General features: G+C 46.8%; 5 protein-coding genes across 9 annotated transcripts; 2 read left to right on the forward strand and 3 right to left on the reverse strand.

The window, feature by feature from the left end:
* Nucleotides 1-7,096: 7,096 nt before the first annotated feature.
* HIP1R (huntingtin interacting protein 1 related) lies at nucleotides 7,097-520,257 on the reverse strand. The gene is made up of 32 exons (XM_085635911.1): nucleotides 519,927-520,257; nucleotides 328,855-328,918; nucleotides 325,550-325,692; nucleotides 321,624-321,680; nucleotides 319,187-319,267; nucleotides 317,221-317,297; nucleotides 302,170-302,231; nucleotides 294,113-294,253; nucleotides 261,886-261,943; nucleotides 261,713-261,788; nucleotides 257,176-257,322; nucleotides 242,112-242,173; nucleotides 241,953-242,025; nucleotides 235,307-235,490; nucleotides 233,850-233,938; nucleotides 220,838-220,954; nucleotides 208,442-208,543; nucleotides 166,981-167,175; nucleotides 165,919-166,066; nucleotides 158,612-158,698; nucleotides 151,067-151,174; nucleotides 136,942-137,078; nucleotides 132,672-132,782; nucleotides 124,306-124,364; nucleotides 108,800-108,830; nucleotides 105,515-105,577; nucleotides 104,354-104,454; nucleotides 101,261-101,366; nucleotides 89,210-89,333; nucleotides 34,324-34,385; nucleotides 15,670-15,867; nucleotides 7,097-9,736 (listed from the first exon to the last, which is right to left on the reverse strand). The coding sequence occupies exons 1-32, from the start codon at nucleotides 520,023-520,025 to the stop codon at nucleotides 9,689-9,691; spliced, it is 3,210 nt and encodes a 1,069-aa protein (XP_085492037.1). The 5' UTR covers nucleotides 520,026-520,257; the 3' UTR covers nucleotides 7,097-9,688.
* Nucleotides 59,520-63,741, forward strand: LOC146783784 (zinc finger MYM-type protein 1-like). The gene is made up of 2 exons (XM_085632952.1): nucleotides 59,520-61,540; nucleotides 63,663-63,741. The coding sequence occupies exon 1, from the start codon at nucleotides 59,651-59,653 to the stop codon at nucleotides 61,499-61,501; it is 1,851 nt and encodes a 616-aa protein (XP_085489078.1). The 5' UTR covers nucleotides 59,520-59,650; the 3' UTR covers nucleotides 61,502-61,540; nucleotides 63,663-63,741.
* A 110,304-nt stretch (nucleotides 520,258-630,561) lies between the features above and the next one.
* Nucleotides 630,562-769,902, reverse strand: CCDC62 (coiled-coil domain containing 62). Of its 5 annotated transcripts, none has more exons than XM_085633600.1 (13): nucleotides 769,765-769,902; nucleotides 751,064-751,233; nucleotides 749,899-750,091; nucleotides 745,216-745,382; nucleotides 743,721-743,822; nucleotides 742,932-743,082; nucleotides 739,428-739,529; nucleotides 729,228-729,316; nucleotides 724,069-724,169; nucleotides 700,366-700,549; nucleotides 664,282-664,416; nucleotides 655,121-655,200; nucleotides 630,562-631,202 (listed from the first exon to the last, which is right to left on the reverse strand). In XM_085633600.1, exons 2-12 carry the CDS (start codon nucleotides 751,097-751,099, stop codon nucleotides 655,123-655,125), a joined length of 1,338 nt encoding a protein of 445 aa, XP_085489726.1. In that variant the 5' UTR covers nucleotides 751,100-751,233; nucleotides 769,765-769,902; the 3' UTR covers nucleotides 630,562-631,202; nucleotides 655,121-655,122. The 5 variants fall into 5 exon arrangements, with proteins under 5 accessions (XP_085489726.1, XP_085489724.1, XP_085489725.1 ...); XM_085633598.1 differs by having other exon boundaries at nucleotides 742,911-743,082; XM_085633599.1 differs by having other exon boundaries at nucleotides 655,117-655,200; nucleotides 742,911-743,082.
* A 66,248-nt stretch (nucleotides 769,903-836,150) lies between these two features.
* DENR (density regulated re-initiation and release factor) lies at nucleotides 836,151-941,827 on the reverse strand. Its single transcript, XM_085633581.1, has 8 exons — nucleotides 941,585-941,827; nucleotides 896,564-896,684; nucleotides 882,182-882,201; nucleotides 881,097-881,181; nucleotides 855,472-855,555; nucleotides 838,049-838,165; nucleotides 836,530-836,669; nucleotides 836,151-836,439 (listed from the first exon to the last, which is right to left on the reverse strand). The coding sequence occupies exons 2-8, from the start codon at nucleotides 896,682-896,684 to the stop codon at nucleotides 836,395-836,397; spliced, it is 612 nt and encodes a 203-aa protein (XP_085489707.1). The 5' UTR covers nucleotides 941,585-941,827; the 3' UTR covers nucleotides 836,151-836,394.
* Nucleotides 941,828-1,061,135: 119,308 nt separating this feature from the next.
* Nucleotides 1,061,136-1,064,660, forward strand: LOC146783787 (hydroxycarboxylic acid receptor 1-like). The gene has a single exon (XM_085634043.1). It carries the CDS (start codon nucleotides 1,062,160-1,062,162, stop codon nucleotides 1,063,141-1,063,143), a length of 984 nt encoding a protein of 327 aa, XP_085490169.1. The 5' UTR covers nucleotides 1,061,136-1,062,159; the 3' UTR covers nucleotides 1,063,144-1,064,660.
* The last annotated feature ends 88,773 nt before the right edge of the window (nucleotides 1,064,661-1,153,433 follow it).

Genomic DNA, 1,153,433 nt, shown 5'->3' on the forward strand with positions numbered 1-1,153,433 from the left:
AGCCCACAACATCATTTCCGGAGGGGAACGGCAACCGTTCAGAGCCACAAAGTGCCCCCTTCAGGCATGCCGAGGTAGTGCTGAAAAGTTTCCAGATCCAGTCTGACGTATGAGGAGTATTCAAAAGGTGAAGATACTGCAGCTAGAAGTCTCCATCAGAAAGAACATGTTCATATTAATCACCTATTGTATTAACTGCTAAACTATAGGCTGAGCACGATCTTCATGTGTATAAAAAATGTTGTTATATTCCACTTATACAATAATAACCAATATTCTATGCAATGTCCTGACTTAGCAGTATGTTGCATAATAAATTGTTAAATACTCCGCTGAAAGTTCAATAAACAAAATCAATTGTATGACGAGGACACACTTGCTCTAATTGCCACAATGAAAATCTTCACCTCATGTAATGGGCTGTAATCAGGGTTTATTTGAAGCAATTTGGTTGCATTAACTCATACTGGTTACCTGTAATGTAAACAGTCTAAAAGCTAATAAATGGTTGCTGCATTGTTTTATATTGTGTGTGTAATATATATTTATATATATATATGAATTCCAACCCGATATGACAAGTGCCGGATTAAACCCTGTGTAGGCCCCAAGGCAATCGAATTTTCAGGGACCCCCTCGCAAATTATCTCCTAATAAGTTTTTAATTTTACCAACCAACAATTTTAATAAACCAATTTTATTACACAAAACTAAACATTAGCAATTAATGTTATTAAACTAACAAGTATTGGAAATAATTTAAGAAAGCTGGACTGTAATTTTCTTTTTCACGGGGCTCCTGAAAGGAGTGGGGCCCATAGGCTGGTACCTACTTTGCCTATTTGCTAATCCGTAATTAGATTCAACTTGCCGGTAACCTCACAGTATTAAGATTGTGAGGAGCTGCTTCTCCTCCACTGTAAACTTCTCACTCGATCATGCGAGCACCAATTACATGTTAATTACATGGTAACACGTTGCATTGTGTTTTGTGGGACTCAAAGCAGAAATATATCAGTGTTTCTTTAAAGATCTATCACCTATAGTCTCTTTACTTTTCATTGTAGTGTAAAAAAACACATTTCTATCTGCCCATCTTGTATCAAGCTATACTCTCTCTATGACCAAGAGGCACTAGTTCTGTTGGGCACATATACCATTTGTGAGATGTTGCCTCCTGCATTATATCATTCACTTATGTAACCAACAGTGTCTTAACCAGATTCTCAAGAAAATGTTTTGTTACCCATAATTTGTGTTTGTCGTAGGGAATATAAGATAGCCCTGGCCAAACGTAAGGGAGCCCTGAAAGATGACGACTGGAAGGAGCTGATTGACTCTAGTACTCTGAGGAACAGCTCGCGGTTTTGGAGTGTTGTAAATGGGCTGTTTCTCATGGAAGGGGGGGGGGGGGGGGGGAGGGCCTTGAGGCTCATATCACAGAGGAAGAGTGGGTGACTCATTTTTAAAACCATGTTTGACTGCCTGCTCGAGCCTACTCGTAGTGAACCGCTGAACAGGAAGGAAGCTGTGATATGTTTTGACGGGAGTGAGATCTTGGCAGGGATTCTAGGGTTAACTATCAACAAAGCTCCGGGCCCAGATGGGATCCCCCCGGACCTATTTAAGTCAGACCCCTTGTTCTGGGCCCCGATTCTAGAGTCCCTATTTAATGCGGCGGCCAAAAAGGGGTGTCCTCAGTCCTGAGCTTCGTCAACCATAGTCCCAGTTTTCAAAAAGGGCAATAGGAATAGTACTTACTGCTATAGACCAATCTCGCTTATTGATTCAGTGATCAAAGTGGTGGGCCGTGTCTTTTTACAGAGATTACCAACTTGGGCAGACGAGAATAGGATTTTGTCTGAAGTCCAGTATGGCTTCCGGCCGGGGCACTCTACTATTGCACAGTGTCTTAATTTATTTATGATATTGAATAAATACACCTTGCCTTCATGGATCTGTCATCTGCTTTTGACTGTGTAAATAGGGCAAGGCTATGGCAGTCCATGAGGGTTGGGGGGGTGGATAATAGTATTGTTAATTTTCTTGAGGACCTGCACTTATTGACCAAAGCTAACGTCAGGTTCGCTCAGAATCTGCAGGTATCCAGGGACTTTGAGATTAAGAAGGGTGTCCGGCAAGGTTGCATCTTGGCGCCATTTTTATTTAATTTTTATATTAATGAATTAGACAGTGTGTTGAGGGCAACTGCCGCTGATTTCCCCTATGTAGGACGGCGGGGCATCCCCGTTCTGCTTTACGCGGATGACGCCGTTCTAATATCCAGAACCGAACTGGGCTTACAAACCCTTTTAACTGCATTTTCTGGATTCATGACAGATCGGGATTTAGCCATTAATAATTCAAAGTCCTATGTCATGAAAGTAGGGAAAGATACGAAAAAGAGTTTCCAGTTTAGATCTGGCCAGGACAAGATTCCCCGCACAAAGGTTTTTTCTTATTTAGGTGTCTTATTTGATGATCAACTTGGGTGGGATGCCTTAATCAAATGAAAAAAAGGGGAACTGGTGCAGGTCAATGGTGCAATTTTTAATTTTGCCTCTAAAGTGGGAAAGAAACCGACAGGAGCTATGCTTCAAGTCTATCAAGCAAAAAGCTTAGCTACAGCAACTTATGGCAGTGAGATCTGGGGCTATACGACAACGGAACCCCTCCAGGTAGTGGAAAATGGGTTTTTAAAAAGGTTATTATGTGTCCCGAGAGGAACTGCAAACATGGCGGTACATGAGGAATTGGGGGTCTCCTACCTAAGTGATACACTTGCTCTGTTTCCCTTGATTTTTTGGCTAACGTGTTGGTTAAACGAAGAGCTATTCCTCACTCAATTGATCCTAAGAGAGTGTTTGTCTTTAGATAATATGGCTCGTATTCCCTGGCTTAACTATATTAAAAGAGGATTTGAATTGATTGGGCGGGGAGTTATATTTTTTAAACCAGATGTTATTGTACAAGAGGATGTGGAATTAACCAAGACAGCCTTCTTGAGCAGGAGGCAAGCAGATCGGGATGCGGAAGAGGTACGGAAACCGAGTGTTCGGGCATATTTATTGCTTAAATCGACGCCACTGTCTGAACCATACCTTATGGGGTCCTTAACATCACATGAAAGATTTATTTTAACCAGGTTCCGGATGAATCTTTTCCATCTCCTGTTAGCAAGACCCAAGGGGGCTTCTAGAGGTCAAGTGCTAGCTCCCTGTGGCTGCGTCGGAAAGTCTCCTCAGGACTTGCTGCACTTTATGTTCTTTTGCAAACTGTATGAAGTCCCCAGGAGGCATTGTTTAGTTCCTATTTTAAAGAAATTGAATTTTAAACAGGTTAGACCTGCATTAATGCATCTCCAACTGTTGAAGGATGATTGTATTATTTTTATTGTAGAGTTTTTAAAGGCAACTATGAAATCTAGGCACTTTATGGACATGTAGAGTCTTTATCTAGACTTGTTTTCAGATGAATCCTTGTGTGGCAATGGAGCCTGTTTTTAGAATATGTCACAACTTATTGTTTGTATTGTATCTGTGTAACTTTTATGGTTTTAATAACAAAACCCGAATAAAATGTATTGACTGACTGACAACTAACAAGTATTGGAAATAATTTAAGAAAGCTGGACTGTAATTTTCTTTTTCACGGGGCTCCTGAAAGGAGTGGGGCCCATAGGCTGGTACCTACTTTGCCTATTTGCTAATCCGGAATTAGATTCAACTTGCCAGTAACCTCACAGTATTAAGATTGTGAGGAGCTCTCTCCCAACCTCATCCATTATCTTTCAGACTCCTTCACCCCAAGGAAAACCTCTCACTATCTGGAGAATACCAACTATGTGGTAATGAACTAAACTCTGGTTTCCTTAATGATATGTCATCTACAATCTTTCTTTGCTTTCCCTTATCATTTCTACAATACGCTGCAATCTATACCACCTTTAATAAGCTACACCCTTGCTCTTACATCTGTAAAAGTTCTCCTTCATGCTGCCTCTCCTCCACTGTAAACTTCTCACTCGATCATGCGAGCACCAATTACATGTTAATTACATGGTAACACGTTGCATTGTGTTTTGTGGGACTCAAAGCAGAAATATATCAGTGTTTCTTTAAAGATCTATCATCTATAGTCTCTTTACTTTTCATTGTAGTGTAAAAACACTAATTTCTATCTGCCCATCTCGCATCAAGCTCTACTCTCTCTGTGACCAAGAGGCACTAGTTCTGTTGGGCACATGTACCATTTGTGAGATGTTGCCTCCTGCATTATATCATTCACTTATGTAACCAACAGTGTCTTAACCAGATTCTCAAGAAAATGTTTTGTTACACATACTTTTTCCGTATTTTCAATTGTAGATTACTGATTACAAAGATTCAGCTGCTCTATGATGCAGTTCCTGTATATGATAAAAATCATCCACCATACTGGTCACGTGCTAATAAAAATTATACAATTATGCAACTTGTGCCAGTTAACCAAAGTTGAAATGCATCTCTGTATGATTCTGTCAACCAAAGTCTTTCTGAAAGTTCCCCAATATGTGGTTATTAGTGTTAGATGCAGACTGTGTAAACTTCTAAACTATCCATCCAATTCACTGCAGTTGCAACATATTCTAAACAATTCTATATATGGTCGTGTTAGGCCAATGAACGCGGTCACTAAAGATAACTTGACTCTTGTCCGTCACATAATTATATAAGCATCATTTAAACTCAGTAACAAATATTTATTGTATTCAGACTTGGTTGTAAGATTGTCTTGAAAATCAGACACTAGCTTCGTCAGCAACAAAAGGCTCACAAGCAACTTGGCTGAGCTTGCGGGCCCTGGCAGTGGCCACCAGGAACACTTTGTTCAAGATCAAGCAACATACGAGGCAACTGGGAAGCAGCACATAGGGCTTGGTCATAAGGAATGTCAGGCCTGGACTCCCACTGTTTAACAATGAAAGGCATGAGAGAAAACATGGCAATCTCTTTGGAAACCACCAAGGACGGCCTGAAAAGATCAGGCGGATCAGGAATGCAGATACCATGGGTCAAGAAGCTCTTAATGGTAGTTGCGGCCAGACCCGAAAGGCAGCATTGCAAGCTGGTGATGCCGTAAACCCACCGCCAAGCAGAGATGCACCTGAGAACTTTCAGGTCTAGGATGTGAACATGAGGGACAAAAGGACCTGGCTCAAGGACAGCAACCTGAACTTGTTCTGTTTGAGAAAAATACATGAGAATCTTCAAATCCATGGGCCTGAGGGCTGCTATCTTTCTGGGGTTCAGGAAATGAAAGGGGTAGAGGTTTGTAGCCCCTCTCTGCCAGAGCAACAGCTTCTGTCTCCCTTCTGAGGCCAGGCAAGAGCTTCTGCCTCCAAAACCGTGGAGAGATCTGATGAGTAAGTCTGACGGGAGAAAGGGAGGGCTCTTTACAGGGGACATAAAGGGTGTGTGCATCCCTAGCAAATGAACCGAATCACCCATTGACTTGTGGCGATGATCCTCTACCGGTCCAGCAAAGAGATCCTTCCCCAGGCTGAAAGCTCCAGGGTGTGGTGTTAAAGCGGTTTTGGGGTTGTGGATTCTGCGGGTGGGGTCTGTTGCTGCCGCTGAATGAAGGAACTGCTACGCTGAATGCACTGGATGAGCCAGAAGCCTCAGTCTTGAAGGCCGAGGCCTTGAGCAGCCAAGTAAACGGCAATACTACCGGTAGAACAATCTGACTGGCGGGGCTAAGGGGGGTCATCCCCAGGGATTGTGCAATCGCACAGCTTTGCTCAATGCACTTAAAGCTGTAGTCCATCTCAAACAAACTTTCTCAGTCAGATGGCTTGTCCGTGAGGGCAACCTAGATGCCCCAAAAGAAGTCCTTAGAATACATCCATGAATGCCAGCATCTACCGATCACTTTGACCAGAGTGTGTCATGATATCAGCCAAGTCTAGGCCACCATTCACAATTTGTTTGGCTGCATTGAGCACATCCCAGATTTGTCGCGAGAATGGTCCGTTCATGTGTTTACAAAGGCTAATCGTAACCCATCTGGCCATCTCTCGGAGGGCATGGACATATTTTCCCACGTGGCATTTGTTGTATGCAGAGTGAAGTTCTGAGGCACAAAGAACACCCATCCCATGGCATTCAAACACCTGGACTCATGGTCTAGCAATGGGATGTGGAAAGCAATGGGGTTCAGCTTTGCTGACAATGTCTGTACAAAGCTCTCCGGTCAGGCTGTGAAGAAGCTACCCGGGTCCCACCACAGGGTTGGAGGAAATGGATGCACACGGTGCGGATGAGATGCAGGGACCAAGTTTTACTGCCCTACAGTGGCAAGGGGACTCCCATAACAGCTAGGAGTTTATGGTGAACACAAGCTGGGAGGTACGGAAACACTGCACTACACGGGTAAGGCTCGCGGTTACTGGAGCCTGGGCAGCTGAGCTCCATGGGGTGTACTAGAAGACAGTCATGAAAGCACCTGCCACGGAAACTAGCCATGTATAGGGTGGGGGAGGGGGCTTCCTGTGGGAGCCCATTGCATCTATGAGCACACCCCTCGGGGACACCTGTACGGAGCCTTGTTTACATGTTGCCTGCTAGACAAAGTCAATTTCATCCTACCGCCCCCATCCAAAATGAGTTTGTAGGGGTACAAAAGCTGAGGAGTAGGGTACAAGCATTAGAGACTGTAAACCCTTTGACGTCACTGGAATGTGCCCTTTGCCATCCTATGCCTCTAATATGCTGATTTGGGCGTAGCCAAAGGGCAAAAAGTGGAAACTACTGGAACCTGGGCTTTTGAAATCCATTAACTTTCTGGTCCTGCTGGTGCTATCTTACCTACAACCAATGACCACCATTCAGAAAGACAACACTCATACCCAAAGTATGCTAACAAAGTCACACATACATGACCCTTTCGGGACACAACAAACCTCGCTTGAATGGAATTTGGAAGGGACCTTCAGCCACACATTTTCCTAATTTGGTGTTGAAGAGAAGGTATGTTTATTGATCAACCCAGAACAGACATTTTTTTGCTTTTGCTCTCTCATGCCCAGTGACACATCATTACACAGACCCCAAAAGTCTTTCAGAAACCTTTATTGCTCATTTGACATTTACAAATTAATACAAAACCAGAAGATTTCCATTATTAAAATATTACAAAAAAAACTCGGTCACTAGGAAGCTTCCCACAATCCCTTGTGCTCCAGTTTCTATGTACAATACAGTCCTTTGTGTACCCAGATAAAAGCTTTGCAAGTAAAAACCACATGTAACATACAATCTAACTGGCAGCCGGACAGTGCTTCATTTTGTACAGCCTGCGATGGAGGACCAGTCTTAAAATCAAAGTGCGCGTTAATTAAATCCCTGGGACCAGACAGATTGCGTTTCAAAGTTGAAGGGAGCGTTCAATAAGAGTAATTTCCCAATCTGTAATTTCCATGGAGACCATCACAACAGCATACACAACTGTGCAGCTGATAAAAAAGATGATGCTCCTTGTGAACCGTAGAGGTGTTTATTTTTCCCTTGAAATCCATTCTTACAAGCCAAATCAGAAAAACTCACTACAAGTAAGTTGGTTCCAGAGAACCACCCACCATGTCCAACAGGATTCACTGTTTACCGAAAGCAATGGCCATGGCCAACAGAATCAGCTGGATTGGCTCTCCCCCAGCACCGAGATAAGCTGTAAATAAGAGCACTGTGCCCGGCACAGCCGACTTGGTTCATGAAACACTTTGGCCCCACCCAATTAAAACCAACACGGATTGGGTAGAGTGCTGACCATGCACAACATACTCATGCCCAATAGCAAAGAAATATAAAGGCCATGCCCAACAAAACCAACTTTGTTAGCTGAAAGCAAAGGCCATGCCCAACAGACCCAATGTTTGTTGGTGTCAAGCCTTGACCAAGCCCAATAGAATAAACTTTATCCGTCATGTCTAGTAAAACAAACTTTGTTGGCTCAAAGAATTGGCCATGCCCATTATAATCATCTTTGCCACTCAAAGTACTCTGCATGCTCATTATGACCCACATGGTTTACTCGTAGCACTGGCAATGCTTAAAAGCACCAATTCCATTGGCTTGGAGCAAAGACTAAGTCCAGTATACCAACTCCCGCTGGATTTGCCAGCCTCTCAATTAATCACAATTGTACAGAAGCTAAGGCAAAGGTGTTCCAAGATGCATGGTGTATACCGGGGCCACAACTTCAACAATCTGCCTATGCGATGGGATTTATGGAGCGCATGGCGACCCGGAGGCATCCCTGCGCTAATTGAGAGATGAAGCATGAGCGTAGGCCATCATAAAAAGATCATACCGAGCTGCTTACGGCATTTAGTGTTAACCCAGTGTTTCTGACATGAACAATTTGGTACAAAACACTAACAAGAAGACTACATTTCAAACGCTATTCCCTGGTGAAGATAATGAATGAATCCCACCACCAATTCTAAATCTTCAGCAGCATGCTTATCGGTGATTCGCAGATTACAAGTGTATGATCTCATGTTTTGATTTTGAGCTACAGTCTTATGTGGTCAAATAGATTTCTGAAAATTGCTCTAACTTTTTGAGTTACAGTGACTACCAGTGTTAAATAAACATTTCCACACACAGCAAGACTTGCTATCGACCCAATATATTACTTCATAAAAATAGATCTCTATAATGATCACTTTCTTTTTTATAAATAAGGTGTGCTTTAGTTTCCTTAGACATGTATTTCCTTAGGCTAATAAGTATTTCTCGATTTATCTAGCAGTTAGTATTAGGACTATGACATTGTATTTATTCTACAAGACCCTTCTTCAATATGCCCATTTACAGTTAGGAAATTGTGTGTATACATTGTCATGATAAAAGAGTCTTAAATTCCTATATGATATCATTGTACAAGTAGCACCATAGAGTGAAGAAGTCCGGACAGCTTAACCTGCTCAAACCATGGATACAAAGACAATGATATGGGGGCATTAGCGAATGATTATTGCATTTTTAATGCTTAACGAAGTATCCTTTTCTGAGTATTATCAACCACTGACCAATAACCAGCAATGTTTATAGGTAAACATTCTTTAAGAAAATATACCATGTTCCAAATTCTACAAAACACAACTATTTTTCCTTTCCTTTTTGTTTTAACAGTTCGCTAATAAAATGTATCAATAAAATAATTTGTACGTTAAAAAAAAAAAACCCATCCTGGAAGAAGGCGGTAATAACATTAAAGCCGCTTAACGCAGATAAACTCATTTTTGTTATATCTAGGAGGACTGGTGCATGAAGAGGAGGCGCGAGGCAAAATTAAAAAGTGCATTTTTTCCCAGATGCAGATATGAAAATAGTCCAAACTTTATTGCTAGAACTGAGAATGAAGACGGGAAGCCGAGCAGCCATTCATCCACTTCAATAGCGACTCCCTCAGTGTGAAACTCGGTCGTGTGAGCCCAGGCAGTCCTCCGAAGGCAACTCAAGGAGGGCTCAGGCCGCATCCACCGACGATATGAAGGGAAGGCCGATGGACTACGTGATATGCGCTTGTATGAGGCAACCAGGGTATAAGATGCTTAGCCACTACGATTGTTGCGATGTGCTGGGTACTTCAGGTACCAGGAAAAATACTGAAGTACTGGCACCTTTCCAGGTCTCGCCTCACTTTAATAGTTCACAAACTGCGCCAGGTAAACACCATCATCTTGATCGAGCTGAAAGGAAAAAAGGGCAATAATTTAGAAGCAATACCATACAGATATGCGATAACTGAATATATTACAGAAAATCTGAGATAGCCAATGACTTACACAGGGAGAGAATGGAGGAGGTTAGGCAAAGGCCAAAACAGCAACCCGCTCGAAATTACATGTTGTCATGTATGAGACATACATAAGTCTTTGGACCTTTAAACCAGTCGCTTTCAAACACTTTGGCATTTGGCACAAAGAGTAAAACATGCTACTCACCACAGTGACTGAACCATTCTTACTCCTTCGTCTTCTTCAGACTTATGTGAGGGGCATTGTGTTTTCTGAGACAGGAACAGGGGTCCTTGCTCTCCCAGAGAGGTCAGAAACTAGGCTCAGTCTGACAGTGGGCAATTCTAGCCTCTCCCAGACTACACCTCACTCCACTCCTCCTGGTTCCAACCACACAGTCGCTTTTCTTCATCTGACAGTAGAAACAATTTCATGGCCAGAAGAAGTAGAGGAACTAAAGGACTTTCAGTTAGATCAAAGCTAAGACCGCACAACTTACTTTTGGGAAGTTTCCCAAGAATTCATTAAACGAAGATCTAATGCCATGCGTGGACGTGGCCTAGCCCATAATGTTAACAGAAAGGGTGAAGAGTAGCCAAGGTGGCAGCCTTGAAGACTGCATTAACTGGAACACATCTATGCGAGGTCATAGAGGGTACATGCACTCTCCTCACTTTTCAGGGATACCTTTAGGAGAGGCCATGCCCGAAAGGGAGTGACTCGCTAAAATACGAGAAACTATCTGGCTCACGATGGAAGCTTATCCCGCTTCTTGCTCTCCAGAACCTGAACTCACACCAGCAACAACATCTTTGAAAACCACAGTATGCTTTTGACTAAATTAGAATGAAAACTTTTCTAACATTAATATTGCGAAAAGTTTGTGCTTATAAACGATGACTTGAAAACAAAACTCTTAAATTACTTTTGGTATAAAGGATGGATGTGATCTTAAAACTCCTCACGCATAAAATCCATGTAAAGCTCCCCACCAGAGATAGAGCGTGACTCCCATAATGTCCGAGCTGAAGTGATCGCTACTATGAAGGCGGCTTTCCTTGCGACTTATTTAACATTGAACGTTGCCATGGGTTGAAACTGTTTGGTATGCAAGATATTCACTACTGCATTAAGATTTCAGATCTCCAGGTATAGAAATAAATAATGGCCTTTGAAGAGCCTTCAACCACCTTGATTTGTTAAGAAAAGCCTTTACCTGGAGTATTCTTGTAGGCTCGTCCAGCAGGCAACAAAGCCTTAAAATGGGGACCTATTACTAAATGTAAAAGATACACCGCTGCAAAGTATGTTTTTGTCATCTATTGTATGCACTACAGAAAGTTTCACTAATGTAATGATTGTCAACATGTATATTAAAATGCCAATAAAATATTTTAATTTAAATTTTTTTTAAAAAGCCTTAAAAGACTGCATGAATTCCCATATAACCTGTACGAATTATGTAAACAAGGACGTTTCCTGCTACACTGCGCTGTGGCAGATGCCTTTCAGGCCTTTTGGATAATCACCTGGTTTTCCTTACAGAATCTTGGATGATAGCTCTGGCTTTGAGGTACCAGACACTGGTTTTGTCGCAGAGAGGACAAACTGAAGTTCTGGCTGACCTCCTCTTATGAAGAGCATCTCCGGAAGACTATCAGACAACACTATTGCAAGCTTGACCAAATACTTGAAGCAGATTTCTGCGATGGAGCAATAAGGCTTGAGCTGTACGGGGGGTCAGGGGGGTCCAGTGAACACGATTGCAAGCTTGACCAAATACTTGAAGCAGATTTCTGCGATGGGGCAATAAGGCTTGAGCTGTACGGGGGGTCAGGGGGGTCCAGTGAAACGAGATGTCCTGATAAGCGTGTCAGGCAGCAATGGAGCAGATCCTCTTTTCACTAAAGGTGAAAGGAAGCCCGTCTCAGATACTGGCAATGGTCAAGTCTTCAGAACTCTTTACCCAATATTTTAATGGGATGGCGCAGGCTAGAGAAAGGCTGATTATTTCCCACTATCCTTGGCATTTTTTTTTATGGCGTGTCATGAGGTCTAGTTTCAGAGGGCTGAAGTCGACTCCCTATGGTCACCATGCATGTAGTACTCCCAATGAAGGCTGGTACTGAGGTCAGGCATTGCTCTGCTAGCAAGATGCATGCTTCAGTATTCACATCAAAACACTACAGGAGAGTTTGGGCTTTTAAAGGAGTAAATAAAACAAAATGGAGAAAGGACAATGGCTTACAGAGGGTGTTTTTCAAATTACTATACAAGATAATTGTCACGAGGGTTCAGAGCTGCTTTGGGCACCAGTTGTATACACCAACACGACACGTATACATATATGAACACAGGCTGGCTAGTGCAGGCTCAACCAAACCTTTTTGAAGTTCTATAGCACCAATCTAGCTCCAAGGAGCAGGGGGGGGGGGCTTTACTGAAAACAGCTTTATTGAAGGAAGAGCAATTTAAACACAAGTACTGTACAGAACAGTCGTGTGACTTTGATGTATGTTGACATCGGATTACAGAAACCTAGATTTTGTGAGGAGGTGGTTGAAATATGTGTCTATGGCAGTACTAGGTGGCACACAGATTTACAACACAAAGATTCACAATTTGAGTCACTGGGACATAACGCGATATGCCCAAATACACATAGTCCTTGAGCAAGTGCCGAACCCTGGAATAAAACCCAAATTTGACCGATGGAAGGTAAGGAACTAAATCACCAGAGGAAATCTCCTTGCTATGAAAGGCTGTGGCCGAGAGCTAGAGTCTTATCTCACACTATAGCCCAAGGACAGAACAATTCTAGTTTTACAGCTGAGGAAAAATAAAAACACAATTACGGGGGGATTATGAAGCTGGACTAAAAAAGGCATTTAACCTTTGTGTGCGATTGATCCAAGTCATTTTATACACGTCCCACCGTTCTAAGGTGGTAAATAGAGACCACAGAGTGACGCGTGACTTGGAGTTATGGGAATGGTGTTGGGTTGGTTTTGATAAAACTAGAACTTCAGCCTTGAATAAGATCAAGATATCTTCACTGTGTTGCCGCATTCCGTATTAGACAATTTCTCCAACTAGCCATTACAGGCTGGTGTCAGAGGAGAATGGCGGGGAGAAGGGGGGTCGGGGGTGTGGGGGGTGTAGGGACTGGAAAGGAGAAGGCAATGAAAATACGGAGGAGAAAAGACCTTGCCTGCCGCCTGCAGTCCGCCACATTGCCGGTCTTCTGCTCCTTTCGTGGCTCCACTGCAGGCACAGGCTCCCAGACTCCCCCTGCAACCAATCGCAAAGCTGCTCTCATGCATGAGGGCAGCTTCAGGATTGACCCGAGCGCCCTCGATGTGCGCTCCCAGGGAGACCGGGAGTCTGTGCCTTGCTGTCGTCTCTCAACCAGCTGGGTTGGAGACAGCTTCAGTGCGCATGACAGATTGGCCAGCCAAACCTTCATGCGTACTGATAGTAGTGCGCACCACTCCCCGTTGGTGCCAGTTAATAAACCTGGGTTTATTACAATTTCTTTTCACGCTGCTGGTGGGGAGAGGGGCCAACTCTCCTCTGCCAAAGTGGAGGAGCCGCCGCGGCAGGTAGCTGCCTATTTCCTCTGTCAGGACTGTATAGTGGCAAACTCACTGACAAAGCAAAAAAACAAACCGGTTATGATGCACAATGTTTTGATTGCTGTGTGCCCAGTTGCACCGTTTGTTGATGGCTCTAGCACCCAGCTGCAAATTCTTTATTCTGAAGGCCAGTGTTGCGAGAAAAACCTACCTAGCTCAATTTTTGGATCTGTCGCATTGAGGATTTTCTTTGACTAGAACTTAAGCCTAGTCAATTTATTCTTCACATTAATTAATTAATTATTAGTTGAATTGCTTGTATGTGATACTGTGTTGGAAGTAATCCTTGTGGAAGTGCAGAGATAGCATCTTTGAGAGATTATATATGTAGCTACACCATAAGGTTTTTAGTTACATTAATCGTTGACGACAAGTCAGGCGTGTAATCCACTTCCTCCTCCCTCCCCTACAAGGCTGGTGATACCCATTACCTCAGCCCCATTAATATGGCAGCTTCATCAACCAGGAGGCTGAAAAGATTGTGGTCTTTCTGGGCAGCAAACCGACAATCTGTTTTTAAGGTAATCATGAGCGTTTCCATGAATAAAGGTATGGAGCAAAGCAGGTTTTCCTTGTTTGTTCCGATCAATAGCTCATTGCACTAGTGCTACTCGTGCACTTAGATTGTGTACCCAACGGTGATTTCGTTCAATTCAGTCAGCAATATGTGGACTCTCCCCAACACCTGCGCACGGTAGGTAGCTTACGGCGGAGAATATGGCACTGGCTGACCATGGACCGAAGTAGGAGAGTCCAAATTAACAGCTAGGGTCTTAACCTCTTCCTTGGATTTTATTTTGGCCTTCCATATGGTGAAGGCGGGATTGCCGAATTCAATCTTATTTAGGGTTGTTTTTAGAGACAATAAGTAACGTTTCTGCTTTTTCTCATTAAGATTCCGCCTGTCATCCATCCTTCCTTTGTTTTATAAAACCAAACGTATCAATCAACATCTTTCAGCCCCTCTCCAAGAGGTGAACGATCCGAGTGCCAATCAAACTGTTATATTCATTTTTATGAGACAAGGGGCCTTTTCCCCGGGTGCTGGGCCCGTCAGAGATTGTTTGTCTATATCATGGGTGAGTACTGTCATTTACCAATACAACTATCATGTTTCTTGGGTCAATGTAACAATTTTTCGCCTATGAAAAATTGTATTGTGGACTAAAGTTCCATATTTCTCCAGACAATAATTCAATAAGGCCACCACATCATAATTGACCTTCGACTGCTCACCTGAAAGCTTAACCCTTTTCCTACTTAATATTGCTAAAACAGGATCATGCATTTCAATCGATCCACTGTTCGGGCAGGGAACCAGTAAAAAAGCTCCTCTCCACAGCACTTTTCCCCTCTTGAACACTTAATTACTGTTACACTGACCCAAGGGTCTTGACAACGCGATGGTATTCAATGGATAGGTTGGTTGTTCTCCTTACCTTCTTCAAGCTTTTGCAAAGTGACTGTGACTAACAATAATTGAAATGGGCATTCATACATCACATTTAAGGATGACTTTCAAGATCTCTTATAAGTCACAGTAGTTGGACTCTGCTCCATTAAACTAATGTAGCAATACAGCAACAATGGACATAACCATATTACAGTCACTTGTGATTTTATTGAGGGATATCACCATCTTATTGAAGTGATCTACTCGTACAGTGTGCAAGTTTATAGATATGCGAGTATCTAGTTAGACAGCAACACTAAATGTGGGTGATTTCAATTGTAATGCACTATTTGCAGTTTGACATTCATTTGCTCTTTATACACTGTACGTTTCCTTCAAAATTAAAATGATTGTTCAAATAGTTACACTTTTTTATACAAACGTGTGTATTTGTGCAGTGTTAATTTGTGTATTGTTACTATTGTAATACATAACTAATATTAAAACTAAGTGTATAAGATTATTGGTCTAAACCATTTTTATTCGCAAATGATCCTGAAAATAGCTCAATGTGCCACATGAACTGAAAAGCATTGCTTACAATATTTATTTGACCAGCTACAGGTGTGCATAACAACATTATTTATGTGGTACATTGGACAGCACTTTTTCATTTTGCTCTTGTGCCATTCTATTTGACGGATAATACTGCAGACACAATGTATGTTTGTATGGACAAGCAGCTCTGTGCAGCTGGTCTCAGTGCAACCGTGGAGAGGAGAGTGAGGGATACAGTGTACTGTGGACCCATAGTAGCAGCACAAGAAAAGGGCTCTATGTTACTTATAACAAGGTACCTTGTTTTCCTGTTTGGGAAGGAAGTTGGGCTTCTGGGGCAGCTGTGGCTTCTTTAAAATACCTCTCTGGGCAGGCACTGGTTTGGCCTCCTCCACGATCTCTTCTAAGACCCCTGCCAAAGCATAATGTTTCCGCCTCACTTCTCCAAGGCGGAGCCTTTCGTTCTGCAGTTTGCTCTCCAGCTCCAAGACTTTAACCTGCACAGAGGAAGGAGAGGTTCATCACAGAGTGAAAGGGCCAGAGACAGCATGAAACACAGGAAGGTTTGGGCCACTCTCTCACACTTCTACTCACAGCAAAACATAGAAAAGAGAGTTCTTTGACCACAGATACAATCATTTAGTTGATTACACCCCAAGGAAGCATTCACGCAAATTTAGGTTTTGGTCTAACAACTGTGAGCCTCAGATATCAGGTAAATAGCTAAATTTACACAGGTCCGTGACTTGCGAGCTAAAACACGCTGTTCTTAGAAAGCAGGAGTAGCAAAACATTTTCAGCATTTGACACTCTTCAGGCAGTGTAATCCATTCGGCTATTTGTGACGCCAAGTGTGCAAAGCGCAACCAATGAGATTAAGGAAGTAATCGCAAGCAACGAGCTACTATTTCTGCCACACCTAAAATTGAACTTCAGTTTTACTGGAATCGGAGTACGGTGCAGATGGTGGAAGAGCAACCAGGGGACGAAAAACTCTTCCCCTGCGCAGGGAGTCTACGGAGAGCAGGATGTCACGCTGCATTTATTTATTTCACAGTTTTATATAGCATGACTCTACCCCAGTCAGATTTCAATAAACTTCACAGATCTGACAAAAGGTAGACACCTCCTCCCATAGACAGTGAGCAGTGAACCAGAATTGCACTTTAATCTGTATCCAAGATGTGCATGAAGCAACCAGCCAAGCAGGGGACTTTGCTAGAAAGATGAGTGAAGGCAAATGGTAAGGGCGCAACAATTAACTTTGAAGGAGAAAGGCATTTCGGAAAAGAGGGAAATACCACTGATAAGGAAGGAGGAGATGCAAAACAGAGTAGAAGGCAGGTAAAAAGGGGGAGCGGAGGAGAATAGGACAGGCATAACAAAGGAGAGAGAGAAGACTGAGGCTAGGAGTGTGAGTGTAAGTTAAGAGGTGACAAAAGGAGCAGGCAGCAAGATCAAGGCAGTGGGGAAAGTAAGGGAGGAAGAATTAACAAAAGAGAAAGGAAAAGGAGTTAAGTTGGGAAGAGTTAATCAGAGGAAGAAGTTGGAATAAAAGTAATAAATGAACAGACAGTCCAAGCAGGCAGATATGTTTTTTAATGGAATTGTAGGACTTCTTCTGGTCAATGGAGGTCCTCAAGTACAGAGTTCCAAGGAGAGGAGCCTGCACCCAACAAAGACTAGGGGGCCAATTACAATGTCTGTCGGAGGCATTCCGACCGACGCGGTCAGGTTGCGGTCCGACCGCCCAATTACAATGTCGGTGGTTGGAACGTAAAGCAGCCAGTCATTCTGACTAGGTTCTGACCGGCTTGGAGTCTTCCAATCTGCTTCCCACAGCCTTTCCATGCCGACCTAACATAGAAAGGCTGTCAGAAAACGAATTTGGGGGCCTCTAGCAGGGTCCCCTTCACCCTGCTGCCTACGATTGGTGGTCGAGGGAGTACCTAGAGTACCCCCCTGTAAAACCTGCACTGTGTGGCAGGGGCCATTGGGAGCCTGCCACAGGGTATAGGCTTTTACACCACCCATTTATCTATAGGAGCCTGTATTACGGACGGTTTACGGCCATGACACAGGCTCCCATAGAGAAAAGTGAGTATCAGACGGAACAGTGTTCGGTTGCATCGTAATCAGGCGGTTGGAACCGCTGACCTGAGTTCGATGGGTTCCGAGACTGTGTCGGTTGGAGGCAACTCCAAACAACATCGTAATAAGCCCATAGGTTGGAAGCGAACTGTAGCCTGAACTTGTTTGTTTTGATTCTGAAAACCTCTTGGCTCTTGAGACTCTTACATTCCTCTGAGATTTTTAAGGCAGATGGAAGAAGGGCTGTTTTGCAACACTGGCAGGTCAGTAGTTTATTCCGGCTTCAGCAGGGAGTCAGTGTAAATCACCACAGATCAGGGTGATGTGGTCATATTTATTAGCATCAGAAACTAGTCCGCTGCTGGAATACATCAGTGCTTGGACTTAGATTTATGGAACCTGGTCCAACTGGAATTAGCTCAATCTAATCATTATAGGGTAAGAGTCTGGCCGACCAGGTTAAAGTCTTGCTTGAAACAGAGGTTTACATGTTTTCACAGACAGCAAAGTTGTGTTTGTCGGTTTTACTGGGGGCTTGATTTACAAGGACATGGAGAAATGTGGATCGCATCAGTTATCCTGAGGCTTGACCTGAGAGATGAGGGTCGGGGAGAAGTCGACAAGGTGGAGTTCACCTAGTAGGGTGTGCTCAAATTTGGATCTATGTTGGAGATTAAATAAAAATGTAAAAGATGCATTTAGTCGTAGGCCTATATATTCTGGAAACCTTGAAATAAAAATGGGGTTCGGTTTGATATTTTTGGGAGTACAACTGCATAAGTTTGGTGCGCCACACTTATTCGCTGTATAGAAATGTTCATGGAAAAAGTTATCGGTTGGCTACGACACTAAAATATTGAAAGCGTCACTGATGAAGAAAGCAGAGCTTTGAATTTAGATATGGCCAACAATGATACATTTCCAGTGCCACCAGTGGAGTTGTAAGGCATTGTAGACCATGTATAGTGAGCTGGTCTTATACTGTAATTTTTGTTCTCACAGGTGTTGTGTTAGAGGAAACACTGTGCTTAATTTGAGCTGGTGGTTTCCAGTTTTCGGCAGTAGCACTCAAATCTTAGAACCGGTGCTTATGACGGTCTGCCACATGGTGGCGCTGTCTGCCAAATTTGCGTAGGAGCAAAACAACAGCTGTTTATCAATTTAATATGCATTATTAACACCAATGCGTGCCACTCAAGCCATTATCATAGCTTTGGGAGCCTTGAATAGTATGAATTGTCCCACTTGTAGGAGTGTGATGGTTAATAGTTGAGTTGGTACTGCAAGTGGCAAAGCTGGCAGGGGCAACGGATGGTGCAAGCTGCAGTGACCTCTTGACGAGAGCCCTGGCACTTATTGTTTTACCAATAAACTACTGGTTTCACCCTGCTTCTTGACTGGTTAAGTGCATCCTTCTGCTACTGATGGCAGGGAAGTATATTTTGGAGCCATTTGAGCTTCAGCATTTGATAGGGGAGCTTGTCCTACCCTACCCCCTCAGTCTTTCCTCACACCCCCCACCCACACCATTCGCGTCTCCAGCCTCCTCCACTTCCTCCATATTGCTTTCTTCCCGTCCCTGTGACACAGAGTGCTGCTGTGGCTTGATTTTTTTTCTTTCTTTTTCCTGATAATCGATATGGAAAGTTATCAATACATTACAAGCATTTCATTTCATTTCATTTGATCTTTATTTCGACATTTTTTCAGTCATTAAAGATTACAGTTAACCTCTTCAGTGCCCATGACGAGATGGTCTCGTCATGGAGCACGGTTGCGCTGTGCCCATGACGAGACTACCTCGTCATGAACCCCACCCACTAGTGCAACGCCCGGCACAGGAGGGGGAAAGGGCGTGGCACTGAAGGGGTTAAAACAGTTAAAACATATATAAAACCACAGGAGATAAATAAACATTTCATAAAATCAGATTATCAAGCAGGGTATGCAATCATGATATACAATCATGATATACAATCACCCCTGAATGCCGCTATAATTAGAGAACATCTCTTGGACCACATAGCTAGCAGGAACTTTGAGAGTGCGAAAACTATGTGCGGTGAAGTGTCAGTTTTAAAGACTCTCATTGCAACAAGACATTTGTCAAAGCCCATGTTCTTGCACAAGGGTACCAACCAGTACTTTCTGGCTTTACTGTAAGCAGGGCAAAAAAAGAGCATGTGTAGTTCATCTTCCTTAATCGCACCGCATCCAGGGCAAGAATTGCTCGTTGGTGTAGACCACTTACTTGTGAATGCCCTTAGTGGTAGTGTTGCGAATCTCCATTGGATATATAACTTCCTAGCTCCAACTGGGTAAATAAAATTCAAAAACTCCTCAAAAACATATGAATGTTTAAGTGTTAAAAAGGTCGTTGTCAGAGGGCCAGCTTTGGAGTCATGCAGCCATATATTTTGTTTGTAGTCCATAAAGGACTTCGCAAGCATTTTGCCAGAAACCCCCCTGCATGCCTGTTCTGGCTCATACCAAAGGTCCGATAGTCCCATTTTCCCCAGTTCCTTACAAGCATATCTGTGGGTCAGTGTTGCCTATGAGTGACGGCATGTATGGGTGTCGAATGATATTTGGGTTTTTCATTCCCCTTCGTTCAGTCACCAATCAACTAAGCCACAGCTACAAAATAACCAAGATTTTTCCTTAAAAAGCCATGCCTATTGCCTTTGTTGATCCTGGTTTATAAATGCCTCTTCATAAATGTGTTTAAACCTGTTTCTAGGTGAAGTAGGTGGCTCGTGCTATTTGGAGCTGCACGAGCCTCCTTTGTGGATAACGGCCCGGGAGGTTTCATCACCTGAGTTAGTGCCTGCCGACGAGCTCCAGTGGAACCTTGGGCCCATGAGGTGTCTGTTGGTGGGTTCTCAGAAAGATGGGCCAAGGATAGTCCCCAACTGACTGAGACTTGATGTGGACTACCAGCCACTGCTTGCTGTGTCAAGACTTTATCCTTCTGACGAAATTATTCCAGCCTACAAAAAAACTACATATCCTCTAATGCTGCAGAATTTACCCACAGAGGAGAATCAAATATTTTGGACTCAAAGGTACACTTTTATGCCATTCATTGACGCTGTTCTGTAACTAATGCGGTGCAGTTCAATACAAAATCACGGAAGGTGTCGTCCTATGATAAAAGCATTCACACACCAACAAGACCTTTTGCTTCATTTCCTTTAAAGGAAATGATGGATATTTCAAATTAGGAAATATGTGGCACTCTTTTTCAGATGAAAGCTGGAGTAAACATTTCATCTGCGCAAAGCTGCCACAGCCTTTTATCTTTTCTAGGTAAATAAAATCAACCAATCAATCAGTATTTGTAAAGTGCAGCTAATCACCTGTGAAGGTCTCTGGATGGTAGGTGGAAGTTCAGGTGATTGTTCATGTATGCTGGTGCTTAGTCGTGGTGGGCTTTGTAGGCGTGCATTAATATCTTGAAATTGCATTTTTTCTGGATGGGGAGCCAGTGGAGGTTCCCAAGGTGTGGGGGGTGATGTGGGGCCAATACATTCAGTGTATCAAATGTGTGAGGTGTGGGTCAGAAGTCCATTACTGGTGACTCTACCGAGTGGGTGGGCGTCGCAGGCCAGGTGAGTGTTCATCAGGAGCAGTAAGGCCATGGCAGAGGTGTCTCTGCAGGGGATCAAGGGTTAGGGCATTTAGACATGGACTAGGGTTCACGTAGATTCTTGCGGCATAGGAGGTGACAAGAGCACCTGAGTGGGGGAGGGTATCGATAGTCGCTATCCTTTGGGGGAATGCGGAAAATGGGGGGGCGCATGGATGTCGATTGGGGCAGCCAGGGGTCGGAGCATCTACCCTGGATTATGCATCGATACTCCGGGGACCTCTGGCCTAGGAGTCATGAAGGCAATGAAAGTGGCCGGAAGTAAAGAGAGACCTGGCAGCTTTGATGACTTTATATAATGTTCAATTTACCCTCAGCAGCAAATAGAGGTCTGTTAGTGTGCTAAGTGGAAGAGGGGAGGGGGGGATGCAATGGCCTATCCCAATAATGTCGTTATAAGGACTCAGTGCGTAATTTCAGCCAGTAATTAGAGACCGACACGTATTTTATATTCAGTCTCTGACCCAGAACAAGAGATAAAAGCACAAAAGTGAGAAAGTTATAGAAAGATGTAAAAAAAAAAAAAAAAAAAAGTGACCGCGATAAAGCAGAGATGAAAAGGAGCACGCAGTAGTGAGTCGCGGGGAATGTCTGGGGAGGGATTATAGATGCATGAGGGGTGGAGTAGGCAGCCCGGTATTCGGAACTAAGCCTTCCTGCAGCACGGCGGCACCTTCTGAGCGAAGTTCGGGCCCCAGCACGTATTTTTCAAATGAAGCACAGTGCAGTTTTGTGAAAATAAACCTCTGACCTTTCTGTACATTGTATTTTCCTGCAAAGTGCACAAGCCAGTTTCTAAACACTAAACAAGTGGGCGGATTTAATCTCACCAGACAGATCAATATGGCGCTTTGCTCACGACACAGCCAACACAACAAAAGAAAACATTCTTGAACACACCAGCTTATACTGTAGGCCACCTGCACCAGCATGAAATTAAGTAACACCCTTTTCCTCGCAGATGGAAATGTACAACTTATCCAGTTACATAAGAGAAACAGCACAGCCAATCACAACGGTGAAAACCGTGGCAGCCCACTGCACGTTTAGTCGACGGCTGAACCTCCACCTATGACTAATGAGCGGAAAAAGAAACGTGCTGCTGCTGACGTGGAGCGCGCGCAGACGCCGGAACGGCAGGTGGGAGAGTAGGTTCCTAGGTCTCTGCTTCTCGAAGGTCATTTCCTCATAACTTGTGTACACTCAGGCCCAGCATGCTAAATAGATTTCATGTGTCTGGTACACAAAATAAATATTTGCAGTTCTCACGCTGGGTGTATTCTGACGGAAGCTGACCATCTTATCACATCCGGCTCCCTAACAAACACAACTTGCAAAGTAAGATTCTATTACAGGACCGGAGGCTTCGGATTATGCTTTCTCCTTCTTTACTGTATCAACTCACAGCAGCCAAACATACAATTAGTAACACAACTACATTGTCCATGTGACTTTGCGTCAGCCACGCCTCCTTAGCCCTCCATAAGAGCCCTGGTCACTGTCCCAGCCTCCTCTTTCTTTGCTGCTCACAGCATGAGATAAGTACCCCTCGTTTTCATTATTTTATATGAGCCGATTTAGTCGCAATATTGCTTCAGCGCGCTGCGCTTTGCCAGGTGTCATTGCTTACTTGTAATGGTTGGTAGCGAAGTTTGTTCATACGCGATTTCAGCGTTGGTGGATGGGCGCACTGCGCCGCTAGCGGGGGATCGATGGTAATCCTTTCCCGATGTAGATTGCAGCATTAAGGAGCGCGAGCTTCACACGCTTGTACCGCGCCGCTGGGCGGCATAATTTCAGGCCGTTTAAGGCCCAGCGCGTTCAGCGCGGTGTCGAGGGCTTCCCTCATCGCCCGAGGACACGCAGAGCAGGATGGTTACCGGCCGACGTGTGCTGCTCACGCGAAGCCCATTTGGGCTGGTTTTCAGTAGGATTTGGGCTTGCGTTGGGCTGCACACGCCGATCTCGGCTTCCGGGGGGTTTCAGGAGCGCATTTTCGCTCCGTGTTTGTGACGCCTGACTGGCTGGAAGAATAGTCGCCCTAGGAGTGAGCACACACTCCAGAAAATAATTAAAATTGGCTCTGACGCCTGGAAAGGCAGTAAGAATATTGAATACAGCATCTGCTGAGGGGGCTAGGTACAAGATTGATTGTGTGCACCTGGGCTGGCCCCCCCCATTACTCCTCCAGGAATATATAATTATTGGCTCTTCTACCGCTGGTGGATTGGTTCAGTTCCTCCACCTTGCAAGCATGAATGAGTGGGTACGGTACGAAGAGGATGAGGAGGATGTCTATTATGAGGGACAGCAGGAGACTGTCCTTGAGGAAGATATTGTAGAGGCTCTGGACACTTCGGTCCAATCCTCTGTCAACAGGGCCCTGGAGACTACAGTTCCTTCAACTGTACATCAAGCATTGGCTGCTGCTTTGAAACCGATCACCAAGCAGCTGGAGAGTTTTGCTAAACGCCATGGTTTCACCAAAGGGAAACACGAGGGTCGCTCGAGCACAGAGCTGGCCAAGGCGCGACGCTGGCCACATGCCACGACTCTGGACACTCTTCCCCCACCCGCGGGTGGCGACCACGCGTATTCGTCTGGCGGAAAGGCCAAAAGCAAGCAGAGAGTCTATGAGGACACTGATTCCACCACCACTGATACCGATACCAATACCACGGACGAGGAGTCTCCCCCTAAGAAGAGGGCTAAGAAGGGGGTTCCGGCTCCTTCGGAGACGGCGTCCACTACTCCTTTCACTTTCAACCCTAGCGAGATAGTGCACCCGAGGTCTACTGACTGGGCACCAGCACCGGAGGTGATCGACTACCTACATGAGAATATTCGCAAAGGGTTTGACAAGGAGGTCAGGAATCGACTTCGGTCGGAATGCCCTCGGCCGGATCTTCCGGATAAGGTAGCGGAGACACCGGAGATAGACGCAAGTTTGCTTACGTTTTTGAAAAAGTTCGCAAGAGACCCCAAGAAGGGGATAGACCGAGCCTGGAGAGGGTGTCAGGATAAGCTGCTTGACGTCGTGGGTCCCCTCGCGAAGATTCTAGAAATGGCTTTGGTGGCCAAAGAGTCGGCAGCTCCAGTGGATCCGGATATCTTAGCCGGGTGGACTCAGAGGGCAATCTGCCTTCTGGGTAATGCCAACTGTGCCATTTCAACAGAAAGGCGCAAGTCCCTGCTCATGCGCATGGACACTAATCTCACTGATTTGGCCGCGGCTGAGCCAGGCCCGCTTGCGGAGGGCAATTTGTTCGGAGACCGTTTCGTGAAGGACGTGTCAAAGTATGTAGGGACTTTCACGTCGCTGGACAAGGCCCAATCAGGGATAAAGAGGGTGTTTACCCAGGGCCTTTTCAATAGGGCCGGACGAGGTAGGGGACGCTCGTCAGGCCGCTTCTCCAACCAAGGTCCCCCAAGAGGTGATTTCGGACGCGGAAGAGGTGACTGGGATTCTACCAGAGGGGGTACCTTCTACCCCACCCGCCGCCGCTTCAACAAGCGCAGATTCCAAAGTGGCGGGAACAGAGCAAGCTTCCACGCACAAAGTTCCACAGGTGAGTGTAACAGATTTGTCTCTTCTGCCATTGGGGGGTCGCACTCCGTATTATCTACACAATTGGCGCACTCTGACCCAGGATGCGTGGGGGCTCCAGACGGTTCAGGGATTCCATCTGGAATTTTACGAGCCTCCCTGTCAGGACACATGGCCCAGGCCTCTCCATTTTTCCCAACACGAATGCAATTTTATAGACGAGGAAATAGAGGCCTTGCTGCAAAAGCACGCAATAGCTTTGTGCGATCACAAACCTCACGGCTTTTGCAGCAACGTGTTTCTGGTCCAGAAAAAGGGAGGTGGATACAGACTAGTCTTGAACTTGAGGGATTTCAACCATTTTCTAGTTTACAAACACTTCAAGATGGAAGGGATACACCTTTTGGCAGACCTCTTGAAACCGAGAGATTGGCTGGTCAGGCTGGATCTAAAAGATGCTTACCTGTCCATCCCTATTTTTCCCCCACACCGCCGTTTCCTACAATTTCAGTGGAAAGGTCGGTGGTTTGAGTATTTGGCCCTTCCTTTTCGGACTTTCCTCGGCTCCCTGGTGCTTCACCAAGATGATGAAGCCGGTGGTCGCGCATTTGAGAGAGCAGGGGATTCGCATGATCATTTACCTGGACGATATCCTGATCATGGCTAACAGCCCGACCCTAGTTTTGCAGCACTTGCAAATGACAATGTCTCTCTTACAGAGTCTAGGATTTGTAATCAATCAGACCAAATCTGCTCTCATTCCGTCCACCAACACCGAATTCCTGGGGTTTGTGATAGACTCCAAGAAGGCGCAATTGCACCTTCCCAAAGCGAAACTCAAGGATCTCAGGAAAGAGATAGTAGCCATGTTAGACAGGCAGATGGTGTCCCTCAGGACCATAGCCAGAATAGTGGGCTTATTGGCATCCTCCATACAAGCAATATTTCCGGGACCACTGCATTACAGGGCATTGCAGAGACTGAAAATTCAGCACCTTCAGAAGGGTCTAGCTTATTCGGACCTGGTACCGATCTCTCAGGAGGTTCGGGACGAGATGCAATGGTGGCTGGGGCACGTAGAAGCTTGGAACGGCAGGGCCATCTTCGGCTCCTTACCGGAAGTAGTCATCGAGTCCGACGCCAGTCGTTGGGGCTGGGGAGCGCGTTGTGGCGACATCTCCACAGGCGGAAGATGGTCTCCCCAGGAGTTAGAGTTGCACATAAATTGTCTGGAGCTCCTAGCGGGCTCCTTTGCAATTCGGACGCTGTCGCCCAAACAGACAGCTTGCTGCATTCTGTTACGAATGGACAACGTGTCAGCCGTGAGATACATAAACAAGCTGGGGGGGAACGAGATCGCCCCTGTTAGTGGAGATTGCCAAGGATTTTTGGCACTACTGCCTGCGCCACCAAATAACGGTAATAGCGGAGTATATTCCAGGGCAGTCCAACCTCATAGCGGATTGGAATTCCAGACATCTGAGGGATTACAGCGACTGGAAGTTGATGCCGAGCATGTTTCACTGGCTGCAGAGGCTTTGGGGGCCGTGTCAAACGGACCTGTTTGCCTCCAGGTTGAATCGACAGATTCCCCACTTCTTCAGCTGGAGACCGGATCCAGTGGCGAAAGCCACAGACGCGTTTCTCCAGGATTGGTCGGGAGCAGTGAATTATGCCTTCCCGCCATTCCTCCTCATTCCGAGAGTAACTTCTCATGTTCTCAGGCAGCAGGCGGAGGTGATCTTAGTGACACCACGTGGACATCGCAACCTTGGTTCCCGATTCTGCTGGAAATGAGCTGCGATCTTCCCAGGAGACTCCCTTGGTCGGAGTCTCTCCTCCTGGGACCTCTCGGGGAGCAACATCCTCTGATCACATCGGAGAGGTTGTCGCTGATGGCATGGAGAATTTCCGGCAACAGTGGGAAATGCCGGGAATTTCGGAGGCAGCTTCAGGCTTCATCAGGCAAGCGTGGGCTCCTTCCACCAGGAAGCGATACTCATCAGCCTGGACAAGCTGGATGGGTTGGTGCGTGGAACGGAGTCTGGATCCCGTGGGGACCGGACTATCCGATATTGTGAATTTTCTTTCGGAAAAGGCTGCGAGTGGCCTTGCCTATCGCTCTGTAAATAATTTCCGATCAGCCATTTCGGCGGGGCACGCACCGGTGGATGGAAAACCGGTGGGCATGCATCCTATGGTATGTAAGCTTCTTAAGGGTATTCGGATGGCAAATCCTCCCAAGCCCAAATATTCGGGCTTATGGGATGTGTCCTTAGTCATTTCTTTGTTCAACAGTTGGCCGGTGAATAGTCAGTTGTCAAGAAAACAGCTTTTCGCAAAATTGGCGATGTTATTGTGCCTATCGGCTTGTAGACGTTCATCGGATGTGCGGGCATTGGATATTACAGGTAGAGTATTTACTCCAGAGGGAGTTTCCTTTACTATCACGAGTCGTACTAAAACACTGTCTAGACACATTGAGTATAATGCTTTTCCGAGTAACGAAAAATTGTGTGGTCCAATGCTTGAAAACCTATGAGGAATGTACCCGACCTTTGAGGTCTGAGGGTTCTACGCAGCTCTTGCTTGCAATACAAAAACCTTTTAAACCAGTGACTGCTGCAACTATAGCCAGATGGGTGCGTTATGTTATGAAAGAAGCAGGTGTTGATGTTCAAATGTTTGGCGCACATTCTGTGCGAGGTGCAATGGCTTCAAAGTCATTTATGCTAGGTTCTAGTATTAAGGACATTATGCATTGTGCGGATTGGTCTTCAGAGTCAACATTCAAACCGTTTTATTATAAGCCGGTGGGAGATATAACATCTGTGGTATTTAATAAGCGTTAAACTAGCATAATCCGAAGCCTCCGGTCCTGTAATAGAATCAAAAATTAGCTAGCATTCGCGCCAAGAATTTTCAATTCTATTAAGGACACGGAGGCGAGGATTATCCCACCCGGCTATGTACAATATGATTGTTCATGTTTACCCACCCGTTGATGATTATATGAACCTTTGTGGTAAATGGAGTTTACGGGTTGTTCATGTTTGGTTTTTCCTAGGTGCAGACAAGAAGTCTGAATGAAGAGGCCTTCACATTGAAGCTTTTTGAAAGGAAGTTGTGTTCCGGTTAATCGTTCAGATCAGACGGAAGGTCTGGAAGCGGATATCTTCACGTTGAAGACTGCGCGGAGGACTTGGGTTCCTGTTAAAGTTCCAGGTTGGAAGAGGTTGTGAAAGTTGTGGATTATTAGACTTTACACAGTTCGAGCAAAGAAAGAGGAGGCTGGGACAGTGACCAGGGCTCTTATGGAGGGCTAAGGAGGCGTGGCTGACGCAAAGTCACATGGACAATGTAGTTGTGTTACTAATTGTATGTTTATTGGCTGCTGTGAGTTGATACAGTAAAGAAGGAGAAAGCATAATCCTCGCCTCCGTGTCCTTAATAGAATTGAAAATTCTTGGCGCGAATGCTAGCTAATTTTTGATTTAGTGTCTGACTTGATTACAAGGCGTAATGGCTTAGAATGAAATGGGGACACGTCAAATAAGGTAGACCCAATCACAAGTAATGTGGCCTACAATATCCAATCATGGGGCGTTCTGGTGGGTTCATGTCTGTCGGATAGCGAAGCGACTGCGTCGGCTTTATGATTAAAAAAAAATCTTTAAAAAGTAAGGTGGAACCTCGTATGCGACTTCTCTTTCCAGCCCCACCATCCTTTCGGGCGCACTGGCCTGCTGCTGGGCAGCTCGAGTTTTTTTTTTCTGTAGGAGTGGTCACTGGAATTTGGCAACCACACACCCATTAGAAATTGGTCGCTTCATTGAGTGCTTATTTTGCTGTTTTCCACAAGGTATTTTCTTCTACAAATGCTGAGTGTTTAGTGCGGCTCAGACACTACAGGAAGTTGGCGGCAAACATTTCAACCTTTGAGTACTTCATTCAGATTCCAAGGTGATCAGAATCTCTCCCACAATATGTTAACATGTCTAACGTAGCTACAGGCGGAGCTGGATGGTGGTTCCAAAAGAGCATTCTCAAGTTAACAATTCCTTTTGTGTAAAAGGACTAAAAACAAATACTTCCACGCCCATACTGAGAGCAAACACATTAAAGAAGTGAAGAAAAGGGCAGTGTGTAAGTGAAATCCTGCCCAGGTAAATACACCCAACTTTCAAACGAATGGACTAGCCAACCATTGTTTTTTTAGGTTACTCCTTAGCGATACACACACAAAGTATATATAACAGCATACGATTCTGCAGGACATTTACTTGGCTTTCAAAGGCCTCACAGTGTGAAAACAAACGCCTCCACAAGAGGCGTTTTAAAAAAAAAAACAGATAGCTGGCACTGCAAGAAGAGAAGTGTTCCTTTTATTTATACATTTTTAGGGGTCTTAGAGCATTATATGTTGTTGCCAAGCCGTTTACAAGCACTAGCGCAGAAACCCTGATGCCCATGTGGGTGCGTACATGTTATTTTTAAGGCTACTGCCATGGAGCACTGAAAATACGCTGAAGCCTCCTTGGTGGATCTGACAACCAGAGACCCTTTGACATCCACTGACACAAAGAACGGGGTTGGGCGGGGGAATAAGAGGCAGATCACCATATGGGGTCATATCCATACGCAAATAACTCAACTTGACTCTTCAAGCTTATACCAGAAACGGTTTATAAGACCCATTTGTGTGGATTTCTGTACTTCTGATGCGTGAACTCATATTAGGGAGGGTGGTATAAAGGGTGCCCCACTGTTGCAACAGATCAGATCGCATACTGCGGCTGGCTGTGTACTACCCATCCTATGGGCTGATCCCTGTGATACTCATTAAACCCAACTCCCCACCAGACTCTGTAGTGCCGCTCCACCTCTGAGAAGGACTGCAAATGAAATCAGTTCTCAGGGGCACATGAACAGACAGGTGACCCCACTTCTTAACCCTTTATAAACTGTATAAAGGAAAGGATCCTCAAAAAGCGCATAAGTCACACTGGACTTCTTTCCTTTGGACAGTGGCCTGGTGCTACCTATGGCACCGGTAACGGACGAGCACTGACTGAGCAGGGAGTCGTTTAACTCATTCTATCATGGTAAGCACGGCGGCAGTGGAGGGAGTTGGAGGATTCAAATGGCTTCAGTTCTAGGCCTTTTAATTGGCACATGTACAAAAACCGGATGTGCAGTGCAAAAATCATGCAACTTCCAAGAAGCGATAAAGCACAAAGCTTGTGCAAAAATAATTTAGCCATTTAAATGTGAGGGTGTGTGGAGTACATACAAGGTAACCTATCAATCAATCAGGGGTTTATAAAGTGCGCTACTCACCCGTGAGGGTCTCAAGGCGAGGGGGGGTGAGCGCTCCGGATCAGTCGAAGGGCCAGGTCTTGAGGCTCTTCCTGAAAGTGTGCAGAGTGGGGAAGCATCTGATGTTGACTGGGAGGTCATTCCAGGTCTTTGCTGCGACGTAGGAGAAGGCTCTTCCACCTGCTCTGGTTCTGCGGATGTATGGGGACTCTGCCAGGGCGAGGTCGGCAGAGCGAACGTTCCTTTTGGGTACGTGGAAGGAGACTCTTTTGTTGAGGTATTTGGGTCTGATGTGGATGGATTTGAGGTGTGGGTGAGGAGCTTGAAGGATACTCTCTTCTCGATGGGGGGGCAGTGGAGGTCTTGTAGGTTGCTGGATCATGTGCTCGTGTCATGGGGTTCCGAGATGGAGTCTGGCTGAGGTGTTCTGGATGGTTTGGAGCTTGTGTAGCAGGGTTTTGTTGATTCCGGTGTACAGGGCGTTGCCGTAGTCCAGTCTGCTGGTTATGAGTGCTTGGGTGACTGTCTTTCTGCATTCGGGGGGGGGATCCACTTGAAGGTCTTGCCGAGGGAGTTGAAGCAGGTGGAGGTGACAGCATTGATCTGGCAGGTCAAGGTGAGAGAGGAATCTAGAATGATGCCGAGGTTCCGGGCGTGGTCGGTCAGGGTGGGTGGGATTCCAAGGGCAGGGGTCCACCAGAAGCTGTCCCATGGAGTGGGGGAGGGTCAGAGGACGAGGACTTCTGTCTTCAAGTTCAGTTTTAGGCAGCTGTCGCTCATCCAGGCTGCGACGTCTTTCATTCCTTCTTGGAAGCCGAGTCTGGTGTCTTCGGGGTTCTTCGTGAGAGGATGAGCTGGGTGTCGTTGGCCTAAGATACTATGCTGAGCCCATGCTGTCAGACGATGGCGGCGAGGGTGGCCATGTAGATGTTGAAGAGCGTGGGGCTGATCGAGGATCCTTGGTGTACTCCACAGTTGATCTCTGTAGGTTCGGAGAGGAAGGTAGGTAGTCTGATCCTTTGGGTTCTTCCACAGAGAAAGGATCCGATCCAGTCGAGGGTGGTTCCTCGTATACCGGCATCGTAGAGTCTGGCAGCGAGAGTGCGGTGTGAGATGGTGTCGAAGGCTGCGGCGGGGTCTAGTACGATAAGGGCCGCAGTGTGGCCCTGGTGGAGTAGCATGAGGATGTCATCGATGGCGGTGAGGAGGGCGGTCTCGGTACTGTGGTTGCTGCGAAATCCGGACTGGGAGGAGTAGAGGATGGCGTTCTCTTCAATGAAGGTAGTCAACTGGGCGTTGAGAAATCTCTTGGTGACTTTGGCTACGAAGGGAAGGAGAGAGATGGGCGGGTAGTTTTTCAGGTCTGTTGGGTCGGCCGAGGGTTTCTTGAGGAGGGGCTTGACCTCTGGTCCGCTTCCAGTCGTCGGGGAAGGTGCCGGATCTGAGGGAGGTGTTGATGGTCCGGCCTAGTTCGGGTGCTATGGCGGCGGCGGCTCTGTGGTAGATGTGCGGTCAGCAGGGGTCAGTGGGGGCTCCTCAGTGGGTGTTCTTCATGGTCGTGGTGGTGACTTCAGTGATGGCGGGTTTCCAGACGGGGATGGTCGGCTGGTTGTCGGTGGTGGAGAGGGGGGTGGTGCCCAGAGTCTGTTCGCTGAAGTTGTCGTAGAGGGCCTTGATTTTCAGGTGGAAGTAGGAGCTGAGCTTGTTGCAGAGGTCCTGAGATGGTGAGACGTCCATGGCTTCGCTGGGGGGTTTAGTGAACTACTGTATGACGTTGAAGAGTTCTTTTGCGTTACTTGTGTTGGTGTGGATTTTGTTCTTGAGAAAGGTGCGCTTGGTGGCTCTTATGCGCTGGTAATATGCATTCATGGTGTTCCTGCAGTTGTTCTGGTCTTCGGTGGATTTCCTGCTCCGCCAGAGTTTATCGAGGCATCTGCAGGAGCGCCTAGCTTCTTGGAGGTCGGTGGTAAACTAGGCGGCCTTCAGGGGGCGTTGTTTGACAGGGTGGTGGAGGGGTGCGAGCTTGTCAGCGCAGCCGATGATCCAGCGGTGTAGTTCTTTGGCTGCGGAGTTAGTGTTGGTCGTGGGGGGGGGGGGGGGTCGAGGAGGAGGGTGGTGTTCTTCTGTGATCTTACTCCAGTTCCTTCGTGGTGGACGTTTGGGTGCGGTGGTGGTGGTGAAGGTGAAATGTACGCAGTGGTGGTGTGTCCAGAAAGGCTGCGTGGTGTGGCTGAAGTGGATGTTTGTCCTTCCTGTGAAGATGGGGTAGAGGGCGTGTCCGGCTATGTGGGTGGAGTGGTGATTAACTGCTTCAGTCCGAGGTTGTCAAGGAGGGTGGTGGAGTCAGGGTCACTGCGGTTGTTAAGGTTGAAGTTCAGGTCTCCAATGAGAATGTAGTCCATGGAAGCGATGGCGTGGGCTGCGACGAGGTCGGCAATGGTGGTGGCGGAAGAGGCGCGAGGGCCGGGGGTCTGTAGACTAGGGTCCCGCGCAGCGTAGTTCTGGGTGTGGTTTGGATCTGGAAGTGGAGGTGCTCCGTGTTGGAGAGGGGGGGGGGGGGTCGCTCGTGCTGGAGGTGGAGAGTCGGAGGGAGCTCTTGTGTGCAATGGAGAGTCCTCCTCCTGGGCAGTGGGGGCGGTGGGGGCGGTCCTTTCTTTGGATCTTATATGCGTCTGGGATGGCGGTTGCGAGGTCGGGGCGTAGGTGGCGTTGGTCCAAGTTTCTGCGAATAAGGCGACGTCTGGCGAGAGGGTGTCGGGGAGGTCCCAGATCTCCGTGGCGTGTCTGTGGAGGAGCGCACGTTGAGGAGGATGCACGTCAGGGCTTCGGTGGTGCGTGAGTCCGGCGTGGGTTCAGTGGTCGTGGAGGGGCAGTTGATGGTGAAGGATTGTCAGCAGTGTAGGCATGAGAACTGGCCGTGGGTGGTGTTTGGTGTCGATCTCTGGCAGTTGTTGTTTGTTCTAGGGTTGAGTGCGAGGAGGTCGGCGGAGTTGTATCGGTGGGGGGTCGTAGATCCAGGGTTCCTGGCGCTGGCTGCGGTCGGCGTAGACGGGCTTGCCTTTGGCGTGCCCGCTGCGCGGCTGCCATTAAGTAAGGGAGGAGGAGGGAAGTGCAGCTGCGAGGCGGGAACTGGCAGGGGGGTTGCGGGGGCAGCAGCGGGGGGGGAAGGGCACAGAGGAAGAAAACGGGCACAAGAGACAGAAGAACAGAAAATGGCACAAGAGAGACAGAAAAAACATAAAGGGGCACAGAGACATACACGGGCGCAAGCGAGACAGAAAAAAACACAATAAAACAGCAAAGTGGCACAAGGCCAGACACGGGCACAAAGACAGACAGCAAAGTGGCCCAAAGACAGACAGACAACAGCGGCCAGCAGAAGAGCAAGGCTCTCCCACTGGACCACCAGGGATGAGGCGCAGGCAGGAGCCTGCGGGTGGAGGAGGGCCTCAACACCAAACTGAGCAGCAGCGCCCAGAGCACAGTGCCGGAGTGGTGGCACTGGACAGCGGAGCCGTGGGGGTGGCGGGAGAGTAGGTCTCAGACCAGGAGGTCAAGGGTCTTGCTTGCAGTCCCTCGCAGCGGCCACCATTAAGTAGGGGAGGGGGGTAGGGAAGTGCAGCTGGGAGGCGGGTAGCGGGAACCGGGGCCGCAGGGGCAGCAGCGGCGGGAAGGGCACAGAGGCAGAAAACAGGCACAAGAGAGACAGAAGAACAGAAAAAGGCACAAAGCAGACACGGGCACAAGAGACAGAAAAAAAACAATAAAACGGCAAAGTGGCACAAAGACAGACACGGGCACAAAGACAGACACAGGCACAAAGACAGACAGCAAAGTGGCACAAGGACAGACAGAGAGAACAGCGGCCAGCAGAAGAGCAAGGCTCTCCAACTGGACCACCAGGGATGAGGCGCAGACAGGAGCCTGCGGGTGGAGGAGGGCCTCAACACCTACCTGGGCAGCAGCGCCCAGAGCACAGTGCCGGAGCGGTGGCACTTGACAGTGGAATTGCGGGGGGGGGAGGGGGGGGGGGTAGAAGAGCAGGTCTCAGACCAGGAGGTCAGGGGTCTTGCTCCTATAGGTAGTTGTATTACACCGTGAAAACAGGTAATTGCCAAATGGCTTGAAAAGCATTTAGTTGACTGCTCTTGAAAAGGCGGGGTTACTGCCTCTCCGCATGGTGCTAGCCATGATCAGTGGCACTACAATGGCACCGTGGTCCCGCCCACAGGCTTGCACAGTCAAATACAGACATCATTTGGGTGCAGTGATCCCCATCACTCCTTGGCCCGGGTGCCATTGCACCTGCTGCACTACTGCTACCCCTGCGCCGGAGCGTGATCTTACCTGCGCCTCCATCTCTTCCTTCTTTAGCTTGATCAGCGACATCCCGGAGAAATCCATCGCGTCTGTTTAAAGAGAGGGGGGGGGGGGACATTGTAAGGTTAATTTGGAGAATTTAGCATTCGCACCGACATTAGCGTCTAAGCAAAACCAAGAATATACAGAAAAACACAAACGGGCGTTACAAGTCTACATTTCAAATGCTTTATATGTGTTAATGTCGAAAATCAATGCCTTTCACACTACACAAAAGCATGAGAAACGCGCACTCCAGCAAAAATGAAGGCTGGTCGGCTCTTCGTGAAAATCTCTTGCCTTTTTTGCTTAAGAAGAGGCCGGCGGGGGCGGTTTATAAAATATGTAAAATGCTGAGAAGTACTTGAAAATAACCTGGAGGAGTGAGTACAGTCACGCGCGCCTTTATTTAAAAAAAAAAAAAAAAAAGTATTTTGCATGTGGTGCAAATAACCAGTTGCTGGAGAATGCAGACCATCTAACATTATGTAAGATTGGCTCACTTGTACTTTCAGTGGTCTCTCTAAGCTCACGTGATCTCTGGTGTAAAGTGCTCTGTGACGTCGAGCACTAGAGTTCTACTGCCCCCATCATTGCTTTCGGAAGCAGGAATGCTTGAGATCACACAATGAGGATGCAAGCTTTGTTAGAAAGGGGATTTCAGTGGACGCTATTTTATGCACCATCAACTGCCAATAAACTGTGGTACCCGATTCTTCAAAAACAGACAACTGTCTCGGTTTGATCCTCAGCGCATTGCACACAAGGTGCCAGGTGTGCATACCCGCTTGTTGTACAGATTGCACACTGACCCTGCACCCCCCCTGCTTGCGCGACCGAGGAGCAGGGCACATTATGGAAACAACGTTCGAGTCTACGCTTCACGCCGGAACAGATGCTGCACATTTTCGCCTCAGTGTGTTCGCCCTTCTTGGCAAGCAGGGCCGCCCTGTGGGTTCGGAGTGGCTTTCTCAGCTCGCTCACCGTGCTGGCACAAACGAGGCCGACATTCCAGAGGGTAAAGCTCCCGGCTTAGAGCCGAGGACGGGCTGCCCGGCGCGGCTTGGCCCGCGGGCCTCTAAGCCGCTGGGCCCTGCAGGGATTCCCCCTGCCGAGTCTACTTTCATGACCAACTGCGCGTGCGCACTGAGTGCCAGGACCTCCCAGGGGCGAATCTGTGGGCCTCTGGCGCCGACCCGAGGGGCATTATTACTGCGAGGCCAGATACCAGCATGGGCGACATCTATTGGAGTACGCTGAAAGAGGCAACAACGCGTGCCCACGAGACTGCAGGAGGGATGCGAACGCCACCGCAGACGAATGCACCAAGTGTAGCGGTCTAGTTGTTGTCACGTCACGTTGACGTGACGCAGGCGGCCATGTTGGCGCCGGGGTGCGCGCGCAGGATTAGCGCGCCGAGCATCCCAGAGAGCAGAGTGCCGGCCGGCGCTCCTCGGTACAATTACAACTGTATGCTAAATAAATATAGCGGTAAATCTACAACGTGCCTCGAGTGGTTATTGAGCGACATCACAGTGGCGACGAGGTCGGGACAGAGACCAGACCGACGCGGGAGCACAGGAGAGGGCAACACTCCACGTGGCCCCCGCGAGGCAAAGGAAGACACGCAAGCAGGTCACCAGGCCCAAAACGGAACACCAGACAGGCCTGCCTGGAGCGGTGGAGTCACGGAAAACGTCCTAGTCAACCACGTTGGACGATCCGAGGTACGGAGCAACCGAGGAGCGTGGCAGTGCCACAGTACAGCACACGAGCTGCATATAGGCCACAGGGACGACGCTATCCACAAACGGCCAAGAGCACACGTGCCACCTTCACACATAACCACGTACAGGGAGCGCTGCGCTGGCTACCAAAGAGGAGGAAGTGGGGTCTAGTAACAAGAGCCCCCAGAGAATCAAGCACACAGGGCACAACAACAACACCCCAGGCAGCCCCCCGAGCAAAGCCACCGACGGAACGAACGCCAAGGAAGTGAAGATGAGTACCCCGGCAGGGTATGCGATTGCACCCGTGCAATTCCTACCGAAACCCGGAGACCCACTGATGAAATGGGAGGACTGGAAGGAATATATAGACAATTTCATAGGGGTCCTGGAGGACGAAAATGAAGAGAAATTCACTCCTCAGAGAAAAAAACGCATCCTGCTACTAAATCTGGGCCCAGAAGGACTGAGAATATACAAGAGTCTAGTACCAAAGAAGAGAGAAGACACAGACGACGATGTGTATGCGCATGCAGTGGAGGACCTAGATGAGCGATACCGCCCCACCATCTGTGTTTCAGTGGATAGATATAACTTCCAGCAAAGGAAACAAAAGGTGGGGGAAACCATCGAAGAGTATGTAGCAGCGTTGAGAAAGCTAGCAGCCCCGTGTAAGTACGCACTGTGGGAAGACGAATTCATAAAAGACCAGGTGGTCATGCACACCACTAGTGCAAACGTACAAGACAAGCTGTGGGCGAGTGGGGACACCACACTCAAAGAAGTACTGGTCATAGTGAAGAGGGCAGAACTCGCGAAGAGGTGCGCTAATGCTACCAAAAAAGAGGCGGTCACCCCAACCATGGTGAACAGGATACAGGAGGAAGATCACCGCAAGGACCAGAAAAACAAACAACCCATAGCCAAAGGGACTAGCAGATGGCAAGGGAAACAAGCGAACAGTGAGAACAAGAAAACGTGCTACAGGTGTGGAAGTTGGTCCCACGAAGCCCACGAAAGACGTTGCCCGGCATTCCGAGCCAAATGCCTGCACTGCGGTATCATAGGTCACTACGAGAAGGTGTGTCGGAAGAAACAACAGAAAGGAGTGGTGAAATATGTTGACCAAAGCGAAGAAGACCTGGAGGAAGCCACAGAGGAAGAAGTGGTCACCGTCTTATGTATATACGATCAGGTATTGAGCGTAGACGACAAGAGATCAACCAAACCAGTCCTAGAGATGTCCATGGGCGGCATCACCATTTCAGTAGTGGCAGACACCGGATCCCCATTTACCATTATACAGAGAGCAGTGTGGGAAGGAAAGTTCCAAACCAAGTTGGGCCCTGATCTGGAGAAACTAGACATACGACCAGTTACCTATAATGGGGATCGCATTCCCATGCTAGGCTTCCGACGTCTACTGTTTGAGTTCAGAGGCCGATCAGCGTGGTGCAAACTATATGTGGCCGAGAAAGGACCCTCCGTCCTAGGATGGTTAGACCAGGGCGACCTAGGCATAAAACTCGACCCAGGAGGGAAGGAACAAATTCTGCTCACGGAACAGGAGGAATGGCCGGACATGAACAGATGGAAGAAGAACTACCCAAAAGTGTTTGGGGGCACTGTAGGGAAAATGGAGAAATTTCAACATAAAATAGTGCTTAAGGAAGGAGCCACACCAGTAGCACATAAAGTGAGGAATGTGCCCATTGCAGTAAGGGATGCCGTCCAGACAGAACTCCAAGATCTGGAGAAGAAGGGCATCATAGAACCCATTACCTGCGCCGAATGGCTGGCGCCCTTGGTGGTCGTGATGAAACCCAACGGGAAGGTCAGGCTCTGTGTGGACCTGAGAGAACTCAATAAAAACATAGTGGTGGAGAAATTTCCCCTTCCCAAGATAGAGGAGATGTTGGCAAAAACCAGAGGAGTTCAGTGGTACTCCACCATTGACCTTACATCAGCTTACCACCAGGTAGCTCTACACCCGGACAGCAAAAGCCTGACATCGTTCATCACCCCGTTTGGGTGCTACAGATTTTGTCGCATGCCGTTCGGACTAGCCTCGGCGGCAGCCGTCTTTCAGAAGATGATGCACCAATTGTTCAGAGACTGCAAAGACGTACAGTACTTCCAGGACGATATCCTAGTGATGGGGAGAGATAGGAGAGATCATGACCGGAAACTAAAAAAAGTACTACAAACACTGGAAGCCAAAGGTCTCACGGCAGAATGGTCGAAATGTCGGTTGGGACTGCAATCGGTAACCTACTTAGGCCATGAAATAGGGCGACAGGGGATCACACCCAAGACGGAGAACGTGAAAGCCATCGCTGAAGCACCGCCCCCCAAGAACAAGGAGGAAGTCAGGTCGTTCCTGGGGATGGCGGAGTACTATAGCAAGTTCGTGGTACATTTCGCATCCAAGACTTACAACATGAGGATGCTGACCAGAGAGAGCACGGTGTTTCAGTGGACACCGGAAGCCCAAGCGGAATTTGAAGTCATCAAAAAGGGAATCCTGGAAGCCATACCACTCAAGGGGTACGACCCACAAGGCGCCACCATACTCATCACCGACGCCAGCGACAAGGGGTTAGGCGCTGTACTCATGCAAGACCGAGGAAGAGGGGACATGGAGACAATCAGCTTCGCCTCCAGAGCACTGACGGAGACAGAAGGCAAGTACAGCGTCATCGAGAAGGAGATGTTAGCGGTAGTGTGGGCCATGACGAGGTTCCGGCAGTTCCTATGGGGTACCCGATTTCTGCTCAAGACGGACCACAAGCCGTTAGTGAAGGTATTAACATCGTGCGGGCACGCCAGCGCCACACCCCGGATATCGAAGATGTCCTTAAAACTGTTGGAATTCAGATACGATGTGGAGTACATCCCTGGAAACAAGAATCGAGTGGCGGACTACTTGAGTCGAGCGGCGGCCATGGAGCCGGGAGAAGAAGACCCGGCGGACAGAGGAGAGATGGTAGCTCTCATAGAGGACCAAGAGAAGATAATCAGCATACAAGAGTGGACTGAAGCCTATGAAGAAGATTCTGACCTTAAGGAAGTAAGAGCGCATATCACACAAGGGTGGCCTGATAAGAAAAAGGTGAGAACTAACCTCAAACCATTTTATGACGTGAAAGAAGAACTGACAGTAGGAGACAAGGGCATATTCATCTACCGGGGAGACAGAGTAATTCCCCCCACGAATCTCATCAACAAGCTGCTGGACTTATTACACGAAGGCCACCTTGGCATAGGGAAACTCAAGGCCAGATCGAAACAGAACTACTGGTGGCCAGGTATGGACGTAAGAGCAGAGAGGCATGTCAGAGAGTGTCCCCAATGTCAAGGGGCCGACAAAACATTGAGACCACTACGTCCAGCCCTTGGAAAATTTGACAATCCCTCAAACCCGTGGGAAGAGTTGTCAATAGACATTCTAGGACCGGTGCTGGATGACCAGAGCATACAGAAATACGTGTGTGTCCTCATCGACCGTTATTCCAAATGGCCAGAAATAAAAGTGAGCGAATCCATGGACACGGAGAACATCCTGGAGTTTCTATCGGAAACATTCACCCGAGAAGGAATTCCCAAGTCCATCTTAAGTGACAATGGACCACAGTTCACGTCGGAAAGATGGAAACAATTCATGGGGAGAAATGGCATCTCTGTAAAGCACACGGCCATATACCATCCGGCAGGCAACGGTCTGGTGGAGCGATTTAACAGAGTGGTGATGGGGGCCATACAAGCGGCCATCACCTGTAACAAAGACTGGAAGAAAGCGTTGGAGAACATGGTATGGGCCTACAGAATAACGCCCACAAGCACGGGGTACAGCCCGTTTCAAATATTGAGAGGACGTGAACCCTTCACGCACGACAACAGAATCTGGAAGGAGAAGGTGGTGACCAGCGAATGGTTTCCGGCGGTAGTAAGAGCAAACCTGGAGAGAGCACAAGCCATCTACACCAACAACTACAATAAGAGGAGGAATGTGAAGGACACTCATTTAGAGAGAGGAGAATGGGTGAGAGTAAAGCTGGCTACCCTACAAAGAAAGGGAGACAGCAAGTACAGCAAGCCGATGCAGGTTAAGGAAGTTTATGATCGAGCGGCCCTGCTCAGTGATGGGAACGTGTGGTCGCAGGACCGCATGGCCCGGTGCAACAAGATATTGAGATGGGAACAGTGGTGTCCGGAAGGTGAAGACATGGAAGACGTGGACGAAGAGAACAAGATGGGCGGAAGTGAAAAAATGGAAGAAGCAGGTGCAGGAGAGGAGCAAGAAGGCGAGTTAGGGGGTGAGACTCCAGTGGTAGAGATGGACAGGCCGAGAGGCAATATGAACAGCGAAGGAGCAATGAGTGGAGGAACAGAAATCGAGGAAACGCAGAGCCAAGGGGCTCGAGGGAACATTGGTAAGGTGACCAGGAGCGGAAGACAAGTTGTAAGGCCTTCCAGGTTCCAAGACTTTGAACTAAACTGCGAACTGTAAGTGACTGATCTTTGGTTTGGTAAAAGGGGGAGATATGTAGCGGTCTAGTTGTTGTCACGTCACGTTGACGTGACGCAGGCGGCCATGTTGGCGCCGGGGTGCGCGCGCAGGATTAGCGCGCCGAGCATCCCAGAGAGCAGAGTGCCGGCCGGCGCTCCTCGGTACAATTACAACTGTATGCTAAATAAATATAGCGGTAAATCTACAACGTGCCTCGAGTGGTTATTGAGCGACATCACACCAAGACCACCCTGAAAGATGGACTTCCGCTTGAATTCAAAGGGACTTGGAGGGTGAATAAAGCAGGTGACAGGTCTGGGCGGGCGCATGAACACTACAAGGAGACTGAACTTTAACTGAAGGACACTGGGGAGAAACAAACCAGTCCTGAAAACATACATAGGAGAGGCGCGTGATTACCGGCCTGAGCCTTACTGACCTTACAGTATTCCTGGATGTGGCAATCTTTATTGGGGCTCTTCAAGGACTCCCTCATTATCACCCTCCAGCAGTGTCTCATCCAGTGCTTAATTTGTAAAAATAAATAAATAAGTGCCAGGGCCTCGTCAAGAAGCCACGGAAGCTTGCAGCACGCATTGCCCCTCAAAGCACTGCTGATGACAATACCTATACAGCTACTAACCATCACAATCACACGTGTGAGGATTCAGACTATTCCAGGCCCCCAAAGCTAGAAGAATTACTTGGGCAGCAGATATTAGTAATGTGTAATGTATATTGAATGGAAAAACAACTCTTGTTTGCTCATCTCTAAATTTAGAGGAACAGTGACACAATGTGGCAGACTGTCATAAGTGCCAGTGTTGACAATTAAGTGCCGGTGCCGACCACTGGAAACCACCGACTCAAATTAAGCACTGCTCTCATTCCTCCTTAGTCCCTCCCACTGGCTCAAATTAAGCACTGCTCTCATCTCTCCTTAGCCCCTCCCACCGGCTCAAATTAAGTACTGCTCTCATCTCTCCTTTGCCCCTCTCACATGCATTTCATTTGTTTTAAAGCACCTCATAATATGTGTAAGATGTCAGAGCATTTTACATTACACACACACAGACAAATAATGTGTGTAAATCAGAGTATAGAAAATGTTACATAAGATAAAGGGCACTACAAGATGAACATGTTACTTACCTTCGGTAACGATATATCTTTAAGAAACATAGGTTAGTTATAGATTCCATACCTTGGAATTTCCCCCAGGCCTCAGACTGGATACGGAAAGTTTTTCATCAGCAGTACCCCCTGCGAGTTGGAAGGTGGCGTCGGTCGACTCTGCATCCGTCGTCGTGGTCGTCGGGATGACGTCGCGGTAGCTACATAGACGCCGCCCTCGTGCGCTGATGTTAGTTCTGTACACAACATTCCACGCCAGAAGCGCAGAGCCATGCAAGACACTGACCGCTGGTGCACAAAACTAGGGCCCTGAAAGGATGTCCTTAACCCTAGAAGTCAGTTCACAGAACGGGGAGGATGGGTGGGGCGGTATGGAATCTATAACTAACCTATGTTTCTTACAGATATATCATTACAGAAGGTAAGTTATTTGTTCATCTGAAAGAAACAGTTAGTTCTAGATTCCTTACCTTAGAGTAGATAACCCAATACCAACCCCGGAGGTGGGTCTGCAAACTATGTTCACACCAAAAAGTCCTGGAGAACAGAACAGCCAAAGAAGCCGTCTCGCCGGACTTGACTGTCCAGACAGTATTGTTTGGTGAATGTGTGCAATGATGTCTACGTAGCAGCCTGATGGATGTCATTAAGAGGGACTCCCTATCCCAAAGCAGTGGTAGCTGCCGTCGCCCTGGAGGAATGGGCACGCAGTCCCACTGGAGGCTCCTTCTTTGCCAAAGAGTAGCAAGCTTTGATGCACAAAACGACCCACCTGGAGATGGTCCGTTTGTTCATGGCCCGCCCTTTCTTAGCGCCCACGTACCTAACAAAGAGCTGGACGTCCACTCGGAATTGCTTTGTGCGATCCAGATAGGACAGCGCACGTTTTGGATCCACACGGAGCCGCTCTTCCTCTTTTGAAGGATGCAGAGGCAGGAAGAAGGTGGGCAAAGTGATGATTTGTCAAAATGAAGAAGCAACCCCACCCATGTGGGGTGTCTCCCTGGGCACTGGTCTGTAGCTGAGTTAGCTTATTTTGGTTATAAGTAAATATGTTACTCGTTTGCTTGCTTAATGTTCGAAATTGTTTTTATTTTCACGATCATATCCTCAATATTCCGGGAAGAACTTCATTTCCCAAAATGCAACATTGGTGTTTACTTCAAAGCATCGTGTTGTTCAGCGTTCCAATGCATTTCGGCGTATAGCCTTCGTCAGGGAACATCTAAAATGAAAATGTATCTATGTATAATAATACAAGAACGAATTACATGATGCACAGTTATAATCGCATACGGTTAAACAGAAAGGTGGTTGTGTTTGTGATGTAAACTATACGTTAACGGGTATATTTAGAGATGTGAAGTGTGGTTTAAATATGCGGGGCATATTAATGATGTTTATAGCGGTGTGATGTTCAAGGGAGAATTGCCGTCGTGCTTAAATATACAATAAAAACTCTAAAGTGCCCAACTTATATGGTGGCTTGCATTATCAAGGTTGTATCGGCGCTTAAAACCGGCGAGGTGAAGCAGTGGTTCTAAGTTACGATAACAGTCTAGAGTGCTGTCGTGCTTAAATGTTCAATGGAGACTCTAAAGTGCCCAACTTATACGATGGCTTGCGTTATCAAGGTTGTATCGGTGCTCGAAACCGGCGGGGTAAAGCGGTGGTTCCGAGTTACGATAACAGTCTAACGTGCCCAACTTATACGGATACTAGCTTTATCAAAGTCTTACCGCTGTTTGCAAACTGGCGTGTCTGTGCGTTGGAGAGTCTACCGTCGGTGAGGTGATGGCTTTGGGTTACCGCGTTGTGTGAAATTTAACGTGACTGACGTCCTTACGTGTGTTAACTAAGTGTAGAAAGAGGACTGTCCGGGTCTGTTGCGTGAATGGATAAAGAACGGATTGAAACAACATAAAAAAATAAAAAATATCAATTTTTTTTTTTTTAACGAGGATTCTCGATGTTAAACGTAACAACAGAGTGCTTAAGTGTGTATGGTGTGTGTGATATAATACATATGTTAGAGCTACGATGAGACATAGCGAATTTACAGCATGCTTTGTGTTCACAATTAATCAACGAGATCACGCTGGCCGTCCGAGATGGTACCCAAGGGCAGTCTTATGGGTGGATGAGCCAGGTTGAAGAGATGTCCATGTGCTTCGTATGGTTTAGAGATAGCATGAGAATTCCACCCTGTCATTCATCCCATGCGGTTGTAATGAGTTTAAGTGGTATATCCAAAAGTTTTCTCTTTGCAACAATGATCTGTGATTGTCTTTCCCTTCTTGTTTTTCCACTATCTCTAAGACGCAAGCTTTTAATTGGCTGTTGTGATGTTGAGCCTCCGTGAAATGATGAGCAACCATGGATTTCATTTGTTTAGTCCTGATGTTGCTTTTGTGTTCTTTCAGCCGGACTTTTAGTTTTCGCTCTGTTTGACCAACATAAGCTTTGCCACACGGACATTTCAGTAAGTATATTATGTTTGATGTGTCACATGTGGCTGTAACATGAAGTTTGATTTTGTGGCCTTTCATGGGATGCGTGATGTAAGTGCCCTTGATGATGTTGTGACAATTACTGCAATTTAAACAAGGAACAGTGCCTTTATGGGTAGCTTGGGATTTCTTCGTTGTTGGGTGTTTGATGAGTTCGCCTATGTTTTTACCACGGGTGCAAGCAAATATTGGTTCCTCGATGAAAATGTTTTTGAAATCCTGTTCCAATTGTAGTAGCGTCCAGTGTTTCTTGACAGATTTCTTCAGATGTTGACTCATGGTAGAGTATTTACTTACACATGTTATTCTTTCGGTCATGGTCTTGGATTGTGGCGAAAGTAGTTGTTGTCTGATGATTTGGCCAATGTGGAAAGAAGTAACCACCTTGGGAAGAAAGGAAGGTCTAGTTCTTAGGACTACTTTTTACGGATGGACAGCCAGAAAGGGAGGCTTGGAAGAAAGCTTGCAGCTCACTCACTCTGCGCGAAGGGGTGATGGCCACCAGAAAGGCAGTTTTTAAAGTCAGAACCCTGAGAGGATAGTTATGTAGCGGCTCAAAGGGAGCGAACATAAGATAGGTAAGCACCAAGTTCAAGTCCCACTGGAGCATTATGAAGGGAACAGGAGGAAAAAGCTGAGTAATGCCCTTAAGGAATCTATTTACAACAGGGGACTTGAAAAGAGAAGGCTGATCAGGAAGCCTAAGGCAGCCGCGGTGCGTCCATTGGGGCGTAGGGGCGTAGCCCCACCAGCCCTGCTGCTTGGACCCGCGGCTGCCCTACGGTTAAATAATTAAAGTAAATGATTTTTAAAACTTTTACTACTTACTTACTTGCGAGTGCAGCACCAAAATTATTCCGGCAGCACCCGACTTTATCGGGAGTGTGCAGGGGGGGGGGGGGGGGGCGGGCTGGCTGGTGATTGAATGATTGACAGGTCTTTGCCCCGCATGTATGCTTCGGGCAGCAACTTGCCCGAGCATGCGCACCCAGGCCGGCCCCATTAGCTAGCTAGTAGGGGGGGGTGTTGTAAATTGAAACAACGATGTGATTAAGCATTTACTAAAGACATTAATTCCCTTACTTTAGATCATGTTTTCTCTGTTATGTTGACCGAAGTTCGGACTCCATTTTGTATTGTCATGCTTCCACGTGTTCCCCACGAGAAGAGTCCAACCTCTGTGTTAGTTGCTCTTGTAATCTGCCTAGTAACAGTCTATAAATAGCTCCTTTGTCCATCTGGCGCATGCCCAGACTTGACCACATCTGTTATCACTTAACCCTGCTTGACCATGTTTTCGCGGGCTCAAGGAGTGTGTTAGCTCCGCCCACATATTGATTCAGTATCAAAAATGACCATAAATGGTAATGTTCTTCGGCCTCATGTTGTATCCACCCACTTATGAGCCCCTCTATTGTGTATAAAAGGGGACCATGTACGTAAGTTCTTTGTGCTACTCTATGCAATACTGAAGAGTGTTGTGTGGATTGTAGGACCACCCTTAAGGGTTAATAAATGCTGTCTTTGTACTTTGCAGTTTCCGTGCCAACTTCCTTATAGATTCCATTACAGGAGAGCGAACCCTTGTGTCCTGCGGGCCTAGCTGGGGCCTGTATTCATCAATTGGCGCCCGTCACGTGGGGCTCATCGGCGACTCGGATGCTCGAAGGACTGGTCGCGACGAAGGTGAGGAATTTGGCCAGGGACGTGATCACTGCCAGCGGCGTCTTAGCCCTGGCATCCCGAGGTTTTTTTCTTCCTTCCCTTCCGAGCTGACCGTCTGGGTGGCGCCGGTCCTCGACTGAGACCTCTTCTGTCGGTCCTGCCGTGAAAGCCGTTTGGGCGATTTTGGAGCTTGGCAGTTGGAATCTGGACTCTTGATTGGTAAGAACCGGTGTACGGTACTTGCTCCGAGTTTTTGAAGCCTGGTCCGGCTATTTGAGTTTGATTTGTGATGACTAGTCATATTTTGTATTTGTCTTTGTGAAAATATATGCGTTGCAACACATATAGGCAGGTAATGTGGAGAGATTTCTCCGGAACTGTGTAACCTTGAACGGCGCAACGATTAAGTGCCATTTTCTTTATAATATTGCATATTTTGCATTATTTCTGAGCATGCCTGCTTTTAGCGCACTCCGTAAGTGGTGTTGCTGCTTTGGAAACCGGTTGAACCTCGAGGAATCTGCTCCGGCTCCCCCAGAGGGGACTCCCAATAGGGATATGTATGTGAAGCATGGTCTTTCTTCCATAATGTACAGCACAGTATGGAGGAAATATACTAAAAAATATCCTGAGTTGCGATGGCCTTTGTATGGATCGTTTGATATACGTAAGATTGAGTATGTGGAACAGTGTATGTGTAAACGGCGTGCTCGGCAGGATATGTTTGAGTGTGTGCGGTTGTGGGTGAAGGAAGTGCGTGAGCGAGAGAAGCGTGAGAAAGCGCTGTTTGATAAAGAACAACGGAAGAATGATCATGTGCGAGCACAGGAAGCGAGGCGTCGGGAGGACAAAGACCAAACGGAGAGGCAAGAGAAAGAGCGTAGGCTGCAAGTCTCGGGTCAATATGCTGTTCGGCAGCCACTTTATCCTGTCCTTAATAATCTCGATGATGATTTTTATTTACTAGATCGCTCTCCGCCCCCTTATGTGGGCGCATCTGCTCCGAGGCCACAAGATTCTGACCCGGTTCCGGGTAAGGTAGATACGCGGTCCATGCTGTCGGCTGAGCAAATGGCTGAGCTTCGGCAAGTTTCCTTCCGTGCACTTAAGGGCAAGGTGTCCCTGGATGAATTGTTCCATACTTGGGGGCCGTGGCAGGAGAGAGAGAAATTGTATTTTTTGGGTCACTTTGCTGATGAAGTGACTGCTGCTTACCGGAAATACTCCAGTGTTTTTGAGCCTGATGATGTGACATTGGATGCTAAAGCATTGCATAATGGTGTTTTCTCTCCCCCTAAGGCTCCTGACACGGCTCGGCGGCTGTTCGCTTTGCGGGACGCGGTGCTGGCCCTTAAAGGAAAAGCGCGCCAACAAGCAGGGGAGGTGAAGCAGTCGGATCCGTGTACAGCAGAAGGCCACTCATCCACCTCCCAGTCAGATAAGGATGGCATAGTGCATGTTAAACCAATGCGAGAGGCGGCGCCTTTGTATGTTCCTCCTAAAGGAGCGGGGACTAGCTCGGACATTACCTCCGCCGATGCTAAAGGATATTTTGTGTATAATTGGGTTTATACTCCTTGGCATAGAGCTGATGTTATGGCCTTAAAGAATGCGTTGCCTGATCCCCGCAAGAATCCAGCGGCCTTCTACGAAGAAGTCGAGGGGGCCTTGAATTCTTGCGTTATGACCTTAGCAGATATAGACCTGTTCTTTGGCCTTATTCTACCACCGGATATGTGGCGATCTGTCCGAAAGGTAGATGATATAGTTGCCTTTAAGGCTCGGTGGTCTGACCTTGAGGATGAGGATAGGGAACGGAAGCCCGCACAGAAACCACCCCAGAGTATCTTAGACCTCCCTGCTGCTATTCTGACTAAGTTGAAGACAATTATCCCCCCTAAAAAGATTGACTGGAATATGTTAGCTTCATGTAAACAGAAAGTTGACGAGTCAGTTGCGGACTTCTTTACGCGTTTTGAGGAGACGTTTCATGATTTTAGTGGCCAGTCGCTTACTGAGGATACGGGTCGCCACCTTTTCGCGGATAAATATGTAGCTAATCTGCTGCCGGCAGTTGCGGCCCGTTTAAAAGCGAGTGAAAGTTCTTGGTCTTCCGCAACACCGACGGCCCTCCTGACTATCGCCCAGTATTATGAGCGTCAGGAGCAAGAAGCAAAGGGCCAGAAGGAAAAGAAATCGAAAGATTTAAAAACAAAGGTGATGTTGGCACAAGTATATGGCCCGCCCCGACGGGGTAGTAATAGAGGTAGGGGAGGATCTTATGGTCCTCCCTCGGGCCGCTCTGATTTGAATAGGAACCAATGTGCGTATTGTAAGCAATCGGGTCATTGGGCTAGGGACTGCCCGGTGTTGCATGCTTCGCGTCAGGGGCATACTCAGGGTGGCCCGCGAGGTAGAGGGGGTTTCTCGAACTTTAGAGGGAATTCTAACGAACAGGCTCGTTTTGACTCTGCTGGGCAGCACCGAGATAGATCAAATGTTTTCGATCGCCAGCATCAGTATCAAGTGTCGGGGATTGACCGATCGGGGTACCATGACTCTCAGCATGCATAGGAATGCGTTGGATGGGGGGTTAGAATCAGTTGAGGTGCCGGTCGATCAGAAGGGTCCTTATGTATCGGCTGAGGTTTTGGGCTCTACTGATCAGTTCCTAGTGGATACAGGAGCGACACGTAGTGCGCTGTCTAAGCAATTGGTTCCGGGGGCTCCCCCATCCGGCTTAATGGTCACATCGGTAGGGTTTGACGGTACACTCTCCCGAAGCCCTCTTTCGCAGCCCCTCATGTTTAAGGTTGATTCTTTTTCTGCACCCTGTCCGTTTCTGCTTGCCCCGTACACACCGGACAACATTATGGGCCTTGATATGTTAAAGCATTTTAGGGCTACGATCCGCTGCTCCCCTGCTGGTGTGCGGGTAATATTGAATGACAATTACCCCCGGTCTGAACGGATGTGTGCGATGTCAGAGGATGCGCTGTTAGCTACCCTCCCTCGTGCTTTGTGGGCAACTTCGGATACCGATGTGGGACAAATGGTGATTCCACCGGTCCACATTAGTGTCCAGGAGGGGGCAGTGTTACCACGCCTCCCACAGTACCGTATTTCCCAGGAGGGCGAGGAGGCTCTCATACAGATAGTGCAGGATTTGATTGCGGTAGGGGTAGTGGAGGAAGTCCCCTACAACATTTGTAACAGTCCGATTCTTCCCATACTGAAAAAGGATACGGATGCCAGAGTTTATCGATTTATAATTGATTTGAGAGAAGTAAACAAGATCGTGATACCTCAGTACCCAGTGGTTTCCGATATCACGACGTTGCTTACTTTGGTCCCGCCTACGGCGACTATGTTCTCAGTGATCGATTTGAAGAATGCCTTCTTTTCCATTCCCATTCACCCTGATAGCCGATATCTTTTTGGGTTTACATTAAATAATAGATCCTATCGTTTTTGTAGGATCCCCCAGGGCTACACAGAAAGCCCTAGCATTTACAGTCAGGCTTTGAAAAGACAATTGGATTCCTTTGTTCTGCTCGAGGGGGTCGCCCTCATTCAATATGTCGATGACATCTTGCTGGCGGCTGACACCCTGGAGTTGTGTGAAAAAAGTACGTTATCCTTACTTTCCTTTTTAGCATCCCACAATCATAAGGTATCTAGGAAGAAATTGCAATTCTGTAGACCAAAGGTGACTTATTTGGGTCACCTTTTGTCTAAGGAGGGACGTGCACTCACACCGGATCGTATCCAAGTAATTTTGGACACACCGAGACCGTCCACGCAGAAGGATGTGCGTGCATTTTTGGGTCTTGTTTCTTTTTGTAGACAGTGGATATTGGGGTTTTCACACATAGCTAAGCCATTGTTAGCCCTCTTGACAAAGGACACGCCTATCCCAATCCCTTGGTCAGATGAGTGTGATACTGCTTTTCAGCAACTACGACAGGCCCTTTGTTCAGCACCAGTGTTAGGGACCCCTGATTATGCAAAACCCTTTTCGTTGTATGTGCATGAGAAAGATGGATGTGCATTGTCAGTTTTAGTGCAGATGCACGGCGACAAGCAGCGCCCTTGTGCATACTTTTTGGCTGTACTTGATCCTGTCGCCCGAGCATTACCAGGGTGTTTTCGCTCGGTTGCGGCGACAGCTGTGTCAATACGCCAAAGTGAGGGAATTGTGTTATCTCATAAGTTGTTGGTATTAGTCCCCCATGCTGTCGATGCCCTGCTTAATCAAACAAAGACGCAGCATTTGACCAGTGCCCGCTTAACGGGATATGAGTTGACGCTTTTGGCTCCTCATATTACGTTGAAAAGGTGCGTAACGTTAAACCCGGCAACATTGTTGCCATACCCCGAAACCCAGCCTGAGGCGCGGAAAGCACATGATTGTATTCTCGTGACTGAGGAACAAACAAAGGGTCGTATTGATCTCCAGGATACGCCCTTTCCAGATGTAGATGGAGAACTGTGGGTGGACGGATCATGTCTGAAGCTACCAGATGGTACGACTTCAGCAGCGTATGCAATTACCACGTTGCAAACGATAGTGGAGACTGCACGCATACCACAGAAATCAGCTCAAGCAGCGGAACTGATAGCATTAACAATAGCATGTGAGCTCAGTACAGGATTATGTGTGAATGTTTATACAGATAGCCGCTATGCCTTCGGAGTAGCGCATGACTTCGGCCTACTCTGGAAGGAGAGAGGGTTTTTAACGTCACATGGAGTACAGATAATGCATGGAGAGTTAGTTCACAATCTTTTAACTGCATTGACATACCCAAAGAAAATTGCCATCGTTAAGTGTAGCGCCCATAGGAAAGTAGTTGACAAAGTTGGAGAAGGGAATGCGTTAGCAGATCGAGTAGCACGGGAGACTGCGATGCAGCCCGGTGCTACTGCCATGTATGTGGTAAAGTCACAGGTGGAAAGATGGCGTGATGCGAAGGAGGAAGTGCGGGAAATGCAAAGGACCGCTTCTGACAAAGAGAGGGAACAATGGGCTAGTGAGGGAGAGCTGGATGATGAGGGCTGCTGGAGAAATAAGCAGATGGATAGATGGAAATTACCCACGGCTTTTGTACAACCTATGGTTCAGATGGCACATGGGCTAGCACATGTTGGAGCTTCCGCAATTGTGAAATTGCTTACCCAAGTCTGGGAGCATCCAGAGATTGCTAGCACGGCAAAGAGGGTGGTGCAGACTTGTATGATCTGCTTGAGGTATAACCCAGGAAAGGGTACTCGAACTCCAGCAGGAGGATTTGTGACACCTACGCACCCTTCGAGGTTTTGCAGATGGATTACATCCAGCTTGAGCGCTGTAACAATTTGAAGTATGTTCTAGTAGTGGTTTGCGCCTTCAGTAAATGGGTTGAAGCGTACCCTACGAAAGACAATACTGCAATGACTACTGCGAAGCTGCTGCTGAAAGAGTTCTTCCCTCGATATGGCGTCTGTAGACTTCTGTGGAGTGATAATGGGCCTCACTTTGTAGCGGATGTTATAAAGTACGTCTTGAAGGGCCTGGGCATCACCCAGAAGTTACACGCGGTATTCCACCCTCAGTCTGCAGGACTAGTCGAGAAGTATAATGGTACACTGAAGCTCAAGATCGCTAAAATTCAAGCTTCGACGTCTTTGACTTGGCCAGATGCTCTACCGCTGGCGTTATTGTCAATTAGATCGGTACCACACTCTCGAACTGGCCTTACACCGTATGAGATTGTCTTTGGCCGCCCAATGAATATTTGGGGTCCACCAAAACCTAAAACTGTGTATGATGTACCTTGTGTAATGATGAACGATTATCTGGCACAGTTAACGGATAACTTGGTTTCTATTCATCAACAGGTCCGAGAGGCGCTCCCTGATCGGTCCACCGGTGAAGGACATGGTCTCCGACCTGGTGACCACGTGATGGTAAAAATCTTTGACAGAACAAACAGCTTGGAACCGAGATGGGTGGGTCCTGAGCAGGTCCTCCTCGCAACGAGGACGGCTGTGCGAGTCTCCAACAGAAAGAATTGGATCCATTCCCTGCACTGTAGGAAGGTGCCGCCCGGATTGGTGGAACCTGCCGTGTTGACCGATCAACGAGAAATCTTGGCTGCAGAGACAGGCCGTGCTGCGGAGCCAAACGCCACTGAGGAGCTCTTTCCGGACCACGCGACTCCTGGAGGAAGGCGATATCATCTTCGACCAAGGAAGTGAGTTCTCCAGTACCGGGACATACTGTCAGAACGGCCCTTGGGTTAGTGAAACGGAGAGCCGATGAGGCAAGGGGGGGGGGGGATCAGCCCTGCATTAGTGTAGCGACACCCGTCTTGGCCCGCTGGTGAAGAAATCGACCGCTGCTCAAGGGGAAGAGTTCTGACAGACTTTCAGTTTCAGGAAGATATTGTTTTATTTTTTATTTTTTGACATGGAGAAAAAGAAAATCCTTTGTGCATTAGGGTTCATGTTGACAGTAGCCATTGTTGGGATAACCACATGGTTTGTGGAGGATGTAACTCCCGCTCGGAAAATACTTGTGTTGACAACTCCGGTGCCTGAGGAGCACTACTTTTATACATTACCGTATCAAGAGTTGAAGCATCGACAGTCTTATTTGAATAATACTTTCATCCAGATGCTGCATCATACCCACGTTGCTACGAACGCTACGAACTGTTGGATATGTGGGATGATGCCAGCCCATCAGAAGAAAGGAGGAACGCCATTTATACCACTTCCTTTCTCTCATAATGGCTCTTGTAGAGCATGGTACACTTTGCTTTTTGCCACTCGGAAACCGACAGTGGGACGATTGCTCTTCAGACTCAATAAAGAATGCCACCAAGATAAAAATGGGTATCCGCAAGCGAATGGGACAATTTGGGAGTGGGAAGAGTACCGACCAGACAATGAATCCATTCCCTACATCTTCACGAACACAAGAGACACTGTGGGAAAGGACAAATTTGTGATTCAAGTAGCACAAGCTCAAGCGGACCTGTGTGTCCAGAGTGTGGGTTTTATTCCTGTTGGTGTTAGTGATTGTATTACTGTTTTGAACATTGATGGGTTGAATAGTACCTTTTTAGCCTCCCATAATACGTACTTTGTATGTGGAAATAAAGGTTATTACCGTCTGCCGGCTGGGTGGTCTGGGGTATGCTATGTATCCTTTCTATTACCTCCTGTATTCCTAGCACCCGCATCGTATCATAAGGATCTGAAATTATTGAATAATGTGACTGTAAATAGGTATAAACGTACTTTATCAATTGATGATGTAGATCAGACTGATACCAGTCTGCAGCAGTATATTGATTTTAACTTAGGACTGTTTTTCTTTGTTGGAGCTGCCCTGAACAGTAGGAAGATCCGAAGATTAACAAGAGTGGTAGAGGCTGTGACAAATCAGACTGCTGCTGCTCTTGGAAATCTTACGGAGGAATTGCAAATTACTAGAATCGTTGCATTGCAGAATCGTATGGTATTAGACGTTATGCTAGCTGATAGAGGAGGAGCATGTAAAATTATTGGAAGTAGCTGTTGTGTGTTTATCCCTGATCATACGCCATCAGTTTATAATGCCATCAATAAACTACATAAAATTGCAGCTGAAATCCATACAGAAAACGGCACTTGGTCCTTTTCTGGATGGTTTTGGGCATTAATTACTGCCTGGGGATGGAAAGTTTTAACTGGTCTCTGTATTATTGTAGCAGTTCTGTTTTCGTGCTGTATCTGTGTTCAATGTGGTCCCTTGCTCTGCTCCTTATGCGTATCATTCTGTATCCCCGATAAGAAAGCTATTGCCAATGTCACTTATCAGAAATGTTTAGCTAAGGAAGTAGAAGAAATGATGATAATCGATATATATGATGATTATCCTAACAAACCGGATGTCTTCAGTAAATGCTGAAAGGGTCGTCTGTTGTAAATTGAAACAACGATGTGATTAAGCATTTACTAAAGACATTAATTCCCTTACTTTAGATCATGTTTTCTCTGTTATGTTGACCGAAGTTCGGACTCCATTTTGTATTGTCATGCTTCCACGTGTTCCCCACGAGAAGAGTCCAACCTCTGTGTTAGTTGCTCTTGTAATCTGCCTAGTAACAGTCTATAAATAGCTCCTTTGTCCATCTGGCGCATGCCCAGACTTGACCACATCTGTTATCACTTAACCCTGCTTGACCATGTTTTCGCGGGCTCAAGGAGTGTGTTAGCTCCGCCCACATATTGATTCAGTATCAAAAATGACCATAAATGGTAATGTTCTTCGGCCTCATGTTGTATCCACCCACTTATGAGCCCCTCTATTGTGTATAAAAGGGGACCATGTACGTAAGTTCTTTGTGCTACTCTATGCAATACTGAAGAGTGTTGTGTGGATTGTAGGACCACCCTTAAGGGTTAATAAATGCTGTCTTTGTACTTTGCAGTTTCCGTGCCAACTTCCTTATAGATTCCATTACAGGAGAGCGAACCCTTGTGTCCTGCGGGCCTAGCTGGGGCCTGTATTCATCAGGGGGGTGCAGGACCTGCTGGCGGCAGCGCTGGCAGCAAAAGGGCGACAGGGCGAGCAGTCACTGTGCCCTCCAAGCCAATCCTGGCGCTGCATGCAGCGCCAGTATTGGCCGGTCACCGCGCAGCACAGCAGGGGCAATCCATATTGGATGCCGAGCGTGGGTGGTTCAGCCGCCCTGCACAATGGCCAATCACTGTCTCTGACTTAATGTAGTCATGCAGTGATTGGCCATTTTGCAGCGCGCGGCGCTGCAGCAGTGTCGTAAGGCTTAAGCGTGCGTCACTCGGATCCAGTAACGGTTCACTTCACTCGCGTGACACTGACGTCGCCTGAGCCTCGTGGTCGTGGACTCACTGCGTGGGAATTATCGAGGACTTCAGCTTATATAAAGGTAGGTCAGCGTGTATTAAGTTGTTACAGTGCAGTGCATGAGTTTTATGGAGGAGTACCGTCCAAAAGCATATTATAAAGTAGGTAATGCTTCCTCAGCTAGCAGGCATAACAGTACAGAACAGGTGAAATAGGTCAGAGGTTAGCAAGTGAGACAGGATTTATCTGTGTGGAGGGAATAGGACCTGGAAGGCTCGTATTCTGAGTAGAAATACAACCTCACAGGAAATAAGTAGATAGTGTGAAGCCACCGTTTGCATGGGACAGCCGCCCGCGGGACTTAAGAGTAATAAAAAAGACTCGATTACAAATTAACAGGAAACCAGTAAAGTTCCTGTCCCAGTCCCCATCAATGCAGCTCGAGCTCGGGAGTGCCAGAGAGAATGTGTGCGGGCTGAGGGCACGGGACGGAAAGCAGGGGCTCCTGTTGAACCTGTTCAGCTAAGCATTCTCGTGTAAGCAGTGAATGGGTGTCACTTAACTTCCCACTCTCAGGGGTGGTAGGTGCTGCCAGGTTCAGTCCATTTGAAAGGGCTCGGGTTGCGCCTCATTTGCATAGCGTTTTTTGACACTGGAAAGCAAGGGCAAGAGAGGCGGGAAAGTGGGGAATTCAGTTCCCGTATTTCCAGAGAGACTCGCCAGGCTCTCTAGAACAACTGGGGAAGCCAACACAGGTATGTGTGTGTGTGTATAAGGCCCCCTCCTTCGTGCTGTTCAATGGATTAACCTATGCTTGCGGCTGGCTCAATAGTATCGACAGAGGGTACATTTACATCAGCGTTGACTCTTTCTACTACATCCAGAAAGGCTTTGTGTTTGAGTATCTGTGATTGCATATGACAGCTACAATAACACCGAAAGGGCTGAGACCATCTTGTAACGGTAAATGAAAAAAACATGACGGCTGAATCATGCGTACTGTAATTTAAAATGTTACAAGCTGCTGCGTTTATGAGTTCTCGTCTTCACTGGAAAAGAAATCAATTCCACGGTCATAGGTACTGAATGATCACAAAGAAACTATGGCTCCTTGCTGGAAGAGAACACTCCTTTAAAGGACAGTGCGTTGGCATCTTCGAGCATTTGCGTTAGTATATAACTCCAAACAATTATCTGCCAACATGGTGGGCTCACCTAATGGGGTGGTCGACAAAAAACAAGCAGCGCATCTCGAAGTGGGTGGGACACCTTCAGAAAACCATTAACGTTCCCCTGAAATGCCCCGAGGGTGCCAGACATGTTTTTTTGGTCACAGATGATAGTTTGCTAAGTGTGTTCAGGACGTTGCTGCCCACTGCCAGTATGTTCTACATAAATTATCTCATACCGTTGTAATTAATGTTGATTACAGGGTGCTTTAAAAAATACTCATTTATCTGGGCAGACATGTGCTAGTCATTTGTTAAATGTATTGAATCTCTTTGTTTACATTTAAAAGAAATCAAATAAGCCAAGAGCGGTATTTTAATTATTGCCAGTTCCATTTTCTGCTTGACATACTACCCAGCTTCTATTGATGTTGTAATAAAACGTGAACATTTCGGGAAGACCGCTGACTGAGGCCATACAGAGACTCGGGGTGGTTCCCTTCACCTGTCGGCCATCTGTTGTGATGTAGCCCAGCACACGGCTGACTAAAATGTGTCTTTTCAGCTCTAGGCGTAGGTTCTCAGAGTGAGACCTGCACAAAAGGGCTGCCATAGGACTAAGTGGCAAAGAAAGATGGGGGCCAGTAATTGCATTGTAATGCAGATACATGGGGGGGGGGGGGGGGGGGGACACGCGTGATCAGGTGTTGACGAATTCTACGGGTATGTGTTAGCTGAAACGGGACCAAAGACACACTTGTCAAACTGCTTTCTAGATTACTCATTATGAACCTGGACAACAAACGACGTGCACACCCTTCAGCTAATAATTACATTTCTATATAGCTTAACACCGAGCGCTTCTACCTTTCATCAGAAGCGTTTATTGCGGAATGTTGTGATCGTCAGCTTCATTAGGAAAGCATTTAACAATCACAGGAGATGATTTTTATAAACCTGCTGTGCCTGTTCTGCTGACTGGGGGATAGCACTATCACAGCACAATTAAGTTTCAAATGGGCTTTGAGCACCGATGGCTAATATAATTCAGCCCCGGCAGTAGACTGTTGCATTATAGAATCATTTATCATTTGAGCGGGAATTCTGACAGTGCTCAAATGTTGAGGCCTCGATTAAACTGTCTGCTCTAACATAGTCTTCTGGAAACAAGTGCACTCTTCTCCAGGCGATGTCTGAGGGAGAAGTTAAGACAAAAACAATTGGGCGCTGCAGAAGTTTAATCAATGTATTAAATGAGCCCTGTGCAGGGAGATATTTTTCTTATATAGTATATGTCTATCATAGCTGTCACCAGTGACAGTGCAAATGCCTGCCTACTTTATAGCAAATACATCGCCACTTTTTGTTCCTGAGCCTAGCGCCATATATGAATATAAATCTGCAGTCCAATGCAGCCAGCGGTCTGTTTTCCCACCTGAAATAATTTATATTCAGAAGAGCACATGCCGGACTGATTTCCTGCTAACATTACAAAGTGGTTGTGTTATTTCATATTGCTGAAATTTGTATTACTCCTTTCTACATAAGAGAAGTCTTTTGATCTGCATTTATTAAGGAGAAAGAGATGCACAGGCTTAACGCAATCTGACATAAATGCTGCAATATGTTCATTTTCTCCCACTACAAATTCAATCCATTCATATTCAGAATCCTTTATCTAATAGCGTTTATTAGATTGTTTTGGCTACAGCTGCAAAGCAATATATCACTGAAAAATAATAGGTTTGTCTTTTGCAGGTGATGATGATGTGATTTGCTTTAGCTACACTAGCATGAAATCTGGGCTATTTATTAATAAAAGTCTCTGTTAGATGAACTAACCTGCCTGCAGTTCAGAGAACAAACAAATACTGTTTCTTGTGTTTGTAAGATTCACTTCTGGGTTACACCGAGCTTCATAGAACTAAATTCTTTCGCAAGGGCGATTCTCTCTGGGTATGGGCATGTTTAACAACTGCAATATATTTAGGAATATGCATCTAAATACAAAACACAGATTCCAGTCCACAAAGGCACATAGCCGGACTTAAATGTGTGTTGGTCCAGCTGTCTTAAGCACAGACCTCCGCACACGCTGTTTTCAGTGGCGGCCAGGGTTTGAGGGTATTATAGGGTTGTCATGATATCACACACACAATAGGACCCAAGTCACTTATTAGCTTTCTTTGCGTGGTTATCAGACATCTTGCCTGTGTTTGTCTTTCACCGTGGTCTTCAAGCACTGCAATGAGGTGAATTTGTTTTCCTCTGATTGGCAATCCTGCTCAGAGGCATTTACCAGATGTGCTCTTGGTTTGTGTCCAGTTGTTTCACAACTTTCTTGGTCGGGTGACTGAGTGCTTCTTGATTTTTCGTCACTTTTTATGTGTTTTATGTGTTTTGAAAACAAACCTGAAAGCGGTGAGTAAATAAGCACTTTGTACTTGTAGTCCTTGCTTACGACAAGCAAGTCTGGCAGTAAACGAGGCGCAGTTACTGTCAGCCTTGGTTCTCGTAAGCAACGACGAAAAGTAGAAAAGTGCGTGTTTACAACCACTTGCAAGTTTTTACAACACATACATAAAATACATGCCCGATCCGATGTCTCGGGTCTACTTCGCTATATAAAACAAATAGAAACATCAGTTGTTGACCTATATATGTAGGAGCGTTGGCAGTCTGCCAGACTAGTATGTTTGTGGTCCCACCGTCCCAGTAGTGAACTAGCAGCAGGCGGCAGCGCAGAAGCTTAATGTGCCTGCTGCAAAGAACATATATACCTGATGCAGATCACAAAATGCATATGATGTAAATAGGTCAGTGAGGCACTGCTTTTGTCAGAGATCCTTTTGATACTTGCAGTTTCTAAGTTAAAATCCTAACCTACAACGGACTCTCAGAGAGCTAATAACTGTCATCTAAGAGCTGGATACAAACTGCAAGGAAAAATTGGAGCGTTATGTTTTTTCCCCACAGTCTTTGTTTCATTACCCTACTGTTTCAAAAATAAATTGTTATCTTTTCATTTTCAGCACCTGACAACCTGAAACATTACCGCATTTTGGGGCAATTTTCCAGCAAACAACAAGAGGACCCCAACCTCCTTTGCTGCTCTCTCACCCGACCCCGGCTACAACCCAGCAAACACCAGTGTTAAAGGTAAGGCAACTGATGCTATATATTTTTTTACATCGTAGTTGGAGCTATGCATGTCATGTGGTCACTCTCAAGGCCCTCAAGCAGTGTCTTTCAGTGCCTCCAGCAACCACTATGGCACAGAGAGGCAGGAGGCAGTACGGCTCTATTTTTAGCAGTCATTTGAGATGTTTTAGGATATTGCACAAGATATATGTATAATGTATTTATACTGAAATTTGATATTATTGCACTGCACCTTATACGTTGTACTTTGATTATTGACAGGTTTCTTTAATATATATATATATATTGGTAAGGCCAGCAACACCCGACACCCCATCATGAATACAGTACAAGAGCTGATTACAAAGTCATTCCAGTCACGGCCACTTGAACAAAAACTGAAGTTAAAACAATTGGGACCTCATCAGCCTGAAATAAACCTACAGCAAACTACCAAGGACAGAGGAAAAATGTCAAAACGTACATTCTCAAATGCCTGGTACACAAAAGCTGATTGGCTTACAGGCTGCCCTATACGCAATTCTCTGTTCTGCTTCCCCTGCTTGCTGTTTGGCGGTGACTTTTCTTGGACACGGCAAGGAATGGTCGACCTGAAGCACATCGCTGAAAAAATAAAGAAGCATGCGCTCACAAGAAATCATCTGGAAAACCTGACAAGACTGGGAATGTTGGGGGAAGACGCACCAATTGAGCAGCAGATAAATGATGCGTATCGCAAATCCATTCAAAAACACAATGAAGCTGTGGATAAGAACAGACAAAATCTATCCAAGATCATTGATTGCATTCGTTTCTGTGGTGCTTTCGAACTGGCATTGCGAGGCCATGATGAATCGGAAACTTCCTCAAAACCTGGGATCTTCCGAGGCCTAGTGGATTTAATGTCAACCATAGACCAGGATTTGGAAAGACATTTAGCACATGCTACAGTCTTTAAGGGCACCTCTAATACAATACAAAATGAACTCCTTGACTGTATGCTCGAAATTATAAGAAGCCATATTGTGCAAGAGTTGCGAAACACAGACTTTGTGGCTATTCAGGCTGATGACACCACTGATGTGTCCACTCAAACACAGTCCGTGTTAGTGTTTCGGTACCTTGACAGTGACAGAAACATTGTGGAAAGATTTTATGGCTTCACGCATTTAAGTGACTCTAGTGCAGCAACCATCACTGAAGCAATACTGTGTCAACTGGACTTAATTTTCCCGGACCTGCCTCAAAAACAAAAACTTATCGCACAAAGCTATGACGGTGCATCCGTAATGAGTGGGAGCCTTAGTGGAGTTCAGAAGAGAATTCGAGATGTGTACCCTAATGCTCATTTTGTGCACTGTTACGCCCACCAACTCAATCTTATTATGCAACAGGCGGTATCAAAGATCAGAGAGACACGAGTTTTCTTTCAGGATATCGGAGGCATAGCAGCATTCTTCACACGTTCCCCCAAAAGAACAGAAGCCCTTCATGAGATTGTGGACAAAAGCGTACCAAGGGGATCCTCAACTCGTTGGAACTTTCACATTCGTACAGTCAACTTAATCTTTGAACAGAGGGAGGGCCTTGAGAAATGTTTTGTCGCCATAGCATCCAGAGCAGACTTTGATCACACAAGTCAGAATGAAGCCCATGGCTTTATTAGAACACTACAAGACAAAGAGTTTCAGTTCTTACTGTTTTTATTTCATGACATAATGATTCCTGTTGATGTGTTATACGATCAGTTGCAAAGAAAAGACCTAGATACTGTCTCTGTGAAAGCCAATACATCTGCATTTGTACAACAGATTATGAAAGTGAGAGATGGGGTTGAAGATTTAGAGAGCAAACTGCCGGAGCATTCTGTTTTTGCAAACCGCAGACAAAACATCACCTCTCTGGTTCGAATTGGAAAGGAGATATGTGACATTGTAATTGTGCAGGCGAAAGAACGATTTTCGTTCTCAAAACATTTGGTGAGTGCGACTTTATTGCAAAGTAAAGAGTTTGCACAATATGATGAATCCTTCCCTGAGCGTGCTCTGAATCAGGCTGTGGAAGCATATCCTATGCTCAAAAAAGAGCAGCTGAGAACTGAGTTAACTGTACTCTACGGAATGCCTGTGTACCGGAAGGCCACAAGCGCCTTGACTTTGCTGAGTTTAATTCATAAACTGCATATGGAAAACTCACTTACAGAGACAGTGACTTTACTAAAAATTGTGATTACGACTCCAATGACAACAGTAGAAGCTGAACGATGTTTTTCAGCCTTAAAGCGCATAAAGACATTCCTCAGGAACACCATGCTAGAGGAAAGACTAAATGCTTTGGCGATGCTATCTGTAGAGAGCAAGCTAGTCCAAAAGATACCGGACTTCAACATGAAAGTAATTGACAAGTTTGCTACACTGAAAGAGAGACGTGCGGATTTCATCTACAAAAAGTGAATGCTGCTACTTGTTTGAATACAAAAAATTCTGATTGAGGTAAGAAATGCATTGTTATCTCTGTTTTTAAAAGTTTTGTAGTGTTTGTTCTATTTGGAGACTACACAGATTTGCTCACCTTTGTTCACTGGCCGGACCTGTCTCCCGCAGGGTGAACGATTCTTTGCTTGTGTTGCCTATCAAACCTTTCCCCTTGGCAAATTGCGAAAACCTTTATACCAGTGGTTCCCAAACTGTTTACTCCTGAGGACCCCAATTGAGTCACCACTGGAAGCCGGGGACCCCCAAGCAATTTGTATGACTTAAATTTCAAACATTAAAACAGTAATTCGAAAACAATAAACACACGTGTGCACACAAAACGGATACTCGAATTACTAAGGATTTTAGTATTTTATATTGAAAGAATTTGCAAAAAACAGGAGGGTTAGCGCTGCATCTCCATGACTAACTTTTAAATGGTTGGTTTTATTTCGCAGTATGAGACTCCTGCCAGGGCCAGACTGGAAACCCAAAGCAGCCCTGGCAAATGTTTTCAGACCAGTCCCCATACAGTGCACACCTAGTGCAGTGAGTGCGCCTGACCACTACAAAGGGGGCTTTGGGAGGCTCTCCCCCCAAGACAATTTAGGAAACAATGGTGCAGTCTACAACAAATTTATCATTATATATTGAATTGTATCAGCTTTTAAAGAGTAGTAAATGATGACCTTACTATGCACCAGGATATGACAATCTTTGTTGGGGTTATTCAATGATTCCCATATTATCCTCCTCCAACAGTGCCTCTCATCTCTCCATAGCCCCTCTGTCACATGTATTTAATTTGTTTTATAACATCTCTCATACCATTGAAGGATGTCAGAGCACCTTAAATCACACACATATAGGGGCAGATTTACAAGCCCCTTGCGCCACAGGTGCGTCACAAAAAGTGATGCACCGGTGACGCATTTTAGTGCCCCATATTTCCAAGGCAGGAAAAGCAACCCTGCGTGACTTTTCATGGTCTTGTAAATATGGCCCAATTGCACACAGCACTTTACGTGAAAGGGACGTTCCATGAGTGTTGCTGTGGGTGTTCCCACGCATAACCCATGGAACCAGACACATTTCCAGATTTGCGAGGAATCGTAAATCTGGAAATGTGTCTGAATGCTACGCCACCCCAGGGGAGGCGTAGGGAGGGGCAACTTGGAGAAATGTATTAATTTCTCCTCTTTCTATGCATGTTGCATTCTGCAGCACGCATAGAAACAGGATATTACCTCTGGTGATTGTTTATGTACAGGAAGGTGTCCCTTCCTGCACATAAACAATCAGTAAAACAATGACGTTTTGCAAGTTCTATGTGTGCTAATGCAGCACACTTAGAAGTTGAAAAACGCCATTTCTGATTGTTTATGTGCAGGAAGGAACCCTTCCTGCATGTAAACAATCTCCCCACGACACAGGCATCCTTGCACCATGGTGCAAATGTGCCTGTGCAGGCGCATGGCAGCAGTTTGTGCGCCAGCACAGGGGGAAGCAAAGAGATGCAACATATTGTTGTAAATATGTCGCATCCCTGTGCTTCGAAAGTGACTCAGTGCGGCGCAGCCAAATGGCTTGCGACACACACAGTCAATTTCCTTGCAAATCTGCCCCATGGAGACAATGATTCATACGTGTAAATCAGTGTATAGAAAATGTTACATAAGGCAAATGCGACTACAGGGTGTAGGATTCACATGTTATTCATACTGGTAGGCATTTTTAAAGAGTGCTTGGTCTGGAGAAGCACAAACTCAGGATTCAGAACATAACAGTGGTTAGCATTGACTTTAACAATAAAAATGTATTGCCACCCAAATAAACCTTTTTAGCAGGATTAGGATAATGAAAGACTGAAACAAACATATGTTTCTAACTTGTATCATGCAGCTTGCAAGCAGCTCTTTGATGACAGTTTATAGGTCACTGTGCTATATTACTATTGTCACTTATGAACTGCACAGTAACAAAAGAATCTGTGACTAAAGCAGTAACCCACTAACCTAGGCACATAAAAAATGTTTTTCAAAATGCATGGTACACGTTCTTTGCAGTAGGCAAATTAACCCTCTGTGCTACATTAGATAAGTCAAAGCTGCCACTTGACACAACTCTCATCTCTCTCCAGCAGGTACATTAATCACCGACGTAATCTTGACACTTTTATTGTTGCTGGAAAACTGCTGATTCTACAAGGAACTTTTTTGTGCTTTTAAAATTACTGCCTGAGGACCCCCTTGGAATGTGTCACGGACCCCTGGGGGTCCGCGGACCACAGTTTGGGAAACACTGCTTTATACCATTTATATTTGGGGTACTTGCGTGGACCTATGTGAAGTGTGTGTACAAAGTTCAGCTCAACCAGAATCACGGTAACAGCGCATTGCGCTGCCTCTTTTATATTCAGTATATTGTAAGACTGTTTTTCTTCCCCCGCCTTTCCTTGTTTTGTTTCCCTGTTTTCCCCTTGCTTGCCATTCGTTACTCTAGAGTCTAATATTCAGTATGTTGTCAGACTGTTTTTCTTCCCCCGCCTTTCCTTGTTTTGTTTCCCTGTTTTCCCCTTGCGTGCCATTCGTTACTCTAGAGTCTAATAGAGTCGGAAGGCCGTAGGGGAAGACTGTGGACTTTTCTTCAAGTTCCTGACGCTCCTGCGGAACGAGCCTGGCAACCATTACACTGCTGTGCAACTTCTTCTACTCTTAGAGCTGAGATTTCCATGAGTCTTATAGTCTGAATTCAGCACCTGAGCATAATGGGACAGAATGTATGAAGCTCTGTGGTAATACTGAATAAGCAGCTACCTATGTTATGCCATCTATTAATGTAATAACTGCACTTTCACAATTGCTTTATTAACCTTCCTGCTTTCTCAAATTTGCTTGAAAATGCACGATTTTTCTTCTTTTTTTTCAAAATTTACTTGGGGGGGGGGGGGGTAACCCCCCAAACCCCCCTTTTGGGGTTCGGCCTCGCTCGCTACGCTCGCTCGCTACGGTGCTGTATGCTAATTCGTTTGCGCCCCACCACTTTAAAATCTCACCCACCGCCCCTGGCCTAAGGGAGGCTGAAATGGCCGAGAGGTAGCCTTTTTGGATTGCCCAGAGAAGAGCCCTGCTGGCAGTGGCGTCACTAGGGTTGGTGTCGCCTGGTGCGGGTAACTCATGGTGTCACCCCCTCACGACTTACCGCATGGACCTCCTCCGCTCCGAGTCCGCCAGTGGACACAGTTGGCAAATAACGGGACCATACAGAATCCTTAGTAACGTTTGTAAATGTAGGTCCTATATTTACAAAATGTGCCTGGCAACTATAGTGTGATAATGACTCAATCAGGTTGTACAGTGGGCTACCTGCTGGTCAACAGTTTATTGGAATTTATAATATCATAGGTATGGTACTTTTTACTGGTGTGGTGTTCCCACTATCCAGAAACACAATATATCAGTGGTCGAAGTGGGGAAAAAAAGTAGGGGAACTGTGGGCGGAGAATCAGAGGGCGGGACTAACCCAAGGATTGGATCAGTGGGCAGAGCCAGAGGCGTGGCCAGAATGCGCAAACATCCCAATTTTTTGTATTTGTTTGGTTTCACTGCCCAGTTTTATCAACCAATGGATACACATGATTATTTAAGATTATAATGAGTTATTGACAGTAAAATGTATTCACAAAGTGGGATATGCTTCTAATCACATAATGTCCCCAAATACGATAAAATGTGGAAGCCCAAGCCATTTGTCTCCGAGCCATGGAGTTTGTCATCAGCACTTCTCCCTTTTCCAAAACAGCAGTTCAAACATGAATGGCTAAAAATCCTAGTTTGCAAATGTTTTCTAAATAATAATGGCTCTGCCATATTTGCCTCATAATGCAAGATCTGCAGCATGATCTGACCATTTAAACTAATACATTGTTTGTAGCTCAAACGTATCAAAAGTTAATAAAAAATGTGACTTGTGTTGCTGCGGAGTAGATGACAGTTAATAGCTCACTGTTCTATGTTAGGATTTTAACTTATAAACTGCAAGTAACAATAGGGTCTCTCTGACAAAAGAAGTAGCCCACTGGCCTATTTACATTATGTGCACTTTGTGATCTGCATGGTACATGTTCTTTGCAGCAGGTACATTAACCCACTGAGCTACCTTTCCATGAGTCAAATCTTCCATTAGACAATATTCCGATCTCTCTCTAGGAAGAACATTAATCACCAGTCATCATGACATTTTTATTGTTACCGTAAATTACTGGAGGCATGGAAGGAGGCAGCAAGCGCTTTTAAAACCATAATATACTTGCAAAAATGATGCCTCAACCTAAAGTCAGCACCTGGTGTGGTCACACCGGTTGCACCGCCCTAGAGCTGACCCTTCTCAAGGGTCCTGTAATCTCAGTGACAAGGTCACTGTTGTTCTAGGGTGTACTGCTTCATAGGCCTGCCCACAAGACTGGAGGTGAACTTCAGTATGAATAGTGGTGGACAAGCCTTGTAGATTAACTTACACTTGTCATGCTAGGGTCCACCTGCTGGTGCTACGACACCAGGGATTCTAATGTCTTGCGAAGCCTTCTAAGGTCTAGCATGAGATAGTGCTCTCTCAGGAGAGTGGTCTGGTGGACTGGTTATTAAGTCTGAACCTGGGTCCCCAGTTCCAAATTCAGCAGCTCTGGCCATAGTGCCACATCCTCTCCCCACTGAACACCATACTGCCCCACTGAGAAAAACTCAGACTGCCTTCAACTACAACCCAATTGTTGCCAGCAATAAACACCTGGCTGCAGCTCAATTTAAATTACGCACTGGGCAAGAGCAATATGTGGCCTACAAAAAAAAGTGACAGCATCCTGTAAAAAGCAAACAATCATAGGGAATACAAAATTTTGCAAACCATGTGAAATGTAAGCAGAAACAACATGGTTACCTTAACGCTTTTACACTCACTGTTCAGAAATCAGTGAGTGCTTTTGCCTGAAGAGTTAAGGACATGACAACAGGGCCCTGAATGGACCCATTTCAATGGCCATTGCTTATATCCTTACAAAACGAAAGCAGTATGGTATAAAAAGACCACATCCCTAGATACAGAGCAGCAGTACAAATTTTGTTTTTTAATCCTCACATTGCAGTACCTCCAGGATTGGTGCACTAGATCCAAGCCCAGGGAAAACAAAGCCAAGACAACAAAAATAGCGCTTCACTGGCAAACTGTAAAAGTGGCGCCAATGTGTTTGGGTGTGAATAAAATCAATCTGGCCAGTTTGCTACCACTCTGTCTTACTTTCTGAGGCGAGTGAAATGATCTGGAATTGGAGGGGTGGGGCAGTGGAAGTGGTAAATATCCCAGTAATACTGGGTCCGGTCTGTTATTCCTCCTACTTGTAGTGGACAGTAAATGAGCCCAGCATTACCCCCTCATTTTATCGACCAACTCGTAATTGGGTCCAATGTGGTTAGACTCAACCCGGCTCTCCAGCTGCGAAGTCGGCAGCTCTGACCATTACGTCACCCCCCCAACCCTTTCATGTCATGGTTAGTAGTTGGTTCTATATTAGGCGGCGCTAACAGGAGAAATGCGCTGGCGCAAGCTGCCTCCTGAAGCGAGCCCCGGCACTTTTTTTTTTTTGTGTGCAAATTACCCACTAATAGTAAATCCTCCTTTCCTCGAATATTTGAGGTATTCCTATGCCTCTTCTCCGAGGTAGGGCGAGGCTTTGACGTACAGGCACTGTCCGGGGGGAGGGAGGAGCACGGGCGGAAGGGAAGGGGAGCTCGAATGGTTCGACAATTGGCTGCGGTGTTTACTTGCTGTGGGTGGGGAAGCTGATGGCTTTCGCTGGCAGTAAGTAATCTTCACTTACCTGTGAGACAGGAGCGAGTAGTTATGGACTTAAGCAGGCAACCTGGAGCTGTGTGCGGTTTCAGGAAGGTCAGGTGTTCTAAGCGCGCGCATTGTTGTGCTCTGGGCGCGGTGAGGCCGGCGCAGCCGCGCAGGGGATTGTTACGGTGGCCTCTTCTCACGTGGGTGGGCATGTCTTCATCCTTTGAAACCCCCCACCACTCTGCTAGAGTTTGGATTGGTGAATCACGTTCCCCCCCTCCAGGCCTAAAGGAAGTCAGTGGCTGAGCTCCAATTCGAAAGCATGCCCCCAGTACCCCGATGGTGTCACGGTGCCGGGTGTCACCCCATGTGATGGTGTCACCCGGTGCGGTCCGCACCCCCCTAGTGACGCCACTGCCTGCTGGGCCAAAGAAAGGAGGAACAAGAGATCCTCAGAAAGAGGGGAGGAAAGGGGATCCACAGCCTTTGCTGTGCACCATGCCACAAATTTGTTCCATCTGCAGGCGTATACCGTTTTAGTGGAGGGACACCTGGCTGCATCGCAGACTTTGGGAGGCAGGTCAAACGACATCAACTGCTGCTGCTCAATCTCCACGCAAGGAGGTGGAGGCTGGACAGGTTCGGATGGAGGACCGTCCACTGCTGCTGCACCAGAAGATCCTCCCAAAGAGGCAGTCTGATCGTAGGATCGATGGACATGTTGAGCAGCTGGGGATAACAGACTCTTCATGCCCAATCCGGGGCCACAAGAATTATTTGTGCCCGGTCGTGCTTGATCTTCTTCAGCACTCTGGGCAGAAGTGGTATAGGCGGAAAGGCGTATAGAAGACCACAACTCCACTCTCAAATGAAAAGCGCTGCCTGGCGAGTGCTGCCTTGGAAATTCCAACGTGCAGAACTGCTGACATTGCGCGTTCTCTTTGGTGGCGAATAGATCTAACCAAGGCTCGCCCCACTGCTGAAAGAGACCTTTCACCACCTCCGAGTGAAGACGCCGTTCGTGATCCATCATGCACCTGCGGCTGATTTAGTCCGCCCTGGCGTTCAGGGAACACAGTATGGGAGGGAAGCAAGATGGCGGCTTGCTAACAGCCGTTGCGGAGAGAGCAGTGAGGGCTTGGATGGACGAGGCTGACCGCGAGTAGTTTCGGCGGATTTTTTTCCCCTGGAGTCAGAGGAGTCCCCTGTATTCAATGTTTTTTACCTGCCTGATTGTTCGAGGCTCCGGGAGGCAGATCGTTCGGACTGTTCTGTCCGTGGCTCTCGCATCGGGAGGTGGACGCTGCGGACGCTGTAGCAGACGCGGACACACAGGAGGGCGGAGCCCGGACGCAAAGCCGCGAAGCAGGGCAGGAGTCAGACGGAGCACAGCGGGCTCTCGCTTCGGACAAGAGGCAGTGGGCTTCGAAGATATGGGTCCTAAGGCTGCATCGGGGGCGAAATCTGCTACCCAAAGGAAAAAGGGTCTACGCGACGATAATGGCAGTGCCTTACCCTCTAATGATGACTCCCATACGAAATGCTCCACCGTTCTGGGGAAAAAAAAGCAGCATACCGGGAGATCTCTTCAGGCTGCCTCGATCGCTGATATCTTCACTAAAACGGGTAAGGAGAGCGAGGCTGTGAAGGCAAAGGCCCTGGAGGTGGACACTATTCAAAAGGCTGAAATTGAGGGTGATAAGCCTATTGTCTCTGAAAGCCCACTGCAGGCAATGCCTATAGTATTAAAATCATCAAATAAGGCAAACCCTGATGCCGTTTTTATCGGAGGTGAAGAGCTTAAGGGGATGCATATGGTGGAAAACAGGTTACCCCTTGAAGCCTCAATTGGCGAAACAGGCCCCCTTGTGCAGGACTCAGTTATGGCTCATACTGGTCTTCAATCACAGCTAGACCACCTGAATCATGGAGCGGGCTTAGGTTCTGGCCCTGGTATCACTCCCGTCGAAAAAGAAAAAGATTCTAGCGAGTGTTTCTTCTCTGTCTCTGAAGGGGTAGAATGGTCAGAAGACGATGACGAGCGCAGCTCCTTTCTAGATTCAGAGAGCGATTTAGAAACAAATCCATTGGCAATTACATCCAGACCCCCAGTAGGCCCAACCGTAAGAATCCTGGCCAACTCTGAACGTGAACTTAGCTGGGATCATTCTTCGGAGTTGGCTCTGCAGGGGTCTCCCAATGTAGATTCTACCCATTTAACCATATTGGAAACTATCCACAAGGAGATAATCTTACATAGAGAGGAGACCCGTCAGGACAATCGAAAGGCTCAGGCTGCCATGAGGAAGATTCAGGGTGTGGTCAGGAAACTTTCAAAAGTATGTACAAATACTGCGGACCGAGTCTCTAATTTGGAGGAAAGAGTTGTCGCGGCGGAGACTGAGGTAGCTGCAGCAACTAGTCAGGTGAATTCTCATTATGCGCAGGTGACAGATATGCAGTGGAAAATGGAGGAGATGGAGAACAGGCTACGTCGGAACAATCTGAGGGTTCTGGGTATCCCTGAGGGAGTCGAGGGCTCCGATATCAAAACCTTTATCATCAAACTTTTCGAGCAAGCATTCCCAGAGCTCTCAAGCTGGAATTGGCCTACTGAAATTCAACGGGTTCACCGCACTCCCTATAAACTCCGCAAGAGTACCAAGGAAGGCGATTAACACTGCCCTAGGTTTATCTTTTTTGGTAACTTCATCTTAAGACAATCCATTGCAGAAAAAGCCAGACCTGACGCTAAAAGGAGTGGTGAAGGGTTTTCTTTCTTTGTGCGCCCGGACTTCTGCCATGCGACAGTCGAGCGCAGATGGCGGCTGAGGGAGCTGATCAAACCTTTTCAAGAAAAAAAGATCCAAGCCTTTCTGATAAACCCTGCCCAGCTGAAAATAATCAATGAAGGCAGAACTGTATTCTTTGCCTCAGAAATCAAGGCAAAAGAATACTTGGACTCTTTAGGCAAATAACTCTAATTGTTAGAAGCTTGGCGTTGTGTTCACTTTCGTCTCTCTTTATGGCCATATTAGAGGACTGAATTGTTAAGGGGAATTGAGTATCCAATGTTATTTTGGTTAGGAAGTATGGTTCGGCCACGCCAAATAGGGTTAAGATAATCTGTTTTCTTTTTTTAGATTGTCCTCACTGCAATCTCTGCTTTCCATCACACGCACAGACCAGGTCTGAGCGCTTTCCAGAGGGGGATTGGTGTGTGGTGTTGGTGGGGTGGGGGATGGGGTGCCGGCTTCAGGGACCTGAGGCCGGTAGGACCATGGGGGGGTGGGTTCACTGGGGGGGTGCAGGGGGGGGGTAATCAAACAAAAAATTTGCAGTTGGAAAAATTGGAAGAGGGTTTTCTGCGTAGGCAGGGTATGATTTTTTTAAGAGGTAATCGGTTTAAGGTACAGGTGATCTTGGATGTACAGACGGACCCTTGGGATGGCATGTATTAAAATATGTTCAGTCAACATAGGAGGGTTGAACGATTGGAGGAAGCGCAATAAAATGGCACAATATGTGAAATATAATAATTTCGACGTCTTATGCCTTCAAGAAACCCATCTCCCCTGGGCTAGAAGGAGCCTTATGTCCCTAAATGGTTTCGAGTTGTTATCATCTACAACCCAATCATCGACTATTAGGGGGGTCGCTGTGTTAGCCAGAATTTCCATGGGTGGAGCTAGGCGAACTAAAGCTGACAGTAGTGGGAGATGGCTTCTGGTCGAGATGAGAAAGGGTTTTACGTTATGTGTGGTATATGGTTCAAATAGCGATGATCCAGAGATTTTTGATTTTCTAGAAATGGAGTTGGTAAACTGGATCACCCCTATAATATTTTGTGGAGATTTGAATATCTCCTTTGATTGGTGCAGGGAGTCAGCCTATTTGGGACGGAAACCGAGAGTTTTTAGGGCTATTAAGGCTCTTATAAACTCACATGGATTGGTAGATGTTTGGGGAGCCAAGGAACCTGCTAAATCTGGTTTTACATATTTTTCAAACCCTTTTCAAAAATATTCAAAACTTGATTATTTTCTGGTATCATCTTCCGCAATCAATAGGGTGGCAATTACGAAACTTCCAAAGCTGTTGTCGGACCATAATCCCCTAGTACTAACGTATCAAATTGCAGTGCAAGGAAAGGCCCGGTCAAGGTGGACCTTTGAAAGGAGTCTATTGTCGGATAATCGATTTATCGAACACATAAGGAAATGGGTGGTGGATTTTTTTAATGCCAATCGATATAGCACATCACGAAACGGGGTATGGGAGACTTTTAAGGCTGCTTTCAGGGGCGAATCAATAAGCTACGCAACAAAGCTGAGAAGGGAAGATAGAAGTAGGATCGAAATACTTGGTAGGAATTTGTCTGTTGCGGAGGAACAACACACTTTTGATATTGTACAAGGAGGGGATAGCAATGAGAGCTACAAGATATTGTTGGCAGCTAGGGCAGAATTACAGAAGCTGGTGATGCAGAGGTCTATGTCTGAATATCAAACAACCAGGGCTAAACGGTATGAGACGAGCGAACAGGCAGGCAGAATTCTTGCTCTACAAATTAAGCAAGGGAAATCTAAAAATATTATCTTCAAGATCGAAGAAAGTGGGGTAGAGTACTCTGATGCCAAAGATATTTTACAGGTCTTTAAGAATTTTTATCAAAAACTCTACACTGACGAGAAGCTAAATGACGCTCAAAATCCAAAAGTTAGTGATAAAGGTCCTCGCATCTTGGACTCACTAAGGGAGGAGCTGGAGAGGGATATTAATCGGGATGAGATTTTGGCTGCCCTGCATGACTCAGCCTTGGGTAAGGCAGCGGGCCCCGACGGAATTCCTCTCGAGGTGTATAAATGCCTGGAAGCTGAGATCACCCCGCTTCTAATCGATCTTTTCAATGGTGTAATCTGCACAGGAAAGGTCCCGCAGTCATGGAAGGAGACCAATATAGTTGTTTTTCACAAAAAAGGGAAACCTCCTGAGAAACCTGGGTCTTATCGTCCCATTTCATTGATCAATGCCGACACGAAGCTCTACTCTAAAATCTGGGCTAGGAGGTTGGGCAGGATCATTGGCGATCTTGTCTCCCCATGGCAGCACAGATTTGTGCCTGGGCGAGGTACTACAGATCATATTAGGAGGGCAATAGCCTTATTCGATGCCCAGGCTGTCATGGGGGGGTGAGATGGCCATGATCCTGCTCGACGCTGAGAAAGCCTTTGATCGCGTAGCTTGGGCGTACCTTTGGCAGATCTTAAGGGGAAGAGGCTTTGGTGAGAAATGTATCCAAGCGATCAGGGCAATGTATGTTGACCCAGTTGCACGGATTGTCGTTATGGGGGAGTGCTCGGAGAAAATCTTTATTAACAGAGGCACGCGTCAAGGCTGCCCCTGTTCCCCAATTCTTTTTGCCCTCTATATCGACCCACTTATTCGGCAGATATTAGAGAGCCCTTTGATAAGTCCTGTGGTCTGTAATGGTTATGAAAACAAGATTATGGCATATGCAGATGATTTGGCGGTGATAACTACTAACCCCCAACAGGCCCTGGTGGCCGTGGCCCAACTGGCAAGAATATTTGGGTGTCAATCTCGGTATTTGCTAAATGAATCTAAAACCCAAATTATATGTACAAGAAACATTGTTAAATCAGACTCCAGATTTATGGACTCTGCAAATTATTTGGGTGTTAGGATCAATGCATCAGTCGATAAAATTATAGAGGAGAATTTTATTCCATTAGGTAAATCTATTGAGGCTGATCTAAAAAGAATTGATGTCTTACACCTGTCACTGATTGGTAGAGTTAATGTTCTTAAAATGACTATGTTTCCTAAGATACTTTATTTGTTTCGTGCTTTCCCCCTCTTAGTCGAGGAGAAAGTCATTAAAAACTTGGAATCAATTTTTATAAGGTTTATTTGGCAGTATGGAAAAATCAGGCGCTCTACGAGCTTACTCTCTCTTCCGAGGGAGAGGGGGGGGCTCGCATTACCCAGGTTAGGGCTTTATCACTGGTCATGTTTGTTAACCCAAATGTCTATTCTTTTTCAGTCAAGGCCATCTCATAACTCTGTAAACATTGACATCCAGAAACCACTCTCAATTTATGAGTTGTTAGTGGGCAGGAAAGCATTAGGTCTCTTGATGTGTGAAGTCGATCGGAGATATTATAAAAGGGCCCGCTTCAAGATTCTGGAAGGAGTATGGGGGCTCTGGAGGGCTATTTCCAGGTTATGTAAAATTCCTAAGATCCATTCGTATCTCCATCTCTGTAACTCTAGCTTATTTTTGAAGCTGGGTCTAGAAAGGAACCTCCAGGCCTGGAAAGTGCAGGGAATTAAGACAGTAGGGGATATACTGGGTGTAGATGGGATTGAGGGGTTTGATGTCCTCCAACGTAGAGCCGCTATCCCTTCATGTCACTGGCTCTCTTATGTTCAACTAGTCAGCTCATTTAAGACTTTAAGGCCCAAGATCCCATTTTTGTCAAAATTTCCTTTGATTGATTTGTTGTTGAAAGGGGGTCAGAGTATTAAAACTATTTATTTGTCTTTATTGGGTGAAATACAAGATGATCTGGAGAAAACGGAAAATACCCTTGCAGCTAAATTAGGGAACCCTGATATTGATTTGGATATCGCATTATATATGAATAAAAAAATATTTCGTTCTACGAATCTGAGGGCACAGCACTACAAGACAGTATTTGATCTGTATCATACTCCCGCTAAGCTTTTCGCTTGGGGGGTCAGGGAAGATGATTCTTGCCCCAGATGTAATATGGGACCTGCTGATTTATTACATATGTTTTATAATTGTGGTTCTTTAACTGCTGTTCAGGGAGAAATTGTCAAATTCTGGGAGGAAGTATTAGGTTTAAGAATCGATTTATCTCCCTCTCTGATGCTGTTAGGTTTAGACAATAGATTAAATCTTGGAAAGGCCGAGGAAGCTCTGGTCTTCGTTTCTGTAGCTGTTCTTCGGATTTTAATTTCCTCAGGTTGGAAGGACACAAATGCTCCCTCATTTCAATTATGGTTATCAAGATTATTGGGCATTTATAATATTGAGCTATTATTGTATGCTCAGAAAGGGAAGAAAAGTAGGGATTTTGGGGAGTCTATCTGGTCCCCCATATCCGAATGGATTGCTGTGAGACCAGGGGAGGGAGAAGATCTGGCATTGTGAATGAATATCTACTTCTCCTTTTGTTTTATTTTCTTTTCTGTTGGCCAAACTTATGTCCAGGTTAAGAATGTTTGTTGCTTTCTGTCCTTCTGTTCCTTCTGATTGTATCCAACTGCATAATAAAAATATTTAAAAAAAAAAAAAAAAAAAAAAAAAAAGAAACCCCCCACCACTCTGCTAGAGTTTGGATTGGTGAATCACGTTCCCCCCCCTCCAGGCCTAAAGGAAGTCAGTGGCTGAGCTCCAATTCGAAAGCATGCCCCCAGTACCCCGATGGTGTCACGGTGCCGGGTGTCACCCCATGTGATGGTGTCACCCGGTGCGGTCCGCACCCCCCTAGTGACGCCACTGCCTGCTGGGCCAAAGAAAGGAGGAACAAGAGATCCTCAGAAAGAGGGGAGGAAAGGGGATCCACAGCCTTTGCTGTGCACCATGCCACAAATTTGTTCCATCTGCAGGCGTATACCGTTTTAGTGGAGGGACACCTGGCTGCATCGCAGACTTTGGGAGGCAGGTCAAACGACATCAACTGCTGCTGCTCAATCTCCACGCAAGGAGGTGGAGGCTGGACAGGTTCGGATGGAGGACCGTCCACTGCTGCTGCACCAGAAGATCCTCCCAAAGAGGCAGTCTGATCGTAGGATCGATGGACATGTTGAGCAGCTGGGGATAACAGACTCTTCATGCCCAATCCGGGGCCACAAGAATTATTTGTGCCCGGTCGTGCTTGATCTTCTTCAGCACTCTGGGCAGAAGTGGTATAGGCGGAAAGGCGTATAGAAGACCACAACTCCACTCTCAATGAAAAGCGCTGCCTGGCGAGTGCTGCCTTGGAAATTCCAACGTGCAGAACTGCTGACATTGCGCGTTCTCTTTGGTGGCGAATAGATCTAACCAAGGCTCTCCCCACTGCTGAAAGAGACCTTTCACCACCTCCGAGTGAAGACGCCGTTCGTGATCCATCATGCACCTGCGGCTGATTTAGTCCGCCCTGGCGTTCAGGGAACCTGCCAGATGTTGAACCACCAGGGATATGCCCTGATGTTCCAGCCATGTCCAGAGGTGGATGGCCTCCTGACATAGGGTCCACGACCCAACCCGGCCTTGTTTGTTGCAGTACCACATGGCGGTGGTGTTGTCCTTGAACACCTGCACTACTCTTCCCCGGACAGAGGGAAGGCATGCTTTGAGTGCAAGAACGAATTGCCCGAAGCTCCAGAAGGTTGATGTGGAGCTCGGACTCAGCCGGAAACCAGAGGCCTCTGATATCTGCCTCCCCCAGTTGGCCACCCCATCCCAGAAGTGATGGACCGGTCATCACTGTGAACTCTGGTTGAAAAAGGGAGAGGGATCTGCCGTCGACCGAATCCTGGTTCGTGAGCCACCACTGCAACTGGTGTGCAGTGCCCTCCGAGATCTGGATGCAATCGGACATATTCCCCTGATGTTGTGCCCACTGGAACTTCAGGTCCCACTGCAGAGCCCACATATGCCATCTGGCATGGTCCACCAGCACAATGCAGGAGGTCATCTGACCCAGCAGTCAGAGGGTCATCGTGACCGAAACCCGGGATAAGAGGCCGAAAGATAAGATCATAGCCGGAACATCCCAGACTCGCTGTTTGGGAGGAGAAACCCGAAACTGCATTGTGTCCATAACCGCTCTGATGAAGAGGAACTTTTGAGAGGGGATCAGGTGTGACTTCAGGACGTTGATGGAGAACCCCAGCGAATGCAGGAGGTCGGCAGTAGTCTGGAGGTGGTGGACGACAGCCTGGGGAGAGCCCGCCTTCAACAGCCAGTCGTCGAGATAGGGGAAGACTGGAGCCCCTAATCTGCGCAGATGAGCTGCGACCACCGCCAACACTTTCGTGAACACCCGAGGGTCGTTGGTAAGACCAAAGGGAAGCACAGTGAACTGAAAGTGCCCTTGGCCTACCGTGAACCGTAGGTAACGCCTGTGGGCCGGCAGGGCGGGGATGTGGAAATAGGCGTCCTGCTAGTCCAACGCTAACATCCAGTCTCCAGGGTCGAGGGCAGACAAGAACTGAGCGAGCGTCAACATTTTGAACATCTCCTTCCGGAGGATGCAGTTGACGTCCCAGAGATCCAAGATAGGACGTAGGCCTTTGTCCTTCTTGGGCACCAGAAAGTAGTGGAAATAGCAACCACAACCTACTTCTGGGGCAGGAACGTGCCGATGGCTTCCTTGGCCAAGAGTGCCCTCCTGTTGGAGATGGGCCAGATGATCCTCGGACATGCGATGGTACTGAGGTGGCATGGATGGAGGGGTAGTCTCGAAGGGGAGGGAGTAGCCCCTTCGGACTATTTGCAAAATCCACCTGTCCGACGTGATGGTGCGCCAGTGGGGAATGTGATGGCGGATCTTGCCGCCCACTGGTGTTTGGTGGCCCTGAAATGTCAGACTAGGAGGGCTTGGAGGCTGCTGCAGAGGGGGCTGTGGTGGGCCGGCCCGCCCACTGGCCCCCAGAACCACGGCACAGGTTTCCACATCCCCAGCCGTGCTGAGGCTGAACAGCTTGTGCCGGCCTTTGGTCCTGGGCGGGACGTGGCGGGCACCCCTTCCGTAGCCACGAAAGGGGCGAAAGGCAGACTGCGCAGGGCGGGTGGTGGAGAGGCCCAAGGACCTGGCCGTAGCCCGAGATTCTGCCTTGAAAAGGCGACAGCCATCAAAGGGCATGTCCATAAGAGTGGATTGGACATCCCCGGAAAAACCAGTTGAACGCAATCAGGCGTAGCGTCGAAGGGCTACTGACTTGGAAATTGTCTTGCCAAATGCGTCGACGGTATCCAGCCCACAGTGGACGGTAAACTTTGCTGCATCTCTCCCCTCGGCAACTAAACGGGAGAGCACGGCCCGGGCATTCTCCGGGCACTGAGGCAGCACCTGCGCAACCGTGTCCCACATGGAGTGGGTGTAACGGCACAAAAAAAGAAGAAAACATCTTCTCCCCAAGATGGTCCAGCTTTTTGGATTCCCCATCAGGTGGAGCGGTAGGGAATGCGCCCTTGGAGGTAGGGGCTTGGACCACCAAGCTCTCAGGGGTGTGGTGTTGGGAGAGGAAAGTGGGGTCTTCCGGTACCAGGCAGTGGCGTTGGGCAATCATCCTGTCCAGAGGAGCCCCTGTGTTGGGCCTGGACCAGGTGCCCAAAAGGATGTCCGTGAGAGCTTCATTAAAAGGGAGCAGGAGCTCCTAAGAGCTCGCTGCCGGTGGAAGCACCTCTGTCTGGAGGTTAGTCCTGACTGCCACTGTAGGAAGCGCGAGGTTGAGAGCCTCGGCCGCCCTACGCAACACCACTGCGTATGACGCTCCCTCCTCCGTAGCCTCGGTAGGAGGAGACAACACGCCAAGGTCTGGTGAGGTATCCAGACCACTGGATTCCCCCAGTTCCTCTCTCCAGTCCTGTTCACAAACTAACTGGTCATAGAAGGTCCCCAGACCCCTCACCCTCCCCTGGCTGCCAATCTGATCTCAAAGAGCTAGGGTAGAACAGGGGCACAAAAGTACCAGTCGGCGGTGGATCCGGCATCGGTCCATGCCGGGTCGACTCGGTGTCCTCCGTGTACCTCGAGGTGGAGGCCGGGGTCGACGTCGGCTGGGGACACAGCAGACGCCGTGGGCGTACGTGGTGCCGGTGGAATCTGCGCCGGGGGAGGCGTAACAAGGTCGACTGGCACTGATCCGGATGAAGGCCTGGATCCAAGGGGATACTGCGGCGCCGAGGGCCCCCAGCTGAGTCTGCAGGGCCCAGAGGCACGCTGGCGGAGCCGGGCCGCCCAAAGATGGCATGCCAGGGGTGTGGAATTTAATAAAATATCTACTTGTCCATGGGGCAGGTTGCTTCATAAATCGACTTGTCCTGTAACAGAATCCACTTGTCCTTTCTGTGCCATGTAATGTAGTGACAAATTATGGGATCAATCTCATTATATAAGAGCTCTGAAATAGCCTCTTTGAATATGCCAAGGCTCCTTCCATATTAGGGTTTGAATACTAGCAATTCCCTTATGTTGCCACGTTTCTGCAGATCTACATACTGCGGATGAATGTAATGGTAAGTAACAGTTTCAGGGTTGGAATGCCCCTTGAGTCTGTGCAAACCTACTAACTTGCATGTTTTAAGGGTTTTCACCAACTTTTTTCTAATCTTTTCCCATACTGAGAAAGGTTGGCCATTTACTCCTGACCATGGCAGACATACAACTTATTCTGGGGTTGGGAAAAAAAGTGGTTGAGGGAATATCTTGCAAACACTAAGATTTTCGCATGAGGAAATCTCTATACCTGCATCTTTGTTCAGGCTAAAATGCTGTTTTTTTTCTTGCCCTACTTCGGTTAAGGCTTATGGATTCACAAAAGTCATATCTACACTTAAACCAAGGACATGGGTGCACTTTCTTTATTAATTAGGTCGCTAATTAGGTCTGGCGTTAACCATGACTTTTTGTGTTTATTAAAAGTTTTGTCTCTCTCTGTCTGACTGTCTAACGGCAAGCTTCACTGTGAATGACAACATTCTGTTCTTTCACAAGGAGCATATCGATACACAGTCATTTTGTTCAGTGCCAGGAACTACGGTGCAGTATGTGCTTTTTGAGGCCAAAACAATATTTGCTTTTGCCAAGGTTTGTTATAGTGGTGAGGGCCTGGCAGCTCCCACACCAATAAGGTTTTACAAAAACCATGCCAAAACAAGTCATGTATTGACAAAACCAAAAGTTTGAAACCATTTCAGACCTGGCTTTACCATTGCTTGTTTATTTGTACGTTTCCCATATTTTTATTAAAACTGGTTACATTGATTTTCCATTATGAATATTTTTTTACAAATACTAGTGTAAATCAACACATTTTACTAAATGATGCTGCAAAAAACATGGTACCTACATTTTTTCAGTAGTTTAGCTAAATGTTTTTTGCATTTTTTGTGTGAACATTTTATTTTGAAAGCAAAGAATCATCAATCTTGCTTTCAAGCTTCTGCAAATATTTGCATCTAATCAGAAAGCATTCTGGGAGCAGTATGCATAACCTCATATTGCTAAACATTGAAAACGTGTGTACACATTTTTATACTCTAACCACTGTCAGTAGTGCAGTCTGAGCTTACATTTAGTTAGAGCGCCCACCCTAATAATAAAATCTTTGCATTAATGAGCCATAAATACAAGTTTGAACAGCATTAACACATGGTTACAAATAATACCTTGACTGCAGGCAATGCCTCTCCCTGATCTATAATGTGGTACTGTAAAATGGCAGCCAAAGGGTTTATACTGTAGGGGGTTGGGCCTACTTGTCCCAAGGACAAAATTCTAATGAGAACTTTTGCCCTTGACCCCAAACAATATGTCCCGAGCGTCGGGCTATAGGAATTCCACATCCCTGCATGCATTGCCTCGTAAAATTAACCAAGCTGGGTGGGGGTCGCTCCGGGTCCCGGGAAGAGAGGGAAACCCGGAGTCAGCCCTACTGGCTCTGCACACGGAGCCGTGGGAGGGCACCACCCGCATCCCTCGTCGCGTCGGCCAACGGGGAGAAGTCGAAGAGCGAAAGTGCTTCTTCGACTTCTTCTTGAGCTTCGACTTACCTGACCCCGAGTGCGAAGGCTTAGATGAGGAATGGTTTTGGCTCCACAACCGGTCCCTCGACCACCTACACAACTGGGACCTCGAACGATGCGGAGCTGACTGGTGGGCCTCGAGGAGCTTTCGGGACCACACCCACAAAGACTTCGGGCCATGGTCCGGCAGTCGGAGCACGTCTTGGGGTCGTGGTCGCGCTCCAGGCAGTAGAGGCACATGCGATGCGGATCCATCACAGACATCAGTCGGTTACAGGAACTGCAGGCCTTGAAGCCGGGCATCCCTCGTGCACCAGGAGTTAATACTCAAGAAATTAAGTCGACAAAAGTCGAGAAAAAGTCAGTCAAAAAGTGACTGGGGGTACTGCTCTCTCTAGATCTGCGCTTGCTGGAGCAGAAAAAGAAAAAACTAACTTCAGCGCGCGAGGGCGGCGTCTATGTAGCTACCGCGACGTCATCCCGGCGACCACGACGACGGACGCGGAGTCGACCGACTACCTTCTGACGCTCAGGGGTACTGCTGACGAAAAACTTTCCGGATCCAGTCTGATGCCTGGGGATCATTCTAAGGTAAGGACTCCATAACTGTTTTTTTCAGTAGTAGGAGTCACGTTATCCATTCATTCATTTTTTGAGTGCCTGGTCTGAAGAAGCACAAACTCAGGATTCAGAACCTAACAGTTCTTTCTGAATCCTGTTCAGTAGGGCTGACTTTACTAATAAGAATTTATTTCTACCCAAACAAACCCTTTTTAGCAAAATTAGGATAATGAAAGACTGGGACAAAAATACTTAACTTTCTAACCTAGATTACGATTGTAACTTATGAACTGCACAGTGACAATATGATCTCTGTGACAAAAGCAGTAACCCACGAGCTATGCACATAACATACTGTACTGCAGTGGCGGCCCCTCCGCCATGGCGGAGGAACATCACCCCACTGCTTTCAAGTAGTGTGAGAAAAGGAATTATAAAATGATATTAACTAAGTTATTATAATTTTGTTTATGTTGCTTTGCAGACGGGTGGGCAGGGCTGCTCTGCTCTTGGAGCAGGGTAGGGGAGGAGTGGTTTGCCCACTCCTAAATGCGCAATGACTGTTTGGTCGCCCTCTTGGCCCGCCCAAACCAGTCATGCACACTTTCCCTGTTCTTAATGCAGCCTGCATGGAGAACATGCCAGGATCCCATTTCCTGGCTGAGCGTCAAACCAGGACGCACAAAACCAATCACAATGCTGCACTGCAGCATTGTGTTTGGTCAGGGGTGCCTACCAATCTCAACGCTGCATTACAGCGTTGTGATTGGTCAGTGGGGCCTGACTATGCTTCATGTTCCTCGAGGAGAGCAGAGACGTGGAACCCGGCAGTAAGGTAAGTTAATTTTTTTAATTTTTACTATGCACACCCTCGTTCGCCACCCGCTAGCCATGCCGACCGCCACTGCTGTTCTGTGATCTGCATAGTACACTATTTTTGCAGCAGGCACATTAATCCTCTGCGCTACCTAAGATGACTCAAAACTGTCACTAGACAATACTCCGATCTCTCTCGAACAGGTACATTAATCACCAGACTTATCTTGCCACTTTTTTTTTTAAAGTTCTTTTTATTAACCATAACACATTCGACATTACATTTGAAGATTGTGTATTACTTGAGACAACACAATTTTGTTGTCAGGACATTATTGAGCATTTCCAATGAGACATATTAAACTACAATAGTTAGGTTGTGAGCGGTTCACCAACTGGGGGGAGACCAGGAGGAGCACATATCACCCCTAAATGCGTTCCATTTGCCCCATATACCTGTCCATTTTTGGGGGCAGCCATGGGCAACATACACAGTCTTCTTCCTTACCATTCACCAGTCCATATCCGCTTTCCAGGCTTCAATCTTCGGTGACCCCCTCCGCCCCCCACAACTGCAATATTTCTGTTGGCCAACATTAAACCCAGTGTGACCCATAGTTTATCTTTACTGTTCAGGTCGGCGGGTTCCCACACGTTTAATAGAGATCGTTTTGCCTCCAGCTCAATCACTTCTCCCATACAATCATGAATTTTCCTCCAGTAATTTTGTACACACCTACATTCCCACAGAATGTGCATTAAAGGTGCCCATCAAGCCACATCGTCTACTGCACTGCCGGTCAGCCACCCTCCCCATCTGTGCTACTCTGGGCCCTGAGGCAGACTCGGTGCAGGATTTTAAGTTGGACTAGGCACAGTCTGGAGGAGATCGCTAGTTCCCTAGGGGAGGCAACCGCCTCCTGCCAATCCTCATCGTCTAGTACTAGTCCGTCTGCTTCCCAATGTTCCAGTGCCTTTCCAAGGGGTTCGCCCGAGTTGTTTATTAGCTTTTTGTAGGTCAGGGAGATTGCTTTGTCTGGGAGGTAGCCATCAAGTAGCCTGTCTTCTAGTGGAGAGTATTCGGGGGGTGGAGCCCTCTGGCAGGTGTAACTTTAGTGCATGATGTACCTGGAAGTATCTGAAATACTCAGTGTCGGCTAGCTCGTGCTGGAGTGTGTCAAACGACACCACCTCATCCTTAACCCAAAGGTCCCCGTTCTTATAGATCCCGATGAGATCCCTTTTGTCAAACCCCTTTGTTCTCCCCAACTCACCCAACTGTTCAAAGTCCCATAAGGGAGTGGCCAGCGCGAGTTTCTGTTCCCACCCCAAACTCAGATTCGTTTTGTGCCAGACACAAACTGAGTGATTAGTTGGTCCTGTTAAGGGTATCGCCGGGGTCTGGAGTAAATTGCCCTGTTGTAATTTCCGCCTGGGAGTAGCCATTTGTCCATTCTATACCCGGGATCGTCCCCGCTTCGATATGTGCAATGATTTATGGCTGCCAGCTGGGCGGCCCAATAGTACTTTTTAATGTCCGGAAGTCCAATCCCCCGTCATACCAGCTGAGTACAAGTTTGTGTAATGCTATTCGAGGTCGGCTGTCCCACAGCAGTTCCATCTCCAAGCCCTCAATCTCCTTGAAATATCTCGCCGGGACCGGGTCTGGAAAATTCTGTAAGGCATAGAGGAAGCGTGGGAGTGCCATCATCTTAAAAAGTGCCGCCCGTCCTAGCAAAGAAAGGGGCAGTGCCTTCCAGTTTGCAACATCTCGCTTCAGTCTCTGCAATGGAGGAAGGAGGTTGCTTTCATAACGGAGTTTGGGGTCTGAGGTGATGTATATACCCAGGTATTGGAATCCCGCCTTTGCAACTTGTATCGGACAGCCCTGGGGGGGGGGGGGGGAGGGACTTGCTCCAGTTAATGGTGTACCCTGAGATCCTCCCAAAATTTGTAAAAATGTCAAATACTACATGGAGCGACGTCGTGGGGGAGGCGAGATCTAGCAGGATGTCATCCGCATATAGGGATATACGGTCCTCTTATCCCTCTGTCCACCTTAGCCCTCTTATCATTGGATCCCTACGGATCCATGCCGCTAACGGCTCCAGTGAGAGGGCAAAGAGTAAGGGCGAAAGCGGTGAGCCCTGGCGAGTCCCACGGCCCAACTCAAATATTTCCGATTTCTTATTGTTGACCACTACTTGCTCCAATGGGGCTGAATAGAGCAGCCTCTCCCATCTAATGAAGCCGGGTCCAAAGCCCATCTTGGCCAAGACTGCGAAGAGGTATGGCCATTCAATGGTGTCAAACACCATCGTGGCATCTAGCGCCACCACCACTGCGTCTTTCTGTACCATATCTAGTCTGCCCAGCCCGCCAAGAAATCTTGGCACTTTTATTGTTGCCTGAAAACTGTTGTATATACAAGGAACTCTTCAGAGCTTTGAAAACTGCTGCATTGCTACAAAACTGCCCCCACTAAAAAAAGCAGCCACCCCCCTTCCAGACTCCCGGTAAAATACCTGATGCCCAGTATGGCCAGTTCGGCCTTGCTCAACCGGAAGTGAGGCTGCTGCCGTGGTTTTAACACAGTGCGTGACCCAATGACGACTTCCTGTTCAAGAGACCTGCAGAGTGCATGGGTTCTACCCAGTCAACATAAGGAAGCAGTTGTGAAGAGCAACAATACACTCATCTCCGCTCCCAGGAAGGTGCCCACTTTTAGACTGGTTTCAAAGTAAATGATGGGGTGCGCCATCCAAGATTGCAACAAAAAGCGTGTTCTCATTCCTAGTCACCCGTAAAGTAGGGAGTTAAGAGAGTCACGTGGCTTAATTCCACTCTGTTTTTAGGTCTCGCCTGAGCCAGCGCTTTAGCGCTGCTCTCGCGAGAGCTTTTGTAAAAGGGGGATTTGGAAGTGCAAACCAGTGCTTTCAGGCCCCCAACTACAGTGCATGTGCGCCGCCAACTACAGTGCATGTGCGCCGGGCGCGCGCACCATTTGGCAGCCTGCTGATCACTTTCGCGGCCGCTTTGATGTTCTCAGTGAGCCGCGGGGCCACTGAGAACATCAAAGCGGCCGTGAAAGTGCACACCATTTGCCACCCCCTCCCTTATCCCACTTCCTGCTTGTTATCACATCCTTGTTTTTATTCCTTCCCTCATACTAGTCTCTATTGCCTGCCCTCCTTCCTGGTGCGCTTGCCCACGTGCCTCTCGCCACCCGTGCTCTCTGTGCTTGTTCCGCATACCTCACCCTCTACCCCATATTATGTCTTTTTTGTTGCAGTTTCATAGCGCAGCCTCTATCCAAAGGTATTGGAGCGCTTTGCATGACTACTAGTTACGCTACACAAGGAAACTTTTTTTTTTTGGGCACGGTGATTTGCCCACAATCACAGGCTTACAAAGTCGGCAGCTCTGGCCGTAACACATCCTCTCCCAGAGTTGCTTACACGTTTGTCCCCACACCCTCTATCATGTTGCTTCTGCATCCTCCACCCCGCCTCCCAACCCCTATAACTCCCGTCCACTGTTACCCCCTTCACCCCACATTGCTCCAGGAACAATGAATTGCTGTCTGAAACGAACATTGTAAATAATTGAAGTTAAGTTGGTCCATCGTAAACTTCTCGCGGCAAGGCATCGCGTTAATCCTTTAAAGTAAGCTGCAGCGAAATTGTAACTTAAAATGTATGCGCATCCTCCAAATAAAAAGTCACATGGCATGTATGTTTTAACTTTATTTCTCTCGCTGTCTGAAATAGTTACTGTGCTTCCGGGAACTACAACCCTAATACCGGTTTTGTTACGTTCTGTCTACGCTCCCTACTGCTGGAGGTTCCCGGGAAACACCACAGCCTGCGCAAACTCTGCCAGCAGCATGAAGCACTTTTATTACAGTTTTTGAAGCTACTCTGGCAGCTGAAATGTGACGTGGGTAGTACAATTTAGACAGGAGAGATGGAGTGCGACAGATTTGTGATGTGTGCACGTTTCGTAGGCTGAACCGGTGAGGCTGCCCTCTCCTACTCAATGGCACCCATTTCCGCCTCCTGCTTTGATTGTTCTCACAGCCTCCTGCAGTAACCTCTTAGCTCGTTCACGCTATGTCAAGTGGCTTTGTAATGGATTTAATAGTTTGTTGATGTAGTTGTGTTTTAGGAGCCAGGACATAACTTCGATGCAAAAGTAGGACATAAAACCGTCGTTCACAATTTGCCAGGAAGGACTTCGCAAGTGCTTAACCAAGTTGAGTCCTGTAGTCATTCTGGCCCCGGCATAAGCAGGACGAAGAAAAGGCTACGCAATCAAACACTGGATTTCCCTTGGCATGCACCACTCCTGGAATAATGCAAAGATGTGTTTAGCAACACAAACAAGCATTTGCAATGCATTAGGTCTCGCATTTACGCGAGTTTGAGCTATTGACATTGCAAATAATGCCTATTGGCATTGTCATTTACAATGCCAATAGCTTTAACTCGTGTAACTGCGAGACCTATTGCATTGCAAATGCTTGTTTATATCAGGAGCATCGTGACACCCACTGCCCGTCTGCTTTTGCAGCTACAGCAGGGGTGGGGTTCTCTTTGAGCCCATTCTGTCATTCAAAAGCTCATAATTAATGATATGAGGATGAAATAAACATGGGCTCTTAGATCAGGGAAAGAGGGGCAGGAGCTTGGAAGGAAGGCTTAAATAATGTAGGAAGGGTGCTAGGAAGCATTGATGATGAGTGGGTGGATAGAAGAGTGGGTGGATGGAAGAGTAGGTGGATGGAAGAGTAGGTGGATGGAAGAGTGGGGGGGAAAGGATGAGTGAATGAATAGGTGGATGAATTGATGAAAGGATAAAGAGAAATCTGAAAGGATGGATGGATGGTTTATTGATGGATGGGTAACTCAGAGGATGGCTGTATGGGTAGATGGATGTATGGATGAAGGCATGCATAGATGACTGATGTCTGCACGGATGGATGGAATAGCCGATGGATGGAATAGTGAAAGACTGAGTGATGAATAAAAGAATGAATGACAGAATGTAACATTGAAACAGTGCATATCAGCAGGTAGGTGGAAGAATGAATGGATAGATTCTTGGATGGCAGGAAAAAGGGTCCTCTTCTAGGAAGTATCAGGCTCACTTGCTTTGCTTTTGTACAAAAGTACAAAGTGGGGGTATTTGAATTTTCTGGCTACTCCCTTGGTTTATATGATACAGCAGAATGCATTTCATTAACTGCAGGCGCACATAGGTATACTTCATACTCTGAATAAACGTAAAACTGATATTGCCTCGCCAGAGGTACCCAGACACCCGCCTCTGGGAGTGAGGTGTTCCAAGACACCCGCCTCTGGGAGTGAGGTGTTCCAAGACACCCGCCTCTGGGAGTGAGGTGTTCCAAGACACCCGCCTCTGGGAGTGAGGTGTTCCAAGACACCCGCCTCTGGGAGTGAGGTGTTCCAAGACACCCGCCTCTGGGAGTGAGGTGTTCCAAGACACCCGCCTCTGGGAGTGAGGTGTTCCAAGACACCCGCCTCTGGGAGTGAGGTGTTCCAAGACACCCGCCTCTGGGAGTGAGGTGTTCCAAGACACCCGCCTCTGGGAGTGAGGTGTTCCAAGACACCCGCCTCTGGGAGTGAGGTGTTCCAAGACACCCGCCTCTGGGAGGGAGGTGTTCCAAGACACCCGCCTCTGGGAGGGAGGTGTTCCAAGACACCCGCCTCTGGGAGGGAGGTGTTCCAAGACACCCGCCTCTGGGAGGGAGGTGTTCCAAGACACCCGCCTCTGGGAGGGAGGTGTTCCAAGACACCCGCCTCTGGGAGGGAGGTGTTCCAAGACACCCGCCTCTGGGAGGGAGGTGTTCCAAGACACCCGCCTCTGGGAGGGAGGTGTTCCAAGACACCCGCCTCTGGGAGGGAGGTGTTCCAAGACACCCGCCTCTGGGAGGGAGGTGTTCCAAGACACCCGCCTCTGGGAGGGAGGTGTTCCAAGACACCCGCCTCTGGGAGGGAGGTGTTCCAAGACACCCGCCTCTGGGAGGGAGGTGTTCCAAGACACCCGCCTCTGGGAGGGAGGTGTTCCAAGACACCCGCCTCTGGGAGGGAGGTGTTCCAAGACACCCGCCTCTGGGAGGGAGGTGTTCCAAGACACCCGCCTCTGGGAGTGAGGTGTTCCAAGACACCCGCCTCTGGGAGTGAGGTGTTCCAAGACACCCGCCTCTGGGAGTGAGGTGTTCCAAGACACCCGCCTCTGGGAGTGAGGTGTTCCAAGACACCCGCCTCTGGGAGTGAGGTGTTCCAAGACACCCGCCTCTGGGAGTGAGGTGTTCCAAGACACCCGCCTCTGGGAGTGAGGTGTTCCAAGACACCCGCCTCTGGGAGTGAGGTGTTCCAAGACACCCGCCTCTGGGAGTGAGGTGTTCCAAGACACCCGCCTCTGGGAGTGAGGTGTTCCAAGACACCCGCCTCTGGGAGTGAGGTGTTCCAAGACACCCGCCTCTGGGAGTGAGGTGTTCCAAGACACCCGCCTCTGGGAGTGAGGTGTTCCAAGACACCCGCCTCTGGGAGTGAGGTGTTCCAAGACACCCGCCTCTGGGAGTGAGGTGTTCCAAGACACCCGCCTCTGGGAGTGAGGTGTTCCAAGACACCCGCCTCTGGGAGTGAGGTGTTCCAAGACACCCGCCTCTGGGAGTGAGGTGTTCCAAGACACCCGCCTCTGGGAGTGAGGTGTTCCAAGACACCCGCCTCTGGGAGTGAGGTGTTCCAAGACACCCGCCTCTGGGAGTGCGGTGTTCCAAGACACCCGCCTCTGGGAGTGCGGTGTTCCAAGACACCCGCCTCTGGGAGTGAGGTGTTCCAAGACACCCGCCTCTGGGAGTGAGGTGTTCCAAGACACCCGCCTCTGGGAGTGAGGTGTCCCAAGACACCCGCCTCTGGGAGTGAGGTGTTCCAAGACACCCGCTTCTGGGAGTGAGGTGTTCCAAGACACCCGCCTCTGGGAGTGAGGTGTTCCAAGACACCCGCCTCTGGGAGTGAGGTGTTCCAAGACACCCGCCTCTGGGAGGGAGGTGTTCCAAGACACCCGCCTCTGGGAGTGAGGTGTTCCAAGACACCCGCCTCTGGGAGTGAGGTGTTCCAAGACACCCGCCTCTGGGAGTGAGGTGTTCCAAGACACCCGCCTCTGGGAGTGAGGTGTTCCAAGACACCCGCCTCTGGGAGTGAGGTGTTCCAAGACACCCGCCTCTGGGAGTGAGGTGTTCCAAGACACCCGCCTCTGGGAGTGAGGTGTTCCAAGACACCCGCCTCTGGGAGTGAGGTGTACCAAGACACCCGCCTCTGGGAGTGAGGTGTACCAAGACACCCGCCTCCGGGCGTGAGGTTTATCAAGACACCCGCCTCCCGGCGTGAGGTGTAACAAGACACCCGCCTCCCGGCATGAGGTGTACCAAGACACCCGCCTCCTGGCGTGAGGTGTACCAAGACACCCGCCTCCTGGCGTGAGGTGTACCAAGACATCTGCCTCCTGGCGTGAGGTGTACCAAGACATCTGCCTCCTGGCGTGAGGTGTACCAAGACACCCGCCTCCGGGAGTGAGGTTTACCAAGACACCTGCCTCTGGGAGTGAGGTCTCTCAAATGTACAGACAAGAACTGTCATAATATAAAGAAAACTCCTGCTTACCTTTCTCTTCCACTTGCTCTTGCCCAGACTTCGTCGATGCTACGACATTGGCAGCCATCTCGTTCACATTACGTGAACACTGCTGTAACTTGGTCAGGTTTTTACTGTTTTTGTCAGCCTTTACCTACAAACACATAGAAGACAAATGTTATCAGTAACCTTGAAGCACACAAGACGCAACAAATCCTGCATGCCAATTTGTGAGACAATGGTAGATTCGCTCGCATAAACATTCGTCTGAGAATCCCAAAACATTTTCGTCTGGTCGATGAGAGGAAGGGAACCCTTTTATTTTTGTTAGGTTTCATTATTATAACTTTTATGTACTTTGTTAAATGTTTACACTTTCATGACCCCTTTAGTAGCAGTAAACTCTCACGTTTCCCAGTTAATATTTTGTTATGGAACCAGTTGATACATTCGCCCTGACAGCTCATTTAAGATTCATGTTGTCTGTATAGATAATGCTTTTTGTTCTTGCTTTCGATTTTAAACTTAACACTTTTCATGCTCCTTATAAATAATGTGTTTTTGCTTTCTACTGCCACTTATCAATTTCTAATCTTTCCTAAAGTATGCTTTTCATTGTCACTGCCATGGCTCCTATTGTTACTTGACACTTTCCATCCCCTCTACAGATATCCCTTTTCATTGTCCCGTTAGTTCATTCTTTCTATTATTACTGGACAGCTTCCATCATGGTCTCTGTAGTTCAGGCTTTCTAGTATTACTTGTCACTTTCCATCCCCTCTACAGATAATGCTTTTCATTGTCTCTGTAGTTCAGGCTTTCTATTGTTACTGGACACTTTCCATCCCCTCTACAGATAATGCTTTTCATTGTCCTGTCAGTTCATGCTTTCTATTGTTACTTGACACTTTCCATCGTCCCTACAGATATCTCTTTTCATTGTCTCTGTAGTTCAGGCTTTCTATTGTTACTTGACACTTTCCACCCCCTCTACAGATAACGCTTTTCATTGTCCTGTTAGTTTGTGCTTTCTATTGTTACTTTTTTTTTTTTTAAACTTTATTTGTTGATCATTTTTGCACAACCTATCAGTGTAATCGTAGGTGCTCACTGTGCGACATTGCGATCAAGAAAGATACAGTAACATACATGGTACAGTATAAAATCTAGCATGGCTCAAAATAAAATGGTGAACAGTAGCAGCCAGGTATGTATAAATTCAATGGACAATACAATCGCTAATGTGCCCCCTGATTCTCAGCACATAGCCAGTCGCTTTCTAATGGCATGTGACGTGTGCCCACCTAGCCTCAACCCCTGCGTGGGCGGTCCCAAGAAAGGAGGAGTCCGTCTTTGCAGGGCATGATACAGTGTAGGAGATCAATCTTGTGTGGATCCTTAACCATCTATCCCATTCCTGTAGGGACTATTCCTGATCCCAACAGTGAGTCAGAAGCATTTTGGAGGGAGTCTACATAGGTCCTATATGTCCTTGGGACGGTAGGAACAGGGCATTGTACTTGAATAGACTTCACTATTGATGTTGCAAAAGGCCAGACTGTACAGCCAGCTTTGCAAGGTGGGGTTTGTCTTACGACCCCAGTGGATAGCGATTTCTTGCTTGGCTAGCAGTTAACTAAGGGATGCGAATTTCTGAACAGGTTTGGGGAACTTTACTGTGTAACCCAGGAGCGCCACTTCCGGTGTGGGGATGAGGGATAACTCAGTCGTGTCGCCTAGCATTTTGTGAAATTTCTCCCAATACAGTTGTAAAGTGGGGCACGTCCAAGTGAGATGGGCAAAATCGGTGTGCGAGGCCCCGCATTTCCGGCAGGTGTGCGGTCTCTCGGGTCTAGTCTATGAGCTTTGGCAGGGGTAATGTAAATTCTGCGCAAGAACTTAAAATGTAGCAGTTTATGCCGACTGTTTAAGGAGATGTCCTTCGTGGCAGCACAGCACGTGGCCACTGGTCGTCTGTGATGGGGCTGCCCTGATCACTCTCCCAATCTCCACAAACCTTCTCATCGATAATCAGGATCATCGTGGAGCAGGCCTTATAGAGTTTGGATATAAGGTGCACCCCGCTCGCGCTTTCTATAATCAGGGAAAGTGGGCTGAACGAGTCCGGTTCCGGGGGGAACCCAGAGAGCGCCGCCTGTAAAGCAGAATACAGCCGCTTAAGTACAAAACTGTCCATGAAAGTGGCGTCGTGAAAAGCCGTCATCTTCGATTGCCGAAAAGATATGCCCGCCGGGATACAGATCACCCAGCGTAGAGACATCAAACTTGGTCAGTGTGCGTGGCACTAGTTTTTCACCAGTTATAGGAAGCCAGCGGGCATTCAGGAGAGGGAGAGCCGAGGAATATAGCACCTGAGTACCAGTGTACCGTTTAAGCTTTTCCCATGCCCAGCTGGTAGTCGAAACAGTCTGTATATCGGTAGGGTCCCTGGGCACACCCCTAGGCAGGACAGTATTCAGTTTGTCAGGAAGAACACTATCCGCCTCCAGGCGAAGGAACGGGATCCTGGCATCAGGGTGATACCATGCAAAAGCGTAGCCACATTGCGCCACGAGATAATACAAGTGTAAATTCGGTACCCCGTACCCGCCCCTCTCATATGGTAAGGTGAGAACCTGCCTGCGGACGCTCGCCTGCTTACCCCCCCAGACTAATCTTATGAGATGTGACCGTAGCTTTAAAAAAACAGCTGTTCGGGAGGGGGATGGGGATATTATTAAAAAGATACAAAAATTTGGGGAGAACAATCATCTTAATAATGGCAACTCTGCCAGCTATGGACAGCGGGAGTCGCAGCCATCTCTCCACCAAGGCCTCAAGTGCCCCTATCGCCTGCCCATAGTTAAGACGGAGAATCTGGTCTGTATCCAAGTGGATGCGGATGCCCAAATATTTGCAGAGTCCGAGCACCATTCAAGAGGGAATTCACAAGTCCAGTGGGTCGTGCTGGGGGTCAAGGTGAAGATAACCAACTTGCGCGAGTTGATGCCCAGACCGGAATGTTGACCAAAGTGAAGAATCTCCCTGATGAGTGGCTCTAAGTTTACCTGGGGTTCGCGGACGTATAAAATAGTATCATTGGAATATAATGAAACCAGGAGGCGGCCAGTGTTAAACTGAAGACCTCTTTGCAGATGTATCTCCTGGAAATGTCGAATTAAAGGATCCATAGCAAGAATAAATAAGAGGGGGGCTAGAGGATGATGGAGCAGGTAAAGCAAAATTTTGTATACCTTCTCTTTTGTATGAAAATACTAATTACGTAATCGATTTATATTATAATTTGAATTATATGGGTGCTGTTATACTAACCAACAACTTGCATTTTGATAAACACAAATTACATGTGGGACTCCTTGCTATTTGCATGGCAGAATAACTAATAACTAATTGTGGTACGCCTATTAACAGTAATATGTGTGGCGATAGAATATTTCATGATTTATGTTGCTTTGGTGACGTTTGCGTTCCTAATAGGACCGAATGGTGAGTTTTATCGCTTTAAATGTCGCTATGAGCTAGGAAAATACTAATACATAAAGGGATTAGCGAGGGTTTAAAATTAAAATCTTAATTTCCGCATATTAATTACTCTTTTGTGTTTGTTTTGCTTAAGTTGGCATTCGGGCCTACCAAGCCATGACATTCAAAATGGAGTTCGGAAGTGGCCACCGTCTTGTGAGCTCGATGTCTACTGCGCAGACTCGGATGGCTGCGTAGATCTCCAGGCATCCTCAATTCAGAGCAGTGTTCCTGGTCAAGGATAGGAACATGGAGGACTGCCAAACTTCAGTCAGTGAAAATCAACGGAGGAAACAATGATCTTCCACAACCAGGAAACAACAATGTTGCATGATTATGACATAAACTGAGGAAGTGACCCAGCACTTCTCTGAGAACCAAAGTTACTGGGAAAGTCGGATGATATTACAAATTTCATCAAATGGACCAATCAAAATTCATTATTGCCCAAGAAATGTTTCATGTTACCCAAAATGTTATTATAAAAAGGATAGTAGAATAGGGAGGAGACACACCCCCCTTTTACCCCACAGGCGATGACGGATGAGCCAAATGCTTGCACGATTTTTTGGGTCCTTTGGAGATCATTGGGACTGTGTTGTGCTGAGCAAAGAACTTTCCTGGACTTTTGAGTCTTGGCCTGCTTTCTATTGGGACAAATGAGCAGAGAATTTGGTTTATGCAGAGCCAATTGAATTAGAAAAGACCCCCGATAGCAAGAATAGGTAAATATAAAATGTCATGCGATTTGTGTTGGACTAAAATTCTAATTTGATTGACCGAAATGCTAATTATATAATTGAAAACAAGATTTTAGATAAACAAAAATTTGATTAACAGAAATTATGAGTTTGTGGTTTTCCATTAGGTTACTGAAGGATTCTGAAGCTTTAAGGTGTTTTAGCTGGTTCTAAATCACCATCAGCCAGTCCAACTAATTGGTCCGTCGACCAAGTGGTGCAGTGCCTTGAGGCTAAGGTTAGGATCCTATAGGTGGTGATGTAAATATGTATATTCTGTAATATAATTTTCCTTCCCTATAGGTAATAAGGTACCCCCCCCACATGTCCAGCGGGATACATCAATTCCTCCTGTGCGCAGACTCGTGAGAGAAAACGTATGTGTGTTGGTGTTATGGGCCCCACCAATGAATGCGTATGTGAATGAGTAAGCGTGATGACGGGTCTGTGAGGCAGGGTGGATATGTAAATTTGACCCCTTTCGCGCTGGATCAGTTTTTCTGGTAGCAGATTGATGGTTTTATTGCATTGGTTTGGTGATTATTGCTTATGGATTTTGATTTCTGATTATTGATTGCAGATGTTTGATTGATCATTGATTTATGTTCTAACATTCAATGTTGAGTCGCGTTGCGTTCTATGTTGTTTCTGACGACTTCTGGGATGTAGGAAGTTGGATGCCCTGTAGGTACACGGGGAAAACGTGTGGCAAGTGAAGTCGCACGGTGTATTGTCTTGTTGCCCTGTAGGTACACGGGGAAAACGTGTGACGATTGGAGTCGCACAACGCATTGTCTGGGTTCGAATTGGTAACATCGTCGTGTGTTATCGGTAGGGATTTCTGTGTGAAAGAGGTGTATGGGTAGCGAAGGCCACCTGTGAAATTTCGGTCTTAAGTAACAGGAGTCAATTGTGAGCTCTGATTACGCTTATCACTGGAAAGGTAATAGGTCTCCCCTAAGCTTGTAAGAAGGGTAAAGTAGAGGGAAGTGCTACTTTATCAACCAATGAAATAATTCTGTGGAAGGGCAGAGGTGAGCGCTGCTCTCGAGAAATACAGGATTCTTGTGTAAATGGACTACATTTTGCGTATGAATGTGTGTAAGTGAAACACAAAGAAAGGCCATTCCAATGTGTCAAAGGCCTTTTCTGTATCGAGAAGAATCGCTGGGGCAGGAACCTCTGGGTTAATCCTGTGGAGGACCGAAAACAATGTTCTAAGATTTAAAGATGTAGAGCGATGAGGGACGAAGCCAGATTGCGCAGGGGAAATAATGGATTCAATCAACTGTGATAAGCGAGAGGCAATAATTTTAGCGAGTATTTTATAATCTAAATGGAGTAGGGACAGAGACCTATATGACCCGCAGTGGGTCGGTCTTTGAATGGTTTGGGGAGAAGAATGATAACTGCTTCGCGGAGTGTGGGGTGAAGGATCTGTTTCTCCAGGGCCTCAGCGTGCACCTCGATCAGCTGCGGTGCCAATAGGCATTATAGAACTCCCCAGTGAAGCCATCCAACCCAGGGGCAGAGGAACCACGGACAGCGTCAAAGGCTCCAAGGACATCTGCCTCAGAGATTGGTTCCTTAAGAAAGTCCTGCATGTCTTTTTCTTGGTAAACTAGTGCGATTTCGGAAAGATAGGCTTCTTGCGCTGTATGGTCCCGCCCCAGTTTGAAGGTGTAGAGATGAAAAATAAGTCCGGAATTTGTTGTGTATATCTGCGATGGAGGTAAGTACCACATCAGCGGAAGAGTATCTCAGTGACGTATGCTTTACTGTAGGGGGGGGGCTGAAGCATCTGCGCCAGTGCTCTGCCCGGATGTTCACCCTCGCCATAACGGCGAGCGGTTTGATATTTGCCCAAAAAGAGGATCTCGCGATCAGCCGTGTCTCTGTACTCGGTGAGGAGGGCCAGACGCTGGCCCGGCGAGCCCGAGGCGTGGGTGTGTCGTGCCTCGTTGTCAAGGTCCGCGAGTTCCTGTTCTAATCGTGTCAGCGTGGTGCGAAGAGCCTTGAGCACTCGTGCGTGTTTAGAGATGCACACACCTCTTATGTATGCCTTAAATCCCTCCCACAAAACCGCCCAAGTGTCAATGGAACCAGTGTTAATGGCAAAATAGTCTTCAATGGCCTCGTAGATCTCATGGAGGAAAAGATCATCATGGAGGGCGCGACAGGAAAGCGCCATTGCCTCTCAACCCAATCAGGTCGTGGAACCTGGAGAAAGTGCTGGACCGGGGAATGATCGGAGTCGGTCCCAGGGAGCGTCATCAGTGAGTGATACCAGGAGGAAACTCCAGGAGAGATAAACCAATAATCAAGTCTGATCCATGTATTGTGTTGACCCGAATAGTGTGTGAAATCAGTAAGGGAGGGATTACGTCTGCGCCAAATATTGAGACGAGAGAAGTGGTCGGAGAGGTCAAGGAGAGCACGGCGCACTTGAGGTTTAGTGTCAAGGGAGTTGGCAGTGCTGTCCAAGTCGGGGTTTTGAAGGAGATTAAAGTCCCCACCTACCAGCAACACAGTGGGCTCTAGTTTGGAGAGCTGGGCGTGTAAGGAATGGCTTTCTATTACTTGACACTTTCCGTCCCCTCTACAGATATCGCTTTTCATTGTGTCTGTAGTTCAGGCTTTCTATTGTTACTGGACAGCTTCCATCATTGTCTCTGTAGTTCGTGCTTTCTAATATTACTTTATGCTTTCTATTGTTCCTCCAATGAGTGCATTTTCCTGTGCCACTGGCGCGCTTGGGTCGCCATGGTGCTCACTCCCAGGTATCAAAACAAACAACCTTTCCATTGTTGCAGGCGCGTCCACTTTCATATGCTGTTCGTATGTTTTTCAAGCCGAACCTGGTTGCCATGGTTGAAATCCCCGACTTATTACATCTCTGAAAGACGCGAGTTACTGGTACATGCTGTTTGACGATGCCAGGCTTCGAATGCACTAAGCAAATGCCCACGTGTTCTCTGATATCTCCACATCCCACATGTAGAGATGAGAAAATGTACAGTTACAACTACTGCCATAAAAGCGAGGCAGGTAAAGTCAGAGGTGAGGAGGTTTGTTTGCCATTAGTTGATGTTTTCTCGCATTTGGTTCCTCTGGGAACCCGCCTGGCAAACATTCTCTTCGACTCCCAGGAGCACGAGGGCTAGAGCAGGTAGCAGATTATAAATAGCTTCTATGAAGGCAGACGCAATCTGGGCGTTTTTGCAGCATGACCTGGAGGTAGCAGAAAGTCCTCTCACGCCAAGAACCTCGTGGTTTCTTGCTTCGGTGCTGGGAGTGAGGATAAGGGAGGAACAGTTCATACTAAGACACGCCAATTTACAGCTGAATTCGAGTGGGATTTGTGGCCTCTTCTGCGGTGATTCCTATGGGCTGGTAACAGAACCGGTGCGACAACCAGTTTCCAGCTCTGAATGCCAGTGTGGCAGGCTGGAGAGGGGCGAGAGGCGTGTGGTGTTCAAGGTGGGCGGAGTCTGCAAGTGGCGGTTGTTGTGGGTTATCCAGGGATAAGGTGGGAGTAAATCAGATAGTGCATATGAGGCTTGCAGACTTTTAGGAAGGTAGGAAATATGCAGCAAGGGTCTCTAAACTGGATTATGGCTTTTTATATAACCAGTGCTTTAAATGGGCCAGTACTGTCCGGTACGGAGTACCAGCACTTTTCTATTTTGAGAGGGAGAGTACTTGCACTTGTCAAGAGTGACGTAATACTTTTAATTGGAGAGTGCCGGCACTTAGAAAGAAGCAGGTACTCTGCTACAGAGAACCCGTACTTCTATTTTTCCATTTCAAGCAATGCATAGAACCAGAAACATCCATCTTCTCGAGCTGGTACTGGGCCGGGAGGACAGTGTTTACGTCAGTTAGACCCCAGGGTCCCAGACCAAGGCTTGTCCCTCTGATCTTCTGAACCCTTTGCTTGAGACAAGCTCCCGCCCGTCTGCCAATCACAGGGCAGTGAATCACACTCATGGGACCCGACGGCTCTCAAACCATCGCATGCAGAAGCATTTTAAATGTACCCCGGCTCCTTGCCCTTTCTACTTAAAAGAATCCAGGGGCGGCTCCTCCATCAGGGTGGAGGAGCGTCGCCCCACTGCCTTCGCGCAGTGCGAGAAGCAGAAACATAACGCACTGCGAGAAAGCAGAAGGGTATGCCTGGTTGGGGGCGGGCGGGTCGGTGAGGAGTGGCTTGCCCAATGCCGTGGGCCCTGACTGTTTGGTCAGCCCTCTGGGACCGACCAAACCAGTCATGCGCACTCTGCATTTTCTCTATCCTACGTAGAGAAAACGGCCTTCCCATAGGCACCTGGCTGGGGGCCGTCCCCACCAATCACAACGCTGCCATTGCAGTGTTGTGATTGGCTTAGGGGAGGTAGGCTTCCTGTTCCTGCCGGAGGGACCCAGCCAAGAGCAGAGGCGGCGCGGGACCTGGTAAGGTATGTTTTTGTTTTATTTTTAAATCCCCCCCCCCACATGCGAACCCCCGCGTGACCCCCACCCCTCCCTCGAGTCATGCCGGCCGCGACTGGAAATAACTTTTGCTTGTTTATTACTTGGTCAGGCATTTGGGGCTCAGACACAATGCCAAGATATCTGTGATGCGATGGGAATTCTAGAGCGGGGGGGGAGGGAGGGGGGAGCCTGCTGCTCTACAGTTTCTGTCAGAAGGGGAGGCAGGACGGAGACGGACAAGGAGGAAGGAACAAAAGTACACATTATCCTTGCTGCAGGTTACCTTTATATTCACAAGGTATGCAAGGGGTGTACTTAGACCTCTTATCTGTACATTTATCCGAACTTCACATGAATAGCACTTAAGCAAGACAATCCTGACTTGCAGAGCTATGCAAATGTGTATATATATAAAACTTCTCATTAAAAATCCGTTCTGCCGATTTTTAGAAGGCACCTTTTTCGATTGTTGCAGTTTGGACTTTAGTTTCCATTGACTTCCACTGACTTCCACTGAAGTGAATGCAATTCGAGGCGGGAGACAGCTAAAACAAATACATGTTTGGCTTTAAAAATCGTGAGCCTCCTGCCTGAATCAGGTGTGTTGGCATGTATGCTATCACCTAGTGCTCATTACACTCTGGGTTTTGTAATCTGGTTCTTACTGGATCCCACACACACTACATACTGTTGAACGTACAGCACTTCGAGTTTGAGATCCCACCCTCCCACATACAAAGGTTCTCCTTAAGAATTAGGGTTACATTACATAAAATACCTAAAACAGTGTAAACCTGTAACCTTGTGGTTGGATACATTTGTGCAGCACGTGCATTAAGCCAAGCAGTGGTTTCAGTGTACTGAAAGTTATAGACAGACTCCTGCAGCAGACGCTGAACCTGCTCAGCTACCCCATCGGGCCTGTAATGTCTATGAGCTGCAGGAGACAGATTTTATAACCTGCTCAACAGCTCACCGATCTACTGACCGCCTTCCCCGAGCTCGTTCTATACCACACTTCAATGTGGCCTTAAAGAATGTAATTTACTTTTCTGAATGTTGGCCTCCGTCTGACTGCCACCCCCTGTACAAACGCTTGTCGGCTCTGAACCATCCACCATCTTTGTTACTTGGGTACAGAAAGGTGATCGTAAGCTTCTCTGCTGAGCACCAATGAAGACCCCACCGAGATAATTTATATTTTTTCAAGAGCACTGGACTCACTTCTGATAGCGGGTTTCTGCAACACCGCTAGGCGGCGCCACAGTGTTTGAGAGCACACATTTGACTCGGTCAGATCTGAGTTAGAGAGATGGTTGTCACATTGCCAAAGGAGGACGCCCGTCCAAACTATGCAAATAAGCAAAACACCAGCGATGTCTTCTACACATCTGAGCCAGCAAAACTGCCCAGTTGGTTTGTTACCTTCTGCACAGATGTGAGTGAAACCATTATCTAGTCACAATATGGGTGACTCGGCCTGTTATCCAGATGCAGAAATTAAAAATGCCTTGCATTGAGCTGGGCAATTACTTATTGTGATGTGTGTAATAAGTAAGTAGTCAATATTATTGCCTTGTGTGCTTATGGAATATTTGCACATTCGCTCTTTAAAAGTCAGTGCACTGATCCACGGCTGAGTAGGCGCCTTCAGTCCACTCCATTTAGAGGCCCAGGCGGACTTTGCGGATTTACTTCACTGAACTGTAACGCACCGTAGACGGCGCAGGCACTGTCGGGAGAGCTACAATAGAACACATTCGGAGCACATGATGTCATTTCCTGTCACTCTAGCTGAAAGGGTCTATTCTAAGGCAGTGGTTCTTAACCTGTGGGCTGGGGACTCCTGGGGGTCTGCAAAGCCTACTCAGGGGGTTCGCGACAGCTTAGAAAATTAAATAATATTAGCAGATTAATAAAGCTCATATAAATGAAGTCAAATGTGAAATTGAAATTTTTAATGTGTTTTGCAAATGCGAAAGAATTAGAAATTGGAGGCTAAATATTAAGTTAGTTTCCTCCGATTGATTTGTGGGACTAGTGGAAGTGCGTGAAACACACCATAGTATGGCGGATGAGTGACCACAATTGAATTTAGAAAAGCTCCAGTCTTCCCAGTAAAAGTAAAATGTGGTTTTTATATTTGTCAATGTCAATTAAATAAAATATTTAAATATTTGTGTATTTGTTTGATGGGTACTTACTTCTGTATCTTCTGTGTATTGTTTTGCGGTTCAGATCATCGAAAATGCAGAGGCCGGGGTCCCGGGCTGCCTAGAACGACTCAGTGGGGGGTCCTCGGGGTCCAGTAATAATTAAGTGGGGGCCCACAAGAGTCAGGTTAAGAAGCGCTGTTCTAAGTTATGCCGCTAAAAACGCTCTTCTGCGCATCTAATGCACATGTAGATATCGCATACGTGCAGGTCCGTGGAAGGCAGTAGCGCCTGCTATGGAATAGTGGCAATCAATACTGGCAGCGCCGACTGCTGCAGCCTGGGTTCAGTGGCAGTGAAATGAAGTGCCTAGAGGCAGCAGAGTTTACATTTGCCTATTCTGCCTATGATAAGGAGTGAGGTGATAATGGCATTACTGGGCACATGCTGTTGAGTGGTAAGAGCGGTTAATGGCCCTTTCCCTCATTATGCCTGCTCGCCATCCCCACAAGCCCATAACTAGGGTCTGGCATGTAATGCCCATTGCTGTGAACAATCTCCACTGTTAACAATCCAAGAAGGGCAATAAAGCTCCAATCCACATGGCAATGTTTGGGTCTTCACTGAAGACGAAGCTGGAACAGACCTTTTGCTTCAATGTTCCAACACTTGTCTTGCTGTTTCTACCGGTTTCATTTAGAACACTGTATCCTCCCTGGGTGGAATGTTCTAAAGCCCTGTAGCCCTTCGTGTTCTGTGGTTCGGGCTTATAACGAAGGCGAAGTGTCTTTAACGACTGATATAGCCATCGCCGGCATGCTATAATTAAGCACAGGTCTTTTTACAAGCTCCTTTGCATACAATAAAATGGCAGGCAGCACATAATAAAAGGTATAGGTCTACTGCCTAAGCATTCCAAAATATGTCTTAGTTTACATTTTATCCTCAATTGATTGGATATTCTAAAAGAACAAAAAATGTGTTGCACCAGCGTAGCGTGGGTTGCCAGGGCAAGACAAATAATGCACCCCCAAACCCGGGGACCGTTAGCACGTCTTCAATGATGCTAGACACATTTTTTTGCTTTTCAAATTATACAGCTTTGAGGAAGTTTGCGCCCGGGGCAACCGCCCCTGTGGCCCCGCCCACGCTGCTCCACTGATGTGTTGTACCTTCGATGCAGCCACCAGTTGTGCGGTGCTGGCAGCGATCTCATGCGAGCCGACAATCAGCTCCTCGTATTTCCCAGTGTGCAGGACCACTTTGTCAGCAGATTCCCTGAAAAGAAAACCAGAATAAGGCCTCATCACAAGACTGGTCAAGTACTGCAATGGCTCAGAGACTCTGTGCCATAAAATATAGATTTAAAAAAAGCTCATGCAGTAACAGGCAATATGGCGCCCATGATAAAGACTGGAACTGCACGCACAGGATCCTCAGCACTGGGTGGAGGCAGAGGATTTTTTCAGAAAGCCTAGAACAAGAGAGAAGAAATAGCAAAACAAGGGATGATGCTAACGAAGAGTGGGGGAGATAAGGAAGAGGACTGAGAGGTTGAAGGGAAAGAAAAGTTGAAGAGTAGCGCAGTTCAAGAAAAGGAAGACACAAATGCAAAGATTCCTCAGTGGTGGACAGCAGTAATGCGAGAGGATACACCAGAGGAAAAATCTGGGACCTGAAATGAAAATATTCAGAAGGATTCTAAGTTTTTCCGAATAGAAGAGACCAATATTAATCAAAGTACAATGACCAGTTCCAGAGACAATCTGAGTTGAGATTGTGGTATTGGGAATTTGTAAGAAACAGTCTTGGTGTACATTTGGCACTAGCCACTGCTCAACACGTCACTCTGGAGCCCGAGCCAGAATCCTGACATCGGAAAGGAGCGTGGTACAACTGTCTCATATCACATTTCTGGCTCAAGCTCCCCCTCAGTTCAAAAAGGCACTCAAGTTCCAGCACGGTCTCCATGCAATTTGATCAATGATAACGACAAAAAGGGTCAACTTTCAGAGGTTCGGAGTCTCGCCTCCGTAGTCCCTGCAATGCAGATACCCAACCTTACTGCCCCAGATCAGAGTAAGAGGGCCATGCATGAGACTGTATCTGCACTATGTTTTCTCAACATGTAGCCTAAGCAACTTAATGATAATCAAACTAGGTGGTGAAACCCAGGGGCACAAGATTCCCTATAAGCTGGCCCACCTTGCTCTGCTATTGGCCAAAAGGCGAGTGGCCATTGGATGAATGGGCACCCGGGTACCGTTAGTTTCCTCATGGTAGCGGGATCTCCGTGAATAAGGGGGCTGAGAAAATGCATACGCGTATTGACCGTACCACACCGATTAGGGTGCATCAGATTCAATCCTGTTATGGGGGTATCTTCTCAGATTTGTAGTTGAGAATGTCTCTGGCTTGGAAAACGGCTCTAACGGGAGGGGTGTTGTGTGGGGTGTTGTGTGCGCTCTTGGTACCGTGGTATTGTGATTATGGCAGCCAAACTTGTAGAAATGTACCATTTACTGTATAACTGGCTTGCTGACTTGGCTTCGATGTGCTGTTGTCCTCTAGTTGTAATATGCATCTTGTGTTCAAGTTAAGCCGGGTTTACTGTTATTTTTTCAATGTATTGTCTGCCTGAGATTTTTCCTCCTTTTAGAGTAGGGCCATGCACAGTTGGTGTGTTCTCGGATTTTGTTGCACACAATCAATACAAAGTTTAGAAACATTTAAATGATAATCAAAAAAGGCTCTCGTATTTATCTCATCCCACACACTTTTAGAAAAACCTGAGAATGAGGAACACTAACTCATGATCCTGCTGCGGAACAACACTGCCAACCAAACCTTGACACCGGTAGCTTTTCACAACTAATTTGCTCCTGAAACCCCAACAATTCTGCCACTATCACCTCTGCAGCATACAGAATGCAAAGACCACAACAGAAGAAGCAAATTCTCTCTTTAGATGTAAAGTGATTTTAGCTTCTAGTTCTATTATTCGGAAAGCCACTCGAGTCAGGGGAAAAAAAGTGAGCAGCCAACAACTTATGGTGTGCAGGCTCTTCCAACACCACTGATGCATTATCGAGGTGCCCTAATTTACCACAGTGAGGTGCATGGTCACAGTGGTCAAGGCCTGCATTATGTTTTAAAATCTACAAGACAATCTGGAGATCGCACCCGCTGTTGTGGACTTCATTTGCGGAACACCAGATCCGAGCTTTGGCAGGAACTTGCTTAGACTGCGAGAATACTCTTTATGCAAAGGTGTTTCCCATGGGTCTGTCCACGTGGTTCCAACCAGCGTACAATATGTAGGTTGAGATGATGATTCTGTCTGGCCTTGAACACAATTCACCCACTACGTGGAGTCCAATGGTTACCTGTGATCTTCACCAGCTTGTTGCCACCAGGAGAGTTGCCTGAATCAAAGATTCTTAAAATTAATAAAGGGCTTTACACTCCGCTGCAAATGGTGTGCATTTGAGTGTGGAATTGGAGGTGAGGAATTTTCTCCTTCATGAAATAAGATGCACTGTCAATCTTCTCTTGTGTCGGGCTCAGTCCAAAGCATAACTCTGCTGTTTGGTCTTTGCTTTCTAAGAATCCAAACCACCCATTAGTTATTTTTTGCAATCCGTCACAAAATTTGCTGACATCTTTGTGACTTATTTTTTAATGCATTGTTACTCAGAGTGGACATGCACCTATTCAAGTTTATGTAGAACATTTTCCTGATATGCAACTAGATCAATCTCACCTCAATAACGGATGAGCCTGTAAAAACAACATAGCCAACCCTTGAAGGGCTGGAAAAATGCATGCAACAAGAAGTACATTTCAATAAAATGTATATGAGCGAAAATTCAAGCAAAGTGTTAACTAACGATTTAGGGTATTGAGGAAAAAAGTATATAAACTAGAAGACATTTTAGAAACCTAAATGAATGGATGGCTCAGTTTGTGGAATGGTCAATTTATTGCGCCACTAAAAGAAAATCAATACCTTTACTGTATACTCCAAGTGGGAAAACCAGTAAATGATTTATTAGATTTTTATTACGTGGATATTCGCTTATTTGTGGAATAACAGAGGTACTAATCAGGCAAAAAAAACCTTTAGGGCACTTTCCTAAATAATCTGTACTCATTCATAGGTCAATAACTTTGGTCCCATCATCATATTGCAGCAGGGCTTTAAGTTGCTTACATCCGTTAAATACTATTTTTCTGAAAGGGCTGCTCGCATTGCAGATACCTACACCAGTTGGGTGGCTCCCCATCCAACAGCTTTGGACGCAGAGATCAGCCCTTCCGTCCACCTGGAGTTCTTTGCGTAGAAGTCTTGAGGTGTCGCTGCACCCTAATATCCAAGAGAGAAGAGGAAAGACACCAAAACATGAAGTTATCAACTCAACCCCACATGAGTCTTTCAAACAATGCAGCTCTAACATACACACTGACAGGGAAACCGCGTCAACAACTTGCAATTAAAAGTGAGCGGGGATTCCACGCTTTGGATCATCATGCGCACAGTGTCTGCTCCAGGACAGCTGCCCGTGGAGCAGCAGATGGGCTGTTGCCATAGAAATGTAGCCATTGTTGGCAGGAAAGGCCACCCTTCTAATCTGTTCATTTCCAATCAGCTGTTCTACCAAAGACAGTGCCTGCTCAAACAACCCCCTTCACTCCAGTGAATACGGTTCTGCTCTCAGACCCACGTCTTGTTATGTTCTGCTGCAGCTCCTAAAACTGGTGCCTTTTTTCCTCCAAATAGGTGCCTCTTCCAAATTATCTGATGAGCGTTGCAGGGGGGTAATGAGGGGGGCATTGCATACTTGAGATACTCAAATAGCCCACTAACAGAGGAAGTAAAGTGTGCTGTAGGACAGAACACATGCTAATAAAGCTGCAACTGAGGCTAAAAGTAGAAAGATTCCTGCACATTAAATGTGTAACATGAAAGGCAGAAATATGCAGATGTCAGTCTATAACATGCTTCCATACTACCATCCCTCATACGCGCTTGTAAGCCTTTTGCTCGAACCAGTAGCCGCACCCCTTTTAATTCACTTTGCACGGCATGCACCACTACAAGGGATTCGGCTCAAGCTTTCATTAGGACAAACCAGGGTTACAGAATTTGGTCTGGTTTAATAAAAAAATTAAGTGGTGAGGGAAGGGAGGCTTCTACTGAATGGGCATTTGCATTTACGTTTCAAGCAGTAATTTATCACAGATTCGGACTCGGTGAGTAACCTAAAAACTATATGGTTAAATTACAGGAAGATTCAGACATTTCATTTCTGCAATAAAATAACCAGGTGATGCTCCACATAGCCCATAATGCCCTTAGAACATTTCCGTTAATACACAAGATTAGCTGTGAAAGAGAAAGAACCAGAGGTATAATGTCATCTCACCCTTCCGCTCTCTACAATCTCTTTTTGTAGATCGGTCGACGTTATTACAAGCAGCTTTATGGCCTGAAATAGAAACCAATAGAAACACGTTTCTAAGATACATAGCCAATAACAGCACTGTTGTAAAAAATAATTAAACCGCATCAGTAACCCTCCCTTGGTTAGTAGTACTCTTGGTGGAAATGGCCCTTTCTAGGGTGATTTCCCTCGACTTTTTGCTTTTGTCCCTCCTGGTTTTCCGCTGATCTATGTGCTAGCCTTAGGACTTTGAGCTCTTCTGACACCGACATTCAGTACTAGAGCGCTGTGCTGGTCATATACATATGGGTGATTGGTGTATACATGATTGACTGATTTGAGTAAGCTGCAAGTCTCTTGTCTAGGGGTAAGACATATACCTAGGGCATGTAACTCAAATGCTCCTCCATGGGCCTGCAGCACTGTCTGTGCCACCCACGGAGGTAGCTCTTCAAACATGCCACATGTTTGCCCTGGCGGGGTCTGTATGTGCAGGTTACTGTTACTCGGCTTGGCATTTAAAAAGCTACTAGCCAAGGTTCTGCATGTCTCTCACTACATCGGAGTATCCCCAGAGGGGTGGGGGAGGGCAGTGTCAGGAAGAGGCAGGGCATGGGGATGGTGTATTTGGTACGGTAGGGCCTGCTTCTCACATTAACATGGGTGACGAGCGAAAAGGCTATTGAGCAGTATTTCCTACTTTCAGTAGAGTAGCAGTATAGTGTTTGATATCGATGACTTAGTAATAGCAAATCCTCTCAGGTCGTACGAGTGGATTCAACATTACTAATGGGGAAATGCCAATTTGGGAAAGTGGGCATTTCTGTGCTTGTGGCTCTGAGTGCTTGTTAGCCGGTCTCCAATTCACATCTGTGTGCTGGGGGGGGGGGGCAGCTACATCTGTGCATTCCTGATAGAAGGCCATAAACTAGGGGCTCAAGGGAAACTGCAGACCTCCGACTCGGATGGGCCTTCCTGGAACGGATATGAGGGGGTGGCATTGGCACCTGCATTCCAAGGGGCAGGGTCTTGGCCTTGCTCAAGCCTCCAAGGGTAGGATGGCAGCATGACACAATTTAGAGAGGGCCTGTACATTTCAAATGTGGCCTTTTGAACTGATCTCTTCTTCGAAGGCCACTGTGGGTACATCTACTGGGGCTCTGCCCTCAGGAGTTAGAGATGATTTTGGGATTAGAACCATAATATGCTGGTTCGATGCTGGGACATCGGCAGGAGGAACTATGGGGCAGGAGAGACTGCAACTGGATTATCCAGAGACCTGTGGTACCCTGGGACCTGTTGTGCTTCAGGAAAAGAACTATCACTTGGTGGATTTTGCCTGGATGTTGCTGGCCTGCAGCTAATTGGCAACTGTCGTGGCACGCATCCCTAAACACTCTCCAAGGGCAGTTGGCTGGCCTCCAGTCCACGAGATCCCAGGGACAGAAAGGATCTCCCAGTATCCACACGATCAGTAAGGACCGCACAGGGTGCAGTGTTAATAGATGGAAGTGATTGTCGGTCGGGACTAGGACTGCCCTGAAGTACACTGTAATCACACTGTCCAGAGGAGTGTGCTCGTAAAGATCAGCGGCCCACCAGCCGTGCCAGAACGTGAGGAATCGAGGAGTGCTGGGAAAGTTTGCCGAGCCTGAGGGACCCATGCTTGCACCTGGAAACCTGTGGTAGCTCACACTCCGTAGCATGTGGTGTCCGAGGGGTGTTGGAGGATGTTTGCAGAGTCCCCGGGACCAGAGCTGGAGGCCTAGACTACCTCGCCACAAGGTACTCTGTTGTTAAGAATATTGTAACTGGATCAGAGGTGTTTCGTTGTGCCTTGTGTGCACCTATGGCTGGCTGCCTGGAGCAACTGTAGCTCGCACCTCCGCCTGAGGGAAAACATTTCCCTGATTTGGAAGTGCTCTAGCTTCCAGTGGCACAGTCTTTTGCCTATGGGGGAGGTGATAGTGATTCCCCATACTGCATTCGTGAAGGTGTCGCTGGGTGCCTGAAGGCTTAATCTGGAGGGACAAAACCAAGTAACTGGTAGCTGTTTGCTTCTGCTTTAGGTGGTTCCGACAATCTAATCAAAGTGTTGCCAGCGGGTGCAACGTGTATCATTGGCTGGTGTAGTCTGAATGGCTGAGGGGCTGGGTCACGAGGGATAGTCAAAACCTGTGATTTCTTGACCATTAAAACTGTGTGGGGTATGCGATATTGGGAATGTTATGTTTTATGCTAACATGTTAGCAGGAAAGTGGAATACCTCTGGACAGCCTGCATGTTTGTCACTTTTGATGTAGGAGGATGGCTTGGATCGTGAACACCTCAGGGAAGTACGCACATGGGTTTATGTTCCTTACGAGGCTAAAGGGATACCGGGGCAAGTGAATACCTGTGACTAGTATATATATGTTCATGCCGTTTTGCTGCTAATGGGAGAGTTCGACAATTGCATACATCTGTAAAGTATACATCCAATGTGTATGTTGTTTTGTAGTGTACTCCGTGTGTTGCGAGGGAGGTGTGGTGCCAGTACTTTACACTTTGACCATGAGGACAAGCCTGACTCCTCTGTGCCAAGCTACCCAAGGGTGAGCACAGGTTATCGGACAAGTGTATAATACTCATCCTATCTAGGATGGTGGATTCGGTCTGGCTTCAATGTGTCCCAGGCAGCCAGAAACTGCTCGGTCTAACAACTGCGTATAAGCAAAATCATTCTAGGATTCACACAACTGTATAAAAGTTTGTATATATTCTAAAAAAGTAAATTAAGTTTATATTTGGACCTTATTTTAATTTGTCCATCTTTCAATTTTTTGTCAACTAAAAGTGGGGTTTTGACATGCTTCAGGAATCTACATGCAACTCTGCATTTTATAGATAGTTAACACTGCCATATGCAAGAAGTATACGGAAGATTCTGCCTGTAATTTTGACAACATCTTTGAGATCTTGGTAATGGCAGTGACAGAGGAGCAGCTCCACTAAATTACAGCCCCGGGGACTCAATTACCACATTCCAAGGGCTCTCTTTTGTTGCCAAGGTAATGGTAAGGCTAGAAAATGTCATGGTAGACGAAAGCTATTGCTCCAGTCTTTTGTAAGAACGGCAGGTATGAAATCAGGACCGCTATTCTGCATGACTATCTTGACGCTTGCCATACATTCTAGGTTTCCAGCATTGACCAAAGTGCGATATGATAAACACTGCTTAAAAAAGAAACTATTAATCAATTAACCACAAAAGAAACAATTGCTCACCTTCATGAGGGCGGTGCATGAATTCAGGATCCTGTTAAAATAAAGAATAGTAGGTTTAAAGGCACACGCACAGAGTGCAATACGGGCTTCAACTGGATACTGAATTGTGCTAGAGTTGGGCTCATTACAGACAATGGTAAATTCTGGATTTGCAATATGGTGCATTGATGTAACCTGCTGCTTTCTTTTGTTTGGGATTGAAGTATTAGAATTAATAGGAATATACAAATATCCCGGCAAGAATCATGCAACTTTGCCATAGTTAAAATCAGTGTATTTGTGTGTGCAGGGCGTGATCATTGATCACAAACCTATTCAATGACATTGGCAATCTTTGATCAACCTGAGTGCAGAACTTTGGGTGGAGGAAACAAGCAGCATTTTCTAGGAAAGGATTGTCTTCAAGATAAGATGGTTTCCTAGACATCCATTGATAACATTTTACAGATGGCATTGGATTTATTTATTTAACTATAAATCTTTTTTCTAATTTATGATAATTTCTTTTTCGCATCTTTCCATATGCTGTAGGGTACTTTTACAGTAGTGTCGTATTTTGAGTAGTATGTTTATGTGCACTCGGTTTTCTAATTGGCTTGTAATAGGATGTGTGTGCCCATATTTCCCCACACAAATGGACTCTAGGCCCCTCGAGTGGCATTAGTCACTATGAGGATCTGATCTGTCGCTACCTGTACAGGAGCAGTAACTGTTCCTTGTCTGCGTGCTTGAACACTACAGGTACTTGACATGATCTATGTATGTAAATTCAAGCGACTTTATTCTGCTATAGAAGCTCAAAAAACACCTTTGTGTATCCCCAGATGGAACACACTCACGGTGGTTGTGTGTCATACCCAGAAATGTTTATTTACAGTACATCCGGTCACAGCATGGTGAGGTATTAAAGAGCATAATCACGGCTGTCTGGCATGCACTCAAAGGCGGTACATACAGGCGGTCATACCGGTCTTCCTTCCTCATGCCCTGGTAGTAATTGGCCTCCTTTTCCTCCACCTCAGGCAAGAACCCCTCAACACTCCCTGAGCAGTAGCTCTCCCAGAAGAGCCCCTAGTGAGCAGTAAACAGTGACACTCAACTTGCCATGCGAGTAGGAGTGGAAAGGGTTTCCACCAATGTCCCTCTTGCGTCCACTTAAGTACGGACTGCCCACAATAATCTTTATGAAGTGCAAAGCTTGGGGCAATGAATGAGGGCCAACGTCTTTGGGAGGGAACCCCAATTTTCAGGTCTGCATTCCTCAAGTGCACATTAGCTCATCAAAGTGGTATGTTGCGCTTAGTTGTGTCTCACTGCATATCGCCAACTTACTGCCCACCAAAGAAACGCACCTTCAGGTCCATCAGCACCATCCTCCTATTCCCGTACCTGCTAAAAACAGGATCTTTGACCCAGAAGGCCTCTGGGAACCTGCTCACCCTTGGCTCTACCAGAACTAACACCTAAACCCCGCTCTTCCACAGAGACTCTGCAGCACCCCACAGAAGGTCAGGTCCTTTCTGTCAGGTGAGGGAGCCCCGGCCTCATAGGCTTATCCCACCTCCTGGATCATGTCAGACCCCTTCCATTCATGGTATGCTTGGGTGATGCTTTACAAGGCTGTCCCCTTTTGTCAACGCATTGTGAGCATGACTTTGCTCTCCTCAAAAGACTTACTCCAACACTAGTCGAAAAGTGCAATCTAATACATTCATGCATATGGAGTAAGCCAATCAGGCAACATGAATTCTTCCATATACAGGAACAAACCCATTACATCACTGGTTCTTAAATCAGCTACCTGCCCTCCAAGAGGTACTTTAAAAATGAAAAAAGAAAATGTTTTATTGAACGTAGAAAACAATCATATTACAGAAATATTTGCAGACTCTCCAATAACATATAATAGACACTAAGTTTACCAAATTTCATAATCCATTAATATACTATAAATATGATACACAAAATATACTAAGAGACAAAGAAGATAAAACCTATTGCATATTGAGACTCCCACTTAAAATGTACAGTGAAATATGACGTAAATTCATGCCCCATTTTACATGATGTACAATACCAATATTCTAAACATCAAATTTGTGATAGCATATGACCCCTAGCTTGATAACCTGTATGATTACAGTCTTCACCTGGAAATTCCCCATAAATAAGTCACATAGCATCATTTATGTGTGTGATTGCAACATAGCACTTCCACGTCATCCCAAATCTCTTCACTGCCCCTATCCTCTTCACGTAGGCCTCCTCAAATTTGTAAGTCCTCTCCAACTTGTGTAGCCACCGGGACATTGTGGGTATTTTCTGAGATCTCCAATTCCATAGAATTAAAGATCTGGCTACTGCTATGGTTAGGGAAACGAAAAATTGCTTGTATAATGAGAGTTGATCAATTACATAGGAGAAGCCAAATAGCGCCAACGATGCACATGGAAGGATATCTAATAAAACACATTTACTAACAAACCTAAAAACCTCCTCCCAAAAGTGTTGTAATCTCGGACAAGTGAAAAATATAAGTGTCCAGTCCCCTGCCTCTGGCAGATTGCATCTGAAACAATTATTCGGTAGCATGGGGAACCATTTATGGAGCCCGGAGGGAGTGTAATAGGCCACCCATCTAGAAAGGAAAGACATTCTTTGAAAATTGGCTGCTCTCAATGCCATGTGGCCAAGCTCACAGACTCGTAGCCATTCCTGTCTACTAAACCTACAGTTAGTTTCCTAAGCAATTTTTGGGAGCATTAATTCAATGAGGTTCTTGTTCTTCTCCTGACGCAATTCCTTATACCAGTTGCCAATGCTCAATAAGTTTGACTCAAAGGCAGCTTTTAAAATTACTCTAGTACTCTCAGTAATTCCTCTTAAATTAGTCTGGAGAAAGTATGAAACCTGCCTAAAACTTAGCCAGAGGTCACAGCTCTGCATTTCAAAATTTGTTACAAAAGCCTCCCACGTCATTTGATTATTACAATTATAAAAGTCGCCCAATTTACAAAAACCCAACAGAATATAAGTCTGTACCCCCTTTTGTGGGAGTTTGAGGTCCCATACCTCACAGTCGTAAAGAGAGGAATATGCATGGCATGATGGAATATTATAATTTTTGTTGAATTGCCGAATACGACTTATTATATTCACAACCTTCCATCTTGTTCTTTTTTTGTAACTTTGCAGTGCGCAAGAATGCTGGTAACTTAATAGCACTCTCCCTTAGCATACGATTATTATTATTTTTTTTTAATCAAACTTCGAAAAAGGGGACAGAAGCTGAGTTGTTAAGCTAAATAATGCAGCTTGGTAATAAGTAGCTAAATGAGGTGCTGCAAGCCCTCCCTGCTCTACATCCAAATGTAAAATAGATAGCTTCGTTCGAGATTGATTCTTGGCCCAGATAAACTCCCAAAACACCTTATCGACTTCATTAAAGTACGAGATTGGAATCTTTAAAGGAAGATTTAAAAATAAAAACAACAACAAAGGAAGAATCGACATTTTTATCAGAGAGACTCGACCTATTCTTGACAAGAGCAATAAGGCCCATCTTTCTAACAGACTTTATTTTGTCAGGTGTTCTACCATAATTCAGGTGAAAAAGTTGGAGGAAGTCCACTGTCGCATACAGGCCCAGATATCTAATGGGTTTAAGAGGCAAAAATTCCAGCCCTTCTGGCAGCTCTATTCCTGGTGCATTATATAGAAGAAGCTCCGTTTTAGATTGATTGACCCTGTAAGGAGTAGTTTCTTTTCTGTAACTCCAGTTCTGCAGTAGGGGTACCTCTGTTATAGTCATAATCTAGTGAATAGTCCCGCCCATGTGCGTGGACCCCGGAGCAATAAAAATTATCTCTTAAGTTGTCAAGCCATGCAGACCTGCATCTACACTTTAGAGAGAATTCAAAGACAGATAATGCAGCCTATATCCACAGGCTACACTGTCCAGTACTTCAACTAGAAAATTCCACCAACATCCACAAACAGCACTGCCTGCCCAGCTTTTTCCACAGAGAAAAACCTGCCTCCACCAGCAAAAGCCTCTGGAATGATAGACAGGGAGGAATGGACAGACAAGCCCCATAGGCTGCCATTATGTGGCTCACAACAGGATACTGTGCCTTTAAGAAAACTTTCCAGAACTTTTCCAGTATCCCAGAATGCACAGCAGGTCCCTTTTACTTTCAGTTCTTTTTGAAGGCGTAGCACGCCAGACCTGTAGCATTCCTTACATTAACATTTATCTCTCCCCCGGGGAGGAGGGCGGGCGCTTATGACTATAACAGATACCCCTACTACAGAACTGGAGTTACAGAAAAGAAACTACTCCTTCTGTAGTAGGGGATCTCTGTGTATAGTCATAATCTAGTGAATAGAATGGCAAGCCCATCCCCACACCAAAACGGCGGTGGAGAAGACTACAAAATAATACCACTACTGTGCGAACAAATTTCGCAGCGAAGCCTGCCCAACCTGAGCATCTGCCCTGGCATCTGTGTCCAGACAGTAATGCTCAGCAAAGGTATGGACCGACCTCCAAGTGGCCGCCTTGCAGATTTCTGCAATCGGAACATTACGCAGCAAAGCAGTCGTGGCAGCTTTGCCCCTGGTGGAATGAGCCTTAGGTTTTCCCCCTAAGGTCTTATTATTCTTTTGATAACACAATTGTATACAGGACACAATCCACCGAGAGCTGGACTGTTTGGAGGTAGCAAGACCGGTCCTGACTGATCCATAATTGATAAACAATTGGTCTGACCTACGAATATCTTTGGTCTTATCAAGATAAAACTTCAACACCCTCCTAACGTCCAGGGAATGTAGAGACCTTTCCGCTGGCGAAGAGGGATTCTGAAAAAACGTAGGTAAAGTTATGGTCTGGTTGACATGAAAATCAGATATAACCTTAGGAAGAAATTTAGGGCGAGTACGCAGAACAACCTTAGCAGCGTGAAATACAGTATAAGGTTCTTGACAACATAATGCCTGAAGTTCACTCACCCTGCGGGCCGGTGTAATGGCCACTAGGAACGCCGCCTTCCAGGATAGGTGCTGCAACGAAGCCTTGTGAATGGGTTCAAAAGGCTCCTTCATCAGTCTGGACAGCACCACATTCAAGTCCCAGGAAGGCGAGGGAAGTCTGACAGGAGGAAACACTTTCTTCAAGCCTTCCAAAAAATCCTTGATCACAGGGATCTGAAAAAAGGAAGTCTGTGAAAGGCATTTCCTGTAAGCAGTCAAAGCAGCGAGATGAACCATAATGGAATGGAAATTAAGGACAGACTGCGCCAAATGCAAAAGGTACGGAAGGATGACATCTTCCTTACATGTCGTCGGGTCAAAGTTCTTGCACTTGCACCAGATGCAGAATCTCTTCCACTTGTAAGCATAGGACGTCCTAGTGGAAGGTCGCTTAGCCTCCTTCAGTATATCCATACAATCTGCTGGTTGATTCAAATGGCCATATTGCACTATCTCAGGAGCCATGCCGCCAAACTCAAAGACGAGAGGTTGGGGTGCACCAACTGCCCCCCGAACTTCGTGAGAAGGTCCGGCCTGCATGGCAGCCGTATGTGAGGAAGGAGAGACCGGTGAAGCAGGTCCGTGAACCACCACTGTCTGGGCCATTCCGGGGCAATCAGGATCATCCGCACCCCGGACTGGGACAGCTTGATGAGCACCGCTGGAATCAGGGGAATGGGTGGAAAAGCATACAGAAAGCTGTTCGACCAGTCTATCCATAGTGCATTCCCCAGCATCCCCCGCTGGTAGTACCTGGATGCGAAGTCTCGGCATTTGCTGTTTTCGGCGGTGGCGAACAGATCTACGTCTGGAGTCCCCCACCTTGCGAAGACGTCCCCTAGTACTTCGTTGTTTATGACCCATTCGTGGTTTTCCTGAATCAGTCTGCTCAGTGCGTCCGCCTGAACATTCTGCACACCTGGCAGATGCGTGGCCGTAATCGTCAGTCCTCGGGCCAGAAGCCAGTGCCAGATCGACTGCGCCTCCTGCGACAGAGTGCGTGATCTCGACCCCCCCTGCTTGTTGAGGTAATACATCGTGGTTGTATTGTCCGTCTGTACCAGCAGCGAGTTGGTCTGGAAGGACGGATGGAAGGCCTTCAATGCCAAGTAAACGGCTGAGTTCCAGGAAATTGATGTGGTACGTCGACTCCAACGGGGACCACTTTCCTTGTATCTGTAAGTCTCCGGAATGCGCTCCCCAGCCTTGGAGAGACGCATCCGTCACGATCCTCTTCGTGGGAATGTCCTTGTGGAAGGGAACTCCCCTGAGGAGATTTTCCGCCGACCACCACCACTTCAGCGACTGAAGAGCATGCAGAGACAGCCGTATCTTGTTGTCCCAAGAACCTGTCCTCTGATCCCACTGATCCTCCAAGCACTCCTGCAGTGGTCTCATGTGCAGCCGTGCGTGAGGCATGAGGAAGATACAGGAGGCCATCGATCCCAGCAGCGAAGACACCTCCCTCACTGTCGTCGATGGGGCGGTCATAAGAGCCTGAGCCTTCCGAAGGAGTGATAACCGTCTCTCCTCCGAAGGAGACACGCTTGCTGACAGCGTATTGATGGAGGCCCCCCAAGTACTGTATGCACTGGACCGGAATCGGGACAGACTTGGACATGTTGACGTGCAACCCCAGCTTGTTCAAGAGAACGCACGTCTTCTGGAAGTGCGCTTGTGCTTCCGAGAGGGAGCCGGCCTTGATCAACCAATCGTCCAGGTACGGGTAGACAAACACCTTGTTCCTCCGCAGGTGTGCAGCTACCACCGCCATGCACTTCGAGAAGTCCTGGGCGCAGACTTTAGCCCAAATGGCAGTACTGTGTATTGATAATGATTGGCGCAGACTTGGAATCGCAGGAACTTCCTGTGCTTCCGTGCAATGGGCACATGGAAGTACGCATCCTGTAGGTCTTTGGCACAGAGCCAGTCTCCCCGTTGCAGCTGAGGGTAAATCAGATGCAACGATAGCATGCGGAATATCTCTCTGCGAATCCATTGGTTTGCTTGCCGCAAATCCAGAATGGGCCTGAACTCGTTCTTGTCCTTCTTGCAAACAAGGAAGAACCGAGAGTACAGACCTCTTCTCCTTTGAGACAGAGGTACGTCTTCCAAAACCTTTTTCCTCAACAGGATGTCTGCCTCCGCCTGGAGCTCTCGCAGTTGATACTGTGAGCTTACCGGCAGAATCGCTGGAGGCGGGCTGATGAACCGAAGACTGTATCCATTGCAAACAATATTCAGCACCCACTTGTCCTGAGTAATTTTTCTCCACTCTGCCAGAAAAGATTGAACACTTCCCCCCCCCACTGGAGTGGGTAACGGTTGCAGGGGAAGTAGTCGCTCAGGGCCGAGACCCAGCCGGGCCCTTGGTCGCTGTAGCGGACTGCTGGCCTCCTCTACCCTTCTGGCACTTCTGGAAGGGTTTCCGGAACTGCTGCTGCTGCTGTTGCTGCTGTCCCGAGGCCTGCCCACGCCCTCTGCCTGCAGCCCCGAACCGTCTCTGGAACGGGCGCTTTTTCCTCTCAGGCTTCTCTAACCTGACAGCCGTCAGGGTCTCTGCCTCCGTCTTCATGCGGGCCATTTCGTCGTCCGCATGCTTGCCGAACAGGGTCTCCCCCGAGAAAGGCAGGTTGGCCACTCTTTGTTGTGCCTCCGGTTTGAGTGAGGTAAGGCGAAGCCAAGCGTGACGCCGTTGGTTGATGCCATGACAATAGCCATGTGCCGCTAACAGAGACACATCCGCCGCCGCGCTGATAATCTGATTCGACACCAGCATCCCCTCACGCAAAGTCTCTAGAAAGTCCTCCTTGTCGTGAGGCAGCAGCTCCGCGTACTGCTGGAGAGACTCCCACAGGAACCGGTCATAGCGCCCCAACAGAGCCCCGGCACTTGCCGCCTTCATGGTGGTAGAAGCCGTCCCACAGACCTTTCTGCCCGCCGAGTCTAGCCAACGGCTATCCTCATCAGGCGGCACTGTCGAGGAAGGAGTGGTAGCATGCTGCTTCCTTGCCGCCGTCACAATGACCAAGTCCGGTTTCGGGTCCATCCTCAGAAAGGTCGGGTCCGATTCCGGCACCAGATACTTCTTCAGGAGCCTAGAGGGGACTGGTTTCGTCACCGCCGGAGTGAGGAACAACTTCGTAGCGGGCTCCACCAATCCCGGCACTAGTGCAGCAGGGGGCGAGACAGGTGCTTCTTGTGCAGCGTCTCGAAGATCACGGATGTCGTAGGTGTTGGCACCGTCACCGTGATCCCTAGCTTGGCCGCACCCCTCAGTAGCACCTCCTGGAAGGAAACTATCGTCGACCGGCGAAACTCCCGTCCTTGGCGAGTCCGACAGCGTCGGCGAGTAGTCCCTGGCAGACGATTGGGTGCGGGATCTGGCGCTGCGCCTCCTGCGGCGTCGCCCAGATGTCGATGATGCCCGTCCATGACTCTGTGACCTCCCTCTCCGTCTGGAGCGGGAGCGCGATCTGCTCGGCTTCGGCCGCGTCGGATACCTAGACAACGACACCGACTGTGGCGGGGCCACAGGAGGGCGCGGCGGCGGCGGCGGCGGCGGCGGCGGCGGCGGCGTAGGGGTCCGCGGTGAGGGCTCCCTTGGCAAAGGAGGAAAGGGTGGCGACCTCGGCTTAGGAGGTGTATACACCACTGAGTACACCGAGCCCGGTGACTCCGTTCTCTTCCTTCGTGACCCCGAGGAACTCCTGGCGTCAGGACTCCTCCTGCGCTGCCTCGGTGTCGATGAACGCCTCCTCGACGGCGAACGCCTCCTCGACCTGTGGGTCCGACTTGGCCTTCTTTCTCTCGCACTCTGGGCATCTGTCAAACAGGCCAGGCATGTTGACCACACAGAGCACACACAAGAAGGAAGGCAACAAGGTACTTAATATAGCACTTGAAAAGTGAACAAATCCAAATAAACCCTTGAAAAGGGAGAGCTCAATGCTCCAGGGTCCTGCTAGCAGGAGCCGGAAAAAATAACTGAAAGTAAAAGGGACCTGCTGTGCATTCTGGGATACTGGAAAAGTTCCGGAAAGTTCTCTTAAAGGCACAGTATCCTGTTCTGAGCCACATAATGGCAGCCTATGGGGCTTGTCTGTCCATTCCTCCCTCTCTATCATTCCAGAGGCTTTTGCTGGTGGAGGCAGGTTTTTCTCTGTGGAAAAAGCTGGACAGGCAGTGCGGTTTGTGGATGTTGGTGGAATTTTCTAGTTGACGTACTGGACAGTGTAGCCTGTGGATATAGGCTGAATTATCTGTCTTTGAATTCTCTCTTAAGTGTAGATGCAGGTCTGCATGGCTTGACAGCTTAAGAGATCATTTTTATTGCTCCGGGGTCCACGCACATGGGCGGGACTATTCACTAGATTATGACTATACACAGATTCCCTACTACAGAACCCCCTAATACTGTAAACGCCTGGATTTCTCCTGATGCTCTCTGAATGTTTGATTTCTCTGGATTCATGTACAGGATCAGATCATCAGCAAACAGCTTTATTTTGGCCATTTCTAATAGGGGGGCTTGGATTAGTATGTTAGAACGGATTTTTATCTCTAATGGCTCAATAAAGAGTGAGAACAGAAGGGGGAGAGGGGGCATCCCTGCCTAGTACCCCGCCTTATTACTACATCTCCCGCCACCTCAGAGTTTATAATCATTTTTGCGATGGCTTCCCCTATAGATTCTCTCCAGCATCTCGATCAGATGGCATGGAAAGCCAAACTCTCCCAAAATAAAGAAGAGGGCCTGCCAATCCACCAGGTTGAATGCTTTTTCTGCGTCCATCATTAAAATGGCCGCAGTCTCCGCTGTAGCAGAAAAATAGTCGATGGCTTGAATCAGATAAAAAGTATTCACAGCCATAGATCTCCCAGGCAAAAACCCTGTTTGATCTGCATGTACCAAGTACTGCGTGCAGCCCGAAATTCTATTTGCCCAGATTTTCATGAGAAGCTTATAGTCTGCATTTAGTAGACTTATTGGGCGATAAGAACTTGGATCTATAGGGTCCGTATCCTTCTTTAGAATTGAGATAGTCACTGATTCCTTAAATCTGTCTGAAACTACCATTCCAGCCAAAACTTGGTTGAAAAGTGATACCATGAAAGTGGAGAGTTCATTTAAAAATAGTTTATAAACTTCAATAGGGATCCCATCATTGCCACTCGCCTTCCCATTTGCTTAACGATTTCACTTAGTTCTGTGATTGTAATCGGTTCACTCAAAAGCATACAGTCCTCCTCGCTGACTTTAGGCAGGTGAACTATCATAAAATAATCCGCAAGAGTTTGAGGGTCAATAGTCTGGACTTCCGCATATATCTTGCTGAAATGTGATATAAAAATTTCGGCAATTCCGTCTTTATCATTCACCTTGTACTCTGATTTCTAATTTGTAGAATGGACTGTTTGCTCTGTTGTGTTTTTGTGGACCAAGCTAAAAATGTCCCGATATGCTGGCTTTCCTTGTACACCTTTTGACAAACAGCTTTACTTCCAGCTATTTCCCCAAGCAGAAAAAAAACTTTTCAGCTCCTCCTTACCCCTTAATAGTTCCAGCTGAAGTACCTCTTCCTCCAGTTCCCCAGTTAACCTCCCCGAAAGTTCTCTCCTAGCCTGCTCCACCGCATCCTGGAGTCCAGCAATCTTAAGTTTCCTTAACTTATAAAGATTAGCTCTGTATGCCACCACCGCCCCCTAAACGTGGCCTTTAAAGCCTCCCACACCATTAAACCTGGCACCGTATTCACATTTTCCTAGAAGACCCACCCTATAAAATCGCTGGTTTCATCGATCCATTTTGGATCTAACAGTGCTTTATCAAAATGCCACCTATTACTCTTCCTCCTGGGGGCGGGCAAGTGTAATATTAAGGATACTAAAGAGTGATCCGAAAATGGATTAGTGAGAACCATGGATTCCCCCCCCTCTGTGAACAGATTACTTATCAAGAAGAAATCCAAACGGGCTGCTGTTTTAAACTCAGTGGCACCTGGATGGTCTACCCTCCATGGGTCCAATAAGGCGAGATCCTCTTTAATAATTTAAGTACCTGTCTGTTTTAGGTTTTAATTGCTTTTTTCCATTGTTGGAGGTATCGAAACGTAGATCTTGTATTAAGATAAAATCACCCCCCATAATTATAAGCCCCTGCGCATCCACCAGCAGGTCATATATCAGTTCCGGGGCCGCACAGTTGTCGCCAGTTAGGCCATGATAATTAAGCAGGACGACAACTATTCCATTAACTAAGACTTCTATCCACAACCATCTAGCTCTCTCATCCCAAATCACCTTACCCACCTCCCAATCCAACTCCGAAGATAAAAGAATACCCACTCCTTGCACTGCCGCCTGGGCCGAGGCAAAGTATGCTTGAGCATATTTCTTGGGGAGAGTAAAGTTGGGGGAGTTAGATTTGAGATGCGTCTCCTGCAAGAAAATCACCTGAGGGGAGAAAGATTCTAGCCATTTTAACATTGCTCCTCTTTTTTGTGCGTTCAAGAAGCCATTCACATTACATGAAATTACCTTCAACAATTGTGTCATCCCTTAGACCAAACACAGCATTTTACAAAAAGACTATTATATTCTCTCGTCCAACTATCTTCCATTTGTGCCAGCTCTCTCAATATAATCAAGTAGAGCCCCTAGGTAACAGAGACACTGCCAATTTCAACTGGGCCTCCAAGTTCAATCGTGTTGCCCAACGGCCCAAAATTCCTAAATTGCCTGCTAACTAACGCTAGGCCTGGGCAAAATTTCCGTTCCGTTTGCAGAATTTGCGATAATTTGGCATTTCCGCGTTCCGCGGAGAGCGCGGAAATGTCAAAATTTCCGCATTCCGCAGCTTTGCGATAATTTGGTTCTTGCTCGAGCTGTAAAATAATACATTCTCGCGATCGCCTTACCTGAATCCCCGCGTTCGCCGACAAGTTTTCCCGATCCGGTCGCGTTCTCCATGAGATGTTGTATTGTTTTAGCCATTTGCGCTGTCTCGCGACAGTTCGCGCCCGCAGTGACGTCATGCGTCGCGCGATCACGTCTTTCTTCTCGCGATCATGCACTGCGAGAAGAGTGAAAATAAGATGGCCGCGCCCGCAAGCAACCGCATGGGTAAGTTGGCGAGCCGCGAACACGCAGAAAATACCGCGAACGGGCGGGAAAAAAACTTCCCCATCTTCGCGATATTTCCGCGTGTTTGCGGAGATTTTAAACATTTTCGCGATAATTTGCGAAAGTCGCTTTCGCAAATTCCGCCCACCCCTAACTAACGCTCATTTTTTAAAAATGCTACACCACTCTTCTCCCTCCCCTCTGCCCACCCCAAACTGTCTGTGGAGTGAGGCACACACCACCACAGCCTCCCTCAAACAAGGTGCCTTGACTTGGCACCCGGGAGCACATCCTCCCCCCCCCCCCCCCCCCCTTCACCTCTATAAAAAAGAAATATCAATTATATTAACCCCAGGATATTTAAAGTATATAACTTGCCTCCGGGATCCTGTAACTTACTTTCATAGTAACTAATACCAGAGGTACTTTTGTATGCTTGTCTCCAGGTCTGCAAAAAAATTGTCTTGTCTGGTGCTCACCAGCAAGATACCTCCAGTAGCCCTCACACAGTGGAACACACTTCCAGATAGATCAGTAAGGTGGGAGCCTTACATGTGTAAACAAAATATGCAACAATAAAATAATGAACATAACAAGACAGCAGTAACAGGGTGACCAATATGGATGGTATCCATCTCACCTGCACAGTGTCCTCAATGCCAGAGGTAGTCACCTTCAAAGTGTGTCTATAACATACTTTCTGTGTGGTAGGAACAATGCTGCGTACCGGAAAGGATCACCCTCGCCATGCTGGAAGGTTCACAAAGACGAAGATTTGGAATGTAAAGAAAGCTAAAGGGACAGGCCTGCAGGAGAACTGCACACATGTGCCAGGCAAGTTGTCATTTCTTTATCCCGCCTATGAATACAAGAAATGCAACTATAAACCTCCAGTGGAACCGGTCCCGTTATCCGCAGAGCCACATCAACTGGCTGCCATTCCCTGTAGAACCCCATGACGTCATTAAAGTATGAAGTACATCAATGCAATGTGTCGAATATTAGCAACTTGTTCTATCACACCAAAACAAGATGTCCACACAGATGCTGAAAGCGGTCATCTGAAGGATGGGGAGTAGGGACCAAAAAATATCTGAAAAATGGGAAGGGTGGGAAAACCACCGACCGATTTCACGAAAGCAGTGAAAACTGAAAAGGCAGGGGACAGGCCTCTTTTTAGGTCTCGTCTGACCCAGCGCATGCGCTGGTCTGGCGAGACTTATTGAGAGGGCTCCAAAAAGTGCTACCAGGCCAGCCTAGAGCTACAGTGCATGTGCGCGGGCGCGCGCGCCGCGCTTTACCGCGATTACTTTCACTTTCGCGGCCCCACGGCCGCTTTGATGTTTGATCGCGATCACTTTCACTTTCGCGGCCGCACGGCCGCTTTGCATAGCCAATAGGTCTCGCTTTTGGGACCTTATAAGTATTTTGTTATGCAACTGTTGCATAGCTAAACACTTATAAGGTCCCAAAGGCGAGACCTATTGGCTATGCCAATGCTTGTTTGGTGTGCAAGTGGGGAAAGAGCTGTCTCAGATCCTCTGAAGGCGGTTGCACATTTTGGATCAATTTACTACTTCTCAGATTCCCGAATCACTTTACTTCAGCAAAACAAGCGAAACCTTAGTTATACCACTCAATTGAATCCTCCTCTTGGATATTTAGTAAGTCATCAAAACATGAATGATCATCCCCAATTATTGCTGGTTTGTGTAGCTTGTTAGTGACAAAGTTGGCTCCATGAAGCAAAATGACTTTCCAAATGATTGTTTTCAAATATTTAGCAAGTAGGACAACATGTCGTGTCACTAATGAAAGACTGAAACATTTGCCTCATTTTCAACTGCTGCTAAAGCTTACTTAATGCAGGGAAAATACATATTTGGAATAATCTGCATATTTTTCTCCAACTTGCATTTGTATGCAGTGGTTAGCAGTGTTACCGGATGCCCATTTGCTTATCCTCACATTTAGCTCTTGACACTGCTCTGCGGTTGAACATCTTTGATAAAGTGTGGATCGCTGAGAATGTGTTCTTACTGCATGTTAAACTGAACTGTGTGACATTTTCTTTCACTCCCTATCATCCGAACATTTGTTTATTCTGCCCAAATACAGCCAGTATTTGCCCTTTTGATTTAATACACACACCCTCTCCTCTCTCTCCAGATAAACACCTAGCCAGGGGAATCGGTGATTTAAAAAACAGAAAGTGGCTCTTCTTGTTTTAAGCCAAGGTCTCATCCTACACTTGGGCACCAAGCCGCTGATCCCATCTCAGAGAGCAGAGACTTAAAAAAAATACAAACAAAAACAGGCATTGGCAAAGCCAATAGGGTTTGCTTATACGAGATCAATTGGCTTTGTCAATTTTTTTTAAGACATGTTGCACAGCAGCACTTGCTGCTCTGTAACATGGCTTAAAGTATAGAAAAAAGTACCTAATTTGCAAAAGAATAAGTGCTGGGGCCTAAAGTTTTGCACAGAAGCCCGAGGACAGCACTATCGAATGTTGGTGTGCCGAATACCAAGACTGTGTAGTCTCGATTCCACTTCATGCACCTTTCATCCACCATCCTACACTCCCTGCCCATTTATCTCATTCTTGCAGGTTTCTCATTCATCCAAACTTTGTCACTGTTTTTCCGTCTCTCCCTTCCTCCTCCTTTACCCCTTTTTTCCGTTTTTCTCTCATGTTCTGGGTCAAAGTACAGGCTCAAATTAAGCACTGTGTGAGGCCCGGGTAGATGAATGGCTCTACAGCGGGCTGTCGTGGGGCCAGGATGGAAGTGGTCCGGAGCAGTTCACCACCACCTTCCAACCTGGATGGCTCCTGCTCAAAACACTTTAAAAAATGTTCACATTTTAAGTGGAGTTTTGCTGGAGTGGGACAGTCTCATTGTACATAGTCAGGGTTCATTCAGGCAGCCACTTAAAAAAAAAAAAAGGGTCAACGTTTTGTAAAAGTCTCTGAAAATACCTCCATGGCCAAACATTTTGTATTTAAACTTTTAAATAAAGTATTTTAAAGAAAATAACGTTTACCGTGATTGGTGTGTTTCTGTCCACACTAAATAGGCTCAGGAGTGTGAAACAGGCACAGGCTTTTCAAGATAAAGATTTATAAGGTACAGCGAATATGCAACTTTCATCAGGACGCACCCGCTTTCAGCTTTGATGTCTCCAAACAATGTTTAGTCACAATTCAAAAGCAGTCTCAATTTAGACGTGGATTCATCAGTCAAAAGGGAGAAACCACTCAAAGACATCCAACAATCAGAGCCACTGTAGGACATTCAAGCATATCACCACACTTGGGGGCTGGTAGTGGTGTTTTATTGACTTACCTCTCATTTACTTCAAGTTTCACCCCCGAGCTGTCCTTTCTTGCCTGGTTCATCATTTCCTAGTGATCACAACAAAAGGGTGTTAGTACTGTTTGATCATCATGGCTGCGCAAAGCGTGAAGGCAAGAACTTTGATCTGCCATTAGAGCGGTAAACGCCATCCGTGGCAGCAGATTCATATATATTTGCACACAGTAAAAGTTTCATCTTGACAATGATATTTCAAATGCTGTAAACCCAAGTGTGATCCCATCGTTGTCATGCATCTGACGATATCAAGGGTTCGTATATTTTTAACACAATTCAAAAAAACACACTGACCCTGTTAAGGGGAGGAGCAAAGGACGACTAGCGGCACACCAGTACTTAGGACCTACTACATTGGTTTATCATTACATAGATGCCTCTATATTGAAATTACCACTACTAGGAACACCACTACAGACTACCACAATATAGAATGGAAAAAGAGACAAAGGTACATTTTATTAAGGTTAGAGCAATAAATGGGTAATGTTACATTTAGAGTAATGGACAGTGCCAGGTTTTGGGAATTGGGTGGATTAGAGCTTGGATTCGATTTGACTTTATGGTGGGTGCAGGTTTAGCAGCATGCTTAGGACAAAGTTAACGGGTAGTATTACGTTTAGGTTTGAGTGTAAGATTACAGTTTGGCTTTGGATTAAGTTTTGTCTTACATTTAGCTTTAGGTTTTGAGTTTGGGAAAGATATAAGGTGAAGTTTAGTGACTGAACTACGGCAAGGGTATGGTTTAGGTTTAGAGTTAGATTAAGGGTTAGGATAAGGTTGAAATAAGTTACTTACCTTTATTCATTCTAGATGGTGATTTCTCACTTCTTGAAGCCCTCCAGAAGCCAGACTGGAGCTGGAACCTGTGCAACACCTCTCCTGCTCCAGTAGGTGGCCCCACAACTCCATCTTGGCTTCAGAATTCATCCCAGACATGTCATGGTGTTGTGCTAGACGTCACTGTGGTACACGGACGTCAGTATCTCCGCTACCAACAGCACTTTTGTGACTACTCGAGGTGCAGATGTTCATCCAGACGGTAGGACCACGAATTGGCAGTTGGCGGAACAAACCACAACGTGCAGGCACCTCTTATGTGACCACAGGACCGATATGTGAAGATAAAGTCATGCAAGTTGAGGGTCGCCCATCAGTCTTCCAATTACAAAGCCAAGAACACCTCCTCCAGACACAGTATTTTGAACTTCGTGCAGAGGAATGCGCTCTGTAGGTAAAGGTCTAGAATGAGACTGAGGTTCCAGCCTTTCTTGGGAACAAGAAAAAAATGGGATTAGCATCCCTGCCGTATCCCGCTCTCTTGAACCAACTCCATGCATGACCTCTTTGCTCAGAAGAGCCAGGACCTCCTGCAGCAAAACTACAAGCAAGGTGACTAAAGGGACCTGGAGGATGGGAGAAGGAGAGCCCTGGAACAGAGGGGTGTAGCCTTGCCTGTCAATCTGCAGCATCTAGTGGTCTAAAGTGATGGGACTGCCATATCTCCCCAAAGGCTGCACTTGTGAACTTCAATTCTGTTTTAAAGTGGTTTCATTTGGAAGGGGTGAGGAGGAAGAGGAAAAGGACTTCTTTACAGTTCCTCCTGGCTCCTGGAACCGCCACACTCCTGTAACCCAGAAAGAGCTTGATGCGTTGCTACACAGGCTGCAAAGTATGACGCTGCTTTGGGGGAGACCACAGGACTAACCCCTGAATTTGTGGCTCTGTTGGTGGAACCAGCATTCGGGGAAACCCTGTCCCAAGCATTCGGATAAAGTGGCCTGGCTTCATCATTGCAGGGCAGAGTCTGATTTTTCACCAGAAAGGAAAGCACTGTTGAGGGGAATGACTAACAGTTGCTTGGATGTCACCAAGAATCTGGTGAAGCGCATCCACGCTTGGTGGTGAATGACAGTGGAGGATCCCAACAACCATGTCGCTGAATCCAGCATATCCAATCCAGAGCACAGGATTGGTTTTCAGCATCCTGCCATTCTTGCAAACCTCTGCAAAATGGTCACAAAGGCGAGCAGGAAAATTGGATATGACCAATTACGTCACTTTCCACAGGGCAAGGAGTTGCGTGCTAGAAGGGAAGTCACATTAGTGGAGCAAAGGCCAAGCCCCCCGGAGAAAATACCTTATTCCCCATGGTCTAAATTCAAATTTTCTGTCAGGAGAGGAACTGGAAAAGAAGTCAGTTTACACTTGGTGGACAGGGATGCCTAAACGTCAAGGCTTTCAGGGGTGGGGCAAGTCTTCGGAAGCTTTGACTCCCTAAGTGCACAAAATAGAATCATGCAACCCGGTATTTCACCGCTAGGGCAGAAGCTAGCTTATTCTATGCCACAAAGATATGGTTCATCAAAGCCTTACTTCAATGGGAGCAACCGCAGAAGAAGTAGGTTCTAAACCTATGGTGAGCAAGTCGACTTTTTTCTCTTCTACAGGTAATGGTAGGTAGAGGACCACTGTGGTCCGGTGCAGGCCTGCCATGACTGTAGCAAGTTCACCAGTGGGAGTCCGAAGGGGCACTTAAGGTCCCCCTCTGGAGAGGTGTCCTGGCCACTAGCATTCTGTACAGCCAAGTCATCACTGTCATCTGTGCCAGGAGGAAGAGATGGCCCACCTCACGGCAGTCACTGTGATAGATGGTATTCTAATAGGATCCAAAGTAAATCGCTCCACAGGCCTGACCGTACATTTGTCGCGAGACAAAGGCCTTGAAGGAGCCTCCTCCAATGATTGTTGTGCCGTGTTTGGACCTGTTTAAACGGTCCTTAGTCTTTGGAGTTTGTCAGCATGTACAATGAATTCAATTATAGTATCAGTGCTAATGGTGTGAAGACCAGCAATGCCTTTGGTGGAGGGAACGGTTCAGCCAGCTCAAGAAAGGCACCATGGAAAATAGGAGGAAGGTCAGTGATGCCAGGTTCGGGGCCCGAAATGCTGCCTGGGACTCGGATGCGCACAAGAGGACACTGGGGTGGAGCTCCTTACAAGGAAGGGAAGCATGACCTGTGTGAAGGCCGTGATATGAGCGGTCAGTGCCAGGGGTCGAAATCTAAAAGCAGATCAGAAAGCCAGAGCTGGGACCGAAATCTGGCTCTGGTACCTCCATTAAGTCCACCATCGAAGTCGACGCTGAAGGTCGGAATTGGGTAACAGAACTGAGGACTTCGAGACCTACCCCTGGTATCGGGAAAGCAAGCACAGTTGAAGGGCATCACCTCAAAATTGTGCCTTAAACGTTTTAGCTCCCTGCTGCTTGATGGCCAGCCCTTGCATGTGCAGGCCCTTATTACATGGCCTGGAGTCATGCTTAGGTCCCAAGCACCACAAACAACCAACATGTAAGTTCAGGGGCAGTAACACTTAGTCTGACAACTTTGGAGGAGACATTTACCCATTTCAACACTGGTAAATATTTTGTTTCTGTTGGAAAGCTCTTAGGAAAACAACTCTGGGTCTATGCTGAAGGGCGTGGAAAAAACCCCAGAACTGACGCTGGTGAGCAGTGTGGTGCCTTGTGTGACTCCATGATAACATGTCTGGGGTGCTTTCCAGAGCAAAGCGGGAGTTGCAATGCTCCTAACGGTGCAGAAAAGCTATTACAAGTTTCCAGTTTCCAGATCCAGTCCAGTGCCTGGGAATATTCAAAAGGTGAAGAATCTGCAGGCAGAGTATCCATCAGAATGTTAGGATCAGGCTTAAGGTTAGGGTAAGATTCAGGGTGAAACTTAGTGGTGGGGGAGGGATATAGGAGGTTTACCTTTTAGCCCAGGCTTAAGTTTAGGACATGCAGCCTTGTAGTCTGTATATACAGTGTAGAATTCACAGAGGAGGTACTCTCAGCAGAGGTCATTTTGATGTAATGGATACTATGTAGAGGTCATTTAGATGTGGTTGTATTCTATGTAGTGCCATACAACTGAACTAGCTTAGCAGTACATGTTGTGACAGGCCGGTGCCTCCGACAGGCTGGTAGATTAAGAATGAGTGAGTTACATGTAAGGTAGAACCCAATATTGTCACCGTCCTCCCATCTTTGCAGAGTATGAGGCTTCTGTGTTATTACTTTAAACTGGTGGATGAGTCACCACAACCATTGACACAAGTCCCTCTACAGTACCGAGCATCTTCCAGGAAAGCAGTCCGAAGCGCTAGAAAGCTCCTCGAAACTCCATGTAAAGGAACATGTGTATGCAACGGGCATGACGGAGAACACGCAAACTCTGAGTGAGGCTTCAGGCACACTACATGATCTGGGGCATTCTTAGGACACAAGCCTTGTCAGTAATAACACCGGTTCATTCTAGCACATGTCAATGTGTGATATTTATCATGAGGGATCATTTTGTCTGTTATTTATCACATGGGAAGTCTGCTCAGCATATTGTTTGTCTGATAATTATCAAACAGGCAACTTTTCAGCACAGTTTTATTATTTATTGCCCATACAGTCTTTCCTGCCCAATTCTATATTTGTGCATTAGTACTAAGGGTGTGCGGTAAACTCCGCTCCACCAGCGGAATTCATCGCGTTTTTGGAACTCCGCACTCCGCTTGGAGAGGGAAGTTCGGCAAAAAAACTCCGTCAACCGCTACCCTTATAATTGCATGCTGCCTCATTCGACTGCCGCACCTCCTCATGCCAGCAGGGCTCTACTGGGGGAGAGGGTGGGCGATGGTGGATCAGTCAGCTGCTTCGCGCTCAGTTGAACAACCGTTTCTGGTGAAAAGAAACGAGAATGCATGGTAATTTAACTTGATAGTAATACGTAAAGAGATGCCGATTGCAGCTTTCCCTTTAAGAGGCTGAACCTCCTGCCCTCTCCTCTACTCTTTTGTGTAGCGAAGAGGTGGGGAAACATGCTGGAGCTGTGCTACTGCTGGGGAGCGAGGAGAGCGATAACGAGGCGCCTCTGCCATGGAGGCAGAGTGGCTGGATGCGGAGGCCGCAAGAAGAGGGAAAAGAAATTCTTGACATGGATTCTGCAGGCAGCAATACTTGGGGTCACATGCATCTAATGTTGCCATTGGAGGAGAAGAAGCCTGTCTGCATGGAGTGGAGAACACCTCACGCATTTGGGGTAGGCTTGAATCTTTTAGCGGGAGAGATCTTCACAGAGCAAGACAGTGCTGCTGGCAATTTGTCGTCCCTTATGCACGAGGCTTGCTGGTAACGCTAGCTCTTTATGAAGTTCTGAACATAATTTCATGAAGCTGGTCTCTGTAACAATAGTTGCTTTGTTTTTGCTTGTTCTCAGTGGCGTGTGTTGTGATTCATCTCCCTCTGCCATTGGGTGCCACTGTCTTCACTGGCAGGTTAAAGGCAGACAACAGTTTTTTTTGGGGCGGGTCTTGAAGCAGCGCCATAGTACCCCCAGGGGCACCCCGCTGTCCCCCCTCCCCCATAATAGGTTACCCAAATGACACACACAAGACAGTTGGTGTTGGGTAACAATGCTGCAGGTTTATTACATAATTCCAGAATATGTAATGGGTGGGTTATCTTACGGGCGATCCAAGGGAAGGCAACCAACTGGGTCGCCAGCCCGCCTGATGAGCCGGGCAGCGCGGGAGCGATGCCCGCCGTTGCTGCCCTCCAGGTGATTCTTTCTACGATCACGTGCCGTTGGTAATACTACTCATGCCCCCCCTCTCGGGGCGGAGCGTCGCATAGCAAGCCCCCGGTTGTTCAGGCCCACAACCGCCCGCAGGACTAGCGGGGCACCGACACGGCTTCCGGTACCTCCCTTGAGGTGGGCGACAAAGAGGTCGCCAGGAGGGTGGGGGAAGGCTAAATAGCCTCCCCCTCACACCAGGCCAGGAAGTGACACGCATTGTGCGTCACTTCCGGCCAGCCAGAGGAGGGGGGCTCTGGTCTGCGTCCCCGCCCCCCCCAGTGGGAGGGGGTGTGGAGGGGTGACCGGTGCCCCGGGGGCACTAAGGCGCCATCTGCCGAGTGACCCCCTGCGGGGGCCGCGGTCAGCGGCATAGACGGTGCAGATATTTCACCTCACAAGAGGGGCCGGTACCGGGTGACGAAGGGAGTAAATAGAGAAGCACGACACAGAACACAAGAGGCGTAATAGCCATTGCTTGCCGACGCTTTTGTTAATGAAGCTATTTTGGAATGCTTCATGAAGCGGCAACTGTGTGTGCCCACGGACTGCTGCAGAAAGTGGAATGGTTTAATTGGGGTTTATCTAGGCGTTCATGGCGGCAGGTCTACGTTTGCCTTGGGAGCTCTTTGAAAACACACAGTGTGTATGGAGCCGGCATTAACTCCGCCTACACATGGAACTCCGCGGAATTTGCAGCGTTCTACAGGAACTCCGCCCAGGGTTAATTAGTACATGAGGATCCTTCAGGCATACTAGGTCAATTAATTATCACATTGGGCATCATTCTGTTGCTGGTCTCTATGTCAATTATCACACGGGAACTCTTCATCAGAGTTTTATATACTAATTGTTAGGAAGGGAGTACTTTAGGAATGACCTATGACTTTGTTAGATATGTAAACTTTTCAGCATAGTCGTTTTGTTTATTGCATAGGAAATGTTTACTGCACATCCTTATGTAAGGTAATTTATAAATGGAAAACCACTTTTGCACAGTTCCAGGTTACTGACAGTCACTTACTAGGACAGCGGTTAATTCGCACATATTTCGGCGCGTGTCCACAATAGTTAATTATCAAGTGGCGTACCTCAGGAACAATTCTAATTCTGTTAATCACATGGAAAATTAGGACAGCAATGTGACAATTGGTAACCACGTGCCAGACATTACTAATTACTATTTTAGTTATTGCAAGGCACAGACCCCCAGCAGTTAATTTTATTTGTGGATCTTCATGGCAGAGGGCAGTTGTTTTAAACAGTCAACAGTTGAGGAGCCCTCTCGACATACTTGTTAATTATCCCATGTTTTACTTGGCCAGGCCTATGTTATTCAGCACACACGAAGAGTGTTTTGCGTAACCACGCCATTCATTACTTTGGGAATCTTTCTGGTGTGGCTCCATGCGCGCCTTCAAATGGGGTCTTTTAAACTCTCGCTCTATGTTTGCTAGCACACGAGGAATCTTTCTGGATCACCAGGTTTCTTTCTACAGTGGTTTGCTTCTAGTTATCCCACATTTTCAATTGGCAGTTACAGATTAAGAATACCACATAAGGGCATTTTGGGAAAGTCCATTGTCAACGAAAGCACGCAATCACTCTAAGATAGCTCTACGCTGATGATCTAGTGAATGCAAAATGTATCATCTCGGATAAGCAGAAAAGTCCTTTGCTTTGTGCATACATCCTTCACCATCTGCAATGACGACCTGTGATCTTCTTTTAAGTGTGAGATGGAGACTGCGCCCTTTAAAGCCGACAAGACCTAGCATAGGATCGGTTTTATTATACTTAGGTTTATTTTATGTGGGTGTTGACAAAATCTTTCACAAATCTGACCAACACTGGAGCAGCCTCAGGTAAGTTATAAGGATGGCCTCTATTTTCCCTGAAATACAATTATAAGAGCACCCAAGCCATTTCTTATAATTTCAATTGAACCTAAAAAACGTTTTTAGGCATTAGAGGATCATTTATCATGACCAACGTTTTGCAATTTAATTTACTAAAGTTCAAACTAAAAAAAAAGTATGCATGAGAAATTGAACCCACAGTACCCTGGGAGGATACAACCATCTTATTAAGAGCTTTGTGTTCCCAACAACAAAAATACAAAATTTGTCATTGCTTAACGTGCCGTAAAATGTTAAATATATGGCAAAAAAGTTAACGGTTTAGCTAGGTAACCCTTACAACAGCCTCTTTAATTATTCTAATAGCCAAAGCAACGGTTGTTTCAGTTATTTGACTTCAGCTCCTCTAGTGTCTTCATGATGCAATAAATAAAAATAAAAAAATCAACTATCTGTAAATACTAGCTGTCAGCTGAGCCTAAAAAGCACATGAATACAAACAATCATGGTGTGTGGAAAAATCTTGAAGTCCAAAAAATGATGGAATCACAGCCACTAAATCCCACAGAAGAACCTGACTGAATCCAGGCACCCTGTAAATCTGCAAAGGATTTAGGAATTTGACATTTAGATAATAACACATAATTTCCTATTAAAATAAAGAGAAAGGCACAGTCAACTCGGTCACCTGTGGATGAATTTACTGGCTTGCTTGCATGACTGACAGCAACTATAGTAAAATATACCAAACATAATGTGCAAGTGTGATGTGATGAACCAATGTACCATCTCCACTTCTTGCAACAGTAGTTTACACTTTTTATTTTCGGAAAGGATACTATACGCCTCTTACCTCGATTCTTCGAACAGCGTCTTCAATGGCCGCAGATGTGGCAGCCATTTCCTTGTCAACCATGTCACCAAGTTCTTCCTGCTTGATGTCTAAACTTTTGGGCCTCAGGTCCTGAGGATTATAAAAAAAAGAAATATTTAGAGAGGGTACAAAAGCAAGACTTGCACAGGTACAAAAGCAAGACTTGCAGTTGCACAGAAAACCACTAAACTAATTGCAGTCTTGTTAATGTTTATAAAAGGGTCCACAAACCACAGCAGGTATGCAGCCATGTACAACTCAGTTCTGAATCTAAAAGCAAGGGTGGTGGTATATTTAGGTAAACCAACCCACAGCCTTCCGCAGTCCCAAGATTGCTTAAGCACAGTCCACCAAAGGGATATTTTGCCCATCATCAGGAACTGGATACTGTGATAAGTCTAGAAAGCCAGTTGAGTCAAGAGCTCAAGACAGAGGCAACTATAGCTTATGGCGGGAGGAGGATTGTACACATTCACATACAGCGTGGCCTGCAAGAATACTTGACTCAATGTATAGTCAAGTGCCGGAAGGCATTCGTTGTTTTCTACTGACTTGAGTTGTGATCTTGTACCTGATGTTGTCAGCAGTTATGAAAGACTGCGACTCTGATGCTTGTAAACAAGAACCCATGAAGCTGGGGGGTGGGTAAGGAAGGCATGAGGCCTCATCCATGTGGATGAACCAATGAGAACACAGGATAACAGGTAGAATGAAGTAGTTAGAATAGTGGACATTTGGTTAATATCCGAGTAAGCCTATGCAGGACGTTTATGGTATGCTAAGGGGCATTATCAGATCTGCGGACCACGTCATGCACAAGTTACTAGAGACAATAGCAAGCTTTACATTTTACAATCTGTTCTCAAAAGTAATAAGAAGGGGCTCTGCAAGTCACATTTGAAACCAGGAAACATAGCACTGTTGATCTGCTGCCAATGGGAAGTGGAAATTGACCATCTTCATCCTTTCTGCAAGTCGTGCAGTACAGTGCTTTGGAAACTAAAGAAACCAGGAAAGGCTCCTTTCCATTAAGGGCCAGCTCAGGGGCTCCTGTGCCTGTCCGTCATCAGAACCGCATCCCAATGCACCTCGTTCGCTAGTCGAGGTCTCTGGCAACATTGCACCCTAGAAGGGTCAGATATTCATCAGCTTCTGGGTGAGCCAGGCCTAAACAGCATAGCATTAGGAACGGACACTGTAGATAGAATTAATGAATAAAGCATCACAGCCCGCTCATCTGGCCAATGTCCATCCAATCTAACAAAGCATTCTCCCTCACCACAGCCCATGATCTCAGATGGCATCACCTTCTTCAATGAAAACACCATCCCTTGCAAGGTGTCATTTGCATAGGACATGCTCTATCTCCACCAATTAATAATGCACGTGGCAAGGGGCCAATGTAATTGGCTACTATGAAACATATGTACAATAAGCACGTTATGTACAGAGATACTCCGCACACAACATAAAAACCAAAGGAGAATGATAGGTGGGTAAATTTGCTTTAATTGATGTTACAAAAATTACCATATTGCCCCCATAGGCATCCGGGCCAGGAGCCTGAATCAGAACCGAGAGACCATTATTTTTCTATACATAAAATTGTCGCCAAATCATTGAAAGTTTCTGGCCTTCTTCTTTACTTATCCCCAAGTAACTAACTGGCTCAGGCAGCACAGGCTCCGAGCCAATGCCTCTGGCCAGCATGTACCCAGGAACACCCTACATGTATTTTTTATTTAGTGCATTTTTATAAAGCGTGGAGTAAAGTGTTAGACAATAGAACAATACAAAGATAAATATGAGACTTAAAAGGACGGGTACACAAACACATAATCCAACCCAGCACGCAAGGGAGAGGAATGTACAGGAAAAAATACCAATTTTCAATGATGAGCAAACTTCCTAGAGGGCCTGAGAATTAAAGTATTAGTTCTCAAAGTGTTTTTGGAAGAGAAGAGATTTGAGATCTGCTTTGAAGATCCGGGTAGAGGAGGTGGCACGGAGCAATGGGGGAAACGAGTTCCAGATTCTCACAGCATTGCCTGGGAAGGATTGCGCCATTGATCTTTCCCTTTTGAAGGAGGGGGCTCAAGCAGAAGCTTTTCCGCATTGCGAGAAGGTTGAGATTCTCAGGACAATTTAAATTTATTCGCCAGGTGGGGAGGAAGTGTGCAAGGCTTTGTGTGTGAGGCAGGCAGTTTTGTAAATAGATCTTGCCTCGATCGGAAGCCATCGAAGAGAGGACAGGATAGGAGTGACGTGGTCGCTTCGTTTAGACCCTGTAATGAAGCGAGCTGCTGAATGGAGGATGGATTTGAGAGGGTAGAGGTGGGATTTGGGTAGGCCCATCAGAAGAGAATTGCAATAATCCAGTCTAGAGAGAACCAGCGATTGTACCAAGGTTTTTAAGTCTTTTTCTGGGAAGAACCGACGAATCCCCCACAGAAGGCGCAACTGGTAACGTGCGTTCTTAGCAATGGAGTTGATGTGGGAGATTAGATTAAGTCTTTTGTGAAGTATGACACCTAGGGATTTAGCGCTGTCGACAATGATGGGTTTGTTGTTGAGTAAGTTCAGCTGATCCATCCAAAATTGAACAGGAGGAGGGAGAGAGAGAGGTAGAGAGGAGGAGGAATTCAGTTCTGGCGGGATTTAGAATGAGTTGGTGAGTTAACATCCAGTTGTGAATAGAGGAGAGTGGAGTCGAGTAGTGAGATCGTGTGCGGAAGACACCTTGAGGTAGATTTGAGTGTCAGCCGCATAAAGATGGTAATGGATCCCAGATTTACTTAGGAGGTTCCCTAATGGTTCCAGGTAGAGATTAAACAAAGTGGGTGCAAGGATAGAGCCTTGAGGGACGCCTTGACCTACAGCCAATGGAGACGAAAGACTGTTTGCTATCTTGATCATTTGGGATCTGTCCGAGAGGAATGAGGCAAACCATTTAAGCACTGTGCCATCCAATACCATTCTCTGATGAAGAGTGTTGAGGAGGGTGTTATGATTAACAGTGTCAAAGGCTGCAGAGAGGTCTAGAAGAGTCAGAAGACACGATTCCCCGGAGTCGAGTATATGCAGCGCATCATCAATCACTTGCAGCAGGGCTGTTTCCGTGCTGCAATTTTGGATGAAGCCAGACTGCAAAACGTCGAGGAGATTGTTTTTATTGAGATTATTATGTACTGGTCATACACCATGACCTTTGACTATTCACTGTGCCCAGTGTGCCTTTACTCTGATTTTTGTGACTGCATCTGCTTTTCTACAACATCAACACAACAGTGGCTCCTGGATGTCTTCATGGAGATTATAAAGAAACAAAAGGCTGCATTTTCACTGGGCAGAGGCCCTAGAAATTAAAACATGTAGTACTTCTGTCAACCACAAGATGGCATCACAGGCAGCCTATATATTGAACATCTGCAGCTACACTGAACATGTGGTCTTAGATAGAATGCATGAAGATTAAAGCAAGCAGTATGGCTCTTGACAACTAGATGTCCTCACCCAGACTACACAGAGATGGTCAAACTCAACAGTAACGGCTCTGGACCAACTTTTAATGGAGAGGTACGGCAGCTGTTCCATTTTCAGCAACAGGATGCTCCATACAGAATAGAGAGAAAAAAAAAGTTCTAAATATCCCCTCAGACGTTGAATACAATTGTAAAGTCACCTTCGATACCAAGAAGTCCTCACTGCTAAGCTCTCCTTGTGCCAACATAGCCAGTTAAATGTATGTTTTTTAATGAAGATTGGGAAAAGAAGCTGGTTTGTAAATTGTGAATGACTATCAGAGCTAAAAGGTGACCAGCTCTTCTCAGCCAGTCAGCTCCCGCCCCTGTAATGATTATGCATGCAGGTGCACAAAATGCAGTAAGCTATATCTTACCATTATTGAGAGGTGAGAGGGGCGGTGCCTGCCGAGAGCCGAAGCTCCCCCTTACTGATGTATTATTACAGTTGTTGCAAATATGGTGTTTTATTGGCCCAGTGCACAATTACTTTTATTGGTCTGGCACCCCAAAGAGAGGCAGTGTCACAAAAACACACAACTGTAAACCTTGTGCATTCATTCTTCCTTCATCTCACGTGCATCTGAGATGGTTTTACACATATAGAAGGAGCACAGTAGCAGCCACGCATACAACACAAATGTAACACGTGTTACATGACAAGACTGCATAGGTTCCCACTGCAATGTTAAAAGTAAAATCACAACCAGTAGGATGCCATGCTTTACCTGTCCCAGGTGAAGGATGCTTTGCAGGGTCCTCCTCACACTGGCAGGATCCGCGTTCTTCAATGACAGCTTATCCTTCAGGTCGTGCAGGTACTGTAGGGTCTGGTTACCACAGTCCCTGCAACTGTCCGTCAGTCCTGAACAGGCAACAGAAGACATTAAAGAGCAAATACGGCACACAATGTACACCCTGCCAAGTTAAATGCATGAATGCAGCATTCTTAAGAAAGCACCCTTTCCTAAAATGTTCACAAACTACTAATCCTTAAAGACATGAGTACTGGAAAAAAAAAGTCACGGGAACAGGGATAAGGAATATGCTACTTACCAGTATGCATCTGTTCTTGGCATGTAGAGCTGCAGAGTTGTACACTTTGCATAGATCGCCATCTGGTGTTGGACCCGGATGTTTGCAGTTTGTTTTTCTTCTTGGACAGTCTTTGGAAGTCACAAGTTCGGTGACTCCTCCTTCGGTCCGTACTGCGCATGGGCTTCGGCTCCATCCTCAGATTGTTTTTCGCCAGCAGGGAAATGATGGAGCGTAGTAATAACAGTGAGAAACCCATGTGTGTTGTATCTAAATAAGAGAGACTGGAACGGATACAGGTAGCCGGGGAGGCGGGTGGGCGTGTACAACTCTGCAGCTCTACATGCCAAGAACAGATGCATACTGGTAAGTAGCATATTCCGTTCGAGGCATATGAGCTGCAGATTGTACACTTTGCATAGATTATATAGCAGTACCCAACCTTAGCAGCGACCACCGGTATCCGTTGCAGCGGTTTGAAATAGTGTCTTTAGTACAGCCTGGCCCACACTAGCTTGTTGCTTGGAGTGCACGTCTACACAGTAATGTTTTGTGAAGGTGTGCGGTGTTGACCATGTGGCTGCTTTGCAGATGTCATCTAAGGGTATGTTCCCTAGAAAAGCCATGGAAGCCCCTAACTTTCTAGTAGAGTGGGCTTTAGGTGGAACAGAGAATGTTCTTTTTGCCTTTTGATAGCAAATTTGTATGCACTTTACAATCCACCTAGCTATCCCTGATTTAGAGATGGGGTTGCCTTTATGCGGTGGAGAGAAGGAAACAAACAATTGTTTAGTTTTCCTGAAAGGTTGTGTTCTCTGTATGTAGTACAGTAAAGCCCTCTTAACATCAAGTGTATGTAGAGCCCTTTCCGCAACAGATTGAGGTTGCGAGAAAAAAACAGGTAATTCCACCGATTGATTGAGATGGAAGGGGGAAATGACCTTGGGCAGAAACTTTGGATTTGTACGAAGTATCACTTTGCTGTGATGTATTTGTAAGAAGGGTTCCTGTATAGTGAACGCTTGTATTTCACTCACCCTTCTAAGGGAAGTGATGGCCACTAGAAAAGCTGTTTTCCAGGTGAGGAACTGTAGCTCGCATTTCTGCAGTGGTTCGAAGGGCGGACCCATTAGCCTTGTAAGAACTACATTTAGATTCCATACAGGAGAAGGCGGTGCCCTGGGTGGAATTATGCGTTTAAGGCCTTCCATAAAGGCTTTAATAGCAGGCACCCTGAACAGTGATAAATGCTGTCTGTTTTGCAGGTAAGCAGCAATCGCTGCTAGGTGTAAGCGTATGGAAGAGTATGCCAGGTTACACCTTTGAAGATGGAACAGATAGCATATAATGTGTTGTATGGATGCATCTAAAGGGTTGATTGTATTGTTACGGCAGTAAACAACAAATCTCTTCCACTTTGCGGCATAGCATGCTCGAGTGGTAGGACGTCCGGCTTCCTTGATAATATTCATGCAGTCAGGGGGAAGGTTAAGGTACCCAAATTCTAAGATTTCAGGAGCCAGATCGCAAGGTTGAGCTGCGCTGGGTCCGGGTGTCTGATTTCTCCATGGTTCTGAGTTAGGAGGCATGGGGACAGGTGCAGTTTTTGGTGTGGTACCACTGATAGTTGTAATAGTGTGGTGTACCACGGCTGCCTGGCCCATGTTGGGGCTACCAGAATGAGCGTGAGGGAGTGCTGTTGCAGTTTCCTGACCACTAATGGAATTAGTGGGAGAGGTGGAAAGGCGTATGCAAATCTGCCTGACCAGTTCATCCATATCGCATTGCCTTTGGACCATGGGTGTGGGTATCTGGCGGCGAAGCTTGGGCATTTTTTGTTTTCGTGGGTGGCGAAGAGGTCTATCTGAGGATGCCCCCACTTGTGGAAGAATGGGCGAAGAACTTGTGGATGCAGTTCCCATTCGTGTAGTTGTTGCGTTTGTCTGCTGAGCAGATCTGCCATGGTGTTTTGTATGCCTGGGACGTGCTGTGCCAGGAGAAAGATGTTTTGTGGAATTGCCCATCTCCATATGCTCTGGGCTAAGCGGGAGAGCTGGGGAGAGTGTGTCCCCCCCTGTTTTTGAATATAATACATTGCAGTCATATTGTCTGTGCGAATGAGGACTGCTTTGGCTGAAATCTGCTTTTGAAAGGATTTTAGGGCTAGAAAGATCGCCAAGAGCTCCAGATGGTTGATGTGGAGCGACTTTTGCTGTGGTGTCCATAGACCTTGCATTGTGAGGTGGAGGAGGTGCGCTCCCCAGCCGGAGAGCGATGCGTCCGCTGTTAGAATTATCTGAGGAACCGGGTCCAGGAACGGCCGCCCTTTGGAAAGGTTTGTGGTGTTCCACCACTGCAGAGAGTGATGGGTGCGGCCGTCCACCAACACCAGATCCGTCAGCTGTCCCTGGGCCTGGTTCCACTGTTGCGCTAGGCACTCTTGGAGTGGACGCATGTGGAGTCTTGCATGGGGCACTATGAAAATGCAAGATGCCATCATCCCTATTAGCTTCATAAACACTCTCGCTGGGAGAGAGTGCTGAGCAATGAACGTTTGGCGCAAGGCTTGTATGCTTGCGATCCTGGCTGCGTTGGGATAGGCTATACCTTTTGAGGTGTCTATAGTGGCCCCGAGATATTGCTTTATGTGAGACGGTACGAGGTGGGACTTTTGGTAGTTCACCGTGAAGCCTAGCTGGTGGAGCAGTTGGATGGTGCTGTCTGAATGTTGCACACATTGGTCGTAGGACGCGGCTTTTATCAGCCAGTCGTCTAAGTAAGGGAAGACGTGAATATGCTGACGTCTGAGGTGTGCTGCTACTACCGCTAGGCATTTGGTAAACACCCGTGGCGCGGTGGTGACCCCGAAGGGGAGAACTGTGAATTGGTAATGCTGACCGTCCACCACAAACCTGAGGTACTTTCTGTGAGAAGGGTGTATTGGAATGTGAAAGTATGCGTCTTTCAGATCCAAGGTAGTGAGAAAGTCTCCCTGACAGAGGAGCGGGAGGACTTGTTGTAGGGTGACCATGTGGAAATGGTCTGAATGTATGTATGCATTTAGAGGCCGGAGGTCCAGAATGGGCCTCAGGGTCCCGTCTTTTTTCGGTATTAGAAAATACAGGGAGTAGACCCCTAGATTTTGCTGATTGACGGGGACCTGCTCTATAGCGTGTTTTTGGAGGAGGGAGAGCACCTCCTGTTTGAGTAGTGTGGAATGTTCCTGAGACATTGGACGGTGCCTTGGTGGGATATTGGGTGGGGTAGATGTTAGCTCGAGACAGTACCCTGACCGAATAATTTGGGTCACCCATTTGTCCGATGTTATGGACTCCCAGGCGTGGATAAAGTGTCGCAGTCTGCCCCCGACCGGAGTGGGATGGTCTGGGGGGAGCGGAGGGAAGTCATTGTGCGGGCGGGGTGGCAGAATGGGTGGTGTTAGTTTTGCCCCTGCCCTTATTGTTGTTGCCCCTGTATCCACCCCTTTGGTAGCCCTTTGAGAAGGTATTTTGAGGAGGGGACTTGTAGGAGGTAGAGGCGCTATCGGTGGAGTAGCCTCTGCCTGTGCTACGAAAGGACGAACGCCGAAAGGAGCGTTTAGGGGTCTGTGATTGTAATGCCCCCATAGACTTTGCTGTGTCCGTGTCCTTTTTCATTTTTTCCAATGCTTCGTCTACCTTTGGCCCAAAGAGATTTTGTTGGTCAAAGGGGTGATTTAGTATGGATCCGTGGACTTCTGGCTTGAACCCTGAGATCCTGAGCCAGGCATGACGACGAAGCAGGACACTAGTATTTATGGCTCTAGAAGCAGTGTCCGCTGCATCGAGGGCACATTTAATGGAGGTGTTAGTAATGAGCTTTCCCTCCTGTATTAGGTCATGAGCTTTACATTTGTGTTTTTCCGGGAGGTGCTGCATAAGAGCCTCAAGCTCATCGTAGTGTGCTCTGTCATAACGCGCAAGCAGCGCTTGTGTATTCGCAATGCGCCAGATGTTCGCGGCTTGCGAGGCAGTGCGTTTACCAGACGCATCTAGGAGTTTTGATTCCTTATCTGGCGGTGGGGCCTCACCTGAGGACTGGGAGTTAGACCGCTTTCTAGGCATGGACACAACTAAGGAATCTAAGGGAGCAGGGCCCTTAATGTATGTAGGGTCTGTGGGTGCTGCTTTGTACTTTTTTTCAATTCTGTGGTTTAAGACCCTGGCCCTGACAGGGTCTTTGAACACCTCTGCAGCATGTTTGGTGACACCCTTAAGCATTGGCAGGATGGCTGTGGACTTATCCTGAATATCAAAGGTATCCAGTAAGAAGTCGTCTTCCACTGGTTCGCTATGTAGTTCCACCCCGTGGTAGTGTGCTGCTCTCTGCACTAAGTGGTGAAACCCTAGTGAGTCCTCTGGGGGAGATGGCCTGGATGGGTATAGGTCATCTTGAGGCACATCTGGTATGTCAGGGTTTTGGTAATCTTCCCATGGGTCTGGGGTCCCCGGTGGTGTGGGGTCCATTGGGGCGTCCGCCGGGTCATAATCTGGATCCCCGTAATCCGGATCTGGGGACGGGGTCGGGGAATGATGAGGCAAGGGTGGCGGAGACCTGGGAGGGAGAGGAGGTGGAAGAGGTGGAGGAGGAGGAGGTGGTGTAGGAGGTGGTGGGGAGGGCACTCTGAGAGGAGATGTGGCAGAGTCCTTCCGCTTGGGTGGTGGAGGAGGAGCTGGTGTGTCAAGATGTCTTTTCTTGACAGTCAAAGTCAATAGCCCAGTCTTTGGATCCTTAGATAAGGTTTTTTGATAAGGATCGGGTGTTAAAAGGTCCGGTGGCGCCGAATCGTCCGCCGGCGCCAATGGTTTCGGAGCCGAGGATTTGGGTGGTTTCTCTGCGCCATGTTTTTTGGGAACCTCAGTTTTTTTCGGCGTCGAGGTAGGCTTCGGCGCCAGGGCGTCGGTGCCGAGGGATTTGTGCTCGTGTTTCGTCTGCACCGAAAGTCCAGGCTTCGGCACCGGTGGCTTTGGAGTCGAGCTGGGCGGCACTTTCTTCGGTGCCGAACGGTGTTTATCGGCACCAGGAGTCGGCTGGCTCGAGCCCGAGCTGCCGTGAGACTTGTGAGGCTTCGACACCGGGCCCGAAGGTGGGGTGATAGAAGCTGCGTGTTTGGTTTTCCCCAGGCCCAAAGGCGAAGGTGTAACCGGAGTCTCTTTGGATTTGGGCGCGGGGGTGGGAGGGGGTAGAGTACTCACGACCCTCTGCGCCGGTGTGATGTCCTCCAGGTCGGAGTCGTCGGCCTCGGAAGCGCTGACGATGTCTTCCTCCTGCTCGGTGTGGTGTTGCCCCGAAGCTTCGGTGTCGTCTCCGAAGATGTCCGGTGGAGCCGCGGTCGATGAGTGCGCCATGGTGCGTCGAGCTCTTCGATCCCGGATGGTCTTTTTGGATCGAAAAGACTTACAGGCGGGGCAGTCTCTAGCCTCGTGTTCTGGAGAGAGGCAAAGGTTACACACCTGATGGAGGTCGGTGTGGGAAAATTTAGACCCACATTTTGGGCACTTTTTGAACGGAGTCCTTTCCATCGGCCGGGACCGGGGTCGAGGAGGGCCCGAAGGCCGGTGCCGATGTGTGGAATCGAGAAAAGTGCCTCTTCGAGAGATGAAGATAGATGAAGAAACTCTATGAACGAGGATTTTCCGTCGAGGCTGGAACCGTAGAAGTTCGAAGCCGGAGCACGAAGTATCACATCCGAGCCCGATGGCGGAAAAAAACAATCTGAGGATGGAGCCGAAGCCCATGCGCAGTACGGACCGAAGGAGGAGTCACCGAACTCGTGACTTCCAAAGACTGTCCAAGAAGAAAAACAAACTGCAAACATCCGGGCCCAACACCAGATGGCGATCTATGTAAAGTGTACAATCTGCAGCTCATATGCCTCGAACTTAATGTTATTATGCTGGCCCACGTCATCAGGGACCCTTATTCCAGTCAAGTCTTTCGTTACAAACTATTGTATTGTGGGTATTTAGTCCAACAGAAGTGAACCAGGACTACTACTCCCAGAATGCACCGGGTAGTCAAATGTAAGCCCAAGAGAGTTTCCCTTGTGATATGAAATTGATCGGACAACTTTAGGGTGAGCAGCTGCTACCCCTGGCTGCCCACTGGTATCCCTAGCACTGCCACCGCTGCTACTCCTTTCAGAGATCATGAAGTCAGTGGTAAACAGGACTCCCGAACCTTCTCGAGTTTCTCTAGTTTTTACTCATTACCAGGGCATTAAGTAGGGGGGTTGGAGAGGGGGGGGGGGGGGGGGAGTCTGTGCACCGGCAGTTTTTAGGGGGGGGGCCTCGAAAGGGGTCTCTATTTTCAGGCCTCAAAGGTAGTCCGTTTTTAGGTCTCGCCTGACCCAGCGCATGCGCTGGTCTGTCGAGACTTATTGAGAGGGCTCCAAAAAGTGCTACCAGGCCAGCCTAGAGCCACAGTGCATGTGCGCGGGTGCTGCTTTTACCGCGATTACCTTCACTTTCATGTTTGATCGCGATCACTTTCACGGCCGCTTGGCATAGCCAATAGGTCTCGCTTTTGGGACCTTAAAAGTGTTTAGTTATGCAACTGTTGCATGGCTAAACACTTATAAGGTCCCAAAGGCGAGACCTATTGGGTATGCCAATGCTTGTTTTTCTTCTCCCTGGACTGCCGTGAGAACATGCACATCCGCTCATGTTTATTTTCCTCACTGAGTAGTGGTCACGGCATGACGTCCACGGCACGACGGCATGACGTCATGCCAGGTGAGCATTGTTGGAAAAAGGGAAATCCTTTAAGAGAGCCATTTTCTCTCAGGATTTCCCTTCTCTGTTTGCACCGCAGGAGCAACGTCGTCGTGGTGCCAGCCTTGGAAGTGAAGTCATCGTGGGGTGATTAAAAACTGAAGAGGCAGACGACCACAGGCAGCCTGCTCCAGCATGACCTACACTTAATGATTTGCATGCCGTGTTTCCGAAGATAGAATAATTGGAGGGGTTGGGGAAATTGGTTGCAGCATTTCTCACCTGTGGAACCGCATCTTGATAGGTAAGTGCAGGCCCCCTCCTCTCTCCCCTCCCCCTGCTGCCGCGCGAGGCGCGCGCTTGTGTTTTTTCAGCTTTATACAGTGCAAATGCGATCCGAAGGTATAGGTCTGCTTTACATGAGCACCAATTACCATTGAATAGGGTCGCGCTCACTTTTGCCGAGTGTATTGCAAACTTAAGTTCTATTTTGGTGTAGTTGCTTTCAAACCTTCCCACCCTTCCATGGTTGTTTTTAAAACCCCCCGCCCCACATCTTCTTGTCACAACTTTCAGATCTCCGCCACACTCCGGTCCTTGCTTTCAATTCACCTCCAATCTATTTTAATTCCCCAAATCCTCCCATTGTTACTTTCAAACCTGTCTCCCCCCTCGCCAGAAAAAGAGCATTGGCAAACCTTTGGTAATGCTTTTTTTTATTTTTTATATTTTTGGCAGCTTTATATAGCGCCAATCAAACACGAAGGTATGGAACCGCTATAAATGAGTGCCTGTATTACTAGCTCTATTAGTTTTTCCACCTAAAAAGCGCTGGTCGCTCTACAGTGCTTTTCTTTTTTTTTAAATCATCCCCTTATCCAACTCCAACACCCCACCCCTCTCACACTTGCTAACCCCACCCCATTGCCAAAGCCAATAGCTTGCCCATGTTCGAGACCTATTGGCTTTGCCAACGCTTCTTCTGAAAGTAGTCAGAAGGGTGCCCACAGATGCTGGATTTGTCAAGATAGGCGACAAGTAAAATTATTTTCCATGTGGAAAGGATATAAAAAGGTTAGTTTGAAATTTCACTTTTGCCCCCACGCTATGAGATTACTACCCGTTCCTCCTCAATATGAACAACGCTACACAGATTAAAAGAACACAAAAGGAGTACACTCTAACAAGTTTACGAAAATCAAAATCACAAGCGTATGCCTCCGACTTCTGTAGGTAACAAAAAGGTTGTGAATCAAAGCTATGCTTTAGTTTGAAGAGTGTTAAATGTTGAAAACGAGTGCACAACTGAGAAATTCCACATTACGCTGGCCCTTTAGCGATAAAGCACGGTCTTGCTTGATTCCAAATTATCACCAATAAAATGTGACTAAGGTGTGCTTCAAACGCACTCGATGGAGTGTCAACGTACTGTGTGTACAGTCTAGCAGAACAAATTCCCCTTTTCAAAATGACTTTCCAACAGATGCTTCAGGACACCAGATATTCAATAAACTATGTTTGAAAAAGGAAAGTTACTCGGTCATACTAAACAGTGCTCTAAGGATAAAAGATACATTTTGATGAATCAACTGGTTTTAAATATACCATATTGGCTGTAGCTAAGAAGCTCCATTACTTTCAAAGAAGAGCAAAGCAAAACATCAGAGTCCGAAAACATGCGCTCATTTTTGTAGTAAAGGATCTCAAAATATTGGTATTGCAGCAGCACAGGCTGGATTATCCAGGCATTAAGACATCTCAATGCTCAGTGGAAACAGAAGTTCTCAATGCAAGTGCAGGGTGAGCAGAAGTAGTTTACTGAACACCAGCATATATGCTATACGTTCACGACTGATGAAGTCACTATACCAGCATATTTTACTACCAATAAAGGTATACTCGTGTGAATTTCCAAAAGATAAGTGCAACGCACCACAGTGAGATTTCGCTTTATTAACTGAATTTCAAGGTCCCTGCTGAGTGACTTTAGCAGCAAAACAAGAACTGTTGGCGATGTGGAAAAAGACAACAATTCCAACTACAGGAGCATAGTGGATTAATATTTGATCAATACTGGGGATTAAAAAATTAGCATACAGCATTCAGGAGCGGGAGAGGATATTTGCGAATGCATGGGGTCCAACAGTGTCAGATAGCTAGAGACCTTGTGGAGCTGAACAGTCTGAAACGATGAGGAGTCTTCCATATTACTGAAACGGATGCCGTTGGGGATTCGGAGACACAGACCAAAAAAGAATCCTTGAAGAAATAGAAAGGGCAGCACTCTAGGGAAGAGAGATTGACCATTATTTAGCAGAGGTTAGCTGAGGGGTCTCTTTGGTATCTGACCAGGCGATAATGTCTGTCTTGCACTATTCACTAAATTCAAATATTGAAATTTAGATTCATGTCTAGTAATGTAAATAATTTTTACATGTTTTTTTAAAGTGTTTGGTACTTTTATGGCTTATACTTAATAAATATACCTTTTTGCCTATTTTATTATCCTTTGCTGGATGTGACATGATTTTCTTAAGCACACAATGCTAATTATCTTGATTTAGACCACGCACCTATTCGGATAGGCCACACCCCTTTAAGAGATTTGCCACGCCCCTTTTAGAGCACCCTGTTTTTTTTTCCCACTTAAAGCCCTGCTCCTTACCCATTCCTTAGCCAGTATTACTAGTTTTTTTGCCCCGAGCTGCGCCCTCAGGCAGCACTTTCTACCATTCGAAATTACTACATTTCAACGACTTCTAAAATTACTTGGGGGATTTATAACTTTCCCCAAAGTATTCCAGGACTGGAGTTGAAATACTGAATAAGACTCCTGGACTATTTGAGGGAAAATTGCTCTTTCACCAAATACTTTGCGACTGGAGTTAAAATAGTAATTTTGACCTTCTAGTGTCCACCACGCTCATTGCTGACCTTCGGGGCAGTTCAAAGTCTCCTAACAGCCAATAGGAGGAAGCGTTGCTGTGGATCAAATAGCACACGATGCACTTTCGCTACTTGCAGCATTTTGGTGAAGTGACGTCAATGCACGTGAGGAAAGTGCAGACAGATCCAAAACCTGTCATTCATTTCTTTTAGAATTAACTTAATTTTCATACAGTGGCGTAGCTAGGCCTTTGGCCGCCCGTGGCGGTCCCTGCGTTTGTCGCCCTGCGACAGATGCAGGTGGGGGAGGGGGGGTGCTGGTGATCCCTCGCAACAGCCGCAGGTAGGAGCGGGGGACAGGGAGAGTGAGTGGGGGGCGGTGCTGGCGATCTCTGCGTTTGCTGTGACGGTCGCGGGTAGAGCAGGGGGTGTTGCCCACAGAACTCATGCCGATTGGGACGGACTGCCTCCCCCCCCCCTTGCTACCTCACTGTTTTTATAACACACACACACACACACACACACCTGCCTGCATCCCAGGGGTGCGCGGTAGGATAAATGTTATGAAAAAAGAGCATGCAGGAAATCGCACCCATCCTCGCTCAAGGTTCTATTTAGACCCAACATAACCCATACATTTCATTTAAAGGCGCCAGGCCGACTGTTCTGTGAGAACATTCAAGTTTAATCCGATTGTTCGGATGGTCTGGCAGAGAGCAGCGCATCCAGGGTGAGGCGGTCTGCTTCTAACCGACTCTGCCCATCCACCCGGCCTATCAAACGTGGTCTGAAGATCTTCCAATTACCCAGTGGACCTGTCTTCTCTTCCAATTAACAATCACAATACTGAATGCTGTGTAAACACCAGGGCTTCACAAAGGCCTCGGCGCTTTGTTTAACGCAATCAAGACTATCCGATTTCACAGGCCTGAAAGCATGGCAAATAAACAGCCTGTGCCGAGCATGTTCTGTAAACCTCAACCATTCGCCTGAGCACAGAAAATGAAGGTGGCATCTGTGAAACCAAGCTGTGGAGACATTATTTACACTGCTAATATTCACTTGGCACTGCAAAACCTCAACATGCAAGAAGGTCACCCAGACCCCAGTGTTCTATATGCTGAAATAATAGTGCAAACACTACACATCTCCTACCTTCGAGGGAGATCTCTCCGCTTGCACCTTTCACGTGCTAGGGCGGTGTTTCCCAAACCGTGGGTCACGAAAGTCAAGACAAATAAATAACCCTGCCTTTTAACTCTATCTTTAACTTGTCACACTTGCCAGTGATTCAAAGACCGAGGTCAAATGTCAGGCTGCTTTATTCTTTTTACATGGGGTGTTCTCTTTTCTTTCTATGACTGCAAAGTGAGAGGTTTCTAAAGAGAATTCTGTGACAGTGCAGGGTGTTGGTTTTTGCAACAGAATGTAAATACCTGTAAATCAATTGTAAGCATCTAGCAGTTACAAAAGCAAAAATTAAGCACTTTTTTTTGCAATTTTGAAGTGGACTGGAAACAGAATTCAACAGGATAAAAACAAATCAAGACACTTGGTGATGCACACATGATAAATGTTCACAAAAACCCAAATTCCACACATTATCATTTGTGTGCTATATAGGTTTATCTAGAAAACCGTATGTCTGTGCAAATTCACTGCCCATTCCTATAGAAAATGTGATGCCTGTAAATGACAATTTGCTAACACACGATGCTGTAGTTGCATTCAAATATCGCCCTGCGTCATGTCCATTAAAGATAGGTGGGTCACAAAATGTTGTTGTTCTAAAACATTTGGGAACCACTGTGCTAGGGCATATGTTATACAATTATCTGCTGCAATGCCTACAAAGATGATAGCGCCACCCACCATACAAACGTCTGAAAACATTCGGATAGCTGGAAAGATAGCTTAGCTAGTTAATCACTCCCTACGGTGTGCAAGCTGAACAGGATAGCTTTGAGTAAGTGTCGGTCCGGCTTGCCTTTTATCTTTCAGAGGTCAATAAAATGAGTACCACTGAACTGCTGTTTGCAGTTCTACTAAATGGGAAACAGTACAGTAAAGAGTTCTACAAAAAAAAAAAGTCATTAGTTTTAGGCTATTTTTAACATAAAACTTATTAATCCTAATTTCTTCCAATTGGGTAATTCTTAAAATGGACAATACTATTGCCCAAATATAAAGTGTAATGCTGCCATGCAACCCTGGCATCCGTTTAACATCCAATGGTAGTGATTGTGACTGCTAACTGTTGGCATTGCCCAACTCTACAAGGAGTCTGGTTCAGGTTATTGATCGTCTAAAATTGGGATTAAAGCTAATTTGGCTGACTGGATCGTCAAAACAAATATTTTAGGCAGACTTTGACAATCCTATTCGGCCTGCAAAAATTGGTATGGTGGACGTTGGTTTTCAGGAAATGGTTTCTTCTCAGCTTTATTTTTCTTCTTTATATTCATGATTTTACAGATTTTTATGTTTAAACAAAATGAACTAATTGGTAAAGCTTTTTAGGTCTCTCCCGAGCCAGCGTATGCGCTGCTCTGGCGAGACTTTTAGTAAGTGGGCTTCAAAAATCCAACCACATGCTTTTTGTGTGGCCTAATGAGTGCGGTTATGCGCACGGCTACGCGCACAGGCTCCATCTGGCTTTCCTCTCTGGTCATGGCTCATTAAGCGCATTGCTCGCGGGCACCCTTACACTCTTGGGACGCTGCAGCTGCTTTCACTTTTGCTGCCGCGTGCGCACACAACTCCCGGGCTTGTTAAACTGTGTGACTTGTCCTGCGACACAATAAGAGCGCTGTTCTAATTAGCGCTGTGCACAAAAAAAGCTTGTTTCTGGCTGCAACCATCACTTGCCACGGAATGGGTGCTGCATACTCAGTGCACATTTCCCCTTCGTATTTGGCCTCCCTGATTCGTCCTGAGCAGGCTCTCTCTGACTGCATTACACGAGGGAATGCAAATGGGTCAGTCGGAAGGACGCCCGTGGCAGCACACAAACAAGGTTGGTTTTAGACTACGAGTTTCTAAGAAAAAATTTAACTGCCGTATTTTGACATTATTAAGAACTGCGATTTCATCATTTTGATGATCCAATCAGAGCATCGGCTTCCGCCGCAGCCATTCCGCTGCTGAATGTGCTCGTTACCGTGTTTACGATAAGGCTTGGAGAGTTGCCTAGCACTGGGGTACACACAATCACACTGCATTCTTCCAAGCCGGCTTTCAAGTCCGCAGCCCTCTTCAGAATAACCGCTGCCCTCCCCACCGCCACTCTTGGAATGTTCAACATAAACAGGAACTGGGCACATTTACTGGTAACTCTACACCAGGAGCGAAGCCAGTTCTCACAGTGGGTCTCACTGTTTGACTCTCTTAGGCCGGTTTTCCTGCTGGGAAACAGCCTTTGAAGCACAGAAAATGCATCATAGGAGTGAATTGCTAATGTACAATAATCTTCTGTTAAGTTTTCACTGATGGTCTTGTTTTTGTATGTTCGGTAGCAACCACACTCCCACAACCGATCCTCGCCTGCGAGTCAGAATGTATGCACCATGATTTTAATCAATATCTCACACTGTTCATACGTTCAATGACTTCACCCTAATTATCACTGTGGACATCAGAACGCATAAATGCAGAGTGAATCTCTGGTTTTAACAGGGATCATCTGATAGCATTTACGCGAATTTAAGCTATTTGCATTGTAAATAACAATGCCTTTTATTTATGTTTTAAAAACGGAAACAAAAATAAAAGGCATTGTCATTTGCAATGACAATAGCTCAAACTCACGTAAATGCGAGACCTATTGCATTGCAAATACTTGTTTAATTATAGCAAGCATTTAGCTAAAATTCTGGTTGGACTGGACATCAACTAAAACCGACAAGGGTTCATGGCAAGATGGTTGAATGATCCTGTCGGTTTCCACAGTGCTGCAATGTTTTAATGTACACGCCCAATTTCAACTGCATAGATCACCTTTAACCTGAAGGGTCATGTCCCTTTGCCCAGGAGTGCGAAAGTAACAGACCTCTGCACGGGACTAACACCGTTGCTTTGATCACAGCACGAGACAACGGAAAGACAAGGACTCCATGTGTTGAATGAACGGAAGTAAGGTACAGAGGAAAGGACATGCAAGGGTGACACACTGAAGACTTACTGTCGGCGTGGTCCGTTGGAGCCATATGTGATGTGGCGCTGCCGTTAACGATGGTGTCAGCTGTCAAGTGGGAGAACTGCGCAAGAGCCGCTACCAGACCAGTAGCATCTTCAACATGTGAAAAAAAGAGAATTAAAACTTTCAAACAACAAGAGCAATAAAAGGCAAAACATAAGATCACTCAGTACACCAAGAGCAACGTGATGTCACAAACCCCAAGCCTGACCAGTACCGCCCCATGATCACTACACAAATAGCGATAAGGCCTCTTAAATGTGAAATGGCTCCTGCAGAACAGAGAGACCAGATTTTCACTGGGAACCATTATTTCGATCCGCCAGACAAAACTGTTTTTAACAAATTATTCCCATATTTGTGCATCAATTTTTAAGCAAACCCTAGGGAGTGTTTCTCTTTACAGCCTCCCGATCACAAAATACATTCCGACCCTCATTTTGGTACATGGCCAAAAAACGACAAATGCTTTTGTGTACAGATACCTTTGAGTACACTTCCCGCTCATGAAACTTAGGGTAACTTCTCAGAATGTTACTCTTACTCCTGAGTCCTAATAAATACTGGTGAGATTGCGCATCTTCAAACTAGGAATTTCTACAACACATCAAATCCGAACGTTCATGGCCAATATTCTCATGGTCGGTGGGATTTTGAAAATTATCTTTGCCTAAAGATCGAGAGATCCATGTTTTGACATAATTCCAAATATGGCTTTAAGTAAAGCGACTTCAGAGGTTTTCAAATCCTGAAATCTATGATATTTCTTCACCCTCTAACATCTTTCATACAGTATACAAGCTTCCATCTCTGCACGCAATTTTATTCTTAGTGCATGCAATCATATCAATTACACTATGCCACCACAAAAACGCTGATAATTAGCCTTCTGACCTCTTAAATTTATCCGAACCAACTTCTTTGTTTTGGAAATACCGATGGGTAAATAGATCTTGAACACAAAAATGACTACAATACTTGGCCAAGGGCTTCTCAACCCTAGCAGCTGTGCTTTAGTGCATGTCTAGCAAGTTGCAGAAGATGAACGCAAATCGCATGAAGAAGATCTGACCATTATCCAATCCTTCGGCTCTAGTGCAGAAGCTTCTTGTCTTTTTAATCTATACAACAAGTTACTTACCTTTGGTAACACGTTTCTGGCGGATGCTCTAACTGCAGATTGTTCACTTTGCGAATACCCCCAAGCCCCGGACCGGATCTGGAAAACTCAAAATGTAGTGCCCCTCGGTGCCGTGAGACTCCGCATTGACTTCGTTCCACTCCAGAAGTGAAGATTAGAGCCACATACAAGCACCACCCATGCGCGTTGATGTCAGTTTCTTTACCTAACACTGTTCATGTCACCCATGCATTGCTGACGTCAGTTTCATTTCTTAATACTGTCAGCTCCCTCAGATTCGGAGCCATTTGGAATTGGAAAAACACAGGGGCAGATTCTTAAACTGGGACCTTTTAGACGGATAGGTGATGGACGCAAGGTCATTCCACAGGGGCACGGGGTGGGTGCTGAGGAATCTGCGGTTAAATATCATCCAGAAAGATTTATAGTAACTTGCACTTCTGATGGATACTTCTAACTGCAGAATCCGCACCTTGTGTATAGTTACATAAACAGTGCCTCCCAAGGTGGGGAACCTGCAGAATGGCACAGACTAAAATTACTTGCCGGACTTAATGGTCAAAATGCCAAATCTTATTGTCAAGGCAGTAGTGCTTCATGAACATGTGCAGTGATGCCAAAGTAGCTGCCTCATAGATCTTGAGACCAGGCACCTCACATGTCAAAGAACTGGTAGCAGCTTTGGCCCTTGTGGAATAAGCCCTTAGAGCTTCTAAAGGCTGCTTCTTAGCCAATGTATAGAAAGTAAATATTAATACAGAGGACGATTCATTGTGAGATGGTTCTTTTCTGCACCGTCTTGCCCTTCATCGCCCCAGAGAACCCCAAAATCAGCTGATCGTCCACCCAATGTTCCTTAGTTCAATCGTGGTTAAAGTGCATCTCTCTCTTGGGGTTCAGTTGATGGAGCCTCTAGTCATCTTTCGAGGGATGAGGCCGGAGCAAAGAAAGTCACGAGGGTGATGACTTCAACATGAAAAGCTATCAAAACCTTCAGTAGTTCCTAACACCAATTTGTCTGGAAACAAAAGTGGTGAATGGAGGATGGACTGAAAGGGCCTTAAGTTCCCTCCCTCAGCATGCTGATGTTATTGAAGACCGTTTTAAAGGGGAGCAGGCACAATGACAAACTGCGTACTGGTTCAAAAGGGGTACACATTAGAAAAGTGAAAACAAGATCGCACTGTGGCATCACAAAGGACTTGAGTGGAAATAAATGTTGTAAACCTTTTAAGAAACGCATCACAACCGGTGATTTGAATACGGATTTTGGTTTGGTAAACGTAAACGGCAGGGAGATCTGAGATAACCCTTAACCTTGCTGTGCCAAGAACAAAGCAAACAACAACACATCTGATCGCTTTGCCTGCAAAGGGTCCAACCAGCAGGTATCGCATCAAGCTAGAAACGTATCCCAATACCCTGCATACACAAGTTTTGTGGAAGGGGGCCTGGCAGCCAGGACACCATCAACCAGCTCAGGAGGAAGATCAAAGCAGATCAATTGTGGCCGCTGAATCTCCATGCTTGGAGATGCTTGTTGCACAGACCCAGGTGCAAGACCCTGCTCTCTTGCTGCGACAGAAGGTCCTTTTGAAAAGGCAGCCTAATCGGGGAAAAGATGCCAAAGCCCAGATGTTGCAGGTACCATGCTTCAGAGCTACCAGGATGACTTGAGCCCAGCCATTCATGATCTCCAGAACTCCGGCTGGAGAGGTGCTGTCAGGAAGGCACACAGGAGCCCTGTGCTCTACCCTAGGTGGAATGTGTCAGACACAGCCTTCTTGCAAACTCCAGCGTACACAATTGCTGAAATTGGGTGTTGGTGAAAAGATCGAGCCAGGGTTCTCCCCATTGTTGAAAGATGCCCTGTGACACTTCTGGCTGTAACTGCCAGTAGCGATCTGCTAGGTGCCGCCAGCTGAATTGGTCTGCCCTGGCATTTAAAGATCCTGCCAGTTGGTGTACAAGGGAGATCTGCTGACAAGTCAGCCAGCTCCAAAGGCACAGGTCATCTTGGCACAGGGCACAGGGCCCCGGACCCCACATACCCTAGTTGTTGCAGTACCACAAGGCAGTGATGTTGTACATGGGAACCCGCATCAGACTCCCCTTGGTGGTTGGCAGAAAGGCGTTTAATGCCAAACATATCGCCCGCAACTTGATGCGGAGGCCACCAGAGTCCACTTATCTCCACCTCTCCCAGACGGCCCCCCCCAATTCAGCGCACATCAGTCAACACCGAAAACTGGGTGCGGCAGGGAAAAGGATCTTCCGCTGATCTAACTGCAGTCGAGTAGCCACCACTGCAGATCTTTTAGAATCTGACAGGTTCCCCTGGTGCTGGGCTGGAGACTTCATAGTTCCCACTGCAAATGTCACAAGTACCATCTGGCATGGACGACAAGCAGGAGGCTAATAGGCCAAGAAGCCTTGGAACCATACTCACTGAGACCCAAGACAGAAGCTAAAACATTGTGATCATACCCGGAATGTCCTAGACTCACTGGTTTGGAGAGCAAACTCAAAGCGCACATATTCAGGATGGTTCTGATGAAGGGGAGGCTCTGTGAAGGAGTCAGTGTGGCTTTGGCAGGTCGATTGAGAACCTCAATGATGTCAAGAGGTTCGTTGTCATCTGGAGGTGGTCTGCAACTACCTGTGGCAAGCCTGCCTCCAACAGCCAGTCATCTATTTAGGGGGATGACTTGCACCCCCAACCTCACCAAATGGCTGTGACCACTTCTGTCACTTCTGAACATTTGAGGAGCACTGGTGAGGCCATAAGGGAGCATAGCAAACTGAAAGTGATTGTGGCCAACCTTGGCTGAAGGCAGCACCTGTGGGCCTTCAGAATGGGGATGTGAAAACTGTCCTGCAGGTCCATGCCTACCATCCAGTCTCCAGGATAGATAGAACCTGAGCCAAGCTGAGCATCTAGAATTTTTCTTTGTTCAGGAAGGCATTGAGGAGACTCTGAGCTAAGATAGGATAGGATTGAGGCCTCCTTTCTTCTTTGGCACAATGAAGTAGTAAGAATTACACCCAGTCCTCACATCCGAGGACATTATCCAGTCTATTACTTCTTTGGCCAAAAGAGCCAGCATGTCCTGCATAAGACGGACAGTTAGTCCTCTGAAAGTTGCTCCGGTGTAGGTAGCAGGTTTAATGGGTCAAAAAGGAATGGTAGGGCGTATTCAGTTTGGAATGGGATGTATTCAGTTTGGAATGGGATGTATGCTGCCTCTGATGGTCAGGTTGCTGTTTGTTGGACCCATGACCCGACATAGAAAGAATGCCCCTGGTATATTCCATAAACCAAAATTGCAGTGGGGTTGCAGGGCACAAGCTGAAAGGATCAAAGATGGTGCCTTTGTTCACCTTTTCACCAAACAGGTGGACGCCATTGAAAGGCATGTCCATTAAGGATGCCTGGATTTCCCCGGATAAGCCTAAGGATCTCATCCATGTATGGCGCTTGAGCAACACACTTGTTCCCATAGGCCTACCTCTACAATCCATGGTGTCTAGGCCAGAGTGGATGGCCATTCTGGCTGCGTGCCGATCATCTTGAATGGTTTAGGGAAATGAAGCACTTACGTCGTAGTGGGCCACAGTGAACATCTCACCGACTATGTCCCAAAGTGCATGGGTGTAGCGTCCAAATAAACAGCTTGTACTGAATGACCTCAAGGCAAGGCTGACCAATGATAACATTCCCTTTTCAAACATATCCACATGTTTTGGCTCCCTGTGGAGATGGGATGGTCGGAAAGGAGTTAGGCATTACTCTGCTGATGGACATCTGAACACCAAACTTTCAGGGGTTGGGTGCAGAGGTTAGAATCCGGGTCACATGGAGCAGGTATATGGCGACGAGTGACTTGTTGGTTGTCAGAGGAGTCCAGAGAATGGTTTAGCCCAAGTATCCAAGTGTCAAGTAAGGGCCTCACTGAAAGGCAAAAGAGGTTAGGTCGGTGCATTTCAGGCTGCAGGACCTCTGTCAGTACATTGTTTTACCCCCACAGTAGAAAGGAGAAAGCCAAGGACCAAAGCTGCCCTCCTTACTCACAGTTGCGAAATACGTACTTTCTTCTGTCGCTGGGCCAAGGGAAAACAAATCCAGTATTAGGTAATATGTCCAACTCATTGGCATCCTGTAAGTCCAATTGTCTTCATCATAGGGTGAGGTAAACTTTTCCCCATCATTGCTGTCCCCATACGGCTAGCTCTGGTCAAAGTTTGATCTAAAAGGCTGATGTAGTGTCTGTGTATGACTGCATGTTAGAGGAATAGTGTCAAAGTCTGGTGGATCTAGATGTGGTCTTGGATGAGACAATGGCAGCCCGGAGTCTGATACCACAAAGGGTTGCAGTTCCATTTTTGGTGCAGATGGAGTCCGTGCTGATGTCAACATTCAAGGGGCCAGTGTGGATTTTGGTACTGGGCCCGAAGCTGGCATTGATGCCGGTAGGGAACCCAAAGCCGGTTCAAGGGACTCCGACAACACCGAGGGTAAACCCACTGGTGGTAACTCAACTGGAGGTCCCAGCGGATCACTGGGAACTGAAGGCAAGCAAGAAGGAGCCAGAAGCTTGCAAAAGATAAAAATGATCTCTCAAAACGCTGCAACTTTGCTGATGAACCCGGGAACTCAGGGTGCATTGGGATCAATGATGGCATCAACTCCTCAGTGGAAGGGGAGTGAGACTTAGAGGCAAGGTGAAGCCCTCATGCCTTCTCTGGAAAACGTGAATGGCAGGAAGGTGTTAAATCCCACTTGGATTTCTTGTGTTTCTTCTTTGATGTGCCTGATGACTTATCACAAAGAAGATCGGCCACGGGAACAACTTTGGAAGCAGGTCCATGCTCTCGTCTTTGATCTAGAGCAGAACTGGTGTGGAGCTTTGTTGCTTCGTCACAAACAGCTTTGTGTTCTTGAGTGGCCTTTGGTTTATCTAGGTGCAGTTTTTGCAGCTCTTGGAGTCATGCTTAAAACACAAGCACAACTTGTGAGGATCCGTCACAGACACCTGTTAGTGACAGCCCTACAAGGCATAAACCCTGTCTTTTTGAGGGGGCAACATGTTCCCTTGTACACTGGAAGATTTGAAGCAGAATCTCTTCACAGAGTGAAGAAAGGAGGAACAGAGGCCCGGATCTGCGTCTGAAAGCGTGGATTGAAATTTAAAATCACGTTAGTGCGCATGTGTGGTGCTTGTTTGCGACTCCACTCGTCACTTCCGGATTGGGGCAGAATTGACACAGTCACACAACACCACCTACTAGTGAGCAGGAGCACTTCTTTCTGAGTTTTCGCGATCCAGTCTAGTGTTTGGGGATATTTACAGGGGGAACAATCTGGGGTTAGAAGTCTCCATTCGAAATCATATTTTCAGAAAGTTGAACTATCAGATTTAAATTTTTACTGTCAAGGGAGTTGGTGAAAACAGGGACAGCCCCCCCCGCTCCCCATCCCTACTCACTGCATCACAGTTTAGCGGAATGGAATGGAACTCCTACAGGGTCTCCTATAATGTTATGGAGACCATAGTCGCCCACCCAAAAAAAAGCATCAATCCAAAAGTGATCCTCTTGAGTGACTAATTCACCTCTCATCTGGGCTACAGCATGAATTTGGTGGTTAACCTCCCAGTCAAGCGGAGAGCGACATTGCAGGCAGTTCAGAATGGGGAGGAATGCTTTACACCAGGAAGCAAGGAAAAACATGCATACTTTCTTGGCCGATCGTAAATGTACATCACTGACCGCAGTGTTTGAACAATTTCTGGGACATCCAATGTCCAAGCCCACGCCCTTCTTTTGTCTTATATATTTATCCGCTGGATCCTCACATCAGCCACTGCGGCAATTCACTAAGGGTGGCGCGGACTTGTAGCGCCAGCTGCACATCAGAGGAACAATCTCCTGGAGACAATGCAATGCCAACCAAACCTGGTACTCAAACAATGCTTGTTCTATGCACACAGCACGCATGGCTTACAACATTCAACCGCACTGCAGTGTTTCTGGTACCATGCAACTTTCGAGGGAGAGCCGTGTCCACAGGTCCACAAAGCCACAAGAAGCTTTACACTTTGAGTCAAGTTCAAGGTTTCCACTTTTCTATAATAATGTCAACAAACATCACCAAATACTACTCATGGCTTCAATGTCTTGTGATCAGATCCAAAAAACATGCAAAGGGGACAAGCAGAATAAACATAAGACTGACTGTTTTATAACAGCAATAATAAACATAATGCCAATTAACATCCTATCAGCGTATGACACGTTCGCCTCAGTATCCCTCACAGCGCATGTCTCCTTCACTGTATAAATCATGTTCCCATCTAAACAATTCAACACTAATTGCTGATGCCACTTACCGGTCATGTTTTTGACGTAGCCGGCGTGACCTTTCTCTAAGGCGTTGACAGAATCCAGGGCGCTCTCCGCTCTGCTGATGAGGTAATCTGAAGGATCCAAAATGGCAGTCATAGTGAGGACCGGAAATTGTTCACTTTTTCATGATGCACTAAATTTAGCTAGATTAGAAGGCTGAGATCTCACTCAAAACATTAACCAAGAAACTTTCATGCACTGCTTGAAAATACCTTTAAAAATTAATCCATGTGCTCCAGGTTTCCAGCGCCACACATGTAAAAGGCTTACATTAGCTCATAAAACAGTCCCAGAACTTTGGATACAAACCTGTTAGGGAAAATAAATCCCTTAGTGGTGAGATTGCTTAGCAAGCAAAGCCAGTGAGTAAGCTCAGTGAGTAAGAAACTCACTGCTTAGACCTACAAGTGCAAGTCCGAGCAGGCTTCAGGCAGTACGCCATTCTCAGAGCATGACAAAACGAGTACCAGCGACAACTGTGCACTTTCAATAAATGCACAATTACAACTACCTGATCTACGTCTCAGACAAAGTGGGAAGAAAGAGGCGCTGTGTTCACCAGCATCTAAAAACGCGTGCACAGCATTTCATCAAGGTTTGAGATAACTCCATCCATTTCAATCTTTGGTTTAGTCGATATAGCAGACGACGGCTTGGGCTCGCATAAACTACTACTCCTCAATAAACGTGATCACATACATAAAGGCCCTCTTCAGAGAAGAGGGAGACACTCATCACGCAGTGACAACCACACATACCTCGGAGCACGTCTAGGTTACAAATACTTTGTCTTAATAGCAATGACAGAGATCCACAGCTGAGCAGGCAGCTACTCAGGTTCCGCTTTTGCGTCGAATATGAAATATGAAAAGAGCCTGTGTAGAGTCCTGGAACACTATACTGCTTCAAAAACACAGGAACTGACAGACCATAAAACCGTTCCTGCTAGAACTGACTCAGACCAATGCCTTTCCATAGTTCGATGTAAATTCGGTCAGTAGTTTTTAAAATATTTGAATCTAAAAATAGTGTGGGACAGGTGAGCTTTGCAGATTACTGGATCCCAGAGATCTGATTTACTGAAATGTTTTGTTGTGGCAACCAGTACAGGATGCATAGATGCCAAGTTTACAGTTCACTTAGGTTTGATATTTCAATTGCTGGAGTCTGCTTATTTCATTTCATTGGTTGTGTGACACCGAATGACATTATCGCACGTCAAATTAGCTGTGCCTGTGTAATAATGTTAATTTTAGAATGCCCTGAGCAACCCTGGAAGAGTGGAGCGAAGGTGAGCGTAGGTAGGCATGTGCTTGTTTCCTGCAAAAGGGACATATTATGGTGAGTGTTGAACGTGTCCCAGGCTAACATATAAAAAATATAAGAAAATAACCAAAAAGACCAGGCTGGCTACACTGTGATTTTGCCAGGGTATTGCTGTCTATAGCAAGCACTGGTGTCACCATGTGCTAATTTCTGCCATACGTAGCTGCAGTAAAGAAATCACTGCAAGGCTGAGACTGTAACAGCTAGGAGATGGTAAGACTAGGACATTCTGCTTTAAGGCAGTACTTTATTTTTTGTGGCCGGTGTTCCAATATCCACCTACTAGCATTTCTCATTTACAAATGAACTGTTTGTTTTAATAATGAAGACTCATTTGACGCAATGCAGTCAAATACATAAGAGTAGTCCTGTAAGTAACTTCCTATCCACATTCTGGCTGCTTTCCCACCACGTACTGGAAGTCATCCACCGCTATCCAGATCTGGGCTCCCCCTACTTCCAACCCCTTTCTCCTCCAGCGAGCAGTGTCCCGGCATTTCGGATCGAGAGCTTTGGTGTGGGAGTCCGTGTTTTTGCCATATGAACAAAGTAAATAAACATTTGCTTCATGCCTCTAAGTTGATTGGGAGAGACAGAGCCAAAGGGTCAGAGACAAAGCAGAAATCCTCCATGGTGGGCTAAATTCCTACCTTGAGTGATTTATATTCCTCATCCTTTCACTATTGTTTCTTGTTACCCCGATGAACACAAACTTTCAACAAAATGGGGACCAAAATCTAGGAGTAATTGGGGTACAGTGGTTCCATCACAAGCATTTGCCCCGGTGCCACCGATTATAGCTATGTCCCGTTCCTCCTGCAGTACCCAGGGTACTGGCCTGTTTGCTGGCAATGCACGTGCTAATTGGCAACACCAAGAGAACCCTCACCTCCTGATCTTGAAAATCTTCTCCCACTCCAGGCCATATATCGCGGAGTTCCTGTCCATTCCATGGGCACTCTTTGACTCACACGGATATGCAATAATTAAATGGAAAGATTAAGCAAAACATCTAGGAGTTTCGCTCAAAATTAAATAGCCCAGAATTGTCCGTATTGTGTTTGTGAAATGGGTCACACAAATGTATTTTGTGGTGGTCCTCTATGTCACAGCCTCAGTAGTTGACAGGATATATCTATTAGGCGTCATTGATCAAAATTATCACTAGTAGCCACGTGCAGCCCCACTCCAACCCCACACCTGTATTAACACCCGTTGGAGTTTACATATACATTTTGCAGAATCTATGTTTTCCCAAAGGCATGGACTTGATTTATTGTTCTGAGTGTTGGATGATCTGCGTTCATCTGACAGGCTTTTCACAGATTTTGAGGGTGGTCGTCTCTTTTGTGTGCAGATAAAGAACCTTTAACTTTTCACCAAACACAATTTACTGGCCATCCCATGAACATTTGCCAGTTGCCTTTTCAAGAACGTTTCACACGTGAAAATAAAAACAGTTCAATAAAAAAAGTTGTGTAATATTGTAGGGGGTGGCTGTCTTGGAAGAGGGTGGGAAGCTGAGAAGTGTTTCTCTTGCAAATTTCTCTATAATCCTGAGAAAACTATTATTAGTACCCTTAGTACGAATTGTATTTGTATGTGGGTTTTCAAGTTAAAATAGGACATTTTGTGCACCAATTAAGTTGCTTAACTGAAAAGTAGATCGGCAAAATTCATCCACATGTAAATCATCTTCATTTTCAGTTTTAACTACAACTTTACAAGAAATGTTTCCAGTTTGTGGGTAAAACAACGACAATAAACGTTAATGAAAACAAAGAAACCTCTAGAAGACCAAATAGGCCAAAAATGCGCATCTACGCGAGACTTCGCTCATGTAATTAAGAAAATGCACTATCCCTGCTCTGATGTGCCTGACCAAGAGACCACGTATTCGGACACACAATAAATACTCAGTCTGCACACAAGACAATTTAGTTTCAGGCATTGGTTTACTTGAAATTTTACAGTGTATTCTGCCGCTGATTTTCAGCAGAGAAAATCAGTGGCAGAATAGAATAGACTGTCAAAAAACGGATATTTTGGCGCAAATAAAAAAAAAAAAAGGAACTTAACACTACAGCAATGTAGGACAAAGACTGATACAGTGAGCAATGAGGACTACGGGGTTGGTTCGCAGTTAAGCTGTCCTATTTTCAGTATTTCTTTTTTGTCTATTTCAGTGGTGTTTTCTCAGTATTTTCCAAACCTTTTGAAATTGGTTCTTATCAGTGTTTATACAGGTGCCTACCCCTAATATGGATACAAAAACTGTTTTTCCGGTGTTTACAAAACATGTTAGTTTTTGTGCTGATTGTTATAAAGCACATATTTAAGTTAAGGGAGAGGTAATGCAGAGTATGTCATGTCTTCCCATTGGCAGTGTGTCCAATGGACTCATGGTAGACTGTCTTAAACATAGAAAGTCTGTGTACTGCACTCCCACACTCACTCACATCTCATTACCTCCACACTAACAACGTCAGGTTTACCAAACTATTGATGGATTAAAAGAGTAAAAGAGATATATTCAAAGTAAAAAAAACACATTTCTGGACACAGTTAGGGGTCATTAACCTACTCCATACTGAATATGTTTACATTAAAATGGTGGTCAGCCCTGCCAAGAGCATAGTACCTTGTGAAACTAACAATTTTGAATTACACAAGATTAGTTTGTAGCCCTGTATTCTAAGGCACCTGAAAGGTAATGCTTCAAACATGCCCACCACTGCTTTTCTGCATTCATTTCCTGACTACATTGAAGTGGTGCTGCTGTTGTGTAGATATTCATGGTTGGCAAGTGTCCCCATAACAAACGTCTCACTCTACGTCAGCCCTGACCTTTTAATATAAATCACATTGTATTCTGGGACTTGAAAGTTTGTTGTTAACATTGTAACTATGGGCTCAAAAACGCCAACAGTACAGTGCAGTTTGGTAAAAAGCCAGGATTAGCTGAAAGTATCACACATTACAATGGGACACCTTACAGCTATGACTTTTGATGTTATTTGGAAAGTGTTGTGTCATGTTTTCACCATGATCCTATGTGCATGATGATAGCACTCTTTTCACAGGTTTCCTTCGCTACATCTTGCATTGAGTGTTTAAAGCCTGGAGCGTCTAGTTGTTGACCTGCTATGAATACTGACAGGAAGCTGAAGGGAAGCTTCCCTCATCCGTGTTAACATATAAACAGTGATAACTACCTGCACAACCACAACTAAAATGGCATTCAAAGAAAGGAAAGTGAGACGACAAGTAATTATTGTATAAATTGTAAAGAATCTGGGAATTTAACAATCATATTTGATTTTTTGTCACCGATTGGTGAAGTGGCCGGCTCATAAGAATCTTGACCAATATGTATTATCACATCAACCCACAGCCACAGAAGGGGTGAAACCCTTTGATACACCAGCCCCCATTTCTAGTGGGTTATAAATTAAATTATTATAGGGATAAACCTAAAACAGGATAGCCTACACAGCCCAGTTCCTGTGCTCTCAGCATGAAGTGCATTTCAAATATCTGGGATAGCTGGTTCAGTGCTACCCAGGCAGAGCTGCCAAGTTTTCAGTTTGACATTTCTATGGTTTCAGAGTACTTATGAGTGACAGTCAACAGCCAAATGCATGACACTTAGACACTTTCTCACGGGTAAACCCACACAATGAAGTGCGTGTAAATAGATAAATATCCAAAATTACACCCTTTTTCAGCAATGAGAACCTCTAAAAGATGTTTTAACTGATGCAAAACCCTAAAATGGAAACCCTACTGTCCCTTTCTGAGATGATCATATTGCAACACTGGCCCGATAGCACTCTTGAGTTTGAGTGCAGCTCTGTTGGACTCACCCACTGTAACAAGAAGCTGAGTGCCACCGGGCTGCAGACTGTGGTGCATCGTGGAGTGCAGACTCAAGGCAGGTTGAGCCTGGCGCCTGCCAAACAAGGCTGCCCTTGGTCGAGCATGGGCACTCTCGCAGTTTTGTCACTGACTGTTCAGCTCCAGTTCTCTCTCTAGCTCTGCTCTCTGTGCTCGGCTGCTCACTTGCTGCTGCTGGCATTGTTGCACTGGCAAACGGGCAACTTCTAACTGGGAACAGGAGTCCTCCTCCTGGCAGCTGATCTGAGTAGACCGGGAAGAAGGGCAGAGACTGGCTTGCTGAAAGCTTTGTGCACTCTGCATCCACCAAGACCCAGACCCACCTAGGACCCTCCCTCTTTCAACTCGTGACCAGAGGGCAGGTGAGTAGTTGATTTTGCCAATAAAATATATCTATTAATCATGTTCCCTTCCTGGGGCAGCTGAAAATACATCTGGCCTGAGGGACAGCTGATGTGTGAGCTAGCAGAACTCGAGAGATGGTCCAGGGAAAACAACATCCTGCTAGCACAACCTCCTCCACAGCACAGAGCACTGTGATGGTTATGCAGGGGAGTCGCTACTATTCTGCTCTGAAAGTGTGTGCAGCAAGGACAAAAATAAAGCTGTCACCGCTGCCTCTGCCTTCCTGGGCCACTCATCTGGTATTTGTTTTCATCATAGGGGTGCCTTGCAGTAAAACAGGCCAGGCGCTGCAACTGGATCCGGTGAGGGCTACAGAGAGACAGTACCGTCTAGATAATCATGATCCGACTGTTTATGCTCACACCCACACTATGCATTTCTGAGACAGACCATGTGGTCGTCTTACAGAGACTCAGAGGTTGAGCTTAATTCAGATTGATCAGAAGAAACCCAGCCCGACTTTAATATTTCTATTCTGTAAAAAAAAACACGTTAGCGCTCACCCCACCCAGCCCTGTGAACAAATGAGACAGCAGCCAGAGGCTCTGGCCAGCAGCAGCACAGGCATTGCCAGAGCAGGCCGAATTTAACATGCAGGATGCTTTAGTTAAATGCAGCCTCATTGAGTGTGCCTTGTTATACTCACGTGGTCCAAGGGGGCGCTATTATGCATGAATAATGCATTTTAGTGGAATGAGGTGGACACCAGCACTAAAATGTATTGGTCTAACCCATGATGCATGGTACTTGGCAGAAAGGCAGAGGCCAGCTGAAGGATCAGCGTTAGGCTAAATCATACGCCCAGGGCATAGCCTAACACATGCATGTCTGCTATTGCATCACGTTTTTGGGTTAATGTTCAGTGGAAGTCAACCCCTGTACAAGGCCGCAGTTGCTCAGGTATTTGGGCTCAGGGCTTGGCCACAGGCCAGACCCTGTGTAAAATTACTGTGCGAATGCCCAATGGCCTTGCACAGTGCAGCGGGGTTGGCCTCACGATAGACTGGGTGTGGCCAACCTTTGCTTCAGAGGACAGTAGGTCATCTGCAGCATAAGCGGCCGCTCAATTGATTGAGGACAGGGTGTAGCCAAAGTCTGCGTACAACATGGCTGGTTATATAGGAGATGAAGGTGGTACATCAAAAAATATAATTAATGAAACAACTTTGTTAAGGATAAGTTATAGTTTCCCTTGCTCATAACACAAGGCAAACTTCCTGAAATATGTCACTTACGGTTAGCTAATTAAACCATAACGTACACCGCGGCACTGCTCATGACCTCTCTAATGACATATCAAGTTCCCACATAGATCTCACTGGTGAGATCACATGGGACATCCTCAATTATATCAATGAAGATATGTGGGAAAGTGTACTAAAGTGTGCAGTTTTCTCAAGGTTTGTGACGAATAAAAAATTGTAGTATTAAAAACAAACAATCGATTTCCCTATTTCTAGGGCTGCATGCTTAGGGTTAGGAAAACAGGTGTAACCCACACTCACATGTGCACTAGACACTGCACGTACATGCATATGTAGGATAGTAATGCATGCAAAGACCCGGGAACACTGAAATCACAGCCTTCATATCTTAATGTACACGCCATTTGCATATCCTTTGTAAATAAACCTTTTCATGGTTCACCCCTGGAACTCTTTACCTGGAGAGCTTGTGCAGCGGATGTGCAAGGGGTCATCCAGCTTGGCGATGGCGTCCTGTATAATATTCTCCGCCTCGTTCACTGTTCCCTGGATAATGCTGAACTGGTCATCGAGGAGCTTCTGATGCAGATTCCGCTCCTGAGTTTTCTGTTCAGAAATGAATTCCAGGTTGCAAACGTTATTTTTATGATACGCGCTCTTCTCTCTCTCCCCATTTGTACACTATGACACTCAACACTATTTGCATCTTCAGATTCACATCTCATCCTTCAGACAGAAACAACTGGGGACCGATAAATAATACAATGTCCAGGACTCTGCAGGGATGACCTTTTAGGCAAACGTTAACGTTTTAACAAACAAATATGTGTTTGTCCAGAATGAGGCTTTAAAGAAAAAAGGCCTAATGACCGACCCGAGAACAAGGTGTGAGTCTCACACCAAATGAGTGGGGCTGCAAGAGTTTGCATAAGGATGATACTTTACATGTAAAGGAAGAGTACATAAAAAAACACTCTAATGGCTGCTGTAAACATGGATGGCCCTTCCTTACATTCGACTCACTGTAATATGGGCGCATGAGATGGGATCAATCAGTGTTTGGAGGTTAGCACATAAATAAAATGTACAAATATTGACAACTAAAACAAGTAACAAGTTCAATGATCAGCATGACATGGGCACTCTAAATCGTCTACAAAACAAATACTTCTCAGAAATAGTTATTTTAGACCATATATGATTTCTCGCACTGGAGGGGACAGTCCACATTTCAAATGATTTTGTATCAGGATTACTGATGATTCAGATGAGCAATTTGCATAGAAACACTTAAGGTACATACATGGCATTGGGGTTATGTCCACATAAAGGGTTTTCCTACACCGGTTAGCTTTTATTATTCTTTTGAAAGCTGGCATATGTCCACTGTGAATGATTGAGATATGTACTCTTGGAGTGCATAGGTGAGAATTCAAGTGTTTTTGTAACAGTTCACAACTTGAATGCAACCTGGGACTTGTGAAGGCCTTTGAATAGAAAGGTGCTGTGATGACATTTACCTGCTCTTCAATCCTCCTCTGCAGCTCCTTCACTTCCTGCTCTTTCTTGTCCTTCTCCTGGCTCACTATGGTTTCTTGCTCCTGCATGGCCTTCTTCAAACTCAGAAGCTCAGCATCCTTGCCGGATACGGTGCTTCTTAGCGAATCCTTCTCTGCTTGGAGAGCTTCAACTCTGGTGTTTAACTGGGAGCCAGTCTGAAACATGATAAAACAATCATAAGGAACTAATAGTGCACCACCATTAATTCAACCCACTCACAGCAACCATCATTAAAAACTGCCTCCATACCACCATCCTTAGCAACCTTTTATTGGTGTCATAATTGCCACACCACAAACACTGCAGACCAGCACCCTTTTGCCATCCCAATAACATACATCATATACTATTAGAGGCATGAAGACAATTCGGAAAAAAACATCACTACAAAGGAATCACCTGCCCCTAGAGAGCTCCAACCCATTCCTGCACCTTCCATCATAATTAAAAATCCCCATTTCAAAACAGGCTGACAGTAAAACTAGGTTTACAGAGATAGACAGGCTTCGGTTTAATGGGACAAAGGGCATATCTTTAAAACCACGAAGGCAGTTGGCTCTATAACTATTAGTATTTTGATAAAAGACTACATTTTGTAGTAGACATTAATGGGACAGGCTTAGGCAACAGGAAACCTGCACACTACCACTCGGTTACATCACCCAAAGCTCCAATGTACTGTTCGCTCATTCTCCACCCATTACACATTTAAACTAAAAGTTTCGGCTACAGCAAAAACTATTAGATTGATTTAGAGGATTTGTTTGAACTCAGTCTTCTCAATTGAAAGGCAAAGAAACAAACCACAGACATTAGACAACTTGTGCATAAGTGTTCCTTTGACCAAGCCCTAAATATTTAAAAAGAATGTATATCAACCATTTGAGAGCCATGCTTCTTGTTGCTTACCCAAATCATCAGGAAGTATAATTGTTTCTCTTTCAAAGGAGGCTACAAATTACTCTGGTTAGAAATTCCCAAGATTCCTCTAAAACTCTTCCATAACCGACACTATCTCAGAATAAGATTTAGAATCTATGTAGGTTAAGCCACTTAACCATACAAACACCATTATTCACCACAACAAGGAACAGACAAACTAAAGGTTATTTCCCTCATAGTATGAGTGCCATAACTAAATATGCAAGTTATTAATAATTACCCAATTCAATTAATGTTCACCGAAAAGCTTCATAACATTTAAAGGATTAAAAAAACAATGGTATTAAGAATTTGGAAATGCCTACTAAAAGTATATACAGCAGCGTTCAATTATGAAGATCTGGAGGCAAAATTATATATTTTTTCATCTCAATACACAAAAAACATGTAGAATAATTTCTGTCAAAACAGTATAAATCGTGGAGTTCTAAGATCTGGAGTCTATGTGTCAACCATTTGTGAGTAGGGATAGTCGCCAAGTCATGCACCAATCCTAGTTGACTACTGAGGTCTTCCATTTTCTCAAAATACATATTTCAGCAATGGAAAGGGAAGTGGAGAACCATCTCCTGCCATGTATCTGACAGGTCATGTACCAATGGTATTTCATCTGCACAAGTTTCGAAACAACGTCCCCAGTTTCTTTTAACTGATTAGTCTTGGGACCAGTACGATCAATGTACACATAACAAAAGTATATGGACTATATTGTATTCATTTTGTTTGCATATCTCCAACAGAGGGACTTGGGCTACGCCTTGCTGAAAGAGGTCTAGCTAATGACAAATAGTTTATGTGCAAAATAGCGGTCCTGAAGGTGTGCATCCTCCAATCTCCTATCATGATGCAGGTGTATGTCATTCCTCCCAAAAGTGTTTCCACGTTGGTTTACAAAACCATTAGTCACAATCAAGTCATATAATCTCTTGAATCAACACCAGATTCACATGTAAATAAGAGATAGGCAAGTCTGACGTGGATGCTCCAAGAATGCCTTTCAGCCAATGGTTTAGTTGAAGGAATCTCCAAAGCTGGTTGACCTGAAGGCGGAACTTAATTTGAAGTACAGCAAAAAGAATATGAACTGCCTTCAAGAATAAGGTAATTGAGGCACATAATTCCCCAACAGAGACATTCGCTTGGATATATTGTGTGGTCTCCAATGCACATATTATTTTACTATTCCGATTGGGGGCTCCACATGAAATCTGCTGCAGACTCCCAAACGTTTGTAAATTAGGAGCCATGCATTTGGCATGGAGTGTATGATCTGTTTGTCCTTTCCAATACTGTCACAGTAGCGCGAGTCATTGCCATGTTAGAACTATTAACAATGTTAGTTAAAAATACAGCGGAGATTCAGTTGGAACAGAAACATCAAAAGAGGCCAAAAATAAAACACAATCCCGCTAGGACTACACAGGATCCTAACTACTTCAAAGTTTAATTTAGCTTATCTTCTGGAAATTATAAATATGGAGCACTTCTGTCAGCATTGAAAGAAACCTTTCCAAAACCCTGTTGCAGCTGGTCCGGAATACAAGACAAGAGATTTTCAGCAAATTCATATTTAGTAAAATTGTAGTAGGTCTTTGCGTTAACTGAATAAATATCAGGACAACTATTCTGGGGTGGTTGGCATGGATGTGGCCTAGAGCAGACCAGTTATGTCTTCAAAGGCAACCAGTGGCGGCCATACAACAGAGAAGTGTCCTAAAAGAGCTGTACAGAGCTGTCCCCATTATTAAGAGCCTAAATAGAGACTATGAAGGTGCCAGGGCAAGGTCACAGGCAAGTGTTTTCAGAACTCGTGAGTGATAAATTTACTACCGGTCAGACATGGATAGTAAGAAAGTCTGAAAACAAGCTTTCTTTGCCATGCCCTCTTGAGCATGGTAAGTAACCCACTGAGTCGATTGCCTGCTGCAGAAATCTTTGCATCACTGGTATGCCACAAGATCAAATCTCAACTGGGCCCAGATCTGCTGGGTAGACTCAGTTCTCCTTCAAGCGTTGTAAAGTGCATGAACAAGCCAGTGAGAGGTATCCTACAGCTTGAGCTACAGTGGATCCCAGGCGAACAGCACCACACCGGCGTTGGTGGGCAAAAAGAGCACTGCAGGCAGTGCCAGCTTAAGAAGACAATATTTATACAGACCATGAAAACCAAGTTAATCAAAACTATATTTAGTAATGCTACCAGCAGCACTAAAAAGGATTTGTGGCTGTGTTCAACTTGATTCGCCAGTGGCTGGAGACCGGACGCAACTGCATCTGAAAAAGATTTCAAAATCAAAAGTGCACAAAAAGCAGCAAAATGCCATTTTCTTTGCAGGTTGCGATTCCATGTAATGGAAGTGCCTAATGACATAAAACGGTGCTTCACATTGGCATCCCAGGTATGTGGGTGCCTTCACCAGAGTTCTCTTCACAGAGAAGGGGCTTATCCCCTGATCTACTCTACAACCTTAGACTGAATAAGCGATCTTGGTGTAAACTATAGGTCAAAGGCAGGGTCAACTGAATCTTCCATCCGGCCATCATAGTCAAACACAAGGACCATCAAGTTCGTACATAATGACACCAGACACCCAGGAGGACACAAACGTTATTACCCAGTAACCATCTGTTTGTAGCTTCTCGTACTGTAGATTCACATGCTCTGCATACTCCTGCATCTAGTGCTGGGCACAGACAATTGCAAGTGGTTTTTCTTCAAAGATGTTTTGAGTCACAAGATACCTCGGGACTCCTCCCTTAGCTCACAATGCACCAGGACAAAGACTCCAACTCAGATTGTTTTTCCCACCAGCAGGTGAGTAATGTTACTGGAATGGAGTGGAATGAATAAGACGAAGTATATGTTGTGTGCATTGTGAAGACACAAAAAGTGAAAAACGTATTGGATCATCACTTGCTTCAGAAGCGGGAGCTACGAATAGATGGTTACAGGGTAATATTTTCCGTTCATACCATGAGCTGTAGTAGATAGACATGCTATGCACAGACTGGAAAGCAGTACCCTCCTGTAAGCGGTGTCTAGAAAGGGGATGATTCAGATTTTGACACAAGACGTTTAAACAGGTTTGGCCAAATAAAGCCTCTTGGCAGGGATCGATGTCCACGCTGTATTTGGCAATTGTGTGCGGTGATAATAAGGTAGCAACTTTATACATGTCTGCCTTGGGAATGTTCCCTCAAAAGACCACAGTTGCTGCCTTCTTGAGGGTGGAATGTTTGAGGCATTACACAAAATGTATGCTTAGCCTCAAGCAAAGCAAGTTTGTTTGCATCTTTCAATCCATATGGTGATACCACACTTAAAAGCCGGATTGTCGGTATTAGGTTTTGCAAAAGTGACAAAGTGTTGCTTTGTCTTAAGTACAGTTTTGGCTGTCCGTGTAGTAGATCAGGGCTTGCTTGCCCATAACTATAGTAATTACTGTAATGAACACGTACAAACGTGGGTCCAGAGATGGCCTTACCAGTAACTAGTTCTTGTAGTTCCCCCACATGAGAGTACATTGAGTCCTGGGTTGAACCATTAACCCCTCTGCTAGTCACCGTTGCCTCGCTAGGCACTCCTGCCGTGAACACATAAGTAGCCTTGCATGCGGAACTATTGAACTGCATGAACTCATCACAAACAGTGTCATTCCCATCATTATCGTAGGAGGATGTGGTTTCTGGAAAAACAGGCTAGAGCCTCTGGAATGTGATGACCCTCTCTTGCTTTGAGTAGGCTTTACCTGTGACTGCATTTAGCACAGAATTTAGATAGGGCTGGATCGGCTGTGGCTGAAGATGGGAATTTGATGCAGACAGTGAAACCTAGCCTGTGCAACAGTGACACTGTGTTCTGAGGGAGTGCTAGGGAATGCTCTAAGCAGCCGCTTTTTATCAGCAACTCGTCTAGGAAAGGAAAGACATGAATGGTGTTTGTTATGTATAACCTTGAATTTGTAGTATTTGCCACTTGCAACAAAGCCAGGGGTGTGGCTTCCATTGGTGCAGCAGGTGCAGTGCCACTGGGTCTCCGAGAGGCCCACTGAACCCTGACAATGCTGTGTTTTAGTACCCGATTAGCAGTGTAAGGGACCATGGTCCCTGCTTGCACCAGGGCCCACGGCATCCGTGATAATTTAGTATGGGAATGCCAAAGAAAGCATTTTTGAGATAGAGGGTCGCCATGTGAGCCCCTTGGGCAGAGCAGTGGAATGACATTCTCCAGGGTGGTCATATGGAAGTGTTCCGACAGGATGTAGAGATTTAGATACTTGAGGTCTAGGACAGGCTGCAGAGTTCCATCTTTCTTAGGGGTCAGGACGTACAGGCAGTAGACCCTGCTGGTGAGGGGGCACCAGCTCAATGGCACCTTTGGCGAAGAGTGCTTGTACTTCATTCTGCAACAGTTATAGATCTCTACTCATTACATGGCGATGAGATGGCATATTTGGACACATGGTGTAGCGCTTCAGGAAGTGCCACTGCTGTGCCACTCAGAGCACTCATTTGCCTGAATTATTTCCTTCTGCTGTGGAAGGAATAACCTCACTCTTTCGTCATAGGTGTTGTGTGTTCTGGGGGAATGATAGGCGAGTCAATGCTTGGAGGTAGAGGTGTCCTTGTTGAAGCCACCTCTACTCTTGCTGTTGCCAGGATAGCCACCTCTGCTGAAGGATTTGGATCATGAATTTCCCAAAAGGACTGCAGTGGGTGACATCCCTGCTTTTGAGTAGAAGCAGATGGTTTAGTACCTGCTGTTCACAGAAAACAGACCTGAAGTCTCAGTCTATAGAGCGCTCATGGTCCTTTTCTCAAGCACTGTGTCAACCAGCTCTCCATCAAATGGGTGACCGATGAAGCTAAATTCCGAGACTCTTAGCTGAGTAGCACACCTGAACAGGATGCTAGTGTTGGTCTCCCTGGAGGTTGTGTCAACGGAGTCCAGGTCATATGTATGTTTGCATTTTAGATGACCTTCCCTTAAGCAACCAATTCTTGCCCCATCTTGCTGCCTCGCCATCTCTTCAATCATCTCCCAGTGATGGCGATCATACCTAGACAGCAGTTCAACTTAATTGGCAACCCTTCACTGAGTGGCTGCCTCCATGGATAACATGCTTCTTAGCCACATCAATTTTCTTGCTCTCCTTATCTGGAGAAGGAGCATCCCTTTTGCCTGAGCTTAGGCTTTCTGCCTAGTTGCATGCACAACTAGAGAATCAGACTGGACTAGGCCACTGATGGAAAGAGTCGCTGGGACACCTCATTTTTTTTCTCAACCTGTGGGGTGACAACCCCAACTTTATCTATACTATGTTAAAATATGATTTTTAATATGGGCATAGATAAGACAAACCTCTTGGTTAAAGAGATTGTCAACTACAAAGTGATGTCATCTGGGGTGGAGGAATGGCACGGCAGGTCTCTGGGTCAGGACAGTCGTAGGGGTCAACACGGTAGTCCTTGTAAGGGTGATTATTATCCCCAGGAGAGACAGTATGGTCTAAGGTTTGCAAGGATCATAAGGGCTCCCTTGGTTTCAGTCAGTGTGGACTGCCTGTGGTGACTGATGGAATGGCGGTGCGTGAGGCCAAATAAATACTGGTGGCCTTGTTCCTAACCCCATTATCAATTGTAAAGGAATGTAGCCTCTGGATATTTCTTCTTCGAAGGTGAGCATCCTCTTTTTGGGTAAGCAAGATTTATGAGGCGGGTCCTGCTGGGTTGATCACACTAATTTTCTCTGAGGAGGGGTGAATGCCGTTCTTTCACGGCCTGACATCGGGTACCTCAGGGAATGTGAATGGGAGTTTGTACAGTTTTAGAAAACAGCTGAAAACATACCTAATCTAATCGCTAGGCAGGCATGCAGCACCATTCAGCAGAAGTTTATTATCCGAGCTGGGAGGCCCGTTGGGTAGCCAAGTGCAATAAAAATTACAAAGAATAGAATAGTCTAATTTCGGCATCAAGCTCTGCTTCAGAACCATTCATGGGATGGGTCTAAGCATGGTGGAATGTAGGCTCTTACATGTTTGCTGCCAGCTACAATGAGGAGCATTTCTTTTGCAGTCAATGACCAAGTCAGAGACTACTGGCCAAGCAGGAGCTGTGGTTGAGTATGCCAAGATTCAATAGTTGGCCTAGATGAAATGAGTGTCTTGGTCAAACTAAGAGAAGCTAAAATGAATAGCTTGAAAATGTTAAAGGTAGCCAAACAAGTGGTTTGGAAACCATATAATAGGCCAAAATGAGTGTGTTTGTTGCAACATTTGTGGCATTCACTCATTCAAAAAAAAAAAAAATAATAATAATAATTCAAACCAAGTCGTTATTGTGAAAGTGTCTTTATAGGATATAAAGGTTGGCATCAGGTTGTTGCATAAAATGAAGGAAAATGAGCAAGATTTCGTTCTGTAAACTCTTTCATGGGACCTGTACTCTGGCGCAAAGCAAATTTCTCTTCAGGTTCAGATCAAAAGCCCCTTGGCTTTACTCTCTGTGCCAGCGCATAATTGAAGGGCCTGGTACTTGTTGCATCTTGTGGTAGAGGTTAGCCATTTCAAGACCGCCTTATTCTTTTTAAGCCCCATGGGATGAGCAGGTTAAGTCTTGGATAAGGGCACATGCATATCCAACAGAGAACAAAACTTCCAAGGGTTAAGCCCATATTCAATTATGCCAATCGTCACCAAGCGAAAAATACCCCCAAGCACTACGATCAATATGCATCATATAAACCTCCTACATCTGAATAGTGACTACCTAGGTCTGTGCTGTGTCATCTTTAATGGTTCTGAATCACGAGAAGCAGAAACACCCAACTTAGCAATGCATCAACCTTAAAACAACTTCTCTGAAGATTGGTTGCCTCTCCCAATATAACTCTTCCCATCTTTCGCTACCTCTCCTAGGCTTTGAAGCCCAACCTTGCTATAAACATGATATATTTCCAGTCATTATTAGCTACACAAGTTTCAGGAAAGTGGTGCTCAGACAAATATGATACAGCAAAGTTAAATTAAACAAGTTTAAAGTTAAAGGAAATATTACAGGTATGGTGCATTCCTCTAATGCAGTTTCTTACAGCAGTAATGTTTCTCTTAATTTCAGAACTGGTCATTGACACTGTCGGCCAGCGAACACAGTTTGTGCATGAGTATGGAAGCAGAGAAAAGTCATGCCAAAGGGAAAGTTGACCTAAGTTTCAGAAATGAAGGCATGCTTCCGAAAGCAAATTACGGGCTAGAAAAAAACCAGCATTACATGTTTGCTGCCAGCTACAATGAGGAGCATTTGTTTTGCAGTCAATGACCAAGTCAGAGACTACTGGCCAAGCAGGAGCCGTGGTTGAGTATGCCAAGATTCAATAGTTGGCCTAGATGAAATGAGTGGCTTGGTCAAACTAAGAGAAGCCAAAATGAATAGCTTGAAAATGTTAAAGGTAGCCAAACAAGTGGTTTGGAAACCATATAATAGGCCAAAATGAGTGTGTTTGTTGCAACATTTGTGGCATTCACTCATTCAAAAAAAAAAAATAATTCAAACCAAGTCGTTATTGTGAAAGTGTCTTTAAGGGATATAAAGGTTGGCATCAGGTTGTTGCATAAAATGAAGGAAAATGAGCAAGATTTTGTTCTGTAAACTCCTGATCACTACTTAACAAGCAGCAGCGAGGCAATGCATAAGTGCTGTAACCACCCCCCTCCCCCCCTTGGCTGAATGTCTGACTTTGCTTAGGTATGCAGCGGTATGATCCTTTCTCTGTGTGCCTACTACCTTGGGCCGCGGGTGCTGGCAGCTCTCGGATCCGCTAGGCCGCCCCTGGCGAACATAGAGGGTCAGAGGCGAGGGACTGGCCCGGGCAGAAGATGATGAGCGGCGAGACCCTAGACTGCGAGGGGACTAGTGACAAAATTGGCTCAACGCACATGGTGAGCCCTTGACGGGGCTCTGTGAGACCAGGCCCTGGAGACTGACTTTTTCAGCGCCGGCTCTGTTCTTGTGCGGTGTCCAGTGGTGTGGAGAGTGCTCATGGGGGCGAGGGCTTCCACTATTTGAGCACCTGGGAAGCGTGAGCCACGGCGGCACGGCCAAGACTGATGTGGCTGAAACTTGAAGAAATGGGCCCACTAGCATGGAACATCTGGGGATGCCGGTAAGGAGCTCAGCCCTGGGGGTGTGGAGAGGGCTGCACTGCCGGTGTAGCACATCACATTGGAGACACTGCGGCTGGGAGGTGAGATTATCTGACGCCCTCCTTCGCACTACCTTCCCTCAGCAGCAAAGCCCCCGCCCCCCGGCCAGCCTTGAGGGGTCAAACTTTACTTAGCCTCTGCAGCCCCGTACTACCTTCTCCTCCTCCTCCTTACTCTACGGGGTGTATGGCTGAAGTAGGCCCTGGTGGTCAAACACTATGGGAGACTGCTGCTTGAGGCCGGGGAGACTTGCCTGATTCACTTCCCCACTCTTCGCCAACCCCTGTTTCGGAGCCTATGGGGGGCTGCTTTGACTGCGGTGTGGAGACTTAGTTGGGGGGGGTCATGTTTCCAGCCCCTCGTGCCCTCAGTATTGAGACCTTGGGACTCGAACTATGGACATACCAACCATCCTTAATCTAGGGGCTTGTCGCCCCCCCACCCCCTTTTTCTCCACTATCTCCTGCTGTAGTACAGGGCTGAGGCAGTGGCGGCTACAGTGAGTCTGGTTTGACTTTTCATAATACGCGGCAGCCAGGTTCATCACCGGAGCAAAAATAAATAATCACATCTCCCCTGACCTGAAATCATTAAACTGGCTCCAGTATGAAGCACAAATGCATCTAAAAATCGTTTGCGTGACCCACAAATCTTTACATTTCAATACCCCCAAGTTACCTTGCTCAAAAATTGGAACCATCGGGCGGTAGTAGGACATCGTATAGCAACAGCTAGATGCTGCTGAAACCACAGATTTTCCGCAAGAAAAAAATGTGCTATAGAGCTTTCTCTGGCATCGCACCAAAAATCTGGAATTCTCTGCCGAAGGAAATCCGTCTGATTCACTCTTCTGCCTCCTTGAAATAAGAAGTGAAATCATTCCTAATGTCTAAGTGGTTAGACTAAAAGCCGTCTCCACTTGAGCTATTGACTGAACTTACTTGTTGAACTCTTTTCGCTGTTCACGACCTCCCCCGTCTGGTTGTTGAAAGAGTTAGCGCTCCAGATTTGATACTCTTCTATGTTTATATCCTATGTTCTTAAATACACTTTATTAATGTCTTTCACCGATGTGTCCTCTCCACCCCTCTCCCCCCCTGTAAAGCGCTCTGATACCCTCACAGGTCTAGTTCGCGCTATATAAAACTTTATAAATAAATACATAAATAATGGCAAGAGATAAGGATCCTAAGCCGCCTTGCCCAAGCAAAATTGACATATACAAAGGTTATTGATGCTACCGCTGATGACTCTGCTGCTTCCTCAATGCCCGATAACGCAGCTCTACTAGTGGCGATTCAAACATCCAGAACGGCCCTGGAATCCAGGATTGGTGAAGCCCGATCCGAGGTGTCACTCCTATAGCAAGATCTCCGTAATGTTGCAGACCGTGTGACAGCCGCAGAGGAAAGGGTGTCTGAGCTTGAAGATAAAACGCATCCATTTGAAAAAGACCTGGCGGAGGTGAAGGCGATCACTAAAGACCAAGTTTGGAAGGTCGACGATGCTGAGAATCAAGCTCGGTAACAACTTGAGACTGGTCGGATGTTTGAAGGGGGTCAAGAGGTTTAATATGGTTGATTTCCTGGGTCAGTGGTTCCGCTCCACCTTCACGGTTGATAACTTCTCCACCCGCTTAGGTATCAAGCGGGCTCACAGGGCGCTCGCTGGTCAGCGACCGCCTGGTGCCGCCCACCTCCCCCACCACACCGAGAGAGATTATTGCAAGATTTTTTAATTTTCAGGATCAGGATGTGATCCTTCGAGACGCAAGGCAGAAAGGGGAGATCAAATACGACTCGTCCATCACCATGTTGTTTCCCTGAATACTCTAAGGAAGGAGCAGAAGCAGAGGAAGACAGTACATGTTGCTTTTCCCTGCCATATTGAAAGTACTATTCCAGGACAAAGCCCATTTCTTCCTAATGCCAGAAGATCCCTGGCACTGGCTAGAAGCCTCGACCAACACAGGGGCAGCAGCATGAAACTGTTGGCCATGGAGTGCTTAGGGCCAGACCTAGACTCTTGTCCTCGATAAGTAAGAGGAGAGTCAGGACTGGGAGCGTTGGGGGCAGACCACCAGGAGGCGTTGCTGGTGGTCAAGCTGGTGGCTAGAGATAGACTGACTCAGAGGAAGAGGTGCTTCTGCAGTAGAGCCAGCCTTCCCGGACAGGTGGAGATGATGTGACTGCCCGGCAGGCAAAGGAAGACTATCTGGGCTGCGTCTCGGATGGTGCAGCATCTCACCCTGAACTGGAACACAGAAACCTTGATGATCCTGTGAACTCTTTGTTAATGGGATCAGGTAGGGGCCTAGGGGCCGACTTCTTAAGAGCTAATTGAGCTGTTCTGTCTCGTGTGGGCTATGGCGGGCTAGACGAGGACCCCTGCCGACCTTGTTCAGTGTGTAGTGTGTGTTGGGTGAGCTGGGTGAGATAAGAATGTGATTGTGGGATATAAGTTGAGTTTGGAGAGTGTGTTTTGGGAAGGAGGGTGGGCGACAGGCCTCTTAGTCTGCGAGTAGTTAGGTTTGCGTTGTTGCTCGTGATGACTGGTGGGAGGAGAGGAGGGGGAATGGTGGTGTTTGTGTTGGGATCGGTTTCATTTTTGTTTTCTTCATTAAGTGCAACACTTGCAACAATGTTGCGTGCAGTCATAGCGTGCGGCATCCATCTGACTATAGTACCAATGCACTCCATGATGCAGGGTAGTTCCTTGAGTGATGCATATTTTTCTGTTCTGGAATGTCAATGGTTTGGGTAGCAAGGTCAGTGGGGGGTGGGGGGAGGACTAGTAACACAATGGATACGCATACTCCAGCCTGATGTGGTATTACTCCAAGAAACGCATATGAGAGGCCCATTCCTTAGCAGAGGAGCGTACATAACTTAGTCACATGTGGGCTTTACTTCTGGATATAGAGGGTTGGAAGTCCTGGTAAGGCAGTCCCCTCCGTTTAAGGTTACCCGAAGGTGGGACTAATCCTATTAGCACCAATGTTGGGGATCAAAGTTTGTGGGGGGAAGGACTGATATCACCCTAGTTAGTGTATATGTGCCCCCCCACCCGCAGGCTCTCACGTTGGATAAGGAACCCACCATACTTTTGGAGACATCCTCATCGGTGCATATTGTAGGGAGATATTTCAATTACATCATGGGCCCCGACTTCGATCGTTCAAGGCAGGTAGAGACATGGACCAGAGAAACACCTTTGGCACATATTGTGGATAAATTAGGGCTTTCTGACCTTTATCAACATGGTCACCCTAGTGAGAGGGGGTATCCGTGTTTTTCCATTATGCATGGAGTCTTTTCTATACTGGACTACGTCTTCGCTCCGGCTGGCGATGTGGGGTGGTAACTAGAAAAGCAGAATATCTGGCTCGGGATGATCATGACTATTTTACGCTCTGGGTCTCCATGGGGGAAGAGGAGACACGTAGGATCCACGGGCTGGAATTTGAACGCCTGGGACCTGCAGGATTTGGATGTGGCACAGGAATTACAAATTGACACAGACCTGTACTTTCCTGAAAATGTGGAGTCCACCCTAACACACGGGGAGGCCTATTAAGTGGTTCTTCGGGACCGAGCTCAGAATATCCATGCACGTAAAAAGAGGCGTGAGGGGGAACAGATTGAGGCACTTGAACACAGGTTACAAGTAGCGCACTGGAGTAATCCTACATTATAGATTTTGCTGCAACTTGAGGTGCCGCGAACAGAAGACCGGGACTTAGCCCAGGGAAAGGCACAGAGTTCTCAACTAGCCACTCACCACAGGCTGTATGATACTGGTGATAAAGCGAGCAAGCTGCTGGCATGGCTCAGCAGAAAGGAAGCAGAGGCGCACTGGGCCAGCACCATCACAGCCAGCACAGGTAAGTCCTATACAACTGACTCCCTAATAGTGAGGGAATTTGTCCATTATTATGCAGTTTTACAGGGCCCATTCGCTGCAGGGAGCTGACCAAATCTGGGATTTTCTTGTTTTGTGGTCACGCCGGTTCTCTCTGCGAAGTGTAGTGAAGATTACTATCTCCCTATGTACAATGCTAAGTTAGCACAACCGCGTAAATGTTAGAAAGCCATCTTGCTGCTTTTGCTGCTTTTGCACACGACACTGCAGTTACATGTTATTATTTGAGAAATGCTTACTCGGCTTTGCTTCACATGAGAACTGTCTGTTGTTAACGTCCTTAACAGTGAGCAGCGACCTTGGTCTGTACATTGTGTAAAGAAACAGTCTGGGTCACTAGACGGTGCATGTTTTGAGGTACAGGTTGATCGTCCCACTATTTAGCCATAACACGCACGCAGCTGCAGATACCTGGAAGACGAGTGCTTTCTAATATTGCAGTGCAGCATGTTTTAGATTCATTCAGAAGAGCATTCCCAGGAGAGAGCCTTGCTGATCCTGTGATGTGATTCCACTAAGCTGATCCTTTCGGTATGGGGTTCCCCATTCAAGCCTAGAGACCTTTTATTAGCATAATAATAATAATATTAGTTTGCTAGAGAAAAGAAGGTGGCTGATTGCCCCTGTCATTTTATTATGATTGCTCCTTTCATTTTCTATGGTATTGTGACAATGCTGATGGTTCTGATCTTGACCATTTGTCTGCTTGTGTTAGCCAAAGTACTGCATCTTAGAACGCGAGGTTTATAAAATAAACTCTTTAAACTTTTACCGCGTCTCTGTTTATTCTGTTGTGGACTGATGTAAGAATAATTACGAAAATGTATTTCTGATCCCCACCACTCCTGAGAAATATTCTAAGTCGCTTGTTCTGGGTTGTCTATACATTGGGACCGCCGAGCTAGATCTCGGATAACGAATGGGACACTGATGCTGGCCGGATAGGGGTTCTGAGGTGAGTTTTTGGTATACCACAATTCACTGATGTCCTGGGTTCCTGCGCATAGTTCTGCGCATAAGCAGAATCCCTGCAACAGGAGGACTATGTGGAGCTTGAGGAGAAACTAGATCTCTCAGAGGTACAGGCTGCCATTGTGAAGCTTAAACCAGGGAAAACCCCTGGATCCAACAGTCTCCTGGCTCAATTTTACAAAAGGTACGCTGCACACTAGGACCCCCATCTCCTGAATACGTTTTGTGAGGAGAGGGACAGGGGGGGGGGGGGGTAAAGAAGGAGACTCTGGGGGGAGGGTGGCGCGGCCAAGTATATATCCAATGTGTGACTAGAACAGCAATTTACAAAGAAGGCAAGCCTAGAACCAGCTGCAAATTGAATCACCCCATTTTGATCTTAAATATAGAAGCTAAGGTATTGGCCACGATCCTGGCGACTAAGCGGGTTAAACTTCTAGCCATGTTGATACTTGGAGACAAATCACATATATAATTAGCTTGCAGAGGTATGTAGTAGGAAGCCACCCCATGTCTTTCTCTTGTTGGAAGAAAGAATCCAATGATATACAATGGCCATATCTGCGTCAAATATTGGAGAAATTTGGTTTTGGTCCTAGATTTAGGAATTGGTTGGCATCACTATACCAAGCCCTGACAGCTGCAATGCGAGTGAATGGATTCCTCCCGACTGAGATCCCGATTGTGAGAGGGAGGAGGAAGGGGCACTCATTCTGATATTCGGGGATTCCGGGTCTCGGAATCCAGCCCACTGGAGAAGATCTCTCTCTAGGAGGAGGATATCCTTCTTTATGTCACAGAACCCCTTGATCGCGGTAATTGTTCAGACTATAGAGTCATTTGGTGGTCACCATAGACACCAAATAAATTAGAGGGAAATCTATACCTTTCCAACCATAGGGCCCTCTGACGTTGTGGCATTGACGGGTAGGCTACGAGTAGAAACAGTGACGTTTAAATACTTAGGCATTCAGGTCATGCCGGATAGAGATCCCTGTTTGGCTGCAAAGCTTGGTAGGTTGTATCCTACCTGTAAGGGGGGGGGGGGTGGATGCGGACCACTGGCGTGGTCTGCCACAGACTATTCTGGGGAAGGCCGCCATTTTTTAAATGATTGCACTTCCCAATTTACTGTATAGACTCCAAGATATGTTCTATTCTATCCCGGAGGAGATGTTCAATAAAATAGGTAGAGGTGAGGATTTTACTCTGAAGTGGGAGGCACCCCAGGGTGGCACTGCAGATGTTACAGTGAAACTACATCAGTGAGGTAGGATCGGGGGGACGAGGAGGAGGATCTCACTTTTGGATAGCCAGGCTTACTACTAGGCTGCATATCCGATACTAGGCTGTTTGCACCGAAGAGCCACCCCACTTACATGTTGGAGAAGACGCAGTTACTGCTGCGCTACCCTCTGCATTATATCTATGGTGGTGCTGGCTTGGGGAGATTATTGCCCATGATACAGGTGATAATGGGAGTATGACGCACAGCCTCCAAGACTATAGGACGGGCGTTCAAGGTGACCAAGAAAACACCACAGTGTGACGAGTGTATGATGAGGGAACTGGGAAAACTGTGGGGAGTTTGAGCCCTGGAACAATTGGTATCTCCAAGATAGGCGATGTATTGGAAGATGGGGCCCTCATGCCTTTCCCCTCTTTGAGGAGGGAATACCGTCTACACTAGAATCAGTATCTGAAATTTGCTCAACTCTCATGTCTGGGTAGCTGAGTGGGTAGATGTGGTTGACATTCCCAAATATTCCACACCTGAGGTTAGGCTGCTTATGGAGGAGCTTGGGAGTAAGGCCGTCTCATACCCACAAAGCCACCAACAAAAATATTCCTCACACATTGGGTACACTGTGAGAGAGATGGGTGACCTATGTTGGGGAGACTGATGACACTGATTGGGTGGCGGCCTTGATGCACCCTGGGAAGTTGGAATACATTCTTAGCTTCGACTAATACAGTTTAAGCTGCTCCACCGGGTTTATTATGACCATGTCAGGCTGCGTGGGATGGGAAGGGCAGCCTACCTGGAGTGTTTGAGATAAATGTGGTCCAGATGTATGGGGGTATTTTTTGCAGCACACACTTTAGGGTTGTCCCATCCTCCAGAATTATAGGACTGAGGTAATCATTAACTCCAGCCTATCTTCGTGGTAGACGTCACACTTTAACCGAAATACGTCCTCCAGGGAATCCTAACAGAGATTTATGTCCTGAAGGCTCAACTCTTATTCTGTAATTTGGGTTTGTTCGTAGCGTAACAAGATGTGGCCAAATACTGGGGTGTGAGGGAGGTTCCTCATTTTGTGAAATGAAGGCAGGTATGCTTATGTACATGGCCGCTGAGCAAGTCCCTGCAAATTGAGCAAAGTATAGGGTGCCTGGCTATGCTATTATGACCTGGAGCCTGAGGAGGGCGTGAATGGCAATTTGGTCTAGGAGATATGGAAGCTGAGTCAGAGGTGTCTGGTTAGTGCTACCCCTGGGGTTGACTGCCCTGTGATGCTTTATTTGTCTTGTTGTCAAACGCTCTGTGGCGTGGTCACTGCCGGATGGCTTTCCCGGGAGGATTTTTCCTCCCTCCTTCTATTGTATTGGATATAATGGTTACTGCACACTCGCTGCTGTGGACTTGTGTATCCTTTTAGGAATCATTGCTCTAGATGCTCTATGATGTTTTCTTATTTTGTTGTTTATCAAAATCCAATAAACATGTAAAAAAAAGAATTATGGCAATGCCTCATTTTGTAGCTTGCCTAAGCCGTTCCAGAAGCGTGCCAAAGTGATGCAAGTATTGGTTCCCAAAAAGAAGTGCCATGCCCACCACAACCTTCACAAATTAGGCATAGGATGTAATAAACGTACATGGGCGTACAAGCAAATCTTATCGAGGTGATGCAGGGTCAACCAGTTGCAATTTAAGTGCTTGCTTTTTTGGAGACACTTCACATGTAGTGATCTTCCTCTTTTACATCAGTAAAGATAGAGGAGGTCTTCTTAAGGACTTTGTCCTGTTCTGGAAACATCTTTGAACATAGACACCATCTAAAATATTATCGGTTCCTTCCCGCTACATCCTGTTGCAGATCTTCTATCTATGAATCATAGAAAATGCTAGAGAGAACGAAAATATAACCGATCGCTTTCAGGGACGGCTAATGCTATGAGAATCATGATGAACCTTTTAGACTACACAATGTTGTGAATATAAATTATGACTTTCTTTAAAGTGCCTCTATGAAAAGATCAGTTTCAAATCACTACAATGAGGTTAACTAAGAAGTGTGCCTGTTGCTTAAAAGCTTTTGCCCACAGTGGATGCAGCTTCAATGAACCCGCATCAAAACGCATGGAAGGTAAAAGACTGGACTCAAAAGACCAAGGTTAACTGTTCTTTGTCCCCTTCTCCCTGGTGCATTTCCATGGATACTTTCACCCCTTTCATCGAGTAGGTACAACATGATCCTCCCCTAGTTGGTGATATCACCCACCATTAATCATCGTGCCTTAGTTGCCAAAGAAAGCAGCTGATAAAGTTTGGCAAAGAACACAATATGAGTTAACTCCTCTGTCGAGAGTTAGCTGCATAAGCTTTAACGCTAATGCAACCAAATGGTCGCAGTCTAAAAGGAAAAGTTTAGATATCACAAGAGAATAGCCAGGATATGCTTCACAGGGCAACAAAAGGCATCCACGTGCCTTTCTGAACGCCATCTTGACCAGACAGCCCAAGCCAAGAACAGGTAAGTATCTGTGCCCCAGGAGTTTGACAAACTCTGCTATCATGTCTTCCAACTTTGGCTAGATGACCAGTGTCCGGTATCCGCCCACGATCAGTGGATGAAGGGGCTCTATTTGATCTTGTGAGACGAGGCATCACCATGGAGGTAGTATTCTGGATCAACAAGTACACGGAGAACCAAACTTACACAGTTCAAAATGGCATGAGCCATGTGAAAGATCACTTGGGCCAGACTACATGGACTGACCAAGAATGGAAGACAGGGGTAACTCGCTCTGTAATCCAGAACCCAAGCTTCACCTTAGCCCGCACTTTAACACTAATGCAATCTGTTGAATTCATATTAAACAAATCTGTCTCTGTATTTGTTTTATGAGTGGTTGTCTGTCTATTTGGATAGAAGTTCATGCAATCTGAAGCAAACATTTCTATCTAGTCCCACTAACACAAATTTAGTATTTTGCATTCTATTCAGCTTTGTGGACACACACGGTAAGTAACACAATAACTCAATTTATTCACAGGCAGCATGGAACCAATGTTCATTCTGCTATTCAATGATCCATCTGAGGAAACCAGAGCACTAACTCCATCCTGATTTCTGGTTTCAGAACTATACCGTAGTATGACAAACCCTCCCATAGTGCTGCCTCTAGAAGGTCCTGAAGATGGGGAAATATTGCCTTTATTATATGGGAAAAGCAAGTTCATCACCTTGGCCATTGGTTCAAACTGGATCACTATTTACGGACCGCAATCATGTCAGCTCCCTCTTGGTGCATCATATCTTTTTCTTTCAAACTTTATCTGCCACAGACAGCATCAAACAGTGAAAAGCCTCATCGGACTAGAATGGGAGTCAGCACACACATTGACAATGAAAATTAAGCACTGAGAAATATGTGAGACAATCTTCACCTCTTTCAAAAGTTGTACTTTGTCTTGGAGTGTGATCAAGATTTGAGCAATAGACACATAGTTCTCATCCCTGTTAAGGAGAGAATCCTTTGTAAAATGGACTGTTTTATGTTCAAACTTATAAATTCTGGTCGCAGTCTACTGCTCCAATAGACCCACCTTCTACCGCTCAGCCTGGGATCTAAGGAGCCATCTTTGTATTCCCGGTTTTAACGTAAAGTTAAACGTAGCAGGGCTTTTCAGTGCTCAGCATGTCATTTGTAAATTCCATACCAAAAAGGCTCTCTAACCCCACAAATACCAGGTAATTTTCAAAGGTAAGCACCAAGAGACCTCACAATAGCGTAGGAGTAAAATAAATGCCCTAAACCAACGAATCTCATCTGTGCCAAAACATGCTTCAGAACTTTTAACTAAATACCATAGAAACACATATAGGCTGAAAAGTAGGAAGAAGAATTCACAAACCTCCCCATCTCAACTAAACAGGAGCCTTTAGACATGGTCCAGGTGTAAAAGTGCATGAAAGATAAACATCTTCAAATCGACCTTGACCGACAAGTCCCATACCTTGTAAGATGTCTCAAAGGAAGGACTATGGGAAAACAGGAAATGCAAATGCTAACAGAGATAGGACTGCAAGGGCCAAGCTTCAGTACCTTCACTGAATTTGTGGTGGATGGGTTCATGTTGAAGTGCGCTTCGACAGAGACCCTTCTGATTTCTTCTTTTTTGCCCCCCTACCCTACAAAAGGAATGGAGGGGGGCAACAAAAAGAGAGCAGGTGGGGGTACAGGATAGAGGCGCAGTCAGCCGTCCTAACTAGGTGGTAAGGGAGGGCATGGCCAAGATGGCAGTCAAGTAGGAGCGTTCCTTCTGTGCTCTGCTGCACGACCACCAAGAATTGTGGCTGACAATTCCCTCTCCCCTTTCCTGTGGACACCCGTGGGGTGGCATCCCAGACTCAGCAGCAAATGGGCCAGTTTGTTCAAAATCATGGAGCGGTGAGGAACGAGTAGCCAACGCCTGTGGCACAAAGACAACATGGTGGCCGTTGCTAAGCAGCTATCCTAGTAAACCAGAGCGGGACGCTACTTGGCTTCTCTCGTCAGGGCTGGTGCAGATCCTTATTGGCGAGCAAGGAGCCGTGACAGCGCCTTTCGTAGTTAATTAGAGCACCACCTCCTGCATGCGTATGAACTGCGACTGCTGTCTCGACCCAGCTTGGTCCTACCACCGCCTAATATCGCACCCCCCTCGCTGCAGGAGAGCCCCTGCTGCTGGATGGAACACCGGAAGGGACCCTAGCAGGAGGCAAAACTGACCCTTTGTGGGGACTAGACCCTAAAGGCACCTCTGAATCTAAAGAGCCAAAAAGTGTGGTCGGACACTCATCCGCCCGTAACTACAGGAACAAGCTTCCCTATTGCTTTGGACCTGAATGGGCTGGCAGACCTGAGCTGAGAAGGGCCAGACTACACACCAGCTGCGAACTCTCGGACGGGCGAACACCCACTCTGTCAATTACACTCAACAGTGCACCTGTCCCTCCTGCCCAGAAGTCGCCTCCCGCATGTGATGTATACACACCGAGCTAAAAATAATGCCTACCTCAGGGACCTGCTCCTCAAGGCATCAGCTAAGAAACCTGACACGGGAGAAAACACACCTGCGGAGCCAGAGAACATCGAGGTGCAGAACCCCGGGTCCGAGTGGACAGACGCGGAAGGGCCTCTCACTCGCAGATATATGGAGGCAAAATTTGGCAGCATCCGAGAAGGCATTACGGCACTCTGGAATAAGATCACTATAGAAATCAAAGAGGTGAAGCACGACGTGGCAGTACTGGGCCACCAAAATATCATGGAACAAAGCAGCAACGTTAAAGAAGAATTCAACACTTTCAGGGGGGAGCTGGTGGAGCTCCAAGCTCAAAATATGGACCTGCAGCTACACCTGGAGGACCCAGAAAACAGATCCTACTGCAACATCACGACCAGAGGAGTTCCCTTTCTGGCGGATTCTGGTGACCTGGAAGGATGTCATTCACTTCTTCCTTCACATCTTCCCTGAACTGAAGGACAAATAACTTGTGCTGCACTGCACCCACACAGCTGGCCATCCATCCACAGCCACCAGGACCACCTAAGACATGCTCACTTGTGTCCACCATTACAAGCATAAAATGCCCACCATGATGGTAGTACACAACCAGGGTCCAATCCTTTATCAGCCCTCACTCTCCAGAGAAACCGCTGGATCAAAGCAGCCACTACTTTCTTGGACGAAAGGGGATTAAAGGATAAATGAGGCCACCCTTTCTGTCTCATTTTCATATGGAACAATCAAACAAAGGTGGTCCACACTATGAAAGAAGCCCAAACAAACCTGGGGTTGGAAGACCCCTCAAATGGGGCAGCTCATCTGGGCCCGAGACCTCCCATCACAGAGACAAGGCAACAGAAGGGACTGCGGGCCTCCAATAATAATAATATTATAATAATAATCCACATCTGTTTAGCGCGAACAATCACCCGTAAGGGTCTCTAGGCGCTGAGGGCTGTCGGCAAGCTATTTCCCAGAGTCACAAGGTGCTGGGCTAATCTGCTGCCGGCGCCGGGGATCGAACCGTGATCCCCAGATTCCGGAGTCAGTCGCCCTGGCCGCGGCACCACACCTCTTCCTAGAGAAACACACACAAACTAACACAAACCAACTGCAGATGAAAGCCAGGAAGAATACTTGGAACTGCTTCAAAGCATTCTGAACAGTGACTAAACTTGACCTGAGGCACCCACGTCTTTGCCAGTCTTCAGAAAACAACGTACGGATGATACAATACAATAATTATCTGGCCCACATCACTTCTGACACCACAATTGCCACCATTGGAGGATAGCGGCTGCAGTTTCACCATAACCACCTCTGCGTCAGGCCGGCAGAGGCCCAGTAACTGCCCAGGACCCATCCTACTTTGATGCATGTCTCCACAAGCCTCAATCACACCATGTTTTGGGCCCCCATGGAGGGAGCAATTGACTCCCATTACCCTTCTAGTTTGTTTCCCCGCCCCACCCAGGGTCACACACCTCGTTCAGCACCATACCCTCGGCCCCAAGGTCGCAGAGACCTTACCTAGGCAACCCCCTTCCTTCCCATCCCATGGGTTAGAGTGACCACCCTCTTGCACTGCCTATGGTTAAACTACTTAGCCTCAGCGTCTGAGGACTGAACGCGCCCCCGAAATGACTAGCCATGCTATCCATGCTTAGAAACTCAGGGTGTGACATATGCCTTTTACAAGAGACGCACCTATTGAGGAAAGACCAGTGAAGACTGAGGTCTTGCTGGTTCGACAGACAATATTTTTCTTCTGGGCCTAGTAAACATGCTGGAGTAGCAATACTACTAGCATGAAATTCCAGGAGCAAGTTACACAAATTCAAGCAGAGCTCCCTGGGAGACTTCTCTCCCGGAGGATCACCCTCAGCACCTACTCTCTCACTCTCGCCACAATTTAAGCACCCAATGACAGGCAGGAACAATTTATCAAGAACGCCCTGGGCAAGGAGGAGCCTAGCACGCATCCAAGATGGTCGCGTGAGCACAGGGCTCCCCGGACCCTCGCTGCTCCTCGGAACTTATCCTGACTTTATCCTGACTTGGTTGACGGATTCTGGAAGATGAACTCTAAACTCTTTTCAGAAACCAAATCGGACATGGGAGACCTGATCTATGGCGGTTTGAACTTTTGAGGCCCAACCGATGGCTGGGCCCGGTGCGAAGGTGAACAGTGGAGCCGGGGCATAGTTGAACAACAACGGCATCGGGGCTGTGCCAGCGGCCGTCTCATCACTTTCGGATCTCTGAGTGGCTGGACAGTGGAGTTGCTTTGTGCGGCTGGGTTTTCACTCGGCCTTCGCTTCGTGCCTCTGCCTCCGCCTGAAACCAGTGTGCCCATTGACTTTGATCCTCTCGCACCGCCACATTGCGGTCCCTGGTACGGCTCGTATCGGCTTCGCCTGTGCCACTTTGACGCTTGCTCGGTGGTCCCCTTCGGCGAGCGTGGTTCCACATGGGAGGCAGAGGGGATCCCGAGAGGCGTAAGACCAAGACATCCCTACGTGGGGGACCGGTCCAGACCAACAACATGGACCGCTACACTCATGGTAAAGGGTCCCCTGGGACGGCCAGTGTTCTCCCGGATGACGCTGGGGGTGTTCCGTCCGCCCCTCCGGATTTGTCACTGCAGGACATCATGGGCGCCATTAACAGCATCAAGGAGACCATCGCTCAGCAGTACGAGGCCTTGGCCCGTAAAATCGACACGGTGGCCATTGATGTTACGCTAATTCGGGCGGATCTCTCTAAGACCAATGAGAGGGTTCAATCGCTGGATTTGCGGACGTCCACCCTTGGTACGGAGGTGTCGGACCTGCAGACTGCTCTCGGCGACCTCAAGTCGGCCAACGACCTGATGGCCCGGCGGCTGGAGGACTTCGAGGGACGGGCTCGACGCAATAACATCCGCGTCATAGGTGTTCCGGAGCCCTCCGACAATCGCCCGGTGGATCTTATGGTTGAGGAACTCATCCTCAAACAGCTTGCCCCCGCTGGCCTGAGTAAGTTCTTTGCCGTGGAGCGGGCCCATCGAGTCCCAGGCGGTCGGCCGCGACCGGGAGCTCCCCCGAGGCCTATTGTCGCAAAACTTTTTCACTACAGAGACCGAGATGCGATTCTGCAGGCCTCACGGGTGCATGGCCCGGTCCGATATGAGAACTCATCCGTTAACTTTCTCCCGGACTTCACCCAACTTGTCCAGAAACAGCGGATGGGTTTCCAGGGGGTGAAGCGCCGTCTCCGGGACCTGGGTCTTAAGTACTCGATGCTTTTTCCTGCTAGGCTCCGAGTGGAATACGAAGACCGGACTACCTTTTTTTGCCTGTCCTGAGACTGTGAGTGACTGGCTGGATTCTCTGCCGGACCGGGGGGACCGGCCTGGGCCTTCTGGTGGTACCGAGGGTGGCGGGCCTCCTTCGGAGTGACTTTTGGTCCTTGACTTTGACATTCTGTTTTGTTCGGCTGGGTTCTACTTCTTTTGTACATTTTGTTTAATTATGATCTGCGTCGGGGGCGGGCAGGGACGGGTCCCTTTCCTCCTCCGGGGTCTTTTCGTAGAATGGGGTTTGTAGGGCGACAGGCACACTGCAAGTTGGGGTGGTTTTCTGGACCGCAGGGGTGCAGGGTGGGGGGGGGGGGGGGAGTTGAATTTGGGGGGGGGGGGTTGGTGGGTGGGAGGGAGGGGTTGTTTGGATTTGTGTTTTTTGTTTTCAAGGAGAGGTATTGGCTCTGCTTCAGTTTCAGGTGTCGCGCTATTTGCTGGGGGACCCTTGATCTACTGGAGGGGATGGGGGGGGGGACGGGTTGAGATTGATGTCTTGGAACGTCAACGGATTGGGGGATCGTATCAAACGGGGTGTTGTGCTGCAGTATTTGCGTCGTTTGACTCCTGATGTGGTATTCTTACAGGAGACGCATCTGGTTGGTAATGTTTGTCATGCCATGAACAGGGGGGGGGGGGATACCGACTCGTGGCCCATTCCGGTTTCACCACTGGCTCTAGAGGGGTGGGCATTCTCCTACGATCTTCACTTCCGCTAGAGATCACCAGGGTTGTCCTAGACGATAGAGGGCGCTATGTGGCTCTGACTGGGAGGTGGGAGGGACAGTCCCTTTCCTTGGTTTCGGTTTATGTTCCCCCAGGCCTCCAGAACTCCACTTTCTCAGACTTGGGTCGTATGCTGCTTGAGCTTCCTGACAGTCTTTTGCTTATGGGTGGGGATTTTAATTCGGTTGTTTCGGGTGATTTGGATCGCCACCCGCCCAGGGCCCTCCCGGCTGCCCAGGCGTGGCTCGGCGGACTCTTGGATACCTTCTGTCTGGTGGATTGTTGGAGGTTGATGCATCCGACACAGTGTCAGTACACATTCCACTCTGGGGCCCATGGGAGTCTCTCCAGATTGGATTATTTTCTTATGCCCGCGGCCCAGACTGCCCGGATTCGAGAAATGAAGCACTTGGCCCGGGGTATCTCTGATCATTCCCCACTGTGGTTGCTTTTCGACACCGGGATGCGGTCCGCTGGGCGGATCGCCCCTATTAACCCTTGGTACTTGCGAGACTCCAAGATTCGTGATAGCCTTGTTAAGTCGATTGATCAATATTTTCTCGAGAATGAGGGGTCGGTGTTGTCCTCAGTGTCCCTGTGGGAAGCCTTCAAAACAGTGCTCCGCGGGCATGCCCTATCCCAGATAGTGGAGGCTAAGAGGGTTAAGAATGAGGCGGTGGTGAAGCTGGAGACTGAAATATCGGGGCTGGAGGCAGCTTTGGAGACGGGTGTCACTCAGGAGGGGCTTCATGCCCTCAGCTTGAAGCAGTTTGAATATAAGTCTCTTGTCACTGACGCTGCCAAGATCATGTATAGGGAGCAACAGGGTAGGTTGTATGATGCCGGGGACAAGGCGGGTAAACGGATTGCTTGGTTGGATAAGAAGGAGAGAGTGAATCGTGTGGTCCCGGAGCTTCGGGTTTCGGATGGAGTGTGTGTGACTGACCCTGGTGAGATTGTGGAATGTTTTGCTGACCACCTCCGGGCGGTGTACTCCCCGGTGTCTGATGGAGATGAGGATGACTCTCGTCTTACTGCGGGATATTGCCTTGCCCGGCCTATCCGTCGAGGACCGTGAGCAGATGGATGCCTCCCTGTCTGTCGACGAGATTGCTACCACGATTCGTTCCCTTCGCTCGGGCAAGGCTATGGGCCCCAACGGTCTGCCGATTGAACTGTATAAACTACGCCCGGATAAAATCGCGCCCTTCCTCCGTCGTATGTTTCTGGAGTCGCTCGAGCGGGGTTCCCTTCCCGACGACCAGCGTCTGGCTACTATAGTTGTTATTCCCAAGGACGGTAAGCCACGAGACCGCTGTGCCTCATATAGGCCTATTTCCCTACTAAATGCCGAACCGAAAATCCTTGCCAAGGTCCTCGCTAATCGCTTGCTGAGAGTCATATGTGATTTGATACATCCGGATCAATGCGGCTTTATCCCTCATCGTAATACCGCTCTCAACTTGCGGCGTCTACATGGCGTCCTCGCCAGGGCGGAGTACTTCTCTGAACCGGCCATATTGGTTTCCTTAGACGCCACGATGGCCTTTGATACCATCGAGTGGCCATTCCTTTGGGCCGTATTGGCGAAGTTTGGCTTTGGGGAGGGATTTATTAGTTGGGTGAAGCTCCTCTATGCTGGTCCAACGGCTCAGGTTATTGTCAATGGGCGGGTTTCTCGGCCCTTCGCTCTCGGGAGGGGTACTAGGCAGGGGTGCCCGTTGTCCCCTCTGCTCTTTGCTCTCGCCTTGGAACCGCTCGCTGCCTGGCTCCGCTGGGAGCCCTCGATCAGAGGGATCCGGTGGGCCCCGGGCTTCGAGGATCGGGTCTCGTTGTACGCGGATGATATTCTTCTGTACCTCACCTCGCCGCGGGAGTCGCTCAATGTGCTTTTTGATGTCCTTACTTCCTTCGGGAGAAATTCGGGTTTGATAATTAACTGGTCCAAATCTTGCGTGTATCCTATCTCCGGTGGCCTTCCTCTCTTGCCGCCTCGGCTTCCGATCCAAGTATCTCAATCCGGCTTTAAATACTTGGGGGTATACGTTTCGTTGGATCCGGCGGTCCGCTACGAGCAGAATCTCCTGTCCCCCCTCCGGCGCTTGAGGGCGGATACGGCTCGGTGGTGTAAGTTGCCCTTGTCGCCACTTGGTCGCGCAGCACTGTTTAAAATGATGTCCCTTCCCAGATTTCTTTACGCACTCCAGAACTCCTTCGATATCATTCCGGCGGCCTACTTTAGGGAAGTGGAGAGTTTGCAGAGGAGACTGGTTTGGGACGGTCGTGCGCGTATCGCTTTGGCAAAGCTGACTCTTCCCTGGTATGACGGGGGCATCGCGCTTCCTGACATTAGAAGGTACTATTGGGCCTCCCAGCTGTCTGCCATCAACCATGCTACGTACGCTCCTGGCTCGAACCCGGCATATGAGATGGATAAATTCCTGCTTCCCGGCGGTAACTATAACAGAGCGCTTTACTCTCGATCTGCCGGAAGGACCCTCACGGGCCCTACTAGGATTGCGGTACGTGTGTGGAAGGCGGCGAACGTAGCTGTGGGCTGGAGTGAGCGGTTAACGTGTGCTACTCCTCTATTCGCCTCAGAGCGCTTGGGAAGCCTCTGGACAACGAAAGGCTTTGAACACTGGGATACGATCGGCATTAGCAGAGTGGGGGACCTATGGGTTAAAGGCGCGGGTAAATCCTTCGCGGCGCTTCAGAGCGAGTACGAGCTCAGTGAAAGGGAGTTCTTCCGCTATGCCCAGGTTCGGCACGCCCTACTCTCGGTCTTTGGGGAGGGGACCACGGTCCCTGTTTCTTCGCCTCTCGAGGACCGTATACTCGACGGACACGTCCCCGACAGTACTATCTCCCTGATTTATAAAAAACGAATAAATAATCGGGCTGATCTCTTGGTGCGTCTTCGGGAGGCATGGACGGGAGATGGGGTTGAGTTGGACGACGAGGACTGGCAGTCTGCGCTGTCATCCCCTAAGGAGGTTGCCGTCCCGGCCCGTCTCCGTCTGGTCCAGCTTAAGATTCTCCATCGTGTCTATGTGACGAGTCCCCGCTTGGTCTCGATGGGGTTTTCTGACGACGGGCTCTGTAAGCGTGGCTGCGGGCTCAGTGCCACCTTTCTCCACATCCTCTGGGAGTGCCGCGAGGTGGCGGAATATTGGCGCCAGGTGCATGATGTTATAAAACGAGTCACTGGGGTCGCTCTGCTGCCGGAGGTGCGCCGATGTGTTCTGAATGTGTGGGAGCCCAATGACTATAATGCGGCCCAGGCTCGGTGGGCGGCCCTTGGGAACATGATCGCAAAGAGAGATATTGCGCAGCTTTGGGGTTCCCAACGGCCTCCCACCGTGTCCGTATGGAAGGAGAACTTGGACTGGTGCATGTTCAGGGAGAAGACGGTGTATGTGGCTCGTGGTAAACCGGGGGTGTGGGGTAGAATCTGGGGTCAGTGAAATGTGTATCGCGGGACTATCTGTTCACCCCCCCCCTGGTGGATACGTCTGAGGTTGTCTTGTCCCGCTGATCCTTGAGGGTTCCTTGCTTAATTTGTTCATCTGAGTATAGATTTGGTCTTCCCGTGGCCCCCCCCTCCCTCTCAGACCCCCTTTTTATTGACCACCCTAGGGTGGTCCTATGTGGAGTTCCTCTGCTGTGGTTAGACGCCCTTTCAATGTTTTTCGCCTTGCTTTTTGTTTTTCGTTACTTTTGTTGATCTTTATGTAAAAAGGGTGTATCCTGACTTCCCTTATGTGCAGCCTGATCTCCTGTCATTTAGCGGAGCCCCTGCGGGCCAGCCATTGTTTTTGCACTGCTTGATCATTTCTGAATACTGGCGGCCGGCCCAGGTGGTTGTAGGCCCGTGCTTGTACCCTTTTTTTCTCTGCACAATAAAATTAAAAAAAAAAAAGAACGCCCTGGGCCTGGTCACAACCTCTGCCAACACAGATTTCATCGTAGAGGGATAATTCAACATTGTCCCCAATACAGTTTGACAGATCAGCCCAGAGGGTGGGACATACGGGGGGTTTTATTCGAGAGGGCCTGCAATGGCTGCAAGATGTGGGCTTTACTGACGTGTGGCAGAGTCAACACCACTCATTATGGGACCACAAATTCTTCTTCGCCATCCATATTCCTGTAAAGATTACTTCCTAGGTACTCCTCACGTCTTGGCAGCCACTAAACACTCTGAAATAGGAGTGCTGGCACTCTCCGACCACTCCCTGGTATCTCTTTCCCTTCATGCCTCCGGGCTGACCGCCCGTGGCAAATGGTGGCTTAACACCATCCTATCACACAAATCCACACTCCAGGAGGTTAGAGATACCATCCAATATTTCCTCCAGACTAATGACACGTTTACCACCCCTATCTCCCTCCTGTGGGAAACTCTGAAGACCATCATCAGAGGGACATTTACAGTAATCTCTGCCAGGCTTAAGCTTAGAAAGACCAAATGCTCCACATTAGAGGAACAGGTAGTACTCTTGAACTCGCCCACAAACAGTCAGGATCCTTCAGAGTGCGGAGTGACTGAGACTGGGCCGTAAGCAGCTCAAGGATCTGGACACAGAGGAATATGTCCTCCTCTGACTAAAAAAAAAAACTACAGGGGCGGGAATAGGGCAGGGCAGCTCCTTCCTTATAAGCTTAGAGCTTGCGCCCATAAGACTAGAGTTGCAGAGATCCACACACACAATCAGGGCGGGCCCTACTTACAGAGGCTGAGATTGCACAGGCCTTTGAAGGCTTAAATGCCGACCTCTACACTGCTGATATGGTAGATCCTTCAGACAGAAATGATTAACTTGCTGACACTCATGTAACGCAATTCCCCAGAGACCGAAGCATGAACCCTAGAGGGGGATATCCGCCTTGATAAGGTCCTTTTGACTACTGCCCGCATCCAACCCAGGAAAGTCCTGTGGCTGGATGGCTATACCCCAAACCGTTGCTGCCCAGCTGAGCCCACTCCTTTACACGCCTCTAAGATTTCTGTGCTGACACATGGTTCATCACCGACATTAGGCATTAACCACTGTGATACCCAAACCTGAGAAAGACCCAAAGCAGTGCTCCTCCTACCGCCCCATATCCCTCTTGAATACAGGTGCCAAATTATTCCCTGGCACTTCTCGTGTTACTTGACTCCGAAAAGGTGTTTGACCGAGTACACTGGTCATTCTTATGGCGATACTCGGCCTGGGCATGCGTTTTCGCACATGGGTGAAATTTTACCAGCCCCATGGTACGAATGAGAGTTAACGGCTTGACCTCACACGCTCACCCTATCATCAGAGGTGTGAGGCAGGGATGGACATTTTCCCCACTCATTTTCGAGCTCTACATGGACCCACTCGCGGACAGGATTTGGATAACCCTACAGATTAAAGGCATCACCTTCGGACGCAAGGAACACAAGATAGAACTGTACGCTGATATCATAGTGAGCCTTACACAACCCGTCTCAGTGCTGCCTGCACTGTTGAGGAAGCTGGAGAGCTCGGCTCAGTGGCTGGATTTAAAATACACATTCAGAAGTCACAGACTCTCCGTCTTACGATCCCACAGACTGGCTCCACCTGGAAACGCCACTTCTCCTTTACGTGAAATGGCTCCTGGGTTCCCTACTTGGGGCTTAAAATCTGCGCCTCCCTGGGTGCATAGGTAGAATGCAATTATGCTGGCCTAACTTGATTATGGCATGGCCTGATCTACAGTCCTGGATGTATGGCACCGAATAGCCGCTGTAAAAATGACCATTTTCCCCAAGATCCTGTATGTTATGCAGACTTCTGCTCACCCACCACCACACTACCCCAGTAGACTAGAACAGATGATAGTGACCTACATATTGGGGTGAGGACACACATGGACCATAGGAGAGCCTACCTGCCTATGGCGGAAGGAGGCCTGTGACCGCATTCATTACTACCACACGGCACAGCTACGCTACAAGATAGAATGGTTTAGAACGCTCTCGGAGAAGCACTGGTGTGTTATTGATCAGAGTATGGCTGGGATCCACATCTAGAAGGTTCCCTGACTTCTGTAAAAACACCGACCTCCCGGAGTGTACATTTACCTATTCACCCGAGAGAGACTGGGGGCATGGGACCGAGTCATGAAGCTTAAGGGCTTGTCATCACCCACCTGCCCCCTCACACCCATTATAGGGAGCCCAGAATACCCTCCAGCAGCAGCCCCGGGGACAGGCCTTCTAGGCAAGGCAAGAAGCAAACTGCAAAAGGGTAGGTGACCTCTTTGACCAAATAGGCCTTATGGACTTTCCCCCAACTCCAGCAGGGATACGACCTACCGCCTGCAGAGGCCTGGTGCTACACGGCGACCAAGCACTGGATCACCCAACCTAAGACTAAACCCCAAGCAGGCAGATGCCTGACCCCATTTGAAAAATGTTTGATCACCAAGCAGGATGATGAGAGCCTCCTCTCGGACATTTGTGCCTTCCTGAACCAAACAGTCAACCCCATGAAGTCTCCAGCCCAAAAGAGATGGCAAGTAAAGCTGGAACACTCATTAACTCCACAGACTCCTACAAAGAGCACAAACCTACTCCCGCAGCGCAGCAGGACAGGAAGCCCTACTTAAGGTCATCCACTATTGGTATTATACCCCAGCACGGGTCGCTAAACGGAAAACTGGCAGTTCAGGCACCTGTTGGCACAACTGCAATCAAACAGCTGTCTTGACACACCTTCTGTGGTGCTGCTCCAAACTTAAACAGTACTGGAAAGAGGTGCTAAAGGATATTCATAAAATGTTTGACACAGATACCAACCCTGCCCAGCTACATACTACTAAGATTGCCAAACGCACTGGCATACCCCCATAACTCCAGTAAAGGCAAAGCAATCACAATGGCTCTCCACAGCTAAACAAGCCATCACCTCCAAATAGGACACAGACTATCTTCCCACCCAGACAGACAGACTTGCTGCACAAACTATGGGAGGATACTGGAATGGAAAAAATCAACGCCTCACTGGAAACCAGGTAGCGTCAATTTGGCAAGATTTGGGGTAACATGTATCTGCTTCCTGGCATACAAATTCCGCAAACTCTATTGTCCGATATACATCTGAATTCTCCATCTCACACAAGGTGCCCAAGCGAATCTTCCAGGGGCAGAAGACAACAGCGCTGCCGGAGAGACCACTACATAACGCAGAGCCCTGCCAAACCAGACACCAGTAGAAGTGAAGTGGCCTCACTCTTCCGTATGGACACTACTTGTTTTCCTCTTCCACGCTACCATAATTGAGAAAGCTAAGAAGGAAAACAATATAGTACACTCAAGTGGCAAAATGTTTTTAAAATTAAAAAAAGTAATGCAAAATGAATAATTAATTAAGAAAGAGTTAGGGTTAAAATCAAAGCTAGATTAAGGGTTACAAACAGTGTTAGTTGGGACTAAGGTTGGAGGTGTGGTTAAAAAATACTACGGTTTAGAATAACTTTACGGATAAGGTAAAGGAATTATGATTATGGTTTGTGTTGGGGTCAGAGATAAGGTTATAATGAGCTAAAGGACCCATGGGCTAGCTACAATTAAAGCTGATGCAATATTTATGATATACTGGCTTTATTTATACTGGTTTCTTCATTACGTTTAACCTAATGCAAAATGAAGAACATTATTGTAAGGTACTTTATTAAGCAGTTCTTCATTATAGCATACTTTATTTGCACGCCCAGAGAGAGGGAGGAGCTATATAAAAGACTGTGCATGTAAAGGAAGCGCAGGCACTAGGCCTCACCCCAGCCTTTGCAAGGAAAATAATGTGAAATATGATTTTGACAAAGTATCCTGCATACCTAAAACACTGGTCTCCAAATGGACATCCTCAAAACTACACAACTCTCCTACAATCCTTACAGAAACACGTTTAAAACTCAAAGCTCAATAATGTGTTCCCTGTCACTGTTGCAAGCTGGAAAAGAAAAGCGAACCACTTGCTAAACAGGTCTTCATTTGCTTATACAGAAAAAAGTGTCAGCCAGCCACTCAGTGCACAATGGGCATTGTCTTCTGGAAGGTTTGCCTGATTTGTTTCCCTTTTGAGATTGGCTATTAAAACTTATGTGCTGTATCAACAAAAGGAAGGATGCAACATATTAAAGTCTCCATGAAGAGCTGTAAAGCTATGGTCTGCGAGGCATTATTCTAATCCCTCGGGTCAACAATGAAGAAACCTGCTTCTATCCAGCTTCTTCATCCTACACAAAAGACAGACAATAGCAGAAAGTAGGGCCGTGAACTTCTATTCTTTGCTGACACGAATGTTCTATTAAAGGTCTTGTAATGTGAACCTCATTTCTATTTATTTATGGTTTTATATATTCAGTACCAAACCAAAAAGGTGTAAGAGCACTTTACACAAGAAAAGAGGAATTAAGTAGGTTGAAATACTGAGAGGTTATGGAGAAAGCAGGTCTATATATTGCATTTGCAGTAGTCCATTGTAATGTAAGTATAACATGACCCAATATTATGTAGGGCATCAATTATATTATCTATGGCACGCTCCCTCATTCAAAATAATGTAGTACACTTATGTATTATGCAGATTTCTCATGAAGCCATGTTAATGACTAGGTATTTGTTCCTTGTATTCATAGCTGAATATCCTTGGTCATGCATTTAAGGTATTTTCTCCTGTTTTGCTTCCTTTTGTGTTTTCTCTATTAAATATAATGCAATTATTGGAAGATCCAACCTGCTACAACACCTCTCGACATGTATTTGTTTCTGCTTATGTTTTGAAGATGTTTAAAATGTCAACAAAAATTATAATCATTAAAGCAATTTCCTGGTATATACCACTCTCACAACATGTAAAGCTACAACATATGTTAGAGGTTACATTTTAAGATGATTACAGAACACAATATTTCCACACAAGACAGTTTCTTAATAAATCCAATTAAGTGCCTTGAACAATAAAACCTTTGTTCACAAGGCCCTTGGACAAGCAGACATTCATTAAGTATCACTTTCATTTGAAAGTAAAGTACTGCTCTTACTAAAGGAAGTGCCAAAATGCCGGGCAGGTAAAAACTAGGATGTAATATAGTGTAATTAAAAACTGTAAAATACTGCTGTAAGAAAGAACAATACATCAGAAGGCTTAGGCACAACATTTCAAATTTTAGGAATACCTATTCAGACAAGGTCTCTGGGGGAATAATGGTTAAATTCTAAGCATGCAAGAAGATCAGAATCAAATGGTAAGTCTGAGGTTGGATGAGCAAACATTTTCCTGAGGACTGAAAAGATTAATGGTCATTTACTTCCGCTCAACAAGTCTGAAAATAGCATTATCCTATTCTCAGCTTTTCAAGGGCAACCTGCTGCAACATTCCACACACCCAACAAATGAAGTTCAAGTTGGAGCTCTGCACGAAGGCCGTACAAGACTTGATTTAACCAGGATCTTTAAGAAAGACTCTGTAGGACTCGAGGCCTTGGACAATAAATCTTTAGAGCACAAAAAAATGTAAGAATCTGTGCCTGCAACAAATGAACATTAATATATAGGCCACAAACAATGAAATCTTAGTACAGTACTAGGCTTTTGATAATAAAATCAGGGGACTTGTATCTTCAGAAATTAAAATCTTAGTCAAAAGGACAGAATTCCGAGCTGAAAGGTTAAGCAGCTAAAATTCCAAGATAATTCTTTTGCATGTTTAGAAAGTTGCCGATAAGTGATTTTAGCGGCCACCACTAGTGAAGAACATGTCATTCTAGAGGATCTCAAAGGTCCACTGCAATGTTCGGTGCTAGATCGCCATAGTGGGTGCTGAAGACACTGCCCCTTCCTACAAAAATGGCTAGAAGGAGGAAATATATTGTATCTGTAGCACAATGCATGCAATTATATCCAAGAAGTAAATGAGGGGAAGGCAAATAACCTAAAATACCCAGCGGTACAGTGGAATGTTCAAACCCTCAACAGCTGAGAGATAGAACAAGAAGCAAGCTTGGGGAAGAAGCTTGGTGACCCCGCTTTGAGAGTTACAGTGTTTCAATAGTGAGAAATTGGATGACAATGTGTGACTGTTTCCCCAGGGTAATGAAGAGCAGACTGAGATCAGGTCCTGGGGTCAACGATTCATGGAAAAAGAATCTTTAAGGAACATATTTATGCATTTGGCAAACACTACAAAGCAAATTGTATATAGATGCCAAGCTATGCTTTAAACAATCATATTTACAAATTACCATGCATTAATAAAGATATGCCTACATGAAGTAAAGGTTTAACAGCTGAACAAGAACGTTTTGACTGCTTTTCCAAAGCTTTACTGAGTGGGCTTATGTTTAGTCTCCTTGGGAAGGGAATATTATATATGTGAACCAAGGACAACAAACATGCAGCTACCTTTCCAAGGAAGATACTTTTTGGTATCTTCATAAGGACCTGGCTGGCTGATTTCAGCAACCGTGCTGGTGGGTTCTTTGGCAATTTCCCCCACGACTAGATTAGGGCATATTGACTTGAAATAGGATAATGTTTGTTTTAGTTTTCTTAGGCAAAGTAAAAATAAGTAGAACACTGCCTTGTTTATGCTTCAACATTTTAAAGTGAAGTATACCAAAATGTGATGGATGGAATGCTTGAATTAATCTCAGCCACTTGTAATGACTCTGGGCCACATCCCAGCCCATCGTTATTTTGCACACTTTCCCACCTCAGTTTGGTCCCAGCCATATGTAAATCAGTCTCTAACTTGCTTCAATGGGAACAGTCCAGCCCCTTCTTTTCGTATTCTTCAGAATTTAATGGGGCATCTAATACCACCTCTAGATTTTTTGCTTTTTTCAAGAAGATTCCTCTTGTTCTCGGTGTGACGCAGGGTTAGATTATTTCCTTATCAAGCCCCTCAGTAATCAAAACTCTCCAAGGAAAGCACAGGCCATGTCCCATGGCCATTTGAAACATCACTGAATATATGGCTGAGCTCCAGAGGAAGTAGGAGCACAGCACCAATATAAGATAAGTACAGGGAGTGACATTTAATCACACACGGGGATATTGTGACTCCCAAAAGCTGAGCCTGTGCCAATCATTAAAAGGCAAGGTAAGGATCTAGAGAAGACATGTGACTCTCTTGGCTGGGACTACCTGTTCAGAGTCTAAACTAATTTTGGCTTTGGTCCCGCACGATTAAACTGGTCCGACTGTTATACTCAGCCCTTGCGGTCTGGGTCCACTTCGGGGTCCCATCTCTGGGGAGTTTTTAGTAAGGAGAAGCACCAGACAAGGCTGCCCTTTCTCTCCCATCCTTTACACATTGGCAATGGAGCACCTGACGGCCAATGCACACCTTCATGGAAAGGACTATGGTATCCCCTTAGCAGACCGGACTCATGCAATATCTCTATATGCCGATAATGTCCTGTTTCATCTTAAAGACATATGCTCCGATCACTCCAGTCGCCCACATCTTGGCTACATATGGAGCACTTTTGGGCTTATAAGTCAGTTGAAATAAATCCTGCCTTTTCCCCAATCCCCAATGCTGCCCTGGCGAAGCTGGACCTTGGTGAAGGGCCAGTGAGATGGGAAACGAGGTCATTCGGATAGCTGGGAATTCGCAAATTCCATACGGACCAAGATCTCTTAGAAGGTAACCTTACCACCGCAGTGGCATCCGTTTTGGGCACAGGCCGCCTTTTGGAGATCCCCCCCCGCTTATCCGTAATGAGCTGCATCGCTATCTTGAAGATGGTGACGCTTCAGCAGCTTCTTTACTATTTTGCCACTCTCACAATAATTCCCCATCAGAAATTCCTCCGGCACCTTGATACATTACTTGGAGACCTTGTCTAGCACAACTGCAGCTGCCGAATAGCCTTATTCCAATTACAGCTTCCCAGGATCATAGTGGACTGGATTCTCCAAACTGAGTTCTATATTCTGGCAGCTCAGCTGCAATGGCTATCCTGCTAGCTATCAAACCACTTTTTAAAAGACTCTTCCGTTCTTGATTCCCGCCTGGATCAAACTTCTATTTTGGTCCCGACTGCTCTGGGAGATTCCCCTGTGAGAAATCATCCCCGCTTGCTTCAAGTGGCTACAAAATGCCTGACCAGAGACTTCAGGCTCACTAGGAGCCTCCCTCCTTATGCCGCTGCAGTACCCAGGCAAGGCCAACCCAGAAGGCCTGGTCCCCTCACCAGGCATAATCTTCGGCCCTGGGACCAGATCAGACTTTCCACTGTGAGAGACCTATTCCATTTTTTTTTTTTTTTGAGAACTTTTATTAACCATAGTTGCATCAATTGGCAATGTACAATTCTGCGACATAGCATCAGGTCAGCAATGTTCGAGTACATAACGTCAAATGTTTAAACACAGCCATTTAGCCGACAACCCGGAGGTCCGGCGGCGGAGCTCAGTTGTACCTAGATAGAGGAGTCAGGTGTGTACATTGCGTGTAAGCGAGTCGGTGGTGCTTTTCTGATAGGTGTCGCGGTATTTCTCAGCTAAAAGCGCATTGTCCGCGTGTGAGGGGGGCACTTCGTGTCCGCCCGCTGCGCAGCATTGTCAGCTAGCTCCTGGGCTCACAGAAGGATGTGTGCTGGGTGCTGGGTTGTCCGTCAAGCGCCCTGGTTTGTGGGCATCGGAGTCCCTGTGGCCCGCATGTAGCGTAGGGTGGAGCGCGTCAAGGAGGGTGCAGCGTAGTCCGCAAGGGTGCGCGTGGCGACCGTTGCTATGATGGAACACATGCTCTACTAGGGAGCGTAGCCAGTCGCCGAATTGTGTCCCGGGTGTGCAACGTAAACTTTAGGGATCAAGGTCAGGGTCGAGAACTCGGGTAGGGGCCAGAAGAAGGAGGGCGAGGGGGGGGGGGGAGAGTGGAGATCCGCATGCAGCAATGTGTGAGGAGATAGGGGCTGTCCAGCAGGGCCTAGCCGGCCGTCCGGGGAGCGCGTCGAGTGGCTGGTCGTGAGGGGGGGGGGGGGGGGGGAGGAGAAGAGGGGGGGGGGTCGTCAGTGTGCGTGCCTTCTCGGGTAGCAGCGGCGGTAAGTCCCGCGCGTGTGCCAGAGCACAGCGCAAGAAGTATCCGACAGTAGTAGCCTGCCGCGTGGTACGTGAGACGTGTCTGGGGAATATGCAGGTCGGGGGGGCCAGGAGCTAACCGCTCCAGGGTCTCAGACATGTCGCCAGCGATCTAGCAGTATATCAGTGTCCGCCTGGCGTTTAGGTTATCCCACGGGTTCGGCAGGTCGTCTGAAAGGTGGCGAGGAGGCCATCCCAAAGGTGAGCGATGGGGTACTGCCGGAGTCCCGCAGTTTCCTCACGGAGGAGCACTGCACTTTCCGCCTGTGTCCAGTTGACGAAGGATGCCCTCCAGTGCCTGATGTGCGGAGGGGCCGTCGCCTTCCAGTGCTTGGTGAGCAAGCGTTTGGCTGTAACAAGCCCCATGTCCCAAAAGCGCGCCTGTACTCTATTCGCTTTTGTGCGCTTGTACAGGCCCAAGATACACGCTTCCCACGTGCGTGGCAGCCGTCCATCCGCGCCGCGCTCGATCAGTGACAGCACGCCGCTCCAATACGTCTGCACGTCCGCACAGTGCCAGAGCATATGCAAAAGGTCCGCTCCTGGTGACGAGCACCGTGGGCAGGCGGCATCCGTCCGCAGGAAATATTTATTGATCTTCTCCGGAGTGAGATACGCTCGCTGCAATATATAATATTGTATGAGCTTGAAGCGGGGGTTGCGTGGAACGTTAACCGGGCCGGCCAGTATCATCGCCCATTCTTTATCTGTCCAGTCTCTGCCCCTGTCCGTTGCCCAGCGTTCCCTTAATGCTGAGGTGGTCAGTCGTGAGTGTGCGAGGAGTGCCTGCACTAGCCAGTGTATGACATGGGCGCCATTGCCCATAATATGCAGATATTGGATGAAGGTATGCGTCGGTAGCTCCGTCGTCATGTCGCCCCAAGAGGCCGAGAGCGTCTGCATGAGGGAGGCATGCAGGAGAAACTGTCCTGCCGGGAGCGCCGTGCCGTCCGTCAGGGTGGCAAACGTCAGCAAGTCGCCGTCCTCATACAGGTCACCCAGCGTATCTACACCTGCCTGTTCCCACCCTGCCAAATGGGCCTCCGTGAGGGGTCCCGTCGGGCTAGGCATGCCCAGTAATGGTAACTCCGGAGCGTACGGTGTGTGAGAGACCTATTCCATGGTGGCAATCTCTTGGAACAATATGACTTTCGCTATGGTCAGTTCCTCATTTATGGGCTCCTTTGGTCCATTCACTGAGATATACGGTGTGCTGGATGACTCAAGCCTACCACCCACAACCTTATATATTCTTTACACACCCTGGGAAATGGTAGATGGCTTGTTCCATTGTTAATTAAGGCTTTGGTCACTCATGCGCAAATCTCCCTACATTACTTACAGGACACCAGAGAGGCCAATTTTGGCAGGGCCGTACAAAATGGGAAATGAGTGAGAGCCCCGGAGTACCCCCGGACGATTTCCCGCAAAGCATGTCTAAAGCTTATACAGTTCTATCTCCTACACATGGCCTACCTCTCCTCCAAAAGACTAAAGAATTTTCCCAGGCGCCCAGGACACTTGTGTCCAGTGTGCCAATTCCGCTGCGGAACCTCAGTCATGTGATATTGGACTTCTCGTCCCTACGTTCATACTGAGCTGAGGTGATGCAGGCACTGGCCTACAGACTGGCCTACAGGCAGCAATCTCCTGGGAGGCTGGGGCACTCGGCATCTATAAATGACCTAAGAATCGCAAGACGACTGTCTGCTTCCTGGACCGGTCTCATCCATGTGAAGCGCACAATCACACAAAAATAGAAACATCCATCGCCACTTACTGGTGCGGCCTGGCGACAGATGCTAAGGTTACGGGCAGGGGCCGTGGCTTTACACAGAGGAGGCCAAGGGCCTCTGCCGTACCCCAATCGCTCACAAGTTGGACCGGTTCCTGTTGGATTTTGTGGCTATTCAGGCTCAGAGCACTTCTTCACCATGCATACTCTGCCCCCTCCCAGATGACTGTCCCTCCTACCCCGAAATTCAATACCAGTGTCTATGTTATTACCCTCCTACCCGCCACAGTATACTGGGCTACAGAGACTATCTTATAATGCCCTTCTCCCCATGCTGTACCCCCCCCCCCCAGATTATCAAACTCACATTTTGGTCTCTACCACAGAGCTGCCCCTCTCACCGCATATTGTGGCCCACGCTTCCTACTTCAGGGTCTTCCCCGATATTCAGTACCCTTAGCCCTTCGACTGAAGGGGGATCCTTAGCCCTCTGCCCCCAGGGTAACCCTCCGCACCATCCCCCTTGTCCAGTTTGTTCAATTTCTATTTTCACCTACGAATGAGAAAGTTTATAGCCTTGCATGTAACAGTAGATGTCTGTCCTGTGGTGGTCCTAGTAATGTTCGTCAACAACCACTTTCATGAGGGAATAAATATTGAATGTATGATCCAACCCATACTTGTGGATGCTCATTTGTTTCACGTATATGTCCTTCTTCCAGCTCCAGAAGTCACATTGCTTGTCAAATTTTGAGTTATTGCTGTTAACACTAAACTCAATAAAAAGGTTAAAAAAAGGTATTGCAAGGCAAGCATTAGGAGAGGTCTCATCCAATACGGTGCAAAACAGGGTCTGATATTCATTTATTTCTGATTGGTAGCAGAAAAAGGTGAATTGTTGTGGTCCTGATGCAGGGGAAGAATCCCTGAGATGATTACTACTGTAATAAAGACAATATGAACTGCTACACATCTTCAGAGTGGGACATTGCTGGACAATAAGTAAATTGCTGTCTTGGGATGGTATTATCTTATCAGCCAAAGAACGTTTATACATCGGAATGCAGTTCCACAAAGAAAAGAAACACTAAAGTGGGAATGAGCTGTCTTTTCTTGTAATGCAAGTTGATTAAATATGTAGCAGAGTTATATGGGACGCCTTGAATGACTTTGGTAGGATTGAGTCTGGAAGATGGCCCCACTCACATCTAAGAGAGGACCTTCCATATGCTTTGCTCCCTTAAATAGTCTTTCAAGTGTGTCACTGGAGTAATTTCTCAAGAGAAAAAGACTAAATGTGAAGTGGATTTGCAATACTAGGAACAGTGTAAGGGAAACAACAGATTGTGATCCCGTTGGGCCAGAGAGAGGTCCCAAGGCATGACATGAAGAAAACGCATGCTAGAGTGGGCTCTAGCAGAGGAACAGCACACATTAGATTCATAAAGAAAGATGAGAGGGTGGCTAACGACCTTGCAAACTAGGCAGAAATGCTGAGGAGCTGACTGATCCTCCGTACGCAAGACCGGCGTTAATAAGACATAAGGGTCAAATTGCACAGAACTATACAAGGGGAAGTGATGAGTAGGATAGAAGAGTTAATACAACTTAATGCCTGCACTTGCGAAGGGGAGGAGGGCAGGGGGGGCATGGATTAAGCTTACCTGGTTGGGACGAACAGGCTTAATGGAAGACGACGAGGACACAGGCAGACAAAATCAGTACAACTCTTACTGCAGAAGTTGGACACTGTGAATAAGCATCACAACAGCAGACTTGGGGTTTTTAATTCAGAGGTGTCATTTGATGCACAGTGTTTAACAGTCCGAGACGTTGCTGCAAACTTACTATTTTGAGATGCATATAATGCACAGCTTGTTAAAACCAAATAAACAGATGAATTAAAGAAAAAATAGCCTTTCAAATTCAGTACATGCTTAGTAAAGGAACTGGCAGTCTTAGTTTCTGGGACGTCCACCACTCAGCAGCAAGCGCAGAATGCCTCCAAACGGTGTGTACCAGCTCAGAGCATGCTCATGGAAGCATGCACAAGCCTGTCTCTCTGACAAACATACCCTCAGCAAACAACACTGACTGCCTCCCTGGTGTCATGGTCAGAGAAGTATCCACCAGTAGTGTCCCTGGGACCTGCAGTCTCAGCAGGCAATACAGATAGCGCCCAGCGTGTTGTGTACCTGCTCCGAACTGTTCAGCGTCTCCTGGATCCGAGTCAGCTCGGCCACCTTGGACTCCAGGTCTCGTTTCAGCTGCTCCAACTGAAAACTCTGATCCTCCAGCTGTGCAATCAGACAAACACAATGGATGAAAAGGAAAATCAAACGGGAATGAATATGATACAAGGCAATGCAGGATAATCCTGGAAAAACAGCAGCCCTGTAAAACTCTGAAGATTGTATTTAGCAGCACTGCAGCCATGTAACATGAGAGAGATGAGCCCTGGATGTCTGCTTTGATGAGTGGTACAAAGCTCATCTTTCTTAGGTGATTACGATCGCTGTTCAATGAATGATCTGATGCACTCAACAACGAATGGGGAGCATATTGCTTGTTGAATGCTTAGCTCAACCGAACCCCTCGACAAATGATGATTGACTGTTTTGAGGAGTAGGCCTCTCCCGCATATTTTACATGAATAATGTTAATTAGCATTTGGTGAATGAACTATGTTAAGTGAATGAGAGAGACGAAATATGAACATTGTGATGGACGCACACATGAACAAGACAGGTGTTGGGCACATATTTGAAGCACTGAGAGCGCAAATCAGTTTTACATAGAAAGTTGGATGGAGGAGGCAAGAATGTTTTGCTGTATACTTTAATACAAATAAAAAAAGTCTGCTTTGGGTTGCATGCTCCCCCTCTGTATCTTAAATGAATGAATGAGAAAGCAACACAACAGCAAAGCTCTAAGCACGATTTGTAGCTATTTGGATACATGTCTAGGTGAACTAACAGAATGAGATGCATCTCTTGCTATCAAATTGGAGAAAAGGATTCTAAAGTTCAGTCAACTAGATCATAGCAATTAGGTATACCATGGAGCATGGTTCAATTCAGTTACTGTGGCGACTGCTACATCCCTTCTATGAAGAGACCTCGCGGGAATGACCGATGCGTACACAAATGTGTCATTGGTATGATATCTCTTTGCTGGGACCCTACCAGTGGTCAAGTTGGAGACAGTTCAGAGTAGTTGCGACAGTTCATGGTGCTGTGTTCTGCAGGTAGGAAAGTCCTTCTCCACTGCCCCTCTTGCTATAAACTTGCAAACTGAATGTGGGAACGGTGCTATCTCCACGTGCCTATGAGCATCCTCAAAGTTTATGTTTATCTTTAGTAAAGCGCATGGTTCCCCATAGGATTCTCCGTGCTGGTGAGTACTGTGCTGAGAGTAGGGCCTCTGGTACATTGATGGGGAAACAGCCATGTCTTAAGTTTCTTCCTGAAAGGAAGTTCATTTTCCAGTGCTCTGAGACTGGGTGAAAGATCGTTCCACAACTTCGGTACTACGTGTGCAAACAATCTTCCTCCCCATGGCATCCTTTTTACCCTGGTTGTACTGAGGAAATGAAGATGCGAGGATCTCAGGTGTCTAGTTGGAATATAAGTGGTTACCAGCTCTCCGAGCTTTACTGGGCCCCTTGTTATTTATAGCCCTACGAGCAATACAGAGGGATTTAAACTTAATCCTTGCCTCGGTTGGGAGCCAATGCAGCTGTTTGAGGGGTTCTCTTGCAGAGACATAACTAGGAACCTTTAGAAGGAGCCTTCCTGACACATTTTGCACAGTCTGAGGTCTCTTTATTACGTATTTGGGTTAACACTAAATTCGTTAATGAACAGTTAACGTGTCTAAGGAACACTCTTTGGCTTTAATGATTGTGTATCCAAGCACACGTTAAAACATGGTACATGGGTGTCCCTGAGCTATAGTGGAGTCAGCATGTTTCAACATGGGGGTTAATTATACTGCTTGGGTATGCGGACAGATTCTTCACAGCCTAAGCACCCGTTTATATACAGGGACAAAGCAAGTCCATGGGTACTTGCTTTGTCTTGAACAAAAGCAAACTCTCAGATTTCTTAATATTGTGTTGAAAGCTTTACGTAAGAGCTTAAAACAAACATGTGTCCCTGTTCTAGATTGATTAATCCAAGTTTAAAAGTGTCTTGCAGGGAATGGATCATTTTCTTGTAAATACCCAAGTTCCTCTAACAATATACATTTACAATTTCAGCTCTTTTCTATATTCAGTCCTTTACCACTCCAATATGGTGCAGAGAGTCATTCGAATGTGTCAATTTTATGATCCTGTTTTGACGTCTGCAAACAACCACTTCATTTCCACAAATAAGCTCTATTCACTACCCGATCCTTATAAATCCGGAGTCATCAATGCAAAAACAAGGGAAAATGCCCGACGGGCCTCTTGATGCAGGACAAGTAAGGGGAGCTTTGCATTTGCTGCTATTGGTAAGCATCCACGGCTGCACTAGGCCCTCAGACAGAAGCAAGCACGGGGTAACCAAATTAAGACCCATCCGAGCATACATTTTTGTACAAACATGAGTGGATGTTTAACTAATTTATTAAAAACACTTTTTAACACACTTTTCTTGTGCGGACTACAATATCTTTGAATTTCTTTTATTTCCGGCTCCGTTTCAGAGTATCGAGCAAACCCTGGCTATGGCTACAATGTTCACTAAAATCTGTGCTTTCTAATGGTTCAACCAACCGTCCAGAATAGCCTTTGGAAAATGTTTCCGATCACCATATGACAGCAAGATAGGCATTGAGGACACTCTTCTGTATTATTGGGCCTCAAAACTTCTGGTGGCAAACGAGTGGTTTTGTGGTGGTTGACACGACCCAGCATTATACTTGGAAATAGCACGGGTGGGACAGCGCAATATTTTAGGTCCGCTCTCTGCAGACGCTATTCCTCAATTCTTCCTGGACATCACTAAGGTGGTTTTCTAGTCATGGCGCTCTGCACTGAGATGGACTGACTGGAGTCTCTAGGGTGATCCTCCGGTCCCAATGTGGAAAGGCAAGTGGTTACAACGCTCGGCGGTCCCTAGAGGTTTTGAGAAATGGGATGTCATTAGCATCTCCTCACTGGAGGGGAGGGGGGGGGATGTCTTGCAGGTATCCCACCTTAAATCCTTTGAAGAGCTCCAATCCATTGTCTCTTTACACAAATCTCAGTTCTTCCACTACATACAACTACGACATGCGTTCCATTCCCTACCAGCCTTCTTTACAGACATACCTGAATTTAGAGCGCTAAAGGCAAAGCTCCTAATAGGTTCCATGGCTAAGAGGGGCATCTTGCAGGTCTATAAAACTCTTGTCATCAACTCCCTGACCTCCCTCACCACCCTGAACATGGGAAACAAGGCTGGGCCTCCTTGACGAATCAGACTGGAGAGATACCTGCCTGTTTTCAAGAACGCTGGTCATTTCATCCAGACTCAGACTCTCAAAACTCATACCTCCACAGGGCGCATGTCACGCCTATTAGACTATGATGACAACAAACTAGCGGTGTCGCCTGCACTCATTGTCAGGAGGTGAAGGCTTGCTCTCGCTTTTCTCATGTAGTGTGGGAATGCTTCCCCCAGAGGACAGTATTGGTAGAAAACATTTGCATTGCTCACCCAGGTAATTGGGGAACCAGTGGACCGTTCCCCAGGAATTGCTTTATTGGGTATTGTTGTCAACTTTGGGGGATTCACTGGGAGATCGTATCCTACCAGGTATTGCGACAGTGCATGCCAAATGCTGGAATTCTCCATCTTTGGCAAGCGGCGATGGTTTGGAGTACCAAACTTGAAGACATTGTTTACCTATCTACAGGCTGTCCTCAGAAATGCAAGAAGATTTGGGGGAAATGGTGGGCATATTATGGTCTGCATTGAATTTGAACTGTATTCTATTAAATGCTTGATTAATGAAAACCATTTTAAAAACCAAGAGCACAGAGCACTCTATTACAACATCAAAATATTTTCCAAAACGATACAATTTAAAATATGCAGTAAAAAAGCATAAGAAAGCAACTATTTTACCCCTCTTGGCGCAATGGCCCCGTTCCTTCATCTAGGCTAAAGGAACAAGAATGGTATCAAAGTTCTTCTCCGAAACAACAACACTAACAACTTACTATTCAGTGGGCGTAAAAAAGGATTTAGTGAAAAATGTGCATTTCTGGTACATTCCCAGCTACAGCGTTCGGGATTTCCAAGAGGTACTAACTATGGCTGACAAAAGAATGCCCATGCAGTTTGCAATTTAAAGTGCCAATGCGCCTGGTCTCAACTTAGTTGCAATCAGAAAGCTGATAGATACCAAAGAGTGTGCATCTTGCTAGCCTCTATTTGACCTGCCTTGTTCCCACCCATAATAGATTTCAGTTCAATTTCCCTGACTTTTCCCACTGAGATGAAAAAACATACCAGGCTTAGGGAGGTGTCCATTGTACCTCTCGGAGCATAAAACCACCAATGCTTACCCTCGGCTAAAACAAAATGATATATAATGTTTTTTCTTAGTAATACCAACTATGACAGCCTTCAGTTCAATAAAAGTAAAGTGCTTTAGTGCGTTGCGTCTAGCTGAAGCCATTCAAATAGCAGTAAAATGTCCTTGTCGCAAATAGATATTTCTTCAACGGTGGGTTTGTGTATTTTCTGGTGACGTGCTGTGCCTGGTCAGCCAAACCCTTACGATATCTGCGGTATAGAAGAACCTTGCGCCTAGTCTTTTCCTCAACTGGGGTCAGCAGGCAGATTCTGAAAGTGCATTGTGCTACTCGCCCAGGTTCTGCCTTCCCTGCCTCAAGGGTGAAGCCGGTTCCGAAGCCTACATTTCTGCCTTTGCTGTTTCGATAACAGAGCAGACACTTTTTTCTCTGCCTCCAGAAGTTATTTTACCACTGCACAGTACTTCCGGGTTAAAACAGGTTACTGCCGCCTCTAGGCATGATCTTAACCCCTGTTCATTGAATTTTTATCTTAAATTACTTGTCGGTCTTTCAGAGTAACTTTACACAGTCACAGCACATGGACAGGATCTTCAGTCCCCTGATCACAAAGCCTACAGCTAACCTACAGTTTTTACAAGATTTGCAATGGTCTTTACTAATCAAGCAAATAAACAAAAATTCAATACCCTGGAATGGTCTGTACTGAGATACCACTGGCATATTTCTCTGCATGTTGTTACCTGTCGATTGCGTGGCTAACACAATTTAAAACTAATCAAATGTGGTCATCAAAACTCATCAGGAGTCCAGACACCACCTCAGGCTGAACCCCGACTGGGCATAAATTGGTGAAGTTCCAAGGTAGGAGGTTACCTTTTATGATGGAGGTAATTGTTATCATTAATTGTTTTTGGAACAATTGGTACAGCACAAATTGATTGTGATTCATTGATAGCACTAAAAAAATCTAAGAAGTTTCTTTTACTGTACCCCTCAAGGGGCAGAGATGTTCGGGAAAACGCAAGTACCCATGGAGACATTCTATATAAATATCTAAGGGTCCTTAGGTCTTGAAGAATCTGCCAACATTTCCCAGCTGTGAAACACACGGATCCCACTATAAACACAGATCCACTCATGCACCATATCTTTAAGATGTTCCAGCCGACACGTTCATTCAAGAGAAGAGCCTCTCCTGGATAGGATGTTTACTTTTAACTGAGGACTTTAACACTAACTTTGAGGACCTCATTGGCACAAGGGATTAGTGCACGGCAAATATTCAGTTACCAAGTTTATAGCAAAAAGGGGGAGTGCAGAGGCCCTTTCCACCCTCAGTCTGTCAGTGCCATGAACAGTTGGAACTACATAAACTTTCTCCAACTTGACCACAGGTAAAGTCCTAACAAAGAGTGAGCACACAGATGGCAAGTCTGTGTATCCATCAGTCACTCCCATGAGGTGTGTCCTCATACAAGAGACTTATGTAACTGAACTGAACCTTGCTCCCCGACATGCCAAACTGCTATGATCTTGGTGACAGAACTTCGCAATAACGTTCCTCTAGTTAGGTTGTAAGAGACACCTCGCCTTCTGTTTCGTCAACTAGAAATATATCCAAAAAGTTGCCAACAGTGAATATGGCTATGCAATTATTCTACTTTTATTACAGGTATTATACAGGTAGTATATTCCAATCCGCCTTGAACTCCGTCAAATAAACGAAAGTTAGATGTTTGGATAAATATTTGGATTAGTGGGGGTAAGCTGATGCTGGCTTAATACTTACACCATGAATGAGAGCCAGATGGTGGATCAGTGTTTGGATGATTGCAGATCTTTCTCAAATAAGGAATATGCTACTTACCAGTATGCATCTGTTCTTGGCATGTAGAGCTGCAGAGTTGTACACTTAGCATAGATCGCCATCTGGTGTTGGGCCCGGATGTTTGCAGTTTGTTTTTCTTCTTGGACAGTCTTTGGAAGTCACGAGTTTGGTGACTCCTCCTTCGGTCCGTACTGCGCATGGGCTTCGGCTCCATCCTCAGATTGTTTTTCGCCAACAGGGAAATGATGGAGCTTGGTAATCACAGTGAGAAACCCATGTGTGTAGTATCTAAATAAGATGTACTGGAACGGATAGAGGTAGCCGGGGAGGCGGGTGGGAGTGTACAACTCTGCAGCTCTACATGCCAAGAACAGATGCATACTGGTAAGTAGCATATTCCGTTCGAGGCATATGAGCTGCAGATTGTACACTTAGCATAGATCATATAGCAGTACCCAACCCTAGCGGCGACCACCGGTATCCGTTGCAGTGGTTTGAAATAGTGTCTTTAGTGCAGCCTGGCCCACTCTAGCTTGCTGCTTGGAATGCACATCTACACAGTAATGTTTTGTGAAGGTGTGCGGTGTAGACCATGTGGCTGCTTTGCAGATGTCATCTAAGGGTATATTCCCTAGAAAGGCCATAGAAGCCCCTAACTTTCTTGTAGAATGGGCTTTAGGCGGAACAGATAATGTTCTTTTAGCCTTTTGGTAGCAAATCTGTATGCATTTTACAATCCACCTAGCTATCCCTGATTTAGAAATGGGGTTGCCTTTATGTGGTGGAGAGAAGGAGACGAACAATTGTTTAGTCTTCCTGAAGGGTTGCGTTCTTTGTATGTAGTATAGCAAGGCCCTTTTTACATCGAGTGTGTGTAAGGCTCTTTCTGCAACAGATTGAGGTTGCGAGAAGAAGACAGGTAATTCCACCGATTGATTGAGATGGAAGGGGGAAATGACCTTGGGCAGGAACTTCGGATTTGTGCGAAGTATGACCTTGCTGTGATGTATTTGTATGAAGGGTTCCTGTATAGTGAACGCTTGTATTTCACCAACCCTTCTAAGGGAAGTGATAGCTACGAGAAAAGCTGTTTTCCAGGTGAGAAACTGTAGCTCGCATTTATGCATTGGTTCGAAGGGCGGACCCATTAGTCGTGTAAGAACTAAATTTAGATTCCATACAGGGGAAGGTGGTGCCCTGGGAGGAATTACTCGTTTAAGGCCTTCCATGAAGGCTTTAATAGCGGGCACTCTGAAGAGTGATAAATGCTGTAGGTTTTGTAGATAAGCAGCGATCGCTGCTAGGTGTAGGCTTATGGATGAATATGCCAGGTTACACCTGTGAAGATGGAGCAGATAGCATATGATGTGCTGTATGGATGCATCTAAAGGGTTAATTGTATTGTTACGGCAGTAAATAACAAATCTTTTCCACTTTGCGGCATAACATGCTCTAGTGGTAGGACGTCTGGCTTCCATGATGATGTTCATGCAATCAGGGGGAAGGTTAAGGTATCCGAATTCTAGGATTTCAGGAGCCAGATCGCCAGGTTGAGCTGAGCTGGGTCCGGGTGCCTGATTTCTCCATGGTTCTGGGTTAGGAGGCATGGGGATAGGTGCAGTTTTTGGTGTGGTACCACTGATAGTTGTAGTAGCGTGGTGTACCACGGCTGCCTGGCCCACGTCGGAGCTACCAGAATGAGTGTGAGGGAGTGCTGCTGTAGCTTCCTTACCACTAATGGAATTAGCGGGAGAGGTGGAAAGGCGTATGCAAATCTGCCTGACCAGTTCATCCATATCGCATTGCCCTTGGACAATGGGTGTGGGTATCTGGCGGCGAAGCTTGGGCATTTTTTGTTTTCGTGGGTGGCGAAGATGTCTATCTGAGGATGCCCCCACTGTTGGAAGAATGGCTGAAGAACTTGTGGATGCAGTTCCCATTCGTGTAGTTGTTGCGTTTGTCTGCTGAGCAGATCTGCCATGGTGTTTTGTACGCCTGGAACGTGTTGTGCCAGGAGAAAGATGTTTTGGGGAATTGCCCATCTCCATATGCTCTGGGCTAAGCGGGAGAGCTGGGGAGAGTGTGTCCCCCCCTGTTTTTGGATATAATACATTGCAGTCATGTTGTCTGTGCGAATGAGGACTGCTTTGCCCGAAATCTGTTTTTGGAAAGATTTTAGGGCTAGAAAGATCGCCAAGAGCTCCAGATGGTTGATGTGGAGCAATTTTTGCTGTGGCGTCCATAGACCTTGCATTGTGAGGTGTAGGAGGTGCGCTCCCCAGCCGGAGAGCGATGCGTCCGCTGTTAGAATCACCTGAGGAACCGGGTCCAGGAACGGCCGCCCTTTGGAAAGGTTTGTGGTGTTCCACCACTGCAGAGAGTGATGTGTGCGGCCGTCCACCAACACCAGATCCGTTAGCTGACCCTGGGCCTGGTTCCACTGTTGTGCTAGGCACTGTTGAAGTGGACGCATGTGTAGTCTTGCATGGGGCACTATAAAGATGCAAGACGCCATCATTCCTATGAGCTTCATGAACACTCTTGCTGGAAGAGAGTGTTGGGGAAGGAATGTTTTGCGTAAGGCTTGAATGCTTGTGATTCTGGCTGTGTTTGGATAGGCAATACCTTTGGAGGTGTCTATAGTGGCCCCGAGATATTGCTTTGTGTGAGATGGTATGAGATGGGACTTTTGGTAGTTCACCGTGAAGCCTAGCTGGTGGAGCAGTTGGATAGTGCTGTTTGTATGCTGCACGCATTGGCGGTAAGACGCGGCTTTTATCAGCCAGTCGTCTAAGTAAGGGAAGACGTGAATGTGTTGACGTCTGAGGTGTGCTGCTACTACCGCTAGGCATTTGGTAAACACCCGTGGTGCGGTGGTGACCCCGAAGGGGAGAACCGTGAATTGGTAATGTTGCCCTTCCACCACGAACCTGAGGTATTTCCTGTGAGAGGGGTGTATTGGAATGTGAAAGTATGCGTCTTTCAGATCCAAGGTTGTGAGAAAGTCTCCCTGACAGAGGAGCGGGAGGACTTGTTGTAGGGTGACCATATGGAAATGGTCTGAATGTATGTAGGCATTTAGAGGCCGGAGGTCCAGAATGGGCCTGAGGGTACCGTCTTTCTTTGGTATTAGGAAATATAGGGAGTAAACCCCTAGATTTTGCTGATTGATGGGGACCTGCTCTATAGCGTGTTTTTGGAGGAGGGAGAGTACCTCCTGTTTGAGCAGTGTGGAATGTTCTTGAGACATTGGACGGTGCCTTGGTGGGATATTGGGCGGGGTAGATGTTAGCTCGAGACAGTACCCTGACCGAATGATTTGGGTCACCCATTTGTCCGATGTTATGGACTCCCATGCGTGGATAAAGTTTTGTAGTCTGCCCCCGACCGGAGTGGAATGGTCTGGGGGGAGCGGAGGGAAGTCATTGTGTGGGCGGGGTGGCAGAACGGGTGTTGTTAGTTTTGCCCCTGCCCTTATTGTTGTTGCCTCTGTAACCACCTCTTTGGTTGCCCTTTGAAAAGGTATTTTGAGGAGGGGATTTGTAGGAGGTAGAGGTGCTATCGGTGGAGAAGCCTCTGCCTGTGCCACGAAAGGAGGAGCGTCGAAAGGAACGTTTAGAGGCTTGTGTTTGGAGTGCCCCCATAGACTTTGCTGTGCCTGTGTCCTTTTTCATCTTTTCCAACGCTTCGTCTACTTTGGGCCCAAAGAGAGTTTGTTGGTCAAAGGGGTGATTGAGTATGGACGCCTGGACTTCAGGCTTAAACCCTGAGATCCTGAGCCAGGCATGGCGACGAAGCAGGACACTGGTATTTATGGCTCTAGAAGCAGTGTCGGCTGCATCGAGGGCACATTTAATGGAGGTGTTTGTAATGAGTTTACCCTCCTGTATTAGCTCATGAGCCCTACGCTTGTGTTTCTCGGGGAGGTGTTGCATAAGAGCCTCAAGTTCGTCATAGTGTGCTCTGTCATAGCGCGCAAGTAGCGCTTGTGTGTTTGCAATGCGCCACATGTTTGCAGCTTGAGAGGCGGTGCGCTTGCCAGACGCGTCTAGGAGTTTGGATTCCTTGTCTGGCGGTGGGGCTTCTCCTGAGGACTGGGAGTTAGCCCGCTTTCTAGCTGTAGAGACAACTAGGGAATCTAAGGGAGCAGGGCCCTTAATGTATGCAGGGTCTGTGGGTGCCGCCTTATACTTTTTCTCTATTCTAGGGTTTAGTACCCTGGCCCTGACAGGGTCTTTGAACACCTCTGCGGCATGCTTGGTGACACCCTTAAGCATGGGTAAGATAGAGGTGGATTTGTCCTGTATGTCGAATGTATCCAGTAAGAAGTCGTCTTCCACTGGTTCAGTGTGCATGTCCACCCCATGGTAGTGTGCTGCTCTCTGCACTAAATGATGGAACCCTAAGGAGTCCTCTGGAGGAGACGGCCTGGATGGGTATAGGTCGTCCTGAGGAATATCGGGTACATCAGGGTTATTGTAATCCTCCCACGGGTCTGGGGTCCCTGGTGGAGTGGGATCCATTGGGGCGTCCGCCGGATAATTGTCCGGGTCCCCGTCATCCGGATCTGGGGACGGGGCCGGAGAGTAGTGAGGTAAAGGTGGCGGAGACCTGGGAGGGGGGAGGGGGTGGAGGAGGTGGAGGAGGTGGAGGAGGTAGGGGAGGTGTTAGTGGGGAGGGCACTCTGAGAGGAGAAGTAGCAGAGTCCTTCCGTTTGGGTGGTGGAGGAGGAGCCGGAGTATCAAGGCGTCTTTTCTTGATAATTAAAGTCAATAGCCCAGTCTTTGGATCTTTGGACAGAGTCTTCTGTAAAGGGTCTGGTGTAAACAGAGCCAATGGCGCCGAATCGTCCGTCGGCACCGGTGATTTCGGAACCGAGGACTTCGATGGTTTGTGTGCGCCATGCTCTTTTGGGGCCTCCGGTTTTTTCGGCGTCGAAGGAGTTTTCGGCGCCGGAGCGTCGGTGCCGACAGATTTGTGTTTGTGTTTGGTCGGCACCGAGAGTCCAGGCTTCGGCACCGGTGGCTTCGGAGTCGAGCTGGATATTGCTTTCTTCGGTGCCGGATGCTGTTTTTCGGCACCGGGCGTCAGCTGGCTCGATCCCGAGCTGCCGTGAGACTTTGGAGGCTTCGACACCGGGCCCGAAGGTGGGGTGATCGAAGCTTTGGTCTTGGTTTTGCCCAGGCCGGCAGGCGAGGGAGTAACCGGAGTCTCTTTGGTTTTGGGCGCGGGGGTGGGAGGGGGCACAGTACTCACGGCCCGCTGCGCCGGTGTGATGTCCTCCACGTCGGAGTCGTCGGCCTCGGAAGCGCTGACGACGTCTTCTTCCTGCTCGGTGTGTGTTTGCCCCGAAGCTTCGGCGCCGTCTCCGAAGATGTCCGGTGGAGCTGCAGACGATGAGTGCACCATGGTGCGTCGAGCTTTTCGATCCCGGATGGTTTTCTTCGATCGAAAAGACCTACAGGCGGGGCAGTCTCTGGCCTCGTGTTCTGGAGAGAGGCAAAGATTACACACCTGATGGAGGTCGGTGTGGGGAAATTTAGACCCACATTTTGGGCACTTTTTGAACGGAGTCCTTTCCATCGGCCGGGACCGGAGTCGAGGAGGGCCCGAAGGCCGGTGCCGATGTACGGGATGGAGAAAAGTGCCGCTTCGAGAGATGAAGATGATGATGAAGAAACTCGAAGAAACGAGGATTTTCCGTCGAGGCTGGAACCGTAGAAGTTCGAAGCCGGAGCACGAAGTATCACATCCGAGCCCGATGGCGGAAAAAAACAATCTGAGGATGGAGCCGAAGCCCATGCGCAGTACGGACCGAAGGAGGAGTCACCAAACTCGTGACTTCCAAAGACTGTCCAAGAAGAAAAACAAACTGCAAACATCCGGGCCCAACACCAGATGGCGATCTATGCTAAGTGTACAATCTGCAGCTCATATGCCTCGAACATAAGATAATGTGGGTGAACGGTTTGATGAATTAATATATGTATTAAGAACAGATTAAAAAATGGATAGATGTAAGACCACTGGATTACTCTTTTGATGGACACATGACTAGTTAATGGATGCTGACAAATGTTTTGAAGGTTAGAAGAGGAATTAACTCTGAGTGTTCATTAGATGTTTGCTATTAAGTGACTCAAAAGTGATGTGTTGGCATGACAGAACAAAACAAAAAGAGGTTTCTCTCTCTCTCTTTAGAGAGACCTCAATGGATTTCCCCCGTAAATGACCAGGTTTGGAACCCACCTTCATTTCGGATTCCCGCTTCACTTGGTCCATTTGGAGAGCCAGCTGCTCTTTGATCCGAGCCACCTCCTCCTTGTTTTGCTGGGTCACTGTTAGCTGCTTCGATGTATCGGCATTCTATGATAAAGGCAAACAAACGCCTTCAGTAAAGTAAAACACGTAGTTGCTCAAAAAAGAAATTCTATTTAAAGCACACCCATTCTGAAAGGAGATAAGCAGAAGTGAATAACTTTTTCCACTTGCAGCCACACACAAGAGTATTACGTTGACCCCTTAAAGTTAGGGAAGGTAACATTTTAGGAATATTTGTAAGGCTGAATCGAAATGTCGACAGGATGGCATGTGTCACTGTGTAAAAGGACCAGCTAAGTGCACAGTACAAGGAACATTTACTGCATAACAATTCAAAACAACTGTCTAATGCTACATCATTGTGGCATGAGACCGAAGCGTTGAGGCTTGCAAATATAGCATGGAGGGTTGGGAAGCACATTGACAATCATCACAAGTCTATACATTGGTGTCACAGAGCAGCAAAAAAGCACTGCATTCACATCAAAATAGGATCACTCCAACTATGGCCACGTATATTAATTTCAGTCCCATCCTGGCGAAGAGCTAATGACAATGGCTTTTAATGACCCACTATAGGAAAGAGGTGCCTTTCACTCTCTTCGCCCACTCTACCACCATGGGTACCGGAATGTTGATGCCTCCTACTGCATTTAAATCTCAGAGTCTACAACTATGCTTTCCTCCTTCGGTTATTAGACAGTACAACACACACTAGTGGACTGCCTCGCATCCATTTTTCTGGCTGTTGTATACATAGAATGCATGATATTTCACTTTCTCCACAATTATGGTGAGATGTGCATCAGTGTGAAGGGAATGAGTGATACTGTGAATTATTGCATGCCTCAATGGTCATACAAGAAAGCCATACCCTATCAGTATTCAACCTTTACTGAACAATTACAATCACACATGTGTATGTACATATATATAATAGAACATATTCAGAAGTACTGAGTATATGATGCTGCAATTACAATCACACATGTATATGTACATATATATAATAGAACATATTCAGAAGTACTGAGTATATGATGCTACAATTACAATCACATGTTAGAAAAACCCCACTCCAACACCGGAAAGGGTGGTGGTAATGGGGTCTTCCCAGACATACACTGTGGTAGCTTGGCTCGAGTGGTCAGGGGTCAGGCACCGTGTTAAGCATACGACATACCCACACAATAACCATGCGTGCATCCGTTCCAAAAACGACACTACACCTTAAAAATTATACTGAAAATATATCTCTTTATCTTCTTTTCTCTTAGTTGCTGATTAAATAAATAATAATACAATCACAGTACACAAGGCTTTTTCTTAAAAAGAGCAGGTTAAATAAATAATAACACTTTACAGGTGCAATAAATAGGATCAGGTCAAATAAATACTGTGAGGCAATAAATACTGTGCAGGAATAAGTTAGCTCAGGACAATAAATACATCACTGGAATAACTTAGATAAATACAATAAATACAGTACCCTCAATAAATAATATCAGCCAACAATGACATTTGTAAAATCAGATCACATTTAAAATACTATGGGCTGATTTGGCCCAGTCACAGCTTGTGGTTAGATGGATGGCCTGAGGGGTATACTCCCTGGCTTGGACAAGGCTGAGGCCTAAACTGAGGTAGATCAAGGGGGAATCTAGAGATCTGGCTCTCCCACACTACACAACCCCACTGTATTAGTCTCAGCTCACCCCTGGCACAATCAAACTGGTTCCAGCACCTCTCTAGCCCCTAGGATGGTCTCTTAGGGCGTCACAGGGCCTTAGGCGCCCTCTATTCCACTTACTGCCCTTTCTATGAAGTTCCGACGCCGCTGGAGTCGTGTCGACGCCGTGAGGCGGTTCCGGTTCGATGTCGGCGGCCTCGGCGCTATGTCAGTTCTTGACGACGTCGATAGGCGGTTCCGGTTCGATGTCGGCGGCCTCGGCTCGATGTCGACCTCCGGTTCGATGACGTCGGGCAGTCTTGGCTCGATGTCGACTTCGGGCGGCTCCGGTTCGATGACGTCGGGAAGTCTTGGCTCGATGTCGACTTCGGGCGGCTCCGGTTCGATGACGTCGGGCGGCCTTGGCTCGATGTCGACTTCCGGCGGCTCCGGAGTGCGATCTCCACTCCCGACCTCCGGTGCTCCTTTCTTCAGGTTCCGGCGACTCCGGAGTGCGACCTCCACTCCCGACCTCCGGCACACTTCTCTTCAGGTTCCGGCGACTCCGGAGTGCGATCTCCACTCCCGACCTCCGGCACGCTTCACCTCGGTCTCCGGCGACTCCGGAGGGCGGACTTTACTCCCCCGTCGACGCCGCTCACTCGACCTCGGGTGACTTCCTCCTCGACCTCTGGTACTCTCCACGACCTCCGTCGGCGCCCTCTCTCGACCTCTGGCGGCTCCGGGTACGACGTCTGCTTTCCAGTCAGCGCCGCTTCTCCACCTCGGGCTCCAGGTCTCTAGGCTTCTCGACGTCGGACTTCAGGTAGTTACCAGTAACCAGGTCAGGTACTTGCTGTTCTTTACTTTTAAGGCCTGTTCCTGCTGTCCAGGTCCTTAAGGTGGTTTTTCTTGCTTTCTCCCACACAGGGCTCCAGGCTGGGCTCAGTCAGTAGGGACTAGTATCAAGGGTGGGTTTATGGACCCCACTCCAGGCACAAGTTTCCACCCCTGCTGCCTCACTCCTTCCTCCTTCAGGTTTCTGCTGCTCTCCCTTCACCAGTCAGGTGCCAACTGCCAGCTCCAACTGTCAACTCTGGCTTAGCTTCCCAACATTCCAAACCGCCTCCAACTGTCACAGGGTTCCAGAATGTTGCAGAAGGTTCTAGTAGGTTCCAGTGGGTTCTGATGATGTCACAGGTGGCCACCATTTTGTGCTCCAGGCCCTCAGACAGAAGTTCCAGGGGTAGATAAAATGGCTCCCTGAATCTGCATCAATACTAAAAAGTCTGGTGGTTCCCAAAAAGGAAAAATACTAACAGGGTTTGAGGCAAAAGTGGGACAAAATAAATAATGATGAGGAGGGACCACCCAAAGGGCTGACAGGTCTAACACGCGTCCCCCCCAGCTGAAAGTGGGGAGAGCTACCCAACCCCTTGGGAGTTCTCATCACTAAGGCGGAAATACCTTGAGAGACCGTCTGCATTGGCGTGGTCCACTCCAGGCCGATGTTCCACCTGAAAGTCCATTCCCTGTAGGGAAATAGACCACCTCAACAACTTGGGATTCTCCCCCTTCATCTGCATCAGCCAACGAAGGGGTCTGTGGTCGGTCTGAACTAGGAAGTGCGAGCCAAACAGGTATGGCCGCAACTTCTTCAGAGCCCATACCACGGCAAAGGCTTCACGCTCTATGGCACTCCACTTCTGTTCCCTGGGAAGTAGTCTCCGGGATAGGAAGACCACGGGTTGATCCAGACCCTCTTCATTGAGTTGCGATAACACTGCCCCAATGCCATGTTCTGATGCATCTGTCTGGACAATGAACTTCTTGGAAAAGTCTGGGGCCCTTAAGACCGGGGCCTCGCACATGGCTTGCTTCAGCTTCACGAAGGCCTGCTGACAAGCCTCCGTCCAGACTACCCGTCGAGGTTGTTTCTTGGACGTGAGCTCCGTGAGGGGGGCTACGATGGTACCGTACCCCTTCACGAAGCGGCGGTAGTATCCCGTGAGGCCCAGAAAAGCTCGGACCTCAGTCTGTGTCTTGGGGGGTTCCCAGGCCATGATGGCCTCGATCTTCGCCTGGAGGGGTTGCACCGCTCCCCTACCCACCAAGTGTCCAAGGTACACTACCGACCCCTGCCCGATCTGGCACTTGCTGGCCTTGATCGTCAATCCAGCTTGTCTCAGGGCCTGGAGAACAGCTTGCAGGTGACGCAAGTGATCCTCCCAGCTGTTACTGAAGACGGCTATGTCATCCAGATAAGCAGCAGAGAAACTCTCCATTCCGGTGAGGATCTGGTTTACCAGGCGCTGAAACGTGGCAGGTGCGTTCTTGAGCCCAAAGGGCATCACACAGAACTGGTAGTGGCCATTGGGCGTGGAGAAGGCTGACCTTTCCCTTGCTCCATCAGTCAAAGAGATCTGCCAGTACCCAGAAGTAAGGTCAAAGGTACTTAGATATTGGGCAGCTCCCAGCCGGTCAATCAATTCATCCGCCCTAGGGATCGGATGAGCATCAGTTTTGGTTACTGAATTCAGTCCCCGGTAGTCCACACAGAACCTCAGTTCCGGTTGGCCACCCGGTGGTGCGGCTTTTGGTACTAACACCACCGGACTGGACCAGGGGCTGCTAGAAGGTTCGATCACTCCTAGCTCCAGCATCTTAGTGACTTCACTGTTAATGCTGGCCTTCACCTTGTCTGACATCCGGTAGATCTTGGACTTCACAGGTGGGCTGTCTCCTGTGTCCACATCATGGACGCACAGGTGAGTCCTACCCGGAACAAGGGAGAACAACGAAGAGTACTGTCCCAGGACCTGGCGGCAGTCCTCCTGCTGTTCAGGAGTTAGAGATGGGGAGAGAATCACTCCCTCCACCGACCCATCCTTCTCTTGAGACGCAAACAAATCGGGGAGAGGCTCGCTTTCCACGTCCTCTGCTCCGTCAGTCACCATCATCAAGATGACTTCGGGCCTCTCGTGGTGGGGTTTGAGGCGGTTGGCATGCAGCACCCGTAGGGGCTGATGAGGGGTCTTAAGATCCACCAAGTAGGTAGCCTTACCCTTCTTCTCCAATACCTCAAAGGGTCCTGACCAGCGATCCTGGAGGGCGCTAAGCTCTCCCGGTTCGATCACCCACACCTTCTGGACAGGCTCCAACTCCATCGGGTGAGCGTTGTGGTCATACCACGCCTTCATTACTGCTTGGCTGGCCTCCAAGTTGTCAGAAGCTTGCTTCCACAACTTAGCCATTTGGCTCCGGAAGGCCAGCATGTAGCTCACCACGTCCTGGGGAAGCTTTCTGGGAGTTCTTTCCCATCCGTCTCTCACCAGGTTGAGAGGTCCACGTACAGGGTGCCCATACAAAAGCTCGAAGGGGCTGAAGCCCACTCCCTTCTGTGGCACTTCCCTGTAAGAAAAGAGTAGACAGGGTAGGAGGACGTCCCATTTCCTCCGCAGGCTTTCAGGCAGACTTCTGATCATGCCTTTCAAGGTTTTGTTAAACCTCTCCACCAGACCATTGGTCTGGGGGTGGTAAGGAGTTGTGAACCGGTAGGTCACTCCACACTCCTTCCACATGGCCCGCATGTACGCTGACATGAAGTTGGTCCCCCTGTCGGACACAACCTCCTTGGGAAAACCCACTCGGGTAAAGATTCCCATCAGGGCCCTAGCCACAACAGGTGCTGTTATGGTCCTCAGAGGTATTGCCTCTGGGTACCGTGTGGCATGATCCACCAGAACCAGGATAAACCTGTGACCAGCTGTAGTAGGTGGATCTAACGGACCCACATTGTCGATGCCCACCCTTTCAAAGGGGGTGCTAACGACAGGAAGTGGTTCCAGGGGAGCTTTCAGCTTCACCCCTGTTTTCCCACTGGCTTGGCAAGACACACATGTCCGGCAGTAGGTATCGGACGACACTTTCATTTGAGGCCAATAAAAGTGTGGGACAAGACGGGCGAAGGTCTTGTCTTGCCCCAGGTGTCCTGCCAAGGGGATCTCGTGAGCCAACTCCAGAAGGACGGCTCGATAACGTTGAGGGGCTACCAAGGCTCGTGACGATCCATGTAGGGGTGCCTTGGGTTCACTGTAGAGGAGGCCATCCTCCCAGTAAACACTGTAGTTCCCTTCAACGTTCCTTGCTGCCTGGGCTTCGGCCTGTCGCCTCAGTCCCTCAAGGGTAGGGCACTCCCTCAGGCCCTGGCAGAATTCCTCCCTGGACGGGCCTCCCTCCACGTGCCACTCGGCCGGGATGGGTAGGTCCTCCAGTTTGGTGACATCCCCCACCGCAGACTCCTGGTCCACCACCTCCGGTGGCCTATCCGTCCTACGGGGTGTGGACGCCGAGGCAGGCTCCTCCTGTCCTCGGTTCTTCCCTTGACTGGCAGCTGGCTGGGCCTTTGTTCCAGGCTCCAGTCTGAACGAACTCCCTCTCCGGGTAGTCGCGGACCTTGTGCTCACACAGGCCCAGTCAGGTGTACCCAGCATCTCAGTATGAGTCCGGTATTCCACCTCCTTCCAAGCATTGTGCTCCATGTCATTCCCCAGCAGACAATCAACCGGCACGGCAGGGCTTACGGCAACTCGAAGTGAACCTGCAACCCCCCCCAATTCAAAGGGAACCTCAGCCACTGGATAGTGGCCTGTTCTGCCATCAGCCATCGCGGCTGGGTGGAGTACATCGGGAATTACCTGCTCTGGAGACACCAGTTGGCTACGCACCATAGTCATACTGGCTCCTGTGTCTCTCAGAGCCTCCCCTCTTTGGCCGTTGATGGTGACCCACTGCCCATACTTTACGGTATTTGCGGGCACCTGGATCTTAGGAACCATCTCCCGTTCTCCCAGGGACACTAAAGTGACACCCGCCCACTCCCTTCCCTTAATTAAGGGCATCTCCTCCCCGAGCACTACACTAGCTACTCCGGGGGTCTTTCCTCCAATGGGAGGGGGTGGTCGTTTCGGGCACTTTGCATCTCCCTTGTAGTGTCCAACGCCACCGCACTCGTAGCAATGGACAACCCTTGGCTGCTGACTCTGGCCAGGATTAGGGTTTCTGGGTGGGTTAGTCCTAGGGGTGAATCCTGTTCCCTTCCCTTGGAAGTTATTTTGGGGGCCTTTGGAGAACTCCGTTTTCTTTTCCCCTCCCTCTTTCTTCTGGGGGGCGCCCTGTCCGGCCTTTTGAGTATCCCCTCCAGTCCCCCTTGTGGACACCCGGGTACTAGCCCAAATGTCCGCCTCCTCAGCAAGCTTCCGGGGACTGGTCAGCTTGCTATCCACCAGGTGTTGACGCAGTTCAGGGAAACATTTTTCGAGCAGGTGTTCCTTCAGTACTAAATCAAACAACCCCTCGTAGTTCCTCACTTCACTGCCCTGAATCCAACCCTCTAGTGCCTTCTTTGCATAGTCCAGGAAGTCCACTCAATTCTGGGTGCCCAGTTTGTGATTACCCCGGAACTTCTGTCTGTACTTTTCGGGTGTTAGTCCAAACTTTCTTATGAGCGCCACTTTCATGGTGGGGTAGTGGGTCTGCTCATCCTCCTCTAAGGCCAATAAAGCATCCCTACCAGCTGGAGGCATGTACCTGTACAATCCCCCTCCCCAGTACTTCTCTGGAACCCCATGGGCCCTTAACGAGACCTCATAGGCCGCTAGCCACTTGGCAATATCGTCGCCCACCCCATAGCTAGCCACTATGTCCTTTGGCAGGTAGGGTTTGGGTTCCCTAGTGAACTCTTGGTCTTTGCTGCCACCATTAGGAACAGGGTGTGCCCTAGCTCTTAGGATCTGAAGATCTATCTCTTTCAGCCTTAACTCATGAGCCATCCTCTGTTCCTCCTTCTCTTTCTCCAGCCTTGCTAAGTCCCATGTGAGCTGTCTTTTCTCCCTCCGGTCTGTTAACTCCACTTCAGACAAGCCACCGCTAGAGGCACTGCTGCCCTTCCTAGAAAGTGTCCTGGGCCCCGCTAACAGGTTCCCCACCTCAGGTTGGTACAAACCAGCTCCCTCACTGTCGGGCTCTCTATCCCTGTCCTCCTCCTCAGCCTTGCTTTCTCGTCGTGCCTCCCCCCAAGCCCTTAAGCTGGTTTGGAGTGCACCCTTCTTTGCTCCTGGGGGACAATACACCCCCTCCCGCTGACAAAACTCCCTGAGTTGGGCCACAGTATAGGTTTCCAGGTCTTCTAAAACAAATTCCATTTTGCCCACTCAGGTCAGAGGACAGGTTTTTACAGAAGCAATGCAGGGGGGTACCTTTTATAATACCTCCTCCCACCACCAGAGTAAATTTGGAAAAACAAAAACTCACAATTAGGAAGGCCGCTTTGAGAAAACTCCAGGTGTAGGCCTATGGACTACCCACAGTTATTGTCGAGTATACGTAGGCACAGCTCAATCCCGCCGCTGAACACCAATTATGTTAGAAAAACCCCACTCCCACACCGGAAAGGGTGGTGGTAATGGGGTCTTCCCAGACATACACTGTGGTAGCTTGGCTCGAGTGGTCAGGGGTCAGGCACCGTGTTAAGCATACGACATACCCACACAATAACCATGCGTGCATCCGTTCCAAAAACGACACTACACCTTAAAAATTATACTGAAAATATAACTCTTTATCTTCTTTTCTCTTAGTTGCTGATTAAATAAATAATAATACAATCACAGTACACAAGGCTTTTTCTTAAAAAGTGCAGGTTAAATAAATAATAACACTTTACAGGTGCAATAAATAGGATCAGGTCAAATAAATACTGTGAGGCAATAAATACTGTGCAGGAATAAGTTAGCTCAGGACAATAAATACATCACAGGAATAACTTAGATAAATACAATAAATACAGTACCCTCAATAAATAATATCAGCCAACAATGACATTTGTAAAATCAGATCACATTTAAAATACTATGGGCTGATTTGGCCCAGTCACAGCTTGTGGTTAGATGGATGGCCTGAGGGGTATACTCCCTGGCTTGGACAAAGCTGAGGCCTAAACTGAGGTAGATCAAGGGGGAATCTAGAGATCTGGCTCTCCCACACTACACAACCCCTCTGTATTAGTCTCAGCTCACCCCTGGCACAATCAAGCTGGTTCCAGCACCTCTCTAGCCCCTAGGATGGTCTCTTAGGGCGTCACAGGGCCTTAGGCGCCCTCTATTCCACTTACTGCCCTTTCTATGAAGTTCCGACGCCGCTGGAGTCGTGTCGACGCCGTGAGGCGGTTCCGGTTCGATGTCGGCGGCCTCGGCGCTATGTCAGTTCTTGACGACGTCGATAGGCGGTTCCGGTTCGATGTCGGCGGCCTCGGCTCGATGTCGACCTCCGGTTCGATGACGTCGGGCAGTCTTGGCTCGATGTCGACTTCGGGCGGCTCCGGAGTGCGACCTCCACTCCCGACCTCCGGTGCTCCTTTCTTCAGGTTCCGGCGACTCCGGAGTGCGACCTCCACTCCCGACCTCCGGCACACTTCTCTTCAGGTTCCGGCGACTCCGGAGTGCGATCTCCATTCCCGACCTCCGGCACGCTTCACCTCGGTCTCCGGCGACTCCGGAGGGCGGACTTCACTCCCCCGTCGACGCCGCTCACTCGACCTCGGGTGACTTCCTCCTCGACCTCTGGTACTCTCCACGACCTCCGTCGGCGCCCTCTCTCGACCTCTGGCGGCTCCGGGTACGACGTCTGCTTTCCAGTCAGCGCCGCTCTCCACCTCGGGCTCCAGGTCTCTAGGCTTCTCGACGTCGGACTTCAGGTAGTTACCAGTAACCAGGTCAGGTACTTGCTGTTCTTTACTTTTAAGGCCTGTTCCTGCTGTCCAGGTCCTTAAGGTGGTTTTTCTTGCTTTCTCCCACACAGGGCTCCAGGCTGGGCTCAGTCAGTAGGGACTAGTATCAAGGGTGGGTTTATGGACCCCACTCCAGGCACAAGTTTCCACCCCTGCTGCCTCACTCCTTCCTCCTTCAGGTTTCTGCTGCTCTCCCTTCACCAGTCAGGTGCCAACTGCCAGCTCCAACTGTCAACTCTGGCTTAGCTTCCCAACATTCCAAACCGCCTCCAACTGTCACAGGGTTCCAGAATGTTGCAGAAGGTTCTAGTAGGTTCCAGTGGGTTCTGATGATGTCACAGGTGGCCACCATTTTGTGCTCCAGGCCCTCAGACAGAAGTTCCAGGGGTAGATAAAATGGCTCCCTGAATCTGCATCAATACTAAAGTCTGGTGGTTCCCAAAAAGGAAAAATACTAACAGGGTTTGAGGCAAAAGTGGGACAAAATGAATAATGATGAGGAGGGACCACCCAAAGGGCTGACAGGTCTAATTAATATATATATATATATATATATATATATATATATATATATATATATATATATATATATATAATACCTACTGGCGGTCGCCAGTAGGTAGTTATAGTTAGGACCACGTTTCCATAGGAAATCCGCAACATTCTATTTTGAATAACTTTGGCGCCGGTCGACGAATCCTTGCGAATTGTTCAAAATAGGTGGGGCGCTACGCTCCGCTCCTACCCTGAAAGTCTCGGGGGGATTCGTCAAGCGGGGGCTGAGATAAAAGGGGGGTCCCAAAACGCGTTTTTCCCATGCATTTTTCCATAGGACCTTTAGACACAGCTACAGCCCGAACGGCTGAACAGAATTACTTGAAATTTGGCAGAGAGGTAGTCCTCAGGTCAAGGAAGTGCCTTTTGTAGGTTTGGTGTAAATCTGTTGAGTAGATTCTGAGAAAATAGCCTTTAAATCAATATATATATCTGAGCCAGCTTACGGTGCGCTTACGGTGCGCTTACCGTACGCGTACGGTGGCGTGCGCGAGCGCGATTCTGATTGGCCCTTAGATCTTAGTAAACATTCGAATCGGTCGAAACCAGGAAGCGGCGGCCGCCATTTTCTCTCTCGCACTCTGAGGGGGGAGCTGATAAACAAATGCCAAAAACATATAAAGGGGCTGTTTAGACAGCGCCCATGCACATAACCATGTTAGTTGAGTCTTCAAAGATCCCCCAAGGCAAAAAACGGTATTTTATTTTTCGAAAATTTCGCCCATTACGCTTACCGTACGCTTACCGTGCGCCGAAGGCCACCATTTGTGCATGGCATATAAGAGCACAGCATTTCCCCAAAAAATTTCAACAGATTACCTATCACAAGGAAGCGCATAATATGTCCTCCATGTGCGCACGGTGCGCGAAGCGCATCGTGCGTACATGGCCCATCTAGCGTAGCGCACCGCGTGCCCACCGTGCGTGCACAGCGCTAACTGCGTAAAGTGGGCGCGCGGTGCGCGAAGCGCACCGCGTGCTCACTGTGCGCGCACGGTGCGCGAAGCGCACCGTGCGCGCACGGAACGAACTGCGTTAAGTGGGCGCGCACGCCACGAATGGCGTAAAGTAACTTAGCATTTAAAAAAACGTACAAATTCACTGGAAAAAACCATAGGTTTCACACACGTTATAGTTGGGAATTAGCATTTAAAAAACCTTGCAAATTCACTGAAAAAACACACGTTATAGTTAGCGGAAATTTTACTGATAAAAAACCAATGAAATTCCCCCGTTATAGTTAGTGCAGAAACTATAACTCACGCGACCGCAATCTTCTGCTGATGACATATGTGTCTTTATGAAAAAAAAATATTTGTAATATATGTATAGCTAAAAATTTATGGAAGAAGACATGGGCAAATAAGTGTCTAAATACAGTATTAGCATCAGCAGAGGATTGCGGTCGCGTGAGTTATAGTTTCCTGCACTAACTATAACGGGGGAATTTCATTGGTTTCTTATCAGTAAAATTTCCGCTAACTATAACATGTGTGAAACCTATGGTTTTTTCAGTGAATTTGCAAGGTTTTTTAAATGCTAATTCCTAACTATAACGTGTGTGAAACCTATGGTTTTTTCAGTGAATATATATATATATATATAAATAATAGGACATATTCAGAAGTACGGAGTATAATATGATGCTACGATTGTTGAGTGGGGCAGGTGCCATCGCAACAGGTGAAGCCCCGAGTGGGTCATAATGCCCCTTCTTCAACAATGGTCAGAAATAACACATTACACGCTGAGCATCTATCTGCATGGACAGTTGACAGCAAGCTGTTTCTTTCATGTGTGGTAGATGTAAACGGCAAGTAACCGTGTGAAGACAACAAAGGGTTAAATGCGGCTAGTGAGATAAAACAAGAAGGAGTTGGCTTGTGGGTGTGGCCTCTGTTTTCTTTCATAATGTTATTGTAGAATGGAATCCGTTAGCCATTAAGCATTGTTTTCTTAATTTATTTCCACCACACTGTGGTAAAAGGTCCATGAATCTGTGTTTATTGCACTTGTTCCAAATAAAATGCTTTATTGAACCACGTTTATTTGCAGTGGCATAGCCTAGAATAGTTGATTTGGTAATGGTTTGGATGTCCTCATACCCACAGTTCTTAACTTTGTTGGGGTGAGCAAGAGAAGTCCAATCACTGCAGCGGCTAGTCAGACAACGTAACAGTAAGGATCATTACTACTCGAACAAGGAACTAGTAATAAGTAACTTTTGTCCGAATTCAACAGCGTGCTATGTTCCAAACTGCAGCATGACAACGCTAGGAAAGATGTTTAAAGATCAGAACCTTGCAGTAGGGTTTGAGTAATATTCATGAAAGCAACAGAGTCTTTTTAAAGTAATCTTAAGAGGAGACTTGGTAGAATTAAAAATAATATATTATTAGAATCCTGCAGTCTGTCAACTGGCTAATCAAAAGGCCCACAGTGAGGGCTCTAATTGGTAATAAAGGTCTGGCTTGCAAACCTCTGCAGCCTTTCAAATACTAATGTTCCACCAGCCAATCAGAATGTGCTGTGTGCTTTTTCAATTTCTGCATGATCCTTCTCCAGGCAATGTTCAGGAAGGCACAGAATTTTGTTTCGTCTGTGGGGATAGTTTATTTGATTGAATTATTGCTGCTCCAGGCATGCATGTCCTAAAAGGCATAAATGAGCATTCGGAGGCTCTGCATTGAGTCATTGCGCGTCACCTTCAGTAAAAGAGCAGGGCACAGGGTCCAGCAGATGAGTGACAGCAAATGACATCATGATAATGCCCTCTACAACATTCACTAAAACCATGATAGAATTGGACATTTAAGCCCACAATCTGCTGTGAATGTGAAAGTATCAAGCAAGGGTCAGATTTCACTACAGATAAACTTAGTAGATATTAAAAAGGACGCTTTGCGTGGCCAGTGAGGCACACCACATACCTTCCTCAGGAGATCAGCGTGGGTCTTGATCAGGTCACTGTGCTTCTCTTTAAGTTTGGTGTATCGCACGTCTGTGGATTGTGCTTTCTCTGTCAGGAGACATCAAGAAAACTCAACATTGGAGGACACCACTCTTTCCCATTCATGTCACCTCACCAAAAGCAAATACGTATAAAACAAAAAGCACTGCTGGAGATTACGCGTGAATCAAAACAAATGCCAATCCTCTTGTCAGACAAGGAGATCTTACTTATGTGAATAAGAGCATGCTGGAAGAATCAAAACAAATGCCAATCCTCTTGTCAGACAAGAAGATCTTACTTAGGTGAATAAGTACATGCTGGAAGAATCAAAACAAATGCAATGCCTTTTACCAAACAGAGAACATTTAATGTAATGATAAAGTGGATGATCGAGATTACATCAATTCCAATTAAACTGACCTAAATCCCTCAGCACGCACGACCCTAATCAGAGTGGTGAAAATATGTGGTTACTGGATAAATATCTGATTTGTAGAGCGCGGTTTATCACCTGTGAGGGTATCCAGGTGCTATCCATAGGCACAGGGGGATAATGGGCCTGATTAGATCTTGGTGGACGGGTTACTCCATCACAACAGTCACAGATATCCCGTCCGCAAAAATATAAATCTCTTTATATCCTATGGGATTTATATTTCAGCGGATGGGATATTCGTCACTGTTGTGACGGAGGAACCAGTCTGTCAAGATCTAAATCCGGCCCTGTGTGATTTGCACAGAATCACAGGCTGTTGAGCTGACGCCAAGACTCAAACCTGGATCCCCCGCTTCAAAGTCGGCAGCACTGGCCGCCATTTGATCATTTCTGCTGATGTTCAGCAGTTGCCAAAGTACTTCATTGTAACTGTGACCATTATTACAAGCAAAACGCTGGTGCTACACCGCAAAGGAGACATGCAAAGGACTCGCTAGTTTACACTCGTCTTTATTGATTTATTACGTTTGTTATGATCTGTTATGTTGGTTTCTTCTTCTGGTTGTGCTATGGTTTCCACTGCATTGTACCTTCTTAACTGCCAAACTGTAAAGCGCTCTGATACCCATATGTGGTCTTGTTCGCGCTATATGAAACTTTTAACATAAATAAATAAATAAAAATGCAGAATAAGGCAGTAGTAACCTTTTTTCCAAACCATCGCTATGTTTTGCAATGTAACCTAAATACAGAAGCAGTTCTATGTTGTAATGGAATTACTATTGCAGGTATTAATGCTTTAATGCTTTATGTAGCCACCCCAAAAACACAGCTGTGTTCTGACTACCACCTCTATGGCCCTCTAGTGGCGAGGGACGGCATTAAGCCACAAAGCCTCTGGGAGCCTATGGGAGAGTGACCCATGTGTTGGCTGGACTACTGAATATAACGGAGGGGTTTAAACAGGCACAGAAGCGGTAGATTCTTGTGCTGCCTACTTTCTGCCTCCGCGCAGAGAGCCTGGGTCTTCTCATTCTCAAGCCGCAGTTTCTTCAGGTTCTCCAGCTCGTCGCGCAGTTGCTCGTTGTCCACCAGAGCCTTCTGTTTCTGTTTGCGCTGCTCCTCCAGCTCTGCCTCCAGGCTGTTAATCTGGCTCTTTAGTTGCGTGATGTACCTCTGGGCCTGCAGGGAAACAGTAGAAGATGTTTGAATCTAGAGGAGCGGGCACGCAACAGGGCAGTTCCATCCAAATCGCAACAAGTCAATTCAAACCTTTGTATGCCTTACATTTCATCAGTCATTTTCAGGAGTGAAACAGCCATGGCTATCTCAAGTCTGGGAAACAAAGGCCTATATAGCCAAATGAATATACCTAAAAAAATCAACTTCTGTAATTTCTTATTCCGCATACATATTCATTCGTCACTCATGACCATACCAGACTTTGATCAACTGCAGACTCTTCATCACAGGCTGGCTTCAGCTTGTTGTAAGAAGCTTTGTAAACCCAATTTTAAATTGAACAAAGACCTTTAAAAATATCTTCTAGAGAGGTCCAAGTTTGTGATCACCATATAAGCTGTTGAATCCTCTCCTCTTCCACTGTTACCATGACCACCGGTCATCCTCATTAACATGTTATTTTCCCCTTTACTGCTCCGTGGAACGTTGTCTGCAAAACGAGAGTCTACACAAGAGTCCTCTACTGCTTAAACTATTTCTTTCACTAATTAGTTGGTCGTTTGGTAACTTTGCTATTAAGAGACTCTTTACCCTATTATCACGTTTTTGGGTCATTTGGGGATCAAGTGGGTTATAATTATTTTTTTATTTGCGATGTGTAGGAAAGTGGATTATTAAGTGGTGCGGTTACGAGACCTCGCCATGTAATAATGCCATAATCTTTATTAAGTCCATTTAGGTTTCTAAAATAAAGTCCTCAACTCAGTCCTGGGTAGCTGTGGTACAGAGCAGTCAGGCTTAATCAGGAGCACAAGAGTAAAGCATTTAGACGAACCACAACAACAGGTTAAAGGAAACATGACACAATAAATATACATCAATTTATAAAAATAAAATGTAATTTTAGCTTAAAAAGGGCACCAAAATGACAAATCTATTGAGGAAAGCGCAGATTTAAATTTTTCAAGGTAAATAAAATTACTTTAATTTAGTCTTTTAGATGCAATAAATTGTTGCAAGAGGTTTGTAGCCAACGGATTAAAATGCCTTTCAGAACTCTCTAGGACTAGCCACGATGGCTTGAGAGCCAGTCACGTGGACCACTCACGTACGGGGGACAGTTACCCGCCATTTTCAGCAGCCTTAGTGTCCTTGGTGCACTTTTCTCCTTTTAACATGGTCCAGCCAAGAAGTGGTCCTCATGCTGGTGATGCAGGATGCTGAAGATGCTGCAGAGATGTACTGAGTGTTCCTGAGGTCACCCTGGTATCCACAAGCGTCAGGGGTCGTCTCTAGGCTCAGATGTGCAGGGGGCGGGAGTCCAATGCAAGTGCCGGTGCCACTGGTGAACTGGTCTCTCGATTTCTTCAGCAGTTGCTTGTAGGTATGTTTTTCCTTCTTGCAGAATTACCCCTGTCCACTTTGACATCCGTCACAGGTTCCACAGACTTGGGTACACCTTGGGTAGGTCAGGACTCTGCCTCCTAGCAGGTACTTCAGTGTCCAGCAGCGGGCAGGTGCTCCTGGGCAGCTGGACTCTGGGAGTGCAGGCTTCTTCCAGCTTTTGTATCCCTGCTGCTGAACATGAGGGTAGCCAACTAGTCCCTAGGATGTCGCAGGTGCAAATTAGTCTTTGGTGAAGCCTCTCTTTGCTGCGTCCAGGAAACAGCAGGGCAGACCGTCTGCTTTTCTTCCAGTCCAGTAGTGATATATGAGGTCTGTGAGTCTGGGGTGCAACTTTTATATCGTTTTCTTGTATGTGGGAGGATAGGACTCACTAGCCAATGAAGCAATAGTTCCCACAAGACAACCTTTACCACTTTATATCACTTCCTGGGGGTTTGGCCACCAAACAATCCCAGGGTACCCTCCTCCATCCAAAATCAAGATGTTCGAACAATTCTGGGGCGGAGCTCTGGGCACACCCCTGTGGTGTACCCAGCATACTGAGAAAACTGGTTTGGCAACAGGGAGGAGATGCCAGCCCATCGGCCTACACAAAGGAGTAGAGAGGTAAAAGTGTGATGGCCATTTGCTTCACTGAGGTAGTAGTCTCTTTGAAGCTGGGTCATCTGTGGCCACTGCCAGGTAGGCCTACAGCTAAAGGAGGTCACACCTCATCCCACTAACAATGTTCTCAGTTCCCTGTTCCTGGGAGCGCTTCACTCTTTCTAGCAGGAGAGGCAGCATGTTTCTGGTGACAACTACTGCAGATAGACAGGACAGGCTAGGAGGACAGGAGGTTTGGGCCGCAAAGTGGTGACCTTCTAAAGTCACCTTTCTATGAAAGGTTACATTAAATCCGATCTCAGCAATATGGCAGGTTTAATGTAATGAATAATTTAATACATTGGAGTAATATCTTTGGTGGTTCCAAATGGAAGTTAGCACTTCGCTCGGTGGCTAGTGACATTCCATGTTGGCCAATAGGACCACAGGTCTTGCTAAAGTGAAAACTGAAATTTCGTGTCTTCACTGTCAGGGGATGTTAAATTAAAAGAATATGCCCTTCTTTTTAATATGAAGCACCCTGCATGGTGAGCTACGAAATTCGTCCTTAGTGCTGGCTTATTAATATTAAAAAAGCAGGGTTTTTACCTGGCAATAGGATTTATTTTGGCATGTAGAGTTGACCGTTTTTATGCTGTCAAACCAGGCTGAAGTGGCAGGCCTATAGTCAAGTTTCCTCCTAGTCACTGCAGTGGTGGCACAATTACGTGCTGTAGTCCACTAGTGCCATTTAACTTACTAGCTCTGGTTACCTCTTGTATCATATACTAGGGACTTCTAAGTTAAATGAGCCAATTAGGTATTAGCCAATTACATACATACTATGGGTCACAGCAGATCCACTGGGGTCTGGACAGCTGGGCCAAGCGCACTATAGAGTCGAAAAACCAGCAGCATCCATCCAAAAACTTGGAGGGTGGGGGGGATGATCAGCAAAAAGCGGTCCTTTCCTACATCGTACAGAATAGAAATCTGGTAGATCCATGCACGCAACATTTAAAACATTGTGTATTCATTCAGTCGATTGTGCTGTTGGAAGACTTCCCTACAGCCCCCTAGAATATTAATCTGTAGAAGCCAGTCACTATTTGGTCTTCGACCCCAAAAAACATGACATTTACTACACACGACTCCATTAATAAATGTGTTGTCTAATGGAGAGGCTGGAAGCCACAGTCCCAAAACATGGTATGCAACTTAATAGGCGAAACAGTTGGAACACCGCGCCTCAGCCATGCTTTCTCCGACTACAAAAGCACTACCACGCTTGCCTTAACCATGCATATGCGTGGTTAAGGCAGTGCGCGGTCTAGCTGCTGGCTGCAGCTCGGCGGAACTCAGAAGCAGGAAGACCTCAGACAAGGGAGCAGAGGACTTGGTAAGTGTGGCATGGGCCAGGGTTTGGGGGGTGGGGGTAGTTTGTATGGGTTTGGGAGTAGTTTTCAGGGTTGGGGTCGTTTTTTGGGGCTGAGGGGGTTGGGGTCGTTTTCAGGGCTGGGGGGGTCGAGTAGTTTTCAGGGCTGGGAAGGGGTCGGGGTAGCTTTCATGGCTGGGTGGGTCAGGGTAGTTTTTTAGGTCTCGCCTGAGCCAGAGCATGCGCTACTCTGGCGAGACTGTTAGTTAGTGGGCTTCAAAAATCCAACAACACGCTTTTTGTGTGGCCTAGAGCGTGCGGTTACGCGCAAGGTGCCATCTGGCTTTCCTCGCCTTCGCTCGCGGGCACCCTTACAGCGCGCGATCACTTTAACGGCTGCGTCACTTTCACGGCCAATGCTTGTTATATCTTTTCCTCCTTCTCGCACTCTGCTGGCTCTCTGCTCTTCTGGAGCGGGTGTTGCACTCTGGTACTGGCCACATCCCACCCAGAAAGGGACAAACCTGCTACCGCCCCCCACCGCCACGAGCAGCAGACAGGTGGTGTGCCCTCAATTTGCCCGAGGGAAGGAGAAAGCCCCATGTATGGCAGGAATATATTTTTTTAAATAAAATAATGTGGTGGGTCTTGCCCATCCAAACATCGGGCCCCACCTACACCCCTAAACCTCAACAGTAGTTCTACTCTTGTGCAGGCTAAAGCATCTCATCCCAATGGCAAACAAGAGGACATTTGAATCTTTTGGGTGTTGTTTTTACATATGGACCAGGAGAGAGTGGCTAATTCCCAATATCGTTCCGCTTGAAATGGTGGATGGCTGCACTTTTTGGGCTTGGGTAGGCTGCCACCTTAAAAAACCTAACCGACGCAGACAGTTCTGTAAACTAGAAATCTGGGGGAGTACAGAGTGATGTGATTGCATACATCAACATTTACTTACCCACAATGCACTGCAAAACTCAAACTTTGACTACAAAAAAACACATTTTCCTCACATTTTTGTGGGGAAGACTTCTGGAATCTGCAGGGGGCAAAGATTTCCTACAGCACAGAATTTCCTCAAGTCTCCTGATAAAAATGGCACCTCACTTGTGTGGGTTGGGCAAGAAACCTTGACACAAATGGCCTCATAGTGCTACCTGGTGACATCAGCAATAGGGGTAGCTGCGAGATTTAGGGCCGTGCTCTGCCGCCACCCATGGAAACTTACCAACCACAGCCATTTTTAAAATCTAGACAACCATGTATTACAGGGTGATGTGCAACTACATGAAGGTCCCACCCTTTGGAGTCAGTCAGGAGCTCTCATGCCAGGGCACTATGTTGAGGGGGTACCCTGGAGCTCAGCCCCCCCCCCCCGCACCACGAGGCCTATACTACGCCATTCACTTTGGCCTGAAATCACGCACTTGCCCAACATTTCTGTGATGGAAACTTCCAGAATCTGCAGGAATCCACAGGATTCCTACCACCCAGAGTTACCCCACTTGCGCCTATAAAAATGCTGCAAAACTTGTGTGGCTGGGCCGAGTGCCTGTGACAGGAACGAATCAAATTAAAGTCAATGGGATTCCTTGCAAGGGAATATTGTATTCCTGAATCATTATCTACTCAAGGGCCCTGGAAATTAGGACAGCACAAAGGACTTCCAAATAACTGTAGGAACCTTTCCCAGCTACACAGACCCTTTTAAAAGGGTAAGTGCATATTACTTCATGTCCGCAATCAAGTCCCAATGGTGCAGATAAGTAACAGGACTTCTGAAAATATCTATGATTTCAAACAGTCTTCTACGTTTTACTTTGGCACGTCACTGCATGTGCAAACCTTGATAGGTATCACTAGAAGTGATTGACCACGATCGGTTCTCAAGGCCCATTCTTAATTTAACTGCTACAAACCACCAATCACCTAGTTGTAAAACCATGATTATTTGGAAAATGTATCTTTATGGCACCATATGTTATGCTGCTCTATGTAGCACAAAGTCCACTCTTGGCATGGTTTACTGTCTCATGACTAGCGATGGTTTGTCTTGACAAGATTCTGGGCGCAAAAATGAGTTTGGCAGTATGGGAGCCGGCTGCCACACCACCGCCCTGCTCCCACGCTGCTAAACCTCACAGCTGGTCGTCCACCAGATTACTTTGTGGTCCGGTGGGCATTCGTTTGCCGTTCCCAGAGTGGTGGCTGTTAAAAAGGCAGCAATGGGAGTGCCAAAGCCCGTTCCTGCATGGCATACACCGTGATGTCCATGCCATGCAGGAAAGGGGGTGCATGCAGACAGGGGGGCACCCATGTGCCCCCCTGCATGCATCCCATGGCCCTGAGGCCCTGTACGGCCCCCTATGTTTCCTGACTGCCACAGTTTTCATGGCGGCCTCACCACCATGAAAACTGTGGCAGCGAGGAAACCACAAATATGCTTGGCGTTGCCGCAGCGGCACCGCCAAGCATATCGTAGCCTCTGACTGTGTGCAACCGCCAGGGATCGCGGATCCATTGCGGTTGCAACAGGCCTCTGGCAGTCCGGCCACCGCAGTTGTATTAAGGCAGTCGGACCGCCTTCCCTGATCGCCACATCACCTCGACAGCGAGTTTGGCGGTCTGATGGTAATTAGGCCCTCTGTTATTATGGACAATCGAGAGTTGGTGTCTCCAGTCTCAATTGTAGCGGTGTATTTATTACCCAGGTTTAATGGGGCTGTCTGAACCGGAGATCCATTTAACCCCCTTAATCTAGAATGTAGTTCCTTAATCCCTAGTGTGGGTCTTCTTGTGTAGAAATATGTACGCATTATCTACGTACTCCCTCTCCTGTGTCTTCTATCTTGTAGTTGTGAGTTATGACCATGTCAGTCTTACTTGAAGTCTGGTCTCGCATCTTTCCCCCCAATCCATTTGAGGGTCCAAAAACAAGGGCACTAGTTTTCTGAGCACCACTGGCCACCATTCGACTTCTCACAAACCAATTATGCCTTGTACATGCTTGATCCTACAATCCATATTTTCTAAGCCTTAACACCAGCCCTTGTTAATTAAACATGCAGACATTTTCTAAAACATGAAAAATGTACCTCCAATTTAATTTTTTCAAGCTCTGCCCGAAGCCTGTCTAATTCACTCTTCAGGTTCTCGATTTGAAAGTCCCTGAAAGTAGAAAGGGATACATGAATCACCAATATCTTGAGGAACACCCGGTTCCTATTCCTAGCAACTTCAGTGATTTTACTTACCGGTCATCCTTCACGAAGCCATTGGGTGGGCCAAAATTTTGGACGAATACCTCTTCCACAACCTACAATAAGTGACAAATACAAAAAAAAAAAATCAATCAACGTGTAAACACTCTAGTAATAGAACCTATGAAACCTAAATAGTGAAGAGTTTCCTGGTGAGATATTGTTTTTTTATATTTTATAAGCAGCACGGTATTCCAAGTGATAACTTTTCACTTTGAGTCAAGCGGAGTTATAATACTGTACACATGCAAGCCTCAGTCTCGCATCCTTTTCCTAGCGCTGCTTTGCTACAGAAGGCTCTGGTTCTCTGTGGATCATTCTGACCCATAATGTATAGATAATGCCGGCAAGATGGATATCGGGTTAAGAGTTTGCCACCGGTTGCTGTGAGTTTAACTCCTGGGCACTGGTAATTCAGCTTACCATCCATAGTAGGTTTATAAACTGAATACCAATAAATTGGGTTATAGTAACTCATGTTACTACCAGTGTTTAGAGACAAGAACGATACTGCAGTATGAGGCATTATTTAAAATATAAGCAAAAAGGAGGGCTATGAAATCTGTAGATTAACGAGAAGCTATATCATTGTTTTTGCTGGTGAAGTAACGGCCACCATACCACCCCTCTACCGGCTCATATTATTACGTACAGAAACCTGGCAAACAAAAAAGGAACAGTTGAAGTCCACATGAGTGTAAATGAGTTACAAGCATAGTCAATTTCAACCTGCCCACAGATTTAACCACTTGTAGCTAAAAGTGAGCACCAAGAACCCCCACAATGGACAGAAGTCAATCGTATGTGGCCTAAATGTGTAGCAAAATTGTAAAAGTAGAGTTTTTCCATTAAGGTAAAGCTTTATTGACATATATGGTATACTTCAACACGTATGCATTCCATCAACACCATCAATGAAGACACCAACACAAGCACTGCATCAGCCCCCTACCACACTCAGTTAATCCCACTCCACAGAAAAGTGCAAAGCCATTAACCTGTTCAGTGAAACAAATCGAGATCAGCACATCCATCAAGCCTGCTTCATCTCTTACGCTCACCCCTATACGCAGAATCCTGCATTGGTCAGCCTTCAAAGCACTATAACTCGCGGATCTCGCAAACATACTCCCTCAAACCCTTGACCTTCATCATAGCTCTCACTGGGGTGCTTTCTCGCCCTGCTCATCATTGTCAATTTCTATTTCTTTATTTGTTAAGCACACGTCCAACAAAATGGCGTTTTGAAGCTAGGAACGTAGTGAGACTAATGGTCAAAATTCTAACAGAAAAAGGTGAGTTTTTAAGGCTTTCCTGAACTTCAAATGGGAAGAGCTAGATTTGATATGAAGAGGGAGGATGTTCCAGAGATGCGGACCAAGACAGGATAAGGTTCGGCCTAGAATTCTGGAGCTTCTAAGCCCTGGAACAGTAAACAGCATGTGGGTATTAGATCAATACTGTCTTTATGTAAACTTCTATTGGAGTGGAGATTTTACTGTGCTGTAATAGACCCTGTGCATAAGGCATAGTGTACTAAATGGAGTACTCTTTCGCTGGAAGTCACTGTAGCCTCTTTTTAGTTTTGATCACAGTCAACTTTTTGTATCCAACAGAATCGCCTTGGGGCAAAGTGGTGGACTCTTTGCAGCTCCTGCATTAAGTGAAGGCATCTCTCAGAAGCTCTCCAGACAGGAAGATCCTCCCACTCCTAAAGAAACCTACACGAGACCCTGACGATCTTGCCAACTACCAGACCATCACTCATCTAGCATTCATTGGTAAGATCAATGCAAGCAAAAAAATAAAACTATGTTCAACTCCAAGATCACATTAATGCAAATGGCACAACTACCCCCCAGGCTACAGACCACGCTGCAGCAGAGATCACTACCTTACATATCGTAGATGAGGAGCCCCTGACCAGAGATAAAGAGGACCTCTGACTCCTAATACTGCATGACCTCTCACCTGCCTTTGAATCGTCTCTTACGCATCCTTGTTCTCAAATGGGTTAATCAGCAATGTCTGTCAGTGGTTCTCCTCCTACCTTTCAAACCGACACAAGATTGTTCACATTGCACCTCCAGGTCCCAAAAGATCGGTTTCATCTGTGGCGTACCGTAGGGTTCCATGCTGTCCGCTGTCATCTTCAAACTCTGCATGGGGCCGATTGGTGCTCTACTCACAGACACCAGTCTCAAGATTCACCAATATACAGCTGATACGCAGCTCTACTTGAAAGTCTCTTCAGACATTCAATGCCTCGAACAAAGCCTGCACATCGTCCTGACCATAAGCAGAGCCTAGCAAACACAAGGTTGGCAGGGTATGTCCAGAGGTGGGTCCAATGCTCACTTTGCCACTGGATTCAAGCTAGCCTGGCTGATGAGGGGTATTACCCCTGAAACCGGTCCTAGGAAGCTTGTTTCCGGTCCATGAAGACCTGGCTTGGCAGTTCGGGCTGGATTGTTCCCATGAGGTGCAGGCTCAAGTCTTATTTGCATATAGCTGGGTTTGAACTGGGGTGGCGAAGTGAGCTAAAGAACGATGATGGATTAAACCCAGATCTGTGACTGGGGGCGAGTGTCTGAAAAGATTCAGCGCTCCGTCCATCATCTTGTGTTTGCTTCGTTCGTTATAAGCAGGCCTACCTGAAGCGCCACCCAACCAACACAGAATTCCTGTTGTTCAATAAGAACAGAAAACAAGAAACAGTATAAATCTGCCTCAATGGCATAACCTTGATGGCTTTGAACCCAAACTCTCACTGAATGCCAAGTCATTTGGATTCACCCTGGACACAAAACTCACCCTCAAGAAACACACTGCCTAAATAACAAAGGCGGTACAAAAGGGGGTGGTGATGGACGGAGCATCAGAACCTAGCAAACACTCACACCCAGTCAACAGATCTGGGTTTGATCCATCACCATTCTTTAGCCCACTCTGCCACCCCAGTTCAGACATGGCCATATGCAAATCAGTCTGACCCTGTGCCTCATGGGAACAGTCAGCCCGAACTGCCAAGCCATGCCTTTCCTGGACCGGAAAAAAGCTTCCTAGGACCGGTTTCTGGCATTTCAGCTGTCTTCAGCCAGGCTTGCTTGAATCCTAGTGGCAAAGTGAGCAAGGGACTCACGTCTGAGCATACCCTGCCAACTGATGGCGAACAAAGCGGTACAAAAGGGGGTGGTGATGGACGGAGCATCAGAACCAATCAAACACTCACACCCAATCAACAGATCCGGGTTTGATCCATCACCGTTCTTTAGCCCACTCTGCCACCCCAGTTCAGACATGGCCATATGCAAGGGGGCTTGGGGGGGGAGGCGACCGCAGGGAGTCCCCACCCCCGGGCAGTTTGGGAGGGGGCGTGTGGAGGGAGGGGTTTGCTGGCCCTGCGCGGCCGTTTTGAATTTGGGCTTGCTGGTAGGGGAAATGTAGCCCAAATGCAGCCCAATTAGAGCCCAAAAGTAGCGGAACGTTGCGCAGGAATAAATACCTTAGGCGCCCGCCCCCGGCCACCATTTTAGGTTTGGTGACCTGGTGGCCGGGAGCTAAGACAGGGTCGTGTTTTTTGTTGAGGTGTCGATTAATTGTGTGTAGGTTGGTCGTGATGTCGTCCCAGGATTACCGAGTGCTGGAGGCTCTTCGGCTGTTATCGGAGGCAGGCAGGATGGATTTGGTGATCGGGGACGTCGCGGGGCCGTCGCGGCCCCCGCGGCAGGCCTCGGCCGGAGTGGCGGCTGCGGTTGCGGCGTGTACTTCGCCGAAGCGTTCGAGGCAGGTTGCGGTGAGTGAGAGGGGGCGCCCGCGTGTGAGAAGGGCGGTCCCCGCTCGTCATGGCCAGTCGGGTCGGGTAACGGTGCCGGGGGAGGCAGGTGTGGTGTCTGCGACGGGGCCTGGGGCGGGTTTGTCGGCGCGCTCTGTGTCATCGCCTGCGATGGTGGGTAAACGCGGGGGCGGGCGCGGCACGAAGCGTCGTTCGTCGTCAGGGCCGGAGGTGGTGTTAGGTAGCGCGCGGGAGGAGGAGGTTTTTCTGAGTGTGGGCGGGCCGGCGGTTGGAGAGCAAGGGGCGGGTTGGGCGCGGGGGTCGGCACTGGCGGCCGGTTCTGCCGGGTTTGACTTCGGAGATTGCTCGTTTGTCGCGGGGAGGCCGGGGGGGGTAAATCCGGGTCCGGAGCTGTCACGTGGCTCAGTGCCAGAGTTGAGGGGCCTGGGGGGGTATGCAGAGGTGGGTGTGGTGGACGAGCGGTGCGGGGGGCATGGCGAAGCAGCGCCTGTCAGCCCCTTATTGTTTTCGCCGGGTTCATCCATAGGGGGCGCGGTTTTTTCGGTGGGGGCGAGTTCGTTGGGGGAGGGAGAATGGGCGCAGGTGGAGGGGTGGTGTCCGGCACAGGAATTGAGGAGGCAGGGGGAGCAGGGGTTTGGGGAGCAGGGGTTTTTGGAGCGGGGGAGTGCAGAGCAACTTCAGGTCCAAGGAAGGGTGGGCTGGCATGCCGTAGATGAGGATCTTGTGGGGGGGGCGGGAGAAGGGGAGTTTAGGGAAGAGGGTTGGTTGGTAGGGGACGGGGAGGCAATTGGGGGGGGTGTTGCGAGCGAGGGCCTGGACATTTTTCCCTCCTGGGCAGAAGGGGTTCGGGGCCTGGGTGGGGAAGGAGCGGCAGGGTGGTCAGGTGCCCTGGGGCAGGTAGCGGTAGGTGGCGACAGGACGAGGGCAGTGTATGGAGTGAGAGGTCGTGCCCGTGCCAGGTCAGTTCGGTCGCTGTCTGGGGGGAGAGGTTATAGCGAGGTTGTGGCGTCGGCGTTGGGTCATGCTAGGTTGGAATGGAGCGAGGATGAGGAGGAGAGGGTGGCGCCGCTGAATGCGGGAGCGGGACGAGTGAGTGCGTCAGGTAGTGGTGTGGCAAGTTCGGGTTGTGGATCGCGGGCAGCTAGTGGTTTTGTTGCTCCTGGCACACCAGTCCAAACTTTTTCTTTCCAGGTTAGGTCAAGTGGCAGAGCAGCGGACTCGGTAGGGCGAGGTGCGGCCCATTATCGCCGAGGAGAAGGGAGGATGAGGCCTTGCGCGGCACATTCCGTACCGGCGGGGGATCCCGTCGCGGTCAGCTCACGAAGGTCAAGCGCGACCTCGCTGGCCCCAACGTCACGGCGTTCAAGGTGGATGGACTTTTCTGATAATATGGATGCTTGTGTTAAGCGTGGTAGAGGGGAGGACCGGCGAGTACAGTCGGCTCCCCCGCAAGGTGGTTATAAGGCCATGGAGGCCGCTGCTGCTAATGTAGGGTCCGGTAAGGCCCGAATGGTGGATTTTGCTGAGGAGGCGCTGATGGTGGAGGAGCCATTACTGCTCGACTATGATGAGGATAGCCCCGAGGAAGGGGAGATACGGGGTGATGAGGTGGGGGGACACACTCATGCTTCTCGTAGTCTGTTTCAGGTTCCGGGTGTGGCACCCATTGCACAGTCTGTGGTGGTGAAGTCGGCAGGAGAGCACGGCCCGTCAGCGAGGGCGCATCCTCCAAGGGATTCTTCGGCACGGGCGGTGAAGCGGTCGGAGTCGGTCCGCACACCCTCCTTAGAGCCAGGTGAGAGCGCGAAAACACAGGCCAAACCTATTATGGTGTCTGTGGGGTCTGGGGAGGAGGGGGGTGGGGGTGTGTCGGAGGGGAGACTATATAGAGGCAAGTATGTGAAGGACACGGGGGTTGGCACGGGGACGGAGGGAACATTGTCGGGGACCAAGGTGGAAAGTGGGTCTCAGGTAGAGGCAGGCGATGGGAAGGAGAAGCCGCAGAGCAAGGAATTGAAGATCAAGAAGCTCCCGTACATGGGGGTGACTAAGCCTCTGGGGGCGCATTTGATGCTGGCTACAAAAGAGCGTATTTGGAAGGGTGAATATGTGGAGATTCTGAAGCTGTTGCACAGGGAGGTGAGGTCCAAGGAGGGTTCGAAAGAGGAGGAATAAGAGTTGGCCAAGCGCCCTAAGGTGCCGCTGACGATAGAGAATTGGACGGCGGCGTTCCTAATTTATGCTAGTGTCTACTGCGAAAAGTTCCCCGAGCGCTGCGTAGCCATATTTAAGTATATGGACGTTATACGAAAGGCTCAACTCACTGGTACTGGGTATGCTTGGGCTCAGTATGACGAAGAATTTCGGGCCCGTATGGCTTGGGATTCTGAAGCTAAATGGGGTGAGCTGGATAATGACTTGTGGCAACATACTATGGGGGCCGCGCCAGGGGGTAAGACGATTTTTACGGCTAGTGGTTTGCCGCTGGTTTACCGGCCCTTTCAGGGAAAGCCCACCCGGCGTGGGGTGGGAGGCTCAGCCGCATCACAGTCTGGGGTCGGGGCTTGTTGGGATTTCAACAAGGGCCTGTGCACGCGGGAGTATTGTAAATTCAGGCACGAGTGTTCTAAATGCGGCAAGCGGCACTCCCTCGTTAACTGCTGGGGAGTTAGGCCGTCAGGAGGGCAGCAAGCAGGTGCAGGAACGTCTGGCGGCGCGCAGCAGTCACAGGGTGGGCGAGGGGGTAGGGGCGCACAGGGTTCTGGGCCCAAGGGCTCCTACACCAATTAAATGGGATCGGCTACAGGATGCATTGGGTGGCTACGGGGACTTGGTGGCAAAGCGGACTCTTTTGGATGGTTTCAGGTGGGGTTTTCATTTGGGGTACCACGGGCCCCGGCAGAGACGGTGGGCGGATAACTTGAAATCCGCCTCAGAGCACAAGCTGGTGGTGAGGGAAAAATTGCGTAAGGAAGTGCATGAGGGGAGGATGGCAGGCCCGTTTGGAGAATGGCCAGTTCCTAATTTAATCATTTCCCCTATTGGTGTGGTGCCCAAGAAGGAGGAAGGGCAGTTTCGGCTGATTCAGCATTTGTCATGGCCTGAAGGGTCGTCAGTCAATGATTTTATCGATGAGGACGCTGCTTCGGTGTCATACTCCTCAGTTGACGTCGCTATGTCACTGGTTGTGGCCGCGGGCGCAGCTGCAGGGATGGCAAAGTGCGATATTAAGTCGGCTTTCCGGCTGCTCCCGGTTCATCCGGACGACTGGCCTTTGTTGGGCATACAATTTGAGGGTGAATGGTATGTGGATAAGGCGCTACCCATGGGTTGCTCGGTGTCATGTGCTCTTTTTGAGCTCTTCAGCACTTTTTTGCAGTGGTTTTTCACACATCGCACTGGTCACAGATGGGTCACACATTATTTGGATGATTTCTTTTTTGTGGGCTCTTCGGGCTCTTCGGAGTGCCGGCGTGCGCTGGAATCGTTTCAGGAGCTTATGGAGGAGTTGGGGGTGCCTTTAGCTCCGGAGAAAACAATGGGGCCGGATACTGTCATTTCTTTCCTGGGCATTGAACTTGACTCAGTTGCGATGCAGGCTCGGTTGCCCGCGGATAAGAAATCCAAAATGTTGGTTTTGCTGGACGAGATGTTGGCTCGATCGAAGGTGACGGTGAAGGAAATACAGGTGTTGCTAGGCCATCTGAACTTTGCTTGTAGGGTGGTTCGGGCGGGGCGGACTTTCTGTCGGCGCCTAGGCCGGGCCTTAGCAGGCCGGCACTTGCCTCATCATCATGTGCGCCTGTCGGCAGGGGTGAAGGAGGATCTGCGGATGTGGTCCTTTTTCTTGCACTCATTTAACGGGGTGCCTTTGGCCAGGGACGAGGATGTACAGTGGGATGTGCAGCTTTTTTCGGATGCAGCGGGCAGTGAAGGTTTTGGCATTTACTGGCAGGGGCATTGGTGTGCAGAGCAGTGGCCTCAGGAGTGGAAGAATGGTGGGCGGAGCATTGCCTTTCTGGAACTTTTCCCACTTTTGGTGGCTTTGACCATTTGGGGCAAAGAGCTGGAACACAAGAGGGTGCTTTTCCGTGTGGACAACATGGCGGTGGTGCAAGTAGTCAATAGACAATCGGCCAGGGATGAGCAGATCTTGAAATTAATGAGGGTGTTTGTACTCGGCTGTTTGCGCTATGACATTTCATTCAGGGCTTTGCACGTACCAGGTGTGGACAATGACATTGCGGATGCTTTGTCTCGTTCACAGTGGGGGAGATTCCATGGGCTGGCCAAAGAGGCGGACAGGACACCGACCCCGATGCCGGAGCACCTCTGGTCGGTCGGCAACGCAGGGTGTTTCAACTGGTGGTAGGTTCTTTGTCGGTTTCCACGCGTACAGCGTACACACTGGCATGGAAGGAATTTTTGGCGTCAGGTGCTAGTAGGAGGGCGGAGCCGGGGCGCAGTTCGGAGGATGTGGTTCATTTTATCCTTGACCTCATTGAGAAGGGTCTGTCACGGGTCACTATTGCGGGGAAGCTGGCTGGGGTTGCTTTTATGGGTAAGCTTTTTTGGGGTTATGCCCCGTCTGCTGGGGAAATAGGTCGCAGGATGCTGGAGGGTTGGGCGAGAGAACGGGGCGGTTCCGGGGTGTCCCGTTTGCCGATTTCCTGGCAGACGCTGGCTCGTTTGCTGGCTGTGTTGCCTGCAGTTTGCACTGATGATTTTGAGGTTGCATTGTTTTCTACCCTTATGGTTTTCATGTTTTTTGGAGCTTTCAGGGTGTCGGAGCTCCTGGGAACCAAGGTGAAGCGGGGTATTTGTTGGCAGGATGTTTTCCTATCGGACACAGGTGTACACGTTTGGTTGGCCAGTTCCAAAACAGATCAGAAGGGGGTTGGAAAAGGGGTTTGGTTGGAAGCAGGATCCCCTAGTTGCACCTGTCCGCTCCGCTTGGCCGGGCAGTGGAAGACGCTCTCAGGGGGGGAGGGGGGCCAGTTAGTTTTTCAACACATAGATGGGGCGCGCGTCTCTGACTATCAGCTGCGTATGGTCCTGCGTAAAGGGTTGCAGCGGTTGGGGTTGGATGGCGCTCAGTTTGGGACACATTCTTTCAGGATTGGGGCAGCGACTGAGGCACATAACCGGGGTTGGTCGCAGGGCGATATAATGCGCTTGGGGCGTTGGTCCTCTTCTTGCTTTCACAAATATGTAAGGGAGGATCCTCCTTCGGCGCCTGCATCTACTGCTTTGGTGTGAGTCTCATATGTGTTTTTCATTTCAGGTTCGGTGGCCGGGCCACACACGAGGGAGTTGACGGTGTGGATTGTGGGGCATTCCTTCGTCAAGTGGGCGCACGTTCAGGCGTCCAAAAGTTATTTTGGGGAAAGTTTGGGTTTTAATAGCAGCCTTTTTAGATTGGTATGGAAGGGTAAGGGGGGGATGCTTTGGAGGGAGCTGATTCCCTGTCTGAATAAAGCCATGGTGAAGGGTCAATGCCCGGATATTCTCGTAATTCACCTGGGGGAGAATGATCTTTGTAGTGTGAAAGGGGTGGTATTGTTGCGAGCCATGAAAAGAGACTTGGAGTTGTTGAAAGAGCATTGGTCGGGTTGTCATGTTCTCTGGACAGAATTGGTCCCGCGGAGGGTGTGGAGAGGGGCTTTGAAGCCCAGGGCGGTTGATAGGTCTCGGAGGAAAGTGAATTTGGAGATCTCCAGGTTTTGTCGAGATTTGGGCTTCGGGAGAGTCACCCACAAAGACATCCGCTTTGAAGCGGTAGAGTTTTTTCGGGGAGATGGGGTACATTTGTCGAGGTTGGGCATGGATCTTTACTTGTTGGAGCTCAGGGAGGTCTTGTCCCGGTGTTTGAGTGGGCAGAATCAGGCTCGTGGTGTATAAAGCCTTTTTTGTTGGGGGGCAGAAAGAGGGGAGGGTAGTTGCACCGCCCCCCTCTTTCTGGGTGGCGGGGGTTATGGTGAATTCTGGTCAGTTTGACCGGAAGTTGGTGGAGTTATTGTGGTTGAGTTGGGGTTATCGACAGGGAAAGGTTAGTTTGGTAAGTTTAGTTCGGTTACACAGTTTGGGGGCCGATAGCTGAAAAGGGGCAGGCAGGGGAGTTTTGGTTAACAGAAGGTTTGGATTTAGAGATTGTTGGGGGGTTATACAGGAGTGTAATGTTTTATAATGTTTTATAATGTTTTTATATTGTTGTAAGGTTGTAATGTACGGGCGGGGGCGGGCTCGAAGGTATTTAGGGGAGGGGGCGGTGGGCGGGGTTAGGCATGTTATATTTAGTGAGGCCTAGTTTTGGAAGGCGTTTTCGGCCAAGGATTTTAATTTGTAATGTGCACCTGTTTCCAATAAAGCGGCCTTTTACACACAATAATTTTGTCAGTGGCCTGCTTCCCCCCTCCACCCCTCCCTCCCAAGGGGGGCTTGGGGGGGGAGGCGACCGCAGGGAGTCCCCACCCCCGGGCAGTTTGGGAGGGGGCGTGTGGAGGGAGGGGTTTGCTGGCCCTGCGCGGCCGTTTTGAATTTGGGCTTGCTGGTAGGGGAAATGTAGCCCAAATGCAGCCCAATTAGAGCCCAAAAGTAGCGGAACGTTGCGCAGGTATAAATACCTTAGGCGCCCGCCCCCGGCCACCATTTTAGGTTTGGTGACCTGGTGGCCGGGAGCTAAGACAGGGTCGTGTTTTTTGTTCCCACCCTTACCCCCCCCTCAAAAAACACGTTTTTGGGGTTTTTTTTGCCCCCGACTATTTTCGTTTCGGGGCTGGGTTTTTCAGTGTACGTTTTTTGCCAGTTTTTTCCCCTTTTGCGTATTTTTCAGGCGTTTTTGTGGGGACAGGTGTGCAAGGGGTTTCGGCTATGTTTGTTCTTTGTCGCTTGGAGCAGGTGCTGTGCGGGGGTTATGGTGAATTCTGGTCAGTTTGACCGGAAGTTGGTGGAGTTATTGTGGTTGAGTTGGGGTTATCGACAGGGAAAGGTTAGTTTGGTAAGTTTAGTTCGGTTACACAGTTTGGGGGCCGATAGCTGAAAAGGGGCAGGCAGGGGAGTTTTGGTTAACAGAAGGTTTGGATTTAGAGATTGTTGGGGGGTTATACAGGAGTGTAATGTTTTATAATGTTTTATAATGTTTTTATATTGTTGTAAGGTTGTAATGTACGGGCGGGGGCGGGCTCGAAGGTATTTAGGGGAGGGGGCGGTGGGCGGGGTTAGGCATGTTATATTTAGTGAGGCCTAGTTTTGGAAGGCGTTTTCGGCCAAGGATTTTAATTTGTAATGTGCACCTGTTTCCAATAAAGCGGCCTTTTACACACAATAATTTTGTCAGTGGCCTGCTTCCCCCCTCCACCCCTCCCTCCCAAATCAGTCTGACCCTGTGCCTCATGGGACCAGTCCAGCCCGAACTGCCAGGGTATGCTCAGACGTGAGTCCCTTGCTCACTTTGCCACTGGATTCAAGCAAGCCTGGCTGAAGACGGCTGAAATGCCAGCAACCGGTCCTAGAAAGCTTGTTTCCGGTCCAGGGAAGGCATGGCTTGGCAGTTCGGGCTGGACTGTTCCCATCCGCGCGCACATCCGGCAGTGGGTGCAGGTACGCATGCGTCGGGCGAGCTTGGGCAAAGTCCAAAGCTTTCAAGACTGGGGGAAGGAAACGCTTCCTGGGAACACTAAAATATGAATACAACACTACAAAATGTAGAGTATCCTGTGGAGACATTCTCACAGCCACAGAGCACCAAGGTGCCTGAACTGGACCAGCCACTCGGGGAGGCTAGGAGGTGATGGAACAAATTAAACCTACAAGAAAGATATGGCTCCAAGCCCTGTGCAGATTTTAATAATACACTAATTAAACGCAACACCAACCTAGTCCAGCAGATGGCAGCCAGAAACACGTTTAGACAAATAACGAACACTTAATGGGTTAGGTCAGAAATGTTGACCTCATGAATAGCTTTTGACATTTCATTACTGTGAAATGTGTGCGCATTCGTTTTGCAAACCACTGCCTTCTGTTTGTTTTTGTCGCTGTTCATTCAATTTGCAGTTTGTTGGAGTGTTTTGTGTCACTCATGAGAACGGATGTTTTGGTTTAGTTTAGTTGTTTATTTTAAATATCTTTTCTCTGAATCTCTATGGTTTCGGGTATTGAAACGCACATACAGAGGGTATCAAAAGCCAGAAGTACACACAAATCCAACAGGAGGGGCGCACATTTAAATAAGGGCTACCGACAGTAAGGAGGAGGGGAAAAAAATCGTTTAAGAGGTCAAAAACAATAAGCAAGAAGACAAAAAGAACAAGATACTAACAAAAAAGAAGACCGTTGAATAAAAAAGTAAAGCCCAGCGTTAATGCAAACACGAAAACTGGATTTTATGAAAACAATATGCAAGATAATGTGCCTGAGTAAATGCTCATTACATTATTGGTTCATGGGCCACAATCTTTTAACATAGTGCATTGCATAAAGGAAGCGGGTCCACGCGTGACTATTTATTCCAGTTTTTTTCTTAAAATTCTGACACTTGCACGCATAGTCGGTGACTAAATGCATTTTTTTAAACTCTCAAAAGAAACACACATTACGTTGAGCACTTACCTACAGGCAGAGTATCTGCTGGGAAAGCCCTGCTAAGTGCACGTGCATGTATTTACCCCGCCATGTGGTAAGATGCCTCGTTATCAGGAACACGCAGTCCTTTGTGCTACAAGGACGCGTTAGCAGCGCTGTAAACAACTCCACAGCCCCCGTTAACTTAAGGGACAAGGAAAGAACAAGGTGTACCTAGGCCGAGGGGGGAAATCAAAGGCACCGGAAGACAGGCACAGAAATCAGGCGGCTACAAAGAAGACAAGGCCATGTCTGTTAAATGGACTTCAGGGCACTACACAGTGAAACGGTTATAGAACGAAGGAGGATTGTTTCTAGTAGTTAAAGTGAACCATCACATGTTGTTCCAGAAATCCCTCAGGGGAGCTGCCGGGCTCATGAAAGCGGATGCCAGAGCTCTCAGCTCCCTAAATTACAGCCGCCGGGTTCCACCTTGAAGAGTGGAAAGCAGCCCGGGCACTTTCTGTCTGTGTTCATTAATATCCTTGGGGTGCACGGTGGAGCGAGCTAGGGTTCATTCATTTTAAAGGGAGCGCGCTAATTCAACGTTCTCTTCACAACACAAAGGTTCTAGGAAGAGCTTGATGTTGTATTGAGGTTTTACATACATCAATGGCTGACTACAAGTTGCATAGGGATCAACCCCAATCAGATGTGGAAAATAAAATGAATATGCGACAAGAAGACCCAACCAAACATTGCTTTGCTCGAAGAGCAAAACAAAAAACAAAGTCATCGAATCTGTAAAACAGATGGTTGAAGTAGTCCATAAGAGTTTAAGAAACTGCCTTTTGCAAGGGCTGAGATGCCCTATGCAAAGGCGGCGGCGGCCATGGCATCAAATACATCAGACGCACCCCCTCCCTGACCCTCAAGACCCGGCTCTTCGGCTAAACAGATCTGCGGACCCCCCCACCCCCCTCAGCGCCTTGAGACCCTCACGGGTGAGTATCATGCTTACAATTCCCTGATTGATTGATTGATTTACTATTTAAGAGACTGCCTGTTACAAGGGCTGAGATGCCCTATGCAAAGAAGGATGCGGCCATGGCATCATACCAGAGCCTATGTGGCTATCTGCAACTATACACACACACACTCCGTACACATTTCATAAACCAAGGAATTACTGAATGTAGGACTTGCCTTATGATACAGCTTGGTTACCAAGACTCTGCCTTTCAGGTGTCTGTGTGTTAAAGTGCTCAAAATCAGGACACACTGCCATGATGATCTAAAGTGCAATGTGCTATACTATGGATTACCACCCACTAGAATATCCAGAATACATCCTCACTTGAAATTCCGTCGAAGTTTCAAACCGTGGCCCTTCTGTACTCAAATATCTGCTGAAAGTAGTCTTAACCTACAAGATTGGTCTGTGGCATAGTTCATCAGCAGCAGGACGTTAACCTTAGGAACTACACGGTGCCTTATGTATGTTCTACATAATAATGATGAATCCCTGGTGGGAGCGATTCATCTTTAAATTTGTGCCTGCGGTCACTGCCTCCAACTTTACAATGAACAAATACTGTTGTAGAATCATCTTTGAAAACAACTCGAAGTGCTTGATAAAGATACTTGTTTGCATTTCTGGCCTAAAGAATGGAAATGAATGTTCATTTTTCAGAATTCATCCGATATCAAGACCCATCAGATCTGTGTACTCCTCACCAAGGAGCGATTTCAGAAAGCCTCTCCTTGCTATCCAGTTAACACCGAACCAACAAAAAATCATACAACTGACTGGATCAAAAATAAAGATTTTGATTACACAGGCACTTCCAACCAAACCAATCGCTCCTCCACCCTCCTGACGAGGCAAGGAAACTACCAACATCAACAAAAACCAAAGTCTTGGGGACAATCAAGACTAGCTTAGACTACCAGGCCGTGTTCAGTCAGAGCCCTGGTTCTCAATAGATTGGATTTCGCGAACCACAAGAAAAGATAATTTAGAAAGGTCATAGCTTGTTTAAGTCTCTGAAAAACAGACCACATCACATCCATATGGTTCCTGGTGAAAACATATGGCATTTTAAGTCCGATCTTACATCCACCAACACCAACTAGAGGTCAAACGCAATTATCTCTCACCTCTTTCCACAAAATACCACAAACCAGCACCTAAAATCTGAAACAAAATTCTCTACAAACAAAAAGATGCACTCCCAACAAGGAGGCAAACTTTGAAGCATGGACCTTAACTCAAGCTAAAAGGGTTAAAAGGGTTAAACGGATGAATGCTTGGACCGATGACTCTACTTGTACAGAGCTTTATATGGGCCTGTGAGATGCACTAACGGGCCCGCGACATTCCTCATCGATTTATCCTTGGACTTCCCTTTCAGCCACTGCATGACCTCAATCTGAGTTGCGACTGCCACCAAAGCTTTTGCTAAAAAAGTGCGCATCTTCAGGTTTACGTTGGAGATTTGTAGGTACAGGACAGTAACTACTTGGTACGGAGTCGTAACAACACACTTGTCGCCTCAGAGTCATGTGTCACCTAAATTATCACCAAAAATAAACACATACATTTTTAATATGTGAGATCTCAGATATGTCCATATGATGTGAAGCTCTGGCGCATGTCATGAAATCAAGACTAGATGAATGTTGACATCCCCCACTCACCGGCTGTTCCACCGGCTGCACCGTGCTGATCTCAATCAAACTCTCCGGCTCCTCATCTTCGGGGGGCTCATGGGCCTCGTTCGGTATAACCACCACAGGCTTGACGTGCTCTGCCAGAGCGGAAGCTCGCAAGAAATTTGGTGGATTCTGTACTCATAGGATCAAAAAGCAAACAAAAATTAGGCTCCATTGAGAAATAATAGATCTCCAACTGCATTCTATTACTTGCAGAAATGATGAACAGTCAAAGAAGAACTTGCAAGATCTGACTTCCAAGGGGCTGTAGAGATCTTGCCACTTTGTGAATGAACAAGCCACTGGTACTCTGTCTCAAAGTCCTATGGCTCACTCTGGCTCCTCAAAGACACAGGCATGTGAAAATGGCATTATTGCATGTTTTACTTAGTAGTGTTGATTTTGGAAGTAAGAGAATTGTATTATGAAATCACTGGACCAAACACCCTGACCTAGAGTAGATTACCCTGTTGATCGGCTCCCTAATAAACACATACTGGGAGTGCTTATAAAAGGGACACCTCATGCATTGACTGATATATTGTGTGTGAGAATTTATACTTGGCAGACTGGTTTGGTTCGGGCATTTCAGTCGCTGACCTTGCGGCCCCAGTTGTTTTTTTGCAAATCTGGTTTGCTTTCACTGGATGAATTTTACATTTTAGGCCTTGCACACTTGCTGACAGTCCAATATGCAAATATCCATGCGTTCAGGGGGAGTTTATGCAATTTGTCTCATGAATATTCATGTTGGAAATGCATAATTTCTAACTTACTCAATAACTCCCTTCGGCCCTCAAGAACAAGCCCAAGTAACTATTTTAGGAAGCAAAACCCAGGATCAGGAGTTGTATTTGGCAAAATAATGTCCTGCATTAATAAGCCGCAATGCCGAAAATCTTCTAAACATGCCATACCTGCTCCTTTGCTAGAGACTTTTCTTTTTCCAAAATTATTCTACACATCCTTAAAAAATGTGCTAAATCATATTTGTGTGTGCACTTTATGTGAGGGAAAAACGACGTAATGTGGCATTCCGCAAACAGTGCCTCATTTTAGGGCCTAGCTGCAGCATTCGTGGTATTTTAATACACTGGATACCTTCAGTATGGCCATTCTTTGTCGGTCTATAAGTAACATCCTTGGGGTCTGTGGAGTATGCAGTTCTGAAACCGCTTGATTGCAGAGTAGCAAATAGGACAACTCAATGATCAATATGCAGGTCCTGAGGACAAATCCTTAAGTGGCCAACTCTGTCTTTCTCCCTTTCAAGGTCAATAAACTGAGTGCCATTAATGTGGGTAAAACAAAATCACACCTGCTTATTTGAAGCATTTGGAAATGGACAAACCTAGGAATAAAGCACTATCCAGTTCTGAGGGTTAGCCAACATTGCATTGCATAATAGGACTAGTAATCCCACTTTTCAATTATACATCTGGCCCATCAAGACTAGCAAAACAAAGCGCACTCTCTTGGCTAAAAAGCCAGGACCTGATGGCATATGGCCAGCTGAAGAAGTCACCAACTGATGGCATGCAGCCAGCTGATGGCATTGGGATGTTCCATGAGGGAAGTCGCGGAAAGCCCAAAATGTTCAATCCTCAATTGTGGATTGGAATGGCCACCGCACACAGCGGAAGAGATTTAACTGGTTGGGAGGAATGATATCCAAGCTTTGCCCAATGTTCGTGGGTGCCACTGCTTCTCAATGGGGCACTATCAACCCATTTTTTATTTATATAGCGTTCTCACATAGCGCAGTATAGTGCTATATTGAGACCAGAACAACTGACGTTACAATAGAACATTCTTTCATTAAAACGCCATGCCATGTCCAGCACACCGGCCTGTTCTGGGTTTAGACCGCCAGCACTTGGTTTGCTTGGAACTGTATGCCCATAACATCTGCCGTAACAGTGAAACTATAAGTCCCAAAATGCGACACATGGTTGGTTAAAAACCTATGAGGGCCTCAAGGTGTTACAAATGACATGATACCATTGGGCAGCAAGTCCTATTTTACGAAATAAAGGAAAATGCATGGCCATAACTTTATCGAAATATCTAACAGAGCTGATTTTTATTCTCAAAACTGCTGCTCTCAAACATCTTCTAACCATGAAAAACGTCTAGTTAAAATGCACAGAACAAAAAACACGCAACCATTGTTACCAATAATGTGACTAATAGGAAAAGCGATTGGGCTGCATTCCATCGCCTTTTGACACTCGCCAAAGCCCTTGCGAGGTAGATCTAACCACACACAAAGACATCGCCAAAGAGCTCTGCAGCTTGAACTGCTCGGCTATGTCTCTCCTACATGAAATAATGATCTAACCCTCAACAAATACATGTTGAACTTTTTACACATTGTGAAACTTGTGCCCATTGTCATGTTGGGTGGGAGGGGGTCAGAACTCAGAAGACATTATGATAGCAGGAGAATAGGTGTTGGGTGCTTTCAAGATTAGTTGGAAAGCTCCGAGTGGGTGCGGACATTCTTTAGCACAGTCTTACAGTGTAAGAGTTAGGAAGGCTTGTATGATACGGTGTGCACGCGGGGACAGCTCGTAGGTGGTTGCCCGAGAGCGGGGACAGCTCATGGGTGGTTGGGCGAGAGCGGGGACAGCTCCAGGGTGGTTGGGCGAGAGCGGGGACAGCTCCAGGGTGGTTGGGCGAGAGCGGGGACAGCTCCAGGGTGGTTGGGCGAGAGCGGGGACAGCTCCAGGGTGGGTGGGCGAGAGCGGGGACAGCTCCAGGGTGGGTGGGCGAGAGCGGGGACAGCTCCAGGGTGGGTGGGCGAGAGCGGGGACAGCTCCAGGGTGGGTGGGCGAGAGCGGGGACAGCTCCAGGGTGGGTGGGCGAGAGCGGGGACAGCTCCAGGGTGGGTGGGCGAGAGCGGGGACAGCTCCAGGGTGGGTGGGCGAGAGCGGGGACAGCTCCAGGGTGGGTGGGCGAGAGCGGGGACAGCTCCAGGGTGGTTGGGCGAGAGCGGGGACAGCTCCAGGGTGGTTGGGCGAGAGCGGGGACAGCTCCAGGGTGGTTGGGCGAGAGCGGGGACAGCTCCAGGGTGGTTGGGCGAGAGCGGGGACAGCTCCAGGGTGGTTGGGCGAGAGCGGGGACAGCTCCAGGGTGGTTGGGCGAGAGCGGGGACAGCTCCAGGGTGGTTGGGCGAGAGCGGGGACACCTCCAGGGTGGTTGGGCGAGAGCGGGGACAGCTCCAGGGTGGTTGGGCGAGAGCGGGGACAGCTCCAGGGTGGTTGGGCGAGAGCGGGGACAGCTCCAGGGTGGTTGGGCGAGAGCGGGGACAGCTCCAGGGTGGTTGGGCGAGAGCGGGGGCGGTTGGGCGAGAGCGGGGGCGGTTGGGCGAGAGCGGGGGCGGTTGGGCGAGAGCGGGGGCGGTTGGGCGAGAGCGGGGGCGGTTGGGCGAGAGCGGGGGCGGTTGGGCGAGAGCGGGGGCGGTTGGGCGAGAGCGGGGGCGGTTGGGCGAGAGCGGGGGCGGTTGGGCGAGAGCGGGGGCGGTTGGGCGAGAGCGGGGACAGCTCATAGGTGGTTGCGCGAGAGCGAGATCAGCTCACAGGCGGTTGCGCGAGAGCGGGATCAGCTCACAGGCGGTTGCGCGAGAGCAGGGACAGCTCGTGGGCGGTTGCGCAAGAGCGGGGACAGCTCAGTGGTTGCTGTGGGAGAGCTGAGATAGCTCGTATGTTGTGGGAAAGATGTGACAGCAAGTAGGTTGCTGTAAAATAGTTGGAACAGCTCAGAGATTGTCGTGGGAGAGGTGGGACAGTGCGCAGGGTGCTGTAGGATAGTTGGAACAGCTTTCGGGTTGTTGTGGGGTGGGGGAGCCTTCTCAGTTTGGTATGGGACAATGGGGTAATCGTGGCAGAATGGGGACAGCTCGTAAGTCGTCATGGAAGTGTGAGGACAGATTGAACATTTTAGGAGAGCTGGGACTGCTCGTAGGCCGTTGTGGAAGAGCAGGGACATCTTGTAGATTGTTGTGGGAGAGTGGGGACAGCATGTAGATTGTTGGGAGAGAATTGGGACACTTCGGAGGTTGTCGGTGGGAGGGTGGAAACACCTCATAGATCGTCATAGGATAATTGTGACAGCTCGTAGGTCATTGTGGAAGACTTGTGACAGCTTGTAGGTTGTCAAGAAGAGTATGATGTTTGAGGGAGTAGGCACAGCTTTTAGGTCATCGTGGGAAAGCTGAGACAGTTTGTAGCTGTTTAGTAGTGTAGGGACAACACGCAGGTCTGCAGGGAGCATTTTCCATTAGAGGGGAGCCAGTAAGCTGAACACCCTGAACCTTGATGCAACACAGAAGGGTTTAGAGTAGTTTTCCAATAAGAATGCATTTCTGCCTTTAAGAGTTTTTGTGGGCGAGATGCAGCTTTTGCTCAAAGGTATGGCAAACGTGGAAGTCCACGCCCAGAGTCAGACTCTATCCTTGGGACAGATAACAATGTCACCATCTTATAACATGCCAAAGTGCAACAGCGAGCACAGCACTTACGTCTGGTAGTCGGGGAATCTGAATCAGTCTTTTGAAGTATAACATCTCCGACGCACGTTTGAAGAAGTTTCTGAGACTACAAAACAGAAAAAGGAGGTAATTTTTAGTTATCGAACGGAATATCCCGGGACATTTTATTTTAGGACTGTCACAACCGACGCAGCACTTGTTACCTGTGGAACTGCTCATGGAATCTGTCCCTGTGACCTTGCAATGTATCTGCTGGCAGACCTAGAACCAAGAAAATAAAACACTTGCTGAAGTCAAAAGTTGCAAAGATGAGGAACTTGTCCGAAAGCACTTTCGCATGGGAGCAAATACGGCACGGGTGCCTGGAAGAGCCCATGAAATGGTCAACCAAGAATGAGATCTGACTCATTTATGAGTATATTGACATAAAACAAACAAACCAACCAACCACTTCCATGTTTGACTTCTTAACCCACGTAAAACTTTTCTACGCATAACAGAAAGCCATAACTACAGAAAATACAGTTTGAAACATAACATCGGACTTAAAAGCATTCAAGAAACTAATCAACAATCTCTGAAAAACAATCATTCACCCAAGTGGTAGTATGTAGTGGTCAAATTCCCCAAGTGATCCCATTACACAAGAAACTACACTGGCGTTCAGTCAAACCAAGACATACATTTTAAAAAACTGCTCTCACCATACGTAAATTTCTACATAGTCACACCTCCACACTATGTCAAAAAGCAACATCTAACACACCAAGCACCACATGCCGCTCCCCATGTACTCAGGTGATTATGGCATCGCTGCAATCTCAAAAACTGGCTGTGGGCGACAGGTGATCCTCGGTCACTTTGGCCATGTCTGGAACACTCTCCTGCTCACCTTCCCAGATCAAATATTGATTGGCCTTTCCAAAACTCTCAAACCCCACTTCTTAAAAAGACAACTGATTGGCCCCAATCCCAGACTCCTCCATCTCCCGTCTCTGGAGACCTGCAGAGCGTTCAGTGTGGAGGATGCACACTATATGTGTAAAGTATACTCCGGTAACTTTGAGCAGTCTTCAAGTAACTTTATTCGCAACTCTGCAAAGCACGTATATTAAGGTACATCTTAACCAAGTAACATTCAAAGGCAACTGTCTCCCCAAGAACTCCCACTCCCCATAGTTGCATCTTACCTCATCGCGATGCAAGATACATTCCAGACATGGAATGCATTAACACCACACATCCCCCTCCTATATATAATGAACAACAGCGAGAGATACAATATACAATGTATATTACAAAAATAAAAGAAGAAAAAAACCAAAATTAACAACACAAAATCTGAATTTGTAAGGAGTGTGAATTACTCTTCCTATTCTACCAAATCTCCTTAAACCAGTTTCCACTTGTTCCTGTATTTCTGCAGATTTGTCTAAAGCTTCCTGCACACCCTCAATGTCTCTTCCTGTTCTATTCCATCTTCAACCTCATCCTCCCACAACCAATCATCAAACATAGGAGATCCACCAACATCCTCCCCTTGTGTCTTTCCAATGTTTTTGCATTATGCAATACGGCTCATGTGCCAAACAAGATTGTCACTTAATCTTGCTGAATTCCTCAAGCACTCTAATACTTTTAGTGGTGCAGAAAACGCACTTTCCCCTTTTGGTACTTTTCCCCATTTCTTCATTTTTACCCAGTCCCCCACTTTTAAATCCTCCTCCTTAGTTGCATTCTTTTTGTCAAAATTTCTTTTGTACACTTGTTGTGCTTTAATGATGTTCTCCTTGACTACTTTAGGCGACCATTCCACATGCCTTGTACTGTCCATCCATCCCATGTTGTCTTTTGTGAATGGTTCTCTTCCTCGCATGAGAACAAAAGGACTAAATCCTGTGAGAGATGGTGTTAAACGATAACTCCACAGCATTTTCTTAACTTCTACTTCCCAATTTTTCCTATTTTCACAAGCAATCTGAATGGTACCTTTGATCACACGATTAAATCGCTCAACCGCACCATTTCCAGAAGGATGATACACTGAAGTTCTGACATGTTGTATACCATTCCTATTCAAAAACTGTTCAACTTTTGATGCTGTAAAGTGTGTACCATTATCACTTAAAATCCTTTTAGACAAACCTTCCTTCAAAAACACATCACTTAAAAACTTAACTACAGTATCTGCATCTGCCTTCTCAACGAACTCTAACTCTACCCATTTACTAAAATAGTCTATTAAAACAATAAAAAATCTATTTTCACCACTCTTCGACTGTACAGGACCAACAAAATCTACAGCCAATAAATCCCAAACCATTTCTGGGCACTCCATGGGTAATAATTGTGGCCTCATAGTTCTTAAACTCTTATCCTAACCCGCACACTCTCTACACTTTCTTACTGCCCTTTCTACTTCAATATCAACTCCCGGCCACCAATAGGAACATTTCACTCTTTTCTTTGTCCTAACAATTCCAAATTGCCCTTCATGACATAAATCCACAACCCTTTACCTCAATCCAACTGGAGGTGCAATTTTTCCACCTCTAACTACAAATCCTGACTCTACACTCAACTCATTTCTCACTTCCCAAAAACTCCTTTCTTCAGCTAGGTCAGGTTTCTTCTCTCCCCATCCTTTCAAAATCCTCTCTTTAATGTTCTTGATTAAATCATCCTTTTCATATTCTGAAATCCAGTCATTTTTCCCAATCGACTTCATGTCATCTTCTTCAACAATTGCAACTTGAGAATCATCCCAAATGTTTCTGGGTATCTCTTTAATAGGTAAAGGAATTCTACTCAATCTGCAATTTTGTTTTGAACACCTAGAACATACTTTATCCTGTAATTATAATCTTGTAACCTCATTGAAAGTCTCGCTATTCTCGCTGATTCTTTCACCATACCACCTGTAGTGAGTAAATTCACCAATGGCTTATGATCTGTCCTCACATCAAATTCAGTTCCCCATAAGAATGCTCTGAAATGTTCCATTCCCCACACACATCCCAGAGTTTCTTTTTCTATTACCGAGTATAACTCCTCTGTGGGTGTATGACATCTAGAAGCAAAACCATTACAACTTCCTAAGTGCCACCTTCATCTTGTGCGAGTACAGCACCCAACCCTTTTCCACTTGCATCCACTGTAAGTACACTTCTTAATTCTGGCTCAAATTTAATAGATATTGCATTACATATTTCCTTTTTTAAAGTTTCAAAATTTTCCTTATATTTTCCATCCCAAACAAATTTACTTCTTTGTTTTAATAACTGTCTCAAATCATAAGATTTCTCTTCAAAATTTCTTACAAATTTGGAGAAATACTCTGCGAGTCCTAAAAAAGAACGAAGTTCCTCTTTGTTCTTGGGTTCAGGTGCCTCTCTAACAGCTTCTTTTAACTCTTTCTTTTGAGAAATACCATATTTTCCAATATTATGCCCCAAATATGCAACTTTGTTCTTAGCAAAACAACATTTTTCATACTCGGCTGTTAACTCTTTTCTTTAACACATTAAAAACTTCCACAAACCTCTGATCATGTACTTCCCTGTTCTCACCCATTATCAAAATATCATCTTGGAAATACAATACCCCAGATATGTCCTTCAGAATTTCGCTCATCAGTCTCTGAAACACTGCTGCCGCCGAAGCAAGCCCAAACGGCATTCTGATATATTGATAACATCCAAAAGGGGTTATGAACGATATTTTCCTGCGCTCTTCATGCAATTGGATCGGATGGTAAAAAGATGATAAATCCACTGTGGAGAACCACTGCATTCCTTTAGTTTTTGTCAGAAGTTCATTGATCTTTGGCAAAGTAAATTGGTCTACTTGAATTTCCTTATTAACACCGCTCAAGTCCACACATAGTCTAATTTTGCCATTAGACTTGCGTGCGACTACAATCGGAGACATCCACTCTGAGGATTCTATGCGTTCAATCACTCTAGCAGTCTCCAACCTATGTAGTTCTTTTTCCAACTTACTCCTCACTACAAATGGAACACTCCTAACTTTAAAATGTACAGGTACTGCATTCTCCTGGAGTTTAATTTTATGCTTAAATCCCTTAAGCATGCCAATTTTTCCCGAGAACACTTCTTTGAAGTCCTCACACATTTTCTTACCTAAATCATCTTCTTCATTCAACAGTAGCACTTGTTCTTTACTGTTTGGGTTGAGAATGATCTTTAAACTTCTTTGATCGGTCCAACCGAAAACACAAGGACCATACTCTGCAACATACATCCTCCCTTCAGCCTTGTGTCCTTTGAATGGAAAAGTAACATCCCTGCATCCCACCATAGGAATACTCTCGCCTGTGAAAACTCGAAGGATTTACATCACACTTATTGGGTTCTTCTCCAATAGCACTCACAAATTGTTCCTTCCACATATCTAAATTTACAATAGTGTAAAAAGACCCAGAGACCGCCACGAACACAACCTGCACCCTAGCCACCATAATCTCACAAGATGGTTTACTTCTTCCTTTGCTCTTTACATCTAAAACAGTATCATTCACTATGATAACATCTTCCTCTACTGAACATTCTTCATCTGTCTCACTTTCTTTATCATTTTCAGTCACACATTTAATTTTAGTTGTATTATCCTTCCTTCTACAAACTCGTGCATAGTGTCCAATTAATCCACAAACTGCACACTTTTGATTTTTTGCCCTACAAGTCCTACTATTTGCCAGATGATCATAACTACCATATCTATAACAAGTTAGATTACCTTGAGTTTCTCTTCTAAACTCTACCCTAACGGGATTAGTTGTTCTTCTTTGTTCCTTAAACTCCTTTACTCTTTCCCTCTCTGGCTTTTTATTAGTCACTTTACTCGTTTTCTTTTCTTTCACTACACAAACTTCCTCTCTCTTTTTCTTTGCCTTCCTCTAAGGCTGCTTTCGCACATCTAACTGAAACTTCTGCCTTCCTCACAACAGCAAGTACTTTATTCAATGTACCGTCCCCCCATGGTCCATAATCTTTCTTGCACTCTTTTGTTGTTAGTGAGCATAATAATCAGATCTCTTATCAATTCTTCTTCTATCTGTCCAAATCTACAACGTTCTGCCATTTTCTTCAAAATACTTAAACATCAATGTTTTCATTTTGTTCTCGTTTCCTTCTAAAGAATTTATATCTATCAATAGCAACACAAACAGTTGGTGCGTAGTACTTTTCTAAATCTTCTAAAGCATTCACGTATACATCTGTCTCTTCCTCACTTCTTTCCTTCTTTTGCATCTGGTGGTATTGTCGAATACCTTCTGGTCATAAAGAATGTAATAAGATCCCTTTTTTTCTCTCTGTTAGGCTTTCATTGTTAATAGTGACCATGTAATTTAAAAAATAAACTTTCCGCTCCTGCCATTTCATGCGTGGCTTCCCTGGTTCTGGCAAGAATGGAATAGGAGAGGCCTAAGTGTAAACGTCTGTGCAGCACACATTTTTCCTTATCTTATTCTAATTATCGTTGACGCTCTTTCCACACTATTTTTTCCTGTAAATATTGTTACTCCTCAATGTGTAGCGTTCTATAATCACAATGTCACTGGTGTGCACATCACCGTAATGAATGCACAAGTAAAACTTTATTTTTTTTCAGTACTTCCTTCCCTTTACTTCAGTTCAACAGGTTTGCATATCACCGATATGCAACTAGACAGTTCCTTTTCCATGTGTTTGCCTTCCTCTTACACACGCCCGTCTTTTGTGTGCACCGACAAATAGTTGTAAACGCTCTTCGTTAATCAAGAAGTGTTTCCGATCCTTACTCGACAAACTTTTTTCTTTTCTTTTAATGGCCGCTGCGTCTGAGGTCACGACGTCACTCTTCACGTTAATAAGGGTTTCATAGACTTCTCCAAAATGGCCCCTTTAACGTCTTGCGTCACGCTTAACGATCGAAATACTTGTGCACTTCGTTCCCTTTTACTGCACGTCACAGCTGCCTCTCGCGCTCGCTGCTCCACCATCACCATGCACTGCACGTCACCGCTCCTCCTCACGCGCCTCTGCTTGTGACCGTAACTTGACAGTTAGTCTTCTTTAATTTCCTTATTTTTAATTAATTCACCGCCACACGCTTTCTTTCTCAATGGCTCGCTCACAGGCTCACCTTGAAAATTCTTCCTTTTAATAATTTCTTTATTTTCTTTTGTTTCTACTTTGTTTTTCCATTTCTTCTTTATTTCTTTTTTTTTTCTTACTTGCGTGGGTTCCTGCAGAGTTGCCTCCTCGTCGCCAGTTTGTAAAGTATACTCCAGTAACTGAGTAGTCTTCAAGTAACTTTATTAGCAACTCAGCGTAGCACGTATATTAAGGTACATCTTAACCAAGTAACATTCAAAGGCAACTGTCTCCCCAAGAACTCCCGCTCCCCATAGTTGCATCTTACCTCATCGTGATGTAAGATACATTCCAGACATGGAATGCATCAACACCACAACATGCCAAGAGGAGTCTTTCCTACACAACGCACGGTGCTGGGGAGGAGGCACCTGGAGGATTAGACAAATCTGGTGGTGTTTTTTAGGTTAGGCAGGCACCAGAGTATTATTTTACAGTTGAAAGGAAATGCTAAGAAAGTTAAGATGGCAGGAGGATTAAACGTGGCACATTCGTGAAAAGGAAGGCCCATCTTCTTAAAAAGGGGGGCTTGGGGGGGGTGGCGACCGCAGGGAGTCCCCGCCCCCGGGCAGTTTGGGAGGGGGCGTGTGGGGGGGCGTGGCTGGCTCCGCGCGGCCTTTTTCGAATTTGGGCTCCTTTTTCTAACTAAACCGGCCCAGGTATAAATTCTTTGGGCGCCCGCTCCCGGCCACCATTTTAGGTTTGGTGACCTGGTGGCTGGGAGCTTGGCTAGTCTTGTGTTTTTTGTCAGGGTTAGTTAGTTTAGTTACTGCTAATTTTTTGCTGTGAATAATGGCAGAAGGTGATTACCGTGTGTTGGAAGCCCTCAGGCTCCTGAGTGAGGCGGGCCGGATGGACCTCGTCGTTGGCGAGGTGGCGGGGCCGTCGCGCCCTATGCGACGGGCCTCGGCCGGCGTGGCGGCGGCGGTGGCGGCGTGTACTTCACCGAAGCGCATGAAGCCCATGGTGGTGAGTGAACGGGGCCGACAGCGTGCTCGGAAGGCGGCAACGGCGAGTGCGCCTGCGCCGGCTGGGGATTTTGGAGGGGCGAGTGAGGAGGGTGGGGAGGACTGGGGCGCGGAAGAGATGGTTGTTAGGGGGCCGGTGTCAGCGGGGCGTTCGTATTCTTCCCCCGCGGTGAGGGGCAGGCGCGGGGGCGGTCGCGTATATGAAAGGCGTTCCTCTTCTTTGCCTGAGGCGCCGGCGCAAGGTAGGCCGGAGGCGGTGACGGGCGCGGAGCGGGTCGAGTGGTTGCGCAGGTGGCGCGTGCCGGGTTTTCTCCTCTGGCGTATACCGTTCGGGAGGGGGGTGCCACAGTCGGCGGTGCGGGGGGCGAGAGGGCCCGGCAGGGGGCCCCGCATGTTTTTCAGGATTCTTTTGTGGAGCGAGATAGCGCGGGGCAGGACATTAGTTTTTTCGGGGGATGTAGAGTTGAAGGGGAGCGAGTTCTGGTGGGGGCATCGGGAGGGGTGAGCCCGCTCCTTTTTTCCCCCCCCTATATCTACAAGGGGGGGGCCGGGGTCGGTAGGGGCGAGTTCGTTGGGGGAAGGGGAGTGGGCCCAGGTGGGGGGGTGGGGCTCTCAGCAGGAGTTCCTTTTTTCGGGGGACGTTGGGGTGTCGCGGGCCCCTAGGTTATCGTGTGGGGGGGGTCTCATTCTCTGGGGGTGCAGGAAGGCAGGAGTGGGGCAGGATTGAGTGTTGGGGAGGGCGAGGAAGAAAGGATGGCGTTTGGGGAGTTGGAGCCAGCCGGGGGGGAGCGGGCTTGGGATGGCCTGGACATTTTTCCTTCCTGGTCTGAGGGGATTCGGGGGTGCGGAGGGGACGCGGCGTCTGGTTCGAGCCAGGTCCGGGAGCGTGGGGGATTTTCGGAGTCGGGGGTAGGGGCTCGGTTTGGTTCGCGTGGTGGCGGTGTTTTGAGGGAGGCGCGTCTGCGGTGGTACAGGCTATGCTGGATTGGAGTGGGGATGAAGAGGGTTTGTCGCCGACGTTTGTAGATGGTAGGGTCCAGGCGGGTTTTTCTGGGAAGCGGCACTCTAGAGAGGTCTTGTCAGGTGAGCGTAGGGCGGGCAGCGCGGTGAGGTCGCAGGGACCCAGCACACCAGTCCAAACTTTTTCTTTGCAGGTCAAGAAGAGTAGCAGTGTAGCAGACTCGGTAGGGCGAGGTGCGGCCCAGTATCGCCGAGGAGAAGGGAGGATGAGGCCTGGCGCGGCACATTCCGTACCGCCGGGGAAGCCCGTCATGGCCAGCTCACGAAGGTCCGGCGCGGCCTCGCTGGCCCCACCTGCACGGCGTTCTAGATGGTCAGATTTTTCATCTGTGGTGGATGGTTATGTTGCTCAAGGCAGAGGGGAGGACCGGCGTGTACAGTCGGCTCCCCCGCAAGCTGTTTTTAAGGCCGCGGAGGCCAGTTGGCATAAATCTGGGTCCGGTAAGGCCCGTGTGGTGGATTTTGCTGCAGAGGATTTGATGGTGGATGAGCCCCTCTTGCTTGATTATGAGGAGGACAGCCCTGAGGAAGGGGAAATAAGGGGCTTTGAGGAGGGGGGGCACCCTAATTCTTCTCGCAGTATCTTACAGGTGTCTGGTGCGGCCCACATTTCACAGCCAGTGGTGGCGAAATCCAAAGGAGTGCACGGCCCGCAGGCGAGGGCGCATCCTCCGAGGGATCATTCTGAGAGGTCGGCGAGGCGGTCGGAGTCGGTCCGCACTCCCTCTTTAGAGCCAGGTGAGAGTTCTAGACCACGGGCCAAACCAATTATTATTATTATTATTATTATTATGTTTCTTATATAGCGCCTGAATCGACCCCCGAAGGGGTATCTCCGCGCTTGCCTTGGGAACCCGTCCTGGCTTTTCCCTGTGGTCTGTGGGGTCGGGGGAAGATGGGGTTGGGGGTTTGTTAGAGGGGAGGTTATACAAAGGCAAATATGTGAAGGATGCGGGTGTTGGTACGGGGTCGGAGGGAGCGGCTCTGGGGGCGAAAGTAGAGGTAGGGTCAAATACGGAGGTAAGTGAGGTTAAGGATAAGCCTCAGAGCAAGGAGTTGAAGATTAAGAAGCTCCCGTATATGGGGGTGACGAAGCCTCTTGGGGCCCATTTGATGTTAGCGACCAAGGAAAGGATATGGAAGGGCGAATATGTGGAACTCCTTAAGCTATTACATAGGGAGGTGAGATCTAAGGAGGGCTCTAAGGAGGAGGAGTATGAATTGGCAAAGCGCCCTAAGGTGCCGCTGACAATTGAGAATTGGACGGCGGCATTTTTGATCTATGCCAGTGTATATTGCGAGAAATTTCCTGAGCGTTGTGTGGCCATATTTAAGTATATGGACGTTATACGAAAAGCTCAGATTACGGGCACTGGGTATGCTTGGGCACAGTATGATGAGGAGTTTCGGGCCCGTATGGCTTGGGACTCGGAGGCAAAGTGGGGTGAGCTTGATAATGATTTATGGCAGCATACTATGGGGGCTGCGCCAGGGGGCAAGACCATCTTCACGGCTAGTGGTTTGCCTCTAGTTTACGGGCCCTTTCAGGGCAAGCCCACCCGGGGAGGGGTGGGAGGCTCAGCCGCGTCACAATCTGGGGTCGGAGCTTGTTGGGATTTCAACAAGGGCTTGTGTACACGGGAGTACTGCAAATATAAGCACGAGTGTTCCAAGTGCGGCAAGCGCCACGCTCTTGTCAATTGCTGGGGTGTGCGGCCATCAGGTGGGCAGCAAGGGCAGCAGACAGGCGCAGGAATGTCCAGCAATGCGCAGCAGTCACAGGGTGGTCGGGGAGGTAGGGGTGCACAGGGTTCTGGGCCAAAGGGCTCCTACGCCAGTTAAATTGGCTCAGCTTGAGAAAGCGTTGCAGGGTTATGGGAATTTGGTGGCAAAGAGCGCGATTATTGATGGTTTCAGGTGGGGTTTTCGTTTGGGGTACCACGGGCCCCGGCAGAGAAGGTGGGCGGATAACTTGAAATCCGCCTCAGAACACGCCCTGGTGGTGCGTGAAAAGCTGTGTAATGAGGTGCAGGAGGGGAGGATGGCTGGCCCGTTTGGTGAGTGGCCGGTGCCTAATCTGATCATTTCCCCGATTGGTGTAGTGCCCAAGAAAGAGGAAGGGCAGTTTCGGCTGATTCAGCATTTGTCATGGCCGGAGGGGTCGTCAGTCAATGATTTTATCGATGAGGACGCTGCTTCGGTGTCATACTCCTCAGTTGACGTCGCCATGTCACTTGTTGTGACCGCGGGCGCAGCTGCAGGCATGGCTAAATGCGATATCAAGTCGGCTTTCAGGCTGCTCCCGGTGCATCCGGACGACTGGCCGTTGTTGGGTATACAGTTTGAGGGGCAATGGTATGTGGACAAGGCCTTACCAATGGGCTGTTCGGTGTCATGTGCTCTGTTTGAAATGTTTAGCACTTTTTTGCAATGGTTTTTCACGCACCGCACTGGTCACAGCTTGGTCACACACTATTTGGATGATTTCTTCTTTGTGGGCTCGCCGGGCTCTTCGGAATGTCAACAGGCTTTGGGGTCGTTCCAGGAGATTATGGAGGAATTGGGGGTGCCTTTGGCACCGGAGAAAACGATGGGACCCGATACTGTTATCTCCTTTTTGGGTATTGAGCTGGATTCAGTGGCGATGCAGGCCCGGCTGCCCGAGGATAAGAAATCTAAAATGTTGGCGTTGTTGGATGTGATGTTGGCTCGGCCGAAGGTGACTGTGAAGGAAATCCAGGTGCTGCTAGGCCACTTGAATTTTGCCTGCAGGGTGGTGCGGGCGGGCCGGACTTTTTGTAGGCGTTTGGGCCGGGCCTTGGCGGGGCGGCATTTGCCTCACCATCACGTGCGTTTGTCAGCAGGTGTGAAGGAAGATTTGCGGATGTGGTCCTTTTTCCTACACTCCTTTAACGGAGTTCCATTGGCACGAGATGAGGATGTGCACTGGGACGTACAAATGTTTTCGGATGCGGCGGGCAGTGATGGTTTTGGCATTTACTGGCAGGGGCGTTGGTGTGCAGAGAAATGGCCGCAGGAGTGGAGGAATGGTGGGCGAAGCATTGCCTTTTTGGAACTCTTTCCTTTGCTGGTGGCCCTGACTGTGTGGGGCAAGGAACTGGAACATTAAAAGGTTCTGTTCCGTGTGGATAACATGGCTGTGGTGCAAATCGTTAACAGACAGTCGGCCAGGGATGAGCAGATATTGAAATTGATGAGAGTGTTTGTGTTGGGCTGTTTGCGTTACGATATTGCATTCAGGGCTTTGCACGTGCCAGGTGTGGACAATGACATCGCGGATGCTTTGTCTCGTTCGCAGTGGGAGAGGTTCCGTGGGCTGGCCAAGGAGGCGGACAGGACACCGACCCCGATGCCGGAGCACCTCTGGTCTGTCGGCAACGTAGGGTATTTCAGCTGGTGGTAGGTTCTTTATCTGCTTCTACTCGTGCGGCGTACGCCCTGGCGTGGAAGGAATTTTTGGCTTCAGGAGCGCGTAGGAGGGAAAAAAGGGGGCGACGTTCAGGGGATGTTGTTCATTTCATCCTGGACCTCATCGATAAGGGTTTGTCTAGAGTCACCATTGCTGGGAAGTTAGCGGGGATTTCCTTTATGGGTAAGCTCTTTTGGGGCTATTCCCCGTCTGCTGGGGAACTCGGACGTAGGATGCTTGAGGGCTGGGCTAGGGAGCGGGGGGGGAACTGTGATGTCCAGGTTACCCATCTCTTGGCAGATGTTAGCGTGTTTGTTGTCAGTCTTGCCTGAAGTTTGCAGAGATGATTTTGAGGCTTCGTTATTCGCCACCCTTATGGTTTTCATGTTTTTTGGGGCTTTTCGGGTTTCCGAGCTGCTAGGGTCTAGGACTAAGAGGGGCATTCGTTGGCAGGACGTGTTCTTCTCGGACACGGGTGTGAACATCTGGTTGGCGAGCTCGAAAACTGATCAGAGAGGGATGGGTACTGGGGTGTGGTTAGAGGCAGGAGCCCCCAGCTGCACGTGTCCGCTGCGTTTGGCACGTCAATGGAAAATATTATCCGGGGGCGATGGGGGTGATTTGGTTTTCAGGCATATGAATGGGGCGCGTGTCACGGACTATCAGCTGCGCATGGTGCTGCGTAAGGGTTTGCAGTGCTTGGGTCTGGACGGGGCCCAGTTTGGGACGCACTCTTTTCGTATTGGGGCGGCAACCGAAGCGCATAATCGGGGCTGGTCTCAGGGCGACATAATGCGCCTAGGGCGCTGGTCATCTGCCTGTTTTAACAAATATGTGCGAGATCCTGCAGCGACAGCGCTTGCGTCCACCTCTTTTTCGTGAAGTTTCATCTTTGTTTTTCTTTTCAGGTTCGGTGGCTGGGCCAAGCACACAGGAGTTGACGGTGTGGATTGTGGGGCATTCCTTCGTAAAGTGGGCCCACGTCCAAGCTTGCAAGAGTTATTTTGGGGGGAGTTTGGGTTTTAACGAGAGTCGGTTTCGATTGATCTGGAAGGGTAAGGGAGGTATGCTTTGGAGGGAGTTGATACCGTGTTTGAACAAAGCTATGGTGAAGGGGCAATGTCCGGATATTCTTCTGTTACATTTGGGGGAGAATGATCTTTGCAGCGTAAAAGGAGTGGTATTATTGCGGGCCATGAAGCGGGACCTGGCTTTGTTGAAGGAGAAATGGTCGGGTTGTCACGTGTTGTGGACGGAATTGGTTCCGCGGAGGGTGTGGAGAGGGGCAAAGAATCCCAGGGCGATTGACAGGTCACGGAGGAAGTTGAATTTGGAAATTTCCAGGTTTTGCAGAGATCTGGGTTTTGGGAGGGTGACGCACAAGGATATTCGTTTTGAGGCGGTGGAATTTTTTCGGGGGGATGGGGTCCATTTGTCACGGTTGGGAATGGATTTGTATTTGTTGGAGCTTCGGGAGGTTTTGTCGCGGTGTTTGACTGGGCGGAATTAGACTCGTGTTTCAAGCCCCTTTTTTTGGGGGGGGGGCAGGGGGAGGGTAGTTGCACCGCCCCCCTCTTTCTGGGTGGCGGGGGTTATGGTCAATTCTCGATAGTTTTACCGGAGGTTGGTTGAGTTATGTTGTTGAGTTGGGTTATCGACAGGGAAAGGATAGGTTTGGTAAGTTTAGTTCGGTTACACAGTTTGGGGGCCGATAGCTGTAAAGGGGCAGGCAGGGGAGTTGGTTTAATCGAAGGTTTGTATTCGGAGATTGTTGGGGGGGGTTATACTGAATTGTAATGTTTGATATTGTTGTAATGTTGTATTGTACGGGTGGGGGCGGGCTCGAAGGAATTTAGGGGAGGGGGTGGGGGGCGGGGTTAGTATGTTATATTTAGTGAGGTTTAGTTTTGGAAGGCGTTTCGGCCAAGGTTGTTAAAATTGTAATGTGCACCTGTCTCCAATAAAAGCGGCCTTTTACACACATATACCTTGTTCAGCGGTCTGCTTTGCCCCCCCCCCCACCCCTCCCTCCCAAGGGGGGCTTGGGGGGGGTGGCGACCGCAGGGAGTCCCCGCCCCCGGGCAGTTTGGGAGGGGGCGTGTGGGGGGGGCGTGGCTGGCTCCGCGCGGCCTTTTCGAATTTGGGCTCCTTTTTCTAACTAAACCGGCCCAGGTATAAATTCTTTGGGCGCCCGCTCCCGGCCACCATTTTAGGTTTGGTGACCTGGTGGCTGGGAGCTTGGCTAGTCTTGTGTTTTTTGTCCCCTCCCTCCCTCCCTCAAAAAACACTTTTATTGGGGTTTTTTCTATGTCCCCCCCCTCTCTTTTTTCCTCGTTTATTTACGGCGTTTTCTGGGGACAGGTGTGCAGGGATTGGTATTCGCTTGTATTCTGTCGCTTGGAGCAGGTGCAGTGCGGGGGTTATGGTCAATTCGATAGTTTTACCGGAGGTTGGTTGAGTTATGTTGTTGAGTTGGGTTATCGACAGGGAAAGGATAGGTTTGGTAAGTTTAGTTCGGTTACACAGTTTGGGGGCCGATAGCTGTAAAGGGGCAGGCAGGGGAGTTGGTTTAATCGAAGGTTTGTATTCGGAGATTGTTGGGGGGGGGTTATACTGAATTGTAATGTTTGATATTGTTGTAATGTTGTATTGTACGGGTGGGGGCGGGCTCGAAGGAATTTAGGGGAGGGGGTGGGGGGCAGGGTTAGTATGTTATATTTAGTGAGGTTTAGTTTTGGAAGGCGTTTCGGCCAAGTTTGTTAAAATTGTAATGTGCACCTGTCTCCAATAAAAGCGGCCTTTTACACACATATACCTTGTTCAGCGGTCTGCTTTGCCCCCCCCACCCCTCCCTCCCAAAGCTCTAGGACGCATGAACAGCATAGTCACTGAGCAGTGCTGGGCCCGGACAGCAACCGAGAGATCAAATGGAGGATTCCTTGTGAAGCTTCCACTGGAGAGGGTCCAAACTAGGAGGGAAAAAGAGACAAGTTGAAGACAAAGCACGCGGTGTGGTATAGTTGTACGTAGGAGTGGGTGGACGCTGCCCTATCCGCAAATCAAAGATGTGGATCACCAGAGGGTACATTATTTTGGGGATCCACTACAGCAGACAAGAAAATGGTAGGCAAATGGGAGACCTAGTTCTGCACTGAGAATCCACTGCGGGTTTGCTGCTGACCCCCACACTCACACCTTAGAAAACCAGCAGTGTAGGAAATAACTGCTATTTTCATTGGGTGCCAAATAGCTAATCAGAAGCAAATAAGCAACTGAACACAGAACCCAACTCTGATTGTTAAAAAAAAAAGCTGCTGGTCAGAATAACACAGATTAGAGTCCGGCTACTCTTCAATCAATCCGAATAGCCCCCTGTGTCCAGACCACTTAAAGTGGCTCACCGATCCTTATCTTCAAGTCATTCGAAGTGGCTACATTGACAATCAGAAGCCAGGAAATGGCCCTTACTTTCCAGAACGCATTTTGTGGCTGCGACAACCGCAGGGTGTTATTGCCATCTGCATGCGAAGTGGTGGCCCATTCCGCCTGCACAACTAGAGGAACGTGGAAATAAGCACAACTGGACGTTTCTGCAGACAGGGTGGGCTGCCAGCTTCAAAGAATACAAGGTCTAGGTCTAGGGATCTGCATCACTTCCCCCTCCCATATCACACAGGGAATCAAACTTCGCATGAGCCAGTAGGAATGTGGTCTAAGACACTGGTGTTAAAGGGCCAGGCATCCACGGAAGGGGGGTCCAAGCGTTCCTAGACAAAATGGCAGCCGCGGTCGGTAGTAGGAGTAACTGCAGGGCGGTGACAGGGGGAGGGGCAGCGTGGGGGGTAGTAAACTATGGATTACGGAGGTTTATAGGTAAATTAATATACATTAATAAAACGAATTTCGTTGCGTGCACTGCATCCCATTTGGGGATGCAGTGCACGCAACGAAATTCGTTTTATTAATGTATATGTTAATTGACCTGTAAACCTCCGTAATCCATAGTTTACTACCCCCCACCCTGCCCCTCCCCCTCCCCACGTCACCGCCCTGCAATTACTCCTACTACCGACCGCGGCTGCAAAATGGTGGACAATTCTGGAATTCATTTAGTACAAAAAGGTTGAGAGGAGAAGCTTTACTCTGATAGGGACTGGAGTTTTAAAACAGCAAGCCTTGTTCCTTAAGCAGGGTACAAAAATGTATCATGAATATCAAATTTGGACTGCATGAAACGGGGATATTGTTGCTGTGCTGGGTGTTGGGTTGGTGAGTTTGCTTCCTTCAAAGCTCCCTTGTTAAGTGACGCTTCCTGTTACTTGTTGGAGAAGCCCCACTGTAGGGTACAGTACAGTGGCAGGCCTGTCTGCCCCTACAGAGCACACTTGTGTGCCAGGCAGCCTCTGCACATGCCATCGGCGAGCAGACATGTGCAGGCCTCCCGTCTCAGATATATGCGAGTGCGCAGCTGGTCTTCGGTCCATCCCTGGCCGATGGTGGTCCTTCAAGCAGCGCACAAGTAGAACAGACCCCCATTCAGGGGGACCAGGCGACAATGCTGCGCAAAAGTGTGCATCTGAAAGCTGCCAAGCCTCCGGATGATCTTGGGTCCAGACATATGACGACCACGACTGAATAGAGTCTGGGTCACACTTATCGAAGAAAATCCCAAAAAATGTCCCACAAGTTTGATCTTTGGTTTGGTGTAAATTTCAAATGTTTTGAAAGTTCGTTTACGTGCACGTTTGGAAAGGGGTGACATTTTCAGAAATACTCAAGGAAACGTTTGCAAATCCCTATTCACGGGTATGCAGTAAGCGCACTGTGTATATTTATGCAGGTGAAATTATATCACATATGTGCAACTGCCCCTTTGCTCCTTGAAGTTTATTTCTCCAAGGACAAAAATATTACTGATACACCTATCACTTTTGTTCCATTCTCTTTCCCACCAGGGTGGGAATAAGTCGTGAAATTTTTGTCAGCACCGACCAACAAGTACATCTGGGGCGGTCTCCAAACTTTCTAACGCATTCCCTCCCTGAAATGGGCACACTCTTCCACCTGCCAGAGAAGATTTATTCACATAAAAAAAAGTATGTGTGAGTACTTAAAAGCGTAAAAGGACACTGTGTGCAGTGCTTAATTTGTGCTGGTGGTTTCCGGTGCCCAGCACTGTTAGCATCGGCTTTAGTGACAGTCCACCACATGGTGGCGCTGTCTTTTGAATTACGAGATGAGCACAACAATCATGTTTATTAAATCAGTGTATTGAAATTGATTAATACCAGACTCTCGTGACATTATTATAGCTTTCTGTGGCCCGAAATAGTCTGAATTGTGGCACTTGCAGGAGTGCAATGGTTCGGTGTTATGTTGGTACCGTCATTGGCAGTGCTGGCTGGGTATGGGTGGGGCAAGCTGCAGTGGCCTTCCGAGAGGGGCCCTGGCAGTTCATTTTTTAGAAATCAAGTACTGACTGCGTGAATCACAAACGAGGCGCTACACTTGGAAAAAAAAAATGCCATTTGCACCTGTAACTTGAAATTGCAAATAAACCGGGCCCTCTATTTTCCCTGCAGTCACATTCATCCATCAACACACTTTCTCAATGAGACAGAATAACCTGACGGGCTCGATTGTTCATTCATTCACTCACACACTGGTTATATTCAGTTTCAGAAAGCACAGACTAGCCATTTGCATACGTAAGAAAAGCAAAACACCAGGACGGGTGCAAAGTCAAGGGAAGCACACGCTTGGGTGTAAAATGGCGGTGGCACATGAACAGAGTTATGTGACAACAGGGGTTAACTTGTACCGGTGCGTGGAGATGGTGGGTACCGACTCTCATTTTGACGACCAGGACTTCTTTATCTTCCTCTTAATCGGAGCCAGAGAGAAAGGCAGAAAAGGGAGAAAGAAGCAGGAAGGTAAAGACAAGGAAAACACTGACGAAGGGAAGGATCAGGGACTAAAAAGAATCTGCAAGGGAGGGATAAAGAGACCGGAAGGGTTGGATGGTGGGGAAAGAGGCGTGAAGAGGAATCGGGACTAGGCAGCCTTGGTGTGGGGGGCATTGGGCCCTGCCAGCAGGGGGCTCCCAAGGAAAGGATGGTCCTCGCGCCCAATTTATGAATACATTAAGCAGTCCGGTATAGAAAACACGGCAGGGCCCCTCCAGGGTCCACACCACGATGGGACGAAGCGTTGGAGAGACGAAGGGAGCAGGAGGAGAAGGTACGGCACGGCACGGCGACTCCGTTTCAGCCCATCCCAATACATCTGAAAATACCTACCGGATAACTGACCCTGATGGAAACGGCAGAGAGGCAGGAAAAAGAAAGGACCCAAGGCGCACAGCGGAGGAGTTTATAGCAGAATGGTTGAATACAGCACTTAATATTACAGTTTAACCACTTCTAAGCGCTATGATTTATGGGGTTACTATTAATAGATGTAATGATACTCAGTTACCGACTTCAGAAGAATGCAAGACTAAAATGGCCCTTTCTGGACCCCAGCAGGTGTCGGCAGGGAGCGCTTAACCCCAGGCCTAGCGTTTTCAGAGGCCATAAAGGAAGCAATTAGAAGCTAATTATTAAGCGCTCCTGGGGGACGGACACCGCCCTTTTAACGCACCAAGGGAGACTCAATGGAGCGTGCAACGGAGGCTTGCGCTCTCAGACGTCACACGCACGGGGTAACACATGGCGTGAGATGCATCGTAGGTTTCTGCAGCCGCTGGAGAGTTAAATGTCCCCAAGGAGGAACCCCTACTACAGCCAAATCAGAGCACCCGTGAGCCTGTTCCTTTCGGTAAACAGGTGAAATATTTGGGGTGAGACACACACAAGAGTTGGCAATGATATCTTTGTAGTTAAGGTTCAATCCATTAAGACATAGGAAGACATCCAATGGGCCACTTAAAATACACACACCCTGGCCCACAAAACATTCCAACAATGTAAGCAGGTTTGATCTTGAAAGCTTTATGCATGCTGGTTGAGGGGGGCAGTAGATGTGAAGCGGGGACCCCTACCCATTGAATACTCTGGGAAGCAAGAAAGTAAACACAGATGGACCCCAAAGGTCACTGCGAACTATTTTGCTTTGTAAAACAAGCATTGGCAAAGCCAATAGGTCTTGCCTATCCAAGAGCTATTGGCTTTGCCAATATGTTTTTGCCACATTGTACACCAAAGTGGCTGCTGTTCAGCAAGGCTAAAAGTTTGTGGGGTAAAGGAGAATGGAGTGTTGTAAAGTGGAGTAGAGTGGAGTGTTATGGAGAGGCATAGAGAGTCGTGGAGTGGCGTAAAAGATGAGTGTTATGGAGTGGTGTAGAGTGTTGTGGAGAGAGTAGAAGGTTGTAGAGTGGAAGGGCATAGAGTGGAATAAAGCTGGAATAGAGTTGAGTGTCGTGGAGTGGCATAGAGTATCATGCAGCGGTAGTAGAACATAGTGGAGTGGGTTAAAGGGTGTTGGGTAGCGGTAGTAGAACATAGTGCGGTGGGTTAAAGGGTGTTGAGTAGTGTGGCGTAGAGCAGAGTAGATTGTCAGAGTGGAATGTCAGAGTGGAATGGCATAGAGTGGAGTAATGTAAGAGATTGGGATGACGTAGAGTGTTGTAGAACTGAGTGGCATAGAAAGGAGCGGCATAGAGTAGAGTACTGGAGCGGAGCGGAGTAGTGTGTTGTAGAACAGAGTGGAGTATAGTGGAATAGAGGGAGCTGCGTAGAGTGGAGTAGTGTCATGGAGCAAAGTAGTGACACTGAGTAGAGTAGAGTTTAATAGAGTACAGCGTCAGGGCGTAGTGTTGCATAGTAAAGTGTCGTAGAGTAGCCTAGAGTGAAGTGGCTTAAAGTACTGTGGTGCAGAGTAGATTGGCGTAGAGTGCATTGGTATTTATTAAAGTCATGTAGAGTGGAGTGACGTACAATAGAGTGGCGTAGAGTCCAGTGGCGTAGAGTGGTGCGGAGTGGTGCATGGTAGAGTACAGTGGCGTAGAATAGAGTTCAGTGGTGTCGAGTAGATTAGAGTGGCATAGAGTACTGGTATAATGTGGAGTGGTGGAAAATAAAGTGCAGAGGCGCAGAGTGGAGTGGCGCAGAATGGAGTAGGGTGGAGTGCACTGGCGTAGAGTGGTGTAGAGTGCAGTGGTGTCGAGTAGATTAGAGTGGCATAGAGTTGACTGGTATAATGTGGAGTGGTGGAAAATAGAGTGCAGAGGTGCAGAGTGGAGTGGCGCAGAATGGAGTAGGGTGGAGTGAAGTGGTGTAGAGTAGAGAGGCGAAGAGAGTAGTGGAGTCGTGCAGAGTAGAGTGCAGTGGAGTGGCATAGTGTAGAGTGGTGCAATGTAGAGTGCGGTGGTGCAGAGTGGAGCATGTATGGTGTGGTAGCGTGCTGCCATTACAGAAAACACATCTTCAATTGAAATGATCATTACACCGGCACAAACATACAATCTTACTGATGAAAGCATACAGCGCATAAACAATGTGTGGAAATATCATCACTTGGTGTTTTGATCGAATCAAAATATTTGTTTCCACCACACTTCAGAATTGCCAAAGCATGTGCTTCATTTGTGCTGTCCTAGTTCCGATATATTCTGAAATATCTACACATTTAATTTACAAACATTCACATTTTGTTGTGTGCTAGAAAATAAATATCACACAGCCTCTTTCTTTGACTGTACAGCCAATGTGACAAGATAACAACAACTGATGATTTAAAGGCCTATTTACAGAAATCTAGTACTGGTGGAGGAATACAGTAAATAGGGTTTGGGTAAGGGAAAGGAAGGGACAAACTCGAGCTGGACAGCCTAAAACAAATAAAGCCAGCAAACAGAAAGCAAGCAATTGTGAGTTATTAACCACAAAACCAATGGTAAGAATTGGGCTGAATGGATTCCCAGGGAAGCTTTACGAATGTCCCCAAGATGTCGTTAGCAAACCAGACAGCTGAGCTGGCCTGTAGACTTCGACCTAAAAAAAAAAAAATCAATCCAGTAGGAGAGAGAGTATCGGGAGGTCATGGGTCATTTAGGGGGTGTGACATTCCTGCAGGTTCTCGAAGGTGGTGCCAGGGCTAGTGCACCGGGATCGAGGGAGGGGCATCACCACCTCACGGATTAATAGTAGGGAGTGTCTTCTGTGTGTCTCTTGTGAGTGAAATGCTCACAGGGAGCTGCCTGGAAGACATAAGGGGGTGAGGAGGTTTCTTTACGGCAGAACAACCTTTCAGGAGCCCTTGCCCCTGAAGGCGGGAGGTGGTCATCTGAAGTCCAAGCAATTAATGGCCAGTACGGTCCATGGCCCCTTGGGTGAGAAGTCTGCAGGTGGGTGGAGGGGCGGGATCCTGCAGGTGCACTCAGTGCCCAGAGCCTCACTGTTCGGCTGCTAACAATTTCCTTCTCCCCCTTATGCTGCAGTGAGATAGTGTACGCCATAAGTGTGCGCAAGTTCTTTGCCATTCCTGTAGAGTACTTCCACTCTTGTAGCTGTGAAGTTAACTTTAGCAGCTCAGACACAAGAGCGTTCTCCTTCTGATGCCAGTCTAGATGCAACCGACCAACCTCCAGCAAGCCTTGGTAACAATATCTTTTAAGAACTACCACCACAGTCTATAATTTGAGAACCATAAAGAGGCTACACTTTCAAGTTGAATTAGTAGGAAGAGCAGAAACCTTTATTATGCTTTCCAGACAGTGGGGTTTAGTGAAGTCTTTCTTGAAATACATTTGTCTTTATTTGGGTTTACATCGGATTCTCCACCATTCAGTTATTAATGGGTTCTGATTACAATTCGAATGGTTACCTTTTGTTTACTTTTCACAGAGAAACAAACCAATCAATGAGCATTGATGAAGCTCAGCGGTGGGCTCGATGCTCTCAATGTTTAAATGCCATGCCATGCTTTTAAGAGTCATCAACTGCTGGGAGAAAAAAACACACTACGAACAGGCACCACCTATCGAATGACAGACGTAATTCAAAAGGAATGGTACAATGCTTGCAGTTTATGGACATAACCCACCCAGGACAAAACGTCATAACGTATTTTAAAATACGTTTTGTTTGAAATAAGCATAGCAAATCTAAAACACACACAAACACCGAAAAAGGAGCAACTGAAGGGATTTTACAGCTACAACCCAAAACCTAAAATTGACTACAATTTGCCGGGTATGATCAGCTACTAAAATAAAATGCTCCTATGCATTGAAATAGACTACACTGCGTATGGCCTTCCTCTTTCTATAAAATGGAAAGAGCACGGCCCATCAGGCTGCATACAAAAAGCAGACCTGTATGTACCAGGCATTTGCCTAAAGGCTTTCAACCAAAGGTTATATTCCTCTCCCAGTTTCTGAGGGGACAGGCTCTCCAATGTATTTATTTAAATCATTTTTAGAGTGCAAACTGTTACCAAAACTGGTATCCTGGTGCTAAGACGCATGTAGGCAGATACAGACTGCCAGCAACCATCAGAGGGGAAAACACAGGGCAAGAATTATTTGGGGAAAAGCCGTGTCTTCAGAGCTTTCCTGAATTGCATCAGATCTATTGCGGATCTAAGCCTAAGGTATGGCCGCAGTTTGTTCCAGAATTAGGCCGCTTTGACTGAGAAGCCTCAAACCCCTTGTCTGGTCTGCCGAAACGTATTAACACAAACTAAGTTTGCGTTGCTGGAGCGGAGATGCTGCTCTGGAGTGCATCTCTTCAGTCTTTGTTGTAGGGTTGCTGGACCAGTGCCTGGTAACGCCCTGAACACGATGCACATGGCGTTAAAGCAGACCCTCTGCTGCAGAGGCAGCCAGGGCAGGTCCATCGGGGCATTAGAGGCTGATGATCTGAGAGGTCTGTTTAAGGCAGGTTCGGCTGCTGCCACTTGAACTCTACATAGTCTATTGAGCAAGTATTAGGGGCCCCAAGTAGCAAAGCATTACAGTGGTTCATTCGACTGAGAATGAGGCAAGCGCTACAAGGGCTTTAGCTCGAGTAGGCAGCAGAGGTAGCACCTTCCTACTAGCTACGTAAAAGTGAAACACATGCGCCCACAACTTTTGTAACATGATGTTCCAGGGAGAACTTGCTATCAAATAGGACTGGCAAGTTCCAAACTGTGCCCGATAGCACCAGCGAGGAAGGGGCCAAAAGTCAGAGGTCAAAGTCATAGGACTCTTACTCGCCTAACAGAGGAATTCAGTTTTGTCCCAGTTTAATTTGAATGAATTTGCATTCATCCAGCATGTCCTATTGAAACGCTGTTGCAGTCTCCTCTTGATTGCTATTGAAGGACGGCATGTAAGATGTAGCATAACGGCTAGGGTGGTCGATCTCAAATCTGGGGAACTGGGGTCAAGTATCGGCAATGACGCTCAACTTCCTGTGATTCTGGGCAAATCCCTAAATCGCACGTGCCTAACAAAAAATGAATGTGTCCTTGTGTAACGCAACTGGTGCTCATGTAAAGCGCTCGGATACCTTCAGGTCAAGTTTGCGCAATATAAAACTACGGAAAAAAAAAAAGAATCAGCCGAGTGTCGTCTGCATAGTTGGCTAACCTAACGTCATGCTCCCTTATCAAAGTAATAAGTGGCCTCATATAAATATTGAGCAAAATTGGGCCGAGTGCCGAGCCCTGCAGCACTCCCCGGCATAGATTTTTAAATCAAAACAGTAGGGAGGCAAGACCGCAGCCGGTCACCTGCTCGATCGGTAAGACTCCATCCACTTTTATGCTGTGCCTCCAACTCCCATTGAGGTTACTCAGGAGGGAAGGATTTTGTAGTCAACCGTGTCAAGGGCAGGTGACAAAATCACGCATGATAAGGACTCTCGACTGCCCACTATCCACCCGCATCCGTAACTCATCCAGAGCTAAGGCCGATTCTGTGCCATGTCCACGTCTAAAACAAAATTGTTCATCCTCAAGGAGAAAGCGAGATTCCAGATATTGCGATAATCGACGAGTGACATATCGTTCCAGAATCTTCACAGGAAAAGATAGGGGCGGGATGGGCCTGGAGCTTCTCAGAACCTATGGGTCAGCTGACAATTTTTTCAAGAGGGGGGTGACAATTGCTTTTTTCCATCTCAAAGGTACCGCAGGCTGGAAGGCACAGGGCATAGCCTTTTCTCATATGCTCAATACTTGTGTTTGCACGGCATATCAAGCAGTCGTGTCCTTCAGGAAGTGACTCCAGGTCAGGGCCAAAGATAATGTCCAGTGATACGTTTCCAGTACCCCTTGCCTTATTTTCTGGACAATCTTAAGAACCCAAATTACGTTTGAGGAACACAGGAGTGTTTATATGCACCCAAAGTATGAAATATTGCTAATAAATGTGCATATCAGTTCAGAGCACACAAATCCCCTTTACCACATCTCGGGGATTTCATCTGGCACCTCCTGGGGGCTGGGTGACTCACCTTGCCCATACACGGTGCTGGCACATTTTTATTATGGCTATAAGGTTCACAAACCAGGTGGACAGCTTAACCACAAACTGGAAATAGAGAACGGCCAACACACAGCAAAGTACAAACCTGCGAAGGATTGTTACTACCTATAGTAATGTCATCAATGACGCCATTTGCGATGTCAAACAGGTCTTGGATCCTAATTATAACAAATCTTCAAAAATGTTCAAGACACAACCTGATTCCTTTCCCACACATTTGTATAAGCAGAACAATGCATTTAACAAAAAAATAATCCAAATAAGCAACCCAGATCAATCGCTGCCCTTCGCTCAGTCAACGTTCTCTTCCGAAGGGCAAACAAAACTTGAAGTCTGGTATTTAATTAGGGACCGCTGTTAAATGATGCATGGAGTGGTGCAGAGACTCGCACAGCCACGGAAAAGGTAAGTCCTCAACATCGCAAACAATGTCAACAGTAAAGGCCCACCTTCTGAAGAACACGTAAACATTGCTCTATTCCTCTTACTACAGACATCTCTTGCTTGAGTAAATGCTCCGAGTCCTAGACTCAGAGGTTATGAATATTGTCAAGCTCATCATTCTACATATCTTTGAAGATGTAGATGTCATTCTTTACGCCGTAGTACTGCTGCACCTGGGGTCAGTGCTAGCACAATGAGACACTGCTTAACGCTGGAGGGACACATCCCCTCCTCCTGCCGTGGGATAGATCTGGGTCATGAAGCCAAGGTATGCCCCACAAAGGCAGGAAAAGTTGGAATCCCTGGAAAGACCCTCTGTTCTTGCCTGATCTACTGGGAACACGATGGCCGAAAGCTCACCCACTTTTACAACTGTATATTTATATTAACATGTATATGCTCCCTTAGAACGGTGTAGGACACCATCTACATTGACATGCAAATATTAATGTAATCCTGTGTTTTGTGAGGATTGTAAAATTGTCACAATGGTGATCGATATGATAAATGGCAAATAAACAAAACAGCCTTGTGGACGGTTATGCCTGCTTTACTGCACAAACATGTTAGGGGGCACTCTGGTAGGATACAACTAAACCCCTCTGAATTTAGCTAGGTATGGTCACCCAGCCCACGCTAACGCACCAGTAACGCACCAGAAGCCTAAGCTACCAAAGCTTGCTCATGCATTATTTTTCGGTGGTGGTCATACTAAATGTGGGCTATTTAAAATGTTTACAGTCATTATGGGTAAATAACGTGCCTTTATATTTTTTTCATAGTGAATTTGAGTGTTTTGAGAAATGGTCCATTGAAAAGATTACAGACATGTTTTTGACCACTCACACAAGAGAGGACCACAAAACATCTGAACCTTCCCTAGCTATAGACTCAACTTGCAGTTTCTTCATTTACATGTGGAAACAGATATCCACCTATTCAAAGGAAGTTTACCCTCACACGAACAACGGTAGCAGGCATCACACGAACAGCGGTAGCCGGCATCACACGAACGAACAACGGTAGCCGGCATCACACGAAAAACGGTAGCCGGCATCACACGAAAAACGGTAGCCGGCATCACACGAAAAACGGTAGCCGGCATCACACGAAAAACGGTAGCCGGCATCACACGAAAAACGGTAGCCGGCATCACACGAAAAACGGTAGCAGGCAGGCATCACATGAACAACGGTAGCCGGCATCACACGAACAACGGTAGCAGGCAGGCATCACATGAACAACGGTAGCCGGCATCACACGAACAACGGTAGCAGGCAGGCATCACACGAACAACGGTAGCAGGCAGGCATCTAATGAACAACGGTAGCCGGCATCACACGAACAACGGTAGCCGGCATCACACGAACAACGGTAGCAGGCAGGCATCACATGAACAACGGTAGCCGGCATCACACGAACAACGGTAGCAGGCAGGCATCACATGAACAACGGTAGCCGGCATCACACGAACAACGGTAGCCGGCATCACACGAACAACGGTAGCCGGCATCACACGAACAACGGTAGCCGGCATCACACAAACAACGGTAGCCGGCATCACACAAACAACGGTAGCCGGCATCACACAAACAACGGTAGCCGGCATCACACAAACAACGGTAGCCGGCATCACACAAACAACGGTAGCCGGCATCACACAAACAACGGTAGCCGGCATCACACAAACAACGGTAGCCGGCATCACACAAACAACGGTAGCCGGCATCACACAAACAACGGTAGCCGACATCACACAAACAACGGTAGCCGACATCACACAAACAACGGTAGTAGCAGGCAGGCATCACACGAACAACGGTAGCCGGCATCACACAAACAACGGTAGCCGGCATCACACAAACAACGGTAGCCGGCATCACACAAACAACGGTAGCCGACATCACACAAACAACGGTAGTAGCAGGCAGGCATCACACGAACAACGGTAGCCGGCATCACACAAACAACGGTAGCCGGCATCACACAAACAACGGTAGCCGGCATCACACAAACAACGGTAGCCGGCATCACACAAACAACGGTAGCCGGCATCACACAAACAACGGTAGCCGGCATCACACAAACAACGGTAGCCGGCATCACACAAACAACGGTAGCCGGCATCACACAAACAACGGTAGCCGGCATCACACAAACAACGGTAGCCGGCATCACACAAACAACGGTAGCCGGCATCACACGAACAACGGTAGCCGGCATCATACGAACAACGGTAGCCGGCATCACACGAACAACGGTAGCCGGCATCACACGAACAACGGTAGCCGGCATCACACAATCAACGGTAGCCGGCATCACACAATCAACGGTAGCCGGCATCACACAAACAACGGTAGTAGCAGGCAGGCATCACACGAACAACGGTAGCCGGCATCACACGAACAACGGTAGCAGGCAGGCATCACATGAACAACGGTAGCCGGCATCACACGAACAACGGTAGCCGGCATCACACGAACAACGGTAGCCGGCATCACACGAACAACGGTAGCAGGCATCACACGAACAACGGTAGCAGGCATCACACGAACAACGGTAGCAGGCATCACACGAACAACGGTAGCCGGCATCACACGAACAACGGTAGCCGGCATCACACGAACAACGGTAGCCGGCATCACACAAACAACGGTAGCCGGCATCACACGAACAACGGTAGCCGGCATCACACGAACAACGGTAGCCGGCATCACACAAACAACGGTAGCCGGCATCACACAAACAACGGTAGCCGGCATCACACAAACGGTAGCCGGCATCACACAAACAACGGTAGCCGGCATCACACAAACAACGGTAGCCGGCATCACACGAACAACGGTAGCCGGCATCACACGAACAACGGTAGCAGGCAGGCATCACATGAACAACGGTAGCCGGCATCACACGAACAACGGTAGCCGGCATCACACGAACAACGGTAGCCGGCATCACACAAACAACGGTAGCCGGCATCACACAAACAACGGTAGCCGGCATCACACAAACAACGGTAGCCGGCATCACACAAACAACGGTAGCCGGCATCACACAAACAACGGTAGCCGACATCACACAAACAACGGTAGTAGCAGGCAGGCATCACACGAACAACGGTAGCCGGCATCACACAAACAACGGTAGCCGGCATCACACAAACAACGGTAGCCGGCATCACACGAACAACGGTAGCCGGCATCACACGAACAACGGTAGCCGGCATCACACGAACAACGGTAGCCGGCATCACACGAACAACGGTAGCCGGCATCACACGAACAACGGTAGCCGGCATCACACGAACAACGGTAGCCGGCATCACACGAACAACGGTAGCCGGCATCACACAATCAACGGTAGCAGGCAGGCATCACATGAACGGTAGCCGGCATCACACAAACAACGGTAGCAGGCAGGCATCACATGAACAACGGTAGCAGGCAGGCATCACATGAACGGTAGCCGGCATCACACAAACAACGGTAGCCGGCATCACACAAACAACGGTAGCCGGCATCACACGAACAACGGTAGCAGGCAGGCATCACATGAACAACGGTAGCAGGCAGGCATCACATGAACAACGGTAGCCGGCATCACACGAACAACGGTAGCAGGCAGGCATCACATGAACAACGGTAGCCGGCATCACACGAACAACGGTAGCCGGCATCACACGAACAACGGTAGCCGGCATCACACGAACAATGGTAGCCGGCATCACACGAACAACGGTAGCCGGCATCACACGAACAATGGTAGCCGGCATCACACGAACAACGGTAGCCGGCATCACACGAACAACGGTAGCCGGCATCACACGAACAACGGTAGCCGGCATCACACGAACAACGGTAGCCGGCATCACACGAACAACGGTAGCCGGCATCACACGAACAACGGTAGCCGGCATCACACGAACAACGGTAGCCGGCATCACACGAACAACGGTAGCCGGCATCACACGAACAACGGTAGCCGGCATCACACGAACAACGGTAGCCGGCATCACACGAACAACGGTAGCCGGCATCACACGAACAACGGTAGCCGGCATCACACAAACAACGGTAGTAGCAGGCAGGCATCACACGAACAACGGTAGCCGGCATCACACAAACAACGGTAGCCGGCATCACACAAACAACGGTAGCCGGCATCACACAAACAACGGTAGCCGGCATCACACGAACAACGGTAGCCGGCATCACACGAACAACGGTAGCCGGCATCACACGAACAACGGTAGCCGGCATCACACGAACAACGGTAGCCGGCATCACACGAACAACGGTAGCCGGCATCACACGAACAACGGTAGCCGGCATCACACGAACAACGGTAGCCGGCATCACACGAACAACGGTAGCAGGCATCACACGAACAACGGTAGCAGGCATCACACGAACAACGGTAGCAGGCATCACACGAACAACGGTAGCCGGCATCACACGAACAACGGTAGCCGGCATCACACGAACAACGGTAGCCGGCATCACACAAACAACGGTAGCCGGCATCACACGAACAACGGTAGCCGGCATCACACGAACAACGGTAGCCGGCATCACACAAACAACGGTAGCCGGCATCACACAAACAACGGTAGCCGGCATCACACAAACGGTAGCCGGCATCACACAAACAACGGTAGCCGGCATCACACAAACAACGGTAGCCGGCATCACACGAACAACGGTAGCCGGCATCACACGAACAACGGTAGCAGGCAGGCATCACATGAACAACGGTAGCCGGCATCACACGAACAACGGTAGCCGGCATCACACGAACAACGGTAGCCGGCATCACACAAACAACGGTAGCCGGCATCACACAAACAACGGTAGCCGGCATCACACAAACAACGGTAGCCGGCATCACACAAACAACGGTAGCCGGCATCACACAAACAACGGTAGCCGACATCACACAAACAACGGTAGTAGCAGGCAGGCATCACACGAACAACGGTAGCCGGCATCACACAAACAACGGTAGCCGGCATCACACAAACAACGGTAGCCGGCATCACACGAACAACGGTAGCCGGCATCACACGAACAACGGTAGCCGGCATCACACGAACAACGGTAGCCGGCATCACACGAACAACGGTAGCCGGCATCACACGAACAACGGTAGCCGGCATCACACGAACAACGGTAGCCGGCATCACACGAACAACGGTAGCCGGCATCACACAATCAACGGTAGCAGGCAGGCATCACATGAACGGTAGCCGGCATCACACAAACAACGGTAGCAGGCAGGCATCACATGAACAACGGTAGCAGGCAGGCATCACATGAACGGTAGCCGGCATCACACAAACAACGGTAGCCGGCATCACACAAACAACGGTAGCCGGCATCACACGAACAACGGTAGCAGGCAGGCATCACATGAACAACGGTAGCAGGCAGGCATCACATGAACAACGGTAGCCGGCATCACACGAACAACGGTAGCAGGCAGGCATCACATGAACAACGGTAGCCGGCATCACACGAACAACGGTAGCCGGCATCACACGAACAACGGTAGCCGGCATCACACGAACAATGGTAGCCGGCATCACACGAACAACGGTAGCCGGCATCACACGAACAATGGTAGCCGGCATCACACGAACAACGGTAGCCGGCATCACACGAACAACGGTAGCCGGCATCACACGAACAACGGTAGCCGGCATCACACGAACAACGGTAGCCGGCATCACACGAACAACGGTAGCCGGCATCACACGAACAACGGTAGCCGGCATCACACGAACAACGGTAGCCGGCATCACACGAACAACGGTAGCCGGCATCACACGAACAACGGTAGCCGGCATCACACGAACAACGGTAGCCGGCATCACACGAACAACGGTAGCCGGCATCACACGAACAACGGTAGCCGGCATCACACAAACAACGGTAGTAGCAGGCAGGCATCACACGAACAACGGTAGCCGGCATCACACAAACAACGGTAGCCGGCATCACACAAACAACGGTAGCCGGCATCACACAAACAACGGTAGCCGGCATCACACGAACAACGGTAGCCGGCATCACACGAACAACGGTAGCCGGCATCACACGAACAACGGTAGCCGGCATCACACGAACAACGGTAGCCGGCATCACACGAACAACGGTAGCCGGCATCACACGAACAACGGTAGCCGGCATCACACAAACAACGGTAGCCGGCATCACACAAACAACGGTAGTAGCAGGCAGGCATCACACGAACAACGGTAGCCGGCATCACACAAACAACGGTAGCCGGCATCACACAAACAACGGTAGCCGGCATCACACAAACAACGGTAGCCGGCATCACACGAACAACGGTAGCCGGCATCATACGAACAACGGTAGCCGGCATCATACGAACAACGGTAGCCGGCATCATACGAACAACGGTAGCGTAGCCGGCATCATACGAACAACGGTAGCCGGCATCATACGAACAACGGTAGCAGGCAGGCATCACACGAACAACGGTAGCCGGCATCATACGAACAACGGTAGCCGGCATCATACGAACAACGGTAGCAGGCAGGCATCACACGAACAACGGTAGCCGGCATCACACAAACAACGGTAGCCGGCATCACACAAACAACGGTAGCCGGCATCACACAAACAACGGTAGCCGGCAGGCATCACATGAACAACGGTAGCAGGCAGGCATCACATGAACAACGGTAGCCGGCATCACACAAACAACGGTAGCCGGCATCACACAAACAACGGTAGCCGGCATCATACAAACAACGGTAGCCGGCATCACACAAACAACGGTAGCCGGCATCACACGAACAACGGTAGCCGGCATCACACGAACAACGGTAGCCGGCATCACACGAACAACGGTAGCCGGCATCACACGAACAACGGTAGCCGGCATCACACGAACAACGGTAGCCGGCATCACACAAACAACGGTAGTAGCAGGCAGGCATCACACGAACAACGGTAGCCGGCATCACACAAACAACGGTAGCCGGCATCACACAAACAACGGTAGCCGGCATCACACAAACAACGGTAGCAGGCATCACACGAACAACGGTAGCAGGCATCACACGAACAACAGTAGCAGGCATCACACGAACAACGGTAACAACGGTAGCAGACATCACACGAACAACGGTAGCAGACATCACACGAACAACGGTAGCCGGCATCACACGAACAACGGTAGCCGGCATCACACGAACAACGGTAGCCGGCATCACACGAACAACGGTAGCCGGCATCACACGAACAACGGTAGCCGGCATCACACGTACAACGGTAGCCGGCATCACACGCACAACGGTAGCCGGCATCACACGCACAACGGTAGCCGGCATCACACGCACAACGGTAGCCGGCATCACACGTACAACGGTAGCCGGCATCACACGTACAACGGTAGCCGGCATCACACGTACAACGGTAGCCGGCATCACACGTACAACGGTAGCCGGCATCACACGTACAACGGTAGCCGGCATCACACGTACAACGGTAGCCGGCATCACACGTACAACGGTAGCCGGCATCACACGAACAACGGTAGCCGGCATCACACGAACAGCGGTAGCCGGCATCACACGAACAGCGGTAGCCGGCATCACACGAACAGCGGTAGCCGGCATCACACGAACAGCGGTAGCAAGCTTCACAAGAACAACGGTAGCAGGCTTCACACGAACAACGGTAGCAGGCATCACACGAACAACGGTAGCAGGCATCACACGAACAACGGTAGCAGGCATCACACGAACAACGGTAGCTGGCATCACAGGAACAACGGTAGCTGGCATCGTTGGCGAGCAGTAGCTACGATTTGATTTCTATTTAGCTCAGATCCCACTCCGAGCACTAGTAACAAATTCCAAGAATATAGAAATATTTATAAAATTCTGTAGGAAGAGATACTCACATGCATGGAGCTTGAACATCAGCTGGACCGTGTAATGGTAGAGGTGGCTGCAGTCCTGAATCACCTGAATCAGCGGCGCCAGCTTGCACTGCCCGGAAGACATCTGCGACACGGCCATGCCGCTATTGAGTTGTCTGGTAACTGCACATACAGACGGGAATACCCAGAAAGTTGTTAGTAAAAGAAAACCACCCAATAACCCAACCACCTACAGAAGCTAGCAACATTAGTTGTCAGACAGACTGAATGACCAGAATTATTTTCATATCACTGGTCCTAAACTGCTAAGTTTTAGGTGGTGCCTTACTGAATCTACACGTTTGTGATGGCCTTGGTATGTGTGTTCATGATAGAACTCAATGTCTCTTCAGTCCCCAAATAAACAAACATTCCGAAGAAGAGAAAAACAACAGCGAAAAAGCGGGCCCTCGAATCCACCCTGGCCGGGGACTACTTTTCTTTCAGTCACAGCTTAATGAATAGCTAAAACCTGCTGGGAAACATTGCATTTCACCCGGGGGAGGGCTTGCGACTTCACAAAACTGATGGTGGTGTCCCAACGAGCCTGTCCACCATCATCAAGGACTATACGAAGCCACCTTAAATCATTTTACTCAATTATAAAATCTACATATTGCAATATTTAGACACCACATACCTCTAACTCGAGCCCTTACAATAGAAAACATCGATTGAGTGCGAGGCTGCCTCACCATCCTCCCAGGCTGGATAATGAAATGCCTACCGCAAACTGAACCCAACTAAAACCCAATTTGTGTCCGCTGCAAACAAAACCACGCAAAGTCAGCTTCAGGAACTGTTTTCCAGCATGAAGCAGGATGGATCGACATTCTGGTCTTCACAGATGATCGGTCATTAGGATTCAACAGGGTTAGCAACCTGTCTGCTAAAAGCATGCATCATCAGTGGTAGGCCTAGAAAGCCTAGTACCAGCTCCCACCGCCACACAGATAAACACCAACACCCAAACCCAGGCTTCTGGACCACAAACCAAGACCCGACCCTCTTCTATCTGAATATTATTAAATTCCAACTCTCTGCCACTCCCTATTCCACACTGTCACAAAGATGAACTCCCATGTCACCACCGGACTCACAGGGCTGAAGAAAGGAGACCATTCACACCTATTCTGATGGACCTGTATCGACTGCCTCTGGTGCCTCTGTAGTCTTCAAAACATGCAGCTTTTCCCACATCAAAGTAACTGGTGCACCAACTCATACTGCTGTAAAGCTAAAGTGAAAACCTCTCTTACGAAGACATTTTTACTGCAGTTTCCGCATTTACTTTGACACTTTTGTGTCCCCTCATTAGTGTGAATAGGAGATCAATTATGACTCCCAATTAGGTTATTGGTAGTAAATATTTTGGCATAGCTAGAATAATGCAAGTAATTAAAAAAAATGTAATACATTTCTGATTGCCTTCAACAGACACCGATGAGGACATCCCAGCAAGCCTAGTTATATGTGGTAATTGGTTTTTTCCAGCAGTGAAATTCAGGTAAAACACAGATTTTCCTGCTAGGAATCCACAATTGGAGAATCATTTCTTTATACAAGTCATTTTAAAAATTGGAAAGCATTTTCCCACATTCCCTTCTGAAAATCACCACGTTATTTCCAAGAATGGGAAGGCACAAATGATAGTTGGGTGTGTTATTCTTTCTTCCAATACATGCAGATTTTCCTCTTAGAATTCGCACCCTGAATATTTCAATAGGGTCTAAATTTGCATGAACCCACCCTGCCTCCACTAGATAATCCATAAAGAGTTTACAAATAAACTTTGTCAAACAAACAATTATTGGACTAACCTTTAACAAACACCCTGTTGTTCGCAAGTAAAATATTTTTACCCTCCAAATTAGCTATGATTAACAATATTAGCACTTAGCTTTGCCCTTTCACACCACCATTATCCAAGGCTCCTTGCAGGATTCATTTTATGGATCATTACTACCACCATAACAACCCCAACACTCTTTCTATCAACTGTGGAGAGATTCAAGACCAAGTTTCACTTACTGGTAGGGATTCACACATTTATTCTCTGGATATGAAACCACCGGTTATATATGAAAACTGGGACTTCAACGTACAGAGGGTCAAGACTGACAAGTTGGGATTTCAGAGTCACTCCACTTCAGTTGTGAACAAGCTGTAGAGACTGAACACATCCTACAGTGATAAATCACAGAACGAGATGCGCTCACTATCAAGAGATTTGGCGGTGTTCATGGATGGAGGCAAGGGACCATTTTTCTATTCTATTACTTCCCTTACTTCTGAATAGCTCAGACCCTGCTTTTCTGGCAACCAGGGCCGCTTTGGCGGCCATCTTGCTCAAAGACCCAGCCATTGCCATCTTCAGCATCTACACGGCTGGCCACGTGCGCCAGCCAAGTACAAATTGATTCATTCATTCACTTGCCAGCTCTTGGCAGAAGGTCAGATTAAGGTGGTGTAAACCCTTCACTTTTACACAGCCTGGTTTCTGGAAATGTTGCATTCGACTGCATTCCTTTCGTTGCAGATTTCTAGGAGAACAGGGGAGCTGTTTTGTACACAAACATAAGCACACTTCAGCTTTACTCCACAACTTTCACAGGAGGTCTTTCAGGAAGGTTGGAATAAGGCCCCGTTCTTCCAAACACCTCCACAAAAAGGCTCTATGGCAGACGACCAGCACGGCTCTCAAAGACCCCAGGGGAAGAATAAGTAAAAACCTGAAATAGAGATTTTTCCCCAACATAACTCGTTCCCCAGGGGGCCTTAGACCTGAAAGGGACTGAGCTGAGCTCTGGTCAGCAATTCACCAGCCAATGCAATGTCGCCTAGAGCCCCATGTGAGAAAGCGGATTGAAAAACAACATTAAACCAACAGCTTCCTCCAAACTTTGCCACTGGTGAAAATGTATATAGTTCTAAATATTTGAGAAGCGCCATTGCTGCGCATTCTGGCGGCAGAAGCTACCAAGGAGCCGAAATACTGGATGGATGCGCAGTTTCTTTCCCCAGAGTTAAGCTGTGAAAAGCGGTGACACTGTCTGCGCTAGGAACAGAACTCGCCCTTTGATCAAAGTTTGGACCTATGTTGACAATGGAATCTTCCCCACATGACGCCTACCCCAAAGCACCCCGAACATGGCCACAGGTAACCCGCTCGACAGTACAGACGGTGCTTAATTTTGTCCAAAACAAAAGTGCAGAGGCCCCACGTTTTACTTAGGAGCTTGCCTTTGGTTTGGCCTTATGCCGGCACTGCTGAAAACAAAGGTTTCTAGTCTTCATTCTCTCTTTCTTCCACCGCCCTACTCTTCCCGCCTCTCTCTCTCGTGTTTGCTATCTTTTTCTTCATTTTACACCTTTCTGTCCTCTTGCTGTTGGTCAAATTCTGATGGTGAAAACAAAATCTTGGTCCCTAAAATGAGCACAGGTGTCCACCACCGGCACAAATTAAGCTCAGTGGGCATTCCATTTCACATATATTGGCCAATACAGTTTTAGGATCTCAACATCAGTTCACCGAACAACTATCCTGAGATTACCAACTCCTGCACAACCACCCACTGACCAGCGACTGATGGAGGATGGTCTGCCCATTTACATTCTATGCATTGTTACCCTTTAGAGCCCTCTTCCGTGTCCCTTTTTCACTAATCATCCTTATCTGCCCTATGAGGATCTTAATAAGCTGCAATGCTTCAGTAAATTATTCGCGTGAAATCTGAATGTCATCCCATGAACACTGAGTTTGTTGTCGGAGGCCTTTGACTATAGATGGGGCGCACCATTTCCTGGCTAACTAGATCATCAGATCTTCATTCAGATTACACAAGGGTACTAACCAGCGGAGCCGCTATGGCAGAGGAGTGTCGCCGCCCCCCTTTCCCCCCCCACGCCAGCAGCAGCAAAACTCGAAACATAAAACGATAACAAACCATGTTTATTATAGTTTTCTTTTTCTCCCACCATGGAGTCTTGGGGGCGGGGCCAGAGGATGACTGGCACTGTGAGGGGAGTGGTGGCCACTGTTACCAGTGAGCATGGCGGTTTGGTCCGCTGACTCAGGCCGGTCAAACCGTCATGCGCACTGACGCTGTCTCCAACCTGAGCTGCGTTGCCGGGTTGGAGACAGCAGGCACAGGCTCCCAGTCTCCCTGGGAGCGCAAATCGAGGGCGCTCAGGCCAATCCGGAGGCTGCTCCCATGCTGTGAGAGCAGCGTCAGGATTGGCCGCAGGGCAGTCTGGGAGCCTGTGTCTGCAGTGAAGACAGAAGAGCGGCGATGCGGAGGGATTCAGGTAAGTTTTTTTTTGTTTTGGTTTATCCCCCGCCCGCCTGTCACTTTGCCCCAACAGCAGGTGCGACTGGTACTAATAGAGATAACCAAAAACTGGTTTGGCTGTTATCCACCCCGGTCTCAGGTTGCTGGCAGGCCAGCAGTTCAGTAATGGCTCCCGGGGACATTTCAAGCTATGGGGGAAATCAAATACTGATCCACTGTGTGCACCGTCACTGTACACAACAATAAGTTGGTCCTCGGCAGCACTTGTTGAACTGAGAAGAGTATAGCTGGGAGATTCCTCTTGACATCTTCAAGGACCTTTTTAGCTCCTTTTTGCAGTGACCCGCAGAGGTGCGAGCCCCGGCAGACGCAGCCTGTGTCCATTCTCTGCAGCCAATCTCCTCTCCACCACTGCAGGGTATAAATCCCAGATCCCTACACACAATACAGATGTGTGGAGATTTACGCCTGCGGGTGGAGCTTACTACTAGGGTAGTTTTAGGCACCACTGTTCACTGATCGCGCCATCTGCTGTGGGCCTTTAACCTTGACTAGCTAGCACAAAGGCAGCCCTACGCAAAAAGAACCAGGGATTAACATCATTTTTACATAACACGTGGTTCCTTTGGTACAATTAGGAGTGTACTTGAATAAACAAGAGCTCAATGGCAAGGTTCAGAACGTGCTAGGATGTGGTCTTCCCAGACTACATCCAACCATGAACCTTGCCATCGTTCGAAAGGGATCACATGTTATGAATAAAAAACATTGGCGTTTAACAGCCACACATGCCAACTCTGGTCAGAATAAGGCCTGCAATATTAATAATTTTCCATTCTCAAACTCTGGGTACAGCTTTACTTTTATCACCTGCTCAATATAAATTCTCTTTTGATGTTAAGACCTGAACACTTCTCACACGGTCCACATGGCTGGCCAAACATTAACTTTTATTTTATTATCCAAGTTGTTACTAATTTGCACATTTCCTAGCCAAGCCAATTATGCCCTTTAAAAAGTAGAGTAATGCGCTTGCTAGCTTTGGCCAAGTCTGTTTTTGACATAGTTTGTTCATAGCTTTCAAGTGGCCCCATAGCACGTTTAAATCTCCAGCCATGAGTGGCTTTTTATCTAGCAGCACTTTGCAAGCTGGGTTTCTAAGACCCATACTATTAATGCAATGTCAAAATTAGGTTTAATTGAAAATGATATGTTCCAAGTTCTCAGATGTAAATGTGTTTGAAACCAGCATGCAATTTTAAGACCAAAACCGGATGGCTGAACACTGCGCTTGAGGGACCTGCAAAACCAAGACATATTGCCCACCTCAAACCCTTAACTTTGACGGAGAGAACAGGTCACCCTATCCACACAGAACACGGCCTTCAAATCCTACTTACCGAATGTACCGCTATAAATTCAGATAAATCCTTGCACAAGACTCCACAAAAGACCATTTCACCAGTGTTTAAGTCTTTGAAATATCTTACAGCCTAATAATGCACCATCTTCCCAGACGTGAGTCGATGACGACCCATTTGATCACTTGTTACCTGGTAGGAAAAGGATCCTGTTTAAAACCTTGACACAGATGCAAAGAACGCACCAACAGTCTGGGCCAGAGTATTTATCCAATAGGGTTCAATTTTATTCTCCCCTTAGAACTCTACGGTCGTCTTCTGGTCATCTTGCTAAGAACACCAAGAGTTAGGCAAGCAAGAACAGGAGGCAGATCCTTTGCCCTACTGGGGTCGCAAGTTTGGAATAGCTTGCCGGCCGACCTCCGGTTAGTAGAGAGTGAGCAGTCTTTTAAAAAAATCAGCTGAAGACTTGGCTTTTTACTCTTCGATTGTTCCCTCTTTCTTCTGCTCTTGCTTGTTCTTTAGCGTCAGCACACACCTGGGAGTAGCTGTGCTCTCTACAAGTCCCACAATTCATTCATTTGCCCTCGAATCACCCAAATTCCTTGGGGAAGAATCAATTGAGCATTCAATCCTACCACGTTTGACCAATGTTACCGCCTCTATGAGCTTACAAATGCACAATTTGCTACTATATTTCAGTGGCGGACGCTACTTAACGAGGGTGGTGGGTCAGTGGGGGGGTGGGGGGGGTTAAATGAATTTTTTTGTTTTTTTAAACACTTGCCTGCAGGCCAGCCGCTGCAGATTCCAGGACCAGGAAGCACACAGGCTCCCAGACCCCCTAGCCAATCACAACGGTGCGTTACAGCAGCATTGTGATTGGTCTGAGCGCTGTGGTTCGGGACTCAGAGAAAAACTAAGTCTGTGCATGTGCTGCTCCTAGGCTGTGCATTACAGTCAGTGGAGAACATACAAAGTACGCATGACTGTTTGGCTGGCCAAACCGTCATGCGGACTTCGAGTGTGCTCATCACTCCTCACTCCGGCCCCTGCTCTGGCCAGCCCCTCCCCTAAACAGGAGCGGAAAAATAACATGATTATAACATTGCGTTATTAACCTTTTCTATTTTTCCTTTTTAAACTGCTCCCAGAGCAGTGGGGCGACGCTCCTCCGCCTTGGCGGATGAGCCGCCGCTGCTATATTGCCATAAATTGCTTGGAGAAGCCCCAAATCTCCCCTGTGTGATATATGGCGCTGCATAAACAAATCTTTTCTTTCGAGACCACTGAATGTCCCTTATTGCCGATTCTAAATCCTGAAAATAACATGCCTTACTATTACCAAATTTAAAGCTAGTCTCTATATATACCTTGGAAGTCTGAAAGGCTGGGCTGGCCCTACTACAATTTAAACTCATGATCTGAAGCTCACACTGCAATGTAAGCAGTGAATCCCTACCTTGCATAACCATCTTACCTGCTTCAAAAGTCTCACCCATTCAAGCGCTAACTCCGCTTCCATCTGCAGCTAGCCAGTTCGATGAAGCTAGCAAAAACCAAGATGGGGGCAGTGTACGGCATTGCACAGAGAAGCGGTGGCACATTACGTACCATGCCTACGTCATCAAAATCCTTAAAATGGCCCTGTTTAGCACCACGAAAATCTGCCAGAGGGTGGGATTTTAGGGGCGAAGATCACTGAAGCTCCCAGTTGAGTGGCTAGGGCAACGAATGGGAAGGCAGGGATGTTTTAAATCTTTCCAGGGGGGCATCACGTAAAGTGAACCTTCTATTAGACCTCGGTCTTGTTTAATTCTCTAAACACCTCTCCACCGATAATTCCACCACTTTTCTTGAACTGCAAAAAGCTGCCAGGGGCAATTTAGATAATTGCCCTGGAGAGGTGTATGGTATTACCAGGTTAGCTTCCGGTATTACCACGCTATCTCCCAGTAACACCAGCCCTCTGTTCATAACAGTGTGGGGAGGAAAAACTATCCAATGACCCAATCACTCGATATTTGTGTCAACTCCGTACTAATCCTGCCATGTTTGCAATGCAGGATTAGACGTTTGGAATGCATGTGGCCGAGTGGCTTCTGGGCACTACATGGCAGCGTAGCCCAGAAAGCGAGGGCTCCAGTACTCCCCGGTCTGATGCAGAGAGGCCGAATAACCTGGTAAAATAACTGCCTGCTTTATAGTGCAGCAGCAGAAAACCCAACGAGCTACTCTAGGTTTTTTTTTTAACTGATTCTCAAATTTTGTAAAATGCAATATTTATATTTGCCTGCAAGTAATAACACTAAACGCACACTTTAATCTCACAGATCGCGTGTAATCCTCTTCATCAAATTAAAAACCATTGCGCGTCTCTGCTTACCGGCGTCCGCCAGCTTGAGCTCAAAATCCATGTAGTCGAACATCTCCACCGTGAGCTGAAATCTAGAAAGAGAAGCAGAAGTCAGCGCTGCATGGGGGCCAGGAAGACATTTTCAAAGCAGGCTGAAGCGCCAATGAAGAGAAAGAGAATCCGAAATTGAAGGAGCTAAAACTTGGCAAAGACACGCTGTTTCTGGTGTGAAAACATTCAACAAAGGGCGGGAAAAAAAAACGCTGGTTTAACTCAATTAAGTCATTCGCTGCCATGATCTCACAGTGGTGAAAAGCAAAAACGTGTTTTCACGGCTGTGACGTCACTCAGGCTGGCCCCCTCCTTTCGCCCTTTCTCAAGGCCTCTAAAGAGCCGGCCTCTCTTGGGTGCCCGCGGACCCGAGGGTGCTGGGCCACGGATGCAACCCCTCCCAGGGGCGAGTCCCCCCTCCCCCACCTGACCATTTTCTGTGTCCCTTTTACCTTTAAATTACACCACTGACCACATGATTTGGTGCCTTCAAAGGTTGCAGTTTATTAAAACATAATATGGTTGTACATTTGCAACTTTATTGGTCTTCCAAACATCCATGTTATTGTATACTTTCATTGCCTTTGTACATTCATTACCATTATGCCTTCCTAGACAGTATGTTTTAGCGGGGGGCCTTTTGGCCAGGCCTCTATGGCTGCGGTTCCAGGCTTCAACTTGCTACCGAATTTGTTGGGTGTCCCTCCGGACCTGACCGGGCTGCTAGTGCCATTCCGCTTGCCCTTGACCCTTTGTTGGCCCCTCGTTCGATCCTCAGGGCCCCTACCGTGTGACAACCCAAGGACCCTGTGTGAGCATTTCATCTAGTCTGCCTGTGTCCTTGTCATTTACCTGCCTCAGTACCCCTGCCGTTAGGCATCCCAAGGGCCCGGTGAGAGCCTCCCATCTATTCTGTCTCTGGCTGTGTGCCGTCATTTGCTCTCTCAGTGCCCCTGCCATGGGGCATCCCAAGGACACTGTGTGAGCCTTCCATCTACCTCTACTAATTTTATCTCTTTTGTATGTCTTTCTTGAGTTTCATCTGCCTCACCTCTACCCTGCGGCTGCGACGCCCGCTTTCTTTGGTTTGGGTGGGTGGTATTCACTTCTCCTGCATACGGGGGGGGGGGGGGGGCGGGGTTGTGCTGATGTCTGCCTCGTGCCCCTATTTAACCCCCCTGCCGCTTACTAACTTGCCCCCTGATTGGGGGGCCGCGAGCTACCTTGGGGCGACCAATCTTGGTGGTCCCTTTTTTCGCGTGCCACCGCAATATGGAGGGCTTCCCGCCTCCGGGTGGCGTTTGTCCCAGGCCCCAATTGGGTCCGGCTGTGTCTTCCCAGCCCGGGGTTCAACAAGACGGTCACTACTCACTAGCAGCCATCTTGCGGTCAGTTGTGCGCGAGCTCTGACCCTCTGCTGATGGATAAGTCGCTCAACAGTAGGGTGAGGGGAAGGAGACTGTCTGAGGGAGTTGGGGGAACAGGGTTGAAGAAAGGCATTTTGTATGGCTCATCTCCCCTGCACAGCGAATTAAGGGGATTTGCTTACATGGGAGTGTTCTTCTGAGGGGCGCCAGGGCAGCTGGGATTATGTGACAGGAAAGGACCAAATTATGCGGCAGGTTGGACTAAAATATGAGGCAATAAGGCACATTATGTAGTGTAATGCGGCACATTTTGTGAAAAGTATTACTTTATTATTTTATCATTTTTGCCCACATTAACACTGCCTTAGCAAAGGTTTCACCTCAGTAGTACCATTAACACCCAAATACAGCAATAATCTACTGAAAGAGGACCAGTCAACCTTTGCAAAGGGCCTTCCACAGATTTTTAATCTAGAAACAATTTATCTTTTAATCTGCAAATTATACAGCAGATGAAGGATTATATGGCAAATACAGCAAATCCATATTTAGACAAAAAATGCCACAGCATCGCATAGTTGCAGTAGCCCTAGGGATACACACTAAAGCTGTGTTTAGGTAGATAATAATTAGTAGTTTCAAGTGACATCAGACAACTCCAGCCTTGCTGACTCTCTGCACCCGCTGGGAAGCGGATAGAGGCCAGCCCTGGACTGACAAGGAGTGGGACGCCGTCCAGGCTGGTGCTTCATACATACAGAGAAGTTCTAAATTCAAACTAATACAAGCGTACATTTTACAGAGGGCGTACCTTTCAATCAACAAAATAAACAGACATTTCAACATTGCCACTTCTGCATGCCCACGCTGTCGGCAGCTTAATGCGGACCTGCTCCACATGCTATGGCCCTGCCCTTCCCTCCAATTTTACTGGCAAGCAGTAGTCACGGCCCTTGCACTCTGCACGGACACATCCCTGCCGCTTACATGGGAAATTTGCATATTAGGGATTTATGCCAGGTCCAAGAAGAACAGTGACGTCACGATTTAGAGTCCTGGGGTTGATAGTTGCGAAGCGCTTAATTACAAAGAGGTGGAAGCATACAGACCCCCCCCCCCCGAGACAATCAGCTGGAAACTATCACTCACGATATGGGCGCAGGCAGAAAGTACAACATTGCATAGGGAGGAAACAGCGGGGCTCCGTAAATACCCTATTGTGAAATACTGGGACACACTACTCAGCCTTCAAAAATGAAGGAGACGGGGAAGAGGATGACGCCCAACCTGCCGATATGCAACTCGTACACTAGGGATCCCGAGCCACAAGGGGTGTGGTATTTGTAGTTAGCAGCGCGAACCATTGTGCAACCTACATACAGCCAGAGCCCGCTGTGGGAGACTCCCCTGGCCCCTGACCATCCACTTACACAGCAATGACTTTCAACACCGACATGAGTCTAAGTCCCACCTAGGCGAGCCACCATATTGTCATGTACAGGATGCACATTTCCATACCCAGTCTTTTTTTAAAATATATTTTTTTATTAATTTTTCAACACAAACAACCCCCCACATATAGGGCATATCCTCAGTTGGAGACATTTCCTTTGTCACATTGCTAGATTTTATATCGTTACTCCATACCCAGTCATGCTATGTTTATTCGAATTGTTATTTTTCGATGGCAGTTTCTTTATTATGTTGTTAGATTTTTGCAGAATAGATAATGTATGTCTTATTGGCACATTCCTTTATCCTCTTCTCTTTCTTTTGCACAATCCCCTCACTGAAGTGCTGAAACAACCATGCATTAATATCTCCTGTGTGCGCTAATGCCTTGCGCGACAGGTACCAATGGAGCGGTTAAAACTGAATGTGTTCGCATGTGGCACCGGCAATTCTGTACAACGATTGGGAAATGCAGTGAAGCAGTGCGAACAGGGAGTGGCACATAATGATTTACCAGTAAATGCCTTCTGGAATAACATGTATGCAACACTGTATATTGTACATCTACCTCTGTAACACATTGTTGATACACACAGTGTTCTTATTGTGTTGTTTTGTATATGTCTGGATTATGTCTCATATACTCCTGTATTGTTATGCAATATAAGAAAAGGAAAAATAAGAAAAGACCAATAAAGATAATTAAACAAAAAAGAACTGACAACTCTAGCTTTAGTCGGGCTATCCATGATGTCATTGGAACCCAAGAGGCACGCTCCTGAAATCTAGATGGGTAACAGAGAACAATGGGTTCCGAGTTACATGGAATAAACAAGAGCAAAACATAAAACTACCTGTGATGTCACTAAGAACCCTGACGTTCTGAGTGACAGATACAAAAAGATAACCACTGGAACAAATTAAAATATGTCCATAAGCTGGTCAAATTTACCCTGGTAACCCCATGCTGTATCCACATAGATCAGCAGCGAGGCTTCTCCGGAGCACATTTTTGTGCAACCCCTTCACATATAAGCGTCTCGAAGATCCAGGTATATTCAGATATACACCACCCAAGTATTTGGGAAAAGGATTTAAGACGGGTACTTGAAATCGAAGATCCTCACAGGTGTCATTCTGAATTCATCGGGGTGAATATTTATAAAGGGGGTGCGGGTGGAGGGTGCTGAATATGCCACACTTCAATTCATATTATTCTCCACGAAACACAGTGACTGGATCCCTTTTTAAGTCCAAAGGGATGCACTTGAATGTGCCCCGGAGAGACCGCTCTGGTGTAAGGATTTTCAGAGCCTTGGGCAGAATGACATTTTGCCGTTCAGGCACTCCGTTTTCTCTAGCAACAAAGTCTTTTTAACACCATTTATTGCAATTTGGCTGCCTCTCTTGGCCATTTGTGATCGGGCAACAACAGCTGGCTGTAGAGGCTTTCATGTAGCACTACAAACAGCAAATATGTAATGGACCAAATCTAAGGCAGCAACTCATGTAGGTTGCGCTCCAGTACACGTGTCCACTCTGTGCAAAAGTACTTAAAGAATGGGAACAACCACCGGCAAACCTATCTTGGCGCCCACGCAACAGAGGCAATGTGGCCTCCACTACCAGGCCACCTCCCTTCTTCATTGAACTTCAAGTGATCCCAGAGATGTTTCAGCCTTGCAGATTCTCAGCGGGGTACAACGAACCACTGGTCCCACATCTGGACATACATTGTGCTGTAGGTAGCTCAATGAGAAAAACAAAACAAGCACTGGCAAGGTCATCAGGTCTAGCGTATAAAAGAAAGTGCCTCCGCTGTCACTGACATTTTTAGGCATTGTGGGGTTCTACAACAGAGTAGACTCCAGGCCGGTCTCATCATCCGCCGGGTTTAATTCAGTATGCACAGAGCAAGCCACCCGCACCCATGATCCTACGGCATGTAGGGCTACGAATCATATTTAAAATATATCATTCCGAATACATACAATACACTCTCATATCACAGGCACTCAATAAGTGATCACACTTTCACTCTGGCACTTACCCTTGCACTCAAGCATCCCTTCTACCCACTGACTCGCTGTTGCAGGCACCGACTTATTGCACAGCCACAAAAACACACAAACTCAACAGCACATGCATGTTAAAAGGATAAATGTATAAAAAAGAAAACAAGCGGCCACCCAAACACAGCAGCAGGAGGTGGCTCTCCTGCCAGGATATTTTGCACAGTGTATCACTGCTCTAAAGTTTCAGCACGGCTGCCACATTTAGAAGCAACAAGATGGCGATCTTGGAATGGAAAACGAGGACGCTCACACTTTGATTCTGTGTATTATCACAAATCTTGAAGATGGTCGGCATTGTTTGTACTAGAATATGTCTCAATGCCAAAAAAGAATTGAAATACTAAAAAATGACATAACACCATTCAATGGTGGTCACCTTGTTTAGAGGCTGTGGCCGAACAGGAGCTGTAAGCAAGTGCCCAATTCGCACAATCTGAGGAGATGTAGTATGAGAAAGAAACAAATGAAGGGGGACCTATACAAGGAGAACATGGAGAACTAAAGGATTGTCCTAACAGCCCTGAAGCACACTCCTTTTCAGGCAGATGTGCACAGGCATTCAGATACACGCCATCACTGACAGGGCAAGACCCAATGGCTGAAGTGGGATGCCCCTTTGTCCCATGCTGTACACTCTGATGGATGGAAGCAGAGGGTAAATGACACTCATACAGACCAATAGCAGAACAGAGCTGACCCAAATCCCCTCTATGTATGTATATAAATAGGATGTGGCTAAACGGCTAGAGCAGCCGACTTTGAAGGTGGGGAACAAGGTTCAAGTCTGACGGGAGGCTCAAACCTCCTGGGATTCTGGGCAAATCACCTAATCTCGCCGTGCCTATAAAAAAAATGAATGTGTCCGTCTGTAATGCAACTGTTGCTCATGTAAAGTGCACGGATACCTTCGGGTTGAGCTTGAGCTATAAAAAACTGCAACAAAAAAAGATGTATAATACACAATGGTGGTCACCACTGTGTTGTTATAGTTAGGTCAGAATTTCCATAGAAAGGTCATTTTTTTGTTTCTCTAATAATTTTGACGCCATTTGAGGCATCTGCACTACACTTTTTTAAAAAAAGTTCATCACCCTTAACTTCTGCATGGAAAGCTTCACACTGATCGGTCAACTAGAGGCCAAGAATAGGTGGGGTCCCATTAGTGCAATCTCTCATGGTAATTCTCATAAGAACTTTGTTCTCTGATACAGAAAAACGGCTGAGCGTAATTTCACCAAATTTGGTAAAAACATGCTTTTTGTTATTTGATAAATTCATGCAGCCATTTTCAAGAAGTGTTTAAAGAGGGGCTTGGCTGGAGTCTGAATGGGTTAACCCTCAGTAAAAGTTGTGTATATACAGACGTTTGGTCCCATGGGCGTCTCACTGGGCTCCCAGGCTACAAATAAAATAAAAAGTCAGCCAATTCTGATTTCCTGAGGGAACATTTTAGCCCTTTGGTAATTTTGGTTCTGCAAGTACCAGTGCAGGTGCAGCAGTACAGAATTATCCAATTGGCCAGAAACAACGATGAAGAAAATGTTACAGCTGCCATTACAGGACTCTGGGACTCAGTCCCCACGTGCTGAGAATAAAAAAATGAAAGACCACACAAGAGGTCAGGTTGGACACACCATGACCCCTCCATGGCCTTGTGTGGAGGTCCTAAAGATACCTCATATTAGGCCAAATTAAAATAAGTAAACTGGGTCGCCGATACCAAGAGCCAGTACAGTGGTACCCAGCAGAGAACCCTCTGTGGTACCAAAATAAAAAAAAAAGTGTCTGATCATAGACCAGCCACTGTGACCAGCCACCATTGCGCAGGCCACGCCCAGTGGGGGTTGGCAGCTTGCAGTGGGTTGGACAGAGGGCCAAACCTCCGCTGCCCTCTGCTGAAGGCTATGAGCAGTGGGGTGTTGGGCACATGGCATGGCCACAGACCAAAAAGCCAGCACTCCCTGTGCACGGCTGAAGCCCATTAGCAGGTGGGGTTGGGTGCTCCCAGGGGCATTGGGTGCATGGCAAAGCCCATGTGCAGCAGAGTTTAGCTGCTCCCAAGGCGGTTGGGCACAGGGCCGGACGGCTGTACGCAGCTGGGGTTGGGCACTACATGGGGATTTGGGCACAGGTTGTGCGCACCTGGCAATAGGCACTCCCAGGGGGTTGGGCACAGGGGCACACTCCGAGGGGCAGTTAGGCCTGGGTCCTGGCTACAGGCCAGACCCTGCAGCCAACCCTCGCATCTCACAGCTGAATGCCGTGTGCAGCCGCTCCCCAGTGGGGTGGACTTATCTTCAACTCAGAAAATGAGAATAAACAAAGACATTCATGGGAAACACAAAGGTTAAAGTGACGTTATTGTTGGGTATGGTAATAACATCTTAACTTATGTCGAAAATAAAACTCAGAAATTCACTGAAACAAACATTGGTTAAAGTGATGCTACCGTTAGAAATAAGAACTAAAATTTAAAACAAAAAACCCCTGAAGTTTGCCAGATATAGTTTAGCGAACTTACTATAATGCACCCCCGTTGTGCACTACATAAAACCTCACATATTACATCACTCATGACATTTTCAGTGATATCAGTGATGACATGACTGATGACATCTCAAATGCAAGATGATCCAAGCAGGAGGGTCTGCGGAGGAGCATGGTGGTGTCGGTCGGTTGCTTAGGATGGTTTCAAAGAATACGATCCCGACTTTGCAGCCTGGCCGAGTGGTGCAGAGCGCATTCTTCTGCACTTCTGGACTGATCAATCAATTCCCGGGACATGCTGAAGATCTCCTCCGTTCAAGCACCCGCAGATGAGCTTGGCGACATGCGTTTTAAGTTCTCTCCTGATGCCTCTGGCATTCTAATACTCGGACAGTTACCTGCACCATGGAAATTCCCCCTTTCAGAACATTATCATCATCTCAGCCATCTCACTATTCTTTCATTTATTACTGGCTTTGGCTTCCTCATTTTGAAAAGGCCCGCTTGCACAGTGCAAGCGAGATATCAGGGTGCGTATTTTTTTTTTAACACGTGCTCCAGATCACAGCTGGCTGCTGACATCACACATGTTCTGTGGTTTCACCAGGATTGTCCTTGAGGAGGGTGCTTGGCAATAGAGCATGCCAAATCTGTGAAGGGGACATTTTTAAAAGGTCCAGTGATATTGGAGATTACAGCAGAATCCTGGATTTCATGAGGTTATGCATAAAACAAGGTCAAAGGTCTGGCCATCTCTGTATTTGGCCTCTAGCCATCTGTTTGAGCCTTAGGGCGACCATGCTTTTGAGTTGGTTAGCTGCAGATTTGTAGTCAAGTTTGTCTACTCACAAGCTGATGTCAACAATTATATGGAGTCTAATGTGAGAAGTTCTGAAGGCCCAATGCCAGTTCTACAACACTGTATATCCTGCTGGCAGCCTGCAGATAACTGCAATAACAAGAGTTGTTCAGATAAAATGAATACCATGTGACCATGCACTTGATGGAAGTATTTGCTGAAACAACCCTTTCAAGGGCAGTTCAAATCTGCTGTTTGAACCAGAGTCACCCCTCCACCACTGCTGACTTCTCTATTTTCATTAATGTTTTGATGCCTTTGAGATCAGGTCACTGAGCAGGCAAGCGGTCTCCAAACCAGGCGTCTGTGAGGCGGCCTATCACAAGGCCTACATTTTCATATATGCGGGGTCACATTTGTCAAGTGTCCTCACCGTATGTTAATCAAGCGCGGCACAAGGTGGAGGGCCAGAGTCAAAGGCCCTCGCTGCAGGGGTTTTCAGGCAGGAGAGACGAAGAGGATGTAACTGGGCAGACAGGAGCCTAGGCAATGTGTGACTGGTAGGCATGGGGCATGAATGGTTTACTTTCCAAGACTTGGGCCCCATTGAATGTATCCATCGCATCGAGGCTCCAGTACCCGCACTACTGGTTGGTGGAAGTGGCGCTAAGCTGGCTTATGATTGTCTCACTGTTCACAAGACCATTTCAAAGGAAACACTTTGGTCATTGCCTTAGCTTACGACTGCCGTTGGAATAAAGTTTTATTGAAGGTTTTCTGTGTGCGACAGTAGGACCCCCCTACTTCAAGTCAAAGACCCTCTTGAATCGTTGATTATTTTGACACGAAGAGATCGGCCATCGATGTTTTTTGCCTAGCTTTGGAGGTGCGAGTGAAGCGGTTATGCACATCACTGAAGGGGAATTCAAGGTGTCCCTTGCACGCGGTGTTGAGATGTCTTTTGTAGCCCTCTTGTATGTGGTAGATCAATACATAACGGAGATGCCTTCTGATTCAGAAGAGAAGCGGATGGTCTCAAGGAGCCTGGTGTGGGAGTTGATAGCACTGCATTTAGTCTAGTTGGAGAAAGACGAGTGTACTTTTCAAGGATTATTTGGCAAAACGCTGGTATAAGGCAGCTGCACCTAGAGCGTGGAGTTTACTCATGTGACGAACTGAAGTGATCATGGCCAAGATTAGTCTTCAGAGTCAGGAAACAGAGGGCAATTATTCATTAGTTCGAAGGGAGTGCACATTAGGAAAGTGAGGACCAAATGTAGATCCTGCTGCTGTGGCATCACAAAGGGTTTGGGAGTAAACATGTCTCAAAATCTTTAGGAGACCTTGTCACAACAGGTGATATGAACAAGGACAGCTGGTCCCGCACACGCAAAAAGCCCCAACAATTAGCATTTAATGGTGCCCATTGCAAGTCCTTGCTTTCCCAAAGATAAAACAAACAACAAGATATCCAAAAGTTTGGTATGTAAAGGTCTGTAGTGCAGGTGCAACATCAGGCCACAAACTTGTTACAGCGCCCCTGGATGGTTTAAGCCAGGTTGGTCCAAAATTCCTCAGGAACTGCTGGCAAGATCTTGCTAACCATGTCCTGCAAAGTTTGAGAATATCTCCCTAGCAAACAGCTGGCATTGAATGCCCGGGGGGCTAGCCGATGAAATCATCCGTTTACAGAATCTTTCTGTTTCCTTCAACTTGGTCTCTGAGGGGTCGTAGGGAATGAAGTGGGAGACCACCCTACTGATGGAAGCTTAAACCACCAGACTTTCTGGCTTAGGCTGCTGTGTCAAGAAGTTAGGGTCACCTGGTGCCGGCCTGTGACACCTGGTTACTTGCCTGTCCACTGGAGGACAGGAACAAGGCTGAGATCAGGCGCTCATGAGGGAGTCAGGCAGGACTTCACTGGAAAGTAGTAAAGGTTCAGATAAAACTTGCAAAGGCTGCAAAACCTCTCATAAAGCTTTGATTTTAACCTCTATAGATGGCAGCTGTAAGTCGAAAACCTCTGCTGTACGTCTTAACCCCATAGCGAAGGAAGCAGTCTCTCCGCTGATGGCCCAGGTGGAGAACACAACCCGGAGTCCGTGGAAGTGTCCAAACCACTAGCCTCCTGAAAATCTATGTATAGGCCGTCGTCGTCATCATCATCATCATCATCATCATAGTGTGGAGGAAAATATTCTCCATCATTTCCATAGTTATTTCTGATAGCTAGTTGACTTTGATCAGAGTCGGAACCGAAAAGTTGTAGGAGTGCTGGGGGCAGATGTGAAGTAAAGGCATGGTTCTGTCTGAGTTGGATTGGACTGGGACCAATTATGTCAGATTGGCTCAAGGAACTGACCTTGTTTGGATAAGAACTACTGGGACACGGTCTCCATCCGGTGGCGTCAGTACCATCTCGATGTTAAAAGGAACAGCGTCAATTTTGGTGCTTGATTTGAAGCATGCTCCGATGTTGGAGTGGAATTGGAGACAGGTTCCGAATGCACACATGGAAACGAGGACAGACCCACCAGGGCTAACCCAACTGGAGGGCTCCGCAGATCCTTGGGGCTCAAAGGCGCACCAAAGGGAACCATAAGATTAGCAACATGGCCTCTTTAAAGGCTTCAATCTATTGCAACATCGCCGATGCCCCCGGAAACTCAAGCTTCAGGTTCAGCTGCATAATCAGGTCCTCGGCGGGGAGATGGAGCAAGATCAAGAGGCATCCTAAAATCATTATGAACTTCTCTGGCAAAGAGTGACAGGACGGAGATAAGTCCCACTTGGCCTCCTTGTGCTTCCGCTTTGACTCCGACTTACTGAAAGACTTGGACCGCAACGAGAACCTATTGCTAAAACGGCCAAAGAGCAGGCATGTGTTTGCACTCTCTACTTCGAGTGGGGCTTCCATTACTTCCTTCGGTGCTCGGCAACTTACATCTTCGCTTAATGTTCCCAGATCACTCTCGGATTCATAAATGCACACTCTTGGCAAAACTATGGGTTGTGCCTCAACTCGAAACACCAGAGGTATACTTATGGGAGTCTGTCAGACATCTGGTTGCAACAAACCCTACAAGGTTTTAAACCTGAAGTTTTATGAGGGACATAGATCCCTTGCACACTGGAAAAAAGAAGAATCTTAGGAAGAAACATGTCAACTAATGAGGAAAAAGAAAGAGCGAGATCTGTGTCCAACCACAAAGCAGTGGAAAGAAAGGAATGGACATTGATGCGGAGGGTGGCGCTTATATTTAGCTCTATCATCGTATCCGGGGAGGAATGAAGTCAACGCAGAGCTGCATAGTTCCACCTATTTGGCATTTGGGGACATTGCAAAAGTGAGGAAGCTGCGCTTATAAGTATTCATCAGAAAAATACCACATACATAAAAGTGCAATGGTGGCTGATTTGGAAAAGAAGAGAACCACATCAGTCTCTTCAGATCATGTTTGTGATGGGCCATATGCTCCTTTAGCAGTCAGATGTTATCTTCAGTGAGGCCCTAGGGCCAGGTGAGGTTATGTCATGTTATGCAGATTTGTACAGCGCAATGTCACCAGAGAAGGTATCCTGGCACTGAGTAGTTGTGAGTCGAGTCACACCTCGGGCTTAGTGGGACTACTTGAAAAGCCAGGTCTGTAGCTTCTTGCGGAATTCAAGTAGTGAGGAGGAGGCTCTTTTTTATAGCAGCAGGTCCTTCCACACTTTAGGAGTGATGTAGAATAAGGCTCGACCACCAGATCGATTTTTGCTTATATGTGGGATTTGTGCAAGTAGGAGTGCGGACGTGGAGTTGTCTGGAAGATTCGTGAAAGCGGATGCGATTGTTGAGGTATGCTGGGCCAATGTTACGCAGTGCCTTGAAAACGTGGGTGAGGAGTCTAAATTGTGCTCATTTGCGAATGGGGAGCCAGTGGAGCTCCTTCAGATGTGGTGTGGTGTGAGTGTCGGAGATTGAGAGTGATTCTCGCGACAGAGTTCTGAATGGTCTGCAGCCTTCTGATGACTTTATATTTCATTCCGGCATAAAGGGCATTCCTGTAGTCCAGCTTGCTTGTGATCAGGGTGTGCATGACTGTTTTACAGGTGCTGACTGGGAGCCATTTGAAAATATTCCTCAGCATCTTTGTGGTACCGTGAGGCGGCAGTGACGGCATTGACTTGGTGGGTCATCTATAGCTTGCTGTCAATGACGAGCCTGAGGTTCTTGCGTGGGTGGGGGTGGGTGTCTGTCCTAGCTCTGTTGGCCACCAAGTGGAGTCCCACAGTGATGTGCTCTTCCTGAAGATAACTATTTCGGTCTGGTCAGTGTTAAGCTTTAGATAGTTGGTCATCATCAAGTGGACTACTTCAGGCATGCAGGTATTGAACTTGATCTGGGACTGGGTGTCTTGTCCATGAGGGAGCAAATGAGTTGCGTGTCCCCAGGGCAGGAGAGGACTTTGATTTTGTGAGAGTGTATAATGCTTGCTAGAGGGCTCATGTACGCGTTGAAGAGGGTCGGGATCCGGGAGGATCCTTGCGGAACTCCACAGAACGCAGGCGCCCGAGACGTACGGTGCCAGGCTGACTGATGGGGTCCATCCACCAAGGAGCAGATCCATTGGAGTGATGGTCCTTGTTTTCCGACGTCGTGTAGGCATTAAATGAGGATGGAGTGGGAGACTGTCAAATGCTGCTGAGAGGTCCAGGAGAATGAGGGCCGCCCTGTCTCCTCTGTCCAGAGTCATGCGGATGTCATGCCTGGCGGCAATGAGGGCAGATTCCATGCTGTGGTTGGGTCTGAAACCAGACTGAGTGTGGTGGAGGAGTTGGTGGTCGTTGAGATATTCAATGGTCTGTCTGTTAACGATCATCTCTAAGACCTTGTCCGGGAATAGTAGCAGGGCAATCGATCTGTATTTGTCGATCTTTGAAGGGTCTGCTGAGGGATTCTCCAGCAGTGGAAGGACAGCTGTGAGTTTCCCAAGCATCTGGGAAAGACACAGAAGAGGAGGAGGCATTCAGTATGGGTGTGAGTATGGCACTGATGGGTTGCAGTCCTCTGGAATTTGCATGGTGGGGGCAAGGGTCCGTTTGGGCCCCAGATGGAAGGACTTCATGGAGACAACTGTTTCTTCTGGGGTGATGATGGGCCATGTAGTTAGCATAGTTTAGATGTATGAGATCGGGAGTTGTTTGGTCAGGTATGTCAGGTCCAGTTGCGGGCTGAAGTTGTTCCAAATGGTGGTGATTTTGTTGCTGAAGTATTGAGATAGAAGGGGGTAATTGAGTTGGAGGCGGCCAATTGTGAGGTGAAATATTTTATAATGGTGAAGATTTCTTTGCTTCTGTTGGTGCTAGCATCGATACAGTCCACAAGAGTGGCGAGTTTGGTGGTCTAGATCATTTAGTGGTAGCGTCTTCAGGGGGATTTTAACGTGCTCCTGTCTGCATTCTCTTAGCTCATTCTCCATTTGCGCTGATAAAGGTTAATAACTGGGTGTGGCACCTCACTTCGTGGTGTGGTGCATCGGGCAGGGGATTGGATGAGATGGGGATGCTGGGACTGAGAGGTGCGTTGTGGGTTCTGTTGCATGAACACTGCGTGGATCTGGTTAACAATGTGGCGGGTTGGAGACCGCAGCAGTCCTGTTGCATTAAGATGTCCCTTCATCAACTGGCATGCAGTTGCAGTGTCCCTTGCAAGCTTTTTGCAAACACAATGGACTACGAGTAACCATGCAATTCGGCAGTGCAAGAGAAGTCTCTATAAAACAATTCCACTAACAGGCGGGGTGTCACTCCACCCCGTGAATGAAATTCTGTACTGTGTGATCCGAACCCCAAAAAAATAAATCATGCAAACAGGCTGACCTGACGCACCCCGACAAAACCATTTTGCCAAAGCCCTCTTTGAGGATGGCATTGTCACAGTACTCAAGATCAGCATTAGCCCAGAAATCGGCGATGATGCAAGAACGGGTACATGAGCAGCAGTAGGTATAAGGTGTTGGAATCATTCCCTGATATCAGTTCTTACACATACAGTACAGTCCATGTCATAAGAGGGCATGTTCGTACTATCGTTACTAGCCATAGTGGCACTTTCAATGCCTCTGCGTTGCACTGCAGGTATTGAATACTGAGCATTAAATATATTGTCCGCATCTGTAATACTTTCTGCTCATTTTAGCAGCTAATAATTTGGTCTGCCCTGTCAAAGTGCTGTAAATAACAGAGGTCGCTACTAATATATATATTTTTTTATAAAGGCCAATGGACTGCTATCTCGGATCAGCGGATAAACAGCCGGAGTGCCTTACTCCTACCGCAATGATTTTGGTGAAATGGCACTGCTGCAACAAGACCTTTTATAGGACACTGGGCGTGTTTACATGCGTATCCCCCAATGGCGATCTCGGTCTCACTGGAGCATGGGCTTGCTGTAAAAAAGCAAAAACAAATGGACATGTTCTCTCTGCTTGGAGGAGCTGGGTCCCACTGCAGTTAGCACAAGTTTACAGAGGTGAGAGGAGAACATCTTTATTGAGAAGAACACTGAATATAACTTTTACAGATATTTAGCTTTTTATTACCTTTATTCATTATTCAATCGATTCCACTCTGGCTTTCTAATTAATATCCACAAATAGTCTGTGTAGCAAAGCCCCCCGACACAAACCCTGTGACACGCAGCACTAAACAGAACCAACAGGTATCCTACTTGTAAACTTTATTTTACACTTGGGTTCGGCATGTTCAAGCGAAGTTGGTGGAAGAACAGTCAATGGACTTTGTAAACAGTTTGTCATCTGAACAAGAGGTGTTGGAGTTTTTGGTTTATTCTCAGAACACTTACATGTTATTCACATCTGTGCCCGCGGCTTTCTCCAGCACCTCATCGGACACTTCCAGGTTTGGTGGAAACTCAGGATGCTAAAAAAAAAAAAAAATGAAATTAAAGCACTCCGCCCAATAGTCAAGTTAGGATTCCACTTGTGAACAACAAAAATTACACCAGCGCCTGATCTTAATCTCGCTCCCTTCTCAGGCAGAATAGTTTAGCTCTAAAGCACTTTTTTCCTTGGAAGGAATGTTTCTGGTGATAATCAAATGGTCGATTGGTTGACTTATGCCAACCCACTGCAGACGTTTACGTATTTATCCCAACTTATCAAAGTACCGGCTGTAAATGAGCAAACGCAAAAATAAAACATTCCCTTTTTATTTAATATTTTTTATATAGTGCTGGCTGCACCAACTGATATTAATGCATGTAACAAGGAATATTTTAGTTACATTAAACAAATCAAAATCCTGTTAGAGTTTTAACAGAGAGGGGATGGCAGAGAGAAGAAAAATAACTCTAAGGGGGATTCGTAGCTCACATCCGATGCGTTCATTACTTCTGGCAAAACGCAGAAGCCGGTGAATTTACTTGAGGTGCAGGCGAAAGAGGAGTGCTGAATTTTTCTGGTTGGCAAAGATCTGGTATTTTTAGGTACAGAGTTCCTGAGCCTGAGGTGAGAGAGTTTATCATGACTAGGCTGGTTTTAGGTGACTCAAGAAGAAAACAGTCCTTCCTCCTCTATCGTCATAGTCTTCCTTAGCCAGTCAACAAATGTTGTAGGTACGAAGGATTCTTCAGATGGATGGTTTTAGATTTCAGACTGTATACTTTATATCTCGACCTTTCTTCCAAGGGTAGCTACTTATATCATATAGGTGTTATGTGGTTTTAAGCGACCAACTTTGCCATTCAGTGAAAGAAGGCTTTTTAACAGAGCAGTGGTTGTTTGAGGAACACCCGCAAGGGTACAGCCCGAGTCCACAAGTTAAATCCCTACTTTGTAGGCAGATTTTAGTTGTGGGTGTGAGAGATGGTTCTTTTTGTTTTTTAGAGAGTGGAGGAAAACGCGTGATGATTTTGTTTACTTGAGAGAAGAGGGATACGTTGTTGTCCTTGGTGAAGGCAGCCAGTTAATTTCAGATGACAAGTCTGAGGAGAAACCATCGAGTTTCAGTCTAGCCAATAACATTGGGTCGAATTTGATATGGTATTTTAGGGATAGCAGAAGGAATTTGATTTTTTGAGAGTTTACCATAAGCACATTTTTAAATATCCATTAGTGGATTGTTCCCTTACTTTCTTGTGAGTGAAAATATTTTCAAACTTCAATATATCCTTTCCCCATAACCCTCTTAAAAACACAACACTTGCCTGCACTCCTGCACCACTTACAACTTTTTTGTTGAACAATTAGTTCAGTACACGTAGGGAATGCACGGACAACGGTTTGTGAATGCCCACAAAGTTATGACTGAACGCATCTGCACTGCCGTCTCTACCAACTCTTGCTTGGAAAAGGCCAATCACCATCCACGCTTGGGGAAAAATCAGCACATCTACTGCATTTCCCATCATCGGAAGTGAAAGCTCCCCGCAGCAATATCTGCAGATCCGGATTGTGTGCATCAGGAATATCTGAGCAGAAATCGTAATCTTTTTCCATGTATAGGGGCACGCATGCAAAAAAAAAAAATTGCCACCATACTCACTTTAATAAAAGTGATCTCCAAGGCTGTGCCCTTTAACCAGCTGGAATGGCAACCCCAGAGGGAGCTGAATGCACATTTCTGCTAGGATAAGACACGGAGCACTAATGCGATTTTTTGGGGGGGAACTACAAGAGAATGAGGACTCTCCCCCTCCCCCCAACACCGTGCATAAATATTCCTCCTTAGGTTTAAAGTGAGCCATCAGTACGCTCAGTAAAACCAACCAATACATTTGGGACTAAAATGGAGAGCAAAGAACTGCTTACCTTTAGGTGAAAATTCATCTTATTGAGCAACAGTTTCACATAGAGGCTCACAAGTTGTCCGTATCGGTCATGTAAATGTCCCTATGGAAAAATAACAGAAGAAAGATTTTACACCAGAATTAATTGTATTATGCAATTCAAAAACTAAGGTCATTTAAGGTATTGACTGAGAGGGTTATTTATGCCAGATAGTAAAGACTGGCTGTAAAGTCTCACACATTCCTGTCGGACCCAAAGATGGCTCTGGGGACAGATAGTCCAAGCCTCTAAAATGTGAGTGAGTGAGACTGGTGCGGCCCAGAGTAAACTGGCGCGTAAGGAATCAGGAGAGCTCCCGACAAGCTTGTGCGACCAAACACTAGCGAGGGCCAGAGCAGTATCGGCTACACGTCATGAACAGTCCAACATGCGGGATCTGTTCTTTCTGGCAGTGGAGTCTCTGGACATCTTCATCGAAGCGAGTAGACTGCACAATATTATGAAATCAATCACGCCTATAGGTAAAACATAAATGCATCATTGCAACTGCTCCCAAATAGCTAATGGACCAACAATCAGGTCCCATCTAAAAACTCTAGATCTGGGGGGCAAATCTTTCTTGAACAACACCGTCTAAAATGGCAACTGCGAAAGAGCACGTTTGCTTGGCCAGCCTCGGATTGTGAAACTTCCTTTCTCATGCCGTTCTCTGAGAACCTCCTCGTGTCTGCTTTGGAGTCTTAATAAAATCTTTCTAGATCAGCCTTTAACTAGCAATTTAATAAGACATGACCATGAGCCTGCCTGCCTTATTTGTGCAATACGGACAAGTTCTTACCTCCACCGCATTTTATATCAGACATGGGACATGTCCCAACCAGCTCACTGATTTCAGCTTCCGCTCTGGCCATCATCTGTCAGGTCCGGTGCTCAGTGACTCTGTTGCTTATAACAGTCCTGTGACTGCACTTCCCTCCTCCCCTACCTCCTGTAAACCTGGACTCCATCATGTCCTGACCCGATTTGTTTTATAAAGGGCTACTACTACCAAACAGATTCATGGTGTGGTGTATCTACTACCTGACAAGAACAGAAAAATATACCTAGGTTTGATTGGAAAACAACTACACTTCAATTGCTTGAGAAACAAACATTTCTAAGAAATCAGAAGTGCGGACGCAAAGTATCAAAGAATAGCGGCATCTACAAGGGCATGGATACACACTAGCAAGGGTCTGGTGGCACAGACAACAAACCTCAGACTAATCTGCGTCATCTTCAAAGCACGTGACGGCCACAACCCAAAATACCTCCAGGCCTTATTTCCACATAAGACACTCAGCCAAAACCTCAAGCTCATGACTACAAACCTGATCACACATGCCTGATAAAACCACAAGACTCATGGAGGCCGATCGAGGCGATGGGTGTACGGCTTCAGAACTCTGTGTGCCCAGATCGTGAGAATCAACCAAACTTGACACCTTTTAGGAAAACGCTGCCACGGAGAGGCTCTGCTAGCACACAGGGCGGAAGGCATCATTGGATGTGTAGCTGAAAGTGGCATGTCTTGACTATGCCACTCACTTCGGTTGTGGAGTGTGTGAAAGGTAGTTGCTGTTCATTAGTTTTATGCAGCACTTTAGGCAGCTGTTTTTATGATTTTAACCAATGTGTTACCATTACCCAGTGTAATTGTATTCAGTTTATCAAACTGAGAAAGATGAAAGGCTAAGTTGGTCTTAGACAGAATCCAGATTTGTAAAAAGGGTATCAAACAGCTACCGGGAGTAAGAGCCCAACTCAGAGAGCCATATGCTCTTCGCTGAGAATACCCAAGTTTCTCACTGTTGCAAAAGACATCAGACCTAAAGCACGCAGACCACAGAAGTTTCTCAACACAAATCAACACTTGACCACCAACTACCTACAGACTTTAGGATGAGTTTAGACTGCAGAGGTGAAAATTAACAGCGCAAAACTAGAAAGAACTTTAACCCAGGAAGGGTACTACTACACATTAAACAATGACAGGATAAGAGAGAAGCCCTGGAGAACCCCATCGGTAACCGGTTGTTCTTCCCAGGGAGAAGAAGGCATGCCACCTTATTGGGAAGGTTAGGCCTGAAAAGATGCAATCCAACACAAGTTCAAGCCTGAGGCCACTAACACAATCGGCGATGATCAGGGTCAAGTGCTGCAGGCAGAACCCACCCAAAGATGGCGCAGATACCACTCCTACCCTCCTAAACTTTGCTATAGCCATCATAGAGCGGTCAATGGTAGTGCGTGTGTGGAGGGCCCATCTATCACTCCGCCTCTCCCCTACGCTGTGCTTAAATCACAGTTTTTCCAACATCTGAACTTGACCCCATTCTTCCACCTAATGTTTGATGGGCTTCCAGAAATGAATCCAACTTGGCCTCGATCTATACATCAAAGAGGATCACTCACTCACCCACAATTCCCCAATCTCACGGATGTTGCCCCGATGCCGTTGACAGTCTTGCAGGACCTGAAGTGAAGATAAACAAGAATTAGTAGGAAATGTGATTCTCATTTCAGCACACAACTTTCTTATGAGATACCTTCTGTGGTGTGAGCTGCAGGGGTACGTCGAGGGCTGGGGACGAGGCTGGTCTCAGGCTTAATCCTGAGTGAACTGGCCTTAAGCACCATCGTGTTGTTTTTTCAGCTTCTGGTGTGAAAGTGACCTTATGGTTCAACTAACTCGTTTTCAACAACAAATTCATTAACTGACTGGAGGGAAGAGGATTCCCTTCCGGATCAGCCCAGACAACACGAAGAGTCTGGAGGCTCCTTTAATGGCAGTGGAAGAGATTAGTGATTTCAAAATTCTAAAAGAAGCAAAGAGCGGATATTGATAAAGGAAAATTCAAGTGAGAGCCATATGCCGTTTGAAAAAGGTGGGTCTTCAGACCTCTGAAGGGAAGGGAGTTCCAGAGAGTGGAGTCTGGGGCGTGGAAGGATCCTCTACCTAGGTAAAAACACACATTTTTTCTGTTCTTCCCTCTCCACGGTAGTGTCCAGTCATGGTTATTAGGAAACATGTGGAGTCATGGTTGTAAGATTCTATTAGGATTAGAATGGAAATGCAGTGAGAGCCCTGCCACTCCACTGAAGGCTCCTCTGGGGAGCTGGTTCAATAAACCTCATTCTACAAAATCCAGGGTACTGGAGTTCCTTCAATGCGCCTGCAGCAAGGGAATCTCAACATCCCCCTCGTGGCAAGGAGTTATTGAAGGGCTTCACTCGTCAGAAAGGTTCAAGCCAAGTAGCAAAGCACGACCAGCTCTAAGCCCCTATGTCTGTGGAAATGTATTCACCACAGGTGTGCGCAGGTTTTCGCTTTTCTCATAAACTATGTAATTTTAGCTTTCAAACCTTTCCCAGCCTAGTAGCCTACTCCAACAGATAAGCGGAAAATCACACCGCTGATGAGGGGGCACATATGAAACACTACATGTTGATTTTGTGAGATACAACTGTGATGCTTGCACCCTCCTACAGCAGATAGGATCTATCCACAGCTTTTGTACTGCGTCCTCCGGTTGGGTTACCTTTTCCTCCTAAACCCTCCTCAAAGAGGATAGCTCTTCAATATATCCTAAGGGGGTGGCATCAGTCACTCATTCATTCATTCATCCATTGAGAGTCTTACTGTCTCACCAAAGAGGCCTTCTGTCTGGAAGGTGATCTTGGGCACCGGTTATCACCAAAATGCGAAGGGATTCTGGAGCTTAACCCTACACATGTCGGCAGCAGCCTCTTGCCCAGCTCAAGTAATGGATGTTTGATCATGAGTGCCATGGGAGGGGTGGCATTTCCTACAAAATGTGGATGAGACGCCCAGGAAATCTCAAAGTGAGACCCTCTAAAGAATCCTGACGGAGCCTGTAGCTCTGTGCCTCCCTTATGACAGAACAATGAGGTGAGCCTCAACATTCTAAAATGGCTCCTACTAGCTGTCCAATCGGCACACAGCTATACTGAACACTAGAATGCTAACAGCTGTCAGTAAACTGCACATTCTTACTGTATACCAAAACCTTGCAATCTGAAATGCAGCATGACAATCACTGGCAAATCTGGCACAGATTAATCCGATTAACAAAGAATATTTGCCAGTATATTCATTGTACACTAGGATTCTCCAAGGTACCGCCATCAAACCATACCATACTATACATCTGCTACAAATACACACCATACACAAATGTATTTCCCTCTTACACATTCAATTCTACATGCAAATATCAGACTAGACAATATTTGGAGCGATACCTCAACAATGCCATCGGGGGCCACAAACCGTATTTTAGATATGGCAAGGGGAAAAAGAAAAGTTTATTTAAGAGCTTTTTCATGGAGAACCACACATGCACGTATGCAGAGCGCTGAACAAATGTTGGGTAAAAAAATTTGAAGCCGTCACAATTTAAGAATCAGAAGATTTCACTGGACCTCCATGTCCCCTCAGGTAAGATTGAACAACAAACAGACTTCCTGCCTGTGAGCTCCTTTACATGAATGGGCAGCCAATAAGTGTATCCTCCCTCCAAAAGCCCCCATGCAGCAGCAACACCCTATGGCCAATGCGCTTGCCTCCAGAACTCTACACCAACGTTTTGAATTTGACATGGACATTCTGGGAAATCTTGAAAAGGCAGTGATTCCGACAGACATTTAGGTCTCATTGCAAATGACCTTTCTGGAAATCAGTGATCTCGCCCCAGAACACCAGGTCTAAGCGTGTGAGGAACACACCCACTTCCATTGTAACTCGCCGCCGACACTGCCCACACAGAGCAATCTAAAGCCGCCCGAAGGCTTCGTCATTGCAACATAACAAAGAAAATCAAACCACGCCACAAAGACAACAAACAGACTCTTCCACACGGAAACACCAAATGGTAACAGACCAGGCTCAGAGCAGTTTTCATTGCATGACCCACTCCAGCCTCTGAATTATCATAACACAAAGACAGCAAGAGCTGACAAAAATCCAGAAACACAGACAGACTCTGGGAGTGGAAGGCAGATCATGTGGAGCTCAAAGGTGACCAATTTGGAAGAAATGCGCAATCTCTTGCACTTAAACTGCAGACATTTTCACAGGACATAGTCGCGTGTACACAGAGCCACTGACAGCAATGGCCTACACTACATACGAGCATGGGGAGACACCATCTAGCAATATTGCATCAAACCGTCACAAACACGACACAAAACTTTCAATTGAATTGGGACTCCCACAACCAAAGGATAGGCCTCTTCCCAGTAAGACGGGCAACAGTGGCAGGAGACATGGAAGGTCCCACTGTATATCCACAGGTATAGGATGTGGTCACGGAGCGACCCAGGCACCATATGATGCGCCATTCTTGGTCGAAATCAACAACCTGCAGAGTTCATGCTGCCACACAGCCTTCCAACACCAATCAACTCTAGGTTCCTCTGCAACAAATTGACCGGCACAGAGCAACCACAGTTCTGCATTAAGCGCACACATGCTCTATCCAATTTATTTCCCTGGTTACCCCTATTTTCTCTCCCAGATCTCCCGTGCCCTTCTCTCCGTTGTGGTACTTACCAAAGATTTTTTTGACAGAACGTTCAGTTGTTGGTTATGTGTGAGCCGCTGACTGAACAGCTGATGTGGCTTGGAGGTTGTTGTTTCTTCTGAGAATGAAGTACCACATTTTCAACCTCTTGTGTTCTCGTTCTTCATAATATAAACCTACATCGAGTGGTTCGTTCTGCCAAATAAGTTAACTGTTGTGACCCGCATGTACTTCCCATCTCATTTGTGTGTCTCCGGCCCGCATGACTGTAGGGAACGCTTAGAATGTAACCAATGCCATCATGGAATGTGGATGGTGTAAGCTTGCGTGAGGACTGTCAGCTGGAAGTGGCTGGAGCCTACCATGGAGGTTACCCTGCTCCGGCTGTTAACTGTACATTTATACTTCAATCATGAAATCCTACTTAACCCATGTACCTGGATTATCTGCGCAAGACATGCCTGCCTCTTTGTCTTGACAACAACCAACCAACACCAACCAAAACATACTTCAACTCCAGGCTCCTCTGCAGCAAACCCACAGGAACAGACAACACACCGTTATGCCTGCTTCTTGCTCTCTTGGTGACACACACAAGTTTATACACAGACGTATGCACACTTGGGGTGTGATGGAGCGCAAGCACCATTACAATAAAAAAAAGTAAGTCAGACCTAAATATACCTTCACGGTGGCAAGCTAGCCTCCAAGTTACTGTGCACCACTTTTATCCATTGATGTTGAAAGAGTCTACTGTAAGTCTGAGCATCTCCCAGACGGAGTAAAATAACCTACTTACTTTCGGATGCCCATCTCGCAGCACCTTGTGGAGAACATGGCAGAACTTCCAGCTGAGGATGGCGCTGCTCGGCAAAGGTAGGCCAATGGCATAGGACCAAAATGTAAATGCTCCCTTTTCTTGATGGGTCCCCAAAATAATTCCTTCATTGAAAGTTAAGGTAAATTAAGCAACAATAATTCTTGAATGGGATGCATAAAATAGTCACACAGTTGCCTCTATGATTCCAGATCATCGGCTTTATCAATAATCAAATTTCACTTCATGCCATTACAATCTAGTTTTAATAGTTAATAATTATGCAAAGTGTCTCATTATTATTCTGTTTTACGGCATTCCATAGTGGGAAGTAACATATAGCTTCCTTTAGTTCTTTACAGTGGAAGAGCCAACCAAGAGACTCGAGTTTTTAATACATTTATCTCCAATTGTAAAACCCTGTAACTCCTAAAAATATTTTGTTGAAACCAAAGTGGTAACATGAATGTTCACGCCCTGGCGAGTGGAAATGAACAAGTTATTTACATTTGGTAAAGCTCTTCCTTGTGGATACTCCAACACCGATTCCTCACCTTTGGATCCGGGAGCTATACTGGATCTGAAGGTGTTCACAGCAGGGCTCCCGCATGCCGCAAACGAAGAAGACGTGGATGAAAAAGAATGAGCAAGAATCGGCTTCAGCATGAAGTGGAGGGTGGTGGAAGAGAGGCATGCGGCAAAACCAAACCCAGGCTGGCTTGGTATCTGGCAGCACTGGTGGCGTGCATATAATAAGAACTCTGGGCCACTGCACTTTTGACATATTAAGCATTTGAAACTACACAAGTGAAGAACCTATCAAGAGCATTCCACGAAGAGCCAGTAAGGCCAGATCCATGCCAGATTTTCAGGACAACCACTATGCATTAGGTTCCATTAAAATTCATTCTATGTAAACTTAACTTATGTTGACACACTGAGTCCAAGAGGGCAAAATCCACGCCAGATGTTCAGAGGGAAAGCCCCTGGCATAGACCACCTGCTGGGGAAGGCACAGGACGCAGCAGCACTATGCTTCTGTTTTGTCAGTCAGTCCCAGGGGTTCTGTTGTGCTCTCAAAGAGGACAGTATATTCACAATTGTGGATCTGCCGAGAGGGCATCACGGGGCAGAAGTACTTTGTTTTCAAAGTGGACAAGAGGAAAGCAGCACCGGGCAGCACAACAAGTAGACAACCCCGTATGGATAATGGCAGAGTTGTATGAGAGGTTTGCCTACGGGAACGTTTCCTGATAGTTGAACTCATGTTGGCCATTAAGCTGCATAAAGGAATGTGTGTGGGTTGTTCAAGCCATAATAAAGTGTCATGAAATGTCCCACAAGACTAATATCAGCAGGCAGGCCTCTAACGACCACAGATCTCTTCACAGATGTAACATGACAAGAACTAATGCTGCCCGTGTGGGTTGGCAGTGGGGGAGGCGGCTGGGGAGTGGGGGCAGGGTCTGGGGAGTGGGGGCAGGGTCTGGGGAGTGGGGGGGAAGGGTCTGGGGAGTGGGTGCGGAAGGGTCTGGGGAGTGGGTGCGGAAGGGTCTGGGGAGTGGGGGGGAAGGGTCTGGAGAGTGGGGGGGGAAGGGTCTGGAGAGTGGGGGGGAAGGGTCTGGAGCAGGGGTCTCCAACGAGTAGCTCGGGAGCTACAGGTAGCTCGCCAGTACCCTGAAAGTAGCTCTCAGAGTTGAAGACAAGCCAAGACAATCTCAGAGAGTCTATGCATATTAAAGAAGGCAGCACCGCTCATCTCAAAACACTTAGTGAAAGTCAACCAAACCAATAGCAGACCCTTTTAATAACACTCAAACACAAACTGAGTTGGGTTACGGGTCTGCCACATGACCGTCTGTAACCACTCTAACTCTAAATCACAAGGAGATTGGCCATGTTATACACGCTGCTCTTTCAGTCCCAGCACATATGTGAACAATGCGCTATCAAAGAATGACAGTAGTAGTCAGGGCTGACCCACCAAAGTGTGGGACTGTAGGAGCCGGAGAGAAAATTTGTTAGGAGCATGATCAACCCAAGAGCTGAGAGGAGCAGTGTACGGATCCAAAGCAAATAAAAAATAATAGCCTGATCTGCATTTATTTATGTGTCGTCTGTTTGACATGGTGTCACTCCCTAATAAACAGTGTTGTTTCCTGGAAGCTACGTCTAGAGTCAAGGACCGTCAAATGTGCATGCTGGCCTGCATCAAAAGGGTTTTATCTTTGGTGCAATTGTTTCCGTTCATGGCATAATAATGGCCATGCTGTAATTATGGTCATCCTTGACTATTACGTGTATTTTTTTAGTGTAGTTTTCCAATACCGGCTGCCATCTGACATATTGACTGGCCTACTTTTAGCCACCCCTGACAAAATGATGATTGTTTCTTGCATAAAAATGGCCATAACTGATATACATTGGGCATCCTGGATGTTATGGCGCCCAGCCTTGGTATGTTGACCCTGGTAAGGGCATTATTTGCATTGCAAAAGCATACTTGGTGCTATGGTGAAAATCTATTACCGATGATTGTAATACCTGGGCACTTTAAGCAGAATCTGTCTTTGTGAGGCATTTTTACATGATTGTATTGATATTTGCGGATTGTGTGTTGTCTAAAATTGAAAACTGATATTTTAATGGCAAATATGTTTTTAGAAAAGATTTTTATTCTGGAAACTGAGTTTGTTTGCCCATAATGGAAAGTGGTATTTGATAGAAAAAAATATGCATATTTTCAATAACTAATATGCTGACAAAGACAAAATATTTTATTTCTAAAACACTTTTAAAGTTGATAGCAGAATGCTAATTCAAGCTGAGTGGAGGTTGGACTTACTGCTCTAGTTCTATCCTCTGTGCCGCAAAGCATTTGATAATTTGAATGTAACTTCATTAGTGAGGGGGTGGCATTTAATAGTGAGAAATGCTTTCCTGCTATTTCTGCTGGTAACCTTATCTTGAATGCTTGGGTGATTATGACCACTCTAAGCAGGATTGTCAGTAGTAATGTAATGTTAACACATGTTGCCAGTACTTTACAGTGATAACATATACTAGTAGCTCAGCAGGACTTTCCTTGAGCAGAAGTAGCTCTCAACACAGAAAATGTTGGAGACCCCTGGTCTGGAGAGTGGGGGAAGGGTCTGGGGGCGGGTATGGCGGCTGAGGAATGGGGGCTGGGCAGAGGGGGAGGGTCAGTCAAATCCATCAACATCAATTCCCGTTTTGAACACAGAGGGTTATGGGGTTACTTTACGGCCATAGAGTGTAAAGGATACGGCGGGCGTGCTTCTCTTTGAGCGGCGCTTCCTGGGTGCTGATCGCTTTGCTGATGCTGATCGACTGTAAACAAGAAAAGAAAACTTGAGTCACATTGAAATCTTCACATTGAGGTCTCTTAGAATCTATTCCGTTACTAGATGTACTTGGCATTTACTTTATTTATGCACTAAAAAAACAGCAAGGTAACTTATGGTTCAGCAAACTCAAAATGTTTGAAGTTTATATTGTGTTGTCAAGACACGGGAGACATTACAAATATTAAATACACAGACCTAAATGAGCATTAAGAATGTGTTGCACACAAGGAATTTTGACAAAGGTTATGGTTTCAAAGGCAAAGTATAGCAAGAGGTGTACGAAGATGGAATACTAACACGTATTTCTAAAAAGATTAATACAATATAAAACAAATGAAATAATAGCTCATTGTAGGCCGTTTGTTTGATTAAGTCCCTCTGAACACAAGACTCAGAAGTTCTCTTTTTTCTTTTTAAGGCTTTTAGGATTGAGTTCCGTGGACTTCTTTCAGCTTTGACTTTGACGCTGTAGTCATTCATGGTCAACGAGATGTCACCTTATTCAGACATGTTGCAGTCACTCACTGAGCTCCTCTGCACTGTCCATTCAAAGCCAGGAGTAACTCTACGGCCCCTGGATCGGACAGGCAGCGCACACTGCCCCCAAGTATGAGAAAGCCCCGAGCTTTGCCGCTGGAAGCCCCTGGGAGCAGCCCCCATTTCAGAGCGGTGGAGAAAGATCCAGGTTCAAACAGATCACGTGCAGGTGTCATCGCAGATGTGTAAGCACAGCGCCTGCAATGCAACCCGGCCGATTCTCTGCGCTTTGTCAGCTGTCCTTTGCAAGGAGGGTGGTGGCAAGAATCAGCAGAAATCCGGCCTCATCAACATCCACGAGTGCGAATGGGGATAAATCCCTGTTATATGAATAATGGGGTGAAAAAACTCATGATAGATCATAGTGGGAAATGCACCTGCACTTTGGGGACCCCCTGTGATATTGTACATATTTTATTTGATTGTACGAAATCTTTAGATGTACGAAAGGAGATTCTATGCCCAATATTTATAAATTACAGAATAATGAGTAGGACGCAAGCTGTTGAACTTCTAATGGAAATGAGGAATTTAGACATAGCTTGCGCCATGGGGAAATTTATGTGCAAGGTCAAAGCGATTCTTAAGGGCACAGAGTAACCTTTGTATGTGTATGGTAACGTCGTTATGAGATGGCGCAACTAAAAGACATCAGTCCTGTAATTGATCTATAGGAAATATTGGATGTAAAGGAATAAACGTAGGAATCACCCGGTTTTACTAATTTTAGAATATTTTGTAATTTTTTTTTAAAAACAGGATATGGATCATTTTAGTTGGGTTGAATATGTGATATATTTTTATATATGCATTTTAAAAGATTAAATAGATGCAATGTACACTTTATGGTTGTAACAAACTAAATAAAGTTAAATTGACTGACTGACTGAGTCAGGATCCCTTCTGCGAATCGTTGCGACCAGGGAGATTCAGGGGTGTGCAAGGGACAGCAGACCGAAGAAGGTACACGCTCACTTGCAAAGCGATGGGCAAAAAATAAAGGGACATGTAGGACAGCTGCCTGCCACTTCTGATGGCCACAGCTGCCATTAGGAAATGGACGCTGCCCCTCACCAACTAGAACCTTCCAAGGCTTTGGGATTTGTAACTTTAATGAGAATAGAAAGGGAGAAAAACTCCCTGGACATCCACTTTTCCTTCAAATTCACAAGGAATCTCAATGTTGACACTGAGCTGCAAAGATATTTATAGCGGGTTAGTCGGTGCATTTTTGTTTTTCCACAGTTGCAGAGTCTGCTGCTTTGCACACTCGCAGGCTTCACGGGGCAGAAAGGATCTCCTAAATCCTCTGGGTGAAGCCAGAGATTGCATAAACTGTGCAAGCGCATCAGTCTGAACGGGTCACTCTCAGGGCCGGACTTGGAACCAAAACCGGCCCTGGCAGAGTGCTCGGCCTGCCCCCCCGGGGCTTGGGGGTGCCACCGAGCTCTTCGCCAGGGCCGGTTTTCGGCCGATTTTGTTACAGGGCCGATTTTGTAGCTATGCTGCAAAAACGACCCTGTAACAAAAACGGCCCCCACCCATGCAGCGCACCGGGGGATTGCCCGGCCCTGGTCAGTCTTAGAAACTCTGACACAGACTGTTAGACACCCACGGGCCCAACAAAATACACAATCGATACTCCAGGGCCGGTACACCAAGCTACTGGCACGCCGAAGCAACACTTCCGGGTGCAGCTTCGCGAATGAGTGCAAATTCAACTTTGTTATTCACAAAACATTAATTTCTGCATGTAAAATGACGTCATCACAGTGTAATTTTACGCATCTGTTCATCTTTCCCACAGGGACAAGTTGTGAGAGTTCCTGGGTGATGTCACCAGCGAAAGGAGCGTGCACCCACAAAACCTCTAAGGTTGTGAGCCTTCAGAAACTTTTGGGGTACTTTCTATACACTATATTCAGCTGCAGACTTTCTTCAGTCAAGGTTATACATAAAACTGTTTTCAGAGTGGGATACGAAGAAAATTCCGTGGTGGGTGTTGGAGGGGACATATTCCCAGTGGAGAAAAAAAGTGATTCAGATCAAATTTACTGATGTGTTATGTTTACGCATAAGGAAATATACTCTTGCTACATTTTCTAGGGGGGGGGGGGGGAAATAATACAGACATGAGCAATCGTAGGATTCCTTGAGAGGTGCAGATGCCCAAACGAATGCCTGGAATTCAGAGTTAAAATAAAATTGAGAAATATACTCCAAATGTAGGTGGAAGGCTACAGGAGTATATTTCGGACCTTTAAGCATTGGCCCTTAAAGAGAAGCAGACATATTTAAGAAGTCAAAGAAGTAAACACTACTGGGTGCTTTAAATAAAGGACACAATTAGACACTCCAACAAAACTATGAAATACTTGAGGGCCAACTCACTTTCACAAATACCTCGATTTAGGAGTACAGGTTCCGAACCTTGTTTACAGAGCAAGGAATCCTGTCAATCAGCACTTAATCCATGGAATTAAGCACAGAGAAATCTCTGCCTGCACAGTGACATTTCCACCCGAGAGGGGCAGTGGCTCTCCAAGTGTACAACCCCGTGAAAAAGTGAACACAAACAAACTCTGTTTATAGGTATACACAAACTTTTAACATGTAGTTTTACTTGTTTTAAAGTCGGGGTGAAGACATTTTCAGGGTCGGTGAATGGAAAAAAACAAAATTGATGGACGTGTAGGGTAAAAAGGTTCTTTACCCAGAAAAAAATATCCATGCGGAGGAAAAAAACAAAAAGGTCCAGCAAATGCTTGCTACCAAAACAATTCCACAAAGTAATGCAGAAATGCACCTCATCACATGCATGAATGGGATGCACGTGAGAGGACTCCAAGAACTCCGTGTCATTTGCAGCACACCAGGAGCACTTAAGGAATTTGTTGAGAATTCCATCAACACTGGAAATATACTCAAAGTGTAGGGGCAATCCTAAGTGTGAGAACATTTCTAACTTTCTCAGGAGGGTTTGTGAACTGTGTTTTAAAATGCCTAGCGATGAATACTGGAAGATTAATGGTTACTACTGGAAATGTATAATCACTGGCCATCAATCGATAATGAAAGACCAATGGTAAGCAATGTAGACCTCAAAATCAATGAAGATTTGGAGTCATTTAAAAAAAGCAACAGATCCTCTCAGACACTAAAAGTGCAACAAAGGCTATTGGGTATTTAAACAAAAATGAGCATCGTTAGACATTCAAAGGTCAGCCTCCAGTACCAGGCACTCAAAGAGATAGAACCGAGTACAAAGACAATGAGAAAAGACTATGAAAAGCCAAGAGGACAGCATATACGTCAATATAAACAGAGACCAGAGACACTAGCGCATCTAATGGGTGCGACTAGATCTATCCAATGAGTGAGCCTGGCCAGAACTGAGCTATAAAAACAACGGATGTAGAGCTTGTGCAATGCACATTGTGAAGGACACGCCAAGAAAGTCTTTGAATTGAATCGTACCCATCACCGCGACGCCGCCCTTCAAGTCACGGTTATTTTACTCAAGTGTTGCAGGGGAGCTGCTTCGTTGTACAGATAAATCAAGCGGCGGTACAACAGCTCCTCAACAAGGATACTGAAATGGTACTCATTAATACACATTACTCGCCGCAGACTGGAGCAGAGCCAGATTTACCCCAAAATAATACCGCGTTCTGGGTAAAGGGCACAACACAAGCGCCAGTGCTACCATGATGGCGTTACTCAAGAGTAGTACCGGCAAGCAGAACCTGAACTGCTAGAATAGCCTGAATATTGGAGAGATCCAAGGTTAGAGTACTCGAAAAGTTTTTGTGCTTCGAACTCTAAATAGGACGTCCCATGTTTGTATGTAAACAAAAAAATAGTTTGCATTACCTGCCCTTCTTGGACTATGGATTTAGGAGTGGAGCCAACCCAAAAACAAACAAACACACATGTATAAAAAGACATACATATCTATACAAAACATACTATATATGATCAATTGTGAGGTGGCTGTACTTCTTGAGGCTTGTTTTTGAGGCAACAACACATGTTCTTTAGATATTTAGTAAGTAGAGCAAACAAACAAAAAACGAAGCAAAATATTAAGCCAAGGACTACTCAAAATAGCTACTATCATGGTCATCAAATCGCGATACAGGACGCATATCCAATAAGAGATTCATGATATGCGGGGGCGTTAGGCTTCCATTTGATGCAAAAATGAGACTGGAGTTACAGAATGATTCAAAATCAACAATGTTTAATTAAAAAAAAGAAGAATTATTAGAATGAAGACTATTGTCAGTGTTAATCTTGACCCTATTATAGATGTACAGGATGTGCACCTCCCGGACAGTAGTACGACGTGCATGTGCTGTTTGCAGAAATCCACCTTTTGTTGGAGTACCTCAAGACAAAGAGCCTGAGGGGGTGTGCGCCCCGCCTGTGATCCAGGGTAAAGCTTCTACTGCTGGTCATTGGATGATGTCTTCTCTTAATATTACTCTTTTGTAAAAAGAGGTAATGTGGTTTAACCGTTAAATTGTTGACTGACTGCCCAACCCTAGGACCTAATCTAGATTAACCCTCTTGACCGATTGGTGTAATCCTCGTAAACTAAAATTGCCTCCCAGTATCTCAGTTCCTTCATCTGCCAAAAATGTGAGTTTTTATCAGCAGCTGATGATAATCACAAAGTCAAACATCTCAGAATTATAATGAAATGGGTCAGTGATCGGTAAAGGAATTTGACGGCTAGATAAAACTGGATGATAAATGTAGGCAGAAAGTGGGACTTCCTGCTTATATCAGAGATTCGCAAACATTTCATTGGCAATGCTGCATTTTGCACTAATAAACCAAGTTCAACAATGTTGTGAACCCGCTCTCCCCACATTTGTTTTGAATTATTATGCAACAATTCATTTTAACATATGTTCTAAACTCTGTGCCATGTGGGTTCTGCCGCACATAATATTACTGTGGGTTAGGACGGACAATGGTATTACCACTGTGATCTATAAGGCAATATGATAGGCCTTGCAGAAGCATGGTTCAGAGACCATATGGGTGAGGTTCGTCTGCAGGCTCATAAAGTGATAGAGAAAAACACACAAACCAAGGATTTGTCTATATACTTACATACATCACTATACACATGCTTTAACTATACCACCACTAAATTCAGACTGCAGCATGCACATCTTTATTTCACAGAAGTCGAATAATTTATACCAGGCTAAGTCAAAAACAAATTCTGGCTAGGCTACTTGAGTCGACATTTCACCTTCATATATAAGGAAATATTACTAATGGGGATTGCAGGGTACAGGGCCTGGTGGAGAATATAGGACTTTAACAAACCAGTTAAAGGACCCCCAGTTGTACCAACCCCATCTTCACAAGAGAGATTAAAGTACGGAAGTTACAAATATTGGCAGAGCACTCAATAACTACTTTCCTTTTCAGGTTGAGCCTGGGCAGCGCATGCGCTGCGAGGCATGCGATATTGGAGTATGGATTTAAAGCCCAGCCCACTCTCTGCCCAGATTTTTCATTGGCTTGTCTCTTTGTTCTTAAACGCTAGCTTCTGATTGGTTGAGGCTGGTTAGTTCCCCCTTAGTACCGCCTTATCTTCATTTGTAACCTCCCATGAGGACTGGCCCTTCTACTTCTGTTGTTGCACGGTAGGTCTTATTTACTCTATAAGCACTATTTTCTTTAATGAGTTTTTCCTATTGCAGGCACCACATGCTTTCCTGCAACAACAGCTGCTCTCTCGCTCCTTGCTACAGCTCCACCCCTTCACACCTCACTGCTTGCTGTCCCAACCAACTCTCCGAGGTCACTTTATTTTTTTCTTTTAAATTCTATTCCCCCAACCCCTACCCCACTTGACCACGCTGTTTTTTTAAATTTTTTTATTTACAGTTGTAGATAAAGTGATCGGATGTTGAGCCGAAGCCGAGGCTCAAACACTGGTCCCCAGGGGGGAGAATGACACTGCACAATTTTATATAGATTTGCTTGTTGAAGCGTTCTGCCGCATTGGGAGTAATAAGGCACGAGGAGTAAGTCCAGATGGAAGGGACATTATTACTGCACGTTACTTTTGTATCTATCAAGGATTTCTGTATAGCGCTATGAGTCGCCTTTCGGCTGCTTCGGAGCGCTGTCATTGGTGCAACAGTGTGCTGCTGCATGGTCTTTTATACGGAAAAAAACATGAGCCCACTGCGTTACATCCATTCAGAGGGGGACAGCCTCGTTGGTTGTTGTTTTCAAGCTCCCATGACGCGCTGTCACATTAATAAAGGTCGTGCCCCTTTCTTTAGACGATCCGTGTCTAAAAAAAGGTCAGCAGCGCTATTAAAGTGAAAGCGTGGTATGGGGCGCTTGTAAACCAAAAATATTTGCAATGCAATAGGTCTCCCTTGTGCGAGAATTTAAGCTATTGTCATTTATAATCAGTGCTTGAAATGGAAAAAAAAAAAAAAGTGCAGGTACTCTGTACCAGAGCACCTGCTTGCTTCTAAGAAGTGCCGGTACTCTCCAATTAAAAGTATTACGTGGCTCTTGAGAAGTCCCGGTACTCTCCCTCTCAAAATAAAAAGGTGCCGGTACTCCGTACCGGGCAGTACCGGCCCATTTAAAGCACTGTTTACAATGCCAATAGCTCAAACTCTCGTAAATGCGAGACCTATTGCATTGCAAATGCTTGTTTTTAACATGTCAAATGCCCCACAGAGGTGGATGTTGAACAGTCAAACAGGTTTGGGCCTACATACTGGTCCAAATTGCACTGGCCAGTGCATTGTGTTGCACAGTTTACAAAGAAAATGGATAAAAATCTCATGGTGTGTACAAAATGCGAAAATATTCAGTCTCTTCAAATTTACATGCACTTCTTTTTCGCTCTTTCATTTTCCCGTCTTCTCCCTTCCACGATGATTACGGATCATAAAATGCGATTGTGAATCTACTCAAAAGGAGAAGGTTGGGAAAAAAACATAAGAGTAAACGTAGATCTCCAAATCTCAGGACTAAAACAGCAGAGCTATCGTTCCAGATGTTAACATTCGGACGGGTCCGGCCTCCGACACCAGCTATATAGAGCAGTGATATAGGCATAACTATGAATATAGATCATGAAACGACCCAACCAAAACCATGACAAACACCAGTGAGAAGTGTACTCTGCAACCAAGGAGGTGATGACGTACCATCAAAAATGGGTGCCCAAATTAATACCTAAAATAACACACTAATTATTGAACAATTGTATTCGGTTTGCCTTTAAAACTCACTTTGTCTCCCGCCCAAAGACTCAGACCCCCAAACAATAGTTTGCGTTTATAATAAATTCATACTGCCCAAAACATCAACTTGTTTTCTGTTCATACAATTATTTTGCCCACTCGCCTTATTTTCATTTTTGTTATATATTTATAAGAGTATATATAAATACATGTGTTTGTATGTCGAGGGTAAATACATTTATTTAGGGAATGTCTACAAATGAACACACTTTCACACCTTCATTACTACACTCTACATACAATGCAGCTGACGCGAGAACACACAGCTTTGTCTCACACAATGCATTTCGCAATGACTTGACGGATAAAAAACAGCACTGCTGGTAGTCACAACGCTTATTCTGTGTGATTGTATCTCAATGCATGGATTTAACCATTTTTACCCTGGTTCTGGCTAAACAACTTTCTTTAGAACTACTATACATGAACAAGCATTTGCAATGCAATAGGGCTCTCATTTGCGTGAGTTTAAGCTATTGGCACTGTGAATGACAATGGTTCTATTGATCTGTTTTGATAATTAACACATAAATAAAAGCCATCGTCATTTGCAATGCCAATAGCTCAAACTCTTATAAATGCCGGACCTACTGCATTTCAAAGCGTCCTTCATTGTCCGGATTGCTTGGAAAGTGAAAGCGCGCATGGCGCACTGAATGTTACTGGGAAGCATGTGTCTGCAGTAGGAGAAACTCATTAAAGAAAATAGGGCCTACAGACTAAAATAAACATACTGTGTAACCACAGAAGTAAAGGGGCCAGTCCTTATGGGAGGTTACAAATGAAGACAAGGTGGCACTAAGGAGGGACCAACAAGCTAATTAACAAATCAGAAGCCAGCATTTACGAAGGACAATGACACAAGCCAATGACAAATATGGGTGGAGAGTGGGCGGGGCTTCACGTCCATATTCTAATACAGCATGCCTCGCAGAGCAGCACATGCGCTGCCCAGGCTTGACCTACTAAACCGCATGGCCTTAACTATGCATACACATCACCTGATTGCAATATGCTATTTCCTATCCCTGTAGAGGGAGGATGGTGGGGCATCATGACCCAGACGAAGCTTCGCCTCTTGTGAATCATGTCCCTTCCCAAAATCAAAAATGGTAATTCATAGCTTATTACACATTAGCATGTGCCCTGGCGCTCCCATTCCCCTCCCCCGCATTCCAGTCAATACAATGATTTTTTGAACGTTCTTTTTATTGGCATTTATGAAGATAAGCATACATACACCACATTCCGTGGAAATGAGCATGTTACATGAGTAACGAATTACACCATTTGCGATATAGAAAGCATGTATGTGTCTTGTTCTGTGTAGATGCGGTCTGTACTGTAGCAGTTCCTTGCCAGTAAAGTAAAAACTGGGGAGGAGAGCCAAACTGGGGAGTGCCATGAAGTTCTGAATGATGTGACCAAGGCTATGTCCGGAGCCCGCCCTTGACCATCCTACAGTATTGCTGCCTCCCACCGAGGGGGGGATGAGCGTGCGCGCAATCTGGTGTGAGGAGCCGATGGGTACGTCAGGGGAGCAGGGAGGGACCCACCTGGCTTAAGGGTGGTGTGGGGGGACAATGGGGGATTAACCCCGTTGTGGGGCCCTGCGTCGTGTGGGGCGACACGGGGTCGGAGGTATGCATGTCGGTGACCGGGGCATCCGGGGCCTCGGACTGTCTGAATTGATGTAGTAGGAGCGCCCATTCTAGAGAGATTGGGGTTTTTCGGGTACCTTTGGCCTCCTCCTCCCGTATAGCGTCCTCCTCGGCTGCAGCCCATTTAAGAACCGCCCCTACCCAAGCCGCGAGCGGGGGACCGGTAGGGGATCGCCAGTGCATGGCTATACAGCGTTTGGCCAGTAGGTGGGCTAGGAAGACGAAACGCATCGGCACCTTGTGTCGCTTCCTCCGCCCCAGTATACCCAGCGCGCATCCCTCCCAGGTAGTCAAGTGGGTCAGCCCAGTAAGATCCCCGAGTGTCGAGTGGATAGATGACCAATAATTCTGTATGTCCGGGCAGGCTCCAGTCAATACAATGATGTAGCTCAATTATCCATAATCCCCACCCACGTGTCCTTTAGCTATGGGGGATGCTTAACATGATTTATACAGCCGGGGCAAAGAGAAGAGGAGGCTTGGCGGGATCTTGGAAGCTCATGCTGCGACCCCAAGCAGTTAATCTGGGAGAAGCTCAAATCTCATCCCACTACGAGAAGATTTTACTTGTTGTTTTTAATCGACCTTATGTTCACTGCCAAATAAAACATTTGTATGATGAACCAACTACCAACAGTTAGCACTTTGGAAAGTTCAACCACTAGGTCCATCAGAGCAGCACTTTGTAGCTAATGACCTGATCCAGGTGGACTCTACTGGGGTATACATAGGAATACCCAAAAATGTTGGTCTCCACTGACACCTGGTGATTGCCTGGATTCACTGTAAAGTGCTACACAACCTGCACAAAGTGCTTTGAAAGAAGGACGGTCTGTAAAGGCCGAACTGACTCGAGCACTTTGTTCCAACTGGAAACCTCCATTAAACCACTACAATGACTTTTGGCGGCAGTGCCTCCGCTTCTTACAAGCTTGCCCCATTTGGTAAGGTCAGGGCTTGTTTGCGTTCTCTTCCTCCTCGGGCAACCGCTCAGATGCCATCTGTATTTTTACTCCTCAGGCCATCGGCCACTGAGCGCCCATCTCTCCATCAGCCCTCTTGCCTTTGCTCTCTATTTGCAGCCCTATCGGTACATGGCACATCACAGCTTCAACAAGGGGGCTCCCTTCTTGGTCTATGCTGCCGCAGACGTGTGCTTGTGCCAGTCTGTCCCTTGTGCTCCGTCTGCGCCTTCTCCTCAACCAGGATCACAGGGAGGGTTGAGGCAAGTGTGTCCCTTCTCTTCCCAGCTCACTAAGTCAAACCCACCCTACAAGGAGGTTTGAGATGGCTTGCGCTCTCAAAATACAGCTCCTCTCAACCTCTTTATGGCCACTGCTCACTTATGTTTTTATGACGCCCAGGTGCCTGGAGAATCTGATTTGGAAAAGTAAATGATTATCCGCTCGAAGCCTTAGGAGCAAAATCCTTTGACCGGACTCGACTATTACTTCCCAGAAGGTGCTGCCCTGCCTCTATCAGGTTGTTTGTGGCAATAATGAGTGCCCTAAATACCCAAGGGCGAGCTCCCATCCATTAGGGGCTTAGACTGATACTGCCAGATTAGGTATACTGCTACCAAAAAAATGCTTTGATCGATTGCAAATCATTCACCCTCACTCTACAGTATGTCAGTCACCCGAGAGCGATGATGTCTTGCATGTTAGAGGAGATTGACAAAGACTTTTGGCAGTACTGCCTGTCCCATAATATTTCAGTTTTGGCACAGCATTTGACATGAAAGGGGGAACAAAATGGTGGACTAAAATTCCCATACCTCAGGGACTTCGGTGAGTGCAAGCTAAAGTCCTCTCTATTTTCCAGGATGTGTAAGAAGTGAGTTCCATTCAGGATGGACCTTTTTGCATCATGTTTGACTTTCCAGCTACCATGATTCTACATTTGAAGATGGAGCCACTGGCAACAGGTGCCTTCTTGCAAGGCTGGTAAGGTCTGAATTATGCATTCCCTCCGCTGTATACCTGTGAATGGCGCTCCAAGTCAAAATGAAGAGAGCGGAACTCATTTGGATCTTTCTGTACTGTTGTTACTTCCTCCGCCCCAGTATACCCAGCGCGCATCCCTCCCAGGTAGTCAAGTGGGTCAGCCCAGTAAGATCCCCGAGTGTCGAGTGGATAGATGACCAATAATTCTGTATGTCCGGGCAGGCTCCAGTCAATACAATGATGTAGCTCAATTATCCATAATCCCCACCCACGTGTCCTTTAGCTATGGGGGATGCTTAACATGATTTATACAGCCGGGGCAAAGAGAAGAGGAGGCTTGGCGGGATCTTGGAAGCTCATGCTGCGACCCCAGGCAGTTAATCTGGGAGAAGCTCAAATCTCATCCCACTACGAGAAGATTTTACTTGTTGTTTTTAATCGACCTAATGTTCACTGCCAAATAAAACATTTGTATGATGAACCAACTACCAACAGTTAGCACTTTGGAAAGTTCAACCACTAGGTCCATCAGAGCAGCACTTTGTAGCTAATGACCTGATCCAGGTGGACTCTACTGGGGTATACATAGGAATACCCAAAAATGTTGGTCTCCACTGACACCTGGTGATTTCCTGGATTCACTGTAAAGTGCTACACAACCTGCACAAAGTGCTTTGAAAGAAGGACGGTCTGTAAAGGCCGAACTGACTCGAGCACTTTGTTCCAACTGGAAACCTCCATTAAACCACTACAATGACCACCAGCCAAGGGGAGGTGGAAAACCAAAACAGGGGGGAGGAGCTTTGGCAGTACAGGAAAATCCCTCCAAAAGAGTGCGCAGAACTATCTGAAAACTGAACGGCTCAGACAACCCTATGACAGAGAAGGGACACACTTGATACAGAAATGAATACCGCTGGATAGACAGACTCCGGTTTACGAGCTACAGTATCCACCCATTACTAGAAGGCCACACACAGTGTACTGATTACCTTCACTCCTATACATTAATTAAACTGTAGTCTAACTTATTTACAATCTCTGGTTTTAGCTAGCAAGTACCTGGACCATGCTAACCCTGCAAGTAGCACATAGCGGCTGAAGCAGATACCTCACTATGCATTGCACCACAGACCTGTAGAAAGGTCGCAAATGTTGGCACAATATTAGGACAAAATGTTAGCATCTTAACAGAGGAAACACATGGCCCCGGTGGGAGATTATGGTGCAGCTAAACCCCCAGGGGATCCCAGCTCACTGGTTACAGAACCTCCTGCGTACGATTATGTTGTGGTGCTGAACATCTCCGCGCTGCGATTAAAGAACATTTGTAGCGCACCGTCGGCTTGCGTCTTGAGCGAAAGCGGAGCCGGTTGCATAGTTCCTAGCAATCAATCTCAGAACTGCACATCACTCACACTGCATACACTCCGGGCCTAGGCTCAATGCAACGCCAATGATGCAGGGAAGCAAACTTTGAGGATTTCACAAGAAATGTACTAACATTCTGTGCCCAGAAAGTAGTGCATATGTTCAAGCTCCTAAAGTCAGAAAAGAGAATCAGGTGAAACTGTAGATTGAAACTGTGACCTACAAAACAACCGGACAGATCTCTTACCAGGCACTGAAAAAGGACTCTGTTGGGTTGCCTGCCCGTATCTGGACCACAAAAAGCGGTCCAGGGAGGGGTGTGCTGCACACGTGTATTCTATGACCGGACTGGAGGCTTTAGATGCAGCAGTCATGTTAGGATAAGTAAAGTACATGCACACATTGTATCTCCACATAAAGCATACAATCCCCAAAAGATATGATAAAAAAACTACAAGTCCCCAAAACTCCCCAACAGTTCATTAACCAATCACGAAAAAGAGAATCATATAAACATCTATGACATCAAAGGAACCCCTTCTTTCTTTCGGGCCATGTTAAGTATCTACGTCATCACTTCTTATAAATGCTTATTGGACGGTGTATGGACTTGCATTCATTGTTATAGTGCGTGAACTTTTGGCGGCAGTGCCTCCGCTTCTTACAAGCTTGCCCCATTTGGTAAGGTCAGTGCTTGTTTGCGTTCTCTTCCTCCTCGGGCAACCGCGAAGATGCCATCTGTATTTTTACTCCTCAGGCCATCGGCCACTGAGCGCCCATCTCTCCATCAGCCCTCTTGCCTTTGCTCTCTATTTGCAGCCCTATCGGTACATGGCACATCACAGCTTCAACAAGAGGGCTCCCTTCTTGGTCTATGCTGCCGCAGACGAGTGCTTGTGCCAGTCTGTCCCTTGTGCTCCGTCTGCGCCTTCTCCTCAACCAGGATCACAGGGAGGGTCGAGGCAAGTTTGTCCCTTCTCTTCCCACCTCACTAAGTCAAACCCACCCTACAAGGAGGTTTGAGATGGCTTGCGCTCTCAACATACAGCTCCTCTCAACCTCTTTATGGCCACTGCTCACTTATGTTTTTATGACGCCCAGGTTCCTTGAGAATCTGGGTTGGAAAAGTAAATGAATATCCGCTCGAAGACTTAGGAGCAAAATCCTTTGACCGGACTCGACTATTACTTCTCAGAAGGTGCTGCCCTGCCTCTATCAGGTTGTTTGTGGCAATAATGAGTGCCCTAAATACCCAAGGGCGAGCTCCCATCCATTAGGGGCTTAGACTGATACTGCCAGATTAGGTATACTGCTACCAAAAAAATGCTTCGATCGATTGCAAATCATTCACCCTCACTCTACAGCATGTCAGTCACCCGAGAGGGATGATGGCTTGCATGTTAGAGGAGATTGACAAAGACTTTTGGCATTACTGCCTGTCCCATAATTTTTCAGTTTTGGCACAGCACCTGACATGAAAGGGGGAACAAAATGGTGGACTAAAATTCCCATACCTCAGGGACTTCGGTGAGTGCAAGCTAAAGTCCTCTCTATTTTCCAGGATGTGCAAGAAGTGAGGTCCATTCAGGATGGACCGTTTTGCATCCTGTTTGACTTTCCAGCTACCATGATTCTACATTTGAAGACGGATCCACTGTAAACAGGTGCCTTCTTGCAAGGCTGGTAAGGTCTGAATTATGCATTCCCTCCGCTGTATACCCGTGAATGGCGCTCCAAGTCAAAATGAAGAGCGCGGAACTCATTTTGATCTTTCTGTTGTGGAAGACTGAAGAGTTGGAACCCAGTTTTCATAGGGTTACCTTGCCAACGACCAATGATCCTTTCATCATTCCTGAAGCTACTCCTCGACCAAGCAGGGCAACGTTAACTGCTGCTAATGCACCATCCGCTACAGCTTGTGACCAGGATACTTTCTGGAGACGCTGACCAGTGCCAAGACTTTCGGAGCAAGCTCGGCCTCATTGACCAGGTCTGCCTGGAGGACGCACAAGAGATACCAATCCGCTTGGAACAGGGGGACATGCTGGTGCACGCAACGGGGTCTGGATCTCGTGGCAGCGAACATCACCTTTGTAGTGAATTTCTTTTCTTTTTTAAATAGGTTCATTATGATTTTCAATACTTAAAATGAAATCTTAACTGTTCACCAATTTCCCCCCCCACCCCGGTTCAGAGAGGAGCAAGTCACAATACAATCTGTTAATAACGGTTAAATTCCAGTGTTAGCCCAATTCAGGAGCTTCAGAAGACATTCTATGCACAATGAGCATCACAAACCGTGGAATAACATTACAGACCGAAGGCCTCACTTCATTGTCATTTGGTTCCGTTACCGGATCATCTAAGGTCTGTTGCAATTGTATCTCCGCTCATTCCCATACCATCTTACCATCCTGACCAATTTGCTCCTCACCCCACATTCAGCCCACACCCAACGCACAACTCACAGAGCCAGTGCTTACTGGTAGGCAGCCTGGGTGTAATCCAACACCTGGCTTTACATCTCTTTGAAATCACTAGTCCTAGCTCAACAATTCTTTCTGAATGTTTAGCAGACTTCGTTTGAGGTACCAAGCCCAGCAGACACATCTGGACAGCACTGCAAGGGAAGGTAAGTCAAATCCTTCAGTGTCTTAACTGCCTCCCAGAAGTCTTGTATCCCTGGACACGCCCACCACATATGTATAAATGTCCCTGTAAAATGCCTACATTTAGGACAATTTTCTAATTTAGACGGGTCTATCATATGTAGCCAACTCAGTGTGACACAATCTCTGTGTATACATTTCTAATGGAATAGTTTGAATCTTGCACAACACAATACTTTCACCTTTATAGTAAATGTCTGAGCTTCTCTGTCAACTGAAGGTCTTTTCTTCAGGACTGTGAACGTGTATCGCTCTGCTATCTCTGCTGGCCACATCCTGGTTGAAGGCCATCCTGGTGGAGAACGTCCCTTGGTTTCCAAGTTATTATGGGGTGTAAAATTCTCCTCCCCTGATGGCTTAGTTATTTATACTCATGGGATGTGTCAGTGGTGCACAAATTTCTTCCATTTTGGTCTGCCAATGACATCCAGTAAACCGTTTTCTTGTACAAAATGGTCAGATGTTTGTGCATTAGACATTGCAGGTATGTACTTTACCCCGGATGGGGTTACTGTCTAGATATCTGAAAGGAAAAAATCTGCACCCAGACAAGTCTCCTTTCCAGCGTCCCACGCGGATCAAAGATTCTATGTGGTTCTTGTCTGTATGAAAGAGTTACAAAGGAGCTCAGATCCTCCTCTTCAGGTCAACTGACGATTCTTCCATTCACACTAACAGACCTGTCTCTCGCCCCACTTTAGCCGGATGGATACGATGGATGCTGGCTGAAGCGGGCATCGATGCTTCCATTCACAGTAACAGACCGGTCTCTCACCCCACATTAGCCGGATGGATACGATGGATGCTGGCTGAAGCGGGCATCGATACTTCCATTTTTGGACCCCATTCAGTAAGAGGCGCAGTGGGTTCAAAATCATTCAAACCGGAAGCACATTATTCGCATGGCAGACTGGTCCACACACTCCATGTTTAAGGAATTCTATTACAACCAAGTTAGTAACCCTTTCTCATGAATATATAACAGCTTCGAAATTGCATAATCCTAAGCTTCAGGTCCTGTCACAGATTCAAAAACTTTGGAGCAAACATGAAAAAGAATTTTTAATTTTCATAAGGACACAGGGGTACGATAATCCGGCCCTCTTATTCTGAATGATTTAAGAAATGTAATTTAAAGTATCTATTATAGCCTCATAGCCTGCTGTAGCGGGCTATACCGGCTATTAAAGGCCCGCTGCAGCGTTAAAGGCCCGAGCCGAAGGCGAGGAACTTTAACAAAGCAGAGGGGCTTTAAAAGCCGGTATAGCCCTGCTACGAAGCTATAAGGCTATTAGAACACTGTGCCACTAGAGGGCAGAATGTTCTAACAAATAAAACAAAGTCTTCAGGGAGCTCAAGGGGATTGAAATCCCCTCAGGCTCCCTGAAGCCTTTGTTCACAGCCAGAGCTGTGAACAAAACACATTGGAATGTTGGAGCTCCGGGCTTATACCAGCCATTACAAGCCCGGAGCACTCCATTGTTTTCAATTGAGCTCCCAACATTCCAATGTTCTAATATAGCCTTATAGCCCGACGTAGCGGGCTATACCGGCTATTAAAGGCCCGCTGAAGCGTTAAAGGCCCGAGCCGAAGGCGAGGGACTTTAACAAGGAAGCTGGACTTTAATATCTGGTATAGCCCTGCTAAGAAGGACTATAAGGCTATTAGAACATTCTGCCACTAGAGGGCAGAATGTTCTAACAAATTAAACAAAGGCTTCTCGAAGCTCCAGGGGATTTAAATCCCCTCGAGCTTCGAGAGGCTTTTGTAAAACATTGGAATGTTGCTCTGCGGGCCTTTACCGGCCCGTAGAAGCATGGAGCACTCCATTGTCTACAATGGAGCTCCCAACATTCCAATGTTCTAATATTTATTACCTTCTTCTCTGAAACAATGAACCAGTAAACAAACTTTTTAGACGGGTATTTGGTATTGTGTTCTGATCATTTTCAGATCAAAAACAGCAGCAATCTTCAGCGTTAGGGTTCAAGATGGCATCTGTTACTCGCAAGAGGGGGCTCCTTGGATGTCATTGATGTTTATATATTCCCCTGTACTGCGATTGGTTAATGAACTGTTGGGGAGTTTTGGACCTTATCGTTTTTTTCTCTCATGAGTTTATGGGGATTGTAGTATTTTTTACAATGTGCTCATACACCTTGTTTAGCCTAACATTTCTGCTGTAATAATTCACATGGATGAGATTGCATTATCCACGCCTTCATGTCCTTAACAGAATTTAAAATTATTGTTCACGTTTGTTATACAATTTTCAATTCTGGTTCATTCCCAACAGCCAATCATAATGGCCTAAACACAAGGACCTTTTCAATCATTAGGAATAGGGCTACCTTTTAGAAGCCTTCTAATTGGCTGCTTGCAGTTACTAACAGCAGGCATTACTTTAACTGTCCATAAACATGTGGGACAGTTATTTTTGCAGCCGTCGGTGGAACACTGCCGAATTACAGCATGTAGTTTGCCCTTCTCGTTTTAGGAGGGCCGAGTACAGTAGTCAGAATACAGTATAGACCAGGGGTTCGTAACTTGACTTCTGTGGGCCCCCAGTTAATCACTACTGGACTCTGGGGACCCCCACCGATTCAATACTGGAATCCGTAGACCCACTGACACATTAATGAAAGCTGGGGACTGTGGCTTAAGCAATTTCGATTTTAACCTCAAAACGATTCACAAAAATACAGAAAATGATTATATATTTCATTTAACTGACAAATATTTTAAAAAAACTATTTTAATTGTAAGGTTGAGGCTGTTCTAAATTCAACTGAAGCCACCAATTTTCCTTAGTATATGCTGTTTGATGCATTTGCATTGCTCCCACTAATTAATCTCAGGACACCAAATTAAATTTTAGCCCCCAATTTCAAATTCCTTCTTATTTACAGCACGGTTTGAAATTTTCAATTTTGCTTATTTACCTATATACACTTTATTAATTTGTGAATATTATTTAATTTTCTAAGCAATCGTGGACATGCCTGTGTAGGCTTTGCGGCCTCCAGGTTAAGAACCACTGGTATAGACAATAGCTTGACTCAATCTAAGGGGCCATAGGTCGGCCACTCTGCACACCGTATCACGATGCTTCACATTTCTCTATGGGAGCTTGTGCTGCGGGCGAAAACTGTCCTTAAGGGATTAAGATTGGTTTCCCACTGGCCGATGGGCTTCTTGAGCCTATAAGAAGCCAGTCGGATTGACCGTCCGGTTTCAAATCCGACTGCCGTCATTGTAATACGGCGGGTGGATTTGAAACTTACGGATGTCGGTCGGAGGCTTTTCGACCGCCATCCTAATTAGGGCCTCGCTGTCAACAAAAAAGAGCATGCATTAGGAGCAAAAAAGACAAAATAATAATATGCTAGGGTTTACCATATCTCGTCATCTTTAAGAATTAAAAAACAAATTTAGAGTGCTCTACTCTACCCATTAAAAGACAAATTCAATGTTTCTCTATCTGATTTTAAATTACATACGATATTTCAGTACTTGTTCGAGTTGATGTTTCTATATTTGTGTATTATGAGGTTCAAATCGTTAGGCCAGGGGTCCTCCGCTTCCAATAATGCCCCTGTAGGGTGTCCCCAGATTCCAGTAAGGATTCAGTGGCGGTCTACAGAAGTCAAAAGGTTAAGAATCACTGCTGTAGGGTATTTAAAAAAAAAAGCAGTAGCCTGCTGCCCAAATCAGTAGGCTTGGCAAGTATTAGATAGCAGTAACATGGAGTGTCCTTTGAACTCAAAGCTGATTGGCCCTATATTTGGAAAAACGCCAGCACCGCTGATGACGCCATTTCGACAAACCAGTTTTGCTTTTAAAAGTGAATAGCTACAGAGCGTGCATCATAAACAGGGGGAGGGGGAAGGCATACATGTCAGCAAAATGCAGCACCGTGGAGGTTTGTGTCGCTATGGAGACCAGCAGGTGATACAGATGACAATCACTGGGGCCTTCTTCCACCAGGTGCCAGTAAAACCAACTTTGAGATTAGGCACTTGACCCATCCAAAGGCTCCTTGTAATCTGTTGCTCAACATCTCTAGAATAAATGCTGTTTGACAAGTTTGTCATTATAAACAGGAGATTGCAAGGAAGGGATGAAATTAAAGGAAGGGAGAGGATGGGGACTAAATGGTGGAAAGTGGAAGGAAATTAGGGCATGGCAGCATGTTCCAAGGAAGGAAGAAGAAAAGAACGGGGAGGTTAAATAGAAGTGGGAGAAAAAAGTAAGAAGAAACATTTAGAACTTAGAAAAAAAGAAGAACAAAAGAGAAACGTTGAAACTCAGCAAGAAAGAGGAAAAGAAGAAAGGAAGGAGGAATGGAAAAAGGAAGGAAGGAGGGAAGATAGAAAGTACAGAGAAAGCAAAAAGAAAGAAAAAGGAAGAGAAAAGTTTGAACGAAAGAGGAATGTTGAGGGAGAAAGAAAATTAACGCGGAAACCAAAAAATAAAAACAATAGGACGTGAGAAAAATAAAAAATAGAAAACGAATGCGAGAAAAAATAAGTACGAGCAAAATGAAAACAAGTGAAACAATTTTAGAATAAACAGAGAAAACAAGAAAATAAATGATTAAAGGCACGCAAGAAGCCTATCAGATGGTCTTATCCTGCTAAAACAAATTGGGGTTTGAAGCTGGCGATGAGAGGCTGGATAGCACAACGCAGACACCTGCACGGGGAACAGGCGGACACAGCCGATAAGGGTAGGCCCAAAGCCCGCACCTGCCACGTCAGGTCACGCCTTCCACATAACTCGTCGGACCTGCCCCAAGGCCTGCCATAAACACGCACGAGGCTTGAACTCCTTTTAAGCGGCCGGGAGGAGGGGAGAAAACAACCGCTTAACAGCAGCCAACAATCCCGAATGGCGAGAAAAAACAACATAGAAGGCGCGCCTCGAGGCCCCTAGACCAAACTCTCACGCCAAGAATGCATTTATTGGGGGGGGTACACCCAAAACACCCTCCAACCCTCAAGCTTCGCCCTACACAAGACTCGACAGGTGAATAATTCTGACCCATTCCAGAAGAAATTCCGGCGGCCCGCATCTTTGGAAGGTCCCAGGGTCGGACTGGGACCGAAAATAGGCCCGGGCACCAAGATGTAAGTCACCCCCCCTCAGTGAAATCAGATAGCTAAAAAAGAGAGTCCCATACTCGCCAATTGGAGCAGTTTTGAACCATGCTCTGCACGGTATGGGAGAGGGCATGCATGTGTGCTTGCTGCTGGCAATGTTTGTGGCAATATCCGGGACATCCATAGTACACATCAGCCCACCGGACTGTAAAACAGGCCCACACAGAGCCAGAAACAGCTCAAACAGTAATCAGTCACACCGGATTGCATTTCTGCCTCTGTTAGATTTCCCCATAGGCCAGTCCGACCGTGGGGGCGCCTATAGATTCATCTCCTTTTACCCTGGACTGTGGCTGACGAGAGAGAGGGGCGTGAGCTCTGTGCATGGCATGTTTTATTTGCAGTTCAGTGTGCGGGGCACTGCCAACTCACCCCTCTCCTTCGTGGACTTACAACGCCAGGCATTCCTTGGCTATGCGATTGTCCTGTGCTGCCACTCCTGATTGGCAGGCGCGTGGGCCCGCATTTCTCACAACTGCATACACTCTCCAGGACCCAAACCAGGGCACAAGTCCTAAACAAGCATTGGCATAGCCAATAGGTCTCGCCTTTGGGACATTATAAGTGCTTAGCCATGCAACAGTTGATGTTGTTGCACCAAGGATTTTGTGCTGGATAACGAAACACTTTTAAGGTCCCAAAAGCGAGACCTATTGATGGAGAAATATTAGACATTTTTTAAGGGAATAATGGACGAGATGAAATCCATAAGTCCAAGAAGTATTCATGGACCGCCTCAGATGTCCCTTGTGGTTTATATATCAGAGGTGATCTTAAGCAGGTACATGAAGCTCACATTTGCAATACCTTGGCAATAATACTCAGTTGATGTTTCCCACTGAGCCTAAATCAAGGCACTGGCTCTAAACAATCCCCCTCACAGCTGCTCTGAAGAGGTCCCCAGAATGTGTGTGCCACTGTCAACACTCAGATACATCAAACAAATCATACTATATTACACAGAGACAGTGGTTTTATTTACAGTACTAAGGAGATGCAAGTAAAGAGAAGCTCACGAAGTAAAAAGAATATTTATTCGCTTACAACTACGTTTTGGTTTGTAGAGACTGAAGCACTTTATTGCATGATTTGTTTCTTGTAAGTATTTGGTTATTTCGTACAGCTATTTGCACATGCCAAGGAAGCAAGAACACATTTGAAAATTATGTACAGTTGTGCCAAGACGGGGTTATGGGAAGAAACTAGTGGCAGTCGAAAGTCTTATGTTTTTTTAAAGTAAGGACGCGTATGTTACTAAAAATTGTGATATTGAACAACCTATCGATCTACAAATGAATTAAACTTAACTTTAGTTAGAGAACGCTTTCGAACTGGGCTTAAGTGAAGCATACTTGGGACATGCAGGACTCTATTGACTGTAAATATTATGGAACCTGCAAAAGTTTATGCAAGGACACATGAAGTGAAGAAATAAATCGTGATGGGCTGATGCATAACCACAAAAGAAGTGCACGCTTGCCCTCCTAACAGAATATGGCCTGCAACAGGTGGCGCTTCTACATCACAGAAAAAGAGGTAGCAGTCTTGTATCCAGCAGATCATAGAACTGTAAAGTTCAGGTCCGCGACCCCTTTGCATCACAACACAAAACTAGTAGCAAAGGCTGCAAACGCACAATTTACAAGCGCTGTATCCTAAAAGATGTGAGTATAGCGCTCAAAAAGAGTAGACAAGAAACTTGCAAATTCACAAGTTGGTTGATTCAAATTATAAAACTAAGCTATGTTCTCTTTTGTCAATAAGAAACAAGAACTAGAAAAACCAATAGATATGTCCCTGCCTGACTGCCTTTTAGCTTTGCCAAGGCTTGTTCCATTTTGTCATTGTTTTTGCAACACGTTATTATAGGAAGAGCTGCCAGACGCTCTCCAATGTAAACAAGCATTGGCCGCACGCGCGCGGCCGTGAGACGCGATATGTGGTGGGTGAAGCGGGAGTTGTGCGCTTAAAGAAAACAAGCATTGGCATAGCCAATAGGTCTCGCCTTTGGGGCCTTATAAGTGTTTAGATCGAGCAATTGGTTTTGTTAACGTTTTTAATAGGAGTTGTAGAGCATTGTTAATGTTGTGCAGCATGTTGAAAATGTATGTTATAATAAAAAAAAGTGTTATAACCATTTTTGTCACCTTTTCTATAACCTAGAAAACATTATATACAACTGAAGTACCCTAATAAAAGCCAGAATTAACAACAAAAATGTGTTCTAGTTTTTTTGTTCATGCAATGCTGTCAATATAAACAACGGAGGGAACGTTTGGGAAATAGTACCTTAATTAGAACAGGAGTAGTGGAGAGTTATTTGGGGAGAATCAAGAGATGCCAGATGTGGATGTCAAACTGAAGTGGTGCGGAGTGATGCTGAGGTGGTTGTGAGCAGTGGCGGAGGTGATGGTCGGGTGATCCTGAATGATAGAGGTGATGCTGAAGTGGTGGTGTGCTGGTTCGGAGGTGATGCTCATGTGATGCGGAGTGATCCTTCGGTGTTACTGAGTGATGCTGAGGTGGTGTTGCAGTGCAGCTTAGGTAGTGCTGAGCTGATGCCGAGTTGGTGCTGCACTGATGAGGAGTTGGTACTGTGCCGATGCGAATATTGTTATGTGCTGATAAGGTGCTCAGGTGGTGCTGAGGTGGTGGTGAGTGATGCAGAGGTGCTGCTTAGTGACGCTGTGGTGGTGCTGAGGTGGTACTGAGTGATACTTGGGTGGTGCTGTGCTGGTGTTTAAGTGATGCCTATTAATGCAAGTCTGGTGCTGCGCTGGTGTGAGGTGATGCTGCACTGGTGATGCGTTTGTGCTGAGTTGCGGCTGAGGTAGTGCTGTGCTGATGCTGTGGTGGGGCTGTGCTGGTGCTGATGAGTTGGCGCTGCACTGATGCGGAGGTAGTGCTGTGCTAAGGGGGTGGTGTTGAGTGATGCTGTGATGGCACTGAGCTGTGCTGATGCAAAGGTAGTGCGGTGGTGTTGAGGTAGTGTTGAGGTGGTCTGTGCTGAGGTCTGAGGTGGTGCTGCGCTTGGGCTGAGGGATGCTGAGGTGGTGGTGCGCTTCTGTTGGTGTTGTGGGAGTGCAGTGGCTGTGCATAGATGACTGGCTTTAAGGCAACTCTGCTTATAAAAAACTGGGGCTATGCAAAGTGGTGCTTTTCTTCTAGGATATACCATTACAAGCTTAAATGTGAATGTAATGAAAAAGGCCTTCACCCAATTGCAATGCACCATGCAAAGTGTTTCATTTTTTTTAAGTCAAAAAATGTTTGCCTTTGGAGCACTCCCCACATACTTAACAAGACCTAGAGGACACCCACACTGGAAGGAAAACGACTAGATGCCTCACCAACCATAGACGAGTAACAGGTTAAGGCGGACGTTTAAAGAGATCCTGGTATGTTATCTGTTTCACAAACCTTTATTTTTCAAAAGACATGTCAAACGTTTGGTGTTTCAAGACGGAGATGCTAAGCCTTTTACACTCAAAATATTTACTTCTTTAAAGAACTATCACACGAATGGCATCATCGTGGAGCTCGTTGCCCTTTAGAGGGGTTAGATCTGATGCAGATGTGGTCTTAGCCAACAGACTAGCAGCGACCTCAACGTCTGTCCTTGCAAGTCTCTGACTTCATAAGATGTTTCAATCAGACCAGATTTCCCAGTGCGCAGGAGCTGATGCTTCAGTGGGCGATGGGTACCCAGTGAGCGTGCTATCACAAGGGAAGGTGTTCCGTTCTGTGAGCTAATCTCCTGACAAGAGGGTAAATTTGAATGGTGGAGCAGATCGCGAGAGAAATGAAAGGTTATTCCACGAAAGAGAAGAGGGGAAAAAAGAATCGGCAGAAAACGTTTGGATGAAATAAGAAGTCTAGAAACATGAAAACAGGGGAGAGAGAGAGAGAGAAAGAAAGAAATCAGGCAAAGTAGCTATGAAAGAACCGCAACAAAAACAAGTCAAGATGACATGTGAGAGCAGATGTTGAAAGCCATAAACACAACCTGGCACGGATTACGGGAAGCGCTATGTCGAGAGGCAAGGTTAGTGGTGACATTCCTTAACAAGCACGCAAGTGGTGCGTGAAAACAAGCCCGGGAGTTGTGTGCGAAAGTGATCGCGATGCACTTAATGACCCGTGACAGGGGGAAAGACAGACGGCGGCTGCGCGCGTGCACGTGAACATGCATGCAAGCTTGAGGCCAGGAAAAGCCTCTGGTAGCACTTTTAAAAGCCCGTTTACAAAATTTCTCGCAGAGCAGCTCATGCGCTGGCTCAGCGAGACCTAAAAAAGGGCGCGCGATGGCTCCTCCGCTCGTGCATGTGCACGTAATCGCACGCTCCATGCCGGCAAAAAGCATGTGGTAGGACTTTTCAAAACCCACTACTAAATGTCTCGCAGAGCAGTGCATGCGCTGGCTCAGGCGAGACCTAAAAAAGAAGTGGGGGTCCTAACCTAGTTAGGCAGTATGCAAGTGACATCAGGGCGCGCGACATCAGGGCGTGCAACATCACACATGCCATCACAGGAATTTACATCATAGAAAGTGCACGACTTTACAGTAAGTGACATCACAAGAATTTACATCTAATCTTAAGTCCTCACATACATGTTTAGCAGGTCTATCATGTGTATGTTTCAGCGCATTGCGAGGATTATAGCACAGTGAGCTATGGAAGATGATAGGACTTCTACACCTTGCAATCCCCCAGTTTTATGCAACACATCCTGTACATTCATTTACAAACGTATATAATGTATTGTACATGTAATATGCATGTGTTGATGTAAAGCATTCTGACACCCTGCATTGAGATGAGTAGGGCTATACAAGAAAAAATAGTGGTACTTAAATTACTTCAACGCCTCCTCAGGGGAAGTAAGCTCCATATAAATGCAATTTGCTTTGTGTAAATACTGGGAATGACCAACACATCTGATATTCTTATAGTGCATGCATATCTCCTAAACAGGGACTGAACAAAGTGAAAAGCTGCCTCTCTTTAGCATGTGTGAAGTGCTAACAAAGTGTGAGCCTTTGTTTTCCCTCCGCTTCATGTGCATCAGGTGTGAGGTGAGGCTCCTGACTGCTCCCAGCCAAAAGACTCCTAACAAAAGGAGGCCTGATGACCCCTCAAATTCGGCCTTTGTAATGGGCCCAGCAGAAGTCTTAAATAAGTAAGTCGTTCACCGTGAAAAATGTATTTAGTGCCTACAGGGGCCTCAGAAACTGGGGCGGGCTTCACGGCGCAGGTACTGCATAAAACGGGCCTGGCACCCATAAGAATGACACTGCAAACTTGTTTAGGGGGAGCTGGTAAGGGGCACTCCGTATTCTAAACAGGCCAAGTCAGACGTGCAGGAATCGGGTTTGGCCTCCAATTATTTGAGTGCTACAAGCTGAGTGACTAGAGAGGTTGTAGGCCATGTTAGTAGAAAATGCGTTTCACACCTACACTGCGGAGTCAAAAAGGAAAGGTGCGCATGCGCGTTTTCGCACGCTGCTGCGACTCTCGCATTTGTTGACTGCAGGCAATGCAAGGCGCTTGCCACTTTTGGCACCACTAATGTCACGGTGGGCAGGGCCACCTTTGGATGGATAGAGGGAGTCAGGAGATAAGCTGTCAGTGCAATTGGAGTGGTCAGGGCTGCACTGGAGAGAGTGGCGCTCGCGCCCACAAACGCCCCCGTCTGTTGGCGTCATCAGTTGCAGCTGAGCGGCACCCGCACATCGACATATTAGCTCCACTGGACCTGCCTTGCTGCCATTATGAGTACCGGGACTGCTGTGGGCAGAGGAGAAGCTGCGGTCCTCAAAGAGAGAACATTATGAAGTGCCAGTACTTCGTACCGGTGAGTCCCGGCACATTTAAAGCACTGGCAAGCGATGGCCCAATTATGCAATAAGGTTGTCTAATATGTGGCAGGAAATTGCATGACGTGGCAAGGAAAGGAGGCAACAGATGCGGTGCTTTATACTATTTTTTTAAAACACTTACTTAGACAAAAAAGTCTAAAGTCAAAAAACCTATGTGGTTCCTATAGCTTATAGGAAACACAAAAGCTATAGGAAACACATAGGTTTCTTAAAGAAAACTACACACTACCAGCAGGTCCTAGGCAATCAGCCCAGTCTTTTACAGAAGCATAGGAAACTCATTCCACCAGTGTCTATCAAAGTAGAATAGTTTGTGCAAAAACACAATAACACGTGCAGCAGAAAACAAGCCTAGCTACGCACAGTCATGCTTTAAAACTTGAAGCAATTTCAGATTTACTCAATACAATAATGCAAAGTGATCCAGTTGGGAAAAGCCAGTTCAGAGGAGAATAAAAAGGCGCCAACCAGGACTCGGCAATTCCGCAACTATGGCGTTTGTGTCGGTCCCCGATGCCCTAGAGGGGCGGGGGCTGGTGACGGCTGCGGTGAAGCGGCCGGCTCCAGCCTCGACCTTTGCCCCTGATTGGTTGAAAGAGGGCATGCCTCGGAAGCACTCAAGTAGTTTGCGGGGCCCGGGAAGAGTGCCCAATCTGGATCCTGCCAGTTCTCGGGTCCCGATCGCGGACTCTGTAGGGGGCTGCGGAGCGGCAGGACGGTCATTTCCTCGCCGATCCGCAGCCGGCCAGTAGATCCGTCTATGCGACAGATTTTTTAATTTCCTGGTCTGCAGTAAGGTCATGATTGGTGGGGCATTTTACGGTCCTTAGTAGGCATCACCATTGCTAATGGGGATGCCGTGGGAGGAAGGGGTGGAGGGGCGGGAGGCAGTGGGCTCTCATGGAACTCCAGTGGGTATTTATGGGTGGTAGGCTGGAGGGTGCGGGGCGTGAAGAAGTTCCACTTCCGGCAGGCCTTTGGTCCAATTCCCGCGCATGGGAGCCAAGTTGGCTTAACAGCACAGCTCCTTGGAGGTTGTATTTGAGGGCATAGGGGGTGCCCAAGGAAGGTAATCTTCTGGGCAACTGGGCCTCCTGTGCAAGGTCACTCCGGTAGGAGAGGTGGACCTAGCACGTAGTTGGACCAGGCATGACCTTACCAGTAGGATCAATTCGGGATACGCAGAAAACAAAATGTACATAATTTAGTTTTAGGTTAGGAATGGATATGTATTAGACAATATGTTAAGGTTAGTCATCCAAAATAATTGTAAAACATTGTATAAGAAATGTGGTTGATGTATGAATATTCTGCACTGATGGACGGGTTTTCTGCTTATGGTAAATATAAAATCTTAAATATATTTTATCATTTAATCAAATACGGCCGGGGTTCCTCCGACCCCTAACCCAAGACAACTGTGTTGACTTATATCTATGCCTCGGAGGAGAGGGGAGGTGGTTTGGGGGGACCCATGGGGTCATGATAAGGAAGGGATATCAACTTGGGGCGGGGGACTCGGCAATACCTTTCCATAGGAGGTAGCGCTTGTCCAAGTCATCCCGCAACCTCGGTTTCAGATTCCAGTGTGTGTGGGGGGGCCTTCATCAGGACAACTAACAATGTATAGACACTCATTAACATATGTGTTTCATGTGTTTTTGGGATGCACATCAATTACTTTCACACTGCCTCTAGGTAGAACAGGTCTGGCATCTTCTGCATCTACCCAAGCTACATCAGCACATGTATACTGGAGGCGGAGAGATACATATTTTTCGATACGGATTTAAAATCAGCTTGGACGCAGGGGCATACTCTCATTGGTTAGGTAATTTCTAAACAAAAATGTATTGCGATTTACACTACTACGGATGCCCTACTCCGTCACACAGCAAAATGGCCACTGATGGGTGTCATTTGTAGAAGGACAGAAAGTAGGTAGTTCCCAAAGGGGATTTGATGGGGTGGGCATGATCGACGAATTTACTAAAGAGCTAATCTTCCACAAAAACAAGAAAAAGTTGAACCTGGAATGTACTAACCTAAAAAGAAATGATTTCAGTTGCACTAGCTGAAGATGCTGAATTTGTCTTGTGGGGAGATAGATACAAGGAGCTAACATGGGCCAAAAATAAAAAGATCAGAATAGAAGTGTTAGCACAAAAAAGGTCCCCTGCCCTGGGTGCCAGACAGCATGGATCTGGTATCCAGACCCTGTTTTTAGGTCTTGGCTAGCGAAGGCTGCGCTTGCGCAGTCTCGCTTGCGAGATTTAATGTTGTTCAGTAGTGGGGCTTGAACCCGCCCCTCTTCTCCATTGGCTGGCCTCTTAAATGCTGGTCAGCCATTGGAGAAGAGCTTTGTCTGTCGAAACAAGCCCCGTCTTTTTCGGATTCGTGGGTGTGTTTTTCCGCTTCTTTCTCTTTTTTAAGCCCCGTCCCTTTTACACTGGTGGGCGTGTTTGTATTTTTTTTTTTTTTACAGGGACGTTCGCGTTTATTCGTGTTTCTTGCTGGGATGTACGGAGCGATTTCCGAACCTCTAAGGTAAGCGATCTTTGTTTATTTACATTTCTTGTTTGCCAATTTATTTTTTGGGGTGTTTGGTTTTGAGGTCTACCCCGGTCAGGTAAGGCATCTTGTCTTTCTTTCTCATCTAATGTTTGTTGTGTTTCATTTTCAGGTCTACCCCGGCCCGTGTTGTCTCCGTGCAGCGTCGTGCAAGGAGTGCTTTTCCCGGTATGTATGCTGCTGGTTGCGTGTCTCAGGTAAGACATCTTGTCTATGTTTCTCATCTAATGCATTTTTCTGTTTGTTTTACAGGTCTACCCCGGCCCGTGTCGTCTCCGTGCAGCGTCATGCATGGAGTGTTTTGGTCGGAATGTATGATGCTGGTTGCGGGTCTTAGGTAAGCCATCTTGTCTTTCTTTCTCATCTAATGTTTTTTTGTGTTTCTTTTTCAGGTCTACCCCGGCCCGTGTCGTCTCTGTGCAGCGTCGTGCATGGAGTGTTTTGGCCGGAATGTATGATGTTGGTTGCGGGTCTTAGGTAAGCCATCTTGTCTTTCTTTCTCATCTAATGTTTTGTTGTGTTTCTGGTTCAGATCTTCCCCAGCCCGTGTTGTCTCCGTGCAGCGTCGTGCAAGGAGTGCTTTGTCCGGTATGTATGCTGCTTGTTGCGTGCCTCGGGTAAGACATCTTGTCTATGTTTCTCATTTAATGCATTTTTCTGTTTCTTTTACAGGTCTACCCCGACCCGTGTCGTGTCCGTGCAGCGTCGTGCGTGGAGTGCTTTGCCCGGCATGTATGATGCTGTTTGCGGGCGTTAGGTAAGCCATCTTGTCTTTCGTTCTCATGTAATGTTTTTTTGTGTTTATTTTTCAGGTCTACCCCGGCCCGTGTTGTCTCCGTGTAGCGTCGTGCAAGGAGTGCTTTGCCCGGTATGTATGCTGCTGGTTGCGTGTCTCAGGTAAGCCATCTTGTCTATGTTTCTGATCTACTGCATTTTTATGTTTCTTTTACAGGTGTATCCCGGCCCGTGTCGTCTCCGTGCAGCGTCGCGCAAGGAGTGCTTTGCCCGGTATGTATGCTGCTGGTTGCGTGTCTCAGGTAAGACATCTTGTCTATGTTTCTCATCTAATGCATTTTTCTGTTGCTTATTGATTATTTACATGGAATAAATATATATTAGTATGTACTTGCATGCATATATATGCAGCACTCTGCAAAGATATTAAGTATGCACATATACATAATATGCAGCATATATGTACAAATATAAATACATATTTATAAATATGTATCACTATACTTTCGAAAGAGTACTACTTCATGTACTCTACTACTAACTCGAATACTCTACCATTTAAAGTCTACAACTCACTCTTTAATACTCTCTTTCACTCTTAATGACTATTAGTCACATGCTAGTACACTATCTAATACTAATACTCACTCTAATAACAATACTACTTATTCTACAACACTATAAAAACACACTATCTCCTACACTACTAGTAATACTAATGTTCAACGCACTCTCTACTACTCACTCTAATACTCACTGTACTACAAATATTAACACTACTAACACTCTACTACTCCACTACTTATTCATTACAAATGACTATGCTAATAACACTCTAGAAATAACACTTTACTACTCACTCTTTAATAATAACTCTAATACAAAATAACTAACTCCACTACGATACAACTCTATAATACTTACAAATCACTATACTACCCACACTATACTACTCTCTTCTCTCTAACTACTACTATCAATAAATACTACTCACTAAAATAATTCTTACAACTGGAGGTGAAGTGCGTGCCACTTCTGCGTTGGCTCCCAAGATCAATGTGTATGTGTCTAGATCTCTGGATGTCTGTGTGGTTCTGGATGTCTGTGTGGTTCTGGATGTCTGTGTGGTTCTGGATGTCTGTGTGGTTCTGGATGTCTGTGTGGTTCTGGATGTCTGTGTGGTTCTGGATGTCTGTGTGGTTCTGGATGTCTGTGTGGTTCTGGATGTCTGTGTGGTTCTGGATGTCTGTGTGGTTCTGGATGTCTGTGTGGTTCTGGATGTCTGTGTGGTTCTGGATGTCTGTGTGGTTCTGGATGTCTGTGTGGTTCTGGATGTCTGTGTGGTTCTGGATGTCTGTGTGGTTCTGGATGTCTGTGTGGTTCTGGATGTCTGTGTGGTTCTGGATGTCTGTGTGGTTCTGGATGTCTGTGTGGTTCTGGATGTCTGTGTGGTTCTGGATGTCTGTGTGGTTCTGGATGTCTGTGTGGTTCTGGATGTCTGTGTGGTTCTGGATGTCTGTGTGGTTCTGGATGTGGCTTTGTGTGTGTGGCTTTGTGTGTGTGGCTTTGTGTGTGTGTGTGTGTAGGTGGCTCTGTGTGTGTGTGGGAGGCTCTATGTGTGTGTGCCTCTGTGTGTGTGGCTCTGTGTGGGTGGCTTTTTTTGTAGGTGCCTCTATGCGTGGGTGGCTCTGTCTCTGTGTGGGTAAATCTGTGTGTGTAGGTGGCTCTGTGTGGGTGGCTGTGTGTGTGTGGGTGGCTTTGTGTGTGTGGCTGTGTGTGGGTGCAAATGCAATAGGTCTCGCATTTGAGAGAGATTAAGCTATTGACATTGTAAATACCATTGCCGTTTCTTTCAATGTTTTAAAAACAAAACCATAAACAACAAGCATTGGCATAGCCAATAGGTCTCGCCTTTGGGACCTTATAAGTGTTTAGACATGCAACAGTTGCTTAACTAAATACTTATAAGGTCCCAAAAGCGAGACCTATTGGCTAAGCCAAGCGGCCGTAAGGCCGCGAAAGTGAAAGTAATCGCGGGCAAGCGGGCGCGCGTGCCCGTGCACTGTAGCTCTAGGCTGGCCTGGTAGCACTTTTTGGAGCCCTCTCAATAAGTCTCGCAAAACCATTGCATGCGCTGGGTCAGGCGAGACATAAAAATAATGTCATGAGCAATGCCAATAGCTCTAACTTTAACAATGCCGAGACCATTGCATTGTAAATGCTTGTTTGACCTGGTTTCATGCAGATGTATTGTAAAGCAGTAGTGGCAGCATAGCGTGGTGTTAGATTAAAAGTCCTGGCCACACTGTTAATTGAGTCTCCTGAATGGAGGCCAACTGGCCCCATTTGTGTAAAATTTAGCTTTCTCCTTGATTACCCAGTCCTTAGTGGTAATATCACGTATGTGTGCGTAGCCTGCGTGGTAAATGCATGGTGTGAGTGTGCGTCAGTGAGCTACAGTAATTAAGGCCAATGGGTACGCCTGGCCTTGCTGAAGATGGAGGTGTGGAATGTGCTCCACAGTGGGGGTGTATTGCCCACATTCGTAAGGGGGAAGGAGGAGAGCTAGACACTGAATTGAGGAGAGTGGAAACAGAACTTCTTTAGATGCTCAAGGAGACATTTTAGATGGCAAGAAGCTTCTGAATAGTCTTCCTGAACACGGCCACTCAGTGGATAGGAGGAGTGAGGGGTGGACTGCAGACTCTGCTGTGAAAGATGAGGAAAGCTTTGGGTGATGCTTGGCCTTTTATCTTTCATATTACTCGGTTGGGCTGAGACAGTCTCAGGTGCAGGACTCTCACATCTCTTTGTGCCTCTGTTATGGGTGCTCCTGGACGGAGACAACCCTCCTGTGACGAGAATCACTCTACGCAAAGGCTGTGTCTGGAGAACAGCCTGGAAAGGACACTTGAAAGGAAAACCACCCTCAACTACTCCTACAATTTCAGACTGTGGATCCACATCTCCGGTCTACCAGTTGTGCATAAAAGTGAGACCCCCACTTGTTGTTCCGGTTCCAAGTCCTCTGAGGCCAAGGAAGGGAGTGCTCTGCCGAGTAGTCATAGTGCTGCTCTACAACAAGGAATTGTGCCTGTCTGACAGCCAGACTCCCATAAGTGAGCAGATATCACCTGAAGTCTGGATTTATTGCTTCGAGAGCTGGATACTTGTCAAGGATCACCTAGAAGCCTCTTTGTCTGCTAAAAGAGACAAGGGCCCTGCCAACCCGGCAGGAGAGAATTTCCAGAAAGAGTCAAGGTGCTGTGTCTCTGGTGGGTCTGTGACTCCGCAAAGAATAGACTGCTGTAGAGCGATCTGGGAGACCTGGGCATCAGAGAGCCCCACAGACTCTCCTTTTGATCCCAGGCAGGAAACGAGACTCTACAACAGTGCAAATGCCGAAGTCTGTTCGGGCTGTAATTGAACGTTGTGATCTGCCCGCACGGGGCTACAACTGCTTCAGCAGTGACCAGTCCGTACTGGGCTGCAGCTACCAAAGTTGTGATCACCCTTCACGCGGCCACACTGCCCGAGTTGTGACCAGCCTCTGTAGTAATACAACTGCTGAAGATGTGACGGGCCAGTGTAGGGGTGCATCAGCAGAATTTCTGATTAGCCACGAGGGGTTGCACCAGCCAAGTATATCCAGGTCTTGTTGACGGCTTAGTTGTGGGCTTATTGCCAGACCAGTGGTTTGGGACAATACTGTTGGGCTAGGTGGGATCACGTTGAATCAGGAATTCTCCCTCCTGCGAATTAAAAGACTCTTTGGCAGGCACCGGAGGCGGGAAGACACTAGACTGCCTGCCAGTGGCTGCTACTCATCAGAATGCGCAGGCATAACCAGAGGTCCAGGGCTAGCCCAGGATGACTGATTGCACTAGTGAGCTGATGAGAGACAAACAAGACAGAGTAGATACTGTTTTGGAGGAAATTTGAACTGGTAACTGCTCCTGTATCAGATTCATACAACTGTTATCCCCTAGAGCTGGAGATGACCACCTAAAACAGAGGACAAAGGCTAAAATAAATAAATCCGGTGTTTGTAAAGCGCAAACTAATCACCCCTAAAGGTCTCAAGGCGCTGGAGGCCGTCGGGAAGATTAAGTGAGCTATTGCCCAGAGTCGCATGATGCTGAGCTATCGCCGGCGATTGAACCGTGAGCCCCTCACTCCGGAGTCAGCTGCTCTGGCCGCTGCGCCACACCTCTCCCATCTGCTCCACACCTCTCCCACTGCCTCTCAAAGGCTGGGGGCAACATGGGCAGTGAGGGAGCATGGTGGGCTCAGCACTTGCCAAGGCAGCATCCAGAGAATCTATATTGTTTCAGCTGGTAGTAATGTGCAGTATTGAGTACTTCTGTGTATTAGAACATTGGAATGTTGGGAGCTCCATTGAAAACAATGGCGCGCTCCGGGCTTATAATGGCTGGCATAAGGCCGGAGCACCAACATTCCAATGTGTCTTTGTTCACAGCTCTGGGCTGGACATTGAGTTTATCGGGTTTGCTGATTGATTATTAAGCTTGAGCACCACCACACTACCTCCATCGGAAGCCTGTGACTGCTCACCCTTGCTACCCTCCCAGTCAACGGGAAAGGGTTGTACTTGGATGCGTCTGCACAGTAAAATGGCCTCCGGAACATCAGAGGCTGAGGTCCCCGCCCCATATTGTTGAGGCCCAATATCCTCTGCTTACCCAGGGGCCCCTTAATGGAGTCTGGAAATGATTTACAACCACAGGTGCCTTGGCCCACTACCTCAGCAATGCCTTGTGCCCTTTCTTAAACATTGTAAACTGTCATCCTGGGGAATTCATAGTAGTTAATACTGAGTCAACAATTTCAATCCATCACATTCACACTCCTCCCCCCCCCCCCCCTCCCCCCCAGTCTAAGGTACGACTCCCTCAATGGCACAAGGACAGCCACCTCCACCACATCTGTGGTTGTGGTTACTGTTCATAAGCTGTCAACCAAAGACAACACCACAATCACAATACCTCCCGGTCCATCACCCAAGATGGAGGAGGAGGCCCCGAGCACCTGCTTATAGGAAACGCTTCTGCTGGATTTAAGAATATCCCGTAAATTCACTTAGTGCAACTAACACTATTACAAAGCATAGCCCCGAGTGTTTTGTGAGGTTGTAAAATTGTGTTTCTCCTTCCAAAATGCCCGGAGGGGACAGGAGGCATAGGGTGAGGTCGGACGAAGCCTACAAAAGCGGAGAGCTTGCTGTGTAGGGTGCATGGGAGAGTGGGGTGTAAAAACACTCGCAGAGCGGGTAAGAAGAGACAAAGGAATGGGTGTAGGGCTTTGAGATTATGGATGGACACGCCGAGTAGAAAAATAATGCTCAGAGGTAAAAACAGAATGAACACAAACCACGATAAACAAAAAAAGTGACTTTTCGAGAAGAAGAAAAAAATCGCATCCTGTGCAAAAGTTGTGCTCAGACCTCTTTAAATCACTTTCACGTGTAACCGATGAAAGCACAAACCACGTAAAATATTAAAGCCCTTTAAAAAGCAGCCTTTCCAGAAGCAGGTTTCGCACACAGCCACGCCTACGTAAGTGACATTAGAGACTGGGGCGTACAGAAGAGAAGTGTTTTAAAGTCTTGTTGAATTTGTTAACACTGCATCAGCTGTGCCCGCTGCCCTCCCTCCATCTCCCAGTCTGCCAGCTTGCAGGAAAGGTCCTCTGTGCTCACAGGGCGTGCCCAGAGCAGCGCACGCGGCCCTCCGCCGAGGAACAAACCCCGGGCTGTGTGCACGCGACAAGCAAATTCAGCCACGGCCCTGCAGGCCGGCCTGCGTCACCGCAGAACACGTGACCCGCTCAGCGCCTAATGAATAAATCAAGCAAGTGCAGGGTCCCCTTTACTCATCGTTTCCGTCCCATCCTTTTCTAACAAAATAATAAATAACGTTTTTTTAAAGGATACTAAGCAGGGCCGGCTTTAGCACTGGTGGCGCCCAGTGCGATAATGTTTTGTGGCGCCACCCCTTCCACCCCCCCCCCCACCACCCCACTACAACCACCCTTTAACAGTCCCCATAACCACGCTCACTCAGATGCATGTTATTAGTTTTATAGTGTCACTCATAAAAGTGAAGGGTGTCAGAGCACTTTACATTACACAAACATTACTCAATCATGTGTGCATAAATCAATGAATAGGAAACGTTACAAAAGAGAGTGGGGTAGGATTTATGTGTTATCCATTAGTAGGCAGTATAGTTTAGGGGGGCTTAGTCTGGAGAAGCACAAACTCAGAATTTAAAATGTAAGACCATGGTTGGGGATTATCTTTAATAATTGGAATTGATTTCTACCCAAATCAACACTTTGTACAACATTAGGATATTGATAGTCTGGGGGGGGGGGGAAATGAATACGCTCTAATCTATACTTGAAGTCTGCATTTCAATTAATAGCTCACAGTTTAGTTTTTTTTTTAGCATTTTAACTTATAAACTGTGAGTAACAAAAGGAAGTCTGATGAAAGCAGTAACCCCCTGACCGATTTGTTATGTTCACTTCGTGATTTGCACGGTACACATTCTCTGCAGCAGGCATATTAACCCTCTGCACTACCTTAAGACTAACCAAAACATCCCCCAGTGAAAACTTCCACTAGACAAAACTTCATTCTCTCTCCAGGAAGAGCATCACTCAATGGAGTAGGCTTGACATTTTAATTGTTGGCTGAAAATTGCTGGAGGTCGGGAACGCTGCAGCGGGTGCTTTTAAAAACAAATACTAGCAAACAGGTACCCGATGCAAAGTCAGCACCCGGTGCACCGGTCGCACCGCCCTAGAGCCGGCCCTGATACTAAGGCTGATGAGGCAGAGTGGGCATACCTTGATTCCACATACGGTTATCACACTGATATTTTCAACATTCATCTGCACATGAAGTGACATCACTGGTTTCCCTTCAAAACCGTGTTTAGAAGCAGCAGCCAATCAAGAGGACTTCATATCCCATTATCCATCTGCACAAGAAGTTACGTCACTGCATTTCCCATCATAGATCTGCACAGGAAGTGACATCACTGGTTTTGTGCCAGAACTTTGTTTAAAAGAAGAAGGTAAGCAAGAGGACTTCATATCCCATCATCCATCTGCACACCGTCCCTTGCACTCCATCCCCCTCCAAGGACCGACTTAATGACAATTGCAGCATGAAAACATAGCATACATGCACACCAAAGGTAAGCGCATCTGTGCCTAGACCGCACCCAGTGTCAGGAACCCTGGCCCTCCCCTACCCACTGCTACCCTGTCGCGCTCTTATGCGCCATCAACGCCAGACGCCGCTCAAAGCACTGCTGGCACACTGCACCACGCAAACATGTTCACATGGTCCTCCTATAAGCTCTCATGCATTCTCAACACCCTACAACCACTACTACTGCAGCAATATCACCCCAATCCCTCACACTCAAACCAGCACCTGTTCACACAGACCAACCAACACCCACGTAACACGCCACACACATGCAAGCTCCATGCACACCAAACATGCAACAGACCTCTGTTGCATGGAAACTACTGTACGACCACTATTCGCACCTTCTATTCCTCATGGAAAGATAGCTAAATCCAACCTCTGCACCGAACACTTGCTACAGACATCCCCCTGGCTAGTAAATCACCAGCACACACACAGAGGCAGAGTCACCATCATATTCAAAGACCCCATCACCTGCACCACCAACATGGACAGCCCCACCACCTACATGGAACACCTCACGTTCTAGATGGTCATCACGGCCAACCTCTCCATGGACAGAACTCTTGCATACAGAGGTCCCCACACCAATTTCACCAGTGGCATCACAGTCTGACGCACCCTTCATCATCAAAGACCTTCACTTTCACATAGAAGACAGCACCGCCTCAAACTTTATGGCCCTACTAGTAATCTGCGACCCTCTCCTGCACGTTACCAATCTCACTCACACTGCCGGACAAATATTGGACTTAATTTTCTCCTCAATCAGAAACATCACAGTTAACATGCCAGCAACTATGACCTGGACAGACCACGCCCTAGTCAGTTTCAGCATACCCATCCTGCACCACCACCAAACCTGCCCGTTGCTGCAAACGCATCACAGAAGAAAACTGGGCTTCAGCCCTCTCCGCACAGCAGTCCGAGCACACCAGTAACTCACTGAACGCCATGAGGAACATCAACAACTGGATCACTGCATATGTCGACGCCCTGGCTCCCCTCAAGCACAACACAACAGCAGAGGTCAGATCATAGGCTTGCTGGTACACAGAGAAACTCAGGCTGACAAAACTCCACTGAAAGCAACTGTAGAACAAGTCAAGGCACCATGGATAAAGACATTCTCAAATCCAATCTAAGATGCTACCACCAACAGATACGAAACGCCAAGCACACAGCCTTGTCAGATTGCACTGACATCTGCACAAAAAGCAGCAAGGAAACCTTCACCATCAAAGATTTCATTGCGCCTCCTGCCATCTCCAGCAACATCACCCCCTCGCAACACCTTTGCAATAAGCTCTAGCAATTCTTCTGTAACAATCACCTCCACATATGGCACCTTTGACCCTCACTAGACCCAGCCAACATCACAACCCAACTTCGGATTATGGCCGAAGAATTAATCCTGGCATCGTGGTCCGCCGTTGTGAGAAAGTGCCATCTTTCTTGCATGGTATGCCCCCACTTTTTGCTGAATTGCTGAATGTACTTTGACTGAGTGTGCCCTGGACTCCCGCCAATCAGGTGCCCAGGGCCTATGGTCCTTCCCTAAAACACAAAACCCAAATTGGCAAACCCTGGCCACATGTCAGCCCCAGGTAAATGGTACCCTAGGTACCCAGGGCCTTGTGACCAGGGAAGGCCTCAAAGGGCTGCAGCACTCATTGTGCCACCCTTAGAGGCCCTGTACCCTAACACACACACACTGCCCTGGCAGGCTGAGTGTCTGGGTACAAGACAAAACAAAGAGTCGACATGGCACACATCACTATGTGCCATGCCCACCACCTACACTGCCATGGCATACATCAGCCACCCCTCTAGCTGGGTGCCCTATGCCAATGGTGTGGGCACAGGATCAGGAGTCCTGTGCCCCTACAGTACCCAGGTCCATTCCTGGGCGTACTGTAAGTGCAGTGCTGCCATTTAAGAGTACATGGTGCTGGGAGCTCGTCAAACACAAACTCCACAGCACCATAATGGCAACACTGAAGACTGAGAAGTTTGGTATCAAACTTCTCAGCACATTAAACCCACACTGATGTCAGTGTGGGATTTATTGTACCAAGCAACCCAGAGGGCATCTTAGAGATGCCCCCTTAAACCGAACCTACAATCCACGTCTGTTCTGAGGCTGCCTAGACTGCCACACAGCAGACATGTTGCTGGACCCCTGGGTAGGAGAGCCCTGCTCTCCTGGGTCTGCAACAATGCACATTATGGGCGAGGTGCTAAATCTCCTCCCCAAGGATGGGCAGGGGGAAGCTTCAAAGGCATTCCGCCTCTGTGAGCTTCCCCAGGCCACTGCAACCCCCCACACTGGCGGGAAGCTTGGCCGGAAACCCCAAGTAAGGACAGGGGATGTGCCAGCCTGCCAACCCCACCCCTCAGGTGGGGGAGGCGAGGTGAAGCACATCTCCGGGCTCTCGCCATCTTGAAGATGGGAAGCCCTGCCCAATCAGGACTAGGCTACTGCCCCCCTCCCCCAGGAGAGAGGCAGGATAGGGGGGTGTACCCACCCCAGGACAGGGACCCATTGGTCCCTGCCCTTCACCTACCTGTAACACCCCTAAATCTAATATTTAGGGGCACCCTGAACCTTCCTTCCCCAGATTCCAAAATCCAAAGAAGAGCTAGAAGAAAGAAGACCTGCCCAGCAGCTGCTAAGAAGAGGAAGACACCAACTGCTTTGGCCCCAGCCCTACCGGCCTGTCGACCCTCAAACCTGCTCCAACCCGGCATCTCTTGTGGCCAGCAACCTCACAAACCCCGGAGGACCTGGCTACCTTTTGACTCCAAGCCCCTGGGACTCCCATGAATAGAGGCTCTACTCAAAAACTACTTCTAATCCCTGGTAGCAGCCCGGAACCGCGAACACAGCACACTCTGCACCCGCCAAGCCTGGCCTGTGCTGGAGTGAACAAAGACCACGAGGACGACCCCACTGTGACCCCGAGTCCGGCACCCAAGGACCTTCCTCGACACTTCTGAAGAAGCCTGCAGCCTCAGAACCAGGTGCCCCCCCAACCGCGTTCAACAGAGGGTAAGATTTCCCGACACCAAAAGGCACCCCTGCACCCGGCACCCCGCGGCCCCCTGTGCCCAATCCTGGGGTACCTACCTATCCTCCAACTACCCAACTTACCTCTCGAAGTGGTGGTGGCACCTGAAGAATCTTCCTCCCCGAGATTGCACTCTTTTTCTAAACCGGAGATTTCCCATTGAAATCAATTGAGCGCCCGAAGGCTCAAAAGCACCCTGCACCCAGCCGCCCGAGTGGCCCTGGCAGTGCAGCCTCTACACCTATCTACTTCCCCACTTGCCCTGAGTAAGTGACCAGGAGCCCAGCTCCCACAGCCGCGTGGACTGCTAGTCAGCAGCCACCAACCAAGGCCCCCCTACCTCTCATAGGATAACATTGGGCCTAACTCTCTCTGCACCCGGCCGCCCTTGTGCGGCTGAGGGTGAACCAACTGTACCTACCTGACCCTGGGAGACCCCCGAGTCTATGCCTAGAACCTTAACTCTGCCAGTCGAGTACTTACCTTTAAACCGGTAACTCAATTTTCTCAATAGGGTAACATTGACTGGCTTTTCCTGAAATTTCTTCAAAGTGTGGACTTTTCAAAACTTAAAATATTCACCAAAAATCAGCCGAGTAACGAAAACGAAAATACTCACCTGCTCTTAGGTGAGCTCCCAGTGCTGGATCTTGGTGCCCAGCACGGACTCTGAAAAATACTTACAACTGTACTTACCAGTAACCCAATTTTCCCCCATAGGAAATCATTGACGGTTTTTCTGTGAAATTTCTTCTAAGTGTCAACTTCTGCAAATGTTAAATATTCTTTAAAAATCGTATAATATCTGAAAACTTAATTACTTACCTGTTTTGGATAAAGGTCCCAGTACTGAGTCTAGGCACCCAGTACTGGATTACAAAAGTAACGAGAACACACTATACCTGCAACTTGAATTTTCTGCCATAAGGAATCATTGACTGTTTTCTATTAAATATTTTCCAAGTGTCAACTTTTAAAATAGCAAAATATTGTCTAAAAATCATCACAGTAATTAAGTCGACTTTTATCACTTGATTCCAAGTATTGACCCAGGACTGAATCTAGGATCCAGTGCTGAAATTCCAAAAGTAATCCTAAAAGTAATCTGTGGCAAATAACTTGGAACTTCCATTTAACTCAATGCATTATTGTGTTTAGAATTGTGTTGCCTATGGCAACCACTTGTAACTTCCTACAAAAGTCAATTGCATATTGCAAAAGGATTTATATAAAGCATCTCATTCTGAGAAAGTATATTTTAATACCCATTGTTGGCTCTAAAATAAAACAAGCATATATTTTGTATATACAAACCATTGGCCTAGAGTTCAGTTATTGAGTGTGTGAGACCATTTGCTGACTGAGTGTGTACAACAAATGCTTTACACTGTCCTCTGATATTGCCTTACTGGCTTGACCAAGCTACCACTTTAGAGAATAAGGTTGTATCTAACTTTAGCCTCTGTCAAACCTCTGGGGACTGTGGACTCTGTACACCCTGTACCTATTGAGGAACAGTATATACAGAGGCACTTTCTCACAGCCGTCACCACCGCCTAAACTGCCTCTACTATGATGATCACCCACTCAAGGGCTCCATTTGACCCTTAACCCACCACGCCTTCACCAAATGACTACTACTAACATCAAAATACTAACACCCATCCTCAACATCTCCATTGGCTTAGCCACATTCCTGGACACCTGGAAACAAGCCACTGTTGAGCCCCTTATCGAGAAGCCACCTGCTGACCCAGTCACGCTTTCCAACCATACCTGGCCAAGGTCTTAGAGAAACTAATCAACCAATGTTTCACCATCACCCAGCTCTGTGACACCACGAAGTCTGGATGATCCTTGACAGAAGAGGCACAGCAGACCTTATTCTCTGGGACCTCTTTGCAGCATTTGACACAGTCTCACAGCCCATCCTCATCAGGTGCCTGGGTGAGATTGGCATGCATGGACCGGCTCTCTGCGGGTTCTGCAGCTTCTTAACTGATAGAGCACAAGCAGTCAGCCTGGCAGATTACTCCTTGGAAGTTCACAAACTCATCTACGAAGATCCTCAATGTTCACCGCTCAGTCCCATCCTCTACAAGCCATACATGATTTCTATGGCCAGCATCATCTGTGCACAGGACATTAACATCCTCTCCTACATCAACATACAACTCATACTCTCCCTGTAGGACAAGACCTTTCAATACGAGAAACAAGTTCACCTCCTGCATGATCAAAGTCGCTAACTGGATGAAAGCCATTTGTCTCAAGCTCAACACCGAAAAGACAAGAACACCTCACCATGGGATTCAAACTAGTGGCGGGCTTAACTCTGACCAGCACCCATCACCCATGCCAGGAACCTCAGAATCATCATCGACAGCAAACTGAACATGGTGCACAAGTCAACACCATGACTACATCCTGCTTCCACACCCCGAAGATGCTCAGGAAGATCTTCAAGGAGCTCCAAAGCAACACCACAAAAACAGTCACTCTACCTAGTCACCAGCAACCTGGACTACTTGAGCACACTCTATGCTGGGATCTCCAAACAACTTACCAGAAGAGTACAAATCATCCAGAACTCTGCAGCTAGATTCATCCTCAACTTCACACGCTCATTTCAAACTTCACATACACTTTCAAGCCATTACACAACTTGGGCTCCCACCTACCTGCATCACATTCCACCCACCACCCAGACACCGCTATTCTGCAGCACTCCCACTCACACTTATCCCACGCATACACAGAACCAGATCAGGAGTGCAAGCGTTCTGTTACATCACCCCTAAAGCATGGAACAGCCTCCCACCACACATCAGAGCTTCCTCCTGCTGTCTTGGATTCCACAAGAAGGTTAAGTCCTGGCTTTTCAATTAACCAACCTACCCTAGGCTGGGCTAGGCATACGCACGTGGTCAGCGCCAGGAGACCCTACGGGTAATAGTGCACTTTACAAATTCACATAACATAACAACCTGGTGAGCAGTCACTTCAGTAAAGTCATAGAATCTGGAGTTCAGGCCCTTTCACTATGGGTGGTTCTAGTTAGTTTTTCTCTGAACTTTGTGGTGCTTAGTTTGTGGTACTGGTGGGAACTAGCAGTCGCTTTTCAGGCACTGGACTTAGTTCTGATTATGAGAATTTAAGCAAGAGCGAAAGGGAGATAAAAGGAGAAATAGAAGGCTGGGAATACAGTGACAGGAGAAGACAACAGGGATGGAAAAAGAACCAACAGTGATAAAGAGACCAGAAGTGTAGGGCGGTGGAAGAAAGAGGTGAACTCTGGAGTACAGAGTAAGCAGCCTATGTATTCACCAAACCCAGCACTTTGCAGAGGAAAAGGAAAACAATGAATTCATGGCCAGAATTCCTCTCTTTACTAATTAAAGGACCACTTACACATTTCTAGCGAACACAGTAACATAGAAACAAACATGGACATGCAAGGGTGTAACACTGGCACCTGTGGCACAGGGCTCCCTATCCTAATGGGTGCTTCCTGTTCAGCCAAAGGTCTTTGTTTATCTGAGAAGGCGGAATTACGACAGTCCTTACCACAATCTGCGTCACGCCCCTGCGAAGACATATGTGGCAATGTTATTTCTAAGTGTGAGGCTCCCTCTCCGACACACCTGTGTTACAAGTCAACGGCAGGTACGACTGGGTGGTTATGGAAGACGGGCTATTATTATACGGTAAGGTGACAATTAGAAACTTCTGCGTCACCACCAAGTTTAGAATGTTTGACAAGCCTAGAAAATACCTAAAAAAAAAAAAATGACATTGCATGTTTACTCAAACCTATGTATATCGTGGTATGTAATGAGGTTGTCTATATACATCTATGCATTAAAGAGGTGTATGTTCTTCAGTGTAGAAGAATCTACATATTTAGAGACATATAGAAAAATATGCATATTTATGTACTACATATATATGTCTAGCCATGTTAAAATATATATATAAGAGGAAGTGAAGCTGATCAAGGAGAAGCAAGGAAATCAGGGTGACAACGAAGCCATCCAATCGTAAGCAATGGGCAGGCTCTAACCCACCTGCAAGTAAACAAAATGTCTTGCAACTGCCAGATCTAATAAAGGGGAGAGGGCGGGACCAGTGCAGAGCTGATGCTGGCAGGGGAGAATTTCCTGCCAAGAATACCCGCATGATAAAAAAAAATACGATTTCTAATTCGGAGTGATAAAGAGTGAGCCATAGTAAAAAATGTAGTTGTTCTGGGATGGACTCAAATTCAACAGCTAAATACTGTAAGGCATTTCTGAGGAGCTTTGTTGCCAGCAGGGTTACAGTGGAGAGCTGCGAAGCACCAGAGGGATTTGGCACAACATTGACCACCTAAACAGAAAGCGTTCCACAGAGACCGAAAATGAATAGCAAGCCTGACAGACGGCAACTGTGGTTGACACAAATTACAATATACTACACACAAGATTGACAGGCGCTGAGAAAGAGAAGGCAGGAACTGTTTAACGGTTAAAGCGCTTAATTTACAGCCATGAGTCCAAGCGGCAGCTCAATACTTCAGCTCCTCAATTAAGAGGGACTTAATTCCGTATTTGGATAGAAAATCATGTTTATGCACAAACGGGTGTTGTAAGGCCCGCGGTATTACCGCTTGTTTTCAAGAGAGAACTCCTCTATGTCAAATGAGAAGATTTTTGTCCACGTAACGAGGCCTGGAACCACTCCCGGTATCAGAAATACCGCATGAAGTTGCACAGTATTCCTACAAACTCTGTACAGGTACTTTTAAGTATCAGAAATACCGCATGAAGTTGTACAGTATTCCTACAAACTCTGTACAAGTACTTTTAAGCATCAGAAATACTGCATGAAGTTGTACAGTATTCCTACAAACTCTGTACAAGTACTTTTAAGTATCAGAAATACTGCATGTAGCTGTACCACATAAGGCTACAGTACACCACACTTTGCAGGAGTACTTTTCGGTATCAGTAATACGGCATCCAGTTGTACCACTTACGGTGTTACCACACGCTTTGGATCAGTACTCTTCGGTAACATCAATGCTGCATGCAGTTGTACCGCATAAGGTAATCCGTCAGGTTTTAAATAAGTACTTTTCAGTATCAGCAATACTGCATGAAGTTGAACAGTATACAGTAATGCCCCAAGCTTTGTAAAAGTACTTTTTAGCATCAGTAACACTGCATGCATTTCTACAGCTTACAGTAATACTGCAGGCTTTGGATAAGTACTTTTCGGCATCAGAAATACTGTACACAGTTGTACCACACCCAGTAAAACCTCAGGCTTTTGTACAAGTACTTTTCAGTATCAGTAATACTACATGCATTTCTATCGCAGGGTTTGTATAAATACTTTTTGGTATCTGTAATATTGCATACAGTTGTACCACATATTGTAATACCGAAAAGTACTTATAAAAAGCCTGGGGTATTACAATATGCGGTACAACTGCATGCAAAATTACGCATACCGAAAAGTATTTTTACAAAGCCTGGGGTATCAGTAATACTGCATGCATTTCTAACTCATACTGTAATACCCCAGGCTTTGTATAAGTACTTTTCGGTATCAGTAACACTGCCTGCAGTTTTATCACATACGGCAATAACGCAAGATTTGCACAGGTACTTTGCACTAACAGTAACACCGCCTGCAGTTCTATTCCATACGGCAACAATGCAAGATTTGCACAGGTACTTTGCGCTAACAGTAACACCGCCTGCAGTTCTATTCCATACGGCAACAATGCAAGATTTGCACAGGTACTTTGCGCTAACAGTAACACCGCCTGCAGTTCTATCCCATACGGCAATAATGCAAGATTTGCACAGGTACTTTTCGGTAACAGTAACACTGCCTTCAGTTCTATCACATAAAGCAATAATGCAAGATTTGCACAGGTACATTTCGGTAACAGTAACACTGCCTGCAGTTCTATCCCATACGGCAATAATGCAAGATTTGCACAGGTACTTTTCGGTAACAGTAATACCGCCTTCAGTTCTATCACATAAAGCAATAATGCAAGATTTGCACAGGTACTTTTCGGTAACAGTAACACTGCCTGCAGTTCTATCCCATACGGCAATAATGCAAGATTTGCACAGGTACTTTTCGGTAACAGTAATACCGCCTGCAGTTCTATCCCATACGGCAATAATGCAAGTTTTGCACAGGTACTTTTCGGTAACAGTAATACCGCCTGCAGTTCTATCCCATACGGCAATAATGCAAGTTTTGCACAGGTACTTTTCGGTAACAGTAATACCGCCTGCAGTTCTATCACATAAAGCAATAATGCAAGTTTTGCACAGGTACTTTTCGGTAACAGTAACACCGCCTGCAGTTCTACCGCATACAGCAATACCACAGGCTTTGTCCCCGTACTTTTCAAAAAGTCATTATCAACCTGCGCACGTTTCGCTGTAGGCTAGTTGTGAGTAAATTAACTTGAAGGCATTATTTTATGTATTTATTTTGTAATAAGTCTTGGCGTAAAAGCTATGCATACTCAGACTGGTCCAGAAGAGGAACTCCTAGTTTGAAATCAAGCTACCAACTGTGCGGAGCTTTCACGGATATTAAGAATCTCACACAATACGTGTGCGCACAATCGCTCCCTCCCTCCCCACATACTTGTCACAATTATCTACCTCATTCACTGATGCAGTGAGAAAAAATACATTGTTCTGTAATAGGCGTGGCTACCACTGGACGCAAGTTAAACTTTAACACCCACTGTTCTTGCTAGGGTCATTTCTGAGCCACAGTAAAGCGCTGCGTTTGTCTTTGCTTCACTAACTTTAGATTTTATTGAAAAACAAAAAGGCGACGGGTATTCTGAGACACTGGAGTTTCGCTGTTAGTGGGGTTCATGAACCTCTCAAGTCTATAAAACATTTCCACAATACGCCCAAGTTAGATCAGTGAACAGTGCCTGCTCAGAGTTGGAAACCTCTTATTGTCAGTGGAAGCGTGCCTGCTCAGAGTTGATCACCTCTTATTGTGAGTGGAAGCGTGCCTGCTCAGAGTTGATCACCTCTTATTGTGAGTGGAAGCGTGCCTGCTCAGAGTTGATCACCTCTTATTGTGAGTGGAAGCGTGCCTGCTCAGAGTTGATCACCTCTTATTGTGAGTGGAAGCGTGCCTGCTCAGAGTTGTCAGTAGGAGTGGGTTTGCTCAGAGTTAATCATCTCTCATTGCAGATAGAAGTGTGCCTGCTCAGAGTTGACCACCTCTAATTGCCAGTGGAAGCGTGCCTGCTCAGAGCTGATCACCTCTCATTGTCATTGAAAGTGTGCCTGCTCAGACTTGATAAACTCTCATAGTCAGTTGAAGCGTGCCTGCTCAGAGTTGATCACCTCTTATTGTGAGTGGAAGAGCGCCTGCTCAGAGTTGAGAGCCTCTCATTGTCAGTGGAAGCATGATTGAGCAGAGTGGATCACCTCTTATTGCCAGTGGAAGCGTGCCTGCTCAGAGTGGATCACCTCATTGTCAGTGGAGCCTCTCACTGTCAGTGGAAGCATGCCTGCTCAGAGGTGATCACGTCATTGTCAATGGAAGCGTGCCTGCTCAGAGTTGATCTCGTCATTGTTAGTGGAAGCATGCCTGCTCAGAGGTGATCATGTCATTGTCAGTGGAAGCGTGCCTGCTCAGAGTGGATCACCTCGCATGGTCAGTGGAAGCGCGCCTGCTCAGACTTGAGAGCCTCTCATTGTCCGTGGAAGCATGCCTGTTCAGAGGTGATCACGTCATTGTCAGTGGAAGCATGCCTGCTCAGATTTGAGAGCCTCTCAGTCAGTGGAAGCGTGTCTGCTCGGAAGTGATCATGTCAGTGTATGTAGAAGCGTACCTGCTCAGGGGTGATCACGTCATTGTCAGTGGAAGCATGCCTGCTCAGAGTTGATCACATAATTTTCAGTGGAAGCGTGCCTGCTCAGAGTGGATCACCTCGCATTGTCAGTGGAAGCATGCCTGCTCAGAGGTGATCATGTCGTTGTCAGTGGAAGTGTGCCTGCTCAGAGGTGATCACGTCATTATCAGTGGAAGCGTGCCTGCTCGGAGTTAAGAGGTTCTCATTGTCAGTAGAAGCGTGTCTGCTCGGAAGTGATCATGTCAGTGTATGTAGAAGCGTGCCTGCTCAGGGGTTTATCACATCATTGTCAGTGGAAGCATGCCTGCTCAGAGTTGATCACATAATTTTCAGTGGAAGCGTGCCTGCTCAGAGTGGATCACCTCGCATTGTCAGTGGAAGCATGCCTGCTCAGAGGTGATCATGTCGTTGTCAGTGGAAGTGTGCCTGCTCAGAGGTGATCACGTCATTATCAGTGGAAGCGTGCCTGCTCGGAGTTAAGAGGTTCTCATTGTCAGTGGAAGCGTGCCTGCTCGGAGTTAAGAGGTTCTCATTGTCAGTAGAAGCGTGTCTGCTCGGAAGTGATCATGTCAGTGTATGTAGAAGCGTGCCTGCTCAGGGGTTTATCACATCATTGTCAGTGGAAGCGTGCCAACTCAGAGTTGATAACCTCGCATGATCAGTGGAAGCGTGCCTGCTCAGAGTGGATCACCTCGCATTGTCAGTGGAAGCGCGCCTGCTCAGACTTGAGAGCCTCTCATTGTCCGTGGAAGCGTGCCTGCTCAGAGTTGAGAGGCTCTCATTGTCAGTGGAAGCGTGCCTGCTCGGAGTGAAGAGGTTCTCATTGTCAGTAGAAGCGTGCCTGCTCGGAAGTGATCACGTCAGTGTCTGTGGAAGCGTACCTGCTCAGGGGTGATCACGTCATTGTCAGTGGAAGCATGCCTGCTCAGAGTTGATCACGTCATGGTCAGTGGAAGCATGCCTGCTCAGAGTTGATCACGTCAGTGTCTGTGGAAGCGTGCCTGCTCAGAGTTGATCACATCATTGTCAGTGGAAGCGTGCCTGCTCAGAGGTGATCACGTAATTTTCAGTGGAAGCGTGCCTACTTAGAGGTGATAACCTTGCATGATCAGTGGAAGCGTGCCTGCTCATAGTTGAGGCTCTCATTGTCAGTGGAAGCGTGCCTGCTCGGAGTTGAGAGGCTCTCATTGTCAGTGGAAGTGTGCCTGCTCAGAGTTGATCACATCATTGTCAGTGGAAGCGTGCCTGCTCAGAGGTGATCACGTAATTTTCAGTGGAAGCGTGCCTACTTAGAGGTGATAACCTTGCATGATCAGTGGAAGCGTGCCTGCTCAGAGTTGAGAGGCTCTCATTGTCAGTGGAAGCGTGCCTGCTCAGAGTTGAGAGGCTCTCATTGTCAGTGGAAGCGTGCCTGCTCAGAGTTGAGAGGCTCTCATTGTCAGTGGAAGCGTGCCTGCTCGGAGTTAAGAGGTTCTCATTGTCAGTAGAAGCGTGCCTGCTCGGAAGTGATCACGTCAGTGTCTGTGGAAGCGTGCCTGCTCAGAGGCGATCACGTAATTTTCAGTGGAAGCGTGCCTACTTAGAGGTGATAACCTTGCATGATCAGTGGAAGCGTGCCTGCTCATAGTTGAGTCTCTCATTGTCAGTGGAAGCGTGCCTGCTCAGAGTTGAGAGGCTCTCATTGTCAGTGGAAGTGTGCCTGCTCAGAGTTGATCACATCATTGTCAGTGGAAGCGTGCCTGCTCAGAGGTGATCACGTAATTTTCAGTGGAAGCGTGCCTACTTAGAGGTGATAACCTTGCATGATCAGTGGAAGCGTGCCTGCTCAGAGTTGAGAGGCTCTCATTGTCAGTGGAAGCGTGCCTGCTCAGAGTTGAGAGGCTCTCATTGTCAGTGGAAGCGTGCCTGCTCAGAGTTGAGAGGCTCTCATTGTCAGTGGAAGCGTGCCTGCTCGGAGTTAAGAGGTTCTCATTGTCAGTAGAAGCGTGCCTGCTCGGAAGTGATCACGTCAGTGTCTGTGGAAGCGTGCCTGCTCAGAGTTGAGAGCCTCTCATTGTCAGTGGAAGTGTGCCTGCTCAGAGTTGAGAGGCTCTCATTGTCAGTGGAAGCGTGCCTGCTGAGAGTTGAGAGGCTCTCATTGTCAGTGGAAGCGTGCCTGCTCAGAAGTGATCACGTCATTGTCAGTGGAATCACGCCTGCTCAGAGTTGAGAGCCTCGCATTGTGTGTGGAAGCGTGCCTGCTCGGAAGTGATCACGTCAGTGTCTGTGGAATCGTGCCTGCTCAGAGTTGAGAGCTTCTCATTGTCAATGGACATGTGCCTGCTCAGAGGTGATCATGTCATTGTCAGTGGAAGAGTTGAGAGCCTCTCATTGTCTGTGGAAGCGCGCCTGCTCAGAGTTGAGAGCCTCTCATAGTAAATGGAAGTGTGCCTGCTCGGAAGTGATCACGTCAGTGTCTGTGGAAGCGTGCCTGCTCAGAGTTGATAACATCTCATTGAACATTATGCTTTAGAAAATCTCTGCATCTATTCCACTTAAGATGACTCCACAACTCTTTGCCTTCCCTAGTTGTGGTACAAAAGGGGGTGGTGATGGACGGAGCATCAGAACCAATCAAACACTCACACCCAGTCAACAGATCTGGGTTTGATCCATCACCGTTCTTTAGCCCACTCTGCCACCCAAGTTCAGACGGCCATATGCAAATCAGTCTGACCCTGTGCCTCATGGGAACAGTCCAGCCCGAACTGCCAAGCCATGCCTTCCCTGGACCGGAAACAAGCTTCCTAGGACCGGTTTCTGGCATTTCAGTCGTCTTCAGCCAGAATCCAGTGGCGCACACAGACAGTGCACAGGGCAGCTATCTGCTGTTTTGAAGATTTTGAATAAGTAACTACTATGTGGCTTGGAGGTTTCTATTTAGAAAGGTGACAGAACAGGTTTGCTTTTAGCGCAGATCGTTTGGGCTATGTGGAATGGGTACAGCACCCACGTATTCTATATATAAAATGTTGGCATTTGGGCTTGTGTCAATGAAACAAAACAAAGAGCACAATACAGGTCACACTAACCGATTCATGAATGAACACTCGCAGCGGGGGACCAATGTCCACATAAAGCGTCAAGAGGCCAAGTCATGAGGAACACCGCACTATACAAATACCCAGTAATATAACAAATCTGGCCCAGGGATCTACAGATAAGGCATTTGTGATTAGGACCAGGGCATCTGTTAATTTCTCTTCATTAATGGCTAGTCAAAGTCAAGATACAGTATAATATTAATAACATTTTTTTTTTTTTTTTTTTTTTTAAAACCTTTATTCGTGCATATTAAAAGAACAAATACGGGCCTACAACCTTCAGGCCGGCCACGATACGGTTAAGCACTGATACAAACATTACGGCCCCTGTGCTTCAACGGTCAAGGTTAGCAACGATTTATGAAACATACACTGGAGAGATCCTTGACCCCAGGGAAAGGAGAAGTGAAGGTTAATTTTAAAGTTTTCAAAATAAGTTTATCAGGGAAATAGTCAGTGAAGAATAAGAACCAAGGAGATTCGAGTCCGCACGATATCTTCACCACACGGGAGAGCAGCAGCATCATTAAAACAGCAATGGAAGTAAAATCGCAGGCAGTGAGGCAATGCAGTTATATAACAGGATAGTCACATGAGCAATTACGCACCCCTCCAGTGCCGCCCCCCCTCAGTCAACCCCCCACCCGGACCCAGAATCGAAACAAGTATAGCGCAGAAACATAAAGAGAAAAAAGGCCCATAGAACTAATTGGAAACAGTAAGTTACCCCCCCCACCCTACACCAATGCGGAGGCTACGGCCTTCCCCCCCCCCCAGCATAGTGCCTGTCGCCCAATAAACCCGAAATATAGACAAGAAAGAGAGTAAGAATAAAGTAAAGAAAGATAAGAAAACAGTACACCCATGTTAAAGGGGGTGAGAAAAGAATAGGACTATTCTAATCTAAACTCCCGAAAAGAAGAAAGTGGGGAGGAGCCTACGTACCATCAGAGCGCCCTAAACCATCGGCCATCTTTGGCTTCCGCACACTGAGAACCCACTACCCCAAAAGCGGTCGTGTGAAAATGAATTGTCACAACAATTTAGATGAAGGAAGACAAATCGCGACGAATGCGCACAAAGTACACATACAGTTCCAGTCCCAGTCCAGCCCCTCCGTGAAACCATGGCGATATTAATCAGTCTAGCCCTGGCCCGATCGCGGGCTTGAGATTAAGCCAGCCCCTACATGAAGGCCCCGCATCCCGTGCAGACAAAGACAATATGGCCGTTTGGGAGGAGATGGTGAAGTAGAATCCCAAAATGGCCGCCGACCATCTGTAGAGGTCCCTTTGTGCACCACAGAAAGTCCAGACATGGCATGTAGAGTACAGGAGTTCCACAGAAAAGAAGCACTAGGCCACCGTGAACGATTCCTCGAGGATGTTAGGTGTTGCTCAGCTGGATACTCTTGCAGACGCGGTGAGGCAGGCAACAATGAAGCAGGCAGCAATGAACGGGGAAACAAAGTATCCGCTGTTAAGCTGGAGAGCAATTGATCCTGGGTGCCGGGAAAGCCAGATGCAGGCACCAGTGTAGCACGATCACACACAGCCGTTGCGTCCCCGCAAGAGGACAAAAGCACTGGCGGACCCACGCCGTGTTGATGACAGACGGAGCGCTCACGGCCCGCAGCCGACCACAGGGAGTCAAACTGCTCACTCAGCGCCTGAAAGCGAGCAAACATTTGTAAACGAAAGTCCCGCAGGACGGCCAGTACGGAGCCGCATGTCAGCGGAAGCTGCACCCTCACATCGGCAGCAATCCGGGACGGCACTGTGGAGCTGGTGTCTGGTGGAGGGAGGGCGAAGCGGGCAGCGGGCAAGACCGGAGTATCACCCCCCGGCCGCGAGCAGGCAAACAACGCCATGTTTTACCGCCTTACGGTACAATGGCCAGGGGGGGGGGGGTCATAGCAAGGAGTCAGTTCCCCTCAGGTCTGCGCCGCAACTGGGAAAGCCAACAGTCGCCTCCCTTCCCTCGGGTTCTCTTTGCAGCCGACTAGGCAATAGAAGAAGGGGGTCGGCAGCCTCCCACAGCGCGGTCCACAGATCGGGCCAGGAGACCCGCCTCACCGGGGCTTACCTTACAGCCCCAGCCCTTCAGGCGCAGGGTGGAGGAGGTGTCTGGCCGTCCCTCCCCAGGCTCATCTGGCGACAGTCCGTGGTGTTAGGTGAGGTCGGGACCGCGGGGCTCGGATTTGCGCTAGCGGGTCCGGGGGCTGCGGAGCCTCCAGGGGGCCGGCAAAGGCCACAATGGAGCAGGGGTCCAGGGCGGAGAACAAAAGCACCAAGAACTCCGGCATCCGGGCGGGCTGAGACTTCGGGGAAGTGGCGGCGTGGACAGCGCGTCGTCGTACACGTTTCACCTCGAGAATCGGCAAGGATAGGAATCAGGATAATAGTCCGGGGCCAAGGGCCGACGGAGCCGGGCGCTCAAGCGTCTGCTCCGGTCGCCATCTTGGCTCCTCCCATTAATAACATTTAAATCACTTTATTAATTTTTATTAAATGTAAGTCTTTCTATAACTGAGATTCAGACCGGTTCATGAAAAGTCTAAGGCTTTCAGTATCAATACTTTCCTGGCAGAATCAGTTAGGGACATGTTAGTCAGAGGTCATAATGACATGTTTCGGCCTAGCAGGGTCTGCTCAGGGAGCTGCAACTGGAGACCAATAGCACAGTGGACAAGGACCCACATCTGGGCATACCCAAGCCACATAGGAAGTTTGATTTCAACTGCACTAAAGTGGTGGTAAGAGTGTTTGAAATAACCTTACCCACAGGAATTACAAGTTACCTCATTGTTTGTTTACCTTATCTTCACCAGGTGTTAAGATACCTTACAATTGGCAGATTGTGATAGATAGATATATAAAATAAGAATGACAGACCAGGACCAACCATATATTTTTTAGTACTGGCCCCAATCCCTATGAATTATGCAGCCCACACTTGTGGGCTGTGTCCATTAGCGGTCTCTTTTGTGGAAGGTTGAAGGCAGAGCTGCAGTTTAGTGCCTGCCTGTAAATGCAAAGAGAGCAAAATAAAAGTGATGGGATAGAATGCATCACAAACAATTACCAGTGGTTAGGAGGACCAATTCAAAATTTTTATCCATCTTATTTTGGTTTCATTAGTGAGTGACTCTACGAGGCATGGCTATGCCGAGATGCAAGACAACTGTTGAGGTCCAGTAAATCTGAATCGTCTATGGTTCCTTGTGCACCCATTCAGACAGAGGCGGCTCCTCCGCTAGGGCGGAGGAGCGTTGCCCCACTGCTACAAAGCAGTGAAAGAAAGAACAAATACAATGAGGATAACTCGAGGTTATCATCATTGTAATGTTCCTGTTGCGCAGCTCCGCGGGGCGGGCAGGGCTGCTCTCGGAGCAGGGCAGGGGAGGTGTGAATTGCCCACTCCAAGTGCGCAATGACTTTTTGACCAGCCCTCTGGGGCCGTCCAAAACAGTCATGCGCACTTAGCACGTTCTCCATGCAGCCTGCAATACGGCCTGCATGGAGAACATGCCCAGGCCTCATTCCCTGCCTGAGCGCCGAACCACGGCGCTCAGACCAATCACAACGCTGCATTGCAACATTGTGATTGGCTATGGGGAGGGAGCCTGGCAGCTTGCTGTTCTGGCCCCGGAGAGGAGAGACTAGGACGACGTGCAGGAGAGCGTCTCTTTTTTACATTTTACATTTTCTTTCTTTTTACAATCAACCCCGTACCCCCCACCAGATCCGTGCTGGCCGCTATTTCAGTCTGATAGTATGAGGACAAAGAATTTCACCCTGGATTGTTCCCTTAGTGGTAAGGACCAGGACTTCGCTGCATGTGGTAGGGGCATATCTCCAAAGGCACAAGTAAGAAAAAAATGATTGATTGGTATACGCCCAAAGTGATTACCAATGCTGCAGGTAGATTAAAACATTTCCATCCATCCATGATAACTGCAGACGGGTACAGTAACCGCAGCACCGTTACCACCACCGAGCCATTCTATATGGCGGATCCTAAACTCTGTACTGTCAGGACTCATACACCCAACGCATCACTTGGAGAGGTGTGGCCCAATACCAGGGATGAAAGCGCAAGATGCATGTCTATACACCTGAACTGCCATGACTCAAGCATCTGTTGGTAACAAGCTAGCCTACAGAGAAGGAAGAGAGAACCCCGACTCCCGCAGGTAAAAGAAGCCCCACTGAAGGGTCTTTTCTAGCGGGGGATTTCCAGCACTCCTGGAAAAACAAAAACATCGGCAGCTCGATCGCTCTTCATACACTGGGGGAAAAAGCAACTTGCATGCATTTTGCAATAGTTTGACGCCACCACAGGATGGCGCTCTATAGTTTCTGGCCTTAACCAGCCTTTTAGAAGGGAGTCCCACCACAGGGGTGTGAGACTGTTGTCCTCCAGAGACAGTCACGCCAAGCTTTAAGGATAACCCAGACTATGTAAATGATTTGGATAAAGACCTCTAATGTAAATGTATTTTGGATGGACACTGACATTAAGTGGTCACTCCCGGATTGAAATGAGACACCAGTTTTATACTCACTCGGACCAGTTAGTCGGATGTACCTCGGCAGGCAAGATGAGATGTTCAGGCGAGTGCTTAATAAGAATAATGTACACGCCCCAAAGTTGTCCCTTGGAACCCGCTGCCGGAAGCCGGGGGTGCTGAACACCAAAGATGCCCAGTCTGGATTCTACCTCATGCCTCTCTCTGCCACCACCCTACACTTCCTGTGTGCCTCTTTGCCTCATTCTTACAGGTTATTTCTCTTCTCTTTCCTTTCTCCCTTTCCTGCTTTTTCTTGGGTCAAAGTGTGATGGTAAAAAATACGTCTTGGTCCCCAAACATGTATGCCAGTACTCACCACCCACAACCACAGGCACAAATTAAGCACTGGTTCTAGCATACTATTCCAGAGTTGGGGAATGTGCAAGCATTTTAATACTTGTGGGAACTTGGACGAGCCGGGGGGGACAAAGGATTGCTACAAGGCTTCACATACCTGCCAACTCACAAGGTGCTGCCGCATGTCACACGGTTTCAGACCCCATCACACGGCTACCCTGTAAAGAACTGGTATCTCGTGCAGGCCCGCCTTAACAGCATTATAGGCCCCCGGGCAAAGCAGTGCACTGGGCCCTGCCTACACAAGCACTCACAGGAATAAAGAGGTTAAAAGGAAAATGTGTTAAATTCTGGTCTGCATGGGGCCCCCATACTCGTAGGGCCCCCGGGCAACTGCCCAGCATGCCCATGCGTTAAGGCGGCACTGATCACATACACAGACAGTAAGGTGAGCTGGAAGCCACAACACACAGGTTTCTAGCTCGGGTGTGCAGGCTGTGCTTTGCAAGCATCCATTTAGGCTTTCAAAATTGCCCAGGACAAGAACAGGAGTTACAGAGGACTGTTTTATGCAGGGGTATAGGGACTGGGCTTTAATATTTCAATGAAAAAGTGGGGTGTCTCTGGTGTGGCTTAAGAAGCACATCTGGTAATCCTTTCCAAGAGGCGTGGCCTATGGAAATAAGTACCTGGCTTAAAATATGCAAACCAAAATCCTGTGCTTTCCATAGCGTGATACCGGACAATTTCGGTGCCTCTATGTGTGCTTTTTGTGATTGTATTCCGACATTAGCACGATAATAGTAATACACCTAAAACAAGCCAGAACTATTGCCTTTGTCAATGCTTTTCAGCTGTATCAGATAAATGAGTAACAATGATTTTACGGTGAATAATTAGAACTGGAAAGGTTTCTAATCTGAAAATATGACACTTGGAATTAAACATTACTGTGCGTGGTCTTCGGAGCATCACTCACTCCTGTCCTTCCCTTCGCACCACTTTCCGCTGCAGACTCTCACAACCTCTCTCTTTCCACATCTTCCTGAATTCACACATCTTTATATCTCACATCTCATCTCTTTCCTCTTTGGCACCCTCTTTTCACTCTCTCCTGCATGTTTTTCCTTTTGTCTTCTTCACTTCACCACACACACAAAGCACCCACGCACCTATTAGCACTGCATTTTCATTTACTTCCGCCCTGTCAATATTTCAGCAGTGTATCTCCTTCACACACTTGAACACAGAACCGGAATTACAACTGCCACACAAGACCATTCCTCTGTGCACTCTGGAGAAAGTCCAAGTATTGGGCCAACATGTATCCGGACCACCTTCATGAACCCACCGACAGGCACCGTGAGGAACCTTCACTGCGTTCAGCATCAACTTCAGGGCGTTCCATGGCGGCCTCTCATATACACCTACCACAACTTGAACTTACACATGCACACCGAGCCCAGGCTCGGTTTACAGTGTGCACCATACCAGAGGAATGTGTTGCATGAACAAACTACAGAAATACAACACCCTGGAAAAAGTAAACACTTATAAGGAATGCAAGATTAAGTAAAGTGTGAAATGTAAACAGGAGCTGCATCACTGACATGGATTAGTGTTGCGGTTTCTATCACTTATGTTTTTACCTGTAAAGTTAAGGACATTGATATAGGGAGCAAAAGTGGCCCATTACAATGTTAGTTTTTAATTACTGCAACACAAAAAGATGATGGACGGAATGTTGAACATCGTCAAACAGTCGCCCCCCACTCACAAATCTGGGTTTTGCCACTCCATTCCAGTTTGGACCCAGCCATATGCAAATTTAGCCTGGACTATGTTCCCCATAAGAACAGTCCAGCCCGAACTGCCGGGCGAGGTCTTCCCTGGACCAGAAAACAAGCACCCCGGGACCGGTTTCAGGGCATCACCCCCCATCAGCCAGGCTAGCTTGAAGCCGGTGGCGTAGCGAGCGTGGGACTCCTGTCTGGGCATACCCTTCCCCCTTAGGGTGCAAATGCAACACTGCCAGGTGTGAGATATGGAGGGGCCCGCACCACTTAAAGCCCTGGAGGGAGGATTAGGATAGTTTTACTGTCTGGCATACAAAGCCTTGCCCCCTCTCCAAGACACCATTCCATCGTTCCCCGTACAATCGCACAGTGGGAATTTTTCCAAATTTGTCGGTTTTATTTTCATATAAACAGGTCTGGTGTTTACAGGGTCTTTTGGGTAAATCAGTCACCTGTAAACATTGACATGGAATGTCAACAGAAGCCCCCCTGCAGCCTTCACATGAAGCTTGAGGGGTACAAGTGATTTAATATAAGATGAGCGCATGGCCACCCAATGCTAGGGAGTCTGGGTGCGCTGCAATCACATGTAACAGGTCACAGTAAGAGCTTAAGGGTGGTCCCCAACAAAGGATCAGGATCATTTTCATAAGGATTTAAAAATGGAGAGGCTTTTCATTTTCACCAGGGGCTAGAATGAATGGTCAATTTGAAAGTTTGGAGGGGGTGAATCTTTTTTTTTTTAAACAAACTTAATTGGGGAACCTCGACATCGTAATAGTACTGAAATTATTACAAAAAGGTCTGTTTTTTCCCGTTTTGAGGCGAGCATAAACAGTACAGTGCATGAAACCATTATACAGTGATACATATAGTGTAGCTGGAGAGGAACTGTAATTACTTATAAATGCAGATAACAGTGTCCGAATACAACGCCGCTTCGGTATTTGAGCATCCATATCATAATGCATACATTTCCTCTTTAACTGAAACAATCAATCCCAACAACATCCTCCCACCCAAACCCTCCCTGGAGGGGGTGAATCTGTTAGAAGAGAAGTCCTCATATGTGGACAACAATGCACTGCAGCCGCTGCCTAGACGTGGAAGAGTTCCACAGCTCGGCTCCAGGTAAAGGCTGACTTTGAGACCGGCTGGATCGGGATCTTGTCACTTCTAAGCAGAGTGAGCTCCTCGGTCAGAGTTCTCGTGATCCACCCAAGATGGTCTTGGTACCTTTTATCAAGAGTTTCTACTCATCCATCTACGAGAGCAGAGAACCAGGAAAACCACTGAATATGTAAATTAATACCTTTTCTATTTAATAAATGTTAAATCATCCACCTGAACCTCCTGAAAATCTCGCATTGATCCAGCCCGCCTGGACAAACATTAATGACTCCTCCATATCGACTCAACAGCACTACTGTGAAGGGCTGAGAATCTACAGTGGAGAATCAACGTCTCTTCTCAAACTGCAAGAACTTCCAAGAACATAATCTGCCTTCATAACCGTACTGTAAATCCTTGAAAATTCAGGACACATACATTTTATTTGGAATATTGCACGTTGCACTTAGCAGTGTCAGCAGATTTTATTGCACACAGAGCTGAGGGCACAAAGCAATGTACAAGGCTGAACATGAACCAACCAACGGGGCTGGGATCAATGATTAACAGACAAGCAGGTACTGTGAGTGGAAAACCATCTCCTGGCATCACGCCTGATACACACAAGAGAACCAGCACAGCACGGAAGCCAGTCTGCCTGGTAGTCTGGGACAGGGGTTCTTAACCTTCTGCCTTCACTGGACCTCAGTGAATCTCCACTGGAAGCCAGGGATCCCCACCTAAGCAATGTATGTAATCTGAACTTGAATACAATACACAAAAATACAGCAACAAGTGTATATCAAACAATTACACAAAGTATGGATTTTTTTAATTAAAAAATAAGAGCACATGCAAAAATCGAAATATTAATTTCAATCATAAGATTGGAGCATTTAAAAATTCTGTTTTATTCAAAAGACGATGCGATATACTAGACACTAGGATATCATCATGTCTTTTTTGCTCCAGATCTTTGTTCGCTTTTGGTCTGCATATACCAGTGCTTCAATTGCGACCGCTAATCGGCCATAGGAGATTCCTTTTGCTGCTCTTCCGCTGCTCCCATGAATCAAGATAAGGATACCAACTTACTTTTTAGCCTACGGTTACAAATACCTTCAAATGTACTTAGCACCATTTAAAAAAGACATTTTCAATTATGGTTAATTATGTATCTATGATGGGCTAATATTTCATTTTCTAGCAGCGGACCTCCTGAGCAGGCATCACAGACCCTAGGGTGTCCACAGACCAAAGATTAAGGTTCACATTCTTCGGCATATGTGGCTCCTAATAGGTGAACAAGGAGGGACGCATGTCTATGCAATATGTGGTAGAGCACAGTGTCTTTCAGAAGCAGAGTATTTTTTTTCCACATTGAAATCTTTTAGCAATTATTTATATATATATTAAAGTAGAAAAGAAGCAGAGATCGCTGGGTAGTTCCCAAGTTTGGGTGGAGAGAAGCTTCTGTATAGCGCACCCTACACCACCAGTGATACTCGGTGTCGCTGGTTGGGGTATACAGGAGCTGCACTCCACCAAAACTTGGGAACTACTCAGAGTTCTCTGCTTCTTTTTTGCATACTTTATCTGGCACTATAAGCCTAAAAGGAGTTTGTTTTGATTTATTAATGAAGTTCTAGATCTACATAAAACTAACATTGGCAAAGTCACGATTTCTGGCCTTGGCAAGCTAGTGCAACGGTTTCATTGTTTGCATATTGTATTGCAAGAACATTCCCCAAAACATGGCCGCTGTATGCTTGCAATACAAGCTTTAAATAAAAAATTATTGAATTGAATTTTGAAACAGTACAGGCAGGTGTACTTAGAACTGGTATAGAAACCCTTTTTAGTTTTAATGCACATCACAGGAAACTAGGATTCTCATATGTGAAAAGAAAAGGTACTATTGGGTTTGAATTGGGAGTAACCTGGAAAAATACATGGGCGAGTCATAAATGGTAAAAAGGAAACAATGTAAACAAAAATTCATTGCCCGAGTAAAGTTTGTCAACCACCCTAGCACTGAAGCACACTCCTTTATAGGTGGGTATGCACATGTCAATAGGCGTATGCCATTACTCACAATGCAAGAAAGCTAGTGGCTGAGGTGGGCGGACTCATGCCCGTTGCTGCATGCAATAGAGGGCTGAAGCAATATGTGAATGGCCGCTGGACAGATCAATGCAAAAACAGGGCTAACCCAAAAAGACGTTTGTACAGATGTGTGTATGGAAACGTTTTATTTTTTAAACGAAGGGGACACTTTGGACGAAGATGTGCACAGGAAACATGTCAATAATCCCAGGAATTAGCAAAGAGTGTGTGTGTATGTATATATATATATCGAAGAAACTTCCCAAAGTGCAATGGCGCACATCTGCAGGAACGGACAACTTCACTCGCCGATGCTTTCAAATCTTGTTTATTTGTATTGCGTGCCTAGTCCATGACGCGTTTCGAGCCACTCGGCCCTTGCTCACATGACGTTACGTGCAATAATATTGTATTTATAGAAAAAACACCAACCACCACCTGAAAGTAATCGAATGGCATTACTAAAGGAAACAGAAGAAATACTGTATCGTATTGGTTCAAAGGAAAGGCCATTAGCTGTCATTTTTCAGGCATGATTTTTTAAAAAAGACATAATTCTTTGCAAAACGTAATCGTTAAATCTAATAAGTTATGCATAATCAGAATTAATCAGAAAAATTTGTCAGTCAAAATGCATATGCCCATACTAGTAGTACAATTGCTAGTCACGTGATCACATACTTTAGGTAATGCTGCAACATTGGATCTGTCCTTAAATAAACAAATATATACAATGTATCAAGTTATCTACAAAAACAACTCATAAAATTTCAATAAGGACAAAATGAGAGAACAATTAAATACAAGGAAAAAGCTCTCAATAGATCTTTAGCAAAACACGATAAAGGTAAATGAAAATTCGCGATACTGGGTACCAATACCCTTATTAACGAACATAGTGGTGACTCAACTGGCTAGTTGATGGATAAAGTGCTATGTGTATTGGGAATAAAGCATCCGGATTTTATTCAACTGAAATGAATCTGGGAACGATATACTGATATATGAATAGTCCTGGATTTATATTATGATCATGTGCCTTAATACTAATGCCAATAATAAGTGCTCAGTGCTGGAGTATGTGAAAGAAGTGGGTAGGAAAAACCCACATATTAAAATATGTCGTCTAGGTATCAGCCTTGTAAGTCCCCAATATCTCGAGTAGAAATGGGCTATGACACAATTTATCACCATACATGGTATAAGTACCCAAGGCTGATGACTAAATGCAGGGATCCCCCTTAAAAACAAACCCATAATGTGGGTTGGACCATACGGAGACACACAGTGAGATAGCTCCTGTAGTACATTGATCAGAGAACACTTTGTGAGTGTAAACTGCACCCAAGTGTAGAATCGTATAGCTCAACATCCTAGTATTGACATGACAGATTGCTATGTCTCTAAGTATAAGCCAGGTAATCATTACAGAAAATGGTGCATATCCTCGCCTGTATTAAGACCTTGGGGATATTTGGTATCGATCTCGATAATATATCGAGATTCCAGTTGTCGTAATCGCTTTTCGCGATTGCCTCCCCTTTTCTGACTTGGTACAGAATCAAGGACACAGTATTTGAGGCAGTTTAAGTTGTTGTCATGTACCATTTTAAAATGTCTGGCCACTGGGTATGCAGGATCAGAGTTAACGATGGCTCGTAAGTGCTGTAATATACGAGCATGAACCGGCAGCTTAGTGCTGCCGATATATTTGAGACCACAGGTGCATTGTAGCATATAGACCGCATATTCCGTTCGGCAGGTGTAATGCCCTTTGATGGGGTAATTTTCCATTGAAAAAGCAGTGGTATAGCTGGTGGTGGTTATCCCAAATTTGCAGGCCCGGCAGGAGCTGCATTTATAGAAACCCTGTTTGGGAGATAACCAACTGCTTTTGGTTGTAACTTCAGGACTAGATCTAACTAAGTCACTGTGCATGGAGTAAGCTTTCCGGAAAGTGATGGTAGGCCTGATGGGAAGGACCTGCTTAAGAGTAGCATCGGTCAAGACAATAGGCCATTGTTTATAAACAATGGTCTTGATGTCTTTGGCTTGTTTGCTGTATGTGGTTATAAGCCTACAAGCAGTTTGATTGCACTGTGTATCAGAAGATAGCAATGGTGTGAGTGTGTTTGAAGACTGTGCAGAGTTACTCAAGAGTAGAAGTCTATTTTTACTATTGGCCTTGTCTTTGGCTGATTTGAGTTTAGTGGGATTATATCCTCTTTCTAAGAACCTCAAAGTGGCGTCTTCCTGATGGCGATCTAAAGCTATTGGGTTGCTGCAAGCCCTGCGTATGCGAATATATTCTCCATACGGGAGACTGGTGATAGTGTGGGCAGGGTGGAAACTATTGGCATGCAAAATGCTGTTGCCAGCTGAGGGCTTGCGATATAAACATGTCTCAATACGATCTTTCTCAATGTAAACTTTGATGTCAAGAAAGTTACAGGTAGAGTTGTCTATGTTTGCAGTAAATTGTAAGTTGATATTGTTCGTATTGATTCTATTGACGAAATCTTCAGCTTCCTCGTGAGAGCCATGCCAGATAACAAAGATGTCGTCAATGTAACGCCACCATTGAACGACATGTTTACTCCACACTTCACCATGCTCTCTCTTGAGGACATGCTCCTCCCACCAGCCCACGTGTAAACACGCGTAGCTGGGGGAGAAGCATGCCCCCATCGCCACTCCCTGCAGTTGTTGAAATAGTAGACCATCAAATGTAAACACATTGTTGAGGAGACACCAGCGAATCATGGACAGCAGCATCTTATTATGGCAATGGAATTCAATAGATCTTTGATTGAGATAGTGTTCAATGGCTTGGATTCCATCATTGTGCCTGATGCTGGTGTATAGTGTGGCGATGTCCAATGTTATGAAACAATACTCTGTTGACCAGGTTTGATTATTGAGTTTGCCCAAGAAATCTTTGCTGTCCCGAAGATATGAAGGTAGTTGTGTAACAAAGTCCTGTAAATAATAATCAATATAACGGGAAGTGTTTTCAAAAATACTGTTGTTCGCAGAGATGATAGGTCTGCCCTGTACTGGATTGGTGCCCTTATGAACCTTGGGTATAAAGTAAATGGTCGGGAGAACAGGATATGAATTGTGCAAAAAATTGAATTCATCTTTACTGATCAAAGTATCTCTTTTCCACATAGTGAGGTCATCTTTGTAATTCTTGTTTATCTTGTTGAATTCTGCAATGTTGGTTCTACGGTAACATTCCTGATTATTCAAATGACGATATGCCTCAATTTTATAATCTTTCTTGTTCCACAGGACGATGTTGCCACCTTTGTCACTTTTATTAATGATGATCTCATGGTTTGTGCTCAACTTTTTCATCAATTGAAAATATGCACGAGGTTGATATTTAGAGTAACCTCCCTTCGTTCTTTGTTTATTCCGTCTCAAATACATTTTTTTGAGTTCTTCAGTGACCCGGTCGTGAAAGATATCAACCGCATCGCGGGGCATGATGGGAACAAATGTGGAAGTTGGTTTAAAGGGACTTTGACCAGGGAGAGAAATATTGATACCTTCTATTTCTGAAAGTTCTTGAGTGTCAATACTTGTAAAATCAGGGTCTTCATGATTTGTGCTCAGAGAATGAAGAGTTTTCATAACTTGAAGATCGCCGGCCACAAGGTTCTCAGATATATTGGTAGCTAGGCTTGTTTGTTCTTGACTGTTCGATGATCTGCAGGTGCTGGTAGTGGTTTGACTCAATGTTAAGACATCTTTTTCTTTATTGTTTTTCACTTTTTCTTTGTTTGCTTCATTAGTGCGAACTTGTTTTTTGATGGAGTAATATTTAGTGAGTTTGAGTTTTCTGATGAATTTGTAAACATCAACTCTGGTGTTGCTATAATTGAAATTGCTCTCGGGGCAAAAGCTAAGACCCAAGGCTAGTAATTGTTTTTCTGCGAGGTTGAGTTCAACATCCGTTAAATTGATGATGGTGTTGTCTACTGATGTTAGCGTTGTTGCCATCTCTTTCTCTGCTGCCCTCTTCCTCTGCCTCTTATTGCATTTGCGCCTCTCTCTTCTGCGGTGATTTCTTTTTTGTTTTGTTGACTCGTGGCATTCCGAGATCTCAACGATTTCTTCCGATCTTCTGCTAAAAAATCTATTTCCTCGGCATATGTTAGGTGGCCAAGATCTTCTCTGTTAGATGATGAGGAATCGCCGCTAGTGTTCGAATCAGTATCACTGACGAGGGCACTGAGATCGGACGTAGAGGCATTTGTATTAGTTGCTGTGGCCTGCGGCGCTTTGTCACTGGATTCCTTGCCACTGTTCCTTGATTTTCTTAGATAGTCATATTTACGCGCGAACGTAAAGACTTGCCCCAGTTCGTAATCTCTTTTGTCGCGCGCAAATTTAAACGCCTTTCTGTTTTTGATGACAGCCTCTTGTTTGGAGAGGCGAGTTTTCATTTCATCAATACCTTTATCAATGGTGTCATTTGTAGATGAGTTGCGGATTTTAGTTAGTTCACAATTCAGGCGTTCAATTTCTTTAAGATTTGCGTCTCTATCTATACGGGCGTACTTGATGAGTAAACATACCAGACGCATAGATGCTTCGAGGTTACTCTCTGCCCATTCTTTCAGTAACAGCGAATTCGGGCTGTCAAAGCTAGGGGCAAGCATAATTCGTAACCCACGCGGTATGCGTCCTACTTCGTGGTACTTTTCCAATGACTTAACCTCCCACCATTTTGTGAGTTCGCTTTTGCTGTTTTTTCCAAGTGCTTTCAATAAAGTTTTTACATCGTCATTACTGTTGTTCGTGTCTTTGTTGGAATTGGGTTTGTTTTTGGCGGGGATTTGAGGAAGGTTGGTGAAAACCTCTTCGGCTGCTTTTTCACGTTCACGTAACGCGTCTTCGGACATGGCAACTGTCAGATAAATCGTGACAAAAGATATGGTACTAAGCGATGAAGGAATCGTCCCTCAAGGCACAAATCAGCAAATATGGCACCTCCCCACCTGCTGTGTTATACCCAGTTACTCACTGCATGTACGATAGAATCTCGAACGGTCCTCCGACTTTCCGACATTCACTTCGATGCAGCTTGCAAGGTATACAGGTTACGCAGGGGGCCGGTCCGTAGAGCTCCTCCAGGAGCAGAATACCACAACGCTTGTAGATACAACCGGCCAACTTCCGGGTGAGGGGTCCGCTGCTTAGGGAACAAGCTGAATCCCTGTCGAAATCTCGAAGAAACTTCCCAAAGTGCAATGGCGCACATCTGCAGGAACGGACAACTTCACTCGCCGATGCTTTCAAATCTTGTTTATTTGTATTGCGTGCCTAGTCCATGACGCGTTTCGAGCCACTCGGCCCTTGCTCACATGACAACGTTACGTGCAATAATATTGTATTTATAGAAAAAACACCAACCACCACCTGAAAGTAATCGAATGGCATTACTAAAGGAAACAGAAGAAATACTGTATCGTATTGGTTCAAAGGAAAGGCCATTAGCTGTCATTTTTCAGGCATGATTTTTTTAAAAAGACATAATTCTTTGCAAAACGTAATCGTTAAATCTAATAAGTTATGCATAATCAGAATTAATCAGAAAAATTTGTCAGTCAAAATGCATATGCCCATACTAGTAGTACAATTGCTAGTCACGTGATCACATACTTTAGGTAATGCTGCAACATTGGATCGGTCCTTAAATAAACAAATATATACAATGTATCAAGTTATCTACAAAAACAACTCATAAAATTTCAATAAGGACAAAATGAGAGAACAATTAAATACAAGGAAAAAGCTCTCAATAGATCTTTAGCAAAACACGATAAAGGTAAATGAAAATTCGCGATACTGGGCTCAAAATGCTCCAGAGCTCAAGGACGCGACTCCACAGCAGGATGATTCACAGAATCTTTATTTTCAAAACCGGCAATCCTTTCCGATTTCTTTGATGTCCCCGACGCGTTTCGGAGCGGCTGCTCCTTCCTCATAGGGCAAAGATCGGCAAAGACGGAAAAGCACTCAACTTTCATTTCCGCTTAATATATGCACTCCCAAGTGAGTGGCATATTGGGAGTTGTAGTGTTTCAATGATACCCATTAGTTGGGATCCGTGTGCTTGCAGTGATTTTTTCACTTTGTTTTCATAACAACCTGGTGAAAAGTAAATACGGGACTGTATGGCTGAAACCTTACAGCTTGGCAACAGCACGGCAGGAGTTTAATTGGGGAACCGGACATTCTTTCTGAGGCCCACTGGAGGGTTCAACATGGTTATGAAAACAAAGTGAAACATTTTTTTTTTTTTTAGAACCTCCCCCTTTCCACACAGTTACTTGATCACAAGTGAACAGTAGTAGTGAGGGACAAGGAAGGGCAAAGGAATGAACTATACCAATAACCTATTCTGGTGACTATATGCAGAATGTGGAAACGTACTGCAACAAACGGCACACATCTCTTGGCGATCATGCATTCGGTTTGTGCCAAATCATGAGCCGACTTGTCCACCCCCAGCAGCTGCTTCACATTGTGCAACCAGAGTCAACCCGGGCGGATCCCTTTCCTTCCACAGCGCAGCAATGAACATCCTGGCAGTACCACCAGCAGCTGGGTAGGAAAGGCTCTTATTCTCCAATGTTGTAATCTTAAACGCCAAGATCTTGAATGCTGGTTCTTAGGGGATGGGGAACCCCATTATTCCCTCTAGAGGAACTAGGGCCGCCTTCTTGAAAATTTGGAGAAACTGAGTATGGCCACCAAAAATAGATAGGTAAGTTAGCAGTCCTATAAGACATCTCCGGCAAGTCTCAGGAGCTCCAAGGAAGATATGGTGCAGATCCAACAGTGTCCTATACCTTTGGTATAGTACCTTATGGGCCGATTCCCTATACAAGCTATTGGGATGTACTGGTCCCCTATACAAGGTTTATGGGGCGCTGCACAAGATCTGACTAGTCCACACCGGCTACACCATGTCTAGTTCTCTTTCTCACCCATGTTGTGTGTGCCATTTTTGCACAGTCCACTTGACTGAAGTATTGCGGAAATCCTAAAGATGATGCCTCTATAGCCCAAGAAAGCCTTGGTCAATTTTTCAAACAGTGGAAATTACCTAATTGTAACTCCCTTTCAGCTGACAATATTGAAACCTCATCTTCTAACATAGTATGCTCCTGCTTGCATTGTTCAAAGGATTTTTATCTGCATCTGGTAGAAGAGTTCAGATAAACTTCTACACTCGCCGCTGATGTTCAAACTCTCCCGCTGAAGCCTATTCCGCTACCAGATCCCATATTTACAGTACCATCTGCATAGGAGCATCCAGGTACACACTGGGTGGGCAGTTCAGCTTTTCTGGCCATGCTGGGTCCCAGAGGGAGTGCCCCACCAGAGCTTCGAATGTAAACATCAACTTGTTTCCACCAGGGAATTGGCCGTCCACTCTAAAGTTATATGCAAATGTGCGGCTGTTAGTACTGTGACTGATTTGGCCAGGCCAGCCATCCCTAGCCTTCCGGGCCATTATTAGAATCTTCTTAGAGGCCCATGCTCTCTTCTCTACCAACTCCAATTCCAAGCGGCTCTGCATAACCAGCATATCGGCCGACTGACTGGGCGATAAAGATTCAGAGAGTTACAGGACCCTCCAAGGCCCAGCAAGGATACGTACAGAGGTCTCCAGAGATTCCGGTGACATATTGGTCTTCAGAGGCTCGGCCTGTTACCTGCCAACTAGTCCTCGAAGTTACTAGTGAAGCTCAGACGTAGACACCAAATCTATGTTGATGCCCAAGACGAGATCGGTTGTAGGTGGAAAGCAACCTCTTTCTGGACTGCTCGGTTCAAAACTATTGACTTTTGCTTAATGGTCTTCAAGCCCAGCACCTTCTTCAATGTGCTGAGCTCTTCTAGGGCTGCTGGAAGACCTGGTCTGCAAACAGGTTGTGTGTGTGTGTGTTCCTCCCCTGCCAAGGGTAGCTCTTTAAATGCTGGCCTTCGGTCAGTGAAGATATGAAAGACATGCCCCTGCTCCAAGTCCAACCACTTACGTTGAAAAAGAAAGTTACCTGGGTTTGCCGGACCCTAAAGCTACTAGGTTACCACAGTGTGCTTCTAGTTGTTAAAAGAAACAGAAGAGATGCAAAAGGCATATCTGCTGATTGCGTGATATATTTAATATTTGTGTCTGTAAAGCATTAGAAGTTCTGGACCTTTACAACATTTGCTCTCTAGGTGCCCTTCACACAGGTCTGGGTAGGCCATCCACCAAACTACAGTGTCCGTCGCTTTATAATGTCGGCTTTGTTAAAGCGTGCTTTCTGGTACTCCACATTCTTCCGCGGCCCGAGGTCAGCGCCAAGATCAGCTGCTAGATAGCAAGGAATACTATTAGAATAAGGCTCCTACTGCCCAGCTACAGGTTGATGGACTACCGCCCACACTCCAATTCAACCATTCAACCATTAGTTGAGCGGGGTAATTACCCAGCTGAAGTAATAATCACAATCCTCGTCTGGGGGATACCCTTAAAGTCACTAAATTACCATGAGCTCAACCCCCTTGGTTGCTGGCAGAAAGGCTTAACTTAAATGCAACATGTAGAGCATTAATGTCATATTTAAACAGTGTTAAAGATGAAATGCAAAACAATAGAAATACCACAATGGAATAGAAAAGTAGACTATAATTGAACAAACAAAATAACACTAAAATTATAAAAATCCAATAAGGGGAATCGCAAATCTGAATTTTTAATGTTTTAAGTAGAAATAGCACCAAGAAGCACAAAGCCCCAAGGATAGTAAATGGTTGCAGTAGAACAGGACCCTAAGCACAATTTGATGTGGTCTGCAATAAAGCACGTGCCGTGTACACTAACCAGGCTCGTCAAGGTCAAAGATTTACCGTCTGATTTTACATCTTTAAGTCCCAGTCCACACCAGGAGTACACTTCTAAAGTACCCCACGACCTCCGGGTAGGCAATTAAAGACTGACAGGGTGTCCGGCAGAACCCAGTACAGGTCCTGTTGGGATTAGTTGGGTAGTTGCAGAAAAGGCCTCTTTAGATATTGTTGCATCCTTTTAGCTTGAACATAACGTCAACCTCAGAGTTTTCTCGTTTGCCTAGGTACAAGAGAGAGTGAAGGTCCAGGGCTCTTCTAAGGTTGCAGACAGCAAGTACAGTTTTCTTTTTATCATCCTCAGGTCCAGAAAGTGTCCGGAAGTGGGTACCTAGAGATGCCACATTTATACCTGGCATGGGGTAGTGGTTGGGAATGATTACACTATTACACTAATGGGGTAAAGTTTCCGGGGGCTAACCTTATCCACTTTGTCCATTTCCAAGATGGCTGAAATCTTGGTTAATACTAAACTTGAACTCTGAGGGGTGGGTGCGTGGCGTGTATTATGGTAATCCTAGCATCCTCCCACATCTAACTCCAAAAACAGACAAGTATTATTTTAGCATCCTTCACCCTTTGAAGTGCACCCCAAATGTTATATATAAACCCAGCAGGTGGTGGCACTGTAATGTCAATAAGAGCTCTAATGTGACTGGGCCCTGACAGGCTGGGGTGACAAAAGAAGGACCCGACCCAATTGTCTACTAACATTTGCCTGTGACAGCGGAGGCTGTTTTTCTAGAGCACCTCAAGTGTCATATGGAAACCCAGACAGATCTGTCAAGCAGAAAGGGACATTCAATCAGGACTTGACACTTTAAGGTTAAAAAGGATTCGCCCCACTGTATTTTGTCAGGCTCAAATGGGTCATCTCTGCCCATTTAGGTCAGCCTATTGTTTGCTCCTGGGAGCAAGTTCACACCTCAATCATGCATATTCGAATGCTAATTACTGGCTGGCAGATGTTGGAGAGCAACATGCAGATTTAATTTCCATAGACTTCAGGTAGGGTAAGAGTACATTTCTAAAAGATACTTTTCCATAATAGCTAGAAAAATAGGACTTCACAATTGAATTTGAATTTTTAATAATTATTAAACATAATGGTTTAATTATTTTTCCTAGCTAGTTCCAGTCCCAAAATAATCTAATATTAGTATTGTTCCCAGTGCTTTCCTATTAAACAGCCAAGCTTGCTACAGTGAAAATAGCTCCGAGGGTCTAGTCACTCACTGTAAGGACTTTCAACATTAAACTTTTACATGTCCAAACAAGACATCGCTGCCGCATGGAAAAATCCAGTAAACCCCCGCCAACCCCACCCCGTTGAGTATAACCAAATAGCGCAAAGGCGTAGATTGGTGGGCAGCACAAGAGAAACCGCTAAATGAAGCCAGGCGTTGTCTGGCCAGACACCAAAGGGTATTGGGCAAAGGTTGGGCCAGTTATGGTAATGGAGTTTGTCCCTTCTTGGACTACACCTGTATATGACAATGTGGTAAGAGGTGGGTTGCAATGTATGTTTGTGCATAGCAGAAATAACAGACGGTTGCTTTCCTCAATTACAATTGCTCAAATGTGCTGTATTGTTCTCCCTGTTTTTCAAAAATCAATAAAATTGATTATCAAAAAAAATTAAACATTTTTACATGTCATACTTTTAAATACCATACACCCTACTTCATGTGCAATAAGGGCTTTAAGGGTGATTTATAAATATCTAAAAAGGTTTAGGCCTGTCAAAAGGGGTTATTTTGACAGGTCAAATTTGCAGTTAGAACCTGCTCAGCCAGACTCACTGTGGTTGGTCTGGATACACGCCTCATGGTGCCACTGCAGATGATGCACAATGAGTGCTGTAGTTCACCGACAGCATTTCGTATACAGGCCCAAGGGTCCCTAGTGTACGATAGACTGGGCATATATAAGAAAATAAAAAAACAATCCGGTTTATACAAATGTTACCGTATTGAAAGAAGGCTTACAAGCACTTTGCAACTGGTTAGCAGGGGTAAAGTGCACAGAGTTCTATAACCAGCAAAATTAGAGTTCAGCAAAATAATCTGGGGTGGCCCTGCTGAAAGGACACATTTCCAGGTCTCACCTATGCACGAGCTATTGGCTTTGCCAATTTGTTTTAGCCATGTTGCACACCAGCTTGGCCAAAAGTTAGTGAGGTAAAGGAGTCTGGTGTGTAGTGGCGTAGAGCGGTGTAGAGTAGATCTGAGTGGCGTGAAGTGTTGTGGAGAAGTGGAGTGTCGTAGAGTGGTAGGGCATAGAGTGACAATGTGTCAGAGTCGAGCGTCGTGGAGTGGTGTAGAGTGGAGTGGCATAGATTGTGTTGCATGGAGTAGAGTAGATTGTCGTACAGTGGAGTGGCTTAGAGTGGAGTAGTGTAGGAGTGGAATGGCAGAGTGGAGTAGGTTGTTATATAATCGAGTGCAGCAGTGAAGAGTGGGGTAGTATTTCAAAGTATAGAGTGGAGTAAAGTGGCATGTAGTGGCATAGATGGAGTTGCTAGAGCATCGTAGAGTAGTGTTGTAGAATCGCATACATTGGAGTAGACCATCAGTGGGCATTATCGTAGAGTGTAGGGAGGTGGAGAGCCTAAAGTGAAGTGGCGTTTTGTACAGTGGTGCAGAGTAGATTGGCGTAGAGTGCACTGGCTTTGAGTAAAGTGGTATAGTGTGCATGGACGTGGAGTGCATTAGTTTGGAGTAAAGTGATATAGAATGCATTGACAGAGTGCAGTGGTGCAGAATAAATTACAGTGGTGTGAACTGGTGCAGAGTGGAGCAGAGCAGAGTAGTTGACGAAGAGTGCAATGATTTAGAGTAAAGTGGCGCCGATTGCATTGGCACACAGTGAAATGGTTTAGAGCAGAGTTGCGCAAAGGGGAGTAGAGTGGTGCAGAGTAGATTGGCACAGCGTAGAATACGGTGGCACTGAGTGGAGTAGTGTGGTGCAGGGTGCAGTGGCGTAGAGTGCAGTGGTACATAGTAGAGTGGGGTAGAGTGCCCTGGCATAGAGTAGAATGGTGTAGAGCAGAAAGGCGCAGACTAATGTGGCGTATAGAGTTGCACCAGATGCCAGCAGTGCTAAAGCCGGCCCTGGTGGTAGGCAGTTGTTTCAGTGGAACATGTTCACCTATTTCATTGCTGACACCACATGCATCCACCAAATAGTATAACAACTATGTTTTGAATTAGGCAAGAAGTTCAAGGCTGTAGTGTAAATACTGTAGTGGGTTTCCCGGCTCCTGTTTGTAGTTTTCAGGGAAACAGTAATCTGTATTGTGTAGGTTTTTATGGCACGGTGCTACTGCACGTGTTGCAATTACAGAGGATATTGCTCTTTAAGTGTAGTCGTGTATGCTACAGCTTTTGGCTTGACAATGCGTGTTACTAATTAAAGGGTTTGGTACTCGGCCCCACTGACGGTCACATTAAGCAAAAGACAACAGTGCTTTGATAGAAGAACCTCAACATGAATACTGGTTTAGTGCGGGCACCTCCTCCCTGAGGCCTGTTTTAAGGGTTATGTTACAGCCTTATAAACTGGAGCGCAGGAGGGGCACGGGCGGGCTCTTGCTTGCCTATAAACACTTTCAAGTCACAGAAAGAAAAGTAAACATCAAGCACCTTAGGAAGACGGAGCCTGACATCTGAACTTAGTGTTTAAATGCACAGCAAATGTGACAAGATAAGTACAAACCAGATTTACAGGCCTGTTCACAGAAAGTGACATCTCGGAAGGATACAGTAAACAAGTAAAAGGACAAACTCAAGCTGGATAACCTAAAACAAATTGAGTCAGCAAATCGTAAGCAAGGAAATGTGAGTTACAAACCACAGAGCCAATGGTAAGCAACGGGCAGAATGCATTCCAAGGGAAGCTTTCTGAATGTCCCCAAGATGTCTTTAGCAAACCAGACAGCTGCACTGCCCGGCAGGCTTCGACCTGAAAACTAATAGTGTTTAGTTTCCCCTTTGACTTCCACTGAAGTAGGTGCAATTATAGATGGAGAAAACTAAAATAAAGCCATTTTTGGATTTAAAACTTGGTAGACTCCCACCTGAATCAGAGATGTTGGCAAGAAGGAACTAAATGTGTCCACTGAACCATTACCTGGCAAAAGCCTCCGGCAGTACCATCACTGCTGAAACCCGCCCTACAAACGCCACCCAACACAGCGCCACAAATAAGAAGTCTATTGAATAAAGTTTTTTATCGATACGATACGAAGTATGGACCGAACTGGCAGCACAAGCAACAGTCATTTCATGACCATTTTTCACAAATTTAAAAGGCTAAAACTGTTACAGCAATTTCACTGTGAGTTTATATAAACATTATTTGTAAGCCGAATTTTTCAGTTTTATATAGCACAGACTCGGCCCAAGGGCACTGAATCACTTTACATTAGTACCAAATTATATTACCCAAAATCTGATTTTTCCCTTTTTTTTTTCCTGGCATAGGAAGATAAATGATGTGCCCAGAATCACAGGATGTTGAGCCAACGCCAGGACTCCAACCTGGTTCCCAAGTCAGCAGCTCATCGGCCACACCCTCGCAACATTTTTTTTTTTTAGCTTAAATTGTATCGAGTTGGATAATTGGGAAGGATCACCCCTGGTTAGATCATAAGCGCAAAGGGCTTTGGCTACACCAACTGCCTTGGGCCCAAGCACGTAGACCGAACACAGGGCTTCATGACCAGCCTTGCCCCGGCTGATTCCGATGCATATCCAACAGACATGATCTACTCAAGAAATCTGGACATGCATTTAGAGGGTCATCTAAATACTGCTAAACTTAGGGGCGCAGCTTCAGGGGGTGTTACACCCCCCTAAAAAAGTATTTTGTAGTAGTAGTAAGTAGTTGGGGACAAGTGTTTTCAGTCAGCTATGGTGAAGTGTCGCAGATATGCACCAGGAAGTTTTACATGCCCACAGGTACAAACACACAGGCACACACACACTTTTGTTTCCGTTTTGAAGGCCTTAAACATTTTGATTAGTTTGAAAAACATTGTGTTTTAAGTACCGCCCACAATCCGCCCCCCACTCTCTTTCCACGTCCTTTTAATTAATTTATTTGTGAGTTTTGCCTCTCCTCCATTGGCTGGCTTCCTAAACGGAGGCCAGCCATTGGAGGAGAGAGCCGTCCCTCCAAATAGGCTCCGTCTTTTTCAGATTCGGGGGCGTGTTCCGTGCTCTTCTTTCCACTTTTTAGCCACGCCCTTTTTTAGGCGTATTTTGCTCTCCTCCAGCCAATGGCAAGAGGAGAGAAAAAGTAACACGCCCCCGAATCCGAAAACGCCACTGGGTTTCTCCGAGGCATTTCTGCTTCGCCTCGGAGAAAGGGGGTGGTGTCTCCTACCTACTTCCCCTTTGAAAGACTCGTTTTTTTTTTTATCTTACACTTTCCTCTTACGAAACGTTGACATTCGTGAAGGCGTTAAATTGTGTTTGGGGCGTGCGACCCCATTGAGATCCAAAGGAGGAATCTCTCTTGCTGGGAGGCTGAAGAGGAGTCCAAACTGGTGCACACCCTGCAAATGAGATGGTTTAGGAGGCACATGTGAGTAAGGCGGGTTTGTGTAATTGATGGTTAGGGGCGCTCGGTGAAAGCACCATAAGGATGTGTGGGTGCTCCAGTGGTTCTTTCCTCGAAGCAGCGTAGAGAGGGCCTGCGAGTTTGTGCAATTGATGGTTAGGGGCGCTCGGTGAAAGCACCATAAGTAGGTGTGGGGGCTCCAGTGGCCTTCACGGGAAGTAGATAACTTCGTCCTCGACTCTGGGCAGTCTGCGGTGGCGCAATAGCGTATGTTTGGGGGAGGGGCTATAGTTCGGTTCAGGGAGGGAGTTTGAGCGCGGACTTTTTCCCTTTGCCTAGGCTGTGACCGCTCCTCCCTCGGTGCCAGGCCTGCGCGCGGGGAACGTTCAAACTCCAGCGCGGGGAATAGGGAATTCCGAGAGCGTTCCCCGCCAACTGGAGCCCCGCCAGTAGCAGGAGAGCGGCGTTGCGGATCACGACTGCGAACGGGAGACGTTCAAGTGGGCGCTACATAAGAGTACCGGCCTACGGGTGAAAAGTAAGACGGGAGCGGAGGGTCGGGTGGCTTAAAAAAAAATCTTAGCAGAGTGGTAGATCGCCATAAGAGCCTGTCAGGTGAGCTCCCAAGGTGCCCCTCAACCTTCTTGTAATAAAGAGCGACGCGCATCTCGGTAAGAGAGGGTCTTCTCCGATAAGTTCTGTACAGGATTTCCAAGCCCTTTACTTTAGCTCTACTGTTCTATTTCGCACAAACGAAAACACTTCTATGGCCAGTCCTCCGGCCGGCTCCACCTACGAGATAGCCACTTATGTCAACAAGTTGACCTTTGAACTGGCGGTTACTTCCGCGCCACTTTATTTAAAAGTACCTCCGATCCCAATCAGTCCAATCTACGTAGCGGAGAGTCCCACACTCTTGTTCGATGATTGGCTGCCGAGGACTACTTCCGGGTACGGGACCCTAGTAAATGTCACTTTATCGTGGCCATTTTGGGAAGGGCAATGCTTTATGAGTTTAATAGCATACTGTCGAACTTTTTCGTTATCAGACAACCTGTTGATCAACTCGTGGTCATATGCCAAAGCAATGCTTTAAACAGTTTATCACAATTTCAGCTGTCCATGAAGCAATTATCAGTTTAATTAATTGTACCGTTTTCCAATTGCATTTCTTAGAGAACGGTTTTGTTACGAGGATGGGCTTGTTTAGGAGGATCTCGTTTCATCAACTGATATCACCAGGTCAATGTTTTCCTGTGAAGCTTTTCTCAATAGGTTAACTGCTACCTTGGTGAATTGTGAAGCTGACTTATTTACTGGGGACCAGTATTTAAATGTGTCAAACGTGAGATTTGGGACCGGTTTCAGGGTAGTACCCCGCATCTGCCACGCTAGCTTGAATCCAGTTGCAAAGCAAGCAAGAGACCGACATCTGGGCATGCCCATTCCACTTAGGGTGAGAGTGCTGCAGACTAGTTTGGCTTGGTGAGCAACAGAACAATGGATTAAACTCAGATCTTTATGACTGGGGGTGAATGCTTGCATTGTTCAGCATTTCATCCATCATTTGTTTCTTTTGAAGTTAATAAGACAAGCATTTTACCTGTTGTGCATCCTGCTTGCCTTCTCGGGCAAAGTGACTTGGAAATGGCACACTAATGGTCACACAAATACTTTCATGCAGTATGAATTCCCCATACCGCAATTGCTATACTGTCCCTTAAAAATGACCACCCAGTCCTCGTGTTGTCTCTGTCAGGTTTGAGGAATTCCGACCAATCCTCATATTTTAATTCTAATTGCTGTGCATTGCAGTACTTAGACGATAAGCAAGACTATCTGATGAATCGAGCTATCATTAAAAGTCCTGACATTTTACTGCAAAAGGAATGTCTTTGCTAAATGTCAAGATCAGCAACGGTGAACATTGAGGAGATAGAGTAAATCAGGGAACCAGATTTGAGAATCTGGAGAAAAGTAAAAAGTCCTGTGATTCTGGCCATTACTATATCATCCTGTACATAACAAAATTAAAATCTGTCCCTGTGTAATGTAATCTGGAACACACAAAAGGCAATTTGAAGGGACCGAGCCATATGCAAATCGGTCATGACTGTGCTCCTCTAGGGAACAGTCCAGCCCTAAACCGGAACACTAGCAACCCAGATCTAGCTTCACCCTAGTTATGGGCTCATTGGCTAGGTACAGCTCTCTATCTACCTCACTCTCTCTCACTACCTCACTCTCTATTTCAATACCTCACTCTCTCTCTCTTCACTCTCTCTATCTCACTACCTCACTCTCTCTCTCAAATACACTAAGTCACTTACACTCACTCTTTCACTACCTCACTACATCACTCTGTTTCCATCTTAATACCTCACAACATACCTCACTCTCTTTCACTACCTCAATCTTTCTCTATCTCACAACATTACTCACTGTTTCTATCTCACTACGTCAGAAAATACCTCACTCACTAACTCACTCTTTCACTACCTCACTCTACCTCACTCTCTCTCACTACCTCACTCTCTATTTCACTACCTCACTCTCTCTCTATCTCACTACCTCACTCTCGCTCTGATAATGCAATAGGTATCACATATGCAAAAAAAAAAACTAATGCCAATAGAAATGACAATGCCATTTATTTAGGGATACAAAAATCAAAAAAATAATGAGCAATACCAATAGCTCTACCTAGAATGTTGCCGAGACCATTGCATTGTAAATGCTTGTTTTTTTTCTGGTATAGGAAGATAAAATGATTTGCCCAGAATCACAGGATGTTGAGCCAACGCCAGGACTCCAACCTGGTTCCCAAGTCAGCAGCTCATCGGCCACACCCTCGCAACATTTTTTAAAATATTTTTTTAGCTTAAATTGTATCGAGTTGGATAATTGGGAAGGATCACCCCTGGTTAGATCGTAAGCGCAGAGGGCTTTGGCTACACCAACTGCCTTGGGCCCAAGCACGCAGACCGAACCCAGGGCTTCATGACCAGCCTTGCCCCGGCTGATTCCGATGCATATCCAACAGACATGATCTACTCAAGAAATCTGGACATGCATTTAGAGGGTCATCTAAATACTGCTAAACTCAGGGGCGCAGCTTCAGGGGGTGTTACACCCCCCCCTAAAAAAGTATTTTGTAGTAGTAGTAAGTAGTTGGGGACAAGTGTTTTCAGTCAGCTATGAATGAATGAATGAATACACACTTATATAGCGCATGGCTACCCAAGGGCATCCCAGCGCTTTGGTGAAGTGTCTCAGATATTACCAGGAATTTTTACATTCCCACCGGGACAAAAACAGTCACACACACACTTTTGTTTCTGTTTTGAAGGCCTTGAACATTTTGATTAGTTTGAAAAACATTGTGTTTTAAGTACCGCCCACAATCCGCCCTCCACTCTCTTTCCACGTCCTTTTAATTAATTTATTTGTGAGTTTTATATAAGGCGGCGGGAGGCCCGTCCCTGCCCGGCTCGCCGGCGCGCAGCCGGGCAGGGTTACCGTTCACAGGCGCTAGGATTTCCATCCACGGGAGGCTGCCAAAAAACCAGAGGCGATGGGACGAGGCCAGGAACTAAGACGCATCGTCGACCTTGGAGACAAGGGGGGTCTTTTTACCCGTCCTCCGCGACTTGCATTCTGCAGCGCCCGAGAAAGAACAGACTGGAATAAATCAATAATAGATTGTAAACCCCCTAAATGAAGCGTGCACGACCAAGGTTTTTATTCTTTAGCCGTGTTTTTACACGTTTTAGTCCTGCCATGTATGATTCAACCAAGTCTTCAGGGTACAGTGATTATGCGCAACAGTACCTTTCCTCCGCACTAAAAAACATTTTTTTCCTGTGATGTGCATTGAAGCTAAAAATTGTTTCAAATTCTAATAACGTCCGCCTACCAGGAAGTATTCCTTACTATTATTTTAAAATTGTACACTTTTTACCACGTTTAGGCAATGACGTTTACTTTTTTTTTATTCGGTTTTATTTTTGTGGCATATCCTTGGCATAAAAAAATAAATAACCACCGCAGTAGCTTGTCGAGGCCAGCTCCACTGGTTTGGCAAATGCTTGTTTTGCCTCCCGTTCATCGATCCACGAGGTGCTGGCACACACACCTGCGGTCATGCTCGGAATTTCCAATATCACCTGACCGCTGCAAAGGGTGTGGTTCAAATACGACAAACTATCCAGGGAACAGAAGAGACAAGCCAATCATTTAACAAACCCTATAGTAGGTAGCAGCGCGGGGCGAGAATCGTCCCTACTGAGGGTTTGTGTAGGGCATTTTACACAGACATCGAGGAGTGCAGGGACTCAAAGTTTAGAGAACCTGTTTGCTCTTGTGAAGTTCCAGTACTCTCATAATAAATGTATTTCAGCCTTGCTGTGAAATGCAGATGTTCTCCCTTTGAAATTAAAGTGCAGGTACTCCGTACCGGCCCATTTAAAACACTGGTGTACTGGATACAGTTCGTCCATATTTTATATGAAACCTCTACATTTTTGCGGTGTCCCAAAGCCACAATCTTCTTTTAAGTCCCTAGAATGAAATGTCTCCAGTTAAATGCTCCATGTGTTTTCATTTGCTGTCTTACGACCCGTGAGGGTGAAAAAGGTACCCCAGATGTGGGAGATAGGCTATGGGCAGTCACTGAAGTGAAAAGAACAAGTGGGAAGGAAAGAAAACAGGCATTGAAAGGAATGCAAAGGGTGAGGAGTAAGAAGGGATGGGAAACCAGAGGGGGCGGGGAGGTAGAGAAAGGCGGACCTAAGGGCAGGGTGTGGGGCTTAAAGAAGATGGACGGGAACAGGAGACGGCCTAGTCGCTTACAGCCCACACATTGGTGAACGGTCTCCAGAGAATGGGGGAATGTGGCGGGGTGATGTGTGATGCACCAGTCTCTCCATGTAGGAAAAATACAATGTTGGACCCACTATCTTATATCATCCGGTATCTCCAACTGGTATCCTCGGCCCACCACATGAAATCCTCCTAGATCCAATAATCGATACTCCATGCTATCTTTATCCACACTGCGCCCATAGCCGGATCACCCTGTCCTACTCCGCGCCACACATTGAAAATCATTCGTACACACCCGATTCAGAGCAGCAAAGCAACCCTGTGGGACCAGACAGAACCCTGAGAACAGGAGGCCCCATTCCATTTCAAGAAATGCACCAGAACATGGTTTTAGAAAAAGCTCTTTATAGTAAGAGCGCCCATAACCGCGCCGGCTCGACATCATGAGAAAAAGGAAAAAAAAGAAGTCTTTGAAAAAAGAAGTTGGTAACAACACCCGAGCCAAACATTCTCGCACCTTGTTTTTGCAAAGACAAACACTGCAGCCCTCGGGAGAAGTCGGCATTCCAAGGGCATCCGGGCGCCCCCGGCGCGGCCACTCCTTGGGTGACGTGTATCTCGTTACACCTGCGCTTCGTACTGTACAGCAGGGAATTCTGGGATACCTCTCTCCCCTCCTGATGCAAGGGAGAAACACGTTTGAAGACCGACGCTGGGGAGTATTGGTCAATTCTGGGCAATTTATAAAGGTGTAGACTTGAATGAAACAGTCCAGACAGCGATCACAAATAGGAGAGTGAATTTTAGTATGGTTTGGTCTCCCCTAGTAGCGCTGGTACTGCGTGGCCAGGCCTTACACCTTCATCTATTGAAGATTGTAGAAAAAGCTACTGGAAGCTACTAACTGGCAAGGTGTTCTCATCGATGCTCAAGGACAGTTTTAAATAACTGACGTCAAATATGGGAAAATGGCTACACGTCTTTAAGTAGAGTTTGTTATTAGCCGGTTTTAACACCTAGGTTGACCCCTAAATCACCATGCTGTGACTCTTGCAAAAACCTAAGCAGTGAACCTGTTCACCCCACATGCTCCTGGCCTTCGAGGCTTTGCTAGTAGCAGCAAGGCGGTGATGGAGAACAACGCAAGGGGAGCAGGCACTGAAGACCAGAGCCAGCATCCATGGTTGGGTACCAGTCAGGAGAAAGGAGCTGGCTTCAGATTCCCCAGGACTCGGGCCTGGCACACGGAGCTGTTCCATAGGCTCGAGGTGACGGAAGGTTGGTTTTTTTTGGGTGGGCCCTCTTGTGGAAGTTGGCCTGGCATATGCTGTCCACTAGTTATAGTGGGCACCTTGTACCAGTCCAAACAACCCTTATTGATGATAGGTTTAAAGACAACCTTTATTGAAAGCCATCCTAGTGGTAGCTATGGAGAGCAGCCTTCAGGCTAAGTCTTGAAGGAGTGTAAAGCAGCTTGGTTTACCAGATTATAACCTCTTGAATTACTAAATGAAAGGAGAACCACACAAGGTATATATAAAATATATGTATTTGTTTCTAAACACTCTCTACTAACCTCCTTATGAAGTTAGAGAGCAAGGCACACAATAATCCATTCTAAAACAACAGTAAATAGCACAATAAACAATGGGCCCTAGGGGCGGACAAAACCCTATATTAAGAAAGTGGTATAAGAACCACGACTTGACTAGACATAGTGCCTAGAGCACGTAGAATCACTGGAACCCCAAGGAACCACCCAAAGTAGGGACACAGGAGACCCACGGGAGATGCGTGCAGTGTGAGAACACAGGCGCGAGCCCCGTACTATTCTATGGGAAATTCGCGGTTGGAATTCTAGAAGTTAAAGACACTTAGGAGAGGACTTTGAGCAAACCCCTTTAGACTTAGGGGGTTCTAGGGCCAGGACCCACGGGAGCACCGGAGTACTCGAGTTACCTCACCCAGGGAAGCCGGGTGTATAGGTGTCAAATGGTGTCTGGAATCGTCGTTGATTTCAATGGTGATCTGCTGCAAAGTGCTGCTGCCGGGAAGGAGAGAAGTGTCTGGTGTGATCCAAGCCTGGATCGAAGATCAGAAGAACCTGAAAGCAGAGGGCACAGAGTCTGGGTCACTTGCCAGTGACCAGGGGCACGATAGACGAATGCCCACCGATGTCGGGTGTTTAAAGTGCGAAGAGGTGAAGCTTGACTCTGCAGCCACGAGGACCAGGAGGCGTCGAGGACGACCAGGAGCTGGATTCGAGCTGTCCCGCGAAGGTTGTCGAGTGCTGCGGTGTCGGTGCCCGGATTGGACCCAACAAGCCTTGGCAACAGCAACCCACACAGGAAGAGGAGAGTTGCTTCGTTGCAGACCAGCAAGGTCCTGGGGACTCCCCAAGCGATGGAGAGTGAGCGCACGTCTGGAGCAACCAGGTAAGCCCAGTTAGAAGTAAAGTTGCCTTCACAGGGACCCACCAGTCGACGGACAAGGGATCGCGAAGGGACCTCGAGAGAAAACACAAAGGGCCAGCTCACGGAACACTCGTGGAGTGTAAGCGGGCAATCTTCAGTGCAAATGCTGCTCGGGGTCAGAGCTACAAGTAACCCAAAGCTCAGCTGCAGGAGTCGCTGGAAAGCTGATGCTTCTGCAAATGGTCGCGGTGTCCAGGGGTTCGGGTTGCACGGTCTTCAACGAGGGATACAGGCCTCAGAATTGCTGAGTGCTCAGATCGACCTCAGAGACCACGGAAACCCACCTCCTGTGTTGCAAAATTCTTCGGAGTCCAGCGGGAGCTTCGGAGATGCAAACCAGACAGATGCATCTTTGGTGCCTGCCAAGCAGGGTGTAACTCCTTTACTCCAAGGGAGATTCTTCAGTCATCTAGTTCAGTGTAGAGCGTCAAAGTTCCAGGATTCAGTATCAGAGTTTCGTCCAGGTGTAATCTAAAGTCCTGTAGTCAGGGGTTCCTTCTTTATACCAAAGGAAGGGGTTGGACATACTCTGGGGACCCACCTATAGGAGGGTCAGGAAAGAGGGGTGGCTACACCCATTTCCTTTGTCCAGTTTCGCACCAGAGCAGGGGCTGGTAGCCCCTGCAACCGGTTTAAACTGGACTATGCACAGGGACACCAAATGTGCCCCCAGTGCTGAACTTCAAAGCACTCTTGGAGTGCACCCACCCAGCCCTAATACACTAAAGCCTGTCTGGGAGGTGGTGACACCTCCCTGCAACAGGAAACCTATTCTCCAGGCCTCCCCTACCAGAGTTTCGGCCCGCAGCAGGAGGGCAGACTCGTGTCTGTGGCTGGCAGCATTCATTTTGTGATGCCAGGGCTCTGTTAGCTGGTACCGGTGCTGTCTTGTTTCTCCCTCTAGAAGGGTGGGATCATACTCCCACACCAGTTACTGGTTTGGGGGTATGATTCCAAGGTGTTTGACACCAAACACGACATGTTTCCGTGCAGCTATCCCAAAGTTAGCATTAACCGTTCGGTTATAATGCACTTAAGAATATATGGTTTGGCTGCATCACAAACAACCCCGGAATAAAGGTTCCGAAGGCTGCAGAGGGGCTCTGCTCTTGCAGGGCACCCTTTCACATAAAACCCAGCACCCTGCCTTCGTGATTGGTAAGGCCTGCCATAGGGGTGACTGAAAGGTTTATATGGAAAAATAATAGTGAACCTATATCTCAGTAAGGGGTACATGGACCACCTTACCCAGGCTGCAGTAGCAGACCGGTGGTGTAATTTTGGAAGGCTTCTCAGGGGTGGCATAATACATGCTGCAGCCCCTGGTAGGCCTCTGGGGTGCCTATGCTGTGGGTACATTGTATACATTAGGGACTTATAAGGGTACCCCAGAATCCAATCTGGAGTGTACCTAAAGTACTGGGAATCATTTTAGAGAGGAAGCAGCTAGGCTGGGGTCCTGATTAGCAGGGCCCCAGCCAGACTAAAGTCGAAAAACAGTGAAACATCAGCAAAAAGTGGGGGTACCCATAAGAGGCAGATCCTACTCTCCTACGCCTCTATCCCACATCTTGGCAAGCGATCACAGAAGACTGCATGTCTGTCCAGCAGCTCTGATCAAGTAGGCAGAATGGACTTGAATATAAGGTGGCGATACATTTCGGTCGTCCTAACATCACACTAATGACACTTCTCTATTTTAGAGGGCACGGTACTTCTTGCCAGAACAGAAAATGACTCACAACAAGCTTTTAACGTTTTATCATCTTTCCAAGATTTGTCTCTAGAAGTAATTGGAGGTTACCTTTGGAAAACAGCAGGGATTTAATGTGGGTAATCACTGCTTGCCAAATAGATCTTTTTAATTAAATAACCTCTGTTTTCCCTAAAAGGGCCTGTTATCTGTGTAAGGATAATTTACGTAACTGCGACAAACCCAGGAGGATTATATTGAGACGACGAGTTCAGGTCTTTCCAGCCCATTTAGAAGCTAAAATAGCTACACCTTCTGCAAGGGCATCGCACGGTGAGGTACTTGGGTACAGGGCGATTTTCGTCACAAAATATGTAATTCCAAAATCTACACGCCTCAAGTTACTAAGGATATGATACCAGCCTTTATCTGGACACGTTTGTTCAATCAGCATTCAAAAAGAACACAAAAGGACACCTGCCTACATTATATAGTCATGGGCCTAATACAAAGGTCCCTAGATATAGAATCACTAACTGGAGCTGAACCAAATACGTATTCAAACCATAAGATCACAACATTATTTAACAAAAAAACATATTTCTTTTTATTAACATAGTTTTACAAAAGGTTATTATACTGACAAAGACATTACATGATAGCATAAAATAGAACATACACAATATTTTTCACTGTCCCACACATCACTATATTCATCCACACATACATTCATTCCAACAACATCACACGTCGGTCCTGATGGAAAGGCTGCCAGATGGTGTTAAATGGAAGGTTTACTCATACGTCATCCTGCTGGAAAATAGGAATAACATAGAAACTTCAAACGCCTAATAACAGAGGGGGATACGCGAAAGTTCAAACGCCAATCAGCATTCAAAACCTATCAGCATATTTTAAAGATCTATTAAAAGCAAACAAACAAACAAAAAGTTGAACGCATACCTTAAATTGTAAATATTAAACTGGTAGGCTTAGAATGAATATTATGTGGTTGAATCGACCATTGTATTTATGATTTTCTACAGAGCTGATTGAAAGTAAATTGTGAAATAATTCACTGAAATCCTCCATGCTGCCTTAGGACCTACTTATTTGGTTAATAAAGTATTTCCTTTTCATGAAGGATGTAATGCCATCTGTCTACGTCGTACCTTTGAACGACTCTGTATATAGGAATGCTCGGTTTGTGATATACCATCTAATGATGTGTGGCCAATACTCATGTCTGTCCATGACATTTGCCCCCAACTGAAGCTCAGCCACGTCATCACACTTATATCTGTATGTCCTTCTTATGACAGTTTGAGAAGATGATGGATAAAACCATGTTTGCACTTTTGATATGTACAAATTCTACAATTATGCACACACAAGTGTATTGGTAATTTTTTGATAAAAGAGCAGAGAAAAATTAATCATGTGACTTGCTTCGATCCGATTGGTTATGTGCTCCTGGATTAGTCAACAAAATCACTTTCATTGGAAACCTCCATGTTTTCTGATATAGATCTAAATGAATATATAAGTAAGGTGCAATTACTGAGCACATGAGGGATATTAGAAGTATAATTACATCTTAAGATGAAGCTTAGGATTTTTATACTCCTGATTATATTTAGTATTTTGATGGAAACATGTTTTTGAATAAAGATGATGATAACAGCCATCTTAGAGCTGGACTGACTATATCCACTACAGTCAATACTCTTCAATTATGCTGGGTGGGGTTTATATTCCAAAAAGTAAAATTCGGGACCCCAAAAATGTATTGGACAAACTCTTACAAATCGTGTAAACCATCTCTTGATGTATACATACCATTTTCTCATCTGCTCTTTGCCTACCCATATCATCACAGCCTCATCCTCGTCTATCATTTCCTTGTTACCAATCTTATGGTTTGTGCATTTGCCTTATGACTTACCTTACATTTTTACAAGTTACTGTTAATTCCCTTATTTCATTTTTTCATGAGGTTACTTTTAACAAACCCAAAACGACCTTAACCCTAAAACTCTTAACCATTCGTTCATAAATCCTTTGCTCCTACATGGTTCTCCATTCCCCAAAAAAAGCTTCACACTTAAGCCCTTCACCCAGAAACCTTTCAGCCCAAACCATCTCAACCCCAAAACCTTTAAGCATAACCCTCCCAAGTCCCCAAACTATTTGTGCATAACCCTTCATGCCTAACCCTCCGTTCATGCCTAAACCACTCTTCACACCTAGCCCTTCATGCCCAACACTACCAGTTCACTAACCTCTCATGCCTAACCCTCCCAAACCCTTCACACATAACCCTGAACCATTCACACTTAACCTTTCTTCCCGACCCTTCAGCCTTAAACACCTCACACTTAACACTTCATGCTTCTACACTTCACCCCTAAACCAGTTACTCTCCAGGACTCACCCCTAAACCTTACAACATTAATTCCCTCATTCTTCACCACTCTATCCTAAATTCTTCATCCGCGACCTGTTAACCCTTCACCAGTTAACTTTCTATTACACCCTCCACACTAAAACCTATCATAAAATAAATATTACCCTTAAATTGTATTGTATAGCGAATTTTTAGAGCGCAACTTTCACCCAACGGGTACCTTGGCGCTAGCGTACGCGACATCAACACCCCCAGATGGAAAGAGGAGGATTTGCGATGAGCGTTCTCCCAACCGCAGGACTAAAATCTGGGAAATAGCCAAGTTTTAACCTTCTTTCTAAACTGCAGGAGGTCCTGAGACGGTCTAATTTCTAATGGAAGTTTATTCCAGAGCCTTGCAGCGGAAGCGCTGAACGCTCTGCCGCCTGACTTCACGCTTCGGAATCTAGAAACTCGCACCAGGTGGGCAGAAGACGAGCGAAGACACCTCGTTGGAATGTACCAGGTGAATTTCTCCTGTAGGGGCTTAGGCCCTGAACCATGAAGTGCTTTGAACACTATGAAAAGGGATTTCAACTGAATTCTTTGTAGTATTGGCAGCCAGTGCAGCTCTGCAAGGGCCAAAGAACCAGATGAGCGACGTGGCTTCAAGGCCACTTTGGCCGCAAAAGTTTGCACTCTTTGAAGACGTTCAATCAGGAACATTGGAGACTCCAATAGTAGGGCATTACAATAATCTATTCTAGCCTACTTAAGATAATGCATCCAACTACCAGGGCTCTGGCCATGACAGGCATCAGCGGGAGCATCTTCCTCAGCACTCTAATGAGAGAAAAGCAACTCCCCACCACTTTATTTACCAGTCCTTCTAGATTCAAATTAGCATCAAGCAAAACTCCCAAATTACGTACTGACTTAACGGGAGCAGGGGCGGGGTTGTTGACGGAGGCCAAAAATTGTCAGGAAATGGGGAGGGGACTTTCCCAGAAGCACAATATAAGACTTCAGTCTTATCCGAATTGAATTGTAGGGAGTTTGCCTTTAACCAGCGTGCAGAATCCTGCATACAAGCACGGAAAGTCTCCAGGGATATGGACTGGCTGCCCTCCACGGAGAAGAAAAGCTGCGTATCATCAGCATAGGTCACCAATTTTACACCATGCATCTTTATAATATCTATCAATGGTCTCATATAGTTATTAAACAATATTGGACTGATTGCCAATCCTTGAGGGACATCATGGTGAACATTTGAGAACTCGGATTGAAATGGAGGGAGCGAGACCGCCTGACCTCTGTCAGATGGGTAAGACCGGAACCAGTCGAGGGCCGTGCCCGAAACTCCAGTCTCTGAGTCTGGTCAGCAGGATTCCATGGTTAACCATGTCAAAAGCGGCGGAGAGGTCAAGCAAAATAAGAATGCCAGAATTTCCCCTGTCCGCTTGCAATCGGAGATCATCCAACACGGTCACCAGTGCAGTCTCAGTTCCATGTCCAGGACAAAAACCAAACTGCACGTCATCTAGCCTGGTGTTTGATTCTAGTAACTGAGACAAAGTCCTGCTGACCAGTCGCTCGATGATCTTAACCGGATAGGGTAAAAGAGAAATAGGTCAGTAGTTACTTGCACAGGTGGGATCAAGTGTCACTTTTTTCAAAAGTGGAGTAACCACAGCCGGTTTCCAACAAGCTGGTACAGATCCGGAAGTCAAGGCGCTATTACAAATCTGCCGGAGAGCGGGGAAAAGTTCAGAACCCAGTTCCTCCCAGATTTTATGTGGGAGAGGGTCTAGAGGGGAGCCAGATGACACACCCAAGGCGATTCGATTAAAAATCTCCTCCGTGGGTGGCTCAAAATGGTTCAAAGAAGTCAGAACACCAGTCTCAGCCCCAGTCCTCAACCTGTCAATTCTGCTGTTAGAACCCTCCTTTCCGGTAGTCTTGTCCACTGACAGTCCATCAATGATCTTATTGATTTTCTTCCTAAAAAAGGAAAGTCGCCAGACCATCACAAAAAGCCTGAGTAGGCATGATCTTAGTTTGCGCACACTCAGGAATAGTAATATCCTTCACTATTTTAAAAATACTTCTAGTACAGTTCTTAGACTTCAGGATAATGCCCGCAAAGTATTCAGATTTCGCCAGGCCGATTCCCCTCCTATAATTCACTATTGTGACTTTCCAGGCAGATTTATCCTCGTCAGAGTATCGCTGCCTCCATTTCCTCTCAGCCTGTCTACAAATCAATTTAAGATGTTCAGTGTACCAACAATCTGAGGATCTGCCAGTCAGCTTACAATTTTTCATAGGCGCGGCCTGATCAAGCCTGGACTTAATCTGATCACAAAATTTTGCATAGTTATCTTCCACATTCTTCCCATTGTTAAAATCTTCTTCAAAGGAGATGATATGGGATGATGCGGTCTTTCCCTTAAGTAGTCCCTTCCAGGCTCTGCTCCTGAAATTCCTTGTCCCCCTCGTACCCGACAGCATCCTCCTGGGAATATCAGCATGAAACTTCACCAGATAGTGGTCAGACCAGCCGACCGTGAGAACTTCAACTACTTTCAAGGATCATTCTTTGGAAAAAAACAAATCCAGTATATTACCCCCCTTTATGGGTAGCCTCTGTAACCCATTGATATAGATTCAGGCTCTCACAGGACTGAATGAGGTTATTATATCCTGAATCCAAATTTCCATTCATCCATAGATTAAAATCGCCCAAAATGAGCAAATTATAGAATGAGTAAGGGCCATGCTACAGACAACATCTATCAGTCCCTGCATATGTAGGGAGCTAATTATTCCCGGAGGTCTATAACAAACTATGCCCGCCAATAGTTGTCCTTTTGGATCTTTGAGTGAGAACCCCAGGAGTTCAAACCCCTCTACCTCCATTAGGGCAAAGTCCCATGACTCCTTGAAAATTATCCCTACCCCACCTCCACATCCTCCAACCCGTGGTTTGTGTAAAACTTTATAGCCTAAAGGACACGCCATTCCTGGTTCAGCATCGGATCCACGATGTGTCCAAGTTTCGGTCATAAAGAGGGCATCTAAACCATAATTCTCCAATAATAGCTGGATCTCTACATAGTGTTTTGGTAAGGATCTTACATTAAGCAGTCCTCCCACCAAAACATCTCCTCTAGCAAAGCTGGACTCTAGTCCAGCAGTGTCCTCAGGTCTAAATAGTCCACCTCATCGCTCACCCTCTTACCCAGTTCATGGAGTACCTCACTGCTGTAGCAGAGCTTCTCGTGAGCTTTTTCTCCCTCATACGAGCAGCATGGCTGGCGCTGAGCGCGGCCTGGGCGCAGACGGGCTTGCTTTAGGCGCACGTGTCAAAAATGTACACATTTTTATTTACTAGTTCGAATGGGAGGCTAAAAATCAAGTTTTGTCCACAGATGGATTAGTGGGACAGTCAAAGTGCATCAAATAGAATATAGCATAGAGGAGGAGTTGCCTTAATTTAGAAAAGCTACAACCTGCCTATTAAAATTTAAATTGTGATTTTTTTGTATTGGTTTGTTAAATAAAATATTTAATTTGTGTATTTGTTTTGTGGTTCAAATCAAAATTGAGTAGATTGGGGTCCCCTGCTTCCAGTAATGACTCAGTAGGGGTCCCCGGATTCCAATAATTATTCAGTGGGTGTCCCCAGAGTCCAGTAATGATTAAATGGAGGTCCACAGCAGTCAAAAGGTTCAGAACCACTGGACTAATGCAAAAAATACCCCATGAACCAAATGGACCATATTATACGTTTAACAACGTTTTTTCAGTGCATTTTAGGTCTCACCTAGGCAGCACTTGCGCGGTCTCCTCGAGAGATGTTGTATTCAGGATATGTGCATAAAGCTCGGCCCACGTTCTGCCCATCTTTTAATTAGCTCCTTTCCCTGTCCTTTGTAAATAGTGGCTTTTCATTGGTCAATAGGCTTCGCAGTCCCTCCTTCGTACCGTCTTGTCTCTTCTTGTAACCTCCCATGAAGACACCCCCGTTACATGTTGATCCTCCCTAGGTTTTTATTACAGCCTCAAAGCACTATTTTCTCAAAAGGCTTCAGGCAAGACACACACTTGGTCTTAAGCTAAACTGCCAGTGGTTACTTCACTCACTAGAACATCTCACATTTATATGAGACGGTCTATAAATTTCCCATTATCAGCTCTACACAGAGTACAACCTAATCCGAAATTAATGTAATAATTCTTTTGTCACATTTCAAAGCAACTAATTATTTACATGGACATAGCTATTTGAATGTACTCGTAGTACTGTCTTGCATGCAATGCATTATGGGTAGGGTGGATTTACCATATCTTCTGCAGGGTGCAGTACCATATGTGACCAAAAGAGGTCCGCAGTGCTGGTTCCTTGCTCACTGGGGACCTCTAGGAGCAGCTTGCGGTACCACACCAAAAAATGCAGTGTTGGTGCCTTGCTCACTAGGGACCTCTAGGAGCAGTTTGCGGTACTGCACGAGACATGCAATGCTGGTGCCTTGCTCACTAGGAACCTCTAGGAGCAGCTTGGGGTGCTGCACCGAGACATACATTGCTGGTGCCTTGCTCACTAGGGACCTCTAGGAGCAGCTTGCAGTACTGCACTAAGACATATACTGCTGGTTCCTGGCTCAGTAAGCAAGCATTTGCAATGCACTAGGTCTCACATTACTGAAAGTATGAGCTACTGGTGTTGCATTATTATTTGCCATGCCAATACCTCAAACTATCAGTAATGCAAGACCTATTGCATTGCAAATGCTTGTTTTTGTTAAGGGCCGACTGCACCCAGGCCCTGTCTCACCCAAACCAACTGCCCATGACCATTAGACACAAGCCGTTCTGGCTCTAGGTGAAGGGACTGGACCACAGCCAGGACTGACCCGTGCCCTGGTTTCAACTAGGCCAGCTTTGCATGGCCTGTGACCATACCAGGCGGACTCGCCTACATCTCCCAAACGAGCTGTGCATGGGCCTGGCCTCTGGGCAGTTGGCACCCAGCTGTTTCTCCACCCACAGCAGCTCTACACAATCTTTCATAGCATGCAGCAGCATTAGGCTGCGTGCAGAGATGTCTGGGCGTAGGTCCTTCATACAGTCCCATACTGCTGAAAGAGCTGCACAGACTTTGGCATAGAACCTTGACATAAGCTAAGCCCTGAAGACAGATCCGATTTCATCAAAATAAGCAATATATGGTGTTTTCAGCAGTGTTCAGCAGACTGGACTAGGTCCCTTCCAGTACAAAATATATTTTTCAAATGTGCTACTCAACACAGCACACATGCAAAGTTGGAAAAACAAGAAGAAATACAAAAATAATTCTGGATATCCCTGCCCCTCGGAGGCATAATATTTCGCCGCACATTCCTCTCTACCAATGTTTGTAGAGAAGGATTTGCAACAAAGCGTATGGGTGGTTGCATGGGTACCCCCGTGCACCATCCACCGAATGACCTCGATACAAAATAACGCAAAGCAGCAAATAGCGCAAATTTGCGTTACTTTTGCGATACTATCCGACGCAAATCCTCGATTGTGATGTTGGGTCATGTGTACGGCCTTCCTGTAAATAAATAAGGGTAGAGGTCATTTGAAGTAATTTCCTATAAGGTCACTGAGGTGAAAGGGTATGTGATGTCAAGCCCACGAAAATAAAGACAATATGCAGTTTATAACTGAGTGCAAAAATATTTTAAGCAGAGTAATGTAAGTTACTTTTAAAAATGGCTGTAGTCCGCCGTATGCGACACCAGGCACATGGATTCCTTTTTTCGTGTAAGGCCTGCAGCACTGCAAGGAATGAGCACAGAGCGGTAAATCCAACCACCTCAGCTGATGGCTGTGAAGTATCAGCAGAAGATAGCCCGGAGGAGGCTGAAACAAAGAGCTGCTCCTTAATCTACTCTAACAGCAGATGTAATTCCCCTCAATTTCCTTATGTTTTAAATGTTTGTAATGATTTTAATTTATCTTGCAATGAATCTGTCATTCATTCATTCATTCGGTCTGGTGTCATTTCACAGCATCTGCTGGTTCCGGTAGGTTGGCGATGTACTTTTCGCATTACAGGTGGCAAGTGAGGTCACATCTAGGCTGTGACAATACATTTAGTGACAAGTTTTTTTTTTTTATGGAATTATTACAGGCTTCCATGTTTCATTAACAAATCATTCTCACTGCAGGGTGCCTTATTAGCATCCTTCATTAAGGGAGCGCCATGCTCTGCAAAAGCCAAGGACCCGTTTAAAACACTAGCACTTAACGGTCTGAAATATGTTCACTTTTCACTCGGGTGTAGCCTTAAAAATGAAAGCCCAAGAGAACAAATACACGTGTGTTAAGACACTTGAAGCAATTACCAGTTGCAATTCTATATTCTCCAAATTCCGATCTCCTGGAACTCCTTCCTTGGGTGAGAAGATACTGCAAGCAGCGACACTCGAGGGTAAAGCCTCCAGTTGCCACCAGGTCCAAGGGAAGGATGCTCAGCCTCATCTTCATGTAACACGTGCAGCAGGAGGCTCGTGGGCCGGTCTCAAAGAGCCTTCAATCATTACTAATGAGGCGGGACCATACTCGTGTGCAAGGCACAAACCTGCACTCCGGGTCCCCAAAAGGAACATAGAACTATCACTAGCAAAGCCAATACAAAGCATTTCTAAAGCACCAGTGCTTAATTTGAGCCGGTGCTTTCCGGTGTTCAGTACCAGCACTTAATTGGTTTCTGGTGCTCGGCACCGGCACCTAATTGTCAACACCAGACTTAGAACAGTCCACCATATGGTGGCGCTGCTCATCTAATTTAGAGATGAGCAGCACAACGGTAGTTTAGGGACACAATACCTGCCTCCCCAGCCATTCCTTTAGCTTTGGGGGCCTGGAATAATATGAACTGTCACATATACATGTGAGAGAGATGGTTAGTAGTTGTTTTGGCAGCGATGACAAGGGCGATGGGTGGTGCAAGCTACAGTGGCCTCCTGGTCAGAGCCCTGGCACTTAATATTTTACAAATTAAGCACTGTAAAGCACACAGCTGCCTAACGAGGCGTCCCGGTGCGAGCAGAGAGGATCGCCACCTCGTCTGAACACGGAACACAAAGTTAGGACGCGGTCAGAGCAAGGAGAAGCGTTTGGAGTCCTTTCCTGCAAACCATTTCATGTTTCTCACTTGAAAACTCCGACCTTGTAGCACCCCCTTCGCCTGCGTTTTTATGTTTCTCCCAATTGTTGGGCACAATTAAAACAATATTGCTCATTACTGTAAATGTTTATTTTGCTGCCTCTACCTTCAAAACACGTTATTCCTTTAATGCACAGGTAAAACATTTTTCGAACTTCACCTTAAAATTCAAATATGTGCTAGATTTTTCAGAAGGAACCCGTTTTTGATTTATGTATGCAAGCGGTCACAACAACTATTTTTTAGAAATACAGAGCGATGGAAGAAGCCCTCAGTCTCACCCCCGTCGATGGCCGTACATCCCAAAAGAGGGTGCCAGCACAATACTTTGAAAACTGATTACAGAAACAGTTCAATTTTATGTATGCTTTTATTTGGAAATGTTATAAACTGAAAATGCTGCCAAAAAGGCCACCATGGCAATGTACATTTTAAGTTTTTTTTTTTCTTTAAATCACATTTTGGTAAATATTTTTTCTTGACCAAACCTGGAAAATTCAGATCCACATTGTTCATTTAATATTAACTCCTGCAAGAGAAGGGGGGAGGTGAGTGAATTACAGTGCTGCCAATTGAAACACGTCAGCCTTCGAAGGAAAGCACTCTGCATTTATTTAATCCACCAGCACCTTTGGTCACCGAGGTCCATCTCCCTCTCCGAATCCCAGCTCCCTCCACCAACATTCCATCACAGAGCATTCTCTCAACATTCCATGTAAGTAAAGCCTACCAACACTCCAATGCCCACATGGGCCTTGTTCACCCTCTACAAAAACTCCGATGAGTAGAGGTGAGCGAGTCAAAGAGGGAGGGCTCTACTCCCTGGCTGCCTGGACAGCAAACAAATGCCCTTCAACACATTTCTTCTCGTTAGTAGGAACAAGGAGTTTAGAAGCGAGAGTGGAGTGAAGTACTAGTGGGATAATAACCTTGGAATGCATCTTGGAGATAACTAGGGCCATGGGGGTAGAAGGCGTGATGGACAAGGCGAGTTTGTTGGCACTAAAGGAATATAAGCAGGGAAATGCCCGATAGCCGGCTGCCTAATCCAATCAAAGTTACAGCAAGAGCTATTTCGCATCCTATTTCAAATGTATCAAGTCCTGATCCATCTTGAGGGGGTGTTGGAAGTTTATTCAACAGTTTTGCTCCCGTCACCTTGAGCGATTGGCCTTCGAAATTACATAGCAGGACATTTGGGTATGGACAGCCATTGCTCTTTGCTATATCAAAGAAATCTCTTAAATTCATCATATATTTTTTAACACAAATTAAAGCGGTCTAGTCTAACTCTTAGCAGCACTAAAACTCTTGCTCAAACACCCTTTGGTATCGAGATTCAAGGTCACCCACTAATTAAGGGAATTTTTTTTACTTTCCTCCAGTGTATGTTTTTACAAATAAATGTGGTGAAGAAACTTGAAAGTTTCCACAATTATCATGTGAAGTAGACATGCTGCAAGGGCTTAGTGGTCATGGTAATCAGCAAATAATGTAAAGCAAGGTGTTGACCTGGATTGCAATCTGTCACACTTAATAACTCTACATCCAACAGGAAGAATAGGCGAGAACAACTCGAGGCATCTGCACGGCTCAGATAAACCATATAATTAGATAACACATCGTTCGCAACTTGACTGGCATCCGCTGGAAAGGAGGGGTGGGGTGGTGGGTCAGCAGCATGGAATCGCTAGAACCGGGCATCGCCCGAGCCCTTTTTAAAAGCCAACCGCTCTCCCGACACCCCTCTCTTGTTCTCACTGAGCTCTCATGTCTGTACCCTTCTGGACAGCCACTTCTCTTGTCCAGTGCAGTGGTTGTGCCCAAGGAGCACACTGTACAGGCTGTGTGCACAAAATGGATGTTCAAATGTGGTCTGCAGAACAAAATAGCCAATTAAGATACCAAGGGATCAATCTTCAAGAGTAACACGAGCGGCAGATGCATCCTCTCCCCTCCCCCACGATGACAGCTGCAGGCTGGGCACATCTCAAGAAGCCAAGGGCACATCTCAAGAAGCCAAGGGCTGCCTAGAGACAGAAGCCAGTGTACCCAGCCCACGCACAGCCTTCCACATATGAGCTCAGCTGAGCAAGGCATGGGATCTTGAAGCTAGGGAGGAGGAGTCCATGACATCACGTGTGCTCTGGACCGCGCTGATCACGCTGCTCAGTAAGGCATGTCTTTTATCCCACTATATTCAGATGGCATCGCCTGTTCCACTCCTGGTCCAACTGAAGGCGGTCTCCTCTAGGGGGCACTGTGGCTTCCTGAGAGTTGGGGGTCCTGCCGCTTGTCATGCTGGAGATTTTCAGATGTTTTCTGGCGTCACCGACCCGCTGCATGTGCTTCACAGTGGCCATGGCAACCAGAAAGTAACGAGGTGGCCCAAGTCACACTGAGAAGAGCCAGTTGCTGGATGCCGCACCCCTCTAGATAGACCAGGAGATGGCTATGTTGGCTCTTCTGTCAGTTATCTCCTGCACACATCATAAACAGGCAATTTGCATACTAATTTACCTAAAAGGCACATATTCAAGCTTATGAAGACCTCTAGCACACGATAAATCAACCAATACATGTAAGTCGTGCCAACAGACCCGACAAATGAACCACCTGTACATAAACGGAATACAGCTAAATGCACCCAAAACTCCAACTCTAGCCTGCGACAGAATCCTCTCAATCATGGTATGAAGGTACCCGAACTCTGCCAGCACTGGGAGGCCAGATTAAAAGCAAAATAATTACTATGTAACTCACACTAACATGACAGAATGTAAAATAACATCAACAGCTTCCACAGAGGTGCTTCCTGTCCAGCTGTACACCATCTTGTCAGCACTGATGGGGTGCAATGCGCAGTAAACATGCCAGGATTAACATTTCTTTGAGCCCTTTCAGAAAAAAGAAGGTCTAAGGATTTAACCCAGAAGGTTTCTCACCATTTTAATTTTCTCTTTTAGCGATTCAAGAGATAGTGTCTTTCCCGCAAACTGAAATTTCTAAGCTTTCACATGATCACACTAGTGTAAAACATCTCACAAAATGAAATTACATTACCAACACATTATTTAAGGGTACACCGCTCTCAAAATAAAAAGATTGACTATTTTTCGTCGTCCCTGAACACAATACCTAGGTGTTGAATGTCACAATTTAAGGGCTTCAGAATTGACCTCTGTGATATTGGACTGTGAAGCAGAACAAAGGGCTATTTTAAGATAAATGGGCACCCTACTGTAGACACTAGTTTAAACAAAGATAGGGTCTATTCAATATTTCACAAACGAGTGGCAAAAGTAAATTCATATCAGTGGCACTATTGTGCTCTGAACTACTTTTCATTAAAAGCCTTCTGGTAGTAACCCACAAGGACATTTCAAAACAAACCTTACAAGTGGAGTCACAGAAAGCAAACATATGTAACTTAATCGGTTCCCTGTGTTTATGGCAAATGGCATTTACTCTGATAATATGCACTCAGGCGAGGCACAGAAAGGTCACTGCCTTCTGAATCAGCAAGTGGGCGTGTACATCTCAAGCTGCAATAATGATCATCAAATGGATTTATTTCGGGAAATGTTTACTAAAATCATTTGAAACAGAACAGTTCAAGATATGCAAAGATTAAAAACATAATAAAAATAAAACAATCTAAGCAAAACATATCGGTTAAAAAAAATGTAAAAGTATTAAAATACTATTTGCTGCAAAAAAATGTATTCCAAAACGCAATATTAAAAAAAATAGTGGCATATATAATTAATGCACATGGAATTTCAGAATTAACTATTTGAAACGGCTGCATAAGATTGTGAGGGTATTCACTCCAGAAGGACTCTGTGGCCCCATGGCATTATGTTGTATACATGAATAGAATAATATACTGTTAAGAAACTGTATTCGATTCATTGTGAATTTTGAAAGTGACAGAGGCATACAACTGTTTTTGCTTGTTCTTGGTGGTATAAGTCTATATACACAAGACACAATGTGATGTACCCCTCCAGGAGGTCAACTGACTTAGAGATTTACTTATACGAAGGATACATGTTTTTGTGACGCTCAAATTCTTGTCGGCCCCAGCAGATGGCCATCCCACAGAGCCTAGAGGGTTAAATAACCAATATATACTCCTCCTTGGCACAGGAAAGTGAACAGAGAGCATGCCAGGGCAGTGCCTGGTTGTCGGCCGTGTTTGACTGGGTGGACGAATGCATGTGAATGGAATATGCCTGGTAAAGGAATGTTCTAGTGAGCCGCTGATGATCAGGAGCCTACAGAAAAGCTGATGGCCAGTGGCTTACAGAACCAACAGAGGAGTTTATGTTGGCTATTTCCCAAAAGAATATGCATTCTTTTTCCACACAGGGAATCAGAACGCGGTCGTTACAATGACCGCGTTGTGATTCTGCATACATTTACTCCGCAAATCGTAACGACTTGCGGAGGGGGGGCACTGGATGTTGGAATAGTATAATTTACTATTCCAACTCCAGTCTGTGAGGACAATAGGGAATGTGTTGGATTTTAAATCCAATCCCCCCCCCCTCCTCCGCAAGTTGTTGTTCCGACTTGCGGAATAATGGTATGCGGAATCACAATGCGGTCGTTGTAATGACCGCGTTGGGATTCCCTGCGGGGAAAGATTTGTGGTAAACGTTTTTTACCTTCCAAAATGGTCTCCCACCCCTAGAAGCAAGACAGGACATGGAGTCAGCCCGAGAACATCAGGGCTATTCTGAGCCACCAGTGTCGGCTCACACGGCCCCCAATGCTCCATTGGACTGCCATGGCCTGCCCCAGGAGACACGAGGCAACAAATACCATAAGGGGGAAAGTAAGTTCAGAACATGGATGCAGCACCACAAAAAGGTTGTCGGTTGGGGTGGCCACTTCCATATCTGCACAGTAAGTGCTGTCCCATTAGGGTTCTATGGTAGGCAAGGCCAAAGCCTAGATAGTCCCATAGGAGGAATACGGACAGCCCATATCTTCATTACAGGCGAGAGACAATGGGATATCCTGAAGATTGGCTGACAGCTCCCGGCATTGTTCCCTAGAGCACAGTACTGTAAACCTCTAAAGCCGATGAAGAGCCCAGCTAGAAAAGATGCTGAACCTAGAGAGGGTCAGACTAAAAGCCAGCGGGACGCTAAAGGAGACTGAAGAAGCACAGGTTTAGATCACGAATATTTCTGGTGAGAGGTCACATGGCGCTGGGATGCTCAAGGGTAACCGTGCGCGTTATAAAACTCCAATAATAATAATAATAATACTGTCACGATGCACCCTAGTGTTGTTGTTTGTGCCTGGGTTTATTTCCAACAGCCGAGACTGATTCAACTGATAAGGGATCCCCTGTATGCTCCCAGCTGGGGTGAAACTTACACGCATAATGCACACCACAATAAAGAAGCTAAGCTCCCAAGGAGATGAAGTCTGCAGGGTCGGACTTGGGCTACAACAGGTCCCAGCACCAACATAAACGCGGCCCCCATTAGTGAATTAGGTAGCTAAACAAAAAGGGGTCCAAGTTGCAAACCGGGGCAGTTTGGAAGTTGAAAAGACACGCTGGATACATGTTTTGCATGGTATGGAAGACTGCATGGATTGGAGCTTCCTGCAAACAATGTTTGTTTTAATATCAGGGACAACAACAATAAAATCCGACCCAGCAAAACTTAATCAGGCCCACAAACAGCCAAAAGTACAGAGTACACAATGATCTGTCCAACCAGCCCATCGGGCACTGCCTCTTTGCCCGGTCGCCCAGTCGGACCCTGGAAGCCGGACGTTATCTGTGGGTGGTGGGGAGTTTTTGTTTTTGAAAACTGTTTTTATTATTTTTATGTTCAAGGCATAGATATTTCTGACATATTTAAGCATATACATATAATCATTACCTTTGTATTGATGAACATTGTGGCACTTGGTGTTATAAAATCTTAAACATTTTCTTAAACTGGTTAGAACCCGGACACCCCCCATCTCGCCCCCGCTCCCCCCATGTAACCACAAAGTAACCTCACTCCTGATGTGGGAAAAAACAGGCCATGTTTAATACAATAAATCTTCACAAACATGACAATCAAATATCATTTGACAATTCTTAGGTCATGAATTTTAAGAACATCACACAATTAAACCAAGTGTTCATATTTCACAACCTAACTATCCTTCTAGACCATAATACCCTCCAGCACCAAGGGGCCTCCAGGCTCGCGTCTCCGCCGTTTGAGAACCATGCAAGGCGCAACCCACCTGCGTCCATGAGTGGTGAGCCCCCAATGCCCTTGATCCTTGTCCGTGTATTACCGGGGGCCCACCCCTCGCCACCAGGCTGTTCAAGGAGGCTCGTGTGACCTGTCGCCCTTGCCTCCCCAACAGCCGGTGTCCCCGTTCTCCCTGCGGAGAGCTTACCATCTCTCCCCTCAATGCTAGGTTCAGGAGTATGCCAACAGGCCTTCCATTGTCTTCAAATCACAACCCTGTGACCTCTATTCCGCCACTAGGGTGACCAGGGGCCATAGGTCCTTCACCCTCCCCACCAAAGAAAAGGTTCTGCACAAAAGACCAAATCCCTTTGATCCATAAGTCCGTGCCGATGTCCGATAAGTGCACCCCATCAGAGTGAAACATCTGCTCACCAGAAATCAGTCTATGAGGGATGTGACATAGACGGCCAGATACTGAGCACAGCCTAGCCAACTCCCCATTCAGGCGTCTCACCGAAACGTTCAGGGCACGGGATCTGACCCCTCCCGACCATACCCGGCGGGGGATCATGCACGACCAAGCAATCCTGGCCTGTGGGAATGTCCTCCCTAGCCAAGCAAATTCCGTCAGTAAGTCCTCTCTGACAGCCATGCGACCCAGATCCACCATGTCGTTGCCACCCACGTGCAAAATGATCAAATCCGGGGACAGAAGTCCCTCGCGTTTCTGAGTCTCCAGAACCAGCTGGCGCAACTGCCGGATCTTCAAGCCACCGACGCCTCGCCACAAAAAGGGATGCCCTCTTCAAACCGGCTGGTTTCACCACTCGCCTCTGCCGCAGCCGAACCGTGGCGCGCCGCACGAATGAATGCCCCAGCACCCAGACTACCTTCGTCGACATACTAATAAATGAGGGGAAAGAAAGCCATGTCAGCATAAGACAATCCTGAATCAAAACAGTCCGTCAGAGCAACTCAGGTCGCACATAGCGTTTGAAGCATGATGATGACCAGCGCCCCACCTTCTTAACTGCCTCAGTCGTTAAACCAGCTCCCGCTGCGAGAGTTGCTGCCCCTATCCTGAAAGAATGCGATGAATAACCCGTGGGTTCCAGCCCCAAAGCGCTCAACGCCTGCTTAAAGACTGCCTTGAACTGAAATTTTGACAAACAGGCGCCCTGCTCATGAATAAACAGCGCCTGCCCAACCCCGCTGGGGCGTATTGACAGATAAGCTTCCATATTGGCGATAGGGCAGGCCACGTCCCCTGAGGCTGGTGATAAATAAATAATGGATCCCTTCCCCAGAGGGTCAGTTTTAGAACGCCTCAGGACCACCTCTAACCTACCAGAGACTAATTTTGTGTCCTGCCATTGCAGTCCCCCTGTCTGATCCTCCTTTGAAGCTCCCACCAACTCCCCTAAGCGGAAGGCCCCATAAAAGGCTAAAGAAAAAACTGCCCTGAACAAAGTGCACTCATACCGTGATGTGCAGACAGTCAGCAGTACTCCCAGGATGTCCCTTAACAACTGTACGTTAAGAGGCCTGCGTGTATCCCTCCTAGACCCCTCAAGTCTGGCCCAACCTGACAATGCCCTCCTTACCATGAAGCTAGCCCCAGGGTCTTGGATCCCTGCCAACTTTGCAAAGAAGCCTATCGCTGTCACGCGCGCCCTGGCATAAGACGCTGCTCTGCCCTGGTTCCTCAATACCATTAAATATTCACAAAGTGTCACAGCTGAAAAAAGGGGGGGGGCGGTTTGGGCTTGCATGCCCCACAAAATTCCTGTAATCCCTGAAATGCTGCTGATAAGTTCGACTCGTGTTTCTGCTCAGAGATGCTCCCACCAGCCCTGCTAATCCGGCACTCCAATCCTCCATAGCGAAGCTGGGAAAGCCGTCATCTGCTCTTCCGCCAGCGGATGGTACTTCCTGAAATCCTGCAACTTGAGGCGAGACAAAGCATCAGCGGCCTGATTACGTACACCAGGAATATGTGCGGCCCTGAACACCAAATTCAATTTCAAACAGGCCAAAACCAGATGCTTCAATAGACGCAACACATGCTTACATGAAGCCCCCTGCCTATTAATGGCTTCCACCACCGCCATATTGTCAGACCAGCAGACCACAGTTTTGTTCCTGAAAAAGGGGGCCCAAATCTCCACCGCCACCACTATCGGGAACAGTTCCAAAAAAGCAATGTTTCTGGCCACCCCGTTCTCATGCCATGCCAATGGCCAATCGCCCCTGCACCACTGGGTCCCCACAATTGCCCCAAAACCAATGCTACCCGCTGAGTCCGTAATTAAGCCCAATTCAGAGCAAGACCGTGCCGGTTCTGGCCATATTACCTTCCCATTGAATCCCTTCAGGAAATCACGCCATACCCTCAGGTCCTCTTTGACATCAGCCCGTAATCTTACATGATGGTATTTCTGCGTGAGCCCAGTCATGGCCCGAGCAATGGACCTTGAGAACGGGCGGCCCATAGGAATAATACGCAGTGCAAAATTCAACTGACCCTCCAAAACCTGGAGTTGATGCAGGGTCACTTTGGGGCCTGCCAAGGCGGCGTCAATGGCCTGAGAGAATGCTCTCACTTTGTCCAACGGCAGTCTGCACTCCCCTGCCACGGTATCTATTTCGATCCCCAGAAAGGACAGGCTAGTCACAGGACCTACAGTCTTCCCCGGGGCCAAGGGCACTCCCATTTCAGTCAACAAAGATACCAGCTGACCCAAAGCCCACCCACAGCTCTCAGACCCTGGAGGGCCCATGATCATGAAATCGTCTAAGTAATGCACTATCTCCCTATGCCCGTTTTTTTCCACAAACAGCCAGTGTAGCATCGTGCTGAACATCTCAAAATATTTGCAAGACACAGCGCACCCCATAGGCATGCATTTATCAAAGTAATAACGGGTGTCAACCTGAAAACCTAATAGGTGATAGTCATCCGGATGCACCGGCAGGAGCCGGAATGCAGACTCAATATCAGTCTTTGCCAACAAAGCGTGTGGCCCCAGGGCCCGCAGTTTCAGTAATGCTGCATCAAAGGAAGCATATGTCACCGAGCACAATGCTGGATCTATTGCATCGTTTACTGATGCCCCCTGCGGGGCTGATCAATTATGAATCATCCTGAACTGCCCAGGCTCTTTTTTAGGTACCACCCCCAGGGGAGAGCACACAAACCCGGGCAAAGGAGGCAATCCAAAGGGGCCCGCCACCCGCCCCAGTGCCAATTCCTTGCTCACCTTACTTGTCACCACATCTGAGTGCATCCGTGCTGACATTAGATTCTTACAGTAACCCACCGGTGGGACCCCTACGGCAGGAATGCGGAAACCCACTGAAAAACCCTCAAACAACATTCTGGCTGCCTTCCTGTCAGGGTACCGATTTAGCCAGAGCATCAGTTTCCCTACGTTGACCGGCGTCGGTAACTCATTGTGCCGTTGGGGGCTTAGCCTCTCTCCCTTTTTCCTTGGACTTTTTGATACATTTGAACTCGGGATGGGAAGGGTGGCCACAGTAACCACATGCATGCTTGAACTTGCATGTCCCTGGAGCCCATGAGCATGTTTTTCTGTTGAACGCCCAACATGTGCCTTTCTTTTCACCCGGGCCTCCTTGGGAAGTCCGAAAGGGCTGCCTCACATGCAACTTGTTCACACTTTCTAGCCACACGTTCACCTCCGTCTGGTCCCACCCCATATCAGGATCTTCAACTTTAGCCCACCTAAAGTCCCTGTCGTAATCTAACCAAGCGACACCCCCGTATGTCACCTGCACCTTCAAGATTTTATTCGCATAACAAATCAATGGCACTGCCAACTCTGGCCTTTTTTCAAGCATTATGATTGAAAACACGTTAAAACCAAACAGCCAGTTGGAGATGGATCCTCCATCTTTGGCTTTCTATCCTTAAAGGAACCCTCCTTCTTGTCCTTCTCTCCAGTGGCCTCATCCCTTCGCTTTGGTCTGATCAGTGAAAATATGTCCACAAAGTCACCCTTCCAAATCTTTTCTTTCACATCCTGTGCCACATGCGCCGCCAAGTTCCCTCTCTTTGACAGCACCGTTTCCACACCCCTTGGCACTTTAGGTTCATTGCCTCCCCCATTAATTGAGCCTTCCACTGCCTTACCTGCAGAGGTCACCTCAGGCACTGCATGCGCGGGGGCCGCTTGACCCACCGCTGGTCCAGGCGCATTCGTCGCTGTCTCCTGAGCCTTACTTAATAGCGCCACCTGTTTGCCCAGCTCTGCCAGAACCGCCCCCCCCCCCGCCTGTGGAACCCATGGGGCAGTCGCTGTATCGGTTGTTGCTGGCGCTCCCAGCTGTGACAACAACATTGCCACGGTTGCCAGAATACTAGAGTGAGCAGTCTGACCGCCTCCCCCGAACGTACTAGGCACTTGCGCCCCCACTACCTCAGCTTGTCTAACTGGTATCACTGCTGGTGGTGAAAACGCCACCGGAACCTCCGGCACAGGGGGGGCCGGGGAACTTGCGGGTGGCGCCAAGGTCTTGAAAGCTCCCCTAATTTCCGCCAAAATCAAACCAATATCATCCCTAGCTAGCCCTGCCCCCTCTTGTGGAGATGGTGGGGCCCCTATGGGCTAAGGAATGACCGGAGGTGGCGCAGGTGGTAGTATAGGAGCCAGTGAGGGTACTACAGGAGCAGGGGGCGCAGGTGCAGGCAGGGGGGCTATAGGAGTAGGGAACATGGCTGGCGCAGGTTCTACCGGCAGCTGCGGCACGTCTGGCTGCAAATCTAGCCTCCCCGGAACAGCCCCATCACTCCCTTTCACCACCTTCCTCCTCTTGCCCCCCTTCGCTTTCTTCACCAATGGCGGAAAGGCCGCCTTCGGTGGTACTATCGCCCTTCGTGGGCGCTCCGGCGCTACTGGCACTGCAACCCCTTCGCTATCTGACTCGGGAGCCTCACCCCCCTCATCTTCCGGTATTTCTGCCTCGCTGTCCTCCTCCCTACTCATCTTTGCTAGCACCAATTTCAACAATTGCGCTATTTCTGAATCCCCCCCTTTCCTCCTCTGATTCCTTTTGGGAGGCATATTGCAGCAAGCGGATCTGGCTGGTTCAACACCCTGGCAGCTCGACGGCGCTCGCCCCCTCACAAGACCCTGAGGATATGGTTGCACAAACAACCGCCCTACCCCAGCACCCTGTAACAAATTTAATGTGTCCTGCCTACACCACCCGTGCTCGCAGTGCCCTTGATCTCACAGCTCCCTTGTTGATACCACCCCCACACTCCTCGTGCGCACGCCGACCAAGGTCTAAAATTCAAACAAGGCCCTCAGATTCACGAACACGCCCACCATACGACGTATCCAGTTCCCTGCCTTCACACCCGGTCACCAGCCCCCGCACCGCCAAAGGCCCTTCCTTACGCGTTTAAAAAAGCAGCTCCCTCCCGATCAGACAGCAGGTGCGGGCAAAACACCACCTATACCCCCCCTCGCCTAGCCAGTGATAATGCAATAACCCGCAGCGCGACCAGAAGCGGAAGCCGGTCAACAATTCTCCCGCCCAGACCACACAACGAGCAATACGGATCGCCCGCGAACTCTTCGCGCCCCAAATTGCCGCAGTTTATCGAGACAGGAAGATGCACCACACTGTAAAGTTAAGCCGAACCTCTCCTCGTACGCTGAACAAACCCACGCGCCTCGATCTGCACCCAGATGCTCAGGGGAGCAGGACCCGCAACACGCCCAGAGCCCCGTGGGAGCAGCAAACAAAATATACGCTGCCACCCGCAGAACCCCTGCGGCCGAGCCAGAGTCCTCACCCCCCAAAGCACCTTACCTGGCAACAGCACCCTCGACCCAACCGCCGAACACCGACACCGTCGTAGCTCCGAGCCCCAACCAGCATGCACCCAGCAGCACGGCAACCGACGAGCAGCAGTCCCAACGACCGACAAAGATCCAGGCCAAGCCCAACGTCTCGCCAACGAACGCCTACGCCGCTGCAAGTAAGAAGATTCCGGAGTCGTCGTTGTCCCCGCAGGAAGAGAGGATGAGTGAAGGTGAGAAGCGGGCCTAAATAGCCCCTACGCCCCACCTCCACTCATCTTGACCGGAAATGTGCGTTCGCCCAACGTTGCTATAACCCGGAAGGACAACCGCTGACCGGCAACCAATCAGGCTGCCGGCCAAGCGGACGCCCCCAAGGGGGTGTGTCGCACGGGGCGGGGGGGGGGGAGCCGGGTCCTAAGGGCGCGCTTCCGGATGGTCGCGCTTGGCAAACTGTCTTCACATTACATTTCCAACTCTCCTCCGTTTTCATTGTCTGAGTCCTCCTCTGCTTCGATGTCGGGGGGTTCACAAATGTATCCCCTGTATTTATTCCATGCCCCCCATATCTTGTTCCATTTCCGGGGACAGCCCCGATTTACAAACACTGCTTTCTCTGCCACCATTGCCAAATCGAGATCTCCACACCAGGCGGCCAGTGACGGTGTTTCTTTCGCTCCCCACTTTTGTGCAATGTTGCGCTTTGCCACCATTATCCCCATTGATACCCACTCCTGTGCTGGGCGTGTGAGGTCATTTGGCTCCCATACATTTAGAATGTATCTTCTAGGCTCTGGCGCCAGCGATCTTTCCACCACTTGCGATATGGTCCTCATCACTTTTACCCAGTATTCCACTAACTTGGGACATTCCCACAAGGTATGGAGGAAAGTGCCCTCCTCCCCACAGCGTCTCAGGCAGTATGGATGTGGTGCCGACCCTATTGTGTGTAGGATACGTCTGGTGTAATAAGTTCTATGTAAGATTTTTAGTTGCACCAGCTTAAATCTGGACGGTATCCCCACCTCCCGCAGCGAGGGTAACGCGTCTCGCCATTCATAGTCGTCGAAATCACCCACATCTCGCGACCATTTTCCCCAGAGCGCCCCGTGAGAGTCCGGGAGGTTGTTCACTAACTTTCTATAGGTGAAAGAAATGGCTCGTATATACATGCAATCTGTCAAAAGCCTATCCTCCAAGGGGGTGGCCTCAGGGACCTCTGTGCCGGGTGGTATGGCCGCCTGTAGCGCATGTCTAATCTGCAGGTACCTAAAGCGCTCAGAGGGCGCCAGGTCGTATTACGCCCTGAGATGCTCGAACGTGGCTATTCCTCCCTTATGCCACATATCACCCACTGTTGATATTCCAATTGTATCCCATTTGTCAAAGCCCTTGCAGTGTCCCAAGCCGCCCAACCGCTGTGTCACCCACAGAGGGGTGAGCTTGTTAACTTTCCTGCCCATCCCATTTTAGCATGTGCTACATGCCAGATGTCAATCGTCTGCCTAGTGGGTCCGAGTAGTATCGGTGTACGCTTTCTGTTATAAAGTGCGGACATCATGCCTTCAGTTCCAAGCCCACATCTATCTGCCTTATAGGCGGGATTCGCCTGTGGAGCATGCACCCATTGATTAATGACTTTCAAATGCGCCGCCCAATAATATAGTTGGATGTCCGGTAGCGCAATGCCCCCATCAAACCGAGTGGTGGGGAGTTTGTTCCTGGACTGAAGGAACCAGACTGTTGGGACGACTGTATCTTCAACTGAGACACTGGGAGTCAAATCTTCCATGATACGCTATAGGCTGGTACACACCTCCTCAGACACAGGGGAGTCTCTCTGTACATTATGCAGCCTGGACCACGTCTGTTTCTGACCAATCGGAAAGAACCAACGCCCTCCCCCATGTGCCTCTTTTCACTCATGAAGCACATGAGTATACCACGGGTTACACATGGGGCCGTGCAGCAAAGTCTGCATGCAATGGGTTAATGAGCGTGAATAACCAGGTCAATTAATGCAATCCTTGGTTGGGTTGGAAAGCCAAGTCTCAAAACAATGGGTTCAAGCCTAAATTTCCAAACAGTACTCACCTATTCTCTGACCAAAGTTGCAAGAAGGAGGCAGAGTTAGTGGCCACAGTTAAAGGCTGTCTCTCATAACTTAAATGCTGTGTGGTACCCAGGTTACAAAATCCTCAAGGCACAAATAAGTATATGGAAGAAGAAAGTTACCATGATTTATACAAAGCCCCTTTACATGTGATCTTCATCTTGCAGCTTCCGTCCGCTGATGGTGGATGGGGCAGTATCCGGATGCAGATCGAGGGATGCATGCATCCTCCACCATTCTTGTCACACCTGATGCAGGTTTGAGGACCGGTGTAGTCAAGACCTTGGCCTACGGTGTAGAACACTCACCAGTTACCAACACCCATCACCCTGAGGTTTCGTGGGATGCTGCTTGTATAGAATGCTTCACCAATTCTTCAATGTTTGATTATATATTTTACTATTTAAACCTGGGTCAGGCTTTTTCTGAACAGCGTTGGGACAGCCTTAAAGATTACACGAAGGGTAGAAAAAGTCGAAACGGGACGACTAAATTAAAGTGGGATCATCTAAAGATCAATGCGCAGGGCGCATGTATTCATCCACCAGTGGTTGGTGTAGACGTTCAATGTGTCCGGATGTCTGAGAAAGTTTGCATGGATCGGATATAAATGAGTGCGGATTTACATATTAGCACCATATACTGTGAAATTCGTAATAGCAACACATTTGACTGACTCTAACGCAATCATACCAGCCTTTGAGCCTATTCGGAAACCTCACCCTTTTCTTATAGACAGACCTGCATAGTGCAAGAGCCCAGTGTGTGTCAGGGTATACAGAAGCAGTACTTCACTTCAAGATACAGAACCGCCCTAGACTCCATCAGCCCCGGGAAGGCATCAATGCCTCTGTGAATGAAGGCACTGTTGGGTTTCTTCACTGCTTGGCACAAGTTCAAAAGGCCCTCTGTAAATCAAGCCACTTCCCAGTATATCAGTTTCCTGCCCGCCTTCCCCTGCCTGAAGATCTCCTTTGTGTGGCCCTTGGAAACACTGGCCTATAGAGAAGAACAGATGTACCCTAGAAGCAGGGCTTCCAGCAGCACCGGCAGGTACCTGCACGCTTCCCTCGCCGACATGGACGCTTTGCAGCACAAATCTCTTGGAAGAAGAAAATCTTGAAATTACTCCTTCTGTAGAGTTTTTAAGCTTAAACATTCGACCACAAAACCTTTCAAAGTGAGAACTGCGGAAGTTAATGAACTTCAAAGAGAGGAGTTTCACTTTACAAAGGCCTCGCTTCTAAGAAGGGTGCACTGCAGGCATGGATCTCAGTGCACCCCAAGCTTGGCTGTAAGGACAACCACAGGGCCCAAGGTAAGAACACTAAGAAGGGTGCACTGCAGGCATGGATCTCTGTGCACCCAAACTGGGCTGCAAGGTCAACCACAGGGCCCAAGGTAAGAACACTAAGAAGGGTGCACTGCAGGCATGGATCTCAGTGCACCCAAACTGGGCTGTAAGGTCAACCACATGGCCCAAGGTATGAACACTAAGAAGGGTGCACTGCAGGCATGGATCTCAGTGCACCCAAGCTGGGCTGCAAGGTCAACCACAGGGCCCAAGGTAAGAACACTAAGAAGGGTGCACTGCAGGCATGGATCTCAGTGCACCCAAACTGGGCTGTAAGGTCAACCACAGGGGCAAAGGTAAGAACACTAAGAAGGGTGCACTGCAGGCATGGATCTCAGTGCACCCAAGCTGGGCTGCAAGGTCAACCACAGGGCCCAAGGTAAGAACACTAAGAAGGGTGCCCTGCAGGCATGGATCTCAGTGCACCCAACTGGGCTGCAAGGTCAACCACAGGGCCCAAGGTAAGAACACTAAGAAGGGTGCACTGCAGGCATGGATCTAAGTGCACCCAAACTGGGCTGCAAGGTCAACCACAGGGCCCAAGGTAAGAACACTAAGAAGGGTGCACTGCAGGCATGGATCTCAGTGCACCCAAACTGGGCTGCAAGGTAAACCACAGGGCCCAAGGTAAGAACACTAAGAAGGGTGCACTGCAGGCATGGATCGAAGTGCACCCAAGCTTGGCTGCAAGGACAACCACAGGGCCCAAGGTAAGAACACTAAGAAGGGTGCACTGCAGGCATGGATCTCAGTGCACCCAAACTGGGCTGCAAGGTCAACCACAGGGCCCAAGGTAAGAACACCAAGAAGGGTGCACTGCAGGCATGGATCTCGGCGCACCCAAACTGGGCTGCAAGGTCAACCACAGGGCCCAAGGTAAGAACACTAAGAAGGGTGCACTGCAGGCATGGATCGAAGTGCACCCAAGCTTGGCTGCAAGGACAACCACAGGGCCCAAGGTAAGAACACTAAGAAGGGTGCACTGCAGGCATGGATCTCAATGCACCCAAACTGGGCTGCAAGGTCAACCACAGGGCCCAAGGTAGGAACACTAAGAAGGGTGCACTGCAGGCATGGATCGAAGTGCACCCAAACTGGGCTGCAAGGACAACCACAGGGCCCAAGGTAAGAACACTAAGAAGGGTGCACTGCAGGCATGGATCTCAGTGCACCCAAACTGGGCTGCAAGGACAACCACAGGGCCCAAGGTAAGAACATAAGAAGGGTGCACTGCAGGCATGGATCTCAGTGCACCCAAACTGGGCTGCAAGGACAACCACAGGGCCCAAGGTAAGAACATAAGAAGGGTGCACTGCAGGCATGGATCTCAGTGCACCCCAAGCTTGGCTGTAAGGTCAACCACAGGGCCCAAGGTAAGAACATTAAGAAGGGTGCACTGCAGGCAAGGATCTCAGTGCACCCCAAGCTTGGCTGTAAGGTCAACCACAGGGCCCAAGGTAAGAACACTAAGAAGGGTGCACTGCAGGCATGGATCTCAGTGCACCCAAACTGGACTGCAAGGAGAACCACAGGGCCCAAGGTAAGAACACTAAGAAGGGTGCACTGCAGGCATGGATCTCAGTGCACCCAAACTGGGCTGCAAAGACAACCAAAGGGCCCAAGGTAAGAACACTAAGAAGGGTGCACTGCAGGCAAGGATCTCGGTGCACCCAAACTGGGCTGTAAGGTCAACCGCAGGGCTCTAGGTAAGAACACTAAGAAGGGTGCCCTGCAGGCATGGATCTCAGTGCACCCAACTGGGCTGCAAGGTCAACCACAGGGCCCAAGGTAAGAACACTAAGAAGGGTGCACTGCAGGCATGGATCTCGGTGCACCCAAACTGGGCTGCAAGATCAACCGCAGGGCCCAAGGTAAGAACACTAAGAAGGGTGCACTGCAGGCATGGATCTAAGTGCACCCAAACTGGGCTGCAAGGACAACCACAGGGCCCAAGGTAAGAACACTAAGAAGGGTGCACTGCAGGCAAGGATCTCGGTGCACCCAAACTGGGCTGTAAGGTCAACCGCAGGGCTCTAGGTAAGAACACTAAGAAGGGTGCCCTGCAGGCATGGATCTCAGTGCACCCAACTGGGCTGCAAGGTCAACCACAGGGCCCAAGGTAAGAACACTAAGAAGGGTGCACTGCAGGCATGGATCTAAGTGCACCCAAACTGGGCTGCAAGGACAACCACAGGGCCCAAGGTAAGAACACTAAGAAGGGTGCACTGCAGGCATGGATCTAAGTGCACCCAAACTGGGCTGCAAGGTCAACCACAGGGCCCGAGGTATAAACACCTTAAGGAAGATTATGAAACATGTTCACAACCTCATGGGTGAAAGAGAACCTTCTGGGTAGTATCCACTTTTGGGGGATCGCTTTAGCTGGACCACCAGCCTCAAGTCAACAAAACAAATGCCTGTGTGCATACACAGAGGGGCTTTGAGTCAGCCCTTTTCAGCTATTGGTCTTTTAATTGTCATTCACATTTTGCTTCCATCCTCTACAGCATTCCATGGCTAGTGGGTCGGCGTTCTTCAGCCACTGGCTCTCTAGAACTATGAGTGACAGCGTTTTACAGATCACATGTGTACCTCTGCCTAAAAAGAAGAGCAGTTCAGTGCCAGGGCTACTTTACCGCATATTTTTCTTTCCATTCATCACCCTTGTGTGTTTTAAGTAGGTCTTCAGGTTACAGTAATTAAAGGCTAATCGTATCATATCATATATTGTATTTTTCTGTAATGTGCATTAAAACTAGAAAGGTGTTCCACACCTGTTCTACAATCAACTATTTTCTAGGAAGGGGCATGACTGTTCTATTGCAGTTTTATGAATAGGGTAATTTTTTTAAAATATATTTTTTATTGAAGCATGTGGCTGCCACTTTTAAGCAGTGGCACCTTGTTCGTTTTTCCTTTCTTTAATCTTTTTTGAGGCATTTGCTTGTATACAAATAAAAATAAATGTAGCCATCACACCAGCTTGCCAAGGTCAGGCTTACTGGCTTTGACGGAGCCCGTTTGATCCAGGGAAGGGCACTCGTCTAAGGTACAACACCACAAAATACAAACTTCTGCATTTTTGTCCAAGACCACCATAACCTTCTTAAATCAGGTGAACTCTAGGATTTTCACTTCCAAACGAATGGAGCAGTTCCATATGTCATACACGTCTAAGATTTCCCAAAAATCTGTTGTCTGACCCTCAATATCGGACATTTACAGGCTACGGTTATGTAAATGTGTACTCCAAAGGGTGAGTACGCAAGAAATTATGTCATGTGGCAGGAAGGATAATCTCAGTTCCGATTGGCTTTTACAAAGAATGTAATTTGTGATATTAAAAAAAAATGAATGGTGTCATATTTGGTAGATAATGACCCATGGCAGAAGAAACATGCACTCTTAGAATACCAGTAAAAACTCAAAATATTGTGTTTGCTGTTTGTATGGTGGGACAGCAGGAGGCATCAAGTGTCAACTATGTAAATGCTAGATACAATAAAATGTGTCTTCTCTTCTGTGGATGATTAATTAATGATGTGCTAAATTCACTTGAAAATGAAATGGATGTCGAGTTTTCCATGCAGCACCTAATTCTAGGGTTCAGCCTGTTTTTAATCTCTCTTTTTCTGCACAGAAAGATAAAGTGATGAGCCCAGGGTAAAAAGCGCAAGATACATGGTGAAGCCGAGATTATTAATCAAGTCTCCTGGTTCCACAGCTCACAGCGTAGACATACATCCTCCCTTGTCACATCTCTAGTGATGTCTTTGCCTGGGGTCAGCTTTCACATCTGTTCTTGGCCATAGTGATATATGCAAATTGCTGAACATGTGTCCCATTTTTAGTGTGCATGGGTGGCCCGAAGACTTTTTTTTGCCTTCTGGTTATTTTAGTGCTAGTTCTACTGTAGGAAAACTAGCAATACCAGAATACACAGCAAACATTGGGACTGGATGAACAAGACTGGTCTAACATGGAGCGTCTTGAGATCTATACATTGGGGAACCACAACCATTCCACCTTGTGTCTACATTGGACAAAAAACATGAGTTGAGGGTTTGGGGTATCAAATGACCCAGGAAATGCAGTATCTTCCGGATATTTCTTTTGGCTTACATAACATAACACAGAGATGGAGTTGAAGACCCTGCAAAGGACGTAAGTTACCCCTTTTGAAGTTTATTGGATGGAGCGGTCCTCTTCTGCATCTTGCCCGAGAGACGGCCCTAAAATGGACTATTGCACATACTTCTTGCTCAAGGCTGATGCAAACTTTGGAAGACGGTAGAAGGGGAAATGGAAGGTCGTAATAAGACATCAACTAATTGCCCGACATCGATTTATACTATTCAGGATTAAATCTCACACTAGCAAATATGCAATAAACATTGATAGGACACAGAAACCGCTACAGGCTGCAGACTAAAGAGAAAGGGCTTTGAAGAGAGATGCCACTTGAATATGGCCAAACACTCATGGACATCTGATAAGGAAGTGTAAATTAACAGTTGTTCGGTTGGACTAGAGGGGGTTCTTTAATCATTCGAGGGTGGATTCCTAAAGGACAGGGTTATGAGGTCCAGGCGAAGGGTGGGGATTTGTGATGAAGGCAAAATAGATGATGTCTGTTCTTGGAAGATGTTCAGCTATTATTGGGGGATAATAAAATGCCTCTTTTGTGGTATACATCTATAAAGATGTAGCAGGCAAAGGAAGGGAACCTTGATAAAGGTGCTCTGTATCACAACCAACAGGCTCTAGATTGGAATACATTCAAGCATGAATGTTAAGAAACATTTTGTGAAAAGCACAAAAACAAAAAATAGAACGTCATATGAGCACCCCTGAAGAACAGGGCAATCTTTGACAGGAAGCTACATACCAGCTTTAATGGTTGAATTCATGGAATTTTCACCTAACTGTGATAAATAGAACAAGTGCTAACAAAGACAACAGGTCTGGGTTTAACGAATACAGCTTAAGCACATGAACGCTAGAAGAAGTGACCAACATGGGCTACAGCTTTAAAGTAGTCCCTGATACAGTTCAGCTTTAAAGTAGTCCCTGATACAGTTCAGTGTAAGCACTAGATTGGTAGCGGAAGGACACAACCAAAGAGCCAACAGCATTAGGGAAGAGATTAATTGTCCACTGGGATGATTCGAATGTTGATCGACAAAGTCTCAAGCCAATGGTTGAAAGAGGCTGGACATAGAAAGCTAATGGTGTAAAGGGCAGTCCCAAAGCACACTTTTTATACTGTAAGCAATAGACCTAAAGATGACACCATCATTTAAATGGCCTAAACACACTAACGCAGATGGACCTTTAGACACGCAAAGATCGAAGGCTTTACCTCTTTAAGACTGATTAATTATAGTCCAAGACCAACAAGGCACCGAGCCAAGAGTTAAAAATAGAGCGGGTGGGCTTGCAAAGCTGAGTTTTAAATATTGTGGCTCTGCTCGGCCAGTGTTTACTTAGCAGGGCTGGTGAGCTGCGCAACTGGCATTTGAAGATCTTTAATTAATGACACAGACGTCTCGCATCTACGCAGGACGATGAGTTCGCGCGCCGGGAATGTTTACTAGAACCTCTCGGCTGCGCGAGAGGGATTTACACGTGCGCGCGTCATGCATTATTCAACGTACAATTAACAAATGGTGGCTCAGGTGATGCACACGCGCCTTATCCGGCGCATGCCTCGTCAGGCCGCACTGGGAGTCCTTCCAAGCCGTCATTCAGAGAAACAGATCGTTTCCTCTTTTTTTTTTTTTTTTAAACGGAGCAAGAGGGGATGGAAAAGTCAAAGTGTCTTATCCAAAAGAAATAATATTAATGAACCTTCGGGATTAGAACAAACATGTGCCTTTGAAGCAAATTATTGTTGCGTTCGATTGTTTTGTGTAATTGTTGTTCAGAAATGTCTCTTGGAACAGCTGACGAATCAAAGTATTCAGTATTCACCGGAACAACTAAACCAGTCTGAGGCGGATTTAAATTTACGCACAAAAGATTCAATCAACTGTAAAGAACCATTTGCTTGAAATGTTTTGCAACGAGAAAGCCCTTCGATAAATCCTTTTGCTCTTGAATGTTTACGCTCATCATCAGTCCCATCACGCTTGATGACGACACTAGTGTACCGGGTTCAAGAAAGGATAAAATGATTTCAGATTATGTAGCGTTTATCAGTGGAAGAAGCTCGCTCTCTTTGTCTAACATCTACAATACCAGTCATCCCTTCTGAACAGGCATAGGCGATAGCTATTAAAAGGTCTGACACTGTCTGCAAGGCATTAGCAGACTTTGGGTTTGTCAATGCTGGTTTTGTTTTTTTAATTTATTTTTTATTTTTAAACATCATTGCTTACATTTCCAAGTCTTTACGGATGTAACAAAAAAAATGCTAAGAAGGAGGGGGGGAAAAAAGCATACATTGCTAAAGGAAGTACTTTGTGTGTGGATGTGCTTTTGCAAAAGGGTATAATGCCCTCACTCGCAGTGAAGTTAGCTAATGAGTTACATAGGTTGACACACTGCCTTGTGTGTGTAGTACTGTGGTAGCAAATGATGGACGGAATGTTTAATGAATCAAACATTCAGCCCCAGTCAAAACATCTGGGTTAAACCCATCCTTCTTGTGCTCACTATACCACCCCAGTTTAGAGCCAGACATCTGCAAATCAATTCTGACCCTGCTCCTCATGGGAACAATCCAGCCCGAAATACCAAGCTAGGGTCCTCCTTGGACCAGAAACAAGCATCCTGGAACTGGTTTCTGCGTAACCGCTCTAATCAACCGGGCTAGCTTGAATCCAGTGGCGCAGAGAGCAATGGACCCACGTCTGGGAATACCCACCCTACTTAGGGCAAAAAGTGCTGCAGCAACAAATGATGGACTGAAGGCTGAACGAATCAAACATTCGCCCCAAATCAAGAGATCTGGGTTAAATCCATCGTTCTTTTGCTCACTACGCCATCCAACTTTGGACCCAGCCATATGCAAATCAGTCTCGACCCTGCTCCTCATGGGAACAGTCCAGCCCGCACTGGATTCATGCTAGCCTGGCTGATGAGGGATGATACCCCGAAACCAGTCCCAGGATGCCGATTTCCGGTCCAGGGATGACCTAGCTTGGCAGTTTGGGCTGGCCTGTTCTCATGAGAAGAGTCAAGACAGATTTCCAAACTGGGGTGGCGTAGTGAGCAAAAGAATGAAGGATTCAACCCAGATCTCAAGGCTGGGGGCGAACGTTTGATTTATTCAGCATTCCGTACATCATTTGTTGCTGCAGCATCACGTATGTAGTGGGCAGAAGAAAAATGCAAATGACAACAACCAGTGGTTTATCTGTGTAGGTGGCTGCAGGTGAAACCCACATGTACTCATTTTGGAGATGAGCCCTTATTTTTGCTCATCAGACTTTGACCCATGCCACAAGATAAAAATGCAAACGGGGAAAAAGAAGGAAAATAGTGTAAGAGGAGAAAGCAGTAAAGAAAATATACCTGAAAGTATGAGATAAAGAGGAAGGGAATGCCCGGTCGTGGATGAAAGAAGCAGGAGGTGGACTCAAGACAAAGCAACCCGGGTATTTAACACCCCGTCATTTCATAGTATCAGCCGCAGGCTCCGAAGCTTAACTTTGGGCCTCAGCACTTGTTCTTTATCAAATTAAGTACCGACAGCAGCAGACCAATGGGTGAAGACTGGCTGAAAATCCCTACGCAAAGTATAAAATATATAAAACAAAAGGGCTTGGCTAATGCAGACCTAAAGTGTCTCTGCACCTTTTCCTTCCAGCATCAATGCCAAATTTTGTTGGCAGATTGAGATCTTGCGCTTAGTTTTGGGATGCAGAATAGTTCAGTCTTCCTGAGTTAGTTTGATGAACTTATAAACATTTTAGAACAAAAAGACAGTCTCACGATTTCTGTATGTATGTTGATGCTGACATGAATTCTTTATTCCTGTATGTATGTTGATGCGGACATGAATTCTTTATTTTACTACTGGTTTGTTCTGAAATATATGTTAAGAAGGTGATACAAACAGTAAGGAGACCAGCATCTTCTTCAGGCAGGCTCACAGAAGCCATCTTGGCTGTGACGAGAAGTCACCGGTGATGCTTCCGCTGGCCTCACCAAACTCTCTCCAGAGGTTAGGGGATGCAGAAGTGTATATTTAGTTAAAACGGTTGTTACTGTTGGTTGCAAAAGGGCTTGAAATTAGCTGCAATGGAAGACCGTTTTTCCCTATTTTCACCACCATGACTGCCCATCATTTTTCTAAGCCGGGGCTAAATTTCTATCACAGCTTGCCCTCACAAATGGCCCTCCTTCCAATAAAAGACTCATTTTTTAAATACTTTGTACCTTCTCTGGAGACTTTAATGGTTCTACATAACTTCTTTTGACCATCGACTTTAATGTTGGAAAAGATAAGGACAATTGTTTTGATCTCAGCTACCAGACAGTGCAAGCTGTCTGTTTACAAAAGACCTATTGTGGGCTTACCAAGAACTTACAGGAGGCTTACATCCTGTCCAGAGCTTACCATTGATTGTCTTTATTGTCACTCATTTGCTTGCTTCTTATTCAATGGCTTGCCTTACTCTTCCTGTGTTTGTCTTGAGTTTGTCCCGCCCCAGGAGCATAGCCTCTTTATCACCCACATGACTGACCGACTTGTATAGTTCTACTTACACATTTAGGGAACTACTTTTTTCTCCTTTTTGGGTAAGCAGTCTATGAAAGTGCATCGGTTATCCAGCTTTCTCCACTTTGTGCTTCCCCCGCTGCCAAATATCCATACTCTGTTGCTCTGTCTCCCAGTGTGCTACATCACACTCTTTCCTGTGTGTTTCTGCCCTGCCAAACGACCCCAGAGCTCTGTGTTGCTCTCAACCAAGTGTGCTTCTCTCCTTGTGTATTGCTTTTCCCTATACTTCCCCACCTTGCTATACTGTTATTTTATTCCTCTCCCACCGACTCCACTTAGATTCTGCCCCCACGGACCTTTAATTTATTTTTAATTGATATATTTGCATTTTTGAGAGCTATGTAGCAAATTGTTGCACACCACTGACCAAAAAAACGAATCGATTTCACGCTCATTTTTAGGTCTCGCCTAGGCAGCGCGCATGCGCTGCACTAGGAGGGCCTTTAGCTATCAGTCTTCACATTTCATGCACTGCACTCATGCTTGTGGCGGCATCCACCTTGTGGGAGCGAGCAGCGACGCACCACAAGCACAAATGCAGTGCTTGAAAAGTGAAGACTGCGCGCGCACGCACGCACCATTCCGGGGTGGTTTTCTGTAGGCAGCATGGCAGCTTGCTCCTCATTGGCTGCAATACGTCGCTGTAGTGCCCGTAGCGGTGATTCGCACTCCCCTTCGCTCCCGCCTGACTGGTAATGATGCAGCAGGACAACCCTGTAAGTTAGGGTTAGTGACTTTGCTGTAGTTCGCTTTAATTATGTCTGCGGGCGGCCGCTCCGATTCAAGCTACTCCGGGCCAATACCGCACTGCTGATGGCCTCAATGTCGTATATTATTCTTTGCGATGCTCGCAGCAGCAGTCCGCTCGCTCCTTTGCCCCAACAGGACCCGCATTAATATCATTGAAGCAGCCGGTTAGTTCAGTAAAGTGTAGCGCTCTCCGCTACACCGCCCATATGCTTAGGCTGCGGGCGGCCGCTTATCACATATCTCCCTGCGCTGACAGGCCGGGTTGCTTGCGTGCGAGCAGCGGCAACACCTTACCGCGTCTCTTCGGGCAGAGGGGGGTGTTCAGGTCCTTCACTTCTTTCAGCTATCAGAGCACCAGACAGAGGCCCTGCCAAGCCCTCAGCAGTGCCTACAGCTCCATGAGATCGTCAGCGCGAGAGTGACTCGCAGGAGCCACGCGCATTTCTCGCTTCTGCCGAAAACTGTTCACAGAGCTATCGGATGGCGATGCATCACCCAGCAATTCGTTTCTCTCTTGTAGAGAAGTCCATATATGATCTTTATACTGCTGGATGGCGGTGGTTATGCAGGATATTTGACGGATTGACGGCGCAATCAATCTGTGCATTTATATTCCAATGTGCACTGCTTACTAAAGGAAGCACATTTGATATATGTTCTGGGCTGGGAGTCACGTTTGATATATGTTCTGGGCAGATCCGCTTATTGTTGACTCATGTATTTATACATGTATACATTTCCTTAATTGTGTGTTTGTTTCTACAACTATGTGCCTCTGCAATGCAGTTACATTGTTGCTCCTGTTGCCTAAGAAACCTTGGAATTCAATGACAGCTTATTAACCATTTTAATACTTAACTTCTCTATAACATGGCTTACAAACATTGGCAAAGCCAATAGAACTACCTAAACACTTATAAGGTCCCAAAGGCGAGACCTATTGGCTATGCCAATGCTTGTTTATTTAGCGATTGGTAAATTTGAAAAAATTAGACCTGCATCATTTCGTAGTGTAGCTTAAATGTCGCTAAGCCGCATGAGCACACCTACAAAATAACACGGGCAGATCATGGTGTGCTTTTTTTTGGTCCAGTGCTGGACAGCATCAGCAACAACAACAAAAATGCTTTTTGGGAGTGCTGGACAGCATCAGCGACATCACAGGCAAAGTCAGTAAGTGCTTAAGGCAAGAGCATGGTTTATCTTATTTATATTTTGTGTCAGCTTGCCAGTCAGTCAGTCAGTCAGAAAGTCTTTATTCGATTTGCATCATAAAAGACATACTACATATTAGACAATTCGACTACAAAACAATTCATGTACAATACAAAAATAGACTGTAAAACCTTTAAAATGGTAAATAAAATAATGAACTAAAAATGATCACATCATGTTAAAAAATACAATAAAATGCAAAGAGAGACGTGCCGTTTATGCCATGGACCAAAGTAGATACTATTGTGTGGCAGCAGGGAACAAAGATTACAGCTTCAGTTTCTTGGCCCTAAGGATCCATGCCCAACTAATAAATTTAGCAACACCTATTACTATAGGAGTGGAAGTATCGGTTTTCAAAATTCTACTAGCGACCTGTGCAGAACGAGTGCTCATTAGTCTGCATGCAGGTCGAAGCCAGATACGTCTGGGAAGTTGATAAGTTGGGCAACAAAAAAAGAAGTGGTCCATGGTTTCAATCTTGTCAACACAGAATGGGCATTTATCACTACCAAGAGGACTCCAACTTTTGGTGAGTCCTCGCAGTGGTAGAGCGCCCACTCTGAACTGGTGATACAACTTACGATCTAGGAACTTCAAGATGGTATCCCAGTAACTTTCAAAGACAGAGTCATCCTTAAAAACTAGAAAAGAAGCAGTCATTGTGGAACCTGTAAGGGAAGCACATCTCCTATTCTTAATGTAATTCCAGTACGCATCCTTAAGCACCTTTTTTGCCGGGAAAACTTCTGTATCAGGGTTAACCCATAGATCACGCATCCCGAGATCATATAACAGGGTTTTGATGCTAGACAACCAGGGAATCCTATGCGACCCCTCCAACCCTTTGATCTCCAGAAGGGCTTTTGCATAGTTAGATAGTTCGGGGGTCGTCCACAAGCGGCGCCAAAACGCCAGGGGTCTATACCCTGCGCAGTCCTCTATAGGCTGAATTCCCAGGTCAAACAAAAGAGGGATGCGTGGAGTGGATTGGGGAAGCCCAATAGCTGACCGGAGGAATTTATTCTGGGCAGTTATCAATTTGGACAAGTTATTAAAGCCCCAGATCTCAGCTCCATATAAAATTGCAGGTAAAATCTTGGAGCCGTAGATCTTCATGAGTGGGGCTATTGGTTTTGTTAAAGAGTGTTTGTGCTCTTTCAACAAAGCTCCTCCCAATTGGGCATGCTTGAGCGCGAGAAGATCCAGCTGGTGAGACCAGCTGCACGTCTCGCTAAAAGTGACTCCAAGATAAGTAAATACTGCCGTTTGGGATAAGTTGACACCACCCAAACACACCTCCGCCTTAACCCGCCGAGGGCCACGAAAAACCATAAACTTGGTCTTCCCAATATTTATTTCCAGCTCATGCTCGCGGCAAAAGGTCTCGAAGCGAGACAGGGCCAACTGCAGTCCCTGTCTCGTCCTCGAGATCAAAAGGGTGTCATCCGCGAACATGAGCAGGGGAATCTTCATTCCTGCCAATGTAGGTGCATCTGTAGGGCAATTTAAGAAGTAGTTTACAACCCCATTGATAAATAAAGAAAACAGGGTGGGTGCGAGTACACACCCTTGTCGTACACCTTTGGATACTTTAAATCTATCGGTCAGTTCCCCGGGTTTACCCCATCGGACACGGGCGTACGTATTTTCATGTATGGTGACCAAAAAAGAAACCAGATCTTTTGGCATGCCCATGTCCAAGAGAACTTTCCATAGCTTGTCCCTCGGCACAAGGTCAAACGCAGACCTTAAGTCTACAAAGGCTGCATACAATTTGCCTCCCCCCAGAAAGACAACCTTCCAATACAGAAGTACTACCCTAAAAACTTGGTCCAGGGTCCCAGTGTGGGACCGAAACCCTGCCTGAAGTGGAGACAGCACGTCAAAGTCAGACATCCAAATTTGGATACGACCAAGTACAAGGCGGGCTATAATTTTTTGTACTGCGTCTATTAGACTAATGGGTCTGTAGTTACCCGGGGCAGAGCGATCGCCTTTCTTATATATCGGCAGTATCTCTGCCCCGAGCCACGAGTCAGGGACTACAGCACCACCCGCAAGGGCGTTAGCCAGGAGGGTCAAATAAGGAATCCATACATCTTGTTCCTGAATAAATAGGTCGGGAGGGATGCAGTCAGGTCCTGGGGCTTTACCACTCTTAATCGAGCGTAGGACTAACTTGGTTTCATCAGGGGAAAATTTTAAAGTATTTTCAACAACTAGAGGACAAGAAAACTGCCTGTCCGTTAAAGCACCAACCTTAAATTGTTCCTCAAAATACGCTACCCATTGTTGTGGTTCTACTTGATTAGAGGGGCGAATATCCGAGGGGGAGTTACCCCATTTAAGGAGATGCCAGAATTGGACCATGTTGCGGTCCTGACAAGCCTGATATAAATCCCTCCAACGCTCCTCATCCCAATTTTGCTTGGCCTTGTGTTGGGCATTTTTGTAAACAAGTCTACACTTTTGGATGATAGAAAGAGAGCCTGATTTAATGGCCTCTTTCAGGGCACTTTGAGCCATTCTGCAGTCCTTGTTGAACCATGTACGTGGTCTCAACTCTTTACCCCTACCGGTGGCGGGTTGGCATTTCACAAAAAAAGTTTTGAGCTCCGTGAAGAGTTTATTGTGGGAATCCCGGATGTTATCCTTAATCAAGTTTTGGGATTCCATTTTATTAAGTGTGACCAGGGTACTGTTGATTGCTTTGTCGTGGCTCTATTAATACAGTTACACTTTACTAAAAACCTTGTGTCGGCCTTACGTATTTTTGTTTTAAAGAATCGCAATTGTGCCAACTGATTTCAAAAACCTTGTCCATCTACTGGTACCTTTGGGAAAACCAAGTCTTTAAGCCAGCCTGCCCTAACATTGGTTAACCAAAGAGTTCTTGGAAGACGCCTTCTATCTTGCCTCCGTCTGTTCTCTCTTGCCTCCGTCTGTTCTCTCTTGCCTCGGTCTGTAAAGCTCGGAATGGGAGGGGTTGCTCCTAAGTGTTCAACTACAATATAGCACACCTCTACTCAGCCAAACACTCTGCACCTGCCCGTCTTGTCCACATTAAAAGATACAAATTTAAACAAAAGTATGAAATGTTATCAAGCACAGCCTTAACTTAGAATTCATAGTAATGTTAACTAAAATCCACGTTGGCTGCCCTCAAGAATCGGACATCAGGTTTCTTTTCTTTCTTTTACACCAATTGAAATGAACAAATATTCACAGTCAATAGGTTTGGGCTTTGCGGCCTACTGGCTTTGCCATTGGTTTTAGCCAAGCATCAGAGATGCTGAGGTGCGTGGCTAAACAACCGAAGGGGGGCTGACACCAGCCACATCACTTTGTAAGCACGTGCACCTCACATGCGCACGCCTTCAAAATAGTATGGCCACTTTTTGTTTTCTTTTTAGTTACCGATCCAAACTGGATAAGTAACTAAAAGGAGGGTGAGAGGGGAGTGAAAGCGTTCACAGGGAAGTGACGCTATGGGATAGAAGCAAAATGAGGGCACTGGAAGCAACACAGGGGAGCAGGCAGGGGATCAAAGAGGCGGCAGTAACTTGGAGCAGGCGGGAAGTAAGCACATGGGCCAGAAGGCGACGGAAAGGGAGTGAAGGAGAAGCACGGAGGTGAGAGGAAGTAACATGTTGCGCGGCTGAGAAGGGGTGAGAAACACACGAAGAAGACAGCAGGAAAACACATGAACTCATTTAGAGTGCTTAAACAAAAAGACAAAATGAAATTGTCTGAAAAAGCAGCCCGTGAAAGAACACGGTATAGCTGAAGATGCAGGATAAACACAAGAAGAGGAAAAAAGGCCCACATGGCTGATGAATAAGAAGCATGCAAATGAGTGACAATGAAGACCCAATGGTAAGCAATGGGTCGGGTCTAAGCCCACTGTAGGCTAACAATAGGTTTTGTACCACAGTGCATGCACTGTTTAGTAGGCTAGACCTAAAATTTTTAAATTTTGCTCACCTAAAGGAAGAGGCTGCAAATGACCAAATGGGACCCGATTTACAAAGAGATGCACCAAAAATGATGAGAACCTGAAATGTTGGGAGCTCTATAAACGACAACGAAGTGCCTCAGGGCTCATAATGCACAGTACAGACAGTCTGCTCCAAAATTCCAATGGTGGAGTTTCTGTTTTTCATTCGTAAAAATCTACCCCCAAGTGGGTAGAATGTTCCAAAAGCCTTATTGTCATTCGGTCTCCGGCTCGAATGATTGCTAAAGGCCCTCGCTCATGTTATAGGGCCTTGCCTGCAACTCGGGCCTATAAATCAGGCTGGGGGCCTTTAACAACCGTATCTGCCCTCAGCCGCGGCCTACAACACTTACGGAGTGGAGTGGAACACCGCAACATACTATTACGGCAGATAACATGATCAACAGTCACTAAGAGGAGAAGGTTTGGAGAGGCGTGGAGAGGGGCTCAAGTGATGTCAACACACTTTGTTTCTGCGAACTCCAAGTAAGACCTGCTGTTCATGTGAACACCACTGATGGAATGCTACTGTCTGCCAGCGCGCTAGGGGCAGCGACAATCTGCAGAGGTATGAGGCGCGTGGGGGCAGTCGGCTCCTAGCCTCCTACTGTGCCTCGAAGGGTGGGAGCTGGGGCAGGTATAAATACCCGTAGGGCCCACAGACACCTGGCAATGATGAGCTATTAATTGCCCTTTACAGCTTAACAAGGCATAGCCTTCGGTTCACACCCATAAATGTGCTGGCAGTGTTACTGCCCTCAATTGTAGTGCATTTCTTACCCCAGGGGATCTCCACGGCCACCCTGGTCTGTAAATATACGTCAGGCAGACAGAGTGCACGCGCATCATACCTCCAGAGGTATGCATTCAGATTGTGGTACTTGTGTTTGTAGTTCCCTTCCCCTGTTTATGTTTCCATATTTTACCTCCTACGAGACTGGCAAATCTGCACTTTTATCTCTACAAGAGACAGAAATAAAATGAAAGGAATCAACGAATTCTGATGGAAGAGATACACGGTCTAGGACTTGCTCGCAATCCCGCCCTACGCAGCAGCGGCATCCCCCCCCCCCCCCCCCGCGCCTCCCCTTCAATGTCCAGGCACGCGGTGTCCACTAACACACTTCACGCGCCAGTCTGTCACAGGCTTGGCAGGGACTCGCTCTGCCACCATTGTGTGCCCTGGCCCGAAGCTGGAGCCATGTCACGGCGGCTGGAACTCCCCACGCAGCAGAATGCCAGCCTGGGCCCGCACACTGCTGATCTTGGCAGAATGGCCAAAGCTGTGCACAATGCCCACAATGGGGTGCCCCCGCGCCCCTCTCTGAGGGGCCTGTTTGTGTCCAAACCGAGAATCCGGGCTGCAGGCTCCTCTTGTGAATAGAGAAGGCCGCTGCCCTGCTCCGGTGGAAAGAGCAAGACGGAACCTAGTTTCACACACACGAGCGGGACTACTGACCTGGGATGGTGGTCAGCTCGATCGCGGATGGGTTCCTTAAAAAGAACTGCTGAATGGACAGCGTTCCTCTCTCGCCGCCCCACCCGCAACCCCACATCTCACCATGTTAAGAAGGAGAAGTTGCTCCTGCTCTGGATTTTCATTTAACAACCCAATGCACTCTGGGGATTGTAGTGCTAGTCTTCAATTGATCTAAAACTAACCAAACTAAAAACAATTTCTTAACGAAAAAGGCCAGGACTGGAATATGGCGTCCTTGGTGACGCAAAGACATGCAGGAACTTTACCCATTACCACTCGCCCTTTCAACCGAGTGACATCAACTTCAAAATGTAGTGCCAGGAAGGGATATATAGTGGTTCATAAAAAGTACATTATGTTGAGTGTGAGCATAATTTTCGTTACCCAGATGTAATTTTGTGTCACAAATGTTATGCAAAATCCCTGAAATTGAGCACCGTTCGCGGCAAAAATGTACGCAAATCCATAGGAGAAAGTGAATGCGCATGAGAGGACCTGTTGTCTGAGGTACTTTTTTGCATTTTAAAGGCAAAATGCATCTTTGCACAAGGGTGCATTCCACCCTGAAATATATAGTGCCAAATGCTGGTTTTGCATTTCACGTAATTACACAGAATTGTTTTCCAAATTTTCCAATATTTGTTTTTGCACATCCTTCCATTATGTGTGAACTAAGCTTAAAAAAAAGAAGGGAGTTCGCCTATGCGTGGCTAGAGATTTCAAACGCTCTTGTGCTCTCCAAAATGAAAATACATTTTCACAGATCAAGTTGATTGGTCAAATCAAGAAAGGGCGGACAAATCAAGACAAGAATACTGTGGCTATCCAATGCCAAGATATGAACTGGTTGAGCTAATCTTAGCATTTTCACCTTTTCCGCTGCGTTTCTAAAACTTGTGGGTCATTTAAAACTGCCAAATTTGATATCATTTGTTGAGTGCAAACTTGCTGTAGGCGGGAGGGTTTTAATGTTGGATAACAATTATGTTTACTCATGCCTTAAGGAAGCGAGAGGCCCCAATTGGATCTGATATATTGGAAGAGTGTTTCTGTCCACAGGCTTCAAGAAAGTTTATGGAGAGCGTAACAGAGACGAACAGGAATGGCCAAGAAGGACACAGATATTGAAGATTTGTGTAACAGGAGGCCAGTGGTGGAAAGTGTCCCACAAGGGGCACCATCCTCCCTGGGGCAATCCCATGGAATAACCCTGCATAGGCGCCCACCAACATATTTATTTATTTATTATATAGCGCTAGAATCGACCCCCGAAGGGGTATCTCTGCGCTTAGAGCGGACTGTGAGGGTGTGAAGCAACTCCAGCAGAAAAGGGTGGTCTTAAGCAACTTCCTGAATTGCGAGTGATCTAGACCCCGTCTCAAGGACAAGGGGAGTTGGTTCCAGTAACGAGGGCCAAGATGGGAAAGAGCTCTTCCTCCTAGTCTTGCCTTACTTACTCGAGGCACCACCAGGCACCCTCCCTCACTCTGGTACTGGAAACGGAAGTACTCGCTGGTGGTGGGGAAGGCTAAGACGGTTGTGTCACGACAGAGAAAAGGCAGTGCTTCCAGTCAATAAGATACAGTGCTAATTCTTAAACACTCTTCAGGAAACATGAAACGTTACATACAAGACACACGACTCGCATCAAAAAAGTCAAAGTTACATTATAAGAACTAAAACCCTCTAGAATAGACTGCATTACAATACATAAAGATTACAATACATAAAGAACATGCTATACATATAATCAAGACAAGAATCAGTTCCAGTAACAAAAGCTGTGGCACCCATCGGCACTGTGCAAGGGGTGCCATATTGTGTATGAGAGAATTGTAAGCCGGGGGACGCCCAACCGCAGTGAGCAAGGAATGCTAATATGTATGTGAGGGCCAGTCATGCCTCACAGCTCAGGCATGCGCAGTACAGTGAGCAAGGGATGCTGTAATGTGTACGAGAGGCAATCATACACAGACAGCCCAGAAACACCCAACCCAGGGACCAAAGGATTTTAGAATGTGTATGAGAGCCAATCATATGCCTGACCGCTCAGACACGCCCATCAGCAGTGAACAATCAGTAAGTCAACACCATGTTAACCTTTATCGTAAGTGAAAGCTAAAGAGTTAGGTGATAGCGAGGGTACGATAAGGGTACGATAAGTGTGTTTATTAACAACACATGGAACAGCAGTGGAGACGAGTAATCATTCCCTCCCTACATTTCTTGTTCTATTACAACATCTTTACAAGAAGGGTTGGATGAAGCACCAGACATCAACTTCGTCCTTGTCACATTTGTCTACTCACAAGTGGTATGGAAAAACAGAGAAAAATGCCCCCAAAGGCAGGGAAGCCTCCACAACAGAAAATGACAGACTCAATAGCTGAGTGAGAGGAACTCAAAAACAAACAAACTGACGGGTTCTTACAGAGACCCAGAGAAGCAAGGACATCAAAAGAAGATGCCAGGACGAGACTGGGAAAATGTTGGACCTTTATCTTTCCAAAGGTGTCTTTGAGGGAACTTTCGGAGAATGCTTGGACTGCCATTTTTCGCTCTACTTGGTGGCCCATAAACTGCTGAGCTGGTCAGCTGTATGCTTCCAAGATTGGTTGGAATTTTTCACTAGGGGACTGATCTATGGCCGAAGACCAAGAATTGTACCCTAGGGAGGAGCCTAGCGCGCATCCAAGATGGTCGCGTGAGCACAGGGCTCCCCGGACCCTCGCTGCTCCTCGGAATTTATCCTGACAATATCCTGATTTGGTTTATGGAATCTGGGAGAGGACGACCAGCTGAGCACGTATCTCTTTTCAGGAATTTAATCGGACCCGGGAATCCTGAAATATCGTTGTTTGAACTTTTGGGACCCACCCGACGGAGGTGCCCGGGGCAAGGTGGGCCGTGGGGCCGTGTCGCAGTTGAACAACAACGGCTGTGGCGCGGTGCCAGGGGCCGCTTGGCCACTTTCGGTTTCACTTTCAGACCTCAGGGGGCTGGCCGGTGGAGCGATTGAGGTGGCGGGGTGTTTCCCTAAACTCTGCACAAAGCTTTGTCTCCACCTGCCACTAGAGTGCCTATCGCCCTGGGTCCCCCCGCACCGCCATATTGTGGCCTCGGGTGAGGCGTTGGTTTCCAGGGCCGGTATCCCAACTACTCTTGATCGGCGGTCCCCCTCGGAGTCCGTGGCCGCATGGGGGGCAAGGGGGGCCCCGAGGGGCGTAAGACTAAATCCTCCCTCCGTGGAGGATCGGTCCAGACCAACAACATGGACCGCTACACTCAGGGCAGAGGCTCTCCTGGAACGGCCGGTCCCCCCTCAGACGTCGCCGGTGGTGGCACATCCGTCTCTTCGGAACTTTCCCTACAGGACATCATGGGCGCCATTGATGGCATCAGGGAGACCATCGCCACGCAATATGAGGCCCTGGCCCGCAAGATCGATACGGTGGCGATTGATGTCACCTTAATACGGGCGGACCTCTCCAAAACAAACGAGAGGGTTCAAACTCTCGATGCACGGACCTCCACCCTGGGTGCGGATGTGTCGGGCCTGCAGGCCGCGCTTGGCGACATCAAGGTGGTCAACGAGCAGATGGCCCGGCGGCTGGAGGACTTCGAGGGACGGGCCCGACGCAACAACATCCGTGTCATCGGCGTACCGGAGTCCACCGACGACCGCCCGGTTGACCTCCTGGTCGAGGAACTCATCCTCCAACAGCTGACCCCTGCGGGCTTGAGTAAATTTTTTGCCGTTGAACGGGCTCATCGAGTTCCGGGCGGTCGGCCACGGCCGGGGGCCCTCCCGAGGCCTATCGTGGCCAAATTGTTTTACTACAGAGACCGGGATGCGATTCTGCAGGCCTCGCGGGTCCATGGCCCGGTTCGACATGAGAACTCATCCATTAACTTTTATCCGGACTTTACTCAACTTGTCCAGAAGCAGCGGATGGGATTCCAGGGGGTGAAACGTCGTCTTCGTGAGCTGGGCCTAAAGTACTCTATGCTCTACCCTGCCAAACTCCGAGTGGAACATGATGATCGGACTGCCTTCTTTGACTCTCCTGTGGCCGTGAGTGACTGGTTGGACTCGCTGCCTGACAGAGGTGGCCGTCCCGGGCCCTCTGCGGGTGCCAACGGTGGCGGGTCCCCTTTGGAGTGACTTTTGGTCCTTGATTTTGCCAATTTGCACTGCTCAGCTGGGTTGTACTTCTTTGGTTCAGTGTGTTTTGCTAGTATGTGTATGGGGGGCGGGCGGGGACGGGTCCCTTTCCTCCTCCGGGGTCTTTTTGTGGACTGGGGTTAGTTGGGCGACAGGCACACTGCAATTTTGGGGTTTTTTTTGGCCCGCAGGGGTGCAGGGTGGGGGGAGTTGGGTGTTGGGGGGGGTGGGGGGGAAGGAGGGGTTGTTTTGTAGTGTGGTTTTTGTTTGCAGGGCGAGGTATTGATTTTCTTCCACTTTTGGGACTTGTGCTGCTTGCGGGGGGACCTCTGATCTATTGGAGGGGATGGGGGGGGACGGGTTGAAGCTGATGTCTTGGAACGTCAATGGGTTGGGGGACCGTATCAAACGGGGTGTAGTTCTGCAGTATTTGCGTCGTCTGACTCCTGACGTGGTGTTTCTCCAGGAGACGCATTTGGTTGGTAATGTCTGCCATGCAATGAACAGGGGGGGATACCGCCTCGTGGCTCACTCTGGTTACACAACTGGCTCCAGGGGGGTGGGCATTCTCCTGCGATCCTCACTTCCGTTGGAGATCACGCGGGTGGTCTCAGATGACAGAGGGCGTTATGTTTGTCTGACTGGGAGGTGGGAGGGGCATCCCCTTGCCCTGGTCTCAATTTACGTCCCGCCGGGCCTCCAGAGCTCCACCTTCGCGGACTTGGGTCGAATGCTGCTTGAACTTCCGGATGGCCTTTTGCTTATGGGCGGGGATTTTAATTCGGTGGTCTCGGGTGACCTGGATCGTCACCCACCCAGGGCCCTCCCCGCTGCCCAGGCTTGGCTAGGTGGTCTGTTGGAGACCTTCGGCCTGGTGGATAGTTGGCGATTAATGCATCCGACCCAATGTCAATACACCTTTCACTCTGGGGCACATGGGAGTCTTTCTAGGTTAGACTATTTCCTTATGCCCGCGACGCAGGCGGGTCGAATTCGAGAGGTCAGGCACCTAGCGAGGGGTATCTCCGATCATTCCCCGCTGTGGCTTCTCTTTGACACCGAGTCGCGGTCTGCAGGGCGGATCGCTCCCATTAACCCGTGGTACCTGCGAGACCCCACGACCCGCGAGAGTCTGGTTAAGGCTATGGACCAATACTTTCTTGAAAACGAGGGGTCTGTGTTGTCTGCAATGTCCCTGTGGGAAGCCTTTAAAACTGTAATCCGCGGACACGCCCTCTCCCAGATAGTGGTGGCTAAGAAGCTCAGGAGTGAGGCGGTGGTGAAGCTGGAGACTGACATCTTGGGGCTGGAGTCGGCCTTGGAGGCGGGTGTCACTCCGGACGGGCTCCATGCCCTTAATCTGAAACAGTTTGAATACAGATCTCTTGTCACCGACGCTGCCAAAACTATGTATAGGGAGCAGCAGGGTCGGTTGTATGATGCCGGGGACAAGGCGGGAAAGCTGATTGCGTGGCTGGATAAGAGGGAGAGAGTGAATCGTGTGGTCCCGGAGTTGCGTGTCTCGGATGGAGTGTGTGTGACGGAGCCTGGTGAGATTGTGGAATGTTTTGCCGACCACCTCCGGACTGTGTACTCCCCGGTGACTGATAGAGATGAGGAAGATTCTCGCCTTCTCCTGAGGGACATTGCTTTGCCTGGCCTTTCTGCCGAGGACCGTGAGCAGCTGGACGCTCCCTTGACGGTAGATGAAATCGCGACTGCGATTCGGTCCCTTCGCTCGGGCAAGGCCATGGGTCCCAACGGTCTACCTATCGAATTATATAAGTTGCGCCCGGATAAACTAGCGCCCTTCCTCCGTCGTATGTTTCTGGAGTCCCTTGAGGCCGGTTCCCTTCCGGTCGACCAGCGACTGGCCACGATAGTCGTGATCCCCAAGGACGGTAAGCCACGGGACCGCTGTGCCTCCTACAGGCCTATCTCACTGCTAAATGCAGAGCCTAAAATCCTGGCTAAAGTCCTTGCCAATCGTTTGTTGAGCGTCATCTGCGATCTGATTCATCCTGATCAATGCGGATTCATCCCACATCGCAACACCGCCCTCAACTTGAGGCGTCTCCATGGCGCCCTCGCCAGGGCGGAGTACCTCTCTGAACCGGCCGTGCTGGTTTCTTTAGATGCCACGATGGCCTTTGACACCATCGAGTGGCCATTCCTCTGGGCTGTTTTGACCAAATTCGGCTTTGGGGAGGGATTTCTTGGCTGGGTGAAGCTTCTCTACACGGGACCCATGGCTCAGGTGGTGGTTAATGGGCGGGTCTCTCGGCCCTTCGCTCTTGGTAGGGGTACGAGGCAGGGGTGCCCGTTGTCCCCTCTGCTCTTTGCTCTCGCCCTGGAGCCACTCGCCGCTTGGCTCCGCTGGGAGCCCTCGATCAGGGGGATCCGGTGGGCCCCGGGCTTTGAGGATCGGGTCTCGTTATATGCTGACGATATCCTCCTGTATCTTACCTCGCCGCGGCAGTCGCTTAACGTTCTCTTCGATGTTCTGACTTCCTACGGGAGAAATTCGGGTCTCACGATTAACTGGTCTAAATCCTGTGTCTATCCTATCTCCGGTGGCCCCCCTCTCCTGCCGCTTCGGCTTCCGATCCAAATATCTCTGTCCGGCTTTAAATACCTGGGGATACACATCTCGTTGGACCCGGTAGCTCGCTATGAGCACAATCTCCTGCTTCCACTTCGACGTTTGAGGGAAGACACGGCTCGGTGGTGTAGGCTGCCCCTGTCCCCACTGGGTCGGGCCGCATTGTTTAAAATGATGTCCCTTCCCAGGTTCCTCTATGCACTTCAGAACTCCTTCGACATCATTCCAGTAGCCTACTTTCGGGAAGTAGAGAGTCTGCAGAGGAGACTGGTGTGGGACGGGCGGGCGCGTATTGCCCTGGCCAAACTTACTCTCCCCTGGTATGACGGGGGCATCGCGCTTCCCGACATTCGCAGGTATTATTGGGCCTCGCAGCTATCAGCCATTAACCACGCCACGTATGCGCCTGGCTTGAATCCGGCGTATGAGATGGATAAATTCCTGCTTCCCGGCGGTAACTATAACAGGGCGCTTTACTCCCGCTCGGCTGGACGGACCCTGACGGGCCCCACTAAGATCGCGGTACGGATTTGGAAGGCGGCCAATGTAGCCATGGGCTGGAGTGAGCGACTAACATGCGCTACTCCTTTATTTGCCTCCGACCGACTGGGAAGCCTCTGGACAACGAAGGGGTTTGACCGTTGGGACACGATTGGCATCAGTAGAGTGGGAGACTTATGGATGAAGGGCGCGGTGAAGACCTTCGCGGCGCTCCAGAGCGAATACGAACTCACGGAAAAGGAGTTTTTCCGATACGCCCAGGTTCGGCACGCCCTGCTCTCTGTCTTTGGGGAGGGGACCAAGATCCCTGCCTCTTCGCCCCTCGAGGACCGCATACTTGATGGTCATGTTCCCGACAGTACTATCTCCTTAATTTATAAAAAACTCATTAACAATCGGGCCGACCTATTGGTGCGCCTTCGGGAGACGTGGACGGGGGACGGGGTGGAATTAGACGACGAGGACTGGCGGTCCGCACTATCGTCCCCCAAGGAAGTTGCCATTCCAGCCCGCCTCCGCCTGGTTCAGCTAAAGATTCTCCACCGTGTGTATGTTACGGGCCCCCGTCTGGTCTCGATGGGATTCTCGGAGGATGGGCTCTGCAGGCGGGGGTGTGGGCTCAGTGCCACCTTTCTCCATATCCTTTGGGAGTGCCGGGAGGTGGCGGAATACTGGCGTCGGGTTCATGGGGTCATGGGGCAAGTCACCGGGGTGGAGCTGCTGCCGGAGGTGCGTCGCTGTGTCTTGAATGTGTGGGAGCCCAATGATTATAACGCGGCGCAGACTCGGTGGGCGGCCCTGGGCTACATGATTGCCAAGAGGGATATAGCGCAGCTTTGGGGCTCCCAGCGGCCACCCACCGTGTCAGTATGGAAGGAAAACATGGACTGGTGTATGTTTAGGGAGAAGACTGTATATGTGGCCCGCGGTAAACCCGGGGCATGGGGTAGAATTTGGGGGCAATGGAACGTATATCGTGGGGGTATCTGTACGCCCCCCCAAGTGGACACCGATATTGCTTTGTCCCCCTGACCCTTGATGGTTCCTCGTAACTGATTGTATAATCGCATATATGGATGTTCCTTTCCCGTTACCCCCCCCCGATCTTTCAATACTCCCTCCTGATGATAGCTAATTGAAGTCTTGGAGTAAAAGTCCCCCGGATGTAGCCTGACCCACGTTTCTGCCTGTATGCCTCGCCTTTTGTTTTTTGTTGTTATTTATGTTAAATGTATGTCTCCTGCTTCTCTCGAGCTATCCTGAGCCATTTACGGGGCTGGGCCCCAGGTGTCGCCTACTGCTTTAACTAATGTACGATCATTTCTGAATCTAGCGGCCGGCCCTGGTGGTTGTAGGCCCATGCTTGTATCTGATTTATTGTTTCAATAAAATTTTGAAAAAAAAAAAAAAAAAAAAAAAAAAAGAATTGTACCCTAAAACTAGCCTCAGAGAGAGCTCTAGTTGGCGCCTGCCTGACATGGCCGCCTTTCCGTGAGGCTCTCGGCGCCGGACCCCTCTAATCCCCCTGGATCCGTGCTGAACCGCCCTGGCCAGCCCGATCCGGGTGCTGCGGCTGGCGGAGCTGCCCTGCTGTCCCGGGCCCGGACCTGGAGGGCCGTTGTCCCCGCGGGGCTGCAGTAGACGCCCCGGAGCTAGAGCGGAGGCGGAGGGCAATGGGAGTGAAGCTGCGGCACGGGCGGCCTCCAAATTGAGCCCGCGGCGCCCACGAGGGGCGTAAGCCCGATCCTGCTGGCGGCGGGGAGAAGACGGGCACACGGCCGCTGCGGGCCCTGAATTGGGCGGAGAGACGGGATTCCGGTCTAGTGGCGGCTCGGGGGGCCCAGGACGCGTGAGGCTGACCCCCGGAGGAGAGACAATGCGGTAGAGCATTCGGTGAGTGCGGCTGCGGGGGAGATATCGCTGGAGCCTGTCGGGGCTGCCGTGGGGGCCGGGTGCGGTGGGGAGACCCCCCCCCATCGGGCCGGGTGTCGGCAGACGGGGCTTGGGCCCCCCTCCTCCTCCCGTCAGCGGTGCTGGCGCTGGACCCGTCTAGCTGAGGCTGCCTGGGTGATCCGGTGGTGTGGGGTCCCCTTCTGGGTTCGGGCTGCGGACCGGCGGTCGGGGGAGGTGTGTGTCCTCCCCCCCCCCCCATCCCCCCCAGTGCTCCACGGTTGGCCTTGCTGGGGACGCAGTGATCGAGACCCCTAGGGAAGGGGTCCAAATTGTGTGGCCGCCTCCTGTGAAGTTGCGCGCCGACCGGGCGGGCGGGCGGGAGGCCCCCGGAGAGAGGTCACTGGCACGCGGACGAACATCCATCGGGGCCTTGGAGGCCTGCCACCTGCGAGGGAGTCAGCGGGTGTTGTATCGGGTGTTGTATCGGCCCGGGGCACTGACCTAAGTTGTGGAGCCTCGCCTTGCCTGGGGAAGGCTGTAGGTGCTGCTGTGGCACTGCGCTCCAGGAGGTGACCGGCTGCCCTGCTGGGGGGCCCGCGGAGGATCGTGCTGGGGGTCTGGAGGGTCCGGGCCTTCTCCCTGCACGGGGTGCCCTGTCTGTGCCTCCTACTGCCCACACTTCGCCTCGCCGGCATCCGTGGACGTCCTGGGGATGCGGTCCCCGCCCGCTGTCCGGCCCCACCGACCTCCGCGATCAGGGTGTCCTCGCCATGGGTAAAGACAAGACAGCCAAGCAGACGCCCATAGCTACCCAAACCAAGATGGACCAATTCACCACCTCCGAGAGGGGGTCAGGCCCTACCGGCGAGCCAGCCCCGGCCCCCGTGGCCGACCTTGCGGCCATCCTGCAGGCCATACATTCGTCCTGCGCCTCTCTGGAGGGCATGGTGGGAAAAGTCAAGGTAGATGTCGCTCTACTCCGGCAAGACTTGCGGAATGCTACCGCCCGCATCTCGGAGGCCGAATCCAGAATATCCACTGCGGAGAATGATATCCGTCAACTGCAAGACCAAGTCCGAGAACTGACCACTCACTCCAAGGAACTACACCGTCGGGTTGAGGATGCCGAAAACCGCGCCCGGCGCAGCAACCTGCGCCTGGTGGGATTCCCGGAAGGGGTCGAATCGGGCCATGCAGACGACTTTATGGAGCGATGTTTCCGATCCTGGATGTCGGTGGACAGCCTGTCTGCCTCGTTCGTGGTGGAGAGAGCCCACCGTTCCCTGGCCCCCAGGGGCCCCCCCCCGGCCATTCATCCTCAAGATCCTCAATTTCCGGGACAGAGATGCCATTCTTCGCGAGGCCCAGCGCACAGACACCCTCAAATACCAAAATCATACGATCATGGTCTACCCGGACTACACTCGTGAAGTCCAGGAACTGCGAAGATCCTATACGGAGGTGAAACAGAAGTTGCGCTCCCTGGGCCTTCAGTACCAGCTGCAGTTCCCGGCCCGCTTTCGGGTCGTCTTCCAAAACAAGATATTATTTTTCGACACTCCACGAGCGGCCTGGTCCTGGCTAACGGAGGAGCACTCCTTGCACCGCTCTGATCGTGGATCACCTGTGGGCGGGCAGGGGGGAGGGGAGTGCCCCGGTCATCAAGGCCCCGCCGGCGGCGCCGCACGCTGCCCCGGGAGCGTACAGCAGGAGAGATGGTCATCACGCGCTCCAGGGGGCGGCCGCGCCGGGGGTCGAGGGCCTCTTCGGCTGCACCCGCCAGCCCTGCGGCGGCCAGGCGGCGGGCCGGGTCGCCCCAGCTGACGGATTCCACGGCCCGGCCTGCCGTGCTTATGGACACTTCGGACCTTTTTCGCAGCCCGACCATTTGACATTCTTCTGTTGTCTGTGTTTGGTGAAGGGGGGGGGGGGGGTTGCTGGTAATCGGGTTGGGCTGGTGTGCTCCGCTGGGTTCGTTGCTCTCGGCCAGGGCGGATGAATCAGGCTTGTTTTCTGCTGTCTCAGGGGTCCACTAGTGCTCAAGCCCGAGCGTTTTAGCTTGGTGGTTGTTCCATCATTTCGTTAGGGCGACAGATGCTTCTGTTCTCGAAGTATAGGGTGGGGGGTGGGGGTTTGGGGTTGGTTTGGGGCTGTTTCTTCCTCCTAGGGAGGGTTTTGTTGGTGGGGGGTGACTCCCGCTTTGTTGTTGTTCCAAGGCATCCTGTAACCTTTGACCTGCTCTCTTGCTCGATGTCCCGCTGTCCCTCCTCTCCGGGAGCTCGCGCAGCCGCGCCTCCATTGACCCTCTCTCCTGTTCACGACCATGGCTGATCTGCCTGTTCCTAAGGCTGCCATGCGCGTACTGTCCTGGAATGTCAACGGTCTGTTAGATCCCTTCAAACGCATGACGGTCCTTAAGTATGCACAACGTGCGGAGATTGATGTGCTCCTTCTCCAGGAGACCCATCTTCTTGGCAATAAATGTCCCTTTCTCACCAGTTATGGCTATGATAGAGTGTGGCACTCTGGTTTTGCGAGGGGATCCCGGGGGGTGGCAATCTTGCTCCGCAGGTCCTTTCCCTTCGTCTTGGCCCAGGTGCACTTGGACCCCCAGGGCATGGTGGTGGCGGTTTGTGGTACTCTCGAGGGGCGACCCCTCACCTTGCTGTCCCTTTATGCGGCACCAACCCTCTTACCGTCGGCCCTCTCTTACACCGCGAGCCTCCTCCCGACACTCCCGGTGGGCTCTCTCATCCTAGGAGGGGACTTCAATGCCGTTTACGCGCCCCACCTGGACTTGACGGGACCGATCTCCACCACCCGTGCCGCTTGCGCGAAGCAGCTGTCGAACTGGGTGGAATCTCAAGGCCTGTGTGATGTCTGGAGGGTTTGGCACCCACAGACCCGTCAATACACTCACATGTCAGCGGCGCACCACTCCCATGCCCGGATCAATCTCATTTTCGTTCCGTCCACCGACTGGGCGGGGGTGCAGGATGCGCGCATCCTCCAGAGAGGCCTCTCGGACCATTCGCCGGTGCTGCTTGCTCTTGGCCCGCCTCCTCTTTCTGCCCGCCCGCTGTGGCGTCTGAACGCTTGGTTCCTTCATGACAAAGCCTTTTGGAAAGTGGTCGGTGGCGAGATCGCTGAGTATTATTCTCATAATGCGGGTTCCGTCTCCTCCTCTGCCATCCTTTGGGAGGCAGGCAAGGCGACCATTAGGGGGGCTGCTAAGGGGCATGTACAATTGCAGCGACGTACGCAAACCCAACGACTCGCGGCTTGCGAAGCCCAAGCTTTGGAGCTCGAACGAAATCAGGGGGTGTTGGAGGACGCCACACGGGCGCGCTGCCTGACTTTTCTGCGGGAAGAGATACGCCTACACTCTCTGGAGGCGGCAAAGACTCTGTGGCGATCCTCAGTGGCCCGGGTCTATGGATGGGGAGATAAGAATGGTGCACTCCTCCACCGGCTGGCCACCTACCCCCAGGCCGGCAGGATCATTCCTGCCATTACAGATCCTGCGGGCGAGACCCACACGGTCTCGGTGGCAATGGCCCAAACTTTTGCTGACTACTACTCTCAGTTATACCGACCCTGGGCGTCTGCGATCTCCCTTGCGGAGTTGCTGGGGGCGGACGGGACGACGCTCGGGCGACTGGGACAGGAGAGTTGTGAGTCCCTCGAACTGCCCATTACGCTGCAGGAAATCGAGGAGGCGATTAGCCGCCTAGCGCCTGGGAAGACCCCGGGACCGGACGGATTCCCACAGGAATACTATGCTCACTATCGTGAGATCCTGGCCCCGAGGCTTCGGGACCTGTTTGCAGAGGTGGTGGTGAAGGGCTCGTTCCTGCCTGAAACGGACACAGCTACCATAGTTGTCCTTCCCAAGATGCAGCCCCCGTCCCAGTCCTACTCCGACTACCGGCCGATATCCCTCATCAATACCGAACTCAAGATCTATGCCACGATTCTTGCGCAGCGGTTACGCCAGTCTCTTGCCTCCCTGGTCCACCCGGACCAATGTGGATTTATGCCCGACCGGGGGACTAGACACTGCCTGCGGCGATTGCACCTTGCCCTGGCACACCGAGGGCGCCTTTCCCCCCATCTGACCCTTCTGCTGGTCGACTTTGAAAAAGCCTTTGAGTCGGTGGGGTGGGCCTACTTGGGTGATGTCTTGGAGCGAATGGGCTTCGGCCCCCGGTTCCGCGCGATGGTCGGCGTCCTGTATGCGAGTCCGCGTGCCCGGGTGTTGGTCAATGGGGCTCTATCCCACCCGTTTCCCATCGGTCGGGGGACGCGACAGGGATGCCCGCTCTCGCCCCTCCTTTTTGCTCTGGCCATGGAGCCACTGGCTGTGATGATCCGGTCGGATCCCATTATCCGTGGGTGGGAGTGGCCCGGTATGATCCCTGACAAAATTGCCCTCTACGCAGACGATGTCCTTCTTTATCTTTCTGATCCGGCGATCTCGGGGCCCCGGGTCCGCCGGGTTCTCCGTTGGTTTGGTCACGCGTCGGGTCTTCATCTGAACCCCAAGAAATCCGTGCTGGTCCCGCTGCACCCGTCGAGGGAGTGTTTCGACTGGCAATCTGACATTCCCCTCCGGCGGCTCTCATTTAAATACCTGGGGATCTGGGTCACCCTCCTTCCGAAACTCTGCTGGGCCCTCAACGTGGCCCCTGTGGTCAACAAGACCAGATCAAATCTGATTCGATGGCAGTCGCTTCCGGTGAACCCGTTGGGGAGGGTCGCCCTCTATAAGATGATGATCCTCCCCAATTTCTTATACATGTTACAAAACACTTCGTGCCCCTTTCCGCGCCCGTGGTTCCGGGAACTGGACAAGATGGCTACCAAATTCCTTTGGGGCGGCAGCAGGCCCCGGTTGGCCTTAGATCGCTGCCGGGTCCCCTCGTACGATGGAGGCCTGAGCATGACTAATCTTTACCTGTACTATTTGGCCACCCAGCTGCTGGTGATTCACGACTGGTTTTCGGCTGGGTGGGAGGATCCGGCCTACAGGCTCGAGGTGCAGCTTACCGGGTTCTCCTCTATCCAAAACATGCTCTATGGGGCGACGGTCTCCCGGTCGCTTCCGGATGTTGTGCGGGCCCCCTTTCTGGCGTCGCGCGCCGCCTTGCGGCATACCCGCTGGTCGGGAAGGACGACGTTGATCACACCACTTTGGCACGGGACTTGCTTGCGGGAGGTGGCGGGGCTTGAAGGATTTCAACGGTGGGACCTACTCGGGATCTCCAGCTTGGGGGATGTCTGGCGGGGGAGCCATATGTGTTCCTTCCAGGAACTTCAGACCCGCTTCTCTTTGCACTCTTCGCAATTTTATAAGTACCTTCAGCTGCATCATGCGATCCAAGTCCATGTCCCTCTGGACTCCAGGTTGCCAGCCCATAGCCCGCCCGAGGCTCAGGTGATGTTGGGGTGTCTGGGGAAGGGGGGTATATCCCGCATCTATAAATCTCTGATCAACAATACCCCGGTGGACTGGAGCGGTCTGAAACAACGATGGGAGACCTGCGTGGGTCCCCTGGATGATGCTGACTGGAGGGATGCCCTTATGGCACCCAGATCACTTACCACCTCCGCTTGGTTGCGGCTCATCCAGCTTTACTACCTCCACGCTGCTTACCTGACCCCGGACCGCTTATATCGTGCCGGCCTCCGCCCGGACGCCTCATGTGCTCGCTGTGGGGTAGATCCGGCAGACTTCTTCCACATGGTATGGTCTTGTTCCCGCTTGGAGAGCTATTGGGCCACGATTGAAGCGGAGTGAACTGAGGTCCTGGGATGGGCGGTCCCCCATGACCCCAGAATGGCTCTGCTGGGCATAACGGATGGGCTAGACGGGTCCCGTAACGACAAGCACTTTCTGACCACTGCCCTAATGGTGGCCAAAAGGGATATCACGGCTGTGTGGAAACAGCCGGACCCGCCCAGGGGTGCTACCTGGAGACGAGGGGTGGATTGGTGTGCCGCTCAGGAGCGGTCTTTGTATGCTGCTCGGGGCTGCCCCAAAAAATTCCGTAAAGTGTGGGGGAAATGGCTTGGGGGTCTGTTTTAAGGGGTGGGAAGTGCGGGGGGTGGGGGACAGGGGTGGAGGGGTGGGTCTTGCAATGGCTGGTCAACGCTTTTGTGACTGGTTTTCTTGATGCCAAGTTAAACAAATTGTTGTATGTCAGCCTTGACTTTGCTTTCTATAAAGAAATAAAAATTTGCTTATCAAAAAAAAAAAAAATAGCCTCAGAACAACCACCTAGAAGACTGGTAACAGAGGAGACAAGGTGGGCAATCAGTGTCTCAGAGTACCCTATTTATGCCAGTGGAGAGTTCATGCCAACGGGGTACAGAAGAAACACTTTGAACACCAAGATCGAAGCACACGTCAGAATGGTTAGACGCGAAGGTCTCGAAGAGCATCAGTACGGTTAGCGTCAGGATCAAGAGACCCTCCAAGGCAACGCCTAGAACCGCCAGCCATGTACTTCAAGATTCAGAATACAATAGAAGCCACTGGAGGATTTCAGTACTCTGCACCCAAACATTGACATCCCCATTGACAATCTGCCAGTACACAGCAGGGTAGTGGTCAGTTCAACCACTCGAGTGTCAAACACACCATCTAATCCTGGAGGGCGACAAGGGATTACCGGACAACCACATTTTCAACAAGATACGAGTCCACAATATGTTCTTTTAAATACCAGAAGTAGACTTTAAAAAAATATCAATTACAATTTTTTCTAAAAAAAAAACAAAAAAAAATCCATGAACACCAACCAACATAGGAGTCATTATCTGGAGCTTTCTGCCCAGATGGCATATATTCTGCCACCACCACACCAGCGGCATCTGTGACAAACCAGTTCCCTCTTGAAGCGAGTAGGTTGGGTTAAATGTAGTCAATTCATCAAAGCAATATGTGCTGAATGATGAGCTGCTGATTGTGCATTAAACCAGTATATATGCCTTACTGAGACCGGGCGGTCTCAGACATCATTAGGTATCCTGTCTGCCCAATGCTCCGTTTCCGTGGCCCACTCAAAGTGCCTACAAAGGTGGAGCAGCCGACAGGTGTGCTGTCAAACAGGCTCCCTCGCATATGCCCGGGAGAATGGCAGTGGAGGTCCCATCTGACATAGGGCGGCACCCCAGACTTGTTTCATGTCTAGGACCACTAGCAGCACCCTGGCTCTCCCAGGCATGAAAAACTCTCAAATGTCCTCCACGTACTGCGAGAAAACCTTCAGCACGCCAGGGACATTGCGGTTTTTGTTTTTCCAAGTACAAAACCCAGCTGTGAGGGGTTTGTACTCAAAAATACAATTTAAAAAAATAATAACTACCAGTCCACCATGCCACCAGAGCCTGGCAGGGCGACCATCAACTTTCCTTCTTTTGCTCAAAGCGCTCTATAGTGTTCAGAAACAGTTTTGGTGAAAAAAAAAAACAACAACACTGTTTGACGGGTGGTGTACGTTGACAGGGCAGGCTGGCCAGCAGACCCATTGCCTCGGCCATCAGGTCGCCTGTCGGCTAGTCTGCCAAGCCCTAAAAGAGAGCAAAGAAACCGAACAGAGGCTCAATCTCGTACTATTTGCCGGACTCGGAGACCAAGATGAAGTTGTTACACTTGGTCTAAGTGCCTGCCAACAGAATGAAGAAAGCACTTTAAGAAAGTGCACACTCGAGGCTGACCGGGCCCTACCTTAACTGCAATAATGCGACAGTGTGTGCATGGACGAGCTTAGTCTTGGGCCATCTCCCAAGACCTCCCTCCAGCACTCTCTTCGAGTATGGGCAATGGGTGGATGCACCTTTAAGAGGGACGGTGGACCCAGAGGACAATCACCTGCCCCCAAGGGCCCCGCTCCGGCCTGCTTTGCTATCTCTCAAATCACACAGAACGGCCCAGGGTTCAAATGCATGCACAATGATGAACTCCAACATAAATGTTGATGTAAAAGTAGGTTACCATGGGAACAGGATGAAGCAAATGACAACTTAAGAGCGCTGATGTTCTGATGGTGCACTTTGAGAACTTGGTCTATCACTGAGGTGCGTAGAACGGGTTAGACACGATCATGATGTTCAACATCTGGGTCAGACCGTCTCTTTTTGGGGCCAATCGCAGACCGTTGGTGCGTGCAGCGACTCACAGCCGCTCGCGGACTCTAGTTTAACCTCACACAGGTCTCCATACATTCAGATCAGACTTTCATATGCACAGGAAAACCTTTTGGAATTTGGGAGAATTAAGGTGTCCGACCAGGACGGTGACATGTCTTCTATAACGATTGTTGGAACGCAAAGAAAACCAATCTGCCTTACTCGTGTCTTTCGTGGGTAAGGACAGGTCTTTGTAGCATCAGGTTTGGCATTCATGGACACATAACTTACGATATTTCCCCCTGCGTTTTCCTCAGATCCCATTCCGGGCTCTGGCCGTTTACTAATACACGTCTTCGAACTACTCAGCCCCTCTCACAAGTTGTTTTACTGGGGCAGTTTACAGACAAAGATGTGGTTAACAAATGACTTCATGTCTACGAGCAATCAGTGTGTCTGCCCTGGGATTTCACGCAGCAACCCAATGCAGTCTGGGAGCCGTAGTCTTACTTCACTGCAGTTCCTCTGAATTGATTTGTAAAAGAAAGGCCCTGGACTAGAGCTCTGTGTACTTGGTAACATGGAGCCGTTTAGTAATCAAAGTCAAACGCAAACTGGTTACTATGGAGAGACAGGGAGTCGTGTCCACCAGGAATCGTCTAGAAACATGAACAGGTAGGTTGTACACCTGAGTGTCTCCTAGCTGCAGACAGCCACCGTGGCAGGCTTATATCACCACCTCTCGCAGCAACAGAGCAAAGGGTAATTGAGCCCCTGAGGATTAAGGCTTCATCAGGGCCTATGGAGCTTATTTTTGTGAAACGTCATTTTTTTTTTTTTTTAACACTTTATTTAGTCTTATATTCAACAAGGAACATTAAAATCACACACTTGGCCATATGCAGAATAGTCTTAGTATCGCCATTATCCTTGACATCTTACATTGGATACCCCCACATAGTTGTAGTATTGTGAAACGTCTTTCGTTCCCTCGTGTCCCTCCTGCAGATGGACATGGTCCAGCGCTGGGATGCTTCCAGGTAGCCATGCGCTTTACAAATGCTTATTCATTCATGTGCACCTCGGGACAGTGCTGGCCAAGGCTGCTCTGCAGGTGAGGCACAGAGCCGCTCATGAACTCACGATGCAGCAGATGTCTCTCTTAAGGAGGTTTTGTTGCTCTCTGTAGGTGATGCAACATAACTCACCATCCCCACGACCACAGGGGATGTCCGAAGTCTTGCATAGCCCGAGGGTAGCCATTAAAGGACAACTAACTGGCCCACATGCAAGTGTCACCTGGATGCCCCAACTCAGCACCCACCGATAGATACAAATACCTTCCGCTATAACCCTCAGTCAGGACCATCAGTCTGCGCGCCATCATCTCGGATACAGATGCTGTGATGGGTGGTGTCTGCCAGCAGGGGAAGTAGGCCATCTGTCTGACTGCAATCTATTCGGCTAGAGATGCTGTGCCGAGTTGCATCTGCCAGCAGGTGGAGTAGGCCATCTGTCTGAGCACAATCAGCTCCACTACAGATGTGATGGGTTGTGTTGGGAATAGGTCGTCTGAGCGCAACCAACTCAGATACAGAAGTTGTGAGGATTTGTGTCTGCCAGCAGGGGGAGTAGGCCATCTGTCTGAGCACCATCAGCTCGGCTATAGATGTGATGGGTTGTGTTGGGAGTAGGCTGTCTGTCTGAGCGCCATCAGCTTGGCTTGAGATGTAGTGATGGGGAGGGTGGGAGAGGTTCAAGAAGTCTCCCGAGTTTATGACAAAGTCCCATATTACTCCATGTTGGGCTCAGTGCAGCTTTACTGCCACCAAGTGAAAATTATTGCAGTGACTTTACATGAAATGGGCTGTAGGGCTGACACTGAGAGATTCCCATACCCTTGCATGCTAACTGGGCAGGTCAACTGCTATACTTGCATGGTGTCTTGTTCTTTGTGTGTAAGCAAGGCGTACTGATCCTTTTCATAAGAATCAATTGTTCACCATCTTGTAAATCGCCGTAAATACATTACTTAACACGAGTGGCGAAGCGGCAGAAGCTCACACCTCAATCACCCTTTTACATTTAGGAACCCCTTGACTCTGGTCAGACGTTATGCTTTTCAGCAGACATAATTTTCCCAAGGCAGAGTAGGACCTCTAAAAAAAGTGAGTTTCCTGTAAGCAGTGTTATCTCAGCCTGACTAAAGACATCTGAAGGGCAGTGTGGTGTTGGTGTGCAGAATGTGTGTGTTTGCATACCTCGGCTTGACCGGAGTGTGTAGATAAACAAAACACCATTCACTGAGGTCCAGATATTTGTTTAACCTTCACCTAGCACTGGCGTCTCCTTCAGCCAGGTACCACAAAGAGCGATCGGCCTATGGGAAAACATCACCATGAATGCGCGACGCAGAATAGGTAAAGCGCAACATAAGCCGGAAACACCTCTTGGCACAGACTGCAGTCCCCGTGTGGTGTGTGAGTCTTGCTCAGTAGTTCTCTTTTACTATATTGAAGCTCAGAGAACTACCTTCCCAAACACCCTTGCATGAGTAGAGCTTGGGTAAAGTGAGCTGTAGTTGGGGGATGGGGGGGATGGGGTGAGGGGGAGGAGGGGTTCCCTACAGTAAAAAAAGAAGGAATAGGTTTGGTAACATTTCCAGAATCAAGGCGGCTGTAGAGAGGAGGTCTCTTGTGGACAGTGGGCCACAAGCTCTGTATGTGGTCATCGCTTTCATTATGGTGGAGCTCCGTGTGGGAGGGGATGAATCTTGGCCCCGTGCCACATATCCTTTTTGGCTGTGTTCTATAATTGTAGCCTCCTTCCCATTTCATGCCACCGCAGTTTGCACTTTGAAGCTTTCCACCACACCCGTATATGTGAGGGTAAAATAAGTGGTTTGTGAACTTCCATACCGTGTAGTCCGATGGCAGTTTGTATCTTGCAACCTTTCCCTATAAGTACATTCGTACATACAGGAATATGTAGACAGGCCACGTTCTCTGTAGTTGTAGCTTGCACACCATGGAGTCTGCATATTGCAAGTTTCCATCACACCTGTTTAAGTGTTAAAAAACGGTCATGAACTCTGAAATTGCAGGTTTCCCCGAAATGTTGTAGCTTTCAACCGTCCCCTGTATCTGTGTATGTAACTGCGAGCCATGTGTACTGTGATGGGGTCTCCTACGCGGGAGTCTATGGGTAGTCCAGCCTAGAGTAATCGAAGAGCCACAGTCCTTGAAGATCTAGAGATTCGCCAGCTTTATTCTCAAAACGTATGCACGTGGGAAATGAAACTTGGATCAAATGGATCGTCACAAATACTTAAAGTATCAAGAAATACACTCACAAATCTGAAAAGAATACTCTGAGAACTCTGGGTAGGACTGCTGTTTTGAAGCAGAAAGCTTGGGATCTGTTCGACTCTATAAAGGAGATTTCAGGGGCATTGCTCTCATTTTAGGCACCCTGGTTTGCCGCCTCCTTTCTCAAAGCTGGTTCTCAACAGGACCGATGATGGAAACACACTCCTAATAGGTCCCCCCCAAAGCTAGATTGGCGCCACTCAAAGGGGTCCTGCATGCAGCCAGCTACAACCAGCTCCACAGATCATACGCCCCAGTCTAAGAGGCCTCCACGGTCTGCCTCTGAAAGGAAAATGTAATTTTTATCTTGCTAATACAGCATACAAAGCTCTTCATTTAAAGCACTTCCAAATATTTGCCATGGAAGAGAAAGACCTCTGTGGGCAACGAACTCCCAGAAGCGAATTTCGGACTAAGACAGGAAATCCCCAAATCCTTAACATGAAAGGAGGCCACAAAACCTTGCTCTGGAGCCGTGACATAACAAACCCCACCACATGCCATGAGGAGTGCTCCTACCCAGAACCTATTCAGGAATAGGCTCAAGAAAGACATCCCAAGTGCAGGACCATCCACCATACTGCTTTTTGCTTTGCCTTAAACAACGTTCTTGGCCAACAAATTTCCATCACTGCACAAAGGCTTGACTGTAATGTATCAACGTCTCCTACGTCATTTTAACGCTGTGACGTTATTTTTCAAGGTCAATGTATGGTTTCTTCTAATTTGTAAAAACACGTACATATCTTTCAATGCTCTTTCGGACTGGTCTGCAATTTACGAAACTTTGTTAATAAATTTTTTAATTAACTTAAACGAATTTGGGACCATTTTATCCACTTTGAAATATCATGAGGTAAGCAATGAACTTCTGGTCACGTAGACATGGTACAATCTTCACACTTTCATTGAGAAAAAACAACAAAAGTGGCAGATGCGAATTCCTGAATTCATCATAAACTCTCATAATTACTCTGGATATGAAGCCATTCATTTTTTCTCTGTCATTAGAACGACAGAACTGGTAGACCGTGCCCTCTCTGAACAGGAGCACAAGTCCTAAATCGAAGGGAAGCCCAGACATGGGACTTACACTAACTGAGGCTTGGGGGCTCAAGCAGCACTGATGAGGCCCAACTTGGCAAAACGCGCCTTTCATTCATTGTGTTCGAATACAAACAAAATGTGGCCTAATAGTGGAGGCTTGACTGCTCCATGACCAAAATAACTTGCATGTGTTTGGTCAGAATCTAGAATGACACCACAAAGTTAAAAAGTGATGCATGCATTGTACCCAAAGTGGATCACCATGGTTTAGACCAGGATTCTCCAAAGTCGGTCCTGGAGGGTCGGATCCATGCCAGATTTTTAGATAAATGTAGTTATCTTAAAAATCTGCCATGGATCCGACTCTTCAAGACAGACTTTGGAGAACCCTGGTTTAGAATGATTCAAGCATTTCCAAACATCTCTTTTGCACTAAGTGAGTTCCACTGCTAGACAGAGGTATGCCCCAAATAGTGTCCTGTGCTCTGTCCAATAGGATCTCAGGCTTCATCTCACAAATGAGACACAACAAAGCCGAAAAGCGATACGACACCCTGCGTCCTCATACAGATAAGACTTGACTTAGCACTTAGGATAACTTTCACATTGAGCGGCTTGGACAAGAATGGCTTGCGTATAACTTATGTGTATAAAAATATGGGAGGGACCCCACTGCCCAAGAGACAGGGTACCACAAATATGTAAAAAGAGAAACTCTCTTGGGAATATATAGCCACCTAGATCACAATCCTTTCAAGCTCTATCAAACCATGTCAACAGACAAACTCAACTAGGGGTCTGAAACACCCAAAACCAATAGCCGCATATATCTCAAAGATAAAGTGAAAAAAAGGGAAGTAAAATTGAAATTTTAGTTTATTAACAACGATATATCCACATATTCGCAGTTATATAGCAGAGTGCATACAGACAATCAATAAGGAATATAAAAACATCAATATCTAAAAAATATAGTTAGAGAGCAAGAGTACAATGTGAAATCGATATATTCATCACAGAATGGTGTAATTCCAGTAAAAATCAATCTGTGTGTGTCACAGGTCTATTCATAGGACAGTAGATCCAAATATGAGACAGTTTCTGGATATTAGACCAATTCTGGGAAGTACAGGCGTCGACGCATTTCGGTGGGAAATTCTAATTGAGATTCCACCTTCATCAGGACAAAGATAAAAAACTCTCCAAATTTTCTATACAATTAAAAACCTATTGGAACAATAAAGAGAAAAGCTCATTTAGACCCAATAGAATGATTTACCATATTTTAAACAATCATCATAGTAGTAGTCATACTAATATCAATCATCTGGATATATTGTTACAAAAAACAAGTTTTAACAATAAAAATAATTTTTTTGTTAGAACAAACAATCCCTATATCATGTATTACATTGGGACATAAAGCCCAATATCATCTTTATCTATGAGTGCATGCGGCTACCAGTAACAAATCTACTAATTCTCCGATTCATCCCCATACCAATCACACAAACTGTCATGCAACCTCATTATAGGTTCCTAATATAAGTACCATGACATATAGATACACAAATGTATCCAAGGTACCCAATGAAACCTAATCACCATTCATACCACCATTTTGTGTTGCATGACGAATAACGATAATACATACCCCTGTTGTGGGTGTAGTCCATTTGAAAGAACAGATATGTAAATATTATCTCTTCCGAGTGTATTCTTAATGAAGTACTTAGAAGTCCCTGTTTGTTGAAACTCAAGGGATCTAATATGGAATATACAAACAAGATACAGAAAGATGATATGGGAAACTTATTAGACTCAGTCCCAATGTCGACAAACTATTTTATAAATAGGGTCATAGGAGGTTTCCCTACTTACCTTAATGCTTGCACATGAGTGCAGAATATGGGGAGCTCAGCTTGATAGAATCCAGCCCCACCCGACTCATTCAAAAAATCTGCACGAATACTGCAGGATTATCAGTGGCCAACGTGCGCTCCTTGCTGGAAATGTGCTTCAAACTTGCACCTATAATATTAATTAATTAGGGTATCTTATAGTAATCATATCGCAAATATCGGTCACGAGCCTCATATAGTCAAAGCTTTTTGAGTCATGTTAAATGTCTCGCTCTAAATATAAGATAGAGATTGCTTACTATCTCTTTTTTCACGGGAATACAGGTTGTATTGCCCATCCTGCCAGTACAAGCGTTTGTGCAAACATATACCGCCTAATGTATTACGAGACTGAGTTTAAGGGCGGAGATCAAATCTAACTAAATAACGAAACAAATCCCTCTCCCGGATCTCACAATAGGTTTTTTCGTCCTATATTTACTTTCATAGAGTAACGGTATTTGTTCGTGGTAAGGCATTATCTGGTTCTCTAAATTATCATGCCGTCTCCCCGTATTACTAATATATTACAAGACCGAATTTCAGGGCGGAGATTAAATCTAACTAAATAACGAAAAAAATCTCTCTCCCGAATCTCGCAATTGGTTTTTTTCGGCCTGTATTTACCTTCATAAAGTGGCGGTTTCTATTCATGGTGAGGCGTTTTCTGGTCCTCTAAATTATCGTGCCGTCTCCCCGTTTTACTCGTACCCGGATCAGTAGCCCATGGATTTGTTGTTAGTTTGTGGCCTCTTTTATATGTCGAGAGCTCAGGTGAAACTATCTGCACCTGAGGTCTACGTAAAAAGTACGCGACTAAATCGGCTCGATTTTCTTAAAGCGGCAACTGCAAAATAAGCGAACGGGGTCCACTTTTTTTGTTAGCGTATTGAGAAATAGTAAAGTTTTACGCTTCACTCATCACCCAAGTGGTGGTACCGATAATCAGTTTGAAGCGACCCCGCTCATTGCATAGACCCACTTAGTTGAACCCTAAAAAGATTCAGAGCCAATGTTTATTTGTAAAAATATGTACAATTTAATTATTCCATATTATGGCATCATGTTAGCCGCCTAACGATATGTACGATTAAGTTATTACATATTGTGGCATTATGGTAACCGTCTAAAGACCGACATTGAATTAATAATAAAGCAAATGGCAGAGTCTTATACTTGTTGGCAGTAGAAAATAGACTCTAGTTTTTCGGTAAACAGTCTATACGGTGACACCCATCACAGAGGACACTGTATGAGCGTTATACATAAATTAAATAAAAAGAAAGAATAAATGCCATATAAATTGATAGATGGTTGACCAATATGTATGTGGGATTGATGCCTTATATTTCATCAATTTTTGTGGACTACCTGGTCCCCTTTGTTGAATTTATGATACACATGGAAGAGTATTGTGTTAATGGACAGTCATAGATTTACCCTAGTCTGTCTATTAGGTGTTTACATGATGACAACCATCCATCAAGACAATGTATGGGTGGTAGGTGTAAATTGAACGAAAGAATGCCTCTTGAATAAACCGATGGCCGGTACATCGGTGAAAGTTCATGGGCAAACCTTAGATCATATTCATACCAACCCTAGGCTCAAATGCAAAAATGTTATCATAATACCTATCAGTTCATTAGTCCATTAGTCTATCAGTCTCATCCAGTCTTCTTTGGTGTTCAACCCTGTTCTAATAGTATCCAAGATGGAAATGTACCATTGTTCACGTTTTTTCCGTTTAAGGGTAAGGTCCCCCGATCTCTTATTACCCTCTATTTTTTCTATGATGAACCAGCTAAAATCCATTTGAGTGTGTCCCTCTTTCACAAAATGATTCACCAGGGGGGCATTTTCCTTCTTGTTTTTTATGGCAGACTTATGTTCTCCCAACCTGGTGCGTAATTCCCGAGATGTCTCACCAACGTATCCCAGATTGCAGGGACATAGGAGTAAATAAACCAGGTTCTTACTTCTGCAATTATTCAAAGATTTGGAGATGAGAGTATGCTTATTATAGACCACTTCTTTGCCCTGTAGGCACTGATCACACATATTGCAACTGTTGCATTTATAGTTGCCAATTGCTTTAGTACCCATCAAGGTACGTTGGTGGATAGAGGGGGTTTCTCTATAAATATGGACTAACTCCCTCCTCAGATTGTTATTACGTCTAAAGGCAAACAGGGGTCTGTCAAGTTTGTTTGCTGTCTGGTCATTGAGAATATTCCAACTTGAGTTGACAATGTTCTTTATCTTACTACTCAAACAGGAATATTGACTCACAAATACCAATTTTTTTGTATCCTTGGTCGTTTCATTCTCTTTATCCTTTCCTTCCAGTATACTTTCGCGATCATAAAATCGCGCTCGTTTTAGGGAATGTGTGATCAATTTTTTAGGGTACCCTCTATTTTTCAGTTTATTGCTAAGGATCTCTGAGTGTTTGTAAAAATCATCAATAGATGAACAATTCCTCCGCAGACGGAGGAACTGTCCGAAGGGGATGTTATCTTTTTGGGCCTTAGGGTGAAAACTCGAGTAATGCAATAATGTGTTCTTGTCTGTAGGTTTAGTGAATAATTCAACCGCTAGTGTGCCCTCAATTTCTTTAATTCTTAAGTCCAGAAAAGTAACACTCACGTTACTATACTCTGACGTAAACCTCAGGTTGGGATCACCCAAGTTCAACCACATAAGGAATTCCTCCAAGATGTCAATGGGGCCTTCCCAAATGAAGAAGACATCATCAATGAATCTACTCCACTTGATGATATTTTCAAAGAATGGAGCAGATTCATTGAAAATGTGAGTCTCCTCGAATTTACCCACATATAGGCAAGCCAAGCTAGGGGCACAAGTAGCCCCCATACTTGTGCCTTTGATTTGGAGATAAAGATCATCCTTGAACAAAAACAAATTATGTTTAAGTACCAATACAGTACAGGCCGAGATAAATTCAGCATTGGCCTCTCTACACTCAACTGGTCCCAGGATGCTGCTGATGACACTTAAAGTAGCATCCTGGGGTATGTTCGTGTAGAGGGCCTCAATGTCTAAGGTGACCAGAAGTTGTGTCTGTTTATTAAATTCAAAACCTTTGATGGTTGTGATCATGTGGGCAGAGTCTTTGATGTAAGATTTCTGTTTTGGAACTAAAGGCTTTATGAAACTATCCACATATTTACTTAGTGGTTCCAAAAGTGAGTTGATACAACTCACAATTGGTCTAAGTGGTGGATTATAGGCATCCTTGTGGATTTTAGGTAATCCATATATGGCAGGGATTACCGGCTTATCATTGTGCATAAAACTATGTTCTTTATCAGAAATCCATCCATTTTCTTTAGCTCTTGTCAGGAGTGTGCTCACCATACCTTTTAACTCATTCCATTTATTCATAGGGACTTTCATGTAATGACCCTGAACATCAAGGAGATTCATCACTCTTCTTTCATAATCCGGGGTGTCAAAAATGACAACCCCCCCACCCTTATCGGCGGGTTTGATTGTAATGCCCAGATCATTTTTTAAATTTGAGATAATGTTCCTTTGTTCTCTACTTATATTGTGGGTGGTAGGGGGTTGAGATCTGCACAACTCTTGTATTCTCATTTCCACCACTTGTTCAAAGATTTCTACTTTTTTGTCCACTTGGCTGATATGTGGAATAAAGGTGGATTTGGGTTTGAGGCCCGAGATATTCATATCTTCTCTCAATTCTTTATCCTCAAAGAACCTAGTTAGTCGAATTTTGCGAAAGAAAGACTTAAGGTCCTTCTCTAAATTGAATTTATTTGCTTGGGTGGATGGAGCAAAACTAAAGCCCTTTGCTAAAACCTCAAGTTCCATTTTTGTCATAGTACGTTTGGATAAATTAATGATCGGAAAATTCTCATTATTTATCTCCAGTATTTGCGATTCCTTGTTTCCAGGAATTCCTCTTGAGGTTGATGCCTCACATATTGTCCTCTCCCATATCCCCGATTGGTTCTTTGTCCTCTCCTTGAGCGCTGATCTAAAAAAAGAGGATGAGGACGGTGGGGTGGCAAAGCCCGAAGTTGGAACAGTATTGATCGTTTGTGCATTTCCTCCATAATCAATTCTTTGATAATTTGCACCTTGATTGCTCCTACCAATCTCATCATCAGAACCAGATCCAGATGATTCTGAGAATGTAATCCGATTTCTACCACCCCTTTGGTAAACTGTTTTTTGTTGATATGGTCTCTATATATATCGATTTCACATTGTACTCTTGCTCTCTAACTATATTTTTTAGATATTGTTGATGTTTTTATATTCCTTATTGATTGTCTGTATGCACTCTGCATTATAACTGCGAATATGTGGATATATCGTTGTTAATAAACTAAAATTTCAATTTTACTTCCCTTTTTTTCACTTTATCTTTGAGATATATGCGGCTATTGTTTTGGGTGTTTCAGACCCCTAGTTGAGTTTGTCTGTTGACATGGTTTGATAGAGCTTGAAAGGATTGCGTATAACTTAGCCACTTTCTGTGCCGACACAGAAAGACCAAACCCTAATTGAGTGGCATTCTCTCAGAGAAATCACCCATGGCTCAGAATCGGTTCAAGCACGTCTATCTCTTTCTTACACGAAGCGTTCCAAGCAGATTTCAGCTCAAAAGCAGCATCTTCACGACTGCAAATTATTCAGAGCACCTCAGTGTCCTAGATACCTTAAATGTAGCGTGGCCTAGTTCTGTCCTCCTCAGATGATACAAAGCGCCAGCAAAGGGAGCTGAACCACCGCAGTACCCGTGACATAAATATACACAGATGCACAACCATACCCCCTTCAAGTCTGAGGAGAAGGTGAACAAACGCCTATTCACTGGCCAGGTTACAGGATGTGGAGCAACTATTTTTCAGAGGAAAAGGGAACTGAAGATTATTATCAGAGGCAAACTGTGAAATTCTTACGGCTACGTCTCGAGCGGATTTGCAGAACACACCGGTAATAGCCCCAGCACTACAGGCATCAACAGAGGCTGCAGTCGGCGAGAGCTCTCCGGCGGCCAGGACAAGGCATCTAATGCTGGTCCACGAGGGCTCATGCTATATTTTCCAGATACCCATCAGCAGAATTTATAAATATAATAAACTAAAATGGGCATTATTAACAGTCACTGGTTATCAAAAACGATGGTATGGCTACAATCTAAACGGTCCAGGTTTTGACATCTTTTGTTTAGAAGACAAGCAGAGCTGCCCCTTAAAATAAAAAAAAATAAAAAAAATAAAAAAAAGGGAAATAAAAAATAGAAAAAAAGTTTCTGGGGCTAAAGAAAACACACATTGCTATAGTAGTTCCTGGCACTGAAGAGAACTTTGTGTGTGGTGAAAGAGGAGAATGCCATCACTCACAATGAAGTCAGCCAATGGTTGAACAGGTTAACCCACTGCCCGCAAGAATGACGTAACAGACTGGTGGATGAATATGGCTGATGAATCTGATATATGTATTTAATTATTAAAATCAAATGATCTTGACCTCATTAGACCTAAGCAGAGACACCAATGCATGGCGGACTATCATTATTATGGTGAGCTGGAATGGTTGTTCAGTACACTACACAAGTAAACCTTCAAGTTCAACTTCACACAGAGGACGAAGACCTATCGCACAACATACACTCATTCACCTTTCTGGCATTGATGGTTCCATCGCGGATATATTTTCACGTGATGGGTATTTGTCCAGCATTAAAACCAACCTAACAAAGCCAAGAGCTAAGTATGGGCGTGACCATTTTTGCCACTTAAGAGATGCAAAAAAACAGAGCACCCAATGAGGTGGATGGATAAGGTTACCTGAGGACGTCATGACACTGGGAACAGAATCCTCCAATCCTGGGCCTTTATTTCACAACCTAATGCTTTCTGGAAGTTGTAGCCTTCCTTTACACGAAGTGAACAAAATTGCACCGAAAGTTTTATGCGCAAACAGTAGGATAAGTAATTACGTCTGAAATAAGGGAGTACAAAACACAATTGTGTCCCTTTTGTTGCTTGAATGTTATTAAAATAAACGATTTCTAAATTACAATAAAACATATATTACGTGGGAAGAGGCATGGAAAAGAAACCGGGGGTAGGAAGTTGCATGACATGAAACATGGCACTTCACTGCTTCAACCTTCACAGTACTGTGTGAATTGTGTTAACGAGTTGTGAGCAAGGGCTGGTCTAAAAGGCCTCTGATGTACTGGGGTTTGCAGAACAAAATGGTTTACTTAACACCACACTTAAGGCACATATTTCCAGCGAGAAGCGTCCAACCTAACATTCCCCACGGCCACGACCGCCACCCGATCCGGTGCTTAATTTGTAAAAAACGTAAGTGCCAGGGCTCTCGTCAGGAGGCCACTGCAGCTTGCACCACACATTGCTCCACCATGTTGTCAATGATAGTAATAACACCACTACTAACCATCACACTGCTACATGTGTGACAATTTTGACTATTTCAGGCAGCCAAATCTATAAGAATGGCTTGGGCAGCAGGTAATAGTCATTTTTAATGTATATTGAATTAATAATTAACTGATGTGCTCAGCTCCAAATTAGCCAGACAATATCAACTTGTGGAAGACTGTCACAAGCCCCGGAGTGGACAATTAAGTGCTGGTGCAGAGCACTGGTAACCACTGGCTCAAATTAAGCACGGCTGCCATCTTGCTTCTATTCTGCGTGTGGTGACAAACCACCATGCCCTGCCAGCACTCTCAACCCGCCCAAAGTGCGCTTCAGAACATGAGTGTCGTGCCAGTAACACAGGGTCTCCTGGTTCCACGGTGTGCCTAGGATCCTCTCCTCTGGTTAAAAAGAGTTTGTCTGTATGGCAGCAGAGCAGCATTAGAAAGTCCCAAAGGACAGAGCCAGGGTAGGCATTTTACTGCTCTAAGGGAAGTGAGACCTTGAGCCACCTCTCCCTTGACAAGAGCCCAACTTGCTGGTTGTCGGAGTTCTGTCTCACCGACTTTTAAATTCATGAAAACACTACGTTTGCTAATCATAAACGTGTTGCAAAAAATAATAACGCCCTGAATGGGCTGTCTTTCATATAAATCAAGAATGTGTACATGTGTTTTGATACACAATTAGGTAAAATAGAATTCTGTATCTACAGCTTTTAAATTCATGAAAGCACAACGTATGTTAGTCATAAATGTGTTGCAAAGAAATAACGCCCTGAAAGTCGGTGAGACAGAACTCTGTTTACTTAATTGTGAATTGAAACACATGTATATATTCCTGATTTACAAAAATTATTTGCCAAAGTTATTTGCCTCTATAATTTGAGAGAAAAGCTTAACGTGGAATCCGTCTGAGAATTATGGTATTACATAGTGTTAAGATGGCCGACACTTCCCACACTGAATACCTGTATATATGTAGTCCGCTTTTTATTCCCATTTTTCTATGATCATGGCAACCAATGAAATGCTTAAATAGATTATGGTAATTGAACACTATTGACATTGACGAAGGCCAGGAGGCTGAAACGCGTTTGTCAGCAGAGCGTTTACAGATCGTGTTTTGCAACGAATTGAAATAAATTACTTTTACTGCATTTGACCAGAGTGCGCAGCAATTTTTGAAAACTGTGGCTGAAAGTGATTTGCGAGTTCCGCCCTCGCGGCTGGTGCACCCGCTGTGCTGGGAGCAGGATAACTGACGGAGTACGTGGAATATATATATATATATCTATATATCTGCAGATTTTATATAGCGCGAACTCGACCCGAAGGTATTGGAACGCTTTACATTTGTCTTGGTGTTGGCTGTCCAACCTAAAACTGTGAAATTGAGATGCCCCATGGGATGAGCAGAGGTGCCACGCTCTCTGGCGTGCTAATGGTTCCTGAGCGCTAGCCGCTCGTCGCACCTACACTGGTCCTCCGCCTCTCCAGAAATCTCATATGCCAGGGACAGCCAACATCAAATTCTGTGTGCATTCATTCTACCTATCCTTTCTGCAAGCTGCTCTGCCGTTAGCTGTTGTCTAACAGTATGCGGATCCAAAATGCCTCCATCCTCTCGAAAAAAGCTGTAGTCCTGTTCATTTCTGCCTAAGTACTTGTTGCTGTTGCCTTTTTAGGTGTGCTCCTTTCTCTTTTGTGTCCTACAGAGTTGTCTTCCCAAAGCATCTGCAGTTGTTAGTTCGGGAATGGTTCCAGGCATGGATTAGGAAGGCATTACGGGTTGGGTGCAGTCGGCTTCACAAAGTCTGCAATCCATCATGGACTATAGTAATTCAAAGAGGAGGGATGCAGGTGAAATGAAGCCCCACAGCCTGTCACTTTGAAGCTGTTCTTTAAGGCCCTGCAAGGGATCCCATGAAAACGGAGGCCTTTGCAGGGTGCACCTGTGTTCATGCTTAGTTCGGTAGCTGGTAGTTCCACCCGAGCGGGCTAAAGGGACACTTTCTTACCCAAGCGCTGGAAAAGGCAAGAAGTTGCACACATTGTGTTTCCTGTCTACTCCCTGCAATAGGAAGACACCGCTTCTCAAGCGTTGACCTCTTCACTTCCAAGTAGCCGATCAGTTGTTTTAGGTTCTTTTTTTCTGCAGTGATGCTGCAACTACCTTTCCTTTAATCGATCACAAATATGTCTATTTCTGCAGATGCTCTTATAAGATGTTATGTTGTCGGTTTGCACCTGTGTTCATCATCTATGGTGTTCAGTTCATATGTTATTACTGGGAGCGCAGAATTTTCACATTTTAGTGCATAGCCTGGTGAGTCCACACAGTGCGGTCGACTCGCCACCATTCATTTTCCTATCTTCAACCCTTCACATCGCTCTCGAGTTTCCCCTAGTCCATACAGGAGTATATCAAGGGCTAGATTTTTTTTTCTTCGCATTCTAGCGCTAGGAGTCCTGTTTACCCCACTATTAATTCAGAGGTACAACGATTGATTTTGCCGATTTTCACAGATATTTTATAATTCCTAAACTCTAGCACCGGGCAAAACACGCATAGGAGGAAGCGACTTACCGAAATGATGCGAACGGTAGGTAGGTCATACGTCACTCCATCCTCTGACCCGGAATACTTCCAATATGGCTACCGTTATGGCCCCGACAACAGCAAACATGCAACTTCCGCTGTGAGCAATGATGTTACGCTCACACCCGTACAAGCCGTCAACGCAGAGTTATTTTGTGGCCGTGTTACTGCCTTGTGAAAAGCGTCGGTGAATCACATTTCGTTGGGAAATTAGTCTGAGTGAATACACCCGTGATTTAAGTGGGAAAAACACAACTAACACTTACCTCATTCACATTCCCTGGAGGTGCCGCCGGTTAGAAAATTCCAGAAACCAAGATCATAATTGAAAAGTGCAAAACTCAGCGTTTTATCTTCCGCTCTTGCCTGCTTTGTTTTTGAGGGATCAGATGGGTTTGGAATGAACGGATCTCACGGAAGCCACGGCTCACCTGCACGATTCATACCGCGAAGTGATGGGTTAAGGAAGGGAGAGGACTGCACTCACTGCCGACGCTGTACTAAGGTACACACCCCTCCAGTTTCAACATACCTCAAAAATGTAATCTGTACTCAAGTTAATGAGACCTACTCCAGAGCACAAGTCTATACTAGAATAGTTGGTTTGCATTTGGATCGTTTTATGAACACTTCATACTGTGGCCGTTTAATAAACCAGTGGAATACTTTGTAAATCAATATTTGCATACATTAAACGTGTGGGGTCTAAAATGGCTTTGCTTACTAACAAGCAGATTAAACATATAAAATGCACCCATTGTGAACCACACAATGTTCAGACACTGTATTTTACAACCTGGTGTTATGTGGATGTGTGGCAATTGGCTTCACCAGTTTTAAGAGAACTCATCAATTAAAAAAGTTTGGATATTGTACATGGGGTTCGGAGAAGGCTTGGAAATGTCAAACCGTAGTGTGCGCTACATTTTTTACACTAAAGCTGCGATGCTTTTTTGTATCCAAGCTATGAACACTTCCACCGTCGATTATTTTATCTCACTGTACCGCCTGCCGAGGGTTGGATAGATGTCTGTAACCATCTAAAGATATTATTCATGTTATCATCTCGATGACAGGTATTATAATACCGAATTATATGTAGAGCCCCAACTCCTTCCTTCTTTTTATTAGAATTACTGAAGTTTAAGTTGATCTACTTTTTAGGTCGAGGACTACCGGTCTGCCGAAAGGCAGAACCGGAAGTCGGAGATTTAATGACTTGGAGAAGAGGGGCTTGAACCAGCCCCTCTTCTCCCCTGTTCTCCATTGGCTGGCCTCGTAAATGCTGGCCAGCCACTGGAGAAGAGGTCAGTCACTCTGATTAGGCCCCGTCCTTTTCGGATCGGGGGGCGTGTTTTTTGCGAGAAGTCTCAAGGAGGACACAACAGCAAAACACGCCCCCGAATCCGAAAAGGACGCTGCCTTTCTCCGAGGCATTTCTGCTCTGCCTCGGAGAAAGGCGGTGGTGTCCAGCATCAGGTTCGTGCAGCTCGCAGCTTCCTCCTTGTTTACTGTGCAAGGACGTCCGACTCGGAGACTCCAGTTTCGCTTTAGACACGCCAGCCGGCCTCCGTGGTTACCAGGGGACAGCATTAATTCTTGGTCATCAAAACGCAAAGTAAAAAAAAAAGCATTTACAATGCAATGGTCTCGGCATTGTTTTATTGGTCTTTGCGTGTGTCTTTCTGGGAAAGACATCACGCAATTGGTCAAAGGCGTGTGCATGTATCCGCCCCTGGCCTAACGCTTGCGGTTATGTGCAGGGGCCATCTGTTCCGACATCTGTTTTTAATTATCGCGGCGTGCACCACGCGCGTGTTTGATATTATTACTTAACTGAGGCACTCTATTTATTTATTTTTTAAAGTTGGCAAGCCTGTGTGTGAGTGAACTTCTATGATGGTCCGTGCATGGGTCCCTCTTTGTTCGGGTGCCTCCGAGGCGTCATGTCTGGTATCTGTGGGTCTAATGGAGGCCGTGTGTTTGTGTCTTTGTGCTGGTCTGTGCCTGCACGTGCATGTTTTTTTTTGCAGATTAATATAGCGCGAACTCGACCCGTAGGCATCGGAGCGCTTTACATGGGCACCAGTCACATTGACACACTGATGTCTCTAGTTTCCAGCTGCCATCCGGACTTTTCAGTCGATGATTTCCTTTGCGACCAAAATTAAGTCACGCGATGTTTTGTTTCCCCTGGTGTTGTGAAGGCACCACGAGAAGGCAAACTAACACGTTTGTTGATGGTTGTTAAACGTCTGACGCAAGTTAGTTGCTGGAGCCACAGTGATTGATTACTTTGTAGGTCCCCACAAAACACCGAACACTTTACCTACCCCTCGAGCCGCAGATTTGTTCTTGCTCTGCCTTTTTGCCTCTCCGCCTTTCATCCCGGATGTTTTAGTTTTCATAAGGACGCAGTTATGTGCAGGAAACCCTCGGGCGGCATTAATTGAAAGAAAGGTGCATTTTACGACCCTTTCATGCACCTGCTTTCATTGAACACATTAGTATTTGTGATGTCTGGTGTCGTTTATGCGCGGATTATGCAGGAGATCTCATGGCGAAGCGCTGCTTGCGTTTGTCACTTCTGTTTGATTTATGTCGGAAGTTGTCCCGAAAATGGTTCAGGTGGCTTCTTGTTTCATGTCCTTTCGACGGATGCCTCGCGCAGGACCCTTTCATGTGTGAACATTAGACCGGGGCAGCCTCGACAGCCGGTTGGGATGCCTTTTATGCCGGAGGTGAGGCGAGTTTTGTGCCCTGGAACTTTGGAGAATGGACAGAAGGTGAGAATGTAAAGACATTACTGAACCGGCGAGAGACGATGTGTGAGGAATGCAGATAGACGACATTGTTGGAATGTTGGGAGGAAAAGGTTGTGTGGAGACCAAGTCGAGGGGAAGAAACAACAAGCATTTACAATGCAATGGTCTCGGCATTGGTAAAGTTAGAGCTATTGGCATTGCTCATGACATTATTTTTGTTGATGTTTTTGTTTTTAAAACATTTAAAGAAACGGCATTGTCATGAGCAATGCCAATAGCTCTAACTTTAACAATGCCGAGACCGTTGCATTGTAAATGCTTGTTCTTTTCTTACAGTGGACGCCCCCTGTAGGAGGAAAGCCCACAGGAAGATTCAGTCTAACAGATTCATCCAATCCCAGCAAAGAAACCCAAATCGCTGCTCTATTAGGATCTGCATCCATACAGCACAACAGCACGTCCTGCATATGAACAGACAACAAACAATTAGCTAAGTAAATAAGAGAAACAAAACTGTTCAATAGTTCTGCTGCAAAACACCCATAGATGTAAAAAAAGAAAAATCAGAGGAATGCAAGTTGCCAGATTCCTGAATTACTTAGTATTGACAACATTTCGCATTGTTTTGACCACTGCTTTCAAGTGAACACACTACAACCCAAACTATTTGCTAAAATGATGGCACATAGTGCATCTACAGAGTGTTAGAAAAAGCATCCGCGCCCCTGAAATTAGAGTAAATAGTAAATTAATGAAGAAACTGGTAAGAATTAATGTATCTATACTTTTCTGAAGCGCAAAACACGTCACTTGACTGGTCGATGGTCGCCTGCCCACAGCGGTTTATTTGGTAGACATATGCACAGATGCATGATAGCTTAAAGCGTGCACACGGTGCACGACAGTCCAATGCCAGTTTACAGTCTCACAGGAGATGGGCCATCTATCTCCCCACTACTTTGAAGTTACTCCGGTAATGCAAGTGGTGGTGAGGCAGAGGAAGGTTGGGAGGTCATTAAGGAACGAAAGAACACCCTAATTTGCTGGTGGAGTGAGGCTCTTAAGTCTATTCGGGTTGCTCAACAAAGCACCGAATCAGCAATTTCCACTAGCTGCCAGCCATGGAGCCTTGCCGGCATTAACAAACTCTGTACCCGACGGTGTTTTTAGGACATTATTTACCTAGAAATGCATGCCCAGATATTTCCCGACAATCCTAATCAAGGCCACGAACAACGCGAACACCACCGCACCCCAAAATACCCATACATGGTGCAGATCCCTAGACCACAAATTCTACAACTAGGTACCATCAAATCACCAAAGTTTAACAGTGATGTTTTGCTTCGTTTTTTTTGCTAATCCTCTGTTAACCTGATTTTTCATAACTATTTCTGGTTAATCAGAATGTCATTTATCAGGTTCAAATTCTTCTAGAACAGGAGCTTTTAGGACGCTGTGCATCAAACATGGATTTTAAGTGTCGTTAATTTTTAGCTACGCGATTTGCTGGGCTTCAGATATATTTTATCGGGATGATGCACATCATTTTGACAGTCTGGCTATGGGCAAATTGCCAGGGATGCTTCAGAGAAAGGCCTTGACTGACCGAATAAAACAATTGACTTAAGGAAAAAAATACTTTTAGGAATTAACAAAATTGGATTATATAAGATGGAACAAGAACAGGTTAGTAACATCCCCTTTTTAGGTCGAGCCTCATCAGCGCGCAAGCGCTGCTTAGGATCTGACCTTTTGGAATCGGTCTGTACTTTTTGGAAAACTCGTGCATGTACTGCACTGTTTCCAATGAGTACTCGTGCATGTAAGCCATCCACATTGCAGGAGCGAGCATCTGTTTGCAATTATCATGCCCGCGCTTTGGAAACAGATGGTGCCGCAGCTCGCTCCCGCAAGGTAAATGCTGTACATGGCCTGAGCCTCGCCCTTCTGAAGCAGCCTGAGGCACTTACATTAGACAAAAGCAGCAAGTTTACTTTACCTCTCGATATTGGTTTGTTGATTTTTAGGGGGGGGGGGGGGTGACAACCGCGGTTCAGCTGACACCATTTTCCCCATGCCGTCTTCTCCGCCGTTGTCTAGCCTCACTTTACTGCTACTCTCAGCGCAGCGGGCGCTTCCTGCTCCCATTCATCACCACCCGGCGCATCTGCGTGAAATCGGACTCTCGGGCGCCATCAGCTACATGTACTCCCTTTCTATTGGGCAAGCGTTTGAAGATATATAAAAGGCACTATTGTTAGCTAATTTACACTTTCGTCTGCTCTTTTAACTTCAAAGTGACACTAGTCTTCCTGTAAAGTGAAGGCTACCGACATTCTCAATGCAGCTCATCTCAGAGTGCGTGGCTTAATGGCTTTGGCGGCCGACTTTGGAGTTGGGGATCAAGGTTCAAGTCTGGCAGGAGTCTCAAACGTCCAGTGATTCTAGGCAAAACACTTTTTTACAGCGTGAACTCCTCCCGAAGGTATCAGCTTTTCACGGGCACCAGTTGAGTTACAGACATTTATTTTTAGGCACATGGACAGTAAGTGATTTGCCCAGAATCACAGGATGTTTGAACCTCTGGCCACACTGCAACCTGGTTCCCCAGCTTCAAAGTCAGCCGCCCTAGCCTTTAAGCCACACCCTGTCCACGTGCCTAAAAACGAATGTATCCTGTAACACAACTGGTGCTCATGTAAAGCGCTCTGATATCTCCAAAAGAAAATATAAAAAATGCAGCCCATAGAATGAGACTTAAACGTACTGGGAAAGTCACCTCGAAACCCAGCTAAGTTAAAGGACTGTAAAAATAAACTTAATACAGCCACGTTTGCATCTCTGTCCGGACCCCCCACAAACTCCCCTTTTCAGGTAGCACCCTCCTCACAGAAAAAGCCGGCTCCATGGCATGAAGCCCAAAACCTTTCACCACTAGGTGCCTTGGCATCCTCCCAACCCGAATTTCGCAGCCACACCCTCATCCCCCTCCCTTCTACTCACACGGCCAAACCTTCCAAAGATAATTGGACCCCTGGTGCCTCCGGCCGCTAAAATTTTAATCCGTGGATCAGCACCAAGGCCCCATAGGACTCCAAAATTGCTCCCCTTTTGCACCCACACACACACACACACGCCCAAAGGGACGGGGCACCTCTTGCTTGCAGCTATTACTCCTCGCAGCAGTGCTAAGCTACCGCCCCCACGGCAGCGGCAGCCCCACTCCCCCAGGGGCCAATGCATCCTTGTTCGCGCACTCCCCAACCTGCCCGCAGTACCTCTCTGCGGCCCCCATGTCAGCCTGGCTCCAGCACACGCTAGGGACCCTACATTAAAAATCCATACTACATAAGACATTCAGTACTAGATGTATTAATTTATTTTTATATTTGTGTTCTCCGGCACCTAAAAGTGACACACTCAAGTTTTATAAATACATTCTTGCCTCTCGTCTAGTACACCTTATATGGCAAAGAGGGTACAAGTTCTTTGTTTAATTGTCCTACTGTTACTCATTAAAGTCCAGGACCCCACCATCGTTTTACCACAGATTCCTCTCTAAACTCCACAGTCTTGTTCTCAGTGGTGAGGGTGAGGAGGAATGAGAAGAGGGGAGGACTAATCCTCCAAGCACAAGCCCACAGGAGATACCCGGCGGGACATCATCTCCCCGATTACATGGCACGCCTTGAATACCCAGCAGCCCTGCCTGAGCGCTCCTGCTCTCTCCCTCTCTTCCTTCTTACTCTCCCTGCACCTCTTGCCCTACTTCTGCCTGCTTTCATTACCCCGCCCTCTTCTTCTTACCCTGGAGAGATCTGATGCCAGCCGGTTGTCTTATGGCACTCCTTTCGTACCTTTTTCCATCTGTGTCTGGCTGGTAACAGGGATGCACTGGTAAACAAGGAGGGCCTGTTGTAATTGTACCTACATTTTTGCGGTATGACGCACCTGTTTCCTCTCCATGCTCTTCCATTCCTATATCTTTAGGTAGGTCAAAGTCTGATGGTGAAAAATAAGTCCTCCAATAAGTCCCCCAAACTGTTGTGATTCATGGTGACAAGCTGTGTGGCACCGAGGACAGGCTGCTGCCACTTCAGACTACAGAGAGTTAATTTGTAGATGGATCGCAGCCTATCGGCTCAGTAGGTGAGCTGCTGCAGAGATCTGTGCGTGCCCGCCCATTCATATCTTGCGCTCTTTCCACTGTCTAAACAAAAGCATGCTTAGTTTGGTGGGTAGAATCCCAACACTTGGCATGTACAGCGCAGCGAAGCTGCAACTCTGTGGAAAGAAGTGCGGTACAAGAATGTATTTATTTTTTAAAATATTTGATTTTCTTTGCCCTGTAAAAATTGTTTCTCTGTAGACTGCGCTCTGATGCCCACATTGGTGCCTTGTCAATTCAGGGAAGGATGGCGAGGCATCTCCACCACTTGTGCATACCACACGCGTGCAGCAGGAAACAACAATTGTGCCATTCAGTGGCAACAAGTGCATGGGATTCATTACCTGTGGAAGTGAGGAGTGTGATTTCAGCATCTATATTGCGAGGTTATCGCGTTACATAAATACATAAACCACCCCATATGCCACCGGAGAGGGCTTACTCTCCCTTAATTCAGAAGGTGCTCCGGCCTCTCTGCTGCTCATTTAACATGCAGAGCCCCCAGCATCCCTAGCAGTGGCCGCTGAGATGTTCAGTTTATGCCTCGTACCACAACTAGCCTTATACTTCACAGGCCTCTCTATCTATTCAGAGTGCCCATCTGCTTCTCTGATGTTCAACATGTCACTTATTCAACACGCAGAGTGCCCAGCATCCACTGCAGCTGCTGTCTGCTATCCAGTTCTCAGTGGTGTAACGAAACTTGAGGCCCCCCCCCCCTGCAAAGCACATGGAGGGCCCCCCCCCCTCCCCCGGCGGCGCGGCCCACCATCTACCACTTTGCCCTACCACCGAGAAATCTAGTATATTTTGATTTGAAACCTCCAACATTTAAATGAAATGCCTCTATATTGACTCTCAAAGTTCTAATGAGAAAGTGGGAAACACTCTTAACATACAAGCTATGCCATTTGTAACAATACGGTCAAAAGCAGATTATTTAACTGAGGCAGCAATCGGAACAATGCCAAGGAGCGATCCTATTGTCTCAGGAACTGCAGCAATCAGAACAATGCCAAGGAGCGATCCTATTGTCTCAGGGACTGCCTATGGCTGAAGAACAAAAGAACTACTATGAAGGGTCTTAAATAGAATTGCCAATACCTTGAAACTTTGAAAGATCAACCCAAACCTGCAATTCCATAAAAACTCGGCTGACAATATACATGAGAAGTAAACAAGCTACAACTCAGTATCCTGCGAAAGTCAAGAGAAATAGACTGGTGAATTATCTGCATGCCACACACACTAGCGACTGTCAAGGGTTGTGCACGATAATAACGTGAACTGAGTAAGCAATTTCAATCATAATGTCTTTATTAGTAAGCATTGCAAAACAGGCAGGCAAACCAGGCTGAGGAAGAAAACTGTTTGGATGCTTCAGAACATTGATGCAGAGGTTTGTCTGTTTTAATGTATCATTTCTGTAGAGTAAACAATGCTAAATACAAGATTTAAGGTACACGTATTACAGACAAGTGCAAGCAACACCATAAACAACACTGCATGTAGAATAAAAACAAACCATATCAGCAAGTACCTAATGACAATCTATACAAACTGTAGTTGGTAAAGCAAGAGAAAAAGTGCAAATACTCTCAAACTGCAAAATAAAGCAATCACCAGTCCAACAATATACAAAAATCAAGCATGTTTTGTAAAACAATACAACTTTCTTCTTGCATCAAGGTGAAAATACTTTCAAAGTGCATGGTAAAAACAAGTCCAGCAGCTTCCCTTACAAGGACTGACTTGAACCACCAGACTGGGCCTTACTTCATAACAAACAGAGGCCTCAGACCTCAGTGTGTCAACACTGGCGGTATTTACAATTTACTAAAAGTATAGACAGGCCTGCTAAATTATAGATTCACAATTGCCTCCAAATGGCTCTATCGTCACGTGTGACACCACCAGCCAGGCCTGGATTTTAAGCCAACAGCGCCTTGCATTCTGGGAGTTGTGCTGTGACCATCTAAGTAAGGGGTTAAACATTCCAGCATGCAAAGTGTTGTTGGATAAAAGCTACCAATGGACACGACATCGTGCCAATGCCACTTGGCAGCTATGTTTTATACAAGCACAAGGGGATGTTTAATTTCCTCAACACAAGCTGCAGAAGTCTGGCGTCAAATAGCAAACACGTTGTGCGGAGAACCCAGAAACGTGCTGTGTTGAGCCCCCCTGTATGGACCGGAGGTGTCATTCTCTAAGAGACCTAGTGGTAAAAGCCCACAGTGGTCTCTAATGCATGTTAGTGCCAGGCAGTGGTCGAAGTGGGGGAAAAAAAAGTAGGGGAACTGTGGGAGGAGAATCCGAGGGCGGGAATAACCAATGGATTGGGTCAGTGGGCGGAGTGAGAGGTGTGGCAGAAAGAGCAACATATCCCAATTTTTAGTAGTCGTTTCCCATTTCACTAACCAGTTACAGCTTATTACATTATTTAATTTAACCAATAGATACACGTTTATTTAAGGTTAAATATGTGTTATTGACATTAAAATACATTCACAAAGTGGGATACATTTCCAATCACAGAATGTCCCAAATATCCTTAAAAGTGGAATCGCAAGCCATTTGTCTCCCAGCCATGGAGTTTGTCATCAGCACGTCTCCCTTTTTCCACAAGAGCAGTTCAAACATGAATGGCAAAATATCCTAGTTTGCAAATGTTTTCCACATAACTATGGCTTTGCCATATTTGCCACATAATACATCATCTGCTGCATAATCTGACGATTTTAACTAATAAATAGTTTTTAGCTCAAACACATCAAAAGTTACTAAAAAATGTGACTTGTACTGCTGTGGAGGGCCCTTTGCAAAGGTTGACTGGTCACCTTTCTCATTGCTGCAGTTGTATGTTCCACTAGTACTAAAATGGAAAAATCTTTGCAGAGACTGTTAGCATGTGTAAAAATGTCAAAATAATAAAGTAACAGAAAACTTACAGCACCACTAATACCAGTGCAGGGTGTCAGAGCACTTTACATCACGCATATTACAAAGACATTCATATGTGTGTAAATCCCTGTGTAGGAAATGTTACGTAAGACAAAGGACTACAGGTGTAGGAATCACATGACTACCATACTAGTAGGCAGCATAGTTTAATAGTGATTGGTCTTCAGAAACACAAACTCAGAATTAAAAACATGATACCATGGTTGGAGGTTCTCTTTAATAATCAGAATTTATTTCTACCCAAATGAACCCTTTTTTGCAACATTAGGATAATCGAGGACTGAGGAAAAAAACATAACGCTCTAATTTATACCTTTCTACTAAGAACATTAATCACTGGAGTTATCAAAACATTTTTATTATTGCCCAAAAATGTTGGAGGCCAGGAAGGAGGCAGCAAGTACTTTTAAAACCATATTCTACTTACAAACACGATGCCCCCACCTGAAGTTATCACCCGGTGCGGTCGCACTGACCTAGAGCCACCCTGCTCAAGGGTCCTGTGACCTCAGTGACAGTCACTGCCACTCGAGGAAGGCGGGGCCGGCATCGGCCCCGCTGCCATTATGGTGGTCGGCCGTGCCCCCGTATCCTTCCCGTTCCGTTGGCCCCCGCGCTGACTGGGGGCCGTGCCCCGGAGGCGACCGGATCGCTTCCGGGTCATGGAAGACTCCACCGCGCCCTGGAAGTGATCGGATCACTTCCGGGGCGCGGGTGATCCCCACACCAGGAACCAGTTTCAACTGGTGGATGTGCGGTAGTATAAAGCCGGGGGAGCGCGAAGAGCAGTCTCTTTGCTCTCCGCTCCCCTCGGCAGCACACCCGTCGCGTGTGCCTCCTCCCTCGGGAGGACCTTTAACCTTTATAAATGCTGGACCTATAAAATATCATATGGAACCTTAGATATAGTGTTTGAATTCTGGAATTTAGTGTAGCTTTAACGATTGCAAATGCAGGACTGCCTCAGGAAGCTAACTAGGCTCGGTCAGCGCATGCAATTAAATACATGGATCTCTGGTAGTCAACATAACTCTGTGTTGAATTCCGGTACCAGCAGCATATATTATGCTGCAGTGGCTGAGAAATATGTTGTGCTCATGTTGCAGGTTTTGGGTTTACGTAAATTGAAAATGACCATGCTATGTGCGTTAAATTAACTCGCAATCTGCAGAAACAATTTTGCATGCGGGCTTGTGATCTTGGTAAAGCTTTGCATGTAAAATTTTCTACGAAATCAGAACTTAGCAAAGTTCTTACTAAAGGGATTATTTAACCTCAGCAGAATGTGTTTGGAGGCGCTGGGGGATGGGAGAGATGTCCCTTTAACCATGCAGTACCGGTCTCAGTGTTTAGTGCTTGACCTGCGGGCTGGGAAGTGACCATGATTTACATGTGTTAACACCGGCGTGATTGCTAATTAACGTAGCCGGGAAGGAAAACTTTGTGTTGTTCATGTGGTGCTTTTCTCTACTGGTTTGTGCTTAGGTAAAGGGAAGGTTTAGTCGCATCATTGTAATAAGGATTACTTTAGAGGGGTAACTATTCAATTGAAGTATCGCTGTAGGGCATCCTATCTGAATATGCATCAGACATCAGTTCTCTGTGTTTCAAGCCCTTCATGCAGTCTAAGGCGATATACATCAGTCCTCAGTTATCTGTTTTACAAGCCACTTATTCCTTCAGCACGGATGGTGACCGACCAACTTGCAAACATAAACCATTTTGGAGCTGCTCTGCAAGGGTGGCCATACAATTAATAGCTGGGGCTTTCACTATTAATTATGGAAGTTGCAGGGGGAATACCAATACTGACGAACGCTCTCCCGTCTCCTTACATAAGTGGAGTTATGGGGGTTTAGTAGGTTGCAGAGCTTGTAGGGTAGGGTCGAGTACAGCGCAATAAGCATATTGATGGCCCCAGATGCCATTGTAAGAAGGATTGAGCTGCTTATGAGCGTAGCTCTTCAATTAAAGGAAAGCCTGATGTTAATAATTTAAACGCGTACAGAGCGGCAACTGGTGGGGTAAGAGAAACGTCCAGTCTTATATAAGTACTTACCTACACCTACTTCCTACATGAGTTAACGGTCTTTTGAATACTGGTGTTGCACCTACGTATTCGCATGCATCACATAGTGGAAAGAAGGTTTTTCACCTGGTTTGCCATGAGTGTCTTTTCTGGGGTCCATCGTTCCTCATATAATTGAACTGGCTCTATGCTAAGTGCTCCCACTTTAAATACCAATTACATGGGTGCAGCGGGTACAACAAAGGGTGCCATAAGTGTTCTAAATTGTAGAGTGGGGCCCGGTGGTTTAGGGGACTATAGTGGCTTGTGTTTGACCTCAGGGCCACAGTTTCAGATCCCTATGGGTCCATCCAGCCTTGTCCCAGACAGAGATGGATAAAGTGAGTTTACAAACGCGGTGATAGGATTAGATCCATCACTTTATCATATTACTGTTATGTTTCGGAGAGAATGCGTTTTTGACGCCAAATACTGGAATACGCTCAGATTCTGGCATTCCATGAGCGGTAGTCATACAAGAACTTTAGTTGAGCACGACCTTTAATACAACTGGTGCTATGCTAAGCACTCTCAGCGGACAGGCTACTGTTAATGCACTTGGGGCTATGCTAGGCCTCATTGAAAAGTATGATTTCAGGGTACTGCACAGTACGTTATTTTCTGAATAGAAAACTAGGAGCAAAAGGTTGGCGCTCCCATGATGGCTTGTGACATCATGCATGGGAAAAGTGTGCTTTGGCCGCGTCACAGGGAAGGCAAGTAGGGATTCGGCATGGGTAGGTTACAATTGAGTCTGGGCCCCTTTCCAAAATGCGAGTGAGAGATGTCGCCACATAGTAGGTAATATCAGTATGTCCCATGCCTTGCTGTCACGCAGTATTGAGTACTTAGGCACGCGTGTGCGGTTACACATACAAGTAGGGGACGGCCGATAAGCTCCCAGACACCCATTGCAACAACACCTATAATTTTGAAACCCATTAGGTCACAAGGAGGGTGCAGCAATATACGCTGTTGGTTGTCACATGGTACTGGTGCACCCATGTGCTCTACCTGTAGGTATGTATACTGCTAGGTTGGGGTGTCATACAATAGCGCTGCACCCAGGTGCCAGCACACTGGTTCATGGGATATCGGTGTTGTGCCACTCGCTACCGGTCCGCTCTATACCTGATCACGCATTAGAGGCCTATGGTTTGTCACGCGGTATCTCTGCACTCGGTTCTGCGATACACTGTACCTACCGCTCGCAGCTTGTGCATTTATAGTGTGTGGGATGCCTATGATATCCTGCATTTGTTTGGTGTCACACTTTGTATCACTATCTTTTACAAGAACACTAATCATCTGTGTTTGATTTTCATTTATGTATGGCAGGACCCATGACGGCTACATGGGAGGCGCTCCACACCACAATGACTGCAAGATGTGGGCAGGCAGGTGGTCCGAAAGATCCAGGACTGGAAGGGCCTGTCACGCAGGAAGGGAGATAGCGACACCTCATCACGAAGAAGACACAACCGCGATGAAAAATCGATTCTCTGGACGCCAAGTTGGAACGTTAGGCGTGTGTTTTCGGCCATTCGTATGTCTCCCGCCTAAGTAACCTTTTATTGCAGGAAATGGGACAGCCCACGCAAAGCGCTTAGGTTTCGGGGGCCCCCTTTTTGGGGCACGAGGGGCTGCGTCTCGACAGGTTCAGGGAGCGGATAGGTCATATGCTTGCTTCCATGGGCACTCCCCCCGACGCTATCAGTTACATTTTGGTGGTAACGACTTGGTGCACCTAAATAGGAGGATCCTGATTGAAACAGTACTGTCAGAGTCAGCATGGCTGGCCAGGTGCGGTTATTGTGTGGTCACACAGGATACCAAGGTTTCAGTGGCGGGAAGGGGGAATCATGGGGGCCCTCAATCACTCGGTTCAGAGGTTCAATAATAAATGGACAAGCTGTTTAGGGCACCGAGATTACAAGTGATTGCTCAGGGGTGCATAAAAGGGGGACGTCTGCTACTGGCGAGATAGGGTTCACCTCTATAGATTGGGGAACAGGATATTCCCGGGCAACATTTTAGCTTGGCTGGACCAATTTCAATGGAGAGTATGACCTTGGGTTTTTGGGGGGGGCCTGATAGTCGGTCAACTATGCAGACAGTGCGGTAAGGTCATCGGTTGGACAGACTAAATTGACTAATCTTTTGGGGCACCTTATTAAGTGGGGCGCCCAGAGGGGAGGGACATGTGGCTCTCACCAGACTCCAGGGGCAGTTACAACCGGTTGGTTGCAACGGTGCAGGGACAAACGGGGGTTACGCTTTCCATTGGCTGGTTGGCCACCCCGCACGCGGGCGTAAGTAAGCTGCGCTGTCTGCATGGCCCCTTTATGGAGTAAGTCTTGAACGTATGGGGGTTGCCTGGAAGGATTTACTTCCGGGTCAGCTGGGCCCACTGCGCATGCGCACCCTGGTTGGGGGGCGCGGGACAAATATGGGGTAAGTCTTGAACATATGGGGGTTGCCTGGAAGGAAGTGCTTCCGGGTCAGCTGGGCCCCCTGCGCATGCGCACTCTGGTTAGGGTGCGCGGGACAATTTGGATTAAAGGGGGAGGGGCCAGCGTGTTGACCTTGCCGTAGGCCCAAAAGGAATACGCAGAAATGTGATCAGCAATATGTTTAGACTAGGATAGGAACATTATGTATTAGAGCTTGGTTAAAGCTAGGAATGAAACAAATGTACCGAATCCTGTCTTGTCATTTCATTTCTGCGTAATTATATATTTGTGTGCAAATATGTGTGTTTGTTAATAAAATACGATCGGGGGTCGACGACCCCCTATTCCAAATAAAATAATTGTATTGGTTTCTGTCACAATAGAAGGGAGGAGGGGGCGGTAGGCCGTACCGGACCATATATGGTGTGCTGCTTCATAGGCCTGTCCCCAAGACCGGAGGTGAACTTCATGGATAGTGGTGGGCAGGCCTTCAAGGTTAATCCACACTTGCCACCACTAGGGTCCACCTGCTGGTGCTAAGACACCAGGCCTTTAAGATCTTACGGCGCCTTCTAAGGTGTAGCACAGGAATGTGCTCCCTCAGCAGAGTGGTCTGGGGGCCTGGTCATTAAGGCTGAACCTGGTTCACCAGTTCCACTTCAGTAGCTCTGACCATAGCGCCACATCCTCTCCCCCACTGAACACCATACTGCCCCACTTAGAGAAACTTGCACTGCACTGACCCGCTATAAACACCTGGATGTGACTCAATTCTAATTACGCACTAGACAAGAGCAATACGCTGCCTAAAAAATAAACAACATCCTAGAAAAAGCAAACCCTCATAGGGAATGCAAGATTAAGTAAAGCATGTGAAATGTAAGCAGGAACAACATGGTTACCTTTTTCCTTTTACACTCATTCTGAAATTAGGGAGTGCTTTTGCATGAAAAGGTAAGGCCATGAATACAGGGCCCGGAAGCGACCCGTTTCAGTGCCCATTGCTTATATCCTTTCAAAACTTAGGCAGTATGGTTTAAAAAGACCACATTCGTAAACACACAGTGGCTGTACACATTTTGTTTTCCAATTCACCCATCAAGCAGGTATTTCAGTACCTCCAGGCAAGGTGCACTTTCCCAGACAGGGAAAACTATGTTGTTCAAAGTGAGAGGAGAAAACAAAAGTAGCGCTTCACTGGCAAACACTGAAAAGTGGCGCTAATGTGTTTAGGTGTGAATAAATCAATCTCGCCACCTTGCAACCACTCTCTCTTGCTTTAATTAGTTATTTTTCACATTTGGAATGTTTTATTTCTCTCCACCCCCCCCCAGGCTGGACTTGTGTCAGAAAAAAGACAACGTTTTCAGCAAAAAAAAATCATTCTTTTTTGGATCCATTTCACAGGGGAGCAAATAAACGAAAGGAGGAAAGGGTAATACCGGTTTCTTGAAGTCTCGGTTTTCACTAACTCAGGAGCAAGACGGAAAGAGAGGGAAGACTCGGAGACTTCGAGGCCGTCACCGTGGTGTGCGCGCACAGTTTAATTTATGAGGACTTGGGGAGGCCGTGCGCGCAGAAGCACCATTTGCAAAGACTGAAGAGGCTTGCTTGCAGGCCGCCGTCTCCCTCCGCTGAGAGTGAGGGGGCCCCTGGAGTGTGGAGCCCCCCGCCCGCACCACGCAGGGCTGCGGGTGCCTCTGTTACGCCCCTGCCAGTTCTTCCTGCTACCACTGCCCTGTGCAGAACTTTACTGCTGCAAGCATTGGGGGGTGTGGGGGGGGGGGGGGGGGGGGAGGGGGGAGGGGGGAGCTATTCAGCAGGCAAAAGGAGCACACACTCTTGAACCTCCTCCCACCATGTCTGCTAGCACTCCTTCACCTCCCACACCCTGCTCAGCCAGCATAAAATGCTCAATATGATCTTTATATTAGAACGTGGATCACTGATCAGAGGCCACCGAAGGTATATATAAAAAAAAAATACATTAATCTATCCATGGAGCTGCAGTAGTGTAGCTTCAACTCCTGTTTCACTGCCCAGCTTCCTACAGAGCGAGTGCCACCGCACAGCCTCTCAGCTCTCCAGCTCGTTACAGTGCTGCAGACAGCGGAACTTCCTTGCTTCTAGTGAGGATTAATGGGTGAAGGTGCAAATCTGAACATGCACTAATGCTCACAAAAGCTCATCCTTGGGTGTGTGTGGCTGTTCACCAGTGACATGTGAAGTAACATTAGATGTTGTAGCATCCAGGATAATATGCTGCATGGCTAAATACTTATAGGGTCCCAAAGGCGAGAGCTATTGGCTATGCCAATGCTTGTTGTTCCTTTAGGTACAGAGCTAGGGTTTGCAAATCGAAAGACATCACACAAAGAACACGTCCTAACACAAGATATAACTCTGTCCCAATAAAGGGGAGCATAGTGGCATACAGTGACCGTTCCATGTGAGGTATGCAGCTTATGTAGTTAATACCTGCAATTCTGAGTTTTCACTCTGAAAATTGGGCATAACGTGGAATTTGGTACTTACCACAAAATTGGGCATCTATCAGTATTAAATGCCTATTTTCTACAGTAAGTTGACCTACCTAAATTTAAATTTTGAAATATTGTGAGGGTGTGTATAGACTACAAAACTCAGAGGATAGTTACTATATATAAATATATATCAGATTTTAACACCTCACTTGTAATCAGGGTGATAGCGCGATGCGTGGACTCTCTCTGCCCCGCAGCATTTGAAACACTGAAGCGGGTACTGACAAGGCTCTTCTGTCCATCAATTTGCAGGAAGCATCAGAAAAGGTACATAGCTCAGGAACATAGATCGCCGCAGTGTGCTAAATGAACCTCAGAGACAACATCACCAGCTATGTGAAGCATTAGAGAAGTGAGGCCCACAAGAGGCTCTCGGTGTCTTAAAAAATAAAAAACCCGGAGAGAGGGAGCACGCAGGGACAGATTAAGGATTCAAAAATTGAATACAACCTTGGATTATTCAGGCATCAAGCAACACTGACAAATGAGATAGCTTTGCAAATTGCGTGAAGATTGCAGGACAGTAGGATCCATGCCAGATTTCCAGGATAACTGCTGACTATGTAAATTAGTTCTGTTTATGTTCATGAAGGTTTGTGGGTGTCATAAAGGATCCGACCGGCCAATCTACCGTGGACAGCTCTGGCCTAAAGAGGCACACAGAAGACAGGGCTGTTTACTGGCAGTAGCAACCAGATGGAGAGATTGGAAACACCATGGTAATACACAGGAACTTCTGACCCAATATACACAGCATAATAAAATAAAAGTAGTTGTCTTTACGTTTTAACCAGCTACAAGCCAGTAACCTAAACATCCATTGGCATTCTGGGCAACCAATAAGTGAGATTTACCTCCCTGGTCTTCTAGCCTATGGTTGTAGGATAATTGCCACCCTTGACGTACAGTCTAACTCGGCCAACTCCCTTTACTGTAAAGAGCTGAAACGTGTCATTAACATGCCGGACTGGTATTTCTTGCTGCCTTCTCAAACAACACAAAGTGGATTACGTCAAGATGTGGTCTGCTTCACTTCTCTCTCATGCATGCAAACATTTTAGAAGAGGTAAATGGGAGATTTAAAATAAATCGGGAGAATGTATTTCCCCCCTTGACTCTTATTGAACCAGAGGCAATTTTAATTTTAAAAAAAAAAAAAAAAAAAAAAAACCTCGCTCAAAGATCTCACGCACGCTTGACAGAACCACACTCTCCTTTGGCAAGCACCATCTGTAATATCTGCAACACGAGCACGTGTTATTTTGGTATCAGACTCAGACGTGCTTTTTAATTTTTTTGCATGATTTTACTTCCACAAAGGTAAACATGTTGTATGAAAAATTGTGCTTAATCAGTGGTTTAAATCACCGAATAGGGAAGTCACCCCCCGAAGTGTAATGGTACTCCCCATGCTTACTTTACCTCACCAGGAGAGCAGGAGAAGAAGGGCGCATGTGTGGGAGCCCCATGAATGACGTACATTTTACTACAACGCAACTATACTTGGTTTAGAAAATACCTGCCCCAGTTAACATGGAGCCCACGAGTTGCACCATTTGTGTCTTCCAAACTGAGGCACATGTGTGAATCCTTCCTTTTACAGTCTGCTGCTAGTATGCATCATTTTGATTAGGGGTTGCTTGAGTTTTGAGGAAGGAGTTACCACTGTGCACAAGACAGCAGGTAATGTAATTGGGAATGCGCCCTTTGTGCAGGCTAGTCTATGGAAGCAATGCATTTTATAAATGTTAAAAATGACTGGACTTTCAAGCTCCCCAACTATTCATCACCACAATAAGGGAAGCACATATTAATAACTTTGGTACGTTCACTAGATATTGCCTGACCTCATCATCAGCAAACAACCAGCACAGACCAAACAGGTCTCAGATGAACAAACAACTAGCTTGAAGGATTTGTACAGATCTCAAGAGAATCAGAACTTGGCCAACTTGAAGACAGTCTCTGAGACAGTTATTTCCTAACCCAGAACACAATCACTTCTGATAAAACTGGGATTGAGGCATCAAAAACATGGATACTTGACGGGATGACTTTTTGCTACTTAGTAGCACAATGGGATACCTTCCGCCATCATGCAAAAAGTGACAGGTATCCCGCCCCGGCAGTGACGTCATGCATTCCCGCCCCGCCTTAATGCATTTTTATCCATGCTAAATTGAAAATACAGCAGTTTCCACTCTTTAACGCTGTCATATACTATTTTCTGTAGTAATGTGATAAGGAAAGAAATTATGACCTTAAAAGGGAGATTTTTGCTATCCCGGAAATCCAATTCCAAGTCTAATTATGACACTCCATATCAAACTGGTGTAACAACCCACAGAAAAGCTGATACAAATGTATTGATTGACTGAAAATCAGAACACCAATCAATATGCAAAATAATAAATATAGGTTGTCCATAATGAAAAATCCACACTGAGCCCATTTAATTACAAAATTAAGCCTTAGTCAGACGCAAATAAAAATCTGTTCTCAGTACTGGAAATCCTAAAATGGGATTAGGCTACTGTGTCACATCAAAGTGAAAATATGTTCAATTACTACACACAGGAACCCCCACTTCCCTCGGTCAACTGACATACAATGCCCAGTTGTGAGGAAAAGTAAACTACATCCCTTCTGCCAATCTCTGCCTAAGTCACTGCCTTGCTTACATCTAAGTCAGCTGAAAGATGCACTCTCAACTTGATCTAAATTGTGTTGTGCATAAACAGCCACCTAAACTCATCTAGCGCAAACATATGCATGCCTACACCCTTCACCTCTGCCCAGGTCACTAGAACCACTCAAACTCCATGCCCCGCTATCCTCCACTGCCTTATTGGGTGACATCAAGGACAAATGGAAGGGGGAGGGGCTAGTGGTTAAACGACGTACCTAACAGGCCAACTGTTTTAACTTGACCTCCCTTAACCAAACGCCTATCTAAATCCCATGACGTCTGAGCAGCATTTGCCTTTTTTTTTTTAATGATTTCTGCATCCCTTTCCACTTTTTTGTACCTGTATTTTGTATGCTCTTTGCTTCACGCCCTTTTGTATCAACACATTTGCCCACAGACACTGGATAGGTAAAACCCTTTCAAAAATCAAACTACTAATGCATGGAAACCTAACCCCTTCTTGACTAATCACAAAAAGTGTCATTATACAAAAAAAATAAGCAAAGTCATGGTACAATTTTGGAATGTGGACGCAAGCGCCCCTTCCGTGGAAGCCTTTTCAATTGATATTTCTGAGGGTGTCTCTTTTGTTTACAGAGAAGTGTCGAGGCAAACTTGCCTAATAGCAGGAATCCAGTTCCACCTCCACGCAGCAGAAAGAATCTGCACTGGCATGTCATGCCCCAGTGAAAAACAAACTTGTTCGTGAAAACAAACAGGTTTTACAACAACAACATTCATAACGTGTTCGAAATGGGAGTGCAAATTAGCCGAGACTCATAAAAGACGCAAAAGGACTGTTGTCATAGTGTCTAAAGCGAAGGCAGTAAGACACCACTGAAGATTACTCTTTACAATCTGCGAGGCACAGGTTTGAGGCACTTTAAGACAGACTCAGCACATACACTTTGAGGACGATAAATCAGGTACCACTGAGATGGAGAACGGTACAAAATGGGTGCCAACAACTTGGGTTACCATATACATGGAGTACAACTGAGTTAAGTAAGAGCGTGCTGGAGTACCGCGAGTCTTGCCACACCACTCTAACTCCAAGGGACCAGTGGGCAAGATTGCACCACATATGTAAAAGGTACTGCTGAGTGACAGCCGCCCAGGTGGCCACAAAAGAGCCAGCTTCAATAAAGATGTAATCCTTTTCTCTTATAGAATTCCAAACAGTCCTATAATGATCATAGGTAGCCAGCGAGGTATCCAAGGATAGTCAGTGTCCCTCAACTCTCTCAGGCCCCATCACAGCTAGTTTCACGGAAACTACAAACCGCATCATCAAATGCCCTGCCTGCTCTAACTCAACAAAGACCTTATAAAGAACCCAAATAGCCTCTTCAAATCCAAACCTGGCTGGGAGCCAACAAATGCTGTCTAAATTAAGACTACTCAGATCCTACACAAAGGCCAGTCAGCCACCTCTGCTTGTTCCTTGCCTTGTAGTTCCAGCCACATCCATAAGGAAATGAGGAGCTCTTGGAGTGGCCTTTAATTCAACGCCCTCCCTAAACAGCCACAATCAGAGCAGTTTTGAAAAGAGTCCAACACCAACAATCTGGACGATCCCACTACTGGGCACCACCACAACAGGTGAACCAGACCTGGAACAGTACAGTCCGAGCTGAAATACTGCCACATCACATGCACCGAGGATGAAATTCAAGAACAGTAATCTTTCCAAAACCCTGCAGACGAGTTTATTTTGTGTCAACAACTCAAAACCGGTTTTCCGCAGACAGTGAATTAAGGTGACACAACACAGTTTACCTACTTAGAGAATTCCAATCTGGGAGCGGGAAATACTTTCAATAGGTCTAAATAGATACCACAATGTCTCTCAAATACCACTGTAATCCGCCTTCCCATGGCGACAACAGCACGTGCCCACCAATGCAACGACCACCAACGTGAGTGCTGAACTCACACCAGCGATGGACACCTAGACGCACTCGCATTGGCGATGCGGTTTGTAGTTTGTCCTCAAACTAGCTGGCTTAGGAAGCACGGGCATTTAAAAAAACTCAGCCAAATGCACAGCATTACTGGTCTTCTTCCCTTAAACTGATGCAATGATCCGCTGTGCGAACAAACACCAAAGAGCCGGCAACAGCCCAAGTCTTCCACAAACTATGCTACACCCAAGTGTGGAAGGAAAAGGATCTCTTTGGAATCAGAAGAGGAGGTCAGACCTCGTCGCTAAGTTAATATTTGTCGAACCAGGAGATCACGGTTCAAACACCAGCTTCCCCACTCGACCAGAGCCGGTGATGCTGCCCAAGTAGTCGCGGAGTCATTACCCTTATCTGCCAAACATGTGAGCTACTGCAAGTAGGTAAATCACAAAATGAGGTGGCAGTCTAGAAAAAAATAACATTACCTGCTACACATTTTCTATGAATCTTTTATCATTACATTGTATTAAATAAGCCATCTGAAAACCATTCGTTATGACTGGACTACAAACAATACTACAATAAGTAAAGGCCCTCAAAAGTAAGGAAGGACCTTCATCAATAACTCCATCTCCTGTGCAATGATGAATCTTAAAAACATGTTTTAGATTCTGCAAAACACGGAGTTAAAACTGCAAATGTTTCAATAACTACATCCTCGGTAGGACGTACAAACCCGTCATAACATTGACATTTAGGCCATTTGCACAATTCATTTTAAAATACCTTTTTAGTCATTTATCTAAGGAGAACGTGATTTTACACCTTCTCTTCTGAAATTAATTGCCACGTTAATTTGCGAGATCGTCCAATTCAGGCGGGTCACAGCAGGTTATTTTGCGGCCAATTCAGAATTGCTGAAGACACGCCGATGTGAGTCACAGCGAGTATATGATAAAGCCAAGACGCAGAATGCACGCATTAAAATGTTCGAAATGTAAAGAGGTGAAAATCATGCACTGCGTTTAGTCATTGCCTCTTCACAAGAGCTCTCCACTTCTTCTCGACCCTCCAAGCACAGTAGCACTGTTACCCCAAAAATCACAGGCGTGAGAGGAAGTGACATCACACAAACTGTCCCGCAAGGTTATTGAGGGGAGGGACATCAGAAACTACGACCACGATGACGTTTTTTTCCTTTTTTCTTTTTAATTGAGCTTGCAAGATATTCAAACACGTAACGGATCTCCTTTTGAAGGTGGAACAGTAATTTTAATTTAACATATTCATTCATCCTTAATGTTGATGCTGCATTACAAGACCTGAAGCTGTTTGTAATTGTATTATAATAAAAAGAAATAGAAAAAAGATTACATTAAGAAAAGCTAAAGTAATACTTACTCTAAACATTAAAATATTGATTTAATTGAGTGGTTGGAAGCAGCAACAAGAAGGTAGAGACTGCTACTTCCTAATGAGAAGGACTCGAGGACAGACCTGGGCGGGCTCAGCCGCCTCGTCTCTTTTCTTAGCCCTTCGGTCTGACGGGCACGCTGAACTTGGCACAGCACATTGCTTTCTGCCCACGGTGACTGAGGCGGAAGCGCTACAGATGACGATGGAGTTAGATAATCTACTGCATGGAAGCAACTTAAATACAACGAAACACATGACCCCCAAGACTGCGTGAAATGCGGGAACTTACAAGGTTTGTGGGTTCGATGTTATGCATTCATGAAGAACATAACTTGGACACACTTCTAACTGTTTTGTTGAAAATAACATTCTGTCAAGCAATGGAAAAGCTGGATAAGTGCAGGGACATAGTTTGAAAAAAAGGTTCTGTATAAGGCATACATCACAGACAACTATGGTGTTCTTCTGTATAACACTATTGCGAGTAGAAAAACCTGCAAAAGGGATATACTTGCAGGACGAAATTGGAAAAAAGCAAGAATTGAATTAAAATATATATATATATATATATATATATATATATATATTATACATACACACACACACACACACTTCTTAATTGCACACGCCTATATTTAATATATTTTTCACAAACAATGTTGTGGGCCCGCAACTTAAGCGGGTCGGGAGTTTTTATCGGGGTATTATTAGAAACTGGATGCTTTGCTTGAAGCAGCCACTCATACTTCTAGAAATGTAGATAATGCTGTTGAGTGTAACGGGGCAGCTAAGAGTTTGCATTATTTGTTTTTATTACGTACCTGCATGTACAGTGGCACAATGCCACCAGCAGTAGAGTAAAGGCACACTAGAAAACAGTTTACCAACGATACAGATTCATTTCACAATTACAATCGAAACCATGACATCAATTCTTGGGAGGGTGAGGGCTACCCATGGGAGTCACAGAGGATCGAGGAGGTCAAGTCACACTTACTCCCACACTCCTTTGCCCAGAGAACTTTTAACCTTAATCACACCCTCCCACAAAGGGCAGCCCCTCCTTTACACAATGCAAGTATGGAAACCGAGATTTTCAATACTTCCACTTAAAAAGGCTTCTTTTTCATAAAGACGACTGGAAATTAGATTTTTAGATATACTTCAAATGGTTTTTTTTTCTGTAAACTGATCAGCTACCTAGAAAAATCTATGCTACAGGGGAAAACGTGTAAACTCACTTCACATGCGCACTCCTGATCACAGAATATTCAATTTTTTCAACTCTGAAAATATCCAATGCCTTCGAGCTCAAGTGGACCAGCATTCAGCTGAAACCATCTGACAAAGCAGCAATTTCTGTTGAGAGTGGGAAGTTCCCAGAGCCTGGCCTCGCCTCACAGAACTGTTCCACCTCACAGGCCTGGTGCAGGCCCGCCACAGTCAGACCCCAGCAGGTCTCTATGGGAGCGAGCCTGTCCCAGTGCAGCCACTGCCTCATAGCCCATCATCCTTGTGTGATTTCATGTACATTACATCAGCATTCAGGCCATCAGTGAGCCTGGAGAGGTTGGGGAAGGAGTCCCACCTCGTGCTATCAGAGGACGGCGCATCGCACCCCCGCAGTCAAGATGGGCTCAGTATCGGCTGCATCCACAGCATCGCTGCGGCAAGTACTTCTCCACCAGGTCGAAGTCCCCTGCAGCAGGAGCTTGTGACCCAAGTAAACAAACCCCTTGGCATGAAACGGTCCTTGACGTATGCATTCCCTGCTGCATTTGTGAGTCCACAAAGTATGCATCTCCGCAAGGTATGCATCCCCCGCATCTGACTTCCACCAGGTATGCATCCCCTGCCGCATCTGCTTCCCCACCATGTATGCATCCCCTGCCGCATCTGCTTCCCCACCAGGTATGCATCCCCTGCCGCATCTGCTTCCCCACCAGGTATGCATCCCCTGCCGCATCTGCTTCCCCACCAGGTATGCATCCCCTGCTGCATCTGCCTTCCCACCAGGTATGCATCTCCTGCCTCATCTGCCTTCCCACCAGGTATACATCCCATACCGCATCTGCCTTCCACCAGGTATGCATCCCCTGCCGCATCTGCCTTTCCACCAGGTATGCATCCCCTGCAGCATCTGCCTTCCCACCAGGTATGCATCCCATACCGCATCTGCCTTCCACCAGGTATGCATCCCCTGCCGCATCTGCCTTCCCACCAGGTATGCATCTCCTGCCTCATCTGCCTTCCCACCAGGTATGCATCCCATACCGCATCAGCTTTCCCACCAGGTATGCATCCCCTGCTGCATCTGCCTTCCCACCAGGTATGCATCTCCTGCCTCATCTGCCTGCCCACCAGGTATGCATCTCCTGCCTCATGTGCCTTCCACCAGGTATGCATCCCCTGCCGCATCTGCCTTCCCACCAGGTATGCATATCCTGCCTCATCTGCCTTCCCACCAGATATACATCCCATACCGCATCTGCCTTCCCACCAGGTATGCATCCCCTGCCGCATCTGCCTTCCCACCAGGTATGCATCCCATACCGCATCTGCCTTCCCACCAGGTATGCATCCCCTGCAGCATCTGCCTTCCACCAGGTATGTATCCCATACCGCATCTGCCTTCCACCAGGTATGTATCCCATACCGCATCTGCCTTCCACCAGGTATGTATCCCTTACTGCATCTGCCTTCCCACCAGGTATGAACCCCAGCCTCATCTGCCTTCCACCAGGTATGAACACCAGCCTCATCTGCCTTCCCACCAGATATGCATCCCCTGCCGCATCTGCCTTCCCACCAGGTATGCATTCCCTGCCGTATCTGCCTTCCCACCAGGTATGCATTCCCTGCCGTATCTGCCTTCCCACCAGGTATGCATCTCCTGCCGCATCTGCCTTCTCACCAGGTATGCATCTCCTGCCGCATATGCCTTCCCACCAGGTATACATCCCCTGCCACATCTGCCTTCCCACCAGGTATGCATCTCCTGCCGCATCTGTCTTCCCACCAGGTATGCATCTCCTGCCGCATCTGCCTCCTCACCAGGTATGCATCTCCTGCCGCATATGCCTTCCCACCAGGTATACATCCCCTGCCGCATCTGCCTTCCCACCAGGTATACATCCCCTGCCGCATCTGCCTTCCCACCAGGTATGCATCTCCTGCCGCATCTGCCTTCCCACCAGGTATGCATCCCATACCGCATCAGCTTTCCCACCAGGTATGCAACCCTTACAGGGATCAACCCCAGCTGCATGTGCTCTTCCACTAGGAATGCATCACAACAATACAAGCCTGTCTACCAGCAATGCATCTCATGCTGCATCCCCATGCCCACCAGGTTTACAACTCCTGCAGTGTGTTTCTGTCGACTAGGTATGCTTTTGAACAATATGTGCCTGTCCACCAGTATACATTCCCCGCAGCATGTACCGGTGCACCGGGTATGCGTGCGATGCAGCGAGTGCCTGTCCACCAATTGTGCAGTCCCAGCAGTATGCTCTGTTCCACCAGGTATACATCTCTTACAACATGCCTATGTCTAGCTAGTATGCACCCCCTGCTGCATGCCGCTGTTCATTAAGCATACATCACCTATATTTTCTGCATATCCACCAGATATGCATAGCCTAACAGCACGCCCTTGTCTGCTTGGCATTCGCCCCTCCAGCTGTACATTTCCTCCACACATCCTGAATCTTTCCATGCTTGTCCGCATCCTTATGGTTCTGCTCCACCCATCAAACCTCGCAGACTGTGGCTGCCTACCATGTGTTCACAGCAGCATGTAGTAAACCTAGCACACCAGTCTCTTGAGAAATCAGCAGAGCCACCGCCGGCCCAAATGTACCTCAATGGATAATCAGCTGCACTCCCAAGGAACCACAATAACCTTCACTCGACCCAGAGAGAATACAACTGGCATCCCCGCCACCTACATCAGACCCCAGATGTTCCCTAGCCCCCTATGAGAGACCACTTGTATCCCCGAACAGCCTATGTCCGACCCCAGATATCCTCAGTCCGTATATCAGATCCAGGACCCGATACGCGAAGCAGTAAGTACTAAATCCAATACAATCTAAACAGTCTATATCTATCTCTAAGGCAGTGTTTCCCCAAACTGTGGGTCTAGACTCACTGGTTGGTCACGAAACTCCAAGTAATAAATAAAGATGCCCTTAAATTCTGTATTTATCCTGTCACATTTCCTGTGCTTCAAAAACAAAAGTCAATGTCAGACTAGGTCTCCTGACCATTTGCTGCTTATGTTTTTTAACAAGGGGATTGGTGTTTACAAACTTCTCACTTTGCAGTCAGTGAAAGGAAAGAAAGTGAATTATGTGACAGTCTTTCTGGGGTAAAGGAAGTGTGAAAGTAAAGGCTGTGGAACTCAATGGTTCTGTAACACAACAAAATGCAAATACCTGTTAATGAACTGTACACATTCAGCAGTTAGGAAAGCAAAAGGGAAGCATGTTTTTGTAGCTCCGAAGTGTGATGGAAACAAAGATTTCAATAGGATCAAATGAAGACTCTTTAGTTGGTGATGTACAAATTATAAATATTCACTGAAAACCGAATCACACATCATTTGTGTGCAATATATTTGTATTAGTAAAACTGATAGTCTGTGCAAATTTTGTGACCATTTCAACAGAAAATGTGCTGCCTATAAATGGCAATGCGCTACCACACAATGCTTCTGTTACATTCGAAGATTGCCCGGCTCATGTCCATTCAAGATAGGTGGGTCGCAAAAGTTCGTCGTTCTAAAAATTGGGTCATGGGTCTTGAAAGTTTGGGAAGCGCTGCTCTAAAGTATCCCTATCAGACTCTATCTGGCCCCAGTTATTCCCATCAAACTATAGCCGCTCATTCTGACCTGCAGTACACCTATAGCCTATATAGGCCCCCAGGTATGGATAGCTGTCTTTACCTAAATGACATGAACATGTACTTGCCCCTCCATGACTAAAAGGCAGTACATACCTGCACCGCAATCTATAGCCAGCAGAATGTACCCTACATATGAGCCACACTGCGACATGCAAGCAATAAGTAAACATCGCAGACATTCCCAAGTTATCTCTTCCTGTTCCTCATGTATTGACAATAGAATGTACCTGCCCCTCGGGTATCCCCATCAGAGTGCACCTGCCCCCAAGTGTACCCATTAGAGAGCCCCCGGGTATCCCGATCAGAGTGCACCTTCCCCCGTCAGGTATCCCCGGCAAAGTGCACCTGCCCCCCTCCCCCCAGGTATCTCCAGCAGAGTGCACCTACCTCTCGGGTATCCCCAGCAGAGTGCACTACCCCTCCCTCAGGTATCCCCAGCAGAGGGCACCTCCCCCCCTCAGGTATCCCCAGCAGAGTGCACCTGCCCTCCCCCCCTCAGGTATCGCCAGCAGAGTGCACATGCCCTCCCCCCCCTCAGGTATCCCCAGCAGAGTGCACCTGCCCCCCCTCAGGTATCCCCAGCAGAGTGCACCTACCTCTCGGGTATCCCCAGCAGAGTGCACCTCCCCCCCCCTCAGGTATCCCCAGCACCTGCCCTCCCCCCCTCAGGTATCCCCAGCAGAGTGCACCTGCCCTCCCCCCCTCAGGTATCCCCAGCAGAGTGCACATGCCCTCCCCCCCCCCTCAGGTATCCCCAGCAGAGTGCACCTGCCCCCCCCTCAGGTATCCCCAGCAGAGTGCACCTGCCCCCCTCCCTCCCTCAGGTATCCCCAGCAGAGTGCACCTGCCCTCCCCCCCCCCTCGGGTATCCCCAGCAGAGCGCACCTGCCCTCCCCGCCCTCGGGTATCCCCAGCAGAGTGCACCTGCCCTCCCCGCCCTCGGGTATCCCCAGCAGAGTGCACCTGCCCCCCCACCCCTCGGGTATCCCCAGCAGAGTGCACCTGCCCTCCCCCCCCTCAGGTATCCCCAGCAGAGTGCACCTGCCCTCCCCCTCCGGTATCCCCAGCAGAGTGCACCTGCCCTCCCCCTCCGGTATCCCCAGCAGAGTGCACCTGCCCTCCCCCTCAGGTATCCCCAGCAGAGTGCACCTGCCCCCCCCCAGGTATCCCCAGCAGAGTGCACCTGCCCCCCCCCAGGTATCCCCAGCAGAGTGCACCTGCCCCCCCAGGTATCCCCAGCAGAGTGCACCTGCCCCCCCCCCCAGGTATCCCCAGCAGAGTGCACCTGCCCCCCCCCAGGTATCCCCAGCAGAGTGCACCCCCCGTATCCCCAGCAGAGTGCACCTGCCCCCCCCCCCCCAGGTATGCCCAGCAGAGTGCACCTGCCCCTCTGGAATCCCCAGCAGAGTGCACCTGCCCCTCGGGAATCCCCAGCAGAGAGCACCTGCCCCTCGGGTATCCCCAGCAGAGTGCACCTGCCCCTCGGGAATCCCCAGCAGAGTGCACCCCCCCATATCCCCAGCAGAGTGCACCTGCCCCCCCCCCAGGTATCCTCAGCAGAGTGCACCCCCCCCCGGTATCCCCAGCAGAGTGCACCTCCCCCCCCCCCCCAGGTATCCCCAGCAGAGTGCACCTGCCCTCCCCCTCCGGTATCCCCAGCAGAGTGCACCTGCCCTCCCCCTCAGGTATCCCCAGCAGAGTGCACCTGCCCCCCCCCAGGTATCCCCAGCAGAGCGCACCTGCCCTCCCCGCCCTCGGGTATCCCCAGCAGAGTGCACCTGCCCTCCCCGCCCTCGGGTATCCCCAGCAGAGTGCACCTGCCCCCCCCTCGGGTATCCCCAGCAGAGTGCACCTGCCCTCCCCCCCCCTCAGGTATCCCCAGCAGAGTGCACCTGCCCTCCCCCTCCGGTATCCCCAGCAGAGTGCACCTGCCCTCCCCCTCAGGTATCCCCAGCAGAGTGCACCTGCCCCCCCCCAGGTATCCCCAGCAGAGTGCACCTGCCCCCCCCCAGGTATCCCCAGCAGAGTGCACCTGCCCCCCCCCCAGGTATCCCCAGCAGAGTGCACCTGCCCCCCCCCAGGTATCCCCAGCAGAGTGCACCCCCCCGTATCCCCAGCAGAGTGCACCTGCCCCCCCCCCCAGGTATGCCCAGCAGAGTGCACCTGCCCCTCTGGAATCCCCAGCAGAGTGCACCTGCCCCTCGGGAATCCCCAGCAGAGAGCACCTGCCCCTCGAGTATCCCCAGCAGAGTGCACCTGCCCCTCGGGAATCCCCAGCAGAGTGCACCCCCCCATATCCCCAGCAGAGTGCACCTGCCCCCCCCCCAGGTATCCTCAGCAGAGTGCACCCCCCCCCCGGTATCCCCAGCAGAGTGCACCTCCCCCCCCCCCAGGTATCCCCAGCAGAGTGCACCTGCCCCCCCCCCCAGGTATCCCCAGCAGAGTGCACCCCCCGTATCCCCAGCAGAGTGCACCTGCCCCCCCCAGGTATGCCCAGCAGAGTGCACCTGCCCCCCCCCAGGTATCCCCAGCAGAGTGCACCTGCCCCCCCCCCAGGTATCCCCAGCAGAGTGCACCTGCCCCCCCCCCAGGTATCCCCAGCAGAGTGCACCTGCCCCCCCCCAGGTATCCCCAGCAGAGTGCACCTGCCCCCCCCCCCAGGTATGCCCAGCAGAGTGCACCTGCCCCCCCCCCCAGGTATGCCCAGCAGAGTGCACCTACCTCTCGGGTATCCCCAGCAGAGTGCACCTCCCCTCCCTCAGGTATCCCCAGCAGAGTGCACCTCCCCCCCTCAGGTATCCCCAGCAGAGTGCACCTGCCCTCCCCCCTCAGGTATCCCCAGCAGAGTGCACATGCCCCCCCTCAGGTATCCCCAGCAGAGTGCACCTACCTCTCGGGTATCCCCAGCAGAGAGCACCTCCCCCCCTCAGGTATCCCCAGCACCTGCCCTCCCCCCCTCAGGTATCCCCAGCAGAGTGCACATGCCCTCCCCCCCCCCTCAGGTATCCCCAGCAGAGTGCACCTGCCCCCCCCTCAGGTATCCCCAGCAGAGTGCACCTGCCCTCCCCCCTCCCTCAGGTATCCCCAGCAGAGTGCACCTGCCCTCCCCCCCCCCCCCCTCGGGTATCCCCAGCAGAGCGCACCTGCCCTCCCCCCCCCCCCTCGGGTATCCCCAGCAGAGCGCACCTGCCCTCCCCGCCCTCGGGTATCCCCAGCAGAGTGCACCTGCCCCCCCCCCCCCTCGGGTATCCCCAGCAGAGTGCACCTGCCCCCCCCCCCCTCGGGTATCCCCAGCAGAGTGCACCTGCCCTCCCCCCCCCTCAGGTATCCCCAGCAGAGTGCACCTGCCCTCCCCCTCCGGTATCCCCAGCAGAGTGCACCTGCCCTCCCCCTCAGGTATCCCCAGCAGAGTGCACCTGCCCTCCCCCTCAGGTATCCCCAGCAGAGTGCACCTGCCCCCCCCAGGTATCCCCAGCAGAGTGCACCTGCCCCCCCCCCCAGGTATCCCCAGCAGAGTGCACCCCCCGTATCCCCAGCAGAGTGCACCTGCCCCCCCCAGGTATGCCCAGCAGAGTGCACCTGCCCCTCGGGAATCCCCAGCAGAGTGCACCCCCCGTATCCCCAGCAGAGTGCACCTCCCCCCCCCCCAGGTATCCCCAGCAGAGTGCACCTGCCCCCCCCCCCAGGTATCCCCAGCAGAGTGCACCTGCCCCCCCCCCCCCAGGTATCCCCAGCAGAGTGCACCTGCCCCCCCCCCCCCCAGGTATCCCCAGCAGAGTGCACCTGCCCCCCCCCCCCAGGTATCCCCAGCAGAGTGCACCTGCCGCCCCCCCCCCCCAGGTATCCCCAGCAGAGTGCACCTGCCCCCCCCCCAGGTATGCCCAGCAGAGTGCACCTGCCCCCCCCCCCCCAAGGTATGCCCAGCAGAGTGCACCTGCCCCTCGGGAATCCCCAGCAGAGTGCACCTGCCCCTCGGGTATCCCCAGCAGAGTGCACCTGCCCCTCGGGTATCCCCAGCAGAGTGCACCTGCCCCCCCTGAATGACTAAGCTGTATGCACCTGCCTCCACCCAGGTATTGTCCTAACTGCAGTCCTTCGACAGCAGAGTCTGTTCATACCCCCAGGCATCATATGTGGTGGGTACATACTTCAGGTATTTCCACCAAAATGTACCTGCCCCTTGGGTACTCACTGCAGTATTTACCAACATCCCATGTATTCCCATGAGTCTTCATCAAACCCCCAGGAGTCCACATTAGTGTGGGCCCCTTACTATGTTTTCCCCATGTACCTCCGGGCCACCGATTCCGCCTGCTTTCCTGATTTCTTGGGGTGCTGGTACCTTCAGCTCAGTTGCTATATCCTAGAGCCAGGTCACCCCTTCTCCCGTGGCATATGCTGGATCCAGGTCGCCCCTGCAGCCCCAGTGCCTCGTATCCTGGTCCAAGGTCACCTCCTCTTTCTTGGTATCGTCTGCCCCCCACCCACCCCCTGGCCCCACGGTATTAAACAGCACCCCCTCCATTCCACTGGTATCTCCCAAACCACAGGCACCTGGCCCCTCCTGGCTGCCCCGCAGGAGCGGTCTATCCTCTTGGTAACGCCTGCCCAGGGGTCCCCCGGGTTTCACCCGGCGCCCCTTCACCTTCCGTGTCTCTCACCTGGTTCTTGTCGAAGGTCTCCCTGTCGGTCTCCAGCCCGAGTCCCGCCCGCCGGCTCATCATGCGAGAGGGCACGTTCTTGATGGTGTTCATGTTCATGGTTCCGAGCGGAGGGCTCCCGTACCCGGCTGCCCCGCTGGCTCTGGCCCCAGCCCCCGGCTCTGGCTCTCAGCCCCCGGCTCTGGCTCTCAGCCCCCAGCTCTGACTCTCAGCCTCTCGCCGCGGCTCTGTCCGAGATCTACAGAGCTGCACCGCCTGCGAGCATGACGGGAAGGAGCGCAGGAGCCCTGCCCATGTACTGTCGGCCCTGCCTGCTCAGCACCGGGAAGCCGCGGCGGCTGGAGGGCTGCCACCTACCGGCCACCTACGCACTCACACACGGTCTGTCCCAGCTGGAGGTCGGCCAAACGACCTGGGACCAACACTGCGCGTGTCCTCCTGTTTCCGGGGTCTTTTCCACAGCCGTGTTAAGTAATAATGGGTCCTTTGGCACAGCCAAGGTAGGATTGGGGCAGAAAATAGGCCCGGGCACCAAATGGAAAGTGTACCAGTCTATTATAACGCTAAAAAACGTGGACTATGCGTGCAAATTGAGGGATGTTTGGTACTTGTAAAGACACACTCGATAATAAGTGTCTTGCGCACAGGTCATTCTCCAGTGAAAAACACACGCAACAACCAGCACAAACATGGTTTGCGCCAGATGTTTTCGCACCTGTTCGGAGAAGGGGGGCACCAGAATATGGCTGTGCCCAAGCTCGGACTGGCCTATAGAGCAATCATGGCTGGGCTGGTCTGACAGGTTAGTGTATGGGCCTTTTTTTTGTCTGATTGTGGGCCTGTTTTATGGTCCGCTGGGTAGGTTTTACTGTTTATTTCCCTGATTATAAAACAAACATTGCCCGCAGCAAGTTCAAATCCATGCAGTTTTCCATACCTCATACACGCCAACAAGAGAGGCAATCTCAAGGGGTAGACAGCCAAAATAAAGCACATTTTGTCTTACAAAATCGTCAGTCTCCCGCCGGATACGGGTCTATTGGCATGTATGATATCTTGCGTGACGTTTATACTGGAGCTTAGTATTTTACTGTTGACTCCAATTTCATTCCTTATTTCGACTTAGTGTTTGACTACAGGGGTTACAGGGCCTCTCTCTATGGGGTTTAGTTGACCCTTAACTTGGGTAAGAATAAGAATAATGTTAAAACCTTCCACTGTGTGACATTGCACTGGTATTGTAAGTGTGTGTGATGCACAAATGCAGTGACACAATCACGCTGCTTATGGTTTTAATATGTATGCTGGAAATCGAGTCCCAATCAGTCTGTCCACCTATAGTTATGTGAAATACAAGTTATACTAATCCCTGACAAGTGACCAGAGGACCTGAGAGCAACAGCAATTGCAAGTAATCTTCTAGATCTAAATGTGTATGCAAGTGGTGTATACTTCAATAGGATCCTGTGCATGTCCTGATGAATGCCGTGGACTCTTAGAAGCCACCCTGGTAGAAACATGTTGACACGTTAGTGGGGTTGGGGTACTAGTTCCCCTATACTTCATGTCCAGTTTTTAGTACGGAGTGGTACCCAGCTAAGTAAAATGCACACCACATTGGTTTTTAACTTGTTTTTTGGATCCTCAGCTTAAAAAGTGCCTTCCTGATCTCATGGTGTAGGCCGCTTTCCATCAAACCAGGATTTTGGGGAGCATGGGGTTCTTCAGTGATGACACATGACACCAGGCAGGTGTGTGAGGACATCCCATCAGCATCTTTTGTCTGTCAAAGAGTGATTAGAGACAGGAAGAAACACATAGATAGTGACTGTGAAACAAGCCAGTTCTAGAGTTCCAGGGTAGTGTTCACAGTTGACGCGGTGGCCTTTTTGTGGAAAGAATAGCGTAGGACGCTGGCCCACCCTTGAGGCCCTAAGGATTTAGTTTCCCACCTTGGATAGTTTTCTTTGATTTTTTGTTTTGGACTACTAGCCCACACAGCCTTTCTTGAGCGGGCTTTGGACTCCTCTGCATCGCTGCCCTGAGAGAGTTCAGCACTGCAATGGGGTCTTTGGTTCCCAGTGGAGGGCGAATGTGGCCCCTAGTTGTGCAGGTCACAAAACGAATGACCCGTTTCATCACACCAACCCAACTCTGGCATTGGTTTCTAATCAGTAGTTTGTATGCACAGTTGCAGTAACATACCAATGATACATGTTATTGCAAATTGCAAGTAGGAGGGACGACCCTTTCACCCCGCTTCCTAATAACAGAACCTCTTTTGTGAGTCAGAAAGACTTTTCTGACTCGCAACAGTGGTTTTGTACATCATAGAATAGTCTTTTACGGTTGCAAACCCCGTGATTTGCGAATTGCAGGGTTACAACCACAAAAGAACAGTCGGTTCCTGCATGGGGTGGAAGGGAGTTGACCCACTGCTTTAATCTGCCACCCACCTGGGCATATATAAAACACATGTTTGGGGAGCTTCATACCGTTATCAACAACCAAGGCCTGACTCAATGGACAGATAACCACGAATTTCAGACACACAGAGGGTCTTTCCTACTAACTCCCCCTATGATGCGGACTAATCTCGCTTAATCAAATGTCCAATTTATATCGTAGTGTCACCATACTGCAGTACCAAAAATCCCACCAAAATTAGAAAAGTTAGAAGAAATTGTGGGAAAAAGTGGAAGAAAAATGTATGAGAAAAATGTGAGAAAGGAGAGAAAGCACCTCACGGTAGCAACACCAAGGGGGGGACGGGCTAGTTGGTACTCGCTAGCTCACCCACTTGTCATCATCGGTTGCTTTCTCACCAGAAAACAGAAATGTGTTCCAAAGTAATTTTTCTCAAAAGTGAAGAAAAGAAACAGTGAAAAGAAATAGAATATGCACTGTAGGTGTGAATATCACAAACGTGCCGAGCTGGTCCCCAAAGGAAGAGAAGCAGAGTTCCAGTTCCCAACTATAAAAATGAGATCCTACTCACTGGCCAGTTAAAGCTTTATTCAGTGCCGTGAACGTCCTCAATTAAAAAAGGGTTCAACTTAGACCATTATTATATCCAAAGTGCCAACATGTTTCGTTGCTACCACTTTGCGCAACTTCATCAGGGCTACGGGGATGCCCAGTCTTTACTTCACTCAAAATTACCACTTGGTCGGGTAGTTGCTATTGTCTCTCGTACCTGCAACCACCTCGATATGTAATACGCGCCAGATGGCCGCATATTCATAGGGTGACCACACGAAGTTATGGCACAGCTACCGATAAATATCGGCATTCAAAAGGCTCCGTCCTTTGTTGGCACTTTGGATATAATAATGGTCTTGAACCATTTTTTACAGGCATCAAAGTATGAGTGCATGTTTATTTGAATACATGTGGAGATATACCATATTACAACTTAATTTATTCACGCAAAACAAAATAAAATGGATAAATACTGATAAGATGGCCAAAAAATAAATATGGATAAATACAGGCGGAAATTGAAAATAAATAAATACCATAAAACCGGGAGCCCTAATTATAATAAACCAGAGTACCAGTTACAATACTTTAATGCGTAGATAATGCACCACTTGACCAGTATTTAAGTGGGTTTAAAATTTCTTACTTTAAATTATGGGAATGACCGGATTATTAACAGGATAATGTGCTGCATGGCTAAATACAAGTTCCAGTGCTTGTTCTATTTGACACCAACATCCCTTGCACATTATGACACTTCAATGCAAGTCTTCAAAAAAGTTTTCTAGCCGTCGCTGCCCCACCCTCCCCCTGATAAACCCATGTGCCGTCCGCTGCCGGGGGACATGAAACACTACCACTCGCTTGTTTTTCTATTTGACACCAACATCCGTTGCACATTATGAAACTTCAATGCAATTCTTTTCCCAAAAAATGTTTTCTAGCCCTATCAACGAATGGGTCAGAACTTGAACGCCCAATGCACAACACCAATCATGTGAAGCTATATTATATTAGTGGGGGAGAAACTATGGTCATTTGGATTGGTCACAGGAACTCATGTCATGGAACTGGCTGCCATGAGTTAATGTGAGTTAACCATAGGCTGCGGGGACTTGGATCTTGTAGCGTAGTTAAAGATACGCTGAAAAACGGTACCCACTTGATGTCAGTAGCCGGAAGATTCTGGTGAAGCATATGAACTGGATTGCTACTGGCAGGTAGATTTCACCAAGGAGGGCTCACTTAAACTCGAACAGGTCTATATCATATTTTATTACTTGCGTATCAACTTGTGTGCTTCCCCAGTATCCGACCCTGGTAGTAATGCAGTACACAGATGTTCATTCACCTCTTCCTCAATGGGTCGGTCTGGAAAGTTGCCTGTGTGCTGCGCTGCATGCCGCAAGAGCAGAAAGTAAAATGTTTTCGACTCTCGCCTTTAAGAAAAGACAACCACCACTACATTTGGACGGCTGACCCACCTGCTCCACACTGTCTCAATTTTTCTAAATGCATGATATTTCTGTTTGCAGGGTTTATGTGTGAAGATTGGTATCAAGTGTAACAATGTCGTTGTCAGACAAGTGGTATATCACTGTATTAGCTAATGCTGGTTTATGTTTTTAAGGAAAAAACGTATATGTACCAGATTGCAATGGAAACATTGACTTTTTTAATTAAGCATTTCATACCACGATTCAGCTGTTTCTAAACGCTATTAATAGCGGGTGTTATTACCTATTTGAATTGTTCTAAGTTTACTGACTTCTGAATGATGAGTCAGGTTTGCGGGTTTCAAACTTGATACTTGCTTATCACTATTTATTTTGCCAGTGAGAGTTTAATGCAGTGGGTCCTGCAGCAGTGCGAAACAGTCGCACAAGACATGGGACAGACATGTTCAAGTTGAAATCACTGACGTTGTCCTGTGACAGGCCCTTGGCTAGTTCTGAAGTGTCGGCTAGATATCGCATGCGCTGTCTCTGCGAGACATGTCATTTTCAATCAGAGGGCTTGCCATTGGTAGGCTTCAGTGCCACTCTCATTTTCTTTGTTTCCATTTGTCATGGTGTTGGAAACCGGGCAACCGGGTTAGCAGTCACCAGGTTCCCAGCACAGTGGTAGCTTGGCTCGAGCGGTTGGGGTCAGGCACCGTGTTAAGCGTACGTCACACCCTCACAATAACCATGCGTTCATCCGTTCCAAAAACGACACTACACCGTAAAAATTATGGAAGACAAGATGAAAATATATATGTCTTTATCTTATTTTCTCTTAGTTGCAGGTTTCATAACATAAATACAATACAATAGGATTTTTCTACAAAAGAGCAGGTCACATAAATAATGCTACTTTGGAATTTCAATAAATAGGTTCAGGTCATCATTAAGCAAAGAATACATAGGGTGCAATAAATACAGACGGCAAATAAATACAGTCAGACAATAAATACAGTGCAAGAATAAATTAGTGGAAGACAATAAATAAAGCACCTTCAATAAATAAGGTAAAGCAATCAATGACAGTTACAGATCAGATCACTTTCATGAGGTAACTTGGTCTTACTTTGCCCATATACAACTTGTGGTCATTTGGGTGGCATGGGGGTGTCCCACTTAGATTGGTCAAGGCTAGGGCTTAAGCTGAGGCAGAACAAGGGTAACCTAATGATCTGGCCCTCCAAACTACACAGCCCCTCACAGATGTCACTGCGCCAGTCTCAGTTCACCCCTGGCACTCCCAGGCTGGTTATAACACCCCTCTAGCCCCTAGAATGGTCTTTTAGGGCTCCTCTTTAAGGCCTGTTCCAAATGTTCAGATCCTTAAGATGGTTCTTCTGGTCTTGGTCCCACACAGGGCTTTAGGCTGGGCTTGGTCAGTAGGGACTAGCATCAAGGGTGGGTTTCTGGACCCCACTCCAAGCACTGGTTTCCACCTCTGCTGCCTTACTCCGACCTCCTTCTATCTCTGTCCTCTCTCCTCTCCAGTCAGATGCCAACTGCCACTCTGAGATGGCCTCCCAACATTCTAAACTGCCTCTCACTATCACTGGATTCTAGAATGTTACAGAAGGTTCTAGAAACCTCCAGTGGGTTCTGGTTATGTCACAGGTGACAATGGATGGCCACCATTTTGTGTCTCAGGCCCTCAGACAGAAGTTCCAGGGGTAGGGAAAATGGCTCCCTGACCCTGCATCAACACTAACAAGTCTGGTGGTTCCCAAAAAGGAAAAATTATAACAGGGTTTGAGGCAGAAGTGGGACAAAATAAATAATGATGAGGAGGGACCACCCAAAGGGCTGACAGGTCTAACACATGGCATGTGGGAGTGATGTACTTTTTTTGTATTTGGCCCTCGCCTAGAGCACGGACCAAGTACTTGTCTCCTTCCACTGCACCCGTTTTTGTGTTTTTTATTTAGTTGTCTTCAAGCTCTCCATTGGAGCACTTATGTTTTCAGCCCATCGCCCCTATTCTTGTTGCTTCTTTTCCCTTTTACCCTTCTGCCCCCGTCCGTTTCTCCTCCCCCCCATTTGTAATCGTATAGCTCTTCTGTCCCTGGCGGCACAGTACCCAGGATAGGTAAACAATGTTTACCACTAATCTTTTTCCCAGCAGGGAATCACAACACGGTCGTTACAACGACCGCGTTGTGATTCTGCATACCATTACTCCGCAAGTCGGAAGAACGACTTGCGGAGGTGTGGGGGAGGTGTTGGATTTAAAAAACAACAGCTTCCCTATTGTCCACACAGACTGGAGTTGGAATAGTAAATTATACTATTCCAACATCCAGCGCCCCCCCTCCGCAAGTCGTTGTTCCGACATGCGTAGTAATGGTATGCGGAATCACAACGCGGTCGTTGTAACGACCGCGTTGTAATTCCCTGCGGGGAAAAAGACTACGGGATAACAACATACATTCGTTATCCTTTGTAAGCACACCTGACATGGAGAAATTTCAGCATTTAAAGCAGAAGGAATGCTGCCTTTTAATAAAGGAGACACATTAAGGTAAAAGTCGACTATTTAGTTGACAGTTGACAAATTGCACACTGTTTATGTTTCCAGTTGGACACACCTACCACATATACACAGTACATGCACAGCACAAGCAGATCTGCAAGAAATTTACATACACAAAATAATGCACATGACAGACACCTGGTCACTTTAAATAGGACAGTCTTGGGCTAGGGGCAAAAGGTTCATCTGTGGAACTAATTTGAAATGAAGATGAGCTGTACATCCTCCATGATTCGAGTGAAGGCAAAATATGTGCACCACTAAACTGTGCTATATTGATTTTCCACACATTATCAGCCTATGAAGCAGCTCTATTTAGATTAAATTCACCTGCATTATTTATGGCACCCAAAATGGACAAGGCTACAGTTTCAATACTATTAATAGTGTCTGTTAGAAAAAGATGCTCTTATTTCCACAGCAGAGGCACCAACCAGATCTTTTATTTTGTAAAAAAGAAATGCTCTGGTCATGCAGAGAGAAGCTGTACCTCCTTTGATAAATATTTTTCTTTTCCAGCATTCCTAAACAAGTTAAATTCTGAAGATCAATGTGATAGGAGGCTCTATTCCCCGAGACAGCAGGAGGATTGTTGTGATAGCCTCTCACACACTTATTCTAAAAAGAGCTGACTCAGGCCTGCATTTTTTGTGGTGTGGTGGAACACCCCTTGAAGTGTGTGTTGAATAGTGGATTTAGCCGTCGAGAGCCACAGAGGGGCTAGGGGTTAACTTAACTGATCCTCCTAAGGGGATAGTGGTGCCCAAGCATTCCAGCACACAATATCATTTGTAATGCGGTGCCTCATACTGCACCTCTAGCGTTTCTAGGTGCTTTAAATAACAATATTACCCAACTGAATGGGACTCAGTTTGTCAACCTCAGAGGGGTGGGAAGCGGAGTCACTTTTGCCACAATTCAAACCTATGTCCTGCCGGTCACCACATATCTCAACAGCGAGCGTTTAACTCACTAAGGCATGCTGTGCAGTAACAGAGATAAAAGGATCCGTTACATTTTTTGAGTTTTTAGTGTTCTGGATAGTGCCATAATGCCACCTTCAGCAATCATGATGTCTTAGGTACTGTTACCATAGAGGGATGGGTGTGAGCTGCAGTCACCTGGGGTGTGCAGCAGTGTGCTCAGCCATCCTCCTCATTTGCATATGTTTATGGACATTGATGGCAAAAGCACTCAAGACCATCACATCTGTGTGTTAGTGTAGCACCCACAACAACCCCACATGGTGTACAGTTTTGGTCCTGCTGCCCCCAACTCTTACTGTATATTGGGAGTCATTGGCTAATCAAGATATTTATAGTTTGCAATCAGGTATGAACTATGTCTGTGACTGTTTTACCTTTAAGTAAGAAGTGTGGCATGTGTGAGCGATGGGCCAGTGCACAGGCCCTTAAAGTCACTTTTACATAAGAAGTATGTAACCCACGTCTTGTTTTTCTGTCCTGCCTTCCCCACGCCCAGAAGTAAATGGATTCACACATTTGTGTAACTAGCTGGGCATCCGACGTCACCATGTAGCTTTCAAGGATGCTGAAGGAAGATACATCCACTTATACTGTGGCTACTCTAAGAAAATATGTATTTTCAGTAGGGATGTTGAGAAAAGAAAAAGGGCAAAAAATGTAAGCCATCTGGCCGACCTATAAGGCAGTCGTCACTGAGCTTCGCAGCTTTTTGCTAGCCCAGCGACGAGAATTCCCTGCTTCCTACTGTGGAGCTGACCGTAATGGCTCTGCACTTTTCTTAACTTTTTTTGTTTTTAACAGTTTTAGCTGCATTTATGAATTGTATTTATGGGGTGCTTTAACGCTTTGGGAGAAAAAACGTACCTTGATCTTGCAGCCTCAGGACTTCAGGACCCTTGTTCCAGCTCCCGGTACCAGTCTCCCCCCGCCGCCGCAGCTTTTGCCACTCTAGCGCGGCCGCAGAGCGGGGGAGACTACATTGCCCAAGAGTCTTTGCGGCAGGAAGCCACAGCCGCACACGCCCATTCCGCGCCCGGAGGCGCTTAAGAACTGTGGAGAGCCCCGGTGGAGCGGGTGCTTTAACGCTTTGGGGGAAAAAACGTACCTTGACCTTGCAGCCTCAGGACTTCAGGACCCTTGTTCCAGCTCCCGGTACCAGTCTCCCCCCGCCGCCGCAGCTTTTGCCACTCTAGCGCGGCCGCAGAGCGGGGGAGACTACATTGCCCAAGAGTCTTTGCGGCAGGAAGCCGCAGCCGCACATGCATATTCCGCGCCCGGAGGCGCTTAAGAACTGTGGAGAGCCCCGGTGGAGCGGGTGCTTTAACGCTTTGGGGGAAAAAACGTACCTTGACCTTGCAGCCTCAGGACTTCAGGACCCTTGTTCCTGCTCCCGGTACCAGTCTCCCCCCTGCCGCCGCAGCTTTTGCCACTCTAGCGCGGCCGCAGAGCGGGGGAGACTACATTGCCCAAGAGTCTTTGCGGCAGGAAGCCGCAGCCGCACATGCATATTCCGCGCCCGGAGGCGCTTAAGAACTGTGGAGAGCCCCGGTGGAGCGGGTGCTTTAACGCTTTGGGGGAAAAAACGTACCTTGACCTTGCAGCCTCAGGACTTCAGGACCCTTGTTCCAGCTCCCGGTACCAGTCTCCCCCCGCCGCCGCAGCTTTTCCCACTTTAGCGCGGCCGCAGAGCGGGGGAGACTACATTGCCCAAGAGTCTTTGCGGCAGGAAGCCGCAGCCGCACACGCCCATTTCGCGCCCAGAGGCGGTTAAGAACTGTGGAGAGCCCCGGTGGAGCGGGTGCTTTAACGCTTTGGGGGAAAAAACATACCTTGACCTTGCAGCCGCTGTACTTCAGGACCCTTGTTCCAGCTCCCGGTACCAGTCTCCCCCCGCCGCCGCAGCTTTTGCCACTCTAGCGCGGCCGCAGAGCGGGGGAGACTACATTGCCCAAGAGTCTTTGCAGCAGGAAGCCGCAGCCGCACATGCCCATTCCGCGCCCGGAGGCGCTTAAGAACTGTGGAGAGCCCCAATGGAGCGGGTGCTTTAACGCTTTGGGGGAAAAAACGTACCTTGACCTTGCAGCCTCAGGACTTCAGGACCCTTGTTCCAGCTCCCGGTACCAGTCTCCCCCCGCCGCCGCAGCTTTTGCCACTCTAGCGCGGCCGCAGAGCGGGGGAGACTACATTGCCCAAGAGTCGTTGCGGCAGGAAGCAGCAGCCGCACACGCCCATTCCGCGCCCGGAGGCTCATAAGAACTGTGGAAAGCCCCCGCGTCGCTAAGCCCGGGCAAAGGGCGGGCCGTCTGTGGCCGTCCGGGGCCAGAGGAGGCCGGGCAGGGCCATCCCACTGATATTTCCGTTCTGAGTATTATATACTAAATTAGTACGTTTGTTAGGATATTACTACATGTGACCTATGACCTCATATGCTAGTTATTGTTGCTGGTTGTTTCTTCTGCTATCTAACATATTCCTTGAGATTACCCAATTATGACTAGACGTCGAGTAAAACCTCCAATGGATAAAACGCATAACTCTATAGATACTTACCTGACCAAAGCGGTTAGTGCCCTGGCGGAAGAAATAGACCGCACAGAAAGACGTATATCAATGGGAACAGGTACAAGGGGTGGGGAACAAGTTAGTTCGATTGTAGAGATCCATACAACCCGGGAGGAAGGACTGACCATTACAGACTGGGTCTCGGACATGACAGCTGACACAGCTATGGCTGACATAGAGAACGTACACGTTTCACGGACCTCAATTACACCAAATTTATCTAATGTATCCCCTTTGCCCCCACTTATAAATCCAATTAAAGGGGGCAAAAGGAGAAATACAGGTCAGGGAAATAGCAGTATATCCAAAGAAAAGCAAATCGTCACAAGAGGGATTTCGATAAAACAGAAATTTGCCTTGAATAATGAGCAATTTAAGTGTACATTCAGTATGGAGGCTCTTACTGAGAAAATAACCGAGTTAATCCGGCCACTATATGAAAAAATTGATAACTTGACAAGAGAGGTACACCAACTTGGTGGGCACATGGATAAACTTAGATTACGAGATCAAATAGCTAATCCAAGAGATCAGACTAATGTGATTACAAATAATGCCCCCTCCAATTCGGCATTGAGTAACCCGCCAATTTTAATGACGGCTGGTCCTAGTACAGGTACGATTTCACCCAGAAATTTAGATAATGGCAAAAACTTAGAGGTGCTAAATAATCCACCATATGAGAAAAGAATTATGCCACCGATAGGTAAAGTAAACCAAAGGAAAGAGACCCTGGAGCAGGCAAGAGGGTCACGTAATACAGATAATCCCAAAATTACTGATATACCAGCAGTTATTAATTTACCACCAGAATGCGGGGCTTATGTCATTGTCCTCTCTAATGTACCCAAATAACGGGAAGGTCAATCAGAAAAATATGAAACTCAAAAAAATAAAACATTGTATTGGTTATCAAAAAATTGTGGCTTTCCCACGATGGGGGTTGATCAGATAATACTTACACAAAGAGTTGGATGGATAGGCCCACTATCAAAAAAATTTGACGGTGACTGTATAAAAATTAACTTCAGGTCACCAGGTTGGGCGTATAAAACCCTACTAAATGCACCTCCCACTTCAAGGTGGGATTTTAATACAACATTATTGACATTGGGCTACTTCTATAGACATTTGTCGACAAGTGATCATGCTGCCAACCAAAAGGCATACCATCCTAATATTATTTCAATGCCCCCATTAGTAGCCCGACCCACATGTTTTTCTATTCCGTTGTATAATAGATTCCAGCTCCTGAGCCCTATGGAGGATAATGATTAACGTGAGAGATATGAGGGTGTATCCCCAAATGATGAATTAGATAGGAGGGTAGTTTATAGACCAACTGAAAGGGGAAATGAAATTAGTAAAGAACAACTTCTATATATAGACCCCAAGCAGGTGGATATAGGTTGTGATAGCACTGGGAGTAGCCACCACATTGTTATAAATAATGCTAATGAGTTAATATCTGGGTTACAGCATGCTGAGACCCCGGTGAATGTTGTCGCAACTACAAATCCTACCACTAGCCAAGGAATACAAGCAATAATACAAAGGGGTTATAGACTCATAACATGGAATATGGCAGGCCTTGGCAAAAAACTAGATACCCCTTTTTGGCAGGATTTTATCTCCTGTGGCAATGATTTTATTTGCCTACAGGAAACATGGAGTACGGTCCCGGTTGTAGTCGAAGGATATTCATCATATTGCCTGAGTGCGATACCTTCTCCAGCTGGAAGAGCTAAGGGAGGATTGCTGTTGCTTATATCAAATAAATTACTTGGGTGTAAAATCATAAGCTACTCATCTATTGATAACCATAGCCAAGTATTGAGAGTTGAGTTTCCAAAGGGTAAGGACTTGGTTTTAATTAATTATTATAATTTTATCTTTACCAACGACAGGGGAGGATCATTAGATGCATTGGAAAAGGAGATAGATAGGGTATTGGCACTCTCTGGTAAACTTGCCATTATTTTATGGGGCGGTGATTTTAACATACAAGTTTGTTCTTTAATACAAACTAATTCATGTGGGTTTATGAAAGCCCACAATAATACTAATGGGAACAATGATGATTTGTTACATTTTCCCCATTGTGGATACGGTATGACTTTAAATACGATAATGGCAAAATTTGACCTCGACTTACTAGATTGCTCCGTGAGAAAGGGCCATATCAAATGCCCAACTTTTACTGGGCGGAATGCTTATAGTAACATAGATCATATTTTAATTTCCAAAAATAGTTTCTATACTGATCTATGGATATTTGAACAGGTGGTCAGTGACCACAATAGCATTTCTATAGTACTTCTAGATTGGGGTAATAAACTAACGAATACTGAGGAATGTATCTTGGACATTCTCCCTGTTAGGCCTAACGGCATGAGAATTAAGTGGGTCGCAGTAGACCCACCCAAAGTTCAAAAGGAAGTGGTCACAAAATTGTAGAAAAGAAATTGACTATTGCCTTAGTGAAGAGGTCCTCCCCGATACTCTATTAGACGCATTTTCTAATATAAATAGATCAATTAAGAGTTTATTAACCAATAGTACTAAAAATTTGGAAAAAGCTGGCTCGAGGTGGTTTGATTCAAAATGCACCCAGGAATTGCAGAAGTTGAAATTGGCGCTGGGGACCAAACCTCGTAACCAATCGCATATTCATGAGTTACGGGTTGAATATAAGCAAGTTACATTGGCCCACAAAAAAGAGCTTTGAGTAGATGCATGGGATAAATTAAGTTTGGCAGCCAATACTAAGAATAGTAAACTTTTTTGGGATATAGTAAATAGTCCCTTTTTAAAAGATAATTGTACTCCAGAATTTTTTTTTTTTTTTTTTTTGAAAACCTTTATTGACAGTTCAATAGAGAACAAGTATGGGCCTACAACCCCCCGGGGCCGGCCGCTAAGCAATCAGGGCAAAAACAGGCAAGTGTAAGCGCAGGCAGCACATCGGGTAGCAGAATCGTGATGCTAATACTGTGAACAGCGTAGGTAGGACACCAGGAGAAAAAGGTTTTCGTTTTATAATGAAACGAGGCAGAAGGATCAGGTGCCAGACAATTTTCAAACAGCAATTACAGGTATGCAGAGTAATAGACGTAAACGATTTACAGCAATCTATTAGGTCAATGGCGCAAACACAAGAACATCAGGATGAGGAAGAGTACTCCAGAATTAACGTCCTATGTGAATTGTACAGAATGGATCGAACATTATTCTAATATTTTTAACCCAGATAGGGTGCTCTCAACTGCATCTTTAAATGACGATTTTACGTGGCCTACATTGCCCATGTTAATTGATGTGGAAGAAGTACAAGAAGGGCTAGTCAATATTAAGGGGGGAAAAGCACCAGGTCCGGATGGGGTCCCGATCGACTTATATAAGAACGAAATGGATCTATGGGCCCCAATCCTTATGAGGGTTTTTAATATTGCGGCTCTAGGGAACTTTCCAATATCTTGGGGTCAATCATTAATTATCCCACTTTATAAAAAGGGTTCTCGCTCTGAAGCCTGTAATTACCGTCCTATATCCTTATTGGATTCCTCAATAAAGGTCATGAGCAGGGTTTTTTTAAAAAGATTGGAAACCTGGGCCTCGGACTGTAAGATTTTATCTCCTGTTCAATACGGATTTAGGAAAGGCCTAGGTACCTTAGAACAATGTGCGAACCTTGATTTGCTAATTAATAAATATACATCAGTGAAAGGGGGTAACTTGTTTTTAGGTTTTGCCGATTTAAGCAGTGCTTTTGGTTTAGTGGACCACTCTCTTTTGTGGACCGTACTGCTTGAATCTGGGGCCCCGAAAAAGATAGTATTCTTTTTGGCACGAGTATATGAGAGACCATCCTGTAGTGTACGTTATGGGCCGACTGGTGAACGAACCCCCTTTTTTGTTGTGAGAAGAGGTATCAGGCAAGGGTGTGTTTTGGCCCCCCTTTTATTTTATTTATTTATTAATCAAATAGCCACGGTTTTAAGTCAGATTTCAGTAGATGCACCAATGATAGATAATAAGGCAGTACCGCTATTATTATATGCCGATGATGCAGTTTTAATATCCCGTACCTCGATAGGCCTTCAACGGCTCATCAATAATTTTACAGATTTTATTAAAGGCAGAAAACTCTTAATCAATAAATCAAAAACATTTACTATGACATGTGGCAAGAAGTCGAACTCATCAAGGTCCTTTTTCTTAGATGGTTTTAAAATACATGCAGTTAAATCTTTTTGTTACCTAGGTATTACTTTTGCGGGAAGTGGTAAATGGACCAGTGAACATGAAAATATCAGATATAAAATGATCAGGAATACGAATGGTATATGTAGGTTTGCAGCTAAATTAGGGGATCGGAGGGTAAAGGACATGGTGACCATATATAACGCAAGATGTGTCTCCTCAGCCCTGTATGGGGCTGGAATATGAGGCCATTGTCCCGCTGACCAACTCCAATCAGACGAAAACAGTTTCCTTAAACGGTTACTGAGTGCACCTGCCTCAGCCTCCACTGAGTTAATTCATTTGGAAACTGGTCTTAATTATATATCTGATTTGGCTGCTTTGCGCCCCCTACTTTTATGGCGCTCCATCTGGTCTAAGAGTGAAACTGAGTTCACACAGTCTATAATTAAGGACTGTTTAAGGCTGGACCACTGCGCCCGTATACCGTGGTTAAGTTACATTAACCACTGGTATAATCTCTTATTTGATTTTAATATCCTTGATGAGTCCGAATATCCAATAACATTATCCAAAAAAGAGATAAAAGATTCCTTTATGTCCTATAAGAGGAGGGAACGAGTAAAATTAATTGGGTTCCAAAAGACATTTTTGTTTTATAGGCAACTTGAACTCAAAAGTGGGCTTCAGCCGTATTTGGTAGATGTGTCAAGATCTTCGCATCGCTTTGTATTAACACGCCTTAGGCTGGGAATTGCCCACCATCTCGTAGCCTTTCCGGTTATGGGAAAAAGCTCCAAAGTGATGTGCCCATGTGATAACATTTCTAAACAGAGTTGTTGCCATTTCTTATTATTTTGTAAATTTTACGTATCGCTTAGGATTTTTTTTTTAAAGCCTATCTTTCTAAAATATAATATCCGACTAACTGCAAATGCTATGAAATTATTATGTACAATTGAGAGCCCAGATATCTGTTTTTATGTAGCAAATTTTATAATGGAATGTAGAGTTGTTAGAAAGTTGATAGTACTATGAAATTTTATTTTAAAATGGAAATTTGCTCTTAAGCATATGTTACTTTATAGCGAATTTGTACAGTTTCATGTACTGTAATAGATAGTTAGACAGATATTTGCATATCTGGATTCTGGCACTTGATATTTTATAGTGTAATGCACTTTGATGTTTGATCCACGAACATGTGTTACAATAATTGTATAAGACGAGGAATATTGACAAATTTGTGTTTATAATAATCACACATGTAAAGGAGTACTGATATTTTAAACTTTGATTTTTAAATATGTTGATATAATAGTCCAGCTTATATGGTTGTGTTATGCAAACCGAATAAAAGCTTTTTGAACTTGAACTTGAATTTGAATTGTATTCAATTGCATTCTATTTATGAACCATGCCATTTGCACTGGTACGCAGCAGCTGAGCCGGGCGGCTGATATGGCTCGTCCTTGAAGTGCATTGTGTTCATGTCGTAGATTGACACTGCACCCGAGCCAGATGAGCTGTCTGACTCGGCATCTGTCCGGTTCATGCATAGACCAAGCCTGCAGCAGGCTCCTAAGCAGGCACTGGTGGTGTGTTGTGTGCACACACCAGTCAGCAGGTCAGCTCAGCTAGACGTGGCATAAAGACACAGTAAAAAGCATTGTGCCCCCAACCAGTGGCGGCTCCTCCGCTATGGCGGAGCAGTGTTTCCCCCCTGCTTTCAAGCAGTGTGAGAAGCAAAAACATAAAATGATAATAACTGTCAGTTATTATCATTTTATGTGTTTTGTGCTGCTTTGCGGGCGGGTGGGTGGTCAGGGCTGCTATACGAACAGGGCAGGGGAGGAGTGGTTTGCCCATTACTACGTGAGTGATGACTGTTTGGTCGGCCCTTTCAGGCCACCCAAACCAGTCATGCACACTTTTCCCGTTCTCCATGCAGGCTGCATTACAGCCTGCGTTGAGAACATGCCCGCCCCTCCAGCCCCTGGCTGAGCACCGTGCCACAACGCTCAGACCATATTGGCTTAGGAGAGGGAGCCTGGCTGCCTACTTCCTGTTACTGTGTTGGAAGCAGGAAACCAGAAGCAGAGATGGGACCCGGCGGCGACAAGGTAAGTGATTTATTGATTTTTCCTCTCTTCCCTCCGCAATTGCGACCTACCGCACGCCCCCCACCCCTTTGACCGCTCCCCCACCCGCGAGCCATGCCGGCCACGACTGCCCAAAGCCATCTGTCTGGCTTTGTATTTACTGCTGATTTCCACATGTAATGTAGGAAAAGGGGCGCTCCGTTGGGCAGAGTACGTCCACTTAAAAGAACCATAGTGCACTTGTTGAGCCCAACCCGTCAGTGTCCCTTTGTTGCTTTCTAAAGCTGAGTGATGCTACTGCAGTAGCGGCTCCTCCGCTAAGGCGGAGGAGTGTCGCCCCACTGCTTTTTGCAGTGTAAAAACCGGAAAAATAAAATGATAATAACTCAAGGTTATTATCATTTTATTTTTGCCTGTTGCGGCGTCTTTGTGGGGCGGCTCTGCTCTCAGAGCAGGGGGAGGAGTAATTGTATGTGAGCATGAGTGATCGGACGGCCCTCTCAAGCCGGCCAAACAGGCATGCGCACATAGCATGTTCTCCATGCAGGCTGCATTACAGCCTGCATAGAGAACATGCCCACCCCTTCAGCCCCTGGCTAAGCGCCGTCTCACGGCGCTCAGACCAATCACAACGCTGCATTGCTTTGTTGTGATTGGCTGCGGAGAGCGTGAGAGCCCTGGTGCTTCCTGCGTCATTTACCCCAAGAAGCCAGGAAGAGGAAGCAGGAGAGGCGGCAGCTGGCTAGCCGGCCATCGGGAGGTAAGTGATTTTTTTTTAACCTGATCCTCCCGCCCTTCCCCCACACCCTGCCCCACTGCTGCTTCTAGGTAGCAGCTGCCACTGTGCTAGCTCACAAACATAACAAAATAATAATAATACTAAATGATGTAAATAAGAATATGGAAAGCAATAAAAATATTCAGATTTTTTTTTTTAATTGGGTGTCCAAAAAGGGACAATCAGAAAATGGCGGAGATGAACAATACAAGAAGTGATGGGACAGAATTTAAGGTGAGAGTTCTGGACATCTCTGCAGCAGTGGCGGCTGTCATGTCCTGAGGGTGATGAGGCAGGTAGGACATTTAAAAAAAGACGTCCTCCTCGATGGTCTTCTCTCTGCGAGGCAGGCAGGCTCCAAACTCCCAAGCCAATCCTGGCGCTGCTCTCACCAGCATGAGAGCGGCGCCAGGATTGGTGGGAGCTGCCTCTATCAGCCTTCAGAAGAGCATTGGAAGCTTTTGCTTTATCTAACCAAGCTATCTTAAGACAGCTGGGTGAGAGAGGTATAAAGTGCGCATGTGTGGCTGGACGTCGCAAGACGGTGGCCAAAAAGACATGCGCACTTTAAACAGAAAGTGCCTTGCTCTTTCTGCTGCTGCCAGTCAGTAGCAGCCCACCCCCATCCAGAAGCTCCATTCGGGACTGGGTGCTGAAAAATAAGATGGCAATGGTTTAAGTTCATTACCATTTTATTTTTAGTTTCTGGGGGCATTTCAGTGGGGTGACGCTTCCCCGCTCAAACGGAACAGTCGCCCCTGCTCTGCAGTGCTTAATTTGTGCCGTTGGTTGCAGGTTGCGAGCATCAATATATTTATTTTTGGATCCGATTATTATATTCTAAGGTCAGACTTTGGTCCAGAGCAAGAAAGTGAAGCAGTGAAGGGAGAAAGGAGTAGAGAAAAGATTGGAAACCAGGGACCAAAGGAAGGAAGCAGGGGTGTAAAAGAACCTGCAAGAGTGAGAAAAAGAGACAGGCAGTGTAAGGTGGTAAAAAATGAGGCATGAGGTGAATTAAAATCTAGGCATCTTTGGTATTCAGCAACCACAGCATTCAACAGGGTAGATGGCGGCACGGAAGAAAAACTTCAAAGCTGTACACTTATTTTTATTATTATTACAGTATGCAAATGGTTGGTTTGAGGGAAAGCCTATGTTCAATACCATAAGCCTCGATGGGTTATGGTGATTTGTCAATGATGGCATTTGTCAGATGCCAAAGGTCTGATCTGTTATGATTAGAAAGTCAGTGGCCTGACTAATTTATTGTGAAAAACATAATTGAAAGTCAATAGTCCTGTAAAGGAGGATTACTATTACACTGTGATAAAACCTGTACACAAGTATTTTCTTACCTCAAATCTCACAGGTTACAGTAATAGACAAGAATTTTGATGTTGATTACCCTCTTTGACAAACCCTTTGGGATGGAAGATTTGTAGAAGATTTACACTGTGAGAAACCCAGTTTGCCCCACTTAGGAAGAGGTGCAAATTGTTTTGCCATGTTATCTGCAGTGGACCCTATCCTACATTGCTACTGCTTCTGAACTGTTGGTCTATTTTGAAAGGTGCTGTCCATAGTATATAATTGTTTTATGTATATAGAAGCAACTTGTCAGCCATCTTGGATTGGTACAACAATTAATCACTATAAACAATATCTTTCCAAAATGGGTGCTTACTGCAATGTTTAATTTTTTACTTATTCTTAATTGCAAGCTCCTGCTTGTCAAGTGTTTCTACTATTATTCTTTTATTTTAACTTGCATATTCCTATTGAGTTTGTGGATGAATGAAAGAATGAGTCGGTGGGTGGATGAATGAATGCATGACTGCCAGGATGAGTCACAGAATACATGTATGATGAGGTATTGAGCACTTTATTTATCCAGTAACCTAAAAGGCACTTTATGTTATAAGACTAGACCGACCGGAATTGCAAATACTTGTTTTGTTCTCTGTTCTCCTTTAAGGCTAGCTCAGTGTTGGTTGATGTCTTTTCATGGTCCTCGATTCGCTCTTCCTGAGTTATTTTGAAATTTTCTTGGGCTGAACTCACCAGCTCTCTCATGCTCGCCTCTATGGTGTCTTCCTTCAGCACTATCATGAGCCCCACAAACAGCTCTAGTAGCAGACTCAGCGCTGATCTCTAGCAAAGGTGGGGGGCTCTGGCTTTTCACCAGTAAGGTAAGGATGGGAGATCACCTCAAGCAGGCATTTAGCGGGCTAGGGAAAAATAGACCTACTTTTCTGCCAGGCTACATAAACATCACTCTGTGGAAATACAGTTATTACGCTGTGTTACGTTGCCTACACTTATCCAATTTGTATTAGTAAAAAAAAGAGCCTATCTTGTTTTGAAGATGTGTGAATGGGTTGTGCACGTACCTACAAAATGACGCGGCTGGCAGCTAATCCTTTTGCAGCCTGATAGCCATATGTATAATGCCTCTAATAAGGTGGTTTTTTGCCGTCTGCTGAAGTTTGGAGTGAGAAAATGGAGCTCTCCAAACCCTCGAGCACACTGGAGGTCCTCCTTTTATTTATGTATTTCTTTTGACATCCCAGCTCTCATGCCAGGTGTCATCCAAATTGTACCCTTGTTGCAAGTATGGCTACTGCCCTCTTTACCCAGGCTATATCAGGCTGATGGTGGTGGCTGCATGATTTCAACTCAGGGGCACAAAACTGTTTAACTGGTCTCCCTGTGGGGAGATTGCCTACCGACTCTTTAAAAGGTCAATGTGGTCTCCTATACCATGTTCTTGACCATCATCATGTCTGCAAAATGCAAGAGGGGTATACGTGTGTGTGCGTAGTTTTACATTGTGTCCATTTTTCCAAGTCTCATCTAGGCAGCACGTGCACTGTCTCTTTCGAGACATGCTGTATCTACAGCGTGGACTTCAAGCACCTCCCATCTTTTCCATTAGTTTCTGTTACTGCTCTTCATAAATGCCTGCTTTTATTTGGTGAATATACTTAATTTGCCCCGACTTTTGGGGTTTGGGACCCTTCCAGGAGACTGCTCCTGTTACATGTGGTCTTACTCTTTTTTGGTTTATGTTCCTTTGTGCGCACTATTTTTTTTTTTTTGCCTCGGTTCCTGTATCAGCACGGCGCCTGCTTCACAGATGCCGCGCCTCATATTTCAGAGGGCATTCTCATTTTCCAACCAGTAACGTGTGTAAAAAAACTGTGCGGCTTTCGTTTTATCAGCACGGCACTTGTTTCACGGATGCTGTGCTTCATGTTTTATTTTTGCTTTACGAGGAGGTAGCATGTGTGCTTCTGAAGTGGAGCTTTCATGTTTCACCATCGTGCCCCTGTTGTCCGTGTTGCCTTTAGCCCCTCCCTCCCCTCCTCATGCTGTCCTTGCTGTAAATTCCCCGCTCCCAACACCTTTTATTGTCCATGATAACCTTCAGCTCAGCCTCCTGTTGTGTGCTGTGTCATGGCCATACACTGGACCCAGCTCCACCCAGATGGGATAGTGTTACCTTATAGTGACCGTACAGGTCGTATGCTGATACGCTGTCTCACAGCAATGATCTGAAACAGAGCCAGTCACATGAGCCTCCTTGGCACAATTCCATGCCCTCTTTGAGGTCATAGAATAGCCACGCCCTCCTCTGTTGTGTCATGTGTATCTTGCTCCTCAGACATGGTGCGCTGCCACAGCATGGAGGGCACTCTGGCTGAGCTCTGGTCTGTCGGGCATTTGCTGTTGGGCAGCCTCTATTTACAGCTGCTCTCCGGGAGTGCTACTGAGTGGAAGCTGAAACTAGTGACCCCCTTGCACACTTGGCAACTTCCTCCTTAGCAATGGGACTAGGCGGTACCTGGGCAAAAACTCCTGTTTAGGATGCACACACAGCTTACTAGTTTCCAGTAGCTATTAGGAATGCTAACCCAAGGTTTAGGCTATTGCGGTCATGTATTCAGCATACACATGACCCGATCAGGCGAGTGCTCAGACACCTTTGTCACAAAGACGGCACAATTTCACTAATAAGAAATCTGCAGTCTAGATCTAACGGTATCATTATTTTTATTGGTGATGCATTAATGTTTTTCAAGCTGCACAAACAAAACAAAAAGGCCATATAGGGTAAATTTTGCACCATTTCACTACAAGGCAGAAACAGGGAGAATTCATTATACATCATTTTAGCTGTATGTATAATCACATATGATTCAAACTTATTTTTTGCTTCACTCTTCAGCTGTGAAATATGGAACTACAACAAGGGCAACATAGTTTGCTCCACCCCCTAACACAAATATCAAATATAGAGGATACATGATTTTTGCTGTTTATGCAATAAGCAAATTGTTTGCACGATATGTTCATTAACCTGTTAACTGACCAAGAAAATCTGTTCATAACTAAATAACTTTTTTTCTCTCCTACAGTGTGATACCGCTAACCCCTCAAGCCCCCCCCCCCAATTCTCACTCAAAAACTATAGGTGTTTTTCAAAAAAGGAACATAAGAAACAAAGGTGCAGTGCTCCTCAAAACTTTGCATTCAAAAGTGACCTCCTCTTTCAAACATATTTTCTCAGGATGTTCCTCAATATATGGACTATCCACCTCACTTATACCAGGTCTGCCCTCTCTCTTTAAATTGTTAAAGCCAGACTAAAAGATCATGTATGAAACTCTTCCTAATCACTGCACTCCCTACATTGGTCACTGATTTTCCTTGCTTCCTCCTCATTTCAGGACCACTGAATACAGCTGAATTATTGTAAATCGTGTTTGCACTACCAGGGCTTTAAGGGGAGTGAAAAAAGGAGGGGGGGTCCCTGAAAGGGGCGTGGCCCATATAATGAAAGACTTGACTTAAACATATACATTAAAATCAAGTGCCACTCTACCCACATATTTGAACAGAATCAGAACTGCAACTGGCACACGTGACCACTCATCTGTGCTGTTTGCAGAGAGGCCAAGGATTGGATGGCCAATCATTCTGATCACCCTTTTGCCCCTGACAGGCACTGTATAGCTCTTCAATCCCTGATAACACAACATCCAGGATAATGTACGCCAAAGCTAAACACTTATAAGGACCCAAAGGCGAGACCTATTGGCTACACCAATTCTTCTTACTGTTTGTCGCCATTATCCCCCTGTGAAATAACTGCTCAAATAAGGCCGTTACCCATCTACCTGAACCAGCCTAAACCAGTCTGAGGGTGGCCAGCAAGGGGGGCAACAAGAATTGGACAGCAGCAGAAGGAAACTACTCCTCTACGATTGGTGGAGCAAATGGAATTTTGAAAACGGCAGACTCCCTGGCTGGTTCAGGTCATACTGCTTTGGCTATCAGAGGGGTATGATGATTGTGTTTTGAGACAGTACTCACGTCAACGTTTTGACTCGGCTCCAAGGAGGTACTATTCAATACCAGGAGAGAAGCAGATGGAAGATTCAGGAGTGTCATCTTCCCTGGTTGTCGTTCAACACTGAACTGGGCCAAAGACCAGTAGAGTATGTGGAGTGGCCCTCTGCTGGACCTTTTGTGAGAATGGAGGAACGTACCTGCCTGCACGAAGAGCTGGACTGCGCATGCTGAAAGGAAAATGTCTGATTCAAAATTAAAGAACCATGGCACAGCTGACTCTGAGGACCTATATGGGGACATCTTGAAGGACAGAGACTGTCCAGAGCCACCAGGTAGCCCCAACCCAGATGACCAGGAAAACCCAAAAGGACTACAAGGGACATAGAGGTGCCCCAACGCAAGTCAAGAAAGATGAGCCTGCTTTCCCCCGAGAGTCCCCGTGGAGTGCCAGTACATACCTCCATTCCCAAATCCATGTTATGCGGAGACTATTGGACTTGACGTTCCAACATGAAGTTTCATTCCATCAGCTACCGGAGGTGGTCTCCAGTCTGGAACCATTTAACCATTGTTCAGTCCTTGTGGATCCCGTGATATTGCAACTGATTTGAGGACTCCTTTCTTTCCAGCTGAACTATCGGGTACTGGTCACAGAGATACAGACTCTGTAAAAGAAAAGGCACATATTGGACAATAGTTAAAAGTGGCTCATTATAACTCCATGTGGCCACCTTGCCACATTTCCAGAGTTTGGAAATCCTTCTGCTTGGGTGGTGGGTTTTGGGATTCCAATATATTAGGCTATAACCTTGAACAATTTTAGGTTTGCCTACTGTATTTTAGATCCTCCGAGTGGCTATAACAAAGAACGACCCGGACGCAGGTATCTCTACCTTCATTCCAAACTCCTATTTCTTGAGAACAAACCCAAGAACTTTTGAATTTTATAGAGACTTCCCAAAGTATCCCCATAGGATCACATTTGCTATAGGGCTCACTGTCAAACTGTTTTCTGGCACCTATAGCAAGGGAGCTATAATAAAGATTAGGGTTGTTTTTGTGGCTCAGATGGTGCTAGGCAATTCTGGATTTCTTTGTTAGTCATACATTAAAGTGTGCTATTTACGTTTCTACTTTTAGTTTTTTTTATTTCTTGATTGTAAAGTACTGACCAGAAATTCAAGTTATTAACTCTCATTAATTGTGTTACACTTCCCTTTAAGTTTCTAAGTCACTGCACCTGCTGAAGTAAGCCTTGATTGCTTGACGTTGTTAACCTCAGAGAGCCAAGTGGTAAAAGAGAGTACTTGCTCATTTCACCGGCCGTGCAACAGCACGGTTGGCCAGGGACAGCAGTGGTAAGCTACCTTAATTCACAAGAGTAAACCTCAGTTATCTCTGACCAGCCCGTGACCCGGAACAAAGGTCTCATAAGATGGAAACAGTGATCCATTCTTTGTCATGCCAATGCTTTATCTCACCGCTGCTGGCAATTAATGCACACAGTGCAATGTTCTCTAAGCAGGACTTATTTCAAGAAGATATGTTACTGACACTACCCCAGCCCTACCGTTCTTTAAGAGGCCATTGCTTTCTGCTAAAGCTCTAATTTTACTAAAGGCCAGTTCTGTTTTTGTACTGTGTGGCGGAACAGTGTTTCTATATGGTGCCCTACAAAGAGCAAAAGCAAACCCTTAGATTATTTTTCATAGAAATTTGGGACTTTCATTGTGGTGCAGGGGGTGCCACTTGGTGGGCACCAGAATTCGTTTTTGGAGGGGGTCAAGAGTCAAGACTTATTTTTCATCATCAGGCTTTTACAAAAAGCAAAGAGGAAAAGGGAAAAAGGTAGGGGGAAGAGAAAGATATGAAGTAACGGAGGCATCAATAATGAAAAATACCCTAGGGTGAGATACAGACAACTGCAGCATTCGGCATTGTCGGCCCTGTTTTGTTTTACAAATTAAGCCCTGGAGACGCCAGGTAAAAGGACCTGCTGCAACAGGATTGTAAAAATTGAGATTCAGTAATCATCGCAAAAAAAACTCCTAAAATGCACTACCATTCCCTTCAGCCTCAACCACAAACCATAACAAACGGCTGGCACAACATTCCAGCAACAACAATGACCTCACGTGTTGTTCATTTACACATTCCTGATGACATGCCTCCTCAGCCGTTGCAAATTGACCAATCAGCACTCGAGAAAGGAAGCGGCCATATTGAATGAACTCGGCCTCGGCGCTCGCCTCACCGCCCTGCGCAGGCCGGCGTCTGGACTGTTTGCTGGGATCTCACTGTGAACAGCGCATATTTATGTGTCAGCAGCTGTCTTCCCAGCAGGCTCCTAGCATTCGCACCAGAGTGTGATTTTCATACTGAGGCACACACAGCTGCCTCCAAGAAATATCGCGGAGCCAAAGTCTTGTGGGAAAGAAAGGTGGATGGAGCAAACAGCCTTCTCTTGTGGAGATGCCTTGGCTCCAGTCCAGGAACTGCCCTGCAGGTAGAATTTGTAGTGAGCATGTGGTATGTACTGTATGTATTATGCCTGAACGCAAACAGACAAGGGACGGCACATAGTACAACACAGTTCATAATACAGCAGGCAGACACCCCTGGAAACATTGCGCTGGTGTAGAGGGGCCAGTTCACAGACATTTGGTGAAGTTAGTATAAATGCAAAACAAAACCTAAATTCACTTATTGTATTTGAATTGTATTTATATAGCGCTTACTACCCCTGATGAGCTGTCAAAGCACTTTTTGAAGAGTAGCACGCTACTCGGGAACCAAAAGTGGAGTAGTGAAGAATTAGTATAGGGAGATATGAAATAAATTTGAGCGGTGGACATGTGATTTTGTTATTTGGGTTGAAAAAGGATAGTGGAGGGATAGAAGAGGTAAGGGTTGGCATTTATGCGCTTGCTACCCCTGATGAGGTGTTGAAGCACTTTTCAACAGGTAGCATGGTACTCCTGAACCCAAACTAAATTAGGTGGGAATTAGTGTAGGGAAATATTACATTAATTTGAGCGGTTGACATGTGAGTCTGTTAGTTGGATTGGAAAGGATAGTGGAGGGATAGAAGAGGGAATGGTCTAGAAAGTGTTTTTTGGGGTGGGATCATAACAGTAGGAGGAGGTATGGGACAGTAAAGGGGAGGTGGGGGAGAGTCCGAGGGAAGGGTTTAGAGAGGCTTGTTTGGGGATCTAAATAGTAAAAGAGGTTCAAGATGCAAGGAGGGGTAGAAAAAGGAAGAGTAGAATGGGTTATTTTGGGGATCATTGTAGTAGAATGGGGTTTGGGATGAGTCAGAGAGTGGATGTAGGTGATATACTGAGAGAGGTATAGGTTGAGAAATAGGGTAGTGCATTGGAGAGAGTAGTAGAATGAGGTTTGGGATGAGTCAGAGAGTGGGGGTAGAGGATATATTGCGAGAGGTATAGGGTGAGATATAGGGCACAGCATTAGAGATGCTGAAATAGAAGTTAAGTAATAAATATAAAGATACATAAGTACATTGAAGGTATATATGTAGGACATTGAGATCTAACTCCCTTGCTAATCCTATGGTGTGAAGAGACCATTGACCTTAATGTTCCATCATGAGGCTACAAATATAAAATGAAGCTTTCAAAATATTCATTTTTAGGTCTTGCCTACAGATCTCTTGTAGCTGTCTGTTTGCAAAATACCTTTTCTGGACCATACCAAAATGTACAGTGGGCTTAGAGCCTGCCCATTGCTTACCATTGGTTGACTTAATTGTCACTCTCAATTATTTTCTTGTTTTTCAATGGCTAGCCTTCCTCTTCCTGGGTTTGTTGCTTTCCTGGAGCATATCCTCTTTACCATCCTTTTCGTTAGTTGACTTATATCCTTCTGCTTCTCACATTTAGGAAACTACTTTTTTCTTTTTCATTAAGCAACCCCATTGGAGTGTTTGTGTATTCTTTCTCTCTCTTTAGGGAGCCACTTCCCTCCATTTAATGCCAGCCCCTCCCAACCTCTCCTCGCCAATCATCCTTTGCTCCTCTACCCCACGCGGTCCTTTAAATAAGATGTTTTATTATATACATTTCTGAGGAGGATCCAGCAGCTGTCATTTGCAGCTGGGCCAATTCACATTCTAAAAAACATGTTCACACATCTCTGTTGCTTCCTTGCCTCGCAGCAACTTCCTGTTGCTTGTCCCACACCCCCTCCGAGAAAGATAGGCTGAGGACCTGGGCTTTGACTCACTAGCTCCTACGTTGCACCCCGCCATGTGCTCCTTTAAAATAAATGTTTACATTGCCCTCCTGGGCAGCTCTGTATTCTAAAAAGCGCATTTTCATTGATACATTTATTTTTTTATTTGCCAATCCAAGAGACGTCTACCATCTTGAAATAATAAATTAAAAATAAGAAAGTGGCACCACATCTTCTAATGTATGCACATATGTCATCACGCATACACACACACACAGAATGACTCCCCCACCAGCCGTCGCAGCCCGTTAACCTTTTATTTTGCACCACATGAAGCATTGACAAAGGAAGTTGGTGACCAAGGTGAGCCCAATTGGCTTTACCAATGCTTGTTCACTAGGTTTACAATAATAACGAATCCATAGAAAATGCCACCGTAATGGTGAAAAATCGCCTTTAACGCCAACCTCTAGGTGTACCCTACCATCAACTTTAATGATACCAGTAAACAATATTGCAACCCTAACCCAACCTTCAGTCCTAAACCTAACCATAATTATAACATACATTTAATCCCAATTTCAGACGTTACCCCTTTTTAATTAATATTGCATTTTTATGTACAGGAAAATTGAAATGTTGCACGGTTTCAATCAATTTTGAGTTTTCGTTATGGTTTCTTTATTTTCACACGATGCACTGTGTTCACGTGGAACGGGAACTAACTTCTATTATATAGGTTTAATGTATGGAGTGCATATACCGTGCATGTGTTAAGATTCAGGAAAGCGGAGTTATCGTTTCATAAATCATAATGTGGCATCCATTCTTACACACATCCTGCAAGCGCTGGACTGATTCGCTTTGCCCCACCTTCAGCAGAACCGAAGTGAGGTCCCTTGTGTGTGAAGTGCGTACTATATTGAATATAGTAATATTGTACTGGAACATTTGCATAGCACTTCACACCCCTGATGAAGATGCAGGCACTAGGGCACGTGCTCCCATACCAGCTGCAAGCGAACGTCTCAGAATGAACCACTTTTAAACTAAGGGGCTTATTTACAAGCCCCTGCCGCCGCCTGTGCTGTGCGTCATTTTTAACATGGGAAAAAGTGAAGTACCGGCGGCGCAAGGGCCTTGTAAATAAGCTCCTATACGTGCCTTGCATGTCCTTGGGCATTCTTCACGAACTATGGGCCTCATTTATGAGGTTTTTTCATTATGAATAGAGACAAAGGCAGAAAAGGGAGTAAGAGACGGCAGAGAAAAATAGAAGTACTGAGACAAGGGGAGAAAGCAGGAATGAAAAAAGAACCTGTACGAGTGAGATAAAGAGACCGGAATTGTAGGTTTGTGGGAGAAAGAGGGGTAAGGTGGAAGCAAGAGGGGGCAGGCTTCGAACTGGGCACCCTGGCATTCAGCAGCGCCAGCAGAAGCCTCATAAGCAAACTTCTGAGTCCCTTCACTTGTTGTAATTAGTGTATTTTGTGTACCAGTGAAGTACTTGAGTGGCACCAGTGTGATTCAGCAGGCCTTGTATAGCCATTCGAGAACATCATGGCCATGGGCGGAACCGCTGAAGAAAGCAAAAGAAAAGCAGAAACAAAGCATGTTCTGTGCTCTGATTTATTGAGTCTTGAATAATTCAGTCCGGCTAACCGTCCTAATGGGTTGCCTGTAGTCATTCGAGTCCTCTGGGGTACAGTGTGGACAAGAAGAGCATGATTAGCTGAAAAGATGTGCCTTCAAGGCCCAGTGAGAGCAGATGCAGCTAAACAGAGAGCAGCAAGCGCTGACAAAGCCACCAGGCGTGGCTTTTGTATAGTGAAAACTCTAGCAGTGTCATTGCAACAATGGGGCTCATCCATATGTAGCCATTGGGCTCTCTGTTCACCCACATTTACCCCAGTGGGCGCCTGACTCCTGTTCTGTAGGTTCGTGATGTAGGCAATCAAGCCTGGAATCACAGGCAGCAGAGTTTCATCCTATTTATAAATCCACCTAAAATGTGGTTTAGGGCCTAGGCCTGGGTCTCGGGCCAAAGAACCAACTTCAGATGCAAAATAATGACTAGACTCTTGGTCTTTGTGCCATTCCCGGGCATGGGTGTCAGTTCACTAAAATGCCAGGGGGTAGCAGAAGGGACATCACACACCATTTGGCCTTCACTTTGACTCACACACACATGCTTTACACAAACACACTCACGCACTCCCTCTCAGATAAACACACTCACCTGCAGCATGCATACAACGTACATATAAAAGCATATTTATGTACCTTAGCTGTCAGATACGGTCATATTCCTGCTCAGTATACTCCATTTTTTATTACACTAATAGTGAACAATATTATTCACTATTAATGTAAACCAGGAAGTTAGAGCTGCAAATGACGTCCATTAGAACGAGCTGCTGCTATGTTCCAGGCACTGATTTATTTGCCACCTCTAAGGCCAGGGGTCGCAAAGGCAGTGCCAGCAGGGTAGCAAGGGGCAGCAGCAGCGACCCCTAAATGACGTCCATGCTCCCGGGTATGATTACAACAAACATGTTCTGCACCAAAAGCTGGAGTCCTCTTGGTAGTGATAAGTGCCCAATCTGTGTAGATAAGATCGAAACCATGGACCACTTCCTCTTTTGTTGCCCAACTTACCAACTTCCTCGACGTGTTTGGCTTCGACCTGTCTGCAGACTAATGAGTACATGTTCTGCACAGGTTGCTAGTAGATTATTGAAAACAGATACCTCAAAACCTATTGTAATAGGTGCTGCCAAATGTATTAGTTGGGCATGGATCCTTAGGGCAAAGAAACTTAAGTCGTGATTTGTGTTTGTTAGCTGCTATTAATTGACATCATATTATGGACTATTAGGTTTCTGGCGTGTCCCTCATTGCATTTTACTGAATTTGACTATGTCGTGATTATTTTTAAACCTACTGTTTCTATGTAACATTTTAAAGGTCTTGGAGTTTTATCTTGTATTAGAAAAATCAATTGCACTATATATGTACTGTTTTAACATTGTAGAATGTCTTTTATGATGTGAATCGAATAAAGACTTTTTGACTGACTGACTGATTACAACAAACAAACTCTGCCTCTTGTAGAGTGGACCATCAAGTTCTGTTTAGCTACAGGGGCATCTGTTATCAGAAGTTTTAGGGCAGACACATAAGCCATGAGGACAACCAAGTTACAGGTAAAGGTCAAATTCATTCAGGAAACACTCATCCTCATCTCTCACTTCTTGTAGTAAGTGTTACCCCCACCCTTTATCCGTGATCCCACTTGAGATTGATCCATCTCCACCCTCCCAAGCAAACTCCTAGGGTGCAAGAGCAGTAAAGCAAGGAAGCAACAATTGGATAGCATGTGAGGATGCAACCACTGTAGGGCCCCTGAGTGAGACCACTGATCAATCAGGCAACACCCAACATCCTTCATCTGCAGGTGGATCAAAACCCTCCCTGTATGCAAGGTAAGGGACTGAATCCACTTTCGGTACCCCACCTCCTCCACCGGGACTGGTGGCACAAACACTCTTGAGCCACCAAGCTTTGCCCTCCTACTGCTTGCAGAACTCTAGACTCTCAGGGGTCTTACTACCTCCAACATCATCACAGGCTGCCAAAAGTGGGAGAGGCCAGACGTGCCTCAATGAATCCGCCTGCCAGAGGCTGAAAACAACTTAGTGCTAGTCCGTCCAGGCTTTGGGTCACAGAGATTGTGTCTCCTCCGTTAAGGTGCCTATGTCAGGCTACGTCCTAGCCCCATTGCCGCAGGGGTAGTTCCACCACGGCGCGCGGCGCCGCGGTGCTCGTGACAAGCCCAGCTCGTCATGAGGCACAGTGGAGCTGTGCTCATGACGAGCTGAGCTCGTCGCGACCCCGCCCACGGATTGATTCTCCCGCACAGGCGGGGAATCAATCGCGCGTGGGCGGGCCGCGACGGGAAGCGGCGTTTACTTAGCATGCGTTACTTCGCATGCCGTTACTACGCGGTCGTTAGTACGACCGCGTTGTTAGTTAGCATACCTTTACTTCGCAATTCGGAACTGCGAATTGCAGTAAGGGGGGGAAGGTGTTGGATTTAAAATCCAACACCTTCCCTAGTGTCCGCATAGACTGAAGTTGGAATAGTAAATTATACTATTCCAACATCCAGCACCCCCCTACTGCAATTCGTAGTTCCGAATTGCGAAGTAAAGGTATGCTAAGTAACAACGCGGTCGTACTAACGACCGCGTAGTAACGGCATGCGAAGTAAACGCATGCGAAGAAAAGTTATATATTCGCCGCAACAGTTATGACGAGCCCAGCTCGTCATGAGCACAGCTCCACTGTGCCTCATGACCAGCCGGGCTCGTCATGAGCACGCAAGGAGCTAGAGGGTGGATCATACCCATGTCACCTCCTAGGAGTAGAAACGGTTGGAGCCCCACTCCTATTGTTCATCAGTCTCGCCACTTCAAGATTCTAGCTTCACATACATACATACATACATACATACATACGCATACATCCAGACACTCCACAGCTTGCATTCAGTTAATCAGTTCCAAGGAGGCACTTCCGCTCAATCCAGACTCCATCACTACGCATGCCCTTCTGCACCCTATGGGCAACCGACAGGGTCAGCGCACTCCTTCAGTCACAGGCAAGTATGGGGACCAGTCTTCAAGTACACTAGAAGCTCCTGTAGAGAGGAAGTCCCCAGTAACTGGTATTATACCATATTATCGTATCCAAAATACCATGCTAGTAATATATCGTAGTCACTTTACACCAACCAAACTACCGTGGTGAGTGAACACCATCCTGTCCTTTCCATTCTGAGGAAAATAAAAATTATGAGGCATGTGTGTCCCCATGTGCCCCCCCAACGCTTATGTGCACATGCATGTAACCTATGCATTTCCTCTCCATGGCCTGTCTATCATGATGCTTATACTATAACGTGGCCTGCCATCATTCAGTCTCCCATGAGAGAAACGACAAATCTGTATCGAGGCCTACACGTTTTTCATCATGTTTTCCTGCACCACATAAAAACCGGTGTTTTGTGGCTCAGCCGGACCCGAGAAGAGGTTTCAGGCCTCAGCTGCAGCTGCGTATCCTTGGCCTTGCACACTTGGGCCTCAGCCAAAGGGGCCCCGACCGAGGTGCCGAGACAGTATTGAGCACGGTTATCTGCTTACTCCTACTGAAACCACATTCCTGCCTGGAGAAGGAGGAATAAAAACACAACCCGTCTGCAAAGGAGAAAGCCTAGCCTTTCTGTCTCTTTTCATGTGATTACAAAGCTCACGTCAGTGAAAAGCCCATAGCCCCCATGTAAGGCCTACGCAGTGAATGAAGAAATAGATGCCACATCGGCTCTTGGTGATGGGCAACCTATGTCACATATCAGTCCCTGCTCCAGACTTTAGATACCAGATAATACAAGATGTGCTGGTCGCCCTGACACTGAAGGTCTCTCTTCCAGACTTCCCGACTGCACAAGCAGCCTTCCCCCAGTCACACGTCAGTTACACGTCATGCTCGAGTTGAGCACAAGTAAGGCAAAGTTCCAGTAAAGTTCCAGCTGATCACGCAACCCCCTCCAGGTATCCACCCACCTATGACAAACTACCTATTATCATCAAGTAAACGCCCACTAGGACGCCCACCTTCACACCTTCTTACACGCCCACATGCTCTTATCTCATTCTCTTTTGCTCTTTTCGCTTACGTACATTATGGAGATGTATATATACTGTACTCTGTGAATAATGTTTTGAGAATACTTTTGAGACCCTTCCAGATCCCTTGTGGTGATGGTAATATTCTCCCTATGACTCGAGTTATTGGAATAAAGCCCTTTTTGAACCTGATACCACAGACTCAGCCTCTTGCTTTATGCATGATCCTATTGATATTCTGAAATTCAGAGAGCGTAATATTTTATTTACGACATAATGGCGCCCGAACAGGGACAATTCTCTTTCCCCACACGCCGGAGATGAAGGTACAGTTTTGCCCCCTTCCACAGCTGTGACGGACTTCAAGTACGTACGTCGCGGGTTTTCCCGCCAACTCCCTCAGGCCAACGAAGGAGACGGACTGCGACCAGGCATCCATACGAGGCGGTGAGGAACGCAGATTGTCCTAACCCAGAGCCCACCTGCGAGAGAGCTGTGTCCGAGGTTTCTGGAGATCCACCTAAGATACGCCATTCCCCGCGCAGCGTCAAGTTTCGGAGGCCTTCGACTTCAAGTTCAAGTTCAAGTTCCGCTTCCCGGTGAGTTTCTCATGGGGGTTGCAATCAAGACGGGTTCTCACTTGTGAGACCTGTATGTTCAAGTGCATGCAGCTAGAGTTATAGGAAATAGAGATCTCAAAGTATTCAAGGTGCACCGATATACCTGTATGAATGTTATTGTCCTAGTCAGGTTCAGTTAGGTTTGAATGTGTCAGGTTTTATGTAAGTTTGTTTTATTATAGTTTTTGTTTTTAAAGCGCTATTGTGATTTTTGTTTTTTGGCTACATTCCAACATGCCGTTATTTTCGAAACTACGTAAAATATGTACCAGAAAAGGTGTACTAGAGGAACCAGTTAACATTCCGCCTAGGGACACACCTGGACATTTCATGTACTGTAAGCATGGTTTAGATGCCGTGTTGTTTTTAGAACTATGGGTAGATTACACGAAGGATTTAGAGACAAAATATAGATGGCCTATCACGGGAACGTGGGATGCGGAAAGCATTATGAAAGTAGAGGAAGAAATATGGAAGAGAAAATCTAGACCTGCTCAGAAGGATGCCATTGAGTTGTGGCGTAAGGAGTCACATAGAAGAACAGAAAAAGAGTTCCACAAAATAGAGAGAAGTAAGGATGAATCTGAAAAAGCCAAAGAAAAGAAATTACGGGAGGAAGGGGAACGAGTAAAAAGAGAGCAGACTGAAAGAGAAATGAATACTGTCGTTGCTGGTATTTACCCCGTCCTTTCAGAGGAAATAGCGAAAGTGACTCCAGTAGAAAGACCCATTAGAGAGCCTCCGCCAGTACCCCGAAAATTAAAAACAGCATCCGACAGGTTTATTGACACCTATCTAGAGGAATCCCCACCAGCCTACGTGGACAGATCTTTCCCTGCACCCCCAACGCCAGAACAGCTCCAGGAGCTCGATGACTGCGGGGAGGGGGGATCCGGGACAGCGTCAGGAGGGGTGTTGACAGTAAAAGTAGACATCCCCAAATGTATATATGATCCAGACCCAGGAAAGGGCAGGATGCTTGTGTTTTCACTACGGCTTAGACGAGCAGTCACAGATCTGGAAAAACTACCAGATATGGATAAACATTTAAAGGAAATGTACACATTCATAAGAACAGGGGAAGGTCCTCAGAGCATAGCAGATGCTATACAAAATAGAAAAGTGGTTGTTAAGAATTACATCCTTCGCTTCCTAGTTAATTGTCTGATCAGAGAAAAAGACGAAGGAAACGGGGATGTAGACCATCGTTATACTGGTTGGAGTGATCGCATAGATGCCGGTTAGCATGATAAATCAGGACAGACTGACAACATGTTGACCAAAATCCGAAAAGCAATAATAGCGTCACACGAAGCAGGACCGCACGATAAAGCTGCTTTATCATCTGATGATGAAGCAGGGGACCAAGATAAAATACAATACGTGGGCCATGCCCGACGATTCGAGAAACCCAAAGGCCTGAATTACCGTAAACAGGGAACGGCTATAAAAAAGAGATTTTCCCTTGAAAATTTGTTCCAAATCACCGACAAAGCGGTGAATGAATGGTTAGGTAATGAACAGCCCTTAACCCCAACCGAACTTGAATTAGCACGATCAGCCACCCTGTGGGTATCCCAATACGATTTATATAATAATGATGTCGTAGCACAGACGTTTTTGAGCCTTCCACCGAATGAACAGCGCTTAGCTGGTGTTTACATGGTCCAACATTTAATAACGTTATATGAAAGTCAGTACTCTGGTCCTGGTATATTGTATAGGTTGCTGGACGACATAATACTAGACATATGGATGAACTTGGGTACTGAACTGATTAATGTCATCTTGGATCAGCGACACAAATATATAGTATATGTAACTAGATCCCTGCTTCCCCTTCCACCCCAGGTTAAGGGGCAGGCATACGACAAACTGAACCCCCTACGAGAGGTACATCCTGTAAAGGATGCAAACAATGAACTACAACGGGTGTATGTCTACACCCCTCTGTCAAAATTAGAGATACTGGAAATGAAAAAGATGTTGCCCTCCCATGACAAAGACCCGGGGGTTTTCACAGGGAATTAAAAGACATTCTCCGCTTAGGGGAATATACATATGCGGACGTTCTAAAGTTAATAAAAGTACTATTGCCTTCTGGTATTTACGAGAAGCTTAAAGAAAAAGACTGGGACGTGGGAGAGAGCAAGATTAGCTGGGATGTGTTGCAAACAGAAGAAAATGCAAGAGGCCCGGGGGTTGGTCTGGGTCCCCGAGCTAAAGAATTACCTGAACTCCTTGTACAAGTTTTGCCAAGATTATTAATTACCAAGAAAGAAGACTGGGATGCTATTTCAGCTTGTAAACAGAAGCCAGACGAGGACACTAGCGATTTTTATTCTAGGTTTGAGAAATGTTTTACTATCAACAGTGGCCTTAAGCCCGGTAGTGATTCATATCCCCATCTTTTTGTGAGCAAATTAGTAGAAAATTCCATACCTGAGGTAAAGTATAGAGTACTGAAGGTTGAGAGTACTTGGCAAGCAAACAGCCCTTCCCAAATGTTACAGATGTTACAGTATCACCAGAACAGAATTAGAGAGGAACATGACCAAGAAAAGAGACGCATGAAAGACACAAAGATGAAGATGCTGGTGGCCCAATCGACACCGGCAAACACAAATGCAAGCACGAACAAGAATAGCACGAAACAAAATAGTGGGACTTGTAATTATTGCAAGAAGCCAGGCCACTTCGTAAATGAGTGTGCAGTGCTGAAAAACAATATAGCGATAGGTAAAACAAAGCCTCGTCAATATCCTCCCAAGGACAGTAACACACATCAGACATCAGACACGTTTCCACCGCCGCCACCGTCATTCCATGCACCTGCACCAGCCCGAGCTACAACACAAATGTATGAGCACGCTCAAAACAACTATCCAGAATACCAAGCATATTCATGAAGCTGCCCAGAGAGGGAATTCGACCTGCCCCTCATTCCAGTTCCTGTGGACCAAGCGGGTCCCTATGTACATGCACGGTTACTGGGACAAAATAAAAAGTTTTTGATTGACACTGGGGCTAGTAGAACTACCATTAGTCATTCCGAGGTGCCCGGGGCACCCCTCTCGGGCTCAAAGAGTGTATCCCTGGGATTTTCGGGTAGACCTATTGTTAATGAGGTTTCAGAACCAGTCTCCTTAGGAGTTGGTCCACTGATACATACTACAGACTTACTACTTACTAAATCATGTCCGGAAAACTTGCCCGGTATAAAAACATTAAAAGAACTAGGAGCAGTAATCTGTTGCTCACCAGAAGGAGTGCGACTGTATTTACGTGATTTCAAGGGACATTTTGTAATGAAAGATATTGACATCAGGCTCCGAGACGTACCACAGCACCTATGGGCACAAGGCCCAACTGACGTAGGTTACATGAACATTACACCACACCAGGTCACCCTAAAGGAAGGTGTAGTGCTACCACGGATTAGACAATACAAAATACCACCCGAGGCTGAAGTGGGTTTACTAAAAATAATAGATGACCTGATTGCACAAGGGGTGGTGATTGAGACTGATTCGAATATATGTAATTCACCGGTCCTTCCTATTCTTAAAAGAACTGACCCCAATATACCACCTGCATATAGATTAGTTGTGGACCTGCGAGAGTTAAACAAATGTGTGGTACCACAGTACCCTGTGGTCCCGGACATCTCTTCGATATTGACTGCCATTGATGCGAATGCTACGTTCTTTACAGTGATAGATCTGAAGAACGCATTTTTCAGTATTCCAATACATCCGGACAGCCAATATCTTTTCGGTTTCAGTTTAAAAGGTCGCAGCTTCAGATTCACGAGAGCACCACAGGGCTTCACGGAAAGTCCTAGCATTTATAGTCAGGCACTGAAAAGACAACTAGACAGTATTCATATGCCTAGCTCTACAGCACTGATACAGTATGTCGATGACATTCTCATCACTGCACGATCGGACCATGATTGTGAAGATGCTTCCCTGATGGTTTTACATTTCCTGGCTGACAAGGGGCACAAAGTGTCCCCTTCGAAGTTGCAATTCTGTGAACAGCAAGTGGCGTACCTTGGGAACTTGCTATCCAAGGAGGGTAGGAGACTGACACCTGAGCGTATACAATTAATTTCAGGTCTTTCACAGCCCACGACACAAAAGGAGGTACGTGCATTCATTGGCCTCACTTCATATTGCAGGCAGTGGATTCCCCAGTATGCTTACATAGCCAAGCCCCTAATACAGTTGACGACACAGGAGGCAGCCTCTACGAAAGTCCTCCCTTGGACACAAGAACACACTGTGGCATTTGAAGAATTAAAGAGAGCTTTATGTCAAGCACCAGTTTTAGCGATCCCTGATTACAACAAATCGTTTATGCTTTTTGTGACAGAGCGGGATGGAACAGCACTATCTGTCCTCACACAAGATCATGCAGGAAAACACAAGCCCTGTGCTTATTTTTCTAGTACATTGGACCCAGTAGCACAGGCTTTGCCTGCGTGCCTAAAATCTGTTGCAGCAACGGCCTTAGCCATAAGACAAAGTGACTCGATAGTGCTGGGCCACCCCCTGACAGTACAAGTCCCGCACGCAGTGGAGGTTCTCTTGAACCGGACACAAACCCAACACCTGACTGTAGCTAGACTGACAGGCTATGAGCTGACGTTATTCCAACCACACATAGAGATCAGACGATGCAACATACTGAATCCCGCTACTCTATTGCCCTCCAGTACAGAAAGCCTTTCCCCACACGACTGTGTTGAAGTAATACATACCGTGACTAAGCCAAGACAAGACTTGACAGACGTTGCACTTCCAGACCCTGACCTAACACTATATGTTGACGGTTCATGCATGAGGACAGGGGCGGGAGAATTAGTGGCAGCATATGCAGTGACTACTGATACTGAAATAATAGAGACTAAAAGAATAGACATATTGTCAGCACAAGCAGCAGAGCTCATCGCCCTAACACAAGCATGCATAAGAGCTGAGCACCTGAAAGTAAACATTTACACCGACTCCCAATATGCATATGGGGTAGTTCATGATTTCGGGGTGCTCTGGCGAGAAAGAGGGTTCTTGACCTCTCATGGGGCCAAGATACAGCATGGCCCCCTTATTCAAGCCCTTCTGGAAGCGATACATTTACCAACAGCCATAGCTATCCTAAAATGCAAAGCACATACTAGAGCCACAGATACCATTTCCCAAGGCAATGATCTGGAAGACCGAACTGCTAAACAGACAGCTCAGACCCCACTAGACATGACAAAGTCACAGGTACCATCAGTGTCCAAAGCCATGACAGTTAGGGATCCTTCCAAGGATGTACAAGACATACAGACACATGCAACTCTAGACGAACTAAAGAAATGGTCGGAACAAGGAGGGGTACTGACTGATCAGGGTTGGATGACTAAGGGCAAATCCACATGGTTTCTTCCTGATTCGATGGTACAAGTGATCATAAATACCGCACATAGTCCTGCACACTTAGGAGAGAAAGCAATGCTAGACAGCCTACAGAATATATGGTTCAACAAGCACCTGCGTGCAGCAGCGAAACAAAAGGTCAGGACATGTATGATCTGTTGCCAATTCAATCCAGGTAAAGGCATTCCGATGGAACAAGGTGGATTCCATCCACCTGACCATCCTTTTGAGGTCCTCCAAATGGATTATATCCAAATGAATAGATGTAGAGGTTACAAATATATCCTGGTAGTAGTATGTTCATTATCAAGGTGGACCGAAGCCTATCCAGTCCCTGATTATACTGCTGTAACTACCGCCAGACAATTGGTACGAGAGTTTTTCCCACGTTATGGATTACCGCATGTCGTATATTCCGACAACGGTCAGCCTTTCTCCTCTGAACTCATGAAACAAGTGTCCCTTCTGTTAGGATATACCTGAAAGTTCCATTGTGTGCGACATCCTGAAGCAGCAGGCCTTGTAGAAAGACACAATCAGACCTTAAAAATAAAACTAGCAAAGATTTGCGCAGACAAAGGTGTAGATTGGATGGTAGCCCTACCGGTTGCCCTCTTTTACATGCGAATGGTAGCCCATTCTAGAACAGGCTTATCTCCCTATGAAGTGGTTTTTGGTAGACCACCGAATATGTGGGGCACTCCAATGCCTAAAAAAAATCACTGATGTTGATAGCAACATTCTGACAGATTACCTGGCTTCCTTGATGTCTGCACTACTCTCTTGTCGTTCGCAGGTTGCCGCCGCTTTCCCTGACAACACCCAGGTCAAAGAATACTCGATCGCTCCTGGCGACTATGTGCTGATCCGGAACTTTGATAGATCAAGCCCTCTTGAGCCGAGGTGGAAGACGCCGCAATTGGTGTTGCTAACCACAAGGACCGCCGTTAAAGTCGAGGGACAGAAAGGATGGATACATCTTCATCATTGTAAACGTTACTTCGGGAATAACTGTACTTTCAAAAAGAACACTGACTGCTCGGACTTTGAGCCCCCTTTACTAGAGGAGACTCCGCAGCAGAAGTATAAAGCTAAACTTAGATCTCATAAGTCAGAACCCGTTTGATCGATTAAGTCCACTAGGTGGTGAAGCGGTTGAACATGCATTCTGGCTTGCATAAGATCTCGAACAAAGCAAACGAGAGAAAGAGCAAGATGAAAAGCAAATACTGTAAAATATTACGTGGCAGATGTATAGTTACTTTGATTTTTCTATCTCTTCTGTGTATCACGATAATATGTATCAGCTTAATACTACATGCTATTTTTCCTCCTATTGCTTCACTCTTACACTCCTCGTCTAATGATACCACAAAACACACATTTAGTGATCTGCCATCCCATGAGTTATTGTATCGACTTGCTCTGCGCAACAATACCTTTATTCAGATGCTGCACCATTCACATCAGACTAGTAACGCTACAGACTGCTGGGTCTGTGGCCGACTTCCCCCGTATCAGAAGGTAAAGGGAGTGTTGCCTCTTTTCCCTTTTCCGTTCTCCTATAATGGTTCTTGCGGAGCATGGTTTGCCTTAATGACATCCATCAACGGTGATGCCAAAGAATGTCAAGAGGAGGATTGTAGGGGCGAGTGGGTATGGGGTAACTTGAATAAAGTCATGAACGAAGCATGTTTCCCAGATGAAGAGGGTCTTCCCCAAATGAAAGGTACAGATCTAGAAACTGAAGAGTATCTGCAAGGAAATGCGACCCTCGATTTCATAGTGTTGAACGTAAAGCCCCTACACATGTCAGGTCCATCTTCAATTACTGTTCTGCCAGTGAAAGGGAACTTGTGTGTCAGAAAAGAAGGCTCAGTACATTTGGGGCACAGTGAGTGTGATACTATAATAGTATTCAAAGACAAAGGAAAGTCCTATTTCAGAGCATCACGACACACCTACTTTATTTGTGGCCAGACAGCCTATGTGCAGCTGCCCTTAGACTGGGGTGGGACTTGCTACATATCATTTCTTCTACCACCCGTTTTCTTGGCCCCATCGAGCTATCATCAAGATCTTCGGCTCACACTTGTCAGACACAGACGAGGGCTCGATGCCTCTGGCATTGACCAAACTGAGACAGCTTGGGAGCAATATACAGATTTCAACAAAGGATTCTTTTTCTTCATAGGTCCCGTCCAGAATAGTAAACTTATCCGAAGGTTAACAAGGATTCTAGAAACAGTTGCTAATGTGACTGCATCGGCCCTGGGGAATCTGACCCAGGAACAGTATGCTATGAGACTGGTCGTTCTTCAGAATCGTCTTGTTCTTGACGTCATCCTGGCAGATAGGGGCGGGGCTTGTAGGGTCATCGGTTCTAGCTGTTGCGTTTTCATACCTAATAACGCACCATCTGTATACAAAGCAATAACGAGGCTCCACAAGATTGCCCAAAGCATACATCAAGACCCAGGCACGTGGACATGGTCCAGTTGCTCTGGGGATTAATATCGGCATGGGGATGGAAAGTGTTGACCGTCTGTGGGTTGGTACTATTAATAATATTCAGTTGTTCCCTATGTCTGCAGTGTGGCCCGGCCATTTGCGGCCTGTGTGCTACTGCATGTGTTCCACATCCCCATTTACAGAGCATTGAAAATGGAACAATAATGCTGCAAGAACAGATCGACTGTCTCATGAAAATAGATGTTACATAAGGGGTTCTCTAGGGAACAAGGAGGGAATGAGGAAAATAAAAATTATGAGGCATGTGCGTCCCCATGTGCCCCCCCAACGCTTATGTGCACATGCATGTAACCTATGCATTTCCTCTCCATGGCCTGTCTATCATGATGCTTATACTATAACGTGGCCTGCCATCATTCAGTCTCCCATGAGAGAAACGACAAATCTGTATCGAGGCCTACACGTTTTTCATCATGTTTTCCTGCACCACATAAAAACCCGTGTTTTGTGGCTCAGCCGGACCCGAGAAGAGGTTTCAGGCCTCAGCTGCAGCTGCGTATCCTTGGCCTTGCACACTTGGGCCTCAGCCAAAGGGGCCCCGACCGAGGTGCCGAGACAGTATTGAGCACGGTTATCTGCTTACTCCTACTGAAACCACATTCCTGCCTGGAGAAGGAGGAATAAAAACACAACCCGTCTGCAAAGGAGAAAGCCTAGCCTTTCTGTCTCTTTTCATGTGATTACAAAGCTCACGTCAGTGAAAAGCCCATAGCCCCCATGTAAGGCCTACGCAGTGAATGAAGAAATAGATGCCACATCGGCTCTTGGTGATGGGCAACCTATGTCACAAATCAGTCCCTGCTCCAGACTTTAGATACCAGATAATACAAGATGTGCTGGTCGCCCTGACACTGAAGGTCTCTCTTCCAGACTTCCCGACTGCACAAGCAGCCTTCCCCCAGTCACACGTCAGTTACACGTCATGCTCGAGTTGAGCACAAGTAAGGCAAAGTTCCAGTAAAGTTCCAGCTGATCATGCAACCCCCTCCAGGTATCCACCCACCTATGACAAACTACCTATTATCATCAAGTAAACGCCCACTAGGACGCCCACCTTCACACCTTCTTACACGCCCACATGCTCTTATCTCATTCTCTTTTGCTCTTTTCGCTTACGTACATTATGGAGATGTATATATACTGTACTCTGTGAATAATGTTTTGAGAATACTTTTGAGACCCTTCCAGATCCCTTGTGGTGATGGTAATATTCTCCCTATGACTCGAGTTATTGGAATAAAGCCCTTTTTGAACCTGATACCACAGACTCAGCCTCTTGCTTTATGCATGATCCTATTGATATTCTGAAATTCAGAGAGCGTAATATTTTATTTACGACAATTCCACACTGAACATGGCACCTGTCATGGATGTCCCCTCTCACTGATTGCTGTTTGGTATAGCTGAGATGGACTTATCCAGGGCTCAGACTGGGGTAACAAAGTAGACGACCATGTTTCCCCTTTACCTTCCGTTTCCTTTATACCGCCGTTGGAAGGACCACAAGGCATACAATGGAGATCTTTGATGTGACCTCCAGACTTGTAGTCAGCTGGGTCAAATCAGTGACATACCCCCTACAGGGTGGATACACAGTAATTGCCTGTTAGTCCATGTTGAAAGTGACAATCAACAGCTTTAAATACTTAGGGCTGTACATTACAGGTAACCCACAACATTGTCTGGAGTTTACTCTAATGTCACTTTTTTTCACAACACATTTTATTGGGTTTTGACAATATAGCCAGGCCAAAGCGGCCCACATACCTAGGTAAATAAGTGTAGGGTGAGTACCCTTGCACAAATGTGAAACAAAACTGGCACAGTCGTTCCCTGTTCCCACCCCAAACCCAACATGCCCCTCATAGAGCCCGCATGTGATGCAGATTTGGGTGTACAAAATCTCCCTACTTCCACGGATAGAGTAATTTCACAGTTACACGCACATACACTCACCATACACTAGGGCCCATTTCACTAACATACACTCAAATACTTTACCAGCACTGAACCTGTGGAAAGAAAACTCCTAAACACCCCACATCTACACTGAGGTCGATAAGACCTAGTTATTGTAATTGTCCTGAGTCATAATCTAAACAATCTATACAACAATAATCAAAAAGAGTACTCAATAATTGACAAGAAATAACCACCAACACCGTATTTAAAATTATGATTCTTTATCTAAAATTAGTCAAAAGAAATTAATCAAAGTAAATCATTTTCTCATAATTACCTATTCTAGCTAAATGTCAGAATGGGTCATCAGGACAAGTCTCTCAGTAGAAGTCTCCCGAGTCACCGTCCTCACAGCATCGATCCTCATCAACGCAGATTTGGGAAGAAATGGCAAAGTGGCCTCCAACCCTCTCTAGCCTAACAATATTTATAAAGAAACTTGCAATATTATAGAAACATAAAATGTTCTACACGTCCGCCGAACCGCTGAGCAGAGCGAGCAGGAAAGGATGTAGCATCGCTACATTTGGAAAATCTCCGCTCAGGAAAAAAATAAAAAAAATAAAAAGACAGAACAGGAACTAAAAAATGTATCTTTCGACATCCACATTTCCTCGGAACTAACATGATGACTTCAGAGTCCATTCAGTTCATTCTTTATGGCTCATTTGTCCTCCAAGGTTATTCGGATGTTTCTTGGTGACTTGCCCAGCACTGCTACTGTCCTCACGGAAAATTTTAACCAGGCGAAGACTGTGGTCAGATGACTTCGACCATATTCAGCAAGGCCCTCTCATCACAAATCTCTCACTCGAGGCCAGGCTGCAAACGGCGGGCATTTTATTCTAGGCCAAAATAGACCATCTTAATTAAAAGAGACAAAAACAACGTTACCACAGCATAGTGATTAAACAGTGTTAACCCCACTAATACCCTTATGTGTATGTAATTATCTAGCCTTTGCAACACAGGAAAGCATTAATTCAAAAGCGTTTCGTGCTTTAAAATAAACAGCACTCAGCAACGTTTATTTAATAAAACATGCACATTTATTAATTAGCAAATGAAAGCATTCCCTCGTGTCGGTTTTCTGCTCATTAGTACATGTTGGTAAGTTTAAACATATACACAAAACAAATAATTAGTAATTAATAATTAATAATTTTAATTATGACAAATAGACAAACCAGAGCTTAAAACCCAATAGATTTTCATCCGAAAATTCTGCTCCAGCACATGCAGATATGTTCTTAGATCCCTCACTGTGCCATCATGTTGTAGCTCCGTATGTTCATATTTTAATATCTATCTGAGCCGCAAGAGTACCCACCGGAGTCAGGACTATGCCTCTATAATCAGCCCAGCACCACCATATTTTAGGATGTTTTTGTGGGCAGCCTCTAGCCTGGAACACTGCAATCTCTAGGCCCATACAATGATCCAACCTTACTTTCATGCCCCTATAGATGGTGGAGAATCCGCATTCCACATTCTGGCTATGTTTCTCTTTGCTAGCTTGAATCTAAGAAATAACAAGTGTCGTTTGTAGCGGTTCCCTCCCCACGCCCTCTGTACAGTGGAGGAGGATCAATTCAAGGTCAAACAGGATCTCCCAGGAGAGGACCTCTGCCAGACTAGATATCAGCCCACAAGTGCTGCAACGTCCCACAAATCCACACTGTGTGGAGGAAGGCATCCTCCTCTCTCCCACACCGAAGGCATGTGGCGGATCCAGTGACACCCATGCGCCACAACCGGTGTCTGGTATAGTGGGGTCTATGTAGATATTTAAATTGAAGCAAGCGGAGTCGGGAGGAAATGACCGCCCCGCAGGAGGCCCCCAGGGCCTCTGTCCAGTCCTCTTTGTTACAGATGTCATCCTGCCATGTCACTCGAAGGGCGTGCAAGGTTGTGGAGCTTCTCGTGACCAATGACTGGTAGATTTGTGTGATCTTATTAGTACCAAAGTTATCCATTAACAGTTTGCCTTCTAGTGGGCTAAACTCTGGTATTAGCTGTGGGTCCCACAATGAAGGTGATATGGCATCGCGGAACTGTAGATATTTATAGAACTGCCTGCAGTGAAGCTGACACTAATTTTGTAATTCATGAAATGATTTTAAAACAGTGCCCCGCATAACATCACCCAATGTGGATATTCCTATGTCGGTCCATCCATAAAACCGAAGCAATGAGGCCACCTGTCTAAGAAAAATGCCCCGCCGTAAGGGAGTCTCCTGTGTCAATCTCCTCCACCACCCTAGCCATTGGAGAGAGGGCCTCCAGACACATATGACTACCTGGGTTGCTGGGGGAAGGAAGCTCAGTCCCCTCCCGCTATATAGGAGGTCAAGGAGAAGGACATCGCTCATTACCCATCTCTCCGTTGCATATGCTGGATCGTCTTGAGCGCAATACCACCAGTCATTAATGACCAATAAATAAAAGGCAAACTAGTAGGGTTGCACATCAGCAACGTCAATGCCCCCGCAATATATTGACAGGTAACATGTCCAGAGGCATCACATGCTGCGCGTCCAGTCTATAAGAAGTGGTTTAAAACTGTGTTTACCTTTCAGAACCAGGATGCTTGTAGAATGTGGGGGTAATTGTGAAGCTGGTAAAGCATACAAGGAAGCGAGACTATTTTGAAAATGGCTGATTGGCCTAGAAGAGATAGTGGCATTGAGGACCATATCTTCACCTCTTCTTTGACACGTGACAAGAGTGGGCCAGTGTTGCAGGCCCACAAGACGGCGGGGTCTAAGGAGATAAACATCCCTGAATATTTGAACTCGATGGTAGCCAGTGTTGACCCGGTGGCCCATATCGCCAACGGCCCTTCCCATGGGGAATATCTCTGATTTCTCGATATTCATATATAGGCCGGAGGTCTCACCAAGGATCTGCATGATCTGTAGGATGCGTGGCCCCGAAGTCTCGAGATTTGTAAGGAAGAATAAGACATTGCCTGCATATAATGCTATCCTATCAGACACCGCAGCTGACTATTCAAAGCCTCTCACCTGGATGTCTACCCTCACCCAAGCAGCTAAGGGCTCCCTGGCAAGGGCAAACAACCGGGGTGGGCAGTGGGCATCCCTGTCTGGTATCCCTATGAATCTCAAAGGGAGCAGAGACCGCGCCAGGCACTTGGACCGAGGCAGTCAAATCAGTATAGAGAAGGCGAATATAGGATACATTTTTCAGCCCAAAAGTAAGATGACGAAGGGGGGCGAATAAATATGTCCAGCTAGCTGAGTTGAAGGCCATGTTTATATCGACCATCAAGACCACCCCGGGCCTCTCCAAATGGCCAGGGCATTACAAACACACCGAATATTGTGGCATTTGGCTCTATGTGGCATAAAGCGTGCGTGGTCTGAGAGGACTAGGTCAGGAATATATTTCATTAATCTGTTGGCCAGTGTTTTAGCGAGGAGTTTCACATTGAGGAGAGGGATAGGGCGATATGAGAAATGGTTTCCACGCAGGTGACCCGGTTTAAGGAAGACCAAAATTTCAGCGTGTCTCCAATCCAGTGGGAGCTCCGATTCCTTGAGCACCGAGTGATTGACTCCCAGTAAATGTTTATGGAGTTGTGGCATATAAGATTTTAGAAATTCGCCTGGGAAACCATTTGGCCTCGGGGCTGTCCCAGTCCGCATCTCTGCTAGGGCCGTGGATAATTCCTCTTTAGTGATCATTTCATCGAATAGGACACAGGCTGAGTCTGATAGGGACTTAGGGGGCAGAGCCTTAATAAACTCTAAAATCTGGTCCATATCTAATGTGTCCCTCTGGGTGCATAATTTGCCTTGGAAAGCAGCAAACCTTTGGGCCACTTTCCTCTGACTCGATAGTAGCTCACCATTGGTGTCACTCACAACCGGAACTGGGGAGGACTGTGTGTGGCCTGACAAAGCCTGTGAAGCATCCTGCTTGATTTGTCCCGCACTGGCATATGCAACTCTGTGCAGTCTGCCATGCCAGTTTAGCGCCATCAAGGAGCAGCTGCTGATACTGCTGCTAAATTAAATGCAGCTGCCGCCGTGTGGCCGTGCCACCCCCTTGGTGGCTTCTCTCTTCCAGGGTATGCATCTGAACCTCAAGGGCCACTAATGCATGAGTCCTGCACTTATGTTTGCCAGCACAAAAGCTAATATCAACACCATGTAATGTTGGTTTGAGGGCTTCCCATAGTACTATTCTGGAGTATGCTATAGGTGTGTTGATGGAGAAGTAGTCTGTAATATACCAATTTAAGAGTGTTTTGTATGACGGGTTCTGCAAATACCATGGCGACATGCACCATCGGAAAGAAGGGTGCGCCGGACCCTCATGATGCCTAAGGGATACTGGGGAATCGTTAGACAACCCCTTCCGCAAAATATCAACATGTGACACACTGTGCGTATAGCCAGTTGGAATCAGTAAGTAGTCGAGCCCAGAAAATGAACCATGGACTGCCGAATAATATGTGAAGCTCGCTTCGGCTGGATGATATGCCCTCCATGAGTCAGTCCAACACAGGGGGGATACCAGCGAGCCCAATCTGGACATCCCCATCTCCACTCTCCCCCCAGTCACCACCCATAACGGAGAGGCCACCTGGCAGTTCTCCCCACAGACCAATAAATGTATCAACAAAAGCCTGTCCTATTGGAGGAGAAGTGTATATACTACCCAGTGTGAGTGGTTCCCCATAAAGTGCACCGGTCACAATGACATATCTACCATAATCATCTGCCCATATTCTATTGAGTTGAAATGGGACACTACGAAGGATTAATATACCGGTTCCCCATGATCCATTTGTGAACCCAGAGTGGAATGTCTGGGTGTATCCTAAGCGAGCCAAGCACTATACTTTGGACCCTAAGAGATGTGTTTCATTTAAAAGGAGAATGTCAGCCCCCAGTCTCTTAAGGTGCTCCAGCATGGCGCCATGTTTGATTTGATCAAGAACACCTTATACATTCCATGTAAGAATCCGTATGTGACCCACAGCGCTGTCACAATCTCTATCTGTCATTAGTAACTATGGTGGGTATCTCCTGGGGCTCTGGCATATGGATTTCCAGGGGTACCTATGCCAGGACTGTGCCGTGTCACAATATAGGAAACAAAAAACCAAACTGGATACCCTTCGTCCCCTCACTCCAATACTCCAGAGAACAAGAAGCATCTGTTGTAGAAGAAACCCCACCCAGACCCCAACGAGGGCCACGGAGAGGTAATCGCCAATGAATCCCATTTGTCCCTTACCCAAGTCAATGCCTGTTCTAGAAAAACTTCAACAGTGCTGCTCTAGGAATGCAGTCTAATGTACATTGCCCATGTTATAGATATATGGAAAAGAGTTACAACTCAGGCATTGCCAAGAAACACCTTCTCATGTGCTATCTTGCTGTCTTTGAGCTGCTAGAGTTCATCAGTTTGACACCGATCTCGCCAGGATGATCGGGAGAGATCATGTCGCTCATTCTGGACTTTTAAAGAGGATGCGTTGCTCACTCAAGGACGAGTCAGTGTCCATGCGTGGCGGAGTATGGGGCTTCATCGACACCCTTGGGCGTATCAAAAAACAGAGTCTGTGAATTGAAGATCTCTCTCAAGCAAGTTGGATATAGCAACATATATAGTATTTTAAGTTCATGTAGTTATTGTTTCGCCGCCACAAAAGATTGGCGTTGCTGCTGTACCATCCTCGTATAGCCCAGAAATATCATCATGTGATGCGATTCGAACAGGATCTTGTCTTGGCTCCGGGCATGTTTGGAATTGTATCCCTATCTAAGTAATTGAGGAGCTTAGCGACAAGCCGTACCTGGACCTAGCCTGACCGCTTCTGCATCCAAGGGACCCACTGCAGCACAGCCTCCTCTGAAGGGAAAATCCACACCGATATATAGCATGTGTCACTGGAGCACCAAACAACAGTTTCACATATAGCCAGTCGTTACTGCGGCTTATTGAGTCATTGCCAGGCCCCAGGAGAGCTCATCTGCCCCTCATCTTGCTCGCAGTTGTAAGTGGTGTTCATATTAAGGAGCACCACAGGGCGGTGTACTCATGTCAGCCGCAATCATCATGGACCAAGGTGCCCCACATTAGCAATTCGGGCCCTCCCAGTAGCCTGGGGCCCCGAGCGGACACCATGTGCCTTATGTTCTTGGGGGGATTGGTCCAGGGAGCACAGACAAAGACAGTCTAGCGGCCAAAATCTGGAAGGCATCGAGGCTCCCCCCACCACTGGGGGTGGGCTCTAACAACTGGGCCTGTGCTCACTCACCCCCCAGGGCCTCCAAGTCCAGGCCCACAGGGACAAAGGCACGCCCTTGGGCCTGTGAACCCCAGACCACCTAACTCACACGGTTCTCAAAATGGGGGTGGGGGGGCCGTCCACACTCCCACTCTCACCACCGTAGGGGATTCAGGCCGAGATATGACGGCAGCAGGCCCCCACCACACCAGAGCCGAGCCCCACCTCTCGCCGGGCAGCTCACCGCGGCATGAGGACCACCACCTCCAACCACCTGGCCTATCAGGAGTATTGCTTCAGAAGGGAGCCAGGCCCTGCAACGTCACTCCCGGGGCAGCCCCCCCAGTCCCTAGGGCCCAACTGCGGGATGCAGCCATGGTCTAGCCTAGGCCCCACCGCGGAGCTCCAGCCTAAGCTGCCATGAGCCGCCGGACGCTGCTATGTCCCAGCGGGCCCGTGCAGCCACCTCTCAGCACTGACGGGTGCTCCTCAATCTACGCTGTGTCCGGGCCGGTGATGGCGATGTTTATAAGTGGATGTGGACAGGATAATGATAGATAACTGTAGCGACTGTCAGGAGTCTCGCTACTAAGCGTCCGCCATGTTCGCCCGCTAGGACACCCCCCCTTTAATGTCACTTTTCAATACTTTATGTAAACTACGTAAATAAATAAATATGTCACTTAATGGGACTCCCTCCCAATTTCTACTCTGAGTAAGATAGCACTTTATGGAATGGTTGCCCTCTCTGTGTACTATATGTCCTGCAGAACTACTGTTGGGATGTCCCGTTAATAAACCGCTTTGGAGGCTAAGGTGCTTCGAAGTATTTTTGCACAACAACCTAAGAAGTGCAGAACCACAAAACCTTCAATGCCAGCATCAGCTCTTAACTGCTCCTACCCCAAGATTCCACACCGGATGGCACTATGCCCATTCTGGAATCCCGCTCACACATTCATACAAACCTAGTCCTGCATACACCAATAGCTGAACCATAGAACCTACCCCTTCACCATTACACATGTGTTTTCTGTTTACTATATATGTCCTGCAGAACTACCCATTCAGCACCCCACATGTTTTCGTAAAAGATGCATGGCTATTTTTGTGCCATTTTTATGGAGGTTCACTGCAGCTAGCCTTCGACAAATCTGAAGTCCACCCAGTTCAAGTACTCTGGGGAAACTGGCTCAGGTGCGATTGGAATTTGGGTTATTCCATCAGTTCCCGGTAAGGATGGCTGCACTTATCAAAATGTAAAGGAACCTGAGATCGGCACAACCTGATTCACTGGCTGCCAAATTTTGCAAGCCTGGATGTTCGACAAACCTGAGCTGGCCTGAAAAACGCACGGATGAATTGTTCTGCACACCTATGCAAAATGGGGCCCACAACCCTACATCATAAACCATATATCTCCATCAATCCAACATTTTCGGCTCCTAATCCGTCTGGGAGTCTTCACATCGAAAGACGAGGTTCCAGCCTGGAAACAAATCTGGACCCTTGTTGTCGTCTATGCTCTGAGGAGACGATAATAGTTGGTGCATCTGCCCCGCCGTCAGCCACCTGAGACGGCAACTGCTTCGACCCGCCCTCTGGGCCCTCCAGATAAGATCCTGTCAACCCGCAGTGATGACACTGCTGAACAGTCTGTCAAAATCAGTGCTGGGAAATCTACATTAGGAACATATAGGCGAAAAACAATAATTATTGGCCCGGACTGACATTCGGACCCTCACCGAGTTCTCCCTGTAACACTGGACATTCGTGAGAGGTTGGTTGGGCCTGCCCTGGATTCCGCGTTCGGGCTGGGCACCATGAACACTTGGGGCCCTTATAGTTGGCCTGGAGAGAGGTGGAATCACTTATGAGATATAGGAGATAGAGAATTACCCCCTCCCCCCACTCGGATTGACCGCCCCTCCTTATGTTACTGGATCCCCCTCGCTCCCTTGAGGCCCACAAAGGAAGTTGGTGAGTGGAAGTCTATGGACATAGTTACCTGCTATGTACTTACACAAGTGTTTTTCTTGTTACTTTGTAGTCATGACCATACCATCAATGGACCTGCAAATATCATGCATTTTGTTGCCTCCTTGTGAGGCATGTGGAACTAGTAACCTTTGCCACCTCCGCTGTTTATGTTGTTGTTTCTATTTTTATTTGGTGGCCTACTGTGGGACAACGAGTTGTACTGATATCATAATGCTATTATGATCACCCACATAATTAACCCAGGTTTTGTTGTGCATCAAACTAATAAAACAAATATACAAAAAAAAACTTTAAAAAAAAAAACCACACACACACACACACACCCTCCACTTCTAAACATTTTAAGCAAACAACACTGCTTTGCAGTCAAGATAGTTGGACAAATTAATTTATGTGGCGCGGTGCAGTGCCTGTTTTCTAGGTCATGGACCTTATCTGCCCCACTCTAGAGACACCACAGGTCATTTCTTGCAATTTGGCGCCCTGTTGTATCATCATAAAGCAACTGTGTGCTTTGGGCCTATTGCAGTGCCAGCCCTGGTGACACCTAATAGCAGGGGTTGAAGTGGGCAGGGGAGCGACTTTCTCAAGCGTTATTAATTTGATCAAAGCAGTTCCATACTTTTTATGCTACTTTTGGTTAATCTGCAAATCTAAAGGCTGCTTGTAAGACAATATAGGCTTTATTTAACAGAATCTGGAATTTGTACTTTTAATGGGAACCTACCAAAAAGGTTTGCACTACGTACTGCGTACAATCAGCGTATTACTACAAACATAACTTTTGAAAGCACTGTAAACATTTAAACAAAATCTTTTTGCACATTTTGTGGCAGCCTATATACAGTGTGCAACGTATCTTCTACTGTGTGTAATATATTTATGAAACTAATTTCTTACTTCTTCACAGTACTTTTTCTCACAATCATGAACCTCTTAGAATAAATGCACGTCACTATTTCTGCAGTGGACGGAGCAGGATTCAAATCATGTTCATTACACCCACAGACAGCCGAAGTATTCGCATTAACCAATAGGGTGACCACCCGTGCATAATTCCCCACAGACTGTCTGTGAATAAACCCTAATGTGCGTTGTCCGAGATGCAGTTTTCAAAGGAGGGCATTTTTCCATAATTTTTGCATTTGTGCTAAAAGACCAATGCTACAGTTTAAATGCCTTGGATGAAGTGGACGGACTCCTGTGCTGTGATCCTGAGGGAGAGACAGACACAAGCAGGAAACCAGCCTTCTCGCCAGGGTGGTGGCTGGCTGAAAAGAAATGTAGATCTGCGCGGTTGGTTAATCTGTAAATGTAAAGGTGTCCGGGAGCCGGGAGAGGAGAGAGGGGGCGCTAATTGATGGAGACACTTTAAGCTCCCTGTAGACAAAGATGTATTCTTTTTGAGAGGTATTCTAGGGGTGTTTCAAGCTGAGGTGTGGAGTGCCTGCTCTTAATGGACTGTTGTAAAACTGTTTGCACTATGTAAAATCTCCATGTTACCAAAATCTACACTTTGAAAACACTATTTTGTCTTTAACCTAAATTTATGTCCACATTGTGTGGCAGCCTTTCTTCTAGTGTGTAATTCAGTTTTGAAATAATGACTTACACATTCACAGCTCTATCTGCGATGGTCAGGGACCGGCTAGCGCTAAAAATACGCAAGTCTCTATTTCCTGCGCACACATGCATCTGCAGTGATCACATTAACCAACAGAGGTTTCATTAAATAAAATAGTATATTTCCCACAGATTTCTTTTAAACTCGTATTTATTTTTCACTTTAGGTGTGCATTATTTTATATGCAATTACCCAATAGTGAAAGATCAAACAGCAATCACAGAACATTTAGTTATTTTTAGCCACACCTTTGATTCTGCCTTTTTTTTAACACGCTTCAACCACTGGGAAACCAGTGATATTAGCTTATGGTGTCCGCAGACCCTCAACTTCACTATGTACCTTTATTTTTAGACATTGTCATATTAACTTTTGATCTGTATTTACTTAACACAGTGTACTATTCATCTGACAGAATTGTACAAAACCACTGTCCTCTGGTGCTAAAAGGGATTGAGAAAAAGAAAGTAATCTAGTAAATTGCTTAATTGCACTATGTGTGACCAGGAAACCTGGGTTCAAATCCCAGCTCACCCACATTACTAAATTGTGTGATTTAAGTCAAATCAAGTTACTTCATGTGCGTAGTTTACTTGATAGTGACATTTGAGAACACATTCAAGTAATTAATTTCAAGATGGATCATGTATAAAAACCTCACTTGCATACGCTTTAATGGCCTGTAACATTCCAACATCCGCAAAAATAATATTGCCCATGAGATAGTGGACACCTGACAATTCTTAAGCTTTGTTCACTTATGCCTTTGTCAGGAGGGAGGGTTAATAAATGTATTAAAGTTCATGTTTAGAAACTTACAATTCAAATAAATGTAACTGCAATGTTGTGATCTAATACACATATCAAAAAGGGGGGGAGAATGGACCACTTGTCCTGTGTACCAGGGTCTCAGTTAACGTGGGAAGTCATCGTTAAAAAACCCTCATATACGTACACAAGCGATGGGCGGTATATGTTGATTCTCCGCCTTCGTGTACCGTAATAGCATGATCATTGGGCTTCTTTTGTCAGTATGCTAACCTCCCCATGGAGGAAGACCAACTGGTTCTGCAGTAGTGGCCAGAGATAAAAAAGAGGGCGTGCTCGTGCTCAAAAATTGTGATGTTAGAGGTAAAATTCCCAATATCAAATCTCGTGTCTTTTATTCTTGAAATGCATGACATCGGAAAATTAAAAGGTTATCGTGCATGTAAAAACCTCGTTATTGGTTTAATGCACTGGTGATGGTCTAGTGATGGTCTACATGTTTCAGCCTCGTGTAGAGTCTAGAGGCTTTCGTCAGGACCGAAGAGTTTAGGAGAGCATCTTTTGGCTCACCTAAGATTGTGTGGGGTGGGTGTTTTGTACTCACCGCCGTTGTGTTCAGGGATCAGATCTGTGGTATCTGTTCCTGTAAAAAGAAATTGTGAACAGTATCACATACTAACAACAAATTAACTGTTAGTCGTTCTTATTAATCTATGCTGGAATGGTTTTTATATATGTTAATCCCCGAAAAAACTAATTCAGGTGGGGGATAATCGTGCGCATTGCTGGCGCCCATATTGCACAAAAAGGACTGAATGGGAGGAAAAGAGGTAAGTGTATGCGTCATATCAGGTTTCTTAAAGATGTTAGTTCATTCTTACAAATAGTATCGTGGGTCTGATGTATCATTGTATCTTTTCTATGTTGTTCGTTACGAAAAATAATGTTCTGAAATATAAAATTCAGTTTTTACAATTATCATTTACAATTGCGAGCATACATTAGTCGTATTGGTGGCGGTATATGCAGAGGTTACTGATGTTAAGGGGAGTGGGATTATAGTCGTCTCGATGCTAGTACATCATTGCCGTGTTGTGATTCTGGAAGGGTGGCCTGATTATGGTAAACAATACGATAGGGGATAATTACCTCTATTATAGTGAAGAAACCATCCTTCAGGGTACTTGTCAGTTGTTGAGAACCTATTGCGGTTGCTCGTACAGACTCGCTTGTTCTGACTCTGACGTTGATCCCTGGGATAACGCGCGCCCGGTTAGGCTCGCGTTACATAGGCCGGTGTTAGTGAAATGAAGGTAGGACTATCTCGTCCTGGTTGGCAGTTTGGTTGGTACCGATTCTAGTAACAATGTGAATGGAGACTATAGAAAGACGCGGAATAGATGACATTAGTTCATGTGGCTATGGGGTTCAATTCTTGTGCTGATCTCAAAGTCGTTGACAGACTCGTGAGTTTGGAGCTTTATATTCACTGAACCTTGTAAATAAATTAAGGTTAGGTGTGTATCCGATGATCAAAACGCGAGTAGTTTTTCTTATTCAGATCATTGAGGATGATTGTTGATGTCATTTTTTTAAGGCAAACCAAGGTATGGTATCATTCAATCCCTCTTTGTCTGTCTTAAGGCCGTGTACCCAGCGATGTTCCTTTTCAAAGAGTACTCGTTCAGCATTGTAGCCTTTGATCAATAGGGTCTCTAGAATTACCCAATTCAGATCTTCTGAGGTGTGATTTGCTTCAATGAAATGTTTGCTCATTTGTGTTGTTGCTTTTTTACATGAGATATTGCTGCGGTGTTCAATGATCCGTTGCTTGATCTTGCGGCACGTCATCCCTATGTATCTCAGGCCACATGGGCAGACAATCATGTACACCACATGGGTGGTGTTGCAATTCGTGTGGTTGCGTAGTTCCCATCTGAGGTTTGGGAGAAGTTGTAAGGTCTTGGTCACCTTTGTCAACTTACACACGGAGCAGGAGCCACAAGGGTAATGTCCTACTACTGGACTCAGGTTCCATGCTGATGTTATGGTTTCTCTTGTGGTCGTGATCCTAGGCCTTGTGTGAACCAAGATGTCTTTGATATTTCTAGTCCTCCTGTTGGCGAATCTCGGTTTAGGCCATTTCAGTGTATTTGATGTTAGTATTCTCCAGTTCTTATTGATGATTTTCTTCACTGCGTTTGATGCAGTATTGTACGTCGTGACACAAGTCAGTAGATCTTTTGGTTCTTCTCGTTGTATGGTTAGCAATAGATTTTCTCTAGGCTGGTTACGAGCTCTTTTTTGACACTTTTTTATTGTCTTGATTGGATAATCTCTTTTCGCAAGTTGATTCTCTAGATCTTTTGCTTGTTGTTTGTAATCCTCCAAATTGCTACAGTTCAGTTTTAGACGTAGGAACTGGCTGTAAGGAAGATTGTCTCTCAAAGGTCGGGGATGGAAGCTATTGTAGGAGAGAATACTGTTCCTCGCTGTAGGTTTATAGTAGGTTTTGGTGTGCAGTGTGTCATTCTGGGTAAAGATGGTTACATCCAGGAAGTCCAATTCTTTTTTGTCTGCTGTGTATGTGAATTTGAGACAATCGTCCCTTGTGTTTATCCAAGTTAGGAAGTCATTCAGTGCTTCATGACTGTCTTCCCATATCATGAACACGTCATCTATGTAACGTCGCCAAAGCTTTGTCCCTCTATAGAAGGGATTGGTAGGGGTTTGTATGTGTTCCTGTTCGAAATTACTCACATACAGCCCTGCCACACTTGGGGCAAATGTGCTGCCCATCGAAGTACCGTGACATTGTCCAAAGAGGGTCCCTTCAAATTCAAAATAGTTCTCAGTGAGAGCTAATCTGCAGCACTCCAGTACAAAATGTCTGGGTGTCCTGTAGGTCCAGTCGTCTGTGAATAAGATGTTCTCTAGGGTATCCAGAGTCTTCTGTTGGGGAAGACTGGTATAGAGACTCTCAACATCTAAACCTACTAGGAGCATGGTGTTTTCATTATAGATCTGTCACGGTACTTCGATGGGCAGCACATTTGCCCCAAGTGTGGAAGGGCTGTATGTGAGTAATTTCGTACAGGAACACATACAAACCCCTACCAATCCCTTCTATAGAGGGATAAAGCTTTGGCGACGTTACATAGATGACGTGTTCATGATATGGGAAGACAGTCATGAAGCACTGAATGACTTCCTAACTTGGATAAACACAAGGGATGATTGTCTCAAATTCACATACACAGCAGACAAAAAAGAATTGGACTTCCTGGATGTAACCATCTTTACCCAGAATGACACACTGCACACCAAAACCTACTATAAACCTACAGCGAGGAACAGTATTCTCTCCTACAATAGCTTCCATCCCCGACCTCTGAGAGACAATCTTCCTTACAGCCAGTTCCTACGTCTAAAACGGAACTGTAGCAATTTGGAGGATTACAAACAACAAGCAAAAGATCTAGAGAATCAACTTGCGAAAAGAGATTATCCAATCAAGACAATAAAAAAGTGTCAAAAAAGAGCTCGTAACCAGCCTAGAGAAAATATATTGCTAACCATACAACGTGAAGAACCAAAAGATCTACTGACTTGTGTCACGACGTACAATACTGCATCAAACGCAGTGAAGAAAATCATCAATAAGAACTGGAGAATACTAACATCAAATACACTGAAATGGCCTAAACCGAGATTCGCCAACAGGAGGACTAGAGATATCAAAGACATCTTGGTTCACACAAGGCCTAGGATCACGACCACAAGAGAAACCATAACATCAGCATGGAACCTGAGTCCAGTAGTAGGACATTACCCTTGTGGCTCCTGCTCCGTGTGTAAGTTGACAAAGGTGACCAAGACCTTACAACTTCTCCCAAACCTCAGATGGGAACTACGCAACCACACGAATTGCAACACCACCCATGTGGTGTACATGATTGTCTGCCCATGTGGCCTGAGATACATAGGGATGACGTGCCGCAAGATCAAGCAACGGATCATTGAACACCGCAGCAATATCTCATGTAAAAAAGCAACAACACAAATGAGCAAACATTTCATTGAAGCAAATCACACCTCAGAAGATCTGAATTGGGTAATTCTAGAGACCCTATTGATCAAAGGCTACAATGCTGAACGAGTACTCTTTGAAAAGGAACAACGCTGGGTCCACCGCCTTAAGACAGACAAAGAGGGATTGAATGATACCATACCTTGGTTTGCCTTAAACAAATGACATCAACAATCATCCTTAATGATCTGAATAAGAAAAACTACTCGCGTTTTGATCATCGGATGCACACCTAACCTTAATTTATTTACAAGTTTCAGTGAATATAAAGCTCCAAACTCACGAGTCTGTCAACGACTTTGAGATCAGCACAAGAATTGAACCCCATAGCCACATGAACTAATGTCATCTATTCCGCGTCTTTCTATAGTCTCCATTCACATTGTTACTAGAATCGGTGCCAACCAAACTGCCAACCAGGACGAGATAGTCCTACCTTCATTTCACTAACACCGGCCTATGTAACGCGAGCCTAACCGGGCGCGCGTTATCCCAGGGATCAACGTCAAGAGTCAGAACAAGCGAGTCTGTACGAGCAACCGCAATAGGTTTTCAACAACTGACAAGTACCCTGAAGGATGGTTTCTTCACTATAATAGAGGTAATTTTCCCCTATCGTATTGTTTACCATAATCAGGCCACCCTTCCAGAATCACAACACGGCAATGATGTACTAGCATCGTGACGACTATAATCCCACTCCCCTTAACATCAGTAACCTCTGCATATACCGCCACCAATACGACTAATGTATGCTCGCAATTGTAAATGATAATTGTAAAAACTGAATTTTATATTTCAGAACATTATTTGTCGTAACGAACAACATAGAAAAGATACAACGATACATCAGACCCACGATACTATTTGTAAGAATGAACTAACATCTTTAAGAAACCTGATATGACGCATACACTTACCTCTTTTCCTCTCATTCAGTCCTTTTTGTGCAATATGGGCGCCAGCAATGCGCACGATTATCCCCCACCTAAATTAGTTTTTTCGGGGATTAACATATATAAAAACCGTTCCAGCATAGATTAATAAGAACGACTAACAGTTAATTTGTTGTTAGTATGTGATACTGTTCACAATTTCTTTTTACAGGAACAGATACCACAGATCTGATCCCTGAACACAAGGGCGGTGAGTACAAAACACCCACCCCACACAATCTTAGTTGAGCCAAAAGATGATCTCCTAAACTCTTCGGTCCTGACGAAAGCCTCTAGATTCTACACGAGGCTGAAACATGTAGACCATCACTAGACCATCACCTGTGCATTAAACCAATAACAAGGTTTTTACATGCACGATAACCTTTTAATTTTCCCATGTCATGCATTTCAAGAATAAAAGACACGAGATTTGATATTGGGAATTTTACCTCTAACATCACAATTTTTTTAGCACGAGCACGCCCTCTTTTTTATCTCTGGCCACTACTGCAGAACCAGTTGGTCTTCCTCCATGGGGAGGTTAGCATACTGACAAAAGAAGCCCAATGATCATGCTATTACGGTACACGAAGGCGGAGAATCAACATATACCGCCCATCGCTTGTGTACGTATATGAGGGTTTTTTAACGATGACTTCCCACGTTAACTGAGACCCTGGTACACAGGACAAGTGGTCCATTCTCCCCCCCTTTTTGATATTTGTACTAACCATTGGAAGCTGAATGGATCACTGCTTCTTTCCCCCCCCCCATTGATTTTTTGAAGTGATCTAATACACTACATTGAAACAGTTCCATGTGTTAAAGGAATACTTCCTACATTTTAAAGTCTCTATCATCTTCTTATATTTAGTTTGTTGTATAATTTGAATTCCAAATATTTTGAAGGGTCTGTATGTTGTTTGGCACTTAGGGATGAGCCAGACCACTGGTTCAGGCTTGGCTCGACTGCAGAGCCATTTTAAGACCTAGACAGAGTGGGCAATTGCCCAGTGTCCAAAATTCCAAGGATCCGTCCCCTATCCACCCTCCACAAGCACCACCAATGGACCATCACACCGGCAGGGTTTGCCAGGGTGGGAGGGTGCTGCTTATTCAACCACCTACCAGTGCCTCCGCTGTTTCTGACCTCTCTGCTGAGACTACTTTCCGGGTGCACAATACTTTACAATGCTCATGGAGGGACTCCCTGATTTTAGCAATTGTCCGCCTTGTTCTTCTCTTTCTTATTTGTCCAGTTATTAGCAATGACCCTTTAAATCTGTTGCTACGGATGTCCCATCTGATCTTGACTTCAGTCTGCTCCACTGGCGTAACAAAACTCGAGGGACCCTCCCTGCAAGGCACGTGGTGGGGCTCCCTCCGGGCTCAAGCAGGAGCTCTGCAGCCTGAATGCTGTGCTGAGGGGGCCCCCTGGAGATTGGGGGCCCCCCGTACTGCGGGGGCTACGGGGGCTTGTGTTACGCCCCTGGTCTGCTCTATAATTCTCTGTCTGGTGGTCGGGCTTCCACTTCTAAGATAACAATAGAGTCCCTGACACACACTCCAATGCAGCAGTTTGGCTTTTGGTGCTGTGACTACTACAAACAAGTTGTGGGCACCTCACATCCTAGCATTTAGTGTGAGACTGTCACCCACACCATCTGCTCCACCTCATTAATTTGTTTTAGGTTTGACATCTAGTGGAGGGTTAGGTGAGCCAGATGTGTTTGTTCAACTTGTCTAAACTAGCAGAAGGTGAGAAAGTCACTTACCTTGATGTTTCCCAAACCGTTTGCCAGGGGTATTGAAATGTTTAGAAACAATCAAAATGTTGTTGTTTCTTTCTCTCTAAGAAAGACTAGGTATATTTGTGTAGAAGTAATGCCCTTGACACCGTGCTCAAGGGTATCAATTTATTATTGAACAAGGACATTATGTGCCATCTTAATGTAGCATATCTAGAGGCAATCTCATACACAGCACAGTGAAAAAATAATGTAATAGAAAATAAATGCATTGATAAACTAGTGAGGTATCGCCGCTCCTCCCTTTTGTCCAGAATTTTGACCCTTTATCCTTAATTATTTACAATCCTGTCCTGAATTTGCCTCCATGCCAGGTGGTCACTCTATTAACTAATGAGCTGTGCTACCAGAACATGCTTTCCAAATAGATTCATTTGAGTCGCATTTATTTTTCATTTGAGGTCAGTTCATTTTATTTTAGATGCAGTACCTGTAGGTGAAAAATCAAGAAAATAGCTACAGAATATTTTTGTTTTTTAGCCACGTCTCTGGCTCCACCCCACACTCGCTGACCACGCCCCCATTGTATTCTGGAATCAATGTTCCCATACTTTTGTTTATGTACTTTGACCACTGCCTCACAGACAGATTGAACGCAGGATACTGTGCACCTTCATGGGCCCATAACACAGTCTATTTGTGTAAGGAGTGCCAAAGAAACCCAAAAGGTGAACCAGTGCAACAGGAGTGCTTGTTTGGCACTATACAAAACACTTGACCGTGAATCGAAAAATGAATCCATGAAGCAGTGTCCTCTTGCAGGGGTCTGGATTGCAAGCCTTTTCTGATGCATCATGCCACCTTCAATGCATGGACATCGACTCACAGAAATGCCAGTGGTAGCGGAAGTGACATCACACACACTTTGACATCCACTTTCACTCACACACATATACTTACACTTACACACAAATTCACACATATGCACTCTCTCACAACTAAACATACTCTCACCGGAAAGCATGCACACAACATACATATAAAAGCATTTTTTACTTACATCAGCTGCCATGGAAGGGCATGCTTATTGTACTCCATTTTGTATTACACGATTAGTGAATAATATATTTTATTTATTCACTTTTCGTGTGATATAAAATTGACAGAAATTGAGAGAATGGAGCCCCAGCTGCCCCTGTTTTCCTGACATTGAATTTGCCCCCTCTGAGGACAGAGGTCGCGAAGGCAGTGCTAGGAGTAGCAAAAGGCGAGCTAGGGGTCGCAGCTGCGACCCCTAAATGACGTCCCTGCTTCCCTGGACACTGAGCAACGTCGTTGCTTGGAGGATCTGGGCGCTTTTGAGAACTGTAAAGTGCATTGATAGGATTATATACAAGCCTGAAAACAGCAGAGACAAAGATCCGGGTGGGAAAACGCAAGCTTTTTAATTAATACAAAGGAGAGAAGGTGTCGAGCTAGTGACAACAAAATAAAAAAGATAATTACCTGCAAATTGGAAACGGCCAACAAAAACAAAAGAGTCTATGAAGATTTGCTAAAAGCATCCAGACTCCAGTTGAAGGAACAAGAGCAAACGATGCACCAGGCCCCAGGGAAGACCGCCCCCATCTGCATTTTATGCATAATGTAAGCATTCTTTCTTGGTACAACAAGCCATCCTCCAAAATCACAGGTCAGAGTTCAAATTAAACTTAACCTGGCCACTCTTCCATAGCGGAGAGGAATTACTGCCTATTGGGGCGCACCGAAATACTGACTACTGATGTGCTTGGGGGGTGGGTGTGGGGGATTGAGCAGAGTTGATGGCATTTTTCTGTGTTTTTTTGTTCATTTTTAGGTTTCGCGCCTAGCGTTGCACTGTGAAACAGTGCTCGCGCAGCAAGAGTCCTATTGTCCGGGGTTCAGAAATGGACCCTGAAATCATACACGCTCGTGCGTGTGTTTTTTCTTCTATTATTGGGCTTTTAGTGTCTGTATTTTTTAGACAGAGCACGCCATAGGCCAAAGGCGGGCGCATCGCTCCGCCCACGGCCTATTGGTGTTTGTTACGCGCACTAAAGCCTATCTGGTTTCAATTATCGTGCCCAGACACAAGCGCGATAATTAAAAGCATATGGCTGTCTGTGGCGCACGCGCGTGCACCATTGGCGGCTGTCTCTGCTTCCAAAAGCGATTGCTTTCGGTTTCGCGATCGCTTTACTTGTGGCTTTGCTTTCAGTTTTGCGATCACTTTACTTGTGGCTTTGCGGCTGCAATACAGTTTGTTGCTTAATTGGGAGGAATGCGTGGCTAATCTTTACGCAGTTACAAGGTAAAATAAATAAAGGCAGTTACAAGGCAAAGTAAATGAAAATGCGCTACAAATATTTACTTCGTTACAAGGTCAAATAAATGAAGGCGGTTACAAGGTAAAAAAAAATGAAAAATGCGCTGCAAATATTTACGCGGTTACAAGGTAAACAATGCGTGCCTAATAATTGCGCTATACTTCTCTTTTTCTAATGTCGTGTCATGCTTACTGAAATAATTGACTGTATCTGCTTAGCTACAAAACAAGGACTCGTTGGGGCTAAGTCATACTTTCTGACTGGACTGAAAACGTGTGATTTTGGATAGAGTTCTTTCTCTTTCCGTTACCCGATTCCCTTAATCTAAAATGGCGCTTGCTTACAAATAGAGTTATAGACATATAGACAGAAATACACAGAGCTAGACCTAGGTACAGGAAAACAGACGTGCACACATATAGAAAAGGAGATTAACAAGCAAAGAGATATACAGAACTAGAGGCACATACACAAAGCTAAAAACTGAAACAGATAGACAAAGAGGAACAGAGGCAGAGATAAAGACAGAAACTTATAAACACTAAAAGGCACATGTAGAGTTTGATACATACACGCAAATACAGTGTACACATAGGTAGACACATATAGCGGAGCATGACGGGCACAGAGGAGCATATACAAAGACAGAGACACACAGATAGACAGAGAGAGATAGAAACGCAGAAACTAAGAGAACGATGAATACACTATGAGAGAAGAAACAGACAGTAAAACAAATACATCTTGTGGCTTTGCTTTCAGTTTTGCGGTCACTTTACTTGTGGCTTTGCAGCTGCAATACAGTTTGTTGCTTAATTGGAATGCGTGGCTACTCTTTACGCGGTTTCAAGGTAAAATAGTGGTTACAAGGCAAAGTAAATGAAAATGCGCGGCAAATATTTACTTCGTTACAAGGTAAAATAAATGAAGGCGGTTACAAGGTAAAAAAAATGAAAATGCGCGGCAAATATTTACGCGGTTACAAGGTAAACAATGCGTGCCTAATAATTGCACTATACTTCTCTTTTTCTAATGTCGCGTCAGGCTTACTGAAATAATTGACTGTATCTGCTTAGCTACAAAACAAGGACTCGTTGGGGCTAAGACATACTTTCTGACTGGACTGAAAACGTGTGATTTTGGATAGAGTTCTTTCTCTTTCCGTTACCTGATTCCCTTAAGTTGGGTGTGGTTGTGTGTGTGTGTGAGGTTGTGTGGGTGGCTTTGTGTGTGGTTGTGGTTGTGTGGGTGGCTGTGTGTGTGTGGTTGTGTGGGTGGTTGTGTGTGTAGTTGTGTGTGTGTGCTTGTGGTTATGTGTGTGTGAGTGTGGTTGGGTGGTTGTGTATGGTTGTGTGTGTGGTTGTGTGTGTGTTGTGTTTGTGGTTGTGTTTGGTTGTGAGTGGTTGTGTGTGGGTGTGTGGTTGTTTGTGTGTGTGTGGTTGTGTGTGTGGGGGTGGTTGTGTGTGGTTGTGTGTGTGTGTGGTTGTATGTGTGGTTGTGTGTGTGTGTGGTTGTATGTGTGGTTGTGGTTGTGTGTGCATGGTTGTGTGGGTGGCTTTGTGTGGGTGGCTGTGTGTGTGTGGTTGTGTCGGTGGTTGTGTGTGTAGTTGTGTGTGTGTGCTTGTGTGTGTGTGAGTGTGGTTGGGTGGCTGTGTGTGGTTGTGTGTGTTGTGTTTGTGGTTGTGTGTGTGGTTGTGTGTGTGGTTGTGTGTGTGTGTGGTTGTGTGTGTGGTTGTGTGTGTGGTTGTGTGTGTGTGTGGTTGTGTGTGTGTGGTTGTGTGGTTGTGTGTGCATGGTTGTGTGTGTGTGGTTGTGTGTGTGTGGTTGTATGTGTGGTTGTGTGTGTGGTTGTATTTGTGGTTGTGTGTGTGTGGTTGTGGTTGTGTGTGGTTGTGGTGGTTATGTGTGTGTGTGGTTGTGTGTGTGGTTGTGGGTGTGTGTGTTGTGTGTGTGGTTGTGGTTGCGTGTGGGTGTGGTTGTGTGTGTGGTTGGGTGTGGTTGTGTGATTACACATCACATAATTACACTGTATTCAATACAACATACATACACTCCACATACCACTCAGTACTACATAATTGCACGTCACATAATTACTCTCTACTTAAAGCAAGATAAATACACTTCACACAATACCACTCTGTGCCACATAATAACACAACACATAATTACACTGTACTCAATGCAACATAAATACAAACCTTTCACAAGTTCATGCTATATAAAAAAAAACTATTGCAATGCAATAGGTCTCACATTACTGAATCTTTGAGCAGCTCTTGGTGTTGCATTATTATTAGCAATGCCAACAGCTCAAACTTTAATAATGCGAGACCTATTGCATTGAAAATGCTTGTTGGGATTGTGCTTATCCATTATGTTAATATTGGATTTATAATGGCACGATTGACAAAATGTGATTTTCCTGATCCTTATGTTGAGCATCCGCAGGTAACTAACTGTCATGTTGTACAGGCTGCTTACATTGAGTGACCCCGTATTGCGGTAATGTACCTCTTGTGGCATGGAAAAAGCATATTACAAGATGCAATAGCAGTGGAGAACCAAGAGATAAAAATCAATAAAGATATTTTTTTTAAAAACCTGACCACTCTTCCTGAACACTCCTCTAAGATAATAGAACACAAACCATTCATCGTAGAACTGCACAGGGTCCAGGTGGGCAAACCGGCAACTTCAAGAAGGTCCCTTGCAGTGGACACAAACCTTACCTCTTAGTCAAGAATACTAAGGGGATGCTAGATTGAAGTTTCCCAACAATCGATGTAGCGTGCCCAAAAGGAGAGTGGGCAGGCAGAGCAATGGTTTGGTTTGGGCAATCAGTTTGCAGGTGGGAAAGGTTAGGAACATTCTTTGTAGCATTAAAAAATACACAGAACCTTAAACTGGCAAAACAACTTCGCTCACCCCTAACCAAGATCTTGCTACAAAGACCAACTGAGTTATAAATACATGCTAGCCAAGCACAGGACACAGTGCCCTTTCAATGCTGTGCAATGCAATACTACAGTCACATGGCATACACAAGCATGTGTTTAATAAACTTTTAGAAATGCAGCAAATACATATGGCACCTTATCTCGGATGCCTGTACATTGTCACACCATCCCCAGTACAGATGCTAAGTACTGAACCAAGCATTCATTCCTACCAAATATTCACCACATAGGTATTTCAGGCTGGACAGTGAACTCTACTCTTGCCTGGACGCAATGGTAGTCCACCTTCAAGATCCCAGTCTGATGGTAGGACGGCCGACCGTCCACCAAGGGCCCCAGCGAAATAGACTGCTTGATGGATGATGTTGGTCACTTCAGGCCAGTTCCTCAGCACAGTCATGAAGATCAGGAGACCATACCTACCATCAGACTAGACCTCACAGCAGCAGACCGGGCTGTGGGAGGGCGAGAGGAGGCTTCTGGACAGCCTACGCCCAGCAGCAGACAGGGATTGGGGCAAGGGGGCGAGAGGGCCAAGGAGATCAGGGAGACCAGGCCCAGGAACAGCAGCGGACAAGGCTGGGTAAAGCAGGAAGATCTTTCAAAGGATAAATGAGGAACTAAAGTTACATATTCTGCTGCTGGCCTTATACCTAGAAGCTTGTAATATAAGGCAACCCAGAATATATAGGCCCTTAAAGGGCACTTGTATATATTTCCGGTACTTTCATGGAGTGCCAAGAAAACCTGTCCATCCACACAAATGTTGCACACACTCGTCCAAAGATAATTTTCGGAAATGGTTTTAACCTCGAAACCTGACCAATGCTGCTGGAAAAATATCCCAGAGATGGACTGGGCTTCTGCCGTCTTCACACAACAGCCCAAACCAACAAACACCCAGGCAGAAGACTTCAAGAACTTTAACAATTACACATCAGTCGGGTGTCCATGGCAGTCAATCACGGATCGATTATCTGTTTACTCATGCCCAAGATATAAACGATTTCACTGAATCCACAAATCTGGCACAAGGTATATCAGACCACTGCCCCGTTTTGGCAGTCTTTAGCGTGCAACCCACTAGGCATCCCGGCCCCATTATGATACAGCCGTGGGCACTAAAGATACCCCACGTTAAGGAAAGCCTCTGGCAAGATACAGATTACTATTTCGACGAAAACGCGGGATCAGTCACGTCGGCGGTTACAATTTGGGGGGCATATGGGGCGGTAATCAAGGGCAGGGCACTGTCCTTGATGGTAGGCCACAGAACTGAGCGTAACAGGAGGGTGGTCGAACTGGAAAGGGACATTTTGCAAATGGAGGGGGCCCTCTCCCAGGATCCTAATCCCGACACCCAACACAGGATCAAAATAAAAAGACAGGACTATAGACAACTTCTGCTGGAGGAGGCTACTATGCACTCCCTAGACACACGTCTTCGGACCGACAAACAGGGCGAGCGTACGGGTAAACTCATGGCCTGGCTGGTACGTAAGGAACAGGCAGCGAGATGGGTGCGAGCAATAACTGGCCCTGGCGGTGTACTGATAACGGACCCCCAGGGGATCGTAGAAGCTTTTGCGTCTTACTTTGAGGAGGTGTATCGGGTCCCGTAGACCTCGCAAGCCTCAATGGCTGCAGACCTCCTTGCCACCATAGATGTAGTGTGCCTCTCGCATCAGGATAGGGAGGTACTGGAAGCGGATTTCTCTGTGGATGAGGTCCAAAAAGCAATACTGGATGTTCGGTCGGGTAAAGCGATGGGTCCCAACGGACTACCTATCGAGCTTCTTAAAGCAATGGCTACGAAGCTAGCGCCCCACTTGTTAAACTTATATAATGAATGCTATGACTCAGGGCCGTTACCGGCTGATATTCACAACGCTGCCATTGTAGTGATACACAAGTCCGGAAGCCAGAGGAGGATTGCAAATCATACCACCCTATCTCGCTGCTTACAGTGAAAGCGAAAATTCTGGCCAAATTCCTGGCCAATCGTCTAGTCCCGTATCTTAATGATTTAATCCATCCAGATCAATCGGGCTTTATGCCCGGAAGAAATACGGCTAGAAATCTGCAACGTGTGCACGGGGTAATGGGACGTCTAGACACTCTAGAGGAGGAAGCGATCTTGCCATCACTTGATGCCACCATGGCATTCAATACTATCGAATGAGAGTATCTTTTTGCTGTCCTGGTTCGTATGGGGTTTGGACCCAAACTAATTGGATGGATCAGGCTATTATATACGCAGCCCACGGCGCACGTCACGGTTAACAATCATCGCACCGCCTCTTTTCCCCTCCGTCGGGGCACGAGGCATGGTTGCCCACTGTCACCGCTCCTCTTTGCTATGGTGTTGGAGCTGCTGGCCGTTTGGATCGGGGGGATCCGGGCATAAGGGGCCTTAAATGGACCAGCGTACATGAGGACCGAATATCGCTCTACGCGGACAATATTTTGCTATATCTGGCCTCTCCAGCACGCTCAATACGATGGGTGCTACACATCTTTCACATCTTTGTCGCGCATTCGGGGTATCAGATAAATTGGTCCAAATCCCAGATGTATGCACTCTGGGGGGAACCCCCATATAGCCCTAGTGGTTATGACATACCAGTGGCAGCATAAGGTTTTCGTTATCTGGGCATTTTTATCACATCCGATGTTAATCTTTTTTATGAGCGGAATCTGAAGGTGCCCCTGCAGCGCTCAAAGTCAGATGCTACGCATTGGAGGTCATTGCCCCTTACTCTTTTGGGACGCGCCTCCCTCTTTAAAATGCTTGCTCTCCCGCGCTTTCTTTATGCTTTGGAAAATGCTTCTAATCCTGTCCCTGACTCCAATTTTCCCAAATTGAGGAGGTGGTGCGGGGGTTGCTGTGGGAGGGTCGACCTCCACAGATTGCCATAAATAAACTCACCATGGAGTGGTATGACGGAGGTATTGGGCTTCCGGATCTGCGCCTCTACCATCAGGCATCACAGTTGACGGCCATTAACAGATGGGTGTTTGGACCACACGATGATCCTAATTTCAGAACGGATCATTGGCTTATGGGGTTACAACAGGGTACTTTATACAAATCACCGGAAGTTACAGTTGACTGGCCCCACGGCTCGTACGGTGGAAGTGTGGCATGGACTCCAGCGTAAGCTAGGGTGGCATAACCGTCTAACTAAGGCGACTCCGTTGTGGGAACCGGATATATTGGGTCGTCTCAGCACATGTCCAGGGTTTGATAAATGGGACATGATCGGGATCTCCAGGGTAGGAGATATGTGGGTGAAAGGGAAAAAGGCCACATTTGCTGATCTTCAAGCTAAATACCACGTTGCACTGTCGGGAGACTTTTAGGTATCTCCAAATTAGCCATGCTATTGACTCGGCCCTCCCTAGGAGGACCCCCCTGCCGGACTCCTCCCCGCTGGAGGACCGACTATTGTTAGATCCAATGGACCGCAAAGCCATCTCCCTAACATAAAAAAATTGTGAATAACCGAGCTGACCCAATGTTGAAACTATGGTCGAGATGGGAACATGTTCTGGGGGAGATTGAAGATGAGGACTGGAGAGAGGCGCTTGCTTCTCCCAGAGAAGTGGCGATTCCTATGCGACTACGACTGGTCAAGCTCAAAGTGCTCTACAGGGCGTATTTCGATGCCAAATTATTGTTTAGGTTGGGCAGGAGACCGGACCCGCTCTGCTTCCGACGATGTAACCAGACCGGCACATTCACCCACATCATCTGGGACTGCCCTCACATACAACAGTGTTGGACAGACGCACCCGGCAACTAGCCAGGGCCTGTGGCAAACCTATTCAACCATCCCCCAAACTATGTCTCCTCAATTTTTGGGAGGCAACTGACCTCTCACAGGCGGAGCAATCGTGGGCCATGATGGGATGGGCCTTAGCCAAGCGCAGTATTGCCCAAAAGTGTGGGTTGGACACGATGCCACGGGTAAGGGACTGGGCGAATAACATGAACTATGCCATGATTGCTGAAAAAACGGTGTTCAAGGGGAGAGGTTGCCCCAAAAAGTGGGACCACAAATGGGGAAAGTGGAACAAATATAGGGGTGATATTTGCATTTCTCCCATGGTGGAATTGAGGAGGGAGAGACGCACATTGATGAACAGGCTGGGAGGGACAGTGGTGACCTCCACACTGGATAGCCAATAATAGGATGTCTCTGTAGTTGGACCAAATACTTGTTTCCTTATATTCTTGACACTGTGATGATGTTGTAAATATAACATACAAGACGATCTCGGGGGTTAGAGGAATTATGTACCCCTGATCCTGAATATGTTGCGAAGCACTGTCATGATCTTGTTTTGCCTTACCAAAGATGTATCTACACTGTCTTGAACCGATGCCTTTTTGTTTTCAATAAAAACTGTTTTAAAAAAAAAAAAGAACTTTAACAATTGGATCACCACCTGGACCGACTCAACAGACCCTCTCAAACATGACAAAATTATAAAAATTTGAAAAAAGCATTCTAGTACACAGAACACCTCAAACCTGTGAAGCAGCACCACAAGAAAATGGAATGCAAGTGGACAGCAAGCCAAAACCCCATGGTCAAAGATGTTCAAATCCACCCTGAGACGCTACCAATAGCAAATCCGGAAAACCAAGTGTAGTGCTGTAGCAGACCACATCAATTCCAGTACTGGCAACAACTGTCATTATTCGATTTCAAGATGCCTGCAGCCACCTCCAACAACATCACCCCTTCTCAAGACTTCTGCAACAACGTATCAGACTATTTTTGCAACAAGATCACATTCATATGCAGCAACTTTGACCCTCAGGTGGACCTCTTGGCCCTTGCAACAAGTCTCCCTGTCTCGGAGGAAGAACAGACTCTGACCATGTGGCCTGCCATGTCCATAAACATAACCGCTAATACCACAAAGGTCATCCACTCTGGAACCCTGTCAGACACATGCCAACACCACACCTTCAACATGAGACTCACCCCCATCATCGAAGTCCTCACCCTGACCCTCAATGCCTCCACCCACTCAGACACCTTCCTGGAAACACCCCACAGTCAACACCATTCTCAAGAAACTCTCGACAGACGCTACCAAGCACACCAATTACAGACTAATCTCCCTCCTACTATGCCCAGCAAATGTTTTGAGAAACTAATCAACATGTGCCTCACCAACCACCCCGTTGACCATCAGGTCCTAGATGCCACTCAGTCTGGATTCAGAGCTAACCACATGATGGAAACAGCACCCATTGCCACCACAGACCACATCCACATGATCCTGGCCATAGAAGAGACCATAGCCTCCATCCACTTGGACTTCTCAGCAGCCTTTGACACGGTCTCCATGCCATACTCATCAGGCACCTTCACAAGATCAGCATTTAAGGACCTGCTCTCCTCTGGTTCTGCTCCTTCCTGACAAAACTCAAACAGTCACCCTCAAACCATATGCCTCAGAAGCCTGTAAACTAATCTGCTGAAGGCCTCAAGGCTCATTCCTCAGCCCCATGGTATTCATTCAACACAAATTATGCACCACTAGCCAACATCATCTGCAACCACAGCATCAACGTCCTCTCATATGCTGACTAAATCCCAACTCATACTGTCCCACTCAGACAAAACCCCCCAAGGCCAAGTAGAGGTTCACTGCCTGCATGAAATTACATCGCCGCCTTAATGAAGTGCAATTGTCTCAAGCTTAACAAAGACTAGACAGAAGTAGTGATCTTCAGAAAAAACATTTCACCATGGAATTCCACCTGGTGGATGGTTCACCTTGTACCCACGCCAACTGTAAGGCCCCACGCCTGAAACCTCGGCATCATCATTTACAAAAAACCAGACCTATACACACAAGTCAGCGCTGTCACAGCCGCATCCTTCTACACCCTGAAACTGCTGAAGATCTTCAAATGGCCCCTGAGCAACACCAGGAAAACTATCACCCACACCACGATCACCAGCAATCTGGACCACGGGAACACCTTGTACACCAGAATCACCAAGCAACTCAGCAGACGTCTACCGACCATTTAGTACGCAGCAGCCAGACTCATCCTGGACCTTCCTTGCAGGGCTCACACCACACCACACCACACCTCAGAGAGCTCCACTGGCTCTCTGTACACAAGAGCATCCAGTTTAACCTCCTCACCCCACATTCAAAGCTCTTCCTGAACAATCAAATCGCATTCCACCAACCAGCTATACACCCCTGCTCAAGTGGACTCCTACTTGCAAGCACCCCACGGATTTACAGAAACAGAGCTGGAGGTCAAGGCTTCTCATTTATTACTTCTAAAGCATGGAACGACTTCCAACAACAGAGCATAGCCTCCTCCTCGAATTCAGCAAGAAGCTGAAGACATGGCCCTTTGAGTAACATGCCCTTGGACACCTGCTAAGCCTCAGGATGCTCTCACAGGAGATAGAGCTCTATACAATTACCCATAACATAATGTCGTTTAGCATAAAAAAAGAGAGCTTTCAATTACTAGATATGGTTTTAATCCAGAAAATAAATCTTAAACATCTAGACCAAGCTAAAAGTGTCCAAGAATCAAGACCCAGCTCCAATCTTATTGCCAGGATCATCAAGCCTTTTAGGATACCCAGTCTTTAAACAAAGACTTTCCAAGGGCTCCCATTTGACTTGTGCATCAATTCAAGTAATTCAGCTCTGTAAATTACTTGGGGTATTAGCTTACCTAATAAAGCTTTTTTTCAGGTGCTCCACTGAGAATCCCTCATACTGGAAGTTAAACCTTTTCAGTGTATTGACGGCTGCAAGGAGGGGCGGTTCTTGGATCCACTACATAATCATCCCATTTTAAATTACTTGAAAATGTAAGACCCACATTTTTATGGTCAGTAACCTGCTCTAAAACAACATTACTTAAATACCATTTGAATTTCCTTGGTCACTTAGACAAAATCTTGGTATTAATCCTTTCAATGTTAACAAGACTCCCAGTAGGAAAGGAGAGGACGAGGTTTACTCTGCAGACCGATTGGAACACACCATTATAAATCATCTGCATACGTAAAACAGTCCACATGAATTTCCCCTATTTTTGGAGAAAATAATTGATTACACCCAATGCTGGCATGAGGTCAGCAATAACAGGGCTTTAAAGGAGTGGTGCTAAAACACACCCCTGCCTTAAGCCGTTCTCCACCAGAATTGTTCCTGAGAGGATTCCTTAGCCGGTTAGGTCAACCTGGACCCAGTTATTAATATGTAATTCTTGTAGCAAAACTGCAGGACTTTCCATTGATGAAACTTTTTCCAAGAGTTAGGCATATTATGGTTAGTCCTGGAGCAACTGCCTGGCAGTGCTACATGGACTGGCATAAGATACAGCTCACAACTTTTTTGTCTACTGTAGATGGAAGTGGACTCCTGAATTAGCAACTCTGCTAATGCCCCGCCCCTAGGATTTTTTCAGGGATTAACTTCTGACTATAAACTTTAAAATAAATGTTGCCCAGCTGATCCAATCATGATACCAAGCTCTTATGTTTTCTGATTACAAACAAGAGTAATTCATCCACTCCAATGTTATTGTGCACTCTGGTACTGGTAGCTCTAAATTTTAAAAGGAAGAAGAGCGATTGCGAGTACCAGAACGCAAAAACAAATAATGTTAAAACCAACGGGCCTGGCTTGGTAATCTGGTGCGATGATTATTGAAAAAATAAAAATATTGCCAGCATAGTGTCTTAATCCTTCTTCCTACCCATACCTGTGAAGCAACTTCTAGAATTCTATGACTTCATTATGGGGAGTTCCAAGAACTGAAGTTCATGCATCGTGTGCGGGAGCCACTTTGTCACATGCTACCTTATCGTGGCAGGCACATGCCTGCAATAAAAAAAAAAAAGTAATAAAAAAATTACAATTGCACTTTATTTTAGTAAAAGTTGCCACATGCAGGCATGTGTATTTAGATTAGATATTGTTATAATGTTCATGCAAAGAATAGACACATAAGGTAAGTGCCTTGAAGAACTTAATTGGATAAGTTCACCCCAACCGATGAAAGCAGCCACACTCCTCTAGTTCCCAACTCCAACTGTCATCCTGGAACCTACCTGACCCATCATTCCAGGATGACATACGCTCTCATAGAACAGATGACATAACAGTATTCTAACTAAAACACAACACATATCCCCTCCCACAACAACATAGACAAAAATATGTTACCGCAATTGAAATGCATAAAAATTAAAACGTAAAACAATACTACTGAAATGTGAAAATATAACGAATAAACTCACATATATAATAGAACAATAACAGTGCAATTGTCAAGAATACACAAATAATTAAATACAAATATTCATAATAAAGAAAACAAAATTCTATAATTACACCAATTGGTATCAAAATGCTACTATTACCACACTGAAATAGGACTAGGATACTATATAATCCTTCCACCACTTGGGTCTGGCAGAAGACCTCATGGTATGTCTGGAAATTGCTTTATTATGTGAAACTCCTTGCCCATAGGTACAAGTACTAGGACTGAGACTTGTCTCCAAATTACATTTAACATTGGTGCTATCCGGATGTGCTTCATTCCATTTCACCAGCCTAGAAATACTCCACACATAGCCAGTGTCCAGCTTAACAACATTCTTCAGGACAGTCCTAATTCTGAAAGAACCCATGTAATTAGATTCACCCTTCCTCATAAATCCTGGTCCCTTCATAAGTACTTTTTCACCCACCATCCACAGTCGAGATTTGGTGCAGTTCTTCTGATCATAGTTTTCTTTGTAATTATTTTGATATCTATTCCTCAAACACTTACTTTCTCTTTTAAGTTCACTCATACCTGCTTCTTCACCATTCTACTTCTTGTACACTTCCACACATTCAGCTTTGTGTTGCCAACCCTAACCCTCAACCAGAAAAAAGGCGACTTAGACTTTACTGAGCTGGGAGTGTTGCGATGATCCCACCATACTTCATTCAAAACCTCCGACAAAGGCCTTCTTGTCTCCAGTGCTCTTTGTACACATGATTTTACCACTCGATTCATGCGCTCAGCAAGACCATATGCTTGTGGTGGATACAACACTGTCTTCAGGTGAACTATAAACAAACCTGCAAAAGACATTTAAACCCTTCTTAGCTGTAATGTACATCACAAGAAAACATGATTCTTATTGGCACAAAAAAGTTACCATTGGCTTTGAATTACTGTAACCTGGAGGCATAGTTTAAACACACAATGTTAACAAAATATATAAAAATATATATATAATTGATTAAGAAAGGGAAGGAAAAGGGATTGCCAAAGTACTGCAGTTCTCTTCGTTTTAGTTAAAAGATTTCATGCAGTCAGGAATTTGTTTTCACTCACATTGCCAGAGAGAAAACAGCTAAAAAGCGTTTACCCATTCCCAATGCTTTATGCAGTGGTGGGCAGAACCACAATATGAATGACAGTTGAACAAACCAGTGGCTGAAGAGGGCTCTTCTACATTTGTATATATGTAGGCATTTAACACTTATGTATTTTTGTCTATATGAGGCTGATGAGACAGCTAAAGCCATGTTTAGGCCTGACCTAAAAACTAGGACTGGATGAAATTCTCACAGATTAGATCAAGTAGTCTGAGAGCTCTGCACCCTAGGAATATCTCTGTCATTTATTTATTTTTAAGCACTAGCTACAGGCAGCTTTAGACATTCCGGCTCCCACGGTGCCACTGAGTCACATGATATCGACTTCATTCACGGGATGAAGTGCCAATATCACATGGTGTGCACACAATTAGCTGGAACCCCCTGCAGGGAGCAGCCTTACAGCTAATTGTTTTGTGGTTCTCCTTAGCCAAGATCCAGTCCAGGCTGTGAAACCTCCACAAGACACATGGCAGTCTCAAAAGCTTTATTTATTTTTTGTTGTTGGAGGGAGGCAGCGAGAAAATGTGCCTAGTGCTGTGCTCGGGACAGAGCACCAGCCCTCCACCACCCTCTCCTCACATGGTTAAAACCTTTCAGAGGTTGACAGGTCTGCTGGTCAAATCTATTTTTTTCCAATACATACTTCAAGTAGACTTTTAATCTGCCCCTTGCTCATGATTGGATGGCTTTGTTGTCTATCTCACTCCCGCCTCTTATTCAATGCCTCTCTTTTCTTGTATCTGTCCCAACCAGGAGTATTTAGGTCTAACATTATTCTGATTGGATGAGATATAGTTCCACTGCTGACGTCAGATATTGCTGTGACTATTTTCTCTCCATCTCTCTCCTTGCTCGCCCTCATCCCCATTCTTCTCTCTTCTCCCCCACCAACTTTCCTTTTGCCCCGTCCACCCTTTTGACATTTTTTGCCACCCGCTGTGCTATTGGTGGTCAAGTGGCTCAGCCATCTTAAAGTGTCTTTTCGACCGTTTCAAGATGGCTGCCCACGTGTGTTTGTGCCCGCATGTCTAACAGACACCTTTGAATAGCTTTGTTTTAATTTAAGAAATCCCATACAAAGATGGGCTTCTATAGATGCACAAGCATCTTCGGGGGTCATCGCTGAACGGGATGTGTTAAAATAAACAAAATGAATTCAAAGATGGCCACCATCGGTACATGTGCATCTGAAGGCTTTAGTAATGTTTTAAAACCTGTTCCAAAATGGTTTCCACAGATGTAGGTTTATGCAGCTACTTGAGCTAAACAAAGCAATCACAAAGCCATAAAGTTCACTGCTGAAACCCTTTGGCGTTGCCAATGCTTATTTTTATTGGTACAGACAAAAGATTTTATAAGAAACAAATTGTGAAGTGAGAGGAAGGGGTTCTGTTGAGGTTAAGAAAATAATAGATACGGATATGGTCTTAGCACCAGCACCAGTAACTTAATGTTGATTAATTTGACAGTCAAACTAAAATCTCCAGCAGGGCTTCTGCAGTCTGCATCCATACACAAAGATAGTGTGATTGGTTATGTTCATTATCTGTATAGTTCCTTATGTCTTCCTAAGTTCGCCACGTCAAACCGCTGAGTGGGGCACTAGAATTTGAAGTTTTGAGTGCAGGCTGTGGTGCTCCACCAATCGAGATTCATAAGCTGGAAACAAGCTCAGCCTGATCGGCGGAGATTGGGGGAGGAAAAGAAGTAATAGAGAAAACACTAGAGGTCTTGGCCTGGTCTCTTAGATCTGTGTAATGACTCCCAGATACTCAATTGGAGAAGACTACAGCAGTGGTAACACTCACCAAGTCTTTGAAGCACATGCGTGTAAAGATCACACAAGTATATAGAGTTGTCTGAATTGAGTTGATGTGGTAATTTGGTCTCACTGATGCTCCAAATACTTGGGCAGTGATGAACCGAGGAAGTGCCAGGAGACCATCCCTTAACTTGGGAGCATCAGGAGATGCTGTTCACTGCAGCGTGGCTATCCCAAGTAGAAGCATATGGTGGAAGGTCCAAGCTTGACACAGGAGAAGTCAACAAAAAGTATGCGTTAGTGAGAGGAAGAAAAATGCAGAAATGGAGAGGGAAAACCAAACGTAGGTAAAGACTCGAAACTTTGAACAAACTGACTGAATTAGGAAACCAACCAAAGCAGTTGCATGACAATGTGTTCCCACTTCTGCTTCTTAAATTGTCCCATAAACAACTTTCCAATTATTCTGATTACTCCATACCTTTTGCCTGACCCAGAAGGTCTTCTCTTAGTGTCTCAGCCCCGGCCACTGTCTGCTCTTCTGCAAGCTCCAGGTACCCCATCTAAGGCTTTGCCCACACATTTTCAAACACCTTTACACTATATAGGAAGAACCTTCCTTACTTTCTGTGGCTCATCTAGGGTTATAACATTGGCTTAAAAAACATTGAAAAAGCAATAAAAAAGTTCAATACTTGAGGCCATACCGTTTAGTTTGGAATAAGTATCAACTGCCACAAGTTTCTTTAACCCTAGTTTGGGTTAAGAAGTGATCTGATGCAATGAGTTAAAGGATGCTAGAAGGAACCTACCATTATAATGGCTTATTGTCCCCAAGTCTTGATCTGCTTCCAGAGTGCTTGACCCTATAAATCCCAAACTTTACAGAGCATTATCAGGCCAGAGTTACTATAGATTTTCACCTGCTCTATAGGAATGTAGAATGTCCTCATGTAATCTCAAGGCCTCATGACTGCTTAGGCATCATTCTTGTGATATTGCCGCCGTCTGTTGGTGCTCCAAAGTGCCTTAAATTTACTTTGTAACTCTGCCTGAAACCAATATATTAAGGGAAACAAGACACCACTCAAGAAAAGAAACAAGTTACAAACAAAAATGTGAAACAAGTATAAACCATAACAAAAAGAAAAGTGGGTGAAATTTGCAGCTCTCGTGCGGCAACAGAGATCTGCTTATGTGTAGATAAACTGACTCCAAAGACCCTTCTCCTCCGAAAGATATTTCATAAGGGGATGGTACCACTCCTCAGACTGCACCAGCGATAGAAATGGGACTACTCTATCACTTTGCAACAATCAATCAGGATTTTTAAAGCGTGGCAAATTACCTGACCGAGTATCCAGGCGCTTGCAGTTCCAGGAGGCTTATTCGAACAGCCAGGTCTTGAAGGCCTTTTGGAATTCCAGAAGTGAGGTGATGGTCCAGATGTGTGTGGGGAGGCAGTTCCAGGTCTTTGCTGTGATGTGGGAGAAGAAGCGTCCTCCATTTCTGCTTTGGTAGATTCGGGGAGTATGGGTCAGGGAAAGGGTAGCCGAGCATTGTCTGCTCGATGGTTGGTGGAAGTTTATGCGGTGGTTAATGTAGGTGGGTCCTTTGTTGTGTAGAGCCGTGTGTGCGTGGGTCAGCAGCTTGAATTGGTATCTATTCGGTATAGGGAGCCAATGGAGTTGCTTGAGGTGGGGAGTGATGTGGGTTCATCGGAGAAGGCCAAGAATGAGACTGGCTGTGGCGTTCTGTATGGCCTGACGTCTCTGTAGTAGGTGTGTGGTGCTTCCTATGTAGACGACTTTGCCGTAGTCCAGTCGGCTGGTGATGCGGGCTTGTGTCACAATGCGTCTCGTGTGTAGGGATTGCCACTTGAAGATCTTACGTAGCATGTGCAGAGTGAGGAAGCAGGCGGAGGAGACTGCGTTGATCTGTGATTTCATGGTGAGCTTGTTGTTAATGATGATTCCGTGGTTAGAGGGAATGACAATGCTTAGTGGTTGCTGGCATGGGGCATGGACACTTACTGGGCATGGGCATTTTGTTTTGAGTAGCAGAGCTTATTTTTCTTCATCATACTTTCACCCAGAACAAGAGATGGACAGGAAGAAAGAAGAAGGAAAGTGAAAGCAGGGATCAAGAAAGCCTGCAGGAGTGAGATAAAAAGACCGTAAATTTAGGATGGTGGAAGAAAGAGGCATGTGGTTGAATCAAGACTAGATAGTCTTGGTATTGGACAGATTCAGCATTTTGGCAGCACCAGAGATGGGCTTCTAAGGAAAGAGGTTCCCTGTGCTTACTTTATAATTTTTTTTAGTTTTTGCAAATGAAGCAAGCAAAAGTAAATTATTGCTGCCTCTAATCTGACCTTGCATGCTAAGTTGTTGCTAACTTCATGATAACATCCAAAGTGGATGAGTGATTTCAAGAATGATACACACTCCGACACAAAAAGTCCCTTATTATCAGGACTTGTGGTATTTCCCCTGGAGCAATAACTCTTGGAGAAATTACCGCCAATGTACCACCCTGCACTCCCCCTCCCCAAGGCCCTCTCACTGACACTTTCTAGCTGCTTAGAGAAGGTGGAAAATGTCAGCGATCTGCACCATGGAACTTCAAAAACTGCTGCCTGGAAAAAGACCCACTATTACCAAAGCCAAACAGTTATTCCCCATTCCAAGGGAAAAAATTGCATTGCTGAAATTTGGTGTGGGAATACCGGATCAAATCATAGATCCCAACCCTGGTATCGCTGCACACAATTCAGCTGTACTCATAATGAGGGCGAAAGAGGTTGTTAGTCCTCAGAACTGGACCATACTCCTGTAAACAATGTAACAAACAATTCAACTATTGGTTTTATTGGAGTCACACTATATGGAAGCCCACTCCAAAGTACAACACAGTCAAAGGAAGTGTGCAAATATCAGGTTTCCTGAAGTTACCAGACAAACAAATTATCTTAAAAGCAACCTGCTGTGCAAGACATTCAGCGAAAAAAGGAAACCAGTCAGCAGGATGATTGTTTCCAAGCAGTGCACAAATACAATGGGTGGGTAAAAATATCACGGCCAGCAAACCAGTAGCTGTAAGGTGAACCAGGGTCTTGTATACAGACTGCCAACTCGAGAAACTGCTCTAAAACCAGTTCCAATAGCATTACCGCTTTGCTGGACCAATTAAGGCAGCGGTGTCTGGATTGTGTAGCAAGAAAAGGCAAATTATTCCGCATATTTTGCAAGAGAGGCAATTTATTCTGCATATTGTGGAACAAGTGTCTACAATACATACTATGCCACTGTATTTTATTTATATAGCGCTACTTTTCACTTTTATTGATTTTACATTTGAAATAAAAAAAACTAGTTTTTGCACTTCTAAAAGGATATGGTGCCTGGAATTTTCTCTGGTGTTCAGGAAAGGCATCGCAGAGAACGCTGCACTGTATTTGAAAGTTCTTTGCCACCTCGTCCCTCTAGCTTTTATTCATAGGATTTAAGATTTCACGGGTCATATTTTGTTTTATAATCCCCATCCTCTGACTAGACCGTGTCTGAATTATTTCTTCAGATAATCTGGTAGTTGACCAAATAGACCTCTATGACGTAAAGTCAGCATCTCAAGTGTAATTTTTATTTTTGTAAAATGTGGATTCTAGGACTGCTTCGTGGTGAACAGCAGCCTGGATTGCAATTTTGAAGAAAATGAAGTTTGCAAACGGTAGTTTTTCACATTCAAAGGTAAGGGCCACTGCAATGATCAAATTTGCCTCAAAATATTGCTCTCGAAAACACAGCTAAATATTACTGTTTCATTAGAAGTTGTAGTCTTATACGTTTTAGATCAGTGGTTCTTAACCTTTTGACTGCTGTGGAACCACACTTAAATCATTACTGGAACAGAGGACCCCCACAGAATCATTATAGGAGTCCGGGGACCCCTCCATTTCTGGAAGCCGCATACCCCCCGTAGCATTTTCGATGATTTGAACCGCAAAACAATACACTAAAAATTCAGGAAGCAATGGCTCTGGCGAAGCGCAACATAGCGCAGCACTGGGGTTCAGGAATATCCCCGACTCATAGAAAGTGGTGTTGCGATATGGATGGCACGATGATAACTGAGAAATCAGTATACATCCACCGGGGCTGCCTCCAAAAATGGGACCGGATATGGGGAAACTGGAATAAATCCCGCGGTAACATCTGCAAACCCCCTCAAGCAGAGCAGATGTCGGATGATAGTGATTAACTAACAAACGAAGGGTCTGACGGAGAATTTATTGCAACACATAGGGAATCTGTAAACACTGAAAGGTCATTGGAAATTATTGATTAATGTAAGAGGTATACCACTGCAAGACATGTCAAAGTTATCAAATGTATGCACCAATAATTACTCCACTTCTGTATTGCTTGATTGTTCATGTATGTCAAATACCAATAACATTTTTATAAACAAAAATTTTAAAAAATAATTCAGGAAGCATTCATCAAAAAAATACACAAATGATGAAATAATTTATTTAATTCACAAATAAATATTTTAAAAAACTAATTTTTAATGAGATTGGAACTTTTCTAAATTTAATTCAGGCCACTTGTTGTCCATACTATATTGCGTTTCTTGCGCGTACACTGCTCCCATGAATCAATCTAAGGATACTAACTGAATTTTTAGCCTCCTATTTTAAATTCCTTTACAGAACGTTTTAAAATTTTCACCTTCACATTATGCTTTTTTATTTATATACATTTTATGAATCTGTAAATATTATTTAATTTTCTAAGCAGCTGTGGATCCCCTGAGTAGGCTTTGCAGAACCCAAAGGGATCCCAGGACCACAGGTTGAGAACTACTGTTTTATATGGTACTTTGTGACTCTAGCTACAGAATTGACACGGTTAGCCATGAACATTCTGTCATCGAAGAAAACTCTTTCACCTTTTCTTTATGGGCTATTAAAGTTGATCCCACCTTAAAACAAGCAGGTGTGCTTAGAACATGCCAAAACACAAAACCAAAGCAAACTATGCAAAGTGGGGAATGTAATAAAGTGGGATAACACTGGAAAGTCAGGTAAACGGGAAAGGCTTTATTATCAACCCCATCCATCAGGGAGTCCGGTCAACTGTCTTCTCTAGAACCTTCATACCAAACCAGCTTCACGTTCCAACATGGAACCAAACTACATCACACTTCTTCCCCTTTACATTTGACATATGTTTCAGGAAACCCCCCACAACCTTTCTTCCCTTAAAACATGAAACATCCCACAAATCATAAAATAACACTTGAGAAACCTACAAGAAAACTCTTTAATTTTTTTTTTTTTTTTTTTAATTACTTTCTCACAAAATCCATAAGAAATGCTGGGCTTCTGCAAACTCTCACACTTCTTCCGATAGGTCTCAAACACCCCAAATGAGATGGAACCCCAGCTGAAGATTCAGTTCCACAAGCAGTCATTCCTTGGCTTTACATGAACCACACGGCTATGATTCCAGATCCGACCATCATTGGTTTTAACAGCATTCTTGAACAATTTCACCACACTCTTCTCACCAGTGAATTTAGACCAGCCTTGACAGCCCACAGGTGCTTTGATCTTGACTTTATCACCAACCTGAAATTCAGCTGTCTTAGCCGATTTACGTGAGTCAAGATAGTCCTTCCTTTTCTGTTGCAAAGCCAACTCCTTTGCCCCTCACTGACCAAAACCATTGTCCTTAAGTCCTTTGTCCAGTATCATCCACCCAGGACACATTTTTGTATTAGGAGATCTATCTTTGAATAACTCAAAAGGAGTCTTTCCCGTGGAGGAATGAGGTGGAAATCTGTAAGCTGTAATCCAGTTTTGCAACTCAATCCTCCAATTCAAACTGTTCACCCTCGCCAACTGTATTCCTTCCTTCAAAGTTTTGTTCAACTTCTCAATGGCTCCATTTGTCTTGGGATGATAAAGAGAAGTTTTCTTGTGCTGGATTCCACACCTTTCCAAATATTCTTTTATCTCACGTGAACAAAACTGTGGACCATTGTCTGATAACATTAAACTAGGAAAACTCTCACGCTTAAAAACTGCATCCAGGAACTTTATCACACATTGTGAAGTAATGTCACGCACAGAACTTACTTCAATCCACCTTGGGTATAAATCTAGAAGTACAAATAAATACGGTGTCTGATGTTCACCATGAAGAGGACCAACAATATCTATGGCTACTTCTTCTCAAGGCCACATGGGTAATTTACTACAGACCATGGGCGATTGTCTTGGCTTGAGTATCTTGCCACTCAAAGAACAAGGAATACAATCACACACTACACATTCCACCATGACATCCAAACACTGCCACCAAAAATCTTGTCTAATGCGTTCTTTGGTTTTAGAAATACCCATGTGCCCTTCGTGAGCCATTTGAATGATGTTGTTCCTCAGACTCGCCGGGGGCACTAACCTTGTCCCTCTAGTTAGAATCTCATTATTAATAGCCAACTCATCACACATCAACGACCAAGGTTTCTCAAGCTTGTCTACTTTATCCTGTAGCATCAATTCCATCACTCTCAACATTTCAGAATCTTTCCTTAACTCCTCCTTCCATTCTTCCTCTTTAATTGCTCCTAAAGTGATTTCACACACCTTCACATCAAAATCGTCCACAACATCGACATCTTCCTTCAAACCCCGAGTCCACACTGTAAACCAAACGCGGTAGATAGCCGAAACATTAGTAGCACCTGGGATATATTCCATAGCAAAATCAAATTCCTGCAGAGAGCTAAACCATCTCCTAATCCTAGTAGAGATAGAGTCCAAACCTTTTTTTTCAGAAATTTATTTCAGGGGCTTGTGATCAGACCTGACAATGAAGGGAGTGCCCCACACAAATTTCTTGAATTTGTTTAAAGCCCAAAAAATTGCAAGAGCCTCTTTCTCGATGACCAAATAATTGATCTCAGCACTTCTTAGACATCTTGAAGCACAGACAACCAAATGTTCGTAACCTTCCCTCTGTTGGACCAGCAAAGCACCCAATCCCTTCTTACTCGCATCTGTTATAATATATGTCAAGTCACCTGGTTTAAAACCTTGTAGATCAGGAGCACCCTTAAGATCCATCTTAACCCATGCAAATTCTGCCTTGTGCACCTCATCACACACAAATTCACCTTTTTGATAACAAGCTTCTGAGAGGATAAGTTTTATCCGCAAATATTCTTACAAATTTGCTGTAAAACTCAGCCATGCCCAAAATGAGGCGAGCTCTTCCTTTGAACATGGATCCTTCAAATTGGCTATGGTATCAACCAACTCTTTTTTCGGCTTAACACCACTGCTTGATATATGGTGACCAAGATAATCAACCTCAGTCACCCCAAATCTACACTTGTCAAGATGTAAATAAAAAAGAAATAAAAAACAAAGAGAAGCTTTTTCAAAGTGACTCTTATGTATATAATTTCCCCATATCTTATATGAATTGCACTTGTATTTGCAGAGAACCCCCTTTGTATAGAATCAAAGAACTGTTTTTATTGGTCCTGAAGAAGGTGATACTAAAGTGTATTTCACCGAAACGTACGTAGACCAGCTACGACACATCTGGGAACTCCTTTCAAGGATCAACTGAACAAAAACTAAGGAGGACATACAAATAGATGTTGCATTTGTTATAGTCGATTTTGGGAAGTCACCAAAGATATGTATCCTATATGATCTTTCCAGATATGTATTTTATTGCTCATTTTTGTGTGTGGTATGTTTGTTAGAATGTATGAATAGTATGCGAGGTGAGAATTCAGAACTATTGGTGTTATTTGGGCGTTTCTCATTTATCCAACAACTGTGGTTTGACAATAATGCTTATAATATTCACATTAATGGTTGTATGTATATAAATGTTTTATGATTAATTGAGCACAAAAAGAGAAAATACAGAAAAGACAAACATGATATGAATTCATAAAAAATTTATAATTTTGGTAAATAAAAAAACAAAAGAAGGAAAAATCTAATTGACGACGAGTTGTTTTTGCTTATGGGGAATTGTTGATGTACATATATAAAAAAAGATTTTTTGTGAGTACTTACCGGTGATAAAAAAGTGATAGGTCGGATAAGAGTTTGAAACCTTTTGTACGATGTAGAGTCAAGCCAGTTTTTAGTAATCTCTCTAAAACATTCACCACTCTGCCATCCTGCTCTTCAATAGTTTTACCATAAATCAATACATCATCCTGGTAACATCGGACACCTGAGATTCAATTGACAACATCATTCATAATCTGCTGAAACACGGAAGCCGCTGGGACCAATCCGAAAGGCATTCTTAAGAACTTAAAAGCCCCCATTGGTGTTATGAACGCAGTCAACTCCTGTGAGCACTTATCCAAAGGCACTTGATGATAGGCAGAAGCTAAGTCCAGAATGCTAAAATAGCAAGCTCCATCCAGGGTCGACACCATTTCATCAATATTGGGAGGTGGAAATTTGTCCACCACAACTTCCCTATTGAGTACCCGAAGATCCACACACAAATAAATTTCATTATTACTCTTCCTTGCCACCCCTGTTAGAGCCAACGACTCTGTTGCTTCAACAGGCTCAATCACTCCAGAATCCACTAAAATGGCAATTTCTTCTTTTACCGCCTCCTGCACACTCAATGGAATCCTCCTCACCTTGGTTGTAATAGGCTTAGCACCCAGTTTCAACTTAATCTGGTGACTATAGCCTTTCAAACGCCTCAATGCATCCTTAAACAACTTCTCAAACATCTTCACAAACTTGTTTTCAGCATTCTGTATTTCTTGTACCAGCATTGGGGGGATTATCATTAGGATTAAGAATGATGCCCAGGCATGCCTGATGTGTCCAACTCAGTAGATTATTGCCTTTGTCAGCCACATACATTTTCGCATCAGCAAATCTCCCATTGCACACCACACAACTTTGGAAATACCCTAGCATTCTTATATGAGTTCCACCATAACCTGTTGGTCTCACATCAGACTTCAATAATTTAACTCTTCCACAAAAATTTCTCTCAAACATTACTTTAGAAATAAAAGCGAGGTGAGCGCAAGAATCAAATTTCATTTTTATCTTAACATCACCTACTTTGACCCACTCTGAAGTGTTCCACACCACACTCATTTACCTGATAAGTGACTTCCTTCACTTCACTTTTGCTGTCCCTTTTGTTACGATTACGACAGTTCATTGAGAAATGACCTCTTTTCCCACAACAGCTGCAAACCACTTGGAGAGCTGGTCAATAATTTGCATTTGCTTTATGTCCAAATTTGCCATAGCGATAACATGTTCCTTGAAACCCCATCACACCTTTTTTCTCTTCCTCCCCACCCTTATTGTTAATAGGGTTGGGCTTTTGTATTACATAACACACCATCTCTTCTACTTTCTCAGCAGAAGCAGTTTGTTTTCCCACCTTGCTCAATTCATTTACACATTTCAACATGCGTGCAACACGTTTGGCAATAACCATCACTTCATCTAAAGGTGGTTCATCTTTTAGCCATAGCTCTTCCCTTATCTTATCACTGCAGCATTTTAACACAAATTGGTCACGTATTCTCTCTTCAACTAATTTGCCAAATTTGCAACTAGACGCTAATTTCCTCAAAGCAGTCACAAACTCCTTAACTGTTTCTTCTTTCCCTTGCTCTCTTAATTCAAAATAATATCTTTCCATGATGGTGCTCACTTTAGGTAGCTAATGCATATCCAACTGTTCGATACACACCTCATATTCATTTAACCCTCTTTAAACTGCAGGACTCAATTGAGGCAAGTTTTCTAACACCTCTTGCCACACCCCACCTAAACAGTGGAGCAAAAGTGCCTGTTTTCTCGGAGCACTCAAATTTGTTCCACAAACCCTGGCATAGTTTTCAAATATTTTTTCCATTTCTGCCACTTCAAAGGGGGTTCCTTTGGACTGGTCATAAAAAATGGGGGAGCAGTTACGTTTTGCATTTTACTTTTTTTTTTTTAAACTAACACCAAAATTAAAATAAAATAAAGGTTATACCCCAACAATTTGTGACTCTTTTTTTAAATATCAACTTATCTTACAGCGTCTTTCAAATAAACACTAAAATGCACAAAACAATACTTAAATGACTAATAGTCACACAAACCGAGATATCGTACTTTGAAAACCAGGCCACAGCACAATGTACCCAAAGGTGTGCTTGTCACCGTGAAGACAGGCGAATAAATTCAAAAGGTTACCAATCCCTCGAAGTTTTATCCATGAATTTCCAAATGTGAGGGTGGTCACAAGAAAACAAGCAAACTCCTTCCTCTTTATCCTAAAAATGGCCACTAAATGTAGCTGCGTAAACATTTATTCCTATTTCGGCATAGATTGGGCTTGTTTTCCTTTGGAAGATGAAATTTAGCCCTCAGCCTCTTTTCTATGGCTGATTGGGCTCACCACAGCCTCACGGTGATGCGCGTCTCCTAACGTGTTGCATGTTGAACCGCAGACGAGCTCTGCGTTCCAGCTGATGGAGCCTTACCCCCGCTGATGCCGCACACAGCTTTCCACTCCTTAATGTCGAGTCGGAGTGCACCACACAACGCTCGCTGCACCTGGACTTCCAGCTGAGCGGTTTTATCTGCTCCACGATGTTCCTCTGCTTCGCTCCTCTTTGATGCTGCTCCAAAGGTCTTTCTCAAAGCCTTAGTGATGTTGGGGTTGAATCAGCTTTCGTTCACACGCGATTGTCGCCAGTGTAAAAAAATGGGATAACACTGGAAATTCAGGTAAGCAGAAAAGGCTTTATTATCAACCTCATCTATCAGGGAGTCCGGTCAACTGTCTCCTCTAGAACCTTCATACCAAACCGGCTTCACGTTCCAACATGGAACCAAGCTACATCACAGAGAACCAGAGGCTTAGGCCCTCAAGGGTGGGCCAGCCTCCAACACAATTCTTTCCACAATAAGGCCACCAAGTCATCTATGAACTCAACCCCGGAACAGTAGAACTGGGTTGTTCCACATTCTTTATCTATTAGTTTCTTCATGTCTATCTAATTACTCTTCGATACACATAAGAAGTTGACGGTAGTCATGCTTCATCACTGGACATCCCCACTCTCTCGAAAACCCCAGTTTCGTGGAGAACAGGTCTACGCCTAGAGATCAGGAAGGCACTATTTAAGTCAAGGATGCATAAAACCTAAAAACTAATATGGTAGCCCGGTGTAAATTTGACTTGGAGTACCACTTGGTATTAAAAACAGGCTGTGAAGTATAGGGGAACTAGTACCCCAACCCCACTAAAGTGTTAACATGTTTCTGCAAAAGCGCCTCTTAAGAGCCCACGGCATTCATCAAGACATGCACAGGCTCGTATTGAAGTATACACCACTCGCATACATTTTTAGATCTAGAAAATTACTTGCAACTGCAGTTGCTCTCAGGCCCTCTGGTCACCTGATGGGTAGATAGTGTAACATGTATTTCACATAGGTATAGATAGATTGGGATTGCCACATGCTATGTGATTGTGTCACTTCACTCGCGTATCTCACACACTTACAATATCCATGCAGTTTCATACAGTGGAAAGTTTAAACATTATGCTCACCCAAGCTAAGGGGCAAATAAACCCCATGGAGAAAAACCACAGGAACCCCTGTAGTCCCACTCCAAGTCGGGATGAGGAATGAAAATTGGAGTCAGCAGTAAAATACTAAGTCCCCAGTAAAAGAATAAATGAACCAGTCGTTAGCCTTTCTTTGTCCCCAATCACGACACCAAGGTGTGTTCCTCTCCACTAGCTGACTGTTCTTAGCTCTTCCTCCCGACGATGGAGCATTCATTTTTCACTGCTGGTATATATTCCCCCACTGGCATCACCAGATTGTGCATTCCTTGGAGTGAAAGCAGTTGTGTACCTCCGTGTGACACGCATCGTCACAATTACATTCAGATCAGCATAAGCTGATACAGTTCTGTGTCTCATGCCCTGAGTGCTGCTTACTCCCAAACCAGAAGTTTGGTCCGTGGCTCATGAGAGATGTAGTTTTGCCCGCACGCATAATGAAGATTTGGCAACCACAATGTCAACGTTCTCTCCCTGCGGGTTCTTTACTATCTGTGGAACCCTAATCCCCTGTATGCCCACATCCAATCTGCACGATGCAAGTAAGGGGAAAATATTTACCCTGTGCGTCCTGTGTTTCATTTTTCTGCTCCAGAACTAGAAGCAGATGTTCATGGTAAATGTAGTTTTCTGCGAGCTAAAATGTATATGAAGGTACATTTCTCTAAGTACCGATCTCTTACATTCTACTAAACACATGTTTGTTTGGATCCCATACTTCAGGCTGGAGTCAAAGCACTATCATTACCATTATAGTGCTAATGGAATAACAGAAGAAGTGTGCCATGGAGTGAAGGATAGCGGTTACTCATCTGTCAACAAACCACACAATTATGCTGCATGTACTGAGTTATAATGTACACTACAATTGCAGGATGTAAGAGATTAAGGACTGTTCCAGCACTCTATCAATATGTTGATAAAGGGAAAACCCACTTTCACTGATCACAGTTGTAGCCATGGTATCCTATCACTGAGACCCACAAAAAAGTTTTTAAATGGTACACCCACCTTTGTGCACGGGTGAACAGTTTATTTGCCACATCTGGTATATTAGTGCCCATTTTTTCCATTAGTACCCATGACAGTCATTTATCAGTGTGGTTGGATCCCAGGTAATGTCCTGTCAGTTTCGTGGTGCTCCTTCTGCACAGTAGTGTGCTACGGTGTTGATTGATTCTTGTCTTTATCTTTCCCATGGTCATCCCTACGTAGAATAGCCCACATGGGCAAGTGATGAGATAGCATGTTCTCACTATTGTAGTTGGTAAGTGATTTTAGTTTCCATGGTTTCCCGGTCTTGATGTTGATGGAGCGTGGTTACCAGCTCAGGTTACTCACACACATACTAAATACTCACCTGGGCCCAAAACATTCACATATAAGCCAGTAAACCCCACTGTCATCAATTTTTGAGTTTTACCTGTAAAGTTATATTCACCTTTACCAAGTCCTACCAACTTGATCTCCTAAACAATTCCTTTACTCAATGAATCAGGTTGCTGAGACAGTTTAAGGTAGAACAATGACATTTAACTTTAAACTTGAAATAACCACAAACTCGAAAGTTTTTAAAACCTTTATCTAAATCAATAATTTTGTGAGTCACAATCAAATACAGTTTAAACACCTTCTCCCAAGAGGAAAGATAAAAATCAATTATAGCAAAGTCATTATAATGATCAATGAGGACGGTACCTGTAAAAGGGACGATAAGAGAGAGAGAGCAGGTACAAAGACAGGATTCACAGTTTATATTTACCTAAAGTGATAGATGAACCCAACTCCTTGAAGATGGGCCAGTTAGAATCTCCCAGGACAGGATGTAGACAGAGGATCAGGCAGATTCAGATCTAGGAAGGTGACCTCTTCTAAAGTGCAACACCAGCGTCGCACCCCTCTCTGGCACTACTCTCCTCGAATGTCCCTCTTCCAAATTCCCCTTCTAGTTGATTAGATTATCGATCAGTATCTCATTTTTTCGGGCAGAGTTTCTGGCATCAGCAGGGTCTGAGACAGCGTCTCGGACAGAATCTGTAGCAGCATACGAGTTGGGTTGGTGACGAGTCGGAATGACGGATCTGACAATAGTCTCTAGCTAACTTACCTCAATTATACTATTCTGTATTCGTGTACCACCCCCAAAGTTTCCATTTTCGTGTTTTCCCCTTGTCTGATTGGTTAGGGCGAGGAGGAGAGTTCATCACACCATATTAACAGTAATATTTTTTCTTCGGATTATTGTTCTATGTTTCTGCCCCTTAATTTACTTTCCCATAGCTTTATTCCCACCCGCATTTTTACGTTATGATCAATACAGTTTTGCAACAATATTTTCTTTTCTTCCTGTGTTCAGGTCAACAGTTCCTTTTCCAAGGCGTCTCGATTCAATGTGACCTTGGCTGGGTTTCAAGTGGTGCTGTCGCTTGCGTGAACATCAAGTGGGTAGGGATTTTCAGTCACCCTCTGAGGCCCAAACATAACTAATAAAAAAGTCAGAAAAAGACACATTAGAACATGGAAACAAATTATTTCACTGTATACCACTTATCTCTACTCTATCCGCATTTACTTATTTTAATCTTTTGCATTAGTGTTTAATAGAACGTACGCGTTTTAGTTCAAGCAGTAGCATATGCGTTAACATGTGAGTTTCAAGCAGCCATATTTAGTGCTATTGCGCAGCTGCAAAGTTTCCCCCCAAGCGAAAGAAGACGTCATACTACGTGGACGCAGTAGACACATGCGCAATAGAAATCCCGCATTTTTGTCGGCCATCTTTGGTCACTCGGGTAACTTGTTAGTAATACACATAGACAAGTGTCCCCTGGATACAGTATAAGGTGTACACTGCGTTATTAGTATTTACAAACAAGTTGGTTATGTTTATTACATGTTATTTGAGAGTACAGCGTCCAACCAAGTTTCTTTTCATGAAACCTTGCTCCATCAATGTCCACCTCTTTAGTTTGTGTGGTAAAAGCACACACCACACAGTTTCCTCATGGGTAGTGTCCGAGAGGGGCTTGGCTACCCCAAAGTGTAGTTTGACGTGGTACTGGTGTATTTCTAGTCTCAGTATGTACCAGCATATCATGTATGTTGGTATTCAATTTATAGGCTAACAAAGGGGGGGGACCATTGTTTGTTGCTGCTGTTAAGTATTCTCCAGTGTTTCGGGACAATGTTCTGTACTTTATTTGAAACAGGGATGTAGGTAGGCACACACACTTTTTTGTCTGTGCTAAATTCCTGTTTTATTTCTCAATTTTCTGCAAAATCATTAACATGTCGCAGATGTTGTCTGTCTGTATTTTTCCAGGAACTGTTAAAGTGTCAAGTCATTTAGATATAGACATGAACAAAACACCTGATGCGACATCATTCGGGAACTAGTGCCTTGCTATCTAAATTTTAAGGACATACAAAGAACAATAGTCAAAATAATGTAGTCTGAATTCTACTTTTACTTTATGTGTATAAATGAATGCATTTTAAACTAGCATATGGACGCCTATTGGCTAAATCAAGCATGTGGTGATATTGTAAATTCCATCTCAGATAAGATATACTATATAAGGACTGCCACTTGACCACCTGTAAGGTCCTTTGCCCCAGATTAACGGAAGCAAGATAATGCAAGACCAGAAGATGATCCTGGCTGCCAGAGATGCTGCCGCCGTATTACACTTTCCACTGAAAGCTGATACCGAGCCCGGGTCGCGTTGATGCTCGAGCTGAACACGTGTTTGCCCTTCGCAGGGAACACAGCTTCCCTGACTCCTGATAATTATAGCATTTGGATAAAAACAAGGTAAGCGGTGCACCCATTATCCCTAGGAAAATCTAGTTGCAAGTTATTCCGCTTTCCATGCTCTCCAAGCGTAGTGAATAGAAGGAGGTTTTAGGGTTAGTAACCCAAATGCATTTCAACTATTTATTGGATGGAGTTTTGCAGGACTACAAAAACCTCCTGTCTCACATTCAAGTGTGATGCATTGAACGAAGTTCACTCGTGTGACCCGTGGGTGTGAAAGCATACCTTGTAGAGCTGAGCCAGAGACTCAGTTTACGCAACAACTTACATGATATATATATATATATATATATAATGTAAAATACTTTTATGCACGGCTGTTTCTTATTAGAATGAGGTGCTTCAAGACACCCATAACGTGGATAAAGTACCAAACCAAAATGGATGGTCTGTTCTAACACAACTCATTGATTTTTGTGTGTGTATATATATATATATATATAGATTACCTACTGGCGGTCGCCAGTAGGTAGTTATAGTTAGGACCCCTTTTCCATAGGAAATCCGCAACATTCTATTTTGAATAACTTTGGCGCCGGTCGACGAATCCTCGCGAATTTTTCAAAATAGGTGAGGCGCTATGCTCCGCTCCTACCCTGAAAGTCTCGGGGGGGATTCGTCAAGCTGGGGCCGAGATAAAAGGGGGGTCCCAAAACGCGTTTTTCCCATGCATTTTTCCATAGGACCTTTAGACAGGGCTACAGCCCGAACGGCTGAACAGATTTACTTGAAATTTGGCAGAGAGGTAGTCCTCAGGTCAAGGAAGTGCCTTTTGTAGGTTTGGTCTAAATCTGTTCGGTAGATTCTGAGAAAATAGCCTTTAAATCAATATATATATCTGAGCCAGCTTACGGTGCGCTTACGGTACGCTTACCGTACGCGTACGGTGGCGTGCGCGAGCGCGATTCTGATTTGCTCTTCGATCTTAGTAAACATTCGAATCGGCCGAAACCCGGATGCGGCGGCCGCCATTTTCTCTCTCGCACTGAGAGTTAGATCGTAAAATAAAGTCAAAAATCATATAAAGGGGCTGTTAAGACAACTCCCACACACATAGCCATGTTGAGGGAGTCCCCAAAGCCCCCCCCCAAACGGAAAAAGTTCAATTTTAATTTTTTCGCTAATTTCGCCGATTACGCTTACCGTACGCGTACGGTAAAAAAATGGAAATAAAAAAAACACTATCCACACTCACCCCACCCCCTGTGCTTTTGGTGGGCGAAGGCCACCAAATGTAGAGGGCTTATTAGTGGATATGACAAAAACTAAATATTGTAAACAAAAATAATAAAAGAAAAAATTATCCACACTCTCTCCACCCCGTGTGCAAATGGTGCCCGAAGGGCACCATTTGTGCATGGCTTATAAAAATTACGAAAAATTAAAATATTACCGTGCACGGAACGAACTGCGTTAAGTGGGCGCGCACACCACGAATGGCGTAAAGTAACTTAGCATGTAAAAAACCGTACAAATTCACTGAAAAAACCATAGGTTTCACACACGTTATAGTTAGGAATTAGCATTTAAAAAACCTTGCAAATTCACTGAAAAAACCATAGGTTTCACACATGTTATAGTTAGCGGAAATTTTACTGATAAAAAACCAGTGAAATTGCCCCGTTATAGTTAGTGCTGGCAACTATAACTCACGCGACCGCAATCTTCTGCTGATGACATATGTGTCTTTATGAAAAAAAAATATTTGTAATATATGTATAGCTAAAAATGTATGGAAGAAGACATGGGCAAATAAGTGTCTAAATACAGTATTAGCATCAGCAGAGGATTGCGGTCGCGTGAGTTATAGTTGCCAGCACTAACTATAACGGGGCAATTTCACTGGTTTTTTATCAGTAAAATTTCCGCTAACTATAACATGTGTGAAACCTATGGTTTTTTCAGTGAATATATATATATATATATATATTACGAAGTATAGTGATTCCATCTATCTCTAGTAATTGGCATTGGCTTTACTGTTGGATTGATTGTGTGTGTGTGTGTGTGTGTGTGTGTGTGTGTGTGTGTATATATATATATATGTTTAACATAGAGATCCTTGAAATGAAAGCGCACTCGTCTGCTGTTGGAAATTCAAATCCCTTTATTCTTGAGAAAACCGGCAACTTGCATCCAGAGATATTGGGACTGCCTTACGCGTTTCGAAGCCAGCAGGCTTCTTGGTCACAGGCTGATGAAAAATGTTTGCAGAGCGCAGGAAACATGATAGCCACAAGCCAATTGCACTTCAAATGCCCTCCGGTGGGCCTCTCAGGTGAGTTTTTCCTTAACTGCATGTTGGGACTTGTAGTGTCCTGCGTGAATCTGCGCCATTTAAAATCATTGAAAATCGAAAATATTTACCCTTCAGTGGGCCTCCAAAAGCATATTGCACAGTTAGTTTTCAGTTCCCTTCAAAGTACAGCAGTCACCGCTTCATGGGTTGGAAAGGTTCTGACCCTGCGGCCCCTCCTTTTGTGTGCTGCCTGCTGGCTTCGAAACGCGTAAGGCAGTCCCAATATCTCTGGATGCAAGTTGCCGGTTTTCTCAAGAATAAAGGGATTTGAATTTCCAACAGCAGACGAGTGCGCTTTCATTTCAAGGATCTCTATGTTAAACATTAATACTGGCTGTCCTGCCAGAGAAAGCTGCACCACCACCAGCACACAAAAGGAGGGGCCGCAGGGTCAGAACCTTTCCAACCCATGAAGCGGTGACTGCTGTACTTTGAAGGGAACTGAAAACTAACTGTGCAATATGCTTTTGGAGGCCCACTGAAGGGTAAATATTTTCGATTTTCAATGATTTTAAATGGCGCAGATTCACGCAGGACACTACAAGTCCCAACATGCAGTTAAGGAAAAACTCACCTGAGAGGCCCACCGGAGGGCATTTGAAGCGCAATTGGCTTGTGGCTATCATGTTTCCTGCGCTCTGCAAACATTTTTCATCAGCCTGTGACCAAGAAGCCTGCTGGCTTCGAAACGCGTAAGGCAGTCCCAATATCTCTGGATGCAAGTTGCCGGTTTTCTCAAGAATAAAGGGATTTGAATTTCCAACAGCAGACGAGTGCGCTTTCATTTCAAGGATCTCTATGTTAAACATATATATATATATATATATATATATACACACACACACAATCCAACAATGGAGCCAATTGTTGGATTGTGTATATATATATATATGTCCTCTATGTCCATGAAACGAGGTGGGAGTGTCTTCACACACGTTTTTGACGCACTAGCACTTTAAAAACTGAAAAAAACTTAATCTCAGTATACCATGTGATCAAGGCCTCCGCGAGGCTGAAACGCGTAATGGCGATGGTGTATGGGCTTGAAATAATAAATCCTTGAAAGAGCACACTAACTTGGGTCTATCTTCGTCTTTTCGAATTGTTTGTCGACGGAGCAATGGAAATATATACCAGCAGTGAATCCGAATCTGAACAACGAGCCAATGCAACGAGTACCACAGCTAAACCACATCCTGGCGAAGAAATAAATTTTTTATGCCAGGAAAGGATGCAATCTTTACGGCCCAGGGTACAAAGGAACTACGGAGAAAACACTCCAACTACAAGCGCAGGCAGAGGTACAGGACGAGGAGGCGGCACCTTCTACAGGAAGAGAGGCAGAGGTCTGTGGACAGCGAAAAATAAGTAATTCCAACAACCAATGATACTACAATCATCAATCTCACGAACATTGAGCTGACCAAAGACGAAGAAGATATATTAAAACTTGGCCTCTCCTATGCACCCCAAACCAATATGAGCTATGTAAACATCAGATTTGACACCTATAAAGCTGTACGCAAGCTCAAACTCCGTAAATTCCATGAAATGAAAAACAAAGATCCACGAGCTCCATTGAAAATTGGACGATCGGATATGATCCTGGATTCGGACTCACTTATATCTAGTGGCATTATCGATCTATGGCTCAATAATGGTATTGATTCCCCAGCTGAAACGCAGACAAAGATTGGCAATACTAGCAATGAAGAAATTAGGAAGCAAATATCACCTATGACACCCTTTAAACCTGTTTCAACATTTGTTCCATTAATGTTACGTGACTCCATTGACATCTTTAATGAAAATGTCACGTCTCAGATCAAGGAGCTTTATAGAAAAAACAGTAACAACAAACAAAACTACGATCTGAGAAACATCAAATATCACTCTCTCATCCAAAAACTCAGTAAAGACAAAAATACCATCATCAGAGGCAGCGACAAAGGAGGCAATATTGTATTAATGACTAGATCATCATATGACAAAGAAGCCTACTTCCAACTTAACAACAGGCAGCATTATGAACGAAGCAATATGGCAATGTTGAAAAATATGCAAGCCGAATACCACAAGAAACTCTCAAGATGGAAAAACAAATCTATGTTGACTGACGATGAATTTACATTTTTAAAAGTGGATTATCCCAAAGTTCCATTCATTTATTTTATTCCCAAAGTACATAAAGATATAATGAACCCCCCTGGCAGACCTATCATTTCAGCCAGAGGTGGTCTCCTGGAAAAAACATCAGTATATATTGATTATTTTTTACAGGGCGCTGTAAGGACATTGGAATCATATATCCAGGACACTGGGGATTTTTTGTTAAAGTTACAAAGAATTGAATGGAAAGATGGATATTGGATGTTAGCATTAGATGTATCATCACTATACACCAGTATACTACATAAGGATGGCATGGCAGCTGTTGAACTTTATTTATCCAGGAGAGAAGAACAGTTTACAGAACACACAACCATGCTCATGGAAATGTTAAAAATATGCCTACATAATAATTTCTTTATGTATAACAATCTGGTGTATCGTCAGTTACAAGGAGTAGCTATGGGGGCCAGTTTTTCTCCAAGCTACGCATGTTTACACATGGGAGCTTGGGAAGAACTGGTCCTCAGAACCGAACATATCCACACAATGAAGTCACATGTAATCACGTGGTATCGATACATTGATGATTTGTTTGTCGTTTGGGAGGGTAGCAAGGAGGAAGCGGAAGATTTTGTCAGGGCCATCAATGTTAATGATTTAAACTTGAGTTTTACAGTTACTATGAGCCAGTCTCATGTCAGTTTCTTAGACACGGAGGTTTATATTTCCAATGGCTCCATTGAAACGAGACTATTTAGAAAAGAAACGTCCGGAAATACCATCTTACATGCGGCCAGTGTCCATCCACAACATCTAATTACTAGTATCCCATATGGAGAGATGTTGCGGCTACGCCGAGTATGTAGTAATGAGGCTGAATTAAATGTGGCCCAAATCTCTAGCAAGAGTAGATTTTTACTAAGAGGATACTCGGAAGCAACTATTGATGGAGCCATCAATAAATCCAGGTCTAAAACCAGACAGGAATTATTGAAAAAATATGAAAATGTGATTAGCTGCAATCCAGGAACCCAAGAAATTCCCAAATTACAAAAAGAATTTCGCATTATCACTGGGTACAACAGACAACATCGAGAATTGTATCGCATTTTTAATCGTAATTGGCCCATTTTAACCAGTGACAGTATATTAGGCCCTACCTTACCTCGTAGAGCAACCCTAACCTTTAGTCGAGCGCCCTCTATGAGAGATTGCCTAGTGAATACCAATCCTGAAATAATGGAAAAAACTAGTTGGCTACAAACCAATGGTGGCTTCTATAAATGCAAAGTATGTAAGGCTTGCACGCATGGCATTAACACCAAATTTTTCAAGGATGGTTTTAGTGACAGGAAACACAAAATTGAGAAACTCTTAACTTGCAAAACAGAGTATGCGGTGTATGTGCTCCAGTGCCCATGTGCACTCAGATACGTAGGAAGCACCAAATTCGAGGTGCATAAACGAATCCTACAACACCTAAGGGCAATCACTAATCAGGACAATACTTATCCTGTCGCCCGTCATTTTAAGGAGATACATCATAGCAATAACAAGGAAATGACGTTCTTTGTTATTGATTCAATACCAGCCAGCAGACGTGGAGGAAACAGGGAAGCCAGGTTGAGACAGATGGAGACAAAATATATACTCTTACTTGATTCCAAATTCCCTGGCGGACTTAATGTCACTGAGGATCTGCATACCATTTTAGGTTAGGAGCACATACCGTATTTCCTTGCATATTATCAGTGGGGTGGAACTGGATACAACACTTAAATATATCTCACTTTGGACATACTTACCTATCTAAATTTTATATTATCTGTTTTATACAATTGATTTTATCAATGAGTTCTTATTATTGTGGAAGAGAATTTTAACCAATTGATATACTATTTATTGTTTTAGATATATCACATCTGATGAAATGTTAAAGATGATGTTTTTGATTGGTATGTAGTGTTCACATTATCTAAAGGTATTGGTACCAGAGGATAATATATGACTAGATGGTATCCAATATCTCACACCCCAGATAACAATAGTATTGTGTTCTGTTGAATTCCTGTCGATTGGATTGGTTACAACAGGTCTATCTCAGTATCCGGTCATCCATTTTGAGATACTTGTGTTTTAAAAAATGATAGATGTAAATCAAAATTTTCCTATATGATTGGCCTTAGTCAGCTTTTTTTACCTGCACTTTGTACCTTTTCGCACTTTTTTGCACTTTCAAAAATTACAAATGTTGTTTACATATTTTTTAACGCAATTGTTTTTATCAATATCGTATGTTTATTGAAACGTTTTACAAAATGACTATTTATTGGCACTTTTGCACTGTAATTTATTTACTCGCGTATTTTGCACAGCTACAGGGATCTGTAGCATAGAAAAATCAGGCATTGATGACAAGACATAGGACTTTATGGGGATTTATCCCGAGATGTGTAAATAGAATAGATGGCTGATGGGCTTATACATATCAAGATGGGTTCTAAAATTATCAGTACATAACTGATATCCATGTAAGCGTTTGAATATTTGAATAATCAGGGGTATTATTTGCCATGATATACGTAATTAAATTTTAAGAATATCTGGCTCCCCGTATTAATAAAACAACACCTACATGCTTATTCATAAGCATTTTTTTGGGCCCAACTAGCAATATTAAGTTCAATATTGTAACTTTAAGGGCGCTTGCCTTACGATGTTAACAGCATTAGGAGCCATCATATGTAGTCTGTCAACTATGTCCATGTCACTGTCTCCAGTATCACGTGCTGAGTATCAAGGGATCCTATTTAAGGAAGTAATGTGAAAGGTCATGTTGTCATGTGAACAAGGCTCAATTGGAGCTGAAACGTTATGGTGACTAACCAGCGAAAAAGCTAATAAACATTTGCACTCAAGGAACTGGTCCGTGTCTGTACTTTCAGGAGCAGGAGCCACGAGAAGGCAGTTCCTACTGAAAAGCGGAATCGAAGGGGACACACACACACAGGGACACACACACAGGGACACACACACACACACACACACAGGGACACACACACACACACACACACACACACACACACACACACACACACACACACACACACACACACACACACACACACACACACACCATTGATAGATGGAGTCACTTTACCTCGTAATTCCAAAAAGCGTATTTGAACAAATACAGGCGTTTGCATCATTGTATGTTTTATACCCATGATTATATTCGGACTGTTAGAAGGAACAGTGTTGAGAACATATGAGACAAATTCATTTGTGTGTTGCTGAAGAACAATACTAATGGGATCTGGGGACAATGTATATTTTGTTTTTCTTAACAAAAATTTGTATTTGGCATAGCAATAGCACCCCTTTTGTACCAACACATGTTAAAATGTCAAAATAACACAGAAAAATAAAGTGCCACATAATAATGCATAATTAGCCTATGCTTGTCACATAATTTAATCAACCCTACCCCATAATTTGGTCCTACACAAGTGCATAATTCCAATGGTCCTGCCCATATCTCCTTAACACTCTGCTGTTGACATATTTCTACTGAGACACACACACACTTGAAATTCTGTCTCAAAAACGAGCTGAACCATTTTTTTCTCCTGAAAATGAGACAAAATGGACCCTCTAATTCTTTATAAATAAACAGATGATTCTCACGAATGAAAACAAACATTCAGTAGATACTATTCAAAATGTTGAGCAGCAACTAAAATTCTTTTTCATATACTAGATTTATCAACCGGACTGTTCTGACAAATTCTGATATCAGCATGTAATATTTATATTAATGCTTTTTCAGCACATGTATCCTTTAATAGGGTAGATCTAGAAGCGAAGGCCTATACTCGCTAGAAAGTACTACAACAATAAAATACAATTAAAGTTAGATAAATAAAGTTGTAGGACTAGTGTGATACAAACTTAATATTTACTTTGCTGTACGAACACGTTTATTAAATGAATTTCCGCTGTCTTATAAGAGATTCGAATACTCTAGAGTAAGAACTGTTTTTATTATCCCCACCTACAGACAATCCACATATACAACTGATTCTGCATGGAAAGGTTCATAGTCTGTTACAGTAGCAGAGAAACAGATGTGTAGATCGGTGGGCAAGGTACTCTTCAACAGAAACAATTTCTGGGACTTAAGACACGGGAAGGGCAGAAATCTACAGTAAAATATTAAAGTTATACTTTCGTTTTGCTCAATAGCATTTCACTACCCTGTATGAACAAAAGGCTAAGCTTAATAATTGGGCACGTGAAAAGACGCTTTGAAATTAATGAAAGACTGTTGATGGATGGATGGATGGAGAGATGTATAAAGTAGCACTTTTATTACAAGACCGGAGGCTTCTATTATGCCTTCTTTTCTTACATTTAATTTGATAGCAGCCAAGGAGAAACTACAGTATACATGAATCAATGTGAAAAGAACTAGAATAAACAACACAATGACAGCAACCAATCTGATAACAGTACACATTATAACTTTCTTGACTGTAAGCAATAAGCCCTCTTTTCTTGCTACTCGCAGTCAAGATAAGTATTATTTATGCTTTTTGTTCAGTATTTAGTCAGGGTTTATTCAATGTTATGAAAGATTTATAAGGATATTCTGTTATATTTTGGTTTCTGAAGCTGCACTTTTGAACGTGTGCTTACCATTTTAATTTTGTGGAATAGTGGGGTCCAACTGACAAGCGCGCCCGTTTTCCCTGAATTTGAGGGCGGGGGGGGAGGCCTCCAAGTCACAAACTGATTTGAAAATTTCTGTTTTACTAGATTTTGCTGGTCTACCTAGGTTTCATCCAAAATCTATGGAAGGGACTCCTTAAATACATGTGTCTCATTATGTTACCCAACAAGTTAAGGCAACCATTTGATAAAATTACTCGGAACAGACTAGGTGCTGAATGTCCACGTCCTTCTGACCCAATATTATAACGGCTACCCCTTCTATAGATCCAAATAGGTTATTGTTTTTCACAAAGTTTGAGAAGGATCTTAAAAATGAGAGTTGATAGGGCATAGACTAATTGCCAGGACAGGCTGTTGGATTTGACTGGTCCTCTGACTGGAATATTGTATTTAGCAGAGGAGGCAAAAAATGAGGGCTTGGAAGTAGATCCAGTAACCTTATCTAAATGGGCCTATAAGGCAATATGTCTTTTGGGAAATGTACATGCATTTATGGCTTAAGAGCGTTGTAAAAGCCTTCTTTCAATAATCAATCCCAAATTAGGAAATTTAGCGACTAAAAAGGCTGCCCAACAAACCAATGGCTTATTATTCAGGGCTGATTTCATTAAAGACTTGAGTAAATATGTGGCTACCTTTGCTTAAATAAGTACGTTGTTTGATTTCTGACCAAACACCTGTGGGAGGTCATCAAACTGTTTCTTCCTGCTTGGCAAACAATAATAGAAGATCCTTGGGTATTACAAACTGTTCAAGGTTATTGCATAGACATTTATGCACTTCCCCATTTCAAAAGTCTGTTCCCACTTCCTCTTTCCTTTGCCGAAGATCAGAAGTCACTAACCACTGGAGAGGTAGATTCCCTATTACAAAAACACGCCATAGATATGTCTCAATACGATCCAAAAGGTTTCGTAAGTATTATATTTTTGGTTCATAAGAAAAACAAGAAATACCGTCCAGCGAGGAATCCAAGGGCTTTCTACAATTATGTGGTGTATATCTATTTCAAAATGGAGACAGGCTATAATTCATCTCAGAGATTCTCTGCAGGAAAAAGATTGGATGGTTTGCTTGGATCTGCAGGACGCATATTTTAACAATTCCAATGCATTATATTAAATGTCTTCAATTCCAATGGGGAGACAATCTTTATCCATTCACAAGCCAACCATTTGGGCGGTCTTCAGCTCCTTGGTGTTTCAACAAAGTGATGAAGCCAATCATTACACATATGAGAGCACAAGGTGTGAGACTAATTTCTTATCTATACGGTTTCCTTCTGGTTCAGGACAGAGATTTGTGGTTATTCATGTCCTTGCTCCAAAACTCTGGGTTTCCTCATAAACAAGGACAAATCTGCTTTACAACCATTGAAGCAAACTGAATTTTTGGGCTTTTTCTCACAAAGAAGAGGATTCTACAAGTTGTAACAAAATCATCCCTGTCTTTCAGACTACTGGCTTGTATTGTAGGTTTACTAGCTTCAACAATTCAAGCAATAGTTCCTGGTCCACATTATTACAGGGTATTACAAAGCCACCTCTGAGAAGGTTCAGCATATTCAGACGTAATTCATCTATACCAGGAGCCTCAGGTAGAGCTTCAATGTTGGCTAGACCACTTAGAGGCATGGAATGGCAGGGCGATTATTTTTCTACTGCCCCAGATCTTGTTTTTGAATCCAATGCAAGTCAGGCTGGTCCAAGATGTGGTCAGTTCTCGACTGACAGCACCTGGTCACAAAATGAGTCCTCACTGCACATCAATTGGTTTGAGATACTGTACAGACCTTTGCAAAGGACAGGCTAAATTGTTCCATACTGCTTTGTGTGGACAATCTTTTTGTGGTGAGATATATAAATAATCTAGGAGGGACAAAGTCAAAACTGTTAACAGGGTAGCAAAAAAGTTTGGGCAATTTTATCTTCTGAAGAAGATCTCGCTTCAGGCAGAATATTTACCTGGGAACTCAAACACAGTAGCAGATTGGTGTTCAATATCTCTTAGAGACAGAAGCGTCTGACAGTTTCATCCTTCAATATTCACAAAGCTTTTTTCCAAATGTGGTCCCTTTTCCATAAACCTCTTTGCACCCAGTCTCAGCAGCCAACTCCCTTGCTACTACAGTTGGAGACCAGATCCACAGGCCAAAGCAACAGATGCTTGCTTTTAAGACTGGTCGCTGCAACTGAATTATGCATTTCCTCCATTTAAAATTTGTTTTTCGAGTGCTGGCACAGTTACGAAATCGCAAAGCAACTTTACTGCTAATATCTACTTTCTGGAGGGGTCACAGCCCTAGTTACCTACAGCTCTAGAACAATCTATTCAACTACCGGTTCTCAATCCCAATCTTTCCCAACTTACATTTGAATCCTCAAGGTCAGTGTCATTAACTTGATCTCAACAAATCTCTCATTCTAGTAGCATGAATGGTTTTGGGTCAGGATGGAAAACCCCAGGAGTTTTGGAAGAAGCTGCCCAACTCGTTCGCCAAGCCTAGACTCCTGGAACAAACAAATCATACAAATCCGTTTGGATGGTCTGGAATAGCTGGTGTCTGGACAGGGGTGCAGATTCCTTTTCAGTAAATATCATTTTGTTAATTTTTGGCATTCATGGCTTCCCAAGAGAAAGCTTACAGAACTATCAACACTTATAGGTCAGCTATTTCAGCGGCTCATACAAGGTGGGAGAACATCCTTTGGTGTGTCGCCTTTAAAATGGAGCAAGATTTACTAAATCTCCTTGTAGGACTTGCCCTTTTTGGCTAAAGTTCCCTCAACTTTTTGCTTTTCCCCTAGACTGTTTTCCTGACAGAGTTGCAGTTTAGATGCTTTGGGTACTTTGCCACTGCTGATCAGTGTCAAAGTACATGTGTTCCCTGTGTAAAGCGTAATGGTAATTGGTTGGCCATGATTGGTATGTTTGCCTTACTAGTAAGGTCCCTAGTGATGTGCACTGTGTGTGCCAGGGCTAGTAATGCAAAGGTGCGCGGAAAAGGGAACTCAGGCCTGCAGTGTAGGGCCTGCGTGCAGTTTGCTAAGTTAGCATGTTGTGTTGTGCAACCACTTGTCAGACCCTTACTTTCCCTTTTGCGTACACAGTGGGCACCCATGTGGTAGGTCCCGGGTAACCCCTGGGCAGGGTGCAGTGTAGGTAAAAGGCAGGACATATACTGAGGTGTGTGCTATGTCCTGACAGTGAAAAACACTTCATTTCATTTTTCACTAGTGAAAGGCCATCCTGGCCATAGGACAGAATGGGGGAGGTTGGGTATTGCGTTTGTTAGCCTAGTTTCCCAGAGGTTTAAAATGGAGAGGTGAAGTTTAGTATGTATGAACTCACAGTGTAATAACACATCTTTCTATGAAAGTGGTTTTGTCACTGTGTGTTCAGAAACCACTCTTTTAGAAAATGGCTGAGTTTTGTGCTTTAAGCATTTCTGGATCTGAGAGAAGCTGGGAGAGGTCTTGACCCAGCGAGGGATTGAGATGGCACCAAGCTACCCTACATCTGGAGAGTAGTGGGAGGAGAAGCCCCGGGAGGTGAAGAGGCCTGGGCTGCTGCTATAAAACAAATGACCCATCTACTGCTGAGTGATTAAGGATCCAGACCCCCAGTATCAAAGGGTGAAAGGTGACACTGGGAGGGAGACACCCAGAACTGATTTAGGCAGGGGTCAGGGACCCCTGAGCACAACGAACTTCAAAGACATTTAGGGGGATAACTATGAGAGCTGAGACCCCTGAATGGTGGAATAGAAATGGATTGAGACTGAAAAGGCTTGGACCCATTTCGTGGTCAGGAGGAACTTCTGCTAAGGAAGGAACAACTAAAGAGACTGCTGGGAAGGACCTGCCCTTGCTTCGTGATCTGGGGCTGGTCTGCAGTTTGCTGTTCTAACCAAGGAAGAGGCGGTTAGGACTGTGCTTTGTGCGCTGGGCACCCCTGCTTGAAGAAGACTGTGCTGTGTCTTGTTACCCCAAGGGCCCGGGATGAGCTGGCTCACTGCTTGGAAACACAGGAACATAAGAGTTTCCAGAGAAGTTCCAAGCAACGCGGTGGGTGCATGTTGTGGCAGCTTGAGACCCTCGGAAGGTGTGCCCTGTGATCTTGGACACACGGAGAAGTGAGACTCAGACGTGGTAGGTGCATGTCGTGGTGCACCGCAGGCGCTGGTGAAGAGCGCCTGGTCAGCGTGTGCATTGGAGGTGAAGAGAGTCTCGGACGCGCACGGTGAGTGTCGTGGTGCACAGGAGGTGTTGGTGAGGAGCGCCTGGCCAACGTGTGCATCGGAAGTAGAGCGAGTCTCGGACGCGCAGGGTGCGTGTCTGGGTGCACCGGAGGCGCTGGTGAGGAGCGCCTGGTCATAGAGTGCACCGGAGAATTGAGGCTCGGACACGGTGAGCGTGGTGCGGCCGAAGGAGTTAGTGAAGAGCGCCTGGATATCGGCACACCGGAGTTGGAGTACGTCTCAGTGAAGCAGTGTGCGTGCTTTGGTGCAACCTGGGACTGTGGAGGTGATGGCTGATCATCGTGTGCACCAGAAGAAAGTGAGTCTCTACAGCGCGGTGTGTGCATCTTGGTGCCAACTGAGGCCGCAGAAAGGAGTGCCTGGTGAACGTGCACTCAGAGTCGACGTGAAGTCCCATCAGCGTTGTGTGTGTGGCTTCGTGCCAGATGAGACCCGGAGGGTGCTGTGGTGAACGTTAACCCAGAGTAACGCAATCTCAGAGGCGTGGGGTATGTGTGCCCTGCGGCCACCTGAGACCTTCCTAACAGTCGCGGCCCGGACCGGCAGCCCTGGAGGAGCCGAGCTGCCAGGCCGAGCCAATGAGGCCCATTGAGAAAGTTCTGCACGGAAGGCCCAGTTGGCTGAAGGAGGAGAGGAGAGTGGGGTTGCGACCCCAGGTAATGTGGATCACTACCAGGGCGGGGTGCGGGCTCGGAGGGACACTCTCTCGGCCTCTCATTCCTTCTGGCGACATGAGCCTTTGCTTCGGCTCAGATTGGGGCCCGTACTGACCAAGGGAGTGGCAGCACTGAGGCCAAAGTGAGAAGCTGTACTTTGTGTCAATGTTGTTACGTATGGGGGGGGCAACTGTTATCGAAGAGGCTGATTGTCGTAATACACATTACCAATATTGCTGCTAACGAACTGCCGGACTGTCTTATGACACCCGACATTATTTCTGCATAACGAAGTACACGATTGTAGCGCTACGCATTACATTATTTGTCCATTGCCAAGTACAGGATTGTAGCGGCCCGAATTGCATTATTCCTTCATTGCACAGTACCTGATTGTAGGTACGCATTGCATTATTCCTTAATTGCAAAGTACATGATTGTAGCGGGCGCATTGCATTATTTCGTCATTGCAAAGTACGTGATTGGGGTGTGACGCATTGCAGTATTCCTTCATTGCGCAGTACATGATTGTAGCGGTACGCATTGCATTATTTCTCCCATTGCAAGGTACCAGGTTGTATCGTTACGCATTGTATTATTTCTCCTTTGCCCAGCACAGGATTGTATCGTTACGCAGTGCACTATTGTTTGTCCATTGCAACGTGTGTGATTCTAGCATTACGACCAGCAAAGCATTTGGAAAGCGGTGGTTGGGATTTGAACCTACTAGCCAGCCAGAACGAATATTACCCTTTATTATATGTTGGTTTTTGTATTGTGTGGTCTGATCGTATATCTTTTTATATAAAGTTTATACTCGTTTTCCCAAACTCGTGTGGAGTCCATTTGTGGTGTCACCAGTGGGTTGCTGTGAGTGTGGTTGCACATACTGAACACTCATGCCTTGGAGATAGCCCTGGCTGCTCGTGCCAAGCTACTAAGGGGGTGAGCAGGGCTATCTCAAACAGTGTCTCTTACTTGGCCTGACGTTGAGTGAGGAGTCCCGGGTCTCTCATTTGGTGACAGTGGTGCGAGATGGGGACTCTAGCTTCCAACACTCCTTTATAAAAGTATAGTCATATGTGAGACGCGAATATTATTCTGAATTTGTTTTTCAGTTGGTCTGAAAACTCCACTCTGTCACTAAAGTATTTATCTGCGAAATTAACTGTCCTCTTTTGTCTGGTTTCTTTAAAACGTCTCTCTGATGTTAAAGCTTTAGATGCTACTTCTGTTCGGTATACTGCATCTGGTGCATGCTTTCCAAACCACAGAAGGGTAAAGACTAATCTAATGCCGGGATTCTATCCCTATTTTTCTCTTTATCCACAATTATGATTAGGGAAAGGCTTTCAAGAATATATGGCTAAAACTAAGGCTTTGAGAACGCCGTTCTCCCCCCAACTCCTGATTTCCTTTATTCCCCATCATAAATCATCATCTATTTCAACCTTGGCTCGATGGGTCAAATGGGTTATGAATTTGGCTGGTATTGACACTTCGGTTTTTCGGGTCCATTCCACTAGAGGCCCTATGGCGTCCAAAGCTTTTTGGCCTGAGGTAGGTTTGAGTGACATTGTGAAATCAGCTGACTGGCCCACTGCATCTACTTTCTATTGCAAACCCATTCCTCAAGTTGCAAATTCTGTCATTGCTATGCTTTGAATGAGCACAATAGGGTCCTCCGGTCTTGTAATAAAATAGAGATTTTCTAAGCTTTAGTGAAGAAAGTCTTGATTTTATTAAAGACACAGAGGCTAGTATTATTCCATCACATGAATTTGCTTCAGTCTTCCCTTTTGCTTTAATAGTGCCTACAGTTTTTGCTAACCAACTGGCTTGAAGACAATTTTCGAAAAGGAACTACTCGTGAGATGATCAATCCAGTCACAAAGGTTTTTACTGTAAAAAAAATGTATTGGATATCTCTGATGGACTCAACATTCCTTTCTTCTAATGGAAGTTATCAAAGACTTTTGCACTTTGTTGTTGGCGTTTTCAATTGAATTATTATACCTATGTTTACAAGTTCTTGAACTGCTATGGAAGAAAAGAGGGCTTGTTGTTCCCAGTCAAGAAAACTATAGTGTGTACTGTTCTCTGATTGGATACGGTCACTGTGATGTTTATTGTAGTTCTTTTCACATTGATTCATGGGCACTATTGTTTCTTCTTGGCTGCTATCAAATTAAAGGCAAGAAAAGAATGCATAATACTCTCCTCCATGCCTTTAATAAAAATAGACCCCATGTCTGAACTGGGGTGGCAGAATGGGCTAAAGAACGGTGATGGATCAAACCCAGATCTGTTGACTGGGTGTGAGTGTTTGATTGGTTCTGATGCTCCGTCCATCACCACCCCCTTTTGTACCGCTTTGTTCGCCATAAGTTGGCAGGGTATGCTCAGACGTGAGTCCCTTGCTCACTTTGCCACTGAATTCAAGCAAGCCTGGCTGAAGACGGCTGAAATGCCAGAAACCGGTCCTAGGAAGCTTGTTTCCAGTCCAGGGAAGGCATGGCTTGGCAGTTCAGGCTGGACTGTTCCCATGAGGCACAGGGTCAGACTGATTTGCATATGGCCATGTCTGAACTGGGGTGGCAGAGTGGGCTAAAGAACGGTGATGGATCAAACCCGGATCTGTTGACTGGGTGTGAGTGTTTGAATGGTTCTGATGCTCCGTCCATCACCACCCCCTTTTGTACCGCTTTGTTCGCCATAAGTTGGCAGGGTATGCTCAGACGTGAGTCCCTTGCTCACTTTGCCACTGGATTCAAGCAAGCCTGGCTGAAGACGGCTGAAATGCCAGAAACCGGTCCTAGGAAGCTTGTTTCCGGTCCAGGGAAGGCATGGCTTGGCAGTTCGGGCTGGACTGTTCCCATGAGGCACAGGGTCAGACTGATTTGCATATGGCCATGTCTGAACTGGGGTGGCAGAGTGGGCTAAAGAACGGTGATGGATCAAACCCTGATCTGTTGACTGGGTGTGAGTGTTTGATTGGTTCTGATGCTTCGTCCATCACCACCCACTTTTGTACCGCTTTGTTCGCCATAAGTTGGCAGGGTATGCTCAGACGTGAGTCCCTTGCTCACTTTGCCACTGGATTCAAGCAAGCCTGGCTGAAGACGGCTGAAATGCCAGAACCCGGTCCTAGGAAGCTTGTTTTTGGTCCAGGGAAGGCATTGCTTGGCAGTTCGGGCTGGATTGTTCCCATGAGGCACAGGGTCAGACTGATTTGCATATGGCCATGTCTGAACTGGGGTGGCAGAGTGGGCTAAAGAACGGTGATGGATCAAACCCGGATCTGTTGACTGGGTGTGAGTGTTTGATTGGTTCTGATGCTCCGTCCATCACCACCCCCTTTTGTACCGGTTTAATAAAATCAAGACTTTTCTTTCACTAAAGCTACGATAATCACCATTATATTACAGAGATTTTAAACTAGCATGACTGACCACAAGTCTATGACCTGCCATAATGTGTGTCCTGGTGGCTTTTGACATTCTCCAAAACGGACACGTGTTCCAGTACTGAAATCCTAGCACTGGAGATGACCAGTGATGTACAGTTGAGCCTGGAGCAGAGTAGAACATGCCAGTGCCTAAAGCACTCTGCTTCATTTAACAGCACAAGACGCAGAGTTCAGACTTCAGCTACATGCCTGTGGTCTTGGACCACATCTGCTAACGGAGAATGAGTCTATAGAAAACAAGGACAGACAATTACACTCATATAAAACATGTTTTTTCGTTTACTGCTATGGATAAATACATATATTTTAAAATATTTCAATTTTTTTTTAGATAAAAATAAATTGTCAAATAATGACACATCCCAGCCATTTTAAAACGTTGCCTATTCAAAATACTGGTATTTGATAGTACGCTCCATGAAACAGTTTTAGTCAGCCTTTCTATAACATTGTTCCCTCGAACATCCGATATAGAAACAGCAGTGCTAAATCCATGATATGTTGAGGCATTATATAATTTGTAGTGATTTACATATAAAAATGTAAGATGTAAAGTAATACGAATATGACAACGTGATAAAAGTAAAAAATACATTCTCAGTGAATAATATTTTCATTAGCTATGTTAAAAAAATAATTGAAGGCCTTAATTCATAAAACATCAGATCATACAATAGCATGCATACATTACACCAGAACCGATGTTCTTTACAAATGTACTTTACAGACAAAGTACTGGATGAATAAATGTCCATTTGGCACTTTTATAGCTTAAAATAAGAGGGCTTGTTTGTAAGCCTAGTTCATCCAGTAGCCAAAGCCGCATTCTAGACTTTTTACGTATAGTTGCCTTCTTAAGAATTCAGTCTCTGGCCCTCTCCATCCAGAATCAAACCAATATCCTGCAAGTAGAAGAGATGAATACAATAAAGAGGTCTGTCTAAATTTCATTGGATAATAGCAGTGTGTTACAATTAAAATGCCATGCAAATAAATCATTCACATCAGTGACAGCTCCAACTGATATGTTAACACAGCAAATTCTAACTACAGAGCAAAACAACAACAGTAGTTATTTGCCCTCATTTAACTGAGACTGCTGCACATGTGATTAGACAAGTAGTGTTACCCTCAAGCAAGGGGATGTTGATGTCTTGCTGGAAGTTCATCTGTTCCTGACCCTTTCCAGCACTACTTCCTGCTATGGTGTGTTGCAAATCTTGGAGGCAGCAGAAGTGTTCAGCCCTCTTTCCTCCTGTAGTCTCTTCCCATGCCAGGGAGGGCCACAGGGTTTGCTGAGGATCTGCTGGTGATTGCTGAGCAACAGATGACAGACAGCCCCAGCCAGGCAAGGGGGCAGAGATCTTGCTCAATCTGGCCACTAGCGAGGATGCTCGACCTTCACTGTGGCCCTAGTAGTTTAAAGGGACTAGATGATCAACACATGCACACAGGTCTCCAACTCTTAAGCATCAGAAATGCTGAGGAACCTCCACCTGAGCTAAAGTTGAGCTCCAGTCACCCTCAATATTCGAAAAACCCTGCTGCCCACCTGGTAATGTCCTGGCTGAGTAATTTTGCTAATTTAAAGCCTGGACTGTGTAGAATTCAGATTAAGGTAGATTGTCTGTTTCTCTTGACATTCATTCTTGGAATTGGAGGGTATAAAGTGTGCCTCTATTCAGGAACGTGTGTTCAGAGTGTTCTAAAGGCACCACTCTCCTTTTGTAGGCAGGTAGAAACAGATTGCTTTCTGTGGACTGCTAACCATGGAACTGCCTTCAGCTTGGAGAAAGACATTCATCTGCCTTCACAATCTGCTCGCGCTGTCTATGCTAGCAAGAATCTAGTAGAAGACCCTCTTTTCTGCCCGCGATGGGCAAGCCACCCCCATAAAGGAAACCACCCATTCACTGACAGTGGACCACTGGGTTAGAGGTACATCTTACTTCAGAAACTTTGTGGCACTTTAGCATATCAACACTGATCTTTTAGAGGGATTATTGCAGCCTATTTTATTGCTGCTTTTCCTGCAGATTTTGCAATGTCTCTGCCACATTCAGATTCAGCTTGTTATCACACAGCAGACAATGTGTGGTTTCTAGCCTGCTCATATCAACAGACTAGGTCTTGCAGCCTTTCATGAGAGTTCGCAGCCCATATTGTCTCACTATCCCCCAGCATCAACAGTGTAGCCTCATCAATCTACTACATTCTACACTGACGGCGTAATGACCTGCATACTACCCTTATCGGCCACAAAGACCTCGCACCATATATGTGCACCACTGTTATACACCAACAGTGTGGCAGTACAGCCCTGAAGAAAAAACGAGCAAGGTATATTATTTGTGCCCAAGACCTACAGTTGGTAAGGCGTGGGGCATGTAGGGCCTTCTTTGGTCCACGAAAAGTCTAACTGCTCTTCACTTTTTAGGTAGCCTGCTGCTGAAATATCAAGAATTTCTCTAGCAAGGAGAAAAACTCGCTGGTGCCTAGCCCCACAGGCAGCCATTAATGGTACTGCAGTCTAAGAGCCGCTCACTGAGCACGTTTCCCATCCAGGACTGTTTCTTTAACTGGAATGAAGGTGTTCATGCTGGGTTTCCTCATACCTTACCTTGCACTGCTTAGACAATGGCTGTCCCTTAGAACCCCAGCTCTCTGCCACTATGATAGTTCCTGTTTCATACATAAGGAACACTGATGCGAGAAACAGATCTGGACATATTGATCCTGAATACTGGTTAGAGCATGGCTACTTTACCATTTTTCTCAGCTGCCCCTTTGTGAAATTCATATCTGGAGTACGGGGGATATTTATGGGGATGGTACTAGTTGTGTATGTCTTTGAAGAATTTTAAAGTTACTGGAGTGGTATTTCCTGACGAATGTGCAGGACATTTGCTGTAAGTTAAGTGATGAAGTTAGTCAACTAATACGGGGTCAGGAATATGAAAAAGTGAGTCTTTAAAAAGACTATAACATTTTTTTATTATGCCATAATTTGCAGGCTACATAAATTGGTGGTAGTCTTCCATTAAATGGCATTCTCGGATATAGGTCTGTTCGATGGTTTAATGTTCAGGCTACTGAACAGGCTATATGAGTGAAGGATTTTAGGCAAAAATATACACAGTACACCTTATGGACAATCTGCTAGTGATAAAATTACACTCACCCCTCTTAGAAAATCAGTGGGTGAAGCCCTAAGTGTCTTTGATAGATTAGCTACATAAGGAGATTTGAGGGGCACATTTTGGAGACGTCTTTGTATCCCCGGAGCGGTGGGTGAGGGATTAGAAATTTTCAATACTAAGGTTCAAAGGGGAGGTGATGATGAATAGCAATGTAAATCCATCCTTTATAGGCATTGGGGTTGTTTTTCAGAATCAATGTTCCGCTATTGTTTGTATTAAATTAAATATGGAGGGTGAATTTAGCACATACTTCTTTCCAGTTAAGTGTGTAGAGACAAATTTCCAGAGGCCAACGTCTGCAAGAACTAGAAGCACCCCATGGTAGCTAGAAGCTCCCTACCAATCTTCTGGATTCCATCACATGTCATACTATGGGAAGGTGCATTCACAGAGACTGCAGAATGCTACTATATCCCATTGAAGCAATCACAACTAGAAATCGCTCTATGACAATGGGTGCAGATGCAGAGTTAGTGATTTATTTTGGGGTGAAACGGACGGTCTCAAAATATGATAATGAGTTCTTTATCTACTTCGGCAAAGCATGTTACCAGAGACGCAGACTGAATAATGCAGTATCATCGTCCACCTGAGAGGTCGCTCTGCAAAATCCTTTGCATTTCTGAAGAATTTAAATCCATGTATCTCCCATTTAATTTTCCCAGCACACTGAGATGTCTATTTTGGAGTGCAGAGCTAATTAAGGAAGTTGTCCTATGCTGCACAACCACCCATCAGCGGAAGTTGAAGAATCTTTCACAGTAAAAAGATCTGTATTGAAGAAACTTTGCAAATGGCTCCCAACAAGAAGGACCATTTCATATAGCCCAATGCAAAGATCAAGGTATGGTTCAGCTACAGCTCGATGAGCAAAGAGCAATCCGGATTGATCTACCTACTTTATTTGTGGGACCAGAGAGAAGGAACTACCTCTTCATCGAAGGGTTAAAAACTCTTCAACAGCAGGTAGATGCTCCCAAGAGTGTCAAATCTTTGACTAAAGCACAGAAGAGCAGAAAAAAGAGGGGATGTGAGAGTGAACCAGAGGTACCCGAAAATACAGAGTGGCCAGAAAGCACTCAATGTTTGATGGATAGCTAAGCAAGGAATAACAGTGCAGTTCAGGCTCTGTTGGGCCTGGAGTAGCATTTCATAGTCCCAGGCCCCAGCTATACAAATCTGATACAGGTGGCAGAGGTTAACCACATACTACTGGTCACTTCCTAAGGGCTTAGCTGTTTAAGTTTTAAAAGAAGTGTTTGGTAAGAATACATTTGTGGTTTATGCCCAAATATGTCTGGACCAGGGCAGAATGATAATATTTATAGAATTCAAAATGAGAGCATTAAAAGGATGCAATATGCTACTTACCAGTATGCATCTGTTCTTGGCATGTAGAGCTGCAGATCTACACACTTGTGCATAGATCGCCATCTGGTGTTGGGCCCGGATGTTTGCAGTTGTTTTTCCTCTTGGAAAGTCTTTGGAAGTCACGAGGTCGGTGACTCCTCCTTTGGATCGTATTGCGCATGGGCTTCGGCTCCATCCTCAGATTGTTTTTCGCCAACAGGGAAAGATGGAGCGTAGTAATAACAGGAAAGATGCCCATGTGTGTTATATCTAAATAAGATCAACTGAAACAGATAAAGGTAGTGGGTGGGCGTGTGTAGATCTGCAGCTCTACATGCCAAGAACAGATGCATACTGGTAAGTAGCATATTCCGTTCGTGGCATATGAGCTGCAGATTACACACTTGTGCATAGATAATATAGCAGTACCCACCCTTAGCGGCGACCACCCGTATCTGTTGCAGTGGTTTGAAATAATGTTTTGAGTACAGCCTGGCCCACACTAGCCTGTTGCTTAGTTTGCACATCTACACAATAGTGTTTAGTGAAAGTGTGCGGTGTTGACCATGTAGCTGCTCTGCAGATATCATCTAATGGGATGTTCCCTAAAAATGCCATTGAAGCCCCTATTTTACGTGTAGAATGGGCTTTAGGGGGAATGGATAGCGTTTGCTTTGCGGTAGCAAATCTGAATGCATTTGACAATCCACCTAGCTATTCCCGACTTGGAGATGGGGTTGCCCTTGTGTGGTGGAGAGAAAGAGACAAACAGCTGTTTGGTCTTACGGAAAGGTTGTGTTCTCTGTATGTAGTAGAGTAAGGCTCTTTTGACATCTAGTGTGTGAAGAGCTCTCTCTGCAACGGTCTGTGGTTGCGAGAAGAATACTGGTAGTTCTACCGCTTGGTTTAGGTGAAAGGGAGAAATGACTTTAGGGAGGAATTTTGGGTTGGTACGGAGAACAACCTTGTTATGGTGCATTTGGAGAAAAGGTTCTTGAATGGTAAGTGCTTGTATCTCACTGACCCTTCTGAGGGAAGTGATGGATACAAGAAAAGCGGTTTTCCATGTTAGGAATTGAAGTTCACATTTGTGCAGAGGTTCGAAGGGAGGCCCCATTAGTCTGGTGAGAATGATGTTTAGGTTCCACACAGGTGAGGGTGGCAATCTGGGGGGAATTATTCTTTTAAGGCCTTCCATGAAGGCTTTAATGGCAGGTACTCTAAAAAGTGATAGCTGCTATGGCTGTGAGGTGCAGTCTAATAGACGTATAGGCTAGATTGCATCTTTGTAGGTGTAGTAAATAGCCTATGATGTGTTGAACGGAGACATCTAGGGGATTGATGGTATTGTTGTGACAATAGACAACAAAACGTTTCCACTTGGCGGCGTAGCACGCTCTAGTGGTGGGTCGCCTAGCTTCTTTGATGACGTTCATACAGTCAGGGGGAAGATTGATGCAACTGAATTCTAGGATTTCAGGAGCCAGATCGCTAGGTTGAGCTGAGCTGGGTCCGGGTGCCTGATCTCTCCATGGTTCTGGGTTAAGAGGTGTGGAGAGAGGTGTAACTTTTGGTGCGGTACTACCGATAGTTCCAGCAGTGTGGTGTACCACGGTTGTCTGGCCCAAGTTGGAGCTACTAGGATGAGAGTGAGGGAGTGTTGTTGTAGTTTGCGCACCACTAATGGAATGAGTGGGAGAGGCAGAAAAGCGTACGCAAATCTGCCTGACCAGTTCATCCATATCGCATTGCCTTTGGACAGTGGGTGTGGATATCTGGCGGCGAAGCTTGGGCATTTGGTGTTTGTGGGTGGCGAAGAGGTCTATCTGTGGATGCCCCCACATTTGAAAGTACGAGTGAAGAACTTGTGGATGTAGTTCCCAATCGTGGATCTGTTGTGTCTGTCTGCTGAGTAGATCACCGTAGTGTTTTGGACTCCTGGGACATGTTGGGCCAGGAGAAAGATTTTCTGGGGTATGGCCCATCTCCATATGCTCTGTGCTAGCTGAGAGAGCTGTGGAGAGTGTGTGCCGCCTTGTTTTTGTATATAGTACATGGCTGTCATGTTGTCTGTGCGGACTAGGACTGCCTTGCCTGAAATCTGTGTTTGAAAAGATTTTAGGGCTAAAAATATGGCTAGTAACTCCAGATGGTTGATGTAGAGTAACTTTTGTTGAGGTGTCCATCTGCCCTGCATGGTGTGATGTAATAGGTGAGCTCCCCAGCCGGAGAGCGATGTGTCCGATGTCAGTACTATCTGAGGAACCGGGTCAAGGAACGGTCGCCCTTTGGAAAGGTTTTTGGTGGTCCACCACTGCAGAGAGCGATGGGTACGACCGTCTACCAACACCAGATCCGTTAACTGACCCTGGGCCTGGTTCCATTGGCGCGCTAAGCACTCTTGGAGAGGACGCATCTGGAGTCTTGCGTGAGGTACTATGAATATGCAAGAGGCCATTATCCCGATTAGTTGCATAAACACTCGAGCTGGAAGCGAGTGTTAGACGTGAATTTTGCGCGTAGAGCCTGTATGCTTGTGATCCTGGCCGGACTGGGGTAGGCTAGCGCTTTTGAGGTGTCTATGGTGGCACCGAGGTATTGTTTTACGTGGAACGGTTGCAGATGGGACTTTGCCTGGTTTACCGTGAAGCCCAGTTGGTGAAGTAGCTGGATAGTGGCATGCGTGTGTTGTACACACTGGTTGTAATAAATGGCTTTTATTAGCCAGTCGTCTAGGTATGGGAAGACATGGATGTGTTGTCTCCTGAGGTGCGCTGCCACAACTGCTAGGCACTTGGTGAATACTCGTGGTGCTGTTGTGACTACGAATGGGAGTACTTTGAATTGATAGTGTTGGTTGTCCACTACAAATCTGAGGAATTTCCTGTGAGCGTTGTGTACAGGAATGTGGAAATAAGCGTCTTTTAGGTCTAAAGTGGTCAGGAAGTCGTTTTGGGAGAGCAGGGGAAGTACCTGCTGAAGTGTTACCATGTGAAAATGGTCTGAGTGTATGTATGTGTTTAGGGGCTGGAGGTCTAAGATGGGCCGTAGAGTCTCGTCCCTTTTTGGTATGAGAAAATATAGGGAGTAAACCCCCAGATTTCTTTGGTTGGTAGGAACGTGTTCTATCGCCCCTTTTTGTAGGAGGGAGATTACCTCCTGCTTTAGTAATGTTAGATGTTCGTGTGACATTGGGCGTTGTCTGGGTGGAATGTTTGGGGGGGTAGATATTAGTTCTAGGCAGTAGCCTGACCGAATCATTTGTGTTACCCGTTTGTCTGAGGTGATGGTAGCCCAGACATGAAGGAAATTTTGGAGTCTGCCCCCGACCGGAGTGGGATGGTCTGGAGGGAGTGGAGGGAAGTCATTGGGTAGGTGTGGAGGCAGAGCGGGCGGTGTTTGTCTTGCCTCTGCCTTTATTATTGTTGCCCCTGTAGCCGCCTCTTTGGTAAGCCCTTGTGAAGGTGGATTGAGTAGGAGCTTTATATGAAGTGGAAACGGTATCAGAGGAGTAGCCTCTGGATGTGCTCCGAAAGGAGGAACGGCGAAAGGAACGCCTGGGAGGGTGTGATTGTAAGGCTCCCATAGATCTGGCCGTGTCCGTGTCTTTTTTAATCTTTTCTAGGGCCTCATCCACTTTTGGGCCAAACAGATGTTCCTGGTCAAAGGGATGATTCAGGATGGAAGCTTGTACTTCTGGTTTAAATCCTGAGATCCTGAGCCAGGCATGGCGACGGAGGAGGATGCTAGTATTGATGGCCCGGGAGGCGGTGTCTGCTGCATCTAGGGCACAATGGATGGAGGTATTAGTGATGGTTTTGCCCTCCTGAATTAACTTGTTTGCCCTATTTTTGTATTTGTCAGGAAGGTGTTGCATTATGGCTTCTAGTTCGTCATAATGGGCCCTGTCATATCGTGCTAGTAGCGCTTGTGTATTGGCAATACGCCATATGTTGGCAGCTTGTGATGCTGTGCTCTTGCCGGATGCGTCCAAGAGTTTTGACTCTTTGTCAGGTGGTGGTGCTTCGCCTGACGCCTAGGAGTTGGCCCTCTTTCGTGCTGTGGACACTACCAGGGAATCTAGTGGTGCTGGCCCTCTGATGTAGGAGAGATCTGTAGGGGCGGCTTTATATTTCTTCTCGATGCGCGGGTTAATGACCCTGGCTCTAACTGGGTCTTTAAAGACCTCTGGCGCATGTTTTATAACGCCTTTGAGCATGGGCAGTATGGAGGTGGCCCTATGCGTAGTGTCGAAAGTATCGAGGAGGAAATCCTCCTCCACGGGGTCGGTATGGAGATCTAACCCGTGATAGTGTACAGCCCTTTGGAGTAAATGGTTGAACCCCAATGAGTCTTCTGGTGGGGATGGTCTCGAAGAATAGAGATCATCTTGTGGGACGTTAGGGATGCCAGGGATGTTATAGTCGTCCCATGGGTCTGGGGAGCCTGTGGGAGTAGGATCCCCTGTGGGTAAGTCATGGGGCATGTCCCCTGTGTCATCATATGTGTCGTCATGATCATCATCATCCGGAGGGGGTGTTGGGGAATGATGAGGAGGGGGTGGAGAAGGAGAAGGTGGAGGGGGTGGAAGAGGTGGGGAAGGTATTCTGAAAGGTGAGGTAGCAGAGTCCTTCCTTTTTGGAGGAAGAGCTGGGGCAGGTTTTTCCAGCTGTCTCTTTTTGATGCCGAGCATCAAATGTCCGGTTTTGGTTATTGTCTTTTGCAAGGGATCCGGTGTAATTAGTTCTTCTGAAGGTGGTTTATCCGTCGGCGCCGAAGGCATCGGGCCGTTGGTTTTCTGGCTTTAGTGTCCTGTTTGGAAGTATGCGGCTTGGAAAGGGCTTTTTGTTTGGTCGGTGCCGAGATGGGTTTCGGCTTCGAGATCTCGGTGCTGGTGGCCTTGTGTGCTTTTGTTGGTTCCGGGGATGGGGTCGGTACTGAGGAGCTGAAACTGGGTTTCGGCACAGAGTGTTTCGGTATGGGGCTCGGTGCCGAAGAGGAGGCCTATTTCTTTTTCGGTGTCGGTGCGGAGGAGTGTTTGTCGGCACCGACGGTGGGCTTGCTCGAGCCCGAGCCACCTGAATGCTTAATCAGCTTCTTTACCGGTCCCGAAGGTGCGGTGTGGGAAGCAGTGTCTTTGGTCTTACCTAGGCCCGGAGGCGAAGGCGTGACCAAAGCCTTTTTCGGTGCCGGCGAGGGCGTGGGGAGGGGGGGGGGGGGGGGGGCAAATTGGTACTCACGACCCTCTGTGCCGGTGTGATGTCCTCCACATCTGAATCATCGGCTTCGGAGGCGCTGACTAGGCCCTCGTCGGTGTGGTGTTCTTCTGGAGCGTCGACGCCCTCTCCGAAGATGTCATCTCGGATTGCCGTCGACGAGTGTGCCATGGTTCTTCTTGCCCTTCGGTCTCGAATCATTTTCTTGGACCGGAAGGACTTGCACGCCGGACAGTCTCGAGCCTCGTGTTCAGGGGAGAGGCAGAGATTACATACTTCGTGGAGATCGGTGTGGGGGAATTTGGACCCCCATCGAGGGCACTTCTTGAAGGGAGTCCTTTCCATTAGCCAGGACCGGAGCATGGGTAGGCCCGGAGGCCGGCGTCGACGACTGGAATCGAAGGTTCTTGATCGATGAGAGCCGCGTCGAGTGTGGGGATCGCGATCGAAACATTACCGCAAATTGGGGTGAGGATTGCGCGTCAATTGAACTGGAAACCTGTTCGGAACCGGAGCGCGAAGATCACATCCGAGCCCGATGGCGGAAAAAAAAAACAATCTGAGGATGGAGCCGAAGCCCATGCGCAATACGATCCAAAGGAGGAGTCACCGACCTCGTGATTTCCAAAGACTTTCCAAGAGGAAAAACAACACAAACATCCGGGCCCAACACCAGATGGCGATCTATGCACAAGTGGGTAATCTGCAGCTCATATGTCTCGAACATATATTTAATTGAGTTCTGGAAGAAGAAAATAAAGTACAATGTAAAATTCCGTGGAGAGAGAACCAGTATGGAGGCAATTTAGATTAAAGATCAGTATAGGTTGGTCGGTCAAAAGGACAAAGCATTAACCAATAATATATATTTTTATCAAAGATTTCACAATCAGTGAAAGTGCCATGCAAAAAAAGTAAACAAGAGGTGAGGGCTTCTGCACACTCACTGGCTGTGTCCAGGGCACTCCAGTGTGCTCTCAGGTTTAAGGCCGATGCTTACTCCTGGCACTTCCCATTCATTAACCCTCGGATCAGGCTTCCGCCCAAGCCTCGGGTCATTGTGTGTGTGTGTGAGGCCTCCAGCCACCAAAGCCAGCCTCTTCAGCATGGATGGACAGGCGACTCAGAGGAGGCCTTTGTGTCAATTAAACTGTCTTGTGTTTCCTTGGGTCTTAGTAGATGTGCCCCCTGGCCATTCTTCACCTCTCTCCCAGATGACCCCATTATGTTCACATAGCTCCTCTCCATCAGGATAGGGCTCACATCCAGTGTTTGCCTCTCCGATGCAACCAGGTGGATGCAATGAGGGTGGTATGGTTGTGAAGGGGTGCTTACCACTATCTATTTATCACTCACCGACTCTTAGCGCCTCTGCAAGGGTTCTCAAGGGAGTCTAACACTCACTTCTTGCTCCAGCCTCAGCCATACACCCATGGAGGGTTTCATGGAGCTGACGCGCTTCTTGATGTCTTGGGGTTCTGTTTTGCATTCCATACACTTCAAAATATGACAAACATGGTCAAGATTTATTTCTATTTTTAAAGAGAGGTAGGGGCGTGATCTACAGTTCTCTGTATCCATTTTTATTTTGCTTACAGCTTTGCCCCCAAACTTCATCTTGACATGACATAGTGACTCCTTGAGGACTAAGGGTCCTGAATAGAAAGATCCTGTTACTTCTCCTCAAACCTTCAGGGAGGCATCTGTTAGCAAAGTCTCTTGTTTTTAAGGTTCTCAACTAGGAAATTTTGTCTGGTGCTCTACACTTTGGTCCACCAATCTCAAGATAGAAGCATATGCCTAAAATCTCAAACTTGTTGTTTCAATTCCCTCGTATCTGTGCCAGCTGGAACTACCAGCACATGTGGAAAGCCCTTATTGTGCAGCTTGGCTTGAGGAATCAGGTAAATGCCAGAGGATAGTGATGATGCCACCTTCTTCACTTTAGTAGTCAGAGTCGATCTGAGATACTGAATCTTACTCTGAAATATCAGACAACTCTCCATAGATGGGGGAAACAGTATCAGAAGACAATGACAAGAGTCTCAGTGTAAAAAATAACAGTCAAGTTTGAGAAAAAGAATGTGACAGATGGAGGCCAGCCCTAGGCATAGTCCAAGAAATATGGAATCTGCGGCCTATGTGGAACAGGCAGAATAGGGACCTCCCATGGCACATTTAGAGATAAGAGTCCATTCTGGGCCTGGTATTAGCCATGGTGCTGGGATATGCGCCACCTTAAAGTGCAGAGCCAAGATAAAATGTTGACTGCCTTTCTCCGATGGCTCTTGATATCATGAGCGGTTCCAATGTCCAGTCTGGTGGAAGGGGATTATTCGAAGGTTCTGAACCTGGGAAGTTTCCGTCATTGGGAAACTGTTTGATTGACCTTTTCAAACAAGTAGTGAGAATTATACATTTAAATGCATTCTGTGCGGTTTATTATACAAATAAGCCCTCTGACAAACTGCCTATTGTCAAGTTATCTACTACCTTTTACAGCTAAACCTCTTCCGTGTTCACCCCCTCTGTCCATGCTCCATGATATCAGTCCTACTTTGTGATGCCGTCAGTCTTGCATTTTCCATTGCCCTTCTCCTCTAAACCAAAATAAAGCAATTGGCAAAAAAATTCTTAACAGATTCATTGCGGTCAATTACGCAAGCAGGCATAATAGCCCATTCAGAGCCCTATGTGCTTATAAACTGTTGTACTATGCCGATTTGAAGAGCACGTTATCACCCGGCAGGGTAACCTGGTCCTGAGCAGGTGTGAGTTTAGGCACACATAGGGCATAGGGTCTAGTGAGACTACTTGAAAAGCCAAGACTTCAGCTTTTTGGGGAAATCAAGAAGTGAGGAGGAGGCTCTTATGTGTAGCGTCAGGTCATTCCACACTTTAGGAGCAATGTAGGAGAACGCTTGCCCACCAAATCTGGTTTTCTGTATGTGCGGGATTTGTGCAAGTTGGAGTCCGGACGAGCGGAGGTGTCTGGAAGGTTTGTGAAAGCAGATGTGGTCATTGAGGTATACTGGGCCAGCGTTATCTAGTGCCTTGAAAGTGCGGGTGAGGTGTTTGAATTGTGCTGGTTTGCGAATCGGGAACCAGTGGAGCTCCTTCAGGGGTGATGCGAGTGCAGCGTGGGAGGTTGAGAATGATTTTAGCCACCGAGTTCTGAATGGTCTGCAGCCTTCTGCTGAGTTTTTTTGCATTCTGCACATATAGTGCCATATGCACACATCCATTCAACGCAAAGGCGAGCGGTGGTGGGGGTTTGGTTCAATTTCCCTGATTATGGATGGTTGTCCTCTGGGTTAGTTTTTTTCCCATAAAAAGAAAGGTCCCCACAGCGATTAACCTAAAACTGCAATACTGGTCACCTTCAGAGTACATCGGTCCCTAAGGTCGAGACCTCTTAACTCAAGTTGGACCAGTTCCGCCTCCTGTTCTTATACAGCACGGCTCCAAACTTCCACTTCCTTCCAAGAAGGCTGCAATGAATCCTAGTTTTAGTCATCAGAAGGTCAGCAGAATTTAACTTAGCTCTATTCATGGGATCTGTAGTCCTGCAGGTATAATGATTTCAAGCTGATGAATTTAGCTAACATCAGAATGTTTCTGTGGAGAAGACGTGTCCAGCAAACAGACTCAATCAGTTAAATGGAGGAGGAAGCCTCTGTGCACATTTTGTGTTGTTGTAGAAATCTGAGGCCACAATTTAGAAAAAGTGCATCGAAATTTGGCAATTTATTATTCAGCTAAGTTTTGCTCTTATCTGTAGACACTGAAAGAGAGTGCGCCCAATCGACAAGCGCATGATTCATCCACTTTGCTCACTCACTATTTATTTGTACACAAGTAATTGAGAAGAAGAAAAAATATCAGGATATGGCTATTTCGGACAGAAGTCTATGCGAAAGAGAAAAGAGGCCAGTTACATTCATGTTCCTTGGAGTCCTAGCAACTAGCTGTTAAGATTGACTGGTAATGGTCTTTTGTTACCTAGATTCGAATGGTGGTTACTAAGTCCTAGCACTACCGACTTGAGATCCTTTGCCGCGCACTGGCATCTTTCACAGTCTGAAGGTAGAAATGGAGCCGCTCTAGTCATCTCTTCAAGGCGCCCCGGTGAGTGCATGCTCAACTGCTTGCAATGCCTACCTAAGGCAACAGCCTTACCAGCCATAGGCAGGCCATCTTCCCAGACTACACTGGCTCTCTCTAAGAGAGAGAGACAACAAGCATTTACTGTTGCACCCAAAACTCTCAGACTAGTTCTGCTCTTCTAGCCACCCTATTTGAGTTTCAAATACCTGTGTGCTTCCTTCACTCTGCCGTAAAAGACTTAATTACAATAAGTACATTTCTTTAAGCATGCATAGGCGGTGGTGCACATGCCATAAGAGTACTTCAGCGTTGCACTCCATTGTGACACTGCGCGGACAGTGGTTGTCACTTCGTGTTCAATAAGATTCAAGACATGGTTACTCTCTGAGTTTTCTTGCTCAATGCAGCACAGAGCAGTTGGTTCTTCTTACACCCAGAACTTATAATTGCTATGCTCGCAGTTCTATCCGTAACAAATATAGAAGGACGCACTTGATGCAGCTCCTGCACCCATGCGTGTCAAATTTGGAAAGGAACAGTGGCTCCTCTGGGGGCAATAAGTGAAAGATACATTTGGGAACAACATAAATAAAAGGTGTGTATATTGACTGCCATTATATCCAATCAACACTCCTGATAATACCTCACTTCAGTGCCAACGTAAGGATATGCGGGGCCCAGTGCGAGGTGTATATTGGGGGCCCCTTGTTTGGAGTAACTTTGAATTTATTGTCCCTTTTAACCACATTCAAGTACTCTTGATGCAAACAATATTAAATGATATGTTAACCGTCACAAACCGGGCACACAAAACAGCCGAAAGCTCATGCTGCCTGGACCCCTCTATCCACATATTATTTATAAAATAGCTTGAACAAGCACTGATCACGCCATTTCATTTTCTATTTGGATCTAGGGCCCTTATGTATTTAAACATTAAACAGTTTTTACTTGCAAATTTTTATACGAAGTTCAGCTTGTTACTCCCACTGTAGGAACAACATATTAAGGGTGACTTATCAGATGTTTAGTGGACTAGCGCACAATATTAAAACAAAAAAAAGCCTACTGCGCATATCACTTGACACTGTAGTTATAGTTGGCGAATATTTGTAGTTTACAAATACGTCCCCTTCACTACTGTCGCTTTTACTGCAATAATGAAAATCAAATCGCTGCTCTGACGAATTTCACCACTCCAGTGGCTAACAGATAAAACTTTGTCCCAATTTCTCTTCCCCTGCCTTGTCCCTCTTCTCTTTTTCAGTGTGCACTTCTCAGGCTAGACAGTGACCTGTTACGGTGCTGAGTTAGATAAACTGGAGGAGCCAGGATACAGGGGATGCACAGAGACCCAAGAGATCAATCTATGAAGAGACTTGAAGCAGAGGGAGGGAGAGAGTTGATATCCATAGATACAAGTGGTAGGGAGACAAGTAAAGTAAATAGAAAAAATTGAGCTAGCCAGAAGAAAAGATAACGAGAGGTAGAAAGTATCGTACGTAGAGAAATAGGTACATTTTTAGAATGCTGGAGAGTGAGAGAGAAACAGAGAGAGAGAAAGAGAGAGATTGGGCGAACGAAAACTAGACAACTGGGGTACAGTACTCAAAGAAGTGAGGATGCAAGGAAGGTTACACAGAGAAAGAGACACACGAGAAAAAGTTAAAAGTAGTGAAAGGTAGACGTAGACAGAGAGACATGAGGAAAATCAAAGAGGCTCAAGGTAGAGAGAGAGCAAAACGATAAGCTGTATAGAAAAACAGGTTAGGTAAAGAGTAATGGGGAAGAGAGAAAGGAAGAAATAGAGGTCAAGGGTAGAGAAGAGAAATGTGGTGTACAGTGAAAAAAGGAAGCCGAGCAGCATACGTAAAATACAGTAAGAAAGGTGAAGTTTGTACAGAGGTAGAGAATTAGGAGATAGAAAAAGAGATAGTGAGGAAGCCATTTAAAAAAAAAAATAATAATAATTGAGAGAGATTGTTAAGATGAAGAGCGAGTTGAGATAGAGAAAGAGGTCAAGAGAAAGATTTGTGTGAGAGAGAGGGGGAGGAGTTGATCGAGAAAAAAAGGGGCAGAAGGACAGCAGTAGGGAGAAAGGGGACAGATATTTAGAGAGGTGAAGGAAAGGAAACAGACATGGAAGTAAAAAGGATAGGTGAGGTAGTAAACAAATGGTGAGATAACGGACAGGAGAGAGAGAGAGAGAGAGAGAGAGAGAGAGAGAGAGAGAGAGAGAGAGAGAGAGAGAGAGAGGGGGGTGGGCTAAAGGTGAGATAGCCAGAGAAATGTGAGGTGGAGAGAAAAACGAGCTAGAAACGTCGGAGGTGAGACGGGGCGAAACTGAAAGACATGTAGGATGAGAGAGAGGGGTGAGGCAAGACAGGGATGAGGCTGTGTGAGAAGTAAAGTAGATGGGAGAGAGATACTGAGAGGTTAGATAGAAAAAGTCAGTGAAGTCAGACCGAGTGATGAGGTGTAGAGAGAGGTGATCACACGATATAGACTTAGAGTGATCATTGATCAAGAGTGACATGAGAGATGAAGTTGAGATGAAGTTGAGTGAGGTATACTGGTTGTTTTGATAGAGGCGAGGAAGACATACGCGAGGTAGAGAGATAGGCAGAATGCAGATACACAGAGGTTATGCGGGAGATTAAGATAGAAGAGATGAGGTGACTCAAGGAGAGAGAAATGACAACGATTTTTTTTCAATACAATTGTCAACTGCCTGGGAGTGGGAGGGTTAAGGCTGGGCAGGGCGGGCCAGCATACTAAGGGGCAGATGTATTCTTTTTTGTGCAATGCAGTGCAGCAACCAAAGCTGCAACACTGTTACACTAGGGGGAGAGAGCAGCGCAGGGTCACAGTTGTTAAGATCTCCTGCGCACTAGCCCTGTGTCTAGCACCACACATGACCTCTGCACCACGTGCAGGTGTGTGTGCATGCTAACACAGGAGTTGTACAGGTCGCACGCCTTCAGTACAAAATCCTATGACAAATTCTGAACCAGTCCACACATTGTGCTGTACAGTGCAGCAGATGTAATTTGTGGAGGATTCAGCGAAATTAAACCATTTCTCCATGTTGGCACCTGCTTCAAGCAGGCAGTGTCCTTTGATGCAAAGCCTGGCTAGCCATCTTAGTAGATGAGGCTTTGTATCAAAACTATGGCCCGAGCAGTAACGCTCCCTAGATGCAAAGTGCTATTTGCACTAGAAAGGGCACATTTCACTCGCAGAATTCCTTCAGTGCTAGAAAGTAGATACCCTTGTAAGCGCTTGTGTCACTTTGCTTGACATTGTTGCAGTGTAAACCCTTAGTAAATCTGGCCCCCTGTTTCTGTTTCGCATGCTCGGCTGTCAAATAAATAAAAAAATGACGGTATTTTCGACTGGCTCACTCATTTTACTTGGTGGTCCAGGGCTGGTTTTAGCACTGGTAGCGCCTGTAGCGATAATCTTTTTGGCACCCTCCCCCATGCCGCCCATCTCTCCATAGCTCCTCTTTCACATACATTTGATTTGTTTTAAAGTGCTGGTAAAGGCTGGCTTTACTAATCCACTCCTCTATCAATAACATACAGATCTTTCTTTGCAGAAGGCATATTAACTGTTTGCGCTAATTCATGGCGAGTCACAACTTCCACTAGACAATTTAAAATAGATTTTTCTTTCTTGCAGGAACATCAATCACAAGATTTATCTTGACATTTATTGCTGCTTGAAATCTGGACGCACTAAGAACTCTGCATCTGGTGCTTTTAAATCGTAAGTTATTGCTAAACACAGCCCCCCCCCCCCCCCCGCGGTCAGTGCATCCCCCCGCCAGGTCAGCGCCCAGTGCAGCCGCACCGTACGCGCCCTCTAAAGCCGGCCCTGTGATGGTCCCTTCGAAGGTGGGGGCCGTAGGCAATTTGTCTGCTATGCCCATGTCTTAAAACACCTCTGCCAGGCTGCAGCACAAGCTGAATATTAGCCTGGTTAGTCTTCCAGGCAGGGAGATGCATTCTGGTCCTATTTCAGTTAGCTCAATGCAACAGGACGCATCTTCTCAAGGCTTCCTGCCCGGATATTTAAAACTCACAGTGAAAGTACTCTGATAATGTGCACCTTGTTAAAACAAGAATGGACGACTTGGGAGGAGGAGCCTAGCGCGCATCCAAGATGGTCGCGTGAGCACAGGGCTCCCCGGACCCTCGCTGCTCCTCGTAATTTATCCTGACTTTATCCTGACTTGGTTGATGGAATCTGGAAGACGAATGTTGGCTGAACACTAAACTCCTTTCGGAAACCAAATCGGACCTGGCAATCCTGAGTTATGGTGGTTTGAACTTTTGAGGCCCAACCGATGGCTGTGCCCGATGCGAAGGTGATCTGTGGAGCCGGGGCGTAGTTGAACAACAACGGCAGCGGGGCTGTGCCAGTGGCCGTCACATCACTTTCGGTTTCACTTTTGGATCTCTGAGGGGCTGGACAGTGGAATTGCTTGGTGCGACTGGGCTTTCACTTTGCCTTCGCTTGATGCCTGTGTCTTCGCCTGCTACCAGTGTGCCCATCGACGGTGGTCCCTTCGCTCCGCCACATTGCGGCCTCTGGTGCGGCCCGCGTCTGCTTGGCCAGTGCCCCCTCGACGCTTCCTCGGTGGTCCCCTTCAGCGAACGTGGTTCTCATGGGAGGCAAGGGAGACCCCGAGAGGCGTAAGACCAAGACATCCCTACGTGGGGGACCGGTCCAGACGAACATGGACCGCTACACTCAGGGTAAAGGATCCCCCGGGACGGCCAGTGTCCCCCCGGATGATGCCAGTGGTGGCCCGTCCATTTCTCCGGATCTGTCCCTGCAGGACATCATGGGCGCCATTAATGGCATCAGGGAGACCATCGCTACGCAGTACGAGGCCTTGGCCCGTAAAATCGACACGGTGGCCATTGATGTTACGCTAATCCGGGCGGATCTCTCTAAGACCAACGAGAGGGTTCAATCGCTGGATGTACGGACGTCCTCCCTTGGTACGGACGTGTCGGACCTGCAGACTACTCTCGGCGATCTCAAGTCGGCCAACGATCTGATGGCCCGGCGGCTGGAGGACTTCGAGGGACGGGCTCGACGCAATAACATCCGCGTCATAGGCGTTCCGGAGACCTCCGACAACCGCCCGGTTGATCTCATGGTTGAGGAGCTCATCCTCGAACAGCTTGCCCCCGCTGGCCTGAGTAAGTTCTTCGCCGTGGAGCGGGCCCATCGAGTTCCAGGTGGTCGGCTGCGACCGGGGCCCCCCCCCCCCCCCGAGGCCTATTGTTGCGAAATTTTTTCATTACAGAGACCGAGATGCGATTCTGCAGGCCTCACGGGTCCATGGCCCGGTCCGATATGAGAACTCGTCCATTAACTTTTTCCCGGACTTCACCCAACTAGTCCAGAAACAGCGGATGGGCTTCCAGGGGGTGAAGCGTCGTCTCCGGGACCTCGGTCTCAAGTACTCTATGCTTTTTCCTGCTAGGCTCCGAGTGGAATATGAAGATCGGACTACCTTTTTTGACTCTCCTGCGACTGTGAGTGACTGGCTGGATTCGCTGCCGGACCGGGGTGACCGGACTGGGCCCTCTGCCGGTACCGAGGGTGGCGGGTCTCCTTCGGAGTGACTTTTGGTCCTTGACTTTGCCATTTTGTATTGTTCGGCTGGGTTCTACTTCTTTTGTGCATTTTGTTTCATTATGATCTGTGTGGGGGGCGGGCGGGGACGGGTCCCTTTCCTCCTCCGGGGTCTTTTCGTAGAATGGGGTTTGTAGGGCGACAGGCACACTGCAAGTTGGGGTGGTTTTTTGGACCGCAGGGGTGCAGGGTGGGGGGTGTTGGATTCGGGGGGGGGTTGGTGGGTGGGTGGGGTTGTTTGGATTTGTGTTTTTTGTTTTCAAGGCGAGGTATTGGCTCTGGTTCAGTTTCGGGTGTTGCGCTATTTGCTAGGGGACCTTTGATCTACTGGAGGGGATGGGGGGGGGACGGGTTGAGATTGATGTCTTGGAACGTCAACGGATTGGGGGACCGTATCAAAGGGGGTGTTGTGCTGCAATATTTGCGTCGTCTGACTCCTGATGTGGTGTTCTTACAGGAGACGCATCTGGTTGGTAATGTTTGTCATGCCATGAACAGGGGGGGATACCGACTCGTGGCCCATTCTGGTTTCACCACTGGTTCTAGAGGGGTAGGCATTCTCCTGCGATCTTCACTTCCGTTAGAGATCACCAGGGTAGTCCTAGACGATAGAGGGCGCTATGTGGCTCTGACTGGGAGGTGGGAGGGGCAGTCCCTTTCCTTGATCTCGGTCTATGTTCCCCCGGGCCTCCAGAACTCCACCTTCTCAGACTTGGGTCGTATGCTGCTTGGGCTTCCTGACAGTCTTTTGCTTATGGGTGGAGACTTTAATTCGGTTGTCTCGGGTGACCTGGATCGCCACCCGCCCAGGGCCCTCCCTGCTGCCCAGGCGTGGCTCGGCGGACTCCTGGAGACCTTCGGTCTGGTGGATTGTTGGAGGTTAATGCATCCGACACAGTGTCAGTACACATTTCACTCTGGGGCCCATGGGAGTCTCTCCAGATTGGATTATTTTCTTATGCCCGCGGCCCAGACTGCCCGGATTCGAGAGGTTAAACACCTGGCCCGGGGTATCTCTGATCATTCCCCACTGTGGTTGCATTTTGACACTGGGACGCGGTCCGCTGGGCGGATCGCTCCTATTAACCCTTGGTACCTGCGAGACCCCAAGATCCGTGATAGCCTGATTAAGTCGATTGATCAATATTTTCTTGAGAATGAGGGGTCGGTGTTGTCCTCAGTGTCCCTGTGGGAAGCTTTTAAAGCAGTGCTCCGCGGGCATGCCCTGTCCCAGATTGTGGAGGCTAAGAGGGTTAAGAGGGAGGCGGTGGTGACGCTGGAGACTGAAATATCGGGGCTGGAGGCAGCCTTGGAGGCGGGTGTCACTCCGGATGGGCTGCATGCCCTCAGCCTGAAGCAGTTTGAATATAAGTCTCTTGTTACTGACGCTGCCAAGACCATGTATAGGGAGCAGCAGGGTAGGTTGTATGATGCTGGAGACAAGGCGGGTAAGCTGATTGCCTGGTTGGACAAGGAGAGAGTGAATCGTGTGGTCCCGGAGCTTTGGGCTTCGGATGGAGTGTGTGTGACTGAACCTGGTGAGATTGTGCAGTGCTTTGCTGACCACCTCCGGGCTGTGTACTCCCCGGTGTCTGATAGAGATGAGGACGACTCTCGTCTTCTGCTGCGGGATATTGCCCTGCCCGGCTTATCCGTCGAGGACCGCGAGCTGATGGATGCCCCTTTGTCTGTCGACGAGATTGCTACTGCGATTCGCTCCCTTCGCTCGGGCAAGGCTATGGGCCCCAACGGCCTGCCGATTGAACTGTATAAATTACGCCCGGATAAAATCGCGCCTTTCCTCCGTCATATGTTTCAGGAGTCGCTCGAGAGGGGTTCCCTTCCCGACGACCAGCGTCTGGCTACTATAGTGGTGATTCCCAAGGATGGTAAGCCACGTGACCGCTGTGCCTCATATAGGCCTATTTCCCTACTAAATGCCGAACCCAAAATCCTTGCTAAGGTCCTCGCTAATCGCTTGCTGAGCGTTATATGTGACTTGATACATCCGGATCAATGCGGCTTCATCCCTCATCGTAATACCGCTCTCAACTTACGGCGTCTGCACGGCGTCCTCGCTAGGGCGGAGTACTTCTCTGAACCGGCCATATTGGTTTCCTTAGACGCCACGATGGCCTTTGATACCATTGAGTGGCCATTCCTTTGGGCCGTCTTGGCGAAGTTTGGCTTTGGGGAGGGATTCCTTAGCTGGGTGAAGCTTCTTTATGCTGGACCAATGGCTCAGGTCGTTGTCAATGGGCGGGTTTCTCGGCCTTTCGCTCTCGGGAGGGGAACTAGGCAGGGGTGCCCGTTGTCCCCGCTGCTCTTTGCTCTCGCCTTGGAACCGCTCGCTGCCTGGCTCCGTTGGGAGCCCTCGATTAGGGGGCTCCGGTGGGCCCCGGGCTTCGAGGATCGGGTCTCATTGTATGCGGATGATATTCTCTTGTATCTCACCTCGCCGCGGAAGTCGCTCAATGTTCTCTTTGATGTCCTTACTTCCTTCGGGAAAAATTCGGGTCTGATAATTAATTGGTCCAAATCTTGTGTGTATCCTATCTCTGGTGGCCTTCCTCTCTTGCCGCCTCGGCTTCCGCTCCAAATATCTCAGTCCGGCTTTAAATACCTGGGGGTGTACGTTTCGTTGGATCCGGCGGTCCGCTATGAGCAGAATCTCCTGTCTCCACTCCGGCGTTTGAGGGCGGATACGGCTCGGTGGTGTAAGCTGCCCTTGTCTCCACTTGGTCGCGCGGCGCTGTTTAAAATGATATCCCTTCCCAGATTTCTTTATGCGCTCCAGAACTCCTTCGATGTCATTCCGGCGGCCTACTTTAGGGAAGTGGAGAGTTTGCAGAGGAGACTGGTTTGGGACGGGCGAGCGCGTATCGCTTTGGCAAAGCTGACTCTCCCCTGGTATGACGGGGGCATCGCGCTTCCTGATATTAGACGGTATTATTGGGCCTCCCAGCTGTCTGCCATTAACCATGCTACGTACGCTCCTGGTTTGAACCCGGCATATGAGATGGATAAATTCCTGCTTCCCGGCGGTAACTATAACAGAGCGCTTTACTCTCGATCCGCTGGTAGGACCCTTACGGGCCCTACTAGGATTGCGGTACGTGTGTGGCAGGCGGCGAACGTAGCGATGGGCTGGAGTGAGCGTTTAACGTGTGCCACTCCTTTATTCGCCTCAGAAAGCTTGGGAAGCCTCTGGACAACGAAAGGCTTCGAGCGCTGGGACACGATCGGCATCAGCAGAGTGGGGGACCTATGGGTTAAAGGTGCAGTTAAATCCTTCGCGGCGCTCCAGAGCGAGCACGAGCTTAGTGAAAGAGAGTTCTTCCGTTATGCGCAGGTTCGGCACGCCCTGCTCTCGGTCTTTGGGGAGGGGACCACGGTCCCTTCTTCTTCGCCTCTCGAGGACCGCATACTCGATGGTCACGTCCCCGACAGTACTATCTCCTTGATTTACAAAAAACTGATAAATAATCGGGCTGACCTCTTGGTGCGTCTTCGGGAGGCATGGACGGGAGATGGGGTGGAGTTGGACGACGAGGACTGGCAGACTGCACTGTCATCCCCTAAGGAGGTGGCCATCCCGGCCCGTCTCCGTCTGGTCCAGCTTAAGATTCTCCATCGTGTTTATGTGACGGGCCCCCGCTTGGTCTCGATGGGGTTCTCTGACGACGGACTCAGTAAGCGTGGCTGCGGGCTCAGTGCCACCTTTCTCCACATTCTATGGGAATGCCGGGAGGTGGCGGAATATTGGCGCCAGGTGCATGATGTTATGAGACGAGTCACCGGGGTCGCTCTGCTGCCGGAGGTGCGTCGCTGTGTTCTGAATGTATGGGAGCCCAATGACTATAATGCGGCTCAGGCTCGGTGGGCGGCCTTGGGGAACATGATCGCAAAGAGAGATATAGCGCAGCTTTGGGGTTCCCAACGGCCTCCCACCGTGTCCGTATGGAAGGAGAACATGGACTGGTGCATGTTCAGGGAGAAAACTGTGTATGTGGCTCGTGGTAAACCGGGGGCATGGGGTAGAGTTTGGGGGCAGTGGAACGCGTATCGCGGGTCTATCTGTGCTCCCCCCTGGGGGATACGTCTGGGGTTGCCTCGTCCCCCTGATCCTTGAGGGTTCCTTGCTTATCTCGTACTTCGGAGTACAGATTTGGTTCTCCCGTGGCCCCCCCCTCCCTCTCAGGCCTCCTTTTATTGACCGCCCTCGGGTGGTCGGGTGTGGACTCCCCCGGCTGTGGTTCGACGCCCATTTCAAGTCGTTTCGCCTTGCTTTTTGTTTTTCTTTATTTTTGTTGTTATTTATATTAAAAGTGTGTATCCTGACTTCCCTTATGTGCAGTCTGATCTACTGTAATATAGCGGAGCCCCTGTGGGCCAGTCATTGTTTTTTGATCTGCTTGACCACTTTAACTACTAGCGGCCGGCCCTGGCGGTTGTAGGCCCGTGCTTGTAACATTTTCTCTGCACAATAAAAAAAAAATTCAAAAAAAAAAAAAAAATCGTACCAACTGTGAAAACGTAATTGTTTACCTGTTTTAGATAGATGTCCCAGTACTGAGCCTAGGAGCCCAGCACTGGATTACAAAAGTAACGAGAACGTACTTTACCCGTAACTTGAATTTTCTTCCATAGGAAACCATTGACTGTTTTTCTGTGAAATTTCTTCTAAGTGTGGATTTTGGAAACATTTAAATATTCCTTAAAAATCGCCTGTATAACTTAAACACAGTTTCTCAACTGCTTACAGGTGGTACAGTAGTGCTGGATCTAGGATCCAACACTGACCTAGAAAAAGTAACCATAACCCCACTTACCTGCTAAGTGAATTTCCTTCCATAGGATAACATTGGTAATTTGATCAGCAAAAGTTTCTAAGTGTCAACTTTTAAAATAGCAAAATATTGCTTAAAAATCACAACAGTAACTAAAACGAATTTACTCACTTGTTTCCAAGAACTGTCCCAGGACTGAATCTAGGATCCAGTCCTGGATTTAGAAAAGTAATCCTGAAAGTAATTAATTGCATATAACTTAAAATTCCCATTGAGCTCAATGTATTATTGTGATTCAAATTGTGTTGCCTATTGCAATAAACTGTAACTATTACCTGCAAAAGTCAATTGCCTATTGCAAAGTATTTAACTAAAGCATCTCATTCTGAGAAAGTATATTTTGATACCGATTGTTGGTTCTAAAATAAAACAACAATATCTTTTTTATGCAAAAAAAAAAAAAAAAAAAAAAAAAAAAAAAAGGACGACTTCACCTACCCACCATCATGTAGAGTACGCTTGAGGCTGGTCATCGGAATGTTCAGCATCTTGTGGATGGGTTTTCAGGGGGACGTCTACAACCTGGAGAAGGAACACAGAACTATGAAGCTGAAGAAAGAAACTAAGAACAGAGGTCTATGTTTAACATGTTACAAGATTGCGGGAGCTGGAGCAACCGGATGAATTTTCTGGTCCTCTACTAATGTCCAAGATCTACTCTGTGCAGTCAAGATTCAGTATTTTACAACATGTATGGTTAAACAGTGCTTCTCAATATTAGACAGGCAGGCTTTGCCTGGACACTTTCCACCTTTTAAATAAAAATTGCAGTCCTAGGTAGATGATATTTGCATATTAAATTAGTGTATATCACCTCTAGAAGCTAGGCCAATCAGAAGCTTTTGTGGTGTTGGGGGGTACGTAGGTTGTTTTGCCGTAGGCACCCTTCATAATCATCCAGTTTGAGCTCAGGAAATTTGCGGAAGGTTTTTAAGTCCTGAACATCCCCCTGTAGTTGTGTGACATCCCCCGCTTGGCTTGTCGTGGCGATTTCTAGTTGTTTGACTTTCCCATTGATTTTGGTGAGGTCTGAACAAATGAGGTTCACCTCAATTGAGATGGAGTCTATGTTATGTTCCAAGGAGGTCTTTACCCTCGTTATAGCTTCCATTACATCTTTCAATGTCAGCTCCTGGCTCTCCCCTCCCGGGTTTTCTGCGGATTTGCCTCTGGCGTGGAGCTCCTGCATCGCATCTTTTGTGAGGGTGTAGCGATCTAGTTTGTTTGTTTGCATAGTTTTGGAGCCCTTTGCCCCCATTACTTTGCTCTTGTCCATGTTTGCTTCTTCGGATGTCTAGGGCACTGCAGCTCAGGTAGTTTCACTGTTTGACCCCAGCGGTGGGTTGCTCGGCGTGGGACCGTACCCATATCTCTGGTTGTCACGCTCCAGACAGACTGTAAGGGGGGAAGTCGGTGGCTCTCTCAAACGGTGGATAGCCCTGTTCACAGCCCTTCACTGTATGTTGTCATGCGTGTTTACTGTGATGCAGTTAGCCCTCTCGCTCGCACCCCCCCACAATGTCTGCCTCCGGGCTACTCAAATCTGTCTGTTTCCCCAATTTGTTCCACAGAGCCCCTCGGTGGTCGCAGGCTTCGTCGCAGAGTGCCTCCACTGTGGGGGGAGGTCAATCTCCTTTCCTCCACCGCTATGGCACGCAGGAAAACCCAGGGAGTAAATAGGGGGGGGGGGGGGGGCTTTGGTGTTTTCAGACCCTCTTCACCGCCTCCCTGGGTGTCCCCCACAGGCCCGGATACCGTCTCAGTTCTTCACAGGCCTTTCTCTCACCGCATTCGGCCTGGCGCTGGCCAGGCATCACTCGTGGCGTACTCCGATTCCAATCAGTCAGCCTACGCAGTGTGTCGCTGGCTCTGGCGATATCAACGCCTCGCGTTTTTGCCAGGACCCGGGGCCTGCAGTTGATTTGGGCCACACCTTCTCACCTCTTCCGCAGCACCAGCTGGTACTTTAGTCCCTGGCTCAGGCGCCATCACAGGCCCCAGACGAACGGGACCTGTAACTCTGGCCGCAAGCTATCTCTGAACTCAGGAGGTTTTGGTAACAGCTCCGCTCGCCTTCCGATTAATTTTCCTCTTCCTAGGGATCGGATTATTGGGTCGAATAGATTAGGGGGAGACAGTATCGACGGAGCCGATAGATTAGGCGGCCATCCCGCTTCGTTGCTTAGCCATGCCCCCTTTGGCCACATTTGATTGCGTCAAGTACTCTTTCTCAGTCGGCAGTTAGATGAGTGCCGGATGCTATATGCTCAGTGTGATTACGTTTACTTTTCATGCTGTGGGTGTTGTTTTCAGGAAGCTTTGGGGGCTACAGTGGTTAATGTAGCTGGTGAGATGCACAGGGATATTGCCAAGACCATCACCAGCTGAACTAAGAATGAGCAGGTGAGATGGTGGACTGACCAGGAGCAAATGAGTGTCATGATTGATGCCCCACATTAACCTTCTCAAATTGGTTTTGAGAAGAGGTGTGAAACTCCGAACTGCCTGAACCTATGCGCCTTAAGAAGCAGGAGAGGATGGCAATATGCAGTGAGTGGGAGCGCTGCTCGGAAGCAGGCTCTGTGTTAAATGTATTGTATTGGAACATTTATATAGTGCTAACAACCCCTATGTGGGGCGCTGAAATGCTTGCCTACATAGGTTGCACCCTACACCATGTGGGTTTGTGTTTAGAAGCGTGTTGTATTTGTTTAGATCCTATGTGAGAAGTGTTTCTATGTCATGCATGATGGCCTTGAGGTGCTGTCATCGTGTTCTAGAACGCAGCGTTTACCAGTGTGTTGAATGAAAAGGTGTGAGAGTGGGGTTAGTTTATGATTTCCAGTAAGCTGGCAGCTTTCAGTAGCTCTGCAGGTCCTTCTTATGACCAGCTGGTAATTTCACTATCTTGCCCATTCGGAGATATTTTGTTTAAAGTTTATGATCCAGTTTATGATCCTGAGCAGGTGTAGTCATCTTGAACTCTTTGGACCTAGTTCACAAACTTCATTTTGTAGTATGTAAAGTAGTATTACAGTTATACTACTCTCTTACAAGAAAATGCGATTCATAAATCAAGTTCAAGTCTCCTCTGCCACCTCACCTATCTTTTGTATGGGGAGATCCTCAAACAGCTAAGTTTACTACATACGGCCAGCATACGATGTCGGACGGGACTGGAGGTCGTACGACTTCGTTTGGGAACTGGAACCGAATGACCTCCTGTCGTTGCTTCCAGCCCAGCAAGTAGGATGCAATCCTATTCTTTACAATGGGAGCATGCATTCCGAATGGAATGCATGCTCTCATTGCAAAGAGCAGAGGTGCAGTTCTCCCTGCACCCCGTGGCAGGCATCTCAAAGTGCCTGCCACCGGGTGCAGGGATCAACAGGGGGGCACCTATGGTGCCCCCTAGGCCGCCATTTGGAGCCCTTGCACCCAAAGGGGGGGCCACAAAGTAGGATTCCCACATCCTTTCTGTGTCTTCCATCGAAATCCCTCAGCCAGAAAGACCCGTCCGAGGGATTGATGGAGGATTTCCACATGGCAGCTTTTGCAAATCTCTTGGCTGTTGCGATAGTTTTCTCTAATGATGGATTTTTCATGCAAAGCAGTTTTTCTTGAGATTGTATAGTCTGTTGATCATTTGATCCCTGATAAGCTCATCTCTTAGATCCTTTAAGTTGCAATTGACTGCAAGTTTCCGTAAGTTGGATACATATTGTTCTATGGATTCATTCTGCTTCTGGGCACGAGAGAAACATTTGTGTCTTTCCACAACTATGCTAATTTTTTTTCCAAACTTTTCTTCTAGAGCTATGTCATAGACATCAACGTCGTTAGCATCACCACTTTCATCTGTTTGCTCTACTATTGCATTCATTTAATCCATTTCAGGCAACTTTTTCAATACATTTCTGCCTTCTTGACCTAAAGAAGGTTTTAAAATGGCTAACTTCCTTTTGGAAACATAATCACCACCACCTATGGCTTCTAAATAAGTCTCAAATGCTTCTTTCCATTCCTCCCATGGAATGTCTGGTTGTCCTGTATTTTGTAGGAATGATGAAGGAGCAGTGATAGTAGTTTGGGACGTCATGTTGAATGGAGGTAGTGGTGGTAATAATAATAGTAAGCTTTAAATGGTGAATTGCTTAAAAATTCCACTAGGGGTTGTGCTTGTATCACTATTGTTCAAGTTGTTCACAATGCTTGACTGATTATTTTATTCTTTTCTTTTAATAAAAATAGCCAAAAACAGAAAATGTGGAATATTAGATCGGTGACTGACTCAACCCTAATAGGAATGTCAAACACATTAGCGTATGTATTTTAAAGTAGAAAACGATGTCGGACGATTTAATTGCTTTCCCAAGTTAAAATGGATGCACGCACGTTGTGCGTGAAACGTAAACAAGCTTGTATGCGGAAGGTGATGCGTCATAAAGAAAGCAGAAGCTTGAGGAGAAGAAGGCTCACGAGCGAAGCTCGCAGCGGACTTACACGCGCATATTAGTGCGGAGCGCGGGGGCGTTGACTAACGGTAAGCTTCAAAGAGAACATATGCTGAAAATCATTAAAATGTAACTCGGGTGTCATATGTTTGACACCTCGCAGTTACTCACCGAGTATGGTGGTTGTGTATTCAAGGGCTGTACAATGAAGCGTCGATCTCAGCAAGTTGGATGCAGTAACGATTTTTCACGTTTTTAGATGATCCCCCGTCGCTTAAGAGATGATCCCAAGCTCGTCGCCAATTTTGCAAAGACGAGTCTTACCAGGAAGCTTCAAATAGATTTCATTCAGTATACAGGAAGCCCTTGATGTTCTGCATGCCGCTCTTCATACAACTGCCCCCGTGTCCCTCCACCTACCAGAATCCCCCCCCCCGTCATACCGTTGCTAGGCAGGCATAGACATTCTGATAGTTACCACTAAGAATCTTTAGAAATCTGAATATAACAGCAGCCAGGCTCTCCGAGCCCGTCAGAGGCCATTCGGAAATCCGGTTCAGATTCCTTTCCGACCGACCCCATCAAAACGGATCTGTCGGAAAGAAATCCGAACGGGGCATTTTGATGTGGTCGGGACGGCTCCAAACGATGGCCGGAGCTTTTTCCGACCGCATCGGAACCAGCCCCTTAGTAGTAAATATCATAGGGACCATGGGGAGTGGCTGGAAAAGAGGGCATCCTTACTACTTAAAGGAATGCACCCACCAAAAGAAGAGAAATCCCCTTGCTATTCACAAACTGCACTTTTGAAGTTACTACAGCCAATAAATACCCAAATAGTTGTAGATGTACTCCAACTCAGAATTGGAAAAATTCCAGCAACACATATGGCTAATCACTGGTACTTCAACACCCTCAGACAGAAAATAATGGAGGTAGAGACTTAAAATAAAACCCCATAGGAAACATTGTTAAATGAAATTATGTAAACTAGTTAAAATATAAATACATTTAATTTAACGTTAAAAGTTTTTTTTTTTTTAAACAAAATCTTTTCTATTTTAAAATATCTTAATAACCTTTTTTGAATTAAAAAAATTAATGTAACATTAACAACGGACACCAATTAGTAATCAGGGAATGGCCTATAAAAAGGTGCACCCACAGAACGGCAGTGTCTCTGCAACTTCATCAGTACCAGTACTAAAACTGATCCTGTTGACCTGTCCTGCTTTCCTGCCTCGACTGCTTAGGTATTTAGACCTTGCACTGACCATGTTTCAGTTCCTGCCTTACTCTACTTCCTATTTTAGGAGGGTTCCCTTAGTTCTTATTTGTCCTTACTTATACCGCTTGCCTGCCGCCTGAAATTTTGACTCATTCCACTTCTAAGGTTACATCTATCTTCAGTCAGCTAAGTGATACAAAAACATAGAGGATGTTGGATTCTACTTATGTGTGCGGCTGGGGCTGATCGAATATACAAACTTATTTTTAATTAGCAGATAGAGATAGAGATAGAGAAATATTAAGAAAACATAATTTGCCAGAAATTTAATTTAGGGATTTTAGCTTCAGAATTTCACTTTTAAAATATGAGGGAGCTATTTTGTGCAGCAAATTATTTTTACAATCTTTTGTTCGAAATTAATTTCTCTAATGTGATAGTTTCATTTGTAGCAAATTGGTCATCTTTGTTTACGAATAATTTTTTTTTCTTTTCTTTTGACATTTTCTATGGACAGAATTAAAGTCACATAATCATTCCTGTGCCATGTTACACTAACATGAATCCAAATTTGGAAAACACAGCGCCTAACAATGTGGAAGTACAAGGATCAGAACCAATCCTCTTGGTGATAGGAGTGTGGGCTTTGAGCACTAAATGTGATGTTGAAACATGTAGTGGCCCTGAAAGCACACCTAAACATGCATGCGTGCGTGCAACAAATCCTAGGGCCTGCTCATGGGTCACTGTTATTTGCACAACAGTGTTTGTTTAACTAATGCACACTCCAGCCAGGCTAGCAAGTTACTGAAATAGAAAAGAGTTAAGAGGAGGAAGGTGGCGAACAGAAAACCGCGCTATGCAGACTGTAAATTGGATCTACAGTTTAAAAACTTCCAATACTCACAAGTAATGAAAGGTACCTTCCCCAGGTGATATTACAGGGCTGAGGAAATGTCATACTTTCGGGAAACGAGCTAGTTAGTCACAGGCACACACATGAAAATCAGAAATGAGCATTTTGCTGCAGATCAGTGCGGGTTGTGAGGGAAGGAAGGTTATGGCCAGGTTTGAGACCAAGGCTCAGCTGAAATAGGTAAATGATAGATCAGTTCATTATAGACAGTCTTTACTACAAGCATCCAACACTGTTTGGATCACACAACTAGGATTCAGATCTCCACACTTATCAAAACACCAAGACTGTGCACCACACTTCCAGTCTTACCTACCTACTGAAGCTAGACGAAACCAGTTCGCCATCATGCACACATGTCTCCAGAGGTATACTCTGTCAAAGGGTGGATGAATTAATGTCACTGTAGCACTCCACACCTACATACACCCTAGAAACATACATATAAATCTGGCATCAATATAACAAAACCTCACATGTATAAAATCTCACAAGACATTGACCTGGACTGCGATGCATATATGGGACCCGCTGACCTTTAACTGAGCAATGGACAACGACCCTCACAATAGAAGAGTAGAAGAGTCCTTCGGCAAGCACACCCACACAAAACACACCACAAACAACTTCCTCAATCCAAATCATTTTACTTTCAGCTTGACTCAGACAAATCAGTTTTAAACTAAACTGGACAAAATGTTCCGCAACTCACACACAACCAGACGGCAGCGATCAGCAAATGAAATTAAATGTGGCATTAATAAAGCGCGAACTGTCGCTCCCAAAGGAGCCTCCTGGCGCTATACAGATGACGAGCTTAATAGTAGAGAGTGAGGACCTAGATAAGGGCAAGATTCACACAAACACAATCAAATGATGGCTTCACGAATCCTGAACATAAGGGGTACGTATGGAAAGCCCTGCTGTATCACAAGGATGGCTGAAAGGGCTATGGGAATGCCAACAACACAACATGTTTGGTACGTGTATTGCGCAGCGCGACCATGCTCCGTCACTGGGATTCCCAAAGGCTACAGTGCACTGCAAAGAAGGAATGAGGAGCCGGAGAGTTCGCCAGTGACACTCATTCATATAGGATAGGCATCATTCAATCATCTGCCCCTTTAGGTCCTGTTTAGGAGTGCAGAGGAACTCCATGAGGGAATCCTGGCCAGTACGAACTATCCTGCCCATCTGGAGTTTCCTCAGGGAGTGAAGTACTGCGCAGACCCAGTTTTATCGGGTGGAATTCCGCTTGTTATTCGCAGTTCCATCTTGAGATGTAAATGTGTGGGGGGAGGGGACGAGAGGGCTGAAATGTAGCAAAGGAGGGGGGGAGAGTAGAAAAAGTCGGAGAGGGAATGGGAAGTCGAGTCATGCAAGAGAAAAGGGGCGACAAGGACTGGGTGTTGGGGCGTGGCTGCTATTGCAGTCACAGCCTCATGCAATTTGACCTGACGGATTTTCCAGCCATGACTGGCTCATAAGTGGGAGCTTAGTGCAAGAAATATTCGTCCACAGCCTGCACATCACACCGACTGCCACTCCTCATCATGTGTGTGGGGATTTCACCTCTGATTTTCTTGATGTACAGGCTCAGCATAGGGTTTCGGCTTAATCAATCAATTAAATGACACTCAACTAAATTCGATTTCAACCTCTCACTTTCATGAAGTACGTTTAGGCACGCGGGTGTGCACTTAGCTCGATCTACGTAAGTTTGATAAAAAAGCATTACAAATGACAGTTCTCTATTACATGCTCACATTTTTCTCTAAATGGAAATTCCATGGTTGATAAATTCAACTTTAGGTTGCTAAAACTGATTATTTTTTTTTTGCTTATTTTTCCTACGGAGGGTCACACATATCCGCTCTTTTCTGCTCCACACTTTACATTTCTCATCCATCATCCTACGCGCTCTGTAACCCTGTCTCTCCTTTTTCATTATGGGGCTTGGGGTGAAATGTGAGAATAGGGAGGAAGAATGGACGATACAAGAATGGGCCAACCCTCCTCTTCCTCATCACTCTGACTTGCCTACCTTTCCACCGTCTCCTCGGTGCTGTCTTTTTCCCCATCGTGGTCTTTTTCTTGTTCTCTGGAATCCAGCTAATATTCCACATCCCTCCCTCCATTCATTCTGTGTGTCTTTTTTCGTCATCATTGCCCTCCTCCCCGAACATCATGGTCTGCCCCGCCTTCCTCCTTGCAGTGCTCTACACATCTTGACCCTCTACTTCATCTGTTCTGCTCTACCCTCCTCTGCTCCCTGTTGTTTGGTCTTATTTACTCCCCTCAGTATTGCCTTTGCTTCCAACTAACAGCAGTTTACTCCTAACCTAGTCACCCCTATTCTGTTTGTTTATTAGTTCCCATGCCACCGCTCTACCCTGAGGTCTTCTCTTGCACCACCCTCACTTCTATTGCTCTGTGCACCGTTCTCCTCATCTTTTTCTTTGTTGCAATCATCTTCTGCCCTTCCCCCGCCATTGCTTCATACAACTTTATTTGCAGCGCTAAAGGAAGAGGCACACCAATGTTTTATAGCATATCCTGTATTCCTCCTCTAGGATGTATTTTTATAAAAATCTAATTTAAACTCCAAAACCTATTATTTATGAAATGTATTCACTTTTTAACTTTTTGTACATAAAAGATGGGGGGGAAAAACAGAGTGAACCTGGCTCCGTCTTTTTTTTTTTTTTTTAACTTTTGTGGAGTTCTCCTACTTCTCTACTTGACAACATGACTTTTCATCAGGGTTGCCTTTTGTGAACTTGCCATTTGCCAAGCTTGCGTTCCACTGTATGCCCATAATTCAATTGAGCTGGCCGAAGTAGAAGTCAATGATTCCAAGAAGTCGACCTGAAAATATTAAGATGCATTTCATGTTTGAAGGTCTATTACGGGTGGTGTATCAGGCTCAGAAAAGTATAAATTACAAATAAACCACATTGTTACCACTGTTGAGCTCTGTGATGCACATATGACCCACAACGCACCAGGTTACTGCTGCTGCTGTTGTGGAGACTCGAGCAGGAGCCAGCAGGGAGCAAGGCGCTCAGCTCCAGATCAGCAACCATCTGTCGAGACTCCGCCAGCAGACGCTGTAGCTTACCAGTTGGTGAACACGACTTCTAGAACGAGAAAAACATAGATTATTAGTTTACCCCATATATCATTCTCCCCTTTTTAAGGTATTAGACTTTTCATGAAAGTAGTTTACCAGCTTTTGCAACTCCTTGAAAAATGTCTTGCTCCACAGTCTTAGTCGACTGGTAACGCCCTATGCTTTAATACATATTGGTCTAGTTTGTCGGGTGAGCCTCACAGGGTCTTTCCTCATAGGCATGCCGTATAGGCCTCCAAGACAACTGCCCCCTTGCCAAACTGAGAAAGAGCTCTATGGATAACCCACAAAGACCTCCATTACCAGTTATGTGCAATTTCTGATTCAGCCAGTAACTATGTGTCCAGTGGATTTGGAAACTGTATGAAATATAGAAATACCAACTACAAACATGTCACCAGCGGCGTCAGGCAGGCCCCTGCGGTGCAAGAGGAGCCACCAAACCGCCAGGGGCGCCGCAGTCCTTCTGGTGGCCCCCATTCAACCGAAGACCAATGAAAATCTGTGAGATTTGGGAGACTCTGGCGTTTTCATCATATTCTGCAGGGGGGGTATGGGGGCAATCATTTTGTGTTACGCCACAGAACAAGTCACAGCTTTTGAAAACTATGCAGTGCATTTCAGTTCCAACCATTACCCTACAACTGACTCCAAGAAAGGTGTGCATATTTTTCAAATGCTTTTCTTAGCAATTGAGTTAGTGTTTTGAACAGAAATTGAAAAAGCAATTGTAAATCCCATTAGGCATATTCAATGACCGTTTTTTTCTACAAAAATCTCCTTGGTACAGACTATGGACGCCTCCTGCTAAATACACTTTAGCCAATGCTTACTTTGTAAAATAAATAAATAAAAAAAAAATAATTTCCAAGGCAGAACTATTTCTCAGGTGCCCACTGCAACCTGCAGAACTAACTGACCGCTACCAAATGAGTACAAAGACAACCTACTAACCATCACGCGCCTAAAAGTGTAAACATTTGGATTATTCCAGGGTGCCCAAATACGTAAGCATGCCTGGAATGTGCTGGTATTATTATTTTTTAATGGTATATTGAAATTTTAAACAACCTTCTAAAGTTTTCAGCTCAAAAGAAAATACGTTTCTTACCTATAACTGTAGTTCTCCAGTATTGGCATCTTTCATAGATTCACATGCTTGAATCATTACTCGTTGGCAAAGTGGGAGTCACACAGTATAATTGGAAAGCAGTGCAAAATGATACATATAGCCTATAATGGCTAGAAACTATTCACTTTAGTAATTTATCCACATCTATCCACATCATTTATTAAGAACTAAACTTTTGGCCAATAGTACCCTCTAGAACACTTCCCACAGAAGCTTCACTCTCTTCACTCTATTAAAGATTCCAATGCTGGAGAACTACAGTTAAAGATAAGTAACTTATGTTCTTCTCCAGTATTGGATCTTTCGCATGCTTGAATCAGAGTAGCTAGCAGTTATAACACATGCACAATCATAATTACGATGACACACTTGCGTATGGTGGGTAACAGAATAGGCCAAGGCTCACCTTATTGGAATAGCCAATGCAACACTACTTGTCCGACAGCTGCATCACTCTGTACGGAGGACTTCTGCTCCTCCATGTTGCCACTCGGCATATTTCCTCAATAGGTACACAAGCAAAAAGAGCAGTAGTTGTAGAGACAGCTCTGGTAGAGTGCACTCTTACTTTGTCCATAAAAGGTCTTCAAGCGTTACTGTGACAAAGATGGATAGCCTCTGCAATTCATCGAGTTATACTCAGTTTTGAAACTGGAAAAACCCTGCGTTACCATATGTGACTAGCAGCTGATCTGATTTTCTGAATTGTCCAGTGAACATAACATTTGCTGCATCTTTTAACATCCAAAGTATAGGATAGTTCAGCAGTACTATGTGGATTCAGGAAGAATGTCTTGAGGACAATTGATTCGTTTACATTTAAATCTGTTGGGACCTTAGGTATACATTTGGGATTGGTTTTAAGACTGATACTATTATTTTTTAACTGCATAAATGATTCTTGAATTGTAAAAGCCTGAATTTCACTAACTCTTCTTGCTCATATCAGAGCATATAAAAGTGCCATTTTCCATGTTAAAAATGTCATATCTGCTTCGTGAATGGGCTCAAATGGAGCATTCATCAGATGCACAAGTACTTTATTGAGTTCCCAAGATGGAGGAGGTTTACTTATTGGTAGAAAGACTCTGAAAAGGCCTTTAACTAATTGTTTGATTGCTTTGCTAGACCATAGGACAGGTAAACCTGTCTATCTTCTAAATCTTGAGATTGCTGCTAAGTGCACTTTAATTAAAGTATGTGCCAACCCTGATTTTGCTAAAAGCAGCAGATAGGGCCGAATTTGCTCCGGTGGTGCTGAAATAGGATACACTTCTGATATTTGGCACCATAAACAGAAATGCTTCCATTTCCGCTTGTATGTCCTAATGTTAGTTTTCGTTCTCGCTTTTTCAAGAATTTCTCTACAATCTTGAGGGATACTCAGGTTTGCGAACTGTTGGAGCCGGCCTCGGGGCGTGGTCCTGTTCCCCCTCGCTAAGCCGCACGAGGTCCCATGCACCTCGGGGCTCCTCCATTTTGGATTATACGTCACTCCACGTGACCACCTACGTGACCCCGCTCCACCCGGCCTCTGTTCCAGCGAGGCCCGACATCGAGGCGCCAACCCCTGGCCCAGGGGATACCACGTGAACCCTTCCCACTCCCGGCGGAGGGCAGTATCGATGGGACCCCCAACCGTCCTTCCACACCTAGGTGCGATCGCCCCACAGCTCTCTGGGGCCTGGCGCCTCTCCTGCTGGGCGTCTGGCCGCTCCCTACTCGGCCTCTCCGCCCCCTCCGGGTGCAAGGGTCCGGACATCAAAGGGCTCCAGTCCTATATCTGGGGCGACCCGACAACAGGACAGTAGTTGTATCCTGGAGTCAAGAGCCCTGCTGATCGGATCGCGGCTGACCCTACGGATGAAGACTCATCCTGAACCTACACTCTGAGCCCTGCTGACGACGTCGCGGCTCCACCGTGCTTAAAGACCTTCACGAACCTTTGGGGTCCTGCTGACGCTGTCGCGGCCCGACCTTGTTGAACCTTACCACCAGAGCCCAGCTGACCTCGTCGCGGCTCGACCGAAGCGGACCTACCACCGGAGCCCTGCTGACTGTGTCGCGGCTCGACCCAAGCGGAACTACCACCCGAGCCCTGCAGACGCCGTCGCGGCTCCCCACGTCCGAGCCGCTCGGAGACCAGCACTCAAGGCCTGGCGCAGAGCCCTCCCGTACCTGGTTGGTACTAAGACTGTCCCGCTACCCTATCCCTCTAAAAGACATTGAGACTCTTACTGGATCCCTCGATCCCCCTGTAAATATTGAACGTACTACTGCTGATAAAGAACCAAGTCAAGCAACTGATATTGAGTCCTGTGTGGTGGTATTACTGGGCCTAGTACGATCATAGGAGAAAGACCTCCCCGAGGGGGCTTCTCAGCGGCGCTCGGCTATAACCTTGCGGTAGGAAGGTACCCCGGAATAGTCTCCCCGACTCCCCGGTGGTCCTCCCTCCAACATTTGATGGCCAGCGACGGGATCCGAGCCAGACGCAATCGTACAGGCAAGTAACGCACCCACTACCTAACCAGACGGAAAAAGAAAAGGGAACCATGGACGGCCAAGAGGCAACCGTGGCCGCAGCCTTCCAGCCGGAAAGGTTGGAAGAATACACTCACAAAGAACTGAAACAATTCTGCAAGGACAAAGGGATCCCAACCACAGGATTGGGCACCAAGGAAGAAATGCAGAAAGCCCTGAAAGCCTGGGCAGAACCCGAGACCACTCCACCCCGAGCCGAAGGGACCTCGGCCCGGGACGGAAACCTGCCGACCCCAACCCCGACAGATGGGGGGCGAAACGTCCCAGAAACCAGCCTTTCCCACGAAGAAATTCGAGAACGGGAGAGGGTCCGGACACACGAAATGGACCTCGCCCGACTCCGGCTGGACGGTGAGCTCCTACTGGCGGAGAAGAAAATAGCCTTGGAGCAACTACGGCTGCAAGAGGAAATCGAGGAAAAGAAACGGCATCGGGAACTAGAGGAGAGACGGCTAACCCTCGAGCACGAGAGGAGCCTCAAGGAACTTGAACTAAAATCTAAAACGGGGGAGACCAGCACCCCCGGAGCCCGGGACGCTCTGCCACTGACCGAGCCAAAGGTTCATATCCCCAAGGATGTCGTCAAGGAGTACTATAAAAATGACGACATCCAGCAATGGTTCCGAGCATACGAAGTAGCCATGACCTCCCATCGGGTACCCCGGAAGGATTGGGGTGGCGGCCTATGGGGGAGGTTCCTCAGCGAGGGCCGAGATACCCTGCTGCAACTCCCCGACGCGGTGATGACATCATGCGACCACATGAAAGAAGCCCTACTCACACGCTATGGACTATCAGCCGAGATGTACCGGCAGCGCTTCCGGGACTGCAAGAAGCTCCCCAGTACCACGTGGGTCGAATATGTGGACTTCTTCAGCCGAGCCTTTGAAGGATGGATAAAAGGGAGCAAGGTCACCTCATACAATGAACTGTTCGACCTCATTGTCTGGGAGCACCTCGCCAACAACTGCTTTGTTGAACTAAGGCAACACCTCCTGGACAGTAAACTGACCGAGCCCCGGAAGCTCGCCGCCGAAGCAGACCGATGGGTCAACACCCGGGTCCCCCGGAATCCCGTGGGGGACTACCAACGGAGTACCACGGGTCCTTCCCGCCAGCGAGGCGGAGGAGGGGGGTCCCACCGCAGTCGAGAATTCCCGGTCGGGCCGCCCAGAAGCCCGCCACGAGGCCAAGCCACCAACCACCCGTCCCCGACCCTGGGCCGAAGGGGGACCCCTATCGCACGGCCTGGACCACGACCGACAGTGACCTGCTTCGGCTGCCAGCAGACCGGCCACTATGCGAGCGACCCGGCCTGCCCCGTGAACCGACGGAACGGGACCGCTGGGCCTCCTCCCCGGCAAATAGCCGCCGCAGCCCTGGGGGAGGGAGAAGACGAGGAGGAAAACCACGACGGCGGGTCCCCCGAGTGGGAACCAGCTGCCATGTCGCTTGTATGCCTGGGCTCCTGAGAAATGGTGCCCCGAGCTGCCATCCCGAGCAACACCCAGAAGTACCAGCAGTGGGTTACCATCAATGGACGACGGGCCGAAGCCCTCCGGGACACTGGGGCCAGTGTGACCGCTGTCCGCTGCCACCTGGTGACACCCGAACAGATCCTGCCACATGTCCTATGCCCTGTCCGGACCGCGGACAACACCGAGAGCATGTGCCAGATGGCCAGGATCCCCTTCGAGTGGGGAGGAGTGTCCGGCACCCTAAAAGTAACTGTCCGCGACGACGCCCCAGTGGACTGCCACCTGGGGAATGACCTAGAGAGCTCCCCCTGGGCCCAGGTGGAACGCCGAGAGCATCTGGGGATGCTAGGACTGCCCGAGTGGGCCTGCGCCACCACCTGGTCCATGACCGCCCAACCAGCCGCTGCCACGGCCCCCGACAAGCCGACGGGCCCCGAACTACCACCCTCCTCCGGCACGGAGGAACCTGACGAGGAAGCCGGGCCGTCCGAACTTTCTCCCGACGAGGCCGCCTCCCTCAGCGAGATCCCCGAGCTGGCCCAGTGGCGCCACGACGGGGGCCCCACCCGCGAACAATTCCAGCAAGAGCAGAAGGCCTGCCCGTCCCTCGAGGGGGCCCGACAGCAGGCGGCCGCCCAGGCCGCGGGGGACCCCACGGGAACCCACTGGGTCTATTGGGACAATGACTTATTGTATAGCGAGCAGAAAGTCGCCGAACTAGGGGCCGGCCGGGTGCTGGTGGTCCCCCTCCGATTTCGAGAGTTCCTCCTGAACCTGGCGCATGACGTGCCCCTCGCCGGACACCTCGGGCGGGACAAAACTTACAGCCGCCTAGTGACTCATTTCTATTGGCCCCGAATGAGAAGAGACGTGGACCATCACTGCCGGTCCTGCCCGACCTGCCAGGCTAGCGGGAAGACTGGTGGTCGACTGAAAGTCCCCCTACAACCATTTCCAGCCGTCCACACCCCGTTCGAACGAGTGGGGATCGACATCGTGGGGCCCCTCGACCCCCGAACCGCCCTGGGACAGTGCTTCATCCTAGTACTGGTCGACCACGCCACCCGATACCCCGAGGCCATCCCACTCCGCACCGTGACAGCTCCAGTGGTGGGCCGGGCACTGATGGGCATCTTCTCCAGGGTGGGGTTCCCCCGAGAAGTGGTGAGTGACAGGGGTACGAACTTTATTTCAAAGTACATGAGATCCCTCTGGCAACAATGTGGGGTCACCTACAAATTCACCACCCCTTACCACCCCCAGGGGAACGGACTGGTCGAGCGGTTCAACAGAACCCTGAAGGGGATGATCAAGGGCCTGGAAGAGCCCCTGAGGAGGAGATGGGATGTCCTGCTGCCCTGCCTCCTGTTCGCCTATCGGGAGGTACCACAGAAATCCCTGGGCTTCAGCCCCTTCGAACTATTGTATGGGCTCCCCGTCCGAGGGCCCCTCAGCCTGGTCAAGGAGGGTTGGGAGGCGCAAGTCCAAGATGCCCCTCCCGACGTCTACCGGTACCTCCTGACCCTGCGGAACCAGACTCGGAAGTTCCAGGCCCTGGCAGAAGCCAACCTCGAAGCCAGCCAAGAAGACATGAAACGCTGGTATGACGAAAATGCCTCAACCATCGAGTTCGAGCCGGGCCAGCAAGTCTGTGTCATGTCACCCGTGGACCCCTGCGCCCTGCAGGACAAGTGGACCGGGCCCTTCAAGGTAGTTGAGAGGAAGAGCCCCGTCACGTACCTGGTCGACATGGAGTCCCCGAGGAACCCCCTCCGGGTCCTGCACGCCAACCGGCTCAAGCCCCACTTTGCCCGAACTGAACTAAGCCTGCTGCTGGCTACCGACGATGGGGGCGAAAGTGACTCCGAGCCCCTACCAGACCTCCTGGGGTCCTCGGGCCAAGACGGCTCCTTGGAGGGCGTCCGCCTCTCCGCCACCCTGACACCAGAACAGCGCCATGACTGCCAGAAGCTGCTGCACCCCTTCGCTGCCCTCTTCTCTCTCACGCCCGGGGTGACCCCCTGGTGCGTCCACGACGTGGATACTGGGGACAGCCCCCCTGTGTGACACCACGCTTACAGAGTACCTGACCGAGTCCGAGCCTGCATACAGACCGAGGTCTCCAAGATGCTCGCCTTCGGAGTCATCGAGCCATCAGACAGCCCGTGGGCCAGCCCGGTAGTCTTGGTGCCAAAGGCCGCCGCCCCCGGCACTGCCCCGGAACTCAGATTTTGTGTCGACTACCGGGGCCTGAACGCAGTCACCAAGACCGATGCCCACCCCTTGCCACGAGCAGACGAGCTGATCGATCGCTTAGGGGCCGCCCGCTACCTAAGCACCTTTGATCTCACCGCTGGGTACTGGCAGATCAAGCTCACTCCCGGCGCCCAGGAACGATCCGCCTTTTCCACCCCCGATGGGCACTACCACTTTCGGGTAATGCCCTTCGGTATGAAGAACGCACCAGCGACCTTTCAGCGGCTAGTGAACAAGGTCCTGGCCGGACTAGAAGCCTTCAGCGCGGCCTACATCGACGACATTGCAGTCTTCAGCAAACACTGGGCCGCGCACCTAGGACACCTCGGGGAAGTCCTGGCCGCTCTCCAAAGAGCGGGGCTCACAATTAAGGCCAGTAAATGCCAGATCGGTCAAGGATCTGTGACCTACCTGGGTCACCAGGTGGGGAGTGGCCAGGTGGCGCCCCTCCAGTTAAAGGTCGACGCCATCCAGGCGTGGGAGCCCCCCGCAACCCAAACCGCTGTCCGGGCCTTCTTAGGCCTCACAGGCTACTACCGACGATTCATTAAGGATTATGGCAGCATTGTGGGCCCCCTTACGGAGCTCACTTCCAAGAAACAGCCCAAGGCGGTGCACTGGACGCCCCGCTGTCAGACCGCTTTTGAGGCCCTCAAGGCGGCCATGTGCGCTGCCCCTGTGCTACAGGCCCCTGACTACAGCAAGGAATTTGTAGTCCAGACCGATGCCTCGGAGTACGGGGTCGGGGCGGTCCTCTCCCAGATGGACGCCGAGGGCCTCGACCGACCTGTGGCCTTTATCAGCCGCCGACTGCTGCCACGAGAACAGAGGTGGAGCACCATCGAGCGGGAGGCCTTCGCCATGGTATGGGCTCTCAAGAAGCTCCGGCCCTACCTTTTCGGCACCCACTTCAGGGTCCAAACTGACCACCGGCCATTGCGGTGGCTCATGCAAATGCGGGGCGAGAACCCCAAGTTGTTGCGATGGTCCATCTCGCTGCAAGGGATGGACTTCACCGTGGAGCACCGGCCCGGCAACGACCACGCCAATGCTGACGGCCTGTCCAGATTCTTCCGCCTCGGCGAGGAGAACCCCCAAGGAGATGGGTGACTCTCCCTGCCTTCAGCTGGGGGGGGACGCGTGTTGGAGCCGGCCTCGTGGCGTGGTCCTGTTCCCCCTCGCTAAGCCGCACTAGGTCCCATGCACCTCGGGGCTCCTCCATTTTGGATTATACGTCACTCCACGTGACCACCTACGTGACCCCGCTCCACCCGGCCTCTGTTCCAGCGAGGCCCGACATCGAGGTGCCAACCCCTGGCCCAGGGGATACCACGTGAACCCTTCCCACTCCCGGCGGAGGGCAGTATCGATGGGACCCCCAACCGTCCTTCCACACCTAGGTGCGATCGCCCCACAGCTCTCTGGGGCCTGGCGCCTCTCCTGCTGGGCGTCTGGCCGCTCCCTACTCGGCCTCTCCGCCCCCTCCGGGTGCAAGGGTCCGGACATCAAAGGGCTCCAGTCCTATATCTGGGGCGACCCGACAACAGGACAGTAGTTGTATCCTGGAGTCAAGAGCCCTGCTGATCGGATCGCGGCTGACCCTACGGAAGAAGACTCATCCTGAACCTACACTCTGAGCCCTGCTGACGACGTCGCGGCTCCACCGTGCTTAAAGACCTTCACGAACCTTTGGGGCCCTGCTGACGCTGTCGCGGCCCGACCTTGTTGAACCTTACCACCAGAGCCCAGCTGACCTCGTCGCGGCTCGACCGAAGCGGACCTACCACCGGAGCCCTGCTGACTGTGTCGCGGCTCGACCCAAGCGGAACTACCACCCGAGCCCTGCAGACGCCGTCGCGGCTCCCCACGTCCGAGCCGCTCTGAGACCAGCACTCAAGGTCTGGCGCAGAGCCCTCCCGTACCTGGTTGGTACTAAGACTGTCCCGCTACCCTATCCCTCTAAAAGACATTGAGACTCTTACTGGATCCCTCGATCCCCCTGTAAATATTGAACGTACTACTGCTGATAAAGAACCAAGTCAAGCAACTGATATTGAGTCCTGTGTGGTGGTATTACTGGGCCTAGTACGATCATAGGAGAAAGACCTCCCCGAGGGGGCTTCTCAGCGGCGCTCGGCTATAACCTTGCGGTAGGAAGGTACCCCAGAATAGTCTCCCCGACTCCCCGGTGGTCCTCCCTCCAACACGAACACATTGTATTCAGGAGCCAGGCAGACTAGTGCAAGGATGTTGGGTTCAGATGAACTAGCTGGTTTTGGCTCATTGTCAGCAGTATAGACTGAGGTTTCAAGCGAATGCGACTCTCCTCCAATAGGAGCAGTAGTTCTGTGAACCAATGCTGTGTGAGCCTTCTCGGGGGCAATGAAAATCATTTGGCACGATTCCCTTTTCATTTTGCTGAGAAGTCTTGGGAGTAAAAGGTTTGGGGGAAAAGTTTAAGCAAAGATTCCTAACCAGTAGATCGAAAACGCTTTTCCCAACAACCCTGGATATGGGTGCCAACTTGCATTTTTGATTTTCCTGTGTCGCAAACAGATCTAAGTTTGGTCTGCCCCAATGATCGAAAATGCTGTCCAGGCCTTCCTGGTTGAGCTCTCATTCGTGAAGGCTGTTGTTGGTTCTGCTCAACGTATCTGCTAGAACATTGATTAATGCTGGAACATGCTCTGCCTTGATTGTTATTTGCTGTTGTTGAGCCCAGTTCCAAATTTCTTGTGACAGAGATGGTGATCTTGTACTCCCTTGTTTATTTATATAATGCATGCTGGTGGTGTCATCTGTACGAACCAATACTGACAAACCTTTTATCCTGAGTAAGAATGACAGCAGACCCAGTGCTATGGCTTTGAGTTCCAGCAGATATACGTGCATTTTCATTTGGCATGGAGTCCATTTTCCACCGATTCTCAAATGCTGTGGGTGAGCGCCCCACCCCTAACAAATTCAGGTATCAGAGGTAGGAAGGTTAATCCTACGGATAGATTGGCATTCTTCGTCCACCAGTGTAAAGACACTTTCATGTTTGGAGTGATTTAAATTACGTAGTCGAATGACCCCTGAATTTGAAGCCATTGTTTGTCCAACTCTTCACATTTGGAGGCGGCAATATGGTACTAGCAAAATGCAAGAGGACATCATCACGAAGAGTGACTTGAATAGGCGAACTGAAACAAAGTCTCTTTTCAGTAATCTCTGTGCTAAGAGCGCGAGTCTTATTCACCTTTCTTGCAACAAAAATGCTTAGTCTTGAATTGTGTCGAGAACTGCTCCCAAGAACCTTATCTTTGTCAAAGGATTGAGAGATGACTTCTGCGGGTTGACTGTAAGGCCGAGGTTGTTGAATAGCGTAAGATAGGGTCTTGTTGCCTTCGTTGCCCGATGAGAAGTTGAAGCTTTTATTAACCAATCGTCGAGATATGTGTCTCCAGATAATGAAACTTTATTGTTCATTTAATGAAAACTTACAATTAAAGCACTAGTTAAAAACAAAACACGTGAATGACCTGTTATTTAAAAATTGCTGTAAAAGTCCAGCTGTAAACAATAATCTCTGTGTTCTTGATCGTTCGCTAGATTAAAGGATTTAATACAATTGAAAACACCATTTAAAAACAGCAAAGCTCAAAGAAACATTATTACTTGGTTAGTGCAAATTTGAAAGTGCTTACTGCATTACCACTGATGGTAAGTGCTACACGATGGTATATACTAAGCCATAGGAGGATCAAAGAGCAAATTTGCTGAAACAAGCGCTGGGTGTGTTAGTAAAGGTGGAAGAGTGAATGGTTGACAAAAGGCGCTGGCTGACAAAAGGCCCTAACTGTGAAAAGTAAGTGCGATTGGCAGGGTTGGTGAGCTGAGGGAGACTGAACAAAAAAACCAGCAGGAGGCAAGTGGGACATGACCATGATTAAGAGGGCACAACAAGCGTAAGACCTTAGGAATGACCATGGTTTAGGGGGCACGCCAAGCATACGAACGTTTAAATGATCAAAGTGCAAACAAGGCGCGTGCGTTAGAATTTTAACCTTTTACTGTAGGACCTGTTTAGCCAGTTTTAATTCCACCAGTCTCATACATTTCTGGAATTGCCTGCAAAGCATTAGATCCTCTCCTTGTAGGCAAGCTATAATTCCCTGACAGCATGTGCGGATTCCGTTCCTTATGAAACGTTTCAGCAGTCCCTTTCGCTATGTCTTCAAAGTGGGGCAAGTACAAGCAATATGACACGTCTTCTTTGGATATCGACAAAGCCGGCATGCGAACTCTGTGGATTTTCTCAGCCAAATGGGCGAGTTGCATCGTATGGGTAAGCAGCCTAGCCGGTGGTACAGCAGGTTAAGTTTTGCCATTAACCCAAACAGTTCCCCAAGGTATGGTTGTGGCTTTAGGAGACCGTATGTGCCTATTGTCACCCCAGCATGTGATCTTATGATATCAGGGCTTTGTTGTTGAGAGGAGACTTTTTTTGCTACTGAATTTATGGCTCTATTAAAAACTGTCTGAGTGAGTGTTAAGGCCCAGAGGGCCTCTACCTGGAACGTTGTTAGAGCCAAGTTTAAATAATCATGTGCCTGGGAGTTTCCTGGATCAGAGATAGCCTTCCACAAGATGCTTCTTAGTGTGACTCCTGACTCGTTTTTTTAACTTGTAGCAGGATTTTAGATAGGCGCCAAAGCTCTTTAAATTCTGCCTCTGTAGGCCAAACTCGAGCCGTATTTGAGCTGGTGAAGCGTGGCGTGTGAGTTTAAACACCTGCCAGTAAGTACCAATTATAGCGTTGTCGATCACTTTGTCTGCTCTCCCCCTGAGGGCCTCGGCACCATACGCTATAGAGAGAACATGTTTTGCAGCCATGACTTGTAGGAGTGGTTGGAGCGACAAGCCTTGCAAAGAATTTCTTAAAGTGCAAAAAGCAGATGTTAGGGAGTTGGCTTACTGAATGCACCTCTTGGGTCAAAGATTACCCCTAGGTACTTCTATTCCGTATCAGATTCCAGGGTTGAGCCATTCTGGTGGAACGTTGGCGGAGAGTTTCTTCTTGTGCTTAGTCGCATAGTCTTTGTTTTATTGAGATTAACTTGAAGCCCATGCTTTGCTGCATACTTTACTGTTGCATTTATTAATCTTTGCAGGCTGACCTTCTCGTGTAGCTGAATAATACAACGTCATCGGCATACAGCATGAGGGAAGCTATAAATCCAGATAATGCAGTGGGATGAGATTTTATGTTCTTGAAGATAGTTGTCAGATGCAGGTTAAACAAGGACAGGGCTAGGACACATCCTTGTTTGAGTCTGTTGCACATGTATATTTTCCTTGAGACAGTTGCTCCTGTACCCAGCCTTACCCTTGTCCATGGGTTGGTGTAAAGTAATTGGATGGCACTGAGGAGTGACGGGGAGATTCCCCAGATTAGTAGCTTGGACCACAAGATGTTACACTTGATCGCGTTAAAGGCAGAACGGAAGTCCACAAAACAAAGGTGTAGATTAAGGGAGCGAAGTCTGGCAAGGTCAATTAGCAAGGTAAGCATTAAGATATTCGTAATTGCGCCTGCATTTTTGACAAACCCTGTTTGGGTCACTGGTACCAGTGAGTCTTCCTCTGCCCAGTCGATCAGTTAGACCAGCAAAAGCTTGATGAAGTATTTTGCCTCTCCGTCTTACAAAGCAATCAGTTAGTAGTTTGATGTTAGTGATTTGTTCCCAGCTTTGTAGACCAGGGGTATGTTCGACCCTCACCAGCTGTAAGGGATAGCCTGGTTGGAAAGAGCATGGTTATACAGGTAGCACAGATGTTTGGCCCAATATTGAGGATTCTCTTTACAGATAGCCTGCGGAAGACCGTTGAGGCCAGGACCGCCATTGTGACGCCCTGAAGCGATTATTTTTTCCACATCATCCGGAAGAATTGGATCGTCAACCTCCAGATTTGGCAACTTTCTTTTGTGGATCCCTTTGAGTCATCTTGGAGCCTCCAAACATTTCTTGGAAGTAGGTAATCCAAGCGACTTCTGAGATAATAGTGGATGCAGGGGGCAGCCGAGGGCTTGAAACATGATTCACCTAACTCCAGAACTCTCTGGCCTCTTTTCTTCTAGTGGCTAATTGAAGTTTGTGTCAATACCAGTACTCTGACTTGGCTGACTCCAATGTGGCTTTTTTATATAAACTGGGGCAGGACCGCCCTCCGTAGAGGGGAGCTTGAACTCATTTGAAGTAACCGCAGTGTGTGATTTAGTTTCTTTTTTTCTATAATGCGTTGGGCAGTAAGCCACCTGGGACAGGCCCCTAGCGAAGCCTTTGGTTTCCCACGTGAGTCCTCCTTCAGCCAGAAGGAGAACCGGGAGTTGGGCCCATTGTTCCAGTGGGTCAGAGGTTGATTTGCATACGAGCTCCAATTTATTCCTTCCTTTTCGTTCGACCAGAGCGATTGATCCTGTTGTCCAGTAAATCCTCCTATAGTTAACTGTGGAGGCAGTACCGGTGTCCGACTGCGCTTGCTCATATGGCGAGTATTGTAAACTAGACAGGATGCTCTGGGGTTGATTGTCACTTTCCAGAGGGCTTCCTATTTCATAGAGGTTAATCATATGAAATGGGGGGGGGGGGTGGTTTTAGGACACAAAAGTATAATCGATGATTGAGTTGATCATTGCCACAATGAATGTCGGCTTAGCAGAAATGTCTGGCTTAATTCGACATTTTTAGGTTCTCAGTCCCAAGTGCTCCATGTCATCGGCAAAGGACCGACTCCCTATTATCCTTTCTTTGTGACCATGGCTGGAACAAGGGGACTTGCTATATCCGACGGCTAGGGTTGTTCAGGCAGAAGAGTCGATGTTTCTTGTTTGCTACTTCCACTCTGTTGAGTTAATGGGGGAGGACCTTGGACAGGGCTATTAGGTGTTAAAAATTGTGGGTAGGCTTCAACCTCAACCCCACTGTGCAAAGACCTTTGAGGTATGAATACCTGACAACCCAGTAGTCTTAAATGAGCTGCAACTGGAGCTAAGCATTTTGCGAAAATACAGGGAGTATATTTCAGTCCAAAAGGGAGAACTTTGAATTGATAATGAGTGCTGGCCACCCTGAATCTTAAGAACTTGCGATGTTTTGGTTGGATTGAGATGTGAAAATTGGCATCCTGGAGATCCAATGTTGACATATAATCCCCATGATTGAGAAAATGCAGGATGTCTTGCAGAGTAACCATGAGAAAGGATTGTTTCTTTAGATATTTGTTTAGCTTCAGCGGATCCAAAATGGGTAGCCACTTTCCTTTTTTCTGATCAAGAGGAATCCAGGAATAAAAATCCATTTCTTTCTGGGTGAGCGGTACTCTTTCTATCGTGCCTTTGCTGATCATGGTTACTATTTTCCGCTAAAGCAGGTGCAAATGAGGAGGGTATGCTCCCTTCGGAGGGGTATTTAGAGGTTTGGAGTGAATTCCAACTTATGACTGTAGGTGGTTAGATCAAAAACACACCTATCAGTTGTTATCAGTTTCCACTGGAATAAGTAATTTGTGATCCCGCCCCCAATACGTTGCCAGGATAAAGCCGGTGTAACCGGTGTAGGAAGCTGGCTCTAAATACGGTGTACCACTAGGTGGGTATACCGTGCACAGAGTCCAGAGATTCCCCAAGAAGTGTACAGTGCTCAAGGCAAACCCATAGTGCTCTATTTGTGGTAGTGTGGGAGAGCAGCCTTAGTACCAACACAGAGGAGTGCATGACATTTATTGCACGCACATGACCAATAACTGAAACGACTCAAAAAGGAGATCCATATCAATTTTACAAAAAAAAAAAAAAGCTTTGTGTTTTATTTTAAGACCAAGGTCTTCACAATAAGGTAAGTATGTTTTTAAATAAAAATACATTTCACTTTCAAAAGTCTGAACAGTTCAATGCTATCCTATGGAGAAAACAACAATGTGGCTATACAGGTAAGTATGCAACCTACAGAACCAGTCTTCGGGGCTAAAGGTCAGCTGGGTACCAAAACTGCACCACCAGTGGCACAGGGGAGGCCAGGTGCAGAGGTCAAAATTGGAGTTCGGCCTAATGTGTTTCAATGGAGTCTGGGGGTGCTCAAAGCCACAATGCTGGCAGGTAGGTAAATCGGTTGCAGAGTCCAAGCTTTGGGGGTTAGAGCAAGCACAGGGGGGACCACAAATCAGCACCAAACGTACACCATCAGCGGCACTGGGGCAGCCAGGTACAGGATGCCCATTCAGCGCCAAGCGCCCAATGCTTTTCAATGGAGAACTTGCTTCGGACAAACAAGCTACAGGCGGCGCACTGGAGGTTACAGGAGGGAGGCCAACGACAGCAGAGGTAAGTAGAGATGTAGGAGGTCGTAGGGGCACCGTCGATTCAACTCACTAAAGCCCAGGGGCTTTGGGGGGCAGGGGTGCCTTTAGATGTCGGAGTCTTCTTACCGGAGCGGGTCACGGTCAGGGAGAGCCTCTGAATTCAGGCTGCAGGCGTCACCGTGGAGTCCAGGAGGGGGTCAGTCAACGCTGGGTTTGACGTCAGGCTAGCTGGGGAACCTGTTCTGGGTCGGTGGGCCACTTTGACTCAGGCCGTAGGTGTCAGATACAGAGTGGTCAGGACTCTCAGTTCCAGCTGGCACCGGGATCCTTGGTGTTGGATTCTTGGGGGGCAGAACCGCCGTCCTCTGGAGTTCTGGTCTTTGTCAAAGTTCAGGCCTTGGGTTCCTGGAAGTCGCTGGCTGCAGGAAAGGCATCGTCTTCTCGCAGGGTCTTTGAAGCTTAAGGCAGGCAGGTAGGGCTGGGGCCATGTCAGTAGTCATCTTCAGGCTTCGCTGCACGGCGTCTTTTCAATCTTTCTTAGGTCACAGGTAACTAGTTTCAAGGTATGAAGGAACCTCCTAAATACTAGATTTAGGGGAGTTTTAAGGGAGTAACAGGTAGGGCCAATGGGCACCTCATCTGGGGTGACTACACCCTCTATTATGCCAACTTCCTGTGCGAGGGGGCATAGTCCTGGCCCTGAATGGAAGAGCCCCCTCATCTTCAAGATGGAGGGGACTGAAAAGTGTGCTTAATATCGCCTCCTCCACCTGAAGGGGGCAGTTAGCAAGGTGGGCACACCTCCTAGTCTTTCTAAGTTCTCCCACCGTTTTTTTTTGCCCAAAGTAGGGGTGTAAGACAGGGGCTGCCATTGGCTGCTAGCAGCAGAGGCTGGGGTTTGCATTACAAATGCAGCAGGCCTTTGAAGCTTCCTCTTCGAGCACTGGCCCGTCCTGGGGGAGGAGGTGACCCATCTCTGCCCAGGATGTGCATTGTTTCTGGTCCCAGAGAGTAGAGGCTCTCCACCCAGGGGTCCAGAAATATGGCTGTGTGTGGTAGGCTGCCTAAAGGCAGTCACTGACCACACTAGGGTCGGTAGCTTTTCAGGGGGCACCTCTGAGGTGCCATCTGAGTACATGGTTTAATAAATCTCACACTGGCATCAGTGGGGATTAATTAAAAGGAGCTCTTTGGTACCAAACACTCCTGGTTTCAGTGAAGCCATCATAGTGCTGTGGAACTCGAGTTGTCGAGTTTCCAGCCCATGCACTCTTTATAGCTTCCCTGGCACTTACAATATTTAAACAATTGGCTTATGTATTGTAGGGGCATATGTACTCCAGCAGATATGCCCCCACTTGTGGTATAGTGCTCTCTGCCTTAGGGCTGCAAGGCCTGTTAGAGGGGTGACTTATTCTATACCTTCAGGCAGTGCTGGCTGGCATGGCACCCAGGCTGAGTCCCATGTTAACCTTGTCATTTTTCACCTCTCAGGGGCATGCTAGCTGCAAGGGCAGTGGCATGGTCCTAGTGAGGGGGCCCCAGGGGAACCTCTTCAGCTTCCCAGCCCTAGGTACTCAGGGTGTCACTTGCTAGGGACTTACATGGGGTACAAGTACCAATTGTGGATAGGTTTTTAAGGAAGAAGCACTGGCACGTGTTGGCAGTGACCCTGTGCACTACAAAACCACCTCAAATACCAGGCAAAATGTGGGGGCTAATCATATCAAAAGCGGCCCCATCAAGTAGTCAATGTTTTCGACCAGTGTCCCTTCCTTGAGAAGGTTGTTTCCTTCTCTGAGCTTTTTGCTGTAACCCGCTGTTGGTGGCTGTCTAAACTGTTGTTGGAGATAATTAGGTTGATACTGCTGTTGAAAGGGCTGATAATGCAGATATCTATATGGTTGATATCCGCCTCTGTAATAGTATAGCCCTCTTCCTCTACGAAAAGGAAGCTTTCCCATTTGTAAAGTACCCAAAGACTTTGTGGTATCCGTGTCTGCTTTAATTGCCTGCAAAGCATCGCCCACGTTCTTGCAAAACAATACTTCTCCATCGTATGGCATGTCTAAGATTTTACTTTGGATTTCTGGTCTGAACGTTGTTGCTTTCAGCCATACCCGTCTCTTGAGAACAGCAGCTCCTGCCAGCTGGCAAAAACCTGTTGACGTCCATTACACAGTCAATCATTTCAGAGGAAGTTCTTTCCCCTTTTGTATGATTTTTTTGCTTTTCCTCTCACATCTTCTGGCAAGAGATCTATGTATGTGGTGATGTCTGATCACATTTGCCTATTATAGGGCCAAGAATAGCCAATGAATTGGGGGCTTGAACAGTAGTCTCCGTCACAGTGGAAAAGTTTTTCGTATGTTATCCAAGTGCTGGCCTTCTCTATCAGGTGGTGGGGAGATGGTGTGGATGGATTTTTGGATCAACGTTGAGCTGCTTGCGTTACTATTGAATACAGTTTTGGATGACAAATTAAGCATGACAGCGAATTTTCTAGTGATTATATTTTTTATCCAGCCTAGGTAACATTGCAGAAACTGTAGCTGGGATTTTCATCACTTTTTATACCTTCTTCCCAAATAAAATCTACAATAGGGAGTGCTTGACTGGTTTTTTCGCAGGTTCCTTAAAGTCGAATAAAAAACAATCCAACTGTTTTATCGTCAGTGGCAATTGAAACCTCTTCGATGCCCTTTCCCTCAAATTATGAACTCTGCCAATGTCGTCCGTAGTATAGTCCACTGGTTGTGGTGCTGGCAGAGATGGTGCTGGAATTAGATAGTCAACCCATTAATTATGTACTGATCGATTGTCAGGAATTTTCCCTTCCTCGCTAGACTTGTCCGAGGGCACTGCATCATCTGTAGGCAACATTGCAATGTTTAAAGTTGGTTTCCTTTTAGGTGTGATAGGCGTAGGTAAAGTTTGCATAGTGGGGGTTTGCATTTGGGGAGGACTATGGTTGTCTTGTTGGTTGTGATGGAGATGCAGTCTTTGTAGGTTCCGGAAACCTTCTGTAATAATCCCGCAACATATTTTGAATGTCATTTACTAGAGTGATTGGCATTTGCACCATGCTCTCTTGAAGCTGATGATGACGATCGTGTTGGCATTGGCCTATATATGGAGCAGGTTTTTCAACATATTGTTGTGGTCCTAAGGAATAATAATCATCTACATAGTATTCCTCGTCATCTTCTTCTCAATATTTAACAAATAGTTCGTAAGGGCTTTATGCTGTTTCAAAAGGTCCTTGGTCCTCTGACTCCTCCTCATCCAATAAGTGGGTCGGTGGGAGAGGAGAGACTTTATATGGGAGGTGTGTTCAGGCTTTAAAATGCCAGACTGCATTTTTCCTCTTGTCGACGGTGTCATTGACAAAGTTGTCGATGATCCAACTGTGATCTTTATAGTCAGCAATGGTTTCTACATCGACGGTGCAGTTGCCGATGTTGTTGTCATTGATGGTGTCGTCCGTGTAAAATTCAACATTGTTGTCAGAGTTAATGTCGATGACGCTGCTGTCGTCAACTACAATAATAAGTGTGGCTTGCCAGTCTCTGCTGTGACAGATGTTTCCGTCAATGGCACGGAGGAGTCTTCTTCAAATGTAATGCCAGACTAGGTGAAGGAGTGAAAGGCTCAGATATTATCTTTCCTGAGGAGACGTTCTCCTTTTCCGGTTTATGAGAGTGTTCTCTTGATGTTCTAAGCTCTCGTGACGACTAATGATCGGTGTTTTTCAATGCCTTGTTAAATGATCCTGAAAGTATTTGCTCATGTGATCTGTCTCTTTTTCGGGACCCCATTTCTGTTGTTGAGGAATCCTGTCCTCCTCAGAAAGTGGAGCCTCTTAAGATATCACTTTTTGGGGATATATAAGAAGCTTCCCCTCTCTATCCTTCAATGTCTTAGAAGAAAAGGTACTACATATTTTAAAGTCCTTTACCTTATGTGGAATATGGAGACAGTATATACACTTCTTGTGTGGTTGTTCTGAATGTAGCCTTTTCCTCCCACATGTGCCACAGGGTCTGAAAAGTCCTTTCTTTGTTTATTCTGACATTTTGAGTAGTCAGATCTTGGCAGCTACAGATTGAATGTTTTTTTTCTCATGAAAAATCTTTATAAAAGGAATACATTTGTAACAAACTGAGCAGAGCTCAGGGAGTCTCCTATCACAGGATGTGCAGTAGAAAATCTGAGTAAGTGAAGCCTCTGGGGGGGAGAGTTCTAGAGGGTGCTGTCGCCTGATTGGCTGAAGTTTGGTTCCTAATAAACCATGTGGATAAGTTACTGAAGTGAACTTTTTCAAGCCATTTTAGGCTATTTGTATCATTGTGTACTGCTTTCTAATTACACTCCCACTTCGACAACTGGACATGTTTAAAGTTCATGAATCTATGAAATATCCAGTACTGCAGAAATAGGCAGACATCGCCGCCACCACCTGTCAGACAGAATCTGGAAGAACATTCTTGTATCTATCACGACCGCCCCAACGTTGTTCCAATTGTCTAAAATTCAGCTTCCTCTCCTATTAGATGGCTACTTTAAGCCTGCCTTTGACAGTTTACAGTGCTTCACTGCCTTTTGGCTAGATTTCTGCTACAGAAATACCATATACTGGGCGGAGCCAGGACGGCTATAGCAAATGAAGGATGAATCCGTACAGACAAAATGAAGAACAACAGTCGGCAGTGAAGGCGCTTTCATGCAAATGTGAACAGTGCCGGGTGGCTCCGGGCATGCAGGTGGTGCACTGGACTTCTTGCAGCGCACAGTCCAAGAAGCAGGTTCACGCGACCCGCATGGAAGGTAAGGGACACGCAAACTGTTGGAAGACGCCGAAACCCTTTGTAGAGGTAAAGGTACACGCACTGCGCCTCGGGCCTATTCAAAAGCCACTTAACGAAAAACACTGCCGGTATAACAACACGGCAAACTCCCCGGCACAACACTTCTCACAATAGTTGACATGTGGGCCAAAACAAACAAACTCACTAACAGTTCACCTGACTCGCAACCAGTCACAGAACCAAGACATTAGCCACCGGTGGTAACCTGCTCTCATGGTGACATCCACGGGTGACATCCGCAAAAGTCATTGCACCCTTTCCATTAGCTTGATGAGCCACAATTAGTTCTATATGTTGAAGGTTGCAAGCTTTGCTGACCACAATTAATTCTTTATGTTGAAGGTTGCAAGCTTTGCTGAAATTCCAACTAACAAATGATGGACGGAATGCTGACAATGCAGACATTCTCCCCCAGTCAAGAGATCTGGGTTAAATCCATCGTTCTTTTGCCCACTACGCCACCCCAGTTCAGACATGGCCATATGCAAATCAGTCTTGACCCTGTGCCTCATGGGAACAGTCCAGCCCGAACTGCCAAGCCATGTCTTCCCTGGACCAGAATCAAGCATCCTAGGACCGGTTTCTGGCTATCAGCCGTCATCAGCCAGGATAGCTTGACTCCAGTGGCGTAGTGAGCACGGGTCCCACGTCTGGGAATACCCATCCCACTTAGGGCGAAAAGCGTTACAACAAACAAATGATGGACGGAATGCTGACAATGCAGACATTCTCCCCCAGTCAAGAGATCTGGGTTAAATCCATCGTTCTTTTGCCCACTACGCCACCCCAGTTCAGACATGGCCATATGCAAATCAGTCTTGACCCTGTGCCTCATGGGAACAGTCCAGCCCGAACTGCCAAGCCATGTCTTCCCTGGACCAGAATCAAGCATCCTAGGACCGGTTTCTGGCTATCAGCCGTCATCAGCCAGGATAGCTTGACTCCAGTGGCGTAGTGAGCACGGGTCCCACGTCTGGGAATACCCATCCCACTTAGGGCGAAAAGCGTTACAACAAACAAATGATGGACGGAATGCTGACAATGCAGACATTCTCCCCCAGTCAAGAGATCTGGGTTAAATCCATCGTTCTTTTGCCCACTACGCCACCCCAGTTCAGACATGGCCATATGCAAATCAGTCTTGACCCTGTGCCTCATGGGAACAGTCCAGCCCGAACTGCCAAGCCATGTCTTCCCTGGACCAGAATCAAGCATCCTAGGACCGGTTTCTGGCTATCAGCCGTCATCAGCCAGGATAGCTTGACTCCAGTGGCGTAGTGAGCACGGGTCCCACGTCTGGGAATACCCATCCCACTTAGGGCGAAAAGCGTTACAACAAACAAATGATGGACGGAATGCTGACAATGCAGACATTCTCCCCCAGTCAAGAGATCTGGGTTAAATCCATCGTTCTTTTGCCCACTACGCCACCCCAGTTCAGACATGGCCATATGCAAATCAGTCTTGACCCTGTGCCTCATGGGAACAGTCCAGCCCGAACTGCCAAGCCATGTCTTCCCTGGACCAGAATCAAGCATCCTAGGACCGGTTTCTGGCTATCAGCCGTCATCAGCCAGGATAGCTTGACTCCAGTGGCGTAGTGAGCACGGGTCCCACGTCTGGGAATACCCATCCCACTTAGGGCGAAAAGCGTTACAACAAACAAATGATGGACGGAATGCTGACAATGCAGACATTCTCCCCCAGTCAAGAGATCTGGGTTAAATCCATCGTTCTTTTGCCCACTACGCCACCCCAGTTCAGACATGGCCATATGCAAATCAGTCTTGACCCTGTGCCTCATGGGAACAGTCCAGCCCGAACTGCCAAGCCATGTCTTCCCTGGACCAGAATCAAGCATCCTAGGACCGGTTTCTGGCTATCAGCCGTCATCAGCCAGGATAGCTTGACTCCAGTGGCGTAGTGAGCACGGGTCCCACGTCTGGGAATACCCATCCCACTTAGGGCGAAAAGCGTTACAACAAACAAATGATGGACGGAATGCTGACAATGCAGACATTCTCCCCCAGTCAAGAGATCTGGGTTAAATCCATCGTTCTTTTGCCCACTACGCCACCCCAGTTCAGACATGGCCATATGCAAATCAGTCTTGACCCTGTGCCTCATGGGAACAGTCCAGCCCGAACTGCCAAGCCATGTCTTCCCTGGACCAGAATCAAGCATCCTAGGACCGGTTTCTGGCTATCAGCCGTCATCAGCCAGGATAGCTTGACTCCAGTGGCGTAGTGAGCACGGGTCCCACGTCTGGGAATACCCATCCCACTTAGGGCGAAAAGCGTTACAACAAACAAATGATGGACGGAATGCTGACAATGCAGACATTCTCCCCCAGTCAAGAGATCTGGGTTAAATCCATCGTTCTTTTGCCCACTACGCCACCCCAGTTCAGACATGGCCATATGCAAATCAGTCTTGACCCTGTGCCTCATGGGAACAGTCCAGCCCGAACTGCCAAGCCATGTCTTCCCTGGACCAGAATCAAGCATCCTAGGACCGGTTTCTGGCTATCAGCCGTCATCAGCCAGGATAGCTTGACTCCAGTGGCGTAGTGAGCACGGGTCCCACGTCTGGGAATACCCATCCCACTTAGGGCGAAAAGCGTTACAACAAACAAATGATGGACGGAATGCTGACAATGCAGACATTCTCCCCCAGTCAAGAGATCTGGGTTAAATCCATCGTTCTTTTGCCCACTACGCCACCCCAGTTCAGACATGGCCATATGCAAATCAGTCTTGACCCTGTGCCTCATGGGAACAGTCCAGCCCGAACTGCCAAGCCATGTCTTCCCTGGACCAGAATCAAGCATCCTAGGACCGGTTTCTGGCTATCAGCCGTCATCAGCCAGGATAGCTTGACTCCAGTGGCGTAGTGAGCACGGGTCCCACGTCTGGGAATACCCATCCCACTTAGGGCGAAAAGCGTTACAACAAACAAATGATGGACGGAATGCTGACAATGCAGACATTCTCCCCCAGTCAAGAGATCTGGGTTAAATCCATCGTTCTTTTGCCCACTACGCCACCCCAGTTCAGACATGGCCATATGCAAATCAGTCTTGACCCTGTGCCTCATGGGAACAGTCCAGCCCGAACTGCCAAGCCATGTCTTCCCTGGACCAGAATCAAGCATCCTAGGACCGGTTTCTGGCTATCAGCCGTCATCAGCCAGGATAGCTTGACTCCAGTGGCGTAGTGAGCACGGGTCCCACGTCTGGGAATACCCATCCCACTTAGGGCGAAAAGCGTTACAACAAACAAATGATGGACGGAATGCTGACAATGCAGACATTCTCCCCCAGTCAAGAGATCTGGGTTAAATCCATCGTTCTTTTGCCCACTACGCCACCCCAGTTCAGACATGGCCATATGCAAATCAGTCTTGACCCTGTGCCTCATGGGAACAGTCCAGCCCGAACTGCCAAGCCATGTCTTCCCTGGACCAGAATCAAGCATCCTAGGACCGGTTTCTGGCTATCAGCCGTCATCAGCCAGGATAGCTTGACTCCAGTGGCGTAGTGAGCACGGGTCCCACGTCTGGGAATACCCATCCCACTTAGGGCGAAAAGCGTTACAACAAACAAATGATGGACGGAATGCTGACAATGCAGACATTCTCCCCCAGTCAAGAGATCTGGGTTAAATCCATCGTTCTTTTGCCCACTACGCCACCCCAGTTCAGACATGGCCATATGCAAATCAGTCTTGACCCTGTGCCTCATGGGAACAGTCCAGCCCGAACTGCCAAGCCATGTCTTCCCTGGACCAGAATCAAGCATCCTAGGACCGGTTTCTGGCTATCAGCCGTCATCAGCCAGGATAGCTTGACTCCAGTGGCGTAGTGAGCACGGGTCCCACGTCTGGGAATACCCATCCCACTTAGGGCGAAAAGCGTTACAACAAACAAATGATGGACGGAATGCTGACAATGCAGACATTCTCCCCCAGTCAAGAGATCTGGGTTAAATCCATCGTTCTTTTGCCCACTACGCCACCCCAGTTCAGACATGGCCATATGCAAATCAGTCTTGACCCTGTGCCTCATGGGAACAGTCCAGCCCGAACTGCCAAGCCATGTCTTCCCTGGACCAGAATCAAGCATCCTAGGACCGGTTTCTGGCTATCAGCCGTCATCAGCCAGGATAGCTTGACTCCAGTGGCGTAGTGAGCACGGGTCCCACGTCTGGGAATACCCATCCCACTTAGGGCGAAAAGCGTTACAACAAACAAATGATGGACGGAATGCTGACAATGCAGACATTCTCCCCCAGTCAAGAGATCTGGGTTAAATCCATCGTTCTTTTGCCCACTACGCCACCCCAGTTCAGACATGGCCATATGCAAATCAGTCTTGACCCTGTGCCTCATGGGAACAGTCCAGCCCGAACTGCCAAGCCATGTCTTCCCTGGACCAGAATCAAGCATCCTAGGACCGGTTTCTGGCTATCAGCCGTCATCAGCCAGGATAGCTTGACTCCAGTGGCGTAGTGAGCACGGGTCCCACGTCTGGGAATACCCATCCCACTTAGGGCGAAAAGCGTTACAACAAACAAATGATGGACGGAATGCTGACAATGCAGACATTCTCCCCCAGTCAAGAGATCTGGGTTAAATCCATCGTTCTTTTGCCCACTACGCCACCCCAGTTCAGACATGGCCATATGCAAATCAGTCTTGACCCTGTGCCTCATGGGAACAGTCCAGCCCGAACTGCCAAGCCATGTCTTCCCTGGACCAGAATCAAGCATCCTAGGACCGGTTTCTGGCTATCAGCCGTCATCAGCCAGGATAGCTTGACTCCAGTGGCGTAGTGAGCACGGGTCCCACGTCTGGGAATACCCATCCCACTTAGGGCGAAAAGCGTTACAACAAACAAATGACGTAGTGGCGTAGTGGGCAAAAGAACGATGGATTTAACCCAGATCTCTTGACTGGGGGAGAATGTCTGCATTGTCAGCATTCCGTCCATCATTTGTTTGTTGTAACGCTTTTCGCCCTAAGTGGGATGGGTATGCCCAGACGTGGGTCCCGTGCTCACTACGCCACTGGAGTCAAGCTATCCTGGCTGATGACGGCTGATAGCCAGAAACCGGTCCTAGGATGCTTGATTCCGGTCCAGTGAAGACATGGCTTGGCAGTTCGGGCTGGACTGTTCCCATGAGGCACAGGGTCAAGACTGATTTGCATATGGCCATGTCTGAACTGGGGTGGCGTAGTGGGCAAAAGAACGATGGATTTAACCCAGATCTCTTGACTGGGGGAGAATGTCTGCATTGTCAGCATTCCGTCCATCATTTGTTTGTTGTAACGCTTTTCGCCCTAAGTGGGATGGGTATGCCCAGACGTGGGTCCCGTGCTCACTACGCCACTGGAGTCAAGCTATCCTGGCTGATGACGGCTGATAGCCAGAAACCGGTCCTAGGATGCTTGATTCCGGTCCAGTGAAGACATGGCTTGGCAGTTCGGGCTGGACTGTTCCCATGAGGCACAGGGTCAAGACTGATTTGCATATGGCCATGTCTGAACTGGGGTGGCGTAGTGGGCAAAAGAACGATGGATTTAACCCAGATCTCTTGACTGGGGGAGAATGTCTGCATTGTCAGCATTCCGTCCATCATTTGTTTGTTGTAACGCTTTTCGCCCTAAGTGGGATGGGTATGCCCAGACGTGGGTCCCGTGCTCACTACGCCACTGGAGTCAAGCTATCCTGGCTGATGACGGCTGATAGCCAGAAACCGGTCCTAGGATGCTTGATTCCGGTCCAGTGAAGACATGGCTTGGCAGTTCGGGCTGGACTGTTCCCATGAGGCACAGGGTCAAGACTGATTTGCATATGGCCATGTCTGAACTGGGGTGGCGTAGTGGGCAAAAGAACGATGGATTTAACCCAGATCTCTTGACTGGGGGAGAATGTCTGCATTGTCAGCATTCCGTCCATCATTTGTTTGTTGTAACGCTTTTCGCCCTAAGTGGGATGGGTATGCCCAGACGTGGGTCCCGTGCTCACTACGCCACTGGAGTCAAGCTATCCTGGCTGATGACGGCTGATAGCCAGAAACCGGTCCTAGGATGCTTGATTCCGGTCCAGTGAAGACATGGCTTGGCAGTTCGGGCTGGACTGTTCCCATGAGGCACAGGGTCAAGACTGATTTGCATATGGCCATGTCTGAACTGGGGTGGCGTAGTGGGCAAAAGAACGATGGATTTAACCCAGATCTCTTGACTGGGGGAGAATGTCTGCATTGTCAGCATTCCGTCCATCATTTGTTTGTTGTAACGCTTTTCGCCCTAAGTGGGATGGGTATGCCCAGACGTGGGTCCCGTGCTCACTACGCCACTGGAGTCAAGCTATCCTGGCTGATGACGGCTGATAGCCAGAAACCGGTCCTAGGATGCTTGATTCCGGTCCAGTGAAGACATGGCTTGGCAGTTCGGGCTGGACTGTTCCCATGAGGCACAGGGTCAAGACTGATTTGCATATGGCCATGTCTGAACTGGGGTGGCGTAGTGGGCAAAAGAACGATGGATTTAACCCAGATCTCTTGACTGGGGGAGAATGTCTGCATTGTCAGCATTCCGTCCATCATTTGTTTGTTGTAACGCTTTTCGCCCTAAGTGGGATGGGTATGCCCAGACGTGGGTCCCGTGCTCACTACGCCACTGGAGTCAAGCTATCCTGGCTGATGACGGCTGATAGCCAGAAACCGGTCCTAGGATGCTTGATTCCGGTCCAGTGAAGACATGGCTTGGCAGTTCGGGCTGGACTGTTCCCATGAGGCACAGGGTCAAGACTGATTTGCATATGGCCATGTCTGAACTGGGGTGGCGTAGTGGGCAAAAGAACGATGGATTTAACCCAGATCTCTTGACTGGGGGAGAATGTCTGCATTGTCAGCATTCCGTCCATCATTTGTTTGTTGTAACGCTTTTCGCCCTAAGTGGGATGGGTATTCCCAGACGTGGGACCCGTGCTCACTACGCCACTGGAGTCAAGCTATCCTGGCTGATGACGGCTGATAGCCAGAAACCGGTCCTAGGATGCTTGTTTCCGGTCCAGTGAAGACATGGCTTGGCAGTTCGGGCTGGACTGTTCCCATGAGGCACAGGGTCAAGACTGATTTGCATATGGCCATGTCTGAACTGGGGTGGCGTAGTGGGCAAAAGAACGATGGATTTAACCCAGATCTCTTGACTGGGGGAGAATGTCTGCATTGTCAGCATTCCGTCCATCATTTGTTTGTTGTAACGCTTTTCGCCCTAAGTGGGATGGGTATGCCCAGACGTGGGTCCCGTGCTCACTACGCCACTGGAGTCAAGCTATCCTGGCTGATGACGGCTGATAGCCAGAAACCGGTCCTAGGATGCTTGATTCCGGTCCAGTGAAGACATGGCTTGGCAGTTCGGGCTGGACTGTTCCCATGAGGCACAGGGTCAAGACTGATTTGCATATGGCCATGTCTGAACTGGGGTGGCGTAGTGGGCAAAAGAACGATGGATTTAACCCAGATCTCTTGACTGGGGGAGAATGTCTGCATTGTCAGCATTCCGTCCATCATTTGTTTGTTGTAACGCTTTTCGCCCTAAGTGGGATGGGTATGCCCAGACGTGGGTCCCGTGCTCACTACGCCACTGGAGTCAAGCTATCCTGGCTGATGACGGCTGATAGCCAGAAACCGGTCCTAGGATGCTTGATTCCGGTCCAGTGAAGACATGGCTTGGCAGTTCGGGCTGGACTGTTCCCATGAGGCACAGGGTCAAGACTGATTTGCATATGGCCATGTCTGAACTGGGGTGGCGTAGTGGGCAAAAGAACGATGGATTTAACCCAGATCTCTTGACTGGGGGAGAATGTCTGCATTGTCAGCATTCCGTCCATCATTTGTTTGTTGTAACGCTTTTCGCCCTAAGTGGGATGGGTATGCCCAGACGTGGGTCCCGTGCTCACTACGCCACTGGAGTCAAGCTATCCTGGCTGATGACGGCTGATAGCCAGAAACCGGTCCTAGGATGCTTGATTCCGGTCCAGTGAAGACATGGCTTGGCAGTTCGGGCTGGACTGTTCCCATGAGGCACAGGGTCAAGACTGATTTGCATATGGCCATGTCTGAACTGGGGTGGCGTAGTGGGCAAAAGAACGATGGATTTAACCCAGATCTCTTGACTGGGGGAGAATGTCTGCATTGTCAGCATTCCGTCCATCATTTGTTTGTTGTAACGCTTTTCGCCCTAAGTGGGATGGGTATGCCCAGACGTGGGTCCCGTGCTCACTACGCCACTGGAGTCAAGCTATCCTGGCTGATGACGGCTGATAGCCAGAAACCGGTCCTAGGATGCTTGATTCCGGTCCAGTGAAGACATGGCTTGGCAGTTCGGGCTGGACTGTTCCCATGAGGCACAGGGTCAAGACTGATTTGCATATGGCCATGTCTGAACTGGGGTGGCGTAGTGGGCAAAAGAACGATGGATTTAACCCAGATCTCTTGACTGGGGGAGAATGTCTGCATTGTCAGCATTCCGTCCATCATTTGTTTGTTGTAACGCTTTTCGCCCTAAGTGGGATGGGTATGCCCAGACGTGGGTCCCGTGCTCACTACGCCACTGGAGTCAAGCTATCCTGGCTGATGACGGCTGATAGCCAGAAACCGGTCCTAGGATGCTTGATTCCGGTCCAGTGAAGACATGGCTTGGCAGTTCGGGCTGGACTGTTCCCATGAGGCACAGGGTCAAGACTGATTTGCATATGGCCATGTCTGAACTGGGGTGGCGTAGTGGGCAAAAGAACGATGGATTTAACCCAGATCTCTTGACTGGGGGAGAATGTCTGCATTGTCAGCATTCCGTCCATCATTTGTTTGTTGTAACGCTTTTCGCCCTAAGTGGGATGGGTATGCCCAGACGTGGGTCCCGTGCTCACTACGCCACTGGAGTCAAGCTATCCTGGCTGATGACGGCTGATAGCCAGAAACCGGTCCTAGGATGCTTGATTCCGGTCCAGTGAAGACATGGCTTGGCAGTTCGGGCTGGACTGTTCCCATGAGGCACAGGGTCAAGACTGATTTGCATATGGCCATGTCTGAACTGGGGTGGCGTAGTGGGCAAAAGAACGATGGATTTAACCCAGATCTCTTGACTGGGGGAGAATGTCTGCATTGTCAGCATTCCGTCCATCATTTGTTTGTTGTAACGCTTTTCGCCCTAAGTGGGATGGGTATGCCCAGACGTGGGTCCCGTGCTCACTACGCCACTGGAGTCAAGCTATCCTGGCTGATGACGGCTGATAGCCAGAAACCGGTCCTAGGATGCTTGATTCCGGTCCAGTGAAGACATGGCTTGGCAGTTCGGGCTGGACTGTTCCCATGAGGCACAGGGTCAAGACTGATTTGCATATGGCCATGTCTGAACTGGGGTGGCGTAGTGGGCAAAAGAACGATGGATTTAACCCAGATCTCTTGACTGGGGGAGAATGTCTGCATTGTCAGCATTCCGTCCATCATTTGTTTGTTGTAACGCTTGTCCAACTTCTGCCACAATATGTTGTAAATTAAAGACGCCTGGTCCATGTATATTATATAGGTTGATTTATTAAGATGGATGTTAAGATCAAGAGCCCCACCAGGAGCAGCCTTCCTGCTACTCAGCCCGTCCTCCAACTGACTCTCTCACTCACCAACATTTCACAGCATCCCGCAGGTGTAACAACGGCCAAGATGATGACGCTCATTTTTTAGCTCCAGCTCGGCTCCCGGAACACCTCAGCATAGAACTGTGCTGGCATGCCATGCAACCTGGAACAGGCACTCCTGGGCAACTGTGTGCTGAAACTCAGCAGCGCGAGTGTCGGGTCGGAAGTGCACGATGTGCTACAGTGACGCTTGGGGCGCAAAGCAGCTCTTTGCCTGAGAACTTCCTGTTGGGATGGGGTCACCTTGGAGAGGAACCTTGGAGTACTAGCCCAGACTATGAACTCTTGCAGCTGGTAAAAGAAATTGGGCTGCAGCCAGGCAGGGATGCCCGGTGACAGGGGAGTCCTTCCCATGGCCACAAATGGGACTGCAGGGCCACAGTGCAGTGGCTGCACCGCGGCCCAGGTCACTCCTGGACTGTTGCGACTTCTACAACTACACACCCCCCCTCTACGAGGAGAAGGAAGACTCAGAGTCTCTGACATAATAACAGCCTGAGATTCATAGGAAGGAGCACCCCGCGCCCCGGAGGGGCCCCAGGATGGACACTAACGATCGCAGGCCAGAAGACAAGATGGCTGCGGCGGAACCCCAGGTTATACAGATCTGCTACCCTAGGGCGCATTGGGCAGCTGGGGAGTAGACTGCACACGAGGCCTGAGATCGGTCATCGAACCAGAGGTGAGGCCTAGGAGGGGACAGACGAGCTCGGACACAGGCCGCCATGCTACACAATGGCGCAGCAGACGGGGACCCCTCAGTCGGGTCACAAGGGGCCCCCCTTTAGGGGATGCAGACCTCAGCTTGTACTGGATAGTTCAGGAAATCCTGGGAGCCCGGCTGCACATGCAGCCCACAGCTGGAGGGCTGCGGGGCAGGCGGGCAGGTAAGCTTGCAGGAATATCGCTGCCTATGAGGCAAGAATGCACCGGGGACACTGGCTGCCTAAGGGCTCCTACCGGTGATCTGGGACCAAAATGGGGGCACGACAAAACACATGTGACCCTGGCCCAAATCAAGATGGACAACTTCACAGCACTAGCTGGAGGTCTGCAGAGGCCAACTGGAGGGGATCCCCATGGTGACCATACTCTGGGAGGAGGGGACACTTCTCTGATCCTGCAAGCCATAGAAGACTCACTCGCTGCCCTTGAATCCAAGATCAGAGATGTATAGGTGGACGTGGCCTTCCTGAGACAAGACCTTCACAACACCACAGCCCGAATATCCGAAGCAGAAGGGTGCATCTCTGAACTGGAAGATACAGTCCGAAACCCCAAGACAGTGGAATCTCGTTTGACTGTGAACTTTAAGACTCTTACTGACTGGGCAGAAAACGCTGAAAACAGAACCCATAGGAGTAATCTCCGTTTTGTCAGATTTCCCGAAAGGGGCAGAAAGATTCAGACCTGATCTGTTCCTGGAACAATCGGTTAAATCATAGCTTGATAATATTCTACCGTCAACTTGCTTTATTACTGAATGAGCACACAGATCGCTACCTTGCGGAGAACTGGGACAGACGGGCTAGATGGAAGCTTTCCAAGGACTGGGAGAGTCCATAAGATACCAAACCATCTTACACACTGGTCCCCACATAAACAGCCATGATTAATATTACAGCTATGACATGGAACATGAATGGTTTCATAGATTAAATTAAACGGGGGCTGCCCTGCACTTTATACATCGTCACGCTCCTCAGATTTTGAAGCTACAAGAGATCCATCTCCTGAGGGCCAACAGTGCTGGCTACAACAAAATGCATCAATGCGAGTTCAACCAGGGCTCCAGGGGAGCGGCAATCATGCATCTTAAATCCCTGCCACTGGTGGTCTCTTGTGCCACTCGTGACACTGGGGGGGATACTTGTTAGTGAAGGCCTCAATAGAAGGCATCAACTACAACGTGCTCACTGTATACATCTCCGTCGCAACTGTGCTCACCTACACTGAAGCACTGAAAACAGATAGAGTCCCTCTCCCCTGGTAAAACAATTATGGAGGGGGGGATTTGAATGACATTCTGAGGCCCTCTGACTCCTTCCAGAGCACAGGGCCCACTTTCAGGTGGGGCGTTGACAATCATCTGGACTCAGGTACCTAGACTTTTGTGATGCATGGAGGGTGTGGAACCCTGAGCATAGGGAATACACACACCTCGGCAGCACATGGCTTATTATCCCGCATTGCCTTTCTTGTTCTCAACCCCTGACCTCCTGCCCACACCGAGCTCCCATATCCTCATGAGGAGTATTTCAGGCCATGCCCCTGTCATGGTCCACATTGGGGCCAGGAGGAGGGAGACAGATGTGGTGTCTCAAAGCCTGGTTTGAATCAGATCAACCATTCATTCAGATAATGAATGCCAAGTTGAAGGTCTTCCTAAGCGTCAACCAAGGGAAGAGACAGTGGACTCACCCAGGACACTATGAAAGGCATGTAAAGCCACTATGAAAGTGGAGGCACGATCTTATGTTAGGGACAAATCCTGTGAGATTTATGCTCACATCCCAGAACTGGAAACATCCATCTTGACTCTAGAAAACAGAAGCCGATGTACTCTTGCGGAAATTATGAGCAGTCAACTGGCAGTGGAGAAGTCCACCTTACGTCAATTATGCCTGGACAAAGCCTGCCGGTGTTGGGAAGCCTCAGCTAGACGAGCGCATGAATGGGGTGATAAATCCAGCAAATATTTGCACTAGCTTGCCACAAGGTAACTGGAATCCGGAGTAGTGACCAATATAACTAAACCAAATAGATAGCCTTTCCCCCCCCCCCCCCCGAGATAGCCTCCGCCTTTGATTAATATTATGGCTCCCTTTACGGCGAATGTGAAAACCCAGCATGTGAAGCTTACGTCCAATAACTCACTGACATCCCACTGCCTCGACTGACACCCTCCAGAATGGGAAGACCTAGACCAGCTACTGACTGTAGAAGAAATTGATGAGACCCTCTTGGATATTAATTTGGGCAAGACTCCCAAACGAGACAGATTACCAACGGGATACTAACGTAGACTGTGCCAAACCATCCTACCTACTATTCTAAATCTGTGCCTTGAAGTCTTCACTCAAGGCCATTTTCCTACAGAACTAGACCACCATAGTGGTGCTACCGAAACTCGATAAACCACTTAACTGATGCGCCTCGTATTGGCCCATCTCTCTTATAAACATAGAGGTTAAACTGTTCACTAAAGTCTAGGCGAGATGCCTTACCCACATGCTGAGTCGCCTGGTCCATCCGGATCAATGTGGCATCAGTCTCCACCGCAACACAAGACACTGCATACTAAGAGTCAATGTGACCCTTTCCCTCTTCTTCAGCACCTATGCTCCTTGACTTTATAAACCTTTGACTCTTTGTACTGGGCCTCTCTACATGTAGTGCTAAGCAAACTGGGCCTTTGTGCTCGTTTCCAATTCTACGTTTGCATTTTATACACCAGGCTGCAGGCTCAAGTGCAGGTAAATGGGGCAACTTCCCTTTGATTTTTTATCCAATAGAGTACCAGGCAGGGATTCCCGTTGCCCTGACCCCCCCCCCTTCTCTTTGCCCTGGCAATAAAACCGTTGGCGACTTGAGTGCGATGCGACGGCGAGTTGTGGGGATTCAACAGAGAAGTGCCAATGGGGGACAGGGTTGCCCTGAATGCTGACAATGTTCTTATTATGGCCGTAACAGGCCCTCACTATATTCATATCCTAGACACATTTGGGCCTGCTTCCGGACTGAAAGTAAATTGGTCCAAATCCCTCTTGGTCCCCGAGAGGTGACCGAGGGGATGAAATGTTGCACCCTACTCACTATCCTACAATTGAGTTTCTGTTACCTGGGGATCCACATGACCTGGGAGACAGAATTGGCCTGGAGACTCAACCTGCGGCCACTCACTAGTGCAATTCAAGAAAATATGGACCAAAATGCCTCTCACTCTGTTGAGGAGAGTGCCCCTATATAAGATGATGATTCTCCCGTGTTTGTTGTATGTCCTCCACAATATCCCCTTCTCTAGCCCAAACCACTGGTTCATAAATATCACTTCTAAATTGCGTAAATTCCAATGGGCCAACAATCCCCCCCAGAATTTCCTTTGCTAAAGGTATCAGGTCCACAGTCTAAGGAGGCCTGGAGATAGTGGATATTAGTCTTTACTACTGGTCTGCACACACATGGTGAACAAATGGATGCACAGCAGATAGGAGATCCCTGCCGTTAGGGTGGTGGTCTCATGCTCATTGATGGATAATATTGGAAGCATACTATATGGGACACCTAACCCCCCCTCGCCCCCCCCCCCCCCCCCCACGTGCTCTAGGAGACCACAAGAGTAGTATTCCAGGCCTAGAGGTCAATATTGTGCTTTACGGAGCCTAAAAGCATGGTGGGAGGAATGGTCCTACTGGTTCCAGGAAGCTCGTTTCCGGTTCAGAAAAGACCTGGCTTGGCAGTTCGGGCTGGACTGTTACCATGAGGAACAGGATCAAGACTGATTTGCATATGGCTGGGTCTGAACTGGGGTGGCGAAGTGAGCAAAAGAATGATGATGGATTTAACCAAGATCCAATAGTGACTGGGGGGTGAGTGTCTGAAAAGTTTCAGCACTCCGTCCCTCATCTTATTGTGTTTGCAAGGAATGGCTGGGCCCCTTTGAGGCAAAATGCATGGATGAAAAATCGTACCCTGGCCACATCAGCCCGTTTGCGCCTCATTCAGCCTAACTATCTGCACTGCACATACTTTACAACCTGACAACTGTGGAAAGTCCAGAGAATTCCAGAGCCTACCTGCACCAGATGCAAGAAAGAAGTGGAAGATTGTTTCCACATGGTTAGGGGACGCTCAATCATCCAGCAATACTGGCGTAATATATTTGAGATACTCTGGGAGGTGTTAGGTTAGAGAATTGAGGCTCCCCAAAATCGCCCTGCTGAGAATTCCGGATGACCTGGGAGGCCCGAGGGGCAACACAACTTTAGTGGGACTGAGGACGCTATTGGCAAAAAGGGATGTTACAAAAAACTGGAAAGCGCCTGGTGCCCACCTGCTGAGGGAATGGAGGAAGGGTATGGACCAATGTGCAAAACTATAAGAACCAATTTATATAGCACGTGGATGACCGGCAAACACTCGCACAAATTAAGGATTGACTTTGGCAAATGAACACAGGAAAAAAGGTCTAATGGACTGCACTATTTTCAAAGGAATATATAGCATGGACCGACATAGGGGTAATCTACCGGATTTATCTTCTATGCATTACCAGCAATCAATGCAATTCCTTCAACACATCCAGTACAAAAGACAATTCCCCCAAAGCCTCTTTCACATATGGTCTTCTTTTTTATCACCTCCAGGACACTGAGTGGAAGCAACAGATTTAAAGGCTGGTCTCCTTTTGGGTGATCATCACATCCTAAGTTCCCAATAAATATGTTGACATACTAAGTGATATTTTAAGCTATTATTTATCCCTATTCAACTGAGAAAAAAAGCAAACTGATATGAAAGAACTTGATATCGCAGAATAAAAATAGCTCTAAAAGATTACTAACATTAGCGACTGATCTGATATGTTTTAATGTAAAGAAGCCATAAAATATTTCCAATATCAAAATACTAGCCTGAGGAGTGGAAGCTTTGAACCCCGTAGGTGCCAACTGTGTGACTGGCGAGGCATTCAGGTCTAGGGAGAATTCTGAACTGAAGAATCCGTCAGAGCCTGGAAGAGCATCTCTCCTCTGTGGTGATGTCCCACAACAAACAGCTGAGTCCAAGCTGAGAAAGCTGAGATCTACATTTTCTTTGCTGTAAAGTAAAAAATGACATCAATGTAATGCCGAATCTTTGTTATACGGAATTCTGTCTAGCATATTTACATTTTAACTCACTTGTAAATGTGTCTACGTTATTAAGTTTATATTGGTAGCTTTTACACCCATTCTACCACATGTAGGTCTGTGATGATGTGGAAAGGGAGTTGAGAAGATACCCCTTGGACACAACATTTTAGGCCTACTACTTCAATTACATCATGTGACGGAGAAGATGCAAGACCTGCCAAAAAAAAAGCACTTTTGAAATTTCATGAAGTACTTCAAAGCGAGGTAGGCTAGACAGAAAGGAAATTCTGCTCGTTTGCAACATTCAAGTAGCTATACTTTACTATCTGGATGTCATTATACACTACAAAGAACCTTAAACCACCTATGGTGTGAATGAATGGAGTGCAATATATTTTAAATCTATTTCAAGGCATAAAGGGCACTTTCACTGCAGGTTCTTTTCTCAACACCCCTTAATAATGTGCTACTCCTAACACCTTTATAGACCAATTTTGTTTGAGTTTGCAAAATACTACGACAGTCAGGTGCAACAGTTTTTATAAGAATCTTTATAAGCTCCTACAAATATTACACTTACGATAATAGATTATCCTGATTTGTCCTATAGCACATTTATGTATAGCTAAAATAACTGTTAATACCAAATGTAAGAAGAAACAAGATCTTTTACACATTGTATTGTGAAATGTATGAAGTTATGCCACCAATTTGCAATTAAGAGTTTTGGAGGTGCTAAGCCATAAACTCATAAATCATTAAAAATGTCAATTACAACAATCACTAGCAACAGATCTTTGTTTTACATCTGTGATTAAAAAACATTCCATAATCTGACAGATTAGAGATGAAAATACATGTAGAAAGAAGAAGGCTGTACCAAACTTCTGCTCTAAAAGTAACAGCGGAGAGGCACTTACTTTGACATTTTGTCATCATATGTTGCAATGGTTGATTCCCCATTTGGGTGGGAAAGTTAAAGATGGCGCCAAGTAAATGAAATCAGGCCTGCTGGACTGCAGAGAACAAGTTACTTACCTTCTAGAACGCCTTATCTGGTAGAGACTAGCTAGCCATAGATTCCTTACCGTAGAACATTCCTCTGGTGTCAGAATAGATCTGGAATTGTTTTGGTGAGCAGTATCCCTGCGCATCGGTAGGTGGCGTTGTTTGACTCTGCGTGAAAGCGGTGTCCGCCCCAGAAGTGATGTGTGCAGTGCCTACATAGGTGCAACCCCATAGAACTGATGTCATTATCGTTTCACAACTTTCCACACCAGAAGAGTGGAGCCACGGAGAACACCGACCACTGGTGCATCAAACACGTGCCCTTGAAAGGGGAAAATCCCATTACTCTGAATCTGTTCGCAGAGTGGGGAGAACTGATGAGTCGATAAAGAATCAGCGGCAAGGTAGTCTCTCTACCAGATAAGACTTGTTCCTCTGATAGAGACTTCTAACTGCAGATTCCTTAGGTTAAAATAGATACCCAATCAGTACCTCCCAAGAGATGGGTTTGCGATACAGATTCCAGTAGAAAGTCCTGTAGGACCAAGAGGGCAAAATGCCTGTCTCGATGGACCTGACTGTCAAGGCAGTAGTGCTTCGTAAACGTGTGCAGAGAAGCCCAGGTTGCTGCCTGCCAGATATCAAAGACAGGTACTCCGCGAAGTACTGGACTGGTTGCAGCCCTGACTCTGGGTATACTACTAACTCCCAAAATACCTGCAAATGAAACATTCACTAAACTCGCTCAAGAGAGACACCTTACTGACAGTAGGAGACTCGCCATTGGAAATTAGGCTCTTGGACACATTTAAGCGGCAAGGATGATGCAATAAATAACTCTAATGTCCAGCACACAGGAAGGAGAGTGGTACTAACTAGATAATAATAATATCCACATTTGTAAAGCGCGAACAATCACCCGTAAAGTGGAAAAACCTCGTATATCTGGCAACTCTTGCAGTCATGTTAAACATTTTTCTTTTATTTTCTTCTAATGTTTTTAAATAACCTAATTATTCTATATGGATAAAACCATTCACATTCCAGCTGAAAAGATTTGTGCTGCGAGAAATGCCTAAGCATTAGGCAACATCATTGTAAGATGACAATTTGAACAGTGTTGACATGTCACATTGGTTTAACTAGGTACATAGAACTGACTTGCTTCAGACCTAAATACATTTTCATTGTTTACCACTGTCCTCAAGTTTTCCCTTCTGGAATTCGATTGTACATTAAAATTATTTTGATCCACTGCATGTTTGGGTAGTGGGCTCTTTATGTCAGACAGATCGGATTGAGGTTATGGCTGAATTGACGGGGCTACAATCGCCTCTAAAATAATTTCTAGGACTAGGTCATGCCTCAGCCATTTTAAAAATCGTATTCTTGATAACAAGAGAGACAAAAGAAACTCTGGTTACCTGGTTCTCTTGCACCAGTATTTACCTGGTTACCTAGTTCACTTGTACCAATATTTTGATCTGTGCAAGTAGGTAAAGCAGGGGCGTAATGATTTTTCCCTTCGTTAATAGAGGTGTTTGATGATCTTTTAGGCTTAAAATGTTTCTCCACAAAATTATTTATAGAATTTTCTAATGGGGTATGATGTACTTGATCTATTCTACAGAATTTGTAGAGGTAGGGGATCTCGATGCCTGACCAGTGTCTTTTGGCTCACATTGGCAAAACTTTTTCTTGGATCCAATTGCTTGGTCACCATTATTTTCTGATCTTAAATGGTCAGAAGCGTGTGATTTTATACAAGGAGGTGTTCTTCTCTTTTATTAGATAAATATGCAGTTAAATAAATGAGAAAAATAGCCAACACTTTTCTCACTCACTGACAGAAGAACGTCTCCACATTGTTGCCTTCTGCTTTTGCAGTATCTTTGCAGATGGTCTATGAATTAATAAAGTATCTATCCTGGATCAAAATAAAAATCTTAAATGAGACTTCAATAACAAATGGGCTCCCTTGTTCATTGGAGCCAATTGGGTCCTTATAAGACTAACATTGGTATTTATGGGTTATCATAACTAACTGCCCTGGTAAAGTGGTGTCTGAGTTGAGACTATTAAATCCCACTTACGGTCACGGAATAGCGTCCTGTCACATGCCCACCCATCCTCTGGCTCCCCAGCAGAGGCTAGGCACAGTGATGCAATATCCAGTAGCACAACAGGAGTCTTAACTCACAGCCCATAGTTTTGTCATGAGGAAACACAGTCGAAACAAAAGTTAAAAGCTCCCAAGATACAATCCCAGGCACCAGACTCCTCACTCGACCATCCTTGGGAACAAACCCCTCCCAAGAGAGCACAATTCCATAACAAATACAGAGACTGAGGACATCATACTACCAATGGCAGGCACTGGCCACTCATGATGCAGCACGGCATCGCCCCACAGGATGACCGCAAGCTCCCAGAGAAAACTAGCCAGTGGCTGGCGCCAAAACAAATCCACAGAGTCCATCGAGCTCTCAGTAGCCCTAACCATAAAGCGTCCAGGCAACCCAGCGCTCAGTCATTTGGTTGCCAGAGCATCAGACTTCGAACGTCAGATGCCACAGACAGAAACTGAGAGTGAGAGGGCACGAGCATAACGTGGCCAATCAGATGGTGTGATAGAAACCTTTTTTAAGCTTCTTTTTGTTTTGTCATAAGAAGTAACAGTAGACAGCATGTTATATAAACTGTGCATCCCACCAGGGCACAGGCATCCATGCCCTGGAGCCACATTGCAATTGTGGGTGGCACAACTGCATGCCAGTGCTTAGCAATATCTCTCTTGGCCACTAAGGAGCCAATATTGAACAATAATATGTCCCCATTTGACCCATCCCATCCTTGGTGTGACAGAAACATTTTGATATCTTCTAGTCTAAAACTTTGCATCCACTGGCCATATACCTTTTTTGCCCACTTTTGGAGTATGACATTGAGTTCAGTCAGGGAAGCTTCAGAAAAACACACAATTTCTTCTGAGTTGTGTTTGTGGCTTCCATCCAGATAATAACATTTACCTTGTAAGTCAAAATTAAGATCATTAGTCCACCATATGCCAAATTTGGTTTCACGTTTAAACAGGTGATGTATGTATGTGTTTTTTTTACATTACATTTTATCGGTTTTCTTTTGCACAAATATAGCTCAGATATAAACAATACAAGGGATATCAAAGAGTAGTTGTCATATGTACTTTCTGCCGTTGTGGGTGCACACATTTTGTTCTACATAATCTAAGCTGTCCTTGGCTCCCATTAGTGATCCTGTTCATATTGTCTGATTTATATGTGTGCCCAGTGTCAGTCAAGTCACGCAGTCTATCTTTGTGAACCGATGTTGCACCATTGATTTACCCCACATCTTTTCAAATTTCTTTGGACAACCACTTTCCATGTACACCACTCTGTCGTACTGATACACACTGGTCCATGTTACTCCTCCATTTTCTGATCATTAGTGGTTCTGAGGTTTCCCAACTTTGCACTATATTCTTATTTTCACTAGAAGTCTGTGATGGACAAACAACTTTTAGTAGGGAAGAGGTGTGGCGCCGCGGCCAGGGCGACTGACTCCGGAATCTGGGGATCACGGTTCGATCGCCGGCGGCATATTAGCCCTGCACCATGTGACTCTGGGCAATAGCTTGCTTAATCTTCCCGACGGCCCCCAGCGCCTAGAGACCCATATGCCTTCTAGGAGCTCAGCTATGTAGCGGCTGACAATTTGGTGGCCTACTAACACTGATATCAACCAAACTATCTAAGGATAAAATCATTGCTAAAACAAAACACCCCTGGCTTTTGATGTATGTGGTTAAATTAGCATCTAACGGATGAACATTTTCAATGCTGATTTTAATGAATACTTATTTGGCTATTATCAACAGAAGAAGACTTACTTTGAGTGGCTTTAATGTAGGTATACAAGTGCTTCAAATTGTTCAGGTAACTTTAATATGAAACGGAATCGGGGTACACCTTCCCACACATTTTCTGAGATATTGGAAGTGTGCAAAGTTGCTAATGTAGAATTTCCCTCATAGGATGCTAATAAAGTACTAACGTTTTAGGCATTGAATGGCCTGGTGTGTTTAAATGGGGGTATCAATATGGACTTCCCCGCAGCTTACACATTTAAGATCAGACAACAGCAATGTCCAATTGATTACATATTTATTTCGGTAGATTTCTGTGTTGACATTTTGTCTGTCTCAAGTAAAGATAGGAGTAACTACTGGCTATTAAAGTTGTCCATAAACTTAAAATTATAAATTGGGATAATGGAGATTCTCCCAGTTCCAGTGAACGATCTACAAAGGATTTTGTGAGAACAGACATTTTTTATGAACAAAAAAAATTAGCAGTTTATCTCAACTAACAAGATAACTATGACATGTTTTATAGTAGTGCTGATAATCTTGACCGGTACCAAAAGATAATTGAGAATATTGTCGACCAGATGAAAACAAACCTTTTAGATAGAAGGCAAGGAAGGAGAAGAACTCCAAATGGTTTGATCAATCATGACAAGAACTAAAAAGGAAAATCCGTATGCGTCATAAACAGGATACTAATGTCACGATGGAATGAAGTAGTCTAAAGTACTAATGTACAAGTTACGTACCTTTGGTAACGATGTATCTGGTAGATTCCTTAACATAGAATAGATACTACAGCCATACCCCAAAGGAGAGGTGGGTCTGCAACAGAAAGCGCCAAGCATTTGAGCCGGCAACAGAGTGACGGACAATGGGAAAGGCTGTGGCGGAACAGCCAGACAGCAACCCAAATAGCTCGGAAGAGCAAAAGATAACGGGACGCAAGACATCCCAAAAATGCCATAATGGTGCTACACCATACCTGTATAAGCATGAGAGGTTGATACGGCACCAGCCATATACCAGAACAAAAGAAAGAGAGAGGAAGAAAGACCACTCTCAACGTAAAGGCGCACTATGTGAACACCGACCAAAGGTTGAGAAGAAACATGAAGCGATGCAACCAGAGACTGCCAGGCTAGCCCACGGAAGGAAGGCCGGAGAGGCTACAGCCAAGAACCAAAGGTCAAGAGATAGAAATTAGCAATGTTTTTAGAATTGTAGGCGGAGACAAGAAACACGCCAAGTGCACACCCAGTCCCAAAAGGGGGAACAGGGGCGAACAGTAACAATCTTAAGCACGCTGATGCAGGCCACCACAGAAACATGCACAGAGCAAACAGCTACAGAGACCATAAGGTGGCGTAGCTAAAATGAGCAAAAGGCTGCTCGACCAGGCAGCGGTAAGACCAAGGCAGGGTGTAGATCTAGGACGGCTGACATTAGAAGAGCCGTCCCGCATGCCCAGCTGACATAATATAGGGTGAACTTAAAGAAGAAGGCACAGCCGAAGGAAGATGCAGCAGAGGCACCAAAGTACTAAGGTGTAGAAACGGAGGAATTGTCGCCGAATTTCAGACCACACCCTCCGACTATAAGGAAAGTAACCCTTGTCCAGAAGAGAGAATCGTTCAGTAACTGAATACGAAGAAGGGAGCAGTGTAAAACCAGGGAACCACCCCAGTAAGCGGAACGCAAAAAGGGACCTTATTGGTAATGCTGCATGCATAACTGAAAAGCTCCCTGAAACATGGAGACTTCGGACCAGACATTGCAGCCTCGAAGAGAGGTGAAGAGTTAGGAAGAAGAGTACCCATGGAACTTGTATATATACCTAATTACGGATATATATAGCAAAAACGGGTAAACTAGCCACGACTATGCAACATGGTTGTAGAGGAACCCACCTGGTGCAGTAATGGCAGACGGAAGCTGCCTTTAAAGCGTGATGAACACCCCGAAAACCTACGAAGGAGAATGAAGCAAATAAGCAAAATGACCAATGACGTATAGAAGAGGACATCAAGGCACAACATTGAGCATCGTAAAACGGCAGATAAGAGCACCAGAGGACGCCTAGAGGCCAAATGAACTCTTAGGCCCAGTTGACATAAACAGAGCTATATAATAGCAAACAAGCACCCCACACGGAGTATGCACACCCCAACAACGGGGAACATGTTTATTAGAGCAAGCCACAGTCAGAGGAACAATCTGTGGAACACTGCCACAGTAGGTTAACCGCCAGTTTAAAACGCATAATGCATCCAAAGGATGCTAAATGAAAGGGTAATCATCTCCAACCATGGGAAAGGAAAACCGGAGGCTTACTTTCAGCCTAAAACACCTAACGCATCAAAAGGATGCTAAATGAAAAGGTACCACCCGAGAAGAAACGCCTGAGGAACACAGGCCTATGGGGTGGGGGGGGCGAAAGCCCGCAAGGAGGCGCCGAATGTCAAGAATTCCTGTCATGCGAGGGGAGGAAAACGGTAACCAGCGAAAACGGACTACATCTCCCAGGATGCTTAGCGGTTGAGAGCTTATGTAAACAGGAGAGCTGTTACATAACTCAAGGAAGACACGCCCTTATGTAAACAGGAGAGCTGTTACATAACTCAAGGAAAACACGCCCTTATGTAAACAGGAGAGCTGTTAGATAACTCAAGGAAAACACGCCCTATAAAGGGAGGAACCGGGAGGTACAACGCTGTCGGATATTGTGTTTACACCGACGTATCTGCTTAGTGAAGAGCAGTGTTCCGGAGTGGTGCTCCAGTAAGGCAAGAACGGAGGTAGGTCGAGTCGTTACTCCCTGGGCCGTGTCTTGCCCCATCGTCACCTGTGAAGGACCCGGAAGCTCTACCGGATAACCATTGAGCTTCGCTTTTTGACTCGGCTGAGTCAAAGCGCAGTGGCGCTTTTGCTGGTTGGAGTCGTAACTCCCAGCCCGACCAGAGATACAGGGACTGCCAGCTGTAACGCACACCAGGAGGTGTTTGCCGCGTTACAGACTCGGAAGTCCACAGGATCGATCGAGCGGCTGCTCTCGGTTCAGTCTTCTTTGCTTGTGATTGGGGTATCGGTGACGCATCACCAGGAGGTGACTCCGCGTCCCGGTGCAGTCTGAGGAAGAGGTTGAGCGGCTGCTCCCTTCAGGTAGAGACCCCGGCTGGGTGTTTCCCTGACTCCTCGATTCTTCCCAACACTCTTCGTGCCCCTCACAGCCTACCGATTGGCATTGTCGGCCATTTCATTTCTGCCCTCTGTTGGCATACGCCGGGATCGGCGTATATGCAGAGGACGGCTAGGACCATCCGTGCTGTGGGCTGGTAACGTACTTAGCCTGGAGGATTCCAGTGACTACAACCTTGGTTTATTCCTTGTATTATTTTTGCCTTCATTAAAATAACTAAACCTTCACAAGTGGTTGCGTTCTCATTATCGTGTCTGTTAAACGATCCTGAGACGTTCAGGGCGTTACACCGAACAGCCGAGTCGGCGTGTGCATCAAACAATAAAACCCCATAAAAGGCTAAATCAGCAAGACTCTCCCGGATATTTTCCGGGAAGACGCTATCCCGTAACCATCATGGTGCCACAAAGCGACTGAACCAGCCATAGCCCGGCCTAAGGAATCAGCAGTATCCAAGGCGGAGCGGATCGTAAACTCAGCAAGGTCACGGCCATCCCGGAGAAGATGAAGTAGGTCAACACGAGCGCCTTCAGGGAGAGCAAAGACTCTGCAGAGTCCCACAGGGCAGAGATAGCCCAAGCCAGGACACACACTGTATTCAGTGACCGTAGCGCAGCACTAGTGGTGGCAAAGATGTTCCGACCCCATGACTCAAGCCATCTGGACTCCCGGGAGGAAGGAAGCAATAGCCGGGGCAAGGAAGGGAAGGCAGTTTGCAAAACAAACACCTACACGTCGGGATGCACAAATAAGCAGACCGGATCATGTGGAGCATGACGGTGGAAGACCGAACGAGCCACCGGGTCACCGGAAGCTGGCCGAACCCAGGTACCCAAAAGGGCATCATAAAGAGAAGCTTCAAATGGCAGAAGCGGCTCCACATTCCCTGACCCACGGTGAAGGACATCAAGTAAAGGGTCCACAGACAAGGGCGCCGAAGGGGGTTGCATGTTCAAAATCCGAGTGGCCAAAAAGACCACTCTGAGAAAAGCCGCACCAGCCTCGGTAGCCCTCCGAGGAGGGGATAGTAGCTTATCAGTAGGTGAGGGCTGTAGGCTAACCCTCCCAAGACAGTGAGGGCGCGACCAATGCCCAACTGAGGGGAGCCCCACTGACGAATGGGGGTCCTGATGAGGCTCTTGAGGAGGCGAGAAGCTTGCCGGGTGCGGGTGCTCTTGAGGAGGTGGGGATTCTGCTGGATCAACATATTCTAAGGGAGGCACAGGCAAGAATACATCCGGCGTCGCAAGGGGTGAGGGTGACGCCAAACTCTCGCCGGACGCTTCCGGAGAAGAGTCAACAATCCGCCGTCGATGCGGCGCAAAAACTACTTTAATAGGCAACGATCGAGCTTCATCCGGGGCAGACTCGACTCTATCCGGCGTCGAATCGGCCCCGTTCGGCGTCGAATCCACGATAAGCTCCCCTTCCGAAGAAGGAGAAGGCGTCTACCGGCGCCGACCCCGGCTCCGGACAGGCGGCCGCCTGCCCAGAAGGCCAAGGCGTGCACAAAGCGAGGCTTTGAGCACCTGCAACCACCTGACGCGCCACAGGGAGCCCCACGGGACTATGCGGCGCAGAAGAGGGTGCAATGGGTCGTAGAGGGGGACCCAGCCGGGCCGCTACCACATCTCCGGCGTCCCTGGAGGGCAAGAGCTCATTTGACGTCGGGGGTGAACCCACCAGCGAGTCCGTCAGAGACCCCACAGGTTGCCGAGGCCCCAAGGACGCCCTAGGGACGGGAGAGGATCCAAGGGAGGCTTGCAAAACAATGGCATAGACCTCCATTTGGGTCTGAGTCGCCCCCGGGTAGGGCGGATAGAGGGGGAACGACTGTCGGGGGCGCACATCCGGAATGTTCCGGAAAACCAGTGCCCTTGTCAACAGATGAAAGTGAGGTCGAGGACCTCGGCGACATGCGCCGCAACTTACCAAGAAGTGGTGAATGACGGCCCCGGGCCCCAGAGGGCGATCGAAGGCGGAACTGCGTTGAAGAGGCCGCGGGATGAGACAACTCCAACCGGGACAACCGTGCCAACCGTGCCGAAAGAAGCTTCATCTGGCGCTTCCGCGGGGACTTCGGCTTGAGGCGTTGGCAGGTGTCGCTGTCCGTGGAGTCGTGGTGCTCGCCCAGACACCACATACAGATAAGATGCGGGTCCGTCGCGGACATTTACTGCAAACAGGAAGTACAGGATTTAAAGCCCGAGGGCATCGCATACTGTTCCAGACGTGAAGCGTCGAAAAAGGGGCCTGAAAAAAGGCCAGAGGAACCGCTCACTCCGGATTCGCGCTGCACGCGAAAAAGAAGGAAATTGACGTCAGCGCGCCGGGAGGGACTTATATGACCTCACTGACGTTACGTACGTGGACGACGTTAGGGCGGGATCGTGTGGCACCATCCCCCGGCGTGCAAAGGTGGTGCTGCTGCTGCTGCAAAAAAACAATTCCGGATCCAGTCTGACGCCTGGGGATATTCTAAGTTAAGGAATCTGTGGCTAGATGTCTATCAGATATAAAAAGCTAATAAGTAAGAAAAAGATAAATTATTAATAAAACAAATTGAGAAGTCAGGAAGGTAGTGATTACCCTACAAGATGAGAGGATACTTTGGTGTTTGGTAAATGATTGTATCCTAGCAATCCCCACATCATTAAACTGCATGACTTCTGAGGGAAACTGGTTGACCTATTTGAATAACCTGTGTGGACCAGGTACTCTGCAGACCTCTCATGTAATCTTCACCAGGGATGATAACTTATTAGAGTTATCTTCACTCTTTTCTGTGAACAAAATGATACAAATCAAAAACAAAATAATACAATCAATAACAACGAAGTTGTGCTGCGGGTCCAGATAACCACCCACAATTACACTAAAAATAAATAGCAGAGCAAATAATTCTTTTGATGGGTTGCAGAATCAGGAAAAATGTAACACTCCTAGAGGGGTGCTTTTAGTCATACTTATCTATAAGAAGGGTTATTGTACTCTCCCATCTAATCATCAACTCGTATGTTTGACAGGTATTATGGCTAAAGTTACCAAAACTATACTACACCACTTGGAGGAATGGGTGCAAGACAATCTTTACAGACAGAAGTCCACGTCTCAAAGAATAATGGCGAACAGCAGTAGCGGTACGGACGGAACTGGTCCACGACAACAGGCGGTCAGTCTAACTATAAGGGATTTATCACAGTCCTCTTACGAAGCCGTGTGAAATTATAATTACGGTTTCTACCTGTTTGTTCGCCATTAATCTTTGAGACACGGACTTATCATAGTCCTTTAGAAGCCACGTTCGATTTGAAATTACGGCTCTCTACGTCTTCACTATTTTCTAATTTCAAAGATGTAAGTCACCCCAGTCATAAGGCTCTATGGACTGCTTAATTCGCTATTGAGATCAAGACGAAAAAGTGGCCCTTGACACGGTTTCAATTTATTTAGGTCGACTCCTAATGAAGTATTCCAAATCCATCACGTAGTATTACTGGCAAGCTGTTAACTGTATACAAGAAATACGTTTTTTCAGAGCCTTGAGGAAGTCACGGATGTAATGAAACACGTGTTGGCTGTTTTAGTGTTCTGTATCAAGGACTGGACCACTATCTTACAATCATAGAGACTTTAATGTTTGACTGTATCATCGAGATTCAAGTGTCTCAGTCCTACAAATCTTGTAAAAAAAATTCTAGTCATTTGATACCTATGAAATAAATTAGTGAATGCTTTGATAAATTAAACCTCTTGTGTTTCCTGTGTTAGAGAGCAATTTTAGCCTTACTAGTCTTGACTAAACATTGTCACATATTTCAGTTCCAAATGTTATGAGCGCCGGGGTATTCCCAGTTTTTGTAAACTTTCAAATTATTACTGGCAAAAGGTTTGTATAGAATCAATACAGGACTTTACATGTGCATGTAATACTTTTCAGTGCACAAAGGATACTTTGTATTCAGGATCATCATTCAGTACAATACAGTGAGAGACCAATGCAATCCTATGAGAGGAAACACATGTGAGTAACTTACAGGTAAATAAACGGTTTTCAGATTCAGCCTCTGGGGGTTTTGGTCAACACTGGGCAAGGGTCGTACTGCACCACCAACAGCACTAGGGCAGCCGGGTGCAGAGGTCACTGTGCCCAATGTTATCTTATGGAGGGTGGGGGCACCCCGGAGAGGCACCGGTTGCAGGTAGGTACTTGCGGTTCAGGGACTCAGGCCCAGGGGGTTGAGGACAGGAGGGGCCATCAAACAGAACGTATGGTTTCCTACCTGTCGGTGTAGTTTTGCAGCTTGAAGACTTTCTGGATTCACTATGCTGTGCATTATTCTGCCATCTAGTGGTTGGGTCTGGAATTGTTGTATTGCTTCTCTCTTTTTTAGGTCTCGTCTGAGACAGCGCTTTAGCGCTGCTCTGGCGAGACTTATAGTAAGCGAGTTTTGGCAGTGCAAACAGTGGCTTTTCAGGCCTCCAAATACAGTGCATGTGCCGGGCGCGCGCACCATTTGGAGGCCTGAAAGCACTTGTTTGCTTTCACTTTCGCGGGCCGCACGGTCGCTTTGATGTGATCGCAATCGCGATTACTTTCACACACGCACATACCGTTAATTAGTGCAAACAACATGAAGAATTGCTTTGTCTTCCTGCACTCCTTTATCCTTATTATATAGTGCATTACTGCCCTCCTGGCGTCCAGTGTGTGTAACACCCTTTCTGTGCTTGTGGATGGATTGGTATTTGAATTGTTTGATTGATGTGGAACCGTGACACCACCTTTGGCATGAAATGTGGGTCCATTCTCATTACAATCCTATCATTGTGTATTTGTAGGTAGGGCTCTTGTAGTGTTAGCGCTTGTAATTCGCTCACTCTTCGTAGCAATGTGATAGCTACTAAGAAGGCTGTCCTTAGCGTGAGCATGTGCAGTGTTGCCTTGTGAATAGGCTCAAATGGCGCCTTCATCAATTGGGTTAGCACTACGTTGAGGTTCCATGCTGGAACTGGCATTCGGTTTGGAGATGCGATTCGCTTTGCCCAGTCTAGAAATCTCTTTACTACTCGGGAGGTGAAGAAACACTTCCCTGTTTCTCCTCTTGTGTAAGCCACTATCGCCGCTAAGTGCACCCTTGGAGATGTGTAGCTTAGTTTATTTTGTAGTAGATGCGTTAAGTATTTTAGTACTGTTGATTCCTTGGTAATTGTTCTTTGTAGCTTCTCCCTAATGCACCATTCGGAGAATCTTTTACACTTTGCTACATAGCACTTTCTTGTGGTCGGTCTCCTTGCCTCTCTGAGCACCGCCATTGTGCATGCCAGTAGTTTGAGGTGTGCAAATTTGAAGTCTTCTGGAGCCATGCTGAGAGGCTGAGGCTGAGGCTCTGGGTGTAGTACCCTTCTGTTCTGTATTGTTAACAGGTCCTTTCTTGTGGGGAACCTGTGTGCGGGCCCTTGAGCCATCTCCATGATCTGCGAGAACCAGGTTTGTCTGGCCCACTGAGATGCTATCAGAATTAGAGTCATGTTGCTGAATCTGCATTTGTTTAGTACCCTGTGTAGCAGTGGTATCGGTGGAAAAGCGTAGGCAAATATCCCTGACCAGCTTATCCACAGTGCATTCCCTAGGGACAGTTTGCACGGTTGTCTGGATGCGAAGTTTTGGCATTTTGGTGTGTTGCAAATAGGTTTATTTGCGGAGTTCCCCATTTGTGGAATATCTTTTGGATTTCTTGTTGATTGATATCCCATTTGTGGGATGCCGACGCCTGTCTGCTGAGTCTGTCTGCTTCCACATTGTCCTTCCCTGGTAGATGTATTGCTAGCAAGGCTATTTGTCTTGGAATTGCCCATCTCCATATTTCCTGTGCCAGCACTGATAGTGTCACGGACTGTGTCCCTCCTTGCTTGTTGATGTAGAACATGGTGGTTGTATTGTCCGTTTGGATTAATACCCTGTGTCCGTGCAGGTGTTTCTGAAAGGCTTTTAAGGCTAGGAACACTGTCTTTAGCTCTAGATAGTTGATGTGCTTTATCGCATCCTGTTGTGACCACAATCCCCTCACCTTGAGGGTGCTTGTGTGTGCTCCCCACCCCATCTGGGAGGCATCTGTTGTGATGGTCACCGTTGGAGTTGGTTGTGTGAAAGTCTTCCCTTGTGTAATGTTCCTTTTGTTCCACCACGCTGTTTAGTGCTGTATTGCTTGCGTGACAACCACTAGATCTTCCCAACTCCCTGTTGCTTGTGACCATTGTTGTTGGATCCATTCTTGGAATGGCCTTGTGTAGGCGGATATTTGGGACCAAATGTTTGCATAATGCCATTATTCCCTCACTGTCAGAACTTGCCCCTTGTGGTACAGACGTGTCTCCTTCAATATTGCCACGGTTCTCTTTGCACTTGGGATAACCGTGCTCTGTATGGTGTTGATCTCTGCACCTAAGAATATCTTCACTTGTTCTGGTTCTATTGATGATTTTCCCCAATGGATTGAAAACCCTAGTTGGGCTAATGTTTGTATGACTTCTTCCATGTGCCGCTTGCACTTGTTGTATGAGTTTGCTTTCACCAGCCAATCATCTAGGTACGTGTATACATGTATCCCTTGCCTCCTTAAGTGTGTTGCTACTGCTGCCAGGCATTTTGTGAAAACCCTTGGTGCGGATTTGAGTCCGAATGCCAGCACTGTGAACTGATAGTGAGTCTTGTTGATCATAAACCTTAGTAGATGTTTGTGTTTGCTGTTGATGGGGATGTGCACGTAAGCGTCCTTTAAGTCGATAACTGCCATGTAATCCCCTTCTTGTAGCCGGGGTATCACCTCTTGGAGTGATGTCATTTTGAATCGTTGAGTTTTTATGAACCTGTTCAAGAATCTTAGATCCAGAATTGTCTGTAATGTTCCGTCCACCTTTGGTATGAGGAAGTAGGTGGAGTAGACCCCCTTGTTCCGTTCCTTGTATGGTACTATTTCTATGGTTCTTTTCTTTAGAAGTTCTTGTGCTTCCTGTAGCAAATGTGCACACTCCTTTGCCGAGTGTACTCTGCCTCTTGGCCTTTTGTTTGGAGGTGGTTTTTCTAGGTCTATACAGTAACAGTATTGTATGAGGTTTAGTATCCATTTGTCTGATGCGATCTCCACTCCTGGAGGAAGTGTTTTATCCTGCCTCCTACAGGTGTTGTGTGCTGGAGGAACTGTTGTTGATCTTGATTTGGTCTTAGTCTTGTCTCTTTCTGCACCCCTAGAGATGTTGGCTGGGTGTGCGTTGGTTCTACTGAGGAGTCACTTGGATGTGGGTTGTTGACCCCCTCTCTGTGCGTTTCCCCTTCCTCGTGCGTGCCCTCGAAAGGATTGTCCTCGGGCTGGTACTGCCAGCTTTGCTGCTGCTGTCCCTGCTGTTGTCCCTGGTTACCTCCTTGATAACCTTGTTGGAAGGTTTGGTATGGTGTGGTGCCACAGGTTGGTGGATCCCCCTACCCGTTGGCCTCCTTGATGGTGTCCCTCTTCTCATACCTCTGAACTGCAGCACCCCCATGGAACTAGCTGTTTTGTTGTCCTTTTTGAGTTGATTCAGTGTTTCATCAACTGGAGTGCCGAAAAGCTGTTCCCCGTTGAAGGGTCTGTTGAGAATGTTGTTCTGAACTTCATTCTTGAAGCCCGAAATCCTTAGCCAGGCATGCCTCCTCTCTGTTATTCCAAGCATCGTATGGCTGCTTGATGTTTCCGCTGCGTCTAGGGCAGACTTCAAACATGTATTTGCATGTTCTTTCCCTCTTCTACCAGGTGGCTTGCCCTTCTCTGGTATTGCTCTGGCAGGTGTCTTAGGAGTTCGCCCACTTCTTCCCAGTGCTGGTATGCGTGTGTTGATGAGAGCATTGGAATTGGTGATGCGCCACTGGATCGCCACACTTCTTTCCATCTTCCTCCCCATTAGGTCCATTCTCCTGCTCTCCTTATCTGGAGGTGGTCCTGTTTGTGGGTATATTTGCCCTCTTCCTAGCCGTGGATGTGATAATTGAGTCAGCTGGTACTGATCCCCTAATGTACATAAGGTCCTTTGAAGAATGTTTATATTTCTTCCCTGTTCTTGGGGTTACTGCTTTCCACATAGCAGGTTCTTTAAAGGCCTTCTTCCCCTGGTCCGGCACACTTGGGAACATGGGCAGGAACTGGCTTCTAGTCTGTGATGGCAACAATGTCTCCAAGAGGAAGCACGATTGGGGTTTCTCTTCCTCTAGCTGCACTCCATATGTGTCTGCAGCTCTTTTTATGACCTGGTTGTAGATCCCTATGTTGTGCGACGGCGAAGGCCTCGAAGGATAGGATTCTACACCTTCTTCCGGTGATTTGGAGTCGAGATCCTGCCACTGCAAGTCCTGCGCCTTCAAGGATGTCGAGCCCTGGTAAGTTTGCTGGTCTTCCTCCCCTTCGGCGTCGCCGTAGTACAGCTCTTCCTCCACCTGTTCCTCGCTAGGTTCTGGTGTGGTCGTGGTTGAATTTCCTCGACGCACTTTTCGGCTTCGGGTGTGGTTTTCGACGGAATGCTGTACATTTTCATTTTCTCTGAGTCTTTCTTGCGTTGCAAGATGCTTGCCATCTCGGCCTCGAGCCTTTTCTTCTTCTTTTCCAGCTCGGACACGTGTTCGCCGTCGAGGGTTTCAGCTTTCCTTTTCGCGATTGTCGATGTCGAAGTCGTAGCCGCTTTCAGGCCTTCATTTTTAGACATTGAAGCATCCCTTTCGTGGCTGCTCTTCGACACCTTTCCCTTTTCTTGGGTTTCCGCCATCTGGGAGTCCTTAAATACAGTTGCGGACGTCGAGTGTTTCAACAGCAATGCTCCTTTCGAGGACTTGGACACACTTCAGCGAGTATCAGTGGAGTGTTTGGGGTTCGACGACTCTTACCTCCTTCGGTGTTTTCTTTTCGACCTCGACGGCTATGGCGTCCTCCGGTCCTTCAGCGATGTTGTCTTCCTCTCCAATGGAGAGTCCCAAATCTCAGAGCGATGGAGGTGTCCCCTGCATGCTGTAGTTCTTTGCCTCTCTCTTACTCTGAGGGTCTTCGGTGTGAATGGCGCGCAGGCGATGCAGTTCTCGCTTCGATGGTTGAGCGGCAGGCAGAGATTGCAAACTGGGTGTTGTTCCTTCTGCGCGTACTTGTGGTGGCAGTTTGCGCAGAATTTAAAGGGAGTTTTGTCCATCACCATGCCCAGGGAGCCCCCTGTGTGCGCATTCTCTGAAGAAACGTCAAAGTTTTCGATGTTCTTTCTCCTCTTTCGTTGTCCTCTGTACGCAACTCTTAATCCGGTATGTTCTCCGGTGATCTTTCGATGTTCTTGTAGATTTTTGTCGATTCTTCTCTCCAAAGTTTTGGAGCTAATTCACTGTTGATCCAGACCCAACAGTGGAAAAGAATTTAAAGATGGCGACCAAAGGTGGGAGCTTCCGGAGGAAGCGCGTAGACGTCACGAAGGAACCAAATGGTGGTATGTCGACGCCCACCTGGGCCACAAAAAAAAAAAGAGAAGAAATACAACAATTCCGGACCTAACCACTAGATGGCGGAATAATGCACGGCACAGTGAATCCAGAAAGAGTCAAACTGCAAAAATGAGACTGCACCATCAGCGGCACAGGGGAAGCCGGGCGCAGAGTGCAAAGGAGAAATAAGAGTGCCCCTAGAAACCAATGGAGATCCTTGGTTGAGGGGGAATGGCTGGAAGCTTGAACATGGAGGCTCGCTGAAGAAATTCCACGAGAGAAGAGGTAAGTGAGATAGTGGGGGAATGTCGGGACATGGTCAGTTGGGCAGTCAGTCATCGGGGCTGCAGGTTCAGGGGTGTCTTTAGGCATTGGGTCTCTCTCACTGATTCTGGTCGTGGTTGGGGGGACCCTTCAGGTTGAGTTTGCAGACATCGTGGGGGCGTTCAGAAGAGGTCGTCCAATGCTGGATCCCAGGTCAGGATCGCTGGGGAGACGTCAGTGGGCCACCTGGACTCAGACTGTCGGTGTCCGGTGCAGAGTGGTGCAAGTGCCGCAGATCTGCCTGAAACCAGAGTCCTTCAATGTGCTTCTGGCTGTACAAATCCGGTGTCCATGGGAGCCAAGAGTCTTTGTTGAAGACAGCATAGGTCCCCAGGGTTCTTGGCTGGCTGCGGGACATGCCGGTTTCTTGAAGGAGGAGACAGCCCGGTAGGGCTGGGGCCAAGTCAGTCATCGTCTTCTCCTCCACTGCTGCACAGCTCTTGAGTCCTCCTTCTTCGTAGGTCGTTGAATCTCAGGGAAGCCCTTAAATACTACATTTATGGGAGTTACTGAGGTCAGGGGGCAGTACCAATGGCTATTGTCCCCTAGGGTGACTATACCCTTTGGGTGCCCCTTCCTTTGGGGAGAGGGGCACATTCCTATTCCTATTGGGCCAAATTCTCCAATCCAAGATGGAGAATTTTCAAGAAAGGGTTTCACCTGAGCTCCTGGCGACCCTAGAGGTGTGCAAGGTCAAGGTGGACATTCCTACTCTGCTTACTAATTTTCACGCCTGTCCTGCTGCCAAAAGTTGGGCTAGAACAGAGAGGTGGGCATCTCCACTAGTTGGAGCTGCCCAAATCGGCATAACACAAGGTGAGAGCCTTTGAGGTTCACCGCTAAGTGTTGCTGTTCCTGCTAGGGGGAAGTGAGAAGCACCTCCACCCAGAGCAGGCTTTGTTTCTGACCTCCAAGAGCACAAAGGCTCACACCCCATGAGGTCAGAAACCGGTCAGGTGGTGGCTGACTGGCAAGGACCAGTCAGCGAATACAGTAGAAGTTGGTAGTTTTTCAGGGAACATCTCGGAGATGCCCTCTGAGTGCATTTTATAATAAATCCAACACTGTTCTCATTGTGGGTTTATTATGCTGAGATGTTTGATACCCAACTTCTCAGTCTTCAGTAAAGTCATAATGGAACTGTGGAGTTCATGTTGACAAACTCCCAGCCCATGTACTCAACATGGCTTCACTGCATTTACAAGAATGGATTCAGACACTGTAGGGGCATACTGCGCATGCAGCTATGCCCTCACCTGTGGTATAGTGCACCCTGCCTAACGGCTGTAAGGCCTGCCAGATGATGCACAGGCAGATGTAGGTAGGCTTGGTACCCAGGGAGGTGTGTCATGTTGACTTTTAGTTTAGTCACACCACAACACATAGCCTGCAATGGCAGGCTGTATGCGTTTTGGTGTGGGGCCCCTTAGGATGGCACAATACATGCTGCAGCCCTAAGGGACCCTCTCTGGTCACAAGCCCCTTAGTACCACTGGTACCTTTCACAAGGGACTTATATGTGGCCCAGATGTGTGCCAATTGTGGGAGCAATGCTACAGTTTTGGAAAAGTACACAGGTGCTGGAGCCTGGTTAGCAGGGTCCCAGCACACACTCAGTCAAGTTAGCATTAGGTATTTGGCAAAACGTTAGGGGGTTAACCATGCAAAAAGGGGCACCATTCTACAGGTGGCCACAAAACTGCACCAAACATACAAAATTAGCAGCACGAGGCGGCCGGATGTAGGGTGCAATTTCAGTGACTGGTGCCCAATGCTCTTCTCTTCAATGAGGATTCTTTTGTTGACAAACAGACTGCAGGTGTGGCACCGGCAGTTGCTGAAGGAAGACCAACAACAGCAGGGGTAAGTAGAGGTGTAGGGGGTCATAGGGCACTGTCTGTTCAGCTCACCAAGGTCTAGGGGCATCGGGTGCAGGGGTGTCTTTCGACATTGAGGTCTTCTTACCAGAGCTAGCTGAGGTCAGGAGGAGCCTTAGGATTCACACTACGGGCGCCATCGTGGAGATCAGGAGAGGGCAGTCACTGCGGGACTCGAGGTCAGGATCGCTGGGGAGACTTCACTGGACAGGTGAGCCACTCAGACTTGGGTCATGGGCATCAGGTGCAGAGTGGGCAGGAGTCACGGTTCCAGCTGGATCTGGAGCCCTTGGAGTAGATTTCTTCTGGACAGGTCCGCTGTCCATGGGAAATTGGAGTCTTTTTCAAAGGCAGCAGTCCTCCCAGTGCTTTAAGAGGTCGCTGGCTGCAAGATAGGTCGTAGGTTTGTCGAAGCTGGGGACAGGCTGGTAGGGATGGGGCCAGGGCAGTCGTCTTCTTCAGTCTTCTCTGCAGGGATGTTTTCTTTTGTCGTCGCAGATCTACTTTCCAGGTCTGAGAGAGCAACCTAAATACTAAATGTAGGGACGTTTTAAGGGAGTAGCAGGTAGGGCCAGTGGGCACCTCACCTGGGGCGACTACACCATCTATTATGCAACCAGGGCATAGACCTAGCCCTGATTGGAAGGGTTCCCCTATCTTCCTCTCCTTCCACACCTTAGGAGTGGGCTTGGCAGAGGTGGGCACACCTCCTATTCTTCCAGGTTTTTCCCCAGTTTACCTGCCTAAAGTGGGGGGTGTAAACCGGGGGCTGCCATCTGTTGCTAGGTGTTCACCGTATTTCGTCGAAGAGCCAGGTCTTGAGGTCCTTCAAGAATTTGGAGTGTTACTGTCTGTCGGAGGTGGAGAAGGAGGGTGTTCCATGCCTTGGCCGCGAAGAAGAAGGAACGACCTCCTGTTCTGGTCTGCTTGTTGCGCTGCACCGCTGCAAGGGAGAGCTGGCTAGAGCGGAGGGATCTTTGGGGTGCGTGGAACAAGAAGCGGTGGTTCATGTAGGTGGGTCCGGTGGGCTTTGTGGGCCTGGGTGAGAAGCTTGAAGGTGATTCTCTTCTCGACGGGGAGCCAGTGTAGTGTCCGCAGGTGTTGTGTGATGTGGCAGTGGCGCAGAAGGTTGAGGACTAGTCTGGCAGAGGCGTTCTGGACGTTCTTGAGTTTGCGGGTGAGGTTCGTGTTGATCCCGGCATAGAGTGCATTGCCGTAGACCAGTCTGTTGCTTATGGGGGCATGGGTGACTGTTTTCCTGTGTTCGAGGGGAATCCAGTTGAAGGTCTTTCGTAGGAGATGGAGGGTGCGGAAACAGGAATGACAGCGTTGATTTGGTGGTTCATTCTGAGTTCGGAGTCCAGGATGATTCCGAGATTACGTGCATGGTCAGTGGGGGAGGATGGGTTCCTGAGGGCGGGGGGCCACCAGGTGTCGTTCCAGGCATCGGGGGTGGGCCCATGATGAGTACTTCAGTGTTGTCCGAGTTTAATAGTAGGCGGCTGTTCTCCATCCACCTGGCGACTGCTTCCATTCCTTCTTGGAAGTTGTGTTCGGAGACGTTGGGTTCGTTGAAAAGGGAGAGAATGAGTTGGGTGTCATCTGCGTACGATACGATGTTGAGTCCGTGTGATTTGACAATGGATGCGAGCTAGGCCGTGTAGACGTTGAACAGGGTGGGGCTGATGGAGGATCCTTGGGGGGGCTCCGCAGGAGGTCGGTGTGGGATCTGAGAGGAAGGGAGGGAGTCTGACCCGCTGTGTTCTGCCGGAGAAGAATAAGCGGATCCAGTCGAGGGCTTTGGTCCAGATTACTTTGTCATGGAGTCTGCAGGCTAGGATGCGCTGTGACACTGTGTCGAAGGCTGCGGAGCGGTCCAGGAGGATGAGGGACACAGTCTCTCCTCTGTCGAGGAGGGAGCGGATGTTGTCTGTTGCGGCGAGAAGGGTGGTTTCGGTAATGTGGTTCTTCCTGAAGCCTGATTGGGAGGAGTGGAGGATGTTGTTTTCTTCTATGAAGGAGGCCAGTTGACTTTTGAGGGCTTTTTCAATGACTTTCGTCGGGTACGGGAGTAAGGAGATCGGTATGAAGTTCTTGTGTTCGATGTTGTCCGCCGAAGGTTTTTTGAAAAGAGGGTTGATCTCGGCGTGTTTCCAGTCGTCGGGGAAGGAGGCGGTCTCAAATGAGTGGTTAATGATTCGTCGAAGCTCTGGCGATGATGTCTGTGGCTCTGTGGAAGATGTGGTGGGGGCAGGGTTCCATGGGGGCCCCGAAATGGGTTGACTTCATAGTCTTCAGGGTGTCTTCAATGGTGAGGGTGGTCCAGCTGTCATGTGTCGGCTGCGTGGTGTAGGGAGCGGTGGGTGTAGGTTCCGGGTGTGGGTTGTCGTCTTCGAAGTTATCATAGATGGTCTTGATTTTGTGATGGAAGAAGGCGTTGAGTCTGTCGCATTGGTCCTGGGAGGGTGGGATGTCCTTTGTCTCACTGTTGGGTTGGGCGAACACTTTGATGATGCCGAAGATATCCTTGCTGTTGTGAGGGTGGGTGGAGATTTTGTCCTGGAGTGCTTTCTTTCTCGAGTACCTTAGGAGCTTGAGCTGAGCGACGGTGGCTGCTTTGAAGATGTCAAGGTAGGCTGTGGTTTTGGAGTTCCTCCATAATTTTTTGAGGTGTCTGCAGGTTCATCTAGATTCTCGGAGTTCGATGGAGAACCAGCCGGCTTTTTTGGCATGTGGGTTAGAAGTTCTCTCGAGGGGGGCGATGGTGTTGGCGCAGTCAATGATCCAGTTGTGTAGGGTGCGGGCGGCAGTGGTTTTGGTCGTCGTCCGAGGCAGTGGGAACGGAGCTGCTGAGGGAGACGGCGAGCTGGTCGTTGGAGATCTTGTTCCAGTTCCTGCACTGGAGCTGGTGTGGATGTTTGCAGGTGATGTTAGTTTTGAAGGTGAAGTGGACAGAGCGATGGTCCGTCCATGGGAGTTCGGAGGTGTGGCTGAAGGTGGAGTTTCCTGCTGTGACATCAGTGTTGATTTATTACAAGGAGCGGTTTGGTACCAAACACTCCTGGTTTCAGAGAAGCCATCATGGTGCTGGGGAACTCCAGTTGCTGAGTTTCCAGCCCATGTACTCCTTATGGCTTCCCTAGCATTTACAATACTTAAGAATGGACTAAAGTACTGTAGGGACATATCTACTCATGCGGATACGTCCTCATCTGTGGTATAGTGCATCCTGACTTAGAGATGTGAGGCTTGCTAGAAGGGTGACTACAGGCTGTGATTAGAGGCAGTGTTGGCTGGTATGGCACCCAGCCTGGGTGCCATGTCAACTTTGTCGTTTTTCCTCCCACAAGTGCATGCAAGTTGCAAGGGCTGTGGCATAGTCCTAGTGAGGGGGGTCCCAGGGGAACCTCTTCAGCTCTTAGGCCCCCAGGGTACCACTTACTAGGGCCTTACAGCGGGGCAGAAGTACTAATTGGGGATATGTTTTAGGGAAGAAGCACTGGCACAGGGGGTTCTGGCTGGCGGGAACCCTGTGCACTGCAATCGAAACCACATCAAAACCAGGTAAAAAGTGGGGGGGCTAACCATGTCAAAAGAGGTACTTTCTTAAAATGGTCATTTATAAACAAACCCCACACTAAATCAACTGTTTTAAAATACAGTTTGTTGAAATCTCTGCAGAAATAATTTAGGTCAAACGTACCTCATAACTTGCACTTCTTGCTCGTGTTTCTTCATAAGTTCTTGTGAGCTTTCAAAGTTGAGGTGGAGAAACTGCAGGTCACGCTGCTGCTTCAAGTAAATCTATATAAACAGAATTTTGGGAAACTGGTGTTATGTTGCATACATCTATAAGCGGGTATTTATTCTGAAAATGCAATGTTATTTGGTCAAATACGTTGCAAAATGATTAAATCTATAATTTCTAACTGAACAGGTTTAATTAAAAAAATTAAATGCATATCAGGCGGTTCTCATTCATAATGTAAATTGATAAAGCGACTACAAGTAGACATTGGCAGCAAGGACAGGTATAAGAGGATTCTAAACTTCCTGCTCAATGGCTGTGGATAGTACCACTGATTATATAAGGACAGCCTCTATAAAGATGCACATCTGATTAGAAAAACACACATACATGCCCCTCACCTACTCTTTTCTTCCCTAGGCACCAGGGGGATTCACCCCGGACATCCTTGCCGGCTATACCTCCATTAGAGCGTATAGACAACACCACCAACATTACTCATGCTCCTTCTGGGACATAGGTAACCACGTGTATGGCGGGCAGGGAGGGAGTTTCATAGTTCCTTTTCAATCGAAAGTTACAAATGTTGTACAAATATGTATCAAGCAGCATGAGTGTTGAAAATTGTATTGTGTACACGACAGTTAATGTTTTGAGACCAAAACTGCCCGAGAAAAATACTTCTATCGGACATTGTGGTCTAAATTGTAATATAAAAATGCAATGATATCTAACACTGCATGAGATTGAAAAACACCAATAAAGTATGTACAAAAAAAGGGGCAGCCTCTAAAGCCAATATCACCAATCCCTAGTATAAACAAGAACATTGCGGATGCATGTCCAGAAGTGGATAGCAAGCGCACTTTTTATTCAGCGAAATTCGATGATAGAGTATTTAGTGCCATGATTAAGCACCAGGTATGTCATTGAAACAAAATGGAAGATTGGTACTAGATGACCTGCCAAACCTCTCCTTTCATCATCACTTCTAATGCCCTATTGTTGTAATGCCAATCACCTCAAGCCAAACTGCCCAACATGCTCCTACCAATTTTCGTCCTGTAGGTCCAATCCTCAATCTCTCCATCTCTCAAACTTGTGCACTACTGAGTATAAATCAAAAGAAAGAATGAGTCAATTTATACCATGCACAGCTACTCAAAGGAGTGTCCCAGTGCTAAAAGCAAAAGATACAAAACTGACAAATCAGCGAGGAAACAATGGGCAGGTTTTTAAAGCGTTCCTAAAAGAAAGTTTGTGATGAGTGGTGCACAGGATATAAAGAAGCCGGTTCCATTTAGTGCTGGCGATAACCGTTAAGGAACAGCCTCCCATTCTAGCGTGATGAAACCTAGGAACAGAAACCAGCAAGGCAGAGCAGAACGAAGGAATCATAAGGGGTGATGGTTCGTGATCCTCTTAGTCAGATACTGTGGTCCATGCTTATAAAAGGCCCAATGCATGATGGAAAGAGCTTTAAAAATGATCCTTTTCCCAACAGGAAGCCAGTGCAGATTGCCAAGATGTTTGAACATATGTTCACATTTGGTGAAGGCTGCCACGTTCTGGAACACTTGAAGTTTATTGATTGATTTGATATAGTAATTTTTAATAGAATCAAGCAGAGCGAAACATTCGACGGTTAAGATCTGGTGATGAAAAGACAGCATCCAATTTAACACCCAGGTTTTTAAACGTGCAGGAAGGCCTGGGGAAGGGGGTGGTTGGGGAGGGAGGGAGAGGAAGATCAATAGGCCAGCAATCGTTCAGCCAGTGCTTACTCTGCTGCCTGAACAAGAAGATTTCAGTTTTCTCTGTATTGGATTGCAAGTGAATGCACAGCCAGTGCACTATGCCATGCATGCAGAATTTGAAAGACCCAGTATTATCCAATGCAGATGGATCTATAGTGATGATCAATTGCGTGTCACCTGCATATGAAATGGTTTTCAAGCCACAGGATTGATTACATTAGCCAAAGGGGCCACATAAATGTTAAACAAAATAGGGCTCAGCGAGGAGCCCTTTGGCACCCTAAGGCCAGCCTTTTGCGAGATTACGTGACTGGAAGTAGCCAGATTTCTAGCTCCCTTCCCTCAAGGAAAGACTTTAACCAGCTCTAGGCAGGCCTACCAACACTAACCGCTGACAAGCACTGCACCAGGATAGGATGGTACAGTCTCAAATGCACCCCAAGAACACTACTTGCCTTTTCAAAGGCAGATCATCTGTAAACAAGAATACATTTATTACCAGCAAGCTTAACTCATTTTTTCCTATACACTTCCATGCCCTACCCAAAACCTGGAGCCAGACCCGTGATTCTTGCGACACCTGGCGCTCTCCTCGATGATGGCACCACCACCAGCCTTGCTCCATGGAAATTATTATAAATTCTTCTATTTCCCTCCCAAATATTACCACCTTCTGAATCTAGCTTTTCCACCAGATTGGTCCCTCTCCTTCTGACCATATCCTCCACATCCATGCCTCACTCCAATATGTGGGCGCATATGAACCCATGAACAATTCCTGCCATTTTGAACTTTTGAATGTGGGCCTTGGTTACTTGCTTCTATTGATGCCTCGCCTGTCCTACCCCTCAAGTACTCCTTGTGCCTAATAAATAGGACCCTTTGTTCTGCCACTAGTTTGACACCTTTTTAGCCCTGAACGCTACTTTAACTGCCACCCTGGACCAAGCCCACCATTCAAAACTTAAGGCAATGCATTCCCTCAGGTCAGAGCAAGAAATCAATACAATCACTAACAAAATCAGCGCATTGTTCAGTTTGTTTAACTTCCAATTACTGATTTCTTTTCGAAGCTTCCGATCCCTGCCAACTATTCATGGAACAAAAATCTCTCCTGCTTACCTCCTCAGTCTGTCATTAACTACACACTGCCACCCTATGACATCACATCCTTCTATGTTAAAATCAAATTTGTAAACCTATCACTGATCTCACATGCTGTGCCCTCTCCTCCTGCCCACCCATACACTATTTCTGTCCCTTCATACAAACTTCTCAGAACAAACACCATGCTGCTATCTGCAAGCTATTCTTGCATCCACTGTAAGACCACTCTAGCATCACTCCCTCTCTGATGAACTCTGTCTTAGAACTCCCTTTTATTCCCTTCCTGCACAAACCAAGGAAGCACAATTTATGTAAGCAAAATTGCTGCCTCCTTTAGGTTAACTTATTACCCATCGTCTAACAATCCCAAACTATTCTCCTTCCCACCCATAACTTGCTTTAACCAATTCCTCAAACAATAATAAGTAAGTAATGTTTCCGCTACTTGTAACCCAAAGGTACTGCACTGCCTTGTGTTGAAGACAGAAGAAACAATCATATCAGTCACTGAAAATTCTACCACAACATTATCACCTGACAACAGTGGCTGGCTTGGACTGACATACTTACTGTTCTCTTTAAAACTCACATGTGGCATTATTTTTTATCTACCAACATATTTTTAGCACCCTCAAGATATGTATTGATCTCACATTCTCCTGAAAGGCTTTGATCTGTAACATCCACAGTACTCATTCTAATCCCTGGCAAAAACATATTAATTTAACACTCACACCCTATTCAATCTATCTCCTTCATAATCACTTCCTTCAGACATCAAGCAGAGTAAATCACAGGACACAACAGAATGCTCATCCTGCCATTTAAATCAGCAGCCACCTTCGCACCTCCTTTCTCCCAATAAACCATCTCTAGCTACTCCTGTAGTTGTTGATAAGCCCAAACCCCATCAGAGTACCCAAAAACATCACTAGGCTACATTGGTTTTAGATACTTTGCCATCCAAGCACCCTTCTCTCAGCAGGCATGGAGCCTGGACTTTAGCGCAACTATATACTTCCCAATAAGTCTGCATTAACCACCATCTCCTACTTTGAACATACACAATAGCTACAAAGCTCACCACACTAATAATAAAAAGTGAATGCTTCTAAAGACTATGGTCTATTTCCTTTCCGTAGGTTCTACATCCGCACCTTCAAAGTTTGTGTTGTCACCACGATATAATCAATCACCTTTTTCGAGGATGAAATGTTCTACTTCTGACAATGCCATGTGGAGATGGTGGGTTGGGTAGGTAGGTTTGATTATTTCTTTTAAGCATATTGGAACTTCTTCTAGATGGTTTTCTGTACAACAGTGACAGTGATGCTATAATCCTTGAGGCAACCTTCTGCCAGTGGGTTTTTTAAGAATGAAAGAGATCACTAGAAGTTATTATGAACAACTGTGCTGTTATAAATGTTTTTTGTCGAAATAAACTGAACTTTACCGTTTCTATAAAGAAGCAAAATATAATTCATGCTTATTGAATTAGAACATCTGGATAGGTCTATGCTTCATTTTTGCTTAAACACTTGTTAGATATAACCTACCATAATATGTAGCTAAAACATTTGGTCTAACCTACATCTTGTTGCAGCTGAAATAAAAGATGGAGACTATGGCTCAATGTGTCTACAGGGCATGATTCACGTTACAGCTCTACGTAGCTGAGAAGACAATATAGCCTGTGGCTCTGTGTAGATAAAAGGTCCAGAGGCTTTGGCTCTCTGTAGCTAAAAGTCATGCTATAGCGTGAGGTTTCATGTCACTAAAATACATACTATTGCCTAGGGCTCAGGATATTACATTATTACCTCCAGTTATGTAATTAAATGCATGGCTAGCAAATATTCTGGGATTGCAAATTAACCCTTAGGTTGCATCATGTAAACCCATGTCTAACATTTATGTACTTTTTTGGGGTAAATGGTACATGATCAAAACTCACTGAACTTTCAACAATGCAAAACTGATGCATGGTGTTACAAATTCTACTCTGTGATCCTTCAACAACATACCAAGGACTGAAAAAAGAAAGGGAAAAAAGAAGCAAAACAATGCATGCAGCTATGTGCATAAAAATTGTACAGACATTTTCATTGTTAATGGATGACCCAACTGTGGCACAACATAGAAAGTGAAGAGTACATGAATATACACAAGCTCAAAGTTGAGTGCTTTGGTCATTATGTAGTTGTGTAGAAGGGTGGCTCATTTGCCAGAGTTAACGACTCAAAAGCGTACCTGCCGCAGGTTGTACAGCTCTGTATCCATCCGTTCATGCTTCGACTTTGCCAATTCCAAAAGTTGATCTTTCCGCTTCTCTCTCTCAGCTATGTTTTTTTTTTTTTTTTTTTTTAAAAAGGTACAAAATTCTGGCATCAGAGTTTACATACACAGTGATTACAAATGAATTTTGCAAAGCTTTTAATACAACAACGTAGACCAAAGAGCAAGAGCTCTTCACCAAGCTACAAAGTGGTTAGAAAATACAACTTAGTGCATATTGCACAAACTAGTCTCTGCGAAGTAGCAAATCTGTGGCCTAAATATTTATATACCATCTTGACTAAGACAAAATCAAAAACTCAAGTGTCCACTGATATAACATGAACTAGCCTAGGTGGAGAATTGAAAAGTAATTCATAAAATTAGTGTTTCACTAGCTGCATTATTGTTTTATAAGCTTCATTCTATTATTTAAAAAAATGAAGGCTTCATTATATAAATACACCTGTGGTAGGTCAGGAAGTTACCTTTTTGTTGACTGTATGAGGCTTAAGCAATTAGAATTAATCAAAGGCTTAGGAACATATGTAAGAAGCATTTTAGAAGTCCGACAGCAAAAATGCTTTTACATATGTACAAAACACAAATTGTAATTCGGTAACATGTTACCATATCGCAATTTGTTTTTGCAATTCGGTATTTGGAAGGGGTGCGTTTTGGGCATCCCTTCCAAATATCGGTTGCTAAATGGGATGACTGAATGTGTAGCAACTGAATTAGAGTTACAAAACATTCATATTTTACCTGCTCCTTGGAGGTGGTAACCCACTCGCAAATGGGAAGAGGTTCCCAGGGGACCCTTTCCCCTTTGAGAATGGAAAACAAATATTTTTTCTTTTCCTTTTTTTTTGTAATTATTTTTTATGAACAAAAACAAACTTCAGCAGTTGCATGACAACACAGGAGGAGCAGATCAATAGGCATCAGCGGTGCAGCAGGCAATATACAAAATACAATCGTGCATGGTGAAAGGTCTAGGGCGACGGGGGATCGCCACACGCAGGGGTCACAGGGGGCTGACAAATATCTCCACGATAGGAGTTCCACAAGCCCCACACACGAGACCATTTTTGGGGACATCCACGTGACACATATACAGTCTTTTCTCTAAACATTGCCCAATCCATGTCTTTCTCCCATTCCTGTGCCGTGGGCGGAACCGATGCCCCCCCCAATCGCTGGGCAATATTCCTCTTGGCTAGCATTAGCCCCAAAGTCACCCACTGCGTCAAGCAGACATTCAAGTCAGTCGGTTCCCAAATGTTCAGGAGACACCTACGGGCCTCCACTCAGAGCTGCGCTGACAGAACAGTATTGATAATGTTGTGAATATCACGCCAGTAGGGTTGGATCTGCGTACATTCCCAAAGTATGTGAAAAAAAGTCCCCAGCTGACCACATCCGCGCCTGCAGGCTCCCTCTTCCACCCTTCCCATTCGTACTAGTTGGGGCCCTGTTACATAGACACGGTGAAGGAGTTTTAATTGGACGAGACGGAAACGAGCTGGTATAGCTACAACCCTGGGAGAGGAGACTGCCTCCTGCCATTCCTCATCATCCATTTCTATGCCATCCCTGGTCCACTTCTCTTGAAGAGCCAGGAGGGGATCCGGGACGTTATTGACCAGTTTTTTATATATCAGAGAGATGGTGCTGTCAGGGAGATGACCATCCAGCACCCTATCTTCCAGTGGGGATGATTCCGGCAGCGTGGTCCCGGGCTGTAAATGTGTGCGAAGCGCGTGTCGAACCTGTGTGTATCGGAAGCGCTCTGATTCGGCCAGGCTATATTGCTGCTGTAACGATGCAAAAGACTTAATATCAGATTTATCCCACAAATCCCCTATGCATGCAATACCTATGAGATCCCATTTGTTAAATCCCTTACTCTTCCATAGGTCACCCAGTTGCTCGGAATCCCATAACGGTGTTGCGAGCGTCAAATTCCGTCTCCAGCCTAGGCGATTGGTGGCTGCATGCCAAACGTGTACTGAATGGTTGGTGGGGCCTAGAATAAAGGGCTCTATTAAAGGTCCCCCCAGAGAGGAGCCACCTATCCATGTTATATCCCTGGTCACATGGCTGAGCACAGGTGCAGTGGTTGATAGAGGACAGATGGGACGCCCAATAATACAATCGATGTCTGGGAGGCTGATGCCTCCGTCATACCAATTTAGGGAAAGCTTGCCGAGAGCGATGCAAGGTTTACCGTTCCACAGCAGATCCCGTTGGAGGCTCTCGACCTCTCGGAAATAGGACGGGGGTATCAGATCCATGGAATTCTGAAGGGCATACAGGAATTGGGGCAGAGACATCATCTTAAAAAGGGCAGCCTTACCTAGCAGAGAGAGGGGGAGCGCCTTCCACCTGGCAATGTCTTTGCGCAGCTGAAGCAGGGGGGGCTGAAGGTTGCGGGAATAACGAAGAGAGGAAGATACTCAGATAGGTAAACCTTGGTACAAATTTGCAGTGGGCACCCACACGTCGGAATCGGGGGCTCACCCGCCACCATGAACAGGAGGGATTTGCTCCAATTTATGGAATAGCCGGAATACCGTCCAAAAATCGTGAAGATATCCAAGACCAACAAATATTTTTTTAAGAGAAAGCAATGGTCCCACAGACCATTCCCTCTTCGTAAAAAAATGAAAACCTTAAGGTTTCATTTTTTTACATTTTTAAACGCATCCCGTTTTCCTTCAAGGAAAACAAGCTGCATTCAATAAAAATAAAAAAGATTGCTTTATTAAAAAGCAATCACAGACATGGTGGTCTGACCTCAGTAGGCCACCATGCCTGTGATAGCTGTGATCCCCAATGGGTCGCAAACTGCGACCTACCTCATTAATATTCTTGAGGTAGGTCAATTTGTGACCCACGATGAATCTCTAAATTAAACTCAATCTGTTTCATACATAAGGAATATCGATTTCCTAATTGTGATTCACAGGGAATCGCAATTAAGAAATTGGTATTCCTAATGTTTGTACATCTGGCCCTTAATTCACTCAATAATCTTATTAGTTCATCAATTTATTTAGGAGTTTTGGAAATAATGCATGTATACATGTAATGCACCAAACACCGAAGGGAGAGTGTAAGTGGGGCCTTTTGCACCTATTACACTCGTACAACTTCAAGGCCTACTTTTGAGGTTAGCAAACAACAAACAACTGTAGTTTTTGTGTAGCGGCAATCATGAGGTAGCTTGCTTCTTTAGCACATAACAGACAATGAAAAGGGTTTCTAGGGTGTACCCCAGATCACATCCCCATATTGGGCTACAGATACTATCAGCAACTGGATCGTCCCCTACTTTTAATGCTCTGTGACGATAACTGTAGTTATGTACGTCAAGAGCCCCACAATGTGGCCTTACAGAGAGCATCTGATAACTGATTGATGCACTGTCATAAAAAACTTGGCATATTAATGAAGCAATGTGTAACTTGTTGAGTGTTGTAATGTATGCAACTGTAATCTGTTTGAAGATAAAAATGCAATAAAGGCAACTAAAAAAACAAAAAACAACCTTCTACTCACGAGCAGGTGTCAAACGGCCCAATGTCATTTTTGAAGTAGTTGGGCATCTCCATCCATAAGGTACACTTCATTTCGAGGCTAATATACTAACCTGTTGTAAAAGAACACTCTCCAGGAAGTAACCTCTCCCTTTCCGCCATTCAGGGCTATCACAAAGTGAGTGAGCTCTGGAAGACTTCTTGAAACTGAATAGTATACAGTGAAGAAGCTTGTAAACCGAAAAAAGTGTTGCCATAATTATAAGCTAATACCTCTTCAATGGACAATATGATACACACAAAACCCAACCTCTCTGACAATGTCTGGCACATAGTCCTTAAGACAATGAGTAGGAACTAACCTGATTGCTGTCACTGCAGGCCGCAGCTTAAGGCGCAGAGACAGAGCATCAGGGGGTGGGGAGAGTAAAGAGGATGCAGCAGGTTCTGCTACTTTTTGTGCAGTCCCAGGTCTGATGATCTTGCCTGGCACAGGCTTGATGGAGATCTAGTTTGAATGGCAATGTTTAGACAGTACTAAAATGGGCACAGTTAAACACTAACATAATACTTCAGTCTTCCAGGTAGGGCTCAAGATCCTAATCTGGGAACCTGCAATAAGGTTTTTTTTCCTCATAAAAATGTGAATCCAGATGCCCATGGCTGACCAGTTTAAAAACAAAAGAGGAATTTAGCCCCTCTGCAAGAGGAACACGCGGTCCTGTTGATATTCAAACAGATTGTAGATAGAAATTCTGAAATGAGAGTCCAGGCACCTGAACACAAGAGTGAATTGAAGTGGTAGGGAAAAGCAGCATCACCCTATTAGGACATCACATCCTGGGATAATGAAATTGTATATTGCAGGAGTAAAGAGTTTTATTGAATATTTGTCAGTGGTTTCAAAGCTAGCATCTTACAGAAAAAAGGACTTCACTATGAATTGTTTGCCATAATTCACATGGCTTACTTTATTTGCAGGACAATTAGCCTACCTAAACAAATAATAAAGATAAATGGATGGTTAACAGCATTTCTTCTTTCAGTGCTGGTAAGACAAAAAGGTTCTTTCATAATAACAATGTTGCTCTCAGAGGATTATTAAGCACAACTAATAAGCTCATCTTTGAAAGCCAATCTTTGATGAACACATCTACAACTGAATCCTCCCTAGTGTGTGAAAATAAACATTGTAAGCAAAGAATCCTGTAGGAATAAATTATAATCACTGTCCCTCACTGCTCTTTATTTTTCAGTCTTGTTAAATCTTACTCTATATTATAAATGTACTGCAAAAGCAAAGCACATTTTACAATGCATATCTAACATCCTGGCACTCATAAAAAAACTGTAGCAATTGCATGTTTACATATTTTAAATTATGGCACATAATTTCCCCCCACCCCCCCAAAAAAATATACATTTCTCAAAACATTGACAGACATATCTGCAGTTTCAGGTAAACAATGAAAAGGAAACTGAGAATTAGATGCTCCAAATCTTTCTAAAGTAATAAATCATGTAATATGTTAAATACATAATGGACAAGTTACTTACCTTCGGTTACGCCTTATCTGTTAGAGACAGGATCTAGCCGCAGATTCCTTCTCTTAGAATCCTCCCCAAGTGCCAGACTGGATCCAGAAATGTTCTCAGCAGTACCTGTGCATTGGTAGAGGGCATCGAGTGACTCTGCATCGTCTCCGTCTAACGGAGTCCACATAAGCCCGTCCTCAATGCGCCAATGTCAGTTTCTTTATGACCCTTTCCGCGCCAACAACACAGAGTCACATAGAGAAGCAGCCTCAGGACACAGTGTGCCAAAAAGGGAAAAATCCTGTAACAAGTACAGATAGAAAGAACCGTAGTAGAATGCAAAGAGGGGGATATAGGAGACCACAGGGCCGGTAGTTCGCAGAGCGGGTAAGATGGGTGGGTCGATATGGAATCTGTAGCTAGATTCGGTCTCTACCAGATAAGGCATTACCGAAGGTAAGTAACTTGTCTATCTGATAGAAACATCTAGCCGCAGATTCCTCATCTTAGAATCAGATACCCAAGCAATACAATCCCCGGAGGAGGGGCTGCAAACCGACTTCACTAAAGATCCCCAAAGAGGTAAAGTCCAAAAGATAGATGGGAACAAACTATCAGAAAAATGATAGGTGAAGCAAGCTGTTCACTGAAGGACAGATCTCCAAGAAGGACTATGAAAAGCCTGTAGGGAGTAGAAAGTAAAAAGACCGTGAGAAACACGGTATAGAACCAGCAAAGGAGGATGCCCCAAAAAGGGACGCAACTCATGATCGGGGGATAAAAAGGGACCAAGGACAATAGTCCATAGAGGCCAGGCTCAAAACCAATGGATGGAGCATACATAGCAAGCTCGGATGCAGCGAACACATACAAAGTATACAAAGTATAAAAACGCCCACCAATCATAATGGAAACAAGCCTGAGAAGCCCATTTTGAAAAAAGGGGGCCTCCAATCAAAGATGACAGAGAAAAGACATGAGAGAACAATGAATGCAGAAGATCACTAGAAAAATAAGACGCTCATTGAAAGGAAGGAAGGAAATAGACGAGGGCAACCAAGAAGGTTTAACTAGAACACCAAGAAGGTGTAGATAAAACGCAACGATGTGCACCGTGTAGAAGGCCAGACGACCATATGTGCAACATACACATGGATATACCTGAAGTAAAAGACCTCTACAAGACATCCATTCACGAGATAGCCATATACATGCCGAGACATCCAAATATAAACGTACACAAGGAGAAATCTGCATATAAAAAAACATTGAAATTCCCATAGAGACACAAGTCATTCAGCAAAAGTATATTTCCTCCTCCGAAGGTAACCCACGACCTCCGCCAGTGAGCGGGAGGACGAAAAGTGGGGGAATGAGGAACACTCAAAGTACAGTGGTAACCAACAGAGAGAATATATCCCACCATCGTAAAGAAGAGGTTACGATAGTAACCAAGGTGGAGACAGAAAGACAAGCTAGGAAACCGCATCACAATGCTACACAGAAGTAGGAAGCATAAGACATCGCCCACTACAGGAAAACAAGGGCAACCATCCGGGAACCAACGCCACCGACTGAGGAAGGATGCCAGCAGGCAGTAGCAGGAGAGGCAGAATAAACAGAATTTGGAAGGTCCACCATTAAAAAGAAGGAGAAAAAAACACGAGGGTGAAACGGAGGACGGCGAAAACTAGGGGGCAACAGACAGTCGATTATGACAAGCACACATTGTCAAACTTACGGAAGCAGGAGAAACAGGTAAGAAACCTGAACAACGCTTCAAGGAAACATGAGAAAAGATAGGATATAACCAAAAGAAAAGTAATTAAATCCCTCCACTGTTGGCGGGGTGGGGGGGGGGGCGGAGGGGGGGGGGGAAGGGAATGTTACCTCCCCCATAGAAAAAGTGACGCCACGACGCCGGGTGTGGAGGGAGGAAAGTTACAGGGGAACAAAGGGAAACCAAGTCTCTTGTGAAATAAGGATACCAAGTAATGATCCAAACAAGCAAGGGGACTGGAGCCCCAGATGAAGAGGACCGAAAAGAACAGCAGACACAACATCCACCCCACGGGAGTGATGACAGAAATGTATAAAACAGGCACAAGAATAACAGACTGCTGGAGACAAACAGTATCAGGAACATGATAAGGCTGGAGTTATGGAGCCTAGGGCTGAACCAATAGGAACACAATACAAGAAACTCATACATTCCATAGAATAAAAAAAGGCAAAGAGAAGGGCCACACCGAAAAGGGCGGAAGATGGAAAGGAATGCAAATCAAGCTAAAGAGGTTATCTGCCAGCAGCACTAGCACAGCCCATACCGACATAAGGGCAGAGAAATGAAGAAGGTGAAGTCCCTATAAGGGGTACTAAGTACATAAGTAGCTCACAAAAATGCCTCCAAGGCATACAAAATAAGGTCCCTGGAAATGGGGAACAACCACACAATATAAACCGAATACCTGCCACAGAGTTAGTACTCAACAGGAAAATTAAAGCGGCAAAAGAAGTCAAGAACAGACTCCCAGGAGGCCGGAATGTAAGATAAGTTCCAGATGGCTGGAAACTAAACCTGTTGCAGACAGCATAAATGATACAGAAAGTACCCGCAGAAAGCAGGAACACCACACCGGGTATATCCTTGTGAAAGGGGAGAGAAGAACTCAGGTCTTATGAAGGTGAAAAAGAGTCAAAACAAGGGGAAACAACTGTACCTGATGACCTTAGTACAACAAAAAAAGAGTTAAGACTATGCACCACCATGACTATTCCTGAACTGACATAAAGCGGAGTTGATGTGCGCACCAAAAAGGGAGGGGCCATCAAAAGGTATATCAAAGCAGTTTGCAGTCTCTGAAAACCTGGAAGTACGCAACCATGCATGCAGCCATAGAGCGATGGAAGAGGCCAATAGAATCTGTAGTATCCATACAACAGCGAATGTTAAGTGTGGCTGCTTGCTGTCCATCTTGTACCAAGGGAACAAGAGCATTGCGGGCTTCCTCCGGAAGGGAGGGCAAAAGGTGCTCCACAGAGTCCCACAAGGCGTGGGAGAAGCGGGCACGCACACAAGAAGTGTTCAGAGAGCACAGAGTGGCACTGGAAGAAGAGAAAATATGCCTACCATAAGTGTCAAATTTCCTGGGTTACCTTTCTGGAGAGACAGAGGGAAAAAGATCAATACTTTTCATGGCTAAAGCAGCCGGTCCCAAAAATCTTCTAGTAGAGGTATGTGGAAGTAGATCAGAGGGATCCTTTGGGGCTGGGTGATGCCTGTGAGAAACAGAGCGATCCAGAGGGAGTCCGGTTTCATGTTTAGCCCAAGCACCCAACAGGAGATCGAAAGGGCAGTCACTATAATGTAGTAGAGGCTCAACATTAGTCTGGGTAGGGTGTAGAACACCAGTTAGGGGGTCTGTTGACAATCCCAACAAAGGAAGGTGCAAATCCAGGGAAACCGAAAGTCGATTGAGCATGTCTGCCAGCGTGGAACTTGCCTCTGTAGCCAAACCAGGAGGAGACAGGAGGCAAGCGAATATTCTAAGCCACTGGTGTCACCCAAGTCAACTAACCAGCTAGATTGTATATGGGGTAATACTGTGTATTGGTATTTGGAGGAGGGCACACCACACCTTTCGTAGTACTTCCACAACCATGGTCCTCAGTAGGAAAAACCAGAGGAAGGGAGTTTGAGATGGTCGGCTTCATCTGCATCCCATTAACAAGAGCCTGATGCAGATATTGGATTCGGTAGACCAGAAACAGGATCCAAAAGTGGGAGCCGGGATGGGGTGTGCACCGATGCTGCTGAGGTGTTAGACACCAGAGGCCAGCCTGAAGCCAAGGGAGAACCCGCCAGCAGAGTCACAGGCACAACCACATGCACTTCGGTAGGGCCAGAGGGAGGTGAGGACCCAAGAACAGCAAGAAGAAATCAAGACTATTGTCTCACCTGCGGTAAAATAAGGGGGGTGGTCCCAGTGGTAATGCAATATTAAATGGACATCATCATCACCTGACAAATCAATTATAACCCATTTTTAAGAGTATTGAAAATATTTATTCACATTGAACATATTATGCCTCATGTTCAAACATAGCACATTTATCACACGGATTTCTGCATAGGTGCCCCGGAAAGGGAGGAATAGGTGCATCAATGTGCAAAAGATAAAGTGTTCAAAATAAGGTAAATTAAGACCTCAAGGCTACATAATTAAGCCCAGTTATGAGAACAGAATTGAACCCACATTGATCTGGACAGCTGACCGCCAAGCATAACACGGATGAGAAACACTCAATTTTTGTGACATCTCCATGCATTTTCATCCACTCTAAAGTCCTCTATGCTTCATCCTAAGATTGCGGAGCACAATCCAAAACACAGCAACATGTCTGGTACCTCTGGAAGGACAAGGCTGTAAATCAATGTAAGCAGGATGAAGTTTCAAAATACTTTGTTTCTGTAGAATATATCATGCTTGTTGCACAGTTACCCTGCAGGAAGTTTTTAACGTACTCTGATCTAATTAAACACTATTTTCTATATTATCAACCTTTGTACACATTTTAGTCACACTCTCGACAGGCTTTAAATAGACCAATTTAGACATGGAATTAGGTTCACCTTTTATTTGAGCATCCTCATTTTTAATTGTCTATAATCTAGAAGAGCAAGTTGGCCACTCATCACTTTAAACGTCTAGCTAGTTCACACAATAGGTTGTGTAAAGTGGTGTCTGTGTGGGCAAAGCACAGCTGCTCCCAATGTAGGCGCAAACTGATCTATGATATCCTAACAGCGTGGGCTTCTGTCACAAAGAGGTCAGCACCTGGAGACAGTCCAGTCTGTAAAGTGAGGTATATCAGTGCTTTTACTCCCAAGCTCAAGGGTCCAACTCATTTACAGAGCAATACTGCTTCTTGCAGCAAGTCCGATTAGATGCAATCAATAATTATATCCATTTTGTACATTCGCAGCAGTATATTAAAGCGTTTTGTTGCCGTGCACTCCAGTGTCATTGTGCCAGGAAGCGAAAAAGATAACACACCTCTCGTGCAGGTTCCATGTTAGTGTAGGATTATTGCTTACCTGCAAAACCCAGCTCAGACTGAAAGGTGCTGTGCTCTTGCTTTAAACGTATGATTTCTTCCCGCTGCTCATTATTTTCTGCTGTTTTTTCCATTAGGTCCTCTGCACAGGAATACACAAAAGTAAATACCACTATAATCAATACAACCCATCTCGATCCAAGCTTATTAGTTACAGTACTTACAGAAAAGGGTGAAACATTTCATATTTAACACTTTATGGTTTTATGTGAGGCTGTTATTCTGACCACTAGCTCATGATTGAATGTTGGCTATATGTTTTTTCCAAGCAAATAGTGTTGTGGGTGCTCCATGACAGCAACAATACCTCAACTTCTTCCCAGGTATAATGGACATCGTTTTTGCTACCTGACTATTGCAGCATATCCCTTTTAAGATAAGTGCTAACAGGCATAGGATGTGAAAATGAAGCTTTCAGAAACAAAGACATTTATATTCATAATAGGTAAGCCGGTAACTGTTGGTAAAAGTCAGCCCTTAAAGACTATCATCTTGTATTGCAAAAGGGTCATACCTGATTCTGGTGTAAAACTAAAGTGAACATTCACAGCCAAAATAGCTCAAGCTAGTGAACTGCAATTTTGTTAAATTGCTAAAATATTGAAAAACTTTGATGAATGTCAACGATTTTCATAAAAAATAATAATAATGCAATATTGAAACGTGGATCACATAGAAAATAATGTTTGGATTTAAAAAAAATAGTAATATTAAGAATTTAACACAACGCAATAGAAAGAGGATTTCTTTTAAAATGGTTTACACTAGTTTGTCTTATGCGTCTACCTGGATCACTACAAAAAGAAGAAGCAGCAGAGGACAGGAAGGCAGCCTAATGGAAAATGGGCAAGGTCTTAAGTGGTAGGAAAGATGTTGCTGCAGGAAGGTGGTTACAAGATGGAAATTAATGTGTGTAAGGTGAAAAAGAAAAAAAAGAGAACATGGCGGTAGCAGTCAGTTTTTCAAAATGGAAGACTCTCACCTGGTTGAAGCTGACAACCTGGGAATGTCATTCATTTTTTTAAATGTACTGTTTGTTTTGTTTTTTTTTTAAATATATTTTATTATCATTTTGCACTTCTTTTGCAAGGCGTACAGGATTACTACAGAATTACCAGTACAAAATACAAAGGAAGAAAATTAACAAAAAGGATAAAAAATAGCCATGAAGCAGTACAAAAAAATACATTTACAGATTATGATACTCATGCCAGCTCCCCCCGAATCCATTGCCGAACAGGGTCCCAAATTATCCTACCAAAACACCTTTTCCTTCTGCCTTTTGTTCTGTAAATAGCTTCCTCTATGTTATAAGAGGCTAAAAGACGCGCTCTCCGCGCTTCAAATAAAGGAGGAGATGGGCTAATCCATTCTTGAGTAATACAAGCCCTGATTAAAGCCATAGATATAAATAGGAAAGCTTGTTTTCCCTCTAGCAGCGTATCTGAATTCACGCCAATTAAGACAAGTTCCCCCGTTAGAATAGGTGAAGGCCCAAGCACTATATTAAAAAAGGCCTGTATTGCCTCAAAGACGGGGGCTAACCGCGGACAGGCAAAGAACATATGTATCAAGTCTGCAGCCTGACAGCCACACCTATTACATGTTGTTCCCGCCGTCGCGCCCCATTTTGAAATTTTGTAAGGCGTGTAATATAGATCATACACAGCCATATAATGCTGAGTACGTGATCTACCAGTGACCAGAACCGTATTAGCCAAAGCAATTGATTCTTCTAGGCATATAGCCTTGGTACCTAACCTCTCAGCCCATCTAGCTGCATGAGCAGCTAAATCATCTAAACAGGTATCCAAAAGGATTCTGTAATAATAACCAATTTGTTTTTTAACAAATAGATTGTCAATAAGTGGAATCCTAACAATGCCCGATACTTCTGACATCGACAGAGAGCAAAAAAAACTATGAATCTGTAAATATTTAAAATAATCCTGCATTGAGAGATGATATCTCTCCGTTAACTCCAAAAAAGTAAGTAACCGGCTATTCTGCCATATATCATTCACATAGTAAATTCCTTTGTTTCGCCATCTAGACAAGACTGCATCATGAAAAACGGATGGAAATATTTTAGAGGCAGAAAGAGGTGTATAAATCAACAATTTCATAATTCCCAATTGATGCCTAACTATCTTCCATACCCCGAAGGCTGCTTTCAACGTGTTAAATTTAAATTTGTTTATAATAACTTGGTTCTATATTTTTAAGAAAACAGCCGCGACATTCCTCTCCCATTATAAGTTCATATATTGAGGGTGAGCGACTGAGGAATCCTTGCTTTTCCCCCAATAATCAATGGAGAAATAAACTGTAAAACAGAAGCAACATAATAGAACAAAAAGTGAGGAATTCCCCCCCCCCCCCCCCCCCCTCCCTGGATTTTGGTAAAATCATCTTTTTATAAGACCTACGATGTATTTTATAGCCCCAGATAAACCTGGACACCAATCTTTCCAGTTGTTTAAAGAAAATCAAGGGAAACTCAAGAGGAATAGATCGAAACATGTAAAGAAATTTTGGAAGAATAATAATTTTTAACACGTTGTTCCGACCAAATAAGGATAAATGAAGATGATCGATCCGTTCAAGTGTAAAGTTTGCGTTTTGAAGAACCGGGTTAAAATTTATAGCTGGAATATCTGATACAGGGGATGTGATTTGAATGCCTTTAGAGATATTATTTGTAAGTACTATAATATCATCAGCGTAGGCAAGCGCTCTATGATTGATATTGGCCACAGAAACTGGAGGTATTTCATATGCTGAATTCAGTTTGTTTAAAAATATATCTATGTAAAGAGCAAACAAAAGTGAGGAAGAGGGACAGCCCTGACGAGTACCTCTAGAAATGGAAAAAGGAAGAGATTTTTTGGAGCCCAATTTTATGCAAGGTGTGGGAGATACATTAAGAGATTTTAAGGCAAGGATAATCCGTGGGCCAAACCCTTTCATTGCTAGAATCTCCCACAGATATGACCAGGCTACCCTGTTGAATGCCTTCTCGGCATCCAACAGGGTAATGCCTAGATCACACCTCATCCCTTCGGCCCGGTCCATTAAAGTAATTACTCGCCTAACATGATCCGAGGTATCCCGATATGGAATAAAGCCGTGCTGCAGAGGCGATACTATTGTAGAAATTACCCCCGAAATACGAGATACTAAAATCTTTGAAAAAACCTTACTATCAGCATTGATAAGCGATATTGGTCTAAAAGATGAAGGAAGAAGATGGGGTTTACCTTTCTTGAGAAAAGCCATGATTGTCGATTGGCTCCAAGATGGAGGTGCAACCGCATTGCACTGTTTGTAAAAAAAAGTTTCACAAAAAGAGATCTCTACCAGTTTGTTTCACAACAACATCATACAAATCCTTTGAAAGTGAACCATGAATGCTTGCTGCACAGAGTGGAAGTGCTCCGAGTGATGCCGGTGAATGACTGACCTCTAAGCCTGAGCATCTCACCCTTCAGTCCCTTGAGCCGTGGCTTCAGCTCTTCCACTTCTTTGGTAACGTGGACTTCCCTTGTCCGGGCATCCCGCAAGGCACATTCCAACTTCCGAAACCTGGCGGTAAATTCTGTAATGTGATTTGTTGCTTCCATTATATCGTTGTCCTGAAGAAAGACAAATGTAGAATTACAGCAGATTAAGAGCACCTTTATTATTATGACCTAAATGTTAAAAAATACTTTTTTAAGAAATTGTTTTTTTTGGGGGTTTTTTTGTGACATTGTTTTTATTATGTCGGAAAAAGCAAACAAAACACCAAAAATAAACATAAAAGAAATTGATTTTTAATGTGCCATAGTATTGAAACAGTGAAGACAAAACACTCTGCTCTCTCCGTAACAGTCTAAGCATGTGAAGACCTCTTCCAAAGACTGCCGATCCAGTCTGGCTTAATGCAATCCCGTGGTCTGAGCGGAGATGGATCATCTCGTAAATCAATACAAATATTAAAAGTCAGCATTTTACGTACAAAAGATCAAAAAACCAACCCATCATGATCTACAGCTATGTGTTCTTACATGGTTATTGGTCTCCTATGTTTCCAGGGATGCCAAGCCTGTTGACTAAGCAGTTGACCTGGCTAAATCTGTTGCAAGAATTTGTTGGCGTGCCTTTCCTATTCATATCACAACATTTTCCCTATCTTCCTGTAAGAGAGCCCCCCGGGAATCACATGTATTTTACACAAATCATAGAGACACTGTAGGCAGTGGGCAGACGGTGCAGTGAGTGACAGCATTACCTTCAGACTCAGCATAGTGGTCAGCTCCTGCTCCCGGGCCTGGCACCTTCCCAACTGAGCAGAGAGATCCAATACTGAAGAGCTGAGATTCTGATTTCTCTCCTACAAAATATATACAAAAGCGAAACCAAAATAAAATGTAAAAACAGCAGCATAGTATTCTGTTTAAAGTCTCTGCATTCTGACAGTCATGAACACACTGCCTCACTGGGTTTAAAGGGGGTGGGTATTGATTATTTCAAAAGTACTCAGCCGGAAGTAACATTTAAGGTATTATTTTAATATAGCCTTATAGCCTTATAGCCCGCCGTAGCGGGCTATACCGGCTGTTAATGGCCCGCTGCAGCGTTAACGGCCCGAGCCGAAGGCGAGGGACTTTAACAACAGCAGCGGGCCATTAACAGCGGTATAGCCCTGCTACGAAGGGCTATAAGGCTATTAGAACATTCTGCCACTAGAGGGCAGAATGTTCTACCAAAACAAAGCCCTTCAGGGAGCGCGAGGGGATTGAAATCCCCTCAGGCTCCCTGAAGTCTTTGTTCACAGCCAGAGCTGTGAACAAAGACACATTGGAATGTTGGTGCTCCAGGCTTATACCGGCCAGTATTAGCCCGGAGCGCTCCATTGTCTTTAATGGAGCTGCCAACGTTCCAATGTTCTAATAAATCTTCATCGCTTTTGTATGTTCAAGACTGAATGGACTAAGTCAATAACTTTGGCTGTCTTCTGGTGGGGTTACATTTTTACAAGCAGGTGATAACAGAATGTCCCTCATTGTAACGTCAGGTCACAGTACTAAAACAACCAACATGTACTGTCAGAAGAGTACCATTAAATGTTATCTTCGGCTGTCTAGTACAGGTCTGTGAACTGTGAATGGTTCCTATCTGCTGCACCAAGATCATACATCGTTCCACAACAGGAACGCGATCATCCTTAGGTGATATTGCGCTGCGCTACCACCTACAGAAACCATTAAAGTATACAATAAAGTAGAGTATGCAAAAAAGTGAAGGGCGGAATGCTGGAATGCTTGATTTAATGTCAGCCACTGGTAATTACCCAGTCCTTCGTTATTTTGACCACCATGCCCCCTCAGTTTGGACCCAGCCAAATGCAAATCAGTCTTGACCCTGCTCAGATGGAAACAGTCCAGTCCGAAGTGCCAGGCCCTCCTTTGAAAACAGTGTTTCCCATAGCTGTTTAGGCTTCCTTTATAAGCTCAGGAGTGCTGACAAATTCTATAAAATACATGGTTTGGAAAATGAGCACAGGAAATTACATACTTGAATTGTATATCGTACAATAGACTGATTCGCTCCCATTTCGGATAACTTTACTGCCATTAGGAAAAACAATATTTTGATAAAATCGTGCTCCAATTTTACATTGCAAGCACCAGTGCAATAGTTTGCTTTTGGCCAATGTTTTAAGAACAAAGTTGCCACTTGGTAGGACTCAGACAGCAGTATCACAAACACCAGCCTAAGCTCACCTCCAGTTCTTGACACTGACTCGACGCCTCAAGGGCTTTGTGGGACAGCTCCTGCAGCTGGAACTGAGTACTTTCTAGAGTTGCACGCCGGTCATGTTGTTGAGACTCCAGGATTTTGATCCGCTTTGTTAGAGTCCTGATTATTTCATTTCTCTGGTGAAGTTCATCTGATGAATACATATTGGTGTCATGTATTAATCATATAACCGAGTTCATGTGCAACATCCAAGACCACTATATCAATTCTACATAGAGTTAATATTTCGTGCAGATTGAAAAATAGACACTTTCCATCTATGGACAAATTGTAATGGACGCGTAGATTGCCTATTCAAATGTCTGATCTCACAGCAGTGCCATGTGATTGAAAGAAGCTATTGAGCAAATTACAAAGGTCTTGGAAACACCCACTTTACGAATAGCACAGAACTAAGAGAAAGTCATTTGAGCAAATACACAAATTATTGCATCTAATAACTTTCCACTCATTAAACAGATGTTCTAACTCGCACTTTAATGAGCACTGGTAAAAAGAAAACCAATAGCTCTAACTTAACATGCAAACATAACAGCAGCATCTATGCCTGCCTGTGTTTGCATTCTTTAACACATTAACGGCAGGCATTGCAACATCAAGAGACAAGGACCAGCAAAATGACTGTTCAGCAAAGTCAAACAGGTTTAAAAGTTTCACTGAGATAAAAATGTTAGCGAAGTCAAATTTCACTTTAACAATGGGCCAACTGAAGATGAGGGAAAGACAAATATCAGATATTACACCCCACCCTCCTCCTTTGGAATTCACGAGGGACTATTTTAAAACACTGAAAGGCTTCTGTCATTACACATTCAAGTTGGTATCTAATCAGCGCTTAATACAGCAGAGCAATTTATTTGAATTGCACTGCTGCAAGCGTGCTTTTATTTCCTGCAACTGTTATGTGGGGTTTTAGCCTTTCAAAGACCCATTCAATCACTAACACTATTCTCTAGGCAGAAACCTTAGTGAAATGCACCTGGTATAGTTCCTTTGCACCCAGTACTATTAATGGTGTAAATTTACATCATGTCAGAATTCATGAATTATCAGACCCAAGTGGCCGACGCGACGAGTGGTCTCTTCTTGCAGCACAGCACCCGGAAGCAGTCAGATCTTTTGAGATCCCGCCTCAACAGAGCTGACTGTGTGACCTCGCCAGCACTCCCAAAGGTCGCCATGAGGACAGGCAGCAAAGTGGTAGCACGGTGAGGCAAAGAAAGATAACTGCCCTTCGCCACCTCACAAGTAACTTAAGTTCCTATTGGCAAATGGACACATTCCCGTGACCCCAATGTGATGCAGCCAGTCCGGGCTGAGTCTCAGCAGCAGCTCTTCCCAATATTAGGCCTGGGTGTAGTTTGCGGAGTTTTGCTACATGGAACTCCGCCAAGTTACAAAAAAAACACTGCGAAGTTCCGAGAGTGGTGGAGTGCAGTGCGAATTGCAGTTTGTGCTGGTATTCCTGCTGCTCGTGTAGAAATTCTACCCGAGCGGCAGCTCGCGAACTTACCTTTCGCGATCACGAGCGGAGAAAAAACTCCGCTGCACATCACAAAGTGACTTGGCTGCCTATTGAGTGGGCCTGGCGGTGAGCTTCACTACGTTCGCGGAGTTTGCAGAGTTTTCTGCACTCCGACTCCGCGGAGCTCGCAGAGTGCAGAAAACTCAGCAAACTCCACGAACGGAGTGAAGTTCACCGCCCAGGCCTACTCAATATGCAGCCAAGTCACTGACAACCCATTGATCTGATTAAAGTAAAACTTTGAAACATCCGACAGCACTGCACAATCAGTGTGCAGGCAGTATAGTGCACTCTGCCAGACTCGCAGCACACGGTCCACGATACTCAGCTTGCTTAAGTGCTTCAGGCGACGGTCCATCTTGCTACTGTGTCTCAGCCCCGTCAGTGTCAGGAGCACTATAAATGCATAACTAAGCATTTTTGTGCAGTGATGCGGATACCCACACTAGAATGTGCTAGTCTCAGCCCTGATGCATAGTACTAAGCAGAGCAGAATTATTTTAGTTAGAAGCAAAGTTAGATCAGGCGTAATACACAAAGACGTATCTGTTTTCGATTTGTGCCGAGAGCTTACCAGAGATAACATGCATTCATGAGAAGATATGGTGCTCCTCATGCTGTCAGGCAGTATGTAGCTGGAAGCTGCTTTGAGAGCATTCTTGAGGGTCCTCTCTTCCTAGACCGCACTGGAGTTTCTGAACTAACCGCGATCTGGAGAGGTGTGCAGTGAGCCAAATGGTTCATCAGGCATGGGGGCTGAAGGATTGGGACCTGGGCAAAGGATATCAATATATTGCCTTTTTCTTCTTCATGTGTCAATGAATGCTATGTGGAGCACCAACAACAAGGTGATGGATGGAATACATAAATTAATCTCAGCCACTGGCAATCGCTCGCTCTGCATCACAATCCATAGTTTTTCGCCCACCATGCCACCTCAGTTTGGACTTAGACATAAGCAAATCAACATTCCAGCCCAAACTGCCAGGCCAGGTGCTCCCTGAACCAGAACAAAAGCAACCAAAGGACCAGTTTCGCACCCACTTTTGGGTATACCCGGCGCACTTTAGGGCATCAAATGGAAAAACAACAGTGATGGATGGAATGCTTGAATTGACCTAATTCACTGGCAATCACTCAAGCCGCATCTCAATCCATCGGTTTTCACCCACCATGCCACCAGAGCTTGAGATTAATTCAAGCATCCTATCCATCACTGTTTTGTATTTTCATTACGTGGAGCATCAGGCAGCGGGAGTGCAGAATTCAGAGCTGGGCAAAGGATGTTAAACTTATACTTTTTATTCATTTGCCAAACAAATGCCATTAGTTTAAAACACAGAGGTGTGGACAAGCCTTGTACACTGCCCTTTCCAGACAATGTTATGTTATCTGAAGTCCCCAATCCAAGATGAAGTAGGATAATTTCCTGTGACGCAATTTCCTGTTTCAATCACATATTAGGAGATATTTCCAAGTAACGAATGTGTCACAATACATTTGTTCACGTATTTTTCGGCACATACTTTGCCCCCTTGTGACAAATTTTTGCACCCAATTGTTGCTTTTAGTTGTTGCAACTTCTACTGGATTCTACTTCTGGGTGTTCTTGCTTAGCTCCTTTCTCTTCCCTGTTGTCACGGGGAGTGTGGTGCCTTGCTAATAACTTCGGAATTAATCTTCAATCAAGAGTTAAAACATTGCCAAGGAGGTCTTTTTCTATTTTGTGTTTTATTCTTCCTAACTGGGGATCTCTTAAGTAGACACAACACCTTCCACATGTACAGTTCTATGCGGAATGGCATCACAGCTACCAGGACGAGCTGCACTTTCCTCGGGCAGTCAAGAAGGGAACACAACAAACCTTCTCAACACCCAGTCCTTGATAATCCACTGTCTATTCTTTACAACAGATATAATTTTACAGCTGGCTTCTTGCATGACACCTTACTGGATATCAGAATTTCCTTGCACTTAATGAGATACAATATATACACAGGTGCAGCTGGCAGTGAACGGGAGTGGTGGTAGGCGAGGTTGGGGGTAGAGATATATATATTTTTTTAACTTACCTTTTAAACGGCTGCTGTCTTGCTGCTTCTCTTCTAGACATCCAAACCAGGAAGCAGCCAAGCTCCCCATAGCCAATCACAATGCTGCAATGCAGCGTTGGTATTGGTCTGAGGACCGTGGTTTGGTGCTCAGACAGGGATAGGGAGCCTTTGCACTTTTCTCACCAGTCTGTGCATTACAGCATGGTGGATAACATGCAAAGTGCGCATGACTGTTTGGCCGGGTCAAGACGGCCTGCCAAGCAGTTATGCGCATTTGGAGTGTACAAACCACTCCTCCACCTGTGACCCCAGCCCCGCTCTGCCCCAACTGAGCCCCATAGCAAAGAAAAATAATATGATAATAACAAGGTTATAATCATTTTACTTTTATTTTTTCTGCTCCACTGTATATATTTGGGATTTCAGACACCTTGCCATTTAGAAGGAACACTGTGCCGTGCAACAATAATATATAGAGAATGTATTGTTCTCTTAGCAAACTGTCATATCTTACCAGCTAATTAATCTATTTAGTGTCAGAACTCTATAACCACAGCTAAAGTCTCTGGCAAACAGCAAGGCAGGTGAACAAAACAAGCTAACAGGTGAAACGGTCTAAGTCCCTGGGCTCAACAGGGCTCCACCCAGTCATGGGGAGCAAGTTGTGAGGTCTATGAAAGCTGGACTATAATGCTATAATGAAAGCTCCCTAGATATTCATCTTGGTTTCACATAGAATCAAAACCTGGACCATATTGAAGGCTACCTTCCTACCAATGCAACCAGGCCACACCGGTGACAGCCATGTACCATGTAAAGGACAGTGTGCGATGGTTGGATATTCCCATTAACTATGAACATATTTCAAGAACAGACACAGGAGGAACCAGGAAAGGCCTCAAGTGCCATCAGTACCCAAGTCCAAAGATACCTTCTTTTCATACGCACATAGAATTATTTTGCAAGTACGTGCAGACCAGCTTGGTTCTGAGCTGTACACATGCTGTAGTTGCCACACAGGACATTCATTACCTGCAGGGACTTTATTCTTTGCTCCAAGCACTTACTTTCTAATCTGGAACACCGCTGTTCAAGAGCCAACACTCTCTGGCGATCGTCCTCCCATGCTAGAAACTGCCGCTGATGCACAGCTACCATTTCATTGAGCTCCTTGTCTCGATCTTTCAGCTCTGAGATCAACAGCTGCAGCTCCTTCCTCTGTTTCTGAATAGTTGAGTTCTCAAGGTCTGCACCAAGATTCTGAAAAGGGAATGCTCAAAATAAGGAAAAATCATGTCCCAAGAAGTAACCAGCTCAGAAGGGATGGAAATATGGATGGTACAAGCTGTAAACACTCTGACTAATTCAGTACAGGATTGTGGCCAACTTAGGACATTCATGCTTCCATTTCTCCTGCTAGCTGCACTAAGCTGTTTTGGGAAATCTGGAAAAGAAGCCAGCATGGCAGAAATACGCATTTGACATTACATTCACAAGGCAGGGTTACGGGGTCCTTTCCTTTAAGCCACTGTCATGTCAAATAATGTAATTCTATATCAAAACTTTGAATGGAAACAACAGAATGATAATGTGCCAAAGTGGCCTGGATCTGAGCTATAACACTTTGTTTTCAGCAAGCTTGTGATTTGCTGGTACAGGAGTGCAAAGACTGCTGTGCAAGATTTGATGGAAGGTCGCACTGGTTCTGCCAGATGCAGTGCATCCATCAAGGAAGTGAAAACCAAGGCCCAAGTCTGTCATACAAGGCTGGGCAGCGGGTTGCATTGTTTACTCATTTGGTGATCCTGGTGGTGTTTGATGGATAGGTTTGACACAAAAGGTAGGATTCTACTTTTGGCAATTACAAAATATTCACTTTGATGGCCCTGACACATCTAGTGCATTGTTCTCAAATATTAGACAAAGTTACTGAAACTGCTTCCAGTTTTCAACTGTGGTGCTCTAGCCTGGAAAGCCATGATGGTGACTAGCCTTGACTGGCACGATAAACCAGATATAACCTTGAAACAGATACAGCTACCTCTTTCTTGGAATTTTCAAACCTTTCTATGCCATTTTACAACTAAGCTTTTCAGCTCAAGGACCAAGAGTTCCAGGTGCCGCGGAAGCACTAGTTTGCCACTGCTTTCTCACAATGCATTTCACTTTGTTGGATCCATCTGCTAATTGGTTGATACACACAGAATTAAAGCATTTTCTTGCTCACTTTACCTTGGGTGGAGACGAGCGTGGTGATGATGGGTTCATAGGTAGTTCAGGATTCACACTTCAGGCAGACACAAGCAATGACTGGGGCTGTCCTGCTGGAGTGATGTTCGAAGTGGGAGTGCATAGGATTCAGAAGCCACTCGCTGCACTACACAGGCATCATTCTGTTACATCTACAGCAAGCATGAAACAAAATCTATCAGCTGCCCATTTCAAGTGATAATTTTGATGCTCTTTAGGAAAAACATTTTTATAGTAAAATATTTTATTGAGGAGACGGTTATTCTGCTCTGTAGCTAAAAGTAGACAACTCGCTCGGTTTACCATAAGAATATTCAAGGTGGAAGGTATGGGCATCCTCTTTGACACCACAGAGTCAAATTCTGTTTGTCAAGGCTGCTGGGTTTACATATAACACTGATGATGCCCTCGAATGGTAGAGAACAGGATGTCCAGGCAATTCTTGTGTATCACCTAGTTTGACTGTTATACCCAGGGCTCATTCGGGGCTTATAATTTACAAGCAATATTCAAAAAGTTTCAATCATTTTCTTACTTGATTCACACATTAGTTTGGATCATAAGTAGACCTGTTCAGTCTCAAAAGAACGTCCCTCAAAGACGTGTACAATAACGCCGTGTTTGGCTTGCAAGGCGCGATTCCCTGCACAAACTACCAATTTGAGAGACATTCCTTTGAGACTTAACAGATCTACTTATGATCAAAACGAATGATGTGTGACACAAACATTTTGGATATGACTTGTAAATTATAAGCCCTGAAGAAACCCTTGTTATATGGGTGAACCATGTTTGCTATCTGGCTCTTTATGAAGGAGATTGAAAAGAACAATAAAGGATTTAATTTTTTATCACATTCTTGCAAGATTCGTGGTGATTTAATCGGGGACTTATTGCCTCTACATTTTGGTGTTTCTTCTAAGTATTGGGGTGACTGGAAAGCTGCCACAGGGAGCTGGGCAGCTGGTTACCTGCGAAAGAAAGGGGACTGACTGGTTTGTGCGGTTATACAGTTCCTATCTGTCCTACAGTAGTGTGTAATGCTTGTGTATCCACAGTTTGGATGCTAAAAACCCTGCTTTGACCTACCATCCATTAATGTGGTCTCTAAGTTTTACAAGCAGCACTGGGGGCACACTTGAAAGGTAGAAAACTGGATGAGAAGACATTTCTTGTGTATCCACCATCTAGTTGCTGGCAAAACACTCCCTTTGTTCTACCAGAATTCTGTCTTTGGGTTTATTGGGGGTAAAGTGGCTGCTTTAAACTGGATGTTGGCCTTAATATGAATACCAGAACAATGTAAGATTTCAGGATGACGACCATGATTTTTCCTAGAGTCACGCTACATTATTTAACAATCTAAGAGAAATTGTGTATCCCAAAAGGAGTCGTTTAACATCACAAGGGGAACAATTGGGCCAATTTATAAAGGAGGTACCTTCTGAACTCCAAACCTGTTAGTAATCAAGAAATTACAGACAGGTACAAAAACTCCGCCACAGCTCGAAGACGTCCTCTCTTCAGGCTGGATAAGATCAATCTAGGTTTGGACACCGCGGGTTCGTCAGAGACAAGCGAGTAATGAAGTAAACAAAATCCCTTTTTTCCCCTACAAAACGAGGTCCGGTAACCCACATTGTAAGGGGACGCGCTGTATCTCCTTTCCCTTTCCTTTTTACTTTTTGAGGAAAATAACAAAGGCATTTAACTCACCTTAAAATATACTGAAGTCACAAACCCCGACAGGGAGCGTTACTTCACCTCGGCCCTTAAAAAGAATGTCCACAGGAGGGCCAAACACTAACACAGAGAGAAGAGACGCTGGATAACCTTAACTCTTCTTCCTCCTCATTACCGGCTTCCCTGTTTGTCTCACTGCTTTTGTAGATGGCCAATTCACCCCCTCTCTTCACTAAAACTTAGTCAGAGAGTTTAGTTAATCCAGAGACACACATAAGCCCGTAAGCCCGCGCTCTCTACCGCTTGGATTTCACCTCCAAGGAGGTCTTTCCACTTTATCTAGAGGGGAACAGACTCAAGTTTACTAACAATGCAATATCTCACTATAGACTGATCTAAAAATATAAAGAACGTCCCATTAGGACGACAAGGCGCAGCATGAAGGATCCAACTTCTGATAACCATTTTAAAACATGCAACTTTAGTGCCCAGTGTTAACGAAGACATCCCACAACAACAGCTTGATTTACAATGAGGGTACAGTATACACATTGCCATAAGACTTCAGAACATTTTTACAAAACAACGCTCCTCAAATGTGCATTTAGAGAGAAAACAGATCTTAGAGAATGTGTAGACTATGGCTATTTTATCTATTCACAGAGAGTCATGACACCCTCGCCTCACCCAGTACCTATGAGGCGTATAGAGGATAAGAAGAAAGTAATACACAGCTTCTTCACACATGATAACCTAAACACGACGATAAAGCAAAAAATATAGTCACACCCCTTTTACCGAATGTAAAGGTACTTCACCAGGTGGCCATTCAGATGTTAAGAAACTTGTCCTCCCCTTTCCCTCTCCGCTACCCTTCCCCCTTATTTCATGTATAGTCTTGCCAATCCCAAAGGGATTTTTAACCACTATTTCTCTTCGCTCTCCCTTTCTGTAAGTACCATGTAAAATAACAACATTATGTGAACCTTAACTTTACGAATATGAGATATGACTGGTCTCTAACCTCGCATTTTCTTCTCAACAAAAGTACAGCCTCAATGTAAGCCACTGTTATTTATGGTAAAATTACCAGTGTGATGACACACAAGTAAACACTTACAAGGTATAACAAGGGACCTGTTGATCACATCACCAAAAGCCCGCACTGACGAAGGCTTGGACCCTTTTGGGTAATAAGGGCCAAAACAGGTTGACCGTATACTAGTGATGTTAAGTACAATTTACACATTCGAACAACATCACAACTATTTTTAATCTTACCACTATATATTGCACTTATATTATAGGTAATTCTTTAGATACAGGAGGTAATTTTAACTTTTTTCACTAAACAGACCCCACCAGTACTTTTCCTCAGAAGGAGGCGGTACTCACCTAGGGAAGAGAAACCCAATGATGATGCTGCCCAATACTACATCCGGGCGGAGTCAGTTGTCTGCATGGACTGTGCCCCGCCCCCCCGTCCTGACACAGCAGCCGAGAGCCTGCGGACGCTCATCTGTTGAAGTCCCCTTACTTGAGGTCTGACCAGACAAGCAAGTGATCTGTCAGCTCGGGTCACCCTCAATATACGTAATTGTGCCTTGATCCGAATATTGACATCCAGTCTCTATCGTAGACTTATTAGACTATTTGAGATCACTTTAAGCATTATTGCTTCCGCCTCCTGGATCCTCTTGATCGTTCTTTCTGGGATTAAATAAAAAAACTAAAAAAACAGTGAACATCGATTGCTCCCTTGATCAGCTCCTTAGATTTTTATCTAAGGCTATTTTCCCTTCCTGAAGTCCCTGTTACAGCCCTGCGGGGTAACTACCATCTCTAGATCACCTAAAAGAATCCGACTGCCAGGTGTGTCTGTCCCACACTATTGGCCCATCCTCGCCCTGATGAAGGTGTAGCCCCGGCTGGGGCCTGACGCCGAAACGCGCGTTGACGTTTTTTAAGACTACTGGGTAGTTGAAACCTCACTACCCATACATTGTGGATGCCAACTGCCATTGTGTTATTCAATCAATCTGTGGCAGATTTATTATGTTGATGTCCTTTTTATTTTATGAATATAATTTGTGTGTTTTGATACATAGGATGATGTTGTTGTGGAGTGTATGATAGCATGATTGTTGTTTCTGAATGAGATGTGTGGGACAGAAATATTATATCTATTTGAATTGTGGAATGATGTTTTGTAATATACATATGTATATATAATAGAATGGTGTTTAAAAATACAGAAAAATAAATTCAATTGATCAGTTTGATTAAATCTGACCATTGTTTTTCTCAACTCGTGTCTGTCTGCCACGATGGGTGGTTATTATTATCAGGACCCTCGTTAGGGCCTGCCTTGAATAATTTTGGCAGGTATTCTTTTTGTTGGTTGTTTCTTATTCCCCCTGCCTTACATGCCTGTATCATTTACCAGGGGTCCCCCTTCTTAGTAGTTGCCGCCCAATACTACACCATAGTTGTGACCACTTAACACCAGCAGTGGCAATAGTGGTTAAGAGTTTCCGATTGACACATGGTACACGAAAATACCAGCAAATCATTAAGTTCACTCCCTTTTGATTAGGATGCTTTTGAATGGGGGCCAGCGGATGAATGATAATACCAACCTGGTATCATACACTTATGTGAAAAAGTAAATCAATAATGTTCAATCAAATGGGGAAATTTAAAAATATAGGAGGTTGAACAGAGGCTGATGGTAGAGCACCTTCGGTTTGCAGGATAAAAGACTGAGTAAAAGGAATGAAGCTAGAATGCTCAATTCAAGAAAAAAGGTAAGCCAAGCAAGGACACACCTCGCACTCCCAACGCCCACAATCTCTGTAAGAGAACGGGACTGGCTATAGTGGCAAATGCTGCCAAGAAATCCGGTATAATCAATATGGAGCGCCACTTGCATCGAGATAAAAGCGCACGTCATCACCAGAGGCAAATGTGCCTGTTTAACACCAGCTTGCTGTGACTTCAATGCGTTATCAGCTTAGATGAAAGATGAGAATTGGTTGTTAAAAAAGTTTCTGTGATTTTTGCCATTATAGGAAGAAGTGAGATTAGACAACGTTTGTTCACAATTGATCAAATGCCTCCTGGGACACATCAGATTCCATATACACCCTTATTGATTATGTTCAGAGTTTGTTTAATCCACTTTTGTCATTACCAATTAGTGGTTTTGCTATACAGGCTACTACAATGTACATGGTGCGCATTTCCTACATTGCTATAGGTATAACTGTATAACTTAAATTCTGCATTGTAGCACTGATGTGTGCATGTTGTACCATGTACCAATTGAAAATGCATTAAAATGTGTTAAAAAAGAGAACAGTTAAAAAAAAACAACGAGCTCACTGAATTTTTCTTCGAAAGGAGGGTCACTAACTTCTAAGATAAATGGTCAGGAAAGAAAATATTAACAGATTGTAGATAATATTTAAAGGCACTGCTATGAGATGGCTGTCAGTTTAATGATTTTACCTGTTGATGGATCAAGAGGGGACTGTAGAGACAGAACAGTTTAGCAATAACCGAGTGAACTGTTACAGTGGCAAGTTTGGTAAGTAATGCAACCCGGACTGCCTTTGACAATTCTGGAGATCAAAAGTGATTTGAAATTCGAAAGCCCGTCGGAAACCGATTTTCTCTCTCAGCAGTTTCTCTGTGATGCAGCAGAATTGCTGCCACTGGTAGAAATGGGCAGGCGCCATATCTTGGCAAAAAGAACATCCACAGTTCTGAAAGGTGATTAAGTCAAGTACCTCCTCCTTCACCTTAAGGCTCTGGAATTTAGCCAAGACATATCTAGGCCTTCAGCAATCTCTCACTCCCAGTTCGCCCACACAGTGAGCCCTGCCAAGTGAACCTCTGGATGACCGTTACAGAGAAAGGAGGAGAGTAGGCCAAACAAGAATGCCTCCAGATGCTTTTTCTCTGCTCTGTCCTTCAGGCCTCTGATGCAGATACTGTCAGTAGTGGCTCTCCAAATCCTCACAGTGCAGCAAAGCAGCCTCTGCGTGTGCTCTTATTGCATTCAGTATCATCTTTAGCAAAGTTTTGGCTGACTTATGGTGATTAACCTCTCCCTTCACCTCCAATATTCTTGTTTCCACGCCACAGAGTCTACATCAGAGTGGATGGTGTCAATCTCTGTACCCAAGTCAGCGTCCAATTCCAAGAGTCTCTTGAAGAGGTCAGATTTAATCTCATCCGCAGTTTACATTAAAAGAGTTGCTGGCTAGCAAGGAGGTCTTCCTTGATCAAAGAAGTTGGTATAGCAAACGGAAAAAACCCGGAAAACTCTATTCTGTGTGTGCTTCTATGGAGGCACGATGTGTCAGCTAGCCTCACCATAACACGCAGCAGCCAGCAATACCAGTGAAGAGGTAAAATGCGCTGACAGCACTATAGTCTTACTGGGTTCCTGGGATGGAATACGTCAACCATTGCGTTTGAGTAATGACAAGGAGCCCAGCCACAGTGCCCTCCGCAAGCTGTGGGGGTGGGGATTCAAAAGTGTCAAAGTACATAATATCAGAGAACCTTCAAGTCATCAGCTGTGGGTGCAGAGAGCATATTTTTTTTTTATATTATGTATTTTGTTTGCCAGGGGGGTATATTTACAACCAACATTGTGTTGCATTTAAATTACAACCTATACGTAGTTGATAATTCATTTTAAACAAATTAAATAAAATCCATATACATTATTCCATGCCCAAACCTAAAAAAATCTAGTTATCACCTAAATGCAAAATCAAGCATTTATTTATTTTCTTTGGTAGATGTAATGACATCAAATTACACCTTGGTAAGTGCTTATATATCAACTACCAATGCTAAGTAGAAATTTATATTAATAAGATCTATTAGCGGTGAAAGCCAAGTGTATATTTATGCTGGTAAATCACATTTGAATAAAATTCATAAAAAATCCTCCCATTTTGAATTTGTCAAGCGTCTATTCTGGTTGAACAAATACATTCTCTAATGTGAACTCTTCATCTGCCTGAGCCATTCATCGAATGATGTTACATGGTGCAATTTCCATTTCCCCCTGATTAATTTAAAAGTTTAATTTATTAATTCTTTTCCAGGCCTCATTAGCTAAAGTGACTCTAAATAAAAATGGTTACCATCTTCGGTTTTGATAACTTTCTATTAACCCATCAACCAAATCTTCTGCCACATGAATGTAAGCGTTATCAGCTTAAACTTATTTTACAGTAAGACCACTACAACCCGCTTCTTCTGGACCTATTTTTTCCTTTATGACTGGCCTGGATTTACACCATAGATATAATATAAAATTTGGAATTTTAACAAATCTTAATTTCCCCATCTGCAGACTTCCTTATCTGATAGCGATCTATGTTCTAGCACCATCTAATATTACAATCTAGAATCTACATTAATACCCAGAATGGTAAAGAAACAACTTAAAGAACTGGTCTTTCTTGTTGAAGAATCACTGGACGATATATACCTGACCCTTTTTGGAGCTCTGGTAATGGTTAATGTCATATCAACTTGGGATGACAAAATGTTTTTGAAATCTCAATCTATAGGCTGCCATAGCCGCAAAATAGCTACCACTAACACTTAATACTGGGTAATGCTAGGTCTCCTTCCCATTTTGGGAGGTATAATGTTTGTGGTGATAATCTATAAATCCTACTAAACAAGAAACATTGCGAAAATATAATCTCAATTTCTCTACAGAATTTGTTGTACAATATACAAGGGGCTGCAATAAAAATAAAATTAAACCATCTTTTTGATTAACGCTACATGCGTTAGAACAGTTACAGGGATTGTTGACCACCAATTCATAAATGATTTCACTTTTTGCAAAACAGGTATGTAATTTAGCTCATATAGTTCTGCCAAATCAGTTGAAAGGTTCATCTACAGATAACACTTAGGCATATAACGAAGATGCCTGAGTATTGTCTCCGGCAGGAGGAATGAAGTATCAACTTTTTAGTCTTTTTATTGCACTTCAATTTTGAACAGTACTAAAGTTTCAGAACTCTATTTGTTATTTCTGAATCTGCTTTTAAGAACTAAATAATGTCAGCATATAATTTTAACTTTGGCAATGGGTGCTAGAATCATTGAGTCTTCTCAGAGGGCGATGGTTAAGAGTTCAATAAAAAAGGACAAACAGAACCTATGACATGGGGATAACTTGTCTAATTCCATTCTTGACTTTTACTGGGCCATAAATTGCTGAACTGTTATCAAAGTGGCGTGTGTATTCAAATACAAGTTATAATTTGACCTATGTGTAGGAAAGTGCCCCATTTTGACATGATCACCCCTACTTTTTGCCTGGTGTTCGATACAACTTTGTTTGGAAGTGCACTGGGTTCCTGCTACCATTGCCAGATCTCTTTCTCAAAACTGTACAATTGTTTTTCCCAGATGGCTATATCTTTAGCACTACCTCAAAGTCCCTAGTAAATGGTAATCCTGGTACCTAGGGCGAAGCGACTTAAAGAGGGTCTCAAAGGGTTGCATCATGTATTGTGCCACCCTAAGGGACTCTCATCAAACCCAAATAGGCAGCCACTGCAGGCTGTGTGTCTTGGTGCAGATACAAGTGAAAATAGCACATGGCACACATCCCTGTGTGCCATGCCTGCAGACACTGCATACAGTATTGATAAGTCACCCCTACAGCAGGCCTCACAGCCCTAAGGCAGGGTGCACTATACTACATGTGTGGCCGTACCTGCATGAGTAGATATGCCCCTGTGCTAGTCAGTTCAATTGCTGCCAATACAAGTGATCAGGGAGGCCATTTTAAGTACATGTGATGGACACTGGTGAAAACGAGTTTCCACACTACATGATGGCTTCATTGAAAACAGGGTGGTTTGGTATCAAACATCTCATATTAATAAGCCCACAATGATTCCAGTGATGGATTTATTAATACCTTTGAGGTGCCTCCTGAAAACCTACCGACTACTAGTGTGCTAGCTGACTGGCCCTAGCCAGCTAGCCACCACAGATGAGGGCCTTTGCGATCAGGAGGTCAGGAACAAAGCTTGTTCGGACAGAGGGTGTTTACACCACCTCCCACAGGATAACCTGCAAATTAGCATTCCAAGGCAGGGAGCTTCAAAGAGTCCACCACCTTTGGTATGCAAATCTGGTTCCCCTCACAGGAAAGGATGGAGACCCCCTTGACTAGGGTCCGTTTGTCGCCTGGGTACGGCGGGAAAATTAGTAGTCAGAGAGGCATGTTCACCTTCATGCTAGTTCCACACCTAAGGTGGGCTACCTGAAGGAAAGCAACATTTCAGAGTCTGCCATCTTTAAGATGGCAAACTTAGGAACTCCGGAACAGGGTTATGCTCACTTCCCACAGGAAGTGGTTATATATGGGGTGTAGTGACCCCGGGGGTTGTTAGCCCATTGGCTACTATCCTAAAATTCCCTAACACCCCTAAATTCAGTATTATGGGGCACTCCTGCACCAGGAAATCAGATCCTGCCGACCTGCAAGAAGGAGACGGACGTGAAGAGTCGCAAGAAGCAAGAACAAAAGACAAGCAATTGACTTGACACCTACCCTGCCAGCCTGTCTGCTGTCTTCGACAGTTGTGCCAAATACAGCTTCTACTGCAGCTGCTGAGTCTCCAAAAGCCTGAAGAGAACAGCCAGCACTTCAGCCAAGAACCAGGAACTCCCGTGGAGTAGCAGAGCTGCTCCCTTGCAGGCACCCGAAGAGACCGGAGAGGACTCCGGACCATTAAAAACCAGACACCGGATAGCACCACTGCACCCATGCCGCCATGCCCGGGCTGAAGTGGGCCAACGGTGCCAGCGTGGTCCAAAGAATCCCAGGCTGAAGTGGGCCAATGGTGCCAGCGTGGTCCCCAGAACCTCTCGACTTGAAGTCCACCGTGGGTTTCCCTGCTGTGGATTTCCGGTCACCACCTGCAGCCTGTGCATGCAGGCCCACTCTATCACGACTGACTCTGGTGACGAAAACCAAAAGCCTCAAAACACCTCTGCACCCGTTGCTCCAGGCCAGAGCATAAGTGGACCAAAGATCCATGTCCCCAAGCATCGTGAGCCCTGAGTCCCTCTATTGGTTCAACCCAACTAGCCTCCCAGTGTAAACCCGCAGCCTCTTTTTCACCAGACCAATCCCTATTGACTAACACTGTGCACCTGATGCTGTATTGCACCTGGCCGCCCTACTGCCGCTGGAGATGACCTGATGGTCCTGCCTTGCTCTGTACTCACCTTAGGTCCTGAGAATTGGTCTTGTAAGTCACTGCGAAGAACTTGTATCTAGTATTTGGGTTTCCTCCCATAGGATTACATTGCACTTATGAAAATTGCATTAAGTTTTCATTTTTAAAACCCAAAATTTTGAAACACACTTGCCCGATGGTATTGATTCTCATCCCAAAACATATATCAAGATAAGTGTTATTTTGATAAATTGGTGAGGATCTCCTTATTGAGTCATGTGTACCATTAATTGGCTGTATGTGTATTGCAGATGTCTAACACTCCTCTCCGATAAGCCTAAGGCTGCTCGAAAACACTATCCCCTAAAAGAGCCCTTTGGGATTGCTAGAGCAAGCCCATGTCCACTCATAAGGGAATACCTGGTCTCTATGCATGGTATACCTCATTTTGGTATACCATATAAAGAGCAAGCTTCCTGCACTCATCAGCTTGGAAGGAAATCCGAAAGCCTCTACTATTATAAATAAACTTTCGGGGGGTCATCATTTTTTTTCAGGATACATTTTAGCAGCAGTCAGATGTCTACCATTTATAGAACAGTTAACTCACACCCCTGCCTAATCAGAATTGTAATTGTATTTGTATTTAATTCTTGTAACGCGCAGCTATCACCCAACGGGTATCTTGGCGCTTGGACTGTGATGGAACAGAACTTTTAAACCACCAAGAAAGTGCATCAGCAGAGACAGATAGAGGGGGAGAGATAAGTGAGCGGAAGCCAAACAAGAGCTAGGGAAGTTAAGAGGCCATAAGCCCCTCCCTAGGAAAGAGCCAGGTTTTCAGATTTCGCCTGAACTCCATCAGAGAGTTAGCCTGTCTGATATTCAAAGGGAGTTCATTCCAGTATCGTGGGGCCACAGTACTGAAGGCCCTACCTCCCATTCTGGCCTTCTTGATCCTGCCTGTGTTTAACAAAAAGGCGTTCGAAGAACGGAGAGTCCTTTGAGGTTTGTACCAGGAAATCTTCTCCTGTAGGGAAATTGGGCCAGAGCCGTGTGCCGCTTTATAGACAATGCACAGGGTTTTAAATTTGACCCTTTCCCTCATAGGAAGCCAGTGAAGCTCTTGAAGCGCCAGCGTGGTTGAGGAGCCACGTTTCCTAGTCAGCGCCAATTTGGCTGCCATAGACTGGACCCTCTGCAATCTCTGAAAGATGTAAAGAGGTGCTCCTAAATACAGAGAATTGCAGTAGTCCAGCCTACTCAGAATGATACTGCGAACTACCAAAGGTCTTTTCTCCGCCGGCAGGAGAGGTAGGATCTGCCGAAGAGCTTTCATAAGGGCAAAGCACACCCCCACGGTTTTTTTAACTTGCGAAGCCATTTGGAGATCATTATCGAACATGACTCCCAGATTCCGCACCGTTGTCACAGGGACAATGGGTTCCATTTCTGGGGTTAGTCTAAAGTCAAAAGGCATTACAAAGTTTTATATTCAATCCTTTTGTCAGAAGTATGGTGACCTATCAATGAGCTATGCTTATTGATGTAAAGAACCTATATTGCGCCCAGGCATTAACCATCTTAAAAGCCTTAAGTTTCTGAATAAAATGAGAATTTCTTACTACAACTTATTAAAGGGGTTATGGAGTGCCTTAGGGAATCCTTGACTACCTTAAGTTTTAGAGGATTACTGAGCCCATTTGTATTAAATGACACTGTATTTACTTTAGAAATGTACTTCTAAATATTTTCAAGAAACCAGTTATCTCACAGTGCTTAATTTGTAAACAAATAAGTGTGAGGGACCAAGGTATTGCTCAGGAGGCCACTGCAGGTTGCACTATTGACTTGATCTGCTATCACTGCCACATACCAGAGTATATGTTCCCTACTAAATGTCACTTCTATAAATGTGAAAGTTTGGATAGTTCCACACCACCCAAAGCAGTAACAATCACCTGGATTCTTTCAAATTATGTTTTAAACGTGTGTTTAACTCTTAAGCTGATGTACTCCATACATAAAATAGATCGACAACGCCCCCATGTGGTGGACTGTTAAAAGTAAGTGCCGGTGCGGAGCATTGGCACAAATTAAGCACTGCTCTGACCTACAAATAGTCTCAGACTATTTTTGCTACCCATCCCTTTGTGATAAGGTGCACAATAGCTTAATGCCCAAAAATACATATAGTGTTTTTATTAACCGGAACAAAATGTTATGCAATAGTAAGAATCCAATACCTCCCTGCTTTTAAATTTTAAAATGTTTCACCTTCCTGGGACCCACCTTTGACTTCAGCACCCTTCCCTACTCAGCCAAGATTGCCTGAATTAGCCTTCCCTACAATTCTTCCTGAGGCTATTCTGTCTCAGCTCCTAGAGCAGTGACCCTTATTGTTTCCTTTGGTACCACATTGCTGTTAAACTTAGGAGGACTAGGAGCGCTTTAAGGTACACCATACATGCTCCATAGGATACTATGTAATACAAAAGTTATGTATTTCTTGGGGAGGGGGGGGGGGGGATCTAGGTCAGGGAAACAGAGACAACAGATCAGGGAATCAGATTGCTCAGAAGCAAGACCTCACACACACCTGTGCGGGTGTCATGCTTCATCACCGGGCAGCTCTTCGTTGGGCCGGTGCTGCAATGCCCAACGGGCCACTCGAGGGCGCTCTTGGCCGGAGGTCTTTTGAGCAAGAGATGTTGAAGTGAGGTGTAGGTGCTCTAGGTGTAGATTGGTCCAACCTCCACACAATTTTATGAGCTGGATAGGACCATTACTTCCACATTCCGCCACCTATTGCCTTTTAATCATAAAAATAGACAACCCACCTATTAAATGTAATTGGGTATCTCTTAGCTATTTTTAAAACTACATTTTCACATTACACCAATCTACACCTAGAGCACGTCCACCCTACACCTCACATCGGCATCTTTTGCTCAAAAAACCTACAGAAAAGAGCCCCCTCGAGGAGAGTTGTACAGTCCATAGCAGTGGTTGACCTCTAGCTCTATACTATGGTGAGAGCCTATTCTGAGCCAGGACTTTCTCACTATTCAACTGCTTTATCTCGGTTTAATTTAGTAGCCTGCTGTATTTCATTAGACCAGAATGTTTTGAGTTACAGCATATTCTCCTTGTGTGCCTGTTCTTAGCCCGTTTTTCATATACCCCCCCCCCCCCATTTAAATTTTCTGTGGAGACATTAAATTAATTAGCACATTCATTTGCTTTATGGGTCTTTATGATAGCATTGTCTATGCTTGGGCACACTCTTGCTTTTTTAATTTTTTTTATTGGATGCTACTTGTCTTATTTGGCAGGGCTGTGGCCTTGGCTTGACGGGATTCCAAGAAGGTGCCCCTCCCACACAGGATAAATGCGCATTCAACCCTAGCTCCCTAAGGCCGCTCCTACTTACAGATAAGTGCCACTTTGCTGAACTCCTGCTTTTGTCAGGCCCCCCTTGTATAATTTTTGAACACGTTTCCTTCACTGCTTCAAAGCTAGTGGGTCTCCTTCCTAATGCTAGGGCACTTTGCTCAAAACGCTGCTAGGCGCAGCTCAGAAAGGCTCCTTGTTTGCCGTGTTCAAATAGATGCTATACTGGTGGAGTGTGTGGTCATCTGGACATTGGTGTACTCAAGGATAGCATTAACCACCTCACCATTCCCTAGACATTGGAAACAGAGGGCATTTCATTGATACTCTTCCCATTTAATTTTGTTTTTTGCAGGGAAGAGATGAGCTCACTAACAGTTGCGAGGTGCTGTTCATGAGGTAATCAGGGAATCTTGCACTTGGAGTCAGCACTAAGTCCAGTGTTTCTCAGTGGTCACCATTAAATAATGCTGATACTGAAACAGGGATTCGCCGTCATTACAACCTCAGAGCCAGCCAGAAGGGAATCAGACACCAAAGGCGCGCCTCGCTCAAAGTTCTCTCTCTGCCTCCGATGATATTACAGTGAGTATTGCCCAGGGGCCACCCCGCCCCCTTTTGTCCATTCTGTCATGGCCAAAGAGGGATCTGGACTGCAGCATCTCTGGCCACTCACCAGGCAGATCAAATGGCCAAAAATATTACCTGCTGGACCATTTCAAGTAGATTTATTTCTATGGCTGTTGTAGAGCACTGTGTCATATCTGGCTCCTACCATGGTTCCCAAGCATGGGAGAAACTCAGGTCACCAGCAGCAGAGGCTAACACCAGTGGAATGCCACCTCTGCTTCTCTGTGGTATTTTCCTGGGAGAGGTGCAATCTCTTCAGCCAGTAAATGCAGCCTCCCGATGGAAGATACAGCCCATGGCTGCTATATGTAATTAAACATATAATAAAGTCTTAATAGATACGCAGAACAAATCAGAGACTACCTCTGCAAACATGCATCACAGATTAAGAGTCACGCTTCATAAGCTGGCACTCCGCCCCCAAACTGAGAACACAATGGAGTAAATTGTCCAATAAATAGGTGAATCAAGAAATGACAAACCTTAGATACGAGTGCAGCTATCTAGAACACTGATGGTGCAAATCACAATCAAACTAAGATCAAACTCACAACAAAAGACATAGAATGGGCTACCACAAAGTCTGAAAATGCCAAAAAGGCCTAAACAGCCAAAGGTATAAACAGAGCACCAAATCAAACTAAGGAAATCTTAAGCATTTACCAAAAAATAACCAACCTATAAACTCAAAACAAAAAAGTGTCTTCCAACAACTGAGGTTGTTCAAACCAAAGTTTTAAGAAGCCAGGCCGCAATCAGTCTCACTCCAACTTCACACCTTTCACCTTTGAATGCCTATTTTGAGGTCTGGCTACACACAGTATTAGATGTGTTGTATGCCAGGTCATCAATTCTTCCCAAAAAGTATAATAAGAAGCAGAGTGAGAGAGAAAAGCAAGCTTTGAGTCAGCTCAATCTGCAGCCGGTTTTCATACTTTGCTAAGAAAGTGTGAAGAATTTTTGAGATACTATCCTAGATGTAAGGATATTTCAAAGTTAAAGAATCATCAAAGTAAGCACAGTATCCAATAGAACTCAAGTTATCACCGGTATGGTACATTCTCCTCTTAGATATGCTCTAAATCAGACATATTTTCTTAAGGCCCTTCCACATCCTGAAGCCACAACAGTGCCAACTGATTCTGCTGCTCTCGAGAACTGGGGGAGGGGTTCCTGGACACTGTTGCTGCTCTATGGGGACTCAGAATGGTGCTCTGCTACTTCACTACTACCTGTAGTAGCAATTGCTCCTGGGACACTGCCCCGCTGTGTCCAGCCTCAGAAACTCGGTGAGGCTGGACACGGCGGGCAGTGTCCCAGGAGCAATTGCTACTACAGGCACCCCTCCCACCTGTTAAAAGGCTCATGGGGCATGATCTCATTGACAATCAAATCACAGTCAGATACCTATTTAGGTATTGTATACTGTGCATGGTTAATTGGCATGCGCTTCACATAGTTATTATTTGTACATACACATAACAGATAAATCTAGTAACTATGCACCACATTAGAAAGTGAGTGTAGAAGGGATCCTTTTTGTCCTGAAGAAGAAGCCAGGGGAGGGCTTTGAAACATGTTGACAGACATAGGAGGCACTGCTCATTGAGGCAACACACCTCCTTCCCCATTTTTAACAATACCAGCTCAAAGGAATATTAAAGTTTTTTAGTACAACGAGCCAGGTATTTTTTAACTTCACTTTCTCATTCACTCCTGACCCTTCCACTCGCACTCCTACACGACACATAGTCGTCTCACAACAACAGTGCTCCCACATAGTCGTTGGTCGCAGTACGCCCGTCCCGTAGCGGGGTGAGAAGACCCCCTATGATGAAGCATGACACCAAGGGCCCTTTTGGTGTGTGAGGGGTATTTAAACAAACTATGTGTTCCTCCACCACTGTAAGAAACACAACTAATCATGGAGGACATGGCTTTTACATCTATCTGAGGGTGGAGCTTTTTGTTTTGTATCTACAGCCAGAGAAGGCCCTAAGAGCAGCAAAATGACACACAGCTCATCCTCTCCCTTACCGACTCAACTAGCACCGCCAAAGCAAACTTCACCAACTGCATGACCAATGTCGCTGTCTGGATGAAAAACAACACCTTCCAGCTCAACACAGAAAAACCTCTTGGTGGCCCTCTGAACCTGGACCCCCATCCACCCCTGAGGACCATGCAAAGAACCTCTGGATCGTCATGGATAACAACGTCTCTATGAGAAGACAGATGAACGCCATCTCCACATCCTGCAAACGATTTTCAAGTGGATCCCACTGAACACCAGACAGTCAGTCACCCAGGATCTTATCACAAGTAGAATTGATTACGGAAACGCCCTCTACGTATGAATCCAAGCCCATGTCCTACGCTGACTCCAAACCACTCAGAACCCCACCGCCAGACTCATCCTGAACATCTCGCAAAAAAAAAAAAAACACATCTTTCCACACCTCAACAATCTCTACTGGCTTCCAGTCCAGGAAACATGCACGTTCTAGCTACTCACCCATGCCTACAAAACTTTCTCCACAACACAGGTCCATCTTATCTCAACCAACGCCTCAACTTCCACCAACCCATCAGACCAGACACCTTCGATTGGCATCCCAGGCAAGAGCACACTTCCCTCGCATAAACACAAGGTGCGGAGCTCATACCTCGCAGCCAAGACATTTTAAAGGACCTCCCGAAAAACACCTCAGAACCTCCCTCTCCCATATGGACTTCCGAAAGTCAACACATGACTCTTCCAGACGAAACAGGCATGATCTACTCCTCCCCCCTCAGGCCAGCCCTACTCAGTGCCTGGACACCCTCATAGGTGATTAGCCGCGCTCTGCGTATTCACATCACATAACCAGATGGAACAAAGGTGGTGCATGAAAATGGCTGAATGAATCTGACCAATTAGTAAATACTATGTACGTATTTCATTCCATCTGTATGGCTTGCCTGCGACATTACAGACATAGGCCTAGCACGGGGGTCTTCAAACTGAGGGGGGTGAGGCTCTAAAGGGTGCCTTAGCTTATCCTAGGGGGGGGGGAGGGGGGGAGGCGCCAGGCTCTGGTCAAAAGGAGCATCATGGTGATAGTAGTACTTTGTTTTAAGCTGGAAAAAAAATGATCAGCAGTCAGCAACTCTGCAATGGGCCATTTTTAAAATGTTTAACATAACTCTGTTTAAATAAATCTAGACATACTTAAAGATTGCAAATTGAATAGAATTGAGAAATATTTTGAGGGGGGCAATGAATTTTGTTTATATGGGGGGGGGGGGGGGGCACATTAAAAGGTTTGAAAATCACTGGCCTAGTATATGTCATCCAGGGAGCCATCCAAAGCACAAATACTAGTAGACATAGCTTCTGAACGTTTCATCAGTGAGGTGTGGTTTGAGTTACAATGGCATAGCGAGTTTGGGACCCACATCTGGGCAGGCCCAAGCTATTATTACAGCAGCCAAGTGGCCCCATGTGATGCGTGACACCTCCAACCGTTCCAGGGTCTTAGCCAACAAGACGTTATCATCTGGGACCTTTCGTTTTGTTTTTACCATTATATATATGCTGGGCTTAAAATTGCAACATGGAGTGTAAAAAGTCAGAATGGCTAAATGTGTCAGATGCACCACGGGGCCAAATGACAACTATTATTAAAGGTGACTCAGTTTGCATCCTGCTGATTAGGGGTTCAAGTCTGTACCAGATGCACCAAGCAGTGGCTCAGGAGAGGCAACCCAATGAAGCCACCCAGAGACCTCCTACACAAGAGGAAGGTCTCCCTCTCTCTGATTTTCCAAATTCCACCCACTTCAAATTTTTTTCCTCGCATTGTGTTACTGTAAGTCTGTATGTACAATGGGATTAACAGGGCTACAGCAATACAAAAAAACCTCTCTATTCAACAAGTATCTCACAACTAGAATCTTGAAGGACTCTGCTGCAGGGAACACTTAATTCCTGCCTCGGTTATTGCAAGGAGAGGGCGTCCTCTGCTACTGTACAGAGTGGGGTCCCTCTATCTTTAGGTAGTTTATGACAAGCTCTTGGACGCGATGGGTGCCCACTCTTTTATTATACAGTTATTTAAAACCGTAACATACAAACTTCGCATTGATAATTAAAACAGAGATTATAAATTGAAAACACATTATAAAAGCAAGCAGTACAAGATAAGTAACAATTCCAAAATAGCATTTCTGGTTGATGGCAAGTATGTCAAAATAAGCCGTTTAGCGCCAGAAGGAAAGTGCGGAGTGCAAAAGGCAATAACAGAATGTCCAAATGTTTATTACAGATGCAGGTACCTAGCTTTCAGCAAAGTCCATTTGTGCCAATAGCAATATTAGAAAGAACTTGAGATTGCTTCAACAGCTCTTCCTGAACTATCTATGAAAGTGCGGTTTTTTTTTAAACATATTTTATGGTCTTTTATAATCAACATTTCATCTGCAATTTCAGCACTGAAAGTGCGTTGTTAGACCCTACAAGGTGATTAGATATTGCCCCCTGAAGCCTGTCTCATGTTCTTTATCTATTTCTTAGTGCTGAGCTGTGTCCATGCCCAACGAGAAGATACTGGTGCTCCTTCAAAAAGGACTGATACTCAGAGTCTCTCACTGCTGCCTATGAAGTAGCCTGACCTCGGATCTCCAAATCTAAAGCACCACACCTCATTGAACATTGCTGTAAATAAAATACCCGTCGGATACGTTAATAAGCACCTGCAACTTCTGTTCCTCCGCCAGGTACCGCTTTGAAAAAGTTAAGAGCCCTGTATGTGAAAATCAAAACTTCCTCCGCGAGCAAATCTCATTCTCAGCTCTCGCGACACCCCTGAATGCAATGGAAATCGAGGAAGGACAAGAAAAACGTCTAATCCCCTTTCCAGATCTGGTGAGCGTTCTCGTCAATTTATGTGTGGTGTCCCTATTGTTTACATTTAGCTGCAGGAGGTGGATGGCGCTCGTGTATCCCTAATTGCAGGTGTTGCCTACGAGTGAAACAAAAATCACAGAAATAGTTAAGAAAACTTTCATTTTTGAAGTGGTTTAATACGTTTTTTACTGCATTTTTCTTATTTCATATTTTGGTAGAAATCACAATGCAACTCTTTTTAATGGGATAACTTGATTAATGATCATACTTTAAAAACAAATCAGTTGCCACCTCGCAACACTATTTATTTTTAAAATTAAGGGGGGATGGCTGCCTTATTCTCTGTAAACACTAATCCAGTTTAAATTAATTGAGCTACATTTATCGACCTCGGAAAGATCGGAGCACTGACTCTGAACTGGCCTGGGACTTTGAAGTGCTAAGAAAGTATAGGAACTTTGAGTCTGAGTATAGTGTGGGTCACTAAGAGTGGGTTGTAGTTAAGCTATGATACAGCCAATAGATTGCATTTTATAAGGCAAATGCTGCGCTGTTGGTTTTGCCAATGTTTGTCTACAAGTGTTATAAAAAGTAAAACAAAAACAAATCAAAATAATGAAGCAAACTCATATCTCACTGTATCTCAAAACTGTACTTGAATTCAATGTTTTCAATCTCGATAAATGACGGTTTATTTTTCAAATATGTTTATCCCAGGAAACTTGAACAAAGCTTGAAAATAAAAAATACGTGTAAGAATGCAGAGATACACGTGCCAAGGCCACCAAGTTCGAGGTCTGGAAACAAGCATGGGAAGGCTGGCCAATAAGTCCCAACCCGGGGGGTGTTATAAAAGAATGGGACAGATTAGCTCCGGATCTAGCCCTTGTGCTCCGTGACAACTCAGCAGGTTGTGCCCGAATGTATGTACCCCACAAACCAGGAACCAACACGGCAATTAAAGAAAGCGCCCGAAAACTAAACGCCTTACGTAGAACACACAGAAAAACCGTCTCTGATCAAGACAAAAGGCGATTAAAAACAGCCGCAAAAAATCACTCAAAAACGGTGTGGGCTGCTAAGCGCGACCACTTAGATGCTCAATAGCTGCGGATTTTTGATCTGTTAAGCCCTTGTAAAACCCAAGAGTTCTGGAGCTATTTAAACACCCTTGCTCAAGGTCATAATCACAGAGAAAACTCTCTTGATGCACGTTCTTGGATCAGTCACGTACAGACATTATATCAAGACGACCAACATAGTCTCCACTCAAATAACGACCATGCTGGGACTGGCGAACCAGACTCTTCCGCCAAATTTAAAGTTGACCTTGAGACACCTTCAGTCACCAGAATATAAAAAAAAATCAGACACAACGGAGCCCCGGGTCCCAACGGCTTGCCCGGCTCTCTGTTTAGGGCACACATAGAATTCTGGTCCGCGACTCTGACGCTTCTCTATGCAGAATGCCGGCTTCTAGGGGATGTGCCAGACTCCTGGAGAGGGTCGCTGTAGGAAGGTGGATATCTGACTATGGTTACCCCCAACTTTTTGCCTAGTGTCTAGCTGGGTTTTCGACTTAGTTGGCCTGAGATCCTGCCATTCAGGGTCTCAGGCTGTCTGCTCTCTCTTTAAAATGGACTCCATGTACCCTAGGTACATTCCCAATTGGTAAGGATCACCTTATTGGACCCTGTACAGTGTACCCTAGGTACCCAGGGCATAGGTGTACCCTAGGCCTCCCAGGGGCTGCAGCATGTATTATGCCACCCCTGGTCTGGCCTTCCAATCAGACACAACTGGCTGATCACTCAGCTGGGGCAAGGTCGTGTAATCACCCCTTGCTTAGATATAGTATACCTATATCTACCCTTAAAATAGACACATGTGTACCTATCAGCCACTCCTATGGCAGGCCTTAACAATCCTGGAGGCAGAGTGCTTGGTAACATGTGAGATGGTGCTCTAGCATGAGCTGAGCCTGTCTGCAGCTTTCGGAACCATGTCCTTATAGCTGTTCTATGATATAGCCTACCATATACTCTTAAAGTGCCTTATAATCTTAAACGGTTATGGTAACTATGGTTTGGCTTTATCAAAACATGTCGTGCAAGGTGTCTAACACTTTGTAATAACACCCCCATACCATTTCTGGTGATGAGGATATTATTCCCCCCTTCTAGAGGGAGAGACATGTTAAAATCCTACTTTGCTGTTTAACTCTAACCAAAGCCTCAGCATCACAAAATGGATGCTGCTGCCACAGACACAAGTCTGACCTCCTGCTGCTGGGAGTGATCCCGGCAAGGGAGGCTTGGACAATGGGTTTCCTGCTTGGGGAGGTGCTATCACCTCCCCAGACAGACTTTAGTGTATTGGGGCAGGGAGGGCTTAAAGGAATGAGACATGCCTGGGGCACACAAGGTGTCCCATGCATAGTCCAGTTCAAACCGGTGCTGGGGCACTCCAGCCCCAGTCCTGGCGCGAAACTGGACAAAGGGAAGGGGGTGTAACCACCCCCCTCCCAGGTCCCACCCATAAGGCGTGACCTAGCAGGTAACCCAGCCCCCCAGATTAGTATAAGAGTGGTAGCTGGGCCCCAGGAGATTAGATTATCCTGAACCTGCAACTTGAACAGAAACTCTGGACCTTCGACATTCGACGAAAGAAGAAGACTGAAGAATCTCCCTTGTGGCCAAGGAGTGGCTACCCTGTGCAAACAGGCACCATCAAGAGACTACCCTTTGCTTTGCTGAAGTTCTACGAGGGACCGACTGCAGAGCCCGACCAGAGCCTTGACTTCCAGACTTCTCCGACCCTGATCCACATCCACAGCCGTGCTGAGATCCGTGGAGGCGACGAGAGACGTGGGACCGGCTACCTGGGAAAAGTGGCTAGTATCTTCAAGCGCAGCTTTTGAGGCACCCTCGAAGTTGTTCACCGGGGATTGAGAAGCCCCAACCCCAAGCACCATCTGCACCGAAGATCAGCCACCACACTCCACGAGTCCTGCGTGGGGCCCTTCTGCATTTTCCTGCTTGCCGCGTATGTCCGGTTGCTTGCCCGCTGGCTAGTGGCCTTTGTGACGACGCATCCTGAAATCTTCACCGCTGGTTTGGCTCCTCCAGACTGGCTCCTGCTTCTTTGAAAAAGAGAAGCACCCCAGACCTTCCTGGTCTGCACCAGAAGCAAGTCCTCCGTTCTTCGTGGGTTCCGCTTGCCAAGGCTTGGTGAGTCCTAGTCCAACTTCGACGCCGCCGACAGCAAGAGCCTTCATGGGACAGCTCGCCTCCTGGTCCTGGTCATCCTCGACGTTCCCTGGTCCTCGTGGCTGCAGCGACAAGCTTCACCTTCACCTGCAATCTTCACGACATCACCTGGTTCCTTCCTGGTTCCACGTGGTCACTGGCTAGTGACCTTGACTCTGTCCCTTCTGCTTGCAGGTCTCCTCTCTTCTTGATCCCAGCCTTGGGATCCACCGGACACTCTTCACTGACTGCCTGTCAGCAACTTTCCTTCAGGCATCCATAGAAGTCCAAGACGAAACCCGACGCAAGTTCACACCTATGCACCCGCAGCCCGTGGGCTAGGTAACTTGGGTACTTCGGTGCTCACAAGGGTATTGACTATCCTAGGGTCTAGTTTCCGAGTCTCGACTTTCTAGCTATACCAGAAGTGTCCTAAAACTGTTAATTTCTAACTGCTAGTAATTCTATCGACTTTTACGCATTACGCGTGAGTGTTTCCACTCTGCACCTGAATCCCGTGGGCCTCCCACTTCCTAACTGTTGCTAGGGTAGTGTAGCCCCAGCGATTCCCTGGGCCTAGGCCTATCCTATTTCCGTGACAGTGGTCCTTATACCACTTACTTAGTATATGGTTTGCGTGGCCCCTAGGGCCTAACTGTATTACTTACCTGTGTGACTTAATGTATGCTTAAATAAGACTGTGTTGTACTTACCTCTAATCTCATAAAGAGTGCTGAGGGTTTTACTAGAATAAATACACTTTATTTTATATATATATCTGTTGTGGTGTCCTTTCATTTGGTATTCAAGGGATTATATATGGTATCACAGCTGGCTTCACATGCCATTCAGAGTTTAGCCTAAGACTGCTCTTGTCCATGCTACCACTAGGATAGCTGGTCTATAAGGTTGACTTTACAACCAATCACCATAAGGGTATTTGGACTGATATAAGGTGTACACTAGAACTAGTGACATCATACATCAGGCCAACTTCTCACAGTCGCTCCTTCACCCAATCCATAAGAAAGGCCCAAAATCCAACCCGAACAATTATCGCATGATCGCTCTTCTGGACACCGAGGGCAAGGCCTACGCCAGTTCCATCTTGGTAGAGTTAACCCACTGGGCAAGTTCCGAAGGTCTTTTACCATTCTTCCAAACAGGGTTTAGATCTGGGGCATCGACGATTGATAACATAATAGACCTTTCTTACCTGGCCCATCAAGCAGTTATTCGCAAAGGCCTCCCTCTCTTCGTATGCTTTATTGATTACTCAGCAGTGTTCGATGGTGTAGACTGAACAATCCTTTGGAAGAAGCTGGCACTTTGGAACATTAACCCTGCGCTGTTGAACGCTATACAATCATTATACCATAAAACGTGGGTCAGAATTAAACTCTCCAACACCTCAGCAACAGAGAAAATAAAAACAGACTGGGGTTTAAAGCAAGGGTGCGTCTTCGCTCTGCTCTTGTTTAATTTGTATACCGCCGACATGGGCCAAGCCTTGACAGGAGCAGCACTGGCCACGCCGAGGATCGGGGACACCAAGATACAGCTCATCCAATATGCCGACGACCTGGTACTTTTAGACCACACCAAAATAGGTCTACAAAAAGCTCTGTCGGCCTTGGCAATCTACAACGTGGCCCACAAATTGGTGGCCAACCAATCCAAATCTAAAGTTGTCATCTTCGGCCATCACCCGAAAAAGAAATTAGCAAGATGGAGCCTTGGCCAGCTGACTTTGGAAAGCGCACAAAAATACAACTACCTGGGCGTTTGGCTCACCGAATCCGGGCATCCGTGTGCTCAACTGCACAAAATTCAAATGAAAGGGAAATGCATTACTTACGCTCTCTGCAAATTACAAGCTACTTTGCACAGCCCAACCACGACGGCCATCCGAAGAGTCCTACGCACAAAATTAATGCCAGCTCTCACTTACACTCAATTAGCATTCCCTGGAAATCTAACGAAAGAACTAGAAAAAATTCATTGCAGTGCCCACAAAAGGTTGTTTCACCTACCTGCGTGCACCCGAAACACATTGGTGCGCCTAGAATTCTCTTTGAACCATCAAATGCTGGAAGAGACGGCCTCTCTGTGTAAATACTACTTTCTTACTATTGCGGCCCAAGAGAAATCTATGAAGGCAGTTTTAAAACATATCTTCTGCGAACCTGGGAACCCATGGTCAACTGCCCTCGCAGCCGGAGCAGTCCAGCTCAAATTAGCCTTGGAGAATTGGAACCCTAAGATCATTATGTACTCCGCCATCAAATGCACACTTAAAAAACAAGCTTGCATCCTCTCTCGCGCTCTAGACCTGGAACTGTTGAACAAAAAAGGCCTCCATGGAAGGCAAACCCTGCCACAAAAAGGGTTTAACTCCAAACACCATCTCACGCAGGCCGTGGGCAGAGCAGCCTTACTTAGGATCTTGGCATCCAGATTACATCCTCTGCCACTTCAAGAAATATACAATACCAAACGGAGAACAACGGCGATCAAGGGCTGCCTGCTCTGCAATTACAAACACGAGTCTTTGGCCCATCTTTTATTTTGTTGCACCTTCATTCATACATTTTATAACAATTATTACTTTGTGCGCATGCACCATCGGTGACACGCACACCCTGTTCCTCGTCTGGAACTGCTACAGATCATTGTCTGCGCATCTCTACTTATTCTCCATGTGCATTCTCCGTACTTAATTGTTGCGAAATCTTAGAGTAGATCATTTTTGTTTCTTTACTGCCACCAGTATTATTATTTTTTCTCCTCTTCCTTTATTTTTTCCTCAGTATGGCTTCAGGTAACATATGGAACCTTTCTCCTCCACAGCCATTTATTTCATCGACAGGTGATGACTCACTTAAATGGGATGAGTGGCGAGAATATTTTGAAAACTATATTTCTACATTTGAGGACGAAAAGGAACTCACTCCTGAGAGGAAGAAAAAAATCCTTCTCCACTGTCTAGGTGCTAAAGCAATGAAAATCTACAATCGAATCAACAAAAAACTCAGAGACGGGAATGTATACATGATTGCGTTAGAAGATTTATCTTTGTACTTTAAACCTACAATTTCAATTTCTGTTAACAGATACAAATTCTTCCAACGTAAACAGGGTCCTGAAGAATCGGTGGAAGACTTTATGGCTGCTTTAAAGAATTTAGCACTAACTTGCAGGTTTGGTGCATTGCATGACGAATTTATTCGTGACCAAATTGTCATGTGATTAGCCAGTAAGAATATCCAGGAGAAACTGTGGGCTAAGGGAGAATTGCCACTTGAGGAAGTTATTGAAATTGTCAGGTGCACAGAATTAACAGGTAGATGCGCAAAGGCAGTTTTGTTGGAAGAGAAGGCTACCACTGAGGATAAGTCTACTATTGCCAAAGTCACTACTTCTAAGAATCCTCATAAGAAACGGCGTTCAAACTTTCTACAAGGGAAAGATACCAGCACTGAGACGAAAGTGTCCGACGACGGGAAGTGTTTTAGATGTGGTAGCAGGTACCATTTGGCAAATGATAAAATGTGTCCTGCATTAAAGCAGAAATGTACGAGATGTGGATTAGTTGGGCATTTTCAGGCAATTTGTCAGAGGAAACAGAGGGGTGGTAGAAATGTAAAAGTTGTGGTACCTGAGGAACATGACGTAGCATTTTCGTCCGATGATGATGATATGAATTTATTTGTGTTAAAAATTGACGATAATATGTTGAGCAAAGGAAAAAAAAACCTATGTGTCATTTAAATATTGGAGGTGTGGAGATTTCAATAGTTGCAGATTCTGGATCTCCTTATATAATTGTAAATGAGAATGTGTGGGTGGAAAAATGTGTTCCTGTCATTAGCAGACATTTGCTCAATCCGGATATTTCCCCTAAAACATTCACTGGGGAACCCATTGAAATGCGGGGTTTCAGGGAATTGCAGTTCCAATTTAAGACACGTCAAATGTTGGGAAAGCTATTCGTCTCTAAGGCCAGTCCTTCTGTCTTAGGATGGATCGATCAAGGGAATTTAGGAATAATTTTGGACCCAAACAGCCCTGATCCCGTGCTATCATTGCAAACTGAAGAGTATTACAAGAACTTAATAGTCAAAAGGTATCCTAATGTATTTTCTGAAAACATTGGAAAACTTAAAGGATTTGTCCATGGGATTAAGCTGAAAGACAATGCAATCCCTTGCATGCACAAATCTAGAAACATCCCTTTTCCCATCCTTGGAGAGGTGGAAACAGAACTTATAAGGTTACAAGAGTCCGGCATCATCGAACCTGTGGAGTCAGCCGAGTGGGTTTCGCCTTTGGTAATCGCAAAGAAATCCAATGGCAAACTCCGCCTATGTGTTGATCTACGCGACCTAAACAAAAACATTTTGGTCGACCAATTCCCTTTGCTAAGAATTAGTGAGATGCTGTCCTACACAAATGGGGCTAAGTGGTCCTCCACAATTGATCTAAGCTCGGCCTACCACCAAGTGGCTTTACATCCCTAATGTAGAAGCCTCACCACTTTTGTAACCCCCTTGGGATGTTTTAGATTTAAGAGAGTGCCTTTCGGAATGGCCTCGGCTGTGGCCATGTTCCAGAGATTGATGCGTACACTTTTTAGAAAGGAAAAAATCTCATTTTTCAGGATGATATTATGGTAACGGGCACCTACAGGAGGGAACATGACGACAAATTAAACAGAGTTTTGAGCATTCTTGACCATCATGGTCTCACTGCTGATGTCCGTAAATGTAAATTTGCCACTAATGAGGTCACATACTTGGGGCATGAGATCAATGGGAGTGGCATAAAACCTAAAAAAGAGCTACTATCTGCCATTAGAGAAGCCCCTTCACCTAAAAACAAGGAGGAAGTAAGGGCCTTCCTAGGCCTTTCTGAATTCTATGCAAAATTTGTAAAAACATTTTCTTCAAAAACATTTCCATTGAGAGAACTAGTTAAACAAAATAACAAATTTGAATGGAACTCTACTTGTGAGGAGGCATTTAAAAGGATTAAAGATGACATTTGCAATGCCCCACCTCTTCAAGGATTTAATCCTTCCCTCCACAGCGTGGTTACCACTGATGCCAGTGGTAAAGGTTTAGGAGCTGTCCTTAATCAAATTACTGAAGAGTGTAAGGAAGTAACTGTGGCTTTTGCCTCACGCTCGATCACACAGACTGAAGAAAGATATTCGGTGATCGAGCGTGAAGCTCTTGCATGCGCCTGGGGTTTAGAGCACTTTAGGCAGTATATATGGGGATACCAGGTCACTCTTAGAAGTGACCATAAACCCCTGGTCAAGGTGCATACTACCAAAGGCCTACAATGTGCTTCTCCCCATCTTGCACATATTTCCGTCAGGATGATGGATTTTAATTACAATGTGGAGTACCTTCCTGGTATTAAGAATCGAGTGGCAGACTGTTTGAGTCGGTTGCCTTTGCCAAACACTGGTGATCAGACCTCAGATATTGAAACATTCTGTATCGCCAACATCATCGAGGAGGTACCCTGCATATCACATTCTGAATGGTCAACAGCCATGGAGGGAGATTCTACACTTCTTGAGGTAAAAAAATATATAAAAGTTGGTTGGCCTGCAAAAAGATGTATTCCCAAACAGTTGCACACCTTCTTGGAACTCAAGGATGAATTATCTAGCGAAGGAGACTTAATACTTAGTAACGGCAAAGTCATCCCTCCCACCATTTTACGTGCTAAACTCCTAGACATTTGTCATGAAGGTCACCTTGGCATAGGGAAAACCAAAAGCAGGGTTAGAAACTCGTATTGGTGGCTGGGTTTTGATATCGAAATCGAAAGAACAGTCAGGAACTGCATAGCGTGTGAGAATTCTGACAAATCTCAACACATGCTTAGGCCATCCCTTCAGCCACTTGCCAGTCCCTCCATGCCATGGGTTAGACTAGGCATTGATATTTGTGGTCCCATTTGGGAACATGGAGAGCAATTGTATCTTATTGTGCTAGTGGACCATTTCGCTAAGTGGCCGGAAGTGGAGGTGGTACAGAATGCCGGTGCTAAAACTATTGTCAGTTTCTTACGGAGATTATTTCTTAAAGAAGGTCTTCCAATTTGTATTGTGTCAGACAATGGTCCACAATTTGTCTCAACCACCTTCAAAACATTCCTAAGTGAGAATGGCATCTCTCATAAAACCACTTCTTTGTACCACCCAGCAGGGAATGGGGCAGTCGAAAGGTTTAATCGTGTGATAAAGGGCGTAGTTCAACTAGCCAACCAAAATGACCTCTCATGGAGGAAACAACACAACCTTTGGGCTTCTCGTGTGACTCCATGTGAGTCTACGGGTACCAGTCCTTTTGTACTTCTAAGAGGTAGAACCCCCATCACTAAAGATAATGTGGGTTGGGCCACCCTGAAAAGAGTTTGTTGGTCTTCTGATAAGGTGAAAAAGAGGTTGCTACACTCACAAACGAATTGCAAAAAATATTATGACTCTAAACATGCATGCAAAAAAGTTTACATTCAAGTGGGTGACAGAGTCAGGGTAAGGAAATCTGATTTCGTGAGAAAAGGGCAAAGTCATTTCTCACAACCTATGGAGGTTAAGAAGGTTTTCTGTAACTCTGGCCTCTTAAGTGATGGTAAAACCTGGCATTTTTCTTCATTGTCTTTGTGTAGTGGTGGTGCCTTTGCTACCCCCTCTCATTGCATTTCTGACAACCAAGGTCCTTCCTTTTCCCCAGACTATGATTGGATTCTGGATGGTGATGCTTGTAGGAGTTCTTACCCACAGAGGACGGATACTGCGTCTCCTGATGGTGAGAGTTCTCCTGGGGGTATTCCCATTCGTGAGTACAGTTTCAGTAGTTCGAGTGGGGCATTATCAGAAGCTAACCAATCAAATCTTAGTACAAGCAGTGCAAACCATGAACAGGATAGTCCAGATGTTGATGATGTATTTTCCCCAAATAGCACTGTCAGGAAGAAACCTACGGTGAGCAGATACGGTAGGGTTGTCAAACACGACTTTAAGTGTGATTAGTTTTTTTGGTTCTGCTTTCCTTCTCGTGCTGTCTCACTCGGGTCCCTTTCCTTCTCTCTTTGTTTTATTATTGAGAAGGAGATGTGTTATGTTTAACTCCTCCATGTTATCTCCTTACCCCGCATGTTCCATTGTACCCTCTGTCCTCGCGCTGCTGCCACCGTCGTGTGCCCATGCCCAAGGGTTCTGTGACGTGTCTAGATTCCACGGTAGAACCTTGAGCATGGGTTACTGTTGTATGGCAGTTGCGGTGAGGAGCAGCCTAGGATGAAGACGTGCCCTTGGTGTCAGTGGCATCTATTTAATAAAGCCTTCAACTTACCTCCAGTCTCCGGTGTCATCTTTACATGATGTCACCTGTCGTTTGTGTGACTAAATAGCTACAGCGGCCAACTTTGAAGCTGGGGAACCAGCCTCGAGTCTGGCTGGAAAGAAGCTCAATCATCCTGGGATTCTGGGCAAATCACTTAATCTCCCTGAGCGGAGACAGCGGACGGAGGAGGCGGCACGACCCCGGTGGGACCTGCAACTTGGGAGCCTCGGCTCTTGAGGAGGTGGAAGGCGAGGGATCACGACGCCCGACGCTTGGCGCGCTGCGAGACGCCCACCGACGGCGGGCACTTTCTGGCTCCCTACGTTGTGGCACCTGGACTGTGACGGTGACCACTGAGCCGGGACGGGGGGCCGCCTGGAGTGCGGTGGGGCCCTGACACAGCGGCTGGCTCTGAAGAGGAGGGGCCTGCTGCGGCTAGACCGGGCCCATCTACCGGCGGACTGGACTACGGGCGGATGCCCACTGCACAACAGTTGGTTATGGGCCGGCTGCGCAATGCTTCACGCTGCTCCACGCGGACCACCGCAAGTTGGCGGACAAGGTAGAGCAGCAGGAGCAAACTCTCCAGGAGGTGCGACCAGTTGTGTCTACTCATACAGCCGCCCTCCAGGATCTCATTGACCGCGTCCATGCATTGGAGGACCGCGCGGATGATGCAGAAGGGCTCTCTCGGCGCAACAACGTGCGCGTGGTGGGCCTGCCGGAGGGCGAGGAGGGGAGACAGCCGGAGCAATATGTGGAAGTGTGGCTACGCAACCTGATCGGATCGGAGAAACTCTCCCCGCACTTCGTGGTGGAACGTGCCCACAGGGTCCCCACACAGAGGCCCGCCCCGGGGTCCCGACCGCGGCCCTTCCTCTTCAAACTCCTCAACTATCGGGACAGGGACGTGGTGCTCCGCGAGACCCGGGGGATGGGCGACATCACTGTTGGCGGTGGACAGGTGCATTTCTTCCCGGACTACACTGCCCTGGTGCAGAGACGCCGCAGCAACTACCTGGCGGTGAAGCGTCGCCTGCGAGAACTAGGAATGTCATATGCTCTTTTGTTCCCCTCCCGCCTGCGGGTGGCCACCACGGATGGTGTCCGCTTCTTCGACACGCCATCTGAGGTCTGGGATTGGCTGGAGGACACGGGGCGCAGTGATGGCCGGCGGCCGCGGAGTCAGGAGGCTGCCACACCGCGCGGCAGGAGATCTCGCCAGAGGCAGGGAAGGAGGCGGCGGCACGCTGAGGGGCGGGGGCTGGGGGTGGCCCCCAGCCCGGAGAAGAGCAGACTGGAGTGCCAGGATGCGCTGGCGGCGGTGGCCGCTCTCGGGTCGCCGGATGGCGGGAGTGGAGATGCTGCCCAAGAGCGGGGTGAAGTGTTGTCCAGCGGCTCATCCTCCCCATCAACTGTGATCTCTGACGACCAGCTGTTGCCGCTGGTCACTCCGCAGACATCGGACCAAGTGATGTAATATGAACGAAACTTTGAGGGACCTGGGGTCGCGGCTGGAGGTGCTCCTTGGGTATGGGTCCTGCAGCCCTCCAACGGACACTTTGTGGCTCCTGACCGTGCAGTGGGCGGAGGCATGAGCTGCGGATGGGAGCACGCCTGCTGCTGGACTACCGGGGACTGATGGACCAGGTGGGCTGCGGTGGTGGCTGGACTTCCGCCCCCCTGCGATAGGGCGGCTGCCCGAGCTAGGGCTCATCTGCCTTTGTGGGTGGCGTGGTGGGGGGGGGGGGGAATCCTACACTCCCCGGGCCGGCGCTGCGCTCTGACTCTGGGGGTCCCTTCATGTCACATATACACAGGCATCCCTGCAGATGTGCACCCGCGCGGATTGACTCTCACTTGCCTGCCCCCTAGCCACAATTGGGCTTAGCTCTACTTAGCGAGCATTGTTACATGGTTTGGACGATTACCCGTAGAGGGGTTCGCCCTGTCAGTTCAGTTGGCCTGTTTGGCTCGGTTTTTCGCACGGCTTCATGGTGGTGCGTAGTTGCGTTGAGGTGTTTATGTTGCAGCTTTCTCAGTCAGGTGAAGGCCCGCCGCCCCCCGCCCCGGACGAGCGTCCCTACTCCCCTGCCACAGTATTACCCTTAGTCCTTTCCGCATGGCTGTTACAAATGTGATTACATGGAATGTCAGGGGCATGCATACACCGGCGCGGCGATACTCAGTCTATGCATACATGCAGCGACACGCGGTGGCAATCGCTCTCCTGCAGGAGACGCACATGACGGCCGGGGAACTGGGTAGGCTGCGTGCGCGCTGGAGGGGGCAGGTCTATGGCACCACGTGTTCGGCGCACGCTAGAGGCACGCTGATATGGATAAGGGCGGGTACCCCGTTTGTCTGCAGGCCCTGGTGGGAGGTACACCTTAGTTCATGGGAAACTAGATGGCCAGCAGGTGCTGCTGGGGTCTCTTTATGCGCCAAATGTGGAGCGGCCATCCTACCTGGCCAGCCTGTCGTCGGTGCTGGAACCGTTTGTCGGCCTCCCCTGGCTTTTGGGGGGGGGGGACTTTAATTCCGTGCTGGATGTGCACATGGACCGGTCCTTTCCGCCCCTGCGGGGCACACAGGTGGGATCGAACGCCAGGGCCCTCGCCGCATGGCTGTCTCACTGGACGCTCACCGACCTGTGGCGGAATGCCCATCCGGGCAACCGAGTGTACTCCTACTACTCCGCGGTCCACGGCCTCCATGTTCGGTTGGATAGGGTGGTGGGCACCCATTCGGTGCTTCCGTGGGTGACCCGGGCGGAATACATGGGTCGGACGCACTCAGACCACAATCCACTTATTCTGGGGCTTCGCTGGAGGCCCGATAGGCCCCCGGTGCCGACGTGGTGTCTTCAGACAGCGGCGCTGGAGGACCCGGAATTTCGGGCCTCCCTGGGCACTGCAATCGAACAGTATTTCGATCTCAATGAGGGCTCCACGGATAGTGAGCTGATAGAGTGGGACGCGCATAAGGTGTACATCAGGGGCCATTGCATAGGTGCGACCTGGAATATTCGGAAGCAGTTGGCGGGGGCTCTCGCCTCCTTGGAATCTCGCCTCCTCTCATGGGAGGTGCGTGGTGAGGGGGGGGCTCGGACGCGAGCCATCTATCTGACCTCCGGGCGCAACATGCCGATCTCCTTGAGCGGCTCCGCTGCCTTAATTTTGCGGCGCACTCGGCCCGGGTACACGCCACGTCAGACAGGGCAGGGAGGCTTCTGGCCTGGCTCATCCGGCAGGATGCGACTCGTACCCCCGTGGGTGCGATCGCGGGGCCGGACGGAGTGCTGGTTCACACGCAGTGGGAAATCCACCGGGCGTTCACGGCACATTACACCTCTCTGTACCGGTCAACGGGCAGGAGGAATGCGTGTGATCTGGATGAGTTCCTGGAAGCGGTGGAATTACCGGTGGTTCCGGAGGAGTACCATGAGAGCCTGGAATGCCCCCCCACGATGGAGGAGATAGGGGACGCTATTTCCTCTTTAGCCTCAGGAAAAACGCCGGGACCGGACGGACTCCCGGCGGAATACTACAAAACTCACCGTGAGTCCCTTATCCCTAAGATTCATAGTCTCTACTTGGCTGCCCTAGAGGAAGGCACATTGCCAGCGTCGCTGAAGGAGGCTTATCTGATCTCCCTGCTTAAGCCGGGGCGAGACGCCACGCAGCTGGGGTCCTATCGCCCGCTCGCCCTACTCAACACGGACTATAAAATATTGGCGAAGGTGCTGGCGGAGAGACTGGCGCCGGTGGTGCCTACGCTGGTGCACGGCGACCAAAATGGTTTCGTGCCCAAGCGCAGCACTTCGCTTAATTTACGGCGGTTCTTTAGGGTGATGGGGGAGAGCACCCGACCATGGCCCATGGCGGGCTGTTTGGTCCTGGACCTCGAGAAAGCCTTTGATTGCTTGGAATGGGGATACCTAGTGTCGACACTGTCGAGGTTCGGATTGGGGCTGGGCTTCCTGCAACTTGCGGCTCTGCTGTACAAAGGACCCACGGTGCGGGTGCGCACGGGCCCATATGTCTCGGATCCCATCGTAATTGGCCGGGGCACTAGGCAGGGGTGTCCGTTGTCGCCCCTCCTGTTTGCGCTTGCAATGGAGACGTTGGCGGCGACGCTCCGTGGGGAACTTGCGGATGGCATCCCGCTGGGGGACGCAACCCATCAGGTGTCCCTTTATGCGGATGACCTCCTAGTATATGTCAGGGATGTATCTTCCATTCCTGAGGGGCTGGATCGCATCCTACACACCTTTGAGCGGCTCTCAGGCCTCCGAGTGAACGCGGCCAAATCCTGTCTGTACGCCTTTGGGGGCGACGTCCAGGACCCCGGCTACTGCCTTGGAGGAGTGCGGGTACAGTGGCAGCCGGACACCTTTCGCTATCTGGGTGTCCAGATCTATCGCCGCCCGGCGGACCTAGTGGAGGGTAATCTGGGACGCGCGGTGACCGCGATCCGGACCCAGATGGCGTTTTGGAGCACGCTTACCCTTTCGGTGACTGGCCAAATAGCGCTCGTTAAAATGGTGGTACTGCCCCGTCTGCTGTACTATTTTGCCAACTTGCCGGTGTACCTACCGGTGTCCTTCTTTGCGCCCCTCACGCGCTCCCTCCGTGACTTCATATGGGGAACGGCGCGCCACAGAGTTGCGCTGCCGAAATTGTGCCTTCCCGTGGGTGGGGGCGGGCTCGGGATGCCCTGCCTGGAGCATTACTATCTGGCCGCACAGCTGCAGTGGGTGGCTCGCTGGCTGGCTGACAGGTGTCGAGAGGATACGACGACAGCGGAGAATTCGCCGCTGTCATTGACCGAGCTCCTCAAGATTTTTCACCCGACGACGGGAGCGCTGAAGCCTAAACCGTTGCTGTTAGTGGTGGCTTGTAAAAGCTACCGAAGAAGCCTCCGGCTGACGAGGGCCACGCTCCCATACGCCCCGGCCATCCCACTGGAGGGTTCCCCTTGTGGGCGAGACACGTTGGGAGCTGCGGAGTTACGGGATTGGCATGCGGTTGATATTCACACCATGGAGGACCTATACCATGAAGGGGGCCTCTTGCCGTTTGCGACCCTTGCAGAAGAGACAGGGCTGGCGCAGGGCCAGTTTCTCCGTCACCGGGCCCTGATAGAGACTCTGGTGGGTCACTGGGGGGACCTGCAGGTGGAACCGAAGCAGCATTTAGTGCTGCAGTATCTCCATGTTATGGGCCGAGGAGGACACCTGATCAAGTGGTTCGCTGGGGCCTTGCGGATTCATGCGGCGCCGAGTCTGGAGACACTGCGCGAGAAGTGGGAGGGGGACCTTGCCCGCCCTATGGTAGACAGGGAATGGGAGGGAGCGCTGAGGGGGCCAAGGAGGGTGCCCCGAAATAAGAGATTCCGTCAAATACAGTTTTTTGTCCAACACAGGGCCTACCTCACACCGGGCGCCATCAATAAGTATTTTTGCAGAACGGACGCGTGCTGCCCCCGTTGTGCGACGCTTGTCGCCGACCTGATCCACATGCTGTGGGGCTGCCCCACACTGCAGATATACTGGCAGGCGATACATGGGGAACTCCGCAGGTGTACGGGCCGGGAGATTCCATCGGAGTGGCCCACATACCTGCTGCATCTCTTTCCCCGACCGCCACCGGCTAAGATGGCCTGTCGTTTCCTTGATCTGGGGATAATAGTGGCTAAGCGGCTCATCACCAAGCGCTGGAAGGCAGATACCGCACCGCATGTGCGAGCGTGGCGTAGCTCTTTTATGGTGTGGGCAAAGGCAGAAGAGGTGGCGCTTCGGCGGGAAGAGACACTGGGCCTTAGGACGACGCCCGTCCCGCCCAGTGGGGGGAAATGAGGCAGCTCCTGTCACAATCGGAGGAGGTGGCCCTGGGGGAGGGCACGGCTGCGCTATAGGAGCCGCGTTAGGCGATGGGGCACTGTTCACTTGACTGGGACTCCGCGCTGGTGGGTGCGACTGGCTGGCTGGCGAAGATAGTGCAAGCCGCAGATAGGATATCAGCGCCTGATTCCCTTTTTGAGTGGTGGGGGCCAGGGAGGGTGGAGCCTGATGGGAGAGGGGTCAGCGAAGTGGGGGCCGACTAGACTAGAAGACGCAAGCTGCTGTTGTACATTGTTTTAGTTGTTAGATTGTTGGAAGGACAGCTGCCCAGCTACAGAATGGGGAGTATAGCACTGTTTGTATAATTATTCGGGGAAGCACTGAGAATAGCACACAATTGGCATCGACGCTGGTGAGCGGATGCTCTCCACTAGGGCTGGGGCCATAACGATACGAATGGAGATGGATTTACTTATGACCTGACAGGTTATACCTTGGGACACAACCGGTTACAGTACACTTAATGTAACGCACCATGTTTGTATCAGTTATACATTGACGCCTGACTACAAGATTTATGTAACAATGCTATTTGATGAAGTATGATGTATTGTGTGGTTTTACCTGCAACGGAAACTCTAATAAACAGATTTCTAAATAAAAAAAATGACTAATTTCTCTTGAAGGAGTCTATAAAGAAAAATAAAACTACATCAGCTAGATTGCGTATGTTTAAATTCGAAAATAAGAAACAGTTCCTTTTGAAATGACTATCCTTTCACTGTATATTCCTGTCTCCATATCTCTCCCTTTCTTCCTCCCATCTACTCTCTATCACTAGCCCCACTCCCCGTCTCACTATTTCCATCCCTCCCATTCCGTCTCCTTATTTACCTAGCCCCAGTGGCTCTATTAGCATCCCCCAAGAAATGCTACTAAAATCGAACTCACGCTCGCACGTTACTGGCACCCTTAATTAAAACAAAACAAAATAAAACAAGCATTGGCATAGCCAATAGGTCTCGCCTTTGGGACCTTATAAGTGTTTAGCCATGCAGCAGTTGCATAACTAAATACTTATAAGGTCCCAAAAGCGAGACCTATTGGCTATGCCAATGCTTGTTTCTGTTTATTACTGCTCTGTAGTAATGGCGGCACCCGTGCTTTAGCTTAAACATCTTAAGCTAAAGTCGGGTGCCGAGATTGCTTCAAAAGTAAAGAATTGTCTATTTCTTTACTTTTGAAGCAATCTCATCACCCAACTTTTGCCTAAGATGTTTAAGCTAAAGCACAGGTGTCGCCATTACTACATAGAAGTAATAAACAGAAAAAAAAAGCAAGTGCCCGCTTCGAGAAATGACTGCCATGGCGGGGGAAAAATGCTGCAGCCGGCCACAGCTTGCAGGGCATGTACACGAGTGGTGCGCGTGCAGCAGTAATCACGCCATATGGCGCCTCTGCTGAAGCGCGCGCCCGCGCACATGCACTGCAAGCTTTGGCCGGCGGTAGCATTTTTTTAAGCCCTCACCCTCGCCACACCAGCGCAACCCCTGGGTCAGGCGAGACCTAAAAACAACTTATAGAGCTCTTGAAACAACGTTTTTGGCACCAAAAGAATGGTTGTGTGACTGATTCTCTTGCACTCACTGCACTGTGTATGAGGTCGCTGTTTACTGCAACTAATCGAAGGCCATGAGCAGATCTTCGCAGCTGGTAATCAGCTCAGTGAATCTTCACGAAAGTCTCAATTGGGCTCAGCTATTTTAAATTTATGTGGCTCTGCACCATTTGTACCCCATGCCAACTTTCTATACCTTCAGTCTGGTGCTCCCGGGATCTCGTTAGTGTAGGCACTGGAACTGTAACCTCACATGAAAGTAGGGCAAAAGGTAATGAATTAGTTTATTTCACAGAAGCAATTTTGTTTTTTACACAGCTGCAACTAACTTTAATTCTGACTCTCCAGTCTGCCTACTGTTATCTTTTATTTGTTTGTACCTACCTGTATTTGTTTTACCTTTGCCTAAACTTCTCAAAACCTAAAAAGTAATTTTATTATGTTGCATTAAAACAGTTAATAACTCCATTCAGTCGCACATGATTCACCTCCAACTGAGCATAAATATCTAGAAAACTCAGCTGATTTACGGGCTCTTCCTTATATAGCACTTTACTACAAAAAAAAAAACATGAGCAAAAAACATAAGTAAAAAACAATGTCATTTACAACGCTAATAGTTCCATCTTTTACAAATGCGAGACCTATTGCATTGCAAATACTTGTTTATATAGCGCAAACTCGACCCTAAGGTATTGGAGCACTCTACATGAGCACCAGTTACATTACACAAGGACACGTTCGTGTTTTTAGGCACGGGGAAATTGCAAGTGATTTGCCCAGAATCAGAGGATGCTGAGCCAACGCTAAGACTCGAACCTGGTTCCCCAGTTCCAAAGTTGGCAGCTCAGGCTATAACGCTACATCCTCTCCCCTAATAATGATTCGCAGGTAATGATTTTTTATTTGGTATGTAATCAAATGGATTCAGTATATGTGGTTGCAATTTGTGCACTGACTTCTGCCGAATGCATTGGCATTTTGCAAACAAACCTATTTACTACTAAGTCAGTTCACAAAGCAAAGAATCGTAGAAGGTTGCAATTTGATTACCTCATCAATATTCATGAGATGGGTTGCAAATTGTGACCCTCTACGAATGACCAAAAGCACAGGAATCGTGGTCTGATGGGCCATGTCTGTGATAAAAAACAAAATGTAAAAAATGAAAGTGACACAAAGCTTTTAGGAGCTGGCAGTGGTCCAATAGGGCCCCCTTCCCTCTTGGAACAGGCTTAACACCTCCCAGAAGTTGGTGGTAAAAAGTGAATGTTCTGCAATCAGATTAGGCTCACCAAACATTAATACAATCAATTAAGAATTGGTATTTGTACAGGTCCCTTCTAAATAGTGATTACTGATGGTTTCCTAAACCCTGTTAACGATTTGGAAAACCTTTTTGGAATGGTCACGTAGATTTAGCACATTTAAAAAGGGGTTTAGCATTTCTAAACCCTCTGATATACCGAATCGGAAGGATTGTGAATGCTAAAACTCTTTGTATACAAAGCCCATGGTCCTCGTAGTAGCCTAGAACAGATTTATGGCCCTCCGGGAGAAGTGTCATGCTTAGTACATCTTCTGCCTCAGATGCTAGCTGAGTGAGTGCTACGCAAGCAAATAATGGATGGAATGTTGAATAAATCATACATTCACCCCCAGTCAAGAGGTCTGTGTTAAAACCATCATAAAATCAATGGATTTAGGCCCAGATCTCTGTACTTGTGTGAATGTTTGACATTGATCAGCATTCTGTCCATCAATTGTTAATTTTGCATCTGTCACTCCGAGTGGGACGGGAATGCCCAGTCAGGGACCCCGTGCTCTCCATGCCACTGGAGTTAAGCTAGCCTGGCATATGAAGGGTGATGCCCGGAAACCGGTCCCGGGATGCTTGTCTACGTGCCAGGGAGGACCTGGCCTGGCAGTTCGGGCCATGGGGAACAGGGTAAAGACTGATTTCCATATGGCTGGGTTTGAAGTGGAATGGCATGGGGAGCAAAGAAAACGATTAATGTAGGTCCAGACCTCTGTACTGGGGTGACTCTTTGACATTGATCAGCATTCCGTCCATCAATTGTTCTTTTTGCAGCTGAGTGAGTGCAGCACAGAGCCCTTTACCTTGTGCCATAAAAGCCTTTGTGCGCAAAAGCTTGTGCTTTAATGCAATATGTGAAATGCAGGAGATAAAACAAAAACAACACATAAAGTCTCCTCTTCAGCAATACCCCATCGAAAATATCCCTGTTGCTGTGCTTATACAAACAAGCTGGGGGAGTGGGTATTTGAGGAGGAGAAGTAGCAACAAGGGAGACAGCTAAAAACACCTGCATTCTCATGGAGTGCTGAATGAAAAAGAAAAAAAAGCATTGGAAAAAAACAATAGGTCTTGTCTATGAGAGCTATTGACTTTGCTAATGATTTGTAGCCATGGTGTACAGGTGCTGGCCACATCCTAGTGTTTATTATTTTGTTTAGCATCGTGTTCCCTTCTCACCTGTCTTCTCTCCCCACCTGCATTGAGGTGACGGGGAGGGCAGGAGAAAGGACGCGAGTGAATGTAGAGGACTGGCGTGAGTGGATGGGAAAAGCATACAGACAATGTAGGGTGGGCAAGAGGGACTGGTGTGAGCACACAGACAATGGAGGGTTGGCGGGAGGGGCTGGGGCAAGCACACATACAACAGAGGGTGAGCAGGAGAGGCTGGGGCAAGGACATAATGAAAGGTGGGTGGGAGTCAGTGTGACAAACACGCAGACAACAGAGGGTGAGGTGGAGGGGCTGTGGCAAGCACACAAACAATGGAGGGTGAGTAGGAGGGGCTAAAGCATGCAAACAGATATCAACGGATGGGTGAGAAAGGCAAGGGCAATTACAGGGACAGCAAAGGTTAGGTCAGGTATGTTGGGGCAAGCACACGGGCAACACGGGTGGGAGGGAGGGGCTGGGGCAAGCACACAGACAACAGAGGATGGAAGGGAGTGTATGGGTCAAGCACACAGACAGAGAGTGGGCAGGAAGGGCATAGGGAAGTCCACAGACAATGTAGGGTGAAGAAGAGGGGCGGAGGAAGCACACGGGCAACAGAGGCACCCTGGGAACTGGGACACAACATGGACTATGGATGAGTGTGTGTGGGGCTTGGGCAAGCACATTGGAAATCACACAGACAACAAACGAGGCTGTGGGAAGCACAATGGCAATGACATTTAGGCAGGAGGGAAATGAGAGAGGAATACAAAGTGGGTGAGAAGCTGTTACACACACACACTCTCATAGAGTACTTAAACAAAAAGAAAAAATAGTGCATGGAAAACTGAGCAGCGTAAGGACAAAGTAATGCATCTATGCTTGGAAGGAGAGACAAACACACGATGTGAAAGGAAAGCCTACCGAAGCTGACAAATAAATAAGCAAATGACAGTGAAAATAAAGCCACTCACAGGTATGCAATGGGTGGCCAATACACCCACTGTATGGTAGCAAAAGGGTTACGGTGAGAGCTAAAACGTAGGGACCTAAATGTGAGCAGTGGAAAGAAGTCAAAGTGTGTAGTTTTAGAGGCTTTTTAGGAAACCAGCCACCACAGTAATCTTGAACAGTGAGTCCTAATCCAGTGAAAGATGCAAGCAGAAATTGCTTACACATAGCTATTCATAGTACCAGTGTTGAGTCCATTCTTGGCTAAGGGAACTATAAAATGCAGCACATGATAAATTGCTACTTTTAAAGAATCTAATCAACCAATCAATCAACCAGGACTTGTAAAGCACAGCTAATAACCTGTGATGGCATCCAGGCACTGCGAACCCGGCGGCGGGAGGGGGGGGGCAGTGCGGGATCTCGAGTCCTTTCCAGAATTCCAGCAGAGAGAATGAGGTGAAGGAGGAAGTTGTTCCAAGACTTGGCAGCAAGGTAGGAGAAAGAGCATCCTCCACTGTTGCTTTGGCTGATGCGGGGGTGTGAGCAAGGGAGAGGTAGGCGGAGCGCAGCCCTCATTGAGGGTTGGTGGAAGTTCAGACGGTGGTTGATGTATACTGGTCCTTGGCTGTGTAGGGCTTTGTAGGCGTGGATCAACATCTTGAATTGGTATCTCTTCAAATGGGAAGCCAGTGGAGCTTCCTGAGGTGGAGGGTGATGTGGGTCCATCTGGGGAGGTCGAGGACGAGTCTGGCAGCTGAATTATGTATGGTCAGCAGTCTTTTCAGGAGTTGCAAGGTGATTTCAATGTAGAGTGTGTTGCCGAAGTCCATGTTGTTGTCTTTACACCAAGAAGCTAAGATTGAGTAGGGAGAAGTGTGGCTCAATGGTTAGAGCGGCAGACCCTGATGCAGAGGTCTGGCCCGGAACAGGGTTCAATTCCCGCCTCGGCGGGTCTTGGGCTCAATTTCCCCGGGCCCGATAATTCTCGCTTCGGTGATTATTCTAATCATGGGTCCCACTCTGCAGCTCTGGGCAATAGCTTGCTTAATCTCCACAACGGCCCCAAAAGCACTAGGATGCCTGGCTTCACAGTGGATCAATGACTGCGCCAACACCCTCGCCCCTCTCAAGACCTCTACAACCAACCACACCAACAAGAAAGCCGCCTGGTTCACCGAGGACCTCCGGATCTCCAAGCACAGCTGTCGGAAGCTGGAGAAGAAATGGCTCCACGACCGAACACCAGACAACCACACAGCCGTCAAGAGCGCCACCCACAAACACCACCAACTCATCAGGACCGCCAACAAGACTGCCTTCAAGGACCGCCTAGACAACAACGCACACAACACCAAAGAGCTCTTCAGCATCGTGAAAGAACTCTCCAACCCCAGCTCCAACACCAACGACATCCCGCCATCTCAAGACGTGTGCGACTCCCTGGCCACCTTCTTCCACCGCAAGATCACCGACATCCACGACAGCTTCAACTCCGACCCCCCGCACCCACCACCGAATCCACCACCCCTGCGACTACCACTTGCACCAGTCGCCTGACCGTCTGGTCCAGCGTCAGCGACGAAGACACCATCAAAACCATGAACTCCATCCACTCCGGATCCCCATCGGACCCCTGCCCTCACCACGTCTTCAACAAAGCCAGCGCAACCATCGCGCCTCACCTCCGGAAAACAATCAACTGTTCCTTCGAGACAGCAACCTTCCCAGAAAGCTGGAAGAACGTCGAGATCAACGCCCTTTTGAAGAAGCCCAAGGCGGACCCCAAGGACCTCAAGAACTTCCGGCCCATCTCCCTGCTCCCTTTCCCGGCAAAAGTGACCGAGAAGATTGTCAACAAACAGCTGACCCGCTACCTCGAAGTTAACAACATCCTGGACCCTTCCCAATCCGGTTTTCGCAGCAACCACAGCACCGAGACCGCCCTCATCGCCGCCACTGACGACATCCGGACCCTGATGGACAAAGAAGAAACAGCCGCCCTCATCCTCCTGGACCTATCAGCAGCCTTTGACACGGTCTGCCACCGCACCCTATCAGCACGCCTCCATGACGCCGGTATCCAAGAGAAGGCCCTGGCCTGGACCACATCCTTCCTCTCCGGCAGAACCCAGAGCGTCCGCCTCCCACCCTTCCGCTCCAAAACCACCAAGATCATCTACGGCGTCCCACAGGGATCCTCCCTCAGCCAGACGCTGTTCAATATCTACATGGACCCCCTCGCCCACGTCGCACGACAACACAACCTCAACATTATCTCCTACGCCGACGACACCCAGCTGATCATATCCCTCACCGAAGATCGCCACACCGCCAAAGCTAACCTCCACAGAGGAATGAAGGCCGTAGCCGACTGGATGAATGACAGCAGACTGAAGCTGAACTCAGACAAGACAGAGGTCCTCATTCTCGGACCCACCCCATCAGCCTGGGACGACTCTTGGTGGCCCACGTCACTAGGCACAGCCCCGGAACCCACGGACCACGCACGCAACCTGGGGGTCATCCTCTACTCCACTCTCTCCATGACCAGGCAAGTCAACGCCGTCTCCGCGTCCTGCTTCAACACCCTCCGTATGCTCTGCAGGATCTTCAAATGGACCCCCCTCGACATGAGAAAAACCGTTACCCAGGCCCTCATCACCAACAGACTCGACTACAGGATCGCCCTCTACTCAGGAACTACAAACAAGCTCCTGAGACGACTTCAACGCATCCAGAACGCCTCGGCCCGACTCATCCTCCATGTCCCCCGCCGCAGCCACATCACACTCCACCTGAGAGGCCTGCACTGGCTCCCCGTCAACAAAAGGATCACCTTCAAGCTCCTGATCCACGCACAGAAAGCACTGCACAACACCGGACCCACCTACCTCAACAACCGACTCAGCTTCCACACCCCCACCCGAAGCCTCTGCTCAGCCAACCTCGCCCTCGCCACAGTCCCTCGCATCCGAAAAACCACCGCCGGTGGCAGATCCTTCTCCTACCTCGCCGCCAAGACCTGGAACACTCTCCCCACCAACCTACGACAGACCCAGGACCTGCTGGCCTTCAGAAGACTCCTCAAGACCTGGCTCTTCGACCAGTAGCACCCCCCCCTCCCCAGTGCCTTGAGACCCTCTCGGGTATGTAGCGCGCTTTACAAATGCAGTGATTGATTGATTGATTGCCCAGGTAGACAGATGTCTAGCACACAAACTGGCATTAGCAACCTTCATCCGAAGTATACAAGTGTGAGAAAGTGGCTCTGTATATACTGTTCCCAAATAGGTACAGGGTGTACACAGTCCACAATCCCCAGAGGTTTGGCAGAGGCTAAAGTTAGATATAACCTTACTCTCTAAAGTGGTAGCTTCGTCGAGCAGTAAGGCAGTATCAGAGGACAGTGTAAAGCATTTGTTGCACACACTCAATAACTGAACTCTACGCCAATGGTTTATATATAAAAAATATAGGCTAGTTTTATTTTAGAACCAACAATAGGTATTAAAATATACTTTCTCAGAATGAGATGCTTTATATAAATACTTTTGCAATAGGCAACACAATTTTAAACACAATAATGCATTGAGTTCAATGGAAGTTTCAAGTTATTTGCAACAGATTACTTTTAGGATTACTTTAGGAATTCCAGGACTGGATCCTAGATTCAGTCCTGGGTCAGTACTTGGAATCAAGTGATAAAAGTCGACTTAATTACTGTTATGATTTTTAGACAATATTTTGCTATTTTAAAAGTTGACAAAATATTTCATAGAAAACAGTCACTGATTCCCTATGGAAGAAAATTCAAGTTGCAGGTATAGTATGTTCTCGGTACTTTTGTAATCCAGTACTGGGTACATAGACTCAGTACTGGGACCTTTATCCAAAACAGGCAAGTAATTATATTTTCAGAAGTTATACGATTTTTACAGAATATTTAAAGTTTGCAGAAATTGACACTTAGAAGAAATTTCACAGAAAAACAGTCACCGATTTCCTATGGGAGAAAATTGGGTTACCGGTAAGTACAGTTGTAAGTATTTTTCAGAGTCAGTGCTGGGCACCAAGATCCAGCACTGGGAGCCCACCTAATAGCAGGTGAGCATTTTCGTTGCTCGGCTGATTTTTGGTGAATATTTTAAGTTTTGAAAACTCCACACTTAGAAGAAATTTCAGAAGAAACCAGTCAATGTTACCCTATGGAGAAAATTGAGTTATCGGTTTAAAGGTAAGTACTCGACTGGCAGAGTTAAGGTTCTCGGCATAGACTCAGGGGTCTCCCAGTGTCAGGTAGGTACAGTTGGTTCACCCTCAGCCGGCCAGGGGCAGCCGGGTGCAGAGAGAGTTAGGCCCAATGTTATCCTATGAGAGGTAGGGGGGCCTTGGTTGGTGGCTGCTGACTAGCAGGCCACGCGGCTGTGGGAGCTGGGCTCCTGGTCACTTGCTCAGGGCAAATGGGGAAGTAGATAGGTGTAGAGGTTACACTGCCAGGGCCACTCGGGCGGCTGGGTGCAGGGTGCTTTTGAGCCTTCGGGCGCCCAAATGGGAAAGCTCCGGTTTAGAAAAAGACTGCAAGCTCGGGGACGAAGGTCTTCAGGTGCCACCACCACTTCGAGAGGTAAGTTGGGTAGTTGGAGGATATGTAGGTACCCCGGAGTTGGGCACAGGGGGCCGCGGGGCGCCGGGTGCAGGGGTGCCTTTTGGTGTCGGGAAATCTTACCCTCTGTTGATCGCGGTTGGGGGGCACCTGGTTCTGAGGCTGCTGGCGTCTTCAGGAGCGGCGAGGGAAGTTCTTGGGTGCCGGACTCGGGGTCACAGTCGCCGTGGGGTCGTCCTCTTGGTCTTTGTCCACTCCGGCACAGGCCAGGCTTGGCGGGTGCCGGAGTGTGAAGGGTTCGCGGTTCCGGGCTGATGCCAGGGATAAGAAGTAGATTTTGAGTAGAGCCTCTACTCATGGGAGTCCCAGGGGCTTAGAGCCAAAAGGTAGCCAGGTCCTCCGGGGCTTGTGAGGTTGCTGGCCACAAGAGATGCCGGGTTGGACCAGGAGAAGGTTCGAGGGTCGACAGGCCGGTAGGGCTGGGGCCAAAGCAGTTGGTGTCTTCCTCTTCTTTAGCAGCTGCAGGGCAGGTCTTCTTTCTTCTTGCTCTTCTTTGGATTTCGGAATCTGGAATCTGGGGAAGGAAGGTTCAGGGTGCCCCTAAATACTAGATTTAGGGGCGGTACAGGTAGGTGAAGGGCAGGGACCAATGGGTCCCTGTCCTGGGGTGGTGAACACCCCTATCCAGCCTCTCTCCTGTGGGAGGGGGGCAGTAGCCTAGTCCTGATTGGGCAGGGCTTCCCATCTTCAAATGGCGAGAGCCCGGAGATGTGCTTCACCTCGCCTCCCCCACCTGAGGGGTGGGGTTGGCAGGCTGGCACATCCCCTGTCCTTATTTGGGGTTTCCGGCCAAGCTTCCCGCAGAGTGGGGGGTTGCAGTGGCCTGGGGAAGCTCACAGAGGCGGCATGCCTTTGAAGCTTCCCCCTGCCCATCCTGGGGGAGGAGATCTAGCACCTCGCTCAGGATGTGCATTGTTGCAGGCCCAGGAGAGCAGGGGCACTCCTACCCAGGGGTCCAGCAACATGTCTGCTGTGTGGCAGCCTCTCAGTCCAGACGTGGATTGTAGGTTAGGTTTCAGGGGGCATTTCTAAGATGCCCTCTGGGGTGCTTGGTACATTAAATCCCACACTGGCATCAGTGTGGGTTTAATGTGCTGAGAAGTTTGATACCAAACTTCTCAGTCTTCAGTGTTGCCATTATGGGGCTGTGGAGTTCGTGTTTGATGAGCTCTCAGCACCTTGTACTCTTAAATGGCAGCACTGCACACAGTGCCCAGGAATGGACCTGGGTACTGTAGGGGCACTGGGCTCATGCTCCTGTGCCCACACCACTGGCATAGGGCACCCAGCTAGAGGGGTGGCTGATGTATGCCAGGGCAGTGTAGGTGGTGGGCATGGCACACAGGGATGTGTGCCATGTCGACTCTCTGTTTTGTCTTGTACTCAGACACTCAGCCTGCAAGGGCAGTGTGTGTGTTAGGGTACAGGGCCTCTAAGGGTGGCACAATGGGTGCTGCAGCCCTTAGAGGCCTTCCCTGGTCATAAGGCCCTGGGAATCTAGGGTACCATTTACCAGGGGCTGACATGTGGCCAGGGCTTGCCAATTTGGGTTTTAGGTTTTGAGGGAAGGAACATAGGCCCTGGGCACCTGATTGGCAGGAGTCCAGGGCACACTCAGTCAAGTACATTCAGCAATTCAGCAAAAAGTGGGGGCATACCATGCAAGAAAGATGGCACTCTCTCACAATAAGAAAAGAACGCTAAGTCGTGAGGCTCCACGTAATCACACTGAGTTTGGAAATCTACTGTTAGAGCAACCATATCCTATGCAGAACAACAGCTTTTCCCAAAATAGAAAGTGTGAAGGAGGTTGGCAGCTAAAAAGACGAGATGGGAAAGCTAATGAAGTTGAACATGTCCACTCTAATATTACAGTGCGTCTCCTCTTGACCCTGGAATTCTCCAGAGCTTTATTTGTGACATTTTATACTGGTTAGAGATGGGAAAAAAACTCTGCCTTAGACTCCCCAATTGTGAAAGAGATAGTCTACCGCCACTAGTGACGTTTCTATTTGTAACAGGGAAGTGCTTGCTTAAACGGTTTACCTATGCCGTCTACGTCTAAAGGACTATGGTCTCATTGTACAGGGCTTTGGAGCCAGCTCCTCAATGTTTGTTCATTTAAAACAGGGCTATTTCTGCAAGCACTTCCACCAATGTTTTCTGAAGCTGCAAAAGTGAGGTTTTCATATCCAAGAACATCACTGTCAATTTCAGCGTGTTGCTGTAAAACAGCCTCTTCTTCTGGGACCATAGCATGTTTGTGGCCGTGTCCATCTATGTGCTCCACAATCTATGAATGACACAGCTATCACAACTGTTACCTTGCGTGCTGCTGGCAGAATGGTCTTCTATGAAATATGTTGCTGGGCAAAAGACACCAATCCAGAATCAGAAGAGAGGAAGGTGTTGTCATTGTGCTTGAAAGGTGACTGAAGAACTGATTCCTGTCAGTTTCCACTGCATTTGCCTCGTGTACAGGTGAGCTTGCGATGGCAGAAATATAAAATAAGCCATTGAACCTAGAAGATGCAAGACAAATTCCACCAGTTGAACTGGCTTTGTGGAAAACTGTAACACAATTTTCTGAGCGTGAACCAGCCTTTCTTCTGAAGGGATGTTCCAATTCATCATAACCTACAGAGTTTACTTCTGTTGATTCATGGAGAAGTCTACCTCTTGCAGTAGGATGGATATAGATCTGAAGTGCTGAGCAGTCAGGCCTGGGGAGGACGCTTTCAGAAACCAATTATTCAGATATGGGTGCAGACAATGCTAAAATGCTACTGACACCACCATCAGCTTGTGAATACTTTGGAGGTGGAAGAAAGGCAGAACGTCACCTACAACAAACCTGATGTATTGCCTCTGTTTAATAGTAACTTCTTACTGATAACAACCATACGATCAGCCTTCTCCCTTTCATGGGTATAGTTGCAGAGAAGGTTCTGGCGAAGCAACCCTGCCAAACATGGACTAAAAAACCACTGGTTAGATCCCAGACAATTAGGGGGCCGCCGGTGGAGAGGGAATAACACTGCTCTTGCAACAGCTCTAGATAAATCAAGCAAGATTGTATGGTAGGGTCAATTGGCCGGTGCAATTCTTTCATTCGGTCTATTGCATTTGACACTATTGACTATGACATACTCCAATCCAGGCTGCTGAGGTGAGGATTACATGAACGCCCGCTGTCAGGTTTGCTTCATTCCAAGAACATGTCAAGATTCTGCCATATAGCCATCAGGGTTTGCTCACCTGTTTTTCAAGAAAGGGGCTCCTGCATTAAGTCCTGCACATGTCAGAACAGTTTTCAGAAGAAGAGAGTGGGCCTGCACACCTGGTATATACAAGTTAGTCAAAATGTGAAGATCATAAAGCTAGATTTAAAAGTTCTTTATTGCATGCATTCACGTTCGGGATGTGGCCCTACGTCCCTAATGGATATGATCATGTGAAAAGGAGGTTGTGGAAAACCATAACCTACGTGAAGCACAGCTGGGACACAAAGGTCTCTACAAATATAAACACAAGTGAACGTTGTAAATCAGAAAATATTTATATATTAATGATTTCAATAAAGACAAAAATAATTACCTGTACTTGAATTCAGTATAAAACTCTTAAACATAAACAGTGCTTGTTAAACAAGAAGCATTGTACGTTAGTGTAATGTTGTCCAATAAAAGTTATTTAGCAAGTTGACAAATATGCATTAGTCAGAAGTCAAAATTTAAAAAGACAGTCCCAATGCATTTCGGGTTAATACAGAACCCTTCATCAGGGGTGATGTTAAACACAATAATCAATAATATTCTGTGGTAGTGTCTTGAGGTCCTCCTTCCAGAGCTACAACAAAAACCACACAAATGTAAATTGAGGAATTAATGGGACAAAGTACAAAATTGCTGATAGGATTTGCACTCGGTGTAAAGACTCAAAAAGGAAAAGAAGTAAACAGAAAGCCCATCTCCAAAACGACAACGTGCGCGTCAACCTTTATGAATCCAAATCCTTTGCGCTACTTGAGAATTGCCACGTACCACTGTGTTACTAGTCCTCAAAACAAAAAGTGCCCATGTACAATTGTATTAATGGCTTACCCAAGCGCAATCGTGTGATGATCTGCTAAAGATCGTCACTCTGAAAATAATCAAAACGGTCACCAATCGTTGCAACCCATGACATCATGAATGCAAAAGGACCAATAATTATAACAGCGCTTACCCGTCACGGTCAACCAATAGTTCAAAAAAAGCCCCATCAGTATTTTAAAAGAAAAGGTCCATCTTGGCTCTAAAACATACAAGAGAACCATCCGTGAGCTATGGTTACAAACCAAATATCAAAAGTGCAGAATCACGTGTATTGAGCTACACCTCCGAGACTCACCTGTCGAAGAACTCCAAAAACGTCCGTGTTACACCACGCGTCGGTATCGCACGTGAAGTGCGTCCGTCACGTCGTGTGACGGGTCACGGTTTATAAACACCCTGAGTAGGAAAAATAGAAGACAGACTCACAACGGATGGGTCTAGAATCCATCCTCTTATGAAAATGTAGGCAACCAACCGACCATACACAACGAATGTCTCCTAATAAACAGAAAACGCGATGCAATGCACGAGTGTTCGAATAGAAAAAACATATTCGAATGGAATTTTTTAAAAAAATCTGTGTTGAAATAGATTGGAAACAAATGTAAATCAATCATCTGATAAATAAGATGCGATCTAAAGAGGGTATATTCTTCTTGATAAGAGAGTAACAGGTCTGGTATTGGGATGTAACCACGTGATAGGTCCAAAGAACGTGAAAAGGAGTAAGAGAAGCTGGGAGTGCAAATCCTGTACAATGAAAATAACGGATAATAAATTATATGCTATAATACAAGTGTAAGGTTTAAACAAAACATAATAATTCATAATGATCATTGAGTCCTCCAGGAATCACTGTACCCAAAAACTTAATCCAGTGTGTCTCCCTACATGCTAAGACAGTGTTCATATCAGTTCCTGGCGTCCTATGAATGCGTTCTAGAATTGTAAATCTTAGCTAAGGGATTGTTTGTGCTGCATTTACCCAATGGGCTACTAGGGATGAATTCATATTTTTGTTGCGAATCCTACTTTTGTGTTCTATGACCCTAGTTTTGATGTTACGACTTGTTCTCCCTACGTACACTAGCCCGCAGGGGCATTTAATGGCATAGATCACCCCCTCGGTGTTGCAATCGGATGTGGGGTGAAGTGTAATCTTTTGACCAGTTCGGGGGTGCGTGACAATTTTTCCCCGAATTACCTTATCACATTGCCCACAATTATAGCATTTTTTCATGCCTGTGCGATTCAAACCTCTGGTGTGATCACGGTTTTTCAAAAGTTCCCTCAGATTTTTCGGTCTGGTATGTGCAAATAGTGGTGGATCCTGGAATAATCCCACAAAGTCAGCCTCCTGCTCAATGATATCCCACCGTTTTCTGATAATAGTTTTTATTTGTGATGCTTGAGCAGAATATTTTAACACGAAGACTTCTCGTTTATTGGGATTTTTGCGAGTTGGCAATAACAGATCCTCACGTTTTTTTAGGGCAACTTTCTGCTCTGCTTCCAAGAGCATGTCTTCAGGATAACCTCTAGCTTTATATTTCTCCAATTGATCCTTTATGGAAATGTGGCATCTGTGAGTGTCTGAGATTATTCTCTTAATTCTTGTCAATTGTGAAACAGGCAAATGTTTCTTCAAAGAATGTGGGTGTGTGCTCGTATAATGTAGAGCATTGTTGACATCTGTGGTCTTTCTGTAAACTGTTGTTGTTAAACCTGTGATGGATTTATGAATCTCAATATCCAGAAAGTGAATCTTCTCTGATTGAATATCATGTGTAAATTGTATTCTTGGATTGCAGAGATTCAATTCTATAATGCATTGCTCCAGGAGATTTTTAGAACCTTTCCATATAACCAGTATATCATCAATATACCGTAAGAAAATAGCCGCATTCTTGCGCCATGTAGAATTTTGCAAAATGTGTTGGTGTTCAAAGTAAGCCATGAAAGTATTTGCGTATGCTGGGGCTCCAGGAAAGGCCATTGAAGTGCCTGTGATCTGTAAATAATATTTATCGTCCCACGAAAAATAACTGCGATATAGTGAAAAATGTAACAGTTCCAAAAGAAAAATGCTTTTGTCCTTAATCATAGATGATTGCAATAGTCTCCATTCTACCGCCTCCAGTCCCTCATCATGGGCTATAGATGTGTAGAGAGCAACCACGTCAATAGTACATCTCAAAATGATGTCTGGCCGCTTCCAATTTCAACAAACAGTCTGTAGTGTCCTTAATGTACGTCTCCCAAGACTGTACTAGAGGTTGTAGATAATAATCCAGATAGTGTCCTACAGCTTCATGGATAGACCCACAACCCACTACTATGGGCCTAAAAGGTGGGAATAACTTGTCCTTATGGATCTTCGGAAGCATATATATGTGAGGAATCTTTGGTGTCGGATTGAATAAGAATTGTTTGGTGTTCTCATCAATGTTACCATCATCCACTCCTTTTTGTAAGATGCAGCTTAATACTTTCAAAAATTCTTTAGTGGGATCCTGATCCATTTCAATATAGGTATCTGTGTTCTTTACATGTTCATTAACGCTACGTGTGTAATAGTCTGTGTCGAGAACCACCAGGGCTCCCCCTTTGTCAGCCGGTTGGAATGTAAGTGTTTTGTCCTGTCGTAGTGCATTCAAAGTACGTGATTCTTTATGAGATAGATTGGAACGTTTGGGTTTTTTGTATTGAATGTTTTCCAAATCCTTCTTTACCAGAATCTCAAAAGTATCCAGAGATTTGTGAGAAAGTGGAGACATGAATTTGCTCTTTGGACGGAAGGGCTGTGAGATTAAAGCCCCGTCTTCAGTAGTAGTATTAGTTGAAAAGAACCATCTAAGTCTTAATTTTCGCATGAACTTAAAGAATGATATTTCCGTTTCCAAACTGTTAGATGTGTAAGTCGGAACAAAGGATATACCTTTGTTCAATACATTTAACTCTTCTGTACTGGAGAGGGAATAACACTGCTCTTGCAACAGCTCTAGATAAACCAAGCAAGATTGTATGGTAGGGTCAAGTGGCCGGTGTAATTCTTTCATTCGGTCTATTGCATTTGACACTATTGACTATGACATACTCCAATCCAGGCTGCGGAGATGAGGATTACATGAACGCCCGCTGTCAGGTTTGCTTCATTCCAAGAACATGTCAAGATTCTGCCATATTGCCATCAGGTTTTGCTCACCTGTTTTTCAACAAAGGGGCTCCTGCTTTAAGTCCTGCACGTCAGAACAGTTTTCAGGACATTACTTCACATATCACTCAAGTTCTGGCTTCCACTCCACCATCTTGATGAATTATTGTCCCTGTTCCATCCGTTGTCATGTCTTGCCTATATCGTGTCCTGAGGTGGAGCACTGTTAATATCACGGTCCCTATGAATATACTGGCCCATACATGTGAGCTCAGAGTTCTTGCGAACATCTTTAAAGCTTAGACCCTGTGCAAACCAAGGGTGTCTTGCTCTTTTATTATAAGGCTTGCTCCTCGTTTGTCTAATTTGAGCATTATTTATTGTATGTCCAAATTTTAGTTATTATTACCAGAAACAGACAGTGAGTTCCCTGCTTAACTCTTTCAATGCTCACCTTCCATAAAAGCTCCTTAGCTTATCTCACGACACTATCTTATGAACAGGTCCCTGCCTTTTGTGGTCTCTCTTATTCAGGGACAGATTATTTTCTGTGGAGCATACAGACATTCATTTATAATATTGGATTCTGGAACTTGCAGGTGGCCTCTAAAATTGCTGTGTAGTCAAGAAAGAGCAACCCATTGTATCATCCTTTTAATCAAAGTTGTTTGGAAGGCCATTTGATGCATTCTTCATATTTTCCCTATTTAGGTACTACCCATTACATTTTATACATTCTTTTATTCAAATGCATGTTCTTTGCAGACACTATGTTTTAATGAGTGGTTCATTGCAATGTGATAATTCAGTTTGCTCAAATCCATTCTTTAATGACTGCTTCAATATAATCTGATATCTTGATTTTCCAGTTAATTTTTTACTAAACAGTAAACAAGGTTTCATTGGAACGTAAGTGGGTGAAAGGGCATTAGAGCTCCTATATTGATTGACTGTTTCAATAACATTCAACAAAGTTTAATAAGAGTATATAAACTGCAGTACAACGTCAGTAGGGGAGAGAGGAATCTTCCCTTCCAGGGCAATACAGCTGAGGGTCATGCAGAGAAAAGCTGTAAACACCTTACCCTTTCTGCAAGCAAAACAAAGTCTTCAGACAGGCTTATCAGCCGGCATAAAGACAACATAGCTGCTGAGAGCAGACACCGAAACAGCAGCTTTCTTTTTAAGAAACAATACTTCTACAGAGTTCCACTGAAGTATGCGGGTGGGAGCAAGGCCATCTAAGAAACTTGCATAAGCTACTTTCAGGGAAAATGTTACTCTGCTTAGAGGGAGGGGTTTGAAAACCAATGCAGAAAAATCCAGAGTTACTGCTACAATGCCACATTATTTTTAACTTTTCTATTGGTTAGCCAATTTCCTTGCTACCACCTTGTTTGTTTTTATTGTAACCACTATAGATATTGTGCACTCTATGGTAGATTTTTAATTTAAGAAAGGCATTTAAGTATGCTCTTACCATGAGTTTGTGAGTGTGTCTAAACATGGCAAAAAGAGATTTAGAGTCCACTAATAACCAATACTATGGTGAGTCTCGCGGGACTGGTTATCATCTAACACATATTTTATGTAATGCTTAGTGGATTGTATGGATTAAAGTCCACCAGGTTGTCTGTCTCATGATGGCAGGTTGACTAAATCTGCACTGCTAGACTGTCCACAGGATTCAAATCTCAGGCCATATTGTGGAGTGAGTTCATAAAATGTATCAATTTATTATTTGATCTAGTCACCCAATAATTATTCATTCATGAATCTACATCATCACACGTTTCACAAATGTTCTTCATCAGGAGTGTGAGGACGCAATCTTAAATTAATAATACATAGTTAGATTAGCAAAACTCAACCGATAAAAACCGACCGATGTAAAATCTTCACAGAATTTCATGTTTAGCCACGAGCCGCCATATGATAGGTAACTTTTAATGTATTGGGAGCGCTGCATCCAGAGTGCAGTTGCGCTGGGATGTTTTGTTTTGCATCTTGCAGATTGGCAAACTAACGTTCTTGTTCTTAGGACTTTCACACTGGCTTCCCAGTATTTATTGAACTGGACATGCCTCGGCTTTTTAGTTTTGTCGTGAGCAGGCATCACCCAGTTCCAGACCAGCCTTTAGGTTCCAGGCAGCTCCAGCATTCAGTTTCGGTCCTCTCATTCTCCTTCCAGGTCTCAGGTCTTTGTGTGTGCAAGACCCTTCCTCCTGCATTCCCTCGTTCCTGCATCTCTATCCCAGTCTTCACAAGGGTTCTGACAGAATATCGATCACTACCCTGTCACCATAAAGCTCTGAGGGATGATGTAGAACACTTCAGACCTCTGCTTATTCCCCTATCTTGGTTAACATATATGTTAAATCTCTGGCACAGTTGATGAGATAGTTTAGGTGTTCTGCCCTATTTTGCCAAGGACATACAATGGGTTGGATGTCACAAGCTTTGCTCTCAACATTTGAGGAACGTGGTAAGGATGCGCAGCACTGGTTGAGCAGATCCTTCCAGATGTTCAGCGGTAGACGGACAGCTTTGATTCCTATTCAGCAAACAGGCACCTTTGGCAGGACTCCGTTCGATCCTGCCCTCCCCAGCTACGCCATCGATGCCGACTGTAAAAGTTAAGTAGCCGGGCATTAGGTTTGATGAACACCTTTTCCTCAGGACTCAGCGCAAGGCTGCGTCGTTTGCACACATTCAAACTCTGTTTTTGCTGGGAAAATTCTCACCATTCTGCCTAAACACTTCCAATCTAGGATGAAATTATACTTTATGCTTTATCTCTATTGTTGCTCATTTGAAACCTACCAATAGGTAGATGATGGGTCTGAGAAAACGTGATCTTGTCTCAGAAGCTAGAAAAGGTTCCATTGCTTGCCAGGAAAACAAAGAACAGGCTTTAAGTCACTGTGCACAATGGGTAAAATATTCTGACACCATAAACACGTGTCTGAAATGAGACCGTCTTCCTCCAGGATCTTGTGCTTTAACCATGGCCTTTTACTCGTGGTCCTTGTTTCAGGTTATCAAAGGTTGGGGGTAGATAAGCAAGTTATCTGGGTCCTACATTTTGGAACAACCTACCCATTTATTTCTATAGGATACAATGACATTTTATGTTCAGGAAAACACAAAACCCAGTTTGTCGGTTAATTCTGGCAATTTTTATAGCTGTATGTGCACCTCTACCCTGCACTAATGTCTCCTAGCGCTACGATGCTCCTTGGATTTGTGCATTGGTATAACTGAAGGACTTGCTGAATTTGGATAGAGCTTTGTTTAATTCCCACAGGAAAGATGGCTTGTATTGAGCCATCTATATTCACTGGAACATGAAGATGGCTGCTTAGGAAGGACATTTCCTGTGAGCTGTAGTAGCTGCCAAATGAACTTTAAAGGAGATAAATTGCAAGTCACATTTTGCCAACTAAGGATGGTAGTACTGTCCTCCTCGCACATCCTCAGGTCATTCTTTCTCTTTAGGCAATAAAAATGGAGAACCCTTTCCAGCTGGTGGCAAAGGAATACCTCGGCAAAGGCAGTTTGGCATCTTTCAGAATGTTGATAATGTCTGGAAGAAGCTTCAAGTCAATGTATATCAAGAATTGAGGAGCCAGGCAGATATGCTGAGCAATGCGAGGCTGGGATGAAGGATCTTTCCACTTTTTCTGTAAAAGAGATCTGGTCTGTAGTACAATTTCCAGCGTAGCCTCTTGACAAGAGAAACATCACCTCTGGTGAGGTCAGGCCAGGGTCATGAGCATCATCCACATCCAGGGTAGTGAGTGTGTCATCTTTGGAGTGTTGGGAAACAGAAATATAGCAAACACAAGAGATGATGGACAGAGCACTGAAACTTTTCAGACACTCACCCCCAGACACAGATCGGGGTTGAATCCATCATCGTTCTTTAGCTCACTTCGCCACCGCAGTTCAGACCCAGCCATATGCAAGTCAGTCTTGACCCTGTGCCTCATGGGAACGGTCCAGCCCGAACTGCCAAGCCAGGTCTTCCCTGGACTGGAAACAAGCATCCTGGGACCGGTTTCGGGGTAACACCCCTCTTCAGCCAGGTTAGCTTGAATCCAGTGGCAAAGTGAGCAAGGGACCCACGTCTGGGCAGAAATACAAAGGACCAGCTGAATAAATGGCACTTCATTAGAGGTGGGTTCAAGATACAAAGACTCAAACATGCCTCATATTTGCTTTTCTAACTAAAATACCCATTTAAGGGGTTCCACACGGACTCTTTTTTTTAAAAATCATTTCATTTTATTGATGTGGACATTTTTTGTTCCTATCAAGATTGTTGAACTTTTTACCTTAACCTTTTCCAGACTTGAGAGTTTAACTGCAGAGATTTGAAAATTGGCCAATGTCAGTTCTTTTAAGCTTCCCTCAACACGTTCTTAGATTTAGTCGGATTCTGCTTGTTCAGATAGAACATTTCTGTAATGCTTTAACCACAATTGTTCATGATGACAACGAAGTGAAGAAGAAAAAAAGACCTCAGAACTAAATACATTCTGTGCAGTTCCAGGAGGCTGTTATGGAATATTTTCTCAGTTTCTATGCCCCCTAAAATGTTGGTTTCATGCAGATGCCCCATTCCGCCATAGATGCTTCAATGATTCTCCTTGTAACATGTTTTTTTTTTTTAAACAGTTTAATTGGGTTTTAAATATTTCAGGAGCATTACAGTTTGTCGTTGTGTATGATTACATATAATTTGAGTTCTAAATCAATTCACATGTGCAGTATCGCAGTCACAAACAGAAGCTTTGGGGACTGACATCGTGATGGAGGAGGGTGATATACAGAAGCTGGTGCTACCCACTGTGTGAGTCTGTCCTCTTGCAGTCATGTCCACTAGTGGGGTATATAAAGGATGAGGAACACTAGGGGAGGGGGGGGGGGTGGGGGAGAAACAACTATAGTTGGGGGGAGGATGACCAACTATGAACTCGGGGACACACTGGGGAGGGTTAACAGGTAGGGGTGGGTGGGCAGTTTCATTTTGCAAGTGTTCTTGTTCATAAGGGTGTGGGCGTAGGGGAGGTTGGTCTTGACAAGCCTCAAGGAGAGCTGGCCGTGGCAACCGCTAATGCGTGCTGTGTAGGGGACTGAGGGGGAATGGGTTCTACTTGTGATAGCGAGAGGGGGTATGCAATATGGCACCTCAGGTAATCGCAGTGGTATAGGGGAGGACTGGGTATTTTCAATTGTGTGGTGGAAGCTCTGGAGGAGCGTGGCCCATTCAGTAGAGATGCGTAGCTTATGCATTCCACGTACCTCTGTGACCAGGCGCATCCTCCTCGGCCACTCCCCACTTATGGACCGCTCCTGTCCAGGCTGCCAGAGGGGGCCCTGCAGGTGCTCACCAATGCATGGCGATTTCTCATTTCAGTAACAGGAGGGTTAGGGATGCAAATTGTGTCTCAACTCTAGTGTTTTCGACGTCGGAATATGCCTAGTGCGCAGCCTTCCCATGTAGAGATATCGGTGAGCCCCATGACTTCCTGCACTGCGTTGTGGATGGCATCCCAGTAGAGCCGCAGAGTGGGGCAGTTCCAGAACATGTGTAGGAATGTTGCGCTAGGGGCTTGGCAGCAGAACTGTGAATCTGGATAATGAGGCTGAAGTCCTCCTTGTAACATGTTCTTCACAAAGAGCCACCAGGAAAGATATTGAGGTGTTGTGGTAGTCTATTTTTGTTTCCAGTTTTGTTTTGCCGCTGATAGTTGTCCAAACATTCCCAATTTGTTCCCACATAAACTTGACAAAATCCCTCTAGCTGTCAGATAAAGATTTAAGGTTAAAACATTTTTTTTTTTAATGCAGATGATTGTTTCTTCACTGAAGGATATGCTTTTGCATCTTTTAGGTCTATGATTTTTCCCCAACTACTGAAACATTTGCACTGGGCTGCACTACTTTATAAGGGCACCGATATTTAGTAGTAGATCTGCAGTTGACTTGAAATCCTTTAATAGTTTTTTCAATGCTGTGTCTTAGAGATGCCGACTGTGAATGAGTAGACAACATATTCCTTCTGAGGAGACCTACCACCATTCATTTGACTAAAAAAAGCCTGTCTAGTGGAAAACAGATTGGAAGTGCAAAATCTGCATTGATAGTACAGATCCTGAATCCCAACAGTTTCTGCTCGTTTTCCACAATGGCCATGTTGAATTGCCCTTTTTGTAAATTTCAAATTTTATTTATTTTATTTATTATTATGTTTTGGCTCTCGAAGAGGGCCACATAAGCATGTACAAACAAAACGACACAGTCATCAGAAATACGAAAATTATAAAAACATAGTATTCAAACCGTAATAGGTACACTGCAAACCAACAGTCCCACATGGCCGGGCCGGCACAATCTTCCAGAGAATTTAATAAATAGCTAAAAATCCTTTAAAAAAGTTAAAAACATAAGCACAAAACATTTCATTTGGTGGGCAATAAAGTGCATGAAGAAAATCTTGTAAAGTGACAATGCTAAGGCGAAGACAAATTACTTTAAGCCATCGCTTGCGCAAGCTTCGTAACATAGGACAAATCAAAAGTACATGCATACAGTCCTGATTATTTAATTTACATAGATTGCACAACGGTGAAGTGCCATGCCATTTAGACAACAACACGTTAAGAGGGATTAAGTCATAACGTAATAAAAACCAAAACCTACGAATCCCATGTGGCAGGTTCCACTGGGCCTACGGTTGGGGCTGTTTCAACCTATAGGAGGAGACCAGCAGCTTCACATTCCTTTTATCTCCAACTGTTTTTTTGTCGGATTGAAAACAATACTCCCACGAGGCCTCCCTGAGGACCAGCTTTAACTGCGTGGGAGAATAGGAGAAAAGAGCGCTTTCATCCAGTCTAAGGATTTTCACAGCCCTTCTAAAATTGGTAACAAGTTTAGAGAACTCCTTAAAATTGCCCAAAAGTTCATTTTTGAGTAAAACTCGCAGGGTTCCTTCTCTCGCTCTGGCTAAGTTGGCTACCCACCTTATTAAGGCGCACAGCCCCTGAACCCAGGCACTCCTGAGTCCGAAATCCAGCCTGCAAGCAGCCAGTGAACAGGCATTATTAAAGTTCGAGAGGGATCTTAGGAGTTTTCCCTCAGTCTTATGGCAAAAGTCCCAATATTTTATCTCAATTATTTCTATACCGTACAAGATGGTTGCGGGGATTTTAGCTCTAAATACTTCTAGAAGACTAGAAAAATGTCTTTTCCCCGTTGCCAGGTATAGGGACTTTAACCCATTACCTTGGGCAAGAGCTTTGCAGGAGCAATGCTCTATATGAGAATTCTCGCTCATATTGGCTGAGAATATTTTCCCTAAAAACGTATAACAAGTTACGACCTCCAATCTAAGCCCTCCGATGGCCCAACCAAAATTTGTGGAGCGACATTTCTTCCTACCAGCAATACACATCACTTTACTTTTATTAATATTGATCTTCATATGATGCTCCCCTGCAAAGTCCTGAAGAGCCTGAAGCCTGTTTGCCAGACCCACGGGAGTTAAATCGAGCAATAACACATCATCGGCATACATCAGACAGGCTATTGGCACCCCTCCTATCAACGGTGCAATCCCCTCACTACGGGACACAGCTGCAGGGAGGTCAGTTGTGTATAGGGAAAACAACAGGGGCGCCAATAAGCAGCCCTGTTTAAGGCCATTCTGAGATGGTATTTTAGCCGACAGCCCCCTTTCACCCCCCATTAAGACCCTGCACCAGGTCTCAGTGTGCAGAGCCCGTACCAATTCCAGTAGGGGAGTAGGGACACCCATCCTCATCAATTTTCTCCACAGCGTACCCCGATCCACTTTATCGAACGCTGTGGAGAAGTCAATGAAGGCGGCGTATACAACACCCCCTCTAACCTGGACATATTTATCCGTAATAACCTGAAGGGCAGTCAGGTTGTCCAGAGTGCCATGTTCCCTTCGGAAGCCAGTCTGTTCCAACGGCAAAATGTTGCGCTCCTCGACCCAATCAGAAAGAGATCTCAGGAGGCATTTCGCAAAGACCTTTCCGATGCAGTCGAGGAGCGCAATCATGCGATAGTTACTGGGACTGTCCCTTACTCCCTTTTTGAAGATAGGGACCAGAATGCTTCCCCTCCACGATGCAGGGACACATTTAGAAAGATGGCATGCCCTAAACAGGGGGTACAAGATTTTACTCCAGGTCGAAGGGTCTTGTTTTAGGACCGTCATCGGAAGCTCATCCGGTCCCATAGCCCCAGAGGATCTCATATTTTTTATAGCCAACTCGATTTCCTTCTCAGAGGGAGAGAAGACCGAGTCATCAGGGGCAACATGCATGAAGTTATCCACACCTATGGTCCCAATCCCTGCATATAATTCTCGGATGTGAGAGGACCATAGATCTTCTGATATAGCTATGGGAGTAGGGGAGTGGCGAGTACCACATCCTTTCCCAATTATTGCCCAAAAATCTTTAATGTTGCCATAAGCAGCAGATTCCCTTAATTTAATCCATACTTCATCCTCCCTATCCCTTTTAATTTTTAGCTTAAGTCTGCTTCTCTTTCTTTTTAACCTAGCGATATCTTTCCCACGTTCCAATACCCTTTCGACGTACTGTGCACGGATTAGTTTGTTTAATTCCCTATTCAAATTACGGAGAGTTAGAGAAACTACCTCTCCTTTTTTCCTAGGGGGAACAGTTTTTTTAGCATTCAATAAAATCTTTGCCATGAATTCCTCAAAACAAACTATTTCATTTCCGTTCCACTCTTCTAATTCCCTAAGGGTATCAGTCAGTAACTCCTGGACCCCATTAATGGCAGCATTATTCCAGAAGCATCTTCCCGATGTCGAGTGGAAGGTAGCCTCCCTGCCAGTTAGCGACCAAGATGCCATATTCATAGAATTTAATGAGATTAATAGTGACAATATACTATGGTCGCTCAGAGTCGTGGGTATAATCTTTAAGTCAAGGATCTGGGGAAACAGACTATAGCTGGCGATAGCATAGTCCAAAATTGATGACCCAAAGGGGGATTTATGGGTATGACTTGCAGGGGCGTCGGATGGAAATCTACCATTTAAGATAATGCCATCCCCGATCACTAATTCTTTTAACAAAATCTTCCCCCTTTTATTTGTCTTTAAGTTTTCAGGGAAGAGCGTCTGGGGGATGCAATATGCTTCCTCCTTAGCTTTATCCCTGAAGAGTTTTAGACTAGCATTTGAAACTTTACAATTCAAATCACCAATAAGCAAAATTACAGGAAAAGGAGGCGAATTTTTTATCTTATCCATATACTGGAGAACCCGCTGCAATTTATCATTAAAACCTTCCTCAGGCGGAATATACACATTAAAAATTACCATGGAATATTTTACATTGTCATAGAACATATTTTCTAATGTTATTGTGTGGAAGAGTCTACTGGAATCAATATAATGGGAAAATCTCCATTGGAACTTATTTGACAGTAAACAGGCGAGCCCCCCCCTAGCATGCCCTTTCTTAGAGGACGCAGCCGGAACTTCCAAAACATAAAAATCTTTTAAAGGCGTTAACCTATCAATGCACCATGTTTCCTGGATGCACAGTATATCCGCCTCCAGAGTGGATAAAAAAGTCATTTTCTCCGGGCTGCTATGGAATCCGGCCGCATTCCAGGAAATTATATTTAAGGCTGGGTTAAAGATGGTGGAACAATTTGGGGTTATCCTTATTTTTTGTTGAAAGTGCACTATGTAGCCAGTTCCACCGGTTATTATCATCATTGAGTATAGAATTCTCAACTAGTGGAAGAGGCTTCACGTGCGATACTATGCGTTTTCCCCTGGACACCCAAATTTTCAGGTCTCTCAGAGGAGAGGTTACCCCGTTTTGTTCACCACCCCTCAACCCCTGCTTATCGGAAAAATTTGGCTTGCCTGGGGTAGAGATAGGTAGTATATCAATACCTAAACGATGAAAATTTTCAGCCTGTTCTAGTATCAGATTTGTTATAATGGGGGAATAAAATTTCACCCAAGTACTCACAACCCGACTACTACCCAACAAAGTTACCAGTTCAATGTCTCTAGACTGAATGTGATAGAGACATTCAATCTCACTAAAACACTTGAGAAGCCAGGCTCTATTTAATAAGAGGTCAGTATCAAATAATGGAACAAAATCTAATACACGCACATCCACAGGAGCCTTTAACGTACTTACAGGCCGGGCCGGAGGACGAGTAATTTCAGAGTCAATTGTTACCACAAAGGGGGGGGCCAAAGGGTTTAAAAACCCAGATGAATTAGAAGTTGGACCTCCAAAAGCACTCCGAAAAGGAGAGCCTGGGAGAGAGCCCCCAATTAGTGGTAAATCCTCCGGGGGAGGCAGGCTGCCTTGTTCAATTTCCTCCTCCACCAAAGCTGAAGAGGATAAATTCACACCAATGTCCACTTTTAAAGCAGTAGAAAAGGATTCCCCATTCCTTATTTCATTCTCCCTTGTCTCTGTGCTTTTTTGGAAAATGATCCTCCGTTGCTTCTTCTTTCTATACTTTCGAGTGGGTTTCCTCTTACTAGCTTTGGTGCTTTTTTGTTTACCATATGTTCTCTTTTCTTTATTGACCTCAGATTTATCGGCCAAGAGGTCTTTTCCGCCATCCGAGACAAAGATTGGAAATAGTTCCTGAACCGGTTTGGGTCCTAGCAAAACTTCATCCTCCTCCTCTATCTCCAGGACTAAATTCTTGATACAGTTAGAGGCTGCAGTATAAGGCAACTCCTTATGAGGGACCGTAGAAGACTTTTCATTTTTCCTAGTTAGTTCGCTTCTAATGGCTTTAAATTTCCTCTCAGATGCATCTTGTTCAGACTTAGGGGGAGAGACCTTACTCGCATCCGGCACTTTCTGCAGCAATACCTTTAAGATCTGGGTAACTGATTCAAGGATACAGTCCGAGCTGCCTACAAATTTCCCTAGAAGCAGCAAGATTGAAGCAAGGAGTTGTTCCAGCGCGATCATGGACTCAGAGATCGGCTTTTCTCGTGCTTCTGCAGAACAGATATTATCCAGGAGATTGAGGTCGGGGCTCTTGGAAGAGTTTAACAAGTCAGAAATCTCATGACTATTTAGCAACGGGGTGCTACTATACAGCATTAACCCTGATGGGGTGGCTCCCCCCTGAACTTTAAATTGCTCCAGGGAGTCCACTTTAGCAGGGCTTACGTAGCGTCCCCAAAGTTCCAAATCAATGGATAGTGCAGACAGGTCATCCCCCGGCCTGTCATTCATTGAGAACTGAGGGGTCGATGGTATGTGCACTGGCTCACTTGTATTCATCAACTTCCCAACTGTAGAGTCCCGCAAGGGAGACCCTTCTGCCATAGTTTGGGGGGCCCCCTGCTGGACCTGGGGAGATCGAGGCACAGAGGTAGTTGGTACATATGCTTCCAAGACTTTAGTGTCAGGATTATGTAGAGTTGCACATTTAGGCTCTTTTATACCAGATGGGACCCAGAGTTCAGATAACAAACATTGTCTTTTTAAAGGTGGGATGGTTACAGCCTTGTGTCTTGTACGGAAGGTAGTTAAAGTCTGGGCAGGATTTTCTCCCACTACCCTTCCTGAACGTAAAGTTTTAGACATTTTCCACAGTAATTGGTAAGAAATGTGACAATATAAAATGAATAAAATCTGGAGTTGAGTCAGTCACTGGCACAGCAGGAAGGGTGCAGGATAGCTATCACAGTGTTTGCATCACATTACCCAACTACTCTAATGGGCCCGAATGCAAACAAATACTTACAGTTTAAAGTAAAACAAAAAACAAAAAAAAAAAAACAAATATGGGAAATAAGAGACCGGGCCCAGCCCGGCCTACCTCGGTCACTGAGGGCCACAGAGGGCCCGCCCTTTGCCCGGGCTTAGCCCGGCGCCGCCCGCGCGCGTCCCGCGACGCGGAGGGAGCCTCCTTCTCTTAAGCGCCTCCGTGCGCGAAGATTCAATTCAGCTGGTGAGCGCTATGCCCTCTGGGAGCTGTAGTCTCCCCCTGCGATGGCCGCGCGATGGCAGGTAGCGGCTGCAGGGGAGACACACAGCGTCAGGGACCCGAGGGCAAGATATCAGGTAGGAGAAAATGCTTGTGATTCCTTCAATATCAGGACAGCGTCTGAATATTCTTTTTGTAAGTTTAATATGCAGATCCAGCCACCTTAATATAAGTACGGGTACTCCGATGCAATGTCAGCATGCTGAAATTTCCCTTTCTTCACGTGTTTTCTTGCTGTTTTTAGGTTGAAAAGTCTGCATTACTCTTTTGGGTTTCCTGTCTTTCCACAAAAGTACAGTAGTGGGATACTACAAGTTAAGATTTCAGCAATGTGGCTCCGATGTCTCTATTTGAGGTACTTTTTACTAACATGTGCCTTGCTTTGGGAGTCAGGTGGCACTGCACTGTTTGTTAAAAACTAACAGACTGCTACAGAAGACCCTAAATTCACCACATGATTTTGATGGTTCAAACTTTTTTTGCAAGGGCCTGGGACAATTTTCTATGCTTTACCCATTCTACTTTGCAGTAGAGAAATGTTGCCCGATAGACGACGAAGTGGCACTCAGTTATAAAGTGGCTGAGAAACAGAGGAGGCCTGGCGCCAACCAGTTATCAACATTTGTCAGTTCAGTGGTTGGTTGGTCTACCCTCATATGCAAATTAAGGGCATTCATAGGACTGGCCTGTTTAGACTGAAAATGGAAATCCCTATTTATTCCACTGCAATTCATATTTCCACAGTTCAGTGGGTGGAGCAGCTGTGAGAGTTTTCCTGTCTACCATTTTGCCACTTTTCGTCCCCTTGCTTCTTCACCAAAGTGCTAAGTTTTGTAATTGAAGAAAGTGCTGTTGTGATATGTAGACCAGGAGCCAGAGATGTAGTTAAGTAGATTTATTGGTTCAGATAAGTTGGTGCAAGGTGCCCCACCGGGAGCAGCAACCTGCTGCTCAGCCCCACTCAATCTAACTGATCACTCATTCAAAGCATGCACACACACCCAACATTCTATGACATCACACTCATGCAGGCTGAGCAGCCAGGACTAAGAAGAATAGGATAGAACATATCTCCTTCCTTTAGAAACAATCAAACAACAAGAAGCAAAGTGAAGAAAATAATCACATTTTGTTTCTTGGAAATGAAATCAAGATAGGTCACAAAAATCATATTAGATAAGTAAATGCATTCTTAGTTCACAATATTAATCAAATAGCATTCTAGGATATTAAGATCAACAAGATCAAATAAAATGTTAAGAGACAAATGATTCCTCTCTAGTTCACTTAAGAACATATATCATAAATAATTGTGTTCTTCATATAGAATGGTAACGAAACATGTAAGGTCACATTGCACATGTTTCAGGCAGGATGCAATCAAAACAGATTGCAAATGTTTCAGGGAAAATGCAATCACCACACTTACCCAGCACACTCTGAAGAACACCACAACACACCTATCTCCCTCTGCCAAAGAACATGAAAAGAAAAAAAAAATTTGCACATGTTCCAGCATGGGTGTAATAACGCACAATAAGTGACGTGCGCGGGAGAACAAAAATGTAATGCACACCGAACATTACAGCTTAAATAGCTAGTGCACTACCAACACAACCTTGACGTGCGAGGCAAAAGATAAAAATAATGCACACAACAATTACAACACTAACTCTTGAGTACTCGGCCAACGCAACCCTGATGTGCGAGGCAAAGCACCTTCCCAACACAACCCTGATGTGTGCGGGACATTCCCCACGCAACCTTGATCTGCGAGGAATATTGCCAACGCAACGTTGACGTACGAGGCAAAGCACATTTCCAACACAACCCTAACGTGTGAAGGACACTCAACGCAACCATGACGTGCGAGAGACACTGCCAACGCAACTTTGACATGAAAGGCAAAGCACATTCCCATCACAACCCTGAAATGTGAGACATTCCCAACGCAACCCTGACGTGCGAAGGACACTGCCAACTCAACCTTGACGTGCGAGGCAAAGCACATGCCCAACACAACACTGATGTGTGAGGGACATTCCCAACGCAACCCTGACGTGCGAGGGAAAAGCAAAAAAAAAAAAAAAAAAAAAAAAAAAAAACACAGGGTACACGACCCACAAAACATGCTTAGACAAAACACGGTACATACCCCCAGGCCACGTATAGAAAATCTCAGCATGTAAAAAACAGTAGTTGCTAAAATAATATACAATAACATTCACATAAAATTTTGGTTGAAGGGTCTTGCATAAAATTACCACAGTACAACATGCATTAACTGTGCAGGTAAAACATGTAAGTTTCTTCTTGCTTGTTTAGCAGATTTTTACAAAAACAATAAACTAAAACACAAAAGTAGTCACCGTTGTCGTCAATTCAAGAGTAGTTTGAACACCATCCCAACTAGTTGGCGAAGTTTTAAATAACGAAGAAGAAATCGCTGGTCCACTGTTTTAATAATTATGCCATGCACCGATGAGGAACTCAGCATGCGGAAACAGTAACCTCTTCAAGAGCAGCCCTCAAGACAAGTCTTAGTAAGTTATTCATCAGATGCAGCAATATCGTGGGCAAATTGCGTTAAAAGTTGAAGAGCACACGAGGCTGGACTGTAACAACGATGCTTCCAAAACTTTACTGTCCTTGACAACCTAAAAAAACGCGGTTGGCAAAAATACGTAGGGCACAAAGGAAATCAATGACTGCAGGCCTCCACAAGATGGCGGCATGTTACAAACGCAGAGGCGGATGGCTCACAGCATAAACGTGCATTCACTGTCCCTGCACAACGATGCAGACGTGGCAAGGAGACAATGACGCAGGAGGCACACTGGAGCAAAGTGAAGGTCAGTGGCGCGTGCACCGAGTCCCTCTCGGATTCAAAAGGAAATAGTACTGTTTAACTGCCGCAAAGAGAAAACGTTAGAGCATAGGCAACTTCATTGAAGGAAAATAAACGTACTCCTCAAAGTACTTAGCAGTTACTTCCCCACGTTTTTCTCCATATTGCCTGCACTAATTTTGCACAGATCTACATGTGTCTCCCACGCAGTAGACCAACCTCGCAGCCAACTACCCTATGTTCCTCTCAACTGCACATCCCCCGGTTGAAAAACGCTTGACAGTCTCTTGGTTGCGCTCTTGATACCGAGTAGGAAAACCCCTTCAAATGCCGCTCCTTCTCACTTATATAACCCCACGTTTCATATCTGCTCTCCATTTACACGGACTTGGCCAGCATTACGTGAACAAACATATGGCACACACTGTGCTCCGCTCGTCCATGGTTTTCACTATTTCAGTTATTTCTTTACTTGAAACAGGCGGCACAGCTGTTAGACTAGAAATCTGCTTCCTTCACAGCAGATATGACATGCAGGTTGGCTGCACCGGGTCAAACTTTGCACAGCACAAAAAAATTCACACTTTGAGCATCGGCAAGGACTTTAACTTTGTGTAACGACATTCGGCTGTTAATCCTCATCCATGTTTTACTGCCAAATAGTCGAACTGGACACAGATCACCGTACACCAAAACATATTTATCTCGGGAGTCACATTACAGCAGCTTCCTATAAGAATAAAACGATCCATTTCTTATCAGCTAGTTTCAGGCATCCGGTCATATTAAAATTAAATGGCTAAACTGTAATGTGTAAGCAGACTATAAAGTGGCCAAACAGCATCAGTTGTCCAAAATATTCAAAGTTAGCAGTCTGTGAGTAGGCAGGTTCCAAGCCACTCCAGCCACATAATGTCCAACACATACCTCTGTGGACTGTCTGTTGGAAAAGACACCGGTGAAGCATCCAAGGCGTTGCACAGGCTTAGTTTCCAGGCTTCTTTTCAGACTCAGGCCATCTTCTCTAGTTCCTTGTGTAATTTCACGGCTCTTCACATGTGGTTCTTTTCAAAATAGTCGCCATTTTTGTAATTGAAGAAAGTGCTGTTGTGATATGTAGACCAGTAGCCAGAGATGTAGTTAAGTAGATTTATTGGTTCAGGGAAGTTGGTACAAGGTGCCCCACCGGGAGCAGCATCCTGCTGCTCAGCCCCACTCAATCTAACTGATCACTCATTCAAAGCATGCGCACACACGCCCAACATTCTATGACATCACACTTATGCAGGTTGAGCAGCTAGGACTAAGAAGCATAGGATATAACACTACGTGTTAAAGCAGAGGTGTAGAGAACTAAGAGTCTGTATGATTGCCCATTTAGAAGACAAGCTATTCGATCATTTCTCAATCCATTCCTCAAATATTCAAAAAGTCAATGACGATGGCATAGGAAAAAATGTTTTCTTTGTGTCGACGCAATAGTATAGATTGGATTTTCTGGTAAATGAATTCATTGACTGGAACGCAAAAGACACACAATTACATGTCTTTTGCTTCAGTGACTGGAAGCCAGACAAAGAGATAGTTTATACCCGGACGACCGTGATATTCCTGTCGCACAGATTGGCTTTTCTGCAGGCTGAACACCCAGATAGCTTTTTTATTTTTGCAGACAGGACTGAGAACCAATGTATTTTAACAAACCTGGAGTTAAGTGTTAAGTAATACCTTAATTCTCTTTGAGCTAACCTTTGGGGCTTTGCCCCGTGTCTGCTGTTTTATTCAGATTGTACTAGTCTGGGGAGAGCATGATTTCCAGACATTGTGGAACTTTCTGCATAGCCTCTGATCAGACTTTCACAGAAAGTGGTCATCTGAAGGGAGGCCTTAGGCTGTCCAGCTACCCTGTTCATGGACTGGGTAATACGATGAGAAATTGTGTTGATTTCAGGGCTGGCTGGGCGTCCTAGGCCCTTTTTACAAAGCTGTTGTCTTCATCTGGCAATCCGGAGACTAGCAATCACTGCTCTGAGTTGTCATTCTACTCTTGCTGTGTGGGACTGGCTCTTAATCCCACTTTGGCTCCGAAAGTGTAATGTCTTAACAACTTTACTGAGATGGCTTAGCACAAGAACAAATTATGAATAGTGAGAGGTGGCAGGGGTACATTTGATCACCGCCCTGTGTGCTACTTCAGTTATAGTCTTCATATTGCCTATTCTAGAAGAAATTATATCTGGAGACTCCAGTGAATACTTGTCCTAGCAGCTTAGGGCACTGGTGTTAATTTCTCACCTGGGACTCTTCTTCTGCCAGCCAACATGGAGAACCTTTGGTACCTTTTGGGAGATCGACTTCGTATACTGGCATGTGATCTTCCTTCGAGTTGACCTTGTCAAATAATCCTCTAGACCCCAAGGGTACAAATAGGAAGACCCCAGGTATCTGCAGGGTCAGTCTGTCTGCGATGATATCTTGGGGTGGAAAAGTAGCAGCAAAAGAGATTCCCGGCATTGGTTATTCAAAGACACCCAGCTCCTCTGGTATGCAGCTTCTCGCCTTTGGGAATGGGCTCTTAGAGATGAACTTTGCCTTGGTAGAAACGAGTCTCGACAGTAAAGCATGTTTTAATGCCCAAGTCATCAATGTCTGCTGAGAGATCAAATTGAGTCAGGGGGCTCAACGTCGTGCAGCTCAAGTATGCCTTGTCAATTTGCTATATATCAAACATGAGCAACAACTGTGCCCATGTACTAAGAGAACCCTTGAGACATCAAAGAGCTTCAACAAAGCCCAATGTCGGTTCAGCGCTGCCCTGTCCTTCTAAATGGATTAGGAGACAGTGGTTCTAGAGGGGCCTCCTTGCTGCTCAGCAGGCTCAGTTACATCCTTAGGTGAGTTGTCAGCCTGTTCCTCAGGGCTCTGAAAGACATTGAGGCACATGCTATAACACTCGTCCATTGGGGAAGAATCTGTTTAACAGATAATACAAATGGTATAATCTCATATCTAGAACTTCTGGTAACAGCTAGAGGAGACATATCTGCCAAAATATGCTGGTATGGAGATCGAGTAAGTAGGTAAAGGGAATTCACAAATTGAAAAATAGAAAACATACTCTGTCTCCTCAAAATAATAATTTGAAAGGTAAAGATGTCAAGCAAAGTTAGAAAACTGCCCCAGCTCAATTTTAAGGTGAACTAATGCTTGAAATGCACAGCAAGTGTTTGGGCTTATAGCATGCAGCCTACCTTTCATCACTTCCTTCACCTTTAAGTCTCAACTACAGTAAGCTTGTGCTCTATGTTGTTGAAGGCCTATTGTGAAAAATACATAGCATGTGCTTTGGGTCACCCCCTTACTCATGAGTGGATGGCTTCTTGTCTACCTCTCTTCCCTGCTCCTGATAGAATATTTGTTCTACCTATTCATGCGTTTGCCCCACCCTGGAATTTTTTGGCCTCACTGTATTTTTGATGGACTGTATCCTTCCACTGCTGATGTCGTGCATTGCACTGCTTATGAGACTATGGTGTCACAACTTAGTTTTGTTATCTCAGTTTCCCATTTTTTCCCATGCCTCCTGCTTTTCTTGAAGAATAGGATCCCTACCAACCCTTAACATTTTAGCTCAATGTGCCAGCTACTAGTAACTGTATCGGTGGCAATACATTTTGGAATCATTAATACCATTTCAAAATGGCTGCATCCAAGTTTGACTGTGCGCACGCACCACGATTATTGGAATGCCGTTTGCTTTGTTTTGTACCAAAACCCATTCCAAAATGGCCACCAGGCATGCACACTCAAAGAAAAATGATCATCTTCTTTAAATGTTTTTGTTACAAATACAAAGCAAAAAGAATTCTGGTGGTCTTGGTGAATATGGATATGCAAAATGACCATTTTGTAAAAACAAAACTATGCATTATATTGCATGCACAGTATGTATCTTGTAATGTGTTTTGTTTTGATTAGGAGAACACTTCAAAATGGCTGCTGTGCACACTGATTTGTGCAACAAATGGTCTGCGGATCTAGGGAAGGATATGACAGCCAGGGAATGGACCGCCTTGTTAGAGTACACAAAGAAGGAGTCACGTAACGCCAAATTTAAATGTATCCAGCACATGGTCCTCCATAGAGCTTATCTCACTCCACACCGCTTACACCGTATGTTCCCGCATTGCCCAAGGTGGAGGACGCGGACCTTCTACATTTGGTGTGGTCCTGCCCTGCGCTAGTGGAGTTCTGGACAGAGGTCATCCGGAATATCAGGGCAGTGACTGGTATTCCTACAGAGGAGACAACTGGAAACTGCATACTGGGGATGCATCGGCGTCCAAAATCGCGGTAGGTGCACTCGCGGTTCGCCGACCTAGCACTTCTCCTTGCAAAGCGTGCAATAACCATGAGGTGGAAAGCGGCAAGGGGCCCATCAGTGTACTTGTGGCATGGGGAAGTGGTGTGATGGAGCAACGCAGAGAGTGCTGTCATTTGACGGGAAGAGGGCAGAGGGTTGCTCAAGACAGTGATCTCAATGGACTGGGACTTAATGCTGGATGCATTCAAATCCCTAGGAAATGACACAGAGAAACACTTGTAAACAGACCCCCGATGGCACAATTCCGACCCAAGAATGTTTACATGTGTAACGCTTCCAAATGCAAATAGCATATTAATCACGACAACATATGTACAAGAAGGAACCAGTGTGGAACTGGGCGCCATAGGCATTAACTCAAGAAAAGCCAGAGGGAGGGTGGGGGAGCTTTTTTTGTAGTTGTGCAAGTTACTATAAATGCACTTGTAAGAATATCCTGATACTACTTTGTTATCTCCTACATAAGGTTTCAGTAAAATATACTGTAAGAAATGATGCAAAATGCTTGCAAACACGAATACTGAGGCGCACATCTGTAGTTATGCAAGACAAATACTGCAATGATGTCTAAAAAGGAAAATGCTAATTACCCAGTATGCATCTGTTCTTGGCATGTGGAGCTGTGCAAAACCCCCATCTATTGTTGGGTCCAGATGTTTGCACTTTGTTTTTGTTCGAAGAAGTTTTCTCCAGTCACAAGGTAGGTGACTCCTGGAAGAGGTGTGGCGCAGCAGCCAAGGTGCCTGACTCTGGACCACTGGGTTCACGGTTCGATCCCGGCGCCAGGTTAGCCCAGCACCACGTGACTCTGGGCAATAGCTCGCTTAATCTTCCCGATGGCCCCCAGCGCCGGGACCTCTCTCCGAAGGTAGCTGTGCACTTTAGAAATGCTGGCATTTCATTTCATTTTCTCCTTTCGGTGATAGTGCGCATGGACATCGACTCATTGTTAGATTGTTTGCCGCAGAGGGTGATGGAGTTAGTAAGAGATGTCCATGTATGTATGTATCTAAGTAAGATGCAACTGCAACAGGTACCTGGGGAGGCGGGTGGGCGCATGTGACACTATAGCTCTACATGCCAGAAACAGATGCATACTGGGTAAGTAGCATTTTCCGTTCGAGGCATGTGAGCTGTAGATCACATGCTGTGCATAGAATACAAAGCAGTTATCTCCCAAAGCGGTGGCTAACCTGTAGCTGTTGCAGTGGTTTGAAATAGTGTACGTAAAACTGCTTGGCCCACACTAGCTTGCTCTCTTGCTAACACATCGACACAATAGTGTTTTGTGAATATGTGAGGTGTAGACCAAGTTTCAGCTTTGCAGTCATCATCTATGGGTAGGTTTCCTAGAAATGCCATAGAAGCCCCTAGTTTGCGAGTGGAGTGTGCTCTATGGGGAATTGTTAAAGTCCTTTTTGCTTTTGCATAGCATACCTGAATGCATTGGACTATCCACCTTGCAATGCCTGACTTTGATATTGGATTGCCTTTATGTGGTGGAGCAAAAGCAACAAATAGTTGTTTTGTTTTGCGGAAAGGTTTTGACCTTTCTATATAGTAAAGAATAGCGCTTTTCACATCTAAAGTGTGTAAAGCAAGTTCTGCCACAGAATCTGGTTGAGGGAAGAACAGGGGCAACTCAACAGATTTGTTGATATGAAAGGCAGAAATGACTTTTGGTAGAAATTTAGGGTTGGTCCGCAGAACCACTTTGTTATGATGTATTTGTAAGAATGTTTCTTGTATGGTTAGTGCCTGAAGCTCACCTACTCTCCTCAGATGTGATAGCTATGAGGAAAGCTACCTTCCAAGTAAGAAATTGTATTTCACATCTATGCAATGGTTCAAAAGGTGGACCCATTAGCCTGGTAAGGACAATGTTGAGAATCCACACTGGAGCAGGTGGAAGTCTTAGAGGAACGATGCTCTTAAGTCCCTCCATAAATGCTTTGATGGCAGGCACTCTAAAAAGAGACAGATGTCTGTTCTGTAGGCATGCAGCTATTGCAGCCAGATGCAAGTGTATGGAAGAGTACGCTAAATTGGAACGCTGCAGTTGTAGTAAATAGCAAATGATGTTTTGAACTGAAGCGTCCAGTGGATCTATTTGATTGTTATTGCAGTATATAACAAATTGCTTCCACTTTGCTGCATAGCATGCTCTTGTGGTAGGACGCCTAGCCTCTTTGATAATATCTATACAGTCAGGAGGAAGATTAAGGTAGCCAAACTCTAAGATTTCCGGTACCAGATCGCAAGGTTGAGATGGCTGGGATCTGGATGTCTTATTTCTCCATGGCTCTGAGTGAGCATATTGGGAGTGAGGTGTAGTTTTTGGTGAGGAACTACTGAGAGCTCCAACAGGGTTGTGAACCAGGGTTGTCGAGCGCCCATGTGGGAGCAGCTAGGATTAATGTCAGGGACGCTTGTCTGAGCTTGCAAACCACTAATGGAATAAGTAGGAGAGGTGGAAAAGTGTAGGCAAATATCCCTGACCAATCCATCCATAGTGCAATGCCCTTGGACAATAGGTGTGGATGTCTGGATGCGAAGTTTGGGCATTTTACGTTTAGGTTTGTGGCGAACAGATCTAGGTCTGGAAAGCCCCACTTTGAAAGAATGGGAGGAGAACTTGAGGGTGGAGTTCCCATTCGTGGATCTGTTGTCTACTCCTGGAAGGTGTTCTGCCAGGAGAAACATTCTGTGATGAATGGCCCATCTCCAGATGGTCTGTGCTAGTTGTGACAGCTGGAGAGTGTGTCCCCCCCCCTTGTTTTTTTATGTAGTACATTGCTGTCATGTTGTCTGTACAGATCAGGACAGCTTGGCTACTAGATGAACTTAAAATGCTTTGAGCGCTAGAAAAAATTGCTAGCAGCTCTAGATGGTTTCTGTGGAGCTGTTTTTGTTGCAGGCTCCACATGCCCTGAATTTTATGTGTTTGGAGAGGAGCTCCCCAACCAGTGAGCAATGAGTCTGCTGTTAGCACGATCTGTGAAACTGGGTAGATGAAGGGCCGCCCTTTTGAAAGGTTTTGTGTATTCCACCACTGCAGAGAGAGATGGGTGCAGCCGTTCACTAACACTAGATCCTATAACCGACCCTGAGCCTGGTTCCATTGACGTGCTAAGTACTCTTGAAGGGGACGCTTGTGTAGTCTTGCGTAAGGGACTATTAGTATGCAAGACGCCATCATCTCTAGTAACTGCATGAATAATCGAGCTGGTAATGAGTGATGAGGCTGAAACTGGCAGAGCAGAGCCTGCATGTTGCGGATTCTGGCCAGTTTGGGATAGGCCAAAGCCTTTTGTGTTTCTATTGTGGCTCCCAGATAAACCTGTGTGTTGGATGGCTGTAGATGAGACTTGGACAGGTTTACTGTGAATCCAAGATCATGGAGCAACTGCACTGTTTTGGGAGTGTGACAGGCCGCTTTTTTGCGAGCTGGCTTTTATGAGCGAGTCGTCCAGATATAGGAAGACATGAATGTGTTGTCTTCGAAGGTGAGCTGCGACTACTACTAAGCACTTGGTGAAAACTCTAGGTGCGGTTGTTACTCCAAATGGGAGAACCTTGAACTGATAATGCTGTCCTGCTACCACGAACCTTAGGTATTTGCGATGAGCAGTATGTATTGGGATATGGAAATAGGCGTCCTTTAAGTCCAGAGTGGACAGGAAGTCGCCTTGTTGAAGGAGTGGAAGTACTTGTTGTAGAGTGACCATGTGAAAGTTGTCTGATTGAATGTATAGATTGAGTTCTCTGAGGTCCAGTATAGGCCCGAGAGATCAGTCCTTCTTGAGAATTAAGAAGTATAGGGAGTATACTCTGGTTCCTTGATGTTCTAATGGGACTGGCTCTATTGCTCCTTTTTCTAACAGATTGAACCTCTTTTTTTTTTAGGTCTCGCTTGAGCCAGCGCATGCGCTGCTCTGGCGAGACATTTAGTAAGCTGCTTTTGGAAGTGCTTCCAAAGCGGCCACCAGCTTGCGGTCACGCACACAAGCGCACGCGCCATGCTCTGCCTCTGGTGCGCGCGCATCCCTTATTTTCTTTCACTTTCGCGCAAAGCTAATCGCGGCACCGGCACTTTACTTTTAACATTAAAACTAAAGAGCCGGTGCCGCGATTATAGCAAAAGTAAAGAAATAGAAACAAACATCTATTTCTAAAGGTGTCGGAGCAGATGAATAAGGAAATTTAAACGCCTTCATTTCTTCAAAAGCAGGAGTTCTCCACCTTTCATCCATGTAAGTTTGTGAGTCCATTATCAGTAACAGTACTATAAACATTCATGTATTTATTGACTGGGCTGGTGACTGCCTTACTATATCTAATCCTTTAGACTTGTGAGTCATTGTAATCACTTCTCTGGATTGTTATGTCAAACAATATGTGGCATCCTCATTTCTTGCAAAGGAGGCTTGTCTGCACAGATATTTTTCCTGGATAATCAAAACATTAATCTTGTGCCTTTCAAGTATCCTTCCACATTCCTTTGCATTTACTTAACTGCAGAGGTCCTCTTTATTCCAAAGAGATTAATTTGCTGTGCTCTTAATTCCTTCGCCTCTTTCCCAATCTATCAGGTTTTCAATGTGGTCCCCAGTGTGTGTGTGCTAATATTTGTTCATACTGTAACAATGGCTTTAGCACTTTAGATGGCTCCCTACTTCCACACTGTACATGAAGCCTCCCATCCACTTTGCGCAAGCGATTCTTGTATTTTTTTTTAAACCCGAATCATTTTTATTCCTCAGCCGGTCTTCCATAGTAGTCAAATTGTGTGCTAGCAGCCCACCCTAGTATTTGCTTGCTGGGCAATGTGCCCAAGCTTAAGCAACCCCCCCGACACCAACTGGGAAGGGGAGATTATAGGGAGAGGCATGGAAAGGTAGTGCTAATAAACCTAATTGGAGCTTAAGTGTGACTGCATCAAAGGGTCATCTCGTTGGTGGAATCAAGATTCCCGCTTATTGTGCTGTTAAAATGCAGGAGCATGTCATTTGTGCAAGTGTTGGAATTTGATGTAGTTGAAGTGGTTTTTAGTAATCCAAGTTAGGTTTTGGTAATCAAAATGAATTTGCCGGGACCAACGCCCCTCTGGTCAGATTTGCCACCTACCACTGATTATACTTGTCTTTTGCTGGAGTCCCCTCTAAGTCCATTGGACACATTGATTTTTCTAAAACTTTTATTTTAATCCCCAGGAGTGTTTACTTTCTCATTTGTTTTCACTAGCACACTTCTGGGGAAGGACATCCTGTGCTTTCCTCGGATATCTGGTTCCCATCTTTGTTTTATCTTAGTCCGATCCTCCAGCACTCTGAGCACTCCTGCAATGTTATGTCCTGTGAAATTGGTTTCAGGACCCCTCCATCGATGCCCTTTAGAAGCAGCGGATGTTTAGTGTCATGGGACCTTCACGTCATGCAGGCCCTGCTCTGCTATTAGTGACACTGTCTTAAAAGACATGAAGCATCCATTCGCAGATGGGGAGGTGGGACTGTGCCTGCGTTCCATCTTCCACATTTGCAGGAAAAAACGTTTTTGAAACTTCTTGTTAAGTTGTCTTGCTGCTTCCCAAAGATCATGATCTGACGCAGGCCATACATAGACCAGAATATGGAGTTGCTCTAGAATTTATGCAATTACCCTTTAAGTCTTGTTTACTGATTTGACAATCAGTAATTTTGATTTGGGCTTTTCTTTTGAAATGGTTTAGTCAAATGAGTATGCTGTAGTATCGAAAATAATTTTAAGGAGGGGGGACACATGATAGTTGGCTCCAATTTCGGAGCTCCCTAGAGTGTGTGTGGCCAACTGGACGTCTGGAGACTGCTTTTCTGGGCCATCTCTGCAGTCCGCATTGAGTACTAAAAAAAAGCTGTTTTAGTGCACTTAACCTTTTCAGCATTAACTAACACACTTGGGCAATAATTTTGGTATACTGTATCTGGGTTGATAACCAGTTTTTTGTTTCGAAGTGGAACTTCGGACAGAAAATCTTTTGTTGGGAGTCTTTATTGCTTTTGTTGTAGTTTTCGGCATCAAGAGTTTCGGCTCCGAACTCTTCAGGACCGAAGATTTAGGCTTGGACAAAGACGGAGAATGGACACATTTGGTTTTTGGCACCGAGGAATTCGGTTCGGTGCCGCTACGGGGCCGACTCGATCCAGAGCCGGAAGGCTTTTCTTTGTGTTTCGACGCCAGGTCCGTGGGCGGGGTGCTCACATTTTTTTTTGCAGTGGCAACCTTGGCCCGCAGAGGAAGGACCGTAGCCTTTTTAGGTTTCGGTTGTTGGGGCAAGGGGGTTCCTGTACTCACAGTATGCTGACCCGGTGTAACTTGCTCATCTTCTTCCATGTAGGAGTCTGCTTCGGACACAGACATGTTCTTCTTCCTCGGCTCCTTGAGCGTGTTCTTGGTCGGAATCTCCTCCGAAGAGGTCTGGTACGGAGCTGCCTTGTTGCATTTCGTGACGTCAAGCCTGACGGTCACAGAGTGCCTCCTTGGACCGAAATGATCAGCACGCGGCGCAGACTTTCTCGTCGTGTTCTGGGGACAAACTGCTGAGATTGCACACTTGAAACTTGGCGCGACGCGCGGGACAGTACTTGAATGGAGTCTGTTCCATCAACTGCTAGCGAGCCCGGCGTGGGTAGGCCCAAAGGCCCTTCAAGAGTTTTCTGATCGAAGATTCTTGGTTCGAAACAATACGCTGGAATAGGAAAAGCGACTGAGAAACAATACCGTCGAAGGTAGTGGATTGCGTGTCGAAGGTGAACTGAGAAACGGTGCCGAACCGGAGCGCGGCAATTCATATCCGAACCCGATGGCGGAAAGAAACAATCTAACAATGGGGTCAATGCCCATGCGCACTATCACCAAAAGGAGGAGTTACCTAACTTGTGACTGAAAAAGACTTCTTCGCACAAAAACAAGTGCAAACATCCAAACCCAACACTAGAAGGCGGGCTATGCACAGCATGTGATCTACAGCTCACATGCCTCGAACAATATAGAATGCTATGTACGACTTATGAAACCAAAAAAAGTGTGTTTACAAAAAGAACAAGCATTTAAAATGCAATAGGTCTCGCCTTTGATGAAGTTAAAGCCATTTGTTTTGTTAATGGTATTGTATAGCAAAGTAAATGGTTTTAACTTAATGAAAGGCGAGACCTATTGCATTTTCGATCATGACAGACGCACATTTTCTGTGTAAAAAACATTGTCATTAATGTTACGAGGAGAGGATGTGGCGTAACAGCCACAGCAGCAGACATTGAAGCTAGGGAACCGGGTTCGAGTCTCAGCATCCTCTGATTTCGGGCAAATCTCCAAGCCAAAAAATGTACGTGTCCATCTGTAATGCAACTGATTCATGTAAAGCGCTCCGATACCTTAGAGTCGAATTTGCACTATATGAAACGGCAGAAACGTGCTAGCACGGAGCGTGCGTGCGCAGATGGCGCTGGGGTGTGAGGCACGAGCCAAGGGATTGGTTGTTAATATATATCTTTTAACATTTTATATATGCTTTCCCCGTTACTCCTCTGCTACAGTTAAGTGGTGGAAATAGATGATTTGGGCAGAGGATTACACAACATAAAATTAAAGATGCATTAACTTTAAATAAAAAGGATATTTTCACCTCGGGATGCAGAGCGCCATCATAGACAGCTCGAAATTTGCTCTCGTTGTCTATATGTCATTCGGAAACCTCTGGTGGACAATATCTTTGTTATTCAGTTTCTCATCTATAATTCAATATGCAGTTTTTAAAAGCACAAACAAGAACTAAAGAGGCAGCGATCTTTGCACTGAACTGAAGTAAACATAATATTGTGAATTGGAGGAACATTAAACAAGTAGTTGCGTAATATATACGAAATCAAGAGAGATTAGCAGAGAGCCAACGCTGACCCGTGGCTCGGCTCTTCCTTTTAATTTTGTACTTTACACGGAGACTGGCAGCACAAATGAAGAAAAGAATGTTGCATTCGGGACAGCGAATGCAACATAACAAACAAGCGCGACCCAGGCGGCCCGTGCTCACAATGCGCAATGTTTATAACCGTGGGGACTGGATGCTTTACTAGCGGCGAGGCAAAAAAAAAAAGTCCCTAGAGTGTCACGCCGCCAGTAAAGCATCCAATCCCCGCGTGCACATCTACTGTCTATTCTGTCTCTCCACGTGCACGTTTTGGAATCCGAATCGATTCCAAAAGGCCCTTGTCATGGCGAGAGCAGGGCATATGCGCTGCTAACGCCAGAAGATGGCTGCTGTGCACACATACATACATAGTGGTCGTCTCAGATGGACTTTTGCTTTTAAGGAAAGTACTTTACAAGACAGCCACCGTGTGAATGCTTGGCAGCCATATTGGAGCGGGTTCTGTTAAAACAAAATGCTTTCCAAGAAACCAATGTGAAAGCCAGCCGGCCTGTGTCCGTTGATACTGAAGAGGCCCATCACCATTGACTTTGAAGTTTCGGTAACCATCCTGCTACATTTTTAACTTAATTTAGATTGCAATATATTTAAAAATACAGTAATGGTTGCAGTTGGTTCAGCATTTCTTTTTACAGAGGAGGATAAATACTGGTCTGTAGAACTGCATACCGTAGCCAGCTGTAAGGGATTTAGCTACTATTGCACTGCTTAAAGAAAACTGCTCTGATCCTTGCTGAGGTCATGTCCTGCCTGGGACCACTAACACTCATCAGGCCTCCACCAAACATTCCTCACCAAGCTCCACTGAATAGAAGACTACGCTGCTCATCCTGTGTTAAGTCTTAAATGTTACAGCCATGTTACTGTTGGTGTCAAATTGCGCCAATGGCTTCCTCTGAAGTAAAGGCTATGGTTTAAATGTCTATGCATTATTCATAGGGCCCTAATTATCTGCACTTTGGACTACAATACCAGACTATTCATTCATCAAGCTACCCAGAGTATTTAGTCTGCAAAAAGATGCTTTCCATCACCCCATCGATTCAGAAATGAAACATCTGATGGCTGCACCCTTCTCAAATAGGGCACCTCCCACTCAAACTCTCTACCCACTTGACACTTGAACAAGACTACTTCAAGTTCAAGAAATCCTTGAATCAGTATATCACAGTTCTATGCCAGACCACCATTCAGACCTCTGAGATGGGCAAGCCAGATCACAAGGATTCAGGATATCTGTACAGAAGGCTTTAACATTATATTGACTTAATTAGTGGGACAACATAACTTTGGAGCAGAAGGCCAATTGGAAGTCTGACTAATTTGGCCTTCCTCCAATCCTAACATTGGCTTCCACTACCAGAGCACTCAGGGCCACCTTGCTTTGCTTTGTAGCACCTAACAAAAACCCTAAATAAAAAGTAATAATATTTACAATATTTCACTTTGAAGAGTGTCCCTGGATCCTGCTCATAAGTGGACATATTCTATGTTGTGTAATGAACATCCCATAATAGAGAAGCATGCATTCAGAGTTGAATATGTGGCCATCCCTTGCTTTTGCTAATTGCGTTTCGCTCCAAGACCCTTATCCTCTCCCCAAGTGCCTGCTGCACTTCTCGTTCACTGGCCACATGAAGTATCAAAAACCTGGACAGTCATAGAATATTTTATTTCACCTGGAACTTGTGAAGCAACCAATTGGCACAGTGACATGTGGTCACATTTCTTCAGCTTTCAAACTATCCTAACAGTGGTACGCTGGATCATTTGGTACTGTGCAATTGAAGTTTCATCAAGTTAAGAGATACAAGGAATTACCATAGTTAAAACGGGACAGGACATAAGTGCCAATGACAAACAGGTGCATCTGAGGAGGCAGAACTTGCAGGATTTTCAAGAATTATAAGTGAGCCTCTAAAGAAATATCTTTTACAAAGATGATGCCATAATTCTTGGACTTCAAGACAGGACCGAGCATAGGGCCCAGTAGATCTGGGCAGTTTACTGGACAATTATGCCAATTCTCTCATTGTGCCTTCTCCCAATTTATTCTAAGAAAGTTGGCCGTCATCAATTATGGACAGCAGCAAGTCAATTTGTCATGTGGACAATAGAGTTCATCATAAGGTGGCTAGATCGCAACATAAATTGAGTATGAGCAGTAAATGGGTACCTTGAGTGCAAAAGAATGGGCCAGCTCACTAAAAGGCTGCACGTACAGATTGAATAAAATGGATGAGGACCATGTGCATTACAGAGGAACGTAAAGGCGGCATGAAGACCTCCTAGTTTGGTCACAGATAAAGGACTGAACAACAACAATGCTGAGCCATCTATCCCCACTGCTACAACATTGTTGATCAGGATGAAATGATCTACATTGTTAAATAGGGAATAGTGAGCGAGTAGCAAGGTCTGCCTGTAGAGTATAATTTCTATAAAAATGCAGCTTACCCAGCAAATCCACCAGAGCCCAGTCAGTGCCATGTCTGGGTCAAAGCCTGGGGGTTATTGCTAGTATGGTATGCATAGGGCAATCAAAGCTGTGACTGCGTGAAGGGGGAACCAAAGGGTAGATCTGTCAATTTTCATGTTCCTTCAATTAGAACTGCTGAATATACACAATCTGTTGGTTGCAAAGTCTAAAACTGTGCTGATTCTTGTAAACAAATCCTTTGCATAGCTGTGTAAAGCTGTGCCACCTTTCTTCCTATTTGTTTTCCCCTCTGACCTGCCTTGTACTCCTTCACATCTCACAACGAACTTGACAATCTACGAGCCTCACCGAGGTGCATAAATATCAGATGTTCAACACAACAGATGCAGACTGTGCTGACATTACCTATGCTTCTCCCCAAGTGGCACTGACTACTGCGCCATCACAACAGGCTACAAGGTGTTGGTACTCGAATGCTATTTCAGGAATAAAGGCCTTTGCACTTGCACTTCTGTCATTCCCTTCTAAAGATCAACCTAGGAATCTAAGCGGCCACTTGATGTGCAAAACAAGTGAGTAAAGTGTGTATTATTTCTGAGTGCTTCACTAATTTGAACTAAGTGGGAGGTATTCCACTTAAATCAATAGAGTTTCCATAGTTGTGTTGTGTGGGACAAGGCTTTTTTATCATAATACATGTTACATTCAAAACAGACTGGATTGTATGTAATTGTGACTGCGTTAAAACAAAATGTGTAATGGGCATAGGGCCAAGGAAAAGCAGACTGTTTGAATGGTAATACTAGCAAATGTGTGCACTATAACCATGGTTTAGAAACCTATATTTTTTGATCTTGTTAAAACTAATAGGGCAGAGGAGGAAAATCTTCCACTTCCCTAGTGCACATAACTGCAGCTGCGAGGGAAGAGGACCTTGTAAAGATCAGTCTTGAACTAAGGAAGGAAAAGGTAGCATTAGCCAACGTGTGCCTCTGCAAAAGGGCATTGTGTGCATATTTTTGTAGCAAAGCAGGAACCAAGCAAGATTAACTGCTTCACTCCATAAGACATTGGTGGTAAAGATATAGAAGGTACTGATGCAGGGGTGGGGTTAGACAAATGGACCAATTGCTTAGGGGAGATGCTGAATGACTGAGGTCTGGCTGATGTCTTAATTACAACATAAGGTATGCAGGGAAACTATACATGGTTATAATACGTGCTTTGTGAACTAAAGCAGTCATACAAGTTGTATTGCTAACAATTTAGAGTGAGTATGATAAAACATGATTGGGGTGCAGCCTAAATTCGTCCAAATTTGCAAATTTTCTGCCGAGTCGTTTATTAATTATGATGAATCTAATACATATTATTCCTTAACAAATGCAACATAATACACCACATAATGGTAAAACACCAATCCTTGTGTGTGCATACTGATTTGGGAGTATGGGGTAGGGGTTGCAGTTTATAATCGCCTGCAGGTAAGACACTATCGGTCAGGTTTGTCTTACTCCTAACACTTCCTAATAGAGCATAATTTACTAGAAGAAGCGCGAGACACGAGTCAGTTCTCCTTTTCTTTGAAAACGATACGCTTCGTTTTGGAACTTGGAGGATTTAACAATAATATTGGGGTGAACACTACTACCGCACAAGATATTTTTCTCCTTGCAGGTAAAGGTTCATCTTTGTGCTGGAAGGATGTGACAATCTTCATGTTCTATTCATCGCGGTTTTACTCCTCAGTACCCATTACCTGGTGGGTAACTGGCTTTACCCTCAGATCAGTCAATCTTCTTCTTTATTTTCTTGTGTTGTTGGCTGTAGTCTAGCAACATGAACTCTCTAGTTGTACCAATCTGACTTGGGTAAACATCTAGGACTCGAACAGATTGGACTGCTCTGATTTGAAATGACTAGCACAACTGAGCCTGCAAAAAATGGACAAAAAGACAATACACTTTCCTAGTAAAATAGGAAGCATTTTCATTTTGATAAAGGCTCATGCTTTCGAAGTGGAATAAACTCCAATCTGTTCTACACTGAATCGGCTCAAATACTTCACATCAGTGCTGCGCAGGGCCTTTGCTGATGGTGGACTCCTCTCAGGCAGGGGCCAGGGCAGATCCCTAGATCTACTGTTGCTGAGATTAGTAAGTGAACAGGAAATGTATGACCTTGAGAGGACAAGAGCTGATCCCCAACAGTTGTGATGACCTGCACATGAAAAATGTGCCTAGGTCTTAAGAGCCACAGAGATGCTGGTTTGCTTAATCTCTGGCGAGCATGCAACAACCCCGAGCCACTTAGGTTGGTCATATGTACTCCTTTCCAGGCTTGCCGTTCTAGAGGTCTCATTAAAGCTCATGCTGCTGGACCATAACCATAAAGTCTAGTTCCTTGCTGTCACTGGTGTTTTCGGATCTATTGGGTTCCCCCAGTCCTGTCAGTGCCCTTGGCTATAGACGACCTTGACTGAAATTGACCATCTGAGATATGGGACCTCGAAAGTATGATTCTCCCAGTAGACTTCACAGTGGTTGTGGACTCACTGCTAGCACTTTCCCATTCCCAAAATCGAGACCCGTTTTGTTTTTAACTTGACTCCACCTGAAGTGTTTTGACTAAATAACAGGGTACTTTGAATTGTGCAACGAGATTCTAGCCACCCTCAAATTTCAATTTGCTTGACTATTACAGGACTCTTGCTTTGGTGGTGGGATTCTTAGATTCAGTTAAATGTGAATCAAACTTTACTGGAAACTCAGTAAATGGGGCTTCAGCACACCAAGTGGTACAGTTTACACACAGAGAAGAGGGGTGGCCAAATCACAAAAAACTCACTACGTTGAAATCCTGTAGAGAGGCACCCATATCCTATTGAATGAGGCTTGATTCACAAACACCAGAGCAAATGCGAAAAGTCCTGAAACAGTAGTCTATAGGATAACATTGGCCATAGTGCTCATCTTATTTTATCTAACACCTAAAGAAACTCTAAAAAGGCGATCAGTCGGCACAGTAAATTTCACACACATTTAAGGAAAACAAGTCTTTTAGAAGTTCTAAAAAAGAGACAACCAAGCGTTACACAGACAACCTCAGACAGAGTCATAAGTAACGGCCAGAATTAATAGTTTATTAAACTAAGTAATTACTCCATGCAGTAGCATGATGGGAAACTTAGCAGTAACATTTGGCAGTTAAAAAAAATCACAAAGAAATCCTCACAGAATAGTGAAAGTGCCAATGAGAAGAACGGTCCACATTTGTGTAGAACGGTAAAAACAAAGTCCCCGAAAGCTTTCCTTGCTTTGGCTGCATCAACTACAACTTTACTTAAATACAGGCACGCTGTTGAATCACTTCTTGACTTCCCCCAGATCTTCAATACTTTCATCATCCACCTGAAATAAAAAATGTATTTTAAATTAGTAGAAGTAGTTAACAGAGTGTGTGCTGAACAATCGGATCACTCCTGTCGGCTCAGTGCTTACCTCTGGCCACTTCTCCTGAATCACATCGATGATGTCATCTGTAAAATCTCCCTGAATGATGATTTCATCCTCACCCGTTACCGAAGCACCACAGGAGAATTTCTGCGCAAAAAATCTTTGTGCTTCTTTGAGATCAATTTCTGTGAGGATAAAGACTACAATTCAACACAATGCCAGAGATGTAAAAGAGTAATGATTATCAACGCACTATGAAGAACCTTCTCTCAAAGGGCTGCATTCAATAATTCGACTGACCAAACAGATTAAAAAGCCTAGTGTATACAAGCAATGCACATCAAATGTAAAACAAACAATAATTTGTCCAAAACGCTTTCATGCGTATTGGTGCGAAATAGTGATCGGTCGAGCCTTTTAGATAAAAGGCGATAAAGTGCCCCAAGGCGTGACAGGTGTTGCACCTATTTATGGAATTACAAAAGGGTATAAAGACACTTCTGCATCCCAATCTAGAATAAGGATTGCACCAGAATACATTTTGTGCCTGCGCAGTCTCACGTGGGCAATCACATTCATTCAAATGAGGGGTAACATTTGTACGAGTGCCAAATTTTGGACATGGGGACAGGGGCAAAGAGACCATCATAAGATTGTGCACTACGTTTGAAGTACACTGCACAGGTTTTAGTTTAGGGGTGTGGGCAAGAGATGGGGTTTTGAGAAGGCTGGGTCCACTGGCAGTGGAAACTGCAGTTTCAAACTACGGCTGTATACATCTGTATTAAGGTTAGAGTGCCAGAGAGAGACACAGTCGAGATTGTTCTGTTATCAGGAAGAGAGCGGAACAGTGCGTCCAATAGCTAATAATCATCTACAGATCATGCTAGCAATAAAATGTTACATATAGCAACAGTGTCCTACCAGCCATAGGTAAGAGTGCAGTAAGTGCGCACATTGCTCAATAAAGCCCACAGCGGAGAATCCAGATTTGATCCAATATGCCATATACTAAACTCGATAACTAGCTGGACAAAACAAAAGAAAGCAAGTGCCATCCACTTTATTTGTGGACATTTTAGACTTATAAAGCTGGTTTTCCATAATTTCAATAAAGTTACAATTCAGGTGTTGGGGCACCAAAGTTAATAATTTATTACCCAATAACCTATTCTCCTCTGTTCACTCTTCCCCTTTTTTCCGGTATTTTTGAAAGGGCTTCACTAACGGTTGCCTTTATTTTATTTGGAAAATGTAGTGATGTTACTGTACAATCCCTTCATTACCATTTAAGGTTGCTGGGTGGAATGTTTATGAGGTTCTCCTGAAGTTCTACATGAAACGAAGCTCTTGCATCTGCAACATGACAGTACACAGCTAACCCGAGAAGCTTTATTTCTCTAACTCGACGCATAGGAGAAGGGATTTTTTTAATGTAGTTTCTGGAATATGCGGAATCTCAGTAGAACACGGAGAGGGAATTTGAGCTTTTTATAGTTTTTGAACTAACGGATATTAACTGACTGCAGTGTGCAGTGTCAAACATTGAAACTTGGAAACTTACCAAACGTTGCTAGCCCTCCCACTCTTGTGACGTATTTCTTTTTTGCTCTTGGAATTTTGGCTATTGTAATCTTCTGTGGTACGGTCTTCTTTTTCTGTTTTATCTGACCTCTTCCACCTATGAAAAGAGAGAAGCATGTATAACTAACCGTGCTTGCCTATGTAAAGTAATTCTTTAAACAGAGCTGTAAGAAGAACAAGAAAAGTACGTAATAGACTGCACAACACTTCCATTTTCTGCAGAAAGAGATCAAGTTACAGGTTTGTTGCATTTGACTAGTATTTATTGTAGATTGTTTAAACCACAACTCCTAGAACTGGCAACTGAAGCTTCATTTACTGCAGAAATTGTCAGTCACAAGCAATCTGTATTGACCGCCAACACTACCTCTTCACTGTCCTCCAAGATCAGAGTAAAGCAGGCATGTTTTTCCAAACCCCCTTCCATGTTGTGACCAACAAATTGTGTTCAGAGCCCGAACGCAAAGAAACTTGCAGTTCCGGATTAAAATACCGTACTGGCCACAACTCAAATCTGGATTACTAATGTCACTGAGTCAACCACACCAACATCCAACAGGCTACCTCTCCAGTGACCCTGCACTGAAAAGGCAAGCACAGTAGCCAACTCCTCGTGCTATTAAAACAGCAAGCCTGACCCAGGCACCCGGATTATCAGGGTCTTGCGGACAAGATCACTCTGCAAATTACAAATACAGAGCAGGCGCCAACTCTGTGATTCTCTGCGATGGACATGCAAAAATTGCCAAAGAAAAGTCCTGAAAGGTGGCCTGCTGAGTGAACAATGTCGTACATTGTGTCGAAAGAGGACCAGATTGTCAAAAACACAAACCACACCCCCACGAAGGACTATCACTAAAGGGTCCCCCCCAATCCGAAGGCCATTCTCCAAAAGAGTACCAACCTTCCTAAAGTGTGGCCAAATAATTCAAGAGCATTTAGAAGGTAGAAACTGAAAAGCTTGCTTAACAGGTGGCAAATCTCAGGCAGCGTGGCACACACGTAATTGACATTAAAGCACACCAGGACCTCTTCACCTTAAAATTGCCTTTGAGCACACAGTCCTAAAATGGCTATTTGCCTTTCTGACAAATTCATCCAGATTGAGAGCTGCAGTTTTGCACCAGAGACCCCCAGGGATTGACTGACGCACCAAGCATCTTTAACCTCTATATGGAAACTATGAGGGGAGTGGGGTGAGAGGGAACTTGCTTGTACAACAAGAAACCAACTTCCACAAATAGCAGACAATCCTATCCCAGAGTATAGCTGACAAAGGACAGCAAATGTGAATATTACATTCACGGTGATTCTGATAAGCTTGGTTGTTAGGCATTGCTTGGGTAGCACAGGCATATCCAAAGAGCTCTTCTAAAAAATGTCAATCACTTTTAGTTCTGTATATATGGCTCTCCTTGTACAAGAGTCTCTCGGAGCCAGAATCCCTACTCACGAGTCACTAATCATCCTGATAGAGTTTACAAATGTTTTTTCCTACATGCAAGGTTGAAACACACCTTATGCTCGGAGGGGTTGGTGGAATGAGTGTTTTTGAAGCAGGGTGAAAAAGGACTGAGGGCAACCACTCACCACAATGGTAATCTTTTTTTCTTGCTTCATAGTCGTACTCTGTCCCTCTCAACCGGCTGGGAATCCGATTACACTGCCTAGAACACTAGAGAGGGGAGGGATTGGGAGGCAGAGGACTTGCTTGTTTAGACTTTGAGTCAATAAACTTCAGTAGAACTTCTCATCCAATGAAGAACGCTTGCAAAAAGCACACTGAGCAGCCCACGTTGCTGCTCTGTCAATGTCCTCCATATGAACATGTTTTTGGAAATGCACAAATGCTGCCTTTTCTCTGGTGGAGAGAAGGTCATACAATTTTTATTTACAAGACAAATTAGCTCCTTTACTGCCTAGAGAAAGGCAACCAGAAGTTATCAACACTGGTTATGAAAATGTGCAGTCAGGACACTTTGCTGCTCATTTCAGACCCTGGAAATATTCCACAGGATACAATGGATAGACAAAGAATTCATCTCAATTCAGATAATAAAAAAAAAAGGCACAGGAGGTCAAGCTCGGATTGCTATATAGGGCTTGTGACCCCAGCTTCTTACCTGCTCTTGCAACACCCAGCTTTCCTCTATGGTACACAGCATAAGATGCCATAATCCCACCAGTTAGCACAGCAGCTCTGAAGATCAGTAGCAGGTCTCCCTTAACACTACTTTCACACTGGGGTCCAGATGCCCAGTCCACCATCCACCCTGCCTGCTAGAGCCTGCTCAGGTACCACACACAACTTGGCAGCACCATCTTGTAAAAGGTGATCCATGAATTTAAGGAGGCCTCAATGGATGGACATCTTCTGGGTAGAGTGTAAACAAAATACTTCCAAATTAATACCAGCAGGTCTGGTCCAGGCATTGAGTCAAGCTGCTGCATATAGGCTGCAAGACCCGAAAGTGCCAGAGCTCCATAGAAAAGCACTACTACGGAAAGGAGCAACTTACATGCCTCCCAGGAACCCTATTTAGATCCGAAAACAAAGAGCTGATTCACATGCCTGAATCATTCCCCGTCGCCGAGGCGGGTGTCCCCGGTAAATAAAAAAGTAGTGCCAAAATGTTAGTAGTAGTAGTAGGCCCATAGAAAAGGCCTAAAGCCTATATCTTAGTAGCCTATCTACCTCATTATGCAAAAGAACCAAGAATTTGGTAACAACCAATCAGACACCAGCACCCTTCTAGAACCCTCTCAGCAGAGCCAGTTCTCCTCAGATTTTCGTAGCACAAGCGGGAAGTAAACGTCCCAAAATATATATAGAACTGACTCTACGGGGAGGAGGGTGGGTGCATGTGAATCTTTGAAAGATACCAATACTGGATAACTATAGTTACAGGTAAGTAACTTGTTTTCTTATCCAGTATTGGGGTATCTTTCATAGATTCACATGCCTGAATCAGAATAGCGAGCAGTATACCAAGTATACAGTCGTTTGCGGATGGTGGGAGACTAGTGCTGATACTCCCTAGTTGCATCCACAGCTTGTTAACAAGAGGTATAAGAAAAAGAATCTTAAAATTCGAAACATGCAATCTATAAAGAGAAAACAGCATGTAAAGCAATAACGTTAAAATGAAAGCAAATCATTATTGTAAAACATTGCATTGTCATACCAAAAGATATCAACATATTACATGTTAAAAGTATGAAAAAGGTACCTGAAAAAATCTCAAAGAAACAGATGTCGCAGGACAGCTTGCCCAACTGCTGCATCGTCTCGATGCGTAGATTGGAGGCAGTAATGTCTCGTAAAAGTGTGGACATTTTTCCATGTCGCAGCACGGCAGATATTTTCTAGAGTCACACCATCAAACAATGCTGTAGACGCTGCTACTGTTCTCGTGGAATGGGCCTTGGGTTTCCGTGACAGTGGCCTGTGAGCTTTGTCATGGCAGAAAAGGATTGTAGATGCTATCCATCTGGCAATGGTGGATTTTGTCACCGCCCTTCCCAGGGTAGTTTGGCCATAAGCCATGAACAATTGGTCGGACTTTCTAAGGTTCTTTGTTTTTTGAAGATAGAATTTAAGACATCTCTTGATTGAGAGAATGCAAGGCTCGTTCCACTGGAGTAGATGGGTTAGGAAAGAAAGTTTTTAACATCACTGGTTCATTAAGATGAAACTGTGACGGCATCTTGGGGATAACTGTTGGATTAGTTCGGAGGTGCACGTAGTCTTGAGTGAAGTGTAGAAAAGGTTCCTTTATAGTAAATGCCTGAATTTCACTCACTCGTCGAGCTGATGTTAAAGCCAGAAGTAAAGCAACCTTCCAGGTAAGGAATTTGAGGTCAGCCTTGTGGATAGGCTCGAATGGATGCTTCATTAATTGCATTAAGACTGTGTTGAGTTCCCATTCCGGTGACGGAAGTCTGACCGGAGGAAACTCCCGGAAAAGTCCTTTCATAAACTGCTTAATTAAAGAGGATGAACAAAGGGAAGGGCCATGAGCACCCTTTCTGAATCCGGAAAGTGCAGCTAAGTGGACTTTGACTGAAGGGAAAGAAAGTCCAGATCTTGCCAGGTGTAACAAATAAGGGAGGATCTGTTCTGCAGGAGCGTCCACCGGGTGCACCTGGTTTGCTTCACACCAACAGCAAAACCGTTTCCATTTCAGACGGTAAGTTTTTATCGTGCTGTGGGCTAGTGATTTCGTTAATATATCCCTACAGTCTTGAGGGATATCCAGGTCCATAAATTCTAAGAAGTCAGGAGCCATGCGTGTAAATGTAGGGACTGAGGGTCTGGGTGGAGAACCTGACCTCTGTTCCTTGACAGCATTGTGGGCGTCGGGAGAAGACGGATCGGCTGGTCCTGGGATAGTAATAGGAGCTCCTGAAACCAGTATTGGCGTGGCTATCTGGGTGCAATCAAGATGAGACAACAGCCCTCCAACTTCATTTTGCATATGACCCTCGGTATTGGAGGTATCGGGGAAAAGCGCAAGCACAAATCCCTGACCATCGCATGGACAGGGCATTACCCCTTGACCCCTGTTGAGGGTATCTGCTGGCATAAAAGCGGCATTTCTTGTTCCCTTTTGTGGCGAACAAATCCAGTGGCGGTGTTCCCCAAGCTCTGAATACTCTGAGCACTTGAGCTTGCTCTAGCTCCCATTCGTGGCAATCTGATTGGGATCTGCTGAGCGTGTCCACTAATGTATTGCAGAGACCTCTGACATGTTCTGCTCTGAGGGTTATGTTGTGGAGTGTGACCCATTCCCACAACTCCTGAGCCTCTGTGGACAGAGTTGCAGATCTTGTCCCTCCTTGCTTGTTCACGTAAAACATGCTGGTGGTATTGTCGGTCCGAACCAGAACCGAAGAACCTGCAATCCTTGGAAGGAAAGCTTGCAGAGACAGGAAAATTGCTCGCAATTCCAGACTGTTGATGTGTTTGTTCTTGTACTCTGGAGACCACTTCCCCTGTATCTGTAAGTCTTGGAGATGACCTCCCCATCCTTCCATGGAAGCATCCGTAGTGAGGACAAAGTCTGGAAACTTCTGTATGAAAGTGAGCCCTTTTGCTAAGTTGGGTATGTGGGACCACCAACGTAGAGCGCTCTTCTTGCCTGAAGTGACTCTGAGGATGTCGTCGAAGGAACCTATCGCCTGCTGCCACTGAAGGTATAACTCCTCCTGCCGTTCGTGAGATAAGAATGCCTTGCAGCGGACGGTATCTAGCAGAGCTCCCAGAAATGGAAGGATCTGCCTTGGGTGTAATTGACCGTAAGCCCCAAAGAGTGGAACAGACGAAGAGATGTGGTCACGGCAGTCTTGACTGAGCTTTCCGAAGGACCTTTTATCAACCAGTCGTCTAAATACGGGAAGACTTGGATTCCTTGGGATCGTAACGCTGCTGCCACTGGAGCTAGGCACTTCATAAATATCCTTGGGGCAGATTTTAACCCAAACGGGAGCACCTTGAATTGGTAATGGGCGCCAGCCACTGTGAAGCGAAGATACTTGCGATGCTTCGGATGTATTGGGATGTGAAAGTAAGCGTCTTCCATATCTAAAGAAGCTAGAAAATCTCCCTTGTTGAGGCAACTTAGAATTTCTGCCAGAATGACCATGCAAAATCCCTGCTTCTTGAGGAATCTGTTTAGATTGCGAAGGTCTAAGATTGGACGCTACTCCCCTGATTTCTTCTTGATGAGAAAAAAGCAGGAATAGAAACCCGTCCCCTTTTGAAGTGCAGGAACCTTCGATTGCGTTCTTGAGGAGCATCGTTAAAGCTTCTTTGAATAGTAAGTGAAGACGAGGGGGAGGGGGTCCCTTGGGTGGCTTGGTGACAAACTCTAAGGTATGACCATTGAGAACCAGGTGCAGAACCCACTGGTCCGACGTAATTTCTTGCCACGTGCTCACAAAAGTTGAAATCTTCGCACCCACAGGGAGGGGAAAAGGAGTGGAAGGCGCCCTGCAGAAATCATTGCTTCCTTGTGGTGTCTCTTCCCTGATTCTGCGATCTTTTCCTTCCGCCTTGACGAGAGAAACCAGACGTGTTGGTTTGTCTGTAGGAAGATTGATAGGATTGTCGATACTGAGGCTGGTACCTATTCTGTTGGGTGTGATAACCTCCTCTGGGTGAAAATCCACGGCCTCTTGCTCCTCTGAAGGTGCCTCGTTTGTACTGCAAGGAGCCCAATGATCTTGCGGTATCAGTATCGGTCTTTATTGCTTGGAGTGCGTCATCTATATGCTTTCAAAACAACGATTCGCCATCATAGGCCATATCCAATATTTTTGTCGGGACTTCTGGTCTGAACGTGGTGGCCTTAAGCCAACCCTGGCGTCTGAGAACAGCTGCCCCAGCCAACTGGCGAAAATTAATATTTACAATATCCAGAGCGCAGTCGATAGTCTCTGATGCTGCACGCTCACCCTCCAACAAAATCTTCCGAGCGTCTTGTCTGTTGTCCTCTGGGATGAGGTCAATAAAGCTTGCCATTTCTGACCACATTTGGCGGTCATAACGCCCTATTATCGCCAACGAGTTGGCTGCCCTGATGGATGCAGCTGCCATAGTTGAAAATGTTTTGCCAATTAAATCCAGACGTCGTCCTTCCCTATCCGGTGGTGTAGTGACAGGTGCTAGCGGATTCTTCGATTTTTGCTGGGCTGCCTGTGAGATAACCGAGTCTGGCCGAGGTTGATCAATGAGACAGGAAGGACTGTTGGCAGGAGCACGGTATTTTTTGTCCATCCGTGGAAGCACCGCTGGCACTGATGCTGGGTTTTTCATAATTTTAACTCCTTCCTTCCAAATGTAGTCAATGATCGGGATAGCTCTTGTAACCTTTCTGGACTCCTCTTTAAAGTCATGAAGAAAACAGTCAGACTGCTCAATGGTAACCGGCAAGTGGAACCTGGTTGCAGTGCGCTGCATAAGGTTATGGAACCCCCCTATATCTTCTAGGGGCGAATCAGATGGTAGAGGGGTGGGTGGCGAAGGCATAGGGATTATATAAGAATCCCAAGGGTCTGCTGGGTCTGGTAGCTCACCCTCTTCGAATTCCTCCTCCAAGGTTGAATCTTGACCTTGACGCGGGTCCTGTGGAGGATCAGGCAGTTGAGGCGTTGGGGCTGGATCTTCAGGCAAAGGCAATGGATCCGGCTGCGGTGCTGTCCGCGGAACCTGTGGAATGACTGGCTGCGGTGGAAAACGCTGCTTATAATCTGCAAGCATGGCTTGCAGGTCTTGAATTAAAGTCGGAGGCAGATGCGACATCTCGCTCTGACGAGGTTGTCTGTAGCAAGGTCTATGATGCGGAACGACTATGTCTTCCTGATAGTAATGCCCCTGATAATTGTCCTCCTCGTCATCATCATCGTCATCTTGACACTTGATGTGCAGTTCAGAAGGATGGCGAGCGATCCCAAAGGGCCCTTCATCCTCATAATCATCATCCTCACCCTGCACATATGTTTCTAGGAGATGCGAGGGAGTAAGCGGTGATATGTCGCTACATTCCTGTCTTTGAAAAGTCTTTGGCTGGAAACTCCTGGTGGAAATAGGAGTGGAATGAGCGGGCGCCATTGCAAGTGTCGGAGACTGAACAGGTAAATCTCCAGGCATTGTAGTTGTTGTTAATAGGTTTTTAGTGACGGACTTGTCGACCGGATCATCATCGTCGACGGAATCGTCATCGTCGACGGGGTCTTCGTCGACGCTTCTCTTTGACGATGAAAACTTCGTCAATGGTATCGTCGATGCTGGCTTCGTCGACGAGGACTTCGTCGATGACACCTCGACAACTGGCTTTTTTGAGAGGATAGTAATCCTCGTTGACAGAATAGGAGAGGTAATGGCCGTCGTCGAGATGGTATCCGTCAATGAAGGAGCAGACGAGCTGACAGAAATCGTAGATGGAAAGAAAGCCAGAGATTGTTAAAGGCTTTTACTCACAGTTTGTGTCCTAGCCTTGACCGTAGAATCCGGAGGAGAGTGCGCTGATTCAGAGGAGATTTTGGGACTCCTCTGAACAGAACCAGAAGTAGAATGGTGAGATTTCTGGCGCTTCTTCCCCTCACTGGAAGAGCTGTCCTGCGATCTAGCTCTCTTGCTAGACGTAGAGGCTCTGTCATCCTCCTCAGCCGAAGAGTATTTCAGCCACAAAAGCACTCTCGCCTCCCTATCCCTAAGAGTTTTGGTAGGGAAGGTGCGGCAAATCTTGCAATCTCTTGCCTCATGTTTAGGGTATAGGCAGTAGATGCAGTCCAAATGTTGATCATCAACATGGACCCTCTTCTTGGCGCAGGTCCTGCAGGATTTAAACAAGGCTTTCTTGTCAGACATGCTGTAGCAAGTTGAAAAAACTGAGAGGCACTCAGGGAGACTCCCTTCCACACGACGTGCGGTGAAAATCTGAGGAGAACTGGCTCTGCTGAGAGGGTTCTAGAAGGGTGCTGGTGTCTGATTGGTTGTTACCAAATTCTTGGTTCTTTGGCATAATGAGGTAGATAGGCTACTAAGATATAGGCTTTAGGCCTTTTCTTTGGGCCTACTACTACTACTAACATTTTGGCACTACTTTTTTATTTACCGGGGACTCCCGCCTCGGCGACGGGGAATGATTCAGGCATGTGAATCTATGAAAGATACCCCAATACTGGATAAAGCTGGTATATGGCTTATTTAACGAATGCTTGGTACTGACATCTCATGTGATTTGCAGGTCACATGTGTACATTCTGACAAAGACAACTAAGTCTTCCCTCCTTCAGAAGCAGAATTGCTACTGAACTAGGTAATATTAACACACTTTACTTCCACAGCTTAGATGTAGTAGAAGAGTGGTATTAAGCACTATATAAAACAGGAGGACACTGCACTTTGTGCTCCTGTGCCGCAGAGTATGCTGGCACATTAGGTATGTGGTGCACCATCATGCAGCTGTGCCAAAATAACCCTCCTAACCTTGCAAGACAAAGATCTGTTATGTAATGTTGATTATTCAAGTCTTCAGAATTAGAGAAAATACATGAGTTCTTAATACACCAAGCATCGATATCTCTCAAGGACTAACCCTAGTTTGCAAAGGATATGATAAATGGTTCTTCGCACTGCTGCACAGTCCATGCTTAGTATTTCCTATAAAATGAGTTTTTCCCAAAAAAACAATGCCGCATTTTAAGATGAGTGAAGAGAAAAATAAATAGAAGGGTACATTCTATGTACATTAACAAAATTCAGGGGTGCTGTGCTACTGTATGCATTATTTTCCAAAGGACAGCGCATGTGTGAGAACTCATCTCTGCTATTCTGTATGGCAAAAATTACATTATCATGTTGCCTATATATATATTATGAAGTGCATCAGGTAAGTAAGGTAGATTATCATAATTGTAAGCAGGTCTAATGAATATTTGTTAGCATGTTTTGAATATTGTGTTAGGAAACCATATATTTAATTAATATTTCAGACTGTCGAAATTCCTTACTTGAGAATAATTGTAATCAATCAATGTAAAGGGACCTGATCTCTTTACCTCAAAAGAGCAATACTTGTAATTTGCAATTACAATAGGCTATTATATGGCATAACTTATTTTATGCGCATTAAATGACAATCTTCCAAAATGCACCCTAAAAACTGAACTGTGAAGACTAATGGCATAAGTTCTCATAAAGGATCTACTTCAGCAGGAGATGGAACACAAGGAGGAATTGGCAAAGAAATTTAATTTTTAAAATGAAGAGCCAGTTCATCGAAAAACAGGTCTAGAATTATAAGGGTCAATTACTAACTACAGTTCGGTATTATGCTAAATAACTGTAGGCATCTTTTCTTTTAAGAAAGACACTGGCGATGTAAAGGAGTCATTAGTGGGGAACAGTATTTCCACAGTGAAAGCAATCAAATAAGGACCTATGTTAACTAAGTTATACTACATGTGAAATGCCACAATCTGGGCACCTAACCACTAGCGAAGGAGGCCAGGGTCCTCTGAAAAGTTTAAAGTAGGAGGATGAGTTTCATTTAAAAAAAAAAACCTAGGCCTATTTTCCAAAAGACTTCCATCACTGCAAAATCCCAGATCAGGTGAGACAGAGAAAATATCTAAACCATTAAACAACTCCTCAATCAGAAATACTAAAGACAAGGTGCGAAGGTTGTGGAGGGGGCTGTCACCAACATGGTGACTGGAGGAGACGCTTCTTGTAAGCTCCGGCCGTCCATAATCTTCACACATCCTGGGTGCTGATTCCAACAGCTACTTATTGTGATGCGGCCACACCTCCGCGATGCCCGACACCACAATGCATTCAACTGGCCGGAGCGGGCCACAAGAGGCAAGTGGTGGCACTGACTGGACCAAGGCTGCGTTGAGAAGCATGGCGGCAGCTGCTGGTCTCGGCCCCAAAGGTGCGTGAGGAATTGTGGGCCGCCTCCCGCACAAATGGACTTCTCCCCGATGTTTTGTGGGGAGGGGGCGACTGGCTCCCAACGAATGACCCCGGGCTCCCCTTGTGGCACACCGGCGGCTGGTGCCTGCAGGAGTCCACCTCGGCCGGAGAGGCCCAGAGTAATTGCGTCCCACTGTGGGGAAGCAGCTGGGCCTCGGCGGATCGCGGCTGTCAGTTGATGAAGGCCTGTGCCCTGAGGGCCCCTGGGAAGTTGTACAGAGTGGCAGAGGTGTGTGGTGTGCCTGGACAGTCCGGCCAGCATCGGGGGGAGGGTAGGCCTGCCCTGGGCAGTCTTGTAAGATACATCAACAATAGGAGCAAAAAGGGGGATAAGGAAATCAGACCACACCCACTCCATCAATTATAAACACAACAAGGTCTGACCTCCAAGAGCAGTCAGTCACAATTTTATGGAGACTCCTGGGGGTTACTATATCCTTTCAAAAACACCCTCCCAGTACAGTTCCGTTCAGCAATCAATGAACTGATTAGTCCCTATTGCTCCAATTTAAAAATAGATTTGTCAATAACCACATAACAAATCAATACTGCAGTGAAAAAAAACTTCACATCAATGTGCGTATCAAATTCATCAAATGAAAAAATGGGAAATGTGAGAACGGTTAGAAAGCACCTCATGTGCGCAAACCCACAGGGCTAATGGATGGTACTCGCCAGGGTGCCCACGCTATCATTGGTTGCTTTCTTAACCTTAACAAAAAAGAAGGAGAAAAGAGGTTTGTGTTAGAATTCCACAGGAGTGGAAAGTCAAAGCAACATAGAAAGTGTGTGACCAACAACACTGAGGCTTCTTCATTCACTCAGTGTTCGGTCGTCCCCAACCGTGCAAAGAGAACAAAGTTCTCGACAGATTAAAAATGAGGTATCACTCGCATACACCACCACCTTTATTCACTGCTGTGAGCGTCCCCAGTTTAAAAATAGGCATGTATCTGGCCACTTTCATTTGCCAAAGACAAACATGTTTCGTCGCCAAACCATCAAGGCAACTTCGTCAGGGCTGTTGGGGCACCAATCCTCGCCTCAGTCCTTTTCACACCAAATCTGTGGTTATTGTCAAAATTAAAAAGAAGAACGTGCCAATCATAAACAATCCTACATGTAGTTCAAATTATAACCTCTTACTTCCAGGCATGTAATTACCTAGTGGTTGCTTGTGTTCAGCGTACCTACAACCACCTTCAGTACAGGAACCAGCGCCAAGTGGTCGCGTCCCACTTTGAGGACTGCAAATGTCAGTCACCTCCTGGAATCACATGTAGGGTGTTCTCGTAATAGCCCACATAGCTCCACACCAGCATATTGTGAACATACTCCACTCATCCTTATGTGTCCGAACCCCTATTAATCATTGTAAAACCCTCACATGATGAAAACTATTTATATGATCGGTCGCATCATAGTATATTAATATAGCGATCGGAATTCTTATTTGACTTCCTCTCCTAAAACGGAGGTCCCGCTGTTCCCCCACTGTCACTTGTGCTGGCATCATAAAGTCCAAAACCTCGTGTGGTACTGTAATTCGCTATTTGAGCATGAGGCCACATTTCTGCTATTTCGCCCTTTCTACAATCTCCCTGCATTCTCCACCACTGGGCACCAGCCCGTTCTCAATGGCCCACTTATCAGAACCCCCTTACCGCATTAGTGCGTTCCCTGCACTGTCCAGAGTGCAGGGAACGCGCTAATGCGGTGAGGCAAAGGGGAGAAGCAGTCCAACACAAAATTACCAGGAGAGTTTCACCACTGCATAAACTATGGTCCATACATGAGTGGAAAACTCTGAAGTAATATTTTGTTTTCTCGATGTGAGCTGACAAGAATGCTACATGGTTGACTTCTTTCCCCTGTGATGTCCGTATGGCCAAAAAGAACCTGATTAAAATGATAAGTTTTGCTAATCTCTCTTAATAAACTGAAAAGGTTGTTCGGAAATTCGTGACACATGCTATTATCCAAGATGCTCGTCCTCCCAAGGTTGTTGAACTTTTTTGTGGCTTTGCCCCTAGTGCTACTAGTGGAGCTGATAATGGCTATGGGCAGGGGGCCTAGCTAAACTCTACCACCCGATGCATGAGGGGAACTAGGTGCCTATAATTATGAGCTCTATTATACGGCAGCCCAATTGCAATGGCCAGTGCGGTGGCTGGGAACGGCCTCTTGCTCGGAGCAGGTAGAAGTCTGGCGCATCTTTGATGGGTCACACATATATACTTGGTTGTCATTCCCCGGACTAACATTTCAAACGAGACACACCAGATAAAGACAGAGCGTCACACCTGGCAGAAATATATCAGCGGTAATGCAGCCCCACCCTCGTACTCACCATTATTTCCTATTTGGCACACAACAGCTCTTCAGGGAGTTAACTGACATGATACATCAACCTGGCAAGGTGCAGGAATAGAATGCATGGGGGGGCCTTTTCGGGGAGTAGACATACCAGTCCTTTCAGGACCTTTTGGACAACTACAACACCCTGGTGGGGCATTTCCTGACATACAATGCGGTATATCTGGCAGTTGCCACTCATTGGGGGCATGGTCGCATTGAACCACCCACGGCGCTACTACTTCACACGACTTTATCACATGAGGGTGTGCTTAGACTTATAACGAACTTCTACACTGCTTTGCTGACCCACCACCACAGACCAGACACTAGAATCCACAATCTCCGACGCTGGACCTGAGAACGCAATTCACAGAAACTATGGTCTCTGGCCATACAGGAGAATAGAGGGGTTTCATGCAATCAATGCAAATGTACGCCACACCACGACACATTGCACATTTGTATCCAACTGCCCCCTCTGTGTCCCCCAGGTGTGGAAGACTAGATATGGGCTTACTTCATACAGAGTGGGCGTGCCTGGTGATTGAGCAGACCTGGGGTGAGCTTGTGGAGACTACCTCCACATTTGATGGAGTGGTTTTGGCCACTCTGGAATCCTGCTTATTGGGCCCTAGAAAGGGGGATAAGTTCCGGCATATATTTTTTGACTTGGCATTTATATTGTTCAAATGGAAAACTGCTTTGCCATGGAAATCACGTACAGCTCCCGATGTGCCATGTTGGCTCCACTTTATAGTGAAATGAGCTCGGGCTGAATCAAATGTCCTTGCGGAGGCTCAGGGACGTGGTGGCGATCGGGCTGTGGAAATTACTTGGGACGTATATATTAGGAACTTGGAAGCAAGAGTCGACTTGTGCCCACCTTGACCGCCCCTGCCTGCACTTCCTAATCCGTGATCGCTCAGTGTTCACACAGGGCCCTGATGACGCGGTGTCTGTGTGTTCTGGGGCGTGCTCTGGTCAGGACATCAAGGACTGTCTTGCCCTGCCTGATGTGTGGGTGGGTAGCAGGATCTGGGCTGCGACCATATAATTGATGTATAACTGTGCCCCATCACAGCAGGCCTGCCCCTCCATGTTCAAGTGAGACGTGGCGGACTGGGGGATACACGCTGGTGACCTATCCCCGCCTTGGACAACCTGTGTAGCGGGATTCGATTACATAGATAGGTCCCAAAATTTGTGTGTTAATGATCTGTATTGTACTGATATTCCCGGCTGTCAGATGATGAAAATATGGCATCATTCACCTCTAACTCCATTGCGTTTGCTCCTGTCAGTTGATATGGTTTCATGTTTTAAAATCAATACAGAAATAAAAAAAAAAAAAGGTGCTGAAGGTTGGGGTGCAACCAGAGTACTGGAACAGGCACATAAGAATTCTTTTGTTGGTTTGTAGTCAATACTGATACACATTAAAAGACCTGCACTAATAATGTTTTATTTATCTCTTTGGTTCTTTTTAGGGTTGTGAGTTGAAGAATGGATTTCCAATCATGTTGTTTATCAGCTTGGATGTCAGTTATATTTAATCCTGCCCGTCCTTTAAAACACCTTATGCCCATCTATGGGAGGGTAGGATTTTTGGGATGCTTGGTATAACCTACTGGTCCAAGGTACTACTAAAACTACACAACTAGTAGAGGATTCCTGCCAGCCTCTGACTATAGGGACTTGACTATGGGGCTGATATTTTTAAGGACAATCAAGTACTGTTTAGCATAATTTTGAGCACAGGAACATCCCATTGTAGTGCCTTCCATATCAGATCAAGTTAAAAAGGATGCCTAATAGCACATGTCTTCAGGTCATACAGCTCAATGCTTTCCTGGTGAATCCTCCTCCTAAATAGGTGCTAGAGAATCTTGCTATAGAAGAAGCTATGCTTTGGTCAGAAGCAAAAAAAGTTCACGGCCGATTGACTATGCTGGGTACTAAATCCCTCTTACCAAACTAAGCAACTTCTGGCCAGCTCCAAAGTCCTTGGTCTCCTTTCATAGCTGTCACTTTGACCGTATAAAGGGAGTTTTCAGTGGCAACAGATGAATTCCTGCTCAAAGAGGAAAGAAATTCACCAGAATATAACTTCCTAAACATGATGCAAACCTACTGAGAGGGCCAACCAACCCTGCAGAGGGAAGAAGTTTGCTTTTTTTTTTTTTTAAAGAGAACTGGAAGCACACAAATTAGAAAGCTACACCTATAGAACGAAGGGAAACCATGAAAACAAATTCAACATAGAAGTGAAGCCCTGTCCTAAACATCTAGCTGTTTTTGAGGAGACCGACGACCAGTTGGTCTATTTAGGTTAATGAACTTATATGATACTGCCTCATAGCTGAATAAAACAGGGTGGTAATAGTTGACACATGGCTGGGTACATAGTTCTTTTACATTAGCATTCCTTTATAGAAGTTGGAAAGGATTTAGAGCAGGACAATAAATTACCTACTGCTCCACTATTCAAATCTTAAATGCTTTGAAAAAAAGATGCTTTGTTTGTGGCACCCACCTTCAAATCAGCAGTCCAGGTGAGTGTTCTAATTTGCAGAGATAGGGAAAAGATACCTTGTTTAGGTTGCTTGACACCAACCATAAGATCGGATTAAATTCCACCACACCACTCTCACTCACTCTACGAGAACCACAATATTTCCCTCTTTAAGCATGTCCCCTACTCAAAGCCCAATACATTATCTAAAATGAAGTACTCCTAAATAAACCTATAAAAATATTGTTTGTACTCATGAAGAAACCATACTACCTTTGTGAAACAGTCTGTCTCGGTTTGGTCACCAACCACAAAATCAAGGTAAGCTTACTGAACTACAGCCTTTCCAAGAGCCACTCTATTAAAGGCCGTCCCTACCCCATCGATCCAGTTTGTGAATCTATGATCAATGATTCCCCCTTACGCCCCAAGAGACTGTTTCTCAAACTTAACCACCTTCCTAAGGTATTGGGCTGAGAAGTGATCAGCAATTAGTCTAACCTGCTGCTTATAAAGAGGCAACAACATAGGATGGAATCAACTCGGATTTCGCTTACCAGCCTTGCAGGGAGAAATCTTGAATTTTAAACAGACTCCATTTTAACCCTTCTGAAAACACCAGTCAAGAATGTGGACTATGCACAGCCTTTCAATCGCACAACTGTTAACCAGACATACACTTGACCACTTAAGACCTACAAGCTGTCTAGAAACACAGGTTCATTTTTGGACTGCATCCTCTCTAGCCCCCTTTGTTACATTAAGCAAAATGTGCCTTGCTTGCGCCTCTTGAGGCATCATGTGGACAGGTGGATGACTATCTCAGGTAACATTTTAGAAGCACTTCCATGGCATTTGACTCATCTGACCCTTGCAATTGTGACCTTCCAGAGAAATAAAAACGAATCAAACCGCGAGGTTCAATGGACAAAACTACAGATGGTAAATCAAAGTTATTAATGCTTGTTATTGATGTAATTCTTTAAGTACTTTATACTGCAATGAAATGCATGATGAAAAGCTGTTCCAAGAAGTTCTACCACCAAAGGAAGGCATCCTTGGGCTGCTCAATGAATCGCCCACTATCTTCTAAATAATTTCATTTTTAGGCTGGAGCAGAAAAGATGTGTTCGCAACATCCTCTTCTGTTGTTGGTCCCTTGATGGATTTTTGCATACTGAAGGTGGTAGGAATCCTTATCGCTCCCATCCAATACAAATGTCACCCAAATGCACAAGACAGTCTCTTTCTGCTTGCAAGACTGGTATACCGAACACTGCGGTGATCTTGTGCCTTAAGGCTACTGTGCCACTTCTTACCCCTCTATGGATCTTCAGGACAATTGTCCAAGAATGATCATACTATGACTGCCACAGGATGTGAGGCAGGGAGTGACTCATTCGCCTGCTTTCAAATAGTCTGCATGACTGAGCCCTGTTGGGCAAGGGTGCTAGAAGGGCATGTACTGTACCATTCAAGTTTACAGCATTTATTTTGTATACAATATGCCCCACACATATGGCTTGGTTGAGGTGCATCTTCTGACTATGGCTTCCTTGACATGGTAGTCTTCTGTAATAGAATGGGAACTTGCACCTGGTTTAGATGTTGCATGAGTAATGCCCATGGCGTATTTCCCAGATCAACTCCCTTAAAAGCTCCCAAAGAGACTGCCTGTAGTGATCCATGAATCTGGTTACAGGTTAAGAAAGGCTGATACAAATTGGTTTCAACGCCTACACTCCATTCAACAAGGTAAGATACCATGACTCTAGGTCTGTGATGCTTCTTTGCATTTAAAGATCAATAACTACATGAAAAGCATTATCAGTCAAAGTGGCCACTCTGGCAATTCAAGCCATGAGAAGTTCATATTATCAAGGATCGCATCACATAAAGAGGATGGCATCATGTTTAGCGTGGTCTAATGCGATTGGAAAAGCACTCACTTGTGTCCAACAAGGGCATTCATAAATCCACACACACTATCCAAAAAATAAATGTGTTGCGTGCATAATTTTATACATGAATACCCAAGGTTAACAATCACCTCTTTTTTGCTTTTTCTTTTCATCATCATCTCCTGCCGTTCCAGGTCCTTCCCCAAAACCAGGATCCTGTTTCGGTGCCGGCCCTTGAAAAAAAGCAACAGTAAGCAAATGGTAAAATATTACTTTGTACTGGTCAGTGAACATACACTTTAGTCCAAAAGATCCAAACAGTGCTCAGTAAAATAGGAGTATTTCACTGAACAGGTGATTGTATTTCTCTCAGCATTTAACTCTTTGTTGTTGTTGACCCATCATATAAAATACCAATGTAGGAAGCTGGCTTTGTATATACTATACCAAAGTGAGGTATAGTGTGCACAGAGTCCAGTGGATCCCCAAAGGTAGGCAGAGGTAAAGTTAGATAGCACCTCACTCTCGATTTGTGGTAGCTTGGTCGAGCAGTAAGGCAGTATCAGAGGACAGTGTTAAGCATTTGTTGTACACACTCAGTCAGCAAATGAATTCACACACTCAAAGGCTGAACTTCAGACCAATTGTTTTGTATCAAAAATATTCTTTTAGTTATTTTATTTTCTAGAACCAAGCAAGCCTGGCACAGGTAAGCATAAATACTTTACAGTAGTAATGCAGTTTGTAAACAGTTTGAATTGTAATTGTATATGCACTTACAGTATGGTTGCAGAGAAATGCAATACTTTGTAAATACAGTACATAGACTTGAATAGGCTTTTCAGTAAAATACCAAGTAAGTTACTTTTTAGATTACTTTTCTTACTCAGAGTAATATACCTGGATACTACTCTGGGACATTTCCTGTAAACAGGTAAGTAAAATCGTTTTGGTTAAATAGTACAATTTTAAAGAATTTATTTAGGTTATAAAACTCCACACGTAGAAACTTTTCCAAGAAAAACAGTCAATGTTATCCTATGGAGGAAAATAGTGTTATTTGTTTTGAAGTAAGTATTTGATAGTGGGAGTTGAGGTTCTGGGGGTAGACTCAGGGGTCCCCCAGGGTCAAAGATGCACTCTCATTACACCCTCAGCGGCACTAGGGCGGCTGGGTGCAGAGTGCTGAGGCCCAATGTTATCCAATGAGGGATAGGGGGCCACCGGTTGGTGGCTGCTGGCGAGCAGGCCACAAAGTTGTGGGAGCCAAGCTTCTGGTGTTAGGCTCAGGGCAAAAGGGGATCCTGTTTAGCACAAAAAGTGAACCCACAGTGGCGGTTGGGTGCAGGGTGCTGGTTTGGTGTCGGGTGCCCTGTTTTCAATGGGGATTTTTGGTTTTCAGCTGCAGGCTCGGTCCAGGAAGACTTCCAGGAGGAACCAACAGCTGGGCGGGTAAGTTGGAGGGCTCTGGGACGTAGGTGCACCTCCGGTTCTATTCTCCAGAGCGCAGGGCGTTTGGGTGCCTTTTGAGGTCAGATTTCACCTAACGGGGCTACTCGCAGTTGGGGGGGTTGGGGGGTCTCTGTACAGAGGCTGCAGGCGACGTCAGGGAGTCCAGGAGGGGTCAACCCACGGTGAACTCGCACTCTGGAGCGCTGGGAGACCTCTTTGGGACCGGTGGGCCACTCGAACTCGGGCCGTGGGCGTCGGGTAAAGTGGTGGTTCCAGGCGTCGGGTTTCTTTGTCCTAAGCAGGCTCAAAGTGTTTTGGGAGTTTCTTTTGAACAGGACTGCTGTTCACAGGAGATCCGGTGGAGGTCGCTGGCTGCAGGACAAGACTATTTTGGGCGCAGGATCTCCGGAAACTGCAGATGGGCCGGTATGGCTGGGGCCAAGTCAGTTGTTCTCTGCAGTCTCCTCTGCTGGGCATCTTCTTTCATCCTTTTTCGTCTTAGGTTGCGGGAATCTGCTTTCTTCGTTCAGGGCTGTCCCCTAAATACTGTATTTAGGGGCGTTAAGGGGTCTCAGGGTCAGTAGCCAATGGGCTACAGACCTTAGGGTGACACACCCTTGGTGTGCTCACCCAACGTGGGATAGTGAGCACAATCCCTAATCCTGATTGGGGATTGCCTGCCATCTGCAAGATGGCTGGCACTGAAGAGTGAGCTTCACCTCGCCTCCCCCATCTGCAGGGTAGAGTTGGCAGAGGTGGGCACACCTTCTGGGCTGACTAGTTTTTCCCACCCGTCTTCCGGCCGAAAAGGAGGGGAGACAGGAAGGGGGCCTGCTCCTGACAGCAGGAGAGGCTGGGGGGGGGGGGGGGGATCTCATTACAAAGGCTGTCAGGCCTTTGAAGCTCCCCTGCCACAGATGGCTCTTCCTGGCCTGCCACCTCCACCCAGGAAAGGCTTTGTTTCTGGGCTCAGGGAGCGAAGGCTCCTACCCTAGGGGGTCCAGAAACATGTCTCGTGGTGGCAGGCTGGTGTGTACCAGTCAGAGAACTCACCAGAGGCTGGTCGTTTTTCAGTGGGCATCTCTAAGATGCCCTCTGTGTGCATTTTTCATTAAATCTCACTCTGGCATCAGTGTGGGTTTAATGTGCTGAGAAGTTTGATACCTAACTTTTCCGTTTTCAGTGTAGCCATTATGGTGCTGTGGAGTTCGTAATGACAAGCTCTCAGCGCCATATACTCTTAATGGAAGCACTGCCCTTTACAATGTCTAAGAATGGACTTAGACAGTGTAGGGGTATAGGGCTCATGCATCTGTACCCTCACCACTGGTACAGTGCACCTACCTAGAGGGGTGGCTGACCTATGCCAGGGCAGTGGGTTGTAGGCAAGGCACACAGGGATGTGTGCCATGTCGACTCTTTACTTTGTTCTGCACCAAAACATGCAGCCTGCAAGGCAGTATGTGTGTGTAAAGGTACTGGGCCTCCAAGGGTGGCACAATAAGTGCTGTAGCCCTTGAGGTCTTCCCTGGTCACAATGCTCTGGGTACCTGTTGTACCATTTACCAGGGGCTGACCTCTGGCTAGAGATGCCAATTGGGTTAGTTTTGGGGAAAGAACACAGGCCCTGGGAGCCTGATTGGCAGGGACCCAGGGCACATCAAGTCAAAGTGCATCAGTACTCTGGCAAATAGTGAGGCGGGTTACTGCAACAGAAACCCACTTTCCCACAACCAACACTTACAATGAGCTTTGGGTCAGCCCAGTGCGTATCATTTGTTAGCTTTCTTGCCAGTCTCATCTGCTCACTTATTAATAGCTTTCCTTCCTCTTCCTTTGGTTGTCCCTCCTCTGGAGTACAGATTCTTTGCCATTCTTTTGATCGGATGACATGTATCCTTCCTCGGCTCACATCAGGTGTTGGACTTGGCCCTTTTTGCAGGGTCATCCCTGAACTTTTTGCCTTCCTCCTGTATTTTTTCTGACCTGTTGGCTGTTTCATGACTGGGCACTTTACCACTGCTGATCAGTGCTAAAGTGCATATGCTCTCCCTATTGTAAATTGATGTATGGATTAGTGACTCCATGATTGGCTGATTTGGTTTACTTGTCAGACCCTAGTACAGTGCACTGAGTGTGCCCAGGGCTTGTAAACCAAATGCTGCTGGTGGGCTTGCAGCACTGGTTGTGCCACCCACAGAAGTAGCCTGTAAAGTGTGTCTCAGGTCTGCCATTGCAGAGCCTGTGTGCAGTCTGGTACTGCCATGCTGACTGGGCAAGTGCATCCACTTGCCAGTCCCTAAACCTTCCCTTGTCTGCATATTAGTCACCCCTATGGTAGGCCCAAGGGCAGGGTGCATTATAGGTAAAAGGTAGGACATGCCCGGATGTGTGTGGCATGTCCTAATAGTGAATTACAGCCATTTTTGTTTTTCACTATTGCAAGACTACCTGTTCCCTGTAGGGCAGAATGGGCAGTTTGATTATTACATCTAATAATTCTAACTGACTCAGGGAACTAGGTAGAAATTCTAGTTTAGTATGCCTGATCTCAGAATGATAAAATACATCTTTTAGTGAAGTTGGTTTTAACATTCTGTGTTTGAAAATACCACTTTTAGAAATTAGGTATTTTCCTGCCTATATCCAAGCCTGCCTCTGCTAGGTTGTGTATTCCTTGTCTGGAGTTTGAGTGACCGGGGCTGGGGATTCCAAAAGAGAGGGCGAGTCAGCACAGGGCTGAATAGAGATCTGCATGTAGATGGGTGGGAGGAGTTGCACCTGGGACCTGAATAGGGCTGTGCTTTCCCTCCACAATGCTGGCTCCACCTCCTGTGGAGCGTCTGATGTCCCTGGCCTGCACTGTGAAAGGAAAGAAGGAGTCTTGTCAACAAAGTGCTCCAGGACTGACTAGAACTGGTTTGGACTTGGCAAAGGCCTCTCTGCCTTCAGAGAACAAAAAGAATATGAGTATAAAAGGGGGGACCCAGACCCCAGAACTTTAGATCACTTTGGGAAACAAGAAGAACCTTTGCTGAGGAGAGGAACCAACCAGAGAAACTGAGGAAGAGACTATCCATAAGCGGAGTGCTGTTTGGGGGGTTGTCCTGCAGTGGTTGCCTGACTGCCAAAGAAAGGAGAAAGGACTTTGTGCTACTTTCAAATCAACTTGTGAAGGATCTCCAAGGGCTTGAGATAGAGCTTGCCTCCTGCTGAAGTCTCAGGGACAACAGACTTCACACACCAGCTCCCCAAGAGTTCTTTTGAAGTGCCTGCTGTTGTGTTGGGTCTTCTGAGTGACTGTGTGTCGCAAGGATCTGGAAGCGCGTCTCACGTAGAAGCGTGTCGCTGCCGCAGCTGTCGCATCACTGGAGGAATGTCGCTGCTGTCGCTTCGCAGAAGCGCCTCGCATCATCGGAGAAGAGTGTCGCCGTCGCTTCAGATTCCGTCTCATCATCGGAGAAGCGTGTCGCCGACGCAGCCGCTGTCGTCACATCACTGAAGAAGGGTGCCGCCGCTGCAGCTGTCGCATTGCCTCGCCAAAGCGTCTCGCATCACCGGAGAAGTGTCGCCGTCGCATCACAGGAGAAGCGTGTCGCAGGGCCTGTCGCGGCTCAGTTGAATCGTTGAGTCGCCGCACGGCCATCGGGCGTGCACGCATCGTGTCGCATCAAGAAGACGACGCCATTTTGTTTCATTGCACCGGATCTTCATCCCATCACGGTGTTGCGAGCCGCATCGCCACGGAAGCGCAGTATGAAACCCACGCATCACCTCCCCACGGCGAGAAGAACCGACGCATCCCCTACGCATCAGTAGGGACCAGACGCATCACCGTTCTTGCGTGTAAGGAACCGACGCATCACCTTCCCTGCAACACTTTCATTGTATAGCGTTACGCATCCAAAGGTACATTGAGCTTAAAGTGTCGCATTTACCATCTTAAGAGAACTACGCTATCTCCACGATTCTCAAAGTACAGTATTGTGGATGTTTGTCGTTTGTGGTCTTAAGTCTATATAAAGGATACTTATTTTTAATATAAAACCTGTGTGGTGTCCATCTGTAGGGTTGTCACTGGATTACTGTATGTGTTCACAAATGCTTTACACACTGCCTCTGAGATAAGCCTGTCTGCTTGTGCCAAGCTACCAAGAGGGTGAGCAGGGGTTATTTTAGGAGTGTACCCCCTTACCCCGACTAGAAGCACGGGTCCCTATTTGGTCAAAGGCACCTACCTCTGCCAACTAGAGACCCCCAGTTCTAACATCAGGGAACAGCTATTATTTTTTCTTTGAGTACTCCATAGAAGAGCATATGTTTTCTTGCTCTCTCCCCAGGTGCTGCTTCCCCACTTTCACATTCCCACCCCTTTGTGCTCCCTTTGTTACTCCCTGCCCACCCCAAATCATCAATACAAAGAGCTACAGATAGATCTTTGCCAGGTTTAGCTGAAGAGCAGACTTCATTGGGTTGTTTTTCTTTTTTCTTCTGGATTCCCAACGCCCAGGCTTGGCCTACAAAAGTAGCATTTATAGTGCTAGGGGAGGGGCGAGATTCTCCACTCACTCAGCTGGTGTTTGAGGCAGGAGGTATATGTATTGTGACTGGGAAAATGGCTCTTCTTTTGGATCTCAGATCTGCTTGTCAGGCTAGGGACAGAGCATTTGTTCCAGTTTCAAGTCTGGTGGGAGGTAAATGGCAAGATTTTGCCTTTAAATTAGGATATTTTGTCAGACAGCTGTTATGTTCTTACCTACAACTAGTTCTCTGTGTTACGTTTAAGCTGGATCTTGCATGAAATTTGAAAAATAAACCAGGCCATATATAAAGATTAAAAATATTGTATTCCATATTAAGTTTTGATTACCTTAAGGTATATGTTTACTTTTCTTCAGCATTTTGTAAGGATTAGTTTTTTTTATTTTAAAAACAGTTCTTTACAAACAGGCAAAGCAAATAAGTTAGCACTTGCATCATAAAGGTAAGATCTAGTGCCTTTACCATTAATTATTTTTCTCTGCACTAGAAGGTCTTGAGGGAGAAGGAATCATCTTATCTTCTTCACAAATGCAGCAGTTTTCTTTCGATATATTGGAGGTTCATATTTCTGTCTAAAATGCCAATTGTTCATACGATAAATTAAACAACAATGCCGAATTTCTTATTCTTACTGCAATTTTAATGGGATTTTATTAGAAACGTGTGCATATCAGGTTGAACATGTTGAATTGTGTTTGTTATGAATTGTTTAAAGCATTTTTTACTGGGCACGCTGACCCAGCTATTGTGGAAGTGCCCTCATTTCTCTGGTTACTGGTCACAAGTACTGAACGACACGGACACTCCGCTCCCGGGCATATATCCTACTAGGCCTGCCAGATGCTTTAACTTTTCCGCTTAAATCGCACAGAGGTTGACAGACAGCCCCTGGCGCTAGGGGCTCCCCTCCAAAATATTTTGCCTCACTAGGGGGACAAGCAAGCTCCCCACCCACTTGGGACGGCTCCACTGCTTATAGTACACCTTGGGGATGGAAAGGCTCTCCCTCGCCCATCAAGGAGCCTTGTTTCAAGACCTTTGGAAACCATTCCTATCACTACTCGCTTCTGAATTTAGGGAGCTGACATGTCCCAAATATCTTCGACACCCATCAACTGCACCATGAATAGAAACTAAACACTTACAACCGCACTAGTTGGGGGGAGGATCCCTTCATTTGTGCGTGTATGTGTGTGTGTGTGTGTGTGTGTGTGGGGGGGGGTTGAGGGACTTATTGTATTATTTTCATCTAGGAACTCCCCTACGCCGGTAGGATCGTAACAATTAACCAAGCGTACCTAATGTACTGTTCTTAAAGTTTGATTATGTCACGGAAATCAATAAAGAACTTTAAATATAAAACATTGTTTAGGCATTGTCATTTATAATAATGTGTGCAGTGATGCATACAACCCCTTTTATGAACACATGAGCAAAAAACATACATGCGTCCTAACACATGCACACGAATGGGTCACAATGCAGTGGCAGCGCCAGTGTGATTAAGTGTAGTACTCACGCATAACTAAGCATGCACAAGCACACAACACAGGTCATCCATTTAGATTTAATTTACTGTTCCAAGGTGACAGACGCCCAACATCAAATTGAAATGTTCACTCACTCCAAAAGGCAAAAAAAAGGAATTACTTCGAGAGAGAGAGAAAAAAAACCAGAAGGGGGTGGGTAAGGAGTAAAAACCAACGAACAGCCAAGAAAAAGTAAGCTCCCAGATGTGTAGCTGTGGAAAGATACAAGTCACCTAATCAAAAGGTATGCTCAGGGGACTGGACAATCTCATGACGAGTAAAAAAAAAAAAAAAAAAACATTGAGTAAGGTGCAAGCAATTAAGAATGACAAGAACGCAAATTAATGGTAAGCAGTTGGTTGACCCAAAGCCCTCTCTACGAACTAGTATTGTTCACAATCAGTCTTAAACAATGGACAGCTGCAAGCTGTCTGTTGACGAGGCCTAAAAATACAGACCATTTCTAATGTTAATTAGAGCACATAAATCTCTCCACTAGTGAAAACAGCTCACCTGCCTATGGCTACTGAAGCATCATATTCCAATGTGGAACAAATCCATTTTGAGATTACAGTTTTATATATATAAAAAAAAAATTACACAATGAGGTTATAAATAACACAATTTTCAATATAAATTCACCAGAAGGCTCAACATGTGCTCCTGGGTTAATCAGACTCCCTCCTAATTGGTCCCTACATTTGGAGGAACCAGTGCTCCTGCTCCCTTTTCTTCCTCTGTACCAGCACAAACATGACATTCTTGCTCTACAAGTCCATCGCTGTTGGTTTTACCAGAAGAGGGGATATATATCAGACAATGAATGCGACTATCAGACAGTCTGAATAGCAATGTAAGCAAATAAAAACAAAAGTGGAATTCTGAAGCACTTTGGTCAAAGCGGGACCTGTGTATGGCAAGTCAGCCCGGAGCACATATTCACTGTGTCCCAGAAAAGAAATTGACTTCTGTGCCCTGGAGAGAAGCATCCTCAATTTTGTCTTGAACTTCAAAGCCCATGTGGAGGAGGTAGGGTGTAGGTGTGGAGTAGCGGACTTTTTTAGTATGTGCAAAATGTGTATAAATTTGGTTAATAAATGCAAAGTCTCAATGGCACTGCTGATTTCACTTAATAGTAGTGCTCAAAGATACCCTGGCAAAGCCCACCTGAGCAGAACAGTCATGGTAGAATCAGAAAAGAGCAACCATTCAACAATCCAGCAACTTTTATGTCTGAGATTGTAGTAGACCCTAAATGTTCAGCACCAATCGGGTACAGGCTGGTGACTAGTGATACATTAAACAAAACTGAAAAAGTAGTGCAGTAGAGTTCTTAAGGCTTTAGTAACCAAGGAAGTGAATGGACAGGGGTGGTAAAGGAGAGATATGGAGTAGAGAGAATGCAGAGTTCAGAGGTAGAGGTTGACATGGGAGAGGTTAGGATGGTTGCTGAGTAAGAGGGAAGGTCTTGTTCAGAAGTTTAAAATTGATAGCCGTGAGAAGAAGGGACTTTGTGTGGGATAGAGCACACAGAGCTAAGAGGCTTTGCAGCAGGATGGTTTCACTGTATGAGTCAGCGAGAAGGTGGCCCATATGAATAATAGTACAAAGAGCACTTGCTACATGTGAGATGGTTGACTGGAGGGCAAACTTGCGCCTGAAGTAGAGGCTGAGCTGGGGAAGGCTTCACAGCAGAGGGAAGAGGTTTTTGTTAGGGATAAGTGGAGTAGGATTATCAAGTTTGAAGCCAAGCTGTCCGTCACTGGTGTGAATAGGCAGGAAAAGGATCAAGGCAAGGCCATGATTCAAGAGTATATAAACAAATAGGAGCTTATGGGAATCATTGATGGTGTCCACGATAAAGTCTCCAAGCACCAGGGCGGAGTGGGAGTGAAAGGTAACTAGAAACTCAATCAAACTCTTCAAAGAGAAAATGCTCAATGATTAATAGGGGACAGCAGAAGAGGACAGTGTTCAGTATTGGAGGGTTATTAGAGGATGGTGTGCTTGGATGAAGATGCTGTAGCTTCAGGTGAAAGGGCAGGGAAAGTGAAGAGGACTTTTCTAAAAAATAAAGCAGAACACTGCCCTCACAGACGCTGCATGAATACAAGGTTGCGAAGCCCACATGGAGGCACACTATTGTGTCAAAATCATTACAGTGGATTCTAGTTTCTCTGATGCAGTATGAAGAGTTGGTAGAATTAAGTTCTAAAGTCAAAAAGATTTTCACCAATGTTTCTTTTGTCCCACAGACAGAAGGAGATATGTTTTTTACGTGTGTGGCACTGAATCATCATTAGAGATTGAGTTTACTTTATGGTAAGGGAGGGGGACTGGTAGGCTGGTTTGTGGTGGGGGAGAAAACTTGGCAGGTGGCGGGGATAGGAACACAGGAGTAGACATGCGAGATGAGAACCATGTACAGCACTCTGATGCCTTTTGGCTAGGACTGCACAATAGAAATATCATATACATGCATAGATACATGAGAACATTGAAAATTTGATTGATCAGGACAGTAAGTGATGACGGGAAGATGGTAGTGAGAGAAAAATAAGACCGGGCCAGAGGTCAGGGAGCCCTTGCAGGGGATATTGGATGAGGAGAACTCACCTAAGAGGATGAAACACATCAAAACAGGACATTCAAACCCATAAGACCAAGATTGACCCAGATGTTTTCAGGCAACTGTGATTCAACACTGCTCTACACTGTAGCAGACTGGTTCCGGCAGACCTTGCCCGGTTACTGGGTTCCAGCAGACCATGCCCAGTTACTGGGTCATGTTCTTAGTCCTTCCCATTTAAGGCCCCTGTATCTCTGCTCTACTCGGCGGAGGATTTTTAGGGAGGCTTTCTCTTCTTTCTTGCCAGAGTTTCAGACCACATCCCTTTCAATCACTAGCACCTCCAGGTAAGAATATTTTATTGGCCCTAAAGCCAACATTTAAGGTTATTTAGTTCCTTGGGTGCTAGATGACAACATTTCTTAACTTGTTGCTGTACTCATTCATGATGTGTGGCGTGGAGGGCCTTAGTTGGTATAATGCTACACAAAGGGTAAATAAATAAAATGCACTGAACAAAACAGAACCATGTTACATAAGAGCAGATTAAATGACGAAAATGCTAAACCTTCCTTATGTAATTATAAAGGTCATATGGTATTATTAGATGTGACTTATCTTAACAAAATAAATAAAGGGACAACTAATGCAACACAAGAAATAAACAGGACATGGTAGTTTTGTCTTAGGGGTACCACTACATTTTGCCCATCATATGTCAAAATTGGAAAAAGAGCTTTGCAAAATGTAACCTGGAATTGAAAGACAACCTAATTAATGAACAAAATCAAGTGTGACTGGCAACTTCAGCTGATCCGTGGGTTTTCTGACGAGTATTCTTACTGGTAAAGCCTGTTTAAAACCTCAAAGGGAGCTTTTAAAATTATCTGTAATGCTCGAAGGAGGATGTCATGGTTGTGGAAGAGTTCATGTTATAAAGATTTACGGATCTTATTGAATATATTGAAAGATTGACGCACCCTCTTAAGAAAAGCACGTGGGTCGATTTTTAGAGGGAACATGACGAACGACAGCTAGTGCCGGTCTCTCGCGCGTGTTCAGCAGAGCTGAAACTGTAACGTATCTGTGCTTTGTTCTTTTTTGGGTCCACGGTTCTGAGGTGGCGAAATTGACGGCCGAGGGGTTGCCAGAGGTTGGGATTTCCAGGGGGTCGTGGAGCGGCCCCCAAGGATCAGTTCGGTCTTTGTTTACCCACAGTGACGGAGCTGCGAGGAAGCGTCTGGGCGGAGGCTGCAGTGCGGCTCAGCTGGGGCCGACGCGCTGCCGCAAGAGTCGGCTTCCCGGGAAGAGGGAGCAGCTCGTTCGTAGCACAGGCTCATGGTCCTGTCCTCTGCCAGCACCTACAGTCAGGAGACGTTGTCCAGGGACCCCTGATGACCCCCGGTAAGGAGAGGGGAGCGGGTCCCAGGTTGTATTAGTGCCGATGCCAGTGCAGGTGGGTCTTGCAAAAATGAGGAGGCAGTTTTTCAGGACAACGGGGACATCAGGGATGTGGCTGTGCCCCCTGTAAACAGGTCCACGCGGAGGAGTAGAGATATTTGGGGGGGAGGGGAGACTTCTTCAGCGGCAAAAAAAGACTCCACGCTAGTTCCATCGGTTTTACTGAAAGCCCCAAATTGCAGAACACTTTGCACCCCTCCCCAGCTCCCTTGCATATCTATAACAAAAAATCTACCTGTGGGTAAACCACCACAAAGGTCAGGGAGCAGGTATTCTGAAAGAAAAAAGGACAGCGTAAAAAGAACGCCTTCGCTCCTCTCTTACTTCACAGTCCAAGCCCAGGGAACCCTGGCCACCCATAGCTCGGCTCGTAGCATCGTCCCAGACATCTGAAACCAGAGGGTCCTCAAAGAATATGGAGAATTCCACTATTACTAAAGCAGTGGAAGATACACTACGGCTAGAAAATATATTTGCCCCCCTAGCAGATGATAATCTGCCTCTGGAGCAGGCTAGCTCCAGCTCCATGAGTTTGGAGAAATATCCTCAGGGTCAGGAAGGGTCACTTACTATAGCCATAAGTCAGTCCAAGAACTCTGATATGGAAAAGCTTTTATCTACCCTGCTAACAGAGGTCAGGGAGAAGTTTGCAACCTCTGAGTCGAATCAACAGAAGATCCAGGGTTCATGTGAGGCCATGGAAGACAAGATTAATAACTTGGTAGAAAGAGTCGGGCCATAGAGGCTTCCTTGGACGACCGCTCTAAAAAATGTGTTAATAAGGAGATTTAGAAGTTGAAACATGACAACAAGGATCTTAGAGACAAGCTGGAAGCCCTCAAGAACAGTGCAAGAAGGAACAATATTAGAATTTTGAATGTCCCCGAGGGCGAAGATATAAGGGGTTTTGTGATTAACCTCCTGAAGGAATTCAATATGGAAATAGAACAACGCAGTTTAGAGGAGGACATACAAAGAGTCCATCGTGACCCATTCACAAGGAGGCCAGGAAAGAAAAATCCAAGAAGGATCCTGGTGAACTTTAAGTTTTATACCCTAAAGGAGAAAGTTCTCGCCGGAGCTCTTAAAGCAGGAATCTTTAAAAAAAAAAAAAAAGACGACTAGTCCTTCCGCATCAGGTCAGATATCTCGCGCCACTCAGGACAGGCAGTGGGAATTAGGGAAGCACATTCAAGAATTAAGGGGGTTAGGGGCCACCACTAATATTCGATTCCCTGCTTCCCTGAGGGCAACGCAAAATAACAAAATGCATAATTTCAGAGACACAACGAAGTAAGTGTGTTTATATAACAAATAAAGGCACACCAAATATAACCTGACACTTATTCAGGGTTGTGGAATTCATAGCGCCCGACGCCCAAAACATGCTGTCTTTTGACACGGACTAGAAGATTTAATGTCTATTTTGTCCACTGGACAACTAGACATTAATTTGCGGTAAAATGGTGCCGAAATACGGCACTCTGGTGCTCACAGCCAATAAGGATGACTGTAAAAAAATCCCATACATACTGGACACTTGTTTACGTCTGTGAATGGCTAAAACCCCTTGACTGGACTCTAGCCTGTTATTGGCTGGGGAGCCGTGAGCTCATCCGTGCTAAAATGTTGCTTCCTACTTGGGAGTATGGTTGGGGGTGGGCTCAGAGGCAAACCTTGTTATCCTATTGGCTTCTGAAGGCTGGCTGCAGAACACTGCACAGACCTGCTCTTCCCCGAGCGCCTTGATAAGCTACATAGGACACGCGACAACTATGCAGCTCCAGCTTCTAGTGCGCACCACCAGCACTCTCTGGTAAGAAGCTGGAGCCTAGGGTTCTGAAGGAGACATCCAATTTGGGTTCCTAGGATGTCGGCCGTAATCTTTCGCTCTCCTACTTTCCCTTTCTTTTCCCTTTCCAAGGCCTCGCATGACTTTCCCGTGTGCCTATGCTTCTGCTTTCTCTACTTGCCTCTTGTGCGTGGACCCTGGGCCTCGGGTGCCTGTCCTTGGTGCCCCTCCCGTTCCTCTTTGATCCCCTGTGCTCTCCCAACTGTTCGTGTTTTTAGCCTGCTCGATAGTATTTGTGCACCCCTCACAGGTTTCCAAAGTCTGGCTTCGTGTCGTCTCATGGCTCTTTTGCAGAGTGCTGGTCTGCTCAATAATCAGTCCAGCCCTTGCCTTTTTGCTTCCACTTCATGACTTCAAATTATCTTGGCCAGGAGTGCCCTGTATCGTTTATTTAGTCCGATTTGCAACGTGAAGTGCCTGAGGCCTACATATGCTTAGAAGGTGGTTGCGGCTAGTGGGAGCCATTAAAGCAAAAAAGATACTTTGTACAAAACACCATTGAAAGCATAACTAAGAAAAATATTTTTGGAGTGATCGCTCTCTGAAATTAAAACTTGCATGCAATTCTTTCTTGCTGTCATTATTTGCACAGTACAATAAATGCTTTATTTATTCATATATTTTATTGAGTGCAAAAATGATTACCTTGCTTACTTCAGACCTGCGGTACCTGAAGACGAAAGCAGACTGCCAACATGCTATGGCTGTTAGCACGGTTTAAAGTTTGCCCGAGTGATTTATGACCATTTCCTGTAACCCACTTGTTTTCGCTGAGAGTTTTATTCTGCTGTCTTTGTTTTTCTTTGTCCATCTCCTACACGTAGCCTGTTGCAGTTTCTAATAATTTCCAACAATTAACCAGACTATACAGTTATTATCTTATTGGCATTTCATTACCACTAATATTTCCAGCAATCCACTCCATCTGATATGAGGAGTAGCTGCAGAGAGAAATCCAAAAACTGCTAAGCGCAGGCATCAGAATACTTGGCCTCACCGAACACCATTGGACGCATTAGAAGGCTTGTAATTAATGATTGAAATAACTGTGACTCCCTAAAACTGTAACGGCAAATTCGAGAGTATTAAGCATGCCTTGAATGCATTCACCTAGCAAATTGTTATATCTTTCCCCACACTCTCCCGAGCTTTGCTGGAAAGAGACCAAGGCAATTAAAATTTGTCTCTGACATTTCTGGTATATGTAGTTCAAAAGGTTGAATCTTACCCCAAAGCCTTCAACCAAGCAAATGTTCATTTGCTTCCTAAACGAACGGTTACGGGGGAATGTACTGCTAGAAAGCTGACGAAATAGTCCTGTGCTCTCTACTCATGTGCCATGGTGCTGCACATATTTATGATCGAAGTCGCTAGTGGGTCACTTAATTTGCTACTCTTTCTTTGAAAGAGTGCACAGAATGAGATGCGTCTTTCTGGAAGAGCCCCCCCCCACACCCCCCCAAAAAACATTTTGCCAGCTAGGAGATCAAACACACCCTGAGCTCGATGTTGCATGAGCATCTTTGATCCCCAGTGTCTTACAGCATTCCAGAATATCAAAACTCTAATCTTTCATTACTTTAATTAGATATTGCTTTTTAGGTGGAGTATTTGTAGAAATTAAAAGTTGTTGAAAGCAGAGAAAACGTGCTGCTCTCTAGCGCTCAGTATTTGCCAAAACCCTACCTATACTGAGCTGGTGTTGTGCAATGATAATGCGAGTCAGCTGCCTATGGTACCCACAACACAGACTGTAGAGGCAAGTTGCTGCTAGAAGTATCACTCACCACCATGTCCCAATTGCCAGGCTAAAAATATGTCACATTCCTAAGTATGGCAAATATTATTGCATAGTTAACAACAGGTGAGACTTTTCATGACTGAGGTAGTCAGTGCAATTTAGGCTTTGTATGATATGTGACCGCCTATGCCCATGCTGCAGCTCTTTGGCAACAGCTTGTCAGTAAGTCTTGCAAATTCTCTATAATCTGAGCCATTTCACAGTGCTGTGCAAAACAGCTATAGAACATGGACAGGGTAAGATGTGGGCAAACACTGTTTACAGATTAAATGAGATGGGGGTGGGGGCGGGGTGACTACAGCACAAGTGGCCTGCACAAAACAACTTGAGAAACAAGTTTTCACACATCAGATGCTAATGAGGAGGTCTAAGGACATAGTGTAGCAACACTTCTCAAGCATCGATGGCCCCAAAGCCTTTAATGAAGCTTGGCCCATGGCAATAGCCTGTCAATGGCAGCGAGGTGTGGGACCCCTGCTTTCTTTCTCGTATCTTCATCATGTAGGACACCCTATATTAATCAGCACACTTTGTGCAACAGCATAATGTAATTCCCTGATCCTAGTGATCACCTGAAAGGTGGGATTAGCTAGCGGAGTAGGCGTGCTGGAGCTATATAGGTTTGTTGCACAAAGTGTGCAGAAGGTGTGTCTGCAGGGTGTGTGTGTCTTTACAGACTCTGCAAAGAAAGAAATATTTAAGATATCTGAGATGAGAGCATGTAAAACATTAATGTTTCTGTGTCACCATATATAAATGATGTAAAGAGTGGGTGGGACAAGTGGAATTTTAAACGGGACATGTAGATTTCTGCACTATTTTGTCCATTGGACTAGAAGATTATTAAACAAATTCCACACCCTGCTTATTGCTGTAACATAGCGAGAGAGTTCATTTGAGGTAGTCATTAGAATACCTCTAGGCTGTGGGGGAGGGTTCACACGGGTGGGGAGGTCACTTGCACCAAAAAAAAAAAAAAAAATGTATAAAACACCTTTTCACTGGGTGGGGGAGCATGTGGGTAAAAATAAAAAAGAAATCCTCTTTTGTTAATATGGGCCAAGACTTTAATTTTTTTTTATTTTAGGCCCCCAGGCCTGTGTAGAAGTTTTAGGTCACTATGCATGTATCTTCTCATTATATGGCAAGCTCAGATAAGCCTAGACCCTTACATTTTTAGGTCTCACTGAGTCAGCGCATTCGCTGCTCTGCAAGACATTTAGTCAGTGGCTTTTGGAAATGCTTCCAAAGGCTGTTGCCGGCCACCAGCTTTCGGTTACGCGCACAAGAACGCGCGCCTCGCTCCGCCTCCGCAATCAACGCTGCTGCGCGCGCATCCCTCGCGTGCTGAGCACAGAGCGCATCATCGCGATCACTTTCGCTTTCACCGCGATCGCAATGACTTGCTTTCATGGCCGCGCGGCCAATGCTTGTTTGGTCTGGGGCTACAATATTGCTGGTTAAATCCTGAGTCTTCTCTGCCCCATATGCTTTCATGAGAGAGGAACCAATTCCATAAATGCCCCTGCACCCCAACTGGAAATCCCTTCCTAGTTTTGTGAAGCGCAATTACATGGACTCTGATTCCAAAAATACGTACACTGAGACTGAAGCTTTCTATCATTACCTGTTTGCATAATTATTCTCCGTATATCAATCTGTGGTCCGGGTGCCCCAATCCACATTTTGGGGATAGTCTTGTTACTATACTTGATGCATAGTTTGTTTTTGATCCTAGCCAACTATTTTTTTTTTTTCACTGCGAGCTCTCAATTACCGTTTTTCACTTAATAAAACGTAACCATGGAAGCACCATTCCTATCTTCATTTTTCGCTTTTAATTTTGATGTTTTCAAATTGACTTTGCCCGATTTGGTTACATTTGCTAAATTTAAAAACACAACCAATGTTGCTTTCTCTAGTTAAAAACTTGCCCATGATCTTAATTACCTGGTTTTACTTCCTTAGATCTTATAGACATCGGTGTGCAATCTTGTGACACCTGGCTTAGTTCTGCGGTCTATCTAGAGTTGGGTGGGTGAATGAAGATTCCAAAAAAGAGGGAGGGAGAAAATTGCTACGAATTAACAAACACCAGCTTCCACCATACTCTTAGGGGCAGAATAAATGCATCCTTAAGTATATATGGTCCCTTGCTCACATGCTGGTCATGTAGCATGCCTCGTCATCGGGCCCGCACCCAGCATGTCTATTAACACCGGGTAGGCTCAGCCCCACTCATGCAGACGGCACTCAGATATTCTATAACCTATAGGGACAGCTGAGTCAGCAGGAACCTCAAACAAAAGGCTAACATTTCCTAGGGAAAAAGAAAACACCTGTAAATGTCTAAGCCCCCTTGTGCATCACCACCAGTGACACTGCAGGGCTAGCTTTAGCACTGGTGGTGCCTGTTGAGACTGTCATATTTGGCATAACCCCCTTCTACCCGAATGCCCTCACTACCACTCTCCATCGGTGCCCCTCATCTCTCCATAGCCTCTCTGACATACTTTTCATTTTTTATAGCGCTATTCATAGTTCACTCACATGCAGTTCTGTAATTTTTAGGTCTTTGCAGCAGGCACATTAACCATGTGTGCTACTTTTGGTGAATTCAAAACTGCCACTAAACAGAATACCAGTAGGAACATTTATCACCAGAGTTATCTTGATATTTTTTATTGTTGCCTGAAACCTGCACAAGGAAGTTCACGTGCTTGTAATCCCATAAATTATCTTTTAACACAACGCCCCGCACCAAAGTCAGCGCCAAGTTGCATGCCCTTAAGCCAGCCCTAAGCCCTTACGCCATCCCTGGACGACAGTTCAAGCAGACACTGTCCTCTCAGTCTGTGAGTGTTGTTCCTGTTTACATCTCACATATTACTTACTCTCGCATTCCCTAAGAGCATTTGCTTTTACCAGGGTGGTTTGTTTCTGTACTTTTTTCATGCAATGCGTTACTCATCTATAGTGTGTTGTGTGAAAAGAGGTGCTACTATGTAGCTGTGTCAGTTCAGATTGTGGGAGGGGCCATGAGTGACAGTGTGGAGTTCAGACCAAGTGCAGTATGAATTGCTCACAGTGCCTGCAAGGGGGTGATAAAGGTGTTCAAATGCATGTTCCTCCAATCTTTGGCCTCTCTGTAGACTACACAGAGTGTGCAAAGGAGGTGCACAGTGTTGAGTTTGTGGCATGGGGATAGGGACCGTGCTTTGCCTAGAATGTTCATTAGCCAGGAGCGCTGGAATGTAGGAACGTAGTTTGGAGTGAGAACGGGAGAGACGGTTAAAGAGGAAAGATGTAGCTGATGCTGGGGTTTGATGCTTGGAATAAAGTGTGCATAAACTTCGCTGCATGTGAACTCCTACTTAAAGTGGCGACGACCAGCTCAAACCCTATAGGCTCACATGATTCATCATCCATTGGTCATTTCAAGGAACCGCAAGACTATATTTATCGTATGGCGCTGAGCAGATACTGGCTGCTTGTGGGCATCAGCGTACATTGACTATGTACTGTAAGCGTTTTGGGCCAATTTTATTGCTGGTACGCTTGTGAGGCATGTTTTATGAAGGGGACTGTGTGAAAGGCGATTGATAGCTATCATTTATATCATAGGAATCTAGGGGATAGCGAGAAAATTGAAGATTTTGTTGCTGCATTGAGAAAATTAGCTCTGGCTTGCAGATTAGGAGGGTTGGAGGAAGAATTGGTCAGGGACCAAGTAATAATGCACTGCAATAACCCCACCTTGCAGGATTGGCTTTGGGTCCATGGCGAATCCAGTTGTTTTCATTATTGGCAAGGCAGAGCTCACGTCCAGATGTGCCAAGGCTGTAGTGACAGCAAATAAAAACCAGCATTGGCATAGCCAATAGGTCTCGCTTTTGGGACCTTATAAGTATTTAGTTATGCAGCACAATATCCTTGGTGCAACAACTAACTGTTGCATGGTTAAACACTTATAAGGCCCCAAAGGCGAGACCTATTGGCTATGCCAATGCTTGTTTATCTTGGAATGTCAATGGCCTCAAGGTTTCTACAAAAAGGAAGAAAATTCTTGAATATCTGAGGCTTAAAGACATAGATGTCTTTTTTATTCAAGAATCCCATTTGCTTAAAGAAGAGTGGCTTGAGATACTAAAAAGTCAACATTGGATCGAACACTGTGTATGTACTTCTCAGTCTTGTACAGTGAAGGGAGTTGCCCTTCTCTTTAAAAAAAACATATACAAGCTATACTGGGTAGATGGGTAATAGCCAAGGTTAAAATTTATGGTGTTTGGTTGACTTTCGCTGGATATTATGGTCCTAACTTAGACGACCCCGAACCCTTACGCACCTTATTACTGCAGTTAACAGATTCGAGTGAACCTACTATACTGTGAGGCGAATTTAATGTCGTCTTGGACCCAGATCAAGACACAACCTCTAGCCGTGGCAACTTCCAACATGAGAACGGCCTTGAAACATCTGATAGCGGACACAGGTCTTTATTGATATTTGTAAATTCAGGGGAAATAGGGATGGGACAGAAGGGGGAAACGTTACTTTTCATAATAAAAAACATGGCCATCGTTCCAGGATATACTATTCCTGGTAGATTCAGCTACCAGCAAAAATAGTAGCAAAGTCACACACGTTCCTGAACACCTATCCAACCATGCAGCAGTTACGGTTGAGATTATTCTTAGAAATAGAACCCCCCTGCAGAGATGGATTTTAAATTGTACCTTGCTTTTAGATTTAAAAAGTATTGGAGAATCTAAAAACTGCCACAAATGAGTTTCTCCTCTCTAATCTTGAGTCAGCCACTTTGAACATCATTTGGAAAGTATATAAGGCATTCTTAAGAGGTATTTTAACTAGTCTAAGTGTGGCGCATAATAAGAAGGCCAGGGAGGAAATTAACACCCTGGAAGCCACTGTAAACTTCCTTCAGAGATCCCTGGAACAATACTCTTCCTGCTCTAATATAGCTCAAATTGAACGGAAATTGCAAGTAGCAAAATCAGAGTTGGGTGTTTACCTGGAGGCTATCGTGAGGAGGAAATGGGAAACCAGCAGGCTATGTCACTACGAGTATGGGGAGGGGTGTGGCAAGTTGCTTGCCTGGAAGACCAAAGCTAACCAGTCAAGGAACTTGATCAAAAATCTCAGATGACAGAATTCAGGTAATATAATCTCTGATATCGAGATTGAAAATGCCTTCGTACATTTCTTTCAAGATCTTTATACTGAAGACACGCCTTTAAGCGGGGAACAAATTGAGGCCTTTCTCCAAGATTTGGAGCTTCCATCTCTTCAGGAGGCTTTAAGGGATGATTTGAATAGCCCCATCTGTATTGAGGAGATCACTAAAGCCATAAGTAGCTTAAAAAAAGGAAATGCCACTGGCCCTGATGCTCTCCCTCATGAGATTTACATGCTATTAAAAGAGAAGCTTGCTCCTGTTTTGCTTCAACTTTTCAATTCAGCTTTTATCTCATACAAAGACTTGCCATCTTTTTGGGATGCCGCTACTATAACTATACTTCTCAAACCAAATAAAAATCCCAGGGTGTCTGAGTCGTATAGACCCATTTCACTCCTCAACAGTGATTATAAAATCTATTCCCAGGTATTAACCAAACGACTGGATAAGATAGTGGGGTCCCTGATCCATATTGACCAGAGAGGCTTCATAAAAGGGAGGCAGCTGCATGAATTAACTCATGAGCTAATAGGGGCAATAGACCTGGCCAAGGAAGATGGCAATCTTTTAACGATAATGACCTTTGATGCCGCAAAGGCATTTGATGATAGGGTTAGCTGGCCTTTCCTGTATTCATCGTTTTAACTTTAACAGCAGTCAAAGCCCTGTATAAAAACTCCTCAGCCAGAGTCCTGGTCAATGGGAATCTTTCCAAACCTTTAAACATCAGTAGGGGGACCAGACATGGATGTCCTCTATCTCCGCTTCTCTTTATTCTTTATATAGAACCTTTGGCATGTAAGTTAAGATCATGTCGGAAGATCTCTCCTTTTGTCTGTAACGGCTGGGAAAAAAGATCGGGCTGTATGCGTTTGACCGGATGATTTTCCCAGGAGACTTGCCAAATGTATCTGTTGGTATATTTTCTGAATCGAGGGAACCACAATAATAATGATAAGGAGTGATGTATTATTGTGGTTCCCTCGATTCAGAAAATATACCAACAGATACATTTGGGACACACATTGAACCAGTATCTACGTCCATCTGGTAGAGGATGGTTCTTTGGTGAAGTTCCCAGGTTCCCAAATGATGAAGCGAGCCACTTGTTGTGGGTGATGGGAATCTTTCTCATGCATACACACACGTTTTGACACATTTGGCACCTTGTTGACAGCAGTAAGATTTAGATCAGTTTTTACTGAGTGGTTATGTTACGGTCACAAAACTTTTTTTGACACAGTTTTTCTTTTTGTATACATGAGTTGAATTGGGGATTATAAACTGTTTGAGTCCTTAAACCACATCCCTTAGACCCCCACTCTTTTTGAGATATTCTATTAACTACCAATGATTTGTCTCCATTGTTCAGAGCCCTTGCGGTTGACACCACCAGTCCACACTGACATTTTTCTTTTCAAATTTGGTCACTATAAATTTTTTCAAAAAGCCAGGCTTAAGGTATTACTGGGCGCTTGTAAGGTTTGGTATCAAATAAGATCCTCTCTGCAAAAACCATACTTTAGCGAACATGCACCTATTTGGAACTTGCCCCGTACCCCAGCTGGTCTTCTTGACTCACTGCAATCCCTTTAAGGGAGTGTGGCATCCTTAGATGGGGCCAACTTCTGGAAGATGCCCAACTAATCTCATGGCAACGTATGCGGGAGATTTCTGAGGATTCAGTATCCAAATGTAAATATTATCAGTTAACAAGCTGGGCAAAAATGTTGGGCAAGGACAGTAAGGGGAACCAGTTTTGGGAGTCCAAGATATGTTCACTTCCCCTTCTGTGGAAAAGTGTCAGAATGGTACTGGATGTTGATCTAGGCCACAGAAGAGGTGCAAGCCTTGCTGATGGAGACCTGGAGGAGGGAACTGCCGGCCATGACCTCGACTTGTTATGGCAAGTATCTTCGTCTCATTTGTGGTTATATGTGAAGTCTGCTCCACTCAGGAAGAATCATCTCTTTACTGTTCACAAAGAGTACTGGACACCATGGAGACTCTCCAAGCTGGGAACTCAGGTGGTGAAGTGTCCCAAGTGTGGCGAGGTCAACGCTAATGAAGTCCACGTTTTAGCAGTGCCCCTCAATCCACAGCTTCTGGCAGAAAGTGGGTATGTTATTATCGGGAATTTTGGGTCAAGAATTTAAGGTGAGCCTGGCGTTAGTATTTTTTGGGGTGATGCTAGATTGGGAGGGCACCAAGGCTTTCTCTAAAACACAAAGCACTTGTATTCACTTTAATTCTTCTTGCGCGTAGAGAACGGTGTACTAAATGGATTCAGCCTAATTCTCCCACAGAGACGGAGTGGGTATGTTCAATACAAAAAACAGCAAATCAACTAAGAACAAAGTGTTGGGATCTTTGGGAAAATTGGGCTAAAACTGCATGTCACTGACCTTTTTTCTTTTCTTTCCCTCCATATATTTATACTATTTTATTTGTCATTTTTAGGTCTCCCCTGAGCCAGCGAATGCGCTGTCTCAAGCGAGACATTAAGTAAGCGGGTTTTGAAAGTGCTACCCAGAGGCTTTTGCCGGCCACCAGCTTGCTGTTACGCTCACAAGCGCGCGCGACATGCACAGGTGCCATCTGGCTTTCGTCAGCTTTTTTTACTTTCACTCTCGCGCCGCCCGGCTGTGTCACTTTCACTGCCGTGTGGCCATTGCTTGTTTTTTTTTTTTTTACTTTGGGAGCGAAGGCACGCGCACGGCCAATGCTTGTTTATTTTTATTTACTTGAGCTATTTGTCTCGTGGCACTCGTGCTTTTACTCGCTCCCTTTCTCCTCCCACCCAGCAAGTCTGTCTTGCTGCCCCCGCCCCACACCCCTCCCCACCGTCACCGCTGGTTTAAAAAGTAGGCTCCTTTCAGTGTTTTATTTATTGACATTGTTGTGCTTGTACGTTTGATACCCAAGTATAGAGTTTCCCCCAATCCAACGCATGCCTTCATTTCACCGACCACCTCCCGCCCGTCGTTCTATTTGTTATTCATACGTTCACACTGTGATTTACGATTTTTTTAATTTACTTGAAATGTTTTGTTTGTGGCGCTCGTGTTTTCATTAGCTAATAAAGAAAGTTACTTGCATTTCTTCTTTCATCTCCAACCTACCACTTCTCCGTGTTGCTGCCTTCTGTCGCCTCCCTGCTGCTCACGCTCTATTTAGGATTTATCTTATATGTTTTGCTCGAGACTCTTCCTATTTGCTCCCACCAAGCACTTCTCTGTATTGCTGCCCAACCCCATACCCTTCCCCACCCTCCCTGCTTGTTTAAAGGGTATGCTCCTTACAGCGTTTAATTTATTTAAACTGGTTCTCATTTGTTTGATACCCAAGTATTATTGTTTGTCAATCCATTGCCAGCAAATCTTTATTTTATCTGCCTTAAGAGATGAGACATAAACCGTGCAGATGTATAATTCAAATATTTGATACCCGTTTTAAAGTATAATTTCATCGTTTGGTTAGCGGCAGCTGTCAGAGAAACAAACTCCACAAACGTTTGCCCTTTATTTATGCACAACTTAGGTCAAGCACAGGAGATGCAGGGCATATTCCTCGGCACTGTGTGAAAAGGTGCCTTTTGCATAAACAGGGTGTTGTGATGGCCGCCCTGTTCTCTGGTAGCATCTGGACTCTATTGAGACCCTTCGCAGGGCTGAGCTGAGGACGGGAAGATCTGAGGTAAAAGCAGTGATGGTGCCCTTGCTGGTAATGCACGGCCCAGGTCAGGGGTCAGAGCTTCTCTTGTAGCACAAACTGTAGGATGCACGCACCTGTGCACAAGAGGGCTTTAGGGGTATGTGGCTCTCGAGGAGAACAGTTTTGCCAGAATGCACTTATTTGGTCTCACTGTTTTGCTCCTCTGAGAAATATAACCATCAGTTTACCACATCCTCCCTCTCCTCAATACACCCAGTGCTTCTTCGATTTCTATATGCTTTCTTTACTACTCTGAATCCCACGCTCCTTTGCACCTCGGTGACCCCCATCCTTATGTGTAGTCATGCTTTTCTTACCTCCATTGTGGCCCCATGATTCTTTTGCTCACTCTTTCCTTTTTTCAGTAGCAACAAGTTGCATTCTATAACTTACAGTTCCGATTTGAACTTCTAAGTATGTACTCCAAAGTCGAAACTTACACAAGAATTGTATAAAAACCAAGACTAACCGAATCTATTGAGCGCCTGGGGTCACTACCAACTCTGATTTGGCCCTATCCCTGTATTACTCTGCAAACCCCGCCCCCGTTTTATCAGTATCCTCTTTTTTATGCCCCTGCAGCACTTCGCCGATTCCCACAATTCCAGTGCGGACTCATCCATGCTCTGCCATTTTCACATAAGATTACTATACCTCTTCTTATCACCTAGGAATCATATACATTCTATTTCAAATATTTTTCATATATGTCAGACCATATTGTTGGTATAAGCAATTAATGACTACAAATCGCAGAACACATTTGGGTGGCAAAAGATAGGTCCGGAAACACTTACTACGGGTACACATAGAGATTGAGGCCTAGGAGCATCTGTTCCACATCCTGAGTGCACTTAGTTACATTCTCTCTCTCCTATTCAACCATGCCGCGATCTACTCCACAACAGAATAAAAGAAATACATTATAAAATAAGCATTGGCATAGCCAATAGGTCTCGCCTTTGGGGCCTTATAAGTCTTTAACCATGCAACAGTTAATGTTGTTGCACCAAGGATATTGTGCTGTATAACTAAATACTTATAAGGTCCCAAAAGTGAGACCTATTGGCTATGCCAATGCGTGTTTCTTTTTCTTCTTTGTTTTGTTATGCTAAAGCTCTGGTCCAATAAATGATTAACAGCTTGACATACAGGTAGCATGAATCCTTCCTGGTTTGTAGTCCACTTCTTGCCCCTGTATGGAGGAGCCAGTTTCTGTCTGGCTGCACTACTAAACTCGGGATGTTTTAAACATCCCTCCTTTACGGAGAGTCTGGGTTTTTCTCTTTGTTGCAGTTGGCTAGATTTCTATGGCACCTAAACAATAATTGACAAATGAGGGCTAAAAATAAAAAATAGCATGTGATAATCTCCTGAGCAGGCCTTCACAAAATCATAATCTTATATTTCGACTCACATAACATGGCAAGAGGAACAATGGAGCACATTGAAGTTCTACATGCCTGGACTGGGTCCACTAAAAATGTAAATAACATTCCACAGAGGAATTGAGATGTAAAGAAGGCTCCTCAACAAAAACAAGTAACACTGACTTGTTCTAAGCAAAGCTACAAGAAAACAAACAACAACAAATGGGTACTACAGTGCTGCAACTTCGGTAGGCTAGGAGAAGGGTAAATAACCATGGACTTACCAACAGTAAGTTTCGCAAATTCGTTGGGAAAGTTCTTCTCTAACCACTGCCTACACTTTGTAACGTCTGGCATGTATTCGCAGTACTAAAATAAAACAAAAACAGGATTAGTTGAGAAACAAAATGATGAAAGCACTGTGGAAGTAAACTGAATAATCGAAGCAAAGTCAGTATAAGAAGATCCACATGCATAACGTGTCGCCACTTTCACTGCACAAAGCACAGAGGATATGGAGATGAAATGGATGCTTTAAGTAACCCACCCCTTAGCAACTTCAACTTAAGATGACCAGTGAACATTTGAATATATATATACATACACATATATATATATATATATATACACACACATACACATACACACACACGCACGCACTATGCTTCAACTTGAAAAGCAGACTTCGCTCAAGCATGTGGTTCAGAGGGTCTTGTGGCTCATGACATTCATGAGCTACTTAAACACTAGCTGCACCATGTCGCTCATGAAATAAAACTGCCCTTGTACGATAGTTTGGGTAATAGGTCAATGAATCAAAAATAAAAGGTTTGTAAGTCTTAGGTTTATTGTGAGTCAAGGTAATTTACAATACGAGAAATAGACAGGAGTGTGAACTCCATGTACAGACCCCAACTATTGAAAACCTCCCTTTTCTGCGAGAAAGAGCCCAATGTATACAAAATAAGAGATGCAAACTATCCAGGTCTTCGATTCATAATGCTAATAAAAACTCTTACTTCCTGGTGCATTACGTGAGAAGGGTTATTCTATTAGGACATCTGTAATTAATTGAATCTCAGCAATACATGGATAACTGTTTGGTTTACATCCTTCATAAAGACAAGGCACAGTAATTGAGAAAATATTGATAAAACGATTGCAGGTATTATTGATCTTAACTCTGGCTATTCTAATGCCGACAAATAGAGAAGTTAAAATAAGCTGGTTAAATGCAATGCAGGGTATGATACTGGGGTCTCTGGGGTGCTTGCTTCATCTGTAGACTGGCAAACACCAAGAACAAGCAAACTCCGAATAGCACCATATCCGTTCTTAATGTATAAAATAGGTAGATTACAGAACTCACCTCTGTTGGTAACGAACACACTGTGGAAAGACAAAGAGAGGAGGTTAGACACCATCTAGGGGTGCATTCGCTCTAACTACTGGAATGGAGTACATGAATAAACTAGAATCTTTTTCCGTCACTTCTATTTAGCTCAGAATGCTTATGAAGTTGGAGGGCTTTTTGAGGTGTATTTATGTGGAGGTAAAGCTAAGTGGGCACTAGGGTGAGCATTGGGGGTGTAGTAATGACCACAGGTCATGGCATTATGGGCAGCCAGTAGACAGTTGTGGTGGAAGGATGAGGCCAAGGATTACATTCTGCACCGAGCAGGCACTGGAGTGGGGGACGCAGGTGCAGGATTTGTTAAAAAGCCCTGCTCTGTGCTAACTGGACACTGGAGGCACCAGTACACTCTCAGCGGAGGTTGGTCTCTACAAGGGAAGGCTTATGGCCACATCATGTGCCCAGAATCCAGTCAGGAACAATGTATAATGTCTAGTTGAAGTCCCAGTTGTGTGGTCATCAAGACTGGAAGGAATGAGCACAAGGAGTGGCCAAAGGTTCCATATTTGCCCAGCAGACATTAAGTGTTATATGACTGGTGCTGTGTACAACCATGCACGGTGTCTAGTAGACACTGGAGATGACAGGATAGGGTAAAGGCCATGACCAAATTCAAACATGCCTTTAGCCCGAGGTCTCAGACAAAAGGCTTGTCCTATGGGCTTGAGGAACAGGCAGGCTGACTGGAGTGTGTGGCCAAAACATTGTTTAAGGAAAGTCCAGTTTTTTTACTTAACATAAAAAATGAATACATTCTTAAAATAAAGAAAGAGAAAGAATATATGAAGTACCCAAGAACACTAATAGAAGGGAGTTCCGATTATATTCTAAATCCTAAACACTGAAATTCACCAAGTATATATACAGCAACACAACTGTGCCCTCAGATTCCAAATGCACTGCTCACCACCTCGAATGAAACCCTGCATTCAACACTCCTTCGTCCAGAGCTCACTCTGCTTAGAGACCGTGCCCAAAACTGGCCTAAATACATCTGCTGAACATAATTATCATCTACCCTCATTTAACTCTGGATGCACGAATCGGCCTTTCAACAGCTCTAGGACTTTGTACATCTAGAAACAAAACCATATTCACTCAACACATTTTTAAATAGAGAAAACATTTGCAGCTTATGTGACATCAATGGTGATGTCATATGTACGGTCACCAGTGATTCCATCTTTTAAGTTTAAAAACAATTTCTGGGAGGTGGGGCAAGTCAGAAGCCAAGATGGACGCTTTACTCTGAAGCTCTCTTTCTCAGGCCTGGAAACTCGATCATGCTGATGTGCTATGGGTGCCGCTGCTGCCCAAGCCGATGACCTGTCCGGGGGATGCAAAGATTGGACTTCAGAAGGTCCACCTGAGTGATATGAAGTCGAGCCATCGCTCAACTGCCAAGCGGTAGCGATCTCTGACTGGCCGAGCATCCGGCAGTGGCAGGACGGACCTGTCCCAAAGGGGAGGAAGTGTGGGGGGGGAGGGGGTGCCAGGAACTCTTGCAGTGAGCAGGCCATTGTGGGGATTTCTCTTGCTACTAACAGGGGTCATAGGTGTTGATTTTGGCCCATGACTGGGGTAAGGAGCAAAGAGAACAAACACTGCCCCATTTGATTCAGCAGAGGCCCCTTACCCCCCAAACCACAGACTTTATGATGGACCTTAAAATGGGTGGAGGTAGAAGCCAGAATGTAGCCTCTCGCCGGAGTCCTCAGGGGAGGAGGGGACATGTACCCGCATAGAAAGCAGAGAGAGAAGATCATCCTGACTGAGCTGGGAGCCATCTGCTGCTGGAGAGCGTGGATATAGCTTGGAGGAAGCCGGAGGACGATAAAGAAAAACTTTGTATTAAGTTCAATTATCCGGAGAGTGAAGTGTGACGAGGAGGACTAGCAGGGTTAAGGCAGCCCATTCGGGAGGAGCCCACGAGGCCTGATGAGAGCAGTAATGGAACATTGCGAAGCCCTGCATGGTTACAGACAAAGGCCGGGGGTCACTGTGCAAGCAGCTGAGGCAAGACAAGAGGCATATAATAAGTGAATGAGATGAGTGGAGCAGTGGAGGACTCCAGTGGAGTCCCAAAGAGGGGAGCAGAAGAGAAGAAACGCAAGACGAGGCACACAATGCCCTTCAGTCACAAACAGAATTCAGGGGCAGTGCAGTGGGGAACATAATGCAGATCAATGCTAAACTGTATATATTGAAAAACGAAAGTAGGGGCACATCTTGGGGTCTTGGCAGTATTGTCAGATGTTTTGGATGAGGATCTGCATAGTATTGGTCAGCCTGTGGGAGGAGACTCCGAGGGGACCTCTTCAATCATACCTTGGGAGTTTAGATAAGAAAATAACTGTGGACTGAGAGGATACTGCGAACAGCTGAGGTGAAGGCTTAGTACCCCGAACTGTAACTAAAAAGAATGGGGTGCAGTGTGGGGAGCACAGACTTTTGATGTTCCCTGACCTCACTCTAGAGACTTTGTCAGATAAGAGCACCTTCTGTGTCTCTGCTGTACACTACTTGATCTCTGTTGCTTTTTCGCTTTCCTCCAGATTCGACCAATTAATATCTGCAGAGCTAATGTTTCTTTGCAAAATATTAGGGGAGTGTTAACCGAAAAACAAGAGTATTTGAGTGGCTGCAATAATGGAGTGCTTAAAACAATATTTCCCTTTAAGTGCAGATAGGATAATCCATCACCAACGTTGCAGATGTCTCGTCCATCATATTACAAGTGCATTATAGCCTATGGCAATTGTAATAATGTGGATGGGATATTCGTCAAGTTTGTGACAGAATATCTCGTCCAAACTATAAATAAAGCCCAGGGTTGAATTTGATCAATTCTTCGCATTTTGTAATGCTACACTTTGGCTCCTGCTCAAAGCATCTTCTGGGCACAGACTTTGGTCACAACATGCGCTTGATTCCTCTGCCGCCAGTCTGCTGCACTGGACCTTCCATCCCTTCTGGATCCTGTAGCTCATCATGAGACTTCCTGTGCAAATTAACATGGTGAAATCGCATTATGGGACCTGTCCCATTAGGTGTGCTTTTAATCTGCTCTGCAAAAACCTTACAAGACAAGAAGGTTTTTTGCATCTGAACTTGAGCTTTGGGTCTATAGCTGAATTAAGATACTCTTGTTATCTCCACGACAGGTAAAGGACTGAACAGGCCTAAAAATGATTATATAGTCTAGATTTGTCCAATATAGGGCACGTGGACAGAAATGCAGCACGCAGAGGTCTTTGAGCCAGACCCATACCTGCCACTTGTGCAAAGACACCACTGCAGTCAGCTGCAATCAACACTAGTCCTACCACTAAATTACTGGTGACAGGTGCGGTATGTTTCACACGGTTTGTGCTATTGACTGTAACCTATGATGTCAAACTTGCCAACAGTACTTACTGCTTGCGGTGTTCCCAGCTCACTTGGCATTGGTGTGCAAAGGTGGCATGGAAACTATGGGAAGTGGTAGCCCAGAACTCTTAGCAACTTTAAACCCAGGTGAAGCTACAGATTTTCCTGTTTCACTCTGCTCCCAACAATGAGCAATCCCACAATTCATTGCAGGCCTACCTCCATGTGCCAGTCTGCAGAAAAGCAGTGGTACGTGTGATGGGCAGGGAGGCGATGCAGGGACCAGATAAGAAGGTGGACAACCTTCCCGCATTTTGCATATTTGTTGCTTCCTGCCCAAAGGCACTCCCGGGTGCCAACTATCCCACATTTTTGATCGCGAGAAAACTCGAATGTCCTGGCAGGGTGCCCATTTCTCATTTCAGGCCTATATGAATTGCAAAAGTGGTGCCCGATCTCGGCGGGAGGGAGTAACTACAGCGCAGGAGGAGCACGTTCAGCTTCAAAGATGCAATACGTTCTGAAAAGGTGAATGTAAACCATGCTGGGGCCAGGTCCAAGAAAGGCCGCTTTGGTGTTTATTTCTTCCACTAAACCTTTTTCAAAGTGATTACATTTTATCAGATTAGTTGACCCAAGCTAAGGGAGAGTATGATTTGTAGAAAATTAAACAGTTTGTTAAAGTACGAGACCCGAGATTTCTCCAAAGGCTATAAGTAGGAGATCCAAGATTGCTCTATAGGCTTACCACCATATTACATTTTGGCAAATATACCATGATACTTGGCACTTCTTTACCCTCCTCCTGATAATGCCCGGCCTAGTTTTTTTTAACTGGACAACTACTAGCAGCTGTTGCTTGATTTACACACAATCTTTCAAAAACAAGAATAACGTTAAAAAGTGATTTCCCATGGGGGAGCGAAATGGTGGATGTTGGAAAAATGTACCGCTGTTGAACTGTTTTCCGCCAACTTGCCGCATTCAGGGGCTACTGCGTTGCTCTACATTGTGGAACATTATGTATCTGATTACTGTATTGTGCTGCTGCTAATGAATACAATAAAAACAAGTTTAAAAAAAAAAAAAAAAAAAAAGTGATTTCCCTATGCCACACACTTTGGAAGTCTTGGATTAAAACCAAGTATCCTAGTTTCACAGTTTAGAACTAGCCCACAAATTGGGTGGCAGTGACTGATGGCAAAGCCAAGGAACTACCCTTCCCAAGGAAATGTCAATATGCTAGTGTGTCTATTTCCAACATATTTAGCTGAGACAATAAAGACAAAATTATATGGTAAGTGTCCTGGTTCCATCGCTAAAACGTACCCAATGGACCATATCTAAGTCTGTTGTCTGCCCATGCGTGCTACTTGCCCACATAGCTAGGCGTCTTGTCAATGTTTTTATGACACACTGTATTGAGCTTGTTTGTAAACTTTGCCAATATTTTCATACAATGAGAAAAAGACAAGCAGTTTGTGAGACTTTTTCTTTGGGTCCTGTGGCAGTATGTGGTTGTATTCTTTAGTATATGTGGTTACTGGGTAGTACTTGTGGTGGATACCAATATTTACTTATGGTGATTCAGGGTTTAGGAATATTTAAGTAATAAAGCTATTTATTTTGTAAACTTGTCTGAAAAAATTGGCAATTGAATGCAGCCACTGCTTACTCCAGGAAGTGGTAAAGGGATTGGAACTCCAGTACAGTGACACAGAGCTCCCACTCCATGAGCTGAAAATCCAAGTTATATGGTTAAAGACGGCTGGCTTATGTTGCGGTTACACATCTCTCACCTTCATTTAGTCACTCTCTTGTTGCTTCAATACTTAGGCGCACTGTTATCCTCAAAACAAGTAAAATTAGACTCCCATAAACTTAAAAGGACTCCCCTAGCATACAAAATGTGAACTCCCTCCTTATCTTTCTGTTTCCATTGATTTAAATGGGCTAACCCTACAAACCCACCTTGTTTAGAGGCAACAGGTTTAGAGGCGATATGACAGAAAGGCTTCTGACACCTCATGGTCTTTCTCCACGTGGGCCTCACTTGGGTTTCAGTGCTGGTCAGTTCCAGGACATAATGAAAGAGTGGAAACGTATGTCTACAACTCCCCTCAACACAGGCAAATCAAAATCTGTCTCAACATGTAGTGGACGTGCCAGATATTTTTGTGAACTAGCCTTACTTCCAAATGAAGTCCGAACAAATAATTTGTTATATTGCTAATTTGATGGAGCACCGTTTTATTGAGCAATTACTGCTACTGTAGTTTGTAGAATTTATCTCCGTCACTGCTTTATGATTTGTCTCGAGCACAAGCGTCTTCACGCGCTATGCTCAAATGTGTGTAATCAATCTGGTGTGATTGTTTGAAGGAGGTCAGTTTACCATCAGTGCTCTGCCGAAGAGACAATTTTTATTACTCTTTTGCTTCAGAATTAATTTGCTACAATTGTAGGGCAATTAACTTTTCCAGTGTAAATATAAAATGCTTACTCCAAAATGTATTCAAATTGAGTTTCTGTGGCCTGCTTGATTCCTAAATTAAAATATACAAAGAGCCGATATGTTCAGTATTGTTCACACTTGTCATGTTCTAATGCAGTGCCTATATTCTGTGACACGCGCTGCATAAAATGATATAGGCGCTGGCAGCAAAAAGGCTTGTACAATAATGAGGGCTTTGGGAGCCACAAGGTATGTTTAAAAGGCTTTGGGAGGCATGAGGATTGTGTAACAGGATCTTCGGGCCATGGGGGCGGTGTAATAATGGCTTTTGAAGGCATGATAAAGATCCTAATCGGGGAATTAAACTTAGGTCAGTAGATGAATAAGAGAGGACCGTACAAACATAGAATAGTGGGTTAACGGATTAGTTGTTTTTAATACTGCCTGTTATATTTTAGTTGTGACTAAAATAATCTTGCCTCCAACAATCACAGGATCAACTGCACTTAAAAGATACATTGCAAGAAAAGTAAAAATGATGCGGAATGCAGAATCTCCCAAGATGCCTGGACTGCAGATTTTTTTTTGTGATTGAGCAGAATGGAAATATACTGTCTTACAAGTCAAGAACAAATAGCTGTTTGAAAGGAGTACGTCAAGTGACATTATTTCATGAAACTTGGACAAAATTGTGATAGCTTCCAGGAGTGGTTAAAAGTCGATCAAGTTGACCTAAAACAAAAGCAGGCAAAAGTTGTTCATCAATGCCGCAAAACAGAATTTTGAAACAGCAACCAAGTTCAATTTTGTGATAGCCCAGACAAAAATCAAAATAAGGAATCCATTGTCTGATGCTAAATTTGTGAAAAAGTACTTCAACATATGTACATCCGAAGCATTCCTGGAAAAAAGTCCTATGGGGGTGGGGAGCCTAAGGGGAAGGGAGCTTGTGCGTGGGGGAGGGGCACGTGAGTGGATGGCCTTCCACCTCAGACGGTGGCTAGAACAGGAGGTGACCTATAGCCGGACACTGAAAATTCTTGCTTCTGCGAGTTTTATAGTTTGGGCTTGAAAGCACGGATATATGCATTACAGCTCATCTGGCAATCTGTGTATGAGGAGTAATCAAAGAATTCCAAGTTGTTGAGGAACTTCGACAATGTCCAATGAAATTCAGAATCATCTGACGGGCCATTTTCAACAAAGTTAATAGTATCTTCCTCTAGTACGATTTTCCAGAGAATCAACTTTGTGGCCTAATATTTGATGTTGATCCTGCAATGACAGGGAAGTGTAATTGATTTGTTACTGTAATGCCCAAATCGGGGTCTCACATCACATCATACATTATTCACCGCGAACAACTGTGTGCAAAAGCCCTAGATATGAAACGTGATGGAAAAGGTGGCTTCTACTGTGAATTTCATCCCACCAAAGGTGCTTAACCACAGACAGCTCCAAGCATTTCTTTCTGAGACAGGATAAAGCGGCAACAGTGATGTACTTCACTTCTGCCAAAAGCCTGCTAGCCCAGCACGATGGCCGCATTAGCCAGATTCATGACACGTAAAAAGAAATGATATAAATGTAACCAATGATGGCGCGTGGTCGACTGCCTGAGCATTCTTAATTGACATCTTCAAGTATCTTCAAAATGTGAATTAATTTAAAACTAAAAGGATGGGGCAGGTTGTAAGAAATCTATGAGCAGGTTCAATCAATCCTTTTAAGCTGAAATCGAATCAAAGACAGGCAAATGAAAGGAAAGTTGTGCATTTCACAATATTGTCCACAGGATATGCATAGACTGGAATACATTAGGGAAGTGGTCTATTTAGTGGACTGCTGAAGGAATTTAAGCAAAGAGGTTGCAGAATAAAGGCAGCGCAATGATGAGCTGGATCTATTTTCAGAGTCATTAGGATAGGATACCGCTGATGTGCTGACATTTTCTAAATGGAATTAATGGACCTCAAAAATAACACTGCCAGGAAGGGCCCATTTGCGGAGTACGACCTATTGTCATTTTACAGCCAATGTTGCATCACATTTCCCAAATATTTCTATACATGCACTTTTATTTATGGTGCTTTTTCGGAGCATGTATCGTTGTTAACAGCTTTTTGCAAGAATGAAAAATGTCAAAATAAAATTGAGGACTTAAAAGGTTATCTTATTGGTATATTCCGCATTGTCATATCCAGTGTCCCAGCAGACATTAATAATTTGTCAGCAAAAACAATGCAGGGCATCTCATTACATTTTTCATGCTTTAATAGTTTATCTTTATTATTGTCAGGATGTTCTTTTCTGAGGGATATTCCTAACTACACACACACCTCACTTCTCCCAAAGAAACAGACTGGATCAGGAAAGATTTTTTCCAGCAATGATCCTTTATGCCACTAGGGGGCGATGTGCGGTTCCATTTTGACTCCGCATATAAGCACTACCCCTGCATGCTGATGTCAGGTCTGTTGTCTCCGCTGGGGATCCGGAGTTCCACTCCCCAGTTTTTCGAAGAGATCCAAACTTAATTGAGCATGCAAGGGAATGACGTCCCCTCCAAAAACTTTCAAACCATGAAGCAGATGTCAGTTACAGATCCCAATGAGGTGGTTTCTGATGTTTAGGCTTGGGACTGGACTCGGCCATATGACCAATGCGCCCTCACGCACCTGAAGGTGATCTGGGACAAATAAGCAAAGCTGTACATCACAGAACGTAAGCACTTGTGGCCGATGCTTAATTTGAGCTGGTGGTTTCCGGTGCTCAGCACCGGCACTTAATTATCAACCCCAGCTCTATAGTTTCATGAGCACTAGTTAAGTAGATACTCATTTTTGGGTGGTAGGCACAGGAGATTAAGTGATTGGGGATTGTGAGCCAAGACTCGAACCTGGTTCCCGAGCTCCGAAGTCGGCAGTTCTGGCCATTATGCCACATCCTCTCCCCACTTCATGGTTAGTGGTTGGTTCTGTATTAGGCAGCGCTAACAGGAGAAAAGGGCTGGTGCAAACTGCCTCCTGACGAGCGCCCCGGCACTTTTTTTCTTCTACAAATTAACCACTGCTTGCGGCCATCGCATTTGTTCTGCCCCAAGTCACACGAAATTCATTCTGCTCTCTAAGGCTATTCCTGAGAGAAGCCTACCTTGCAGCCGAAGTCTAAGTCCAAATCGATGTCCAAATGCAGACAGAAAAAAGCAAAACAGGACTTAACCCCTTCCCACCACTCAGTCTCCAAAGAGAAAGTGCAAGGGTGTCTCAATGTCAGTCAGTCTCCATCTAGATGTCTGGTTATGGAGCCGATTCCCTAACTGATTGTGGTGCAACACATTTCCTGGGCCATCAGCGACCCCGCAGCAGATTGATGCCTCCTAGGAGGCCATACTGCGCATTTCTGTTGCAATTCTCCAGTTGGTTTACCACTGGTTGATCTGTCCTCTGCCCCTTTGGGACCTGCTCCCAGTCCACACCAACTCCAGTAGAGACATCGATTCCGGTTAAAAGAACTGCAACAGGCCCCTCCTTATTGACACCTGGTGATGACGCACAGGTGCCAAAAGAGGATGTGGTCCCAATTCTGATATTCAACACCAAACTGACTTCCTGCCTGATCTTGACCAATGTCAAGCCAGGAGACTACAAAAGTGCAACCCGTCACCAATACAGTCTCCTCTGAACTAGTGCCACCTATTGGGGGATGGGTGCAGTGAGCTTTTGGCTCTGACTGAGATCAACGCCCCCCCCCCCCCCCCACCCCGCGAGAGAAGATGGCATGTTTTACACTGACTTACAAGGTACCTTAATACTTCCTCTGAAGCAGGGTTTGATTCACCACTTGGATCACCAATAGCAGAAAGCTTCATTTGCAGTAGTGGTCTAACGGTGTAGCTGAGGTTCTGGAGTTACAGACACCTTCAAGGCAAACCTAAAAGAAATTTCTTTAAGGAAATGTTGCAGCCTGGAGCAGCCAAGGCTCTGCCCCTGCTCGTGCTCCCATTTAACAAAGCACTCGCCAAAACCTTGATGGGCACTTGGTAAATGCACTGTTCCTGTCTGAATATGGAGGTGGCCAGGCCTCACTAGGCAGCTCCAGGAGATCCCGATTTTTGTACTACACATCCTACTCCAGGTAGCCTGCTGATTCAGGCTTCAACCAGCAAGTTGAACCCAAATTGAGCCCCCACGACTCCTCTGGATAGGGTGTCGAGGATTGAGTCATCTGGATAACATATGTTCTCTTCTCCTTGCCTGGCATTGAGGTCTGTCAATGCTGTGTGCTTATTAGGTTGCCACACGTGCCGTCTAGGGCATGGCCAGAAAAATGCTGCTGGAGTTCCAGGAAGATCTTATGGTCTCTGGCTCAGACAATTGATGGCAGAGAAGGCGCCAGTAATTCTTACTGGCCTACATACTACGGATTGCCTGGGAAGGGCAGCTGGCACCAAGTGTTGTGCGCCAAGTGGATGCGTTCCTCGGGGAGGGAGGGGGTTTAGATGTACTAGGTCTGTTGACCCTTGCTAAGCAGATTCCCTCATTTGTTCAGAAAATTCAGTGGCTACTCTAAGGGGTGTATAGGCAATTACTCTCCTCAACCACTGCAGCAGTCACTCAACTCCTTTAGAGGCAGGGGATGTAGGTCTGGCAGGTAACGGGGGCACCAGTCCTTCCAGTCCCGTTCTCCTGTGGTATAAATCACCAAGCGCTTGAGTTTGGCCTCTGTGGTATACACCCATCCTATGGGGGGGGGGGGGGGGGAGAGCAGGACTCAGCACTTGCCCACAGGGTGGTGATCCATGAAATCCAACAGACGGGCCCTACAAATCATTCACCATCAGAGTGACTTTCAGAGAAGCACCTTGCATTATGTTACAAGAAGTGCAAGTGTTACTTTCCAAAGGTGCTACCGTGAGGGTTCCGGACTCGGTAAGAGGAGAGGATTGTTTCTTTTGATATTTCCTTGAATAGAAGTACAAGCGTCTTTGACCTATTTAAAACCTTCAATCTCTGAATGCCTTTCCTAGGAAGAATAAATTGAAAAAAAATCACATGCTGGCCCAGATCCTGAATGGTCTGGACTTGAGACCGGGCGCAGCCCTTCGACCTGCAGGACGCACATTTTCATATATCCCCTCCTGCAGTCCTGTAGATGCTGCATGCAGTTCAAAGTAGGCCAGGAGAACTTTCAGTTTGCAGTGCTCTGCTTCAGCCTCACCAGTAATGGCAGTGGTCGCTTCCCACCTTTGGAGATCAGGCATACCAGTTTTCCCTTATCTCAGTGACTGGCTGTTGAAGACAGGCTTGCAATAGTAAGCTGTCACTCACCTCCAGAATCTTGGTGAAAGCAGCTCGAGGCTTCGTGGCCTTTTAGCCGCCTGCATCCTTCTTGTCGATTACACCAGGTAGAACATGCAGCTCTACAATGGAATATGAGGGAAAGGGGCAAGCAGTATGGAAATCTGTCAGAAGTCATCCTGATTTTAGAGAGGACTGCTCACAATCTGCAGTGTTAGCTGCTCAAACGCAATTAATCCAGCAGCTGGCTCTTCCCCATTCTCCACCCAGAGCAGACGGTAAGGACTGATGAGCAGCAAATGGGTCGGGAAGGTCATTTAGAGAAGGTGGGGATCATAGAATTCAGGTCTCCAATGGAAGGCCGGCCCTATAATAATCTGTTGGAGCTGTGGGCCATTCATCTTGCCCTAAAGACCATTCTCCAGTCAACAGATTTTATAGTGAGATACCTTAAAGAATACATATTAGTTGCTTCCTTAGGGAACAATTCTGTAGATTCCACCCCGTATCTTGACTGGCATGCAGCTCAATCCTTGCCATTTCTACATCAGGTCAATGTAAGATCTCTGATTTTCTCAGAAGCAGTACATCATTTCATACTGGAATTTCATCATGAGCCTAAAGACCTCGGGTGTAAAGTCTGTGTTAAAGAATTAACTTGAACTAAATATCACAGAGAACTAAATACCAAATACAAATCTGCCTTTCCTGACAAAACTCACGGAAAAGACAGCATTTTAACCTTTATTTTATTACAAAGAATAAAACAACATTCTGACCCATTGATTTCCAATCTCGTAATGGGATGGAATCTTTCTTTGTTGCCACCTGCCATGACAGACCCACAAACGAATGTTAATGAAGCGGCTGAAGTCATATTTTTGATGGATCTCAAATATAGGAACAGAAGACAAGAGCCAAGGCTAAAATCCTGATGTTCATCTAACCATGTACAAATTATATTTCTGCCTCATTTTCAGGCCAGTAACTTCTTGTATCTGATCCACTTAAACTTTTAATCAATCTTTGGGGCCTTACCTGCCAAACATTGTGCAGAAGGCCCAGCCATCTTGGAAAGTGAACAGTCTATCAACAGCAACTCATGCACCTTAGGAACCCACTAAAAATTAAATGCCAGCAAGATGGAAATACTCACCTAAAGTACCATAATTCTTTATGAAGTGGCACCTCGGAGGTCTATGGAACTGAATCTCCATCCTACATCACTAGAATCCCTAAAAGCCTAGGAGAACATTTTCTCTGTCATAGTTCCCATTATATATTCAAGCCACAAGTGTTCTTCCATCGCAGTGTTCCATTACTCATCGTTCAGACCTCAAATGACCCATAATTCAGTCACTGTACTCCTGTACATATGCATGATTCAGCTAAAGGAGGCTCAGGCATCTCCTGCTTCATCTAGGACCTTAGGGTCGTTTAATAGCAGCAACAGAAACACTTCAATGGGTACCAGCGGCTTGCCAAATCTCAAGGCTTTGCATACTGCACATCATGCACTCCAAGCAACAAGACCAATAGTCATACATCCAAAGCTGAGCTGTTCTAATCTCAGGTGGAAACTCTGTTCCAAGAGGCAACTGAAATTTGACGTTTCAGCCAAACTGCAAGCATCTGAAAAATTGAGGGCCATTTCTTATTTCAGAGAGCTATTAAAATGTGGCTATTGTGTTTCCAGATCCTGAAACAGCATACTGGTTGTTTCCCTGACTACTGCTTTGCCTGCAACCTGATGCGCAGGAAGAGTTGGTCCAGGGTCATATTTACAATATAACCGCAATCATAAGTATGTGTGGGTACTGGGTACCCATTTTTCCCAATCGAACAACTCGGAGACAACCACTTTTAGTTGCACTAATGACCATTTCAGCAAGATACTTCACACACAACATAATTGTTTCAAGATATGCCATGCAAATGCCAAACACGTTATGTAATATGGCAAGACTGCTGAGAAGTGCCAGCACAACCTATTATAATTGTGTGGTGGCTTACTTGGAAGGTTTGTAATCAAATAGCAACTGCAAGGAAGCCATGTTAAAAAATGCCCACAGTTGTAAATCTTATATTCACAATTAAAATGGTAATAGAATTACTGGAAGTACACTCGCAGAACAGAAGTGTACAGTTTTTCTCCCTTTGAAATGACATCAGCACCACTAATGGATTAGTATTTTATTTATTTACTTAAAGTTTTGCATAGCGCAACATGACCAAAGCGGGTATCAGAGCGCTTTACATATGGGTTATGGAAGACATCGGTAAATAGATGCGGGAGAGAAATATACATCAAGTACGTAATGACATATTAGCGGGCGAACACTGAGGCCGTACCATACGCCAGGTAGTAGATTAAATCGCCAAAACAAGAGTGGAGACCCCAAAGGAGAAAAGCTTCTATTTCAGCGCAGTGTACATTAGAAGAGCTTTCACTTCCCTTTTGAAGGCAAATGTTGAGCAAATCAGTCTTGTTTCCCCCGGTAGGGAGTTCCAGATTCTCGGGGCAATACCAGAGAATGAACGATTGTAGGTTTTCATTTATTAAAATTTCTTAGGCTTGAGCAGCAATGTGCTGGTGCTCCTTGAGGGCCGGGAGCCACCAGATAGTTTGAGCTTATTTGATAGGTACAGAGGAGTGTTGAAGTGTAATGCTCTGTGGGTCATAAATGCAATTTTTAACTGGATCCTTGACTCAAACAGAATCCACTCGACCGCTAGCATAAGCGAGCTAAATTTAACAAGGGCGAGCTGTTTTTAGGTCCTACTCGCCCTTTCTAGCGAGTAGGAAGACAAACTAACTTTTGTTCTCTGTCTCTGAAAACGGAGCAAATGTGACAAGATCAGATTTAAAGGCATTTTTATTGCTCACAAAGTTAATGAGCAATAAAGATGCCTTTAAATCTTGTTACCTTGTCACATTTGCTCTGCTTTCAGAGACGGAGGTCAAGTAGGTTGCAGTTAGGTCGAGGAGATTTTTCAAGGTACTAGACCTGCAGGACTAGTACCATTTTGGGGATTTTTCGAGCCCTGCAGATGAGCGATATCGGGTCTGGAGAGATGTGGTTAGTTTTCTTATTTATCTTTTTAATCAAATGGCAAAATAAATAGAACATCCCCCGACACTACCACCAAAATAATACAGTTAGTAGGCACAAAAGAAAGTAGTAAGAAATCTGTACTCTTCCCCTTACTTGCCTCCACAGTAGAGCACCCTGAGCGGATAGTCGCCAGAGTCTGTCTTTGGGATCTTCAGGTCTCCTTTGCAGTCTATTGGGATGGGATCTGCAGTCTCAGCAGCAGCCATTTCAGTGGTCATCTGATGACAAAGCAGAAGCAAGCATGTTAGCTATGAAGGACCGAGAGGTTTCAGGATAAAGAAGCTCCTAGAAAATGGTGGCTTTAGCAGTGCTGGAAAAGCAGGAGGTAAAGAGGGGACATTAAAGGAAAAGCATAGGGAGGCCTCAAAGAAACATGAAACAGCATAATCTCACCCAACTAACATTACAAAGTTGAAAAGCAGGCATTTTACATCTCAATGCTGGACATTTTTCAATTTACAGTTAAAATGCCCGGACAAAAAGGGATAAAGAAGGATGGAACAAACTAAAGCACATACAAATTGGGAGCAGAATTTCAAAAATAGTTCAAATTCCTGCCCAACTTTCAAGAGCCTGGTTAAAACTGACAATTTCATATTTAAAAAAGTGTGAGTTTAATAAAAAAACAACGTAAAAACACAGAAAGGATACCAATTGTAGGCGTACATCTGGGATTTATATAAATGTAGATATTTCAGGACATTCAAAAAAAAAACCCAAGTAAATATGCCTGGAAACATTGGAAAACTGTTGATTTTCAGTCATACGCCTACTTCCCAGACGTATATGCCTGCAAATGACTGCAGGTGGGCAACAGTGTACATTCCTGTTTTTAATCCACATGAAAACGATTTTTTAATGTAGAAAAATCCCTTTGACACTACTGAAAATCCCCGTGACACCACTGAAAATAAGAGGGTAGGGATGCAGGCATTTTCACGTACAAACTGTACTCTTACCTCAGCCTTTTTGAAGGTCGTTTGCATGCGAATTTTAGGGGGAAAATGCAGTGAGAATAGGAATAGCCATAAAGTTCGAAATTTGTGGGTGTTCCCAAGGTTAAGGGTATTCCAAACACCCACCCCATTCCACATGATCCTCACCGATTTCCCAAATGTAGTCCCAGAAGCACAAATTTCTGCGGATCCACACTCAACTAAACTGACTCTTTAGCACTCATAATTGTCACGTTTTCTGCACCCATGTACAATTCAGGCACACAAAAAAGGTATCTGGATTAAACCCAGTGTGTAAAAGAACAGGGTCAAATAAGACAAGAGGACACGTTTAAGTCTCTAAAAGGAGCACCCTTTCTGGGGAAAAAAGAACTAGGAAGAGTTGGATTAAATATGAAAGAGTAGAGGCCAATAAAAAAGGAAATACACTTTCACAATGGTATAAACAAACATGCATTGCCGCCAAAGCACAGGCATAATAAACATGAAGTGCCACACACACACACCATCATCATCATTTGCATATCCATGTAAATGAAAAAGAAGCGGCCCCACTAATGACAACATGGGGCCAACATCCCATTAATTTTATTTTTCACAGGGCCCCAAAGGGTCACAGGCTGACATTTCTTTAAAAAAAAAATATATTTTTAGGTGTCGTGCCTAGCGTTGCACTGCGTAGCAGTGCTCGCGCAGCGCGAGTCATTTAGTAGGTGAAAAACGGGGATTTGAAGCTGTCCTAGGAATGGCACACTCATGCGTGTGTCTTTCCTTCTGTGGCACATTATTGGCCTTTGCGTGCGTGTTTTTTTGAAAGCCAGCACGCAATAGGCCAAAGGCTCCGCCCATGGCCTATTGGTGTCTATTATGCGCTTGGTGCGCGTAAAAGACACCAATAGGCCATGTGGTTTCAATTATCGTGCCCAGACACGGGCGCGATAACTGATCATTGAAAGCACATGCTTCGCTGTGGCACACGCACCACTCGTTTGGATAAGTACTGGTTTGCCAGGTTACAAATGTCAGAGAAAAATGGGAGCACTTGTCGCTAGAACTACAGCTTTAATGGAGTGAAAAGCTGTTTCAGGAACGAATTCCACGTTTCTTCATTACCTCAGCGAGTCCTCGTGTCTGAAAACCCTTCAGCAGAGATTCCGATGTATGGGCTACATACATTCTGGCCGTCATAGCAGAATTAAAACCAGACTTTATATTTAAGAAGCCAGTCCATCCTTTTGCCAGCAGTGCTGGAAGGTAAACCTGCTGACTAAAACCCACTGGGGCTCAGGAACAAATAACCCACCTATAGAAAAGTGAGATTATGGCTTCAGCGCCGATCGGTTCAAGACTTTACAGGAGGCCCCGCCCAGCGCCGCTTATCAGACTGGCACCCAAAGTGTCTTTGGGCCCCGGCAGCTGATGGTGCTGCAGGGGCAGTGGGGTGGAGCGAGCCTGCAGGACAGCCAGGGTATCGTGCAGCTCCGTCGTCATTCAGTGCCTTGGACGTTCGTGCCGCGGCCTGCTCGTCCTCGAGCCAGCATCGTCACTCAGGCGTGTCTTGCAGGTCAGGGAATCTGAGACGGTCTCCACAGTGACCCTAGCACACGAGGAGAGGAGAGGTGACCCCTTTGAGGACCACCCACTCTGATGTCCTGCCACCTTCTGCGCTTGCTGGCCGGGAAGGTGCACTGCAGGATAGTGAGATGAACCTTTTTTATGGCCTAAATATTGTGAACTATGAGTCTAACATGGCATGCAGCTGGAGACACCAGTGTGACCAGCGCGCGGACACGCGGGCCGCCTCACCTCAGCCCTGTCAGCCAGTGTCTCTAGGTGACGCAACCCCGCAGAGGAGTCCTTCTGGGGACCTCAGCTCAATTTGTCTCCAAGTGACCGAACCCTGCAGAGGAGCCCTTCTGAGGACAAGGGTTTTTATTAAGGGGGGATTTTTGCGGAAAGAAGAACACCAATCCCAGAGGTACCACGGAAGAAAGGACGAGAGTTTCTATGGAGTGATTGTATATTTGTGATTCCCTGTTTCACTCGGAGAAGCGGGCACACTTGTAGTGGCGGCCAAGTACATTCAGGCACATTTGGAGGCGTTGTCAGACGGCTTCCTTCTGTGCCACGTACCAGCTCTCACTTGCCAACGGTCCACACACTGACGTCACCTGGCGCATTCCAGCTGCAGTGTGTCACCCGACTGCTCAGGGCGGGGGTAGGGTGTGAGAGCATTCATAACTGCCAGTTCAAGGGTGTGCTAGAGCTTCATGTGTAAAAAATAAATGTTGGGGCTCTCATCTGCTGCTTGCACCTCACATTGCCCTGCCCAGACCTGCCAATAATAGTAACAACACAACTACTAACCATAACATTCCTAGAAGTGACACAATTCAGACTATTTCAGGCCCCCAAAGCTATAAGAATGGCTTAGGTGGAAGGCCATAGTCATTTTTAATGTATATTGAATTCAAAATTAACTGTTGTTGTGGTCATCTCTAAATTAACTAGACCGCGCCACCTTGTGGCAGACTGTCGCAAGTCCTGGTGTTGACAATTTAGTTTGAAGCACATGGAACCACCTGCTCGAATTAAGCACTACTCCCCCACACGTTTCCACAGGATCTTTGAAGCTCCTGTGGCACACCTGTAGATCTAGTTTTTTGAGACTGGAAGAGGCTGGAGGTGGTGCAGGCTTAGACGTACACTCATTTGACAGTCCCCTCTCTCACCCAGCTACAAGACCCTTGTCTCACAATTGTGCAATAAGGGCACCTTTTTCTCACCTGGCAGAGTTTAGTGCACAGGGACAGGCCGTGTGAGTAGCTGAAGAGCTTGTGTAAAGAGGGAAGCATCGGGGACGTGCACAGACTTGAGGATGCATTGGGCACTTGTACAGAACACATGGGGAGCTTAGATTAAATGGCAGACCTTGTGAAGAGCTTATGGTGTAAAGGTTGAATGTTGGAGGATCTTGGTTCCAAAGAAGAAAATGTTTAAAGTCCTTGTGTTTTACTGAGCAGCGGGTATGAAGAGCTTGGAGCACAAACAGACAACCATTGGGTGCCTTTAGCCTCCAACACCTTCAATTCATAACCTTTTACTAGCACAGCGCCTTGACGCAGTCAGCTCAGTTTACACTAAAGCATATCTCTACCCGTTTATACTGGGTAGTGTGGCTATGCTAGATTGACATCAGTTCATCCAGTTGACTTCTTGTCTTCTCTGTAGGCCTGAACTGCACAGTCCCTCTCACCCGGCATGTCCTCACTCTTCACAGCCCTTGGTCTAATTCAGTGAGTCAGGATTAATTATGAGGGATGAGCCCCAGGCACAAGTAACACCACAGGAACCAGCCCGGTTAGGCGCCAGCCCTTGCTCTTCAGTTCAAGCTGGAGTTGTTTTTCAAGCTTTTAAAGGCATTTCAGAACAATGAAGCTGGACCATATCCTCACTCGCCTCCCCGATAACTCCATGGATAAACAGCCCTTAGCCTTTTATAAACATATTTATTTATTTATATAAACCTGTGCTAGCTTTCTGTTACACCCTGCCCTCCTTACCCCCCCACCCACCCCAAGCCATGCTCACCCCTCGACCTACAACCAATATGCAGAGTTAACGAAGGCCACCGTACAATTTTGCTAGGCTACAAGCTCCGTCTTGCCGCAGACTCTTGAGCCCTGTGGCCCGGTCATGGATGTCAGAGAACGGGTATGTCAGGTTTCTTTGCTAGTGCTGTGTTTACTACCAGATCCAGTTACTGTCCCCTTTCTGGAACAATAAGGCCCTATTTACCTGACACTCGCCTGTAGACACACAGGACTCTGCACTCGCCTGTAGACACACAGGACTCTGCACTCGCCTGTAGACACACAGGACTCTGCACTCGCCTGTAGACACACAGGACTCTGCACTCGCCTGTAGACACACAGGACTCTGCACTCGCCTGTAGACACACAGGACTCTGCACTCGCCTGTAGACACACAGGACTCTGCACTCGCCTGTAGACACACAGGACTCTGCACTCGCCTGTAGACACACAGGACTCTGCACTCGCCTGTAGACACACAGGACTCTGCACTCGCCTGTAGACACACAGGACTCTGCACTCGCCTGTAGACACACAGGACTCTGCACTCGCCTGTAGACACACAGGACTCTGCACTCGCCTGTAGACACACAGGACTCTGCACTCGCCTGTAGACACACAGGACTCTGCACTCGCCTGTAGACACAGGACTCTGCACTCGCCTGTAGACACAGGACTCTGCACTCGCCTGTAGACACAGGACTCTGCACTCGCCTGTAGACACAGGACTCTGCACTCGCCTGTAGACACGGGAACTATCACTCGCCTGTAGGCACAAGGCCCACAACTCGCCTGTATAGGACCAACCCACCACTCGCCTGTAGGCACAGGACCCACCATCGACCTGCTCCGACGACCCCGCACTTCGGCCCTTTCAAGCTGTCCTCACCAGCATCTAATCGGATCCGTGATCCAGGAACAAGCACCCACCTGGATCCGAGGGGCCCGCGCGCCGCACAGGTATGGAGAACTTTGCTTTTTGGGAGGGGAGCTGGTAGCGCTATAAGGGTGGGGGGGGGTTAGTGGATTGCTACGGGGGTCTCAAGAATCTATATGTGGAATATCTGTCTCCTGGGAGTCGTGTAATATGATGGGGAAGGGGTGAGAATGTTCTGTGCTTGTGGGTTTGGTGACAGAGCTGGCTGGTGCACACAGCACAGTGATGAGCGGCTTATTGCACCCCCTCCCCCATCCGTGTTCATTGTATCAACAGGGAAAGATTTACATTTTTTTTTAAACCGACTCTTTCTTGCTTGCCCTGTCCCCCTTCTCACCACTTCTGGCCTGGTACACTCCTTACCCGTGAGACTTGTAGCCTCGACACCACCCTATCTCCCCCACACCCCCAGTGGATACCTTCTCAACCCTGCCATCCGAGGGACTTGTGCCTTTTTCACCAGCTCCAGTCAGTGGGGCTTCTCGTACCCCTGGTCAGGTGCCACCTGTGGCATGCCATCTGCTCTTTCACAGGCTGGTCTTTACCCTCCACTGGCACCTATAGTGTTTCTTAACCCATAGAAACCCTGGTGTTTCTCCTTCCCTTTTACATTTTTTACTTTTGTTTTTTATACCAATCGCAATAGCAGTATGCAAATATAACTACTACACTGCAAAAAAAAGGAGAAAAAAGTAAAACACGTCATTTTCAATGGCTACAACTCTAACTTTCAACAAATGCAAGACCTATTGCATTGCAAATGCTTGTTATTGAGTGGGAAAATATACAGTTTCTATCTCCCTCCCACAATTTTTTTTTTTAATTAAATCCCTGTGCCCACACCACCCCCCACCCTACCCGCTGTTTGTCCATCCAACTTTCAGGTGGGTTTTATTACAATTAGGGGTTTCTTATTCATACATTATCATGGAATATAAATCAAATACATTTCCCTTATCCGATGCTAAATCTTAAAACCACAATTTCATTTCCTGGTTCAGTTAGCTTAAAACGCAATTTATAGCAGCAACTTCAGATTATCAGCAACGCTAATGGCCTCTTGCAATACCTTAGTCATCAGCCATCCATCCATAAAGTGCATGTGCATACATTGTTATCTGTTTAAGCAGCCCCTTAACAAAATGCAAGGTTTTTAAAGTGCATACATGGAATCTCTAAGCCAACCATAAAGTGCCTGTGCATACGTTGTTTTTTGTTTTAGCAGCCAATTACTAAAGTGCAATGGTTTTAAAGTGCATATAAGGAATCTCTAAGACTTTAGATACCATAAAAATACTGCTGATTTCTTATTCGCACAATATTAAGGAGTATAAATAATATACATGTCCCATATCCAATACCAAATATTTTAAACACGTTTAGTTTCCTGGTTCGGCTAGCTTAAAACATTTTATAGCAACAACTTCAGATTGTCAGAGTGCGATCATCGCTAATGGCCTTCAAACCCCCACTTACAAAAACCTTAGTCATCTGCCATCCATAAGTGCATGTGCATACATGGTTATCTGTTTAAGCAGCCCCTGAATGTAGTGTAAGGATTTTAAAGTGCATACATGGAATGTCTAAGACCTTAGATATTATGAAAGAGGCTCTCACTGCAGCCATACAAAACTATTGAGGCTGTTCTAACTGCATGTGTAAAATTACCCATCCAATTGTTCCCTCCAATTGGCAAAATACTGCCAAATTTCTGCCCCTTTCTTTTTGGGCTTATACCCCTGCCGTTTATATAGCTTTCTCAAGATTATACGTGCTCAACAGGCGAGCTAACCATTGATGACATGCAGGAGGGGTAGCATCCACCCATGCGGAGGCTATACATATTCTGTATACAGCCATTGTAATACAAATAAAAGCCCCAACTTCACTTTTTTCCAGGTTAGTTATACCAAGCATAAATACCGGGGGGGGTTACATTCTCTTGTAACAGCAGCTCCTCTTGTAAGAATACCTCAATTTCTCTTATAAGCGGACCAAGCTTGTTACAAGTGGCAAACATATGCATTAGGTCTGCCTTATAGACAGCACACTGTGGACAGAACACCCCTTTCCCCTCCCCCCATTTGGCAATCCAATGCGGGGTGTAGTATAGCTCAAAGCAGGTTTTGTAGAACTGTGCGTGGGAGGTTCGTCGGCATCAAAATCGATAGGGTGTTTAAAAACGCATCTTGAAAATCTACATTTGAAATGCCTAACATCCCTTGCCACTTGGATAAGCATTTTCCAAGATCATCCTTCATATAATCATTCAGAAATTCATATAGCAGCTCGATCCTAGGTACCTCAGGCCGCCTTAATCTATCCACTTATTCACAACTCTCAAAGTTCTCCTTCCCCTCCTCCCTTCCTGTGCAAAACGTCTCTAACCCGTAGATATTAAAATAATTCTCCATTAGTTAAATCAAATTTCACTCCCAGTTCTTCAAATGACATTAAACCACCTGAGGAGAAAAGGCATCCGACCTGAGTTACACTAGCCTTTATCCATTTATCAAAAAAGCAATCATTAAAAATACCAGAAAGGTCTTTGTTTTGTAAAAGGGGCGTGTAGTAATTTAATTTCCCAAGTCCTATCAAGCGTCGTACAGAGGGCCATACTTTAAAAGCCGTAAGCAGTGTCTTAAAGCGCACCCTTATATAGTATCCAAAATCAAGTTGACGCCATAAACACCCTCTTACATTGTGGCTACTCACATGTACATAAGGGGATGTATCACTGACTATTCCCATCCCAGGGCTCGCATTTAAAAGTGATGTATATTACTTTATAGAGGCCGCCCACCAGTATAATTTGAGATTTGGTAGGGCCAAGCCGCCACTTTGGGTAGGGATAAATATATTTTTTTTAAATTTGTTTTTATTTTATGAAGTAACAGCAATACAACACAGCAGTCATACAGGCAGTTGTTCATAAGGCTGAGCAGTACATCAGCCACCAACAGAGACAAATTTGCAGGCAACAGTTTCGCCACAATACCCATCTTCGATTACCACCACTTCGCACCTATACCTCTAGGCCCTCCCGCGTCAGTCTGAGTCCGAGGCATCGTCTTCTGAATCTGAGGGCGGGTCACAGATGCCCCCTCTGTAGGCATTCCACGCCCCCCATACTTTACTCCATTTGCGCGGGCAGCCCCGTCTAACAAAGGCTGATCGCTCAGCAAACATGGCCTCATCCATGTCCGCCCCCCATGCTGTGAGCCTCAGCAATTCTCCCGTCCCCCATTTTTGAGCTATGTTGCGCTTGGCTATCGTCATTCCCAGCGTGGCCCAGCTCTGTGCCGGGCGCGAGAGGTCGTTATGTTCCCATATGTTCAACAGGCAGCGTCTAGGTTCTGGTACCAGCGAGACTCCCCCTGACTGCGACAGCGTGCGCATCACCTGCTTCCAGTAGTCTTGGAGTACGGGGCAGTCCCATATGGTGTGGAAGAAGCTACCCACCTCCCCGCAACCGCGCAAACAGAACGGATGCGGCGCACTACCTATACTATGAAGAGTATGCCGGGTGTAGTAGGAGCGGTGCAGGATACGGAGCTGTACTAACCGGAGCCTCGATGATATACCTGCCTCTCGTGGTGAAGCCAACGCCTCCCGCCACTCCGGGTCGTCGAATTCCCCCACATCACGGGACCACTACGCACGGAGAGGGCCCATAGGGTCTGGCAGGTTATTAACCAGCTTGCGATATGTGAACAATGTGGCCCTTTTTGGCATATAGTCCGTTAATAACCAGTCCTCCAAGGGCGACGCCTCCGGTACCGTCTCACCCGGCGATAATCTCGCCAGCAAGGCGTGCTTGATTTGCGTGTAGCGGAACCACTCGGAGGGCGCCAGCTCATATTGCTGCTGGAGACGCTCAAATGTAATGATGTCACCCCTGTGCCACATGTCGCCTATCGTAGAGATCCAGATATTGTCCCAGTTATCAAAGCCCCTACTGTTTCGGAGCTTCCCCAGCTGTTTTGTGTCCCACAGAGGTGTGAGCTTGGTCAAGACCCCGCGCCACCCCAACTTGGCCTGCGCCGCATGCCAAATGGCAACCGTCTGTCTAAGGGGGCCGATGAGCGTGTGAGCCTGCTTACCATCGTACAGGGGCGTCAACACCCCTCGCTCTCCCAGTTGGTCTCTATCCGCTTTGAGTGCTGGGTCTGTACGTGGGGCATGGAGCCAATGATTGATCACTTTCAGCTGCGCTGCCCAGTAATAGAGTTGAATATCTGGAAGCGCTATCCCTCCGTCGTACCATCCACGAGTTAATTTGGACTGCGCTATACGCGGTGGTCTGCTGCCCCACATGAGGGTAGAGACCTGCGCCGCTATTGCGCGGAAGTATTCCGGTGGTATGCGATATGGTGTATTTTCCAGTATATAAACGAATCGGGGTAGGGCCATCATTTTAAATAGGGCAGCTTTCCCCAACAACGTAAGCGGCAGCGTCCCCCAGTGCCGCGCATCGCACCTTAGCCGGTCCAGTGGGGGTTGCAGATTTAGTTTTTGAAAGTCCGCAGGGTTTGTAGTGACGTGGATGCCCAGATACTTGAACGATCCCGTCGCCGTCAGTAATGGACAGTCTGCGGGGAGCCGCGGAGAGGGGCCGCGCAGCACATACATCACCGATTTTGACCAGTTGATAGTATAGCCGGATGCTCTCCCGAAGATCCTGCAGATGTTGAGTATAGTGAGGATTGATCGCCTCGGGGAAGACAGATAGAGCAGTACATCGTCCGCGTAGAGGGAGATGCGGTCTTCCCAGTCATTCGTCCACTTAAGTCCCCGTATGCATGGCTCCCAGCGGATCCACGCCGCCAAGGGCTCCAGCGCCAGGGCGAAGAGCAGGGGCGACAAGGGGCATCCCTGGCGAGTGCCACGCGTCAGGGGAAAATCCTCTGACATGTGCCCGTTACCGGTCACATGGGCCATGGGTTTAGTATAGAGAAGCCGGACCCAAGCACAAAATTTGGGCCCAAAGCCCAAGTGCGATAAAACCGCAAAGAGGAACGGCCACTCAACCATGTCAAAGGCCATGCGTGCATCCAACGAGAGCAGCACCGCTGGTTCCCTCAATCGCTCCACTCGGGCCAGAACTCCGTGCAAGCGCCGCAAATTATGGGACGTGCTCCTACCGGGCAAAAAACCAGATTGGTCAGGGTGTATAATGTCCGGCAAATGCGGTGTCAGTCTGGAAGCTAGGAGTTTCGCGAGGACCTTCGCCTCCGCGTTCAACAGCGATATGGGACGATAGGAGTTTCACTCCGAGGCAGGTTTGCCGGGTTTCAGTATAGCCACAATGGTGGCTGTTCGCTGGTCCTGCGGGAGTATGCCCACGCGGAGACTATCTGTAAACATGTTAAGCAAACGAGGGGCAACCGTCCCGGCTGTTCGCTTATAGAGCTCGACCGGTATGCCATTTGGTCCCACCGCCTTACCCGATTGCAGCGCGACGATGGCCGTTTGTACCTCCTCTGCCGTGATGTCAGCCTCCAAGACTTTCACCGCCTCGGGGGATAGCCGGGGCATCGCCAAATCTCACACATACGTCCCCGCTTCCTCCTCCGTCATTGAAGAGGTGGAGGAGTAGACCTGCTGGAAGTGACTCGCAAGGCCGCCCACTATCGCGTTAGGGTCCGTCAGCATCTGGCCGTCCCCCGATCTGAGTTGCGCTATACACCTGGTTCCACCCTCCCGCCTGTCCAGCCACGCCAGGAGCCTCCCCGTCTTATCCCCCAAATCATATATCTTGTGCCGCGTGGCTAACAGCTGTTGCTTCGTGTGCTCCGTGAGGTGCGTCCTATATATTCTCAATCTAAAAAAGTGGAGTACCGAGCTGCTATAAAGCTCTACAAAAGTGAAATTAAATCTGCCCAAGCTCAGTTTTATGAATCAAAAATTCGTTTAGCTGCCAATTCTCCTAAGGAAATTTTTAAAATTGCTAAATCCTTAATCACTCCCCCTCCCCCTGAGCGTCAGTCACTTGACGGCGCAAAAACCCGTTGCAATAACTTAGCAATTTTCTTCTCCCAGAAGATTTCAACTATCTATTCCTCTTTCTCCATAGCTGGTGGGAACTTGGAGCCTACCACCACAATGGACCCCGACACGATGACTTCTTGCCTGTTGGACAAATTCCCCCTTCTAGACTCCTCCTTATTGGATGGAATAATCCCTAAAGTCACCTCGGGTTCCCCTAACGACCCAGCACCTCCTCAGACTCTTATCAAAGTAATCAACGTCATCCGTCCTGCCATCCTGGATGTCCTCAATGCTTCCATTGCTTCGAATTCTGTCCCAGTCCAATGGAAGTGTGCGATGGTTAGGGCACTTCTGAAAAAACCCACCTTAGATCAGAACAATTTGGCCAACTTTCGCCCTATCTCCCTACTTCCTTGGATGAGCAAACTTCTTGAGAGACACATTAATAACATCTTAGTGGACTATTTAGAATCTAATAGCCTACTATGTGTCTCTCAGACGGGTTTCCGCCCTCAGCATGGAACTGAAACTGCCCTTATAGCAGTAACAGAAGAGACTAGAGCGGTGCTGGACCAGGGAGGAAAAGCAGCCATCATACTACTCGACCTCAGTGCCGCGTTCGACACTGTCAACCATGCCATCCTATTACATCGTTTGAAAGGCATGGGTGTGTCGGGCGCGCCCCTGGAATGGCTGACTTCCTTCCTGGATGAGCGTTTTTTTCAGGTGTTCGAGGGTGAGACGATCTCGGCCAAGCAACCACTCAGTTGTGGGGTTCCGCAGGGTTCGTCCCTGAGCCCCACTCTTTTTAATGTTTATATGCAACCTCTAGCAAATATAGTTCAGCCCTTTGGTGTGCGTATCGTCACCTACGCAGACGACACCCAACTGGTGGTCTCTTTGGACCACTCGGAGGGGTCATCTAACACCCTGGGTCTGTGTCTAGAGGCTGTTGCTGAGTGGATGCATGTGTCTTGTCTTAAACTTAACGGGGAGAAGACGGAGATCATGTTATTAGGCAATTCCTTACCGAACACTTTGGCCTCTATTTGGCCTACATGCCTTGGCACTCCTCCCCTCCCTAAGCCCCAGATAAAGAGCCTTGGAATCTGGCTTGACAGGGCGCTTGATTTCTCGGTCCAAGCCACCAAGACTGCCTCAACTTGTGCTGGGTTAATGAAAATGCTCCGCAAGGTCCTTCCTCTGCTCCCTTTCCAGGCGAGGAGAGTCATGGTTCAGGCCCTGATTCTCTCTCGCCTGGATTACGGGAACGCCTTATATTTGGGCGCCCCTGTAGCGGTGACCAAAAGGCTCCAAGTCACCCAAAACTGTGCCGCCCGGCTATTGTTTAATATTCCTCGTTGGCAATCAGCTAAGAAAGCCCTTAAGGAGCTTCATTGGCTCCCAATGACTGCCAGAGCTCAGTTTAAGGCGATGTGCATAGTGCACAAATCTTTTCATCGAACAGGCCCTGCCATCTTGTTCCCCTTTGTAGTGCCTTACGTCCCTTCCAGAGCCCTTCGTTCCGGCTCACTGCACTTAGCAACTCCAACAAAGGTTATCAAAGCCCGTTGGGGCGGTCGCACTTTCTCACACTCTGCCGCCAAACTATGGAATTCCCTTCCTGTGAGTATTAGACAGATCAACAATAGGATGGCATTCAGGAAAGTCCTAAAAACCCATTTGTTTGCGAAAGCGTGCTAATGTACCTTGGAGCTCGTCATAGTAATTGCTGAAGCGCGACGAGGCCTCCGGGTAGTTACGCGCTATATAAATATAATTTTTCATTTCATTTCATTTGGCCTGTGCGGTTTGCAAGACCGAGGCCGACTCCGGTGAGGGGTCTCGAGCCTGGTCCTCCTCTGCCGAATGCAGCTCCAGCTCGAGCGTCTGCAGCTCTGCCAGAGTCCCTTGCTTATGCGCTGCTATTATTCTGAGCGCTTGATCCCGGAGGACCGTTTTATATGCCTCCCACAAGATCGTCGGAGATGCAACAGAAGGGGCATTTTCCGCAAAGTAGAGGTCTGTTGCCTTCAAAAGTGCCTTATGGATCGCGGGGACCTGTAGGTAGCCGGGGCGAGTTGAGGGGATACGGCGACGTGCGAGGTGGTAACATTCATACTTCAGAAGCAGTGGGGAGTGGTCGGAGATACCCCGGGGTCTAATTTCAACACTGTCTATATTGCGAGTACAATTAGTGGAGCCCAGGAAATAGTCAATCCGAGTGAGACTGTTGTGCACCCCTGAGTGATACGTGTATTGCTTAGCTGTGGGGTGATGCAGCCGCCAGAGGTCCGACAGCCCCAGGGCTTCAATAAAGCCTCCGAAACGGGACATTCCCGCCCCACCCGCCCGCTGAGGGTGTCTATCAAGTGTGTCGTGCACAACGGCGTTAAAATCACCACCAAGAAGCAGATCCCCCTCTGGCAGGTCAAGAAGAAATTCACTAAGCGCCGGCAGCGCAGTAGCATGCATCGCGGGAGGGATATAAACGGAGACTATGTTAAGGGGACGCCCCTCCCATTGGGTGGCTATCGCCGCAAACCTCCCTGAACTGTCCGTTTTTTGTTTGTGTATGATTAGTGGGTATTGCCTCCGCACCATAATGCCCACCCCCCTAGACCCGGAAGTAAATTCTGAGTGCGCCACCATTCTATATCCCCACCGGTCCATCGCTCCACTAGTGATGTTAGTTAGATGGGTTTCTTGTAGTAGGACAATCGCTGGCGCGCATCTCTTAATACTATGCAAGACCAGGCCACGCTTAATCTTGTCCCCCAATCCACGCACGTTCCACGTGAGCAGGGAGAGCGGCGGTATCGGAGTGGAGGAACGTGGCGCAGGCGCCTCCTCACCAGCAGATGACATTAGAATGCGTGAGAGCCAGAATAATTAATAGCGTGTGGCGAGCAACTCTAAGCATGTGCGCTGTAGTGGCTGTGTGTACTGCATTGCTAACATTGCTGTCGACTTGAACCGCAAATACTGATAAAAACCCATAACATACCCCCCTACCCCCCGACCCCCTCCCTGCCTCCCTGCCATACGGACTCCAAACTGCCCGCCTCCCCAACTCAGCAGAGTGCTCAGAACCCATACCCCAGTACCTAACTTGTGTGCAAGGAGCGGAAGGTCCGAGGAAGACCTGAGGCTTCCCCTTGTCGAACGTCCAAATGTTCCGAGCCATATTAAGATTACGCCGACATCTCACCCGCCAGGAGTTATCCCCCTTACCCTGCAGCGGTAAAGCAAGAGTCAGAGTTTATCGTTCCTGGATTAAGTCTCGTGCTGCAGTCGGGCCGCAGCTTCCAAAGCATCGTCCCGGCCAGTGGGGTCCGCCACCTCGCCAGGCGGCCGCTGTCGCCTGTCCGGGCGTCCTGAGCGTTTCACCTGCTGCCATCCCTCGAGCCAGTCATGTGCGTCCTCTAGTGATTCGAAAAACCATGTCTTTCCATCCGCTACCACTCGCAGTCTGGCAGGAAATAACATGGAGTAGGAAAGTTCGCGGGCCCTCAGCTTCTTTTTCACTTCCAGGAAGCTCCTCCGTCGCGCCGTATAGTCCGGAAAGAAGGACACTTGTGAATTTTGTATGCGCACTGGTGGAGCCACACGGGCCGCCTGGAGAATGGCATCACGATCTCGAAAATTAAAAATGCGGGCTAGGACCGGCCGGGGGGGGGGCTCCGACCCTAGGCTTACCCCCGGGTACCCTGTGTGCCCGCTCCACCGAGAAGAAGGCCGAGAGTCCCCTGGGCTGCAGTTCAGATTTTATGAGGTGTTCCACGTAGAGATCCATGGCTGGGCTCCCCTCGCTCTCCGGAATGCCCGTGATGCGTACGTTGTTGCGGCGGGAGAGTCATTCCTGGTCCTCAAGCCTCTCGAACATGCGTTTGTTTTCGGCCTCTAAGTGCGACACCTTTTGGAGCAGAATGTTAGAGTCTTTCGCCAGATCAGCGGTCACCTGCTCAACCTCCGTGACTCTGGCAGTCATTTTCTGGAAGTCAGCGCGGAGGAGCGTCACGTCCGTGGAAATAGACCCCACCGTCGTTTGCACTTTAGTCAGGGCGGCCATGATGTCCTCTAGGGTTACTTTAGGCGGGCCGGTTGCGTCAGGGGCCTTCTCTGCCCGAGCATGGTGCTCCTTCAACGGGGGAGAGTCTTTGGTGTACGCATATTTGTCTAGTTTCCCTTGCTGCTGCGCCCTACTCCCCTTTCCACTCATGACGGAGCCGGGGGACAGGAGGCACCGAGGGCCGGTCGCGCCACGGCCCAGGGATCAGAGACAGTCGTCTTTTCACCCCACGCTAAGCCCAAGGCGTCGTTGCCACCTCTCCGGCGCGGGGGCAGGGCGCTCTCCGGACAGTACACCAGCTATTCACCCACCAGCACGCCGGGGCTCCTACTACTGCGTGCACTGGCGTGGTCCACTCTTCCGCTCCCCTCGTGCGGTGCGTCGCGGTCCCGCCGATCACCGCCTCCGTACCTGGTTCTTGGAGGCGGCAGTCGCACTCCACACTGCTCAGTCCGGGCGGTGCTGGTTATTATGCAGGCTCTTTCATCAGTTTCCGGGCATTCAGGCCTCCAGTCGTGACTGCTGCAGGTGTAGCGGAGCCGCCAGCCCCCCAGCGATGCGGCGGCTCCCCCGATGCTCCGGGGGTCCGAATGGCGCGTGGGCGTCTGCCGCGACAGGCAGGCTTCAGTCGAGTGGCCCCCAGGCTGAAGGGACCGGGTCACTGCGGTCCCGGGTCTCGTGGGCAACACCCGGGTCGCGCGTCTCCAATCGAGGCCCCGGCTTCCTCCAAGGCGATATGCCGCAATTACCGGCGCGGCGCCGGCCGCCTCACGGACAATGGGGAGACTTTGGAGTGGTACCGCTTGGCGCTGCTTCGTCGCGGGGTCACAGGCTCGGACTTTGGACGCGGATCAGGGCACGGATCAGCGAGCGGATGGCGGGGAAGACTGCCTCACCCCCGGAGCTCCCTCAGGCTGCGGCCATTACGATCGGCAGCTAGCCACGCCCCAGGGATAAATATTTAATCGATCTTCTAGGTGCTTTCAAACTTTTTGAACCAGGAATTCATAAATATCAAAGGGATTGCTCTTAAAAAGTACAAAACGTTTGGGAAAATAACATCTTGACTATGTTCACTCTACTAATCAATGTGAAGTGTAAATTTTCCAATGTTTTAGCGCTTTTTTCATTTCTGCGGCACACGGTTCTAAATTTTCCTTACTATATCATCAGTTATCACAACGCCAAATATGTGTTTTTTTAAACTACTTTGTTATCCACAATCGGTGCAAGCTCGTTAATAACAATATAAGTTTTGTCCCAATTCAGGGCATATCCGGACACCAAACCGAATCTCTGCACCTCCTTTTCAATTGCTCTCATCACGGTCTCAGGGCGTGGTGTGACTAGCGCGACATCGTCAGCATACGCCAACACCTTACCTGCTTGCTCCGACTCAAATAGTGGTGGAATGACTGCCGACAGCTCTAAGCATTTCAAAAAAAGGTCTATGTAGATTGCGATCAATAACGGTGAGCATGGACAACCTTGACGTGTACCTCTCGTTATTTTAAACGCCTCCGTTAATTCCCAATTTACACATACTCTAGCCTCAGGTGCCTTATACAAGGCTTTCACTGCACCAATGAACTGTTCCCCCATCTCTTTCCATTGCTTAGAGGCCCATAAAAACTGCCAGGAGACCGTATCAAAAGCCTTTTTTAGAGTCTTAAAAGATTGCAGCCATAGGGTCTCCTGCCACTTGTCTCACATCAAACAGCGTAGTGATCTTTCTGATGTGTTCTATGGTGCCTCTACCCGTGATAAATCCATATTGTCTCTGGGAAAAGTTTTGTGTATCACTAGTGACAGACGAGAGGCTCGGTTTTTAGAGTAGGTTTTCACGTCCCCGTTTAGAAGGGTTATTGGCCGATAGGACCCCAATTCCACACTAGGTTTATTTTTTTTAGGAAAAATAACCTTCGCCATAGACAATGATGCTGGTGGATTCATACCCATTGAAATCTGCAAGAACATAGTCATGATTTCTTTCAATTGTTCCTGAAAAACCTTTTACAATTCTGTAGGGATCAAATCGGGTCCAGTCGCTTTCCCTCTCGGTAAACTAGCAAGGGCTAAAGTAATCTCATTCCAGGTTAATGGTTGTTCTAGGTGGTCTCTCTCTTCTATTGATAAGGACACCCCAGCAGCTTGTTCCAGATATTTCCCTATCTGTTCTCCCCCTCACGGACCTCTGTATACAGAGTCCGATAGAATTTACAGAAAGCCGCTCAAATTTCATTCGCATCGGACATTAAGCCCATCAGAGGGTCCCTTATTTCCTTAATTTTGTTCCGTGTGATTTCTTGCCTTGTCCTGACTGCGAGTAGATGGCCAACCCTTTCACTGCACTCGTACATAGCCTTGCGGTGCACTGTTGCTTTGTCAATGGCTTTCCTCAGTAATTTCTCCCAGATTGCTGCTTTATTTACTTTGACCCCTAGACGAGCATCCTCTATATTTTCCTTCTGTTGTAGGGCCTTCATTAATATGCCTTCGGCCTGGGCCAAACTAGATTGCAGGGAGTGTTGCGTATTGAGTTGTTCCCCCCCCGTATCCCAGCTTTTAGTGTATCCCACACAATGCCCAAAGAAGCCGTTCCAAGATTTCTCTGCAGAAATTCCAGAATCCATTTCCTCATGTGCTCCACATAAGCCTCATCCACCAGCAACGCTCTTTCAAACGTCCAAGAGGATAAAGGTTTCTCCTGAGCCGTCCCACCCTCCATCTCCAATACCAATGGATTATGATCTGAGAGATATCTGGGAGCACTTTCAATTATGATTTTATGCCCAATCAGTTGTGAGACAAAGAAATAATCTAGCCTCACATGTTTCTGGTGATGGGCAGAATAATATGTAAAGCCATGTTCTTTAGGTCTCAATTTAGCCCAGACATTGCACATACCATGCTCTTGGCGCATGTTGCATATAGCTTGATAAACCCTAGGTTTCTTTCCAACATATGGTTCGCCCTGACCCCAGCCACTAGCAAGATTAATATTGAAATCTCCACACATCACTATAGGCAATTGCCAGTGTGATAGTTAGTTTGTCAGACATCCTAAAAGAGCGGGGTCATCAACATTGCTACCATCAAGGGAGCATATCATAAAATTAAGAAAACCAGGGGCTCTGCAGCTAGCAATAACCCAACGCCCGAAGTATCAGCCGACACTAGAGGAAACTGGATAGCCTTATTACAGGCTAGATTTGCTACCCCGTATGCGAGTACCTAGGGTTGTAGCTCCTACAATACTATAGCCGAAGTATTTTAAAATATCTTTTTGACTCCCTTTTACATGGGTCTCTTGAAGAAAGACTGTCTGCTTGTAGAAATTTCAGCCCTTTGGGATACCATCTGCCTTTTTTTTTTTTTAGATTGTTCAGGCCACATATATGGACCGTTGCGATCCTTTTTTTTAGAGAAATTAGCACAATGTTACAAGAGTACACCATGTCAAATCAATATGCACATTTATGCAATAAGTCATAGCGGAATGTTACCTCATACACGTATCACTTAAAAGTAGAATAGAGGCAAAAACATCGTGGGAGCACTGAAACAGTGAAGGGAATTGCTAAAAAGGCACAATGTGTGGAGGGGGAGGCGAAAGGGGATGAAAAACAGAAGGGAGGCAACTCATTGACCATCACCGGCGGCTGCCACGGAGAGCGCCGGCAGGGAGCGCGGGAGAGGTCGCAGGGCGCTGGGAGTCATGACTCAGAAGGTAGGACACGAGCTGGCCCCATATATCGAGTGGGTGGGATCTGGCTGGCATAAGGTCCCAGAATTCAGACAGGAGCGTCTGGCAGCGTGATGCATCCTCCTGCCAAAGGGCCACCTTAGGTGCAGGCTTGCGACCCCAACACATGGAAACCCTCCGCCGCGCAAGGACCAGTAGCATGGCAATCAATCTGTTTGAGATATCTGGGCAAAATTTAACAAAGCCTAGGAGGCAAAGCAGAGGATCAGGTTGGACCAGTGAGGTGATCTCAAAAATAGCAGTGCAGACCTCATGCCAGTATGCGGAGACCTTGGGGCATAGTCAGGCAAGGTGGTAGAAGTCGGCAGCAGGCACGAAGCAGCACAGACATCTGTCGTTGGCGATGAGCCCCATCTTGTGCAGTTGGACAGGAGTCCGATAGAGCCTATGTAAATACTTAAAGTGAATAAGGCGCAGACGGTAGTTAAGCTCATCAGCGTCCCTGCTCAGCCAGATACCCAAGTATCTAGTGGGCTTGGACGCCCAAACAAAGGGATAGTCCTGGTCAAAGGGTACTGTGGCATCGGTGAGGGGAAACAGCACAGATTTGTTCCAGTTCACCTGTATCCTGGAGTAACCGCCAAAGCGTATCATCTCACGAACCAGTGGGCTGAGGTTTTCCTGGGGCTTGCGGGCGTAGAGAGTAACGTCGTCCGCGTACATGGAGACAAGTAGAGCACGAGCCGCGAATCCAATGCCCCTCTGGGTGCAATGTTGGTGAAGGCGAGCCGCAAGAGGTTCCATTGCAATGGTAAATAGCATGGGTGACAGCGGACATCCCTGCAGAGTGCCACGCCCAATGAAAATGGGCTCAGAAATCTGCCCGTTAATCCGGAGACGGGCGGTGGGGAGGGTATAAAAGAACAGCAATTTGCGTAAAAAGAACGGGCAAAAGCCTAGGCGGGGGAGGAGGTAAAACAGGAACGGCCACTCTAAGGTATTGAAGGCTTTGGTGGCGTCAAGCAGGGAGGCCACTGCCGGGAGCGCTGGGTTGATTTGATGGAGAAGATGGTTCGGAGATTGTGGGAAGTCGCGCGGCCAGGGATGAAACCAAACTGGTCTGGGCAGGTAATGAGGGGAAGGTGGCGAGAAGTTTGGCGAAAATTTTATTGTCTGCATTAATGAGCGACAGGGGACGATAAGAATCACGCAGCTCAGGTGGTTTGTCCGGCTTGAGGAGTAAAGTGAGCAATGCCTCGCAAAGCGATGCCGGAAACTGACCTGTCTCAAAGGACTCATTATACATGGCGGCTACGGGAGGGAGCAGGATGGGGGCAAAGGCCTTGTAGAAGGAAGCCGGTAGACCGCCAGGGGCCTTGTCACCGGGCATGCCATTAATCACAGCCAGGATTTCCTCTTTGGAGAAGGGTTCATCAAGAAATTCCCGACTGGAATTGCCGAGCCATAAGAGCTGGAGGGTGTCGAAATATTGATCTAGGACCTCACACGGGGATACAGATCTGGCAGTGCAGAGGTGAGAGTAGAATGCAGTGAAGCGTGCCCTCATTTCTTCGGGGGAGGTGGTTCGATCAGGGCCGCCATCCTGGGGGGCGGTAATGGAGGATGCAGCTCGTGGTGGGCGAAGGAGGTTTCCGAGGGTTTTCCCAGGGCGGTCGCCCTCGCCAAAGCGGCACGCCCGTGCCTCCTTGCCAAGAAACGAGAGTTCCCTGTTGGCCTCGTCGGCAAAGTCGGTGAGTTTCCTGTGAATCTGGGCAAGCGTCTCGGGGTTGGGATCCCGGGAGACGGAAGAGTCAAGATCCTTAATCGCCAGTTCCAGTTTGTTAAGAGAACCGCAGATAGAGCGCAGGACCCCAGACTGTTTAGAATTACATTCCCCACGGATGAGTGCTTTAAAACCCTCCCACAGAGTGGACGGGGAAATCGACAGAGCCCTCATTAAAATCGAGGTAATTCGTGATTGCAGTTGTATCTCATCACAGAAGACCGAGTCGCGTAGCGCATTAGGAGGAAGCTGCCAGGAGAAAGTACGGCAGGGGGAGCGCGGGAGAAAGAGGCATAGTCGCACAGGAGCATGATCGGAGAGGGTGGGTGCCATGTGATCAATGGAGGCAAGCCATGCACGGGCATCCGGGGTGGTAATCCAAAGGTACAAGCGGGACCAACAGCCGCGGGAGCCGGTGACGCAGGTGCTCTCGCGAGCATCGGGGCGAGTGTGGCACCATGCATCGTATTAGGAGTTATCAGCGAGGATGGAGCTGAGGAGTGCAGTTGTGCGTGGGTGGGAGATAGGGGGGCCCGACCGATCAAGGGTGGGGGACAGTGTTACCACCCCCCCACCACCCCCAGAGGAGCGCAGCGGGGCCGCGGGCCGAAATGTGGTGCCAGACTTGCACGAAAAAAATCAGGGTCGTCACTATTGGGGCCGTATAGTGCAGCAATGGTCAAGGGCTGGGCCTGTAGGGTGCCATGGAGGAGCACAAAACGCCCTCCGGGGTCGGTAACCACCTGAGAAGTCTGCCAAGGGAGCCCTTTGTGTAACAGGATTGATACTCCTCGAGAGTAATTAGAATAAAAGGAGGAGTGGATCCCACCCCAGTGTAGAGCCAGAAGTCTGGAGGAGGTGGCTGGCACCAGATGGGTCTCCTGTAGAAAACAAACGTCCACCTTATGTCGAGTGAGGTGAGCGTGGACTAGGCGCGCCGTTCGGTGGTCATTCGGCGTTCCAGGTCCATAGGATAGTGTCAGACATGATGCCGTGTTTGAGAGTCAAAGGAATTGGTGGTGAGGGAGGGGAGCATATTGTGCAGATGCGAGAAGAGGTACCATGAGTATTGGGAGAAGAAGATCAGTGCAAACACCGTGTAATCACAATGAGGGAACATGGTCAGAATAGCAGCAGGAGCCCCACAGAGGGCACCAATGCAAACAGCGCAGCCCCCACAGTGGAGGTGAAGGAACAAAGGTGCATTGAGGAAACCAGACGTTAATCCAACAAGGTGCAACAGCACAACTGGAGTGACATGACCTAGACAAACCAAATGTGCATAACAGTACAAAAAAGAACCACATAGCCTCAGAGGAAGGTAACAAGCCTCAGAGACCCCCCCCCACCCAGCCACCCGCACCGCCCCCCACCCAGTCAAACATCCCCAAGAAACCCCGCCCCCACACCCACTCCAAACCCCAAATCAGGCTGAGATACCACCCGTTCCCACCCCTGGGAAGGGAAAGGTCCATGTTCTGATTGGGAATCATCCCGTGGAGGCATGGCGTTGCCCAGCATACACCCCTGCTGTGAAGACAGGGTGGCCAAGCCATTGGCCATAGCAGACAGCACAGAAAAAAAAAAAAGAACAAGGAACTTCAACACCCGAACATGGATTTGGGGTAATATGCCCAGGGAGGATGCAGAAGCCAGAGGGGCTAGCTCAGAGCAAGAGCGTTGGCAACGTGGAATACAATTAGCAGACATATAAGAGTAGGCAACATTTCAGTCATTGTCACGGAGGTTGACGGCCGTGGCGGCCTGGGAGTCGGCAGGTGAAGAACGATGTGATCGGACCAACTTCTTAGCAAAGGACAGAGCCTCCTTGGGATCTGGAAAGATGAGTAGTTTGGAGCCCTGTCGAACACGCAGTTTGGCGGGTTACGCCAGAGAGTAGGAGACCTCATGTTTTTGCAGGATCCGATTCACCGGAATCAACTCACAGCGGTGTAGTCGGGGTAGAACGACAGGGAGTTGAACTGGTGACGAATTTCGCCTTTCTCCCTGGCTGCCCGAAGTATGGCATCGCGATCTCGGACGTTCAGGATTTTAGCAATGATGGGGCGAGCCGGTAAACCAGGGCCTGGACGAGGGCCGAGGGAGTGGTGAGCCTGCTCGACAATGAAGACAGGAGTGAGGATGTCGCCAAAGAGTTCTCTGATGAGCTGCTCGACAAAGTCCTCAATTCGAGAAAAATTGGTGGAGTCAGGCACTCCAGTAATGCGGAGGTTGCTCCTTCGGGAGCGTGCCTTAAAATCCTCATTTTTATTCCGAATGAGATCAAGCACCTTGTCCATCTGTAATATTTTTGGTGATCCTGAATGGCGGCATCCTCGGCGTCAGAGACCCTGGATTCTACATGTAGAAGGTGGGCGTCATGGGAGTCAACTCTGGCCGTAACTGTGTCCAGACGGGCTGACAGCTGGTCAGGCTGGGCCGCTATGCCAGTGACCGTAGATTTGATGTCCAACATGATTGCTTTGAGATCATCCTCACGTGTTGGGGCCGCCTCCAATAAGGCAGTGGGGTCTTCCCCATCAGAGGTTGCACCCTCCTGGCGCGTCGGGCGGCGCTGGTCGAAGGCGATCTTTGGCTGTTTCGGGTCAGTTCTCCCCATGGCCGGCAGCAACAAGTGGATAGCTCAGTCAAGCAGCAGAGGGGAGGCAACGGCGCTAAGAGAAGGCAACAGCACCCAGGAGCTGCTAAGTCGCGCTACAGCAGGATTGTTCAAAGTTGGAGACCAGTGCCCGTTGGCGATGTCACAAGCGGAGAGCAGGCAGAAGGCGGCCAGGCCAGACTCTGGAAAAGTGAGGCAACACAGACAGCATCCCCCAGAGTTGACGGGCAGAGGTAGGTGATCTTTGGGCCCAGGAGACCAGTGGGGAGGTGGCAAGATCGGGAGCAAGGTAGATCACCTGACAAGGCTATGTGGCAGGAGAGCAGAGGAAGGCACCGCAGAGAGTCTCAGAAGCGGTGTCGCTCACGAAGCTGAAGTAGGTGCCCAATGAGCCCATGGGCACCAACTGAGGGTATCAAAAGGCAGGAGGTGTGATGAGGGAGGTAGGCCCACCAGGGTGATCTGGAGAATCAGGGATCAAAGGCCGCCCAGCGTGACCCAGCCACTGGAGAATCAGGGATCAAAGGCCGCCCAGCGTGACCCAGCCACAGAAGGTATTCATCCAGGTGTAGGCGGGGCGGCCACGACCGCAGGGGTGGCAGCAGCGGGGAGACGCTGGGGGCAGAAAGCCTCCAGCACGGGGCAAGCGTGGCAGGCCGGCTGGCAAGGACAAGGCCAGGACGACCTTGCAAGAATGATGAGCAGAAAGGCCCCGCGGTAAGGCTCGCACCCCCCAACCTCGCCGCGGAACCCCCGCAGGGTAGCACGCGCCCAGTCACTAAGGCGCTGCTATCAGGCGGGCACAAAAGGCAGCCGAAGGTGCGTGGGGAGCAGGGCATCATAGTGTCCAGCACCAGAGGGCCCATGGCCAAGGGGCCCACTCAGGAAGGTGCGTAGATCAGAAGGAGGCTGTTGTAATCTAGTCAGGAATGTTGCTGAACGAACCATGGGTATGTCATGGAATGTTGGGGGGTGATGTGGTCATTACTTGAGGAGCTGTGCTGCTGGCTAGACCGTTAATGCTGGATCTGTAAAACTGAATAAATCTCTTCATCAACTATATTTGGAAGGATCTTATTATTACACTGGCGACGATGATGGGATCTTACTCTTCACATGCATTCTGGAATCATAATCCATTTTATACTTGTTTTGATAATCCAAAATTCTCTTTCGTCTCACCTCCATAGGAACCACAACACCAGAACTCACAGGCAGCCAAGATGGATTCAGCTTAGAAATAGCTTTCCTTCCCCTCAAAGCCTCAAAAGGCGACATCAAAGTGATCGCATTAGGTGTTGTACGATGTGCCCACCATGAGTCCCTCAACACATTACTGAACGAAACTCTAGAACTAACAGCACGCTGTGCGCAATCTTTCACTATACGATTCATTCTTTGACAACCCGTTTGCTTGAGGCGCATATAGTGCAGTCTTCTGATGCATGATATTGTGATCCTTGAGAAACTCCTGCATCTCATGAGATGCGAATTGCACCCCATTGTCCGTAACTAAAAATCTAGGCACACCCTCTGAGACAAAAACATCCTTTAAGAAATCAATCACGGTCCTCGTATTCACCGAAGGAACACACTTCGTGACCACCATTTGGAGGTGTAATCCACAAGCAAGATGACATATCGCTCATATGATGGTAACAATTCAAATGGGCCCACAATATCCAGTCCCAACTTAGACCAGACTTTATCAGGAACCTCTACAGGAGATAACGGCGCTCGGCTGGTCACATGAGATTTGTCACTAGATGCACAAGACACACAATCTTTAACAATCTCTTTGACCATGCGATCCATGCTAGGCCACCAGTACCTTTCTCTCACCCGAGCCTTGGTGAGACTTCTTCCTAGGTGTCCCTCATGAGCCGTGTTGATGATCTTACCTCTGAATTCCACAGGCGGCACTACTCTATGACCTCTCATAAGATTTCCACCAATATATGAGAGTTCATCCCTAACCGACCAATATGCACGCATCTCAGGATCCAATACTTTGTAGTCTGGCCAACCCTGATTGGCCCATAACCTTAACAACTTCAACTCTTTGTCTTTATCCATACCATCAGCCCATGCCTCTTGTGTCAATGAAGATTCTACGACCCAACACACACTCTTCTTCAACATCCTCACTAGTCACTTCCAAAGGTAGCCGGGAAAGACAATCTGCCGACTTGTTATTGGACCCTGGTATGTATTGTACTGTGAAATTAAATTCTTGCAGACCTTCACTCCAGCGTTTTAACCTAGGTGTGATATGTTCACTGCGCTTGCAAGAAAATATTTGTACAAGAGGACGATGATCCGTCCTAACTAGAAAAGGGATGCCCCATAAAAGAATTTAAAATGTTGTGCAGCCCAATAAATACTCAGAGCTTCCCTCTCAATACAAGAATAATTCTTCTCCGCTCCCCTAAGAGCCCTTGAAGCAAAAGCAACAGTCTTGTGTTCTCCATTGACCTCTTGAGACAGCACCGCACCTAATCCCTTAAGACTAGCATCCGTAGTCAATACTGTCTTTTTATTAACATCAAAATGCCCTAACGTCGGCATTTTCCCAATCTCAACCTTGATCCTATCAAAAGCCTTTTGACAATCACTAGACCACACAAAATGTGCTCCCTTCTTCAACAGAGCTCTGATAGGCTCAGTCACACAAGCAAAACTCTCAACAAACTTCGAATAAAACTCTGCAAGGCCTAAAAATGACCTCACTTCTTCCTTATCCTTTGGAGTTGGAGCATTCCTTACACTTTGTGCTAGCTCCACTTTCGGTTGAATACCCTCACCGGATATCACATGACCCAAGTACGAAACTGTCTCTACTTCAATTAGACATTTTTCTTTCTTCACAGTTAGTCCCTTTGCCTTCAACCTTTCCAAAACCTCTACCAATGTTCGGCCATGTTCTGCTTTTCCTTTGCCATAAATCAAGATATCATCTTGAAAAAACATGATGTTATTTATACCTCCCAATACCTTCTTCATGACCCTCTGGAAACATGCCGCCGCAGATGCCAATCCAAACGGCATCCTCAAAAAACGGAATGCACCCAGGAGTCACAAGTGATGTAAGGTGTCTAGATTCTTTGTGCAAAGGAACTTGATGATAAGCTGACGATAGATCCAGCACACTAAAAATGCGAGCCCCTTTTAGTGTGCTGAGAGACTCCGATATGTTAGGTAGGGGTTGACGATCTACCCAAATCCACTCATTCAAACTCCTCAAGTCCACACACATCCTGATCGCCGTACCACCATCCTTTGGGGCCAAAATACCTTTCTAACATTGTCATAGACATTTCGTACACATCATTAGAGTCACCATCCCCAGTTGCCACCGGAATAAGGTCCATACTGTCATAAATGTTTCGTCCCTCGACACCTAAATTGTGCAACAGTATAGCTTGTTTCCTAGTGGCCGAAAACTTTTCACCACCTATAGCCACAATGTAGGAGTCAAATAAATTCCTCCACCTTTTCCATGGAAGTATGGGGTCACCTTTTTCAGAAAGAAAAGCAGGGGGCTGCAACATACTAGTTGAAGAAGCCATCCTAAAATGATTACCCTCTCTTAACTAATTTAAATTGTGTATGGTTTTTTAAAAATTTTTTACAATATATTGCTACCAAGAATAAAACCCCCCCCTTCTTTTCCTCCTAGAAAAAAAAATGTATGACCACATTTAACCATTCCCCAAAACCAAAGAAAAAAAAATGCTAATATAAGAAAAGTAGTCACCGCAGTCCAGATGGACAAGATAGTCCAACAGATGTAAGCTGTTTATAATACTACTGAGTCTGAGAAAATCCCATGTGAACACGTAAAGCTATTCCTCACTATCCATGAAAAAAAACGAACTAAAATAAACAAAGTAGTCACCGTGGTCTACGTAGTCCTGAAAGTCCAACAGTCTTTGGAAATGCTGCTGCTACGTTTCGTAATATGGCTTTATCACTCTTCAGCGCAATGACATTGAAGAAAACGTCGGAAGTAACCTGTGCGTCTCAGACTCTAATGCGAGGTCACGCTCTTCAACTCTCTTGCGTGATGCGTGAACCAGAGTCTCACCGCTTCCGGCTCAAACGCAAGGTCACGTTGCACAACCCCTGCGTGAAGTGTGAGGACGTCACAGGCGCCTCTCCAGAAAGAACATTCCGATGCCGAACTCAAGACCGAATGAAATTACCAGGGAAAGCTCGCGGTGTCCTCGCGTAAGAACACTTCTCCCAGTCAAAAGGTAGCCATTCCTCGTGAATGAGCAAACGAGGCATCCGACGGTTCTTTAATTGATTTTTCCAATGCGTTTTCTTCATGCGAGTCTTTGTTCATAGGAACTCCACACACACAAAAGAAAAACTAGTATGTGAATACCAGAACTTCCATTTGCTCACGACGTTGCTCACGATGTAAAATTCCTCCCAGAGTCCGAAAATTTCTCAAAACAATCTGTAAGCCACCAATCCAATATAAACAACATCCAATGTAAAGTCCACAAGCAAAAGGTCGTCCTTGTTCGTGGGTTCAGGCACAACTTCTACAGTTGAAGTACCCCAAAAAAAAATGTTGGAGAATTAATGCTGGAACACTTGTCTCCAATCAAGCTGAAGTGCCAATCGTCGCCAGCATCCCTTTTCTAGTTATGACGGATCATCGTCCTCTTGTACAAATATTTTCTTGCAGGCGCAGTGAACATATCACACCTAGGATAAAACGCTGGAGTGAAGGTCTGCAAGAATTTAATTTCACAGTACAATACATACCAGGGTCCAATAACAAGTCTGCAGATTGTCTTTCCCGGCTACCTTTGGAAGTGACTAGTGAGGATGTTGAAGAAGAGAGTGTGTGTTGGGTCGTAGAATCTTCATTGACACAAGAGGCATGGGCTGATGGTATGGATAAAGACAAAGAGTTGAAGTTGTTAAGGTTATGGGCCAATCAGGGTTGGCCAGACTACAAAGTATTGGATCCTGAGATGCGTGCATATTGGTCGGTTAGGGATGAACTCTCATATAATGGTGGAAATCTTATGAGAGGTCATAGAGTAGTGCCGCCTGTGGAATTCAGAGGTAAGATCATCAACACGGCTCATGAGGGACACCTAGGAAGAAGTCTCACCAAGGCTCGGGTGAGAGAAAGGTACTGGTGGCCTAGCATGGATCGCATGGTCGAAGAGGTTGTTAAAGATTGTGTGTCTTGTGCATCTAGTGACAAATCTCATGTGACCAGCCGAGCGCCGTTATCTCCTGTAGAGGTTCCTGATAAAGTCTGGTCTAAGTTGGGACTGGATATTGTGGGCCCATTTGAATTGTTACCATCATATGAGCGATATGTCATCTTGCTTGTGGATTACACCTCCAAATGGGTGGTCACGAAGTGTGTTCCTTCGGTGAATACGAGGACAGTGATTGATTTCTTAAAGGATGTTTTTGTCTCAGAGGGTGTGCCTAGATTTTTAGTTACGGACAATGGGGTGCAATTCGCATCTCATGAGATGCAGGAGTTTCTCAAGGATCACAATATCATGCATCAGAAGACTGCACTATATGCGCCTCAAGCCAACGGGTTGTCAGAAAGAATGAATCGTATAGTGAAAGATTACGCACAGCGTGCTGTTAGTTCTAGAGTTTCGTTCAGTAATGTGTTGAGGGACTCATGGTGGGCACATCGTACAACACCTAATGCGATCACTTTGATGTCGCCTTTTGAGGCTTTGAGGGGGAAGGAAAGCTATTTCTAAGCTGAATCCATCTTGGCTGCCTGTGAGTTCTGGTGTTGTGGTTCCTATGGAGGTGAGACGAAAGAGAATTTTGGATTATCAAAACAAGTATAAAATGGATTATGATTCCAGAATGCATGTGAAGAGTAAGAAGTGGAATGTTGGTGACAAAGTCATGGTTAAGAATCCTAAACACACGTTGAAGGGGAGGTCTTCTTTTATTGGCCCTTTCACGATAGTTTCTATTTGGAAAAATGTTGTGAGGGTGAACACTGGTTGTGTGTGGAGCATGTCTAGGTTGGTAAAAGGTTTGAGGAGTTCCAAAGATTTGTGCCATCCTGTTGGAGGTGAGAGGGGTGTTGGTGATAATGGAAATGAGAGTGTTTCTCCTCATAGAGGAGGACAGGTTTTGAACAGGGACTCTACTTCTAATAGGTCTGCTCGAAGAAGTGGGTATCTCCCTGTGAGGTTCAAAGACTATGTCATGAAATGAACCAGCATGATCTTTGGGGGTAAATTGTGTTTTTTTTAATTTTATCATTAGTTTTTTTATTGTTATCGTTTTTGTTTTTATGGGAAGGGAGATGTGTTGTAATCTAGTCAGGAATGTTGCTGAAAGAACCATGGGTATGTCATGGAATGTTGGGGGGTGATGTGGCCATTACTTGAGGAGCTGTGCTGCTGGCTAGACCGTTAATGCTGGATCTGTAAAACTGAATAAATCTCTTCATCAACTATATTTGGAAGGATCTTATTATTACAGAGGCCCAACAGGAGGAGCGGAAAGCCCGCATAGCACGGCCTCCACACAGCTCAGCAGATAGCCACATCAAGGAGGATCCAGAAACGTGCAGCCCGATAAGGTTGGAGTCACAGCAGGCCGCAGAGCAGCAGAGGCAGAGGAGCGGCTGAGGGCATCAGACAGCCGCGGTAGAGCGCTGGGGGGAGCCGGGGACCTCGCCAGTGAAGGACCAGGCACAACGGGGAGTTGCGGGGGACGCGCCGCCCCTGTCAGCAGACCCGGGATCTATGGGCCATTACAGCGGGTGCCAAGTAGCAGGGAAATGGCGCCCGCGCTGCAAGAAGGCCGGGGCCGGACGGTGCGGCTCGCGTGCCCCCAATCCTGCCGCAAGGAGCCCCAGCGGCGGAGACACTCACCGGCACCAGTAGACCAGGATCTTGCGGAGTCCTTCGATCAGCCCCGCCGGCACCGAGGGCCGCAGCAATGAAGGAGCAGGGAGGCCGGGTCTCACCAGCGGCGGGGCCCGGACCTGATGAGAAGGTCAGGCGGGAACGGCTCTGCCGCGGCCCAGGAGGCCAATAGTGACATCCACAGGTGCCCCGGGCGAGGAGAGTACAGATTGCGGGGTGCTGGGCCGATTTGTCGCGGGTGTCTGCAGGATGATTGCGGATTATAGGCTTGGCCGGCTGAGCCCACTTAAAGTGCGGCCATCTTGCAGCCGGCTAAGCTACGTCCCCCCGACCGTTGCGATCCTTAACTTACTCAACTTTAAATTCTTTAGTAATACCCCACACAAGAAATCTCTTTTCTCCATAGTAACCCAGTGCATTCCCTGTGCAACCTCCCATGCACAAAACCCACACTGTGCAAAACCGGTCTTAATCCCACCCACCCAGAAACAGTGCCCCCTCTCCCATCCGACGCCTTTCCCCCCCACCCCCCCAAAAACCTAGGCAATCAGGCATAGCCTGAACAATGTGCGTCTGATAAACTGCCTCACCATCCCCCCCTGATAAATAAGAAAATACATCATCATTGGCGACTGTTCATCATTTTTCTTCAAAATAACTTCTTAAATTCCTGCAACTCATATCTTAGAGGCTTCCCCTCCATTTCCGTTCCTTGGTATTTCTTCCAGGCAGCCCTGCGCTAGAATCTCAGATAAAACGGTACGAGAGGTTCCTTTAAATTTAATTTTGAGCCTAGCCGTGTTCTGAAGAAAGACCTCTGCCCCTGCTTTTTGAAAGGGCGTTATTAACTGTCTTAACCACCAGCGCCGTTTAACAGTTGCATGGGCAAAATCTGACTTAACAAAAAAAGAACCCCCATTGTAAGATTTTGGAGAGTTAGGTCGGGCTTGGTCATACACCAATTGTCTCAGCATAGATCTAGGTGATTCAACCCAGCACTACTACATCAAGTAATGAAAATCATGCAAACACAATTATATAACGCACATTCACTCCGAGGTGTGTCTAGGTGCAAATGAAAGATCACGAATGTATATTGTGGCCCACTCAATGGTACTAGTTTTCAAAAGTTTGAAAGGGTGACAAGACGAGTGGCTGTTAAAAAGTGACCATGGGATCAAAGACACAGTGGAGACATTACTCCAGAGAATCACCATCCTCTAATAAAAGGGATAATTTTAACAAAGTAAATAAATGGTTCCTAAAATATATATTTTTCTGCCACTTGAAGAAAACTATTTTGAGCGAAGACTATCAGTCTAGTAGCCATTTATTGATTTTTAAAGCCCTGGAAATAGTAAAAGGGGTACTGGGCCCCAATGACCATTTCAAGACCTTTCAATATGCTGAGAACTGTTAGCAGATATTACATTGGGGGGGGGGGGGGGGGGGGTGAGGGAGCGGAGTTATATATAGCGCAAACTAAACCTGAAGGTACTATCAGAGAGCTTTACATGAGCACTCGTTGCGTTACAGACGGACACATTCATTTTTTTTAGGCACCGGGAGATGAACTGATTTGCCCAGAATCATAGGATGTAGAGCGTCCCTGCCGAGACTCGAACCCTTTAGGCCACATCCTCTCCCTCATAGGATCTATGGCCTTGCTGCTTGCTCCCCTCCACACAACCATCACAGGCTGACATTACTCAAGGAATAGTATTATGGCCACTGACTTGATTGCCGTTTTGGGCACAATAAAGTCTCAGGCTGACACTATCCAAAGAAGAATACAGGCTGGTCTTGTACTACCAAACTGCTCGGATGCTTTGTTGGACATGGGTAATGTGCCTGTTGCAAAGTGAATGGAAGCCACGGATACCCCCAATCACTAACAACAGAGTGAAGTTGAGGAGAACAGGAAAAGAGAGGTGCGATGTAAGACACACAGATAATGATTGGAGGCGCACAAAGATCAGAGTGAAAAGGGGCAGACAGGGAAGAAAGCACACTTGGGAAAGAGATAGAGGAAAACAAGAACAGGGTGACAGGAAAAGGGACTATCGGGATAAAGACAAACTGTTTGCCAAATGTTGGCAAGAATAGAGTTACAATAATAATCTTACCATTGCCAGGATTGAGAAAAGATGATACATAAAAAAGTAACTTATGGTGCCTCTACCACTAGACAGCACACAGATGTTAATGATTAGCTAATACTACTTAACTCATCTTTATCTGAATTGCTTGAGCAACCTTGGAATCATTTCAACAGCCCAATAAACAAAATGACAACACAGATTCCAATGGGGTATTCTTTCCAGCAATCCTGCATCACCTCAAATTACCAGTAATCTTCATTACTTCAAGTATTATTCTTCCTTGTCACCATCTTAACAACGCGAGTGGGATTCCGTAACAGTTCACCTCTATCATAAAAAAGTGAAATACTTGAACCAGGAAATGGTATACCTGGATGTTCTTCCCATAACCATCACCCCTTTGTAACCCTCTCCAATCCCAATTATTTCCTATAATTTACAAGTTTTCCAGGGCGCAGTGGACAATACACATTGGAGAGGAGGGGAAAAGTTAGGACAGTGACGAGAACAGAAAAGACTCACAGTAATTAATACTACCAGGTAATTTACCTGCTTTTCTGCCTTCCTCACCCCAGTCCTTACAACCTGAAGGAGTACCCAAGTACCACTGGGTCCACAACAGAGTACACAAAAATGCTCATATATTTGTGCTACCCAGTGCCAAAACAGACAATTTAATGGAAATCTGCCATAAAGCACATTATTCTAGATTAAATAGCACTCAATACATCAAAATCAAATTAGCAGATGAACCTGCCTGAACACATAAACAGGATATGAAAACTGTTCTGGTTAAGATACCCAGGTCTGTAGTGGGGAAATAAATTAGAAAAGGTTTGTAACACAACAAAGCAGCAAGTTCATACACTCAAGGTCCTGAACAAATGGCCATCAGAAAAATAGCTTTAAAAAGATTTTCATCAAACCCCATAACATTAAAGGTAGGTCCAATGCCAAGACTAAAACATAAGTGACTGGACATTTAAAAATACAAAAAAGAAAATCTGCAAAAGACGGGTCGCTAAATCTTTAATAGGCTCAACATCTTTCTCCCTTCAAGCTCTAAAGCAGGGATTGAAAATCATAAAAGTTTTACCAGACCTGCAGGTCTAGTGACTGAAATAATCTACTTGACCCAACTGTAATGTTCTTGACCCATAAACTGGTTTCAAATTGTGTTAAACCGTGCAAATGTTTTAATTCACTGAGCCACCATTTTCTTCATTATCACCCATGAGAGCACCTCCAAATACGGCAGTTCAGTATGTTTACTGTACAAAAAAACTCCTTTTTGATTTAATAGACTAAACTTTTGCTGCGTATTTAATACAAATTAGCCACATACATATTACCCCTGACGTGCCTCTTAGTTCATTAACAACATTGTCACCAGGGGAGGAGCAGGAATGTTTCTCAAATCATGTTTAAAAACTATCACTTTTAACAAACACATAACTAAAGCATTAAGTGGTAGTACTCTGTCATTTCCAATCGGCACATTTTCATTGAAATGGTCACAAATTTTGCTACTGACATGCAGTTTTATTGATAAAACTATACAGTTTACAAAGAATGTTTGGAAATAAAGTTTCTGCAAATATTTATCATTTGCACATCACCAAGTAAGGTGTTCTGGTTTGTATCGCTCCTATTTAAATCTGTTTGCATCACACTTCTGAATTACAAAACAAAAATGTACTTTCAGAATTCCCGATATATTTTTGAAATATTATACTATTCATTTGCCAGCTATTTAAATGATGTGTGTTAGGAAATAACCTGACATTCTACAGCCTCTTGTTTCACCATGATTGTCAGACAGCTTACTTGACAAAATCCTCTAACAGTAGTAAGAGAAAGAAAAGTAAAACCATTTTCCAGGATAAAATAGGCAGTAATTATTAAAGAGACAAACTGACATTTGACCTCTGTCCTTGAACAGACCGCAAATGTGTCAAGATAAAAAGAAGATTTAAGGCATTTTTATTGCTCATTCTCTTCCTGAATAAACAGAACACCTGTTACTGTCCGGCTCAAGGTCACTCGCTAGAATGGACCAGTAGGTCCTAAAAATAGCTCGACCTGAAAAAATCTGACTCGCCATAGCGAGTGGTCGCGTAGATTTTTCTAGGGCTTTTTTGGCAGCTCATTGACCACTTAAAGTCAAACCTGCTAGGAGTAAGCAAAAGCCCAGCTATAAGAAAATCACAGATCTTAAAGGGATTACAAAAAGCAGCATCGTTGGTGTGGCGATTCCTGTAGTACTGGTATCAGCAACAGGTGGAATCAGTAGATGTGTTCATGGAGGCTGGATTGACATTTGGGACAGAAGAGGAAACAAAGAGTGCTTTGGCCAACACAGAACCACCAGAAGAACATGGGTACAATCCTTCTGGATGGTCTGCTCTTATCCAAAATGCTGAATTCCTGATCAGAGGAGAAAAATGGCTTATGGGCTTGATAAACGTTGGCCAACCTCTTCCAGCTAATTGAGACAATGGACCCTATACCGAATCCCTTTCAAGTGTTGCCCCAAAACCATGCTGCTGCCATCTGTAGTTGCATTCAAGAGTGGCTAGGGGGAGGGAGGGTGAAAGAAAAGCTTCCTTGTTTAGATTCTCTTCCTTCAACCACTGGGAAAGGGGCAGTTGGATTTGAAATGTCACTGGAACCAAAGGCACCCGATTCTTTGAACCTGGGGTCCCAATCTGCTAACAATTGTTGAACAATGGAGTGGCGATGACGTCGCGACCAATGGGAGGGCTGCTGCCATATCCCCATGCACCCTCAGCCAATCTTTTGCTTTCACCTCTGGCTTCTGAAAGAACTTTAACAGACGGACAATTAGTCTCTCCATCCTCTCTTGAGGAATAAAGATATTGCTTTTTTTTTTGGTAAAACTTTTTATTTTTAAATTAAGAAACAAACATCAGCGTTTCAATACACATTGCAGAAGAAGTATCACATATGGCATCATGGGAACAGCAGACAAAATACAGCATATAAATGATACTTTGGAAGATCTAGGGGGAGGGGGGGGGACGATCTTCATTTCTGAGGAAAAGGGGTGGCCGACATATGTCTCCCCGATACGAGTTCCATAATCCCCAAACACGGGTCCATTTCTGGGGACATCCACGAGCAATATATACCGATTTTTCCCGAAACATTGCCCAGTCCAAATCTTTTTCCCAATCCTCCACTGTAGGTGGGAGCGGTGCTGCCCATCGCTGGGCAATGTTTCTCTTGGCGAGCATGAGCCCCAAAGTGACCCACTGCGTTAGGCAAACGTTCAAATTTGTTGGCTCCCAGACATTTAGTAAGCACCTACGGGCTTCCATGCGGAGGCGCATGGATAAGACGGAATTAATAACATCGTGAATGTTACGCCAATAGGATTGGATCTTCACACACTCCCAGACAATATGCATAAAGGTACCCAATTGGCCACATCCTCGTTTACAGTCCCCACCATCAGCCCTCCCCATCCGTAATAGTTGTGTCCCTGTTACATATACCCTATGTAAGAGTTTTAGTTGGACAAGTCGGAGACGGGCTGGTATTGCCACTACTCTGGGTGAGGAGACTGTTCTTGCCACTCCTCATCGTCCATTTTGATGTCATCCCTGGACCACTTTTCTCGAAGGGCCCGGAGAGGATCCGGCATGTGGTTAACCAGCTTTTTGTATATCAATGAGATAGTGCTGTCAGGAATATGGCCATCGAGTACTCTATCCTCTAGCGGGGAGGAGTCAGGTGGCGTGGTCCCAGGTTTCAGATGAGTACGTAGTGCGTGTCTAACCTGTGTGTAGCGGAAGAGTTCCGAGTCCGCCAATTCGAACTGTTGTTGTACACTGGCAAAGGATTTAATGTCCGATTTGTCCCACAGATCTCCTATGCGGGAGATGCCTACGAGATCCCACTTCTCGAATCCCTTACTTCTCCACAAATCTCCCAGTTGCTCAGAGTCCCATAATGGTGTTGCAACTGTAAGCCTGCGCCCCCAACCGAGGCACTTAGTGGCAGTGTGCCAGACATGAACAGCATGTTTGGTGGGACCTGTTAGTGTGTAGCGCCGGTACCTAGAGTAGAGGGCTCTATTAAAATTTCCTCCAGAAAGGAGCCATTTATCCATTCTAAAACCCGGGTTCTCAGGTTGAGTGTAGGTGCAGTGATTAATAGAAGACAGGTGGGCCGCCCAGTAGTACAGTTTGAGATTAGGAGGCTGATGCCGCCATCATACCAGTTCAGGAAAAGTTTACTAAGGGCGATGCGTGGTTTGCCATTCCACAGTAGGTCCCGCTGGAGGCCTTCCACTTCTCTGAAATAGGACGCAGGTATCGGGTCCAAAGAGTTCTGGAGGACATACAGAAACCTGGGGAGAGACATCATTTTGAAGAGGGCTGCCTTTTCCAGCAGGGAGCGATTTCCATCTATCAAGGTCTTTGCGAAGCCTGAGCAAAGGGGGGCGCAGATTATGGACGTAGTGAAGAGAGGGGTCCAGGGAAAGAAATATTCCCAGATATTTAAAGCCATCAGTACGTATCTGTATTGGACATCCCCGCGGTGGGATCGGGGGCACTCCCGCCACCACAAACAACAGGGATTTACTCCAGTTTATGGAGTAACCGGAATATCTGCCAAAAATGGTGAGGATGTCAAGAACTACGATCAAGGATCGCCTCAGATAGGTTAAGTAAAGTAGTATATCGTCAGCGTAAAGGGAGATACGGTCCTCCCAATCCGCAGACCAGCGCATGCCCCGAATCATCGCGTCTCTGCGTACCCACGCTGCTAATGGTTCCAACGCCAAGGCAAATAAGAGCGGGGATAGGGGGTATCCCTGCCTAGTACCCCTACCCAGCTCAAAAGTGGCCGATTTTTTGTTATTGATTACAACTTGGGCCAAAGGCCTGGAGTATAATAGTTGCACCCATTGTATGTAATTCGGGCCAAATCCCATTTTCTCTAACACCGCCCACAAATATTGCCATTCGATGGTGTCAAATGCCATGGCAGCATCTAGGGAGACTAGGATTGTTGGCTCCAGAATAGAAGCTGCTCTGCCCAACACTCAGTGTGCCCTGCGCAGGTTTAGTGCAGTATTGCGATGCGGAATAAAGCCGGACTGATGCAGGTGAACCAGGGTCTCGACCACTGTGAGGAGCCAGTTAGCCAAAAGCTTAGCCAGAATCTTGGTTTCCGCGTTCAGTAAGGAGATAGGCCTATATGATCTGCAATATGTTTTGGGGTTTCCCCTCCTTATGAATCGTTACAATAGTGGTCGTCCTTTGGTCTAGAGGCAGAAGCCCCGCGTCCCTGGAGTACTCGTACATAGCTTTCAGGTATGGGGCTAGTCTATCCGGCTTAAGTTTGTAAAGCTCGATCGGCAACCCATTAGGACCAGAGGCCTTGCCAGAGGTGAGGGACCTGATCGCTGTTGCGATTTCGTCGCTGGATATGTCACTCTCCAAGAAATCGCGGTCATCCACCGACAACCCGGGCAGCGCTATGTCGGCAAGCATTTGGAGGGAATCATCCTTAGAATAGGGAGCAGCCGAGGAACAGACTGCGTCAAAGTGGGTCGCAAACAGGTCCACAATGCCTTGTGGGTCCGTGTTGATCCCACCTCTTTGCCCATGGAGCTCCAGCACTAGCCGGCTTGCCTACGGATCTGCTGTGGTACTATACTGCGCATAAGTTTGTCCCCCAACCCATTCACGTTCCAACTTAAAATTCTAACTTCCTTGTTACGTCCCCCCCCCCCCCCCCCCCCAATCAGTGCGTTTGTGTAGAGCGGCATTAATGCCCAATAAGAAAGGGAACTGCATCCACGTCCGAGCGACAAATTCAACTAATACAACGTTAACAATCACTAAACCCCCATTCCAACAACCCCCCTCCCTGCTCCCCTGCCCTGCGGGTTTAAAACTACCCATTCACAACTAGCAGAGTGCTGGCGCCCTAGAAAGTTCAAAGAAAGAAGGAAAGGAAAAGCAACCAATCCAAAGAGGGGGGGGGGGGACCACTATGGGCTCCGTGCCCCTGCCCTCTGTCTGCATCTATGTCGCAGCCTAACTGTCCCATTGTCTTGTCCACCATGATAGGTCCCCCGTGCCATTTTTTAGTTGAAACCCACGGATCCCACCGCCCCCTCACCCCACCAATCAACATGACCTGATCCCGTAGAGTGTCCTGCTTCAGGTCGGCGCTTTGTCAACAAGTCCTCCCGTTCTCTCCGCGCCGGGGTGTTTAGAGTCTCGATATTCCAACCAGTCGGCTACATCATCAGGGCGATCAAAAAACCAAGCCTTCCCTTCCACCTCAATCCGCAGGCGGGACAAGCATTGAGTACTTTAGACCCTTCTCTTTAAGGGTGCGTTTTATGGGGAGGAATTGTCTTCGTTGCCGCTGTACTTTCTGCGTAAAGTCCGGGAAGAAGGAGATGGTTGCGTTTTCATAGCGGAGGGGGGCGCCAGTCCTGGAGTTCTGCAGGATCACATCCCGGTCACGGTAATTGAGGACGCGGGCCGCCAGCAGCAGCCGCGGGGGAGCGCCCGGTCTGGGTCGGCCGCCCGGGACCCTGTGGGCCCGCTCGACGACAAAGAATTTGCTAAGTCCCTTGGGTCGCAGGTGGTTGAGGATAAGATCCTCCACGAATAGGTCGGGGGTCTGCCCTTCCGCCATCTCCGGAACTCCTACGATGCGGAGGTTGTTGCGACGGAGCCGGCCTTCGTAGTCGTCCATCTTGAGGGGGTTACATTTCGGGATTCCTGCAGGTCACGGACCTCTCTCTCTGCAGCTGCGCCACGTCGCCCACCAGACCGTCCGTTGCGACCTCCACCTTCTTCACCCTCTCATTGAGCTTCCCCATGTCGGCCCTGATAAGATTGACGTCAATCGCCACAGAGTCCAGAGAGGTCTTCAGACCAGTTATCACCGCCATTACATCTTTGAGGGAAAGTTCCCGCTCCTCCGACATGGGGGGGGTCCAGCTCGCCTTCCTCCTGTTGATGCCCCCGCTGCGAATCCCTGGAGACAGTATACCTATCCAGTTTGTTCGTCTGGATGTTCTTCGCTGTTTTGGCGCTAGCCCCCTTCAGGCGATCCGCCAAGTTAACAGGCGCCAGTCGGCCACACAGCAGGGATAAGAAAGAGGCGGAAAAAAGGGGGGGGGGGAAGGAATGGTGGCGCCCCCTATTCGTTGCGCTGGGGTGCGGTGTGGATTCCCCACAGTCTTCTCCCTCACGCCACTGATGCAAGCCCCCTCAGCACAGTCTATTCCCCCCCCCCCCCCCCCGAAGCAGAGCACACTCACCGCCCCTGGCAGCCCCAGCAGTCATACAACGGGGCCCAGGCCGGTCTCTAGATTGTCTCCAGACAGTTAGGGGAGGTCATTCATAGGCGCGTTTTGGGCGATCAGGAGAGCGCGGCAGGAGCGGAGCCCAGGTATCCCCCCTCCATCCGCGGAGGCGCTGGGTAGTCACAGGTGGGCCCCGTCAGCAACACACCGTGGAGGATCAGCCGCTCCGCCGGCGCTGGCTCCCCCGCCTTCTCACCCTCCACTACGAGATTGCCGCTCAGGTGTGTCGGGGCCGGTCCGCAGTCCTCACCGGTCCGGCATCTCCGGGTCCAGCCGTGACGATCGGGCCAAATCCCGAGGTCCGCCGCCACAGCTGCTCCGTCGGTCCTCTCGAACCCCAGGACGCCACGTCCGCACCGCCAGTGCTCCCTCGCCCCACTCCGAAGCACCGGCGATATAGCGGGGCTCACCTCCTTCGAGGTCATGCAGGGTCCGTTGATGGCGGGACCAGTCGAGGGGCCCCTCCAGCCAATGCGTCCCGGCAGGCGGTGAGGCAAAGATCGGCTCCTCCCCTCGGTGGGCGCAGCTACTCCAGGTCCCGGCTTCCATGGGGCATACAGGCCTCGATGTCCGGAAGGGCGCCAGCTCCGCCGCCGCAGCTACGGGAGCGGGAGGGATGGGCTCCGCTACAATTCCGGTGCGCGGGACAGCTTGTGGTGCGTCGGATAATTAGTCAGGATAGTCGCGGGCTAAATCGGACGCCGGAGCTCGCGGACTATGCGGCCATCTTGAGTCCGAGCTTGGCCACGCCCCCCTAGATTCTTGTTTAGAGGAAATTATGAGGGCGGCTGACAGGTCTTCTGGTTCTACTTTAAACGTTTTTCATATAAGCCTATTGCTAATGTAGCTTTTGTGGTGGTTGACAAGCTTTGAACAAGTACATTATGAGCCTTCGGTCCTGACATGTGAAACATTTTCAATCATTCACTTCGCAGAACATTCAATTCTAATAAGGACTGAGGAGGGGATTATCCCACCCCGATTGTATTTCTGCATGTATTGACTTACTAATATGTACTGTGTAAAGATTGTTCCGTCCCCATGTTGATTTATTTGATATTTTTCTAGAAGAAGTTACTTTTATCTTAATTATTATATAGATTCCAAACAGAAACAAGGCTGAGCACCTTCCATGCTGACTTGTCTTTAACATCTAGTTGACAAGTTGGTGTTGCTGCCCAAGAGAAGTTCGACAGACGACACAGCGCATTGCCTGAATTTATTGGACCACGTTCCAGATGAGTCGCTGGACGGGTCAGGTCTGCTGTTTGGTTTCCTGGACGGTGTTGCTCTAGGAGCTTCGTTGCTGGTTCTTGCAAAGAAAGAACAGTCTTCATTCTGTGCTGGCTCTTATATAAGCGGTGTCTACCCTAATTTGCTGATAGGTAATGGCATATGCAGTTTGTGTTTTTCATGTTTTGATTGTCTGCTGAAAATTTGCCGTACAAATTGAGGAGCATAATCCTGGTCTCTATGTCCTTAACAGAACTGAAAATTCTGGACACGAATGCTTGAACGTTTTTCACAGACCAGTGCTTCCCACTTGAGCCAGTCTCTACGGCAACATAACCTCACAGTGTTTATGACAAGGCAAAGTGGCCTTGAACTGAACAGGCACAAAATAACACAGGCAGTAGAGCAGTGATACAGACACTACACAAGGGCTTCGTCCCAAGAGCCTTTAAAAGAAGCGATTATTGTTCCCCTCTTAAAAAAGTCAGGGGCTGTTCCACAGACCTTGACTATCAACAAATTTCCCTGCCTCCCCTACCTGGCCGAGGTACTGGAACCCCATGTGGCTAAAAGCCTCTGTGACTTTATGAACAATCAGAATATCTTGACTCCCATCAAGCAGGATTTCATCCAGCCCACTCAACAGAGGCAGTGATATTGACCGTGCTGGACAAACTTCGGAAAGAAGCTGACAGAGGTTCCCCCTAGGTCCTGGTACTGTTGGTTCTTTCCGCAGCATTTGACACGATCGACCATGGTATTCTGATCGACTGTGTCCAGAACGCCGGCCTCCAGGGCTCAGCTCTTGGCTGGATACAGCAGTTTTTGGAGGATCGTTCCCAGTCAGTCCACCTAGCTCAGTTCACAGCACCTAAAATGACTATAACATGTGGAGTACCCCAGGGTTCATCATGGTCACCTCATCTTCATCTGTTCAACCTATATTTCCTCCCACTGATTTGGTCGTTAAAAGAGAGGAAGGTATGCAAGTACAACTACGCCGACGAACTGCAGTTAATATTTACCATCAATAACACTCCCGACTCTGTGTCCGAGTTTCAAGCTACCATGCTGTACATCCGTGACTGGATGAACAACAACCACCTAAAACTTTAATCCGGACAAGACCGAACTCGTCGTGATAAGAGGCAGCCAGAAATCCTGGAGCACACATATCTGGCCATTTGAGTTAGGCTCCTCCCCTATTCCATCACCCTCAACCATGAGCCTCGGGGTGATAATCAAAAGTGACCTAACTATACAAACCCAAATTGGGTCAGTTACTTCGACCTGTTTCTTCCAGTTAAGAAAGATTAAGACGATCAGTAGACTCCTTACCAGGGAGGCATTGACACAGGCTGTCCTAGCCCTGGTCATATCACACTTAGATTATGCCAATTCTTTATATTTCTGCATCCCATCATACCTTATTAAAAGACTGGCTAATCATAATTTTCACAATAACAGGAGCGCGTGTTTCGGGCAGATGTGCCCAGAGGATACTTTTTTCGCATGACTTTACGGGCTACACTGATTGTAATGTTTTTTTGCGCTCGTCTTTTGAGGTTTTCTTATACGTTTTAGCATATAATATACGAGACATACATTTGCGACTAAAGTGTTTTATCTCCAAATTTTGTTGTAGCTTTTACGATTGTGCTTATACGAGTTTATCCAACAAGTGTCTTCTTACCGATGAGATGGTTTATTTGCATTACATTTGGATACATATGCTTTGAGAAAAGGTATTGAATTTGGCTAAGCGGTGATGACCCGAATATAGGGCAATACAGTTTTAATAGGCTCTGTATCTTTGGTTTGATTTAATTGCGTTGGTATCGGTTTTGTCTTTTTTAGTTTTGAATGGAGGATAGAAGAATGGAACCAGTCCGTGATCTATCATGCGACTTGAGGTTTTAGGTAGAAGAGAGGTTATTCTCTTCCTGTGGTAATACTGACATGATATGAATGTTGGTGGATTTGGTATTGTGGGTCCGTTTTTTTCTCTCTCTTTTTTCCCCTTTCTTTCACATCTTGGGGCAACATGGTATTTCTGTCATCCACATATCTTCCCCCTCTTACAAAGCACTCTTATTCTCCTTTTTCACGTTGCTTCTCTCGTGCACGGTTTCTTGTTCTTCAGTGTTGGTTCTTCACAGAATTTCAGACGTGTGTTAAGTCACAGTCCTGTTTGGCCATCTGTATTGATATTTGTGCGTGCTTAGAAAGACTCGCTATTGGACTGTGGTGTAGTTATTTGATGATCATTAAATATGATTTAAGTATGTTTTGATTGTTTATTTCTGTTGTTTAATGTGGTGTTCATTTTGTAATTTGAATTTATTGTCATATTGACAGCCCTGAGGAAGCCTTTGTGGGTGAAACGCGTTGGTCGCGGCTGTGAATATCTCTCATCCTTTTAAAAAAAATAATAAAAAAAAGAAGTTTCTACATCAAAGACTGTGAAGATTTATCATTCCTGGCATATTAAATGCCACTTGCTTTGTGCCTCTCTGTGCTTTGTTTTACTTATGCATTAGGTCGGCAGTGGACCTCAGAGGTGGGCACGCACTCTGTTAAAGAATTGATTAAGTTACATCTAGTGATTAAAGGGCTAGTGCTGCTTTAAATATCCCCTGCTGCCATTCTTTCCTGTTAATGGTACAGAACCAGGCAGCAAGATTGATTTTCCAGCAGCCTAGATGGAAGCATGTCTCCCCCTCTTATGAGAGAGCTGCATTGGCTTCCCATCCCTCAACGATCAGCATTCAAAGTCGGCTGCCTTTTTTTTTTAAGGCCATGCGCAGCACATGCCCGAAGTTTATCTCCAGCCTTATCCAGAGGTATGCACCCACTCGTAACCTGGCTTCATCCCATATGAATCTGTTGGCCATACCCTCTTACAAATTGAAAAGCCAAGGTGGAAGCAGGTTTGCTGTGCAGGCGCTGAGATTTTGGAACTCCCTTCCAGCTGATATTAGAACCTGTACAGACTTATTGAGATTTAGAAAGCTCCTTCAGACATGGTTATTTACCCAAGTGTATGTCTGAATTTAGGCACACAAATAATTAACAGGGCTCCAGCAGATCCTATAACCAGTGCCAAGAAACCAATCGGTGTATGTGCGCTCTATAAGACAATTTAACATAACATAACAGATTAGCACTCTAAATTAACATAAGCTATGTATGCGTATGCGTCAGTGGTAAGATGCTAAGGCTTTCGCAGATGTCGCAATGTACAATTATCAGCGAGTTACCACCTACCATAACAGTTTCCAGTTAAAGACGTGTCCTAGACTATAGGGTTTTGACATTTTCCTACCCAGGAATGGTTTTCCATACTTTCTCAACTCACCTTCATTTGAAGGGTGTACCCCTCTTCTCAGTGGCATTCAACGGACTAAAAAGCAACATGCCTTCAATATGCTCACAGTCTTGGCAAAACAGCACCATCTTCCTAAAAATGCTTTCTATCTTTCCTCTGCTTCAATGGGATTACCCTCCTTAAATAGTTGACTTCACCCTCGTCCCCGAGTCAACAGGTTGACAGTTATGGTGATAGAATGACAGTTCTAAGGTGATGACAGTTCTCACTCTTGCGTACCCCTACACAGTTATAAGTGGACCACGCCTAGTGGCAGCACTGGGGGAGGAGGCAGTGGTGCTATCACATCTACTGCCACGCCTGGTAGCGCGGCGTGCAATGGAACAGCACCAGGTCGTCACGATAGCCATTAAGGGATATAGGAGATTGTCTCACAACGGCCCCTTCTAAACTCTCTTATGACTTGACACAGAAAGATAATAACACTGGGTTATCAATACGACATTCCTAATACTTTACCACACCTAAAACTATATATAGACATTACCGGTAGGCAGTGGAGGGCCTCCGCTTTCTGCAAAATGTTGTCCTAGGAACTCCAACCGGCACATGCAGGAGCCCGAGATTGAAGGGTGCTACGGAATAGATGTCTCGTGTGGCTTCTACCAACTATCGCGACAGCTAAAGGTGCTATGATTCGGTACTTCCGGCGGGAACGGCAACCACACGGGGCAAATGTGCTTCACTCTATTCTCGGACCACGGGCTACCGGTATCCCGACCTATAGCATGGAAACGGAAAGAAGACTTAAAACTAGAAGTATAAAACTGGGAATCCAAGTGCTGAATTGGACGGCCATCTTGAAATAGCTACATTTCACGTTAATGACGTAAGCTGCCTGGAACTCAGTACCTTAAATAAAAATTGCTAACAATTTTCCCACAATTAGCCCAGTTGTAGCTACCATTAGTTTTAATATATTTTTTATGAATACTATACTACGAAGCTTAAATAAGTATTTAAAAAAATACTTTTTGTCAGAATTCGATAAACTATTTTGAATTGTATACGTTTCAAATGAATATGTCTCTGTCTTTTCATTAATAACAATGAATGTATATATATCTTTCCGTTCCAATATGGCTGAGACATTCAGTGCAGGAATTCCTACGGCTACTGCGCTGTTATTTTGTTTTGTAGTCTCTCTTTTATTTTTCCTAACGCTACTACACATAAAACCTCCTCGAGTTACGAGTTACACTACAATTGCTTGGCATGGGTTCCTTAGCGCCGGACGTTGAAATAAAAAGAGGACGTGCTGCCATGTAAAGCACGAAGTAATCGTATTTTAGTGAGCTTGCACAATTAACCAGTAAGGGGCGCTAAATTACTGTGGGAATACATTTGACCACATTATAGGGCCCGAGTTTCCTTTGTGGTTGTCAGATATAGTTTGTACCTAACCAATACGATAGACTTTAATCTTAAGCTTTAGCAGTCTGTTTATGAAGACGTATGGTGTACAATACCAATTTAATACATATGATTCACTACAACATTATGATGTTCACAAAGAAAGAAGAAAATCAGATATGTGATACCACCCATAGGAGTTCTTGCCATATGCTTGGCACTTTCCTGCTTGTTGTTTTTGTCTGATGTATTTACAGCACTGAGCTTGGAGTTTTCTGGGTGGTATGGTCTTTTGAACCTCATCTTTATCTTCACTCCTTTACTCTCTGTTTGCTACTTAGTCTATACAATATGAGTATGGTCCATTGCCATCATGTCTCATTATGTTCTTACAGCCCCAAAGAAGTCTAGTAAGACGAAACACTTGGTGGCTGTGTTGACCGATTGGACGGTTTTATTCGAAGACGTAGATTTAATTTCTCCGTGATTCACATACTGTCTGATCTTCTTCCATCTTTGTGAACATCATAATGTATTGTAGCTATTGAACTGATAAAATAATGTGTATTGTATGACAGCATTATTATTTTTATGATCATATACTTCTTGATATTCATTCATGTGCTATATATTTTGTAATACATGTAAACAAAAAATTGTTTTCTTCATTGTTGTGATTCATATGTATCAGAGTGTTCCAGTCTACTACGGAAAACCAGGGTCGGCATTGTCTTTGTCAATTTCAAAATACACACTTTCTTGCAGCAGAAGTGTTGTCTGTTGTAGCATCTTTCCCATTTTGACTGACCACATTTGTGGAGGGTTTGTGCAGGTTGTGTATTTCACTGCTTCAGCCTGTAATAATCATTTTAATATCAATTTATTTTGATTTATTATTGCAGTTTTATATAGCGTGAACTTGACCTGAAGGTATTGGAGCACTTTACATGAGCATCAGTTACATTCCACGTGGTCAGATTCTCTTTTTTAGGCATGCAGAGATTATTTGATTTGCCCAGAATCATAGGATGTTGAGCCGACTCAGAGACTCAAAACAGTTCCCCAGTTCCAAAGTCGACAGCTCTGGCCATAATGCCACATCCTCTACAAATATCATTACTTAAAACGCCCTGATTACTGGCGAGGAGCGACGAGGACGAGTAGGACTAAGAGTAATGAATAATACCAGTAAGTAATCAGGGCATTACCTCCAAATCCCTTGTCCCAGTCATTACACACTGAGGTATACCGAATCATATGCCTTTGATTCTAAATACGACACTGTAACACCATTATGCATACACCATGATCTTTAATGCACACCCATGTGAAAAAGTTGAAATACATTACTCCAAAACTGACTTGAGCACCCCTTACAATCCGGGGGAGGACCAGGATCATCACTATCTGACAAAATGTCTGATGCAGAAAGAGATTTCCCATGTGTCATTTGGCAGATGCCTTTTTGGGAATGCCCTTAAAGGCCTTCAGGGTCTCTAGAACAATTCTGCATATTCTCTCCTCCTCATCCCCCCTCCCGCCTATGCCTCTTAGGAGAGGGAGCAGAGTCCCCCCAAGGAATGAGAAGAGCATGGGGACCTGGAGGGAAAAGTATGCCTTCTCTTGACAGAGTGCTTACCCATTCTGATAGGAGCCTCATGGAATCAGAAACGCCAAATCCTAGAGCTTCCCAATAACGGGCTAAGATCTTCAAAACTAGCTCTCACCCAGAATCAAAAGCAGAACTTCTCATTAAATTTGCCCAAAAAATGCTTACCCATGGTAAGGTCTGCATTTATAACTTGCCTGGATGTGAGCCTTTTTCTCCTCCTTTGAAAAGGACACCGACTCATGCATGGAGCGGCCAGTGCTTCCCGCGCATGCACGACTCTCCTGCCAGTGCCCCCAGGGTCGCAGCCGAGATACAGGTTCCATCAGAGCATCCTGACAATGAAGACTAAGTCCCCCGCAGAAATGTCCACCTCCCTGCTCCTTGGGATCCAAACCGCAGGAAGGTAGGCAGAGACAAAGACCACCACCCAGCGCAGTAAGCACCTCCAAATTCTCCCCGGTGAGGGAGAAGGAAGGCCGACAAGCCCAGCAGGTGACCCCCTCCTCCGCCTAATTCCTCTGCATCCCATGTTCTCTTCATAAGGCAGGAAAAACAAACAGGAGGATTCTGTGTAAGGCTACCAATATATAATACCAAGAAAGGCGGGTAGAGATTATCAAGAATTCTCCTGCATTTTTCTGTCTTGACGTAGAGTCTCACCTCAAGGTATAATGAGTGGGACAAGGACAGGATACGTAGAAAGAATGGGCTTTACATGAAAAAGGAGACTCCACGAAAAGGTAGATATTACACCTGTTTATTCATCAGTATTGGAACAACAGTAGGGAAGTGACATTGCACACATCCTCTCAACCAGATATCTTCAAACTTTTTTGCTCTGAGCTCCCTGAGCAAAATGTTTTGAAGCTGCGCCCCTCTCCAAAACATTATGGCAAAGATTGTAGTAGCAGGAGAGACAGAGATTAGCTCAGTGGGTGGGGCGTACAATATCATTTCAGGGGTACTTTTTCTGTAGCGCACAATCCATACCAAATGTGAGGCAAAAGAGTAAATGTCTCAACCAAAATTGATCATTAAACACTGATCTCCATAACTGGTGTGTTTTGAGACCATATTCCTAGAAGGAGGGAGTGAGAAGTGATACAGGGTTTGTTCACCTGCCCAAACATTTAACCATGCAAAAACAACAGGAGGGAAACTCTACCATGCTTAGCCTGTGTCCCTTTACCAGCCCAAGGGAATCACCCTATGGTGTTAAAAGATTCTCACTCACTGGGATTCCAAGTGGCATGCTTCATCATAGAGTACTCATCCATATACCTAGTGTAGCTGGACGGCCGCAACCTTGGTAGCCAAGGGAGGTCTTTGGTTATTGAATGGGATCCTAGGTTTAACATAGTCTAGGGTGTCCTGAGGGTTAATTCTATTTTCAAAGGGCACCCTGATGGAGTTAGGAACAGGCGTGGATGCACTAAGGAAATGAATATCCCCAGAGTCAACATGGTTAAGCCATCACAATGTCTCACGGGGCTCATTAAGACCTTACAAGGATCCTGTTAGTATCCTATTTTTGTGCATTCATTTGTGAAACTTCAATTTACCATACTCATACATGCCATACATACTGACCCATTTTGTCTAGTGGCGGATGATCTAATGGCAAAGTGGTAGGGCTATGCGAATGCCAGGGTGGTGGGTAATAATAAATTAAAACACATCCTGCCACTGCATCCCCACCTTGGTGCTCATCGCTCGATGCTGGGCACAGTGCACAGGCTCCCAGGGGCCCATCACAATGCTGATCTCATGCTGGTAGTACCAGCATGAGAGCTGCGCCATGATTGGCCCGAGCAAGTTGACTTGACGCCTGCTCAGGCACAGGGAGTCTGTGCCATTTCTCCACCCGGCTGTGCAAAACAGCTGGGTTGGAGAAATGTGAGTGTGTATGTCAGTTTGGCCGTCCTAAGACGGCCAAACGACATTAGCACTTGCAGTGCACCTACCACTATTCTTCCCTGCAGCTGAGTGACGCTTCGTCAGGGTTGGCCCGCCCCCACCCTAAGGCTGGCAATTGGTTCAGTAAGAAAAAAGAAATGATAAAAAGCTTGTTTTATTAGCATTTCATTTTTAAATGAGGTGACGCTCCGTCGCCATAACGGACGACCCGCCCCTGATTTGGTCTCTAGGTTCGCATTTCTCTGTAGGTATGGGAGAGACAAAGGTAATTAATCAAGCACAACATCATAACATATATTTGTGTGTATCCTCATTCATGTCTCCAAGTAATTCCTGTGATTATTTCACATCAAGCAGGACCAGTGTACAAGCAGTACAAAGTGTGAGTCTCCATCACAGTTACTCTAAAAATGTGCACATAGACCAATCTGCAGAAGTCCTCAATCCTTAGCATAATCATCTCTGAGATGGAGAACCCATGACCTGTCCTGGCTTGGGTGAATGGTTGCCATCAAAATGAAATTACTACCTAAACTTCTTTATGTTATGCAGACCCTACCTCTCCAACCTCCCCTGAAGATTATGGACAAATCTGCGCTGCCACTACCAGGCGATGCAATTGCGCAACATGGTTGAGTGTTCTCGCCCCCAAACCGGGAAGCACTGGTGTTTTATAGACCAGGCATTTGCAGGCATCCACATTTGAAAAATACCATGGCTGCCAAAACCCCGCAGGGCGGTCGGTATCTATGTTTCGCCGGTGATTCGAACCACTATTGGGGTTTGAAACAGGGTCCAATTGCAACATGGCCTCTCTACACCAATATCCCCACCAGACGCCAGTGATAAGAAACCCAGACTTCCCTCCAGCTGCCGTGGGTGCCGCATTTATGGCCTGGCAAGAAGCCAACTACAAACGGGTGGGGGACTAATTTGATACTGAAGGGCTTATAGACTTCCTACCTTGCAGGACTCTTATAGTCTTCCTGACACAGCACACTGCCAATACTTGACAGTGGCCCACTGGGTGACACAGATATGGATTCGACCACACGCCAGCAGAGTACTGACACCCTTTGAAATGGCTTCCCACGAGTTACACCAACAAGAAACTACTATCGGATCTCTATACTTTCCTAGTTCCAACACAGACACACCTAAGATCACCGGCACGCAACAGATGGGAAGGGGAATGTGGGCGGCCCTTTACCGACAGGGAGTGGAATGACATTCTGCACCGAGCTCCAGCATTCACCCTTACCACCACCTGTAAAAAGATTCACCTGAAAATTGCACACTACTGGTTCTCACACCAGCCGTAATAGCCACCTGGGCACCGGCAGGGGATGGTCGTAGCTGGTGTTGCTGTGGCAAACATGGTACGCTTACTCACCTTTTATGGCAATGCCCCAACTTACAGTCTTTCTGGGATGGGGGTCTTAGAGGCGGTAAACACTATGTATCCGACTGATATCCCTAGGTTACCAAGCTATGTTCTTTCGGGCCTCCCAAACCCCCTCACTTGAAGCTTCATGGTGACAAAGATTTATTTCTTCTGAGAGGAAATGTAAGAGAGTTCTGGAATGCGTCATTTTAATGGACACATAAAAATGTTGGTACTAGGTACACTCTGATTACTTGTTACTAAAATATATACTATGAAAGCACCTGTTTTATCTTCAACACAGATGGCCTGATTCTGAGTTTGGTATTGTGGGAGTGGGGCAGCAAGCCACCGTCCCGCTCCCACACCACCGAAGCTCACCGCCACCCGAATGCCAGATTACCAAGGTAAGCATTATTTTCTTTTCACTGATGCGTACGACTTTGCCAAGCAGTTTTCTAAAGAAGATGGACTCACGGTGAAAGTCAGACATTCACCATTACAAATCTCTTCCACTGTATCATGAGAAGAAATCAGCCTTATCTTGTAATCTGCCTGTTCAACGAATTGTCTTAACATTGGATGGTTGTAGCAACAAAAACCATTGAAGAAATCTAGGATTGGCATTTCTTGTGCTTTCCCAATAAATACTGCATAGTTTCTATTGCCCATTTTATTGCTAAATATTCCTTTTCTATTGTTGAATATTTCTTTTCTTGAGGAAAAATGTATGGCAAATAAATAAAATGTTGATTCTTGAGCTGCATCATTTGTTTGTGACAACACTGCACCCAATCCTACTTCTGAAGCATCTGTTTGTAGGTGACCACAAACAACAGGATATGTAGAGATTTGTTTTCAGCAGTTCAAAGGCTTTTATGTCTTAATGACTGAACCAGGTAATGCTGTTCACCTCTGATTTCTTTAGAAGACTAGGTACGCCTTCTGAAATAGTTGCAACATCTAGAATGAAGCATCTATTGTTGGTCATCAGTCCTAGAGAATAGTGTAAGGCTTTCTTATTGTTTGAAAACTTCATTTGTTGGATAATGTTTACCTTCTTTAGTTCTGGTTTAGTTTGACTATTTCCTAATAGATATCTCAAATATTTTACTAGTTGTGCTGTCAAAATTGATTTTTTTGGGGTTAGCATCTAAAGACGATCTAAGTTAAGAAATGAAATACTTTATTGAAATGTAGAAGATGAGAGGGTCAATCTTTCTTGCATAGTATGCATGTGCACACCCAATGTATGGTTCAAACGATGGGTTAATGGTCCTTTGAAACATAGCTTGGACACCATGGAAACCAAATGGGAGAGCCTTAAAATGGTACAGAAGTGTCGGCGCAGAGAAAGATGATTTTTCCTCATCTTCTTAGGCTGAAGGAATCTGCCAATAACCCTTGGTTAGGTCTATAGTAGATACATATCGAGCAGTTCCCAATTCTTTTAACAAGCCATGAATGTGAGACATTGGAAAAGTATCAAATTGTAAAATGGTGGTGACTTGAAAAAATCAATAGAAAAATTAATTGTCCCAATGGGTTTTGACATCAACAACATAGCTGAATTCTATTCACTTTCAGAGCGTTCTTTCATTCCATTTTCTAGCATTCTTTTAAGTTCTGTTTGCATAAGTACTTTTCTTGCTTCTGGAATATGATACTGTCTTTTTCGTATTACTTTCATGAGTTCTGTAAATGCATTACACTGTAGTAAATTAGTAAACTAAGGTCTTTATGAGAAGAGTTCTTGAAACCTTTTTAACAGCTGTTTTAGCTCTCTTCCAAGACCAGATTCTAAATTGGGATATTCTAGTTCTTCCTGCCTTTTCAGATAACTGATATGGTTTTCTAGTATAAAGAAGCTAAAAGAGTGAAAATACCATAGAACCTTGCTAAGGACACTATAGAGTAAACAATGCCAAGGGTATCATTCTATCTTAACTTCTGACATCTTCTTATATTATCTTCTTGAGAATATTCTTTTAATTTTGTTTTATATATTTTTATTGGTTTTGTTTTGTTTATAACATAAAAACATCGCACATGTGATGGACAATCACATTGCAAGTATTCCAGTCCTATTGTTGTTCTTGTACAATCATCAATCAACACGGTAAAGCATATCTCTTCCTGTCTAGTTCTTGTTTCATTGAATGCCCTCTATATCATTTATCAAGGATGGCTTTTAGTCTTCCCCATTGTAGCTTGTGTGTGCATATCTAGTGAGTCTAACCCATTGTGGCGCATCCAGCTGCCCCATACCTTGCTGAACTTTGCGGGGCACCTTCTACTCTTGTATGGTACCCATTCTGCAGCCATGTATTGGTCCATTCCTGTTGTCCACTCATGTAATGTTGGCACAGCCTGTGCACTTCAATATCTTGCTATATCTCTTTTGGCAACCACTAGACCTAGGACGCGGAACAATAGCCGTGATCTTGAAACATGGACTTCACTGTTTGTCCCTAGAAGGATACATTTCGGTTCTAGGGGGAGGGAGACCTGCAGCATCTCGTTGAGTTCCTGCGTAATCCCGTCCCAGTAGATGCGTATAATGGGGCAGTCCCATATCGGGTGATAGAAGTCCCCTTTTTCATAGTGGCATCTCAGGCAGTTTGGGCTATTGCCTTCGACCCATTCTGTGGAGCCTGTCCCTAACGTTGTAGGTCAGATGAAGTTTTTTGCATTGGATTAGTCGCAGACGTGCCATAATCGCCACCTTCCCAGGGTACATCACAGCAGCCTTCCAGTCAATATTTTCCATTGTTCCGAACTCACTTGCCCCTGAGGATATCTAGGTTCTCCGGCATATTGTTGTTCAGCGTTTTATATGTAACTGATACTGCTTTGATTGTAAGTGGTTCCTGTAATAGCCGGCCTTCTAGTGGTGCGTATTCCAGGAGGTCATCCTCCGTCAAACCATGCGCCAGCCATGCATGTTTTAATTGTGAATATTTAAGGAATTGGGATTTGTGGAGTTGGTAGTCGGTGCAGAGGGCAGAGAAGGTTCTTATATCCCCTTTATCAGTGATGTCCCCCAGCGTCGAAATTCCCAAAGTGTCCCAGGGGCCCAATCCCTTTAGTTTGCTTAATTCCTTCAGCCAATTCCCTTCCCACAGTAGCATCACCCTAGTGATCTTGTGTTCCCATCCGAATACCCTAAAAGCCCTTTCCCATACCTCGAGGGTGGGTCGCGTGGCTGGAAGCAACCTTTGTTTTCCTTTCCCTCCTTATAGATCATGGATAAATGTGCGTGGCATCAGCTGGAAGCACGCAGAACTCAGCGCTCTCCTAAAGAAACCTACAGCAGACCCCACCGAACTCAAGAATTACCGCCCAATCTCGCTCCTCCCGTTTCCAGCCAAAGTCATCGAGAAGACCGTCAACAATCAGCTGGCCGCCTTCCTCGAGACGAACGGATCCCTCGACCCCTCGCAGTCCGGCTTCCGAGCCAACCACAGCACCGAGACCGCCCTCATCGCCGCCACCGACGACATCCGAGCCCTGATGGACAACGGAGAAACAGCGGCCCTCATCCTCCTAGACCTCTCCGCGGCCTTCGACACTGTCTGCCACCGCACCCTAGTGCAACGCCTCAGCAACGTCGGAATCCAGGAGAAGGCACTGGAATGGATCATCTCCTTCCTCGACGGAAGAACACAGAGAGTCCGCCTACCACCGTACAAGTCAGAAGCCACCAAAGTCATCTGCGGCGTCCCTCAGGGATCCTCGCTGAGCCCTACCCTCTTCAACGTCTACATGAGCCCCCTCGCGGCCATCGCACGCCAACACAACCTCAACATAATCTCCTACGCCGACGACACCCAGCTGATCCTCTCCCTGACCAACGACCCCGCCGCCGCCAGAACCAACCTGCACGAAGGGATGAAGGAGGTAGCCGAGTGGATGACGACCAGCCGCCTGAAACTGAACTCAGACAAGACGGAGGTCCTCATCCTGGGCTCCACGCCCACCGCCTGGGACGACTCCTGGTGGCCCCCCGCCCTGGGCACCGCACCCAAACCGACTAACCACGCACGCAACCTGGGCTTCATCCTGGACTCCTCCCTCTCCATGACCAAGCAAGTCAACGCCGTCTCCTCGGCGTGCTTCAACACCCTACGCATGCTACGGAAGATCTTCTGGTGGATCCCCACGGAGACCAAGAAGACCGTCACCCAGGCCCTCGTCACCAGCCGACTGGACTACGGCAACGCCCTCTACGCCGGAACCACCGCCAAGCTCCAGAAGAGACTTCAGCGGATCCAGAACGCCTCAGCCAGACTCATCCTCGACATCCCACGTAACAGCCACATCTCCGGACACCTGAGAGACCTGCACTGGCTCCCCGTCAACAAAAGAATCACCTTCCGTCTCCTCACCCACGCACACAAAGCCCTACACGATCAAGGCCCGAGCTACCTCAACAACCGTATCAACTTCTACGCTCCCAAACGCCACCTCCGTTCAGCCAGTCACGCCCTCGCCGCCGTCCCACGCATCCGTGGAGCGACAACAGGAGGAAGGTCCTTCTCCTACCTGGCCGCCAAGACCTGGAACTCCCTCCCTCCCGACCTGCGCCTGACCCAAGACCACCTCTCCTTCAGGAAGAAGCTCAAGACCTGGCTGTTCGAGCAGTAACGGCACCCCCCCCCCCCCCCCTTAGCGCCTTGAGACCCTACGGGTAAGTAGTGCGCTCTATAAATGTCTTTGATTGATTGATTGATTGATTGTTTCTCATTCCAGTCTGTATGTGGGATGGTCGCCCGCCACGTGTATCCAGTCATTGATGGGCGTTAATTGTTCTGCTCAGTAATATGCTTCAACGTCTGGTACTGCCAACCCCCCATTGTATGGATTTCATTGTGGATGTTTCTGCAACCACTGTAATGAGCGCAACTCTGCGTCAATTTCTCAGAATACTTTACGTGGGAGGAGGTGGTTAGTGTTCTGCAGTGCCTATAGGAACTGTGGTAAAGTGATCATTTCAAACATTGTGGCGCAGCTTATGATCTTGAGTGGTAGAGTCTTCAATCTTTCCGTATCGTCTCTGAATTGGTTCAGCATTTGTTGGACATTGTGTTTCTGGCACAGTCTCTTGTCTGTCATGAGGTATAAACCCAGCCATTTAAAGCCTTCCTCTACTACCCTCAGGTGTGTGGGCAGGGGAGGCCAGTCTCTCAGTGGTCTAGAGCTGTATGCCATTGGCTTATGCCAATTTACCTTATAGCCTGAGTGTCGTCCGTAATCCTCAATGGTCTGGAAGAGGATGGGAATTGTGCTGGCGGTTTCCGTTATGTACAGTAAAATATCATCTGCGTAGAGAGATATTTTCTCCTCATGTGTGTCTTTCTGTGTGGTCCTAAAGCCCTGAATTCCCGGATGCTGTCTAACTTGGCAAGCTAGAGTCTCTACAGTCAGTGCAAACAGCAGTGGGGATAAGGGACACACTTGTATAGTACCCCTGCCTATTGGAAAGTCCAGTGATGTTCTGCCATTCACATGTACAGTTGCCCTTGGTCAAGGTAGCTTCCAAGAAGGGCCAGTATACCCCATCAAACACTTTCTATGGGTCATGGGACAAGAATATATGTGAGCTGCCTCGATCACTGGTCGTCATTAGCCAATTGTAGATTCTGCGAATGTTCCACGTAGTCGCCCTGCCGGGCATGAAACCTGCCTGATCGCAATGTATCAGTTTCTTTATGGTACGCCGCATTCTTGTGGCCCGAATGGTCACAGGGACCTTCACCTCCACATTCAGGAGGGATATCGGGCGGTATGACTTGCATCTATCCCTCGGCCTACCCTCCTTGTGTATAGTTACTATTGTGGCAGTACGCAGATCTGGTGGGAGGACCCCCTTGTCGTATTCTCCCTGGAAGAGGTTGAGCAAGTGGGGGCTTAGGAGATCTGTACATATTTTATAAAGCTCAGCTGGTAAGCCATTTTGACCAGGGGTCTTACCTGGGTGCAGTTTTGATGTTGCCGCTTTTATATAGTTTAATGTAAGGTCGTCATCTAACTCCTGCTTATCAGTCTCCTCCAGGGTCTGGGTCTGTATTTCTGTCTGGTAGTCCTCTAATTCGGGGGCGTCACAGAGGGGGTTTAGCCTCATAGAAATCTCTATAATATGTGGCGAATGCTGTCACTGTCTGCTCATCAGTGGTATATGTCAGTCCCTGGGCGTCCACTATGGACCGGACCCACCTACTCTCTATTTCTTTTTTACTTAGCCAGGCTAATAGTTTTACGGCCTTATTGCCAGCATTGTGTAATTGATGGAGGGTGGCTACATGTTGGTCTCTGGCTGCATCGCATGCCAAGTCTCTGTATTCCTGTCTAAAAGCATCTAGCTGTTGTGTGAGCAGTGGGTCCGGCCTAATGGTGACCTGTTCCTCTGTTGTCAAGATCTGGCATTCCAATTTCTCTATCTGTTCTGTTTCCTTTTTCTTTTCCCTCGCCAGACAGTTTTGTGCCCTGTCTCTCAGCTCCGCTTTGTCTGCCTCCCAGAGTGTCACTCCGGACCTGACTGTTCCCTCATTTTCTCCAAAGAAGATTTCAGTGTCTGCCCTTATTCCGCTAATAATATTTCCCTTTTGTAGGTCTCAGGCTGTGAGCCTCCACTGCGGTTGTGTTTCCCTATCCCACCTCCCCCCTTTATTGATAATGCTGAGTGATCGGACAGTCCCCTTGCTAGATAGTCTGTTTCTTGGACCCTACTCAGTTCTCCTGCCGAGATACAAATATAGTCCAGCCTCGAATAGTGTGACACCGGACCTGACCGTTCCCTCATTTTCTCTAAAGAAGATTTCAGTGTCTGCCCTAATTCCACTAATAATATTTCCCTTTTGTAGGTCTCAGGCTGTGAGCCTCCACTGCGGTTGTGTTTTCCTATCCCTACCTCCCACCTTTATCAAGAATGCTGAGTGATAGGACAGTCCCCTTGCTAGATAGTCTGTATCTCGGACCCTACCCAATTCTCTGGCCGGGATAAAAATATAGTCCAGCCTCGAATAGACCCTGTGTGTCCCGGAGAAATATGAGTATTGTTTAGTCTGTGGGTTTTGTGTCCTCCATACGTCCACCAGACCCATTGTGCCTGAAAATCACGCTAGTGGTGTGATGGGCCATTAAATCGTTTAAATCGCCTCCTATCACATGAAGGGATACCGGAGCCTCTAGGAGGACTTCCATCACTTTAGTCAATGGACGTGCCTGTAGTCGTGGTGGGGCGGTTAAGCAGACCAGGATCAATTTCATTCTGCCCCAAGAAGCAGCCACCCCAAGGCATGTGCCACAGGAGTCCACCCATGTATGTGATACCTCAAAGGGGAGTGTCTTTCTTATCATAATGGCTACACCTCGGGATCCGCTGGTATATCCTGCGTGGGCCAACATCCTATGTGAACTTCTCCCCAGGAACCCACATTTGGTACCTTGTAGGTGAGTCTCCTTGAGCATCAACACATCTGGATGTAAGCATTTGATGTGGCACGAGATTAACCCTCTTCACGTTCACGTCCCATATGAGGCATGTGAGGGCCGAGTTATCTAAGGGGGTCAGCATGGATACTGCATGTCTCCCACTTCTGCAGACCGCATTTGTGTCATGTACTTGGAGCTTTGCATCAAACACCAGAGCCACTGCCCATCCTAACTGGTGCAGTAAATCTGCATTAGAACTTGCAGGGCAACATTTCTAAATCCCTCCCACCCAACCCCCAAACCACCCCCAACATCCTTCTCACATCACTCGACCTCCAAACCATCGGGTTACCGTGTGCAAGAGGAGAAGGAGAGGTCTGTCGCCCTCCCCCCAACTATTAAAACTTTATGCTATAAGTTCAAACTCTCACAGCATGCACACAAACAGTTCAGTCTTTTCTGGAGACCTGTTCTCTGGATTTCTGTGTCAGGTTGGGGCCGGTCAATGTGTTGTTTATGGTGTCGTTTCCCAGTGGCCAAAGCATTTATGGCAGTTCATTCACCTGAGTGGATTGGTCCTATGATTTCTTCTTGTTGTGACGGGTGATCCGGTTCCATGTTATGTTCCATTGTTATTATTTCAGTGACTAGCGGGTGCGGAGTTTTGTTTTCCGAAGACATCTCAGGAGTTTGTTATGGAAACTCTCAGGCTGGAATCATCCGTTGCTCTTGTTTTCTTCCGTGTCGGAGATTTCCCCGTTATTTTGAGTTCTCTTCCACTCCATCTTAATCCCTGCAACACGTATGGGGTGTTCCCATATATTTTGGCCACTCCGATGTTCCATTTTGCATCTTCATCGTAGATTCTTATTGGTCCCAGAGATTATTCTGCCAGATGGGTGTGATAGAGCGTCACGTTATTCTGAAATTTGTAGGGGTGCATCATATTCACTGTTAGTCTGCACCCACATATTAATCGACGTAGGTTAAGTGTGCCATAAAAATTGTATTACTAAGAATCGGTTAAAATAGGAGTGATTAAAAATGTAACTATGATTTTCACAAAGTATAATGTCGTAGAGCATTGCAAATGTATCTTAGTAAATCACAATGATTAGTTTTCATGTAATGCAATGTGTTACGTTAAACGTGTGCCATGTTAAAGTTACACGTGTAGTTGCTTATTTACGTTTAAAAGAATAATGAACTAATGCTTAATGTGTGATTTAGTAATGTGTTTAACAGTGTAAAAGCCTGATCGCATATACGTAAAGAGAAAGGCCTGTTCATTTCTTATGTTAGCTAACGTTGTAGGCCGAAAATGATTTCCCTTGGTAAAGGCTTTGGGTTTCAGGATGATGGAAAATCTCAGAGAAGAGAAAAGTTTTTCGTTCCCATGTTTCTGTTGCAGGTGCAAGGACATTTAGCTTGTTAAAGAGACTAGGTCTTTGTTCTAGGAGTTAGAAGCCAACAGAGGAGTACATTGGAATTTACGGATGATACTTTCACCGGAGAAGGTGCCTGGGATCCAAGGTCAAGCTAACCGTCGTTGGATGGAGTACAAGTTTCACTGGAAAAGTACTGGGAGAAGACCTGGCTGAAGAGGTGTGCCGAAGGGCGTGTTCCACGTTTTTGGGATTTTGTATTAGGGACAGTGCCCCGAGGGTTGAGCAGTTGAGGCTTAGGTGAGGAGCTAGAAAGAGCATCTTAGAGCGAGCTCTGACTAAGTGAGTGTACTTCAAAGGAAGTCTTCACTTCTGACACCTTTTTAATCTCTTGCCTAGGAAGGGAAATGCTAAGTAGGGATGTCACCGTAGAGACAGAGTAGGGAAGGACTAACTTTTGTTTTAGGCTAATGGTCTCGGATATAGAGATTGGATTAACCATTGTTTTATTAATGCTTTTAGAATTGATTATCCTTTTTATTCTGAGTCGTATGAGACTCTTGCGTAGGATTTCATTTGTATTAGTGCCCATTTATTTTCTTCACCTTTTATTGAGGGGTTTGTATGTGCATTTATTCCTGGTTGTAATAAAATCTTAAATATTTAGATTCGGAGTCAGTGGTCCTTTGAAACGGAAATTCGATTTGGTTAATTATGTATTGAGATTTGAATTTTCTCCACTCCACACTATTTAGCAGATAAAAAGATCCTGGCGACCTGAGAGGATTCTCGGTGATAATCAGGTAGGCAAGAATCCGGTCCTATCAGGCGTGTTCTGGATCGCCTCTCTCCGGATAGATGTAGGACCGCCTTCTCTTCCACCCATGTCCAGGCCTCTTCCGGAAATTGGAAGAAGTGTGTTTTGCCCATAAAGATAACTTTGAGCTTTGCTGGGAACAGGAGCATGTACTGTATTTGGTGGTCCCTGAGTTTGGCTGTCAAAGGTCTGCCGTTGGCGCTGTACCTCGCAGCTATCATCAGGGAAGATCATTATTTTAGAATTTTCATGTCTTATTTCTCCCAGGCGTCTGGCTTCTCACAGGATCATGTTTCGATCGTAAAAGTTAAGAAACCTCGCTATTATTGGCCTGAGTGGTGCGCTTGGTGGGAGTCTTGCGTTCAATGCCCGATGTGCTCTTTCTATCACAAAACACGCAGAGAATTTGTCTGGTTGAATGATGTTTTTCAGCTATGTGGAAAGGAAGGATGGTACGCTTGCCTCTTCGACTCCCTCTGGAAAGCCCAAAGGATCGGAGGTTATTTCGCCAGGCCCTGTTTCGGCGTTGTCAATGCATCAGAGAAAATTTTGGCTGGTTTCCTGAAGTTCCGCCACGTCTGAATGTAATTCCCTTAGTGCCTCTTCGGCTACCGTGATGCGTTTTTTGGCTGTGGCGACCCTCTCAGAGATGATGCGCAAGTCCTGGCAAAGCAAAGTTACCTCAGAGTGGACTGCCCCTATTTTGTCTTCCAATATCTCTCTGAAGGATTGTCTGGCCTGCAGCAGTGTAGCTGTGTCCGGCAGTGGGAGTTGTGTGGTTTCAGGAGAGGTTTTGTGTAGCAGTCCATTTTACCTTGTCTGGGAGGTTTGGGTTCTTTGTCTCTTCCCATTGTTGGATGCATGCGAGGGTGTCAGTGGGGTCCTCTTACTTGCTCTGGGTGTATCCCTGTATTCTCAGTGCCTCCTCCTTCTTCTGGCCCGGCGTGGCGTCCTCCATGTCTCAGTATATCTGTATTGGTTTTTCTGTTTCTCCGGGTATGGTTTATCGTGTCGTTTTCTATTGGGCATATGTTCCCCATCACCTATGCTCTATTGCACAGGGCAAGACCCAACCGCAGGACCTTCCCCCCTCTGGTCCGATATCAAACCTGTTTTCAGGGGGTATGAGAAGAGCTTCTGGTCTTGTGTAATGATTAGGGTGTGAGTTCTGTGTGCATTTAGCTGCCTCCACTGACAGTTAAGAGTCTATATCAATCTTGTTTCAGGGTCGGTTCATGGAGGCATGCGTAGGGCCAGACATGCACCTGTTTTGCAGCTGTCTCAGGGATGTCCTAAATTTGATGGCCAGGTAAGTCATTTGTGTGTTTTCAGCGAAGGGGTGGAGGGGTTTGGGACCGTGGCTAATTTGACACCAGGGGCACCCCTCCGTTACTGTATGCTTCTCCCCGGTCTGGCGCGGTGCAGGCTGGCCCTCTCGAGGAATCAGTGTGCCTGCCGTCTGTCAGGCCATGTAAGTTTGGCCGTCCCGCTGCTTCGGGATCTGCCCCCCTTGCTCACCTTACAGGGCCCCCCGATGGGTCTGGGTGTTTACCTTTCCGTGCCTTGTGTCGGCAGGCCGCTCCCCTGGGGACCCCAGGTGGTGCAGAAGGCGGACGCAGGATAGTTGTTCGGGCCACCCCGGCTGGTCTCATTCGTCAGTTTCTCAGCCGCGCACAAGGCCTCAGCCTCTGCCTCGTGCCAGGTCCAGTCCTGGTGTTCAGACCCCAACTTCTCCGACTCGGCTTGTGGTGGGCGGTTTATCTTGCCCCTTGAAAAGTCGCATGTAGCTTGGCAGTCAGGAGCTTGTGATTGGTTTCAGACGGCAAGATTTGATGCGAATTCAGTCGCTCCGGCCGGAGCTCTCACGGGGCACGTCCTACTCGGCCATGTTGCTGGCCACGCCCTCTTGAGAATATTCTTAATATTTTGATTATACCGGTTCAATCAACACATTCGTTTTTGGGTAGTAGGGAGATGTTTTTATTTGTTTAACTCCTAGTTGGCAGTAGATCTAGGACATAATGTTGGAAAAAAGGGGCCCATTGATCAGTTAAAATTTATCAGGGAAAACCAACTATGGAATAGAACTCAATTAAATTGTGAGGTATTTGTGAGTTTTCATTTTACCTAAAGGAATGGGAAGCATAATTAACTAAAACGAGCTGGTATTTATGACCCCAGATTGAAAGTAAGAGAGGACCAAGCCAGTCCAAACCCACCCATTGAAAGGGTATTAGTCAGAAATAAGCAGGATGTTGTGGAAGTGGCACTTGCTGTGGGGGGAAGACACAACAAATGTGCACTGATTCCCTATGAGTCTGTGACAGACCGGCCTTTGGTGGCTGGGGCACCAGATGAAATTGCTTGGAAGGTCAAGGCGTGGGACTTCCAGGCCGTGAGTGGCTGCAGTGTTGTATAAATCATTCACTTCTCTAGGGATAGTGCCTGGCAACTTCTTGTGTTGTATTGACTCTTTGCTGTCGCTGATGTTCTTTGACCTTATTACCCATCCTTCACGTTTAGCGTGTTGCTCCTAATTTGGCTCCACTGGTGGCTTAAATTTTGCTTAAACTTTGACATTCGTAGGTATTACCGCTTGGCTTGATATGCTGCGTTTTGTCCCTGGCTTCCCTTTACCTTAGCCTGGAGTTCATCATTTCTGATTTCAGCTTCCTCCACATTGCCCTAGATTCACTACAGCCTGCCATACTGAAGCCGGTAGGCATAATATCGAGACTTACCATAGTTATTGCATGGCGTTTCACTGTAAACTGTAGCAAATGTTTTCTTGTTCCTCACATCTTCAATAAGAGTTCGCCGTTAACCTGTCAGAATACCATCAAGAGTCCCCTGTAGCGTGAAAGACATAAACCAGCTGCGACTTTGGTGCTCCGGCTGTCTTGTCTCTCTCATTTCCATTCCACCTTCTTGCCAGAGGATGGTCCTGCATCTGTGCTGACTCACATACAGGCAGGTCTACGTCCTGGGGGATGGGGCCGATTGCCGTCAGAGTTTGCCATTGAAGGTCTACAAATCCTGCTAGTCTGCCAGGCTTTAACAATCTTTGTCATGTGTTCTGATCCCATGCTGCTGCAGGATATGGTCCACTCCATTACTGATATTTACGACGACTTAAAGATCGACCATTGTAAACAAGCATATTTACTAGATTGCTTGAACCAAATATCCCCCACTCCAGGAGATTCAAGTAATCCAGCTCCCAGTACTGTAGTTCACATGCAATAGGTAAATCCACGCTGGCTGCGGTAGCCTTCTGCCCATGGTCTCCTAACATGGCACCAGCTGATACATTCACAGTGATCAGCAGGTTTTTGGTCTTTCTTGGATCAGTGTAATCAAATGTCTTTTACTCAGTGTTCCTCCAATACTGCTAAGGGTTCCTAAACGTCATTGTATTTGTCCAATGACGCTTAAGTCTGGGCAACACCTGTAATGTTAAATAGAAGTGTTTGGCTTCAACAATATACAGTCTTTTTAGAGCAGTTTAAAGTGGTGTTTGATCAGAGAGAGGTTATACAAGCAGCACACTCTGGGTTAACTTTACGGCAAGGTGGTAGAGTCATTACTAGTTACATTAGTCAGTTCATCGAATTATTGTCCAAAGCCACATTGACGAATGAAGCTTTGGCCACTTCATTCTATAATGTATTAGAAGAGGAGCTTAGAGATGCTCTTTCATTGGTGGCCAATAAACCAACTATGTCTAATACATACATTGATTTAATGCTTCATTAGACCATCACCAGAATGAACGATGCGCAGAAAGATGCAGGAACTCACTCCGATGGATTCCTACTCTCCAGTCTTAATTAGTTGTCCAAGATCGGGCGATTCAGATTTACGAATGTCTACTCAGAGTGGAGTACACTTTTTTGTAAAGGTCATGCTAGAAGTTCCATCTGGCCCCCTTAAAAGGCATTATTAGATTTGAAGGCCGCAGGCTGCTTTATGGATATTCAAGTCACAGAGGTTAATGATATTCCCACAAAAAGATAGAGGACGCCTGAACCCATTAAAGGTATAGATGGAACACCCTTGCCATCAGGAGAGGCGTGTAAAAACACTCTAGAACTAGTAATGGTCACTGATTTAGGACAGTGTAAAAGAATCAGTTTTGACTTAATTGATCCTCCTAATTTTCACTTCATTTTGGGAACTTCTTGACTACGTCAACATAATCCGGCAGGGGACTGGAACTCCTCTCAAATGATTTCACCTAAGACTAGTGCAAGGAGCACTGCTGTCCAGCAGAATTATCTCTGCAAAGACATCCTTTATGGGGATATTCTGTTTCCACCCAAATACCAATGAAAGTGAAAGTCATAGTCCAGAAGCTTGTGTCAGGTTCCAGGGTGTATTCAGTGAAAAAGGAGCAGATTCCTGGCCCCTTCATGGGGAAGGTGACTGTGCAATAGACCTAATTCTGAATGCCAAGATCGCACATGGTCAGATATATCCAGCGGCTGTGAAAGAGGACAAACATTTGAAGAATCATGCTAGATGAGAATTTAGCTAAAGGAATCATTGGACATTTCACATTACCAGCAGGTGCACCTATATTCTTGGTCCCTGATTTAAATTGTGATTAGAGACCATGCAGAGACTATTAAGCATAGTGTGCAACCCCGCCAGAGTTTGGTCCTGCTATCTGTGTTTACTGATGTATGGGCAGAACTACATCCTGATAGGTGGGGTAGATTCTTATCAGACTCTGATGTTCAAATGAAAATCCTAAGGGTATGCCTCTGATATGTCGTGAGAATAGGCCTACTTTTGGAACTCTAGGCGTGGTAGAGATCTGAGGGATGGCATAATGTTTAATATATTGTTTAATTTGGGCATGCAGACCCGGCCAATAGCAGCTTTTCAAACTATGTTGCTTATTTTTCTCTCTCCCCATATGTCTATCTCCTCCATGCACAAGGGCCACATCTAAAATTCAGTTCCTAATGGGTATACATACTAGCAATTGTTTCAACCCATTTTGGCTTTTGATTCTATGTACTAAACTGTTTTCCTTTAGAAAACAAGGGTCCACCTGTTCTTTGTCTTCATAATCTTTAGTGTCCAGTAAATCTTGAGTTAGACTACGGTCTTCTCCTTGAGTGACGGAGAAGTGTCTGTCAGCTTCCTCGTTAATTGAGCACATCCCTGAGTCTGTGTCTCTTTAGCTGCAAGAACTGAAGTTCCTCTTTGTTTATCTGATTATTTTTTTCTTCATGCTTTGTGATCTAGAATCCCTGACCACCAACTTTCCTCTGTTGCCATACTTTATCGTAAGTGGGGAAGTTATGATTATCTGTTTCTCTAGTAGCTGTCCCTCGCATGACTTTCTGTTTCCATCGGTAATACCACCATAGTGTATTTCTTCTCGTGACTAGTTTTAGCTGTTCTAGTACTTCAGTCTGCTTGTAACCAGGCTCAACAAGACCCTTTAAAGGGTAACCATTTATTTTGTATCTCTTTGATAAAGGGCATTATATCCTCCGGAATAGAATATACTACCTTTAGTTAAACAAATTTCCGTTGGTTCTGATTTCTTCAGGCATAAGCCAGCTATGTGACCTCACTTGCCAGAATCAAAGCACGAGGCCAGAGAGAACTAAACCTTGGGGAGGTGTTGGAGTCAGAAACGTTTTTAAGTTTCTTTTTACATCAATAGAGAAAAACTAGGAGTTGCAACTTTCAGATTTACAGATTTTCTGGAACTACCTGTAAGAGCCCTCCGACCTTTATTAGTGGATATCTGTTTCCGCTTGTGGCATCAATCGAATGCACAAGCGATGTCCACTGCCCCACTTGGTTCCCAATTAGTTTGAGTCTGTGTGGCAAAGATCTCAATTAACTGTTCAAGAATTATCTCATCAATAATAGCTTCAACTGTTGAAGTATTAGTTTGCAATTCGTTTTTCCTCCCAATTCCCTGATTTTGAAATAGAGTGCTCTATGACTTTCTCCTGGGTTCCACTTTTCAGCCCTAAATTTCAATCAATATATTTATCCCATTTAGTCCAAAACACTCCAAGGTGGCTTTCTTTACCTCTTCAGAGGGTATAGTTCCAGCAGAAATGACCCCAAGAAGATCTTTATATCGCGAGGGCTTTTCTAATGCGTCTATGACAGAAAATTCACCTTTTCAAATGCTGTCTGACAGTCTCTCTACTTTTTTGAGGAGAACATGTATGATTCAAATGGGTTTTGCTAATAACAATGCAGAGCTAAGAAGATTTGGCTGGTGATGGCTGCGATGGTAACCAAGTGCACTATAGCACAATCTTGGGAATGGGCAGCTCCACCGAGCATCGAGAATTGGGAGTGAGATCCAGACTGGTGTCAGAGGGCAGTGCTAGTAGTGTACCAAGGTAGAGGGTGCCCCAAGAAATGGGAAACGGTCTAGGGGGGTCTGGTGAGGATTTAGGGGCCCCTGAGGGGGTGATGAACATTGAGTGAGGATGGAGCGGAAAGGATTGGCTGGGAAGATAGGGTTTTGAGTCCCTGGAATAGAGGTCAGCCGTAAAAGTGCCCTGCTTATGATATGTCCAAATGTGACCCAGAAAGCATTATTTTTAATTGTATTGTACGATGCATATTATTCTGTGTTCATCAGCCGTTTATGCTGCAAGTTATGAAAAGCTTTATTAATATTTACATGTCCCTCTGATTTGGTATTTTGACCACTTCTAATGCGGACGGTACCTAATTGATCTTGTTTCTCGACAAGAATTCTTTTTGTTCAGAACAAAATTTTAAGAATTTTTCAATCATACTATGCGTTAGATGGAATGCAATCATCTCAATTGTAATATGGACAAAACAGAGATACTTCTGTTGGGGAAAAATAATATGTTTTCTCCACGGGAATAGTGGCCCACTGATGGTATGACTCCAGCGACTCCAGTAGATGGGGCCTGGAACATAGGAGTTACATTTGATGGTGCTTTGTCGTTTCTACCTCAAATTGTAGCAGGATGATCTGGAATTTGTTTATTTCTGATTAAATCTCTTAAAAGGTTTTGGAATTTCTTCCTCTTGCAGTGAAGAAAACTGTAGCCCACACATATATTACCTCAAGGTTGGACTACTGTAATAGTCTTTATTTAGGCATTTACTCTACAAGCGGTCCTAAATGCGGCTGTAAGACTGGTGCTTAAGCTCCCCCGTAAGAGCTCTGCTTCCCAGGACCTCACGTATTTACACTGGCTTCTGGTTCACAAGCCTGTGCTCTTTAAATCTCTGACTATGGGTTTCAGAGCTTTCCACTTAACAGGCCAAAAGTATATTTTGGATCGCTTTACGCTCTTTAGCCGTCAAAGGACCCTCAGATCTTCCAATACGAATCTTCTACGAATTACACATTTCAGACTTAAAACGAGAGGTGTAAAGTCCTTTACCTCCTTAGATTCTAAAGCCTGGAAACAGCTTCCCTGCTCATTGTGACTAGTGAAAAATGAAGCTGTTTTCAGGAAACAGATTCTTTTTGGCGCAGATACGATGTGTGATGATTTAATTATCTTGGGGTTCAGTCACTTTTCTTCCTCTGAGGCTTTTGTGCAAGTGGTCGGTTCGTTAGTGGTTATGTGTCTGAAATAGCGCCAGGATGCTCTGTTTTGCGTAACAACGTGCTCTACAAGTAATATATCATTCATTCATTCCTTTTCAGTTTTGAACACCAATTGTAAATCTCCAGATAGTAAAGGTACGATGAACTGACCCCAGCGTTCGCATGGCCAGGTATCATTTTTGGCAACCCTAACAAAGCGAGTGGAAAAATACAAAGGATCCTCTCCAGGAACATACTTCTGTAAATCCGAGGCAGGGACATTCTTTTGGGCTCCCACATTGGCAACTGCATCAGGAACCTGCCTATAACATTGGCATGAGCTGATAAACTCTTGAGTAATCCATTTCGCTTGACCATGTAGTGTACTTTGAAATACATTTTCCTCTTGTTGACTAGCTTGAGTATGTTTTTCCAAAACCATCTGTAGATGTTAGGCAATTGTTGTACAACGTTTTCCTTAATTGCGGATCACAGAATCCCAAATCTGCCACCAAGTGTAATAACACAATTACGATTTATCTTGGTTGCACATTTATTCTGTTTCCTCTTTCTCATGATTTCAGCAAAATAATAAAAGAACGATTATTGTTTTTCCTTTTCCTCAAATCACAAGGTTTGGTTAAAAAAAAAAAATGAAATGTTGACTGTGTCTTTAAGGCAAGATTACCCCAATATTTTGAAATCCAGTGCTTTTGGCGTGTTAAAGTTTCTCAAATTCTATAAACATTTGATAGTTATTTTAGTTTTTCTTTTCTCGTCTTGGTCATTTTGACATTGGTAGCTTCCCCTCAACTTGTTCTTCAGATTGGGAGAGTCTTTGATTCATGCAGGGCAAATGTTCATTATTTAACCTTCGCTTTTTAAGATTATATACATCTATTTTTACATTTCTTTAATCCTCTATTTTATCTAAACTTTCAATGACATCTTAAAAGCCACTCTTTTCTCTTGTGTCACTTTATACAGTTCAGTTTCTATACTTTACTGTAACGGTTTTGCGAACTTATTTAAATTCTATTTCAGCACCCATGGCCTCAGATTATGCATTCTCTTCTTTGCTGCATTTAACATAGCAGCAAAAAAAAGATAACCATGAAAGATGGGTATAGTAAATCACAAACTACCTTACCAACAATTCAGAGACAAAACTACCAGTCCCATCAACAGTAGAACCATCCACTAGGCTGCCATCCATATGCTTATGCGAACTTCCTATTCTTTGCTGCTTAGCAGACATGTTAAATATTTTCCTCATGTCTTATTATTTTAAGGATGATTGACTTTTCTGTCTATGCTTAACATCATATTGTTTTAACCTTTTTGTTCCAGCTCTACTGCACAGACCGTCCGGTCGGCAGCTTTTGTTGGTTGTATAGCTGCTGGTACAGGTGGTTTAAACCACGAGGCAACTCATTTGCTCCTGAGCTGCCTCCATTTTGTTCTCAATTAGAGAGGATTCAGCAGCAGACGCAGAGCCGCTGTCTCTGTTTTGTCCAGTCCAAGACATGTGTCCACTGCTTTGGCCCTCTTGTATGTACGCTCGGGGTGTGGGAGCGCTTGCCTCCTGAACTTCCTTCGATGCTCCTGACTACGCCCTGCTTCCTCCATTGACCAGCCACCTCTGACGGTGCTTGTTTGGATTCCTGGCGGAAGGTCATTCCTGCTTGGCCTAGCTTCTTTTAATTGAGTTTTTCATAGCCTTGGTGTCAGAAAGGCTAGATTTTTTTAAAGACACGTAGGCGAGTATTATGCTGTCTTTTTTTGCTTTTTATTAACAGCAACCAAGCAAGAGAAAAACAAAATTTCCCTGAAAAACTGGTAAAAGGACTACAAACAGTGACATCACAATAGAACAACCAATCGGACGTTGAGTAACTCAATAATTATCTTGACTGAGAGCAACAAATCCTCTTTTTTGTAGCGAGTTAATCAATAAGAGACATGAAAAGAAACAACAACATTGAATAGAAAAATAACCAGCATAGTAAAAAAGTCTGTTAAGGAATCCAAAAGGAGGTGAGGAACTCTGTTACGGCCAGGAAGAGACGATCCATGGATTGTTTCAGTGAATTGCATCAGAGAAGGGAATCCAGCTGGATTAGGTTGAGGTACCAGAAGCAGAAGAAGGTGTTGAAACTTCAGAAAAAACAGACCGACAAGGGTCAATGAAACAGTGGTGGGATAATATTTGCCTCCATGTCTTTAATAAAATCTAGCCTTTCTAACACCGAGGCTAGGAAAGCTCAATGTTATTACAAGACCGGAGGCTCATATTATGCTTGTTTAAAGCATTACAATAACAGAAACAGAAACATGGGAAATTGGTTTACAGTAGAAAGTTCTGAAGGTATTAACATTCGACCAATCTGCAGATTTGAGAATGACATGTAAGCTAGCACCTGCCCAAAAGGCCGTAGAGGTCAGAGTCCCTGGGCACCAAAGGAATTAATATTAATGCCAGCCAAAGACATGATCCATTTTACACAGTGGGCCAAAGTGGGAGAAGAGATGGGTATATGGGGTTTCTTGAAAGAAATAAGTAGTTGGGTAGCGGAGGGAGATGTCAAATCTGCAGTTCGTGAAACTTACGTTTTTAGACAATTTCCAACAAATAATTTTGGTTGAGAAGGGAAAAAGAATAATGAAATGTTGATAAATTGGTTTTGGTACCTCTGTGAACTTGAAAGGAAACACCAAGGGGTGCATAGTGGAAAGAGGACACATCTAATACTTTAACATCGGAAACATGTTTCAAGGAGATTAAACATAAAAGCATTGTCAACTTTGCAGATAACTGTTTGAGAGAAAGAAACACATTATCTTGCCATGAAATAAACATTTTTAACTCCAAATTAACATCCGACAATATATTATATTTTGGAGCTGGAAGATTAACATATCTCACTCCCTTTAATAGTCGGCAGACCAAGGGGTGTTCTCCAATGGGTCTTCCATCCACCCTGAGATGTTTAACTGAAATGGTTGATCTATAAGTATTGATTGTACAATAGGCCTTTGGTTTGAGAAGCTAGCGAGTCTAAGAAATTAACTACCAGAGTTACATCTGCTGAAATTGGATCTGAATTCCTGTCCATACACCAGCTACACCAGGCCAGCCAGGCTGACTTGTAAGGTCTCGAAGTGCCAGGGAACCAAGATTGTTGAATGAGGTCGATAGCCTCCTGCAAATTCCTGGGGTTCTCCAGGAAGACCCGAAATCCTTCAAGCGATCAGAAATAAAGAGCCCTCTACAATCATGTAGTGTCGAAGTCTCTGTGTATTGAGAAGCAAATCGAGAAAGTGAGAAAGCAAAACTGGGAAGTCCGAGACCAGCTCCAACAGAGTTTGATACTAAGGTTGAGCTTGCCAAAAGGCAGTGATTAGAACCAGAGATAAAAACTGTCTGCAACCTTGCGCTAAGACTCTTGCAATCAATAAAAAAGCCGGGAAATATATAGAGAAGAGTCTGCGGCAAAGATTCTAGAGATGCATCCATGGCCACAGCTTGAGGAATTGGTCTACAACTAAAAATGGATGGAAGTTGGGTTTTCAGTTGAGAGGCAAAAACGTCAATTGCCATGTTGCCAAAGATGGAAGAAAGACGATTGAACACTGAAGGATGCAGCTGCCAATTGCTTGAGCCTTGAAGATGTCTGGAGTACCAATACGCTACGACATTCAAGTTTCCTGGGAGATCAACTGCTCTGACTGAAAAATTCCATCAAAGACAATATTCCCAAAGATGTTTGGCGACATCCACCAGAAGTTTGGATCTTGTAACCCCGAGATGATTAATATATCTGACTGCTGTTAGGTTGTCCATCCATAACAGAATGGTGCATTTTGCTTTGTCTTTTGTAAAGGATTGGATTGCAAAGGAACCTGCAAGTATCTCTAAACGGTTATTATGCATAAATGACTCCAGACCATGTACCTCCAGTCGAGTATTGACCGCATCTTGAACCCCAACCTGTCTGACTTGCTTCAGATTCTAAGACAAGTTCTGGGGCGGCAGAGAAAATCATTCTCCCATTCCAGGCATTTAATTGAGTCACCCACCAGAGGAGTTCTTCTTTTGACTCTGGATCTTAAAACACAGGATCTGTATATCTACTGGGCACTTGTCATTATGAGTTACTCAGCTACACAATGGCGTTACTGAAGTCTATGGTGTTTCGTATCAAAACCTTGTCTTAATCTGTACTGTTGCCAGTATTAGATTTATTATGACATACACCCAGAAGGCACCTTAGAGGTGGCCCCTGAAAAAAATTCCAGTATCTAGTGTGTTGGCTGACTGGTATCATCCAGCCTGCCACCACAGACAAGTTTCTGACTCCCTGCAGGTGACAGCCTGTGCTCACTTAGGTCAGAAACAATGCCTTCACCGTAGGAAGGTGTTCACTCCTCATTCAGCAGGATGGCTAGTAATTTAGCATATCAAGGCCAGGGACTTCAAAGCCCTTGCCCCCTTTGATATGCAATCCCAGATTCCCTCAAACTTAGGTGATGCCACCCCCTATCCTGAGGCTCATTTCGCACTGGGACAGGTGGGAAATTAGCTATGCAGTAGGCGTGTTGCACATCCAGGCTAGTCACACTCCTACGGTGTGCTACCTGATGTGCTCCATTCCACCATCTTGTTTTTGGTGGAATTAGGAACTCTGGGACATAGGAAGTGGTTCTAAAGGGGTGTAGTGACCCCAGGGCTAAGTAGCAAATTTAGTATTTAGGTGGCCCCCCTACCACCAGGAATTCAGATTTGCCTGCCTGAAAGAAGAAGAAAGACAAAGAAGAGCCGAAGACGTTAGAACTGTGGACCACCAACGAACTTGGTGCAAAACCCTGACTGCTGCTTTCCTGATAATCACCAAGACCGGCTTGCCCAGAAGCACAATAGCCTCACAAAACCCTTGGAGGTCTGCCCAGCATCTAATCGACCCAGCAACATCTTCCTTGAAGTGGAGGAGTCACTTCCCTGCAATAGCAGGCACAGAAAGCATCTGGCCGGTACAGCTTTCTGTCGACCCCCGGGCCCACTGAGGAAGCAGCACTCCCGAATGAGGTCTTCATTGCTCCAGATGGCCATACCCATCTCCCTGCCAAGTTTGGAGACACCAGAATCTCCAGGTGCCACCCTGCACCAATACCTGGGGTACAGGAGTCAGTTGCAAGCACCAAGACTTGTTTCTGTTCAGTCGGAACACCACCATCTCCAAAACCTACCTGCATATTGAGGGACGTTCAGAGAGGCATGCTCCACATTGAGAGTGGCCCTGCTGTGTTTCTTTTCTCTTTTCTGCAGGTGCACCAAGAACCGTGAGAGCCTCTAACTCACCAACCAGCCAGACAAAACACCTGTGCACCCGAGCTTCCAAGTCCAGGCTCAAGTAAACCAACGGTGTCTGTATAGTCCTGAGAATCAAGAGCTGAGCCCCCCCCCCCCGGGTTTTGTTGAACTTGCAACCTTTTCTTACAGGTACTCTCCCCCTTGACTTTAGCATGTAGCGTTCGAGGCTACCACCATGTAAAGCGCCTCTGCACCCAGACACCCTAGGGCAGGTAAACTTGAACTGCTGGTGCTTTTTTGGACCATGGTCCCTACTTATCTTAAGTCCAGAAAACAGTCCTGTAAGTCGTCTGTAAGTTACCTATGCCGTGAATTTTTCTCCCTTAGGATAACATTACTGCATCCGAGTCTGACGCCTCAAATCAATCAATCAATTAGCATTTATAAAGCACAGCACTGTCACACCTGGGGGTATTTGAACACTGGGGTGTGAGGTCTCCATCGAAAAGCCAGGTCTTGAGGAAACTGTGGCAAGAGGGAAGGAACAAGCAGAAACAAGCAAATAAGAGGACAGAAAAACAAGCGAGGAGAAAGGCAAAACAGAGAGCACAATAAAGCAAAACAGAGGGCAGAAAAACGAGCAGCAAAGGCAAAACAGAGGGCAGAGAAATGAGCAGAAAAGGCAAAACAGAGCAAAAAACTAGCAAAAAGGGCTACAGGTGGACAGGCAGCAGAGGGTAGCGGAATGCGGGCAAACTGGACAGGAGAATTATCACAGGAGGAGCTGGCATGAAGATCTGCTCAATGGGGTCACGCTACGGGCTTGATTAAGTAGAGCCAGGGGAGAGGGCGGAGTGCTGGTTGGTGGGAGAAGGAAAATGGTGGGAGGAGGGAAATGGCGGAAAGAGGGAAGAAACGAGCAGGAAAAGGCAAAGCAGAGGGCTGAAAAACTAGCAGAAAATGGCAAAATCTGACAGCTGTGATTTTCTACTGTTTTTCTGGTGGAAGTCTAAAACGTCTTAAGAACTTACCCGATTCCAATAATCTTGGTGGTTGAAATTATATAAAAATCTGTGTTCTTTTTCCAAATTGGTCTTGAGTTTCTTTTTGAGTGTGAACACATTTATTATCATTGTGCGCACAACAAAACCTTAACACTACCCTCTGATAAGCCCTTAACTGCTTGCCCACAGTACCACAAAGAGAGTATTTGGAATTATTCATTTAAGCCCTGTAAGCCAATGGAGGGCATCTGGACTTTCTACATAGGTGCCGGTTCCGATCCGGGTCGGAAAGCACTCCGACTGAGCCGGATCCGGAGTGTTTTCCAACCGAGCCGGAGTCCTGCAGTCCGACCGAGCGAGTACGATGCGGCCGTATGCTGCCGGACTTGGTTCGGACTCCCATAGAAGTCAATGGGAGCTGGTCATACGACGCGTACATGGGCTCCCATTGACTGAATGGGTACGTCTCGCACAAGGGCGCCCCCTACAGTGGGTACGAGTTGGTGCCATCCGCACCGTACATGCCTGTGTTGGGGGGACCCTTGGGTCTCCCCCTGTGTCCGAGTCGTAGGGCTGCAGGTGACAGGGGGTCCGACGCGGATCCCCAAAGGCAACCACTCGGACGTTTTGCGAGCCGGACACTCCGGCTTGCACCGGCTGTCCGACGCGTGCATCGTACTGGCTCGGTCGTAAATCGCATCCATTGCACGCCATGGTTAGCTTACGACTGAGATGTACGGAGCGGTTCAGACCCAGAAACGACTCGGTTGGTGAATTTCACGTAGCTCACATCGTACTTGCTCGCTCGTACAGCTGTACGAGATGGGCAGAAAACACGCGTACGGCTCGCAGATTTTCCGGCCGGATCGTGTTCGGTGCCCTTCCGACCCGGATCGGAATAGGCCCCATAGTGTACCTCATTTTGGTGCACTACATAAAAAGCCAGCTTCCTACAGGGGTATCTGTGGAATACGGGTATACCCATGTCAAAATGGTGGCACTGGCACAATGGAGGCAATTTTTGATATATAAGGGCACCCATATCATCAGCCCTGCCAAGTGTCACACATCTTGTGTCACACTAACGCGTTTTAAGTCACATTACCGCATGTAAAAAGATTGTCACGCAAATCAGCTAACTAAAAAGCTGAGTGTGTTACCTGTTTTCTTGCTTTGTAGAGTCGAATATTTTGTGAGGTTGCAGGTGGCACACAGCAGCCAATGCGAGTTTTTTTATGTTTGGTGGGACTTGGCTGGTTCACCCGGATTGGACTGTTTTGTTTGTGTAACGTGGCGCACGCTGACCTGGCTACCTCCCCCGGCACTAATTGGTCAGAAGTAGTGCGCACGTGCGTGCAGCCCTATGGCCTGCCCACACAACGACGTTTAGTACTGACAGGCAGTGTTAGTGCTGCTAAGGGAAGTTCAGCGGGTGCCTCGTGTGGACTGACAGGCTCCAATGGGCACAGGCAGGATGTTTTCAATTTCAAAGGCCTGCTGCAGCCAGCCGAGGCCATCTAGAATTGCTGTGGCCGTAATTAAATTAAAGGAAAAAGAGGGTTCGCCTCGGCACGTGCATGCTTGTGTGTAGGGGCGGTGTTCCCTGGGGGCTGGGTCTAGTAACGGTGAGACAGAGAGGAGGTGCCGAGGGCCTAAAGGCTTTGAAGACTGCGCGCCATGCCCTTTTCAAATGTGGTGAGTATTCCACGTTTGATTTATGATCACTTTTTGAGATTAAGTGCTAAAATGTAGCGCTATAATGCAGTGCTTCCCATCACTTATAAATATTGCCTAAATGAAGAGGCATTCGAAGTTGAAATTGTCGATCCTGCATTGATTTATTACAGTCTCTTCTATAATGGGGTTCTGGTTTTAAGCAAAGCAATCGATAATGAAGATTCTCCTAAATGATCAGATCATATTCCCAGTTAACACCATCGCTTCCTGCTACAGAGGTCTAAAGGAGCTGTAATCAGCTAACTACAGTTATTAGAAAATGAGATCGGTCTGACTGAGATCCGAAGTTGTCCATTAGGCAGATATGAAAAAAAACGTTGAACAGTAGAGAAACGCAGCAAAAATGGTGCGAAATAAGCTGTGAGGCGGTGTACCATTCGCCCTAATTATTCTGGTCCAAACAAGCAGAGTGATGCTTAACCATGAATGCACTGGACACTGAAACAGATGTTGAAAATCCTTAGACCCTGCTCTGAAAAAAAGCATGCTGTTCCTTCAAAGCTAGAGGTACAAATTCATAATCTGCTGCTCATACGGGTGCGTTTCCCTCGTCTTAATTGCTCTTTTTTGCTCGTGAGAAAGTGTCACTCATAGTAATTGAAGGTCACTCATAATTTCACTGGAATTATGAAACTGTCAGACATAGGCAACCTGAAACCTTGGCAGCTATGTATCATATTTTGAAAATCACGGGGTCAACTCCTGGTGAACGTCAGGTTTCATTGGTTTGGTACACCATGAAAGGGTTTCAATATTTAATGAGTGCCCTTTCAGCGCCTATGGCATTTAGAACATTTATGTGAACATTTTTCTTTAAAGTGCACTTTTTCACCCAATTCTTTTCAAATTTTTCTCAAGGGAAGAAACCTCTTAGAAGAGATTTGTCTTACTCATGTTCCTTCATTACAATTCAGGGCACATGTTATGTCTCAGAACTTTCAAAGATCAAGTTGGCACCATAATATTGGTGGCATCTAAAATAGACATTTGTCTGCGTTATGCTAATTATGCAGTTATTATAAAACGTCAGCTCTGGCAATAGTTAGGGTCATGTGACTAATTAGGGTCATGTGACTGGCCTTCCTGGAAAAAAATAGGGTCATGGGTCAAATGATGTCACTTCCTGAGATGTCATTAGGTCAAAGGGTATGTGATGTCCCTTTCTCTACCGCTAGCATTTGGATAAAGTCACGTCTATGTGCAGGAGTTATTTTCGTATTTGTTTAAATAGGAATACCCTGTAAAGTGTGCCACAAAAACAACTGCACTGATGTTACATTATAGCTGTAAAGTCGCTGCTCGCTTAGTCTGTATGCTGTCGATAACAACATATTTGGAATAATTATTGTGCATTCCAAAAGATCACTACTATATGAGAAAAGGCATTCACTTTAAAATGACACAGCATCTCAAGTTAGTATATTTAAAGCAGATAGTACATTTTGTGACATTTAGAACTTAAAAGGAATGCAATTATTTATTCAGAGTAATGCGTGAGAAAATATAAAAGTGGATGGGTGACATGGCTGCTTGCACTTGTAGTTCTCTAGCTCCATCAAGTGTCAAAGTTGGGTAACTGCAGTATATTAGAAACTGGTGCATGTTGGTTAAAGGGGAATTGAATTTTTTTTTTAAACAGTGGCTTCCAGTATTTGATTTGGGAGAGGACCAGGGAGATCTTATTGCGTGAGACAGAACTCCTTAGTGCGGGCCATATGTGCTCGTTTAGTGGGCCTGAAGATTGCTGCTCCCAATAAGAAATAGTTTTATTATTAAGTTTGGTGGTCTTTGGGCGGAGAAATTTATATATCTGGGGTATTTGGTGGCCTATCTTGTTAATGTTTGTCACAAACAGTGATATTGATGGTTGGACGGTGGATAGTTTAGTTTTAGAGAGGGCCGCTCTTATTTTCAAGAAGTTGTAGAACTCAATGTTGGGTAGACTATATCTCGATTGGAGATCTGAGAATGTAACTGAGCATGAGGCGTTTTCCAGTTGGTAGGGAAAAAGGATACCTTTTTTATTCCATGTGTCTAGGGAAAGGCTTTTCCCTTTTTCTACAATATTTTGCTATTGAACCAGAGTGATTCCCATTTAGAGCCTTTGATACTATCCTCGAGGTTCTTATCAACCTTTAGATGGGCTATTTTAGTATTTTTAAAGATAGCCTTGGAGGTATGTGGGTAAAATCTATATGTTGTGAGGAGAGCAAGGGGGTTTATGTTTTTGAGGATAGCCCTCTCAAACTCTAGACAAACCGGGGTGTAGCCGGCAGGTGGAGAGATCCAGTATGTGCCTTGTTTTGCTAGGAAGGCCAGCTGGTATAGTCTGAAATCAGCTAGGTTTATTTGGCTACTAAACAATGTGTTTTGGACTCCTGCCCGACTCTTTTCTGTAGGCCTTCGAGAGGACGCGACATGCTGGAACTGTAATCAAGAAACGGGGGACTTGGCCCCCCTAATCTTTCAGTGTGCACTGGTCAAACCCTTCTGGGAATTTTTTTTGCCTACATAACTGGTATATTTAAATGCTCTCTGGTCAAGGAATTTACCACCTTACCAATGGCTTTCTTGCAAGCTGAGGTAAGATCTGACTATGGCAAAGCTCTACTCGATCTACTACTAACGTCGGCGGTAAAAATGGTCCTTGCCAACTGGAAGAACACAAGTAAGACTTCATACAAAGGCTGGATAAACTGGATCACTCACCTCAGAGGGGCGGACAACATCGCACTACAAAATTCTCCATGGAAGCCTTCATCCAGGTTGATGTGGAACTCTTTGGACACTTACCTTGACTCCTACAAACCTCCATAGACTCTATTTCAGGCCCTTTGCATAGATCTTGTATCTTGAAGGATGTTATCATGCGTATTCTCTGTATCTAACTGCTACTTACCGCACCAGACTGCTATGCGTTAGGCCTGCAAAAATCCGGATTGTTCGAGTGCCAACATTTGTTCAGAAGCTGTAAGTAAAATATTTCACTAGACTAGCCCTTGATCTCTTCTGGCTCCTTCTGCTTTCCTCTTTTCCTTTTATTTCTGCCTGTCTCTTTTCCTCGTTTATTGTTCATTAGGGTTAGGCCCTTGATACTCTTATAGCAGTAATAACCTCACCTTACACTATTGTATGTGATATGTTTACCGCACAGATGCCTTATGCTAACCCTTGTACAGTACTATTCTCTGTATGTTCTTATTGAAAAACAATAAAATACTTTGAAATAAAAAATTTAAAAAAAACAGTGGCTTTGTCAGTTCAAACCGATCTCTGAAACCCCTCTTCCTTAGAGCCTGCGGTAGCTCAGGCTGGTATTTATTGACCAGAAGTATCTTTCACTATCGGGATGGTATTTCCCAGCATCCTTAGTTGATGAAGGAAGATGAGCTGACAGTGTTGACCTGATCCTCCAACGCAAGGCTTTCATCGGCCCAAATTCAAAAGGATTTAACTTTTGGGGAGGTTTAAGAGGCGCTCCTTGCCACCAGTACTCTATATTAGAACCTACTTGTAGCAGTTCAGTTTCACTCCATTCAGTTTTAAGAAATTACAACTCATCCAACGTTGAATATCAACCAGGCATGTACTAAGATTGTCAAGAAAGGTGGGAGCCTTTTCATCCAACAAACAGGAAGCTGGATGTGGGCAGCATACAACAGTGCAGAACATCCAGGTCCTCCGAACAAACCATAACGAAGGCTGCGCCTAGACATCAAATAGCAGTCATGGCAGCGAGGAGCCCAGAGGCACTGCACGAGGAATACCATAGGTCTGTGACCTAAGGGGGCTGTGGCATGCCTGCATATGGCAGGACGAGGAAGATAAGAACCAGCTGGCCACCATACCATTTAAACCTGCCTCTCCAAGCCTGTGTGTGAAAAAACCATGGTCAACGGTGTCACATATGGTGGAAAGGTTGAGTAACCTTAGACCTGTCCTGTCTTATCAATGATTGTTCTCAGGTCATTCATAGCTAGCAAAAGGGAGGTCTTGGTGCCTCTCTGGGTAAAAAACGCTCTGCCAGGAATCCAGATAGTCTAAACCTTCCAGGTAGGCTGAGATCTGCCTGCACACAATGTTTCCAAGATTTTTTCTGGTAATAAGGGCCTATTCTTTGGAAAGCCAGATAATGTCTTCGACTGGCTGGAAATGGATAACTGGTCAGTGAGCGTGGATAGGACTGAGAGCCTGAGGCTGTACGAGGAGGTAAAGCCCATGACAGAGACGTAGTCAAGCGTCCAGCTGACGGATGATGCCTTCTCACAAGGTGTGACTCACAGAGTGGCGGTCCTAGTGGTTGGCACGTTGGGGGTTCTGCTCTGCAGGCGATAGCTGTACCCAAAGAGGGATCTAAATGAGGTACAGATGCAGATTGTATTGTATTATAGTCAGGGCTTTAAGTGGGATGAAAAAAATAGGGGGTCTCTCAAGGGGGCGTGGCCAATGTAATTAAGGGGGTGGCTTAGAAACACGTAGGCTAAAAATCTGTGCTTAGCATAGTGTGCCGCCCGACTGGTATTTTGCTGTTTCTGTCATTGCATCCAGATATATGATACAACAAGTAACATCATACCTACAAGTCAGGACTATTGGCTTTGTCAATGGTTGTTAGTTGCATAAGATAAATAAGCATCAACTATGGCTTGTATCTAATATTTAATAAGCTTCCACTTAAAGCCCTGGTGATGACACCATGACAATGTTGCTGCTCCCGGGTTTCAAAAAGAGAACAGAAATCCAGAGAGAGAATTACTCTCTGTAAAGGACTTTCCTTCCCCTACAACGCTCACCTGGCATGACGTCATGCCATAACTTCTCTACTAGTGAGAAGTGAGCAGCACACATCGATGTGCTTGCTGTCACTGCAGTCCGGAAAAAAACGGACCGCCAGTGCCAGGGCACAAAACAGAGCCTGACAGAGACCCGTTCCAAGGCCCCCTTTAAAAAACTGCCCGTGCTCAGCACCGGTGAGACCCGGCCCACTTACAGCCCTGATTATAATTGCATTTAAATAGCGCTTACTACCCCTGACGAGGCGTCAAAGCGCTTTTTCGGTGAGTAGCACGCTACTCCGGAACCCAAAAAGGATTAGTGGTGAATTTGTATAGGGAGATATTAAATTAATTTCAGTAGTGGACATGTGAGATATTTAGTTCTAGGGTGTACACGCATTAGTTTTTGACATGTTTAATTCAACAGGTACCTGAAATGAGGGTTAGTATGTATTTGCAGAGCCAGAGATGTAGGTTTGTGGGAGGGAGTGTGTTTGAAGCATTTCGCAGAGCCTAGGCGCTGCAGAAGTGCAGGAACTGATGGGCGACTGGTGTGAGTTACAGCCACGAGGCGACAAGGCTAGGGCGAGCTGGGTGGCGTACTCCTGTCCTTCTGTACTAACCAGAGGTGGTGGCTTGTCTTCAGGAATTGCACCTGGGAACTATAAAGTTGATACCCCCTGAATGTTACGGTATACTTAGAGAGGTGAGTAAAGATGAAAGACATATAACAGAGGTTTTTAGTTTTCCAATAATTATCTGCTATTTCGATATTTAGGCCTCATTGGTGTGGTAAAATGACATTTAACACATGTTATTTCAGACCCTCAGCTTATGAAAGTATGCCTGGGTAATATTTACTCATTAAATGTAGTGGATTTGGGGTTTTTGCCTAGCACGCCCTCAGTGGCAATGTGCTACCTACATGCCTCACAAATATGGACATGTGACACGAACTGTGTACTCACCGGAGCAACCGGCAGGCGCCCACCCAATGTATGGATCAAGAAGGGGTTACAAGCACGCTCCTTGGGGCTATGTGCAGGGTGGGACTGGAAGATATTTGAATTGAAATTGATGGCACCACATTGATGCAGTTTAGTCATACTTTTCCAGAGCCCCCTGCAGACTGGACTACCTTGAAACAAAAACATTTGCACACGTTGATTATTTTGTCAGGTTCTTAACAGACCCCTCTCCATTACAAGTGACATATAATAGGAGAGTGTATGCATCTTTGGTAGACACTTCTTTTGTATGCCGTTTGGAATGGAGAGTGGTCTGTAATCAACGTGAGCAAATATTCATAGGAGGAAAATGCCTGGTCAACACTGGGACCTGTGTATTTTGGAGCTGTAAGAATACAGAATCTGCACGTTAAGCCGCATTTTAGGGGATAGACCTGTAATAGATGTTGTTTACTCCACTCATAATGAGGGCCCTTAGACCAGCACCTTCTTGAAACACCGCTGCCAACAGTGAGATGGAGAAGGGAAGACAGAAGGTTGCGCTCAGAGAGGAATGCATGCTCAAAGACCCAGGCTCACTGATGAACAAAAGGAGCGCCTAGAAGCCCCGCTGTCAGAAGAGGCCAAACACAGAAATGAGGAAAAGTAAAACACCAAGAAGCAACGCAGTATCCGCAGAGTTTAGTTGAACACATGTGGCTTTGTTTTTTTTTTTGCAAAAACAATTTTTATTGCATTCTGCAATTACAATTGCAATCCGCAATCTCCATTATATCGGTAGTCGTCTCCCGCAGATAGAAACCATTGCATAGTACAGTGTAGACCACTTCCAGCTACCAATGCACTGTCCCCCAACACTCCCCTAAGCAAATGCACCCTCCCCCCACCCACATGTCAGTGGGCCATAACATCAGGTACCGGGATAAGTCTTTCGTATAAGTAGCCGTGTTAGTGGCCGCGGGCTAGTCCCCACCCCCATGGTCAGGCTCAGAGCAGAAAGGAGAAGGAAAGCCCCCCCACCCTCATGTGCAATCCATCCGGTGTCTCTCCACACCTACGCTTCTGCCGGCTGCTCCAGTGCTTCAGTGCCCTCCTCCGCTGCTGTACCCCACCCCTGGAGGTCAACCACTAGCGCTTCCCATGCATGTGCCATGGCCAACGCCTTTTCATCGTTTCCCCGCAGCGCTAGCTGCAGCCGGAGCGTGCCCTCGCTACCTGCCCATTTGGTGAAGGTCGCTCTCCACCTCGTAAAGCTGGGACCAGCCCTCGATTTCCAGTGTAGGGTAATTTCTCTTTAGGCCACCACCAGCCCTATGTCGCAAAACTTGCTCGTGATTTTCGTGCGCGGCGTGTGGGGAAACCATAGCAGCAGACAAACTCCCATTTCCACCCGCAATTCCCGCCCCGTCTGTGAGAAAGTGGCTCTGTATATACTGTTCCCTAATAGGTACAGGGTGTACAGAGTCCACAGTCCCCCAGAGGCTGATAGAGGTCAAAGTTAGGTATGACCTTACTCTCAAAAGTGGTAGCTTGGTCGAGCAGTAAGGCAGTACCAGAGGACAGTGTAAAGCATTTATTGTACACACTCAGTCAGCAAATGGTTTCACACACTCAATAACGAACTCTAGGCCAATGGGTTATATATATAAAATATATGCTTGTTTTATTTTTAGAACCACACAGGGGGTAAAAATATACTTTCTCAGAATGCGAGGTTGAATATAAATACTTTTGTCTTAAGCAATAAATTTGTGTAAACAGTCACAGTTGGTTGCAATAAACAATCCTATTTCCTAAACATAACAATGCATTGAGCTCAATGGTAAATTCAGGTTATTTGTAATAAATTACTTTTCAGATTACTTTTGGAATTCCAGGTCTGGCTCCTAGAACCAGCCTTGGGTCAGTATTCAGAATCAAGTGATGAAAGTCGACTTAATAACTGTAATGATTTTTAAATAATATTTAGCTATTTCAAAAGTTAGCACTTAGAAAATATTTCAAAGAAAACATTCAATGGATCTCTATGGCAAGAAATTCAAATTGCAGGTAGAGTACTTTATCGTTACTTTAGTAATCCAGGACTGGGTGCCTAGACCCAGGACTGGGGTCCTTATCAAAAGCAGGTAAGTAATTTCGTTTGCAGAAACGGTACGATTTTAAAAGAATATTTCAAATTTGCAAAAATAGACACTTAGAAGAAATTTCACAGAAAAGCAGACAATGGTTTCCTACGGGAGAAAAATGAGTTAGAGGTAAGTATAGTTGTGAACACTTTTCAGGGTCAGGGCTGGGCACCAAGATCCAGCACTGGGAGCTCACCTAGGAGCAGGTGAGTAAATTCGTTTTTGTCACTTGGCTGATTTTTGGTGAATTTTTGCAGTTTTGAAAAGTTCACACTTAGAAGATTTTTGAAGAAAAAGCCAGTCAATGTTACCCTATGAGGAAAATGAAGTTAGCGGTTTAAGGGTAAGTACTCGACTGGCAGAGTTGAAATTCCGGGCATGGACTCAGGGGTCCCCCAGGGTCAGGTAGGTACAGTTGGTTCACCCTCAGCGGTTTCAGGACGGCCGGGTGCAGAGAGAGTTAGGCCCAATGTTATCCTATGAGGGATAGGGGGGCCTTGGTTGGTGGCTGCTGTCTGGCAAGCCACGCGGCTGTGGGAGCTGGGCTCCTGGTCACTTACTCAGGGCAAGTGGGGAAGTAGGTTAGTGTAGAGAGGGCACTGCCAGGGCCACTCGGGCGGCTGGGTGCAGGGTGCTTTTGAGCCTTCGGGCGCTCAATGGAAATCAATGGGAATGTTCCGGTTTGGAAAAAGGCTGCAGGCTCGGGGACGAGGATGTTTCAGGTGCCACCACCACTTCGAGAGGTAAGTTGGGTAGTTGTAGGTTAGGTGGGTACCCCGGGATGGGGCACAGGGGGCCGCAGGGCGCCGGGTGCAGGGGTGCCTTTTGACGTCGGGAATCTTACCCTCTGGTTGATCGCGGTTGGGGTGGCACTTGGTTCTGAGGCTGCAGGCTTCCTCCGGGATGTCGAGGGGGGTCCTTGGGTGCCGGACTCGGGGTCACAGTCGCCGTGGGGTCGTCCTCAGGGTCTTTGTCCACTCCGGCACTGGCCAGGCTTGGCTGGTGCAGAGTGTGTTGGGTCCGCGGTTCCGGGCTGCTGCCAGGAGTTAGGGATAGGTTTCTCGAGTAGAGCCTCTACTCATGGGAGTCCCAGGGGCTTAGAGCCAAAAGGCAGCCAGGTCCTCCGGGATTGGTGAGGTTGCTGGCCACGGGAGATGCCGCGCTGGTGCAGGTTCGAGAGTCGACAGGCCGGTAGGGCTGGGGCCAAAGCAGTTGGTGTCTTCTTCTCTTTTTAGCAGCTGCAGGGCAGGTCCTTGGTCTTCTTGCTCTTCTTGTAGTTTTCTATCTGGAATCTAAGGAAGGAAGGTTCAGGGGGCCCCTAAATACTAGATTTAGGGGCGTTACAGGTAGGTGAAGGCCAGGGACCAATGGGTCCTTGTCCTGGGGTGGGTACACCCCCTATCCTGCCTCTCTCCTGTGGGAGGGGGGCAGTAGCCTAATCCTGATAGGGTAGGGCCTCCCATCTTCAAGATGGCGAGAGCCCGGAGATGTGCTTCACCTCGCCTCCCCCACCTGAGGGGTGGGGTGGGCAGGCTGGCACATCCCCTGTCCTTGTATGGGGTTTCCGGCCAAGCTTCCCGCCAGAGTGGGGGGTTGCAGTGGCCTGGGGAAACTCCAAATGGCGGCCTGCCTTTGAAGCTTCCCTTTGCTCATCCTGGGGGAGGAGATTTCTCACCTCACCCAGGATGTGCATTGTTGCAGGCCCGGGAGAGCAGGGGCTCTCCCACCCAGGGGTCCAGCAACGTGTCTGCTGTGTGGCAGCCTGGGCAGCCTCAGAGCAGACGTGGATTGTAAGTTAGCTGTAAGGGGGCATCTCTAAGAGGCCCTCTGGGGTGCTTAGTACATTAAATCCTACACTGGCATCAGTGTGGGTTCAATGTGCTGAGAAGTTTGATACCAAACTTCCCAGGCTTCAGTGTTGCCAATATGGTGCTGTGGAGCTCGTGTTTGACAAGCTCTCAGCACCATGTACTCTTAAATGACAGCACTGCACTTACAGTGCCCAGGAATGGACCCGGGTACTGTAGGGGCACAGGGCTCCTGCTCCTGTGCCCACACCATAGGTGTAATGCACCCAGCTAGAGGGGTGGCTGACATATGCCTTGGCAGTGTAGGTGATGGGCATGGTACACAGTGATGTGTGCCATGTCGACTCTTTGTTTTGTCCTGCACCCAGACACTCAGCCTGCAAGGGCAGTGTGTGTGTAAGGGTACAGGGCATCTGAGGGTGGCACAATGAGTGCTGCAGCCCTTAGAGGCCTTCCCTGGCCACAGGGCCCTGGGTACCTAGGGTACCATTTACTAGGGGCTGACATGTGGCTAGGGTTTGCCAATTTGGAGTTTGTGTGGTTTAAGGAAGGAACATAGGCCCTGGGCACCTGATTGGCAGGAACCCAGGGTACACTCAATCGAAGTACATTCAGCAATTTAGCAAAAAGTGGGGGTATACCATGCAAGAAAGATGGCACTTTCTCACACCGTCACTTGGGTCAAGCAATCGATGACCTCCCCCCAATAGCAGCTCAGCGCGCCACAGGACCAAAACATGTGTCTAAAGTCAGCCCCCTCCTCCCCACAGCGAGGGCATTGCGGTGTGGGGCCCCCAAAATACTGAAATAATTTAGCTGGCGTCAAGTATGCCCTATGCAAGATGAAGTACTGCGCCAGCTGAAACCGGGCATTACGTGTGCTCTTCCAGGCCCGTCTCTGCAGCGTGGGCCACGTCAGATCTGGGATGGGTTTCCCGATGTCTATTTCCCATTTATCCTTCAACGCAGTCAAAGGGGCTAGATGTTCCGTCGCCATTCTCTGATAGAGGCACGTAATGGCCTTGACTGTGCCCGCCGCCATGACCACATATTGACAGCCGTCTGCGGTTCAGAAAGTCCCGCGTTCCAGTGCTTTTGTAGAGCTGCCACCAGGGCTGCGTGGAGTAGATAGTCTCCCTTCGGGATCCCGAAGGAGTCCCGCAGCCCCTGGAATGGCTGAAGCACTCCATTGAGGTACAGGTCCCCCACCATCTGTATCCCTAGGTCTTCCCAGTGAGCCAGCCCCGACCAATCCCCGCCGTGGGGGAGGGCCGTGCACATACCCAATGGGATCTCCGGGGCGTAGGGGTGATCAGTGCCGACCCTTCGCAGGCTTCGGTTCCAACACAGCCGTAGCGTTCGCTCCTCAAGCGTTAGTTGTGACAGCTCGAGTCGCTGTTGGAAGACAATAAAAGAAAGCACGTGTCGCGGGATCATTCTGCCCTGTGGGCCGTCAGGGCCTCTAAATTCCCTAGCCACTGCCTGCGTGAGCCATTGTAGCTGGGCAGCCAAATAATACCACTCGAAGTCGGGTACGCAAGCCCTCCCTCGGCTCTGGGTCGTCGCAGTGTGGCCAGCGCCACCCGTCGTCTGCCAGCTCCCCAGATAAAGCCTGTGATCATAGCTGTGAGCTTGCGGAAGAGCGACACCGGCACCCAAATAGGGAGCGTACGGAAGAAATACAACAGGCGTGGGAGCGCCACCATCTTCAGTAGCGCCACCCGCCCAGCTACCGAGAGTGGGAGAGTGCTCCAGAATCCAATACTGCCCGCCAGGCCCCTGATTGCCCTCCCTACATTCCCCTCCAACAGGTCGTGTTGGGTGCGGTAGATATGCACCCCCAGATATGGCAGACAGCTATCCTCACAGCGGATTGCCCCCAGGGAGGGGGGGTCCACTCCCACTGTGCAATGGGGTACACACAAGTCTTGCCCCAGTTGACCTTCAGGCCCGAGAGGTGTCCGAATTCCATTAGTAGTGCCTTGGCGCCCTGGAGGGCCCCCTCCGCGTCAGCCAGGAATAGCAATAAATCATCCGCATAGAGGGAAATATAATGGGTTTCCCCCCGCAGTAGCAGCCCAGCATATGCGTGCCCCAGTCGAGCATGGGCCGCCAGGGGCTCGACCGCCAGGGCAAACAACAATGGCGATAACGAGCAACCCTGCCTCGTTCCCCGTCGTACGGGATAGGAAGCCGATATCGTGGTCCCCGTTCGCACCCTAACCACCGAGTTAGCGTAGAGCAGCCTCGTCCAGTGCACGAACCCATCCCCCAGACCAAACTCCTGCAAGACCCTAAACAGGTAAGGCCACTCCACACTATCGAAGGCTTTCTCCATGTCGACCGACAGCGTCAAGGCGGCCGGGTAATCCATGCAGTCCACCTCCATACCCCCCGCAATAGCCTCCGGATACACGTCGACGTGTTCCGTCGAGGGATGAACCCAGCCTGATCAGGGTGTATCAAGGAGGGCATATGTGCCAACAGTCGCGTGGCTAAAATTTTGCTCAGAATCTTATAGTCCACTGTGAGCATGGAGAGTGGACGATATGCCACCCTGGCACCCGGGTCCCCTCCTTTTTTCAGGAGCGGTATAATCAGCGCCTCACGTGTTGAGGCGGGCAACTGACCCTCCTTCCAGGCCTCCCTGTAGACTGACTGTAACTGTGGAGCAAGCAGGTCCACATAGGCCGCGTAAAACTCCACAGGAAGCCCATCCGTACCCGGAGTTTTCCTATGCGCCATATGTTTGATCGCCACACGAATCTCGCCTAGCGAGATGTCCCCTCCCAGCGCCTCCTTGTGAGTGGGATCGAGGCTCGGTAATTGGGCCGTTGCCAGAAATTCCTCCAGTTCCCCGGGAGCGTCCTGCATGGTGTTAGTATAAAGGGCGGTATAATACGCCAAAAATTGACCATTAATCTCACTCTGAGAGTACACCGTTGTCCCCTCCCCGGTGGTCAGCGAGAGTATGGGAGAGCCGCGCGCATTCAGACTTGCCAACCAGGCAAGGAGCGACCGACTTTGTCCCTCTCTGCATGCGCCCTAGTGAGGTATGTTTTGTAGTCAAAACAGCGGAGCCGCTCTACCTGCACTGCCACGTATTTGTGCGCCGCAACCACCTCATCTTGGGATTGCTCCCCCGATTGATGTGCTCTTTCCGTGGTGCGCAGCGTAGAGTCCGCCTTCTCTATGTCTCCCAATAGCGTTTTCCGGACCCCGGACGTGGAGGAGATGCAGATCCCTCTGATGACCGCCTTGAACGAGTCCCATTCCCATGCCCTCCTGGACGCTGTCCCCGTGTTCTCTGTGAAATAATTTGTGATTCCATCCTGGACTTCCGCGTGGAAGACAGAGTCCTCCAACATCCGCGGATTCAGGCGCCAGGTGGTTATCGTCTGACGCTGCCTACTCCAGTGCGCTATAACCAAGCAGGGGTTGTGGTCCGATATGGTTATCGCCAAATATTCACTATGGCGAGTCAGAGCCTGTACGCCCGGAGAGCATAATATGCCATCCAGGCGCACATGCAGCTCATGTGGGGTAGAATAAAAGGAGTAGTCCCTCTCCAGTGGATGATGCTCCCGCCATGTATCCACCAACCCCCACGCAGTCTGCCAGTCCAGTCTGCTTCTAGCCGCCCGATGTATTGCTGATTGGGCCAAGGGTGGGTGAGAACGATCCAGATGGACATCAGTGATTGAATTAAAGTCACCCCCCAGTATGGTTGGCCCCTTTAAATACTCCGCTAAGGTGCCTGAGACGCACGTAAAGAAGGCCGCCTGCTCTATATTCGGGGCATAAAGGCTGCATAAGGTCACGTATCTCCCATCCAACCGGCCCTGTACTGCCACAAACCGTCCCTCCGGGTCCACTTGCGTGGCGAGGGGCTGAAAGGGAAGACCCGCTCTAACCCAGATAAGGGTACCCCTTGCAAACTTGGAATAGGTGGTGTAAAACAACTGACCCCGCCAGCGCCTATGAAGGGCCCGCCCCTCCGTCCGATCCAAATGAGTCTCCTGGAGAAAGGCCATCTGCACCCCCCTGCGCACCAAGTAAGCGTGGACTTTGCAGCGTTTCGTCATGGAGGTGAGCCCCCTCACATTCCAGGTTATACACTTCAACTCAGGGGGGGAAGCCATCACATCGGGTAACACATACTATCCAACCACGCCCCGTCCTAGGCACACTGACATCACCCCAACCCCTCTCAACTCCCCAACAACCCCCAATCCCGCCCACCCCCAGAACAGGTTCCCAACCGTAGTTACCCATCCAAATACAATACGATTAACCAACTTCTCTGATAGCCACCAGAGCCTCACAACTGGTGTGAGTAGGAGGAGGTAGGCCGGGGCCGAACGGGTGCAGAAAGTGTTCCCAACAGAAATCCTAGCCCAGTCTCCACAGTGTCTCCCCGGACATATCCCACCCCCGGTACCCCCGCCCCAACCCCCCCCGCCCCCGCAATCATGGAGAGTCTGGCAGTCCCCTGAAGATCCGCAGCAGCCCCATCCCCCAGCGTAAAGTCAACAGTGCAGCATATCGCACCTTCAGCCCCCGGCTAGCCTCCTTACTGTCAGCGGCACGTCAGGAATAGTTCAGGTGTCCATTATGCCGTCCGCCGTCCCCGGCGTGACATGTGGCAGCACTGTCGCATCTTCCTCTTCCTCTGCCTCATCGCTGCGTTGAGTGTCAGACCCTTTGTGGGAGCCCGAATCCCCAGCAGGGGCGACCACCATGGCACCGGATATGGCGGAGACCGCCTGCAACGCTGCTTTCCGCTCCAACTCCGTCTGGGACGCCGGGGGAGCCCCTCCCAGTCAGCCGAGTCCTGGCACATCGGCCTCGACGAGGCTTCGGCGAAGACATCCGCGATTCCCCTCCTGCGGCGCGAGCCCCTGTCCCGGGTCTGTGCGTCTTCAACCAGCCATATGCGGCTTCAGGGTCATTAAAAAAGAATGTTTTGCCGCCCAGTATGATCCGCAGACGCGCAGGAAACAACAGCGACATGTGGCTTTGTTGTAGACATTCTTTTAGACGCATTCCAGGAGGCGCTAGATTCGAGAGCCCTGCTACTAACGATGTAGTAAGTATTAGAACACTGGAATGTTGGAAGCTCCATTGAAAACAATGGAGTGCTCCGGGCTTATAATGGCTGGTATAAGCCCGGAGCTCCAACATTCCAATGTGTCTTTGTTCACAGCTCTGGCTGTGAACAAGGGCTTCAGGGAGCCTGAGGGGATTTCAATCCCCTCGGGCTCCTTGAAGGCTTCGTTTTATTTATTAGAACATTCTGCCCTCTAGTGGCAGAATGTTCTAATAGCCTTATAGCCCTTCCTAGCAGGGCTATACCGGCTTTTAAAGTCCCTCTGCTTTGTTAAAGTCCCTCGCCTTCGGCTCGGACCTTTAACGATGCAGCGGGCCTTTAACCCCTTCGCTGCGGCGCGAATTCCGCCGCGGCGCTGGGGGGGGTGCAGGGTGAGCGCCGTGCCGCCATGCTCATGACAGAACCACGCCGTCATGAGTCACGGGCGAGCTGTGCTCATGACGGCGTGGTTCCGTCACGACTCCGCCCACTCTCTATTTCGCCCGCACAGGCGGGGAATCAGTGCCACGTGGGAGGAGCGGCCGCAGCATGACGGAACCATGCCGTCATGAGCACACGCCGTCCGTGGCTCATGACAGCGTGGTTCCGTCATGAGCATGCAAGGGGTTAATAGCCGGTATAGCCCACTACGGCGGTCTAAAAGGCTATAGTAATACACATAATACCAACATTGGATAAAGAGCCATTGATCTTGACTAAACATCCTTCTTACCAAGGTAATGATAACCCAGATGTGAAAGTATTGAGTATGACACTTACAAAAAGACTGAATATAATATAACCTTATAGCCCGTCGTAGCGAGCTATACTGGCTATTAAAGGCCGCTGCATCGTTAAAGGCCCGAGCCGAAGGCGAGGGACTTTAACAAAGCAGAGGGACTTTAAAAGCCGGTATAGCCCTGCTAGGAAGGGCTATAAGGCTGTTAGAACATTCTGCCACTAGAAGGCAGAATGTTCTAACAAATAAAACGAAGCCTTCAAGGAGCACGAGGGGATTGAAATCCCCTCAGGCTCCCTGAAGCCTTTGTTCACAGCCAGAGCTGTGAACAAAGACACATTGGAATGTTGGTGCTCCGGGCTTATACCAGCCATTATAAGCCCGGAGCACTCCATTGTTTTCAATGGAGCTTCCAACATTCCAATGTTCTAATACTAGATGTCTAGGGATCTCATTACAAGTGGACTTTTTTCCGAATGGAGTCATGAGTTTCGTGTCAATTATCGCTTTCCTGCAGTATTCCCCTGGAGAACTTCAGCAGGTCAAACCTAACTAAATGTACTGGGTGGAAATGTCTGATAAATGAAGGTACATGTGTATTTTGGTACGCAAATCACCAAAATGTGCTTGTTATGCCCGATTTTAAAGCTTTTAAGTTTCCATCGCATGCGGTATCGGACTTTAAAAAGGTGGGATAGTTATTGCTTCACCAGCCAGGTCACTAGGAATGAAGGCCTAAGTGCACCCAGATGAATGTTAATTCATCCCACCGCATCACCATTTTAAAATGGAATGCACTTGGCACATTTATTTTTGCACCGGGTGGCTACTACACACCAGCACTGCTTGATGTAGAAAAAGCATTTTATTTATTCTATTCCTGAGAGACGATACATCAGAAATCTCAATAGTGGTGAATGAGGAACTCATTTAGATGTTGGCCCAGCCATGGCCCGCCCGCTATAATTAAAGATATTCACTTGCACAGCAGGTTTTTTCTGTCATACCTATCTTGCCATTATGCTGTCAGTAGTTTCAGGCGTGGTGGCACTTCGGACTCATCAGCAGTTTTCAGGCATTTTTTTTGTGTTCAAACGACAAAGCCCCTGAGCTGGAATTTTGTTTTAGAAAACAGAAAATCCACTTTACTGATGTGCTGGAAGTTTTTTCTCATAAAGTGGTATGCATTTTTTTACTGTCCATTACCAGCATACTGTGCATGATAGTGATGGACAGGGACAAAATGCATTTCTAATTATTAAAAAAGTTCACAGGGTGCCAAACGTCATGCAACACTTTTACATTATCAATTTGTTTAACATTGACATAACTTGGACTTTTATTAGATGGGGTGCAATAATTCACATAAAGGTTTACATCTTTGAATTTGAAAGGTCCTGTACCACCCTTGCCTCTTTTTAATATTGAGGGCCTGATTACGAGTTTGGCAGTCTTCCCGCCATCCTGCTGTGGCGGCGGAACTGAGGACTCCGCCAATCCAAAGGCATTCCTGGCCGGTCGTATTAAGATATTGCGGCTGAAGTATTCCATCGCCGTCGGGCTGGTGGTATACCGCAGAGCCGATTTGGAGGCTCCCAATTGGCTGACGGTCTCTTGGCAGCAGTGTCCTGGCGGAGTGTTGTGTCGCTGCTGTAAAGCTAGGTAAGTACTTACGTGTCAATATCAGAAAATACATATATATGTTGTGTATGTGTGGTAATGTTTATGTAGGTTATGTGTGCAGTCTGTTTTGTTGCTTGTAAAATAACACGAGCCATAAGTAAATGTTACAATACAATAGGAGAAGTGACAGAGAAGCCCACCTTTAATTCTAGCGACAACGGGGTTGCTGAGCATCCTGGTCTGGGGGCAGTAATACAGAAAGGACCTTGACTATGGTGTCCGACACAGATTCCAAACTGGGACCCCGGAAAAAGATGAGCACGCATCTCCTTTCCTACCTTTCCGCCGAGTCACACATGGCGGTGTTCTTGCCAGGAAAAGCTTGACAAAAAGGCTGACTGTAATCTGGAAGGTTGGAAGCTTGGTGGTTCTGCCTCCAAGACTCACTTCTGGCTATCCCGCCATCGATGTGGGAGCAGGAGTCTTGGCAGTGGCGGCTGGACTGTGGAGGTCTTGTAGCCGACTTCCCACCAAGATCATAATTGGGCTGTCGGACCGCCAAGGCAGTGGGCAGAAAGACTGCCGAAAAAGCAACGGCAGGACCATTACGCTAAACTCGTAATCAGGCCCTTTATTTGCCTACTGTAAATGGACTTAAATGTAGTTGCAAAAAAGGAGTATTTGGGTTTGGAAATGTAGAGATACACTTACACATATTACGGGAAGAATCAAAATTGAATAGAACCTGCATACTATTCTTTGATGACTTCCAGTTTTCCGTTTTACAAATTACTATAGATCAAGAGAAATAGAAAACCACCAATTTCTCTCTCTCTCTCTGGTTATTTTTAAATTTGGGGAAACGTATAAAGTAGGTGATTTCTAAGAAATACTGAATACTGTTAATCATGACTACTTGCCCAGTAGCTGTTCAAAGTGATTGGCAGGGGGTTAAGGAAGGGCAAGGTTTCCCAATGAAACTTTAAACAGCAGCTGATGTGTATATCTTTGTACTACTATCCTAATATTTTCATAGGAGTCTTGCATATGCATCATGTGTTCTATATGGAATTCTATAGCACTAAAATCCATTGGCATTCAAGTACACATGTACATTTATCAGTTAAATAAATGTAGAAGAATACTAGTTAAATTGACCATGGTTAACATAAGATAGAATTGGCTAGGCTATATATCTGAGCAAACTAGTGTATTCCTAATTTCAAAAGTCCAAAAAGTCTTTATACACGGTGCTTCAAGGAGATGAAATGGCCTCCACATTCCAACACAGGGAAGCGATGCTCCCCACAATAACGTATAATACTCCTGAGCTCCTGAGCCAAGGCTACAGAATTGAAACATTTGATGGATGCATAATGAAGATGAAAATAAAGAAAATTATAAAGACTATACTCAAAACACATTTGAATTATTTGTTACTTCACATTATGGAGCTCAGGAGTATTATACATAAACATGGATAAACGCAGATAACATGACTAAAAATCAAACATAGATAAATACAGATGGAAATGTTTAAAAAGTAAATACCATAGACACCTGAGCTCTAATTGCAATATGTAGAATTCCCTCAACATAACTGCTCACTCAAGTATAGATGGAAAAGGCAAATGCTGTAATATTTTACTTACCTAAACTTCAAAGTCCTTCACACAAGAACAACTTTTTATTAGGACAAAGTTAACTTTTAAAGAAATCAAGAAAAAGCAGAAATCCAATTGCAATAAAAAAACAACTTTAAACAACACCTTTCAAATGGCAAAGATACCCAAACTGCTGTCTGTGCTCAAAAATAGGGTAAATGTAAAGCCCTTTTAAGACTGATAATAGCAAAATTATGATGATTCTATGACATAATATTGAAGTCAAAAATGCAAACTAATTGCTGAAAAAATGTCAACCTTAAACAATTTCAGCTTTACACAGTTACTATGTAAAGTAAAAAAGAGTTGACTACAAAAATGTAGTGGACAGAAATATCAACATTACATAGGTAAGCATGCATATATTTAAATATATTTAAGATTACTGTAACTTTAAAATTATAAATATAATTTCAAACTATATATTATAATTAAAATATAAAGGCAATTTGAATAGTTTAATAATAACATAATATCCAATTTTAAAATACATTTAAACAAGAATAAAATTATAGACACATTCATATAAAAATACATAAAAATAATAAATAAATACATATAAATACAAGTAAACTAATGTTAATGTACAATTTTTAAAAGCACTTTGCATATATATTTAATACATTCAAAGATCTAAATGATACAATATAATTATTAAATCATTAAATTAAAAATAAAGGATACATAACTAAAACTACATTTTGTCAAACAACAAACCACAAAAACATCTAAAATAAATATATATATATATATAAGATTAAAACAAATATATAATTTAAAAATAAATCTCAAAAATATATTTAAAAATACTAAGGGCCTTATTACAAGTTCAGCGATCTGTGGATCGCTGTCCTGGCGGTCCGATGGTGGTGAGCTGTCCGCCATATTACGAGCTGGGCAGATTGGCTTTCAGAAGACTGCGGCTGTATCGGCGGCACCGCGAGCACACCGCTGACCTCCGGGGTCACGGTCAGGGGAAGGCAACCTCTATTGGGCAGTACAGAGGCACCACACATATACTTAATACATTCAAAGATCTAAATGATACAATATAATTATTAAATCATTAAAGTTAAAAATAAAGCATACATAACTAAAACTACATTTTGTCAAACAATAAACCACAAAAAACATCTAAAATAAATATATATCTATATAAGATTAAAACAAATATATAATTTAAAAATAAATCCCAAAAATGTATTTAAAAATACTAAGGGCCTTATTACAAGTTCAGCGATCTGTGTATCGCCGTCCTGGCGGTCCGATGGTGGGGAGCTGTCCGCCATATTACGAGTTGGGCAGATTGGCTTTCAGAAGACTGCGGCTGTATTGGCGGCACCGCGAGCACACCGCTGACCTCCGGGGACATGGTCAGGGGAAGGCAAACTCTATTGGGCAGTACAGAGGCACAACACCGCCGTCCGTATTACGAGTTGACTTCCCAACAAGCTGACTGCGGCGGTCAGACAACTGCTTAAAGGTTGGCAGAAATGAAGGATTTGGGGTGCATGTGCTCACCCCTTTCTAATTCTTCCCAGCAGATTTCGACGTGGATCTCTTTCTCCAGGTCCCCCCTACACAGGAGCATTTTCACCCTGAGGAATACAACCCCGTATTTAGCGAAATACAGGTAAGTGCTTTTGCACCATGTACCTATTATCGGGACTGCCCATATGTGGGTCAGTTCCAGCAGTGGGTATGTGGGATTTTTCCACATATATCATGCATATGTGTGCATTCGACACATATGCAGTCGGACTGTACACACAGGCATCAATATATATGGAAATACATTGCCCACTGCTATAGCCACTTTGCCTGCCCCTCGGAAAACTCCTAATACGGCATGCGGAAGGCCACAGGCGCAGCGGTCCCCTAGCAGTCATGAATGCCGTCCTTTGGCGATCGGTCTGCCGAACTTGTTATAAGGCCCTTTAACAAATAAAAAACAATAAATAAATTTCAAAGAAAACTATTGGCAAATGCTACTACAAATAAACAAACAAACATCAGTAAAGTACATATAACTTATATAAACCCAAAGAATCCGGATCCAGATGGCTCTGCGATTTTGCACCACTCTGCACCTGACGCCCACGGCCCGAATTCAAGTGGCCCAACACCACGAGGAGGTATCCCCAGCGATCCTGGCCTGGGATCTGCTGATCTCGACCTCCCTCACGCCAAATGACCCATGGCCTGGGGTGGCCCAACTGACCATGTCCAGGCATCCCCCAAGAACCCAACTTACCTTTCCAGGTGGTGGTTGCCTCCAGGAAGCCTCCCTGCCCTAGCCTGCATCATCTTGACGAACTGGAGATCTCCATTGGAATCACATCCAAATGGTCGCACACTGCTGACCTACCTGCGTGTTACCCCAAAGAACTGTGGTCCCTGTAGTCAGCGTCGGCGGATACACCTATGCTGGTGTTGTGAGTGCAAGTGTGAATAGCGTTAGCCATCCCTGGACACGTGTTTCGAGGTAGTTGCCTCTCGTCAGCAGGGAGTAGGAAAGAGTGTAGGGTTGCTGTGTAGGCTGCTAAAATCATTATCAGGTAAAGTACCTCTCGTAGCAACGCAGGTACGTAACCTGAGTCCGTCGACTCCCCGGCTCATGGAGCCACTAAATAATTACATCCAAATGGTCGCATACTGCTGACCTACCTGCGTGTTACCCCAAAGAACTGTGGTCCCTGTAGTCAGCGTCGGCGGATACACCTATGCTCGTGTCGTGAGTGCAAGTGTGAATAGCGTTAGCCATCCCTGGACACGTGTTTCGAGGTAGTTGCCTCTCGTCAGCAGGGAGTAGGAAAGAGTGTAGGGTTGCTGTGTAGGCTGCTAAAATCATTATCAGGTAAAGTACCTCTCGTAGCAACGCAGGTGCGTAACCTGAGTCCGTCGACTCCCCGGCTAATGGAGCCACTAAATAATTACATCCAAATGGTCGCACACTGCTGACCTACCTGCGTGTTACCCCAAAGAACTGTGGTCCCTGTAGTCAGCGTCGGCGGATACACCTATGCTTGTGTCGTGAGTGCAAGTGTGAATAGCGTTAGCCATCCCTGGACACGTGTTTCGAGGTAGTTGCCTCTCGTCAGCAGGGAGTAGGAAAGAGTGTAGGGTTGCTGTGTTGTTGTTGTTGTAGACTTGTAAAGCGCACAGCTACCCCAGCAACGGGGCGTCCCGGCGCTGTAGACCACTGGGGAACCCGTCCTGGCTATCCCTGTGAGATGGTCCCTTTCTGGGTATCTCCAAGGTGAAACCAGGCATCCCCAGCGTCTGTGTGTAGGCTGCTAAAATCATTATCAGGTAAAGTACCTCTCGTAGCAACGCAGGTGCGTAACCTGAGTCCGTCGACTCCCCGGCTCATGGAGCCACTAAATAATTACATCCAAATGGTCGCACACTGCTGACCTACCTGCGTGTTACCCCAAAGAACTGTGGTCCCTGTAGTCAGCGTCGGCGGATACACCTATACTCGTGTCGTGAGTGCAAGTGTGAATAGCGTTAGCCATCCCTGGACACGTGTTTTGAGGTAGTTGCCTCTCGTCAGCAGGGAGTAGGAAAGAGTGTAGGGTTGCTGTGTAGGCTGCTAAAATCATTATCAGGTAAAGTACCTCTCGTAGCAACGCAGGTGCGTAACCTGAGTCCGTCGACTCCCCGGCTCATGGAGCCACTAAATAATTACATCCAAATGGTCGCACACTGCTGACCTACCTGCGTGTTACCCCAAAGAACTGTGGTCCCTGTAGTCAGCGTCGGCGGATACACCTATGCTCGTGTCGTGAGTGCAAGTGTGAATAGCGTTAGCCATCCCTGGACACGTGTTTCGAGGTAGTTGCCTCTCGTCAGCAGGGAGTAGGAAAGAGTGTAGGTTTGCTGTGTAGGCTGCTAAAATCATTATCAGGTAAAGTACCTCTCGTAGCAACGCAGGTGCGTAACCTGAGTCCGTCGACTCCCCGGCTCATGGAGCCACTAAATAATTACATCCAAATGGTCGCACACTGCTGACCTACCTGCGTGTTACCCCAAAGAACTGTGGTCCCTGTAGTCAGCGTCGGCGGATACACCTATGCTCGTGTCGTGAGTGCAAGTGTGAATAGCGTTAGCCATCCCTGGACACGTGTTTGGAGGTAGTTGCCTCTCGTCAGCAGGGAGTAGGAAAGAGTGTAGGGTTGCTGTGTAGGCTGCTAAAATCATTATCAGGTAAAGTACCTCTCGTAGCAACGCAGGTGCGTAACCTGAGTCCGTCGACTCCCCGGCTCATGGAGCCACTAAATAATTACATCCAAATGGTCGCACACTGCTGACCTACCTGCGTGTTACCCCAAAGAACTGTGGTCCCTGTAGTCAGCGTCGGCGGATACACCTATGCTCGTGTCGTGAGTGCAAGTGTGAATAGTGTGAGAAAGTGCCATCTTTCTTGCATGGTATGCCCCCACTTTTTGCTAAATTGCTGAATGAACTTCGATTGAGTGTACCCTGGGTTCCTGCCAATCAGGTGCCCAGGGCCTATGTTCCTTCCTTAAACCACACAAACTCCAAATTGGCAAACCCTAGCCACATGTCAGCCCCTAGTAAATGGTACCCTAGGTACCCAGGGCCTTGTGGCCAGGGAAGGCCTCTAAGGGCTGCAGCACTCATTGTGCCACCCTCAGAGGCCCTGTACCCTTACACACACACTGCCCTTGCAGGCTGAGTGTCTGGGTGCAGGACAAAACAAAGAGTCGACATGGCACACATCACTGTGTACCATGCCCATCACCTACACTGCCAAGGCATATGTCAGCCACCCCTCTAGCTGGGTGCATTACGCCTATGGTGTGGGCACAGGAGCAGGAGCCCTGTGCCCCTACAGTACCCGGGTCCATTCCTGAGCACTGTAAGTGCAGTGCTGTCATTTAAGAGTACATGGTGCTGAGAGCTTGTCAAACACGAGCTCCACAGCACCATATTGGCACCACTGAAGCCTGGGAAGTTTGGTATCAAACTTCTCAGCACATTGAACCCACACTGATGCCAGTGTAGGATTTAATGTACTAAGCACCCCAGAGGGCATCTTAGAGATGCCCCCTTACAGCTAACTTACAATCCACGTCTGCTCTGAGGCTGCCCAGGCTGCCACACAGCAGACACGTTGCTGGACCCCTGGGTGGGAGAGCCCCTGCTCTCCCGGGCCTGCAACAATGCACATCCTGGGTGAGGTGAGAAATCTCCTCCCCCAGGATGAGCAAAGGGAAGCTTCAAAGGCAGGCCGCCATTTGGAGTTTCCCCAGGCCACTGCAACCCCCCACTCTGGCGGGAAGCTTGGCCGGAAACCCCATACAAGGACAGGGGATGTGCCAGCCTGCCCACCCCACCCCTCAGGTGGGGGAGGCGAGGTGAAGCACATCTCCGGGCTCTCGCCATCTTGAAGATGGGAGGCCCTACCCTATCAGGATTAGGCTACTGCCCCCCTCTCACAGGAGAGAGGCAGGATAGGGGGTGTACCCACCCCAGGACAAGGACCCATTGGTCCCTGGCCTTCACCTACCTGTAACGCCCCTAAATCTAGTATTTAGGGGCACCCTGAACCTTCCTTCCTCAGATTCCAGATAGAAAACTACAAGAAGAGCAAGAAGAACAAAGACCTGCCCTGCAGCTGCTAAAAAGAGAAGAAGACACCAACTGCTTTGGCCCCAGCCCTACCGGCCTGTCGACTCTCGAACCTGCACCAGCGCGGCATCCCTCGTGGCCAGCAACCTCACCAACCCCGGAGGACCTGGCTACCTTTTAGCTCTAAGCCCCTGGGACTCCCACGAGTAGAGGCTCTACTCAAGAAACCTATTTGCTATCCCTGGCACCAGCCCGGGACCGCGGACCCAACACACTCTGCACCAGCCAAGCCTGGCCAGTGCCGGAGTAGACAAAGACCAAGAGGACGACCCCACGGCGACTGTGACCCAGAGTCTGGCACCCAAGGACCCCCCTCGACATCCCGGAAGAAGCCTGCAGCCTCAGAACCAAGTGCCACCCCAGCCGCGATCAACCAGAGGGTAAGATTCCCGACGTCAAAAGGCACCCCTGCACCCGGCGCCCTGCGGCCCCCTGTGCCCAATCCCGGGGTACCCACCTAACCTACAACTACCCAACTTACCTCTCGAAGTGGTGGTGGCACCTGAAACATCCTCGTCCCCGAGCCTGCAGCCTTTTTCCAAACCGGAACATTCCCATTGATTTCCATTGAGCGCCCGAAGGCTCAAAAGCACCCTGCACCCAGCCGCCCGAGTGGCCCTGGCAGTGCCCTCTCTACACTAACCTACTTCCCCACTTGCCCTGAGTAAGTGACCAGGAGCCCAGCTCCCACAGCCGCGTGGCTTGCCAGACAGCAGCCACCAACCAAGGCCCCCCTATCCCTCATAGGATAACATTGGGCCCAACTCTCTCTGCACCCGGCCGTCCTGAAACCGCTGAGGGTGAACCAACTGTACCTACCTGACACTGGGGGACCCCTGAGTCCATGCCCGGAATTTCAACACTGCCAGTCGAGTACTTACCCTTAAACCGCTAACTTCATTTTCCTCATAGGGTAACATTGACTGGCTTTTTCTTCAAAAATCTTCTAAGTGTGAACTTTTCAAAACTGCAAAAATTCACCAAAAATCAGCCAAGTGACAAAAACGAATTTACTCACCTGCTCCTAGGTGAGCTCCCAGTGCTGGATCTTGGTGCCCAGCCCTGACCCTGAAAAGTGTTCACAACTATACTTACCTCTAACTCATTTTTCCCCCATAGGAAACCATTGTCTGCTTTTCTGTGAAATTTCTTCTAAGTGTCTATTTTTACAAATTTGAAATATTCTTTTAAAATCGTACCAATTCTGCAAACGAAATTACTTACCTGCTTTTGATAAGGACCCCAGTCCTGGGTCTAGGCACCCAGTCCTGGATTACTAAAGTAACGATAAAGTACTCTACCTGCAATGTGAATTTCTTGCCATAGAGATCCATTGAATGTTTTCTTTGAAATATTTTCTAAGTGCTAACTTTTGAAATAGCTAAATATTATTTAAAAATCATTACAGTTATTAAGTCGACTTTCATCACTTGATTCTGAATACTGACCCAAGGCTGGTTCTAGGAGCCAGACCTGGAATTCCAAAAGTAATCTGAAAAGTAATTTATTACAAATAACCTGAATTTACCATTGAGCTCAATGCATTGTTATGTTTAGGAATAGGATTGTTTATTGCAACCAACTGTGACTGTTTACACAAATTTATTGCTTAAGACAAAAGTATTTATATTCAACCTCTCATTCTGAGAAAGTATATTTTTACCCCCTTTGTGGTTCTAAAAATAAAACAAGCATATATTTTATATATATAAACCATTGGCCTAGAGTTCAGTTATTGAGTGTGTGAAACCATTTGCTGACTGAGTGTGTACAATAAATGCTTTACACTGTCCTCTGGTACTGCCTTACTGCTCGACCAAGCTACCACTTTTGAGAGTAAGGTCATACCTAACTTTGACCTCTATCAGCCTCTGGGGGACTGTGGACTCTGTACACCCTGTACCTATTAGGGAACAGTATATACAGAGCCACTTTCTCACATTGGTGGATCAGCGGTGGGATACAAACTTGCATTTGTTGGACTACTTGGTTACCATCTGATCACACGACAGAACTCTTAAAAATTGCCTTTAGAATTCTGATTGGTTTTTCCAAAATTACTAAAAGTCTTGCTAGGGCCTTTCTTAAGTCCCATTAGAATTTTAGAAAAATAAAAGTCACTATAGTCAGGGTAGAGGGTTAGAACTGTCAGGTTAGAATGTCTCAAACAAACCCAGCTATTAGTGATAATAATAACATGGACCTGGTGGAGGAGCTCGACCTCACACCTTACTTACACTTGTCTTTCAAGGAATTGAGGTCCTTATGTAAACTCAAAAATGTACATATGGGTCAGCATCCAACCAAACAAGGGCTCCAGGAGCTCCTGGCTGAGTATGCTAAAGACCACCCATCTGAACATGGTGATGGCCAGTCAGATGAGGAAAGGGAAACAGAGGAGGTGGACAGCAACCTCCCCATACTATTCCCTAGGGAGGAGATGGCACCCATACCCTCCAACTCAAGACATAGCATCTGGGCACCTAGAGACCACACAGGTGGCTCTGGTCCCAGAGACGACACTGGGGGACCCCCCAGTGAAGAGGACAGCCTTGTGAGGCTGGCCAGAAGAATAGATCTAGAGTCCAGACTCTTGGCCCTAGAAAAGGAAAGGAGAGAGATGGGTTTAGCACCCATCAATGGTGGCAGCAATAATAAAAACAAGGATAGGGAGGAAACTTCTGACCCTAAAATCCCCAAAGGGATTGTCCCTAAATTTGAGGAAGGTGATGATATCACCAAATGGTTCACAGCCTTTGAGAGGGCTTGTGATATCAGAAAAGTAAAGAAACCTCTCTGGGGGGCACTCCTGTGGGAACTGTTCTCTGGTAACTGCAGGGACAGGCTTCTGACTCTCTCTGGGCCAGAAGCAGGATCCTATGACCTCATGAAGAAAGCTCTGATTGAGGGATTTGGATTCACCACTGAGGAGTATAGAATTAGATTCAGGGGGGCTCACAAAACCCAGACCCAGTCCTGGATTGATTTTGTAGATTTCTCAGTGAAGACACTGGATGGTTGGTTAGCTGGACATGGTGTGCAGGATTTTACTGGATTGTACAATTTATTCATGAAGGAACATATTTTGAGTAACTGCACAAATGAAAAGTTGCATCAGCATTTGGTAGACCTAGGTCTAATTTCTCCCCAAGAATTGGGAAAGAAGGCAGACCACTGGGTCAAGACTAGGGTGACCAAGACAACCACTGGGGGTGACCAAAAGAAGGTGGTCACAAAACCTCCCCTGGGGAAAGGTGGTGAGAATCCCCAAGATAAAAAGTCTGAGTCTTCCAAAGGGCCCCAAAAACCTGTTCAGGTGGGTGGGACCCAAACTACTCCCTATGTGCCCCAACCATATAGGGGGAAGAACTTTGATCCCTTAAAGGCCTGGTGTAATACCTGTAAGAAGCAGGGACACCTAACTGTATCTTGCCCCCAAAACAAAGCCCCTAAGGCACCCAGTACAGCCACTCCTGGGGCAGCAAGTATACAAATGGGATCAGAGGTGTACCCTGAGCAAATCTGGGAACACACTGAAGCAAGTTTAGTCTCCTTGGGAGAAGTGGAGTTTGCCACTGTGGCTGTGTGGCCCCCCAGCTTAAAGAAATACTTACAGTACCCCTGGGTAAATGGAACTAGGGTAGAAGCTCTGAGGGATACAGGTGCCAGTGTCACTATGGTGAAAGACACACTGGTTTCCCCTGAGCAATACTTGATTGGGAAGTCTTACCCAGTCACCAACGCTGACAGTGTCACCACTAGTCATCCCATGGCCATGATAACATTAGGCTGGGGAGGGGTTACTGGCCTGAAACAGGTAGTGGTCTCTCCAAAGTTGCCCGCTGCATGTCTGCTTGGAAATGATCTGGAAACCTCAGCCTGGGCTGAGGTTGAGTTAAAGGCCCATGCAGCCATGCTGGGCATCCCTGAATTGGTGTGTGTGCAAACCAGAGCACAGAGCAAGAGGAAGGGTGAAAAAGTAGGTTTGGAGCCTGGAATAATGGCCCAACCAACCAAGAGGAAGGGCAAGAAGACTGGGGGACCAGCTTCTGTACAGCCAAACACTCAGAACCCCTCTCCCCCTGGAGAGGATGTAGATACCCCTGAGGGAACTGAGTCCATGGAGCTTGACCCTTACCAGGTTGAACTCTTGGGCCCAGGGGGACCCTCTAGGGAAGAGCTGTGCCAGGGTCAGCGAGACTGTCCCACTCTTGAAAGCCTGAGACAACAAGCTGCTTCAGAAGCCAGGGGAGATGTCAGTGGTACCCACAGAGCTTATTGGGAAGAGGGATTACTGTATGCTGAGGCAAGAGACCCCACTCCTGGAGCCACCAGGAGGGTGGTAGTGCCACAGAAGTACAGGGAGTTCCTCCTAACTTTGGCTCATGACATCCCCCTAGCTGGACATCTGGGGCAATCCAAAACTTGGGAAAGGTTAGTGAGTCACTTTTACTGGCCCCAGATGCACCAAAAGGTGAAGGAGTTTGTCAGCTCCTGTGTTACCTGTCAGGCCAGTGGCAAGACAGGTGGCCACCCAAAGGCCCCCCTCATTCCACTACCAGTGGTGGGGGTCCCCTTTGAAAGGGTAGGAGTGGACATTGTGGGTCCACTTGAACCTCCCACAGCCTCAGGGAACAAATTCATTCTAGTAGTAGTGGATCATGCTACTAGGTACCCTGAAGCAATTCCACTTAGGACTACTACAGCTCCTGCAGTAGCCAAGGCCCTCCTGGGTGTCTTCACCAGGGTGGGTTTTCCTAAGGAGGTGGTTTCAGACAGAGGTTCCAACTTCATGTCTGCTTACCTAACACACATGTGGAAAGAGTGTGGGGTGCAGTACAAGTTTACTACACCCTACCACCCACAAACCAATGGCCTTGTTGAGAGGTTCAACAAGACATTGAAAGGTATGATCATGGGACTCCCTGAGAAACTCAAAAGGAGGTGGGATGTCCTGTTACCATGCTTGCTTTTCGCTTACAGGGAAGTGCCACAGAAGGGAGTAGGTTTCTCACCCTTTGAACTTCTGTTTGGTCATCCTGTAAGGGGACCACTGTGTCTTGTAAAGGAGGGCTGGGAGAGGCCCCTTCAAGAACCCAAACAGGACATAGTGGACTATGTGCTTGGCCTAAGGTCCAGAATGGCTGAGTACATGGAAATGCATCCAAGAACCTTGAGGCCAGCCAGGAGCTCCAGAAGCACTGGTATGACCAAAAAGCTGCACTGGTTGAATTTCAACCAGGGCAACAGGTGTGGGTTTTGGAGCCAGTGGCACCAAGGGCTCTCCAAGACAAATGGAGTGGCCCTTACCCTATCCTAGAGAGAAAGAGTGAGGTCACCTATCTAGTTGACCTGGGCACTAGCAGGACACCCAAAAGGGTCATCCATGTGAACCGCCTTAAACTCTACAATGATAGGGCTGACATCACCATGCTGATGGTGACTGATGAAGAACAAGAAGCAGAGAGTGAGCCACTCCCTGACCTCTTATCCCACAGCCCAAAAGATGGGTCAGTAGATGGTGTGATTTTTTCAGACACCCTCTCTGCCCAACAGCAGACTGACTGCAAGCAAGTCTTGCAGCAATATGCTAGCCTCTTTTCCCTGACCCCTGGTCTGACAAGCTGGTGTACCCATGATGTGGACACTGGTGACAGTGCACCTGTCAAGAACAAAATCTATCGACAGTCAGATCAAGTCAAGGAAAGCATCAAAGCTGAGGTCAGCAAGATGCTGGAGTTAGGGGTCATTGAGCCTTCAGAGAGCCCCTGGGCTAGCCCAGTGGTTCTGGTCCCCAAACCTCATCAACAGGGTGAAAAGAGAGAGATGAGGTTCTGTGTGGGCTATAGAGGGCTCAACTCTGTCACCAAGACAGATGCTCACCCTATCCCAAGAGCAGATGAGCTGATAGACAAATTGGGGGCTGCCAAATTTCTCAGTACCTTTGACTTAACTGCAGGGTACTGGCAGATTGGCATGGCCCCAGGAGCAAAAGAAAAGACAGCATTCTCCACCCCTGATGGGCATTACCAGTTTACTGTGATGCCCTTTGGGTTAAAGAATGCCCCTGCCACCTTCCAGAGGTTGGTGAACCATGTCCTGGCTGGGTTGGAGTCCTTTAGTGCAGCTTATCTTGATGATATTGCTGTCTTTAGCTCCACCTGGCAGGATCACCTGATCCACCTTGGGAAGGTTTTAGAGGCTCTGCAGAGTGCAGGTCTCACTATCAAGGCGTCCAAATGCCAGATAGGGCAGGGCACTGTGGTGTACTTGGGCCACCTTGTAGGTGGAGGCCAGGTACAGCCCTTACAACCCAAAATCCAGGCCATCATGGACTGGATAGCTCCAACAACCCAGACCCAAGTCAGGGCATTCCTTGGCTTGACTGGGTACTACAGGAGGTTTGTGAAGGGGTATGGGTCCATTGTGACCCCCCTCACAGAACTCACCTCCAAGAAAATGCCCAAGAAAGTTAACTGGACAGTTAGTTGTCAAAAGGCTTTTGACACCCTAAAAGAAGCAATGTGCTCAGCACCAATTCTAAAAGCTCCAGATTATGCCAAGCAGTTCATAGTGCAGACTGATGCCTCTGAGCTAGGGATAGGAGCGGTCCTATCCCAGACCAATGATGAAGGCCAAGACCAACCTGTTGCTTTTATAAGCAGAAGACTACTCCCTAGAGAGCAGCGTTGGAGTGCCATTGAGAGGGAGGCCTTTGCTGTGGTTTGGTCCCTGAAGAAGCTGAGGCCATACTTGTTTGGCACTCACTTCCTAGTTCAAACTGTCCACAGACCTCTCAGATGGCTAATGCAGATGAAAGGGGAAAATCCAAAACTACTGAGGTGGTCCATCTCCCTACAGGGAATGGACTTTGAAGTGGAACACAGACCAGGGACTGCCCATGCCAATGCAGATGGACTTTCCAGGTTCTTCCACTTAGACAATGAAGACTCCATAGGACAAGGTTAGTCTCATCACCTTTCGTTTGGGGGGGGGGGGGGTTGTGTGAGAAAGTGCCATCTTTCTTGCATGGTATGCCCCCACTTTTTGCTAAATTGCTGAATGAACTTCGATTGAGTGTACCCTGGGTTCCTGCCAATCAGGTGCCCAGGGCCTATGTTCCTTCCTTAAACCACACAAACTCCAAATTGGCAAACCCTAGCCACATGTCAGCCCCTAGTAAATGGTACCCTAGGTACCCAGGGCCTTGTGGCCAGGGAAGGCCTCTAAGGGCTGCAGCACTCATTGTGCCACCCTCAGAGGCCCTGTACCCTAACACACACACTGCCCTTGCAGGCTGAGTGTCTGGGTGCAGGACAAAACAAAGAGTCGACATGGCACACATCACTGTGTACCATGCCCATCACCTACACTGCCAAGGCATATCTCAGCCACCCCTCTAGCTGGGTGCATTACGCCTATGGTGTGGGCACAGGAGCAGGAGCCCTGTGCCCCTACAGTACCCGGGTCCATTCCTGAGCACTGTAAGTGCAGTGCTGTCATTTAAGAGTACATGGAGCTTGTCAAACACGAGCTCCACAGCACCATATTGGCACCACTGAAGCCTGGGAAGTTTGGTATCAAACTTCTCAGCACATTGAACCCACACTGATGCCAGTGTAGGATTTAATGTACTAAGCACCCCAGAGGGCATCTTAGAGATGCCCCCTTACAGCTAACTTACAATCCACGTCTGCTCTGAGGCTGCCCAGGCTGCCACACAGCAGACACGTTGCTGGACCCCTGGGTGGGAGAGCCCCTGCTCTCCCGGGCCTGCAACAATGCACATCCTGGGTGAGGTGAGAAATCTCCTCCCCCAGGATGAGCAAAGGGAAGCTTCAAAGGCAGGCCGCCATTTGGAGTTTCCCCAGGCCACTGCAACCCCCCACTCTGGCGGGAAGCTTGGCCGGAAACCCCATACAAGGACAGGGGATGTGCCAGCCTGCCCACCCCACCCCTCAGGTGGGGGAGGCGAGGTGAAGCACATCTCCGGGCTCTCGCCATCTTGAAGATGGGAGGCCCTACCCTATCAGGATTAGGCTACTGCCCCCCTCCCACAGGAGAGAGGCAGGATAGGGGGTGTACCCACCCCAGGACAAGGACCCATTGGTCCCTGGCCTTCACCTACCTGTAACGCCCCTAAATCTAGTATTTAGGGGCACCCTGAGCCTTCCTTCCTCAGATTCCAGATAGAAAACTACAAGAAGAGCAAGAAGAACAAAGACCTGCCCTGCAGCTGCTAAAAAGAGAAGAAGACACCAACTGCTTTGGCCCCAGCCCTACCGGCCTGTCGACTCTCGAACCTGCACCAGCGCGGCATCCCTCGTGGCCAGCAACCTCACCAACCCCGGAGGACCTGGCTACCTTTTAGCTCTAAGCCCCTGGGACTCCCACGAGTAGAGGCTCTACTCAAGAAACCTATTTGCTATCCCTGGCACCAGCCCGGGACCGCGGACCCAACACACTCTGCACCAGCCAAGCCTGGCCAGTGCCGGAGTGGACAAAGACCCAGAGGACGACCCCACGGCGACTGTGACCCAGAGTCCGGCACCCAAGGACCCCCCTCGACATCCCGGAAGAAGCCTGCAGCCTCAGAACCAAGTGCCACCCCAGCCGCGATCAACCAGAGGGTAAGATTCCCGACGTCAAAAGGCACCCCTGCACCCGGCGCCCTGCGGCCCCCTGTGCCCAATCCCGGGGTACCCACCTAACCTACAACTACCCAACTTACCTCTCGAAGTGGTGGTGGCACCTGAAACATCCTCGTCCCCGAGCCTGCAGCCTTTTTCCAAACCGGAACATTCCCATTGATTTCCATTGAGCGCCCGAAGGCTCAAAAGCACCCTGCACCCAGCCGCCCGAGTGGCCCTGGCAGTGCCCTCTCTACACTAACCTACTTCCCCACTTGCCCTGAGTAAGTGACCAGGAGCCCAGCTCCCACAGCCGCGTGGCTTGCCAGACAGCAGCCACCAACCAAGGCCCCCCTATCCCTCATAGGATAACATTGGGCCCAACTCTCTCTGCACCCGGCCGTCCTGAAACCGCTGAGGGTGAACCAACTGTACCTACCTGACACTGGGGGACCCCTGAGTCCATGCCCGGAATTTCAACACTGCCAGTCGAGTACTTACCCTTAAACCGCTAACTTCATTTTCCTCATAGGGTAACATTGACTGGCTTTTTCTTCAAAAATCTTCTAAGTGTGAACTTTTCAAAACTGCAAAAATTCACCAAAAATCAGCCAAGTGACAGAAACGAATTTACTCACCTGCTCCTAGGTGAGCTCCCAGTGCTGGATCTTGGTGCCCAGCCCTGACCCTGAAAAGTGTTCACAACTATACTTACCTCTAACTCATTTTTCCCCCATAGGAAACCATTGTCTGCTTTTCTGTGAAATTTCTTCTAAGTGTCTATTTTTACAAATTTGAAATATTCTTTTAAAATCGTACCAATTCTGCAAACGAAATTACTTACCTGCTTTTGATAAGGACCCCAGTCCTGGGTCTAGGCACCCAGTCCTGGATTACTAAAGTAACGATAAAGTACTCTACCTGCAATGTGAATTTCTTGCCGTAGAGATCCATTGAATGTTTTCTTTGAAATATTTTCTAAGTGCTAACTTTTGAAATAGCTAAATATTATTTAAAAATCATTACAGTTATTAAGTCGACTTTCATCACTTGATTCTGAATACTGACCCAAGGCTGGTTCTAGGAGCAAGACCTGGAATTCCAAAAGTAATCTGAAAAGTAATTTATTACAAATAACCTGAATTTACCATTGAGCTCAATGCATTGTTATGTTTAGGAATAGGATTGTTTATTGCAACCAACTGTGACTGTTTACACAAATTTATTGCTTAAGACAAAAGTATTTATATTCAACCTCTCATTCTGAGAAAGTATATTTTTACCCCCTTTGTGGTTCTAAAAATAAAACAAGCATATGTTTTATATATATAAACCATTGGCCTAGAGTTCAGTTATTGAGTGTGTGAAACCATTTGCTGACTGAGTGTGTACAATAAATGCTTTACACTGTCCTCTGGTACTGCCTTACTGCTCGGCCAAGCTACCACTTTTGAGAGTAAGGTCATACCTAACTTTGACCTCTATCAGCCTCTGGGGGACTGTGGACTCTGTACACCCTGTACCTATTAGCGAACAGTATATACAGAGCCACTTTCTCACAAATAGCGTTAGCCATCCCTGGACACGTGTTTCGAGGTAGTTGCCTCTCGTCAGCAGGGAGTAGGAAAGAGTGTAGGGTTGCTGTGTAGGCTGCTAAAATCATTATCAGGTAAAGTACCTCTCGTAGCAACGCAGGTGCGTAACCTGAGTCAGTCGACTCCCCGGCTCATGGAGCCACTAAATAATTACATCCAAATGGTCGCACACTGCTGACCTACCTGCGTGTTACCCCAAAGAACTGTGGTCCCTGTAGTCAGCGTCGGCGGATACACCTATGCTCGTGTCGTGAGTGCAAGTGTGAATAGCGTTAGCCATCCCTCCATTGGAATCCACAGGGTCCCGATGTCGCCTTGGCACTCTGCATCTGGCCACCCTTGTGCTGCTGGTGGTGCAGCTTCTGTGCTGATTGTTAGCCCCTGCAGTGCTGATCTTAACCCCAGGAGCTTCGCTTCTCCAGCCAAGTAGCCTGCTCGTAAGCAGTCCCTGACTGAAGGCTCCATTAGCCCCATTGGCTAACATTGAGGCCCTGCACTCTGCACCTGGCCGCCCCAAAAACGATTCTTGCAGGTCGTTCACTTAACTACAAACTGTTAAACTGCAAACCAATAACCTTCTTTCCCCCATAGGAACCAATGTTGGGTCGGGTTGAACTTTTGTATGAAAGAAAAGTAACTAGATTGAAAACCTGAAAAAAACTTACTAACTTTGTATTGTAGGATCCATGGTGTGGTATCAAGGTATACCACCCTGAGAAGTCGATGTAATCCAAAAGTAACACAAAAGTAATCAAAAGTAATTTCTATGAAGTTTAAACAGTTTTTAAAGCAGATAAAAACCTGTAACAATTGAAAATCCATTCCCAATTGCTTTACCCTGTAATGTTTGACAATTGCAAGTACATTTTACCTACCTGCACCAAGTCCTGCTTGGTTCTAGAAATAAAACATAAGTATACCTTTTTTATACTTACCCTTACTGGTGCAGTCCATGGCGTGCAGGAACTTGGGGTGCATGCACACAGGGGGGCACAACATGTGCCCCCCTGCATGCACCCCTTGACCCTGTGGCAACAGTTTTCATGGCAAGCTCACTGCAATGAGAACTGCTGCGGAACAGAAACTCATAATATGCTTGCCGGTGCTGCAGCACTACCACCAAGCATTCTGCAGCCTCAAGACCAATGTAACACCGCCAGGGAACTCTGATCCCTGGCGGTTTCGTGTGTCCCATGGCGGTCCGGCTGCCCAACTTATAATAGGACGGTTGCACCAGCGGTGCGGTGGTGCCACACTGCCATCATGGCCTGCCGTAGTCTTAATTAGGCCCTAAGTGATAAGATTAAAGAGCTTCTGTTTTGCGAGTCGCAAATTGCAATTTTTTGCGACTCACTAAAGGGAATGTATTTATGTGTCTTAGACACATTTAACGATTCCCAATGGGGTCGCAAATGACCTGCCTCATCAATTTTCATGCGGTAGTTCATTGAAAAGGAAGGTGCACCAAAGAATTATTCAAAAGAACAGGTTCAGTCCATAAGTCTTCTTTATTCAAAGTAATATTTAAAAACTGACGCACAGCCAGCGCGTTTCGTTCCTTAGTGCAGAAGGAACATCATCAGGGCTTAAAATGAGATGTAGGATGGTTATTGTAGCAAGCACTATTTAATATTTGTGTATTCCGGGTATCATAGTGACATAAGAATGGAAAAATATTCAATCAAGGCGCTGATTCTTAATTTACAGCGAATTTTCATACACCATCAAAGTGATGGACAGCAAATCAACGAAGCGGCATGATAACTGGCAGCCATTGCTGCCGGTTATCATGCCGCTTCGTTGATTTGCTGCTTCCTACAAATTTCATAGTGAGGATTGAATAATTTTTTCTTTCCTTCTTTGAGTGGAACTCTGGGACTCCATGATCTTAGGTATCCATTCATCACTTTGATGGTGTATGAAAATTTGCAGTAAATTAAGAATTTCCCCTCGTGGTCGTCTCTCGAAATCCCCCCCAGCCGGCCCACCGCTCTTACCTGCAGCGGTGGTGGCTGGTTGATACGTGTATTTAAATGTATATTATCTAGCAAATATAGTGCATCCATTTCACCTATCTTTAATACCCATTAGGTACATATCTATATTTGCATATTATGCATCTGTATGAGAAATAGATGGACGGTCGGATGGAGGTGGGTGCTGGAAAGACAGTGGGGTGGGTAAATAGACGGACAGACATAGATGGTTGTTGGAAGGACAGGTCTTCGAGATGAAACAGTGGATCCTGGAAAAAACAAGGGAAACGAAAACATGCACTTCTGGAAGATATTTTCTTAAAATGATTCCAGGCTATTCCTTCGAGACAGCCCTAAGGGTGAAGAAAAGGCAAAATCCGACCACTGACTTGTCAAATAGTAAAGCAGTCCAGATCGAGAATCATGTGGAGAGGTGAATTCAAGGTTTTTAAAAAGATTTCAGAGACCCAGGAATTCTTGGAATAAAATTACCACTTAGAAAAAGAAGTGGAGTTCAATATTTTTCTCAATGTTTAGTGACAAATACATTTTGGGAACATTACTAAAGTGAGGTGATAGGATGAGAGAGTATTGGAAGCAGGGTGAGATGGTAATGTGCAGGAAGGCCTTTGGTTAAAAGTCATTGTAGTGGGCCATTAAAATTACCAGGCGGGCCTGGTCCAAACACCTTGTCCATCTTACAAGAAGAATGAAAGCATTTATTATTATTATTATTTTTATACAAGAAAACGTTCGCAACAGCTGCTACAGGGTTAGCGTAGGTTGAATCAATTGCCGTTTATACATCGGTGTTTGTATAGCTAACCCCACGTGGCTTTATTTATTGAAGAAGAGAGAAAGGCAGACAGAAAGGGGCAGAAAGGCAAGTGTCAGGATTTTTAACTGGTGTCCAGCAGAGTCTGATGTCAATCCCCCTGCTTCCCACAATGTGGTTCTGCTACTACTAGTGAGAAGCATTAATAAAGTGTGTGTACACACACTAATGAAGTGCAACACCTACACAGTCCAGCAGATGGCAGCCATAAACAACACTTAGATAAATAACTAACACTCTAGGTGGAAGAATATTAAAAGCAGAACAAAATACTGGACGAATGGGAGGGAGAGAGAAAAAGAGACAGCATGGACTTCTCATTCCTTTCAAGGTGAGCTCTCTTTGGAACTGGGTTTCTGGAAGAGGTTACTCAAGCTGGCGCTCTCAGCAGTCAGAGCACACACGATAATGTAGGTGAAGCACAGATATATATGTAAAAGCACCATTGACAAGCTTATGCTGCTATGATATTAATCTGAAATAATAATAATAGCGTTTGCTTACCAGTTTCAAGGGGGCAGGCAGGGTGCATTCATTGGTACAAGCCCAGGTAGAACGCCGTCCACAGAGCAAGGCAAGAAAGGACATAAATGCAAGACAAACAAAAAAGAAAACAGAGAATCGATTATTGTGGTTGAGCTACAAGCGAACGTGTCAGCAACTAAGGGAAACTTCAAGGGAGAAAACAGAAAAGGAGAGGCATGAGACAAAGGGGAGTGAACTGAATCAGCAATTGGTAACACCAGTGCAAGGTGGAAAGTTGCAAGGCAGCCTCTCAAGGAAAGCTCAGGTCTGAAGTAACACCACTGCCTAAAATGTCCTATAAGTCCCACTCGCTGCCCTCAATTCTACCTAGCTGTCACAACGTCCCAGAGGCTGGTCCTCCACATCTTAGCAGGAAAACACTACACAGCTCTCTCACACTTTAGCCTAGGAGTGGATGAGACCCTCAAAGTCCCCTGCTTACTTCTGGAAGAAACTAAGGCTGAGATTATCCTCTTATAGGAGGCTCACCTTTCAGCCAATCAATCAGCGAGGGTTTGTATAGCGCAGTTTGTCACCCCGGGGGTTTCCAGGTGCTGTGAGATGTAAGCGATCCTCGGTCAGAAAGAGGTGGAGGTCGAAGAGCTCAGACGCGGCTGCTCCCTTGAAGCAGCAGTGGGGCAGGAAGGGGGGAAGAGGGAGTTCACAAAAAATAAACACTTACCTGCTGGCCGGCCGCCACCGCCTCTTGCATCCTCTTCCTGGCTTCTTCTCTGCAAATGAAGCAGGAAGCACCTGGCTCCCAGCCTCCCGATATCCAATTACAATGCTGCAATGATGCGTTGTGATTTGTCTGAGCGCTGAACCACGGTGCTCAGCCAGGGAATGGGGGCCTGGGCATGTTCTCCACACTGGCTGTAATGCAGCCTGGGTGAAGAACATGCAAAGTGCGCATGATTGTTTGGCCTGCCCCAGAGGGCCGGTTAAACATTCATGCGCAATTACATAATACCCACCACTGCTCCCCCTGCTCTGAGAGCAGAGCAGATCTGCCCCGCCCACCGTGACGCCGCAGCAGGAAAAATAAAATGATAATAAAGTAGAGTTATTATCATTTTATTTTCCCTTATTTTCCACTGCGAAAAGCAGTGGGGCGACGCTCCTCTGCGGATGAGCCGCCACTGGAAGAGCCAGGTCTTCAGCTGCTTCCTGAATTCCTCCAGAGAGGGGGAGGTGCACAGATGGAGGGGGATGTCGCTCCAGGACTTTGCTGTGAGGTAGGAGAAGGAGCGGCCCCTGCATCGGCTGCCACAGATGCATGGGACGTGGGCTAAGGCAAGGGTGGAGGAGTGGAGGTCTCTGGTCGGTCGGTGGAAGGTCAGGCGGTTGCTGATGTAGGTGGGTCCGGTATTGTGGATGACTTTGTAGGCGTGTGTGAGGGGCTTAAAAAGGCATCTTTCCTGAAAGGGGAGCCAGCGGAGGGCTCTGAGGTGAGGGGTGATGCTGGATTTTCTGGGAAGGTCGAGGATGAATCTTGCTGCCAAATTCTGGATGGTTTGGAGGCAGTTGAGGAGTTGTTTGGTGTTTCCGGCGTAGAGAGCGTTCTCATAGTCGAGCCAGCTGGAGATGAGGGCCTGGGTTACTGTCTTCCTGGTTCAAATGGGGATCCATAGGAAGATCTTGTGGAGGGTGTGAAAGCAGCCAGGGGAGTTGGCGATGATCTGTTGTTTCATGGTGATATGGGAGTCGAAGATGATTCTAAGGTTGCATGCATGATCCGAAGGGATGGGTTATAGGCTGAGAGCGGAGGGCCACCAAGTGTCCTCCCGAGGGGAGGGCTTGTTTCCGAAGACAATGACCTCAGACTTGTCCGAGTTGAGTCTCAGGCAGTTGGTTTCTATCCAAGTGGAGATGCTGGTCAAGCTGGTTTGGAAGTTGTCTTGTGGTGTCTGGGTCTTCTGAGAAGGAAAGGACTAGCTGGGTGTCGTCGGCGTAGGAGATGATGTTGAGTCCGTGGGTGCGGTCAATGTTAACGAGAGGTGTCATGTAGGTGTTGAAGAGTGTGGGCTGAGGGAGGAGCCCTAGGGAATGCTGCATATGATGTCTTTCGGTGCGGTGGCGAAGGGTGTAAGGTGGATGGTCTGAGCTCGTCCAGAGAGGAAGTAGGTGATCCCATCGAGAGCCTTGCCTTGGATGCCTATTTGGTGGAGTCTGGTGATGAGGGTGTGGTAGGAGACCGGTCGAGAGGTCGAGGAGGGTGTGGGCGGCCGAGGGGTCATCATGATACATCGACTGACATTCCTGGGTTCAAGATGTAGATATTAAAGCCTGACAGCTGCAGTTTGAGGGGCATTAATTGTCAGGAAAAATACATTGTGGATGAGAGTTAAAGAAAAAAAGATGCAAAACAACTGCATCTGAATGATTTATGACTTACGTATGACTTCCGTATTCTAATAGCAAATATAGAAGCCAGGTAGGAATAGATTACTTTTTGATATATATCCTCGTCCATCAAGTTTAGAGAGATAAATATCATAGCACCAGTCCTTTCAGATCATGTGCAAATATATTTATAAACTGTATTGCAGGGGGCACTTTAGTTAGTTCTAGTGATAAACAACGCTGGAGAGCTCACGTGCCAGTCCTACAGGAGGAGGATATGAAAGACGAATGTACGGTACGGAGCAGAGGTCTTTTATTTCGATAAACACAAGAACTGCTAGAGTAGGCATGGTTGGGTAGGTTTTTAAATCTCCCAGTGCGACATCCTGGTTGTTATAAATGCAGGGATTACAAAATAGGATGGAGAGAAACTGCAGAAAAAAAGAAGAGAGCTGGATAAAATACAACAAGAATTGGCATGGGCCCCTACCCTGAGAAAACAGACAGTCTCAACAAGCTGAAGGACGTGATCAAGGACATCAGAAGGAAAAAGGAACTAGTGAATAGTGAGGCGATGTATCTAAAGGTAATCGAAGATAATAAAATCAGAAGCCACCTTGCTTGGAGAATTAAATCCAAATTGATCTCCAACCAGGAATAATCAGTCTGGTGTTTTGGAGGAGCAACTCACAGTGTTTTGAGAAACGTTTTCTGAAATGTTACCAAGGTTTATATAAGGAAACTATATCTCCATTAGAGTCCAATGTAGGGGAGTTGCTGGAGGAAGCCAAATTAAACACTTTTACCACAGGGGAGCAAGTGGAGCTCAACAAACTCTTTCCTTAAGACGTGAGTAGAGAGTCAACTAAATCTCTGCCTTATGAAATAGACCTGGGAGAGTATAGGAGTTCAAAGGAGCTGAAGAAATGCATTAGGGTTTCTGGGCTCCACAGTTAAAATCAGTATTTGATGTTAAAAACTGAGAGGAGAGCCTCCATCCTCCATTAAGAAGGGGAGATTGATAACCTTCCTCAAAGCCAGCAAAGACCCAGAGAATTGTGGTCTCTATAACACTACTCTACGTAGAGTACAAACTATTTATGAAAATCTACGCAATACGTTTGCCTGGGTTGATCCACGGATTGGTAGGTTTGAATGAGTCCTGTTTTATCCCTGGTAGAATATTAGCTTCTAACATCCATTACTTCTGGGAAGCAGTACACTATGTTGAGGTTAATAAAAAATACTTTAGCAGTTTGTTTTTTAAACATATAGAAGGCCTTCTACCTGTGATTAAGGTTCTAAAAGTCAAGAACTTCCCTCTCCAGTTCAGCAGGTCCATAAAGGCCTATACAGGGGCTCCACAGGTGATCCAGCATTGGGAGGCAATATGACAGACAAGGTAACTTTTCAGAAAGGAACTCGACAGGAGTGCCCACTGCTCCTGTTAATATTTGCTCTTCTTCTATCAGGAATTATTCCAAACAGGGAGTAAGGTAAAGCTCATCTTAAAATATTATTGATGCAGATGCTGTGGCCTTTTCCCTAGCACCTAATAAACAACACCTACTTTTAATGTTCAGGCTAATTGAGTTATTTTCTAAAGTATCAGGCTATTGGTTTAATAAATACAAAATAGAATAGATCCTGGTAAATCCTCAGAAAGGAGATCAGATCAGGGAACTGTAAGAAATGGTAACTCAGGACTTGTTACGTATCTGGACATATAGATGAAACAGAGGGAGAACTGAAAACATGGAAGCATATTGCATTGCCAGTTGCGTGTTACATTGGCACCAGTGGTATTCTTACCACAGTCTTTGTTTATGTTTGTGAGAAAGTGCCATCCTTCTTGCATGAATTGCTGATGTACTTTGACTGAGTGTGCCCTGGGCTCCTGCCAATCAAGTACCCAGGGCCTATATCCCTTCCCTAAAACTGTGTTGAAACCTACACCCAATTGGCATCTCTGGCCAAATGTCAGCCCCTGGTAAATGGTACACTAGGTACCCAGGGCCTTGTGACCAGAGAAGACCCCTAAGGGCTGCAGCACTTATTGTGCCACCCTTAGAGGCTCTGTACCCTGACACACACACACTGCCCTTGCAGGCTGAGTGTCTGGGTGCAGAACAAAACAGAGAGTCGACATGGCCCACATCCCTGTGTGCCATGCCCACAACACACACTGCCCTGGCATACATCAGCCACCCCTCTAGCTGGGTGCGCTATGCCAGTGGTGTGGGTACAGGTGCATGAGTCCTGTGCCTCTACAGTACCCAGGTCCATTCCTGGGCACTGTAAGTGCAGTGCTGCCATCCAAGAGTATATGGTGCTGGGAGATCGTCAACACAAATTCCACAGCACCATGATGGCAACACTGAAGACTGAGAAGTTTGGTATCAAACTTCTCAGCACATTAAACCCGCACTGATGCCAGTGTGGGATTTAATGTACAATGCACGACAGAGGGCATCTTAGAGATGCCCCCTGAACCTAACCTACAGTCCACGTCTTGTCTGAGGGGCTGCCTAGGCTGCCACACAGCAGACATGTTGCTGGACCCCTCTCTCCACCCACTCTCCTAGGCCTGCAACAATGCACCTCCTGGGCGCGGTGCTAGGTCTCCTCCCCAGGACGGGCAGGGGAAGCTTCAAAGGCATGCCGTCTTTGTGAGTTTCTCCAGGCCACTTGCTGTACTCAGCAATTGGCCCCTACCGGTTCTGACCCCCACTCTGGCGGGAAGACAGGCCGGAAACCCCAAGGAAGGAAAGGGGGTGTGCCAGCCTCTGCCAACCCCACCCCTCAGGTGAGGGAGGCGAGGTGAAGCACATCTCCGGGCTCTCGCCATCTTGAAGAAAGGAAGTCCTGCCCAATAAGGAGGCTACTGCCCCCCTCCCACAGGAGAGTGGCAGGATAGGGGGTGTACCCACCACAGGGCAGGGACCCATTGGTCCCTGCCCTTTACCTAACTGTAATGCCCCTAAAGTCAGTATTTAGGGGCACCCTGAACCTTCCTTCCCTAGATCCAGGTCCCGAAACAGCAAAGAAGATCAAGAAACAAGAAGTCCTGCCGTGCAGCTGCTAACACGAGGAAGACACCATCTGCTTTGGCCCCAGCCCTACCGGCCTGTCGGCCCTCGAACCTGCTCCTTCTAAACCCCGGCATCTCCAGTGGCCAGCAACCTCACAAACCCCGGAGGACCTGGCTATCTTGTGACTCTAAGCAACTGGGACTCCCACGAGCAGTGGTACTGCTCAAAGCAAGTAACTGACCCCTGGCACAGCCAGGAACCGTTAACCCTGCACACTCTACACCCGCCAAGCCTGGCCTGTGCTGGAGTGGACAAAGACCCAAAGGACGTCCCCCCAGCGACTGTGACCCCAAATCCAGCACGCAATGACCCACCTCGACGCTCCTGACGACACCTGCAGCCTCAGAACCAGGGACCACTCCAACTGCGACCAGCAGAGGGTAAGATTTCCCGACACCAAAAGGCACCCCTGCACCCGGCGCCCTGCGGCCCCCTGTGCCCAACTCCTGGGTGCCTACCTATCCTCCAACTACCCAACTTACCTCTCGAAGTGGTGGTCACACCTGAAGAATCTTCGTCCCCGAGCTTGCAGCCTTTGTTCGTTTTTGAGCTTCTCCATTGCAATCCATTGAGCGCCCGACGGCTCCCTGCTCCCAGCCGCCCGAGTGCCCCTGGCAGTGCAATCTCTACTCTACTCTACTTCCCCATTTGCCCTGAGCAAGTGACCAGGAGCCCAGCTCCCACAGCCGCGTGGCCTGCTGGCCAGCAGCCACCAACCAAGGGCCCCCTGCCTCCCATAGGATTACATTGGGCCTAACTCACTCTGCACCCGGCTGCCACTCTGCCGCTGAGGGTGTAACAACTGTACTTACCTGACCCCTGAGTCTATGCCCAGAACCTTAACTCTGCCAGTCGAGTACTTACCCAAAAGCCGATACTCTCTTTTCTACCATAGGGTAACATTGACTGGTTTCACTTGGAAATTCCTCTGTCGAGTTTTGAAACTTTAAAATATTCACCTAAAATCAACCGAGTAACGAAAATACTCACCTGCTATCAGGAAAGATCCCAGTGCTGGATCTTGGTGCCCAGCACTGACCCTGAAAAGTAATTGCAACTATACTTACCACTAACCAAATTTTCTTACATAGGAAACCATTGACTGTTTTTCTGTGAAATTTCTTGTGTCGATTTTTGTTAACTACAAATATTCTTTAAAAATCGCACCAACTGTGAAAACGTAATTGCTTTCCTGTTTTAGATAGATGTCCCAGTGCTGGTGCTGGATCCAGGATCCAACACTGAGTTAGAAAAAGTAACAATAACCCCACTTACCAGCTAAGTGAATTTCCTCCCATAGGATAACATTGGTGACTCTGTGAGAAAAAGTTTCTAAGTGTCAACTTATAAAATACCAAGATATTGCTTAAAAATCACTACTGTAACCAAAACACTTTTACTCAATTGTTTACAGGAAATGTCCCTGGTTAGAAAAGTAATCCTTAAAGTAACTAATTGCATTTAACTAGAAATTCCCATTGAGCTCAATGTATTATTGTGTTTGAAATTGTGTTGCCTATTGCAACCACTGTAACTATTATATTCAAAAGTCTATTTCCTATTGAAAAGTATTTATCTAAAGCCACTCAATCTAAGAAAGTATATTTTGATACCTATTGTTGGTTCTAAAATAAAACAACTACATATTTTTATACAAAAGCCATTGGCCTAGAGTTCAGTTCTTGAGTGTGTGAGACCATTTGCTGACTGAGTGTACAACAAATGCTTTACACTGTCCTCTGATACTGCCTTACTGCTCGACCAAGCTACCACTTTAGAGAGTAAGGTTATATCTAACTTTAGCCTCTGCCAAACCTCTGGGGACTGTGGACTCTGTACACACTGTACCTATTTGGGAACAGTATATACAGAGCCACTTTCTCACAATGTTCCAATGTCTACCATGTGCTTTGGATAAGACATTTTATATGTAGCTGAATGGGTGGGTTGTTACCCTTGTGTAGGTTGGTAAAGTCTCCAGAGTGCGCCCTCGCCAAACAATGAGACACTAGTCTCCAACTGCAACTGGCAAGTACACACTGCAAAGCGCCATACAGAGGAGACTCTACCAGACAATGTTCATGTGGAAAGAGAGACCACATCCCTTCTCCTTGGGGATTTATACCTTATTCCTTCCCAGGAGCCAACCCTCACACCCTAGGACCTACCGTTGTCTCTGATCAGTCCTGGTTCGTTATCTCAGATGCAAGTTCTGTCTTGCCCGTGAGTTTCAATTCTCATTGGTGATGAGACCCACATCTCGTTTCAGGCTTGAGTTTAAATTTCTTGCTGTCATCTCACATGCCTTGAGGTGAGACGCATCATCACAGTCCTCTGCATTGTTAACAAAGCCAACACGACCAGTACCCCCGCCTATCTAGCTGGCAAGCTCACTATCTCTGATGGCTCTCAGTACATCCCCAGTTTTGGACACCATCAGATTGAGGCAAAGAAGTGTCAAAAAGAAAAACAAGGCATCAGGACTTCTCCATCTATGCATCCAGAATCTGGAACAACAACCCGGTATCCATCAAGAGCACCCAACCCTACTACAATTTAGGAACGAGCTGGAGACTCACCTTTTTAAAGAACGCATCATGACGCAGTAGCAACCACTTCTGCTCCCAGAACTTAGCTGCCTTCTCAATCATCTCTTGACTATATATTTTCTTTAACAGTGCTCCACTACCTTTACACTAAATTGAAATCCGGTATTTGTAAAGCACAAACTACTCACCCCTAAGGGTCTCAAGGGCATCGGGGAGATTAAATGAGCTATTGCCCACAGTCACATGGTGCTGAGCTGACACCAGGGATTGAACCGTGAACCCTGCACTCCGGAGTCAGCCGCCCAAGCCGCTGCGCCACACTTCTCCCTAGAGTTGTGCTATACATATCTATCTATCTATCTATCTATCTATCTATCTATCTATCTATCTATCTATCTATCTATCTATCTATCTATCTATCTATCTATCTATCTATCTATCTATCTATCTATCTATCTATCTATCTATCTATCTATCTATCTATCTATCTATCTATCTATATATATATAGAAATATATAAATATCTCTCTCTCTCTCTCTCTCTCTCTCTCTCTATATATATATATATATATATATATATATATATATATATATATATATATATATATATGCCACAATTTTCTCCAAAGAAGAAAGAATAGGGTCGCACTCCAGCGATCTTTTCCAATTCAATGCTCCATTTATTTTCAATTCGTTACTGTCCACAAATCAAACACAAACCAACCAACGCGTTTCGTTAACTTCCGTTAACTTGGTCACGGTTGTTAACGAAACGCGTTGGTTGGTTTGCGTTTGATTTGTGGACTGTAACGAATTGAAAATAAATGGAGCATTGAATTGGAAAAGATCGCTGGAGTGCGACCCTATTCTTTCTTCTTTGGAGAAAATTGTGGCAGATATTCAGAGGTTTGGTTCAACCGCAAGGGTTACGCACCTTCATTGAGCGCCAGGAACACTGGGACTTTGAACCGTTGTGGATGTATATATATATCTATCTATATATCTATATATATCTACCCCTCAGGTAGGGGACGACGATAAATATCTTTGTGCGGATTGTTGGTAGAACGAGGGGGCTCCAGAAGCTCAACAGGGACTCTGGGGATCGCTTACAGAACAGATATAAGTAACAACACGTGACGATGTATAGTGATACTGATCGTCAAGAGGCAGCCTTGGAAGTATTTAAAAGAAGACCACATAACGCAACGGCGAGTAACTCTGGTGACACGAGAGAGTTAACTACACTTAAAGCCAAATTTCTTAGCCTTGAGAGACTCCACGAACGCGAAGTCCGCAAATGGTGGGAAGCGACTTCCCTGCAAAATTATGTGGAAGCTAACAGAGTACCGAGGGGCCTTCGCATTTATACGGTTCCAGCGTATGAAAACCCGGACCCACAGCTCCTTGAAGAATGGGCCGAATATACAGCTGGCTCTTGTAAAGGAATGCTCTTAATTCTGATTAAGTTTGCGTGGAGTGACCATGAGAAGGCTCGCAAGGCTATAGATGAACTTGAAAATGAATTAATAAAGATGATGATAAGAAGAAGCAGGAGGAACTACGAACATTAATGATCAAAAGAATCAAAGCGTATGAAGGGAAAATCAGACAGCGGAAGCAAGAAAAGTTTGCACGTGATGAACGCGACTACGCATCGGGCAGAATCTTAACCTTTGCGAAAAAATATGAAGCGCCACGGCAAGCATTGGAACAAAGTAAGAGTCTACCATCTGTGAGCGAACAGGGGGATACCACCGAATCGGAAGTGTCGGAAACTGAACAAACAAATGCCGAGAAAAGAGACACTGCAAGCTCGACAATGATAAAAAAGACCCCTTTTCACGAGGAATTTCAATTAATCAGGCAATCCTGGCAAAAGGGGACAAGAGGCAAACCACCGGAGAACGCAAGAGGCGGCCAACGAGGAGGGGAGGCGAGTGGCGCAAAAAGCAAATTCTCACCGCCCGCAACTCGAAGCAAGAGGTTCAACAAACGGAAATAAATCAAGGAGAAGTTGACAACCTTACAATTATCAATCTGACCCCGAAAAAGCTCACAAAAAATGAAGAAGAAGTTCTAAAGCTGGGACTATCCTTCTGTCCACGAAAAAACCTGGAATACACACAGACACGCATTGATTTATTCAAATTCGCCAGGAAGTTGAAATTACACAAATTCTACAAGCTAAGACCGAAAAAAGCAATATCAGTGAGTAAATCAGAACAAATAACAGACATTATAACAGGACGAGATTTACCAGCGCTGCAAGCTTTGAAAGATTTGGGCATGGAAGATGAGGAAACAAGGACATGTGATGTATCCGCACTATCAGGAATAGAGCAAGTGGGAGGAGAAACCTCCTTTAAACCTGCATCAACCTTTTTACCACAGATGCCCAACGACAATATTGATATGTTTGTAGAGACTGTGTCTAAAGAACTTATGAAGCGAAGGACAAAACTCACGAATAAGAAACCGAACTTAACTAAGGGACAAATCCTGGCGATCGATAACATCAAGAACGATACCAGTATCATTGTGAAACCCTCGGATAAGGGGGGGAATATAGTGCTTCAAACCTATGAGGCATACAATGAGGAGGCATTACGACAATTGTCCAATTCTGTTTGTTATGAAAAAATCGATAAAAAAGTCTATTTAGAAAGCATAACAAAGTGTCATCAATTATTGAAGAAATGGTATGAACTAGGGTTGGTGGAGACTGAGGAGTATTTGTACCTAAGATGTTTGAACCCAATAACCCCAAGTTTCTATCATTTACCTAAAGTTCATAAAAACAGCATAAAGCCTCCGGGGAGACCAATAGTGAGTTCGCAGGGCAGCCTTTTAGAGCATATGTCTGTGTATATTGACAATTTCTTGTATGGTTTTGTGAAAAACTTACGTAGCTATGTGAAAGATACGAAGGATTTTTTAAGTCATGTGGAACAGATTAACTGGCATAGAGGTGATTGTATGCTAGTTATGGATATAGCCAGCCTATATACAAACATCTTGCATAGGGATGGCATCAAAGCCGTGAAGTCCTTTTTGGATACCCGCTCGGCGAAATTCACCAAGCACAACCAAATGCTGGTAGAATTTCTTACCTTCAGTCTTGAGAACAACATTTTCCTGTACCAGGATCAGCACTATAAACAACTAACAGGTACAGCCATGGGCACCTGCTTCGCCCCCAGCTACGCGAATCTTTTCGTGGGCTGGTGGGAGGAGCAGGTGGCCTGGCTGCCGACCAATGGGGAATGGACACAAAAAATAGTAGCCTGGTACAGGTATATAGATGACCTCTTTATAGTGTGGAGAGGGTCACAAGAATCCGTTTTACAGTTCGTGGAGATACTTAATGATAACCAATACAATCTACAATTTACAGCGGAGATTAGTTCGGTTAGTGTGAACTTCTTGGATCTCGAAGTCTTTATTGATGCTGACAAGATTAACACACGTTTATTTCGTAAGACCACAGCTGGCAATTCAATTCTGCATTTTACCAGCAGTCATCCTTCCAAATTGATATCAAGTATCCCCTACGGGGAATTTCTGAGGATTAAAAGAAATTGTACTAATGAAGTTGACTTCTTATCCTATGCAGAAGAAAGCATAGAGAGATTCAAAATCAGAGGTTACAATGAACAATCATTACGGGAATCCCTTGAGAAAGTGCAGCAGAAATCTAGGGATGAACTCCTCAAACCAAAAACAACTGTAGAGACTAAAGAACAGTTTAGGATGATTACAACGTTCTCTAATGGATCGGGAGAGTTAAGAACATTGCTGAAGAAAAATTGGAAACTACTGAGGAATGATCCCATTATTGGAACTGATATTCCTAGACAACCCATGCTCACATTTAGAAGAGCTAGGGCATTCAGGGATACTTTAACCAAGAGCCACTTTGTACGTAAAGTCCCCAAACCATTTGGTGAGGCACCACATGGTTTTTATCCATGTGGAAAGTGTAAATCTTGTAAAAATTCAAAAAAGGTCCTTACCTATGAGGCCATGGGAACCCATAATTGCAGATACATTAGAAAATTCTTGACTTGTAGTACTCCCTACACAGTATACTGCCTTATGTGCCCTTGCGGCTTGAGATATATTGGTAGTACTATTCACCAAACGAAAATCCGCATACTTGAGCACACAAGAGCAATAAAAAACCGAGATGCAACATACCCCGTAGCCAGACACTTCCAAACGTACCACAATTGCAATAGCGATTTATTAACTTTTTTTGCAATAGATCAAGTGCCGGCTAATATAAGAGGAGGGGATAGGGTAGCTAGATTGAGGAGACTCGAATCAAGATATATTATAGATCTGGGTACCAAGACCCCCGGGGGACTCAACACTAATGAGGAACTTACCGTACATTTAGGGTAAGGGGTTCTCTATCCAATGTATACTGCATGAACTGTACTGCTCCAATGAACTGGTTGAAATTTTTAATCTCTTATGGGTAGTAACAATACGAACAAGTTCAGAAATGTATCCCAGTAGCTGACTATCCAAACTGTATTGCTCTTATGAACTGTTTGAACTATTTTATTGGTTGGAAATAACATGAATTTATTGGGAAATGTATCCTAACAATTGATTATCTAAGTTTCTTTCCTCCACTCTCTTCTTCTTCTTTTTCTTCTTTATCTTCTTTCTTTCTTTTCCTGCATCAGTGTAGGATTGTGTACTCCCATGGGGTGACGAGGAGCTTGGGGGACTTGGCCCATTCAGGGCGGTATTAATTTGCAAATTGCTTTTGATAATATAGGCGAGTATACGTAACATGGGTATTTACACTTGTTAAATGTATAAATGTGACATGATCCTGATTTCCCATTGTGCCGATATGGATCGTGGGAGGAACATCATATATATGGATACTAAATGTTAGCCCATCATGGGCGAGATTCTAACACTAACATTCCTTGCCTATTATCATAGACAATTTGCGTTTATTTTAAACCAAGCTTTGTGTTTACCAGTAGTTGAGTACAACGAGCGCTCATTTCATTTCGCTTTAGAAAAACCATTACAATATGGCGTTAATGATTACAAGGACATGCTAGTCCTTTGTTTGTTGTTGTTGCACGGAAGTGGTGGCAATGTAATGTATTATAAATATGGCGGCTTCCGTGATGCCTGTAAACCATTGAGGAAGGCATACCCGAAACGCGTCTGGTTTTTTAGCGTTGTGAGTCATAATAAATCTTGACTCGACCCCGTGAGTGCTGTGTCTTTTCTTACAAGAAGGAGGACTGGAAGCGTGGATATATATATATATATATATATATATATATATATATTATCTACTGGCGGTCGCCAGTAGATAGTTATAGTTAGGACCGTGTTTCCATAGGAAATCTGAAAATTCTATTTTGAATAACTTTGGCGCCGGTTGACGAATCCTCGCAAAATTTTCAAAACTAATGGGGCGCTCCGCTCAGCTCCTACCCTGAAAGTCTCGGGGTGATTCGTCAAGTGGGGGCTGAGAAAGAAGGGGGTCCCAAAATGCGTTCTCCCCATGCATTTTCCCATAGGACCTTTAGTCGAAGGTACAGCCCGAACGGCTGAACAGAATTACTTGAAATTTGGCAAAGAGGTAGTCCTCAGGTCAGGCATGTGCCTTTTTCATATATGGTGTCAATCTGTTCAGTAGTTCCTGAGAAAATTGCATTTAAATGTACATAAATATCTATAAGCGCGCACCGTGCACGCACGGTGCGCACGCCCTAACGCGCGCGAGCCTAATTCTAATTGGTGGTTACATGTCAGTCAACATTCAAGTCGGTCGAAATCAGGAATTGTCAGCCGCCATTTTGTGTGTTTGGTGTGTGACAGTGAAAAAAAAAGGTGGAGAACGTGAAAAGAGGGCAGGGTAGAGAGTTCCTGACCCCCTAGCCTTTGCCAGGGGGTCCCTGAAGGACCCCGAAGGGTGAAAAAAACATTTTATTTTTTTTCCAAAAATTCACGGTGAAAAACCTTAAAAAAAAAAAAAAAACGTTTTAAACGAGCCATTCCTTATTACAGGATACAGTCAATCTATAACTATATACATAGGTAGTTTATTGTAAAATAAATATATAAAAAATATAATAATACATACATAACTTAGCATTTAAAGAACCTTACAAATTCACTTAAAACACCATAGGTTTCACACACGTTATAGTTAGGAATTAGCATTTAAAAAACCTTGCAAATTCACTTAAAAAACCATAGGTTTCACACATGTTATAGTTAGCTGGACATTTCACTCGTAAAAAACCAATGAAATTCCCCCGTTATAGTTAGTTCAGATAACTATAACTTGCGCGACCGCCACTCTATCACAAGGATGATGTCATCAGTGATGTCATGAGTGATGCCACTGACCATGTCATGAGTGATGTAATATGTGACGTCATGAGCTGTGGATTGCGGGCGCGCGAGTTACAGTTATCTGAACTTACTATAACGGGGGAATTTCATTGGTTTTTTACGAGTGAAATGTCCAGCTAACTATAACATGTGTGAAACCTATGGTTTTTTAAGTGAATATATATATACACACACACACACACACACACACACACACACACACACACACATACACACAGATACGTCAGGACACGGCCATCCTGCTAGCAGAATGGAGAGTACTGTGCAGCCAATCAGATTATTCTTTACCACCAGATACTTTTCTTTGTTTGGTGCCAAGTGGTCACACAATGCCCAGGGAGGGTCAGCGGCAGCTTGGGGAAGCCTGCTTTGTGTGACCCGCTGGTCATAGCATAGTAGGCCCGCACCTTTTTTTAAAGCCCCAAGTAAGACTTCACCTCTACGTTTTTTCCGATGTTTGCTGCAAGCAATGTGACAGAGACAGAATGTTATTTAATATTGCTTTGGATACTGCTTGAGTTGAAGTTTTGATGTTTAACTGAATGTAAATGAACTGAAAAGAATATATTTGAATATTTTGATATGTAAATCTTTCTTAACTTGAATAAAATAACTTTTAGGAAGAAAATATGACATGATGGAGGTACGATTCTCCAATAAAAACACATTTATTGCAAATTCTGCATTACTGCAATGAAAATTATTGACTATTACGTTGTTTTTACTTCTGGTATGCTGTGACTTTTAAACTCTTTTCACTACAAAGTCTCACTGGAAAATAGAATAATCTTGTGTAGCTACAAAACACTAGTTGATTTCCTGAAATTGGACAGCCGTATGCAAAGGATAGACCAGAAAGAGGTAAACTTGAGTGTCATTGACGTATATATAAAAAGTAAAGCTTAATGATGTGATCATATTAACAAAGAGCCGCAGTTAATCGTTAACAAATTGGGAGGAGGGGTAAACCCTGTTGGGCGCCTTATGTAGGGCGCTGAAGCTATGAGTCAAGTAATTGAGGATGCTATTATTGACCACGTTGTGCTCCACTGAGTTACTTGTGATATATTTCTAGAAAAAAGATTATTTTTTTTAAGGAGACCATTGTAAGTTCCGCCATTCTAAAATTACTGATAGTGTACTTGCTGTCAATTTAAGACACTAATGTGCATCCTACAGTGAGAATATGTGTAGAGATGGCATTGGTTTGTGGGCCCCCAGATTGGATACTACCCAAGTGCCAACTGATCTTCAATACAGGTCAACTCCATTTCCGTTCCCAATTTCTCCTTATTAGGTCGAGCCAAGCAACGTGCATGTGCTGGTCTGCGAGGCATGCTGTATTCAGTACATGGGCTTCAAGCAGGCCCATCGCTTGTCCTTGGTTGTTCCGGGTGTCTTTCTAAATTCCTTACTTTTGAATGGTAAATCGTGCCCAGTTGTACTTCCTTTTGGTCTGTCGTTCCCTCCCATAGTGACTGGCCCTGATACAGGGATCCTTTTGCACACTATTTTTTCTGATTGCCTGCCTCGTGTTCTGGAAATGTTGCAAATGCGAGCAGCTGACCAGTGTTACTGCTTTCTCCTCCCATCCACTGTTTCTCCACATATTCTTTCCTTCGCACCTTAGCTTTGACTTATGATTTACAGAGTCTGCGTTACAGAAGATCGAGTTGAGCAGTCACAAAGTTAGAATGTTAGAAATTTTGACTTTACTCATTAGATTCCTTTCACCCAATATTTTGTTTTTAGCATTAATTATGTTTCACTCACTCGTAGCACCATTGTTCCGTTTCTGTAGACAGAGCTGTAAATCTTGTTCTTTATCTGATCACAAATGTGGCAGCTGTATCTCTGTTCCCAGTAGTAATTCCCCTTTCTTAGTCCTCTAGGCAATGCTGACACTGTATCTCTGTTCCCAGTGGTAATTCCTCATTCTTAGTTCTCTAGCCAGTGATGCTAGCTGTTTCTCTGGACCCAGTGGTAATTCCTCAATCTGAGTCCTCTAGGCAGTGCTGCAGCTGCTTCTCTGGCCCCAGTGGTAATTCCTCTTTCTTAGTCCTCAGTGCTGCAGCTGCTTCTCTAGTCCCAGTGGTAATTCCTAATTCTAAATCCTATAGACAGTGCTGCAGCTGCTTCTCTGATCCCAGTGGTAATTCCTCATTCTTAGTCCCCTGGGCAGTGCTGCTAGCTGTTTCACTGGTCCCAGTGCTAATTCCTAATTCGAAATCTCCTAGACAGTGCTGCCGCTGCTTCCCTGGTCCCAGTGGTAATTCCTCATTCTAAGTCCTCTAGACAGTGCTGCTAGCTGCTTCTCTGGTCCCAGTGCTAATTCCTCATTCTAAGTCCTCTAGACAGTGCTGCTAGCTGCTTCTCTGGTCCCAGTGCTAATTCCTCATTCTTAGTCCCCTGGGCAGTGCTGCTAGCTGCTTCCCTGGTCCCAGTGGTAATTCCTCATTATTAGTCCCCTGGGCAGTGATGCTAGCTGCTTCTCTGGTCCCAGTGCTAATTCCTCATTCTAAGTCCTCTAGACAGTGCTGCTAGCTGCTTCTCTGGTCCCAGTGGTAATTCCTCATTCTTAGTCCTCAAGACAGTGCTGTAGCTGCTTCTTTGGTCCCAGTGGTAACTCCTCATTCTTAGTCCTCTGGGCAATGCTGCTAGCTGCTTCTCTGCTCCCAGTGGTAATTCCTCATTCTAAGTCCTCTAGACTGTGGAGCGGTGTGGTGCAGCGGCCAGGGCAGCTGACTTCGGAGCACAGGGTTCACGGTTCGATCTCCGGCGGCAGCTCAGCACGATGTGACTCTGTGCAATAGCTCACTTAATTTCCACGACGGCCGCCAGCGCCTTGAGACCCATAAGGGTGAGTAGTTCACGCTTTACATATACGGATTTATTTATAGACAGTGCTACTAGCTGCTTCTCTGGTCCCAGGGGTAATTCCCCAGTCTTAGTTCTCTAGGCAGGGCTGCAGCTGTTGCTCTGTTCCCAATTGTAATTCCTCATTCATAGTCCTCTAGACAGTGCTGCCAGCTGTTTTTCTGGTCCCAGTGGTAATTCCTCATTCTTAGTCCTCGAGACAGTGCTGCAGCTGCTTTCCTGGTCCCAGTGGTAATTCCTCATTCTAAGTCCTCTAGACAGTGCTGCTAGCTGTTTCTCTGGTTGCATCAATAATTCCTCATTCTAAGTCCTCTAGACAGAGCAGCAGCTGCTTCTCTGGTCCCGTCTTTATTTAGCACACATTATATCCTCTAGGCAGTGCTGCAGATGTGTCTCTGTTCCCTGTGGTAATTCCTTATTCTCAGTCCTCTAGACAATGCTGCTGCTGCTTCCCTGGTCCTGTCAGTGACTCCCCCATTCCAAATCCTCCAGGCAGTGCTGCAGCTGTGTCTCTGTTCCCACTGGTAATTCCTTATTCTTAGTTCTCTAGGCAGTGCTGCTAGCTGTTTCTCTGGCCGCATAGATAATTCCTTATTCTAAGTCCTCTAGACAGTGCTTCTGTCTGCTTCTCTGGTCCCATTAGTAATTCCTCATTCCAACGCCTCTAGGCAGTGCTGCTAGCTACTTCTCTGGGCTCAGTGGTAATTCCTCATTCTAAGTGCTTTAGACAGTGTTGCTAGCTGCTACTCTGGTCCCGTCAGTAATTCCGCATTCCAACTTCTCTAGGCAGTACTACAGCTGTGTCTCTGGTCACAGTGCTAATTCCCCATTCTTAGTCATTGGTCACAGTGGTCATTCCTCATTCTTAGTGCTCTAGACAGTGCGACTAGCTGCTTCTGTGGTCTCATCGGTAATTCCTCATTCCAAGTCCTCCAGACAGTGGTGCAGCTGTTTCTCTTGTCCTAGTCGTAATTCCTCATTATAAGTCTTCTAGGCAGTGCTGCACTTGTGTCTCTCTTCCCAGTGGTAATTCCTCATTCTTAGTCCTCTAGACTCATCTAGTAAAAAACAATGGGCCATATGTAGGAAGCCAAATTGCTATCGCAAATGCTGAAATTCTCAGAATTTCAGCGTTTGCGATCGCAATTTGGGCAGTGGGCTATGTAGCACCCAAAAACCCACACGCAAAATAAGGAATCACAAAATTTGCGATTCCTTATTTTGCGAATGCATTTAAGGAATCCTAAATTGCGATTCCTTAAATGCAATGTAGGAAGCACCCAAGTTGTGCGATTTTGGGTTAAGGAATCGCAAATTACCACCAACTTCAGGTTGGTGGTAATTTGCGATTTCTTTGAAAAATGCACTTTTTTGCATTTTCCAAAGTGCCATGTGGCGCACATACATGCCCTTAGCGCATGTATGTGCGCCACATGTGCACACATGTTTATTTCAGGAGTGCAAAAGGGTGTCCTATTGACACCCTTGGAATCTTGGAATTGCATTCTCAATTTGCGATTCTCTAATTGAGAATCGCAAATTGAGAATGTCTTCCTATTCATTCCTATGGGCCTTCTAGCCCATAGGAATGAATGGCAAGGTATTCCTTATTTGCGAATCTCAAATTGCGATTCGCAAATAAGGAATATGTGGGATTCGCAAAATATTTTGCTAATCCTACCTACATTGCGTTTTGCGATTCTCTAATTGCGATTCTCTAAAAATCGCAATTTAAGAATTGCAAAACACGTTTTACCTACATATGGCCCAATATCATTTACAACGCTGATAGCTGTAACTTTCACAAATGCGAGACCGATTGCATTGCAAATGCTTGTTTTTATTGTTATGGCCAGTTGCTATTTGTGGAGCGCGACATGAAAAACTCCACCTTAGGGCAACGATTGTTGATGAACAAAGCCGGGAAGACATTGAAAGGAAGATGAATGCCGACCACCTTTATTGTAGTAAAATTTGATTTCTCGCACTTAGAAGCTCTGGCCCTCAGCCTCAGTGAATCTCCAATCACAAATACTGATTATCTGTGTGCAGCGACCAACTTCAATAAGAGGAATACACTTATCTGTACCAAACAACCCTGCAGGGCAGTGACTGTCCTCAAAATCACATTAGCAATATCCAGAGTGCACTTTGACGTGCCAATAGCAGAAACGCCCAGTGTGCAAACAGAGCTGCAGACAGGATGCATTTTAAAAGGATAAAATACACTGTGAAACCAAACGTTATTTAATTTCAGTCTGCACAAAGCTCAACAAATCCCGCTTGTTTTTGTGTTGGCCTCTAGATGTGACTGTAAATTTGAAAAGCCATGAAAGAGCATTGGCAGTCCTGGGTGTTCAGCAAACAGAGATTTGGAGCCAGGCGCCTGCTGGTTCTCTTTCCTGTTAACAGGATAGGCCTGACCCTAGGTATGCAAAGCACTCTGGGTTTAAACATTCAGAACTGGCTGAAGGTGTGACACTTCCCATGGCGGCATGGATTATGAAGTGGGGAAGGAAGTACTTGAAATGTATGCAAACTGTAGTTTCCCATGAGCGCTCCACCTCCCCCATATTCATAAGTGCATATTCAATGTCTACAGTAAAGATATTCCACAGCGATGAGCTTACCGGGCGCGTGAATTGGCGTGTGTACGTTTTTTCATCCTTTCAACGTGGTACTCACTTTTTCAAGTGAAGAAACCCCTTCCTGTAAGCTCCACTGAGATATTGAGGTGTTTAATACCCTTTCCAACCTGTTAACTAGATTTACCTTTCTAGCTGTACATGTATGTCTCTTTCCAGGGTGGGAGTAGCCATGTCAATTGTTTGTGGACCCTCACAAACTTTTCGGTCTTCCAAAGAATTTGCATGGCTCAACTCCCTTCAACTCCCTTGAAAGGGCTCCGTGTACGCTAGGCCCCAGGTGTGAATAATACCAGAGACTGTGACAGAGGGTTTAACTAGAGGACTTTCGGAAAAGGGTGAGTCAGAAGGTGAAGAAAGATGTAAAAGAGAAGGTGTGCAATTTCTCTACTACACTTGGGGCCTAATCACGATGTCAGTTGGTAAGCCTCCGACCGCTCGTTGGAGGCTTACTGACCGGCATGGTACGTTTACATTTCGACTGCCAAATCACAATGTCGGCGGTCGAGTGTAAACCAGCTGGGCAATCCGACTCAGTTCTGACGGGCTCGGCCATTGGGAAACCGCCCATAATTCCTTAAGGACGGTGTTTCCCTTGTCGGGATTATAATGTAGGTTTCCAACAGCTTTTACATGTTGGTCTTTCCGACATGGAAAGGCTGTCGGAAAGTGACTTTGACCTTCCGTTGTGGCCCAGGGGTCATCTATGATGCCCCCCTTCACATCCCTATACTGTGTGGCAGGCTCCGTGAGGGGCCTGCCACACAGTGCAAGGATGTACAAATTGGTCCATTTTACAATGGGAGCTTGTGCTGCGGCCGGTTTTGGACCGCTGCCCAAGCTCCCATTGTAAAATGGAAGTTTGTGACCGCACTATCTTTGGTCGCATCCTAATTGTGGTGTCGGGACTGCTGACCAGAGGTCGGTCGGTTCCGCATCTGCGGCGATGTCCATCAGAGGCAACTCCGATTGACATCGTAATGAGGCCCATAGTGGTATAATGTAATCACACTGCCAATCGCTCTGCAAAAAGCACTGTCCTCTCTTTATTATATTGAGCTGTGTTAATATGCTATTCTAAGTCTGGTTCTGGGAATCTAAGGGCAAGAGTTTGATGGATGAATTGTGAATAGTCCCATTACCTCACCATCCTGTCGAATATCCCTTAAGGTGATTTGCTGATTGGAGGTGTATTATTTCTGTCTACTAATTATCTCAAACTGTATTTTTTTCAAATAAAAATGTTTCATCATAAAAGTGCACATTAAAGACAGAATAACAATAAGGTTACAGTAAAATAAATTTAAAGAATGCCATTAAAAATGCATACCGAAGTTGCCCCTGTCTTTGTACGGGCGTTCAGCCGTTTTTAAAATGGTATCTCTTCCACTTTTGTTATATCGGTCGCAGAACTTTCCATACAACATCCCCCCTTCATGGTTCACACAACTAAATGCGATCCTAAATAGGTTTTTATGGCCAGGAGGGGCGATCCGGGTCGCACTCCACATGTGCACACAATCAACCTACTGAGGCGGCATTGTGGCGGCAGATATATACTCATATTACTCCGCCTCTCATCTCCTTGTAATTAATGAGTGGTGGTACGGGTCTCAGTCTGATCCAGTGTGCGCAGACATTCCCTTGCAGAAACGTATAGTCGGGCTAATCTCGACACCCTCCCCCCAGCTTGCAGGCTGTTTTACAGCTCTGTAGACGTACATTGAAATCCATGGGCTGGTGGGAGAGACTGACACAAACTACTCCCCTCTGGCAGGGCACATATTTACACTCCTTCTCTGCTTTGGTCGGCTTCCGAAAATGGGATCTCATTGGAATTTCCACATTGGGAGACATCATGCACGGCACTACACTCAAGTCTTTTCACCAGTTGCAAACCGAGTTTCATTTGCATAAAGCCCAGTTCCACCGTTACCTGCAACTGTGACATACTCTAGACCCTCACATCCGTCATGTGGAGGCACTTCCAGAGTTTCACCCACTGGAAGGCCGTTGTGAGAAAGTGCCATCTTTCTTGCATGGTATGCCCCCACTTTTTGCTGAATTGCTGAATGTACTTTGACTAAGTGTGCCCTGAACTCCTGCCAATCAGGTGCCCAGGGCTTAGGTTCTAGCTGGGTGCCCTATGCCAGTGGTGTGGGCACAGGAGCATGAGCCCTGTGCCCCTACAGTACCCAGGTCCATTCCTGGGCACTGTAAGTGAAGTGCTGCCATTTAAGAGTATATGGTGCTGGGAGCTCGTCAAACACGAACTCCACAGCACCATGATGGCAACACTGAAGACTGAGAAGTTTGGTATCAAACTTCTCAGCACATTAAACCCGCACTGATGCCAGTGTGGGATTTAATGTACAATGCACTACAGAGGGCATCTTAGAGATGCCCCCTGAAACCTAACCTACAATCCACGTCTTGCCTGAGAGGCTGCCTAGGCTGCCACACAGCAGACATGTTGCTGCACCCCTGGGTGGAGAGACCCCGCTCTCCTGGGCCTGCAACAATGCACATCTTGGGCGAGGTGCTCGGTCTCCTCCCCCAGGATGGGCAGGGGGAAGCTTCAAAGGCATGCCGCCTTTGTGAGCTTCTCCAGGCCACTTGTTGTACTCAGCAACTGGCCCCCTCTGGTTCTGACCCCCACTCTGGCTGGAAGACTGGCCGGAAACTCCAAGTAAGGACAGGTGATGTGCCAGCCCTGCCAACCCCACCCCTCAGGTGGGAGAGGCGAGGTGAAGCACATCTCCAGGCCCTCACCATCTTGAAGATGGGGAGCCCTACCCAATCAGGACTAGGCCACTGCCCCCCTCCCACAGGAGAGTGGCAGGATAGGGGGTGTACCCACCCCAGGACAGGGACCCAGTGGTCCCTGCCCTTTACCTACCGGTAACACCCCTAAATTTAGAATTTAGGGGCACCCTGAACGTTCCTTCCTCAGATTCCAGATTCTAAAAGAGCAAAGAAGATCAAGAAGAAAGAAGACCTGCCGTGCAGCTGCTAAGAAGAGGAAGACACCAACTTCTTTGGCCCCAGCCCTACCGGCCTGTCGACCCTCGAACCTTCTCCTGCTAAATCCCGGCACCTCCTGTGGCCAGCAACCTCACAAACCCAGGAGGACCTGGCTACCTTGTGACTCTGAGCACCTGGGACTTCCACGAGCAGTGGCTCTGCTCAAAGCAAGTATCTAACCCCTGGCACCAGCCCGGAACCGCGAACCCTGCACACTCTGCACCTGCCAAGCCTGGCCTGTGCTGGAGTGGACAAAGTCCCAGAGGATGTCCCCCCGGTGACTGTGACCTCGAATCCGGCACCCAAGGACCCACCTCTACGCTCCTGACGACGCCTGCAGCCTCAGAATCAGGAACCCCCTATACCGCGATCAACAGAGGGTAAGATTTCCCGACACCAAAAGGCACCCCTGCACCCGGCGCCCTGCGGCACCCTGTGCCCGACTCCTGGGTACCTACCTATCCTCCAACTACCCAACTTACCTCTCGAAGTGGTAGGCACACCTGAAGAATCTTCGTCCCCGAGCTCGCAGCCTTTGTTCGTCCTTGAGCTTTCCCATTGAAATCCATTGAGCGCCCAAAGGCTCAAAAGCACCCTGCACCCAGCCACCCGAGCCCAGCTCCCACAGCCGCATGGCCTGCTAGTCAGTAGCCACCAACCAAGGCCCCCTCTGCCTCCCATAGGATAACATTGGGCCTAACTCACTCTGCACCCGGCTGCCCCTGTGCCGCTGAGGGTGTAACAACTGTACTTACCTGACCCTGGGAGCCCCCTGAATCTGTGCCCAGTACCTTAACTCTGCCAGTCGAGTACTTACCCAAAAGCAGATAACTCACTTTTCTTCCATAGGGTAACAATGACTGGCTTCTTCTGAAATTTCTTCTAAGTGTGGAGTTTCTAAACATTAAAATATTCATCTAAAATCAACCGAGTAACGAAAACGGAATTACTCACCTGCTATTAGGAGAGATCCCAGTGCTGGATCTTGGTGCCCAGCACTGACCCTGAAAAGTACTCCCAACCGTACTTACCACTAACTCAATTTTCTCCCATAAGAAACCATTGACTGTTTTTCTGTGAAATTTCTTCTGTGTCGATTTTTGCAAACTACAAATATTCTTTAAAAATCGTACCAACTGTGAAAACGTAATTACTTACCTGTTTTAGATAAATGTCCCAGTACTGAGCCTAGGAGCCCAGCACTGGATTACAAAAGTAACGAGAACATACTTTACCCATAACTCGAATTTTCTTCCATAGGAAACCATTGACTGTTTTTCTGTGAAATTTCTTGTGTGTCGATTTTGCAAACTTATAAATATTCCTTAAAAATGGCCTGTATAACTTAAATGCAGTTTCTCAACTGCTTACAGGTGGTACACTAGTGCTGGATCCAGGATCCAACACTGACCTAGAAAAAGTAACCATAACCCCACTTACCTGCTAAGTGAATTTCCTTCCGTAGGATAACATTGGTAATTTGATCAGAAAAAGTTTCTAAGTGTCAACGTTTAAAATAGCAAAATATTGCTTAAAAATCACAGCAGTAACTAAAAAGTATTTATTCACTTGTTTCCAAGAACTGTCCCAGGACTGAATCTAGGACCCAGTCCTGGAGTTAGAAAAGTAATCCTGAGAGTAATCAATATAACTTAAAATTCCCATTGAGCTCAATGTATTATTGTGTTTGAAATTGTGTTGCCTATTGCAGCAAACTGTAACTATTGCATTCCAAGTCAATAGTCTTTTGCAAAGTATTTAACTAAAGCATCTCATTCTGAGAAAGTATATTTTTGATACCTATTGTTGGTTCTAAAATAAAACAACCATATATTTTTTTATACAAACCATTGGCCTAGAGTTCAGTTCTTGAGTGTGTGAGACCATTTGCTGACTGAGTGTGTACAACAAATGCATTACACTGTCCTCTGATACTGCCTTACTGCTCGACCAAGCTACCACTTTAGAGACTAAGGTTATATCTAACTTTAGCCTCTGCCAAACCTCTGGGGACTGTGAACTCTATACACACTGTACCTATTTTGGAACAGTATATATAGAGCCACTTTCCTACAGCTGTTTACTAATGGGAGACATTGGGGCACACAAGATCAAACAAATTTACCAGATGTTAACTACCAACACAAACAACACATTACATAAGACTAGGGCAGCGTGGGAGATCGATTTGCCGACCTTGACAGACGACGACTGGGCGGAGGCCCTAGCCAGTCCTCGATATGCGGCGGTTTCCTCACACTACCGCCTTATTCAATTTAAGTACCTTCACCGGGTATATTACACTCGATTCCGGTTATGGAAGATGGGTGCTATCCAGTCCCCTCGATGCCTTCGATGCACTAAAGAGGAGGGCTCTTTCCTCCACACGGTATGGAGCTGTGCTGTGATACAACAATTTTGAAACAGGTGACGTCCTGTCTGGGCCGGGTGCTGGCCTGGACCATCCCCCTCGACCCCAGACTGCTGCTCCTCCATAGCACAGAAGAGATCGGGGGAACCGCTACAAGCAGCACCTTCTGTTTTTGTGCCTAACCCTAGCTAAAAGAGACACATCACAGAAGTGGAAGGCGACCTCCCCACCTAGCATAGGGGGTTGGAAGAAGGCAATAGATAGGTGCATGGGTGCCGAAATTGTGATCTTTCAAGCGCCGGGAGGCCCACAGAAGCACAGAAGAATCTGGTCCAGCTGGGCGACATATAGGGGCATTGACCTACCCCCCATTACCACACTCCGACTTTCATAATCCCACTGGGTAATACATGGGTCATTTTCCAATACCATAGTCCGACAAAACTGATCACTAACAGACATGTTTTCAGCAACACACAATTACGATTAGCTAGGAGGGTTCGGTGTAGTTTGTTACCTCTTCGGCCTTGTGTTCTACGGGCCAAGCTGTTATAGAATATTAAAATCAGGTACTTTATGTCTTTTGCATCATATGTAATGTTTTTGCTGGGCCCAGCCCACTCTGTATCTTTCAAAACAAATAAAATTTGTTGTGAAAAAAAAAATGCATGCAGAAATAGCATGCATTTTAATGGTATTCTTTAAATGTATTTTACTGTAAACGTATTGTTGTTATGTCTTTAATGTGCAGTTTTATGATGAAACATCTTTATTCGAATAAAATACACTGGCTATTCCCACCCAAAAAGGGAGGAGAGAGGAAGGATGAGGGGGGCCTGAAAGCAGTAGAATTAAGGAAAGGTGCTTATCTCACTTATTGGCATGATATGGCAGGCAAGCGGTTGATGGGATAAAAGATCTATAAAAACTTTGTAGAAAAAACAACTAAGATATCCGATTGTTCACTATTAATGATATTTATGACTAAAAAAGGTTTGTATAAGACAAATGAAAATTGGTTTCTACCAAATAGCCAATGCCATTTATCTTGAAAATGTTGCTTAAACACTTTTAGTGCAATTCTTTATCAAAGTTGGCACTCTGAGAATATGGTTTCCTGTGAAATCACTTACAAACTTTTGGGATATCTATTGAACTTGTGTGGAAAAAATGCAAGTTGATCCCAGCTGATTACTAGAGTTGGCTGGCGGTACATAAAGGTGTCTGTTGATTTCAGCTTCCATAGTAGAGTTCACCTTCTTTTTCCTCTGAGGTTAAATAGACTCTACTGGAAAAAGATACCACATCCCACCGCTAGCACCGGCAGAAACTATTTGTAATTATTCAACCTGAATTTCTAGCAGTCGACCAATCATACACAGAAAAGAGATTTTGTTACTGGAAACGTCCAGTTTGTAAGGGGGAATGTAACAGTAACATAAAGTGGCATTGTTAATGATGACAACATTGCAGGGGCGTAACTAAGGCCCCCGCAGCCCCCGCGGTGCGGGGGGGCCGAGTACACTCACACTCATTACACTCACACAAGCGGCGGCCGCAATAATTAATATATAAATCCGAAAGGCTTTGAAGAAAAGGCGTCCTCTGGGTCTTCGCAAATGCTTCCGCACAGCCCACGCAAACAAACATCAACATATCTGAGGCAGAGCCTGCCACCAAGCCGACTCTGTTCATGGCACCTTCCAAACGCTCTGCTGCTTATACAGCCTTGAGACATCTCGGAGGTGTGATGACATCGCCTGTTTAACTTGTACTTTACGGGTCTTGTCTTAATGTGCAGCCCACAAGTCATAGGGCCGAGTCCAGCCCGGCCTCTTACCCTTCTATCTCAAGTAGCACCGAGGGGATTGCTCTTCTGGGGTGGGGTCCGCCTGAATGCCAGGAGGGCGGGATCCGGGGGGGCCCAGAGCATGACCAGGGACTGCGACTGAGTTGCATTAGAATCATTATATGCAAATTAATCTCCTAAAGCTTTCTCCTACGTCTGGCATGCGGTGTTCTGCAGAATGGTGAGTGTTTAGATATTCCTTGCTAGAAGAACATGAATCATATAGGACTACTTATATGCAAATAGGAACAGCTAAAGCAGGATCAGTTGCACTGAGCGCACCGTGTTTTCTTCCCTACCTACACTTCCCAGGAGTCGACGCAGATAGTGAATGAAATATGTGCATCACATTTAAACTTTCGAAAGTTCACTATTATCACCTAATGTCATTAAATTGTATTTCCACTTGGCACGCATGGCGCATGTGTAGTCTTACGCAAGTCAGTGAAAATGGCAAAAAGAATCAGCTCCCCTCAAGGTGTGAGTGACTGGCGCAAAAACAAAATTGACTCACATATGAAAAGTGACTGCCTGCAGACTTTCCTAGGAACCCAGGGAAGAGCGATTTGCACTGGTCCTGCGAGCAACGTGGAAGTTAGTTTTTACGGATCTTTATTTGGTATCTATGACCCCGCGGGTTCTACTGAGGAACCCTGGAGCTCTCCTTGGGCAACATCTTCCTGTAGTCATCATTGCCTAAATGCTAACCGAATGATGTCTTCTATGTACATTTTTATGTTTCTTCTGTTGCATATGTTATGAACTACAGCACGAAGAAATAGGTTGCACTGCCAAACAAAGGTGGCATTGCATTAACAGCGGCTAATTTAAGAAGCAGACAAAGGTAAACCAGGATGGGCAACAAATGATACACAAGCATGTTGTTGGTACGGGGAGTTTCCTGCAAAAAAAACTACTACCACAGGTAAAAGCCTCCTGCCGGAACAGATACGCTCTGCGTGCTAGGTTGGTCCTGGACCCTCAACTGAAACCCTCTCAATACCCGCCGAGGACCTCTCCCCCGATTTTAGAGATAAGGCCTGGGAGCAAAAAAGGCCAAACATTAGAAGAGCCATTTTTTAGCTCCTGTGCCTCCCTAAAGAAGAAGAATCCGGCCAGCGCAACTAGTGTGCGAAGAAGAGGTAAATCTAAGAACTCTCCTCCCTCCAAAATCAGAGTGACCCCATCTCTTAAAACCTACTACAAGGTCATGGCCTCTAGCACAGCTGCAGCTTCTACCACATTTACACTTACAGATTCCATAAAAGATGGAATTGCAGTGAAGAATCTTGAGGAGCGTAAGGGTCTGACAATGCAGCAATGTCAGGCTCTTAATGAAGTAGTATCTACAGCAGCTATAGATTCCTCTCAGGAGCAGATTGTGAGGATACATCCTGAGATAAGATTATCTAATTCCTTCGCTGTTCTCGCTGAAGAGGGATTTAAAGAATCAGCTCCAGAGAGGGACAGACCTAGTGTCAGGGGGATCCCTGACTCTGTCTCTATCACCGCGACCTCCGTCGGTGTAGCTACTAGCGCCCCTGTCCCGGTTACTATTTCAGCCTTAGATAAGCCGGATACATCGAACGTTCATATTGCCTATGCTAATACATCTTCGGGCCATCAGTCGACTCCCTCCTCTTTTTCTTTTTCCTCTTTAGCGGATATTCTCCTAACAATGAAGGATGACATCAATTCCAGATTTACCATATCTGAGAGTAATCAAGCGGTGTTGGCTAATAGATTTTCCATTTCAGAAGCCAATCAGGCAGCGATACAGGCCTCATGCGAGGCGCTCTCAGTAAGGATAGATGCAGTCACATTGAGAACTGACGCTATGGAAAATGAGTTACCAAAGATGAAGACCTCAATCTCCATGGTGGAAAGTGATATAGTGAGATTGTCCAAAGAGAATATGGAGATGAGGGAGGACATTGAACGGCTTGAGAACCACTCAAGGCGAAATAATTTAAGACTGTTGAATGTACCGGAAGCACAAGAGGGCGCAGACCTAAAACGGTTTGTGATCAGGCTCCTGAGGGATACGGTGTTGCAAGGCGCGGATGAAATTGACTTGAACATAGAGATACAAAGGGTTCATCGGGACCCCTTCCGGAGGAACCCTGCGCATCAAAAGCCGAGGAAACTCCTGATGAATTTTTTATCATTTACTGTTAAGGAAAGGATCTTGACACAAGCCCTGAAAGAGAAATCAATAACATCCAACACCCTCAACCCGTTTTCTTTCCAAATTAGATCAGACGTTTCCCATATTACGGCAGTCAGGCAATGGGAACTAGGAAAGAGGTTGGAGGTGCTTAATGCTTTAGGGGCAACTGCAAAATTTAAGTTCCCTGCACAGCTCCGGGTTATGTGGAATAACCGCATGTATCAGATCAAGTCAGTAGAAGAGGCAGATTCCTTGGTAGTTAAGATAAAGGGAGACCAGAGAGATAAACGGTAGTAGTAACTTCTATTCTAGAAGAGGTAGGAGTAAGAGTAGTTTCTTTTTCTTTTCTTTTTTTTTTTTCAGTTAAAAAACAAGGGGAGATGAAGGATGAAAAAAAAAAAAGCTTTTTTAGGGGATTTTTAATAAAGCCCGGCATATACCAGGAGGGGGAACCAAAAGGCTCTGCCTATTGGTAAGGAGGGATTCTCATGGGTTAGGGGGTTAGGTATTTTCTTTTTTATTGTTGTTTTTTGGGCACTGGGTTTTAAGGGTGGGAGGTTCATTGGGGCACTGGGGTGGGGAGCATATGGGCAAAAATTTAAAAAAATCCTCATCTATCCGATATTGGATAAAAGTGCTGTTTTAGTCGAGAATCTCTTAGTGTCTGTTAGTGGTATTAGTGGTCGGGTGAGATGGTGGGGGGCACAGGGGTAGAGAGAGGAGGCACCGTGTTTTTATCTTGGAACGTAAATGGTATGCGCTGCCCCAGGAGACAGATATTGATTTTTAAGTATTTGGAATTATCCCGAGCCCAGGTCTTCCTATTACAGGAGACTCATCTGTCCCTCGAGGAAAGTAACTCTATATTTTCAAAGATTAGTTGGATTAAATGCTTTAGCGCTTCCCATCAGTCGTCTCACATAAGAGGAGTTGCAATTCTAATAAAACAAGGTACATTATGTACAATGGGGAGAATTCAATCCGACTCCTCGGGCAGGTGGATTGTTGCTAAAGTATTTCTTAATAATGTAGAGACAATCTGTGTCTCTTTTTATGGTCCAAATGTGGACGATCCCTCTTATTTACTTAAACTTCAATCAATCCTGATGCTGGAGGAACCTCCTTTAATTCTAGGAGGGGACTTTAATGTGCTGTTAAACCCCAAAATAGATAGATCTAATTTAAGCCATTATGTAGGAGCCCCTAAGGTTCGTCGGGCACTTCTGAATTTAATCCACGACCTCCAACTAGTTGATTCGTGGAGGGTTAGGGAGGGTCAATGTAGAGGGTACACGTTTCAGAATAAGAAACTGGGTCATTCCTCAAGGATAGACTATCTATTTGTAGATAGTCTGTCGCAAAGGGATATTGAGCAGATTACTATCTTACCTAGCCACATATCAGATCACGCCCCTCTAGTTTTAAAACTCTCTAGCGGTAAAGAACGAGGGCAGACAAGGTGGACACTAAAGAGGGTAATGCTCAACAACCCTGATGTAATACTAGCTATTAAGACCCTTTCCGTCGACTTTTTCCCCAGAAACTTCGGTAGTGCCTCGTTTGATGTGGTGCGGGATGCGTATAAGGCCACTCTAAGAGGGTCCCTCCACGGATTAATTTCAGGAATTAATAGAGAGGAGACCAAAGTCTTAAAAGATCTAGAAGGGAGAATCGGCCAGCTTGAGTCTGCCTGGTTATCCCTCTCCTGTGATCCTGAGCAAGCCCGACTGATTTCATCAGACCTTGATAATGCGAGACAGGATTATAGGGTGAAGCTGGACAATAAATGCAAGACACAGTGGGAAGCATCTCATATGGAGAATTTTGAATATGGGGAGAAAGCCGGGGCTTTGTTGGCCTTGAAGGCTAGACTTGATAGATCTAAAAATTATATTAAAGAACTGGTAGTAAATAATGAAGGAGAGATTTCAAATAGAGTTGAGGACATGCAAACTTGTCTGCTATCTCTGTTTTCTGATTTATATAGGGAGGGGTCTGTTCCAACCCTTGAAGCAATAAGAGCTTGGCTAGGGGATAAACAGCTCCCAGCGTTATCGTCGGAGGATAAATTATGGTTAGATGCTCCCATCTCCGAAGAAGAAATTCAGGAACAGATTAGGAGATCAAAGAATAAAAAAGCGGCTGGTTCCGATGCAATACCAAGTGAGAATTATAAACTCTTAGCGGACGAACTAGTTCCGGTCTTAAAGGTAATCTTTAACTCTATTTTTTCGATAGGAGGCAGGGTCCCTGCATCATGGAAGGAAGCCATTCTGGTTCTGATTTTGAAGCCAGGTAAAGACCCCACTAAGGCAGATTCATATCGACCGATCTCCCTGCTGAATGCCGATTATAAGATCTTTGTCGGCATTCTAGCGGGGAGATTGGCAAAACTGGCTCCGAAGTTGATCCATCAGGACCAGAAGGGTTTTATGGCCGGAAGACACTTAGATGATCTGACTCATATACTGCTAGGAAATATAGATCTTGCGGTACAAAGACAAGTTCCCATGGCCTTGGTCGCGCTGGACGCGGCCAAGGCCTTTGATAAAGTTTGTTGGATCTACTTGTGGGTTGTTCTTGAGGCGATGGGATTTGGCCCGATCTTTATTGAGACCCTTCAGAGATGTTATCAGGGGGCCTCGGCCCGGATACTCCTGAATGGTGTGCTTACCTCTGTTTTTTACATCCAACGAGGGACTAGGCAGGGCTGTCCACTTTCCCCATTGTTGTTTAATATTTATATTGAACCGTTGGCCTAAGCGATCAGGCTAAATAATCTAATAGTTCCCTTTCAATCTGGCCCTTATAGCTCGAAATTAGCCCTCTATGCGGACGACCTAGTAGTATATACTGGCAATCCGGAAATCACGATTCCGGTTATAGAGAATCTAGTGGCCTCATTTGGTGCTGTGTCCGGGTATGAAGTAAATAGCTCCAAAACAGAGGTCATGTGCTGGAACATAGACAATTGGAGTGGGAAGGTCTCTACTGAGTTTAGATACTTGGGAATTACAGTGGTCGCAGATTTGGATAGAATCCCGCAAATCAATCTAGATAGAGTTTCCAAGGAAATAGTCCGTCTGTTAAACAAATAGGGCAATCTTCCTTTGACGATTTTTGGCAAGGTTAACCTTGTAAAGATGATCATTCTTCCTAAACTCTCTTTTTTATTCTCCACCATTCCGTTGTCATTTTCATTGAAGGGTATTAATAAAATACAGGGTAGGATCGGGAGTTTTATATGGGGCGATAAGGGAGTAAGGCTCTCTTGGAAAAAGCTCAGGCGCAGACTCCTTAAAGGCGGATTGGCTCTCCCAGATTTAAGCCTTTATGCAGCAGCCTTTCATTTCAGGAGCATACGAATGTTGTTGGGGAAGTTGGATGAGTCAAGCTGGGGCAAACTTTTAGCTGACATGGTGAGAACTGAGGGAGGGGATGTAGGAGAGGCTTTTCTCTACAAATTTGGTTCCCCTAGATTTTTCAAGCGGGTTAGACTAAAGATATTGAGGGCTGCTCTAGAGTTATGGTATAAGGTGAGATCGAGTTGGGGGATTGGTTATTTCTCAGACCTGGCTCCTATTTGGCATTCTCCTGGCACTCCTCTCTGGCTTAAGGATGCCCTAGCCATCCCAATAAAATGTGCTGGTATCTCTGTCTGGTCAGATCTGCTCAATGGTGAAGGTGTTTTACCCTGGGAATACCTAAGAATCAAGATAGGTCCAGGTTTGTCTAGATTCAAATATCTTCAGATAACTTCTTGGTTTGGGGTGGAAAAGGAGAAGGACGAGATAAAAGGAAATGGGGAAATCGAGAGATTGTGTCAGCAAGGGCCCCTAAAGAAGGAGATTTCGGTCTGGTACAATCTTCTTCTAGCGGCAGATGACATCAAAATACCCAAGGCGATTGAGGTATGGTTTTCCTCCAACATGGGCCCCCAAGTTGACGCCCTCTTTGAGCCTTCCTTAAAAACTCTTTATAAATTTATAAAGCCAGCCTGCTTAAAGAAAAATCTTTTTTTTGTTATAAATCGACTCTACTACACTCCCTATAAGATCGCTAAGTTTGCCCCCCTCCGAAATGTCCAAGGTGTCATACCCCGTTAGCCAATGATGAGCATATTTTTTTCCAATGTCACAATCTGGAGGCTTTTTGGAATGAAGTGGGGTTATCCCTCCGGGACATTTTTAAATTCAAGGTGGAAGTAAATCTCTCTTTGGTGTTTTTTGGAGCCGATGGGCATTTCACTAGCTCTGCCACCGAGCAGGATAAAGGGTTATTAATGTACTTGATATTATTGGCACGGAGAGAGATCTGCAAGAGATGGAAGGATCCACTCCCCCCGAAAAGAGAGGATTGGCTGAATGCGGCATTCAGTATGGCTAGGCTGGAGTATGAGCGCTCTGTGGACAAGGTCTTAAATATCTGGCACCCGTTAATGTGTTGGGGTCGCTCGTTGAGCTTGTTACCATCAGTCCTATGATTACACCATATCCCTGAGAAACATCAGAAGGGATGGGTCTGGTGATCCCAAGCAAGCGCGGTAAGCCACTGGGCTTCCCCCCGCTCCATCCTTATTTGTTGGCTATTAAACCCGCTGCCGCTTGATCAGGTGAGATGAGGACAAAAAAAAAAAAAGCATGTTGTTGGCTAATTTTTTCGAATGAGGAATGCCTTGAGCTTTTTTTTTTTAACGAGGTGGAGGGATGGGGAGGCTTTTCCATAGCCATGGCCGTCACGCCCATGTCCATGCTTCATCCTAGACGCCCATTTGCAGTATACATCTCTCTGGCATACATCGCTCTCTGAATGCCTGCTCAGCGGTCCTACAGGTCAGGGGCGTAACACAGGCCCTCGCAGCCCCTGTGTTGCGGGGGGCCCCGCACACCAGGGGCCCCCTCGGCTCACTCAGCAGTGGAGCCAGCAAGCGGCAAGCCTCTTCATGATGATCAGGGTCGTAACACAGGCCCCCGCAGCCCCTGCATTGCGGGGGCCTGGCACTCCAGGGGCCCCCTCGGCTCGCTCAGCAGCGGAGCCAGCAAGCGACAAGCCTCTTCATGATGATCAGGGTCGTAACACAGGCTCCCGCAGCCCCTGCGTTGCGGGGGCCCCGGCACTCCAGGGGCCCCCTCGGCTCGCTCAGCAGCGGAGCCAGCAAGCGGCAAGCCACTTCATGATGATCATCATGAATCAGTGCGCACGTGCCGCACGCCGGCCCCGGCCTCTTAAAAAATTAAATGGTATGCACGCCCGGGCCTCAGAGGCTCTTCTTCATTAATTAAATTGTGTGCAAGTTCAATTGCGCACGCGCGGGCCCCCGGCCGAGCCTCAATCTTCATTAATTAAACAGGAAATGGTGGATGCGCGGCGCGTAGTTTTTGTCCTCCACTCTCCGCGGCTTTCAGGGTGGAGCTGGTAGATTGTCATGCGCATTGCGGAGCGCAATTAAAAGTGCGCGTGTCGGAATTGAGGTTAGGCATCCCCAGATCTCAGACTCAGCCACGCGGCGCCAGAGACTGAGAAGGACCGTCCAACAGGGCCACGCCATAATTTAAATTATTACTAGCCCCTGCCTGGCTAGCGCTAGCCTTGCCCTGCCCTGTTTTCTATCTGCTGCCCGCTTGCGCCTGCCTCTGAAGCGGCAGGCCAGGCCTCAGTCCTCAGGTGAGTGAGTCTGTCAGAGGCTGGAGTGGTCCATGGGTTGTGGCGATAATTTGATGAGATCATAATTTGATGATATCTTAATTTGGAATCAGGGAGGGGAGGGCATCATGGTGGAATACAAGTAAAGTAAAACATAATACAGTAGGCCCAGACAGTGAGGGGGGTGGGGGAGGGTGTTAGCCTCTTCATTAATTAATGGTGCGCACGCTAGGGCCCCGGCCGGGCCTCAGAGGCTTTTTATTTATTAAATGGTGCGTGTGCATTGTATAGTAACCAGATCATGGAGTGTGTCCTGTATCTTCATCAAGAAGCTTGTGTGTGTGCTGCATGCTAATCATACTATGTTATGTGCACTGTATATGCACCTGGCTAGTGGCTACATGATACGTGCTAAACAGTCACCAACCTACCTGGTTGTGCTCAGTTTAGTCTCCACCTGCTAGTGTATTGTCAAGGTTAGCTGGGTCATACGGTGCAGTGTCTGCCGGTGCCTTGGCCTCTTAACGCCGAGAGCTGCCAGTTATGTTAGTTTTCAAAGTGGTCTCTTGTGAGTGTGCCATTATGTTCACTAGACAAGCCCTGGACATTAACATGCGGTAATGCGTGCATTCTACATTCACCAGAGTGTGCACTTGGTGCCACTACATATTCACCAGTGGCTAGTTATCTTCCTTTGTGTATGCTGTACATTCACAAGTGCATAGCACTAGCACACTGTACTTTCACCAGACAGCACCAGGTATTTGCCACTAGCTACTGTTTCTGTCTGTGCGTAAGCTGTACATTCACCAGGGTATACGGTAGACAGAGATATTCACTATGCAATGTGTGCAGTGAGTCACCAGTCCATACTGGGTGTATTGTACGGTCAGCACTAGATTGTATGCTTGCTTTCATTTATGCTGTACATTCACCAGACTTCAGCCTGTACGTTCCCTAAGTGAGTGTTTGCATTGTCTGTTCACCAAACTATAGCTTACTCTCTGTACGTTTCACAGTCTATAGTATATTGTCATTGCAAATGTAATTGCATTTATATAGCGCTTGCTACCCTTGATCAGGCGCGGAAGAACTTTACGCCGAGTAGTACACTACTCTGAATCCAAGGTTAGTGGTTAATCCAGTGGTATTGTTGGTTATTGGGACTAGTAATGTGCTCTCACGAAAAATATCGGGTACATTCAATATGGTGCCAGACCAGAATGTACACTACATAGCTGGCATTGCACATTTATCAGGCTATATTGAGCATTCACCAAGCTGTAGTCTGTGCACTGCACACTCACCAGATTATAGTACCTCACGTTAGTAGTTAGACATCTGTCTCTGTGTGTAAAGAACATTAACCAGACTATTTATACTGTGTGCATGTTACATTCAGAAAACGCTATAGTGTATTCCACATTACATTCCCCAGTTTATGGACAGGGCCACTGGGACTATGTGGCAATGGAAGACTAAATTATGCAGCATGGTTGGCTAAATTATGAGGCAAAAATGTAAATTGTGCTGCATAATGCATCTTATTCTGTGGCAGTATTACTTTGCTAGTTTGTCATTTCAAATCTCGTTGGCGCTGTCTGAGCAAAATGTAGTTTAACCTCAGTCATGCCCGTTTAATACCTGGACACAGCAAGCAGGACTGAAACGTTACCAGTTTCTTTTTCAGCAATCTTTGATCCATTCCAGCTAGAAATTAAATAAAAGGTTGAAATCAGATAATTATGCAGCAATTAGTAAATTATGCGGACAGTGAACTAAATACATAACTTTGCAGAAAATGCTGCAGCCGCAGATTCGCATGATCCCAGTCGTTCTAACCATGGAGAATGAAGCGTACTGTCACCATTCACAATATAGACCACACATTGAATTGTGTTTTGAAGCTGCAGTAAAAAACGGGTATTCTCTAAAATGGTAATCCTTTCATCACCTGTGGAAGAATAAGATCTTAATCTGTGACCCTCTCCCTTGATAGGGTTCCCCCCCTCCCCCCAGTAGCTGCAGAGTAGAAGCAGGCCCTACCCACTGAGGATGCAGCACCTCACTTTGGGGGCAGCCTCCCAGCCTTCGTGAATGCTCTGTGCATACTGATCCCACTGCCCACAATAACATAACATAACATACATTTATAGAGCACTTTCACCCGTAGGCATCTTGGCGCGGAATAACAGATGTTTATTGTTACCAACTCAATGGTACTCATTTTATCGACCTCAGGAGGATGAAAGGCTGAATGAACCCACCGGGATTTGAACCTGTGACAGTCCACCTCCTTTTCAATGCACAACCCCTGCCTGCATTAGTGATAGTTTAACACATGAATGCAGCAATCAGAACTCAAAGACAGCCAGGTATGTGGAAGCATGTGTAGCGACTTTTGTTAAGTAACCTTTGACTGGTTTGTGCTAGAAACTATTTTTTGGGTGAAATCCGTAAATTATACAGCAGATGCTGGAATTTGGGGCAAATCCATGAGTATGAGGAAAACACTATAGACCCGAATAATCTTGGTGGCCTTGTTCATTTGTAAAGGTCGTACTCAGATCTTAATTACTTTGGTGGCTCTAGAGATGAGATGGTGTTGACCACAGCCAGACCTGGAGAACAAATACAGTTTGGTTGTCCGTCCTTGCTGTGAACCTAAGGCCCCCAGATGGCAGCATGTCAAAGGGGCACCATGCTCTCTCTAGTCTCACGGTTTTGTTTTCCAAACCATTGTTTTCAGTTGTGTCAGTCAAACTAGTTCAGCTAAAATGAAATCAGAGTACAACTCTCAGAATGCATTAGGTTGTTAAATGAAAAAGACAAGGACTGTGAACATAGTATCCACGATGACGTCATCTGGTAAATTTATGGAAATTGAAACATTGAAGCAGCATGGTGAGGTTGACATCAACTGAATGTGTATAGTCAGGTATGATGATGATATAACATCATTTGCTGTAAATGCTATTTAAATATAGCAATGCAACATTAGTTATATTGCTTACACATAGCAAGGTGCACGTTTATTGCTGTTGCGTCTGGCAGAGTATCACAGCAGGATGCGCACGCTTGGTGGAAATACTGTCATACGCCACACTTCACCTTTGCCCATGCCCAGCGGGCTCAGATTTAGAGGCACCACTTAAGACATCTGTATCTTCAGCTGACTTCATAAAATATCATTAGAATTTTTTGCATCGCTATATGACCGACCTATATGCTAAAATTTCACATAATGTTCTTTTATGCCCGGTAAATAAATATGCCACCTCACATTTTTCTGCAAACAGTTGTTGGCATTTTATTCTTGCCGATTTCATTGAATGAAGTTACAGTAAATTAAAACATTGAGTTAACAATCTACACGCCCAGATCCATACTAGAGCATAAGATTTGGGTTTATCGCAGCATTAACTCCTGCTTTTCCACGTTATTAAAAGGTGCACATGCTTTACTGCATTTCAGAAAAGAACGTTTTGCTGTGTAGAAATCAAACACTTTTACAAGAACTTACCTCCTTTGTCCATAATTTTGATGATTAGAAGGGGCGTGCAAGTTCTTTTTTTACTAAAATTCTCCAATGGCAAATGTGTGTGGTTGCTAGAAGTGTGTTAGTGGTGGTGTCGTCAATGGACGCAGAGATTGTGACTGTGGCACCCTCACAGTCCCTTTCATTGCTGCATTTAGGCGCTACATCTGTGGATGTTAGTGAGCACACGAGGAGTGCTCATATCTCACCCTCACAGACGTGTGAGGCTAAATCGACGTCTGTAGCACACGTTAGTGTCCTACGTGCTGTGTCCATCAACTCCTGTGTGCTCCTTTCCTTACACACAGCGCCTCCACTAAAACACACCGTGTTTGCATCTATGTGTCCATTCAGTTCTAGACACACTGGGACACAGTTGATGAACATTACAGAGCCACTTGTCTGACGTGTCAGTCATAGACAACTGACCACATGATGGGATCCAACATACATCAACAACAGCCACACATGGCAATCTGAAACCTTGGCAGCTATGCCCCCAGCAGCAGCCCCCGTCTTCCAGCCTCCAGGGGCCCCACACAGGCAGCACTACACTCTCTCGCCGGTGTTGGTTGCACCAGTGAGTTGCCTCATAACTGTCTTACCTCATAAATTAAATGGTGCGTGCCGTGTGTGGTGGGTGCAGGTGACCTGAGCTTCCAGGCCCAGAAACAAGGGGGTTGAAGGCAACTGCCTCGAGGCCAGAGACCATTTGTATTTACATACCTTTGTAAACTGGTTACAGAGGCTTAGTTTTTTCTGGTTCCAGTACCCCCTGGTGGGCCCTTCATCTTTCTGCCGAATTTACATGAAAACACGGCATCTCTCACAGCGTTGGATTAACCATAAAAAACAGAATTGAAGACGAAAGATGCTGTTAATCCGAGGCACGTGTTGGGCTTCCAGGGTTTACCGGATTGAGTCTGCGAACGGGGGGATGGGGGGGGGGGGTGCTCCGTGGGTCGCAGGACCTGGCAGGGTGGGGCGGATGGACTGGGCATGGTGGGCAGAGGGCACAGTGCCAGCAGAGGTTAGGGTGCCACCCGAGCTGCTGGCTCAAGAAATCAGGATAGCTCGAGGGTTTTGTGCCCACTGCAGGGGTCTGAGGATCACCTGCAAGCATCGCCTCTGGAATTATGTGAATGGGCGGGCGCGTCCTATTACGCATAATTATGTATCTACCCCATTTGCCACATAATACATAATTTGCTGCAAAATCTGCAGATTTTTGCAGAAAAATATGTTGTTTCTAGCTCAATCGGTTCAAATGTTACTAAAATTGGAGCAACATGTGCCAGTGAAAGGTCTATGGGTCACTTATGTGCTGCTTGTTGCTATGTTCGGGTGTTAAACTGAGGTGCAACCTATGCCCAGGCAGTGTTGACAAGTGCAATAACTACAAAATAATGAAGTAATTCTAACGGAAAACCTGCTGCATTACGCTCTACAATTTGCCTTTTCTTGAAGCATAATTTAGTCAATCCTGACTCATAATTCAGTCCTCTCCTGCCACATAATTCCAGTGGTTACATGTTTAAACCCCAGGATAACAAACTGAGCGTTTAGTTTATTCGAGTTCGATGAACTGAGAGACACTAACTTGGTTATTAGTAGCGCCTGCTGGTAAAGCGCCAAGAGGCGCTTTAGTATGTGCGCTGATGGTAAATATCCTTGTGCTGTTTCTCGCGCACTCTCATTTTGCTTTTCTAGTTCCCGTCTTTCTAATCCATTCTCTCTTCATCACTTCATCTTCCTTTCTGTTCCCTCTCACTGTCTCTTCCTCCTCGCTCTCTCCAGCTGCCTGTGCCTCCGTCTTGTCTCTCGCCTTCTGTTCTCTCTCTGTCCCTTCATCCTCTCTCTCTCTTTTTTGCCTCTCTCACTCCCTCTCTCTAGTGAGAAGAGACACCTGGTCATTTACTGGTTCATTATCGTCCATTAATGGCCTCGGAGGCAGGTTTTTTGTGACATAACAACCCATAGAGAGGTGTGGCTCACTGGTTAGAGGCAGCAGACCCGTAAGCAGAGAATTGGCCAGGGACCAGGGTTCAATTCCCGACGCGGCAGGGTCATGGACCAGGGTCAAAAACGGACTTGATAATTCTCGCCTCGGTACCTACTCTAACCAGGAACACACTCGGCAACTCTGGGCATTAAGCTTGCCTCATCTCTACAACGGCCCCCCACAGACGCTGGTGATGCCTGGTTTCACCTTGGAGATACCCAGAAAGGGACCATCTCACAGGGATAGCCAGGATGGGTTCCCCAGCGGTCTATAGCGCCGGGACACCTCCTCGTGAGGTAGCTGTTCGCGCTTTACAAATATCAGTATTATTATTATTATTATTATAATGCAAAAGATCACCAGAACATGGAAATGGACTTATTGGACCATAAGACATGCGTTACTCGTGTTTTTTTTTTATATTTCATGGTTTATTTGGAACGGCATGAAACATTTTTTTTTCTGCAAAATAAGAAATATTTATTGACATAGCAAATTCAATACTGCAATGAACTGTTTGTATCATTACCCCAAAAAAACTATGGCGTTTTTTTTTTTTTTTTTTTTTAAACCTTTATTTACACATCGAATATTCACAGTCATGGGCCTACAACCGCATGGGCCGGACGCTAATGTAGAGAAAAGGGAGGAAGACAATAATACAGCAGTCATAAGAGCCGGAGCGAGCCGCACGCATAACGGCTGCAGCCGCCCACAGCTGAACATAGCACTACCGCAAGGTTTCTTATTAACTATTTGTAAAGAAAAACCACAAAAAGAAACTTATACCAGGCAAAAGAACTCCATTAACAGGGACTTGCTCTCACATGGGCGGGGGACAACAGCAACTATGGCGTTTTGATGGAAATGTTTTATTTATTTTTTTAGAGAGAGTTGCTTGCAGGAGTGAGAACTTTTACTCTTTCTATGGTCAGCTAACAAGACTCGCTGATTATTCTGTTTTCATTGTTCAAAGACTTTGTCAAATGACTGAGAAGCATATCACACCGAGAACCTCATGGGCAGGGCCACTGCAATTATGCGGCAGGAGAGGGCCAAATTATGCAGCAGGGTTGAGTAAATTATGTGGCATAATGCAGCACATTCTGTGATAGTATTACTTTATTATTTTGCCATTTGCCATGGAAAAAAAGGAGAACACATTCTTTGTGTTAATTCTGTTTTTATTAGGGTAGTTCAGTTGAATATAATGTTTTCTTGGTTATATATAGGGTTACAAAAAAGGTTATAACACTTTTTTATTATAACTTTTCAACATGCTGCACAACATTCACAATGCTCTACAACACAGTTTAAAGAAATTAACAAAAGCAATAGCTCTGTCTAAACACTTATAAGGTTCCAAAAGCGAGACCTATTGGCTATGCCAATGCTTGTTAGAAGGGTTTCCAGTTCTTCATTTGAAAGAGGCTCTTAACTCTGTGTACATTTGATGGTTTCCAAAACCGCGTGTCACGTGGCTGCTCTGCGTGAATTGGAAGTCTGCGTCTTCGACTTCTTGTCATCTCTGCCATCGAACATAACATAGGACAAGCTTTTAAAAAATATATATAACTAACTTTAAACACGTATCTGTGGAGGACATGATGTTCACGTCCACACTACTTTTCCAGTGAGGAGGACGCAAACATCAGGTCCTCACATTAAGGGCATGGATTCCCTCTGGTGCTCTCACAATAGGGATTGCCTCTGTATGCCCCTACTGCTGGCAGAGAAGAGCTTCCCTTGCAGCAGAATTTTTATTCTTTTAAGTTTCAGTGACGCACAATTCATCATGCATGCTGCCGTCACTAAAACTGAAATCAGCCAGAGTCTATATGCTCACTGAAATTAACAAGCATTGGCATAGCCGATAGGTCTCGCTTTTGGGACCTTATAAGTATTTAGTTCTGCAGCACAATATCCTTGGGGCAACAACATTAACTGTTGCATGGTTAAACACTTATAAGGTCCCAAAGGCGCGACCTATTGGCTATGCCAATGCTTGTTTCAGTTTGCTCTCCTGTGTGGCATTTTTTACGCTGTGCTCGTTGCACATCTTTTTTTTCTCTCTCCCTCTCTCTCTTTTTCGCTATCTCTCTCTCTCCTTCTATTCTTTTTGTTTGAGTTAAAGGAGGAATGTTATGTTTGGTTGGTGGGTTAGCCCACTGTGTCAACCCCGAGAAAGGGTATCCTCAAAGTTATCCCTCCCTGTGAACTCCCGATGGTCACGACCATGACGTAGGGATGTTAATGAAGAAATATGTTCGAAGACGTGACCTCCGGGTCAGTTAAACCACCAGAACAGGTCCTGTGGCTATTGCCAGGAGTATAGCGTAATCCACAATGCCTCACTAGGCCACGCTGCCAGTGCTGCACGTAACACTAACAATGAGACTTCTTAAAGTAGTACAATTCACACTATTCCGGGCCAACCAAAGCTATAAGAATGGCTTGGGCGGCAGGTGTTAGTAATTTGTTTATGTAAATAGAATTATTAATAAACTGTTGTTTTGCTCATTCCAAAATTAGACAGACAGCGCCACCAAGCAAGGGTTTTTACTCCGGAAGGAGTCACCTTTACCATTGCACGGAGGACAAAACCCAATAACAGGTCAGTATCGTATCCTTCCTCTCTGGATCATCCTAAGTTATGTGTGGTGAGGTGCATTAAGGCATACAAGGAAATGACCTTGGAGCTCCGACCCCTCGGAGAGAGGCAGTTGCTTTTCGCCATGCAGAAACCTTTCAAAGCGGTTTCTTCCCCTTCCATCGCCAAGTGGGTACGATGGGTTATGTCTGAGGCAGGAGTGGATGTGAGTAGGTTTGGTGCATATTCCACAAGGGGGGCTATGGCGTCTAAAGCAATCCAGTTAGGTGGTAGGCTGGAAGACATTATGAATGCGGCTGATTGGTCGTCTGATTCTACCTTTAAGAGGTTTTATTTTTAACCCATCTCGGAAGCGGCCTCTCTGGTCGTAAGTAAGCTTTGAACATGCATAATCCTCGCCTCCGTCCTGCCATAGAATGAAAAACGTCCTAGCTTATGAGAAGAAAAGTTTCAATTCTATTAAGGACTAGTATTGTCCCTCCCTGAGATTCATTTTCATTATCTTCCAGCCCCGGAGGTTTTTTCGTTATGAGTAAGTAAGTGCTTACATGTTATTGATCAAATGCCTATGTCATTGAAATTTGGTACATTTGAAATGTTATTTTCTGCATTGCTTTCTGTTTCTCATGAGTATTGTGAAGGTCTCGGTATATTCAGGAACTGGATAACAAGATTGTCTCTATATTTCAGGGAATGATCAAAAGTTCGAATGAAGCAGTAATCCCAGCATAACATCCTCCAGTGAAGAAGAGGAAGTGGAAGGGACGTCATAGGATTATATATTGTGGACTGTCACAGGATTGGACTATTGTTACCATGGAGACTGCTCCCCTATGGTTCATGGGATGTGTAGTCAATCAATCAATCACTGAATTTGTAAAGCGCACTACATACCCATGAGGGTCTCAAGGCGCTGAGGGGGGCCGCTACTGCTCGAAGAGCCAGGTCTTGAGGTGACTTCTGAAGGTGAGCAGGTCCTGGGTCTGCCGTAGGTGGGTGGGGAGGGTGTTCCAGGTCTTGGCGGCGAGGTAGTCTATTGTGTTTATTGTTTTTTGTATAATGTTCTTTTAACCTGCTATGCATAATAAAGTGAAGGAAGATATGCATAATCCTCGCGACCTAGTCCTTAATAGAATTGAAACTTTCCTTCTCGTAAGCTAGGAAATTTTTCATTATAGGCAGGACACAGTGCTTGAGGCGGTGGCCAGATAACTGAGCCATGCCCGGAGCCCTGGGCTTTTTATTTACTCTCCTTACGCTGAACTGGCATACGCCAGTCCAGCCCATTATGATCACATGCAGGGGGTCCCAGCCAATCTCTCCACTAGGTAAATGGGAGAGGTGGGCTCGCTCTCAATTCAACAGCACTACACAGGCTAATGTCAGGCTGGTGTCGTGATAACACCACACACAGCAGTGACCCAGCAAGCCCGGGCGGAGCCCTCTCATCTTGAGTACAAACAAATGCACTTGACCATGTCCCTGCGTGACGTAGTGGTGTGCGCCTAGAGTGCAGCGGGATATGCAAAAGACTTCCTATGATTCATTTATTTGCATACTGTGGGTGCCATCTTGCCTGTGGCCTGAGGCTCCGCTCTGTCTATAGGTGCCAGGAAACACATGAAGCACGAAAAGGATGTGGGTGGGGTCATTTAGTTAACCCAGAAGGCATGGGGCTGATGGTGATCCAGACAGCCAGCGAGCATCCGGAGGGAGAAATGCCAAATGCCGAAGCAACAGGTCTGACAATTCCCTATCCAAACACTTCTCTCCATAACTTACCCACACCTTCCATCACCAGCAATTAGGAGATTTAGAACTCATGACTAGTGAGACACTTTGACATTTTTTGTCCACTATATTTTTGGAGTCGATATTTTTGTACTTTGCATAGTATGTAAAGTGTATTTTTTTGTCCTCAATATTTTTTCCGCAAACATTTTTTATTGGAGATAGAGTGTGTGTGTGTCTGTGTGGCCAACATGGGGTTGGCCAATGCTTGGTGTGCATCCCCTGATCACTCGGCAACAAGTGTACTGTTGCAGTCGAGCAGTGCGGTGCAGAGGTGCGCATGCATCAGTAATCTCAGTGTGAGCTCCCAGGTGGCCCCCAGGCATAATAAAGTGAAGGAAGATGTGCATAATCCTCGCCTCCGTCCTGCCATAGAATGATGTGCCCCGTGGCTAGGCCCATAGTCACCCAGAACAACACCATAGCCTGGATTCAACAAATCAAAATTGTGCCGCCATCTTTGCCTACCCTCCTTGTCTTTCCTGAAAACCCTGCTTGGCAGTCCTGGGGCCTTCAGTTCTGCTAATAAATTTCACAACTGGGTGTGATTTATTTACCAAACCCACCTAAGCACAGCTGGCTGTGCCTCTTACACCTCTGCATATGTGTACCACTCTTGCCACCTCTCTTCGAATGTTAAACAACTCCCTTTGGGCCAGATGTACGACCATTTGGAATTGCGACTCGCAAAATGCGAAAAATAGCGAGTCACAATTTGTGAGTCGCAATTCCAAATGTACAACAGTGTCAGAGACACTGTAAGCGTTTCCCAATGGGGTTGCAAAATGCGAGGCTCATCAATATTCATGACGCACTCGCATTTTGCGACCTCATTGAGAATTGCTGGCCCTCCCAGGGATGGTGGCCTGCTTGGCTCAGCAGACCACCATGTCTGGGACTGCTTTTAAAAAAAAATTGCAGCCCGTTTTTCTTAAAGGAAAACTGGATGCATTTACAACAAAAAAATGAAACGTTTTCGTTTCATTTTTTAAGGGCAGGCAGTGGTCCCTGCGACCACTGCCTGCCCTTAAGAAATATTTTCGCATGCATTTGTAATGGGGAAGGGGATTTGGTACTGCATTACCACCTACTTGAAGTAGGTGGTAAATTGCGACGGTGTTGCGACCGCAATTGCGGTCGCAAAACAGTCATACGTAGGGCTCAGAGTCGCAATTAGGAAGGGACGCCCTTGAAACGCCCCTTCCTAATTGAGAGTCGCAAATGCTATTTAGTGAGTTGCTAATAAATTGCGACTCGCTAAATAGCGTTTGTACATGGCCCTGTAGGGTTTTTTGCATGTGCAAATGGGTCGCAGACCCATTTGAGCATGCCAAAACGGGTCGTACATCTGGCCCTTTGTGTTTTATCAGTCAGTTAAAAATCTTTATTTCGGCAAACAGCCATAAAAGAACAAATAAAAAAAGTAGTTCAAATCAATCAAAAAACATTGTCATAAATACATAATGATAACGCTCAATAAAAAAGCCGACTAAAATACATTAATAGGGGAAGTAAAGAAAAAAAGGGAAATTGTTTGGTGTTTTATAAGACTGCCATGGAAGAACGAAAGCTTACTATTCCTCCCTACAATACAGCCCTCCCACGCCTCATTCCTCCTTTCAGCATATTCAGTGTACAGTTACTGATGTGCAGTAACATGAGTCTGTTTATTGGTGTGGGCATTATTCTACTGGGAGCCTCTGGCCCAATGTACTAAATACCAGAATGTGCATATCACACACTAACTCGTTTAGGAACAGGTATCCAATCTGGGATGCGACCTGTGTACAAAGAGGTTGAATCCCAAACTGCCTGTTCAACACAGGTCTCAAAACCACCTGCCTAAGGAATATTTATTAGGCAGGTCCCTTTTTGCAATTGGCTGCAATGCTGGGATGGTGTCCTGCAAGGGACAGCAGACCAATGCCCGGCACTTGCATTCCAAACTGTTTTTAAGCGTCTGTTTTATGCACCTACAGTGTGTAAAGTAAATTCATTGAACCGATAGTTCTCTCAGCTACTGCTTTATTTCAGACAGTGCAACTCGAGTGAGATGTGACTCTTTCAGTTTCCGAGCTGTGCTCCTTGAAAGCCCCAACTCACGGATTTATCGGTTAAATCAATTCTCTTTGCACACTGCAAGTGCATAAAAAGCCCATCACAATTTGACCCATGGAGTTCTCATTGACTTGACTAAAGTGGCGCTGTAGCAAAGCTTATTAACAACACCAATAACCAGAACTGACTGGGGAGAAAAATAAAAGTGGCCTCCATTAGGGAATTATATAGCTACAAAAATGTGGCCCATATCTGGAAATTAGGACAGTTTTGAACTGGTAAAGACATGCTGTATACATGCTTTGCGAGGTATTGAAGGCTGCATGGATTTGAGCTTCCTACAGGGACATTTACAGTAAAATCCAGCCAGCAGACCATAAAACAGGCCCACAAACAGTCGAAAATCCAGCCCAGCTACAGACATACCAGACCTGCCCATCGGGCACTGCCTGGTTGGCCTATAGGACAGTGCATTACTGGAAACCTAAATCAGCCCTGGTAAAAACAAAGTTACAACCAGACCCAGGCTGCAAGTGTTCGTGGCTTGAATGGGACCATGGGGGCGTTCATGGTTGGGCCATAGCAGCCTCTCCAGCTCAGAATTCAGCCCTCTAGCCGTCCCTTCAGCCCACATGGAAAATGCCAGAGTAGGAGAATAGCCGGTCAAGCCCTGCAAATAACAAGGGCCAAAATAACAACAGTACAAACAGAGCAGTGTAGTGGAGCAAACATACTCCACGGCTACCATGCTCAGACGTGACGCTTCACTTGAAGGATAATTTTTACCTTCCTTTGCTCATCTCGCCATCTCTTATATGTACCATCATTGTGACTATATGAGGGTCCGCCTTGTACATACATCTCTACATAATTAGTAACACGCAAGATGAACCAAGATCGTAAGGATCATATGTACCACTCTTGGATACTATATTTGCCTCTGAAATAGCCCTGACGAAGTTCCTGCATGGAACGAAACGCGTTGGCTGTGCACTGTTCGTGTAAAAGAAAGAAACATCACATTAATTGGACTATTTGATTCAATGTGTTCAATTTCAATGAGTGCACCTTCCACTTTTGGATTTATAGTGGAGCAAACATGGTTCGCCCTAGAATACATTGCATACAGATCTTTGCACCTGAGCAAACAATGGAGGAAAGTGCAATTACTTTACATATGCTGTGTTTGTTTGATAACGAATGGACCATATGACCCCAAGTTTGAAACATCATCGATTTTGCCCATTTTTATGATAAAGGTAACAGAAATTTTGCTCTTTACTTTTTTCAGCACAAAGTTACTCATTAATCAGGTTTTTTCCCTTTGGTAAGAACTGTATGACATGCGTGAAATGAGATATAAGCTAAAGATGTGCCATATGTTTGCAACTAAATGAATCAGAAGGTAATGGCAAAATGGCAGTGAGAGCTTTCCCAGGTTCTCAGTAAATAAACCTCAATTCACAACACATCAACTATGACAGCTCCTTCCCTTCAGTGCTTATCTCAGAGTGATCCTGCTACTAGGTGAAGGGACATACTCAGCCTGAGCAACACCAGAATTTCACTTCCTCCTGGCAGCATGCAATCTCACTGCACTACGTGTCAGCGCTGAGCCTGCAGCTGGGTCACTTTGCAGGGTGACAAGAGAGAGACTGGACGCGCAAGAAGAAGCCACCCACTACCATCTGTGAGCACACCACCAGCCCAGTTCCACCAGTCACTGCTGAGCAGACCACATGCAGCCCAGCACATCCTGCCAGAGACGGTGGAACACAGCACGACTATCAGAATGGGACCATCACACTGCCATCAACCCATCTCCTGAACAGATCACCACCAGTCAACCTTCTGCAGGGTCCTCTGAACATGAGACAACAGCCAAGCTTCTCCGGGTGCTTTTGAACATACCACATTCAGCCCAGCTCATCCAGCCAGGGACCTGCGAACACAGCACGACTACCAGAAGCGAACCATCAGTGGAACCATCACACTGCCTTCAACCCATCTGCTGAACAGATCACCACCAGTCAACCTTCTGCAGGGTCCTCTGAACATGAGACAACAGCCAAGCTTCTCCGGGTGCTTTTGAACATACCACATTCAGCCCAGCTCATCCAGCCAGGGACCTGCGAACACAGCACGACTACCAGAAGTGAACCATCAGTGGGACCATCACACTCCCTTCAACCTATCTGCTGAACAGATCACCACCAGTCAACCTTCTGCAGGGTCCTCTGAACATGAGACAACAGCCAAGCTTCTCCGGGTGCTTTTGAACATACCACATTCAGCCCAGCTCATCCAGCCAGGGACCTGCGAACACAGCACGACTACCAGAAGCGAACCATCAGTGGGACCATCACACTCCCTTCAACCTATCTGCTGAACAGATCACCACCAGTCAACCTTCTGCAGGGTCCTCTGAACATGAGACAACAGCCAAGCTTCTCCGGGTGCTTTAGAACATACCACATTCAGCCCAGCTCATCCAGCCAGGGACCTGCGAACACAGCACGACTACCAGAAGCGAACCATCAGTGGAACCATCACACTGCCTTCAACCCATCTCCTGAACAGATCGCCACCAGTCAACCTTCTGCAGGGTCCTCTGAACATGAGACAACAGCCAAGCTTCTCCGGGTGCTTTTGAACATACCACATTCAGCCCAGCTCATCCAGCCAGGGACCTGCGAACACAGCACGACTACCAGAAGCGAACCATCAGTGGGACCATCACACTCCCTTCAACCTATCTGCTGAACAGATCACCACCAGTCAACCTTCTGCAGGGTCCTCTGAACATGAGACAACAGCCAAGCTTCTCCGGGTGCTTTTGAACATACCACATTCAGCCCAGCTCATCCAGCCAGGGACCTGCGAACACAGCACGACTACCAGAAGCGAACCATCAGTGGGACCATCACACTGCCTTCAACCCATCTGCTGAACAGATCGCCACCAGTCAACCTTCTGCAGGGTCCTCTGAACATGAGACAACAGCCAAGCTTCTCCGGGTGCTTTTGAACATACCACATTCAGCCCAGCTCATCCAGCCAGGGACCTGCGAACACAGCACGACTACCAGAAGCGAACCATCAGTGGGACCATCACACTCCCTTCAACCCATCTGCTGAACAGATCGCCACCAGTCAACCTTCTGCAGGGTCCTCTGAACATGAGACAACAGCCAAGCTTCTCCAGGTGCTATGGGTCGACTAGTCCGGCTCCACAAGGGGTCAATGAGCCTAGCTCCTCTATGGGATGTTGGGCCCTCGGTCATTGACCCACCTCCATTAGGGGACCAATGAGCAGGCTGCCACAATCCCACCTTCACCAGGGACCAACAGTTGCGACTGCCAACAGATCTTTAGAGTCTATTTAGCACTGAAGGATCACGAATACCCATGAAGCCCTGATAAAGGATGCATGGTGCATGTGCTTGGGTGTTTTAATGAGGCAGACTCCTGAAAGGAAACGTTTTTTCCGACAATGAAATAAAAAAGAAGAGTCTAGGAACTTAATTAAGGCTTCCGGAATTGTTTTGTGCCACATCCTTTAATGTGCAGACTCTAATGTGAATTTTTGTTTGCCGTGCGAGCTCCAGTTGGAATCACCAGCTTCGTAGCAGGGAGGCGCGACTCGCAGGAACAGAAGAAGTTGTACTATTTAGCTTCTCACTGCCAGTAAGAAGTCTGCAGGGTCCATTGAGCACCCCTCTACCAGCTCAGCTCCTGCATGGGCTGTTAAACACGCCACCACCAGCACAGCTTCTCTGGAGTGCCTGAGCGGGGATCCCTCAGCTCACCTCCTTCAAGGAACATTGCTCATAACATTGAGACTATCAATGTCCCTTCAAGAACCACTGAACCTCCTACCACCAGCAAATGAACTACCAGAACATCAGCACCATCCCAGCTCCTTTAGGGACTATTGAACACACCTCTGACACCCCAGCGTTATGGACTACTGAGGATATCGCTACCAGCACAGCACCTCCGGGAATGAATACCCATGATGCCACTAGGATAGCTCCTACTAGAACCAGTAAATTCACATTCTTAAAGTCAGCTCTTCCAGGCACTATTAACCTCACTACTACTATCCATGGTTCTTCATTTACAAAATAACACATCACGACCAGCCAGCTCCTCCAGGCCAGTCAAGCAAACCACTCTCAGCCTCGCTCCATCAGAGACGACTAAGCACAACAAACCAGCTGATTCAGGGTTTGTAGAGCACGCAACCATCACCCCTGCTCTTCCAAGAACCATAGACACGAAACACTTCCTCTTCCTAGAATTGTTAAGCGTTAAACCACCAGCCCAAATCCTCCTGCAATATTGAGCACACTGTTACGAGCCTAGGTCCTCCAAGGGCCAGAGAGCACAACATCACTACTCCTCCAAGGACTTTGGGCACATTAGCAATACCTCTCTAAGCACAAAAACAATTGGTCAGAATAACCATCCCAACTCCTTAATCGACCAATCAGCAACCCACCTCCTGCAGCCCAGCTCCTCCCGGGACCTCAGAAACTATTCACAGTTCCCGCTCTTCCTTGGGAGACCATGTTGAACAAGTCGTGCTGTTTCTTCGAGGCCAATCCCCACTCAAACCTGTTGCCTCCTGTGCTGATCTTGGAATTCATACTGGGCTCTCTGGGCAATGGTGTGGCCTTGTGGGGCTTCTGCTTTCAGATAAGGACATGGAAGCCAAGCACGGTCTATCTCTTCAACCTTACATTGGCTGACTTCCTCCTCATCATCTGTCTGCCATTCCGCACAGACTACTACCTGAGGAAGAAAGAGTGGATTTTTGGAGACGTTCCATGCACCCTGGCCCTTTTCATGCTTGCCATGAACCGTGCTGGGAGCATCTTTTTCCTCACGCTTATAGCATTGGACCGCTACTTCAAGGTGGTCCATCCTCATCATCCGATTAACTTCATCACTAAAGGGATGGCAGCCGGAATCGCCTGCTTGGTCTGGGTGATTACCATCACAGTCACTGGTTACCTTCTTGGCAGGTCCCACCTAGAGGTCTCCAACTCTACACACTGTGACAGCTTCACCATCTGCCTAGCTTCAGATGCGGTCTGGCACGACTGCCTCTTTTTGCTGGAGTTCTTTATACCACTCATCATAATACTGTACTGCTCCTTCGGCGTTACCTGGCGTCTGAAGCAGAGGAAGATGGACAAAAAAGCCAAAACCCAAAAAGCTGTCAAGCTAATGGCGGCAGTGGGGGTGGTCTTCATCTTGTGTTTCCTCCCCAGTGTAGCCGCACGGGTGTACATCCTACTGATCTTAGGAGGCCCCACACACCTGGGGTGTGAGGCCTTTCAGTCAGCAGATGCTGCCTTTTACATCACCATCAGCCTTACCTACCTCAACAGCATGTTAGACCCACTGGTTTACTATTTCTCCAACCCTTTGTTCAGGAACCTCTTCCAGAAGCTTACAGTAGGGAAACTCAACTGCCGAAATGGCCCAAGAGCGGACATAAAACAGGGGCCAGAGATCTTTGTCTCATCATCTATCAGCCGCCTGTGAGGGATGCAGGACTCTCTCTCGCCTAAAAAGAATCCACCAACCCTCCAGTTCTCTGCGTGGTGAAAAGTACGCCTTTATCCTTATTTGCTGGTGAGTTTAACAGGAAGTCTGGTCTCTTCTTCTGCTACAGCACCCTCCATGGACCACCAGCAGCACAGGGCTCTGATAGAGCCACTAACATGCACACCACATTATAGCTCCAAGCAATGATTGCCCAGGTCACTGGGGCTGGCTCTGAGGCAGACAATGACTCCCAAAGATGCTTTACTTCTCCCGGGGCATTAGTATAACTCCCTCCAAGAACTAAGGGCCCAGGCAACCAGGTCTGAAAAATAGGTTGCCTCCCCCACTTCTCCTGAGGCTTTGGAATGTGTGTAAGAACCAATGGATCAGGCATGGAGACAAATACTAACTTCAAAGAACTCTTCCCACTTCTGTGTAGAGCAACAACAGGGAAAGCTTTGAGAATCGACTTATGTCAATGGATTACGAGGTGGTGAGATACTGACAGACTCAGAAGGATTCCTCTCCACGAACACTTTTTCAAGTTAAAATATTAGAAAGAAAGGGACTGACTTCCAAAGGCTTCATGTGGGTCAGTAGAACATTTCAAAGAACCGACTGAAAGCAGCGGATTATTACTTGCGAGGCTTGGGTTGACAACGCTCTTCACCAAGAACGCTTCACCAAGTCAAAGACTTGGATTTATATAGAATTCTTAACTTCTCGTGGGTCTTTAGAACCGATTCAAGTCGCTGGATCCAGCTGTCGGGCACGGTTGGCCTCCCAAAGATTCTAGCTTCACATTGTACATTAGAACAGGTCCAGCGACTGAATGTTTATGGATAGATGGCGTAACCATAATTTAGTGCAGCTGGTGCAGCGCCCCTAGGAGCCAATGGTGTGAGTAGGCAACTGCACTGCATTTATGCCCATCTTTTATTACTCAGCTGGTGAGCAGTGGGGCCCCATTTCCTTGCTTGCATTAGGGCCCGTTGCCACCTTGTTACGCTGCTGTTTGCGGATATCCACTAGGAGCCCGGAGGTTGGGCTCCACTCTGAACTATTGAGCTGTGGTACCTGGGAGCTTTGGTAAATACTACAGCTGCACCTTGAGTTGTTGAGGGGAGTCTAATTAAACACTGTCTTGCTTTAACCAAAATGTTCTCAAAATGGCGCCCCAGACTCACCTGTGAACCTAATTGGATCTCCATAAAAATGTACTTTATACTCATGTGTAGTAGAGTGAGTGCCTGTGAGCTTCTGGTAGATTGTCTCACTCAGCAATGCATTCGCTATAGAAAGGTATGTGTTCAAATACAATTTTTTCAGCAATAACCCAGCAATAACCCAGTGTCGGAGAAGTTTGGAAGGCGGTAAGGTACTTACTGAAGGACTGACAGTATTTATAAAGCACTCACTACCTTGAGGGGTGAGTGAGTCCCCATGTGTAAGTGAGTGGTGGGATGGTTGTGAGTGATTTCATAGAAAAAGTATTTCATAGAATACCCTTTCACCTAAACGGTTTACTAGAAATGTTCATGATGAACGGCATTAACCATTTCAACGTAACCAATTCATAGCATTGTTTTGGAACTGACTTCTGCATGCCTAATTTTTAATGTGTAATAAATTGCATTAAACTTGAAAATGAGTTCTCTTTGGTGGGTTTTCGGCAAGGTTTGCATGTATTCTTTATTCATGTACCCTATATATATGTACCCCTAAAATGATATTTCCTTTAATGGATTTCTCTGAATTTCTGAATTAAATGTATTTTCTCCAATTGGGGTTTCCATGTGTAGAGTTCCTTGAACGCGGCTTCCCAGGTCGAATCTCCATTACATCACACACTGACCGTTTGGCTCAGCGCCAGAGAGTGATTGCGTTGGATGTGAGTGTTGGTGGGAGGTTGGATGAGGGCGGTGTGCTTGATGGTGACTGTTAGACAGAGCGGCAGGCCCAGGGATGGTGTTTCTTTAAATGGACAAGAGAGAGAGGGGTAGTGCAAGTGTTTGGATAATTAAGGTGTGGAATGATGGTGAACATTCACACGAGAGAGGAGCAGGTGGGGCTCAGTGATGGTTAGTGTTTGGATGAGTGAGGGATGAATAAGGATGAGGGAGTGGATGAGTCACGAGGTGAGTGATCGTGGGGGCAATAAGGCTGTGTTTAAAGATGAGTAGGAGTTTGTGATGGTGTGTTCGGAAGGGGAGAGTTTGGATGAATGACAGGGCAGGGAGGGTGTTTTGATGGACCAAAGACACGGGTAGTGTTACGTGGTTACATGAGTGAAACTGAGTGAAACTGAGCGCTTGGGTGAGTGGGAGAGCAAGCGATAGCATTTGGAAGACTGAAAGGGGGACTGAGGAAGTGAATGAGTTTGAGGTGAGCAATGCCGAGTGTTTAGATGAATGAGGCGAGTGAGTGATGGTGAGCGCCTGAGCTTGAGTTGTGATGAGGGGGGAGGGAAGAGTGATGATCAGTGTTTGGATAAGTACAAAGGCTATATAATGATCAGTCTTTGGACGGGATATGATGAGCAGCGGTGGACTGTGTGGACAACTAGACATGGAAATGCTCCGCTAGGTGAGGGTCAGGTCTGTGCCTTTGACGTTTCTTCCACCCGATGGCACTGAGTGTGTATTCCATCACCGGTTAACTCTTCTTTGCGCCTTGGGGACCAGTGTGGATGGATGCAAATACTGAATACAACAACAACGTTTTACGCAGTATATGATTTTTGCATGTCATGAGAGTAGCAACACTTCCCTCTCACTTGTAAAAAGTTTTTATGGGCATTTCTGGATCATTTTCACTGCATGGCGAGATCATTCTCACTTTCACCAAACACAACTGAGACGAAAAATGTTCGCAGACTTTTTCACTGTGATAGAACGTTTGCAGTGTTTTCTATGCACAGTGGTAAATTGACGCACAATATGTTTCTCAGGTTTGCCTTCTGCGTCTTGAATTGTCGAAATCGTCAGGGTTTTCGCACGTGACACAACTTTGTATTTTTGCAACGTTTTCCGTGGAACTCAGTGAAAGTTGAGAAGAAACAAAGCTTTCCAACATCGAACCTCTCTAACACTTTTGCTAAATCGAGTCTGCATCCCACTCACCATCAGTCTTCGAGCACCGTAGCGTCCTACGTCAGCAGGCTGTGCGTCATGGCTTCCACCCGAAGGCCACACAGAAGATGGCAGCAATAGCGCACACATGATTCAAGGATGGAAGTGCCTTGTCTACTCTAACCCTGGGTGTAGTTCGCGAAGTAGCACTTCGCAAAGCTACGCAAAGCGCAGTTCACACTACGCGAGCTACGCGTAGCACTTCGCTAACTGCGTAGTACCTTGTTCGCACTGTGCCAGATATCGTTTTCAATGATTGCACAGTGTGGACAAGCAACCGGCACTGTGCAATCATTGAAAATGGCATCTTGCACAGTGCGAGCTGTAGTTTTCTGCTGCTCGAGTAGATTTTTACTCGAGCGGCAGCTTTCTCAACGCGAACTGGTAGTTTCTCATCCCGAGCGGTTGCGAGCGTACGCGACCACTCGCAATGAGAAACCTGACCTCCTCGCGTTGGGAATCTCGCCGGGAGGTTTATTTTCCATGCTCGCGATCGCCAACTTGATGTTGCTGATCGCGAACAAGGAAAAAGTCTTGCCGGGATGTCATTTTGCTTGCTTGCGGTCGGCAACTTGACGTTGAGGACCGCGAGCAAGCAAAAAATGACCGCAGCACTACGCAACACTACGCTACGCGTGTTCGCACTGTGCTACGTGCAATTCACGTAGTGCGAAGTAGCGTGAACTTCGCAAACTACGCGAGCGTAGCGTAGTGCTTTGCCCAGGCTTAGTCTACTCATCGCACTCTGATTACACACTGTGTGCATTTGCTTGTACCCGGGGGAATGTATACAATGTGTGAGGTACTCTTTAGTTGCATGCCCATTGTCTGGGTGGCAGCTGCGTCATTATACCCTGATATTCACCTGGATTCATCAACAATGACCATGCCACTGATATCTGCCCCTCCTGGCTGTGTTACCCGACACTCCCTCTGGCTATTGTTCGGATACTCAGTGTCTCGCGGGAGATGTGTAAACAAGGATTTACTATTTAATAACTCTGAAAATCAGTGCCATCTTGAACCCTCTTGAGAGACTGCAACCCCAGTATGGCCACTACCCCATCCACAAATTACTGGGAAGTCGGGACCCCACTTTGCAGGTATTTGTGTCATCACCCAGATGGTGCCTGCATTATGACAATACAATGTCTTTTAAATGCACCTTTGCCATTGACTAATGACATCAAACACAGATATTTCTGTCACTTATCTCAATCGTACATATTATGTCAACCTCAAGAGGAAGAAAGGCAGAGACAGCCCTGCTAGGATGTGAAACCATGGTCTACAGCCTCCCCGGGGACCTCAAACCTACACACCTGCCCAAGCGCCTGGATACCCTCTCGGGTGACTAGTGTGCTATACAAATCAATAGGGGGCAAGGAAGGGAGCATCACAGGGGGCAAGGAAGAGAGCATCACAGGGGGCAAGGAAGGGAGCATCACAAGGGGAAAGGGTTGAAGCAACACAGGGGCAAGGGAGGGAGCATCACAAGGGGCAAGGGAGGGAGCATCACAGGGGGCATGGGAGGGAGCATTACAGGGGCAAAGGAGGGAGCATCACAAGGGGCATGGGAGGGAGCATCACAGGGGCAAATGAGGGAGCATCACAAGGGAGGGAGCATCACAGGGGGCATGGGAGGGAGCATCACAGGGGCAAAGGAGGGAGCATCACAAGGGAGGGAGCATCACCGTGGGCAAATGAGGAAGCATCACAGGGGCAAGGGAGGGAGCATCACAGGGGCAAGGGAGGGAGCATCACAGGGGCAAGGGAGGGAGCATCACAGGGGCAAGGGAGGGAGCATCACAGGGGCTAGGGAGGGAGCATCACAGTGGGCAAACGAGGAAGCATCACAGGGGAGGGAGCATCACAAGGGGGAAGGGACGGATCAGCTGGAGGCAACGGAGGGAGCGGCCAGGGGGCAAGGGTGGGGGCAGCCAGGGGGCAACGGAGGGAGCGGCCAGGGGGCAAGGGTGGGGGCAGCCAGGGAGCATGGGTGGGGCAGCCAGGGGGCAAGGGTGGGGGCAGCCAGGGGGCAACGGAGGGAGCGGCCAGGGGGCAAGGGTGGGGGCAGCCAGGGAGCATGGGTGGGGGCAGCCAGGGGGCAAGGGTGGGGGCAGCCAGGGAGCGATAGATGGAGGATCACAGGGTCTCAATGGAAAGCACAGGGTGAAATGGGGATGATGTAGGGTGCAAACACAGAGCTGTATTGGGGCAGTGCAATGTGCAAGGTGGGAGCTGCACAGGGGTTGGGGTGAGCACTGCTGCACAGAGTCCAGGGGCACAGGAGAGGGTACAGCGGCAGTGAAATCTGCGAGTTGGGAGAAGCACATGATGCAAGGGTGGGGGCAGCACAAGAAACAGGCAATAGCAGCACAGGGCTCGAGGGTGAGCAGTGCAAAGTCCGGGGGGCATGGGAGAGGGTACAGGGGCAATGGCATGTGAAATCGGAGTGTTGCACAGGGGGCAGGGATGAGCACTGCAGCGCAAGGTCCAAGGGGCACAGGAGAGGGGGCACAAAGGCAGTGCAATGTGCAAGGTGGGAGCTGCACAGGGGGCAGTGGGGAACAATGACCTTACACGGGGCAACTGTGGATTCCTGGGAACCTGGGTAATGTTATACAGCACAGGACACAATAGTTCCCTCGACGAGAGCCTTAGACCTACGCTCCCTTGGTAAAGCACAACAGTTTAGAGAGGACAGATATACAAACAGGTATATTTGGACCATGATGGATCATGATTTGATTTTAATCAAAACCAAATGTAAATGACAAATAGGTGCTCCAAGAAACGGCACAGTGCAGGTGAATGGTGACAATAATGATGACTGGTGCACTTGTGAGAGCAGCATAACAATAAAGGAACTGCCCACTGATTGGAAATGCAACTTTTCATATAGGAACCACTTATTTGAGTGTTCTTAAAATATATCTACAATTAATCACAGTCAACAGTTTAATGCATCAACGTTTCGATCCCCTACAGATACTTCAACGCGGTCTTCATCAGGACAAGGGAATGGTAGCAACCCTGGATGTGATTCCGCTATTTCTTGAGATCCCACACAGTCAGGATTCTTGAACTTTGAAAAGCAGGAACATCTAGTCTCCCATAGCGCTCCCACCGTCAAATGATCAGTGTCAAAACAACTTTTCATACTGCAGTGTGCCCGGTTCTCGATGCAAAATCAAAAGAAGCATAGGGTCCAAGGGTGAGCAGTGCGGGGTGGAGGGGGCGGGGGGTGACAGGAAAGGGTACAGGGTAGTGCAGCATGCCAGGTGGGAGCATGGCTCTGGAATGAGCAGCACAGAATCCAGGGGTCACAGGAGAGGTTACAGGGGCAGTGCAATCTGGGAACTCACATGGTTCTGGGATGAGCAGCACAGAATCCAGGGGGCACAGGAGAGGTTACAGGGGCAGTGCAATGTGCAAGATGGGGGAAGCACATCATACAAGGGTGGGAGCAGCACAAGATACAGGCAAGTGCAGCATAGGCCCTGAGGGTGAGCAGCTCAGAGTATGGGGGTACAGGAGAGCGGACCGGGTACAAGGGCAGTGCAATGTGCAAGATTGGAGAAGCACAGGCCCCAAGGGTGAGCAGTGCAGAGTCGGGAAGAGGGGGGCTCAGGAAAGGGTACAGGGGCAGTGCAATGTGGGAACTCACATGGTTCTGGGATGAGCAGCACAGAATCCAGGGGCCACAGGAGAGGTTACAGGGGTAGTGTAAAATGCAAGGTGGGGGACGCACGTCATCCAAGGGGAGGAGCAGCACGAGATACGGGCAAGAGCAACACAGGGCTCAAGGGTGAGCAGCACATAATCTGGGGTTACAGGAGAGAGAACAGGGTACAAGGGCAGTGCAATGTGCAAGATTGGAGCAGCACAGACGCCAAGTGTGAGCAGTGCAGAGTCAGGGGGTGTCTCAGGAAAGGGTGCAGGGGCAGTGCAATGTGCAATGTGGGAACTCACATGGTTCTAGGATGAGCAGCACAGAATCCAGGGGCCACAGGACAGGTTACAGGGGAGTGCAATATGCAGGGTGGGGGACGTACGTCATCCAAGGGGAGGAGCAGCACAAGATACGGGCAAGAGCAACACAGGGCTCAAGGGTGAGCAGCACAGGGTCTGGGGTACAGGAGAGAGGAGAGGGTACAAGGGCAGTGCAACGTGCAAGATGGGAGCAGCACAGGCCCCAAGAGTGAGCAGCACAGAGTCTGGGGCACCGGAGAGAGGACTGGGTACAAGGGCAGTGCAACGTGCAAGATGGGAGCAGCACAGGTCCCAAGAGTGAACAGTACAGAGTCTGGGGTACAGGAGAGAGGAGATGGTACAATGGCAGTGCAATGTGCAAGATGGGAGCAGCACAGCCCCAAGGGTGAGCAGCACAGAGTCTGGGGGTACATGAGAGCGGACAGGGTACAAGGGCAGTGCAATGTGCAAGATGGGAGCAGCACAGGCCCCAAGGGTGAGCAGCACAGAATCTGGGGGTACAGGGGCAGTGTAATGTACAAGATGCAAGCAGCACAGGGGGGAAGGGAGAATTAGCAGAAGGCCCAAGGGCTATAGCAGTACAGGACCACAGGGGAATGCGGCTGCCCGAGGCCACCGCAGGAGGCCACTCAAGAGGGCAGCCCTCTAGTGGCATCGGGCACCCCACAACCCCCCGCCCCGAGGGCGCAGGGACTCTGGTGGAGTCCCCTTGCCGGGCGCGGGCAGTGCCGCGTCATGTTCGGTGCGCGAGGCGTGGTGAGGGGTATATAGGTCCCCCCCACCACGTTGACGGCCTCTTTGTCGCACCGGACATGCCACGGTCGCTGCCTCGCTGGACAAGCCGTCCCCCACCCTACCGCTTTCCCGGCATGGCTGGTGGCAGGAAGTATGGTGAGAATGTTGTACTGTTGTACTTTTTTCGTTGCAGGCGGAGTTACAGGGCGATCTGGAAGCAAATGGGTACCGAAGGGTACCTCTGTGCGGCACCATAGGGTGTGCCAGAGCCCAGGAGCCTCATGGGAGGTTCCTGGAAAACCGTGTCGGCGCCCTGTTAGTCCTTCGGGCGGTTGTGGGCCTGAGCAACCGGGGGCTTGCCTTGCTACGCTCCGCCCTGAAAGGGGCGTGAGTAATAAGGGACCATGTGTCACGTGATCCGGGAAGAGGATCACCAGAAGGGGCAGCACAGATGGGGTTCACCCCAGTGCTGCTTGGCTCATCAGGTGGGCAGGCGAGCCAGATGGTTGCCTGCACTTGGATCGCCCGTAAGATAACCCACCATATTACATAACGTTGTATGTAATAAACCTGCAGCAGTTTTCCCAAAACAAAATCTGTGTGGTGTGTACTTATTTGCATGCATGCTATGTGCTTGGGGGTGGGGAGTGTTGCGATGATGGTGCTATCAACATATCATCCTAGAAGGACATTACACTGTGCAAGGTTGGAGCAAAACACCCAAGGGGGGTGCAGCGAATGCTCAGTGGGGGTAAACGGGAGCACTGGATCCAAGGGCGGAGTGGGAAGCAGCCCAGTGTCAAAGTCTGGTAGGAACTGAGGTGCACGTCGCAAGCAAGGGGCGCACATTCAACGTCTGGTGCAATTACTGCGGTACTTACAATTCAGGGGTGCATACCAGCCAATCACAGGGAGGATATATGAAACTGCATAGATGAGAACCAGTGTGTCTTGCTTTACATCATACTTACGGTCACTTGATGTATCTTAGAAATGTCGGATTAAACAATACAGTACTCTGAACCCGCATTCAACAAATCACATTCTTTACCATTACAAAACATCACCCTAGGGCAAAGCAACACTACACCGGAAGATAAAATGCAAGAAATAAGATTATAAGCACAACAAAGAACCATCAATGCTGAAGAAAACAAAATGTTAAGGAAAATTCGAATAGCTGTGAAAAATATTTACCACATTTATTTTTAGCGAACAAATGTTTCCTTTCACAAAATCTCGTCTGAAACGGGGTAGCGCGGCAAAGGAGGTCCCTGTGTGCTTTTCCTCCCCTTTATTATTTGCAACTTTAATAAGCTTCTTTTCAACATGGTTTGGGAGAAGAGGTGAACTGGGGTGAAAAGGGGTGTAGAAGATGGATCTCTTTTCTAAGTGAGAACGTATCGCAAAATCATTTTATACGGGAATGGATGTTTGGAAGCTTCTCTGGCAGTCTCCTTTTCTTCACATATTCTCTTAAATGACAACTGAAACATTCCTCTGACTTTTATGGCCAAGCAGGTGCTATGGGTGTTTTTCACACACTAGCATTATTTTTTTGTTTCACTGAAACAAACTTCCAAACCAGGAGTTTCTTTCAGTAAAATAAAAAAAATCAATGACCCTTATGCATGGAGTTTCCTCAATGCAGGTCTGTGTCATGCTTAAGTTTCTTTGCCCATTAACACCAAGACCCCGTGGCAGGGTTAACTAGTGAGGGTAGCTGTTGTGCTTGCTGCTCAGCCAGTGTGACTGTGGTGTAGAATGTTGGCACCCAGTCGACCGGGCGGAAAAGCGGCGGACGGTCTTCCCGTCTGCCGCAGTACCCCCCTCCATCATGATATGGCGGGGGGTAAATGGGAGGCGGGCGGGAGATTCTGTCAGGCGGATCGCCACCGCCATGCGGGCGGTGGCGATCCGCCCGACATTGTAATAGACCCCTAGGTGTATAACCACTGAAAGAGATATCTGTGATTTGTTCCAATAAATGTGTGGCAATTGCAACCTGTTGATGATGCTGTGTGGAATGTTGGTTAGCGAGAGAGTCCGTTGGAGGATGGGCTGAGCAGCAAGAAGGCTGCTCCTGGCGGTGCTCTGCATAACATCTTGATCTTGACACCTAAATAAAGCAACTTACCTTTTCTACACTTGGACTACCGGACGTCTTCATTTCATTTATTACAGTAGCCCACCCGAAGGAGGGACGGCAGGTAAGCGATGTCTCTGTCACAGCCGGCTGAGGCTCCACTGGCAGAAAACCCATGGCTTCCCGCCCGCACTCTCAATAGAACGGGAGGACCATGAGGTTGGTGGAAGGGGCAACCACGGTTTTTAGGCAGACGCTCCACATCTGCCATCCTCTAAACCAACCCTATGGCATTTACATATGCAAATGGCCTCTTGTCATATTGGAAAATGTTTTTTTTTTGTTGATCTGTTCGCAAATATGGAATGCAGCACTATTACGTGTATGTACTGAAAACTATTGATTGCTAGTGAACCATTTTTACAAGCACAAAAAATTATTGAGTGATTGTGCAAATCTGACATACTGCAAATGTGCACTATATTTCCTTCAAGGTGAAGGAAAGATATGCAAATCTGAACATGCAGAAAGTATTACTATGAGTAAAGCAATATTTACTAAGTAATGAGTCACCTCTAAATATGCATATAGGATTAATGGAGGGGAGGTGATGAAAATGTGAACATGTATTAACAATGTCTGAGTGAAGGGACAAATCTGAGCATGTATAATGGTGTTAAAGGTCACTCTTGACATATGATGTTTATTCTTGGAGTGATGTCGCCCACGCCTACATAATGCCTCTGCTGGCACAATCGTGGCAATTCTTGACATATTCTAGGCACTCTTTGAGCAACTGTACCAACCCTTGGTAAAATGCTTGAACTGACCACATTTTGGCACATCCGTGCTCAGCCCTAGAGTAATGCTTGCAAAGGCATACTGTTGATATTTTTTGTGATTTTGCAAAGCACCATTACTGCTGCTATCTGTGGCCTCAAGTGCAAGATTGGTCTGACCTGTCTGCATCCATCCATGCACTTAATCATTAATCTATGAACACACTTACAAATTCATCCACCCTCGTATAAGTGAACTTATTATTTTTTCTATAAATTAACGGGGTTAAGAAGTTTTTAAAGACGAATGCAAAGGACGTCCCCTATATTGGGGCACGTTCCCCTCTCATTTTATTGTACGCAGATGATGCAGTTTTGGTAGCCAGAACAGGGAGAGGGCTCCAACTTTTAATTGATTATTGTATTGTTTTTATGAATGAAATAGACTTGAAGGCAGAAAAAAACCTCCATTTTACCAATAATTCCAAGATATAGGCGACCACATCCTTTTCCTATTTAGGAATCCTATTTGATGACAAATATAACTGGAAACCAATGTTAACAAACAGGAAAGCCCTCTTTGAGAACTATGTTAATGGCTTGCAATGTTTCTGCAAAACATTAGGGGGTCTATTAGGATGGCGGGCGGTGGCACCACCGCGGCGCTGGCGGTGCGTAAAAATGCATTTTACCGCCCGCGAGCAGCGGACCTTACGCCCGCCATATTAGTATGGCCAAACATAGCCCATGAACCGTCCGCCGCGGTGTGACGCGAACGGCCAGCAAAGTGCGCCCGCTACCGCGGCGGTGTGAGCCAATGGAGACTCACCGCTGTGCGGAATGACGTCCACCCCGCTCTACAAATTAGGATGCCCCAAACAAGCAGTTGCACCGCAGCAGAGAAACCGCCCAATTATAGACAGCGGAAGCTCGACAGCGGAGCGCGAACCCAGATTACCGGGCCACACCGCCTGGACACGACCGCAATGGACCCAGCCCTACTCATTTTCCGGTGCTCTACCTGATACATCACCAGCAACTCATGGACCACCGCGGACGCCGGTGCAGGTACGCAATAATACAACCACAATGCACAACTCATGGGCTGCTACAGGGTCCAAATCAAGATCGGACACCCTGGTGGACAGGAACACATCCACAAGTGTACCCACACATGACCCACCTGCCACCAAGTTACCCCTCCGCATCCAGGACACACATTTACCGTGATCATGCAGCAATGTACCGGTCACGTCACCGCAGTGGTGCCGACAAGAGAATACATGCGCACAATGCAGAAGGCAGGGCCAGCGCCAGGCATGGGCAGGGCACAAAGAGCACAGGGCCACACCTCCACCCTCCACACATTAGCCCCCCCCCCTGAAGGCACATGCCATGTGCCCCTCCTGTACACCCCAATGCACAACAACAAGCCAGGTGAATCCACACTCTGCACCACACACCAAACAAACAGGGAGACAGCCACAGCAGGAGTGGCTGCAGAGGAACACACAGCACAGGAGCACAGGGCCAGGGCAACACACACACCACAACAACACCACACTCATGGCAAGAAAAATGAGTACAAGCACTAAATGAACAAATACAAGGAACAAACATCCTACTGGACACACAGCCTGCCAAGTCACACAGACATACCCCATACTGACACACAGACCACATGCCACCAGCAATGGAGCAAAACAAATAGGAAAGCCAAAGTGAGGTACACCCAAATGGAAGGCCATGGAGACAACCAACAAGCATGTGTACATCACATGCAAGACAAGGAACAGAGAACAACACCCTGACACCATCGAAGCACACATGGCTAGCACAGTGAGTGAAGTCAAACCACAGACAGCTCAGTGCAACAACCCAGGGAGACAGCAAGGCAACCCATGTATAGGCACAAGGATGAAAGGAAGGCCCTGAAGTCAAACTGTGAACAGCCACACATATGTATACAACTATTTCACAGGAGTACGCCAGCAGCACAACACACAGGGCACATTGACACACTCCATGACTGTCAAACACTAGTAGGAATCTACACACATACCCCCCTCACACCAGCAGCACACAAGACCAGTGTCAAACACACAGAAGGGTGGCAATATTTTCCAGTCAATACACAGACAAACAAACACACAGCCTTGTGGTAGCCACAAACATCACACACACACACACACACACAGGGATGCCAGAACAACTGTCGGTACAAAAACAACAGACAAACATATAACCCAACAGAAACACACACAGAACCACAACAAGAACAGACATGCTCTGTGTAGCTAAACTGTGGAAAGACAATGGGAGCACAGACACAACAGGAGTGCACAACCTCATCAGTCAGGAACAATGCACAGACAACATACCACAACACAGAAAAGAAGTGCACCATCACAGAAAAACACAGCCACATCAAACAAACAACAGATGCATAGGCAAAAAAATCACATAGCAAACACAGCAGGATATCAGGGGATGCACACCAGGCCAGGACAAGGCAACATAAACCTACAGCACTGCATGCACAACAAGCAGTGTGTGCACACCAAGCATACCAGACCCACACATATCTGAGTGACATAACATTAACCCACACAACACCAATGAGCACAGCACAAAGACAACATCACACCCAGGAAGTGAAGCAGTACCACAGCAAACACACAGACATTCAACACAACACCAACAGATGCACAAGTCTGGGACAGAAATGTGGAAACAACTTGACCAGAGGACTGGGCAGCACACACAGTTGAAGTGCATATGAGCAACCATGACTGCCAAACAGCACAAGAACTTCACATATACCTATTGGGGGAATGTCCTGAGTGACACATTGCTCCTGGCCAAAGAACTGCACCACAAAGCACAGTGTCACAAATGAAGTGATGGGGAGGCACACACACATGTAAACCAAGGGGACAGCTGACATCAAAGTGAAGTGTTTTGCATGTCGGTAGGGGACATGGCAGGAGTGTACCATACACAAATAGAGGGAGTGCTGACTCACAATGGGTACCGAACTAGAGCAAATTGCCAGGAGGAAAAAATACAGGGAAAATAAATTCAAAATAGAGGGCGGAGTATTCCTCTATTGGTAGTACATAGTCCTATTCTTCATACGTAAGCAGTTCAACAAAAGAAACAATCACATACCAAAGATCACATAATTTAATTAGTGTAATCTCGGGATTACTTCATCCAGATTAAAGGTTTTTTTTTCTCTATACAACGGACATATTTACATACATATACAAAAGACATGTATTACACACATATATAACACTTATATACAGAATGGCAAAAGGGAAAACACAAAATGTTAGAAATAATAGTACAAAATAATAGCAACAATCTCAAGTTCCTAGCACCCAAATTATTGGAAAGAAAGTGTTCACCTATAACCTATAGGTAATACACTAGGAGGAAGTCTTATAAACACAATTGGCTCTAGGGTCACTACAGAGCCTATATCAAAAAATTGTGCATGAATTCTTCTTGGAATAAATCATATAATTTTCTCATCAGACTCCTGGAAAAAAGTCTGTCGACGCGGACGCGTTTCGGCCAAAAGAAACATCACGGCCTCCTCAGGACAGGGGTGAAGTAAAGTGACCTAAACAACAAATTCCAAAGGGGTAAACAAATAAAAATGTCCATTTATAACACCAACTCTCTCAATCTATGTGCCAAACACCGAAAGAACCGAAATGATACCAAAGCAGGGTGTAAAATAGAAATAAATAAATAAAAAATAAAAAATAAATAATAAAAGACAAAAGGATTAATCAAGCAAGGGAAATGAAAAGGAAATTAAACAACCAACATGGAAGAAGAAGAAATCAACCATCTCCAAAGCAACGTGTGTCACACTAAAGAATCTATTAATACCAATTCAAAAACAAGAGAGGAAACAAAAGAGAGAAAACAGCGATAGGGTAACCACCACTCACCAATCTAGAGGTGGACCCAGTCTCACCACTGTGAATAAAGCCCAAAAATATTATCCAAGAAAAGACCAAGGTAATAATCACATACCAAAATTCCATCTATCAGCGCTAAACCAAAGGAAATAAATCCGACAGCGGCAGAGGGGAAGAGCGACTCTTCTATCCCACTCAAGAGCACACCTCCAGGCCCTCAAATAAACTATGTGGTGCCAACTTCATTAGAGGGACATAAATCTAGAAGAAAAATCGAGAGGGATACTAAAAATCAGGTCGACCATTCCTCAGAATAGTAAAACATAGAAGTTAAAATGTCCAAATCACTCGCGCAGACACAATGCCACAGGAGAAGCAGTATGGCCCCACTCTAATTCTTACCTTCACACTAACGGGGACCGGCACAGACTAACGGACCTTCCTTCTTCGTCTAGGCACAGGGCAACGAGCCCTCCTCGCAGCCACGATAATGACATAAAATCGGCGTCCCACGTGATCGGGACCCGAGCCAAACTACAAACATAGAAAGCGGACTAATCACGCTACTGTCTGCTGAGATAACACGGAAATAGGACAACGAGCGCCCAATGGTGAAAAACGAATCTCTAAGTCTAAGATACGATGGGCAACATCCATTGCGAATAGCCTAGCATCTCAAGTATGGCGCTCAAAGGAGTAGAAAAGAAAGGAGAAGAAAAATATCTCAGAGGTAAAAAGATATATATAATAAAAATAATATGTGTACAGCGCTATTCAAATCAAGTCACCAAAAAACTACAAAGCAACAACAAACTGGTTAAAGGGCCACCAGTAGTCCCAAAATCCACACAAAGTACAAAAAAAACCCAAAGTACATAAAGTAATAAGAAAAAGGGGGAAAAAAGAAATACACCTAAGTAACAAAACGGGCATTCAGTGTCGGCACAGAGAGGAGCTCACAATCTAGGACTCACATTAATACCAACAAGTAGGAGAGGGGGTTGTGTACCAAACTGTCTTCCCTAAAACATATTACAAATCCAAATAAAATATATACAAATACTCAGACAGGAAGTGTCAAGGGACTGTACAAGATATACATTATTACTCATCGTAAATCAGTACAAAAGTAGATCGAACAGAACAAAGATAGAGCATCCAGCTTACCAAGTATATGGACGCGAACTAGATCAGTGCCCAAATCTCATCACGATCATTAAGGCCAATGTTTGCAGTGTGGTATTTTTCGATCATACGAGCCTCAAGTTTGTTCAAAGAAGCCTGAAGGATACGGGTATTAGGAGCCTTGACCACCAAGAGCACAGACCATCTTATATCATTTTCATTATGATTACACTCCACAAAGTGTTGAACAAGCGGAGCACCCTGCGTCTTACAGCGTATTCTGGACTGATGTTGTATCACTCTCATTTTAACAGTTTGTGTAGTCTGCCCTATGTATACCTTATCACACGGACACATAAGGCAGTACACGACATTTTTAGTGTTGCAGTTTGAAAAGTCATTTTGGATATGATTTTTTCCATTCAGCGTCACAGATTTCGAATTGGTCGTGTATGGGCATGCTACACAGCCATTGCATTTAAAGTGACCTACAACTGGTGGCAAACCTAGCATATTTCTTAGGCCTCCTTTCGGTGGTGTCGTACGGGCAGCTGTTACCAGATGTTGACGTATGTTTTTGCCCTCACAAAATGCAAATAAAGGTTTGGGAATATTAAGATGTTCAATTAATCTCCAATTACGTAGGATGATTTGCTTGATTTTATTAGCCTTGGGGTTATAAGTCAAAACACACGTCATACGGTTAGACTCCTGTTTTTCCTTCGGGGTGAGTAGACTTTGACGTGGTGTGAACCATGCTCGTTTCAAGGCAGTTCTTACCAATTTTCTTGGATAGCCTCTATCGCAAAGTTTTTTTTGCAGTCTCTCAGCATTCTCAAAGTAATCATTTTTATTCGTACAGTTTCGTCTAATTCTTAAAAATTGACCGTACGGTAAATTTTCTTTCAAATTCCTCGGATGGCCACTAGAGAAATGTAATAAAGTGTTCCGATCAGTCGGCTTGGTGTAAAGATTAACTTCAAGCTTCCCACTCTTGTTATGTATCTGTACGTCCAAAAAATTGATACTCGAGTCATTGTATGTCATAGAAAAGTTGAGGTCTATTGAACGAGCATTTAACCATCTGTGAAATTCTAGTAATTGTGTGTCATTCCCGGTCCATATCATGAAAATATCATCTATAAATCGGGTCCACCGAGTGATGTTAGTTGTAAAGGGAGTCATTTCATTAAAAATATGCTGTGTCTCAAAAAAGTCCATAACTAAATTGGCAATTTCTGGGGCGAAGCAACACCCCATCGCCACGCCTTTAACTTGGAAGTATAAATCATCTTTAAAAGCAAAGAAGTTGTTTTTTAAACAGATTTTAGCTAGGGCAGTGATAAATTCGGTCGGTACATTGTGTGGTCTAGGTCTACCTTCTAGGACCAACTCAAGAACAAACAGGGCTTCTTCCTGCGGAATGTTGGTATAGAGACTTTCGACATCGAACTTTACCAATAACTGTTGGTCACTATCGAATGTCGAATTCTCTATCTTAGAGATGAAATCCATAGTGTCTCTAATGTAGGCCCGTGTGGAAGGTACAAACGGTTTCAAGAACACATCAATATATTTGGCCAAAGGTTCTAATATTGACCCGCATGCTGCGATAATCGGTCGTCCAGGAGGATGATCAATATTTTTGTGGACTTTAGGTAACACATAAATAATGGGGATTTTCTGATTGGTAATGTTCAAGTAATCAAATTCTTTACTACAGATATATCCATCGTTAACAGCTTGTGTGGTTAAATGTAAAATTTGTGCTTTTAAGCGTGCAGTAGGGTTGTCATTAATCGGGCGATAGTGATCCAAATTATTAAGTTGGTTAACTATCACATTGTCATAGTCATTAGTATCCCATAACACGATACCACCACCCTTATCAGCCGGTTTAATGACTGCCAGGGGATTATGGGCGAGTTCATTCAATGCCATCCACTCTTCCTGGGTGAAGTTAGGTTTATAGTAGCATCTTTTCGCATTGAGTTCATCAATCTCTTTCAGAATTACATCCTCAAAGAGGAGGATCTCATTGGGCATAGCACTACTTTCTGGGCAGAATGTGGATTTATTACGTAACCCACTGATATTGTTCTCGTGTGTGTTATCATCCTGATCTGCAAAGAAAGATTTTAATCTGATTTTTCGCAAGAATCTAAGCACCTCTGTTTTAGTGCTGACCGGATCATGTAGCGTAAGTGGAACAAAAGAAAGACCTTTGTGTAATACTTGCCGTTCCGTGTCTGTTAAGGGATGCTTGGAGAGGTTATAGATCGGGATAAGTTCCTTACTATTATTTTCTACCTCTCCAGGTTCATGTCCTAACGGTTGTATGTTCTTCGCCGGGTCCTGAAGACCCCTTGTTCTGGTGCTGGCATTGGTGCTCTCCATTCTCCCCTGTAACCCCTCCCCCTGCGTCCTCTGTCTAAAAAAGGAAGGGCTCTGGGGTATTGGTAGTAGGTGGGGAAAGGTTGAAAAGGAGGGAAATAAGGTCCTGCTCCCTGACTCACAATGGGTAGGCATCTGAAGCACAGATAGGGGATGGTATGACATCACACACAACATGCCATACTGGAGGCAAAAAGGCACCATGTGACAGCAATGCATGAGAAAACACAACCACAATGGAGGTGTGGAGCAGCAGGTCTGCACAGTTTCCACAAACAGTATCAAGATACATGGATGATCAACAAAACACAACACTGACTTGCCAGTCACACACTCTGCATACTCACAAGTGACAAAAACAACAAGTAGGAGTCAGCCAGAAATGCAAGTACACACCAACACAATGCACAGTGCACAACATACAACTCACATATGTGCATACAACCACATCCACGGGGCTGAACAATCCAAACAACAGGCACTCAACTCCTGGGTGACACGTGTGTAGTTGACAATGCAGGGGCACACACACATCAACACTCCAGACAAAGCCACCCCCTTCACACTGCCCACTTCTTGACCACCCAAGAGCACACATTGAAAGTAAGCCATGGGACTAGGATGACTGGCCCTCACAAGATGACCCCACAAAACACTACTGGGCACACATAAAGGAAGAACACACATACACGATGAGCCTGTCATGCCTGCCTGCAATCCTGTGGATAGAATCCCACTCTGTGATGGCAGTGCCCCCCAACCTGATATGTGTACAATATAGCCAACATGAACAAAATAAGAAAATGACAACTGCTTTCCATTTAAAATTGACATCATTGCCCCCACAAGTATCAGGGTCAGGAAGAACAGAAGTCCTTGTCACCCCTGTAAAAAATAGAGTAAGTGAGCCAAGATATTAGCTATGTTGAAGAGGCACACAGAGCATGTGGCACAGTAAACCAAATACACACAGCAAAATAACTTTATTCAGTAAGGACACTGACAAAACAGACAACAGGAGCAACTGTCTTTATTCACATATTGCACAGATAGGCACCAAGAGTAGAGAAGAACAAGGCACAAAATGCAGAGTATGTCCATGAGAAGCTGCACAGGCAGGGGCACACAGCAGTGAATGACAAGGCCAGTGGGCAGGGCAAAGTGCAGAGTCAGTACATGAGACCCTGCACAGGCAAGGGGCATATAGCAGTGAATGACAAGGCCAGTGGCCAGTTCAGGGTGCAGAGTATGTCCATGAGAAGCTGCACAGGCAAGGGCAAAACAGCAAGGCCAGTGGCCAGTTCCGGGTGCAGAGTATGTCCATGAGAAGCTGCACAGGCAAGGGCAAAACAGCAAGGCCAGTGGCCAGTTCCGGGTGCAGAGTATGTCCATGAGAAGCTGCACAGGCAAGGGCAAAACAGCAAGGCCAGTGGCCAGTTCAGGGTGCAGAGTATGTCCATGAGAAGCTGCATAGGCAAGGGCAAAGCAGCAGGGCCAGTGGTCAGTTCAGGGTGCAGAGTATGGCCATGAGAAGCTGCACAGGGAATAGTTGAACACAGCAAAGAGCAACAAGGCCAGTGGCAAAAACGAAGTGCAGAATATGTCCAGGAGAAGCTGCACATGGAATGTGTGCGACTGTACCTTTCCATGGTCAGCAACAGTCAGGGGGTAACAATGTGCAGTACAGGCCCACCTGTGTGAGAGACAGGTGTGTGAGGGTGACTACCACTCAGACTTGGCTGTCAGGCAGACTGGGAGCTGGCTGTGTCTCGGGGACTGTCGGAGCACTTGACCGGGGAGAGAGCGGCCCAGCTAAGGTAGAGCTATCAGTGGCTTGGCAAGCCGGATGGCTGCTTGGACCAGGTGGTGTAGTGGCAAGTGGAGGTGGAGTCATGCAGACGTGAGACACAGTGTGGCTGGCAGATTGTGGAGGGGTGCCTTTCCACTTCTTGGGGATCCCAACTGGCTTGCCTGACTTTGGATCAATGGGAAGTGGTGTGGACACAACAGGCACACTCACCACCAAAGCTGCATCAGGTGTAGACGCTAGCACTCCCTCTGGTGATGTGCTGGATCCAGCGGAACGCTTTGCCTGGCTTCGCCTTTGCCCCTTCATCCCCTGTTTACTCGGTGTTACCCCTTTAGCGCCCTCCTTCCCCTGCTTCACTGGGCTTGGAATCTGCCTTGGAGCCCTTCCTAGGTGTACCCTTGGCATGCACCACCTTCTCGGTGGGCACAACATCTGTATGCTTCTCTTTGCGAGATGCTTTAAGGACAGGAGAGTCCTTGGCTGGGGATGCCTCTGAGGCATGTGAGCCTGAGGTCTGCTTCTTTGCATTTTTGCCCCTGGTGTCGCCTGACAGGATTTTGTCTTTGCGCTCTGGGGTGGCTTTGGTCTTCTGTGGGGATGGTGTCTGCGCCCGGGGCCGCTCGGGTTGTTGCTGCTGTGTGCTTCGTGTACTGTATCATGACTTTGAGGTATGTGGACTGTGGTCACTATCGTCAGACGTGGCCAATGCCAGGGGGGTGGACAAAGGGACCGGAGTTGGACTGTGAGTATGTGCCTGTTGAAGGGCTGCCGTCACTGTGGAGGACAAAGACTGGACAGTCCGGTGCAGCCCACCCACGTCTGAATGTATGCCCTCCCTGAAAGCAACCACCTGTACCAATTTTTTGTCATGGTCAATGAAGGCATTGAGGAGAGCTGTCTGGCCTACACACAGCTGGCGCAAAAGGTCCACAGACTCAGCACTGATGGCAGCAGGGGGGACAGGGGCAGGGGCAGCGGTGCCCGGGGTGAAGAACATTCTTCCCCTCTTACTGGGGTGAACACGGGCAGAACCAGAGGAAGTGGCTGGGAGGGTGGGCACTGGCCGCTGTGTGGTAGAAGATGATGCAGAGTCCCCGTTCCCTGTGCCCGCCAACATGGATGCATCCCACTGGCATCAGATAATGTGGAACTTTGCGTCTCAGGCTGGGATTCCTCCAGCAAACTCCTGTCCCCCTCTGAGGCGCTGGTGACATCTGTGTCACTGGGCTCCTGTGCAGCTGTTGTGCTTGTTTCACCCCCACAGGTGTCCGTCTCCTGTCCCTCCATGACCACAGGAGATGCTGCATGAGAGAGGAAGATGTAGGGTCACTTCAGTGGCAGCAACAGAACAAACATATGCAAGCAAAGCATCACAAAAGATGACTAAATCTACATGTTCTAACTCAGTGGTTCCCAAGCTTTTCACTCCTGAGGACCCCCATTGAGTCACTACTGGAAGCCGGGGACCCCCAGGCAATTTGTATGATTTAAATGTCAAATAGTAAAACTGTAATTTGAAGAAAAAAAACCTGCACACGTGTGCACATCAACCAAAGACTAGGCTTCAATTACTAAAGATTTTAGTATTTTTATATTAAAACTATTTTCAAAAATCGAAAAAATCTAATGGGAAGGTTGGTGCTGCGTCTCGCAACTACCTTTACATTGTTTGGTTTTATTTTGCAGCCCAAGGCTCCTGCTCCTGCCTTGGCTGGACTGGAATCTTAAAGCTGCTCTGGCAAATGTTGTCAGACCCGTCCCCGCACAATGCACAACAAGTGCAGCGAGTGAGCCTGACCCCTACAAAGGGGGCTTTGGGGGCCTCTCCACCAAGACAATTTGGGGTAACATTATGTTTTTACAACACATTTGTCATTATATATTGAATTGTTTTAGCTTTCAAAGCATAGTAAATAATGACCTTACTATGCACCAGGATACAACAATCTTTTGTCAATCTTTAATGATTGACAATCTTCAATAATTCCCTCACTTCTGCCCTCCAACAGTGCCTCTCATCTCTCCAAAGCCCCACTGTCACTTGTATTTAATTTGTTTTATAGCACCTCTCATACCACTGTAGGGTGTCAGAGCACTTTACATAACACATATACAGAGACAATTAATCATGCGTGTGTAAATCAGTGAATAGAAAATGTTACATAAGGCAAAGGGGACTACAAGGTGTAGGATTCACAAGTCATCCATACTGGTAGGCATTTTTTAAGAGTGCTTGGTCTGGAGAAGCACAAACTCAGGATTCAGAAAATAACAAAGGGGTTAGCGTTGACTTTGATAATAAGGATTTATTTCTACCCAAACCAACGTTTTTAGCAGCATCGGGATAATGAAAGACTGGGAAAAAGCATAACTTAATAATTTGTGCCATGCAGTTTGCATGCAGCTCTTTGATGGCAGTGAATTTACGAACTGCACAATAACAAAAGAGTCTCTGTGGCAAAAGCAGTAACTCACTGAGCCTTGCACAAAACAAAATATTGTTTTTTTCATGCATTGTAGACATTCTTTGCAGCAGGCATGTTAACCACCTGGGCTTCCTAATATGAGTTAAAGCTGCCACTGGACAAAACCCCCATCTCTCTCTAGCAAATACATTAATCACCTGAGTTATCTTGACACTTTTATTGCTGCCCAAAAACTGCTGATTATGCAAGGAACTTTGCAGTGCTTTTAAAACTGCTCCCTGCGGACCCCCTGGGAATGTGTCACGGACCCCTGGGGGTCCCCGGACCCCAGTTTGGGAACCACTGTTCTAACTCACTATATTGACTGAAACAGTGCGTGGAAACTGGAAATTCAGGCATAAGTGAGCCATGTGATGACCACACAGCACAACACCCTGCTAGTGGCTCCGTTCAACCAGACACACAAATAGATCTGAGCGCACCTAGGGTCATGATGGGGGCACACTACTTGTTGCCACTGACAGATCTGTATGGAGCAGGAGTGGACAACACAGACACAGACTACAACATGACATTCCACAATGGCCATGACCCCATGCCACCCACCATGCTGTACTTTGGGGCCCAAAGACTGGTGCACATTGTTGTCAGATGTCTAGGCCTAACAAATCTGAGTGCAGGCAATGGACGCATTGATGAAGGCACATTCAGATTGGGCACACTGCCGTTCCCTCCCATGGGATTCCCCAGACTACCCCAATGCAGACAATACCTGAAGACCATGACTCAGAATGCAATGGGAATGCACAGTACTCAAATTACCTTTGTAAGTACAGGTAGGGCAAATGCATAACACCTGCACCCAGCCCAGCAGCCACTTACAAGCCACTGCATCACACTACCAACATCACATAGGCCAGCGCTGGCACAGGCTCTGTACACATGCAGCCACTCCCAGCCAAAGTCACCCTTCCCAGAATGCTCACCCCTGGCTTGCTGCTGATGCTCCTTCAAACGTGCATCCCTCTCAGGCTGTGTCACGGCCAAGATGCAGCCCATGAGTGGTGTCATGCTGCGCCGTGCCAAACGCCCAGTGCGAGGAAGCAGCCCCAAGATCATCTCCGCCACGTTCTTTGCCAGCCAGCTGATGTCGTCCCACCTCTTGTGGCAGTGGGTGCGCAGTCGGTTTGAGACAACCAGAGCCCGCACCTTGGCCGCAATGGCCTCCACATGGCCTTACGCTGGTGTACTTTGAGCTGTAGGCATAGGAGACAAGAGGGGGAAATGATCAGTGACACAGTGTTATGTACCTACGTCTCTCAGTACAGTAGCATAATACGAACTCATCACAAATCCACGGATATGTCTAACAGAGACAAGAATACATCTCACATGGTACATCTGCATGGGAAAAGCTGATGTAAATGAATTCAGGTGTGAGGGTGAACACAGTCCTTGCACATCTCACACACATACAGGATGCCAGCACTGAAACCCCTGTATAGCCTGCCCACATCTCCAGTCCATTTTTAGGTTGAGCAACACATACATCACATTTCAACCTGTGTTTGGGGGTAGACTCACTGTGTCCAAGACTGCGCAGCCCTCAATGTCCCTGACCTGTGAATAGATGACTGTGTCATGGATGTCACATTGAGGGATATGATCTCTCAAATCCAAAATCCTTTTCACAAGGCCGGTCGTGTGCAATCTACAGTGCTGAGATGGCTCATAGCTGGAGTGCAATGAGAAAAGACTGATGTAATACTCTGTAAGTGAAGTTCTGTGTCCTTGTCTTTTTTGGCGGCGACTGTGCAGGCCAGCTGGGCTCACACTGAGATGGACAACGGGGGCACACACAGCCATTCAGCCAAGCAATCACTGTCCTGACTCCTACAACTTTCTGCGTCACTGTATGGCTGACAACACAACACAGGTCACTCAAACATACATGTGCAGGCAGGGAAACCTGTGGCATTGGCTATACATAACTTCCCCCTGGAGACAGCATGTTAGGCAGTGCATGACACAACCCCACACTCTCAGGCACATACTGCATCAGTCCAACTACATGTGGCCCCCCTGCCCTCCCCCCCACTGTTGAGGACTTACCATGACATTTCGGGCACCATATAGCCTTGGGTACTGTGTGAGCACCTCATCCACCAGGACCTCCAGCTCCTCGCTTGTAAAGGGACTGGCATGGATCTTCTCAGTCCTTGCCATCACTGTGGACATGAGACAACAGCGGCGGAATTGGGTGGTGAGGGGTCTCTGGCAGCAGTCCCTGGAGGCTGCAGCAGTTGGGGAGTCTCTGGGAGCAGTCCCTGGAGGCAGCAGCAGGTGGGTGGTCTCTGGCAGCAGTCCCTGGAGGCAACAGCAGGTGAGGGGTCTCTGGCAGCAGTCCCTGGAGGCAGCAGCAGGAGAGAGGTCTCTGGAAGTAGTCCCTGGAGGCAGCAGCAGGTGAGGGGTCTCTGGCAGCAGTCCCTGGAGGCAGCAGCAGGTGAGGGGTCTCTGGCAGCAGGCGCTCTGGGAGCAGTGGAAATGTGAGGCTCCCTCCCACACATTTATAGACCCCTGGGGTCGTTTCAAAGGTGTCAAGCTGCAGCAATTGGTGTTCCACGTCTGCCTTTTTCAAATGCATCCAATAACCGCCTCTGCGGTGGCAGAGCACGTCTACCGCGATTTTCAAAATTGCATCATGCCACCGCAATTAAGGTTCCCATTGGCTGTAAGGGCATGCTCCATGGCGGTGACACACCGCAGGGGCCAGGCGGGCACTACCGCGATGGTGCATCTTTCAATTGCATCCAAGGTCCGGCTCCCCGGTGGCGGAGCACGCCTACCGCGATTTTCAAAATTGCATCATGCCACCGCAATTTAGGTACCCATTGGCTGAAAGGGCATGCACCATGGCAGTGACACACCGCGGGGGCCAGGCGGTAGCTACCGCGATTTGGGTGGCGGAGCATGCCAACCGCCATTTGGGCATGTCTCTATGGCTATCACTACCGCATTTGTGTATATGGGGATTGCTGGTGACACACCGCTGGTGCCATACAATCACAATGGCCATCTGGCAAACATCAACAGTGCACAGTGGCCACATGGTCAATGGCACATCATTGTGCACACAATGCCAATGTTCCATTTACTCTACTGGTGTAGAGTAAATGGAATATTTGTGTATGTGATTTCGTAGATTAGCATGTATTCCTTCAAATGTAACTTGTGATATTGATGGTCCTGTACACAGGACAGTGTTGTTATGGACTCTACAATGTGTACACATGTCAATGTGTTGAGGTGCAGTGACAATCACAGCAATGTTTGTCTCAATGAATGATGTTCTTTTTGCATGTCCTCTTATGTCTGATCATGCACACACTTGTCATTTCTGCTCAGACTGTGGTCATTGTGTTGTTGATGTGTGCCAGGTTCAAATGATGCATGAAGGTGCGTCAGGTACAGCAGCTAGGTATGAGACAGTGGGGTTGATTTGTTACACATATGCTGGATGCTATACTCCCAGGTGTGCCCATGGTAAATGTGGACATATCCCTATGTGCATTCACATTGACTGAGGTGGTGTTGGAGGTACTTGCTTTGTGTAAGTTGACAAGTGTGACATTTGTGTAGCTGATGGTGTCCCTACATGTAAGCTGGTCTGTAACTCAATTTTGATGACAGTCATTGTTGGTGTTGTGTCATCCAGAACGTGAGATGCTGTGCCCATCTCATGATGTATTGCATTGATATGTGTCCACTTTCATCTCAACTAGGAGGAGACCAAATCTGCTTCGTCACTTGACAGTGCTGGAAGACATGGAGGATGAGGCGATCATCCGGAAATGCCGTCTGGATAGAGCCACCCTAAAAACCCTTTGTGATATGTTGGAGCCCCACCTGCAGCCTCGCAGAACATATCCAGCAGCTTTCACCCCAACGTATAAGGTGATAGCGGCCCTGCATTTTTTTGCCACTGGATCTTTCCGGCACACGATGTCCAGCGCAGGTGGGATGTCACAACCTATGTTCAGCATGGTGCTGCGTGATGTACTGTCCGCCATGATGATCTACAAGGACAGATATATCCATTTCCCCAGGGGGCTGGAATTGGCAGCTGTGAAGGGAAATTTCTATCCCCTCGGACACATCCCCCATGTTGGTGGTGCCATTGATTGCACCCATGTTGGGCTTGTGCCACCAAAGGCACGGGAGCACATCCACAGGAATCGTAAACATTACCACTCCATAAATGTGCAAGTGGTGTGCTAGGCAGATATGATAATCTCACACGTGTGTGCCAAATTCCCAGGCTCAGCCCATGACTCATACATCCTGCGTAACAGCATTGTACCCCAGCTGATGGCTAATCTGCTTCCCGAGGGTGCATGGATTGTGGGTGAGTATGCCTAGTCATATAGCGTGCTGGGTGTGTGACCTGCTGTCCTCTGCCTAAGTGACATAGCAATGTTTATTTGTGTTTGTCACACCTAGGTGACTCTGCATATCCCAACCGTCCCTGGTTGCTGAGCCCACTGCGGAATCCCAGGCCCCCGGCTGAAGTCCACTACAATGATGCCCATGGGAGGACTCGTCGTGTGGTGGAGCGTACTTTTGGTCTGCTGCAGTCACGTTTCCGCTGTCTGGATAAGACCGGAGGTGCATTGATGTACTCAAGGTGTGTCAGATTGTAGTGGCATGCTGCATGCTCCACAAGCCATTCACAAGGAGATTCCCCTGATCCTGGATGATGGTGAGGACCCAAGGCCCCCGCCTGCAAACCAACCCGTGTCCACTGATGAGCACAGTGGAGAGGAGGAAGGTGTGAACCTGCGTCAACAGCTCATCACCCGCTACTTCACTTGAAGGTGGATGACAATGTACAACGTACCCATTGTCTGAGGATGTTGCTGTTGTTGTGAAGGTGTATGTGAGATTTGTGACAGCAGCCGGTTATAGACTCAATGGTGGCTGACAATGTTTCTGGGACAGTTCATTTAGGAACATCTACAGGATGTGTATGTTGACACTTGTTGCCCATTGTGATGTGCGCATGTGGGATTCTCTTGTTGTGAAGTGTTGTGTGATGTCTGTGATGCTACACCCAGACTAGTGAATGTTGTTCTGTTGTGTTTCCCTAGGTGCCTTCAACATCTCCTTGCCTACATACACTCCAGTATCCTGGTACATTGTAATCATGGTGAAGACTGTACACCCTGGAATAAAAACAAAGCAGGTACTACAACATGTGTGTAAGGAGTTGTTTATTTGCAATGGTGACATGTGAGGGGGTTGAACATTTACAGTGAGGCAATTAGTGCAGCAGTGAGTTGACAGTTATGGTACATGAGATAATCGAGTAGTCACCACATAGATTTGGTGACCGTCCAACATGCAGATGCCATTCACAAGGCAGTGTGGGGAAGGACAGTCCAAAAAGTCAATGCAGTGGTGAAGAGGGTTGCCACCATGGCTGGCTCCGTGACTGGCGTTTGGCAGGTGCTTTGCCAACAGATACTCCCAGGGTTTTCTTTGGACGGCCACTTTCGCCGCTTGGCAGGCGTGGCCTCTGCTGGGGGGCTAGTGGTGTCTGAGGACTCACCCCTCTCTGTGGCCGCAGGGGAGGATGGTGAACTGTCATCCTGTGGACCACCAGTGGGAGGGAGAGGTGTTGCTTGTGGCGCAGGCGTGTCCCTCAGTACGGGTACTAGCTGGCCCAAGAGGTCCACAATTTGTCCCATTCCGGTGTCCATGGACCTTGTCAGCAGGAGGAGCTCACGGGAATCTAGTTCTGACCAGCCCGTTTGTCCCTGGGCCCATTCATGTGCCCCAAGGACTCTGTGTATGTGCTCCAGGGATTCGGTCCCAGGCTCTGGTCGTCTGTGGGTGACCCTGCCCCTCCCACCTGCCCTGCTGCCATGGACCTGTTGCCTCTCCACTGTCGGCACCGGCATCCTCTCCTTGCCCTCCTCAGTCGGTGGGGTGGGACGGTCATCCTGTGGGACAGGGAGAGTGTTGCAGGCAGCTCTGGTAGTTTTGGTGGTGGTGAAGGACGCACCGGCCGGAACAGCAGGGGTCTGCATGGAGGTTGTTGTAGCAGCAGATGTGGTGGGGGTGACAATGGGGTCTTGGGACCTGTTGCGCCCTGGAACAACAGATGGGCTGGCTTCGGGCTCCTCGTCCAGATGGGAGTCAACACCTGAGAGTCGATGTTCCGTGGGGGGAGACTGGCTCTGCAGGTTTCTGGTGTTGTCCTCTGCAGTCAGTTCTTGGTCACCTGTGGGTCAGATGGGAAATAGTCATTGTAGTGCACCCCGCAAGCTTTGTGTTAGCTGTGTGTCATTCACTGTTTGTACAGTACACAGTTGACTGATCATCACATTGTTTTTCTATGTGCACTACTATGCCTCCTGACATGATGCTGTGGTACATGCATTACTTGTCCATGGTGTGAAGTGTCAATACACCATGCGCCACGTGCATAATTTGTGATTACAGGGACATGTTGACATCTAGGAACTAGTGCAACATATTATTTCAGTGAGGACTTTTTGTTGATTTGTCTGACCTGGCAGACGTCATATCTAGCCATGGACAGGCCATTGTCATCTCCTGCATACCTTTGTCTTGTCATGTGCATATCAGGATTTGTACCATCAACCATGCTTTCTTATTTTTGAAATGGTCCTTGTTGCTCTGGCCCCATGGCACTGCACATGTCAATCGGTGCTGTGCATGATTGTGCACAGACTTTCCTCTACATGTGCATTGGTGTGTCACACTTTGGTTGCTGTGACAGTTTCCTTTGCTTAGCTGTGTGCACACTGTGCGTGGCAATAGGATCGGTGTGCATATTTGTGCAATTAGAGGGCTGGTGTTGTCATATGGCACCATTTTCTTTGTGACGAATGGCTAAGTGCACGTACTGGCTACTTACCTGTTATGTTTTCACATTTGGCTTTGTTATGTGACACATCTTTGTGCGCGTGGTGGAGGCTTACATCCTGCTCAGTGGTGGCACAAGACAGAATTAACTCTGGGCGTAGTTCGCGTAGTAGCGCTATGCGTAGCTACGCAAAGTGCACTTCGCACTACGGTGAGGCGGAAAGTTATCGTGGTACTGCATTGAGGTGAGCGAGCGTAGCGAGCGAGCCCGAAAAACCTACCGGGGTTTAAAGAAAGAAAAAGAGTGGATAAATGGAGCATTTTCAAGCAAATTTGAGAAAGCAGGAAGGTTGATAAAGCACTTGCGAAAGTGTTATGAAAGCAATAGTAGAGATTTGACGTAGGTAGCCAGCCGCTTGTTCAGTATAATCAGTGAACTTCACTTTTCAACCCTCAAAAACAGCACAAAATTTCAAAGTCCTACATTAATCAACCCCCAAAAACACAACGCACTGATATACTTGTAAGCACTGTATTTTCCTTTACAATTGCCTTCTCAATATTTTGGCAACTGTGTACCTCCTTCACACACAGTTGCACAGAATCACAATCGCAACTTAAATAAGTGACCTTTGCTTTGATTGTTCTGCAGAGAGGCCAGGGGTTGGATGGCTAAGTTTTCTGAACACCTTTTTGACCCACTGACAGGCACTGTGAGAAATTGACACAGCCTTCAGCCTTTGCTCTAAAGCTCTCAATGGTGGCCCATTAAAGATGCCTGAATGCAACTCAGTTCAAAGTATGCACTGTACAAGAAATATGCTACACAACAAAATACAGAAATACAGCATCCTGGAAATAGTGGGCACTCTTAAGGAATGCAAGATTAAGTAAAACATGTGAAACATAAACAAAAACTATATCACTGACATGGAATACCTTAATGTTTTATGCATTCATTGCTCAGAAATCAGTAATTTTCCAGTTGTGGATGGGTGGATTGGTGGTGGATGCATGCATGCAATGTATTATAATGTTGTTCCATCTATAACAACAACATAGGGTGCATGCAGGGGCCACAGGACAACTGACCTCTTTCTAGGGTCACTAATAGCTTCATCATCAGGGCCAGGATATCTCATTTAGAGTTGCACTGGTTGATGAACGTGTTACGCAGACACACAGGTGTAAATGTTTTATGGAGTATGGTCGCACAGGGTTATCTTAGAGGGTTATGCTGCAAGCTATTTTTATGCCGTATGTTGGGGAACACATTTCGGGTATACTGAAGGCCTGAGTGCAATATCAAGGAAGGGCACTAGGAATCATATTCTGGATTATTTTGGGGTTGCATAAGATATTTTAGATATAGATAGGGAAATATTTATGGTCCCAGGAATGTTTTATAATCAAGACGAATCATCTGTCAATGTCACTCATGGAGGCACTCTAGTGTCGGACAGTGCTTTGATGGGGTCACTCAAGGGATATTTTCTGGTCACAATAGGTGATATTTAAGGGATCACTGGCAGTTAAGGGTCTCGGAGGATGCAGTGCTGTCACTTCTGGGATATATTTTATGATCACACTTAATATATTAGAGTCAAGTGTCAGGGAATATTTTAGGGTCTCAGGCAATATGTTTGGCTAAGAAGAGTATTTTGGGACACATATGAAAATATATTATGGTAGCATGAACAATTTTATTCCTGGATACCCCCCTAAAAAAGATCATCAAAGAGCTCCCTTGACTTTTAAGGTCGAGCCTATCCAGATACAGTAGGTATATTGGCAAGGACTCTATGACGAAGAATGGCACTAATAACTAGTGGGTGAGAATCCTATAAAAGCACTTAGGGCTGCCTTTGCTTACTAGTGGTAGAGAACGGAAGTGATGGGAATGGGTACCCTCTCTATTGATTAAGAACCTTATGTTTCAACATCACTTACTTAAATTACAGACCCATGAAGAGGTCGTCGTCAGCCAAATGTCTCCCTATGTTTTTGTCACCAACATTTCTGTATAAATGGTTTATACTTGTAGATATGGTGACCAGCAGTTTGGTAAATACTTTTTCCATGCATGTATGATTATATATGTTCTCCTCCTATGTACATTATATGACAATGTTTGGCCTTTTTCTTCTCCTTGTAGGGTTTCACCATTGTAACTATTTTGTTTTGCCTCCACTGCTCTGCTAAAGCAGCTGCTGTATGACGTACCCGTTTGGTCTTATTTGCGCTATACAAAACTGTAAATAAATAAATAAATATATGAGCGAACAGCTTAATTCCATACAATAATATTATAGAGCCGCACTATATTTTACAGTTATAGTCGAGAAGATCTTTTGACCAAATTATCATATTTTATGTTGCCACTCTGAGATCGTATACGGTTATCCCGTATTTGTTTGGGGGATTAAAATTGATAATATTTTGGGGTCCCTACACATACATACATATATATATTAAAGGTGGACGAGACACTTAAAACTCGAGGCAGAGGCCTGGCTCTGGCTCAGCTAAAGTTCCTTTTGGAACCTCGAGCCCAAACCGAGATGAGCTTTATGTGGTTTCAGCCTGCCACCCTAGCTGTGCCTGCCACAAAGTGAAAAACAAAGCATTAAGGTTTGAGGTAAAAAGGAGACACAAATACAAATACCCATTTAGTAATTGATCTGTACAGCGAGAAACCAGAAACCCAGAAAATAACCCCGGCTTCCTTGCTTAACCAAACTGTGTGATCTTATGCAAATATTTTGTTTCACCTGCCCCTTTTTCTTCAGCACCTCTGAATGAACCTATAATGTGACTTATTATTATTGACAAAGTAGCCGAATGTTAAAGAAATGCACGTATTTTTTTATTTTGAAGATACGTTGCATAGTTTTACGTGTTGCGTTATTTACATGGAAACATTCACAGGGCTCGGCTCGTGAAAGGGCTCTTAGAGGCGAGCCAGTCCCTTGGCTCGGCTCTCCCTGTTAATTTGTTGGCTCGCCCACCTCTAACACATAAAATGCTATTTCGTTATCGCAAAAGAGAAAGCTCAAGTTGCTCAAGCCCAGGTGTGGGTATCCCTTTTAGACCTAGAACGTGTTGTTTTTACGCTTGCAATAATCTAAAAATTCATACAAGAGAATGGAAAGAATAAAATTAAAATCTAGACTCGCAAAATCCAGCCCGCACGTCTGGTGAGGAGCAACATAACAGTCCTAGCTCCCGATGGACGCTTTTTTGGAGACAAAACAAGACATGTTGGGTTAACTCTGGGTTGATGCGGTTTCCGAAAATCACCCACCACTTCGCAGAGCCAAAATTGAACCAGTTAAAACTGCTGTGCAGTTGCTTGCTGCTCGGTAATTGAAATAAGACAGGTAAACCAACAACCCTTCGTCCCAATGCGGCTTATAACGCCAATAAGAACTTCCCGACCCTACCTCCGTTAACAATACACAAAAAACTTACCTCACAGACGGTCCCGGACCACGCCACCTCACAGACCTCTGCTCCCCTGGGCGCCTTGCCGCCTTCACGAACGGCACTGGAGGGGCCTGCCAACCCCTCTCAGCCAATCCTGGCGCTGCCAGCAGCGCCAGGATTGGCTGAGGGCACAGCTTACGCTACGCCCGCTGCCTGCCCATTAGGAGACCGAGGGGCTCCTAATGGGCATGCGCAAGCCAGTGCAAACACAAGGGTGAAAATTCGCTCACCTTCCCCACTCATGCGCACTTGTGCTGCTGCCTGTTGCCCCATGTCTGACAATCATGTCAGTCAACATGACACCGGACCGCCCACCCCCTTCAGACTCTGAAGGGGGTGGGCGGTACGACGTCATGCTGACTGACATGATTGTCAGTTGGCTCTCCCTCGGCGTCTTTGAACTTAAGTAAACGGATTCAGTTTACTTAAGTTTAGAAACGCCGAGGGAGCTACGGGCGGGGGGGCTACGGCCCAATGCCCCCAATGGACGCACCGCCACTGGCTGTTTATGATTTTCTGATATTATTGATATTTCCCTGTGGCAATTTTTATGAGTTACATTCCCCCGATACCCGGGGGTCGAGCCCTTTTGTTATTTACAATGCGTGGGTATACATCCACGCTCCCTCAGTACCTAGAGATTGCACCCGCTTCTCCTTTGTTTGGGTGCCGTCCCCTTAGATACGAGAGGCGGATCAGCTATAATCATAGCTAGTAATTGGCTAGTTTGACCAGCGTCATTCTGACACGCCCCCTGAACCCACGTGTGCATCAGTCATAGTACTATGATTGGCCCCTCTAGCACTCTCGTAGTCATGTGATCAGCGGGACGCTACGTGACGCCCCATGTGACGCACCACGTGAACGCGTCATCTTCTGGCCCTATATACACTAACCGGACCGCCGATTCATTATCGTCGGGGTCCGGTTCCAAGAGGGTATGCGCAGGTCCATAACGGGTGCCTGACGCTGAAGGCGTGAGTCAGATTCTCCAAACATGAGCTAAGTACTAACCCCTGCCATAACGAGCCTTGATACTTAATTGTTTTTCCCTTTTCTGTCATTTTTTCTTCCCCCCCCCCCTCTTTTTTCATTTCCCCCGAGGGTGTGCCATTTTGTCATCACCCCCCTCCCGTGACCCATGGTGCATTGAACTTTTGCACCTAATGTAAGAACGTTACGTCTTTCGTCGTATTGTTGTTTTGCCCAACAGCACTCTAACGTTTGGTCGCATATCTGTTGACCTAGTTCACTTGCTAGTAATTAACGTTACGTGGGCCTTTTCCGATTTTATATGTCGTACAAAATAGCTGTATGCTTAAGACAGGGAATGTTCGTTCTCTGATCTTTCACAGGGACTCCTTAAGCAGTCCTTTATCCACTTTAGTTCGCTGATAGCAGCACCCGATATCCTGTTACTGCTATTGTAGTGTACCATCAAGAGCACATTTGCATGTTGTCTAACTGTGACATTTGTTAGAAGCATATTGACTCTAATTTGTATGTCTTTTATGTTTTTCTATGTTGTATGTCACCCTTTGTCACAACAAATTCATTTTTTCCTTAGAATAAACTCGGTTCCTCTCTACTTATGACGGAATCTACTACTACAAGTGTTTTCTTATATTTTTTACACTTATAAACCCTTGGTCAGGGTGGGCCTTAGCGCGCCCACACCGCCGGATTTCCACTATCACTCTCCTGGTCCTGATGAAAGCCTGACTAACACTCATTACGGCAGAAACATGTTGACCTCACCCTTAGGGATAAACCTGAACTTTTAATTCTAGTTCTTTATCCCACACAATTTTTTAACCATTTCTGATTGGCAAAACCAATAAAATAATCTTTTGACACAATTCGGACACTTTTAAATTTCACTCAATTCACTCTTCACTAAACCCCTTTTTTTACCAGCTCCGCAGTAAACTAGCGTCGCAGCACACTAGGGTGGCATTCGGCCACTCCTGGTGGGGCCCAATGATGAAGCATGACACCAACTAGGTTGGTGAGTGAGGGCTTTTATAAAAAACCGAGCGGTTTTTTCAAAGAGTAAAATATTTTACGGCAATTATTTACATGCTTGCTCTTCTCTCTTTCTACTATTTTGATACACTCCTCTGTTGATTATTTATTTTTTTCATTTGGCCGCCATATTTGTCACAGAGCGTCCGCAGCAGTGGCTATGCTGCAGCTCTTCCGCCGGCTCTCCCATTCATCACTGTTTGCGACCGCAACGGTCGGAAACAGCGGAACGTACCGCTGGACCATCAGGGATATCCTAATTTCCCATGCGGTGTCTCCGCTATACTTGTGGCAGGTTGGTGTTTTTCCACCGCGAATCCGACCGCCGTGGACGGAGTTTGGCCATCTCCACCCGCTACAGGTGGTGTTTTTTGGCGGTTGATCCTAATCTGGCCACCGGTCTTTCCACGGTCCCGGCGGGCGGTTGTTTTCCGCTTCCAGGGCGGTTGGGGTGGTTTTCCGCCCGCCATCCTAATAGGCCTCCTAGGTGTATAACCACTGAAAGAGATATGTGTGATTTTTTCCAATAAATGTGTGGCAATTGCAACCTATGGGGCAGATATCTGGGACATGATTAATGTAAACAATGTTTTGAAAAACCTGCTGGTGGTCCCACTGCACCAATGCCATCTGCCACGCCGAATTGGGCATCCTTTATATAGAGCATACAATTAAATTATCCTCCCTCTTATTGTGGTATTCATTCTGGGTAAAGGAGGAAACGGCACTAAATAAGTTAGTTAGTATTTAAAAAAGCCTAATTAACAGGTGTACAAAGAAAAGAAAAGTTAGTTATAAAGGATTGCCTCCGACTCCAATCTGCCCTAGATATCCCATGGTTTGCATATGTGAAAGCAGCCTGTGAGATGATTGGTCATCCGGGTTTACTTGCCACCTTTCTGATAAAGGCATTTTAAAGCAACACGCTTATGATAAGGCCTCATTGGGGCCGATTCCGATTTTGGGTGGAAGGACTCCGACCGATGGTCGGAGCCCTTCCGACCGATTCGGATCATGTCGGCCGGATTCCTTTCCGACCGAGCCATTCCGATGGGCTCGGTCGGAAAGGAATCCGACACGGATTTCTGGATTGCGGACGACAGGCTCGGAGAGCAGTCTCTACAACTAAGCCAAGCAGTTAGGGGCCTATTTATTAAAATGTAATACAGCGCAGCAAGTCACCTTGTGTTGTGTTACTCCAGATTTATCAAGCCACTCAGGGCCACTGAAAGGGACCTTGCGTGACTTGCTAAATCGCATTTTAGAGTTTGTGTCACACATGCACCACGTTGAGTGGTGCTAAGACGACACAAATCCTAAATATGGACCTTAGCCTTTAGCAGAAAACAACGTGCACCATGACTTTTCAGCCACCACTTAAAGACTGCCTGGAAGCCTCAACTCACAAAGAGCTTGGAAACATGCGAATCACTGACAGAATATCGAAGGTCAGAATATCGACCTACAGAAATATCGCAGCAAGAATATCGACATCCTATCTACATTATGGTAAGTACAAGAATATCGAGAAAAAAAATATCGATGTTAAAAATATAGTTGTTTTTAAGTTAAAAAAATTATGTAAAATAAAGTAAATAATAAGTATAATTAAAATAAACAGTTAAAAATATTTTTAAATGTTTAAAAATTATAAATAATTTATATATAATTTATAAATACATTAAATATATACACATAGGAGGGGGGCGGAGCTAGCCGGCGGCTATGGCGGACGAGTAAAAGCGGAGCTCCCGCTCTAGGCCCCTAAATATCCGATTATTGGATCCTGCTCAGCGGCATAGAGCGAAGAGCTGACGTGGGGGTCCCCTCTGGCACTGGACCGCGACACCCCGGAGGCTCAGCCGTGACGATCGAGGCCCGGTGAGCCGATACCGGCGGGAGCGGACCGAAGGAGCGGACTAGGCCGAGAGCCCCGGACTGTCCTGTGGACCTCCCCGTCGTACGTCGCCCGACGTGCGGCCGGCCTGCGGGGGGAGGACCCGTCCGCCCGGGTCCAAATGCCGAGTGCCTGGGAGGCAGCGGAGAGGCGAAGTCAGGCACGCTGGACATACGACCGGAGAGTTGCGGACCCGCATAGGGTGCGGAGGGGCGGTCGCGGTGTTTCCCCCCCCTCTCCTCTCCACCCCTGGTTGAATTGCTGCTTGGGCCTTCTGACGGGAGCGGCTGCCCACGCCGCGCTGGAGCCTGGTCACCCCCTGGAGCCCGGACCCGGAGGCCCTCCCGAGACACCCTTGACGCTGGTGAGGACCGCTTCCCCCCCCCGCCCCCCCCCCCCGCTGGCGGCCCTGGGGAGCGGTGCAGGCTGCGAGGCACCCTTGTGTCGGGGGGCGGCAGGGAGGTGCGCTGGGGCAGCTCCTGGGTGCCGGGGAGCCGAGTGTGAGAAGTTGGCCTGATATGTAGTGCTCACTATTCTAGTGATCACTGTGTATCATTCCAAACGACCCTTATTGATGATTGGTTGTAAGTCAACCTTTTAGACCAGCTATCCTAGTAGCGTGGATACGAGCAGTCTTAGGCTAAACTCTAGAGGGCGTGTTAAGCCAGCTGTTTACCATCACATACACCCCTTGAATACCAAGTGAAAGGACACCACACAAGTTGTTATGAAAATGAAAGGGTATTTATTTATAACAAGACTACCCTGGCTCTTTATGAGTCAGGGAGCTAAGCACACTACAAAACTCTTAGGAAAATACTTCAGTTGCACAATTTACACAAATGCCCGAGGGGCACGAGAAACCATCTACACTAACAGTGAAATGCGAATGGTTAGAGTCTGGAGGTACTGATTCCGGAGTGTTCCGATCAGTGGGACTAAACGAAAAAGGAACTGGACACTTGTAGAGCGAACCTGCGATGGAGCACCGAGATGCTCGATTTACCTAGCCCGGAGGCTGCGGCTGCGTGAAGTTCGTCAAGATGTCGGGAGTCCTCGTGTAGTCTCAGGAGCCTGAAAGAAGAAGTTGCTGGCAGGCGACCAGTGACGATGTTCAGAGCGATCCAAGCCTGGATCGGTGATGAAGGAAAACCTGAAAGCAGAGGGGACTCAGTTCTCAACCGCTAGCCAGCGATCGTGTGGGTACCAGGAGAATACCGGCTGAAGTCACCTCGACCAGGTGAGTGGGTGACGTCGGACTCGGCGGTTCCTCGGACCAGGAGGCGCGGCGGCGACCAGGATGGAGGGCGAGCTGTCCCACGAAGGTGTCTGCTGTCGATGATGCTGGGCCCAGGAAGGGGCAGCGGATCTTGGCAGTGGCCCCCCAAGCGGGGGAGTCAAGATGGCGTCGGGAGTGGACCAGGAGGGTCCGGGGTACTCCTCTGTTGAAGGGGAGCAAGTGCCAGTCTGGAGCAACCAGACTAGTGATGAAATATAATCTTGGAGCGTCTTGAAGAGGGCCACAAGCCGGTCAGCAAGTGGTCGGACAACGCGGTGAACAGCAAGGAGCGGAAGGGCCCCCCACGCAGATCTCGCGGACGCTGGGGAGACAGACTTCGATGCTGGAGCTGCTCAGGGTTTAGGGCTTCTCAAACCCTATGTGCACTCACTCGAGGGTCCCTCGGTGGGCGTGCTAGATAAGCGTCGTGCAGGTTCTGAAGATAGCCGGTCCCGCAGGTCTCGTCACACCTACGACTCTCAGCTGAGCTGATGAGGGAGGTAAAAGGTCAGAGATGGCAGGGAACTCGGGTCTCGCCGAGCTGGGCAGTCTTTTTTTTTTTTTTTTTTTTTTTTTTTTTTGAAGACCTTTATTGATAGAAAAAGGGCAAATACAAGTCGACAAGGAGCCCGGGGGGGCCCACACATACGGTACATTACAACTTACTGAAAACACAGAGGATACATTACAGAAGGACTGAGGTCTAGTTTTAAAAGTTTTCCTTGTAGGATAGACATAAGCAGGATATCGTAGCACAACAAGTCAATACTGGTGTTAAACAATCAGGATAGATAATCTTATAGCAGTAGAAAACACCAGAGTCGCTGCGTGGCACCCAGAAAGGAACGTCTGAACCCCAGGGAAGGAAAAAGGACAAAGAATAGAAGGCCCATAGAACAAAAAGGAAAAACAAAAAAGAAAGCAACCCCACCCCCCAAGTGCCCCCCACCCTGCACCCCTGCAGCTGGCTACGGCCTTCCCCCCCCTAGCAGTGTGCCTGTCGCCCAAGAAAAGGAGTCCCGAAATATAGAAAGTAAGAAAAAGAGAGAATCCGAAAACTCTCATAAAATTGAGAAAGGTGGGGAGGAGCCCACTATTCGTCCCCCAGCTCCGCCATCTCTCACCCATAATAGCAACAGTAGTCTAACACCCAATAGTAATAACATGCCCGGTATGACGAGAGAACTGGGGTCACAGCAGCAGCGCGCAGGGTAAGTAAGGCAGCAACACCCAACCGAAACATCCAAAATATCAACAAGGAATCTTCAAGCCATGATTGATAAGCGTAAGCCCCCGCAATAGTCTTCTAGCACCACCGATACATGTCCCGGTCACTCAGAGAAAACTAGTTCCCCGGCTGCCCCACCCACAAGAACGGTGCAAAACATTTATCAACGGAGGAGGGCCAACCCAAGAGAACAAAAGAAAAAATCAACAGGAGTGTATCCGGCCATCACCTCCCGGACCCCCATGCAAACCATACCCAAAGTCCAGCGTTCTCGTCAGTCCAGCATAGTCCCAGAAATGCAGTTACCGGTATCAGGGCAAGAAAAAGACAAACTCAACCCTGACCCCTACGTGCCAGTGCGCCAGCATAATGCAGTTGCGCGTAGCCCCGTAGAGTAGGAAGAGCATCCGATGTGAACACCCAGAGAAATGGCAACAGCCAGTAATCGCCATCCAAAGCAGGACAGTGTTATCCCCAAGAGTGCAGTACGGGTAGGCGTACAGTGATAGTCCACCAAAATTGGGCAACTCACTCCCGGGCAACATGTTCAAAGTAAGCAGAGCGATCTTGTCAGCAATGCCCGCTGGCGGTGGTAGTCCTGGCATCCGACGGCGAACCTCTAGGTTCCGTCCAAATATAGAATGCACTGTGTCCTCCATAGTTGCGACAGTCCGAGCGGCGGTGATGTTAAGTTCACTCACAATCAGTTCCTCTACGTCTCCCCGGAGAGGCTGCACACGACTGCCGAGTCCTGGGCTCGGCGATCCGCTCCGCGCACAGCCGCCCGTCCGGTCAGCCAAGGAGAGAACGGGCACAGCGTCGTCCAGCCGGCGCTCCAGGTCACGGGCGTTGGAACAAAAAGCAGCTCGCATAGCAGCCAAAGCTTCCAGGACGTCGCCGATACTCACAGGCATAGCGTGAGAGGAAGAGATGCCAGTTCCCTGTCCCCGGAATCCGCAAGCGTGTGGCGACCCTCGAGCCCAGTCTTTAGCATACATGTCCAGGCGTCGTTTAGTAGGTCAGCTCCCAGAGAGGCAGCGCCAAACCACAGGGACAGGGCAGCAACCTCCAGCCCAGCGCCACGCACAGGGACAGCACAGTGACGGTCCAACCAGGCGCCGTGTATAAGCGCCGATCACTCAGTAAAGATGGCCCCTTCCATTACACTTCGTAGCGAGAGATCAAAGAGGAACTTCCAACAGGGGGGATACATTTGTTGCATCGGTGGTGGTAAAGCAGCGTAGCGGCGAGACTCCAAAAGAAACTGTTGCACTACTTCTGGGAATCTCGGTGGCCTGTCGCGTCTCGCCGGCGGTTTCAGATTCTCCTGTAATGGCCGCTGTTGTTGCCCTCCAGCCGGACGCCGCCGAGAACAAAGGACCGGACCCACTCCGTAGGCGTCTGCGGGAATTCAGGGCGTTTCTTCACCCCCGGTGCAGGAGGGACGACGGGGAGCCCACCATCGGATGCAGCGTCGCCTCCCCGACCCGTTACCGCACAACAGGCACGATTCAGCAATCAGGAGAGGAAGCGGTACGGGCGGGAAGCGGACGAGTCGGCGGAGCCGAGGGCTCAGGCGGCCATCTCTGTTGCCGGCTAGGCTCCTCCCCGAGCTGGGCAGTCTTGATCCGTAGGAGAGACTTACAGCAAACCGCAAGCGCTTAGTTGGTGCCTGCTGGTGCAGGGTGGCTACTCCTTAGCCACAAGGGAGAGTCTTCAGAAATAGTCAAGAGTTCCTTTCGTGGAAGGTGGTTCGTGATTCGGAGGTATCCGATTATCTGATTATCCAATTTGGGAAGGGGACTCGCTCCTACCTTTATTCTAAGAAAAAGGGGTTGGCCCGTGACTAGGTTCTACCTATGGGTGGAGCCAGGAGGGGGGGTGGTTACACCCCTATCCTTTGTCCGGCTTCGCGCCAGCTCAGGGGCTGGTGTGCCCCCGAAACTGGTTTGAGCCGGGCTATGCACAGTGAGCACCGGGGTGCCACTGGCAATCACCTTCCTTTCAGCCCTGCCTACCTGGGATACACAAACCCTGTCTGGGACGGTGCTAACACCGCCCTCGACAGGAAACCCTTTGTCCAAACTCCCTTCGCTGGAAGGTCCCCCAGCAGCAGGAGGTCAGACTTGTGTCTGGTGGCAGCATCCATTTTGTGATGCTGAGGCTTGAGTTAACTTTAACCGGGGTTCAGGGTTACTTCCATGTCGTGCCCCTCTAGAAGGGGGGAATGCTAACCCCGTCGCCAGAACTAGCGAGGGGTTCGTATTCCAATTCGTATGACACCTTACGCGACATGTGTAGGTGATGCGATGCCAAAGTTAGCAAATAGTTGGCCCGCGTCACCATGGAACGGCTATTAGGACTTGGTTCCGCAAGCCGTCGACGGGCTCGGCTCGCGCCAGAGCACCATCCCACATGACTCCCCGCACTCTGCCTTCAGGATTGATAAGGCCTGCCATAGGAGTGACTGATAGGAATCCATGTGTCCATTTTAGGGTTAGGTGTAGGAATACTACACCTACAGCAACGGGTGATTACACCGCGTGGCCCCAGCTGTCGTGCAGCCAGTTGTGTCAGATTTGGGCGGCCATTCCAGGGGTGGCATAATACATGCTGCAGCCCCTGGTAGGCCCTGGGTACACCGATGCCCTGGATACCTGTGGTATGCTGAGACAGGGACTGACAAGGCAGCCCAGTTCCAATTAGTGGATGCACCTAACGTACATGTGTGTTAATTTCGAGAGAGAACAGCTAGGCTGTGGGTCTGATTGGCAGGCCCACAGCCGGAGAAAGTCGTAAACCAATGAAGCAAAAGCAAAAAATCTGGGTGATCATAGGATTGCAGACCCTACTCTCCTACATGACCCCCCCCCAAACCTTGGGACAATAAGCTAACCTTGACCAGGTGAGTCTTCTTGCTCTAAGTGGAAATACCTGGAGAGCCCATCTGCATTGCCATGATCAGTGCCAGGTCTATGCTCCACTGTGAAGTCCATCCCCTGTAGGGAAATGGACCACCTAAGTAGTTTGGGGTTTTCACCCTTCATTTGATTTAGCCACAAGAGGGGCTTATGGTCGGTCTGAATCTTGAAGTGAGTGCCAAACAAGTATGGCCTCAACTTCTTCAGGGCCCAAACCACAGCAAAGGCCTCCCTCTCAATAGCTGACCAATTCTTCTCTCTGGGGGTCAGCCTCCTGCTAATAAAAGCTATGGGCTGGTCATGACCATCAAAATTCAGTTGCGATAGAACAGCTCCCACACCCAGCTCCGAAGCGTCTGTTTGGACAATGAATGGTTTGGAGTAGTCTGGACTCTTTAGGATAGGTGCTGTGCACATGGCCTGCTTTAGGTCATTGAATGCCTTCTGACAGCTTGCTGTCCACTGAACTTTTTTTGGCATCTTTTTACTTGTCAGGTCGTTTAGCGGGGTCACAATGGATCCATAATTTCTGACAAATTTCCGGTAATAACCAGTCAGGCCCAAGAAAGCTCGAACCTGAGTCTGGGTGGTTGGAGGAGCCCAGTCCTGTATGGCCTGTATTTTGCTCTCCAACGGTTGAACCTGACCCCCTCCTACAAGGTGGCCCAGGTATACAACCTGTGTCTGCCCTATCTGGCACTTGGTGGCCTTGATAGTGAGGCCTGCCTTCTGCAGGGCCTCTAACACTTTCCTCAGGTGGACCAGGTGATCCTCCCAGGTGGAGCTAAAGACAGCGATATCGTCCAGATACGCCGCACAGAAGTCGTCCAACCCAGTGAGAACTTGATTCACCAGCCTTTGGAAGGTGGCAGGTGCATTTTTCAAACCAAAGGGCATTACCACGAACTGATAATGCCCACCCGGGGTAGAAAATGCTGTTTTGGGCTTGGCCTCCTCAGCTAACCTGATTTGCCAATACCCCGCTGTCAGGTCAAACGTACTTAAGTAGTTGGCCGAGGCCAACCGGTCGATAAGTTCGTCTGCTCTTGGTATCGGGTGGGCGTCAGTCTTAGTGACTGCATTGAGACCTCTGTAGTCCACGCAGAACCTCATCTCTTTCTTACCGCCCTGGGTGTGAGGTTTCGGCACGAGCACTACGGGACTAGCCCAGGGGCTGTCCGAGGGTTCAATGACTCCCAGCTCCAACATTTTCTGCACCTCTGTCTTGATGCAGTCTCTGACGTGATCAGGTTGCCGATAGATTTTACTCTTTACGGGTAGACTGTCCCCAGTGTCGACCTCGTGGGTACACCAGTTGGTCTGACTGGGTGTCAGAGAGAACATATGTCGAAAGGATTGAAGAACCTGTTTACAATCCTTTTGTTGATGCCCAGAGAGGCTGCCACAAAAGACAACACCATCTACTGAGCCATCGTCAGGGTTCTGAGAGAGCAGGTCCGGGAGAGGGTCACTCTCCTCCTCCTGTCCCTCATCTGTGGCCATGAGCAAGCCCATGCCCTCCCTGTCGACATATGCCTTGAGCCTGTTTACATGGAGCACCCTGTGGGGGCTCCGGGGAGTTCCCAGGTCTACCAGGTAGGTGACCTCTCCCTTTTGCTCAATGATCGTGTGGGGCCCAGACCATTTGTCTTTGAGTGCTGCTGGGGCCACTGGCTCCAGCACCCACACCTTCTGTCCAGGCTGGTACACAGTCAGGACAGCCTTTTGGTCGTGCCAAGCTTTCTGTAATTCTTGGCTCGCCTCAAGGTTTTTAGACGCCTTTTCCATGTACTCCGCCATCCGCGAGCGGAGACCGAGCACATAGTCCACAATGTTTGATGCCGGCTTTCTGAGAGGTCTCTCCCATCCTTCCTTTACCAAACAAAGGGGTCCCCTTACAGGATGTCCGAACAGAAGCTCGAAAGGGCTGTAGCCAACCCCCTTCTGCGGGACCTCTCTGTAGGCGAACAAGAGGCAGGGTATCAGGACATCCCATCTCCGCCGAAGCTTTTCAGGTAGTCCGTGAATCATCCCTTTTAGGGTCCGGTTGAATCTCTCAACCAGCCCATTGCATTGTGGGTGATAGGGTGTGGTGAACTTGTAGTTGACACCACATTCCTTCCACATAGCAGTCAGATATCCCGACATGAAGTTTGCACCTCTGTCTGAGACGACCTCCTTAGGGAAGCCCACTCTGGAGAACACTCCAAGTAGGGCCCGTGCCACCACAGGTGCTGTAGTGGTCCTAAGGGGAATAGCTTCAGGATACCTGGTGGCGTGGTCCACCACCACCAGTATAAACTTGTGCCCTGATGCTGTCTGGGGTTCCATTGGTCCGACAATGTCGATCCCCACTCGCTCAAAGGGTACCCCCACCACTGGTAGTGGTATGAGGGGGGCCTTTGTCGTGCCACCTGACTTACCACTGGCTTGGCAAGTGACACAGGAGCGGCAAAACTCCTTCGTATCCTCGGACATGTGGGGCCAGTGAAAGTGTGGAACAATTCTGTCCCAAGTCTTGTTCTGGCCTAAGTGACCTGCAAGGGGAATCTCGTGGGCCAAGGTGAGAAGGAAACCCCTCAGAGACAAGGGGATGACCAGCCTCCTGGTCGCACCAGGTTTGGGGTCTCTTGCCTCAGAGTACAGGAGTCCGTCGTCCCAGTACACTTTGTGGGTACCTGTGGCGTTCCCTGCAGCCTCAGCAGCAGCCTGCTGTCTGAGGGGTTCAAGTGAGGGGCAGTCTAACTGTGCCTTCCCCAGGTCTTCCCTGGAGGGTCCCCCTGAGCCCAGAAACTCAACCTGACCAGGTTCAAGCTCTTGCGGCTCAGTTTCCCTCAGTTCCTTTAGGTCAGCCTCCTCGGAGACTTGATCCACGACCTGGGGCAAGGGGGAAGGCGAAGCCTTACCCTTACTGCTCCTTTTCTTGGAAGGTGTCTGGTCCGTTCTTCCAGGATCCAGCACCTGTTCAGTGGGGCATCTTTTGGCCTGTGACCTGGTCACAGCAAGGACATGTGCTGGCAAGCCTAACATCTCCATGTGAGTCCTCTGCTCCACTTCTGACCATTGTGACGTTTCCAAATCATTGCCCAACAGACATTCTACGGGGAGGTCTGAACTAACCACAACCTTTTTCGGGCCACTTACCCCTCCCCAGGAGAAATCAACAACTGCCATACTGTGATTGGTAGTGACGTTGCTGGCATTGGTCACTAGGTAATTGGTACCTAGCATGATCTGTCCAGGGTCCACGAAGTTAGGCGTCACCATGGTGACACTGGCACACGTGTCCCTGTAGGCCTGAGCCACTTTTCCATTGATCAAAGGTGTCTGTCTGTATTTGCCCAAAGTATTGGGACTGGCATCAGGGGACATATCCATATCCCCTGTACAGACAAGGACGGCCTGAGTGAGCGTGCCGACTAAGTCGTCACTCCCCTCGGTTCCCAAGGTTAACCCAACTAATGCCTTGGGAGGCGCACTACCACTGCTGACTGTACTAGGGGGCGCAGGTGCCTTAGGGGCTGCAGTGGCAGGAGTTTGCCCTCCTTTCTTGGTGCACTCACTAAACCAGTGAGTCTTACTTTTACAGTACTGGCACCACCTTTTTGACTGGCCTTCTTGAGTCTTCTTCTTCTGTGAAGCCTGACCCCCACCCTCTTTGGTTTGTTGGGGACCTGTCGAAGACTTCTGGTCATTTTGTTCGTTCTTGTTACCCTTTTGGTCTGCTTTCTTCTGACCACCCTGGTTCTGATTCTGGTTCTGCTTGACCCTTGTTCTGACCCATCTGTCTGCCTTCTTTCCCAATTCTTGGGGAGAGGTCAGATCCGAGTCGACAAGGTGCTGATGCAACAATTGGTTCTGACAGTTGTTTAAAATCTGTTCTCGCATGATAAGATTGTACAATCCTGTGTAATCAGTAACCTTGCTACCCAGCAACCAGCCTTCCAAAGCCTTAGTGGCACAATCAACAAAGTCAGTCCAATCCTGAGACTGAATTTTCTGGGTGTCCCGGAACAGCACCCGGTACTGTTCCGTGGTTAAGCCGAACCCATCAATCAGTGTGCTCTTCAGGACTTGGTAGTTGTTAGCATCCTCAGCTCTAGTAGTGAGGAGCTTGTCCCTTCCTTTACCTTCAAAGGAAAGCCACAGTATAGCTGCCCACTGACTCGGGGGGACGCACTGGACAGTGCAGGCCCTCTCCAAAGCAGTTATCCACTTGTGGATGTCGTCCCCTTGTTTAAAGGGGGGCACTATTTTACTCAGGTGTCTAGTGTCTATACCCCTGTCTTTCTCTCTATTGAGACTGCTGCCACCAGTGGGATCTAACCCACTTAATTTCTGCTCTCGGGCCAGGGCAAGTCTTTCTTTGGCGAGGGCAAGTTCTTCCCGCTCGATCCTCAGATTGACTTCCCGCATCTTCGCTTCATGCTCCCTCCTCTGAGGGGAAGTCATTCCTCTCTGAGAGGATGCCTGAGAGACATGTGTATGAACCGATCTGCCGGAGCCTCTGGAGAGAGACCTAGCTCGTCCGTTCCCAAGGTTAAGCCTGCTTGAGCGTGGGCCCGGGGCTCCCCCAGTTCCATTCTCATGCCTGCTTAAGTTGGTCCTTGTAAGCCTGCTGACTACCACTGGACCTTTGTCTGCCTCGTCTCCCGATAACTCGTCCTCGTCCTCCTCCTCTGTGTGGAGGTCGAGGTCGGGGTCACCGAGGGTTCCCTCTAAGGGAGGCATGTTCCCATCTGCACTGGGGGGACCTGTGTTAGAGGCCCTCCTAGCATCGTACACCTCTAAGAGACCTATCAGAATTGCGATGGTAGGGTTAGAACCCTGGTTTAGCTTCCTGGAGGCACATAGTTGTCGCATCTCCTTGAAGCTAAGGGTTGCATATCGTGACACGACCTGTGGAGGGTCACTGACCACTAAGGGAGTCTGCGAGGACTCTCCGTGGACCGACATGCTTGTCTAGTGCGGTGTAAGTGTTGCACCTACCTACACTATGTGTTTACCTACTGATCCCTTGCTAGGAGTTGTAGTCAGGGTGTGCTAAGCCCTGTTACACTACAACAGCCGGTTCAGTAGAACTCGGAGTATTCTAAGTTAAGTTATATGTACCTGGGTACTTATGTGATCTTTCACTGCGATATTCTTAGGATACGTGTGTGGTAAAACAACAGCAAGCTCAAATCCCAACCGCTGCTCACCAATGTGAGAAGTTGGCCTGATATGTAGTGCTCACTATTCTAGTGATCACTGTGTATCATTCCAAACGACCCTTATTGATGATTGGTTGTAAGTCAACCTTTTAGACCAGCTATCCTAGTAGCGTGGATACGAGCAGTCTTAGGCTAAACTCTAGAGGGCGTGTTAAGCCAGCTGTTTACCATCACATACACCCCTTGAATACCAAGTGAAAGGACACCACACAAGTTGTTATGAAAATAAAAGGGTATTTATTTATAACAAGACTACCCTGGCTCTTTATGAGTCAGGGAGCTAAGCACACTACAAAACTCTTAGGAAAATACTTCAGTTGCACAATTTACACAAATGCCCGAGGGGCACGAGAAACCATCTACACTAACAGTGAAATGCGAATGGTTAGAGTCTGGAGGTACTGATTCCGGAGTGTTCCGATCAGTGGGACTAAACGAAAAAGGAACTGGACACTTGTAGAGCGAACCTGCGATGGAGCACCGAGATGCTCGATTTACCTAGCCCGGAGGCTGCGGCTGCGTGAAGTTCGTCAAGATGTCGGGAGTCCTCGTGTAGTCTCAGGAGCCTGAAAGAAGAAGTTGCTGGCAGGCGACCAGTGACGATGTTCAGAGCGATCCAAGCCTGGATCGGTGATGAAGGAAAACCTGAAAGCAGAGGGGACTCAGTTCTCAACCGCTAGCCAGCGATCGTGTGGGTACCAGGAGGGTACCGGCTGAAGTCACCTCGACCAGGTGAGTGGGTGACGTCGGACTCGGCGGTTCCTCGGACCAGGAGGCGCGGCGGCGACCAGGATGGAGGGCGAGCTGTCCCACGAAGGTGTCTGCTGTCGATGATGCTGGGCCCAGGAAGGGGCAGCGGATCTTGGCAGTGGCCCCCCAAGCGGGGGAGTCAAGATGGCGTCGGGAGTGGACCAGGAGGGTCCGGGGTACTCCTCTGTTGAAGGGGAGCAAGTGCCAGTCTGGAGCAACCAGACTAGTGATGAAATATAATCTTGGAGCGTCGTGAAGAGGGCCACAAGCCGGTCGGCAAGTGGTCGGACAACGCGGTGAACAGCAAGGAGCGGAAGGGCCCCCCACGCAGATCTCGCGGACGCTGGGGAGACAGACTTCGATGCTGGAGCTGCTCAGGGTTTAGGGCTTCTCAAACCCTATGTGCACTCACTCGAGGGTCCCTCGGTGGGCGTGCTAGATAAGCGTCGTGCAGGTTCTGAAGATAGCCGGTCCCGCAGGTCTCGTCACACCTACGACTCTCAGCTGAGCTGATGAGGGAGGTAAAAGGTCAGAGATGGCAGGGAACTCGGGTCTCGCCGAGCTGGGCAGTCTTGATCCGTAGGAGAGACTTACAGCAAACCGCAAGCGCTTAGTTGGTGCCTGCTGGTGCAGGGTGGCTACTCCTTAGCCACAAGGGAGAGTCTTCAGAAATAGTCAAGAGTTCCTTTCGTGGAAGGTGGTTCGTGATTCGGAGGTATCCGATTATCTGATTATCCAATTTGGGAAGGGGACTCGCTCCTACCTTTATTCTAAGAAAAAGGGGTTGGCCCGTGACTAGGTTCTACCTATGGGTGGAGCCAGGAGGGGGGGTGGTTACACCCCTATCCTTTGTCCGGCTTCGCGCCAGCTCAGGGGCTGGTGTGCCCCCGAAACTGGTTTGAGCCGGGCTATGCACAGTGAGCACCGGGGTGCCACTGGCAATCACCTTCCTTTCAGCCCTGCCTACCTGGGATACACAAACCCTGTCTGGGACGGTGCTAACACCGCCCTCGACAGGAAACCCTTTGTCCAAACTCCCTTCGCTGGAAGGTCCCCCAGCAGCAGGAGGTCAGACTTGTGTCTGGTGGCAGCATCCATTTTGTGATGCTGAGGCTTGAGTTAACTTTAACCGGGGTTCAGGGTTACTTCCATGTCGTGCCCCTCTAGAAGGGGGGAATGCTAACCCCGTCGCCAGAACTAGCGAGGGGTTCGTATTCCAATTCGTATGACACCTTACGCGACATGTGTAGGTGATGCGATGCCAAAGTTAGCAAATAGTTGGCCCGCGTCACCATGGAACGGCTATTAGGACTTGGTTCCGCAAGCCGTCGACGGGCTCGGCTCGCGCCAGAGCACCATCCCACATGACTCCCCGCACTCTGCCTTCAGGATTGATAAGGCCTGCCATAGGAGTGACTGATAGGAATCCATGTGTCCATTTTAGGGTTAGGTGTAGGAATACTACACCTACAGCAACGGGTGATTACACCACGTGGCCCCAGCTGTCGTGCAGCCAGTTGTGTCAGATTTGGGCGGCCATTCCAGGGGTGGCATAATACATGCTGCAGCCCCTGGTAGGCCCTGGGTACACCGATGCCCTGGATACCTGTGGTATGCTGAGACAGGGACTGACAAGGCGGCCCAGTTCCAATTAGTGGATGCACCTAACGTACATGTGTGTTAATTTCGAGAGAGAACAGCTAGGCTGTGGGTCTGATTGGCAGGCCCACAGCCGGAGAAAGTCGTAAACCAATGAAGCAAAAGCAAAAAATCTGGGTGATCATAGGATTGCAGACCCTACTCTCCTACACCGAGGACACTTGCGGACTGCCCGGGAGTTGGCGCGCTCCCGCCCCTCCCCCCCCCCCCTGTGCAGTGGGCACTGATCCGGGCCCACGGGGACTGCAGAGAGATTGCCGATCTTGCTAGCCCAGACCTGTGCCCTGTTGCGGCGGCGCCCCCCTCGGATACCTCCCACTTGGCGGAAGCTCGCTACCTGTGTCGTGGATGGTCTGGTGAGCGGCGGATGCGGCCCGGAGGACTTGACCGCGGTGCCAGTGCAGTGGCGCGGCCCTGAGGAGGCGACCGGACACTGGGAGCGATGCACGCTGCTCTCCGACTCTGCTGGTGGCAGCGATCGAGGGGAGACCGGAGAGAGCGACTGTGACTCGGAGTGGTCGGCGCTCCGGACACCCGTGGGTGGCGGTGAGGGTGACCTGCAGCACAGCCCCCCCCTAGGATCGAGACTTGGCTCCGGAGAGGTGGGCACGAGCCGGCCACTGACCCTCGGAGTCGCCATGGGCAAAAGCGATAAGTCACAGCCCAAACTGTCTTTTGACCCCAGTAAGCCGAAGGGCCCCGATGAAGCTCCGCCGACGCAGCCTCCGGATGGAGCGGCTGTGGAGAGCTCTATGTGCGCCGACATCAAAGCAACACTGGCGGCAATGGAAAAGGGGCTGCAGGGCAGTCTGGCCGCGATAGACACTAAGCTAGATGCGCTCACATACCGCATGGACCGCATGTCGGAACGAGTGGATAAGAACGCTGAGAGGCTGGACGCGACTGAACAGAGGGTAACGCAGGTGGAGGAGACGCAGACAGCATGGGACTCGGACCGCAGGCAATTCAGCAAGCTACTGCAGGTCATTCAGGACAAATCCGAAGATTTGGAGGCCCGCTCGAGGAGATCGAACGTCCGCATCACCGGTGTGGCGGAATCGACGCACACCGGCCGAATGGAACTCTTCGTGGAAAAACTGCTGCGGGCGCTGCTGGGAGAGGATGTGTTCTCCCCAATGTTTGTTGTTGAGAGAGCCCATCGCACGCTGGGCCCTCGTCCCAAGCCTGGGGCGCCTGCAAGACCCATAATAGCTAAACTACTGAATTATAGGGACAGAGACACGGCTCTGCGGGTGGCGAGGGAAAAGGGGAAGCTGCAATATGAAGGGATGGACATCTCCATCTATCCCGACTTCACGGCGAAGGTTCAGGAGGAGCGCAGGCAGTTCGCACCCTACAAGAAACAACTCCGCGATCTGGGCCTGGACTATGCCATGCTCTACCCGGCGCGGCTCCGAATCAACAGGCAGGGGCAATCGCACTTCTTTACGGACCCGAGGGAACTGCAGCGATCCCTGAAGGAGTGGTCGAGGGAGCAGCGTGACGACGCGGCTGCCCGGGCGGAGGCTTCCGGCCTGGGGGAGCAGGACTAGATCGCTGGCGGTGGCCGCTTGAAAGGCTCTGTCTCCTGACGGGGGGTCGTTGCCCTGTCGTAGAGGCTCCCGCTACCCTGGCAGTGCTGCTGCGGCTGGAACATTATTCTTGTGCAAGAGACGACGACCGCCCTGGAGGACTCGGAGGCAGAGGCTGGGTGAGACCTGTCCGTTGTGTTGGGGGATGCCTGGGTGTTGCAGCCCTAGATTTGGTGGGGGGGCGGAGGTTGATCCTTTATCATGGTATGGTCGACGGCGGCATAGCCCTGCGGCCTTAACTGCGAGACTCTGGTTTGAGTAGTACTTGGAGCTCACTGCACGGGCCGGTTCACGAGACAAAAGGGCTACGGCCAAGTTGACTTACTGGGGGAGTTTGGAGGGCGCCGTGCAGGTTTGGATAGACGGGAGGGCTAGCCGCTGATGGGACTGTAGGGGTAGCCCCCGTACCTAATGGAGGGGAGGAGATATTAGCTCGAGCTGCACTGAAACTGGGGGTTTAGAAGCGGGAGCATGGCCATATGGTGGTCTGTTGAGAGCTTAGAGTAGCTGCTCATCGGAGGCCCTGCCCCAGCGCTGATAGCACTCAGGGTCCCTTAGGGGACTGGTTCGGGGATGGTGTTGTATGTTTGTTGTGGGGTAGGGAGGGGGGTGGGACGGGGGATCAGTCTGGCCAGGTTGGGGGCGGTCGGCTGTGGGTGGCGGGTTGGGGAGTTAGGGGGACGTTCTGCCATTGATCTCTGTGATCCGCACTGTCTTTTGAGTGGCAAACTTTTTGACTTACTATTGTATGGCTGTTTCAGGCTGTCTGGAATTGAATGGTATGCGGGGACTCCCATCTGGCCTGTACGCAGTGGTGGTTGCGGTATGTTTCTGCAGAGATGACTGGAACGAGTGAGCAGATGGGTGACATTGGTGGGGAGGCAATGAGAGCTCTAACGTGGAACGTCCGGGGGCTGAACGATTATCGCAAACTTAGGAAGGTGTTAAATTACCTCCACCGGCATCACATTGATCTGGCGCTGCTTCAGGAGACCCACCTCCCTCTTACAAGTAAACTGTTAACGGCGAAGGGGCTAGTGGGCACCAGCGTTGCGGCAGGCTTTACATCACACTCCAGAGGGGTGGTTACTTGGGTGAACCCACGATCGAAACTGCGGTTGACGGTGCTGACCTCTGACCCGGACGGGCGCTACCTAATAACGAGGTGCGAGGGTAAGGGCCACGACTTGATTGTGGTCAATGTCTACGGCCCCAATTATGACTCCCCCGAGTTCTTTGACACACTGGCGGCACAATGCAGGCTTCACGCGCCCACAGGCATGGTATGGGGTGGTGACTTCAACTTTACATTCAATCCGGATTTAGATCGCTCCTCGGGGCCAGCCCGCCGCCCGGCGACCGCCGCCCTAAACATGCAGGCAGAATTGATCAGGCTCGACATGCTCGACATCTGGCGGCATTGCCACCCGGGTAAAGGGGGCTACACGCATTACTCGGCATTCCACGACGTGCATACCAGAATAGACTATTGGTTGGTGTCCCGGTCACTGCTTACGTGCGTTAAGGATTGCGAGGTTTTGCCGCGCACATTGTCGGACCACTCCCCTCTCCTACTGGCCCTGACAACCCCGCACCGGCGAGTACCGCCGTTCACGTGGCGACTGCCGCCGTATTCACTGTTGGACGACGTGTTCCGGGGGGAACTGGCGGAGGAAATAGACTCATTCTTTGAGGTCAACGTAGGCTCAGTCCAGAGTTTCCAAACGGTGTGGGATTCGTTCAAGGCTTATATTCGCGGGGTAGCAATGACTAAGCATTCGGGCGTGCTGAAATCCATCCGGCGGCGGCTTGGGGCTCTGGAGAAGCAGATAGCTCAACTTGAGGAGGCTCAGGGAGCTTCGGCGGACCCCGAGGTAGCCACGAGGCTGCAGCACCTGGTCACTGAGTTCAACAGTGAAGCGGACCGAGAGGTGCAACACATGGGGAAGTACGCCACGGCTCGCACGTACGGGGAGGGCGAGCATCCGGGATCCGTGTTAGCGGGGATACTGCGTAACTCTAGGCGACCCCTGGTCATCGACGAGCTCGTCACTACTTCGGGCGAGGTGATTACCGATGAGGCGGGGATCACAGATGAATTCAGGACCTACTACGCTGGACTGTATAAGTCTCAGTCCTCTCACATGGAAGAGGAGATAGATGACTATCTCAGTTACCTTAAAATGCCGTTTTTGTCTAACTCGCGGCGGGAATTCCTGGCGCTGCCCATACAAAAGGACGAGATCTTGGAGGCTTTGGGAGGTATGCGGGCGGGCACTGCCCCGGGAGCGGACGGGCTGACGGTGGCCTTTTATAAGGCCTTTCAGGACCAGCTCCTCCCGCACCTTATGACTCTTTTTGACGATATATGTCTAGAGGGCTGTATGCCTGACACGATGCGAGAGGCCCTGCTTGTTACAATTTTAAAACCTGGGAAGCCTCCCAACCTGTGCAGCTCCTATAGGCCACTCTCGCTGATTAATGTCGATGCCAAGATATATGCTAAGGTGCTGGCCACGCGTTTGGCGTTGCTGGTGCCGGAACTCGTAGCGCCGGAACAGGCAGGCTTTGTACCATCCAGGAACCTCACGTACAATATCCGCACGGTCCTCGGAGTCATGCAGCATGTGCGCCCAGAGAGTAAGGCCATGGCGCTCTTCCTGGATATGGAGAAAGCGTTTGACTCAGTGGAGTGGCCGTTTATGGTGCGGGTGCTGAGGAAGCTTGGGCTGGGAGAGCCTTTTTTGCAGATGATTGGTGCTCTGTATTTTAGGCCCACTGCCCGGCTGCGCCTCGGAGAGCGGGTCACGGAGCCGTTTGAAATCACAAGGGGGACCAGGCAGGGTTGCCCTCTCTCCCCACTTCTCTACGCGCTGGTGGCGGAACCTTTGGCGTGCGCAATAAGAGAATACCACAGATTCGAGGGAATTAACTTTCCCTCTTATAAGATTGGTATCTCCACCTACGCGGACGATACGCTGCTGTACATTAGAGATCCGGAGGAGAATCTCGCTTCCATCTTGCGGGAGGTGGTCAGGTTTGGGGCGCTGTCGGGCCTCAGGGTTAACTGGAGCAAATCGCTGGCGTTTCCGCTGACCCCGGCTACATTGCCGTTCCCCATGGAATACCCTTTGCAGTGGACAACGGACACTATCCGATACCTGGGAATTCGGCTGCATAGAGACCCGGAGGTCTTGCTGAGGGAAAACTACGGGAAGCTTATTCCAAACTTGTAGACGAGGTGGAAGAGTGGAACAGGCTCCCTTTGTCACTGATGGGCAGGATAGCCATCATGAAAATGATCATCCTACCGCGATTTCTGTTCCTATTTAACAACATCCCTATAGTTCTTCCCAGGTCTTTCTTTGCACAGCTGACTCAGACCCTGATCCGACTGGCATGGGGTGGTAGACAACCTAGGGTCCAGTGGAAAGTACTGACGCTGCCATATGAGATGGGGGGACTTGGAGCTCCGGACCTAGAGAGCTACTACAGAGTGGCGCAGGCGTCCCATTTGCATGCGTGGATACACTCCGAACCAGACGTCCCGCATGTGCTGCTGGAGCGTTTGTTTGCGGCTCCACTTCCGCTCCCGGCGACGGTCTTTCTACCCGTGGATCGGAGGGTGGGTCTACTGGACTCGCTCAGTACTACTAACCACGCGTGGCACGCGATTATGAGACGGCAAGACTGTGACCTCTTATACTCCCCGCTGATGCGGGTGGAGTGGGCAGTTTGGCTCCCCCCTCTGCGGGAAGCAGGGGTGAAACGAGCGTTGGGAGATTTGGGCATAGTTAGGATGGCGGACCTGTTCCAAGACGGAGTGGCCAGGACGCTGGAGAGCGTTGTCTCGACTCGGCCGAGGATCACGCTACTCCAGCGCTTTCAATTCCACAGGGTTCGGGGCGTGTTGATGTCCCTTTTGGGGCCGTCTGGGGCGGAGCCCCCCGAGATCCCAGAGCTTTCCTATGTCATTCAAACTGCTGCGCCGTCCAAAATGGTTTCGACCCTTAAAAAGATTGGCGACCAACACAGGGAGCCCCAGTGTTCTGCAGCGCGGCGAGCCTGGCAGACGGATCTTGAAATGGACATTTCGGATGAGATGTGGAGGTACTGCTGTTCTAGCACTAAAAAGGTCTCCTTGAATGGTCGACACCGACTGATACACTTCAAATTTCTACAGCGGGTCTACTACACCCCTGAAAGATTACATAGGTACGGGTTGCGCCCCACAGCGGAGTGCGAGCGTTGTCATACTCTCGTGGCCGACTTCCTACACATGGCCTGGCTTTGCCCCGGTGTTGCCCGGTTTTGGACTGCGGTGTTCCGTGAGTTGAGCCAGATCTTGGAAAAAGAGATCCCCCCTGATCCGGCCCTGGCGTTGTTGGGCTACTCCAGGCCTCTTCCGCGGGCGCTGAGGCGTCTGACGGACATGGCGTTGCTGATCGCGAGACGTGTCGTGGCGGCCTGCTGGATGAGAGGGCCTCTCCCGACTAAGAAACGATGGGTTAGAGATATGCTGTATTGCAGCACGCAGGCGGAAACGTATAGCGAACTGTTGCCCCCCAGGAGTCGCCCCAAGAACTTCTGGGCGCTGTATAGAACGTACATGACAGCCGGAGACCCTGAGGAGGTTGGGCAGGGGGAGACACAACCTGAAGCCCCTGGGGTGCGCAGTGAGGCCGTGGAGGGCGTGCCACAACAATAGGACTCAATTGTGGCAGTATGGGCTATGATTTCAGTGAAAAGTTTGAGACGGTGGATGGTATATGGGAGGGGGGTCGGGGTGTCCCCTGTCTGCGGCGTGTGCTCCTTAGCAGTGTGCTTGCGAGACGGAAACTTGAACTGCGGGGTTGGATGGGCCTGGAAGTATGGGGTGTGGCGACTGGTCGGAACTCGGCGCCTTGGTTTGCGACAGCGTGCACAAGTGGACACAATAAAGAAGGAGACAGTGACAGGGTGGCGAACGGGGTGGGGGGGTGGGGGTTGAGTTATGGTTTACGACACTTTAGGGGCTTGAGCAGACTGCCGGTGGGTTGGCCAAGTGGGATGGTTACACCATGGTGCAGGTTGGGGGCGAGCACGTATTTCACACATCAGAAGTGATTCTCCCCGGACTGTTTGATGTAGAACTGCAACGCCGCCGGTCCTCCGGGATGTCGGCTAAATGGCTGTGTGAGAGATACGAGACCGGATCAGAAAAGCCCACAGGAGCAACCCATTGTATTGGGAGCCTACGGCAGTCTGCTATGTATATTTCCTATGTCTCAATAAAGGTTTTCAAAAAAAAAAAAAAAAAAAAAATATATACACATAGGTGTCGATTCCGATCCTGTAACACCCGGGTACGAATGGTCGTACGGAGCGTATTCTCCATACGACTCGTACCCGGAAAATCCACCTTACAAAGCAGCAAGTATGATTCGTACAGAAATACCATTTCCGTACGAATCGTACAAAACTACGTGCGGCGAAAAAATACCCACAATTCCGATCTGGGACATCGCATACGTGACGTCCGGACGGAGTCAGGCAGCGTTTTACGGACCAGCAAGTACGATTCGTGCCTACGTCACTCCGCACGTAGCATTTTTTACGGAAGCCAAAAACTGCCGGGAAATTGAGGACGGCGCGAACAAGGAGCACCGGTACGCGACGGACAGCCATGGACCCCATCCTACGTGTCATCCCGGCCCTCCTAGCCTACGACCTGGTGCACCGAAACCGACGCAGACGCCGCAGAAGGTCAGAACAACACCCAGGGGCAAAGGGGTGGGGGGCGAGGAGCAGGAAACATAACCCCCCCAAGTTAAAACATATATATCCTGCACATAACTTACCCCCATGGTCTGGTCACTTCGGGGGGCATGTCCACCAATCCCACGTACCGCCACAATGGAAGTGGACGTGGACGCGTACCCGTCACCACTACAATGGTGGTACGGGCCGTACCCACGCTCTGGGGGGCGTGGGTACGGGCCGTACCACCATTGTAGTGGTGATGGAGGTGTACGCGCCGTACCCACGCTGTGGGGGCGTGGGTATGACCCCTACCACCAGTGGAGTGGTGATGGAGGGGTACCGCACCGTACCCACGCCCTCACAGTGTGGGTACGGCGCGTATCCCTCCATCACCACTCCACTGGTGGTACGGGCCGTACCCACGCCCCCCAGAGCGTGGGTACGGCCCGTACCACCATTGGAGTGGTGATGGAGGTGTACGTGCCGTACCCACGCTGTGAGGGCGTGGGTACGGCACGTACCCCTCCATCACCACAACAATGGTGGTATGGGCCGTACCCACGCCCTCACAGCGTGGGTACAGCGCATACACCCTATGAATGCGGGGTTAGGGTCCGTCCCACCTGTACCCCTACGGCACCAGTACAGAATGGATACAAGGCATACACATGCCACGAATGTTGGCATAGGGCCTGTTGCAGCATATAAGCAGTATATTGGTGTGTGTGTATGCACAGGACAGCAGTGTACTGCACCAAGGGGGCGGGTGGGTGGGTGGGTGGGTGGGTGGCTGCAGAGGCCTCCCAGCAGTGCCCAGACATATGAGGGGTGAGTGCATATCACTCCCAGCAGTGCCCAGACATATGAGGGGTGGGTGCATATCACTCCCAGCAGTGCCCAGACATATGAGGGGTGGGTGCATATCACTCCCAGCAGTGCCCAGACATATGAGGGGTGGGTGCAGAGGACTCCCAGCAGTGCCCAGACATATGAGGGGTGGTTGCAGAGGCCTCCCAGCAGTGCCCAGACATATGAGGGGTGGGTGCATATCACTCCCAGCAGTGCCCAGACATATGAGGGGTGGGTGCAGAGGACTCCCAGCAGTTCCCAGACATATGAGGGGTGGGTGCATCATCCTCAGATGACCACAACTCCATGGGTCCATGAACGCATCCCCAATGTGCGACTATGTTGAGAGTGCCATATCAACACATCACTGACAGCAGTGTCCCACTCCCATGAGGATGGATGTCATTCCCCCACTGCATGACACACCACATGTGGGTGCGATGACAAATGACACATGCATACCCACCCATTGCGGAGGCTGCACAATACACACACTGAGATCATGTCACAAGACTGTATAGTCATGTGAAACCCACTAAACTAAGAGAGCCAAAGGGAACACTGTCACACACATTCCAGGACTGATAGGAATGTACAGGTGCTGGCACAGCCACCAAGTTGTTGTCTCCCATGGAAGGAATAGGTGGACTTCCCACAGATACAATGCCCACAATTGTCAGTCAGGTGACCAAATACCCTGCAGAACAAGTACCATATGTGTGCTAGGCTGGGAGTACACACATGCATAGTGCGGAAAAGGGACCATTTCTCCATGGAGGCATGGCAACATACTCTATACACAAGTACAGTGACTACCAAGGATGGCACAGACGATGCAGCTGGACACATTGCTGAGCAGACATGGACATAGTTGAAGGGATCCATCAGCCACCAAGGGAATGTAGACACAGGTCAGCACAACAATGGTGCAACTCCCTGCAGGGAAGATGTCAGGTGCCACAGAGGAAGGAACACTCCTTGGGGCAATGTCTCAAAACACAAAGAGCATACACAACCAAAGAATCATTGCAGAGACCTTGTGATGCCACGCAGATACCAGGGTCCACCCCATGAGCAGCAGACTACTACATTTCCCAGATACCCAACACATGATCACCACCCCAACTCATGGAGCATCAGCACCAACATCAATACCTGAAAAGCAATTGTGGGCAAAGGAAAAACAAAATGCTTTATTCAGCATGAAAACAAAAAGTAGAAAAGGACACTATTTACAAAGGCCATAGGCCAGTCCAGACACGAAGTCCTGGGGGAGGGGGGGTCATGGCCATGCGTCTCCCCTAGCTTGCCTGCACATCAGATACCTCTGGTTGATCGACTGGGGTGGGGACATCATGTGGGGAAGGACCAGGCACCGCAGGGACAGGAGGGGGTAGGGCAGGTGTTGGGGGTGCAGGGACGGACGACTCCACCACAGGGGGTGGGGCAGCGCCAAAGGTGGAGGTCAGTACTGCGCTGCACACGTCCGCAAGATCTTGCAGCGTCTCCCCTGCACCCGAAGAAACCACAGGCCCCAAGGAGGGGGGGGGGGTCAGAGGGATGGGTTGCAGTGCTACTGGGGGAGGTGAAGGACGGGGGGGGACTCTACTCCCCTACCCGTGGAGTGCCTTGCCCATTTGCACGCAGGTGAAACAGTGGGGCTGAGGCCCAGCACAGTCTCCTTCTCAGACTGTGGGGCAGGGGAGCCGAGGGGAGTGACATCGGAGGGACTGGGGAGTGAGGCATGCGGACTCCTACTGTGGCTGCGTGTCCGCCTGTGTGCCCTAGACCCAGTGGGTGTGCCTTCTTCCCCCTGAGTGTGCGTGACAGGAGGTGTGTGCTTGCCCTTCCCTGTTGGTGTGCTGCCTGTGTCTGGTGTGGTGCCTGCCTGGGAAGGTGTGTGTGTGCTTGGGACATGAATGGGAGTGGGAAGTGTGGATGGCGCAGGGGTAGGTGGGGGGACGAAGCGCTGCAGGAGACTCACTGCTGCCGTCAGTGACGAGTCCATGGACCTCAGCAACATCCGTTGGTCAGACATCGCTGATGACATGCCCTCCATGTACGACACCATCTGGGTCAGCAGTCTGGTGTGGCCATGGAGGACAGTCAGGATCGATGTCTGCCCAACCTGCAACTGCCGCTGAATGTCCACAGACTCGGCAGTGAGGGCAGCAGGGGAGACAGGGGCAGGGGGTGCGGTGCCTGGCACGAAGGAGACACGTTGTTGCCCTACACGGACAGAAGGGACCCGAGCAAGTCGGAGGGCAGTGATGGGAATGGAGGGGGCGGTGACAGTTGCAGTGCTGCTGCCAACTGTTGGAGCAGCCTCCGCCCCCTCAGGGAGTTCAGCCTCGGACCCGTCTGCGTCGTAGTCTGTGGTGGTACTACCCAGGTCCTCCGCCGCACTCCCCTCGCCCTCCGTGCCACTTGATGCTGCCGACTTGCCAGGTGTGGTGGCACTGGTGCTGGATCCCTCCTCCACGTCCGTGCAGGTGTCTCCCTCGGTGTCCCCCGATGATGCTGTGGCGAGGTGAAGAGACAGGAAATAATCAGTCCCCTGTGTACATCTGACACATGAGTCCAAACTAAATAGGTCACAGTGCATATCATGAGGAACATCTAGAATACCCAGCACATATGTAAGCCCTGCACTCCCCAGTTGGTTCACCCAACATGCCCCCTGAAATAATGAAAATCAGGACACCACAGCAAATAATTGGATATCCAATTATACAGAGAAGCTAGTGTCTGTGAACAGTGGAGCACAGGCAGACCATGACAGCATGCCACCTCCTGGTCACTGTGAACGAAATAGTATTGGTGCACCCAATGCCAAATAACAGACACCAATGCTGAAGGGGTCCCCACACTCATAGACCTGTGGGTACTGTAGAAAAGCAAATGTAATACTATCTGATCCATTGGGAAGCACAAAACTTTACACAATTGACATATTTGGAATGTGTGAATGTGCCACCTGTGCAACAGAACACACATGTGCATGAATATCAGAAGTCACACAAGGAGGTGCACACAAAACTACATTTACACAGTCATAGTATGAGCTGCCCGCCTAATGGCAAGAAGCCAATGTTAAGAAGAAATGTGGTATCAGGAAGTACACATACATGGCACCACGGTGGTCGGGATGACTTGACACCGGTAAGTTGCCTTCAGCAACAACCAAGAACTAACCCAAATGCTAACGCACTGTGGGAACATGGATATGTATAAATCCTAAACAACTTTTGGCCTGAAATGTGCCCATGTTCTAAGTGTGCCAGCGTGTTCCACAAAAGTGTAAAAGTGGTACTTGTGCACTCCCTTGGGAGACCTCTGTCATGCAGGCACATCATTGTCCTTCACAAAAATCAAAGTGAAGCATATGAACTATTGGGACATATTGACAAGTGTAGTGAGTGCCAGGGCACATGCCTTCTTGAATAACAACTTAAAACATGCCACCTGTCACATGGCCATCCGTACCATGATGACACAGTTGGCAACACATCTGACACACTACCTGTCATGTGGAGTGGCACACATGTCCAGACACAGGACAATGCATTAGCAAATGACCCTGAAATTGTGTTGGAATAAGGAGCACCTGCACTGAGGAGACACCCTGATGTGAACGAAGAATGTCCACACAGATGTCAGCACACACAGACCAAACCACATAGCATCTGGAGCACACACCCGTGCCAATAATGGATGAGCAGGAAACATGTTTTTTAACTTGTGACACATGCTGCAAAGCACAAACATGACACCCTGCACAACATGCCTGGGTCACTGCACGTTGAGTGCCTGTCCAGACAATCATCACACACTGGTCAGACCTGGCAAGGAGACATAAGGTATGGACATGTAGTCCTTGCCCGCAAAAACAACCCATACCTGAGACAAAGTGAGACAACATCACTACACCTGCTCCATGTCACAGAGACACACATTTGAACATCTTTGATATGTTGAACAGGGCATAGTATGCTGCCAACGAATAGCACCTTTGTCATAGGGACATTAGGCTCTGTGGAAGCCCCAATGCACTACATGGCATTGAAAGTACACAGGTGACATGAGGGGTGCGACACACTCCCTGATCATGGCACACACTGGACATCACAAGCAACACAAAGCTGATGGCCAGCACCTCCAAGCAGTCACATGCCCCAGGCCACTGACCCAACAACAGCAGACTACACAGACACACACAGGCACAGATCATTCACCTGCCAGTGGCAACAGCCGATACAAACCTCACTCTGCACATGTGCCACTTGCCTGGGGGGTGTCACAGGCGTGGGGCTAGCCCAGCAAGTCAGACACACAGCACGGATCACTTCTCACATCAGATGGGTCGAGCTGTTGCCTCCTCCATGCAGCTGTGGTGCAACACTCCACATAGACACTCACCCACATGACAAGGAACATTCACACACATCAATGTCCAGATCATTTGGACACTCTCACCACAGCTCCACTCAACTCACACACATCTGTGGGTACAGTCACCTGTCACACGGGGGGAACACTGAATCACCTCAGGACTATAGAACAAGAAGGGCCAAGAGGATTAGCTATGCTGAATGTGCCATGCAGCATGCAGTGAATGTCACAGTAAGCACAATGCAAGTGAGGAGTGCACACATGAACCACCTCTGCATGACAGACATGAGCCATTCCCCCCCGCCCCCCCACTGGGACCCCCCCTAAACAACATTACATGTCTGTCACACCTGGACACAATGCCAGAAGTGCCAGTCACAAAAAGAAGGGGCACAGTCAAAGGTAGCGGAGTCAGCACTCACCTGCACCCCTGGTCTACCATACAGGCTGGGGAACTGTGGGAGGATGACGTCCAGCAACGCCTCATTCTCTTCCTGTGTGAATGGCTGGGCACTCTCCACAGACCGCGACATGGTGCCAGAGGAATCACAAGCAGCAGCAGTGGTGTCGAATCAAAGGTTGTGCAGGCAAGTGCCCTCTCATGGGTTCTGCCTGACTTATATCTGCCTTGCTGGCCTATTTCTGTAACAGGAGTGCAGAGTGATTGGTCAGACTCCTTTGCATACTACGTTTCCTCCAATCCCTTTAAACATACACCAGTGACAGCATTAGCATTTTTTCAAATTTGCAGCATCATGTCAAGTCAACAACCACTTTGCAACAATGAATATTGTGGCCAACTGCTTTTTCCAGGCCACATGATGGAAAAATTTGAACTTCAAACTGGGTATCCATGACAACCAGCATGCATGTAGGCCCTAATACTTGACCCTTATGTGTCCCCATTGTAAATTTCAAATCCCCACACAGGTACGGTGCCTTTCACACGTACCCCTAGGGCACCACTACTTTAGTGCTACGGGCCGTAAACGCGTGTGTACGGCCCGTAGCACTATGGTAGTGTTGCCGTAGGCGTGCGCCATAGTGCTACGGGCCGTACCCGTGTGTGTACGGCCCGTAGCACTATGGTAGTGTTGCCGTAGGTGTGCGCCATAGTGCTACGGGCCATACCCGTGTGTGTACGGCCCGTAGCACTATGGTAGTGTTGCCGTAGGCGTGCGCCATAGTGCTACAGGCCGTACCCGCGTGCGTACGGCCCATAGCACTATGGCAGTGTTGCCGTAGGCGTACGTCATAGTGCTACGGGCCGTACACGCGTGCGTACGGCCCGTAGCACTATGGTAGTGTTGCCGTAGGCATACGCCATAGTGCAACGGGCCGTACACGCGTGCGTACGGCACGTAGCACTATGGTAGTGTTGCCGTAGGCATACGCCATAGTGCAACGGGCCGTACACGCGTGTGTAGGGCCCGTAGAACTATGGTAGTGTTGCCGTAGGCGTACGCCATAGTGCTACAGGCCGTACCCGCGTGTGTACGGCCCGTAGCACTATAGTAGTGTTTGCCGTAGGCGTACGCCATAGTGCAACGGGCCGTACACGCGTGTGTAGGGCCCGTAGCACTATGGTAGTGTTGCCGTAGGCGTACGCCATAGTGCAACGGGCCGTACACGCATGTGTAGGGCCCGTAGCACTATGGTAGTGTTGCCGTAGGCGTACGCCATAGTGCTACGGGCCGTACTCACGCGGGTACGGCCCGTAGCACTATGGCGTACGCCTATACCCAATATAGTGATACGACCGTACACACGCCCTCAGAGCGTGTGTACGGTGCGTTTCACAGCTTACACTGGTGATAGGAGGCGCACAGGAAAGGAATGGAGGTGTCTGACTCGCACAAGGATGGACATCAAGTCATTGTCAGTGCAGTGCTTCATGTGTAGGGCCTAGGTGTGTCAGGCACTGAGCTGGCAAATGTCTCCTCATGTTTTAACCCAATAGTTGTGTGATGACCTTTGTACACATGTCATGTGTGATGGGGCACTATGTGGCACACTTCCCCTTCACACCTTTTACATGTGTGCATGTAGTTCAAACTTGTCAAGCACTGCATCACTGGCATGGCACAGTCACCAACACCCGCAACTGTCCCCTGATGCCAGGTACACGGATGATGACACCTGACATCTCACTACCAGCGTGCCCCGATGTGACTATGTCATGTGTGTGTCATGTGTTCCCATGATCTTGCTGTTGGTGTTCCGTCAACGGCATCTGCAGTAGCAGCATCCAACATGTGTCTGTGGGTAGATGCCCATGTCACACTATTACGCACACCAGGACACATGTGGAATAACACGTAACGTGTGTCTGTATGCATCGAACAGGGACTTGCGAGCTTAGGACATATCTGCGTAGTCTCAATGTCTGTGTGATAATTTTTGATATGTACCCCTTCATGGCAAGGTGTGTGGTCTGTCCTTTTTCCATGACATGTGACCTGTGCGTCTAGCTTGCAGGCAGCTGTCTGTATGAGATGACATCCTTCAAATGCACATATGTGGATGTATGTCACTCCTGTAATGTGTCTGGCTGTTCACTCACACTGGCCCACAGCTACTTTCATGGCATGTGATGTAGACCTTGACAATCCACGTTTGTAACTGGCTCTTGGTAGGAGTATCACCTGGCTGGCATACGTGTGCAGGATGTATTGCGCAGACCAGACTCTGTATGTTGCATATGTGTATTAGCTGTTGAACATGTGCTCAGTTCATTGACATTGGTGTAGTAATGTACTCAATCTTCGTTATTCCTCTCCCCCGACCAATGCCAGACTTGGCTGCCATGAGGGAACGTGACTGCATACGCCGCTACAGATTCCCCCAACAGTTAATTGTGGACCTGACAAACAGGCTGGCCCCACACCTCCAACCGCGACACAGTTATCCAACTGCGCTGACCCCCAAGATGAAGGTGATGTCAGCCCTACATTTCTTTGCCACCGGTACGTTTCAATTGACCATAGCTGATGTGGGTGGCATGTCCCAGACCATGTTCAGCCGTGTCCTGCATGATGTTTTAGAAGCCATGTTGGAGCACCTGGATGAATTCATCCATTTTCCAACTCCTGAGCAGTTGACAGGTATCAAGGGTGAGTTCTATGCCCTGGGAGGGATGCCCCATGTAATTGGGTCCATTGATGGGACACATGTGGCTTTGGTACCACCACATGCACAGGAGGTAGCCTTTCGTAACCGTAAACATTACCACTCCATGGCGCTAGAGGGCGCACAAGCAGAATGGCCACACTGACGTGAGGCTCCTGCTGCCTGGAAATATAATCCTGCATTTATCCTCTTCAAACCGCCGATCCTCCGGCCAAAACCACGCCGGGCTGTTGCTAACACCGTCTTCTCGCCTCGGTGGAAGTTTGCTGGCTGTGTGACCTGCTGTGGAGAAGTGAGAGGCGCTGCGACCCGAGGCGGGCACTGGGCTGCGGTGGAGTGGAGAGACCTGGCGGCCGCGTTGCTACGCCAGCGCGGTGCGCACCACGAGGGGGACGGGCCCTAGCGGCCACCTGGAAGCGAGTCTAACGGGCCGCTGATCGGAGCCCCACGGGACTCGTGAACTGGAGGACGCCTGACGGCCGCTGCGGGGGGTGAGGTGTGAGAGTGCTGGAGAGACGTGGGGGCACCTGGAGGCCTGGTGAGTCGTGTCCCCCCCCCTCTAACCCCTCCCCCTCTGTGCCCAGGGGAGCGGGTTCACTGAGGTGCCTTACGAGAGACATGGTACCGAGCGGATGGGATGCCCCTAGGGGACCCAGTGCACTGTGCTGCCGGGACGTGGCTGGATTGCCTGTGACCCCCCTTCTGTGAGCGGTGCTGCTGGCTCGTGCGTTGGAGGCCACACTTGGACTGAGGAGACCTGATCTTGCGGGGCGGGCGCTGAAGTGACGGTGCGCCCAACCGACTGTGCCGCTGCGTGGGCTGGAGCTAAGGTGCCTTGGGGGCGCGCGGTGATCCTGTGCCTCCACTGCCTCGTGACTGTGGAAGAGTGGCGCTCCAGAGGCTGCTGGCATTGCCGTGTCGCACGGGCACGGGGGTGCTGGCCTCGTTCTTTTGCTGATGTGGGCTGCTTAGTGCTGCCGGTCCCGCAGTCGCTTGTCAGGTGGAGTCTAGGCGGTAAGGGGACCTAAACTGCCATCCCGGACCGTCGGCGGCCGGCGTTCCTCTGGAGGACACCGTGGTGGATACCCCCCTCCCTGCCTGCGACTCTGGCACACCGGCCTGCGGTTGGGGCATCTTGTACGTTGCTGGCCACTGCTGCAGACGCGCTGTGCTACGCCTGGCGCCTTTGACCTCGTCTGCGCCCGCGTGGCAACCGGGACTTGCCCTGGTCGCCCGCCGCTGCGGGCCCGCACGCGAGGCATACGATGGGTAAGCAGGACAGTCAACAGCCCAAACTCACCTTTGAGGCCCCAGCTGCCCCAAAAAAACGCACGGAATGCACAGGACACTGGCGGCTCTGCTGACTTGCCTGCGGATGGTGCGAGCTCCGGCCCCCCCCCAGCAGCAGACTTGCGACAGCTGATACAGGAGATGAAGCAGGGCTTTACTACCGTGGTTGATAAGGTGGATCGGCTGTCGTCCAGAGTGGACGCTTTCGCGCAGAAAATAGATATCCATGAAGAACGTTTCACGGAGGCGGAACGACGGATATCTGATCAGGAAGACACCTCTGTTTCACACACCTCGCAACTCTCAAGGATGGATAATGTTTTAAGGGTCATTGCCGCGAAGAATGAGGAGTTGGAAGCTCGTAGCCGACGTAACAACATCCGCGTGGTGGGTGTGCCCGAGTCCACCAATACAGGGCGCATGGAAGATTATGTAGAGAAGCTACTTCTTGCCTCCGTAAGGGCTGAGGCGTTCTCTAAGCATTTTATAGTCGAGAGGGCGCATCGCTCCCTTAGACCGCGGCCCAAACCCGGAGCCCCGCCGAGGCCAATCATTGCTCGGCTCCTCAACTACCGGGACCGTGATGCTGCGTTGCGTGCTGCGCGCACGAATAAGACACTTGCCTGTGATGGGGTCAGTTTCACTATCTACCCTGACTTTACACCTATTGTACAGGAGCAGAGGCGTAAATTTCTAGACGTCAAAAAGAAGTTGAGGGCCCTGCAAATTGATTACGCCTTGTTATACCCTGCTAAGCTGAGAGTCACCCACCAAGCGAAACAGCATTTTTTTACAAACCCGCAACAAGTGGAAGACTTTTTGAAGACTCTTAAGCCTCCGCGAACTGTGAGACAAGGGGGTGATGTGGAAGACCACGAGGACGATCAATAGATGTGGAATTACAGCTTTTCTGTTGGCTGCCCGCCGCACTAGTAGTCTGCGGTTGATTTGGCAGCGGGCGGACCCACCCGCTGAACACACTGCTGAGACGAATGATGGACGGAATGCTGACAATGCAGACATTCTCCCCCAGTCAAGAGATCTGGGTTAAATCCATCGTTCTTTTGCCCACTGGGGGAGAATGTATGCATTGTCAGCATTCCGTCCATCATTTGTTTGTCGTAACGCTTTTCGCCCTAAGTGGGATGGGTATTCCCAGACGTGGGACCCGTGCTCACTACGCCACTGGAGTCAAGCTATCCTGGCTGATGACGGCTGATAGCCAGAAACCGGTCCTAGGATGCTTGATTCCGGTCCAGGGAAGACATGGCTTGGCAGTTCGGGCTGGACTGTTCCCATGAGGCACAGGGTCAAGACTGATTTGCATATGGCCATGTCTAAACTGGGGTGGTGTAGTGGGCAAAAGAACGATGGATTTAACCCAGATCTCTTGACTGGGGGAGAATGTATGCATTGTCAGCATTCCGTCCATCATTTGTTTGTTGTAACGCTTTTCGCCCTAAGTGGGATGGGTATTCCCAGACGTGGGACCCGTGCTCACTACGCCACTGGAGTCAAGCTATCCTGGCTGATGACGGCTGATAGCCAGAAACCGGTCCTAGGATGCTTGATTCCGGTCCAGGGAAGACATGGCTTGGCAGTTCGGGCTGGACTGTTCCCATGAGGCACAGGGTCAAGACTGATTTGCATATGGCCATGTCTAAACTGGGGTGGTGTAGTGGGCAAAAGAACGATGGATTTAACCCAGATCTCTTGACTGGGGGAGAATGTATGCATTGTCAGCATTCCGTCCATCATTTGTTTGTTGTAACGCTTTTCGCCCTAAGTGGGATGGGTATTCCCAGACGTGGGACCCGTGCTCACTACGCCACTGGAGTCAAGCTATCCTGGCTGATGACGGCTGATAGCCAGAAACCGGTCCTAGGATGCTTGATTCCGGTCCAGGGAAGACATGGCTTGGCAGTTCGGGCTGGACTGTTCCCATGAGGCACAGGGTCAAGACTGATTTGCATATGGCCATGTCTAAACTGGGGTGGTGTAGTGGGCAAAAGAACGATGGATTTAACCCAGATCTCTTGACTGGGGGAGAATGTATGCATTGTCAGCATTCCGTCCATCATTTGTTTGTTGTAACGCTTTTCGCCCTAAGTGGGATGGGTATTCCCAGACGTGGGACCCGTGCTCACTACGCCACTGGAGTCAAGCTATCCTGGCTGATGACGGCTGATAGCCAGAAACCGGTCCTAGGATGCTTGATTCCGGTCCAGGGAAGACATGGCTTGGCAGTTCGGGCTGGACTGTTCCCATGAGGCACAGGGTCAAGACTGATTTGCATATGGCCATGTCTAAACTGGGGTGGTGTAGTGGGCAAAAGAACGATGGATTTAACCCAGATCTCTTGACTGGGGGAGAATGTATGCATTGCCAGCATTCCGTCCATCATTTGTTTGTTGTAACGCTTTTCGCCCTAAGTGGGATGGGTATTCCCAGACGTGGGACCCGTGCTCACTACGCCACTGGAGTCAAGCTATCCTGGCTGATGACGGCTGATAGCCAGAAACCGGTCCTAGGATGCTTGATTCCGGTCCAGGGAAGACATGGCTTGGCAGTTCGGGCTGGACTGTTCCCATGAGGCACAGGGTCAAGACTGATTTGCATATGGCCATGTCTAAACTGGGGTGGTGTAGTGGGCAAAAGAACGATGGATTTAACCCAGATCTCTTGACTGGGGGAGAATGTATGCATTGTCAGCATTCCGTCCATCATTTGTTTGTTGTAACGCTTTTCGCCCTAAGTGGGATGGGTATTCCCAGACGTGGGACCCGTGCTCACTACGCCACTGGAGTCAACCTATCCTGGCTGATGACGGCTGATAGCCAGAAACCGGTCCTAGGATGCTTGATTCCGGTCCAGGGAAGACATGGCTTGGCAGTTCGGGCTGGACTGTTCCCATGAGGCACAGGGTCAAGACTGATTTGCACATGGCCATGTCTAAACTGGGGTGGTGTAGTGGGCAAAAGAACGATGGATTTAACCCAGATCTCTTGACTGGGGGAGAATGTATGCATTGTCAGCATTCCGTCCATCATTTGTTTGTTGTAACGCTTTTCGCCCTAAGTGGGATGGGTATTCCCAGACGTGGGACCCGTGCTCACTACGCCACTGGAGTCAAGCTATCCTGGCTGATGACGGCTGATAGCCAGAAACCGGTCCTAGGATGCTTGATTCCGGTCCAGGGAAGACATGGCTTGGCAGTTCGGGCTGGACTGTTCCCATGAGGCACAGGGTCAAGACTGATTTGCATATGGCCATGTCTAAACTGGGGTGGTGTAGTGGGCAAAAGAACGATGGATTTAACCCAGATCTCTTGACTGGGGGAGAATGTATGCATTGTCAGCATTCCGTCCATCATTTGTTTGTTGTAACGCTTTTCGCCCTAAGTGGGATGGGTATTCCCAGACGTGAGACCCGTGCTCACTCCGCCACTGGAGTCAAGCTATCCTGGCTGATGACGGCTGATAGCCAGAAACCGGTCCTAGGATGCTTGATTCCGGTCCAGGGAAGACATGGCTTGGCAGTTCGGGCTGGACTGTTCCCATGAGGCACAGGGTCAAGACTGATTTGCATATGGCCATGTCTAAACTGGGGTGGTGTAGTGGGCAAAAGAACAATGGATTTAACCCAGATCTCTTGACTGGGGGAGAATGTATGCATTGTCAGCATTCCGTCCATCATTTGTTTGTTGTAACGCTTTTCGCCCTAAGTGGGATGGGTATTCCCAGACGTGGGACCCGTGCTCACTACGCCACTGGAGTCAAGCTATCCTGGCTGATGACGGCTGATAGCCAGAAACCAGTCCTAGGATGCTTGATTCCGGTCCAGGGAAGACATGGCTTGGCAGTTCGGGCTGGACTGTTCCCATGAGGCACAGGGTCAAGACTGATTTGCATATGGCCATGTCTAAACTGGGGTGGTGTAGTGGGCAAAAGAACGATGGATTTAACCCAGATCTCTTGACTGGGGGAGAGTATGTGCATTGTCAGCATTCCGTCCATCATTTGTTTGTTGTAACGCTTTTCGCCCTAAGTGGGATGGGTATTCCCAGACGTGGGACCCGTGCTCACTACGCCACTGGAGTCAACCTATCCTGGCTGATGACGGCTGATAGCCAGAAACCGGTCCTAGGATGCTTGATTCCGGTCCAGGGAAGACATGGCTTGGCAGTTCGGACTGGACTGTTCCCATGAGGAACAGGGTCAAGACTGATTTGCATATGGCCATGTCTAAACTGGGGTGGTGTAGTGGGCAAAAGAACGATGGATTTAACCCAGATCTCTTGACTGGGGGAGAATGTATGCATTGTCAGCATTCCGTCCATCATTTGTTTGTTGTAACGCTTTTCGCCCTAAGTGGGATGGGTATTCCCAGACGTGGGACCCATGCTCACTACGCCACTGGAGTCAAGCTATCCTGGCTGATGACGGCTGATAGCCAGAAACCGGTCCTAGGATGCTTGATTCCGGTCCAGGGAAGACATGGCTTGGCAGTTCGGGCTGGACTGTTCCCATGAGGCACAGGGTCAAGACTGATTTGCATATGGCCATGTCTAAACTGGGGTGGTGTAGTGGGCAAAAGAACGATGGATTTAACCCAGATCTCTTGACTGGGGGAGAATATGTGCATTGTCAGCATTCCGTCCATCATTTGTTTGTTGTAACGCTTTTCGCCCTAAGTGGGATGGGTATTCCCAGACGTGGGACCCGTGCTCACTACGCCACTGGAGTCAACCTATCCTGGCTGATGACGGCTGATAGCCAGAAACCGGTCCTAGGATGCTTGATTCCGGTCCAGGGAAGACATGGCTTGGCAGTTCGGGCTGGACTGTTCCCATGAGGAACAGGGTCAAGACTGATTTGCATATGGCCATGTCTAAACTGGGGTGGTGTAGTGGGCAAAAGAACGATGGATTTAACCCAGATCTCTTGACTGGGGGAGAATGTATGCATTGTCAGCATTCCGTCCATCATTTGTTTGTTGTAACGCTTTTCGCCCTAAGTGGGATGGGTATTCCCAGACGTGGGACCCATGCTCACTACGCCACTGGAGTCAAGCTATCCTGGCTGATGAGGGCTGATAGCCAGAAACCGGTCCTAGGATGCTTGATTCCGGTCCAGGGAAGACATGGCTTGGCAGTTCGGGCTGGACTGTTCCCATGAGGCACAGGGTCAAGACTGATTTGCATATGGCCATGTCTAAACCGGGGTGGTGTAGTGGGCAAAAGAACGATGGATTTAACCCAGATCTCTTGACTGGGGGAGAGTGTATGCATTGTCAGCATTCCGTCCATCATTTGTTTGTTGTAAGGATCTCTGGTTATGGCATGGGTCCTCCAGCGACGTGTACTGCGCTTGGAAACCATTAATGGGTGGTCACCCTGGGCCCCTGGTTGTGTTTTATCTATGAGCACTTTGTACTCCATACCAGTTAGACGGGCTATTACAGGGGCGGTGGGTTCCACCTTTCAGTTATTGTGGCAGGGGGTTGGGGGGTTGGGGATGTTTAACACTGTTGTTACGATGTTTGGTGCGCTATTCCTTACAGTGATGTTGCACACTGTTCTGGTATGTGTTTACGACGAAGGGTTGTGGGGGGGGCCCCTCCTGCCGCCTGAGCTGCGCATACACATCTATATACGGCCTAGCAAGGCTACGTACTGTGCTGCAGGACACGTGATGCGCTGTTGCAGTGCAACGCAGGTGACACACCACTCACGCACGCATCCACTACTGAGCGACTTGCGGACTCCTCTGCTTGGGCAAACTGATACCTTGCGGTACCCACATGGCTAAGTCAGGATCTGATGTAAATGTACTAACCTGGAACGTCAGAGGATTAGGGGACCCCAGGAAAAAGAGACACATCCTTTCCTATTTAGATCGCCATGACATCCACATAGCTTTCATTCAGGAGACACATTTTAGTCCCCAAGCTACACACACTTTTGCCTCCAGATGGGCATCCTGCGCGTTGTTTTCCTCCTACTCCACATACTCTAGGGGTACGGCGATCCTGGTAAAAAAGGGGACGCCCTTTGTTTTGGCGGGAACGAAATGTGATGCTCAGGGGAGATATTGCTTGATGTGGGGCAGGTTGGGGCGTATGGCCGTTACTCTGGTTTGCTGCTACGGCCCCAACATCGATGATCCGCAATTTTTTGCAGACCTCAATGCGACCATTATAGGCATGGGCCCGCAGCACCTCATCCTGGGTGGGGATTGTAACACCACACTCGACCCAGCGAAGGACAGATCTCAGCCGGCCCGCATCACTATACCAAAGCGTGTACGATGCTGGCGGACATACTGGCTGAGCATAACATGATTGACACATGGAGAAGCCTCCACGCTGATCAGCGGGAAGGCACATATCTTCATATCTTCATATCTCCTCTCTTTTATACGGCACTGACTGGAGCACGCCATCTCCCATGAACGTTCTCGGATCATTCGCCGGTTCGGGTTACGTTGCGAGCTGCAGACCTTGGCCCCCCCGTGACTGCATGGCGCCTGCAACCACGGATGCTACTAGACCCTGTGTTTCAGGAGGAATTGAGGGAAGAATGTCTAGATTTTTTTAAGGGCAACAAGGATACTGTACAGGAAGTAGAAACGATTTGGGATGCATTTAAAGTGACGCTGAGGGGCATATGCATCGCTAAAGGGTCCGGGGTACTGAAAAGTATATTGTCACGCCTGCGAATACTGGAAAGGGACCTTAGGGCATTGGAGACGTCTTTGGTGGACGGTCCTGATGATATAACGCTAGCACATATTTGCGACAAATTGACGGAATATACAAGCGAGGCCACCAGGGAGATGAACTTTAGGGGTAAACACTGGATTGCCCGACGCTATGGCGAGGGGGAGCGGCCTGGGAAAGCCCTGGCAGCGACGATTAGTTTGACGCGGCCTCCCACCACCATAGTGGAGATTGAAGACGTGGAGGGAGTAGTATACAGGGACACCGCACACATCCTAAATGCGTTTGTGGAACACTATGGTCAATTGTATACATCCACTAGGGTGGGGGATTTGCAATTGCAGGACTACCTCGAGGATGTGTCCCTCGGGTGGCTTAGTGACGCTCAAAGGGAGTTTCTGAGTACCCCTTTTGAATTAGATGAGGTACGTGAAGCTATTATGCATATGCGGTCGGGCAAGGCTACGGGCCTGGACGGAATACCCATAGAATTCTATAAATCCTACATTGAGTTTATGGCGCCGGTTTTATGGGAGGTCTACGAGGATGCCCTCGAGATGGGCCGGTTACCCCCGTCCATGCGCATGGCCCTAATTACGTCACTACTCAAACCCGGGAAAGCTGCAGATAAATGCGACTCCTACCGGCCCCTCTCCTTGCTTAACTGCGATGTGAAAATTCTCGCGAAATTGATTGCTACTCGTATTAACTTGCTCCTCCCTAACCTGATCTTGCCTGATCAGGCAGGGTTTGTGCCCGGCAGGGCAACGTCCCATAACCTGCGCACTTTCTTCTCAATCCTAAATTCGGTGCACGAGGACCTGCCGATGGCTGCTGTCTTCCTGGACGCCTCGAAGGCTTTTGACTCGTTAGAATGGGACTATGTCTTTAAGATCCTGGAACGCATGGGGTTTCCACTCATTTTCATCTCATGGATTAGACTATTGTATACGTCTCCTGAGGCTAAGGTGCTAATCAATGGAGTCCTTTCTGCAGCGTTTCCCATTTCCAGGGGCACTCGACAGGGCTGCCCCTTGTCGCCTCTGCTGTTCGCTATAGCTATGGAGCCGCTTGCTGCAAAATTGAGGCAACATCATAAGGATAAGGCGTTGCGCTGTTTTCACAGGCAGATATTAATCTCCATGTACGCAGACGATATTACTCTGTATATACGAGACCCCAGCGATAATCTTAATCCGATTCTTAGAGAATTCATCCGCTTTTGTAGGCTTTCCGGAATTCAGATTAATTGGAACAAATCGCGTATTTTCCCTCTCACGGCATCTACCAAGCGATTTGTGCTGGACTTCCCTCTCACTTGGAGTGACGGCGACTTTACGTATTTAGGTATCCACATAGAAAGGGAAAAAGATGAGCTATTGCGGTCCAACTATGGAACGACGATGACGCGTATGTCCGACAGCATTACAAGATGGATCACGCTTCCCCTTTCTATGGCTGGCAGGGCCTCCCTGATTAAAATGGTAATATTACCTAAACTGCTATATTTGTTTTTGAATATCCCCTTTCACCCAGGTAGGTTTTTCTTCCGGCACCTCCGCTCAGAGCTTATTAGACTAGTCTGGGGTGGGAAGTCGCCCCGGCTACGGTGGGAGGTTCTCACTAGGCCATATAGTCAGGGCCGGTTTGGCGTCCCCGATTTTGAACTTTATTTTCAGGCAGCGCAAGCCCACTACGCCTATTTCTGGATACGGCAACCAAGATATATGCCTCAGCTTGCTGCGGAGCACTGGCTTGCACACCCGATCCCCATAGAAGGCGCCTTGTATATCCCAGTACGGGGGACGGATACTACTCCCTCGACCGTGAAGAGCACGGTGGCTGCATGGAACCACCTCACGACTAAATTAGAGAGTGCTGTGTTATATGCGCCGCTCTTGCCACTTGTTTACCATCCCAGCCTACCCCTGTTACAGGAGGTGGGGTTTCGGAACTTGGTTCGCACTCTAAACGTCAGGACATGGGGAGATCTGTATCATAATGGTATGTTCCGCTCTATGGAGCATCTCTTTGGCGGCATTCAACCTTCGCCCCTCGAGGTTTTTCTGTACCTTAGGCTCCGGCACGGGATCAAGACACTAACGCCTGGCTTTTCAAAGGAGCCTCCGGCTGTTGTGCCCTTGCAACGTATCCTCTCAGACCAGGCCCCTGCGAAGCTAGTTTCCAGAATCTACGGGTCAGTTCACACATTAGTGATCGCCCCGCCGTTGGCGGCTCGTGCGAAATGGGACCAGGAACTACCGGCCCCATTGACCGACAAACAATGGGAGTTCTGCCTCCAACAGACAGAGAGTGTCTCTCCTAGTAGCAGATTTAGGATAATACACTACAAATACATCCACCGATTATATTACACACCTGCGCGGCTGTATAGATACCGTCTCCGAGACGACGATAGATGCGACAGGTGTCGTGCCCCTATGGCAGACTTCCTTTACCTGGCATGGGCGTGTGAGGCGGTGAACCGCTATTGGTGCCAGATCTTTACGGCACTCTCTACAATGATCAATTCAGAGATAAAACCCTCCCCTATCCTTGCCCTTTTGGGTTACGTAGAGCCCATACAAGCATTACATCGCAAATTCATTGCGCTAGCCTTCTTGCTTGCCAAACGCCGAGTTGCATGTAAATGGGGTAGGGGTAGGGCCCCCAAATTTAAGGACTGGCTGCGAGATCTTACTTATTGTCAGGAACAAATACATACATACTCTGAACTTCTACCACCTACATTGCGACCTGTGGATATCTGGGCTCCACTACACTGCTACTTGTTAAGAGGGGAGGAGGCTGTTGGGGACACGACATCCACATAACCTTCGCGCTGAGCCACCATTTACGTCGTACTGACCGTCAGTTAGGAGAGGGTACCCTTTCCCCCCCCCCCCCTTGGTGTGTGGTGCTTTGGGTGCTTCACAATGTGGGACTTTACCCCCTGGGCTACCTTGGTGCTGGGTGCAGGGAACCGTTGGAGATGCATGATTATCGGGAGCCCTATGGATGTGCTGAGACAACTGTAAGTGCTTGCTATGTGTGTTCGGACCGCACTGTTTATGCCTGATGTAGTTACTTCCTGCCTACATTGTTTCACTAGTGAATGGGATGTGTACCAATTGCTGTACTGATGCAACGCACTGTATGTTCGCACAACAAAACTTCTAAAATAAAGGTTTAAAAAAAAAACATTACCACTCCATTAATGCCCTTGTGGTGTGTCTTGCTAACATGCTGATTTCCCATGTCTGTGCACGTTTTCCAGGGTCAGCACACGATGCCTACATCATGAGGCGTAGCAGGGTGCCAGAAATGATGCTGCAGCTGCACAACGAACGAGCATGTCTTGTTGGTGGGTAGACTCTGTTTGTCCAGTATTCAGCGGTATCTTAGTATGTGATGGCATCTCCTGACCCACTTCTTTACATGATGTTTCCATGTAGGGGACTCTGGCTATCCCAACATGCCATGGCTGGTGACGCCTCTCCGCAACCCGAGAACAGATGCAGATCACCGTTACAACAACGCCCATGGGCAGACCAGGCGAGTGATTGAGAGGACGTTTGGCCTCCTGAAGAGCCAATTCCGTTGCCTCCACAAGACCGGCGGGTCCCTCCCATATGCACCGGTGAAGGTCTGCAAAATCTTCCTTGTGTGCTGCATGCTGCACAACATGGCAGTGGAGAAAGCTGTGCCACTCAGCCTGGATCCCGATGAGCAGGAACATCCACCCGTGGAGGATGACGGCCTTGGTCACGAGGCAAGTGAGGGGGAGGAGGAGGAGGAGGACATCCGGAGTCAGCTCATACGCAACTTCTTCTCATAATGGTGAGTCCCTGGGTCTGAGTGTGCACGCTTGGAGCCTTGTGTGGCATGTGTTGCAATGTGTGTGTCCAGCTGACTGTATGCTAAGTGACTTTGAGGTGTGTGCTGATGTGTCACTCGAGTGCTGATGTCATTCCACACATTTTAGCTGACACACTCAATTGACAACTAGCATGGTGTCAACCTTATTCATGTAGAGTATATGACCATGCATGCGGATGACTATGTTTTTCCTGACTTCTTGTGTGTCTCTCATCCCCAGGTAGTTGCGCATGCTGTCTGCTCGTGGCATCGTTGTGCTCCTGCTATTCCTCATGAGTAATGCAACGTGTGCTGAATCAGCGTTACATGCACGGACATGGTGAAAAGTCTCCTTTGGGTAAGGATTGCAGCAAGGCTTTTTGGGTGTGGTAGTTGTTTGTAATGTGTGGGGACTGCTCCTGTGCAGGTTTTGTTACTATGCATACATGTCGACTCACCATGGGGCACATGACATGTAGCATGACTCACATGAATTGATAGTCACACTTCATGACAGTCATCTGTTATGGGATTGTGGTTTGTGATGAAGGCATCAATGTGTGTACAACTTCCCTCGGAAACATACGGGAGGCTACGGGTGGACATATTGCGGGACATCCCCATAAGATGCTCAATGGGGAATTGCAGCCTCTCCGTGTGCAGCAGGGGATGTTTGGCTCACCCCCTTCACTTGTGTGCCACTCCCATGGATTTACAGCATCTGTGGTGCGAAGGGGGTGTCCAGTGTAGGTCCCACATGTTAATCCAAAAGACCTGTGAGTCTGTTAATATTGATGCATTTCCATAGGTGTGAGCCTGAGTAATAAAGGTGTTCCTCAGCCTCCAAGGTGCCTCATCTCTGTCAATGCAGGTCTCTTGCCACTGTGCATGCGCCATCTCTGGCATGGTTGTCAAGGTTTGTGCATATGAGTCTATGTGTAGATTAGCAACCTGCATGCTGTTCTACATGTATTTGATTCTCTATTGTGCATGAAGTCCATGGCTGTGGATGTGTTTTGGTATGTTGGTCCCCACAACGGGCCGTCAACACCTTCTGGGGTGTGTTTCCTGTGCGCAGCTTGGCCTTCAGTTTCATGATCCGGTGTCAGTCATCTTTGGGGATTGTGCATCCTTTGTCTCTGGGTGTGCCATTGAAAACCGGTCACTCCTTCCTTGACATACACCTGTTGCAGTAGTCCTTTCTGACATCCTAGTCTTTGTGTGGAAATTGTGGCATAGTTCCCAGGACATGCCGCCTGCTGTTGCAGCCACTGCAGCAAGGGCACACGAAGTTTCCTGATTTGGCAACACACACACATCAAAGATGCTCCTCCCTTCCTCCATCAACCCATTCATTTGGCAGTCATCAGCTTGTCTGTGCCACAGTTGCGGCCACGTGGTGCCAAAGGCTGGACCGTCTGCACATGCAACGTGCACATTGCACGAGCCTGATGACCTTGCATGACCCACATCACACTACAGTCTGATGTTGCAGCCACCCTCCAAGCAATGTCCATCCACACATCTGCCGCCAGCTCTCAGGCATACACTAAGCGCACACACAACACCTTTGCATGATGAGTGTGCTACTCCGACTGCCTACACAGCGCTGCCACGCCTTCCAGGCCCTGTCACACCCACCAGGTCATGTCCCTCCTACTCCCCACCGGCTCTGTACCCCGGCAAGGCCATGGGAGTGGGACTCAAGGCTTCTGCATGTAGTATGCTGTCGTTGTGAGGCACATGGCACAGGTATCATCACTCAGCGTGTCCAGGACCCCCCTCTCCACCATCACATGCGCACACAACCTCATCATCAACTCGTATGCCATTGACAGCCAGGTGCTCCTCACCCTCACCAAGCACGCAGACATTGCCATTTCCAATATTCTAGATTGCATGAGATCCATTGATGAATGGCAGAACAGCAGCCACCTGAGGCTGGACTTGTACAGGACTGAGGTCAACATCTGAGGATCGTCCCCTTACAGCTGGGTCAACTGCTTGTGTCCCACCCGCACAAGCACCCAGTGTCCATGCACACAAGATGGTGTGCATCATGGATTGCTTGCTCACATTTGCCATGGTAATCACCGGCATCTGTGCCTCAGACTGCAACACCCTCTGCATTATGCACATGATCTCCAGATAGATCCACTCCAAGGAAAGACGGACCATCCCCCAAGTCCACGACAACATCCGTGTCAAATACTGCCCTGCCCTCTACGGGGCAGCCACATCCAAACTCCCAGGACACTTGTCCACATCCAGGCTGCATCTGCACACCTCAGCTGCAACATCCCGCGCCCCAGCCACATCACCGTCCAGCAGAGATAGCAATGGATCACCTTGTGCTGCAGGATGACCTTCAGACTCCCCACCCACACTCAGGAGGCAGGCCACAACCCCGACCCAACACCAGCCTTGTACCACTGTCATCCGAGAACCCGTAGTGCCATCTCCGTGCATCCAACCTTGACCTGGCCACCATTCTTCAGATCCACCGTACTCCAGCATGCAGGAGATAGTTCTCCCACCTGGAAACACATACCTGGGACTCCCTCCCCGGGAACCTCCAAATGAGGCATGACCTCTACGCCTTAATGATACTCTTCCAAATAGATCTGTCCGCACAGTATTGCAAGCAACCCCTCAGCAGCTTGAGGCCATCACAGGTGAGTATTGTGCTCCATGTCTGCATTGACTGATAAATTGTGACCCATGTGTGTCCTGTACCAGACTCAGATCCCAGGGTATGGATGGCTGGAGTTAGTTCAAAACTCAGGCATAGTTTAACATTTACACACACATATGTTGTGGACTAATGCCAAATGACAGCAACATCTCATGAAAAAAAATATTTTTTATTTTTGGTGGGGTAAGTCTTTTGGTAGATGTACTAAGGTGCTCTACCGGGTGCATAGAATCCAAAGTTCACAGGGGGAGATGGCATCCTTGTCAGTTGGAGTCATCAGAGTCCAGACCACAGTGTTGGTCATCATTGGTCAGACTGTGACCAGCAAGTCCATGTGGCAGAGAATGTCATTGGGTGAGGTGCTGCTGTTGCGCCAGAGGGCTAGGTGCCAGGCCAGGTGACCTGGGAGATGTGGATGGTCCGCTGACTCTCACGGTCTTTTCCGTGGACGACCCACCTTCCTGGGGGGACCCTCAGATGCAGACCTTGACGATGCTTGTGATGCTCCGTCGGACGAATCCTCCTCCTCCTCCCTCCCTGTGGCTGGTGGTGGTCTTCGCCTGGTGGCACAGGGAGTGTTGCCCATGTTGTCGGCGATCCGCCTTAGTGAACGGCTCATGTCCGTTTGCACCGCCAGGAGCTCAGCCAGTCTTGCCTCCATCCGTCCTTGGTGTTGTTGTTGACTGGCATGTTGCTCGGCCTGCAGGTTCTTCATCTCGTCGAGGGTCCCCTTCATCTCTGTGAGGCTCGACACTACCTGGCTGATGCCCCTGGTGTCACGCCGGTATGTGTCCAGGATGTGGCGTATGTGTGACATACCAGTTCCCTCAGCTGGCTGGTCAGGTTCGCGCCTCCGCTTGCCTCCACTCCCACCACCCCTGCCCACACGAGCCTGGCCTGCCGTTGTGGGCACATCGAGTATACGGGACCCCTGAGGGATGGCATTTGCGGGGTTGTCTGCCTCCTCCAGGGTGCCCGGAGAACCTTGTCCCTCCTGGTCAGAATGGCTGTGTTGTTCAGTGCGAGCAGGGCTCCTGGGTGTCTCCTGGGATGTGGCAGGAATGGGGGTGGTGGTTGGCACAGATGTACCTGACGCAGGTGCTGCAGGGGCTTGGGCTCCAGAGGGGCCAGGTTGGTCGGGGTCATCCACGGAGTGGTGAGAGTCGTCGCTGCCGGTGGGATCATCTTCACGCTGAGCCTGGGACTGTGATTGTTCCCCCCCATTGTTGGGGGTGGGTAGATGACGTTGCCCTGTGTGTGAGAGAGAGACAATGTTAATGCTGTTTCATGCCACATCCATGTTTCATACATATTCAAGTTGTCACAGATCCTCCAGGTAGTTGGATGTGTCTTGCATTCCTCTCAATGTCCACTTGGGGATGGGTATGTTGCGGGGGACAGTTTGGTATGTTCTCCTGAGTGTTTGACCAGTAGAATTTTGGCTCGGATGCTTATTTGGCGATGGATTGGTCTTGTTGTGTCACATGTCCATTGTGAGAGTGGGTAAATCCGTTGCCTGCCCCGGGGGTGTGCGCTTGTGTGAGGGGGGGGGTGTGTGACCGGGCCTGCTGTTGGGTGTAGTGTGATTTGTCATTGGGTCTCCCAGGTGATGTGTCTGTCCCCTCATGGTGCATGCTGGCATGACAGTGAGTTTGAGTGCCTGTGCTAGATATCTGAGCTTGTGTAGTTGGTGTTTGAGTGTACAGTGGTCACAGAAGGGCCTTGTGCTGCATACAGCAGGGCCAAGTGTCAGCTACCTTGTCAGTACTTTGCCAGTCCCTGTGCATTGGGCATGGTGCATGGGTATGTACCTAGGCCATATGGGCTGAGGGCATTGGTGTCTGCTTCTGAGTTGCACAATGTGTTGTGTGAGCCCCACCCTCCCAGCATCCCGGACATCCAGTCTTGGGTTTGTGGTTGGTGTGGCCTGGGACATGGAATTGCCTTTATTTGTGAATGGGGCATGGAGACGTTAGTGGCATGAGCGTGGTTTTTTAGTGTGGTTGTGTGCGGTGAGGGCTTGGGGGAAGTTGTGTGCATTTGGTGTATTTGTGGTGTGGATGGCATTCCCCCCATGTTACGTGAGTTGTTTGTGTACTCACCAGGCTCTGCGACTCCTTCGACTCCGTGTACTCCCACCGGCGGAAGCATGGCCATCACCTTCTCCTCCCAGGGATGGTAATGTACGGGTCTGCGGGGCAGCCCACCTCCAGTGATGTTACTCTGGGCGTATTCCTCGTTCATTTTCCTCTTGACTGCCCTGCGCAGATCATACCACCTGGCTTGGTATTCATGCCTGGTCCTTCGGATGGGCGCAACAGCATTCACCTTATCGACGATTCTCTGCCACAGGCTTGTTTTTTGGGCTATGCTGGTCTGTCTGACCAATGTTCCAAACAGCTGTGGCTCGACTCTGATGACTTCGTTGACGAGGAGGTCCAGCTCCGCCCTTGTGAACTTTGGATTCTTGTCTGTGGGCATGGTGTGGGGTGTGGGTGTGGATGGTTGTGGGTGTGTGGGTGTGAATGTGACGGTGTGTGTGTGAATGTGAAGAGGGGGTGTTTGTGAATGAGGTTGTGTGAAGGTGTGTAAGTTAAGGTGTAGTTCAGGTGTAAGTAAGGTGCAGTTGTTTGTCTGTGGGGTCTGTCAGCAGTGGGTCTGTTGCAAAGGCTCATGGGTTGTGTGTGTGGGCCCTTTTTATTGGTCCATTTGTGGGTGTGGCTGGGTTTGAATTTGTGGTGAGTGTGTTATAAGAGGTGTTTGTGATTTAGGGCCTCTGTTTGCCTGTTTGGATGTGCCAGGTCAGTCATAGAGATGTATTTTGTCATGTTGACGTGTTTTGTGGTGTTGTGCAAGTCGAATTGACCCTCCTTGTGCTGTTTTACAGTGTCCTGGTTCTGTACGAGTCTTTTTCGCGTAGGTAAGGTCCGTACATACGCGATGCTGGGGGAGGGTGCAGGGGTACGGTGTTGGGGTACGGTGCGTACAGGTACGGGGCTGGGGTACGAGCCTGGGGTGTGTCACGTACAGGTGGGGGGGCTGTGCTACGGTATTGGGGTATGTGCGTACAGGTGGGGGGGCTGTGCTATGGTGTTGGGGTACGGTGCGTACAGGTGCGGGGCTGTGCTACGGTGTTGGGGTACGGTGCTTACAGGTGCGGGCCTGTGCTACGGTGTTGGGGTACGGTGCGTACAGGTACGGGGCTGGGCTACGGTGTTGGGGTACAGTGCGTACAGGTGCGGGGCTGTGCTACGGTGTTGGGGAACGGTGAGTACAGGTGTGGTTCTGTGCTACGGTGTTGGGGTACGGTGCGTACTGGTGCAGGGATGTGCTACGGTGTTGGGGTATGGTGCGTACAGGTGCGGGGTTGTGCTACGGTGTTGGGGTACAGTGCGAACAGGTGCAGGGATGTGCTAGGGTGTTGGGGTACGGTGCGTACAGGTGCGGGGCTGTGCTACGGTGTTGGGGTACGGTGCGTACAGGTACGGGGCTGGGCTACGGTGTTGGGGTATGGTGCGTACAGGTACGGGGCTGGGAGACGGGCCTGGGGTGTGGCGCGTACAGGTGGGGGGCTGGGGTACGGTCCTGGGGTACGGGGCGTACAGGTGCGGGGCTGGGAGACGGGCCTGGGGTGCGGCGCGTACAGGTGCGTGGCTGTGCTATGGTGTTGGGGTACGGTGCGGGGGAGTACGGTGCTGACATACGGGGGTACGGTGCTGACATGTGCGGGGTGAGGGGGGCTGTACGACTCGTATCCGGGCACAAGTTTACCCGTGTACATGTAAGCTACAGCGTTCGCTCCGTACGGGGCCTTTTACATGCGGTTGTGTATTCGGACGGGCGGTACGGATCGTACTTGCGCGCTCGGACTTCTGTTTTACGATTTGCACGTAAAAATGTCCGGCTCCCTATCGGACACTTTTCCCGACGCTATTCGGACGTAAAAATGTATGGCTCCCTCTCGGACTATTATCCCAACGCAATTCGTATGTATTTTTCACGTACGAATCGTACTTCGCAGTTTGTACGGTACTTGTACAATTCGTACGTGAAAATATACGGATACGAGTCGTACGCAATTTTTTTTTCCCGGATCGGAATCGGCACCATAATATATAATATATGTACTTTTTAATATGTTTTAATAATTATTTTAATAACGTATAAATTATTTTAAAATCTTATAAATAATAAATACATCTATACACATAAAACAATAATATAAATAAAAATTAAATAATATATGTAACACATTTTTTTAAATTAATTATTTTTAATCTTTTCAAAATTAATTATATACTACATTAGCTAAAATAGTGCCCAAAATATTAGATAGTGGAGGAAATAAAATTACTATTCCAACTCCAAACAGTGCAACAGTAGGGAAAGTGTTGGATAGCATAGGGGTAAAAATTACTATTCCCACTCCAGTGAGTGCAACAGTAGAGAAAGTGTTGGATAGCTTGGCGGTTAAAATTAACATACTTAGCAATTAAAAAAAATTGTTTAAAATAAATAACATGTTAATAATTAACAAATAAATTATTAATAAATACCAAGAAAATTAAATTAACATTTACTTAAATGACATTAAATTACTTCCTACCCTATTCCCCCATAAACACACAACGCGCTACACATAAAAAATGAACACAATTAATTTAATTATCAATTAATCAATTAACAATGTAAAATTAATTAACAATAAATTAATTAACAATAACAATAAATACAAATGATTAATAAATTAATTATAAATAATATAATTATAACTTAACCAATTAATACAAAATAATTACCAATTAAAAATTAATTAACAATAAATTAATAATCAACAACAATAAATAAAAACATATTCATTAATTAATTATAATTAAATTACTTCCCACCCTATTCCCCTATAAACCCACAACCCGCTACACATAAAAAAATAACATAATTAATGTAATTATCAATCAATTAATTAATATAAATTAATTACCAATTGATAATTAATTAACAATAAATTAACAACAATAAATAAAAAGTACTAATAAATTAATTATAAATAATATAATTATAAATTAACCAATTAATACAAATTAATTTCCAATTAATAATTATTTAACAATAAATTAATAATCAACAACAATAAATAAAAACCTATTAATTAATTAATTAATTATAATTAAATTACTTCCCACCCTATTCCCTTATAAACCCACAACCCGCTCTGATACTAAAACGCAACATTTACTTTAAAACAATTACTCATTTCTAAACATTTAATACATATATTTAAAAATAATGAACATACATTAAAAAAAAGTCATATATACATATAAAATACATACTAAAATACATGACACTAATAAAAATATCGATATTATTGACAATGATATTTTTGCCAACGATATTACTTACTTCGATATTACTTACATCGATATTTAAAAAAAACGATATTACTTACCTGAAGGACGATATTCTGGTCAACGATATTCTTGACTTCGATATTCTGTCCTACAATATTAAAATCTCGATATTAATGGTAGTCAATATTAAAAAAATCGATATTTTGACTGCGCACCAAACATGCACAGTAAAATACTCGTAATTTAACGGATTGGAAGCTATTAAGAAAGGGAATCTGCAGTATGTTTAAATACTACATCTATGATGGTTTACAGGAAGGGTAACTGGAGTAACTATCCTGCAACATGAACCGAAGTCAATGATTCTTGATTAGCAAATACCACAGGCAGCACCCCACAAGGGCATCTAAGATGAATAAGGCTCTTACACCAATTGCTACTGGATCCTTGGGAATCTGGAGCTCTCATGTCACAGAGACCCACATTCTGGGCAGCACTCACTGTGTGTGGGGTGCGCGCGCACATGCATTCTCTCTCTGGACAGAATTTTACTAGTCAAGTTCCAGTAGTCTCAACAGTTGCAGGTAAAAAGGTTGCTGCCCCTGGTCGTAGAATCACCTGCATCAACTTTCAATCACCCATAGTTATAGGGGACAGTAGACACCCTGAACTATGGGTGTAGGGACTGTCTACTTGCACACCTTGCAGTGGCGGCCCACACAGATAAAGACCAGTGGGGCAGGTAGAAAGGGCGCGGGGGGGGGCGGTGGAAAGCACGTGGGGGGAGAGCATGGCAGGGGGGTTCTTAATAAAAAAAACAACAAGACTTACCTAGTTCTGCCAGGCTGCCATGCGCTCTTCTGTTCCTGGTCTCAGAAGTTTTTGGGACAGCATCGGACTCTCCATTCAATCCCCAAGCTGCTCTCAAAGTGAGTGGGCTGGACTAATGCTCGCTCAGACACAGGGAGTCTTTGCTGTTTCTCCAGTCCTGCGGTGCAATACAGTCGGGTTGGAGAAAGCTAAGTGTACATATCAGTTTGGTCGGCCAGAGACAGCTGGCCAAACTGACATGCGCACTTAAAAGTGCACATCAGCCACTCCTCCTTCCCCTATCAAGGCCTGGACTTGCCCCTCCCTGCACACGCTGGCTCACAGCCAGCAGCTGAAAAAATAAAACAACAGTAAAATATCGTTATGTTTTTCAGTTGCTGGCTCTGAGCCTGTGGGGCAACACTCCCCAGCCATGGGGGCGGAGCTGCCTCTGACCCCTTGGCCACCAGAGCCTGGTGTCCTACTGGGAGACTTCCAGCAAAACACAGGACACTTACATTAGTCTCAGTCGACTAATGGAAAAAATTACAGGGCAGTCCAGAAAATAAGTTGAGTTGTAACACAGCTGCAAAGCATTCCTTGTCATGGCAGGACGTGCATCACTGCAAACTGACAGGTAAATTTGGTGCTTTTCTTGCAGACTGTATATTGGTAAAACTTTAATTGTTAAGTGTTTATGTAGGATTTACATTTCTATTGCTTGCTCACAGTTTAAGTGAGAGGTACAGTGTAATAAGGAAACTAGATGGTCTCCTATGTAAAACCAAGGATAACAAAGAACTGGTGCTGTATGATCTTGTGTGTGGACCAGAATAAACATTGCTCTTTTCACAAAAAAGTGGTTGCACTTTGTATCGAGTCTTTTTGTGAGCAGAGACTTATTTTGCGAACCAACCTGTGTAATAATAGGTCGGTTAAAAAACAATAAGCAATTATAGAGGGTTGTTAGGATGGCGATCTGTCGGAGAATGGGACCGCCCGCCATCGGTGCGGGGTCCCGATGCAGACATTAGGATGCGCCCGCCACACTGGCGGGCGCATCCTGCATTCCTGACATTGCGGCGGGCGGTGCCTGCCAGGTACCCCCCATGTGCACCCCCCACTCCCCAGAATCCCTGGGGGCCTGCTTCGGGCCCCCAATGGCAAAAACGCCTACCTTTCCGTCGCGGCGTTGCCACCATGGAAAGGCACATCCCCGCATTTATGCTAATATGGACGGCTGTGTCTCCCTGACACCGCCACCGTTAGCTGCTTTTCCGCCCGGTCGACTCTGCGACCGGGCCGAAAACCGGCGGATGGTTTTTCCATCCGCCGGGGTCCCCTCCGCCATGGTAATGGGGTAATTTGGAAGCAGGCGGTGGTTTTTATCGGGCGGATCGCCACCGCCATACGGGTGGTGGCGATCCGCCCGGTATCCAAATGAGCCCCTAAGTGTTCATTAGGTAGGCTGCAAATTGAGGCTCACTGCAATTGGTAACAATAATAGGGATGGAGGCCTGCAGGGAAAGGCAGAACACCATGCCTGTTTCTGCTTTTAAATATAGAAAACATACTTTTTATAAACCCTGCGAATTCCTTAAAAGCAACGGGAAACTTTTGAAAAAAAATTGTCTTTATTTAAAAAGCTCAGCGAGAATTGATATTTACAGCAGTTTACTAAGGGGAATAGGTCCAAGAGGGACCCCTTCCCTTTTGTGAATGAGTTACCACTCCAACTTGAAAGTTTTACGACTGGAATTCCAGTCCCAAACCAGTGATACATGATACATGATGGTTGTTTGGAAGGGATGAACACAACACACTTCTTCCAAATACACCCCTAAACCTGTTTAGAGACTCTTAAAAACTTTTCCAAATTGCTAAATGGGTTTTGTACTTAAGAAAAAAAGATTAGCATTTTTAAACCTATTGATTTACCGAATCAGAGGATTTTGGAATTTCAAAACCCATCATACCCCTGACCCCTAAGTTCTTAAAGTAAAATAATTCTAAAATGAGGAGAATATATGAGGGTATAAAAAAACTCAACATGCAATAACAAAGACAATAATGTTACCAGTAGAAAAGGGGCAGGGAAAGTCCTGACTGTGCTGCTTGGAGACCATAGACAACAGACTTCTGATGTTGTTCATCCTTCAGGACAATTCAATGTTATGTTCACATAGGACACCCGCCACGGTTTTGCTTAACTGCTGGGTAGAGAGGTAGAGAGAGGGAATGCACTCCTTTCAAATCAGTTTTACCCTGTTCTTGAGTATCCAAAGGTTGGCAGCAGGTAAGACAATATGATTTCGAGAAGTAGCAGGCATACCCTACAGTGGCGTATTGGTTCACTCCCTGGATGTGGACCTGTACTGCAGGATTCAGGTTAATAGGGGAATAAGGAGTGTACATAATCTTCATTCGAAAAATGTGATCCCGAATATAAGTTGCAGGACACTCAAGCCCTATTTATGGAGCCATTTGTGTTTGCAATCCTATATAGACAAAAATGGCTTAATTTATGTCCGTCAGGAATCCACAAAATGATACCTGGAATGTGCAATACTTTTGCAGGAACAAATCCCATTCAAAGGTTAGGGAGTGGATGGGTCAAAGCTTTGTTTGTCTGAGAGCTGGTGAATGCCTACAAACAAATGACTTCGTTGTGAGGGAGGGATAGGCAACTGTGGTCACCTCTCCCTTATGACCATCAAATCGCGCCGGAACACTCCTCGGAGTATCTGCGCGCGGTACAAGTGCATATAACATAACATAACATAAATTGCTGTGACCTCCTTGGCTCAAACAGCATCAAGTGGTGTGACTTAATCCCACCAGGATATTGGGGTTGGCACAGATTCTATTAAATGACAGCTATAAGCTACAAATTACCTATACCTGATATGTCAACAATCATGGTACAAAACCCCCATGAATGAATAGTTCATATGGAGTAAGGACTCCCCACTCTCGGGGTAGTGGGAGGTTGGGAGAGTAGAGTCAAACAAAAAGACATTGGGTCTTATTTAGAGACTGGCAGACAGGGTTCTCCACCACAAATCTAGCGGTGCCCTATCCACCGAACTGTCAGTCCACCTACTCTAGCATGAATCTAGCAGACCACTATGCTGCCGCCACTGGAGCCCAACATCACAAACAGGGAATTCAAAGCAAACTTTGGAGAGACTGCTCGGCTACAGATGTCCTTGTTCTTTATCTGCATTACCTCCTGGTGGATTAGGGAATGACATATTGCACATTCCGCAGATTCTCAAAAATGATACACTGAGAGACAAGGAGAGACTGTTCGTGCATGATATGAAATGATATGAATTATGTGTATGTTTGTAGTATGGTCGTGTATATATAGAAGGTAAAATGCATGTATAAAACGATTCTAAGCAATAATGCACTATAAAAGAACTATGTCACCATACACCATGACTTCTTTTTGTTTAATGTTTTTTTCTTTTTAACATTATCAACGTTTCTGGAATCTGTGAAGGGGGATCTTAAAAACTGTTCAAACTCATGATGATAGAAAAGTTGTTTCCAATAGGAAATCATTAGCCCATTGCTCTCTCTATGCAGTGCATGTATGCAGATCTGTTCCTACATGTAGGCCATTTGTGGTTGTTGTATTGTAGCCCAGGGCTCGTGGAGTGATATGGGCAAACCCTTTTCTGCGGTGATACTAACTTGGCAGTTTGGCTGAAGTGTTCCTATTGGAACAGGAGCAAGACTGATTTTTGTATGACTGGGTCTGATTTAAGGTGGCATAGTGGGGGAAAAACAATTGAATCAGATGTGGCCCGAGTAATCCAGTGGCTGAGATTAATTCAAGCATTCCATCCATCATATTTTTGTTTACTTAGTTTGATGGAAACTATTCACCCCACTGAAACAGAAGTTCTTTAGAGTTTTGGGAGAGGCTCTTTTGGAACTCTCACTACAAGTGCGTCTGAGGTCAGTTTTGCAATGTTTGGCTCCATGGGTGGGAGCCTTGTAACCCCTCCTGCCGTAAAAATGTATAATGTGCAGTTCAACACTTTGTGGATTAGCACTTGTCTGCTGTGAGTAGGGGTGC

Source organism: Triturus cristatus, chromosome 11 (genome assembly GCF_964204655.1).
Source record: "Triturus cristatus chromosome 11, aTriCri1.1, whole genome shotgun sequence".
NCBI classification, from domain to species: Eukaryota; Metazoa; Chordata; class Amphibia; order Caudata; family Salamandridae; genus Triturus; species Triturus cristatus.

Bases quoted from the DNA above. Each gene is read 5' to 3' on its own strand.
- LOC146783787 (XM_085634043.1), top strand. From the start codon at position 1,062,160: ATGTTGAACAAGTCGTGCTGTTTCTTCGAGGCCAATCCCCACTCAAAC.
- CCDC62 (XM_085633598.1), bottom strand. From the start codon at position 751,099: ATGAACCCATCATCACCACGCTCGTCTCCACCCAAG. The intron at 743,823-745,215 runs GTGAGCTTAGGC...TATATTTTGTAG, and splicing joins GTCAGTGTCAAGAACTGGAG to GAGAGAAATCAGAATCTCAG. The intron at 700,550-724,068 runs GTACGTTTGACC...TTTACTTTACAG, and splicing joins CAAGAAGTGCAAGTTATGAG to CAAAGAAAATGTAGATCTCA.
- LOC146783784 (XM_085632952.1), top strand. From the start codon at position 59,651: ATGGTCGACCTGAAGCACATCGCTGAAAAAATAAAGAAGCATGCGCTC.
- DENR (XM_085633581.1), bottom strand. From the start codon at position 896,684: ATGACCACTGAAATGGCTGCTGCTGAGACTGCAGATCCCATCCCAATA. The intron at 882,202-896,563 runs GCAAGTAAGGGG...GTCTTTCCACAG, and splicing joins CAGGGTGCTCTACTGTGGAG to TGTGTTCGTTACCAACAGAG. The intron at 838,166-855,471 runs GTGATTGTTAAC...CTCTTTTCATAG, and splicing joins AAAGAAAAAGCAAAAAAGAG to GTGGAAGAGGTCAGATAAAA.
- HIP1R (XM_085635911.1), bottom strand. From the start codon at position 520,025: ATGAACATGAACACCATCAAGAACGTGCCCTCTCGCATGATGAGCCGG. The intron at 328,919-519,926 runs GTGAGAGACACG...TCTTGTTTACAG, and splicing joins AGACCTTCGACAAGAACCAG to TCGATCAGCATCAGCAAAGC. The intron at 89,334-101,260 runs GTACAACACATC...ATGTGTTTGTAG, and splicing joins AACTGGTGGCTGCATCGAAG to GTAAAGGCTGACAAAAACAG.